This window comes from Neoarius graeffei, chromosome 25, assembly GCF_027579695.1.
Source record: "Neoarius graeffei isolate fNeoGra1 chromosome 25, fNeoGra1.pri, whole genome shotgun sequence".
Taxonomy (NCBI): Eukaryota; Metazoa; Chordata; class Actinopteri; order Siluriformes; family Ariidae; genus Neoarius; species Neoarius graeffei.
In genome coordinates, this window is record NC_083593.1 from 12,574,746 (window position 1) to 13,544,717 (window position 969,972).

The 969,972-nt window shown below is 42.2% G+C and overlaps 9 protein-coding genes and 2 long non-coding RNA genes across 15 annotated transcripts; 5 read left to right on the forward strand and 6 right to left on the reverse strand.

The window, feature by feature from the left end:
• Positions 1-8,509: 8,509 nt before the first annotated feature.
• Positions 8,510-60,870, reverse strand: LOC132873568 (ras-related protein Rab-3C-like). Its single transcript, XM_060909260.1, has 5 exons — positions 60,847-60,870; positions 56,690-56,899; positions 24,063-24,181; positions 13,848-13,972; positions 8,510-8,725 (listed from the first exon to the last, which is right to left on the reverse strand). The coding sequence occupies exons 1-5, from the start codon at positions 60,868-60,870 to the stop codon at positions 8,532-8,534; spliced, it is 672 nt and encodes a 223-aa protein (XP_060765243.1). The 3' UTR covers positions 8,510-8,531.
• Positions 60,871-78,742: 17,872 nt separating this feature from the next.
• Positions 78,743-81,270, forward strand: LOC132873411 (ATP synthase subunit C lysine N-methyltransferase-like). Its single transcript, XM_060908944.1, has 4 exons — positions 78,743-79,027; positions 79,170-79,310; positions 79,407-79,457; positions 81,079-81,270. Exons 1-4 carry the CDS (start codon positions 78,755-78,757, stop codon positions 81,268-81,270), a joined length of 657 nt encoding a protein of 218 aa, XP_060764927.1. The 5' UTR covers positions 78,743-78,754.
• A 9,740-nt stretch (positions 81,271-91,010) lies between these two features.
• Positions 91,011-95,189, forward strand: plk2a (polo-like kinase 2a (Drosophila)). Its single transcript, XM_060908159.1, has 14 exons — positions 91,011-91,254; positions 91,496-91,603; positions 91,693-91,809; positions 91,890-92,019; positions 92,114-92,297; positions 92,391-92,589; positions 92,704-92,851; positions 92,959-93,053; positions 93,163-93,298; positions 93,433-93,513; positions 93,644-93,803; positions 93,899-94,028; positions 94,132-94,242; positions 94,358-95,189. The coding sequence occupies exons 1-14, from the start codon at positions 91,063-91,065 to the stop codon at positions 94,547-94,549; spliced, it is 1,983 nt and encodes a 660-aa protein (XP_060764142.1). The 5' UTR covers positions 91,011-91,062; the 3' UTR covers positions 94,550-95,189.
• Positions 95,190-203,157: 107,968 nt separating this feature from the next.
• Positions 203,158-221,129, forward strand: LOC132873700 (uncharacterized). The gene is made up of 2 exons (XR_009651593.1): positions 203,158-203,386; positions 220,193-221,129. It is a non-coding gene; the product is annotated as an uncharacterized LOC132873700 (long non-coding RNA).
• Positions 221,130-225,118: 3,989 nt separating this feature from the next.
• Positions 225,119-232,958, forward strand: LOC132873699 (uncharacterized). Its single transcript, XR_009651592.1, has 4 exons — positions 225,119-225,160; positions 225,275-225,389; positions 225,595-225,783; positions 231,391-232,958. It is a non-coding gene; the product is annotated as an uncharacterized LOC132873699 (long non-coding RNA).
• An 85,528-nt stretch (positions 232,959-318,486) lies between these two features.
• On the reverse strand, positions 318,487-328,235 carry mn1a (meningioma 1a). Its single transcript, XM_060909072.1, has 4 exons — positions 327,551-328,235; positions 324,081-327,363; positions 320,267-320,327; positions 318,487-320,160 (listed from the first exon to the last, which is right to left on the reverse strand). The coding sequence occupies exons 2-3, from the start codon at positions 327,184-327,186 to the stop codon at positions 320,317-320,319; spliced, it is 3,117 nt and encodes a 1,038-aa protein (XP_060765055.1). The 5' UTR covers positions 327,187-327,363; positions 327,551-328,235; the 3' UTR covers positions 318,487-320,160; positions 320,267-320,316.
• Positions 328,236-328,703: 468 nt separating this feature from the next.
• On the reverse strand, positions 328,704-340,908 carry pitpnb (phosphatidylinositol transfer protein, beta). The gene is made up of 12 exons (XM_060909073.1): positions 340,875-340,908; positions 338,801-338,831; positions 337,445-337,590; positions 336,859-336,950; positions 336,567-336,574; positions 336,280-336,354; positions 336,120-336,203; positions 335,008-335,085; positions 333,977-334,087; positions 333,629-333,751; positions 332,182-332,269; positions 328,704-330,976 (listed from the first exon to the last, which is right to left on the reverse strand). The coding sequence occupies exons 1-11, from the start codon at positions 340,892-340,894 to the stop codon at positions 332,222-332,224; spliced, it is 816 nt and encodes a 271-aa protein (XP_060765056.1). The 5' UTR covers positions 340,895-340,908; the 3' UTR covers positions 328,704-330,976; positions 332,182-332,221.
• Positions 340,909-343,495: 2,587 nt separating this feature from the next.
• ttc28 (tetratricopeptide repeat domain 28) lies at positions 343,496-816,792 on the reverse strand. 5 transcript variants are annotated; one of them, XM_060909514.1, is made up of 25 exons: positions 816,566-816,792; positions 789,173-789,460; positions 535,385-535,532; positions 522,816-523,088; positions 511,408-511,538; positions 471,006-471,074; positions 455,125-455,632; positions 432,844-434,185; positions 428,076-428,599; positions 413,357-413,466; positions 405,670-405,799; positions 401,956-402,174; positions 400,157-400,325; positions 365,996-366,136; positions 358,987-359,131; positions 354,772-354,951; positions 352,422-352,909; positions 351,820-352,067; positions 351,600-351,724; positions 351,071-351,302; positions 346,568-346,644; positions 346,360-346,383; positions 346,071-346,200; positions 345,811-345,918; positions 343,496-345,703 (listed from the first exon to the last, which is right to left on the reverse strand). In XM_060909514.1, exons 1-25 carry the CDS (start codon positions 816,593-816,595, stop codon positions 344,196-344,198), a joined length of 7,347 nt encoding a protein of 2,448 aa, XP_060765497.1. In that variant the 5' UTR covers positions 816,596-816,792; the 3' UTR covers positions 343,496-344,195. The 5 variants fall into 5 exon arrangements, with proteins under 5 accessions (XP_060765497.1, XP_060765498.1, XP_060765499.1 ...); XM_060909515.1 differs by lacking the exon at positions 346,360-346,383; XM_060909516.1 differs by lacking the exon at positions 471,006-471,074 and having other exon boundaries at positions 816,566-816,791.
• A 15,593-nt stretch (positions 816,793-832,385) lies between these two features.
• Positions 832,386-891,602, reverse strand: rph3aa (rabphilin 3A homolog (mouse), a). The gene is made up of 16 exons (XM_060909373.1): positions 891,537-891,602; positions 863,903-864,037; positions 862,903-863,032; positions 860,753-860,836; positions 853,686-853,860; positions 851,566-851,709; positions 851,286-851,399; positions 851,046-851,125; positions 848,025-848,099; positions 846,709-846,818; positions 843,262-843,388; positions 843,089-843,145; positions 841,028-841,179; positions 840,604-840,685; positions 840,315-840,411; positions 832,386-832,609 (listed from the first exon to the last, which is right to left on the reverse strand). Exons 2-16 carry the CDS (start codon positions 864,007-864,009, stop codon positions 832,476-832,478), a joined length of 1,668 nt encoding a protein of 555 aa, XP_060765356.1. The 5' UTR covers positions 864,010-864,037; positions 891,537-891,602; the 3' UTR covers positions 832,386-832,475.
• Positions 891,603-904,482: 12,880 nt separating this feature from the next.
• Positions 904,483-938,435, reverse strand: ptpn11a (protein tyrosine phosphatase non-receptor type 11a). The gene is made up of 16 exons (XM_060909657.1): positions 938,200-938,435; positions 937,388-937,510; positions 927,711-927,905; positions 927,367-927,559; positions 924,417-924,536; positions 920,987-921,100; positions 920,766-920,862; positions 920,553-920,632; positions 920,201-920,359; positions 917,544-917,675; positions 917,213-917,367; positions 916,851-916,918; positions 916,589-916,740; positions 916,330-916,442; positions 908,514-908,614; positions 904,483-906,654 (listed from the first exon to the last, which is right to left on the reverse strand). Exons 1-15 carry the CDS (start codon positions 938,211-938,213, stop codon positions 908,545-908,547), a joined length of 1,785 nt encoding a protein of 594 aa, XP_060765640.1. The 5' UTR covers positions 938,214-938,435; the 3' UTR covers positions 904,483-906,654; positions 908,514-908,544.
• Positions 938,436-953,157: 14,722 nt separating this feature from the next.
• On the forward strand, positions 953,158-965,663 carry tmed2 (transmembrane p24 trafficking protein 2). The gene is made up of 4 exons (XM_060909669.1): positions 953,158-953,520; positions 956,115-956,307; positions 963,339-963,446; positions 964,740-965,663. Exons 1-4 carry the CDS (start codon positions 953,341-953,343, stop codon positions 964,862-964,864), a joined length of 606 nt encoding a protein of 201 aa, XP_060765652.1. The 5' UTR covers positions 953,158-953,340; the 3' UTR covers positions 964,865-965,663.
• The last annotated feature ends 4,309 nt before the right edge of the window (positions 965,664-969,972 follow it).

Below are 969,972 nucleotides of genomic sequence, written 5' to 3' on the forward strand. Positions count from 1 at the left end.
TGCTGAGCCTAGCTACATTGCTAGCAGGAGTGACAGCGCGTCTGACTGACTGGGAGGTCGCGCAAAGCTCGGAGAGGTACGGATCAGCTCGTCTCAATTCAGAGAAGAACATATTTCATTGTGGAAGTACGGTGGACTGTTCCTTTAAGCACACAGTGAAATTTAACCCATCTGAAGTAGTGAAGACACACATGCACATACAAGTGAGCAATGAGAGCACACACATACCCAGAGCAGCGGGCAGCTATGCTACAGTGGCCTGGGGAGCAGTCAGGGCCCAGGCACCCCACTCAAGGGCACCCCAGTCCAACCTCAGCCCAAGGCCACCCCATGTTACCCAAACTACATGTCTTTGAACTGTTGGGGAAACCAGAGCACCCAGAGGAAACCCACACAGACACGGGGAGAACATGCAAACTCCACACAGAAAGGCCCCTGTTGGCCGCTGGGCTCGAACCCAGAACTTCTTGTGACAGTGTTAACCACTATTATTGTTATTATTATTAATAGTAGTAGTAGTAAATCTTTGTCATTGCACAAGTACAATGAAACTGGGTTTGTTGGACTTGTTTAGTGGTAACTTACCTCATTAAGGGAACAATAATTTGTTTTAGGATTTATTACATTCCACTAGTGTAGATAATGGTGGTGAATATATCATATATTCACCAGTCAAAAGTTTAGACACCCCTTACTCATTCATGGGCTTGTCTGTATTTTGACTATTTTCTACATTGTAGAACGATACTGAAGACATCAAAACTGTGAAATAACATCTGGAGCATATATGGAATTATGTGGTAAACAAAAAAAAGTGTTAAAAAAACCAAAATGTTTCATATTTTAGATTCTTTAAAGTATCCAACGTTTACCTTGATGGCGCTTTGCACACTACTGGCATTATCTTAACCAGCTTCATGAGGTCGTCACCTGGAATGCTTTTCAATTAACAGGTGCCTCATCAAAAGTTAATTAGTGGACGAGTTTCTTGCATTCTTAATGCGTTTAAGATCAAACAGTGAATAGTAAATAATAAAATACAGTAAATAGCCCTATTCCACACCACGACTGTATTAAATCCATATTATATCAAGAACTGCTCGACTAAGTAAAAAGAAACGACATCCATCATTAAGACATGAAGTGACTTAATTAATTAAAAATAAAGAAAGACCACTGAATTAGAAGGTGTCCAAATTTCTGGCTGGTCCTGTATGTTTTATAAGATCTTCAAGGTGATGGACACTTCCCAGAATCCTTTTCATCAAGCAGCGTGTTGCCATTTTCAGTGTTATAGTCTCATCTCATCTCATTATCTCTAGCCGCTTTATCCTTCTACAGGGTCGCAGGCAAGCTGGAGCCTATCCCAGCTGACTACAGGCGAAAGGCGGGGTACACCCTGGACAAGTCGCCAGGTCATCACAGGGCCGACACATAGACACAGACAACCATTCACACTCACATTCACACCTACGCTCAATTTAGAGTCACCAGTTAACCTAACCTGCATGTCTTTGGACTGTGGGGGAAACCGGAGCACCCGGAGGAAACCCACGCGGACACGGGGAGAACATGCAAACTCCGCACAGAAAGGCCCTCGCCGGCCACAGGGCTCGAACCCAGACCTTCTTGCTGTGAGGCGACAGCGCTAACCACTACACCACCATGCCGCCCAGTGTTATAGTCATATTCCAAAAACAATCTACCACAATTCAGTGACATCCCTTAAACAGAAAAGTTTTGTAATACTCTATAGTACTCCTACAGCCATCATAGTAATTTGGGACAGTTTAGAAGACTGTACTATAGGAACACTATAGATGGGAAGAATATTATAGCGGCATTACAGAACATTATAGAAGGATTATATGTTACTTTTGAAATGTATCGTATTACTATAGTTCTTTTTCATGCGGAATACAGATCTTAAATTGTAATGTGAAAAGTCAAAGTATCTATATTTTAAATTCTTTCGACCAATCCATTTCCGTTTTCATATAGTCAGTCCTTTGTCATGGACAGAACCAGCCTCAAAGGAAAGAAAAGACGCCTACTTAGATCAAAAGGTGCAGGCTATCTGCTGGTACCTTGTATAGTGAAGGCTACATCAGGGGGCAGAGCCTTTTCTTACAAAGCCCCACAGTTATGGAACAGCCTTCCAAGTAATGTTCGGGACTCAGACACAGTCTCAGCGTTTAAGTCTAGGCTGAAAACATATCTGTTTAGTCAAGCCTTGTGTTAATGGTGTTTATGAGGTAAAGGTGTAGATCTGGAGGGTCGTCAGACATAGAGTGTTTTGGTAAACTGGGATGTATGGATGCTGTCAGTCCCCCACTCACTTGCTCACTCAAGTTTGTTGACGGTGTAGTGGCTGCTGCTTTATGTCCTGGGGCTCCCTCATGCCTGTGTTACCTTCTGGCTCTCTCCTTTTAGTTATGCTGTCATAGGTAGTTTTGCCAGAGTCCCTGTATACTGTTCCTACTTATTCAGGTGACATTGGGCATACCTAACAACCTGTGTGTTTTCTCTCTCTTCTCCCCCCCTCAATCTGTCCCTCTGAGTTACATGTTGGTCCTGAGATCGAGACGCTGACCTCTTCTGCTCCTCGGACCTGCCTGATCCATCCTGGTGCCCTGTGTCTGGTTGGAGTCTCATCGCATCGCTCCTATAGAGGACGGCCCCCATGTGGACAGTTGAAAGTCACACTTGGAGGACGCCCTGGACTCTTACAGTAATGCTTTTATGGCTGAGGACTACAGTTGGGGGTGGCACGGTGGTGTAGTGGTTAGCGCTGTCGTCTCACAGCAAGAAGGTCCGGGTTCGAGCCCCGTGGCCGGCGAGGGCCTTTCTGTGCGGAGTTTACATGTTCTCCCCGTGTCCGCGTGGGTTTCCTCCGGGTGCTCCGGTTTCCCCCACAGTCCAAAGACATGCAGGTTAGGTTAACTGGTGACTCTAAATTGACCGTAGGTGTGAATGTGAGTGTGAATGGTTGTCTGTGTCTATGTGTCAGCCCTGTGATGACCTGGCGACTTGTCCAGGGTGTACCCCGCCTTTCGCCCGTAGTCAGCTGGGATAGGCTCCAGCTCGCCTGCGACCCTGTAGAACAGGATAAAGTGGCTAGAGATGAGATGAGATGAGACTACAGTTGGCTTGCTAACTTTAGGACTGCGGTTGTCATGAACAGTTTTGCACTCAAGTTTCCATCAATGAAGAGTTTATAACGTCAACGAAACTGACTTCATGTTAAAACTGTTAATGTTATAGTCACGTTGTCTGTTGTCGCCCAAATGAGGATGGGTTCCCTTTTGAGTCTGGTTCCTCTTGAGGTTTATTCCTCATGTTGTCTGAGGGAGTTTTTCCTTGCCACCATTGCCACAGGCTCGCTCATTGGGCATAGATTAGGGATAAAATTAGCTCGTGTTTTAAGTCGTTCAAATTCTGTAAAGCTGCCTTGCGACAACGTTTATTGTTAAAAGCGCTATACAAATAAACTTGACTTGACTAATGGGTTCAAAGCTTCCACATATGACACATAGATGACGAAAACTTTGAGAAGGTTGTCTTGCATAGAGAGCTAACAGGTAGTGGTCATGTGCTTTCAAATCAAAAACATCGAACTGGATTCTGGGAAGGGTGAGCCAACCCCTTTAAACCTACCTCATGCTTGGTCATCGTTGTGATCATATCAGACAGACAGCAGGGGGCAGCATCATCTCTCTCTCTCACACACACAGAGAGAGAGAAAAAACAACACTGCTAAACTGTTCAGAACAGTACTTGTTCACAGATTAAAGAATAATTTTCAATACTAAATTAATGCTTCATTAATAACTTTATTTACTAATACAGTGGGTAAGTTTATCTGTAACATTTGGTCATACACTCATCACACAAACAAAATGTCCAGGAATTCCTACACACAGCCCAGCATAATCAAGTGTCATGTCATGATCTGGGTTTGATTTCTGTAGACAGTGAATTGCTTTTGTTATCAAATAATAAATATAATAAAAATAATAGTAATAGTCTCATCATTCCATAATTCATTTGTCTCTTATCAGACTTGAGTAAGAATAAAACCCCAGCAAAGTTCATCCTACTAAAGTATCATCATCGTTAAACTGACTCATGTGTGAGTGAAGAATCTTCCACTGCCACTACAGAGACAATAAACATGCTCCGATTCTCAGGGAGTCACACAGCACACATTTTACCCACTCACTCAGGCAAGAAACTGGGGCTTAATTTCAAATGCACACAGACAGACAGACAGACACACACACACACACACTACTGTCCTATTTTCAGTGAAAACATCGGTATAAACACAGCTGTAGGATGAGTGTGGAGTGTCTAAAAAGAGCATTTTCCATTTTCTGCATCCATGTTTTCTCCTGACACGCACTGTGATGAGTCACACCAACCTCTCATTCAGACACAGCATCTCTCTCTCTCTCTCATTCTCTCTTTCACTCATTCTCTCTTTCACTCATTCTCATTCACTCATTCTCTCACTCTCTCTCATTCTCTCTCTTTCACTCATTCCCTCACTCACTCTCTCTCTTTCACTCATTCATTCTCTCATTCTCTCTCTCTTTCACTCATTCACTCACTCACCCTCATTCTCTCTTTCACTCATTCACTCTCTCATTCTCGCTCTCTTTCACTCATTCTCTCACTCACTCTCATTCTCTCTTTCACTCATTCACTCTCATTCTCTCTCTCTCTTTCACTCATTCTCTCACTCTCTCATTCACTCATTCTTTCACTCACTCTCTCTCATTGTCACTTTCTCTCTCCCTCACTGTCACTCATTCTCTCACTCTCATTGTCATTTTCTCCCTCCCTCACTGTCACTCACTCATTTTCTCTCTCTCTCTCTCTCTCTCTCTCTCTCTCTCATTTTCTCCCTCCCTCACTGTTACTCTCTCATTTTCTCTCTCTCTCTCTCTCTCTCATTCACTCATTTTCTCCCTCACTGTCACTCACTCATTCTCTCTCTCACTCATTCACTCATTTTCTCCCTCCTTCACTCACTCATTTTTTCTCTCTCTCTCTCATTTTCTCTCTCCCTCACTGTCACTCACTCATTCTCTCTCTCTCTCTCTCTCTCTCTCACTCATTCACTCATTTTCTCCCTCCTTCACTCACTCATTTTTTCTCTCTCTCATTCTGTCATTTTCTCCCTCCCTCAGTCACTCACTCATTTTTTCTCTCTCTCATTTTCTCTCTCCCTCACTGTTACTCTCTCATTTTCTGTCTCTCTCTCATTTTCTCTCTCCCTCACTGTCACTCATTCTCTCACTCTAATTGTCATTTTCTCCCTCCCTCACTGTCACTCACTCATTTTCTCTCTCTCTCTCATTTTCTCCCTCCCTCACTGTTACTCTCTCATTTTCTCTCTCTCTCTCTCTCTCTCTCTCATTCACTCATTTTCTCCCTCACTGTCACTCACTCATTCTCTCTCTCACTCATTCACTCATTTTCTCCCTCCTTCACTCACTCATTTTTTCTCTCTCTCTCTCATTTTCTCTCTCCCTCACTGTCACTCACTCATTCTCTCTCTCACTCATTCACTCATTTTCTCCCTCCTTCACTCACTCATTTTTTCTCTCTCATTCTCATTTTCTCCCTCCTTCACTCACTCATTTTCTCTCTCTCATTCTGTCATTTTCTCTCTCCCTCACTGTCACTCACTCATTCTCTCTCTCATTCGTTCTCTCACTCATTGTCATTTTCTCCCTCCCTCACTGTCACTCACTCATTCTCTCTCACTCACTCATTTTCTCCCTCCTTCACGCACTCATTTTCTCTCTCACTCATTGTCTGTCACTCACTCACTCACTCACTCACTCACTCACTCACTCACTCACTCACTCACTCACTCCATGGCCTAAAGATAAGAGAAGCAGCTTTGGGACCAAAAGGTCACTGGTTTGATTCCCTGGACCAGCAGGAAAGGCTGAAGCGCCCTTGAGCAAGGCACCTAACCCCCAGCTGTTCCCCAGGCTGCTCTGGGTATGTTGTACACAGCTCTGGATAAGAGCGTCTACTAAATGCCTGTAATGTAATGTAACACACACAGCAGATATACACATTCCTCAGATTACGCATCTACAGTATGTACAGGAAAACAGGGTTGAAAATATTGCACTTATTGGCCCATTGCAGCCCACATGTGTGCAGGATGCAGAATTTAAACGACTATAATATAGATACCGACCTCTAAATATAGCTGTCACGATTTCATGCAAGTGTAATGCTAAACTCTGCAGAAAACAGCTGCACTGATTCCACAGCGGCGATGCATAAGGACTGTTTAACATTACACACACTGGCCTACTCGCGTCTGATACAATAAATAGAACTGCTTTTCTGTATTTCTCTATTATTTCACGTCACACGCTCACAAACGACATGAAAGCACATTCGAACATGAGGGCTACATTTCGAGTCATCGTGTCATTCTATGAAGAGGGGAACTGCAGTACGATGCTGGACAACACAATCGACGGGAACAGAAACGTCTATAGTCATTTATAATTCAAAAAAGTCAGATTTACCCTATGAAATATTGATTGTATGAGTGTGAGTGGAAATAGCTTCCTCCTCTTTCACACCGCTCAATTTTCAAGAGGAAAGGACGTCTTGCCTTTACAGATTCCAATCTTTTTGTATCTATAAAAAAAAAAGCCTCTTTGATGATAGAAGGACAAAATAAGGTGGCAGGAGAGCAGGGAAATGTTAAAAGGCACCACTTCCTGCTCCAAGTGGCTGCTTCCATGAGAAACACTCATGGATCTTTTATATAACAACATCTGGGGGGAATAAACAGGTTACAGGAGGAAGTTAAATCTCTAAAGCACTAAGGGTCCCCCCCCCTTTTTCCAAGAGCTCAGATCAACACCTTATTTTATATGACTCAGGTATGATTCGAAGTGTTTACAACTTTCCTCACAGTAGTTTAACAGAAACTAGAACATAAAAATATATTTTTTTCAGATTTTATTTGATGAAATAAAGTCCTTGTGAGGCAATACACAGTCAGTGCGTTTACATGCACATCCAAATCGAGCTGCTGTCGGTAATCGAGCTAAGGGTCCCAGCAGGGGTGCCAGAGAAATCCAATCCTACATGCACACAAGGAAATCGAGCTATTGTGTGAGGCGCATTGTGCACCCGAGCCACAGGTGGCGCTACACGCCCCATCGTGTTGGTACACTTCCGGTTGTCGTCATGAAGAAGAGCTATTCAAGAGCGTAAACAAAGTTATCAGTTCCGTGTTCTCCATTGCGCGTTTTTCTCCCGTCCATGAATTTTAATATATTCAACTCCTTAAGCTGAATGAGCATGAACTCTGTCTCCTCATTGCTCCAGAAGTGCACGTTTCTGCTCGCCATTTTCTCTTCTTCGTTTGTTCCTCCTGACCTCTTCTGCTGCTCGCTACTACTGTTGTCATGCCGACCGAGGCTGTCGTGTTTCCCGCTTGTGGTCTCGTCACTCGTCACTTCCGGAAGGGGCAGTGCTGAAGTAAGCGGCTCGACTACGTAGCTCGATAGGGTTTACATGCACTAAGTAGCTCGGCAAAAATCGCATAATCTAGGTCGTGTAGCTCGATTACGAGAAATCAAGTTCGGTTCAATTTCAGCCTAGCTAAGGCGTTTCCATGGCATTTAGAACTTCGATTTCAGTCGAGCAACGGCAGAAATTCGATTTTCTCTATGTGCATGTAAACGCACTGACTGAGGGAGTAGTTTTCTGACCACATACATGCCAGTGTAAAGCTGGCAGATATAATTCTGCTCTATTCTAATAAATTATAACACTTTTTTTTTATCTCAGATATCTCACTAATCATCAGTTCTTTGATAACATGAGTTCTAATTGGACTAATTTTTTTCTACTACAGGCTTCGTTTCCTTCCTTTTAAATTAAGCTAAATAATTTATTTTTAGAGCTAACTAATAAAAATATCAATTGAAACCACAGTTATTTATAGTGTTTTTTTTTAAGTGCCACTATTGTTGATCTGACACTTGATTATTAGTGAACCTAAATACTGTAATATACATCGTTGTGTTTCAGACATGGTGATCTGATCAGCTTTAGCACTACGCTGCAGCAGGATTCACATTCAACTTGTTATGAAACAGTGGAGGTTGACAGTCAGATACAGGTCGAGTACAGAGGTTCAGGACTGATGCAAAATGAGCTTTAGTGCCAACTGGATTGCTAATGCTAATATATACAGAGCTTTTCATCACTAAAGCATTGAGGCATTTCAAACCCCTTTCCCTCACCTTTTCTCAGAAATGCATTCCACTTCAAGAATAACCGATCTGGGATGTGGACGGGGCACAAGAGTGTCACATGACTCTTATGACCTTTAACATGCCTTCCCTGAACAATGAGAATGCGCTAGTTCCATCCAGGAGCCGTGACGTTAAAGGTTTAATGCCTCGACCTAAAGAAGCCCAAGTATTAGACACACACACACGCACACGCACACACACACACATGACTCTGATGCACTAACATGCACAGTTGGATTGCTGTAATGGCGGAGGGTTGTCTGTTAGCCTAGCGTTGCCCTGCGTTCCCGTGGTAACCGCAGGATCAGTCTCTAGGCTCTCGGACATTTTGTCACAGATGATATCAACAAGGCGCTCGAATGTTTGCTTCACATTGATGTTATCCTTGGCACTTGTCTCGAAGAACTCGAAGCCTTGGAGACACAAAAACCATAAACATTAGAGGTGTTGATTAACAGAGAAGCACAGAATGAGTGTAAACAAACAAGGACACAAGCTAATCACTGTTCATAATAATAATAATGATGAGATAAATAAGCGAGGCCACATCTCTTGGTCTCTCAAATTTATTCATCTAACAGATGTTTTTATCCAAAGCTGCTTATCCAGTTGAAGAGCTGCACAGAGCCGTCAGACAAACTGAGGGTGATACAGTGCTGCAGAACGAAACGTGCTTTTCATCTCGACTTTTATAAACCAACATCGGTTCAAACAGGAACGAACAAAAAACTCTATTTTTGTTTTGCTTAATTTTCCAGGTCCGGAGTGTTCAGAGTGAGCACAGTCAAAGTCACCGCATCGCCATTATAATAAATGACAATAGAAGTGAGAGCCACACAGATGAAGTGTTTACATTAACTCTGTTCTTGCTCTGTTTGTGTAACCAGGTCAAATCAACTGCAACTACGTTACTGACACAAAGCCTGTTCATTCTTTCTCTCAATCTCTTGGCCTCTCTCCCTCGCGTACACTCGGCCTCACTCCCTCACTCGGCCCCTCACGCGCACTCCTGCACTCGGCCTCACTCCTTCTCTCCCTCACTCAGCCTCTCACACGCACTCCTGCACTCGGCCTCACTCCCTCACTCAGCCTCTCACACGCACTCCTGCACTCGGCCTCACTCCCTCACTCAGCCTCTCACACGCACTCCTGCACCTGGCCTCACTCCCTCACTCGGCCTCTCACACGCACTCCTGCACTCGGCCTCACTCCCTCACTCAGCCTCTCACACGCACTCCTGCACTCGGCCTCACTCCCTCACTCGGCCTCTCACACGCACTCCTGCACTCGGCCTCACTCCATCACTCAGCCTCTCACACGCACTCCTGCACTCAGCCTCACTCCCTCACTCAGCCTCTCACACGCACTCCTGCACCTGGCCTCACTCCCTCACTCAGCCTCTCACACGCACTCCTGCACTCGGCCTCACTCCCTCACTCAGCCTCTCACACGCAGTCCCTCACTCTACCTCACTCCATCACTCAGCCTCTCACACGCACTCCTGCACCTGGCCTCACTCCATCACTCAGCCTCTCACACGCACTCCTGCACTCGGCCTCACTCCCTCACTCAGCCTCTCACATGCAGTCCCTCACTCTACCTCACTCCATCACTCAGCCTCTCACACGCACTCCTGCACCTGGCCTCACTCCATCACTCAGCCTCTCACACGCACTCCTGCACTCGGCCTCACTCCCTCACTCAGCCTCTCACACACAGTCCCTCACTCTACCTCACTCCATCACTCAGCCTCTCACACGCACTCCTGCACCTGGCCTCACTCCATCACTCAGCCTCTCACACGCACTCCTGCACTCGGCCTCACTCCATCACTCAGCCTCTCACACGCACTCCTGCACTCGACCTCACTCCCTCACTCAGCCTCTCACACGCACTCCTGCACTCGGCCTCACTCCCTCCCTCAGCCTCTCACATGCACTCCTGCACCTGGCCTCACTCCCTCACTCAGCCTCTCACACGCAGTCATGCACTCGGCCTCACTCCCTCACTCAGCCTCTCACACGCACTCCTGCACCTGGCCTCACTCCATCACTCAGCCTCTCACACGCAGTCCCTCACTCGGCCTCACTCCCTCACTCGGCCTCTCACACGCACTCCTGCACTCGGCCTCACTCCATCACTCAGCCTCTCACACGCACTCCTGCACTCGGCCTCACTCCATCACTCAGCCTCTCACACGCACTCCTGCACCTGGCCTCACTCCATCACTCAGCCTCTCACACGCAGTCCCTCACTCGGCCTCACTCCCTCACTCAGCCTCTCACACGCAGTCATGCACTCGGCCTCACTCCCTCACTCAGCCTCTCACACGCACTCCTGCACCTGGCCTCACTCCATCACTCAGCCTCTCACACGCAGTCCCTCACTCGGCCTCACTCCCTCACTCGGCCTCTCACACGCACTCCTGCACTCGGCCTCACTCCCTCACTCAGCCTCTCACACACACTCCTGCACTCGGCCTCACTCCATCACTCAGCCTCTCACATGCACTCCTGCACTCGACCTCACTCCCTCACTCAGCCTCTCATACGCACTCCTGCACTCGGCCTCACTCCCTCCCTCAGCCTCTCACATGCACTCCTGCACCTGGCCTCACTCCCTCACTCAGCCTCTCACACGCAGTCATGCACTCGGCCTCACTCCCTCACTCAGCCTCTCACACGCACTCCTGCACCTGGCCTCACTCCATCACTCAGCCTCTCACACGCAGTCCCTCACTCGGCCTCACTCCCTCACTCGGCCTCTCACACGCACTCCTGCACTCGGCCTCACTCCCTCACTCAGCCTCTCACACGCACTCCTGCACTCAGCCTCACTCCCTCACTCAGCCTCTCACACGCACTCCTGCACCTGGCCTCACTCCCTCACTCAGCCTCTCACACGCACTCCTGCACTCGGCCTCACTCCCTCACTCAGCCTCTCACACGCACTCCTGCACCTGGCCTCACTCCATCACTCAGCCTCTCACACGCAGTCCCTCACTCTACCTCACTCCCTCACTCAGCCTCTCACACGCACTCCTGCACCTGGCCTCACTCCATCACTCAGCCTCTCACACGCACTCCTGCACTCGGCCTCACTCCCTCACTCAGCCTCTCACACGCAGTCCCTCACTCTACCTCACTCCATCACTCAGCCTCTCACACGCACTCCTGCACCTGGCCTCACTCCATCACTCAGCCTCTCACACGCACTCCTGCACTCGGCCTCACTCCCTCACTCAGCCTCTCACATGCAGTCCCTCACTCTACCTCACTCCATCACTCAGCCTCTCACACACAGTCCCTCACTCTACCTCACTCCATCACTCAGCCTCTCACACGCACTCCTGCACCTGGCCTCACTCCATCACTCAGCCTCTCACACATAGTCCCTCACTCTACCTCACTCCATCACTCAGCCTCTCACACGCACTCCTGCACCTGGCCTCACTCCATCACTCAGCCTCTCACACGCACTCCTGCACTCGGCCTCACTCCCTCACTCAGCCTCTCACACACAGTCCCTCACTCTACCTCACTCCATCACTCAGCCTCTCACACGCACTCCTGCACCTGGCCTCACTCCATCACTCAGCCTCTCACACGCACTCCTGCACTCGACCTCACTCCCTCACTCAGCCTCTCACACGCACTCCTGCACTTGGCCTCACTCCCTCACTCAGCCTCTCACACGCACTCCTGCACTCGACCTCACTCCATCACTCAGCCTCTCACACGCACTCCTGCACTCGGCCTCACTCCATCACTCAGCCTCTCACACGCACTCCTGCACTCGACCTCACTCCCTCACTCAGCCTCTCACACGCACTCCTGCACTTGGCCTCACTCCCTCACTCAGCCTCTCACACGCACTCCTGCACTCGGCCTCACTCCCTCCCTCAGCCTCTCACATGCACTCCTGCACCTGGCCTCACTCCCTCACTCAGCCTCTCACACGCAGTCATGCACTCGGCCTCACTCCCTCACTCAGCTTCTCTCACACACTCCTGCACTCGGCCTCACTCCCTCACTCAGCCTCTCACACGCAGTCATGCACTCGGCCTCACTCCCTCACTCAGCCTCTCACACGCAGTCCCTCACTCTACCTCACTCCATCACTCAGCCTCTCACACGCACTCCTGCACTCGGCCTCACTCCCTCACTCAGCCTCTCACACGCACTCCTGCACTCGGCCTCACTCCCTCACTCAGCCTCTCACACGCACTCCTGCACTCGGCCTCACTCCCTCACTCAGCCTCTCACACGCATTCCTGCACTCGGCCTCACTCCCTCACTCAGCCTCTCACACGCACTCCTGCACTCGGCCTCACTCCCTCACTCAGCCTCTCACACACAGTCCCTCACTCTACCTCACTCCCTCACACGCACTCCTGCACTCGGCCTCACTCCCTCACTCAGCCTCTCACACACAGTCCCTCACTCTACCTCACTCCCTCACACGCACTCCTGCACCCGGCCTCACTCCTTCTCTCCCTCACTCAGCCTCTCACAGGCACTCCTGCACTCGGCCTCACTCCCTCACTCAGCCTCTCACACGCACTCCCTCACTCTACCTCACTCCTTCTCTCCCTCGCTCAGCCTCTCACGCCTACTCTTGCACTCGGCCTCTCGTGCGTGCTCAGCCGCTCCCCCTCTCACATGCACTTGGCCCCTCTCCTTCACACACTCAGCCTCTCTTTCTCTCAGCCCCACTTTCAGTTTCACTGACTCATTCTCCATCTCTTGAGACTCTCTCTCTCTCTCTCTCTCTCTCTCTCTCTCTCATTCTCGAGTTTATTAAATATAGCACCTCATTCATGAATGCATTTTTTCATTGTAATGTTTGAAGCAAAATAATTGGGACTTTATCTACATTGTGCTAATTTCAGAAGCATTTTAATTCACGTATGACAAAATTATATATATAATCAAGGAACTACGGACAGATGAAACTCTCACTTTTTGTCTTTATACAATGATTTTGGTTTAGTTTCTCTCCACGCTGATGGCAAAGGCTACGTGAGGAGCTGTTAATGAGCGCTTGGTGTCATCTAATCAGATGTGTTTAATTATCGCCTGAGTTGTGATGTGAAAGCAAATGCTTCATCTGCTCTAATTTATTCACAGTGAAGGTATGCGGCATTCATTTAAAGCATTTTTGCTGCCCGAATTAAATTTTCTGCAGAGCTCACCTCATGAGCTGCGTTTGAGGATATTATGTTCAGTCACTTTCCACTACCACAGAGCATCCCTATATGTGTTAATTTTACTGTAATTAATTCCAGAGCTCAGGGAGTGAGGGTGGGAGGTGTGCTTCATGTCACACACTTGGGGTCTTTTCCCACTGCTGCCCTGGAAACTGTGCAGTTTTATACATTCCTTCTGCTGTATGTGGACTTTTTGCAAAATGGGAGACAATAATTACTTCATGTATACAATGATTTTAGTCTGCTTAATCGTCCTTATTAAACGATACTCATCTGATCAGTTTCCTGGGTCTGATGAACACAGCTGATTGGTGGAATGGACTTACCGAGCTGTTCAGCCAGCAGTCTGCCACTCTCCACGGACACGACTCTCTCCTCCTCCATATCACACTTATTTCCAGCCAGGATGACTTGTGCATTGTCCCAGGAGTAAGTCTTTATCTGGGTTGACCTGCACACAAATAACAACAGTGTGCGTTTTATTCTACTGAGGTTTTTCACCTGACGTCACAGGGTCACATGACGCCCCGGTGTCCACCATTTTGAAGGTCAAGCTAGCTAATGTCAACAACATCATAGCTGGTATGTTACTGTAGCAATGTTTACGTTCAGTCATTTGGATGACTATTAAAACCTTTCAGTCTCAAGTTTTTCCTTTACTGTATTTACTAGTTTACTGTAATTATGATCCGGCAGCTATTTACACCGGATCCAGTGTAAATAGCTGCCGGAGCACGCTCCGGCTTGCTCCCCCTCAAATTAAGCAGCGCGCTCTGGCTTGCTCCCGGAGTGCTCCGGCCGAGGTTCCGGAGCGCGCTCCGGCTTGCTCCCCCTCAAATTAAGCAGCGCGCTCCGGCTTGCTCCCGGAGTGCAAGCCGGAGCGCGCTGCTTAATTTGAGGGGGAGCAAGCCGGAGCACGCTCCGGCAGCTATTTACACTGGATCCGGTGTAAATAGCTGCCGGATCATAATTACAGTAAACTAGTAAATACAGTAAAGGAAAAACTTGAGACTGAAAGGTTTTAACAGTCATCCAAATGACTGAACGTAAACATTGCTACAGTAACATACCAGCTATGATGTTGTTGACATTAGCTAGTGCTAACAGCTAGCTGCTAGTGCACTGCTACAACACAGACACCGACCCTAATAATACAGTTCTTGGTCATTGCCTGGTAACAGCAAATTTATAACGGGCCATGTCTCAACAGACTAAGAAGTTATTTCAATGACATTTAATAACATTTTGTTTATCCTGAGGACCGAAAGTAAATGAAAATGTGAACAAACCTTAGCTGTAATAAGATGGCGACCACCGGCTCCAGGGACGACCCGCTGATGTAGGCATATTACCCAGCCTGACACAAAATATTTGTAGGTATCCAAACTCTTATACGCTTTCAGATCAATACCTGTGTATGGCGATGGGTTTTTAACGACATAGGTATACAGATCATGTGGGCCGAAGTCAGGTAAAGACGAGGGCTTCGTGTACTTCCGTACGTCAGTGAGCAATCCTGGTGGAAGCAGGTAAACGTCGTTCTCTAAGCCTGCTAACCTCAATTTTTGCAAATACCTCTCCCTCTGCTCGCCCTGTAAATGCCCTACGTCGCTGGATAGTGAAGGTGTTTTCTGCATCTCGCTCCTTTTTCTTTTATGTTTTTCGTTTGTCGCCTTCCTCGCATTCAAACTGATTCGAGCCGTGACGTCCAAAATGGCAGCATCACATGACTTGGTCACGTGGGTGAAAAACCTCAATTCATCGTCAACTGACCTGACAGGCACAGACACCGTGGTGCGATCTGAACATCAGGAGATCCTCATGAGGCAACATGAAAATCATACTGTAAGACGACAGTGGAATTTTAAAATGCACCAGGTGACCTCATAGGAGTACATGGCGCTGGGCAGATGTTGACTCATTTCGAGGAGTTATTAGATTATAAACAGCACAGAGAAATTAAAACTCTTTACAACGACAGTCTCTGGAGGATCCGTTGCAGATAAACATGCTCTACAAATCATTTTGTACATACCTTTCTCGTGTCTAGCTTTAAAAGGCTGTTCGCTTCAGTAACTGGTGCCATAGCAACAGCCAGGAGCCGGCTACTGTGTGTGTGTGTGTGTGTGTGTGTGTGTGTGTGTGTGTGTGTGTGTGTGTGTGTGTACACAGTGTGTGTGTGTCTTCCTTATGTTGAAAAGACATTTTCAAGCATTTCAGGCCACAAGTAGCTGTTGAACTCTACTTTCTCTCGAATAATTTCTGTTCTGCATACACACCATTTTGCTTTTCCATTCATAAGGGAAATTGCACTTGCGCTGAAAACACTGACAAAGCTTCCTTTTTTTTAAATGCCTGGTGGCTTCCTATTTAAGGAAAAGGCAGCAGAGTTTATCCCACCTTATTCAAAGTACACCTTTAAGTATTATTATCTTTATATTCTATAAACCGGGGTGAGTTTCTCAAAAGCCTCTTAACGCTACGAGCATCTTAACTAGGAGAGAGAGTGTTCATTGTGCTGCTCGCTCTACCATTTAACGATGATCTTTGTGCTACAGTATGATGCTTTTGGGAAACTCGGCACAGAATAGAATAATTACAGTGGGGCAAAAAAGTATTTAGTCAGCCACCAATTGTGCAAGTTCTCCCACTTAAAAAGATGAGAGAGGCCTGTAATTTTCATCATAGGTATACCTCAACTATGAGAGACAAAATGGGGGGAAAGAATCCAGGAAATCACATTGTAGGATTTTTAATGAATTAATTGGTAAATTCCTCGGTAAAATAAGTATTTGGTCACCTACAAACAAGCAAGATTTCTGGCTCTCACAGACCTGTAACTTCTTCTTTAAGAGGCTCCTCTGTCCTCCACTCGTTACCTGTATTAATGGCACCTGTTTGAACTCGTTATCAGTATAAAAGACACCTGTCCACAACCTCAAACAGTCACACTCCAAACTCCACTATGGCCAAGACCAAAGAGCTGTCAAAGGACACCAGAAACAAAATTGTAGACCTGCACCAGGCTGGGAAGACTGAATCTGCAATAGGTAAGCAGCTTGGTGTGAAGAAATCAACTGTGGGAGCAATTATTAGAAAATGGAAGACATACAAGACCACTGATAATCTCCCTCGATCTGGGGCTCCACGCAAGATCTCACCCCGTGGGGTCAAAATGATCACAAGAACGGTGAGCAAAAATCCCAGAACCACACGGGGGACCGAGTGAATGACCTGCAGAGAGCTGGGACCAAAGTAACAAAGGCTACCATCAGTAACACACTACGCCGCCAGGGACTCAAATCCTGCAGTGCCAGATGTGTCCCCCTGCTTAAGCCAGTACATGTCCAGGCCTGTCTGAAGTTTGCTAGAGAGCATTTGGATGATCCAGAAGAGGATTGGGAGAATGTCATATGGTCAGATGAAACTAAAATAGAACTTTTTGGTAAAAACTCAACTTGTCGTGTTTGGAGGAGAAAGAATGCTGAGTTGCATCCAAAGAACACCATTCCTACTGTGAAGCATGCGAGTGGAAACATCATGCTTTGGGGCTGCTTTTCTGCAAAGGGACCAGGATGACTGATCCGCGTAAAGGAAAGAATGAATGGGGCCATGTATCGTGAGATTTTGAGTGAAAACCTCCTTCCATCAGCAAGGGCACTGAAGATGAAACGTGGTAGGGTCTTTCAGCATGACAATGATCCCAAACACACCGCCCGGTCAACAAAGGAGTGGCTTCGTAAGAAGCATTTCAAGGTCCTGGAGTGGCCTAGCCAGTCTCCAGATCTCAACCCCATAGAAAATCTTTGGAGGGAGTTGAAAGTCCGTGTTGCCCAGCGACAGCCCCAAAACATCACTGCTCTAGAGGAGATCTGCATGGAGGAATGGGCCAAAATACCAGCAACAGTGTGTGAAAACCTTGTGAAGACTTACAGAAAACGTTTGACCTCTGTCATTGCCAACAAAGGGTATATAACAAAGTATTGAGATGAACTTTTGTTATTGACCAAATACTTATTTTCCACCATAATTTGCAAATAAATTCTTTAAAAATCAGACAATGTGATTTTCTGGATTTTTTTTTCTCATTTTGTCTCTCATAGTTGAGGTGTACCTATGATGAAAATTACAGGCCTCTCTCATCTTTTTAAGTGGGAGAACTTGCACAATTGGTGACTGACTAAATACTTTTTTGCCCCACTGTACATGTCCAGGCTTTTGATTATCCCAGAAATGGGATCTTGAAATCGCTTAGGTTTAGTGTACACGTCATAGTAGTAGTTAGACAAGGGTCATTTCTCGCTCAGTTTTCAAGATATCTGGATGAAACTTGGTGTGGATATACAGTAGGTAGTGACCATCTGTGATCTCCAGATCATGCATGAAGTCATTTTATGATATCATTACATTTTCAGGACCACCTGGTACAGTACCAGGACAATCTAGATAAAATTCTTTCTTTCATGCTATCTTCCATGGCCCTTATACCTTAATATATTTTTTTTTGCACTCATTCAACCTCTGACCTCGATCCTTTGCCAGAATTACGTCAAAGGTCACTTATGCATTAAATCGCTACTCCTCCCTCATTTGTTCATGAATTTTCACCAAATGGGGTACGGAGAACCTATTTTAGGGGCTTCAAAATAGTTTGCATCAGTTAAATGATTTGACCTGTTTTCACTGAGTTACGTGACTTTGAACTTGTCAATTAGGTGACGCTATAGAAAAAAAAGTCAGAGTTTAGTCTACTTTTCATGGTCTTTGAGCTAGCCTTGCTCCTTTGTTATAGAAAAACATGTTTTAATGAAAATTTATAGTTTTGACCTTTTGACCTAGGTCAATGTTAGGTCACATATTTTCAATGGCCCATATCTCAAAAACGGAACAAGATAAGGCCATAGTTACTATTAACAATGAATATGAAGTCATATATGGACTTTCTTTTGGCACCAAAAAAATCTGACCTGGAGTGACCTTGAAAGGTCAGATCGGTGACCCCCTTACACTACCGTTCAAAAGTTTGGGGTCACCCAGACAATTTTGTGTTTTCCATGAAAAGTCACACTTTTATTTACCACCATAAGTTGTAAAACGAATAGAAAATATAGTCGAGACATTTTTCTGGCCATTTTGAGCATTTAATCGACCCCACAAATGTGATGCTCCAGAAACTCAATCTGCTCAAAGGAAGGTCAGTTTTATAGCTTCTCTAAAGAGCGAAACTGTTTTCAGCTGTGCTAACATGATTGTACAAGGGTTTTCTAATCATCCATTAGCCTTCTGAGGCAATGAGCAAACACATTGTACCATTAGAACACTGGAGTGAGAGTTGCTGGAAATGGGCCTCTATACACCTATGGAGATATTGCACCGAAAACCAGCTAGAATAGTCATTTAGCACATTAGCAATGTATAGAGTGTATTTCTGATTAGTTTAAAGTGATCTTCATTGAAAAGAACAGTGCTTTTCTTTCAAAAATAAGGACATTTCAAAGTGACCCCAAACTTTTGAACGGTAGTGTATTTTTGAAGGCCTGTATCTTATAAACTGTGCTAGATACATTCATATTAATCATGAATAGGGACTCATATATGGACTTTCTTTTGGCACCAAAAATGTGATCTAGAGTGGCCTTGAAAGGTCAAATCAATGACCTGCATATTTTCAATGGCTTGTATTATGAAAACGGTGCGAGACAGGCCCATAGTTACTATTGATCATGAATAGGAACTCATATCTGGACTTTCTTTTGGGAACATTGGTTTTGCTTTGGAGTGACCCTGACAGGTCAGATCAAATGATCTGTGTATTTTTCACTGGCCTGTATCAAGAAATTGGTGAAAGATAGGAACTTGGTTAACCCTTTGGTGACTGACCCCTTGAAAATGGTTCCTCCAGGAACGATGACGTTTCAGTTGTCAAGACAACGGAAAAACTAAAATACAAGAGCATTTTGTTTTGTGCACAAGAGCATTGTGACGTATCTTTGTTTTTGTATTTTAGTTTTTCCGTTGTCTTGACAACTGAAAAGTCATCGTTCCTGGAGGAACCATTTTCAAGGGGTCAGTCACCAAAGGGTTAATATTATTAACCATGGAAGTATTATATCCTTTTCCCTTTGTCATCAGACTCCAGATAAGTGGCCTCATTTCTCTCAGTTCTGTGACCTTGACCTTTGTCCCAAGGCCTCAGGTGTGGAAATGGGATACCACAGTACCTCTAGTTTTTATTTATAGCTGCCTTGAGAAAAAGTCAAAGGATTTTTTTTCCTTCTCTTATTCAGCAAACAAAAAAAAAAGTTTTTACGTGATATGTACATTTATACAAAATCCACTTCACTGTGTTGCGACGCAGGTCAATACTGTAAGTATAGCATGTACCACTTATTCTCAATCCCACCACCTGCTGCATCAGACATGTTGGCTTTTACCAGTTGGATTAATAGACCCCTTCGCAGTAAACGTCATTCATACGTAAGCGGAAATTGCGCGTGCAGCCTGGACCCAAAAAAGACTCAGCGACGGCGTTGTTGGGTGTCAGAATCGTAGCAGTGATGGGGTTAAAATGTTCAGAATTCCAGCAGGATCTCACCCATTCCAAAAAAATCGCCGACATCTATGGCTACAAGCCATCAAACGTGTAGACTGGGATGAAAGCACTATCAAAAATGCGCAGGTTTGCAGCGCCCACTTCATCACAGGTAAGATCAGGCTATTTATTAAATCTTTCTTTTTTATTCTTTCTAGTCTTTGTTTATTGATGTAGCAAAATACTTTGGTAACGTTTGTCTGATTAGCTGGGTCATAGTTACACAATGTAATGAATATTGTTAGCATGTTAACTTACAGTAGCTTTCCATGCAATTGTGTTTGTAGGAGAGGTCTCGCTTGACTCAAGCAGTCCAGATTTTGTGCCATCATTATTTGTGTATGCCGAAAATCACAATTTTAAAGCAAGGATGGAAAGGTAAAATTGTGTGCCCTCACTCTAAATGCCAACTTACGTTGACTGCTCTAACCTAGCTCCCGCCCCGTTCAGTTTCATTTCTGCTCTCTGCCTCTCGCTTTTTACGCAGCTCTGATTTCTCTTAGCTGCACTCTTTACACTATCATTCCTTTCATGCCATTACCTCCTGCAAATTGCTGTTTAGTGTTGGTATTTGCTGTTGTAGCTAAAGCCACATTGCCATCACATCACTGGCATAATTTGATTAAAACAAAATGAATATGAATGTCCCATTGTTATGCGTCTAAAGACTTGTAGGCACGGAGTTTTTCGTGTGTGTACACTGAAGTCTTGTCAATAAGGTACGAGTATATATCTGGCCATTGTATACCAGGGAACTTACTAACATCGTCCGTCCACTCTTTTATTAAATACGGATCCGGTAGGCGATGTCCACTTGTTAGAGTCAATTTATTTATGTAGCATTCTCGATCTTGTAACGACAATTGTTTTGCATAATCTGACAGCTCATAATGCCGGTCTATGGGCAGCGCCATTGTTTCTGAGTCCAGGTTGCGCGCGCATCCTGGCAACGGTCGGTTTGTTTACAAACATGCGAAGGGGTCTATACGATCGCATAGATGACGTACAACAGTTTCAGAATCAGGAAAATGCAGGTACGTGGAAATGCTGACAAACCTGAACAACGTAAAGCTGCCATATAACTCTATTAGTCAGCACAATATTAAGTTCCCTCATGGATAAACATGTTGACAAAATATAAAGACGCTAGCCAGATATGAGTAATGTACAGTTGTGTTAGACCTTTACATACATACATGGACATGAATGTCATGGTAATATTCGGCTTTCAATGATTTTCTTTGAACTGTTCTTTTTCTGTGGCTGAATGATTGTACAGTATATATCTTTAGGGGAACAAAACAAAAAAGAATTTGGTGTACAATTTTTAATTTATTTTGGGTTTTTTTTCTGAAATCAATACAGGGTCAAAAGTATACAAGCAGCACACCTGATATTTGGTTACATGTCCCTTAGCAAGTTTCACCTTGACCAGATGCTTTTGGTAGCCATCAACAGGCTTCTGGCAAAATTCTGGTTGGATATTTTACCACTCTTCTTGGCAGAGTTAAATTAAATGTATATGTAGTTCCTGGCACAGATACGACTTTTAAGCACAGTGCACAAATTTTCAATAGGGTTGAGTTCAGGCCTTGTTTTAAGCTTTATATTTGCCTGGTTTATCCATTCCATAACCAGCTTTAATGTTATTTAGGGTCACTGTCTCGTTGGAAAACCCAAGTATGTCCAAGTTTCTGATGGTTTGAGGTTATGCTGAAATATTCTGAGGTAGCACTCCTCCTTCTTCATGATTCCATCCACTTTGTGAAATGCACCAGTTCCACTGGCAGCAAAACAGCCCCAGAGGATGATGCTACCACCACCACCACCACCACCACCACGTACAGTTGGTACAGTGCCTCCAGTCATTGTGGCCAGAGAACTCAAGCATTACCTCCTCTGACCATAAAACTCTCCTCCAGAAGGCTTTTTCTTTGTCCATGTGGTCAGCTGCAATCTTTAGCTTGAAGGTGTCAATTTTGGAGTAGGGGCTTCTTTCTTGGATGCCAGCCTCTCAGTCCATGGCAATGTAAATCTCACTTGACTGTGGACAGTGTTTCAGCAGGGTCCAGTTCATGGCAGGCCTGTGGCTTGGTGGTTCCTGGGTTGTTCCTGACCATCCAAATCAATTTACTCTCAGTTGAGGCTGAGCGTTTGGATGTTCTTCCAGCAAAGTGGCTACACCTCCCAATAAGTTGTATTACATACAATTGTATTGTTTGAACTGATGTCCTTGGAATCTGCAGTTGTTTAGAAATGGCTCCAAGAGACAATCCTGAGTTGTGTAATTGAATGATCCTCCCTCTCTCTCTCTCTCTCTCTCTCAGAGATCTGCACTGAGATCCTTGGACTTTCCCATTGTATTGTGTGCAATAAGTGCCGTCAAACAAAGTCTTTTTTATGTTGGCACAGAGAAGCTACCAATGGAGTACAAGAGCTACTGTAGCACAAACTGCTGAACAAGTTAATGCTGACTAAAACAGAAAGGTGTCAGCATTAACTTTTTCAGCAGTTTGTGCTACAGTAGCGCTTTTGTGGGATTGGACCATATGGGCTAACCTTCGTGCCCAGTGCGAATCAATGAGCCTTCGACACCCATGACTCTGTTGCCGGTTCACTGGTTGCTTTTCCTTGGACCACTTTTGGTAGGTACTAACCACTGCATACCGGGAACACCCCACAAGATGTACCATTTTAGAAATGCTCAGACCCAGTCGTCTAGCCATCACGGTTTGGTCCTTGTCAAAGTCGTTCAGATCCTTACGCTTGCCCATTTTTCCTGCTTCCAACACATCAACTTCAAGAATTGACTGTTCTCTTCATTCCATAATATATCCCACCCCCTGACAGGTGCCATTGTAATGAGATAATTAATGTTATTCATTTCACCTATTAGTAGTCAGAATGTTATGGCTGATTGGTGTAGATATGGGTATAATGGCCAGGTGTCCACATACTTTTGGCAATATAGTGGAGCTCACCTTTCTTTCTTTCTTTCTTTCTTTCTTTCTTTCTTTCTTTCTTTCTTTCTTTCTTTATGTTAGCTACCACTTTTTAGCCTAGTTAATATGGTTTCCATGCCAACTAAAACACGAGCGAGGGCTGGGCTAGCTGGAGGATTCCTGATTGGTCCTCCCTTGTTCTACTGTCTATTAATATGAATATCCTTCTGTCCTATTCCCACCCTTACTGCAGAGCAAACGGAGCTTATTTTCATTTCAGCCCTACAGATATGATCTTTAGAAACTCTGCTGCTTATGTGCTAGGTTAGCGATTCTGTCTCAAATCGGTCACTTCTACTTCCTCAGCACATCATCAGACTCTCATTAGCCTCTCTGCTGTCTAATTAAATCACAATCTACTCCCTACCCTCAGCCAAATTACCCATCAGGTAGGTCAATAAAGCCGTGCACGACTCCTTCAGAATGAGCCAACCGGATGTCTGTCTGGGTCCAAAGTACTTTCTCGTTAAAAAAATGTAAATGAACTCCATTAAATATTAACTCTCTAGCTGCTCTTCAAAACCATGTGCCTCCCTTTCCCCCCCTTCAGGTATAGGTCACATGAAGATCATGAAAGAAGGACTCCTGCATCCACACATTTATTCAGCTCGTATTCAGACTCACAAAGGAGGTCATTTGAAATCTTCTTAAATGCTGATCTCATTGTTTTATGAAACCGATACTACCAGCCCTTTTTCTCGACACATTCACAGCTAATATTTACACGTCTCACCACTTGTGCTAATTAAGATTTTTTTTTCCCAGTGCTGTGGATCAGAGAAGTGTTTTTATTCAACTTTCTCAGTGCTGCCACTGACGTTTATATTAGGAGAAAGGTTTGCTCTCAGCAGACGATGAGTCACTTACTTCCATAAAATACACAGCACTTTTCCTCCTGACAAGCACACACACAGTCTGTTACAGAAAGAACTGGATCTGAGACTCACCAGTCTTGCACTGCTCCGAACGACTCCTCATTGGTAATGTCATACATGAGGATGAAGCCCATGGCTCCACGGTAATAGGCGGTCGTGATGGTCCTGTAGCGCTCTTGTCCTGCTGTATCCTGCAACGCACACACAATATACGGTATATATCAAATTGAGACCATATACACTTACTACATACTTCATCCTGAACACATTTTCACCTGCTCATTCGTACGGTTATCTAATCATGTGGAAGCAGTACAATGCATAAAATCATGCAGATACAGGTCAAGAGCTTCAGATAAAGGTCACATCAAACAACAGAATGGGGAAAAGCCATCTCTGTGGCTTAGACCATGACATGGTTGTCAGTGCAAGACAGGCTGGTTTGAGAAATTGCTGATTTCCTGGGATTTTCATACACAACAGTTTCAAGAGTTTACACAGAGCTTTCCAAAAGACAAAAATGTCCACCAAGAAGCATTTTTGAGGGTGGAAATGCTTTGCTGACAAGAAAGGTCAGTAGAGAATGGTCACAATGGTTCAACCTGACAGGTAGGCTATGGTAACTCAAATAACCACTCTTTCTGTTCACCATGGATGTAAACGCATCATAAGACTTCACAGCATACTTATTCTTGAAGTGGATGGACGACAACAGCAGAACCATATTGTGTTCCACTTCTGTCAGCTGAGAACCGGAATCCGAGGCAACTGCGGGTACAGGCTGAACAAAACTGTTGCCAAGACTGTAAAAATGTTGCCTGGTCTGATGAATCTCGATTTCAGCTGTGACCATGCAGATGGCTGGGTCGTAATTTGGCATCAAGAGCATGAATCCATGGACCCAACCAGCCTCAACAGTTCAGACTGGTAGTGGTGGTGGGATGGTGTCGGGATCATTTTCTTGGTAAAAATTGGGCCCCATTAATACCAGTTATTACCATTAATGCCAACACCAGATTAGTGTTTGAATGCCACAGTCTATCTGAGTATTGTTGCTGACCATATGTGTCCCTTCATGGCCACAATTTACCCATCTTCTAATGCAGACCTGGGCATTTTACGGCCCGCGGGCCGCATGCGGCCCTGTAGTTCATTCTGACCGGCCCGCGTAAGGTTAATTAGAAATTCCAAAATAAATGTATTTTCTAATTTTACCCCATGCATGGACTGAATGTGCATTGCTTTTATTTTGAAGTTGTGTTCAACAAAAACGCAATGCGCGCGACATGAACATGACATAAAATCCCCCGAAACCTAATCCCGCGATAACTACTTCCGTAATTTGTCCAGACCAACCACAAACTTGTACGTCATCCTTCAAACGGTCCAGCCAATCACATATTGTGACGTCACCAGCAGGCGCCTGAGCCAATCTGATACCTACACCGAATCGACTGATGATCATCTGTCAGCTGTGCTTCACTTCTCCACCTCAGACATTTAATCTGACTTTGATGCACTCGTTAAAGACCAACAGAGACTAGAGTTCTCTCACTGAACAAATAAAAAACTGAAAAACACCAAATGAGGCGATTAGACTACAAATGTGGGCATCATTATTATAATATGATGTATCTTGTTTGATATTTGGAGTAGAAAGACAATATTGTGATGTCTTTATTGTGTTTTGGGGTGAATGTGACTGAAAAAAAATGTTACAAACGTTCACATTTTGTTAACCATTGTTTTGGGAAATTTGATTGAATAAATGAAATTTTTTGTAAGGCAACCTCGTTTTTTTCCATACTCTTCCAGTCTTAGCAGCTTGTAAAAACAATGTTATTTATTGTTTTATATAAAGAAATACAATTAATATTATGCAGAATTTAGTTCAGCCTTTTGGTCCGGCCCTCCACTAAATTTTCTATTTCTCATGTGGCCCCATGAAAAAAATAATTGCCCACCCCTGTTCTAATGGCTACTTCCAGCATAATGAAATGTACCAGGTCACAAAGCACAAGTCATCTCAAACTGGTTTCACAAACATGAATGAATACACATAATTCCATACTATTAGTATGCAAAAAAGTATGTAGAGTGTCTGAATACTCAGTAGGCATTTAGTAATAATAATAATAATAAAAAATGCTACCCGAGTGATCTACTACATCAGTAGTATGCAAACGTATCGCACTACACTATCCCATAATTCATCTGGAGCCGTGAATAACAGAAGAAGAAGAATTTCTGGGGAAAATGGAAAGATGGTGGTGGACAGAAGCAAAGCCAGTTGTTGCAGAATCCAAGTGGGCTCTTATGATCACACCTGTCGATCCTGAGACCGAGATGCTGACCTCTTCTGCTCTCCAGACTCGCCTGATCCATCCTGATGCCCGACGTCTGGCTGCAGTCTCATCGCACTGCTCCTGTAGAGGACCGCCCCATATGGACAGTCGAAAGTCGCACTTGGAAGATGGCTCTGGACACTTACAGTAATACTTTTATGGCTGAGGACTACAGTTAATTTGCTAACCTTAGGACTGCAGTTGTCATGAACAGTTTATAACTTCAACAAAACAGAATTCATGTTAAAGCTATAATGAATTTCCTGGTTACACAGTTATACTTTGTGACTATATACAGTAGGATACTCTTATAGAAGCAAGTTATTTATAATCACGTTGTCTGTTATCACCCAAATGAGGATGGGTTCTCTTTTGAGTCTGGTTCCTCTCGAGGTTTCTTCCTCGTGTCGTCTGAGGGAGTTTTTCCTTGCCACCGTCGCCACAGGCTTGCTCATTGGGGATAGACTCCAGTAGGGATAAAATTAGTTCGAGTCTTTAAATTTCTGTAAAGCTGCTTTGCGGCAATGTCTATTGTTAAAAGTGCTATAAAAATAAACTTGACTTGACTAGCAGTGTACAAAAGGTAAGTATCAGGAATAGTTTAAAGGAGAACTGAAGGCAAATTTTTTATTATCAAAATTCTACTTCTCATTTTATTAAATATAGGAACACATTTTTGATCGCTATTTTGTCACTGCTAGAGCAAGTTATGAGTGTTTGAAATATGCTCTGTAATATATCAGTCCATATGTCAAAGCGATGGCCGTAAACGAGATTCGTTGAGACCTGTGCGAGACATCGTAGGACGGAAGTAAAACGTACAGCGGAAATCAAAGTGACCAACATCTACCAACGTTGTCAAAAGACGTGCGCGCCCTCTTTCGAATGCTGACGTAACCAAGCCGGAAGTTTTGTTTGTTTTGATAGCAATCAGGAAAGTTTGAAAAAAGTAGGTAGTAATCGTCATTTAAACTTGTTTTTGTGCAATACTTCGTTTGGAAAACAGTTTTCAAAATGGCGGCACTGACACCTGGCGGACACGTCACGTTTTGAAGTCTCGCACAAGTCTCGTGAAGATCGCGCGGATAAGCGACGCCTGCCGTGGACCAAACGAACTAAATTCAACATGGCTAAAAACCGAATAGGCCGATAAGTATAATATTTAATTGCAATTAGTTGCCAATACGAGTCATGATATAAGGTTACTAAAACCGAAAACGTAATTGAATAACACTTTAATTAAGAAATAAAGCAAGTTTAAAAATGACTTCAGTTCTCCTTTAAATATTTCTACCATTGCAGAAATTTTTTTTTTACATTTTCATAGCATACACTGGTATACACCATCTGTGAACATTTGGTTTAGAGGAGGGGTAAGATGGCAGTGAAGTAGTCCAAATTGTGTCCTTAGTACTCGCTCATATATTTGTAGAACGTACAACAGTAATGGTCTGGTAGTAGGTACTTAACCAACATTAGTACATACTGAGTGTTCGGCTGCAGCCAGTGAGTTCAGTATACTGCAGCAATTACGTGAAGCAGTCATGTCAACCTGGACCAGAATCACGAAGGATTTTTTAAAAAATATCTTCTGGAAACTGAGACCAAAGTGGCAGTATTAACTGGTGTTGCTAATGAAGTGGCAGGTGATTGTATGATATAGAAATGGCACAGCAATATCAGATTTTCCAATCCAATCTATATGTTAGGTCATGAACATGTGCGATGTTGGCTGACGAGTCACTTCTTACACGCAGACACACACAACCTACGTAAAATAAAAAGAGTTTGCCTGGTTACTACCTATTAGAATAATGCATCAGCTGATACTTGGAGCTCTGAAATATAGTGCAGTAGTATTATACTGATAATCAAAAAAAGATTGACGCATCACTTTTAGTCTATACAAGCTTAATATCTGCAAAACATACCAAGTTTTACATCCAATCATTTGGTTGTGACAGTAAGCTCAAAATAAGAAATGTTCAATTAAACCTATTGTATGTAAAATTACAATGACAAACAGTTCTGTTTTGTCCTGTGCATTAATAAGCTGTGCGTTATGCTCATACCATGAGGCAACTGCATCAAAAATCCCAAAAGATTTTTAAAAACTGTGATGAATAAATGACCTCTATAGGTACATCTGAACCAGAGTGATCTAGAGAGTATCCTTCCCACCGACTGTTCTCAGACAGACACGTTAGAAGATGTGTTACCATGGAGATTAGGCATGGCCAAGCAGCAGTCTGTGAATGGAGGGCGGGGTGAGGGAAGGTAAGTGGCTATATAAAAGTTTGTAAGAACTTCAGGTCCCGCCCGCCGTGCTTCTGTACTCCACCCACATCAGGGATTTGCTACAGTGGTGCTGAAACCCGGGCTCGAATACGGAAGGGAACCACCCCATGGAGTCCTCGCCAATTATGGAGCTCGTCCATACCCTCGATGCTGCCCAGCAGAACCAGCATCAAGCGCTGACCGCCCTCCGGAAGGACCAGGAACAACGCTTTGAAGCCTTGATGCTGGCCCAGCGGGAAGATCGCCAGGCATTCCGGCATCTGCTGGCGTCGGCAGTGGCGTCCAACATTACCACCCTCGACTCCCCTCATGTCACCCTCACGAAGATGGGCCCGCATGATGAGCCTGAAGCCTTCATTGCTCTCTTCGAGCAAGCGGCCCAAGAGTGAAAGCAAGTACAGCACCATCGAAAAAGAGCGTCTTGCCATCAAGTGGGCGTTCCTCGCCCTCCGATGCTACCTGCTGGGGCACCCTTTCACTCTCTGTTCAGACCATGCGCCCCTTCAGTGGCTCCACCGCATGAAGGATGCCAATGCGTGGATCACCTGTTGGTATCTCGCCCTCCAGACATTTAAGTTCGAGGTGATCCATAGGCCAGGGGCACAGATGGTGGTGGCGGACTTCCTGTTCCAGCGGGGGGGGGTCAGCTTCAGGCTGGACAGCTCCCCGACCCGAGTCGGGCGGTGGGGGTATGTGGCAGCGGGGGCGTGGCCAAGCAGCAGTCTGTGAATGGAGGGTGGGGTCGGGGAAGGTAAGTGGCTAAGTCATTCCACCTGCTGCCAAATAATGTGTGTGTGTTTGTTACAGGGACAGAGCATAAAAGGAGGGGGACAGCAGAGAAAAGAGACTCCTGACCAGAATGCACGCATGTGTGGGAGTGAGGCTGAAAAGCTATATATATATATATATATCTCATCTCATTATCTCTAGCCGCTTTATCCTTCTACAGGGTCGCAGGCAAGCTGGAGCCTATCCCAGCTGACTACGGGCGAAAGGTGGGGTACACCCTGGACAAGTCGCCAGGTCATCACAGGGCTGACACATAGACACAGACAACCATTCACACTCACATTCACACCTACGCTCAATTTAGAGTCACCAGTTAACCTAACCTGCATGTCTTTGGACTGTGGGGGAAACCAGAGCACCCGGAGGAAACCCACGCGGACACGGGGAGAACATGCAAACTCCACACAGAAAGGCCCTCGCCAGCCCCGGGGCTCGAACCCAGGACCTTCTTGCTGTGAGGCGACAGCGCTAACCACTACACCACCGTGCCGCCCAGCTATATATATATATCTTTAAAAATAAAAGTTTGTAAGAACTTCAGGTCCTGCCTGCCGTGCTTCTGTACTCCACCCACATCAGGGATTTGCTACACTTAGCAATAGGAAGTACCAAAAGAGGTGACGCGGATGTAGGAGGCAAAATTACTGACCGTTGGTATGGCACCAATACACCCTCGCATGCATTAAAACACACGCCTAACTTCATCAGAAACAGAGAATCGGATAGAACTGGCTTTAAAAAACACTGTAATATCTTTCTTATGAAAGACCTGATGTCCATCCGTTATCTGTAGCCGCTTATCCTGTTCTACAGGGTCACAGGCAAGCTGGAGCCTATCCCAGCTGACTATGAGCGAGAGGCGGGGTACACCCTGGACAAGTCGCCAGGTCATCACAGGGCTAAGACCCGATGCTAGAAATGCAATACTATAACATGATCTCATTCAAACTCTAGAAAACACGCCCTTCCCTGACTGTCTATTTGTTTACAATATTCTCTGATTTTGCCGATCACGACATTATACTGTATTACCGCCCAAAGTTAAGAACGTGAGCTTTTAAGCTCTGAGCAGGATTTCATTGATCTCATGCAGATCTCCTTGGACATGTACAAAATACTGACTTGTCTCGCAGCAAAACAAAACCGTATGTAGACATAGTGTAAGCATTTTATCAACACTACAGACATCAGATAAATGCAGCACTGCTGATGTGCACAGAATGTGTTTTTTTTTTTTGCTTGAATTTTATTTATTTGTTGCTTACTGTCTGAAGAAAAAAAAAAAAAGGTCTCACTGGATTAACAGACTGCTACATGACGCACCCAGTGTGGAAAAACACTTCAGAACAGTTCTTCTGGTGTAAACCGTGGGTTATTCTGCTCTTCCACCAATCTGCTTGGCTTACATTTGGACAGTGTGGACACACAGTTCTTACAAAGTGCTTTGACTTCACACTCCGATGTCATAAAAAGACAATCAAAGCACTTTCAGGTCACAATTTCCATGGTCCAGGCGCTTTCGTAACAAACAGTTCTACGGACGTATTGTGAGGAACTACGCAGTGAGGAGCTCCTCCGAGAACTATATATCTTAAAGGGCTTTTTTTCTGTTTGCATTTGCAGCACCGGTAGGAACGCTGAAGTGACATAAGCCGGCTTGCTAGCATGATGTGAGCAGGAAATGCTACTTAAAAGGTAGACTGCCGTTCAGGTTTTTTAAGTGTAGGTCATAAAAAGGATTTTCCCTGACACAAAATTATTTTTGTTTAGTGGACCGATAGCTACTGAATTCGAATCCACCCTACATGTTTCGTAACTACATTCAGTCGGTAAACATGAAGTCGATGTGCGACAGACCTGAAAACGGTACACACGGTATAGAACCCTAAGCTGAAGTTTGGTACCAAGTGGCTATGATTTGTGGTTGCTGAGAAAAAGGGTGTTTCAGACGGATGGAAATACGGACGGATGGACAGACAGAGGTAAACCACTATACCCTCTCCTTTGGAGCGGGGGTATAAAAAAAAAATGGAGGATGTGAGTGTGCGAATGAAACTGGAAAGACCGATTACAGTAACGGAAAGTGAGAAAAGATGTTATGTTATATGCGAAGGAAAGGAAACGCAGGACCAAACTAATAAATATGGGCGGTCAGCGAGCACCTCGGTGTGATCAACTGTTCGTTTAGCGACAGAATGATGGACCTGTCAGTGCACGGTCAAGGTAAACCTGTAGATGGCAGTAATGCAACACTGTGGATGCCAGCTGCTGTAAAACCCAAAAGAAGAAGAAGAAGAAGGTAAACCTGTGCATGCGCACACGGACTTCCTCTGTCTGCTTGACTGCGCAATGCAAGTGATTTCATGCACATTATTTGCTCGGGAATCTGCTCAAATTAAATAACTTCCCAGCCACAGAATGGCCTGGTTTTTGAGATATTAAAGAAATAAACATATATCACAATGACCAAATTTCAGAGGGAACCAAATTTCACCGATTTTATGAAATTGAAAGGCCGTCTAGCTTTAAGATTGTTATACTTCACTTAAACACGTCAAAATTGTGCTGTATTTCCTCCGTAGCATATTGGTTCAACAAAGCCTGGACTCCAATGTTGGTCTATTTGTCTGTGATTTTTCTTCTATTTTTTAATGTTTACATTAATAACTGATGTTCACAGGGCTAACGTTTTACCTGGGTTTTTAACAATGGTGGTTGCCGGTGCAGCACTGGCTTGTGTTCGACCAACCACCATACCCTTACATCACTCATGGTTCCTCTTGTGCCGCGAGAGTCCTTCAAAATGGCATTCGAAGAACTACGATTGTTCTCAGTTCCTGCAGTGTGGACACACACAAAAAAGGAGAACTTCCTCCAACAGTTCGAAGAACTATGAAAAAGTTTGTCTGGTCCAAAAGCACCTATTTGCTCTCTCTGGACTGGGTGTTTGACCTGGAGCTGTTGATATGAACCGTTCAGTTGGTCGGGTCCAATGCCTGAACTGATGATCACATCATCAGTTTTTCTTTGGCTAATCAGACACAAGGTACGCCACCACTCTTGCCGGAGCGGTTGGGGGTTAGGTGCCTTGCTCAAGGGCACTTAAGTCAATCCTGCTAGTCTGGGGAATCGAACCAGCAACCTTTTGGTCCCAAAGCTGTTTCTCTAACCATTAGGCCATGACTTCCCCCATATGATATGAACAGCTGTTATTAAATTGTGGTTTTGGATATGATGTCAAAACACTGCATAAAGCTGCTTTCATTCGCTGTGCCAGCTAGATAAGATCCTAGTGAAGATGTGTGAAGATGTTAAGATTAAACCTTCATTTAAATTGTATGAGATAAGACTGCTATTTTAATTACTAGCTTTAATCAGATCCCATTGGAGGATGAAGTGAGTGATGCCTGAATGGTTTGTTATATAGACCACTGCCTCACAGACAATTCAAAAAATAAAAAAATAAATAAATACACACAAGGGCGGCACAGTGGTGTAGTGGTTAGCGCTGTCGCCTCACAGCAAGAAGGTCCGGGTTCAAGCCCCGTGGCCGACGAAGGCCTTTCTGTGTGGAGTTTGCATGTTCTCCCCGTGTCCGCGTGGGTTTCCTCCGGGTGCTCCGGTTTCCCCCACAGTCCAAAGACATGCAGGTTAGATTAACTGGTGACTCTAAATTGACCGTAGGTGTGAATGTGAGTGTGAATGGTTGTCTGTGTCTATGTGTCAGCCCTGTGATGACCTGGCGACTTGTCCAGGGTGTACCCCGCCTTTCACCCGTAGTCAGCTGGGATAGGCTCCAGCTTGCCTGCGACCCTGTAGAAGGATAAAGCAGCTAGAGATAATGAGATGAGATAAATACACACACACAACATCATTCGTGTATTCTAATGGAACCCATTCGGATTGGTTGTCCGGGTTGTCTAGATAAAAAGCTTGAATGAATGGGCAAGAAAATCGAGCAAGCAAGCAGGATGAATTTGTGCAGACACACACTTTTCAAAGAGATAAAAGCAGATTTATATGAAAGCAGTATTATTTAGAGAGTGCATACACTTTCTGGGTGTGAGCATATCAAATCCCTGCAGCGGCAGGATACAGTGGTATGCAAAAGTTTGGGCACCCCTGGTCAAAATTGCTGTTACTGTGAACAGTTAAATGAGCAGAAGATGAAATGATCTCCAAAAGGCATAAAGTTAAAGACGACTCGTTCCCTTTATATTTTAAGCAAAAACAATTTTTTTTATTTTCATCTTTTGCATTTTCAAAATGACAAAAAAGGAAAAGGGCCAGAAGCAAAAGTTTGAGCACCCTGCATGGTTAGTACCTAGTAACACCCCCTTTGGCAAGTATCACAGCTTGTAAACACTTTCTGTAGCCAGCTAATAATCTTTCAGTTCTTACCTGGGGCATTTTCACACATTCGTCCTTGCAAAAGGCTTCCAGCTCTACAAGTTTCTTGGGCTGTCTTGCATGCACTGCTCTTTTGAGATCTATCCACAGATTTTCAATGATGTTTAGGTCAGGGGACTGTGAGGGCCAGGGCAAAACCTTCAGCTTGGGCCTCTTGAGGTATTCCATTGTAGATTTTGAGGTGTGTTTTGGATCATCGTCTTATTGTAGGACCCATCCTCTTTTTAACTTCAACTTTTTTACAGATGGTGTGATGTTTGCTTCCAGAGTTTGCTGGTATTTATTCAAATCCATGCTTCCCTCGACCAATGAAATGTGCCCTGTGCCACTGGCTGCAACACAACCCCAAAGAATGATCGATCCACACCCATGCTTCAGAGTTGGAGAGGTGTTCTTTTCCTGGAATTTGGCACCCTTTTTTCTCCAAACATACCTTTGCACATTGTGGCCAAAAAGTTCTATTTTGATTTCATCAGTCCACAGGACTTGTTTCCAAAATGCATCAGGCTTATTTCGATGTTCATTTGCAAACTTCAGACGCTGAATTTTGTGGCTCGGATGCAGGAAAGGTTTTCTTCTGATGACTCTCCCATGAAGGTCATATTTGTTCAGGTGTCGCTGCATAGTAGAACAGTGCACCACCACTCCAGGGTCTGCTAAATCTTTCTGAAGGTCTTTTGCAGTCAAACAGGGGTTTTTATTTGCCTTTCTAACAATCCAACCAGCAGTTCTTTCAGAAAGTTTTCTTCATCTTCCAGACCTCACCTTGATCTCCACTGTTTCTGTTAACTGCCATTTCTTAATAACATTATGATCTGAGGAAACAGCTACCTGAAAACACTTTGCTACGTTCTTGTAGCCTTCTCCTGCTTTGCGAGCATCAATTATTTTATTATTCAGAATGCGATGGAGTTGCTTAGAGGAGCCCATGGCTGTTGATTTTAGGGACAAGTTTGAGGAGTCAGAGAATTTATACAGCTTTGAAATCTGCATCATCTGACCTTTCCTAACGAAGAATTTGAACAAGCCACAGCTCAATAAGCTGATTAAGGTCTGGAACCTTGGTAAAAGTCACCCGAGAACTCAAATGTATTGGGGTGCCCAGACTTTCGCATGGTGTTCCTTTTCTTTTTTCACTCTCCAATTGTACAAAACAAAAATAATACACAAATCTTGCAGAAAACGCTGAAAAGAAATGTCTCGTCTTTACCTTTATGCCTTTTGGTGATCAGTTCATCTTCTGCTCACTTAACTATTCACAGTAACAGACATTTTCAGTAAGGGTGCCCAAACTTTTGCATGCCACTGTAAATCCAACTGAGCACTTATTTCTGTTTGATAGCAAAAGAAATCTGCTCACGGACCAAACTCTTGACTCGTAGTGCTAAAATAACACCATATGATCACTGCTCACTGAGGCTAAATTTAAAAGGTCATCTGCTCATCCTATTTATGTCTCACTAACTGACTGGACTTTTTCTTTCTTTCTTTTTAAAAAAAAAAGCTTGAAATTCCTCTTAAAAAGACCGCCTTGATCATTTCTGGCCAAAGTCTCTGAATGCCTTCTTGGTCATGTTAAAATGAGCTTATTATTCCCACACAGCCACTCTAATGTCTTACAGAATAACCCACCCAGTGGTGTATTACATACTCCACCTTTGTGTGTTCGCAATTGACAGCACTTTGTACGCATTTTTAACGAGCATGCTCACAGTTACTGCTCTGCATGCTCCCTCATGCTCTTTCCAGTAAAGATACTGTTTAAACACCATGAGATGTTTTATCAGGTTCCTTGTATTGCAGGAAGCTGCTGTTGTGTCTCACTTTAATACTTTCACAGAGGGACGTTTTCACTTCCCGTAAAACAGCTGGTGGTCGAGCAAACCAAAACAGCTGCCGTAGTGCAAACAACTAGTGATAAGTTATCAGAGTATTCTCGTGATCTAGAGGCCACTCCTGGCTTTAGATCTATTCAGAAGATTGCTATGTGCAATGGAATCAACACCTACAGTCTGGGAAAGAAGGATTTGTTAGACGATCTCGAAAACCACTCTTCAGTCGAGTTCCCCGACATCTCGAACTATCTGGTGTTGCAGACGTCCTTCTACACCGCAAAACAGATGAAAGCGTGGAAGAGTATAGAGGCTTACGACTTTTTTTTGTATGTGGCTGGATAAAGGACCTCGCTATCAAGTTGCTGCCCAATGAATCCTGTATTGTTTTTGCCCGTGTAAGTATGCTTTTCGGTCACATCTTTACAACGAAGCGCTGCGAGTTGAAGCGTAAGCAAACAACAGTTGGCTTGATTCTCACTTGTGTTGGCTCTTATCTCTCAGCTAAATCATTCACAAAGACCAGAAACCCCTTTAAAGACCTGGGTCTTAGTTAAACAAGACGGAGAAGAAGAAGAAGTGATCATGGCGCATTGTAACTGTACGGCTGGGGAAGAATTTTGTCGCGACCTTCATGCATATGAACTTTGTGAGGAGTGAGGAGGAAACAAAGAAACAGCCGGGGACTTTAGCGCTTCGTGACCAAAAAAAAAGTACCGTAAAATAACGACACATAGCAAGAAAAGTACTTGGAAAACACTAAGGACATAGCTGAGAGGACGATCCAAACCTTTCACGAAGAAGTGATCACTGCATGCTTCGACTCGGCTCCCTTCGGTTTCAGTGAGAGGTTCAAAAGCCACCTTTCTCGACGTCTTTTTGTGAAATCCTGTGTTCGTTCACCCTTTTTTTTTTTAGTTCATGGGGAACCCTGAAGAAGCTTTTATCAGTTTCACGGTTTGATCGATTCATCTCATCTCATCTCATCTCATCTCATTATCTCTAGCCGCTTTATCCTTCTACAGGGTCGCAGGCAAGCTGGAGCCTATCCCAGCTGACTACGGGCGAAAGGCGGGGTACACCCTGGACAAGTCGCCAGGTCATCACAGGGTTGACACACAGACACAGACAACCATTCACACTCACATTCACACCTACGGTCAATTTAGAGTCACCAGTTAACCTAACCTGCATGTCTTTGGACTGTGGGGGAAACCGGAGCACCCGGAGGAAACCCACGCGGACACGGGGAGAACATGCAAACTCCGCACAGAAAGGCCCTCGCCGGCCACGGGGCTCGAACCCGGACCTTCTTGCTGTGAGGCGACAGTGCTAACCACTACACCACCGTGCCGCCCCTTGATCGATTCAAACAACCTAAAACATTGCAAGCGTAAGGCATTTTTCATGCGAACAATGCACCTTCTCCGTACAAACGCTTGGTCAACTGAGCTTTAGTAGACCACCAGCTAAAGTTTTGAATAACTAATGAGGCGGATGCGACGTCACGTGAAACCCAAGGACATTATATTAGATGTTGGTATTGGACCATTTTTCACAACTACGATTACCGATACCCAATAACACTATCACTATTGCTGTATCCCTACTGTTGAGTGACAATTTGTCTTATCACCTGCATCAGTATAATTATTCTCCATCTCTCTCTCTCACAATCTATCATTATCTAGGCGAAGTTCTAAACATAAGTGTGTGTTGCCGTAAGGAATCATGGCGCTCATGCAGGAGCAAAACCTGCTGATACAAAGAGAAGTGCAAATTTATCAGGAAATAAATAGATCTTTTCCTAGATCGATCTTTTCAGCTCCTGATAAAAAGCACAGCCAGCTACGTGCACGCCCGAGCCTCTATTTATCAGTCACGCTTTTGCTGCTTAAAATGGATTATTCCGAGTGGCTGAATGGGAAACAGGACGCATTAAAAACAGGATATGAAGCAAAACGGTCTGCAATTTTACTTACCTATTTGTTCATCGTGTCCTATAAAAGTACTACAGCCTATACACTGTCACTATTTGCACTTTTTTTAGTGTGTATTATGAAGCGCCATGCCCCTAAAGGTACACGAGGTTAATTAGGGCAGTGAAGTGCAGCAAGAAGTCCTGTTCAAATTCACCCTAAAGGTGTTCAGTGAGATTGAGGTCAGGGCTCTGTGCAGGCTCTTCAGGCAAGTTCTTCCACACCAACCTGAATAAAGCATATATTTATGGAAATCACTTCGTGCACGGGGCGCTGTCATGCTGGAACAGGTTTCGGCCCGAGAGTACCAGTGAAGGGAATTCTTGCATACAAACAGATCTGATATAACTCTATGCTTCCAACTTTGTTGCAACAGCTTCAGGAAGATCCTCATGAGTGTTATGGCCAGGTGTCCACATACAGTACTTCTGACCATATAGTGTATATGGAGGAGATGACAAAACAAATTGGCTTAAATTAAAGCTAGATGGCCTTTCGATTTCATAAAATCAGTGAAATTTAGTTCCCTCTGGGGGAAGGAAAAAAAAAAACAGGCCATTCTGTGGCTGGGAAGTTATTTAATTTGAGCGGATTCCCGAGCAAATAATGTGCATGAAATCTCTCGCTTCGTGCAGTCAAGCAGACAGAGGAAGTCCGTGTACGCATACGCATGCACACACTTCCCTTCGGCTTCTTCTTTTCCTTCTTCTTTTGGGTTTTACGGCAGCTGGCATCCACAGTCTTGCATTACTGCCATTTACAGGTTTACCTTGTCCGTGCACTGACAGTTCCATCATTCTGTCACTAAGGCTACGTTCACACTGCAGGCTGAAGTGACTCAAATCCGATCTTTTCGCCCATATGTGACCTGTATCCGATCTTTTATTGACAATATGAACGACACAGATCCGATTTTTTCAAATCCGACCCAGGCCGTTTGGATATGTGGTCCTAATTCCGATTCCTATAGAGGTCCAAACCTCACGGAAAAATCAAAAGACTAATTACCATTCGGTTTATTGAGGTGCACAGCAGTGTATACATAGTTGCAACAACTCACATAAAACAAAACAAAGACTGATATTCAGTTGGTTGAGCTGCGCAGACCGCACAGGTTGCGAGCTCGAGCTTGGTTGCTATGGTAACCCACAACAAGTTTGACAGGCATATCGGGGTTGGGGTTGGTTTGCTGGCAGCTTTGTCCCCCCCAGTTTTTTGTCCCCCCCAGTTCAAAAAACGTATCTGCGCCCCTGCACATGACATCAATGCGAGGGACGCTTCGGGCTGTGAAGGTTCTGAATCTTCTCAATGGAAGGACGCAGAGGTTAGGGAGCTGATTTCCATTTGGGGGGATACAGCTATTCAAGCTAGATTGGATGGGTCATACCGCAACCGGGCGGTTTTACTTCCGTAAACACTGGCCATGCTCACTGCGTGTGACGTCGTTGTATCCTGCAATGCGCATGCGGAACACTTTTAGGTCGCTTTTCGTTCATACTGAGGATCACATACAAGTCGCATATATTTGTTAATGTGAACGACCTCACAAAAAAATCGGATTTCACAAAAAAATCGGAATTGAGCATTAAGCCTTGCAGTGTGAATGTAGCGTAAACGAACGGCTGATCACACCGAGGTGCTCGCTGATGCCAAGATTTATTAGTTTGGTCCTGCGTCTCTTTTCCTTCGCAACATAACGTCTTTCCTTCTCGCTTTCCATTACTGTAGTCGGTCTTGCACGTTTCATTCTCATCCTCCATTTTTCTCTCCAGTTTCAAATTTGTATCCCACAATGCCTTGTGCAAATGGAGAAAGCCCACCACTTGATGCATGACGTACGGTAGTAGCTTGTATTGTGTCGTGGTGAAGCAGGAAAAAATAGCGGAGAATTCAGGGCCACATGGCTCTAAATTCATTAATTGTTCTATTAAAAAAAAACTAATAAAATTGGAAGTCTGTGATTCAAATTCAGTCGCTTTTGGTCCACTAAACAAAAATAATCAGGTGTCAGGGAAAATTCTTTTTATGACCTAAACTTCAAAACTCTGAAGGGCAGTCGACCTTTAAATTGAGAAAATTCTGGTAAAAACCAACAAACCAAAAAAAACAACCCTAACCAACAGGTCAAAGGATGAAGGTAAAATGCTTCTAAAGCAACTTGCTGTCCGACTACTAATAGTGCTTTATAAGATTCAACAGACCATGACAAAGTAACAATTTTCTCTGGAAAGCCACAGATGAGTGTTCCTTATCTCAAATTGACAGCATGGGTGTGTACACACACACACACACACAAGCTCCATTAGCAGTGATTGATTGTGCTTCGGTATAAGAAGTATGAATGAAGCACCAAACCTTTTTTTTTTTTTTTAAACATTTCCATGAAAATTTGCTATTTATTTTCCACAGGAGCTTCAAAGTATTTTGCTCTCAAACGAAGTTCATTCATTAAAGGTCATTCAACTGAAATAAAACTGATCAGTATGTGTGAGACTTAGCGAATATTAGTTTAGTTAAATAAGTATTCACATCGGTTTACTATAACAATTAGCGATGTCGCAGGTCAAAACAGCCCAAACTGACTCTTTCAGCTTTCGATTGAAAGAGAAAAAAAAAAAAAAGAACAAAAGGATTTGACCATAGGGCGGCACGGTGGTGTAGTGGTTAGCGCTGTCGCCTCACAGCAAGAAGGTCCGGGTTCGAGCCCCGTGGCCGGCGAGGGCCTTTCTGTGTGGAGTTTGCATGTTCTCCCCGTGTCCGCGTGGGTTTCCTCCGGGTGCTCCGGTTTCCCCCACAGTCCAAAGACATGCAGGTTAGGTTAACTGGTGACTCTAAATTGACCGTAGGTGTGAATGTGAGTGTGAATGGTTGTCTGTGTCTATGTGTCAGCCCTGTGATGACCTGGCGACTTGTCCAGGGTGTACCCCGCCTTTCGCCCGTAGTCAGCTGGGATAGGCTCCAGCTTGCCTGCGACCCTATAGAACAGGATAAAGCGGCTAGAGATAATGAGATGAGATGAGATATGTTATTTACCAGCTGGGAGGTCTGTATTGTGAAATACCGTGACCGAGGTCTTGAAAGTACTGACTGAGGTCCTCTGGGCCGAGGTCACGGTATTTCACCATACGGACCGACCTGAAGCTGGTAAATAACAATTTTTTTTTTCTTGACCAAATTCTAACAGAAAACGAGAGCACCCAAAAGGGAAAACCAAGCAGAGCCGAGCCGCCATTTTGAATCCTCATTCACGGTTGTAATGCAAATTGCTTCCTCCTCGGTATACAAGTGCACTTCCATGGCAGGAAAAAAACTACATTTTGCTGCCTATGTAGTCCCCTATTTATACAAAATTGAGTCATTCAGGATTCAGCCATGTTTTTGCTCGGCGTTAGCAACAGTTACAGGTTTTTAGCTTTCTCCTGAAATGTTTTCTTTTGTTTCATCTTCCTCAGGGTAATAAAACTTGCTTCCGCTGTGAAGACTGTCGTTATCGCTATTCATGATGTAAAATTAATGCAATTCTCCTGAGAAATGCTGGCAAAAATTTATAAGATTTTTGATAATCTTATAAAAAAAGATAAATGTTGACAAAAAATGCTACTATGTTTGTTGTTGTTGTGAATGAGCGAGTCGCCAGAGGTCCATAACCGGGGTCCGTAACTGGGATCCGTATCGTAGGATACAGACCCGCTCGCCAGCCAATCAGAGCGCAGGATTTGATGGAAACCGGACCGCAAAAAAAAAAAGTTTTTATTCCATGGAAAAAGTGTCCTGTATATATATATATATATATATATATATATATATATATATATATATATATATATATAATATATGATATATTTAAATGTTCAGAAGTTAATTGTAATGCTTAAAACATTTTTTTAATCATGCAATATTGTGTTCATACTTTTTCATGACCAGTGATAGTAATATGAATGCTATCTGTATTATGAAGACACATTGTAGACAGAGAGCCTCTCGGACAGGTACCTTCTATATAAGATTGAGATCTGCTCTGTTGTGAGTTGAGATTTATAGCATTACAATCCCTATGAGAAGAGTATTTGTTGTTTAATGGATACTTTAAGATATGTTTTTGTGATTTAAAATAAAGAAGATGAATATACAGTATAAAGGTGCTTTCGTATATAAAAACATGCTAAGTTGATGGAGTTTTACTCCACAGAGGCTGAGTGAATGGTAGAGAAATCATTTTAGTTTCTGTAGTAGGAGTAAAGAGCTGGTTCTTCTGATTCTGACCCGATGCTTTAATTAAGCACAGAAGTAGCAATAGATGGATAAAATTATACGTCGAAATTATCACAAAGTGACACCACATCGTTATTTGCTGACTTAATGTTTTTTTAATGTGTTGTATACACATTTCAACTAGTTTTAGAGAGAGAAAAAAAAAGCACCTTTTACTTACAATCAGGCTTGTAGTACTTGAGTCCAGGACTTGGACTCGAGTCTGACTCGTGACTTGACTTGGACTTGAGGACTGATGACTCACACTTTGACTTGGAATTTTGCATTAACTGCATTTGGACTCGTAAATTGGAGACGAGGACTGGGATTTTTTTCTTTATTTTTTTGTAACATGCCATAATAATTTAGTATAAGATATTTATAGCTACATTAATTTTTGTACTAATTTCGTGCAAGAGTGTCACACCTGCGCACCTTGGTGCATGCATCAGATAGACTCTCGGGCGTGCTCCGGACAGCGCGTGCGCCGTAAACGACTCGCACCTGGACAGGATTAAGGCGCAATCAGTGTGCCTATATAAAAACTGTAAAAATGCACTTACTTTGCGAAGTATTGAGCTGCGTTACTGACACATTACCAAGCCTTATTTCCTTGTTTGGTTTCCTGATCCCTGATTTCCTGTTTCTTGTCTTTGATTCTGCCGAGTCTACGATAGCCTGTTTGTGCATCGCTTGACCTATCGCCTGTTTTACGATTTTGCCTGCCGTTCTGGATTGTTTACGTGTCTTCACTTGTATTAATAAACACACCTTCTGCACTTACATCTGTCTCCCAACCATCTCTGACAGAATACTTCACACTCCCTGACAAAGAGGAGCACATTCACCTGTTCATACGTCATGTTCAGGAACAAACTGTTAATGGCACTAAAACAGACACCGTCAAATGGCGTGGTTGGAGTCTTGTTCTCGGACTCAACTCGAAATTTTTTTTTAATGACTTGGACTGGGGGGTGGCACGGTGGTGTAGTGGTTAGCACTGTCGCCTCACAGCAAGAAGGTCCGGGTTCAAACCCCGTGGCCGGCGAGGGCCTTTCTATGCGGAGTTTGCATGTTGTCCGCGTGGGTTTCCTCCGGGTGCTCCGGTTTCCCCCACAGTCCAAAGACATGCAGGTTAGGTTAACTGGTGACTCTAAATTGAGCGTAGGTGTGAATGTGAGTGTGAATGGTTGTCTGTGTCTATGTGTCAGCCCTGTGATGACCTGGTGACTTGTCCAGGGTGTACCCCGCCTTTCGCCCGTAGTCAGCTGGGATAGGCTCCAGCTTGCCTGCGACCCTGTAGAACAGGATAAAGCGGCTAGAGATAATGAGATATTTTGGTCTCTTGCTGGGGCTCTAACAAGTCACTTTAAGTCAAGACGCTGACAAAGTGATCTTGGACTGAGTGAGTTAAAGTTTCCTGCAATAATAACTCCAGCAGATGGATGATCCACAAGCACTAGAGATAATGAGATGAGATGAGACTTGGACTTGAACACTGGGGACTCGAGACTGGACTCGGACTCAAGGTTTAGTGACTCGACTACAACACTGCTTACTATAACAAAGATTTCCACCACTTGCATTAATATTCAAATGATCTCATTACATTTGAGTGCCAACTTCCTGTGTTCCTAGTTTGCTTTTTAGTTGTTTTATAACACATATCATCATACATGCACGATGTTTTGTGTCTGTTTTACTTTCCCAATTGTTACAATGTTGTGCTACTTTAATTTCAGAAGTTTCTTTTCCCTACGAATATAAAATAAAATGTTTGTGTGACATACGGTGATTATTTTATTGGATTATGAACTTACTTATAAAATGCTATGATTATAAGTTTCAAGCATATAATAGGTTAGTCTTTATACCTGGAGGCACCATTTAATCATCTTTTCATTAAATTGTTGATTGACTTTGATCAGACTGTTTACACCCAATGGAAGACAGTATGAAGAACATTATTTACTTGTTTTGCTCCAACACCGTTCATGGGACAGATGGTGGATACTCTCGTTTTCAGCTTTGTAGAAGGCAACAGGAAGATGTATGTGATATTCATTTCCTGTATGGCAGTAATGCAGTGCTGTAATTAAAGTAATGAAAGCTGAGTTAATTAATGTGTGGCCCTTAGCCTAAGAGACCCAGTCAGCTTGCACTCCATTCATGAGATTCATGCGTCTGGTACAAACCCAAGCCTTCGTCCAACCTCCTACCCCCATGCGGTTTTATTGATCCCTTCACCCTTTATCCTTTCATTGGGCCAATAAATTATAGTCAGACAATGCAAGTGCACATCACTGTGACAGGCTGAAGCTTTGCCAGCACCTATACCCTGAGAACAGAGTGCACGAAGGATGAAATGAGGAAATCTTTTTGAATGAGCAAATAAGAATCTTTCAGCTTCCTGATTTTAAAGGGAGCTGCATTCAGGATACAACTACCACGATGTGACCTCAGAAAAAGTGGCATAAGGGCAGTTTAAAAATAATAATTATAATATTCTTCATGATTCCATAAAAAACCTGGAGTAAATAATTTGTGAGTGATGGATAAATATAGCAGAACAGTTTGAGCGTTTGTGAAATGCTGTAGAGGGGTGTAGTGACAGGAAAAAAGGAGCAGCACCACGGACAGCTCTTCAGGGTACTGCATATGGAATGAGATCGGGATTCGCTGTCTGCACATCACGGCAACGAGAAAACAACAGGAAAGGCCAAAATTATAGATCGCTGCTCAAAATTGCAGAAAGAAGATGAAGGAAAAGTAGCAGCTGATGCTTCGGTAGCAATAGAAGGTGTGATAGAGAAGACATTTGCCACAAATAGAGAGAAATATAGTCTTAGAAAAACAAACAGCTAAATCTAGAGCTCTAAGCGTTCCTTAGTTTGTCAGGAAAGCATTAAAGTTGGACATAAACAATGAAACAACCCTTACACAACCTTTTTCCACCTAAAAGTGTGGTGTGGAGGCATGTGCAACATCATTACAGCTTTAGAAATATTTAAATTAGGAATAAATGTAACTGAATAAGGGTTTTGTTCAACCAGAGGTCCACTTTTACCAGACCTACTAACTGATTATTCCTAATGTGTTAATTGCATGTGTGAACATGTTGAGATGTCTGATGTAACTCTGCTCCCTTACATGTTGACTAGATATATGAGTACTGATACTCAGAATAGCCCCCAAGCATAATTACGTCATCACTTGTTTATTGCAATGCATTGTGGGGGATAGCTGAGGTCGGTAGCTGTGCAATTTCGTGGATGTTGGGTTAATTTTACATAAGAGCGATGCGAGAGGAGCGATTTTGCTGTGCTCTGTCGTGGAAGACAATGAAATTGGTGATTTAAAGAGGTGGATAACATGTCGAGGGTTTACAGGAGGAAAATCGGAATCCAAATCAAGTTTGGTGAGAAGGTAAGTCATAAGTGACAAGAATTTGTACAACCTAGAGATTGACCGAGTCTACCACACTGTACAACATCATCAAATCTCAGAATGTCTTATCAAAAAACATTTATAAAAGAGTGATTAGTTAAATAAAACTTTATATCAGGAAACATTACAAAAACAAAACTTTGGAAACCCGCTGATCTGTCGTGTCATGTTCAGTATAAATGAATTTTCTTCAGCAAATGCCGCTAGTGAGGTACACTGAACATTATACACACCTGAAAGAGAACCCTTGGTGGTTTGGGAGTTTTATCGGTCCGACAGGCTCATTCGGCTGCCAAGTGCTTCGGCACATCGAGAGGCAAAGGCCGAAGAACGCTTCTTTGTTTTACAGGCTTTGGAATATCGTTAGTTTCAGACGATGAACAGTGTCGATTGTTATAATCTATAACCGAAGGCCATTCCGCAGACCATGGAAATATTGCTGGGTCACAGTTTCAGTCTGTCTTCTTCCCACCAGAGAAATATAAGCTACAAACACTGGTCCATTTCGATTCAGTTTGAACGTTTTCGTTGCGGATTAAACTTACCCATTTCTTTCTTCTCTTCTCCTCAACTGGCAGCTGATAAAAGCTCAAATTAGGTGTTCTCTTTGTTGTGGAGACACAGTTAGGCACACATTTTCAGCACGGTTAAAACCGCTTAGACAGAACAATGCAGTGTTTAACAAAGGCGAAAGTAAACAATACGGCGGAGCTGACCCCGCGTATCACCCATAATGCATTGCGGTAAACGAGCAATGATGTCGTTATGGGTTAGGGTTATTAAGTCCAGGAGAATGGCTTATAAGAATGATGATCGAGAAAGCTCGACTCTAAGTGCTACTATTAGAAGTGCTGTGAAGAATTCAAAGGCAATACAGTAAAAGCATCTGGGCTGCAGAATGAAAGCTGGCAGAAACAAGCTAAAAGATGATCAATAGAATGTTTATTGTTAGTTTTATATCCGCTGTATCTCTGTCCGACTCTTGTATCTCATCCGGAATGAGATGATGATTTGTTGTTTTTGTTTGTTAAAAATCTGTTTATAGTTACATTTAATGTTCTCCGGGACAAGCTACTTCCTGTTGTGCAATTTTCTAAAAAGACTTCACCATACCAACGCATTTATGTCTATGCCAGAAATACGAGCACATTAACATAAACCTGCAATTTTACGTACACCAACATTAATCAACGTCTTCTGACCAGTCAGAGTCAAGAATTCCTGCTTTCTGGAAGAGTGTTTAAAATGGCATGTGTCCAAGCTCTGTTTAGTTTCAAAACAGGGGAAATGGCAGAACTATGAAAAAAATAAATAAACAAAACCGACTACATAATAGGAGGAAGAAATGACAGAGAACAAATTGCCAAGCTCAGCTCTTTCCCCTCTCTTCCTCTCATCCTCTTCCATTTCTCCCAGCAGGCCTTGTGGTTGACGGAGACAGAGTAAAAATAGCTCAAGATGAATAGTCAGGTCATTAGTTGTGGCAGTGCCTCAAGCCACAAAGCACAAGGTTGGGTGAATGAATTTTTGTCTGCGTGTGTGTGTGTGTGTGTGTGTGTGTGTGTGTGTGTGTGTGTGTGTGTGTAGGGGCGAAGGGCAGCTGGGTGGAGATCTGGCGAGTAGCACTTGATTTACTGACCAGTGGATGATCTACACCATTTTCATATTCATCAAACTGTTGAGTGACTCCTCGTTCCCTGTGGATAGGGGAATTGATGTGGGAATGATAGAAATGTGTCATCTCTTCACGTACACCACTCATGCACTCACTCACTTGTCGAGAATATGTTAAAGGATGACTCATCTGTCTGCATAACTTTTTTTTTCAAATCTCTATAGACCAGTGCCTTGTTTATATAGCTCTTCTGTTTTACTTACACATCACATTAATGTACAAACATCACCATCATTAAGCGCGCACTTCCAAGCATCTCTCTTAGATGTAAATGCAGATGTCACTTTAGTCACCATTCTTATTGAAACACAGCCAGATGAGTAGCTTTTCTGACTGAAGCTCCTGCCATCAATTTCCTTATAATCTCTCCTTAGTCACTTTATATCGACTACTTTATATGATCTGAAGTCAAGGTCAAGTGGGTCCGTATATTCATATTACATAGAGCATATTGGCTCGATTGAGGAGCAGCAAGCCCTGATGTAACCACGATATGTCACTCTGAAATTCATGTTTTGGGCTGGAAAAAATGGAAATGTACTTTTTTTTTTAAATATTAAAGACATAACCATGACAATTATCTAATATAATATAATATAATATAATTAATATTATCTTTCTCGTAAAGTCCGTGAGACTGAAGAGACAGCATCTTAACTGAAGGCGCTGCTTATCTTACGGCCCTAATACTTTATAGATAAAATTATACTCCAGCGCATCAAATGAACCAAATATTACTTTTTTTTTTTAATTCAACAACTTAGAACAATGAATTAAATGCATCATAAAATGCCTACAGCCCACATACATATTACAATTTCATGACCTTAAATTAGTATCTCATGGACACATTATATTAAAGTATATGAAACTGCCTTTCAGATTTTTCAAGTGTAGGTCATAAAAAGAATTTCCCCTGACAACCAATTATTTTTGTTTAGTGGAACGAAAGTTACTGGATTTGAATCACAGACTTCCAATTTTATTACTTTTTTTTTAAATAGAACGATTAGTGAATTTAGGGCCACGAGGCCCTAAATTCTCTGCTATTTTTTCTTGCTTCACCATGACCCAATTTAAGATAGGCATTCTGGGATACAAATTTGAAACTGGAGAGGAAAATGGAGGACGTGAATGAAACGTGAAAGACTGACTAAAGTAACGGAAAGCGAGAAGAAAAGACGTTATGTTGCGAAGGAAAGGAAACGCAGGGCCAAACTAAAATCTCGGCGTCAGCAAGCACCTCGGTGTGATCAGCTGTTCGTTTAGCGACAGAATGATGGAACTGTCAGTGCACGGTCAAGGCAAACCTGTAGATGGCAGTAATGCAACACTGTGGATGCCAGCTGCTGTAAAACCCAAAAGAAGAAGAAGGTGGTAAACCTGCGCATGCGCACACCGGACTTCCTCTGTCTGCGATTTCATGCACATTATTTGCTCGGGAATCCCCTCAAATTAAATAACTTCCCAGCCACAGAACAACCTGATTTTTTTTTTTAGATATTACAGAAATAAACATGACCAAATTTCAGAGGGAACTAAATTTCACCAATTTTATGAAATCGAAAGGCTGTCTAGCTTTAAATGAACACAATATAAACAAGAGTGCTCTGAGAGCACAATATCCCCCGCTGGCAACTCTGCCATAACTCTGGTAAAATGCGACTGAATTGAATGAAATTTCAATATGCGTATTACTGACATATAACAAAGAATCCTGTCAACTTTCATGAAATTCCTTCAAAAATTGAAAGAGGAGTTGATTTCAGAAGGTGAGTACCCTTCCCGGGACGGACGGACATTGCCACGACATAATCCCCCTTCGGGCCTTTTGGCCAGCGGGGGATAAAAACTTTTTGCCAAATTATATGAAATTCCTCCAAAAATTGCGAGGGGGGGTGATTTCAGAAAGCAAGCACACCTTGATGAAATTGCCAAAGTGCAAGATTGTTAATAAATCAGGGCAGAACTCTGGTAAAATTTGCCCAAATTAAACGAAATTTCAATATGCGTATAACTGTCATAGAACAAAGCCTTTTGCCAAGTTTGGTAAAATTCCTCCACAAATTGTGAGAGGAGTTGATTTCAGAAGAACGTACACCCTCATGAAATTGTCAAAGTACAAGTTATTTAATCAAGTTTCAAAACTCTGGGAAAATTTTCACAAACCAAATTAAATCGCAATATGCGTATTACCGTCATATAACAAGGTCTTTTGCCAGGTTTCGAGAAATTCGTCCAAAAATTGTGAGAGGAGTTGATGTCAGAAGGCGAGCACACCTTCATGAAATTGTCAAAGTACAAGGTTGTTAATCAAGGGCTGTAACTCTGGTAAAATGAGACTAAATTTAACGAAATAACAATATGCGTACTACCGACATACAACAATGCCTTTTGCCAAGTTTCGTGAAATTACTCCAAAAAATTATGAGAGGAGTTGATGTTAGAAGGTGAGCACCCTTCCCTGGACGGATGGACAGACGGACGGACATCGCCACGACATAATCCCCCTGCGGGCCTTTCAGCCAGCGAGGGATAAAAAGCAAACTCAATGTTTTTGATTTGCAACTCAACACAACACTGATACCCCTTCCTGCAAATTTCTGATGCTGTTCTTCCAGTTCATCATGCAGAATAAGAATATGTGCCATTTTATAATCTGTCAAATAATGATATTGGAAGCCATTTTACAGTATACTCCTGTTAGATGCTTATCTCAATGTGTACCCTTTACTTATCGGTTTTTCTTTTAGTTGACTTCTTTTGAAATAGTCTCTTGCTTTAATGTTATGTCAAATTACCGCTGACAGCAAAGAAAATAACGTGATGTGCTTCTTCAGTCCGCATTTTCTATCCCCTGATTTTTTTTTCTGGTTTAAAAGTAAGTGTTTGTGGTTAAAAGCAGTGGTCTTGGACACCTCTACTCAAGAAAAACGTGGCAAGTGAGAATTACAGTGAGGTCATTTTTATAATGCGAGCCCAGAAAATTGACTGAAGCACATGCGTAACCCAACTCTGAATGCAGAGAACTTTCTCCGTGAAAGTACTTACATAACATTTGAACAGAGTGTGAATATGGCGTGATCTGTCCAGTAGGACAATATTTGAGATTCACACAGAGAAAAAGATTGACTCAAAATAGTGCCTGTTGGAAATGTGCTCATTGCATGTGATATCAGTTTTAGGACTTTTGTTAGTTTTTGTTTATAATTAGACAAATTTAAGCCTGCATACTGTTAAAAAGCAGAATGATTGTAAAGGGCGTAGCCCTGTGATAGACTGGCGACCTGTCCAGGGTGTACCCGCCTCTCACCCGAAGTCAGTTGGGATTGGCTCCAGCTTACCCACGACCCTGATGGATAAGCAGTATAGATAATGGATGGATGGAAATAGTGTATTGTGATTAAATCAATAAATGTTGCTGAACACTGTAAAACAGTGGAAAGCACTTAATTGACCTTTTCCTCACACTTCGGAGGCATTTTATTTAAAAAAAAAAAAAAAAACGCAACGTTTGTGTGCCACATGAGCATGCTGAGTGGACATGAAGCTCTACATTAAAACTGAAAGTTATTTCTCACTGTGTCTACAAAGCAATCTCTACAAGCCGAGCAACAAACATTGACTCGTGTACGGCCTGAAGCTCTACTTGCCTAAAGCAATAATTCAGCATTCTCGGTTTGTGTTGCAGTTCGAAGGCATGTTGTGTTGTTAAATGTCAGATCCAGACAGATGGCCTGCAAATGGTGGCCCATTAAGCCAAGAGAGAATGAAGACACACATCACTAAACGATTGAAACGTGTGAACATCTCCAAACATTATTTTAGCACAAATCAAGCCAAATATGTGCTTGATATGCTGGAACAAAAGACATGGAGCAGCTGTTCCTCTCAGATGAGAGGCGATGATACACACATCTGGCCGAAATGATGACATATGAGAAGACAGGCTCATAAATACGCTGTTCATAAAGCTTTCTACTCTAACCACGTATTGAAAGGGACTCATCGTGACACATTTCCCTTGCAGACAAACACTCAAATTAAAGGGACTTTGCAGTATGTGTTAAAATGAATCATTCATATCTGCTGCTGTGTGAAGAATAAGTGCAAAATTATGGTCCTTGATCCTGTATAGCAGGGGTCCTCAACCTTTTCTACTTTAAGACCCGCCTATTCATACTGGGGGCCATTAAAAAACATCCCCAATTATTTTGGCTCATCTATTCTATTAGAATCTAATAATCTATTGTAAAGTGTATTAATGGGATGCAGCATCACTTCCTGTTACAGATGGGAGCCCAGGAATTAAACCAAGCTATTTTTAATTATAGGAATCGTATTTAAAACTGTATGGATGTGCCAGAAGCCAACATAAACCCATGCATGCAGGGCATTCTCAGTCAAAAGGGATTAATGATCCAAAAGTGGAGTCTGGTCCATTAACACAAGAACTTATTGCCATGTTTGTGTTCAGCAAACAAGCAAGTTACTAAAACCAAGAAGCGGGTATAGAAACCACTCAATGGGATTAGATCCTTACACGCTAACAAAGAAGGCTTTTTCCTACGAGTTGGAAAATTATCTATCCATTGAGTTCCCCGACATCTCAAACTACCTGCTGCTGCAGACATCGTTCTACACGGACACACAGATGAAAACCTGGAAGAGCATGGAGGAGAACAACTTTTTATATGTGGCTGGGTTAAAGATCTGGAGATCAGGACACTACAAGGTAGACGGATCTAAGTGCAAAAAGAGTATTTATTAGCAGGCGTGATATTTGCAAAAACAAAACAAAACACAAACGAAAGTAGAATCATAAAGTAGAGTATTTAAACAGTGTTATAAACATGGCTAGAAACAAACATGATAATGATAATACTTTGCAAAGCCTCTGCGAAAACAGCGTCCGTATCTGTGTGTGCTGATTGTGCTGAAATCAGTGTCAGGTGTTTCCCATAACGACCGGGTCCCAAGAGCGCGCACAACGCGCTCTGTGAGCGAGCGCAGCCGCTCAAGCTGCGTCAGTCTCAAGCGTGCGAAGGTGCGACAGTCAAGTGTTCATTTGCTGTGTGACCACAACTTTTAGCTCACATATATATCGCTAAGCATCGCCACCAAAATGCCTCATTTTCATCGATAAACCATCGCAAAGCTGTAGTGTGACCGTAGCTTAATGAGGCGAATGTGACGTTGGATGCAACCCAGCAATCGTACCCTACTACGAGTAAAAATTAGCTTCAACTTGGGGAAAAAAAAAAAAGTTTCGCAGCCCACTAGATGGTGCGTCGTGGCCCATTGGCCCAGTGGTTGAGAAACACTGATGTATAGCACCAGGGCACGGTATCAATAGGGAGCACTGTATATTAAAGTATAATACATACATTTCAGCACCTGCTTTTATTATTATTATTATTTAATTTGTATTCTCTGCGCTGGTTTGATTTAACTCGGAATTCAGAATTTGGTAAGATCTTTTAATAGATAACTGACAGTTAGTAGTCATTAATTGTTCACCAGTTAAGCTGTGATCAAGGGTGCCAGGTAAAATATCAAACAAATCACCACAATTTGTGATGCATTATTGAGTTTAAAACAAACAAACAAAACTTGAGGCACAACAGATATCATTTGCCCTATCATCGAAAATCCTTATGGTGCTACAGCTGTTTGCGGTCAGATATCCAAGAGAGCAAAATTGGCCATACTCTCTGCGTAAGAGGGATAGAGGGATGGCATACACTCTCCCTCCTGCAAATCACAGTGACGCTAGCCAATCACGGGTGCCGGTCAGCTCATGTATGCGGAAGAAGACAGATAGTGCATTCCTCATAGTGTGACGTAGCGTGAGCAGCATTTTGAAATGATACTGAAAAGATCTGGTTGGCTTCACGTGTCACGGAGAGAGCCAAGTGTTAGATTTCACGCTTCCTGGCTGGGAGCTGGAATTGACAGGTAACCAAATTAGGGAGAAAATACCGGGGGGGGGGGGGGGGGGGGTCAACAGCTTGACGTAGCAGATGTAGCAGTAACTGTTTCATTTACCACTCATTATTAGCCCAAGTGAAAATAAATGCAAATTATGGGGTTGGCTTGCCATTCAGAACACATAAAAACAACAAAATAAGAAAAGAAAAGACTCTAGCTGGGATGCACTTTCCAGCTTTTTGTCATGGGACTGATTAATTATATCAAACACAGTGTCTGCTAACAAACAAACAATGCCGTCTGTAGCTTAAGGACATTCCTCAAAAAAGCCAGTTGTAACTAACTATCTTTCTGTGTAAAGAAAGACACACACAGGATTTTGTCTAGTGATAGAGAAATATTACTGAAACAGCTACAGTAGTGATTAAATCTAATGTAACTAAATGAAATTAACTTTTTTAACCAGCGACATTTATTGACTAATTTGATTTGGGGTTTTCAATCAGGTTTTCATTAACAAGCCTAAAACCACCTCAGAAGCTAAGACAGCTGAAAATGAAGTGAGTGGATAAGGTCTGATAATAAGCCTTAAGGAGGACACGGTCTTAATTAAAAGTGTTCAGGACATCCAATCAGTTTTATGTCTCCAGAAATGATGTTACAGCAAGTCACTTCCCAGAATCCATTTAATGATTCGAGCTGAGTTCCAGCTGTAACCCTTTCCATATGGATTAGTCAGACTGGTGGCAAAATCAGTTCTGCAATATCAGCTCGCACTTATATGCAGCGAGGCACGTTGTAAATCAAGGCCTGCTCTGTGACGTCTACAGGAAAAACACATTTCGCTTGAATTTCCAACAGAACAACTCTAGCACTTGAATACAAATTATTAAGCAATGCTTTTTTTAATTTTCTGATTTTTTTTTCTTCCCATACAGTTATAAGAGTTTCTTTCATCCAGCTCATGATTAAATTGGCTATTTGTACAATGTATAAATTACCGGTAGCTATTTGAGTCATGTTTCATGATGCCTGGTTTGTACATAGCTGCAAGTTGTTACCCCCGCCAAGGTGGTTGTGTTTTCGGAGCAGTTTGCTTGTTCGTCTGTCCGTAAGCATGATTGCGCAAAACCTACCGACCCGATTTCCATGAAACTTGGTGGAAGGGTGGAGCATGGGCCAAAAAAGAACCATGTTCAACTTCACTAATGTTGCCAGATTTTGGCGACATTTTGCTTTTGTGGAAGTCTGCTCTCAAGAATGCCATACATCTTAAAATCCAGCAGATGGCAGTAAAGTTCAACAGTTACAAAGCATAGCCAATGTAGAAATACTAAAGACTCTCATCTCGTCTCATTATCTCTAGCCGCTTTATCCTGTTCTACAGGGTCGCAGGCAAGCTGGAGCCTATCTCAGCTGACTACGGGCGAAAGGCGGGGTACACCCTGGACAAGTCGCCAGGTCATCACAGGGCTGACACATAGACACAGACAACCATTCACACTCACATTCACACCTACAGTCAATTTAGAGTCACCAGTTAACCTAGCCTGCATGTCTTTGGACTGTGGGGGAAACCGGAGCACCCGGAGGACAACATGCAAACTCCGCACAGAAAGGCCCTCGCCGGCCACGGGGCTCGAACCCGGACCTTCTTGCTGTGAGGCAACAGCGCTAACCACTACACCACCGTGCTGCCCATACTAAAGACTATATATCACAATACACAACATTCCCAGTGGTTAGTACCTACCAAAAGTGGTCCAAGGAAGGACAATTGGTGAACCAGCGACAGAGACATGGGTGTCGAAGGCTCATTGATTTGCATGGGGCACGAAGGCTAGCCCATACGGTCCAATCCCAGAGAAGAGCTACTGTCGCACAAACTGTTGAAAAAGTTAATGATGACACCATTCTGTTTTAGCCAGCATTCATTTTTTCAGCAGTTTGTGCTGTAGTAGCTCTTCTCTGGGATTGGACCACATGGGCTAGCCTTCATGCCCTATGCGAATCAATGAGCCTTCGACACCCATGACTCTGTCACTGGTTCACCGGTTGTCCTTCCTTGGACCACTTTTGGTAGGTACTAACCACTGCATACCGGGAACACCCTACAAGATGTACCATTTTGGAGACGTTCAGACCCAGCCATCTAGCCATCATAATTTGGCCCTTGTCAAAGTTGCTCAGATCCTTACACTGGCCCATTTTTCCTGCTTCCAACACATCAACTTCAAGAACTGACTGTTCTCTTACTACCTAATATATCCCACCCCTTGACGGGGGCCACTGTAATAAGATAATCAATGTTACCTGTCAGTATTTTTAATGTTATGGCTGATCAGTGTATAAAGTCATTGTGGTTGCAGATCATAAGAGAGTTGATTATTTTCCTTCCATCACTAAGATCGCAGTATTGTTATAAAGTTCTCTCCATCATACAGCAGCTACCAACCAGGGAGGATGAAGGCGTACTCGTGCTTTCCTCAAGACATGTGAAGCCAGCCACCTGCATCTTTTCGAATTGCTGCATCACAGGGAAGCGTAACACGCTCAGAGGAATGAACTATCTGCCCTCTTCTGCATACATGAGCTTACGGACACCTGTGATTGGCTAGTGTCACTGTGATTGACAGAATGCACCGTCCCTGCAATCCAAAGAGCGCAACCAAACCAATTTATTGCTCAGCCATGTTCCTAAGGAAAACAAGTGACAGTCTGTACTGAAAAGTAATTCGTTATCTAATCCTCATCATCAAGTGCTCAGTTATCAAACCTCTGACTGTGCACATCCCCGTGCTTTGCTATCTATTATATCCATAACGTCATTCAGGAAATAAAGGCACGTCGTCATCATAAGTATAATAGTAAGACAAGGGTTTACGATGATCTGAATTAAGCCTAAACAATAACAATAACCACCCCATTCATTCAAGACAAATCCATTATACCACATGCTTGTTAAATCCTTGAATCTGATTGGTGCTGATTAATTGAAATACCAACCACAGTTCTATCTCAATGCACTCATTCAATCATGTTCTCATTTATAACAGCTCATTCACAGGGAATCACCTGGCACATAATCTAACCCTAATAATAACCGCAATTAAATAATTATTATTTAACAAAGAAAAGATGTCTAAATGCTGATACTGTAAAGTTTTTATAATTGAAGCCTTTAGGACCGAGGGCTGCGTTTTGCAGTTTCTCAGGAACATAACAAGCCATGCTTTCTTTTTAATTAACTTCAAAAGAGAGAGAAAGGAGAATGAAAGGCTGTTGATGGAACGGCGTTTATAGCTGCTATAATGTAAGTGATAACTGGAACTAGATTGACATAACTACAGTATAAACCGCTAACAAGCATGACATGTCATTCTTTAATTAAAAAAAATTGGAAGGGATGGAAAATTGCTGTGGTATAAGAGGAATAAGATGCTTCAGGACGTGCTGTTACAGGAACCTTCAGGGTGGTAACAGTGACTCTGCTTTGCACTGGGCCGCAACACACTACCCTGAGCTTGATTATTTTTCTGTAGCAATATATCCTGCTACAGTTTCCCCTCAAAACCCTCTTCCTCCATGTGACCGAAAAGTGTGATCTCTTTCTTCTTCCACGTGACTCAATGTGTGATCAACCTTCATTTTTCATCCGTATACAGTATAAAGTGAACAGAAGAGACATTGTGAAAGCTATGTAATATTACTCAAGGGGGATTCAAACAAGGACACTGCTTACCCAGATCTGCAGCTTGATTCTCTTGTCATTTTTATACACCGTCTTGACTTTGAAATCGATGCCGACCGTGCTGACGAATGCTGACGTGAACGAGTCGTCAGCGTAGCGGAAGAGGAACGACGTTTTGCCCACGCTGCTGTTTCCGATGATCAGCAGTTTGAACATGTAGTCAAAGTTCTGATCGGCGTTTTCTTTCTGCGGCGCAGCCATCTGTGCCGGGATGATAGACATGCCTCATTCAGTTTCAAAAGAACATTTCATCTGCACCATTTCATTTGTATCTAATTGTGCTGAATGGCCATTTATAGCACTTAGTGAATGCAGTACATACAGCCTGCATTAATTAATTAATTTGAGACAAGTCTAAATTTGAAAAATTTTGCTTCATCTGCTTTACAGTCACAATATTAATGTTAAAGCTTTCTTTATTGGCTGGCTTTTAAACTATTATGCCAAGGTTATGTATAACGTATACACCTAGTATATTAAATATAGCATATCAGGGATCTTGACATTTTGGCCAGACCTTTTCTTGACGTTTTTCATATTTATAGTTGAAAAGAAGCGCCTGAAATGATATGTATTATGCTATGCAGGCTGCATTAAGTTGCAGGCAAATTAGCTCATGTTTAAAGTCATTCAAATTCTCTAAAGCTGCTTTGCGACAATGTCTATTGTTAAAAATGCTATCGAAATAAACTTGACTTGACTTGACTTGACATTAGTGCACAATGATAGTGGACTATAAACAGTAAACTGATAATCTTACTGTCTTGAGTCTTATGTCGGGATTGGACTACACAAATTCAGCTTGATTTCGATACAATTTTGTTGTGGCCGACAAATTTCCAGCGTCAGGCCTGAATATGAACGGCAGGAACAACAAACAGCGTGGCATCTAGGATGCCCTATGACATCCTGACGAAAAGTCAGAATTTTTTATATTTTCTTGCCTTGTTTGAGAATTCCTACACCATGTTCCATGATAGCACGACTGACCCTGTTCCCCGACGACAACGATGACTGATATGGGTCAAACTTTTAATGGTGCCAATCGCCCAACCAAAACATGGCAAGAATTTACAGCACTATGATTGACCTGACATACAGTAATGACCATCGTTAAATGTTTTCTGGATTTCCATACTTTTCCAGGTATAGAAATGAGTACCTTAAAGTGCATATCAGGGGTAAATTCAGGAGCAAGATCAATGTAATTCTCCTATTTTATATTAAACTTTGGTCAAATATCTGTCACATTTTACGCAATATTTTTTACCTTGCGCAATACCAGAAAAATTCAGTTCAAATCAAGCCATTTGAGGCGAATTGGTCCACCTCTGAAAAAACTTGGCATTTGGATTTCCCGGCAAACATTGATTTTCGTGACGTCACGTGCGGGACGCCTCCCTCTGAATCCTACGTCAGCGCTGGTTTGTTTATGAGGAAACGACCTGGTGGTTTTCTGCAAATTTCTTCAACGTTATCACGTAATTATTAAAATGGTTAACAGACGTATCATAGGAGGGTGTAGCAACGCCAATCTTGATGGGATTAGTACTCATCGTTTTCCAAAAGACCGGACAGAGAGAAAAACGGGAGCGCTTCGTGCGAGGCACCCGGAAAAATTGGCTACATGCTACAGACTACAGCATTATTTGCGGTGCTCACTTCACAAGGCCCGACGACTTTGAGAACTATTTGCAGTGGGAAATGGGCTTCGCGAGGCAACTTGATCTCAAGAAAGACGCAGCTCCATCTGTCAGAATGCCCAAAGCAACACCGTCTCCATCTGTGTCAGCGTCACCAAAGGAGCCAGCCGCGTTCGCCTCCCCTGACAGAAGCCGAAGTGCCGCATCCACTGAGGCCCTCGAAGCCGAGGACCAAGCAGAGCCGAGAAAAAGACCGAGAAAATCGGCAATTCGCAAGTTGACTGTTGCCAGGGTAAGAAATAATTCTGACATCTCATTATATTCTTTACCCAAAGGTGAACTAACATTGCGCTCAGGTGACAATTTCATATTTCAATGCAAAATCGCTAGCTGCTAAACTTGGTCTACACAGGCTGTGCACTGAAACCGTGCAAGCTCTCGCAGCCTGCTGGCGCTTCCGCAGGTGACGTCACGAATCTGGCTCCAGACTCCCCTGGGATTTTTCCAAACGCGTTTATTTTATTTTATTTTTTTCTGCTGTAGACAGATGGCCTTGTGTGTAAAGGGACATACTCGTCTCATCTCATTATCTCTAGCCGCTTTATCTTGTTCTACAGGGTCGCAGGCAAGCTGGAGCCTATCCCAACTGACTACGGGCGAAAAGCGGGGTACACCCTGGACAAGTCGCCAGGTCATCACAGGGCTGACACATAGACACAGACAACCATTCACACTCACATTCACACCTACGGTCAATTTAGAGTCACCAGTTAACCTAACCTGCATGTCTGTGGGGGAAACCGGAGCACCCGGAGGAAACCCACACGGACACGGGGAGAACATGCAAACTCTGCACAGAAAGGCCCTCGCCGGCCACGGGGCTCGAACCCGGACCTTCTTGCTGTGAGGCGACAGCGCTAACCACTACACCACCGTACCGCCCAGGGACATGCTTTCATATAAAAAAAATGAAATTGGTCCAGGATATGCACTTTAAAATGTCATACTTTTAACCCCCTCTCTATACCTTCTACATCATATCAGATAGCCTGTCCACAGGAATGAGTTAGCAAAACTACTCTATTATAAAAATGAATTAAAGCAATGCCAAAACAAATACAGAAAGGAAACACTTTGTGTGTGTGGACAAACTGAAACTATTGTACATGCTGTATCTATGTAACTCAGGGACCGCACATCTCACTTTACCTCGCTCATTTGCACTATTCCACACTACCTCAACTTAGCAGCTGCTAGTTTGTTTATACTGCTTATTTCATGTTTCATGTTTACCTGCTATACCTCAAGTGCCCTTGACTGTTTGGTTATTTGAACCAATTTATGTGTGTGTGTGTGTGTGTGTGTGTATGTATATGAGTGTTTAGTCTACGTCTAGTTCATATCTAGTGTTTATACTGTTTATATTGTTTGTTTGAGTGTTTAGTCTGAGTGTAGTTCTTATCTAGTGTTTACACTGTTATATTGTCTGAGTGTTTAGTCTATGTCTTGTTTTATCTAGTGTTTATACTGTTTATATTGTTTGAGTGTTTAGTCTATGTCTAGTTCCTATCTAGAGTGTTTATACTGTTTATATTGTTGTTTGTCTCATCTCATTATCTCTAGCCGCTTTATCCTGTTCTACAGGGTCGCAGGCAAGCTGGAGCCTATCCCAGCTGACTACGGGCGAAAGGCGGGGTACACCCTGGACAAGTCGCCAGGTCATCACAGGGCTGACACATAGACACAGACAACCATTCACACTCACATTCACACCTACAGTCAATTTAGAGTCACCAGTTAACCTAACCTGCATGTCTTTGGACTGCGGGGGAAACCGGAGCACCCGGAGGAAACCCACGCGGACACGGGGAGAACATGCAAACTCCGCACAGAAAGGCCCTCGCCGGCCACGGGGCTCGAACCCGGACCTTCTTGCTGTGAGGCGACAGCGCTAACCACTACACCACCGTGCCGCCCACTATTGTTGTTTGGGTTTTTTTCAATTATTCTATTTTTATTTATTGCATTGCCTGTTTGCACCGTGGGTCAGAGAGGACTGAAATTTCATCTGTGCTGTATGTCGAGCATGTATAGCATATTTGACAATAAACTTGACTTGACTTGACCTGGTGTGTGTCAAGTTTGTTTCAAGGTAAATATGTGAATTTTGTTGTAACACTGTATTATAAAGAGCTAAATGCTACATTTAGCTGCTGTGAGGAAAACAGACACATGAACATAACAAGAGAAGGTGACATGAACATTCCCCAACCTCCTGCTTACCCTGCAGAAGGGTGGTTTCTGCCAACACTTGTCTTAGAATTATAATTATAATTATAATTAAAACTAACTGTGTATTATAATTGTATTTCCCTTTTCTTTTTTTTAAACGGTAAGGTTGCTTGTCTCTCCAGCTTCCTCTCATCTCCATTCAGAACGGAAACATCTGACAGAAGAGGCAAAAAATAATAATCTCATTATAAAGAATAATGAAAACACTCAAACCTGCATGGATCCGTCCTGCCGCATTGCTACAGTGTATTCAGGCACAGGGCTTGGAGGGATGGAGGGATGGATGGAGGGATGGATGGATGGATGCCTTCCTGCTGGAGATGTGTGCCCTGTGAGGAGCGCTCGCGCTTGCGCTCTCCTCCTCCTACAGGCTCCAGAGAACGCGCATAACCCAACGAGCCCGCGCGTGCCACACAACCGTGCGCGTTCGTGGTTATCACCGACGTCACTTCCTGCGCACGCAGCACGCTTGGAGGAATAGTTTGTTTCAGGCTGCCCGACCCAAACCCCATTATATTACAGAATCAGCGTGGTTTATTCATACATCTTGTCAACAACATAGAAGCGAATGGCAGTTTGTCATCATTTTAATTCTTCACGAAGCAGCACAATCTTACTGGAGCCATATAAACATCCGGCTTTATCACTGACGCTCTTACCACCACTGTCTTGTGCTTCATATTGAGCCTTGAAAATCTAATTAGGCATGCAAATCTCTGCCTGCTTTTTAAAATTATACATGATGCACCACAACCTTTGAAACAATTTATTTCTTTGTGCTCAGAGGTATCAACACGTAGATCAGTGTCGAGGGGGGAAGGTAGTACCCCTTACTGTTAGGACTAGGACTGTTTTGGCCTCTAGAGGCCGCTGTTATTTCCTTTTCATGTCGTGTTTATTTTGGCCTCTAGAGGCCGCCACTGTTCCTGTGTCTTGTGTTTGTGTTAATTGCCTAATTATCTTCACCTGTGTCCTTAATTAGTTTGTCTATTTATACCCCTGAGTTCAGTCCTCTTGTCACGGAGTCTTTGTGCTGTTATGTTTATCTCCAGTTTCCTTTGTACTGTGTTTTTTGATCTTCTTAGCTTTTGAATTTTTGCACTTTGCTTTTCTTTTGGATTATACTCTTTGGTTTTTTTTTTGTCTTTTGTTTTGCCCTGTATATAGTGTATATAGTTTAAATAAACCTTTTGATTCTTTTTCTACTTCCGCCTCACGCCTCTGCATTTGAGTCATCCCCCTGGTGGCCTAGTGGGGGTTTGCTGGATTATCACACCAACGAACCAGGTTCGAATCCCAGCAAAACCCTAACAGAAAGACTCCGTCATGACCGACTCAGCAGAGGCTGCTTCAACTGTCTACCCGGCCAACCTTCAGGGAATTATGGCAGCTTTGACACGCTTCGGAGCGACCATGGACGCTCATGGACGTACGCTCACCAGCCAACGTGAGGCCCTCGCTCGCCACGAGGAACTGCTTCAGCAAATTGGGAAAACCCTGGCACAGCTGACATCTCTGCCTGCATCTCCTGCTCCTGATCCAGTTCCTGCTCCTGATCCAGCTCCCACTCCTGCTCCAGTGCCTCCTGCAATGCTGCCTTCTTCACCTCGCGAACCCAGCCTTCCTGCACCACAGAGGTATGACGGCAAGCACAGTGAGTGCCGAGAGTTCCTTACCCAGTGTCAACTCACCTTTGAGCTTCAGCCTACCACCTACACTACGGATCGCCGCAAGATTGCCTTTGTGATCACCTTATTAGCTGGTAAGGCGCGAGCCTGGGCTACTGCTATCTGGCAAAGACAGGGACCTGAGTGCTTTGATTTCCAGCTGTTTTCTGAAGAGATGCTTCGGGTCTTCGATCAGGCAGACATCAGTACCGACGCAGCCCGAAAGCTCATGTCCATCCGGCAAGGAGGAAGCGTCGCAGATTACGCCATCTCGTTCCGAACACTCGCAGTAGTAAGTGGATGGAACGAGACTGCCCTGGTGTCAGCCTTCCACCATGGTCTGTCTGACCCCATCAAGGACGGTCTGGCCTCTATTGGATGCCCAAGTGACCTCGAAACCCTCATCTCACATGCTATTCGTCTGGACAACAGGATGAGAGAACGCCACCAAGCCTTGAGCCCCCCCAGCCTCCCTACCTCTACCTGGAGACCGTCTACCTCCTTCAGTGACTGTCCAGAACCCATGCAAGTGGGTCGTACTCGCCTCTCCGCATCTGAGAGGGAGCGCAGAAGGAGGGACAAGTGCTGCATCTACTGTGGCAAGCCTGGTCACTTCCGAGCATCATGTCCCGAACTCTTGGGAAAAGGACCGCCCCGTCCAGCCGAGGGAGGGTTGTGACGGGGCCTACCCTCTCTCCCGGACTCCCTGGCCAAGGAATCTACATCCCGGTCTCCATCTCCTGGGGTGAGTCTGTCCACTCTTGTCAAGCTTTGATAGACTCAGGGGCGGCTGGGAACTTTATGGATATTCACTTCGCCCAAAGCATCAATATTCCGACTGCACCTCTTGAAGTCCCACTGTCTGTGTCTGCCCTCGATGGCCAAGCGTTAGGTGATGGAAGAGTCACCCAAGTTACTTCTCCAGTTTTCCTCCAGTCTCAAGGTCACAAGGAAGAAATATCCCTGCACCTGATTCCTTCACCTGAGTTCCCAGTTATTCTAGGCCTTCCTTGGCTTACTCGCCACAACCCTCGCATAGACTGGGTAACAAGCCAGGTTGTGGAATGGGGCCCTGCATGCCATGCCTCTTGTCTGCTCTCTAGCTCTCCTGTGTCTCCTGCCGAGCCCCCTGATCTCACCGAGTTATCTCAAGTTCCCACAGAGTACTGGGATCTCAAGGAGGTATTCAGCAAGAGCAGGGCCGACGTTCTTCCTCCGCACCGGGCCTACGACTGTGCCATCGACTTGCTCCCTGGGACTACCCCTCCTCGTGGCAGACTGTTTTCACTCTCTCAGCCAGAACGCAAGGCCATGGAGGAATACCTCAAAGATGCCCTGGTCTCTGGGTTTATTCGACCCTCCACTTCACCTGCTGGAGCCGGCTTCTTCTTTGTCGGCAAGAAGGATGGGGGGCTCCGACCATGTATTGATTACAGGGGCCTGAATAAGATCACTGTGCGCAACCGATATCCCCTTCCGCTGATGTCCACAGCTTTCGACCTGCTCCAAGGCGCCACCGTCTTCACCAAGTTGGACCTACGGAACGCATACCACCTCATCCGTATCCGACAGGGAGACGAGTGGAAGACTGCCTTTAACACCCCGTCTGGGCACTACGAATACCAGGTGATGCCCTTCGGACTCACCAACGCACCAGCTGTTTTTCAGGCCCTAATCAACGACGTCTTAAGGGACATGATTAACCTATACGTTTTTGTCTACCTCGACGACGTCCTTATCTTTTCCAAGACCGTGCAGGAGCACCGCCACCATGTCCGCCAGGTTCTCCAGAGGCTGCTACAGAACAATCTGTTCGCCAAGGCCCAGAAATGCGAATTTCATGTTCCCGAGGTCTCCTTTCTGGGATTTATTGTACGGACAGGCCAACTCCAAATGGACCCTGCCAAGACCCTGGCCGTCCGGGATTGGCCTACTCCCAAGTCCGTTAAGGAGGTTCAGCGGTTCCTAGGATTCGCTAACTTCTACCGCAAGTTCATCAGGAACTTCAGTTCTGTGGCAGCACCCATGTCAGACCTCACCAAAGGGACAGGTGGATCTTATGGCTGGTCTCCTCAGGCAGAAAAGGCGTTCAAAGACCTCAAGGACCGCTTCTGCACGGCACCCATTCTGGTTCTCCCGGACACCTCCCAACCATTCATCGTGGAGGTGGACGCCTCGGACAGTGGTGTCGGCGCGGTGCTCTCTCAACGTTCGGAAGGAAAGCTGCACCCCTGCGCTTACTTCTCCCACCGCCTGAGTCCTGCTGAGTCCCGGTACGATGTGGGGGATCGAGAACTGCTAGCGGTCAAACTGGCCCTTGAGGAGTGGAGGCACTGGCTGGAGGGAGCACAACATCCATTCCTGGTTTGGACTGACCACAAGAACCTGGAGTACCTCCAGCAAGCCAAGAGACTGAACCCTCGACAGGCTAGGTGGGCCCTGTTTTTCAGTCGGTTTGACTTCACCCTCTCATACCGCCCCGGCTCCAAGAACACCAAACCTGACGCACTGTCCAGACTGTTCTCTGCCACTAACAGGGAGAGTGAAGTCGGGCCTATTATCCCTGTGTCCCGGATTGTGGCCCCTGTCCGCTGGTGTATTGAGGAGGCTGTCCGACGAGCCCAACGCCAGGACCCCGGTCCTGGGACGGGGCCACCAGGCCTCTTGTACGTCCCACATCAAGCCCGGGCCAAGGTTCTCCAGTGGGGTCACTCTTCCCCTCTCACCGCCCACCCGGGAGCTCGGAGGACCCTGGACTTCCTGAAAAGACGCTTCTGGTGGCCTAACATGGAGAAGGAAGTAAGGTCATTTGTCCTGTCCTGTGAGGTTTGCACCAGAACCAAGAACCCACGACAGCGTCCCCAGGGTCTCCTGCATCCTCTGACCATTCCCCGGCGTCCCTGGTCCCACGTGGCAGTCGACTTTATCACGGGTCTCCCTGAGTCACAAGGTAACACGGTCATTTTGGTCTTAGTTGACAGATTCTCCAAGGCCTGCCGCTTCATACCACTGTGCAAACTCCCCTCTGCTCTTGAAACTGCGAAACTTTTGTTTAATCATGTCTTCCGAGTCTTTGGTCTTCCACAGGACATCGTCTCAGACCGAGGGCCCCAGTTCTCCTCCCGAGTGTGGCACGGGTTCTGCAAGGTCATCGGAGCCACTGCCAGCCTCTCCTCTGGGTTTCACCCACAGTCCAATGGTCAGACGGAGAGGCTCAACCAGGACCTGGAAACCACCCTGCGAGGCCTGGCTATGGATAACCCGACATCGTGGAGCACCTGGCTGCCATGGGCGGAGTACGCCCACAACACCCTGCAGTCATCGGCCACCAAGCTGTCGCCATTCCAGTGCCAATTCGGGTTCCAGCCACCTCTGTTCCCGGACCAGGAGGAGGACGCGGGGGTGCCCTCGGTCAACCAATATGTGAGACGGTGTCGCAAGACCTGGAGCAAGGTCAGGAAGACCCTCATACAGACCTCCAGAACCAACCAGACTCAGGCCAACCGCCATAGAAGACCTGCACACGCTTTCCGCCCTGGGCAGCGTGTTTGGCTGTCCACTAAGGACCTTCCACTGCGGGTGGAGAACCGCAAGCTTGCTCCTCGCTACATTGGCCCCTTCAAGGTGGTGCGCAGGGTGAACCCTGTCTCCTACCGGCTCCAGTTGCCCCGGACTCTGAGGATCAACCCCACTTTCCATGTTTCCCTGTTACGGCCCGTACTGACGTCTACGTATGCCCCTGCCCCTAGGAACCCCCCACCCCCCCGCATCTTCCAGGGGCAGACTGTGTTCACTGTGAATCGCCTGCTTGACTCCCGCCGGGTCCGCGGCGGGTTGCAATATCTGGTGGACTGGGAGGGCTATGGTCCTGAGGAGCGCTGCTGGGTTCCTGCTCGGGATGTCCTTGATAAAGAACTATGTCGGGACTTCCATTCGGCCCATCCGGATCGCCCTGGGAACGTCAGGAGACGCTCCTAGAGGGGGGGGTCCTGTTAGGACTAGGACTGTTTTGGCCTCTAGAGGCCGCTGTTATTTCCTTTTCATGTCGTGTTTATTTTGGCCTCTAGAGGCCGCCACTGTTCCTGTGTCTTGTGTTTGTGTTAATTGCCTAATTATCTTCACCTGTGTCCTTAATTAGTTTGTCTATTTATACCCCTGAGTTCAGTCCTCTTGTCACGGAGTCTTTGTGCTGTTATGTTTATCTCCAGTTTCCTTTGTACTGTGTTTTTTGATCTTCTTAGCTTTTGAATTTTTGCACTTTGCTTTTCTTTTGGATTATACTCTTTGGTTTTTTTTTTGTCTTTTGTTTTGCCCTGTATATAGTGTATATAGTTTAAATAAACCTTTTGATTCTTTTTCTACTTCCGCCTCACGCCTCTGCATTTGAGTCATCCCCCTGGTGGCCTAGTGGGGGTTTGCTGGATTATCACACCAACGAACCAGGTTCGAATCCCAGCAAAACCCTAACACTTACGAAAACTAACCATAGTTTTACCATGGTTTATAGTTATTCATGTTTTTTTTTTTTTTTTGGGTAACCATGAAAACCATGGTGCATTTTACCTCAATGTTCACTTAAATGTTTAGGTTCTAAGTAAATGTTAATGTATCTGGGCTGTTAATCGAGATCCTTCTCTACAGCATTGACTGTTGGACGAAAGCATGGTAATACTACAGTTAGTGCATCCTTTTAAAAACCATACTATCCCTTTTTAAACTAATTTCGTAGTTACTATGACCTATTACACATACAACTATGATGCTACCACAGCACTATGGATAAACCACAGTAATGCTATGGTTGGTTCATAGTACTTAGAATCACCATGAAATACCATAGTAGAACCATGGTTACTACCATGGATGAACCATAGTAATACTATGGTTGGTTCATAGTACTTAGAATAACCATGAGATACCATGGTAGAATCATGGTTACTACATAAAAACCATGGTAAAACCATAGTAAACCATGGTAGATTTTCGTAAGGGCGTGTCCCACTGCATTTAGTAAATCATCTTTTTCTTCTGTAGCCATAAATCAGTGGAATAACCTCCCAAGAGAATTAATATCCTGTACAGATTTTAAGTCGGGCGGCACGGTGGTGTAGTGGTTAGCGCTGTCGCCTCACAGCAAGAAGGTCCTGGGTTCGAGCCCCGGGGCCGGCGAGGGCCTTTCTGTGTGGAGTTTGCATGTTCTGTCCGTGTGGGTTTCCTCCGGGTGCTCCGGTTTCCCCCACAGTCCAAAGACATGCAGGTTAGGTTAACTGGTGACTCTAAATTGACCGTAGGTGTGAATGTGAGTGTGAATGGTTGTCTGTGTCTATGTGTCAGCCCTGTGATGACCTGGCGACTTGTCCAGGGTGTACCCCGCCTTTCGCCCGTAGTCAGCTGGGATAGGCTCCAGCTTGCCTGCGACCCTGTAGAAGGATAAAGCGGCTAGAGATAATGAGATGAGATTTTAAGTCTTTTTCACATTTGACAAAGAAATGGATATTATCAACTCAATTATGCACACATGGATAGAAAAGGGTAGTTAGGGCATTTTATTGAATGGTAAGTGTGTGTTGGGGGGGGGTATGCAGATCTTGCACTTTTTAGTGTGTTTGTGGGTGTCTGGGGATTGTGAGGGATGGGAGAGTCCTGCGTGTGTGGGGGGGGATTTATTTTATTCTTATTTTATCTTATTATGCTTGTGTATGACCATTAGGTGTGGGAGGGTATAACCTACTGAAATGTTAAGTTTTGGTGGTTTGGAGAGCATGTCTTGCGCTCTCTTTCGAGGTTGGAGTGGTAAAACTTATACTCTATGTAAAGAGGGGGTAGTGGGATGAGATAATGCATATTTGCACTGGCTTGCACATTCCTTTGCACATTTCGCTTAACTTATGGTGTGTGTGATTGTGAAAAATGACGCTGCTATGTATGCTTTATGAGGCTATCCACTTCTACTGTTCTAAATCACTACAAATTGTTCTAATGACAGATTTGGTGACATTTCCTGTACATTTTATTTATCTTTTTTATTACATCCACCTGCCAAGGGACTACAGGCGGAAACTAGCGTGTACTGCTATAACCTGGTACAGACATCTGTCCTTACCCCAAGGATAATGTTTAATTTGGACACTGTCCCTTTTAAAAATAAAATAAACTCTAAACTGACAAGCGAGCTGTCGTAGAAGAGGCGGTCCAGAACGCGACTGTGTGAATTCTTTTCTCTGATTGGTTTGTTCAGGTGTCAATCTTGTGCACTCAAGCACAGCCGACACTTCTCCTGTTCAAGCAGTTTGCTAGCATGCTAGGCTAAATCCAATCCAATCCAATCCAAATAAGGAGGCTGTGGTAAAGAGACTAATCAAGTTTGAATCAGTAAACGCTAAAGGCTGTTGGCGGATTGTTTTACTTGGCTTTAATTCTGTCGCCTATATAAGAAGAAGCCAGTTTAACAACAGGTGAGCTGCAGTGGAGTTTGTATCCAGTATGGCAGCATTATATACTGTATCAGTATAAATATAGGCTTATGGCCTTCATGTCAGCAAAAGAAGAGTTTGTGTCTGTTTATGATCCGTTTCTCCCGTGAAATCAGGATCCTCAGGTCATCTTCTGGGTGCTGTCCTTCTTCGATGTTTCACTGATGGCCTACGACAAATCCAGAGGGTTTGGCAGTAAATCCCGGGTTCATCCTCTAGATTCCATTCACTCACTTGAGGGCCCAAGTGGTATGGAATCAATTTTGTGCCAAAATGTTCATACAATACTTTTGAAATATCAAACAAAAACGATAAATCAAAATTTAAAAAAGTCAATTTTTTTAGACTGGCAAACAAATTATTAATGTAATCGTGCAAAATATCAGTCTATTACTCTTCAGAACCCTTTTATTTTTGTTCCGCGTCTTTCTCGGTTTTGTTTGACGTAATTTATTTTGGTTGCGATTCCAGCTTTCTCGTTTGCGCTCCCGGACTTTTTGCTCGCAGTTTTGGCACAAACTTCCCGTGTGGGTGGGCTGTCCAGGAATGCATTCCCATTGGCTAACTTGTGTTTGACTGACAGCTACACTCAGCCATTCCCTACTCGGATTCTGGCGGACTGTTTGACGAGTGACCGATCCATTGACGGTAAACAAGGATCGAGTGGACTTCAGTGGCGACTATGATATTGAATTAATTCAACAAAGTGTAAGTGCGGGACAAATGTGTTGCAGTAGTGCACATTATGCAGGTGTTTCGTGGCAAGTCAAATGTTAGACTTCGCTCCACTACCCAATATAATAGCTGCCTTGCTAACGTTAAACACGCCTGCGTAATGTGCACTACTGCAACACATACAACACATTTGTCCCGTACTTACACTTTGTTGAATTAATTCAATCTCATAGTCGCCACTGAAGTCCACTCGATCCTTGTTTAGCGTCAATGAATCGGTCACTCGTCAAACAGTCCGCCAGAATCCGAGTAGGGAATGGCTGAGCGTAGCTGTCAGTCAAACACAAGTTAGCCAATGGGAATGCATTCCTGGACAGCCCACCCACACGGGAAGTTTGTGCCAAAACTGCAAGCAAAAAGTCAGGGAGCGCAAACGAGAAAGCTGGAATCGCAACCAAAATAAATTACGTCAAAAAAACTGAGAAAGACGTGGAACAAAAATAAAAGGTTTCTGAAGAGTAATAGACTGATATTTTGCACGATTACACGAATAATTTGTTTGCCAGTCTAAAAAAAATTGACTTTTTTTAAATTTTTTTTTTAAATTTGATTTATCGTTTTTTTTTGATATTTCAAAAGTATTGTATGAACATTTTTGGCACAAAATTGATTCCATAAAGTGGAGTTCTTCCTCTTCAGAGCCACTAACTATCCCTTTCAGCAGCTCTGTTGAGGAACATCACTGAAACATCAGATGTTTCACTGATGGCCTACAACAAATCCAGAGGGTTTGGCAGTAAATCCCGGGTTCATCCTCTAGATTCCATTCACTCACTTGAGTGCCCAAGTGGAGTTCTTCCTCTTCAGAGCCACTAACTACCTCTTTCAGCAGCTCTGTTGAGGATGTTTCACTGATGGCCTACGACATCTCCAGAGGGTTTGGCAGTAAATCCCGGGTTCATCCTCTAGATTCCATTCACTCACTTGAGGGCCCAAGTGGAGTTCTTCCTCTTCAGAGCCACTAACTACCTCTTTCAGGAGCTCTGTTGAGGTCTTTGACTGCTTGCTGGTGGGCCTTCCATCGTATCCCCATTTCTTGATGTTGATGAGGCTACAGACCCTCTGCAGCCTACTTCGACTGGTTGCGCCTTTGTGCTTCATGCATTCCTCCACTGAATCCTCCCAGGGCACTGTGAGCTTGATGTAAACGAGCTGGAGTGAGGCCAACCATAGCACAAGGTCTGGTCTGATATTGGGTGCTGGAAGTAGAGCATACAGTTAGGTCCATATATATTTGGACACTGACACAAATTTTGTTTTTTTTTTACCTGTTTACTGAAACATATTCAAGTTATAGTTATATAATGGACCTGCACATAAAGTCCATACTTTCAGCTTTCATTTGAGGGTATCCACATTAAAATTGGATGAAGGGTTTAGGAGTTTCAGCTCCTTAACATGTGCCATCCTGTTTTTAAAGGGACCAAAAGTAATTGGACAATTGACTCAAAGGCTATTTCATGGGCAGGTGTGGGAAATTCCTTCGTTATGTCATTCTCAATTAAGCAGATAAAAGGCCTGGAGTTTATTTGAGGTGTGGTGCTTGTATTTGGAAGATTTTGCTGTGAAGAAAACATGCAGTCAAAGGAGCTCTCCATGCAGGTGAAACAAGCCATCCTTAAGCTGCGAAAACAGAAAAAACCCATCCGAGAAATTGCTACAATATTAGGAGTGGCAAAATCTACAGTTTGGTACATCCTGAGAAAGAAAGAAAGCACTGGTGAACTCATCAATGCAAAAAGACCTGGATGCCCACAGAAGACAACAGTGGTGGATGATCGCAGAATAATTTCCATGGTGAAGAGAAACCCCTTCACAACAGCCAACCAAGTGAACAACACTCTCCAGGAGGTAGGCGTATCAATATCCAAATCTACCATAAAGAGAAGACTGCATGAAAGTAAATACAGAGGGATCACTGCACGGTGCAAGCCACTCATAAGCCTCAAGAATAAAAAGGCTAGATTGGACTTTGCTAAAAAACATCTAAAAAAGCCAGCACAGTTCTGGAAGAACATTATTTGGACAGATGAAACCAAGATCAACCTCTGCCAGAATGATGGAAAGAAAAAAGTATGGCGAAGGCGTGGTACAGCTCATGATCCAAAGCATACCACATCGTCTGTAAAACACGGCGGAGGCAGTGTGATGGCTTGGGCATGCATGGCTGCCAGTGGCACTGGGTCACTAGTATTTATTGATGATGTGACACAGGACAGAAGCAGCCGGATGAATTCTGAGGTATTCAGAGACATACTGTGTGCTCAAATCCAGCCAAACTGACTGGTCGGCGTTTCATAATACAGATGGACAATGACCCAAAACATAAAGCCAAAGCAACCCAGGAGTTTATTAAAGCAAAGAAGTGGAATATTCTTGAATGGCCAAGTCAGTCACCTGATCTCAACCCAACTGAGCATGCATTTCACTTGTTAAAGACTAAACTTCAGACAGAAAGGCCCACAAACAAACAGCAACTGAAAACCGCTGCAGTAAAGGCCTGTCAGAGCATTAAAAAGGAGGAAACGCAGCATCTGGTGATGTCCATGAGTTTAAGACTTCAGGCAGTCATTGCCAACAAAGGGTTTTCAACCAAGTATTAGAAATGAACATTTTATTTACAATTATTGAATTTGTCCAATTACTTTTGAGCCCCTGAAATGAAGGGATTGTGTTTAAAAAATGCTTTAGTTCCTCACATTTTTATGCAATCATTTTGTTTAACCCACTGAATTAAAGCTGAAAGTCTGAACTTCAACTGCATCTGAATTGTTTTGTTCAAAATTCATTGTGGTAATGTACAGAACCAAAATTAGAAAAATGTTGTCTCTGTCCAAATATTTATGGACCTAACTGTAAGTCTGCTACCATCTTCCAGTCACGTGCCCCACCTAGCCAACTGGTATCTGGTCTTGATGCAGTGAGTCTGGCTTGATCCTCACCTTCTTAAACAAACACTGTTGCCAGTTAGCGAGGTGACTGAGAAGGAAGGGCGTCGATGCTCAATCACTGACTTTCCAGCACCGCTGCAAGACACCATGGCACCTGGTTGTGTCACCAGCTGTATCAACCTTAAATGAGGCTGGTCTTGCAGCCCACAAGGATGTGTTTTAATTAATAAATAACCAGTAAATACTTTTTTTTAATGTTGTTAATAATAAACAAATTGAACCCTGAGATTGACTGGCATCCTACAATGTGTCCCCAATCTTTATATCTCGTGTTTCTTGAATAGGCCACTGTGACCCTGACTAGCATAAAGTGGTTACTGAATGTGAGTGACTAATAAATACATTTTTAAAAATTATTTATAATACAGGGATGAGAGTTTTCCGCTTTTCGGCGGATTTCCACTTTTTCTGAGTAAAAAACGACCTTTTTATATTATGCCAAATCCGTTGAGATATTTTTTGTATTAATTTCGGGGGTTGGGGTATGTTCCTTCACGCTGTTCAAACTTTATTAACTCCAACAATGTTTACACGTTATTTGTAAGTCGCCAACTTTAGTCTCGTTTAATCTCGTTGAATGTGATGTAAAATTCGTGTTATCTACATTGTTATTGGTCAAAACATCGATGTCGAGAGCATAATAGCCAATCAAAACAGTTTTTACAAAGACACCCACATCCGCTTTCTTTTATCAAAACTTACACATGTTCGTGAGCTGCATATCAAAAATACGTTCCTCTAATCCGCGGTTTTTCTCAAGATGCCGAATACTATTGACAAGCGAGATGAAGCGAAGGTACGTGAAATTGATGCTGGTATAAAAACAAGTTTAGCAAAGCAAAAGGAAAGCAAGAGAGGAGTGTGAGAGAGAGCTCGGTTAGAGCATGTAAAAACACAGGAGGCGCTTGCTAACGAAAGAGAAAGGAAAAAAGAGAGGACTGATAAGCTTTTGGCTTTGGCCAAGAAGCTGAAGTCTAAATGATCAAATGAAAATTTATTTCAAAAATAACTGGGAACTGTAAATAACTTTTAACTGTAAAAAGTGTAAATAGACATTTTCCTTTTGAAGAAAACATACAAGTGATGTGGACAATAAGATAAAGACAGTCCCCATAAAATATGCATTTGTTTGATTCAGTACATTGAATATATGATAATTTGAACTATAGCTGACAGTGATGATAACTATATAACTTTAAAGTTTAAATAGACATTGTGAAATCATATACAAGTAATGTGGATATTAGGAAAAGGTCAATTTCCATAAGATATGAATGTTTTTATTTAATTCAATAGATTGAATATATGAAATTTTGAATTATTAATGGAACTGTAAATAACTGGATTTTAATCTACATTTTTTAGAAAAGCAAGTGATGTTGACAATGAGTCATAACCAGTCCCCATAAAATGTAGATATTATTTTGAATTAATGCAATACACATATTGATTTTAATACATATTGTTCTATATAAGTGTTTTTATTTCAATAAGTATTAAAATAGGCATCAGGTGTTTTAATTAACTACAGCTCAGATTGCAGGAAATAGGGTGTGTAAGGTCTCATTTTGAAAAAATAATTCCCAGGGGGATGTCCCCCTGGACCCCCCTTATTACAGATTTTCTGCTTTTTTCATCAGCACCCACTCTCATCCCTGATAATAGTTTAAATGCAATTCTACTGTACTGTTGGCAGTAGACAGTAGCTCACCTGGACCAAAGGTCCAGTGGGCTCATGTTATGGGCTGCTGAGGTCAATGTAAAGAGGTAGGGTTGGTTTCCTGCAGCAGAACTTGAAAAATGTGACAAATAATATCTTGAAACTTGGTATATAGGACGGAGGATATAGATGACCCTGTTTTCTTTGAACTGTTATTTTTTCTGTGGCAGAATGAATGTACAACATGCATCTTTAATAGGGGAAAAAACCCTAAGAATTTGGTGCACAAATTTTAATTTATATTTTGGGTTTTCTGAAATCAACACAGGGTCAAAATTATGCCTACAGGGTCAAAAATGTACATACAGCACACCTAATATTTGGTTCAATGTCCCTTAGCAAGTCTCACTTTAACTAGATGTTTTTAGTAGCTATCAGGGCAGGGCAGGCATGACTTTTCTAGTCCTGGGTATGATTTAAAACTGCAAGTGGTGGTGAGTCTCAGGTCGGGGAGGATTTGAGTATTGGGAAAAGTGGAGTTACCCCTTAATCACCCTTGCTCCCAGGTCTGCCTGGGTTCCAACTATGGGTTAAATAGTACATCACCAATAACGTGCTGGCAGCAGGACACTTTTCGGTGCATTGTGGCAGATGAACCCAACAGGGTCAATGGCACACCACCAGATGGCATGCAGAAGAGCCACTCAAATGGTCAATGGATGGCATCACTCGGCAAGTCAGTTGTCACTGTGGGGCAACTTTCATACCCGTCAGGCCTGTGGCACTTTTGTGCACCACTTGGCATTAGGTCTGGAGGTCCAGAGAGACAACACGATAGGGGCACAACATCATTTGTCTTACTTTATTGTGCAAGGTGCTTCGTTAGGAGAGGACAATAGTATACAAGCGCTCACGAAGCCAGGCATTCTGTGGCAACTCAGCCAGGCCATTTGTGATGCCGCTGCGGACGGCTCCGTTGCTCTGTTGCGGGCCTCACGACCCATCTGCGTTTCTGCGCATCTTAATGAAGCAGTCATCATCGCTAGCGATGGACAGCCGCCACTGCTGACAGTAGCCATCAACAAGCTCCTGGCAAAATTCTGGTTGGATATTTGACCACTCTTCTTGGCAGAATTGGTACAATTCAATTAGTTATGTGTTTCCTGGCACAGACACGACTTTTAAGCACAGTCCACATATTTTTGATAGGGCTGAGATCAGAACTTGTTTTAAGCTGTATGTACCCAGTTGTGTCCAGGTTTCTGATGGTTTGAGGTTATGTTGAAGTATTCTGAGGTAGTCCTCCTTCTTCATGATTCCATCCACTTTGTGCAATGCACCAGTTCCACTGGCAGAAAAACAACCCCAGAGGATGATGCTACCACCACAATGCTTAACAGTTGGTGCAATGTTCCTCTGAACCTCTGGTCATTGTGGCCAAACAACTTAATTTTTGTCTCATCTGACCATAAAACTGTCCTCCTTTTTTTTTTTTTTGATCCATATCTTCAGCTGCAAAGTTTAGCTTGAAGGTGTCGATTTGCTGTGTTCCAGCACCTTCCAGTTCATGATAGGCCTGTGCCTTTGGGGTTCTTAGGTTGTTCCTGAACATCCGAACCAAGTTTCCTCTCAGCTGAGGGTGACAATTTGGATCTTCTTTGAACATGTGGCTTGGCAAAGTGGCAACACCTCCCAGTAACTTATACTTACATAAAATTGTTTGAACTGATGAGCTTAGACTCTGCAATTATTTAGAAATGGCTCCAAGAGACAATCCTGAGTTGTGTAAATCTAAGATCATTTTTCTCAGGTCTGCACTGAGTTCCTTGGACTTTCCTTAGACTGTGTGTTGGTCAATCCAGTGAGTGCTGTCAAACAAGCCCTTTTTAAGTTGGCACAGAGAAGCTTCCAGCTGTAGTCAATCATGATCACTAACAGGAAGTTAAGAGGCCTTGGTGAGTTAAAATACATTTTGGAACTTTCAGCACTACTGAATTACTGTAATAACCTAAGTGGGTGTATGTACATTTTTGACCCTCTGTATATAATTTTGAACGTCTTGACTTCAGAAAACCGAAAATAAATCTTGTGCACCAAATTCTTGTTTGTTTTTTTTAGTTTATTTATTAAAAATGTTGTGCAATCATTCTGCCACAGAAAAGGAACATTTCAAAGAAATACGTACTTGAAAGCCCAATTTCCCATGACATTCATGCCTGTATGTAAACATCTGACTGCAACTGTACATCTAGATGTGTTATATAACTTGGAACATGGCACCTTTGTTTGAGCCCACCCATTTTTCAAGTTATGAAAAATATTAGAACATGTGACTGACAGGTTTTTCCTGTTGCCCAGGTGTGCCCTGTTAGATGGATTGTTTAATCAATTAATAGCTCTGAAAGTCTGCTCTTGGTTTGAGCCTTGGGTTTCACCTGTGAAGACTGCAGTTGTTGTTAAAAAGGATAAACCAATGTGAAGCTCAGAGAGCTGCCTATGGGAGAAAAGCAAGCTGTTTTGAAACTGAGAAAAGAGGGAAAAATCAATCGGAGCCATTGCACAAGCATTGGGCATAGCCAATACAACCATTTGGAATGTCCTGAAGAAAAAACAGATCACTGTTATACTAACAACCAGACATCAGGCAGGTCGTCCAAGGAAAACAACAGTAGGTGGAAACATTGTGAGACCATGCGAAGAAAAGCCCAAAATCAACAGTCAGTGACATCACCAACAACCTCCACAGGGGAAGAGGGAAGGTACCACAACAGAGCCCATAGCACAAGATGCAAACCACTCATCTGCAGTAAGATTCGGAAGGCCATAATGGACTTCACAAACAAATCCAGATACAAATCACAAAAAATCTGGAACCAAGATTAACCTTTACCAAAGTGATGGAAAGGCCAAAGTGTGGAGAATGAAAGGATCTGCTCATGATCCAAAGCATACGCGCTCATCTGTCAAGCACGGTAGAGGCAGTTTCATGGCTTGGGTTTCCATGGCTGCTTCTGCAACAGGCTCACTAAATTTTACTGATACAACCCATGATGGTAGCAACAGAATGAATTCAGAAGTCGACAGAAACATTGTCTGCCAGTTTACAGAGAAATGCATGCAGTCTAATTGGGAGGAACTTCTTCATGCATTAAGACAATGACCAAACCACACCGCCAACACTACAAAGGACTTCATCTGGGGAAAACATGGAAGGTAGCCAAGTCAGTTACCAGACCAGAAACCCCCAGAACAAACAACAACTGAAAGAAGCTGTGGTCGAAGCCTAGAAAAGCATCAGAAGAAGCCTTTATTTGTCACATGCACACTCAAGCACAGTGAAATTTGCCCTGTGCATTTAACCCATCTGAAGCAGTGAACGTACACAGAGCAGTGGGCAGCTATACTACAGCGCCCAGGGAGCAGTTGGGGGTGAGGTGCCTTGCTCAAGGGCACTTCAGCCCAAGGCCGCCCTATGTTAACCTAACCACGTGTCTTTGAACAGTGGGGGAAACTGGAGCACCCAGAGGAAACCCATGCAGACATGGGGAGAACATGCAAACTCCACACACAAAGGCCCCCGTCGGCCACTGGGCTCGAACCCAGAACCTTCTTGCTGTAAGGCGACAGTGTTGATCACCGTGCCACCCATCACAAAAGAAGAATGCAACAGTTTGGTGATGTCAGTGGGTTGCCAGCTTGATGCAGTTATTTCAAGTAAAGACCAACAGTTCCAATACTTCCAGTACCTAAAAATTGGGTGGTCTGCCACCAAAGATGCCATGTTCTAATTTTTTTAAACACACCTAGATGTAAATAATAGGAAATGAAAGCTGAAGTTCTGATCTATCATGTCATAGATCAGTGGAGATGGTTATACCTAAAGAACCAATCCTTTTTTAAACACTATTACGTTACAGGCATTTAGTAGACGCTCTTATCCAGAGCTACCTACAACATACCCAGAGCAGCCTGGGGAGCAGTTGGGGGTTAGGTGCCTTGTTCAAGGGCACTTTAGCCATTCCTGCTGGTCCAGGGAATCAAACTGGTGACCTTTTGGTCCCAAAGCTGCTTCTCTAACCATTGGGCCATGGCTTCTCCATATAAATGCTTGAGTGTTTGTTGCCAAATGCTCCGTTTTTGTCTTGGTAAGATAACAGCCACCACAAGCCACCAGTGCACCACAACTGGGATTCTTTCTACAAGTTTCTGAAGCTGAACTAAAGGGATGAACACTTCTTTCAAAAGATATTCCTTCACTTTTTGTTTTGATGATGGTGGTGGAGAGCACTCTACTACATTTGTACCAAAATCTTCCATAGGGCTTTAATTGGGTTGAGATTTATTTTGTTTTTATTTCAAATTCTCCAGCGAGTCCTCGTGCCCTGTGGATGGGGGCAGAATAATTCTGAAAAAGACTTTCATCTGGATAGAAATATTGTCTTTTTTATTTCTGTCTTGTATTTGATGAAGGGTTTAATAATAATAATGCAATCTACATGATTAATGAATTTACTATATCTATGAAAATTGCCTGAAATGTATGCATACATCTGTGTTTGTATAAAATAGTCTTGCAGTTATTTGGTGTATGTCCAGCCTGTACTCTCTCACAGTCTTTTAGAAACTGGAGGCAGTATGGAGGACTCTATTGAGGTCATGCTCCAGGAACGGACCTCCAAATTACTCTGTCCTAATCAGGACAACCGAGTCCTTACCTTTGGGGCAGGAGCCATCTTCTCTGGGCTCTATGGCCTCTGGGCCATGTTCTGCCTGCCTGGATTGAAAGTGCCGTTTCGGCTAAAAGTTCCGTTCTTGCCATCCACAAAAGATCAGACTGAGAATGTGATAAAGTTGCTCGAAGGGAGACGAGGTCGGCTGGCTGACCTGGGCTCCGGAGATGGACGATTGGTGAGTCCAAACAATACTAAAAGGAAATTTGTAATAGTTAAGACTATTTTACACCGGCATAGATGACCTCACACAAACATTTATTTCCAGACATTTGCTAAGATTCCCTACACTGTTTAAATACACGCTGTTCTGGCTGTAGGTGTTTGCAGCATGCTGTGCAGGATTTCAGTGCACAGGTTTTGAGATCAACTCCATGCTGTTAGGCTATTCTCGAGGCCAAGCATGGTGGAAGGGGATACCACACACTCATGCCACATTTGTTAAGCAGGATTTTTGGAAGGTATTGGTGAGTTTCTGTGGATTTCTTGAATCAAACAGTTGTTTTGTTTTGGTTTTTTTCAGTGCAGTAATTACTGCATGTTCTGTTTTGACACAGACTGACCTGTCAAAATACACAAACATAGTTGCATTTCTGGCCCCTGATGTGGTAAGTCCATGCTAAATAGCACTGTTGAACCTGTTTCTAACCATGCTTGGGTCAGTAGCGTATTAAAGTGTAATAATGCATTGCATTATTTGGTCCACATGGGGGCATTGCAGACCATCATATACAGTTTCATTATTTCCCCATTATTGTGCTACAGCATTGAGCATGTGATATGTTAATCTGTATAAGCTATACACAAATGAGCAAAATACAGAAAAAAAGCTATTTTGACTGTATGTAGTGGTGTTCTGTTATTGATTAAATTGGCAGAAGATGACCAGATTCTGGGGCGGCACGGTGGTGTAGTGGTTAGCGCTGTCGCCTCACAGCAAGAAGGTTCGGGTTCGAGCCCCGTGGCCGGCGAGGGCCTTTCTGTGCGGAGTTTGCATGTTCTCTCCATGTCCGCGTGGGTTTCCTCCGGGTGCTCCGGTTTCCCCCACAGTCCAAAGACATGCAGGTTAGGTTAACTGGTGACTCTAAATTGACCGTAGGTGTGAATGTGAGTGTGAATGGTTGTCTGTGTCTATGTGTCAGCCCTGTGATGACCTGGCGACTTGTCCAGGGTGTACCCCGCCTTTCGCCCGTAGTCAGCTGGGATAGGCTCCAGCTTGCCTGCGACCCTGTAGAACAGGATAAAGCGGCTACAGATAATGAGATGAGATGAGATTTTTTTATCCCCCGCTGGCCAAAAGGGGATTATGTCGTGGTGGTGATGTCCGTCCATCCATCCATCTGTCCGTTCCGGGAAGGGTACTCACCTTCTGAAATCAACTCCTCTCTCAATTTTTGGAGGAATTTCACGAAACTTGGCAGGATTCCTTGTTACATGTCGGTAATGCACATATTGCGATTTCGTTCAATTCAGTCGCATTTTACCAGAGTTATGGCATAGTTCCCAGCGGGGGATACTGTGCTCTCAGAGCACTCTTGTGTGTTTTTTTTTTTTTTTAATTTCCTCTCTGTTTTTTTTGGCTCCACTTTTATGTCTATAATCATAACGCATTCTGATTTACCAAGCAGCCTTCTGTGCTGTTGATGAATAAATAATCTCAGTCTAAGCAAAATTATGTAGGCTGAAAGGTAGCAACTTCTAAATTTTTCCTGTCCTGCTGAACATTTCCCATTTCTCCTGGAGCTCTACTAAATCAGGAAACCATGGATTATCTTTCTAATTCTGTGGCATTTAGTACAAAACAGTGTAATATTTCACAAGGGGAAAAGTGTTGTACGTTAAAGTCGTAATTCATTAGGTATAATAGAAATGTAAAATGCAAAATATGAAGTGGATGTATTTGGCTTCCAAAATGGTGGAAGGAACAGCCTCAAGTGGTTAAATGGAGTAATTTGTCTGGTGCCATTATCCATGCTTCTGCAGTTCAGAGTAAGTAATTAGCCACACAGAGGCATGAGCGTCTGGACCCACCTGAGTCACAAGCCACTGCGGCATGGTAGTTTCACCTGCTACCGATCAATCTACATGATCTAGTGACCAGGCTAGTGAGCTGTATGATTATACTGTACTCAATGTGTAATGTGTATTCTGTTGACTAGTATGAAATCAATGTACTGTGTGCAGGTATTCATTCTAATCCAATCTAATTTTATTGTGATATCTTGTCAGATGGCTGACCTGGAAGAGAAACTCCTGAAGGAGCTTCCTGCCAATGCCCGGGTTGTGGTGTGTGGTTTCCCATTTCCACACTGGCCCCACAGCTGCACTCGCGGCTCTGGACTGGACCAAGTCTGGGCTTATAATGTCTCTGGTGCGCGAGAGACAAGAGACATGACTTCCTCTTTGAAAACACATCCTTGAGGCAGCGGACTGATTTAAAGGTTCTTCTGAGACATGTTTCTTCTTCTGAGACATGTTCATTCTTCTGAGACAGTAATGATGTGTTCATAATGAAGCTCATAACAAACAGTGCTTCATGCTTTGAAGTGATAATGTGATTTCCTTGGTCATAAACTTTTTTGTTGTTTTGTTTTAAATTAAATCGCATTCATCTCCCGCTAGCCGTACAATGAATTTCATTCTTTCACATTACAGGAATAAATTGATAAGGCAAGAAGGCAGAGCTTTCATCCATTTTTTCAGACAAAAGCTCAGCTGGTGTCATGTCGGTGACTTGGTATGACTACGAGAGACGTTAACTGACAGTAGATAAGTGTGCTTATGACTCATGACATGTACTGTAACATGACGTATAATGATTATCTCATAAAGAAAACACACCCACAGACCTATAATCTAACCCCTGCTTATTTCAGAACATCCATGCATTTTTATTTTAGGGTTCAGTTTGAGCCCAGCAGTCCTGGGAATCTAACTTTTCTTGTCACTAACACAATCATGTATTACAATCATATGTTTTAATGTGGGCGGCACGGTGGTGTAGTGGTTAGCGCTGTCGCCTCACAGCAAGAAGGTCCTGGGTTCGAGCCCCATGGCCGGCAAGGGCCTTTCTGTGCGGAGTTTGCATGTTCTCCCCGTGTCCGCGTGGGTTTCCTCCGGGTGCTCCGGTTTCCCCCACAGTCCAAAGACATGCAGGTTAGGTTAACTGGTGACTCTAAATTGACCGTAGGTGTGAATGTGAGTGTGAATGGTTGTCTGTGTCTATGTGTCAGCCCTGTGATGACCTGGCGACTTGTCCAGGGTGTACCCCGCCTTTCGCCTGTAGTCAGCTGGGATAGGCTCCAGCTTGCCTGCGACCCTGTAGAAGGATAAAGCGGCTAGAGATAATGAGATGAGATGAGATGAGATGTTTTAATGTGATTCCTCCATCCAATAGTGTACCCATTTACAGTGAGCTGAAGAAGCTTCAGCAGTGTTCATCAGAGCTAATTATGCCTCAGTGATTTCAACAGCAGATAAAAATAGACCGAAATTAAAGCAGCACTTGGTGGTGTGCTATTTTTAATTCTTCAAAATGTCACAGTTGTGATTTTAATGATAGTTAAGCTCAAAGCTGAGCGTTTCACTCGCATGAAAAACAAAGCCGTGTGAAAGAGTCTGGAATGAATAATGTGAAACATCTATACCTAGAGCAAAATGTTTGTCAGAATAAGTGACAGTAGTAAAAAAAAATTAAAAAATCTTCATTTCTAAAAGATAACAGCAGCAATTACCCTTGAGCGTACAAAGTAGGGTCATGTAAAAACTGCCTTGTGGTTGACATTCAAGCTTAAGGTCGTGCAGTACTTGACTAAGAGATGATGACTAAAAAGGAGTTTTTACAATAATAGGGTAGATACTTATTTTATTAGAGAATATAATTTATTATGATCTGACACAAATCAGGACTGTTTTGTACTACAGCGTACATTGCTAGTGTAGTCTGCATCAATCTGATCTGCTATTACATTGATTTAAAATGTATCTTACTGGCATCTACGGTAGTGCGGTATGAGTGTTTGCACTTGAAAAGTAGCTTGTGCTATACATTGCATCATGTTGAATGAATAATTTTGTGCACACAATAAAATGTATTTTCATTGTATAGGTGAGAATTTCGCAAAGTATGGTCTAGGCCAGTGGTTCTCAAACTTTTTTCACCAAGTACCACCTCAGAAAATACTTGGCTCTCCAAGTACCACCATAATGACCAACATTAAAATACAGTAGCGTAGTAGGTCTAAGTATTCATTAAAAACAAGGCGGAGGTTTTATTTAACAAGTATATTTAATATTGTTGGCCACTGTAACATTACACACAGTACTTTGAACAGTAACACTGTGTTTAAATATAGGAAAATAAAACACTGTCCTTAAATAATGAATCAAATAAATTGGCCAAATCTGCAACATCTGTAGTCTCATCAAGCTGTATGGTAAAATATCTACTGTACTTAATGCGCTCAATCAGTGTCTTTTTAACATCGTCAGCCATGTCGTTTATTCTCCTTGACACGGCGTCATTTGAAAGCGGCACCAATGCTGCATTCATGTGCTATGGGAATTATGGTAAATACCAAACGCCGACATGGAAAACACACATGAACGCCCCCTCTTGTGGTATTTTCCACTGGGCAACTCGTAGAAAATTTTGATACACGAGTTGCCGAGATGAGATGAACTTTAACCTTTTCAACATGGCGGCGAGCGGTACAAGACACTTGAATGCTAAGCATTGTACGCTACTAAAGTTTTTTTTTACTAGTACTAGTGGGTAGTTTTTGGTGTCTATGCAATGTTGCGTCATTAACAAGTGTAATATAATACATTAGAAATCCGTTTCCTTTAAAAATGCGTTGTTATGGTTTGTTTTTACCTATCCAGAGCAGACGCTATTGCTAACGATAGCTAACTAACTATTGCTAACTTGAATCTGGTCCACCATCTTTAATTTGTCAACCACAACAAAAGCATGTGAACACAACACACTGGTAAATACCACTTCCCAACTGGAAAATATCATCTTCCCAGAGCACATGAATGCAGGGCAAGTTTAACTCTCCGGCAGGTTTCTCTCCACACATGATACGTGTCATCTCTCTGGCTAATGGCAAACACAGCAGTTCCCCGATTGTGTGCGGCTTACCGGCTCTGGCGATCAGGAGGCTGGCACGATATGAAGCTTCCTGTGCTTTGGCTACGGGTGTACCATAGGACAGAATGGTGGACTTGGACTGCTTCAGTTCATCACGTTTTCGTAAAAAAAAAAAATCCACTGGTTTGTCCTTTAGTGCTGTGTGTTTGGTTGTAAGATGCCGTTTGAGATGCGATGGTTTCATGGACTCATTGCTCAGAACGTCCCCGCATACAACACACTGCGGCCTGGGCAGCTCCTCTGTCCCGCTCCAAATGAATCCCAGTTTTATGTATTTTTCGTCATACTTCCTCCTTACTGGTTTCTGCCGTTTGCTAGCAGTTCTGGGGCTGGTTTTGCCACTGTCGTTAGCATCTGCGCTCGGCTCACACACGTCCTCTTCAGTTCTCCCTCTCTCCTGATCCACGCTCCCATTCGCGGATTTAAGCCACGACAGTAATTTTGTTGTACTCGTCATAATTAGCAAAGCCACCTCCACCTTTTCCCATCACAGCCTAGTCTACCAATGGCGGATAACCGTCTGTCAGCGGAACCGGCGTGAATGCGTACGTACGCTACGTATGGCTACCCAGAAGCACTTGCAAACTTTTTAAAATTATTAACTTAATTTGTATCTCCTTTCATTTTCTTGTCATCGGTTGATATTTTCATCCATTCGGATATTATGGATAGTATTTCACGTTTTATTTTATTTCTTAAAATTTATTTATATTTAATTAAGTGATTCTTTGGCGTACCACTAGAATGGAGCCCACATACCACTAGTGGTACACGTACCACAGTTTGAGAATCACTGGTCTAGGCAATCCATGATGGGTAGCTAGGAAGTTCCTAATTTAAAAAAAAAAATCTATTTTGCTACTTAGATAATTTAATAAGTATTTATCATTTGTATAGTTCTTATCCCGTTTGACTGGTAAATTTAATTGAATGGGTTTAACCCACATCTCAGTAGCTCAGAAACAAGTATAAACTAGAAGGGCACACGGTAGAGCCAAGCCACATATCATCAACATCAAAATCAAATCACTTGAACCTAGGATAACACTAAAGCTGTACACCAAATTTCATCAAAATCCATTCACTACTTTTTGAGTTACGTTGGGAACAGTTAAAAAAAAATCCTGGATCCACATACATATCTGAATTTGCATCAAAATCTAATAAATTGTTCCTTGGTCCATGGTTCACCTTACCTCAAAATTTCATCAAAATCTGTTCACTGCTTTTTTAGTTACATTGGGAAAAGTCAAACAAACGCAGGCAAAAACATAACCTCTTCCAACAAAGTTGGCAGAGGTAATGCCAGCTTGGCACTATTGTATACTGTGAGTGGAAATCCTAGCAATTCAAATCTCCATAGCCAGAATATTGTTGTGCAAATTAAAATCTCATCTCATCTCATTAACTCTAGCCGCTTTATCCTGTCCTACAGGGTTGCAGGCAAGCTGGAGCCGATCCCAGCTGACTACGGGCGAAAGGCGGGGTACACCCTGGACATGTCGCCAGGTCATCACAGGGCTGACACATAGACACAGACAACCATTCACACTCACACCTACGGTCAATTTAGAGTCACCAGTTAACCTAACCTGCATGTCTTTGGACTGTGGGGGAAACCAGAGCACCTGGAGGAAACCCACGCGGACAACATGCAAACTCCACCCAGAAAGGCCTTCGCCGGCTACGGGGCTCGAACCCGGACCTTCTTGCTGTGAGGCAACAGCGCTAACCACTACACCACCGTGCCGCCCGCAAATTTAAATGATGAGCCTAATGTTTTAAAAGTTGGATGATGTTCATAAAATAAATGTGTATTAAGGGGGTCCCTTGGTATTTATTTTACAGTTGAATAAAGAGTTTGAGAACCCCTGGTGTAAACTTGCCATCATGGAGCATTGGTAGCTCAGTGGTTAAGACTTTGGACCACTGATTGGAAGGTCATGGGTTCAAAATTGCAGCATTGCTAGGATGCTACTGTTGGGCCCTTGAGCAAGGTCCTTAACCCTCAGCTGTATAAACATCTTTTTACTTTTGTAAGTTGCTCTGGATAAGGAAGTCTGCCAAATGCCGTAAATGTAAAATATCTTGCATTGGCATCCCGAAACAGTCCGACCATTTCTGGTGTCACTATCTCCAGGCACCTGAATCATTCAGTAGTTCTCCTGTTAGTGTGTGTGGATTGATACTGTCTTACTTTGTGTTATCCAAGGTTACACTGCAGGCTCCCAACTGGGTACACCCTTTCCTGCATATTTTAGTGTTTTCCATGCTCTAACACACCCAATTCAACTCAGGAAAGGCTGTTAATGAGCTGATTAATTGGATCAGATGTGTTGGGGGTGGATTGGGGGTATAATAGAGGGAGGGAAAAACACCTCGGGTTGAGCTGTGGAGCTCTTAATGTACCACATGGTGGCGCTAAAGGGCTTTCAACACAAATTGGAAATTAAGAGGTCCTCTGAAACTCTGTCTTGGTTGGTTGACACTGTAATACATATATGTTATTTACCAGCTGGGAGGTCCATATCGTGAAATACCATGACCGAGGTCTTGAAAATACTGACCGACCTCGGTCACGGTATTTCACGATACGGACCGACCTTAAGCTGGTAAATAACATATTTATATTTTTCTTTACCAAATTCTAACCGAAAATGAGAGCACCCGAAAGGGAAACCATATTTAGAACAAACTTGATTCAGATAGCGCTGGATACTTCTCTGGAAAGACGTGAGCGAGGAGGGCTCATACACACAGCCATTTTTCTTTGTTGCGGACATAAAAAAAGTTGCACAGCAACATGTTCAGTTCTTCACCAGGTCACCTTTCGACCTTCATTTAGGTTTCGACAGAACTTCCCAAAGACATTGAGGTCGTAGGTCGTCTTTTTTGTTGTATTTTCTGCCCTTTGCTCCTCAATAAACTGCTGGATTTGCTCAGCGTTAGCAACAGTTACAGGTTTTCAGCTTTCTCCTGAAATGTTTTATTTTGTCTTCATCAGAGTAGTAAAACTCGCTTTCACTGTGAACACTGTCGTTATCGCTATCCATGCTGTAAAATTAATGCTATTATGCTGAGAAATGCGAAAATAAATGTTGACAAAAAAATCGCTACTATGTCTGTTGTGAACGACCAAGTCGCCAAAGGTCCATAACCGGGGTCCAGATTGTAGGATTCCAAACCGCTTGCGAGCCAATCAGAGCGCACGATTTGATGGAAACCGGGCCGCGAAAAAATGTGAGGCAGGCTTGTAGCTGAAATACTGAAATGTTACCCATAAACAGCTACACCAGACTGCTGCATGGGGTTCAGTACAACAGTGTTTATGTGTAACAAATTTCACTGGTTAAATGAATTTATTTATTTAAAAAAAGACATGTATATTATTCATCCATCCATCCATCCATTATCTGTAGCCGCTTATCCTGTCCTACAGGGTCGCAGGCAAGCTGGAGCCTATCCCAGCTGACTATGGGCGAGAGGCGGGGTACATCCTGGACAAGTCACCAGATCATCGCAGGGCTGACACATAGACACAAACAACCATTCACACCTACGGTCAATTTAGAGCCACCAATTATCCTAACCTGCATGTCTTTGGACTGTGGGGGAAACTGGAGCACCCGGAGGAAACCCACGCAGACCCGGCGAGAACATGCAAACTCCACACAGAAAGGCCCTCGCCGGCCGCTGGGCTCGAGCCTTATATTATTAATCCATCCATTATCTGTAGCCGCTTATCCTGTCCTACAGGGTCGCAGGCAAGCTGGAGCCTATCCCAGCTGACTACAGGCGAAAGGCGGGGTACACCCTGGACAAGTCGCCAGGTCATCACAGGGCTGACACATAGACACAAACAACCATTCACACTCACATTCACACCTACGGTCAATTTAGAGTCACCAGTTAACCTAACCTGCATGTCTTTGGACTGTGTATGGCGAGAATGTGCAAACTCCACACAGAAAGGCCCTCGCCGGCTGCTGGGCTCGAACCCTAAATCATTTTAATTTAAAGAAAAAAAAGTTATGAAAATGCTAGGTCGTGTAAGTGCACGGTCGCCTCATAGCAAGAAGGTTCCGGGTTCGAGCCCAGCAGCCAGCGGGGGCCTTTCTGTAGGCTGCGGAGTTTACATGTTCTCTTCATGGGTTTCCTCCACAGTCCAAAGACATGCAGGTTAGGATAATATGAGACGCCATTGAGCGAGACTCCGAACTGCTCGCCGGGCGCTGTTAGCATGGCTACTCTGGGTGTGTGTTCGCTGTGTCAGATGGGTTAAATGCAGAGAGGAATTTCACAAGTGTGTGATGAATATAGTTTTTATGCCTCCGCCACAAGGTGCAGGAGGCATTATGTTTTCAGGTTGTCCGTGCGTCCGTCCGTCCCGAAACCTTGTGAACACGATATCTCAAAGGCTAATGAAAGGAATTTCACCAAACTTTCACCATTTGTGCGCTTTGGGACAAACATGAACTGATTAGATTTTGAGGTTAAAAGGTCTAAGGTCAAGGTCACTGTGAGGTCAAATGTCCATCCCCAAACTTTGTGAATGCCATATCTCAAAGACTAATGAAAGGAATTTCACCAAACTTTCACCATTTGTGCACTTTGGTAGAAAGATGAAATGATTAGATTTTGAGATCAAAAGGTCTAAGGTCGGCAGCACGGTGGTGTAGTGGTTAGCGCTGTTGCCTCACAGCAAGAGGGTCCGTATTCGAGCCCCGTGGCCGGCGAGGGCCTTTCTGTGCGGAGTTTGCATGTTCTTCCCATGTCTGCATGGGTTTCCTCCGGGCACTCCGGTTTCCCCCACAGTCCAAAGGCATGCAGGTTAGGTTAACTGGTGACTCTAAATTGACCGTAGGTGTGAATGTGAGTGTGAATGGTTGTCTGTGTCAGCCCTGTGATGACCTGGCGACTTGTCCAGGGTGTACCCCGCCTTTCACCCGTAGTCAGCTGGGATAGGCTCCAGCTTGCCTGCAACCCTGTAGAACAGGATAAAGCGGCTAGAGATGATGAGAGGTCACAGGTCAAGATTACTGTGAGGTCAAATGTCCATCCCCAAATTACAACTTAGTAAGGCGTGTAGTTTAGCAGGCGGAGGCATCCCCATCGAGTTCTTTCTTTTCTAGACATGTCCAAGTGAGGAAATCTAATCTAAAGGGTTCTGCGAATGAATAAATGCTTGTTTATCTTTTGGGATGTATAAAACAGCATGGCAGCTGGTGTTTGGTGTGTTTTCCGCACTCTGGGCCACTGGTATTTGGTGTGTTTTCCGCACTCTGGGCTGCTGGTGTTTGGTGTGTTTTCCGCACACTGGGCTGCTGGTGTTTGGTGTGTTTTCTGCACTCTGGGCTGCTGGTGTTTGGTGTGTTTTCCGCACACTGGGCTGCTGGTGTTTGGTGTGTTTTCCGCACTCTGGGCTGCTGGTGTTTGGTTTGTTTTCCACACTCTCTGGGCTGCTAGTGTTTGGTGTGTTTCTGCACTCTGGGCTGCTGGTGTTTGGTGTGTTTTCCGCACTCTGGGCTGCTGGTGTTTGGTGTGTTTTCCGCACTCTGGGCTGCTGGTGTTTGGTGTGTTTTCCACACACTGGGCTGCTGGTGTTTGGTGTGTTTTCCGCACTCTGGGCTGCTGGTGTTTGGTGTGTTTTGCGCACTCTGGGCTGCTGGTGTTTGGTGTGTTTTGTGCACTCTGGGCTGCTGGTGTTTGGTGTGTTTTGCGCACTCTGGGCTGCTGATGTTCGGTGTGTTTTGCGCACTCTGGGCTGCTGGTGTTTGGTGTGTTTTCCGCACTCTGGGCTGCTGGTGTTCGGTGTGTTTTGCGCACTCTGGGCTGCTGGTGTTCGGTGTGTTTTGCGCACTCTGGGCTGCTGGTGTTCGGTGTGTTTTGCTCACTCTGGGCTGCTGGTGTTCGGTGTGTTTTGCGCACACTGGGCTGCTGGTGTTCGGTGTGTTTTCCGCACTCTGGGCTGCTGGTGTTCGGTGTGTTTTCCGCACACTGGGCTGCTGGCGTTTGTTGTGTTTTCCGCACTCTGGGCTGCTGGCGTTTGGTGTGTTTTCCGCACTCTGGGCTGCTGGTGTTCGGTGTGTTTTCCGCACACTGGGCTGCTGGCGTTTGTTGTGTTTTCCGCACTCTGGGCCGCTGGCGTTTGGTGTGTTTTCCGCACTCTGGGCCGCTGGCGTTTGGTGTGTTTTCCGCACTCTGGGCTGCTGGTGTTTGGTGTGTTTTCCCCACACTGGGCTGCTGGTGTTTGGTGTGTTTTCCGCACTCTGGGCTGCTGGTGTTTGGTGTGTTTTCCGCACACTGGGCTGCTGGTGTTTGGTGTGTTTTCCGCACTCTGGGCTGCTGGTGTTTGGTGTGTTTTGCGCACTCTGGGCTGCTGGTGTTTGGTGTGTTTTGCGCACTCTGGGCTGCTGGCGTTCGGTGTGTTTTGCGCACTTTGGGCTGCTGGTGTTTGGTGTGTTTTCCGCACTCTGGGCTGCTGGTGTTCGGTGTGTTTTGTGCACTCTGGGCTGCTGGCGTTTGGTGTGTTTTCCACACTCTGGGCTGCTGGTGTTCGGTGTGTTTTCCGCACTCTGGGCTGCTGGTGTTCGGTGTGTTTTGCGCACTCTGGGCTGCTGGTGTTCGGTGTGTTTTCCGCACTCTGGGCTGCTGGTGTTCGGTGTGTTTTCCGCACTCTGGGCTGCTGGTGTTCGGTGTGTTTTGCGCACTCTGGGCTGCTGGTGTTCGGTGTGTTTTGCGCACTCTGGGCTGCTGGTGTTCGGTGTGTTTTCCGCACTCTGGGCTGCTGGTGTTCGGTGTGTTTTGCGCACTCTGGGCTGCTGGTGTTCGGTGTGTTTTGCGCACTCTGGGCTGCTGGTGTTCGGTGTGTTTTGCGCACTCTGGGCTGCTGACTGGACGCCACTGTGTGGGTTTAGCTGCAGCCGCTGAGCGCGCGAGAGGCGTGACGTAGGCGGTGAAAGTAAAGGGGCCGGGCTGTTGGTTTATAAAACGGCAGCGCGCGCGGCGTCCTGCTCAGTTGGGAGATTTTTGTTTTGTTTTTCCAACTCATCCAGAGCATGGACATTCTCAGGACTATCGCCCATCAACCTGTAAACAACAACAAAATGTGCGAGCATTCACAAAACAAACCGACTGAGACGCGACGCGGAAAGCTCGAGGACAGTGCGCACACGACGCAGGAACTGTCGCGGATCATATCCGACTTCACGACAGGCAAATGCTACTGCAGAGGAAAAGTTCTCGGCAAGGTATGCATGCCTTCAAACAGATCCACAGGAAGCTGTACCTGGTGTCCTATTTTATTTTTTTATTTATTTTATTTATAATATTTTATTTTATTTTATTTTATTTGCCTCTGTAGAACTGCTTCAGTCAAGTTATTTGTATGGAAAAGCTTTTATGATCTGATATCTGGTGCAGATTTTGACATTGTGCTGGTAGTTCACTTCCAAGCCTATTGTTTATTTATTTACTTATTTTTGTTTACAGGGTGGCTTTGCTAAATGTTACGAATTTACAGATCTGGGTACAGGCAAAGTGTATGCTGTGAAAATTATCCCACACACTCGTGTCTCCAAACCTCACCAAAGAGAAAAGGTGTGTGTTGCTTTGTCACACAGTTACATGCTGACTGACTCCCAGCACTCCTGTTCAGACTGCTAAGTTCCTTTTCGCTTGTTGAACAGATTGACCGAGAAATTGAACTGCACAGAGTTCTTCATCACAAACACATCGTCCAGTTTTACTACCACTTCGAGGACAAGGACAACATCTACATCCTTCTCGAGTACTGCAGCAGACGAGTAAGTCTCGACGCGACAGGTGCGGTACCAATGATCCTCCCTGGAATGAAACTAAGTCTCGGGTCTTTTCTTCTCTTTAGTCACTGGCACACATTCTGAAAGCCCGCAAGGTGCTCACAGAACCAGAGGTTAGGTACTACTTGAGACAGATCATCTCAGGACTGAAGTACCTCCATGGACAGGAAATCCTCCACAGAGACCTTAAATTAGGTGACCCATTAAAGCATTTGCTAATGATAGAGTTGCACCAATATACTACGATTTCAAGTGCATGCAATGTAATTGCTCTTTCTGAACTCGACAGGTAACTTCTTCATTAATGAGGCGATGGAGCTGAAGATAGGAGACTTTGGCCTGGCAGCTAAGCTGGAACCGGTTGAAAACCGGAGAAGAACAATATGCGGAACCCCAAACTACCTTTCTCCTGAAGTCCTTAACAAGCAAGGCCATGGCTGTGAATCAGATGTTTGGGCTCTTGGCTGTGTCATGTAAGTTTTGAGTCCTGAATTTAAATCGAATTGCACCACATGATGTTTTGACTGGAACAGTCCTCTTCAGCTGTACATGTCTTGTCTCTACAGGTACACGATGCTGTTGGGCAGGCCGCCGTTTGAAACCACCAATCTGAAAGAGACGTACCGGTGCATAAGGGAAGCGCGATACACCATGCCTTCTACGCTGTCTCCACAGGCCAAGCACCTCATTAGCATCATGCTTGCCAAGAGCCCTGAGGACAGGCCGAGGCTGGATGATATCCTACACCATGACTTCTTCAGCCAGGTGCGTGCCATTGACGCTTGGAGGAAAAAAATGTATATATTTATTGGGCTTTGGTCATTCCATGATGTCTTGCAGCCTGTGTTTAAGTCCTGTTCTTGTTCTGCCTTCTTCTAGGGTTTCACCCCGGACAGACTATCTGTCAGCTGCTGTCACACTGCTCCAGACCTCCAGCACACCAGCCCTGCCAAGAACTTCTTCAAGAAGGCTGCAGCTGCTCTGTTTGGTGGCAAGAAGGATAAAGCCAAGTACTTTGAAACACTAAGTAAGTTACTTTATAAATTGATCTAGTATTGGTGTGATGTCATACATGTGCTATAGTGTCCCTTGTGTGTGAATCTGTGATCTCTAACTGGTTTCATCTACACACAGATAAGCTGACGAAAGAGGAAGAGGACATCCACAGGCTGCGACATGACCTCAGGAAGGCCTCAATCAGCAATCAGCCTTGCAGGCAAGCTCCTGAGGTGAGCCACCATCACAATACTTCTCATTACTCAAGCTTCCTGCCAGAACACAAGGTCACTTCAAACCAAGCAGTCTGTGACTAACCTCCTTTTCCCATGTTCCACTTAGGACAGTAAGCCACCATTGCCATCTACTGGAAAGCCAATTGTCGCTGCCAAGGATGCAGGCAACAAGCAGCAGATCCGTGACACCATCCGCATGATTGTCCGAGGCACACTGGGAAGCTGCAGCAGCAGCAGTGAATGTAAGTGTTTTGCTTGTGCTTTTTGTCATGCCCCCATCATGATTCTCCAAGAGGCTGTCATCTTTGTGAGCCAGATGTTGATGGACTCTATAATGTCAAGGCTAATGGCTTTCACTGCTTTGTTTTGATTGCAGGCTTGGAGGATAGCACGATGGGTACTGTAGCAGACACTGTTGCCAGAGTACTCAGAGGCTGTCTGGAGAACATGCCAGAAGGTACAAAGTTGTACCTTTTTAATATCTATCTATCTCACCTGCTCATACGTTTTATATATTTTAATATTGTTCCACTGGTAAACTGGTATTCACTCCTGATTTTTTTGGTGCTTGTTTTTTCCCCTCACAGCTAATGACATTTCAAAAGAGAGCCTGAACTGCAGCTTCCAATGGGTGACTAAGTGGGTGGATTACTCCAACAAGTATGGCTTTGGTTACCAGCTGTCTGACCACACAGTCGGTGTCCTTTTCAACAACGGCACCCATATGAGCCTGCTGTCTGATAAGAAGTAAGTAGCCAAAAACTGTAAATGCACACTGGAATTAACGGAAGCGTTTGTAAACCCTGATTCCTTGAAGCTAATATGACCATCTTTGCTTGCAGGACAGTGCATTACTATGCAGAGCTGGGTCAGTGTACAGTCTTCTCCACCAGTGAAGCCCCAGAGCAGTTTGCCAGCCAGGTCACCGTCCTCAAGTACTTTGCTCATTATATGGAAGAAAATCTTATGGATGTGAGTATCTACACTTGGTGCTTGGTGCAGAACCAAACACTACATGCATATCTAGCGTTTTCTTTCTTCATCTCACAATGCCAATGTTGTTCTAACTCTACAGGGTGGTGATTTGCCCAATGTGCTTGATATCAGCAAGCCAAGGCTTTATCTCCTGCAGTGGTTGAAGTCCGATCGTGCACTCATGATGCTCTTCAATGATGGCACTTTTCAGGTACAGCTTATATACACTTGGCCTTGGTGTGGATACTTCTCATTCTATCACCACCTTCTCCCGACCTATTCCATAAGGGTTTTGGTGACCAATTGTACATTTTTCAACTCTGCAGGTGAACTTCTACCATGATCACACCAAGATAATTTTGTGCAGCCAGAATGAGGAGTACTTGCTGACGTACATCAATGAGGAACGTGTGTCCACCACACTACGCCTCAGTACTCTGCTCCGCTGTGGATGCACTCCAGACCTGCGGGGCCGCATGGAGTACGCCCTCAACATGCTGCTTCAGAGGTGCAACTGAATATCCTACATCTGCAGGCTGGAGACCTTGTTTGTCTTAGGTGCATTTTTCGATTGACTCCATGGACACATTCGCTGGACCTTCTGTTCTGTTTGCCATGAGCCAAGGGCCCAATTTACAGGAGTATGGCAATGGATTTGAGGTACAAGCACTGCTCCTGTCCACGGGAACTGTTGAATTAGGACTTGGAAAAACTAGAGCTGGGCTGGAACCAGAAAAGACCATTAAACGGAATTGAGTTTTAAATAACATTTTGTGTTTTGCTATATAAATATGCAGTGATCTTGTTGCGCTGAAGCTTAACAGCGATGTTGGCATTTGCTGTGGACCTTGAAGTGGCTTCAGTGGGACAGGGTGATGTTGTGTAGCTCTGTATAGAGCAGACCACTGTAAAACTGTGAATACATTCCACAACAGAATGGGGGCTGCATGGTGAAATATCTTTTAACCAATGCCATAGTTGTTTGTGGGTGGCTCCAACCTCCCACCCCATGATCACTGTTTGTTTGGGGAAAGGATAAGGATCCAGGCTATGTCACTAATGTTGACTGGAAAGATGTATACTAGTGTGCTATGGATGTAACTTATTATTTGTCAGAATCTGGTATTTATTTATTTAATAAAGGCAATCTTAAAATGATCCGTGTTGCTCAAGTTTTGGGATCTTTCCTGGAGTACTGATGGCTGCATAATAAAGTTCTCAGAGTTGACAGGAAGCAGATGCATTAAAGTACACTGAATCACATAGAATGAAAACAAGAACGGTTGCTGTCAATGACACCACCTACTATGTAAACATTTACAGTCCTGGGAAAGTGGCAAAACAAACTGATAAATTTCCAAGGAAGAGTCCCAAACCACCATTTCTGGCAAGCAAAAATTGCCCAAGCTTTGTGTTGGCCCTTTTAGGATTGAAGTGTTGCAGTATTAAATGAAAAAAGAAAAACATTAGTTTTAAATGTTTATTTCTCTGGTAGATTTAAATAGTTTTTAAGATTCAGATCATAAGCATGAAAATATCAAAAGCATGATCCTCTACTGCTGCAATGAAAATTGTTTCTTCCTCTTCTGACTTCTTTAGCCTTCAGATGGCACTCGTATTTGAGACTTGCTGAGACGGTATTAAAACATGAGTAAGCAGATGCACAAGCTTTACTTTTGTTTCTGTTAGCGGTTCAATAATTCATGGGTTTGTATGCATCCCTTTTGTTTCTGCTCATACTACATGCATGACTACAGCAGTATCGGAACCATAAATGTCCAATGATGTCAAGATCAACAAAAACAATACACTCTATGGACAATTTGCAAAGTCACGGTTTAGTTACAGATGTAACAAAGGGTTAAATTAAGGAAATGCATAGTGTTACTCATTCAACCAGGCCCTATTTGGAAAAATGTTTCCTCCAAATGTTTGTCCATTCTTTTGGCTTTGAGAAGGAAAAGAGTTGGACCCAGAACAAAAAGGTTTTGGAGCCAACAGAATAGCCGTACAGTTGGCGAAAGTTCCTACTCATGCCTTTTGGTTCTGTGAACTGAAATCGTCTCTGAGTCACTGTTGGATTAATGGGCCAAACAGTCTGAAGCCTCTGATCATAATATAAAGCTCCTCTATCTTGAAATGGTGAAGATAACGAAAACATATGATGGTTGTTTCTCAGGTTCTGAAAAGGGTTGAGCAAATGCCCATTAAAAAGGGGTTTTGTTTTGTAATAAACTACAAATACCCCATTGGTAACTTAAAAAAAGAAAAGTACAAACTTGTGGCAGCCAGCAGGCAAAGGGTCTAGGTTTCAGAGTTGCTAACTATAAAGCACTTAGACTTTACACTTCAGAGTGACTCAGAAATTGAACCATGGGGTTCCTAAAGTTAATTGAGCACCAACTTCGTTCCAGACATGCTCTTGTACATGGCAGAAAATTGCTTTTTAATGACTTTTTAGGGCAAATGTTCAGAACATTTCTTCTCCAAAGTGTTTCGATAGAAATGGGAATCTACAAAGATGGAGTGTCAAAATATAGTAACAATCAGCAATACCCAAATGAAATAATGTTGTATCTCAAATTCCAGACTCCTGTTTAATGATTATTAGTTAAACAGAAACCAATAACATTCCTCTGCCAGCAGCAGGGAGTCAGTTTTGAAGCCAGATTGCACTGAAGAATCAGTAGACCTGACTTTTGCTAGATTAATTATCATAAATATCTTAAGAAGTCATTTAAATTGTTGTTCCATACATACCACATTTAAGTGATACATTAGATGGCCAAAAGTATGTGGACACCTGACCATCACACCCATATGTGGCCCTTTCCCAAACTGTTGCTTCAAAATTTGATGTGCGCAATTGTATACTATGCACAACCTTTGCATGCTGCAACACAATGAATTTCCCTTTGATGGAGCTAAGGAGCACAAACCTGTTCCAGCATGATACTGCACAAAGTAAGGTCCATAGAAACATGGTTTGCCAAGGTTGTTATAGAAGACTGGAGCGGCCTGCATAAAGCACTGACCTCAACTCCACTGACCAACTGTGGGATGAACTGGACCACTAAGGCTTGTCCGACATCAGTAATGCGCTTGTGGCCAAATGAGCACAAATCCCCGCAGCTCCAAAATTTCATCTCATCTCATTATCTCTAGCCGCTTTATCCTGTTCTACAGGGTCGCAGGCAAGCTGGAGCTTATCCCAGCTGACTATGGGCGAAAGGCGGGGTACACCCTGGACAAGTCGCCAGGTCATCACAGGGCTGACACATAGACACAGACAACCATTCACGGTCAATTTAGAGCCACCAGTTAACCTAACCTGCATGTCTTTGGACTGTGGGGGAAACCGGAGCACCCGGAGGAAACCCACACAGACACTGGGAGAACATGCAAACTCCGCACAGAAAGGCCCTCGCCGGCCACGGGGCTCGAACCCGGACCTTCTTGCTGTGAGGCGACAGCACTAACCACTACACCACCGTGCCACCCATGCTCCAAAATTTAGTGGAGGTTATTATAACAGTAAAGACGGACAAAATTTTTAATGAATGGATGTTCATTAATAATGCGATATTGGTCAGATGTCTACATGTATTTGGCAATACATTGTACAAAAAGGTGGCACAGTGGGTAGCATTGCCACCTCACATGATTGAGGGTTCCTGGTACAATCCTAAGCTTGGGTTACTATCTGTGCAAGGTTTTGCATCTTTTCACCATGTCTGTGTGGGTTTCTTCCAGGTTCCTACCCAGTTCCTACCTTCCAAAAACACGATACTGTAGTAAGTAGATTGCTGTGCTAAATTTCCCTGAGGTATGAACGACCGAGTGTGTGAATGCCCTGCAAAGACCAGGGTGTCTTCCTGCTTCATGACCAATGTTCCTGGGATGGGCTCCAGAGCCACTGCAACCCAAACCAAGTATAAAGCAATTAAAGATGAATGAATTAAAAGTAAGTCGAAAAGTCATATTTGAACAATTTTCCATTTGTAGTCAAGCCGTGACATGTTTGCGGTCCAATGCTTAGTTACAGACTTGCACTGGAACTACAAATAATGTTTTCCTTACACCACATCAAGTTCTTTGGAAATGTTGCATACGTTTGCCAATGTGAGTTATGACGCAGTATGACTTACTGTAACCTGCAACAATTAACTAAACATCACTCATTCAGCACTCCTTCAGCCTCCCAAAGCTTGAAAACAGAAATGTACATTGTATTGACTGGTTCTCCTCCAGGTGTTCCTCCCACCTCCCAAAACCCTGCTAGTAGGTGAACTGGCTGTATTAAATTGTTGCTAGGTGTGTATGTATTCCTGCCTCATGTCGAGTGTTCTTAGGTCAGGCTTTGAAATCACTGCAACCCTGACCAGCTACTGAAGATCGATAAACGAATCTTAGCAAAGTCATATGTAGAAAGTATATAAAGATGTGAATATGGATTGGCTTCCATTGTTAGCTTCCTTAGCCTCATAGCATAGCTTCCTTAGCCTCATAGCACCAGAAGAACAATCAACAATGCTGTTCAACACATATTTAAAAACGTGTATGCTGATCAGTCTGGCCTTAAAGAAAACTCCTAATCGGTCAGGTTACCTGTTCTCATATACACTACCGTTCAAAAGTTTGGGGTCACTTTGAAATGTCCTTATTTTTGAAAGAAAAGCACTGTTCTTTTCAATGAAGATCACTTTAAACTAATCAGAAATACACTCTATACATTGCTAATGTGGTAAATGACTATTCTAGCTGGTTTTTGGTGCAATATCTCCATAGGTGTATAGAGGCCCATTTCCAGCAACTATCACTCCAGTGTTCTAATGGTACAATGTGTTTGCTCATTGCCTCAGAAGGCTAATGGATGATTAGAAAACCCTTGTACAATCATGTTAGCACAGCTGAAAACAGTTGAGCTCTTTAGAGAAGCTATAAAACTGACCTTCCTTTGAGCAGATTGAGTTTCTGGAGCATCACATTTGAGGGTCGATTAAATGCTCAAAATGGCCAGAAAAATGTCTTGACTATATTTTCTATTCCTTTTACAACTTATGGTGGTAAATAAAAGTGTGACTTTTCATGGAAAACACAAAATTGTCTGGGTGACCCCAAACTTTTGAACGGTAGTGTAAGTCTATGCTGTTATTAATGATGAAATGATTTGTAATGACCTTTACCTTTATTTTGACTTAACCTCTTTGACTTCTTTTGCAGCTGCTGTGTAATTTGAGAATGCACCAGATGCCTCGGGATAATTTTGGAAGAAACAGGCTTTGAAGTGATTTGACTGAGGCTGAGTCGAATCCAATGGCCACACACTGGGCCTGTTCTTTCCATTGCAAATGCGAATAAAACCATGAGAAACTACGGCTGACACCAAAGGCTGTGAATACTGTATGAGGTGTGTGTACTGTCTGAGGACAGTGCGCTGGACTTCACGCCCTCACACAAAATTGTAAGAACGAGATGCTACAATGACAAACAATAGGACTTTCCTATTCCTAACCTTTCAAAAGGTTTAATATTTATTTACTCATAACGTGTTAAGGAAAGTCAGGTGCATGAATATAAGGGTGAGCATGAGGATACCACATTTCCATGTACGTATTAAAGGCTAGAAAACAACATCTGACAACACTGAATCACACACACTTACATAATAGCCATCTGCCCTTCACGCCAATGTCCATGATGGCATTGTCCGATGTCCAACTGTCCTACATTAGATACATGAATCACGCATATGTCCTAGTTTCCTACTTTTCCTTGCTGCCTGTTTTTCAAAAATGTGCTTTTTGTTGTTACATCATGTACGTTCATAGCAGAAAATTCCATAAATAGTACAAATCAAGCAGTTTTCAGTGCATTTTGGCAGTAAGCAATTGCAGCAGTTCCTTTCTGTGGTATATTGTCAGTATTTCAATACATACTTTTTGTTACATTTTCCAAAATGGGTGTAATTCCATTTAAGAGCAGGTTTCACCCTGTTTAATAAGCAAGGAACATAACTGATGATACACTATCATGGAATAAAACAGCAAGCCTGAACATATCCTTCGAGAGATTTTCTGTAAATTCTCCTTTGATTCTTTCTTAATAGCACTTTATTGCACAATGCCAATATAATGACTGGTATACTCATTTGTGCCTAACGCTAACAGTATTGCAGCATTCTAGGAATCTCAAGACTGTCACGGTGGCAGAAGATGTACAGAGATGTGTTGCATTCCTGTGGCACAAGAAGTGCAACAAGTTCATTCATGCCATTTGGTGTACCAAACCACACCCATGCATTCCTACACACACCTGTGTATCATTTCCCACAGCTTCTCCCTGCAGAATAAAGTATTTCACCCTCAAGGCATGTACAGTGACATAGACCACAATAAACTATGCTAAACAACAGTCGTTACAGAACTCCTTCATAGTCCATTCAGTCTAACCCTATATGAAATACACCCCATACGCAAGGTGGAAATCATTTCAAGGGAAGGATCAAGGCTTTTGTTTCCTGTCTCACGCAAGCATCATTTTTGAACTGCCTTCAAAGTGGGCCTTCAGTAGCCTGCTTGCTGATTATTGCTATTGTAAGTAACAATACTGAGGTTGGTGTTCCCTTTGCACATGATGTGCACATGGCATTCAAGCATAAAATAAAGGAAACCAGCAAGTTAAAAAGCATCACGGCACCGTATATGCGATATGTGCTGTGTGCTTCCAGAATATTTACAAAGCCATAGTCCTGGGGAAACCCTGGCCATATTAAAGGAGATACGCAGAACCATGGCCTCACTTTTTGTTTATAAATGCCTTGAGACCTCAAGAATGGCACAGGAATAGTTTTAAGCATTAACAGTAAATCTAATATAGTAATTGTTATGATTAAAATGATTCATATAGCTAGCGGTCTGAGTGAATGACCTTGACATCTGTGACATCACAGTGGGAAGGCTATCGGTCTCATCACCATTTCCGCTATACTAAAACATAGAGCTAACTGCAACTTCAATTCTCCATTTTGAGCTAATTTATCGCCATGCCACGTAGATGTGTTGCTGGCGGGTGCAGCAACACGACAGAAGGTGGATTTATGCTGCATTCGTGGCCCAAGAATGTTCAAACTGCAAAGATTTGGATGCATTTTTGCAAGAAATTCACAGGCACATTTTACTGATGACTCGTACGAGACCTCTGATCTGTTGAGGAGCGTTGGCTATAAGCCCATATTGAAAGAGGGTGTAGTACCAACAATTAAAGGAAAAGAAAACTACAAGAAAAGGAAAGCAAGTTCAGTTGCACCAGTTCTCCCGGAGTGTGAGCCGAGCAGTAATGGCGGAGTACTCAGTATGGAAAAAATGGAGAATGAGTGGACCAGTCATCAGATTTCTCCACTGGATATGCTTGCCTCAGCAGCAATATCTTGCCCTTACATGGAAGAAGCGAATGAACGAAGAACTGAGCGAAGAACTGAAAGTCAGATTGTTTCAAAACAATCGGCCACAAGATTGGCCTTCAAGAAGCAAGAACACAAACGGGTAAGATGTGACTCTCATTTGGTTACATAAAAACAACAACAACACCACTCGTTGTTTATCTGCATTTAGATTAATACATGTAACTTGTATTGTGTGTTGAAGTTTGCGGTATAAAATTATTTAATTTGCTTCAGAATGTGATTGTCTCAGTTCATTTGATTATTTAATTAGCATTTTACGTTTTATCAGTGAAAATGCATGCCTGTACGTGTATGTTGCATAAGTTATAACACCTATCCTGTTTTAATGAGAGTCACATGAGATTGTCAGTTCAATTCCATCCAGTTCTTTAGATGGCTTTGTTCTCTGGCTTTATTTCGTAAGGTGGGGGCCGCCATGGCCGACGTATTACTATCGGATTCACTTTCCTATGGTTCGAACTGATACGGTTCTACGTGTATAGCAGTAGCATGTACACACACTCTAATTTCAGGACTATCACAGTCAGATATATTACTACCTGAGGAATCCGAAGAATCTCCAATAAATCCGAACAAAGAGGCAATTGCAACCACTCTCGCCTGCCGAGTCTGCCTTTGGTCTATAGCTGTCAAAGGCCTCGGCCTTAAAACTGGTTACCACTGTGACGTCACTCACTCAGGGCTGGCTGGCTCAGCGGGGCAGCTCAAATGCCAACTTTGCGGTCGATTTTAACTCTTAAAAATGTAATTTTTATTCCCATTTATGCAGCATACAAGAGTCGTCAAGGATGGAGATACTATCCACTCAGGAATGTATTTAAAAATAAAGGTTTTGCGTATCTCCTTTAATCTCAAATGTTCTACAGCAGCCAATAAATTATAAACAGGCAATAAAACAGAGAGAAGACAGAAGAGAATGGTTTTACGAACCAAATCATCCACTTATGTTCATCTATTGGTGCTATTTTTGGCATAAATACACAAAGCAGAAACCTGTTTAGAACATCCATCCATCCATTATCTGTAGCCACTTATCCTGTACAAGGTCACAGGCAAGCTGGAGCCTATCCCAACTGACTATAGGCAGGGTACACCCTGGACAAGTCGCCAGGTCGTCGCAGGGCTAACACACAGAGACACAAACAACCATTCACACCTACGGTCAATTTAGAGTCACCAGTTAACCTAACCTGCATGTCTTTGGACTGTGGGGGAAACCGGAGCACCTGGAGGAAACCCACACAGACATGGGGAGAACATGCAAACTCCACACAGAAAGGCCCTCGGCCGCCGCTGGGCTCAAACCCAGGACATTCTTCTAACTGTGAGGAGACAGTGCTAACCACTACACCACCGTGCCCTGTTTAGAACACTATCTGTTCATTCCAGATAATGTATTTACAGTATATTCAGGTACATTCCCAAAAAATGTACGCACAAACATAAGGAAGTAGCTTCCTATACAGCTGCTTGTACAGTATATCGCTCACCACAGAAGGCTAGCTAACATAATTTAACCTGACACAGTTTCTGAGAGATTTTTTTTTCCACATTCCACATTATAATTCCACAAATTTTCTTCCAACACTAGCCAGCTAGCTAACGTCAGCTAATGTAAAACATCTAACAGGATTTTTTTTTAAGCTGTATTTACAGATTTTAATCCTCATTGCTAATATTAGCCAGCTGGTCAGCATTAGCTAACCTAACTAGAATGTTTTGATTAGAAAGCTAGCTAGCTTGAGCTAACTCCTACCATTAGCCACCTAGCTAACATGAACTAGCAGGATTTCAGGAAGTCATTGACTATTTTGTTTTCATAATTTTATTGTGAATCAGCTAGCTAACAGGGGCGGCACGGTGGTGTAGTGGTTAGCGCGTCGCCTCACAGCAAGAAGGTCCTGGGTTCGAGCCCTGTGGCCGGCGAGGGCCTTTCTGTGCGGAGTTTGCATGTTCTCCCCGTGTCCGCGTGGGTTTCCCCCACAGTCCAAAGACATGCAGGTTAGGTTAACTGGTGGCTCTAAATTGACCGTAGGTGTGAATGCGAGTGTGAATGGTTGTCTGTGTCTATGTGTCAGCCCTGTGATGACCTGGCGACTTGTCCAGGGTGTACCCCGCCTTTCACCCGTAGTCAGCTGGGATAGGCTCCAGCTTGCCTGCGACCCTGTAGAACAGGATAAAGCGGCTAGAGATAATGAGATGAGATGAGCTAGCTAACAGAAGCTGTGTATCTGTAACATTTCCCAGCTATCGAAAATGGGCTAATTCAGGATTTCTGAGAGGATTTTTAAAACAACATCAAATTTCTCTCAGCGGCATGGTGGTGTAGTGGTTAGCGCTGTCGCCTCACAGCAAGAAGGTCCGGGTTCGAGCCCCGTGGCCGGCGAGGGCCTTTCTGTACAGAGTTTGCATGTTCTCCCCATGTCCGCGTGGGTTTCTTCCGGGTGCTCCGGTTTCCCCCAGTTAGGCTAACTGGTGACTCTAAATTGACCGTAGGTGTGAATGTGAGTGTGAATGGTTGTCTGTGTCTATGTGTCAGCCCTGTGATGACCTGGCGACTTGTCCAGGGTGTACCCCGCCTTTCGCCCGTAGTCAGCTGGGATAGGCTCCAGCTTGCCTGCGACCCTGTAGAACAGGATAAAGCGGCTGGATAAGATAAAATTTCTCTCATACAGTAAATACAACTAGCAGAATCGTTTCTGAATATTATTCTATAGAAACCTTTCCTATCTCTTATGATATCAGTTTATCCAAAACATTTATAATGAAAATATTGTAGCAACATTTGTAATTGCAGGACTGTAAGTACAAACGTAACCATAATGTTAGTGTTCTAGGAATATTGATATGCAAACTGTTATTCAATTCAGTTACATTTTATTTCATTTTTAACATTTGTGAACAGCTTTACAAACACCCAGATGTAGATTTAGATACTGAACGAGAAAGCCAGAAATGACAGCGGCAACAAAAAAAGTCAGCATGAAGAAGAACCAGACTCTAAAGGGAACGCGTCCTCTTCTGGGTGACTCCAGATATGTCCTTGTAGAACTTTCACCCTGTAAAATATCAAAAAGATCTAGCTAACTAGTCTAGCTCACTGGACTAGCTAATGGTTTATCTGTACATGTTTCCGTAGGTTGGATGTTGAGCTATGAAAAGCTGATATCACAACGGGCCCTGACTTGTATTATTTGCAGAGCATTATCGCACTGCTTCCCTGGAAATGTTTAACATACCTGGTGAACTTGGCCAGGGTTGATCATCTAATTGTCTTAGACATTACTGCTGCTAACTAAGCATGTGGTGCCTGAAGTGAAGGCTTTTTGGCAGGAAACATCTTTATTTTGACCTAGGCCTCAAAATTTAATTCTTTAAAATTTGTCCTTTAATCAGCTTACAGTCTTTTGTTTTCTTTTTTTTTAAATTCTCTGTCAAATTCTCTTTTATTTTTAAAAAGCTGAAGTAAAAGTGCTATGATTTAATTGCAGTGAAACTGCTAGTGTGAACTGTGTTCTCAGGTACTGTAACAAAAGAACATGTAGCTTGGTACATTCCACCATTGTCTTTATAATTATACGTCTATCAGGTAAGCTTTTCTTTCAGGATTAGGTGTCTTATGCCGCTTTTCCACTACCAACGCGGCTGAGTTGGGCTGAGCCGTGCTGTGCTGAGTCGGGCTGAGTCGAGCTGAGTGGGGCTGTTGGAGTTGCATTTCGACTACAACCGCGCTGAACCGTGCTGGCTGGAAGTGGGTGGACACATTGGGTGGAGTTAGCGAAAGTGGGTGGACGTCACGTGATGTCGTTAGGTGGCGCAAACAGTGACATCAGTGATCTTTTAAGCGGTAGTCTCACGACCCGGATAGTAAACAATAAACATGGAGGACATGGAGTCGTTAGTGTTGCTGGTCTTGGTGCTGTGGCTTGTTGTCACCGACAACGCCAACAGATACTGGCAAGAGCGTATAGATGAGGCGAGGTGCATAAGGCTTCAGAAATTCTCGTAATTCGTAATTCTTCTTCTTCCGGGTTTACGGTGTTTACAGATCCCAGCGTGCTCGCGGGGCGTGTGTGGGCATGTGAGGACACTCCTCCTCACCAATCAGTGCACAGGGGAGTGTCTCCTCACGCCCCTAGCCCCACTCAGCTTGGTTTGGCTCGCTTCAGCCCTACTCCAAAACGGTGCGAGTTTTGGGGGCTAAGCAGGGCTGAAGCGAGCTGAGTCGTGCTGCTCTGAGATAGTCGAAACGCGAGCCATGTCGGGCTGAAGTGAGCTGAAGCGAGCTGAAGTGAGCTGAAAAAGGGTAGTGGAAAAGGGCTGGGAGGGTTTGACATTTGAATGATTCCTGCCCATGTTCACAATGCTCTGCCGCCGGAATCTTAGGAGTCCCATATAATGTATAGAAAATGACTGAAAGGACGTGCATTCAAACAAAACATGCATTCCGGAGTGGAAGTCAAAGCGTTTTCCAAAGCAGTTTTTTTTTTTTTTTGTGATGCAATAGACCTTTGCTAAGGCAATGTTTTAACCAATTGTTTTAATCATGTTTTACATATCTTCCAGGTTTTTTGTACAAGTAAGGAATAAAAAAAATGACTATTGCACCTTTAAAGCAGCACTTCTTAGGTAATAGTCTATAGTATTAAGATGAGATTATTAACTGAAGAAAGGGTGAGACTTGAGCTACATCCAAACTGTACCTTGGGTTGTGTCTACTAGTCAACCATTACTGTAGTCACACACATCACATTATCTCTAGCCGCTTTATCCTTCTACAGGGTCGCAGGCAAACTGGAGCCTATCCCAGCTGACTACGGGCGAAAGGCGGGGTACACCCTGGACAAGTCGCCAGGTCATCACAGGGCTGACACATAGACACAGACAACCATTCACACTCACATTCACACCTACGGTCAATTTAAAGTCACCAGTTAACCTAACCTGCATGTCTTTGGACTGTGGGGGAAACCGGAGCACCCGGAGGAAACCCACGCGGACACGGGGAGAACATGCAAACTCCACACAGAAAGGCCCTCGCCGGCCCCGGGGCTCGAACCCAGGACCTTCTTGCTGTGAGGCGACAGCGCTAACCACTACACCACCGTGCCGCCCCATTACTGTAGTATGTTACGTAAGCATACGAGTGAGTACTGAGGACACAATTCGGGCATATTCTGCTATCATCTTACAGTACCTGTCCTCTGACCCCGATGTTCAATGGAAGAAATGTTTAAACTTCTCCTGATACTTGCAGTTGTCAAGAGACACCACTTGGTCACTGCAACAACTGGCTTCACTGCAGTCCGCCATCTTTTTTCTATTTTCCCCCAGGCAAATTCTTCTTCTTTGGTTATTCAGATGCTCCATTATGGAAATTACGAGATAGTGTAGTGGAGTGTAGTGTGGTACATTTGCATACTATGGATGTAGTCAATTACCCAGGTTGATTATCAACTACTATTAAATGCCTACTGAGTATTCGGACACCCTACGTACTGCTTTTTGCGCACGAATAGTATGGAACTATGTGTATTCAGATGCAGCCCTGGCCCTAAGCTGTTTTTGGATAGAATACAGAAAGGTGAAAGTGCAGCTGGTACATTAATTGCATTTCGTTTTCAAGGATTTCGGTTTCCACACACATCCCTCAACATATCATGTTCTAGCTGAACACTGTCTACCATCTGGTTTAGTCCATAAAATGTGGACGTCCCATTAACCTTCAGAAAAAGTCTGTCATGTCAATATATCTGTAACTTCATTGCCAGCCATGAGAAGCATGGGATAGTGTGCTGTGTTTCTTTTGAGAGACTTGCATTTCATTTGACACAGTTATTGAGCTGGCGGCCCTTTCATAGGGAGATGCAGAGAGGTCATTTTGACAGCTGGAATATATAGGAAATCGGCATCTGTAATTTCAGACTTTCCAATAACACAGCCATGAACTTAAAAGTTTGCTTTGGAGGATGAAAGGAGCAATGACACAGAGATTACATTTCAGTGTTCTTTTGAAAAGATAAACTACTCTCAGCTTTGAAGAGAGCATCATCATGTGTTTTTATTCCAGAAAGGTTCATTTTTGGTTGGTTTGACTGCAACGATTCAATGTTTCCATGATCTTTTATTATTTTTCACTCTCATCTTTGCAGCAATACCTCAGTAAAGAATCAGGCTTTGAAAATGACTAGAGATGAATGGGTATCACAAATATAAACTTTAGATGGGACATAGCTGAACATCCTACATGTATTTTGCTCCCAGAAACAGCTCATTCATTGATACAGCAGGGATCGAAACACATGAAGTAAAGAAAACCATCAAGGACAGCATGTCCTGGCTTAATCTCTATGACATATCTATGACAGATCAAGTCATATGACTTGACATTAGGTGGAAGAAAGATAAATGATATCAGGAAATAAGGTTTGAATCGGGGCGGCACGGTGGTGTAGTGGTTAGCGCTGTTGCCTCACATCAAGAAGGTCCGGGTTCAAGCCCAGCGGCCGGCGAGGGCCTTTCTGTGCGGAGTTTGCATGTTCTCCCCGTGTCCGCGTGGGTTTCCTCCGGGTGCTACGGTTTCCCCCACAGTCGAAAGACATGCAGGTTAGGTTAACTGGTGACTCTAAATTGACCGTAGGTGTGAGTGTGAATGGTTGTCTGTGTCTATGTGTCAGCCCTGTGATGACCTGGCGACTTGTCCAGGGTGTACCCCGCCTTTCACCCGTAGTCAGCTGGGATAGGCTCCAGCTTGCCTGCGACCCTGTAGATCAGGATAAAGCGGCTAGAGATAATGAGATGAGATGAGGTTTGAATCTATGTCTTGCCAGCACTGTCGTTACCAAAACTGTTTTAGAGGTTTTTCCACCACAGGTATCTGTGTAATGCTTGGATCTGATTCCAGCTAAGGGTATGTTCATGCAAGACCAGATCATTCCATTCATATTTCTGCTGGCATGTCAGAGCATCCTATGCTTGTGTGTGTTTGTGTATATGCATGTGCACTTCTTTCCAATTGCTAAGCACAAGATAAATCATAAGCTTCATAAGGCTTTTCCTTAATCCAGTGATTTGGCCAAACTCGCGCTACCACGTGCCTATTAACATTCACACAGGGATTGTTCCTGTAAACATCATCTATCATGCAGTGAGTCAGAGTACCATTAGATACAGGACTATTTCACCTTGTAAAAAATCAGCACCTGAAATAAAAATAAATATTAAAAAAAATATGTATGAAAAGATTTAAAACTGAATTAATTAAAGGGAAAAGTCTTCAATTTTAGTTGCAATAAAAGGGGTGGAAGGCTGCAGACTGAATGTAGTAGACATAACATCTCAATGATGCTATAATTAGCTGAACACAGTGTTGTGGTTGAGTCACTAAACTTCGAGTCCAGTCTCAAGTCCCCGGTGTTCAAGTCCGAGTCAAGCCCAAGCCATTAAAAAAAATTTCGGGTCGAGTCCGAGAACAAGACTCCAACCGCACCATTTGACTGTGGCTGTTTTAGTGCCGTTAACATTAGTTTGTTCCTGAACATGACGTATGAACAGGTGAATGTGCTTCTCTTTGTCAGGGAGTGTGAAGTATTCTGTCAGAGATGGTTGGGAGATGGATGGAAGTGCAGAAGGTGTGTTTACTAATACAAGTGAAGACACGTAAACAATCCAGAACGGCAGGCAAAATCGTAAAACAGTGAAACAGGCAATAGGTCAAGCAAGGCACAAACAGGCTATCATAGACTCGGCAGAATCAAACCCTGACATGCACACCATTGTTGTTCAGTGTTCTCCTGATGGTGGACTCATGAACATTAGCCAATGTGAGAGAGGCCTTCAGTTGCTTAGAAGTTACCCTGGGGTCCTTTGTGATCTCGCCGACTATTACATGCCTTGCTCTTTGAGTGATCTTTGTTGGTTGACCACTCCTGGGGAGGGTGGATTGGTGGAGTCCAAACTATTTAGAGATGGTTCTGTAACCTTTTCCAGCCTGATGAGCATCAACAATGCTTTTGCTGAGGTCCTCAGAAATCTCCTTTGTTCGTGCCATGATACACTTCCACAAACATGTGTTGTGAAGATCAGACTTTGATAGATCCCTGTTCTTTAAATAAAACAGGGTGCCCACTCACGCCTGATTGTCATCCCATTGATTGAAAACACCTGACTCTAATTTCACCTTCAAATTAACTGCTAATCCTAGAGGTTCACATACTTTTGCCACTCAGATATGTAATATTGGATCATTTTCCTCAATAAATAAATGACCAAGTATCATATTTTTGTCTCATTTGTTTAACTGGGTTCTCTTTATCTACTTTTAGGACTTGTGTGAAAATCTGATGATGTTTTAGGTCATATTTATGCAGAAAAATAGAAAATTCTAAAGGGTTCACAAACTTTCAAGCACCACTGTATGTTGAGGTCGGAGACCACATACACAGAGATCAACCAGGAGTTCAGCCAGGACCAGGACCACAGTTACTTTAATGTAGCCTACACACAAAGTAACATTAATGTTAATAAAAGGCCAAGGCTGGTAAACATGTCCTATAAACTGTATGTTGAAATTTGACTTAGCGCTTAGCATCAGCACAAAAGTCACACCGGCAACAGGCTTTTAATTAGTTTATGTAGTTAGTTTATTTTCTTACCAAATATGTCATCATGATTGTTCTTTATTTTCCTTCTTCAGTTGATGTCATGAGGCTAATTGATTAGCTGGCACAAAGATACCAATTGACGTGTTTCCAAGACAAAGCATTCCAAATGAACTTGTAGCCACCTATTGCATCTACATTACAGAACATCCAGGAATGTTGACAGAGTGGTTGGCAGGAAAGCGAAAGCTCTGGTCATGTTTGGTCTGAACCAGTGGCGGCTGCTGGTTTTTAAAACAGGGGAAGCCCATTTTACGCATTCATCATAAAACCTGTAGGCCGGATATCAAAGCATAGAAAGGTGTGCCCCATTAGCATAGTGAACTAGACAACCCTACCTAGTGGCAGAAAGTATTTTTGCTTGTACATTTCATGTTATAGTCTGGCTTGCCAGGCTAGTGCCTCATATCCTTAATCAAAAATATCAAACATCCAAAAATCACTGGCTATTCAACGAAGAGCCTTGAACATCATACCCTGATATGCAACACAGAGTCTTTAACACAACACCCAGCTGTGCAACACATCCTTGAACATCTTCTGCAACACAGTCTGGAAATCCATAACCAGGTAGGCTATGCAACACACAGAACCTTGAATATCATACCCAGGTATAACCTATAACACAGAGCCCACCATTCTCTTAACATTACTGAACAATATACACACTTCACATTCATGAACATTATATGATGCACACTATTTATACACAAATTCTGCCCTCCGCTCCTTTTCCAGAAAATGGTCTGTGACCCTGTCATACCAGCTGGTTGTGCTTTCCAGAGACTTCACCAATTTCTGTTAGCAGCTAGCACTGCAGATCCCAATAAGGCTCAAGCTAGCCTACAACCAGATTGAACTACAAATGAAATAAACGAGTGAATTCACGAATGATCAAACTGATAGAATGGATGAAAGTTAATGGAGCACAACAAGTAATATTTACATTTATTTACAGAGTAATGTACAGAGACATCAATGAGAAGAACCGTTTATATGAAAAGAAATTCGGACAGCACTTTGGCACATGACTACACTTTCTCGACATCCGCTAGGGACTGACTGATCATACTTCCGTGTTCCTCGCCGACGCCGAAGTACAGAGCCCGCCCTCCTCATGTCTTTCAAACACTACCTCCAATAATCCTTCATCAGCCCGGCTTCTTGTCCCTCCCACTGTCTCGTTTAGTCCCAGAGAAGCCCGGCTTCCCTGGAAGTGACGATTTTGTCGATTTTAACCAATAACAACTAGCCGAAATTGGCTGTTCAGAGCCGTCTCGTAGACTGCAACGGATACCCGGCTGCCAGCACATAGAGCCCATTGAAATAAGAAAGGTTACAGCCAGTGTTGCCAGATTGGCGGTTTTAAGTGGATTTTGGTGGGTTTTGAACATATTTTGGCTGGAAAACGTCAGCAGTATCTGGCAACGCTGGTTACAGCCTAGCAGCAAAGGTGATTCTCATAGCGAACTGCAAGTTCGTCAGACATCACTCAAATAAGTTACAGGATAGTTATGAACATAAATACAATGCATATATTATGTTATGCAAGTTATTGTTTTAATGAGAATTCAACGTCGTAGATGCCGCAGTTTGGGGAGAGAATTTTAGGGGAAGCTCGGCTTCCCTTGTTGTCTCTGAGAAATCGCCCCTGGTCTGAACATACCATTAGGTTGCAGTATTTAGACCTACCAGAACACAAATAATGACAACATTGCATTCAGATCATCTTAAATAAGTTATGCACATGCTACTCCACTATAATGAAAAATTGTATTTCTTTTTTCTTAACTCAATTATCTCTATTGGGACTAGCCTTAGACCTGCACTCAACCTCAACCCCATCCTCAACCTCAACCAACATCAGCAGCCCCTGCTACAATCCTGAGCCCCAGCAGATCCTATTAGCTTCCAGAGACCCTGCCACTCCACAGAAAATGAAAAGGTTAATATTGTCCCCAATATTAACTTTAACCATTGTAACTTTTCATACAACTTGAGTTATGAAAAAATTTTTTATGAATTTGCAAGTCTCGGCTTAGTTAATCAAGAACCGCACACGAACAATGTACACAGAATAAGGCGTAAGCTAAAGCAAAGCTAGTTAGTTTCTCACTGCTAATACTACTAAAGTATTACTTGTTCTCTTACACTAAAAATAGGTTGATTCATGACAGAAACAATTCATTTGCATACTATGTGTGTTTCAGAAATGCTCAGAAAATCCCAGCACACACCTTAATGCATTCAAACACAATGACTCAATAACATTTACAGATTAACATCAGAAATCGCTAACCCATTGAGTCACAGTTCTGCCATTCAGTAGAATCGTTAAACAGATACCCTTATTGTGACGCCATACCCTCATGGAGACAAAAACAGGAAGAATAAGGGCTAGCACATGCACTGTGGATTCAGGTACGAGGACCTTGATGGCAGTTGCTTAAACACACCAAACAGGCCAGACCAGATGGAAAAGATGCTGTTCTTTGCCTAGCTGGCGTTGTTTCCTGGACAGTGAAAAGCATGTGATATGACTGATTTTTTTTTTTAAATAATGTGCATGTTTGAGTGGAATGCTGTCCTCCCCCTCCATTCAGTGGAACTGTAGGTACCATAGATGAGTGTGTGAGCTGGCAGTCTGGATCTGTCCTCTTAATGTCTACTTTGCTGAATACCAGCAAGCAACAGACAGGATGTCACAGGGATTTGGTTTGTGGCTAATACTAGGCTGTCTGAAAGAATCACATGAGTGCAGAAGCCTTTCTAAATGCAACATTTTGCCTAACTGTTAGCTGTGGATATTTTTTTTTTTGAGGAAATGGAAAATTATGAGGTTTTATTCGTCTATATAACATTTATACGCTAAACGGCCAAAAGTATGTGAATGCCTCACCATCATACCCATATGTGGGCCTTCCCCAAACCGTTGTTACAAAGTTAGAAGAACACAACTGTATAGGATGTCTTTGTATAGAACTAAGGGGCTCAAACACATATGCATGAAACGAGATCCATGAAAACATGGTTTGCCAAGGTTGTTGTGGAAGAACTCGCGTGACTGCACTCAACCTCAACCCCATCCTCAATCTCATCGAACATCAGTACCTGACCCCACTAAGGTTCTTGTAGTTGAATGAGCAAATCTCCACAGCCATGTACCAAAATCTAGTGGAAAGCCTTCCCAGAAGAGTGGAGGTTATTATAGCGTTAAATGCAGGAATAAATCTGGAATGGAATGTTCAAAAAAACATATGGGTGTAATGGTCAGGTGTCCACAAACCTTTAGCCATATAGTGTACATTTGAAAGGAATACCATTTCTTCAGGACCATGGAGCAACACATAACAATGCAGAAGTGAGAAGGCGGCCAGACTGCACAAAGTGCAAATACACAACAGCAAAAGTCTTTATGGCAGTATAGTGTTGATGTGCAGTGATTACCATACACTGGTGGGTGTTGGAGATAGTTTGGTTAGTTGAGAACTACATACAGTGGTGCTTGAAAGTTTGTGAACCCTTTAGAATTTTCTATATTTCTGCATAAATATGACCTAAAACATCATCAGATTTTCACGCAAGTCCTAAAAGTAGATAAAAAGAGCCCAGTTAAACAAATGAGACAAAAATATTATAGCGGCGCTCCAGCGGAGCACCATACCTAAGAAAAAATGGTAAACCCATAGAGTCGATTTTTTGTGGTTTGTCCGTGTACGTGTACCACCAGTCATACACACCGCCTAGTGGTCAGTGTTAGTAATTACCAGTCATACACACCGCCTCGTGGCCAGTGTTAGTAATTACCAGTCATACACACCGCCTAGGGCGGCACGGTGGTGTAGTGGTTAGCGCTGTCGCCTCACAGCAAGAAGGTCTGGGTTCGAGCCCTGTGGCCGGCGAGGGCCTTTCTGTGTGGAGTTTGCATGTTCTCCCTGTGTCCGCGTGGGTTTCCTCTGGGTGCTCCGGTTTCCCCCACAGTCCAAAGACATGCAGGTTAGGTTAACTGGTGACTCTAAATTGACCGTAGGTGTGAATGTGAGTGTGAATGGTTGTCTGTGTCTATGTGTCGGCCCTGTGATGACCTGGCGACTTGTCCAGGGTGTACCCTGCCTTTCGCCCGTAGTCAGCTGGGATGGACTCCAGCTTGCCTGCGACCCTGTAGAACAGGATAAAGCGGCTAGAAATAATGAGATGAGATGAGACACCGCCTAATGGCCAGTGTGAGTAATTACCAGTCATACACACCACCTAGGGGCCAGTGCTAGCCAGTAAAGAAATAAAACAAAAGAGACTGGCTATGACATAAGAAAATTCTACAACCCAGAAATAGATGGGAGCTCCGCTTTTAGGCAGTGCCTAAATCTATATATTACTTGGTCATTTATTTATTGAGGAAAATGATCCAATATTACATATCTGTGAGTGGCAAAAGTATGTGAACCTTTGCTTTCAGTATCTGGTGTGACCCCCTTGTGCGGCAATAACTGCAACTAAACATTTCCGGTAACTGTTGATCAGTCCTGCACACCGGCTTGGAGGAATTTTAGCCCCTTCCTCCGTACAGAACAGCTTCAACTCTGGGATGTTGGTGGGTTTCCTCACATGAACTGCTCGCTTCAGGTCCTTCCACAACATTTCGATTGGATTAAGATCAGGACTTTGACTTGGCCATTGCAAAACATTAACTTTATTCTTCTTTAACCATTCTTTGGTGGAACGACTTGTGTGCTTAGGGTCGTTGTCTTGCTGCATGACCCACCTTCTCTTGAGATTCAGTTCATGGACAGATGTCCTGACATTTTCCTTTAGAATGCGCTGGTATAATTCATTCAGAATTCATTGTTCCATCAATGATGGCAAGCCATCCTGGCCCAGATGCAGCAAAACAGGCCCAAACCATGATACTACCACCACCATGTTTCACAGATGGGATAAGGTTCTTATGCTGGAGTGCAGTGTTTTCCTTTCTCCAAACATAACACTTCTCATTTAAACCAAAAAGTTCCATTTTGGTCTCATCTGTCCACAAAACATTTTTTCCAATAGCCTTCTGGCTTGTCCACGTGATCTTTAGCAAACTGCAGATGAGCAGCAATGTTCTTTTTGGAGAGCAGTGGCTTTCTCCTTGCAACCCTGCCATGCACACCATTGTTGTTCAGTGTTCTCCTGATGGTGGACTCATGAACATTAACATTAGCCAATGTGAGAGAGGCCTTCAGTTGCTTAGAAGTTACCCTGGGGTCCTTTGTGACCTCGCCGACTATTACACACCTTGCTCTTGGAGTGATCTTTGTTGGTCGACCACTCCTGGGGAGGGTAACAATGGTCTTGAATTTCCTCCATTTGTACACAATCTGTCTGACTGTGGATTGGTGGAGTCCAAACTCTTTAGAGATGGTTTTGTAACCTTTTCCAGCCTGATGAGCATCAACAATGCTTTTTCTGAGGTCCTCAGAAATCTCCTTTGTCCGTGCCATGATACGCTTCCACAAGCATGTGTTGTGAAGATCAGACTTTGATAGATCCCTGTTCTTTAAATAAAACAGGGTGCCCACTCACACCTGATTGTCGTCCCATTGATTGAAAACACTTGACTCTAATTTCACCTTCAAATGAACTGCTAATCCTAGAGGTTCACATACTTTTGCCACTCACAGATATGTAATATTGGATCATTTTCCTCAATAAATAAATGACCAAGTATCATATTTTTGTCTCATTTGTTTAACTGGGTTCTCTTGATCTACTTTTAGGACTTGTGTGAAAATCTGATGATGTTTTAGGTCATATTTATGCAGAAATATAGAAAATTCTAAAGGGTTCACAAACTTTCAAGCACCACTAGATATGTAATTATTCTATCCACATTCACTGGATATGAGCAATTGCATGCTCTTATCTTAGGCTATCAGATCATATACCGTGAGTAGAGAAAAACAAAATAGCAGATCACATCAAGTCAGATATCACTTTGTTATCAAGTATTTAAAAGAAAAAGAAATAGCTAAACGAATATAGATTCCCCCCCCCCCCCCCCAAAAAAAAAGCTCCTGTTCCACACTCCAGCCCAGTTGGTGGTGGTAATGCGCCTTTAAGTTGGTTTGCCCTAAAGAAGAAGAAGAAAATGGCGGAGTGTGTTGCTGAATCAACCAAGGACGAAATAAAACCTCTACTTGAAAACAAAACCCCAAAAAATACAAAAATACCAACAAAATATGGAATGAAATTATTTGGTGGTAAGAATGTATCTTTTTTTATTTTTCAAGAATTATTATTATCGCATTTTTCACAAATTGCTACTGTCATTTCGCTGGTTTGTTAACATTCTAAGCGGAAATGATTTTGTCAGACGTTGTGTATAAAGTTATTTTTTTTATCAAATTTGCAAAAAATAAAAATGCTCTGTTTCTCAAACTCCAGTGAATGTGGATAGAATAAAACAGTTATTCCACTCAATCTTGTCGTACATGGCTTACAGCTGATTTCATTGAATAACTGTTAAATATATTGATGTTTTATATTTAACGTCAAATAAAATGTGTAGATGTAAATCTTGTTGGTCTTTCAGGGTCCAACTGATAAGACATACAATATTTACAATGAATTATAATAATAAAAAATGCAATTTGGTAGTGTATTGTTTGATTGGGGTCTTTTGCTAAAGTACTCTGTACTCTGTCATATTTGGCTTTGTTTCTGAAAACATTTTGTAAAAGGTGGGCAGATTATGGATATTTAAACTAGATTTGAACAAAAAAAATATTGACTTGCTAACAAATGATGCCTTGTGACACCCCACTTTGTGACAAAAGTGACAAAAGCAGCTCCTCTTCTCTTGATTTTAACAAATATTCCAAATGTTTTCAAATCAAATATTTGGAATGCTAGTAATCTTTATTTTTGTTCTTGGATGTAGCGACCATTATACTACATCTTTGCACACTATTTAAAAATAGACTGGTATGTTAATCATAAACTTGAGGTATTAGCTTATCTCTTTAACTCAAAGTAAACACCAGTGATGATAATACGGATTTCACTGCTCCATCATTGCAGATTCTCTGTGTCTGATATAAACTATGTTCAAAGAAGGCTGAAAACACAGAACTAACTAGAAGAGCTCTTGGTAGAATGCATACCTTCACCAAGTCAAATTCAGATTTGCATCAAAATCTAATCAACTGTTCCTTGGCCCATGGGCCACCTTTCCTCAAAATTTCATCAAAATCTATTTGCTACTTTTTGAGTTATGTTGGGAACAGACAAATCCTCAATCTACATACATATCTGGATCCTGAATCCACATATACGTCCAAATTTGCATCAAAATCTAATCAATTGTTCCTTGGCCCATGGCCCACCTTTCCTCAAAATTTCATCAAAATCCATTCACTACTTTTTGACTTATGTTGGCGGAGGTCATAATAACACCACTGCCTGTATTGCATGGTAACTCACACTAATGGGTGCCAGCTGTTGACAAGCTGGACCCAGGTCTGATTGAGGAATTCTGCCACCTTCATTCTGATCTCAGATTTAATTAAATCTTTGAGTTCTAGAGTGAATAAAAACCCAGCTGTAAAAGCTAAAAGGTTGGGAAATGGTTTATGGTTTTATGAAAGGAACACACTTTCATAACTGTCCAAGTCGGCTTCATTAAAATATTTTTTCTCCTCTCTGATTATTTCTTGGCTTGGATCTTACGACTTGAACCTTGAAGTTTCATGTAAATTAAATGCATATGAGAATTAAAATGATACATGCCTATGCATACAGTATAACTCATTATACACCAATCTGCCGTAACATTATGACCACTGACAAGTGACGTGAATAACATTGATTATCTCATTACAACGGCACCTAGTAAGGGGTGGGATATATTATGGAATGAAGAGAACAGTCAGTTCTTGAAGTCGACGTGTTGGAAACAGGAAAAATGAGCAAGTGTAAGGATCTGAGTGACTTTAACAAGGGCCAAATTGTGATGGCTAGATGACTGGGTCTGAGCATCTCCAAAATGGTACATCTTGTGGGGTTCCTGGTATCCAGTGGTTAGTACCTACCAAAAGTGTTCCAAGGAAGGACAATCAGTGAACCAGTGACAGAGTCATGGGTGTCGAAGGCTCATTGATTCACATGAAGGCCAGCCCATTCCTGCAGAAGAGCTACTATAGCACAAACTGCTGAAAAAGTTAATGCTGGCTAAAACAGAATGGTGTCATAGGTGCCAGCTCCAGCACCCCAAATATTTTAGATGAAAAAACAAACATACTTGACATACGGCAGTTTTATGAATCAGTCCAATATTTGTACACCATACAATATTTATTATTCTGTATGCTCAAATCAGCATTCGTTCTACACAACTTTAAAGAAGGGGTAATGAGCTCACATTCATGCAGTGGTCGTGTTCTTTGCAATAGTTCTGTTATTAACCAAGCTCTCGTCTTCATTTCATGTTCATTTCTAACCTCACTCCACTTTGGAAAAGTGTTTTCAAATGTAATAGTTTTAATGATGCTTTAGAGACCAAAGATGAGCATGAGTGGCTACTCCAAGCTTCTAATCTCAGTGGGTTTCTAATCAAAATAAATGGTACCTGTGGTGGAACATGAAGTGGACTAAGCCATCAGCTGAGGGAGGATAAGAGTGTTCAAGCTGCCAGGAGATTGAATCCTGCTATAAAAAACAAAAAAACAAACAAACAACAACAACAAAAAAAACCAGCCACCTAGAAAAGCCCTCACCATGAAAGGGTCTTGCTAATAATCACGCAAATGACCTCAACCAGGCCAAATTTCTAATTGACTTGATTAATTGTAGAGTGGGATCTACAAATACAGCAATAACATAGGCATGTATTGTATTGTATTATACTGATGAGAATTGTGACAAATACCATGAGAAAGACATGCAAAATGGTCATACTGTTCAAGATATGACGCGGTACGCGGTGGTCCGGACTACCGTTGTGGTCCGGACCACGCCGTTTTCAGGTGTGGTCCGGACCACCAAGTTCAGAAGACAAATAAATTTTAAATTTTCAGCTACTTCTTCCCCTAATTTAGAATAAATTCTTTCCTTTGCCCTTTCTTCTGTTGCTTTGTAGTCTCTAGCACATTTTTTCTTATTCCTTAGAAGCTGTTCATAACCACCCTGAGACATAATGACGAAAGTTGGTAAAATTATTTTTCACTTCCCTCGTGGCAGCTCCCGCTTTTTTACATGCGTTAGAACTGGTATCTTTTATTGCGCGTGTGTTTTACGCATGCATTTCTCTTCTGGTTTGAGAAAAAATAACAAATGATGTACGACTTTGTAAAAAAACTCGTATTAAATGACAAACACAGTATGATTTTGGTAAGTTTTTATTTATATCGTAATATAATACAGCATACGGTGAACCGGACCACAATCCAGGAAAAATAATTAATTAATGCCCTCGTTTTGTATGGAAAATACGGTGATCCGGACCACCGCGTACCGCGTCATATGTTATCTAATGGCATAAAAATAAATATATGTTATTTACCAGCTGGGAGGTCCATATCGTGAAATACCGTGACCGAGGTCTTGAAAGTACTGAGCGAGGCCCTCTGGGCCGAGGTCAGTATTCAAGGCCAAGGTCACAGTATTTCACCATACGGACCGACCTTAAGCAGGTAAATAATTAGGGCCCGAGCCCTATGGGCGAAGGCCCTATTGTTCTTGTAAGAGTTCACTATTATTATTCTTCCGTCTTCTTTATTTTTCTCCGCTGTTGGGCCATTTTCGGGGCACTTGCCATGGGCGAAAACGCACGAAATTTGGCACCAGTTCCGAGAATTGCCACCGCTACTCAGACCCAAAAGCCCAAACTTGGGCGGGGCTCAGGGCCTCTATAGCGCCCCCTAAGTCGTTGTGATTTTGGTCTCCCGCATTAAGGTGCCTGGTTGCCATGTTGTTTGTAGTAGTGGCATGCCATTTGGTACGCATATGTATCTCACTAAGCCGGACAAAAATGTAATGCCAATGCATTAGCCACGCCCAACAGGAAGTGAGGTAATTTCACTTTTGTGCGAAATGCATGGCCACGAAGACGGCGCAACTCCTCCTAGACCGTTCATGGGAATGTCACCAAAATTGATACACATCATCTACAGACATGGCTGACAAAAGTTACTAAATACGTTTCACGTACGATTAACCGTTCAGAAGTTATACGTCAATCAATTTTCGATGCAAAATTTTACATGCTTAAAAATTCATAACAAATCTTCTGATTGCTCAAAACTGCTCATACTTCACACGCAAATCACTCATTGGGCTTCTGACATGTTACCCAATTTCTGTTATATTTCGCCACTGGGGGCGCTATTTTTGGGCATAAAATCCAATCTTTCCTCAAATTTGGTCAAACTTCACGGCCACCCTCTTACTACCTCCCATGTCATGTATACCACATTTTGGGAATTTTTGTCCATGGTGGGCGCTGTTTTTGGCCGACGCAATTGCTCCAAAACGGGTTTTTGGTAAATAATTCCATAACGCTTTTCCTTCACACCACTACCTTGTGATAGTGCGTTGCTGTTGTAGACACTTACTTTTCCAACTCATAATCGCTCATGTACAGCATAGCGCCACCTACTGACATGGGAAAAACCAAAAAATTTATTCTTCAAAAATCTATATCTCATCTTCTATTTACTCAAATGTCATCAAACTTCATACGCAAACTCTTCATAGCTCATCTGACATGTACGCCAAATTTTGTGCACTTTCGCCCCTGGGGGTGCTGGTTATGGCAGAAATGATATTGCAGCTTCTGATTTGTCAGACTTGGCAAGCAAACTCTTTACAAGACCCTTATTGGGGCGCTTGCCATGGTCGACAACGCACGAAATTTGGCTCCTTTTTCTTAGACTGCCACCGCTACTGAGAACCAGAAGCCCAGATCCAGGCGGGCCTCAGGGCCTCTATAGCGCCCCCTAACTCGTTGTGATTTTGGCCTCCCGCATTAAGGTGCCTGGTTGCCATGTAGTTTGTAGTAGTGGCATGCCATTTGGTACGCATATGTATCTCACTAAGCCGGACAAAAATGTAATGCCAATGCATTAGCCACGCCCAACAGGAAGTGAGGTAATTTCACTTTTGTGCGAAATGCATGGCCACGAATACGGCGCAACTCCTCCTAGACTGTTCATAGGAATGTCACCAAAATTGATACACATCATCTACAGACATGGCTGCCAAAAGGTACTTAATACATTTCACGTAGCATAAACCGTTCAGAAGTTATACGTCAATCAATTTTCAATGCAAAATTTTACATGCTTAACAATTCATTACAAATCTTCTAATTGCTCAAAACTGCTCATACTTCACACGCAAATCCCTCATTGGGCTTCTGACATGTTACCCAATTTCTGTGATATTTCGCCACTGGGGGCGCTATTTTTGGGCAAAAAATCCAATCTTTCCTCTTTTCCTTCACACCACTACCTTGTGATAGTACATTGCTGTTGTAGACACTTATTTTTCCAACTCATAATCACTCATGTACAGCATAGCGCCACCTACTGACATGGGAAAAACCAAAATATTTATTCTTGAAAAATCTATATCTCATCTTCTATTTACTCACTTGTCATCAAACTTCATACGCAAACTCTTCATAGCTCACCTGACATATACGCCAAATTTCGTGCACTTTCGCCCCTGGGGGTGCTGGTTATGGCAAAAATGATATTGCAGCTTCTGATTTGTCAAACTTGGCAAGCAAACTCTTTACAAGACCCTTATTGGGGCGCTTGCCATGGTCGACAACGCACGAGATTTGGCTCCTTTTTCTTAGACTGCCACCGCTACTGAGAACCAGAAGCCCAGATCCAGGCGGGCCTCAGGGCCTCTATAGCGCCCCCTAACGTGTTGTGATTTTTGCCTCTCGCATTAAGGTGCCTGCTTGGCATATAGTTTCTAGTTATTATTATTATTAGGGCCCGAGCACCGTCCAGTGCAAGACCCTATTGTTGTTGAAGGATTATTATTATTATTTTTATTATTAGGCCCCGAGCACCATACAGTGCGAGACCCTATTGTTGCCATGTGTCCAATTCTGTGCTTTGTCGCCATTGTGGGAGTAATGTCTCTTGCCGAGGAGGCTGTGGAAGGTCTTTCGCGGGGACGCATGCCCCCGCCCCCCTTGGCCGCTGGCGCGAGGGCCCGTCGAGGCCGCTTGCGGCTTTAATATATTTATATTTTTCTTTACCAAATTCTAACAGAAAACGAGAGCACCCGAAAGGGAAAACCGAGCCGAGCCGCCATTTTGAATCCTCATTCACGGCTGTAATGCAAATTGCTTCCTCCTCGGTATACAAGTGCACTTCTATGGCAGGAAAAAAACTACATCTTGCCGCCTATGTAGTCCCCTATTTATACAAAATTGAGTCATTCAGGATTCAGCCATGTTTTTGCTCGGCGTTAGCAACAGTTAGAGGTTTTTATCTTTCTCTTGAAATGTTTTCTTTTATTTCTTCTTCCTCAGGGTAGTAAAACTCACTTTTGCTGTGAACACTGTCGTTATCGCTATCCATGCTGTAAAATTAATGCTATTCTCCTGAGAAATGCTGGCAAAAATTTATTAGATTTTTGATAATCTTATAAATAAATCTTATAAAAAAAAGATAAATGTTGACAAAAATTCTACTATGTTTGTTGTTGTTGTGAATGAGCGAGTAGCCAGATGTCCATAACCGGGGTCCGTAACTGGGGTCCATATCGTAGGATACGGACCCGCTTGCCAGCCAATCAGAGCGCAGGATTTGATGGAAACTGGACCACGAAAAAAATAAAAGGCATTATTTCTGACTGGGAACAGTGTCCTTCTTTTTATTTTTTAAGAATAAAAAATATAGTACAAGGCAAAAAAAAACAACAACATTGTTTTAAAGATGAATGCTCTATATGAATATAAAAAATAAAGAAATAATAATAATAATAATAATAATAATAATAATAATAAATGAATCAAGAATAAGGAAATATTTTTAAAAATTGCCCTTTCTGAGTTGTCAGGTTTCAACATTTCCAGCCCAAAAACCACACAAAGTCCTGAAACTAGGGACATCCCTAACCCCTTTTCCTTCTTTTTCTCAGACTTTATGTTGGAAACAAGATCACTGTGGTGCATATGCATTTCTGATCTACAGACATTATCCATTTCATAAGTCCTCTTTCCCTCTTTGCAATAGATCATAGACACACTTCCACTACCATTATTTGCAAAAATCTATTAGATTTGATATAGTTTTTTTTTTTTTTTTGCTATAAAACAAAGTATTTTTAACTAGTCAAAGATGGCAGAAAGACTAGTCAAGACTGGCCACCCTACTGCTGAAATTCTGGCCAAGTCAACCAAACATGGTTCGCCTCGAGCCCGGATCGGGTTCGGCAGTGACGAAAAAAGTCAAATCTGGCAACCCTGTCATTAACTGTCCTGTCTGCAGCTCCTCTCCATGCATGAAGCAATTTGTTTCCTGCCCTAATTGGCTTTAGTGCTTCTTGTAGTGCCCATATTTCTGCAATAATAGGTCTCTGGAGGTCAATGGGGTAATGAACACTAGAAAATCAAGCAAATCAATAGAGCATCAGATTATATCTGTCAAATAGCAAGATTTTTTTTAATCAGTGGTCACTCAAAAAAGGTAATTCATCATTCAGATGAATTTTAAATTATAAAGGTATGTACTGTAAATGTAAATTGTAAAACTCTATGATGCTTTAAAGATTTGTTGAATGGTATTTATGATATATACGGTGAGGCCCTGCCACACCCACCCCTGTGGATAAGCCACAACTGACACAAGCACAGAAAGTATTATGAGATCATATTTACTTGTTTGTACACAGTACCGAGCTCTAATGTGTTTCACAATGCAAACTCCAAAGCAGATAGTTTTGTCAGGTAAATAGGGAAAGATAAATACCAAGACTGAGAAGAGACGTTATTAAAGGGAGACATTTCCAAACACAAAGCACATTTTGTGAAAACAGAATCTCCAAATAGATTTCAATCTGATATATTTCTCAAATAATTAAACATATTATTAGCACTGGGGCGGCACGGTGGTGTAGTGGTTAACGCTGTCGCCTCACAGCAAGAAGGTCCGGGTTCGAGCCCCGGGGCCGGCGAGGGCCTTTCTGTGCGGAGTTTGCATGTTCTCCCCGTGTCCGCCTGGGTTTCCTCCGGGTGCTCCGGTTTCCCCCACAGTCCAAAGACATGCAGGTTAGGTTAACTGGTGACTCTAAATTGACCGTAGGTGTGAATGTGAGTGTGAATGGTTGTCTGTGTCTATGTGTCAGCCCTGTGATGACCTGGCGACTTGTCCAGGGTGTACCCTGCCTTTCGCCCGTAGTCAGCTGGGATAGGCTCCAGCTTGCCTGCGACCCTGTAGAAGGATAAAGCGGCTAGAGATAATGTGTGATGTGATGTGATATTTCTCAAATAATTAAACATATTATTAGCACTAGGGCGGCACGGTGGTGTAGTGGTTAGCGCTGTTGCCTCACAGCAAGAAGGTCCGGGTTCGAGCCCCGTGGCCGGCGAGGGCCTTTCTGTGCGGAGTTTGCATGTTCTCCCCGTGTCCGCCTGGGTTTCCTCCGGGTGCTCCGGTTTCCCCCACAGTCCAAAGACATGCAGGTTAGGTTAACTGGTGACTCTAAATTGAGCGTAGGTGTGAATGTGAGTGTGAATGGTTGTCTGTGTCTATGTGTCAGCCCTGTGATGACCTGGCGACTTGTCCAGGGTGTACCCCGCCTTTCGCCCGTAGTCAGCTGGGATAGGCTCCAGCTTGCCTGCGACCCTGTAGAACAGGATAAAGCAGCTAGAGATAATGAGATGAGATGAGATTATTAGCACTTCCAAATAACCTGTCTATTATACACTCACTGGCCACTTTAATAGGAACTTGTTCTTGATTCTAAGATTCCTGTTCTTGGCTGGCAGGAGTGGAACCCAATGTGGTCTTCTGCTTTTGCATGCTGAGATGCTTTTCTGCTCACCACGGTTCTAAAGAGTTGCTATGAGTTACTATATCCTTCAAACAGCTCAAACCAATCTGGCCATTTTCCTCTGACCTCTCTTATCAACAAGGCATTTGTTTCCACCCACAGAACTGTCTCTCACTCAGTGTTTGTTTTTCCGCACCGTTCTGTGTTAATTCTAGAGACTGTTGTGTGTGAAAACCCCAGGCGATTAACAGTTTCTGAAATACTCAAACCAGTCCATCTGGCTCAAACCAACACCCATGTCACAGTGAAAGTCACACTTTGAGATGTTTAAAGTGAACATTAACTGAAGCTCTTGATTTGTATCTGCATGATTTTATGCACTGTGCTGCCGTCAAGGCAGTGGCGGCTGCTGGTTTTTAAAACAGGGGAAGCCCATTTTACGCATTCATCGTAAAACCTGTAGGCCGGATATCAAAGCATAGAAAGGTGTGCCCCATTAGCATATTGAACTAGACAACCCTACCTAGTGGCAGAAAGTATTTTTGCTTGTACATTTCATGTTATAGTCTGGCTTGCCAGGCTAGTGCCTCATATCCTTAATCAAAAATATCAAACATCCAAAAATCACTGGCTATTCAACGAAGAGCCTTGAACATCATACCCTGATATGCAACACAGAGTCTTTAACACAACACCCAGCTGTGCAACACATCCTTGAACATCTTCTGCAACACAGTCTGGAAATTCATAACCAGGTAGGCTATGCAACACACAGAACCTTGAATATCATACCCAGGTATAACCTATAACACAGAGCCCACCATTCTCTTAACATTACTGAACAATATACACACTTCACATTCATGAACATGAACACTATTTATACACAAATTCTGCCCTCCGCTCCTTTTCCAGAAAATGGTCTGTGACCCTGTCATACCAGCTGGTTGTGCTTTCCAGAGACTTCACCAATTTCTGTTAGCAGCTAGCACTGCAGATCCCAATAAGGCTCAAGCTAGCCTACAACCAGATTGAACTACAAATGAAATAAACGAGTGAATTCACGAATGATCAAACTGATAGAATGGATGAAAGTTAACGGAGCACAACAAGTAATATTTACATTTATTTAAAGAGTAATGTACAGAGATGGGCGGCACGGTGGTGTAGTGGTTAGCGCTGTCGCCTCGCAGCAAGAAGGTCCAGGTTCGAGCCCCGTGGCCGGCGAGGGCCTTTCTGTGCGGAGTTTGCATGTTCTCCCCGTGTCCGCGTGGGTTTCCTCCGGGTGCTCCGGTTTCCCCCACAGTCCAAAGACATGCAGGTTAGGTTAACTGGTGACTCTAAATTGACTGTAGGTGTGAATGTGAGTGTGAATGGTTGTCTGTGTCTATGTGTCAGCCCTGTGATGACCTGGCGACTTGTCCAGGGTGTACCCCGCCTTTCGCCCGTAGTCAGCTGGGATAGGCTCCAGCTTGCCTGCGACCCTGTAGAACAGGATAAAGCAGCTAGAGATAATGAGATGAGATGAAATGTACAGACATCAATGAGAAGAAACGTTTATATGAAAAGAAAGTCGGACAGCACTTTGGCACACGACTACACTTTCTCAACATCCGCTGGGGACTGACTGATCATACTTCCGTGTTCCTCGCCGACGCCGAAGTACCGGTACAGAGCCCGTCCTCCTCATGTCTTTCAAACACTACCTCCAATAATCCTTCATCAGCCCGGCTTCTTGTCCCTCCCACTGTCTAGTTTAGTCCCAGAGAAGCCCGGCTTCCCTGGAAGTGACGATTTTGTCGATTTTAACCAATAACAACTAGCCGAAATTGGCTGTTCAGATCCCTCTCATAGACTGCAACGGATACCCGGCTGCCAGCCATAGAGCCCATTGAAATAAGAAAGGTTACAGCCAGTGTTGCCAGATTGGGCGGTTTTAAGTGGATTTTGGCGGGTTTTGAACATATTTTGGCTGGAAAACGTCAGCAGTATCTGGCAACGCTGGTTACAGCCTGGCAGCAAAGGTGATTCTCATAGCGAACTGCAAGTTCGTCAGACATCACTCAAATAAGTTACAGGATAGTTATGAACATAAATACAATCTTGGGCATATATTATGTTATGCAAGTTATTGTTTTAATGAGAATTCAACGTCGTAGATGCCGCAGTTTGGGGAGAGAATTTTAGGGGAAGCTCGGCTTCCCTTGTTGTCTCTGAGAAATCGCCCCTGCGTCAAGGGATCGGCTGATTAGAGAACTGCAGAAAACAGCAGGTGGATGGGTGTTCCTAATAAAGTGGCCGGTGAGTGTAGATAATGTGGTATAATAGAATTAATGAATTAATGTCTGTTATACCACAGCACTGTTAAATACTCCATTCTAATTGCTCAGAAGCTTTGACAGCATTACTCACACACACACACACACACACTGGTATTAATTAATGGATGCGCTGTAATTGTAACAGAATCAGCTTGGTTTGGTAATCACACTCTGGTTCATGTCAGGCTACATTACACCAAACTGTTATTGATTATTTTCTTCTAATAGCAAGCCATGTCATATTTTATGCTTTACTAATACTGAGGAGTTTCCCTTTTTTTCTAAACTTTTTTTTTTTTAATTGAATGCATGAATGCATTTGTTCTACAAAAGAAGACCTTGGCTCTTGAAGAGATTGCTTTGGACTTTTGTGCTTGCTTTGAATCTTTTCAAAAAGCATCCATCCATTATCTGTAGCCAGTTATCCTGTACAGGGTTGCAGGCGAGCTGGAGCCTATCCCAGCTGACTACGGGCGAAAGGCGGGGTACACCCTGGGCAAGTCGCCAGGTCATCACAGGGCTGACACATAGACACAGACAACCATTCACACTCACATTCACACCTACGGTCAATTTAGAGTCACCAGTTAACCTAACCTGCATGTCTTTGGACTGTGGGGGAAACCGGAGCACCCGGAGGAAACCCACGCGGACACAGGGAGAACATGCAAACTCCGCACAGAAAGGCCCTCGCCGGCCACTGGGCTCGAACCCGGACCTTCTTGCTGTGAGGCAACAGTGCTAACCACTACACCAACGTGCCACCCTTTTCAAAAAAACCTTTTTTTTTTTTTTGAATTTATCAATTACCAGGCATCAAACTTTATCTCACTGTCAGTTGCTTTACAAGACGATACTGGGAGCTGCAATGAAATGATATGTTCAGTGGAGTCATTTTTATTTCACAGTGGTCATAGAAAGTCATATGTTCAGTGTAATTAATGTTCATTGACCAGTGTCAGGCGGCACGGTGGTGTAGTGGTTAGCGCTGTCGCCTCACAGCAAGAAGGTCCTGGGTTCGAGCCCCGGGGCCGGCGAGGGCCTTTCTGTGTGGAGTTTGCATGTTCTCCCCGTGTCCGCGTGGGTTTCCTCCGGGTGCTCCGGTTTCCCCCACAGTCCAAAGACATGCAGGTTAGGTTAACTGGTGACTCTAAATTGACCGTAGGTGTGAATGTGAGTGTGAATGGTTGTCTGTGTCTATGTGTCAGCCCTGTGATGACCTGGCGACTTGTCCAGGGTGTACCCCGCCTTTCGCCCGTAGTCAGCTGGGATAGGCTCCAGCTTGCCTGCGACCCTGTAGAAGGATAAAGCGGCTAGAGATAATGAGATGAGATGAGAATGACCAGTGTCACGTTTAAGAACCATACCTAATTACAAAGGATGCCATGGTCACGTCACAATACGAAATCTACTGTACTGCAGGAGCATTGTACTAAATTCAACTATTATCTGGAATGAACTTGTGACCCAGAGTACTTGTGTACAAAGCTAAATGGGGCAAAAAGGAGTGCTGGAATGGTTGCAATTAATATAAGTCATGCATAAATAAAGGGAAAAAACACACTTCTATCTTTGCAATAACATCACAAGATAAGTAATGATTAACAGTCGGTAACCCATGGAGCATCATCCTGATGCTGTTTCATAATTGACTTCTGTTTTCCAGTAACTGAGGTTTTCTCATCCAAAGCAATGAAGCATTGATTTTCCATGACGTACTTTTTTTTCCCATGACATACTACTCTGTCTTTCCATCATAATGAAAGGAATTGATGGGCTCCTTCTATGATAAAACCAAAAATACCACAGAAGTATGACAATAAGATTTGTTTTGTTAAAGTGCCATTCCACCATTGGATGTATTCTGTGGCATAAAATACATTTTGACAACATATATAAATGGTATCACTAGATAGAGAAATCTTTTAGCTTCAAAATGATATATCAAACATAATTTTTTGACAACGACAAGTATATTAATTTTGCGACCAAAGTCACCTACCCTTTTAATTTCCGCGCGTGATGTCATCGGCAGGTTCCCCTTCTTGTGTACCACGTGACGTGGCACATATTATCAGCAATGGCGGATAGAACGCGATAAAAATAATACCAATAAATCTAGCTAATACCAATAAATCTAGCTAACTGAAAGATTAGCTCAAAATTTTTCGCAATTTTTTTGGCCCCCATATACGAGGAGAAATGACTCTCTCACTTTGGGGGTTTCCTGGTCTAAAAATAGACCGACACGTGGTACACAAGAAGAGGAACCTGCCAATGACATCACGTTTCACTACCGCGCGGAAATTAAAAGGGTAGGTGACTTTGGTCGCAAAATTAATATACTTGTCGTTGTCAAAAAATTATGTTTGATATATCATTTTGAAGCTAAAAGATTTCTCTGTCTAGTCATGTTGTCATAAAATATATTGTATTTTATGCCAAAGAATACATCCAATGGTGGAATGGCACTTTAAGATCTGAAAATAGCATTGGAGCCCAGTGCTATGCCAAACCTTGTGATGGCTACAATCAAGACTAGGATCAATGTTTAATCAACTTTTTCCATCTCCACATTCCATTTACAATGTCATGCCCCCATGTAAATGGGTATCCGGGTATCCTAAAATGATGTAATGTTTTAGGTTTGCCAGAGTAAATAGTGACAGAATTGGTGGGAATAAATCTGCATTGTTTTGGGTAATAGGGCCGGCCTGTGAAAACTAGGATCAAGAAAATACCTGGAAGTGCACACAGTTGGTGAGGAAACAGGCTGGAGTTTCAGTGCCAACATCATGGACAAATGTATCATTTCAGTTTCGAGAGCATGATGTAACCGACAGCCAACCGAGGAGTGTTTTCGAGAGTTGGAAAATGAGAAAGTACCATTTTCAAATTCACTCGCTGCTACAGGTTATCTTTTAGCACAGCAAGGATATAAATAATGCACAGTTCTTTACCCAACAAAACAATGATTCATTGTTGGTTTCTGCTGAATGATATTTACCTTTATAGCAAAAATAATTTGACATTGTTCATTTTAATTATGCACACCATAAAGAAAAAAGGGCATTGGTACAGTCTTTCTTTCAAATGGACTTAAAAGGATGGCTTGATCTTACTGCTCTATTTCCAAGGCCTCCAATATTACACTTCTCAGACAGGGTTTCAATACACCCACATTTAATGAAACGCTGTCCTCCCTGACTCCTGCCTGGGGGGATGGCAGAAAAATGGTCTTCATGATCCACTTTTTTTTCTCTTTCACCAAGCAGTTCATTAATTTGTCTAACGTGATTGCTAAAGGCATGGAATAAGCGTGAGTGATGTTGCTTAACAGGCTATTTGATATCACATGACTAAATAGGCCAGCAGAAAGCGTGACATGATTGTTAGAGTTATCTGACAAGACAACATGAGGTTCTGTTGTGAATTAGAGAGCTTGAGCGTTTGTGTGTTTTGTCCTTAACCATTAGTAAATGTGTGGCAGGTTTTGAATGGACTGCATAACTAATCACAGTGGACAAGCTGTACTTAGAATGGGATGGCATTAGGAAATAAACATCCATCCATTATCCGTAACTGCTTATCCTGTGCAGGGTTGCGGGCAAGCTGGAGCCTATCCCAGCTGACTATGGGCGAGAGGCGGGGTACACCCTGGACAAGTCATCAGATCATTGCAGGGCTGACACATAGGCTACATCCACACGACAACGGCAACGAGATGTTATTTAAAAAAATATCGCGTCCAAATGGGCAACGATCAGTAAAATATCAGGTCCATATGGCAACGCAACGCTTGCTGAAAACGATGCAATACACATGCCACACCTCTAGGGGCGCTGTAAGACGGTCCCTTCGGAGACACCAGAACAATAGAAGAAGTAAGGACACATGCGCATAAACTATTATGCGCGAGACTTCATATTAGCCACAAAGTCAGGAAAATCTGTTCGTAAAATTACATTATAATGACCAAATACAATGAAAAGTATTTTTCCAGTCTCACCTGTGAAAGGTAATCCCATGTGATCTCGTTTGGACGGCAAACCTGTTGGTACAGTTAAACGCAGCTAATCTTTATTCTCCGCTTTGACCTATCCAATATGGCGGCGAGGATGACGTATGATTCTACACGGAAGGCGGCATCTTTAATGGTCCGGAATAAATTGAATGCTACACGTTGATGGATTAATTTGCTCTTCTACGCCCTTTTTGAGGAATGTATTGTAGGACTTAAATCAACATCTGAAGAGGTGAGATCGCTCCTTTTTTTCCCTATTTTTGCTGGCGGGATTGACTCTGCCCTAAGGGCAGACTCTCTCTCTCTCTCTCTCTCTCTCTCTCTCTATCTCTCTCTCACTTTGCACCATTACACAATAAATATTCACAGTGAAAATATTTTATAAGCACGTTTCATGAACCAAGTTATAGGATTTGTTGACAACTCGCATCGAGTTCGTTACACTTCTACCCGGCGTGAAGCACTCAGTCATGTGGTTGTGACGTCATCGTAAACAAATCCGTTCTACTCATCCAGACGACTTTGCAACGGCAACGTTGCCAGATCTTTCCACTCTGGAACCCGTTCTCAAAATGATCGCAATCAAAATGATTGCGTTTTGGGCACCCAAAACGCCGGTGCCGTGTGGACGCCAGGCCTAAACGATAAGCAATTGTATCGGAGTCACCTGAATCCATTGCCGTGTGGACAGGGCCATAAAAAACAGACAACCATTCACACTCACGGTCAATTTAGAGCCACCAGTTAACCTAACCTGCATGTCTTTGGACTGTGGAGGAAACCGGAGCACCCGGAGGAAACCCACGCGGACACGGGGAGAACATGCAAACTCCACACAGAAAGGCCCTTGTTGGCCACTTGGCTCGAACCCAGGATCTTCTTGCTGTGAGGCGACAGTGCTAACCACTACACCACCATGCCGCTCAGGAAATAAACAATCTATGTCAAGTGTAAGGAAATTGCCTTTTTCTGTCATTTTCTGAGTAATGTTTCTTTCAGAACTAGCATAAAACACACTATAAAGGGCTGCTAGACGTGTTTTGAGATGAACAAAGAACATTGTTGTTGATCATAATGTCTGGAATGGCACGGCCTAGCTGGGTGGCACGGTGGTGTAGTGGTTAGCACTATCTCCTCACAGCAAGAAGGTTCTGGGTTTGAGCCCTGTGGCTGACGGGGGTCTTTCTGTGTGGAGTTTGCATGTTCTCCCCGTGTCCGCATGGGTTTCCTCCGGGTGCTCCGGTTTCCCCCACAGTCCAAAGACATGCAGGTTAGGCTAACTGGTGGCTCTAAATTGACCGTAGGTGTGAATGTGAGTGTGAATGGTTGTTTGTCTCTACGGTATGTGTCAGCCCTGCGATGATCTGGTGATTTATCCAGGGTGTAACCCGCCTCTCGCCCATAGTCAGCTGGGATAGGCTCCAGCTTGCCTGCGACCCTGAACAGGATAAGTGGTTACAGATAATGGATGGATGTTTACAGCTCTATATATAAGTTGTGCAACTTAAATTGTATACATATTACTTTAATATCAGTGATAACAGGAACTAATTTCTTGATTCCACGACATCGACTATGGAAAACATGGACAGCATGACTCCATTGCCTCCCATTCTATAGAAATGAAGCCAAAACATCTTCACCATGTTGTCAAATTTGAAGCCACCGTCTGTGAAGTAGAGATGAAAGTTGAAGTCAGGTACACCCATTCATTTGGCATGCCTGCCCATTGGTCCAGTGCGTTGCAGAGTGTCTTAATTGTGGAAATCAATCTTGCATCTATCCAGAGAGCTTAGGTAGTTTCAGCCGGAGATATTTCATTAACACGGATATGTCTAGGAAAGACATTTTTCACTTGAACATGAACTGGAAATTCGTTTATCATACCGGTGCGGAATGCTCCGGCAGTGAAGTGTGAGTTAATAATTCATGATTTGGGACAGATGGATATTCCGAGTGCATTGTAGACTAACTAGCTTACTTATAAAATCCATCCTAATGTAATTGGTAGTGTATGTGTTCACAAACAGACAAATGGCATTTGCACAAATTTCAGTAGCTGGCTGGCTGGATGTTGTTAATACTGAAATAATATAGCTATCAATGTGGTTATATGGCTAGGTAGCTAGTGCAAATAAACTAACCTTTTCTATGAAACCTCTCAAAGTTTTTAATAGAAATGGCTAACACGTGTCCAGACAAGTTCAAATTGTCATGTAATGGAGACAAATGGCAGATGTAATCGCTGGAAGACTGTTTATTCACAAAACAGGCACACAAACAGTACAAAAACATAAGACAAAGGCAGATTCGTTAAACAAGCAAAGGTTGAGCAAAGCACAAACAGAGTAACGGAGCCGAAGACGAAAGGCAGAGTCCAAATATACAAAACAAATTCAAGAACCAGAGTAGCTAAACACAGAACAAAGGCTTGGTAATGTGAGACACTAGGTACAGTGCGTATACTTTAAACAGTCTGTGCTGTCAGAGTCTTTTTAAGCGCACACTGTGATTGCGCTCTAATCCGGAACAGATGCATGGTAATTAGCCCTTGCGGCATGCGCTGCACGCTCCGAAAGCCAATATGTGTGGACATGCCACAAATAAATAGGTATATGATGGTAAATTCTGTTGTGAAGTTACTGACTGGATGTATTCGGTCTCCTCTGGCAAAGGCTGTCAATCACTCCATTCCCCATTGTAGCCACACCTCCTTACGATATAAATGGAATAAAATTGTAAAAACTAATTTCTGAGGGAAAATAAAAAATGTGCAGATGTCAACATAGGGAAAACTAACTTTTCAAGCGTTGATGGAATGACAGTTTAAACGTACACTGCCTTTCAGATTTTTCAAGTGTAGGTCATAAATAGAATTTTCCCCGACATGCAATTATTTTTGTTTAGTGAACCGAAAGCTAATGAATTCGAATCACAGATTTCCAATTTTATTTATTTAAAAAAAAAAAGAACAGTTAATGAATTTAGGGCCATGTGGCCTGAAATTCTCCGCTATTTTTTCCTGCTTCATCATGACCCGATTCAAGATACTACATCATGCATGACTTGGTGGGTTTCCCCGTTCGTGCAAGGCATTGTGGGATACAAATTTGAAACAGGAGAGAAAAATGGCGGACGCGAGTGTGTGAATGAAACGTGAAAGACCGACTACAGTAACGGAAAGTGAGAAGAAAAGACGTTATGTTGCGAAGGAAAGGAAACGCAGGACCAAACTAATAAATATGGGCGGTCAGCGAGCATCTCGGTGTGATCACTGGTTGTTTAGCGACAGAATGATGGACCTGTCAGTGCACGCTCAAGATAAACCTGTAGATGGCAGTAATGCAACACTGTGGATGCCAGCTGCCGTAAAACCCAAAAGATGAAGAAGGTAAACCTGCACATGTACACACGGACTTCCTCTGTCTGCTTGACTGCACGAAGTGAGCGATTTCATGCACATTATTTGCTCAGGAATCCGCTCAAACTAAATAACTTCCCAGCCACAGAATATGGACTGTTTTTTGGGTTTTTTTTAGATATTACAAAAATAAACATAGATCACAATGACCAAATTTCAGAGGGAACTAAATTTCACCGATTTTATGAAATTGAAAGGCCATCTACTTTTAAATGAGAAAATTGACATGGAACAAAAAGGTGTTTTGTCATTGAAACGCATGGGGATGAGCGTTGCTAAAAATTGTACTGCAGCCAGCCAGCAGGGGCACTAGACCTGTAGTGGCTTCTCTTTCAGAGATGATACGCTGTCCCTGTTTTCATCTCATCTCATCTCATTATCTGTAGCCGCTTTATCCTGTTCTACAGGGTCGCAGGCAAGCTGGAGCCTATCCCAGCTGACTACGGGCGAAAGGCGGGGTACACCCTGGACAAGTCGCCAGGTCATCACAGGGCTGACACATAGACACAGACAACCATTCACACTCACACCTACGGTCAATTTAGAGCCACCAGTTAACCTAACCTGCATGTCTTTGGACTGTGGGGAAAACCGGAGCACCCGGAGGAAACCCACGCGGACAACATGCAAACTCTGCACAGAAAGGTCCTCGCCGGCCATGGGGCTCGAACCCGGACCTTCTTCTTGCTGTAAGGCGACAGCGCTAACCACTACACCACCGTGCCGCCCATCTCTGTTTTCTCCAGTCAATATTCCACAAGAATAAGCGTAACTTTAAATTGATAAAGAGCATCATGTGTTGTTCTTTAATAAATAAAACATTGCTTTTCTTTTGTCTTTACTTCTCAAAAAAGCGAGTATTTTGATGTGGAAATTGTCACATAATTATGATTTGCTGATTAGACAATTTATATAATCGCAATTAGGCCTGGAATGCATTAGAAAGCTACTGCTTTAATATAACTGAATTATCAAGTTGCAGATTTGCAGCAATATATGAAAAATCTAAGTTGTAAGTTAGTTCTTGTCCTATTGTGTTTGTACTGTGTATAACAAAGCTTTGTCTGATCTATCTTGTGTAACAACAAAGCTATCTTTGTTTCTGCTCTTGTGTATGAACCATTAATATCAAACATCACCTTATCGTGTTATGGCACAGGGCCAAAGGGTCTATGAAATCAGGACAAACAGAAGAGGATTCTCTCTCTCTCTCTCACACACACACACACACACACACACACACACACACACACAGATTTGACATTTATAGTTGAGGGTTGCTCCCTGACACACCTTAAGGATTTACATTCCAAGCACCTGAGAACTCTCACCGAAACTGATGCAAGGAAAAGATGAGAGCGATAAAAAAAAAAAAATGTGTTCACAACATGAAAAGCTATCAAGAAACCAAAGGGCTCTAGCACAAGTTATTACCTAAGAGCATAGGGAAAACACCTTACTCAAACATGCCTGAACATGCATGGAAAGGTTTGACCAACAAACATTAACTCATAAAAAAACACATTCCGCTGATTCATAACAAAGAAATGACAGTAAAGCATGGCAATATGTTTACTTTATGACAGCACATAAGAGGTGTGTTTTATGTGTCTGCCACTTCCTATGAAATAAAAGTAAACAATCGTTCCTACCTATTGTTCATTTTTATGACAGAACACGTTTCAAGAGGCTCTCAAGTTTGGTAAATGTTTTTTTTTTTATTAGACTCGAAAGAATTTTACATCTCTCTCTGGTATGACTATCAAATATCCATATCAACCTTTTTCAAAGCATTAACGTGTCAGCATGATGAGTAGAGACGAACAATATCACATTCATTATTCTTCTGAAAGACCTGGAACTGAATTAATGCAGCTTAGCATCTCAACAAAATGTAAAACTAGAAGGGCACTTGGTAGAATGTATGCCTCCACCAAGCCACATAGTTGGATTTGTATCAAAATCGTTTTTTGGCCCATGGCGGTGCGGCACGGTGGTGTAGTGGTTAGCACTGTCGCCTCACAGCAAGAAGGTCCTGGGCGGCCGGCGAGGGCCATTCTGTGCGGAGTTTGCATGTTCTCCCCGTGTCTGTGTGGGTTTCCTCCGGGTGCTCCGGTTTCCCCCACAGTCCAAAGACATGCAGGTTAGGCTAATTGGTGGCTCTAAATTGACCGTAGGTGTGAATGTGAGCGTGAATGTGGTTGGTAGAAGAGAGCAACTGGACTTGCTTGAAAAGTCTTGAAGACGTTTCGCCTCTCGTCCGAAAGGCATCCTCAGTTCTGTCTGTCTAATAGGGAGTATCAAGTATTTATCCTCTCATGGATCATAATAGAATCCGAATCAGATGAGAGGCGAAACGTCTTCAAGACTTTTCAAGCAAGTCCAGTTGCTCTCTTCTACCAACCACAGATTACTATGTACCTGGATGACTGAGTATCTTCACAGATATGTTTCTATGCACTTTGGGATGAGTTCCCTTCGACTAGTGCGGGAGTATGAGAGGACTTCCAGAAAACTGGCAGACATCTTAGCCAGAGAGGATCGTTCATTTTTGTCAACCTGGAACGACCATCACTGAACAGAGGTGGGGGTCTATGACATCTATCAGCCACCTTCAATGCAGCCATCAGCATTCTGATTCGGATTCTATTATGATCCATGAGAGGATAAATACTTGATACTCCCTATTAGACAGACAGAACTGAGGATGCCTTTAGAACGAGAGGCGAAACGTCTTCAAAACTTTTCAAGCAAGTCCAGTTGCTCTCTTCTACCAACCACAGATTACTATGTACCTGGACGACTGAGTATCTTCACAGATGTGAGCGTGAATGGTTGTCTATGTACAATGACCTGGCAACTTGTCCAGGGTGTACCCCGCCTTTCGCCCATAGTCAGCTGGGATAGGCTCCAGCTTGCCTGTGACCCTGTAGGACAGGATAAGTGGCTACAGATAATGGATGGATGGATGGATGGATGGATGGATGGCCCATGGCGCACCATTCCTCAAAATTTCATCAAAATCTGTTAAATACTTTTTGAGTTACGCTGGGAACAGGCAAACAAATGGAGGCAAAAACATAACCTCTGTCAGCTTTGTTGGAGGAGGTTGTTTTCGCCTAGCAATGTGAGCATTCACATGATAATATAATGCGCATTTATTGCTGTGTAATATACTCCACAGGAGAGTTTTGTATGTGTGTGTGTGAGAGAGAGAGAGAGAGCGACTTTTTTTTAATCCTACTCTGCCTGCTCCTAAACAAATTCAAACAACTCCCCACTCATTCCCCCATACACGTTTGACAGTCCCACCCACTTCAGAAAGAATTTGAACCAATCCCGCCTACACTTGCAGCTATTACTTTTGTTTGTACCCACCTACTATATATTCTAATGAGCTTCCTTGGAAAGCATAAACAAATTAGTCATTTAAATCAACCCTGACCAGAATTAGGGGTTAGGATTGCAGGACTACTCATTTTATGATCTGTTTCAGTCGTTCAAAAAAAGTAGTCGACTTGTCCTCTTTTCGATAGTTAAACCAAAATCTGATCCAATCTTTAATTTTAGGATGTTTTATTTGTGTATCAAAGAATGCATTAAACATTACCATCAATACACAAGCTACTAATTACATTATCAGCTTTAACCCTCTTTCAGGCTACACTGTTAACAAAAAGTAAACAAACTAGTGCAGTAAGTATGCAAAATAATAAATCTGTGTATCATATTACACTTTTTAAAGATGTACCTTAAAGCTTAATGATGGGTCGAGGACGTGACGTCTACATCTACATCTGAAGAGTTTGGTTCCAAAACATGATAAACACCAAATTTGAAAAATTGAAACTCCCACCACCAAACCATCAGCAATTATCATATCTTACTCATACCATATTCAGTTTTTGCCAAAACATATCTGCCATTGATTTACACACTGTATTACGGCCTTTCATTCCAAAACGCAACAAGCGCCATCATCAATTTTTCTCAAAACCAGACATATCCTTTTAGCCAATCAGAGGGCACCATTGGCGTGAAGTCTTCTAAGATGGCTGCATCCATGAAGCAGGAAATTGCTTTGTCACTTCTTGAATTTATTGGACAATTTCACGCCGAATTATGAATAATTTCAATAAAATAATCTATAAAATAAAATATGTCATGAAAGAACACGATTAAATGCACTTTAAATAGAAAGGGATATGTAGCGTTTTGGGGGAAAATGCCATGGCATGGATATGTAGCAACTTGATAAAAAAAATAATTACTCAGTTCAGTGTAAAGCTGTTAATTAGTTCTGGATTTCATTTTCAAAGTTTATCATTAAGGAGTTAGTTAATATATTTTAAAACAGGATACAGTGGTTTTCCTTTTATCACTTCCCGTAATCAGAAAAAGTGATTTTTCTCAAAACAATGGAATTGGATATATAGTGTTTTGGAACTAATTTCTTCATCTACATCTATAGCTGCATCCGGGAAGTTTTCCCAGCATGTTCTAATCCACCAAAATTGCCATGTGCCACTGTTCTAACTGTAAACCTACTGAGTGGGATTAGAGATCATATGTATTAGTGTCAGGGAGTGATGTGCAACCCGTGGCTCCAAAAGCAGTCTTTCACACAACCTTGGTGGTACTATGCCACAATGAAAGCATTTTTATTAAGCTTTATTGGACAACAGAAATACTTGCGGGTGGAATTCGTTCTGGAGCGAGTAGAGGTAGAAGTACAAACTGTTTAGTACACAATAGGGTGGTCCCGAAATGTATGGGAAAAACATTTTTTTTTACCAAAACATTCCGACCACCCTACCATTTTTTTACATAGGCTAAAAGAAGGCAACAAGCAAATTTTCAGAAAAATTGGTTAATATTTAGAGGTGCCACACGAGGTTGCAAATCGGGTTAAGCCATTAACATTAGTTGGTGTGTAGACTGTTGCAGAGAAGATCTCAAACCCCCAAAAAGTCAGAGTTCTAGAGGGAATATGCCACTTCTATGAAAAAGAAGAGGCATGAAGAGTTTATAGACTGATAGAAGGTTAACTTTCATGCACTAAGGGGTTCTTAAACAATGAGCACTGATCATAATATGCTGATGAAGTTGTGAATGTTTTTCTTTCTATGTTTTTCAGATGGCTAGTAACAGTAATACAAGTAGTACCGGCAGTGGCGATCCTAGAGTGATTTACTCCCCGGGCGAAACCCCCTGCCGGCGCCCCCCCGTCTTTTTTTTTCTGGTTTTTTTTTGGGGGGACCGTTTTTTTTTTTTTTTCGCGCTCGTGCCGCCCCCCCCCACGTTGGGCTCTGTATTAGCCAACAGAATGTTAACAGCTTTACATGGTCGTTTAAACATTTCTCGTCGTGTGTTGTACGTCGCGGACACGGCCTGTTATAAATTTGCTGTTACCAGAATGGCAATGATCAAGTCGTAATGTATTACTTAAGACTGTGGGTAATGTCATAGTAGTGTAGTACTATGGTAGTAAAGTCTTTTTGATGACTAGTACAACGTTCCGCTGGCGGGATTGTGCATATTATGGGGCTATGACAACTTAGGCACACACACACACACTGATGGCGTCACCTGCGCAACTTTGGTATTGGGCTTCCCCATCCAAAATGTCCCCCCGCCCATCTTTTTTTTTCGGGGGGTTTTTTTGGGGGACCTTTTTTTTGGGGGGCCCGTTTTTTTTTCCGTGCCCACGCTCGTGCCGCCCCCGCGCGTGATGCCGCCCCGGGACCACCCCCAGGACCACCCCCAGGACCGCCCCTGAGTACCGGTGGTGCAAAGCACAAAACCAGAAAGGACAATTATGTTTGGTTAATTGGTCCCACTTCCAAGGAACTGTCTGGGAGAAAGCTTCCTTCTGCTATAAGTCCTTAGTGTGTTCTTTTATCTCCACAAGATACCAGAATACCGAAGGGTTTAGAAAATCACAGACAAGTAATAGCTATTGTTACTTTGAACACAGGAAGTTATATTACTGTATTGTTTGTATTAATATGAAACAGTTAATAAGCCACATTATTTTATATTGTGTCTTGAGTGAAAACTTTAATGGCTTTGTGGCACCTCTAAACATTGTTCAATCTTAACCAAATTTCGCACAATAACTTCTTTTAGGCAATGTAAAAAAAAAAAGGTAAGGTGGTCATAACAAAATCCTAAAAAAAATTTTTTTGGGACCACCCTAGTACACAACTCTCCACTTTATGCAAAGTATTAGCAAATAAGTCCATTAAAAAGACAAATTTTGATTAACACCCCCCCAATGTGCAGTTGACTGTCAAAGCATGAAGTCTTCATCTCGTCAGAATTATTTTCAGGCTAACAAAATACATTTAGCCTACTTTCTTTACCTTACTGTCTGTTTCTCTGTTGTTGTTGTTGTTGTTGTTTTGTCTGTCTCGATAGCAGAGGCAGCATACATGTCAAACTGAATATTTAAAAGACCACCAAACAGACCGATTCAAGTTGTCCATACATAAAGAAGCTGAGATTTAAAAAAACCAAACACTTTTTTCAGTCAATATGACAGAAAAGAGCTGATAGAATGATTCATCATTGGAGAACGGTTTCATTAAGAGTTCATTACAATGATGGAAACTTCACTGGACCGCTGATAAAGTATTCTTATCACATTTGTAGGTCCACTGAAAAAGACAAATGGCCTTGCTCTGATTGTTTCCCGTGGCTCAGTAATGAAGCCCATGGTGCAAAAGCTCTATATGATAGAATATTATGTTCTCGCTATCTGACAGAAAACAGCTACCACAAGAGACATTTAATGAATTGGGTGTGAGAAAAAGTCAGTTCCATGGGTTTTAGCCAACAGCTCTTGTCTGCCCTTGCTGAGCTCTGAATCAAAGCCTTAATCAAACCTACCAGGGAGTTCTTATGCTATGTCGTGGGAGGGAACTGAACTCAGCAACCTGTGTGCAGAGCTTCAGCAGAGAGCATGAGGAAAGAAATGATGCTAGAGTGTTTAAAAGATTTCTGAAACATGAATGAATGAATGAATGAATGAATGAATGAATATGGCCACTCTTTAACCCTGACATTCAAGGCAAGTGGGTTTTATCATCATTCCTCCATATACACTACTGTTCAAAAGTTTGGGGTCACCCAGACAATTTTGTGTTTTCCATGAAAAGTCACACTTTTTTATTTACCACCATAAGTTGTAAAATGAGGGCAGCACGGTGGTGTAGTGGTTAGCGCTGTCGCCTCACAGCAAGAAGGTCCTGGGTTCGAGCCCCGGGGCTGGCGAGGGCCTTTCTGTGTGGAGTTTGCATGTTCTCCCCGTGTCCACGTGGGTTTCCTCCGGGTGCTCCGGTTTCCCCCACAGTCCAAAGACATGCAGGTTAGGTTAACTGGTGACTCTAAATTGACCGTGAATGTGAATGGTTGTCTGTGTCTATGTGTCAGCCCTGTGATGACCTGGCGACTTGTCCAGGGTGTACCCCGCCTTTCGCCTGTAGTCAGCTGGGATAGGCTCCAGCTTGCCTGTGACCCTGTAGAAGGATAAAGCGGCTAGAGATAATGAGATGAGATGAATGAGTTGTAAAATGAATAGAAAATATAGTCAAGACATTTTTCTGGCCATTTTGAGCATTTAATCGACCCCACAAATGTGATGCTCCAGAAACTCAATCTGCTCAAAGGAAGGTCAGTTTTATAGCTTCTCTAAAGAGCTCAACTGTTTTCAGCTGTGCTAACATGATTGTACAAGGGTTTTCTAATCATCCATTAGCCTTCTGAGGCAATGAGCAAACACATTGTACCATTAGAACACTGGAGTGAGAGTTGCTGGAAATGGGCCTCTATACACCTATGGAGATATTGCACCGAAAACCAGCTAGAATAGTCATTTACCACATTAGCAATGTATAGAGTGGATTTCTGATTAGTTTAAAGTGATCTTCATTGAAAAGAACAGTGCTTTTCTTTCAAAAATAAGGACATTTCAAAGTGACCCCAAAATTTTGAACGGTAGTGTAACTTCCTCCATATATAGTGTCTTGCAAAAGTATTCATCCCCCTTGGTGTTTGTCCTGTTTTGTTGCATTACAAGCTGGAATTAAAATGGATTTTTGGAGGGTTAACACCATTTAATTTACACAACATGCCTACCACTTTAAACGTGACATTTTTTTATTTTTTATTGTGACACAAACAATAATTAAGATGAAAAAAAAACCAAACAAACATAAACCTGGAGTGCGCACAGGTATTCACTCCCTTTCATATGAAACCCTTAAATAAGAGCCGGTCCAACCAATTCACTTCATAAATCACATAATTAATTAATTACGATCCACCTGTGTGCAGTCAAAGTGTCACATGATCTGTCACATGATGTCTTTATAAAATCAGCCTATTCTGGAAGGACCCTGACTCTGCAACACTACTAAGCAAGCAACATGAGAACCAAGGAGCCTCCAAACAGGTCAGAGACAAAGTTGTGGAGAAGTATAGATCAGGGTTGGGTCATAAAAAATATCCCAAACTTTGAATATCCCACAGAGCTCCATTAAATCCATTATAGCAAAATGGAAAGAATATGTCACCGTTATAAACCTGACAAGAGAAGGCCGCCCACCAAAACTCACAAACCGGGCAAGGAGGGCATTAATTAGAGATGCAACAAAGACAACAAAGATAACACTGAAGGAGCTGCAAAGATCCACAGCGGAGATGGGAGTATCTGTCCATAAGACCACTTTAAGCCATACACTCCACAGAGTGGGGCTTTATGGAAGAGTGGCCAGAAAAAAAGTCATTGCTTAAAAAAATCACATTTGGAGTTTGCCCAACAGCATGTGGCAGACTCCCCAAACACATGGAAGAATATTCTCTGGTCAAATGAAACTAAAATGTATCTTTTTGGCCATCATGGGAAATGCCATGTGTGGCGCAAACCCAACACCCTGAGAACACCATCCCTACAGTGAAGCATGGTGGTGGCAACATCATGCTATGGGGATATTTTTTTCATCTGCAGGGACAGGAAAGCTGGTCAGAACTGAAGGAAAGATGGATGGCGCTAAATACAGGGCAATTCTGGAGGAAAACCTGTTTGAGTCGGCCAGAATAAACATACTGCTAAAACTACACTGGAGTGGTTTATAGAGAAACATTTAACTGTCTTGGAATGGCCTAATCAAAGCCCAGACCTCAAGCCAATTGAGAATCTGTGGCATAACTTGAAGACTGCTGTACACCAACGCAACCCATCTAACTTGAAGGAGTTGGAGCAGTTTTGCCTTGAGGAATGAGCAAAGATCCCAGTGGCTAGATGCGCTAAGATAATAGAGACATACCCCAAGAGACTTGCAGCTGTAATTGCAGCAAAAGGTGGCTCTACAAAGTATTGACTTTGGGGGGGTGAATACCTATGCACACTCCAGATTTCTGTTTTTTTTTTCTTAAATCTTAATTATAGTTTGTGTCACAATAAAACAACTATTTTCATCTTTAAAGTGGTAGGCATGTTGTGTAAATCAAATGGTGCTAACACCCCAAAAAATCAATTTTAATTCCAGCTTGTAATGCAATAAAACAGGACAAACACCAAGGGGGATGAATACTTTTGCAAGATGCTGTATGTTGGGGGAAATCATGTCATTTCATCCACTGTTACACATTTTATCCCAAGTAGAGTGCTTTATTTATTCCATTTATCTCTTACTGCACTTCTAACTCAAGGTCTTACATAAGAAATAATGGCTTTCAGTGTTTGCACAAGAACACAGTGCATGCTTATCGTTTCTCACAATGAAACGGCACCAAAGTAACACAGAGCTGAGTGCCAGGTTTTTGCCAGCACCGTGTTCCAAAAGCTGATCATACTGAACTACAAACCTAGATAATCCTCTTGTTCATTTTGCTCTGCTTCATATTTGCTCTCTCTGAAGGCCTTTGCTTCAAGGTTATTGGCAATAACCAAGAAAACCAATAAATTAAGCTACAGCTTAAAACTATACATCAACATCAATGCTGGGCAATGTAACATCGTATAATTTAATGGAAATTAGCATAGCGTAGATCTGACTGGTCTGGTCATGGAGCCAGATTTATCAGCCATCCACTGTCTGAGATACCGCACTATTGTTCAGACAGCAATATTCATTTATTTACAGGGAGTCTTTCAATCTGACAGCCCTCCAGACACTTATATTGATTGATAAGTTAGCCGTGCTGTTTGCATAATGGCAATGCATTATAAGACGAATACTAAACTAGTTATTTGCATCAAATCTGATTTTGGCTATAAATAAAGAGCAAATGCAGCAGCATGTGTCTGGGTTGATTTTGCGAGAGATCTGGAGTTTTGACTTCCTGACAGACAGGAAGCGGGTAGGAAGCCTCGAGCTTAATGACACAAACTCAATTGTGTGCACTTCCTTTAGTCAGATGCAGGTGCGTCTTGCAGGCTAGCTCAGCTATCAGGCCTAAATATTTATGCTAGTCATGGGGCAGCAGCACCCTGAACGTTTTGCTGTCTCAACGCTTTAATGGTATCTGCTAAATGCAAAATAAACTCCGAGCAGCAGCTTGCCAAGGGCAGGAACCAGCACGATGTGGCAAAGCCACTCCTGAAATTGTGTCCTGTTAAATGATTCCAATTAAACGCCTCTGTTTTGGTTGATACATGACACTCTAGTGCAGGGGTATTCAATTAAAAGTCACTGAGGTCCAGTTATTAAATTTTGTCCAAGTAGAAGGTCCGAACCGAAGTCCAGCTTGTGTCTTATAGCCTTCCCCTATGTCCACATTTTCATATGGTTTCAACAATATTTATTGTTCATTTCCAATGCAGGAAATGAACTGAGTGCACAACTATCTCTTTTACCATAAATAAAAGTAGTCCCAGGAAAATAAATTCAAGGCCTTTATTTCAGATTAAAGAAAACAGAAACCTCAGGATAAAATAAATAAAAAAGTGCAAACAGAGTGGAATAACTCCTTTTTCTCTTAAAGTGCCATTCCACCATTGGATGTATTCTTTGGCATAAAATACAATATATTTTATGACAACATGACTAGACAGAGAAATCTTTTAGCTTCAAAATGATACATCAAACATAATTTTTTGACAACGACAAGTATATTAATTTTGCGACCAAAGTCACCGACCCTTTTAATTTCCGTGCGGTAGTGAAACGTGATGTCATCGGCAGGTTCCCCTTCTTGTGTACCACGTCACGTGTGACGTGGCACAGATTATCAGCAATGGCGGATAGAACGCGATTTCCACTTGTCGATTGCTGTGACGATATTCACCATCGACCGTCTCCTTTGGGCATCACTTGCTATTTTCCTTCGCTTCTTTTCCGAAGCTGACAATCGCGTTCTATCCGCCATTGCTGATAATCTGTGCCACGTCACACGTGACGTGGTACACAAGAAGGGGAACCTGCCGATGACATCACGTTTCACTACCGCGCGGAAATTAAAAGGGTAGGTGACTTTGGTCGCAAAATTAATATACTTGTCGTTGTCAAAAAATTATGTTTGATATATCATTTTGAAGCTAAAAGATTCCTCTGTCTAGTCATCTCATCTCATCTCATTATCTCTAGCCGCTTTATCCTTCTACAGGGTCGCAGGCAAGCTGGAGCCTATCCCAGCTGACTACGGGCGAAAGGCGGGGTACACCCTGGACAAGTCGCCAGGTCATCACAGGGCTGACACATAGACACAGACAACCATTCACGCTCACATTCACACCTACGGTCAATTTAGAGTCACCAGTTAACCTAACCTGCATGTCTTTGGACTGTGGGGGAAACCGGAGCACCCCTGTCTAGTCATGTTGTCATAAAATATATTGTATTTTATGCCAAAGAATACATCCAATGGTGGAATGGCACTTTAAATTAAAGAGGTCCCAACCTGAAGAATTGAAGACCTACACTTCAAGTAAAAAAGTCAACTCAGAAAACATTAACTAAAAAGTGTAAACAGAGCATTGACTTCACATTTTCTCTTCTTTGTTCTTAAAATAAGGAGGTCCCAGCCTAAAAAAATGAGGGCCTACTTTTCAAGAAAAAAAAGTCCACATCTTCAGAAAACAAGTGGCTTTTTGGGGGGGAAATGCAAACAGAACATTTTTCTTTGAACTTTTCTCTTTTAATTCTTCTTTTACTCTTCTTAATGAGAAAAACGGGCATGTGGCTGACCTGCCAGTAATTTAAATCTTGGTTGGAATGGAGTTAGTGCCATTCTCATGCAGATATGTAGGTGTTCATTGTTGAGCCTAGAACGGTACTTGGTTTTGACAATGTTCATAGTGGAAAAAGCTGACTCACAGCTGTAAGTCGATCCAAACATAGTCAAGTGCTACTTTGATTAGACCAGGGAACACACTCCAATGTGTTTATGTTGCCCCAAAATCCACGCTACTTTTAAGGAACATTCGTTTGCACGTTGCTGGGCTGTAAATGTATGTGTGATGAGTTGGGTAGACCTGTCATACTGTGCTTGCAGTTGGGTTATTTTGCGTGCCCTCAGCTCGGACTTCAGGGGATAACTTTGCTCAAAAGAGCTGTGCTTCATTCCGTAGTGACGCTTCACGTTGCCGCTTTTAATTAATGCCACGTTTTCGGAGCATATGAGGCACACTGGTTTTGAACTGCTCGCCGGAAGAATGAACATATATTTCTCCGTCCATTCATCTTTAAAACAACGATTTTCCTTGTCTACTTTCCGCCGCCTTTTGGAGCAAGCCATGTTGTCTCGGTCGGTTGTCTCTGAACTTAACTCTCTTCCTCTCTGCTTGTTGCTCTGCTGTGGTGCGCTGGGTAAACTAACGACTTTATTGGCTCAACTGAGTGAAGCTGTTGTCGTATTAACTGGAGTAGCAGCGCCCGCTGTCAATAGCCATGACCGTCCAAAATAATGCTTCATGAAAATTACTTAATCTCGTGAACTTACCATTGGTCACGGGTCCGGACAGAACCATCACTGGGTCCGGATCTGGACCGAGGTCCGCCATTTCGTGATGCCTGCTCTAGTGTATCACCCAGCCCCATCTGTACACTTTAAAAGTCATCATCAAATACACAGCAGTTTAATTTCCTCACTGTCTTGTTTTCCGAATTTTCTAATAAATGAATTTGTGGTAATGAGGTCAGGGCAGACGTGTTTCCACAATTGTTGTATCAGCTTTGGAAAACCTTTCACATGGTGAAATTTTGAAAATGGACCATTAATATAATAACTAACATACACTACCGTTCAAAAGTTTGGGGTCACCCAGACAATTTTGTGTTTTCCATGAAAAGTCACACTTTTATTTACCACCATAAGTTGTAAAACGAATAGAAAATATAGTCAAGACATTTTTCTGGCCATTTTGAGCATTTAATCGACCCCACAAATGTGATGCTCCAGAAACTCAATCTGCTCAAAGGAAGGTCAGTTTTATAGCTTCTCTAAAGAGCTCAACTGTTTTCAGCTGTGCTAACATGATTGTACAAGGGTTTTCTAATCATCCATTAGCCTTCTGAGGCAATGAGCAAACACATTGTACCATTAGAACACTGGAGTGAGAGTTGCTGGAAATGGGCCTCTATACACCTATGGAGATATTGCACCGAAAACCAGCTAGAATAGTCATTTACCACATTAGCAATGTATAGAGTGTATTTCTGATTAGTTTAAAGTGATCTTCATTGAAAAGAACAGTGCTTTTCTTTCAAAAATAAGGACATTTCAAAGTGACCCCAAACTTTTGAACGGTAGTGTATATCCATTACAAGTAAAGTTATAGTATGAAAAGGTATAATATGAAAATTGCATTTAATGATTTTGTCCTGACTGCAGCACAAGAGCATCACGGACATTTTGACAACCGGTACCTGATTATTAACATGTTGATTTGGCTTAAGTCTGTTTTGCTATTGCATGGTATTATCCAGCAACTCAATCAAAGCATGACATTCACTGTGTTTGTGGAAAGCACACATAGCTAGCAATGCTGAAGGCATCTTTAGGCAGACTGACTCTCTTTTTATTTCCTCCTCCTTATGAATGGCCTCCTTATGCAACCTAATATTTGCAGTCAAAGTATGCTATAGGCAGACAAAGCTCAATTTTGGAGAAATGAAAAAAAAAGTCTTTTTTGAGTGTTCTAGAGAATTCAGATATACTGACATCTAAAAAGTTTTCCCAGACTGCCACACATTTATAGAGGGGTGGGATCAAGCAATGCTGTAGTCAAGTCACTAAACCTCGAGTCTGAGTCCAGTCTTGAGTCCCCAGTGTTCAAGTCCAAGTCATTAAAAAAAAATTTCGAGTCGAGTCCGAGAACAAGACTCCAACCGCACCATTTGACGGTGTCTGTTTCAGCGTCATTAACATTAGTTTGTTCCTGAACATGACGCATGAACAGGTGAATGTGCTTCTCTTTATCAGGGAGTGCGAAGTATTCTGTCAGAGATGGTTGGGAGACGGATGTAAGTGCAGAAGGTGTGTTTATTAATACAAGTGAAGACACGTAAACAATCCAGAACGGCAGGCAAAATCGTAAAACAATGAAACCGGCGATAGGTTGAGCGAGGCACAAACAGGCTATCGTAGACTCGGCAGAATCAAAGACGAGAAACAGGAAATCAGGGATCAGGAAACCAAACAAGGAAATAAGGCTCAGTAACATGTCAGCAATGCAACCCAATACTTCGCAAAGTAAGTGTGCTTTCACAGTTTTTATACAGGTGCGCTGATTGCACCTTAATCCTTTGCACGTGCAAGTCGTTTACGGCATGCGTGAGAGTCCGCTTGGCATGCGCACTGTCCGGAGTGCGCCCTAGAGTCTATCTGATGCACGCGCTAAGGCGGGCAGGTGTGACACTCTTGCACGAAATTAGTACAAAAAATAATGTAGATATAAATATCTTCTGCCAAATTATTATGGCATGTTACAAAAAATAAAGAAAAAATTCAGAGTCCTCGTCTCCAATTTATGAGTCCGAATGCAGTTAATGCATGAGTCAGAGTCCAAGTCCGAGTCATCAGTGCTCAAGTCCGAGTTGAGTCATGAGTCAATAAAATTAGGGCGCGAGTAGGACTCGAGTTCGTACTACAAGCCTGGGATCAAGGACAAACTAAGGGTTGGTACTATCTAATTAACAGTTATTCCATGAAATTGAGGCTACACACCTCGTCGGCTGTAAGCCATATACGACAAGATTGAATGGAACAATTTTTTTATTCTATCCACATTCACTGGAGTTTGAGAAACAGAGTGGTTTTTTCTTTTTATTTTTAGCAAATTTGATAAATAAAAACTTTATGCAAAACGTCCGACAAAATAATTTCCACTTAGAATGTAAACAAACCACTGAAATGACAGTAACAATTTGTGAAAAATGCTATAATAATAATAATTCTTGAAAAATAAAAAAGATACGTTCTTCCCATCAAATACGCTCATTCCATATTTTGTTGCTTTTTTGGTATTTTTGGGGGGTTTGTTTTCGAGTAGAGTTTTTATTTCGTCCTTGGTTGGTTCAGCAACGCACTCCACCATTTTGTTTTTCTCTACTCACAGTATATGATCTGATATCCTAATAGGAGAGTAGCCAGTCTCAGCGTGTGATTACTTATATCCAGTAAATGTGGATAGAATAATTATGTATAGAACCTTGTTACCTTTGTTTAATGTTTGATTTGTTCCTCAGTGTAAATGAATAGCCAGATAATAGTGCTGCATCAGCTTTATATAGTCGTTGCTTTATAGTTCCTGACATAAAAATAATTTGGTCATGGCTTGTAGGCCAGAGCTAGGGTCGTAATTGGGATGGCATGGGCAGTGACTATATGACCTTTGCTTCAATGTGATGTGATGTATGATAAAGTACTGTATGCATTTAAAAATCAATCACATAGCATGTGCTGGCCTAAAAAAAAAAAATCAAACCAGGCACTTTGTGCCTTTTAACTTATCCGACTGTACAGATTCACCTCTTTGCTTTAAAGTAAATCTACATGCGCTGACCAGAGCCGAATCTAATCACAAGCTCTTTGAATGGGTGTGCCGTGCACACATCACACGAGTTCAGATCATTTTTAGTAACTGCTTAACAGAAACAAACACAGCATGAGAGATAAGACGAGCAGTCACAAGGACTCAGGATGAAGGGAGGAAAAAAGGAGCCTTCAATCAGCACAGAGGCAGTCACCTCCCTCAGGAAAAGTAGGGCTGATTATTTTCATGAACAGAGTGAACCCTGGGAAGATAGCATCTTGTTTGAACTTCGGTAATGAGCCAGTGAGCTGTTTGTCTGAAGGCCGCAGTAAAACGGACTCTGTACTCACACCATGTGCACCTGGAACTTTTACACAGCATTGTCAACTGTATTGGGTTGAATACCATCAGTCTTGAAAATAATGTATCTTATTTTTTTCGCGGTGCAGTTTCCATCAAATCCTGAGCTCTGATTGGCTGGCGAGTGGGTCCGTATCCTACGATACGGACCCAGTTACGGACCCCGGTTATGGACCTCTGGCGACTCACTCGTTCACAACAACAACAAACATAGTAGCATTTTTTGTCACCATTTATCTTTATTTTTTACAAGATTTATTTATGAGATTATCAAAAATCTTATAAATTTTTGCCAGCATTTCTCAGGAGAATAGCATTAATTTTACAGCATGGATAGTGATAATGACAGTGTTCACAGCGAAAGCCAGTTTTACTACCCTGAGGAAGAAGAAATAAAAGAAAACATTTCAGGAGAAAGCTAAAAACCTGTAACTTGCTAACGCCGAGCAAAAACATGGCTGAATCCTGAATGACTCAATTTTGTATAAATAGGGGACTACATAGGCGGCAAAATGTAGTTTTTTTCCTGCCATGGAAGTGTACTTGTATACCGAGGAGGAAACAATTTGCATTACAGCCGTGAATGAGGATTCAAAATGGCGGCTTGCCTCGGCTCGGTTTTCCCTTTGGGGCGCTCTCGTTTTCTGTTAGAATTTGGTAAAGAAAAATATAAATATATTATTTACCAGCTTAAGGTTGGTCCATATGGTGAAATACCATGACCTTGGCCTTGAATACTGACCTCGGCCCAGAGGGCCTCGCTCAGTACTTTCAAGACCTCGGTCACGGTATTTCACGATACGGACCTCCCAGCTGGTAAATAACATATATATACTTACATTACTCATATGAACGACTGTAAAGCAACCTTGAATCTTTAACTGGCTTTTATATCATCATTTTTAATTATATAATTACATACAGCTTCAGAAATTAGATAAGATGATGTTGTACTCAATTTGAAAAATTTGATAAGCAGTTACTGTATATTGTTAGCTACTAATATGAAATGAGTTAAATTGTACTATTCTTTTAGTAAAGGGGAAAATGAATGATGTCACGTATCAGGTGTCAAAGTATCTGTCATATTAGCTCATTCGTTTTATGTTACGACCGACAGGATATCTATTTCGTTTCTTTTTAATTTATTTGATTTATTTTTAGGTTTGAGCATCATATGGTGATTATTCAACAGTAATGGTAAATGGTATATTTAACAGTTATTCCACTCAATCTCGTCGTACATGAGCTGATAGCCGGCGAGGCGCGTAACGGCGAGTTGGCTATCAGCCATGTACGACGAGATTGAGTAGAATAACTGTTTTATTCTATCCACATTCACCGGATTTTGAGAAACAGAGCATTTTTATTTTTATTTTTTGCAAATTCGATGAATAAAAACTTTATACAAAACATCTGACAAAATCATTTCCGTTTAGAATGTAAACAAACTGGCGAAATGACAGTAGCAATTTGTGAAAAATTTGATGATAATAATAATAATTCTTGAAAATTAAAAAAGATACGTTCTCACCATCAAATACTTTAATTCCATATTTTGTTGGGGGGGGGGGGGGGGGGTTGTACAACCCCGATTCCAAAAAAGTTGGGACAAAGTACAAATTGTAAATAAAAACGGAATGCAATAATTTACAAATCTCAAAAACTGATATTGTATTCACAATAGAACATAGACAACATATCAAATGTCGAAAGTGAGACATTTTGAAATTTCATGCCAAATATTGGCTCATTTGAAATTTCATGACAGCAACACATCTCAAAAAAGTTGGGACAGGGGCAATAAGAGGCTGGAAAAGTTAAAGGTACAAAAAAGGAACAGCTGGAGGACCAAATTGCAACTCATTAGGTCAATTGGCAATAGGTCATTAACATGACTGGGTATAAAAAGAGCATCTTGGAGTGGCAGCGGCTCTCAGAAGTAAAGATGGGAAGAGGATCACCAATCCCCCTAATTCTGCGCCGACAAAATAGTGGAGCAATATCAGAAAGGAGTTAGACAGTGTAAAATTGCAAAGAGTTTGAACATATCATCATCTACAGTGCATAATATCATCAAAAGATTCAGAGAATCTGGAAGAATCTCTGTGCGTAAGGGTCAAGGCCGGAAAACCATACTGGGTGCCCGTGATCTTCGGGCCCTTAGACGGCACTGCATCACATACAGGCATGCTTCTGTATTGGAAATCACAAAATGGGCTCAGGAATATTTCCAGAGAACATTATCTGTGAACACAATTCACCGTGCCATCTGCCGTTGCCAGCTAAAACTCTATAGTTCAAAGAAGAAGCCGTATCTAAACATGATCCAGAAGCGCAGACGTCTTCTCTGGGCCAAGGCTCATTTAAAATGGACTGTGGCAAAGTGGAAAACTGTTCTGTGGTCAGACGAATCAAAATTTGAAGTTCTTTATGGAAATCAGGGACGCCGTGTCATTCGGACTAAAGAGGAGAAGGACGACCCAAGTTGTTATCAGCGCTCAGTTCAGAAGCCTGCATCTCTGATGGTATGGGGTTGCATTAGTGCGTGTAGCATGGGCAGCTTACACATCTGGAAAGACACCATCAATGCTGAAAGGTATATCCAGGTTCTAGAGCAACATATGCTCCCGTCCAGACAACATCTCTTTCAGGGAAGATCTTGCATTTTCCAACGTGACAATGCCAAACCACATACTGCATCAATTACAGCATCATGGCTGCGTAGAAGAAGGGTCCGGGTACTGAACTGGCCAGCCTGCAGTCCAGATCTTTCACCCATAGAAAACATTTGGCGCATCATAAAACAGAAGATACGACAAAAAAGACCTAAGACAGTTGAGCAACTAGAATCCTACATTAGACAAGAATGGGTTAACATTCCTATCCCTAAACTTGAGCAACTTGTCTCCTCAGTCCCCAGACGTTTACAGACTGTTGTAAAGAGAAAAGGGGATGTCTCACAGTGGTAAACATGGCCTTGTCCCAACTTTTTTGAGATGTGTTGTTGTCATGAAATTTAAAATCACCTAATTTTTCTCTTTAAATGATACATTTTCTCAGTTTAAACATTTGATATGCCATCTATATACTATTCTGAATAAAATATGGAATTTTGAAACTTCCACATCATTGCATTCCATTTTTATTTACAATTTGTACTTTGTCCCAACTTTTTTGGAATCGGGGTTGTATTTTGGGGGGTTTTCCTCTTCTTCTTTAGGGTTTTTTGGCAGTTGGCAAACCAACTTAAAGGTGCATTACTGCCACTGACTGGGCTGGAGTGTAGAACAGGAGATATTTGGGGGGGGGGGGGGGGGAGAGACGACAAAATAAAACTATATTCTTTTAGCTATTTCTGTTTCTTTTAAATACTTGATAATAATTTTTTTGGTTTTGTTTTCGAGTAGAGTTTTTATTTCATCCTCGGTTGATTCAGCAACATGTGCTGCCATTTTGTTTTTCTCTACTCTCGATATATGAGCAGATATCCTAGTACTAGAGTAACCAATCAGAGCGCGTGACTGTTCATATCCAGTGAATGTGGATAGAATAATGTAGGTTATCTACTGATAACAAAAAAGAGCCTCACAGATGAAAGCAAGGTGAAAAAACACCTTAAGAAAAAAAGAGGAGGCGTGAAAAGAAGCCACACTGAAAACATTTTCATCACCATGACTTTACATCTAAAAACAATGTCTTGTTCTCACAATGCCAAGGTCATTCTCAGAGTTTTGCCACATTATCTTCAAACACTTGGCTACATTACACATGGAGTCGGTGAGAATAAAGTGGCTCGGAGTTCTAGGTCATCTCTCATACTAGTTGTTGAGAAAAAAAGTCCTTCAGCAAACAGCTGGTACATCTGATACCTGATATTCCATCTGTACTTTTTGGGGGAAACACGTTCTATTCATAATGATGAAATCGTTTTAAATGTTTAGGTTTGCTGAAACATAATCAGTTGATCAAAACTCATTGCTAAACCATCCTCAGTAGCGTCATTACTCAGTAACCATGTGATTAAACATAAACGTTTCTGCCGTTACCAAATAGCATACCTCAAGTGTGAAAGACAGACAGAGCTCCTGTGATATTTATCGCTGGAAGAGTCTGAACATGTGGATAGGTTTCGGTGAAGATGTGAGGACCTGATCACAATGCCTGATGTCTGTCATGGCTTGTGAGTCACCTGAATGTCGTGATTTGACAACTCACCTGAGACAGATGTCTTCTATCCACCAGACACCAGATGCCAGACAGCCCCAGTGAGAATAATCTCATTGTATACTGATGACATAATTTGAAGACTGACTCAAGCAGCGTCATAAACGGTATTATTTTATCTCCATAATTCTAACAGGGACTAGATGAACAAAATGTTTGACAGTATGAAGATATGACACTAACTGTCATTTACTGTCTTCACTTTTCACGCAGCAAGGGCCTAAAGGTAAAAATGACTCAGAGAATTTAAAAAAAAAAAAACTTCTACAGCTGGAACGGAGTTACGTCAAGGGGTTATTTCATGATATGGTTAGTGCTTTTAGGCACCATTAGTTCTGAGTCGTGAAGCATACATGATTATGTGATAATCCAGTGAGTAATGGATAAAGCATGATGGATGATCACAATTTGGTTTGGTTCAGTGAGTCCGGTGGCAGAGCGCTCCCAAAAGAATTTCAATTAAAGCTGCAAGATTAGAGTATTACTGATGCTCATCAAGAGTCTAGACTTTGTAAACAAAACATGAATGTCAACAGCTTACAGGTTAGTGCATGTGTTACGACAGAATGTATGGGCTCCCTCTTTAAGCTTAGCTAAGCCTTTGTTGTCTTTTTTTCCCATTGCTAGTGTATGTATGGAAAAATACATAAAATAATTAATGATGGGGTGGTGAGAAGCGAAACAGAGTTACTGTTACTCCCCTGAAAATGACTTTTTTTGACAGCATAACAAACAGTCACTATTTATAATTTATTTAAAGGTAGACTTTCAAATTTTTCAAGTTTAGGTCTCATCTCATCATCTCTAGCCGCTTTATCCTTCTACAGGGTCGCAGGCAAGCTGGAGCCTATCCCAGCTGACTACGGGCGAAAGGCAGGGTACACCCTGGACAAGTCGCCAGGTCATCACAGGGCTGACACATAGACACAGACAACCATTCACACTCACACCTACGGTCAATTTAGAGTCACCAGTTAACCTAACCTGCATGTTTTTGGACTGTGGGGGAAACCGGAGCACCCGGAGGAAACCCACGCGGACACGGGGAGAACATGCAAACTCCACACAGAAAGGCCCTCGCCGGCCCCGGGGCTCGAACCCAGGACCTTCTTGCTGTGAGGCGACAGCGCTAACCACTACACCACCGTGCCGCCCAAGTTTAGGTCATAAAAAGAATTTTCCCTGACATTTGTTTAGTGGACTGAAAGCTACTGAATTCGAATCACGGACTTCCAATTTTATTAGTTTAAAAAAAAATAGAACAGTTAATGAATGTACGTTAGGGCCACGTGGCCTGAAATTCTCCACTCTTTTTCCCTGCTTCACCATGATGCAATACAAGATGCTACATCATGCATGACGTGGTGGGCTTTCCCTGTTCACGCAAGGCATTCTGGGATACAAATTTGAAACAGGAGAGGAAAATGGAGGACGTGAGTGTGCGAATGAAACGTGAAAGACCGACTACAGTAACGGAAAGCAAGAAGAAAAGACATTATGTTATTTACGAAGGAAAGGAAACGCAGGACCAAACTAATAAATATGGGCGGTCAGCGAGCACCTCGGTGTGATCAGCTGTTCGTTTAGCGACAGAATGATGGAACTGTCAGTGCACGGTCAAGGTAAACCTGTAGATGGCAATAATGCAACACTGTGGATGCCAGCTGCCGTAAAACCCAAAAGAAGAAGGTAAACCTGTACATGCGCACACACACGGACTTCCTCTGTCTGCTTGACTGCGCGAAGTGAGCAATTTCATGCACATTATTTGCTCAGGAATCCGCTCAAATTAAATAACTTCCCAGCCACAGAATGATCTGTTTTTTGAGATATTACAGAAATAAACATGTATCACAATGACCAAATTTCAGAAAGAACTAAATTTCACCGATTTTCTGAAATCAAAAGGCTTTAATGTTGTGCCAAATATTGCAATATACTGGACAGACATGACATATTATGTATCACACATCTATCATACGTACAACCAAAAGCTCATGTTCCTCTCACCTTTGGTAAAGGTGGTATGCTTGTAAGAGCTTCTTCACTATCTATATTTCTATCACATCTCTACACTGAACATTTTTGGATTGATTTTTCACATAGGCGTTGCAGAAAAACCCAGAGGAAGAAAATAAAAATGTTTATTGACAGAAGAATGACCTTTGACAGACCTTTCAGACGTCTACTTGACCAATTCAATTCCCTTCAGCGGTTTATTTTTATGACCTGGACTTCAGTATTTTCATCATTTTTATTGCAGAGGTAAAGAAGGTCTGCAGTTTCATAACTGTCTGCTGACAGCAGCCACTCTTATAATTCCACACATTATCTGATGGGTGGAAAAGAGTGGCCAAGGACAAAACTGTAATTCAAAAAAAGAACAAAGCAGCATTGAGGCAAATCAAATTAAGGAATGCCTTCGGCCCCCTCGATATGCGAATGAATGTGAAGAATTGTGGCATATCTTATATACTCGAGAATTGAGGACTCTCAGGAACAGTGTGGGGGGGAACCAGCTAGGACCTTAAATGAATTTACACATCAAATGCTGCGTTTTCAATCCAATCAATAGTCAAAGTGCACAGTTCGGAAGTCTATTTGAATTCTTTCATATGGAAATGCAGATCGAATACGTTGCCATGGGGACCGTTCTGGCGTCATGTGCCACAGCTGCACATATTATCACACTTCAATGCATCTCTCTCTCTCTCTCTCTCTCTCTCTCTGCCTGTTCCTTCATTGCCATGGCAACTAACTCCAACGTCTCTGAAAGATGAGAGGGTTTTACAAGGGTTCAAAGATTCTCTCCCTGGCTCTCCACACCTCTTCTCTCACAAGAATTTTCCCCAATTTTGTCAGACCATGCATTAACAACTAGGCTGCAGGTGACATCTTATCATTTCCACAGCTAGTGCTGTGAAAACGTTGAGAAAATGTATATCCATACCCAGTACAATTTAGATTAGCAGGTCAAATTTGTGGCTGATGGCAGTCAGATACATTGCAAATACTCAGTGCTTCAACATGCAAATGACATCAGCATGCAGCCCACAGAAAGAGGTGAGCTCTTCACTGCAAATGCATGAATGCCATTTTGTTAAGTGATTCAACTACCATTTCTCATTTATAGCATTGACATCGTGGGCCTGTTTACCCAGGAAGTCTTCAAGAGCCATTTAATCAAATTAAATCCTATTTCTGCTGATTGGCACGCAGCAAGCACAAGCGCAGTAGGCTAACCACATCAACTGCCTACTTGCTACATCCTCATTTGCAAACAAATATTTTGGTCCTAGCATTTGCAAGAGTTCAGCACACACGAGAGCTCTGAAGGTACATGTGATTTCTGACACTTCCATGTTGCATATTACATTCATCCATTCATCCATCCATTATATATACCACTTATCTTCAGTATATCCTTCAATAGGGGCACTTATCCTACAGTAACAGCACGGCGACACATGAGGCCTGTACATCTCATGGACGATCCTCAAATGTAGGCATGCTTCCACATCCATTATCTATACCGCGTATCCATCAAGGTTGCGGGGAAAGCTTGAGCCAATCCTCGCTGACTTCAGGCAAGAGGTGGGGTACACCCTGGGCAGGTCACCAATCTATTGCAGAGCTAACATAGAGACAAAGAATTCAGATTCCCACCTATGGGGGGCTCCCAAGTCAAGTCAAATGCAAGGCTGACACTTGCACGACTTTTGGCCACGATTTTGTCGTGGCAAGTCGTGCCATTTTGGGGCACGAACTGGTAGGCTCCCGCACTGTTCATGACTAGTTCACGCATAGTTCATGACGAGTTCACGAATACATGCCTGTCCACATTCACAAACTGGCACGACGAGTTCACGCATAGTTTGCGCATAGTTTACGCACTTCCCGCATTGGCACGACGAGTTTGCGCAATTCGGACGGTGTCGTGCCGACTTGGGCACGCCATATAAAAAGGGGGCCTCCCCAACCCCTGGTCATTTTTGAATTGGCTGTGGAAGAGACAACATGCTGAATACCAGAGACACAATCATTGCAGAGAAGAGAAGATGCCTATACCTGGCAGCTGCTCGTGCCATGCGCAAACTGTTCGTGAAGTGCATAACTAGTCGTGAACTGCTCGTGCCATCAATGTGTGACCGTGTCAGTGGGAAGGCACGGCCACGCTGCGACGCGCACCAATTCGTGAACATGTCGTGAACTACTCGTGAACTCGACGTGAGCTGTTCGTGAACTATTCGTGGCAGTTCGTGACAGTCGTGGCATGGCGCGCACTTCCACGCACTGGCACGCATCCTCCCGCATCGTCCCGACGAGTTCACGATGAGATCACGAACAGTTTGCGCATAGTTCACGACCCGGTCGCGAAATTTTGTCGTGACCAAAATTTTGAACATTTCAAAATTCTCGTCCCGACATGGCACGCAGTCACGACGGGTTTACGCAAACTTCACGCCAGTTTACGACTAGTTTGCGCACTGGCACGACTCAAGTCGTGCCAATGCGTGCCACAGAATTGTGCAAGTGTCAGCCTTGCAAAAGTCCCTCTCATGCCAGAATCTGGTCTTCTCAGGCAGTCTCCTGTCCCAGTACTAACCAACTCTTTAAGGCGTATGGGTGCAGCGCTGATCTCCGTTTCAATAGCCCTCGGCCTCTCACCTATACAGCTTGGGTTACAGTGGGGGGCTAGTCCTCTGGTAACCGCAAGAATTTGACTTCCCCACTCGCATCTGTATTGCAGCGTGCCTTGGCAGATGGTAGTAGGTACCATTTTTATGATGGTCTTTGGTATGGCCCGACTGCGAGTAGAAGCAGACATGCCAACCACTAGGCCAATTCGCGGTCGGGCGCCCAAGTGGCGCAATATAAAAGCCTTCACCCTAGCTCACAAGTTCAATGAGGGAGGAGTGGCATACTCTCTCCTGTCATACTCCTGTCATGGTATCTGGGAGCTCATTCATACAGAAGTGGGCAGATAGTGCTTTCCTGTTGCTTATGCAACATAACATTAGCAACTACTAGTTAGTAGCTCATTATTACTAACAAACCATTAGTTCCAATAATGGGAAATTATAATGCTACATACAAAGACAATCTAGACATGCGTCCAAATTGAAAGCAACAGTTTGTGGAAGACCCACAGTTCAAAAGATATTCACACTCACATTAAAATAACACAGTTTGGAGGAAGCCCTCCCTGGTTAGTAGCTGTCATGTGATAGAGGAGACCTGTCTGGTGGTGGAAATTGGCTCATCTAGCTGTCCATCGCTAGCGATGATGACTGCTTCATTAGGATGCGCAGAAATGCAGATGGGCCGCAAGGCCCGCAACAGAGCTGGCCACAACGGCGGCACGAATGGCCCGGCTGAGCCGCCACGGAATGCCTGGCCTCGTGAGCTCACGTACACTATTCTCCTCTCCTAGCGAAGCGCCTTGCACAGTAAGCTAAGACAATCATTGTTGTACCCTCATCATGTTGTCTCTCTGGACCTCCAGACCTGATGCCAAGTAGTGCACAAAAGTACTACAGACCTGACAGGTATGGTAGTTGCCCCACAGTGACAACTGACTTGCCAAGTGATGCCATCCACTGGCCATTTGAGTGGCTCTTCCACATGCCATCTGGTGGTGTGCTATTGACCCTGTTGGGTTCATCTGCCACATTGTACCAAAAAGCGCCCTGCTGCCAGTGCCTCACTGGTGATGTATTATTTAACCCATAGCTGGAACCCAGGCAGGTGCTACCACTCCGGGTCAGAACGGACCTGGGAGCAATGGTGATTAAGGGGTAACTCCATTTTCCCCAAGACTCAAGTCCTCCTGGACCTGAGACTCAGGGTGGGAACTGGCTATATCTCAACTGGATGAATCTAAATCCTTGGAGGTTCGAACCTGGGACCTTCATGTTCTGAGGTGACAGTGCTAACCACTATACCACCATTAAACACTGTTTATAAACTTGTACTTTATACTACAGTTTAAAACACTTGCACAAAAAAAGTTCAAAGAAATGACCACTACAAATTTCAGTCTGTGTGTAAGAGTTTTCTCAGAATTTTTTTCAAGTATAAAATGACTATAGTTCTTCCAATATATACTATAGACACTATATCGCCAAAGGTTTGTGGACACCTGATCATCACACCCATATGTGCTTTTGAACATCCCATTCCAGATTTAGTCCTCCCTTTACTGTTAACTCTTGCTAACTCTTCTGGGAAGGCTTTGCACTAGATTTTGGACCCTGGCTGTGGGGATTTTCCCATTCAGCCACAAGAGCATTACTGAGGTCTGATGCCTTGGTGCAGTCAGCATTCCAATTCATACCAAAGGTGTTCAGTGGGTTTGAGGTCAGGGCTCTTTGGCAAACCATGTCGCTGTCATGTTCCCACACGTTCAGGCTCAAACCCTTAGTTCCAATGAAGGGAAACTGTAATGTTACAGCATACAAAGACATTCTAGACAACTGTATACTTCCAAATTTGTGGCAACAGTTCGGGGAAGACCCACATATGGGTTTCATGGTCACAAGTCTTAATTCATGTATAGGAAATCGGCTTATTTGCCCATACAGCTCAATAAGGTCTGGTTCTGAATGGATCAAAGTTTCTTTTTAACCTTTTAAGGAATATAGAAAGGAGCATTCATTATTTTTTTCATATATGCACTTTATAAGAAGGTAAACATAACTGTACTTTCCATAACACGACTCTAATTTAAGCTTAGCCAAGGTAAGATCAGGTAATTTGGGAAAGTCTATATAGTTTATCGGCAGTTTGTTTTGAGACATGATCAAATTCATTCTATTTTATTGTGTTTTACAAATCGCTGTAATGACATTGTTGTAGGAGATTAATCCTTTGGAGCACATGGTAAAGATTATGGCATATACTAGTAAGAGTGGTTGTTAAGGGCTAACTTAGAGCTGTGTCTTGATGATTTTCAAACACTGTTTATAAACTTGTTCTTCATACCACAGCTTAAAAAATACCCCACTATGTGTACTTACTTTATATGTAGAATTGTGCAGTTAGATTTAGTTTAGGATTGGAAGTGTTGCACAACAAAAACACCAGGCTGAAATTTCCCAAACTGTTCATGTATGCACTTATTTACTGATGCAATAAGGATTCGCGCATGCATTAATTCATGATTATGAATGCAATCAATTTGATAACACTTTCAGGCCATGAATTTACATACATATTTTAAGTATTAATATACATTATTTTTTTCGCGGCCTGGTTTCCATCAAATCCTGCACCCTGATTGGCTGGCGAGCGGGTCCATATCCTACGATACGGACCCCAGTTACGGACCTCTGGCGACTCACTCGTTCACAACAACAACAAACATAGTAGCAATTTTTGTCAACATTTATTTTTGCATTTCTCAGGAGAATAGCATTAATTTTACAGCATGGATAGCGATAACGACAGTGTTCACAGCAAAAGCGAGTTTTACTACCCTGAGGAAGACGAAATAAAAGAAAACATTTCAGGAGAAAGTTAAAAACCTGTAACTTGCTAATGCCGAGCAAAAACATGGCTGAATCCTGAATGACTCAATTTTGTATAAATAGGGGACTACATAGGCGGCAAAATGTAGTTTTTTTCCTGCCACGGAAGTGCACTTGTATACCGAGGAGGAAGCCATTTGCATTACAGCTGTGAATGAGGATTCAAAATGGCGGCTCGCCTTGGCTCGGCTTGGCTTGCCTCGGCTTTCCCTTTGGGGCGCTCTCGTTTTCTGTTAGAATTTGGTAAAGAAAAAAATAAATATATTATTTACCAGCTTAAGGTTGGTCCGTATGGTGAAATACCGTGACCTCGGCCTTGAATACTGACCTTGGCCCAGAGGGACTCGCTCAGTACTTTCAAGACCTCGGTCACGGTATTTCACCATACGGACCTCCCAGCTGGTAAATAACATATATGTATTCTTGTTTGTAGCTCCAAATAAGTATCACATTTATGTTCACCGAAAGTCCACTAGCAACAAGGCATTATCTAACCTGACAGGATTTTCAAAAATCTTGTTCAATATCTCAACAGACAGAATTTCTGGGAGATTTTAAATGTTCAAAATCATATCTGGTAAAGGTAGCCTGCTACAGCTAACATTACCTTATTTGATACAATTTCTTCAGATTTTCAAATCATATTCATAAATGTTTATAATATTCACTTCTTATAGTAGCATACTAACATTAAACCTGTCAGGAGTCCTGTAAGTATTTAAATATTTATGACAAACATAAGCTAACTTGACAGGATATTCCAGAAAACCTCTTTGACTACAGTATGGCTACTCAGAAACATTTTAAGGGTGTGTGCCACACAAGAAGACAGACACTCGCAATGGACTGAGAATATACATTCATAATCTATCCACATTCACTGGATATGAGCAATCGCACGCTCTGATTGGCTACTCTACTACTAGGCTATCAGCTCATATACCATGAGTAGAGAAAAACAAAATGGCGGTGCGCATCAAGTCAGATATATCACTTTGTTATCAAGTGTTTAAAAGAAACAGAAATAGCTAAAAGAATCTAGTCCCCTCTCCCCAATATCTCCTGTTCCACACTCCAGCCCAGTCGGTGGCAGTAATGCACCTTTAAGTTGGTTTGCCAATTGGCAACAAAACCTTAAAGAAGAAAATGGCAGCGCGTGTTGCTGAACCAACTGAGGAGGAAATAAAAACTCTACTTGAAAACAAAATCCCCCCAAAAAACACACACAAAAAAGCAACAAAATATGGAATAAAAGTATTTGATGGTAAGAACATATCTTTTTTATTTTTCAAGAATTATTATGACAGCATTTTTCACAAATTGCTACTGTCATTTACATTCTAAGTGGAAATGATTTTGTCAGATGTTTTGTATAAAGTTATCAAATTTTCATCCATAACTGCTTATCCTGGGCAGGGTCACGGGCAAGCTGGAGCCTATCCCAGCTGACTATGGGTGAAAGGCGGGGTACACCCTGGACAAGTCACCAGGTCATTGCAGGGCTGACACATAGACACAGGCAACCATTCACACTCACATTCACACCTACGGCCAATTTAGAGTCACCAGTTAACCTAACCTGCATGTCTTTGGACTGTGGGGGAAACTGGAGCACCCAGAGGAAACCCAGATAGACACGGGGAGAACATGAAAACTCCACACAGAAAGACCCCCATCGGCCACTGGGCTCCAACCCAGAACCTTCTTGGTGTGAGGCGACAGCGCTAACCACTACACCACCGTGCCGTCCTTATTGAATTTGCAAAAAATAAAAATGCTCTGTTTCTCAAAATCCAGTGAATGTGGATAAAATAAAACAGTTATTCCACTCAATCTCATTGTACATGGCTTATAGTCAACTAGGTGCTGCATGCCTCGTTAGCAATCAGCTGATGTACGGCTCGGTTTTGTAGAATAACTGTTATATATCTATAAATGATGAAGCATGACCCTGTTACTACTGCACAACACAGACCTCAGAGACTTGAATGATCTGAATTGATAGTCCAAACACATGCTCATAAACGTCTCGAGAAGTGAGTCACCAGACAATGTCTTACACTTTCTTTCTCACTATAATTACACACACACACACACACACACACACACACACTTGATTCCTCCAATTGTACTTATCAGCAGACTGTCAGGCTGGAATACAGAATTGAGTTATCTAAGCGTGGTCAATAAAGTGGGAAAGTGTGTTAGTCATGTCATGGTAGCGAGCAGAGTATGACTGGCATTGGGGTTTCTCTTTCTGACTCAAAGATGCACACACACACAGAGCAAAAATAATTTGCCTCAGGCCTTTTTTCCTGCTATCCTGCTGTGCCTGATGCATTTTCACTCTCATTTTTAATATTCAATTGCCTTGGAACTTCACCTGCAACCTCGTTCTCGTTATCTCTAGCCACTTTATCCTGTTCTACAGGGTCGCAGGCGAGCTGGAGCCTATCCCAGCTGACTACGGGCAAAAGGCGGGGTACACCCTGGACAAGTCGCCAGGTCATCACAGGGCTGACACATAGACACAGACAACCATTCACACTCACATTCACACCTACGCTCAATTTAGAGTCACCAGTTAACCTAACCTGCATGTCTTTGGACTGTGGGGGAAACCGGAGCACCCGGAGGAAACCCACGCGGACAACATGCAAACTCCACACAGAAAGGCCCTCGCCGGCCACGGGGCTCGAACCCGGACCTTCTTGCTGTGAGGCACTAACCACTACACCACCATGCCGCCCCACCTGCAACCTAACATTATTAATCATATGTAGACATTTTGACATGTGCGGTATAATCTTAACAACAACAACAACAACAACAAAAAAGACACTCTTACAATGTACTATGGTATGTCTTATAGATAGAATGTGTTTTTGAGCTAGTTCACCAAACTAGTGCTTAATGGACAATGTTGGGCAATCAACCTTGCTAGCTAGCTGCACCACAAACTACATGCCCAGTAGCTTAATTATATACAGTCCCATTCAAAAGTTTGGACACACCTTCTAATTCAATGGTTTTTCCTTATTTTTATTAACTAGAAGACAATTCGTGTCTTGTAATGATGTATGGATAATGAAGTAATGATGGATGTTGTTTCTCTTTACTTAGTTGAACGGATCTTGACATAATATGGATTACTACAGTTGTGGAATAGGGCTATTTACTGTTATTTACTATTTACGGTTTGATCTCAAACACTTTAAGAAGGCAAGAAATTGCACTAATTAACTTTAGATGAGGCACCTGTTAATTGAAAAGCATTCCAGGTGACTACCTCATGAAGCTGGGGGAGATAATGCCAATAGTGTCCTAAGCATCATCAAGGTTAACATGGCTACTTTGAACAATCTAAAATACGAAACATATTTTGGTTTTTTTAATGTTTTTTTTACCACATATTTCCATGTGTGTTCCACATGTTATTTCATAGTCTTCAGTGTTGTTCTACAATGTAGAAAATAGGCCAAATACAGAAAAACCCTATGAATAAGCAGGGGTGTACAAACTTTTGACTGGTACTGTATGTGCTATGCTGATTGATAAAACACATTCTATTACTTTCAAATAGCAATTTCACAAACAATTTTATTTAACAGTCAGGAAGTGTCTTGAGTCAGGTGTACTATCTACAACCGCCAGACAAGAACCAGCTACATACTGTATACAAGTTAAGAACATGAAATATAATGTTAATTTTAAAGTTAGTAGATTAATGTGAAAGTATTGATGCTACCACCTTAGTACTGGGAACTGTAATTTAATGAATACTCAACTAATAGCTCCTCTATAATAAATTTAATATTATTAAGCATTTTCTACTTTTTTTTTTTTTTACTAATATCAGCTTGAAATTGTCTTCATTTCATCTCATTATCTCTAGCCGCTTTATCCTGTTCTACAGGGTCGCAGGCAAGCTGGAGTCTATCCCAGCTGACTACGGGCGAAAGGCGGGGTACACCCTGGACAAGTCGCCAGGTCATCACAGGGCTGACACATAGACACAGACAACCATTCACACTCACATTCACACCTACGGTCAATTTAGAGTCACCAGTTAACCTAACCTGCATGTCTTTGGACCGTGGGGGAAACCGGAGCACCCGGAGGAAACCCACGTGGACACGGGGAGAACATGCAAACTCCACACAGAAAGGCCCTCGCCGGCCACGGGGCTCGAACCCGGACCTTCTTGCTGTGAGGTGACAGCGCTAACCACTACACCACCGTGCCGCCCCTGAAATTATCTTATTCTATTGAATTTTATTAAAATTCTAAAGCAAACATTTATTTATAGAAACAAAATTATTGGCCAATAGAATACAATAACTGCATGCTTGAGATATAGCAGGATATAATACATTTCTTTAAAGCTGCTTTGCAATGACAAACCGTGTGTCTGAAATCCCTCACTCGTTCACTACTCCCTACTCTCTATATAGGGAATTACTATTTCGAGGACTATATAGTGAGCTCACTGATAAAAAAAAAAAAAAAACACTTTCGGACACTTGTCTGTTGCGCTGTTATTTACATCATTACTGTCGCACAATTAAAACATGCCAGATCAGTCGCTGGTGGGTTTTCAAAATAATAAATACATGCATGTATTTTTGTGATAAATCCATATTATACTGAGTGTATTTCCCATATTAATTAATAGAAAGTATTTACATCTTTCAGTTTATTTAAATCAAAGCTGAATACTTTCTTCTTTGCTGCTGCCTTTTATTAAATCAAATTTGAGACTTTTAATTTGATTTCTTTCAGCACGACTGCAATGCATGATGGGATATATTGCTTTGGTTAGTGACCATCAGTTGTACGCTACTTTTCGTGATGCATTATGGGATACTTTGAATGCACTATATAGGGTGTAAATAATCCTCACTAAGGTTTTGGACAGCACTACAAAATGGCGTCCCCACTATATAGTGCCCTATAAAGTGAATAGGGAGCGATTTCAGACACAGGGAATGTCTATTGATAAAGCACTATACAAATAAAATGGAATGGAATTGAATTGAAATGAGCAATATGTCTGGAAATAATCTCAATCTCACGTTTGCTTTACAATAATCTTACAATAACAACTGTTAGATAAATTTGCCTATATTGAAGATATGTTCACTTGCTAAAAATGTTTTTTTTTTAAAAGTATAATGCTTTACACTTCATTACGGCGGCACAGCGGTGTAATGGTTAGCGCGCTCGCCTCATAGCAAGAAGGTTCTGGGTTCTAGCCCAGTGGCTGACGGGGGCCTTTCTGTGTGGAGTTTACATGTTGTCTACGTGGGTTTCCTCTAAATTGACTGCAGGTGTGAATGGTTGTTTGTCTCTATGTGTCAGCCCTGTGATGATCTGGCGACTTGTCCAGGGTGTACCCCACCTCTCGCCCATAGTCAGCTGGGATAGGCTCCAGCTTGCCTGCGACCCTGCACAGGATAAGCGGTTACGGATAATGGATGGATGGATGGTAATGTTTCACTAATTCATATCATATGTGAAGATATGTTTGCTTGGAATCTACAGTGTGCATTGTCACCTTTCAGCAATGGTAGTTTTATATATTAAGCCACACCAATTCGATTAGTTGGTTCTCGGAATCGCCGCTTGAAGAAAATGAAAAAATAAATAAAATCGAAATCAAACTCCCACCAACAGAAAAACATCGTGGCTGATGGTTCAAAATACTGAAGACTGCAGGTTGAGGTCACGTGACATCGAAAACCAATCAAATCGCCCCTTTCACTTTAGATAAAGACTTGTGGAAGAAACATGCCTGTGGAGGGGAATCCTGCAAAGCCTGTGTTTGTGATTGTTAGGATATTCAGCGAACAGAAGTGTAAAATCTTTGACAGGCATGTCGAAATTCAAGAGGGGGAAAACTTTGCACAGTTGTACTCAAGATGCCGTGAGCTTGTTACCCTGCGATGTGCCAACTTGGACAACAACTCTGTGGAGGTGGGTTTGATTTATATATTTCATTGATTGATGTGAGGGGCAAACAAAAAATAATTCGAAGTATTTAGCCATCAGAAGTAGCCTACTCCTGGTCGAATCTTTTTTTTCTGTGCATTGTAGATGTTCAATTGACTGTAATTCAATCGTTTATTTAGCCTATCTGTTTACTGGTTTGCCTGATAAAAGACGTGCAGAGAGATGGCATTCTGACTTGTCAGGCACAGTTGTTTGAGTTCCCCTTGGGGGCTTGTTTACACAAATAAAAGGAAAAAATGAAGACTGTTGTTTCAGACTTTTATTTTCAATTATCCTTAATGCATATGGGTGGAAATAAGATAAGCTATTAAAAGAGCCATATGAAATGTGTAACAATAATGTATTGTCTTTGTTTTGTTTCTCTATTATGAAAGCCCTCTATTTCCACCGCTAATTTTACCATCAGAGCATTTTTTTTTACATTTTATTTTATTTCGCTCGCTCGCTTCATATTTTTCCTGAAAAAATCCGAGAACCAACTAATTAAATTGGTGTGGCCTTATCAGTTAATCTTTGCTTGAGATAATAATATGTTGTGTTCCGAACCTCACGTTAACAGAGGCTGTTTTCAGTATGCTAGTTACTGGCACCCTCTTGGGACCTGCTAATGATGCTGGCCACATTAATTCCCTGTCTTTCATCCTGCTAGCCATGTCCCACCACAGTTTTCAATTCCCTCTTTCAAGCTACATTTACTTTCATCAACCCTTTTCTCCTTAACTGTATCCTTAGTTTCCTCTGATTACTTTTCATGGTTGTATGAAAATCTACCATGGTTTACTATGGTTTTACCATGGGTTTTATGTAGTAACCATGATTCTACCATGGTATCTCATGGTTATTCTAAGTACTATGAACCAACTATAGTATTACTATGGTTCATCCATGGTAGTAACCATGGATCTACTATGGTATTTCATGGTGATTCTAAGTACTATGAACCAACCATAGCATTACTGTGGTTTATCCATAGTACTGCAGTAGCTGTGGTAGTATCATAGTTGTATGTGTAATAGGTCATAGTAACTACGAAATTAGTTTAAAAAGGGATAGTATGGTTTTTAAAAGGATGCACTAACTGTAGTATTACCATGCTTTCGTCCAACAGTCAATGCTGTAGAGAAGGATCTCGATTAACAGCCCAGATACATTAACATTTACTTAGAATCTAAAAATTTAAGTGAACATTGAGGTAAAATGCACCATGGTTTTCATGGTTACCCAAAAAACCATGAAAACCATGAATAACTATAAACCATGGTAAAACCATGGTTAGTTTTCATAGTAAAACCATGGTTAATTTTCGTAAGGGTAACTTTATGAGGGTTTTGTCCAGAATGACCAACAATGCACATGCAATGCAGGTAAGGAAAATGTTTGCTCAGGTATTGTTTCCATGTCATCATAAGCAGCACAGGGCAGAGGTCAACCTTACTCAGCACCAGCGTTATCTCTTTCTGCAGTTAAACAGCGCTGGAGGAAACTGTAAGACTGGATACCTGATGCCCATTATTTATGGAATAAAACACTGATGTGGCATACTGTTACCACCCAGAAGGTGTTTATTCCCTAATTACAACCCAGGATGAAGTGTTTTATTCCTTTTAAACAGCAATTTGACAGCAAATGCATTTTTAAAACATATTAAAGAAAGACTCATCATTTTTTAGTTACATTTAACGTTATGGAACACTTAGGTTGCTGTTACAACTTGTGTTGAAGCAGTTATAAACAATCATTTTACTTACAACCCCTCTTTTTTCTCTCTCTTTTTAAGTTGACAAGACCAAAACAAAACTAGAAAAATTCACTCTGCAGAGTCCATCCTTCTACCAATCCACATATTATCAACATAAAAATCAACCGAGGATTGATTGATCAACCTTGGATAATACTAAAGCTGTACACTAAATTTCATCAAAATCTGTTTACTACATTTGAGTTAAGTTAGGAACAGACAAAAAAAAAATCCTGGATCAATGTACATATCCAGATTTGCATCAAAATCTATTCAATAGCTCCTTGGCCCATGGCCCACCTTTCCTCAAAATTTCATCAAAATCCGTTCACTACTTTTTGAGTTATGTTAGGAACAGACAAACAAACAAAGAAATGGAGGCAAAAACATAGCCTCCTCCAACAAACAAACAAACAAACAAACAAACAAACAAACAAACAAACAAACAAACAAACAAACAAACAAACAAAAACCCTGCAGCTTGTCATGTTACCAAGATATACCAGAAAGCACATATGGGCTAGCCTTCATGATGCATGCGAATCAATGAGCCTTCAACACCCATGACACTGTTGTTGGTTCACTGATTGTCCTTCCTTGGATCACTTTTGGTAGGTACTAACCAGGGCTTTGAACCGGTTCAAGGAACGAAAACGAAAACCGGGAACTTTTTCTATTTCACATGGAACAGAAACGAAACCAGAAACTTTATTATTTTTTATGTTCCGGAACAGAAACGCTTATTAAAAATAATGGTAACCGGTTAATACTGGTTTTTATTTCGTTCCTCAAAGTTTCCGTAGCCTACAAATAAAAAAGTCATTCTTCTCCTGCGCAAGTTTCTATGACCCGCTGGGGTTCACTTCCTGCGTGACGTTCGCTGACTGAATGGACAGAGCGGGAGAGTGGACTACTATCACGTCTCCACATCTTAAATAAGAGGTAAATATTGCAGTCTATCGTTATTCAAAAACGTCAATTTCAAACAAGATATCAATATATTTGTCCACGTTAATGAGAGGCTCGCGAACATTAAATGACGTTAACCTCTGTTAGCCTATCAATGCATACAGGGCTTTCCACTAAGGCTCATACTAGCCAGCCATGACAAATAAGTAGCCAGCCGGGGCGGGGGTGTTAAACACAAAATAAACTACTGCCTCCACCGAGTGCGCGCACGCGCACACCACATGTCGGGTCCGCGGATCAGCGAAGTCGGCGGGGAATTTGTGGTTATTATCGGTACAAACAGCGCGAATCCCAACTTAAATGAGTGCGGTTCAGTTTGACATTATTGTCAGTCCGTTAGATAAACATTTAATTTTATTAAAATTGAAAATTAATATTTAGAGCCTGTGGGCTACAAAAATAATAGTCATTAAAGTAGCCGGCTGGACTTAATTGTGTGCCGGCTGTATGGCCGGCAGCCGGCGCTTGTGGAAAGCCCTGTATAGGGCCTGACTAGCCTTTGGTAACACACTAAATGAATTATCTTTCATTTTTGGCACTTTTTCTGTTTGTGTAGATGGAAGACATACTGAGAATCCAAATTGCCAACATTTGAAATAATAATTGTTTTGAATTATTTCTTGTCTTATTTAATGAAGGTTGTAATAGAATTAGCCTACATTTGGCTTAAGCTGGATGAGACAGAGACATAATTTTATAGCCATTTGTTAAACAGCTGACAGGGAACGCAATTAACCATTCCGGGAACTAAATTTTTTTGTTCTAACCGGTTCGGGAACGTCTATTTAATGGTGGAACCCAAAACCGGAAACGTTAAAATTCCGTTTCTGTTCGGAACGAACCAATAGGAAAAAAATTCTGGTTCAAAGCCCTGGTACTAACCACTGCATACCAGGAACCCCATAAGATGTGCCATTTTGGAGATGCTCAGACCCAGTCATCTAGCCATCACAATTTGGCCCTTGTCAAAGTTGCTCAGATCCTTACGCTTGCCCATTTTTCCTGTTTCCAACACATCAGCTTCAAGAACTGACTGTTCTCTTGCTGCCTAATATATCCCACTCCTTGACAGGTGCCATTGTAATGAGATAATCAATTGTATTCACTTCACCTCTCAATGGTCATAATGTTATGGCTAATCAGTGTCAAGTCAAAGTACCTCTCAGGCTAGAATCTGGTCTTCTCAGGCAGTCTCCTGTCCCAGTACTAACCAACTCTTTAAGGCGTATGGGTGCGGCGCCGAGCTCCGTTTCGATAGCCCTCGGCCTCTCGCCTATACAGCTAGGGTTACAGTGGGGGGCTAGTCCTCTGGTAACTGCAAGAGTTTGACTCCCCACTCGCATCTTTATTGCAGCGTGCTTTGCCAGACGGTAGTAGGTACTATTTTTATGATGGTCTTTGGTATGACCTGACTGTAGAACTCACGATCTCCTGATCGAGAGGCAGACACGCTAACCACTAGGCCAACTCACGGTTCCACAACTGTACTAATCCATATTATATCAAGAACCGCTCAACTAAGTAAAAAGAAACGACATGCATCATTACTTTAAGACATGAAGTGTCTTTTAATTAATGAAAATAAAGAAAAACCATTGAATTTAAGAATAATTTTTTCAATAATCCCCATAGTCATATTTCAAGTCACAAAGAGAAAATTTCCTTATTGGAGTCAGATTCCAAGTATTTTGCTTAGGGAGTTATTTGCTACTTTCAGATATTTAAAAAAAAAAAAACCCACAAGCTAAACTCAGAGTAATTTAGAGAGGGAGAGAGAGAGAGAGAGAGAGAGGACATGGAATATAATTAAGCTCTCTGCTTTAAAAAGAGTTTCACTATGTCTTCCACTCCGAGCACATAATTTAATGGTTCCAGATAAATCATTAAATCTAGAACTGCATGTCCTATGTCCTTATGGAATCGATTTGACCCAAAGTTTGTTAATGATATGAATTAAATCTAGGGCCTGTGTGTCCACACAAGTACTGTGTGTAAATGTTTGACATATTTAAAAGAGCTGTTTCTACCAAAACTACACAGGTAATGTCCTATACAGGAGACCATTTTGCAAATGGGGTGATGCATTTATATTTACACTATTCTTTTCTCTGCAGGGTCCAAGCGTGTGTTCAGTGAGTGCAATCATCTTTTCTCAGCAGAAGGTCTATCTTTGAATAAAACAACAAAACAACTAAAAACAAGAGTGCACCTTTTATGCAAATAGATAAGACTTTTCATTTCGTATGCAGAAAATTTACATGGCGGTTTGACAAGAACTCACTGCAGCACAGAGTGTTGACAAGAATAGATTAACACAAAAAAAGCTCAGTGTGAATACCAAGTGAGTTTGATGGAATGGGGTTCGGAAAATGTCTGTAATTGCTAGGGAAAAAAGCTAAGCGGTTGCTGCTGATGAGGGTGCCACACTAGACTATCTCGAATCACGTAGCATGACTAGCATAATACATCAACAGCAAGAACATGCTAGTTTCATTAGCAAGCTCCAAGACACTCGAGCTCACTGGTCCACAAGTTGGTTCATTATTATTAATTTTAGCAAGGATATCTTAAATTATAGACAGAGCAATAGTGGAAACTGAATGCTGACAACCTACGCTGATCAGGTATAACATTAAAACCACCTGCTTAATATTGTGCTGCCAAAACAGCTCTGACCCATTGAGGCATGGACTCCACAAGACCTCTGAAGGTGTGCTGTGGTATCTAGCACTCAAGATCCTTCATGTCCTGTAAGCATGTGAGATGTGGCCTCCATGGATCAGACTTGTTTGTCCAGCACATCCCACAGATGCTCAATCAGACTGAAATCTGGGAAATTTGGAGGCCAAGTCAACATCTTGAACTCATATTCATGTTCCTCATACCATTCTTGAACAATTTTTGCAATGTGGCAGTTTGCACATCTTTTATCCTGCTAAAAGAGGGCACTGTTATGAGGGAACACCGTTGCCATGAAACTGTCTGTAGCAATGTTTAGGTAGGTGGTACATGACAAAGTAACATCTATATGAATGCCAGGACCCAATGGTTTCCCAGCAGAACATTGCCCAGAGCATCACACTGTTTCCACCAGCTTGCTTTCTTCCCATAGTGCATCCTGGTACCATCCTGGTACCATCACATTCGGCCTACTATATGATGTAAAAGAAAATGTGATTTATCAGACCAGGTCACCTTCTATCATTGCTCTGTGGTCTAGTTTTGATATTCAAATGCCCGTTGTAGCTGTTTTCAGTGGTGGACAGATGTCAGCATTGGCACTTTGACCAGTCTCTGGCAATGCAGCCATACACAGCAAGCTGTGATACACTGTGTATTCTGACACCTTTCTATCATCGCCAGTATTAACCTGTTCAGTAATTTGTGCTACAGTAGCTCTTCTGTAGGATCAGACCAAACAGGCTAGCCTTCACTCCCCACACACATCAGTAAAGCTTTGGGCACCCATAACCTTGTCACTGGGTCACTGTTTGTCCTTCCTTGGACTACTTTTGGTAGGTACTAATCACTACATACCAGGAACACCCCACAAGATGTGCCATTTTGGAGAAGCTCAGACCCAGTCATCTAGCCATCACAATTTGGCCTTTGTCAAAGTCATTCAAGTACTTGTGCTTGCCCATTTTTCCTTTTGGAACTCATCAACCTCAAGAACTGACTCATCACCTGCTCCATGATATATCCCAACCCTTGACATGTGCCATTGTAATGAGATAATCAATGTTATTCACGTCTCCTGTCAGTGGTTTTAATGATGTCAATTTACAATAGTGCACTGGCAAAAAAAAAAAAAATGTGACTGCTTGAGGCCCTGCTGGATTGAAAAAGGTGCATATGGGCAGTTTTATCCCATTTACTTTATTACTTTAAAGATGTATATTGAAACACATGTTTATATTGAAATATTTGTGCTCTGTTTAGTAATTCCAGTGCTAATTTGCAGTCGATGGTGTATTCATGTTATTCCTATGAAAAGTTCAGACACTGACATCTTTATATCTTGTGATATTGTTAGTGCAGTTAGAATGGTGTTTAATAGAATAAAAAATCTAAATGAACTCAAACATAAAGGATAACATAAGAGGTCAGATTTCACTGTGAGCTCCTAAAAACAAATGAGCAAGAGCTAATTTTCTCACTCATCATTTTCTAGCAACATTGATTGTCATCCATCCATCCATCCATCCATTATCAGTAGCCGATTATCCTGTGCAGGGTTGCGGGCAAGCTGGAGCCTATCCCAGTTATGGGCGAGAGGTGGGGTACACCCTGGACAAGTCACCAGGTAATCGCAGGGCTGACACATAGAGACAACCAACCATTCACACTCATATTCACACCTACGGTCAATTTAGAGCCACCAGTTAACCTAACCTGCAGGTCTTTGGACTGTGGGGGGAAACCGGAGCACCCGGAGGAAACCCACGCGGACACGAGGAGAACATGCAGACTCCACACAGAAAGGCCCTTGTCGGCCGCTGGGCTCGAACCCAGAACCTTCTTGCTGTGAGGCAACAGTGCTAACCACTACACCACCGTGCCACCCATTTACTGATAGCTAGTTAGCGATCTACAAGCACACTAGCATTAATGTTGTTGGCAATGTTAGCGTGAAAGTTGAATGTATGGAACTTATCTGTTTGAGGAGAGAGATGGACAGACAAAAGGAATAAAGCTCTGCTGCAGCATTCTCTTTCGGTAGAGATGAAGTTAGGGCTCATTTCCATTAGTGCAACTATCAGCAGGTAGTCAAATGGTATTGAAAGTAATGCAGAAATCTCAGAATTTCATTACAAAATAAATTTCGGATGCCTTTTGTAGATCACTTGTTAAACATAAAGATTAACAGGCAAGTCGTTCAGGATGGATTTTATTGGCTTCATTACTTCAAAGAGTATATGTGTCTGTCTCAGAAACTGGGTACTGTGGGGGTACCCCACTAAATATACTCACAGTCAATAAACTATAAGGTTTTGAATGGTGCTGTTGGTTTTAATTTGAAATAAAATGAAAGAAATAATACAGATAAAACTAAATCTTTGATGTGAATACTCTATTCAGAATTTGGTAAAAATTCTGCAAATTTGTGGAAAAACGGCAGCTTGATCTGGGACATGATAAATGGTTGACGACATCACATTCCCTTGAAAAGGTTGTAGTCCACTGAAAAGTCTACACTTATCACTAATTGTATTTTAAAGTTGTAACTTTATACACCTAAGGATTGGTGCGCTCACAGAATAATCATAACCGTAATAAAACATCATGCAAAATATTTGATCACCGTTGTAACTCCATTTTCCGCAAACCCAAAACCAATACGATCGTGTGTTTCGATCTAAACGGAAAGCCTCAGGGTCAAGGTCACTACCTCACCAAAAGTAGTAACTTAAAATCACTACGCCATATAAAAATTTAGTTATAAATCTGCGATTTTGTTTTTTAAAACGAAAGCTGAAAGTTAGGTATAGAATATGTTTCTTCCAGAATACGTTATGATGGTAGCTGGTCTTGTATGAATTTCTGAGCTATAAAATGAGTTGTGGTCTATTTTTTACCGTAGCGTGTTATTTGTATGCGGGGAAGGACACACATTAACAATCTGCATGTGTAGAATGGAATTTTCCACTCCAACAGTTAGAAGTTGATCGTGCTTCCATTTGCGGTCTTTCTGTTACGCGAGTGATCTGTTCGGACGTTATCACTGAAAAGGTGAGTTTTGAGAGTTTTATTTTGTTTTAGTCTTGCAGTATAAGGCAATAGAATGTTTCTTTTTCATCTTACTTTCATATTTCGTAGTGTTTGCATATTTTTGGCCAATATTTTGCAACCATGGTCAATTTAGATCAAAATTTGATAGACTCTACGGCCAGTCATTTTGCCCCGTCCCCACCTCACGCTCCGTCCAGTGCGGTAGTGATGTCCCGTTGCTCGCGCGCCGCAGCAGAGACCCGTGCGACCTTCAGCCGGTACAGTCGCTGTTCTTTTACTACCGCCGTTATTCTCATCTTTCCGGTGTGTTCTTGATTTTTCCATTGTGTCCTATTTCGCCGTATCAGATACCCAAAATGTATCATATTATTCATATTTAAGTGAATAATCAATTCAGTCATCATAACTTGGCATTTTTAACCCAAGCAATCAAAAAGAGGAAATTTATTCAATATTTTCACTCATCTGTGAAGGACGGGCTTTAATTCTTCATGATGTAGTTATTTTATATGTAAATCAATTTTACAAAAGCATTTGAATTGTAATCAAAAAAAATTTCCACAGTGGAGGCCGGATAAAGCAAGATACTATCTTTATTCTCATTAAACATGACAAAAGAAACATTGAGTGTTCGGTAAATGCAAAAAAATAGTCTCATCTCATCATCTCTAGCCGCTTTATCCTTCTACAGGGTCGCAGGCAAGCTGGAGCCTATCCCAGCTGACTACGGGCAAAAGGCGGGGTACACCCTGGACAAGTCGCCAGGTCATCACAGGGCTGACACATAGACACAGACAACCATTCACACTCACGGTCAATTTAGAGTCACCAGTTAACCTAACCTGCATGTCTTTGGACTGTGGGGGAAACCGGAGCACCCGGAGGAAACCCACGCGGACAACATGCAAACTCCGCACAGAAAGGCCCTCGCCGGCCCCGGGGCTCGAACCCAGGACCTTCTTGCTGTGAGGCGACAGCGCTAACCACTACACCACCGTGCCGCCCCGCAAAAAAATAGTAAAATTAGAAAATTAATTTTTTGACCATAATGTCCCAAATGAGAGACCAGTTTCTGAGATGGACCCATATGTGATCAACTGAATACTGAAAAATAACCAACACACACCATACTGTAAGAGTATGTGGTAATATTCAGGTTCGAACACTGCAGCAGAGGCGTGTTTCAGTTTGTTCACTGGAGTTGAGCGACCAGTTGAGAGGAAGTGAGCATACATCCTTTATGCTTCCCTCAGCACAGGTTCCCAGGATTGTGTGTGGAGGTTAAACACTTCCTCTCATTGCTGCTTGCTTGGATTTCCATACACATACCGTAAACACAGATACCCTTTGTGGCACCATTAAGAAACACACACACACAGAATCATTGAGTTTTCTCTTCTAATAGAGAGTATAAGCTCTTTTAAAATGAGTCCAATGAATCCTCATGAAAGCCTAAAATGGTGATTCTATGATTTGTGTCCTAATAATATTACATTTACAAATACAGTATGTACAGTTCTGTGCAAAAGTCAGAAACTACCCTTTTTGTTTTCAATCAAATGGCCATTCAGTACTTATTGTTCATGTGACCGTGCATCAGACCTGCTCGTCTGACATCAGTGCCTGACTTCACTAATGATCTCATGGATGAAAACAATCTAGAGCAAAGGCTTCCCAGAAGAGTTGATGCTGATATAGCAGTAAAGGGGACCCACTCCATATTCATGCTTATGATTTTGGAATGGGTTGTGTACCAAACATATGGATGTGATGGGGAGGTGTTTACATACTTACGTACTTGAAAATGAGACAGTGTATTTTACATTTCCCCATCATTATTGTTTGCCACACAAAAAACAATCCACCCTATTGAGCCCATGTTTACATTAGACCGTATCAGCGGATCATCAGATTAACGTTTTTAAAACGATTAGTGTGCACACAGCAACACCAATACACGATTTGCGTGCACACAGCAACGGCAATACACGGATACGCTCGGCTCCGCAGGCATCCTGCGCTCCAAATCACTCCGCCCTGAACAGCGAGTGCCCTCTGGAGGGTGCGCACTCCGGCCCTGCGCAGCTCACAGAGCGCGCGAATGAAGTGCACAAGCCACGATTCGGGACTGAGCCGCTGTGCGTGTGATCCCAGCGCATATCACTTACTACTTGCAAGTGGAAGGATGGCAAGCCTAAAGACAATCATAACTACACAATGGGCAGTATTTGCATCAGTATTTGCAGTATTTTCATACTTTTATACTCTTTAATGAAAGGTGATACAAGGCGGAAGTCCGCGCCGTTTTTCAGCAGTCGCGTCACATGACCAACGCCAGCGAATCAGGAAGGTGGATGTCACAGTGACGTTGTCCAATGAGACGCCAGCTAGAGCTCAGCACAGCGTATCCGCGTATTCTGAATGTTTACACAGCACCGGAGCTGACACGATCTGGATTGAATACATGGACGCTGGCGGATTCCCGTTTCCCGGCGTTTCCAGGCGGTTTAATGTAAACGGACAGCGCATCCGCGAAGAAAACGAGACAGATACGGTCTCATGTAAACGTGAGTGGCCTAACAAAATGGTGATCACTAACCAGGCCCTTAAGGGTCATCAGGTGGCAACGATCTCCATTTCTATAGCCCTTGGCCTCTCATCTATTACAGTTCCTCTGGTAACCTTGAGAGTTTGACTCTCTACTCACATCTGTATTGTGGCACACCTCTCCAGATGACAGTAGGTACCATTTTTATGATGTTCTTTGGTATGACCCAACCACAGGTAGAACTCATAATCTCCCGGTCAAACATTAGACCGACTCGCGGTCAACCTGTATTTAAAGTAAAGTTAAAATACATTTTAAATACACGTAAAATGTCCTTCACAACAATCTGTGTGCATATTTCAGATAAATAACTTTAAATATTAATAAAAACCTCTTATAGTGGCCCAGTCCACTATAACTTCACTTTACCTTGAAATAAAATCATTAAAATACTTATTATTATTATTATTACTTTTCACTAATGTGTGAATCCATTTGACAACTTGTTCTTGAAACATCCTTTTCCATGAGTTATCCATTATACAGTACGGTATGTTATGGAAAATGTACACTTTAGTTACATCGTACAACATTTACTCAACCCTGTTACCTAAACACATTCACCAGTATAGGGTCCTTGCATATGATGTCACAAACCGGCACACTTTCCAGATGAAGTGCAGGCAACTGGAGGCAGGTTTTGAGGCAAATTGGGAATGACCACCAATACTGCAGCAATGCCTTTGGTTTGGCTGTTTAGAGCTGTTCCAACTGATAAAAAAGGGCTACTTTTGAGTCCCAAAAATAGTGGTACACAAAGGGGAAAAGTTTAAAAAAAAACTTACAGAGAAAGTTTGGTCTTTAGTCAAATACCACAAAGATAAAGCACAATAGCTCCATTCTCACCCTGTGTAAACAGCTGGGTTCAAAATGGCCGATTTGAATGCCTGTTCCTTTAAGAAGAAGAAGCCTTTATTTGTCACATGCACACTTCAAGCACAGTGAAATTCATCCTCTCCATTTAACCCATCTGAAGCAGTGAACACATGCACACACACCCAGAGCAGTGGGCAGCCACACATAGCACCCGGGGAGCAGTCAGGGGTTAGGTACCTTGCTCAAGGGTACCTCAGCCTAAGGGCCTCTGCATGCTCTTGCGACAAGGCTTTCGCAGACAGCTTTTCGTAGACAGTTGTAATTTATCGTTGAGCGGGGAGTAATAGGCGTGCGCAATGTTATTCACCGCCACAACGCAAGGGGGCGCGAAATCGCTAGGAGTAGTTGGTGGGTGTGGTTAGTGGAGTGTTTATCCTCCGGTTACTTATAATGACTAGAACTGGAGTCGTATAGATGTACGTACTTCCTCACTTCCTCGATCAACCGCTCTTCGTGCTGCTCCATCTTCGCTCGTGTTTTTAAAAATGGCGGTAGTGAAAACAAACCAAACCGGGAAAGTAGGGAAGCGGAAGTGCGTGTACAGCGGATGTAGAGTGGACCAATCAGAGCCCTCTTGTCTGCGACGCTGTCTGCGAGGCTTCTGCGGTGGTCACAATTTTTGGGACGTGCGCGCAGAGCGTCTGCGAAGGTGGGGGGGCTACGCAGACACCATCTGCGACGCCGTCTGCGAGGACTGCGTTGTCAGCATAAATTGGCCTTAAGGCCGCCCCACGTCAACCTAACTGCATTACCTAAATGGTAATGAGTCTGTGCTCACCCCACCCCCTCTTCTGCCAGCCAATCAGGTTGCACTTTCCTCATGAATATTTATTCACAAAGGCAGTTCTCAAGCCATGAGTGGAGAGGGGCGGCATAATTCTAATGAGCTCCCCTTGTGACATAGAAAGGGGAGGCAAATCTGAACGGCTTGTTGAAGCACGTTTTTCGAAATAAGCAGCCCAAAAGAAACTGACTGGGTGTCTTATTTCAGAGTTTGTGGGTTACTCCAGATACTCAAATGTATGTGCACAAACACTGAAAACAGCGAGCTTTTAAGATGTCCTCCTTAAGTCCTCTTTTAGAGCAGAATCTGACAATGTCCATATATGCAGTGACCACTTTGTGAGAGGTAAGGCTAAAGTCATTTTGCTACCTACATTGCTAGCTAATGCCACACTCACAACCCGCCGTGTTTTGGACACGCACGGGTCACAGGGTTTGGTAGCTCGCAGCCATGCCGCAGGGTCACGGTGAACCTGGGGGAAAGTTTTGGGGAGGAGTACGGGCAAAGTACTTGTCAAGTGCGGGTGCACACCTGACTTCCTCGAGGCGTGGGAAAAATTGCGCTGTTACCCCGTGGAAAGCATACCGGTATGTCTGACACACGTGATCAGTGCATGTTCAGTCAGTGTGGAGTGCGTGTGACTTGCATTTTACCAGTTTCCTGCGGTAGGAGTACGGGCCGCACTTGTGAAGCATGTGTGATGCACGTGATTAGCACGTGACAATCACTCATGACTTGCGTGTGACACAAGCCAGGAGTGGGTATAAAACCAACATGTCTGCAGCATTCTGCATCTGTCTTTTGGCTGAAGAACAATATTGTTTCATGCTGCTCCTCAGCTTCTATCATCTGCCTATAAGGGTCCAACTCCCTCAGTCGTTGCAGCGGTATGGCGACAGCCATCTTCTTCCCTTCTGCAATGCTACATGTTACATGATCGGTTCCTTGGTTCCTCCCCAATATATACCCAGAGTCTTGTCCCTTGTGTCACGTGCGGGTTGCATCCGCTGCGTGTATGCCACACATAGGGGTAGAAAGTGAGATGTACTTCTTTCTTGGGGGCCGCACAAATAGCAAGTGTGGAGTACTTGTGTAGTACTTTGGAGGCACATCACTCGTACAATGACTGTGCGTCACTCGTGCGTCTTACTGTCATCACAAAGCCTCTACTAGCCGTGCTGCTGATTTGGTTCAGATGTACAAAAGGAGTAGCTACAGGTCCCATACGTAGTGTATGCATTCTTGATTTTTTGCAAGACCCGTAGAATTTGCATGTGCAGGACCAAAAGCCTCCATAGCCAGTCTGCGACCTTCTGAACACACGCAAGTGTCGCGCAAGTCTCAAGCACGGTTTTGCCAAATTTTTTACCATACACCACCCTTAGTAGCACATACGGCAGGTTGTGAGTGAGCCTTGAAAAAATACAGACCAGCATGGTGAGGTTTCACAGTTTTAGCTAGCTAGCTAGTTAGCTTTTGCGAGATAGCTAGCTAGATAAAGCTGTGAAACATTAGCTGCAGAACAAACACTACAGGATGATAATATTGCAGATGTAGGTAGCTGTGTTTCTTGTGATATCACCACCCTGGTCTGTATTGTTTTGTCAGTGTTGTTGTCTTTATTTTTATGCAGGGAATAGCTACCTGGGAATTTTGTTATTAGCAATGAAAGCTAGCTATCATCATTCACTAACACTTACAAATCAGTCAAGTTGTGTGTGTGTGTGGGGGGGGATCGCTTTTCTTCTTTTTGTATAGATCACATACAATAAGTATTTCAATTTTCTGACAATACCTGCTGGTGCAAGTTCATCCAACCCTTTTATGTCCTCACTTTCCTCCATTTAAATTAAAAATGAAAAAGTAAATAATTAGAATGGCCTCAATGTCTTCATTCCATTAGCATGTATGCAACATCTCATCTCATCTCATTATCTCTAGCCGCTTTATCCTTCTACAGGGTCGCAGGCAAGCTGGAGCCTATCCCAGCTGACTACGGGCGAAAGGCGGGGTACACCCTGGACAAGTCGCCAGGTCATCACAGGGCTGACACATAGACACTGACAACCATTCACACTCACATTCACACCTACGGTCAATTTAGAGTCACCAGTTAACCTAACCTGCATGTCTTTGGACTGTGGGGGAAACCGGAGCACCCGGAGGAAACCCACGCAGACACGGGGAGAACATGCAAACTCCACACAGAAAGGCCCTCGCCGGCCCCGGGGCTCGAACCCAGGACCTTCTTGCTGTGAGGCGACAGCGCTAACCACTACACCACCGTGCCGCCCCTGTATGCAACATGTATTTGCTAATTTTATGAGAAAATGAGACTGTTATTTAACACATTGCCAAGAACATTTTTGTTTTCTTACATTGGATGTGGAAGTATTGGATGTTGTCTCATCTCATCTCATTATCTCATCTCATCTCATTATCTCTAGCCGCTTTATCCTTCTACAGGGTCGCAGGCAAGCTGGAGCCTATCCCAGCTGACTACGGGCGAAAGGCGGGGTACACCCTGGACAAGTCGCCAGGTCATCACAGGGCTGATACCGTACATAGAGACAAGCAACCATTCACACTCACATTCACACCTACGGTCAATTTAGAGCCACCAATTAGCCTAACCTGCATGTCTTTGGACTGTGGAGGAAACCGGAGCACCCGGAAGAAACCCACACAGACACGGGGAGAACATGCAAACTCCACACAGAAAGGCCCCCGTTGACCACTGGGCTCAAACCCAGAATCTTCTTGCTGTGAGGTGACAGTGCTAACCACTGTGCCACCAAAAAGTATTTTATTTTAGTTGCAAGGGTTTAGTGAACCATGGCACCCAAAGCATCAAAAGTCACTCAAGACCAGAAACACAAATTCAACTGGTTTAGTAGAATTAATTACTGCCAAAAATGCAGGTGTTGCAATCAAATCCAGTCTCCACAGCACTCTAAAGGTGTAGTTTCTTTGAGCGCCGTCCTACTTTACCACTGAGGCATTACAAACAAATTCCAACATTGACATGGCAGTTGATTACTAATTTGAATAGTTTCCAAGAAAAGGAATGCAGAAATGCTGCAGAAAGTCAAAAACCCCTTTCAATTCTTCTGAAAAAAAGAAGCTATGCTATTTTTTTAGCAGCAGGAAATTAACAACTAGGGCTGTTGCACTAATTCAGAAAATCCCCTTTCATGGATTAGAGTGGATAGTAGTAGACCGTGGCATGGCTTGCATGAAAAGATTTTTAAAAAATACTCTCGGAACAAACTTTTTCCTGTTTTCTAGGAGCTATGTTCACACTTTTCTCGTTGCCTCAACCTGCTCTGCATTCTCCACTCACATGAGTCAGCAGCTTTGGCCTGAATGCACACTGCCCCCTATTGAGCCATACTTCATCATCAGTTCACACCAGAGGAATTGCACCAGACTTGGTAGACATACTGTACAGCAAGACTGCGTGTTTCAAAATGTGAAGGATTACATGCCGATAGATGTAATAACCACAGTGGGGTCCAAAATTCTGAGACCACACTGAAAAGCTGGGATTTTCAATAGAAACGGAAGGTTCTGGAATTTTGAAATATTCAAGATTCTGCACTATTTCTAGGTTCCTCATGCCTAATCTCTCCAACTGAAGCACACTCTGATGGATTTGATCTAAAATGGATCATATGGTTTTGCAAATTGTGGAATCCATACCAGCTCGAGTAGTGCACACTGTCTCATCTCATCTCATTATCTCTAGCCGCTTTATCCTGTTCGACAGGGTCGCAGGCAAGCTGGAGCCTATCCCAGCTGACTACGGGTGAAAGGCGGGGTACACCCTGGACAAGTCGCCAGGTCATCACAGGGCTGACACATAGACACAGACAACCATTCACACTCACATTCACACCTACGGCCAATTTAGAGTCACCAGTTAACCTAACCTGCATGTCTTTGGACTGTGGGGGAACCGGAGCACACCCACGTGGACATGGGGAGAACATGCAAACTCTACACAGAAAGGCCCTCGCCTGCCACGGGGCTCGAACCCAGACCTTTTTGCTGCGAGGCGACAGCGCTAACCACTACACCACCGTGCTGCCCAAAAAGAGGACATACCAAATAATAATAATAATAAGCTCTGACATGGGTGGCATGGTGGTGTAGTGGTTAGCGCTGTCGCCTCACAGCAAGAAGGTCCGGGTTCGAGCCCCGTGGCCGGCGAGGGCCTTTCTGTGTGGAGTTTGCATGTTGTCCACGTGAGTTTCCTCCGGGTGCTCCGGTTTCCCCCACAATCCAAAGACATGCAGGTTAGGTTGACTGGTGACTCTAAATTGACCGTAGGTGTGAATGTGAGTGTGAATGGTTGTCTATGTGTCAGCCCTGTGATGACCTGGCGACTTGTCCAGGGTGTACCCCGCCTTTCGCCCGTAGTCAGCTGGGATAGGCTCCAGCTTGCCTGCGACCCTGTAGAAGGATAAAGCGGCTAGAGATAATGAGATGAGATGAGATATTCAACACCATATTTAGATATTGTACAGCTTTTATAAAGTAAACCTCAACCACCTTTGGTATGGATTTCAGAGGTGGTCTGAATATGGTTCATTTGTGGTTCGTTTTGTGTTCCACTTGATTTCTGCTGTGATCTCAGTCCACTTCACATTTTGCTTTATAGACAAAGACCTTGAGCTTTGCTGGACATACAGTACATAGCACCAGTTTTCTATTACCTAACAGAAAAAAAAAACATGTCAAATGGCTTTCTGTGGGGTTATGTGGTCCCAAAACAAGGTCAGCAAGCAGTGCTAGGTAGCAATGTGATAGATAGGCTAATAGAGCCACTGTGGCACTAGCAATTATGCTATGGCACTTAAATTGTTAGGCAGCAATAATAATAGTATTGTGTCAGTGACAGGAACAATCATTACCAGATAATACTGTTAGTATACAAAATGTGTGTAATATATCTAGTGTATGCGTGTATTTTGTCGAGCTCAAACACTCGCGTCAACCAGTATTACAGTCAATCAGTTGATTTTGATGGTTCAGCATCAAAAGTGCTTCTGCTATTTCACTTCAAATCGATTTCGCAGCCAGAATATAGCATTTCAGCCAAATGATAGCGTCATGTAAAGCAACCTCTTTGACTGAGACTATTCAGTATCGCACAGATTCACTGTTAAACTCGGGTAAAGGAGTTGTGGTGTGAGCAACACAAATGTGAACATTTCCAGAAAGAAAACCAAGTCCCTGTTTGAGTTCACTTGTGTTGTGAACCCCAAACATTTGCACTGAAGCCATTTGCAGCTCCATTTCTGGTCCACTTTAACTGTACTGAGAAGGGTTTGTTTAAAATGAACTGTGTCAAGCCAAGTTTATTTTTTATAGCGCTTTTAACAATAGACATTGTTGCAAAGCAGCTTTACAGAAAATTAAAGACTTTAAACATGAGCTAATTTTACCCCTACTGGAGTCTATCCCAGCCTGTGGCAACGGTGTTGAGGAAAAACTCCCTCAGACAACATGAGGAAGAAACCTCGAGAGGAACCAGACTCAAAAGGGAACCCATCCTCATTTGGGTGATAACAGACAGCATGACTATAAATAACTTGCTACTATAACAGTGTCCTATATAGTCACAAAGTACAACTGTGTAACCAGGAAATTCATTATAGCTTTAACATGAAGTCTGTTTTGTTGAAGTTAAAAACTGTTCACTGATGGAAACTGGAGTGCAAAACTGTTCATGACAGCTGCAGTTCTAAAGTTAGCAAGTCAACTAAAGTCTCATCTCATCTCATCTCATTATCTCTAGCTGCTTTATCCTGTTCGACAGGGTCGCAGGCAAGCTGGAGCCTATCCCAGCTGACTACAGGCGAAAGGCGGGGTACACCCTGGACAAGTCGCCAGGTCATCACAGGGTTGACACATAGACACAGACAACCATTCACATTCACGGTCAATTTAGAGTCACCAGTTAACCTAACCTGCGTATCTTTGGACTGTGGGGGAAACCGAAGCACCCGGAGGAAACCCACGCGGACACAATGAGAACATGCAAACTCCGCACAGAAAGGCCCTCGCCGGCCACAGGGCTTGAACCCGGACCTTCTTGCTGTGAGGCGACAGCGCTAACCACTACACCACCGTGCCACCCTCAACTAAAGTCCTCAGACATAAAAGCATTACTGTTAAGTGTCCAGAGCCGTCTTCCAAGTGTGAATTTTGACTGTCCATATGGGGCTGTCCTCTACAGGAGTGATGTGATGAGACTCCAGCCAGATGTAGGGCATCAGGATGGATCAGGCGAGTCCGAGGAGCAGAAGAGGTCAGCACCCCGATCTCAGGATCGACAAGTGTGAAAATACTGTACAGGTTTTTACAGTATAAAACAATATTAAAATTCTATATCATTTTTATATACACTCACTGGTTCCTAATGAACACCCATCCACCTACTGTTTTGTGCAGTTACAATATCTAATCAGCCAATCCCTTGACAGCAGCACAATGCATAAAATCACACAGATACAAATCAAGAGCTTCGGTTAATGCTCACTTCAAAGATCAGAATGGGGAAAATAGTGATCACAAAGTGTGACTTTGACTGTGGCATGGGTGTTCATTTGAGCCAGATGGACTGGTTTGAGTATTTCAGAAACTGCTGATCTCCTGGGGTTTTGACACATAACAGTCTCTAGAGTTTACACAGAATGGTGCGAAAAACAAAAAACACTGAGTGAGTGACAGTTATGTGGGAAAATGGGCAGATTTGTTCGAGCTGCCAGGAAGGATATAATAACTCATATAATCACTCTTTATAACCATGGTGAGCAGAAAAGCATCTCAGCATGCAACAGCAGAAGACCACATTGGGTTCCACTCCTGCCAGCAAAGAACAGGAATTTTAGAAGCAAGAACAAGTTCCTATTAAAGTGTCCGGTGAGTGTATAATTACAACCCCGATTCCAAAAAAGTTGGGACAAAGTACAAATTGTAAATAAAAACGGAATGCAATAATTTACAAATCTCCAAAACTGATATTGTATTCACAATAGAACATAGGCAACATATCAAATGTTGAAAGTGAGACATTTTGAAATTTCATGACAAATATTGGCTCATTTGAAATTTCATGACAGCAACACATCTCAAAAAAGTTGGGACAGGGGCAATAAGAGGCTGGAAAAGTTAAAGGTACAAAAAAGGAATAGCTGGAGGACCAAATTGCAACTCATTAGGTCAATTGGCAATAGGTCATTAACATGGCTGGGTATAAAAAGAGCATCTTGGAGTGGCAGCAGCTCTCAGAAGTAAAGATGGGAAGAAGATCACCAATCCCCCTAATTCTGCACCGACAAATAGTGGAGCAATATCAGAAAGGAGTTCGACAGTGTAAAATTGCAAAGAGTTTGAACATATCATCATCTACAGTGCATAATATCATCAAAAGATTCAGAGAATCTGGAAGAATCTCTGTGCGTAAGGGTCAAGGCCGGAAAACCACACTGGGTGCCCGTGATCTTCGGGCCCTTAGACGGCACTGCATCACATACGGGCATGCTTCTGTATTGGAAATCACAAAATGGGCTCAGGAATATTTCCAGAGAACATTATCTGTGAACACAATTCACCGTGCCATCCGCCGTTGCCAGCTAAAACTCGATAGTTCAAAGAAGCCGCCGTATCTAAACATGATCCAGAAGCGCAGACGTCTTCTCTGGGTCAAGGCTCATTTAAAATGGACTGTGGCAAAGTGGAAAACTGTTCTGTGGTCAGACGAATCAAAATTTGAAGTTCTTTATGGAAATCAGGGACGCCGTGTCATTCGGACTAAAGAGGAGAAGGACGACCCAAGTTGTTATCAGCGCTCAGTTCAGAAGCCTGCATCTCTGATGGTATGGGGTTGCATTAGTGAATGTGGCATGGGCAGCTTACACATTTGGAAAGACACCATCAATGCTGAAAGGTATATCCAGGTTCTAGAGCAGCATTATGCTCCCGTCCAGACGACGTCTTTTTCAGGGAAGACCTTGCATTTTCCAACATGACAATGCCAAACCACATACTGCATCAATTACAGCATCATGGCTGCATAGAAGAAGGGTCCGGGTACTGAACTGGCCAGCCTGCAGTCCAGATCTTTCACCCATAGAAAACATTTGGCGCATCATAAAACGGAAGATACGGCAAAAAAGACCTAAGACAGTTGAGCAACTAGAATCCCACATTAGACAAGAATGGGTTAACATTCCTATCCCTAAACTTGAGCAACTTGTCTCCTCAGTCCCCAGACATTTACAGACTGTTGTAAAGAGAAAAGGGGATGTCTCGCAGTGGTAAACATGGCCTTGTCCCAACTTTTTTGAGATGTGTTGTCATGAAATTTAAAATCACCTAATTTTTCTCTTTAAATGATACATTTTCTCAGTTTAAACATTTGATATGTCATCTATGTTCTATTCTGAATAAAATATGGAATTTTGAAACTTCCACATCATTGCATTCTGTTTTTATTTACAATTTGGACTTTGTCCCAACTTTTTTGGAATCGGGGTTGTACAAGTTATAATATAATTGGTTTATAAACTTGACACTAACATAAGATTTTTAAACTCTTCGATAGTTTGAGTTGGAGGACTAATGTTGTGTGTCTGTTTATTATTTATGTCAAGTTTATTAACTTATTTTTCAAGCTTACTACAACCCCGAGTCCAAAAAAGTTGGGACAAAGTACAAATTGTAAATAAAAACAGAATGCAGTGATGTGGAAGTTTCAAAATTCCATATTTTATTCAGAATAGAACATAGATGACATATCAAATGTTTCAACTGAGAAAATATATCATTTAAAGAGAAAAATTAGGTGATTTTAAATTTCATGACAACAACACATCTCAAAAAAGTTGGGACAAGGCCATGTTTACCACTGTGAGACATCCCCTTTTCTCTTTACAACAGTCTGTAAACGTCTGGGGACTGAGGAGACAAGTTGCTCAAGTATAGGGATAGGAATGTTAACCCATTCTTGTCTAATGTAGGATTCTAGTTGCTCAACTGTCTTAGGTCTTTTTTGTCGTATCTTCCGTTTTATGATGCGCCAAATGTTTTCTATGGGTGAAAGATCTGGACTGCAGGCTGGCCAGTTCAGTACCCGGACCCTTCTTCTACGCAGCCATGATGCTGTAATTGATGCAGTATTTGGTTTGGCATTGTCATGTTGGAAAATGCAAGGTCTTCCCTGAAAGAGACGTCGTCTGGATGGGAGCATATGTTGCTCTAGAACCTGGATATACCTTTCAGCATTGATGGGGTCTTTCCAGATGTGTAAGCTGCCCATGCCACACGCACTAATGCAACCCCATACCATCAGAGATGCAGGCTTCTGAACTGAGCGCTGATAACAACTTGGGTCGTCCTTCTCCTCTTTAGTCCGAATGACACGGCGTCCCTGATTTCCATAAAGAACTCCAAATTTTGATTCGTCTGACCACAGAACAGTTTTCCACTTTGCCACAGTCCATTTTAAATGAGCCTTGGCCCAGAGAAGACGTCTGCGCTTCTGGATCGTGTTTAGATACGGCTTCTTCGTTGAACTATCGAGTTTTAGCTGGCAACGGCGGATGGCACGGTGAATTGTGTTCACAGATAATGTTCTCTAGAAATATTCCTGAGCCCATTTTGTGATTTCCAATACAGAAGCACGCCTGTATGTGATGCAGTGCCGTCTAAGGGCCCGAAGATCACGGGCACCCAGTATGGTTTTCCGGCCTTGACCCTTACGCACAGAGATTCTTCCAGATTCTCTGACTCTTTTGATGATATTATGCACTGTAGATGATATGTTCAAACTCTTTGCAATTTTACACTGTCGAACTCCTTTCTGATATTGCGCCACTATTTGTCGGCGCAGAATTAGGGGGATTGGTGATCTTCTTCCCATCTTTACTTCTGAGAGCCGCTGCCACTCCAAGATGCTCTTTTTATACCCAGTCATGTTAATGACCTATTGCCAATTGACCTAATGAGTTGCAATTTGGTCCTCCAGCTGTTCCTTTTTTGTACCTTTAACTTTTCCAGCCTCTTATTGCCCCTGTCCCAACTTTTTTGAGATGTGTTGCTGTCATGAAATTTCAAATGAGCCAATATTTGGCATGAAATTTCAAAATGTCTCACTTTCGACATTCGATATGTTGTCTATGTTCTATTGTGAATACAATATCAGTTTTTGAGATTTGTAAATTATTGCATTCCGTTTTTATTTACAATTTGTAATTTGTCCCAACTTTTTTGGAATCGGGGTTGTATTTTTCAAGATGTTAATTTACTTCTTGCAGAATGTGTGGATATTTTTCTTTTCCTAGCCAATTTAAATTGAACTGGTATCCAAGTGTAAATGTTCTCAGTGAGGGAACGACCCCAACACCCAACACTTAAGCTGTCTCCTATGAGAAGTTAGAGAGCATTTTTTTTCAATGCACTTTTAAAAAGCTTGATGTTAGGAAGTCTGAGGGTAATATACAGTATAACATGACTTTTTTTTTCTTGTTTTTTTTTTTTGCTAAAATATTGCCCAGTAAAACAGATACAGGTTTTTAAAAAAAAAAAAAAAGCATCATGCTTTTAATATACAATATCGTGATATTATTATAGACTGCATTTAAAGGATAGGCTATTCGAATGATAGGAAAACTTAATACGATCAGATGCTTATTAAAGGCGCAATCATGTGTGCATAGGGATTGATGAGTTTCCAGGTCATTAAGAGACATTGTGTTCTCGCTCGTTAGAGGGAACTGCAGAGGTTGTAGGTTACTTATTGCTTTAAGGAAGGGCTGTTATTGGACATTGGAGGTCAGGTGGTCCCACCCATGATGAGCATGGCAATAGCTGTAAGAAATCCTCGAAGTGCATCATACCGTTTCCTCTCAAACAACAGTTCCTAACACTCTTGTCCATTCCAGTCAAGAGGTCAGCCCTTTTTACGCACTTGGCCCATTCAGCTTTGTAAAAAATTGCTTGAGCAAGAGGATACACTGGGGCAGCTGTGAAGGATAAAGGATATGTGCAGCATCCTTTCTGCACACGGCTGATGATAAACACGAGGAAGTGGGATGTGGGTGTGCCAAGAGGAAGTCAGAGCCATCTGCGTGAACATTCCCTTCTAGGAGGCTGGAGAGGAAATTGAGCCTAGAGGTTTGGAGCAGGTTTCTGCAAATGGCTTCCTCTACTTTGCACGCTCAAATTGCACCTGAGGAGGAGGTTGGCATGTTTCAGAGTGTCAGCAGCGCTGAAGGTCCTGGAGTATAATGCTTCCATGAAAGCTGGGTACAATCCAGGTTAATAAATCATACGATTTGGCTGATCTTAGCCACAAAATGATATTAACTCTTGACATCCATGCCAGAGCAGTAAGATGCCAGGTGTGTAAATGCATTTTGCTCTGTATGCACAGCTAGAGAAGATGCAATTGAAAAAGTTATGAATTGTTCAACCAGCACAGCCATGCATCAGGACATCCTTCAGCATGAACGCCTCATTTCACAATCTCCTCACGATTAAAAATTTAACCAGATACAAAGAGCTTCGGTGGAAATGACATAATTGCACTACAAGCATTAACTTATTAATTTTTTTTCTCTTGTGCTCGAATTGACAGGAATCCACGTCAAAGTGTTGACTTGAGAAATGATAAAAAATAATAAAATAGTGCATGCTCGGGAGAAAAAAAACGCAGACAATATACACTGGGAATTCATAAGATGTTTGAGTACTTTGTATAAAATGCTGTTGAAACATAGAAGAAACGCAAAGCCAAATGTTCCTTTTGTCTCAAAAATATGGGCTTTATCACAGGAAGTTCAAGGACAAAAAGGATCCTGATTATTGGGTAGCATTCAACTAATAATAGGCCTTAAAACAAGGCTACAATTAGCATCTTGTCCTTTGGAGTAGCCTTTGGGTGGATCTAGCTGTTGACAGTTTGATAAAGCTAAGCGCTGCAAGATATATTTATGGCTTGCTTGGTTTGCATCATATTAGGGTTTTGTTTACATAAAATATCAAGTTTCATCAGATTTTGCTTTTTTTTGTGGCTTTTTCTTCCCGTCAGCCTGCTTATTTTCTGTTTCATCCAATGAAGCGTGCTTCAAGCAGAAATCAGAAAATTGCATCTAAGCCTGAGTTAAACAGGAAGTAAGAGATAAGCAAAGGCGATACTGTGATATAGGCCTGGATGCTGCAACACTTACAGAGATCTAAACTCACTTGTTATCAGAATTATGGAAGCGTTTCAATGCCAGAAAATGGGAGTGGCGAGTCAGTAATAGACAAGTTGTACTTCCAAACTCCAAGCCTACATTTCGTGCTGTTTCAGTCAAAGTAGTGAGAAGGGCTTTGATGGAGGCAGCAAAATTACATCACACGCTAATGGTCACACTGAGGATCTGTCTAGCTTGGAGTAGGCATAGGCAGTGACTCAGTAATGGAGTGGAAGTCAATAGTGAACATCCACAAATAGAACATTCACTCTTACCCGAAAAAGGTAATCAAGTAGTTTTATGTTTCATCACACTTCTGACTTAGTATAGTGAGTAAAATGAAAATAATAAGTGCAACATTGGGCGGCACGGTGGTGTAGTGGTTAGTGCTGTCACCTCACAGCAAGAAGGTCCGGGTTTGAGCCCCGTGGCTGACAAGGGCCTTTCTGTGTGGAGTTTGCATGTTCTCCCCGTGTCCGCGTGGGTTTCCTCTGGGTGCTCCGGTTCCCCCCACAGTCCAAAGACATGCAGGTTAGGTTAACTGGTGACTCTAAATTGACCGTAGGTGTGAATGTGAGTGTGAATGGTTGTCTGTGTCTACGTGTCAGCCCTGTGATGACCTGGCGACTTGTCCAGGGTGTACCCCGCCTTTCGCCCGTAGTCAGCTGGGATAGGCTCCAGCTTGCCTGCGACCCTGTAGAACAGGATAAAGCGGCTAGAGATGATGAGATGAGATGAGACATTTAAAAACTCAATATGCGATCCAATGCGAATTGAATCAGAAACAAGAACAAACACTTCACTAGGTTCACCTGGAGGAGAAAAATTTACCGAACAAGGCATAATCATAACAAATGCTGTCTGTACTGTAGCTTTATGTAGAATAGCACATCTTTCCTATTAAGTTGGTGCGGGATAAATTGTGCAATGCTCAAGGAAAACATCCATCCATCCATCCATTATCTGTAGCCGCTTATCCTGTGCAGGGTCACGGGCAAGCTGGAGCCTATCCCAGCTGACTATGGGTGAGAGGCGGGGTACACCCTGGACAAGTCACCAGGTCATCACAGGGCTGGTACATAGAGACAAACAACCATTCACACTCACATTCACACCTACGGTCAATTTAGAGCCACCAATTAGCCCAACCTGCATGTCTTTGGACTGTGGGGGAAACTGGAGCACCCGGAGGAAACCCACGTGGACACGGGGAGAACATGCAAACTCCACACAGAAAGGCCCTCATCAGCCGCTGGGCTCGAACCCAGAACCTTCTTGCCGTGAGGCAACAGTGCTAACCACTACACCACCGTGCTGCCTCTCAAGGAAAACATATATAACATTATTTTACTACCCAGTAGATTGGATTGCATACTATACTGACAATATGCTTGAAACGGAGCATCCTGAGACACCAGTGATGTGATGCTGGCCTCTCCTGCACTTTGGACCTGTCTGATCCATCCTGATGCCCTACTTCTGGCTTGAGTCTCATCACATTGCTCCTGTGTTGGATGGCCCCATCTGGACAGTCGAAAAACACACTTAGAAGACCCCCCCCCCCCCCCCCCCCAAAAAAAAAGCCAGAAGAATAAAAGAACCCTGATTATTGAGATTTTGAGATGCTGTGAACTATTTTTAAGAATCTGTTCTTACCAAGTTTGCACATGCAGTACCAGTCAAAAGTTGGGCATGCCTACTTTTTCATAGGTGTTTCTGTACTTTGACTATCTTCTACATTGTAGAACAATCAAACTATGAAATAATGTATGGAGTTATGTGGTGAACAAAAAACTGTTTAAAAAACAAAATACGTTTCACAAATTTAAATTCTTCAAAGTAGCCAGCATTTACCTTGATGATGCTTTGCGCACTATTGGCATTATCTTAACCAGCTTCATGAGGTTATCACCTGGAATGCTTTTCAATTAATGGGTGTTGCGTCTAAAGGTAATTAGTGCAATTTCTTGCCTTTTTAATGCATTTGAGATCTCATCTCATTATCTCTAGCCGCTTCATCCTGTTCCACAGGGTCGCAGGCAAGCTGGAGCCCATCCCAGCTGACCACGGGCGAAAGGCGGGGTACACCCTGGACAAGTCGCCAGGTCATCACAGGGCTGACACATAGACACAGACAACCATTCACATTCACACCTACGGTCAATTTAGAGTCACCAGTTAACCTAACCTGCATGTCTTTGGACTGTGGGGGAAACCGGAGCACCCGGAGGAAACCCACGCGGACACGGGGAGAACATGCAAACTCCACACAGAAAGGCCCTCGCCAGCCACGGGGCTCGAACCCGGACCTTCTTGCTGTGAGGCGACAGCGCTAACCACTACACCACCGTGCCGCCCGCATTTGAGATCAAACAGTAAATAGTAAACAATAAAAATAAAGTAAATAGTCCTATTCAGCAACTGAATCTATATTATGTCAAGAACCGCTCAACTAAGTAAAGTAAAGAGAAATGACGTCCATCATTACATTAAGACATGAGGTGTCTTTTAATGAATTTAAAAAAAAAAAAAAAACATTGAATTAAGGTGTGTCCAGACTTTTGACTGTACTTGAAAAACAGTTTGTGGAGTAAACCTCATTTCTGGGCACCAAATTTAAACAGAATTATCATTATTTATCCAATAGTTAATTTCGATCATTGACTTTACTGCATTGCTGGTGCAGTATCTATAGCATATTCTAATAACGGTCATCTCTGTGTGAATCATCTTTATAAAAATACTGATTGGTTGATTAATAATTATTTGATCAAAATATCCAGGGTAAATCTCTTAAAGCCTGGATCAGTCATAGCTCTGCTTGTTCAGCGTGCAGTCTTAAATATGCCGGCTGACATTTAGAGTGGTTCTGTGTGCTCGGGGAAATATTGTGGTCATGGAAATTTATAAGTCAGATCAACTGCTATTCTGAAAGAGATTTATGGTTCAAAGAATGTACACTGCATTATTATTCATAGCCCTCTTTCTCAACCAAAAACCGAGGTGTGCAAGGTTGTCAAGGTTGCTGTTTCGATACCAGATTGAAGTAGCATTTGAAACAAAGCTGCAGATGGAAAAAGCAATTCTATGGATGGTTGATTTATTGGACTTGTTTAAAAATAGTCCGCAGCCACAAAACAAGTAATCAGAATTAAATTTCATCAAACCGATGCTAGTGTATGACAAACAAAGACCAATTTGAGCATCATATTGTAAGTATGTATTCCAATGGAACAGCAAGACTAGTGATCATTCATTCTGTGTGTTTCTTTTAATATGCTGTCAGAATGCCAGGTATAAATCTCATCTCATCTCATTATCTCTAGCCGCTTTATCCTTCTACAGGGTCACAGGCGAGCTGGAGCCTATCCCAGCTGACTATGGGCGAAAGGCGGGGTACACCCTGGACAAGTCACCAGGTCATCACAGGACTGACACATAGACACAGACAACCATTCACACTCACATTTACACCAGGTATAAATGTGGAAGAAAATATTGCAAAAACTGTACAGAAAGACAAGAGTCATCAGGAGATGACCTATCCCCCTGGCCTCCACACGAAACCCCATGGTAAATTTTCCTAAGTTGAATAGGTTGCCATGGAAATATGGAAAAAATAAAAATCACAGAAATCCCAAAATGTCAAAAGGCACGGTGGTGTAGTGGTTAGCGCTGTCACCTCACAGGAAGAAGGTTCTGGGTTCAAGCCCAGTGGCCGACGGGGGCCTTTCTGTGTGGAGTTTGCATACTGTGTCTGCATGGGTTTCCTCCGGGTGCTCCAGTTTCCCCCAAAGACATGCAGTTAGTTTAACATGGGATGGCCTTGGGCTGAAGTGCCCAAGAGTGGTGGTGTGAACCTATGCAGTGTCTTTGCTCTCCTATGATGAACTAAATTTCGTTGTACATTTGTGCAGTGACAATAAAGGGATTCTATTCTCCTCTAGTCACTTAACATAACTGTGAGGTTCCGTGAAAAAAGTCCTAATAGTTTTTGAGTTATGCTCTGAAAACTAAAATGTTTACAGACGGACAGATGGACAGACAGACAGAGCGATAGCTACACTACCGTTCAAAAGTTTGGGGTCACTTTGAAATGTCCTTATTTTTGAAAGAAAAGCACTGTTCTTTTCAATGAAGATCACTTTAAACTAATCAGAAATCCACTCTATACATTGCTAATGTGGTAAATGACTATTCTAGCTGGTTTTCGGTGCAATATCTCCATAGGTGTATAGAGGCCCATTTCCAGCAACTCTCACTCCAGTGTTCTAATGGTACAATGTGTTTGCTCATTGCCTCAGAAGGCTAATGGATGATTAGAAAACCCTTGTACAATCATGTTAGCACAGCTGAAAACAGTTTAGCTCTTTAGAGAAGCTATAAAACTGACCTTCCTTTGAGCAGATTGAGTTTCTGGAGCATCACATTTGTGGGCTCGATTATATGCTCAAAATGGCCAGAAAAATGTCTTGACTATATTTTCTATTCGTTTTACAACTTATGGTGGTAAATAAAAGTGTGACTTTTCATGGAAAACACAAAATTGTCTGGGTGACCCCAAACTTTTGAACGGTAGTGTATATCCCTCCGCATTATATGCCAGGCGGATAAAAAGGGAATATAAAGTGCATAATGGCCTTACCGAGAGATGATTAAAAAGCATATTGCAGATACTGTACATTAGAATTTGCATGTGCAGAAAAGAAAGAAACACAAAAATGCACCTCCTTTTTTCAATGCTTGAAGATTTGGGGCTTGTTTCCATTTATTGTGCAATTTTTCAGACATTGTTGAGGTGGAAATTTTGCTGAGACCTGGCATCCCTGGAGGTATGGAGTAGTTTTAGTAAGGAGACTTTGTGAAAAGATTCACTACAGGGGCACTGCAAGGTTTTTACCTATTAGTTCTGCACCATGACTCAACGAGGCACATGTCCAAGTTCACTAATTTGAGAATCGAGATCATTGCCATCAAACTGTTCATTAAAGAACAAAGAATGTTAAAAGTACAGGTACAGTGAAGGAGAATTTTCACAAATTCATTTCTGGACAAGTTTATTGATTTTATCAGGCTGTATAAGGAAAGAAAACGGAGACATGATGTGATGGATGCTGCTATGCTCTGCTACATTCTCATAATTCATTTCCCCACAGTCAGACACAGTGCCTGCAAACGTATAATGGCATGTTGGAGAAAGTTTTCCCTCCTATTGGAAAATGACACCAGATGGACAAGGTACATAAGATATATGATATTATACCGCAGCACTCTTGAATTCTCGAATGATAGATTTCTGATTGGTCAGAGAGTGTTGATTAATTCTCGAACAGCAGCTCTGTCAGTAGTACAGCTGAAAACCACAGGTTTATATGAATGATGATAATGATTAATGATGTAATATCAATAACAAATATAATTAATTATTATAATTCAAAGTCCTTCCCACGCCATGTGGTGCATAGGGCAGCGCCGAGCTTCGTTTCCGTAGCCCTCGGCCTCTCGCCTATTACATAGCTAGCGTTACAGTGGGGGGTTGATCCTCTGGTAACTGCGAGAGTTATTATAATTAATCAATATAATTCATGATTAATTACAATAAACAGGTTACACAGGGATATATGGCAGATGAGCCTCTTAAACTTGATTAAATTGAGCAGATTTATATTCAGCATTTTTGGAAGGAGTCTCCAGTGTCAGAGCATTACAACAGTCAGTCCTTAAAGTGTTCTGGCTAGTTGCAATTTTGAGGTAATATGACAAGCTACATCTTTTTTTTTTTTGTTGTATTATTAACTTCAAGCAGTGGTGAACCGTTACTGTTAGACCTGGGACTTCAGCTCAGCCAAAACTTATTCAGACACGCACACAAAAAAAGCAACAGGACAAGGGATTTTGCAAGGGATTAGCAGCAGACTGCCAGGTAGCGCTGTTGTGTGTAGCTATCAATGTTGATTTTAAAAGTAACTAAGTAAATTATATGGGGAAATAAATACTGAAAGTAGACTGCCGTTCAGATTTTTTAAGTTTAGGTCATGGAAAGAATTTTCCCAACACCCAATTATTTTTCTTTAGAGGAACGAAAGCTACTGAATTCAAATCACAGACTTCCAATTTTATTAGTTTTTTTTTTTAATGAACAATTAATGAATTTAGGGCCATGCGGCCTGAAATTCTCCGCTATTATTTCCTGCTTCACCATAACCCAATACAAGATACTACGTCATGCATCATGTGGTGGGCTTTCCCTATTTGCACAAGGCATTGTGGGAAGCAAATTTGAAACAGGAGAGAACGACAGAGGATGCAAACTGTTGAGCAACTGAAATTGTATATCAGGCAAGAATGGGACAACATTTGAAGAGTTTGGTTCCAAAACGCGATAAATGCCAAATTTGAAAAATTGAAACTCCCACCACCAAACCATCAGAAATTATCATATCTCACTCGTACCATATTCAGTTTTCACCAAAACACTAGCCTGGCAAGCCAGACTAAATGTGAATATTTAGTCTGGCCTTGATCCGTAGACATTTCCGAAGGGGGTGGGAGGAACAAACCGCTGTCTTTCAAACTGTCTCTGTGCGTATAGGCCAACGCTCTGACCAATCAGCGCAACAGTGACTGTGACATAGTCAGAGCGACAGAAAGCAGTGGGGGAGGCCTTGAAATAAATAATTTTTCAAAATGCGTATTAATTAATAAACAGGTTCTAGATATTAAGAAGTTTGGAGATAATGACCACAAGTTTGAAGTCTGTACCACATACACTCATTTTTTTTTCCAAGTGTTTTTCAAGGGTTTGATTAAACTGTTTTTGAGAGTTTTTATTTAGTGGTGTTTGGTGAAATAATTTCCCTTAAATTTAAAATAATGGGAAAATAAGAAACAATCAAAAAGTAATGTTTCAAAGCTGTTTATTAATTCTTCGTACTGCACAAACTAGCCCCATCCTTTTGGCTACGAGCGGAGCCAGCTGGTAGATCAGACTTTTGCCATAGCCGGTCGGCAAAACAGCGAAAACGTCCTTCTTGAAAAGGAATGAGCGGAGAGCCTCTTCCTGCTCATGTTTCAACGAAAACTCCAAGTCTAATTCTTCTAAAACTGATTCCAAAGCGGAGTCAAACGCGCGCTGTTCACTAGCCCGTAGCCATCTTTCCTGTTGTGCTTTCTCCAGCGTCGCGCAGCTTTGTCGTCACTCCTGCAAAAGCCCGCCCAAAGAATCCAAACAAAAACCTTGCGTTGTGATTGGCGGGCACGATTTGATGCCCGGGGTGTTTTTGTTTATATGGTGCGAGGCTAGACCCACTCGCTAGGCAAAAATATTTTTGGCCGCTAGACGGGTGGGTCTAGTTTACTAGGCTACCAAAACACAATATCTGCCATTGATTTACACATGGGTGGCATGGTGGTGTAGTGGTTAGCGCTGTTGCCTCACAACAAGAAGGTCTGGGTTCGAGCCCCGTGGCGGGCAAGGGCCTTTCTGTGTGGAGTTTGCATGTTGTCCGCATGGGTTTCCTCCGGGTGCTCCGGTTTCCCCCACAGTCCAAAGACATGCAGGTTAGGTTAACTGGTGACTCTAAATTGACCGTAGGTGTGAATGTGAGTGTGAATGGTTGTCCGTGTCTATGTGTCAGCCCTGTGACACATAGACACGGACTGGTGACTTGTCCAGGGTGTACCCCACCTTTCGCCTGTAGTCAGCTGGGATAGGCTCCAGCTTGCCTGCGACCCTGTAGAACAGGATAAAGCGGCTACAGATAATGAGATGAGTTGATTTACACACTGCATTACGGCCTTTCATTCCAAAATGCAACAAGAGCCATCACCGATTTTTCTCAAAACCAGACATATCCATTTGGCCAATCAGAGGCCGCCATTGGCGTGAAGTCTTCTAAGATGGTTGCGCCCATGAAGTAGGAAATCGCTTCGTCATTTCTCGCATTTATTGGACAATTTCACGTTGAATTGTGAATTATTTCGATACAATAATCTATAAAATAAAATAATCTGTCATGAAAGAACACGGTTAAATGCACTTTAAATAGAAAGGGATATGTAGCATTTTGGGGGAAAACGCTGAGGCGTGGATATGTAGTGACCTGACAAAAAATAATTACTTGGTTCAGTTAAAAGCTGTTAATTAGTTCCGGATTTCATTTTTGAACTTTATTATCATTAAGGAGTTAGTCAATAAATTTTAAAACAGGATACAGTGGTTTTCCTTTTATCACTTCCTGTTATCAGAAAAAGTGATTTTTTTCAAAACAGTGGAACTGGATATATCGCGTTTTGGAACCAAACTCTTCATTTTTCTTTCAAAACTACAGCAATTGGTCCCCTCAGTTCCCAAACGTTCACAGAGTGTTGTTAAAAGCAGAGATGATGCAACACAGAAGCAAACATGCCCCTGTCCCAACGTTTTTGAAACATGTTGCCGATATCAAATTCAAAATGAGCATATATTTTTTCAAAAAACAATAAAATTTCTCAGTTTCTAGATTTAACATGTTGTCTTTGTACTATTTTCAATGAAATGTAGGGTTTAAATGATTTGCAAATCTTTTACACAGCGTCCCAACTTTTTTGGAATTGGGATTGAAATTGAAATTGCTGTGGTGTGGATCCAATCTGCAATTCTACCTATAACATAACATAACATAACATAACATAACATAACATTTTGTGAGCTCAACATGAACATATAATGTGAAAGAAATATAAAACATTGTTTCCTGTGGTACAGTTCATGTCAAACATAATAAGTCACCCCATGGCTTTTTCAAATATTTACTATTTTCCACAAAGTTGTATAAAGTTGGGATTTTCCATTTGACTAATTACATTGCGCTACACTACTCCCTACCTCTTTGGCCATCTCTGTTGCCATGGAAACTTTAACGGCTGTTTGACGTCTATGATCAAAAGATGTTAACTGTACAGGTTTGAACAATCCAATGTGGATTTCTCTGATAATTATATAACCATCTCATCATCAAGAGTCAGCATTTCTTTGTGTATGTGCGAAAGCACTTGGCCAGATGAGGATGGGGTGGTGCACGTGGCATTCATCTCCATGTTGGGTGGATCCAGTTTAGCTGTGGTGCTACTTCCTGTAAGCTGTTGCTTGCCTTCTCATTTTCTCACCTCAGCTGCTTTGACTTATTGCAACGGAATGTCAGATTAAGGTGTGTCTTTCCGTTTCCAGCAAGGAGATGAAGGAGAAAATTGCCATTGTGTGAGTGTGTAAGGAAGCCACATCCTAAACAAACGATAGCCTGAATCCCCACACCTCTCTCACTGACACCTTAAGGGTCAGATCCCTGGCTATTCCTCAAGTTTTGTTTTCTTTGGACAGAAATCGCTTGCTACAAAAAGAGGAAACTGCAGCACGGGCTAATGTTCAGGTATGCTATCCACCCTCCCGTTAACTCTGGCCAGTTAAAATAAATGCTTTTTGAGCTCAGGCCAACTGGTGAAGCCCTTTCACCGTTCCAGCTTTCTGTCCAAAATGAAATCGACATTCCACCTTCTGAAAAGACAAATACAAAACACGATCTCTTTTGCAGATGCGGTTTTAAAGTACAGTATGTGACCAGAGGCGCAAACGGTAAAAAAAAAAGAAGTTTCCATGAATTCTTTAGCACTCCTTTGCACAGGCTTGCAAATGTGTGGCAAGCACTCAAACGTGTTTGCTCTTCTGAGTCATTGATGGTTGTCGCATTTGCTTCTTGAGTTACTTGAGAATCCGCCACACTTCAGAGTGTAAATCAGATTCTTAAGTGTTAGAACATATTTTCACCTGTCAGTGTGTTATCCACTCTCCAAATACTGAGTCGCACAACCCATTAGTGTGTGTGACTCTGTGCTAGAACAAATCTCTCTCAAATCAAAACCAGTGAGATCTGAGGTATTAGCTGGTACTGATACGAAGCAGGGGGCTGTATCCCATCCACAAGTTGATAATTTTCCTATTACAGCATGTCCCAAAGTGTTGCCTTTCTCTCATCGGATAGCAATTCGCCAATGGTTATAATTTTTGGATGAATCATTGATACAACTTGCATTTGAACCTTTTAGTTTTGTGGAACATGTGCAAGACAGGTTATTTCCTGCTATCTCTTCGGTTACTCGCTCTTGAAGACCACAAAATGAAGAGTTTGGCTTCAAAACGCTATATATCCAATCCCTTTTTTTTTTTAGAAAAATCAATTTTTTCTGATAACAGGAAGTGATAAAAGGAAAACCACTGTATCCTGTTTTAAAATTTATTGACTAACTCCTTAATGATAATAAACTTCAAAAATGAAATCCGGAACTAATTAGCAGCTTTTAACTGAACCAAGTAATAATTTTTTTGTCAAGTCGCTACATATCAACGCCACGGCATTTTCCCCAAAATGCTACATATCCCTTTCTATTTAAAGTGCATTTAACCGTGTTCTTTCATGACAGATTATTTTATTTTATAGATTATTTTATTTTTTAGATTAGTTTATGGGTGGCACGGTGGTGTAGTGGTTAGCGCTGTTGCCTCACAGCAAGAAGGTCTGGGTTCGAGCCCCGTGGCTGGCGAAGGCCTTTCTGTGTGGAGTTTGCATGTTCTCCCCGTGTCCGCATGGGTTTCCTCCGGGTGCTCCGGTTTCCCCCAGAGTCCAAAGACATGCAGGTTAGGTTAACTGGTGACTCTAAATTGACCGTAGATGTGAATGTGAGTGTGAATGGTTGTCTGTGTCTATGTGTCGGCCCTGTGATGACCTGGCGACTTGTCCAGGGTGTACCCCGCCTTTCGCCCGTAGTCAGCTGGGATAGGCTCCAGCTTGGCTGCGACCCTGTAGAACAGGATAAAGCAGCTAGAGATAATGAGATGAGATGAGATTAGTTTATCAAAATTATTCAGAATTCAGCGTGAAATTGTCCAATAAATGCAAGAAGTGACGAAGCTATTTCCTACTTCATGGGCACAGCCATCTTAGAAGACTTCACACCAATGGTGGCCTCTGATTGGCCAAATGGATATGTCTGGTTTTGAGAAAAATCGGTGATGGCTCTTGTTGCGTTTTGGAATGAAAGGCCATAATGCAGTGTGTAAATCAATGGCAAAAACTGAATATGGTACAAGTAAGATATGATAATTGCTGATGGTTTGGTGGCAGGAGTTTAAATTTTTCAAATTTGGCATTTATCACATTTTGGAACCAAACTCTTCAAATGTAGTTGCCAAATTACCAAGAAGTTCTGAAGAAAGTTGCAGTTTTACCTTTAGCTGTTACAAAGTACTGCCACTGAAGACGCTTTCTATAAGTGCAAATATCAATAAATATCAATTAAAAAAACCTGAATACGTTTTTATTTGTTAAATAACAACAAAGTGTTTTAATTTGTTCATCAGACTTAAATGATGTGGAGCCATACAAGACCCTGCTGTTACTATAGAAACAAAAGTGCATGAATGCTGTATAAATCTGCGATTTGGCATTCAGCTAGCTGTTATAGAATATCGATCAACACCTTCTGACTAGGCGGCACGGTGGTGTAGTGGTTAGCACTGTCGCCTCACAGCAAGAAGGTCCTGGGTTCGAGCCCCGGGGCCGGCGAGGGCCTTTCTGTGTGGAGTTTGCATGTTCTCCCCGTGTCCGCGTGGGTTTCCTCCGGGTGCTCCAGTTTCCCCCACAGTCCAAAGACATGCAGGTTAGGTTAACTGGTGACTCTAAATTGACCGTAGGTGTGAATGTGAGTGTGAATGGTTGTCTGTGTCTATGTGTCGGCCCTGTGATGACCTGGCGACTTGTCCAGGGTGTACCCCGCCTTTCGCCCGTAGTCAGCTGGGATAGGCTCCAGCTTGCCTGCGACCCTGTAGAAGGATAAAGCGGCTAGAGATAATGAGATGAGATGAGACCTTCTGACTAATCAGATCAGAATTCAGCAGTACTCTGGTATAAAATGCTGTAGCTCATAATCCCAAGTTTTTGACAGATCATGTCAACGGGTCCGAGTCAAATGTCCTAGTCAGGTGTCCTAAATTAAGGTCTCACAGGCATTTCCACTCCAGCATCCCTACTGTGTGCTGTGTTCTTCACTACACTGTTTAGCAATGTACTGTATATGAAATACAGATGTGTGGGCTTTGGATAGTAACCACTGAATGACTTTTACAGGACACATTCCAACTGAATTAGTAAAATCAAGCATCTGGAAAAATACTTCTGACATATATATATATATATATATCAGCAAGAAGGTTCTGGGTTCGAGCCCAGTGGCCAATGGGGGCCTTTCTGTGCGGAGTTCGCATGTTCTCTTCGTGTCTTTATGGGTATGGGTTTCCTCCAGGTGCTCCAGTTTCCCCCACAGTCCAAAGACATGCAGGTTAGGCTAATTGGTGGCTCTAAATTGACTGTAGGTGTGAATGTGAGTGTGAATGGTTGTTTATCTCTATGTGTCAGCCCTGTGATGATTTGACGACTTGTCCAGGGTGTATCCCGCCTCTCGTCCATAGTCAGCTGGGATAGGCTCCAGCTTGCCTACAGCCCTGTGCAGGATAAGCGGTTACGGGTAATGGATGGATGGATATATATTCGCGTCCCTGTAGTTTTGCTCTAGGTTCTCTGGTTTCCGCCCATCACTCAAAAACATGAATGTTCAAATGTGTGTGCATGTGATCCCCTGCCGTTCCATCCAGGCTGTATTCCTGCTTCTTCGCCAGTGCTCCCAGGATAGGCTCCGAATTCATGACCTAGAAAAATCAGGGCTTATTTCTTAAACATAGATACATTCATATATCGCACGCTGATCTCACGCCATGATATGCGATGATTATTGATAGGAGACAGCGAAGTCCAAACCGACTGAAGTTAGTAATTATTTTCATTATGCAAGTGCTTCATGTAAGCACTGAATCTCGTGTCATGCTGCAATTTCCAGCTTTTAACGTTTTTCTGTCTTATCTCTTAACCACCAGGGCCTCCACACTCTCTTTCCGTGTTTATAGACGTCACAAAAGTGCCTTGCACGCAGGGAAATGTGTTTTCCCAAGGAGCCTTTATGCCCTGACTGGGAAAGAAACAGGATATGACAATAAGAGATTAGCAGGTGCCCTTCACTTGGTCTTACGATTGATAACCACCCTGAAAAGTGGGGCTCTTTTTGTGTGTATTTAGAAGGTTACTCATTACTACTCTGTGATAATGCCTGGGCATCTCAAGACTTTCTGTAAGAAGAAGAAGAATCCTTTATTTGTCACATGCACACTCAAGCACAATGAAATTCATCCTCTGCATTTAACCCATCTGGGGCAGTAAACACACACACATACCCAGAGCAGTGGCCAGCCTGGGCAGTACCCAGGGAGCAGTTAGGGGTTAGGTACCTTGTTCAAGGGCACTTCAGCCCAAGGCCACCCCATGTTAACCTAACCACATGTCTTTGGACTGTGGGGGAAACTGGAGCACCCGGAGGAAACCCACGCAGACATGGGGAGAACATGCAAACTCCACACAGAAAGGCCCCACATCAGGCCCCACATCAGCAACTGGGCTTGAACCCAGAACCTTCTTGCTGTGAGGCGACAGTGCTAACCACTACACCACCATGTCGCCCAGGGATAACTACGAAAAAAAGAAAAAAAATCAAAGCACCACATCAGTTATGAACATAACACACATAATATTCAAATATTATCATCATTATTTCAGTGAAATTAATAATACTGTGTACTGTTTTTTTTTCTTCCTGAACTTTCATGCTAGGCTAGGTTGACATTATTTATAAGCCCAATCAATGAGCAGTCAAACACTCGAATAATTATAAGAACTCAACAAAAAATATCATTTTAAAAAATTAATTAACCCTTTGATGCAAAACATGGGTCAAAAGTGACCCGGCTGAGTTTTTATCTTCTATATCTTTGCAATAAATTAATTCCATCATTCAGTATTAAAGGTATTCCTCAATTAACTTGTTTTTGATCATCATACATCCTTATTTTTTTTTCCTTTCTTACTTTTTGAATAGGCGGCACGGTGGTGTAGTGGTTAGCGCTGTCGCCTCACAGCAAGAAGGTCCTGGGTTCGAGCCCCGGGGCCGGCGAGGGCCTTTCTGTGCGGAGTTTGCATGTTCTCCCCGTGTCCGCGTGGGTTTCCTCCGGGTGCTCCGGTTTCCCCCACAGTCCAAAGACATGCAGGTTAGGTTAACTGGTGACTCTAAATTGACCGTAGGTGTGAATGTGAGTGTGAATGGTTGTCTGTGTCTATGTGTCAGCCCTGTGATGACCTGGCGACTTGTCCAGGGTGTACCCCGCCTTTCGCCCATAGTCAGCTGGGATAGGCTCCAGCTTGCCTGCGACCCTGTAGAAGGATAAAGCGGCTAGAGATAATGAGATGAGATGAGATTCAGTATTAAAGGTATTCCTCAATTAACTTGTTTTTGATCATCATACATCCTTATTTTTTTTTCCTTTCTTACTTTTTGAATAGGCGGCACGGTGGTGTAGTGGTTAGCGCTGTCGCCTCACAGCAAGAAGGTCCTGGGTTCGAGCCCCGGGGCCGGCGAGGGCCTTTCTGTGCGGAGTTTGCATGTTCTCCCCGTGTCCGCGTGGGTTTCCTCCGGGTGCTCCGGTTTCCCCCACAGTCCAAAGACATGCAGGTTAGGTTAACTGGTGACTCTAAATTGACCGTAGGTGTGAATGTGAGTGTGAATGGTTGTCTGTGTCTATGTGTCAGCCCTGTGATGACCTGGCGACTTGTCCAGGGTGTACCCCGCCTTTCGCCCGTAGTCAGCTGGGATAGGCTCCAGCTTGCCTGCGACCCTGTAGAAGGATAAAGCGGCTAGAGATAATGTGATGTGATGTGACTTTTTGAATAAAAACCCTTTTTGTATCACTACCCTTCTAATGCACAACATGGGTCAAAAACGACCTGCATTCATTTTCCAGGTTATTTCATGTATGGCTGAGTGTTTCTGATATACTTTTGAAATAAATTCATTTTGTCATTTACTTTTCCAAATATGCAGTAAATATCTTGTTTTTGTTTAGCACAAATTATCATTTTTATTTTTCCTTTCTTAAGTTATGAACAAGCACAGCTTTTGTAATTCTACATCAAGTTTACACACATGGGTCAGAACCGACCCGCATGCATTTACTCCAGCGTTTGGTGGGAACTGTGAATTGTGCTTGTGTCAGACATTTCGCAGCTCAGCACAGCGCCCTTTGCCCATCTCATACATGTAAGTAATGTTTTTCAATTGTTCTAACATTACCTTAGAAAAAAATTGATTATGTTTAGGTTACCTTGAGAGTGAGTAGATTACTTGTCAGAAAGTTACAAGTAATTACTATTAGCTACCGAGCTGTTGACATATTCTACTTTAGTTAGCTAATTTTATTGTAGTTGGCTTAGCTAACTACATAGTTAATAAATAAATAACTGGCCCCATTCACTGCTAAAGTAATTACTTGAAACAAATTATTATTATAGTATTAAGACGTTTAATTTTAAATCAAGGGGCGGCACGGTGGTGTAGTGGTTAGCGCTGTCGCCTCACAGCAAGAAGGTCCGGGTTCGAGCCCTGTGGCCGGCGAGGGCCTTTCTGTGCGGAGTTTGCATGTTCTCCCCGTGTCTGCATGGGTTTCCTCTGGGTGCTCTGGTTTCCCCCACAGTCCAAAGACATGCAGGTTAGGTTAACTGGCGACTCTAAATTGACCGTAGGTGTGAATGGTTGTCTGTGTCTATGTGTCAGCCCTGTGATGACCTGGCGACTTGTCCAGGGTGTACCCCGCCTTTCACCCATAGTCAGCTGGGATAGGCTCCAGCTTGCCTGCGACCCTGTAGAACAGGATAAAGCGGCTACAGATAATGAGATGAGATGAGATTTCAAAAGATAGAGCAAAGAAAAACTCAGTCAGCATGAAATAACCTGGAAAATGAATACGGGTCATTTTTGGCCCATGTTGTGCATTAAAAGGGGTGTGCATTGCCATACCTGTCAACCCTCCCGTTTTTCCCGGGAAATCCCTTATTTTGACTTATTTCCCGCTGTCTTCCTGTTTTTTTATTTTCCCAAAAATATCCCGTATTTTCACAATATAAAAAAGTCGGTAGGTTCAGAATTCATGACGCGCCTCTGACAAGAGTTTACAGCAGGAAGTCGGGCCATGAATTCACGTCCCCGCCCTCTCAGGCATCAGTAATTACAGAACTACGTCCGGAGGCGAGGCTGAGCAAGTGATTAGGTCCAGTGTTGCCAGATTGGGCAGTTTCAAGTGCTTTTTGGCGGGTTTTGAACATATTTTGGGCTGGAAAACGTCAGCAGTATCTGGCAGCACTGATTAGGTCTGAGGTGAAGATGGCGATGCTAATAGCTAAGAAAAACATTAGCCTCTCTTTCTTTGATGATTTCAACAAGTGCATGGCTGGAATGTTCCCAGACTCTTCCATCGCAAAGAAATTTTCCATGGGGAAAACGAAAGCCTCCTAAATAATCAAAGGTAAGCTACACATGTTTACATTAAGTATGTCCTGGCTAAGACCTCATAAATAGCCTCGTGTAAACTAATTGGTGTATTAACTGTTTTATCCACTCATTGTCTATTTTATTTTCTATCTGAAACTTACCCATTTTAAATCACTCTTGGTTTAATATCTTATATTACTCTTTATCTCTTTAGTACTCTATCTATCTATCTATCTATCTATCTATCTATCTATCTATCTAGTGTTCTGAGGCCATGACTATGGTAAAACCATAATAAATTGCAATGGAATTGAATTTATTGACTGGTTATATAATGACCTTTCTTATTTTAACATAAGATACGTATTTTAGCCCTTAATTTGGGAAATAATTGGTACCACTGAAAGCAAATAAAAATAAATGTATAGTTTATTCACAAATGCACTCTATAAACCATAAGCATATTGAGTTTGGGTCTTGGCTATCACCAACATGCACCAGAGTACAGGAAATCACAAATACTAGATAGAAAATTGCCCCCCATTCAACTACACACCCACTTTTGGTGAAGGGTACGACTTTCCGAAATTTTCCCTTATTTTGAGTTAAAAATCTGGGAAATATCCCTTTTTTTCAAACCTCAAAGTTGACAGGTATGGTGTGCATATGTTTTGCATCAAAGGGTTAAAAATGACTCTTGGTGATGCTTTCAGATCCCCAAGCTGAAAACATGCTCCAGCAAGTAAATCAAAATCTGAAAGCATGAATGTTGCCTCCTGCAGGCAGAACACCATAATTCCCTGTTAAGTTCAAATGATACACAGTAAATCAAATTATTTTTAAAAAGGAGCTGACTCCTTCGATTTCTGCTTTATGGTAACAATATTATTGCTTATGCTATCAATATTGGTGAATGTCAGACACTAAATTGGTTAAATTATGCCATGAAGCATAATTTAACCAATTCTCCGCAAAGTATACAAGATATCATAGGCATAATGGCAACAGGCTTTAAAGTGCATATCAGGGGTAAATTCAGGAGCAACATCAATGTAATTCTCCTATTTTATATTAAACTTTGGTCAAATAGGTGGCACGGTGGTGTAGTGGTTAGCACTGTCGCCTCACAGCAAGAAGGTCCGGGTTCGAGCCCCATGGCCGGCGAGGCCCTTTCTGTGTGGAGTTTGCATGTTCTCCCCGTGTCCGCGTGGGTTTCCTCCAGGTGCTCCGGTTTCCCCCACAGTCCAAAGATATGCAGGTTAGGTTAACTGGTGACTCTAAATTGACCGTAGGTGTGAATGTGAGTGTGAATGGTTGTCTGTGTCTATGTGTCAGCCCTGTGATGACCTGGCGACTTGTCCAGGGTGTACCCCGCCTTTCGCCCGTAGTCAGCTGGGATAGGCTCCAGCTTGCCTGCGACCCTGTAGAACAGGATAAAGTGGCTAGAGATAATGAGATGAGACTTTGGTCAAATATCTGTTGCATTTTGTGTAATTTGTTTTACCTTGCGCAATACCAGAAAAATTCAGTTGAAATCAAGCCATTTGAGGCGAATTGGTCCGCCTCTGAAAAAACTTGCCATTTGGATTTCCCGGCAAACATTGATTTTCGTGACGGCACGTGCGGGACGCCTCCTTCTGAATCCTACGTCAGCGCTGGTTTGTTTATGAGAAAACGACCGTATTATTTACATCCCCGGTGTTGTCTCCGTCGTCTTCACTGCTTGAATCATCATCAAATCCAAACAGATGAAGCCCCAATCCTGACATCTCATTATAGTCTTCATCCAAAGGTGAAATAACATTGCGCTCAGGTGACAATTCCATATTTCAATGCAAAATTGCTAGCTGCTAAACTTGGTCTACACAGGCTGTGCACTGAAACCGTGCAAGCTCTCGCAGCCTGCTGGCGCTTCCGCAGGTGACGTCACGAATCTGGCTCCAGACTCCCTTGGGATTTTTCCAGACGCGTTTTGTTATTTTATTTTTTTCTGCTGTAGACAGATGGCCTTGTGCAAAATTACCCTTCTGGATGAGTGTGTAAAGGGACATACTTTCATATAAAAAAACCCAAAATTGGTCCAAGATATGCACTTTAAGACAATGTTGAATATGACGTCTATGTCGACTGCACTGTCTTGTTAAGTCTGCAGTGTGCTCACTTCCTACAGCGCTAAATTCTACAGTCACTGACTTTGTTTATCCTGTTTCCTCCACAAAACGTGCTCCTCAAACACCCCAGCTGAGTAGTTTGCTAGGTTCAGCATACAGTGGTCCATTTAATAGTTTAATCATTAGCCTGCAGGTGCTAATTTACATACTCGGTTAAAAAAAAAAAAAGTAGAAATGAGTTTGTATCTCTTTAGAAACAATTTGTGTTGGTTAAAGAATCATAATTGGATTTCCTGTTATGCTTTGAGTCATAATTCAAGAAAAAAAATTACTGACACATTTCCTTTAGAGGAAAAACAAGCAAAAGTCATAAAGGGAGTAAAGGTGTGTGTTGTTTAATCTGCACAGTAACTGAAGATGGCAAACAAACTGCAATAGTTTTACACTGAGAAATTCACCTTGATAGTGTTATTTTGCAAGTGTAAGCAAATGAAACATCGGGAGATTTCATGGCGTTCTAAGGCTGTTGCATAGGAAGTTCTGTGAAAGCAGCAAAAGGGGTGTGGATTGCGGAGGACGTGGGTGGGAATGGGGGATGTTGGGGGTTGTATCCTGATGGAAAGCGCTGAGGAAAGTGTGGCGGGGGCTTCCTACCGGAGAGATCGCTGCTTGGAGAACAATGCTGTGAAAAGCTGCCAACACCCATAGCAGGTCCCTGTGGAGTAAACCGTCATCCATCAACACTGAGACGTTCTGAGACGGCATGTCCAGCGCCTTCACTCTGTGTGAATGTTCTGCCTTTACAGCTGATCTGGGATCGGTTTAAACTGTGAGCTACAAATCAGTGACATGCTTTATAGTCGGTTCTTCACTGCTAAAGCTTTCAGAGGGTGTGAACCACATTCACCATCTCTAATTAAACACGTTCGATAAGCCTGCGGAAAAGCCTGACACTGCTGGCAGGAAATCTCACCCTGCTGAACATGCTGCAGTTGTGATAAGAACAAGTTCTTACAGTATAGCCTTAATGTAAACAGCGTTAGACGTAAAATGTGTATCATTTTTTATGTGAAAGCGTTTATAAGAGTCAAAGTTAATAGAGTCCAAATTAAAAATTTGGGGTCAAATGGTTGGATAATTGCAAAATCCAATATCATGCTTTTTTTTAATTAAAAAAAAAATTAAGCCTAAATCACAGCAACAAGGTTTTAACACAGACTACTGCTCTGGCCTCTTTGTGTCTGATTAGTTTGGAGCTTGCACATTTAACTTGAATACAGTTATTGATCTATTCATTGCCTTCAGGACGTGGAAAAAAATACCAAAAACAAAACAACCACAATGTACTGTATACCTAAGTGTAAGGATCAGTACTATGCATACAATTTAGCTAAACAAAATATATTTTTACTGTACAAAAGCTATACAAAATGCCCATGCTTAAATGATCGGAACTCTAGTAATCACAAATCACAGGTTTATATTAATGCACTCATGTTATTGTTTCTAACATCTAAGGCTACGTTTACATTAGACCGTATCTGTCTCGTTTTCTTCGCGGATGCACTGTCCGTTTACATTAAACCGCCTGGAAACGCCGGGAAACGGGAATCCGCCAGCGTCCACGTATTTAATCCAGATCGTGTCAGCTCCGGTGCTGTGTAAACATTGAGAATACGCGGATACGCTGTGCTGAGCTCTAGCTGGCGTCTCATTGGACAATGTCACTGTGACAGCCACCTTCCTGATTCGCTGGCGTTGGTCATGTGACGCGACTGCTGAAAAACGGCGCGGACTTCCGCCTTGTATCACCTTTCATTAAAGAGTATAAAAGTATGAAAATACTGCAAATACTGATGCAAATACTGCCCATTGTGTAGTTATGATTGTCTTTAGGCTTGCCATCCTTCCACTTGCAAGTAGTAAGTGATATGCGCTGGGATCACACACACAGTGGCTCAGTCCCGAATCGTGGCTTGTGCACTACACTCGCGCGCTGTGTGAGCTGCGCAGGGCCGGAGTGCGCACCCTCCAGAGGGCACTCGCTGTTCAGGGCGGAGTGATTTGGAGCGCAGGATGCCTGCGGAGCCGAGCGTATCCGTGTATTGGCGTTGCTATGTGCACGCAAATCGTGTATTGGTGTTGCTGTGTGCACGCTAATCGTTTTAAAAACGTCAATCTGATGATCTGCTGATACGGTCTAATGTAAACATGGGCTAAGACAGGGACTGGTTGTGGTATAAGAGGAATAAAGCACATTGGGATGTACTTTTATAGGAAAATAATCAACATCACGCCACTACATCATTGATTGTTGTATTTCATTCCTTACTTAGTAAATTTAAAATGCAAATATGTGAAATTTGAGGAGTTAAAAAATATTATTTTAATGTAAATGTGACTAAGTGAAAGTACATGCTTTAATTTTCTGATGAAGTATAAATCCCCTAAAATTATGCATAATTATTATAATAAGAAAAGTACAATTAGCTATATCTTTGAATATGGTACATACATTTGCAGTCAGATGTTTACGTACATGGACATGCACGTCATAGCAATATTGGGCTTTCAGTGCTGTTCTTGAACTGTTCCTTTTCTGTCACAAAATGCTTTAATAGAAAAAATAACCAACAATCCAAGAACGTGGTGCACATATTTTAATGGATTTTAGGTTTTCTGAAATCACCACAAGGTAAAACTTATACATACAGGATAAAAAAAAAACCCTATATGTATACATCCACTTAGATTATTAATTCAGTGGTGTTGAAAGTTCCAAAATGTCTTTTAACTTGCTAAGGTCAAGGCCTCTTAACTTCCTGTTAGTGAGCATGATTGACTACAGCTGGTAGCTTCTCTGTGCCAACATAAAAAGCAGGTTTGTTTGACAGCACTCATTGGATTGACCAACACACAGTACAATCGGAAAGTCCAAAGAGCTCAGTGCAGATCTGAGCGAGAGGACCATTCAGTAACACAACTCAGGAAGGTGCCTTGGAGCCATTTCTAAACAACTGCAGATTCCAAGATCATCTTTTCAATCGTATGTAAGTGCAAGTCATTGGGAGGTGTAACCACTTTGCCAAGGCACTTTGCTGGAAGAAGATCTAAATTGTCAACATCAACTAAGAGGAAATTAGTTTGGATGGTCAGGAACAACCCAGGAACCACCAAGGCACAGGCCTGTCATGAACTGGAAGCTGTTGGAACACTGTTGAGAGTCAAGTGAGTTTTACATCACCATGAACTGAGAGGCTACCATCCAAAAAAGAAACCCTTGCTTCAAAAAGTTTACAGCTGACCACATGGACAAAGAGAAAAAAAAACCTTCTGGAGGAGAGTTTTATGGTCCGATGAGGTAAAGATTCAGTTGTTTGGCCACAATGACCAGAGCCACAGAGGAACATTGTACCAACGGTGAAGCATGGTGGTGGTAGCATCATCCTTTGGGGCTGTTTTGCTGCCAGTGGAACTGGTGCATTGCACAAAAAAAGCGGATGTAATAATGAAGAAGAAGAAGAAGAAGAAGAAGAAGAAGACCTACCTCAGAATTCTTCAGCATAACCTCAAACCATGAGAAACTTGGATGCAGTTGGGTGTTTCAACAGGACAATGACACAAAACACACATCAGAGCTAGTTGTGGAATGGATAAAGCAGACTAACGTAAAGCAAACAAGTCCTGATCTCAACCCTATCAAAAATATGGGGATTGTCCTTAAAAGTTAGGTCCATGCCTGGAAACACACAAATTGAATTGAACTCTATCAATTCTGCCATGAAGAGTGGTCAAATGTCCAACCAGAATTTTGCCAGAAGCTTGTTGATGGCTACCAAAAGCATGTAGTCAAGCTGATACTTGCTAGGGAACATCTAACCAAATATTAGGTGTGCTGTATGAGTAAGTTTGACGGTCTTATGCAAAGTGAATTATTGTTTAAGATCATTTCACTTGTTACCTGGTCCCTAACATTTTTAGTTAGCATATGCCTTCTTTTTAAATTTATGAAGGAATAAGTAGGTGCTACACAGACAATAAACTTCTTTAAAGCACTCCACTGCTGAAGAGAGGACATTGATGTGACCTGCATTATAAATGGTTCTGGGATGTTTAAACACATGCAAATAACTGAAGTTTGAGAAGCAGACGGAGCTAAGCTCATGGGTATACTTTGGCTTAGCACAGTTTCCATGCCTTAAGCACTGCACTAATTTATTTTTTATTCCAGTGCTCCAAGGACATGCGATTTGAAATTCTACCTCCACGTATCTGTCTTTAGAGTGCAAGCGATGACATCAGCAGGTCACTTTTACCTCTCACAATACTCATGCAAAAGCGTAGACGTTAATGACAGTCATACTAACTCACATTTAATAAGGTTTCCTTTTTAAAACAGGTGCCACAACCAGAACATCCCTTACAAAAAAAGAAGTTTATTCAAGTGTGCTTCTAGTATACGTCTTTTAAACTAAAAATAAGAGAGTATGCTTTCAGTTTACTTTTTATTTACTTATCAGAGATATACTTAATAAAGTTATATATAAGTATACTTGGCTTATACTGAAAAGTATATAGAAAAGTCTAAGTATATTAAGCTTATACTTAAACTTTTGATCAAGATATACTTAACAAGAGTGGAATAAAGTATTAAAATATTTGTGCCTTATGTTTAAGTGTACTTGCCCTGTAGTTGTGCTTCAGCATTGTTGACTCTTAGGTATGTCTGTGGTTCCATATAAGGTTTTTTTTTTATTATTATTTCTCCTGAGTGGAATAATTAAATTTTATTATTTATTTCTTTTGAGCTTGGATGTCAATTTCAGTTGTCATTGCCATGTTTTTATACTTTGGCATTTAATACAATGTTGCTTTAAATTTTGATTTTTAAAGAAAATGAATATGTTCTTGTGGCAGCGGGGGCGTGGTCAAGCGCCGGTCTGTGACAGGAGGGTGGAGCCAGGGAAGGTGAGTGGCAGAATCACTACACCTGATGGTAATTAACCTGTGTTTGTGTGTCTTCCCAGTAACCGCGCCCTATTTAAGGAGGCAGAGGGAGAGCAGAGGAGAGCTCTTCCCGGGACAAGAACACAGCGTGTGTGTGTATTAAATAGAAAAACGGTATTGTTACACTGAAAAGTCTGGCAATAAAAGCCGATTTGTACCTGAAGCTTTGTCCTGCCGTCCTCTGTGCTCCACCCACACCTCAGAGAGCTCTACAGTGGTACCGAAACCCGGGACACAGAAGGGAGGGGAGAAGAGAAGACGTCGTCGGCCGTCCTCGCCCCATTCCCCCACCACGGAGGCGGGGGCCGGCTCCACCCCAGCCGGCCCGCCGCACCCGTGGTGCCCTCCCGTTTCTCCCTTCTGTGTCTGTCTCTCCCCCCCCCTCAGGTGAGTGAGCCCCAGAGCACAGGTGCAGAGGGAAAGCCCGGGCCGGTTTGCTGGCGCTGCGGGGAGCTGGGCCACCTGCAACAACAGTGCGCAGCAATGAAGGATCATTTGGCGGCTGTTCCGGTGGCAGGACGGCCGACGACGTCTTCTCTTCTCCCCTCCCTTCTGTGTCCTGGGTTTCGGTACGACTGTAGAGCTCTCTGAGGTGTGGGTGGAGCACAGAGGACGGCAGGACAAAGCTTCAGGTACAAATCGGCTTTTATTGCCAGACTTTTCAGTGTAACAATACCGTTTTTCTATTTAATACACACACACGCTGTGTTCTTGTCCCGGGAAGAGCTCTCCCTCTGCCTCCTTAAATAGGGCGCGGTTACTGGGAAGACACACAAACACAGGTTAATTACCGTCAGGTGTAGTGATTCTGCCACTCACCTTCCCTGGCTCCGCCCTCCTGTCACAGACCGGCGCTTGACCACGCCCCCGCTGCCACAGTTCTTAATCCTGAGTATCTGTTGTTATTTTGTGAATTCTTACCTTTATAACTTCATTGTAACTTAAGGTACAAAACACTTAAGTTGTCTACTGGTAGTGTGCATGAGGTAAGGGTTAGGGCTAGAAAACTAATAGTATACCTAGAAGGGTAATTGCAGTATACTTCAAAACTCAAAAGTGGAGTAGATGTATATAAACAGTAACTAATAGTATATTTCCAATATGCTATAAAGTATACTTTTATAAACTAAAAAGTGGACTAGAAGTGTGTAACGAATAAACCAATAGTATATTTCCAGTATACTACAAAGTATACTTTAGTAAACTAAAAAAAAGTGGACTAGAAGTATAAAACAAGTAAACTCATAGTATATTTCCAGTATACTATGAAGTATGCTTTTGTAAACTAAAGAGTGGACTACAAGTAAAGAACTAGTAAACTATTAGTATATAAGTTTACTTGTGGTATACTTGCAGTACAAAATAAAAAATACTAGTTGTATACTCAAAGTTTACTTCTCTTAGACTTAAAGTATACTTTTTATCAACTAAAAGTGGGCCAATTTAGTCCCAAGAAGTATTAGATTACTTTACTTACAAGTATACTGTAAGTACATTATCAGTATACTTGGTACACAAAAGTATACTTAAGGAAATATACTTTACTTAAGTATACTTCATAAAATGAACTTGAAGTCTACTTCTTTTTGATAAGGGATGTCTAAATGACATTTCTGTTATCACTCAATAGAACTCTTCAATGCAATTAAGATCTATTTTTCTTTGTCATGTTAATCTGCTTACTGAGGGGCTTTTGCTGCCAAATGAAGGGGTCATAGGACAAACAGTTTGGTATTCACAAGGAACCCTACGAACAATGTGCATTTAAAGACAACAGCTCGATTTTACTTTCTGAAAATTCTCACATTTCAAAAATAGAATCGGATATGTATAATCAGAACAACTTCCTCCAAAGCCATCCTTTGTCATGTGTAGATGTTTAAATTTAGACCCTACAGTCTCACAATTGTCCTCTAAACTGGTTCTCAAGGGAAGGATACAGTGACTGGACGACAGGAATTTGCTTCACAGGCCATGTGCACCGTCACGTTCGAATGGACAACACTGCCAAAATACGTGTGTACAAGCACGCACTGATGTGTCTACTTACCTGTTTATAATACTATTAATAGCTGGTTGATTGCTACCTGAGAAAAATGGAGTAAAGGACTTTGGCAATACATGTTATAAGAGACCCAAAACAGAAATCATAATGAAACTTTAAAAATGTAAGAATATAGGAAGTAATTTGTGCTTCTTCAGAAACTTTATGCAACTTCTCCACTTTCTAGAGATTTTTTTTCCCCAAAGGACTTTCTGAAAATCCCATACAGCCACATTATTATTGAAATGCTTAGTTTAGTTGCCACAATATCATAATGGCCAATACCAGAAATATACTGTGGTTACAAGAATGAATGAATAAATAAATAAATAAATAAATGGGAAAAACATTGTTTTTTATATATGTTGACTGTAGTTGCATAATCCTGCACAAGTTCACGTTTAATTTTATATCTTATTTTTATATCTTATGCTTGCAATTTGTTAGTAACACTGCAGAAATTAATTAATTGCCAAAAAGTTGCCTATCACTGGCTAATAATACAGCTATGGAACAAAAAATTAAGAGACCATTTTTATGTGGATGTATGCAAGATTATCCTTATACAATCAATACAACCACTTTTTTTTTTTCAGAACACCACAATAATCCTGGGTAAGACTTCACTTTTACCCTCAGAACAGCCCAAATTCTTCATGACCTGGAATCTGGTGTTGGACACATTCCATTAAGGTTCTGGGCTGTGACTCTCCTGTTCTGCTACATCCTAAAGGTTGGGATCATCTATAGGATTCAGATCGGCGACTGCAGAGGCCGTTGAAGTATTGTGAACACGGTCATGTTCATGGAACCAGTTTGAGACAACTTTCTGACATGACACATTATCATGCGAGGACTCAAAGTCCCTCTCACACCAGAATCTGGACTTCCCAGGCAGTCTCCTGTCCCAGTACTAACCAACTCTTTAAGGTGTATGGGTGCAGCGCCAATCTCCATTTTGATAGCCCTCGGCTATCGAAATGTAACCCTATAGCTAGGGTTACAGAGGGGGGCTAGTCCTCTGGTAACCGCGAGGGTTTGACTCCCCACTCGCATCTGTATTGCAGCGTGCCTTGCCAGATGATAGTAGGTACCATTTTTATAATGGTCTTTGGTATGACCTGACCGCGAGTAGAACTCATGATCTCCCGGTCAAGAGGCGGACACGCTAACCACTAGGCCAACTTGCGGTCTCGTGCGAGGAGTAATCATTATCTAATGAGTAAATTGTGGCCATAAATGGATGCATGTGATCAGCAGTAATATTCAGGCTGACAGGAGTAGAACTTGATGCCGTCTTCTGCCTCCAATTCTCCTGATCCACCATGACCCTGATCAGGATAGAGTGGTTAGTGAGGATGAATGAATGAATGAATGAATGAATGATCATAGCATCTTTTTGATACTGGGCATTATGATATTGTGATAGTTAAATTAATCACCTTCAGAGATGTTTGCTTATAGTCACAGTCTGCCACTTTCTTTCTCCACTATTTGAATAAAAAATAGTATGTCTCTCTGTTTTTAACACCAGATTGCAGCTTTATTATGTTTGTGTTTTTTATATACATAAATATGCTAAATAAATGGGGCTACAGATGATTCAGTAAAACCTTTGCTATGGAAGGAATCGCTAATACCAGTGCTTTGTTACAGCAGTAATTTTTTCCACCACAGGAAAGCCTTTAGGACAAAGGACTTTGTGTTTTCTTAGTTTCTCAGTAATGTAATAAGGGAAAAAACAAGGCTTGTGAGGTAATGACTGTTTATAACTGTTATAATGAAAATGATAATAAGAATTAAATTGCTTTGCAGATGTGCCACAAGAAATGTAACTAAAAATGGATAAAAAATTTTTGAAGTTTATTTAATACAAAAATGTAAATGTTGACAAATTGTTGTGTGGTATAGCTGTGCTGTTGTGTTGTGTTGTATGTTGTGTTGTGTTATAGGAAAATAATCAACTATGGGGTGGTAACAACCCAAAACAAAGCAGCACACCACCCTCTCATTGATTGTTTGCCTTTCGTAGAACCCCTTCATGTTTTATTCCTTACATGATGATGACTTTTCAGAAAAGAGAGCAAAACTACTATTACTAGGCAGATCTATAGACTTTTATACGGTTTGCTGGCCGTGCTGTGAAAACTGTGCATGCAGACGCTCATCTAAGTTTCCAAATCTGTCATTGCTTAACTCTTGAATATGTTCTATCATGAACGGTATCAGGGCAGCACGGTGGCATAGTGGTTAGCGCTGTCGCCTCACAGCAAGAAGGTCCGGGTTCAAGCCCTGTGGCCGATGAGGGCCTTTCTGTGCGAAGTTTGCATGTTCTCCCCGTGTCTGCGTGGGTTTCCTCCGGGTGCTCCGGTTTCCCCCACAGTCCAAAGACATGCAGGTTAGGTTAACTGTTGACTCTAAATTGACCGTAGGTGTGAATGTGAGTGTGAATGGTTGTCTGTGTCTATGTGTCAGCCCTGTGATGACCTGGCGACTTGTCCAGGGTGTACCCCGCCTTTCGCCCGTAGTCAGCTGGGATAGGCTCCAGCTTGCCTGCGACCCTGTAGAACAGGATAAAGTGGCTAGAGATAATGAGATGAGATTAGATGAACAGTATCATTAAAAAGCTTATCTCTGCTTTCCAAAGAAATGTATCTTGTTAAGGTCTGTTTAGTACTTTGGGAGTAATGGCAGGTTGAAGTTGGTACAACAGAGTTCACTCTCTGCTTATGTAATATCGGGAAACTGCCAGTGATTTTTGAGTCACGGGAAAGCAGTCAGGCTCGCTCTCTCTCTCTCTTCTGATCGGTTTCCGACTGGATTACTCTTGAACATCAATCAGATAACTTTTATAGGGATGTTCTCTTGCTCTCACTGTTTCTGATGAAGTATTCAGCAAAAATTTCCCTCCTCTAGTTTTGATGTTATGATTCACAGGAGACTTTGAAGTGACTTTTCATAGCTTTACCTACTTTTTTTTTCAAATCAAACTGATTCATGTAAATAAATAACTACTGTAGAATATAACTGTAGTTGTTTTGATGAAAAATATTCAGATCTTAGTGGTCGGAATGATATTTTATAAAACCAGAAGTCAGAAATGCGAGTGTCAATTTCAGTTCGGTTAATGTGAATTGTTTATTGGTTGTGGATCAGACAGTTTTTTCGAGGTTCGCCTTGAAAGCTGTGAATATTAATCGAAATAAGCATTTTATTTTTTTCACAGTCCAGTTTCCATTAAATTGTGTGCTCTGATTGGCTCGCGAGCGGTCCGGAATCCTACGATCCGGACCCTGGTTACGGACCTTTGGCGACTCGCTCATTCACAACAACAAACATAGTAGCAATTTTTTGTCAACATTTATTTTTGCATTTCACTATGATGAAAGCACCTGGTTTTGTGTCGCCTACAGTAGATCAAGATTTTTATTTTTGGAAAATTCTGAGCTGACGTAGCTTGTCAAACAGGTTTTTGACGAGCTTATAGCAGGTTTGTTCTAAATATGGTTTCTCTTTCAGGCGCTCTCATTTTCTGTTAGAATTTGGTAAAGAAAAAAATAAATATATTATTTACCAGCTTAAGGTCGGTCTGTATCATGAAATACCATGACCTTGGCCTTGAAAATACTGACCTTGGCCCAGAGGCCTCGGTCAGTATTTTCAAGACCTCGGTCATGGTATTTCACGATACGGACCTCCCATCTGGTAAATATATATATATATATATATATATATAAGTCTAAGTAAGTAAGTCTAATCACGTCACCTTACTCTGCGCAGCAACACAACAAGGGCTGACGTCAAATGCAGCTCCTTCACTGAAGGTAGGTAGAGGGCTTTAATATATATATATATATATATATATATATATATATATATATATATATATATATATATATATATATATAATTTCTTTAATGTAAAACACTAGTAGGCCCTACTTTTTGAGAAATACAAAGCCCTACAGAGCACAAAGGGGGTATTAGAAATAATCTTTTATTACTTTTTTATTGAGTGTACTGATTTAACAGTTTTACCTAATTAGCATAATCAATACTAATTTGCATAATTGTTTTTTACTCATTTTTTTAAACTTTGTATTCAGTATACAACCATCTATGTGCCTGCCAATTTTCACATAAATGTCTTGAAAAATAGAAAAGTTATGAAGAAAAAACTTTTGATGTCACTGCTTAATGAGGCCCATGTGATCCTAATACCGACTATTACAACAGTTTTCCAAAAATTTAGCCTTTTTTTTTCAAGCTTTGATTTGTAATATCTCAAGAACGAATATACATTTTAATTTTGTGAAAAGTATGTTGTTCTGCATTCAATTCTGAATTCAGTGAGAGCAGTTTCAATTTGGATTGAATTTGAATTTTCACCTGATATGCCAACTAATATCATTCATATCATTATCTGTAGCCGCTTTATCCTTCTACAGGGTCTCAGGCAAGCTGGAGCCTATCCCAGCTGACTATGGGCGAGAGGCGGGGTACACCCTGGACAAGTCGCCAGGTCATCACAGGGCTGACACATAGACACAGACAACCATTCACACCTACGGATGCCAACTAATAATAATAATAATAATAATAATAATCATGGTGGCACGGTGGTGTAGTGGTTAGCACTGTCGCCTCATAGCAAGAAGGTTCTGTGTTTGAGCCCTGCAGCCGACAGGGGCCTTTCTTTGTGGAGTTTGCGTGTTCTTCTCATGCCTGCGTGGGTTTCCTCTGGGTGCTCTGGTTTCCTCCCACAGTCCAAAGTCATGCAGATTACTTCACCTGGCTACTCTAAATTACCCATAGGTGTGTATGTGAGTGTGAATGGCTGTCTGTCTCTCTGTGTTAGCCCTGCGATGGATTGGCGACCTGTCCAGGATAAACCCTGCCTCTCGCCTGAAGTCAGCTGGGATTGGCTCCAGCTTCCCAGCAATGGATAAGCAGGATAGAAAATGAACGAATTACCATTTTCAGACTGCCTGAGTTGATCATTATATAGAATTAACAGGTAGCATAAATACTGCTTGAGGTTTAAAATGATCTTTACTGTCCATCAGATCTTGATCTTGTTGTAGTCCAGTCATCCTGCTTATTTCTTTCACCTATAAAAAAAAGAACTCACCATGACCACAAATAGCCACTTGTGCTAAAATTGCGTACATAAGATGCTAATGCTATCCAGATGCATTTTTGATCATTTCGACACAGCTCACGCTCGCCAAAAGAAAACAGCAGAAAGTACAAATCCTTCACTTGAAGAGGTCGACGACGTTCTTTGATTTGAGAGTCATTTTCCTGCTGAAGCTACAGCTAATTAGGAAAATAAACTTGTTGCAGGGTAACTTGAAGCTTAGCTAACTAGCTTTTTCAAGGAGCCTGCCAAATTCTGAATACACCTGACATGTTTTCACAGCAATTAGAGGCACATAGTTTGGCTGTGAAAGTTTTTAACATGAAATCCTTCGAGTCGTCCACTTATTTGGCTCATATTTTGTTTTCCTTGCTTCTGTGGTGGTGCAGGTCAGCTTGTCTTTGGAGAAAGTCAGAGGAGGTCAGGTATGCAATGTTGAATTAAAAAGCTCTTTCTGTGCTCTGCATTCATAAGTGTCATTGCTGCCAGACTTTTTTGTTTGGGCAGCTGACTAATCACGCAGATGGTCTCTATTTCAGTCTCTGCTACAATTTATAATCAGATGAAGAGCTCTTATTACGAGACCACCAGACTGCTGCAAAGCACACAACCAAGACGCCTGCCACTGCTCATTTTCGTGCGATCATCGAATAGGTACAGCGTATTGTTGATTAACGCTGTGAATATTACACCTGCTCAATCCTCAGTGGATTATTTGGAGCACAGTAAATAAAATCTCAGCAGGACACTTGACTGATATTTTGAAAGCAGGAATATGGACTTCATTACAGTAGAGTGGTGTGAGTTCAGGTGCACCAACAAGTGACTGACACTCGACCTTCATTCATATTCTTCACAGTCAATGGCAGGGTGATTGTTATGCTGTTCACACAACAGTCTTGCCGGATGCAGACCCCCAAAGTTTGCCTGTGATTGGCTAGCAGGGGAAAAGAGAGAGAGAGACCTGCATCTGCAGTCTAATCACGTCACCTTACTCTGCGCAGCAACACGACAAGGGCTGACGTCAAATGCAGCTCCTTCACTGAAGGTAGGTAGAGGGCTTTAATTCCTCACAGGAGTTCAAGGTGCAAAGAAGCTATCTAGCTAGGAGCAAAGAACTTTCTTATTTTTGAGATTATGTAGTGTAGCTTTGTGTGACTGGAAAAAAAAAAGACTTTTTTTTTTTCCTTCTCTCGAAAGGTTTCTCAATGTCATTCATCGATATTCATTTTGGCACCTGGTGCTTCTTTTGTGCACAGGAAACAGCAAGTCTACAGTTTCCTTTAAAATCATTGGCTAGTCAAATATTACTTTTGAAAAATGACTATTTAATATTATTATTATTATCATCGAATATGTGAATAAAAGCTGAAAGCCACTGCATATTTATGCTGATCATTTCATACTCCAGTCCATAGTATCCTGAGATCAGCCACTTAAAAGAATTTTTCAATTAATGCAAGAGACCTGTTCAGGAAATGGAGGATTTGGTGTAAAAAAAAATTTTTTTCTATATTTCATAAAACTACATTAAAGGAGAACTGAAGGCAATTTTTTTATTATCGAAATTCTATTTATCTCATCTCATCTCATTATCTCTAGCCGCTTTATCCTTCTACAGGGTCGCAGGCAAGCTGGAGCCTATCCCAGCTGACTACGGGTGAAAGGCAGGGTACACCCTGGACAAGTCGCCAGGTCATCACAGGGCTGACACATAGACACAGACAACCATTCACACTCACATTCACACCTACGCTCAATTTAGAGTCACCAGTTAACCTAACCTGCATGTCTTTGGACTGTGGGGGAAACCGGAGCACCCGGAGGAAACCCACGCGGACACAGGGAGAACATGCAAACTCCACACAGAAAGGCCCTCGCCGGCCCCGAACCCAGGACCTTCTTGCTGTGAGGCGACAGCGCTAACCACTACACCACCGTGCCGCCCCTCTATTTATCTGATTTTATTAAATATAGGAATGCATTTTCGATAGTGGTGGCACGGTGGTGTAGTGGTTAGCGCTGTTGCCTCACAGCAAGAAGGTCCGGGTTCGAGCCCCATGGCTGGCAAAGGCCTTTCTGTGTGGAGTTTGCATGTTGTCCGAATGGGTTTCCTCCGGGTGTTCCGGTTTCCCCCACAGTCCAAAGACATGCAGGTTAGGTTAACTGGTGACTCTAAATTGACCGTGAATGTGAATGGTTGTCTGTGTCTACGTGTCAGCCCTGTGATGACCTGGCGACTTGTCCAGGGTGTACCCCACCTTTCGCCCGTAGTCAGCTGGGATAGGCTCCAACTTGCCTGCGACCCTGTAGAACAGGATAAGCGGCTACAGATAATGAGATGAATATATCAGTCCATATGTCAAAGCGATGGCCGTAAGCGAGATTCGTTGAGACCTGTGTGAAACATCGTAGGACGGAGGTAAAACGTACAGCAGAAATCAAAGCGACCAACATCTGCTAACATTGTCAAAAGACGCGCGCGCCCTCTTTCGAATGCTGATGTAATCAAGCCGGAAGTTTTGTTTGTTTTGATAGCAATCAGGAAAGTTTGAAAAAAGTGGGCAGTAACCGTCATTTAAACTCGTTTTTGTGCAATATTTCGTCTGGAAAACAGTTTTCAAAATAGCGGCACTGACACCTGGCTGACACTTCACGTTTCGAAGTTTCGCACAAGTCTCGTGAAGATCGCGCGGATAAGCGACGCCTGCCGTGGACCAAAGGAACTAAATTCAACATGGCTAAAAACTGAATAGGCCGATAAGTATAATATTTAATTGCAATTAGTTGCCAATACGAGTCATGATATAAGGTTACTAAAACCGAAAACGTAATTGAATAACACGTTAATTAAGAAATAACGAAAGTTTAAAAATGACTTCAGTTCTCCTTTAATTACACACTGTGAAATAAAAAAAAATCCAACATGGCAGCTTTCCTCTTCAAAGATTTGTAGTCTTGGTCTTGTTTGATCAGTCCTATGTGAAAATAACTAAGCAGACAAAATGTTTTGAAGTTTTCTGAGTTGATGATAATAATCTGGACACTGTGTCCAGATTCTTACCCAAGACTGAAGTTCTGAGTTTAAGGGAAGAGAGATATCTTGCAAAACAGCAGTGAGCCCTTTAATAAAGGAAACAAATAATAGCCTTATGATGCATACTGTGCATTCAGACAACTACATTATGTGCAATAATAATAATAATAATAATGAGCGGCACGGTGGTGTAGTGGTTAGCACTGTCACCTCACAGCAAGAAGGTTCCGGGTTCGAGTCCAGTGGCTGATGGGGGCCTTTCTGTGTGGAGTTTGCATGTTCTCCCCGTGTCTGTGTGGGTTTCCTCCGGGTGCTCCGGTTTCCCCCACAGTCCAAAGACATGCAGGTTAGGCTAATTGATGGCTCTAAATTGACCGTAGGTGTGAATGTGAAGGTGTGTGAATTGTTGCTTGTGTCTGTGTGTCAGTCCTGTGATGATCTGGCAACTTGTCCAGGGTGTACCCCGCTTTTCGCCCGTAGTCAGCTGGGATAGGCTCCAGCTTGCCTGCGACCTTGTAGAACAGGATAAGAGGCTACAGATAATGGATGGATAGAAGAAGGGCACTCATTAGAGTGCATACCTCCGCCTAGCCACATATTATCAACATCAAAATCAAATCCCTTGAACCTAGTGATTTTAATACGAAAGCTGTGCACCAAATTTCATCAAAATCACTACTTTTTATGTTACATTGGGAACAGACAAAAAAAAATCCTGGATCCACATACATATCCGGATTTGCATCAAAATCTAATCAATGGTTTCTTGACCCATGGCTCACCTTTTCATCAAAATCTGGTCACTACTTTTTTGAGTTATGTTGGGAACAAGTGAACAATGGAGGCAAAAACATAACCTCCTCCAACAAATTTGGTGGATGGAAGAAGAAGAAGAAGAAGAAGATGCTATCCATAAGGAATCTGACTTGACATGTTTTTACAATCTGCATGTATTTGTATCAGGGCTTTGAACCAGAATTTTTTTCCTATTGGTTCGTTCCGAACAGAAACGGAATTTTAACGTTTCCGGTTTTGGGTTCCACCATTAAATAGACATTCCCGAACCGGTTAGAACAAAAAAATTTCGTTCCCAGAATGGTTAATTACGTTCCCTTTTAGCTGTTTAACAAATGGCTATAAAATTATGTCTCTGTCTCATCCAGCTTAAGCCAAATGTAGGCTAATTCTATTACAACCTTCATTAAATAAGACAAGAAATAATTCAAAACAATTATTATTTCAAATGTTGGCGATTTGGATTCTCAGTACGTTTTCCCATCTACACAAACAGAAAAAGTGCCAAAAATGAAAGATAATTCGTTTAGTGTGTTACCAAAGGCTAGTCAGGCCCTATGCATTGATAGGCTAACAGAGGTTAACGTCATTTAATGTTCGCGAGCCTCTCATTAACGTGGACAAATATATTGATATCTTGTTTGAAATTGACGTTTTTGAATAACGATAGACTGCAATATTTACCTCTTATTTAAGATGTGGAGACGTGATAGTAGTCCACCCTCCCGCTCTCTCCATTCAGTCAGCGAACGTCACACAGGAAGTGAACCCCAGCAGGTCATAGAAACTTGCGCAGGAGAAGAATGACTTTATTTGTAGGCTACGAAAACTTTGAGGAATGAAATAAAAACCGGTATTAACCGGTTACCGTTATTTTTAATAAGCGTTTCTGTTCCAGAACATAAAAAATAATAAAGTTTCTGGTTTCGTTTCTGTTCCATGTGAAATAGAAAAAGTTCCCGGTTTTCGTTTTCGTTCCTTGAACCGGTTCAAAGCCCTGATTTGTATAGTGCATTTAACAATCGAAACAAAGTCACAAAGAAGCTTTCCAGATATCCGAATGACAAATCAAGACCCCATATGAGAAAGTGGGATTATAAATTCCTGATTACTGCAGCAGTTCTTTGTTCCAAGTCTACAGTATCCACATGAGATTATCTGATATCCAGATGAGAAACTATGTTTGCATTTGTTGTGTTTTGTAAGACTGTATCTGGTATTTCTTACTCCATTCCCATATAAATATATAAAGGCTGGCTAGAAGCCCAAACATTTCTGGTAAATTACTGTGTTTAGAATAAAGACTTGGACTGCTTCAACACAAAGGGATGCACTGAGCCTACTAGCCAAAATTATTTTGCAGCTCTCAGTCAGTACAAGTACAAATCAGGCAGCTGCATGCTGGAACATTCCATCATGAGTGTGTCTTGTGTCCATTGTAGCCTCAGGTTCCTGTTCTTGGCTTAAAGGAGTGGAACTCAATGTGGTCTTCTGCTATTGTTTTACTGCCATTTCCCTGAAGTTCAGCATGGTGTGGATGCTGAGATGCTTTTCTGTTCACTATGGTTGTAAAGAGTTGTTATTTGAGCTGTTATAGCCTGCTTAGCTTTGAAATATTCTGGTCATTCTCTTCTGACCTCTCTCATCAAAAAGGAGTTTACGTCTGTAGAACTGCTGCTCAATGGATGTTTTCCTTTTTTTCCAGCATTCAGTATAAACTCTTCTGGTGTGCATGAAAATCCCACCAGGAGATTAAGAGTTTTTGAAATGGGAGCATTAACTGATGGATCTGCATAATATGTGGTTTGAGAGCTTAAAGGGAAGAAAGACATCCACCACGGCCTCATCCATCCCCACCATCCTGGCCATCACTACCACATTGATTTTAACCACAGTTTGTAAGCAGAAGTGACATATTGTGTATGTTTTTTTGGTCGGCGGTATTTGTTTATGTATTTATGTATTTAGATGGATGTATTTATGTCTCATCTCATCTCATCTCATTATCTGTAGCCGCTTTATCCTGTTCTACAGGGTCGCAGGCAAGCTGGAGCCTATCCCAGCTGATTACGGGCGAAAGGCGGGGTACACCCTGGACAAGTCGCCAGGTCATCACAGGGCTGACACATAGACACAGACAACCATTCACACTCACATTCACACCTATGGTCAATTTAGAGTCGCCAGTTAACCTAACCTGTATGTCTTTGGACTGTGGGGGAAACCGGAGCACCCAGAGGAAACCCACGCGGACACGGGGAGAACATGCAAACTCCACACAGAAAGGCCCTCGCCAGCCACGGGGCTCGAACCCGGATGTATTTATGTGTTTAGTTATTTATCTATCTATTTCTCTCCCTAAATGGTGAATACACCATTTTATTTATCCATCCATCCATCCATCCATCCATCCATAATCCGTAATCCCTTATCCTGTGCAGGGTCGCGGGCAAGCTAGAGCCTATCCCAGCTGACTATGGGTGAGAGGCAGGGTACACCCTGGACAAGTCACCAGATCATCACAGGGCTGACACATATAGACAAGCAACCATTCATACTCACTCACATTCACACCTACGGTCAATTTAGAGCCACCAATTAGCCTAACCTGCATGTCTTTGGGGGAAACCGGAGCACCTGGAGGAAACCCACACAAACATGGGGAGAACATGCAAACTCCATACAGAAAGTCCCCCATCGGCCACTGGGCTCAAAACCAGAACCTTCTTGCTGTGAGGCAACAGTGCTAACCACTACACCACCGTGCCACCCCATTTTATTTATCCAACAGAAAACTTACTGTTGTGGTTTTGTGTGTTTTAGATCCCTATGCTTTGCTGCTCCTGGTCTTCTGGCCCCTCCTCCTCTCTGCTCATGCTGCTCAGCCCACTCAAACCTGCTGTCTGTCCTGGCTCCCTGTTGGTGGAATGACCTTCCCATCGAGGTCTGAACCACCAACTCCCAGACCACCTTCAAGCACAGACTGAAGGCCCACCTCTTCAGGCTGCACCTCTCCCCTGCTTCCCTGCCCACTGTGTAACTGGGTAATGGTCTTGACCAACCCAGGCTGTGTGCTGTCTAGCCTGGTCATGATGACTTAGTGTTAGCCGTTGGGGTTTTATTTTTCTCTATTTAGTTGTACTTTGTCAGCTCATTTGTATAGTTGGTTTGTTTTCCTTGGCTGTTTGCTGATTTTTTGTTACTTCAGCAGAATATTACACTAAGTGCTTTTCTGTCACCTGTTCGATTGGCACTAGAACTTCCTTGTCTAGTGGTTCAGCACTTCTTGTACCTGACTTTTGCACTTGTTGTATGTCATTCTGGACAAGAGCATCTGCTAAATGCCTGTAATGTAATGTAATATTATGCATTGCACTCCTGCTGCTGTTTATTTTTATTAAGAGTACCAATAATTCTGGAGGGCAATGTCCATATAGAGTACCAGTCAAAAGTTTGGACATGCCTACTCATTCATAAGTTTTTACTATATTTTGACGATTTTCTACATCGTAGAACAATACTCCATCCATCATCCATAACCGCTTATCCTGTACAGGGTCGCGGGCAAACTGGAGCCTATCCCAGCTGACTATGGGCAACACCCTGGACTAGTTGCCAGATCACTGCAGGGCCAACACATAGAGACAAACAGTCAATTTAGAGCTACTTTGGACTGTGGGGGTAACCCACATGGGGAGAATATGCAAACTCCACATAGAAAGGTCCTCGCCGGCCACTGGGCTCAAACCCAGAATCTTCTTGCTGTGAGGTGACAGTGCTAAACACTACACCACTGTGCTGCCCAGAACAATACTGAAGACATCAAACCTATGAAATCTCATCTCATCTCATTATCTTTAGCCACTTTATCCTGTTCCACAGGGTCGCAGGCAAGCTGGAGCCTCTCCCAGCTGACTACAGGCGAAAGGCGGGGTACACCCTGGACAAGTCGCCAGGTCATCACAGGGCTGACACATAGACACAGACAACCATTCACACCCACATTCACACCTACAGTCAATTTAGAGTCACCAGTTAACCTAACCTGCATGTCTTTGGACTGTGGGGGAAACCGGAGCACCCGGAGGAAACCCACACGGACACGGGGAGAACATGCAAACTCCACACAGAAAGGCCCTCGCCAGCCACAGGGCTCGAACCCAGACCTTCTTGCTGTGAGGCAACAGCGCTAACCACTACACCACCGTGCCGCCCTACCTATGAAATCATATGAAAGAATCTTGAACATATATGGAATTATGTGGTAAACAAAAAAAGTGTAAAAGTCACCATTTACCTTGATGACGCTTTGCACATTACTGGCATTATCTTAACCAGCTTCATGACGTCGTCACCTGGAATGCTTTTCAATTAACAGGTGCCTCGTCAAAAGTTAATTAGTGCAATTTCTTGCCTTCTTAATGTATTCAAGATCAAATAGTAAATAGTAAACAATAATAATAATAATAATAATACAGTAAATAGCCCTATTCCACAACTGTAATAATCCATACATAATTATGTCAAGAACCGCTCAATTAAGTAAAGAGAAACGACACCCATCATTACTTTAAGACATGAAGTGTCTTTTAATTAATAAAAAAATAAAGAAAAACACTGAATTAGAAGGTCCAAACTTTTAATTGGTACTGTCAAACTTGTTCTGAATGTATTCCCATAAATAGATCCATATATCTGAAAAGAGTTTTTTGAAGCATACAGCTAATATTAGTCTGTAGAGCCTCGGGGGCTGTAATTGGGGGTTTGGAGCATTAAAGCACTTGCCCATTAAAAGCACAGCTGAAGCCTACACCCTGGGTGCACTAAAAGCTATTGACAGGTTTCAGGCATTTCATGATTCTCTCCCATGTGAACACACTTTGCAGGAAACAGGAATGGCCCGAGAATGTGTTAACGACTGCACAGCTCCAGTTGGGTCTGGACATGAAAGCATGTAAGCGTGTAACACATTTGCTGTGTTTCATGCTGCCATGCTGCACATGGTGACACACATCGATCCTGGAAAATGTGCTAGAGTTTCCAGCTATGCAAACACAGACGATTCGGGGGGGACATGATGCTTCTGTTCTGACAGCACTGCAGGCACAATATTCCAGTAAATGCTCCAAAATACTTCTTACATGCCCACCACTATGGTTATATAATAGGTAGGGAAAAAAGGAAGAGGTGGTGGTGGGGGGATTGTACATTATAGTAGCACTGATAGAAGAAGTATGATGATCGATTTAGCAGAGGTTAAAAAAAAATCAAATGCATTTCCTCTCATTTCCTTCCTTTTTTATTTGCAGTCAATTCCCAGTATAGCAGGTCTCTTCCTTTATACCAGTGCAACCAGTCTGGAACCAGAGAGGCTAAAATATTAATTAAGACTTACGCCTTTTATAGTCAGTCCTTTAAAAGGAACTAGAGTTAACATTAAGCTTAATTAAACGTTCCCATTGACCTCATCCTAAAACTCACCGTAAAATCCATTTTGCTCATGTTAGCAACGATGCCATTTGCATGAATTCATTAGCCTGCATTACTATTCATAGGCACCTAAATCAAATGTTACACATTATAATTCTTTATAAGTGCTACTTTCTTGTTACCCCGAAGCTTCTTATTACTGCGGCTGCCCTGAACTAATTTACATTTTCACTCTGTGTTTTATGCGTCTATAATACCAAGCTATAAAACTTATATTAGTCTGCACAAGAGCACGATACATCTTTCAACAGACACCAACGAAATTACAGAGAGAAATCAAGGATGGCGCCAGGCAGCTCTGAAAAGTTTTATATGCAGATGAAACCTTCAATTTATATTTCAATGCTGCAAATGTCAATGACGCTACGTATCGCTTCAAGCAGGATGAAGTGAATGTTTGGAGCTGTACAGAGTGAAAGGAGTTTAACTTTGAGAACAAACAAATTTTTTTCCATATTATTAGATGTGTGTGCAGGAATTATTCAAACGTTTTCAGAAAATGTGCTTTTCAAATGAAGACAAACAACCTTTCGGTGGTAATTCAGCTTGTAGTCTCATTAAAAACAAGATTAAACAAGGAGGACATTGTTACAGCCCCTGGAATAAAGCGAACATATGTCACTTTTTTTTTTTTTAGAAAATTCCAGGGAATTTTTTGGATTTTGTATGGATTTTTTCCCTTTAAGTTGTCTTCAGGTTTCACTTCTAACCAGTGTTGTAGTCGAACCACTAAACCTCAAGTCTGAGTCCAGTCTCGAGTCACCAGTGTTTAAGTCTGAGTCATTAAAAAAATTCGAGTTGAGTATGACAACAAGACTCCAACCGCACCATTTGACGGTGGCTGTTTCAGCGCCATTAACATTAGTTTGTTCCTGAACATGACGTATGAACAGGTGAATGTGCATTCTTTTTATCAGGGAGTGCGAAGTATTCTGTCAGAGATGGTTGGGAGATGGATGTAAGTGCAGAAGGTGTGTTTATTACTACAAGTAAAGACACATAAACAATCCAGAACGGCAGGCAAAATCGTAAAACAGTGAAACAGGCGATAGGTCAAGCGACACACAAATAGGCTATCATAGACTTGGCAGAATCAAAGACGAGAAACAGGAAATCAGGGATCAGGAAACCAAACAAGGAAATAAGGCTCAGTAATATGTCAGCAACGCAAGTCAATACTTCGCAAAGTAAGTGTGTTTTCAGAGTTTTTACATAGGTGCGCTGATTGCGCGTTAATCCTCGCAAGTCGTTTATGGCATGCGTGAGAGTCTGCTTGGTGCACGTGCTGTCCAGAGCGCACCCAAGAGTCTATCTGATGCATGCACCAAGGCTCTCAGGTGTGACACTCTTGCACGAAATTAGTACAAAAATTAATGTAGATATAAATATCTCATCATCTCTAGCCGCTTTATCCTGTTCTACAGGGTCGCAGGCAAGCTGGAGCCTATTCCAGCTGACTACGGGCGAAAGGCGGGGTACACCCTGGACAAGTCGCCAGGTCATCACAGGGCTGACACATAGACACAGACAACCATTCACACTCACACCTATGGTCAATTTAGAGTCACCAGTTAACCTAACCTGCATGTCTTTGGACTGTGGGGGAAACTGGAGCACCCGGAGGAAACCCACACGGACACGGGGAGAACATGCAAACTCCACACAGAAAGGCCCTCGCCGGCCACGGGGCTCGAACCCGGACCTTCTTGCTGTGAGGCGACAGCGCTAACCACTACACCACCGTGCCGCCAGATATAAAGATCTTCTGCCAAATTATTATGGCATGTTACAAAAAATAAAGAAAAAATCCGAGTCATCATCTCCAATTTATGAGTCCGAATGCAGTTAATGCACGAGTCCGAGTCATCAGTGCTCAAGTCAAAGTCGAGTCACAAGTCCTAAAAATTAGGGCGCGAGTCGGACTCGAGTACTACAAGCCTGATTCTAACTGAGGAATGTTATTCAGTTAACACTAGAAACAAAAGGTATGTATAATTAGAAATATGAGAAATGTCTGGACCTTTAGCTTTAGTAATACAGTAAATTCCTTTAGTGATAACCCTTTTGATAACCTTTTTGTTCATTAATAACACATGGTACATTCCTAAAAAGGTTAGATTACTCCCCAGTCTGAGTCAGCATACATGGCCTGTATAATCAATCCATCAGCTGGATCAGTGTGGTTTAGAAATAGCTCTGATCGACCTTGTTTGTCATATGACGAGTACACACTATTCGACACAGGCAATCTCTTGTTACATCCAAATAATAATCATGCTAGCTATGAAAACTAGTGGTTAGTTCTGGGCGCTGCAACATAGTAAAAGTACAAAAAGCTTCACTCTTGCAGTGGGCCAAAAGCCATAACAGGTCATCCATATTAATATGTCTTGCCTTTTCTATCCTCAGGCAAACGTTGGCAGTGAATGAGAATGAGATGGATGCAGGTGCCTTGGGAATAAAAGAAGAAGGAAAGGAGTCAAATCCAGGGCTGGTTTCGTAAACAGGACGTGAGAGTGGTATCTGAATGGATAAATAGGCTGTGTGTACACAATGAGAGAAGTACAAGAAATAGAAGCGTGCGAATTTTATTTTGTTTTTTTGCTGCAATCTTCAACAGGTGTGACATGCATAAAGGATCACAATTTTTAGGATATTTGTATCCCATTGAGACTGATGTGTTTAAATCAGACAGGCTGATATGGTATGGCTCCTTCACTAAGGAAACAAAAATCATCTGTGGCTGAAACGATGGCTTGGAAACTAGTGGATCCATGAGACAGCTGCAAGCTGGGTGGTGAGAGAACGAGAAAATGAATAGTCATGGAAAACAACACACACACACACGCTCACACACGCTCACAAAATCTCTCAGTAACAATCTTCAAGCAGGGAATTATTCATCCATTTAACTTATATTTGTAATGAAATAATTTAACCACAATCTTTTAAATCTAGAAGAAAAGGCCATTTTCAGTTGATCCCCAGAATCTCCTTTTGTGTTTTCCTAATGAAATTCTTGTTTAAAAGCTCTGGAGGAAGGTTGGGCCTCTTGGCTGAATAACACATGCCTTGGTCGGCTAATCTTCTGCTTCACTCCTTCTCATAAAGTGCCAGTTGTTCCGAGATATCATACTGCTTCATATTAACTAAACACAGAGCAGAGCCAAGAATGCATCAAGCCAAGAATGCATCAAGCACCTTTCACAAAGTCTCCCAAGAGGTTCCTGTCTCCAGTGCATGCCTCTACTTTCTGAAAGACACTACTATTATATGTTGGAACATCTCGTGAGAGAGGGTAAAGAAGATGAGAGCTCAATATATGTAACGCAACAAACAAACTGACACTGGATGGGTTTCTTACAGGAGCTTTTTGAATATGGAGTCTCTTAAAGTAAAGTCTGTTCATAGAGGTGTTCGTGGACAGCTACCGGTATCGACCTGATTATATATATATATGCACATACATATACACACCCTGGACAAGTCGCCAAATCATCACACAACTGACACATACCCTGTGTCCGAAATCGCTCACTCATTCACTACTCCCTACATAGGGAATTACTATATAGAGGACTATATAGTGAGCTCATTGATAAAATGAAAAAACACTTTCAGACACTACTCTGTCGCGGTGGTGTTTATGTCATTACTGTCGCACAGTTAAAACATGCCAGATCAGTCGGCTGGTGGGTTTTCAAAATAATAAACACATGCATGTATTTTTGTGATAAATCCATATTATACTGAGCGCATTTCCCTCATTTATCAATACAAAGTACCTGCAGCTTTCAGTTTTTTTAAAATTAAGGCTGAATACTTTCTTCTTTGCCGCTGCCTTTTATTAAATCAAATTTGAGACGTTTAATTTGATTTCTTTCAGCACGACCGCAGTGCATGATGGGATATATTGCTTTGGTTAGTGACCATCTAACCATACACTACTTTTCATGATGTATTGTGGGATACTTTGAGTGCACTATATAGAGTGTAAATAATCCTCACTGAGGTTTCGGACAGCACTACAAAATGATGTCCCCACTATATACTGCCCTGTATAGTGAGTAGGGAGCGGTTTTGGACAGAGGGATAGAGACACAACCATTTACATTCACACCTACGGTCAATTTAGAGCCACCAATTAGCCTAACCTGCATGTCTTTGGACTGTGGGGGAAACCGGAGCACCCGGAGGAAACCCATGCAGACATGGGGAGAACGTGCAAACTCCACACAGAAAGGCCCTCAGCAGCCATGGGTTCAAACCCAGAACCTTCTTGCTGTGAGGTGACAGTGCTAACCGCTACACCACTGTGCTGCCCATGGTAAGCATAAAAGTGTTCAAAAGACCAAAACGTTTCATATTGTAGATTCTACAAAGTAGCCAGTGTTTACCTTGATGACACTTTGCACACTATTGTCATTATCTTAACCAGCTTCATGAGGGAGTCACCTGGAATGCTTTTCAATTAACAGATGTGCCTCGTCAAAAGTTAATTAGTACAACTTCTTACCTTCTTAATGCTTTTGAGATCAAATAATAATAATATATAATACAGTAAACAGCCCTATTTCACAGCCATATTATGTCAAGAACTGCTCAACTAAGTAAAGAGAAACGACATCCATCATTACTTTTATAATAAGTCACTTTGTCACTTGAGTCACATCCCATCGCCATCTTCTACTTCTCATCTCATTATCTCTAGCCACTTTATCCTGTTCTACAGGGTCGCAGGCAAGCTGGAGCCTATCCCAGCTGACTACGGGCGAAAGGCGGGGTACACCCTGGACAAGTCGCCAGGTCATCACAGGGCTGACACATAGACACAGACAACCATTCACACTCACATTCACACCTACGGTCAATTTAGAGTCACCAGTTAACCAAACCTGCATGTCTTTGGACTGTGGGGGAAACCGGAGCACCCGGAGGAAACCCACGCGGACACGGGGAGAACATGCAAACTCCGCACAGAAAGGCCCTCGCCGGCCACGGGGCTCGAACCCGGACCTTCTTGCTGTGAGGTGACAGTGCTAACCATTACACCACCGTGCCGCCCATCTTCTACTTATGTTGTGTAATAATATTCCTATTTGGGACGATATAATTTTCATTTGCAAGTATTTTCTTATGGGGTGGCACGGTGGTGTAGTGGTTAGTGCTGTCGCCTCACAGCAAGAAGGTCCGGGCTCGAGCCCCGTGGCCGGCGAGGGCCTTTCTGTGTGGAGTTTACATGTTCTCCCCGTGTCCGCGTGGGTTTCCTCCGGGTGCTCCGGTTTCCCCCACAGTTAGATTAGGTTAACTGGTGGCTCTAAAGTGAGTGTGAATGGTTGTCTGTGTCTGTGTGTCAGCCCTGTGATGACCTGGCGACTTGTCCAGGGTGTACCCCGCCTTTCGCCCGTAGTCAGCTGGGATAGGCTCCAGCTTGCCTGCGACCCTGTAGAACAGGATAAAGCAGCTAGAGATGAGTATTTTCTTATGTCTCCCTCTCATGACTGTTGTGAACAATTATGTCCATAGCCTGCGTTTTTCTGTCATTTATTGGTTACTTTACTCACATATTCCATCCTCGTTAGTTATATTATGCTACCTGGTGCAATATTTCTATTTCTATTTCAGTTGCCAATATTTTATTAATGCAGTATTGCTCCTTCAGGTGAAGTACTACTCTCACTGAAGTTTCATTCTTATTTTGTTGTGTACTTTACATACATGGCCCATGTTTGTACTTTTTTTTTTATACTTTTATTGAACTCTATTTTTTTCTATGTGTGAGCTGCTGGAACATGTCAATTTCCCCACCGATGGATGAATACAGTTTATCTTATTTTATCTTTTCTTCAAGACATGAAGTGACTTTTAATGAATAAAAATAAATAAAAACCATTGAATTAAAAGGCATGTCAAAACTTCTGACTGGTACTGTATATCGTCTTGTTATAACATGAAAAGTTTCGCATTATAGCAATAATTTATCACATTATAACAAGATAAAATTGTATATTGTTATAATCGTGTGATTTATTGTAAGAAAAGTTTCTTGTTTGAAGGTGATAAGTTTGTTTGTCATAATAATGTGAAAATATCTTATCACAATCAACCTTTGACGTTATCCCATGATACTGATCCATTTTTCTTATTCTGGTGTGGCAGCAATACGTTTCCATACACTATAACTGCACTGTACTTTGAAACATAATCATTAAAATACTTCAAAAAAATTTATTACAACTCATATTGTTTTTCTGCATTAATGTGCAAATACATTTAATATTTCATGCTTGAAACATCCTTTTCCATAAGTCATCTATTCTAGGTTATGAGTAATGTCCATTTGACTGTACTTGTGTCCCATGACATTGATTGAACCCTGTTACTGAAACACATCCCCCCATGAAGTTTCCGAAACATTCCACAAGTCACATGTTCAAAAGGAAGTTACGTCATCCAGATTTCCTGGAGATCACTGGAAGACGAAAACTAAGCTTCAAGTCTTGTTCTTTTTTCCTCACTGGCAATGTTATTGTGAAAAGTACAAACCTGTTTCCCAAATTATAGATTGAAAGCAAATTGTTAATTACAGTTAAACGTAAATCACTACAATGTCCTTCATGTTCTCAAGCCATTAGCAGGGGCACTACTTAAAGCTAGACGGCCTTTCGATTTCATAAAATCTGTGAAATTTAGTTCCTTCTGAAATTTGGTCATTGTGATAGATGTTTATTTCTGTAATATCTCACAAAATATCAGGCCATTCTGTGGCTGGGAAGTTATTTAATTTGAGGGGATTCCCGAGCAAATAATGTGCATGAAATCGATCACTTTGCACAGTCCATGTACGCACGCACAGGTTTACCTTGACCGTGCACTGACAGTTCCATCATTCTGTCGCTAAACGAACAGCTGATCACACCAAGGTACTCGCTGACCACCGATATTTATTAGTTTGGTCTTGCATTTCCTTTCCTTCGCAACATGACGTCTTTTCTTCTCGCTTTCTGTTACTGTAGTCCAGGGCTTTGAACCGGTTCAAGGAACGAAAACAAAAACCGGGAACTTTTTCTATTTCACATGGAACAGAAACGAAACCAGAAACTTTATTATTTTTTATGTTCCGGAACAGAAACGCTTATTAAAAATAATGGTAACCGGTTAATACCGGTTTTTATTTCGTTCCTCAAAGTTTCCGTAGCCTACAAATAAAAAAGTCATTCTTCTCCTGCGCAAGTTTCTATGACCCGCTGGGGTTCACTTCCTGTGTGACGTTCGCTGACTGAATGGAGAGAGCGGGAGGGTGGACTACTATCACGTCTCCACATCTTAAATAAGAGGTAAATATTGCAGTCTATCGTTATTCAAAAACATCAATTTCAAACACGATATCAATATATTTGTCCACGTTAATGAGAGGCTCGCGAACATTAAATGACGTTAACCTCTGTTAGCCTATCAATGCATACAGGGCTTTCCACTAAGGCTCATACTAGCCAGCCATGACAAATAAGTAGCCAGCCGGGGGGGGGGGGTTAAACACAAAATAAACTCCACCGAGTGCGCGCGTGCACACTACTGCCTCCACCGAGTACGCGCACACTGCATGTCGGGGCCACGGATCAGCGAAGTCGGCGGGGAATTTGTGGTTATTATCGGTACAAACAGCGCGAATCACAACTTAAATGAGTGCGGTTCAGTTTGACATTATTGTCAGTCTGTTAGATAAACATTTAATTTTATTAAAATCGAAAATTAATATTTAGAACCTGTGGGCTACAAAAATAATAGTCATTAAAGTAGCCGGCTGGACTTAATTGTGTGCCGGCTGTATGGCTGGCAGCCGGCGCTTGTGGAAAGCCCTGTATAGGGCCTGACTAGCCTTTGGTAACACACTAAACGAATTATCTTTCATTTTTGGCACTTTTTCTGTTTGTGTAGATGGAAGACATACTGAGAATCCAAATCGCCAACATTTGAAATAATAATTGTTTTGAATTATTTCTTGTCTTATTTAATGAAGGTTGTAATAGAATTAGCCTACATTTGGCTTAAGCTGGATGAGACAGAGACATAATTTTATAGCCATTTGTTAAACAGCTGACAGGGAACGTAATTAACCGTTCCGGGAACGAAATTTTTTTGTTCTAACCGGTTCGGGAACGTCTATTTAATGGTGGAACCCAAAACCAGAAACGTTAAAATTCCGTTTCTGTTCGGAACGAACCAATAGGAAAAAAATTCTGGTTCAAAGCCCTGCTGTAGTCGGTCTTTCACGTTTCATTCGCACACTCGTGTCCTCCATTTTTCTCTCCTGTTTCAAATTTGTATCCCACAATGCCTTGCGCAAATGGGGAAAGCCCACCACGTCATGCATGACATAGTATCTTGAATTGGGTCATGGTGAAGCAGGAAAAAATAGCGGAGAATTTAGGGCCATGTGGCCCTAAATTCATTAATTGTTCAATTTTTTTTAACTAGTAAAATTGGAAGTCTGTGATTCAAATTCAGTAGCTTTCGGTTCACTGAACAAAAATAATTGGGTGTCGGGAAAATTCTTTTTATGACCTACACTTGAAAAATCTGAAAGGCAGTCTACCTTTAACCATTAGGCGTATTTGTTAATTCTATACAAAACACTGCTAACGCATCTCTGAGTTGTGACATGCATGTTTTTTTTTTGTTTCACTGTTGAAAAAAAAAGAAATGGAAAAAATAGTCGACTTTTTAAAAGTTACAAAGGCGAAATGGCATCCCGATTATGAGCATAGTTCAGCGATATTATCAAAACCAGTTTTCAGTCTTGAGTAAGTCAAAATGGCTCAAAACACACATAGACCTGTGGGAACAGGTCATGCTCTCTTGTCCTTACATACTTTCAGTTCAGTGTTAATTCTTTTCATTGGTGCTTGAACATAAGAATGTGCATCTGTCACGTCCAAATAAAGGATGTCGGAATGAAAAGTTGTCTAATCCAATAAGCCATACCTTTATGAGTAAGCATTGCTGCAGATGTCAGAGACAAATATTTCCCCTTCTAGGTATATTTGTTCAGCTATTGAATAGAGGGCAAAAGAATAACCCCCTCTCTTTCTATGTGACTTATTAAATAAGCTCATCTGATCAACAAGTATTAGCGGAGTCGAGGTGAAAGAAGTGAAAAGCCAGGCTGGTTTGAAAAGGGATGATAAATCCTACTGACAATGAAGCGAACCTCACTGGTTTACTTAAAGGGTGCTTTGCTTACGTATAAGCTGTTCCAAGAACTATTTGCGATGGTTCCAAAAAAAAGAGTGCAAAAATGCAACTTGTCACCAGAAAAAAGAAAAACCCACCCGTGGGCCGGTTGGGGTGCTCTCTACACAACTGAATTATCAATAAAATAAATATTATATATGTTTCCTTGAATGGAAGCATGTTTGTTTTTACCTGAGTTCAGTCAGAGGTAGTGTGCACTCTTAAAAAAACATTGCAACTCTGTTGCCATCTAGTGGAGCCCATTTAAGTTGAGCTCAACAAACTTTGAAAAGGTCAGAGGAAAGATGGAAGAAAGAGAGCTGAACTCATAAACATGCTCTAGTAAACAATTGAGTAACTCTTCAGCTTGGCTACAACTTCAGAAGAGATCTTTGAAAAACATCGCCCACACTGAGGAGTGAGTGGAAAATAACACGAACTTCCATCCAAGACCTTCGTTTTGCCTTCGAGAGTCACACTACAATACAAAATAAGTGTCATTCATTCGTCAGATTGATTGGCTTTTATTCTAAATTAGAATCCAATCCGAACAAGCTCAGCAGTTCAGGGTTATAAGTCTTGAGCACTCAACTGTATCTCTGTGCCAACTCTGGGGTTTGAATTTCAAACTTTCTGGTCATGCAATAAACACTCGAGCACCGTGCATGAAAGGAAAACCTCACCAAGAAACACATTAAACATGTTCATATTGAAATATGGGTAGCACAGTGGTGTAGTGGTTAGCGCTGTCGCCTCACAGCAAGAAGGTTCTGGGTTTGAGCCCAGCGGCCGACGGGGGCCTTTCTGTGTGGCGTTTGCATGTTCTCCCCGTGTCTGCATGGGTTTCCTCTGGGTGCTCCGGTTTCCCCCACAGTCCAAAGACATGCAGGTTAGGTTAACTGGTGACTCTAAGGCCCTGTCCACACGGCAGCGGATTCAGGTGACTCCGATACAATTGCTTATCGTTTAGGCCTGGCGTCCACACGGCACCGGCGTTTTGGGTGCCCAAAACGCAATCTTTTTGAGAACAGGTTCCAGAGTGGAAAGATCTGGCAACGTTGCCATTGTGAAGTCGTCTGGATGAGTAGAACGGATTTGTTTACGATGACGTCACAACCACATGACTGTGAGTGCTTCACGCCGGGTAGAAGTGTAACGAACTCGATGCGAGTTGTCAACAAATCCTATAACTTGGTTCATGAAACACGCTTACAAAATATTTTCACTGTGAATATTTATTGTGTAATGGTGCAAAGTGAGAGAGAGAGAGAGAGAGAGAGAGAGACTCTGCCCTTAGGGCAGAGTCAATCCCGCCAGCAAAAATAGGGAAAAAAAGGAGCGATCTCACCTCTTCAGATGTTGGTTTAAGTCCTACAATACATTCCTCAAAAAGGGCGTAGAAGAGCAAATTAATCCATCAACGTGTAGCATTCAATTTATTCCGGACCATTAAAGACGCCGCCTTCCGCGTAGAATCATACGTCATCATCGCCGCCATATTGGATAGGTCAAAGCGGAGAATAAAGATTCATGTGCTGCGTTTAATTGTACCAACAGGTTTACCATCCAAACGAGATCACATGGGATTACCTTTCACAGGTGAGAAACAACAAATTAATCCATCAACGTGTAGCATTCAATTTATTCCGGACCATTAAAGACGCCGCCTTCCGCGTAGAATCATACACGTCATCCTCGCCGCCATATTGGATAGGTCAAAGCGGAGAATAAAGATTAGCTGCGTTTAACTGTACCAACAGGTTTGCCATCCAAACGAGATCACACGGGATTACCTTTCACAGGTGAGACTGGAAAAATACTTTTTATTGTATTTGGTCATTATAATGTAATTTTACAAACAGATTTTCCTGACTTTGTGGCTAATATGAAGTCTCGCGCATAATAGTTTATGTGCATGCGTCCTTACTTCTTCTATTGTTCTGGTGTCTCCAAAGGGACCGTCTTACAGCGCCCCTAGAGGTGTGGCATGTGTATTGCATCGTTTTCAGCAAGCGTTGCGTTGCCATATGGACCTGATATTTTACTGATCGTTGCCCATTTGGACGCGATATATTTTTAAATAACATCTCGTTGCCGTTGTCGTGTGGATGTAGCCTAAATTGACCGTGAGTGTGAATGGTTGTTTGTGTCTATGTATCAGCCCTGCGATGATCTGTCGACTTGTCCAGGGTGTACCCTGCCTCTTGTCCATAGTCAGCTGGGATAGGCTCCAACTTGCCCACAACCCTGCACAGGATAAGCGGCTACAGATAATGGATGGATGGATAGTGGTAAGAAGTTAAAATTTGACTGTTGCTTTGATGTTACACGAGGACATCAGATAATGGTCAGGTTTCATCAATCAAAGGAGCTTCTTTTCTCAATCACCATTTCCCACCAACGTTTAATGTTATTGAGAAATCCAATGGTGAGGTAATGGTTGGACTCAAACATTGGACTCTAAGTTCCAGAATGCAATGCAGCTACATAGCTACTAGCTATGGCTAGTTTAACAAGATAACAAGCACAGTGGTGCCGATGGTGACATCAGCATGAAAGCTTTGGAATGATAACTGTGTGAGCAGCGAATACATATGAGGAGGTGAGAGAGTTGGACATACAAAAGGATTAAAGGGCCGCTGTATGATTCTGCTTAGGTGGGGATGGAGCAAGGGCTAAATCCCATAAGCGCCACTATCAGAAGGTAGTCCAAAGGCTTTGTAGGTAGCACGGGCGATTGCTCTAAGACAACAAGGGAGGCTCAGCCTCCTCTAAAAATGACGAACATCGTGTAGGATGAATTGCGCTAGGCTTATGTTATAGCCGACCTTATAACATTGCTATTTCAGATCCAGAATCATAGAAATATATGTGCTCAACCCAACTACAGTGCGAAATCATTCTGTTATAACTTTCCCCAGTTCGCCTAATGTGTGCGTGAGTTTTTCCCCCTCGTGACAGCGCGATGCAGCCCAGCCTCAGTGGACTTCAATGGCATTTGGGAGCTCTGCGCTTTTCAATCTCAAAATGCAAGACGGTTATTGGACAAATACTGCGAAAACACCCGCCTACGGACTCCGAGCCTCGCAGTGGGAGGGACATGGCAAAGCTTTCCGCGAGGAGACTGGTGATTGGTGGAAGCGGCCGGATATTTTCTTTGATTGACAGCTCGTTTCAAATATAGACAGGCAGCGGTGAATTTCAGTTCAGTCCCATGCGGATTCGCAAGTGCTGTGGTGTATTGTAAGAGATCAGCTTACATTTCGATTTCATTCATTACATACGGTTTCTACCAGCTTTTTTAGTTTGTATATATTTTCATTGTAAATAAAGTGTAAATATAGTGTTGTCAAGTTTGCTATCTTAGTTCCAGAAATTTCGTTTATTTGAGTGACTGAACTTGAACTTGAGGGGGCTAGTCAGCTAGCAAGAAAGCTGCGCACGGATGCCGAGCATTGCTGATTTAATTTTGGCGAAGCCATTTGCCAGTCTTCCTTTCGAGGAAAAAATTAAAATTAAAGAGCAGGGTAGACCAACGCCTCAAATTGACTTGGTGAAAAAGGTAGGGAATAATACTCGTTCCTTTCAGCTCTCCTGGTACGAGAAAGTGAATTGGCTAACAGCAAGTGACCCACATCAACAACAGTAAATAGGCTACTTTAGTAATATGTCATGGATGGACCAAAAATATAGAATCTATTTAAAATGTTTATGCTGAGTATATTATATTGGAATATATATTTTTCTGGATATGAATTAAACACAGCTACAATTTGGAAAACATTTTTAAACAAAAACACAGCCAAGAACATTTCACACTACAGACCTGGATTAAAAGTGAAGGGTTATCAAAATTGTCAATAAAACATTTCTCAGTCAAAATAAGTAAAATATAGGGAAAGTGTCATTGAATGAAATGTGTGGCACCCAGCTCTATGTTTGGCTCCCCAAGGTCAGTGCTTGTGCCTATTCCAGAACACTCTGCTGTTACTGCTGAGGTTCCTGACAAAGAGCTGCTTTCAATAATGATCAATTTTTAAACAACATGCCACAATTTTAAAATATAAAATGTGAAAATATACCCCCCCCCAACACCACCATCATGTATATTGGACAGTAGGCTAATGGGCCAAAAGAACCTGTTATTTCACAGTTTGTGACCCTGCCAACAATCAGCCAGATCAGAGGCAAGAGTATAGGCAAAATTGATGTGTTTTTTTCTTTCTTTTAAAATCTGGAAATATCATAACTGACCAGCCTCCCCTGTTTGAAAGACTACCAGCCACCACTGGTAGGTAGTATAGGAAACTATGAGCCATTAAAAATGTTTACAAAGACTTTCATTCTTCTTCTTCTTCTTCTTCTTCTTCTTCTTCTTCTTCTTCACCCATCTAGTGTGTTTTGGGTTTGGACCCTTTCCTAAGGTTTCTTGGCTAGAATTTCATTGCAAAATAAAATTCAGATGGAACTGAAGATCACATGTTAATTCTACAGATTAAAATGCAAGTTGTTCATGGTGCATTTTTCCTTTAATATGCAGCAAAGTACAATACAATTATAGTTCTGTAATTAAATCAACATTTAAATGAACATTTAAAGCTAGACGGCCTTTCGATTTCATAAAATCGGTGAAATTTAGTTCCCTCTGAAATTTGATCATTGTGATAGATGTTTATTTCTATAATATCTCACAAAATATCAGGCCATTCTGTGGCTGGGAAGTTATTTAATTTGAGCGGATTCCCGAGCAAATAATGTGCATGAAATTGCTCACTTCGTGCAGTCAAGCAGACAGAGGAAGTCTGTGTGCGCATGTGCAGGTTTACCTTCTTCTTCTTTTGGGTTTTACGGCAGCTGGCATCCACGGTGTTGCTTTACTGCCATCTACAGGTTTACCTTGACCGTGCACTGACAGTTCCATCATTCTGTCACTAAACGTACAGCTGATCACACCGAGGTGCTCGCTGAGCGCCGATATTTATTAGTTTGGTCCTGCGTTTCCTTTCCTTCATATATAACGTAACGTCTTTTCTTTTCGCTTTCCGTTACTGTAGTCGGTCTTTCACATTTCATTCACGTCCTCCATTTTCCTCTCCTGTTTCAAATTTGTATCCCACAATGCCTTGTGCGAACAGGGAAAGCCCACCATGTCATGCATGACGTAGTATCTTGAATTGGGTCATGGTGAAGCAGGAAAAAATAGCAGAGAATTTAGGGCCATGTGGCCCTAAATTCATTAATTGTTTACATTTTTTTTTTAACTAATAAAATTGCAAGTCTGTGATTCAAATTCAGTAGCTTTCGGTCCATCAACAAAAATAATTGGGTGTCGGGGAAAATTCTTTTTATGACCTGCTTGTACTCGGTGCAATATGTATACTGCTCCTACTTATTCAGGTGACATTGGGCATACCTAACAACCTGTGTTTTCTTTCCCTCCCCCCCACCCCAAATCTGTCCCTCTGAGTTACATGGAGTCAACAGGAAATCTTTTGGTGGAGAGGGTGGAGACCTCGACTGGCTATCATAGCCTGCAGGGAATCGGCCGTCAGACATTCTGTCGCATGTCCCAGACCCGGTGAAATGTAACTGAATTGTCTTGGCCAGCCCTAAGGGTCCCATCTGCATCTCATCATTGCTGAGGAGTGTGCTCCCATCACCCAATCAAGCATCCAGCCAGAGCAGGTCATGATATTTTTTACCATATTAACATGCCATTGTTGTGTGTTATGCCTGATGTAAAGACTCTCGTCTCTGCGAGCCTACCACACAGATTTAATACTTGTCATTTTTAGGGCATACCTAACAACCTGTGTTTTCTTTCTCTCTCTCTTCCCCCCCCAATCTGTCCCTCTGAGTTACATGTTGGTCCTGGGATTGAGATGCTGGCCTCTTCTGCCCCTCGGACCTGCTTGATCCATCTTGGTGCCCTGTGTCTGGTCGGAGTTTTATCGCACCACTCCTGTGAAGGACGGCCCCATGAGGATAGTTGAGGGTTATACCTGTTAAAACTGTTAATATTATAGTCAGGCTGTCTGTTGTTGCCCAAATGAGGATGGGTTCCCTTTTGAGTCTGGTTCCTCTCGAGGTTTCTTCCTCATGTCGTCTGAGGGAGTTTTTCCTTGCCACCGTCGCCACAGGCTTGCTCATTGGGGATAGATTAGGGATAAAATTAGCTCATGTTTTAAGTCGTTCAAATTCTGTAAAGCTGCTTTGCGACAATGTTTATTGTTAAAAGCGCTGTACAAATAAACTTGATTTGATTTGATTTGACCTACACTTGAAACATGTGAAAGGCAGTCTACCTTTAAACAAGCTAAAATCATAAAAGCATAGCAAAAAGTTTTACTGTACAGTTGTTTGCTGTGCGTTTAAAAGAACAAGGCAGGTTTCTGAACCTTCTTTATTGTGTAGATCTGATTAGGATTTACATTATAGAGCAATAAAAGACGTTCACAGTGATGGGGCAATTAGGCAGGAGATTGAGTTTAATGAACAGTGTAATTGGACATGTGTAACCTTGAGTAGACATGCCATGACTATAGCTCAAGCTGTTAACACGCTTACACATCTGGGGTAAATACAGTGTCAGTATAATAGTAGTGTTTAGGAGTTAAGTGCGCAATATGATCCGCAGAGTTTAGATAAGAAATGCGTAATACTGTTTATTCCCAGTCCAGCTGGGCTTAATTTGTTTGGGTAATTTTTGGATGTTGTGCTTATTTACAAATGGTGGGTTTTTTTTATTTGTATTATTCATAGAACAGAATGCAGCTTTCTTTAGCAGCTCCTCTCATGTTCATCTTCATGTTGGACTATGGACAAGTTTTCCTCGTGCTAAGTACAATGTACAGTACAATAAAAAGAAGTTTGCTCACGCCAGTGGTTTTAGCCATGAGGTACTGTAGCAGCGACTGTGGCCTTGTCTGGTAGTGATGCTACTTTACTTTAAATGTCCCATTATTTATGCTCACTTTATAGAATGAAACAATACAAAAAGTAATTTTTTGTTTTATAAAAACCCAGCACTAACAGGCACATTCTCTGTTTATGACTCATTTTTATTGTAATCGGATAGGTATTCGGAACAAATGAGAATCTAAATTTAACTTGTATTTTGTGGATGCAGGACTGAGCACATATAAGTAGAAGTGACAGAAAACTGAAGAAAAAAAGTTAATTTAGTAGACACTGCAAGCAGCTGAGAGTATGGCTCATTTTCTTTCTTTCATTCTCTTTTTTCTGAAGAGTGGATGGGCTGTATTTGGGGGGGGATAATGTATTTGACTCTTATTTGATTATTTACACAGTCATTACATCATGTAAGTACACTATCCTGATCAAGCTTCTATTTAAGATACTGTACTTCATCTTTACTGCGAGTTGGCCTCGTGGTTACCGTGTCCATCTCTCAACTAGGAGATTGCAAGTCATACCAAAAACCATCGTAAAAATGGTGCCTACTACTGTCTGGCAAGGCGATGCGAGTGGGGAAGCCAAACTCTTGCGGTTACCAGAGGACTAGCCCCCCACTGTAACCCTAGCTGTACAGGCAAGAGACTGAGGGCTATTGAAACGGAGATTGTGCCACACCTATCCATCCATCCATCAATCCATTATCTCTAGCCGCTTTATCCTGTTCTACAGGGTCGCAGGCAAGCTGGAGCCTATCCCAGCTGACTATGGGCGAAAGGCGGGGTACACCCTGGACAAGTCGCCAGGTCATCACAGGGCTGACACATAGACACAGACAACCATTCACACTCACACTCACACCTACGGTCAATTTAGAGCCACCAATTAGCCTAACCTCCACGCCTTTGGACTGTGGGTGGAAACCGGAGCACCCAGAGGAAACCCACACGGACACAGGAAGAGCATGCAAACTCCACACAGAAAGGCCCTCGCCGGCCACTGGGCTCGAACCCGGACCTTCTTGCTGTGAGGCAACAGTGCTAACCACTACACCGCCGTGTGCCGCACCCATGCGCCTTAAAAGAGTTGGTTATTACTGGGACAGAAGACTGCCTGGGAAGACCAGATTCTGGCTTGACTTGACTTGAATTGACTTCATCTTTGGAGAATTTGTGCATAGTCCAACATGAAGGCTTCTTGAATGCTCCATTGTACTGTACTATATGTTCTGTATAATATGCAATGAATAATAAAATGTATTAAAAATAGAAAAGCACTTCGTCTTATTCACTTTTATTGAGTGGAAAGAGCTCTGAATGATGCAATAGAAAAACATTTGCCCTACTGAAAGGAGATTTCGAGTGAGAATTATGATTATGTCATCACAGTCATCCATCATTGGGAGAAAATGGAGCAAAATGCTCTCTGGGTGGAAGGAATGGTATACTCTCTCTCCGCTGTCAATCAAATCAACATCAGGCAATCATGGCTGTCTGTCAGGTTATGTATGCAGAAGAGGGTAGATAGGACTTTCCTACAAGTGTGTTACACTGCCCTGTGATGCAGCAGGAGCAGCAGTTTGAAAAGATGCAGTTGACTGGAAAAAAAAAACAAATTCAGAGAGAGAGAGTGTTGAGGAACAGCCATTTATATCTATTATAAGGAACGAACCTGTGCTGAGTTTCCCAAAAGCATTGTAGCACAAAGATCATCATTAAACGGTCGCACGAGCAGCACAATGAACACTCTCTCTCCTAGTTAAGATGCTCTTAGCATTAAGAGGCTTTTGGGAAACCCACCACTGTTTTGCTGACACGCCATAATATGAATAATAATTATAAACATATAAAAATAAATGATGTTCTTTAATAAATGAAAACATTTCACTGTTGCCAAATTGCTGTAGTATAACAGGAATAATATACTTCAAAACATACTGTTAGTTGAAATTAATCAGTTTTAGTGCGCTAATACTTAATAAGTCCATTTTGGATCAGACTGCATCACACAACACCACGATAGATTATTTTCTTAAATACAGAACGCCCTGTTGTGTTTTTTTCTTATTTAGTGTTTGTTCACTTTTAAAGCTTTTGTAATTTTAAGTACATACACAGTACTTTGGGGCGGCACGGTGGTGTAGTGGTTAGCGATGTCGCCTCACAGCAAGAAGGTCCGGGTTCAAGCCCTGTGGCCGGCGAAGGCCTTTCTGTGTGGAGTTTGCATGTTCTCCCCGTGTCCGTGTGGGTTTCCTCCGGGTGCTCCGGTTTCCCCCACAGTCCAAAGACATGCAGGTTAGGTTAACCGGTGACTCTAAATTGACCGTAGGTGTGACCGTGAGTGTGAATGGTTGTCTGTGTCTATGTGTCAGCCCTGTGATGACCTGGCGACTTGTCCAGGGTGCACCCCGCCTTTCGCCCGTAGTCAGCTGGGATAGGCTCCAGCTTGCCTGCGACCCTGTAGAACAGGATAAAGCGGCTAGAGATAATGAGATGAGATGAGACACAGTACTTTGCAAAAGTTTTTGGTGCATGTAAAGAAATGCTGTAGACCAAAAATGGCTTAAAAAATAATGAAATGAAATGTTTCAACATTTAAAAAAATACTATAAATAGCAGTGAGCCATAATAAATCAATATAACAAAGTCAATATTTGGTGTGAGACGACCCTTTGCTTTAAAAAAAAAAGCAGTCTCAGGTCCAATGAGTGCAGTTTTATAAGGAAATACAGTGCCTTGCAAAAGTATTCATCCCCCTTGGTGTTTGTCCTGTTTTGTTGCATTACAAGCCGGAATTAAAATGGATTTTGGGGGTTAGTGCCATTTGATTTACACAGCATGTCTACCACTTTAAAGGTGCACATTTTTTTTTATTGTGACACAAACAATAATTAAGATGAAAAAACAGAAATCTGGAGTGTGCATAGGTATTCACCCCCTTTCGTATGAAACCCCTAAATAAGAGCTGGTCCAACCAATTCCATTCATAACTCACATAATTAGTTGATTAAGATCCACTTGTGTGCAATCAAAGTGTCACATGATCTGTCACATGATGTCTGTATAAAATCAGCCTGTTCTGGAAGGACCCTGACTCTGCAACACTACTAAGCAAGCAACATGAAAACCAAGGAGTCTCCGAACAGGTCAGAGACAAAGTTATGGAGAAGTATAGATCAGGGTTGGGTTATAAAAAATATCCCAAACTTTGAATATCCCAGGGAGCACCATTAAATCCATTATAGCAAAATGGAAAGAATATGACACCACTACAAACCTGACAAGAGAAGGCTGACCACAAAAACTCACAGACCGGGCAAGGAGGGCATTAATCAGAGATGCAACAAAGACACCAAAGATAACGCTGAGTGAGCTGCAAAGATCCACAGTGGAGATGGATCTTTGTCCATAGCGCCACTTTAAGCCGTACACTCCACAGAGTGGGGCTTTATGGAAGAGTGGCCAGAAAAAAAGTAATTGCTTAAAAAATCACATTTGGAGTTTGCCCAACAGCATGTGGCAGACTCCCCAAACACATGGAAGAAGATTCTCTGGTCAAATGAGACAAAAATTGAACTTTTTGGCCATCATGGGAAATGCCATGTGTGGCGCAAACCCAACACCCTGAGAACACCATTCCTACAATGAAGCATGGTGGTGGCAACATCATGCTGTGGGGATATTTTTTATCTGCAGGGACAGGAAAGCTGGTCAGGACTGAAGGAAAGATGGATGGCACTGAATACAGGGCACTTCTGGAGGAAAACCTGTTTGAGTCGGCCAGAGGTTTGAGACTGGGATGAAGGTTCACATTCCAGCAGGACAATGACCCTAAACATACTGCTAAAGCTACACTGGAGTGGTTTAAAGGGAAACATTTAAGTGTCTTGGAATGTCGTAATCAAAGCCCAGACCTCAATCCAATTGAGAATCTGTGGCATAACTTGAAGATTGTTGTACACCAATGCAACCCATCTAACTTGAAGGAGTTGGAGCAGTTTTGTCTTGAGGAATGGGCAAAAATCCCAGTGGCTAGATGTGCTAAGCTAATAGAGACATACCCCAAGAGACTTGCAGCTGTAATTGTAGCAAAAGGTGGCTCTATAAAGTATTGACTTGGTGGAGGGAGGGGGGTGCCTGAATACTTATGCACACTCCAGATTTTTGTTTTTCCATCTTAATTATTGTTTGTGTCACAATAATAAAAAAAAATTGCACCTTTAAAGTGGTAGGCACGTTGTTTAAATCAAATGGTGCTAACCCTCCAAAAATCCATTTTAATTCCAGCTTGTAATGCAACAAAACAGGACAAACACCAAGGGGGATGAATATTTTTGCAAGGCACTGGCTTTACTGAGCATCTTACAGAACCAGCCACAGTTCTTCTGGACGCTTTGACTGTCACACTTGCTTTTGCACCAAAACCCAGCAGCTTTCATTATGTTTTCTTTTTTAATCTGAAAAGTGCTCTCTTGTGTAATATGCTGCTCAGATCAGGGGCGCCGCCAGAAATTTTGGGCCCCATGAAAGATTAGAATTTTGGGCCCCCCAACTTTCAACAAAAGCAGCAATCCTAAAGCATTTATGGGTTGTATTGCTGCTTACCTCCTTCTCCAAAGGGGGTTCCCCTGAGGCTGAATCTGTGCATATTTAGGGCACCCCATTAGTTATAAAACTGGTTATTAGCACTAGTTATTAGCACCAGCATAACATAATATTTCATCTTGTTTATCACACAAGTCAGTTCAGTTATTAAAATGGAAAAAATGTCACTGTACAAACTGTAAAAGTGTTATCTTGATAGGCTAATCCAACCACGTTCATACTGTTCGTTTACCATTCGCTAATATTTTGAACACATGTGAGCGATAGCTACCTTTCTTTGGGAAAAACTGAGTGACCAGTTGCCTGCCTCTCCAGTCCCTCTCAGCTTTCAGCTGCCTTTCTTTACGTTTTTGACAGCCACTCTTCATATTTAGCGATCATAGACTGTACACACTCCACTGCTGGCTGGCTGGCTGCCAGGGGCGTGTTTAGCCTATTTTTGGGGGTGCTCAAGCACCCCCAAAAACGAGCTCAGCACCCCCTAGCTCAGCACCCTCAAAAATACTGCTTTTGGACGTAATTTTCAGAAATAAGTGCCCTTGCGCACTGCGCAATGAATGTGTGCGCGGGCGTGTGTGTGTGTTCTTGAATTCACCTGTTACGTGATAGTTCTATGAGCAGTAAAATACCTCTCCTCCTTGCGTCCCCTCTGATTGGATTGCCTGTCTGCGCGAGTGCTTGCTACAACATGGTGTTTTTTTTTTAACTGGATTCCACGCCGATGAGGAACTCGAAGTAGCACCTGAGTATTACTGGCATAGCGAGATGTGAAGGTACGGACTGGAGTTAAGTAATTAACAATTACCACTGTTCAAAATGAATAGCTCCAACATTACAAATGCAGTAGTAGGTCTTGTTTAGTTAAAATATAACGTAAATATTGTAAATGTGTAGATATCATAGTTTATTGGGTCAGCTTCTGTTAAAACATTGCATAAGTCTAGTCTTGTCTAGTCTAGTCTTCTTGTCTAGTTAAGTCTAGTCTAAATGCGGAATAAACGTGGAAACACTGTCGTTCAAGCCAGGTGCCTCTGTCAGCTCTGGGGGCTAAGCACCCCCAAAGATCAGATGCTAGAATCGCTCCTGCTGGCTGCTGCACCGCGACACAGCAGCAAGTAGCGTTGCACTGATGAGCACACAGATTTAACGCATCACGCTTCTACCAGAACTGGACCGTACCATTTCGCAAAAGGGGGAGGGTTAAATGACAATATGTTGAAGAACTCAAGAAATAGACAACCTTGTTCAATTAGCTCATTTTACCAGATGGAATATTGCATTGTTGTTATTTCAAAAGTCTTATTAAAATCATTAAAAGCATATTTTCAGCCCCTTAAAGGGCCCCATGGCAGTGCTGGGCCCCTAGAATTGTTCTAACCTTTCCCCCCCTGGCGGCGCCCATGGCTCAGATACAAACATTTTTTTTCTGTGACATTTAATTTTGTGCTGGAAAACGAATGTTTGGAACTCTGAAATGTTTTGTCCTGACTCGATAATGTAGAAGTCATAAAATAGAAATCTATAACAAAGTTTGTATGAAAAAAAATAGGGTGCCTCTGACTTTTGCACAGTAATATATATATATATATATATAAATTAAATAAAGATGGTTCCTTGCTTGCTTGCTCTATGCTCACCAAACAACCTCTTGCTATCTCTTTTGAGCCACACAGGAGGTGGGAGGATGATGCTCTGTTGATAAAAGAAGGAGAGTGTGAGCAGGTGTTAGCCCCAGATGGTTGTAAGTGAGCATGGTGGATGTTCTTGGCCATTGGGGATGAGAATGTTGTTTTGGGGTTATTAGCTTTTGTACTGCATCACTAACCAAATAAATAACACCCACACATGGAGGCCCAGAACCCTCACTCCTGCTCACGCAGTCCTGGCTGTAGTCCTGTTATTCTATTCACATGTAAAATGCAGTTCTCCAGCGAGACAGATTTAAACACACTTTGTCAGATTGAATCACTGTTTTTCATAATTATCAAAGTCTGTGAGGGGAGGGCCTTGTCGGAACGTCAATCTCCCAAGTGCACATTTCCTGTTTAATGGAAATTTGCAGTGTCAGCATTTAAACATGCAAACATTTAGAGAACCAGTGAGTAAGCTGCATTCTGTTTACAGAGTAGTGCAATCGAGGACAGATGGAGGCTTTGCTGTAAGATCTGAGGGTGCGAGTGAACAGGAGAGATTGCAGACACCATGACACACGACTGTGTATACACAAGATGCACTCTCATGGGTGACAGGAAGACAGAAGATCTCGTTAAATCGTGCATGACGCACATACTTTACCTCTACACTTCCCAGAATGAGGATTAAATCCTGTTGGCACTTCAGTAGACCTACTGCTGACAGTAAGAACAACAAGTTACGCTAAAGCAGGGGAAAATACATTATCTTATCATTTAACTCATCATTTAAGTGCTTGAAATGACTAACCATTGTATCAAGAAGTTCTTTAAAAAGCCTACTCATAAACCTGAGGTCAAAATGATATTAAGATACATTAATTTAACATTGTACCTTATGTATATATGTGGAGATAATACATAACTAAACTTTAATGGCATTATTAAAATATTTTTTGGAAGAAAATATTTTTGGAAGAATGGAGAGTGTTTCTGATGCATTATTTGAGATGCATATGTATATAGACAGTGCAGCGGTGAGCGCTGTTCTGGGTTCAGACCTGGTGGCTGACAGGGGCCTTTCTGTGTGGAGTTTTTCATGTTCTCCTTGTGCCTTCATTGGTTTCCTCCGAGTGCGCCGGTTTCCTCCGACAGTCCAAAGATGTGAATTAGGTCAACTGGCTACTCTAAATTGCCCATAGGTAGAGGTGTGTGTGTGTGTGTGTGTGTGTGTGTGTGTGTGTGTGTGTGTGTGTGTGTGTGTGTGTGTGTGTGTATGGTTGTTCATCTCTGTATTAGTCCTGAGATAGATTGTTGACCTGCCCAGAGTGTACCCCAACTCTTGTCCGAAGTTGGCTGGCTCCAACTTCTTCTGCAACCCTAATGGATAAATAGTAATAATGGATGGATGGTTGGATGGATGGATGGATTTTAAAATACCATTTAGGCCAAGCACCAAGTTGTGAAACCCTGTTATTTTTGTTAGGAGAGAGCAGTATTTTACAACCCCAAATCAGAAAAAGTTGGGACTGTATGGAAAATGCAAATAAAAAAGAAAGCACTGATTTCTAAATTTACTTTGACTCGTATTTCATTGCAGACAGAATGAACTCAAGATATTTCATGTTCTGTCTGGTCAACTTCATTTCATTTGTTAATATACATCCATTTCTGTGTTTCAGGCCTGAAACACATTCCAAAAAAAGTTGAGATGGGGTAATGTAGGGCTTGTAATAAGGTAAACCAAATAAATCATGATGTGATTTGAAACAGGTGCCGTCAACAGGTGATTGTAGTCATGATTTGGTACAAAATCAGTATCCAGGAAAGGCCTAGTCTTTGAGGAGCAAAGATGGTTTGTCAACAAATACATGAGAAAATTATTGAAATATTTAAAATCAATGTTTTTCAAAGACAGATACAAAGGGATTTGGATATTTCACCCTCTACGGTGCATAATATCATTAAATGATTCAAGGACTCTGGAGGTAATTTGGTGCATAAAGGGCAAGGGCTCAAGCCTAATCTGAACACCCATGATCCCTTAGGGCAAACCTTTGTCAAGCTACAATACAGAGTTACATCCACAAATGCCAGTTAAAACTTTACTGTGCAAAAAGGAAGCCTTATGTTAACTATGTTGAGAAGTGCCGTTGACTTCTCTGGACTCAGAGGCATCCGGGATGGACCATCACACAGTGGTAACGTGTATTGTGGTCAAACAAATCAATATTCCAGGTCATTTTTGTGAGAAATGGACGCCGTGTGCTCTGGCTCAAAGACGAAAAGGACCATCCAGACTGTTACCAAGAACAAGTCCAAAAGTCAGGGTGTGTCATGGTATGGGGTTGGGTCAGTGCCCTTCGCAAAGGTAACCCACACTTCTGTGATGGCAGGATTAATGCAGAAAAGTACATTGAGATTTTGGAGCAACATACGCTGCCTTCAAGACGACATCTTTTCCAGGGAGATTTCAACAAGACAATGCAAAACCACATTCTGCTGAGGAAGAAGAGGGCGCCTGTCATCTCCGTCACCAATAGAGAATGTGTGGAGAATTTTGAAATAAAAAATACAACAACCCTGTACTGTTGCACACCTTAAGACCTGTTTGCAGGAAGAATGGGACAGAAAAAAATAACACCTGAAACACTTCATCTTTTACGTGCTGTGAAAAGGAATGACAACATTACAAAGTGGTAAAAGCTTTACTGTCCCAATTTTTTTTTTAAATGAATCAAGACTGAAATGTGTTTATTTTGAAAAAAAATTAATGAGGTAAAACATCAGATAATGTGCTGTTGTGTTGTTGTATTGCTGTAAAAGCTGAACAACCTTCAAAAAAAAAAAAATTATATATATATATATATATATTTTTTTTTTTTTTTTTTAAACCTCTATGGGCTCTTAGGCATTTTAATCTCATCTCTCATCTCATTATCTGTAGCCACTTTATCCTGTTCTACAGGGTCGCAAGCAAGCTGGAGCCTATCCCAGCTGACTACGGGCGAAAGGCGGGGTACACCCTGGACAAGTCGCCAGGTCATCACAGGGCTGACACATAGACACAGACAACCATTCACACTCACATTCACACCTACGGTCAATTTAGAGTCACCAGTTAACCTAACCTGCATGTCTTTGGACTGTGGGGGAAACCGGAGCACCCGGAGGAAACCCACGCGGACACGGGGAGAACATGCAAACTCCGCACAGAAAGGCCCTCATCAGCCACGGGGCTCGAACCCAGACCTTCTTGCTGTGAGGCGACAGCGCTAACCACTACACCACCGTGCCGCCCTGCATTTGAATCTAATTAACTAATATTTTGGTAGAAGAATGCGGATAAGCTGTGTCTGATCAAGAACAAATTTAAGATGCATAGGATGGAAACATTCTGGCTGGTGAACACAATATAAATAGGTGATACTATGACAGTAATTACAATGTTGTACCTACTTTATAAACTGCTTGGACTCTGATGATTGCCTTGTTCATTTACTGCTGTAACAAACTGTTTCTATTTAACACTTTGCAAAAAAACATAATTGTTGTTACTTATTATTATTATGACAAATTGTAACAAACATAAAGGACATTACTGACCATTTTTGAAGTACTTGGTTTTTTTTTAATAAACTATTTTAATAGTACTACCCCTCCTGAGGAACACAAAATATAACACTAGATGACCATTTATAATAAAGAAAGACAGCAATTTAGTGCAATCTAGGGTTACTGCTTATTTGTTGACTGCCTTATAAAATGTATGTTTGCTTTTTTTACAACACAAAACAATTAGATTTTATTTCATACACTAGGCTACATTTTAAATCGGCAACACTGACCCTTTTTTCTGTCTATTATCCATTACAATACGTGTCGTATGTTTATTACCTGTCCTTGGATACGCATGATTTACTAGACTCCTTGAATAATAAAATCTGTTGCTGTAAAGATCTGAGGACATGTGCACATTAAATGGCGTCCCACGTGTGTTAAGGAAGTTTTTAACACCCCCTAGTGGTGTCATATAAATATACATTAGAGGTTCTGTAATTATTTGAGTACATCTCATCTCATCTCATCTCATTATCTCTAGCCGCTTTATCCTGTTCTACAGGGTCGCAGGCAAGCTGGAGCCTATCCCAACTGGCTACGGGCGAAAGGCGGGGTACACCCTGGACAAGTCGCCAGGTCATCACAGGGCTGACACATAGACACAGACAACCATTCACACTCACATTCACACCTACGGTCAATTTAGAGTCACCAGTTAACCTAACCTGCATGTCTTTGGACTGTGGGGGAAACCGGAGCACCCGGAGGAAACCCACGCGGACACGGGGAGAACATGCAAACTCCACACAGAAAGGCCCTCGCCGGCCCCGGGACTTGAACCCAGGACCTTCTTGCTGTGAGGCAACAGCGCTAACCACTACACCACCGTGCCGCCCTTATTTGAGTACGTATTAAATGCTATTTACTAAACCACTACGAGGTATTTCCAGGCTACAAAGCTTCGGTTCCTAAAGGTATATTCAAGAACAAAAGCAATTAAAAGGGTACCCTGGTTTTTATTTGTATTGTACATTTAGCCTTTACCCAAGGCGATGTTTAAAACTGGCATTTTTAAAAAAATCACTTCGAGTCAATTATACACCTTCGTAAGAGTTGCATGTTCTTGCTTTTCTCCAGGAACACGAGCAGTTGCACAGTTCCTATAGACGTACCTGCTAAAGATTCTCTCTCACACACACACACAATAAATAAATAAATAAGTAAATCTGATGTAGAATAAATTATACACTCTATAAATAATTCAACGACTCTTTAGAGGGATTTAAATAAATTTAGAGAGATACATGTTAATTAAACTCTCCATATGGTTAAAAGAGAACAGCTGGTGTCTTAACTAAACTTCAGAAACCAGAAAGAGTTTGTACAATACATATAAAAAGAACATGTGATTTTTCTTTCTTAGGCTTTTTTTAATCTTAAAAATATCTTAAATTATACTTTGAAGCCTATTGCTGTCTTTAATTCAATGTAATTGAAACCTGCCGGTATGGTGATACAGTGCTTAGGATTGTTGCCTCAGAGCAAGAAGGTTCTAGGTTCCAACCCAGCGGCTGACTGGAACCTTTCTGTGTGGAGTTTGCATGTTCTCCTCATGACTGTACGGGTTTCCTCTGAGTGCTCCGGTTTCCTCCCACAGTCCAAAGACATGCAGATTAGGTTGATTTGGCTACTCTAATTTGCCCGTACGTGTGCCCGACACCAGATGATGGTGAGGGTTCGGGTCCCTCTGGTGTGCTATAATCACCCAAGAGAATACATGGAAGCTAGTTGAGGGCTTCCTGGATCGCTGACCCTCAACTGTCTGACAGAATTGAAACCTCTCTGAAGTACACGTTCAGAAAAACGGAAACTCAAGGGTACAATGTCACATGGAAACATGGATAAGCAGTATAGCATAACTTTTTTTTTTTAAGTTTTCAGAGTACTTTTCCGGCACCTTTCTTGTTAGAAGATACAAATTCACACTTTTTTTGGCGACAAAACAACAAGCATTGTCGCAAAGCAGCTTCACAGAAATCCAGGCGTCGATGCAAATTTAGAGTTCCTGAATGAGCAAGCCAGATGTGACAGTGGCAAGTAAACTATCCCTGAGATGCCACGGGGAAGAAACCTTGAGAGGAACCAGACTCAAAAGGGAACACACCCTCTTCTGGGTGATCCCGGGTAAACTCTTGTACAACAGTACTATAAAAAATAAACACTTCTAAATGTGTTGAAAGGATGTTCTGTGTTTACGTCACAGTCGTGATGATTATAAGAAAAGGTTTTAGGGTCAAGTCTACAATATTCAACTAAGATTACAGACTGAAGCCAGGATGAGTTTTGGGAATAAAGTGCAATCTTTAGGAAATCAGGTTTAAAAGCTGCATTGACTGTAACAAAGAAAGGTCAGGATTAGTACAGGGTTGTTGTTTTTTTTCTGAGAGTGTAAATTTACCTAGCATTTTAAGTTTACAAAATTTCAACGAATTAACTTAAACTAAGAATCAGGATGCGACTAATAAGCTGAAGGGGAAAACATGTAATAACAAAAGTTATCCACCAGTTAGTGCTGTTGTTCCTTATAACTTTATGTTATGGAAAAAAACCATGTCACGCTCTCTTTTACTTATGTAAAAATTAGGCTAGAATTTTACAACAGAACTATTAAATCGACATTTATTAACTCATTAAATTAACTCGGTGTTTGCGCTGAAATGCAGTTCCCCACAGGACACAAAAATCCCCTTCTGTGCGTATTAAAGTGAGTGGAAAGAACAGGGTGTGCCATGGTGTGGATGCAATTAGTAGCGTGAGCTTTATAGTTGGTAAATGGCAATGCAGGGGCGGTGCCTTTATTTATTATCTCACCAGAGGACAGAACGTCTGCGTGCGTGCGTGCGTGTGTATGTGCGTGTATGTATGTGTGTGTGCGTGTGTGTGTGTGTGTGTGTGTGTGTGATGATTGAAAACCACAGAGCAGAGGAAAGCCAAGGGAATAGAAATTATAATTAAAGTCAACGGGGGATGACAGGCCTTCTGCTTGCAGGAGTTAGAGGTCTTATTGGAGCCGGCAAAGCAGAATCATAATAATGCAGAGATCCACCTTAGCCGCCTGAGACGCTTAACAAGTCCTAATGAATAATGGAGGAGAGTATCCCACCTCTCTCTCTCTCTCTCTCTCTCTCTCTCTCTCTCTAGCTGGCTGGCTGCCCTTCAAAGTCTCATAGGCCAGGTCATTCCATCTTCTTTGCCCAATTATTAACTGTACATTTATTTGACTGTCGAAGACAGCGAATGAAGTCGAAGCTGGATTTGACATCGAAAAGATTATGTAAATGATTTTGCAAATTCAGGTGTAATTGAATGAAAATGGCGGCCCTGTGGTGATGAACCTTAGCGGTGTCCTTAGTTCATTGTGTGATTTGCTAATTACTGATCTGGGTGCAATGAGTGTTATGCTAACTTCAGAACATCCAGGGATTATCATATCCAGGCACATAATTAAAAAATAATAATAATAAAAAACCCTGTAACGAAACTGTACCAATGTAGCAACTATAGCATCTAACTACAGCATCATGACCAGGTTATGAAAATTTCTAAAATGGAGATTAGATCATACTAGAAATCCCCCCTCCGCTTTCTTTTTTTTTTTCTTTTCCGTGTTAAATGTACATTTTTAAGCTGTGCATGTGAATCTTGAAACAACCTGGCAACTTTGGTTGGCGCAAATCTTTGGCTAGTGCTTTTTTTTTTAAGCAAACCTTAACGTTGCATTGAACATAATGAGAGTTTCTGTTATTAGTTTCTTGATAGCAACTGCTATAATGTAAGTAATGACAGATCGAACTAACAGATATCAAATGACATTGAAATTAAATGAGTTACATTAAAGGAGAACTGAAGGCAATTTTTTTATTATCAAAATTCTATTTCTCATTTTATTAAATATAGGAATGCATTTTTGATCGCTATTTTGTCGCTGCTATAGCAAGTTTTTGAAATATGCTATGTAATATAACAGTCCATATGTCAAAGCAGTGGCCGTAAACGAGATTCACTGAGACCTGTGCGAGACGTCGTAGGACGGGAGTAAAACGTACAGCGGAAATCAAAGCGACCAACATCTGCCAACGTTGTCAAAAGACGCACGCGCCCTCTTTCGAATGCTGACGTAATTAAGCTGGAAGTTTTGTTTGCTTTGATAGCAATCAGGAAAGTTTGAAAAAAAAAGTAGGCAGTAATCGTCATTTAAACTCGTTTTTGTGCAATATTTCATTTTCAGTTTTCAAAATGGCGGCACGTTTCGAAGTCTCGCACAAGTCTCGTGAAGGTTGCGCGGATAAGCGACGCCTCCCGTGGACCAAACGAACTAAATTCAACACGGCTAAAAACCGAATAGGCTGATAAGTATAATATTTAATTGCAATTAGTTGCCAATACGAGTCACGATATAGGGTTACTAAAACCGAAAACGTAATTGAATAGCATGTTAATTAAGAAATAAAGCAAGTTTAAAAATGACTTCAGTTCTCTTTTATCTACAAAACAATTAAAAAGTAGTTTAAAAAAATACATTTCAAAATTGTAATAATCAAATTGATGTGGTGCAAGATGAATAAAACACTTAAAGTGCCATTCCACCATTGGATGTATTCTTTGGCATAAAATACAATATATTTTAACAACATATATAAATGGTATCACTAGATAGAGAAATCTTTTAGCTTCAAAATGATATATCAAAGATAATTTTTTGACAACGACAAGTATATTAATTTTGCGACCAAAGTCACCTACCCTTTAAATTTCCGCGCGTGATGTCATCGGCAGGTTCCCCTTCTTGTGTACCACGTGACGTGTGACGTGGCACAGATTATCAGCAATGGCGGATAGAACGCGATAAAAATAATACCAATAAATCTAGCTAATACCAATAAATCTAGCTAACTGAAAGATTAGCTCAAAATTTTTCGCAATTTTTTTGGCCCCCATATACGAGGAGAAATGACTCTCTCACTTTGGGGGTTTCCTGGTCTAAAAATAGACCGACACGTGGTACACAAGAAGGGGAACCTGCCAATGACATCACGTTTCACTACCGCGCGGAAATTAAAAGGGTAGGTGACTTTGGTCGCAAAATTAATATACTTGTCGTTGTCAAAAAATTATGTTTGATATATCATTTTGAAGCTAAAAGATTTCTCTGTCTAGTCATGTTGTCGTAAAATATATTGTATTTTATGCCAAAGAATACATCCAATGGTGGAATGGTGCTTTAAGGAAAATAATCAGCGTTGGGGTGGGTGGTAAGAGTAACTCGGTTTTGTGTCTGGTTGCATCGCAGCACCCTCTTGTTGATTATTTTCCTGTAACAGGACACCTCCATGTGTTTTATTCTTCACATATCACCCACTCCGTGTAGGAATATTTATCAGCCACTTTGAAGCAATTCGCACACCAGCATTTCAGAAGGAAAGAATTTATTTGAAATAAAATGGAGATGATATGATAGTAAGGTAAGCAGACAATAAATAACAAAATGAAAGCATGCATATCTGACGTAAACAAGGTCTATGAAGGACATTTCATGAGACTATATTTTGTCTTCGCCTGTGAGAAAAGGCTGCTTACAAAAACAAGAGCTCAACCACTAAATGACAGATAGGGAACAGCCAAAAGCTGTCACATTCACTTGTTACATTCCATCCGAATTCCTTACAGTCTTACAACAGAAGCCTGTTATTCAACTACCTTCACTCGTCCAAGCAACGCATAGGCTGATGTGTGAAATTTGGTAAATTCGCTAATCGCAGAGTTTTGTGTCGTCGTGAATCAGAACGCCGAGGTGCAAACGCACATGACTTCATCCTTCCATATGCAGGGTGAGATTCATATACATGCGTGTGAGATCATGCAGTGTATTCTACCTCCAAGATTAAAACAACGGCCCGTCATTGTACATTCCACCAGAGGGACGCATCTGAAGTGGGAGGAATGAGAAAGAGGAAGAGAGCGGAATATATTTCCATAAATTCAGCCTTGCCTTGTCTGCCTGCTTAGACCTCGGCTGGCTCGATGCTTGCCCTGGCCAGACCCTATCAGTGTGAAGGGCGATCTCATCCTTTCTGCATCTTTCCTCATCACAGCTTGATTAAATGGGCTTCAGATATGTTGGCTGAATACGTAATGCGCAACCTCCCATATACCCCCCCCCCCCACACACACACACACACACACACTCACACACATACATATACATACACATGTGCTCTCTTCTCTCTAGTGCTTTGTTTCCAGATACACCAACATCTCAACAACATAAAACAAAGGCTATTACACTTATTGAGCAGAATTCAGGTGTAAATCTAATCCAGTGTAAATATTTGAAGAAAGAGCGTTTCATTGACGCGAGACTAACTCATGAATCATTCTGACTTTTTTGTATGGAAGGAGGAAGAATAAAAATCAGTGTTTCATAATTATTGTGCACACTTTGTTCTTTTTCTCACAGAAAATTGGATTCACAAAGGATCACTATTACATCTATGAGTCGATAGATTATTCAACTATTTTTCAGAGGGTGCAACTGCTGTGAATAGTTTATCTTGATCTGCAGTGATGGAGTATAATCTTTACATCACATGGTGATATGATACAGAACCCGTCAAAAGTTTGGACACCCCTACTCATTCATGGGTTGTTCTGTGTTTTGTATTTTCTACATTATAGAACAATACTGAAGACAACAAAACCATGAAGTAACATCTGGAACATCACCGTTTACCTTGATGATGCTTTGCACACTATCGTGTATTGTCACCTGGAATGCTTTTCAATTAACAGGAGTGCCTCGTCACAAAGTTAACCAGTGCTATTTCTTGCCTTTTTAATACGTTTGAGATCAAACAGTAAATAATAATACAATAAATAGCCCTATTCCACAACTGTACTAATCCATATTATGTCAAGAACCGCTCAGCTAAGGAAAGAGAAAGGACATCTATCATTACTTTAAGACATGAAGTGACTTTTAATTATTAAAAATAAAGAAAAATTACTGAATTAGAAGGTGTGTCCAGACTTTTGACTGGTACTGTATCCATCCATTATCTGTAGCCGCTTATCCTGTTCTACAGGGTCACAGGCAAGCTGGAGCCTATCCCAGCTGACTATGGGCGAAAGGCGGGGTACACCCTGGACAAGTCGCCAGGTCATCACAGGGCTGACACATAGACGCAGACAACCATTCACACTCACATTCACACCTACGCTCAATTTAGAGTCACCAGTTAACCTAACCTGCATGTCTTTGGACTGTGGGGGAAACCGGAGCACCCAGAGGAAACCCACGCGGACACGGGGAGAACATGCAAACTCCGCACAGAAAGGCCCTCGCTGGCCGCTGGGATTGAATCCAGGACCTTCTTGCTGTGAGGCGACAGTGCTAACCACTACATCGCCATGCGCATATAAGAAATACATCACGGATCTGAGTGACATATTTAAATAATATTGGCTGGCTTTTTTTCATGCTATATCAGAAATATTCCATTCAGCTAGCATGATACTGAACGAGTCAAAGATGAGTAGCTGAATGGAATATATCTGATATACCATGAAAAAAAGCCAGCCAATATTATTATTATTATTATTATTATTATTATTATACATTAAATGGAACAATATAATTGTTTACATTGGTCATGTTTGTTTACAAATTGTCACAGTCGCTCACTAGCATGGACGTTTTACGTGTAATACATGCATTCCATGGCATTTCTCAAACTTATGGCATTTTCAGTTCACTGTGAGAGTTTAAGGCCCGGTCCCACTGCACTTACGGATGCAAAGAGGATGTAAAACGTAAAAAAATCTTTGCCATCCATTGGAAAACGCTATGCATCCGTTGTGTACTCATTGCATACGTGCTTCATACGCTCTATCCATCGAGCATCCGTCCACTGTGATTTCATCCGCGCAAAAAGTTTTGAGCTGCACAAAACTTTTAGAACGGATGAACTTTCCGCCGTGTACGATGTAAATCCGCGACATATACGAGCAACAAACGTTCTATGTCCGTCATCATCCGTTAAACGTCTGCTGTATCCTCTCTGCATCCTCTAGGCATCCTCGCAACTCACATCCGCTGCAGCTGAAAACGGAAAGAGGGAGGAAAGATAAGGTACATGAAACGTCTATTCATCGTTAGTAGCACGGAAATAGAAAGGATGTAAGCGTATGCATCTCGTATATATAAAGTATTCAAAACGGACAAAGCGTTTATATCTGGGATGTATCTCGTATATTTAGGATGTCTGGAGTATGTCTAGAGTATGTAGAAGGACACCTAGCGGACAATCGATATTTTGTATAAAAAGGGGGAGAAAATCATCTGGATCTCTCGATGTAGCCGCCAGCACGTCTTTCCGCTTTATGCTGACGGCGTGCGTGCTGCATCCCTTTATATCCGCGGAGCAGATGCAATTCATACCCCCCGCATGCGCAGTGAACGGTCTGCATCCGATATACATCCGCGCAACATGCCCTTTGTTTCCGTTAGGCGTACGTGATGCATCCCCTTCATCCGCTATGCATCCGCTCTTTCTGCTATGCGTCCGCTTCTCAGTTATCACCAGTAACCCCTTCGGAGCTGTCATCCACTTCCATCCGCTTTCATCCGCTAGGCTTCCTATGAACATGCATTTAACATCCCCGCTATATACTACCCACGACCGTTCTTTTCCGTTCTGTTTTCGCAAATTTTCGCAAATTTTGTCCATTTCTGGAGCGGATGAAAACGGATAGAGCCACCCCCGAAATTTTGCTCGTCCGCTGTGTCCTTTTTGCATACGTTTTGTGTCCATCGGCCAGTGGGACCGGGCCTTTACTGCGGGTGCCGCCGGCGAACAAAGAAATGCTTCTGCTCATGTGCAGCAGAAAACTTTCTCATTAGATATTCACATCAGCTGTGACATGTGACATCATGTTGTCTTGACAACCATGCAGTATCGTAAAGCATATTCAACATTCATTCTCCATTGAGGACAGTGACGTAATACACACAGCATAAGCGATATGATAACAGTATTGCATGCTATCATACCAAATGAATGAAACCCGCTAGAAGGGAACAGAATACATGTTTTTATTCCATCGAAAAAGTGTCCTGTATGTACAATATTTGCTGATGTTTCACTCCGATGACATCACTCCCAGTGTCTTCCCGCTGACTAGACATGCGTTGTCAAAATGGCGAACTGATTCAAAATTAAAATTATTTTGATTAACGTGTGTATTTTTTTGTTTTGCGGATGTGTCCATATAATAGCAAGAACATTACACGGTGACACGAACATATGAAGTTTATGTTCTCGTGTTGAAAATATTTTCACTCATTCGCTTCGCTCAATCATGAATATATTCACCACTTGAAGATAAACTTCATATCTTTGCGCAACTGTGTAATATCCTCTCTCTCTCTCTCTCTCTCTCTATATATATATATATATATATATATATATATATATATATATATATATATACAGTCGTGCTTGAAAGTTTGTGAACCCTTTAGAATTTTCTATATTTCTGCATAAATATGACCGAAAACATCATCAGATTTTCACACAAGTCCTAAAAGTAGATAAAGAGAACCCAGTTAAACAAATGAGAGAAAAATATTATACTTGGCCATTTATTTATTGAGGAAAATGATCTAATATTACATATCTGTGAGTAGCAAAAGTATATGAACCTCTAGGATTAGCAGTTAATTTGAAGGTGAAATTAGAGTCAGGTGTTTTCAATCAATGGGATGACAATCAGGTGTGAGTGGGCACCCTGTTTTATTTAAAGAACAGGGATCTATCAAAGTCTGATCTTCACAACACATGTTTGTGGAAGTGTATCATGGCACGAACAAAGGAGATTTCTGAGGACCTCAGAAAAAACATTGTTGATGCTCATCAGGCTGGAAAAGGTTACAAAACCATCTCTAAAGAGTTTGGACTCCACCAATCCACAGTCAGACAGATTGTGTACAAATGGAGGAAATTCAAGACCATTGTTGCCCTCCCCAGGAGTGGTCGACTAACAAAGATCACTCCAAGAGCAAGGTGTGTAATAGTCGGCGAGGTCACAAAGGACCCCAGGGTAACTTCTAAGCAACTGAAGGCCTCTCTTACATTGGTTAATGTTAATGTTCATGAGTCCACCATCAGGAGAACACTGAACAACAATGGTGTGCATGGCAGGGTTGCAAGGAGAAAGCCACTACTCTCCAAGAAGAACATTGCTGCTCGTCTGCAATTTGCTAAAGATCATGGACAAGCCAGAAGGCTACTGGAATAATGTTTTGGGGATGGATGAGACCAAAATAGAACTTTTTGATTTAAATGAGAAGCGTTATGTTTGGAGAAAGGAAAACACTGCATTCCAGCATAAGAACCTTATCCCATCTGTGAAACATGGTGGTGGTAGTATCATGGTTTGGGCTTGTTTTGCTACATCTGGGCCAGGACGGCTTGCCATCATTGATGGAACAATGAATTCTGAATTATACCAGTGAATTCTAAAGGAAAATGTCAGGACATCTGTCCATGAACTGAATCTCAAGAGAAGATGGGTCATGCAGCAAGACAACAACCCCAAGCACACAAGTCGTTCTACCAAAGAATGGTTAAAGAAGAATAAAGTTAATATTTTGGAATGGCCAAGTCAAAGTCCTGACCTTAATCCAATGGAAATGTTGTGGAAGGACCTGAAGCGAGCAGTTCATGTGAGGAAACCCACCAACATTCCAGAGTTGAAGCTGTTCTGTATGGAGGAATGGGCTAAAATTCCTCCAAGCCGGTGTGCAGAACTGATTAACAGTTACCGGAAACATTTAGTTGCAGTTATTGCTGCACAAGGGGGTCACACCAGATACTGAAAGCAAGGTTCACATACTTTTGCCACTCACAGATATGTAATATTGGATCATTTTCCTCAATAAATAAATGACCAAGCATAATATTTTTGTCTCATTTGTTTAACTGGGTTCTCTTTATCTACTTTTAGGACTTGTGTGAAAATCTGATGATGTTTTAGGTTATATTTATTCAGAAATATAGAAAATTCTAAAGGGTTCACAAACTTTCAAGCATCACTGTATATACACAAACAAACCTCATTTCCAGAAAAGTTGGGATATTTTCCAAAATGCAATAAAACCCAAAATCTGTGATTTGTTAATTCGTGTGAACCTTTATTTAACTGATAAAAGCACAAAGAAAAGATCTTCAATAGTTTTACTGACCAACTTAATTGTATTTTTTAAATATAAACCAAGTGAGAATTTGATGCCTGCAACACACTCAAAAACAGTTGGGACAGAGGCATTATTATCATTGTATTACATCACCTTTCCTTTTAATAACACTTTTTAATCGTATGGGATCTGAGGGGACTAATTGTTGCAGTTTTGCAAATGGAATTTTTGTCCATTCTTGTTTGATATAAGACTTCAGCTGCTCAACAGTCCGTGGTTGCTGTTGTCTGATTCTCCTTTTCATAATACACCATACATTCTCAGGAGGATACAGATCTGGACTGGCAGCAGGCCAGTCAAGCACATGCACTCTGTGTCTACGAAGCCACTCTGTTGTAGCCTCTGCAGAATGAGGCCTGGCATTGTCCTGCTTAAATAAGCATGGACTTCCCAGGAAGAGACATTTCCTTGGTGAATATCTCTCTTAAATCCCAATATATGCCTCAAAATATCAATGGTACCTTCACACACATGCAACTCACCCATGCCATGGGCACTGATGCCCTCATACCATCACAGATGCTGGCTTTTGCACTTTTTTCTGATAACAAACTGGATGGTCATGTTCACCTTTGGCACTGAGAACTCACCATCTGGTTTTCCCAAAAACAAGCTGAAATGTGGACTCATCTGACCACCACACAGATTTTCACTCTCTTTTGGTCCATCTGAGATAAATTTGGGCAGCATTTCTGCAGAGAATTGATTAATGCCTTTCTCCTTGTCTAATACAGTTTCAGGTCGCATTTCTGGATACAGTAACAGACTGTGTTAAATGACAATGCTGTTGGGAAGTACCCCCAAGCCCATGTGGCTATATTTGTCACCTTAGCATGAAGGTTTCTCAGGCAGTGCCACCTGAGGGCCTGAAGGTCACGCGCATTGGTTTTCGACCTCGCCCTTTATGCACTGAGATGTCTCTGAATTCCCTGAATCTTTTCACATGTACTGTACTGTAGATTTTGAAGGACCTAAAATCTTCCATTGAGAAATGTTCTTTATGAATTGACTAGCAATTCTCTCACAAATTTTGGCACAAAAGAGTGAGCCATGACCCATCCTTGCTTGCAAAGACTGAGCCTTTGGTGCTGCTCCTTTTAGACCCAATCATGTTACCAATTAACCTGCTTATTGTGGAATCTTCCAAAATTAAGTTACTTGAACATCCTATAAACTTTTCAGTCTTATTTTGTCTCTGTCCCAACTTTTTTTGAGTGTGTTGCAGGCATCAAATTCTAACTTCATTTATATTTACAAAATACAATTGAGTTGGGGGCGGCACAGTGGTGTAGTGGTTAGCGCTGTCGCCTCACAGCAAGAAGGTCCGGGTTCGAGCCCCGTGGCCGGTGAGGGCCTTTCTGTGTGAAGTTTGCATGTTCTCCCCGTGTCCGCGTGGGTTTCCTCTGGGTGCTCCGGTTTCCCCCACAGTCCAAAGACATGCAGGTTAGGTTAACTGGTGACTCTAAATTGACCGTAGGTGTGAATGTGAGTGTGAATGGTTGTCTGTGTCTGCGTGTCAGCCCTGTGATGACCTGGCGACTTGTCCAGGGTGTACCCCGCCTTTCGCCTGTAGTCAGCTGGGATAGGCTCCAGCTTGCCTGCGACCCTGTAGAACAGGATAAAGCGGCTAGAGATAATGAGATGAGATGAGACAATTGAGTTGGTCAGTAAAACTATTGAAAATCTTTTCTTTGTGCTTTTGTCAGTTAAATAAAGGTTCACAGGAATTAACAAATCTCAGATTTTTGTTTTTATTGCATTTTGGAAAATATCCCAACTTTTCTGGAAATGGAGTTTGTTCAGAGAGAGAGCGAGAGAGAGAGAGAGAGAGAGAGAGAGAGAGAGGATATTACATGGTTGCGTGAAAATATGAAGTTTATCTTCAGGTGGTGAATGTATATTTCACGAGTGAGCAAATTGAACGAGTGAAAATATTTTTCAACACGAGAAGATAAACTCCATATCTTTGCATCACCATGTAATGTTCTTGATATTATCTAGACACATCCACAAAAAAAATACACAAGTTAATCAAAAGAATTTTAATTTTGAACTGGTTCGCCATTTTGACACTGCACATCTAGTCAGTGGGAAAACACCGGGAGTGACATCATTGGAGTGAAATATCGGAAAATATGTCACTCAGACCCGCAATGTATTTCATATGAAAAATGCCAGTTTTTCACCACGAGAAGATAAACTTCATATCGTCAAGCCAACATGTGATTTTCTTTTTATTACATCGACACATTCACAAACAAAAAGTACCCAAATTTATCAAAACAGTTCATCAATTTCCTCGCAAGTGACATATAGATTTATATCACGGTTTTGGTTCTCCATGTCCCGGATGGAGCTTGTATGAAAAATATGAGTGGTGTTGAATTGAATTGAAAAACAATTGTGGGAAAATAAATGAATTAGGGGAAAAAATAATAATTTGGAAAATAAATGTAGAGCGTTGGCTACAATTAATTATCGATATCTTAATGATCTTTTGGCCATTGCAAAAGTAGAAAAGACTTTCAATACGTAAATTGTGCATGAATAATTTCTCAAACTTTCACTGGGAAAAAAAATGAGTTGATTCCCGATTACTTAACGTATCGGATCACGTGACACCGTTCCACAATTATCGACACCTTTGTCTACAGTTATCGACACCGTTCCACAATTATATATGAAGAGTTTAGTTCCAAAATTGAAACTCCCACCACCAAACCATCAGCAATTATCATATCTTACTTGTACATATTCAGTTTTCTCCAAAACGTGATATCTGCCATTGATTTACACACTGCATTACGGCTTTTCATTCCAAAACGCAACAAGCGCCATCACTGATTTTTCTCAAAACTAGACATATCCATTTGGCCAGTCAGAGGCCGCCATCGGTGTGAAGTCTTCAAAGACGTCTGCGCCCATGAAGTAGGAAATCGCTTCATCACTTCTCGCATTTATTGGACAATTTCATGCTAAATTATGAATAATTTCGATTAAATAATCTAAAAAAAATAATCTAGAAAATAAAATAATCTGTCATGAAAGAACACGGTTAAATGCACTTTAAATAGAAAGGGATATGTAGCATTTTGAAGGAAAATGCCGTGGCGTTGATATGTAGCGACTTGACAAAAAAATAATTACTTGGTTCAGTTAAAAGCTGCTAATTAGTTCTGGATTTCATTTTTGAAGTTTATTATCATTAAGGAGTTAGTTAATAGGGCAGCACAGTGGTGTAGTGGTTAGCGCTGTCGCCTCACAGCAAGAAGGTCCTGGGTTCGAGCCCCGTGGCCGGCGAGGGCCTTTCTGTGTGGAGTTTGCATGTTCTCCCCGTGTCCGCGTGGGTTTCCTCCGGGTGCTCCAGTTTCCCCCACAGTCCAAAGACATGCAGGTTAGGTTAACTGGTGACTCTAAATTGACTGTGAGTGTGAATGGCTGTCTGTGTCTATGTGTCAGCCCTGTGATGACCTGGCGACTTGTCCAGGGTGTACCCCGCCTTTCGCCCGTAGTCAGCTGGGATAGGCTCCAGCTTGCCTGCGACCCTGTAGAACAGGATAAAGCGGCTACAGATGATGAGATGAGTTAGTTAATAAATTTTAAAACAGGATACAGTGGTTTTCCTTTTATCACTTCCTGTAATCAGAAAAAGTGATTTTTCTCAAAACAATGGAATTGGATATATAGCATTTTGGAACCAAACTTTTCATATATATATATATATATATATATACACATTATTTGTAGCCACTTATCCTGTTCTACAGGGTCGCGGGCAAGCTGGAGCCTATCCCAGCTGACTATGGACGAGAGGTGGGGTACACCCTGGACACGTCACCAGGTCATCACAGGGCTGACACATAGACACAGACAACCATTCACACTCACATTCACACCTACGGTCAATTTAGAGTCACCAGTTAACCTAACCTGCATGTCTTTGGACTGTGGGGGAAACCGGAGCACCCGGAGGAAACCCACGCGGACACGGGGAGAACATGCAAACTCCACACAGAAAGGCCCTCGCCGGCCACGGGGCTCGAACCCAGGACCTTCTTGCTGTGAGGCGACAGTGCTAACCACTACACCACCGTGCCGCCTATACATATATAATGCTGTTGTTTACCTTCTGTGATCTAATATTATTAAAGCTTGGTTTTATCATCACATTAGTTCATTTCCATATGATCTTTCAATAGCAGCACACAGTTAATAGACTTTTGTTTATCATTCCCACTGCTTCTCACAGCAGGAGTTAGATGATTTCGCCAATAATCTCTAGAGACCCACAAGGAGACACAAGGAGAATGGCAGTGCATGCAAATAGACGAATGTATGACTAATTGAATGAATTGATTAAAAGGGCCAAATCAATGGCCTTACAGCCAGCAATGAAGATGAGGCACTCAATTTAACATGAACTTGCGAGAGTAAGCATTAACTGAGGGGAGCGCACATTGCACACTGGAGTGATGGTAAAAGAAAATGGCTGTGTCCTTAGCCTCAGTTCTCCGCTTAATGGGGCAGGAGCAGCCTGTTTGATGGAAGCATTATAACAGTAGTTAGAAATAACATTGCTTCCTAATGAGCTCCTTCTTGATTATTTATCCAAATGTTTTTCATCTTTTTTCTTTTTTTTTAATCGTAATATTTTATTCTTGATACACAGTGACCTCTTCCAAGAATACTGAGAGTCCTAGTGTTCACCTGAGAAAGTGGAGAATTATTTCAGGAGTCCCTGTCGGACTTCTATTGGCGTCGACCGCAGCTTAATGTGTTTGTGCCTTTCCTGCCTTAACTCTGTAGCATTGTTGGTGAAGTGTATTGATTGGCCGTATGCTAGCATTAAACTCACTGAAGTACCTACTTCGGTGTCCTCTAACACCAAACACAGAGGACATCTGGGAAAACAAGTAGGAAAGAAGATACACTCGTCAGCCCTGAAGCGACTGTTCATCTTATGGAGAAGGAGAAAGTGAGAGAGAAATAAAAGTGTAGGTCCAGGTGAGTCCAGTTGTGATCCGCTAACCTCGTGATCGTGTTTTTCATATGTCATGCATTTCATCATGACGCGCAATAAGATACGTATACTTTTTTAAATGTATAATAAAACCTTTAAAAATGTCTTGTGTGTGTGTGTGGAAAATTAACGTGAATTGATTACATCAGGAAAAAAATGCCATGATAACTTTTGGACTGAAGTTGTCGTGAACGGTTTTGCACTCAAGTCTCCATCAGTAAACTAAAAAGAAAATAGACTTTGTGTGGGGCGGCACGGTGGTGTAGTGGTTAGCACTGTCGCCTCACAGCAAGAAGGTTCTGGGTTCGAGCCCCGTGGCTGACGAGGGCCTTTCTGTGCGGAGTTTGCATGTTCTCCCCGTGTCCGCGTGGGTTTCCTCCGGGTGCTCCGGTTTCCCCCACAGTCCAAAGACATGCAGGTTAGGTTAACTGGTGACTCTAAATTGAGCGTAGGTGTGAATGTGAGTGTGAATGGTTGTCTGTGTCTATGTGTCAGCCCTGCGATGACTTGGTGACTTGTCCAGGGTGTACCCCACCTTTCGCCCGTAGTCAGCTGGGACAGGCTCCAGCTTGCCTGCAACCCTGTAGAACAGGATAAAGCGGCTAGAGATAATGGATGGATGGACTTCATGTGAAAACTAGAATTAATTTCCTGGTTCAACAATGGCACTTTTTAACCATATAAGACACATTTATAGAAGCAAGCTATTTATAATCATGCTATATACTGTATTAACACCGCAGTGAAGATGGGTTCCCTTTTGAGGTTTCTTCCTCATGTCATCTGAAAGAGGTTTCCTCACCTCCGTCGCCTCAGGCTTGCTCAGTGGGAAGAAATTCATAAATTCATGTGTTTAAAATTTATATATTTCTGTCAAGCTGCTTTGCAGCAACGTCTATTGTTAAAAGTGCAATACAAAAAAAATAAATGGAATTGAATTGAATTGAAAAATGATCGTGGGGAAATAAATGAATTAGGGAAAAAAATAATTTGGAAAATAAATCTAGAGCAGCAGCTACAATTAATTATCGACATCTTAATGATCTTTAGGCCGTTGCAAAAATAGAAAAGACTTTCAATACGTAAATTGTGCATGAATAATTACTCAAACTTCCACTGGAAAAGAAATGAGTTGATTCCCGATTACTTAGCGTATCGGATCACGTGACACCGTTCTACAATTATCGACACCTTTGTCCACAGTTATCGACACCGTTCCATAATTATCGACATCCAGATGATTTTTTTTTAAATAATCGGTATGTGATATTAACAAAACATAGTTTTTATTTAAAATGTGTTTTGCATAGACTTATATTTAGTACAAAATATCTTTTATATGTCGGTGTTTATGTAAATGAGGAAGTAATTCTAATGTTTGTCAACAAATGAACTGATAATGTTTAACCTGCATCAGAAAATATTTTTGTTCCACTTTCTCAGTATTTTCATAGATCACATTTTGTTCATCATTCGTTGTTGTTTGTATTCATTTCTAGTTTAGTCGTTTACCAATAAACGCCAACAGGCAACTGAGATTGTAACCGCATGAAAATCCAGGTTAAAGGTCGCATCTCATTCCTCGAACCAAAGTATAAAATGTCTACTGATATTGTAATATGTGGTAGATATTTACAATAAACTGCAAAAAATAAATATTTTTTTTCTGAACGGAATAGAAAAATCTGAATATTTCAAGCATGTCATTTTTTATATGCGAGGAATTTAATTCTGCTCTAATTCTATTTCTTGTGATCGGATTCCAAATACTCTATAAACATTCCATTCTGTTATGGATCAGAAAAAAACAATATTATAAATCACAGCACTTTTATTTTTTTAAAGTACTTCACCTACTTCAACAATGTTACACAAAGATCGCTCCATAACAGTTGTAAATGTCACTTAATTCCACAGGGTGTCGATAATGGTGGACACCGGTGAAAGTGATCACTATTATCAGCACCTCACGTGACTTCTCAAACGCGCGTTTAGATACAAAATGGCGGCTGTCAAACGAAAGAGTAAGAAACAAAGTAGGTTTTGACAAGGAGATCATGAAATATCGGTGAATTTGAGAACTAAAAACATGTCCGGGATCTTTCCACCGTGCTTACCTGTGATGAGAACATCCGGGTTTTCCTTAAGCTGCTGATCGTGATTAAAAAATTCCATCTCAGGTAACGAGCTGTGTCATCAGACGACAAGATCAAAGATTGGATTAATTAACTGATAATAACTGTTGTAACTGAAACTCACCTTTGTAAAGTTGTTTTTTATTGGTAAATCTGAAAAGGTGTCGATAATTATAGACTGTCGATGTGAGAAATAAATTGTGTCTGGAAATCATATGACTTGAAATTTTGTGCGCCTTTTCTTGAAGAGTGAGTCACTTAACCCTCATCCTACCATGCTATTTTACACCTTAATTTTACCATGTGGGGTCCGTTTGGACCCCAATACTTTTCTTTAAAATTAAAGCTTATAAAGACAAAATCACCAGATAAGTTTTGTTCAGAACATCTTGTATTAATAACAGCAATACACTAAAGGGCCCAAGGCATAAAGAACACACTTAACCTTCATCCTACCAGCCAATTTTACATACACAAACTACCAGGCGGGGTCCGTATGGACCCCAGGAGGGAATACCTTGAAATCAATGCAGTAAGAACCAATTCAATGCAGCAAACAGACATAACTTTATTGAAGAACAAAATCCACTATGGCTGAATATCAATGATGTATTATAAATGCAATAACATTGCAATAATATTGCAATAACTAGCATACATGTAGCAAATTATAGCACCACAAAAAAAATTGGCATTATATACATGATTTTTGCAGCTCATGCAGCTGTAAAACATTCTGGATTACAACTTAGGTCTTTTCTTACAGAATTTAAAACAAAAAAGTAATTGTAAAATAATTTAGGGCTTTTGTTTTGCAGCCTGTGCTTATTGCAGCAATGGGGTCCACACGGACCCCAAGAAGGAATGCCTTGGTAGTTTCATTATGGAACATAAAAGAAATAAAAGAAGTTAACTTTCAGTGTGCTATTCAATTATAAAATGAAAGACAGATAAACTTTACTCTGGGGTCCGGTTGGATCCCAGTAACAAATTAATTATACCTTCACAATGCAAAAAGCTGATCTTCCGGTGCTTTAGTGTTTTAATTAAGACATCAATTCCGACAAATTCATAAAACGGTGAGGCAGTATGTCACATATTTTTAAAATGGCAAACAAACATATAGGTGCGGGGTCCAGATGGACCCCACTTGGTAGGATGAAGGTTAAAGCTGCATTTATCTAAGAAAATGTGGAAATCTTTCCTTAAAACAAGTTCATCCATCTAACCATCCTTGAGGAACCGTTTAAGTCTATCAGTGTAGCAAAACTCCCTGTGGTCCATGAGGACAAAGAGTTAAAAAATAAATAAATAAATAAATAAATCAGTCCTTGAGGGAAGCTTCAGAATTTACTACTAACAGCTTTTAGTGTTGAATAATAAAATCAAACTCGGTGCAGGGGAAGTGTAGAAAGTAAAAGTCCCAGTCTGCCCCTAGATGGGGTATTTAAGCCATGCTTGTATATCACTTCTGTGTCTTTACTACAACGCAGAACTCTATTGAACTCACAGCTTCTCTGCTGAAGGAGACTTTCGGAAAGCGTTCCAAACGAGGTGAGGTATAAGCAGCTTGTCGGTCATCACTCCTGTAGTGATTTAAGACAGGCCAATAGGAGCCTTGGGAGGTGGCAGCCTTGTCAGTGACGGACTCGCTTACAGGCCTGGTGACCCTGTCCTCGCAACCCTACAGATCTAAAGATGTAGTGACACAGAGAGCTCACAGATAATTAAATATTGATTTTTGTTCCCCGCTCCTACATAAAATTGTCCTGAGCCTCCCAGTAGTAATTCTCATTTTAGGGAGAAAAGGGGAGGTGGCGGGGGGGATGAGAAAAAAGTGTGAATTGGCCAGTCAGGCCCTATTTTATGTACAGGTAGGACATTTGTACTGAAGTGTGGCTCAGTTCTCATGGCAGCTCGATGCTGGGAAAGATCCAAAGATCTGAGATGCCAAGATGAGCCGTTTGTTGCTCAGAAAGTTGGCAGCATCCACGCAGTGCAGCTTTTGCCTATTAAAATTTCCACTATCTTTGGAAACGGCTGGAAGTAAATGGAGCACGGCGACACATGCTTGTGTAGAGCGGCTTGATAGGTGTCAGCGGTTTGTTCAAACACGAAGCCACTGTATGCCATCATAAGTGATAACTGTCAAAGAAGGCTGAGTGCAGCTCGGGTTATGTGTACTAACACATACGCATAATGTAAAATTCACTCAAAAGTACTGGCATGAAATCCATAATTAGATCATAATCGAATCAAAATAATCAAAATTTCCGAGCAGTGATCTAAAGTATATTACTGGCAACGGAGCAAGTAGAGCCTTAACTCAATCTTGTTGAAAAAAAAAGAGGGGAAAAAAATAAAAGCATGCTGCAGTTTTGTAGCAATTATTTTACGCAGCATGACCAGGTATGGTTTCTGAAAGCCGAACTCGCCTATGACAGTCATGGCATTAGACGAGATGTTTTAATGAGAGAATCAGAGTCTTTGACTCATCTTTACTTTCACTCGGAAACTTTAACTGCCGTCTGCCCTAAGAGCTGTCTGAATATGGATGAGGCAAAAATTAGTTCAACAGAAGAGGCTGTCGCATTCATTAAGTTCCCCCTACCCTCAGAAACAGCATCATAATATTCATGCTGTTACCATGCAAATCAGGGATAATAAGATGCTGATTATGTTTTTTAATCACAGAGGGAGGAAGAGAGGAGGAAGGGGGAAGGTGAGTTGAATAAACAGCTCTCACTCTCTCACCCCTCATAAGCATGAGCCATAACAAATAAAGCGTTTGTTGCATTTGATAATTACAATGTTTTATTTCAAAATTGTCCTCCCGGTAACACAAGGGTCGTCATCGTCAAGGTCATCACAGTATTTTGATTTTGATTTATTCAGTTATCGTCCTTGTGTTTTTATTCGATGCTAATATGAACACATTTCTGCGTGGTGTAGCTTCACACATTTCTGTTGGTGCAGAAATGAAAGGCAGCTACACATGCATGCCAAATGTGACCAGAGATCAAATTAAATTTTACGCAGTTGAAATTGTGGAATTTTTTTTTTTAGGGGGAAAAAAAAAGCAGGAAATACCTCAGTTCTGCATGCTAATGGAGCTAACAAGCAGTGAAAGCTGACGGATATCAGTGGAAAGGAGTGTTCCGAGGAGTATTCTGGTTATCCAAATTGAAAATGTAAACTTTTACCCAGGAAATTTTGACATCACTGACATGGCAAAGATTTTTTTTTTTTAGGAAGAATAGTTTTTAGAGGCATTAAAAAACCGAAAGCCATGATGCTGTACTTCTATTTTTGGCCTTGCTTATTTTCATGCATGACTTAATAATTTTCATGCCAAACTGTTTTCAGTCTTTGGAGACCAGCTTTATGGTCGTAAACGGATAATAACTGATAATAACTGATAATAACTACACGGGCATTTCCCTTATTTGTAAAATTATCCAGCGTCTAAAACCGTTTTGAGAGCCTAATTAAAAATTCTCAAGCGGACAATCCAAAACAAGATATTTTCACTTTATCGCTGAGATCTAAGCATGTAACCCTGATGGAAGTGAGGGGAAAAACAGCATGTTTTATTGCCATGTTAGGACAGAATTACTCATGTGTTATTACTGGCTGTCGCAGTATACGCAGAAGCGAAGAGCAGATGGGCACTGCGTACGGGGAGCAGATATGGAAACAATTTCAATCTGAAATTTGGCAGCATTTAACTCGCGCCCTGTGTTTTGCTTAACGGCAAAAAAAATCATTCGTTTCTTTGTGGAGTATGTGTTTATTTATTGCATGGGGAAAATAATCAATTTTCTCATTATCCTGACCTTGGAAAAGTATAGGTGATCTTTTGCCTAGTTTTTGATCGAGGCACCAAGTCAAAGGCGCGTTTTAAAACTCAGATCTCAATTATTACTTTGTCTAAGGTGGAAATCTACGTGTGTGTGTGTGGGGGGGGGTGATTTTCTGTTATAAACCTTTAATTACAAGGTTATTAAACAAAGGCTTTACAACATGTAGCTCTCATTGTCTGTGCAAAAACTTCTGGCTCAAGTCGAGCAGTCTAGCTAATCTAATATAACACACCACACACGGACACATAATGCTTGTATCTTTTTTTTTTCCTGCACATTCTCTCGTGTGGCTGCTACTTTGGAGGTAGGCAGCTCCCACCAAAAACAAGCATCAGAATGCGGCCCCCGTACGCTCCCTTCTCCCCCCACTCGAGCAGAGTGCGAACCGAGCAGCTGTGATGATTTCATTTACATACTAATAACCAACCGGGGCTCAGGCAACCGCCGAGTGTTTGACTTTTATTGTCACTTACATCTCCTGCAGTTCAGCAGGAGTGGAGGAGCCACGCATCAGTAATTAACTGTTTGGAGCCACGCGAGTGAAGGAGAGCCGGCGTCACCCAGCTCGGAAAAAAAAAACATGGCTGCATGGATGCTCTTGAGAAATCTGGAGTTCTTTCGATACTTGTGTACAATCGTACATTTCAGAATCTGGTTCTGTCCTGCATTTTATTTGTCTTTTCATTTGCTGAAGGCATGTGCCAATAATTTGCTACATGATATACCATCATATGGCTGGGTAGGCAGCCTTTCTGGGTAGCATTTGTGTTTCCAAGACAAAGACTGCTCGATTCAGAAGGCACTTTAAGGACAGCTGTCTTCTCATGTTGCTCAGTTTGGACAAATTTAAACGGATATAACAATCCTACCATTTTCTTTGCTTTGAAAAAACATGCTCAGTAGAACTAATTCTCATAATAATGTCTTTTAAAATGTTATTACTATGGATTAAAGGTAACAATCAGGTCGTTAAAATGTATTATGAGTACATACCTAATTGGGTTGCTTGTATTTGTATCTTTCTGAAGCGTCATAGAGGTTTGGAAAGGCTCTACATCAATGAAACTTATTATTCTTATCCCGAGGCATCTGCTGTGATCTCACAATGTCTTTCTTTCACATTGAGTCCTGCTTGTACAAACTTTTTTTTTTTTTTTACAACCGTCTTTGTCTGACACGCGCGAGACCTTCTTGGACCTGCCCATCAGAAGTAGCACATGGCAACCATTAGGGTAACTCTATACTGCCAATGGCTGCCTCATATGGCACTTTGATCACTTAAAATGCTTTTTAAGGAAGCAGGGGCCACTTTTTGAAAACCCAAAATCTCTTTATTCCTTCCAACTCGTCTTGGAATTTTAATTCAATCCTTTCTGGGTTTTTCTGAGATTTTCAAACTGGAATTAGTTTTGTGTACGTTTTTGGGGATCTACCTCACCGAGTAGAGCAGTGAGGAAAAGGTGGAGGTGAAATTTGACTCCTGTTCCTTGTGTTTGGACTGGCCAAGCTCGCCTATGCTGGAAAAAAAAAACCCACACATGTTTAATATTTTCACTGGTGTGTTTCACACAAATCCATACAGTTTTAATTCAAAACACCCTGCAGAATGAACATTGTCCTTTTAAAAACGTAGCATTTTTGACATATTTTTGTTAAAGTAACTTTAATTAGTTTTGTTGATTTTTGATTGATATTATGAAAAAAACCCTCACAAAACACTGTCTCAGCTGTAGGGAAAATAACACCAAATTATTACTGGTAAGTGACGTTAAAGTAAGTGATTTCAATCATTGAATAATTGATGGTATCATAAATAAATGGGGGAGAAAAGGATGGCTTCTTTTTCCCCCTCTCTCCAAAATCTCCTTTTATCATAACCACAAATCAGGCAAATGCACATTTTGAACACTACTTTAAAATTAGATTATTATTTTTTTCGGTTGTGAAGCGCATTCACATAAAATTGCAATGTGGAACAAGTCAATGCCAGAGATTTCATTAGATTAGCTTAGATCAATGATGTTTTTTTTTTTCTTCTCGTAACCAATTTGCTATTTTCTGGATTTCAAGATTTTTCTGGAATTGTTCCTGCATTTAGGAGCTAAACTTCGAGTTTCCAATAAAGGACAACGTGTGTCATTGTGAGCTGGACGTTTAATGCATGAAATTTTTCTAAAAATATTTATTAGCTTTACGTGCACACACACACACACACACACACACACTGAACACAAAACATCATAAACTATGACACTATCAAGTGTCAAATGTTGCAAATCTATACAACAAGAATGAACTAAAACCTCAGTTTTAAAAATACGCTTTCTATTTTCCTCACAGGGTATATTTCTATGTATTCTTCACCAATAAGTGCGTGCACATCTTAACTGTTTTATGGCTCAACTACAATTTGGAGCAATAACTCATCTCCTCAGATCCTTAATCCAAACCTACTGAGAGAACAGCACTTCGCTCGACAAACTTTAGGAGATATCGCCAAACAGGAAACCTGATTATATTTACATGGTTCCTGTCAGGCGCGCTAAAAGAAATATCATTACGATTAGCTACGTATTACCTGAATAGACACAACAAGATAGCTGTTTCATGTTACCAAGCTAGCTAACAAATTGTATGAAAATTAAAAATGAATTAATTAAAGCTCATAGGCAACAGTTTTAATTTTATGCACATTTGAAACTTTATATGTTAAAAAATCCTCTGTAATTTTCTTCTGGTCCCAAGAAGTATTGTCAATAAGTAATAATTAAAATAAGTTAGCGCGGATCGTGGCGAATTTCTGTTCAGCTATTTTCGTGACCACTCAGCGCGTGACATCATTTAAGACAAACAAACTGCTTGAGTTGAGTCCACTTCCGTGTATTTTCATTGCCGTTCAGCTTGAGTGCAGACGTGCGTTCAGGAATTTCCAAAGAAAAACCCATGCCTTATTGTTGTGCAGTGAACTGTAACAACGGGACCAGTTCAGGAACAAGTTTTTACCTTTTTCCAAGAAAGGAGAAGAGGCAGAGAGAGTGGATTGGCTTTTTCCGAAAAAGGAGAAGAGGCGGAGCGAGAGGGTTGGCTTTTTCCAAAAAAGGAGAAGCGGCGGAGCGAGAGGGTTGGCTTTTTCCAAAAAAGGAGAAGAGGCGGAGCGAGAGGGTTGGCTTTTTCCGAAAAAGGAGAAGAGGCAGAGTGAGTAGAGTGTGCGTGTGAAGTCAGAGGGTTGTTTTTTTTCCGGAAGAGGAGACGAGGCGGAGAGAGTGGATTGTGCGCGTGAAACAAAATCAAGCGGTCAAAGAAGAAATTGAGTAGCAACGCTCAAGCAAAAAGGAGAAGATTGGAGGTAAACATTTTTACTTTTGCTTGCAGTTGACAAGTCAAGAATCCTGAGGGATCCTGTACAATCATTGTGGAAATGAGACAAAGGGATAGTTCCTCGCTCAGAGTCGGCTATAAATAGTATAATGCTGTGGCTGGCAGGCTAATGTGGCCTACCGGCGCACTGTCCAGTAATCGTTGCCTATATCCACTAGGGAGGGCGGTTTAATTATTCTTCAAAAGGGCTCTTATTTAGTATTATGACGAAAGTAGGAATTTATCATAACTACCAGGATAAATCGTTTGGGCGCGAGTCTTGTTGAGGTCCGGGGTCACCGCGATCAGAGTCGGCCGAGTCGCCGTCCGATTCCGAGGCTGCACGGTCAAACCAGTGAGCCACATTCACCGATTGCTTCGCAACGGCCATGGGTTCGTACATATATGGTTTCACCTCTCGATATTCAATTTGGAGAGTTCCTACTTCAAAATCGCTATCGCTTTCAGACATTTTACACAACCTCTCACGACCAAAGTCCGTACACGTGTGCTCGGTTCGCAAGTAAACACTGAGCTGCTCCCAGTCTGTTTGGCTTAAATGATGTCATGACGACGGTCCCCTGGCAGTGAAAGTGCACATAAATGAGATGTAAACAAACCTTCGGAAATTGGGCAAAACAGTATATTTTAACCGTTTTATTCAATTTCAGGGTGCAAATTAGACACTAGGAAGATTGAATTCACTTTTTGGGTCGTTCTTCTAGACAATAAAGTTGATATTCTACGTTTCACCTCCGACCCTTGCCTATGACCTTTAATCAATTGTCGGGTTTCACTTTTGCCTCGAAACAGCTTTAGCTTTTCTCTTTCAGTCCTCTGAACTGACATTGAGCTGACATTGAGCTGACCTCCTCTAGCCAGTGCTAAAACTAGTGACCGTGTTTGTGTTTGTCGAGTGATCTGTTCGTTCATCTGTTGTTTGAATGAAGTACCGTTTTTGGAACCTACAGATTGTTTAGTCAGGAACACACATCACTGTTTGTAGCACTGTTCAGAGCTGACTACACCCAATTTGCTGAGCTGACTTGTAGCAGCTAGTTTCTGTGTGCATGGAAGCACAGAGTTGCTCAGCGTATCATGTGTATTTGCAGTGGAAACACCTGTGGAAAATTTCCTATGGGGAAGTATTTTGTCTAGTCAGAGCCATAACATGTAGTATGACTATGTAGCCTATATAAAGGGATTGTAAGGGATTTTTTTTCTTCTTCCTTTCTTTCTCATTTCATAGGTATAAAATAGATTTCAAATCATTTTTGGACAGTTTAAACCCCTAGAACCAGTTGTAGGGTGCTATTATTTTTAAATAACTTAATAATTGCTGGAGCACGTCGGAATTACAGAGTACATAAACGGAAGACAGATGAATATTAATGAACTCCACTGGCTGTGCATGTCAGTTTGAAGACAAAGGAAGCGCACACAACAATGTGGACTGAAAATAAAAAAAAATAAAAAAAATAAAAAAAACCTAGCAGCTCATAGCTGAAACAAAAAGGCGAGCGATAGAGAAATGAATGGAGCCGAGGCAGGCGAGGAGAGGCGTCTGGGAGAGTCTATTAGTATTCATGTGGCGTGCGGCTCGGGAAAGGATTAATGTACTCTGATGCCTAATATTCTGGAGAACAATTAATTTGCCCCCAGTTTTGTCACGCTTGAAATGTAAGTGCTAGAACCGATCGATGCTCGCAGCTACTAATATGATCACTGCAGGGCCGCCTCAGCCCAAGCCAAGAGTCTCCAATTTCATCATCATTTTCTCTGCTGGCTCCTGTGACACAGCCGGCACAGGTTCCACACACATTCCTTGTCAAGAATGCCTCACATACAGGCTCTGACACACATACGCACCCCCCCACACACACCACACACACACACACACACACAGAGAGTTAAGCCAGGGCACTTTTGGCAACAACAGGGGGCGTAGGTGTAACAGCTTGCTGTTGAATTATAAGAGAGACTTGCACTAGAGCTGCTGGTGTTTCCAACAGAGAGGCACAAGGGCTCTTCATGAGTGCTACATGTGGAACCCATAGCTGGAAGTCAAGCAGCTCTCAGCATGGGCAGTAGGAAGGAGGCTGCTGTGGGGAATCCACACACACACACACACACACACACAATACGACAAATACATATAAAATACCGACTAATCCATTTTGTAAAAATGGATTCCCTTTAAAATGTAGTTCCATACTTCCCATTCTTCACTGCTCTATCGGCAGGTAGTGTTACCAATTGCTTTTTGTTTAAACCTGATTTTGATTTTTTTTTTTTTTAATTAGCTTCTTGGTCAACATTCCTCATAAAAACAGATGTAAAGACGGAAAACGTTCACAAGGCCCAAAACGTCCTGGGGTTGATGGGGGTGGAGGTTTGCGCCAAAATCAACACACAAAAGTGGCAAGACACATAAACGCACGTTCTTCGCTCTAAACTTTGCGTGCGCACACACACACGCGTTCTCCTGCTGACTCTGACAACATGCTCCTCATTTCCATTTTTTTTTTCCACAAGGTCATGACCTGTAGGTGTGCAGGGACCGTGGTGTCAGGGAATCGATAATTCGCTGTGGTGAAATAAAAAGGCACAGTGTTTATATTATAGTAAAGAGGACGGCACTCTGTGAATTTGCAATTAATTAAAGGCACAATGGGTCAGGATTATACTGATACTGTGTGTGTGTGTGTGTGTGTGTGTGCCTGTATATATATATATATATATATATATATATATATATATATATATATATATATATATATATATATATATATATATATATAAAACTGTGCAAAAGTCTTGGCACCCTGTTTTTTTCCCCATACAAACTTTGTTATAGATTTCTATTTTATGACGTCTACATTATCGAGTCAGTACAAAAACGTTAGAGTTCCAAACATTCATTTTCCAGCACAAAATCAAATGGTACAGAAAAAAAAATGTTTGTATCTGAGCAGCATGTTACACAAGAGAGCACTTTTCAGATTAAAAAAGAAAACATAATGAAGGCTACTGGGTTTTGGTGCAAAATTAAGAAGCGAGTGTGACAGTCAAAGCATCCAGAAGAACTGTGGCTGGTTTTGCAAGGTGCTCAGTAAAACCTACAGCTCCTTATATTTCCTTATAAAACTGCACTCATTTTACCTGAAACTACAGTTTTTTTAAAGCAAAGTGTTGTCTCACACCAAATATTGACTTTGTTATATTGATTTATTATGGCTTACTGCTGTTTATAGTATTTTTGTAATGTTAAAACATTTCATTTCATTTTTTTAAAGCCATTTTTGGTTGACAGCATTTCTTTACATGTGCCTAAGACTTCTGCACCGTACTATATATATATATATATATATATATATATATATATATATATATATATATATATAGCGCAATCTTATATTGCGCAACATTTTATATATATATATATATATAATGTTGCACAATATAAGATTTATTCCTCAAAATTTGAATGAGAAATTCAAATGTATGTAGATTCCATGAAGGATTTCACAAATTTTCAATATGCACACCGCCTAAGACACAGACACACACACAGCCTTCCTCTTTGAACTTTTTGTGCCATGTCCAAATTTGCATTGCAGTCGATGCATTTTTATAGAATTCTCTTATAAACGTACGCTGCACAGTCTTGTTCGATTGTGTTCGAGCGTACTCTAACACACAAAATGCCTTTTCTTTTCCAGTGAATGGCATTTCTATACCTAAAAAATAAAAACAAAAAACATTAAACATAAAATTTTGACCTGTCCACACATGCTGTTAAAATTTGAGGTCAATTGAACAAGAATTGGCGAAGTTATTAGATTGTGAAATGTTATCAAATTTTTTTGAAACACAGTGTGTGTGTGTGTGTGTGTGTGTGTGTGTGTGTGTGGTGCATCTCAAAAAATTAGAATACCATGCAAAAGTTCCTTTTTTTCTTAATTTAATTCAAAAAGGTAAACTTTCATATATTCTATATTCATTACATGTAAAGTGAAATATTTAAAGCTTTTTTTGTTTTAATTTTGATGATTATGGCTTATAGCTCATGAAAATCAGAAATCTAGTGTCTCAAATTATTAGAATATTCCCTAAGATCAATCAAAAAAAGGATTTACAATACAGAAATGTCCAACTTCTGAAAAGTATATTCATTTATACACTCAATACTTGGTTGGGTCTCCTTTACCATGAATTACTGTATCAATGCGGTGTGGCATGGAGATGATCAGTCTGTGGCGCTGCTGAGGTGTTATTGAAGCCCAGGTTGCTTTGATAGTGGCCTTCAGCGTATCTGTATTTTTGGGTCGGGTGTTTCTCATCTTCCTCTTGACAATACCCCATAGATTCTCTATGGGGTTCAGGTCAGGCAAGTTGGCTGGCCAATCAAACACAGTAATATCATGGTCAGCAAACCATTTGGTCGTAGTTTTGGCACTGTGGGTAGGTGCTAAGTCCTGCTGGAAAAGGAAATCAGCATCTCCAAAAAGCTCGTCAGCAGATGGAAGCATGAAGTGCTCTAAAATCTCCTGGTAGATGGCTGTGTTGACTTTGGACTTGATAAAATACAGTGGACCAACACCAGCAGATGACACGGCACTCCAAATCATCACAGACTGTGGAAACTTCACACTGGGCTTCAAACACCTTGGATTCTGTGCCTCTCCACTCTTCCTCCAGACTCTAGAACCGTGATTTCCAAATTAAATGCAAAATGTACTTTCATCTGAAAAGAGGACTTTGGACCACTGAGCAACAGTCCATTTCTTTCTCTCCTTAGCCCAGATAAGACACTTCTGACATTGTCTCTGGCTCAGGAGTAGCTTGATATTAGGAATGCGAAAGTTTACCACTTTCTTGAAGATGTCTGTTCGTGATGGGTCTTGATACACTGACACCAGCCTCAGTCCACTCCTTGTGAAGCTCTCCCAAGTTCTTGAATCAACTTTTCTTGACAATCCTCTCAAGACTGCGGCCATCCCTGTTGCTTGTGCACCTTTTCCAGCCACCCTTTTCAGCAATGACCTTTTGTGGCTTACCCTCCTTGTGGAGAGCATCAGTGATCATCTTCTGGACAACAGTCAAGTCAGCAGTCTTCCCCATGATTGTGGTTGTGTGTACTGAACTAGACCGAGAGATACACTGTGTTCATACTGTTTTACTCAAACTCGAAATGAAATATTCTAATATTTTGAGATGGGTTTTTTTATGTTTTTGTACTGTATGCCATACTGATTAAAATTAAAATAGAAAAATGCTTGAAACATTTTAGTTTATGTGTAATGAGTCTATAATATATAACATTTTCACTTTCTTAAATAACTGATGGAAAATATTGAACTTTTTCACAATATTCTAATTTTTTGAGATGCACTAGTATATATATATATATATATATATATATATATATATATATATATATATATATATATATATATATATATAAACCCAAAACCTAAAGATTTTTTGATGTTTGCAACTTCACTATTTCTAAAACCAATATGCCAATATGATTTTTTACATAGGGAAATATAAAGATTACACAATACAATACACAATTCTGTTCCAATATTCAAATTCTATAATTTATCCAAACAATGCAGAAATTCAACCTTCTCTCATTTGTTTGCAATATCAAATTGCAAGAAATATTTTTGTGGGGTCGAAATCCTACTAATTGTAAAATCTTTTCCCCTCATACTGTGCTAATATCTCAAGTGTATATTTATAATCAATGAGTCACAGAAGCTTTAAGATTATAAACTCTTTGCTCCACAAGGGATCCTCGATTGAAGGTGCAGTGTGGGCGTTTCATTGCCTTGGATGAGGAGTAAATCTGGTGATGGTGGAGGGGAGGTTGTTGTAAATAAAGATTTCAGAAGGGGTTGGGAGGGTGTTGTCAGACCGTGGGCCTGTCTGGCGGCCCGCTTCTCCCACTTGCTGGCCCGCCTCCAGACTCCATTGCATAAGTATCAGGAAGGACATGATGTAAGTTTGTTCATGAGAGAGGATCTTTATTTATACACTTGTAATCTCAACACAGATAACAACTGGGCAGAGCTTTTGCATAACCACCTTGTGTTAAATAGCTGCATGTCCTTTAATAAAACAGAAAGGAAATGCAATTTAGGGTTAGGCTGGATAGGATCCCCCCCCGCACGTTCAAGGTCTTATTTGTCCTTTTGGCAAACAGCCAGGCTACTTTTTGTCCATCAAGCTCAGAGCAAACACCGAACATCAGAACACGTTGGAAGGAACTGGACTGACTGTTGTTAATCCTGTTGAAATACCCGTCTCAACAAACGTCTGACTTTGGCTGCAAATAACCAGGAGGGAGAATTCAGCAGCAAGAGCAGCTCAAGCACTGGATCTACCTGCCTCATGCTATAAAATCATGAAGAATTTAACAGAAGGCATTTTGTACATGGACATTTTTAAAAATACATATGGTTTTGATTAGTTGGACGAAGAAGAGAACACTATAAAAGTTAACAGCTGAGTTGTTTGGAATTCCCCTGGTGTGTGTTTCTGCTACTCCAACACACCTGATTCAGCTCATGAAGAGTTCAGTAATCGGTAAAGGATTCATACGAAGTGAACTATAACAGGGAAAATGTAAAACTGTGGCAATCCAAGACAAGACATAAGCACACCTGCTGAAGAATTATGTTACATGAGCTTGAGCTGGAAAGTCAGTACAAACAGGAGAAGAAGAAGAAGAAGAAGGGCATCACGTTTTACATTCTTGTACATCACTGTGTGTCAGGAAAACAAAAATAACTGTGGTTAACTGACAATTTATTCCAGCATGGATCATGGATCTCACTATATATCTCATCTCATCTCATTATCTCTAGCCACTTTATCCTGTCCTACAGGGTCGCAGGCAAGCTGGAGCCTATCCCAGCTGACTATGGGCGAGAGGTGGGGTACACTCTGAACAAGTCACCAGATCATCGCAGGGCTGACACATAGACACAGACAACCATTCACACTCACGGTCAAGTTAGAGCCACCAATTAACCTAACCTTCATGTCTTTGGACTGTGGGGGAAAACGGAGCACCTGGAGGAAACCCACACAGACACGGGGAGAACATGCAAACTCCACACAGAAAGGCCTCCGTCAGCCCCTGGGCTCCAACCTAGAACCTTCTTGCTGTGAGGTGACAGTACTAACCACTACACCACCGTGACGCCCTTTCTAGTACTGAGTGTTCATTTAGAGGAAATAAATAGATGCCAAATAACCAAAAGTGGTTTCTCTGCTACAGGTTTAAACAGCTACAGATTTTATATATATATATATATATATATATATATATACACACACACATAGTCTGAGCTGTCTCAGACTATATATATAACCAACTCAGCTGCTGGGCTTGAACCCAGGACCTTCTTGCTGTGAGGCGACAGTGCTAACCACTACACCACTATGTAAAAACCGTACTCAGAAAGAAAAAAAATTAGCATGGATTTTCAAACAAGAAAAATGAGAATATATTAAGGAAGCTGAATAATATGATACAATAGTCTTCTCACACAGAGAAACCACTTTTGGTTATTTGGCATCTATTTATTTCCTCTAAATGAACACTCAGTACTAGAAAGGGTTCCGACCCTTAAATATATAAAGAATCCTTGAAAAACCAAACCAGTATGTGCTCCTGCTCCTGAAGGGTCCACCGACTGTGCTGTAGGTACACTGAGCATGTGTGAATGTGTGAATAACAGAACTATTGTACTTTACAGTCTGTCAAAAATGCATGACAGGTTGCAGCAAACATAACAAATTACCTACAGTAAATCTATTCTCGTATGGGTCACACAGATAATTGAGATCATGGTCACTTATAAGGCAGCTAATGAGATTTGCATGAAACAAGCTCCTGTAAGGATCTCGTATCTGTCCGTGTCACTGTGGAAAGCGGTAGAGAAAGCCCTCAGGCCTTAACAAAACCCTCCAGATCCAAACCAAATGTGGCCAAGCTGCATCCTGTGCACTCTGCTGCATGGATAAAAAATAAATGTTTACAAAGTAAAACTGTATTCCATATTATACAGACAAATCTGCACCACAGCAAATTTTAAAAAAAAGGGAAAAAAAAGTGTGTCAACCGTTTAAAAGCATAGCGCGTACCTTTAAAAGGCTTACTCGAATTTAATTTCATTTTACTTATCAAATGCCTCCAGCTCTTTGGACGTATATGTTCAGTTCAGTCGATGTGAGCCTTGTGTAAGTTTTTTCGAAATGCTTCTTTCCCGTGATTGCATAGCAATTTATAATTGCTTGCACATGTGGGCCATTTCCAATGGCTGAGATGAAATCACAGCTTGGAAACGAGAGAGAGAGAGAGAGAGAGAGAGAGAGAGGCTGAGTCCCCCCCCCACACACACACACACATTCCTCTGTTCCCCTCTCGACAGCATCTTGAAAGGTCAAGGGTCACCGTGGGGAGATCAACACGATCAGACACAGGAGTATTGTTTCAAAAAGCGGGAGACATTAGACGGGGCCTGCACCACGAATCCCGCCAGATCAAAAAGCTCGCGTTAAGTTGCCGAAATTCCTGCCTGCCTCGGATTCACCATTTTAACCTCCTAAGCAATCAGGCATTTTACAGGAACCATTTGGCTATAATCAATCCCCAAGCCTGTCTTGTAGCCCATCTTCTCTTTGAAACAGGATTATACCCTAAATAGGTCTGTTTTCCAGACCTGAAACCTGAAGAAGCAGAAAAGCACTTTTAATCTTGTGAAATTCTCTATGCAACGTTTAAGAGCATTTGTAGACCAAAAAAGCTTAAAAACTATTTTCATGATTTCTAATGCAATATTGCCACACATGTGCTCTGAATAGATAACATTTTCACTGATATCCTGAAGGTATTTATATCTCAGGTACGGGGAAAAAAAAAACCTCGAGCAAATTCTGTGGCAGGTTGTTAACTCGGAACTGTAGCTAGCTAAGAACATGGACTAGCATCTAATGCTAGCTCTTGTAAATTAGCATGCTAGCCGTGTTGGAGGTTATTTAAAAGTGAAAGGCTTTAGAAATGATATTTAAACGAGTTTTCTGTGAGGTAGGTCATTTGTTTAACCTGTTATGAAAGGATAGTAGGATACATTGGTGATAATAAAGTAATCAGAATGACCACAAGTTAATGTAGCAGGTAATGTTAGCTGTTATGTTCAAGTTGATGTGTAAATATAATATGATAATGCTACTCTCTTACCCAAACTCCCCACAGGGATTATCTGGCTTATAATCAATTTGCACCTTGAGAATTTGAGAAATAAAGTAATTAGCTTAGGATTTCATTTTGCAGCATTGAAAGTTCCAGACTTTTTTTTTTTCTATTATTGATTTGGATATATTCTCCTAATTATGGTGTGCTGTAATTAATCATTGATATTTAGACATTTATTTTATGTTTATCACATTCCAAGTTCTTATTCTTTTTAGGCACAACTCATAATATTTATTTCATTCGTATCAATGTTTCAATGCTTGTACTTAAACCTGAAAGCAATTAGTTGGAAATTGTAACCCTTCCTCTCTGTTTATTCACAGTCAATCAGCAACACGGTGAATTGGTGGTGGAGGAAGAGGGGTGCAGAAAAACTATGCATATATATCTTATAGACATGAGTGTTTTACTGGGAAATACGCCACTTGTATTTTTCATACAAACTACATCTGGGACACTGAGTAACATATTTTCCAATATCCTCACTCGTGAGGAAATCGATGAATTTTGATAAATTTCGGGACTTTTTGTTTGTGAACGTGTCTATGTAATAAAAAGAAAATCACACGTTGACTTGAAGATATGAAGTTTATCTTCTCGTGTTGAAAATCTCGCATTTTTCATATGAAATACATCACGGATCTGAGTGACATATTTCCCGATATTTCACTCTGATGACGTCACTCCCGGTGTTTTCCCACTGATTAGGCAGGTGTTACCAAAATGGCAAACCAGTTCAAATTTAAAATTCTTTTGATTAACTTGCATGTTTTTTTGTGGACATGTCTATATAATACAAGAGTCATCAGGAGTTGACGACGTATCCCCCCCGGCCAACCCCACTCCAAATTTTCCTAAGTTGAATCGGTTGCCATGGAAATATGGAAAAAATAAAAATCACAGGAATCCCCAAATGTCAAAAGGCACAACTCCTCTAGTCACTTAACATAACTGTCAGGTTTTGTGAAAAAAATCCTAATAGTTTTTGGGTTATGCTCCGGAAACTAAAACGTTTACAGATGGACAGACAGATGGACAGAGCGATAGCTATAATATCCCCCCCCCCCCCCGGTGTTATATGCCGGGATGATAATAAAGAAGATTACACAGTGGTGCGAAGATATGAATTTTATCTTCTCATGTTGAAAAATATTTCACTCATTTGCTTTGCTCACTCGTGAAATATACATTCACCACTCGAAGATAAACGTCATATCTTTGCGCCACCGTGTAATACTCTCTCTCTCATTTAGATAGATAGATATGTATGTCTGTAGTATTATATGGTGCAGGTACGGGACCCCAGACAAAATTTAGCATATCATTTTCATAAATTCACTGATAGTTTCATATAACACTATAATATATAATGTATTTGTATTCTGTAAGTGTATATGTGTCAGTAATCTAAGAGCATGGGGTGTCAAAAAAAGGTCTCACATATAAGTAAACTGACCACAATCATGGCTTTGATTAACAAGACTTTCCCCCTGTATAGACATTAAGATGTATTTTTCTTTCTTCCATGCCCCGCTGTGCAGAATCCTGCTGTGTTGCTCCTCTCTCCATTTCCGCAGTACTATTGATCCAGCCTCCACAAGCCGAGAGCACACAGACCGAGCAGCCCCGAGTGGAAGTGCAGGACTGATGGAGGACACACGCGAAGTGTTTATCATTACCTTACTGACCGGCGCTGTCCTCTCCCAGAGACCTGTAAGAACCAAAACCAGTGTGTAAAATCCACTGGAAACATCACACTTGTTATTGTTTCCTCACATGAATTTCACTGTATATGTGACAAATAAAGCCTCTTCTTCTTCTTCTTCTTCTTCTTCTTCTTCAGGGTCTATGCTGCAACAACATATGGATTGTTTGTTCAAGGTGAATCAATTCACATCGATTAAAGAGAATGCTGAAGAGAAATGTTTTAGAAAAGGAAAAAAATCAGAATCATCCAGCACAATTTGACAAAAATGGGTTAAAAATACTCACTCACACACACACACACACACACACACACACACACACACACACACACACACACACACACCCTCTACCCCCCTACACCTCCGAAATCCTCACTCCCCTGTTACATCCAGCCTCTTTGACAGCTACCTTTCAATCCTGTAATCGAGGGGTAAGTAGCAATTTTCATTCTACTCCACCATTCACAGCACACGCTAATGAAAGGCAGAGGTTTGTAGGAATGGGCTCAAATGGGCTGATAGACAAGGCCTCTCCATTCTATTACAGAGGATGGCTTCTTATCTCTGGCGCACAGCGATGCTCTTCCCAATCCATTTGTCACCAGATTTACCCTTTAAACCATCGCCAACCCCCCAGTTGGTTGAGAATTCAAGCCTGCCCCAAACCTGACCAAATGTCTCGCCCATCACCCATGACGTCTTCATTGCAACGTTGCAATCTGGACATGAATTTGCAAAAAAAAAAATGTCACTGCCATAGTGCCTAGTGAAGAAAAGGAGGTCAAGAAACCGGACAGCTTCAACAGAGATATGAAAGCTAGGAGGAACAGAATTGTAAGTGGTGTTAGAGTATGAACAATGACTGGTATGATAATCTACTAATAACCTGACTGAAATATATATATATATATATATATATATATATATAATTTTTTCATGCGTCAAAACAATATACATATACAGTATGTAAATGATGTGTTGCAGCCTGGGAAAACCTTTAACATGGATATGAAACAATTTTTCACATTTTCATCTCTATACAGTTCTGAACACGAAACATTTCAACCAAACTGAAATCTGTATGCAAGTCTGATTACAACCAAAAGTGAAAATCGTAAAAGTTTCATTTGAAGATTCATTTCTAACTGTGGTGATGGAGCATCGCGGACATTTTGACAGCCGGTACCTGATAACAAACAAAACTGCTTAGGCTTTTATCCAATTTTGTGACAGTGACTGTGTAAAGAAATCACACTGAGTTTACAGGGTTTTTCAGGCAGACTGACCGATTATTGACCTAGTGTGATTTGTGCAGAAAGATAGCCCAGATCTGATATTAATTGTTTCATAAAGTTGAGAGCCAAACTATGTTACTGGCAGAAAACCCGATTTTTTTTTTTTTTTTGCCTAAATTCTTCTCCTAAAACTGAATGTATTTTGTATATCTTACGATCAAGATCATTCAGCTTGAGTACAGTGATGCAGAGAGAATCCCAAATGGGCTAACAGTGAAAACTCCACTGAAAAAAAAAGCTAAACTGATGAATACCAAATGGACAAGTACAACGACATGCCTTCAATTAGTGAATGACCTGAGGCTGAGATGAGACACAGTTCAACAATACAGAACAGTCCAACGCAGTTCTTTTTATGGAGTGCACTTTTGTCTGCAATAAAATATTATAGGGATGAACAGCCTAGAACTTTTTTTTTTGCCCCTTCTAAGAAAAGGAGAATTCTTTTCCATGGATGGAGGCCTGTGGATTTTTCTGCTATTGGAACTATTTTCTCATCTTTTACCCCACTGGCCCCATGAGAAGTGATGGAGAGGGGCCTCGTCTAGCTCGGGCCTCAGCTTACAACAGTGTTACCAAGGAACGGAGCTGGAGCTCGCTCAAGTTCCACTAAACTCTGCAGAGCGCTGAAAAAAAAATGCCTCACTGTTTCCTTTGGCAGCGCAGGGCTCTTTTTTCTATTATTCCCAGAGTGTGTGTGTGTGTGAGTGAGAGAGAGAGAGAGAGAGAGAGAGAGAGAGAGAGAGAGAGAGAGAGAAAGCTGTCTCCTGACCTGGGGAGGGGGAAAGGAAAGGTCGCTCTGCTTTTCTATCCATTCCTCTGCTGAACTTTTGGAAAAAAAACAGGTCTCCAGCATGCACCCAGCCCCCCTCAAGGTATACAGCTTTACAAACTTAGACCTGTTCTCCGAGGATTAACGGCTGAGGCAACTCAAACCATGTGTCTTTTTCACTGTTCTCCCTTTAGAATCTGACTTATGAATGTATCATACTATAAAATCCTAATTGCCTTCATAATTTGCTTTTGTGAATGTTAAAATGTACCGTGTGATTTAAACAGGCAGTTGCTTTACATTACATTGTTTAAATCAGTCATTTTTATGGACAAAGTCCTCAGGTTGATTAGTTGAGTTATTCAGGAAGGGAGAAAAAAAAAAGAAAAATTGAGATTTTTTTTTTCCGAGGGATTGTCAAGGTAGAGAGAGAGAGAGAGAGAGAGAGAGAGAGAGAGAGAACCTCTCACTTGTGTATCTGTGAAGAAATACGTGAGAGGCAATCACTGCAGAGATTTTTTTCCCCCTTGAACCTCTAGAAGTGTTCCTCCCTTCTTCTCTCCCTCTCTCCTCCCTCTTTCCCCACCTCTCCTCTCTCTTCACCTCTCCTCCCGTGCCTGACTGCTGCTTAACTCAGCTCCGTGCTCACAGCACAGCCAGGCAACGAGAGCAGACAATTATCCTCAATATCTGTCACTCACATGACAAGCACTGCGTCTCCCCGCCACGCTTCAACAGATGCAGGTGGGAGAACAAAGAGGCAAAGGCTCCTGCTTTTACCAACCCTCCTCTCACTCGTTCCTCTCTCCCTTTCTCTGTTTTTCTCTCTCCAACTCTCCCTTTCCTGTCTTCTCTCCGTTTCCTCTACCCATGTCTCCGTCCTTCTCTCCTTTACTCTGTTGTTTTTTTCCTGTCCTTCTTCCTCTCTCCCTCCTCCTCTCTTTCTGTCTTGTCATGTGCGTGCTATCTCCTTCCTCATTACCTGGCCCATTTGCATGCAAGCTGTCAAAAGGAAACACAAATGAAGAAAGAAAGAAAAAAGAAAAAAGAGGTAAACAACATGCGTGCGTGCGCGTGTGTGTGTGTGAGAGCAAGACAGACAATGAGAGTCTATTTACACTAGCCATCACCTTCTAATGTAGCCAAACTACAGCCACATCAGTGACGGAAATATCCACACTCCTCCAATTCACACTGCATGGAAAAATCAATACCTGCACTCACAGTCCTGAAGATAAAATTCAATATCATCAGAACTAAGTGTTCACAACTTCTCATCCGGATATGATTATTACAGATGAGCAGAGTCTCGCTGCACAAACAAGCTCCAGAGATCCACTGGGGCTGGCTCAATAGACAATGCTCTAATGAGCCTTTATTCATTAATGGCGGCTTTTGTTCCTGTAAACAGCATGAATATTTAAGGCAGCCCAAGATTCCCTCCTGGCTAATGAATGCGTCTAAGCCCGAGCATCAGACTCTCGGGGGAGCTGGGCCACTGGGGCCGGTTGCTAAGCGCTCAACCACCGCTCGGGTTTTCATGAGGAATGCTGTTCTGCGCCACCGGTCTGCTCTGACACACACTCATACAGCTACACACGTAGAATACTGACAGTACACCCCTGGTGGCATTGTTTCCAAGGGAAGGTAGAGATGAGATCATATGCATGTAACGATCTCACACACACACACACACACACATCACCTGACACGGCTTCGATCTGCACTTCCAGTTGCTAAATATAAGGCGTTTGATGGAGCAAATTATTATCAGCTACAGAACAGGATCCATTGTATACGTTCTCTATAATATTCCCTGAGTGATTCCACAACTGGACTTCCATTTAGACCTTTCAACATTTTTAATTCATTTTTCAACATCGACGCCATTGTTGTGTTCACCCATCTCAGCCAAGCATCTCATTTTCTTGCAAGGTTTCTTCGCTTAAAATGTCTGCACTTTGCTCTGGACAGGATGAACAGGTAGCGGTTAGAATTAACACCAAACGCAAAACATGGTTAATTAACCAAGATCGATGCTAAAGAGCACGAGGATATTCAAAACAACATATAGTAAAAGTATTTAGGTTTTGTCCATTCAAAGCCAGCGTGGCAGTCAGTGTCATAATACTTTGCAAAATAAAGGAGAAAAAAAGAATGGAAAAAAGAACGAACTTACCTCTTTCTTTCTTTCTTTCTTTCTTTCTTTCTTTCTTTCTTTCTTTCTTTCTTTCTTCTTCCAGTGATCTTTAGGAAATTTGAACTGTACAACTTCCTGTTGAATGAATTGTGGAATATTCCAAATATTTTATAGGGGTGAATGTGTTCTAGTAAAAGGGTTGAGTTCATGTGCAGATTCCATGCACATTTTTCATGATTTATTATGGATGATTCATAGAAAAAGATCTTTCAAGCATGAAATGTTAAACGCTTTCATGCATCAGTACACAAATAATGTGATTTTTGAAATATTTTAAGGCTTATACTTCAGGACAGAGGGAAAAAATACTGTTTTCTAATGAGAGGTTTTTATTAACCTCTTTATTAAGTTTTATATATATATATATATATATATATATATATATATATATATATATATATATATATATATATATATATACACACACACACACACAGGGCTAGTTAAAATTATGTTAACACTAATGGATTATTTTTCTCCTGAATGTGTGGTGCACCGTGACCGTGAAATGTGTGTCCGGGCTTTAAATGGTACTGCTGCTGCTCACTGGTTTTTGTGTGTTGAACACAATGGTGAACTGGTTGAGACCATCCTGCCCATCTTGCACATATGATGTATGTTTTGTGAATAAATGGTTTCTACCATTTAAGTATTAACTTAATTTTGACTAACCCTGTGTGTATATATATATATATATATATATATATATATATATATATATATATATATATATATATATATATATATATAATGCTGTGAAGGACACTTTACCTCGATAAAAGATGTCTTTTATCTTGACTTTCTTTACATATTTAATTATAAATGTAATATCAGTGCAACAAGCCCCAATTATAGAATTATTCCATTACACTTCGAACTGGATCATGAACAAAATGTCAGCTATAATCATTTCTTTCTAATATGTTGAAATGTTTAAGCAAGACGCAGTAGCCTTATATGCTTTCACTTGTGTGATGAAATAAGACGAGTCCCAGTTCATACTCTCATAAACAAACTCGGTCTCCTAACAAGTAATTGGTCCATCGGGAATTGTTATCTTCTTCTAGAGCAGCTCTAATCTCCATTCCAAATGCCTGGCGTTCCTCTGGTTCCGTCGAGTTACAGAAATTTTATTTTAGGATTTTAACAGTGGTATATAGCTGAGAGGTGACCCAGAGCTTCACTGTAATCACATGACTATTAGTCCTGTCAAACCCACGCAGATAATCCACTCATAACATAAGCCTCTGGAGTCATCTACTTCGTGTTCACCATCATTACCATTTTGAATGGACTTTTTATGAGCACTGTATATCACTTAATGTCTTAGCTACACTATATGACCAAAAATATGTGGACACCTGGGTATTGAGCATCTCATTCCAAAAACCATGGACATTAACAAGGAGTTGCACCCTTCTTCTGCGAAGGTTTTCACCTTGATTTCAGAGTGTGGTTGTGGGGATTTGTGCTCATTCAGCCACAAGAGCAACAGAGTTCAGGCACTCATGTCTGACAAGAAGGCCTGGTGCAAAATTGGTGTTCCAGTTCATCCCAAAGGTGTTCCGTGTGGTTGAGGTCAGGGTTCTTCCACACCATCCTTGGTAAACCATGGACCTTGCTTTGTGCACAGGGGCACTGTCGTGCTGGAACATGTTTGGGTCTCTTAGTTCCAGTTCAAGGAAAGGAAACAATTGTGTTTCCAACTTTGTAGCAACAGTTTGGGGATGAGTGTGATAGTCAGGTGTCTACATTCTTTTGGTCAGATAGTGTACATTGAGTCGACTCAATGAAAGAAATCAATGAAAAGATATTATCTTGGTTTAAGGGTGCTAACTTCCAAACAAAGTTTTGGTAAAAGCTTTGTGCAACAGAATTGGGCATATTTAAGTCTGCTTTTTTTTTTTAAATAGTTGTAATTTATGAGGATTTTCTCAACCTCTTATTCAATACATTTTTTAAGCACTACAACACTAAATTGCTAACAAACCTAAAGTTTAAATCTAGACGGCCTTTCGATTTCATAAAATCTGTGAAATTTAGTTCCCTTTGAAATTTGGTCATTGTGATATATATTTATTTCTGGAATACTGTATATCAAAAAAAAAAAAAATCAGGCCATTCTGTGGCTGGGAAGTTATTTAATTTGAGCAGATTTCCGAGCAAATAATGTGCATGAAATCGCTCGCTTCATGCAGTCAAGCAGACAGAGGAAGTCCATGTGCGCATGCGCAGGTTTACCTGCTGCTTCTTTTTCTTCTTCTTTTGGGTTTTACGGCAGCTGGCATCCGCAGTGTTGCGTTACTGCCACCTACAGGTTTACCTTGACCGTGCACTGACAGTTCCATCATTCTGTCACTAAACGAACAGATGATCACACCGAGGTGCTCGCTGACCGCCCATATTTATTAGTTTGGTCCTGTGTTTCCTTTCCTTCGTCATTCGCATCCTCCATTGTTCTCTCCCGTTTCAAATTTGTATCCCACAATGCCTTGCGCGAACAGGGAAAGCCCACCACATGATGCATGATGTAGTATCTTGTATTGTGTCATGGTGAAGCAGGAATAAATAGCGGATAATTTAGGGCCATGTGCCCCTAAATTCATTAATTGTTCTTTTTTTTTTTTTTTAAACTTATACAATTGGAAGTCTGTGATTCGAATTCAGTAGCTTTCTGTCCACTAAACAAAAATAATTGAGTGTCGGGGAAAATTATTTTTCTGACCTACATTTGAAAAATCTGAAAGGCAGTCTACTTTTAACAGATGTGACAGCAAAAATGAGAGCTAATACCATCACTGTAATCTGTCTGCTTCTTTGGACGCTTTATATTTATCATGGCACTTTGTTTTGTTTTGTTTAGCTCTTCACATTTAGTTAGTTTGTATCGTGAGTTATTATAATGCTAGCTAACATTTAAAATATTAGGAATAAAGATGTTGTTAGTTAGCTTTAGCTACTTGTATGAAAGAGGTGCTAATTTATCATCAGTTATTAAAATCGATATGGTTAGAGGCAGATAGCTTTTCCTTTTGTGACTCTTGTGCTTGTACTAGTTCATAGGTTTGGTTTTTTTTGTTTGTTTGTTTTTTTAATGTACTTGAAACTGTACATTTGATGAGTAATTACACTTTTACTTGAGTCAAAAATGTTTATAATTTTGCAATCTCTGCATGGCAACAGCTATTGCAGAGCCACTGCGGAGCCACTAACCCAAACTCTGCTCGATCCCTGTTTGAATCCCCACCTCATTTTTTAATCATGCACTGTGGCTGGGCTTCACGAGGCAAAAATGGTCAACATTCCTCAATAAGGAGAACTGATTGGTGGCTCATTGTATCCTGGCGACGTTGTATCACCTGAATTCGAGGCTAGAGGAGCACACATCATACCCTGCCTCCAGCACCCTCCTAGCTGTTGTCAGTTACTGCCAATTTAATGGTGCGTTAAACACACCATTGCCAACGAGGCTCGTGCTGCCACCTCTTTCCTTTTTTAACAGCAGAGCAGCCATTAGCAGATCCACAGGTCATGTTGCAGCCTGGTTAACCAGCCTGACGAGATTAAAAGCCTCTGTTCATTTTAATAGTCAGTCGTTTGCCCACCACCGATGGATATCGTAGGGGTTACAGCTTTGTGGGGAAATCTCGCATCAGTTATAAAGATTTTATGGAGGAACTGGGACGGGGTAACCATGAAATGTTTTCTAAATGGGGAAGCTGTTGCCGCTTAAACAGCTATATATATTTATAGGTAACTGTTCTGAAAAGCAGTGTGGTAATTACGTTAGTTAATTTAATGACTCAGTTGTTGACTCAGGTGAGTCGCAGACTGGCTGAAATGACTCTCGAACACACTGGCGCCCCTCAGGGCCCGTATTGGGTTTCTCGCATCTGTTTTGGCTGTGTGTGACTGGTGGAGGGGTCATATATGGACTGGAGCAGGAATGGTAACACACACACACACACACACTAAAACTATGTCAAATGCAATTGCTGCTACAAATCCCTCTCCCTTCCCCCTTTGGATTTCCTTCTGTACGTCTGTTCTTCATGACAACATGGCAAATATGAAATATCATCAAAAGTTAAGCATCCTTCCTCTTTTGCTCAAACGTAAATGCCTGTTGAACGTAAATACATCATAGAACTCACTGCGCATCGTCCCCAGTGACAGACAAGATTTGTGATTTGAATGATGGCATCCTGCAATATATCAAAGCAACTTGGCCATCACCGCTCAGCATGTGGGAATTTACACCAGCAACTTATGCACTCACTGTTTGGAACAGAAACTGCTGCAATAGTGTGCATTTTTACCCCATTCCATTCATGCACAGAAAAATAATGCAGCACAGTGTCGCTGGTTGTCATATTCCCATGGGACTGCAACATATAAAAAAGTGAATAATGTACACTTCATGGCAATCAGTGCGATGCACACACACACACACACACTGAGTCCATGCTTCCCCAGTTGCCAATCCGTTACTCTGTCAGACAGCAAACGTAAACAAATTGTCTAACTGCAATGAAAACACACTCCCCTTGCCCCTGTGCCTGTGGGAGACAAGCGTCTCTTTCCTTCTTCTGCTCCTCTGTGGGAACTGGAACGTCACTCACACAAAATTGCCGGACATTATAATTGAGTCCTCGACTCAATTACAGTCACCGGCTTCACAATGACGTCAAAAAAATGTCTCTCATAGACACTTACACAACATCAGACCCAGTAAGAGCTTTAAATATGTTTTTGATTAGGCAAAAACGATACCTATTATGTCTTGTATACATAGTCAAACTTTTTTTAAATACACTAATTTTGGTCATTTGTCTTCCACATACAGTGTCTTGCAAAAGTATTCATCCCCCTTGGTGTTTGTCTTGTTTTGTCGCATTACAAGCTGGAATTAAAATGGATTTTTGGAGGGTTCGCACCATTTGATTTACACAACATGCCTACCACTTTAAAGGTGCAAATTGTCATTTTAATGTGATGCAAACAATAATTAAGACGAAAAAACAGAAATCTGGAGTGTGCATAGGTATTCACCCCCTTTCGTATGAAACCCCTAAATAAGAGCCGGTCCAACCAATTCACTTCATAACTCACATAATTAGTTGATTAAGATCCACCTGTGTGCAATCAAAGTGTCACATGATCTGTCATATGATGTCTGTATAAATCAACCTGTTCTGGAAGGGCCCTGACTCTGCAACACTACTAAGCAAGCAACATGAAAACCAAGGAGCCTCCAGACAGGTCAGAGACAAAGTTGTGGAGAAGTATAGATCAGGGTTGGGTTATAAAAAATATCCCAAACTTTGTATATCCCACAGCGCACCATTAAATCCATTATAGCAAAATGGAAAGAATATGGCACCACTACAAACCTGACAAGAGAAGGCTACCCAGCAAAACTCACAGACCGGGCAAGGAGGGCATTAATCAGAGATGCAACAAAGACACCAAAGATAACACTGAAGGAGCTTGTAGGTATCATGCCGCCATTTTGTCTCTTTAAGAAACTACATTTCCCATCAGCCTACTTCCGCGTTGACCTACGTCATCATACAAGGAAGCATAAAACAATGGGACAACGCTTCCATCTTGGTCTCTTGCGTCCGGATTCCGATGAGTCTAGACGCATAAAGGGATGCTCTCAAACCCGAAGACACTTCTTTCTTGCGAGATTCACCATCCAGCGCGTTCTGTGCCTAACCACTGGCCAAGGTAAAAGTCCAGAATAGCACGATCTTTAAACTCAACCTGAGTTACAACCGGTTTATCCGTATTAGAAGTGACGTCATGACTGCAGCCCAGGCAGTTAAAAGTTAAGAAGCGATTGAATCCTTTTTAACTCAAAAGCGCTGTGTATCTTATTCTGATCAGAGACTTTTCCTCACGAACGCTGAGGTTCGGACCAAGAATCCTCTGCTTTCTACGGGAACCACCCAAGTGCTCCGCTGGACCCGAAAGTTTTCTACGCCTCCATCACGAGCGGCTCACGTGCTCCCACGGCGAGGCCCGAAACTACACCGGCGAATAGTTCTTCATATCTTGCTGAAGGCAGGATTAAGTAAGATTTTGGCATTTGGGCATAATTAGGATAGTCTTAGGAATTTGCTTTTATTTGAAATAGTGTGAATTTAAACCCAGGTTTATCTGTTACACTGTTAGACACGCAGCGTGTTGATTTATTTTGGTTCTATGTTCTCTCAATTGTTTAATAGATAGGCTGCGCATGCTCCTCTCTGACTAACACCTTTTAATTTCCTTATCATACATTTTGACCTTATCAAGGTTTCAGTGAGTTTGGTAATGTTATGAGTGTGGAATCTTTGTTACTGAGAAAACACGTGCTCAACAGGCCTGACCAGGCCTGATACACTTTAGATAGCTTCCCTTTGTCTTTAGCAACACGTGCTCAGTAGGCCTCACCAGGCCTAACAAACACACTTTAGCTAGGCCATAGGGCCTTTCACAAACACACTAGCAACACAAGGCTAATCTAGGCCTCCACCACGTGTAGTTAGCTACACGAGGCTAAACACATGGTCAAGTCCTTCACACACACACACACACATTAGCAACAGAGCTAATCCTTTGTTCTACTTAGATAACATTCCTTTGTTTTAGCTAGCAACAAGCTAGGCCATACACACACCCCACACATGTATATACACACCTCACTGCTTGTATATATTGATTTATTATTTTTATCTTTGTTATAATAAATTCATTTATCAAACTGTGTTTATTTGTGTGAACAATATATGAAGTCCCCAATCTTCTCAAAGAATTCAAAAGGTGCATATAAAAGTTATGTAATGTGGTAAGTGATTGTAATAATTTGGAAATATACCATAATCTAGCTGTTGGTAATTTATTATTAAGCACCAGGATTAATGGTATGATTCACTAAATGATTCATTGAACGATTCACTATACAATTCACTATACGATTCAATAAATGATTCGTTGAACGATTCACTTCAAATGAGTGATTCTATGGTATGATTCAATTCAAATGAGTCAAATTAAATGATTCAATGGGATTGATTCATTTTAATTATTAACCTTCAAAATTTAATGAGACTGATTTAACGAGATTGATCACTTAATTTCAATAATTAACTGATTGCACCCACAAGCTGCAGAGATCCACAGCAGAGATGGGAGTATCTGTCCATAGGACCACTTTAAGCCATACCATCCGCAGAGTGGGGCTTTATGGAAGAGTGACCAGAAAAAAGTCATTGCTTAAAAAAATCACATTTGGAGTTTGCCCAACAGCATGTGGCAGACTCCCCAAACACATGGAAGAAGATTCTCTGGTCAAATGAAACTAAAATGTATATTTTTGGCCATCATGGGAAACACCACGTGTGGCGTAAACCCAACACCCTGAGAACACCATTCCTATGGTGAAGCATGGTGGTGGCAGCATCATGCTGTGGGGATATTTTTCATCTGCAGGGACAGGAAAGCTGGTCAGGACTGAAGGAAAGATGGATGGCACTAAATACAGGGCAATTCTGGAGGAAAACCTGTTTGAGTCGGCCAGAGGTTTGAGACTGGGACGAAGGTTTACATTCCAGTAGGACAATGACCCTAAACATACTGCTAAAGCTACACTGGAGTGGTTTAAAGAGAAACATTTAACTGTCTTGGAATGGCCTAATCAAAGCCCAGACCTCAATCCAATTGAGAATCTGTGGCATAACTTGAAGATTGCTGTACACCAACACAACCCATCTAACTTGAAGGAGTTGGAGCAGTTTTGCCTTGAGGAATGAGCAAAAATCCCAGTGGCTAGATGTGCTAAGCTAATAGAGACATACCCCAAGAGACTTGCAGCTGTAATTGCAGCAAAAGGTGGCTCTACAAAGTATTGACTTTTTTTTGGGGGGGGGGGGGGGGGGGAGGAATACCTATGCACACTCCAGATTTCTGTTTTTTCATCTTAATTATTGTTTGTGTCACAATAAAACAACAATGTGCACCTTTAAAGTGGTAGGCATGTTGTGTAAATCAAATGGTGCTAACCCTCCAAAAATCCATTTTAATTCCAGTTTGTAATGCAACAAAACAGGACAAACACCAAGGGGGATGAATACTTTTGCAAGACGTTGTACATGAGCTCACAAACACCTATGATTGGATAATGTCACTATGATTGACAGGAGTGTGACATCCTTCCCACTTACGTAGATGGCAGTTTTGCTTCTCTTGAGCTCTCAGCCTAGGATGGGGATTCAAACAAGCAGACATACAATTTTCTCTTGCGCCATTTGCTGATTTCTTGAAGGTTCTACAAGAAGGCATTTATTTATGATGTATGGAATGAGTGAGGGAATGACTGTTTATTGCTGCTATAAAACACACTCACCAGCCACTTTATTAGGAACACCTATCCACCTGCTGTTTTAGGCAGTTCTCTAATCAGCCGATCCTTTGACAGCAGCACAATGCATAAAATCATGCAGATACAAATCAAGAGCCTCAGTTAATGTTCACTTCAAACATCAGAATGGGAAAACAGTGATCTCAAAGTGTAACTTTCACTGTGGCATGGGTGTTGGTTTGAGCCAGATGGACTGGTTTGAGTATTTCAGAAGCTGCTGATCTCCTGGGGTTTTCACACACAACAGTCTCTAGAGTTTACACAGAATGGTGCGAAAAACAAAAAACATCAAGTGAGTGAGCGACAGTTCTGTGAGTGGAAACAAACGCTTTGTTGATAAGAGAGGTCAGAGGAAAATGGCCAGAGTAGTTTGAGCTGCCAGGAAGGATATAGTAATGAGTTACTATATATATAGTAACTCTTTACAACTGTGGTGAGCAGAAAAGCATCTCAGCATGCAACAGCTGAAGACCAAATTGGGTTCCACTCCTGTGAAGGACAGGAATCTTCGACTCAAGAACAAATTCTGGTGAGTTGAAGTGGCCGGTGAGTGTAAGTAATAACATGAACTAATTTGTTTCATGGATGTTCCACAAATTTAAACATTATTAAAAATATAAATAGATAAAATGTATAATGTGGTGAAACCAATATCCATCCATCCATTATCTGTAGCCACTTATCCTGTCCTACAGGGTTGCAGGCAAGCTGGAGCCTATCCCAGCTGACTATGGATGAGAGGCGGGGTACACCCTGGACAAGTCGCCAGGTCATCGCAGGGCTGATACACAGACACAAACAACTATTCACACTCAAATTCACACCTACGGTCAATTTAGAGCCACCAATTAGTCTAACCTGCATGTCTTTGGACTGGGGGGGAAACTGGAGCACCCGAAGGAAACCCACGCAGACAAGAGGAGCGCATGCAAACTCCACACAGAAAGGCCCTCGTCGGCTGCTGGGCTCCAACCCGGACCTTCTTGCTGTGAGGTGACAGTGCTAACCACTACACCACCATGCCGCCCGTGAAACCAATAATAAAACTATTATAGAAAAATTATTTTGATTGATCTTTAATTATTTTCCTATAACAGAATGCCCTGGAGTGTTTTATTCCTTACTTTATTAACAATGTCAATTTACTGTAAGGCAGATCACTGATGGACGTCTATGGGTTCCTGATAGTCTTCAACCAAAGCTGTTCTTACCTATAAAGATTATTTGACCCCAAAGTATTTCTTCTGGGGGCGGCACGGTGGTGTAGTGGTTAGCGCTGTCGCCTCACAGCAAGAAGGTCCGGGTTCGAGCCCCGTGGCCGGCGAGGGCCTTTCTGTGCGGAGTTTGCATGTTCTCCCCGTGTCCGCGTGGGTTTCCTCCGGGTGCTCCGGTTTCCCCCACAGTCCAAAGACATGCAGGTTAGGTTAACTGGTGACTCTAAATTGAGCGTAGGTGTGAATGTGAGTGTGAATGGTTGTCTGTGTCTATGTGTCAGCCCTGTGATGACCTGGCGACTTGTCCAGGGTGTACCCCGCCTTTCGCCCGTAGTCAGCTGGGATAGGCTCCAGCTTGCCTGCGACCCTGTAGAAGGATAAAGCGGCTAGAGATAATGAGACGAGATGAGATGAGCATTTCTTCTGACAATAGATTGAAGTAGAAACCACAGACACAATCACTAGACACAGCCTTCATAGTGTTTAACATGTTTACAATGGCAGCATTTTGAAGCACCTTGAGATTTGCAAAGGCTGATGCAATAACTGCCATGTCATCGCGTCTCATCTTGTGCTCTGTGTGTGTTTTGCCAATACTTCCAGCTGTGCCACCGCCTTAAGCCTGTATACATCATAACATGAAACAAAGATTACGTAGGATCTACTGGGACCCTTTGTCTTCATTTGTCATGACATGAATGAATTTATTAAGAAAATAAACCCTAAATATTGGCGTGTAACCTTTCAAGTTTACCCACTGACATGAACCAAATTCATTGAACATTTTCGCTTGACTACTAGAGGGAACGTTTGCCTAATGAGCTTGGTGGGTTTGATAGCGCAACAGTGCACTAATGCTAATAGCTTTAAACTGGCCTCTTGGTGGGAACCAGTTATCATGATTAATTTCTATCATGCCAGTTCTTCACTTTGCTCTCATTTGTTCACAGCAACATTTGTATTGGGTGAGGTTTTTTTTTGGGGGGGGGGGGGGGGATGAAGTATTTCTATAATCAATAATAAATAACATGAGCCATAAACTTAAGACTTGTATAAAAACTGTGTTGTGATCCTCACCATTGCCTCATCTTTCAAAAGGGAGTGATCCAGACATGAGGTAATCCAGCAGGAATAATGCTCCGAAGCTTGTGCCATACAAAACACACATTTAGAAAATGTTCTTGGCATGCTGTTCTTTTCTCATCGCCAAATGTAGTGGATAAACTGAAATGTGTCGGTTTAATTTTTCCACAGGAAGAAAAAAAAAAGTATATTTAATTCAATGTGGTTCATCTCCATGTTAAACATGTTACATTTTACAGCATTTCAGGTTCAAACTCCAGTCCAGGTTAGGAGCTCATCACAACTAGCTGTAAATAGCCTCCCATACATTTTTATTTTGACTGTAACATGAGCTATTACACAACTCAGGCTCGTTATTGTTCTGTATTTGGAGTCAGCAGGTCCACACACACACATGCAGCGTGGATCGCCTTCCACAAGTGAGAACGACTGAGCTGGAGTCTGTGAGCCAGCTTTATTTCAGTACCTTTAGTCCCAGTGGAAGAAATGTCAGGCATTTGCCTCACTAGTCTATGTGTGTGAGAGAGAGAGAGATGGGGGAGGGGGTGTATATTTATGAGCATGATGTGCACTGAGTATTTTTGGTTCTGCATGAGGAGAGGGGAGGAGACTGAGGTGTTCCTTTCAGGGGTACGAGCGGCCAGCAAGCATGGAGAATGTAATCTAAAGAAATGGGAACAATCAAGTAGGGAGATAGGTGAAGCAGTGAGAGAGAGAGAGAGAGAATGACAGAGAGAGAAAGAGAGAGAGAGAAGTGGATAAAAAGTAAGGCTCTTTGATCCATTGCATCACCCGCTGCTATGCGTAAGCCAACTGGAGGACCTGGTGAACTGGTAGCTATTCTGAGAGAGAAGACGCCACTGATCTGTCTCATGACTGCTACAAAACACCGTCAGGGTCACGCAGCGCACACACACACACACACGCACGCACGCACTTCAGAGCTCTCAGTATGACCTCATCATCATGGGCAAACAAAACACGCACTATATCAGCTGTGCTTTAATGGATTATATTTTACCCCGGAAACCAGCGCGTCCTTAACTCTAAATTTAAATAAAACTCCTGTGAACACATGGAATCAAGTAGGAGGGTGCCAATATTTTACATTCACGCCACTAAATTTGGAGAATATTCCAAGGATATAGAATATACAACAGGCAAGAATAACCTCAGTAACCCCAGTGACTGCATCTCTGTCATATCTGCTGTCACACCAACCTGTCAAGCAGCCTCTCCGAAGTACTGAATTGGTGATGCTTGTTAAGATTCAAGCATTTGTCACAGCTCTCCCCCACACACACAGCTTGGCAAGGAGCTTCACATACGCACGCGCACACACACTAGCACTCACAGACAGCCCCTGGCTAAACTCTAAATTAAAGACCTAATGTGCAATCCTCCTGTGATGCTCACAGCTAATGAAATGGAGAAGCTAAGCCCCTGAGCAGTGGACACAGGAGAGGAGGACACCTGACTCCCTTTGTGTGTGTTCGCTGTCTGCTTCACATAACTGCACTCTATAACGCATGCAGCGAATGTGATACCTGCGATGTGTTATCTGTTGGACAACATAAATCCTCACCTTAATGCTCGACGCTGCCTTATAACGTTTGGATTATTATTGTCAATCTCATCATCGCCCACCGGTTATAAAAAAACACAAGCAGACGTTTATAAATGTGGACAATGGAATAAATGTCCCTGTATAGGGAGGGCGCTTGCATTGTATCGCATCGTATCGCACTCTCCTGGATAGAGCTCGTCTCATTACCCTTCAGAGACGCTCTTTTTTCTTCGTCCAATCAGACAGGTCATTAGGAGGGCAGTCTGGACCTGTCACCATGAGGTGAAAGGGCAGGCACCTGAGTAATGGAGGCCACAATGGATATTTACATTTTGCAAATGAGTTGGAAATGGACGCCATTTGGTACGTCCTATGAGCTTATTGATGGAAGTGGTCTTCATTCCTGTGTTCCACTGCTCAGAAACACTTGTGTTTATTTAAAGCATAAATTACCACAGCTACTCCATGACATCACTCAGTACTAAGGTTTGTCTCTCTTCACACATACAGTAGATTCATGGCTTTGGAAGTGCTGCGTTATCCATTTTTAAAGGCAGTTTTTCCAAAAAAAAAAAAAGGAAGAAAAGAAAACGATCCCCGACAATGGATATGGAAAAAGCATTCCTCAAGCCCGGTGCTTCTTTTCTCTCCTTGTGAGTCATATCAGGTAGACTGTTTGCTGATGCCATCGTGTGGATTTTGGCTGTGGATTTTTTCCCAGGTGCCAGTCTGGAAAAGGGAGACGGCAACGCACGTACAGGCCAAGTGCTTCTCCTTGTCGGATCCGATAGCTAAGACAGCACGGCGAGCTGCAGAGCCCCAGCGCTGGCTGTCAGCCAGCTGGCCGTCTGGGATTACTCCAGATTGGAGCTCATTAGCGTCCCACTGAGAATCCTTCTAAATGGTATCAAGCTGCTATTTTAGAGGAAGTAATCTCAAGATGGTAATTGTGCTGCTTGAATTATTTCAAAGAGATTGGTTGAGTTCGGAGTGGTACCTGGTGCTCGGGAATACTAGGGAAATACTGCGAAGGCAGCTCTGGAGCTCAAAGTCATGGGTTGCTTGAGATAAATAGGGACTCGTAGCAGTCCATCAAATACACACATTCGAGGCACCCAGTTGGCCTTGAAGGTGTGAGTACTGATATGCAACAGTGTCCCCGCCTATTTCGTTGGCCTGGGGCCACTAGTAGCAAAGATCAAGATGATGGACTTGCTCTCTGCGGAAGATGAGCACAGCTAATAGTCTCATTATACACACCTCGCAAATGCCACTGCTCAGTGAGAAGAGAAGGCAGAAGAAGAAACTTAATACTAATCTTACTATACTTTTACCACATGAGCACTTTATCTCCTTCCATACATAGCAGTTCTGGAAGGGTCTAACGAGACCTTGAGAAGATTAACGGACCAAAGGCTTATCACATCCCGATCTCTAAACTGCATTTTGTCCCATACACTTTTTCTTGATCTGATCTGCTGCAATGGCCTTCTCTTTTGCTGGCAAGCACCCAATCGCAGATAGGCTTTCTCTTTCTGTGGCGGCTCCTGTTTCAGCTCCACATCTCTCTCTCTCAGGCCTTATCAGGTGACCCAGCTGCTTAATATTGTTTATGAGAGGGCACACCTGGGCATTTTAGAATAAGCTGACTCGATGAATAAATGTCGCTTATCGAGACAAAGACCCAAGTCACTCAGTCCTAAGCGGCGCTACTAACTTGAGGCTAAATGCTAATGCTAACTACAACAGCAAGGTAATTGCTATAATTAGCACGATTCATGCGCACAGCAAGAACCGGTCCCTATTTCAATTCATTATTAACGTTTTCCAGTAAAGTGTCCATTCCTTCAACAAATGAGACCAACTAAAAGGTTCAAGTGGATTCTTTTAGAAAGTGAGAAACCAGACACTATCCGTTTTCCTCCCTCGTTTTGGCTGCCTACTGATAGAGGCTAGATCAGGTAACCTTGCCCGAAAGCTAAGGGGACATCGTTGGAGCAGGAATCTAATATGGAGATGGAGAAATTACAGACAGGACTTGGGATGAATAATTCAGTTAAGACTGCCAGTTCACTGATTAATTAATCATCAAGCACCTCTCCACTGGGGGTTATGTGAGAGCCAGACAAATGAACTGTTTGCATTCAGCTGTCTCTCCGAGTGCTGTTCACTATAAGTTTTAATCAACTCAAGAGTCTTGTGCCATAAAGAAGCACATGTATACGTGTAAAGATTCAGTCTAAACAGCTCAATTTCATATTATATTCCGTAACTGACAGAAGGACGCAGCAGCATTATGTGCATGAGTCAGGAGATATCAACACAGATCAATACGTCTAAGCAAGAAAGTAATATTGTATCAGACTGGCTCCATCATTGTTGCACTTTAGAAAACAGTACAAGGTTGTTGTTTTTTTTTCTCTGCTGCTAATCAAAAGACAGCAGGAACGCCTGAGGGAGAAGGGGAAGTCTACGGGTTTGGGCCTTTGGGTTCTGACTGCAGCAATGCCTCTGCTCCTTCCAGTCCATCACAGCCCGCTCCCCTGTTAATGAGTTCACAAAGCCTCCTCAGGAAGACCCAGAGAGGCCAGCCAGCAGCTTGTGAAGGGGGGGCTTGAAGAATTGGAAGGAGAAGAAGAGAAAATAGGAGTTAAAAAGAAAAAGAGGTTGTGGTTTCCAACTCCCTATCCATGTTGAGTCATGGGTAGTGCAGCAGACCAAGGGCAATAAGTCTTGGAGTACAGGTCGATGTGAATAATTTAAGGCTGTTTTCCTGGACACAGATTAAGCCTAGTCACTGGATTGAGTTATACTGTCAGCGAGGACTCCTCATAGAAAACATTTATCAGTTTAGTACGAGCCTTGCTTTATAATCAGTGTTGTCTAGACGAGTAAGACCATTGCGATGGAATAAGCCCTCCCATTTGGTGAAAGGGAAAATACAAGTCATTTTCTTATTCTGCTACATATTTTACTGAGCTTTCAGGGAAAGTTCGGTTCCAATAACTTTATTTGTTCTTCCTGCCTATAGAAGTATGCTTATAAGTCACAAGTAATCTATCCCCCAGTGCACACTTCCTCTTTCAGTTCCACTGCTGACAGCCATAGACCATTCATATGGTAAGTTATCCAGTTTTACTTCAGCAGCTCGGAGGATAAAAGAATCATTAAATGCATCCCAACCTCCTGAACTGGCCTGCAGCGCTCACTTACTTGCCCCATACAACTTGCACAAAGAGAAGTATTCCACAAGCCAGGCAAGCATCCCTCCCCCAGTGCCACGAGAGATGCAACAGGCTTTCCCAAACACAGGACAACGGAGCGTCCTCTCCTCAGGCCTCTCCTCTCCTCCCCCTCCCTCCCGTCTTCCTCATTCTTTCAAAGAAAAAAAGGATCCAAAAAAGCTCCCCTTTTCACCAGCTTTCTTTTGGATGAGCAGATTGAGCTCTCTTTAAAAAGATACTAAAATCTTTGTTTTACTCTTATTGTGCAGCGGGGGGATTTTTTTTTTCTCTTCCTCATCTCTCGCTCCCTGCAGCTGATTTCCATCGGTGCAGCCCAGCTATTTAAGTGTGCATTGTGTGGGCTGACCTATGAAAAATTCAGGGGACACGAGGAAGGGCCCTAGCCAGCGTCCCACCACTGACTGGCTCCTCGGGGATCACCAGGCTTTGGGCAGCCAGTGGCATTTGCACACCAATTGCAGAATCCCATTCTGGAAGGAAAGGAAGGACTGAGGTGCCCCTCCTCCTCCTCCTCCTCTATTCTCCCTCTTTCCAGCGATCCTCACCATGGCACAGACATGAATAGAGGAGCCCACTCTGGGGCCAAGTGAATGGACAGACTGTCAGCGCTCTCAAAGGCCTATAATGTTGTAGCCACTTGGGCTGCATATTAACATGTATGTAAGGAGCAAACCATGCGGTCGCACTCAGGCAAACACACTCACGAAGAATGGAAAAGTGATCTGCTCCTAAAACAAACATACGCAAATATTCCAGGCTTAAGGTGGAGGCAAGGCTCAGACGCTTCGCCAATATATTTGCGTTCCAACAAACCGGTTTTTCTAAATATTGTAAATCAAATAAGCAGAGCAAAGACAAACAGAAGGATAAAGGTGATATTTATACAGTAATTATGAAGTTGAAATGTGAACGAATTGTACATTAAAGCATTATAAATCTGAGGCCTGGACTGAGATCGGTCATATATGCAAACAAATTAATTCCATACGTGTTAAACATAAATCTACGTACGTTTGCAACCCTTGTAGCATGAAAAATCTTATCTCTAAGCGTTGGTTGGAGCGAACAGAAGTATACAAGGCTGAAAATTAGTCCCCTGATGACAATATGAACTAGCAAAGGCAGAAATTTGCAGCCATTTCTAAATGGGAAAGTGTCTCGCTGCAGCCCCGGCAAATTGGAAAAACAAGTGCAAGAATGTCTGGCGGCAGCCAAGGAAAATGCACCTTCGGCCTAGCTGTGCTAGGACATTTTTCAGACTGCTTTTCCTGTTAAAGATTCCGTCTCTTAGACCGTGCGTCACCCTTGGGAGCCAGAGGACACACGAACGTTAACTCTTTCTGCACTGCACACAAGTCTGATTCCTGATGCAGCCCAAATGCCCTAACAAGTAGGATCATGAAGTGGTGTAACACAGCTGAAAAGGGTGTACATTTAGCAGCAACTGTCTATAATTAGAAGCATATGCTAGATTTTCAAAAACCTTGCATCATCTAGCTTTCGCTTGTGGCAGACATTTCCACTCGGGTTTTGCACAATGCTGCACCGTCATCTTTAAAAACCTGTCACACTGATGATCTGAGAGGGTCAAATTTCTCTCTCTCTCTGTCCATGTTTCTATCCATCTACACACAAAATTTACAAGCTATTTCATTTACATTTAGTAGAAATACCAATACATTTATTACAAACTTTTAGCTGTGTTGAGCTTGTTTGTTTTTCAATAGCTCATGGCTGTAGCTTGCAAATTAATGTAAAGCTTATGAATGAGGCACACTACATATTCGCCTCAAAGCCTCGCTACAGTTCACAGGCATCACTGAAAGTATCCCTTGACTTCACTAAATAACCCCTCTCTCTCTCTCTCTCTCTCTCTGAAACTATTTTCCCACTGTTTAAGATTAGTTCAGGGTAAACATGAACCCACTATTTCTCAGGCTGTATCTCAACCATCGTAGATCCTAAAAGAAAGAAAAATAATTTTTTTTAAAACGAGTGGTCCACTGGAATATAAAAGACAAAGGACAAATAATTAATGCACTCAGTTCATTTTATATTGATGAGTGTCAGGTGCAGAAAACAATGATTTACAACATATTTCTCAATTAATCCGTATTATACAGTCGCTATACAGTTTATTTACATTTCCTATACATTCTACAAGAAAACCATTTTAGCTTTGTAAATATTGCAGTAAAAGCTCTTGGCTTTCAATGCCAACCGCTTTTAATTTAAAAAGCCACTTCCGCATGTGTATAAGTCCATTCAAAAGGTTTCACACTGTGAAAATCCACATGGAAAAGTTAAGGGCCTTTTTAAAGACGACGACGACGATGATGATGGTGTCATGACTAAAAAGCAAATTCAAAACAAAACAAAATCTTAAAATCAAGCACGGAAAGAGGTAGAGCATGGAAAACACTGAGGTGTCAAACACCAATAAACTGGTTAAAGATCTTTTGAATCACCAGAAGGACACCCATTTTCTTAAAAGGAAAAGTCTTTTGTCAGTGGCTATTGTCCCCGCTTGAATAGGCTGCCAAGTCTGGCCAAACATATTCAGCACCAGTTAGTTTAAAAGCAGGGAGAAGCTCAGTATGTCAATGAAGGCCGAGTGAAGGGGAAAACCCAAATAGAGAAGAGTATCGGCTTGAAACAATGGCATTCCGACACTGGCCAGGCCGCCACAAAGGGATGAGCTCAGCCTACATATCAGATTTCCAAAAGCAGGAGGGAGAGAAGGGAACCCCCACTGGCCTTTCAAAGTCAAAAGGTTGACCCACCACAGTCAGAAAAACCCAGGACTGAGGACCAAAGTGAACTGCCAGGCGTTTTAACACAATACTGAAAGTGGTTCTTCTCCTGTGAATAGTTTCTGTTTTAACTCTAAAACAGCAGAAGGAGGGACAAAACAGACATTTGATATCACAGCCAAGTTTCCATCTGTGATGGATAAAATATGGTGAATATATATTTAAAATGTTCATCGCTTATGATCAAAAATGATCTAATGGATCAAATAAATAGAAGAAAGGAATAGCGTTCCAGCAAGGGATTGGATGAATTAAAACAGCCAGAAATCAAGAGAAGTCCTGTTGTATGCTCAGTGAGGAGAAATGAGCTCAGTGAGCTTCATCAACGTCTCTACATTAAAAAAAAAAAAAAAACTCAGAATATTCTGACGTTCACGTGACAGTTTTTTAAAAAAAAAAATGAGGTAATCAAAACAAAAATTAGAAAAGAGGACAAATGGCGAAAAGGATTTAAAAAAATATTTGTTAAAAGCAATTCGGCCACGCTGTCCAAGATTCCAATCTGATGTGCTTGTCTTTCCTAAGTCACAGTCTTCAGTCTCTATGTTGGAGCTTCCAGTAGAGACTCGGACTGTGTGGCCTCCTAGCAGCACTGAACACACACTGGGAGATGGCGGTGGCCTCACTGTTCCTGATGAAGACATTATCCAATTATCGGTGAAAAGAAAGGACCAAAGACTAACCACCACAGTGATCTGTCAGGTAGAAACAGGCAGGAAGGACCCCCCACCCCCAAGAGTTTGGAGCTGCTCTTGGATGTTTGAATTTGAATATTGGGTGCTCCATGAGCGCTTTAGTGGATCCTTCATCCCTCAATCTCCCTGTGCGGTGAAGAGGCAGGTACTGGGCTCCTTCAGGTTTTCCTCCACTTCTACACCAATCTTGAACAGCACCTGCACAGATAACATATTTAGTTGCAAGTCTTTTCTCACACTTTTTTTTTTTTCTTCAATTTGAAATATGCCTTAAAATGGCTTCCAGTCAATCTGCAGTTGTTACCTTTTTGGCATCTCAGGGAGGAGCCATTGAGGGATATCCAACAAGTGATCCTACCCATGGCCTTGGGAAAGACAGACAGACAGAGAGAGAGAGAGAGAGAGAGAGAGAGATTAGGATCATATCATAGGGTTAAAATGGAAACATGCTTGTATTAGAATATTAACTCGACTGCAAATCATCTCAGTGGGCCAGATTTCAGATTTTATTACTCAAGCCTTGGAGTGTCTACCTGTCATTGTTGGCTAGTTTTATCCAAAGCTCTAAACACCTGCCAGCTGAACTGCGGGGGTCTTGTGGGCGCCTCCCCACACAAGAGCACAGACAGCGCTTGGCACTCGCGCTCACTTTTACATTAACGAGTCCCTCTTGGACCTGTTTTTATATACTGTTATATGGTTCAAATTTCTATTGACAAATTTGAATGAAATTAGCTTAAAATATTCGACAGAGTGAGTGGGAAGTGAAACTGAGAGATATGAAAGGACTTTTCACAGTCTTTCGGAGGCCCGAAATGCACTGAGGGAGTCTCACATCTGAGGCCTGGGGCCATACAGGGCCTGCCTTCATGAGCTCAGGGGCTGGAGAAGGGAGGGAGGGAGGGAGCGAGTGGAGAAAAAGTGGGGGAGAAGGAGGACTGGGAACTCAGGCCAGCTGAGGGGCCCAGCATGGATGGCTTGCTGCTGTCTGGATGGTTAACTGCTCCATCTGGCTCTCAAACACACTCCTTTGGCCAGCACGCTACAGGCACTAAACCTCCGCATATGGACCAGCAACAGCAACACCCTTCTGCTCCATATACAGCTCGTATGCAACTTCACTGATCTCAGAAACATATGATCATTTCTTTGGGAGTTGAAATGGAAAAGTATGAAAAAGATCAACTAAGCTCAATAACACTGCTACGTGCTAGAGGAAGCCTACAGAGAATTGGTCAGGAAAGTGTTTTGAGCCTAGTTACATCCTCCAGAAAGGGTCTATAAGAAGGAGGGTGTTGCAGGGAGGAAACATGTATAAATCAAAGCAAAACGCTGGATTCCTTGATGCATTTGTGCAAGTATAGACCTCCCTTTTGGCAAAACCCTAGGGGAAAATGCCAAGACAAGATCTTCATTTTTCCTTATGTTCTTAATGGAAAAAAGGACCATGTACCGGAGGAGCTCTGCCGGGGAGCGTCAAGCACCTTAATTCATTCTGATAGACAAACACTCCCATAAAAGGTATGCTCTGGTAAATCACGCTCAAGTCCATGAAACACCGTTGAAGCTCAAGGCGCGCATGCGTGGTGTTGGACCATCACAGAGTTCTTGCCTGAAGAAAGTGTTACTCTGAATTTCAGTGTGAATGATGTGGATCCAGATGTCATGGCAGACACAATCATAAGCAGCATGAGTTTTAATTAGCTCTCCGTTCATTAGCGGGTACTGATTATCTCCACTCGTCAAAGGGTTGATGCGTCAAATAAGCATATTTTTAAGCGTGCGTGTGTGTACACGTGTGATGACACATTTTCAAATTTTAGACCCTGGCAGAAAACAGTGTTATGGATGTGACATTAACAAAAAACACCCAATGCATGAAAAAAACTAAATGTTTATTCTAGCCATGAGGTAAAAAAAATCAGCATGAATTTCTCTCTTAATTAATATATTCGTTATAGCTGGATCAAGGAAATCATCCTCCATTTAGTAATTTAATTTATGCTATAGATTTTTTTTTAAATTCCCCAGGGGGGAGAACAGGAAGCTACTTCAGGTGTTTATTTATTTAACATGTAGACAAACATTAATATCATTACTTTATTAACATTACATGTGGTGTATTAATATGCAAGCTCATGATTTGTTCATTTTCCCCCAATGTTGTAAATACAATTAATAGAACTTTAACACATTATTATTATTATTATTAATCACACAGTATTGCTTAGTGACACACATCTTGTTTACCCTCATCTAATACTTCCAGTCAGTGAGGTTTTTTTGTCAAGTCTGTTGCACTGTTTATTCTCAGAGCCGCAGTTCTGTTGGTATTTTGAAATGTGACTGTTTTAAATATCACACCTGACAATCTCGACTGCTTAGCCAGTGAATTTTAAAAGCATGCTTACTGCGCGCACGCACACACCCTTGTAGACTCCTACATTATCACTGGCATAATTTGTAATAAAGATCCCTACCATGCAGCTACAATTGCTCCAACTGCACAAGTCTTAATATTGCAAATAAGCAGACTAAGCCAATAATCTGTACGAATACATTCCCTCTGAATATTTATACTTATTTTAACATGTGTGTTTAAGATTTCAAAGCTGGTGTTGAAGCTTCAAGCATCAAAACCTGAACAAAAACCAGAGACACTTTCTTAGATAATTCATTTGTCTGTTTTCCTGTAGTGGCAAAGGCTGGGGACAAATTCAGGAATGTAATATCTATTTTAGCAGTTTCTCACGCCATAAATTATCACATATTAAACCTAAATATTGTATAAAGACATTTTCAGAGTATTCATTATATGAGAATGGGGAAGGGAAAAAAAAAAGAAAAGTCATTTACGTAGTGAGGGTCTTGCAACATAAGTGAATTTTGCCAGATGAACCTTTATCAGTAGAACCAAATTCTCCTCAGTATTACATTTTCATAGTCGGCGTATTGTAGTATCACTATACTGATACGATAGTCACATGATACACGACACATAACCAGAATCACTATAAATCAGACAAGTGTTGTTTGAAAGGCTGCTATAATGCATCCTGGGGGGGGGACGTCAAATGAAAATTAAAAAAAAAAAAAGCGCACACAGAATATTCTCCTCTCGATAAAACTGAAATAGCTTTCTGAATCCTCCTGTATTATTCAAAATGCCAGCAAAAAGCAAAACCCATAAATAATCATAACTTGCCTTTACTGAAATATCTAATGCACTGTATCTCTTTTTTCAGTTTTAATAAGAAATTGACATAATTAAAACAAAACAACAAACAAACAGAACAAAACAAACCAAAACACTCAAAAAAAAAACAAAAAAAACCCACCACAGGCTACTGAATCACTGAAATGAGCTCTCCGGGCTGAGTCTTCCTGTTTTTTTTTGTTTGTTTGCTTTCTTTGTTTTGTTTTTAAATGCCATATTTGATTTTTAAACTAAATGTGGATAGACCTCAAAACATTCATTAAAATCACTGAATTTATTTCAGTATTCTAGTGAACACAATTAATGGAGTACAAATTAATATTTTGTTATAGATATATTTGTGTAGCTAATTCTGTTCAGTTTCTCAGCTAAAACAAAGGTAAAATTACACCATGTTCTTAAGATTATAATAAAATAATGCAGTACATAATAATCAACAACAGTGGTATTGTCTGAACGTGCAGAGTAACTGCACAGCCATTTTTAAACATTACTGACTTTGATTTGTAATGTTGTGTGTAAGCAGTATTATTTGTATACATTTTAAAAAAAATTTATGAGCATGGAAATAGCCCGTAATGTTTTAATGACCATGGATTTTCTTTCAAATGTGGTCTGAACCTTTTCTTCACCACAAATTGCACATTGCCCACACATTGCTGCCTTCCAGCAAAAATGGACCACATTTTCGTCTTTACATGCTGTGTCTGTCACCACCAGACAGAGTGTAGCAAAGTGTGCTAATTAAAGCCCATTTCTCTGAGAAAGATTAGCTGTAAACCCCTAGAGGTTAAGCTACCTAAAGTTGTTCATTATCCAGCCATTAAGTCATCACAGTAAATTCAACAGTCCATAAAACCACCAATTCATCATGCTCTCACTGTGAGTCGATTGTGTTTACCTTCTTTGTTGTCACTCTGGCCTCTTGCTCTGTCCCAGAATCCCATGCACTTGCCATTCCTAGAGTCCTCTATCAGAGCCTTGTTGCTAGGGCCATACCAGGTGGCACGTTGCTCTGTCATGAGAGAGTCAAGGTCAATGGTATTCACAGTGCCCTTGCCAGGCTCTGGGCTGCAGCTCGCCATGGCACAGTCTCCGTTAAGTCCAGCCTGGCAGTCTGGCTTTTTGCCAGTCTTTCCTGCAAGCGGCTGGTCCTCTGAGATGCTAAACTGCTGTCTCTGCAGCTGGATTTGAGCCTGAAGAATCTCTAGAGGATGCACCTCGTCCTGGGCCGAACTGTCCAGCGGCGTCCTCACCTGTTCCATGCAAGGTGTGTCAGGATAGCCACTCCGATTGTCCGAACTGCACTTCATACTGGTTCTGTTGGTCCTAACATCCTCATTGCCGTAGTTAGGGCTAGCATCGTCTAGATAATCCATACAGGGCGAAACACCATCAGACTTGCCCATGCTTTGAATTCCACTATCCACTGAGGTTGTAAGGTCAGGTTTTCCGAACGAAGGGGAGACGAGGACGCTTTCAGGTGTCCTACCTCGGCCTTCAGCACCCATGCCCAAAGAGGATGCTTGCTGGCCTGGACTAACCACAGGGTTACTACTGCATGATGGGGAGAAATTTCCTGGACTTATATGCCCACTGTCCCTTCTTCTCTTCCCTCTCCCGCGGCTGTTGCCTATTGCCCCTTTGCCTTCATTCCCAGAATCCACAGTGTTGTCTGGGGAGAGGGTGGCAGCTTCCCTTTTCGCCATCTGGCCCAGAGCACTCTGACCCGCTGCTGCATTGTTGTTATTCCCAGAGCAAGGCGTCTGACTATTCTGAGAAGCACTGCTCTGGAAATACTCTGCTCCTGGGCCACAAGCCCCAACACCGCCACTACTATTTATGTCCTTCTCCACCTGACCTGGTTTGCGTTTGGCCTCATTTTGGCTCTTCTTATTAAAAGTCACATTGAGGTTTGGGGCCCCCAGACTGGCAATCATATTCTGGCAGGCAGTGGAGAGAGCCGCCAGACAGCTTTGGCCAAACACACTGTCTTTTGTACTTGCTTTGTTTAAATTCCCCAAAGAGAGGGCCCCAAGCTTATTGACTGACAGGTGCTGGCTGGAGATGTACTCAGGATGGGAGGGATAGTTCCCTGGTGAGGAGTTGAAACCAGGAGGATTGCTTTGAGGGGTTCCCTGTTGATTTGGGCCCCCAGGAGGGAAACTGTGCTGACGTCTTATAGCGGCTCCTCCAAATTCACCCTGTCTCCTGTTCATGGGTGTGTTTGGCTGCATTGTTCCATCATCAGATGTCTGTACCTGCAAAGGATTGTTTATGCTATTTTCAAACTGATTTTGTGGCCCTGGTGAATTTAAAGACTGCATCTCTACATTTGTGACCCCTGATCTAAACATATCATGTCCGTTTTGTGACTGCTCCATTCCATGAATGTTTGTTTCCCTGCATTGCTGATGTGGGTCAGGAAACCAGGAGTTTTCATGAGGTAGGTGGTGGTGGTTCTGAGTATCAAAGTTTCCATGAAAATTATGTTTCTTGTCAAAATTCAAATGAGACATGCTACCAATGGGTCCTCTGTGGACCATGCCATTCTGTGTAACATCCCCATGCTGACTTATAGGCTGCAGGTCTACTTGCCTCATTCTCTGCTGCTGGTTTCTAGATGCCATTTGTTTGATCATCATGGCTGCGTTTTGCTGGCGAGCCAGTGGCTGCTGTTGATGTGAGCCACAGCTCAGCGGTGGGGGGCCTGATTGAAAACCATCCGTCACGTGAGTTGTGAATTCCCCCATGGGAGCAGGGAAGGCAGAGGGGGAGAGGTGGTTCTCAAGGCCTGGGCGATTATGTAAGCCACTTCTCAGGGGGCGACAGCTCTCCCCAGCAGAGCCATTTGGGGCATCAAACCGTGGCCTCTTGGCCATATTTAAATAGGGGAAAGAGTTGAGATGTTGTTGATGAGGTGGTTGAGGTCCAAACTGGGGATTATACATGGGCTCCCCAAACGGATGCATGTTGTGGTTATTTAATCTGTGTATGGGATGATCCAGTTGGCCATGCTGACCATGGAGCACTACATTATTGTTTTGCATGTCTGGACTATTTGGAACAAACTCCGGTGTGTGGTACAACCGGGGAAGGACAGGGGAGCCAGGGTTCTGCCTAGCCATGGGTCCTGCTCTCTGTTGGGCCATGAGGTGATGTCTAGGAGTGACCCCTGGTTCCAATTTCCCTCTGTTCCCAAACCTCTCTGAATAAGCGTTTTGCTGAGGTAGTTGCTGATCGACTTTAGAACCGCCAATCATAGGAGCTCGTGAGCTGCTTTGATTGAAGGTGGAGAAATTGCCTCCAACCATCTGGTTCCCTGCTTCACAATAGGACAATTTGGGTTCAGTGGAGTCAGGAGTAGAAAATCCAGCCATGTCAAAATGTCCAGAGATAGGATCGCATGGGTAACAGTACTGAGATGCCCCTACCCTTCCCTGTGGGAAAAGTCTATAGTGCTCCAGTCTGTTGCTTTCGGGAGAGGAAGAAGGGAGACCATGGAAAGACGCAGCCCGATTGGGTGACTGGTCTAGAGGCAAACACGGGGCTGGAACGGCGTGATTACCATTAGGATGGCTGTGGAGCTGATAATCAGGCATGCTGGCTAGCCGCTGCTGCTGCGAGAGGCATTCTCGCGTCTGAGCTTCTGTGAAATGATTGAATTCTGTCTCAAACATGTGTTGGTGGCCTGTGTTACTGCCACTGAAGCCAATGTGTCTGTCCCCATGCAGGCAGGAGGTGACCCCATCCTGGTAGGGGTGTGAAGGCTGGTCAGGATTAAGCTGTTGGTTGCTGAAAGGCAGCGGCATATGGAGCTGATGCTGCTGCTGTAGTCCGATATTGAGCATATCTCCATGGCTGTGAGGCTGGAATCCATACTGCTCTCTACCCGACGTGAAGCCGAGACCCTGCATGGCAGGTTCGTTCAAAGGGCCCAATACTGGCTCTACACCTACTGACGGTGCCTTCATGTCAAATCCAGAACTGTTATAGTTAGTGTTCATTGTTACTGTGCACAAGGCTTGTGCAAATACTGTTCATAAAGCCCACAATCACCACACAGATAATTTAAAAAATAAAAATAATCAACGGAAGTAATCCAAAATGATAACTAATCCCATTTTCAGTATTCCAAAATGTTCAGTTTTTAATTAATTTCTTCTTTTCCAACCAGGTCCATGCTGTTAACAGGTAAAAAGAAAAAGAAAAAAAATAAGTCACTCGTCAAACAAATAATCTGTCAAGCAAAGACTGGGGTATAAACAGTTTTTAAAATATTAGTCAAACGGTTTTGTACATACAGTATGTTTATAGTATTAATGAATGAGATGGTGTAAAGGAAGGAGATGTGAAATGAGTTGTAAGTACCTCCGGAGCCCCAAACAGAGGGCAGCCGCCGGAAAATCGACGCAGCGAGAAAAACTTTGGTCCTTTTGTTGGCGATGAGGAGGAGGAGGAGGAGGATGAGGAAGACACACGCGATTAAAGAGAAAAGCGTGTAAAGCGCACATGTTAAAGACGCGTCACTAGCAGAGCCCCGGCTGTGGATGAGGCTGCAGGCGGCGGCAGGGAAACCGGCAGCAGCGGCAGCAGCACGCGACCCATCCTCACGCGCCCGCTCCACGCAGATCTGTCGCGAAATGTAGAAGCAGCAGCAGCGCTTGTTTACTCCGCCATCTTTGTCATTTTTACGTGTGCACGAAGATAAACTTGTCTCATTGTGGAGTGGAGGAACAGACCGTGCGCCTCTCGCCTGCAGGGTCCGGAACACGGCGGTTCGTCACCGGGTGGAACGGAACGGAACGGAACGGAGCCGCGGCGACGTGAACGCACGCGCAGCACAACTCCCGTTTCCGAGTCTCCCGTTAGAGCGGCGGCTCGCCGTGTTTCAGAAGCGCGCAGCCCTGTAAAGCCGTGTCGCTCATCTTTATGTTGTCCCGATTTTCTTTATGTGTTTATCTCTACAGTCGGCAACAAGTTTGACATTCCCTCATCTCTCCCAGCGCCGCGGGACCACCAATACGGACACGGCGTCCGTGCGCATGGGGCGGGGCTTGCTCTTAGCCCCGCCCACACAGATGCAAAGACAAGCCAGTGTATAATCGGAATTAGAGGCGAAGTAACCGGTGAGATTATACCAGGCTGCTCTGTGCTTTAATACACACTAAACATCATTATATTAACACACACATTACAGATCATGGCATGGTTTGGATCAAACTTTGTGCAAATTCGTGAAAGGAAGCAATAAATGAGACACTGTGCCTAGTTCAAGTGTATTATAATAATAAATTATATAATTCTCTCTCACACACAAGAATATTATCCAAAATCAGGCTTGTCAATGTTTCAGACTGCATATTTTCTTGCACTATATTAAAAAGTTCATTCTTAAATCTGCTAAAGCCACACAGCGCCATCTAGTGGCAAGACAGACAGGCGTACTCGGACCTGTCACGTGGTGGAGTAGGACACGAAGTCTTAAAAAAAAAAAAAAAAAGCACATAAAAGACTGAGAAAAGAGACTTGAGAAATTTATTACATATTCAATTGAATATGGATAGAGGAGCTGTCGAATTTAAAAAAGAAAAAAAAATTACATCCTTTGATCAAAAAAAAAAGCTAAAAACAGACATGTCTGAGACCCTTCTTCACTGTTCCCTTCTTCCTGATAGTTAGGGAGTGTTTTCAGTATATAAAACAAACAGTGCACAAAAGAAACTGTGATGGCACAATAGTACGCCTGCACAGTCAAGTCTCATGTAAAAGCTTTAACACACACACACACACACACACACAATCTTGATTTAGAATAATTTCTTGTGCTGCTCAAGAAAACAGGCAAACAAAACCTGATGAGAGAAGTTCAAGCCTCCAGACAAAAACGGTGACTGGCACTGAGGCTGGCATTCACCTAGTGACTGAACCTGAAAAAGATGCTGCCAACTCCAGACAATTCATTCAACATTCACAAGGATGTCAGGTTATTCTTTAAAAAAAGGGGGGGAAGGAGGAAACCAACGCACAATATACTTATCTATTGATTGTGTCAAAAAGATTCACTTCACATTCACCACATCCATCAATACATGTCTCGTTATATACCAATAGGGGGGAGAAGAACTGAGAAGGTTGGGAGGGTTACAGAGCATCAGATACAACTTTACTTCCAAACTCCAACCTTCAGGAAACCCTGCAGACCATCACACAGACTACAAAATATAAAAGTGGATATCTACAGTTAAAATCTTGTACAGCTGTGTCACTCACCTCTCTGTGAACATAATGAAATATCAGGAATCTCTTAAAGTCTCTATGATAGAAAACTGTACACATTTCTACTTAAAGCACATTGTAGAGAAAAAAGTTAAAAAAATAATAAAAAAAAAAAAAAAAGAAAAAAGCCCTGTATAGCAGGTTCAGCCTCTTGCGTGACCAGTGTAAGAAAGCTAACCACCTTTTTTTTTTTTTTTATGCGTTTTGGTTTTTTGCTAGGCTGGTTAATGCAATTTAAGATACCAGACTGAGAACCAAGTGGACATGAAAAAAAGTTTGCACAAAAGGCCTGTTTTGGGTAACATCTACATATCTCGAAATCTGACGAGTCAGCATACAGTACATGTATGAAGCTTAGAAGTAATTTCTCTTTATTTCTAGGTCCATTTAAAAAAAAAAAAAAAAAACTTGATTCTTGGATGATTAGCATTTCAGCCAGCACCAAGAAACACAAGGACATTTAAGATCTAGCAGCAAACTACTAGCTCCAAGAGCTCTAGAAAAGCAGCAGTAATTGCACTGGTAGTTAGACTGAGTTATGGAAGGAATGAACACTCCGCTCAGTGCTGAGGATGGAGGCCCCTCTGAGGACAGGAAGACCTCCAGTCGGGGTGGGAGGAGAAGAGGAGAGAGAAAAAAAAAAAAAAAAAAACACCTGCTCTGTCATGGCATAGCTAAGCGCATGCAAAGCCACCAACCAAAGAGGTTCTGTGGTCTGTGTGCTTCATCCAATGTGACAGAATGATTGATGTCAAATTGTGTGTGCACGTGCGCGCGCTTGCTTTTCTAACTGCAGATTTCTCCCTTCATGCAACAGCATAATATTTTCTAGAACAAAACAAGAAAAAGCTATTATAATCCACTAAATACCAGGCAAAGCATAATCATGACTATTAATAATAATAATAATAATAATAATAATAAACACACACACACACACACACACACACACACACACACACACCCCTCAGTTCTATTGACATAGGTGCTTAATCTGAGCGGGGCAAAAAAAAAAAAAAAAAAACATACAACTGTTGAAATGGCGAGACAGCATGGCGCAAAACAAAAGAAAATAAAACAAACAAAAAACCCCTCAAGAGCTACAGTTAGCATTTGGATATTTTAATAATCAGACAGTTAAAATTGGTCCAATGCTTGTCACTGAGTTTAAATGAATATCACGAAACCTTATTTCTAAAAATAATTCAATTTCCAATTCTAAAGCACAGGGTCGACCGTTCTCCAAGGAAGTTATTATAGGCAAGTAGATATAGGTGAGAGAGTCTGTCAGCGTGAGGCTGTTTGGTGTGCTGAGTAAGATGCTGAGGTGGCTACAGTACTACTGATCGTTTAGGATGTTCTCATCGTTCCGGTGGAGGACTCGAACCCACCATAGGCCATCTCTGCTTGTGTGTCGCATCGTCATTCCTTCATCAGCAAATTGCAGTAGGATTCTTTAGTTTTGTCTCACTGTTCATGTGCAGCACTGGTGCCTCGTACCTGACCGGTTTTACGAAGCTGAAAGAGACGGGGGGGGGAGAAAACGTGAAGGGCAGAATGACTGAAAGTGAAGGGCAAAGAGCAAGCCTATTTTGAGCATCACCAATATTTGGCGCTGTTGTACACATCCTATGCGTTCCGTCATTCGCCATGCAAGCGCCTGATCTTCTCGCACGCGTACCTCGACATTGCATTTGTAAGACCAGAAGTAGGTTCAACACTATGCCTTTTACCACAAGCTCAGTCAAAGAGAAACAGTACATTCGCACAGACCACTGAAGATAAACATTTCAGATTTCACATAGGAGGGGGAAAAAAATAGCAAGGAATTGTTAGTAACAGACAAACTTTGTAAGCACTGGATCAGAGAAAGCTGAAAAGGATGCAGTGAAGAGCTGAACAGAGGGAGGAGGAACAACAGATCAAATATGTACCCAAGATTTCATCTCCTTTCTGAGAAAGAGTTTGTTAATAGAGTGAGCCTGCAGACAGAAAATGATGGCACTTCCAGAGCTGAGCATCATCTCTCCATACTGAATACGAGATGAAAAAAAGAAAATATGGTTGAGGAAAAAAAGCTGAGACAAAATCCCAAATAGAACAAGACTGAGAGGTAAAAAGATTTGATGATTGTTAGTTTACATGCTTGGCGACATGTACAAGCAGCCTGAAGATGGTACAGGACTGACTGCCTCCATTCAGACTCACAACCCGAAAGGATGCATGTAAACTCGTCAATTCGGTACTATTTTTCCAAGTTTTCCCTGCTCCAGTAAAGCTTCTCCCGGCTCCTCAAGTCTTCATGAACTGGATCAGCTGTTATGCTATTGAAAACCTTAAACCGTGATCCGCAGTACTACAAACTTGCAGTATGTTCTCTCATAAGGATCCCTGATCCAGGTTTTTCTGTGCTTCTTTTTGAAGCTATGATCAGTAGATGAGCTCAGACCTCTGTTGCTGATTTGTCATGTTGGGTGGTGCAGGTTCTCTTGACCTTGGCAAACACTCCAACACGGCTGGCTGCTTTAAGCATTGTCTAGGGAATAATCATTGCTTTGACTAATCTTAAAACATGACCGAGGCTTTTCATGACACCCTTTTTGTGTCTTGATGTATTCCTAATTCCTGCTGGTGGTGAACCTGAATGGAGACAGTGCCTGGAAATAAAGTGAGCGAATGCAAGCGATGAGAAACACCGACACCACGAGTCCTGGAGAACTTACAGATCTCATTCCACCTGCATGCCTATCAGATGGCCAACCCCTAATCTTCAGCCGCTGTGGTGCCTCTTACTTTGCCTTTATGACGCATCTACATCCAAAACAGGAACTCATTAGCGCACACAATATAGTCACGTTGCTTTAAACACTCCTGGTGGGGTAAAAGAGGAAAGGGTTACAGAAAAGGGAGTAAATCATCAGCATCATAATGAACATCAAATCCTCAAATAAGTTTTGGAAAAGCAGCGCTTGGAAGGTCTTGGGTCTGGAAGACAAAGCCAAGCTAAACCATCAGATTAAATATTAGGCAAAATCAGCACAGTTTAAACTTGGCAGAGGTTTAGAAGCAGAGAAACAAATTGTTCAGTGTTAAGGCTTCGTACCTCGGCTCCAACTCCATATTTGCCACGTTCGCAGGAGGAAAAGAACGTCCATTTTTAAAACTTAAATAATAACAGAATGGGACTAATGAGACTGAAAGTTGACCATTTGAGAATCAATATTACCTATTAATTTTGGCAAACTACTGCTACAAGTTCAAGTAATACCAGACTACGCCTTGGGCCCTTGGAAGAGAGAGTATTGATCAATATTTCCCAAGGAGTGGAAAGTCTGTGGTTTTCCTTGGCTGTGTGCTGAAAATGATCACAGAGTGCGTCAGGCTTTGGAGGGGCCGCACGGCTGGATCACATTTCTAACAGGCTGACAGGAAGAAGCTGGGCCAATTACCAGCCTTCTTTGTGCTGGGTTACATTCAACAAAAACATACACTGAAAATAGAGAGAATATTACAGAGTGGCCAGTGGCAACCAGAAGAAGAAAACAATACTGAGCAGATCTGCAAGTCCTTTAAAGCATGAAAGTGTGCTTTTCTCATTATGTTCAGACCCGATATAAAAACACGGAGGTGTTAATGATTAAAACACACAGTATTATATACCCAATTTGTAAATTTTGCAGAATTCGTAACTAGGGTTGAATAACAACTGGACAGAATAATAACAAATCACAAATTTGATTAAAAATCCTAAATATTTCCAGTCATAAAGTTTGCATCTTGAATACAAAATAAGATCAATAAGCACAGAGATTGATACTACACAAAAAGCACGGGATTTATACTACTCCTGGACAGCGATGCGTTTTACATTTACAACAAAAGACTGAACTAGCCACCTTAACCACAGACTACATGTACCATCAGGCCCCAAATCAACAGCTAAGTCAGGCCACCCTAAGACTGCTCCTTGAGTTTATTAGCCGTGGTTGCAGTCAGAGTTTTGTTGATGTAGAAACCAGCTTGAGTCAGTCAGTGTTCCTCACCAGGAGCGACAAACTGCCTGCACTCATGTAATGTAACGGTGCACTATTAAGACACCAAATAATAAGAGTCATTAAACCAGGTTCAGTGCTTTTAAATGTCATAATACTGTCCTGCTACAAGCCTGACCTCCTCTAGCTCCTTCTGTGTCTCGTCCTCCATTCGCCGGATGTCCTCCATGGTGAGCTCCACCCACCTGTCGATCCAGCAGAAGAGCTGCCGGTGGAAGTTGGTGAAGATCCTTTTCTCTTGCTGCAGAGAGAAGCAGAAAAAGTAAAAGGGTACTCGTTCAAAAGTCAACAAGACACAGCGACAGTGTGCATCATTACAGTCGTTCAGAATGTTACACAAGCTATCACTTATAAGGCACTGGTAGCTCATAGCACCCTTTATGAAGAGCACATATAGAACTCTTACATTATATTTAGAGGTAGACAAACGTTTCAAGAACAACACAGAGTGAATGCTGATATTTACTTTGTGGATAAATTGCTCTATTTTGCTTTGAAGGCCCCACCACTTGAACTTCACGGTGACGAGTTTGTACGCACACATTCGTGGAGCATCTGTTTTTGCACTGAGCTCTGCCTGTGAAAGTAAACGCAATTATCCAGGACGTAAATAAAAGTCCAGAAATCCTGCAAAGTAAACGATAAACAGCCAGACCTAAACTGGACAGTGAATGATATGATAGCAGTGCATTACAGAAAACAACTTGTTTCATCAAGAACTCATTTAGATCCAAGAAGGTCGTGGCCTGTTGATGTACACAGTTTTGAGTGGCACTGCCACCCACCCACACAATGAAATGAGCGTCGTCTTCACAACTTGTTTCCCTCAAAAAAAACTAATACATTTAAAGTAGCATGGCATTGTGTCACATCAACTCTTACAGGACACGTACAGCAGCGCAATGTATAAAGTTGTGCAGATACAGGTGAAGGGATTTAGTTTTTGTTCATATCAAACGTCAGAATGTGTGTGTGTGATCTCAGTAACTTTGACCCTGGCAGGGTTGTTGATACCAGACAGGCTAGTTCCAGTATTTCTGAAACTGCTGACCTCTTGGGATCTCCAGTTTTATTTGAGTTACAATAGTCTTCCCGTCAGCTCACACCAGTCTGGCCATTGTCCTCTGAACTCTCTCATCAACAAGCCGTTTCCGCCTGTAGAACTGCGGCTCGATTTTTGTTTTTCACACAATTCTGCATCGAGTCTAAAGACTTGTAAAAATTCCCAGAGATCAGCAGTTTCTGTAATACTCAAGCCAGTCCATCTGGCACCAACACCCATATCGCAGTCAGCATCACTGAGATCACATTTTTCACCATTCTGATGAAGCTCTTGATGTGCATTTGCATGATTTTACACGTTGCGCTGCTGCGCTCATTGAACAATTTCATGAATGAGCAAGTTTACAGGAGTTTCTATTAAAGTGACCAGTTTCTATGCATCTTTGATATAAACACACACTGAAAGTAACTGAAAAACAGCAGCTGGTCTCGCACCTTCCAGTTTGGGCCGAGTGGACCTCGGCCTGTCTTCTCCGAGTGAAAGAGTGCAGGGTCTTCGCCCGGTTTATAGTCCTGCAGAACACAGCATTTTCACATTGATCAAACTTAAAAGGTTTGAGATCTAAGCATGGGAACATTTCTTTTTATTATGTGATAGCTAATAAAGCAAAGATACAGATAAAGCAGCTTCTTCACAGAGCATATGCTGCAGCTGGAAGGTTAGGGTTTGCTCTACTCTATACTGGAAAACATTCACATTTTTATCTGCCCTTAGAAAGACACTGTTGGACGCAGACACACACACACCCTTTTAATCTCCAAGACCTGTACACCAAATACCTTGCACAGATGGTAACTAGGATTAACCCTGCCCCAAAACTGATCCACTTAAATCATTAAACACACAAAGCAACCTCCGAGCTCTAGTCTTTCCTTTATATTTATATAGCACCAATTTTCCATCTAGCCCAAATGTACCCAAGCAGCTAACGTATGTTTTGTGTCCTCAGTTTTCACCAATGCCACAATGCTAATGTATTTAATAATCACCAGCATGTCTGTGTAACATTACTTAAAAAAAAAAAAGTAGATGAGAGAGTTCTGAGGCAGATATTCAAAGTTTGTAAGCATATATTTACAGGATTTTGTGCATACTTGCATTAACTTGCTCGCTGAATCAGCCCCACAGCTTCAGTGCACAACTAAAGAAGCAAACATTAAACTAAAATATGTTTTGGCTGAATGACAACATTTGGGGCGAAGAGAAAACCAAGTTTGAATTTTTGCCAAAATACTTCTTTAGCCTCTAAACTTTCTTTGGAACAAGCTCAAATTCCCAATGACAGTCAGACCCCTGCTACTGGTTTTAGGTTAATCTTACGGAAATGGATAAAAAGCATTTGGGTTTGTTTATACCTGCCGCTGTACAATTACTTCATTTGGGTTGTATTGTATTAGTCAGAATTCAGAAATAATCACAGCAACTGTGGGAATTGTGTAAACTCTTTAGATCCTGAACTAGTTCTTTTCTGCAGAATTCCTCCAAAACTAATGTACATTTAGCAAAACAATTAGAGATCGTTATTGAATATTTATGGTGGACTCACTCCAGGTTCTACTTGGGATTTATCTGCTATGTCGATGTGCACCACCTCAACTGTCTTCCACGTCTCTGGGTCTAATGTGTGCACCTAAATCAAACAACATGGACAGTCAATGATTATCTTCACGATTTTTTTTTTTTTAAAGGGGTCTGTTATCACTTACGTTTTCTGTGAAGCCCATATCCGGTTTGTGCCATGTCTCAATTTTGATCATAAAGTCATCTTTCATGTATTCATTCTGCAAAAGCAAGGGTTGTGTTAGATCCTGAGATGTACAGCTCATTTTAGAACAAAGCAGTAAGCCGTACTATAGAGTAACATACACAAGAACTGTATAGAAAATGTGAATCCCGGCTCTGAGCTGTCGACTTATGAAACCGAATACAAACTGCAAACCACTGTTACTCTAGAAGTACGTGAGGCCAGACTGGAAAATTTAACACTACTCACCGTCACAACTGAAGTAAATGATGCAGCAAGCAGGAAATGTCCAGAAAAGAAATAAAAATAAAATCAGCCATTAGCTGGACAGCATTTCACAATTCAAAACCACTCACTGGAATCAACTCTGTTATTCAGACCCACAGAAACTCAATTTAACAGACAGTATTTGATTTCAGGGGCTCATGTCAAAAATCTCTGAAAAATAGTAGCTTTAGTACTAAGTGATCAGATTTTACACAAGTTTGAGAGCAAGTGGTTGATGGTGTGTGTGAGAGATTGGATTGAGAGTTAAACATACTAGTACGGCAGTATGGGTAGGCGTTCCAGGCTTTTTCATGGAATACTAGAGCCCCCTCTGGTGCAATCATCTTCACAAAACCAGGCACTTTACTGAGAGAGAGAGCGAGAGAGAGATTAAAACAGCCATCACACTGTCAGTACAAGACTTCCTAAAACTTCCTCTTTTTGTTTCCTACAGACAGACACTGCAGATTCACAATCATGTGCCATTGTTTTCTAGGATGAATGCAATTCCTACTTTGAGAGGGGGGATGGGGAAAAAAAAAAACTATTGCAAGAGACATCCTGTGCTGTTATGGCTAGAAAAGGAACTAATGACAAAACAAGGTGTCACAAAAGGTGTTTTTTTTCTTTTTTAAATTTGTCTTACCACCAATAGCAAGTTTTTTTTAGTTTATTAAATAACTAATCACTTTCTACATTGTTTTCTGTGTTAAATAACAGATTGTGAAACTGATTATTTTTAGGCTTAAATTATGCGGTGATGATCCAAGCCTCTGTGAATTAGCTGCTACTATAGAAAATACAATACACATCAGAATAAATGCAGTAATATAAGCTTTGGATTAAAACAATTCGCTGACCTCTTTAGATGGTAGATCTTATGCGTGTATTGTCCTTTCTCCCCCTCTTTTTCGTACGGTTCATTTTTCAGCACTTCGATGCCCTCGCCGCCACCGGTCTCGTTTTTGCTGGCCTCAGCCACCGAGAAAAGTTGGCCCACTTGGTACTGTGTGGTTGGGTAAAGAAAAAGAAAACACAATTACAAGCCTATTAACATGGAATTCTCCTATTATTTTCAACCATCAAGTCATTCAACCATCAAACCATCAAGGAAATCTGTGGTCAAAAGAAGTAAACAAACAGACTGGCATTCAAATAAAGATGAGGCTACAAGAACGTGCAACAATCACGCTGCAATTCAAATAGATCGATTAAACCTGCATGTCACGTTCTGCTTGTTTCATTCAGCCCAGTTAAAAGAAAGTCAGACTTAAGCATACAACTGTAACTGGTACTTCTCACATAAAATCAACATGGAAGGGCCAAGATAAAGGCTTTGGGGTTGGAAGAGAGAAATTAAATGAACACACTGCATTTAATGGGTTAAATGTACCTAATTTAAAAAAAAAAAAAAGGGGGGGTACTCTTGTAAGAATCTCTATATTGTTTGACATTGTTATAGCACACAGGCTACGACACAGAAAGCCTACTTCTTCCATTCTGTGATTTAGAGATACAATAGTGCCCTTGTCAATACCAAATCTAGTGAAGTCAGAGAAATAGACAGCTGCTTTGAGATAAACAACGATTCATTTCAATGCAGTACAAAGCATATTGGCCAGATTACATTATAAACCAGGCTCTTTTGAACCAGTCTCAACTTACACAAAAACTCATACAAAGTGCTACTTCAGTCATGGCAACTGTTAGCAAATTAGCACAGCAGTAAACAGTAGGGAAATACAACTGCAGCTGAATGTTTATGCTATGAAATCTGTAATCCATTAAGCTCAGTCCTCAAGCATTCCACTTCGAGCATGGAGATGTAAATCCTGCAGAGGGCCGACATGTGGCCACAGGGCGTCTACCACGAGCTTTTCTCGACCGCACACAACTGAACGCGTGTTAAATATAACCTGTGGTACTCACACTGGGACTGCGAGCGTTTTGATGAAGTGGTATTTCGGTGATTGATTCACATTTTGCTGAAGATCAGGTTTCTAAGTTCCAGCACATTTACACTCAGGGACATTGTTTTATACAAAAATGGGATTTATTTTACACTTCGAATGCACTTAATCGTGCAAAGAAAGGACAGGAAATGTAATCTGAATCAATCTTTGGTTGCTTTAAACTGTTACAACATCATCATTCCCTTTTGACATTACTGGGGATAAGAAAACATCAAATTAGAGATAAGAAGGGGAACAACTCACCTCTTCTACCGAGCATGGCAACACCACACGACTGTGTGAACGAGACAGAGAACAGAATGAGAAAACACACAGACAGTTACAGCAGCAGTCCAAACAATAAGAGTCAAGTAACTTTGTATGGAAAAGTCATATTAAAAATGAGAAAAGGGAACACGGGTTCCCAAACCTGGTTTTGAAGAACCCTGTGTCATGCACATTTTAGTATTTCTTCTTCTAGAATGAGGAAGTCAGGATCAAACTACGAGATATGATTTTTTTTTTGTCTTTCACAATGGTCACTATCAGATGAGGCAAATCACAGTGCCATATATTCTTATGTCTTGGTCAGAAGACTGGTAACACGACAAGATGGATCGCAACCAATCATTATTCACATCCTTGTATGTCATCAGGGAGGAGGGTAAAAAAAAAACAATCATCGAAGATCATCAGATTGTCTAATATTTTAATGAGTTCTAGTGGGTGTGTTAGAACAGGGAAAACACTTAAATGTGCAGGAAAGAAGGCACTACAGGGCAGGATTTTGGAACGTGTGGTAGAAGTCTGGGCTTTAAAAACAAACAAAAAACCCTGGACTTTCACCACTTGATATGAAAGAAACCAGGACATAAACGAGCTGCTTCATTCATCCTAAATCTATCCTGTGCAACACTGGTGAAGAAAGACTCCATCTAAATCTCACACATACACAGAACCCTGAGCCTGGACGAACACGTGGCTTTCTGATCACAAAGCTCAATGCTGATCATTTATTTTATGAATAATCAAAATCCAGACCACAGGCCACGTCAACGCTTTACAAGCTCAAAACCACAGCATGCAAACTGCAACGTTCCAGGAAACTTCAGCCCGAGACGCTGATCCAACACAAAGAGGTGTAAGAGTAGAACTTGGAGAGAAAAAAAAAAGTTTTAATAAAAATAATAATAATGTAGATTTAAAAAAAAAAAAATCTTTCAAATGAGTCAGATCACAACTAGAGCTGAGCAGGATTAATTATGTTTTTAGGTAACATGCAAACAAACTTCCTGCAACCAGGATATATGAGCTGATCGAGAACACAGCTTTTATACACTGATCACCAAAATCAGCTCATACTGAACATCCACAAGTCACTTAGTACTGTAGGGTTTGATAAAAGTGGAATGATTTAGATCACTATCCAAAAAGCCACCAGAAGGGGATATGTTCTGTTTCCTTAAGTCCTCCCAGGAAGTGTTTTTTTTTTTGCACAGTCACCACTGGCCTGCTCAATTAACATCTGGATTTCTGTGAAGCTGTAGTGTTTAAAAAAAAAAAAAGTGTTTTATAAATAAAAAAAAGGCAACAAGTTGAGTTCACGGTGCAGTTTAGTGACTTGTTAGGTGGAATAACGAGCTCTACCCGAGACTGATGTGAATATGATTAGCTTAAAAAGTGCACAACATGTAAATACAGGGAAATACTGGAAGAGGCGATAGTCGGGTTACTTTTCCCCCCCTTAGTAGACCGAACAAGCTGCCAGTAAAAATAACTAGCCAGAAAAAAACAAACAAAACACTCACTAGAGGTTTTATTGTTACTCTAATAGCACTTAACCTGCCGAAAAGCCGTTAAACCGCTAGTTTCGTTTTCTCGGCTTTACTTTTCGACGGGAAAAAAAAAAAAGTCACATTTCCTGTCAAAAACTCAATATCTGTCGCCGCTTTGTGTCCCCATTCCTATATATATGTTTTTTGTGCAACCGAATTAATATCTTTCTCTCACAGCTTACACCTTCACGGCTCCAGGTTAGCCCGCTCGGCTAAAGCGAGCTCTCTCCAGCTTCCTTCCTTCCTCCCTGACTGACTGACTGAATTAGCATGTTAGCAAAGGGTTAGGATGCTAATGCGGCTAAGCTGGGCCTTAAACAAGCCGGTATCCACCTTCACAACTCTCTCAAACAAGCGGCGCAAAAACCCCTAAAAAGAGTAAATATATACATATAAAAATGATAAACACACATTACACCTCATGTACACCAAATTAAATAAAAGGCAGCGCGTTCAGGCGCAAAACAAGGGCGACTAGTTAGAACTGTAACACTTCAACTCACTACTCCTTGATGATCACCATCTTCTCGCCACCCGACTGCGCATGCGCCAGGAAGTTGACGTCATCTCTCAAAGCAACAGAATTCGCTCCGCCTCCCGCACTTGTGATTGGCTGATCTTCAGCACCTTTCTGACCTTTAATGGACCTCAGTGGAAATAAGACTTTTTTTTGAGTAATCCTCAGTAATTGTGGCAGAATTTTTTACTCATCTCATCTCATCTCATTATCTGTAGCCGCTTTATCCTTCTACAGGGTGGCAGGCCAGGTCATCACAGGGCTGACACACAGACACAGACAACCATTCACACTCACATTCACACCTACGGTCAATTTAGAGTCACCAGTTAACCTAACCTGCATGTCTTTGGACTGTGGGGGAAACCGGAGTGCCCGGAGGAAACCCATGCGGACACGGGAGAACATGCAAACTCCACACAGAAAGGCCCTCGTCGGCCACGGGGCTCGAACCCAGAACCTTCTTGCTGTGAGGCGACAGCGCTAACCACTACACCACCGTGCCACCTCTTTTTAACACCAAATAAACAAAAAGTGGATCACATTAGTGCCATAAAGCAGTATATAACTGAACATGAGATTTTTCTCAGCAGATCAAGAAGCGTATGTAAATTATGCAAAAGGAGATCATGTTAACCGAGCTCATGTAAATTAATACTTAATTTATCTAGAAGGGTTTTTTTTTATTTTCTATTCTCTGTTTATCCTGTAATGATGCTGCTGGAATTTTAATTTCCCTGAGGGAACCCTTCCAAAGGGATCAATAAAGTTCTATCTATCTATCTATCTATCTATCTATCTATCTATCTAAATATCAGTTTTCATTCCTTCCATCCATTATCCATAGCCACCCATCCTGTCTTACAGGGTCACAGGCAAGCTGGAGCCTATCCCAGCTGACTATGGGCGACAAGTCGGCAGATCATCGCAGGGCTGACACATAGAGACAAACAACCATTCACACCTACGGTCAATTTAGAGCCACCAGTTAGCCCAACCTGCATGTCTTTGGACTGTGGGGGAAACCAGAGCACCCGGAGGAAACCCACGCGGACACGGGCAGAACATTACATAACCCTTTATTTTATTTTTATTTTATTTTATATCAGCATCCACCATCCAAGTACTTACTATAGAAGTGATGGCATATTTGAACAAGTGTATTAATATATGCCTGTGATTTCCTTCGCAGCCAGATTATTGTCTGAGCTGCTGCTACAGAAAATTAATCAACAACTTGTGACCAATCAGAATCCAGAATTCATCATCATGTTATTGCTGTTTTGGCAGGACAAAATTCATCATCATGTTATTACTGTTTTGGGCGGCACGGTGGTGTAGTGGTTAGCACTGTCGCCTCACAGCAAGAAGGTCCTGGGTTTGAGCCCAGCGGCCGATGACGGCCTTTCTGTGTGGAGTTTGCATGTTCTCCCCGCATCCGCATGGGTTTCCCCCACAGTCCAAAGACATGCAGGTTAGGTTAACTGGTGGCTCTAAATTGACCGTAGGTGTTTGCCTGTGCCTCTGACATTAAATGTAACTATAAATGAACAGAATGTATGACATGTTGTTCACCTGGTCTTTTTCCAATCTTCTCCTGTCCAGGTTTGGAAAGCCTGTGCCCACTGTCGCCTCAGATTCCTATACTGTGTCTGACTGACATAAGCTGAAGCTGATGTGGTCTTCTCCTGTTTTAGCCCATCTGCCTCAAGGTTCAACTGTATTGTGTGTTCTTGAGATGCTTTTCTGTTCACCATGGTTGAGTTATCACAGCCTTCCTCTCTGACCTGTCTAATCAACAAGGCATTTCCACCAGCAGAATGGTTGTTTGTTTTTCTTACCATTTTGTGGAAACTCGAGAGACTCTTGTGCATGAAAATCCAACTCAGCAGTTTATGGAAAACTCAAACCAGCTCATCTGGCACCAACAACCATGCCATGCCATGGTTAAAGTCACTGAGATCACATTTCCCCGTGATTCTGATGTTTGGTGTGAATATTAAATGACACTCTTGACTTGTATCTACAGGAGTTTATGCATTGGCTGATTGGATGAGAAGGTGTATAGAAATTCTTATTAAAGTGGTCAGTCAGTATAATTCTCATACATAAAAAAAAGGTTGCTAGGTGATGGGAAATTTCTCTTTTAAATGACGTAAAAGAATTGTGCCAGGTAAAAATCATACAACAGTGCACTGTCCACTTCCATCTCCGTGTAACTGCTATGCTGTGACTTATCCATCACCCAAATAATCTTAGGTCAGTGTTGATCCTGTGATGGTACAAGGTAGAAGATGGACGACTTTTTGTAATTGTGGTCCTACAAAGTGCATTGAAAATAATGGTTAAAAAAAAAAAAGCTATCGGGATTTGTTTTAGACTGCAATTGTAGTTTCAGCCTTTGACGATATATCTGGTAATGATGCCAAATGGATATTTGTTTTGTAGTCCAATATAACGTCGCGTATTATTTAGAAGAGAGACGGTTTATAAAATCTACTAGAACATTTAATACCTTTCTCATTTTAAGAGCATCAGCGTCAGAGAATAAGCAAAAATGTAGAACTCCAAGCAAGTAAATTAAACCCTTTTATTGAGACTTTTTTTTTTTTTTTACTGAGAAATGACTGAGATATTTCTGGATGAGAACATATGCAAAATCGTTTTTTTTGTTAAAAAGACATCGAATCACTGAAAAGCAAGAGAACCCATGCTTTAATACTGACACTCAATTCACATAGATGTCAGGTCAGATGCATTTTTCTTTTCACCATTTCAATAAAAATATGAAAATGTTTGTTCATCTTTTTTTGTGCATGGTGTGTCTCTTTAATAATATAAAAATGTATAATACTGATTGCAAAACACTTGTTTTAATTTACAAAAAAATAACTGTAATAACAATTACAATCCATAATTATAACAATAACAATAATTATATTAAAAATGAAAACCAAAAATCAAATGAAACCAACCAGTCAAAGCCATGTGGTCCTTCACTAACACAAACAGCAAGCGTCTTTTGTACTAATACCATTCTGGTATCATCTTTTCTTTTCTTTTTTTTTTCCTGACACGTCAGTTCTTGGGTCAGTCTGCATATATCAATGGTTCTTTTACAGTGTAGGTGGAAGCATAAGGATTATATGCTCTCTGGTCAATCTGACACAGTGGACAAAATGAGGCTCGTATCTGGGTCATCAACTTGTGTTATCCTTTCTACTGTTTCCAAACGAATGGCACGCATCCAAATATTCCACTCCTACCATTTCAGGGAAAAAAAAAAATCAAATGTAGGAGAGAACTTTCAGCATTTAGATGAGGGAAAGAATCTCCCAGGGGAAAGAAATTTATACCCGTTCCCTGTGGGCAGTCTGATGGTATGGGAACCAGGGCTACTCCCTGTGGAAGCCGTGGGAGAGGGGGCGACTCTTTTTGGCTCCATCTTCCGATGGCCATTTGGTGGGTTTTTAGAGCTGGGCTCCATCGACTGAAGTCCCATGTCTTGAAGTTCATGGCTGGGCAGGTTGTGACCTTTGCCATGGCGAGGGGACAGATTAAGAAGGCCTAGAACATCCCTTTGGGAAGCACTCAATTTTGCTCCACCATGGAAGGCCCTCATTGGTCCAGACTGCTGCTGTTGAGTGGCACTGGCCCAAAAGGTCTTTAGATTGTGAATGGCTTGCACTTTCTCATCGATGGCAGCCAGTTTGAGGCGGTCAAGGTCACCTGGGCTGGAACGTGTGGAGCCGGTGGAGGAATAGGACAGGGCGGGGGAAGGTGCGCTGCCTGCAGGTGACTGGTGGCCTGAGCTGGGCGAGATGTGCCCGCTGTAAGGTGAGCTTGGGTATTTAAGCTTGAACTGGGCATGAAGGCTGTCAGAAGTGGGCGATGGCTGACTGCTGTCCTTCAGTGATGTCTCTGACATGGCGGGACTGTTATAACCCGAGCTGATCTTCTGAAGCTTCTGTGATTTGATGCTAGCTCTACTACTGGGTCGACTGAAAGCACTGGTCTCTGAGCAGCGGAAGGTAGAGCCTCCAGTTGGTGTTGGGGCATCACCTGGCCCTGAAATGCTGCCCCTCTGGAGTGTCTCCACTGCCCGCATGTGGCTCTGCGTCTCCTCGAGGATCTTCTGTGCCAGCTCCTGTGGGTCAAGAGATGCGACAGGTGCAGGAGGGTGCTCCTCCTGCGATTTCACTGTGCTGTCTGTCTCTGTGCTAGACTGATCCGACTCTCCAGTGTCTGAGTTGCCTGCTTTGCCTGTCTTCTGGAAGGGTGAGTTCGCACTGGGTATCAGGCTGGCGGTCTTCACAGGTGACGTTGGGGTGCTGACGCTACCTCGAGATGACACGGATGCCACGTAGCCTCTACCTGCTCCCCCACGGCCGGTACCACGCTGATGCCCAGCTGGTCGGGGAAGCGTGTCGCAATGGGTACCTAGTGGCTCACTGCTGATGATGCTGAAGCCTTGGTACTCGTCATCATCATGCCCACGGGCAGCACCATGTGGCGAAGAGCGGCTACGTGGCACAGCCGAGTGCCGCTGTGGGGTGAACAGGCTAGCGTGGCGTGGACGCTGTCCACTGACATCTGATGCTCCATCGGGCCGTGGCAGGAAGCTCATGGAGGAGGCAATGGAGCTCAGGCTGTAGACAGAGATGGCATCTGATGCCAGGCTGTCAGGGCACGGAGGGGAGAAGGGAGGATTGGCATAGCCCACAGGCAGCTGCTGGCACACAGACTGAGCTGAAGCTAGAGACTCCAGGGATGAAGAACTGTCCAAGCTCAGACGCTTAGGAAGCTCAGTGGAGTCTGAAAAATAGAAGCCGACATTTCTATTTAGCCATTTGCACGCTACATGCAATCAGAGAGATATGCTTTTTATCAGATGGGTAAATAAGGCGGATGAGGAGTCTTACCAAACAGGGCCAGCAGAGACTGCAGGGCAAAGTGCATAGTGCGCCGGTTTGCTTGTTTCCCAGTCTTTAGCACAACCTCCTCCTGACCAACCTCGCACAGGTCAAATCCTACGAGAGAAAGACAGAGATAACGCATTCTGGAAAAAGACAGAGAGGCTCCAAAGTCCATTCTTGGAATGCACACATGATACAGAATCTAATCTTCAAGAACATAACGTCACATGCTTCAGACAGTATGTTGAGTCTGCTTCAGCGCTTACCCAGAGCAGCCAAGAATTCGTGACAGCCAGGCAGCCTCCAGAGCTGCACGCTGATGGACACCTGGATGGGGGCCAGCGAGAAATCCTGCTCCTTTTCTCCAGACTGCAGTTGGACCAATACCTGATGAAGCTGCCGAGAAAGAGTTTGCAAAAAATGCATGTTTAGAGGAGGCGCTAATTAACCTGATCAGAAAAGAGAACACAAATTTGTTGCAAAACTAGCCTTATTATTAGGTATGTTTAGAAAAGCAGGTCAATTTAGCTGAGTGCGATTACTGAAAGCACTTACCATTCCCACTACATTTTTAACAGCCTTCAAATGGCAGGTTAAGAAAAAGAGAAGAAGACAGGATTTAATGGCATGTGAAGCAAGCATTAGTAACTGCACAATATGCATGCAGGCCTCTGAAAATACTGCTCAAGATGCATATAAGCATCACGCTAGCTTTAAATATTTGAAGTTGTGTAAAGTGCTGTGGACTGCTGCAATGCCTCACCCTGCTGATGAGCTGCTCCCCCGTCTCAGAAGCTGTAATGAGTTTACACAGGGCCTGGAGAGCAGGAGGGGGCAGGCCTGAGGACACACAGGGCAAGACGGCATTGTGATTTCTGTCCTCGCAGCATCTCTTTCACCACAAAGTGTCGGGTGACTGGGATGCAAATATCGACGCATATTCGAGTTACAAACATGTTTCTCCATTCAGCCAGTGTCTGTCAGTGTTCTGCTTTTATGGACATAGAATAAACCTTCCTGAGACGCATCTAAAATGTGTACATGTCTAAACAGTGCCTGAAGATTTGTGGTACATTTCTGTTTTACGCATTTACTTTCCCTATCTTCCGTGTTATGAACGATAACACGATGATATATAACTCTTATGCTATGGTGTGTATACAGTATAGCAGGCTTGTAGTACTCGAGTCTGACTCGTGCCCTAATTTTAAGGACTCGTGACTTGACTTGGATTTGAGCACTAACGACTCGGACTCGTGCATTAACTGCATTCGGACTTGTAAATTGGAAACGAGGACTCGGATTTTTTCTTCATTTTTTTTTGTAACATGCCGTAATAATTTGGCAGAAGATATTTTTATTTACATAAATTTTTGTACCAATTTGTGCAAGAGCGTCACACCTGCGCATCAGATAGACTCTCGGGTGCGTTCCGGACAACGTGCGTGCCATAAACGACTCGCACCTGCACAGGATTAAGGTGCAATCAGCGCGCCTATGTAAAAACTGTGAAAACACACTTACTTTGCGAAGTATTGAGTTGCATTGCTGACACATTACCGAGCCTTATTTCCTTGTTTGGGTTCCTGATCCCTGATTTCCTGTTTCTCGTCTTTGATTCTGCCGAGTCTCCGATAGCCTGTTTGTGCCTTGCTCGACCTATTGCCCATTTCTTTTTTTTTTTTTTTAATATACTCTTTATTAGTTTTTTTCTTAGTAACACACACACACACACACACACACACACACACACACACACACACACACGTGCCAATTGGGCACAAAAAAACAAACAAAAAAACAAACAAACATGATGAGGGGAGAATTGTGCATTATGCAAGGCAGCAGAGTCAAAATAAGCACATCTTATATAAAAATATAAGGATGCTGCTCGATAATAGGGGAAAGAAAAATAAATAAATAAATAAATAAAATAAATCTTGATGGAGGGCTTGACCTTGTCTTTGCGGTCTATATGAAATCAGGTCTTACAGTTAACACATAGCTGAGCCATTTTGACCAGTTCTCTTCAAAAATATCAGTTTGGTTTCTTAGTTTAAATGTAATTCTCTCCATAACATATATATCGTAAATTACATCAATCCACTCGTTTATTGTTGGTTTGTCTTTCTTAAGCCATTTTCGGGTCAGAGCCTTTTTACACCCCACTAACAACACTCTCAGCAGGTATTTGTCCCGCTTTGCATATTCAAGTCCATCTAGATCACATAAGTACATGACTTTGAAGTTTAGAACCATTTTCCTTTTAAAAACTGTCTCCAGGATCCCAAGAATCTCTCTCCAGAATGGAGCCACAGAGGGGCAGCCCCAAAAAATGTGAAAATGATTTGCTAAAGTATTCCCACAGGACCTCCAGCAGGCAGTCTGATCGGAATAGTTGGTCTTTTGTGCTGGAGAACGAAAGAATCGAGTCACGTTTTTCCAGCTGAATTCCCTCCAGGAGGGAGAGCTTGTCACTGACCACTGCTGTCTGCAGGCCCTGTCCCATTCCTCTTGTGAGACTGTGAGGCCTCCCTCTGCTTCCCATCTTTCCTTAATTTCTAGGGTATGATCTCCTCAAAGATTTTGAAGAGCTGAGTATAGTTTAGATATTATCTTTTGGAGGGTGGCATTATTGTAAGCCCTCTTAAAAATATTAAGAATTTCATCCCTTCCTGAAGTAAAGTCCAATTTCTTGTTCATAAAATCCCTGATTTGTAGATATCTAAAATGATCTTGGTTTTGAAGACCAAATTTTTCTTTTAGGTCCTGGAAACTCAAAACTTTATCCTGATCTAAGAGTGTGCAGTATGCTGCAAGTCCGTTTTCTGTCCAACTTTTGAACCTTGTGTCATACCTGCTCGGTACAAAATCTGAGTCGTATGAAAACCATTTAAACATTTCAGTTCCTCTTCTCAGTTGATATTTTTTTAGTTATTTCACTCCATTCTTTCAAAGAGCCAATACCTATTGCCCATTTCACCGTTTTACGATTTTGCCTGCCGTTCTGGATTGTTTACGTGTCTTCACTTGTATTAATAAACACACCTTCTGCACTTACATCCACCTCCCAACCATCTCTGACAGAATACTTCACACTCCCTGATACAGAGAAGCACATTCACCTGTTCATGCGTCATGTTCAGGAACAAACTAATATTAATGGCGCTGAAACAGCCAGCGTCAAATGGTGCGGTTGGAGTCTTGTTCTCGGACTCGACTCAAAAATAATTTTTTTTAATGACTCGGACTCGAATGCTGGGGGCTCGTGACTGGACTTGGACTTGAGGTTTAGTGACTCGACTACAACGCTGATATATAGTGATTTGATGCATTTACTGAGAATTAAATGATCGATGCCCTCTGATGTGTTTGGACAGATCTTCAGGAAAGATGATGCTTGTGGAAGCCATTTTGAAATGGGAAGGGTGGAGCAAACACCACAAGTCAAACCACCTCATTTTCTTTTTTTAATCCTGTCATAAAATGACTGACTGATGTGTAAGCTCAGGGGCAGCATAGTGAGTTCAATGACCAGGTGGTTGCAAGATTTAATCTTCGGACTTCCAGAGAGAGTGTCACTGTTGGGCTTTTAAACCAGGCCCTTAAAGTGCATATTCTGGACCAATTTCGTTTTTTTTTTTTATATGAAAGAATGTCCCTTTACACACTCATCCAGAAGGGTAATTTTGCACAAGGCCATCTGTCTACAGCAGAAAAAAATAAAATAACAAAACGCATCTGGAAAAATCCCAAGGGAGTCTGGAGCCAGATTCGTGACGTCACCTGCGGAAGCGCCAGCAGGCTGCGAGAGCTTTGCACGGTTTCAGTGCACAGCCTGTGTAGACCAAGTGCTCCCATTTCTCTCTCATTGTCCGGTCTTTTGGGAAACGATGAGTACTAATCCCATCAAGACTGGTGTTGCTACACCCTCCTATGATACATCTGTTAACCATTTTAATAATTACGTGATAACGTTGAAGAAATTTGCAGAAAACCACCAGGTCGTTTTCTCATGAACAAACCAACACTGACGTAGGCTTCAGAGGGAGGCGTCCCGCACGCGACGCCATGAAAATCAATGTTTGCCGGGAAATCCAAATGCCAAGTTTTTTCAGAGGCGGACCAATTCGCCTCAAATGGCTTGATTTCAACTGAATTTTTCTGGCATTGCGCAAGGTAAAAAAAAAAATTGCAGAGAATGCAGAATGTTACAGATATTTGACCAAAGTTTAATATAAAATAGGAGAATTACATTGAGGGCGGCACGATGGTGTAGTGCAGGGGTGTCCAAACTGATCCATAAAGGGCCGTGTGGCTGCAGGTTTTCATTCCAGCCATGCAGCAGCACACCTGATTTGGCTCATTCAATCAACTGACACACCCACCCTTTAATCAAGGGTGGGTGTGGCTGCAAGTATTTGACTATGTGAAGACAGTTCAGTTGATTGAATGAGTCAAGTCAGGTGTGCTGCTGCATGGCTGGAATGAAAACCTGCAGCCACACGGCCCTTTATGGATCAGTTTGGACACCCCTGGTGTAGTGGTTAGCACTGTTGCCTCACAGCAAGAAGGTCCAGGTTCGAGCCCCGTGACCGGCGAGGGCCTTTCTGTGCGGAGTTTGCATGTTCTCCCCGTGTCCGCGTGGGTTTCCTCCGGGTGCTCCGGTTTCCCCCCACAGTCCAAAGACATGCAGGTTAGGTTAACTGGTGACTCTAAATTGACCGTAGGTGTGAATGTGAGTGTGAATGGTTGTCTGTGTCTATGTGTCAGCCCTGTGATGACCTGGCGACTTGTCCAGGGTGTACCCCGCCTTTCGCCCGTAGTCAGCTGGGATAGGCTCCAGCTTGCCTGCGACCCTGTAGAACAGGATAAAGCGGCTACAGATAATGAGAATGAGATGAGATGAGAATTACATTGATCTTGCTCCTGAATTTACCCATGATATGCCCTTTAAACAGGCGAATTTGAGATGCATTGAACTGGATAAAAAGTGTGTGTCAAATAAATAAAGCATTAAAAAGCTTTAGTGTCCTTGGTTAGGGCTACCTCTTCACCAACCACTTGAATTAACGCTTCCATTAAAATAAATCTCGTCTTGTGTGAAGCACTACTCTAAGTGGCTTTGGATACGGGCATCTGCTAAATGCTGCAAATGTAAGCGTAGTTTTGTTTCTGTACAGCACTTTAGTCAACATCTATGCTTTATAGATAAACGTCGCCTGACTCACTGTGACTGATTAAAGGCTATGATGAACTCGTGTACCTAGCAGAGACTGCAGGGTGGCGCTGCACTGTTGGAGTCGGTCTCCGGGATCTGCCATAGGGAAGAAAACGGCAGCAGGGAGGCCGGCACCGCCCGAATCCAACCTAAAGCCCACAGCACTGAGCAGAGCCTGCCAGCCTGGGACGCCGCCCACCTTGTTCTCCACACTCTGCTGAGACGTGTACATGGAGTTACGCTGACCGCTCTGAATACGCTGCAGTGATTTCTCGACCTGGGGGTGAAGAGAGACCGGTACATTTAAAAACGTTCACTAATTTACAGTTCACATGGATGTCAAACCTCTCTGCTGCTGGATAAAACAGAGTTTTAAAGTGAATTTTTAAATCAAGCAAGACTTCAATCAGCTGTAATGACAGGTAGGGGAAACTGACGACTGGAGTTTGACACCTGTGTCTAAAATAAACATCCATGCAGCTTGCACAGAACAAAAACAAACAGCTTTTGTGGTTGTAACGTTCGGGGTGTGATATGATTCAGAGCATGTTCTGATGCTTTGTGCGTCTCTCACAAGATGCAGCAGGACCCTCAGGGCATCTCTGGCTTTGTCCGGATACTGTAGGATCTCAGCCAGGGCTTGGCTAATCAGAGACGAGGGACTGTTCAGTTTCACATCACTGCCAATCAGCATGAAGCCTACAGAAACATGCAAAAAAGATGAGGTTTTAGCTATCAAGTCTGCTATAAAAAAATGATCATCACAGTGGCACTGTTTCAAATAATGGCCTAACCTGCCCAGTTGGAAGGATGAGAGAACTGCTTGCTGCCCTGAAGCGTTTTCATGGCGTCCGCGAGGGCGGCGCTGGCCTTTGTGCCGTTCAGCAGGGCTGTGTAGAAAGCATGGACGAACATTTTGGAGGCAGCTACAGGCACGGGCCACAAAGACACCAGCACACACTGAGCGCCTGCAGCTAAAAAGGCTCGGGTGAGTCCCACCACTCCGTCGGCTGTCACCTTACTATCGGATTCCTGGTAAGAACTGGACAGGTCGTAACACGGCACAGCATTAGCACCATTAGCATTAGCCTTAGAGTAAAGCCGTTAGCTGATACAGCTCAAGGCAACTGCAAATTGTCTGTAACTCTACTGAGAACATGGGAAGCAGACCATGGCCTGTTTAACACAAACTGTGTATGTAGCATATGGCTGATTACACAGAATAATTTTAACGTTTTCCTGTATTAAGAAAAGCACGGAAAACACATTTACTTGAAACACACTTATAAGAAGAAGACAGAAAGATACATTATGAGTTAATAAAGAAGTAAAACAAAATATATACGGATACAAAGCTACTTGTACGGTATATCCTTTAAAACGGAGACAGACTGACCCCAGCACCACTAGTTTGACGGGCAGCCGGAGGTCCAGGATGTCTGCGGCTGTAAGCAGAAACTCCTGCAGCGGTGGGCTGTCACACACACTCTCAGCGTCGCTGGCATCATCTTTGATACTGTAGCTGGATTTCACGCTGCCTTCAGTGCCCCCGGATGCCCCGCTCGAAGTATTAGCACCATGCCCAGTGCCTACGTCCTGATTGGGCGCTAGCACCAGAGCTGCCAGCTTCCAGGAGACATGTGTGGCAAAGTGGGCACACTCAGCCTGGCTCAAGGCGCTCATGACCCGCTGCTTGGTGGCACCCGGACCGGTTAGAGGCTGACAGCCCAGCAGCTCAGCCACCATGTGGGCCTCCTCCTCGGCAGAAGGCATCGGACCCCACAGCCAGCGCTCCATCACTGAGGCGGGCAGACGAGGGTTTCCTACCACTGCTGCGGAGCTGCCACCTGGGCACAGCGCCGGGCCGGCACGTCGAGGATGAACCTGAGAAAGAGAGAGAGGCAGAAAATAATTAGGTTTTATTTAACAAGCACATTCAAAGGCAAATAAATGAAAAATAAATGAATCAATCCTCATTATTTTACTTCTCTTTCCCAAACACAATACCGCACAATCAAGCAAGCACAATCTGACAAGTACAACTGCATCAAGTGTGAATCTGATATGTTTTGTCTTGTTCTAAAAGTGCTGCACTTCACTTTACAACGTGTGAATGACAGAGTACAACCCTGATTCCAAAAAAGTTGGGACAAAGTACAAATTGTAAATAAAAGCGGAATGTAATGATGTGGAAGTTTCAAAATTCCATATTTTATTCAGAATAGAACATAGATGGCATATCAAATGTTTAAACTGAGAAAATGTATCATTTAAAGAGAAAAATTAGGTGATTTTAAATTTCATGACAACAACACATCTCAAAAAAGTTGGGACAAGGCCATGTTTACCACTGTGAGACATCCCCTTTTCTCTTTACAACAGTCTGTAAACGTCTGGGGACTGAGGAGACAAGTTGCTCAAGTTTAGGGATAGGAATGTTAACCCATTCTTGTCTAATGTAGGATTCTAGTTGCTCAACTGTCTTAGGTCTTTTTTGTCGTATCTTCCGTTTAATGATGCGCCAAATGTTTTCTATGGGTGAAAGATCTGGACTGCAAGCTGGCCAGTTCAGTACCCGGACCCTTCTTCTACGCAGCCATGATGCTGTAATTGATGCAGTATGTGGTTTGGCATTGTCATGTTGGAAAATGCAAGGTCTTCCCTGAAAGAGACGTCATCTGGATGGGAGCATATGTTGCTCTAGAACCTGGATATACCTTTCAGCATTGATGGTGTCTTTCCAGATGTGTAAGCTGCCCATGCCACACACACTAATGCAACCCCATACCATCAGAGATGCAGGCTTCTGAACTGAGCGCTGATAACAACTTGGGTCGTCCTTCTCCTCTTTAGTCCGAATGACACGGCGTCCCTGATTTCCATAAAGAACTTCAAATTTTGATTCGTCTGACCACAGAACAGTTTTCCACTTTGCCACAGTCCATTTTAAATGAGCCTTGGCCCAGAGAAGACGTCTGCGCTTCTGGATCATGTTTAGATACGGCTTCTTCTTTGAACTATAGAGTTTTAGCTGGCAACGACGGATGGCACGGTGAATTGTGTTCACAGATAATGTTCTCTGGAAATATTCCTGAGCCCATTTTGTGATTTCCAATACAGAAGCATGCCTGTATGTGATGCAGTGCCGTCTAAGGGCCCGAAGATCACGGGCACCCAGTATGGTTTTCTGGCCTTGACCCTTACACACAGAGATTCTTCCAGATTCTCTGAATCTTTTGATGATATTATGCACTGTAGATGATGATATGTTCAAACCCTTTGCAATTTTACACTGTCGAACTCCTTTCTGATATTGCTCCACTATTTGTCGGCGCAGAATTAGGGGGATTGGTGATCCTCTTCCCATCTTTACTTCTGAGAGCCGCTGCCACTCCAAGATGCTCTTTTTATACCCAGTCATGTTAATGACCTATTGCCAATTGACCTAATGAGTTGCAATTTGGTCCTCCAGCTGTTCCTTTTTTGTACCTTTAACTTTTCCAGCCTCTTATTGCCCCTGTCCCAACTTTTTTGAGATGTGTTGCTGTCATGAAATTTCAAATGAGCCAATATTTGGCATGAAATTTCAAAATGTCTCACTTTCGACATTTGATATGTTATTGTGTATATTGTGAATACAATATCAGTTTCTGAGATTTGTAAATTATTGCATTCCGTTTTTATTTACAATTTGTACTTTGTCCCAACTTTTTTGGAATTGGGGTTGTAAAAGACGAAGAGCTGACCTTGGCGTTGGCCCCCAGGCTGCCGATGGAAGGCATGGCTATAAGGCTGAAGCGCTCGTACAGGTACTCGTTGGAGGAGCTTCCCTTTAGCAGAGCGAACGGGATGAGATAGAGCTCGCCTTCGAGAACCAGCACCAGTTGCCTGTGCCGACCTACTGGCCCACTGGAGTGCATCAGACCCTGGAAGAAGCAGAGAGATGGAAAGAGAAAGGGAGAATTAATGTTTGAGAGCAAATAAAATGCCACATATTTGATCATTAATTAAACTCAACATGGTTGCGTCTCTTTGATTCTGCAGTCAACTCAGTGAAAGTCAGATTTCATAGTGAAATGCGTGTTCTGTCACTCGATGCAGGAAAAGTCTTTACATAAATGCATAGACTTTATGCCAAAACTATAATACCATGAGGTTACACCCTATGTAGTGGGTCTATATAGTGAATAGGACGCCATCTGGGACGTTGTAAGCGGGGCGGGGTATTGTAATCAGTGCGGTTTGTTTGTTTGTGGTGTCTGTCTGTTAACAATCTACTGTCTAGACAGTCTAGACTTCAAATTTCCAGGGTAGGTGGGCAATGGTCCATAGATTACCTGATTAAATTTTGGGGTAATCGGGTCAAGGCGAAGGTCACCGGAAAGCTCAACCTTTCAGTCAAAATAACACATTTTCCATTATAACTTAAAAACGGTTGCTGATAGACAAATGTTTACTATTATGCACATATAGGAACTCCCATATGGCCTTTCATTTGGCACCATGATCTTTGACCTTGAGTGACCCTGAAAGGTCAAACTCAAGGTCACAGATTTTCAGAGGGCTGTACCTTGAAAACGGTTGATGGTAGACAGATATTTACCATTATCAACTTATAGGAAGTGCCATATGGGCTTTCATTTGGCACCATGACCTTTGACCTTGCATGATTCTGAAATGTCAAACTCAAGGTCATGGACTTTCAAAGGACTATAACCTGACAGCTGATGATTGAGAAATATTACCATTATCAACATATAGGTATAAAATAAGTAAGTGGTGCCGGGTGAGGTTTGTTTTGCCTGGCAACACTTGTTTAACCGGCGAGTTGGCCTAGTGGGTAGCGTGTCCGCTTCTCGATCAGGAGATCGCGAGTTCTACTCATGGTCGGGTCATACCAAAAGACCATCATAAAAATGGTGCCTAATGCCATCTGGCAAGGCATGCTACAATACAGATGCGAGTGGGGAGTCAATCTTTCGTGGTTACCAGAGGACCAGCTCCCCACTGTAACCCTAGCTATACATTATATATATATATATATATATATATATATATATATCCAGCTCCCCACTGTAACCCTAGCTATACATTATATATATATATATATATATATATATATATATATATATATATATATATATATATATATGCGAGAGACCGAGGGCTATGAAACAGAGCTCGGCGCTGCCAAATGCGCCATGAACGGTGTGGGAAGGACTTTGACTTGTTTAATCTTGTGTAGAATAAAAATAACACACGTATCTGAATACTGAAATAACACATATGGAACTATGCAGCGATCTAAAAATTAATACATTTGTATCATAAGCCTTGAATATCTTTAGGACTATTAAATACAGTGGTGCTTGAAAGTTTGTGAACCCTTTAGAATTTTCTATATTTCTGCAAAATATGACCTAAAACAGCATCAGATTTTCACACAAGTCCTAAAAGTAGATAAAGAGAACCCAGTTAAACAAATGAGACAAAAATATTATACTTGGTCATTTATTTATTGAGGAAAATGATATTACATATCTGTGAGTGGTAAAAGTATGTGAACCTCTAGGATTAGCAGTTAATTTGAAGGTGAAATTAGAGTCAGGTGTTTTCAATCAATGGGATGACAATCAGGTGTGAGTGGGCACCCTGTTTTATTTAAAGAACAGGGATCTATCAAAGTCTGATCTTCACAACACATGTTTGTGGAAGTGTATCATGGCACGAACAAAGGAGATTTCTGAGGACCTCAGAAAAAGCGTTGTTGATGCTCATCAGGCTGGAAAAGGTTACAAAACCATCTCTAAAGAGTTTGGACTCCACCAATCCACAGTCAGACAGATTGTGTACAAATGGAGGAAATTCAAGACCATTGTTACCCTCCCCAGGAGTGGGCGACCAACAAAGATCACTCCAAGAGTGAGGCGTGTAATAGTTGGCGAGGTCACAAAGGACTCCAGGGTAACTTCTAAGCAACTGAAGGCCTCTCTCACATTGGTTAATGTTAATGAGTCCACCATCAGGAGAACACTGAACAACAATGGTGTGCATGGCAGGGTTGCAAGAAGAAAGCCACTGCTCTCTAAGGCCAAGTTTACATTAGACCGTATCTGTCTCGTTTTCTTCGCGGATGCACTGTCCGTTTACATTAAAACGCCTGGAAACGCCGGGAAACGGGAATCCGCCAGGGTTCAATCCAGGTATTCAATCCAGATCGTGTCTGGTCCGGTGCTGTGTAAACATTGAGAATACGCGGATACGCTGTGCTGAACTCTAGCTGGCGTCGTCATTGGACAACGTCACTGTGACATCCACCTTCCTGATTCGCTGGCGTTGGTCATGTGACGCGACTGCTGAAAAACGGCGCGGACTTCCGCCTTGTATCACCTTTCATTAAAGAGTATAAAAGTATGAAAATACTGCAAATACTGATGCAAATACTGCCCATTGTGTAGTTATGATTGTCTTTAGGCTTGCCATTCTTCCACTTGCAAGTGGTAAGTGACGCGCATGCCCGACATGCACTGAGATCACACACACAGCGGCTCAGTCCCAAATCACTGCTCGTGCGCTCCACTCACGCGCTCTGTGAGCTGCGCAGGGCCGGAGTGCGCACCCTCCAGAGGGCACTCGCTGTTCAGGGCGGAGTGATTTGGAGCGCAGGATGCCTGCGGAGCCGAGCGTATCCGTGTATTGGCGTTGCTGTGTGCACGCGAATCGTGTATTGGCGTTGCTGTGTGCACACTAATCGTTTTAAAAACGTTAATCTGATGATCCGCTGATACGGTCTAATGTAAACCCCACCTAAAAAGAACATTGCTGCTCGTCTGCAGTTTGCTAAAGATCATGTGAACAAGCCAGAAGGCTATTGGAAAAATGTTTTGTGGATGGATGAGACCACAATAGAACTTTTTGGTTTAAATGAGAAGTGCTATGTTTGGAGAAAGGAAAACACTGCATTCCAACATAAGAACCTTATCCAATCTGTGAAACATGGTGGTGGTAGTATCATGGTTTGGGCCTGTTTTGCTGCATTTGGGCCAGGACGGCTTGCCATCATTGATGGAACAATGAATTCTGAATTATACCAGTGAATTCTAAAGGAAAATGTCAGAACATCTGTCCATGAACTGAATCTCAAGAGAAGGTGGGTCATGCAGCAAGACAACGACCCTAAGCACACAAGTCGTTCTACCAAAGAATGGTTAAAGAAGAATAAAGTTAATGTTTTGGAATGGCCAAGTCAAAGTCCTGACCTTAATCCAATCGAAATGTTGTGGAAGGACCTGAAGCGAGCAGTTCATGTGAGCAAACCCACCAACATCCCAGAGTTGAAGCTGTTCTGTATGGAGGAATGGGCTAAAATTCCTCCAAGCCGGTGTGCAGGACTGATCAACAGTTACCGGAAACGTTTAGTTGCAGTTATTGCTGCACAAGGGGGTCACCAGATACTGAAAGCAAAGGTTCACATACTTTTGCCACTCAGAGATAAGTAATATTGGATCATTTTCCTCAATAAATAAATGACCAAGTATAATATTTTTGTCGCATTTGTTTAACTGGGTTCTCTTTACCTACTTTTAGGACTTGTGTGAAAATCTGATGATGTTTTAGGTCATATTTATGCAGAAATACAGAAAATTCTAAAGGGTTCACAAACTTTCAAGCACCACTGTACGTCTCAGAATGTCTTCAAAACTATATTAAAAAAAATCTAAATGAGGTGTGTCGAAGATTTTGACTAGTCTGTACATAGCTATCATTTATTTTTGCCAGTGAGACATCGAAGAACAAAGACAGACAAAACGATCATTTGCTCCCATAAAACTCTACAAACTAACACAGGCCAACTTCTCGAACGTGTATCGAAAGGAATCAAATGAATTAAACTAAAAAAAAAAAAAGCAATAAAGATAAATAAATACAAACGATATGAGGTGCATTCAGTAGTGCCTCACCCCCTCCATAGGAGCGATGAGAAGGTCATAGAGGGCGCGTAAGGGAGGCTTGCTGAGGGTGCTGGAGCGGCGAGAGAGGGAGGAAGTCCCCTCTTTCACTGGAGACACTGTGTTACTGAACAGACTCGTCATACTCTGACAGCTCCTGAGGCAATGGATCACACACACAATATACAGTAATACACAGTGAGAATTAGAAAGCAGGACAGACACTCAGCTATAGACACCACACCATACAGCATGGCCACTAGGTGGCACTGTGTATCTATGCAGGAAGCTGGTATGTCGTGGTCAGAACAGCGAGCCAGCATCAGAGCACAGGCTCTCGCATCTAGGAGATATAAATGGTAACTTGTCGTGATCATATTTTGTGATAGCTGTTGTATTTTTAGCTACATGTCCATTCACCTAAACCTAAGAGGGACAAAGAAAGATCTGCATATAATGTCGACAAGGTTAATTAATGAATGTTTAATGAGCGCATTTGGTTTGTATGCTGTTGATTAACTAGAAAAATAATTGGATTATCGAGCGGCGCCTTGCAACCACAATAGTCTGAGTCACTTCTAGATAGATTAGGTATGATCACTGGCAGGTTCCTCTGTCTGAGAGACTAAGGGGAGGTTATTGATTGTAGATGTCGCCCCATGCTAATGAAGCCAGAGCGTTCGTATCTCCTCGGAGCGACTCATTACATCAGAAGTGATTCTCTCATTAAAATAAGGCACTTTGCAGAATATTCTCACATTATCTTGTGCTCTTGTTCCCCCCTTTTGAGGAGTCCTGTAAGTGTTTTTTTTTTCCTGTCTCAGTCTCTCTTCAACACTCTTTAAATAAACGAGGAAGTGCAATAACCAGCTGAATGGCAAACTTTACCCTGACACTGACTCCCTAATGATCAACTTTGCCTGGAAGCTTCGTCACTGGACTGTCCTACACCTATTAGCAGCTCAAATGTTTACTAATTGTTCACTGATTTAGCGATCGATCAGTTCTCTGTTTTCTCCTGCTGCAATGTTTAACAATCATGTCCTAAGGGACTGCTGCAGCTGTGAAATTCAAAAATCGTTCTCTCACTCTGGACTAAATTATGGAGAAAACTTCAGCTAATACAGTAACGATGATTAAAGTATTATATTATTAGATATCTTACAAACTGTGGCAAAACGCTGCTTTTTCGAGGGCTTACCATCCATAACCTCAGTAATATAATTCGCATTTATGCCATAATGCTGCTGAATTCTCAAATCTGATTGCTCGCTTTAATCCGATTAATGCGTTCATTCAATACATCATCGTTTCACATAAGACTAATAATAAAAACATGACAAAAATCTTCTCTTACTATAACCGCGCACCCCTTCGTGTTTAATTCCTTACATATTAAAGATAAACCAAACAAATATGAGTAAATGATTTAAATTTATTGTCAGAAGCTTTTATCCAAAGTGATTTACAATTAAAGCACAGTCACCATATGGATAAGCTGCAAAGCTTCAGAGTAGCGCACTAGTGCCATTGAATTGCTGTTAATTGTGCTTTTTCTTATGCCGATCATGAATTTGTGTCTATTATAAACTTGTTAAATTGCGTATGTAGCGCACATGTTTTTAACGCACTTCATAATTTATTATTATTATCATCTCATCTCATTATCTGTAGCCGCTTTATCCTGTTCTACAGGGTCGCAGGCAAGCTGGAGCCTATCCCAGCTGACTACGGGTGAAAGGCGGGGTACACCCTGGACAAGTCGCCAGGTCATCACAGGGCTGACACATAGACACAGACAACCATTCACACTCACATTCACACCTACGGTCAATTTAGAGTCACCAGTTAACCTAACCTGCATGTCTTTGGACTGTGGGGGAAACCGGAGCACCCGGAGGAAACCCACGCGGACACGGGGAGAACATGCAAACTCCGCACAGAAAGGCCCTCGCCGGCCACGGGGCTCGAACCCGGACCTTCTTGCTGTGAGGTGACGGCGCTAACCACTACACCACCGTGCCGCCCCACTATTATTATTATTATAAATATTTAAATAATATTGCCTGGCTTTGAGTGGTATATCAGAGATATATTCCATTCAGCTAGCATGACATTGAACAAGTTGAAGATTTACCAATATTGAATGCTGATTCTGATCGAATGTAATTCAATGTTCTGTCGATCCAATATACTGTACAAAGTTCTAACAATAAAAATGGTACAAGTCCAAAAAGCCTGAACAACAACCCAACTTCTATACAAGCGATATCCAGGCTGACAGTTCAAGTTCAAAGTTACTTTTGGTCGTAGTTAATTGTTCCACTGCAGTTGTTCAAAACAAAAGGGCTTTGCTGAGTGAAGTCCACGAGTGAAGTCCTCTTGTAAAAGTCTCTGTCACTTTTCTTCACCTCAAAGAGAACTTTGACAACATTTCCACTATTGCTCTCTCTTCCAGGCTTTCGATGTCCATTGGTATGTTTTTCTCTTGTAAAATATGCATGAAGAATATCCAGTGAAGTTTTGGTAGCCTTTCGGGTGTTCAGCGCGTCTGTCTCTTTAAATCTTCTGCTTTTAATGAAGCAAACCTCGCAGCCATGTTTGTGTACAAACTGTCAGTCACTTGCTAGTGCAGAAGTTTTACATCTCCGACGTGTCTCTTTTCCAGTTTTTCCATATATTTAATGCAGAAGATTAAATGTGTGACGAATATCCAGGGAAGTTTTGGTAGCCTTTCGGGTGTTCAGTGCGTCTTTCTCTTTCAAAATTCTCTCTAATCTTCTGCTTTTAATGAAGCAAACCTCGCAGCCATGTTTGTGTACAAACTGTCACAGTCACTCGCTAGTGCAGAAGTTTTACATCTCCGATGTGTCCCTTTTCCAGTTTGTCAGTGTCCGTTGGTATGTTTTTCTCTTGTGAAGAATAAATAATGAGGTTTTGGTAGCCTTTTGGGTGTTCAGAAAAGTTTTGTCATTTGATCTTCGCATAAGCTCTGACGTATGATGATGTGTTGTCTTGACAACGTGCGGTATTCGAACAATATTGCACACTCATTCTCCATTGGGGAGAGTGGCGTAATACATGGAGGATAAGCGATATGATAATGTTGCAACCCGCTAGAAGGGAACAGAATACATGTTTTTATTCCATGGAAAAAGTGTCCTGTATGTATAATAATAAGCGATATTTAACTTTCACACTGCTTTAAGTTCAGAAGTACGTTTGTTACTTACAAAACACATGTGGACCTGATTCAGAGTTGAGCTAAAAGAACACAGTAACAGGTCCAAATCAATATTCGGACCTCAAATTATCTATAGACTAAAACACATGGAGGACAAAGTTTTGATGTGCCTTGTTTTTTTTTTTTTGTTCTTCAGCAATATCCACGCCGCAAGTCCAGCACCACTATCCAACCTCTTACTTTCTCTTGTGAAATTCATGTTTTTGGGTTAAGTAAATTCACACAAAAACACAGAATGCCATTTAAGGACAAGATTAAATATGTGATGGTCTGGGAAAACCCATGAGATGTCACTACATTTGGGCAAACAACCAAAAATGATAGAGTTTTGACGACAAAAAAAAAAAAAAAAGGCATTTTGCGCAATTTGACATCTCTTCTTTAAGAAAACATAAATATACCAAACTGGAAATGCTTCATATCCTTTCTAAGACAGCTTAGACTTTTGGCAAAGATAATATTAGGCCAGTTTAATAAACGCTGTGGTAAAAACCATCAGTCTGCCTAAAGATGTTTAAAATTTTAAGACTTTAAAATGAGGGCGGCACGGTGGTGTAGTGGTTAGCGCTGTCGCCTCACAGCAAGAAGGTCCGGGTTCGAGCCCCGGGGCCGGCGAAGGCCTTTCTGTGCGGAGTTTGGATGTTCTCCCCGTGTCCACGTGGGTTTCCTCTGGGTGCTCCGGTTTCCCCCACAGTCCAAAGACATGCAGGTTAGGTTAACTGGTGACTCTAAATTGACCGTAGGTGTGAATGTGAGTGTGAATGGTTGTCTGTGTCTATGTGTCAGCCCTGTGATGACCTGGCGACTTGTCCAGGGTGTACCCCGCCTTTCGCCCGTTGTCAGCTGGGATAGGCTCCAGCTTGCTTGCGACCCTGTAGAACAGGATAAAGCGGCTAGAGATGAGATGAGACTTTAAAATGATCTAACTACGCTTATGGTTGAGATACACAAAAAAAGAGAAATATGGTGGTTTCAGAACAACATATTGTAGAAAATGTGAAAATTCACCAGGTGAGGGGGTTTCCCATACGCCACATAATACAGAGACATGACATTATAAAATAATCATCACAACTTGTACTGCAATTCCCTCGAACAGCCACAGTATCTTTCACCCCCACTCCTCAACCCAACCCCCCCACCAAGCTTCAGGCTTTCTGCTCCTGTCTGCATATCTTGCGAGTACTGGGTTCATATCTATGCATTATACATACTTATATTGTATTATTTAGAACATAAGAAGACGAAGTATGTCGCTTGAAATGTACAGGTGTTATATTATTTTGCACCACACACAGACACAAATATTTACATTTTGTACTGCAACGGGAACATAACACGTACCTGATCATGGAAATGATGTTGCGGTCTTGGGTGGTTCTGAGAAAAATATTTACAGTCTTTGTAGGCTGAGGTCGAGGAAAATTTTACTCGAGGTTATGACAAGGCTGATGTGACGTTGGACCAAGTGTGAGCACTTCGAGTTCACTGTGTGAGAAATTGGCCTTTCTTTAATTTAGCATGCTTCGTCATTCTTCTAATTAAGAGTATTGTTTATTACTGTGGTAAGATTGTGCTCTTTTATAGGTTAACACCTATTAAATGTAGGTGCAAACCGAAAACTCGCAAAGATGGCAAATTAACATGATTATTTTCTATTTATAGACCATTTCCAACCACTGACCTTAATACATTTAACTATTACTAGAAGTTTGTTGATATCTTGCCTACTTTTGACTTGCCTTATTTGAAATTGGATTTATTCGGGATGCGTTAATCCAATTGTTTTAAAGCAGGTTTTTTTGTGCTACTCGAACAGCACTGACACTGAAATGAGTAACCTGCTCAGTATTCATCAATTAGAGCAACATGGTACATTTTATTTAGCTCTCTCATTTCCTGTAGACATGTTTTCTTGCCTCGACGGCATGTACTGCAATTTGTTTGCTGTACGCAGACTGCTTCTGGCAATGAGCTCCTTGTGTTGAGCGTCATTATTAAGATATTATGGCACTGCTATAGGAAGCGCATGTCTCATCAGTGCTCATTAAAGATGCTGTTTAAATGCCATGATGATCTTTTATCAGGTAGGAAGGGACTGCACGAGCTCTTCTTGATATTTTCACAGAGCACAGTTTGCAGTCTGCTTTGCTTTGATTGCCATCATTAACTGAAAAACACGTCCAGATCGCTGTCATTTGATGTCTAGCGAGAATGTAGACTAGGCCTACGTTACATTATCACCTCTGGGACCACGTGTATAAACAAGAGTGCTCTGAGAGCACAATATCCCGCGCTGGTGACTAGGCCATAACTCTGGTAAAATGTGACTGAATTGAACGAAATTGCAATATGTGTATTACCGACATAGAACAAAGAATCCTGCCAATTTCGTGAAATTCCTCCAAAGATTGTGAGATGAGTTGATTTCAGAAGGCGAGTACCCTTCCCGGGACAGACGAACAGACAGACATCGCCACGATATAATCTCCCTTCGGGCCTTTCGGCCAGCGGGGGATAATAAAAATTGCGAGGGGAGTTGATTTCAGAAAGCAAGCACACCTTGATGAAATCGCCAAAGTACAAGTTTGTTAATAATCAGGGCAGAACTCTGGTAAAATTTGCCCAAATTAAACGAAATTTCAATATGCACAGAACTGTCATATAACAAAGCCTTTTGCCAAGTTTGGTAAAATTCCTCCACAAATTGTGAGAGGAGTTGATTTCAGAAGAACGTACACACTCATGAAATTGTCAAAGTACAAGTTATTTAATCAAGTTTCAAAACTGGGAAAATTTTCACAAACGAAATTAAATCGCAATATGCATATTACCGTCATATAACAAGGCCTTTCGAGAAATTCATCCAACAATTGTGAGAGGAGTTGATGTCAGAAGGCGAGCACACCTTCATGAAATTGTCAAAGTACAAGGTTGTTAATCAAGGGCCGTAACTCTGGTAAAATGCGACCGAATTGAACAAAATTACAATATGCGTACGTACTACCGACATATAATAAGGCCTTTTGCCAAGTTTGGTGAAATTCCAACAAAAATTCTGAGAGGAGTTGATTTCAGAAGGGAAACACACACTCATGAAATTGTCAAAGTATAATTTTGTTAATCAAGGGCTGTAACTCTGGTAAAATGTGATCGAATTTAACGAAATAATATGCGTACTACCGACAGATAACAAAGAATCCTGCAAAGTTTCATGAAATTCTTCCAAAAACTGTGAGTTTGAGTTGATTTCAGAAGGTGAGCGCCCTTCCTGGGACGGACAGACGGATGGACATCGCCATGACACAATCCCCCGTTGGGCCTTTCGGCCAGCAGGGGATCTCATCTCATTATCTCTAGCCGCTTTATCCTGTTCTACAGGGTCGCAGGCAAGCTGGAGCCTATCCCAGCTGACTACGGGCGAAAGGCAGGGTACACCCTGGACAAGTCGCCAGGTCATCACAGGGCTGACACATAGACACAGACAACCATTCACACTCACATTCACACCTACGGTCAATTTAGAGTCACCAGTTAACCTAACCTGCATGTCTTTGGACTGTGGGGGAAACCGGAGCACCCGGAGGAAACCCACGCGGAGAACATGCAAACTCCGCACAGAAAGGCCCTCGCCGGCCATGGGGCTCGAACCCGGACCTTCTTGCTGTGAGGCGACAGCGCTAACCACTACACCACCGTGCCGCCCCCCAGCAGGGGATTAAAAAAATAATAATAATAATCAAAACTAGAATCCACTGTGTTTGTTTGCTATCTAACCTGTTAAAGAGATTGTTTCTGGACACCATCCTGAGGAAGCCGGTCGGGTCGGTGACCGAGTTCAGCTTGTTGTTGAGCTCTTCAAACTGCTGGTCCAGTAGATCCCCTGCCTCGCTCTCGGTTTCACTACTGGAACAAGCTCTGCCAAAGAGAAACAAAACAATACATCATCACACCCACACTTTCATTCCAAACATGTCTTTTTTAACAACCTTCATAATATACACTGCTGCGCAGATGGAGTTCGAAAATCACTTATCGCTCCTCTGTAAATCTCCCTTAGTCTATGGATTTCCTCAGGTCTGCACATTTCCTACAAGCAACATCAATTTTAGAGTTAAAACGGCTGAAAGAGGGCCTTAATGTGCCAGTCAGCGTTTCAATTATGCAGCTGGCTGCAGTCTGAAGAAAACACATCTCCACTGACATCAGAGACAAAGAGGAGAGAAAAGAGAAGAGAGTGAGAGAGGAAGAAAGCGATCATGTCACTACAGTCCAAGACGCAGAGCTGAGTCACTCCTGCACTGTCCTGAACTTAGCCACACATTCAGTGACCCCTGAGTTGAAAATCACAGCACGTACCCACATACGATGCAAGTACTGTATACTGCAAAAAGTTGAACGATACATGATAATATATTTATGTATTCCTGATGCATATAAATGCATTGAAACATATCTAATATTCCATACGAGTTGTCACTTTTCTGCTCGTTTCGTCAGCAAAAAAACTTCAGGATTGTTTTCAATATCAAATAAAAGCATCTCAGACACTGCCGTAGGCCAATGTCTATACATAAATTAAAATCATACAGAATTATATGCTTTGTAGTATATATTATGTTTCATATATAATACATCATCCTGTCCATGTAAACCACAATATGTGTGAAATATATAAAGGTCATAGTCATAATAATCATCTGTGCATTCTAAAATACATCAAGAACATAACGTTAACATGTTATACAACACATTTTAACATGCACATCATATATATAAATATATATATATATTTTTTTAATTACAAGACACGCCATTGGTGATAATTGTTTGTTTGCCGAAGAAGGAGTCTCCAGTGTCAGTGCTTTGTAATAGTCAGAGGTGTTCATTAAAGTTATACTGCCTTTCAGATTTTTCAAGTGTAGGTCAGAAAAAGAATTTTCCCGACACCCAGTTATTTTTGTTTAGTGGACCGAAAGCTAATGAATTCGAATCACAGATTTCCAATTTTATTCGTTTTTTTTTTTTAAATGGAGCAGTTAATGAATTTAGAGCCATGTGGCCCTAAATTCTCCACTATTTCTTCCTGCTTCACCATGACGCAATACAAGATACTACGTCATGCATGACGTGGTGGGCTTTCCCCGTTTGTGCAAAGCATTGTGGGATACAAATTTAAAACAGGAAAGAGCAATGAAGGATGTGAGTGTGCGAATGGAACGTGAAAGACCGACTACAGTAACAGAAAGCGAGAAGAAAAGATGTTATGTTATATACGAAGGAAAGGAAACGCAGGACCAAACTAATAAATATCAGTGGTTAGCGAGCACCTCAGTGTGATCGGCTGTTCGTTTAGCGACAGAATGATGGAACTGTCAGTGCACGGTCAAGGTAAACCTGTAGATGGCAGTAATGCAACACTGTGGATGCCAGCTGCTGTAAAACCCTAAAGATGAAGAAGACGACGACGACTACTACTAAGGTAAGCGAGCGCATGCACACACGGACTTCCTCTGTCTGCTTGACTGTGCGAATTGAGCAATTTCATGCACATTATTTGCTCAGAAATCTGCTCAAATTAAATAACTTCCCAGCCACAGAATGGCCCGTTTTTTGTTTTTTTTTAGATATTACAAAAATACACATATCACAATGACCAAATTTCAGAGCGAATTAAATTTCACAGATTTTATGAAATCGAAAGGCCGTCTACTTTTAAGGTTTCTGAAATGGGAACGTCGTCAGGAATTTGTGGTTTTTCGGTCATATGGCACACCGTTTTTTTTTTTGTCTTAATCATGTAATTTCAAGAATAAGACAGGATTGTGAAGGAAAAACTGTTTATAGCCGCTATGCTGTAAGTGAGAACAGGAACTAACTTGTAATTTTTTCAATAATAATCATGTTTAACTTGACGGCAACAGAGATGCTTCTGCCACCAAGTTTAGTCTCTGATGTTTCTAAATTTTATGCCAGAAATACTCTTACAATAGACTTCAAAAACGAAGACGTTATTGAAGAAAAGCCATTTCAGACATTTGACTTTGACCCTGTTTGGATCAATTCCCAATTCTAATCAGTTCATCTGCTGGTTACAATGATAGTTCTATAAAAATCCTACAAACATTCAAACGCTTGTTCTTGAGATAGCTCGTTCAAAAGAATCTTGGAACTTAAAATAAAAATATAATGCTTCTACTACTAAGTGGCAAAGGCATAAGAATAACAGTGTTGGCAAATTGCAGTGGTATAAGTGGAGTAAAACACTTCGGGATGTCCTGTTAGTGGTAAATGATCATTACTGGTAGGAACAGTAGCTCCACTTCATGTTGGGCTCAATCATCACACCTTATTAATGATTATTTTCTTCTAATAGGACAGAGTGTTTAATTCCTTACTTATTATTTGAAACGTTAATTCAGGGGTTTTCAAAGTGTGGGAGAGTCAGCCCCCCTCAGAGAGCAAATAAACAACAGCCCCCCCCCTACAATTTTTGTTGTTGCTATACTTAATGTTCCATTCGTATTTAAAAAAAATGGTTGTTGTACACATTATTATTTTTTTCTTTTATACATTTTAAACATCTGTGCTTTTTGAAAACATCTTTTTTACACATTTAAAACATCTGCTTTTTTAAAAAAAAAAATCTTGTTTTACACATTTTAAACATCTCATAGCATCGTCAGCTCGCACCTCTTGGCAGACAACACACTGTGGCATCTTCAGATCCAGTCCATGAAAATCCAAACTTTAAATAATCGTGGTCATATGTTGGTAACTCGCCAGCGCCCCCTATAACGATCCCACAATTTCCTTGCGCGCTCCACCCGGATGTGACGTGAAGTGGAACTGCTTTAACTGTATCGAGAGCGCCTCGATTCGCTCTCTCATGTTCTGACTACTGGAGTGGTCGGACGGACTGTAGGCACGCAAGCTACAGTGTTGAGACTAACCGCTATTGTCTGAGAACAGCCTGTTCAAATTAGTTTCGGCCGAACTTTTGAACGACCCGCTAAGTTTCAGCGATATAGTGGTTTCGATTCTAAACCTTTGCAAAGTTTAACTACAGTTAAGTAGTTTTCCACGCTAAGAGGCATTTGCGGACAGCTTCGCTCCTCTCAGCCTTTTTCTCGTCGACGCATCACCGGAGGTTTCTCCTGAAGCACCGTGGGCCAGCTAGGCCTTCATCTCCCTGCTTCGTTAGCCGCGGTTGGACGCAACGCGCCGCTAACCTCCTCTCCTCGGACTGCGACCCTCAGCGCGGACATCGGAGAAAGAACTTCCATCGCATTGAGTAGGCACTTGGGCAAATTTTTAATTTGTAGCTTATTCAGATGGTTGTTAGGGTCATGTTTAAGCTTTGAGCTATTTAGCATACCCGCTCAGACACGGAAGGTGTTTGTTTGTTTTTATTGTTTGTTTGTTTGTTTTTATTGTTTGTTTTGGTTCTGTTTTTTTTCTTTGAACTTGTTAGACAGGGTATCTTGCATGATATCTTTCCTTAACTCCATTGCTAGCTTCCCTATCTGATTAGCAGCGCAGCGACAAGTTTGTTATTTTAAGCTCCGAGGCTAGACCGCTACAAGGCCTAGTTCTCTCCATCCAACACATATACACACTCTCTCACACTCTTTCTCTCTCTCTCTCTCGCGTTGAGTTCTTTGCCTAGATAGTCTGTTGGAAATTGTTAAGTGCAGTGTTTGGATCCAGCTGTAGCGTGGTCAGATTCTCCTTAGCAACTTATTGCTAGCTGGTAGGCTTGTGTTCTCGACTAGGCCTGCAGGCGCCATTTTTCCGACGCCATTTTGATACCTTCCTCATTGAGTTACCTGTGATACGACACCTAGGCACTGACCGCCATTTTGTTTAAGCATTGCCAGAGTGGCTAGTCATTAGCATCTGCCCACAGATACCTACACAAAGCACACATTAGCCACAGAGCTAATCCTTTGTTCTATTTAGCTAACATTCCTTTGTTTTAGCTAACATTCCTTTGTTTTAGCTAACGACAAGCTAGGTCACACACACACACACACACACACACACACACACGCATCGGCTTGCCCTAGCCTCACACACACGCACACACAAGGGATTCTTTTCTTTTTCCTTCTATCTCTTTCTCTCTCTCTTTCCCTCAAATTTATAGTCCAGGTGTAATTGTTCCATTGTTTTGTCTTGTTATTACCTTTGCTGACATTGAATGTATTTTGAGTTTATTATTATTAGTGAGTAGTAGACAAATAAAAGCTAATAAAATTGAATTGCATTTTACTTGTTCCTGTTGTTTATTCACAAGGTCAACTATTTAGAACTCCCTTTTTCCTTCAGAATTTAGCTTTTGTATACAACTGGGTTTCCCATCTAATACAGAGCTACCATTAATCTTGAATGTAACCATTCACGGTGAGTATTAAGATTAATAATTTAAGATTTTATGAGACTGATCTTTATTTATAAATTGATTAATTTAATTATCAATTATTACATAATTTATAATTTAATTAATCCCAATTCAACCTACATTAAAGTGGTGCCCCGTGTGAGGCATAGTTTAATGACCTTGTGAATTTCTCAACAATAACTTGTAAACTGCTGTATACCCAAAATCAACTGCCAAGGTATAACACAGATGACTTTAATGGTGAATCATTAACAGTGTGTTAATCACAGAACTGAAATTCAGCTGCCAACCACAGTTAGCTGATAAACTGGTTTAATTGATTAGTACATTAGAGTAATATCTAATCCAAGTACTTAATTAATATTATTAATAATAATAATCATTATTGTTAACTAATTATTAATTGAGCTAATTAATACAAGTGAAACATTAGTGAAAACAAAGTAGCTAAGAAACCACATCAATTATTTAGCAACTTGGATTAAATTAAATTCTAACCTAATCAACACCTAGTATTAATTTCCTTTAAGTTAATTAATACATTTCGAACAAAATGTCGCGTTCCCCATCAAGGGAGTCAGAAGGGCCCCTCCTCTCTCTCTTCGACGTTGTAGGTGATTTAGGCCAAGTCCCGGAGGATAGGAGAAATTACTTCTGTGATCTGGACCACAAGGCTCGCTTTGATGAAATACACATAGCCGTTAGGGAACTTAAGGAGCGTACTATGACTCTCCCAGAAGGGCTACCCAAATTGTTCATGATCTACTATAAGGAAATGGAACATGTGTGTATGACCCTCGAACAAGAGAAAAGAACACTAAAACGACAACTGGCCGAAGCTCAAAGGAGAGCAGAAAGCGCGGAGAGTAGCCTCGTGAGCCTGAGAGCCACACAAGATGAACTAAAGCGCGAAATAGAATACCTCAGAGAAGAAGTGACGCAAGCACGTCGCTCAGATGAGGGATCGGCCAAACCCTCCCAAGAACAGAGTTCCGCTCTGGAGGAGGAAGAACCTGAGCTTAGAACGGTAGATCAGACACCGCACTCAAGCTCAACTCGCGTGAAAGTCGCGCGATCGCCACCTCGTGGCGCTGGGAGTTTTTACTTTACTCCCCACTACACCCCCTCGCGCTTCAATATCGCTGCAGCCTCTAGCCCGCAGAAAACGCCGCGCTACGTACCCTCAGACTCCTCTGACGGAGAGGCCGCCTACAAGCCGAAACGCAGACATAGGCGATATGAGAGCAGCTCAAATAGCGAAGACAGCGAGGACCCCTACGGGTCAAAATCAAAACGCCTCGTCGCAGAACGCAAAACTAGGATCCGCCAAATCGACGTCCTTGCGAAAGACATAGAGCGTTTTGAGCCGGAAAATCATAGACACCGAAGCGTTAATGATTATTTCCGGGAAATCGAGCGTAGCCTCCTGGACCTGCCAGAGGCTACGTCGCATGAAAAGGCCAGACTAGTCTGGAAAACTTTAGGTAGCGGCGTACGAGCATTCGTTGAGACCCTACCGCAGTCAGTCCTCGACAACTACAAGAAAATACGTAAGTACTTGAAAGAGGAATACTCGTTGTACGAGGACGAGACTGCTGCGACGATGGGTGCTATTCTGATCAGACAGAAACGAAGCGAACACCCTCGCGAGTACTACCGTCGGCTCCGCGCAGCGTACTTTCAGGGCAGAAGCGAGCCCGGGCTAGAGGAAGATCGCAACTTCAAGTCCCTCTTCCTCCATAACCTTCACCCGTGCATCCGTAACCAAGTAACACTCGCGTGTCGCCAGCGCCCCCATACTATGAGAGAAATGCGTCGCACCGCACAACTAACGTGGGAGACGTTCGTCCGACCCACGGACCGCCACGAGGACGATCCCAGAGTCCTCAGCCTATATGAGCAGGAAGATCAGTCCTTAGGCCTAGAAGGGGGTGAAGCCCCAAACCGCGGGCCCCCTTGGGCGAACCCAAACCCCGGCCACCAGACGTCGAGTCAACCCAAAGGTAACTGGAAAGTTCGACAAGCTGGAGCCAAGGGGGAACAGGGCTCCAACGCCCACGGGCAAGGTAACCGCAAACCTGGCAGTCACGGCCCTAAATCTCAGAATAGCGGACAGTCAAGGCCCCATCGCAACTCCTCTCGAAGGGAGCGGAGCCCTAAGCTAGCTACCGCTAAACAAGCCAACCAAGAGCCACTTGGGATGGCAGAACTGAGGGCTGAATTAGCACGGATTAAACAAGCCAACCAAGAGCCGCTTGGGATGGCAGAACTGAGGACCGAATTAGCACGAGTTAAACAACTGCTGAGCAATAAGAACAGGAAGGGTAAGCCGAGCAAGGACAGGGACGAACCGTCAGCATGACTAGGCCGGGACCCATCCCCACCACCACCGCGTGTCTACCTCGTGGGGTGGGGAAAGGACCCCTGCCCAATAGGCAGCGATGAGTTGAAACCACCCCCTCCGTTAGTGAAGCCTGACCCGCAGGATGCACCCCTGACGCAGTTTCTTGGAGATTTGGTTAGGAAAGGCAACGCCAAGCGTATCTATACCCCAGTTGTGGTAGAAGGCAACGTTTCCCTCCAAGCTCTCTTAGATACCGGGTCAAAAATCACCCTGATGTGTTCCAAAGTCTTCGCAGAGGTTTCTGATGCGCGGCGCGCGCAAGGTAGACCCATCAGAACCGAACGTTGTGACGTCAACTTGGTTAGCTTCACCCAGAATCAAGCCCCAGTAACAACCATTGCATGGTTAGAACTCACCTTCCAGGGCATGTCCATCACTCACCCCACTTACATCTGCTCTGTCGGTGTAGAACCGTTCCTCATTGGCCAAGACCTACTAGATAGGCTAGCGCCCCTCATTGACTGTCGTCGTGGGCAACTGTGGGCCCAGGTCGCGTCCCCACAGACCCCAGATCCTCGTCGTCACGATCGAGCCTGTTGCGATGAAGTTAGCGTGGAGGCTACTCCACCGATAGCTGAGTCAGGGCAGGTCCCCGAGAACCTCGAGACCACTCCGCTCCACCCTGAGCCGAGTCAAGACGCACCAAACTCAACCGACACTCCTCTCAACCGCAACGCGCTTGATGGCCACCCGTCTTTCCTTTGCTTTCTTGGCGAATCTGCCCCAACCAGGTACTACCCCTGGATATCTGGCAACATTATTGTCAACGGCGTCACGGCACCTGGCGTCAGGTTAGCGCTTTGGTCAGAGAAGTCAGCCATCAGCCAAACGTGGTTCGACATAGTGCGTCAGAGCACTCCTTCCCCTGTCTTTGTGCAGAAGAGCCACCGGCTACTGTCAGCCGAACAACCCCAGAGCCCCATCAAAGCCACAGGCGTCTGCGCCGTGTCGCTCGCCATCGGTCAGAGAGAATTCCTTCATTTCTTGAGTGTCGTCCCCGGACTTCCTGACCCACTGGTCATTGGGGCAGACATCTTGGTCAGACTGGGAGCCCAACTGGACCTAGTCAACCGGGTCATCTGGACCCAAGCCGACGCTGCTAAGCACCCGTTCCAAGCTGACCCGGAACAAATGCGGTCAGGACAAACGATTCCCCAAGCCTGCCATGTCGCTAGCGAATTTGACATTGTCATTCCCGCTAGGACTGCTGGTTCCCCTCTTAAGCTGGTCATCATGAAAGACCAACAGTTTCGTAGCTCCCAGGCGTTCTTCCAGCCTCTCAGATTCTTCATGGAGCTCGATTTAGCCGTGTGTGGGACTCCGCTGCTTGAAGTGAGTCATCGTTCCGCTTACCTCCTGGTTCAAAACTCCACGCGGGACGCCATCACGATCCCCGCCCGTCGGCCTTTAGGCCTTCTGATAGACCAGGCATTCCATGACTTTGAACTCACCATTCCAGTCATTGGTGAGCTGCCAACGCCGGACACTCATTCCGATCCAGTGGAACCTCCCTGGATCACTCTTCCTTTCCACATGATCCGCGTCGAACCTCACGACATGCTTTGCGACGAGCGCATAGTCATGACCAAAACTGACACCCCGAAACACATGCTGGTGTACGCTCTTGCCACGCAATCGAGCAACGACACCCCTGCAACTGAGGTCGTCGATTCAGCTCTAGGTGAACCGTACCCAGGCTTCGAACGAGAAGTTCAACAACAGCTGGTGAAAGCTGACAGCCTGACCACGGACACCCAGAGACGACAGCTCCGTGAACTGTTCTACGACTTCAAGGCGATCTGGGCGCGAGATTCTAATGACTGCGGAGTCACGGACATCCACACCGTCCGAATCCCAACAGATCCGAACGCTCCACCGACGTTCGTGCGGCAATACAAAATCCCGTTAGCCGCATACGACTCAATACAAGAAACACTGGACACTCTGCTGGAAAAGCAGATCATTCGTGAGTGTAACTCGACTTACAACTCCCCCTTATGGCCAGTGCTGAAACCGAACGGCAAGTGGCGTCTCACCATTGACTATAGGCAGCTGAACAAGCAAGTGCCCTTGTCAAGATGGCCCATGATCCATCTGGATCAAGAACTTGCCAAGGTGAAGGGTGCAAAGTTCTTCTCCACCGCCGACGTGGCGAGTGGATTCTGGACCATGCGCGTGGATCCAGCTGACCAGCACAAGCTGGCCTTTTCCTTTGGGAACCGCCAGCTAACTTTCAACCGATGTCCGTTCGGCTACGCGAACTCCCCCGCTGAATTCAACATCTTCTTGCATAAGGCAATGAGCGATGCCGCAGCTCGTGGCAACTTGATCTATGTCGATGACATCCTCATTAGGTCACAGACTTTTGATGCACACCTCGAAGAGATACGCCATGTTCTGTCCCAGCTGTCCAGAGCAGGAGCGAAGCTCTCTGTCACCAAAGGGCAGTGGTGTCGCACCAAAGTTGAATACGTTGGACTGTGCGTCGGGCCAGATGGCATTGAACCCCAGTCAGGGAGGGTGCGGGCTATCCAAGATATCAAAGCCCCATCCAACGTACCCGAACTCAGGAGCTTCTTAGGGGTCTGCAACTACTCCCGACAGTTCATCGAGGACTACGCGGAGATAGCACGACCGCTCACCGAGCTCCTCCGGAAGGATAAACCCTTCCAGTGGAGTGAGCCTCAAGAACTCGCGTTCAAGAGCATGAAGCAGAAGCTCTGCTCTGCTCCCTGCCTCGCGTATCCCGACAAAGACAAACCGTTCTTCTTGGAGGCTAGTTTCTCCACCCACTGCCTGAGCGCTGCACTGTCACAGCAGCATGACAAAGATCGCCGTGTCGTAGCATACGCCAGTCGGTCCCTCAGTGCTGTGGAGTTGAAATTTTCAGACTGCGAAAAAGCCCTGCTGGCCACGGTCTGGGCCGTTGAACACTTTCGCAGTTACATTGGTGGCCAGAAGGTGGTGATAGAGACCAATCGTCAACCGGTCTCGTTCTTGAACAGCCAGAGGCTGAGAGAGGGAAGAGTTTCGAACAGTCGCATCGCAGCTTGGATGATGGCACTACAGGGCTACGACGTCGAGGTGAAGTACGCCCAGAACCACAAGATGGCGCTTGGCCGAGGCCTGGCGGAATGCCAGCATTGCGACTGCGAGAATAGTCCGGATCAAACCGAACTAACAACCGTACCTGCTCTCCCCTCCGACCACCACTACTATGACGAGAACGTCTGCAAAGACCTCCCCACCGCTTACATAGATGGATGCTCATTCCATCATGAACGCAAAGTCCAAGCCGGTGTCGGTATCGTATGGGCGAACGGCCCTATACAAGGGAAATACCAACATCGACTCGGGGCTAAGACTAGCCAATATGCGGAGGTAGCAGCCGTGCTCATCGTCCTGCAACAAGCTGCCTGTGAGAACATCAAGCGGTTAGTCCTCTGCTCTGATTCAAATTATGCCAGGCATAGCTTCGTCTCACACTTTCCCTCGTGGAAGGTGCAGGACATGAAAAATGCAAGGGGCAAGGAAGTGAAACACTCCGAACTCTTCCTAGCATGCGATCGACTCGTAACCGAACAGGGAATGTGCGTCTATTGGAAGAAGGTGAAGGGACATTCTCAAGTCCCAGGACCTGACAAAGTCGGTAACGATGAGGCAGATGGCCTCGCCAAAGCGGGAGCCGTAGACGGCCCCCTTTGGGAATTCCAGCCGCCATGGCTTCCCGAGACGCCACGCCATGACGTAACCGCGATTACTCGCCGACAGGCTAGAGCAGGTCAAACTGACGCAGTACCCCAAGCAGGAACAGTGCAACTCGGCCGACTGCCCCAGGATGCCGACCTGGTGTCTATGCAGGAAAGGGATCCCGTGATCCACCAAATCCGTAAGTTCCTTGCGGACCCCGTGGCGTCCCCAATTTCCCCACAAGAGTTGCAACAGTCCCGAGACTTAAATCACCTTCACAATCTCAAAAACGGCTTAAAACTCGAGAAAGGACTCCTGGTGTACACACCACGCAACCAGGGACCTCCCCGGTGGGTCGTGCCCACAGATCATAGGGGGGTCATGTTGCAGTACGCTCATGACAGCCCGTGCGGGGGCCATAGGAACGCTCAGGCGACCTACCAGACACTCCAACAGATTGTCTATTGGCCCTTCATGATTCAGGACGTTACTGAGTATGTCAAAGGGTGCTTGATTTGCTGCCAATTCCGACCAGCCCAACCGTTGAACCGCGTCCCACTGCAAAGCAAAGGCATCTCATTCCCCTGGTCTAATCTCCAGATAGACTGGGTCGGACCGGTGCCGAAATCAGCTCGAGGTAATAAGTACCTCCTGACCGTCACTTGCGCGTTCACGAAGTGGGTGGAATGCTTGCCCGCCCCAAACGAAACCGCAGAGACCACCGCTCTCCTTCTTATGAACCATGTGTTCAGCCGTTGGGGCTTGCCCCTATCCATTGATTCCGACCGAGGTACTCATTTCACCGCAGAGGTCATGAGAGTGTTGTGGGAGATGCTCGGAGTCGAGGCAAAATTCCACATCGCGTATCATCCTCAGTCTTCCGGTCAGGTCGAACGCGCCAACCAAACCATCGTGAGCATGCTTCGCAAGTATGTGAGTCACCATGGCAAAGATTGGGACATCAAACTCCCTCTGGTGCTGATGGCCATTCGGTCCACTCCTCACCGCACCACCGGAGTCACCCCGTTCGAAACGATGACTGGCCGTGAAATGGTTCTTCCCTCACACCTCCTCTACCGACCAGAGGACCTAAGCGTTGCCACTGCGTACACCGCACACCAGTACGTCACCGACTTGCAACGCCACTTGCAGGCCACGTTTGCGTGGGCCCAGGAACACCTCGAAAAGAGTGCGAAAGGACAGAAAGCTTACTACGACAGAAAGGCGACACACCGTGAGTACGAAGTAGGCGACAGAGTCCTATACTTCAATTTCACCAAACCGGTAGGAGTAGCCAGAAAATTCTTACCCCGTTGGTCCGGCCCTTTCGAAATCGTCGGTAAACTGTCCCCCGTCGCCTACCGCATCAAAACTTCGAAGCCCAGCCAGGCGCCTTCGTATAGATGGGTCCATAGCAACCAAATAAAGCTTTTTGAGCAGTCCACACTCCATAGGGGGGTGGACAAACAATAAGTTATAGCCTGCCCAACTTAGTTGCATGCCTCTCAATCCATAAGCGTGCATCTATAAGTAACCACCCTCGTTATCACTCAAATCGGAATAACAAACTCCTGTATGTTGCAGAATGGCCCCTCTCTGGATCCTCGGTATCTTCCTAGTCCTGCAGACCACATTGGCCGGTAACATAGTGGAACCAGGTCCGCCGAGTGGCATTGTTCTCCAAGATGCCCCAGGACTGCTCCTCACCAATTGCCGCGTCCATACCCAGCGCGTGTACACCCGCCTCGATCCTTGGGACGTGTACCGTAAGCATTTTAGATCGCCCACACAAACAAACCTCGAAACCGGGCCTGACTCCGAGATTGGGTCCAACATCGAACACGCCAAGCGTACCACAGTTCACATGCTCGAACAGTTACAGAAGTTCATAGTCACTGAGGAGGAACTCAGCGGCAAAACACGCCCTAAACGGTTCCTCGGAGGACTACTTACTGCTGCATCCGCCATTGGCTCTCTGTTCTCAATGGGCCTCTCTGCCGTTAACACCGTTAGCCTAACCGCGGTCAAACGAGAAATGAACATTCTTAAGGAAGAAATGCCAGAAATCCAGGGTAGACTACTAACTCAACAGGAGGAGCTGCAGGGCCTAGGCAAAACCCTGCAGGGAACCATACTAACCGTTAACATGCATTCTACATTAATCAAGAACACAGTACATGCCGTAGACAGGCTAGCAGCAATCATGAGAAGCGAAGTCAAGTACGTCCGAGTAATCCGAGACCTAATGCAGGACCTGATGAGAGAAGTAAGTAGCTCTCTCAGCACCCTGAGTGGAGGTAAAATCCCACCATATTTGATACCCCTCAGCATGGTTGACAGCATACTCCGATCTACTACCACGACTAACGTTTACTCATCACAGATTCATCTGGCTTATAGTCTTGGCAGTGCTATCCCCATTTTTGTGAACCCTCAAAACCTAGAAATAGGCTTCATCCTCAATCTCCCCGTTATTGAACGGCAAAACATATACAGAATCAAATCTGTCCTTAATGTAGGTTTCTGGAACAACGACGTACACATACGTTTGCAGACACCTTCCACCATAGCCTATCACGATGACAACCCCTCTATCTACCTCGTCCCTAATTTAGACATGTGCACCTCTACCAAAGATATCCACTGGGTCTGCCCCAGCAATCCCTTTATCCGAGACACCACAGACCGTCTCTGTGGATTGACAAAAGTCCCCGAGCAGAAGTGTGCAGGCAAATTGTCTATTAAAGATGAAGGAATAGGAACTAGAGTAGAAAGAGCTGGTAATCGGTGGCTAATCAACACTCCCCAAACTGAGATTCTGGTATCATATGATCAACATAACACTGCCACTAGAATGAAGATACCTAACGAAACCTCTCTCCTAAGTGTCCCACTTGGAGCCACTGTTCACGTGGGTGACATCACCCTCCATCACCTTAGCGCTGACCAGTATGAGACCGAGATAGAAATGCCCGATGCCTTCCCAGGTCACGAACTTGAGATAAACTCCACCCTCCAAGCACAACTACTGCTGGAAGGGACCAAAACCGTGCAATTCGATCTTAAGCCCACTGGCATCGCTACCACTTTCTTGAATAACCGCGCAAACCCTTCTTCCGATCAAGGATCTTTAATAAGCCGAATTGCGCTGGGATTTCTAGCTAGCGGTTGGGTTATCACAGTCTTCATAGCCATCACTCTACATAGGTACATACTGACACTACACCGCAAACTGGACAAAATGATCTACGCACCTGAGAGATTAGATCGTGGCATTGTCCGATTCTCCATCAGGCCTAAGGCCTCCACTAACTTTCTTGAAGAGTAGGCTTGCTAACACGCTAACTAACCCCTCTTTTCCATTTTCCTTTATGGAGTTTTGATTATTTTTGTTTGCTGTGTGAAATATTGTATGTAGAAGGTAGTTAAGTAGCCATAGTGTAATTGTTTTCATGTCCAAGTGCCTATGCTTTCATGCCCAAGTGCCTATGCATCTTATGGACTGTATGAAATGAATTGAACTGTTGAACTGTGTCTGAAAGACTTTTCACAGAAAGGACCCTTGGAACTACCTCATTGTGGAACTACCTCATTGTGGAACTACCTCATTGTGGATTACTAGGGACCGTGGGCCGCAGACTAAACACCATGTGCCCATAGGGTATCACTCCTTTCAGCGCCTATGGCCAAGGGGGGAATGTTGGTAACTCGCCAGCGCCCCCTATAACGATCCCACAATTTCCTTGCGCGCTCCACCCGGATGTGACGTGAAGTGGAACTGCTTTAACTGTATCGAGAGCGCCTCGATTCGCTCTCTCATGTTCTGACTACTGGAGTGGTCGGACGGACTGTAGGCACGCAAGCTACAGTGTTGAGACTAACCGCTATTGTCTGAGAACAGCCTGTTCAAATTAGTTTCGGCCGAACTTTTGAACGACCCGCTAAGTTTCAGCGATATAGTGGTTTCGATTCTAAACCTTTGCAAAGTTTAACTACAGTTAAGTAGTTTTCCACGCTAAGAGGCATTTGCGGACAGCTTCGCTCCTCTCAGCCTTTTTCTCGTCGACGCATCACCGGAGGTTTCTCCTGAAGCACCGTGGGCCAGCTAGGCCTTCATCTCCCTGCTTCGTTAGCCGCGGTTGGACGCAACGCGCCGCTAACCTCCTCTCCTCGGACTGCGACCCTCAGCGCGGACATCGGAGAAAGAACTTCCATCGCATTGAGTAGGCACTTGGGCAAATTTTTAATTTGTAGCTTATTCAGATGGTTGTTAGGGTCATGTTTAAGCTTTGAGCTATTTAGCATACCCGCTCAGACACGGAAGGTGTTTGTTTGTTTTTATTGTTTGTTTGTTTGTTTTTATTGTTTGTTTTGGTTCTGTTTTTTTTCTTTGAACTTGTTAGACAGGGTATCTTGCATGATATCTTTCCTTAACTCCATTGCTAGCTTCCCTATCTGATTAGCAGCGCAGCGACAAGTTTGTTATTTTAAGCTCCGAGGCTAGACCGCTACAAGGCCTAGTTCTCTCCATCCAACACATATACACACTCTCTCACACTCTTTCTCTCTCTCTCTCTCGCGTTGAGTTCTTTGCCTAGATAGTCTGTTGGAAATTGTTAAGTGCAGTGTTTGGATCCAGCTGTAGCGTGGTCAGATTCTCCTTAGCAACTTATTGCTAGCTGGTAGGCTTGTGTTCTCGACTAGGCCTGCAGGCGCCATTTTTCCGACGCCATTTTGATACCTTCCTCATTGAGTTACCTGTGATACGACACCTAGGCACTGACCGCCATTTTGTTTAAGCATTGCCAGAGTGGCTAGTCATTAGCATCTGCCCACAGATACCTACACAAAGCACACATTAGCCACAGAGCTAATCCTTTGTTCTATTTAGCTAACATTCCTTTGTTTTAGCTAACATTCCTTTGTTTTAGCTAACGACAAGCTAGGTCACACACACACACACACACACACACACACACACACACACGCATCGGCTTGCCCTAGCCTCACACACACGCACACACAAGGGATTCTTTTCTTTTTCCTTCTATCTCTTTCTCTCTCTCTTTCCCTCAAATTTATAGTCCAGGTGTAATTGTTCCATTGTTTTGTCTTGTTATTACCTTTGCTGACATTGAATGTATTTTGAGTTTATTATTATTAGTGAGTAGTAGACAAATAAAAGCTAATAAAATTGAATTGCATTTTACTTGTTCCTGTTGTTTATTCACAAGGTCAACTATTTAGAACTCCCTTTTTCCTTCAGAATTTAGCTTTTGTATACAACTGGGTTTCCCATCTAATACAGAGCTACCATTAATCTTGAATGTAACCATTCACGGTGAGTATTAAGATTAATAATTTAAGATTTTATGAGACTGATCTTTATTTATAAATTGATTAATTTAATTATCAATTATTACATAATTTATAATTTAATTAATCCCAATTCAACCTACACATACTTCCTTCTTTTTTTGCTTGGCCCAGACTCTGTCTCCTCACTCACTGTAGCTTTAGGTACGAAAAATCGATCCATTTTGTCTCTGGTAAAGGCTAGCTGAAGTTCGCTAAATGTCCGCAATAGTAACTTATTCTGGTTTATTTTTCCTCACGTTGCACCCCTCCTGAAGAACTCTGGCGCCCCCTGGGGAGGCGCGCCCCACACTTTGAAAAGCCCTGCGTTAATTATGGCCCTTTTCCACTACCCTTTTTCAGCTCACTTCAGCCTGACACGGCTCGCGTTTCGACTACCTCAGAGCAGCACGACTCAGCTCGCTTCAGCCCTACTCAGCACCCAAAACTCGCACGGTTTTGGAGTGGGGCTGAAGCCAGGGCTCGAAATTAACTTTTTTTCTTTGTGTCCCCCAGTGGTCCCGAATTCTGTGTTGTATTGTCCCGAATGGAAGCAATAGTGTCCCCATTTTTTTCCTCTCTGAAATAACCAGTGGTTAATATTATCATATGAAGTTACTATTATATTTGTAACTATGCGATTTTGAACCCTTTATATCATTTTTACAATAAGTCACAAAACACAAGTGACACATGTCCTATACATCATCTACTTCAAAATTACAGTTATTGCATTTTCAGTTTATTAAACTTTGGCGATCTCACTGTATGAATAGATACCTGTTTATTTAAAGGGGCCAACTAGCTCATTCAGAAAATGTTTCAACTCCCTACATCTGCAGTACACTTTAGTTGAAAATAAGACCCCTTTTATGTTCATTTCATCTACTTATACCTTGAATATCTGTTGGCATATATAAGGCCAACTTATCATTTTCACCATTACCGTTATCCAGTTTTATGTAATATACCTGTTGCCCCATTCAGAGATGTTTTGAAAGCCATCAGCCATACCATCAATGGATGAAATGCCCTTGAGCAAGGCACCGACCCCAACATTGCTACAGGGACTGTAACACTGTAAAAAACTGTAAAGTCACTTTGGATAAAAGTGTCATATCATATAAGTGCAAACAAAGCAATGTAATGCAAGTTTTTTATTGTAACCTTTAGTCATAGAAATCATTTACATTATTTACAGTGACTTTTCTGATTTTGCAGTCACAGCGCAGCCACGTTTATAATGGCAGTCTATGGGGCTGAGCGCCCGTCCTCTCCTCACTTTCAGCCTTCTCATGCAAAAACTCGTTTTTAACTCACTCTAGTGACCTCAATTTTTACACTACAGACAAAAAAATTACATCGTGTTCAGGAGAGCCTTGTGGCACTCAAGGTGAAAGAATTTTGTGACTATCTCCTTCCGTTTTCGTGTAAATCCCCGTTTTTTGGAGGGAGCGCTCTGAGCAATTACTGCCCTTTCTGTGTCTCTCAGCGCAGCGTGCGGGTGGGGGAGGGGCTGCTTGCTCTCACACACACACACACACAGCGCGCTGCTCCCTCTCAGAGACACACAGGCTTGTCGCCTCAACGCAAATCATTCATTCACAGAGTGCAGCTCAGGCCCTGCAATTGTGACTGCTACGCGCACTGCATCACTCTCACAATTTCCCCCATGTAGAACTTTTTTTCTAGATCTATTTTTTTCCATTGTCCCAGGATTGTCCCAGATATGATAATTTTGTGTCCCGATGACATTTTTTATGGTCCCCGGGACGTCGGGACACCGTTAGTTTCGAGCGCTGGCTGAAGCGAGCCAAACCGAGCTGAGTGGGGCTAGGGGCGTGAGCAGACACTCCCCTGTGCACTGATTGGTGAGGAGGAGTGTCCTCACATGCCCACACACGCCCCGCGAGCACGCTGGGATCTGTAAACACCGTAAACCCGGAAGAAGAAGAATTACGAATTACGAGAATTTCTGAAGCCTTATGCGCCTCGCCTCATCTATACGCTCTTGCCAGTATCTGTTGGCGTTGTCGGTGACAACAAGCCACAGCACCAAGACCAGCAACACTAACGACTCCATGTCCTCCATGTTTATTGTTTACTATCCGGGTCATGAGACTACCGCTTAAAAGGTCACTGATGTCACTGTTTGCGCCGCCTAACGACATCACGTGACGTCCACCCACTTTCACTAACTCCACCCAATGTGTCCACCCACTTCCAGCCAGCACGGTTCAGCGCGGTTGTAGTCGAAATGCAACTCCAACAGCCCCACTCAGCTCGACTCAGCACGACTCAGCACGGCACGGCTCAGCCCGACTCAGCCGCGTTGGTAGTGGAAAAGCGGCATTAGTTTCCTTTGCAACCACAGATGCCCTAAGCATACCATAACAGACAGAAAAGCTTGATCGGAAAAATGATTTTACACAAGGACAGATACTGCAAATCTACTTTTAGACGAGCAGCAATATATTAGCCAGTACTTACTCTCTAATGGGCTAAATTCTATTAAGGCTCAGTGGGGAACCTCAGTGAGTGTAATACCACCATCTCAGATTAATATCTGTGTGTGTATGTGTTTGTGTGAGTGTGTGTGCTGACAGTGCACATGGTGGTTGCTCCCAAAGTACCAGGCGCCAATGTAAGCTACGAAAAAGGAGTAGAAGAGTGAGGAAAAGATGACTGTACTGGGAAGAAATGCACATGGCTCCTGTTTCTGTGTGTGTGTGTGTGTGTGTGTGTGTGTGTGTGTGTGTGTGTGGTTGCAATGTGCCTTGAAGAGAAAAACATCCTTCCGTGTTTTCAGCCACAACAGCTCTGTGCATTCTTTTGCTCTGTGTACTCACCTACACACACACACTCTTCACCACAATCATATACACACATAGAAGGGCAATGACAAACCCACACTCATACTCGTGCGCGCACACACACACACACACGATCTGCACCACAATCATATGCACACATATAGAAGGGCATTGACAAACCGACATTCATAATTACTCTCTCTCTCTCTCTCTCTCTCTGCATCTGGAAAACGCATGTAGCTATTGAATGTGCCGTCGTGCTCGGATTGCAAAAAGATGCAATGAGGAAATACAGGAACAATTTCACACATGATGAAAATGCTACATACACCATGAGAGATAATTACGAGACATGTTACAAGGGAGTCATTCTGCAGCAAGCGTACACGGGAATGAATCTGTCTGATTAGTTGTAATGAAAAAGGAAAACACTTTGATTCTGATTAGAGCAGATAAGATGAGTATTTTGTGTTGTATTGGGTTAACTGGCTCTTATCTGCGCCCATTACACAGCCAAAATGCTTTCATTTACAACTAATAAACCTTAACAACTGCAGATGTGTGCGAACCGCTGAGCTGGAATTACTCGCTTAATTAGCATGTCAAAGCTGACAATAACAACACAGATCTGCTTATTCGCACTGGAAATGTGCGGTTATTCAGAACTGATGAAACAGTCAGAGTTTCAAAGAATTTGCTTAAGAGCTCTATGAATAAAGCATGATTTATCCGTGATTGATAAAAAGAATATAGAGGAAACACGTAACCTGCATTATTTACTCACACAGCCATGTTTTCATTAAAGAGACGATTCAACCAAAAACTACTAATGAGTCTGACAATGAAAGAAATCAACAAATGGGAAGCAGTTAGCGTGATCTCATTTGCATAATATTAATTGGCTCCATCATGAGCGTGAACCATGTTCATTTATTACAAGCTGTGTTAACATTTTTGGGTGAACTAATTGATCCACTCATTTAACCAGGATATAGCTCAAATTACAGGAGTTACTACACTGTAAAACATTTCAAATTGGTTTAACCTGGAAACGCAAGCTCACCTGCTGCCTTGAAAATGCAAGTTAACTCAATTTGATGATTATATTTGTTTCAACTCAGAAAAAGTCTCAATTAGTCAAGACAACATGCGCTACGTTCACACTGCAAGGCTTAATGCTCAATTCCGATTTTTTTGTGAAATCCGATTTTTTTGTGAGGTCGTTCACATTAACAAATATATGCGACTTGTATGTGATCCTCAGTATGAACGAAAAGCGACCTAAAAGTGTTCCGCATGCGCACTGCAGGATACGACGACGTCACACGCAGTGAGCATGGCCAGTGTTTACGGAAGTAAAACCGCCCGGTTGCGGTATGACCCATCCAATCTAGCTTGAATAGCTGCATCCCCCCAAATGGAAATCAGCTCCCTAACCTCTGCGTCCTTCCATTGAGAAGATTCAGAACCTTCACAGCCCGAAGCGTCCCTCGCATTGATGTCATGCGCAGGGGCGCAGATACGTTTTTTGAACTGGGGGGGACAAAAAACTGGGGGGGACAAAGCTGCCAGCAAACCAACCCCGATATGCCTGTCAAACTTGTTGTTAGTAACCATAGCAACCAAGCTCGAGCTCGAAACCTGTGCAGTCTGCGCAGCTCAACCAACCGAATATCAGTCTTTGTTTTGTTTTATGTGAGTTGTTGCAACTATGTATACACTGCTGTGCACCTCAATAAACCGAATGGTAATTAGTCTTTTGATTTTTCCGTGAGGTTTGCCTTATGCAAAGAAAGACAGCATAGACGTTTTTTCCTCCCTATAAGTAGGGGGGACCGAACGAGGTGAATTTAAATATGACTCGTCCCACCCTCTATCTGCGCCCGTGATTATGCGCCATGTTGTTGTAACTTTTTTTGAGAGACCCGCCGCCTACTTCAGCGCAGAATAGTGACATTTGTGGCTTGTTGATGACGTGTAAGTCGGATGAATGCGATCTGGCGGTTCAGACTGAAGTCGCATATGAAAAGAGCGGATAGGAATCGGAATTAGGACCACATATCCAAACGGCCTGGGTTGGATTTGAAAAAATCGGATCTGTGTCGTTCATATTGTCAATAAAAGATTGGATACAGGTCACATATGGGCGAAAAGATCGGATTTGAGTCACTTCAGCCTGCAGTGTGAACGTAGCCTAAGTAATTCAAGTCTAACCTTTGAAAACTTGCACAGATTAGTTCAAATTAAAACACTTTTCAGAGCTCATTGAGTTAAAGAGAAAAAGTGGACGTAACTAAACAAGGCTGAAACATTTTACAGTCGAGTCCTACTACTGTTTTAGTACTACTACTCTTGTTACTATTACTATTTTTATTACTACTATTATTGTTATTACTACTACTGTTACCATTTTTCCTACTACAGTCAAACCTCAGGTCACGAACGTCCCTATTCACGAACAAATCGGGCTACGAACACCATTTCCGAACAAATTTTGCTTCGATTCGCGAACGATGCACGAACGCACAAACTGTCAGGCTTCCACACCACGTGAGGCGTGCGGCAGCATCAGTTGTACTCAAGGTGGCGCGCTGTGAACATTGTTCGTCATTGCGTTGTGTTGATATGATTTCTTTTTTGCTTTTTGCATTAAATTAACCCTCATTATGGCTCCCGAGAAAGTGAAAAGTGTTAGTGATAGTGCTCCTCCTCTTCCCCTCCTCCTCCATCCACGTGTGCCAGCAATTATCAACCACAAAGGTAAAGTGTACCATACAATTATCTTTTATTTTAGTATTACTGTATTTTTCTATAATTAGGGTTATCTTTAATTCTTTTCTGTATTTTTTCCACACATAAACCCATAAAAAGTTAAAAAAAAAAAAACTATGTTTCTGGGAACGGATTAATTGGATTTACATTAATTTCAGTGGGAAAAATTAATTCGGTTCACGAACTTTTTGGTTCAGAGAATGTGGCATCCATGATTTCCAAAAATAATTTCAAATTTTGATTCATCAGATCACAGTTTTCCACTTCACCTCAGTCCATCGTAAAAGAGCTTGGGCCCAGAGAAGGTGGCGGTGTTTGTGGATATTGTTTATATCTGGTTTTAACTTGTAATTGTGGATGCAGTGACGAACTGTTTTCACAGACGATGTTTTTCTGAAGTGTTCCTGAGCCCATACAGTAATTTCCACTACAGAATCGTGCCTGTTTTTAATGCAGTGTCGTTTGAGAGCCCAAAGATAACAGGCATCCAGTGTCAGTTTTCAGTCTTGTCTCTTGCATACAGAGATTTCTCCAGATTCTATGAATCTTTTAATGATATTATGTACCACAGATGATGTGATCCTCAAATTCTTTGCAATTGTACATTGAGGAACGTTATCCTTAAATTGTTGCACTGTTTACCCATGCAGTCTTTCACAGAGCGGTGAATCCCGCCCCATCTTTCCTTCTGAGAGACTCCGCCTCTCTGGGATGCTCTTTTTATACCAAATCATGTTACTGACCTATTGCCAATTAACCAAATTATCATCTTTTTTTTTTTTTACATTACACGACTTTTCCAGTCTTTTGTTGTCCCAACTTTTTTGAAACATGCTGCTGGCAAATTCAAAATGAGCATATATTTATCCAAAAACAATAAAATTTCTCAGTTTCAAGATCTGATATGTTGTCTTTGTATTATTTTCAATGAAATATAGGGTTTCCATGATTTGCAAATCATCACATTTTGTTTTCATTTCCATTTTACACAGTGTCCCAACTGTATTGGAAACAGGGGTGTACTACTATTAGTTACTGTTACTATTTTTATTACTACAACTTTCACTACTACCGTTATTATTACTATTTTAATGACTACTGCTTCTAATTTAGTTACACTGCCCCTCCTCCCCCCTCTGCCCCCTGCCACAGATTCTGCTCGCACACCCCCCTGCCCCCCCTTCAGCATCTGACCAGCTGTTTTTTTCCGTTTCTGGTTTACAGGATGCTGCGCAGCGGTTCCATCACTTATCTGCCATTGACAATACTTATAAACATCAAATATTCTGCGATGGTTCATGAACTAATATAAGAATTGCTCTGAATTGTTTTTATCGAGTATAATAGGAGTTACATGACTGCTAGTTTCTACTAATCGAACTCTTATTTAAAAAACTAGGTAGTCGAAGAGTCATCTTTTTGATGGTTAAGACAAAAACTGTTGGGGCATCGCAAGCTTTAAGTTGTTTTAGACGTGCAGCAAAGAATGTGCCAAACCGCACTTCAGTTAACAGCCGACATACACAGGCCGCAAATTACATTTCCAGCTTCAGTGCTGTTTTAGACTACGCTGTTAAATAACTCGCTGCAATAAAAGTGCAAAATAATAAATCTGTGGATGTAACAACAACAACAATAAACGATGGAAGCACCAATTCTTAAAATGCACATGTCAGGGGTGTTTCGGAGCTCTCACATCTCTTCCCCTTCATGCAAAGTGATTTCAAAGTGTTAATAGTCTAATAAAGCAGAAGGGGGGAAGAAACAAACACCCCCCCCTTCCTAGTATAGTCTCGAGTAGACGACTATTGAACTGGCTGCACACAGTTTTACATACTTTCAGACTAACAAAGTATATTTAGCTGCATTCTTTACCATCTGCCTGCATCTCCTTACCATCTGTCTCTCTGTTCCTCCACCTCGACTAATAGCCATGTCTAGTGAATAACAAGATCAGCTGTGAGCTACTGCTCATTTACGTATCCCCCCCCCCCGCTCTCGCTTATATCACAATGCAAGCAATCGAAGGAATAGGACACTTATTATGAATGTTGACTTCAACAAATAATTAACTCTGAAACAAGTAAAGAGCAGTGTCTCTCCCCAGGGATTTCAAATAGCATCCTGCTAAACTGCCATTTTGAAATAGCATCTTGCTTCTTGAAATGGTGTCAAAATCAACCCTCTGTTTTGTAAATACATTCAGTCGGTAAACAGGAAGTCGATGTGGGACAGACCTGAAAACAGTATACATGGTACAGAACCCCAAGCTGAAGCTCGGTACCAAATATCAAGCAGTTGTGATTTGTAGTTGCTGAGAAAAGTGTTAGAAAAAGTTTGTAAAGCCACACTATACGTTTCGTAAATACATTCAGTCGGTAAACAGGAAGTTGATGTGCGACAGACCTGAAAATGGTACACACGGTATAGAACCCCAAGCTGAAGTTTGGTACCAAGTAGGGATGTTAACCGATGACCGTTTGACCAATGGTTGACCGAATCAACGTCAACCGGTTAATTTTTTTTTGGTTGTCGGTTAAAAAAATAAATAAATAAATAAATCGTTTTGAAGCTGCCGATTTTGGAGCGGAGAACCTGGAATTCTGTGTTGTAAACGCTTGGGGCATCCCATGCGGTGTAAGGACGACAGCTGACAAATCAGAAACACCCATTCGGTCATGTCCCGCCCTCCCGCCCCAGTTGAAGACAGCTGCCACTCGGCGAAAGAAAAGTCTCAGTGTTGGATTACATTTTACTACGATGTTAACCAGGTAGGCAACATCAAGGAAATTCTTGACTATCAAAGAAACAAGAACACGGCGCATGAATGAAGTCGATGGTTGATTAGTCTAGTGAATATTAACCCTCATCCTACCATGCTATTTTACACCTTAATCTTACCATGTGGGGTCCGTTTGGACCCCAATACTTTTCTTTAAAATTAAAGCTTATAAAGACAATCACCAGATAAGTTTTGTTCAGAACATCTTGTATTAATAACAGCAATACACTAAAGGGCCCAAGGCATAAAGAACACACTTAACCTTCATCCTACCAGCCAATTTTACATACCCAAACTACCAGGCGGGGTCCGTATGGACCCCAGGAGGGAATACCTTGAAATCAATGCAGTAAGAACCAATTCAATGCAGCAAACAAACATAACTTTATTGAAGAACAAAATCCACTGTGGCTGAATATCAATGATGTATTATAAATGCAATAACATTGCAATAATATTGCAATAACTAGCATACATGTAGCAAATTATAGCACCACAAAAAAAATTGGCATTATATACATGATTTTTGCAGCTCATGCAGCTGTAAAACATTCTGGATTACAACTTAGGTCTTTTCTTACAGAATTTAAAACAAAAAAGTAATTGTAAAATAATTTAGGGCTTTTGTTTTGCAGCCTGTGCTTATTGCAGCAGTGGGGTCCACACGGACCCCAAGAAGGAATGCCTTGGTAGTTTCATTATGGAACATAAAAGAAATAAAAGAAGTTAACTTTCAGTGTGCTATTCAATTATAAAATGAAAGACAGATAAACTTTACTCTGGGGTCCGGTTGGACCCCAGTAACAAATTAATTATACCTTCACAATGCAAAAAGCTGATCTTCCGGTGCTTTAGTGTTTTAATTAAGACATCAATTCCGACAAATTCATAAAACGGTGAGGCAGTATGTCACATATTTTTAAAATGGCAAACAAACATATAGGTGCGGGGTCCAGATGGACCCCACTTGGTAGGATGAAGGTTAATGTCAACGTAATAATAATAATACACAAGCTCTGAACTAAAACCTGGTTACTCACTGATGTTACTTAGCATCAGACAGTTGGTATATTAGCTTAGCGGCTAATCAGCTCAGCTCCAGCTATCCCATTCCCAATGGCTGTGCACAATTAGCAGCTATGTAACCATAATATCAGTAGCTGGAAAACAATTGCAGTATGAGGTCTCTGTGGCTCACTTCGAAGAAAAGTCCGTAGCAGTATGCAATATCAACACACAGCCTACTGCAGTTATTAACACTGACTGTATTTGTGAAAAATAAAAAAGTATCAGGCTAGACTTTTTAGCTTACAAATTACTATTCTGTTTTTTTTTAAAATTATTATTAGAAGGCACATGGAGTTTAGTCCTGCCTTGGCCAGTGCATTCTGAAAGTATGTTTCGGTCTGTAGCCAACAATGCATGTTATTGCAGATCATATCTCTCCACACAAACTAAAGGCGCAGATGCCGACTTTTGGAGGGAAGGGGAGAGAATGAAATGACGGCGGTGTCTGAGGGGGAGTGACAAACGCAGCTTTTATGTCTGTGAGCCAAGTCGGTGACGGCTTCAGAGCAACTTCGATACCATGCAGTAATGGCGTGTTGATATTGGTAACAGCGTTATAGCGATTAGATTACCCGGCGTCATAACAGCCTTTATTTTAACGCCGTTATTCCCATCACTGAATGTTCTGTACTTCTTCTAGCACTTGACTTTATTTTCAACGCCATCATGGCCAACTGAAACCGTCTCTAAGCTGGAGCCATTTGTCCTCCGCTCCAATACAAACCCCTCGACATCAGTGCCGCGTTTGACTAAATGTTTCGCGCTGTAGAAAAGGTAATGTGAGTGGAGGGCAGCGACTGGGAATGAATGTGCGGATGCTCGCGGTTAGATTTAGAATAGATTCTAATAATTCCAATTCTAGAATTTTGAACTCATAGGTTAACCGACTTTAACCGGCTAATGAGGCTCGGTGGTCGGTCAAGATTTTTTTTTTTTAGTTTTCGCCATCCCTAGTACCACGTAGCTATGATTTGTGGTTGCTGAGAAAAAGGGTGTTTCAGACAGACAGACAGAAGTAAGCCAGTATACCCTCCTTCCTTCGGAGCGGGGGTATAAATAATTAGGCTGCACAGGATCAAGAGAGAGAAAACTTGTATATTTATTTATTTTCACCCAAATTATTCCTCAACATCAGCACATCCATTCATAAAGGACACATCAGATAGTAAGTAACAGCGTAGCAGGTTGTGTAGTATTAATGAAATAGTCATTGGCACAGACAGGAGCAGCTAATTCACACTCCGCCCTCCATTTCTCCCTGCTACGTACATGGACGAGCTTATATGGGCTGCATGAACAGGAAGCAAATCACTACAGAGATTACAGCCCAAGCACTAAATTAAAAAGGCTGCGATTAAAAAGCATTTTAGCGGGAAAATCCTTCACACCATCATTAATGCATTCGTGAAGATGCGACTGTCTCTGATCTTGCGACGCTGATGTAACAACATTACACTGGCAGGGAATTCTCACAGTTCAATAGCCTTTTATGCCTCCCTGTCTATATTTCCTTTTTTCTTCCTACCACTGCCTCCGATTTTGGTTTTCAGATTCCGTCTAAGCAGCTGTTTAGGATTAAAACAGATCACTGAACCTACTGGTATCACTCGCAGCATTTAAACGAGTCTGTGAAACACAAGTAAGTGATTTTTTTTTCTTTTTTACTCTATGCGGCCCATTCTATAATTGCGGGTTGACGCTGTTAGTCACCGTCAGCTCTGTTATCGTTAGACTGGGCAGAATCGATGATAACAGAGTTGACGTCTCCTCCACCATTTTGTTTCCGAACTCCACATGCTAACCTCAAACTAGCTACCGCACGGCACGTATAAAACCAGAAATTTATGGATTTTAATCATATTATTGTTTTTGAGTGAGAGATTGGCTCCAATATCACAATAACAGATTTGACGTACAATTAATCTACTGTCGGTGTGTCCTCAATATTTCGTCCAAATTAATCAGAGAAGAAACATAACATACATGAAGGCTACGTTCACACTGCAGGCTGAAGTGACTCAAATCCGATCTTTTCGCCCATATGTGACCTGTATCCGATCTTTTATTGACAATATGAACGACACAGATCCGATTTTTTCAAATCCGACCCAGGCCGTTTGGATATGTGGTCCTAATTCCGATTCCTATCCGCTCTTTTCATATGCGACTTCAGTCTGAACCGCCAGGTCGCATTCATCCGACTTACACGTCATCAACAAGCCACAAACGTCACTATTCTGTGCTGAAGTAGGCGGCGGGTCTCTCAAAAAAAGTTACAACAACATGGTGCATAATCACGGGTGCAGATAGAGGGTGGGACTCGTCCCACCCAGATTTAAATTCACCTCGCTCGGTCCCCCCCACTTATAGGGAGGAAAAAACGTCTATGCTGTCTTTCTTTGCATAAGGCAAACCTCACGGAAAAATCAAAAGACTAATTACCATTCGGTTTATTGAGGTGCACAGCAGTGTATACATAGTTGCAACAACTCACATAAAACAAAGACTGATATTCGGTTGGTTGAGCTGCACAGACTGCACAGGTTGCGAGCTCGAGCTTGGTTGCTATGGTAACCCACAACAAGTTTGACAGGCATATCGGGGTTGGGGTTGGTTTGCTGGCAGCTTTGTCCCCCCCAGTTTTTTGTCCCCCCCAGTTAAAAAAAATGTATCTGCGCCCCTGCGCATGACATCAATGCGAGGGACGCTTCGGGCTGTGAAGGTTCTGAATCTTCTCAATGGAAGGACGCAGAGGTTAGGGAGCTGATTTCCATTTGGGGGGATGCAGCTATTCAAGCTAGATTGGATGGGTCATACCGCAACCGGGCGGTTTTACTTCCGTAAACACTGGCCATGCTCACTGCGTGTGACGTCGTCGTATCCTGCAATGCGCATGCGGAACACTTTTAGGTCGCTTTTCGTTCATACTGAGGATCACATACAAGTCGCATATATTTGTTAATGTGAATGACCTCACAAAAAAATCGGATTTCACAAAAAAATCGGAATTGAGCATTAAGCCTTGCAGTGTGAACGTAGCGTTTCCCGCCAGAGGAAGTGACGTCTCTCGGTGCAGGTGTCATGCATATTATTAAAAGTCTTTGTGGATTTTATGCGGTTTTATAACAGAGTTGACAAGAACATTGGGACGGATAAAAATATATATATATTTTTTTATGACTGAAATTTCACATAATACAGAAAATAGCCTTTCCATGCAATTGATTTTATCATAGTTAGTAGAATAAGCCCCCCAAAACAGACTGTTAGACTGAATCGCTTCATGTTTATTCGAGTTGACTGTATGAATCAGTAGTCGAAGAGCCAATAATGCGGGAGCAGGGGGGTGGGAGCCATTTAGTTAAAGTTTTATGGATAAATTGGGCCTAAAATGTACATCAAGCATTGCTATTGGTGAAAGTTTGTCATAATTTGCAGTATCGTTAAAACATGATTCAATAAAGGTTTCTTTAGTGGAAAATAACAAAAGGTTTATCTCGGAGACGCGAAATGTACCCTGAATGACCCGTATATTTGATTTGTTGTACTTCTCTGCCGTTCCCAGCTCATCTTCACTGTCCACTGGTTACTAATATCCATATGCAGACTCCCAGTGAAGACTAAGTAAGGAATAAAACACAACAGGCTGCGCTGAGGAAAATTATCAGTGGTTGAAAATTAAACACCAAATAAGAATCAAGAATTCAACAGTGCTGTGGTATAAAATGTATTAATTGAAACGTGTATTTTAAAAATGTACTCTGATACAAGATAACAGGAAGTTAACTACACTGTAAATAAAAAGGGCTGAGACATGTCTTATTTAAATACCCCTAAATGTAACACTTAGAAGATTATTTAGCAATACCTGGAAGACATGTCTTGTGTCTACTGATAGACGCCGGTGTCTTTATAATAGACACACGCGTTTTCTTGCATCCTCTATATACACCCATGTCTTCCTAGAAGACAGTGAAGTATTATTTAAAGGGGAACTGAAGTCATTTTTAAACTTGCTTTATTTCTTAATAAACGTGTTATTCAACTACATTTTCGGTTTTAGTAACCTTATATCGTGACTCGTATTGGCAACTAATTGCAATTAAATATTATACTTATCGGCCTATTCGGTTTTTAGCCGTGTTGAATTTAGTTTGTTTGGTCCACGGCAGGCGTCGCTTATCCGCACGATCTTCACGAGACTTGTGCGAGACTTTGAAACGTGAAGAAGTGTCCGCCAAGTGTCAGTGCCGCCATTTTGAAAACTGTTTTCCAAACGAAGTATTGCACAAAAACGAGTTTAAATGACGATTACTGCCTACTTTTTTCAAACTTTCCTGATTGCTATCAAAACAAACAAAACTTCCGGCTTGATTACATCAGCATTCGAAAGAGGGCGCGCGTGTCTTTTGACAACTCGTGTCCGAAATCGCTCCCTACTCACTATATAGGGCACGATATAGTGGGGACGCCATTTTGTAGTGCTGTTTGCGCTGAAGGAAATTAAAAGTCTCAAACGTGATTTAATAAAAGGCAGCGGCAAAGAAGAAAGTATTCAGCCTTGATTTAAAAAGGACTGAAAGATGCAGGTACTTTGTATGGATTAACGTGGGAAATACGCTCAGTATAATATGGATTTATCACAAAAACACATGCACGGATTAAAGCAAAAAATTTTTATTTGACTGAAAATTTACGGGGGGGGAGGGGTTATGGGTGGATTTCGATGAAATTCTGAGAATGGTTAACTTAGAACTGATAACTTTATTATCAATTAATTAATGGATTAATATATTCAATTTATTGCACTTTCTTTCCATTGCTACCGTATATTATTTTTTTGTGGCAAACCACACAAATGCAAGCGCCTGGAATGTTTCGTTTTTTGCACCATGAACTAAATGGCTTTCCGTTTTCACCTATTTCGTACAGCCAAGCCCACCTCCACTTGTTTTTTACACCTTTATCGACGGCAGACACATCAGTGTCTTCTTTCATGTAAAGCGCATCCACGCTGCCGAAACCGAAAGCAGAATGACATGCTCCTCTATGCTCGACGTCAATATAGAAAAAAGTTTGGATCTTCGCTTAAATTAAAATTAAAATTATAATTTGACCTTACTTTGTGTTGAATACGACTTCAAAAACAATTCAAGATTTTATTAAGAGAAATATTGTGGCCAACACGAGTGTTAAGTTCCCTAAAAGATCGCGTGAAGTTGGCTGCTATCTACTTTGCGTTCGTTCTCATTTTCCTCCATCATTTCATAGGCCAGAAACAGATGTTTTGACGTAATTTAACTTAGTAGGCTATGATTATTATTTAACCGTAGTCTTCTAGACATTTTGACTGTTTGGGGCATTGAACGCTGGTGTATGATTTTCAGGGAATAAAGTTTAGCGCATGTCGGAACATCATTGCGCTCGCAGCCTCCAACTCCTCAAACGTCCTTTAAATTGTGATATAACGTAGGCTAAGGCACGGTTCTAACATACCTTACACATTGGCCTAACGAAAATAATAATTGTTGGGGCGTCTGCTGATTTGTTAGCTATAAATTTAGGTCTAATTACTTCTGACAGTCCGCAAGCATTGCACCGTCGGGTCTTCAAGTCTGGCTGAAGCAGAGGAGCGGGCTTTCCGGGGTTTATTTTTTCGGGGTTTTTTTTTTAACATGCTCTATTTCTATATGTCCAGGTTTGAACTAAGTCATTTTGGCAAGATTTAATTTAATACAAAACAGAAATGGTCAGACACAAGCACGCCAAGCACATGGGAATGTATTTTGCCAATTTTGACAGCGCATGTTTTTTTAATGCCGCACCGTAGACAGCGAACGTTTAAACATGATCAAACATAGGAAATGAACGACACAAAGCATGGCTCAAAAACAAAAAAGTTAAATAAACCCTGCTGATAGTTGATGGTGTTGCAACACATCAGTGTTATAACCCAATCTCTACCCAACCACCCGTCATTTTAATTTTCCTCGGATCAGCACCGACCTCACATCTGGCCTTGGGAGAGTTCAGCTGACGGAAATCCGCCACACGACGGAAAACTTTAACCCATGCACATGCATGGATTTATTATTTTGAAAACCCACCAGCCGACTGATCGGGCACGTTTTAATTGTGTGACAGTAATGACGTAAATACCAGCACGACGGACGAGTGTTCCGAAAGCGTTTTTTCCTCTATATAGTAATTCCTTATATAGAGGTTTTCGACCGACGTGACTGTTGCCATGTCAACAAGTAGCCGGCGCCATTTTGACGGTCACAAATATGGCGACTACCGGTAGCGATACACTGTTGATCATGACGAAGTCTCATTGTCGAGTATTTTATCCGGCCTAGATGACGCGAGTAAGAAGTGATATCACCAGAAAATCAATGATGCTGGTGTACGTGATCCGTACACGTTACCAGGCTATCTTTTTCTGGCTTTGCAGCGTGGGTGATCTTCCTGACCTGCAGTCAGGCGTGTGGGAAATACCAGGGAAAAAACATCAAAGAAAAAGGAGCGAGATGCAGAAAACACCTTCACTATCCAGCGACGTAGGGCATTTACAGGGCGAGCAGAGGGAGAGGTATTTGCAAAAATTGAGGTTAGCAGGCTTAGAGAACGACGTTTACCTGCTTCCACCAGGATTGTTCACTGACGTACGGAAGTACACCAAGCCCTCGTCTTTACCTGACTTCGGCCCACATGATCTGTATACCTATGTCGTTAAAAACCAGGCTGGGTAACATGCCTACATCAGCGGGTCGTCCCTGGAGCCGGTGGTCGCCATCTTATTACAGCTAAGGTTTGTTCACGTTTTCATTTACTTTCGGTCCTCAGGATAAACAAAATGTTATTAAATGTCATTGAAATAACTTCTTAGTCTGTTGAGACATGGCCCGTTATAAATTTGCTGTTACCAGGCAATGACCAAGAACTGTATTATTAGGGTCAGTGTCTGTGTTGTAGCGGTGCACTAGCAGCTAGCTGTTAGCACTAGCTAATGTCAACAACAGTAGCTGGTATGTTACTGCAGCAATGTTTACGTTCAGTCGTTTGGATGACTGTTAAAACCTTTCAGTCTCAAGTTTTTCCTTTACTGTATTTACTAGTTTACTGAGCTAGCGCGCTCGCTCCCAGCCTGCCCGAGTTAGCGCGCTCGCTCCCAGCCTGCCCGAGCGCGCTAGCTCAGTAAACTAGTAAATACAGTAAAGGAAAAACTTGAGGCTGAAAGGTTTTAACAGTCATCCAAATGACTGAACGTAAACATTGCTACAGTAACATACCAGCTACTGTTGTTGACATTAGCTAGCTTGACCTTCAAAATGGCGGACACCGGGGCGTCACGTCACCTGTGACGTCACGTCGAAATCCTCTATAGGGAGGAGGGAGTAGTGAACGAGTGAGCGATTTCAGACACAGGGAACGTTGGCAGATGTCGGTCGCTTTGATTTCCGCTGTACGTTTTACTTCCGTCCTACGATGTCTCGCACAGGTCTCGGCGAATCTCGTTTACGGCCGTCGCTTTGACATATGGACTGATATATTACAGAGCGTATTTCAAACACTCATAACTTGCTATAGCAGCGACAAAATAGCGATCAAAAACGCGTTCCTACATTTAATAAAATGAGAAATAGAATTTTGATAATGAAAAATTTGCCTTCAGTTGGCCTTTAAATACCTCGGTGTTTCATGTAAATACCCTAGACGTGTCTTTTTTACAGTGTAACTAATACGGTTCTCAACAACGGTTTTCTCAAACACATGCATAACGATGCCTTTCAATAATACCTGTTTTGTCATCTGTTATTGTTACTTTTCTGGAACTGGGACAAATATGATGTCGAATGCAGCCTTTGGGGAGCAATTAAGAAATGTTGCTTTGCTGTAGAAATCGCACTTATCTCGAGGCTTTTTGGCATTGCATTGAGCATCTGGATAGCGATCGCTCCCTGCAAAGGTGAGCTTGCTTGCACTGCTGTTGATCAGTCACAACTAAATAAAGCTGGTGATTATTAATCGGGAGATTAGTTTTGTCACTACTAAACTGAAGATCAGATTTGCACGAGGGTTCGTTTTTCTCAACGTAGCTGCAACTTCTTGTTGCCGGAAAAGCACAAGAATACAGGAAAAGACCATTTCCACAAAATAAACCTGTCTACTTTGGGTCACGAACTTATCAGCGCGACCGGATGCCCCCCCGTCCAGCTGTCACTGCTTATTTCCCAGTGTGTGTGGTGAGAAGAGGTCCCTCTGGGATAAACTTCCAGCACATACGCAAACACACAGTGCTCCATCCTGCTGCACTTCCGACCACCATCTGATGTGACTGCATCCATCCGAATTTATTTTAACGCTCACCGATTCGCGCACCAGAACTGGAATAGCTGTAGGGGTCCATCACCTTGCCGTCCTTCTCTCTCTATTTTCACTATACTGATATGAGATTAGTTTATATCTCAAGTGCTTTGTGCTGGAGCTATGCTGCGCTGCTTTACTAAGGGACGGTCAAACAGTCCGTCATCTTTGCTGGGCACATTCAGGCACTTGAGACTAACGGTCTATTATAAATGTGCAAAGAAGACCTTTAAATGACCCGGGCACCAGAGAGACAGATGAATGTCGTTCTGTCCAAACTGACCTGCTATAGTACGCGTCCACTCCAAGAGCTTCTCTTGCATTGGCAATGTGCTGCTCCAGGGACGAGGCTCCACCCCCTTGCACGGACCCGCCCCCAGCCTCCTGGAAATCAGACGGCCCGCTCTCTGAAGCCCCTTCGCCGAGGTACACTTCGTGGAACTTGAGAATTCCTGGCAAAGCACAGAGAATTGATTTAGCGCAATACGTGCACATATAAAAGGTCATTTTATTATATTTTGTGGTAATAACAAATAAATGCGTTGTGATGCACTCTCCCCGGCTCACTGTATGTAATTCTCCTTGCTTTAAAGGTCATGGATAACGTAAGAGGCAGAAAGAGCATGAATAGGTTTTCAGAGCTACAGCTAATTAAACAGAATATTATTCATGCTTCCTAGGGTTAAACACAAAACTTCAAGTCGTACGTCACTGTGGTGAAGGGAGAAAGTCCGTCCTGTAAGGAGCTGCAGGAAGAAAAGCAGAACGAGGTCAGAGAAAATAAAATAAACCCCACCAGCTGTGTCTGTGGAGTGAGTTTGTCTGTGTGCGTATGTCGGAATAATATTGAGATATTTCAGACTCTGTGTGTGTGTGAGAACGTGTGCGCATCTTAGGGAGAGGATGTGTGAGGAACAGGGAGGCAGGTGGCACTGCTGCTTTGCGTTAATTCACAGCTTTTTACTGGTTACTGCCAAGCAGCAGGCAGCAGACAATGAGCTGCAGGGAACAGAAGGTGTGAGGGATATGGCTGCTTCACACAACATGATCAGCTCTGTGTGTGTGTGTGTGTGTGTGTATGTGTGTGTGGCACACAGAGCGTAAGAACACAATTAAGGACTTACAGATTTGTTAGCACGTGTGTGTGTGTGTGTTTGTGGACAGACAGGGGCTCAGCATGTCTTCAGACTAGGCTCTGCTTGTTTATCCAACTGTGTGTATTGGGTCTGTCTCACACCTCTGGCTCCCTCACAGAGGCGCTCACGCACCCACCCACCCACCGTTTCATCAATCCACTCACTCTCACTCAGTCCATCACCACCCATCAATCCATCCATCCATCCTTCCTTCCAATCCACCAACTGACTCGCCCAATACATCAATCTGACCCCAATCCCCCATACACACCCCTTATCCACTCATCCAATCCATCCATTTATCCACCTGTTGCATCCATCCACACACTTACTCCTTGACTCCCTTATCTCTCTACCCCCCGGTCATCCATCCATTTCATTCCACCCGCCTCATCCATCTCTCGACCCATGTACGCTTCAATCCGATCTTTCACCCACCCGCTCATCCAATCCATCTATCTACCCATCCAATCTCTCTATCCACCCACTGCATTCTAGCACCCGTCTAATTATTCACCTGCCCCATCCGTCTACCCTCCCATGTACTCTCAGACTCGCCCTTTCATCAAGTGGATTTTTTTTTGGAGAGAAAAATGATCCCTTGCACACCGCAGTCTCTTCAAACAGCAAATCGCCAAAAGTCTGAATATTCACACATCAGTATGGCTCCTGCTTGGGAATTAAGCTAAGAGAGATGAGACTGAGATGGTACGGGCACATCCTGAGAAGAGATGCAGAGCATGGTGGAAGGAGAATGTTCACGGAAACGACGAAGGCCAAAGAAGAGATACATGGACGTGGTGAGAGAGGACATGAAAGTGGCAGGTGTGGTAGAGAAGGATGTGAAGGACAGGGAGCAACAGAGATGAAAGATCTGCTGTGGCGACCCATAATCGGGAGCAGCCAAGAGAAGAAGAAGTAGTATGGCTCCTGGGTGTTCTCCTACCTGAACCTGGGGCCAGCAGCCAGCTGTACAGGTAACCAGCTGCCACTGAGTAGTAGAGCACCAGAGCGCGCTGACCGTTCACTGTGTCCAAGATGTGCTCCACGGTGACAGGCGTGTACGGGTCTGAATCCTGCTGACCCGTCTGCCGCTCCACAAGCAGGTCAGCAAACGCTCGTGTTCGGCCTCGCTCTGCCACCGCCAGTGCCTCGTCGTGGTGACCTGAGATCACGCACAGATTCCCATTTACACAGCAGTCATGCAGATACAGGATCTTCTGTCCTGTTCATTACTTGGTTAGCCTGCTCATTTGCCAGAACATTCTGACCGTAGCCGTCTCTTTAGATATTACAGCAACATAATTGTATTATATGTTATAGATACCCTTAGAGTGGACGCTTAGTACAGCAGGTGAGCATGCTGCACTGGTTGGATGCGTTCCCAGAAACAGATAAACCCTCGTGTTCTGTTCACTACTTAGCGATGGATGTCTCCAGACAGCGCCTTTAATTTCTTATTAAAACGCCCGTTATATGAAACGCTCATCCCAATTACTAGCAATGTAAACAATACTTACACAAAACCCTTCGTATGTTTGGAAAGCTTAGTGGTGGCAGGTGTGTGTTCATACGTGTGAGAGAAATAAAAGATGAAGGGAAGGTGGCGGGAACTAAAGGCACATTTACACGTTTATCTCTTATTGATAATCTCCGGTCAAAACTCTGGACATGATCTCTAGACGACAATTTTTTTTTTTGTCATGTTCATGAAAGAAGTTGTACACAGCATGTTCTCATGCACAGGTGAACAGAAGTGTTCGACATGCTAGGAGTTCAGCAAATCTGCTGGTGGGAAGCAGTTTTTGATCGGTAAAACTGAAATTAAACATTCTTTTCAAGTGTCTGGAAAGGGCATGAATTTGTGATGAGCCTGCATTACTCCTAACACCATTAAGTAGCACAAACGCCTCTTTATTTAGATTTAACGAGGTTACTTCTTGGAGGAGCGCCATTCATATGATTTGCATTCCATTGCCGAGTTTTTATTAAATCTTTAAAATGAAACACATCATGCGCTTTTCTTATTCATACTGACTGCTCATATACAGCATAGAAAATTACAGAAAAAATATATTAAATATTTGATCATCCTATTAAAAAAAAAACAGATACCCTATGGGTAGTGTGGCTGCTGCTTATAAATAAAATAAAATTGTTTTCTGATCCCATGTCCATACAGTAAATATTGCATATATACATGTCATCAATTACACTCGCCAAGCATCACCAAGTTGTGAGCAGCGTCAGGGCTCGTAGTGTTTTGGTTCCCAATTTTGTTTACTGTGTTTTGTTGAAAATACAGTGCTGTGAACTAGATCTATTTTCAAACTAGTAAGAAAGAAAGAAAGAACTTGTTCATGAATTGTCTTCGAAGCATTATCTGGTAGCCTAGTAAACTAGACCCACCCGCCTAGCGGCCAAAAATATTTTTGCCTAGCGAAGGGGTCTAGCCTCGCACCATATAAACAAAAACACCCCGGGCATCAAATCGTGCCCGCCAATCACAACGCAAGGTTTTTGTTTGGATTCTTTGGGCGGGCTTTTGCAGGAGTGACGACAAAGCTGCACGACGCTGGAGAAAGCGCAACAGGAAAGATGGCTACGGCTAGTGAACAGCGCGCGTTTGACTCCGCTTTGGAATCAGTTTTAGAAGAATTAGACTTGGAGTTTTCGTTGAAACATGAGCAGGAAGAGGCTCTCCGCTCATTCCTTCTCAAGAAGGACGTTTTCGCTGTTTTGCCGACCGGCTATGGCAAAAGTCTGATCTACCAGTTGGCTCCGCTCGTAGCCAAAAGGATGGGGCTAGTTTGTGCAGTACGAAGAATTAATAAACAGCTTTGAAACATTACTTTTTGATTGTTTCTTATTTTCCCGTTATTTTAAATTTAAGGGCGGCACGGTGGTGTAGTGGTTAGCGCTGTCGCCTCACAGCAAGAAGGTCCTGGGTTCGAGCCCCGGGGCCGGCGAGGGCCTTTCTGTGTGGAGTTTGCATGTTCTCCCCGTGTCCGCGTGGGTTTCCTCCGGGTGCTCCGGTTTCCCCCACAGTCCAAAGACATGCAGGTTAGGTTAACTGGTGACTCTAAATTGAGCGTAGGTGTGAATGTGAGTGTGAATGGTTGTCTGTGTCTATGTGTCAGCCCTGTGATGACCTGGCGACTTGTCCAGGGTGTACCCCGCCTTTCGCCCGTAGTCAGCTGGGATAGGCTCCAGCTTGCCTGCGACCCTGTAGAAGGATAAAGCGGCTAGAGATAATGAGATGAGATTTTAAATTTAAGGGAAATTATTTCACCAAACACCACTAAATAAAAACTCTCAAAAACAGTTTAAGCAAACCCTTGAAAAACACTTGGAAAAAAAAGTGTATGTGGTACAGACTCCAAACTTGTGGTCATTATCTCCAAACTTCTTAATATCTAGAACCTGTTTATTAATTAATACGCATTTTGAAAAGTTATTTATTTCAAGGCCTCCCCTACTGCTTTCTGTCGCTCTGACTACGTCACAGTCACTGTTGCGCTGATTGGTCAGAGCGTTGGCCTATACGCACAGAGACAGTTTGAAAGACAGCGGTTTGTTCCTCCTACCCGCTTCGGAAATGTCTACGGATCGAGGCCAGACTAAATATTCACATTTAGTCTGGCTTGTCAGGCTAATTATCTGGTACTAATGAGGACATTGTGATTCACAAGTGTAGTGTAAAGACTCTAAAATAAAAAAATAAAATAAAAAAATTGAAGCGAATAGCAGAAGTTTGATATCGGCTTCTCAATATATCAGCCAAAAAGCTCAAAAAAAACCCTTACAAAACCTTTCATTTGCCCTTTCAGACGGACCAAACAACAGCTGCGATAATCAAAAGGTACATTTTCTTCAAATAAAACACTTGATATCGAATCAGTAGCCTTGGCGAACCATGAGGTGAATTTTATCTTCCGATACTATGAAGTTATAACGAGGTTTCTCTTATTTCGTTTCTGGTTCTGATCGGTTCCGAAGTTTATCAAGAAGTAGAACGGGTAATCGAACTTGATCAGGATAAGTGCTGATTGGCTACGAAGTTTCGCTATTGTTACACTCATTCTTACAACACGATGACATAATGGCTTCGCCACTCGTTCTTGTGTACCTTCGATAACGCGAGATCGACTGTTCGTATCGCGAGATCACGAGTCGCCGTTCTGGTGATTGTAATGCTTATGCGTATGTGCAGTGCGCTATTGTTACGCTCATTCTTACAACACGATGACATAGTGGCTACTGCCTCGCTTTGCCTCTATGAGGCAGCAGCCACAAAAATAACGCCTTTTTTCTTTTCTTTTTAATGTGCAGCTAAGCTCTAATCAACTAACAGTCATGAGAAATTTCCAAACCTATTCTGTTATTCCAGACCAGACGCTTATGGTGTTGGAATGAAACCGTGTTTGTCTGCTGGGAGTAATTTGATAAATAGAATTCAAGGTTCGGAACCGGCACAGTGCTGGATATTTATCTGAGGCTTGAATGTTATTGTATGCTGAAACTTAATACCAAAGATTAATATTTTACTGTACATTAGGGTACATCTTTGAAACAATAACACATCTTGTGGTGCAAACTGCCAGTCATGAAGTTTTAAGATTACATTTTGGTGAGAGAGATGATGCAAAACGATGCCTACCGAGGCTGACGAGGACCCTCTGGAGAGCCTGGTAGGAGGAGGTCTGGAGGTCGAACAGGGAGAGTTTGTAATCGGTGCTGTGCTGAGCCTCGTGTCGAATCGTCTCAAATAAAGCCGAGGCACGATACAACTAAAGGAGGAAAAGAAAGAACAAATGTATACACACACACACACATACATAAAATGGTTTTCCCCAAAGCGTTTTAGCGTATCGGGCCCGATGCGCTTGCTCTGCCTGCCGATACGCTTAGTCGCTTTAGTTAAAATCCGATATGCTTAGATTTATACCGATACGTTAATTTTCCTACCCACAAGTAACTAGATACATAGGAGAGCAAATAACAGATCCATTTACATATTGACTGATATTTGTGTTAAACAAACGGTCTTTTTTCCCAATGTTTGTGTTGATTCTGTCAAAGTAATATGTCTGCGTGGTATGATGTAAACAAACTGTAATCTGTTGGCTGTGTCAAGATCACGTGTTCAAACCGTCCAATAAAAATATCGAAAGAAAACGTCAGACATCCCGGAATTTTCCGATTCATTATAAGCGATCTCATTGGCTGCCGAGGTTGTCCCCGACCAGACGGACAAAGCCGACTGATTTTAATCACAAAAGTTTGACCTGCAAGTTTGACCTTATCATTATGGCTTCGATCAAAGACTGGTTGACTAAACGTCAACAAACCCGCGTGAGCGATGGCGCACAAAACCAGACAACTGTCACAATAAATTAATCGATAAATTAATCACAGTGTGATGTCACTGGGATCCATTTAACAAAAGAAGGCTCCGGATTATTCTTTTGTTAAAGGGTCACCGTGACATCACGCTGCCAAATATGCTTATCGTTATTGTTCGAAATTATGCTACATTTGACACTTATTAACAAATTCTCTTCATGAATGTGTTTATACAGTAAGTACATAATCTTTCTGCAAACTTAAATGTATGAATTAAGTTTTCTTTTCCTTTAAATATGTTTTAATCTTAATCTCGTCCATTTAATAAAGTGCCAAAATTTAAACTTTATAATATGCAGTCGCCTTACTTTTCTTTTCAGTGTATCTTAGTTCTACATATATTACGGTAATTGCGTCAAAAACACTCTAAATCATTACAGTTATAGTAATACAGCAACTTATTTTAAGGTGGCAGGTCTTAGGTTCAGATCCCTTTGTGATCAACAGGAGGTCATGATGATCGATTCTCTTCATTGGGTTGCATAAGATGGAGCAAACCACTGGTCATGTTTTCATGCACATTTTTGTTACAGCACTACTTGATCATAGATAATTAAGGGATCGCCGTAGATTATCAATCTATCATAGACCTCAGTAATCTAGAACAAAACAGTTTAACTTGCATGCTGAACTTTAAGGTGAAATTTCAAATGTGTATACATTAATACTATTTACACTACCGTTCAAAAGTTTGGGGTCACTTTGAAATGTCCTCATTTTTGAAAGAAAAGCACTGTTCTTTTCAATGAAGATCACTTTAAACTGATCAGAAATCCACTCTATACATTGCTAATGTGGCAAATGACTATTCTAGCTGGTTTTCGGTGCAATATCTCCATAGGTGTATAGAGGCCCATTTCCAGCAACTCTCACTCCAGTGTTCTAATGGTACAATGTGTTTGCTCATTGCCTCAGAAGGCTAATGGATGATTAGAAAACCCTTGTACAATCATGTTAGCACCGCTGAAAACAGTTGAGCTCTTTAGAGAAGCTATAAAACTGACCTTCCTTTGAGCAGATTGAGTTTCTGGAGCATCACATTTGTGGGCTCGATTAAATGCTCAAAATGGCCAGAAAAATGTCTTGACTATATTTTCTATTTGCTTTACAACTTATGGTGGTAAATAAAAGTGTGACTTTTCATGGAAAACACAAAATTGTCTGGGTGACCCCAAACTTTTGAACAGTAGTGTAGGTCAGAAATCATTGAAACACTGGTAAAATCTATCCTATAATCATGGATCTAAAACCTCTCAGAGACCCTGAAAATGCACCGAGAGGCATGCCCCCGGACCGCCCTACAGTAGTTTCGCTTCACGCCATTGGCGCTCAATCGTCTGTGTATTATCAGGCCAGAATTTAGGGCTTTAATTTTTTTCTGGGGAAAACACTGATTTATATATATGGGTCCGTCTCAGAAACTGGTCTCTCATTTGGGACATTATGGTCAAAAAATAAATTTTCTAATTTTACTTTTTTTTTTTGCATTTACCGAACACTCAATGTTTCTTTTGTCATGTTTAATAAGAATAAAGATATCATCTTGCTTTATCTGGCCTCCACTGTGGAAAATTTTGATTACAATTCAAATGCTTTTGTAAAATTGATTTACATCTAAAATAACTACATCATGAAGAATTAAAGCCCGTCCTTCACAGATGAGTGAAAATATTTAATAAATTTCCTCTTTTTGATTGCTTGGGTTAAAAATGCCAAGTTATGATGACTGAATTGATTATTCACTTAAATATGAATAATATGATGCATTGTGGGTATCTGATACGGCGAAATAGGACACAATGGAAAAATCAAGAACACACCGGAAAGATGAGAATAACGGCGGTGGTAAAAGAACAGCGACTGTACCGGCTGAAGGTCGCGCGGGTCTCTGCTGCGGTGCGCGAGCAACGGGACATCACTACCGCACTGGACGGAGCGCGAGGCGGGGGCGGGGCAAAATGACTGGCCGTAGATTCTATCAAAAGTTCAATCTAAATTGACCATGGTTGCAAAATATTGGCCAAAAATACGCAAACACTATGAAATATGAAAGTAAGATGAAAAAGAAACATTCTATCGCCTTATACTGCAAGACTAAAACAAAATAAAACTCTCAAAACTCACCTTTTCAGCGATAACGTCCGAACAGATCACCCGCGTAACAGAAAGACCGCAAATGGAAGCACGATCAACTTCTAACTGTTGGAGTGGAAAATTCCATTCTACACATGCAAATTGTTAATATGTGTCCTTCCCTGCACACAAATAACACGCTACGGTAAAAAATAGACCACGACTCATTTTATAGCTCAGAAATTCATACAAGACCAGCTACCATCGTAACATATTCTGTAAGAAATATATTCTATACCTAACTTTCAGCTTTCGTTTTAAAAAAACAAAATCGCAGGTTTATAACTAAATTTTTATACGGCGTAGTGATTTCAAGTTACTACTTTAGGTGAGGTAGTGACCTTGACCCTGAGGCTTTCCGTTTAGATCGAAACACACGATCGTATTGGTTTTGGGTCTGCGGAAAATGGAGTTACAACGGTGATCAAATATTTTGCATGATGTTTTATTACGGTTATGATTATTCTGTGAGCGCGCCAATCCTTAGGTGTATAAAGTTACAACTTTAAAATACAATTAGTGATAAGTGTAGACTTTTCAGTGGACTACAACCTTTTTAATGGAATGCGATGTCGTCAACCATTTATCATGTCCCAGATCAAGCCGCCATTTTTCCACAAATTTGCAGAATTTTTGCCAAATTCTGAATAGAGTATTCACATCCAAGATTTAGTTTTATCTGTATTATTTCTTTCATCATTTTATTTCAAATTAAAACCAACATCACCATTCAAAACCGTATAGTTTATTGACCGAGTATTTTTCGTGGGGTACCCCCACAGTATCCAGTTTCTGAGACAGACCCATACACTGAGAATTTACTGAGAAATACAAAAAAAAAAAAAAACAAGCACAAAATTCTGGACTGAATATTGTCATGGAAACCTCAAAAAAGCATTTTTCCAGTTCTCTGCACTGAACAGCAGGTGGCATGAGACCCCTATGCCTAGAAACCCAGGCTCCCATGTTGCAACAGGCTTTCTGCAGTAAGGGAATGTCCTCTCCCTTTCCCTCTCCTTCACCTTCCTTCATAAGACACAAAATGCAAACCTCATTCTCACAAATAATCATGAGGCGCAAAACAGGAGCTGATTGTCGACTGAGACAGCAATTTAAACATGCTAATGGGGCCTTTTAAAAAAAAAATGGAGGAAAGTGAAAGAGGGATGTTTTGTAAGAGGAAGTCTCGGAGTGAACAGAGCTCGAGACATAGGCTGCTGTTTGTTTGCGCTTTAGCACCGGTCTGTTTTTCATTTAGCCTGATGAATAAAGAGGGTCTGTACGGTGTGAATGGCGCACTATTTCTCTATAATTATTCCTTTCTTTCGCTCAGACAGAGCAATGGAGCCATAGTGTCACTCTCTCACACACACAATTTATATATATATATATATATATATATATATATATATATATATATATATATATATATATATACACACACACATACACACAGGAATAGTAAATGTCAGCGTGGTAGACTGTACGTTTGTGTGCGTGTCTTCTCGCGATTACACAAAGCTTGCGTTACAAAATCTGCATCTGCACTTATGTATGTTTAGAGATGGGCTCCGTGACGAAAGCGTGTTCGAGTTGTGCGTGTTTGTGTGTGCGCTGACTAGTGGAGCTGGGGAGTGGAATGCAGTGTTCCTTTCGTCAGCATCTGCCAAGACTAGCCTGCAATCAATTAAGAATGGAATGCTTCTGCAGCACACAAACCCACACGTACATACACACTCTCACGTTGCCTGTGATTTGCACGAGCCAAGTTCAGAGATATCTACCCGTCTCAAAGACAAGCATACACACAAACATGCAACAGCTTTACTTACATTTCTCAACACATACAACTATGCTGTTGAATTCTTTCACTTTCATGGTAGGCCCATTCAGACTGACTGCACATACCCACATCTACACGCTGCTCCAAAAAGGATCCCAGGGCTTCAACTTTTAAGGCAACACCTCCATCAATGACATCGTACTCATCAACTTGTAACTCTCTACCTAGCATTGTATAGCTGCATTGCATTCTGGAACTCTGGGCGTGTGTGTGCGCGCGTGTGCTCTCTTCACTAATTTACGTTGGATGACGTTATCGCTTGTGTTTGACGCCACTGAAATTTTTCTCCTATTAAACATCACTGTAACTGTTCTAGCAATGTCTCCCTGTGACGCTGGTGTGACCACTACAACCACTAACGTCTCTCTGGAAGAAGAAAATATACGGTAGCACCAACTAACAAATTAGAACCATAATTGCTAAACAGAGCACAAATGTTTCAATATAACATTGAATGATTGACAGTAAGAAATGTTTCAAATCACAATTATTGCTCATTTTGTTAACAAAAAAATGTGATGGAGCCACCACTGCAGTAGAAGCAACAGTAAGCTCAGATTAGCTACAATCCAGTTACGTGAGCTTCCAAGGTGGCCAAAAACAAAGATTAATGGTTACCAAGTTAGCCAGAGAGCCTCAAGAGCACTGGAAAATAAAGCTGCAAGCAGTGATCAGGGGGCCAATTAGCTCAGAAGGGCATAGTCGCCATGGAAATTTCATGTCATTCACAGCACGTTTCATGTCAACTGACCAAAAACTGAGCCCACATCCTGTTTGACAGCTTTGCCAGTGAATATGATCTCAGAACAAGAAATGGCAACATGTTTCGATATCAGGATCACAAAAGGCCTGACCTGAAAAAAAAAAAAAAAAAAAAATCAGGTTTCTAGAGCTTGTTTTTGAAAATCTGGCATACGGTTCAAAGGTTACACTCATAAATGCACCTTCAACTTTGACCCATTGGTGGCGCTACAGCGCTGGAGGTGCAAACGTGAAACTTGGTGAAAAGCATCAGGGGACTGGTTGCAATCAATGTGCCAAATTTCAAAACTTTTTACCATACGGTTCTCTGGGCTGCCACCAGGGGCGCAGATACGTTTTTTGAACTGGGGAGGACAAAGCTGCCAGCAAACCAACGCCAACCCCACCCCCAACATGTGTTGTGCGAGGAATATACTCTGATGCCCTTAAAACTGCCTTCTGAGCACTGTATCTACAGGCTACCACCGAAAGAAGGAGGCTACCAGAAAGGCATCTCTACTCCGTACGATTTTACTTTCACTACGACATTACTTTGAACAGACTATCAAAAAATTGCAAGGTGATATGATAAAGTAAGGCACAGTTTACTTACAGTCGTTGTTTTTTGAAAAAAAAAACCATGCAATCGTTTTCTGCCTTTTCGGTTTGGCACCCTTCATCATGCCGTGTTGGGGTCCTGAACTAGGAGCTGTCCCCGATATGCCTGTCAAACTTGTTGTGGGTAACCATAGCAACCAAGCTCGAGCTCGCAACCCGTGCAGTCTGTGCAGTTGCAACTATGTATGTACTGCTGTGCACCTCAATAAACCGAATGGTAATTAGTCTTTTGATTTTTCCGTGAGGTTTGCCTTATGCAAAGAAAGACAGCATAGACGTTTTTTCCTCCCTATAAGTGGGGGGGACCGAGCGAGGTGAATTTAAATCTGGGTGGGACGAATCCCACCCGTCCCACCCTCTATCTGCGCCCGTGGCTGCCACAGACGGCCCAGTCAGAAGAAGACGACGACGGTGATAAATAATAAGAAAAGGTAGAAACACGATGCTATTGCTTGCCTCCTAATTTAGCTTCCTAGCAAGCTAACATTAGCTAGAACCAGTCACGTGCATGTTGTCCTCTGTTAGCACTGCCTCATGGGCAATATTATTGGATTACACAGAAATTATGACCGAACCCAGAATGATAAAATTGTTCGATGTTAACATTCGATCCGAGATACTTCGATAACGTGATTCCTAAATGCAACAACGTGATCATCAATGAATCGTTAACAACCTCAGTGCGGATGGCAGCTTTCACTGACCCTCCCGGCCGCAGCTAAAGGACATCCCTCCTTACTGACAAGAATGTTTAATTTACAGTCAGGCGGCATGATATAAACACATTACCTTCCAACACAGCCACTTTCCCCAAAGACACCGAGTACATCAGTAACTACACTCTTATCTTACACACATACAATGCTGCCAGGAAAAAAAAAAATAATAATAATAATGTCATCATACACAGGAATCACACTGATCCCTAAGGAGCTCTGTCAAACCTTACTAGGCAGGACTAGACGATTGCAGAGCCAGCGCAGCTCCATCTGGCTTCCTAGAAAATTGAAACCAAAGCAGCCTGAAAGCAATCTCAACCTCTGCCGACCCTGTCTGACCCTGCGACATCCAAAACCAAACGGCAAGAAAGCAATCCTAAAAAGCTCCAAATGGATAAAGCACCAAAGCCGGAGCAGGTCAAGTTAACGTGAAGTTGTGTATGTCTGAGGAGGAGGAGGAGGAAGAGGAGGAGGACTGGTTTGAAGTGTTTCACAACACAAAAGAAAGCAAACCCAGGCCTTTTGCAAACAGGACAGGGGATGTGTGCTGAGTGTCTGCACCGGGAGTGCTGGAGCAATTAGGGACTGAGTGGGAGGATCTGGAGCAGCTTCCCTTCTAGCTCATCACATTCTGCTTCGTAGTGTGTGTGTGTGTGTGTGTGTCTTAAAATCATGGCACTGCTGGAGACAATTCCACAGTGATTCACAACACACACACACACAGAGTGACTAGAGGCCAGTCATTACACTACCCTGGGAAGATATAATTTTATCTGAGTAGGGTTATGGCCACTTGAGTCAAGTCAGTGAAGCCAAACGGATCACTCGGCTCATTCTCTTTGTGTGTGTGTGTGTGTGTGTGTGTGTGTGTGTGTGTGTGTATATACCTGATGCTGGGCCTCCTCCAGGTTACCACTGGCCCACAGTGAGAGGCCCAGACGGTGACGGATTTTGGCCTCATCTTCACGCCGGCCCAGCTGCTCCGCCAGACGCAGCCCTGAGAGAGAGAAAGAGAGAGCTGAAATTTTGAACTTGTATCTTTCTGTCTTGTTTCGTACTTAGAGCTGTAAACGTGATCAAAAACGAACAGTAATATTACAGCCGTCAGCTTGTCTCAGTCACCAAACACATTTACAAAACAAACAAACAAACAAAAACCTGTCAAAGTACATATCGCTGAACATATTTCAATATCGTTACGGGGAAAAGAAAGCACACACTCCTCCAATTACGTTTTAATTTATCAGGGACTAAATAACAACTGCGTGTTCCTCACCAACGTCTACTATACGCATGCAAATAACCTCAAGTGACAACAAAAACACAGCAGATTTCAATACGTAGTCTTTTTTCTTTCCCCAGAAAGTAAACCAACATTCAGAAGCCAGGTGGGAAAAAAAAATAAGCACACCCTTCCTACGTCCAACGGAGCAGCCAGGTGTTACGAATGAACTTGAATTAATTATCAAAAAGTGTGGCTACCTCAATAAAAGCAGAACTTTTGGTACTTTGGTGTTCTGGAGCACTCCGGTGCATGTCTACATCATGACAGGAAGAAAGGAGATCAGCCATGACCACAGAGAAGCAACTGTTGCTGCTCATTAATCTGGAAAGGGGTTATAAGGCCATCTCCAAACATTCTGAAATTCAGCATCCTACAATGGGAAGGACTGTTTACAAATGGAGAGCCTTCAAAAGAGAGTTGCTGATCTTCCCAGGAGTGAGCATCCCAGCAAGCTACATAATATGACCTACAGGTCGCTGTAAGCACATTAAATGTTTATGTTCATGGCAGCACTATCAGAAAAAGATTGAACAAGTATGGCTTTCATGAAAGAGTAGCTAGAAAAAAAAAAAAACTTCTCTCCAAAAAGATTATGGCAACATGACCTGGGTTCAGAAAATTGCGTCTGAACAAAGCAAAGGTTCTAGAACAATATCCTTTCAACTGATGAGAACAAGGTGGAGTTGTTTGGTCACCATGCATAGTGCTATGTTTGGCGAGAACCAAACACATCATACTGTACCAATCAGAATATTCTTATGTTAAATATGAAGCTATCTGTCCAGCAGCTTATTGATGATCACCAGTGAATCAATATCGAAATGTCTAAAGAAGATGGATTTCATGGTGGTGGTATGGCCGAGTCAAAGTCCAGACCTCAACCCCATTGAGATGCTGTGATGGGATCTTAAAGTGCATATCCTGGACCAATTTCATTTTTTTTTTTTAATATGAAAGTATGTCCCTTTACACACTCATCCAGAAGGGTAATTTTGCACAAGGCCATCTGTCTACAGCAGAAAAAAAATAAAATAACAAAATGCATCTGGAAAAATCCCAAGGGAGTCTGGAGCCAGATTACTGACGTTACCTGCGGAAGCACCAGCAGGCTGCGAGAGCTTTGTACGGTTTCAGTGCACAGCCTGTGTAGACCAAGCGCTCCCATTTCTCTCTCATTGTCCGGTCTTTTGGGAAACGATGAGTACTAATCCCATCAAGACTGGTGTTGCTACACCCTCCTACGATACATCTGTTAACCATTTTAATACTCGCGATAACGTTGAAGAAATTTGCAGAAAACCACCAGGTCGTTTTCTCATAAACAAACCAGCGCTGACGTAGGATTCAGAGGGAGGCGTCCCGCACGCGACGTCACGAAAATCAATGTTTGCCGGGAAATCCAAATGCCAAGTTTTTTCAGAGGCGGACCAATTCGCCTCAAATGGCTTGATTTCAACGGAATTTTTCTGGTAAGTTTTTCTGGACCAAAGTTTAATATAAAATAGGAGAATTACATCGCTCCTGAATTTACCCGTGATATGCACTTTAAAGGGGCTGTGCATAAACACCAATGAACTGAAGCAATGTTGTAAAGAAGACTGGCCGGTACTTATTACTTATTTTTCCCCCACATGGTTTCTGAATGTTGGTTTACTTCACCAGATGTTATTTGTTTGTTTGCAGAAGTTGATGAGGACCACAGAATTGATATTTAAACCCTGATAAATGAAAACATAGAATTAATGGAAGGTGTACTTTCTTTTTGCTAAGACTGTATGTGTAGTTTTATTGTCCTGATGTAATGAATTTGATAAGACATGTTTGGTGTCTGACCTTTGCACTACAGCCGCAAGGCTGATGTCACTACAAGTAATGGTAGTACAATAGTAGTTAAAAATATTAGTGCTGTCAAAAATGTCGCGTTATTAACGTGTTAACTTGACTCAATTTTAACGGCGATAATTTTATCGCGAGATTAACGCTCTGTGACATGATGCCACGCCCCGCACAGCCAGAGTCCTCTGCCCTCCCCCGAAGAGCCACGGTGCTCGGCTTAGGTTTCGTTTTCCCATCGGCGGCTCCAGCCCGACTTTGCAGTGGCTGTGACAAGACATGTTATGCTCTGCAATAAAAAAAAAAAAATTGGTACAACCAGTGTTCGAACTATGCCAATATTTTCCGGGGTGGGGGTGGGGGGGTGTCCCTTATTTTTCCCTTGGGGGGGTGCTTGCGCTTGTCTCAGAGCGCGGCTCTCCATCGCGCGCTCACTTCAGATATGCAAATGCTTCCCGTTACACACGATTGCTATGTCAATAAACATCATTTTGCCAATATTTTAGAGACCCCCCAACATTTCCCAAATCATGTTTTCAAGGGATCTCATGTCTGTTTCAGGGGATCTCAGATCCCCCGAGTACCCCCGTAGTTCGAACGGTGAGCAAGCCCATTCACTTTTTTATGCTGATAAGAGAATTACAATGGTTTTTCATGTGACAAAAATGTGCGATTAATCGCGAGTTAACTATGACAGTCGCGACATTAATCGCGATTAAATATTTTAATCGCTTGACAGCACTAAAAAAATATATATATTTTTAGTCGTTAAGAACATCAGCCTACAAATCCAGTGCAGAATTAAAGTGAACTATTTATGTAATACAGATGTGCCAAATTCAAAATCTACGCGGGTCCTAAAAAGTTGGTATTTTATTGAACCCTGGAAGGACTGTACACTAAAACGCTTACAATTTTTCCATATATTATTATCTATTCTATCGATTAACACCAAAAATCTTGGCTTCGAAAGTAAAAATATATACTCGGGGTTGCTTAGATTAGTCAATTAGCATTTATACATTCACTAGTCACCACAGTGAGGATGTCAACTAATCGGTGCGATGGAAAAAACAACAAAACAAAACAGGGAAGCAGATGGTAAAGAAAGGTGTATAATTGTCTCGATGAAACTGTACATTGTGTAAGACTACAACGGAAAAGTGTACAGTTTTTATTTTTATTATGGAATGTTTTCACTTTGAGCTTGCTTTTTATGAGTTGAAACTTCACTAGTTTTTATATTAAAGCTAGACGGCCTTTCGATTTCCTAAAATCAGTGTGAAATTTAGTTCCCTCTAAAATTTAGTCATTGTGATATATGCTTATTTCTGTAATATCTCACAAAAAACAAAAAACAAAAAACAAAACAGGCCATTCTGTGGCTGGGAAGTTATTTAATTTGAGCGGATTCCCGAGCAAATAATGTGCATATCATCACTCGCTTCGTGCAGTCAAGCAGACAGAGGAAGTCCGTGTGCGCATGCGCAGGTTTACCTGCTTCTTCTTCTTGTGGGTTTTACAGCCGCTGGCATCCACAGTGTTGCATTACTGCCATCTACAGGTTTACCTTGACCGTGCACTGACAGTTCCATCATTCTGTTGCTAAACGAACGGCTGATCACACCGAGGTGCTCGCTGACCGCCCATATTTATTAGTTTGGTCCTGCGTTTCCTTTCCTTCGTATATAACATCACGTCTTTTCTTCTCGCTTTCCGTTACTGTAGTCGGTCTTTCACGTTTCATTCGTGTCCTCCATTTCCCTCTCCTGTTTCAAATTTGTATCCCACAATGCCTTGTGTGAACGGGGAAAGCTCACCACGTCATGCATGACGTAGTATCTTGAATCGGGTCATGGTGAAGCAGGAAAAAATAGCGGAGAATTTAAGGCCACGTGGCTCTAAATTCATTAATTGTTCTATTAAGAAAAAAAACCCCGGAAGTCTGTGATTTGAATTCAGTAGCTTTCGGTCCACTAAACAAAAATAACTGGGTGTCGGGGAAAATCCTTTTTATGACCTACGCTTGAAAAATCTGAAAAGCATCTACCTTTAACTGAGGAACTATAGAAATGTCCCAGACATATCGGACTTAGACCTATTGCTCAATGGGTAAAAATTAATAATCATGTCACCCCTTATATAGGATACTCAGGCCTTATAATTTGCTTTCCAAATATTGAAAATATATAAAGACAGGTAAGAGATTTAATATGAAGACAGAATTGGGAAGAAAAGAACAGAACGGCCTCCCATCTGTTTTATGTTTGTAATCCATCACCATTTCTTTTCTCAACATATTTCAAAGTCTCTGCTCTTAGTGACACGTTTTGGAAGTCCCTCACTCAATCATACTGTAGAGAAACACCCTACCTGTTTATGAATAGTCTTTAGAAGCAGGTCTGAGTTGTATCAAATGCAGCAGGTAGGCGTGGGTCTTAATCAGTGTTTCAGCATGGTGAGATGTGAGCCTACGCACTCTGAACACTAGAGCAGTAGATACTACAGGCTGTTTCAATATTATAGGTCAAATGATACAAGGCTGCAAACCAAATATAGCGTTTGACGTGCGCTGTAACATGTATTCCGTATATGAAAAGTGCTATATAAACTTCTTATTCATTCATTTTTGTGGCTGCTGCATCATCGAAGTGAAGCGAGGCAGTAGCCACTATGCCATCGTGTTGTAAGAATGAGCGTAACAATAGCGCACTGCGCATACGCATTACAATCACCAGAACGGCGACTCGTGATCTCGCGATACGAACAGTCGATCTCGCGTTATCAAAGGTACACAAGAACGAGTGGCGAAGCCATTATGTCATCGTGTTGTAAGAATGAGTGTAACAATAGCGAAACTTCGTAACCAATCAGCACTTATCCTGATCAAGTTCGATTACCCGTTCTACTTCTTGATAAACTTCGGAACCGATCAGAACCAGAAACGAAATAAGAGAAACCTCGTTATAACTTCGTAGTATCGGAAGATAAAATTCACCTCATGGCTCGCCAAGGCTACTGATTCGATATGAAGTGTTTTATTTGAAGAAAATTTACCTTTTGATTATCGCAGCTGTTGTTTGGTCCTTCTGAAAGGGCAAATGAAAGGTTTTGTAAGGTTTTTTTTTTTTTTGAGCTTTTTGGCTGATATATTGAGAAGCTGATATCAAACTTCTGCTTTTCGCTTCAATTTTTACATTTTATTTTCAAATCTTTACATTAAGGCCCACTTTACACGGGGACGGTCTGAAACAAAAACGCAAAAGTCCGTTTTCGTTCTCACTTTTTTCCGCGTCTACACGACCGTTTTTAAGGAGGAAATCTGCGTCTATACGGTGACGCATAAATGTCTCCGCTATGTCTGCACGCATGCGCAACGTCTTCTGTCTTGTCTGATCTGCACATCTGCGCCGCTGTTCTGTAAAGTTATCCTACCTCTTGGATTTGTCCTACCAAGCCTACTGCGCATGCGCGAAATCCAGGAGGGTAGGAAAATTCAACAGTAGCTTTGTCCCACCGATCAGCTGGGCTGATAGAAAATCGGTGAGAATTTCACGCATTTGCCGATTTTTATGTTTTGTGCGTATTGGTCGAGTCTTTGGCCGAGTCAAATAATTTGTAATGACTTGTTTTGAATAATAAAACGGTCTGTATGCGAACTTGCTAGGATAACTTTACAGAACACCGGTCCGGCTGAGGTGCTGTAGTGCTCGAGGGAGGAGCAGGAGCAAACCGAAACTCTTTTAATCTGCCTTTATTAAGTAACACTCACTCTTGTTTCGGTGAAGAAGAGAAAAGGCAGTGTCCATCTCAGCAAAATAAACCCGTTCGGCTGCTGGTTTTGTTTTCAGTCTCGGGTTTATGGTTTCACGAGCGGCTTGAATAGGCGGCGCGCGTGTGTGTGTGTAACTTGGCGACACCAAACCGAGGAGCTCCAGCCGAGCGGGTGAGCAGGAAAACACATCTACTGCATTAAAACACAGAGCAGCTTGAAGGTCCGTTGGATCGATGTAATCAGACATGCTCTTACTTTTTTACTTACTTTCTTACTTCCCGGGCTGGCATGTACAGTATATGACACATGTATGACGTAAACGCGTACCCGACGTGAGCAGATCCGAGCAGAGTTTCGTGTATTGGGTACAGTAGTTTAGACGGATATGCAACGGGGGCTGTTTTTAACTTATCCACTCTGGAAGGCGTTTTCAATTTTATCCGTTTTTCAGCCTCGGAAACGCCGTCCCCGTGTAGACGAAAGGCACTTCCGATAAAATATTTAGTCGTTTTTACCCGACACCTAAACTTTTTTACCTAAACTTGTGAATCACAATGTGCTCATTAGTACTAAATAATGCTTCGAAGACAATTCATGAACAAGTGCTTTCTTTCTTACTAGTTTGAAAATAGATCTAGCTCACAGCACTGTATTTTCAACAAATCACAGTAAACAAAATTGGGAACCAAAAGACTACGAGCCCTGATGCTGCTCACAGCTTGGTGATGCTTGCAAGAGATGAGGCGAGTATCATTGATAACATGAATATATGCTATATTTACTGTACGGACATGGGATCAGAAAACTTTTATTTATAAGCAGCAGCCACACGTATCCATAGGGTACGGATTTTTATTAATTTCATCTTCATTATACACTATTCCCTGAGACAAAGACTCAGACGTGGACAAAGTACCCAAGTTTATTACTTGAGTCCAAGTAGAGATCCCGGCGGTTAAATGTTACTCCGATACAAGTGAAAGTTGTCCAGTCAAATTTTTATTTAAGTACTGAAATGCTTGCTTTTAAAAGTACTTAAGCATCAAAAGTACATTTTCTGTCAGCGCGTTGTTGTATTATTGCCACAACGCTTACGTGCATGCCTCTGAATCAACCGACTGGATTTTCTGACTAGTTTGTAGAACCTGTAGAGCTGAAGCTCCACCTGACATGCTAGCAAACGCTTTTCAAACTCGAAATCATACTGGGTAGCTAATTTTACTAGAAAAGAAAGATTTCTACATTCTATTTATTTGGCAAGACTATGCTAATGTTAACGTTATTCATGTTAGCGTAACTCTGTTTTTACATGCTAACTAACAGTGTCCAAGTTAACTAGCTATGTGTTAACGTTAGCCGTGGACAAGGTTGTAGCAACTTGGAGGGCAAATCCATAGAAAGTCATTTGACTAACCAGACTGCATAGCTATTGCAACGTTATCGCTAGCTCTAAAAGCACAGACGGCTTCGTTGCAAGCTTTCTCTTGGAATAAAACGAGTTTTTGTAGGCTGTGATGTGGTTCGTTTTAGGCAAACAAAGCAAACATTTAAAACGAAACGAATCTTTAATCCTTTCTGAAAACTGAAACATGGGTTCTAGGTATGGTCATGAGGGCGTTCATTCTACAGAAGAACCGCCACCTTCCGTTCTGCCATCGACTGATTGCGTTCAAATAATACTGCTGAGAAGTTGAGCTTGATTTTATCCAGTCTATGGACATGACGTGACCCTAGTGATTACTGATCGGCTCTCAGTGTCGCCTGTGAAAAAAACAATCGCGTTTTATAAAAGAAAAGAAAAAAAAAAACAAAAAAAAAAAACACTGACTTTCCATACATGTCAACCTTTGGTCAATCAAACCTGTATAACCAACCTCCAAAATCCGTATTTCCCTTATAAAATCCGTATAAGATGCAAATTAAAATAATTTACCTAAAATTTGAATGATAATTAACAATGATATATCCAAGTTACTTTTTATTCAATATTAATAACAATAAACCTTCAGAATGAATACAAAGCTCCAATGTTTGACAAAAACACACAGTGTTATCAGCGTAGTTACGAAGGAAATACTTCGTTGTTCGGAGACAGGTTTCACCAAGCGGCTATTATGCGCGAGACTTCATATTAGCCACAAAGTCAGGAAAATCTGTTCGTAAAATTACGTTATAATGACCAAATACAATGAAAAAGTATTTTTCCAGTCTCACCTGTGAAAGGTAATCCCATGTGATCTCGTTTGGACGGTAAACCTGTTGGTACAGTTAAACGCAGCACATGAATGAGGCATCTTTATTCTCGGCTACTGTCTAGACGCTATACCAGAGACGGCTGAAGAATCTCCACTTTGCCACATCCAATATGGCGGCGAGGATGACGTATGATTCTACGCAGAAGGCGGCGTCTATGTTTATATGTCTATGACTTCCCGGTTGGCGGGATTCTCGCAATGCGGTGTGCGCATGATCAAAAGTGGAACGAAGTCTTGCTACCACAAGATAACGTGCGATTTCATAAGACTTTACTGGCTGTCTGTGGTGTACAGTACGTTTGTAAATGTTATGCGCTCTTTTATCATCGTGGGAATTGATTATAGCTCTAAATAAATATTGAAGTTTTTTTAAAGAATCCGTATAACTTTATTTATACGCCCGTATACTACGTTTATTGACTCAAATCCGTATAAAATACGGACATTCCGTATAGGTTGACATGTATGACTTTCAAAGCTGCTTCATAGTAACGACGACCTTGATAGAAATGTAGTGGAGTGAAAAGTACAATATTTGCCTTTCAAATGTAGTGAAGTTAAAGTTGTAAGTTTCCAAAAACATCTATACTCAAGTAAAGTACGGATACTCAAAAAGTGTACTTAAGTACAGAACTCAAATAAATGTACTTCGTTACTGTCCACCTCTGCAAAGACTCAGACCTGCATTTAACGGCTCTTACTCGGAATTGCTCTCACCATGAACCACATTCTCTCAGCCCACAATCTCTTTCTTTCCCCTTGACCCTTTTTCTTCCTTCGCCATTCTTTGGGATGGCTTGCAACGGTCCTAGTAGGTCACACCGATATTGAGATTTAATTGTGGAGAACCTGAACAATGCAATCGCCCATTCCAAAATGGGTTATCAATTCAGTGCAACCTCTAATCACCTTCTCCGTGTCTGTGTTTGTAGTGTGTTATCGGCAAGGACGTTTCTTTCACAGGCCGTTCAAATTCGAGAAACGCTGCTCGAACGGTAAACGCGTTTATCCGCTTTCTTCGAGCCATTGATTAGAACATTAGCTATTCATTTTAGCTAATTACTTGTATGGGTTGAAGGCTTTAGGTGCTTGACTGAATAACTTAATAGATGACTCTGAATAGATGATGTGCTCAGTGTACTGTACGGCCAGCCGAGGTGTGCAGCAGGAATGCAGTCGCAGAGCAGATAAATAAAGCAGCTTTGCTTCCTTGTCTGGGTGCCTTTCTTCCAGGCAGAGTATCCAAGGAGCGATGCACATAGCAACGTGGATCGGAAGCACCCCACTCTCCACGCTACCTTGTGAGCGTTGTATTACTTTTACTCCCTCACCAAACAATGGTGCATGCTCTAGTCCAGTGATTCTCAAACTGTGGTAGTGGTACGTGGGCTCCATTCTAGTGGTACGCCAAAGAATCACTTAATTAAATATAAATCAAATTTAAAAAATAAAATAAAACGTGAAATACTATCCGTAATATCCGAATGGATGAAAAATATCTTATCAACCGATGACAAGAAAATGAAAGGAGATACAAATTAAGTTAATAATTTTAAAAAAAGTTTGCAAGTGCTTCCGGGTAGCGTACGTACGCATTCCCGCCAGTTCCGCTGACAGACGGTTATCTGCCATTGGTAGACTAGGCTGTGATGGGAAAAGGTGGAGGTGGCTTTGCTAATTATGACGAGTATGACAAAATTACTGTCGTGGCTTAAATCCGCGAATGGGAGCGTGGATCAGGAGAGAGGGAGAACTGAAGAGGACGTGTGTGAGCCGAGCGCAGATGCTAACGACAGTGCAAAACCAGCCCCAGAACTGCTAGCAAACGGCAGAAACCAGTAAGGAGGAAGTATGACGAAAAATACATAAAATTGGGATTCATTTGGAGCGGGACAGAGGAGCTGCCCAGGCCGCAGTGTGTTGTATGCGGGGACGTTCTGAGCAATGAGTCCATGAAACCGTCGCATCTCAAACGGCATCTTACAACCAAACACACAGCACTAAAGGACAAACCAATGGATTTTTTTTTTTTTTACGAAAACGTGATGAACTGAAGCAGTCCAAGTCCACCATTCTGTCCTATGGTACACCCGTAGCCAAAGCACAGGAAGCTTCATATCGTGCCAGCCTCCTGATCGCCAGAGCCGGTAAGCCGCACACAATCGGGGAACTGCTGTGTTTACCATTAGCCAGAGAGATGACACGTATCATGTGTGGAGAGAAACCTGCCGGAGAGTTAAACTTGGTGCCGCTTTCAAATGACACCGTGTCAAGGAGAATAAACGACATGGCTGACGATGTTAAAAAGACGCTGATTGAGCGCATTAAGAACAGTAGATATTTTACCATACAGCTTGATGAGACTACAGATGTTGCAGATTTGGCCAATTTATTTGATTCATTATTTAAGTACAGTGTTTTATTTTCCTATATTTAAACAGTGTTACTGTTCAAAGTACTGTGTGTAATGTTACAGTGGCCAACAATATTAAATATAGTTGTTAAATAAAACCTCCGCCTTGTTTTTAATGAATACTTAGGCCTACTACGCTACTGTATTTTGATGTTGGTCATTATGGTGGTACTTGGAGAGCCAAGTATTTTCTGAGGTGGTACTTGGTGAAAAAAGTTTGAGAACCACTGCTCTAGTCAAAGGCTCACAACAAGTAAACCTTTTTATAGGCACTACAGATCAATGTGGCCGTAATGGACAAGGAAACGTATCGAATGCAGTTCGAATTTAGAAGTGTGCACACGTTCACACACGGTCTGTGAGGACACATGGACAGAGTAGGCAGCCATCCCCATAGTAAGGCCATTTACACATTCTTACACAAGACAAGCACGGCTACGTGCACTACATAGTTTTAATTATGGCTGCTGTCTTTCACACACATGCAATCACACTTCTACACGTGTAGAGGCCACGTTACGGTAGTTGACTCTCGTGCAAAGGGAAACTATGCTTTGGTGTGGCAGGTGCGAAGCAGAACCTCTTTTTTTCGTTGGGAACAAACAGTTTTTTTCCATTTCCTCCACCATAATCAACTCCTCAAGTTCTCACCCGAATGGCAAATATGGCTAGTAATAATCTAAAGCAGGGGTCCTCAACCTTTTCTACTTTAAGGCCCACCTATTCATAGTGGGGCCCATTAGAAAACATCCCCAATTATTTTGGCTCATCTATTCTATTAGAATCTAATAATCTATTGTAATGTGTATTAATGGGATGCGACATCACTCCCTGTTACAGATGGGAGCCCAGGAATTAAACCAAACTGTTTTTAATTGTAGGTATTGTATTTAAAACTGTATGGATGTGCCAGAAGCCAACATAAACCCATGCATGCAGTCAAAAGGGATTAATGATCCAAAAGTGGAGTCTGGTCCATTAACACAAGAACTTATTTTTAATATATAGTGAAAATTCATTATGTCTGATAATTATAACTATTCTTTTAAGTTCGTTTCTTAAGACACGTATTTTTAAGTATGTTACCTCGCTTGTTCCTTTTTCGGTCTGCCCGGGGGATTCAATCCGACAGTCGTCCCCGCCGGCTCCGCGCGTGCTTCCCCCCCTCCTTTCCCCTCCGCGCCCCCCCCTCTCCGGGGGGCGGCGCGCGGGGAGGGGGAGGGGGGCCGCCGGCCGGCTGGGGTCCCCATGGCCGCCGTCGGGCGCATTTCCTCCGTGGCGGTGCGCCGCGACCGGCTCCGGTTCGGCCAGGAAGGGCTCGGGGTCGAAGGTGGCTCATGACTCCGGCCACGGGCTTTACAGCGCCCCTCCCGCCCCGACTTCGCCGATTACCCCCAGGGCCGCGGGCGAGTCACCTCCGCGCCTTCCCTGCCAAAACGCTGGCTAGGGACGGGGCCCCTCCGCCTCCGACGCGGCTGTCGACCGGGCCGGACTGTCCCCAGTCCGCCGCCTGACCGCGCCGCGCCGCCCAGGGCGGGGACCGGCCCACGTCACCGAAAAAGGAACAAGCGAGGTAACATACTTAAAAATACGTGTCTTAAGAAACGAACTTAAAAGAATAGAACAAGAACTTATTGCCATGTTTGTGTTCAGCAAACAAGCAAGTTATTAAAACCAAGAAGCGGATATAGAAACCACTCAATGGGATTAGATCCTTACGCGCTAACAAAGAAGGATTTTTCCTACGAGTTGGAAAATTATCCATCCGTTGAGTTCCCCGACATCTCAAACTACCTGCTGCTGCAGACATCGTTCTACACGGACACACAGATGAAAACCTGGAAGAGCATGGAGGAGAACAACTTTTTATATGTGGCTGGGTTAAAGATCTGGAGATCAGGACACTATGAGATAAATCCCGTATCGTTTATGCCCGGGTGAGGAGGAATTTTGGGGCTTTTTGTACGCAGATGATTGCCAGGACGCTATGAGTTTTAGTATCGGATGTAAACGAACCACAGCCGCTTCTCAATCCTCCCTGCTCGTCTCTTCCAGGTAAATCATTCACAAAGGTCCACAGAAACCCCTTTAAAGACCGGGGTATTATGCGTTAGTTTACAGTATGGCGACCGCGATTAAACAGTAAACAAAAACACATCTGAGGACTTAAGCGTCTCCTGCACTATCTCCGAGTAGTTCGCCATGATCGTATAGTGGTTAGTACTCTGTGTTGTGGCTGCGGCAACCCCGGTTCGAATCCGGGTCATGGCAAAAAAAAATTAAATAAATAGTAATTTTAAAAAAAGCTACTTGGGTAGGCATAATTTTGGGCGGCACGGTGGTGTAGTGGTTAGCACGGTTGCCTCACAGCAAGAAGGTTCCAGGTTCAAACACAGCGGCCGGCGAGGGTCTTTCTGTGTGGAGTTTGCATGTTCTCCCAGTGTCTGCGTGGGTTTCCTCCGGGTGCTCCGGTTTCCCCCACAGTCCAAAGCCATGCAGGTTAGGTTGACATGGGGCGGCCTTGGTCTGAGGTGCCCTTGAGCAAGGTACCGAACCCCTGACTGCTCCCCGGGCGCTCTGGGCTGCCCACTGCTCTGAGTGTGTGTGCGCGCGTGTGTTCACTGCTTCAGATGGGTTAAATGCAGAGGATGAATTTCACTGTGCTTGAAGTGTGCATGTGACAAATAAAGGTTTCTTCAAAAAACTTCAAAACATCACGAAATAATGGAAAATGGCAAGAAAAGTCATTTGCGAGTCCAAATGAAATAAACTTTACAATTTACAAACCTTTCATGAAGTGATCACTGCAAACTCGAGCGTTCTTCGACTCGGCTCAGCTCCCTTCCATCACAGTGAACGGTTCAAGAGCGACCTCTCTCATCGTCTTTTGGTAAAATCCTTTGCTCTTTCACTCATTATCGCTTCACGCGGAACCCGGAAGAAACTTTTATCAGTTTCACGGTTTGTTCAATTCGAGCAGCCCAAAACAACGCAAGCGCAGGGCATTTTAACGACGAGCAAAGCGCCCCAGCGATAGTAACACTTTGTGAAGAGTGAGCTTAGCTGACCACCACTTCATGTCTTGCATATCTAATGAGGCGTCTGTGACGTCGGACGCAACTCAGCAGTTGGACCCTGCTAAACATTATCTTCATCTTGAAAAAAACCAAACAAACGCGGATCACTAGAGCGTGAACTGCCTACGAGTCTGCGGTTGAATGGTTAGCAGCTATTAAATCCGACTGCAGTGTGACTCTGGAAAGCCTAAGCTCTCAACACAGCTGCTCTGCCTAGTTGAAATTATTCCTGAACACACACCTGATCCAACTTACTGATAGGATGATAATTACGTGTGTTTAAAGGAGGATAAATTACAGGACTGGATTTGAGGACCCTCAGACTAAACTGTGTTAAATTTGTTGATGTAAATTTAATCCAGAAGGAAGTAATGTGGACAAATTTCAGCATATGGTCCTATGAACCCTACACCACCGCTACCAAATGATCATGTGTCCGCCATATTTAGATCACGTTCAACTTTCTGGAATAGGAGTTCAGACAGTTATGAATAAAGTTATAAATGTGCAACTGAAATAAGCAATTTAATTCCTTTGCCAATCAGAAGGCAGAGTAGTCCCTCCTGATACAGTCACAAAAAAAAAAAAAAACAGAATAGCAGAGGGTGAACGCATCAAAATCAAAATTAAACTTGTCACATGCCTCCTTAAATAATCGTACAATAACGTTCAGCCGACAGCGGGTTTTTTTTTTCCAAGTTCTGGTTACAATAATAAGATTCCATCCTACCTGCTTGCTCTCAAATGGAATAATTCTCAGCAGGAGAAGTGTTTGGTATAACGAATAGATTTATCAGTATTTCTGACAAGACTGAGGTAAAAAAAAAAGATTCTGCTAATTCACAGCTGTAATTATGAAAGAGCCCAAATCCACCTGTTGGTGCTGTATCGTCAATCTGAATGATGTGCTTTTTTAGTTAACTGTAGTTCAGGTAAAATTATTATTCACATTTGATTCTCTCTCTCACCTTCCTGCAGGTACATGACAGCCTGTGAGTAATTCTGCAGGGCGTGGTGTGTGCGTCCCAAGCTGCTGTAAGCCTGCGTCTTGGCTGCCAGGTCATTAGTCTGTGCAGCAATGCTCAGGTGCTGTTCCTGGTACACCACAGCACGCTCGAAGTTGCCCAAAGACTCGTAGGTGAGACCCAGGTTACCGTAGGCCCTGCCCTGGCAGCTTGCGCTTCCCGTTTCCTCGGCGAGCTGCAGGTCCCGCTGGTGGAACTGCAACGCCGTGTCGTACTCTCCCATGAGCTGATAGACAGCACCCAGGCCGCAGCTGGCCTGGCCCTCCAGCGATGGGTCAGCGGTGTCACGGGCAATGGCTAGCTGGCGTTCCAGGCATGAGATAGCTTGTTCGTAGTTGCCTAGCTGGCTGTGCAGACTGCCCAGCTCTCCATACGCCTGTGCCTTGTTGTTGCACTCTCCCAGCTCATGAGCCACCACCAGACGCTTTTCGAAGCACACCAATGACTGCTGCAGGTTGCCCATAGCCCTAAAGGGATAGACGGAGCACATCATTCACACACAACTAGTTAAGACATGTCACCGGAAATGTGATGGTCCAGGAACTGTTGCTTGCCTTATTACCCACTTTACGACATTGCATATTAAACAAGTGTTGCCAGGCAAAACAAACCTCGCCTGGCACCACTTATTTTATACCTATATGTTGATAATGGTAATATTTCTCAATCATCAGCTGTCAGGTTATAGTCCTATCAAAATCCATGACCTTGAGTTTGACATTTCAAAAGTCATGCGAGGTCAAAGGTCATGGTGCCAAATGAAAGCCCATATGGCACTTCCTACAAGTTGAATGTCTGTCTACCATCAACCGTTTTCAAGTTACAGCTGTCTGAAAATCCATGACCTTGAGCTTGACCTTTCAAGGTCACTCAAGGTCAAAGATCATGCTGCCAAATGAAAGGCCATATAGGAGTTCCTATATGCGCATAATAGTAAACATTTGTCTATCGGCAACCGTTTTTGAGTTATAATGGAAAATTTGTTATTTTGACCGAAAGGTTGAGCTTTCCGGTGACCTTTGCCTTGGCCCGATTACCCCCAAAATTTAATCGGGTAATCTACAGACTATTGCCCACCTACCCTGGAAATTTGAAGTCAATCGGTGCAACCGTCTAGACGCTAGATTGTTAACAGACAGACACGCAAACAAACAAAACGCAGTGATTACAATACCCCGCCCTGCTTACTCCGTCGCGAGGGAGAGAACTACATTTCATATCAGACTACAAGCTGGTTGGAAAACAGAATGATTCTTTTTCTAACTGGCAACAAGAAAATGCAATAAAATGCTTTAATGAAGCTTGTCAAACTGCTAAACAAAGCTCTACAATTTTAGCAGAACGTCACTATTAAGTACGATTTAAAAAAAAACAAAACAAAACAAAAAAAACCAACTTACTCTTTACTGAACTCTTTTAATAACAAGAGTGCTCTGATGCTGCCCCTTTTCCACCAAAGCAGTTCCAGGGCTGGTTCGGGGCCAGTGCTTAGTTTGGAACCGGGTTTTCTGTTTCCACTGACAAAGAACTGGCTCTGGGGCCAGAAAAACCGGTTCCAGGCTAGCACCGACTCTCTGCTGGGCCAGAGGAAAGAACCGCTTACGTCAGCGGGGGGGGCGGAGTTGTTAAGACCAACAACAATTGCAAGACCGCAAAAGATCACCATTTTTAATCGACGAGAAGCAGCAGCTGTACAAACGCGAAGTCATCCATTATTATTATTATTATTATTATTATTATTGTTGTTGTTGCTGCTGCTGCTTCTTCCGTGTTGTTTTTGCTTCGATATTTGCACCAAGGTTTATGCAAACGTAGCGACGTAACTGACGTATACAACGACGTAATGACGTGGCTTCCCTTAGCACCGCGAGCTATGGAAAAGCAAACTGGTTCTCAGCTGGCTCGCAAGTTGAACGAGTTGTGAACCAGCACCGGCCCCGAACCAGCCCTGGAACTGATTTGGTGGAAAAGGGGTATGAGAGCACAATATCCCCCGCTGGCAACTCGGCCATAACTCTGGTAAAATGCGACTGAATTGAACGAAATTGCAATATGCATATTACCGACATATAACAAAGAATCCTGTCAAGTTTCATGAAATTCCTCCAAAAATTGTGAGAGGAGTTGATTTCAGAAGGTGCGTACTCTTCCTGGGACGGATGTCGCCATGACAAAATCTCCCTTCGGACCTTTCGGGTAGTGAGGGATAAAAAAAAAAAAAAAAAAAAATCAAAGGCCAAGACTTAAAATATAGAAGCAATATCACTCCAGTTTCATAGTATGAAGAGCCCTGAGTCTCACGAGACCTCAAACCACATGACCAGAATGAATTAGTTGAAAAATAAGATGTTATGGGCTTTATGATACACTACCCATAGCCTTATTCGGAATGAGAAATGTAGCCTATCACCACATAATTTGGGAATCCTTTGGGAGAAAAGCATCTTCGCAGGTTGATGTGGAAAGCATCATTCAATGCTGTCTCTCTGAGGAATTACAAGGCCTGACTGTATTCATGCAAGGCGGCTGCTGGGACACATTTGCTATTTAAGACGCCATGCATCATTGCACGTTGTGGTGCAGTCACTTGGAATTACACTGCCATCAGTACTGTCAAATGTAAATGAAACAAACAGCCTTTAATGTCTGGCCTTAATGAGCCTCTTGTTGGATGCGTCTCGAGTATCGAGGGCGAGCTTTCTCTCAATGGGGGAAAACCTGGCGCATTGTCCCTGCTGACAGTGTAATTTACCTTCCTGTGGGCTGCAGCAGGACGACAGGAGGTGCTTGATGAATGATAGTTTCACTAGAACTGGTATACTGTAGGCCCAATATGGGTTCTTCCACCCCCAGCCGTTACAACTCAGCTGGTAGCATCTTCCCATCAGCCACTGCAGAAGCCCATTCATCAACCCCTTCTCCATGTCAATACACTTACCCCAGAAAGAAGATGGAGTAAGCAGAATGGACACAGAGCTCTGAGATGGTGGTGGTGCACTTAAGCAAATGATTGGATGTTAATATCCCCCAAGCATAACTACGTCATCACTTGTTTACCGCAATGCATTGTGGAGGATAGCCGGGGTCGGTGGCTGTGCAATATAGCGGATGTCAGGTTAATTTTACGTAAGAGCGATGTGAGAGGAGCGATTGTGCCGTGCTCTGTCGTGGAAGACAATGAAATTGGTGATTTAAAGAGGTGGATAACGTGTTGAGGGTTTGCAGGAGGAAAATCGGAATTCAAATCAAGCTTGGTGAGAAGGTAAGAGTCTAGACCGAGTCTACCACACTGTACAACAACAACTACATCAACTCTCAGAATGTCTTACTTTTGAGGACGTATATTGGATCGCGACGCAATGAAAGTTACAGATGCAGTTTGGGAAACTATTATGAAAAATCAACTGTCGACTTAAGTCGAAGACTGCTTCGTTATCCTGGGCCCAGATGAACAGCATCAAAACATTTATAAATGACTGATTAGTTAAATCAAACTTGATATCAGGAAACATTACAAAACTAGAAAAGCAATCGGAGAGCACAGACCTCCGCCAAGAATCCTTTAAAAAAATCCAGGATGCAGAAGGTGATCTGGATCACCGCCAAAATTTAATGGATTGTTACGTGTGCCCAGTCACACCTCTGGAAAAAATTTCAGAGCAATCCGTTCATAACTTTTTCCGTAATGTTGCTAACAGACAAACCAATGCTACCGAAAACATAACCTCCTTGGTGGAGGTAAAAAAAAAACCTTTGGAAACCTGCTGATCGGTCGTGTCATGTTCGGTATAAATGCATTTACTTCAATAAATGCCACTAGTGACGTACACTGAACATTATACACACCCGAAAGAGAACCCTTGGTGGTTTGGGAGTTTTATCGGTCCGACAGGCTCGTTCGGCTGCCGAGTGCTTCGCTAAAGGCCGAAGAACGCTTCTTTGTTTTACAGGCTTTGGAATATCGCTAGTTTCAGACGACGAACAGTGTCGATTGTTATAATCTTCTATAACCGAAGGCCATTCCGCAGACCATGGAAATATTGCTGGGTTACAGTTCAAGTCTGTATTTTTCCCACCAGAGAAATATAAGCTACAAACACTGGTCCATTTCGATTCAGTATGAGGGTTTTCATTGCGGATTAAACTTATCCATTTCTTTCTTCTCTTCTCCTCGAATGGCAGCTGATAAAAGCTCAAATTCGGTCAGAACAATGCAGTGTTTAACAAAGGCGAAAGTAAACAATACGGCGGAGCTGACCCCGCGTATCACCCACAATGCATTGCGGTAAACGAGCGATGACGTAGTTATGGGTTAGGGCCATAAAAGATGTTGCTGTCCACAGAATTTGTTGCTAACAAATTCACAGACAGTCCAAGGAGTATACATGTGTTTTCAGTGAATGCATGAATGAGCATGATGGTGAGTCTGCAGGCAATCAGGGCATTTCTGAGAAAACACCAAGTTATTTTATATTTATGGTCTTAGAATTTATGAATATGTACTATGCTCCAGTATTATGTATCGTTCCATTGTTATATCACCACGTTAATAATAAATCAATCATGGAATTTGAATTGTAACACATCCTTGAGGATCTAATGTGATTTCCTTTAAAAGTAGCACTGCATAATTCAGTGGCAACTAGGTAATGATTTATATTAAGCATCTTGTGTTGGACACAGTTACAAAAAAAAATAATAATAATCTTACCTGTGTCCATTGCCCAGCCCCTTGTAGGCTTTCTCCTGGTCCTGCATGTGATTTAGACTCTGTGCCACGGACAGGTACTGCTCATAGTACTTGACTGCCTCCTCATAGTCGCCCAGCGAGTCGTAGCAGTCTCCCAGGTTGCCATAGGCACGGCCACGGTCCAACACTGCCTCATTGCCACTGAGCTGTTGCAGCATGGCCAGCTGCTGCTCGAAGTAGCCAATGGCCTCCTCCATCACACCCATATTCATCTTAGTGATGCCCATGTTGCCATAGACCTGAGCCTCCACACTGGGGTCCTTCAGTCGTTGGCCCAACTCCAGCTGCTCTTCGTAGCATTTAAAGGCCATACTGTATTTGCCCAGAGACATATATACGGCTGCAAGGTGCCCATGGGCTTGGCACTCACCTTGGATATCTCCTAGCTCTTGGTAAACCTCCAGCTCTTGCGTGTGGTAACCAAGGGCTTTGTCGTATTTCTGCAGCATTCGGTAGGCAGCACCTAAAGCAGCATAAGCATTGGCCTCCATCTTGCGCTCCTTGACCTGATGTGCCAGTGCCAACTGTTGTTCGTAAAACTTTACAGCACCAGGAACATCTTTCTTGCAAATAAAGATATCACCTAGGTTTCCCAGAGCACGGAATCTGGCCTGCGAGTTGTTCAGTGACTGTGCCAAGGACAGAAGGTACTTCTGGCACTCTTCAGCCTTATTGTAGTCACCAAGAGCTTTGAAAGCCAAGCCTAGATTACAGTAAGCTTTGGCTTGGCTCAGCTTGTCATGAAGGTCTTTGGCCAGAGCCAGGTCTTGTTCATAGTACTTGACCGCTTCCTGGAAGTTTCCCAGGCAATAATGTGCATAGCCCAGATTGTGACAAATCTTGCCCTCACTTTCCATGTCCTGCAAGTCTGGTGCGAGCCGCAGATACTGCTCGTAATAGGGCACAGCCTGTGGGAACTCCCCTCGTGAACAGTGAAAGTTCCCCAGGTTCCCCAGAGCACGGGCCTCGCTCTGGATGTCACGGAGCTCACGGGCGATGTTCAGATGATTCTGGTAGTGCTGCAAGGCTCTGTCATGTGCCCCCAAGGCCTGATACGCAACAGCCAGGTTGCCATGGGTGGAGGCCTGTGACGCACGGTCGTTAACCTCCATTGAGATCTGCAGCTCCTGCCGATGATAGCGTACGGCCTGGTCAAAGACACCAAGGGCATTGTAAGCATTGCCCATGTTGCCATAAGCTCTGCCCTGGGCGGCATAGTCATTCAGCTCCTGAGCTATGGAGAGGTGAGCTTTGTGCAGTTTGAGAGCAGTCTCATAATCCCCCTTCATCTGGTGGATGATTCCTGTATGCAAAAGGAAGATGTTGATTAGTTTTCCATAATACTTAAAGAATGAAAACATTCTCTGTGTAAAGATACACAAAATATGTTCATTTAATCTAACAACTGTCAGAAATTAGCCCTGAAATTGTGTTTGATTACAACAAATGCTTTTCTTGACATCTAAAATCAGCCAAAGAAGGCTGAAGAGAGACTCGGTTGCTTGTTTTGTGGTCTCTGTGCTAGAAATTAACGCGGGCAAACATCATACAATGTTTGGTGGGAAGAGATTTGAGTACATCTCAAGGTACAGCAGCTTTCAAAACAAGCCAAAAACGAGTTTAGAGCATAATAACTGAAGAGCAAGTTTGCGAACTATCTTGGAATAATAAAGGTCTAGCTCTGCTTCCGTCTCAGCACCTTTCATGTCAAGGCTATTCATACCTAAAGGATAGAGAATTTGAGATTTAAAAAAAAAAAATTAAATTTCACGTGTCCTGGAAGAACTCTTAAGAGCCCAATTGCTGTCTCTGTACTTTTCCATAAAACACTGTGGTGCTGAAATCCTGGCCCACTGCTCCTAGTGCATGATGGGATCTTGTGGCTGGAGTAGTGAAGCCGAGTGTTGGGAAGGCTAATGAATACGTACAGTGGAAAATAGGTTTCAGTGCAAAAGTGGTGGGAGACATTAATATTAGGTTCATGAGATCTGGCTTCCAAATCCCAGCATGCCCTAATCGGTTCCTTTCGTCCACTAACCCAGAGTGCCATCTGCTAAGTGCAGATGGATCAGGAAAAGTGCTCGGATGAGCGGAAAACAGGACTCGTGAGTGGGACCAACAGTGGGCAGCTGGTTACGACGCTTGTATAATTGGTATATCCATATTAACCAAAAATGATTTCTGTTACCGGGGAGGCCAAAGCCATGGGGAATTCATGCAGAAATAGTCACACGTTTCAATAAAACACTTATTATAGGGAGTGAGGAGCCAGTGTTGACTTGGCATTTGCAGATAACACTGATGCACCATGTAAGCCAAAGAATATTTGGTGCATGCTCCAGTGTGCACGCTCTTGTGATGATTCTAGTCTTCTAAGGGCTCTGAACAAACTTCTATTCAGAGTTCCTCAACATGAACCTTCATCCTCGTCTACAGTAACACAACATCATACCTACTGAGAAGTTTGCATATTGACCAGCTTACCAACAGCACGGCGGCGATAACACACTGATGTCTTTATCAGACTTGTCACACATCATCAACAATATACTCTAGCGAAGAACATCTGCATGGGATATATCTAAAGCATGAATATCCTTGACTTGCAAGTGACGTCAAAGCAAAATAGAAACCCAGATGTCGGCCATGTTGGTGGAGATACAAATGCGGGGTTAAGCGACATTCCATACAAAACATAGTCACGCGTGCGCCACTCTCTTTGTTTTCGCTGCTTTAAGCGTTCTTTTAGCTCTGCCATATCTTTGTGCTGTATATGGTTGTGGTCACAACAGTACTCGTGACCGTGGCACGTTCCGATTTTTTAGAATTCCGTTCGTGATTCGGAACGAGGGCGAGGAAACTCTGAGGCTTAGTACGGCGAGGAGACGAGCGCGGCTGAACAGATCTAACGGAGGCTAAAACCAAAACAGCTCGTGTTCGCAGTAATCGTTTTATCTCCGGTGAGATTCAAAAGCTTTCTCGATAATATCATGGAAGAATTTTATGTCGTGTTGCTAGAATTTTGCTATTAAATGAGTGTTCTGTTGTCGTGCTTCACTCGGCCGTTGTTATAATTTTAACACGTGCATTACCGTTTCGCTTCTAGGAGCGGCAGCAAAATTATCTCATCTTATTATCTCTAGCCGCTTTATCCTGTTCTACAGGGTCGCAGGCGAGCTGGAGCCTATCCCAGCTGACTACGGGCGAAAGGCGGGGTACACCCTGGACAAGTCGCCAGGTCATCACAGGGCTGACACATAGACACAGACAACCATTCACACTCACATTCACACCTACGGTCAATTTAGAGTCACCAGTTAACCTAACCTGCATGTCTTTGGACTGTGGGGGAAACCGGAGCACCCGGAGGAAACCCACGCGGACACGGTGAGAACATGCAAACTCCACAGAGAAAGGCCCTTGCCGGCCACGGGGCTCGAACCCGGACCTTCTTGTTGTGAGGCGACAGCGCTAACCACTACACCACCGTGCCGCCCTCCAGCAAAATTATAGCTGAAATAAACTGAAATGTGATTTGTGAGCTACAAAGCTAGAGACTTGTCAAAATTTCGCACGTCGTCTGTTGTTCACACATAGAAGTAAAATAAATGCAAAAGAAGCCCTAACTTACTCTTGCAAGTACAACTGCTTTGTCATCGTTGACTGGTTTAATTAACAAGGTATTTACTCATCCAGAGACAAAAAAGTTATAGGCTTCCATGGACTTGTAAGCCTTCATTTCACAAAGTCTGCCAAACCAGATAGAACGTGATATCTGGGTACTCAATGGTCAGTAGAAGTGTCTTATCCTCAGAAAAATCCGACTTTTTAAAATAATATGGGTCAAAACCACTAACATCTATCTTCTCTTTGTATCGAATCTCCGCTCGACCGTTCAAATCGTAGTAATACTGAGAAAATTCAGCATTGTTTACAGACGCGCTTTCAGCGGCTGCCGTCCTAGTCGCTTTGTAGATCCACCATCATGGCGGACGCTCATGACGTCGCACATTTTGATCACGTGACTGCAAGTCATCTATACCCTGGATGGTAGACATTCCATCGCAGGGCACAATGACCACACTTGTTCACACCTTGGGGTAATTAAGTACAGCGAATTCACCTACTGGCTTGTTTTTGGAAGGAGGACACAGGAAGAACGTGGAAAACTCCACACAGACAAAAACCTGTGCTCAGGATCGGACTGGGAACTGTGGAGCTGTGAGGCTAGACGCTGTGCTGCCGTTATGTGTTTATAGTAGTGCTGTCAAGCGATTAAAATATTTAATCGCGATTAATGTCGCGACTGTCATAGTTAACTCGTGATTAATCGCAATTTAATCGCACATTTTTGTCACATGAAAAACCATTGTAATTCTCTTATCAGCATAAAAAAGTGAATGGGCTTGCTCACCGTTCGAACTACGGGGGTACACGGGGGATCCGAGATCCCCTGAAACAGACATGAGATCCCTTGAAAACATGATTTGGGAAATGTTGGGGGGTCTCTAAAATATTGGCAAAATGATGTTTATCGACATAGCAATCGTGTGTAACGGGAAGCATTTGCATATCCGAAGTGAGCGCGCGATGGAGAGCCGCGCTCTGAGACAAGCGCAAGCACCCCCCCAAGGGAAAAAAAAAAGGGACCCCCCGAAAATATCGGCATAGTTCGAACACTGGTTGTACCAATTTTTTTTTTTTTTATTGCAGAGCATAACATGTCTTGTCACAGCCACTGCAAAGTGGGGCTAGAGCCGCCGATGGGAAAACGAAACCTAAGCCGAGCACCGTGGCTCTTCGGGGGACGGCAGAGGACTCTGGCTGTGCGGGGTGTGGCATCATGTCACAGAGCGTTAATCTCGCGATTAAAAAAAATTATCGCCGTTAAAATTGAGTCAAGTTAACGCGTTAATAACGCGACATTTTTGACAGCACTAGTTTATAGTTCTCTGTGAATAAGAATGATTCCGACAGAGACGCACTAAATAGACGGAAATTCAATATACACTGAAACAAGCCTGTCTTTTTACATTATTAATAACTAGTACAGTATTTTGTGCCATTACATAAATTACATTAACTTATCTTTTTTTTTTTTTTACACTTTTGAATTCAAACTTACTTAAAAATTACCATTTAAAAAAAACCCCTGGTAATTATTTTCAAAGCTATTACAGTAAAACACAGCACTGCAAAAAAAAGTCCCATGTAACTCCGCGGACCAGCCACTGATCAAATGAAGCCACTGCTGTTGAATCCTGGGACTTTTGGACCCTTATCTCCAGAGACGTCCTTTCAAATTTTGATGCTTTTAAGACATTTAAACAATATTGAATAAACTTGCGGAATTACAAAACATTTCATTTCAAACAAAACGTTTGAAAATCTTCTGCCTACAGTATTTCTGATCCATCAGCACAATGCCATGAAACCTCTCAAACCCGGGACTCCATCACCGTTCCTCGTATCGCTGTAATCATGTCCGTATACGCTGGAAGCAGCAGCACTGTGTGTGCATGAGTGAGCGTGAGGTGGAAGAGGCCATAAGAATGGATGGACGGAATAGACGCCCATCTGCTCGTTGTCAAGCAAAGTAAGCCAAAGCAAAATTAGCAGCATGTGAAAAATCCAATTAGAGCCAGCGCCAGCCTGAAACCTGGACACCAAGGGCCCATTACGCCACCTTTTCATCAAATATTTTCAGTTAAATGGCCCTCGGTTTTCTGTGACCAATTATTATTACTTAACCCTGTGATTCCTCATTTGAAAGATAAAGCTCATGTTAGAGGCTGGTTTGAGAAAGATTCCCATGGCACTCCTTTCAGCAAAATGTGCCAGACGCTCTTAATTGTAGCTCTGTGGTAAAAGCTCAACTCGTGAAGCCCACAGGGAATCGTTTCTGCATGACTGGTTTTGGACACGTTTGCTAATGCTATGTCCACAGCATGTAGTGTAAAGCACAGTGAACGCTGTCAAATCAATGACTGTAGCTTGCGTCCCGACAGGTTTACGGTTTCACAGCTACTGTAAAACTCATGCAAAAATTACACGTAGGTACAGTATAAGTTACAGTTATTTTGATCATTTATTACTCAGAAATTGAGATTAAATTGGATTTTACTCTATATACTAGAAACATACTTCTTACCTTTAAAATAGTTAAAACAGTGAAGTTTAATTCTAGTCGACTATTTTGAATTTTAATAATTATTCCATAAAATCGAGTCGTACGTGAGCTGATAGCTATGGTGGGCGGGAAGTGCAAAACACAATGACAAAATGTGAAACACTTTTACATTTTAGAAAACAAAATTACATTAGCAAAACGCATTTACATCTTAGAAAACAAACTGGCAAGACACGAAACACTTTTACGGGCGCTGAGACAACTTTACGGCACCCTGGGGCGTCGTGGCTCAGGTGGCTAAGGCGCCATACCATAAATCCGGGGACCCGGGTTCGATTCTGACCCCAGGTCATTTCCCGATCCCTCCCCGTCTCTCTCTCCCGTTCATTTCCTGTCCTGTCTCTACACTGTCCTATCCAATAAAAGTGAAAAAAGCCCCAAAAAAAATCTTAAAAAAAAAAAAATTTACAGCGCCCTCCACAATTATTGGCACCCCCGGTTAAGATGTGTTAAAAGCCTTAAAATAAATTCAATTTTTATTGCAGAAGCATCATCTCACACTGAAAACTGAAGAAAAATGTAACCTTTAACTCAAGTGAATTAAAAATTAAAAAATAAAAATCCCTGACTAAGAAAATTATTTTTCATAAAAATCACCTGTTCCACAATTATTGGCACCCATAACAATTCCTAGAAAATAAATACAATTGAAGCATTTGTCATTTCTACTGTAGTTTATAAAGTTGATCAGAGTATCTAGGAACCTTTAATTAGTAATTCATCACATCCTGTTTCCCTGGGGTATAAATATGATGTGACACAGAGGCAGTGGCGGCTGGTAGTCTTTCAAACAGGGGAGGCTGGTCGGTTACGATATTTCCAGATTTAAAAAGAAAAAACACATCCTGGCTGATTGTTGGCAGGGTCACAAACTGTGAAATAACAGGTTCTTTTGGCCCATTAGCCTACTGTCCAATATACATGATGGTGGTGTTGGGGGGGGTATATTTTAACATTTTATATTTTAAAATTGTGGCATGTTGTTTAAAAATGGATCATTATTGAAAGCAGCTCTTTGTCAGGAACCTCAGCAGTAACAGCAGAGTGTTCTGGAATAGGCACAAGCACTGACCTTGGGGAGCCAAACATAGAGCTGGGTGCCACACATTTCATTCAATGACACTTTCCCTATATTTTACTTATTTTGACTGAGAAATGTTTTATTGACAATTTTGATAACCCTTCACTTTTAATCCAGGTCTGTAGCGTGAAATGCTCTCGGCTGTGTTTTTGTTTAAAAACGTTTTCCAAATCGTAGCTGTGTTTAATTCATATCCAGAAAAATATATATTCCAATATAATATACTCAGCATAAACATTTTAAATAGATTCTATATTTTTGGTCCATCCATGACATATTACTAAAGTAGCCTATTTACTGTTGTTGATGTGGGTCACTTGCTGTTAGCCAATTCACTTTCTCGTACCAGGAGAGCTGAAAGGAACGAGTATTATTCCCTACCTTTTTCACCAAGTCAGTTTGAGGCGTTGGTCTACCCTGCTCTTTAATTTTAATTTTTTCCTCGAAAGGAAGACTGGCAAAATTAAATCAGCAATGCTTGGCATCCGTGCACAGCTTTCTTGCTAGCTGACTAGCCCCCTCAAGTTCAAGTTCAGTCACTCAAATAAACGAAATTTCTGGAACTAAGATAGCAAACTTGACAACACTATATTTACACTTTATTTACAATGAAAATATATACAAACTAAAAAAGCTGGTAGAAACCGTATGTAATGAATGAAATCGAAATGTAAGCTGATCTCTTACAATACACCACAGCACTTGCGAATCCGCATGGGACTGAACTGAAATTCACCGCTGTCTGTCTATATTTGAAACGAGCTGTCAATCAAAGAAAATATCCGGCCGCTTTCACCAATCACCAGTCTCCTCGCGGAAAGCTTTGCCATGTCCCTCCCACTGTGAGGCTGGGAGTCCGGTGGGTGGGCATTTTCGCAGTATTTGTCCAATAATCGTCTTGCATTTTGATATTGAAAGCGCATCACTCCCAAATGCCATTGAAGTCCACTGAGGCTGGGCTGCATCGCGCTGTCATGAGGGGGAAAAAAAAACTCACGTGCACATTAGGCGAACTGGGGAAAGTTATAACGGAATGATTTCGCACTGTAGTTGGGTTGAGCACATATATTTCTATGATTCTGGATCTGAAATAGCAATGTTATAACTTAGAACATTGCTATTTCAGGTCCAGAATTTTTAGAGGAGGCTGAGCCTCCCTCGTTGTCTTAGAGCAATCGCCCGTGCACAGAGGCCTATTTCTCTTATCCACTCTTCAACATGGGAAAGACAAGAGAACACACCATTCAAGTAAGGTAGATGTGTGTCGAAAATAGCCACTCGCCTACACCTGGCCATATCTACAGTCAGAGGAATCAAGAAGTTTAAAACAACTGGAACAGTGGCAAACAAGTCTGGACGAGGATGCAAGTTTATCTTGCCACCACGCACAGTGAGGAGGATGGTAAGAGAAGTAAGAAGTTCTCCAAAGCTCACTGTCAGAGATTTGCATCAAAGAGTAGCATCTTGGGGTCACAAAGTCTCCATAACAACCATCAGGCGCTATCTACATGCCAACAAGCTGTTTGGGAGGCGTGCGCGGAAAAAGCCTTTTCTCACTTACAAGCATAAACAAATGTCTGGAGTTCGCTAAGCGGTACTGGGACTTCAACTGGGACCGTGTGCTTTGGTCAGATGAGACCAAGATAGAGCTTTTTGGCAACAAACACTCTAATACATCACAAAAGATGAGTATGCGGAAAGGCACCTCAAGCCCACTGTGAAGTATGGGGAGGATCGGTGATGCTGTGGGCCTGTTTCTCTTCCAGAGGCCCCGGGAACCTTGTTAGGGTGCATGGCATCATGAACTCTACAAATACCAGGATATTAATACCAGGATATTTTAAATCTGTGAGTGTTTGCCACTCACAGATATGTAATATTGGATCATTTTCCAAATAAATAAATGACCAAGTATAATATTTTTGTCTCATTTGTTTAACTGGGTTCTCTTTATCTACTTTTAGGACTTTTGTGTGAAAATCTGATGATGTTTTAGGTCATATTTATGCAGAAATATAGAAAATTCTAAAGGGTTCACAAACTTAAGCACCACTGTAAGGAATTCTATATAGAGGACTATATAGCGAGTGATTTCGGACACAGGGAACATGAACTGACCACTGACTATCACTTCCTGGCCACCATACTCCTGGGTCGCTTGCGGCATGTGGTACACTCCCCTTCTGTGAAGATTTTCGGTTGTAAATTTGTCTCAGCGCTTGTAAAAGTGCTTCGTGTCTTGTCAATTTGTTTTCTAAAATGTAAATTTGTTTTGTCCTTGGTAAAAGTGTTCTGCTAATGTCATTTTGTTTTATAAAATGTAAAAAAAAGTGTTTCACATTTTGTTATTTTGTTTTGCACTTCCCGCCCACTGTAGATAGCCGACAAGGCGTGTAGCACCAAGCCAGCTATAAGCCACGTACGACTCGATTTCGTGGAATAACTGTTTTATTCTATCCACATTCACTAGATTTTGAGAAACAGGGCATTTTTATTTTTTGCAAATTCGACAAATAAAAACTTTATATAAAACGTCCGACGAAATCATTTCCGCTTAGAATGTAAACAAACCGGCGAAATGACAGGATCAATTCGTGAAAAATGCGATAATTATAATTCTTGAAAACTTAAAAAAAAAAAAAAGATATGTTCTTACCATCAAATACTTTTATTCCATATTTTGTTGCTTTTTAAAATATTTTTTGTTGTTTCATTTTCAAGTAGAGTTTTTATTTCGTCCTCAGTTGGTTCAGCAACACGCGCCGCCATTTTCTTTTTTGGCAGTTTTGGCACCACCGACTGGGCTGGAGTGTGGAACAGGTGATATGGGGGGACGTAGATGCACGACGGCTATATTCTTCATTTCTGTTTCTTTTAAATACATGATAAAGTGATATATCTGACTTGATGCGCTTCGCCATTTTGTTTTTCTCTACTCACGGTATATGAGCTGATATCCTAGAAGTAGAGTAGCCAATCAGAGCGCACGACTGCTCATATCCAGTGAATGTGAATATATATATATATATATATATATATATATATATATATATATATATATATATATATATTAGGGTTGGGCGGTATCCAAATTTTGATACCTTTAAACCGTCTCTGTGTTTTCCCGGGGTATACGGTATTACCGAGAAAAAAATAATATTTTGTTTCGGCCTACTGTGTAACGTGCGCCTATGCCTCAAATGTACTATTTAAAAGCAGCATAGCGAATTGTGTGCATTGTGGTATGGCTTAAGCAGCAAAGCGAATTTTGTGCATTGATGAATGGATTAAGAGAGATTTCAAAGCATCACGCAACTCTTCCTTCATCTTGAAAATAGCATTCAACTGTCGTTTACACATGTCTGCGTTGAAACGCCATTTGCAGCACTATTTCACCGACTCCATCAAAAAAAAGTACACAATGAGCAGGATCATACCCTTTCAAGCATGGGAAATAAAAAAAAGAAAAAGAATCAACCAACACCCAAGTCCGTTTAGACTGCGCGATAAACCATATTCTTCAGCGCAAATGAGGCGAACCTAATTCAAATGCGTGATAGCTGCACAAGGCAAAATCATATGGGCCCACGTCATGCCATGGCGGGGAAATTAATAATCAAATGGCCTTACCTTGCTTAAAACGTTGTCTTGATCACATAACTCCTTACAATTATTCCACTTAAATCCATACGGTTTAACACACCCAACAAAGATAGCAAGCGCATTGCTAATTCCCACCAGAAACCGAACAGTTTACGCTACGATGTTTTCTTCCGTTTCTTCAGTAGATGACATTTCAAACATTTATTACCCACATCCCAAATGTCATACGTTATATTATTTTACCTTGTTGTTACTCATGTAACCTACTCAAAACACAACTCATTGGAGAGATCTCGTGGAAGTGGAGTACCCCAGGCTATGGTGTGCCTTAGGGGACATATTAGATTTTTTTCGATTTTGCGCGGTCATTTGCATTATTGCTGGCTCTTCCTTTTCGTTTGGTTTGAAACCAAAATGCTGCCACACTGCCGATGTTGTATTTTTTTTTGCCACTAACTCGTTATCTTGACTTGCCATCTTTCAACCGCGGTCTCAGTCTCTTTTTTTTTTTTTTAGATAGGACAGTATAGAGAGACAGGAAATGAGCGGGGGAGAGAGAGACGGGATCGGGAAATGACCTCGGGTCGGAATCGAACCCGGGTCCCCGGATTTATGGTACGGTGCCTTAGCCATCTGAGCCATGACACCCCCGGTCTCAGTCTCTTGCTAAGCTTTCTGTCAGACTCCAAATGTCACGCAGGGTTGCCATGGTAACGACATAAACAACCCTGCACGCGATGAGAACTTCTTTAGGAAATTGATAGAATTAGTGAAAATACGATCACACAGTTATTCGGGATGATCTTCAATTTATTATTTTATATTATGACCTCATGTACTCCATATTTATTTAGATATTATATATTTTTTTAAAATGACGGTAATGAGACCGATACCGTTGGTACTTTTGGATACCTCGGGATACCTTCTTACCGTAATACCGCCCAACCCTAATATATATATATATTATATATATATATATATATATATATATATATATATAAATAATTTTCTTAATCATGTATAGTTCTACAGTACTTCTACTTGAATATGCTAATTCATCAAAACCCAATGGCTACAAATATGCTACATTTCCATTTAATACACTCGCGAAGTGCTAGAATCTTCACTAGCATACACATGTAGGAAGGATGAACGGCTGGAAAGTGAAAAGTGTTTCCCATTTAAAAGATTACACCAGCATAGGAGTAAAACCTCCAGAGATTGACATCTGGAAACAGGGGGACAGCAGATAGGTAAAGCAGGCTCAAAAGTTCACCAGAGGGCAACATGAAGATCAAAGTCGCTTGAACGAGGTGAAACGCACCACCTTACAAGCGGAGAATACAAAATGCCGAGCAGCTTCATTTGTCTGCAGCAGTGGAGAAGCTTAAAGCAGCTTTGACTCGAGGAGGACTTGGGTGTAGGGCAGATCCTTCAGACGCACATTAAGACTACAGCATGCCCCAGGCAAAAGCTCCACATGATCGAATATGAAATATAATTTAAGCTTCAAATGACCACGCGGAAATGTAACGTACAGCCAGCTCCAGCATCACTGGCGCCCTTCATTAGAACAGGCAGAAATGAATATATGAAACGGATCGTGTCTGTAACGTCATATTTTAAGTCTGACCCTGTGCTATTTTATAGAAACAAACAAATAAACGAATAATGGGAATAAGGAAGAACTTTTACAGTTTATTTTAGGGGTGTCAATCATTCCGGCGTACTTTTTTGGTGAGAAAATGCTGTATTGTAAAACAGGATGTGTTCTGTTAAAGGTCCCATGGCATGGTGGTTTTTGATGCTTTAAACGGGCTCGTGGAGGCTTCCGGATGTTATATCCGCAGCCTTTCTCGAAATGAACCCTCGGCACGTAAATATAGCCTCCTGGGAGAAAGCCCCATTTCAGCGCTTTTCCCAGTGCGTCGTTTTGCTAATGAGAAGCAGGAGGCGGGGAAGGGTAGAGGGTGGGGGCGGGCCATGGGGGGAGGGGGAGGGGCTTGACCAAGCTGTGCGTACACATACTCGCTGCTATCAGCGCCTGTAGCCACGCTGCTAAGACAAAACCCCGTTCTCCCTCGGACTCCTTTCATAAACTCAACGTGACACAGAGAACAGAGAGTGAGAGTGTTCGGAGTGGTAGTTTACGAACGTATAATACCCTAGGCTTGAACACGCACTCCATAACCAAAGAGGATAGAAGCAGCAACTACAGCAACATATCGCTTATCCAACAGAAGACATGCATTGCGGAGCAATAGTCAAACATAAGCTCATAAGTTACAGTCAATTTCCAGACTAAACTCAGTTTAACAGAGCATGCTGCATGCTCTTTAGTTTTGTAGCGCAGATTACCTGGCTAACTGCAGGAAGCGGTTAGCTGCACAGCTAATGTAGCCATTGCTAGGCTAACGCACCGATTTTAAAAATTCTTCATCCGAGTGAAAATTCTGAACTGTTATGAGCAGTATTTATTTTTATGCCAGTAATTCTGACATTGACTCGACTGGAATATATCAGGAATACACTGTATGCCAGTAAAAATTCCTAAATGCAGGAAGAAAAAAAAAAAAAAAAAAACCCGGTTATATATTGTATTACACTTTTAAGTCCATCCTGGATGACTCTTTATTTCCAGAGCTAATTTCCCATTTGAACCCATTACACCGCTGTCGCATTTGAAGTATCATCTCTCCGTTACCGTGTTCTGAATTAATTAGCACGAGAGTTAACGCCTCATCAAAGCTTTAAGCTTCCCTTGACACGGATTTGACAAATTTTACAAAGAGAGATCGAACCAATTCTCATTCGCCTTGCGACCCGTGTTCAATTCTTAACACTATGCCTTTAATAATGGAGGATTTTGCATTATTAACCTGCCTGGAGCATCTGCATCTTTCTTGAACCCCTGACAGAAAAACTTTGTCTGTTTTTCTTCCAAGAAGCAAAGCCAAAGACAATTTTATGAGGGCAAAAGTTGCACTCGGCACCTCCCTTGTGTATGAAGCCTGTTTTTGCTGTTCTTCGGTTGTACGGTCATGTTCAGTGTTCCAGCACACTCGGGAAGGAAAACTGAGCTCTGAATAACTATGTGAAGTTGCTGGAACCTACACGCTTTCAGACGCGAGGGTAACAGGTCTCTTTTGGATGCGCCATCTTGTATCAAACCACCTCACGACTTCTGTTAACCATCGACGTTTCACAATCCAAAACTACAGTGCAATAGCCTAAGAGCTGCTTTCCTTTATTACCACTCTTGCCCTTTTTCACCACTTCCTGTCTCGTCTCCCGACGATCCAGACATTAAACAAGGCGCTGTATTCCATCATGTGACTCTGAGCGCTCTGCAAAGCTTAAGGCAGAAACGAAGACAAACAAATAGCAGACGTATTGGCATTGAATTCTCTATATGGCAGAGCTTTGTTTGGCTTCAGGAGAATAAATTGCATTTTGACTGACAGCGACGTCTCCTAGCTGCACAGATCCAAACCTAGACGAATCCCAGCCTATAGAAAACCTGGAATTGGCCCTCAAAACAACACAACCGACAGACTGTTCAATCTGGAAATAACCGTCGGTGTTCTCGCCAGTGTAAACAACTCTGATCCACGTTACCACAGGATAACAATCGAGCCCTCATAATAATTTATTATCCACCAAATCCCAGATAATCTTACATTACGATCACTGTGTGTTCAGAAATGGCGACCCGTTTCTCTGCCGACTCAAATCTTCTCCACGACTAACTGCTTCTTTCGACAGCTATGAAAATATGTTGTAATGTTATCAAGACGTAATGCAATGTCGTCAAAGTCATTTCTCAAGCGAGAGCGCCTGATTCTTAAATAATACAAGTTAAAAAAAAAAAAGTTTGCAGAAATCTGTAATGATCATAAAGCAGAACGCACAGAGGAGCAGATATCAGGTGCTACTCATTAGACAGCAGCAGTAACACTGTGCGGTTTGCCGTGCACGTTCGTTACTATTTTAATGAAATAGATGGTACGTGAGAAATAAAGCAAACCGTGTGTAGATGGGATATACGGGTATGTTTTGGTTTCAGCTGATACAAATCAGACAGGAACCCGAAAGATTGCTGAGAAATAAAAATTTCTCCAAGTAATCATCCAACCTCCATGATCAATCATGGCTAGAAACGAAAGGTTTAAAATCCTACAGGAAATGTATCGAATCAGGAAGTGGAGAAAATATGGGACAACAGTGACATTACCGAGAACTGGACGTCCCTCCAAAATTGATGAAAAGACAAGACGAAAACTGGTCAGGGAGGCTGCCGAGAGGCCTACAGCAACACTGAAGGAGCGGCAGGAATTTCTGGTAAGTACTGGTTGTGTACTACATGTGACAACAATCTCCCGTATTCTCCATATGTCTGGACTAGGAGGTAGGGTCAAAGAAAAACATCCAGGCCTGGCTAAATTTTGCAAAAAAACAAAAACAAAACATCACCTCTCCCAAAAGCATGTGGGAAAATGTGTTATGGTCTGATGAAACCAAGGTTGAACTTTTTGGTCACAATTCCAAAAGGTATGTTTGGCGCAAAAACCACACTGCGCATCACCAAAAGAACCCCATACCCACGGTGAAGCATGGTGGTGGCAGCATCATGTTTGGGGTTGTTTTTCTTCAGCTGGAACAGGGGCTTTAGTCAAGGTGGAGGGAATTATGAACAGTTCTAAATACCAGTCAATTTTGGCCCAAAACCTTCAGGTGTCTGCTAGAAAGCTGAAGATGAAATGGAATTTCATCTTTCAGCATGGCAATGACCCCCCAAAAGTTTTGGAACGGCCCAGCCAGAGCCCAGACCTAAATCCAGTTGAAAATCTGTGGTGTGACCTGAAGAGGGTTGTGTACAAGCGATGCCCTCGCAATCTGACAGATTTGGAGCACTTTTGCAAGGAAGACTGGGCAAATATTGCCAAGTCTAGATGTGGCAGGCTGATGGACTCCGACCCAAAAAGACAGAATGCTGTAATTAAATCAAAAGGTGCTTCAACAAAGGATTAGTTTAAGGGTGTGCACACTTACACAACCAGCTTATTGTACTTTTTTTTTTGTTTTGTTTTATGTTTTTCCCCCCCTAACAGATTTGTTTGTTTTTCAGTTGAATTGTACAGGTCACATTAAAAGGTGGGAGAAGTTTTGAAATTATTTATCGGGGTCTCATTTTTTTTGCATCAGAAAAACCTTTCATTTTAACGGGGCGTGTAGACTTTTTATATCCACTGTATATAATCGGGCGTTTTGTACGCAGCATCTGTGTTCAGGCATGACATTTAGATTCACCAACTAGCCAGCCCACACTGGTGTCCATTAAAACCAAGATAACGGCATAGAAGGTACTACTGATGGAGAGCAAAATGAAAACTAGAAGTGCACTTGGTAGAGGGCGTACCTCCGCCAAAGCCCCGTTAGAATATCCAGATGTTTACTCGTCTGAAAAATTGACCCGGATTAACATTAGAATCAATTCACTTGCGCCTAGGATAATGCCGTACGCCAAACTTCATCAAAATCCGTTCACTGCTTTTTGAGTTACCTTGGGAACAGACAAACAAACAAATAAACAAACGGAGGCGAAAACATAACATAACCTCTTCCAACAAAGCTGGCAGGAGTAATAATCAGAAATGGCTGCTGAGCACCACTGTTAGCAGTGACGCACTGGTTACACTGCTTTCTTTACATTCCTGAAGTGGATGCTCATGTGGGTTTGACCCGAATTTAACAATGACGATGAGTCATCTGACTGTCTGACCGCCATGTTTCTATCCCTGTGGTTCACTGGGATTTTCTAATAGTCATGTTGAATTTTTTCGTTAGTGTGCGGTTCTTCGAAGCCCACATCCCATATCCATATTGTTGTGTGTTAGTGCTCTGCAGTACATGATACAGTATCTACTCTGGGATTGAATAGATTTTTGTGGCTACTGCCTCATTGAGGCTGTAGCCACTATGTCATTGTGTTGTAAGAATGTGAGAATGAGTGTAATAATAGCGCACTGCACATACGCGTACGCATACAGGTGTTGCTATTTCAATGACCAGTGAATGTGTATAATTCAGTTCACCAATCGAAATAAATGGACGAGACTTAAAGAAATGGCTTTCAGACATCCATCCATTATCTATAGCCGCTTTATCCTGTTCTACAGGGTTGCAGGCAAGCTGGATCCTATCCCAGCTGACTACGGGCGAAAGGCGGGGTACACCCTGGACAAGTCGCCAGGTCATCACAGGGCTGACACATAGACACAGACAACCATTCACACTCACATTCACACCTGCGGTCAATTTAGAGCCACCAATTAGGACCTTCTTGCTGTAAGGCGACAGTGCTAACCACTGCACCATGACATGTTTATGCTTATTACAGAGGGAAAGTGCGTTCCACTGAGCTCTAGTGCCAGGCCATTTCCGGTCACAGCGACAGCGTGTGTAGGTCAGCCTCGGTTCGGAGGTTTCAGTTTCGAAAAAACTGTAAGAGGTAAGAGTAGAATAATATAAATGATTTTTTTCGCGGTCCGGTTTCCATCAAATCCTGCGCTCTGATTGGCTGGCGAGCAGGTCCGTATCCTACGGTACGGACCCCGGTTACGGACCTTTTGGCGACTCGCTCGTTCACAACAACAAACATAGTAGCAATTTTTGTCAACGTTTATTTTCGCATCTCTCAGCATAATAGTATTAATTTTACAGCATGGATAGCGATAACGACAGTGTTCACAGCGAAAGCGAGTTTTACTACCCTGAGGAAGAAGAAATAAAAGAAAACATTTCAGGAGAAAGCTAAAAACCTGTAACTGTTGCTAACGCCGAGCAAAAACATGGCTGAATCCTGAATGACTCAGTTTTGTATAAATAGGGGACTACATCGGCGGCAAGATGTAGTTTTTTTTCCTGCCATGGAAGTGCACTTGTATACCGAGGAGGAAGCAATTTGCATTACAGCCGTGAATGAGGATTCAAAATGGCAGCTCGCCTCGGCTCGGTTTTCCCTTTCGGGTGCTCTCGTTTTCTGTTAGAATTTGGTAAAGAAAAAAAATATTATTTACCAGCTTAAGGTTGGTCCGTATGGTGAAATACCGTGACCTCGGCCTTAAATACTGACCTCGGCCCAGAGGGCCTCGCTCAGTACTTTCAAGACCTCGGTCACGGTATTTCACCATACGGACCTCCCAGCTGGTAAATAACATATGTACAGACACTTGGTATATTTTACTTCTGCGATTTTTAAATTGTTCATTTTTGGATTACGCTTCATTTTTGTGGCTACTGCCTCAGAGTAAACTGTACGGATATGGTATCAGAAAACAATTTTATTTATAAGCAGTAGCCACATGGACCCATAGGGTACCTATTTTTCACTTTTCTCACAGACACTGAATGTACCGAAGGCCTAGACGTAAAAGCACTGGATTAGAACTGAATTACAATCTGAAACACGGACACAAACCGGCTAAAATAGAAAATGCAAATATGATCAGAGGCAGTTGAAGCACTTTACAGGTGCAAAATAAATAAATAAAAACCTGATGCAAGCTACCAACCAATCCAAATCAAAAGCTGCATCCTTTTACATCCTGGAGACTGAAGCACAGTGATAACGGCGTGTCTGTTGCCTGTGGGCTCTCAATCCGCCTCCAGTTACTGTCCACTCAGCAATACTATACAGGGATCCAATTCTCCACACTAAGGGCTTGAATATCGCTTATCCTCCTGAACCCAAACCACCTCTGAATAAAACATGAGTGGTTATAGAACAAGAAGGCAGCTTTCTCATACTGCCTACCTGAAAGAGCTAAGAGGAGGTCCGACCTGAAGAGTGGCTAACGTCAGAGCTTTAGAGATAAACCAAGAGCCTAGGAGTGCTTGAGGTCACAGTGGGAAGGATTTCCATTTATAAACAGTCCTTTGGCACATTGGTAATGTTTGGGAATCGCATTTCATGCCCATGTACATACATTGAAATTGTATACCCAAGCAAATAATAGCACCTGGAGGGGTTTAGATTCTATTCAAGCAACTCTCGCTGCTATGTCAATAAATATTTTGCTTTTATTCTTCTCTACTAAATCTTACCTCTGACGCTGCAATCGATCCGTTCATTACTGTTGCCGAGCAGCCGAGCTCGAGGCACAGTGTGCAATCGTTAATTTTATAAGTGCTGCCATTCTTTCCCAGCGCTGCGTTATTGACGGTTCTGATCAATAAAGTTTCGAGCACATGGTGGGTAGAGAGAGAATGAGGCCAAACACAGGGAGAGTGTGGTGACTAGTGGGCCGAAGGTGTAGCTCATCCTGAAAGCCACTTTAGTTTAATTAAACTGGCATAACGGGGTTGATGGGTAATGTCAAAACAAAGACCGGATGAGATAGAACCTACAAATGTACTTGATACGCAAAACGCTTTCATTGCAGCTCCATCCTAAAGTGCTGTATGTATATAAAAATATAAATATAAATATATATATAAAAAAAAAAAATTACTGTCAGGGTGGCAGATTTTAAAGGCAAACATACATCACATATAAGCGGATTCAGCTTCCTTACAAACCAATAAAGGTATTGGATTATAAATGACCACGCTATAGTCAGCACACAATGGAGTTTCCTTCCTTTTTTTTTTTTTTTACACTCGCAGCACATATTTACATAACAATTGACTTGCAGTCATTCTGGATCAAGCTTGTGTCACTCCCGCTGCTGCCTGCACTTGCTTTTCGATGGGAACATTTTTCTTTCGAGTGCTGATCTATTCATTTGGGAGCGCATGCATGCCATCAGATCAAATTGATGGAGCTGCTGTCAGGCCGGGAGAAAGTATTAGAAAGGCACTAGAAGTCAAAGTGAAGGATAGAAAGAGCTCAGAAACACTTGGGTCTGATGGGCTCCATTTGTCCTGCGCTTATATTTTGCACAACGCGCAAAGGAAAACGAGTGCGAAAAGAGGTGCAGTAGGTGCTGTAGGAAAGGGCCTGGGTGTGCAGGAGGTGTGTGTTGTGTGTGCAACAAAACCTCCGCAACTGGGTAGCTAAGGAGGACTACAACCTTATAAAAAATTATATTATAATATAAATATATATTAGTGCTGTCAAGCGATTAAAATATTTAATCGCGATTAATGTCGCGACTGTCATAGTTAATTCGCGATTAATCGCACATTTTTGTCACATGAAAAACCATTGTAAATTCTCTTATCAGCATAAAAAAGTGAATGGGCTTGCTCACCGTTCGAACTACGGGGGTACTCGGGGGATCCGAGATCCCCTGAAACAGACATGAGATCCCTTGAAAACATGATTTGGGAAATGTTGGGGGGTCTCTAAAATATTGGCAAAATGATGTTTATTGACATAGCAATCGTGTGTAACGGGAAGCATTTGCATATCCGAAGTGAGTGCGCGATGGAGATCCGCGCTCTGAGACAAGCGCAAGCACCCCCCCCCCCAAAGGGAAAAAAAAGGGACCCCCCCGAAAATATCGGCATAGTTCGAACACTGGTTGTACCAATGTTTTTTTTTTTTGCAGAGCATAACACGTCTTGTCACAGCCACTGCAAAGTGGGGCTGGAGCCGCCGATGGGAAAACGAAACTTAAACCGAGCACCGTGGCTCTTCGGGGGAGGGCAGAGGACTCTGGCTGTGCGGGGCGTGGCATCATGTCACAGAGCGTTAATCTCGCGATAAAAAAATTATCGCCGTTAAAATTGAGTCAAGTTAACGTGTTAATAACGCGACATTTTTGACAGCACTAATATATATATATATATATATATATATATATATATATATATATATATATATATATATATATATATATATATATGGGTCCGTCTCAGAAACCGGTCTCTCATTTGGGACATTATGGTAAAAAAAATAAATTTTCTAATTTTACTATTTTTTTTTGCATTTACTTAACACTCAATGTTTCTTTTGTCATGTTTAATAAGAATAAAGATATTACCTTGCTTTATCTGGCCTCCACCGTGGAAAATTTTTAGGACAATAGGACACAATGGAAAAATCAAGAATACACCGGAAAGATGAGAATAACGGCGGTGGTAAAAGAACAGCGACTGTACCGGCTGAAGGTCGCGCGGGTCTCTGCTGCAGCGCGCGAGCAACGGGACATCACTACCGCACCGGACGGAGCGCGAGGCGGGGGCGGGGCAAAACGACTGGCCATAGATTCTATCAAAAGTTCAATGTAAATTGACCATGGTTGCAAAATATTACCCAAAAATACACAAACACTACGAAATATGAACGTAAGATGAAAAAGAAACATTCTATTGCCTTATACTGCAAGACTAAAACAAAATAAAACTCTCAAAACTCACCTTTTCAGTGATAACGTCCGAATAGATCACCCGCGTAACAGAAAGACCGCAAATGGAAGCACGATCAACTTCTAACTGTTGGAGTGGAAAATTCCATTCTACACATGCAGATTGTTAATGTGTGTCCTTCCCCGCACACAAATAACACGCTACGGTAAAAAAATAGACCACGACTCATTTTATAGCTCAGAAACTCATACAAGACCAGCTACCATCGTAACATATTCTGGAAGAAACATATTCTATACCTAACTTTCAGTTTTCATTTTAAAAAACAAAATTGCAGGTTTATAACTAAATTTTTATATGGCGCAGTGATTTTAAGTTACTACTTTAGGTGAGGTAGTGACCTTGACCCTGAGGCTTTCCGTTTAGATCAAAACACACGATCGTATTGGTTTTGGGTTTGCGGAAAATGGAGTTACAACGGTGATCAAATATTTTGCATGATGTTTTATTACGGTTATGATTATTCTGTGAGCGCACCAATCCTTAGGTGTATAAAGTTACAACTTAAAATACAATTAGTGATGAGTGTAGACTTTTCAGTGGACTACAACCTTTTTAAGGGAATGCGATGTCGTCAACCATTTATCATATCCCAGATCAAGCCGCCATTTTTCCACAAATTTGCAGAATTTTTGCCAAATTCTGAATAGAGAGTATTCACATCAAAGATTTAGTTTTATCTGTATTATTTCTTTCATCATTTTATTTCAAATTAAAACCAACATCACCATTCAAAACCGTATAGTTTATTGACTGAGAGTATATTTAGTGGGGGACCCCCACAGTACCCAGTTTCTGAGACAGACCCATTATTTATATATATATATATATATATATATATATATATATATATATATATATATATATATATTTTACACACAATATATTATCACTGGTTACCATTATAAACTGAGTAGGGTGTATTAGAGCCACCAAAAAAAAAAAAAAAAGATTAGGGATTCGGAAGCACTTTCGTCTTGTCTTTGCTTACCCAGATTAGAGGAGGCACGTCCCTCAGCGGCACGGTCTTTGAGGCCCTCAGCGATGCTCAGCTGCTGCTCATGGTACTGCTTGGCGCGCTCCAGGTCCTGCATGCAGCGGGCAGCATGGCCCAGACCGGCGTACGCCCTCATCTCAATAGCACGCTCCTGTAGCTCCTGTGCCAGCTCCAGTACACGTGCATGATACGACGCAGCTTTGTCAAAGTCACGCCGGTAGTGGTAGGCACTGCCCAGGTTGCTGTAGGCACGTGCTTCCTCACGCTTTTCACCCTGCACCTTGGCAATGTCCAAGTGCTGCTCATGGCACTGTACGGCGCTGGTGAAGTCTCCCATGGCGATGTAGACGGCGCCCATATTACCCAGCTCACGTGCTTCCGCCAGCTGGTCCTTGCGCTGCTTGGCCAGGAGAGCACACTGTTTGTGGCTAGCTAGCGCGTTGGGGTAATCACCGATGGCTGTGTAGACGTGGCCCAGGCTGCTGAGAGCCGATGATGCTGCCTAGAATTAGAGAAACAGAAATTTAGTAACGTGGCAAAAGTTCTCCAAGGTGACTGCTACATTTGTTGACCTTCAGCTTTGTTACAGAAGACAACCCAATCGCAAACCATGCTCCTGTAAAATACGCTACGATAATGGGACTGACGAGACCAGGCTTGTCTCCTGCTTCATGGAAGCCTAACACCCTCTCTAGTGGGATGCGCAGCAGCACTGTTGTCTGGAAAAGCTGCACTTCACACAGCGTCGAGCCTTTAATTCAATTTTGATTCTCAAGAGCCAAGAAGGTCATTAGACAGGCACACACACACACACACACACACACACACACACACACACACACAAGGTGCTAAACGCCCTCTGAGTGTGGCTGTTCCCGGGGCTCACACTGTCAAGCCCTGTGTGCTGGAAGGGGGAGGGTTGTTGAGATGGGGACGAGTGTTTATCACAGTCAAAAGTGGTTTGACTGTCTCTTTGTTTTTTGTCCTCCGTTAGCAGCTGATATTGCGTCCACTCTGCTCTGTGGTGATTATCTGCCCATCAGTGCCTCCAGTAAATCTGATGGATGTTTACTGTCCATAAACAAAAGGCTGTATCTAAGACTGAATCTATCTGAAATCACGAGGTTTGGAATTTATTCATTTCGGAATATCGATACATAAAGCCTTAAACCCAAAGTTCAGGATGAACATCCACACGACTGAAGAATAACAAAAGCTTTGTTCGAGCGCCAAAGCTGAAGCCGAATGCTCGGCCATCCTTAGGTTTGGTCAGTACCAAGTATCTCTGGGTGCTGCCTGCAACCAATTACCAGCAGACATAAGGGCTTCCAGCAGTCCTCAGTTTAGAGGGACGGCGAGATGCAAGGCGATTACCTTCCATCAGGAGCCCGGGCTCCTCCTGGTCACCGATAACCTCTCTGTGCTACTACAAGTTCATGAGCACAGATTGTCTGTGAAGATTTTCTGACGGTCTTGAACTGGTGAAGAGTCTTGCATGTCTTCTAACACAAGTACAATCACCTTGACCTACTATTACCAGACATTTGCAGGATTTGATTACAGGTTTGTCTCTTAACATGAGCGCGAGAGAGAGAGAGAGAGAGAGAGAGAGAGAGAGAGAGAGCACTTCATTAGATTTTTAAGCAGTTCAGCCTGAGGTGAAACAACATTCTCTACGGAAATGTGCTTCTCTCTCACTGAATTTCTGGGAGAGATCTCAAAAGAACCAAGGAAATTAAAAACCTACTCTCAGTATTGCAGGGCCAGCTGCTGTCTACAAAACTGCACTGTGTTTTCAAGTGCGTTAATGCTCTTGATTTAGCTCATGAAGAGCTCGATAATTAGTTAAGCTGGACTAGCTAGGAAAAAAAAAAAGTCAAGTGTGTAGCGCTATGGTGCGCATTGAGTGAAATGTAATTTAAAACTATTAATTATAGTGCAGATTTGCTCGTCCCTGGGCTCTTATTCACACTCTGCTCACACTGAACATCCTTTCAACACACCAGGGATTTAACCAAAACCAAATACGCTATTTGTAAAGGAAAGATCACGTGGTTTATACGGATACAAACAGGAGGCGCATTATTCACTGGTGTGTCTATCGTCAGTCGTTTACTCTAGCAGTCTGACCTATATGCTACCGTACCTTACGACTCACTCCACAATACAAACCGGCCTAAAATTCGCAAAGGAAATGTGTTTCCATTTCTAAAGCCAGCGCCACGAATATGAAAATATTCTTGGAAAATCTTATGAGTATTACAAGAAGACAGAGTCATCTATATCCCCCGCCCTATATACCAACTATACACCAAGCTTCAAGATATTATTCGGCACATTTTTCAAGTTCTGCTGCAGGAAACCAACCCTACCTCTTTACACTGACCTCAGCAGATCATGGCACGAACCCACCGGACCTTGAGTTAAAAATTAAAATTTCTCACATTTCTTAGTATCAAAAGGCACATATACATTACTGAATCAACACGTATACCAACTTTCAAGACCGTACCACTCATAGATTTCAAGTTCCGCTCCGAAAACAAAACCGACCCCTAACCCCTAAGACTAACCTGAGACACTAAGTCTGAAACTGTTTCCATGGAAACATGAAAAATTCTCAAATTTCTTAGTATGAAAACACACATCTACACCACCTTGTTAACATGTATACCAAGTTTCAAATCCGTATCATGAATAGTTTTGGATATATGCTCCGGAAACGAACACTGCTCTTAGAAACTAAGTCAAAATCTACTTTTTTCTGTAAAAATTTGAAAAATACTTGGAAAAAAAAATCCAAAATAGCAAAAGGCACCAGTTCACATGTTGCTTGATACCGTATGTATACAAAGTTTCATGAAGATATCTTCAGTAGTTTTAAAGATATGGGCCGGAAACGAAAACGTGACCGGACGGACGGAACCCGTTTCTATATCCCCCGCCACACTTCGTTCGGGCGGGGGATAATAATACACCTTTTGACTGGCAGCAAAACTGCATTCAAGCTTCACCGCAGACACTGCTCGCATGTCCAGTGGACTTTTTGGATCTTTCTCGAATGTAACAAACACAAAAACTGAAGTCAATCTGATCATATCAGAAACAATAGTTCTTTCCCATGTGGACAGTTGAAAGTCACACCTGGAGGACGCTCTAGACCAGACCTGGGCATTTTCCGGCCCGCGGGCCGCATCCGGCCCTTTGGTTCATTCTGACCGGCCCGCGTAAGGTTAATGAGAAATTACAAAATAAACGTATTTTCTAATTTTACCTCATGCATGGACTGAATGTGCATTGCTTTTATTTTGAAGTTGTGTTCAACAAAAACGCAATGCGTGCGACATGAACATGACATGAAATCCCACGAAACCTAATCCCGCGATAACTACTTCCGTAATTTGTCCAGACCAACCACAAACTTGTACGTCATCCTTCAAACGGTCCAGCCAGTCACATAGTGTGACGTCACCAGCAGGCGCCGGAGCCAATCAATTAGATGTGGGCATCATTATTATAATATGATGTATCTTGCTTGATATTTGGAGTAGAAAGACAATATTGTGATGTCTTTATTGTGTTTTGGGGTGAATGTGACTGAAAAAAAAAAAAGTACAAACGCTCACATTTTGTTAACCATTGTTTTGGGAAATTTGATTGAATAAATGACATTTTTTGTAAGGCAACCTCGTTTTTTTCCATACTCTTACCAGTCTTAGCAGCTTGTAAAAACAATGATATTTATTGCTTTATATAAAGAAATACAATTAATATTATGCAGAATTTAGTTCAGCCTTTTGGTCCGGCCCTCCACAAAATTTTGTGTTTCTCATGTGGCCCCATGGAAAAAATAATTGCCCACCCCTGCTCTGGACTCTTACAGTAACGCTTTTATGGCTGAGGACTACAGCTGACTTGCTAACTTTAGGACTGCGGTTGTCATGAACAGTTTTGCACTCAAGTTTCCATCAATGAAGAGTTTATAACATCAACGAAACTGACTTCATGTTCATCTCATCTCATTATCTCTAGCCGCTTTATCCTTCTACAGGGTCGCAGGCAAGCTGGAGCCTATCCCAGCTGACTACGGGCGAAAGGCGGGGTACACCCTGGACAAGTCGCCAGGTCATCACAGGGCTGACACATAGACACAGACAACCATTCACACTCACATTCACACCTACGGTCAATTTAGAGTCACCAGTTAACCTAACCTGCATGTCTTTGGACTGTGGGGGAAACCGGAGCACCCGGAGGAAACCCACGCAGACACGGGGAGAACATGCAAACTCCGCACAGAAAGGCCCTCGCCGGCCACGGGGCTCGAACCCGGACCTTCTTGCTGTGAGGCGACAGCGCTAACCACTACACCACCGTGCCGCCCCCTGACTTCATGTTAAAACTGTTAATGTTATAGTCATGTTGTCTGTTGTTGCCCAAATGAGGATGGGTTCCCTTTTGAGTCTGGTTCCTCTCGAGGTTTCTTCCTCATGTCGTCTGAGGGAGTTTTTCCTTGCCACCGTCGCCACAGGCTCGCTCATTGGGGATAGATTAGGGATAAAATTAGCTCGTGTTTTAAGTCGTTCAAATTCTGTAAAGCTGCTTTGCGACAATGCTTATTGTTAAAAGCGCTACACAAATAAACTTGACTTGACTTTCCCAATCGTTCGGAAAGACAGTTCCCCAGCAGAGTCAGTCACATTCGATAGAAAGCTTGCTAGAAATTTCCACAAGGGATCTGGCTGAGACCAACTTCCAGTTCAAATCCTCATACAAATGAATACAAACAAATATTCCGAGAGCTAAACAGAGACAGATAATGTCATTGTGCTCCCATCCCTATAAGACACTTTTAGTACTGTTTGACTTTATTGCTCTACACTATGACGATCTTTAATCGCGTGATAAATTTCATGTCACCGAGAGGAGGATGGGTTTCATTTCGAGTCAAGATTTCTTCTTCATGCTGTCTCGGGGAGTTTTTCTTGGCACTGCCGCCACTAGCTTGCTCACAGTGGATCCAAGTCTACATCCAGAGCTGCTTTGTGTCAGGGTCTATTGTTAAAAGTGCTACACAAATAAATCCCAGCTGAATTTAATTAATTGTGAATACAAATCTGGTTGTTTGTTTGTTCGTTCTAGTCCTTGCTGCTGTATTTCTCCCTGATCAACTATTCCGTTTTCTTACAATGCCCATGGTTGTAGATCTGTGGACTGGTTACCGTGGAAACCTGACTGGATTTGTCAGGAGCGGTTAACTGAGGGAGCCAATTTTCGATAAAGGCGGATTTCACACCCTCTTTCCTTGTTTCCTCGAGTCAGCGGCTTGGAGGTGTGTGTATGTGTGAATGAGCAGGCACATGTGTGCGTGCGCTGGCACTGAACTGCCCGTCTTCTTGACACAGTGCCACCGGGACTGTCGGGTTTCTATGGGATGAAACAGACGACGTTTTCACTCCCCCCTCCCCGCTCTCTTTCAGTCTGCTTGAAGGGCTTTTGTTCTGCTCTCACAGTTGCTCCACTTATGAGGTCAAAAGTAAGTCCTGAAAGTCTGAACCTCAATAAAAGCAGTCAGTGAAATGATAGTGCTACGGTGAAACACGTACATCTCAGTAATGTGAACCGCTGAGAAATATAACAGCAATAAGAATGGTATATTAAAACAGCATGAAATTATTAGCTTTAAAAAAAAATGCACTAATACGCTGTCTTTAATCGGTTAATAAGAATGGATTTTTTTTCCTTTTACTGAATGATATACATTAAATAGAGACTTGAAAGCAGGAGCAGTGATGCCGTTATGAGCAGAAATGCTACTTTCTGAATAAATGCGAGTGTAAAAGTTTGCATACCTTTAGGATATAATGAAAGACAAATAAATGTAATAGGAACAAGACATTTACTGTGTGGAATAAAACGGTGAAAGAAAACCCAGATTTCCATAAATATTTGATTTCTTATGAATTTCCCCCCTCTACAGCTAGACATCGTTTTACATAATGCCGAAATAAAAACAATTCTTGCTAGTGAGCCTTTTCGACTCGCTGTACATTAAAATGCAGTTTCACAGACATAACTTCATGCTTCACGCTTCCTGCCTGATAAATTAGACCTAATCTCATGGGCTGCGCAGACAAATGCAGGTCAGTTCTCATGTGGCCTGCTGTCTTTCCTTGCAAAACTTCACGACGACACACACCATCAAGAAACTGCTGGGTCATATCACAAAAAAACAGCCTCTAAAAGCAAAGGCTTGTTGTTCTAGCGTGAAAGAAAAGACCGGGCCACATGCAGTTTTACTTTAGTTTTGCCCCATGAGGAAATGATAAAAAAAAAAGGTCAACTGCTGTCCAAAAAAAGCCATCTTCAAAGTTTATATGGACGTGGATAAATCTCAGTTTATACTCATTTTACAATGGTGTCGTTCATTATACACAGTGCAAGCGAACAGAATATAAATTACGATCTGCAGTACAGGACGACATCAGGAAAGAATATTTTCATGTCTCTTCTCTCATGTTTTTTGACAACAGTCTTTTTGTCACAGACATGTCCAGGTTCATGCTCAGTTTCTCTAGTCAATGGGCTCTTTGAATAAACAGAGTGCGCTCCCTGGTGGGATACTTGTGTCTGAAGGCCCATTGGAAGACCCTGTTGTTTTTCTTGGGCGAGCATGAATCATCCTCTCCGCTCTCATCTCACACACACACACACACGCATTCTTCCATCGCTGGCAAAGTCATCTACGCTGAAGCGAGAGAAAAGAGAAATGTGGTACAGAGGACGGGTCGGAAAGAAGGCCAGCGCAGATGATATCACTAAATACAAGATTCAGGGACAAACGCAAACCTTTGTTCAAGATTGAGGATCTGGTCACGGTGAGCTCGGTTTCGTTTCGGAACAAAAATAGGAAAACGTTATATTTTGGTTTTTTTTTTTTTTCCTGCCCACACAATAAAATTATATTAAACAACACTGACTTGTTTTACTTGCTTCACCAGACAAAGTCGAAAAATAATGCTGCGTTCCATTTACCTCGAAAATCAGAAGACAGAGTTGGGAAAGACGTCACACTGAGTGGAACGTGTTCAGAAAAGTCAGAAAACCAATGCCAGCCATTGACACCACCAGTTCCAGCCATTGTCAGCAATACTAGTTGATGATAAAGCACTATGCGGTACTTTGCGTATATACAAACTCCATAGCAACACATCCGCTGATAGAAGTTGGACGGTACTGAGAGTATGACTGATTTAAAGAGACGCAAATAAGACAGATGTGTTAATAAACAGGATATTACTACAGCTTTGACTACTGCTGATGGCTCCAACGTGGAGCAGTGATCTTAGACGGTGAGGTTCTTCCGACATTCCGAATCAGAAATCTGACTTCAGAAGGTATTCCAGTTGACATTTCTGACAGGGAACTCGGAATTCCCGACTTCCCAGTACAAACAGAATGCACCGTTAAATACTCACAAATCCAAAAATCCAACAAGAGCTACTGCTCACGTGCGTATCCCCCCGCTCTCGCTTCTATCAGAATGCAAGCAATCGAAGGAATAGGACACTTATTATGAATGTTGACCTCAACAAATAATGAACCCTGAAACAACTAAGTAAAGAGCAGTGTCTCTCCCCAGGGATTTCAAATAGCATCCTGGTAAACTGCCATTTTGAAATAGCGTCAAAATCCACCCTATATGTTTCATAAATACACTCAGTCGGTAAACAGGAAGTCGATGTGCGACAGACCTGAAAACGGTACACACGGTATAGAACCCCAAGCTGAAGCTCGGCACCAAATATCAAGCAGTTGTGATTTGTAGTTGCCGAGGAAAATGTTACGAAAATTTGGTAAATCCACGCTGTATGTTTCGTAAATGCATTCAGTCGGTAAACAGGAAGTCGATGCGCGAAAGACCTGAAAACGGTACACACGGTATAGAACCCCAAGCTGAAGTTTGGTACCAAGTGGCTATGATTTGTGGTTACTAAGAAAAAGGGTGTTTCGGACGGACAGAGATATGGACGGACAGAGGTAAAACCAGTATGCCCCCCCCCTCCTTCAGAGCAGGGGTATAATAATTAAAAATCTCATCTCATTATCTCTAGCCGCTTTATCCTGTTCTACAGGGTCGCAGGCAAGCTGGAGCCTATCCCAGCTGACTACGGGCGAAAGGCGGGGTACACCCTGGACAAGTCGCCAGGTCATCACAGGGCTGACACATAGACACAGACAACCATTCACACTCACATTCACACCTACGGTCAATTTAGAGTCACCAGTTAACCTAACCTGCATGTCTTTGGACTGTGGGGGAAACCGGAGCACCCGGAGGAAACCCATGCGGACACGGGGAGAACATGCAAACTCCACACAGAAAGGCCCTCGCTGGCCACGAGGCTCAAACCCGGACCTTCTTGCTGTGAGGCGACAGCGCTAACCACTACACCACCGTGCCGCCCTGCATAAAAATATATGACTAAAAAATGTTGATTAAAATATAAAGAAATGCATTTTGGGTGATTTATAAACTCTCATTTCTTATTTTTAAAACGCACACAGGGATCTACACGAGGAACTAACAGCAATCTGTAATCTACACAGTAAATCGCTGATCCATATCCGGGTCATTCAAGATCACGTATTCATTTTAGCCTGAAAACGAAGCAGAACTGAAGAATAACCAGCAAAGGGAAACTTTTTTTCAACAGTGAATCGTTTTCATTTCTATTTTTCACTTTGACACATAAAACCAATAAATGCAATGTGCACAGACTATAATTGGATACGTTGCTATGAAATTAGAGGACTTGTCCTGGGTGACTGGGACATCCATCACTACACAGTAAACACAAGAGGAGTGTTAATGGCACGAGCTCCAATAAAGGATCCCAGAACTGGTTTTTGGTGCACCGCAGAGTTTTATAGAAATTATAACAAAAGCACTATGACTCTAACTTTGTGATCTTTACCAGTGGCTCCCGCTAATTGGATCGCTGCTCCTTCAATGGATGATTTATTCCAGGGTTATTGCTATTGATCGGAAAGCCATGTGTACGAGGGTGGGAAAATCCATTATGTTGGAAGGATGAGGAAGAGGAAGGTAGGTGCGCCAAATTAGAAGAACAAATGAGGATGGCATTTAAGCGCAGAACATTCGCAGCTCGTTAGGTTTTTCATTCACGAGGATACCTGACGAATTAGTCACTTTAACCGATAATTACTTTACCAACCGAGTTAACCATATCATCTATTCATCCCAGTATTGGGACACGACATTCCAGTGGGCAACAAATTAATGGTTGGCTCAATAGGAACTTAAGGCGGATCAATAGAACATCTCCATTGGCGATCTATAGAGGGAAGGCAACATAAAGCATATTAGTTCAAAAAGACAGAGCTCTTGGTGGAGAGAGAGAGAGAGAGAGGCCAGAAAGCTCATTAAAATCCAAAACACTCTCTGTTGGTGTGTGAGACAGCTACAAATCAAAGTGATGAGCAGCCGTAGTGTGCTCGCTCACTCAAATGAGCTATTTCGTCATGCACCATCGCAGGTCTGGGCAACATTGCAAATGACGTTGTATGAGATTTCACTCGTGTGTGGCTGAGGAGGCCCAGCTATTAATGTGCGTTCATGTGAAAATGTGAATTATTGTTTCATAATAAAATGTATTAAAAGTTAGAAAACCACCCAAAACCTGAAAATAGGTTTGGTGACGAGGCTGAAACATTTCTTCTGCTGAAATGGATGACAGAAAGCAAGAGCGTGAAACAGCGAGACAGTGAGACACAGAGAGAGGGGAAGGTACAAATGAGTGATGCATATCACACACCATCCGCTGCGCTCGGTGGCACGACTCGCACTCTCTACACACTCCGGGGGGAAATGACTCTTAGATCTGAATTTACCTTCAGGAAATTATTCTGACAGTAAATAAAACATCTCAAGTGCAATAAATAGAAAGGGGGGGGGGGGAGATACCAGGTGAGGTATTTGACTGAGGGAGACAGACAGAATATGTGCGTGTGCGTCAGCCTTGGGGACCGCCACGGTAGCGAGACTAGGTTTTGGGAGTCTGGGAGAAAGGGAATACAGAGATGAATTATTTAAACAGCTTTATTAGCATGTCCTTTAGTTATTTCTCAGGCTGGCTGTGTTGGCTCGAGCAGCGAGCTCTTTCCTGCGGCTGGGGTGGGGAAATGGCGGAAAAAAAAAAAAAAACCCGCATTCGAAATCACTCACAATCCACAATGGCATTCTTCATGCATAACAAACCCTGGAAAATGATGTTACAAAGGCATGAACAGGCTCAAACAGCCAGCAGCGAGGCCCTTTACAATGCTCAGCAGTCAAACATTAGTCTTGCTTCTCACTTAACACAACTGAAGCTGATAATTATTGTTAGGAAGACTCGACTGTTAACAAGGACACCACATACGAGGAGTGAGAAGATTAATCAACACATGCTGCCTTCACAGATGAGTCGAAGATGTTCGACTACAATAGTGCACTCAGTTTGGCCCTGGAAGGGGGAAAAAAAAAAAACCCAACATGTTTTTAAATTAGGTACTACAGCCTGCTAGAGAAATATGCATCTCAGGGGTCAATCTTTCAGTTATACCAGTACAATGTGGTACGTTCATGCTATAACATCTCATAACAAGAAGACAGAGTCATCTATATCCCCCGCCCTATATACCAACTATATACCAAGTTTCACGATATTATTTGGCACATTTTTCAAGTTCTGCTGCAGGAAACCAACCCTACCCTCTTTACACTGACCTCAGCAGATCATGGCATGAGCCCACCAGACCTTGAGCTAAAAATTAAAATTTCTCACATTTCTTAGTATCAAAAGGCATATATAGATTACTTAATCAACACGTATACCAACTTTCAAGACCGTACCACTCATAGTTTTCAAGTTCTGCTCCGGAAACAAAACCTACCCCTAAGACTGACCTGAGACACACTAATGCCCCTTTTCAAGCAAAGCAGTTCCAGGGCTGGTTCGGGGCCAGTGCTTAGTTTGGAACCGGGTTTTCTGTTTCCACTGACAAAGAACTGGCTCTGGGGCCAGAAAAACCGGTTCCAGGCTAGCACCAACTCTCTGCTGGGCCAGAGGAAAGAACCGCTTACGTCAGCGGGGGGCAGGGCTTTGAACCGGTTCAAGGAACGAAAACGAAAACCGGGAATTTTTTCTATTTCACATGGAACAGAAACGAAACCAGAAACTTTATTATTTTTCATGTTCCGGAACAGAAACGCTTATTAAAAATAATGGTAACCGGTTAATACCGGTTTTTATTTCGTTCCTCAAAGTTTCCGTAGCCTACAAATAAAAAAGTCATTCTTCTCCTGCGCAAGTTTCTATGACCCGCTGGGGTTCACTTCCTGTGTGACGTTCGCTGACTGGAGAGAGCGGGAGGGTGGACTACTACCACGTCTCCACATCTTAAATAAGAGGTAAATACTGCAGTCTATCGTTATTCAAAAACGTCAACTTCAAACACGATATCAATATATTTGTCCACGTTAATGAGAGGCTCGCGAACATTAAATGACGTTAACCTCTGTTAGCCTATCAATGCATAGGGCCTGACTAGCCTTTGGTAACACACTAAACGAATTCTCTTTCATTTTTGGCACTTTTTCTGTTTGTGTAGATGGGAAGACATACTGAGAATCCAAATCGCCAACATTTGAAATAATAATTGTTTTGAATTATTTCTTGTCTTATTTAATGAAGGTTGTAATAGAATTAGCCTACATTTGGCTTAAGCTGGATGAGACAGAGACATAATTTTATAGCCATTTGTTAAACAGCTGACAGGGAACGTAATTAACCGTTCCGGGAACGAAATTTTTTTGTTCTAACCGGTTCGGGAACGTCTATTTAATGGTGGAACCCAAAACCGGAAACGTTAAAATTCCATTTCTGTTCGGAACGAACCAATTGGAAAAAAATTCTGGTTCAAAGCCCTGGCGGGGGGGGGGGGGGGGGGGGGGGGGGGGGGCGGAGTTGTTAAGACCAACAACAATAACAAGACCGCGAAAGATCGCCATTTTTAAGCGGCAAGAAGCAGCAGCTGTACAAACGCGACGTCATCCATTATTATTATTGTTGTTGCTGCTGCCGCTTCTTCCGCTTTGTTTTTGCTTCGATATTCGCGCCAAGGTTTAAGCAAACGTAGCGACGTAACTGACGTATACAGCGACGCAATGACGTATACAGCGACGTAATGACGTGGCACCGCGAGCGATGGAAAAGCAAACTGGTTCTCAGCTGGCTCGCAAGTTGAACGAGTTGTGAACCAGCACCAGCACTGGCCCCGAACCAGCCCTGGAACTGATTTGGTGGAAAAGGGGTATAGGTCTGAAATTGTTTCCATGGAAACATGAAAAATTAACATTTCTCAAATTTCTTAGTATGAAAAGGCACATCTACCATACATCACCTTGTTAACACATATACCAAGTTTCAAATCCGTATCATGAATAGTTTTGGATATATGCTCCGGAAACAAACATTGCTCTTTGAAACTAAGTCAAAATCTTTTTTTTTTTTTTTCCAAAAATCCAAAATAGCAAAAGGCACCAGTTCACATGTTGCTTGATATGTATACAAAGTTTCATAAAGACATCTTCAGTAGTTTTAAAGATATGGACCGGAAACGAAAACGTGACCGGACGGACAGAACCCGTTTCGAAATCCCCCGCCACACTTCGTTCGGGCGGGGGAAAAAAAAAAAAAAAGTCATAACATCACTAATCCTTTATCTCTCAATCTGGTACTGGTTAAAGTGATAAACTGTCACGATAAGCTTCTCAAGAGAGTATCATCATGTCATACGTCAGACATCAGATACTTTGACAAATCTATTTTAACTCAGAGGTACAAGTAGCTGATTTCCTTCTTGCCTTTTTTCAGATCGAGATTATTATGCTGCCAATACGTTAGATATTTTGCTACTAGAATTGAAGCGGTCCCTGCAGATATTGACCTCTCTTGGCCAACTCTCTTCTTACTTGGTTCCTCTGTGTCTATCTGACAGCTCTGACTAATGTGTCCAAATCAGCCTTGTCTTGCATACTGAAGTAACTCTCACAGGATGCCAAAGTGACCCTGGATTGGAAGGGGCATGGAATCAAAGCCAGCACGGCCAAATAGACGTTCAACTCAGTGCCTTTAGAATACAACAGTTCCATGGTCCGATGTCTACAGGGAATCCGACTGCCTCGCACTAAACTTACACAGGAGAACACACCCACAAACTGCTGGTAAGCGTCCGAGTACACCTCGTCATATATTAGACAGCCTCCCAACCCCATACCAGTGTTCAAAATAATGGGTTTCATTCAACTGATTTTCTAGTTCAGAAAATAGATGGCTGCTTTCTTCCAATTACAGTATAAACCTGATAGGGTTCCAGCTATTACAGGAACTCAACCAGTTCTTGAAGACTGTCCCACCTGCTAAAGCTGATCGATGTAGTTCTAGCTGCACAGGCACATCACTGATTCTTGGCAATGCTTGTTTTTATGTTCCCATTGCCCTGGAACACAAGTGGTGTTTTTTTTTTGCCTTCCAAGGACAGGCATTTTAAATCAGAGCGCTGATTTTCAACCTTTCCCTAGCACCATGGGTGTTTTCAAGATATATGCAGATCACCTTGTCTTCTCTGATAGCTACTGGCATCAAGATAGTGCCATATTTCACTAAGGAGCAGGCAATCCAGAACACATCCATCCCTCTTGACCACATTATGGTCCTTGCTCTTGTGGTAAACTCAGAGAAGTCTTCCCAAACACAGGGGAGGGCCACACGGTTCAATGGAATGAGGCTAGATAAACTGAAAATGCGAGCCAATTTATTACCCCCGGTGTGTGGGGAATATTATTATGTTTGCCAATCAAGAGTCAGCCACGCCTCCGCGAATATTACCGGCATCTGTTGAGGATGCTAGAACTGATGATGCATGCCACATCAGTGATCACCGTCGGCTTGCTGGAGCTGCGGGTATTCCAGAAGTGGGTAATCAGCATACAGCTGCACCCCCTTGATACCCCCCTGATTGGCTCTCTGGTACTGCAGGTCATAATCAGAGAGATATAATCACCATGGAAGCCTCCTTTACTGGATGGGGAGTGCTGTGGTGTGACAGTGGTTCTGGGGGCATGTTGCCCTTCGCTGTACGGAATATTTTATTCTGCCTTTTATTCAGCAACACATTTCCACCTACAGTAGAAGCCACCGATACACCACAGACAGCACTATACGTCTCTCTAGGGCTTCATAGGCTAATTACTTCCCTTTTAAAAAGGGGTGAGGAACTTGCTCGTGCCATGGTCACCTAGGGGCCTGTCACAGAACTTGCATCTTGAGCTGGAATCTCTTTATGGGTTTATACATGACGCTGACCTGAAATAGAGGTCTCTGAAAAGTGCCATTTTGCGAGCAATCCCTTCAGTAGGGTGCATCAGTTGCCCCCTAAAAATGAAAAGTTCCTCCGATCATGATGCGTTTTTGTTTTTATGTTCCTTTTGGTAAGAAAACACACTGGGTGAAATATTTTGACAAAATTCAAAAGTTTAATGGAGGCACCAGGAGCTCAAAGTTATGGAAAAAGCTGCTATTTTATTAGCCTGGGAAATCCCATGCTGCTTTGCACAATCGTTCCGATCTGAAAAGACAGCATGGAAACTATGGTCTAAAGGCTCGCCTGAGTTAGGGAGCCAATCAGAGAGTGGGGAGGGGTGGAAAGACGGTGACGCGTACTACTCGACAAACGGAAGCTTGTAGTTTCAAACATGTCTGTTGAATGTCCAAATACGGAGGGTCCAGCTTCTCTCATATTTGTCTTGCACAAATGGCAGTAATCGTTCGGTGCCATTGTTTTCCTATTTTTGTTTTGCCTTCTCTTTCTCTTTCCTTCTCTTCTTCGCCTCTTCGTCGCTCTAACTACGTCACCGGGTACAACTGCCATGATTGGCCATGGGCTACGTATACGCCAAATGATAGACATTCGCAACGTCCAATAAACGGCCGTTGACAATCGTAAACCACACCTCCCCTACGAGAAATTCAATAGGCGGATTCCAGACCATATTTCACTTGTGATATGGTCTGGTGTTAACCAGACTACTATTTTATGACTTTTATGACAAAATTTCGATCACTTTTCATGAAACATTATGGCACCTTATAGAGTATACCAAATATCTTAGATACACATTTTTAGTACATATTCTAAATATATTATCAAGCACAGTTTGAGTTTTAGCTGTTCATTGAATCATTGTTCAACTACTTTTAAACAATACAAATGTATTATGAATCACGTTAATGCTTCTCGATCCCTTGCAAAGGTTCTTAACATGATCTCTGGCTCACAAGAAATCAATAAATGGAGTCCAACATTGTGATTCAAACCTTACGCGAAAACATAAAATAAGCGTTTTTTGGCAAAAAATGAACCTCATGGTGCCACCATTAGACTTTTGAATATGGTCAAAAAATTTTACAGGATGTCTTTATTGGTGAAAAGGAACACCCGAACAAAAACGCATCAGATTTTATGAAAGTGAGGGCAACTGATGCACCCTACCCTTCAGCTAAAACGTTTCGGAAGGAAGCAGGAAGTTTCATGCTCTGGCGATAAGCTCGTCTTGTACATGTTCATAGCCCGATGACTTTGGAGTGATCTTGTGATCAGCTTCAATGAGCCTGGACAGTGTTTCTTACTGTGCCTGGCACACTCCCAAAAAGCTCTAACATGCCATTCTATGACATTCATGCACATTTTCCAGATCCTATATTATCATCATCCATCCCAGTGGTGTGAATAAAGTGGTCATATCTGACCTGTTTCAGGGCAGTTCGACAGTGAGTCAAGTTTCCAGTGGTGCTGCTGGCATCTGTTTCACACTGCCCCTAGTGGTAAGGAGTGGTAAAAGACGATGATACTTGCGTATTGGTATAAGTCAAGTCAAGTCAACTTTATTGTCAAATATGCTATACATGCTCGACATACAGCACAGATGAAATTTCAGTCCTCTCTGACCCACGGTGCAAACTGGCAATGCAATAAATAAAAATAGAATAAAAATAGAATAATTGAAAAAACAAACAATATAAACAGTATAAACATTCTAGATAGGAACTAGACATAGACTAAACACTCAAACAATATAAACAGAATAAATAAACAGTATAAACACTAGATAAGAACAGGACAGACTAAACACTCATAATATAAACAGTATAACACACTAGATATGAACTAGACTAAACACTCAAACAATATAAACAGTATAAACACTAGATAACAAGAAGACAGACTAAACACTCAAACAGACAATATAAACAGTATAAACACTCTAGATAGTAACTAGACTAAACACTCATATACACACACACACACACAAATTGGTACAAATAACCAAACAGTCAAGGGCACTTGAGGTATAGCAGGTAAACATGAAACATGAAATAAGCAGTATAAACAAGCTAGCAGCTGCTAAGATGAGGTAGTGCGGAATAGTAACTGATGTTCTATGAACCACGGACAAGCATCAGAGTTCCTTGTCATTCAGAACCTGCACTAAGAAACTTCTCGGGATAGATGGACGAATGACATAAATCCAAACATCGCATCGTATTTTGCTTCCTGGAAGAGGTCAACATGCATATGTACGGTATGTACATCAAGAGGTATCCAGGTGTTTCGCACTTCCCTTGGCTGTTACCCAAGGTTCAAATTTAACCACAGTTACCTATGTAACTAGCATTCACTTTACCAACCACAACAATCATCATTCAGGGGTTAACCAGTGCGTTTACTGTCCAATGAAATCATGGCGCCAGTCCTCACCTGTTTTTATCCCCCACACGAACGAAGTTTGGCGGGAGATATAGAAATGGGCTCTGTCCGTCCGGTCACGTTTCCGGGCCATATCTTTAAAGCTACTGAAGATATCTTTATGAAACTTTGTATACATATCAAGCAACATGTGAACTGGTGCTTTTTGCTATTTTGGATTTTTGGGAAAAAAAAAAGATTTTGACTTAGTTTCGAAGAGCAATGTTTGTTCCCTGAGCATATCTCATCTCATCTCATTATCTCTAGCCGCTTTATCCTTCTACAGGGTCGCAGGCAAGCTGGAGCCTATCCCAGCTGACTACGGGCGAAAGGCGGGGTACACCCTGGACAAGTCGCCAGGTCATCACAGGTCCCTGAGCATATATCCAAAACTATTCATGATACGGATTTGAAACTTGGTATACATGTTAACAAGGTGACGTAGATGTGCGTTTTCATACTAAGAAATTTGAGAATTTTTCATGTTTCCATGGAAACAATTTCAGACCTAGTGTCTCAGGTTAGTCTTAGGGGTAGGCTTTGTTTCCGGAGCAGAACTTAAAAACTATGAGTGCTACGGTCTTGAAAGTTGGTATACATGTTGATTCAGTAACGTATATGTGCCTTTTGATGCTAAGAAATGTGAGAAATTTTAATTTTTAGCTCACCTGGACCAAAGGTCCGGTGGGTTTGTGCCATGATCTGCTCAAGTCAGTGTAAAGAGGTAGGGTTGGTTTCCTGCAGCAGAACTTGAAAAATGTGCCGAATAATATCTTGAAGCTTGGTGTATAGTTGGTATATAGGGCGGGGGATATAGATGACGCTGTCTTCTTGTTCATTATGGAAAGGGTATAAACATCACTATTCCATTCGTCATGTTGTACCACGCATGATTTTCACATTCAGTCACTCCCACCTAGGAGTGATGCTGAACTATGGAGTTGTCAGTGCAGAGATCCCTTGCATTGTCCTATTCAGTATGCACTCTATTCTCCCTCTGGCTACTTGGTCCCATGCTGATGCCGTCCATCACACCTGTCCCTGTGATGTTCTGAGCACAGCAGGACATGGCAGTGGATCGATGCGCACATATACAGTAATAGCTCCGGTGTTGTCTGCGCCCTCCCTCTTCCATACAGCGCGTCCAAACCGGAGCTGCACTCATACAGCATGTTGTGTTGTATATAATATTCTCTAACTATCGGCAGTAAGATCTGCCAAACCATTTCTTGTTGTTGTTTTGCGAAGAAAAACATTCAAGAATACAGCAGTGACTGTCGAGGGAACTGAAGAGCAAGTGTGCTCATCGAAAAGGGTCTCTGAAATGAATGATGATTCAGTGCTCGAGCTGCGACTGATGATATTTTGTACGTCATATAAAGACGCAGACAAAGATTTTGTTATTAAATGGAACTTTTAAAAGAGCCTGTGTCACGGTTGCCTTCTCTCATTTCGGAGTTCCTGAGTTACTCAGGGGTTTGAGCAAGCAAAGGCTGCACCGAAAGATTCGTGGTCTGACAGGACGTTTACTTTTCACTCCTGTAACAGGAGTGTGAAAACCCATTTACTTCAACCTTCAAAGAGATGCAGAAAGAGAGGGCTTAACATGTAGGTCATATTTCATAAACCATTTTCTGATAACTTAATTTTGGGTTAAAGCAACAGCCAAGGCTGGGAGCAATGGCGGTTTTTATAAAGGCAAATAAACTGCATTTGTGCTGGGAAGTTTGCCAGGAAACTTTGCCTTATCTCCATAGAATAAGTCAGTTCCATATTCGTTCCTCCTGATGGTACGTGCGTCAGTATTCAAAGAATAATGCGGAGCACGTAAAACATAAGAGAGAGAGAAAATATGGACTGCTATTTTTACGGCTCCTGGATGTCATTTTATTTCCAGTTCCTAGTATAAAATGACCTGGAAATGAACTTTTCTGACCATTTGTACTGTTATATGCAGTGGATCGTGATGAAACTCTTATAGGAGAAGCAGTTAGGTATGAACTGGAAGATTTACGCAATTTACAGGCAAGAAAAAAAATTCGAAACAAAAAACTTGCAAAGGACACAAGTAGATTAGTCTGCTAGACGTGAAACGTCTGATGAAACAATGGGGAAAAAAAAGAGGTCAAAGCTAATTACCTGTTATCCATGTGTTTCATTAGCAATTCATTAACCCCTCAGCAGGTATGGTACATCAGCAGTTTCACATACACACTTAAAGAGGACACACACACATATATATATATATATATATATATATATATATATATATATATATATATATATATATATATTACGGTACTGAATGGCTTGAGAGACTCAGGATGAAGGCTGGACTCAAAACGACCCTGAAACTTGAAGAAACAATAGATCAGAGCTCCTTTCCTTTCTCACTGTTCTCTCACACGGCCTCACTTGGGAACAAGCGACCTTTGGAAGCATTCAAAGCGTGCAATTAGCATCAGTGTGCATAGTTTGTCTGTAATTAGATCAATGGTTGTGATTTGATTTTCACTGAAAGGTAACGAATCAAACTGTGTTTTGGGTTTTTTTTCCCCTTGCCCAAGGGCTCCGTTGCTCTGAGTGTGAATGCGGTACTTTGCAGTCACGACATTGATAAATGCATGATGCAAATTCCTATCTACGGAGGCATGGTTAGTTTTTTTTTTTTTCTAGGCACACGGAAAAGATGAAGCACAAATGTAAAGAATAGATGCCGGAGACTCACAGGGCAGGGGAGATGTGTGGAGGTATGGAAGGGTTGGTGCAATGCCAGGTGAACCATTTCACAAGCAGTAACATATATGTGACCCCTCACCGAATCCAGGGACGCATGTCGGCCGAAACGAATCAGAGATAATCGCAAAAGAAGCATTTTTTTTTCGAAATTTGTGATTTTCGGTTTTTTCCATCATGTGCAAGTTGAGATCTTGAAGAATGCAATCAGTATTTCAGATAATAGATTGTTTTGTTGGAAAAGCATACATTTTTTGTTGCAAATTGTCTCGTTTTTGTCAGGACTGTAGCCTGCTGGGGGGTGTGGGTAAATTACCATATGGGCCATTCACATGATTTAAGTCTTTTTTTTTTTTCACCAATCAGCTGTATGATACGAGCTGAGCTCGTGGCTACTTAAGCTGCATACAGGCATGTAATTTCACTATGGAATGAGCAAGCTAAACAGAGCGCAGAGGAGCTGAAACACCGCAAAGCAAACAGACACACAGTATTTACATCGGAGATCACCATTTCTAGCAAAAAAAACGCAACCAAAAGGAAGGTGTTCTAGGACTACATTCCATTGGAGGCATTGGTGTGTGCAAGGCGACATTTCTCTTTCTGATGGGGTAAGTTTATTAATCTAAGGCTGTGTGGTTATTTTTGCATGTAACGGAGAGTGTTGTGGTTTGGTTACATGAAACTAGCGTTGTGTTAGTTGTGTCATCATCGTGCTAGCTTTCTTTCTAACAGTGTGAGTAATTTTTCAACCAAAAAACGTTAACGTATACTTTAGGACTTATTTTTGTACTTCATAATTGTTTTGGGCATATTTTGCATGGAAGGAAAATTGACGTGGTGATCTTTGTTTACATGAAAGTAGCATTGTGCTAGCTCGTAGGGGGTAGGGCTTTCCTTAATGTCATGCAAATGAGCAGCATTATGTGCCCGCCCTACACCCAGAGTAGCTGAGATGGAAAACTTTGAGGGCGATTTTCTCCCTTTTCTGTTTTAAGAAGTATACACTTTCAAAAGGCCACACATTCTTCAAATATTGTCAGATCTCCACATGGAAGGCATCATTGGAAAGCTTAGAAACTGTATTTTCTGAATCTGTCAATAACTCAAAATGCCCCCGGGCGGACATGTGTCCCTGGATTCCGTTATCTGACACATATGCACACTTCATACCGTAGCTCCACACGGATCTGTATAGAACATATCTGTATTCGGTTACATTCCAAGTATTCTTGACTTGCAAGTGACATCAAAGCAAAATAGAAACCAGGATGTCGGCCATGTTGGTGGATATACAAATGCGGGGTCAAGCGACATTCCATACAAAACAAAGTCATGTGTGTGCAACTCTTTGTTTTTCCACTGCTTTAAGCGTTCTTTTAGCTATACCATATCTTTGTGCTGTATATGGTTGTGGTCACAACAGTACTCGTGACTGTGGCACGTTCCGATTTTTTAAAATTCCGTCCGTGATTCGGAAAGAGGGCGAGGAAACTCTGAGGCTTCGTGTGGACAGGAGACGAGGGGATCAGGACACTTCGTCCAATGACCATTTCGTCCAAAGCTTTTTGCATACGCATTATCAATTACACTACGTTCAGACTGCAACCTGAAACGACCCATATCCGATTTGTTGTGAAATCCGATTTTTTTGTTAGGCCGTTCACATTACCAATTATATGAGACTTGTATGCGATCTCCAATATGAATGGAATACGACCCAAAAGTGTCCCGCATGCGCAAATTGACACGTAATATAAGCACATCTACGTAATACGTAAACAAACAAACAAAAAAGCGCACTCTTCAAGTTTGCAAGTAAAGCATGGAGATGAGGCGAGACCTGGCGATGTGGTTTTTGTGGCAGCAGCGGAACTCACACAATAATCTGATTAATGTGGGCAGCAGACTAATGAGACCGAAGGTGTCAAATTACTGGAAATTTCCAGAACAATCTTATAATCTTGTAATACAGGATGGTTTAACATCCAGGTCCCTACCAAATCCACCATTAGCTTGATCAATTCTATAAAAGTCTATTTAAATTCTGAAAACTGTACAAATGTTTTCCACCAAAGAGGCGGGATTAGCCAACGCAGAATAGTGACGTTTGTCTCTTGTTGATGACGTGTAGGTCGCATGAATGCGACCTGTCCGGTCAGACTGCAGTCGCATGTGAAAATAACGGATATGCATCGGAATTAGGACCACATATCCAAGCGGCCTGGGTCGCATGTGAAAAAATCGGATCTGTGTCGTTCAGATTGTCAATAACAAATCGGATACAGGTCGCATATGGGCAAAAAAAAAAAAAATCGGATATGGGTCGTTTCAGGGTGCAGTCTGAACGTAGTCCTATTTTATGTTTCAGGTATTCCGGTGTTCACGACCGAAAGCCCTGTGAGAGTGCTGCCCTGCTCCTAAAGATTTAATATGATCCAGCCAGCTTTAAAAATTAATAACTTGGCCAACGGAGCTTGCAGCGAAGGCAAATTTTACAGGCGCCTCCCTCTAAGCCTCCCCCTTCGAAAGAGCATGGTCTCGGGTCGGTAGGACCACGCCTCGGCCTGGGATTCGTGAACGAAGCCCCCGCGAGAGCGCTGCGCCACGCCTGAAGATTTAATATGATCTAGCTGGATCATAGACATGCAAGCAAGCAGCCTGCAATGACCAGGGAGTTAACTCATCCCAGGGTCCGCAAGTGGCACGGGCCGACGTGGTTACCCCCTTAGTACGCTCTTTAGTGTCGAAGTGCACGTACTACGGCACTCATTTGCTTTACAAAATTGTGTTTTGCTTAGGTCAAATTCCATTGAGAATTCCTCTTTTTTTTTCAAATAATAATTGATAGTGCGCATGAAAAATGTTTTGGACGAAACGTCTCAACTTTTGGACAAAAAGGCATGGGACGAAATGACCTGTATTCGTACTTGATGTTCAGTAGAAGCATCTTATCTTCAGAAAAATCTGACTTTCAAATAATATGGGTCAAAACCCCACATATCTATCTTCTCTTTGTATCGAATCTTCGCTCGACCGTTCAAATCGTGGTGAGACTGAGAAAATTCAGCACTGTTTACAGACACGCTTTCAGCGGCTGCCGTCCTAGTCGCTTTGTAGATCCACCATCATGGCGGACGCTCATCATGATCACGTAGCACGTTTTGATCATGTGGTTGCGAGTCATCTATACTGAGACTCCCAAAAGTGCACTGATGACAGTAAGAGGCTGAAGAACACGACGAGATGAATTTCCACTGGAATGGTTCTGCAAAGCTAGTTTATTCACTGAAACCGTTTGTGTGTTTATAAAGCTTCGAGTGGTCTCAGTGAGCTCGGAGTTGCTTAGTCGCGATAAGGCGAAGGCCGCCAAGCAGTCGGCCAACGAGAACAGCCAGAGTCTGGGCCTCTAAACCCCAATCAATCATGCCCAAGGTTCCGTCTCTCCCTCTGCACTGCAGTCTTAGACATGCCCTCTTAGCTCCAGCATGAGAGCAACAGTATTCCATTTTGCTGGCTCGCCGGACAAGGCTGCAGGCTTTCACGGGCCTTGTTCATAGCTGAACGTGTCTGAAATCTAGTGTCAAACTCAGCACTTTCCTTTTCATGTACGTCTACTTTTCTGTTCAGGAGGTCTCCTCATCTGCCACCACAAGCTGCCCATGTTCATCGGCGTGGTGGAAAAAGAGAAAGCCAAGAAGGCAACTGCAGTTATAGTGCCTTTTGTCTGGCTTTAGCTTTGACAGCTTTCGAGAAGCCGTATTAGCATACCTACTGAACAGCACTCTCATTTAGGACTGCCCACATCCAAAAAAAAAAATCCAAATGTGCAATATTACCTCCGTCGCAACCTCAGCAAGCGGGCTGAGGGAAACACGTACCTAATCACATTTCCTTAAAACACCAGAGAAGAACAAATTGCTTAAGCGAGCCTATAATGAATCGAACAGCAGACGGTGCGCTGCTGTAATGCGCTCAGACAGGCAGCTGTAAAACAGAAAATCTTGTTGACAATATTTTTTTTCTCTCTGCCTTGCGTGAAGCAAAGCAATTCCTCTGGAGTGATTCTGGCATGATGGGCTGGAGGAGGAAGGGGGGGGGGGGGGGGGGGGAGACAGAAGGCCTCCTATAAGCCCCGCATGTAAACAGAGGAAAATGAGTCAGTGTGAGTGAGAAAGAGAAGGAAAAACGACATGGCGCTTAGGGCCAGCTGGACTGACAAGTGATTGATTTCCCAAAAGAAGCACCATGCAAAAAAAAAAAAAAACACCCTACAACTACAGCCCCTCACGTCAGAGGTAGGTGGGGGAGGCTAATCCGGTTTGCTCATCTTTGTGTGGATGTCTGCTTTCGGGCCTTCAGTAATCCATTTCTTTCTATCCCCTGCTAGCGTTTTTATCAATTTGGATGGCAGAGAGACAGACGGCTGGCCACCACGTGAAGAGTAAAGGAGAAGAGAAGACATCTAAGTGAGCTTCCGATCTAGTCATTTCTGAGTGCATCATTTTTCCAGGTCTCAATGCTACACCTGATTCTTAAAGGATTCTTCGTTTTATGTAGGCTGAATTGGTAAGAATAACGCTGTGTCTGCTTCGTTTAAGGTACGGAGCAAGAATCTCTGGACGTAAAGCGATCCAGTGCATCCTTTGCCTTCTATCACAAGAGGGCAGGAAATCATTTTAAAACACTGTTATGCAACCAGAGAGAGAATGAATGGATGGAAATTAAGATACGAGATAAAAGCGTACGCTGCGTAGAGAAAGCGAGAAGGCCGAGTCAGCGCAGAGAGCCTGGCAGAAGCAGAATGGACCCTCAGCTGCTGTGTTCTTTGGCTGTGTGTCAGCAGAGGACGCCTTGTGTAACAGTATTTCCTCAGCGTGCAAGAATGCAAATCCTCCCCTGGGATGGAGCCTCGTGTTTTATAGAGCGCAACTCTACAGAAGTGGAGCTCGCAACTCGAACGATGCGATGACCTTTTCCACAGAAAGCTGCACTCCTCTGGTCTGTGCTTACAGGAAAAGCTCGGGTCTCTCTCCCCTGAACCAAACCGTCTCCTTAAGATCGGCTTATTAATGGCATGACTCACTGAGCCAAGAGCTCTCGTCCTGCTGATTAACTATGACTGAACTTCATGAAGGTCAGTGCCAATTGCTGGCTCGGTTAGAAAGAAAGTAGAAGAGAAACAAAGAAACAGAAAACCCTCAGAGGAGGCAAGAGTCAGGTCATGAACATATGTGCAGTAGGAGGACCAAGTCTTTTAGCAGGTTCATCAACAGAAGGCTGGATTTAAAACAGCGCAGAGGCCCACCGTCTCATATTTCCACCCTTAGGATTGGAGAAAATGAGCTGATTCCATTCTTTAGGAGGCGGCCTGGTACAACTCTGCTATTGAAACAAAACGCAAGCACGCACACACACACACACCGCATACTAAACATGCGAAGTTTCTGCGCTGCAAGAGGTGTGAAGATTCTTCACAGGTGTGAGGCTGGAATTCGATCAAAAACAGAAGAAATAAAGATAAAGATCAGCCTATTGATTAGTAATGAGGCGATTATCAAGAAACCCACCGGCAGCGAAGTCATGGTGTTGATCATATTACAGGAATTCAATAACCAAGTTACCTCTAGTCAGTCATCGCCCAAGGTCTAAACTGACCTCTTTGGACATAAAAACAGACTCCACAAAACATCCAAACTCTGACTGACTTATGAGTTAATCTTGCCGTTCCCCAAGTTCCATTAATCCTGGAGCTCCAGAGAGCCCAAAGGGCAAAAAGAGCAAAGCCTGAGTATCTGGTAAATTCTGAGGAGAAATGGCAACCTTTGCAATCTCTGACGTCCCAATTCTCTCGAAGCAGCATGGAAACAAACACATTGACAGAATAATTACAGGTCCTGTCTGGGTCTGAACCCTCAAAAAGACTGCTCTCGATGCCTGTGCACAAAGCAACGATGTTCAGATCTGATGCTTTCAGACGCTTTTCACGTTTCCACTGGATACTTGAGAAAAAGAAAATCTCATAACTGAAGGTTAAAATTCCATGCTGTATTGTCAGTCACATAATTGGAGTCAATCCAAGCAGAATTTCTAAATGATTTTGGTTGCTGGATGAAAAGAGATAGAAATAAACGTTCGCATATCGGTTAAATCATGCCGCCATTCATTTACCAAACTTTGTGATCAACAAGTGATATTACAATGCACAAAATTATTATACGTACGGGCCACTTTTTCCATGGAATAAAAACGTGTATTCTATTCCCTTCTAGCGGGTTTATTGATGGCATGTACAGTGGCGCATGAAAGTTTGCGAACCCTTTGGAATTTTCTATATTTCTGCACAAATATGACCTAAAACATCAGGTTTTCACACAAGTCCGAAAAGTAGATAAAGAGAACCCAGTTAAACAAATGCTGCCTTGATGGCCGTTGTCATCCTGAGTTGTTGGAACGAGGCTATTCTCCTCGAGTGCCTTCTCTGCTAGCTTGATAGTCTCGCCGGATGCTTGCAGGAGGAATTCCTGAGACTATGGGGAGCATCTCAGTCGGTGTAGGTTTCAAGGTCCCAGAGACAAGGCGCATCGCTTCATCGAGAACCACATTGACAGCCTTGGTGTGGACGCTGTGAGACCAGACAGCTGCGGCGTATTCAGCAGCGGATTACACAAGGGTGAGGACCGAGGTTCGTAAAGTGGTGAAATTGGCTCCCCACTGTAGTCCACTGAGCTTCTTGATGATCTTAACGCGTTTGGAGGATTTGTTAGCCATGTTCTTGAGGCGAGGGCCGAACGTAAGGCTGTGGTCCAGGGTCACACCGAGGTATACAGGCTGTGGGTCAAATCTCAGCTTCTCGTCCTGCATCTTTATCTCCAGCTCCTTTTTTGCAAGTCGATTAGCTAGGTGGTAAATTGAGCAAACCGTTCTGGACTCGCTTAATTTCAGGGGCCAGAGGCTGAAGTAGTTGCAGAGAGTAGAGACGTCTGCTTCTAGGATGGACTGGATCTCCTCGTAGGTTTCAGCTGCATAGCCGATTGCACGGTCATCTGCATACAGGTACTTGGTTGATGTTGTGACAGGATTGTCTGCTATGTAGACATTGAAGAGGATAGGGGCAAGGACTGAGCCTTGCGGCAGACCGTTTCGGAGGTGCCGTTTCCTACTTCGTTCGTCACTCGAATTAACCACATAGAAGGAACGGTTTTGAAGCATGAGCATGATGAACTTCACAAGCTTCACATCGGGTATCAGTTGAAGGAGCTTCAGGTAAAGTCTGCGGTGCTATACGGTGTCATATGCAGCTGTCAGATCGATGTAGACTACTCCAACCTTTTCTTTTCTCTGGAAGGCGGCTTCAATGTTGTTGACAAGACGGGCTATTTGGTCCGTGTTAGATCTACCTTTATGGAAGCCGGCCTGCTCTCGTGGAAGGTGTATTTGAACGATATCGTTGATGATGCGTGCCAGGATTATTCTCTGCATCAGCTTGTACGTAATACAGAGCAACGGGACTGGCCTGTAGCTCTTGGGATCGCCTGCGGGTTTCTTCGTTTCTGGTTCCAAGAAACCAGGCCCAAATATGTTCTGGCATGACAATGCCCCTATGCGCAAAGCGAGCTCCATGAAGACATGGTTTGCCAAGGTTGGAGTGGAAGAATTCGAGTGTCCTAAACAGAGCCTTGACCTCAAGCCCACTGAACACCTTTGGGATTGACTGGAATGTCAACTGCACCCCAGACCTCCTCGCCTAACAACAGCGCCTGACCTCACTAATGCTCTTGTGGCTGAATGAGCACAAAATCTCCAAAATGTAGAAAGCTTTCTCAGAAGAGTGGCGCTTATTGTAACAGTAAAGCAGGACTAAATCTGGAGTGTGATGTTCACCAAGCACATAGGTGTCCACATACTTTTGGCCACAAAATGTAAAACACTATGACTGTTGTACAATCCCATTACTTTATGTAGTAAACATATACATTGAACAAGCAGGCGTTTAAAAATTGTTTAACATCTTACAACCTTCTTATGCTGTAATTTTGCCTAAAAAAGGCAACATGATTTTCATCGTCCGGATTTGCTAACGTTCCCGCTGTCTGGGACAGTATGAAATTATAGGGTATTTAATATTCGGAAGCATTTGAATACCAAATCTGTGAGTTAATTAAAATTTTAATGCAATTAAATAATCTGACAGCTCTAACTCAGATAAGCTCATTATAGGGTTTTAATATCGCAGGGTGAAGCAGTAATATAACAAACCTGACTGTTATTTGCACTAGACTGGGATTCAGTGCTACCGCTGCCACTCAGTGCGTCGAGCACTTGACGTGCCGGATACGGACGTGCAAAGGAATTTTTGTCAACTGCAGTGATCTGATAGGGCAGGGTCAGATGATGACTTCAGCTTGAAAGCGTCACAAATGCAGAAACTGGCTTGTTGTCTTGTACAATAAGGTCAGCGATTGGTTGAAGAAATGGAGAGGCAAACGTTGTGAGAAGACTGCAGCAGGTAGCTGAAGTAGATGTGGAATGACCCCAAATGTGTTTCGCATATTAAGCTCTAACAGCCTGCCCCTGGGGCTAGGAGTCTATAAGAGAGTGGCCATGCTACACACATATACAAAATGACCATGTACACACACACACACACACACACACACACACACACACACACACACACACACACACACACAATCTACCTTATGCTCGCTCTCCCTCTCTGCCTGCATTGAAATGGACTTCCCAAAGCTCCCATTCATCTTTCTGACAGGCATGGCATCGATCGGCGTGGGGCGCGGGATGCAATTCCGGCCCTTTAAATGACTCCGTGCCCTGCCACTCCAGTGTGGCTGAGGCGCGTTTGTGGAGGATCAGCTAGTTAGCTGCACCAGAGCAACGCAACACCTCATAACGTGCTGAGCAGAGAAACCTATTAGAGCTTAAAAACACCAAAAAGTCCAAATGATTTAAAGCCTCACTCCTGATTTGTCAAAATAACCAATTGGTTTCATTGCGTGCCACACTGCAAGTTTGATATTGTACGTATGCACTAGGGTTAGAAAGGTATAAATGGTTGGTTTGCTTCTCTTGTACACGCAATGAGGAAAACAATAATTGATGTATACATGTACTTACACCTGCAGAGTGTATCTGCATCGGGAAAACTATTTTTATTCACACTGTCCCACTCTAACAGTAAACCTTTTCATTTTAACGATTCGATACACGATACTGGGTTCACAATTACATTTTCCCACAATATTTTTGAAAAACAAAAAACAACCACTTATTTCATTTTCTTAATAACCAACAATAATTATTTACACACATTTGTAATAAATAAATAAATAAATAAATAAATATATACACACACACACACGTTATTTACCAGCTGGGAGGTCCGTATGGTGAAATACCGTGACCAAGGTCTTGAAAGTAATGACTGAGGCCCTCTGGGCTGAGGTCAGTATTCAAGGCTGAGGTCACAGTATTTCACCATATGGACCAACCTTAAGCTGGTAAATAATGTATTTATTTTTTTCTTTACCAAATTCTAACAGAAAACGAGAGCGCCCGAAAAGGAAAACCGAGCCAAGGCGAGCCGCCATTTTGAATCCTCATTCACGGCTGTAATGTAAAATTGCTTCCTCCTCGGTATACAAGTGCACTTCCATGGCAGGAAAAAAACTACATTTTGCTGCCTATGTAGTCCCCTATTTATACAAAACTGAGTCATTCAGGATTCAACCATGTTTTTGCTCGGCGTTAGCAACAGTTACAGGTTTTTAGCTTTCTCCTGAAATGTTTTCTTTTATTTCTTCTTCCTCAGGGCAGTAAAACTCGCTTTCGCTGTGAACACTGTCGTTATCGCTATCCATGCTGTAAAATTAATGCTATTCTCCTGAGAAATGCTGGAAAAAATGTATAAGATTTTTGATAATCTTATAAATAAATCTTATAAAAAAAAAAGAGATAAATGTTGATAAAAAAAAATGCTACTACGTTTGTTGTTGTGAACGAGTGAGTCGCCAGAGGTCCATAACCGGGGTCCGTATCGTAGGATACGGACCCGCTCGCCAGCCAATCAGAGCATAGGATTTGATGGAAACCGGACTGCAGGAAAAAAATAAAATAGCTTATTGACTAAAATATTCCTTTTTATTAAAAATTAAAATGTTAATAACAAATAGGCCTTTTCTTAATAAAACATTTACGAGCATTTCTACTACCTCCATTTGCTTCTCTTTTCTTTAGCTTTCGACAGTATATAAAGAGAGCTCTGATTTGTACGGACTTGTACGAGCTATTTGTATGGTCAACATTTATTGTGAAATGCCAATCAATTGTTTAGTATTATAGTAAAGAAACATTTCTACATCTTTATCATTATAAACAAGGCAAAAATCCAAAAACAGACATGAAACTGGCAAGGCTGTATGTCCTGATGCCATTACTACTACAATCCTACTGAGAAAATCTTTGAAATTATGATTTTTGTTTTTAAAAAAAAGGTGAATTTTGATGCAAATTTGATCCAATTTGACAGAAATACCAACTTAGATGATCAGAATCCAAGCTCATCGATCTAAAAGACATTTTTGAATTTCATGAGTACAGGAGTAGAGTCTACGTAGTGTTCGGCTGTATAATTTCATGACCAACAATGCCTTCAAATTTGTAAATAGGAAGTAATGATGTGCAGGCGCACGTAGAAAAAAAAAGGGAGATAAATATGAACAGTAAATGTTTTGGCCTCTGGATGTATGCCAAGTCAGAATATACGCATCTCGGTTCATTCTCTGCCTTGACATACAGGTATGTTTTTCTCCAGGGCTGCAAATTTCATTTGGGGCGGAGCCAAATTTCAGAATTCTATGGTCTACAACAGCGATATAAGAACCTCATAACTACACACTATAGAGGATTTCGACGTGACGTCACAGGTGACGTGACGCCCCGGCGTCCGCCATTTTGAAGGTCAAGCTAGCTAATGTCAACAACAGTAGCTAGTATGTTACTGCAGCAATGTTTACGTTCAGTCATTTGGATGACTGTTAAAACCTTTCGGTCTCAAGTTTTTCCTTTACTGTATTTACTAGTTTACTGAGCTAGCGTGCTCGGGCAGGCTGGGAGCGAGCAGAGGGAGAGGTATTTGCAAAAATTGAGGTTAGCAGGCTTAGAGAACGATGTTTACCTGCTTCCACCAGGATTGTTCACTGACGTACGGAAGTACACCAAGCCCTCGTCTTTACCTGACTTCGGCCCACATGATCTGTATACCTATGTCGTTAAAAACCAGGCTGGGTAACATGCCTACACATAGGCGGTTTTAAACGGGGGCCGGGGGGGCCAGTGCCCCTGTAAAATTGCTCCTGGCCCCTGTTGTGGCCCCTGTGCTGAACAGATAATAAGATTTATTAATTTCAACATGCGCTGGCTCAAAGATCGGAACTGACATGACGGAGTGTTCTACACGGACTCCTTAAAGCGCTACACGCACACTGTTACCTGCAGCAGAAAGACCAGCAGCAGCGCGAGTTGTAAACTTCGGATGAGAGAGATAACAGCTGCAGCCCTGCAAGGACTAGGCTACTGCAAAGAGGCGAAGGTAAGGAAAATTATTCAGTTTTGTAACGTCAGTGTTTGCACATATCCGTGTTTTACTGTTGTTGTTCACTACAATAATAAATCCGTTTTATTGTGCTTTCTTAAAAGTGCGTTGCACAGCAATAAGTAGCCTAACTTAATATTTTTGGGAAATGGGTAAAATAACCGACAGTGTTTAACCTGCTTGTAAAACTTGAATGGCCTTGTGATATATAGAGGCTACATTCCTCTCTGTTTACTTTTTAGTATAGGCCTACTGTAGGCTATCATCATGAAAAGGAGCAAGAAGGACATTATGTCCTTTTTTGCCCCTGTTGGCAAAAAGCAACATAGAGAGAGTAAGGAAGATGAAGATTAAGAAAGAGGAGAGCCAGAGGTGGAGAGAGAGCCAGAGGTGGTGGTTGGAGAGGTGGAAAGTGAGGCATCTGAAAGCCAATCTGAGAGTGAGGATGAAGACATTCAGGATCAGATTGAGGGACAGAATGAGGGACAAACCAGATTCACCATGCATATCAAGTACAGCACCATCAGGTTTGTGATGTTGAACAAATGTGTGTGTGTGAGCGGTGTCGGCCTACAATTCATATAGCCTAGCCTGAAAGTGTGAAGTCTGAATAATAATTAATAAATATAAAATAAAAATAATAGATATAATAATAAAAAATTAATAAATGAATAATGATAAATAAATGAATAATGATAAATAAATGATGTTCTCAGTCGCACTCTCATTTACTGTATTCATCTTTCTCCAGATATCAGTAAGTGCTTGGACGACACTCCAGTGCAGCCACATCTGAAGAAAAGGTTCATTGTATGCAAAAATAGAAATCTTATTTTACAAAAAAGAGAAACATGGTTTTAAGATTTATTGAGCACAATTTATTTTATGTTTAGGCTATTGAGACAGAATGTTTATCTCATTGTATTTATGCTCAATGTATGTTGTTTTGGTTTTAAATAAACTAAACAAAACATTTTGAACACTTAAATATTGCCATGTTTTGTCCTTATATGTGCCCCCCTGAAAAAACACTGGCCCCACCTCGGCCCCCCTAGTAATTTTGGTCTAGAACCGCCACTGTGCCTACATCAGCGGGTCGTCCCTGGAGCCGGTGGTCGCCATCTTATTACAGCTAAGGTTTGTTCACATTTTCATTTACTTTCGGTCCTCAGGATAAACAAAATGTTATTAAATGTCATTGAAATAACTTCTTAGTCTGTTGAGACATGGCCCGTTATAAATTTGCTGTTACCAGGCAATGACCAAGAACTGTATTATTAGGGTCGGTGTCTGTGTTGTAGCAGTGCACTAGCAGCTAGCTGTTAGCACTAGCTAATGTCAACAATATCATAGCTGGTATGTTACTGTAGCAATGTTTACGTTTAGTCATTTGGATGACTGTTAAAACCTTTCAGTCTCAAGTTTTTCCTTTACTGTATTTACTAGTTTACTGAGCTAGCGCGCTCGGGCAGGCTGGGAGTAATTTTTGCAAATACCTCTCCCTCTGCTCGCCCTGTAAATGCCCTACGTCGCTGGATAGTGAAGGTGTTTTCTGCATCTCGCTCCTTTTTCTTTTATGTTTTTTCCCTGGTATTTCCCACACGCCTGACTGCAGGTCAGGAAGATCACCCAGAAAAAGCCAGAAAAAGATAGCCTGGTAACGTGTACGGATCACGTACACCAGCATCATTGATTTTCTGGTGATATCGCTTCTTACTCGCGTCATCTAGGCCGGATAAAATACTCGACAATGAGACTTCGTCATGATCAACAGTGTATCGCTACCGGTAGTCGCCATATTTGTGACCGTCAAAATGGCGCCGGCTACTTGTTGACATGGCAACGGTCACGTGGGTCGAAAACCTCTATATGCCTAAAAGTATGTGGCACCTGACCATCACACACCCCAGACTGTTGCCACAAAACTGGACGCGCACAACTGTATCGAAAGTATGCTGCAGCATTACTATTTCCTTTCAGTGGAACTAAAATGCATAAGCCTGTTCGAGAACCCAAGTGGCCTGCGCAGAGCCTTGACCTCAACCCCAATGAGCCTCTGTGGGATGAACTGGAACATCAGCTACATGTCAGGCCTCCTTGCTGCTCAGCCACACATCAGTGACTGAATGAGCACAAATCTCAAGAGCCACGCTCCAAAATTTAGTGAAAAGCCTTCCTGGAAGAGTGGCGGTTATTATAACAGCAAAGAGGGTCGAAATTGGTGTGAACCATATTTATAAAATGATACGTGGTCTCTCTGCACCTTATCGTACGTCCGATATTGTTCGAGTGGCTGATGTACATTCTTACAATACTCGTTTTAGCCAATACAGTTTAATGATCCCTAAGTTCAAGAGTCATGGTCAAAAACCCTTCCTGTTCAATGCTGTGAAACAGTGGAACAGTCTGCTGCCTCAGATACACTCAATTCAGAGCTTTCAGCGTTTTAAAAGGACTGTTAAAAGGCACTTTTTACAAAATCTGTAATTGTCTTTTTACGCTATTATTCCTTGTAATATTTCTGCTGATGCCCTCCATCATATGCTTATGAGGGATTTCCACTGTTTGTATTTCTAGTCTGTTTTTGATCTTGTTCCTGCCATCTTGAAACTTTATTGTGGGACCACAATGGAAATAAGTGTATTTTACACTTTTTTGGTTTAGTTTCATGTTTTTCAGTTGTGATGTATATGGTACAGCCGGTTTGCGTGTTATTTTACCTCAATACATTCAATCAACCAACAAGAAGACAGAGTCATCTATATCCCCCGCCCTATATACCAGCTATATACCAAGCTTCAAGATATTATTTGGCACATTTTTCAAGTTCTGCTGCAGGAAACCAACCCTACCTCTTTTTTTTTTTTAAAGATATTTTTTGGGCTTTTTTCATCTTTATTGGATAGGACAGTGTAGAGACAGGAAATGAGTGGGAGAGAGAGACGGGAAGGGATCGGGAAATGACTTCGGGTCAGAATCGAACCCGGGTCCCCGGATTTATGGTATGGCGCCTTATCCACCTGAGCCACGACGCCCCCAACCCTACCTCTTTACACTGACCTCAGCCCACCAGACCTTTGGTCCAGGTGAGCTAAAAATTAAAATTTCTCACATTTATTAGTATCAAAAGGCACATATACATTACTGAATCAACACGTATACCAACTTTCAAGACCGTACGACTCATAGTTTTTAAGTTCTGCTCCGGAAACAAGACTAACCTGAGAGACTAAGTCTGAAATTGTTTCCATGGAAACATGAAAAGTTCTCAAATTTCTTAGTATGAAAACGCACATCTACACCACCTTGTTAACACGTATACCAAGTTTCAAATCCGTATCATGAATAGTTTTGGATATATGCTCCGGAAACGAACAATGCTCTAAGAAACTAAGTCCAAATCCATTTTTTATGTAAAAATTTGAAATTTTTTTTTTCAAAAATCCAAAATAGCAAAAGGCACCAGTTCACATGTTGCTTGATATGCATACAAAGTTTCACGAAGATATCGTCCGGAAACGAAAACGTGACCGGACAGCCGCAAACTGTTTCTGTATAAATTCAAATGTGGAATGGGATGTTCAACATACGAGTACATATGGAGTTTAATGGTCAGGTGTCTGCAATCTTTTGACCATATCGTGTTAGTAACAGAACTAACGTCATGTATTTTCAGATACGCTGTATAGAGAACACTCGGATATTCCGTAGAGATATTCAGTATAGATGATCTATTTCCTGTCCTCGACAGTTAGAAATTATTCGATTACGCAATCTTAGAGGTTCAACACCCTCAGTATTTGTATAGATTTTTATAAAACGAATCTGAGCTCAGCGAAATTCTTCATCAAATCTGATTTACGGAGTTAAACACACATTGTATGCGTTTATGTAAGTCACATTTGTGAATCTCTGAAACATTAATATGGATCCGTTTGCATCTCTGTGCAGTGTGTGTGTGTGCGTGCGCGTGTGTGTGTGTGTATTCCCCTCTCTGCTGGTTTCTCTCTCCATCTCATTTCTTGTACTTCACTCCCCACTGTTGCTTTCTGTCTCTTCCCCTCTCCAGCTGTCTGCCTCTTTGCCGGTTTCTCTCTGTCTCACTTGGTGTCTCTCGGTTTAGATGTCTGCCTCTCACCCTCTGGATGCTAACCGCTCTCTCTCTCTCTCTCTGCATCTTACTGTCATTTCTGAACCTCTTTTCTTTCCTGATCGTGGTATTGGAAAAAAAACAAACAAACCCACACACACACGAATAGAAATATGCAAATGGCTCCACATGATTTTCATAAATCATCAATGTGAATTTTCTTATAGAAAAGAAATGAAGAATGTGGAAAATGAGAACTTTTACGTGGTGTGTAATATCATACCAGAATGACGAGCTGTGTCATCCCCCCCCCCCCCCCATTAGTACGACGTCGTATTGTATTACGAACAAAAAAAGTACATCAGGCCAAACACTTTGAAAGAGAACCAAACGAGTCGTGTAAAACAGGTGAAAAGCTGCACAAGCAGACTAGCTGACAAGCTGGCGCTTTAAATTACAGTCCAAAAAAAAAAAAAAAAGAGGCAGGAGGAGAGGATATTACTGGATTTGTGCTTCTTAAGAATCAAATAACAAGGCATTATATAAAAATTATGTAAAAGACGTCAGCGTGTCGCGTGGAGTAGAAACTGATTTCAAACACCATCCAAGCAGGAAAGAAGCACGTCAGTGAACCACACGCTCCACTTCAGCAGAGGAGCAATTTCAACAAAAGTGTGCTTCTGTGTGTTAGAGAGGTGTCTCTGGACTTAGCACTACAAAGCACAAAATAACGTTCGTATACGTGTATAGGGTGGTTTTTTTTCCAATTAGAAGAGAGACCAGAGTCTATATTACTGTAATTATTGCTGTAAAAAGACGTGTGGTCACAAAGAATCCTCACGGCATGATGTACACCGACGGCTCTGTCAGTGTATTTAAATCTATTTCTGGGTAATGGTTTTTGTAAACGTGTGGTTCATGTACTCTCTGTACTAATACGGGTTGCAGTTTCGCCACCACTGCAAGAAACACCGCTTACGCTGATTACACTTTGCGAGTGCAAGCGGCCTGACGTAAGGAAATGTTAGCAGCTTTGTTTCTGGAATGTTATAAATAGTGTAGCTGTCAGCAAAGCTCAGGGCTGAGGACGATGCTTTTTCCCACTAAAACTGTGTATCTGAAAGGACCCGTTCAATAAAACACCTTTTAGTCGGCATATCAGGTGAAAATTCAAATTCAATCCAAGTTGCTTGAAACGGCTCTCATTGAATTCAAAATTGAATGCAGAACGTGCTTTTTACGGAATTAAAATGTTTATCCGTTCTTGAGATATTACAAATCAAAGATTAAAAAAAAAAGGCTTAACTTTTAGAAAACTGCAGTAATATTATGCATTCGGATCACATGGTACAAAATGGGCCTCATTAACCAGTGAGATCAAATGCTTTTTCTTCCTAACTTTTCTATTTTTCAAGATATTTACATGGAAATTGGCAGGTACATAGATGGTTGTATACTAAATAAAGTTTGAAAAATTAGTAAAAAACAAATTACGCAAATTAGTATTTAATTAGTATTAATTATGCTAATTAAAGCCACTAGCAGCCTTGATGGGCCCTCGCACGTGTGGTTCCGCAACCCAGAACGTTCCGCCACCCAACAAAACAGTCACGTGTCATATATTCATCAAATGTTCAAAGGTGATGTGCATGTTGCAAATGCCATGACTGCTTGAAGGATGAGAGATAGACAGACAAAGACAAGTGTGTGTGTGTTTCTGTGGTGTAAAAATGTACATTTATATATGTACAAAACTATACGTGTCTCCACCTTATCTCCATCTCACGCTGTAATCTTAAGTCATCTTAGCTTTCCTGTGTCCGCAGTGTGTGTGTGCATGCAGAGTTTTCATATGTCTGCAACAAAATGCACAATGATGGCAGTAATAACAATACATTATTTATTCACAAAGAAAATTGGTGTCCTTAAAGGTTGGATTTTTCCTCATTTTTCAATTAAGACATTATATTAAGATCAATTCCCAAAAGATGATTCTTTTAATTCCTCGTTTTAGTCAACTTTAGCATGTGTATGTAAAGTTCTGGTTTCAACTGTAAATCCATCAATTATTATTATTTTTTTTTTTGCAATTTCCTACTTGGTCAGATGGTGGTGCTGTCCTAGGCATGTGGATTACACATGGGAACATCATCACAGTCATGACATACAATATTTTGTAAAGTTTTCGATCAATCAGTTCAGGCAATGCCAATTTCTGGCATATTTTCTGCTTGGCAAGGTGGTGGCGCTATAACAGGCAAGTCTATATATCATCATAATCATAACATCTATTAAACTAAGAGGTTTCTGACCATACATTCAATGCACTGTGCCTTTCTGACACATTTCCTATATATGTGGCAAGATACTAAAATCATAAGGCCATTTCAACATCTCATCTCATCATCTCTAGCCGCTTTATCCTGTTCTACAGGGTCGCAGGCAAGCTGGAGCCTATCCCAGCTGACAACGGGCGAAAGGCGGGGTACACCCTGGACAAGTCGCCAGGTCATCACAGGGCTGACACATAGACACAGACAACCATTCACACTCACATTCACACCTACGGTCAATTTAGAGTCACCAGTTAACCTAACCTGCATGTCTTTGGACTGTGGGGGAAACCGGAGCACCCGGAGGAAACCCACACGGACACGGGGAGAACATGCAAACTCCGCACAGAAAGGCCCTCGCCAGCCACGGGGCTCGAACCCGGACCTTCTTGCTGTGAGGCGACCGCGCTAACCACTACACCACCGTGCTGCCCCCATTTCAACATATTACAAGATATCAAAAATCCCTTCGCAATTTAACATCAGCAACATCTCGTCGTCATGTATGCCAAATTTCTTTCACATGAATCTGATGAACCGTCTAGGAGGAGTATCTTAAAACTGATCATGTGTCAAAACACACATATTCAAAACACTGGTGGCGCTATACCAGAAAGGCATATTGGGTGCCTACATGTTATCATAATCACGTTATCTACTAACCTGAGAAGTTTCAGACAAATCCTTAATTGTACTATGACTTTTTGACATATTTCCTGTTTATGTGGCAAGATATTAAAATTCATAATATTGCCATTTCAACATATCAGAAATCCCTTCGCAACTTAACATCAGCAACATCTTGGCATCATGTACCAAGTTTGACATGAATCTGATGAACCGTCTAGGAGGACTATATTAAAATTGACGATGTGTCCAAATGCATACAAGCCCAATTACCTCACTTCCTGTTGGGCGTGGCTAATGCAATGTATATACGAAAGTTGTTCGTCTTGGGGAGCCCTACTTACATACCGAATTTGGTGTGTGTAGCTGAAACTATATGCCGATCAGGGGACTCCATGACATTAGGGGGCGCTATGGAGTTCCTGAGCCACGCCCAGAGCCAAACATCTGTGGCTGAGTAGCAGTTACAATGACTGATGTGTGTACCAAATTTTGTTCGTTTTGAACCATGGGAACCAGCTCAAAAAAGGCCAAACGAGGCAGGAAAAAGGGAATAATAATAATGATCCTTCCAAATACAATAGGGCTTTGCACCGACCAGTGCGCAAGGCCGATGCGGCCCCGCACACCTCGGTGCTCGGGCCCTAATTAGGTAAAACCGTTAAATCCATACACTCCATAAAAAAAAAAAAAAAAGCAATAAAAGATCATTTCTAATACCCTCTTCGTGCTCTGTAGGGCTTTGTATTTCTCAAAAGTATGGCCTACTAGTGTTTATATAAAAGAATTTCAATGATTATTTTGATTAATATTCACAGCTTTCAAGGCGAACCTCGAAAAAACTGTCTGATCCACATCAGTGTTCTCCACTACCTGAAGTTATAGCTCGGTGGTAGTATTGAGTGGCTGTCGCCGGGGGGTTTGCAAGGGGGGTGTCCCCCCTCGCACCAGAAAATTTTGAAATAAGAAACCCCTCAGATGCCATTTCCTGGCATCTAAGGCCAAGTTTACATTAGACCATATCTGTCTCGTTTTCTTCGCGGATGCACTGTCCGTTTACATTAAACCGCCTGGAAACGCCGGGAAACGGGAATCCGCCAGCGTCCACGTATTCAATCCAGATCGTGTCAGCTCTGGTGCTGTGTAAACATTGAGAATACGCGGATACGCTGTGCTGAGCTCTAGCTGGCGTCGTCATTGGACAACGTCACTGTGACATCCACCTTCCTGATTCGCTGGCGTTGGTCATGTGACGCGACTGCTGAAAAACGGCGCGGACTTCCGCCTTGTATCACCTTTCATTAAAGAGTATAAAAGTATGAAAATACTGCAAATACTGCCCATTGTGTAGTTATGATTGTCTTTAGGCTTGCCATCCTTCCACTTGCAAGTGGTAAGTGATATGCGCTGGGATCACACACACAGCGGCTCAGTCCCGAATCACAGCTTGTGTGCTTCACTCGCGTGTTCTGTGAGCTGCGCAGGGCCGGAGTGCGCACCCTCCAGAGGGCACTCGCTGTTCAGGGCGGAGTGATTTGGAGCGCAGGATGCCTGCAGAGCCGAGCGTATCCGTGTATTGGTGTTGCTGTGTGCACGCAAATCGTGTATTGGTGTTGCTGTGTGCACACTAATCGTTTTAAAAACGTTAATCTGATGATCCGCTGATACGGTCTAATGTAAACATGGGCAAAGTTGCATGTTATTTATTTCACAAGTAGCTGCTTTTGTGCAAAATCTTCTGACACCGGGAGCCGACTTTACATTTATTTTGTCACGCCGTTACTGAAATGTTTATTGAATAGAATATGTTTGTTTTTAGTTGAATTCTACACAAAATTACCTTTCATTTGATGTGCAGTATATGTCTTTTCTTTCCACCGTACTCCTCTCGGAGGTCTGAGGCAATCTGAGCCACTTAACTGACAAGTGAGCGAGCAAGCGTTAAGAGCCTCTGTTGAACCTATTGTAAAGTAAAGCACATCAACAATCTGTGATCAGAGAATTACTTTGGTGTTTGTATTGGCGTGGTTTTTTTTACTTTTCTTTGAAGTAAACTTTTTTTTTTTTTGACTAGGCGGCCAAAAATTAAGGCTCGGCAGCGCATTTATGAGTCGGCGGTAATAGCTCTTCTAGCCATTAACGATAGTGGAGAACACTGCACATCCAACAAACAATTCATATAAACTGAACTGAAATTGACACTCGCGTTTCTGACTTCTGGTTTTTTAAAAATACATCATTCCGTCCACTAAGATCTCAATATTTTTCATCAAACCAGCTCCAGTTATATTCTAAAATAGCTATTTACATGAATCAGTTTGATTTGGAAAAAAAAAAAAAGTAGGTAAAGCTATGAAAACTCACTTCAAAGTCTCCCGTGAATCATAATATCAAAACTAGCGGAGGGAAAATGTTGCTGAATACTTCATCAGAAACAGTGAGAGAACATCCCTATAAAAGTAATCTGATTGATATTCACGAGTAATCCAGTTGGAAATCGATCAGAAGAGAGAGAGAGAGAGAGCGCCTGACCGCTTTACCGTGACTCAGAAAGCAGTGGTAGTTTCCCGACATCCCGCGAGCAGAGAGTGAACTCTGTTGTACCAACTTCAACCTGCCGTTCCTCCCAAAGTACTGAACAGATCTTAACCAGATGAATTTCTTTGGAAAGCAAAGATTATAAGCTTTTTAATGACTGTTCACGATAGAAAATATTCAGGAGTTGAGCAGTGACAGATTTGGAAACTTATGGCCCTTTTCCACTACCCTTTCTCAGCTCACTTCAGCCCGACACGGCTCGCGTTTCGACTACCTCAGAGCAGAACGACTCAGCTTGCTTCAGCCCTGCTTAGCCCCCAAAACTCGCACGGTTTTGGAGTGGGGCTGAAGCGAGCCAAACCGAGCCGAGTGGGGATAGGGGCGTGAGGAGACACTCCCCTGTGCACTGATTGGTAAGGAGGAGTGTCCTCACATGCCCACACACGCCCCGCGAGCACGCTGGGATCTGTAAACCCGGAAGGAGAATAATTACGAATTACGAGAATTTCTGAAGCCTTATGCGCCTCGCCTCATCTATACGCTCTTGCCAGTATCTGTTGGCGTTGTCGGTGACAACAAGCCACAGCACCAAGACCAGCAACACTAACGACTCCATGTCCTCCACGTTTATTGTTTACTATCCGGGTCGTGAGACTACCGCTTAAAAGCTCACTGATATCACTGTTTGCGCCGCCTAACGACATCACGTGACGTCCACCCACTTTCGCTAACTCCACCCAATGTGTCCACCCACTTCCAGCCAGCACGGTTCAGCGCGGTTGTAGTCGAAATGCAACTCCAACAGCCCCGCTCAGCTCAACTCAGCCCAACTCAGCACCGCACGGCTCAGCCCAACTCAGCCGCGTTGGTAGTGGAAAAGCGGCATTAGATGAGCGTCTGCATGCAGAATTTTCCCAGCACGGCCAGCGAGCGTCTGATCTGCCTAGTAATAGTAATGAAATGAAAGAAAAGAAAGCGGTGGTAATCATAACATTCGTAACTACTTCAGCATTATGTTTACTGGAAATGTTTGAGAGACACTCATTATTTTCAAGAAAAACGATCTGAAAATGGGAAATAGAGAGGAAAAAAAAACACGACATCCATGTGTGGCTTTACTGTGGTTAAAAAAAAAAAATGACTGCCTTTGACTTGAACATTTTCAGTTTCCTATTTCAGCATTCAGGCTGTGCGAGAGAGAGAGAGAGAGAGAGAGAGGGAAAGGGCTGGAAGGAAAGAGGAACAGCAAACCGTCAATACCTCAGCAGCCATTAATCTCACTGACAGCAGCCCATTCGCTTGCGTGTTGGGGCTGTAATCTCTGTTTGTCTGCTGTCCCACGCCTACGAATACTCCGCTGTACAACCGGACTTCACAAAGGATATACATGAATACACCGGCGTGACCAGGACTCACACGGATTACCATCACTCTCTGAGTTTTCCACAGAGCCCTGAGTGCTTCTGTATTTTAAGCCACACACACAAAAGGAAAAAAATGCTCACAAAAACACAATAAAAGAGTGTTTAGTCTGCTCTCGTTTCTATGGTATATCCACTTATGCCATTCCACTGCGTGGGTGTGTCCTAAACGATCTGACTCACTGGTAAGAACAACACTGAAAATTCCCATCAATACTCGAGAATGAGTTCACAGGTCAGGAAGACGCAACATGAGGTGGACTGAATATCCAAAACATCAAATAGAGTGTAATTCAAAAAATAAAAGTGTGCACACAGGAAGAGACGAGCAGGGAACAGTGAAATTTGGTGAACTGCAGCGACGACGGTTGATATAACCGTTGATGATGCAAAGTGGGCGGGTACCAAGTTAAACTAATCTGGATTACCAATGGGAGCGAAGGATATCGTTGACTGAAGGCCTCTGCATGCTCGTGCGACAAGGCTTTCGCAGATAGCTTTTCGCAGACAGTTGTAATTTATCGTTGAGCGGGGAGTAATAGGCGTGCGCGATGTTATTCACCGGCACAACGCAAGGAGGCGCGAAGTCGTTAGGAGTAGTTGGTGGGTGTGGTTAGTGGAGTGTTTATCCTCCGGTTACTTATAATGACTAGAACTTTTTTTTTTTAATAATGACTAGAACTGGAGTCGTATAGATGTACGTACTTCCTCAATCAACCGCTCTTCATGCTGCTCCATCTTCGCTCGTGTTTTTAAAAAAGCCGGTCGTGAAAACAAACCAAACCGGGAAAGTAGGGAAGCGGAAGTGCATGTACAGCGGATGTAGAGTGGACCAATCAGAGCCCTCTTGTCTGCGGCGCTGTCTGCGAGGCTTCTGCGGTGGTCATAATTTTTGGGAGGTGCGCGCAGAGCGTCTGCGAAGGTGGGGGGGCTACGCAGACACGGTCTGCGATGCTATCTGCGAGGACTGGGTTGTCAGCATAAATTGGCCTTGACAGATGACACCACCATTTACCGACTGTCCTAACAACTTCTCCACTTCAACTTCCATTAAAGGAGGGCTTTGAGTAAACGTTTCTTCTTCTTCCTCTTTTTTTTTTTAATTGCAAAGAAACATCTTGAAATTCTTGTCCACGTTAATCGCACGCACGCGCTGCAGCTATGGCAGACGGGGATTCATGGCGAAAAATCCCGGAGAACATAAAATTAAAAGAAAAAAAAATAATTTCCTTTAAGTGATTTTACATATGGAGTCCAGCAGAATTCTTGTAATGTTCGAGGTTTCGCATTTTACTCTTGTGGGGATAATGTAAAACAGCACACAGTTTCTGATTACTGTAACAGAGTGCACAATGTTCTAATACATGCCACTAGGAAGAGTTTCTGACCAAAAGCTCAGCCTGTCCTACAGCGCACACACACACACACACACACACACACACACACGTGTATATACTGTATCACTGCAAAAAATGGCCTTTCAAAAATAAGAAATAAAAGATTAAAACAAAGCTTATTTGCTTGAATCAGGTGAAAAAAAATCTGCCAATGGAACTAGTCAAATTTGACTTGGTAAGATTTCTTAAAATAAGATGAAAAATCTAACCTGTTTTTAGATTAAATAACTCCAAAATAAGATTGGGGAACTTATTATGCGAGATCTGATTATTTTGAGTTAATCAAAATAGTTCTTATAACAAGATCGTACTTCTTACATTTAGCTGTTCAAGTCATTTTTATTTATTTCAGTTTAAGGGTATTTCACTTAAATTCATGACAAAGTCTTAGCAGTAAAAACTGAATTTAAGATAAATATACTAATATTAGGATTGTTAAATTCTACAACTAAGCATTGCTAGCTTAAAAGATTCTCCTTTTGTGGCCTGTAATTAGTAAAATACTCTAGATATGAGACCAGAGACTATCTTGAATCAAGTTGACGACACGTGTAGCATTGCAACAAGTTTATTTTTTTTCCCTTTTCAACATTCAAACATTAAAACATCTCTTAAGATTCCACTTCCCCAGGACCTCAGGCACCAAAAAAAAAAAAAAAAAAAAAAGTCTACGCATTTTGACTTACAGTGCTTACACAATGCCAAAGCAACAATGCATTTTGGGGGCACTGACTATTCATGTGTACGAGGGGTTTACAAGATTAGGCACAAAAACAAACAAACAAACAAAAACCACTGAACTTAACTCACAGCATTCCAAAAAGACCTCACTAAAACGCCCTCCACTCACTCATAGCCTTTTTGAAGACATTTGTCTGGTCTAGAGTATGTACAGCATCTAGCGCAGACCTGGGCATTTTCCGGCCCGTGGGCCGCATCCGGCCCTTTGGTTCATTCTGACCGGCCCGCGTAAGGTTAATTAGAAATTACAAAATAAACGTATTTTCTAATTTTACCTCATGCATGGACTGAATGTGCATTGCTTTTATTTTGAAGTTGTGTTCAACAAAAACGCAATGCGTGCGACATGAACATGACATGAAATCCCACGAAACCTAATCCGGCGATAACTACTTCCGTAATTTGTCCAGACCAACCACAAACTTGTATGTCATCCTTCAAACGATCCAGCCAATCACATAGTGTGACGTCACCAGCAGGCGCCGGAGCCCGAGCCGATCTGTAGATCTGATACCTACACCGAATCGACTGATGATCATCTGTCAGCTGTGCTTCGCATCTCCACCTCAGACATTCAACCTGACTCTGATGCACTCGTTAAAGACCAACAGAGACTAGATTTCTCTCACTGAACAAATTAAAAACACCAAATGAGGTGATTAGACTACAAATGTGGGCATCATTATTATAATATGATGTATCTTGCTTGATATTTGGAGCAGAAAGACAATATTGTGATGTCTTTATTGTGTTTTGGGGTGAATGTGACTGAAAAAAAAAAAGTACAAACGTTCACATTTTGTTAACCATTGTTTTGGGAAATTTGATTGAATAAATGACATTTTTTGTAAGGCAACCTCGTTTTTTCCATACTCTTACCAGTCTTAGCAGCTTGTAAAAACAATGTTATTTATTGCTTTATATAAAGAAATACAATTAATATTATGCAGAATTTAGTTCAGCCTTATGGTCCGGCCCTCCACAAAATTTTCTGTTTCTCATGTGGCCCTATGGAAAAAATAATTGCCCACCCCTGATCTAGAAGGAGCTCACTCTGAATGACTGAGAAAACAGTCGCAGTAAACTTAGGATCTGTAAGGTGGAGTTGAATTGTAATGAAAGATTCAAAGATTTCAGTAAAGTTCATTTATTCCCAAAACAAGCATACTTTGTTTTTTTTCTTGAAACAAGATGAACCGCATTTGACAAATGTCCAAAATGTACTTACTTGTTTAAAAAAAACAAAAAACTTGTTTTATTTTCAAAGGTGCTCCAAATAAAACTTTTTCAAGACATTTTGTCTATACAAGATTTTCAAGATGGACTGTCTAAAAACTAGCCTTTCTAGCTAAATGAGGTTTTGCTTGTTGGGCAATTATGTCTTATAATAAGGGTGGCTAGATGTTTTGACTTGAAAATAGACAAATAAACTTCCTAAGATTTTTATTTTTTGCAGTGCATGTACACATGATCCAAAGCACACAAGGTAAACGCAGGATTTAAGACGTTTCTTATGAAATGCACACGAAAGGCTCTTTAAGCAAATTTAAACACTGGTGTATAGTGCAAGATGACCAAGTATAATTATTTCTCCCTTCATGCATATGTCAGAAAAGGATAGGATTTTGGTAAAAAGCCCCAAATGAAGCATGTCTTTCCGGGATTTTCTTTAATTGGGCGAGCGACAGTGACTGCAAGTCACAAAAGAGGCCAAGGCCCTGAGACAATGAGCACATTCTAACTAGACAAACCCAAACCAATTACCGCTGCCGTCACATCCGATATCACTGTGTTTAATGAATACATGAAAATATGCCATTGAAATGAGATTAAAATGTGCTCGGCGTCACGCAAATTACCGGCGAGCACAAGTGGCGGGTTTCACGCCGCGCGACAGCTGCGCGGTTGAAGAAAAGATGCAGAAAATCACGCGAAGGATGTCATTTCATTGCCGGCTGCATTCATGTCCTTCATTGTCGTCGTGAAGGCTGGAGACGATTTTGCCATAAAAAGTACGATCTGCCTTATTTCACGCTCCTTCATCTCCGCTTTAAATCGGGGCTTAAGCTGAGACAAAGCTTTCAGTGAGGGACGGGAATCGGAATCATACGCTCCATCGTGGCCTCTCTGCTTCGCAGTTCATCCTATAAACCGCAAACCTTGCTTCAGCGAACCATTACTGTTCTACATCTGTATAATGTGCAAGGATACCGAGCTAGGTTTTTTCTGCAAGTCTGAGTCCATACGGCTTACTTCCTCTCAGTTTTCCACCCTCTAGAGCTTTATCTTTAGCGTTTGGAATATAAGTGTCTAACGCCATAAAATTTTAATGTTTTCTTTTCTGAGGTCTGCGTTTTTATTAGCCAGAAGCACACGCTGTGAATATTCTAGGGGAGCGCAGGAGGAGATATGCGTGGATGTATACAGTCACGTGTGGTGATGTTTAATCTGTAATGTGGGGAGGATGAGAAGATTTCTCTTGCAGGAAAAAAAATAATAATAATAACAACGTGACGATGTTGGACTGGACTACAAAGACAGGGTGATGAGGCGCGCTGCTTTGGGAAAGCGATTCACTAGCCATACACGCAGCTTTTAATTTTCATGGCTTTATTGACAGACTGCAAGCCTCATTTCACTGTAAAAATCCTCAATGCATCAATATTTATGACCAAATTCCATCATGCTCACTCAAAGCTCGAGCTTTAATTAATGATGCAGTCACATATTATACTTAATGAGCCAATATTTAATATTCTGCAGCAAGAAGAAAGTTTTAGTCAATGTTCAAATCTCTCACACACACACACACACACACACACACACACGGGTGATTCTCATGAAGACCTTCACATTAACGTAAAAAAGTTTTTCACCTCATTTCAGTATTTTTTCAAGTTGAGAGCCTAAAATAGAGTGTGAACTTTACTATGTTGACCTTTTTTTAATGGAAAAATATTTTAATGGAATTTTATTCTTATTTGAGGCTTACATGACCCAGAATAATTCTCATCACCGTTACAGTGATGAAGCTAGATCATGAGTTTAAAACATTTGACAATTTATTTCATATTTCCACAAAATATCCCATTAAATGAACAGCACAGTCCATGACAATTACTTTATATATATTTTTTGACATTTATTTATTGCCCTCACAGTGCATGGTAATGAGAATTATTGAGTAACGGTAATGAGATACTCTTGGCTAATTTCACAAATAACCTGAAATGCTAGCATGCTAGCAACCTATAACTTTGCCACATGTTAAAGCCTTATATTGTGATAATCATAAAATAATATATGTTTTTATTTTTAAAAGTAATGAGTATTAAACCATAACGGTAATGATAATAGTGTAACTGAGGACAGATTTAGCAACATTAACATAAATATCACAAAGTAAGAGAAGAGTGAGCAACTGACCTTGTCTCCATTTTGAATCTTGTATCTGAAGTGATGCATCATGGGATAGCTGATCAATTTAAAGGCATGGTGTACTTTTTATAGGGGGTGAAATCATGAAACGGTAATGAGAAACATTTGGTTACACAGTTATTTTGTTTAAAATCAAGTACCTTTTTTTGTTCAACACAAAAAATATTAATATTACGCATAAATATAGATGTTTTAAAATAACTTTACACTGTATTATTTTTTTATATAATTAGGTATTTTTATATGATTTAAAGTAAACATTAAAAAAAGGGATGCGGACACATAACGGTAATGAGAATTTCCATAGATTTTTTGTTTAATTGATATAAAAAATTAGTTTATATGATGATGAAAACCATTTGTCCATACAGTGCTCCCTATTTTCTTTACACAAAATATCAGAGTTTATGTGAATTAAGTATTGATTTTGGAAAATGCGTCCTGGACATGTTCACTGCAGCTTCATGAGAATCACCCACATACCTAACCGCCTTCATCCAAGATCTCATTCAGCATCATGAGAAGGGATTCGTTTTATAGCAGTGGGAAAGTGCTGCTGAGGGTGTGTGTGTGTCCTTTACATGCTGCAGGTGTGTAGAAAGGGAATTGCGGCAGGATTGTGAGCTGCAGTAATTAGACAGACGTGGGCAAGGAGTGTTTATGAAATGAGACCAGGTGCTGCGGAGCAGATGATGCCATTAGACAGCACTGCTTACAGGAGCCTCGCCCATCAGGAGGTCCGTGCCAATGATTCCTCACACACATGTATGAATACACACACTGGGGTAAACATAATACATTTGGGCGTGTGCATAATTGCACAAAGACATGTCTTTCTTAGGGCTGGTTTACGTATTTGCAAATTAGCTGAAAACGGAAGTGGGTGGAGCTTAATGGGTCATGAGGCATTTTGCTTTGAATCAAGAAATAAGCTGAAGCAAGGATTTTGTGCCTACACCTTACAGATCCTGAGATGTGATGCAAGCACAGACTGTGTTTGGGTCATACAGCAGTGTGATCAGTCAATCTGACCCATCCCGTGTGTGTCTGAGCAGCACAGAGAGTATTACTTATTAACCAAGGTTTTTTTTTTTTTTTTTGGTGGTTACCTGCTCTCACTCCACACCACCAGAGGACCCCATCATCCGAGTACTAACCCACTTCCAGCTTACCTAGCTCGCCTGATTCCCATCACCTTATAAACTCTAAATGGATTCTGGTTAACTTTTACGAAGTCTTGCCTACTTCGTTTATTATTTCAAACTTGAGAACCTTCTCATGTTGGGACAAAGACACAAGTCTTAGACAAGTCTTATGTAAGGTCCATTGTAGAGTACGGCTGTCCACTATGGGCGCTGCGTCTTCGATGTGATGATATCAAGATTGAGAGCGTACAAAAATCCTTAAGCGCTATCCCTTACGAAGGCGCCGTGAGCGATACGCCATTATCTTGATCTGGAAGATCCAGAACAATCTTGTACCCAATTGTATCAATATTGAGTTCAATGAATCTGCTAGAAAAGGAATGACATGCATCAGATCTCTTGGCAATTCATGGTACAGCAGTGTCAACACGATTATATCCAACTCTTTCTCATCGGTCGCACCAGCTGTCTACAACGTGGTGCCAGTATACATCAAGTCAATCCCTACCCTGATGAGGTTCAAGACAGAACCTGATAAGTGGCTCGGATCATTCCCTGACACCCCACCGACACCCGGGTACCTCGGTGCGAATAGGAGCTTGTTGGATCGGTAGCAAGTGTTAATAGGTGCTACCCTGGGAATCGGTGATATGCTTGGCCTGAGTGATCAAGCTTGAAGCCGATTCAAGGTATCCAAGGTAAGGTATTGGACACTGTGTGTGTATGCGTATCTTTTTTTTTTTTTTTAATCTTTTAGTTTGTTGTCTTTGTTGTTTTTGCCTGTCCCTTTGGATTAGTTCAATGGTTGTTTACCTTTCTGATTTTGTGGCTTGGCCTGTTTTCCTGACTATGATTTGATGTCTTGTTCTGTTCAGTAAACTCTGAAATTTAGACCATACACTGCAGCTGTGTGACTGTTACACTTTTGGCCTGGTCTACGTGATTCTTTTTAGGGAAGAAATAATAATAATAATAATAATAATAATAATAATCTCATCTCATTATCTCTAGCCGCTTTATCCTTCTACAGGGTCGTAGGCAAGCTGGAGCCTATCCCAGCTGACTACGGGCGAAAGGCGGGGTACACCCTGGACAAGTCGCCAGGTCATCACAGGGCCGACACATAGATACAGACAACCATTCACACTCACATTCACACCTACGGTCAATTTAGAGTCACCAGTTAACCTAACCTGCATGTCTTTGGACTGTGGGGGAAACCGGAGCACCCGGAGGAAACCCACGCGGACACGGGGAGAACATGCAAACTCCACACAGAAAGGCCCTCGCTGGCCACGGGGCTCGAACCCGGACCTTCTTACTGTGAGGCGACAGCGCTAACCACTACACCACCATACCGCCCCAATAATAATAATAATAATAATAATAATAATCCAAACAAAAACAATTAAGTTCCAGCACTGCATGCTTGGACCTCTAAAAAGAAGGAGAAAAATCTGGGGAAGAAAAAAAAACAACAACAAAATAAGAGTGCTCTCATACCCCTTTTCCACCAAATCAGTTCCAGGGCTGGTTCGGGGCCGGTGCTGGTGCTAGTTTACAACTCGTTCAACTTGCGAGCCAGCTGAGAACCAGTTTGCTTTTCCATAGCTCGCGGTGCTAAGGGAAGCCACATCATTACGTCGCTGTATACGTCAGTTACGTTGCTACGTTTGCAAAAACCTTGAATACTGAAGCAAAAACAACACGGAAGAAGCAGCAGCAGCAACAACAACAATAATAATAATAATGGATGACTTCGCGTTTGTACAGCTGCTGCTTCTCGTCGCTTAAAAATGACGATCTTTCGTGGTCTTGTTATTGTTGTTGGTCTTAACAACTCCGCCCCCCCCGCTGACGTAAGTGGTTCTTTCCTCTGGCCCAGCAGAGAGTTGGTGCTAGCCTGGAACCGGTTTTTCTGGCCCCAGAGCCAGTTCTTTGTCAGTGGAAACAGAAAACCCGGTTCCAAACTAAGCACTGGCCCCGAACCAGCCCTGGAACTGCTTTGGTGGAAAAGGGGCATGAGAGCACAATATCCCCCGCTGGCAACTAGGCCATAACTCTGGCAAAATTTGACTGAATTGAACGAAATTGCAATATGCAATATGAAATTCCTCCAAAAACTGTGAGAGGAGTTGATTTCAGAAGGCGAGGACCCTTCCCAGGACAGACGGATGGACGGACATCGCCACGACATAATCTCCCTTCGGGCCTTTCGGCCAGCGCGGGATAATAAAAATTGTGAGGGGGGTTGATTTCAGAAAGCAAGCACACCTTGATGAAATTGCCAAAGTACAAGTTTGTTAATAATCAGGGCAGAACTCTGGTAAAATTTGCCCAAATTAAACGAAATTTCAATCTGCGTATAACTGTCATATAACAAAGCCTTTTGCCAAGTTTGGTAAAATTCCTCCACAAATTGTGAGAGGAGTTGATTTCAGAAGAACATACACCCTCATGAAATTGTCAAAGTACGTACAAGTTATTTAATCAAGGGCCACAACTCTGGTAAAATGCGACCGAATTGAACAAAATTACAATATGCGTACTACCGACATATAACAAGGCCTTTTGCCAAGTTTTGTGAAATTCCTCTAACAACTGTGAGGGGAGTTGATTTCAGAAGGAAAACGCAAAGTATTATTTTGTTAATCAAGGGTTGTAACTCTGGTAAAATTTGACCAAATTTAACGAAATTATAATATGCATATTACCGATATAGAACAAAGAATCCTGCCAAGTTTCGTGAAATTCCTCCAAAAACTGTGAGAGGAGTTGATTTCAGAAGGTGAGCGCCCTTTCCCAGGATGGATGGATGGACAGATAGATATACATCGCCACGATATAATCCCCCTTCGGGCCTTTCAGCCAGCGGAGGATAAAAAACCAAAAGCTTGGTCTCATAAAACATCGTATCCATTACAATAGGTTCTTGGACCCCTAATAATAAAGAGCAAATCTTTTAAACGCTTATTTAAAAATGCAATAACAGGCATCCATTAGCAGTCGGCAGCCACCTGCTCCTTACACTGCAAGTACAATCTGCCTTATTTAATGCGCTTTTCATCTCGCCTTTAAATCAGGGCTAAGCTGATACAAATCTCTCAGTAACCGAGTGAATTATACGATCCATCACATTATTCCAGTGGCTTCTCTCTTTATCTGCCATTCAGCCCAGCGCAATGGGGTTTTTTTTAATATATATATCGTTTTCTTTCACGAACACCACCAGCCCAGCGAAACCAAAACAACCCACGTCCTTCTTGGAGCACATGTGAATTTATTATTCATGACACTGAATGTGGAAACATTGACAGAGCTCACATTCTCCTTCTTGAGCCTGCAATACAGGGGGGGGGAAGAAAAAAAAAAAGCTAAAGGTACAGCTGAACATGATATATTCACTTCTCATAACCAAGTAAACACAAGCTTCTACATTATCCAGGAGCGATGCTCGAAAAGTGTTTTATGGTTCAGTAATTCATTCATAAATTATGGCATTTGAGTGCGTCACTTCTGACTCACATACAAATCTTCATTAAAGCCTGATTATAGTAAAGAGTTCTTCAGAGTGCTACTCGTCTAACCCTAGCAATGTATAATTCATTATATTTTAATTGTGGTCAGGATTTAGGGCATCCTTAATTAATTAAACTTGGACCACAGTGCGGCTGAATTCTCGATTCTGATTGGCCAGAAGGTTGATTCGTTTTCTGGAACAGCAGCTCGGACGGTAGTGCTGACGTCAAGACAAATCGCAGGTTTAGATTAAACGCGCTCGTTCTAACGTGTTCCGATTTTCTACCGACAGCTCATGTGCAGGGACTGGTACAGCTCCAACGCTGACGTGGAGAAGTTTTCTGTTGATGTCGTCCGTTTCGCGGTTTTGTAAGGGTCGCTGCTTTGTAACATGCTGGAAAGTCTTCAGGACAGAGGAATAATACGGAGGTGCCATCACTTAAAAGCGCTTTACTCACCAATACTCGGCTCGATCATTCACACACGCATCCGTCTCCTTAACGCCGCTCCTTATTGACAGATTATCAGTCTATACTCTGAGGTGCCTACTGGGACACGGTGATAAAGGACAGGAGAGGGGAAAAAGGCTACTATGAGCATCACAGTGACCTTCTGAAGTGACTAATGAAGAACCGGAACAGATCAGGGCTGCAGTTTATCTTCTCCTCCTCTCACACACACACACATTTCCCACCACATAAGCTACATCTACCTCGTTAGCTCCATCCATTCTGCCACTGAGAATGTGACACCCTCCACTACCCAGCATGCAATGCAATGCAGCCGCAGTGGAAGTGTGTGTGATGGGAGAGGCATTAATTTCTGCCAACATGTTGTAGTACGTGTGAACGTAGCCTGGCGTGCGAGCAGAGAACGGCGAGCTGTAGAAAAATAAAGGAGGGGTTCCCCATTCCCACCTTGCACACACAGTGAAGGGCATCTAGAGGGGAAGGGGGGGGGGAGGGTGTTGGAAAACCCATGCTGTGAAAAATCTAAAACTCCTTATGAAAGCCTTATTCATAGTCGAAGTGCACATTTTTAGGTTCTGTCTATTCCACAGAGGGAAATAAAAAAACACATTCCTGTTACAACACGCAATGTCACTCGAATGTGGGCTAAAAATGCCATTGTTTTGGTGTGATGTAGAAATTTATGAGTGACCAAATCAAATGGAAAATAAACGAGTGCTCTGAGAGCATAATACCCTCTGCTGGTGACTACAGTAGGCCATAACTCTAGTAAAATGCAACTGAATTGAACGAAATCGAGATATGCGTATTACCGACCTATAACAAAGAATCCTGCCAAGTTTCGTGAAATTCTTCCAAAAACTGTGAGAGGAGTTGATTTCAGAAGGCGAGGACCCTTCCCAGGACGGACGGATGGACGGACATCGCCACGACATAATCTCCCTTCGGGCCTTTCGGCCAGCGCGGGATAATAAAAATTGCGAGGGGAGTTGATTTCAGAAAGCAAGCACACCTTGATGAAATCACCAAAGTACAAGTTTGTTAATAATCAGGGCAGAACTCTGGTAAAATTTGCCCAAATTAAATGAAATTTCAATCTGCGTAGAACTGTCATATAACAAAGCCTTTTGCCAAGTTTGGTGAAATTCCTCCACAAATTGTGAGAGGAGTTGATTTCAGAAGAACGTGCACCCTCAAAACTCTGGGAAAATTTTCACCAACGAAATTAAATCGCAATACGCGTATTACCGACATATAACAAGGCCTTTTGCCTAAAGTTGCGAGAGGAGTTGATTTCAGAAGGAAAACACTCTCATGAAATTGTCAGAGTATAATTTTGTTAATCAAGGGCTGTAACTCTGGTAAAATTCGACCCAATTTAACAAAATTACAATATGCATATTACCTAGCCTGGCAAGCCAGACTAAATGTGAATATTTAGTCTGGCCTCGATCCGTAGACATTTCTGAAGGGTGTGGGTAGGAACAACCCGCTGTCTTTCAAACTGTCTCTGTGCGTATAGGCCAACGCTCTGACCAATCAGCGCAACAGTGACTGTGACGTAGTCAGAGCGACAGAAAGCAGTGGGGGAGGCCTTGAAATAAATAATTTTTCAAAATGCGTATTAATTAATAAACAGGTTCTAGATATTAAGAAGTTTGGAGATAATGACCACAAGTTTGGAGTCTGTACCACATACACATTTTTTTCCAAGTGTTTTTCAAGGGTTTGCTTAAACTGTTTGAGAATTTTTATTTAGTGGTGTTTGGTGAAATAATTTCCCTTAAATTTAAAATAACGGGAAAATAAGAAACAATCAAAAAGTAATGTTTCAAAGCTGTTTATTAATTCTTCATACTGCACAAACTAGCCCCATCCTTTTGGCTACGAGCGGAGCCAGCTGGTAGATCAGACTTTTGCCATAGCCGGTCGGCAAAACAGCGAAAACGTCCTTCTTGAAAAGGAATGAGCGGAGAGCCTCTTCCTGCTCATGTTTCAACGAAAACTCCAAGTCTAATTCTTCTAAAACTGATTCCAAAGCGGAGTCAAACGCACGCTGTTCACTAGCCGTAGCCATCTTTCCTGCTGTGCTTTCTCCAGCGTCGCGCAGCTTTGTCGTCACTCCTGCAAAAGCCCGCCCAAAGAATCCAAACAAAAACCTTGCGTTGTGATTGGCGGGCACGATTTGATGCCCGGGGTGTTTTTGTTTATATGGTGCGAGGCTAGACCCATTCGCTAGGCAAAAATATTTTTGGCCGCTAGACGGTTGGGTCTAGTTTACTAGGCTACATACTACCGACATATAACAAAGAATCCTGCCAAGTTTCGTGGAATTCCTCTAACAATTATGAGAGGAGTTGATTTCAGAAGGTGAGCGCTCTTCCCTGGATGGACAGATGGAAATCGCCACGACATAATCCCCCTTCGGGCCTTTCAGCCAGCGGGGGATACAAAAATAAAGAAGTATTTTTTCATTCAGTACTATTTCCTATCTTTCATAAATATGAATCTCCTGAATATAAACTTGCTCCAAATTCTTCATCAACGATCACTTTTACGGCTAATTTCACAGATGAGATTATTACTGTTCACACGGCGTCTTGATTAGTCCTGTACTTATCCTTGTACGCGTCCCTAAGCTTGCATTAAAACAAACAAACAAACAGGCTGTTTGTTGTTTTGAAGCTAATCACAGACTAATCATTAAAAATGCACCGCTATGTGAGACGACTTTATTCCAGATTTTGGGGTGTGAATACTTGTTCTCGCTGTGCAGTTGAGCGGAGAGCAGACAGAACTCCAGACTGAGAATGAATGCAGGAACAACCAATGAACCGAACAAGAGCACAGACAAAAACATTCATCACTTCCTCAGTCGAAAGCTGTGGCTGGCTGATAAAATCAAAGATGACTTCTTTCATCGCAAGTCGCAGCAATTAGTCAAGTAGTCTGAGGCCACTACAAGTCCTTTCAGCCGTTTTAGCTGTTTGAGGAGTGCATTTGAAAACGAATCAGTAATCTATCCATGTGCTTTCTGTTCTTTCTTTTTCTGCTGGTGAATAAAATTGTCTTATATTATTGCCTAAGAGCGTTTCGTCTATTAGCCGGGAACACACGACACTGACTCAAGTGCCATGAGAGTCATTCCAGGATGATTTATTGTCATTATGCTTGTCGTAAATTGGATTTCTTTCTTTCTTTTTTTAATATGAGTAAATAATTAAGGAATGCTGGTTGCGACATTTAACAGTGAATAAAAAAACGGGTTAAATTTTACTTCTGTTCATGGTTGTGGACTCATACAATCATATCCTACTGTGTACACAGACACACACTTACCTCTCTGTCCTTCAGCTTCATGGCCAGGACAAGCTGGTTCCTGTGATTGGTCAGGGCCTCGCGGTAATTGCTCTTGGAGAAGAAGGCCGAGCCGAGGTTCCCGTGAGCCCTGCACTCACCTGCCTGGTCACCTGCAAGAGACGACGAGTCAGCAGTTCAGACAAACACACACGCCTGGCTGTGCTCACACACTCCCTCGACTGCCACCTCAAAGACGTGACATTCAGTGACTCTTTCAGAATGACAAATCATCACACACAAACGCACTCACGTCAACACTGTTTCTACTCGTACGTAGAAACGTGACTTGCTGATATTTCTGCTGACGGAACGAAAACTCCATGACTCCGAAGTGTTGCAAAAGTGCTGTCATGCTGATTTAATCTGCCTCATATTACTGTACGCTTTCAAGATTAAAACTGGACAAAGAGATTCATGTACGAGCCAATGGAGTGTTTCCCACATCTGTCACGTCTTATGAAAGACAGGCAGCTGGTGAGACGAATCAACTGTGAATGATATGATGTGAGCAGGACGACACAAAACGCTCACAGCGCTTTCATCCGCCAGGACAGGATTAGAGTAATGGCACTAAGTACTGAGTTGTGTACAAAAAGAGAACATGGCGAGCTTGATCCAGGGGCCCCGCTCAAAGATAACATCGCGATGACATCATGGCAGTGGAGTAAGAATCTCCAGCTAGCGCACAGCACAGACTCTCACACACGCATGCTCTTGTATTGCCAGCTTTCCGGGAGTTTTTCTTTTAAGCTCCGTATTGTAATGATACTCATGACCATGCACCAAAAAACGTATATACTAGTGCATCTCAAAAAATTAGAATATTGTGAAAATATTTTCCATCAGTTATTTAAGAAAGTGAAAATGTTATATATTATAGACTCATTACACATAAACTAAAATGTTTCAAGCATTTTTCTATTTTAATTTTAATCAGTATGGCATACAGTACAAAAACATAAAAAAAACCCATCTCAAAATATTAGAATATTTCATTCCGAGTTTGAGTAAAACAGTATGAACACAGTGTATCTCTCGGTCTAGTTCAGTACACACAACCACAATCATGGGGAAGACTGCTGACTTGACTGTTGTCCAGAAGATGATCACTGATGCCCTCCACAAGGAGGGTAAGCCACAAAAGGTCATTGCTGATAAGGGTGGCTGGAAAAGGTGCACAAGCAACAGGGATGGCCGCAGTCTTGAGAGGATTGTCAAGAAAAGTTGATTCAAGAACTTGGGAGAGCTTCACAAGGAGTGGACTGAGGCTGGCGTCAGTGTATCAAGACACATCACGAACAGACATCTTCAAGAAAGGGGATACAGCTTTCGCATTCCTAATATCAAGCTACTCCTGAGCCAGAGACAATGTCAGAAGTGTCTTATCTGAGCTAAGGAGAGAAAGAAATGGACTGTTGCTCAGTGGTCCGAAGTCCTCTTTTCAGATGAAAGTACATTTTGCATTTAATTTGGAAATCACGGTTCTAGAGTCTGGAGGAAGAGTGGAGAGGCAGAGAATCCAAGGTGTTTGAAGCCCAGTGTGAAGTTTCCACAGTCTGTGATGATTTGGGGTACCATATCATCTGCTGGTGTTGGTCCACTGTATTTTATCAAGTCCAAAGTCAACACAGCCATCTACCAGGAGATTGTAGGGCACTTCATGCTTCCATCTGCTGACGAGCTTTTTGGAGATGCTGATTTCCTTTTCCAGCAGGACTTAGCACCTACCCACAGTGCCAAAACTACTACCAAATGGTTTGCTGACCATGATATTACTGTGTTTGATTGGCCAGCCAACTTGCCTGACCTGAACCCCATAGAGAATCTATGGGGTATTGTCAAGAGGAAGATGAGAAACACCCGACCCAAAAATACAGATACGCTGAAGGCCACTATCAAAGCAACCTGGGCTTCAATAACACCTCAGCAGTGCCACAGACTCATCACCTCCATGCCACACCACATTGATACAGTAATTCATGGTAAAGGAGACCCAACCAAGTACTGAGTGTATAAATGAATATACTTTTCAGAAGTTGGACATTTCTGTATTGTAAATCCTTTTTCTGATTGATCTTAGGGAATATTCTAATAATTTGAGATACTGGATTTCTGATTTTCATGAGCTATAAGCCATAATCATCAAAATTAAAACAAAAAAGGCTTTAAATATTTCACTTTACATGTAATGAATATAGAATATATGAAAGTTTACCTTTTTGAATTAAATTATGAAAAAAAGGAACTTGTTCATGTTATTCTAATTTTTTGAGATGCACTAGTATATACATATCACTGTTTAAATACTATAAGAACAAAATCATTAACATTCAGAGATCTCCAATCGGGTTCTGCTTTTTATTTGTCTAATAAACGATCATAAAAAACACATTTCCTAAAAATAAAGTCACTGGTTAAACTCAAATATCTTGCAATATTGCTGAAAGATTTGCCAAGAACTTGGTGATAAGGGGCCAAACTTGATATGCTGCATTAAAAACATGATCAGAAGATGATAAGGTCAGTCTATGTCCCTACCAGCACCTAGGGGCCCGAGCTGTGGGTCATAACCCAGAGTTATGAGTACAAGCAACATGAATGAGGCTCTTCCACACTCCTTATTCTTTGCAATAAAGTGAGATGTTCGGTAATCCAGAAGATGCCAGTTGAGGTGGATTAAAACAGTGTTTCTTAACCAGTGGGCTGCGAAACGCCGTCTAGTGGTTGCGATGGGTTATCGATGAAAATGTCTAGTGCGATGCTTTGCGATGGGTCATCGATGAAAATGAGGCATTTTGGTAGCGATATACTGTACACGTGAGCTAAAAGTTGTGGTCACGCAGCACTGTCACGCCTTCACGCACTACAGTCTGGTGCAGCTTGAGCGGCCGCACTTGCTCACAGAGCGTGTTGTGCGTGTGCTTGGGACCCAGTCGTTATGGGAAACGCCTGATACTGATTTGACCGCAATCAGCACACACAGATAAGGACTCTGTTTTCACAGAGACTGTGCAAAGTATTATCATCATCATCACTGTCACGTTTGTTTCGAGCCATGTTTATAACGCTGGTTAAATACTTTGCTTTAGGATTCTGCTTTGCTTTCGTTTGTGTTTTGTTTTTGTCAATATCACACCTGCTAATAAACACTCTTCTTGCACTTAAATCCGTCTACCTTGTAGTGTCCTGATCCCCAGATCTTTAACCCAGCCACATATAAAAAGTTGTACGCTTCCATGCTGTTCCAGGTTTTCATCTGTGTGTCTGTGTAGAACGATGTCGGCAGCACCAAGTAGTTTGAGATGTCGGGGAACTCAATGGATGGATCATTTTACAACTCGTAGGAAAAATCCTTCTTTGTTAGCGCGTAAGGATCGAATCCCATTGAGTGGTTTCTATATCCACTTATCTGTGAAACCGATAAAAGTTTCTTCCGGGTTCCACGTGAAGCGATAATGAGTGAAAGAGCAAAGGATTTTACCAAAAGACGATGAGAGAGGTCGCTCTTGAACCGTTCACTGTGATGGAAGGGAGCTGAGCCGAGTCGAAGAACGCTCGAGTTTGCAGTGATCACTTCGTGAAAGGTTTGTAAATTCCTCCAGTTTATTTCATTTGGACTCGCAAGTGACTTTTCTTGCCATTTTCCATTATTTCGTGATCTTTTAAAGTTCAGGAGACGCTTAAGTCCTCAGATGTGTTTTTGTTTACTGTTTAATCGCGGTCGCCATACTGTAAACTAACGCATAATACCCCGGTCTTTAAAGGGGTTTCTGTGGACCTTTGTGAATGGTTTACCTGGAAGAGACGAGCAGGGAGGATTGAGAATCGAGCGGCTGTGGTTCGTTTACATCCGATACTAAAACTCATAGCGTCCTGGCAATCATCAGCGTACAAAAAGCCCAAAAATTCCTCCTTACCCGGGCATAAACGATACAGGATTTATCTCATAGTGTCCTGATCTCCAGATCTTTAACCCAGCCACATATAAAAAGTTGTTCTCCTCCATGCTCTTCCAGGTTTTCATCTGTGTGTCCGTGTAGAACGATGTCTGTAGCACCAGGTAGTTTGAGATGTCGGGGAACTCAACGGATGGCTCATTTTCCAACTCGTAGGAAAAATCCTTCTTTGTTAGCGCATAAGGATCTAATCCCATTGAGTGGTTTCTGTATCCGCTTCTTTTGAGTGTACTTCTTGGTTTTAATAACTTACACAAACATGGCAATACGTTCTTGTGTTAATTGACCAGATTCCACTTTTGGATCATTAATCCCTTTTGACTGAGAATGCCCTGCATGCATGGCATGGCATATAGATAGATGGATGGATGGATGGATGGATGGATGGATGGATGGATGGATACTTTATTAATCCCAGAGGGAAATCCAAGCAATTTATGTTGGCTTCTGGCACATCCATACAGTTTTAAATACAATACCTACAATTAAAAACAGTTGGTTTTTACCGCATTTATTTATCTGTAACAGAGAGTGATGTCGCATCCTATTAACACATTACAATAGATTATTAGATTCTAATAGAATAGATGAGCCAAAAGAATTGGGAATCTTTTTTAATGGGCCCCGACTCGCTACAAGTATGAATATGTGGGCCTTAAAGTAGAAAAGGTTGAGAACCCCTAGCCTGGGCCTGCCCATCCTAAGCGTGACGCAACACGAGGGCCTGTTGCGAGCTTAGTCTGGCCAGGCAAGCTATCTACAGCTCTTCCAAGCTCCCGAAAAATCGGGAACCAATCAGCTTTGAGCATCTCCAACGGCCCTGGGTAGAGGCGTGTTCAAGGCACTGACGTAGTAGAACTGCGACCGGAAGCCATAAATTGTTTACAGAATCTATGCCGGAAGTGCTTCATTCACGCTTCCGCATCAATTACGCATAGATGCTGTATTGAAAGCATTCAACGGGAAGTTCTCATTGAAAACGGAGCAAAGAGCAGCCCTGGAGGTATTTATTGAAAGGAAGGACGTTTTCGCCTTGCTCCCGACCGGCTTCAGTAAGAGTTTAATCTACCAGTTAGCCCCGTCGCGTCACATACGTCAGAGGAAAGAGTGATGTGATTGGTTTAAGCTTCGTCACAGCCTTTTCTGGCTTCGACCAGTAGCAAACTGAGGCATTTCAGGGAGGCGGGTCAACCACGGGCTCTGGGAAACGGTTGGGCTTAATATCTTGGCCAGACTAATAGCTCGGAGAGCTTTGAAGTCGCGTTAGCCAGGCTAGAGAACCCCTGCTTTAAAAGGATGCCACGTGGTTGTCTCCTGGTAGAGCTGTCTCACTGGATTGGACGCTCTGAAGCAGACCCGCTAGAGAAATGGATCCCACAGCTGGCTTGGGAACATCCGAGTATCATCGCATGAAAAGCTGAATGACCTCTCTGCCATCTCGGTCTCTCGTCAGCGCAAGCTCCACCAAGAAAAGCGGAACGAAACCGAACAACTTCCATGACACTGACTGCTCACTCAAAATCTCGACTTCAGAGCTGTTCTGCAATGCGTTAAATGTGTGAACTGAACTGTGGCTCACTCAAGAGCACACTGGCACAGATGTGCACTTACAAGGAAAGAGCCCTGATCAAAGAGCACAAAGCTTTCATGTCTCGACGGAGAGTTTGCTGATGTTGTGCTCGTGATAGGAGTGCACGGTTGAGGACTTTATACAAGATGCGATTCTTCCTCGGAAGAAGGTTAAAGGTGTTGTATCTATTAAAACTCTATTTACTACACTCGAAGTCACTCTAAGCACTAGGTGCATGCGGAATGTTAATTTAAACGGATCGGATTAATAAGCTCAAAGATGATGCGAACTACTCGTGTCTGTTTAAGGTCCTAATTAAGTCCTTGATTCTGAGAGACAATGTCAAAGCTACATTAATTCATCGGCAGCTTCCCCCCGCATCAACACATGACTCACACGCTGTCTCTCAAGGGCAACCATTAAATTCTTAGCTTAACCAAGTTCAAATAACAAAGCCACACTCGGTCCTCCTCTGCGGTGTGTGAGAACCTCCTTGTCCTTCAGGTGTTAATCTCAAGACTGTCGTGAGAACCTATTCAAACTGACATCTGTCTCACAACGTCTCCGACCGATGACTCGCAACACATCCTCACGTTGTAGTCGTAGAGTATATCGGCATCTCACCAGAGGAATTCCACACCCGGATCTTATCACCGCCTTCAAGAACTTCTGTTCAATCCTTCCGAATGTGTAGATTTGATGATAAGGCACGAGTATCAGCCGTGCAGCTTTTTTCCTCTACAACATCACACCTGATTCACTTTCTTTCTTGGTGTTCTAGGAAAAGCAGGTATGAAGAAACTGAATCGTTCTTGACTGAAACAGACAAGGAGCACTATTTTAGTGGTTACTGTAACACCCAGACAGAGCAAACTGCATTTTAATCACTTTCTAATTACTGCTATTTATATCTTTTATCCAAGTATTCGACTTGTAGGCGTTCGTACTAACAGATGGGGAAGGGGACTTCCAGAGAGTCCGTTTATTGCTGGGTTTCACGTGACGTCACATCCGCCTCGTTAGTTCTTTAAAACTTGAGCTGGTGGTCTACCGAAGCTCAGCTGACGAAGCGTTTGTACGGAGAAGGTGCGTTGCTCGTATGAAAAATGCCTTATGTACCTTGATACGTTGTTCGAATCGATCAAACCGTAAAACTGATACAAGTTTCTTCAGGGTTCCCCACGAACTAATAAAAAAGGTGAACGAACACAGGATTTCACAAAAAGATGTCGAGAAACGTGGCTTTTGAACCTCTTACTGAGATCGAAGGGAGCCAAGTCGAAGCATGCAGTGATCACTTCTTCGTGAAAGGTTTGGATCTCCCTCTCAGCTATGTCCTTAGTGTTTTCCAAGTACTTTTCTTGCTATGTGTCGTTATTTTACGGTACTTTTTTTTAGTCACGAAGCGCTAAAGTCCCCGGCTGTTTCTTTGTTTCCTCCTCACAAAGTCCATATGCATGAAGGTCGCGACAAAATTCTTCCCCAGCCATACAGTTAAAATGCGCCGTGATCACTTCTCCGTCTTGTTTAACTAAGATCCAGGTCTTTACAGGGGTTTCTGGTCTTTGTGAATGATTTAGCTGAGAGATAAGAGCCAACACAAGTGAGAATCAAGCGAACTGCTGTTTGCTTACGCTTCAACTTGCAGCGCTTCGTTGTAAAGACGCGAACGAAAAGCTTAAAAAAAACAACATACTTACACGGGCAAAAACAATCCAGGATTCATTCGGTAGCGACTTGATAGCGGGGTCCTTTACCCAGCCACATATAAAAAAGTCGTAAGCCTCCGTACTCTTCTACGCTTTCATCTGTTTTGCGGTGTCGAAGGACGTCTGCAACACCAGATAGTTCGAGATGTCGGGGAACTCGACTGAAGGGTGATTTTTGAGATCGTATGACAAATCCTTCTTTCCCAGACTGTCGGGTCGATTCCATTGCACATAGCGATCTTCTGAATAGATCTAAAGCCAGCAGTGGCCTCTAGATCACGAGCGTACTCTGATAACTTATCGCTAGTCGTTTGCACTACGGCAGCCGTTTAGACCACCAGCTATTTCACTTCCGGTAAAAGCGCTAAGAAAAGTCACGTGACTGAAACCCAGCAATATCAATAGATTCAAAACACTTACTCAAGTCATTTCAGATCCACATGTCAATTGCCCACTTGTCATTTTTACTGGGGGGGAAACCAAGCTGGCTCTATTTGTCTGGTTTTGTGCGATAACTCGTAACAGGACACGACACTCCTTTGTTAAACGGCAATGTAAAGTTCAGCACATGTGTCCTTAGGTTCCTGCAACTGATCCTGATTTGTCTTCAGTCTGTGCACACTCTCATGGACTCGTGTGTCCACTAATACCTGCCTCTGATGCTCTCCCTCCTGGACGGCGATGCTCCGATCTTCATTCGGAGCCCGGCTGCAAAATCCGACTGACCTTGTTCTGTGCAACGGCTATGTGTTGAAAGAAAGAATTTGTCGCAGCGTGTCAGTGTTTCTCTTACAACATATCGAAATGTGAAGTCATTTCCATTATGGGTGTGGCGAAAATTATTAACGTCCATTAAGTCGTTCAATTAAAATCAGCCGGTACTATAATTTGCATAATTATATCAGATGCTTAATTAACCTCTAGAATTTTGTTAACTCAGGCTTTTATGATTAAACTGTTCATTTATACACATTTATGCAGAAGGAACTGCGGTGTGCGCATGTTAACATACCTGTGTTGGGTTGGATTTTTTTGTTTTTAAATATGGCACCATATAGAAATGATACAAGATGGTTCGCAGTGCAATTTTCATTTTCAGTAACTGCTTTACCCTGGTCACCTTTACCATGGTGCAATTTAGCACAGCGAAAGGTGAAGCAGATATGGAGAGAAGACGCAGAACGCCACAGCAGGCTTGTAGTATTCGAGTCTGACTCGTGCCCTAATTTTAAGGACTCGTGACTTGGACTTGGACTCGTGCATTAACTGCATTCGGACTCGTAAATTGGAGCCGAGGACTCGGATTTCTTCTTTATTTTTTGTAACACGCCATAATAATTTGGCATAAGATATTTACAGTGGGGCAAAAAAGTATTTAGTCCGCCACCAATTGTGCAAGTTCTCCCACTTAAAAAGATGAGAGAGGCCTGTAATTTTCATCATCGGTACACTTCAACTATGAGAGACAGAATGGGGGGAAAGAATCCAGGAAATCACATTGTACTATTTTTAATGAATTAATTGGTAAATTCCTCAGTAAAATAAGTATTTGGTCACCTACAAACAAGCAAGATTTCTGGCTCTCACAGACCTGTAACTTCTTCTTTAAGAGGCTCCTCTGTCCTCCACTCATTACCTGTATTAATGGCACCTGTTTGAACTCGTTATCAGTATAAAAGACACCTGTCCACAACCTCAAACAGTCACACTCCAAACTCCACTATGGCCAAGACCAAAGAGCTGTCAAAGGACACCAGAAACAAAATTGTAGACCTACACCAGGCTGGGAAGACTGAATCTGCAATAGGTAAGCAGCTTGGTGAGAAGAAATCAACTGTGGGAGCAATTATTAGAAAATGGAAGACATACAAGACCGCTGATAATCTCCCTCGATCTGGGGCTCCATGCAAGATCTCACCCCGTGGGGTCAAAATGATCACAAGAACGGTGAGCAAAAATCCCAGAACCACACGGGGGGACCTAGTGAATAACCTGCAGAGAGCTGGGACCAAAGTAACAAAGGCTACCATCAGTAACGCACTACGCCGCCAGGGACTCAAATCCTGCAGTGCCAGACATGTCCCCCTGCTTAAGCCAGTACATGTCCAGGCCCGTCTGAAGTTTGCTAGAGAGCATTTGGATGATCCAGAAGAGGATTGGGAGAATGTCATATGGTCAGATGAAACCAAAATAGAACTTTTTGGTAAAAACTCAACTTGTCGTGTTTGGAGGAGAAAGAATGCTGAGTTGCATCCAAAGAACACCATACCTACTGTGAAGCATGGGGGTGGAAACATCATGCTTTGGGGCTGTTTTTCTGCAAAGGGACCAGGACGACTGATCCGTGTAAAGGAAAGAATGAATGGGGCCATGTATCGTGAGATTTTGAGTGAAAACCTCCTTCCATCAGCAAGGGCATTGAAGATGAAACGTGGCTGGGTCTTTCAGCATGACAATGATCCCAAACACACCGCCCGGGCAACGAAGGAGTGGCTTCGTAAGAAGCATTTCAAGGTCCTGGAGTGGCTTAGCCAGTCTCCAGATCTCAACCCCATAGAAAATCTTTGGAGGGAGTTGAAAGTCCGTGTTGCCCAGCGACAGCCCCAAAACATCACTGCTCTAGAGGAGATCTGCATGGAGGAATGGGCCAAAATACCAGCAACAGTGTGTGAAAACCTTGTGAAGACTTACAGAAAACGTTTGACCTCTGTCATTGCCAACAAAGGAGATATAACAAAGTATTGAGATGAACTTTTGTTATTGACCAAATACTTATTTTCCACCATAATTTGCAAATAAATTCTTTAAAAATCAGACAATGTGATTTTCTGGATTTTTTTTTCTCATTCTGTCTCTCATAGTTGAAGTGTACCGATGATGAAAATTACAGGCCTCTCTCATCTTTTTAAGTGGGAGAACTTGCACAATTGGTGACTGACTAAATACTTTTTTGCCCCACTGTATATCTACGTTAATTTTTGTAATAATTTCATGCAAGAGTGTCACACCTGCGCGCCTTGGCGTGTGCATCAGATGGACTCTCAGGCGCGCTCCGGACAGTGCGCGCATGCCAAGCAGACTCTCGCGCTGTAAACGACTTGCACCTGCACAGGATTGAGGTGCGATCAGCACGCCGATACAAAAACTGTGAAAACACACTTACTCTGCGAAGTATTGACTTGCGTTGCTGACACATTACCGAGCCTTATTTCCTTGTTTGTTTTCCTGACCCCGATTTCCTGTTTCTCGTCTCTGATTCTGCCGAGTCTCCGATAGCCTGTTTGTGCGTCGCTCGACCTATCGCCTGTTTCACCGTTTTACGGTTTTGCCCGCCGTTCTGGATTGTTTACCCGTCTTTACTTGTATTAATAAACACACCTTCTGCACTTACATCCGCTTCCCAGCCATCTCTGACAGAATACGTAGCGCTCCCTGACAAACAGAAGCACATTCACCTGTTCAGGAACAAACTAATGTTAACGGCACTGAAACAGCCACCGTCAAACGGTGCAGTTGGAGTCTTGTTCTCGGACTCGACTTGACATTTTTTTTAATGACTCAGACTTGAACACTGGGGACTCGAGGTTTTGTGACTTGACTACAACACTGCGCCACCAAGGATGCCCGCTGTGCCACCACATTGGGTTTTGCGCCTGCTTAATAGAGCTTTGCATATGGACCATAGAGTGATGCCGCTATCTGCGCTGTATCTCAACCCTTTTGAGTCAAAACTCAGCTTGGCTTGACCTACTAAATTTTAACACACAAGAAAACAAGCATCGAGACCTAGATAGCAGAACTCGCCGTGTTCTCCTGGCACATGTGTCAGGGTACACCCTCTGTCCTGTCAATCATAGCAATACTAGGGCATCGTGTCCAACTGGGAGCTTATGTATGCGCAAGAGGGCAGATGGCACTTTCTGAGTGTGTAACTCTGCCCTGTGATGTGGTTAGCTGTGATGTGAGCCTTCACCTGCCCCAGTTGGTCGCTGAGCTCTCTTGAATAAAACACATAAATTAACACTTCTCATGAACCAAACGTAACAGTGTTCGCTTATGCTGATGAGATCATGCCTGTGAAAGAACAGATTTTAAAATCAGAGCAAGAACCAACAGGCATATTAACCCTTTAAATCTATAGCACTCGCTCACCTAAAGTCTTGGCCACCTCCAGGTCTTGTTGCATGTAGGAGGTGCTTTTCTCGGTGTTGCCCAAAGACCAGTAGGCACTGCTGAGGGCGGAGAAGACTGAGCCGCGCAATTTGAGGCTGCACGTGCCGATCTTCAGCGCCGCTTCCAACACCACCACCGATGCGCCGTGGTGGGCGGCGCTCAGCAGCTCCTGGCCGATCACGGACACCACGACGAACGGACTCTTGTCCAGCTTCATTTTCTGCAGCTGCTGATATGTAGGCTCCAAAGATTCTGCGGGTTAGGACAAGAAAAGAATCAATATTGTAACGTTATAATAGCAGCCCAGTTCCCATGACTTAACCTTTAAACAGGCGCATGGGTCACATGACTTGGTTCAGATCACTTAGCCTGACCATGGTGTCGGAGATGCTGAGCAAGTGCTAAGTAATTATACGTTGATCATATTTATTTTCAATAAAACAATCATAACAATTACGAATATTTACAATGATCTGAGATATGTTACCAGATTATATACAAATCCAATGTTTAAAAAAAAAAAAAAAAGGGTTTGTAATTCATCATGCCTGCCTTTCTGATTTCCTTCCATGCCTTTGTCTCATATCTTTTTTTCCTTTTTCTACAATAGCTGTCTTTCTGATGTCTTTCTGTGATATACAATCACACGCTCGGTGGAAGGGCAGAGCGGAGACAGGAGGCCAGCATATGTGTAGAGGTGACCTCCACTGGAGGGGTGGAAACGCAGGTAAAAGTGCGAAAGTGCACAGTTTCATAAATCAGCTCATGCCACGGCCGTGTGTCCCCGCGGTGCCTGCTGGGAGCGATGACACTCCTGTTTTAGCTGCCCTTCCTTATCAGTTTGTAGCATCTAGCAGGAAAGAGCTATTCCAGCTGTGCTGTTTGACTTTGTATGTGTGTGTGTGTGTGCGCACGCTGGAGATGTGATGCATGTGTGTCCAGGGGTCAATCCTTCAGAGTGGAGGTATAAATAATAAATTTTTTTAAAAAGCCACAATTATTGGAACACAAAGATGTTGGAAGTAAGAGAAAGCTAATCAGGAAACACTATGAAATATGTAAGGTATTTTTTTTCTGTTGTTTTTTTTTAGTTGTTTGGCGATGTTAATAAATTGTGTCTCAGGAACAGGCACAGAAACATTTATCCGCAGTCTTACAGTTCAGTGAAACGGAAAAACGTAAGTGTTGAACGCATGCATGCTCGTGTCTGCTCCATTAAATCAACAATAGCAGCTCTGTAGTGAGAGGAAACCTGTCCATCGCTGGATGTCAAATATGTTACATGCACCATTACACACCTGTAATCCTCTTCCACACACACACACACGCAGCATGGTTAGACGTGAGAGCACTCGGTTAAAATTGGTTTAAAGCACGAACATGTTATTCAGATATCTTGGGATTCCCAAATACAGGGTCGTCTTCTTCTTTTGGCTGCTCCCGATTAGGGGTCGCCACAGCTGATCTTTCGTCTCCATTGCTCCCTGTCTTCCGCATCCTTCTCTACCACTTTCATGTCCTCTCTCACCACATCCATGTATCTCCTCTATGGCCTTCGTCGTTTCCGTGTGCCTGGCAGCTCCATCCTCAACATTCTCCTTCCCACATGCTCTGCATCTCTTCTCAGGATGTGCCCGTACCATCTCAGTCTCATCTCTCTTAGCTTAATTCCCAAGCTCTCCACATGTGCTGTCCCTCTGATGTGCTCGTTCCTTATCCTGTCCAACCTCCCATCGCAAACCTTAACATCCTCAACTCCGCCACCTCCAGCTTTGCCTCCTGTCTCTTCGTTAAGGGTACGGTCTCCAATCCATACATCACAGCTGCTCTCACTACTGTCTTACACATCTTACCTTTCACTTTTGCTGGGACTTTCCTATCACAAACGACTCCCAAAATCCTTCTCCAACTGCTCCACCCTGCCTGCACCCTATCTCTCTCTTTCTCAGTTGACCCCAGGTACTTGAATTTACGTCTACTCCTTGCATCTTCACTACACTCTCGTCCCCGTTCACACTGATGCGCATGTATTCTGTTTTGCTACTGCTCACCTTCATTCCTCTTCGTTCCAATACATACCTCCATCTCTCCAAACCCAACTCAACCTCCTTTCTACTTTCACCACATATCACAATATCATCCGCAAACATCATGTTCCATGGTGACTCTTGTCTCACTGTATTCCCAAATACAGAGTATAGATGTTAAAAGAAGTGCAGGATTGTGTCCAATATGCATATAAATAATAAAAACAAAGAAGAGGTGTGGCTTTAACAGTTAAATAAGCAGTATGATCGTGCTCCAGGACCGTTCATGGAAAAGTACTGGGCCTGTTCTTCGTGCATGAATGTATGACTTTAGAGCAGGATTGGACTGTTTATGATTTGACACAGTGTTGTAGTCGAGTCATTAAACCTCGAGTCCGAGTCCAGTCTCGAGTCCCCAGTGTTCAAGTCCGAGTCAATAAAAAATTTTCGAGTCGAGTCCGAGAACAAGACTCCAACCCCATTTGACTGTGGCTGTTTCAGCGCCATTAACATTAGTTTGTTCCTGAACATGACGCATGAACAGGTGAAGGTGCTTCTCTTTATCAAGGAGTGTGAAGTATTCTGTCAGAGATGGTTGGGAGACGGATGTAAGTGCAGAAGGTGTGTTTATTAATACAAGTGAAGACACGTAAACAATCCAGAACGGCAGGCAAAATCGTAAAACGGTGAAACGGGCAATAGGTCGAGCGACGCACAAACAGGCTATCATAGACTCGGCAGAATCAAAGATGAGAAACAGGAAATCAGGGATCAGGAACCCAAACAAGGAAATAAGGCTCGGTAATGTGTCAGCAATGCAACTCAGTACTTCGCAAAGTAAGTGTGCTTTCACAGTTTTTATATAGACACGCTGATTGTGCCTCAATCCTGTGCAGGTGCAAGTCGTTTACGGCGCGTGTGCGAGAGTCCGCTTGGTGCGCGCACTGTCCGGAGCGCGCCCGAGAGTCTATCTGATGCACAGGTATGACACTCTTGCACGAAATTAGTACAAAAATTAATATAGGTATGAATATCTTCTGCCAAATTATTACACCATCTCATCTCATCTCATTATCTCTAGCCGCTTTATCCTGTTCTACAGGGTCGCAGGCAAGCTGGAGCCTATCCCAGCTGACTACGGGCGAAAGGCGGGGTACACCCTGGACAAGTCGCCAGGTCATCACAGGGCTGACACATAGACGCAGACAACCATTCACACTCACATTCACACCTACGGTCAATTTAGAGTCACCAGTTAACCTAACCTGTACGTCTTTGGACTGTGGGGGAAACCGGAGCACCCGGAGGAAACCCACGTGGACACGGGGAGAACATGCAAATTCTGCACAGAAAGGCCCTCGTCGGCCACGGGGCTCGAACGTGGACCTTCTTGCTGCGAGGCGACAGCGCTAACCACTACACCACCGTGCCGCCCTTATTACACCATGTTACAAAAAAAAAAGAAAAAATCCAGGTCCTTGTCTCCAATTTATGAATCTGAATGCAGTTAATGCACGATTCCGAGTCCACGTCTGAGTCATCAGTGCTCAAGTCCAAGTCGAGTCATGAGTCCTTAAAATTAGGGAACGAGTCGGACTCGAGTACTACAAGCCTGATTTGACATGATCCTGGATTTGTTTGAAAAGGTAGCTGGACTTGTTACCAAGACAAAAATGTGAATAATATTCCTTTGGAACGATCACCAGACATATGAAGAACAGGGCTCGGGTTAAAGCTGGTGCAGAACGAACCGTCTGCTGCTGTTTAATCAGTCGGCAGTGTTTTATTTAGTATTATTAATGTGACGCGTTTGTCATAATTATCACCACAATCTTTATCAAGGTTACCTGCTAAAATATTCACCGCAATATATTTCCTTAGATAGTAATTAGACTCACTGGCGTAATTCACTTTAGCAATTAAAGTTAGCTGACTCTTTGGAAGCGAGTCAGAATTCACACACACACAGCAACTTCATTCATCTTGACAGCATTACCAGTTGCTAAAAAAAAACTGTGAAGAAAAAAAAACCCTCTTTGGCTCGGCAAGTGATGTATCAGCACGTGTGTTTGTGTGCGTGTGGGCGGATGGGTTGCAAATCTAGTTAACCACAAAGTGCGGCATGATAAACAAGAAAGGAGAAATGCTTATGCGGCCCGTTGCAATGGAGCGATGGCACGGCCAGGATTTAATGATGAGCCTCTGGGTGCCTATTTTTCTCGTCTTGCTCGCTCACGTTCTCTCTCCCTCCGCTCGCCGAGTGCATGTCATGTCAAACGGGAGCTTTGACGTGACTGTCTGGATCCCCGTAGGAAAGCGGCTAAATAAAGCTGTAATGACAGCGAGTGACAATGCCGCCCACCTCGCATTATTTCTTTCCCTTCTCTTTGAATTACCGTTCAGTCCTTTCCATTGCTGCCACACTGATGAAGCCTGCATGTCATGTGATTAGACACTTGCTGGGCATGGTCTATAAGCTGAACCATAAAGATCTTTTCTGAGTTTGTCTTCCAACCCTTTAATTTGTCTAAAGACTGGGCACTGAACTGTGCACGTGTTTATCCGGTGTCTGGGTTTGAATGTAAACTCTGGAAAATAAAAGAAAAAACAAGAGTGCTCTGAGAGCACAATGTCCCCCACTGGCAACTAGCCCATAACTCTGGTAAAATGCGACTGAATTGAACAAAATTGCAATACGTGTACTACCGACATATTAGAAAGAATCCTGTCAAGTTTCGTGAAATTCCTCCAAAAATTGTGAGAGGAGTTGATTTCAGAAGGTGTGTACCCTTCCTGGGATGGATGGACAGACAGACGGACGGACAGGCAGACATTGCCATGACATAATTTCCCTTTGGGCCTTTCGGCCAGCAGGGGATAATAAAAATTGCGAGGGGAGTTGATTTCAGAAAGCAAGCACACCTTGATGAAATCACCAAAGTACAAGTTTGTTAATAATCAGGGCAGAACTCTGGTAAAATTTGCCCAAATTAAACGAAATTTCAATCTGCGTATAAATGTCATATAACAAAGCCTTTTGCCAAGTTTGGTAGCCTGGCAAGCCAGACTAAATGTGAATATTTAGTCTGGCCTCGATCTGTAGACATTTCCGAAGCGGGTAGGAGGAACAAACCGCTGTCTTTCAAACTGTCTCTGTGCGTATAGGCCAACGCTCTGACCAATCAGCGCAACAGTGACTGTGACGTAGTCAGAGCGACAGAAAGCAGTGGGGGAGGCCTTGAAATTAAATAATTTTTCAAAATGCGTATTAATTAATAAACAGGTTCTAGATATTAAGAAGTTTGGAGATAATGACCACAAGTTTGGAGTCTGTACCACATACACATTTTTTTCCAAGTGTTTTTCAAGTGTTTGCTTAAACTGTTTTTGAGAGTTTTTATTTAGTGGCGTTTGGTGAAATAATTTCCCTTAAATTTAAAATAACGGGAAAATAAGAAACAATCAAAAAGTAATGTTTCAAAGCTGTTTATTAATTCTTCGTACTGCACAAACTAGCCCCATCCTTTTGGCTACGAGCGGAGCCAGCTGGTAGATCAGACTTTTGCCATAGCCGGTCGGCAAAACAGCGAAAACGTCCTTCTTGAGAAGGAATGAGCGGAGAGCCTCTTCCTGCTCATGTTTCAACGAAAACTCCAAGTCTAATTCTTCTAAAACTGATTCCAAAGCGGAGTCAAACGCGCGCTGTTCACTAGCCGTAGCCATCTTTCCTGCTGTGCTTTCTCCAGCGTCGCGCAGCTTTGTCGTCACTCCTGCAAAAGCCCGCCCAAAGAATCCAAACAAAAACCTTGCATTGTGATTGGCGGGCACGATTTGATGCCTGGGGTGTTTTTGTTTATATGGTGCGAGGCTAGACCCATTCGCTAGGCAAAAATATTTTTGGCCGCTAGGCGGTTGGGTCTAGTTTACTAGGCTACAAGTTTGGTGAAATTCCTCCACAAATTGTGAGAGGAGTTGATTTCAGAAGAACGTACACCCTCATGAAATTGTCAAAGTACAAGATATTTAATCAAGTTTCAAAACTCTGGGAAAATTTTCACAAATTAAATTAAATCGCAATATACGCATTACCGTCATATAACAAGGCCTTTCGAGAAATTCATCCAATTGTGAGAGGAGTTGATGTCAGAAGGCGAGCACACCTTCATGAAATCGTCAGAGTACAAGGTTGTTAATCAAGGGCCGTAACTCTGGTAAAATGCGACCGAATTGAACGAAATTACAATATGCGTACTACCGACATATAACAAAGAATCCTACCAAGTTTGGTGAAATTCCTCCAGCAATTCTGAGAGGAGTTGATGTCAGAAGGAAAACACACACTCATGAAATTGTCAAAGTATAATTTTGTTAATGAAGGTCTGTAACTTTGGTAAAATGTGAACGAATTTAACAAAATTACAGTATGCGTACTACCGATATATAACAAAGAATCCTGCCAGGTTTCGTGAAATTCCTCCAAAAACTGTGAGAGGAGTTGATTTCAGAAGGTGAGCGCCCTTTCCCAGGATGGATGGACGGACGGACAGATGGACATCGCCATGACGTAATCCCCCTTCAGGCCTTTCGGCCAGCGAGAGATATAAAAAAAAAAACACTTCTCAATGAGTAACCAAACAGCTATATGTTCAGACAATTCATCCAACAATTGTGAGAGGAGTTGATGTCAGAAGGCGAGCACACCTTCATGAAATCGTCAAAGTACAAGGTTGTTAATCAAGGGCCGTAACTCTGGTAAAATGCAACCGAATTGAACGAAATTACAATATGCGTACTACCGACATATAACAAAGAATCCTACCAAGTTTGGTGAAATTCCTCCAGCAATTCTGAGAGGAGTTGATGTCAGAAGGAAAACACACACTCATGAAATTGTCAAAGTATAATTTTGTTAATGAAGGTCTGTAACTTTGGTAAAATGTGATCGAATTTAACGAAATTACAGTATGCGTATTACCGATATATAACAAAGAATCCTGCCAGGTTTCGTGAAATTCCTCCAAAAACTGTGAGAGGAGTTGATTTCAGAAGGTGAGCGCCCTTTCCCAGGATGGATGGACGGACGGACGGACAGATGTACATCGCCACGACGTAATCCCCCTTCGGGCCTTTTGGCCAGCGGGAGATGTATATTAAAAAAAAAAAAAAAACACTTCTCAATGAGTAACCAAACAGCTATATGTTCAGACATTTACAGCTGTATTCTCATAGCGCTTGGCACTAGTGATTGGGTTTGGATGGCACATCAGATGAAGAACAGGATGATTCAATCTGGTTCAATTCAATTCAATTAGAGGGAGGTAATCTCCTGCATGCAAATCCTCACATGAGCGCGAGAGTGCAAACTGATAAAAAAAAAGAAGAAAAAGAAGAAGAAGGGAGGATCAAACCTCTGGCAGTGAGATGACTCAGACTGGCAGTGAAATTGAAAAAAAAAAGATAAACAGGGAAGAAACAAAGACAAGAGGCTGGAAGAGAAATGGAGAAAGACAGACACAGAGGGAGCAGAATGATATAGTGTCAGTGCAGTGGTACAGATCATCTCTCTCTCTCTCTCTCTCTGGGGCTGATTATAAAGAGCTGCTCTACATAATCTCCTCCGCACTCATACTCAGGCCTCTCTCGCTCTTTCTCTCTCTCTCCCTCACTTTCCGTGTGTGTCTGTGTGTACACTTGCCCAGGCGGTTCAGGACAGCAAGGGAAATAAAGGATATCATTAGGAGTAAAACAGCCTAATTTTGGGCACATTCCCAGGACTGAGGCTGCTTGTGTGTCACTGATTTACCTACAAATAAAACCGGCTGTTTATTCAGAGGCCACAGATGTATATTTTCTGTCTCTGTGTCCACGACTGTATCTCAAATACACACACACACCAACAGAGAGCAGGCAGGCAGGCAGGAAATGTGATATATGCAACACACACACACACACACACATACACACGGAGCTGCAGAAACATATCTCTTTGAGACAGCTCTTCTCAATCCGAGGCCTCATCCCTAGTAAACACTGACTCTGCTGCAGCGACTGAGATTCTTTGCAAGGCTGAGATTTCACAATCGCAAAAAAGGGTCCACTGGATAAACAAACAAACTGCGCTAACCTCGACAAGATCAGCGTATGCAGTCAGCGGGTGCCAATAGCTAATCGTGTGGGCCAATCGCTCCTAGTCTTTGAGGAGCAAAGATGCGCCGAGGATCTCCGGTTTGTCAACAAATGCATGAGAATATTGTGAAACATTTTGATAACTATGTTCTTCAAAGAAAGATAGGAAGGGATTTGGATATTTCACCCTCGACGGTGCATAATATCATTCAACGATTCAAGGAATCTGGAGGAATTTCGGTGCGTAAAGGGCAAGGGCGCAAGCCTAAGCTGAACACCACCTGTGATCTCGGATTCCTCAGACGGCACTGCGTCAAGAACCGTCTTTGATCTGTCGCTGATATAACCACATGGGCTCAGGATTACTTTGGCAAACCTTTGGCAAGCTACAATACAGAGTTACATCTACAAATGCCAGTTAAAACATTACTGTGCAAAAAGGAAGCCTGATGTTAACTGTATCCAGACGTTCCATCGACTTCTCTGGGCTTGGAGGCATCTGGGATGGACCATCACACAGTGGTCACATGTACGTATTGTGGTCAGACAAATCGGTATTCCAGGTCTTTTTTGGAAGAAATGGCCCAAAGCACATGGAATCCAAAGATGAAAAGGACAATCCAGACTGTTACCAGCAACAAGCCCAAAATTCAGGGTCTGTCATGGTATGGGGTTGTGTCAGTGCCCTTGGTAAAGGTAACTTACACTTCTGTGATAGAGCATTAATGCAGAAAAGTCTATTGAGCAACATATTCTCCTTCAGGACGACATTTTTTCCAGGGAGAGTTCAACAAGACGATGCAAAAACCACATTCTGCACACAGTACAAAGGCAGGGCTGTAGAAGAAGAGGGCGCCGGTCATCTCTGTCGCCAATAGAGAAGGTGTGGAGAATTTTGAAATGCAAAATATGACAACGACAACTTGGTACTGTTGCACACCTTAAGACCGGTTTGCATGAAGAACGGGACAAAATAACACCTGAAACACTTCATCACTTCAGTCCCTAAACATCTTTTGAGTGTTGTGAGAAAGAATGGCAACATTATAAAGTGGTAAATGCTTTTTCGACTTCTTTGAAGTGTGCTGCGAGAATAAAAATTGAAATGTGCTTATTTAAAAAAATATATACATATATTCATGAGGTAAAACATCAAATAATGCACTGTTGTATTGTTTTAAGTGCAATGTTTTAAGGTCAAAGGTTGTTTATTCATTAGTCATTGTTTTCAGTTTTAATTTCGATTTCAGTAGCGGGTAAGCGAGCGCTAACACTACTGATGAACGCTACACCGGCTGGAAGGTGACTGCTGTGAGAATGCAGGCACTTACGGAAGCAGGCGCAGGGCAGAGCGGGTGAAGCAAACTGGAAACGAAGCCAAATCAGAGAACGAGAACCGTAGTCGGAGAAACGTGCAGGGGTCGGTCGATCGGCAAACAGAGCAGCGTAGATGAGGAGAGAAGACGCGGTCGAAGAGAACGTAAACAAAGTCGAGATAATAAGAAGACAGGCAGAAAGTTAACGGTTTGGTACGACAGGAAAGAAACACTGAATGAGACTTTGCGAGGTGTGTTTGCGACTGCTGAGTTTATATAGCGAAGGTGATTGCGGGATAATTGCGGACGGGTGATCTAGTTAGAACTCTGGTGACAGGGGGCGCTGTGTATCATGGGAACTGTAGTTTAGAGTGGCCATGTTTGGATCAAGCTGGTGCTCTCAACACTGTTACTGACAACTGCACTGCTGCGTTAACAGCACCGAGTCGATTGTAAGTTAGTGTTGGCCTTCGAGTATGCTGATATGAAGAGTGTACAATAATAATAATAATAATAATAATAATAATAATAATAATATTAGCTGGCTTTTTTTTGTGGTACGGTATATCAGATATATTCCATTCAGCTAGCATGATATTGAACTCGTTTTCGACTACATCTGATATAGCACGAAAAAAAAGCCAGCCGATATTATTTAAATAAAGCACTAGGAGAAGTTCAACTCCATTTCTCAGAATGCTCTGCAGCCAGGATGCATGTGATTGCTGCACTTCCTGGATGCAATGGGAGATGAATGTATAAAGCACATAGCTTGTTTATCAGGGTAATTTTTTCCCTCTTAGCTGTTTATAAATGTATAATTATTGTGCACGATTAGTTTCCCATTACTTTTAATGAATAGATTCTTCTCATCTGCCCAAATCTGTTACCATGAAATGGCTGAGCCAAGAGTTATAGGAAATGTGCTCTTTGCAGTCAATGTGGTTCCTTTGTTAAAAAAAATTTTAAAAATAAAAAATAAATAAAGTTTTGCTTCTTGTAAATTTACAACACTGTTTCTCGTAATCTATTTATTTATTTAACCTTTATTTCAATTTAAAAAAGAACAAAATTCATGAAGAACCAGATTCTTATTTACAGTGGCGGCCTGGCAAAAGGCAAAGCTTCTTGAGAAAAATGTGACATTTTTCTCGTAAATTCTGAGCTTTTTTGTCAAATTTATGAGCATGATCTTGGAATATTAGCCCCAGCTCTGTATTTTTTTTTTAACCCACATTGGCCCGAATACGCTGTCCTAGTTTAATTCTTGCATCACATGGACAGACATATTCGAGCCTGGCTAGCGTCTTTATTTTCTCTCGGCATGTTTACGTCACTCGTTCATGCCTGATAATTAATCTGCCGAGTAAAAACGTTTCTCCTGTCAGCCAGACTGCTCCTCAGCTGATGTGTGTAGTGCAGCAGGTGGTGAGATTCAGAGTAGAGGTCTGCGCGGGTCGGATTTTTCAGTCCCGCTCCCGCCCGCATTGTGCAGTCCCGCTCCCACCCGCGCCCGCAAAGAATTATGATTTTCAGTCCCGCTCCCGTCCGCGCCCACAAAAAAATTATGATTTTCAGTCCCGCTCCCGCCTGCCATATTTTGTCCCGCTCCCGCCCGCAAATCCCCCATGATGCAGACGTTTGTGTTATTTCTCAGGAAAGTTCTTGTCTTGACACAGCGTGATGGTGCCCCACCCCCTACTTTGAGTGGATTTGAGCATAAATATCTACAGCTCACGTTCACGTTTGTTATTATTTACCTTGTTTCTGAATTCAGCATGTAGTGTCTCTAATAATGATAATAATAATAATTAGTGCTGTCAAGCGATTAAAATATTTAATCGCGAATCGCACATTTTTATCACATGAGAAACCATTGTAATTCTCTGATCAGCATAAAAAAGTGAATGGGCTTGCTTTGTACCAATGGTGTTTTTTTTTTTTTTTATTGCAAAGCAGAGCTAGTAAGAGAAGTGAATTGATTTACTGCTTGCGTTAGTCTACAACTCTAATCAGAGAGACAGGTTACACAGTGACGGTAGGCTTGACTCAATGCTATCCCAGAAATCCTTCCTGTAATATGCAAATTTGGCCGCCTCTGATTGGACAGCCAAATTTGCATATTACAGGAAGGATTTCTGGGATAGCATTGAGTCAAGCCTACCGTCACTGTGTAACCTGTCTCTCTGATTAGAGTTGTAGACTAACGCAAGCAGTAAATCACTTCACTCATGGTTCTCTTGCTAGCTGGGTGTGAACTGCGAGTCATTAGAGTGATCAAAGGATTTCCCGTTAGGGTGATCAGTAGCAAATTTAAGATGCCATTCCTCACTCAATCTGGCAATCTGACTCTCTCTGCAAATTTAGGCATCTTAAAATGTTTTTATTAATGCCAAATAAACTATCCAGCACAAATTATATATGATACACATAAATTAATAATTTATAAATTTTATTTCAAACACGTTTTTAGTTAGCGGGACTGCAGCTTATCACCGCTCCCGCCCGCGCCGCATATGTGCACTCCCGCTCCCGCGCGCGTATGTGCACTTCCGGTCACGCCCACGCCCGCAATGAGCTTTCAAAATTTGTCCCGCGCCTCACTGCTTTGCGGCAGGTCCCGCGAGTCCCGCGGGACTCCCGCGGGAGTGCAGGGCTCTAATTCAGAGTGTGCTGGAGTTACAGCACCACACCACTGTGAAGTGAAATATCAAATGATGAAAATGTTCGTTTTGCCAAATTCAGTAAGAAGTACTTTTTTTTAACTACTTGTTCACCAGTAGCTCAACTATGAATAACAAATGAATAACCTGTACAGGAAATCTGCTCATCCTGGTGTATACTAAAAGTGTATACTTGATGATTTTGGTAACTCTTAACTAAAGCTAGTTCATTCAAAATTCAAACAAATCCAGCTCCTCCATTAAGTGTGAACACTAAAACCACTTTCTCAGAAACATGGGGTGCTAGCACGGAGGACACAATTTATTTCAGCTACCTGAACGTGTGAATTTTTTCGTAGTGGTCCCTACTGTTTGCATTTCTAGTAAGGTAACTAAAGCATTCCAACAACACACACCTCGAAGTGGTGACTTCATGGCGGCCTCCACCATGCCGACAAGCAGCTGCAGGCTCTTGGGGTCCTGAGCGAGACCGGAGGCGAAAGCGGCCAGAGCATCTGCGTGCCGGCCCAAGTACTGGAGGGCAACACCCTGTCGGAAGTATGCCTGTAAAGCAAGGGGGAGGGGGAGGGGGAGCACAGACAAAAGAAAGGAGACGTTAGATTCCTGGTCTATACTGTGAATATTATGCTTTCGTAATGGTGCAGAATAGTACAAAAAATATCACAGTATTTCTATGACACATGATCCCCGAGACTTGAATGAAAGCGTTCAATGGCTGATGTACTAGCTATGATCTAGACCATCGATAATAATTTGACGAAATGACACAGGTGCTTAATCCTTCCCGAATCCTACAGTCAAATCCTTTACAAATTACATTAGCAAAGCTTCTCTGCTAAAACTGATCCAGTTCAAACAGTGCTTCCGTGGCAGTGATGAGCCACAGCAATAGGTTTGCTCAAATCAGAACATCTGGGCACTCCAGACTTTTCCACAGCGACTGCTAGTCAATTCCACCAGCGAGTCGAAAACCACCTTCTGTAAGACATCGCTGGGCAACAGCAAACAGTCGAAGGTGAACGCCTGCATCCTCTATAGAGAGGTGTGAATGAAAAGACGGAGACAATATTAAAGTAGAACTGACAGTTTCTAGAGGCTGGAAAGGAAAACATGGGCAGACAAGCAAAGTTACACAAGCAAACACAAATGCTCACGTTTATATATCTGTCCTTTTTTAACATTCGCTGTTAAAATGTTGCTTACTTGTTGGTGATAATGAAGGAAATCACATTCCCATCCACGAAACACACTAAATGTCATGCTGCTATATATACACACAGTTGTGGTCAGAAGTTTACATGCAGTGACAGGAATGTCATCTTGGATATAAATGTCATGGCAATATTTGGGCTTTCGGTAATTTCTCTGAACTGTTCGTTTTCTGTGGCAGAATGATTGTACAGCTTTAATTAAAAAAAACACTAGAATTTGGTGCACAAGTTTTAATTTTCTTTGGGTTTTCTGAAATCAACACAGGGTCAAAATTATACATACGCTCACTTAGATTATTCATTCAGAGGTGCTGAAACTTCCAAAATGTCTCTTGCCGAGGTCGAGGTCTCTTAAATTCCTGTTAGTGATCATGACTGACTACAGCTGGTAGCTTCTCTGTGCCTTCATAAAAAGGGTTTGTTTACAGCACTCATTGGATTGACCAACACACAATGCAATGGGAAAGTCCAAGGAGCTCAGTGCAGATCTGAGAAAGAGGATCGCAGATATACACAACTCAGGAATGTCTCTTGGAGCCATTTCTAAACAACTGCAAATTCCAAGATCAGTTCAAACAATTGTATGCAAGTTATTGTGAGGAGTAGTGACTTTGCCAAGCCACTTTGCATCAAGAAAACCCAAACTGTCACCCTGAGCTGAAAGGAAATTGGTTTGGATGGTCAGGAACAAGCCAGGAACCACCATAGCACAGCCCTGCGATGAACTGGAAGCTGATGGCTCGCTGTCTACAGTTCAGATCACCATGGACTAAGAGGCTGCTATCCAAGAAATAACCCCCTGCTCCAAAATTGACACCTTCAAGCTTAACTAAAGTTTGAAGCTGACCACACGGACAAAGAAAAAGCCTTCTGGAGGAAAGCTGTATGGTCAGAGGACACAAAGATTGAGTTATTTGGCCACAATTACCACCATGTACAGAAGGACACTGTACCAGCTGGTGGTGGTGGTAGGATCATCATGCTCTGGGGCTGTTTTGCTGCCAGTGGAACTGGTTCATTGCACAAAGTGGATGGAATAAAGAAGAAGGAGGACTACCTCAGAATTCTTCAGCATAAACCATCAAAAACTTGAACACGACTTGGGAGTTACAACAGGACAATGAACCCAAACGCGCATCAGAGCTGGTTGTGGAGGATAAAGCAGGCTAACATTAAGCTTAAAACAAGTCCTGACTTCAACCCTATATGGACCGTGCTTATACAGTAAGTCGAGTCCATGCCAAGAAAAAAAAATTTTAATTGAACTCTACCAATTCCACCATGAAGAGTCATGAAATATCCAACCAGAATTCCACCAGAAGCTTGTTCATGGCAAACGAAATATGTTTGGTCAAGGTGAATCTTGCAAAGAGACATTTTACCCAAATATTAGGTGTGCTGTATGTATATTTTTGAGCCTGTGTTGATTTCAGAAAACCCAAAGAAAATTAAAACTTGTGCACCAAATTCTAGTGCTTTTATTTTAAAGATGTACAGTATGCTGTACAATCATTCTGCCACAGAAAAAGAACAGTTCAGAGAAATCACTGAAAGCCCAAATACTGCCATCACATTCAGATCCAAGATGACATTCATGTCACTGTATGTAAACTTCTGACCACAACTGTTATATATATATACACACACACACACACACACACACACACACACACACACACACACACACACACAAATCTCCTTTCTACCCCAGTGCTGGTGAAGCCTCAAATCTGAAGGTGTGGATTAATTTTCGAACATCGTGATAGGTTTTTATTAACGTCCTCATTCTAATATATTGTCGTTCCTATAGCAACGGCTCAGGAGGATGCTCCATTTAATCAAAAGCATTAAAAAAAATAAGTGATGTTATTTAGCCAATAGTTGTTATGGTGAAGCTTATTATCCCCAAGCATACAATGGGGGAGATAGATAGATAGATAGATAGATAGATAGATAGATAGATAGATAGATAGATAGATAGATAGATAGATAGATAGATAGATAGATAGATAGATAGATAGATAGATAGATAGATAGATAGATAGATAGATAGAGCATCTCAAAAAATTTGAATTCCATGAAAAAGTTCCTTTTTTTCATAATTTAATTCAAAAAGGTAAACTTTCATATTTTCTATATTCATTACATGTAAAGTGAAATATTTAAAGCCTTTTTTGTTTTAATTTTGATGATTATGGCTTATAGCTCATGAAAATCAGAAATCCAGAATCTCAAATTATTAAAATATTCCCTAAGATCAATCAAAAAAAGGATTTACAATACAGAAATGTCCAACTTCTGAAAAGTATATTCATTTATACACTCAATACTTGGTTGGGGCTCCTTTACCATGAATTACTGTATCAATGCGGTGTGGCATGGAGGTGATCAGTCTGTGGCGCTGCTGAGGTGTTATTGAAGCCCAGGTTGCTTTGATAGTGGCCTTCAGCGTATCTGTATTTTTGGGTCGGGTGTTTCTCATCTTCCTCTTGACAATACCCCATAGATTCTCTATGGGGTTCAGGTCAGGCAAGTTGGCTGGCCAATCAAACACAGTAATATCATGGTCAGCAAACCATTTGGTCGTAGTTTTGGCACTGTGGGTAGGTGCTAAGTCCTGCTGGAAAAGGAAATCAGCATCTCCAAAAAGCTCGTCAGCAGATGGAAGCATGAAGCGCTCTAAAATCTCCTGGTAGATGGCTGTGTTGACTTTGGACTTGATAAAATACAGTGGACCAACACCAGCAGATGACACGGCACTCCAAATCATCACAGACTGTGGAAACTTCACACTGGGCTTCAAACACCTTGGATTCTGTGCCTCTCCACTCTTCCTCCAGACTCTAGAACCGTGATTTCCAAATTAAATGCAAAATGTACTTTCATCTGAAAAGAGGACTTTGGACCACTGAGCAACAGTCCATTTCTTTCTCTCCTTAGCCCAGATAAGACACTTCTGACATTGTCTCTGGCTCAGGAGTAGCTTGATATTAGGAATGCGAAAGTTGTATCCCCTTTCTTGAAGACGTCTGTTCGTGATGGGTCTTGATACACTGACACCAGCCTCAGTCCACTCCTTGTGAAGCTCTCTCAAGTTCTTGAATCAACTTTTCTTGACAATCCTCTCAAGACTGCGGCCATCCCTGTTGCTTGTGCACCTTTTCCAGCCACCCTTATCAGCAATGACCTTTTGTGGCTTACCCTCCTTGTTGAGGGCATCAGTGATCATCTTCTGGACAACAGTCAAGTCAGCAGTCTTCCCCATGATTGTGGTTGTGTGTACTGAACTAGACCGAGAGATACACTGTGTTCATACTGTTTTACTCAAACTCGAAATGAAATATTCTAATATTTTGAGATGTTTTTTTTTAAATGTTTTTGTACTGTATGCCATACTGATTAAAATAAAAAAAAGCTTGAAACATTTTAGTTTATGTGTAATGAGTCTATAATATATAACATTTTCACTTTCTTAAATAACTGATGGAAAATATTGAACTTTTTCACAATATTCTAATTTTTTGAGATGCACTAGTGTGTGTATATATATATATCTGTCCGTAAACATTCTCATTTCCGGAGCATAACTCAAAAACTATTAGGATTTTTAATTTTTTTTCACAAAACCTGACAGTTATGTTAAGTGACTAGAACAGCTGTGCCTTTTGACATTTTGGGATTTCTGTGATTTTTATTTTTTCCATAAAAATCTGGAGTGTGGGTTCATGTGGGGGTCAGAGGAGAGGAGATATGTCATCTTCTGATGATGCTTGTTAACATTTAGACACATTTATGAAACATTTATGGAAGGAGTCTCCAGTGTCAGGGCTTTGGAACCGCCAGTGTTTGTTTGATTTGGTCTTAACTTCAAAAGGGGGGTGGGGTGGGAAGGATACTATTGTTTATAGCTGCTATAACAGAAGTGAGAACAGGAACTAACTTTTCTCATGGATGCTCCACGACATTAAATGCAACTAAAACCTTAAAAAAAGAGTGACGTGTCGTTCATTAATACATTAAAAAGTGTAATGGTGTGCTCGTATGACTGTTCTATCATATTTATAATACTCCATTAGCTAAAGCGCTGGCTCATGCAAACAATTCTAATAGTGAACGAAGGCTAATGTAGTCAGTCAGTATGGCGGTGTTTGACTGAAGTATCCCTTTAACTGCCATCAGTGCTAATCAGCACTCTGTATGCAGCTCTGTTTCTGTGGTCCTAGGAGGGAATGTGTCTTATACATAATGACTTAATTTTCACTCAGAGGCTTGTTTCATTATGCCGCTAATGTTTGACTACAGGGCTCTCTGTCTGGAGTCTAGCGCACACACACATATATATACACACACACACCTACACACAGTGGAAGCTCATTCACATCTCGTACACATCTTCCCCGGAATCTGGTATTTTTCCAGTCCGACATTACGAGAGCTGCGGAAAGTGACACGATGAATTTATGGAGACCGGCTGTACTTAATTTCACAACGCACATGAGGGAGCGTGACCCTTTGATTATGGAGACATCATCTCTCTCTTTCTCTCTCTCTCTTTTTTTTTTTTTTTGGACTGCTTCATTGAAATGAATGGAGAGGCCGATTGAATTCCACGCATTAACCTTTAGCCTAGCCGTGTTATTACAGAACCTTGCAGGCCGTCACGCGCCGCTCACTATTAATTGCTTCGGTGTCTGTGTGTACGGGAAGCTCGGCGTCCCCGAAATATCTTACTGCACTGTCGCATCATGCGATTCAATTACGTTTAATCTGCTTTTGACATTGTAGTGGATCAACGTTTCTTATACAACAGGCTTTTAAAACACCATTTCGCTATGGCATTAGACCGTAAATGTAGTTTTGTCATTCTCAGAAGCCTGGCTTATGCTAACTGGCAGACGACTTCAAGGCACCAGAGCAAGGATTCATACTGAAATCTACTGACTGACCATTTAATATGTAAAAAGCGTTTATGACATCAGCGAGTTTGATCACTAGCTGCGTTAAAGCTTAAAGCTAGACGGCCTTTCGATTTCATAAAATCGGTGAAATTTAGTTCCCTCTGAAATTTGGTCGTTGTGATATGTTTATTTCTGCAATATCTCACAAAACAAGCCACTCTGTGGCTGGGAAGTTATTTAATTTGAAGGGATTCCCGAGCAAATAACGTGCATGAAATTGTAGACAGAGGAAGTCCGTGTGCGCATGCGCAGGTTTGCCTTCTTCTTCTTCTGGGTTTTACGGCAGCTGGCATCCACAGTGTTGCATTACTGCCATCTACAGGTTTACCTTGAGCGTGCACTGACAGTTCCATCATTCTGTCGCTAAACGAACAGCTGATCACACCGAGGTGCTCGCTGACCGCTGATATTTATTAGTTTGGCCCTGCGTTTCCTTTCCTTCGTATATAACATAATTAGGGCTGGGTTCAAAAGATCGATCCACGATCTGATATCGATTCATGTTCAAAAAATACGAGATCGATTCAAAAATGTGTGGCTCGATCTCTTCCAGGTGGCTATAGGCACTATTTTCTCGACCGCGCAAGGACCGCTATAAAAAGCGGGTGCCAGCAAACGAAACCGAAACTTAAAAACGCGAGATGGCTGAAGCTGCACAGCTAAAATCACCGCCTGGCCTGAAAGCTGATGTATGGCATTACTTTGGATTCAAACGTTACGAGGACAGAGACGAAGTCGACAGAAGAAAAGCAGTGTGCAAACTGTGCCACATAGAGGTAAAATATAGTGGCAATACAACCAATCTCCGCAACCACTTATCCAGGCACCACGCCGACACAGTTTTAGCTAAGCCTGCGGCGAATCAAACTGCACTGGAGAAGGCATTTGGTGTTAAATTACATGCACAAACACATATGGGGCTGTTCCTGTCAATAGGGACAGTTTTTACTTTAAAGTGACAATCCAGCAATATCTAAGTAGATCGATATCGGATCGAATCGGATCGAACTGCGGATCGAATTGGATTGTGACCTTATGAATCGGAATTGAATCGATCCAGGAAATCTGGATCGATTCCCAGCCCTAAACATAATGTCTTTTCTTCTCGCTTTCCGTTACCGTAGTCAGTCTTTCACGTTTCATTCACAGCCTCCATTTTTCTCTCCAGTTTCAAATTTGTATCCCAGAATGCCTTGCGCGAACGGGGAAAGCCCACCACGTGATGCAAGACGTAGTATCTTGAATTGCATCATGGTGAAGCAGGAAAAAATAGCGGAGAATTTAGGGCCACATGGCTCGAATTCAGTAGTTTTCGGTCCACTGAACAAAAATAATTGCGTGTCAGGGAAAATTCTTTTTATGACCTACACTTGAAAAATCCCAAAGGTAGTGTAGCTTTAACTAGAACTCGGCTAGCTAGCATTTACTGCACTTCCTGACCTTTTAGTCATTTGACTTTTGCTAAGTTCAGGGTTCAGTTTAAACACGTCGTATTTGCAGTAGTAATATGAGTATTTACACTGAAATGAACAGCTTATACATGGTATAACGTACACTCTAGGAAAGAAACAAAGTGTGTGTGTGTGTGTGTGTGTGTGTGGATGTGAGAATCTAAGTGTGCTTGTATTCAGTCTTTCCAGAGCGCTTTCAGCTCCAGTGCACAGCAAAGCATTGATGAGAGCTCTTAAACAAATTGCACTCAAACAAATGGCGTTCATGCGCCAAGATAAAGAGGACGTGCGGTTTGTTTCAGGGATGCGGTTCCATTTTATTAAAATTATTTTATTTAAAAAATTACTATTAAGTGATTTCCTTCTCCAAGTACGACAGGTCTTACGTTCATGAATGAGCAAATAAACCTCTGTTTACAGTTTCTCTTACACCACTTCAGCTCCCAACAGTTAGACTCTCAGCTTCGACCTGACCCTGTGCCAATCCTCTTCGGTTTTCACTTGACAACTTCTTTTTCTCCCTCACACACATTTCTTACTCTTCCTGATACACGGCGTTGAAGCCATTTCAGAAAGTGACAACTGCTCGACGGGTTACCATTTAAACTTTGCATGTAGTCAAGCATCTAATCTACCACCTTAGTGCTCTGCTGCTCCGCGTGTATGAACGGATGATTGCGGAAGAGGATGTAGTGTAGCGTAGTGTAGTGGGGGGTTAGACAAGGTAAAGTAGGCGCGTGTCAGCTTAACTCCATCCATCCGTGAACTCGGCTTGTTCAGCACGGCTCCTGGAGCCAACTTCTCTTTCAACCAGGAGCCTGCTTTTGAAGAGCTCTATTCACTGGAAATCATGCTGATGGTTTTATTTAAGGGCTCTGCAACTGGAGTAGTCGTCTTGGGTTATATGCTATACTTTACCTTGTAGTAAACAAACGCGTACAAATGAGGTTCGCACGTTTCGGCACTTCTGCTCTGAAATTGCCTGTCTTGTTTCAGGAGCGTCATAGGCAGTTAAATTCGGCACTTAAGCCGCAATCATTTTCCTCTTCCTTCCCAGCCAGGATGAAAATGATTCCCGGGTTATAGCGGTGTCAAAAACAAAACAACAACAACAAAAAAAAAAAGCACTTAGCACTCAGAGTAAACAACTGTACAGCATTGACAACACAAGTAGTGCTACCCTGATGATCCATTAGGGTGCTCTGGTTTGTAACTGATGGTACAACATCAATAGGAGGTGGAAATGTCTTTGTGTGTATTTATACTAATGTTTCTGTCCAGCAAATGCCTCTTAAACTTACTGGCTGCCTAGCAACATTTTCCTGCATCCTCCTCCCAATGCGGCTTGCTATCACTTTACTTAAATCATGCAGACAAAGAGCATACGATTAGCTCTCTAATGAAACGCTCTCTTGCCTCAGCCTTGTATTGACAGCCTCAAAAATCCTCAAAAAGGGACACGGTAGGTTATTTACCCCACTGTGTAACTGTGTAGCTTTGCTCGTCTGAAAATCAAATGTGACATACATGGCCAAACATGTCTGAGCCAATTGTGAGATGATATTAGTCATGCAAGAGCGGGCAGAATGCTCTAGGCCCTTCCCCGAGTGCCTGGTTCGATCGATCGGCCCACATCAAACTGCAGAGAAGTGCGTGGAAAAGGTCATACTTCAGACCCGTGATCAATACACGCATTCTAGATTCATGGTCTGTTACAACTGTTGTACACGTGAACGACGACACAATCAAGAAATCAGCTACTAACCTGGCTGTGAAATAAGAGACGGAGTCTTTTGAAGGTGGAGAGGGGAAAAGTTGGCTGTAATTTTTTTATTATGACGGATCTCTTTTATAGCCGTTGGGTGTTGCTTTATTTCTGATAACAGCTTGTTGAAAAGCGCTTTCTGTTCCGCACTGCAAAAATGTTCACGAACCTGCATATGCAAGAAAATGAGGACGGTATCACAGTACGTGAAGATTTAGGTTCATGAAAGAATAGTAGTACCAGATGTTTTATGTAATGCCTACGTACACTACCGTTCAAAAGTTTGGGGTCACTTTGAAATGTCCTTATTTTTGAAAGAAAAGCACTGTTCTTTTCACTTTAAACTAATCAGAAATGCACTCTATACATTGCTAATGTGGTAAATGACTATTCTAGCTGGTTTTTGGTGCAATATCTCCATAGGTGTATAGAGGCCCATTTCCAGCAACTCTCACTCCAGTGTTCTAATGGTACAATGTGTTTGCTCATTGCCTCAGAAGGCTAATGGATGATTAGAAAACCCTTGTACAATCATGTTAGCACAGCTGAAAACAGTTGAGCTCTTTAGAGAAGCTATAAAACTGACCTTCCTTTGAGCAGATTGAGTTTCTGGAGCATCACATTTGTGGGGTCGATTAAATGCTCAAAATGGCCAGAAAAATGTCTTGACTATATTTTCTATTCATTTTACAACTTATGGTGGGAAATAAAAGTGTGACTTTTCATGGAAAACACAAAATTGTCTGGGTGACCCCAAACTTTTGAACGGTAGTGTATATAAATAAACAAATCAATACAGACAAAAACAGACTTTATTTAACTAATTACTTGATCGTGTCAGTGGGTGTTGCAAAAATATTTACTACGTACACATAATATCTCAGAAAAGAGAATGATCAATACACTAGGTATACTGTATATCCAAAAGTTTGTGGACACCTCACCATCAGACTCACAGTACCCAATATCCCCCAAGCATAACTACGTCATCGCGACGATACATTTGCAAAAAGTCTGGTAAAACTTGGAGACTCAAATATCGTAAACAGCACAGAGTTCAAGTACCTTGGTGTAATACTCTCCTCTCTTGAGCCTAAGAAATTTGTCGACCATCGTATAGGCTCTGCCGTTGCGAAGTTTGGAGAGCTAAGGAAGATACTTACAGACCACCGTATAAAGCTTAAAACAAGAGGAAAATAGATGGATGCCTTTATCAGATCTAGGCTCATGTATAATGCGGCAACATGGGATTTAGATACAGCAATCATGGACAAGCTGGAAGTAGAGTGGATGCGATACTTGCGAAAAATAGTTCGTGGTGGCTTCAGACGTCGCAATGCCCCGACCCAGGATTAACTGAAGCAGAGAGAGCAGCAGGAGGTTGGGATTACGCCTTTGTCTATTCGAACAAAAAGATCTTGGAACTAACAGGAAGGGGATCCCTGAGGGACTTTCAGGAACAACGGCACCTAGAATGGCTTGCGCACTGCGTCCGAATGGAAAACTGGGCACCTCAAAAACAAACCCTATTCATGGAGACGGAGGCCAGACCTGGCAGGCGAAGGCCGGTAGACGGTTGGAAAAGAGTCGAGAAAGAAACAGGAATGGATAAAGGACAGTTGATGAAACTGATGATGGACCGTTCGGGGTTCAAAAGCCTCAATGAGTAACATTTGATGATGATAACTACGCCATCACTTGTTTACCGCAGTGCATTGTGGGGGATAGCCGGGGTCGGTAGCTGAGCGATATGACGGATATCAGATTAATTTTATGTAAGAGAGGAGCGATTGTGCCGTGCTCTGTCATGGAAGACAATGAAATTGGTGATTTAAAGAGGTGGATAACATGTCGAGGGTTTGCAGGAGGAAAATCGGAATCCAAATCAAGCTTGGTGAGAAGGTAAGAGTCTAGACAGAGTCTACCACACTGTACAACATCATCAAATCTCAGAATGTCTTATTTCTGAGGACGTATATCGCACCAGCTAAACTTTTTCGAGAAAACTAATCTATCTGAATATCAGGAATTGGTGCCGAGCAGCAGCGCTCTCGCGAGGGATTCGTGGGCGAATAACGGTCCGAGTGATAACTGAGTGATTAGTTAAATGAAACTTGAGATCAGGAAACATTATAGAAAATAAATAAAAAACCTTTGGAAACCCGCTGATCTGTCGTGTCATGTTCAGTATAAATACATTTACTTCAATAAATGCCGCTAGTGAGGTACACTGAACATTATACACACCCGAAAGAGAACCCTTGGTGGTTTGGGAGTTTTATCGGTCCGACAGGCTCGTTAGGCTGCCGAGTGCTTCGGTACGTCGAGAGGCAAAGACCGAAGAACGCTTCATTGTTTTATAGGCTTTGGAATATCGCTAGTTTCAGACGATGAACAGTGTCGATTGTTATAATCTTCTATAACCAAAGGCCATTCCGCAGACCATGGAAATATTGCTGGGTCACAGTTTCAGTCTGTATTTTTCCCACTAGAGAAATATAAGCCACAAACACTGGTCCATTTCAATTCAGTTCGAAGGTTTTCGTTGCGGATTAAACTTATCCATTTCTTTCTTCTCCTCGACTGGCAGCTGATAAAAGCTCAAATTAGATGTTCTCTTTGTTGTGGAGACACAGTAAGGTAACACAGCAGTTCACTTTCGGCACAGTTAAAACCGCTTAGACAGAGCAATGCAGTGTTTAACAAAGGCGAAAGTAAACAACACGGCGGAGCTGACCCCGCATATCACCCATTATGCATTGCGGTAAACGAGCGATGACGTAGTTATGGGTTAGGGTCATTGTCAAGAATGTCTTTGTATGTTGTAGCATTAAGATGTCCCTTCAGTGGAATTAAGAGACCCGGACCCATGATGTTCCATCTTAAAAATGTCCCTGTGCACAAAATGAGCTCCATGAAGACATGGTTTACCAATGCTGGTGTTTCTAAGACCTTTAGGATGAACTGGAACACCTGACATCAGTGCCAACCTCATTAATGCACCTGTGGCTGAATGGACACAAATCGCTATAGCCACACTCCGAAATCTAGTGGAAAGTTGAGGAATGGGATGCATACATGGGTGTGATGTTCAAATGTCCATATACTTTTGGCCATGTAATGTATCATATAACTATCATTATGCTATCGAGTTGATACAGTAATACATAAGAATGTAAGCTGTGAAACTACGAGCTCGACCTCTTTTTGCTGTTTAAAATAATGTCTTTTCTGCACTATGTATCCGATCTTGCGCTTCCTTTAGTATTGTATTTGTGCGGTCCTGTTTTACTTCGTATTGCTGCGTTTTTAACGTTTGTTGTACAGAAAACTGTAAGAAAGCTTTTTTTTTGTTTAGCACACCAGTACGATCCAACAAAAGTTTGAAAAGAAATGAACTGTAATATACAATTTCTGCCCAACAGATTACCTTAGCAAGAAGATAACAGAGTACAAGAGGAGTCTAACACTTGAGGTTGGGAGTATTAGCAGATGCCTCAATTATCTTTACTTACATTAATCAGGACCAGATGGCGAATGTGCAAAAATATCCCTGGCTCAATTTCTGGAGACACAAAATGTGCACGTCTGAGGAATATTAGTGCCCATCAACGACGGCAGAGCTTTAGATCTGATGGAAGCAAATTGTACTTTACACACATGCCTTGGAGGTAAAGACGATGCCTGGGAGAGCAGAGACATCTTTTCTTCCATGTATGTCAGTGCACGATGTTAGCCTTCTCTGCTCAGTCCCTTTAGGCGCACGTTACCTCCGAGGACTGACTATTCGACGTCATGCATGAATGTTAAAGTAACGTGGGTGCATTATGAACCGGTTTTACGATGAGTGAGGTTCTTATTAATACATCAATTCGGCATGCGTCTTTTGAAGCTTGAAGAGTTTCACCTCTCCACCGAGGGAGAAACTTAAACCATGGGAGTATTAAACTACTCAAGAGTCAAGACAGCAGCATCAGCAAAGCTGGGAAGACGAGACAGATGGGCTGAGAGTTGAAGACTACAGAGATTCTCATTTTTAGCACATTGCTACAAAAATTGATACAAGCTGAGCTCTTGCCAGTGACAGTCCTCCTGTTAAGAGTAAAGTGAGTCCATCAAGCCCTTGATTTCCATCACTATCAGCTAAAATTCCGTTAGTATTGCCACCAAGGCCAATGTCAGCAATTGCTGCATGGATGCTGATATAATCAATTAAGAGAATAGTTTGGAACAAGATCAACTGTGAGCTACTGCTCATTTATGTATTTCCCCCCCGCTCTCGCTTATATCAGAAAGCAAGCAATCGAAGGAATAGGACACTTATTAATAATGTTGACTTCAACAAACAATGAACCCTGAAATAAGTAAGTAAAGAGCAGTGTCTCTCCCCAGGGATTTCAAATAGCATCCTGGTAAACTGCCATTTTGAAATAGCATTTAGCTTCTTGAAATAGTGTCAAAATCCACCCTATATGCATCGTAAATACATTCAGTCAGTAAACAGGAAGTTGATGTGTGACAGACCTGAAAACGGTACACACGGTATAGAACCCCAAGCTGAAGCTCGGTACCAAATATCAAGCAGTTGTGATTTGTAGTTGCTGAGAAAAGTGTTACGAAAATTTTGTAAATTCATCCTATATGCTTCATGAACGGGCAGCACGGTGGTGTAGTGATTAGCGCTGTCGCCTCACAGCAAGAAGGTCCGGGTTCGAGCCCCGTCGCCGGCGAGGGCCTTTCTGTGCAGAGTCTGCATGTTCTCCCCGTGTCCGTGTGGGTTTCCTCCGGGTGCTCCGGTTTCCCCCACAGTCCAAAGGCATGCAAGTTAGGTTAACTGGTGGCTCTAAATTGACCGTAGGTGTGAATGCGAGTGTGAATGGTTGTCTGTGTCTATGTGTCGGCCCTGTGATGACCTGGCGACTTGTCCAGGGTGTACCCTGCCTTTCGCCCGTAGTCAGCTGGGATAGGCTCCAGCTTGCCTGCGACCCTGCAGAACAGGATAAAGCGGCTAGAGATAAAGAGATGTTTCATAAATACATTCAGTCGGTAAACAGGAAGTCGATGTGCGACGGACCTGAAAACGGTACACAAGGTATAGAACCCCAAGCTGAAGCTCGGTACCAAATATCAAGCAGTTGTGATTTGTAGTTGCTGAGAAAAATCTTACAAAAATTTTGTAAACTCACCCTATATGTTTCGTAAATACATTCAGTCGGTAAACAGGAAGTTGATGTGCCTTCCTGACCTGAAAACGGTATACACGGTATAGAACCCCAAGCTGAAGCTTGGTACCAAGTGGCTATAATTTGTGGTTGCTGAGAAAAAGGGTGTTTCGGATGGACGGAGATACGGAGCGGGGGTATAACAACGAGAAGTTTGTCTTTGAAACAACTGGCTTAAAACCACTCCAGAAACCCGAGTAGATCATTTGACCTGTGACCCCACAGCACTGACGACATTTTATTCCCAGATTCGGTTGCCAAGCGCTAGGCCTTCAGCCTGGGTGACTATTTTCGAGGCTGGACCTATTACAGTGGTAATCGGTGCCTCGTTTGTTCCCAAACACGAGAAGGAAGAAGTGCCGAGTAAGAAGAACAACAAGGACTGTAACATCAAAAAGCAGGAAAGCCACAAAGATGCTACAACAGCAACTGCTTAGATCTTCATGCCTTGTAACAAGTAAACAAGTGACATGTCAAGCGCAAAATTGCGTGACAGAATGAGGAAAGAGAACTGGACACATGGAGGGAGGCTGGGCTTTATAAAGCTCTCCTCATGGCTGGTCATTGTTTAGCAACTCTGTTTCCAGGTTGCTGGAATGCAGATGCTTAGATCTCCCAAGCGATTACCAGATAAACGCACTCTAATGCATAACAGATGCAGCAAGCCCAAATATAGACCTGCTAATTCTACACAGTTATGTCCATGCTGCATGTTCAGAGGACTAGTTTAACCAAAGAACAGAAACATGCATGAAAATGCACGTAGGCTTCTTCCGTTAGTTTGGAGTGATGGCATACCAACTAACGCTCATTTGTAGTTAGGTAAGCTTGATCAACTCGGTACAGCTTGGTAAGGATTTGGGTACTTCAAACACAGTTCTCACTGATGGGTCATTACGGCAAGTCCTTTCATTTTTCAATCAGGTACAGCATCTCCGAAAGTCTTCGAGTGCTGTTTGTTGAGACTTCTTCATTCCGATTCGGTCCAAAGTAGCTAAATTTCGGTGACCAGCTGCGGAGGGATTAAAGTGTTGAAAGGCAAACAACAAACCTTAATTGAAACCAATGTCATCAGCTGTTCTTAGATGGAAAGCTGGGCCCAAAATAACAGGGCAAAGCTCCATGAATATTAATCTGTATTGTTGTGGAAAGCTAATCAAACATCATTAATCTGGACATGTGTGTCTTTGTAAGCAGTCCAAAAGAGACAAACAAATGCATTCCACTGCCAGATGGAGCCAGCGAGTCACATGACCCCGATGACCTGGCTGTCCGAGATTGTGGTCCAGCATGCAGAAACAAGCTGCGAAACACTGACAGATGCAGTGTTTATCAAAATAGTGGAAAACAGCTACATTACCACAGGCTCGTGTTTTTAGCGAGGAAAGCAGATCCTCTGCTCTTGGATGCATTCGCTGCAGTGAGAATGGACGAGGGCATGACCTGCTCACGCAGACACCATGCTGAATGAGCTGGGTGGAATTTCAGAGGCGTCACCGACTTCCTTGGACCTCCTAGGTAACATCATCTTAGCAGTGTGTCTGAACCTTGCTGAAAAGATAGCCTTGACTGTACTAGCATCCAGACACGATGTCCCCAACGGCTCAGGGTTTGCAGTACTGAGTGCACTGGAGTACGAAATTGAGGCTGCCGCAAATTCAGCTGTTTATTCTATTAGGTTTTTTTTCTTGTTCCCCTGAAAGTGTCTCATTTCATACAACAAGGGGTTTAGGCAATTACTTGTGACAATAGCTGGCATTGCAGCCATGGGAAGGATTGATCCGGACAAGTAGGAACCCTGTTTGCTTTATTAAAAGCCATTCATCACCGTGCTTGGGTGTAATGGTGCAGAGAGCACAGTAGGATAGGAGCGAGACTGTGTATGTTTGTGACGGAGGAGGATGAGCACTGACACTGAGGAAGCAATGTTTCATTAGCACACATCTCAGGTTCCGGTGGATGCTAAAAGAAAACTATTCAAGTACACGCCAGCTGCAGCAAGAACACCCTCGTTGCTTGAGGGCTCGCCTCACTTTTAGTCCATGTTGACTAATCCCAACAGACCGTAGCTTCCTGCTTGCACTGGCTACGAGGACACACTGATCGATACTCTACACGAAAGTAGGTGCAACACTGTGCTCCTGGTTCAAAAGGGTCAAGGTTAGAAAAGTCTGTGGTCAACCAATTTTCTTTTCACATCCCAACCTAGTGAGGAGTGAGGTACTGTTCGGGATTAGTTCAGCAGAAGGCTCCTCAGTGCTGTGCCACCTTGTCGCAGGAAAGCCTGCTAATCTGGTTGCATAAGTAACCACACGAAGGGCAGGACAACAGAAAGAGACGGGGTGATGGGGGAGTGCAGGCCGAGAGAAAGAACTGACAGGTACCTACATAATTGGGCTGTCAGATGCATAAATAAAGCTGAGCCGGGGGTTTCAAGATGCTTTTTACTGATAAAGGTCATCACTCACCAGCTGTAGAAACCATGACAGCCCAACATGGCTAAAACCAGTCTAGTGGTGCGAGTCTTCAGCATGTTCTTCAAGTACGAAATGACAGCAAGGACGCTGAAACAAGTAAAATCTCTATCTAGGATTACACATGGAGCACATCTTCATTCTTTATTTACAGTATTTGCTAGTCAGTTATTTTAACCCTCTGGGGTCTGAGGGTATTTTCTGGCACTAATGATTTTGTCATGCTCTGATTTTGTCATCAATTTCATCAAATCTAAGCAGTATTTTCAGCCATATGACTTTTTTGTATTCATCTTTGTAGTCTGTACGTCATGATTGTACTGAAAAAAAAAACAGATAAATGAAGATGATGTAAAAAGCGGTTTTAGAACTGTGTTGGAATGTGTGGAAAAAAAAAAACCCACGAGCTTACCCATTGTGATGAACTGTTTTGGTCACTTGAGGCGATTCTGTTCAGTCTTAGGAATGGATCAAGCACAAAAACTTAAATCTGCTCCACTGATTTGGACAATTAACTGGCCATCAAAAAATTTATGTCCTATTGTTTTGGGATAAAGGGTTGGCAGTGGGAGGGGTACTCAACGAGAAGAGTAAAAATTTCCATTCCATTCAATGAGAAGGGTAAAAACCCCTCCCACTGCCGTCTCTTAATCCCATCAGGTCAAGTCACAATGGGTAAGGTCATGCTTTTTCACACAGTTCTAAAACTGCTTTTTACAACAGCTTCATTTATCTGGTATTTGACTTTATTTTGGTATTTTATTCTATTCAGTGTGTCTTGAAATTAATTCTTGTACTATTTTACTCAGTTCAGAGCCACAACCGACTCTGTTACTCTGTTACACAATTACTCTGTAATTTTGCTCCCACTCCAAATTTTACTCTCTAAACTCAAAATAGAACAAAATTAACTATTTTTGAGGAAAATACTTTTAACTCTGGAAAAATTGCTCAGTCCTTTTTCCTCTGTATGCACTACAGTGCACACGTATCAATCGATCTGCTCATAATAAAGAGAAGAAATATTTACACTTACTCGAGTTGATCTTTGGCTGGATCGAGTCAAAGTAAAAAAAAAAAAAAGAGGCACCGCTCATCATCAGTGTCGCAGTTCTCAAGATTTAATTGAAACGCTGTCCTGAATAATGAAATGAATCATGAATTGAATCGCTGTCCTGAAATTGAATCGCTGTCCTGAATCATCCGAAGCGCATAAAATCCACGTGCCATCTCGCAACAGGTTTTACCTCCAAATAGCCTAAACTCTGTCTGACAGATTTTATCCTGTTTACGGTGGGCGTTCCCACCATGAAAGAGAAATCAATCGGAATCGAAAGAGTGAAAGTGATTATCATGCCGTTACCATGTGAACAGTCTTTTATGAATGTGTAAGTGTGCACTCAGGACTCCGACTCCGGTGTGACTGAGTGAGGCGACAAGTTTTACGTTTCGTCTAATTTAGGTAATTTAAAAACTATATTATTTGGCAGTGGGCACATAGGAAATGGTAAAGTATAACGTTTTTGTCAATATGTTTATCATGCCTGTATGATGAAAAACTCGAAGATATCAGGGCTGTGAAATAGAAATGACAAAATCCAAGGAAACAATTTTAGCAGGGGGTCTGGGAGGAGCAGCCCCCCAGGAGCCAGGGGCCCGCAGGGCCCCAGAAGCTGAACAGATTTTGTGTATATTGATAGATTTGAAGCATCTCCTGAAAGCAAATATTTTCTCAACCATGCCATTTAATTTGAACTGTTTATTATTATTATTATTATAAATTGAATATATAAATGTGAACAAGATGGTCTACCTGGTAATCTATAGTTCAACAGCTTCAATTTCACCAATTCCGCATGTTTTTTTCCTTTAACATGGTCAACCAAACGCGTTCTTCCACCAGAACCGTACTTCACATCCTGATGGCACAAGATGCAGTAAGCTTTCCCCGGTTCTTTTATCTTCCGTATGTGCTCATTCACTACCGGCTTTAAACTCCAGCCATCGCCAATTCCATGGATTTTTGATGCCGTTTTCCTTGTCAAATGTTTTCGATATCGTCGGGCTCACCGTCCTCCCTCTGAACGATGTTCCTCCATGACACGGACATACCGCGAAATTCTCCTTTTCAAAACCGTTGATATCGAAAGCGTGTTTAAAGAGCACAAGATTCGCGCCGTGGTTTGTAAGCATGGCGCAAATGCCGTAAACTGGTCTGTCATTGTCGCAAAAGAAACATACACCCCCCCCGATTTTTATTGCAAAATTAGATGATTTACTAAAATGATATTTTTGGCGGCCAAGTTCGCGGAATTCCGCGGATCCGCGGATTTTTCACAGCCCTGAGATATTTATCTAAATACATGACCTACTCATTCTAAACCTGTCGGGCTTCGCCAGCCAAGCTGTCGACCCCAGAGGGTTAAGAAGCTAACACAACTGATTAATCCATGTAAATATAAGAATTAAAAATGCAAAATTGAGTCTATAGCAGAATCAAATCACATATTAGCTAAAAAAAGAAAAGAAATACTACTGGCAGCAGACCTTTGTCTCTTTTGTTTGGCCCTTATGAGTTCACAACACAATCAATTGCAAAAGTACATAAAATCCATTGTTCTGCTGCTAAATACCAAACAGACAACGTATAATTACAAACCAGTCCTTATATGCAGTGACTGGCTCTGAATTTGCGCTTCTCATGCAACACAGTCTTGTTGCTGAAATGATACACCCACTTCTGATTTGCACTCGAGACAAACTGCCAGCAGCCCAACAGCTCTTTCTTCCCATCCCAAGAAGAAAGCGGCGTAGCTGCAAAATTGTTCCCCTTCAACCCGACTCTTCCTCTCCGAGAGGCACGTATATGCAGCCTTGCACTCATAGGCGGATGACACGTAAAGGAAAACAGAGATCCAAGGAGTCCATTAACATGGGGTTAGACTGCGTGAATTAGACTAGGGAAGCCTCCAGGTCTGTCAGACTAGGTTCAAAGCTTCGTTATGGCAATAGCAAGGAAGAGAGCAAAACGAACGAACAGAGTGTGGCTGTTGCCAACATTCCTAGCAGGCTGCTCTGCTGATGTCAGCGCTAAGGCTCGACATGGCTGCCCGCTTCCTCTGACACTAATAAAGCAGGAGACTTTGAAAATCAAGGGCGTCAAATACCGTGCCACCTCTGATTGGCAGCAGGAGTCTGGTGGAGGCGAGAAAACTGCTTCTTCTGTAATTGAAATCAACCTGCAGGGCTGGCAAATACCAATGAGGCGTCGACTGGGATGCAAGAGCTGCCTCTCATCCTGCTCAGAATAGCTCCTGCTCTCAAAAGCATTTCTGAAATTAACACGATTAACACCGAGTCAGAAACCAAAGAGTGTGTCACACAGTGGTGAACTCAATATAAACCAAGACATAAAAAAAAGAAAAGAAAAAAAAACCCAACAGGACGATAATTGAGCAGCGTGATAATGAGGTGAGGGGAGACAATTAGGCACTTGCTACCTTAAGGATGGGATGTATCTCCATCTGCAAAAGGCTTTTGATCATAAGCAGCTTCAACGTTTAACAAAAGGAGCTCTGTCAAGTGCTGAAAGCCATTAGGATGCAACGTGATGAAGTCATGTCTGTGCATGGCTCCACTTTTCCGCAGTGCTCTTTGAACATGCTGTTAATTTTACAGGTAGTGCCATACAGCAAGGCAAAGAAAGATGGCATTCAATGGCCCTTGGCAGGCGGGTAATCCACTGCAGCTGAAACAAGGCTCTGACAGGGTTTGACCTGTAGGGGAGACATGACTTCACTACTCAGAGAACCAACAGCTTTCTGCCAATAATTTAATAGCAGACCCACCAGTGAACTCACGCCATGTTGACGCCAGTGAATAGTGCCTCCAAAGCTTTTACAGTAATTCATACAAACGGTTAGTTATGAGGCCCATCACACATCACTTTTCGAGAAAATGAACGCTATTATGAACAAGGTAATAAACAAAAATCATACATTACCCGGACACGGTAACAGTATCACAGATCATCTGCAATTAACATTGAACTGGGGTTCACAATCCAGGAAACAGTATAAGGTTCTAAAAAAGACAGATGAGGCACAAAGCTCTTCGACCTGGCTCTGCTCCACTTGTTCTTACCTGCATATGTCACGTTTATTGACGGCTTGTAATGGGTGACCTTTAGCTAGTCCTGAACCGACACACATCTCCGCTAATCCTACTCCTCCACCAGGCAAAGGTCCGATGAGCAGGCATGCTGTGTGACACCAAGCTCATTATACATCCTTGGTTTGCAAAGGAACAGTTCATTACTGTCACTGGCTGAGCACGCGACGCCTCTCCTTCCCTTATGAAGATGAAATGAACTCGGTGAGGGTCTGTCCTAGGACTGAGTGAATAATTAAAATTCACAGTAACAGCGCTGTTTAAAGCACTATCCTGTTTTTCCTTCTCTCAGGATAAGCAAGTCACCATGGCCATGTCATAAAAAAATTATCCATCTACAGTCGTGCTTGAAAGTTTGGGAAATTTTCGACATTTCTGCATAAATAGGACCGAAAACATCATCAGATTTTCACACAAGTCCTAAAAGTAGATAAAGAGAACCCAGTTAAACAAATGAGACAAAAATATTATACTTGGTCATTTATTTATTGAAGAAAATGATCCAATATTACATACCTGTGAGTGGCAAACGTATGTGAACCTCTAGGATTAGCAGTTCATTTGAAGGTGAAATTAGAGTCAGGTGTTTTCAATCAATGGGATGACAATCAGGTGTGAGTGGGCACCCTGTTTTATTTAAAGAACAGGGATCTATCAAAGTCTGATCTTCACAACACATTTGTGGAAGTGCATCATGGCACGAACAAAGGAGATTTCTGAGGACCTCAGAAAAAGCGTTGTTGATGCTCATCAGGCTGGAAAAGGTTACAAAACCGTCTCTAAAGAGTTTGGACTCCACCAATCCACAGTCAGACAGATTGTGTACAAATGGAGGAAATTCAAGACCATTGTTACCCTCCCCAGGAGTGGTCGACCAACAAAGATCACTCCAAGAGTAAGGCGTGTAATAGTCAGCAAGGTCACAAAGGACCCCGGGGTAACTTCTAAGCAACTGAAGGCCTCTCTCACATTGGCTAATGTTAATGTTCATGAGTCCACCATCAGGAGGACACTGAACAACAATGGTGTGCATGGCAGGGTTGCAAGGAGAAAGCCACTGCTCTCCAAAAAGAACATTGCTGCTCGTCTGCAGTTTGTTAAAGATCACGTGGACAAGCCAGGCGACTATTGGAAAAATGTTTTGTGGACAGATGAGACCGAAATAGAACTTTTTGGTTTAAATGTGAAGCGTTATGTTTGGAGAAAGGAAAACACTGCATTCCAGGATAAGAACCTTATCCCATCTGTGAAACATGGTGGTGGTAGTATCATGGTTTGGGCCTGTTTTGCTGCATCTGGGCCAGGACGGCTTGCCATCATTGATCGAACAATGAATTCTGAATTATACCAGTGAATTCTAAAGGAAAATGTCAGGACATCTGTCCATGAACTGAATCTCAAGAGAAGGTGGGTCATGCAGCAAGACAACGACCCTAAGCACACAAGTCGTTCTACCAAAGAATGGTTAAAGAAGAATAAAGTTAATGTTTTGGAATGGCCAAGTCAAAGTCCTGATCCAATCGAAATGTTGTGGAAGGACCTGAAGCGAGCAGTTCATATGAGGAAACCCACCAACATCCCAGAGTTGAAGCTGTTCTGTATGGAGGAATGGGCTAAAATTCCTACAAGCCGGTGTGCAGGACTGATCAACAGTTACCGGAAACGTTTAGTTGCAATTATTGCTACACAAGGGGGTCACACCAGATACTGAAAGCAAAGGTTCACATACTTTTGCCACTCACAGATATGTAATATTGGATCATTTTCCTCAATAAATAAATGACCAAGTATAATATTTTTGTCTCATTTGTTTAACTGGCTTCTCTTTATCTACTTTTAGGACTTGTGTGAAAATCTGATGTTGTTTTAGGTCCTATTTATGCAGAAATCTAGAAAATTCTAAAGGGTTCACAAACTTTCAAGCACCACTGTAATTATACAGCTAGTTATACAGATGCAAATACACAGAGGATACTACACAGTGGCATGAAGATATGAATATGTTCACCACTCGAAGATAAACTTCATATCTTCACGCCATTGTGTAATGTTCTTTATATTATATGGACACATCCCCCCCAAAAAAATGCACAAGTTAATCAAAAGAATTTTAATTTTGAACCGGTTCGCCATTTTGACAACGCGCGTCTAGTCAGCAGGTAAACACTGTGAGTAACGTCATCAGAGTGAAATATTGGGAATTATTATACATTGAATAAAAACATGCATTCTATTCCCTTCTAGCGGGTTTCATTCATTTGGTTCGACTGCATGCAATATTGTTATCATATCGCTTATCCTACATGTATTACGTCACTCTACCCAACGGAGAATGAGCGTTGAATATGGTGTACGATATTGCATGGTTGTCAAGACAACGTGACGTCACACGTCGGAGCTGATGTAAATAACCAATGAGAAAGTTTTCTGTTGCGCACGCGCAGAACTGTTTCTTTGTTTGCTGGGAAAGAGGAAGAGTAGGCTAATCCAGCGCTAGGATTAGCTATGCTATCATTAAGCACTAAATAAATAAACTGAAAACTGAACCTAAAGATGCGTTGAACACCCGAAAGGCTACCAAAGCTTCATTAGATATTAGGGTGCATCAGTTTCCCTCACTTTCATAAAATCTGATGCGTTTTTGTTCGGGTGTTCCTTTTCACCAATAAAAACATCCTGTAAAATTTTTTGACCATATTCAAAAGTCTAATGGTGGCACCATGAGGTTCATTTTTTTGCCAAAAAACGCTTATTTTATGTTTCCGCGTAAGGTTTGAATCACAATGTTGGACTCCATTTATTGATTTCTTGTGACCCAGAGATCATGTTAAGAACCTTTGCAAGGGATTGAGAAGCATTAATGTGATTCATAATACATTTGTATTGTTTCAAAGTAGTTGAACAATGATTCAGTGAACAGCTAAAACTCAAACTGTGCTTGATAATATATTTAGAATATGCACTAAAAATGTGTATCTAAGATATTTGGTATACTCTATAAGGTGCCATAATGTTTCATGAAAAGTGATCGAAATTTTGTCATAAAAGTCATAAAATAGCATCTTTTTCCATAACTTTGAGCTCCTGGTGCCACCATTAAACTTTTGAATTTTGTCAAAATATTTCACCCAGTGTGTTTTCTTACCAAAAGGAACATAAAAACAAAAATGCATCATGATCGGAGGAACTTTTCATTTTTAGGGGGCAACTGATGCACCCTATTAGATATTCTTCATGCATATTTATAAGCAATGGTGAACCGTTACTATTACAGCTCAGCCAAAACTTAGCCAGACACACTAAAAAAGCAACAAGGCAAAGGATTTTGCAAGGGATTAGTGGCAGGCTGCCAGGTCGCTCAATTGTGTGTAGCTGTCGATGTTCATTTTAAAAGCAACTCAGTAAATTATGTAGGGAAATAAATACTTAACCCTGAGTGAAAAATACTGTAGCAAGCATGCGTGGAAAAAGAGTCTGGAGACAGAAATCTTCGTTTCTCGGTCGTTAGCCTGTGCTGCTTGCTCTCGATAGATAGCACTGGCTTGACCGCTTTATGAAAAGTGATCGAAACACTACTGATGAATGCCACACAGCTGTGCTAACAGCGCTGATTCGCAGTTAAGCTCACGTTGGCCTTCGAGAAGGCCTAGGGCGAAAAATCTTTGGTCCCTCCCACTATAAATCAAAATCTGATAAGTTAATTAATCTGTCACTTCCTACATAAACATACACTACCATGGCCTTCTGTCCCGCAGCTCTAAACTCTTCTCAGCCAAGAGACAACAAACAAAAAAAAATCATTAGATAACTCGATTTTCATGTTTTCAGGACAATAACCCTTTCATTTCTGAAGCAAATTTGATAGAAAATGAAGCCGATTTAGAATAAGAAGAGAATAATTATTATGAAATTATGAAAGAATGAAAGAAATTAAATATAACATTTGAAATGCTGATATGTTTGGGTCTTCTCTGAATGCCTAGAAGGCCCTGACAGTTCCCCTCTGTTTACAAGAGAAAAACATACCAACGGACATCGAAAAACTGGAAAAGAGAGCATGTATGTATGTATAATAATAATAATATTGGCTGGCTTTTTTTTGTTGTCTGTCAGATATATCCCATTCAGCTACTCATCTTTGACTCGTTCAATATCATGCTAGCGGAATGGAATCTATCTGATAGACCACTCAAAGCCAGCCAATATTATTTAAATATGTTACTCAATGTCCCAGATGTAGTTTGTATGAAAACTTTATCGAGCTAGATATGTTTAAAGATACTGTCTAATCATAATTAGCTAGGTTTGTTTTAAAATACTTTTTACTTGTGCTAGCTAGTTATGTCTAGAGATACTGTCTCATGTTAACTAGCTAGCTTTATCACCTTTTCTACTTGAGCTATTTGCCTAGCTATGTCAAGAATAATTGTGGAATTAACTAGCTAGCTGTTTGAGTCATCTTCTGTACTGCTAGCTGCATCATTGTGTTTGAGGATATTTTGTCATGTTAGCTAGCTTGTTTTGGTTATGAAATGTTCTCTGGAATTAGCTTGTTAGCTTTGTTTTGCGATGAATCTCTAAAGTCAGATGTTGCTCTGTTTAGGCGTACTCACGACCGTTAGCTACATTTTTTTTTCTTTCAATCTTCTTTAGTATCTAACATCTGCTTCAAATTTTGAGTTAAATTCCAATTATATTAGAATTAAGTGCATTTTGTACACAAATCAACTGTCTACATTTAATTTAAATGAATATATTGTCGGAAGTAAATGTCCCTGTACAACACATCCAAAGAGCTGCAGGCTGCTTACTGCCTTTTCAAACACAAGTATATTACATGACATATAATATTCCAGCAGCAGGACAAGTATTAACCTCCTAAGGCCCAAGCTGTTTTTTTTACATGCATTTTTTATTTCTCTTTGCTATTTGGGCTTATTAGAACCTGATTAGAATAAAAACTAAGCATCATCTTTTGATAAGATGTACTTTTAGAGAAAAAGTATGTCCACATATGTGGATTCTTGTTCTGAATTTCTAAAAAGTGCTGTCCACGCATGTGACCGCTAAGCCCTAGGAGGTTAAAGCTATACTGCCTTTCAGATTTTTTAAGTGTAGGTCAGAAAAATCATTTTGCCGACACGCAATTATTTTTGGTTAGTGGACCGAAAGCTACTGAGTTCGAATCACAGGCGTCCAATTTTATTAGTTTTTTTTTAAATAGAACAATTAATGAATTTAGGGCCATGTGGCCTTAAATTCCCTGCTATTTTTTTTCTGCTTCATCATGACCCAATTCAAGATACTACGTCATGCATCACGTGGTGGGCTTTCCCCGTTCGCGCAAGGCATTGTGGGATACGAATTTGAAACAGTAGAGGAAAATGGAGGGCACGAATGAAACATGAAAGACCGACTACAGTAATAGAAAGCGAGAAGAAAAGACGCCATGTTGCGAAGGAAAGGAAACGCAGGACCAAACTAATAAATATCGTCGGTCAGCGAGCACCTCGGTGTGATCAGCTGTTCGTTTAGCGACAGAATAATGGAACTGTCAGTGCATGATTAAAGGTAAGCATGCGCAGACGTACACGGACTTCCTCTGTCTGCTTGACTGCGCGAAGCGAGCTATTTCATGCACATTATTTGCTTCAATCCCCTCAAATTAAATCACTTCCCAGCCACAGAATGGCCTGATATTTAGTGAGATATTACAGAAATAAGCATAGATCACAATGAGCAAATTTCAGAGGGAACTAAATTTCACCGATTTTATGAAATCAAAAGGTTGTCTACTTTTAAATTGCTTAGTTCGGAAAACTACTGGAATGATTTTACACTTTGTTTGCCTTTCAAAAGATCATGAATCATAACCGCATGCACACCACACACACAAAAACAGCTAGCGCTATAAAAACAAACGCCATCTGACTCCTTGTTAGTGTGCAGCCTCTAATTAATTCAGAGATGAAGAAATTTATGGCAATTAGCAGAGACCTTCCACAGAGCCTTTAAAGCAGATCTGACTGTTTAAAATGTCAGATTTTCAAACGATTAAACCACGTCTCCTTAGAGCTCAGAGACTGATAATGGGATATATAATATGCATCAGAACACTTCCAACCAAACCATAAACTGCTGCACGTCACGTATACAGTATGAACGTACATTAAATGCTAATGAGAGCTCATACATTTGCTGAGGCTTCAGTTTGCTGGAAGCTGCTGCACTGGTCACTGTGCATTGTCGTGGAAATGGCTCGGTTTCATTTATGCTAATTCGGAGATGCTCTGAGAAGACCAGATCCACAGCAGAGGCGGAGATAATGTGGCTGACTCTATTGAGCGTTTAGAGGATCGTTTGCTCGGTGCAAGTGTTTACTGACTCGGTTTAAAAAGCCAGCAGATTAGATCAACTAAACAGCAATGAGATGTGAGAGGCTTCACCTCGACGCTCACACAGAAGTGACGCTGAATAATGGAAACGATTCTGTGCCGCAGATATATGACAGTGAAATAAAAATAGCCTTTATGCTTTTATTTATTGTTATCGCACGTCTCGTTTTTTGAAAGGTGTGTGTTTCATGGAGCCACGTGATTTACAAGTCATTGTTTCAGTCATGGTTTCATAGATCATTTAGTGTATTGATTCCGGTCGGGGGGGAAAAAAAAAAAGGCATCATCTTTGACACCTGCTGCCTTCAGAGCTGAGATGACCAAATGGTAATTACAAGCCGATGGCATTTTAAAATCCATGCCACCTTTGTTTGAAAGATTTCAAAAGGTCACATTTTGCTATCATAGTGTGAAGAAGAATTCTGGTTGTGAGAGAGAGAGAGAGAGAGAGAGAGAATTCCAAGGTTGGCGAAACACGATGGACGAATTGCCACTAAGCTCAGGCAAGCAAAAGCGAGCTACAGACAGGATCCGGTTCGATCTGTCAGACATCTCGACTGAGGATCTGAGCTGTTTAGTGACTGAGCCCGTCTGATTGAGTGAAGGAACCAACAAAGAGAGATGACGTGCATTTGAGATAAAAGATTCCTGTGAAGCTGACAGAGTGCTGGAACACTCTTTTCAACAGGAAACTTTACTCAATCGTAGGCTGAGATGCTGAGAGATTCAACAACACCTTGTTATTATTTATCATCATCGGTCAAAGGAGCACATGAGCCCCTTGCAGATTTTCCCTCCCCTCATAGCCACGTCGCAGTGCTTGCATTCAAAGCTCGGACTCCCGTGACTATTTTAAGAAGCTGCTTCTTTTTTTTTTTTGGATTGTGGGGCGCTGCTCTGGTCAGCAGAGCAAAACAAAGTGGTCTCGTACGCTGACGTTACTTTTATTTACAGGATTTCACTGGCAACTCTAACATACACTTGGCAGATACATTAATACACGCCCGTCCTCTTCTGACATAACCCCCAATTGATAGTTTTCATGCCTGTATTTTAAGCAATTCGACGATTGAGACATGCTGCTTAATTACAGTGTCTACGCCTAATTACTGCATTTCAACAGTAAATCATAATCCAGGTGCTTAAGGAGTTGGCTTTGCCCAGGAGGCAGCTGTCCCCGTGCTGCCAGGCAGAAAAAAGATCCGGGAGGATGAGGAGGAGGCTCTTGCTACAGTACATCACTGGGAACCAGGCTTGTAGTATTCGAGTCCAACTCGTGCCCTAATTTTAAGGACTCGTGACTTGGACTCGGACTCGTGCATTAACTGCATTCGGACTTGTAAACTGCAGACGAGGACTCGGATTTTTTTCTTTATTTTTTGTAACATGCCATAATAATTTGGCAGAAGATATTTATATCTACATTCATTTTTGTACTAATTTCGTGCAGGAGTGTTACACCTGTGCGCCTTGGCGCGTGCATCAGGTAGACTCTCAGGGGCGCTCCGGACAGCGCGCGCATGCCAAGCAGACTCCCTCGCTGTAAACGACTCGCACCTGCACAGGATTAAGGCGCGATCAGTGCACCTATATAAAAACTGTGAAAACACACTTAGTTTGCGAAGTATTGACTTGCTTTGCTGACACATTACCGAGCCTTATTTCCTTGTTTGGTTTCCTGATCCCCGATTTCCTGTTTCTCGTCTTTGATTCTGCCGAGTCTATGCTAGCCTGTTTGTGCGTCACGCGACCTATTGCCTGTTTCACCGTTTTACGATTTTGCCCGCCGTTCTAGATTGTCTTTACTTGTATTAATAAACACACCTTCTGCACTTACATCCGTCCCCCAACCATCTCTGACAGAATACTTCACACTCCCTGATAAAGAGAAGCACCTTCACCTGTTCATGCGTCATATTCAGGAATAAACTAATGTTAATGGTGCTGAAACAGACACCGTCAAATGGTGCGGTTGGAGTCTTGTTCTCGGACTCGACTCGAAATTTTTTTTAATGACTTGGACTTGAACACTGGGGACTCGAGACTGGACTCGGACTCGAGGTTTAGTGACTTGACCACAGCACTGTTGGGAACAGGGAAGGCTGTTGCACCCTATGCAAGGCCAAGCACACAATACAGCTGGTGGTTTACCTCCCATCCAGACCCACTAGTCAATCACAGCCGTGTATTGGTCTTGTTCCTCCACTGTGGAAGCCATCATTTCACTTACCTCATTATTTGTTTCTCGACGACTTCTTTGCCAGACACACACACACACACAAAAAAATCACGTTGGAGGTGCCATGACAATGCAGATGGACAGAGAAAGGACAAATGCCCAACCCCCCCCATCCCTACCGATCTTGTTAGCTACGACTACAGCACACGACTGGCGTTGTTGTATGAGGTAATTAGACTGTCAATCAAGTCTCGCATGGGTGACCTCTAGGTCAGGAGGAGGACATGTATTGAGAGAGGGCCAACTGTTGTTTAAGCAGAATGTGACCTGTGTCATATAAAAACATCGGCGACACAGGAAATGATGAGCTGGGTTTAATTACACTATACTCGTTAGGTGCAGAACCAAAAATAACACCGCTCTCTGGGTCAATCGTGTGTACTACTTTCTCAAATCAGATTGGTCAGAAGGTATGGAATCTTTTCTTTTTTTTAAATAAATATATATAACAGCAGCTCAGACAGAGCTTAGTGTTGGCTGTAAGGCAAATCACAGGTTTATATTTATGCACTCGTTCTAATACATTACCGTTTCTATAGTAACAGCTAATTAGCAGGGACTTGTAAGACACTCTCATACATGGATTTTTTTTTTTTAATGTGTAAGTGTTCATATGATTGATACGTTTTTTGTTGTTGTTTTTTTTAAGAGACCTTTAGCATTTTTGGAACGAGTCTCTTGTGTCTGCACTTTTCCAACACTTTGTTTCTCTGTAACATGACGAGCATCTTTTTTTCTTTCTCCTGTTTTACTAACTACAAAGGAACGTGAGGAAACGACTCTGGATATTCTACAACATTAAATGTAACTACAAACCGATAAAAAGTACGAGTTGCCATCCTATAATAAAAAAAAAAAAAAAAGATTGTTAGGTGTTGGTAAATTGCTGTTACAGTGACTCAGCTTTGCATCGGGATGCATCATGCACCCCTTAATTGGTTATTTTCCTACAACAGCATGCCCAGTCATGCTTTACTCCTGACTCATTTCCATCATACTGTGTCTTGGCAATTTATTTGAGCAGATGTCCTACTAAATAGATAAGGTATAATCATGAACCATGGGCACACCGAGAACAAAAGAAACAAATATAATAAAAGTGAGCAATAACACAACTGGATGAAAGAACAGGTCATATTACCTTTGAACCCTACATATGGGCTGATATAGGTCCTTATTGCAAAATAATAATAATAATAATAATAATAATAATAATAATAATAATAGAGCGGCAGCTACAATTATCGACAGTCCATAATTATCGACACCTTTTCAGAGTTACCAATAAAAAAACAATTTTACAAAGGTGAGTCTCAGCTACAACAGTTATTATTGGTTAATTAATCAACCGGAAGACCTGCGTCGCCCTTTGATCTTGTTGTTTGATGACACAGCTCGTTACCGGAGATGGAATATTTTTCGCACGATCAGCAATTCGAGGAAAACCCGGACGTTCTCATCGCAGGTAAGCATGGTGGAAAGATCACGGACATGTTTTTACTTCTCAAATTCACTGATATTTCATGATCTCCTCGTCGAAACCTACTTTGTTTCTTACTCTTTCATTTCGCCATTTTGTATCTAAACGCGCGTTTGAGAAGTCACGTGAGGTGTCGATAATAGTGATCACTTTCACCGGTGTCCACCATTATCGACACCCTGTGGAATTAAGTGACATTTACAACTGTTATGGAGCGATCTTTGGGTAACATTGTTGAAATAGATGAAGTACTTTAAAAAAAAATAAAAGTGCTGTGATTTATATATATATTTTTTCTGATCCATAACAGAATGGAATGTTTATAGAGTATTTGGAATCCGATCGCAATAAATAGAATTAGAGCAGAATTAAATTCCTGGTGTATAAACAATTACATGCTTGAAATATTCAGATTTTTCTATTCCACTTAGAAAATATACATATTTTTTGCAGTTTGTTGTAAATATCTACCACATATTACAATATCAGTAGACATTTTATATTTTGGTTCGAGGAATGAGATGCGACCTTTGACCTGGATTTTCATGCGGTTACAATCTCAATTGCCTGTTGACGTTTATTGGTAAACGACAAAACTAGAAATGAATACAAACAACAACGAATGATGAACAAAATGTGATCGACGAAAATACTGAGAAAATGGAACAAGAAGATTTTCTGACGCAGGTTAAACATTATCAGTTCATTTGTTGACAAACAGAATTACTTCCTCATTTACGTAAACACCAACATCCGTATATTTATATAAAAGAGATTTTGTACTAAATATAAGTCTGTGGGCGGCACGGTGGTGTAGTGGTTAGCGCTGTCACCTCACAGCAAGAAGGTCCTGGGTTCGAGCCCCGGGGCCGGCGAGGGCCCTTCTGTGTGGAGTTTGCATGTTCTCCCCGTGTCCGCGTGGGTTTCCTCCGGGTGCTCCGGTTTCCCCCACAGTCCAAAGACATGCAGGTTAGGTTAACTGGTGACTCTAAATTGAGCGTAGGTGTGAATGTGAGTGTGAATAGTTGTCTGTGTCTATGTGTCAGCCCTGTGATGACCTGGCGACTTGTCCAGGGTGTACCCCGCCTTTCACCCGTAGTCAGCTGGGATAGGCTCCAGCTTGCCTGCGACCCTGTAGAAGGATAAAGCGGCTAGAGATAATGAGATGAGATGAGATATAAGTCTGTGCAAAACAAATTTTCAAGTAAAACTATGTTTTGTTAACTTAATACCACATACTGATTATCTCATCTCATCTCATTATCTCTAGCCGCTTTATCCTTCTACAGGGTCGCAGGCAAGCTGGAGCCTATCCCAGCTGACTACGGGTGAAAGGCGGGGTACACCCTGGACAAGTCGCCAGGTCATCACAGGGCTGACACATAGACACAGACAACCATTCACACTCACATTCACACCTACGGTCAATTTAGAGTCACCAGTTAACCTAACCTGCATGTCTTTGGACTGTGGGGGAAACCGGAGCACCCGGAGGAAACCCACGCGGACACGGGGAGAACATGCAAACTCCACACAGAAAGGCCCTCGCCGGCCCCAGGGCTCGAACCCAGGACCTTCTTGCTGTGAGGCGACAGCGCTAACCACTACACCACCGTGCCGCCCACATACTGATTATTATTTTTTTAAATAATCAATCATCTGGGTGTCGATAATTGTGGACAAAGGTGTCGATAATTCTGGAACGGTGTCACATGATCTGATATGCTAAGTAATCGAGAACTCTTTTTTTTTCCCAGTGGAAGTCTGAGTAATTATTCATGCACAGTTTACATATTGAAAGTCTTTTCTACTTTTGCAACGACCAAAACATCGTTAAGATGTTGATCATTGTAGCTGCCGCCCTAATAATAATCATCATCATCAAACTGGAATTCCAGTATAATGCTTATTAGTGCCGAATATAATAAAAGTTAATATGTAAATAAACCTGTTTTCTGTAAAAAGGAAAAAAGATTAGAGTAAATCAATAAATTAATGAATTAAATGTCCATGTGAGCTTGTTACAGAACTGGATCAGAGCTGTGCTTTGGATCTTCCGATATCCAAGTCATTTTCTGCTAATACTGGCCCGATATCGGATCAGTACCAGGATCTCTAACAGGTATAGGCAGGAGATAGATAATGCTTTCATAAGCCCTACATTCACCAAATCTGTGCTTTTATTACACATCCTACTCCAGGTATATCCTCAATGTCACTTGCTATCTTAGAGGGGCAATTAAAGCCCACCGTGACACTCACTCACTCTCCCTCCCTCTCTCTCTCTCTCTGACACACACATATTGAAGAGGGCACTGGGAGCAGACGCCTCAAAAGGCTTTATTAAATCTTTAATAAACCCACCCTACCAACACGGCACTTGCTTTAAAAAATAAATATAATCCACACACACGTAGACAATCTTCCTGCGATATGATTGATCCAATAAGATTTGATTATCTGGGCCATTCTACGATAATCCATCTCAGGCTTTGCTCCCTTCAGAGTGCACTTTCTACCCTTCACCACAACACCAGAACAAAAAAAACAATCAGCCTAAGACGTCAATCATACTGCACAAACACAGTAAAAAGCAGGCACAAAGAAGGAGAAGAATAAGGAGAAGGAGGAGGCAGCCCATGGCCCCTTGCTCTAGCGTCAAAGCCCCTCCCTGCCCCCAACCATCCACATCTAAGGAAGGGCAGACGGAGCAGTGCGCTGCTTCAGAAGTCAGGAGCTAATGAGCGCTGTCCCTAAGGATCGAGCGAGGCCAGGGATTCAAACGCCTCGTCATCTTCTCAGCTCTTCTTTTCATGTTTCTTTCTTAAAGCGCAGAAAGATGCTCCTTTAACAGGTCAAGCTTACTACGGACTTGGCCCTCTGCATCTTCGCGGTTCCACTTTCGTCCATTTCCTCTCATGGTGAATACTTAATAAGATCAAAATTATTCACTTCGAGGAATAATCGAAAAATCTCGGTCTGTCCGCTCCCGAGGGAGAGAGTGCCCTTTCCACACCTCAACCCCATGAACTGGGATATACTGTATTTCTTTGTCTCTAATGGGTTTTTTTTCTTCCCTTCGTTAACATTATAAACATGGAAAAAAAACCACGCTAATTCATTCCTTATTTATTAATACAGTTCCTGTACTATATAACATGTTGCTTTCTCGTGTAATTAACTTTAGTTTTGTGTCACTCTCGGAAAAACCACAGGCACCAAGTCGAGGAAGGCGTCTTGGTTAATTCAGTGACAGCATGCTCTATTAGCATGCATCCGCTAATTAATGATTCTGGAGTATTTACTGAGACTGCGTGACGTTTGATGCTGGTCTCGTTAACATCCATTTCCAGCAGTGTGAAAAGGCTCAAAGGGTTTTTTTTTTTTTTAATTTTTGGAATTGCGCATTAACAATCAAAAAGAATAATGCAAGGCGCTCGATACTGCACTCAATATCACTGTGCGTTTCAAAGGAAAGCTGAAACATTTATGGGCGTATCATCCATTATAATGGCTGTGAAATGTGAGTGCCTAAGCCCTCCCTCTGCAATTTTCTTCTGAAAATGATACAGACAGACAGACAGAGAAACCAGAACAAGAGGACAATTTCACACAAATCTTCCATAATTCGTGCGTACAGAAGAGATTTTTTTTCCCCCCATAGGTGTTGACTGCTGTCTATTGTACTATAAATAATGCATGTAAACAACCCCCCCCGGTCTCTCTCACCGTGTTATCGTTCCGTACTGATTAAAAAGGTCAAGCTTGCGATGTTTTCTGCTGCGTTTCCCAAATTAGCTTGAAGCTAATGAGTGAACTGAGAACACATGCACTTTTCTAACAACTCAAACATCCTTGCTGAAACAAGATGAAGGGAAAAAGTGTCCATTTTTGGCAACCCCTTCTCTTTTCCTCGGCAGGTCGCACTGTTTGACCTGATGTCTGACGCACAGCGGGGCAAAGGACGAGGAATGCGACATTACATTTCAGCAGAATTATTGTTCTTCTCCTGTATGATATTCTCTTTATTACAGTAACACACTTTCTTGCTCAAAGCCAGTGTTGAGAAACTAATCCATTATTATGTCCTAAAGTGCAAAAAGACGGATTTAGAAACAATCTGTCTTCTGCAGTGAGGCCTGAGGAATATGAACGCTTGGAAATCATATAGAGCTCGCACTCCAATCTGGGGGGGGAGGGGTTTGAGTATAGGAGTCTCACTGTGTGTCTTAGTTTTTCAGTCAAAGCATGACTGAGGAAAAACTGGCTCTATTTATATTTACTTCATTAAGAAGTTCTTGAGGCTATATCATTATCGGTCACTGCTGCTGCCGCTGCTGCGGTAGACAAAATGGGTAACAAGAGAAAGTAGGTCAAGGATGTGTTTCAATCCTTCACTTCTTTTTTTGCATTGCTTGGAAATCAGAAGGATAAAAAAAGATCTTGCAGTCAAAGATATTCTTGAGGTCTTCCATTTTCCACATGTAATAATGTTTAGATTATGGTTTTGTCCCACCAGTGAGTAATCAGATTGGTGTGCTTTCTACTGATGTATTATAGAAAACCTCTGATTGGACCTCTCTATATCGTTGTCCTGATGAGTTCAAATCCCAATGATGCCATGATCATGTGTGGTCAAAAGCCACCAGAGTCAATTTGGCTTTATTCTCTGGGTGGGAGACGAGGCATACTCTCTCTGGGTGGGAGACGAGGCATACTCTCTCTGGGTGGGAGACGAGGCATACTCTCTCTGGGTGGGAGACGAGGCACACTCTCTCTGGGTGGGAGACGAGGCACACTCTCTCTGGGTGGGAGACGAGTTATATTCTCTCTGGGTGGAAGATTAGGTATACTCTCTGGGTGGGAGATTAGGTATACTCTCTCTGTTGGTGGGAGACGAGGTACGCCCTCTCTGGGTGGGAGACGAGGTACGCTCTCTCTGGGTGGGAGACGAGGTACGCTCTCTCTGGGTGGGAGACGAGGTACGCTCTCTCTGGGTGGGAGACGAGGTACGCTCTCTCTGGGTGGGAGACGAGGTACGCTCTCTCTGGGTGGGAGACGAGGTACGCTCTCTCTGGGTGGGAGACGAGGTACGCTCTCTCTGGGTGGGAGACGAGGTACGCTCTCTCTGGGTGGGAGACGAGGTACGCTCTCTCTGGGTGGGAGACGAGGTACGCTCTCTCTGGGTGGGAGACGAGGTACGCTCTCTCTGGGTGGGAGACGAGGTACGCTCTCTCTGGGTGGGAGACGAGGTACGCTCTCTCTGGGTGGGAGACGAGGTACGCTCTCTCTGGGTGGGAGACGAGGTACGCTCTCTCTGGGTGGGAGACGAGGTACGCTCTCTCTGGGTGGGAGACGAGGTACGCTCTCTCTGGGTGGGAGACGAGGTACGCTCTCTCTGGGTGGGAGACGAGGTACGCTCTCTCTGGGTGGGAGACGAGGTACGCTCTCTCTGGGTGGGAGACGAGGTACGCTCTCTCTGGGTGGGAGACTAGGTACGCTCTCTCTGGGTGGGAGACGAGGTACGCTCTCTCTGGGTGGGAGACGAGGTACGCTCTCTCTGGGTGGGAGACGAGGTACGCTCTCTCTGGGTGGGAGACGAGGTACGCTCTCTCTGGGTGGGAGACGAGGTACGCTCTCTCTGGGTGGGAGACGAGGTACGCTCTCTCTGGGTGGGAGACGAGGTACGCTCTCTCTGGGTGGGAGACGAGGTACGCGCTCTCTGGGTGGGAGACGAGGTACGCGCTCTCTGGGTGGGAGACGAGGTACGCTCTCTCTGGGTGGGAGACGAGGTACGCTCTCTCTGGGTGGGAGACGAGGTACGCTCTCTCTGGGTGGGAGACGAGGTACGCTCTCTCTGGGTGGGAGACGAGGTACGCTCTCTCTGGGTGGGAGACGAGGTACGCTCTCTCTGGGTGGGAGACGAGGTACGCTCTCTCTGGGTGGGAGACGAGGTACACTCTGTTGGTGGGAGACGAGGTATGCTCTCTCTGGGTAGGAGACGAGGTATGCTCTCTCTGGGTGGGAGATTAGGTATGCTCTCTCTGGGTGGGAGACGAGGTATGCTCTCTCTGGTTGGGAGACGAGGTATGCTCTCTCTGGGTGGGAGACGAGGTATGCTCTCTCTGGGTGGGAGACGAGGTATGCTCTCTCTGGGTGGGAGACGAGGTATGCTCTCTCTGGGTGGGAGACGAGGTACACTCTGTTGGTGGGAGACGAGGTATGCTCTCTCTGGGTAGGAGACGAGGTATGCTCTCTCTGGCTGGGAGATTAGGTATGCTCTCTCTGGGTTGGAGACGAGGTATGCTCTCTCTGGGTGGGAGACGAGGTACGCTCTCTCTGGGTGGGAGACGAGGTACGCTCTCTCTGGGTGGGAGACGAGGTACGCTCTCTCTGGGTGGGAGACGAGGTACGCTCTCTCTGGGTGGGAGATGAGGTATGCTCTCTCTGGGTGGGAGACGAGGTACGCTCTCTCTGGGTGGGAGACGAGGTACGCTCTCTCTGGGTGGGGTACGAGGTACGCTCTCTCTGGGTGGGAGATGAGGTATGCTCTCTCTGGGTGGGAGACGAGGTACGCTCTCTCTGGGTGGGAGACGAGGTACGCTCTCTCTGGGTGGGAGACGAGGTACGCTCTCTCTGGGTGGGGTACGAGGTACGCTCTCTCTGGGTGGGAGATGAGGTACGCTCTCTCTGGGTGGGAGACGAGGTACGCTCTCTCTGGGTGGGAGACGAGGTACGCTCTCTCTGGGTGGGGTACGAGGTACGCTCTCTCTGGGTGGGAGATGAGGTATGCTCTCTCTGGGTGGGAGACGAGGTACGCTCTCTCTGCTATCACTGACAGCCACAGCAGCCAATCATGGTTAACTGTGAGCTGATGTATGTGGAAGAGGGCAGACAGCACTTTCCTCGAAGTGTGTTACGCTGCCTTGTGCAGCAGCAGTTTGAAAAGATATGGTTGTCTTGAAGTAAGCACGTGTTTGCCTTCATCCTCCAGTTGTTAGCTGCTGTGTGATTGGGGAGAGGTGGCTGGTGGGTGAAAATTAACAGATGGCCAAATTGGGGAGAAGAGGAAAATACAGTTAAATTAAATGATAACAGAGATATTTTAGATGTAGATACACGCTCACCAGCCACTTTATTAGGTACACCCATACACCACCTGTTTTATGCAGTTCTCTAATCAGCCAATCCCTTGACAGCAGCACAATTTATAAACTCATGCAGATATAAATCAAGAGCTTCAGTTAATGTCCACTTTAAACATCAGAATGGGAAAAATTGTGATCTCCAAGTGTGACTTTCACTGTGGCATGGGTGTTGGTGCCAGATGGACTGGTTTGAGTATTGAGTATTTATCGTGCTGCTCTGAATGTTTCTTGGAAGAGCCACACCACTAACAAACAACTCTATGGTGGCCTACCACAGATCTCATTGGTCATTCGTAACCGCCGTCTGGCCTTTGCTGGCCATGTGATGCGCCATGATGAGATGGCCGCCAAGGTCCTTCTATGGCTACCAGATAACAAATGAAGACGTGGTCGACCGTCGCTGACCCTTAAGAAGCTGGCTGAGGAAAATGTTGGCCTGCAAAATGTGACCCCTCACCGAATCCAGGGACGCATGTCGGCCGAAACGAATCCGAGATAATCGCAAAAGAAGCTTTTTTTTTCGAAATTTGTGATTTTTGTTTTTTTCCATCATGTGCAAGTTGAGATCTTGAAGAATCCAATCAGTATTTCAGATAATAGATTGTTTTGTTGGAAAAGCATACATTTTTTGTTGCAAATTGTCTCGTTTTTGTCAGGACTGTAGCCTGCTGGGGGGTGTGGGTAAATTACCATATGGGCCATTCACATGATGATTTAAGTCTTTTGGGGTTTTTTTTTTCGCGAATCAGCTGTATGATACGGGCTGAGCGCATGGCTACTTAGCTGCATACAGGCGTGTAATTTCACTATGGAATGAGTTACTAAACAAAGCGCAGAGGAGCTGAAACACCGCGAAGCAAACAGACACACGGTATTTACATCGGAGATAACCATTTCTAGCAAAAAAACCCGCAACCTCGTTTTCCAGATTGAATGGAATACTTGAATGATCGGATGATACACGGACCGTTCTAGGACTACATTCCATCGGAGGCATTGGTGTGTGCAAGGCGACGTTTCTCTTTCTGATGGGGTAAGTTTATTAATCTAAGGCTGTGTGGTTATTTTTGCATGTAACGGAGAGTGTTGTGGTTTGGTTAAGCCTAGGTCACAACTGGACGTACGATTTTTTGGCCGTGCGATTTTTGGCGTTTCCCAAATCGCTGCGGTTTTTTTTTTGTTCACGGAGAAAGATGCGCGTTGGCCGTAAGTTTGTCTTGCAACCTGAAAAAAACATAAGCGCCCGTAGAGTTTGTTTGACATGACAAAGAACCTCTGCGGCCGGTCTGCGGCTCGAAAATCAGCACATCACACGCGCGCTCTCGTGCGTTTCATGCACGCTCTCTGTGCGTTTCTTGCGTTTTTTGCATGTAGACCGGCCATAGGAGCACGTACTGTACGGCCGGTTGTGACCGAGGCTTTACATGAAACTAGCGTTGTGTTAGTTATGTTATCATTGTGCTACCTTTCTTTCTTACGGTGTGAGTAATTTTTTAACCACAAAACGTTAAAGTATACTTTAGGACTTATTTTTGTATTTCATAATTGTGTTGGGCATACTTTGCATGGAAGGGAAATTGACGTGGTGATCTTTGTTTACATGAAAGTAGCATCGTGCTAGCTAGTAGGGGGTTGGGCTTTCCTTAATATCATGCAAATGAGCACCATTATGTGCCCGCCCTACACCCAGAGTAGCTGGGATGGAAAACTTTGAGGGCGATTTTCTCCCTTTTCTGTTTTAAGAAGTATACACTTTCAAAAGGCCACACATTCTTCAAATATTGTCAGATCTCCACATGGAAGGCATCATTGGAAAGCTTAGAAACTGTACTTTCTGAATCTGTCAATAACTCAAAATGCCCCCGGGCGGACATGTGTCCCTGGATTCTGTGATCTGCCACAAATGAAGATCTCCTGTCTGCCATGCTTGACCGAACTATCTGGAAAGACTTCATAGTGTCACCAACAGGTCTTGGATGACACGGAATGGAACGGAGTATTTCAGAAAATGCTGATCTTCTGGCGTTTTCACACACACACACACAACAATCTCTAGAGTTTACACAGAATGGTGCAAAAAACAAAAATCGAGTGAGCGACAGTTCTGTGGGTCGAAACAAATACCTTGTTGATAAGACAGGTCAGAGAAAATGGACAGATTGGTTCCAGCTGCCAGGAAGAATATAGTAACTCATATAATCACTCTTTACAACCATGATGAGCAGAAAAGCATCTCAGCATGCAATGGCAGAACACCACACTGGGTTCCACTCCTGCCAGCCAAGAACAGGGATCTTAGAATCAAGAACAAGTTCCTATTAAAGTGGCCGGTGAGTGTGTGTGTATGCTCCATATCAAGGATGGATGAAATAAAGATTTTTGAGGTTTGGCTTAATCCACTTGCATGACATTTTCAGCAACCTCAAAAGAATCAATCCATGACAATCTGCCTGGCCCAGTCTAGTAACAACTACAGCAGGCATTATAAAGGCCCAAAGCTTCGAAGGCGTGTGCTTAAGACGCACCTTGAATGTGATACAGGAGCATCTTCATGCTGCGATGAGTCGGCCCAGAAAAAACGACTGTGGAAAGCACAGCGGTGACATTATCATTGCTCACAGAAGCCGGCGAGCAAGCTGGGGACGCAAACCATTTTAGAAGAATCGCTTTAGAGGATTATTTCAGCAGCAACCTCAGGAAGTCGCAAACACACCGGGAAGTGTGCGAGTGTGTGAAGGAGGATAAAACCTGACCTATTCTTGAACGGCACATTTCAATCAAGGCCTCATTCAGAGGTCTGCACATCTAGAGGCCTAATTTAGTTCTGCGACTGCATCAACACAGGAATATGACACAATTCTCCTGAGCTTCTGTTCCCTTTCCCATGCATATTCATCTCTGTCTCTTACCTCTGCTGAAGCCCTAAATAAGGCCCTTACACTTACACACACACACATTCTTTGCCCGAGTCATAATGAACCACTCATTCTTGATTCTTTGCCAACAATGGAGTCTTCTAAAGAAATCTTTCAGTTAGGGAGGACTAGGGTGGGAAAATGATTGCTGCTCAAGTCCCATTTTTACTGAATTCCTGATGCAGTCATCACCGCTAACAAGACTACAGGTGCTGCAGGAATGCAGGATGGAATGCCTGAACGCAGCGAGACGAGCCATAGAAAAGAAAGTAAATCAGGATCGTGTGACAGTCAGGAAGGAGAGCAGACGTGCAAAATCTCCCTGCTCTTACTTTTACACCTCACTTTTTTATTTTTAAAAAAATCTTTCTTTCCTCCTCTCCCGAGTCCTGCTGCGCTGCACACTGAGGACTAAAGATCTTCTCGTGCCTCACCAGAACTCTAACCCTCGCTGCACAGACAGCCCCCTGTACAGTTCCTGCATTAGTGGTCTGAGATTGTGGGAATTCTCCTGGCAAGGAAGTGTCATGGTGTAACTGTCTCGACTGGGACATCAGCTATCATACAAGACATGAACGTTCTGGTGTCGTCTTGTGCAGGACCATCTGCTAAGGATGTTTAATTGACAATAGCGTTGTCTTACAACTTGACAGCGGGAGACAGAAGGACGGGGAATAAAGGCTCGTGCTGTTGTATGCTTTTCAATTAGCCGTGTTCTTAATTGGATTGCAGGCAAAAGCACCTACCTGTCTGCCTGCCTCACTACGTTTCTATACACAGGGATGGAAAAATTATATATTTATTAGCCAACCCACTGCTCCAATATAGGGCCCAGTCCTGCATTTCAGTTGCTGAGTAGGATGTAAAAAAAACGGTAGATAATCAGCTTGAGACAACTGATGATGGTATCAAGCTATCCATCATGATGGCGATCAAATCTTTGCTTGTCCAACAGATAAACCCACGCTAGTGTTAAACAACACATCAGAAGAACTTTATGGAGAACTTCGACGGATCTCAGAAACCATCCAAAAATACAGACTGAGATTCGCAGGCCATTGTTGGCGCAGCAAAGAGGAACTTGTAGCTGATGTGCTCTTATGGCAACCACCTCATGGGAGACGTGCCAGAGGAAAAATGTAAATCGACCAATCACTTGAGGATACTGGGCTCACATATGATGAACTCCAAAGTGCCATGGCCAACAGAGATGATTGGAAGACTTGTGTCAAGGGATGCTGAGCAAAGTCCTTGTTGCAGTAGTAGCAGTAGTTACTATCATACCCATAGATCACTTCGTAACACAAACATGCTACTGTATGGGAATAAGGTTGGCTCTAAGATTGAGAGTACCGGTTGAGAGTACGCTGTATGCATTCTGGCTGCCGCTTCTCACCGTAGCTTTATATTTTATTTTGTTTCCCTTTTGTTTTTCTTTTTTGCGTTTGTATAATTTGATGTTTGTTTTTTGTTTGAGTGTTTTGTCTGCCGGTTGTGGTGTAGGTCCGGACCCAATTTTGGCGTTGGTTCCCTCAAGGCCTTAGCCTGGGAAATCCCATGCTGCTTTGCACAATCGTTCCGATCTGAAAAGACAGCATGGAAACTATGGTCTAAAGGCTCGCCTGAGTTAGGGAGCCAGTCAGAGAGTGGGGAGGGGTGGAAAGACGGTGACGCGTACTACTCGACAAACGGAAGCTTGTAGTTTAAATGTGAAAATATTTCATATTGAATTTCACAATTCAAAGTGTGGTTTTTTGCTAATATTAAGTGAAGGCTATTTGCCATGTGATATTTAAGTTTTTCAGAAGTGTTCTTAGAGAACTAAGATTAAGTTTAAACTACATTCTCAGTTGTGTAAATGCATTTTGAGCCACTTGAGCATATTGCTACAGACATGTAAAGCATATGATACTTTTGTTTGAGCGTACCTCTATTGAAAAGAAGAGTGTTATATTTCAACACAAAGACATTTAAGAAGCTTGTAGTTTATTTGGGACTGTTTACGGATCACATTTAACATGGCGGCGAGCGATACGAATCAAACTTTCGATCAAGCTTTAGACACTGTTCTGAATAGTTTAGAGCGAAAGTTTGTTTTAAAAAAAAATTACAGCGTTTGGCGTTACAGTCTTTCTTCGCCTCTTCGTCGCTCTAACTACGTCACCGGGTACAACTGCCATGATTGGCCATGGGCTACGTATACGCCAAATGATAGACATTCGCAACGTCCAATAAACGGCCGTTGACAATCGTAAACCACACCTCCCCTATGAGAAATTCAATAGGCGGATTCCAGACCATATTTCACTTGTGATATGGTCTGGTGTTAACCAGACTATCAAGGCCTTGGTTCGCCATGGGTGATGCCTGTGCTCCTTGTTACGGACTACAGTGAGCTCGTTGCTCTTTTAACATCGTGGTTGTCCAGCGGTCTGTGCGGCGGTGCTTTTGGGCTTGGCACGGTGTTCCGAGCGATGTTGCCTGGCGGCGGCGCAGCGGCTGTGCAGTCGGTATGGGACTTGTTTTTGTGTGCCTTTTGGTGGGACTGTAGCTGCTACACCATTGGAATGACATCCTGACCTTCGGTATAAGAAAGGCGCTATATAAAGTTAACTGATTATTATTACTATAAAATGTATGGATGTATGTAGCCTTCCACACATGGGATGCCTTTGCAAATCTTGGTCTTAAATTAAGAAATGATACTTAATTCTATTGTACACAATAAGTTAGCTAGCTAGCTAGTAAAGTGCATTCAAGGAAACATGAGCACACTGACGCTCGCCAATGTTTCCGGTTGTCCCGAGTGCCCAAGCTAGTGATCTGCCCATCCTGCCCTGATACACACTACAATCACTCTCTGCGTGCTCAGAATGTACGTGATAGTGTGCTATTCTTCGAATAAGTAAGGTTTTCGGAATATACTCTTTTCACCACAGCCATGTTTGACACATATAGTCCACAACAAATGATCCCTATCCTCAAGATATAGATCTCCTCACAGAACTGAACCAAAACTCCTGACCTCAGATCCTCCAAACACATTTATCAGACATCAGACAACAGCCCTGCACTCATTACATACTGTACACCCTTTCCCAAGGATCTCTCCATACGATGTGCGTTATCTTTCCCTTGATCCTTCTGATCCGTAATGATTTTAACGCTGTCTTCTTCCGTGGGTCACCCCTACCTACTACATATAGTGTCACTTATCTTAATTCGAAATCGCCCAGGTGTAAGTAGACTAAGTAGCCGATAATTATGATTTCAACTCTTCCTGCTTTCTCAGGGGCCACGCCTGGCTTCGATTAATCGGATCGGTTCCAGTGAGCGATCAGCAATGAGAGAGTGATCTCCTGTTCTCTGCCCCTTAGGTAAGCAAGTTACTGAAGTCCATGTCACTGCGCAGGACGATAAGCTTAGCCTGACGCCTCTTGCGGAATAGAGAACAGGAGATGCGTCGGTTTCAGATATTCGCTTTCCAAAGGCGAGTCTTTTTGCAGTGTTGGGGGAATCCAAGCGTTTGACGTGGGGAAGATTAAGCACTGTCAGGAGCCCAAGTTCTATATTTGGCAGTTCCCATGTGGCCAGTGGGTCTACAAAGCGTTGCAGATATTGCCACAAATGAGCAACAAGAAAGTCCTCTTGGAACTTGAGAGGCCAGTAAGTCTGGACGAGATGCAGACTGTGGTGAAAATTGGAGGCACGTTACGGAAAGCAGTCAAGCAGATTAATGATTTCTGTAAGGGAACGGAACATAAAGGAGACTAAAGCCTGACCTGTTGAGAATCTATCTATTTTAGAGATTACATGTGTGACCAACGGTCATGATGCTTGTGTATGATAATCTAAAGAGAGCTTATGGCAGAAAAGTGGAGGGCCTGCCTCAGTGATGCCCCAAAGAAAGGACACGTTCTTGACTTTATCCGTGCACACTCCAAAGCCTCTCCGGCGCTCCTTATTTTGGTTACAAAAGATTAATACCTCTAATCTGCTTTTGGTGCTTAGCTGGATAAATGAATGCAGGCTTTTGCGGGCTGAATGACTCTGTTTGTCATTTCTCTCTCTTTTTCCCCCTCTCTCACCTCCTCGCTTTCTCTTTCTGTCATTGCCCAGGGCCACTAACTGCAATAGCCCATCACTCTCCACAGCTGGAAAGACAGTGAAGGACAAATCAAGTGGCACAGCAATCCTTATGCTAATGTGCAGACACAACAAGCAGAGCTTTTCTGCACCAGCCATTTCATAAATGGCCATTTCTTTTTAAAGATTCGTACCGCTCAACACACCGATTCCTCACCGACTATCTTTATTCAGCATTTTTCTCATCATAATACTCCCACAAGGACAAGCAGCATTATAGGAATTAAGGATCAAACATATTTGGAAGAAATGTGATTTTGAAGTGTGATCTTACAGGATCAACTGTGAGCTACTGCTCACGTGCGTATCCCCCCCCCGCTTCTATCAGAATGCAAGCAATCGAAGGAATAGGACACTTATTATGAATGTTGACTTCAACAAATAATGAACCCTGAAACAAGTAAGTAAAGAGCAGTGTCTCTCCCCAGGGATTTCAAATAGCATCCTGATAAACTGCCATTTTGAAATAGCATTTAGCTTCTTGAAATAGCGTCAAAATCCACCTTGTATGTTTCATAAATACATTCAGTCGGTAAACAGGATGTCGATGTGCGACAGACCTGAAAACGGTACACACGGTATAGAACCCCAAGCTGAAGCTCAGTACCAAATATCAAGCAGTTGTGATTTGTAGTTGTTGAGAAAAGTGTTATGAAAATCTAGTAACTCCACCCTATATGTTTCGTAAATACATTCAGTCGGTAAACAGGAAGTCGATGTGCGACAGATCTGAAAACGGTACACACGGTACAGAACCTCAAGCTGAAGCTCAGTACTAAATATCAAGCAGTTGTGATTTGTAGTTGCTATGAAAAAGTTACGAAAATTTTGGAAATCCACACTATATATTTCGGAAATTACTTCGGTAAACAGGTAAATTAAGTCGGTAAACAAGAAGTCGATGTGGGACAGACCTGAAAACGGTATACACGGTATAGAACCCCAAGCTGAAGCTCGGTACCAAATATCAAGCAGTTGTAATTTGTAGTTGCCGAGAAAAGTATTACGAAAATTTTGTAAACTCACCCTATATGTTTCGTAAATACATTCAGTCGGTAAACAGGAAGTCGATGTGCGACAGACCTGAAAACGGTACACACGGTATAGAACCTCAAGCTGAAGCTCAGTACTAAATATCAAGCAGTTGTGATTTGTAGTTGTTGAGAAAAGTGTTATGAAAATCTAGTAACTCCACCCTATATGTTTCGTAAATGCATTCAGTCGGTAAACAGGAAGTTGATGGCGACAGACCTGAAAACGGTACACACGGTATAGAACCCCAAGCTGAAGCTCGGTACCAAATATCAAGCAGTTGTGATTTACAGTTGCTGAGAAAAATGTTACAAAAATTTTGTAAATCCACGCTAGGTTTCGTAAATAAATTGTCAGTAAACAGGAAGTTGATGTACAACAGACCTGAAAACAGGTATATGGTACATGGTATAGAACCCCAAGCTGAAGTTTGGTACCAAGTGACTATGATTTGTGGTTGCTGAGAAAAAGGGTGTTTTTATTGGACGGACAGAGATACGGATGGACAGAGGTAAACCAGTATAACCCCCTCCTTCGGAGCAGGAGTATAATAAAAAATGGCACCACCATTAAACAAAGACCACAGAGAATCAGCAAAGCTCACACACACTCACAAGACGAGCAGAACTGTCTTTATCGAGGGCGGATCTTTGCTAGTCTGAGAAGCAGGCTTTCATTCTTCTCTTCTAAAGCTGAGTCCTGCAGCCTGCCCGCAGGCTATAATGACACGCACTGCGCACTCTACGCCACTCATTTGATCCAGTGCTTGATCTGGCCTCGTAGCCAATCCGACGCGCACAGCTTTCACTTTTGTTATCTTAAAACCTCTAACACATCTGCATCCTCACATCCTTGTACTACAAACGCTGACAGAACCCATCTTAGTCTCTGATCTCTAAAGACTGCGTTCGGCCCAAGACGTCAACCTACGATCCAGATTCATCTTCAGCTGTGGCTCGAGTGAGACTACCACCCGCATTTAATAAGGTGCACTGACCATACTGGATCTCGTGTTTGTGATTGTTAGACCACAGTTAGGCTTGGCTCATATGGGGCTTTCATGCAAGAAGCTTTCATCCTCAAGTTGAACAAACAGAGAACATAACTAGTGCCTTGTCTGGACTCTTCTGACGGTAGCATGTACGTTCAGCATGAAGGGAGCGATATTCGCTCAATTCCTTTTCCTTAATGCTGACGATTCGCTTGCACAACGAGCCTTGTGTAAACGCGCACCCTGCTTAATGATGTACTCAAAGAGAAAGAGAGTTCCATTATTTCATTACATTCTCACTGCCATCAGACACTCAGGAAAGCCTGGAGGTTCTTTAATCCTACAGCACAAATGCTTTTTTTCAGTGTGAGACAAAAGTCAAGATCTATCACTGCAAGGAGAAGTGGGTACTTCCAAGGGTGTGTCTTTTTTTTGTTTGTCAGTAAATGAGTGCATTCAGCAGAACCAAGTGTAGTTTACCGGTAATTCAGACTGTAGTACTTGAGTCCGACTTGTGTCCTAATTTTAAAATGCATATTCTGGACCAATTAAATTTTTTTTTATATGAAAGAATGCCCCTTTACACACTCATCCAGAAGGGTAATTTTGCACAAGGCCATCTGTCTACAGCAGAAAAAAATAAAATGACAAAACGCATCTGGAAAAATCCCAAGGGAGTCTGGAGCCAGAATCGTGACGTCACCTGCGGAAGCACCAGCAGGCTGCGCGAGCTTTGCACGGTTTCAGTGCACAGCCTGTGTAGACCAAGCGCTCCCATTTCTCTCTCATTGTCCGGTCTTTTGGAAAACGATGAGTACTAATCCCATCAAGATTGGTGTTGCTACACCCTTCTACGATACATCTGTTAACCATTTTAATAATTACGCGATAATGTTGAAGAAATTTGCAGAAAACCACCAGGTCGTTTTCTCATAAACAAACCAGCACTGACGTAGGATTCAGAAGGAGGCGTCCCGCACGCGACGTCAAGAAAATCAATGTTTGCCGGGAAATCCAAACGCCAAGTTTTTTCAGAGGCGGACCAATTCGCCTCAAATGGCTTGATTTCAACTGAATTTTTCTGGTATTGCGCAAAGTAAAAAAAATTGCACAAAATGCAAAATGTGACAGATATTTGACCAAAGTTTAATATAAAATAGGAGAATTACATTGATCTTGCTCCTGAATTTACCCCTGATATGCACTTTAAGGACTCGTGACTCGAACTTGGACTTGTGGCCCTTTTCCACTACCCTTTTTCAGCTCACTTCAGCCCGACACGGCTCGCGTTTCGACTACCTCAGAGCAGCACGACTCAGCTCGCTTCAGCCCTACTCAGCACCCAAAACTCACACGGTTTTGGAGTAGGGCTGAAGCGAGCCAAACCGAGCTGAGTGGGGCTAGGGGCGTGAGGAGACACTCCCCTGTGCACTGATTGGTAAGGAGGAGTGTCCTCACATGCCCACACACGCCCCGCGAGCACGCTGGGATCTGTAAACACCGTAAACCCGGAAGAAGAATAATTACGAATTACGAGAATTTCTGAAGCCTTATGCGCCTCGCCTCATCTATACGCTCTTGCCAGTATCTGTTGGCGTTGTCGGTGACAACAAGCCACAGCACCAAGACCAGCAACACTAACGACGCCATGTCCTCCATGTTTATTGTTTACTATCCGGGTCGTGAGACTACCGCTTAAAAGCTCACTGATGTCACTGTTTGCGCCGCCTAACGACATCACGTGACGTCCACCCACTTTCGCTAACTCCACCCAATGTGTCCACCCACTTCCAGCCAGCACGGTTCAGCGCGGTTGTAGTCGAAATGCAACTCCAACAGCCCCACTCAGCTCGACTCAGCCCAACTCAGCACCGCACGGCTCAGCCCAACTCAACCGCGTTGGTAGTGGAAAAGCGGCATTGGACTCGTGCATTAACTGCATTCGGACTCGTAAATTGGAGCCGAGGACTCGGATTTTTTCTTTATTTTTTGTAACACGCCATAATAATTTGGCAGAAGATATTTATATCTACATAAATTTTTGTACTAATTTGTGCAAGAGTGTCACACCTGTGCGCCTTGGCGCGTGCATCAGATAGACTCTCGGGGGCGCTCCGGACAGCGCGCGCATGCCAAGCGGACTCTCACGCTGTAAACGACTCGCACCTGCACAGGATTAAGGCGTGATTAGCGCACCTATATAAAAGCTGTGAAAACACACTTACAGTGCCTTGAAAAAGTATTCATACCCCTTGAACTTCTTCACATTTTTCCACCTTACAACCACGAACTTAAAAGTTTTTTATTGAGATTTTATGTGATAGACCAACACAGAGTAGCACATAATTGTGAAGTGAAATGAAAATGATAAATGGTCTTCAAAATTTTAAATAAATAAAAATCTGGAAAATGTGGTGTGCATTAGTATTCAGCCCCCCCTGCGTCAATACTTTGTAGAGCCACCTTTTGCTGCAATTACAGCTGCAAGTCTTTTGTGGTATGTCTCTACCAGCTTTGCACATCTAGACACTGAAATTTTTGTCCATTCTTCTTTGCAGAATAGCTCAAGCTCAGCCAGATCGGACGGAGAGCGTCTGTGAACAGCAATTTTCAAGTCTTGCCACAGATGCTCAATGGGATTTAGGTCTGGACTTTGACTGGGCCATTCGAACACATGAATATTCTTTGATCTAAACCATTCCATTGTAGCTCTGGCTGTATGTTTAGGGTCATTGTCTTGCTGGAAGGTGAATCTCCTTCCCAGTCTCAAGTCTTTTGCAGCCTCCAACAGGTTTTCTTCCAGGATTGCCCTGTATTTAGCTCCATCCATCTTCCCATCAACTCTGACCAGCTTCCCTGTCCCTGCTGAAGAAAAGCATCCCCATAGCATGATGCTGCCACCACCATGTTTCACAGTGGGGATGGTGTGTGCAAGGTGATGAGCAGTGTTAGTTTTCCGCCACACATAGCGCTTTGCATTTAGGCCAAAAAGTTCAACTCTGGTCTCATCTGACCAAAGCACCTTCTTCCACATGTTTGCTGTGTCCCCTACATGGCTTCTGGCAAACTGCAAACGGGATTTCTTATGCCTGTCTCTCAACAATGGCTTTCTTCTTGCCACGCTTCCAAAAAGGCCAGATTTGTGGAGTGTACGACTTGTAGTTGTCCTGTGCACAGATTCTCCCACCTGAGCTGTGGATTTCTGCAGCTCCTCCAGAGTGATCATGGGCCTCTTGGCTGCTTCTCTGACCAGTGCTCTTCTTGCTCGCTCCATCAGTTTAGGTGGACGGCCATGTCTTGGTAGGTTTGCAGTTGTGCCATACTTTTTCCATTTTTGAATGATGGATTGAACAGTGCTTCTTGAGATGTTCAGAGCTTGGGATATTTTTTTTATAACCTAACCCTGCTTTAAACTTCTCCAGAACTTTATCCCTGACCTGTCTGGTGAGTTCTTTGGTCTTCATGATGCTGTTCGTTCTTCAGTGTTCTCTAACAAACCACTGAGGCCTTCACAGAACAAGTGTATTTATGCTGAGAGTAAATTACACACAGTAGGACTCTATTAACTAATTAGACGACTTCTGAAGGCAATTGATTGCACTGGATTGTATTTAGAGGTATCAGAGTACAGGGGGCTGAATACTAATGCACACCACATTTTTCAGATTTTTATTTGTTTAAAATTTTGAAGACCATTTATCATTTTCGTTTCACTTCACAATTATGTGCTACTCTGTGTTGGTCTATCACATAAAATCTCAATAAAAAACTTTTAAGTTCGTGGTTGTAAGGTGGAAAAATGTGAAAAAGTTCAAGGGGTATGAATACTTTTTCAAGGCACTGTACTTTACGAAGTATTGACTTGTGTTGCTGACACATTACTGAGCCTTATTTCCTTGTTTGGTTTCCTGATTTCCTGTTTCTCGTCTTTGATTCTGCCGAGTCTATGATAGCCTGTTTGTGCGTCACTCGAGCTATTGCCCGTTTCACCGTTTTACGATTTTGCCCGCCGTTCTAGATTGTCTTCACTTGTATTAATAAACACACCTTCTGCACTTACATCCGTCTCCCAATCATCTCTGACACAATACTTCACACTCCCTGATAAACAGAAGCACCTTCGCCTGTTCATACGTCATGTTCAGGAACAAACTAATGTTAATGGCACTGAAACAGCCACCATCAAATGGTGCGGTTGGAGTCTTGTTCTCAGACTCGACTCAGATCAATCGAAATTTTTTAATGACTTGGACTTGAAGACTGGGGACCTGAGACTGGACTCAGACATGAGGTTTAGTGACTCGACTAGAACACTGGTTTAAGTCCAGGGAGACGGAGATGAACAAATATATCGTCGGAGCCTCTGGTGAGTGGATGTAGCTGTGAGCCTGAGTGTATCATCCAGCTTTCTTGAACAAACATATCGCTTATAATAAAGACAGTACATCACTCTCGCTGCGTTGTGACCACTGCCTTAAATAATGCCAGTCATGTCAACACTGCTGATCTCCCTGCCGTTTGATATTGCCATGAACCTGCCAGATGCAGGACGCTCAAAAAGTCATGCTGGCTGTGAACGTAGCTGGATGCCATTACACATGCTGCAGACAAGTCATTTGTTGTGCTTAATAATTCATACAGACATGATGGCAGCCTTCATAGATGCACATGCATTTGAAAAAAGCCTGCTGTATTTACCCCATGAAACATTAATGCCCCTGTGTTAGAAGAAGCAAAGATTGGGTGATTACAGCTCTGACAAACAGACCATTCGGGACAATCCTGCGTTTCATTTTGGAGTTAACATTATGCGCAGGAAAGCTTACATCCCAACACTGTCTGCTTGACTTGTGTATCCAATAATAAATATTGCTCGAAAACAAGTCTCAACAAATTCTATGAAATACATCTCAAAATAAGGTTAACTGGACAGTCCAATGTGTGAAAATATCACCTATTTACAGGAGAACTGAAGTCATTTTTAAACTTGCTTTATTTCTTAATTAACGTGTTTATTCAATTACGTTTTCAGTTTTAGTAACCTTATATCGTGACTCATATCGGCAACTAATTGCAATTAAATATTATACTTATCGGCCTGTTCGTTTTTTAGCCGTGTTGAATTTAGTTCGTTTGGTCCACGGCAGGCGTCGCTTATCCGCACGATCTTCACGAGACTTGCGCGAGACTTCGAAACGTGAAGTGTCAGCCAGGTGTCAATGCCACCATTTTGAAAACTGTTTTCCAAACGAAGTATTGCACAAAAACGAGTTTAAATGACGATTACTGCCTACGTTTTTCAAACTTTCCTGATTGCTCTCAAAACAAACAAAATTGTGTCAGCATTCGAAAGAGGGCGCGTGTCTTTTGACAACGTTGGCAGATGTCGGTCGCTTTGATTTCCGCTGTATGTTTTACTTCCGTCCTACGATGTCTCGCACAGGTCTCAACGAATCTCATTTACGGCCATCGCTTTGACATATGGACTGATATATTACAGAGCATATTTCAAAATACTCATTACTTGCTATAGCAGTGACAGAATAGCGATCAAAATGCATTCCTATATTTAATAAAATGAGAGAAATAGAATTTTGATAATAAAAAATTTGCCTTCAGTTCTTTAACGGGCAGCAGTTATCTCTCAGAAACCACCTTTACATCCAAACTGCATGGTCATAGTTCAGAAGAAGTAAATGCATCAATCATATTCTACATTATTCTATCCACACTCACCGGATATGACCAATTGCGCGGTCTGATTGGCTACTCTACTACTAGGCTATCAGATCATCTCCCATGAGTAGAGAAAAACAAAATGGCGGAGCGTGTTGCTGAACCAACCGAAGACGAAATAAAAACTACTTGAAAACAATCCCCCCCCTAAAAAAAAATGGAATGAAAGTATTTGATAGTAAGAACATATCTTTTTTTTTTATTTTTCAAGAATTATTATTATTATAGCATTTTTCACAAATTGCTCCTGTCATTTCGCCGGTTTGTTTACATTCTTCATCTTTAAGCGTTACAATTTGTTGAATTTTTTTCGACTGGTTCAAAAGCTCAAAGAAGTTTGAAAATTACAGAACTGAAATGTCTAAGGAAGAATGAAATAAATATCTAAAGGCATTTTACTCCTCGGCATGACAGCCAGACGGCACTTTGACGTGTCCGCTAACCGGAAGTGATTTTGTCGGACGTTTTGTATCGAGTTTTTATTTATCGAATTTGCAAAAAATACAAATAAAAATGCTCCGTTTCTCAAAATCCAGTGAATGTGGATACAATGGAACAGTTATTCCACTAAATCTTGTCATACATGGCTTATAGACAACTCAGTGCTACGCGCTTCGCCGGCTATCAGCTCATGTACGACTCGATTTCGTGGAATAACTTAATTATCTACAAGTATCTGGTCAAGGCAATTGATCTTGTAATTGTTTTAAGTAAAGGATAAAACACTTTTACTGTGTTCACACTTATACCGGTACGATAGTGGTATAACTGTATCTATACAAAGTATACCGGTACAGTTTAGTGCATCTGTCCACACTAGCGAGAAATGTTTGCGGTTTTCTTTCACGGAAGTTGAAATGCGCGTGCGCGAAATGTTTCCGTGGTTACCGAGTAACTTCCTTCCGAGAATATGGCGGATGAAACAACGCGTGTGCGCTTTTTGTTGTCAGTGTACAGTCTGTATTTCTGGTGGGTCATTTATTCAGTTGAATCGTATAAAACGCGCGAGGCAGTTGAGAAAGAAACAAAGAAAACGAATCTCCCTTTCTCCCCCTCACTTTCTCCCTCTTCCCTTCTCTTCCCCTCCCTTTCTCCCTCTTTCCTTCTTTTCCCCTCTTCCTCCTTTCTTCCTCCCTCTTCCCCCTCCCTCCCTCCCCCTCTCCCCCCTTTCTTTGCTCCATGTAGCTCCACGGTCGTTTTGAGCCATTTTGACGTTTTATTTACAGCTGGAAAGCACGGGCGTATTGTATTGTATGAATAACCCAGAAGACGTAGGAATGGTTCATTGCGCTTGAGCATTATATTTGTATCGATACAGAACCGCTTCATCTGTCCACACTACAGCGAAGCGCTACAGTACCGATACTGTACCGGTACGAAACCCATACATTTGTGGGTTTCGTACCGATACAGTTATACCGCTACAGTACCGGTATAGTTGCTAGTGTGGACAGGTGTTGCGGTACGAAAGTAGTTTCGTATCGGTACAAAATTCCTAGTGTGGACAGGGTATTAGATAGAAAAATAACCAAGTGTGATGTTACCTCCTTGAAGTTGCTTATTTCCCTAAAGTGTTTTATTCCTCTTATACCCCGGCAATTTGCCAACAAACTTCCAGAAATCCAATCACTTTCGCAGCTACTGTATTAACACTTCGTTCCTTCACCGGACACAATCTTTAAGGTAATAAGACAAAACAAACTGGACTTGGTCATGTTACTAAGAAACCATAAAGCACAAAGTTCTCTTTGCTTCGAGAAGGCAGAAAACGCACTGATAATGATATGAAATGCTGACGCTGGAGACTCCTTCCAGAAACGTTTAATAAAGGTCTTTTAACGCAAAGCTCCACCATCTCTCCTTTAAAATTTTTAAATTGTTAGATTATATATATATATATATATATATATATATATATATATATATATATATATATATATATGGAGCATCCAAAGTGCAACGCTGTGTCATGCAATACACCAAACTCACAGGCGCCGCCATCTTGGGATTTTTAGTGATCTTCGTCACCGGTCTGTGTGTTTTGTTGTTGCTTCCAGCTTGCTCACTCGCTGTTGGTTCAATCAGCTTGAAACTCATGATTCCCACCTAGTGGTCGAATCCCTCACGTTGACTTGTTTTTCCAATAAAATCGGCTGAACGCTTTGCTGTCTAGCGCCCGTGAAAGATCGGAAAAACATTTTTTTCACTGAGGAAAATTTTGTATCCTTCCTAAAAATCAATGATTTTCCTAATTTCTTTTTCATGGAGAAGAAATGAAAAGGTGCATAAATATCAGTAATAGTGTTTTGAAGAGAATTAACAAAAGTTTGACCCTCTGATACACGGCGCATTCGAGCACCACCGTCATTAGTCATGCTCGGTGTCCACAATTTAAAGTGAACATACTCGGTAAATTCTGGCTTTTATGTTTAAACACAAATGATGGACCAATTTCATTGATGTTTTACTTTTAAACCTTCTCGGTGCATGATTGTGATCTACAAGAAGCCTTTATCTGTAATTCGTACCCTGATACTCAAAATTTTTGGTCGATTAATTTCTGATTGAGGGTTTTTTTTTTCTCATGAATGGAAAATTAAACCAGTGGAAAATGATTGGTGGTTTGTAACTGGTACAACGGACAGAAATGGAAATTTTATAAAACGCTGGATTTTCAAATGTTTATAACTTTTTTTTGAGACATATTTACAAAATTAAACAAGTTTGCAATTCAGATCTTCACACTCTTTAATTTGATACGTTACACAACACCATGACAACTACTTTAAACTAGAAAAGCACTCGGAGAGCGCAGACCTCCGCCAAGAATCCTTTAAAAAATTCCGGGATCCAGACGGTGATCCGGATCACCGGCAAAATGTAATGGATTGTTACTTGTGCCCAGTCACACCTCTGGAAAAAATTTCAGAGCAATCCGTTCATAACTTTTTCCGTAGCGTTGCTAACAGACAAACCAACCAACAAACAAACCAACGCTACCGAAAACATAACCTCCTTGGCGGAGGTAATAATGGCCTGTCATTGCTACTATAGAAAATGCATGAACACATTCTGACCGATCAGAAGTCCTGTGATGTGAAGTTATTTAGCGGATCAGTCCAGACCTAGATGTCTGAAAATCTTCAGACAAACTGGACATAAATTTTACACAGTTATTTATCTTTCCATGGAAGACTTCGTTCCGTGACGCTCCGCTATCAGTACAGTCGCGCTGAGCGGCTTATCGTTACATACCTTTGCATCTATATGATGAGAAAAGAACGTCTCGGCGTTCTCTATTGGGCGCCGACAATTTTTTACCACTCTGGAAATTCTCTGCAAGGAGATGAGCTTACCTATTATTATTATCTATTAATAGAAGCAAGCGCAGTCGGTGCATACAAGCGTGAGCTAGAACCGAACACTTATCTTAATAAGGTAGAAGATAAACAAGGAGCAGACAGATTTATTTATTATATCTTATTATACAGAACAGCAAAAAAAAAAAAAAAACGGCTCGACTAAACAGGTAATGAGAAATCACACGATTTCAGCAGGAACACGAGGTATAGTTTCAGCACACAGTGAATCATTTCCGCTGCATCCTGCAGGACATTCTTCCACTTGAATGCCCATGGTCTCTTGAATGACGGTGGAAAATAAGAGCAATGTTAGAAGCTCTTAAAAACAGAAGGTAAAAATAACAGTAGTGGCTTGAGCAATAGCACAAGAGTTCTCGGGTGGATGCCTCAGAGCCAGCAGAGCTTATTATTTGGCTTGCTCCAGCTTATTTCAGATGACATGACAGGGCTCGGGCCAACTCCAGGAGGTCCTCTAACCTTCTCCCACGTACACACAAACGCCTTTCAGTGGCTCCGAGTCCAGCTCGCTGGCTGATTACTCACTCCAACCCGTAGGTGGTCGCCCTTTACCCATATCCACACACACACACACACACACACACACACACACACACACACACACACACACACACACACACGCCCCTAGCATCATGCTTGCTTTATTAAAGCACAGAAATACAACCGAATCCATTTCTCCTTGCTATTCCATAAAGGCTTCTATCACTTCGCAATGAACTTGAAAACAAAAAGAGTCGAGCGAGACAAAAGCTTCTCCTGTATCACGTACACCACTAAGCTGCCATGTTAGTTGGCGATTCTCCCCCCACATATAATCACATTTCAAGCCACCTCGACTATCTAAATTGAATTCTAATTACAAGAAAATGACCAGAACTGACGCAATTTACTGGGAAGTTCTCACAGAAATTAACATCTAATTAGATTCGCAGTGGAGAGCCATATGTCTGTGCGGAGTGGATTAATGGTAAAACCGTGTGGGAGAGAAGAACAGGGGCATTTATGAAAGCACGGTGTCGCATGGGTCAGTACGCAGAGATCTGATGAGGACGGCGTGACTGAAACCCCGCTGCTTGACGATCAGGATGAGACAGCTATCAGTACAGCTCGAGCAACCCGCAGAGCTGCGCAGACGGTAAAACCTCGCTTCGCTCTGAATTACAGCTCTCCGTCTCTTTCGCTCTCAAGCTTCCCAAAGCAAATCTATCACTCCCCCATCTTCATGTGCTGTACTCGCTCTCATTGATCCCACGGCTTTTCATTAACTGCAGCTGTTTTGCCTCCAACAGTGCCAATACTGTCATATGGAAAAATTGATCTTTTTTCTCTCTGCGCCTCATGAAACAAAGCATTAAACGTGACAAAGATTATTGCAGCATCGTATTCACATACAGGAACAGAGAGGCGTACACCTCGGACCTTGTGTACCACCTCGGGGCCATTTTGTTAACCGTTTCCTTGATATTGCACCGCGGGTGCTGAATATTGATGGGTATTACGAGCGATTTTGTAGTCGAGTATTTAAACATTAAAATTTAAAGCTAGACGGCCTTTCGAGTTCATAAAATCAGTGAAATTTAGTTCCCTCTGAAATTTGCTCATTGTGATATGTTTATTTCTGTAACATCTCACAAAAAACAGGCCATTCTGTGGCTGGGAAGAAGTTATTTAATTTGAGCGGATTCCCGAGCAAATAATGTGCATGAAATCATTCGCGTCGCACAGTCAAGCAGACAGAGGAAGTCCGTGTGTGTGCGCATGCGCAGGTTTACCTGCTTCTTCTTCTTTTGGGTTTTACGGCAGCTGGCATTCACAGTGTTGCATTACTGCCGTCTACAGGTTTGCCTTGACCGTGCACTGACAGTTCCATCATTCTGTCGCTAAACGAACAGCTGATCACACCGAGGTGCTCACTGACCGCCCATATTTATTAGTTTGGTCCTGCGTTTCCTTTCCTTCACATATACTGTAACATAACGTCTTTTCTTCTCGCCTTCTGTTACTGTAGTCGGTCTTTCACGTTCCATTCACGTCTTCCATTTTCCTCTCCTGTTTCAAATTTGTATCCCAGAATGCCTTGTGCGAACCGGGAAAGCCCACGACGTCATGCATGACGTAGTATCTTGTATTGCGTCATGGTCAAGCAGGAAAAAATAGCGGAGAATTTAAGGCCACATGGCCCTAAATTCATTAATTGTTCTATTTTTTTAAAAATCGAATAAACTTGGAAGTCTATGATTCGAATTCAGTAGCTCTCGGTCCACTAAACAAAAATAACTGGGTGTCGGGGAAAATTCTTTTTATGACCTAAACTTGAAAAATCTGAAAGGCGGTCTACCTTTAATAGAATATTAGACGGCTAGGCAGCTGATTACTGTAAATTATGCCGCTTTTCCACTACAAACGCGGCTGAGCCGTGCCGTGCTAAGTTGGGCTGAGTCGAGCTGAGCGGGGCTGTTGGAGTTGCATTTCGACTACAACCGCGCTGAACCGTGCTGGCTGGAAGTGGGTGGACACATTGGGTGGAGTTAGCGAAAGTGGGTGGACGTCACGTGATGTCGTTAAGCAGCGCAAACAGTGACATCAGTGATCTTTTAAGCGGTAGTCTCACGACCCGAATAGTAAACAATAAACATGGAGGACATGGAGTCGTTAGTGTTGCTGGTCTTGGTGCTGTGGCTTGTTGTCACCGACAACGCCAACAGATACTGGCAAGAGCGTATAGATGAGGCGAGGCGCATAAGGCTTCAGAAATTCTCGTAATTCGTAATTCTTCTTCTTCCGGGTTTGCGGTGTTTACAGATCCCAGCGTGCTCGCGGGGCGTGTGTGGGCATGTGAGGACACTCCTCCTCACCAATCAGTGCACAGGGGAGTGTCTGCTCACGCCCCCAGCCTCACTCGGCTCGCTTTGGCTCGCTTCAGCCCCACTCCAAAACCGTGCAAGTTTTAGGGGTTAAGCAGGGCTGAAGCGAGCTGAGTCGTGCTGTTTTTTGGTAGTCGAAACGCGAGCCGTGTCGGGCTGAAGTGAGCTGAAGCGAGCTGAAAAAGGGTAGTGGAAAAGGGCCATAAATAACAAAGCATTGGCTCAGTAAAGCCATATTGTTCAAAGCCACAAAAGGCATTTTTTTTATTATTTCTGTTGCTTTCCTAACCTCCCCCCCCCCCCACACACACACACAAGCACACAGTCATGAATTGTGTTATAGATCAGTTTCATTTATATATTTAAATATGTTCCTGTTCCTGACATTTAACTCGAGCTTATATTTCTTATGCTAGCATCATCTTCAGTTCAGGCAGAAATGGCGTTGCTTTATAAAGATCACTACAATGGGTATAACATACAGGCATGTTGTAGAACCTACAGCACTTACTGTTGTTTTACATCTTCAATAGAAAGCTATTTGAAATTGGGCTTTATAATTTTTTTTTTGCCGTACTGAAACATTATCTTACTGTCTTACTTGTTTCCTCTATTTTCACCAAGATTAAATGATTAGTACACTTATGATTTAGTTGCACTTTCTATAGTCACCGTTATTATAAGCTCGGTATACAGTGCAACAACAAATCACGATACAAATTTATGATGATCTGAATCGACAAAAGTAAAAAACATGAATCATGATTATCATCAGGCTGTGTAATCTTTTCATTTTTCCTAGCTGTAATTGTTTGTGTTTAGACAGCAGAGGGTACAACAATATACAGCAGCAGGAACACATGTGACTTCACCTTAGATGGAAGTAACACAGCTCTAATGCTGCAAAAACAGACCTAAAATTGGAAAGAGAAATCAGAGCTCTCTTTTTACAGACTGCTGAGAGTTCAAGAAAAGAGAAGCAAATGGAGGTAGTAGAAATGTTCATAAAAGCTTACTAAAAAAAGGCCTTTTGGTTATTAACTTATTTGTTATTTGTTACAGGCCTACAGAGATATCCACAAGCGCCGGCGACCGGCGCTTTTCTCCGCCTACACAGATGGTCTGAGCTGGCTACTCAATCCCAGAAAAAATCTCCACTATTTTTTCCTGCTTCACCATGACGCAATACAAGATACTATGTCATGCATGACGTGGTAGACTCTCCCCGTTCGCACAAGGCATTGTGGGATACAAATTTGAAACAGGAGAGGAAAATGGAGGACGAGAATGAAACGTGAAAGACCGACTACAGTAACGGAAAGCGAGAAGAAAAGACGTTACGTTATATACGAAGGAACGAAAACGCAGGACCAAACTAATAAATATGGGCGCTCAGCGAGCACCTTGGTGTGATCAGCTGTTCGTTTAGCGACAGAATGATGGAACTGTCAGTGCGCGGTCAAGGTAAGCCTGCACATGCGCACACACACGGACTTCCTCTGTCTGCTTGACGCGAGCAATTTCACACATATTATTTGCTCGGGAATCCCCTCAAACTAAATAACTTCCCAGCCACAGAATGGCCTGATATTTGTGAGATATTACAGAAATAAACCTGTCTCACAATGAGCACATTTCAGAGGGAACTAAATTTCACTGATTTTATGAAATCGAAAGGCCGTCTAGCTTTAAATATCATGGAAAAATCGAATCTTGAAGCCAATATGGTGAATTAGTTAAACTGCTACATGCCTACTGTAGACCAATCTCACTGTCATTAGGAACACCATGAGGCACACATGTGATGGCACCGTTCACACTGTAAAAGCTTTGGGGTTTTTTTTTTTGGTCTCAGTCAAAGAAATCTCATATCTCATTATCTCTAGCCGCTTTATCCTGTTCTACAGGGTCGCAGGCAAGCTGGAGCCTATCCCAGCTGACTACGGGCGAAAGGCGGGGTACACCCTGGACAAGTCGCCAGGTCATCACAGGGCTGACACATAGACACAGACAACCATTCACACTCACATTCACACCTACGGTCAATTTAGAGTCACCAGTTAACCTAACCTGCATGTCTTTGGACTGTGGGGGAAACCGGAGCACCCGGAGGAAACCCACGCGGACACGGGGAGAACATGCAAACTCCACACAGAAAGGCCCTCGCCGGCCCCGGGGCTCGAACCCAGGACCTTCTTGCTGTGAGGCGACAGCACTAACCACTACACCACCGTGCCGCCCATGTCAAAGAAATCGATTTGCAAATTTCAAAGAGCATTTTTCTAATCGATTATGCAGTTACATAATGAATCCTCGATGAGATCACTATTTGTGCCTGTAACTAGTGATAACTTCTGGGTAATTAAAGGCACGAAGAAATGTGGTGCTGTCAGTGACGGTTTTTCACAGAGTTATCACGCGCAATGCTCACTCTTCCTTGCCGTGGAGACTATTCAGTTGTAACAGGTCCAACTAAGTGCCCTCCCAAAGAGTCTCGTCCTGCCCTCATCCTCAAACGAGGCTTGTTATAGACAGCACGATCAAAACACAACAAAGATGGCCGACCAGACTCCTTTACTGTCTTTCTCCGTTTTGGTGTCTTGACCTTCTTCAAACCTTTCAGGTTTCCTTACCTATAGCCTGTCTAGCGATAACGCGTCTCTCTGCTGGTCTCGTACGTCTTTCTTTTGAACCGTTTCAACCTCCTCTAATATTTCAATCCGTCCTTTCCCATAAATCAAATAACGCCCGTTCTAATATTCTCTCTTAATATCGGTTTCTTTTTCACGCCTTCAGATTTCTCTTTCCCTTCAGAAAAGCCAAACTTCCAATTAAATCAAGCTTATTCTCTCTCTCAAACTATTTCTCTCGCTCCCCCATCTTTCACACTCAAGCTGCCATATTGCGTTTTCCTTCGTGCTGTATAATTACTTCCTCTCCCTCTGGACACTGGATAGAGGCCAAACAGAGGAACGACACCACCAGCCAGCCTGCAAGCACCCTGGGGCGGTGAGGAGTTCAGTTCAAAAAGCCCAAGCTGTGTTGAATGGATAGACAAACACCTGCTTTTGAAGGTACCTGGGTGCATCCTCTAGAGATTTGGCACCGGTATGGCCACTGTTCTAAATATATCCTGTGAGCACATCCTTTTCTTTCTCTCCTGTCTCGGTGTTATTAAAGTTGATGGCGTTGCATACAGCTGTACCTGCAACAACAGAACATTGGCAGGCCTCCAGTCTCTGCAGCATATGGCACATCTGCGAAACCAGTCAACACGCTGGATGTGTTTTCAAGAAGCACATGACGAAAGTATTCTCAGTCCCAAGATGCATCTGAAGTCTGGTTATGAGTATCAGAATATAAGACGTAGCAACACATGGTGCTCGTGTTTACGTTATTCTGCCTGATGGCAAGATTTATTTGGTACGGCTTATTCGTATTGGCAACGTTTCCTCGTTCCTAGCATGTGGAGTGACAGGAGAGTGGCACAGCGTTAAAGTCATATCCAAAGGGTTGCTTTTAGAGACATAAATAATTCATCCCGAGGAGTTACAGCCAATTTCTTATATTCGCTGTAATTAAGCATTCTATCCTGAAGGGGAAACTGCAGTGAAGCCCTGAATTAGAGTGCTTCAAAGCAATCAATCAGGGTCAAAGCTGGTACATAGCGCACACCGAGTGACCCAAGAGGAACTGAGTCCATGGACATCATTTCCACCATTAATCAAAAACCGTGGCCTCTTGATCACTGAGGGATCTCTGCTTCGAAATCTGATTTTGACATCAATGCAACTTAATACAATCGCGACTGTCTCTTGTTTCTGGTTTGACAAATGTTCTGGGTTCTCGCTATCGCGCTGTACCCCAAAGATCATTAAAAAAAACACCAAAGAAAAAAAACACCAAAGTAGGGCTGTGCGATATATCGAATATACTCGATATATCACCGAAAATTCTGTGTGCGATACATAAAATTATTATACCGTAACTCTCGAGTATTTCATGGTCATCTTCCGACTTGTGTTCGTTTCGTGTTTGTTTAAAACATTTCCCGGTGGTTTTCTCCCTGTCCCTCAGGCAGTAACGTGCTTAAAGGTAAAGAAAACAATAAACGTCACGCATTCGCCAAACAATCCCGGGCGACATCTCGGTGCTGAAAGGAACTTCCGGGAAGATTTTCTAGTTTCGGTTGTGTTGCCAGATTGGGCGGATTTAAGTGCGTTTTGGTGGGTTTTGAACATATTTTGGGCTGGAAAATGTCAGCAGGTTCTGGCAACACTGCCAGCGGGAAGATTTCCTGGTTCCGGTTTACAGCGCTGACTCAGTTCGTGCAATCGCTGATTTTGCATAGGCTACCATGTAAACTCTGTCAATTTCAGCAACAAATTAAAAACGGAAGCGGACGAATTGGTTCCTAAAAGAACGAGTAAGGGGTCAGTCATCCGGCATTTTTTGGATATCGCGAGGAGGACGTGGAACAGCAAATGCCAGTGTGCAAAAAAAACCTGTCATCACGAAAGGCAGCAGCCGGAATTGTACACATCTGAGAGGCGGAGCCAGAAAACACTCAGTTCAAAAGTGTGCAAAGAGAAAAATGATGTTTTGCAGATCTCTCTCTTCTCTCCCTCAATCTCTCTATCTATTGTGAATGTTCCAGTGGTTCTCAGTAGTCAGGTTAATAGCTTGGAGATCTATTTTTTAAAATAATTTAATGAAAGAGCACTTTTCTTATTTAGGCTAAATGTCTTTCTCAGTGTTGAGCTTGTGCTTTATTGATTTGAGCAGCTCTGTATTGTGTTGCCCCTTTGTTGCAATTTTCAAGATTGTTTTTGCAGTTTGCGCCACATCTTTGTTGAATAAAAATAGTCTTATTTCAATTCAATTGTGATTAATCACCAACATGACAATTTAAAATGTGTTGTTGAAAACCACCTGTAAAGTTAACCAAGAATGTTATTTAATCTGCAGGGATTGTAGTGAAAACAGTAAAGAGTAAAAGTTAGATTTCATGGGGTCCTTTAGAGGAGATTTAAATATATCGAGATATATATCGTATATTGTGAAATGGAGAAAATGTATCGGGATATTCTTTTTTTCCCATATCGCACAGCCCTACACCAAAGTGTTTGCCACTTAGAGAAATCTCTCTCACGGTGTAAACAGATCATAACACTACAGTGCCCGTGGGAATATGCTTGGCGCAGCTACGGCTGGTAGAACCGCAGTGCATTTCCTCTCCACCCACTGCCCAAATGCCGTAACTCCTGAGCCACAAGGTCGGCTCCACCCAAGGTCGCAAACAGAGTGAGTAAATATCGCCGCTTCGCATCTCCTAAAACCATCCACCCACCCCTTAATTACACGTCCACCTCTTTCTCAACAGGCCCCACTTGAAAGATGGCGTTGCCACTGTGGTCGGCAGCCTTTAATGCGGCCCTTTTTATGGTTTCGTTCAGAATTCCACCGGCCGGGAGACGTGCGGTCTGTTGCAGGTTTGGTTACTATGGAAACATTGAGCACTGTTGACCTGGTCTTATGATGAGAATACAGGGTTTCGTCATGATCTAATGAGATTTCAGATGATAGAGAGTGAGAAAGAAGAAAAAGGGAAAGAGTGACTGCTTCGTAAATAGCAAACATGGTGTCACCCAGCCTAAGTTTAGCATTCGAGGACGTATAATTAAGCTGCCGGACTAGTGGAAGACATACTGGATTATACGACGGAGGTGCAGAAGAAAATTCTGAGGGGAAAGTCTTCCAAGTTAAGGCCTTCTTTTCCTTTAGTCTGGAGACGAATGCAGACTAAACGTGGAGAGAAACACCTCAGTGGATGGACGGATACCTTCAAGAGGCCTCAGCTTGAGGATTCATGAGTGTGGTAGAACTTCTCTGGTGCTCAAATTTCTGGACTGGCCCACCTGTTTGAAAGTCCAAGAGGATATATCCAGACGGTCCATACTGTCTGGGGACAGTGGCCTTTTGTTGAGCTAAGCAGGCAATATGAGAAAGCTTATGTTTCACTGAGAACTCTCAGACAGATCAGGGTACGAAAGGACTTGCATAATCTTTCGACTTGCAAGGCTCTTGTGGGTGGCTAGCTTCTGAACGAACTGAGACGTGCATGAAATTAATAAGCAGATGGTGAGGACAAATCTTGACGCCGGCATGGCGTTAAAATAACTCCTTCTGTGAATTTAGCCAAATGTAGATGACAAGAGCCCGTCTGAATGGCGCCTGCAAGCGCAGGCACACAGGATGCACTTCAAATCCTGCTAATTGTGACTCCATCAGAACCACTTCCATTCATCCAAATCTATAACACACTAGCTCGCTAAAATCAAGAGCTTGCCCACGTAATGGTTCGTTCTGCTGTCAAGGAACGACTTTGATGAAGTTATGATGAGCATTTAAGCGTTTAAGAAGCTTCCAAAGCCACACTGAGGTCAGACATGTGTACCTAAGCAGAGTTCCCATGTCGAGTGTGTTCCAGCTGCCTCGCAGTAAAGTGAGCTATGCTCTAAATTTGAAAGTGGCAGAAACTGGGACACCTACCGCACAGACCTTGGTTAGAGGGCACACAGGAAAAGACACGAAACTAGACAGAGACAAAGCACACATCAAAATGGAACACAGTGGCAGCGGCTGAGCGTTACCATTTCAGCCGAAGTGTCACAGAGGTGTAACTTGGTGTCAATAGCACGTCGTATGATTTCACAAGGTGATACGGGACGTCCTATCCTTCTCTCCCGCCAAGCCTCAGAGAGATTTTTATTGCGATACGCTTCATGGCTGAAGCGCCAGCTTTCTCCCACTGCAATCTAAACATTTAATCCAAGATGAAAAAATAAACTAATTTCAAAAACGCCACACAGATAAGAAACCACTTTACCAACCCCACCGAGTCATCCCTGGGGACGAGAAAGAGACGCAGCAGCCAAGGATTGATCCGAGAAAACGATAAAGGAGGCAGAATTACATTTCTCGACTGTCAGTTCGCACTTTATATCTCTCTGGCCAAAATGAATGCCTTATTTGAAGTCATTTTCGTTCGGAATTAATACAGTTTACGAAGCAAGTTACACAGAACCATCACACGGCAAGGAATATAAAACAATATTCTATCCGAAACCCCTCTTTCCAAACACAGTTCCATGAAATGAGGTCAGTCTTCACGGCCCCGTTCTAACCTCAGCTCGCTGTCTCCGCTGAGATAGGTGGGGAAATTAGGATGCTGTGACTGAGCCATGGAAATATCCCAACATTTGCAGCGCATGAGGACATTTGAAACCTGCATACGGCCATAAACATTTACAAAGGTAATCACGGTTTCCTGCTCGGTATGTACTGCATATATTCATTTTACTACGGCGTCAGAGATGGACTGTAAATACTGTATAGTGTGCTACATAAACACAGTTCGGTGAGCGAGATTCGACACATTGCAAAAAAAAAACTACTTTGTTCCAGACAAAGCTGAAAGGGATGGTCAAAATTCAATTTCTTAGCACTGGAGAGAAAGGGGGGGAAAAAAAACGACACGGTATAATTACATTACACAAAAGTGATTTTTAAAAGAAGAGGATAAAAATGGGGCTCAGACTTGATTAACTGGAACAGCATTCTAATCAGGTTTCTGGAAGAAGCCAATCCCGTGTGTGGCTGTAACCCCCCGCAGGGGCGCTGGATCATATTAATGAGAGAGGGCCTGAGCTTTCAAATGAGATCATTCTGACACTAATTCGCCAAACAGAAAACCAACTTAAGACATCCACCGATACACAGCAAAGGATAAGGGTGTATCAGGAAGCAATGAGCTACCTCAAGACGGCAATTAGTGGAAGTGAAAGGCACACTTTTGCAAAGCTTGAGTAAGTATCTATTCGGGAGACAGTGTTGTCTGTAACGGAGGGTGGAGATGAAGAGGCAAATTGGGAAGTGTCTGGAAAAGGGGGGAATCTTTTTTTTTTTTTTGATAAGGCTCATGACAGACAAAAACAAGTGTCATATCCACCAGCCGTGATTGCTTATCGAGTCTGGAGGAGTCAGACGCTGTCTGAAACGGAGGGGAAGACACAAGGCAGGAACGCACTCGCTGTTTTCCGAAGAGCTGAAGGCAGATCAGAGAAACGCTGAACATTTATTACTGGCCATCCAGAGTCTCGTCTAAGTCTGGACCATCCGACACTAATGTAGCAGATTCTACCGTAACTGGATCCATTAACCACTTGCCCACAAAATAAGAAATTTTTTTTGTCCTTTTTTCAGTGAGGTAATATTTTCAAGATTGAAAATATGGTATTTGGTCTTCTAAAACAGCACGGCATTTAAAAATGCACTGAGTATATCAATAAAAGATTTTTAAAGAATAAGGGTGTATTCAGACCAGGATAGTTCGATAGTTCACTTGCTTTGGTCCGAACCAAATTTTTATTTTTTCATTTTGGTGCGGTTCGCTTTCACACTGTACATTTTAGTAAGCAGACCAAAATCTGTCAACAAAGCCACGCGCCCTGAGGTCGTTCAGCTATTGGTCAGAGACGACACGCGCACAAAGCGTTAAGTTCAAAAGTAGTCATGGAGGCTTTCCGTGCTGTTATTCTTTTTAATGTCATCAAAGCTATACGTTTTTTCCAGTTTTTACTGTTTTAACAATTGTGCGATGCTGTTGTACAAGTAATTTATCAACGACAATGACAAAGTGCAAGGCGGCTACGGAGGATAGCGCTGATGAGCGCACATCATGTTGTGACAGTTCTGGCTCTTCACGCAATAGATGAATTTCTTTTTTGCGTCGCTAGTACCGCCACTTTTTGAAAGAATGTCTCTGATTTTAATGTAGGTCTGACGGAGTTTCTTCACTTTTAGCCGACGTTGTTCTGGGGAGCGCGTGAACCCCTTCTCCTTCATTTTCTCACTGAATACAGCAAACACGTCGGCATTTTTGTGTGTTCTCTCCAAAAGCTCAGATATGTGGACATCTGCCCATATATCCACAAGGGTACGCATTTCTTCCTCGGCCCACGTTTGCCCCCTACTCATTTTTTGTACTCTGTAGTCTAGCCTACCACTGGTCTGAACGACTGTTGTAAGGTTCCCTTGACAACCGAAACAGTGTTTGCACTTTGCGGTGGAGTGTCAAGACTCTGTTTCCCATAATGCTCGACAAACGACGGAAGCTCTCGAGGGACAAAAAAGCAAAACTGTCGGATTAGGTCCGGTCTGCTTTCACACCTCCAAAAGATCCGCACCAGGGTTCCTTTGGTCCGGACCAAGTCCGACCTTGCAGCTCGGTCTCGGTCCGCTTGTTTGGTCCGGACCAGAGTTCGGTGGTTTGTATTCAGACCAACCCAAAAGGTCCGGACCAAGGGAAATTTGGTTCGTTTGGTCCGGACCAAACAACGTAGGTGTGAATACGCCATAAAGTTCTATTTCTTTGACATATCTGACAGACGTAACTCCCATTTTAAAAATGACTTTCATTATCCCTGTTGCTATCGTCAGTGAATTTCTGTCAGATGACCTGACGATAGACTCAGCCATTATGGATCTTTGGTAGTTATCGTGTGGAAGCAGGCTTTATCATTTTTGGGTGTCAACAGATAGAGTTGAAATAGATTAACAGCGAAAAAACTATTTCGTTCACGAGAGAAGCCCACAGTTATTTTTAAAAAATGCTATCGTCAGTCTGTCAGTCAAATGCACCTGACGATAGCAAAATTCAAGCCCTCACCACGCACATGTTGACTGACGCAAAGAGGAAATTCTACTGCGCATGAGTTTTGTGACAGCAGACATTTACTTCCGGGCAAGACTTGGAGTTCTGACAGCTAGATTTCATCAAATAAATCAAGGTAAGATTTTCAGTCAGCTATCCTGACGATAGAAATTTTTGACGATAGAAACATTGAGAATATATTTGGGCATTCATATTTAAATTTTTCTGGAGGAAAACTATCGTAAGTTGAGATAAATCAGAGCCACTTGCGACCCTTTCAGCCGACAGGCCGTTTCAATGTGTTATTTCCCCGCGAAAGTGACACAGTCGTGTCTATCGTCACTGTTCTGACAATTATTGTTGATATTTCAATTTTGAAAATAAATTTTATCTTTTTTATTTCAATATTTTGGGCGGCATGGTGGTGTAGTGGTTAGCGCTGTTGCCTCACAGCAAGAAGGTCCTGGGTTCGAGCCCCGTGGCCGGCGAGGGCCTTTCTGTGCGGAGTTTGCATGTTCTCCCCGTGTCCGCGTGGGTTTCCTCCGGGTGCTCCGGTTTCCCCCACAGTCCAAAGACATGCAGGTTAGGTTAACTGGTGACTCTAAATTGACCGTAGGTGTGAATGTGAGTGTGAATGGTTGTCTGTGTCTATGTGTCAGCCCTGTGATGACCTGGCGACTTGTCCAGGGTGTACCCCGCCTTTCGCCCGTAGTCAGCTGGGATAGGCTCCAGCTTGCCTGCGACCCTGTAGAACAGGATAAAGCGGCTAGAGATGATGAGATGAGATTTCAATATTTTATTATTTGGTTCTAGTGATGAGGTATTTAATATTATTACTAAATTTGTCAGATTAATAATGCAAGAAACAGTTTTGTTGCTATTGTCATCTAGAGTGTCTGTCAGAATATGATGGTAGACATTAGTTTGTCTGTCAGATTTTGATGATAGAAACCGATGTGTTTCTATTGTCGTTTAGCATGTCTGTCATGTCAGGCTTTTATTAATTAGTTACCAGGACTACTGTCCTAAAATTTACTGTGAATGTCCAAGACCCCAAATGCTACTAGAACAACTTAATAGAATGATCAAAATAATCAATTCAGCAATTTAAGGAGATGGGACTTAACTGGCCTCTGTTACGGTAGAATCTGCCCTGTACCTGTGAACGGTCATGAGTTCATGCCGCAGTTTAGACCTGTGTACAGGGATACAGGTCATTTCGTCCGATGACATTTCGTCCAATAGCTAAGACATTTCGTCCAAAGCCTTTTTCATACGCGCTATCAGTTACTTTATATTTCGGGTATTTGTTTGTTCAAAAAAAAAAGGAGGGATTCTCAGTGGAGTTTGACCGAAGCAAAACACATTTTTGCAAAATGAAAACGAAACCGGAAACGATGGGAATTCGCGAGTGCCAACTTCTGGCGCGTTCGGCTGGGGCCGCTTGTGGGGAGAGATCGTTTTTATTAGACCATATTACATAGAAAATCTATACTCACACTTGCCAGATATCCTTGGCAAGTGCGAGATATGAGATATGATATCCAGATATGAGAACACGTGCGTTTTCTCAGTCTTTACATAGGCACGCTGATGCCTCTTGATTATGTGCAGGTGAGCCTCATTAACAGTGCGCGTGCGAGAGTACACTTTTTGAGTATCTGTACTTTACTTGAGTATTTTTTTTTTTTTGGAAACTTATGACTTTAACTTCACTACGCTTGAAAGACAAATATCGTACTTTTCACTCCACTACATTTCTATCAAGGTCCTCGTTACTCGTTACTACGAAGCAGCTTTGAAAGTGGATGCTTTTTTATTTTATTTTTTTTCTAAAACATGATTGATTTTTTTTTTTCACAGTTGACACTCAGAGCCAATCAGTAATCACAAAGGTCACGTGACGTCCACAGACAGTATAAAATCATGTTCGGTGATTTCTCAGCAGCATTATTTGAACACGATCAGTTGATGGCAGAACGGAAGGAGGCGGTTCTTTTGGGGAACGCTCTGGGGAAAGGATTAAAGATTCGTTTCATTTTAAATGTTTGCTTTGTTTGGCCAAAACGAACCACATCATGGCCTCCAAAAACTCGCCGTCCAACCTGCAGAAGCATATGTAAACATTTTATTCCAAGAGAAAGCTTGCAACGAAGTTGTCTGTGCTTTATAGAGCTAGCGATCATGTTGCAAACGTAGCTATGCAGTCTGGTTAGTCAAATGACTTTCTATGGATTTGCCCTCCAAGTTGCCATCGCTTTCTCCACAGCTAATGTTTACGCATAGCCAGTTACCTTAGACACTGTTAGTTAGCATGTAAAAATGGAGTTACGCTAACATGAATAACGTTAAGTTATCTGAAGTCCTTTCAGAAATATGTTTTAGCATAATCTTGCCAAACAAACAGAATGTAGAAATCTTTCTTTTCTAGTAGCGTTAGCTACCCAATATGATTTCGAGTTTGAAAAGCGTTTGCTAGCATGTCAGGTGGAGCTTCACTGACTAGCTAGCTAAACGTTAAACCATCTTGATGGTACAGCATGCGTTCATTTTGTGAATTCACATTTCTGTCTTTTGTAACGTTAATGCTGTAGCTTTTGTGACCTTGAATAATTACTATAGCTACTACGTATTTTTTATCAGTAGCCAAAGAGAAAAACTAGCTAGCATCTTATTGATGATTCTGCTTGGTTGTAAGTTGTGTTTCATTTTGTAACGTTCTACTTGGTGTTTATTCTACAGGTTCTACAAGCTAGTCAGTAAATCCAGTCGGATGATTCAGAGCCATTAGGTTTTGTAAGTCCTGTGGCAATAATACAACGATGCATTGACAGAATATGTACTTTTAATACTTAAGTATTTTTAAAATCAAGTACTTTGGTACTTTACGTAAAAATTTGACCGGACAACTTTCACTTGTATTGGAGTAGCATTTGACCAGTGGGATCTGTACTTTGGCTTAAGTAATGAAGTTGGGTAATTTGTCCATCTCTGCCTGTTCTTCGTTTTTGTCTTTGCCTGATTTAGCCTGTTTGTGCCTCGCCCGACCTTTTGCTAGTTTCACATTTGCAAGATTGCCTGCCGTTTTGGATTGTTTGCCTGCATGTTTTTGATAGTGCTTAATGCACTCCCTTCAATGAATTATGGTTTCTTTATATCTCAATCTTGTCGCACATATAAAATAATTGATAGTGCGTATGACAAAGGCTTTGGAAGAACTGTCTGAACTATTGGACGAAATGGTCACTGGACGAAGTGTCCTGATCTCGTTTACAGCACAAGATGAACATGCAGATAGGCTGAAATGGAGAACCAAAGCAGATAAAAGTGTACAAAAACTGGCCAACATAAATTTAAAAAAGAAAAAAAAAAACACAACTCTGTTTGTGTTTTGAGGAATTCAGCTTTATCAGAACCACCTGGTCTTAACAAACACAATGGTCTGTTCTCAGCAGTTAGACAAACAGCACAGAAATCGAGGCTCTCCACCACAGCTGCCCCAGAGTGGCCAAACCAAGGATAATAGCTACAGCGGCAGCACCCATTAATGTGAAAATCAGTAGAAGACCAACAGCAGTACAAACCTCGCTCAGGCTTCACTGGCCTTCACGCTGGCCAATATGTCAGAAAATGTTTATTCAGACTAGCTCGGAGTTTTCAAGGCCAGAGGCCATGAAAATGAAAGCCATGGAAAGTGCTACGCTGAGGAAATTCTAAGCACAGCAGTCTATTATTTCAAGAGCTCCGATTTTCCACCTGGAACTGTGACGTTAATCTGACGTGTTTAGATGACCCATCTAAGTGGTGGACGAGATCATATCGGGAATGGATGAGTGAGATGAGCTTCACTGGGTGGACATGCAGAAGAATCTCTCTTTGCGAAGAGTAAGGACTTTTCTAAAATAAGGGTTACAAAAGTAGAACCTCGCAGACTGGGACTGTACCTGGATGTATAGCCAACACTTTTTTTTTTCCCCCAGCATACTACCCTCTTTGGCTCTCGCTTTCTCTTTCCAGTCCAGTCTTTTTTTCATGAGCCCTCTGAGAGCAGGATTTATTTTTGTTGCCAGGACAGAAAAAGAAAGAATGGGCCAAAAAGTGAATATGTGTAAAAACAGAAGGGTTGTTAGAGCATGCTTGTATGTGTATATGTTATTTACCAGCTGGGAGGTCTGTACAGTGAAATACCGTGACCGAGGTCTTGAAAGTACTGAGCGAGGCCTCTGGTCCGAGGTCAGTATTTAAGGCCGAGGTCACGGTATTTCACCATACGGACCGACCTTAAGCTGGTAAAAAATATATATTTTTTTTTCTTTACCAAATTCTAACAGAAAATGAGAGCGCCCGAAAGGGAAAACCGAGCCGAGCCGCCATTTTGAATCCTCATTCACGGCTGTAATGCAAATTGTTTCCTCCTCGGTATACAAGTGCACTTCCATGGCAGGAAAAAAACTACATTTTGCCGCCTATGTAGTCCCCTATTTATACAAATAGGAGTCATTCAGGATTCAGCCATGGTTTTGCTCGGCGTTAGCAACAGTTACAGGTTTTTAGCTTTCTCCTGAAATGTTTTCTTTTATTCCTTCTTCCTCAGGATAGTAAAACTCGCTTTCGCTGTGAACACTGTCGTTATCGCGATCCATGCTGTAAAATTAATGCTATTCTCCTGAGAAATGCTGGCAAAAATGTATAAGATTTTTGATAATCTCATAAATAAATCTTATAAAAAAAGATAAATGTTGAGAAATGTTAAAAGATAATATTAAAAAAAAGCTACTATGTTTGTTGTTAGTGTGAATGGTTGTCTGTGTCTATGTGTCAGCCCTGTGATGACCTGGCGACTTGTCCAGGGTGTACCCCGCCTTTCGCCCGTAGTCAGCTGGGATAGGCTCCAGCTTGCCTGCGACCCTGTAGAACAGGATAAAGCGGCTAGAGATAATGAGATGAGATGAGATGTTTGTTGTTGTTGTGAACGAGTGAGTCGCCAGAGGTCCATAACCAGGGTCCGTAAGTGGGGTCCGTATCGTAGGATACGGACCCGCTCGCCAGCCAATCAGAGCACAGGATTTGATGGAAACCGGACCGCGAAAAAATATTACACGGTTTTGCGAAGATATGAAGTTTATCTTCAAGTGGTGAATGCACATTCCACAAGTGAACTTCGCTCATTCGTGAAATATTTTTCAACACGAGAAGATAAACTTCATATCTCTGTGCCACCGTGTAATGTTCTTTATATTATCTGGACACATCCACCAAAAAAAAAAAAATGCAAGTTAATCAAAATAATTTTCATTTTGAACCGGTTCACCATTTTGACAACACGCGTCAAGTCAGTGGGAAAACACTGGGAGTGACATCACTGGAGTGAAATATCGGGAAATATGTCACTCAGACCCGCGATGTGTTTCATATGAAAAATGCGAGATTTTCAACACGAGAAGATAAACTTCATATCTTCAAGCCAACGTGTGATTTTCTTCTTATTATACAAACACATTCACAAACAAAAACTTATCAAAACAATTCATCGATTTCCTCACAAGTGACCTACAGTGATTTGTGTCACGGTTTAGGATCTCCATGTCCCGGATGGAGCTCGTAAGAAAAATACGAGTGGTGTATTTCCCAGTAAAACATTCGTTTCCATATAATATTAAAAATATATTCTCTCCACATTCACTGGATATGAGCAATCGCGTGCTCTGATTGGCTACTCTACTACTAGGCTATCAGCTCATATAACATGAGTAGAGAAAAACAAAATGGCGGAGCGTGTTGCTGAACCAAACAAGGATGAAATAAAAGCTACCTGAAAACAAAACCCCAAAAAATACAAAAAAAAACCAGCAACAAATCTGGAATTAAAGTATTTGATGGCAAGAACATATCTTTGATTTTTCAAGAATTATTATTATTATTATTATTATAGCATTTTTCACAAATTGCTACTGTCATTTCACCGGTTTGTTTACATTCTAAGCGGAAATGATTTTGTCGGATGTTTTGTATCAAATTTTTATTTACTGAATTTGCAGAAAATAAAAATGCTCTATTTCTCAAAATCCAGTGAATGTGGATAGAATAAAACAGTTATTCCACTCAATCTCCTTGTACATGTCTTATAGCCGCTATCAGCTCATGTAAGTCTCGATTTTGTAGAATAACTGTTAAATGTAAAAAACCGCACACACACGCTGCCCTCCACAATTACTGGCACCCCTTGTAACGATGAGTAAAAAGGGTTAGGAAAAAAATCCACCTTCTGGTGAAGTCGTTTCATCTCACACTGAAAAAAAAATGAGAAAAATGCAACCTTTAATTGAAGTAAATCTTTTCAGAGAAAAACAAATCCGTCAGCACGAAATAATTATTTTCAACAAAAACACGTGCCACTATTATTGGCACCTCTGTTAATGATCATGAACACAATGTAACTGGAGCACGTTTCCTATTTAAATGGTACATGTTTGAGTTGATTGGGGGTGTGGAGGAACTTTCAAGCTGTAATCCAGGACTTCCTGATTAACTGGGGAACAAATATGAGGTGACACAGAGGCCAAACTCCCTCAGCATCAACATGGGAAGGATAAAAGAGCACACAAACCAAATGACGGAGAAGTGTGTGGACCTTTATAAGTCAGGGAATGGTTTTAAAAATAGCTACTCGCCTGAAAATGTCTGTTTCTACTGATAGGACAATAATAATAATAATAATAATAATAATAATAATAATAATAAAAGAGTGGACACCAACTGGAACTGTTACACACTCGCCTGGAAGAGAACCCAGGTTTATTTTATCCCCATGTACAGTGAAGGGGGTAAGAGAGGCAAAAAACAAAAAAAATCTTCAAGGATCATGGTTGGTGAATTACAAGAAAAAGTAAAATATCTTGGGGTTTCCAAATCTCCAAAACCACCATCAGACGCCACCTCTATGCCAACAGATTATTCGGAAGGTTTGCCAGAAAAATCCTTTTCTGTCAGTTAACCACAAACACCTGAAGTTTGCAAAACACTCCTACAACTTTGACTGGAGCCGTGCTCTACGGTCTGATGTAACAAAAATGGAGCTTTTTGGCGATAAACGCTCAGGGTGAGTTTGATGTATAAAAAGAAGGACGGCTATAATGAAAAGAACCCGATCCTTACTGTAAAATATGTTGGAGGTTCTGTGATGTTTATTTGTTTTGGGGCTGTTTTTCCTCCGAAGGCCTGGAAACCTTGTTCGGGTACACGGCATCATGGACTCCATGAAACACCAGGACATTTTAAATCAAAATCTGGCTGCTTCTGCCAGGAAACTAAAACTGGGTCGTCGTTGGATCTTCCAGCAGGACGATGATCTGAAGTGCACGTCCAAATCAACATGAAAATGGTTTGCTGAGTACAGAATCACGCTTCTGGCCTGGCCATCTCAGTCCCCTGACCTGAACCCCAGTGAAATCCTGTGGGCTGAGCTGAAGAGGAGAGCGCACAGGAGAGGGTCGAGGACCCTGGATGATCTGGAGAGATTGTATGAAGAGGAATGGTCTCAGACGCCCTGCTCTGTATCTCCAACCTTACAAGATGTTCTAGGAGAGACGCAGGGCTGTTTTACTGGCAAAGGGAGATTGTACAAAGTATTAAATGTAAGCGTGTGAATAATAGTGGCACATGTTTTTGTTGAAAATAATTATTTCTTGATGCGGGATTTGTTTTTCTCTGAATAAATTTACTTCAATCAAATGTTGGATTTTTCTCATTTTTTTCAGTGTGAGACAAAGCAACTTCACCAAAAGGTGGATTTCTTCCCAACCCTTTTTAGTAATCTTTACAAGGGGTGCCAATAATCATGGAGGGCACTGTATGTATTAGAATTTTCTATATTTCTGCATAAATATGACCTAAAACAGCATCAGATTTTCACACAAGTCATAAAAGTAGATAAAGAGAACCCAGTTAAACAAATAAGACAAAAATATTACACTTGGTCATTTATTTATTGAGGAAAATGATCCAATATTACATATCTGTGAGTGGCAAAAGTATGGGAACCTCTAGGATTAGCAGTTAATTTGAAGGTGAAATTAGAGTCAGGTGTTTTCAATCAATGGGGAGACAATCAGGTGTGAGTGGGCACCGTTTTATTTAAAGAACAGGGATCTATCAAAGTCTGATCTTCACAACACATGTTTGTGGAAGTGTATCATGGCACGAACAAAGGAGATTTCTGAGGACCTCAGAAAAAGCGTTGTTGATGCTCATCAGGCTGGAAAAGGCTACAAAACCATCTCTAAAGAGTTTGGACTCCACCAATCCACAGTCAGACAGATTGTGTACAAATGGAGGAAATTCAAGACCATTGTTACCCTCCCCAGGAGTGGTCGACCAACAAAGATCACTCCAAGAGTGAGGCGTGTAATAGTCGGCGAGGTCACAAAGGACCCCAGGGTAACTTCTAAGCAACTGAAGGCCTCTCTCACATTGGCTAATGTTAATATTCATGAGTCCACGATCAGGAGAACACTGAACAACAATGGTGTGCATGGCAGGGTTGCAAGGAGAAAGCCACTGCTGTCCAAAAAGAACATTGCTGCTCATCTGCAGTTTGTTAAAGATCACGTGGACAAGCCAGAAGGCTATTGGAAAAATGTTTTGTGGACAGATGAGACCAAAATAGAACTTTTTGGTTTAAATGTGAAGCGTTATGTTTGGAGAAAGGAAAACACTGCATTCCAGCATAAGAACCTTATCCCATCTGTGAAACATGGTGGTGGTAGTATCATGGTTTGGGCCTGTTTTGCTGCATCTGGGCCAGGACGGCTTGCCATCATTGATCGAACAATGAATTCTGAATTATACCAGTGAATTCTAAAGGAAAATGTCAGGACATCTGTCCATGAACTGAATCTTAAGAGAAGGTGGGTCATGCAGCAAGACAACGACCCTAAGCACACAAGTCGTTCTACCAAAGAATGGTTAAAGAAGAATAAAGTTAATGTTTTGGAATGGCCAAGTCAAAGTCCTGACCTTAATCCAATCGAAATGTTGTGGAAGGACCTGAAGCGAGCAGTTCATGTGAGGAAACCCACCAACATCCCAGAGTTGAAGCTGTTCTGTACGGATGAATGGGCTAAAATTCCTCCAAGCCGGTGTGCAGGACTGATCAACAGTTACCGGAAACGTTTAGCTGCAGTTATTGCTGCACAAGGGGGTCACACCAGATACTGAAAGCAAAGGTTCACATACTTTTGTCACTCTCAGATATGTAACATCGGATCATTTTCCTCAATAAATAAATGATCAGGTATAATATTTTTGTCTCATTTGTTTAACTGGGTTCTCTTTATCTACTTTTAGGATTTGTGTGAAAATCTGATGCTGTTTTAGGTCATATTTATGCAGAAATATAGAAAATTCTAAAGGGTTCACAAACTTTCAAGCACCACTGTATGTTGCATCACCTATGTGTAAGTTCTACTTAACTGGTTTACTTTTTTAAAGTTTTATAATGACACACGTCTGTCTCCTCACACTGTTAAAGGAATACAAACGTCATCCCTTGATATTACCCTTTATTTATTTATTTACATCCAGTCCAGACACCAAAAGCCTCAAACGCTGACCATAGTTTCAGAATGTGAACTCATATAGACCCGTGATCCCAAAAGACTCATGAGAACGAGTTTCGGTCTTAAACCATTTGGGGTCCTCGATCAGTCCAAGTTAATCAGCCTTCACATTATAAACATACACACATTTACTGAAGAACACTAATGATGTAAATCCATAAATAAAGCATTGTGAATAAACCCCAAACAACAGAAAGAAAAGAAAAAAACTCATGTTCATATACTGGAAGCTTTAAAATAAAGATGTCTGCCCTACCCAGTTCCAAAATGGGTTATGGGGACACGACATATTTCTTTTTTCTGTGTGTCCAGAAAGAAATGGAGCACTATTTAGTATGCTAGAAAGTGATTTGGGACAAAGCACCATTCTGCTTCCAATGTAGTTCATTTCAGTCCTTTATGAACCCACGTGGGAAATTTGATTTGCAGCTAAATTTGATTCGCACTGTGCGTATGACAACACAATTTATGAAAGACGAACAACAATAAACACAATACATATACAAAAACAGGAATACAATACTAAAAAACAAGATCAACTATGAGCTACTACTCACTTGCGTATCCCCCCCGCTCTCGCTTATATCACAATGCAAGCAATCGAAGGAATAGGACACTTATTATGAATGTTGACTTCAACAAATAATGAACCCTGAAACAAGTCAGTAAAGAGCAGTCTCTCTCCCCAGGGATTTCAAATAGCATCCTGCTAAACTGCCGTTGTGAAATAGCATTTAGCTTCTTGAAATAGTGTCAAAATCCACCCTATATGCTTCGTAAATACATTCAGTTGGTAAACAGGAAGTCGATGTGCGACAGATCTGAAAATGGTACACACGGTATAGAACCCCAAGCTGAAGTTTGGTGCCAAGTGGCTATGATTTGTGGTTGCTGAAAAAAAGGGTGTTTCGGACGGACGGACAGAGATACGGATGGACGGACGGACAGATGTAACCAGTATACCCCCCACCTTTGGAGAGGGGGTATTAAAGGAAGTCATTTTTAATCTTGCTTAATTTCTTAATTAACGTGTTATTCAATTACGTTTTCAGTTTGAGTAACCTTATATCGTGACTCGTATTGGCAACTAATTGCAATTAAATATTATACTTATCGGCCTGTTCGGTTTTTAGCCGTGTTGAATTTAGTTCGTTTGGTCCACGGCAGGCGTCGCTTATCCGCGCGATTTTCACAAGACTTGTGCGAGACTTTGAAACGTGAAGTATCAGCCAGGTGTCAGTGCCGCCATTTTGAAAACTGTTTTCCAAACTAAGTATTGCACAAAAACGAGTTTAAATGACGATTACTGCCTACTTTTTTCAAACTTTCCTGACTGCTATCAAAACAAACAAAACTTCCGGCTTGATTACATCAGCATTCGAAAGAGGGCGCGCGCGTCTTTTGACAATGTTGGCAGATGTCGGTCGCTTTGATTTCCGCTGTACGTTTTACTTCCGTCCTACGATGTCTCGCACAGGTCTCGACGAACCTTGTTTACGGCCATTGCCTTGACATATGGACTGATATATTACATAGCGTATTTCAAACCCTCATAACTTGCTATAGCAGCGACAGAATAGCGATCAAAAATGCATTCCTGTATTTAATAAAATGAGAGAAATTGAATTTTGATCATTAAAATTTGCCTTCAGTTCTCCTTAAAGAAAAAAGAAAGTTTGCTCCTGGCCCTAGGAACTTTCGATGCTTGTCCTGAAGAGACAAATTCTTCATTCTTCATTGACTCTGATTTCAAATGTATTAAAGTGTAGAGTACTGTTGTATTGATTGGCTTGTTGCCACAAAAGAACCAAACCCAAGCAAAAGCAATTTGTTACATGTGCAACAATATTATTTTCACCATAATAAAATAACTCCTCTGCTCACAAACCTCATTGGACTGGTTGAGGATCTCCACTTTCAAGAAAGCCTTTACCCTTGTTTCTGTAAACTAATAAAATTACACTCACATGCGTCCTTGCTGATGAGATCTGACTGGACAACGATCCTTTTCCTACAGCATTTCTCAATTGTAATGAACTGTATCTCATATCTCCGCTTAAGTGAGAAACGAGTAATATAAAATGTCGTCGTCGCTGACAACAACTGCTTCCTGAACGGAGGAAAACATAACAGAAAGAAGGGAAGCGTTCCTGACTGTCAACAGCTGTAACAGCAGCTTTTGTTAATGTAATTACACTGAAAATCTCCCAGAAAAATAAACAGCGTTTTTGTTTTCATGGTAATGCCTTGTTGTAATGTTGTGGAAAAAGACTGTGAGGAATAAAACCAACACCATACTGACGAGCATGGAGAAACCGTTTGGAAACCAGGCAGAATCTCTGGTGCAGAATCAGACGAGATCTCTCTCGCTTTCTTTTCAGTCAATGGTCAGAGGTAAATCACAGCAAGCTGCTACAAAGCTCAGTGGGAAACCTCTCCAAATCATGAATATTTTTTTTTTGGTGCCAAGTCAACACATGAAACGTGCAGAGATCGAGTATTTCACACCTTTGTGGCATAGGAGAATTGGAAAGCCTCAATTCAGAGATTATTCTCAAGTGCTCACAAACGTGTGCATCACACACACACACACACACACACACACAGCCACAGAATAGCACGAGGCAGCATCTTGCAAGGAAGACACACTTGGTGCTTAGAATGGGTGTGAAGCAATGCTGGGAATTGAAACGAATTGCATTAAAGTCGAGTGTGAAGTGCTGAAGAAGAAAGCCCCTATGGCCTTTTTATTATTTCATTGTTTCACACCTGAGAAAGGAAGAAACTGGATATAGCTCCAAGGGACGGGGGCACTTTGAGGAAAAGCGAGAGGGCTGTGTGTGAGAGTAATGGCGGAAGAGGACTGCACCGAGATGTGAGCGGTCGTGATTCTTGCTTTGCTTCGCTGCTTGCAGTAGTTTAAAGGAGTTCAAAGGCGCCACTTACACGCACACATGAAAGACTCACTGTGTGGGTGGTGCCACCTCTACCCCGACGCTTCTATTCCCGCACACACGTCTGAAGAGCTATATTTATTATTCTGATTTAAGTATACACGTCAAACTGGGATACAAAAAAAAAAAGCCTTGAATATAAAGTCGTGAGTGATGCTGATGATTACAAGCCTTGTGAAACGTTCTCTTGTACACGATTGTAAATGTTCAGTCAGTGATTCAGTCATTCATGCATATAAAGAAAATGGCATCTACCATGGCATCGAACCTCATCCAGGACAACTTGTTCGGATTTCTTACTGATATACGCTCACTGATTCGACCAGGGGTCAAGACTCCACCTGATTTATAAATGGGCTCGTGAATGCAACATCTCCCGTTTCATTTTATTAATTTGCTTTCACAAATTAATATTACGAATCTCTCTCAAACTATTTTGTGTGCTATATTAAATCAAGTCACGTTTAAATGAAGTTTGGACCATTTTAGTTTTTTTTTTTCCCAATATCCCATTATCTCACCATTTACTCGGCATGTAACAATACAACGTGTGATGATAAATTTGTCATGATACAAATTTATGATTTAAACCCATGAAAAAAATATATATTTCACACGTATTAACAGGCTGCGTAACCTTGTAGTTTTTCCAGACTGTAATTGTGCTGTTTAGACAGCAGAGGGTGCAATAATGTATAATAGTGGTAATGCATGTGACTTCACTGTAGGTGGAAGCAACACAGCTTTAATGGTGCAAAAACACATCTAAAATGGGAAAGAGCTACTGTACTGTGTGATTGACTGTACAAATAAATTGAACAAGAAATCAGAGCTCTCTTTTTACAGAATGCTGAAAGATAAAGAAAAGAGAAGATAATGGAGGAAGTACAAATGCTCATAAAAGCTGATTAAGAAAAGGCTTATTTGTTTATAACTGGTTCATTTTTAATAAAAGGAATATTTTAGTTAATAGGTTATTTTATTTTTTTTTCGCAGTCTGGTTTCCATCAAATCCTGTGCTCTGGCAAGCGGGTCCGTATCCTACGGTACGGACCCTGGTTACGGACCTCCGGCAACTCACTCATTCACAACAACAACAAACATAGTAGCAATTTTTGTCAACATTTATCTTTTTTTTACAAGATTTATTTATAAGATTATCAAAAATCTTATCAATTTTTGCCAGCATTTCTCAGGAGAATAGCATTAATTTTACAGCATGGATAGCGATAACGACAGTGTTCACAGCGAAAGCGAGTTTTACTACCCTGAGGAAGACGAAATAAAAGAAAACATTTCGGGAGAAAGCTAAAAACCTGTAACTGTTGCTAACGCCGAGCAAAAACATGGCTGAATCCTGAATGACTCAATTTTGTATAAATAGGGGACGACACAGGCAGCAAAATGTAGTTTTTTTCCTGCCATGGAAGTGCACTTGTATACCGAGGAGGAAGCAATTTGCATTACAGCCGTGAATGAGGATTCAAAATGGCGGCTCGCCTCGGCTCGGTTTTCCCTTTCGGGCGCTCTCGTTTTCTGTTAGAATTTGGTAAAGAAAAAAATAAATATATTATTTACCAGCTTAAGGTCGGTCCGTATAGTGAAATACCATGACCTCGGCCTTAAATACAGACCTCGGCCCAGAGGCCTCGCTCAGTACTTTGAAGACCTCGGTCACGGTATTTCACGATGCGGATCTCCCAGCTGGGAAATAACATACATTTTTTTTACTCCAACCTTTACAAATGTGGGTAAATAATTACTATCTCGTATTAAGAAAATTATACAAAAGTTTTTTCTTTTTTTTTTTATTTAACAAACATTTAAGTTGATAAAGAAGAGGAAAATAATGGTAATTTTCTAGTAATAAAATTGACAAATGTTTTCATTCAATTCTTTTTTTTTAATATCATGGAAAAATCTAATCATGAACTGGGTGAATCTTACATGCCTACTATTTACCTTTGCTAATTCCTGAACAATATCAAGTCACTGTGACTCAAATAAATAGAAGTCAAGAAAACAAACAAGAAAATATGGCATTTATTTCACATTTATATATTTAACATGGGGCGGCATGGTGGTGTAGTGGTTAGCGCTGTCACCTCACAGCAGGAAGGTCCGGGTTCGAGCCCCGTGGCCAGCGAGGGCCTTTCTGTGCGGAGTTTGCATGTTCTCCCCGTGTCCGCGTGGGTTTCCTCCGGGTGCTCCGGTTTCCCCCACAGTCCAAAGACATGCAGGTTAGGTTAACTGGTGACTCTAAATTGACCGTAGGTGTGAATGTGAGTGTGAATGGTTGTCTGTGTCTATGTGTCAGCCCTGTGATGACCTGGCGACTTGTCCAGGGTGTACCCCGCCTTTCGCCCATAGTCAGCTGGGATAGGCTCCAGCTTGCCTGCGACCCTGCAGAACAGGATAAGCGGTTACGGATAATGGATGGATGGATGTTTAATATGGATTTAAAAGCTTGCCCATAATGTTTGGGAACCCTTGTATTATACTGTCCAGCCTTAATTTATGCTATTAGTCATTTCCCTAATTTATCCCCCACCAAAAACAGACCAAAACCAAATATGTTCTTCCTACTCGACTGACCCTGACACACTCCTCCTGCTGGGACTCATCTCACCCCTGGACCTGCCTGATTCATCCTGATACTCTACTTCTGCACCAGAGACTCACTTTGTGCTGTTGTGAATGGACCCACATAGATACTCTAAAGATTTACACATCCCAAAATCAGTCTCTGTCCCAGCCTTAGCCTTGCTCCAGTGAATTTCATCTGCATACTAGAGATACTTGGATACTTGCACCTAAGAACTCCTGCTGTAATCATTAAATGTGTTGTATGCTCAAACTGAACATTCTTTAACACATTATATTTATGCTCATGTTCTCTCAGCCAGGTTTTTTTTTTACCTTGACACCTTCACCTTGTTCATTACAGAATGAAATCTATATCTGGAATTTGTTGCTTGGTGAAAATGCCTACTGTTTAAAATCACTATACACGTACTAGAGCGGCCACTACAATTATCGACAGCCCATAGTTATTGACACCTTTTCAGATTTACCAATAAAAAACAATTTTACAAAGGTGAGTTTCAGTTACAACAGTTATTATTGGTTAATCAACCGGAAGACCTGCCTCGCCCTTTGACCTTGTCGTCTGATGACACAGCTCGTTACCCAAGATGAAATTTTTTTATCATGATCAGCAATTCAAGGAAAACCCGGACGTTCTCATCGCAGGTAAGCATGGTGGAAAGATCACGGACATGTTTTTGCTTCTCAAATTCACCGATATTTCATGATCTCCTTGTCGAAACCTACTTTGTTTCTTACTCTTTCATTTGACAGCTGCCATTTTGTATCTAAAAATGCATTTGAGAAGTCACGTGAGGTGTCGATAATAGTGATCACTTTCACCGGTGTCCACCATTATCGACACCCTGTGGAATTAAGTGACATTGGTCCCTCTCCAACATCATCCCGGTGCCCAAGTCTGGAGATCTGTCTAAGCCAGACAACTATCGTGGCATTAGCCTGAATTGTGTCATCGCGAAAATGTACAACCGTATGATACTAAACCGGATCCGGGAGGCCATTGACCCCCACCTGAGGGACAACCAGAACAGGTTTAGAAAGGGAAGATCCACCGTATCTCAGATCCTGGTCCTAAGCAGAACCATTGAGGAGGTGAAAAAGAACAACCTCACAGCGGTCCTGTGCTTCATTGATTTCAAAAACGCATTTGACTCAATATACAGAGGCATGATGATGAAAATCCTTAAGCCCTACAGAGTCCCCTTCAATCTACTCCGGGCCATACAGGCCATGTACACGGGCGCAAGAGCCAAAGTAGTCACCCCGGATGGTGAAAGCGAGGAGTTCAACATCCTGGCAGGGGTGCTGCAGGGAGACACCCTTGCCCCCTTCCTCTTCATCATAGCTCTGGACTACACGCTAAGGAAAGCCATCAGTGGGCGGGAGCAGGAGCTTGGCTTCACAATTACACCTAAGAAGTCTAGAAGAAACCCTGCTGTTGTCCTGACAGAGCTGGATTACACGGACAACATCTGTCTGATGTCTGACCGCGTGGAGCAGGCACAGGAGCTCCTGAGTAGAGTGGAGGCGGAGTGTGCCAGGGTGGGCCTCAGGCCGAATGCCAAAAAGACGGAGGTTATCACCTACAACATCCCCCTGGACCACCTGCCTCTCGAGACAGCAGGGGCAGTGCACTGGCAGAAGTCGGTGACTTCAAGTACCTGGGCTCCTGGGTTAATTCCTCTGAACAGGACCTTAAGGTGAGAAAGGCACGGGTGTGGAGGGCCCTGAATGGACCAGTGTGTGGAACTCCAAACTCCCCCGACACATCAAGCTGAGCTTCTTCCAGGCGACTGTTCAGTCTGTCCTCCTGTACGGCTATGAGAGCTGGACTCTGAAGCCCTCCATGCAGAAGTCCCTGGATGGGTGCTACACCAGAATGCTGCGTGCAGTGCTAAACATCGACCAGAACCAGCATATCACCAACAAGCAGCTGTATGGAGGGCTACCAAAGCTCAGCGAGAAAGTGGCGTCAAGGAGGATGAAGCTCGCTGGCCACTGCCATAGACATTGAGAGCTCCCAGCCAGTAGACTGGTGCTATGGGAGCCAACACATGGGTGGCGGGCATGAGGACATCCCACCCCAACATACGTGGACGTGCTGAGGAAAGACACAGGAGTGGAGAGTTCTGGGGAACTGGCCGGATGTATGGAGGCTCGAGACGACTGGAGACTCCGCTGTCAAGCTCGTCTGAGGATGACTTAATGATACAACTGTTATTGATTGATCTTTGTGTAACATTGTTGAAGTAGATGAAGTACTTTTAAAAAAATAGAAGTGCTTTTATTTTTTTCTGACTCATAACAGAATGGAATGTTTATAGAGTATTTGGAATCCGATTGCAATAAATAGAATTAGAGCAGAATTAAATTCCTAGCATATAAAAAAATTACATGCTTGAAATATTCAGATTTTTCTATTCCATTCAGAAAATATATATATTTTTTGCAGTTTGTTGTAAATATCTACCACACATTACAATATCAGTAGATATTTTATATTTTGGGTCGAGGAATGAGATGCGACCTTTAACCTGGATTTTCATGTGGTTACAATCTCAATTCCCTGTTGCAGAGATGCCTACCCCAAATTTTGAATTTCAGTATTCTTGAAAACATTTTTCAGTATTTTGGAATGACTTTCAGTAACATTAATTTATGCCTATTTCCATTATAAAGAGGTGTATATACCAATATGTTTAACATTTAAATTATTAAAAAGAACTGTTTTGTGTGAATTGAATAAACAAAACGCGAGCAGCCATCTCAACTGAATTTCCACTCAACAAATTTCTAGAGCATACAATAGATCACATTTTTCTAAATACAATAGTGTTCCCTGTTTGCAGACATTACGGTTGACTACCAATCATTGGTATTGAATGCAACTCCTCAAAAGTATTATATTATATTGCCTGGCAAAATGTTCTACCTGTTAACGGATTCTAATAAAATTAAAAAAAAAATCTTATTTCATGCCAAAGAGAGTCCGACATTGTTATCTTAATGTCCCAATATATAAATACTTCAGCATAATGCTTCAGAAGAGACATTGAATAAAATGACATTTATAATTGTATTTAAAACAGTGGAATGATCAATTTTTTGCCACAATCCCAACAACACTAATCATAAAATTCTGTTTTTGATCAGACTACATGTACATTTGCGCTTGCAACACTGAAAAGACTTTGAATTAAAGAAGTACAGCCAGTGTTTGATATTTCAGTGAATAAAAATCAGACATGTAAAAAGAAACTGAATAAGTTTAACTCACATTTCATGGCACTAATTGGCAAGTTCAACTCCAAGCATAGGTCAACCATCACCGCTTCAGCACGTGTCACGTTCCGTGTCTTTTCATCCACAGATTTCGTAAAAAACTGCTGGATACCCCCAGATTTACTTTCCGCCTGACTCGCCATTTCAGCATACTCCATATGTTTTTTTTGTAGTTGACATGCCGTGTGCAGTCATCGCGACCACCATGAGTGATGTTAATGTCAGTTCTACACAGTTTGCAGTGCGCGTATCCATTGCCCTTTTGACTGGGTGTAATGCACGGCCATTCTACCGTATCGAAAACAGCGCGAACAAATGTGCGGAATCTGCGCATGTCACACACAGCATGTGTGGTTGTCGTAAAAATAAATAGCCTAGCCGTGAATCGCGCATGGATTGAAAAAGTCGCTTGGACATTTAAAAACAACTCACTGGAATTTTTTAAGACTTTATAATAATTCCGTACAGAATAACACTGTTTGCCGTAACATCGTATTTACGTAACTTTTCCGTACAAAATACGGCCAATCCGTACTAGTAGGCATCTCTGCTGTTGACGTTTATTGGTAAACTACAAAACTAGAAATGAATACAAACAGCAATGAATGATGAACAAATTGTGATCTACGGAAATACTTCGAAAGTGGGTAGAAAGTGGAACAAAAAGATTTTCTGACGCAGGTTAAACATTACTACATTAGAATGACTTCCTCATTTACGTCAGCACCGACATCGATGTATTTACATAAAATATATTTTGTACAAAATATAAGTCTATGTAAAACACATTTTAAATAAAAACCATGTTTTGTTAACTTAATACCACATACCGATTACGTTTTATAAATAATCATCTGGATGTCGATAATTATGGAACGGTGTCACGTGATCTGATATGCTAAGTAATCGGGAATCGACTCTTTTTTTTTTTTCCCCAGTGGAAGTTTGAGTAACTATTAATGCACAATTTACATATTGAAAGCCTTTTCTACTTTTGCAACGACCTAAAGATCGTTAAGGTGTCGATAATTGTAGCCGCAGCTCTAGTAAGAACCAACCCTCTTTCTATAAGCACATACAGGCCCTGTTTATCTCTTCTGACACTATTATTCACAAACAATTGGTCAGAAAATACTCTGAAAGCAGAGCGCTTGATATTTCCGTGTGATCCAGGACGCACGCTGCACTGTTCTTAAAAGACATCCGAGAAAGTGAAAATGTCGGCGGGCGAGATGGAAAAGACTATTTCAAAAGAGTGATGCTACGAAATCATGCACAATATGACCAGGAACATAAACTAACAAGGTTTCTGAGGCTCACATGCTAGCTGGCAGGTACACTACCGTTCAAAAGTTTGGGGTCACTTTGAAATGTCCTTATTTTTGAAAGAAAAGCACTGTTCTTTTCAGTGAAGATCACTTTAAACTAATCAGAAATCCACTCTATACATTGCTAATGTGGTAAATGACTATTCTAGCTGGTTTTTGGTGCAATATCTCCATAGGTGTATAGAGGCCCATTTCCAGCAACTCTCACTCCAGTGTTCTAATGGTACAATGTGTTTGCTCATTGCCTCAGAAGGCTAATGGATGATTAGAAAACCCTTGTACAATCACGTTAGCACAGCTGAAAACAGTTGAGCTCTTTAGAGAAGCTATAAAACTGACCTTCCTTTGAGCAGATTGAGTTTCTGGAGCATCACATTTGTGGGCTCGATTAAAGGGCTGATGACACGAACATGACTCTATGCAATTTCTTAAATAAACTATACAACATGGCAAACATGTTAGATTTCTGTTATAATTACGTGAAAAGAGGCTGTTGTTACGCAAATATCCAACTTTTAATTGCACAGCGCAAGAAAACTGGGTCCGTGGCTCGCGGCCATGCTATGACGTCAGCGGAAGAACACGCTGCGGTTCACTGGCTGTTCTACTCTGGTTCTACTCAATGGAAATGGCGCATGAAAACGCCGGTGAACTCTCTAGTGCTAGCTCTTCCTCTTCTGGGAGTCTAGAATTGTGTTGATCTCTTCCGAATAGAATCTATGATAGCCTACCCTCTTTACCCTTTGCCTCTCGTTGCTAGGCGGCAATTACATGAAAGCCGCAAGCTTTCACAAGCAAATACATGACTGATATCACGCCCACTTTATGATTACATTTATGATCATCATGTAGAATCTATAGCTCTACGTACCTTTATCTTATGTCGTTTCACAACACATGTTCTGACAGGAGGACTGTCTTTGGATCCGGCATAGCTACTAGTAGACCCCCTCCGGAATACTGGCAGTGTTGCCAGATTGGGAGGTTTCCCGCCCAGTTGGGCGGTTTCAAGTGCATTTTGGTGGGTTTTGAACATATTTTGGGCTGGAAAACTTCAGCAGTATCTGGCAACAGATACTGCTGAAGTTTTCCAGCCCAAAATATGTTCAAAACCCACCAAAATGCACTTGAAACCGCCCAACTGGGCGGGAAACCTCCCAATCTGGCAACACTGTGTAGGCACTGCTGATGGTAGTAACACACGTTTGTGCTGAACTGAACACCCAAGAGATTCTTTTAAGCTGGGAAGGGTGTCAAAACAATCCAAATCGAAGTGTTCAGAGCACAGGACGGATGTTGGTGAGGGCTCCCACTTGTCACGAGTGTGCCTGACTTGCTTCACCCACTTTGCATGCAGCTCGGGATCTCTGGGAAACTTGAATAAACTTACCCCATCCTTGTGGGTTTTGGAGCAAAAGCCGGCAACACAACGCGAAGGCATAATAACTATATATATAATAATGTATAATAATGTCTAATAAAAATACTAATAATGATAAACTGAACACCTGTCGCATCAACAACAAACTGGTAAGTTAGGAGGAAGGTTCTTTTGCTGACATCATATAGCTCCTCCTCCTCCTTCGTCTCCTGGGTGCTGCAGCCCTGTCAAATTTGCCCAAATAGCTGCGTTTATCATCATAACTTGTAAAATAGGCGCCTTCGTGAATTAATATATGGCTCATCGGGAATTACTTTTTATGTTATAAAACATCGCCAAAGATGTCAAAAACGTGTCATCAGCACTTAAAATGCTCAAAATGGCCAGAAAAATGTCTTGACTATATTTTCTATTCGTTTTACAACTTATGGTGGTAAATAAAAGTGTGACTTTTCATGGAAAAAACAAAATTGTCTGGGTGACCCCAAACTTTTGAACGGTAGTGGTGTATTTGCTAAGTAAAGCCTGGTGTTGGCCATGTGATCATTTCTGATGGACTATTCATCTGTTACAGTAATTCAGCTAACAGGACAGAGTGTCACAGTGACCCCGACATAATACAGTGATGTGCACTGAATATCTGAATATCACAACATTTTGTACATGTCAAAGTCTCTGAACGTCATTTTCACTCATCTGCAAAGCCGCCTGCATATTTCATGACTGGAAAGCGCAGGCTGTCTGCATATTTCATGATCACACAAGCCCACAATCCTCTACACGCACAAAAGGGCTGTTCGGGTCAAAGAGTCAGCAAGCACAAGTGCTATCAGATGTCTGTGTAGACGAAACAGCCGCTGAGAACTGTGCCACTGTGTCTCTATGCCTGATGTCCATTTATAGAGCAGGTCGGCTGGCCTACGGAGCAGGAAAGCAGCAGCCGGTGCAGTCTGACAGATAACTGCTCCATACAAAAGCCTGACCTACACAGTTCAATCTGTCCGGAACGACACGCCTGATCAATCAGTGGGTGAGATGTGGCTCGAGTGTTTACTGCTCAATCTCACAGGTCAAGAAATTCAGTGGTGCAGTGTGCACCTGTCAAAACACGCAGCCACACACGTGTGTGTGTGTGTGTGTTATAGCTACTATCTGCATGTATAATCTGTATATTCTTTTTTTTCCCCCGACATGCATATTGATTTCCTTGTATCCCATGCAGGTTCATGTCCTCTAAATCCATCAAAAACATGCCATGGATGGATGGATGGATGGATGGATGGATGGAGTCCCAGGGTCTCAGGTTGAATCCTGAGCTCTGATGACTGTCTGAGTGAAATTTAGATACTGTATGGATACAGCTGCAGGTTCTCCACTTTCCTTGAATTGTTGAATTTCCAATGTCAAACTACCCTTAGGTGTGAATGAGCGTGTGTGTGTGTGTGTGTGTGGTGCTCTGAGATGGCCTGGCATCCAATCCAGGGTGTAACCCAGCCTCACTCCCAGTGTTCCCAGATCCATTGAGATCCTAATCAGGACAAAGCAGTTAATGAAGATGAATGAATGAATGTATGAATGAATGAAATATATGGAATGGAAATACTTGTGACATCATCCGTAACTGCTTATCCAGTGCAGGGCAAGCTGGAGCCTATCCCAGCTGACTATGAGCGAGAGGCGGGGTACACCCTGGACAAATCGCCAGATCATCGCAGGGCTGACACATAGAGACAATCATTCATTAACACCTACGGACAATTTAGAGCCACCAATTAACCTAACCTGCATGTCTTTGGACTGTAGGGGAAACCGGAGCGCCCGGAGGAAACCCATACAGACACGGGGAGAACATGCAAACTCCACACAGAAAGGTCCCTGTCGGCCGCTGGGCTCGAACCCAGAACCTTCTTGCTGTGAGGCGACAGTGCCACTCGAACCACTACACCACCAGGACAAATCCAGTGAATGACATTTTGATCTAAAACAATGTGATAATGCTTAGACTTGAGCTCGTTGGTGACAGGATTGGAATCACCAACCATGATGGCCATTAAGTTTTTGGTTTAAGAGTTTAAATGTTGAAAAACATGATGCTTGTAGATCGACAAGCATAAATTGTATTGCACCTTGTAACTTGTAGCCCTGTATTAACCTTATTAGTCTGACTTCGCAGATGACTCCACCCCTTTCCCCGCTCCAAAGCTACAAGCCATATCATCATCCAGCGACGATAGTTACCAGTACAACAGGATCATGGCACATTGGAATGCAATAGTTTTTCCAACAGTACCAATTATTCTACTGGTTTCTGTCCAATGTACAGTAAATATCACACACATGCAGAAGAGCTAGACACCTACTCCAAATCCAGCTTCTTTGCATTGCATATATGTTAGAGCAGCTCAGATTTAGGTTTGTCTCAGCCAGGAGGTTAAGACCTGGCCATACATAGATCTTCAACTAAGTTATAACCTCAAACATCTCAATCAACACAGGAATGTTTCAAGCACAACAAAGTCAGTCCCTGTGTCCGAAATCACTCCCTATAGTGGACTATAGTGAGTTCGCCATTTTGTAGTGCTGTCCGAATGTATAGTGAGAATTATTACACCCTATATAGTGCACTCAAAGTATCCCATAATGCATCACGAAAAGTAGTGTACAACCGATGGTCACAAACCAAGCAATATATCCCATCATGCACTGCGGCCGTGCTGAAAGAAATCAAATCAAAAGCCTCAAATTTGATTTAATAAAAGGCAGCGGCAAAGAAGAAAGAAATGTATTCAGCCTTGATTTAAAAGGACTGAAAGATGCAGCAGACACAAAGTACTTTGTATTTATTAATGTGGGAAATACGCTCGTTTATCACATACATCTCATCTCATCTCATTATCTCTAGCCGCTTTATCCTTCTACAGGGTCGCAGGCAAGCTGGAGCCTATCCCAGCTGACTACGGGCGAAAGGCGGGGTACACCCTGGACAAGTCGCCAGGTCATCACAGGGCTGACACATAGACACAGACAACCATTCACACTCACATTCACACCTACGGTCAATTTAGAGTCACCAGTTAACCTAACCTGCATGTCTTTGGACTGTGGGGGAAACCGGAGCACCCGGAGGAAACCCACGCGGACACGAGGAGAACATGCAAACTCCACACAGAAAGGCCCTCGCCGGCCCCGGGGCTCGAACCCGGACCTTCTTGCTGTGAGGCGACAGCGCTAACCACTACACCACCGTGCCGCCCTATCACATACATGTATTTATTATTTTGAAAACCCACCAGCCGACTGATCTGGCACGTTTTAATCGTGCGTCGGTAATGACGTAAATAACGGCGCAGCAGAGTAGTGTCCGGAAATCTCATCTCATCTCATTATCTCTAGCCGCTTTATCCTGTTCTACAGGGTCGCAGGCAAGCTGGAGCCTATCCCAGCTGACTACGGGCGAAAGGCGGGGTACACCCTGGACAAGTCGCCAGGTCTGTCCGGAAATCGTTTTGTTTTTTTTTCCCCCCATTTTAACAATGAGCTCACTATATAGTCCTCTATATAGTAATTCCCTATATAGGGAGTACGGAGTAGTAAACAAGTGAGCGATTTTGGACATGGAGTGCTTTTGAAATGACCTGAGCAGGCTCCAGGTTTAAACCGTACTGAAAATCAGCCTGTGGTCTGACGAGAAGAGGAGGTGCAACAAATACAAAGACGCTTGGAGCCTTCTGCGTAAAGACATGATCCAAAATCCCTCTATAAGTGTCTTCGACTTTGTTTGGAGTCTCGGTGCTGTTATTCTGTTCAACCCGTACAGGCTTGTGCTTTCATTCCTTGCATGTGTAGATCATTATTTAATAATAATAATAATAATAATAATAATAATAATAACAACAAGAGTGCTCTGAGAGCACAGTATCCCCTGCTACAATATATTGCCAACGAAATTGCAATAATGCGTATTACTGTTCTGTAACAAAGACTTTTGCCAAGTTTTGTGAAATTCCTCCAAAAATCGTGAGAGGAATCGATTTCAGAAGGTCAGAACCCTTTCTTGGACGGACGGACGGACTTCGCTACGACATAATCCCGCTTCGGGCCTTTCGGCTAGCGGGGGATAATAATAAAAACATGTCGCCATATTCTAGCGTTCATGGTGTATCGCAATCGCACACAAACAAAAACTGCTCGGTGTACAAGAGCAGACGCTCAGCCATCTAACAAAATCTGAGGAGCACACATGAGAAGACGTTTTTAGTCGCGCATCCCTCTGAACGACAGACTCATGAAGCTCATTATTTATACAGAATATTCTGATGAAAGCCAGGCAGTGAAAAGACTCATGCTGACAAAGACTCAGCATCAAACATAATCTCGGAGAGAAAAAAAAAAAAAGCAATCAGGCCATTAGGCTGCAGAACAGTAGGTGAGGTATCCTCATCAAATGTTTTTGGGCCAGCCCCTGTTTTCAGACACAGCCGTCCCCCCGCCTTTGCTTCACTTCCTTTGGAGTGGAGAACAAGAGGCTCTTGCTAGAGTAGATCCAAGGGGCCGGAGTATTTGAGGTGTTTTTCCACCTCGACGCACAAGGAAATATGCTGCGTATTGAGCCTGCATGTTTGCTCAACTGACTGCTTTTTCTAATACCTCTGGGCCTGGGGAGCAGCCGTGCTGGTCTCACACACACACACACACACACACCAATCAGCACTGCACCGTTACATGGTGAAACATCAAACTCAAAGCAATCCCTTCCCCTCCTGGTGATACCACCACAGCATTCTCACACACACACACACACACCATATCTACCGCATCCAACTAATTAACTCATCTGCCCGCCTGGGGTAAAAAGCAAAATTGTGTAAATAGGTTTCAATCAAAAGCATTATTGGTCATATTAGATGGTTGGCTGCTTGGCTGAGATGAGCTCTTGCGGCAGTAAACCTCCAACACGACAAGGAGCTAATTTTCTGCATTGCACTGAAAATGTTAAAAGGGAAATGCCGTCTTAAAATGATAGTTTCTATTCGCTCAAACCGTGTGCCAAGACACTTAGAACGCTGCCGGCTTTTAAAGTAAAAAAAAAAAAAAAGCAAACAGGATTACAGCGACAAGCGTGGCAAAGATGAAAATATAAAACTGGGTAAAATGGGAAGTGCACTATAGGGATTAGGGGTGGAACACGATGTGACTATTTGTATCTTTATCTGCTTAGAGATCCAAATACCCGTATCTGGCGTGGTCTAAAGTGCAACAAACTGGAAAACAAAATGCCAGTCTATAGAAATGTCAGCATTGGGTGTGTATTCTGGCTCCAGTTCATACTAGAGATGTGGATGGGAGTGTTTTTAATCCTGCTCATTGCATTAATAATTTATTTTACCTGCAATGTTTGGGGAAAAAAAATTAAAGCTATACTGCCGTTCAGATTTTTCAAGCGTCAGTCATAAAAAGAATTTTCCCCGACACCCAGTTATTTTTGTTTAGTGGAACAAAAACTATTGAATTTGAATCACAGACTTCCGATTTTATTAGGTTTTTTTTTTTTAAATATAACAATTAATGAATTTAGGGCCATGTGGCCCTAAATTCTCTGCTATTTTTTCCTGCTTCACCATGACCCGATTCAAGGCATTCTGGGATACAAATTTGAAACTGGAGAGAAAAATGGAGGATGCGAATGAAACATGAAAGACTGACTACAGTAACGGAAAGCAAGAAGAAAAGACGTTACGTTATATACGAAGGAAAGGAAATGCAGGACCAAACTAATAAATATGGGCGGTCAGCGAGCACCTCGGTGTGATCAGCTTTACATTTAGCGACAGAATGATGGAACTGTCAGCGCACGGTCAAGGTAAACCTGTAGATGGCAGTAATGCAACACTGTGGATGCCAGCTGCTGTAAAACCCAAAAGAAGAAGAAGAAGGCAAACCTGCGCATGCACACACGGACTTCTTCTGTCTACAATTTCATGCACATCATTTGTGCGGGAATCCGCTCAAATTAAATAACTTCTTCCCAGCTACAGAATGGCCTGTTTTTTTTTTTTGAGATATTACAGAAATAAACATATATCACAGGAACTAAATTCCACTTATTTTATGAAATCGAAAGGCCGTCTAGCTTTAAGTTATCCTTGATCTTGATTTCCTGTTTTAAAGTATCGCGATAAACTATTTAATCGTGTAGCACCATGATCCTAAAAAAGGAAAGAAAAAGTCAAGTTTATTTCTATATCGCTTTTAACAATAGATATTGTCGCAAAGCAGCTTTACAGAATTTGAATACCTTTAAACATGAGCCAATTTTATCCCTAATCTGTCCCCAATGAGCGAGCCTGTGGCGACGGTGGTAAGGAAAAACTCCCTCAGACGACATGAGGAAGAAACCTCGAGAGGAACCAGACTCAAAAGGGAACCCATCCTCATTTGGGCGACAACAGACAGCCTGACTATAACATTAACAGTTTTAACATGAAGTCAGTTTCGTTGATGTTATAACTCTTCATTGATGGAAACTTGAGTGCAAAACTGTTCATGACAACTGCAGTCCTAAAGTTAGCAAGTCAACTGTAGTCCTCAGCCATAAAAGCATTACTGTAAGAGTCGAGAGCGTCCTCCAGGTGTGACTTTCAACTGTCCACATGGGGGCCGTCCTCTACAGGAGCAATGTGATGAGACTCCAACCAGACACAGGGCATCAGGATGGATCAGGCAGGTCTGAGGAGCAGACGAGGTCAGCGTCTCAATCTCAGGAAAAAACAGCCATTTCCACCATTTCTGGTTTAACAACTGTGGCAATCATGAAACACACTACTACTAGCAAACTCTGACGGTTTTCTGGTGCTCCAGTGTCTTTTCTTTATTTGTAGTAATTAAAAGACTGCGTTGCACAGTCTGGGAGCGCAAAGGCATCAGCCTAGAAACCAAGCTGAAGGTGTACAGGGCAGTCATCTTACCAACACTGTTGTATGCTTGAGAGACCTGGACTGGGTACGCAAGCCAGGCCAGAAAGCTCCAGCACTTCCATACCACCTGTCTGCGGCGCCTGTTGCATATCTGGTGTCAGGACCGAATCCCAGACACAGAAGTTCTTGAGCATACGGGACTACCAAGCATCCATTGCCTGCTTCAGAAGGCCCAGCTCGGATGGTCAGGACATCTTGTCCACATGCCTGATGACTTGACTTCCAAAGAGACTGTTCTACGGCGAACTGTGTGAAGGGAAGCGCTCTCGCGGCCGCCCAAAGAAGCACTTTAAAGACAACCTAAAGGAGTCCCTAAGGAGCTTTGACATCAACCTGGGAAGAATCGATGGCAGACAGACCAGGATGGAGAGCCCAAATCCACAGCGGTGCCCTGCAGTCCGCGCAGCGTCGCACTGAAGCGGCAGAAGAGAACTAGCAGGAAAGTGTGTGCTAGCAGCAGCAGTCTAATACCGGATCATGTGTGCTCCACATGCAGGAGGGGGTTCCGAGCTCGCATTGGCCTCATCAGCCATACACGAACACATAAACAGTAAACGAGGGAGATGTCAGTGGTCCTCATCGAAACACGATGGACAAGAGAGAAATTAAGACTCTTCGTGTCTTAACGTAATGTTGGACTGTCATTTCTATTTACTTCGTCAAGTAAGCTTAGTCCAAAAACAACAACAAGTGCACCTTCTATACATACCTGCGTTTGCATCCATTGCGTTCAATCCGAATGAAGTATCTGTATTTGGTTCCATCCCAAGTAGATATTCACCCCCACAGTAAGTGAATGATTCCGGTCCTTTAGCTACAAGCTATCGTAAGAAAACGCTGTACAGATAATATTGGATTGTGCTTGTAGCTTTGCAGCTGTAGGAGGAGGTGAACGATCTGCGTTATTAAACCCCCCTGAGCAGGCACCTTGTCTTTGTGTTGCAAAAGCACGATCAGAAGGGACCACTGCCAGGCCTCCTAATAACTTCCATCCACTACTTCCTCAACTGCATTAACTGTTCAGATACAAGCAAGAGAGAGAGAGAGAGAGAGAGAGAGAGAGACTCGCTGCTGGCTGCCTGCCTTGCAAGCTTGATTCAGCTCAATTCCACACAAAGCGGTAGGCTGTAAATATACTAGCCTGTCAGAGAACACAGCAGGTGCACCTACTCCTTACCGTTAATCATCCAGCTGGCTCGCAACATGCTCCCTCTTCCGTTTCACTGGGTGTGACAGAACACCTTTACACCATACGCTCCAGCACTAGCGTCAGTTGCTTTATGTGTTACGGAGCGCCGCGTCTTCCTTTTTCGCCATTCGTGACTTTTCGTCCCTTTGCATCATAAATGCGGACGGCAGGAAGTCCGAGACTGGAGCCCAAGTGATGAGATGCACGTTTGCACACAGTGCGCAAAGGCAGTGTGTTTGTCATCGTGGCTTCGTCGAGCTGTTTCCTGCGACGTGGTCTGTTGTCAAGCCGGCAGTCAGGGCCGTTCCGTTGATGGATAAAATGTCAGAACAGAGATAGCCTCTGCTCAGAGATCGAATAAATAAAGCAGAAATCGAATGAAGATAAGGCCCAGAAGCTGCTCGGAGGTTAAGAGCTACCAAATTAGGTTAGCACAGAAGCAATATCACTGCAGATAAGGGTTAAGCCCACTCCGCTGAAGTCCCCACTAAATCAGGTCTGCAGCAATATCGTTTAGAGCACGATGGAGAAAAACAGCTTCACACGCCTCTGTAATGACACCGAAGAAGTGATTATCCTTCAGTCCTGACGACCGCAATCAGAGCTCCGTCCAGATATTAATCAGGATTATGACTGACCCGTCATGCTTATCAGAAGAAGAAAAAAATGAAAGCGCTGTATATTAAAACCTCAAAAACTCTTCCGGGTTTAAAACGCAAGAGCTCGGAGTTTCATCGATGCTGCCCCAGAAACCAAATCAAAACCTTTCAGGCACTTTTACTCTGGATGTATTTGTCTTTAAATCAATAAGCACCAAACTGTAAAGTGAAAGTTATATCTTCCGTGGCTTGGCCTCACACGCTTTTCTGGACTCCAACCCTGATTCAGCATCTCTGACATCATAATTAATTACATCTCTGTCTCCAGCCCAGCCCTCTGTAATCGGTAACCTCTAGGGTATGGGCTTTCTATCAGTCACTGGTTGCGTATAATGGATAGGGAGGCTGATCTGCTGAGGTGGTAAGGCTTGAAGAGAGTCTCGTAACAATCCTCTCGTAATCCGCAGTAAACAAAACCGGCTACTCCCAGAACGTTATCGAACGCGGTGTGGAGAAATACGAAGTGCTTTTGAACATATGAGTGTAATCCAATCAGGAGCGGAAGACTCGCTTGGGGTTTCAGGCAAACACTCGCCATGTTTATTGCCACCTGTATTGATCTGCTCAAAGAGCGCACACAGAATGAGCGAATACGACTGGAAGAAATCCACGCCGCTTGTGTGAAATAACGTGTGTTTGGAATGAAGTGCGCTCAGGAACACTCTGAGGAAGGATGCGGCTTCGAGATCAATTTTTTCGCCTCTCGTGCTCATCAAACTGATAATTAAGGCTAAGAGGAAAATCTGAGATGAGCACTTTCGGGTCCTGGTGCATGCTAGTCCAAGCTGTAAATTATTTAGAAGTGACAGAGGGGATAACTTGAGGGGTGAAAACTATTAAAAATTATGGGATGCAATGAAAACCACACAAAAAGACAGATGGATCAGAGTGGGGTTGTGGCTTTTATTGAGTGTTGAGCCTGAAGAGGTGGGATAATGGATCGCAACACATGCTGAGACAGAGGCCTTTCAACACATGGAAATCTTACACTGATCTACATCTTGCTGAGAGCAAGAGCTGTGTTTGAAGATGCAGCTCTTTGAGTTTGTGGTTCTTCCAAGTGATCACGAGGACACGTTTGGGTCAAACTGTTGAGAACGCTTGGGAAAAAAAAAGAAAAAAACAGATGGATGAAAATAAGTGGCTTCAAAATACTTTTCAAGGAATGTCATGTTCATACTTGGATCGAGAAAGACCTGTCCTTAAAGCCTCAAAGAAAATTCTTGGAACAGCGTCCGACCCACCGCAGAAGTAGCTCGGGTTTGATATGCACGCTAAAAGAAACCCTTTCAGACTTGTTAATGGGTATTATTTTATAGATTTTTTTTCTTGCCTCTGTTGTCGCAGGACCAAAGCTTGGCCTGGTTGGTGAAGCAAACCTACCATCTTCAACAAAATGACAATGTCCCAGTGAGCACCATGTCCTCTTTGAGTGACAACTTCTCCAAAGAGCTCAGGGATTGTGGAAACACTGAAGGAAATATGCGAGGCCAACGCTGCGAGGAATGTGCGCAGCTGGCCAGGACCGCACAGAGTCTCGCCAAACCTTGGCCCAACAGGCCCTGCTTTCTGATTCTTCCTCTGAAGAGTTCCTCTGCCCCCCCCACACACACACGGTGCAGACACAATAATACTAGTGCTCTCAAAACAATATTGCACACAACACAACACAACACAAGTGTGTCCTTATCAGGAGTTGTAAATCCAGACATTCCAAACATTTTAAAAAGCATCCTTCCCCCATCCTGGGGAAGAATCAACAATAAGTGCCTTACGATTGCTCAAAAGGAGAAAAAAAAAAAAACCATTTGGAGTGGAGTGAAACCTGTGGTGCTTTGATCAACTACAGAAGGCCCTGTGCGGGGGAAATGGTGGAAATCGTAATCAAGAGGTTCTGACAAAGGACGCAATCTGACACCTGCCGAGATTTAACAGCAGCCGCCTTTTGCTGGGAATTATTATCATTCCCTCGCATTTGTCACGTCCCTTGAAGCCGAGGTGGCGTTCTGAATGACAATTTCTCGAAACGTGTGCGTTCTGGGCCTCTCCGACTGAGTTTTCGGTTGTCATAATCCTCCAGAGTGGTCTGTTTACAGATTTCTTTTTAAAAAGAGGTGCACTACAGCTGCATAGATGAGTCACGCAGCATGGTGTTGTTATTTGCAAATCCAGTAGATTTGAATGCTGATGAATTCAAAGAAAACTGCTAATACCCATTCCAGCTGAAAGCACAGAGCAAACTAATCAAGATGTATTTAAAAAACAGACAAAAAAAAAAAAACACCCCACTTTTTTTTTCAGATGCGAGAAAAATGAATCAACTTCATTCTCGCCCCCATGTGGAACAAAAGAGAACTGCAAGCTTTAACCATGACCAGTCTATAGGCAAAAAAAAAAAAAAAATCATGGTCAATAAGGTCATAGTAGCATTTTCTATCAGTTATTTATCTTTTAATATTTGGTCAGGTGATGTATGCATGCTTTGTTAGATTATTAGCATATTATAAAAGGTCTGTGATTTAAGTACAAGCTGATGACACAGTGATGCATCCTAGCAGGAGAAATGAGAATGCAGAGGAGGCTAAACATCAGGTTGTGGATAGTGAGTGAGAGTGTGAGTGAGTGAGGTATCAGCTGTGCGCATCTCTGACTGCACGGATAGTGAAAGTTTGAGGTCGGGAAAGTGGGACTTGACCCAGACACGCATCCAGACTGGAGTGGATTTCACCAAATCACCTGACTGGACCTAAGCAACACATGCCAGTGTAGATTACTGGATAGCTACTCAGAGTGTGAACAATACTACTACTACTACTACTAATAATAATAATAATAATAATAATAATAATAAAATAAATACGAATAACGGAAGGGTGCGCGGTCTGTGCCAATCCGCCCACATGCGTAAAATGCACCACATGCGTAAAATGCAGAATTGTGGCACAGCGCATTTGGCACAACTTTCAGAAGACTTCAAAAGATAGAACGTTTAAAAAAAAAAAAGATCTCACCTTCTTCCGGGGCTGCCATTTCATCATATTTGTAACCAAAAATGTGCAGCATCAAAACATCACGCAAGCAGAGGACTGAGATTGGTGCTAGTTTCAATGCGCCGACAAGTCATATTAGTGGCTCGGCACTTTTCTTCAGTGTTGCAGCATTTTCTCAGCGGAATGCGCTGCGGCAGCGCTTTAATCCCGCGCGTTTCGACCCAAACGCGGTGAACTTTTCCTCTCCTTTCCCCGGAAGCGCAGTAATCTGGAGAGGGATCTGAAGCAGGGATGCGAACTGTCCCCTTCAACCACCCACAAGTCTGTGTGCCGAGACGTGCAGCACCCAAAGTCGCCACCACACAGCAGTTTTTCCCCCTCTTTTCCTATTTTTTTTCCACTGAGCTGAAACCCGAGAAAGAAAACTTTCCGTCGCTCTCTTTTTTTTTTAATGATTACTGTCTTGGTGATGTTATTTTCATGCGCGCAATGCGAGATGGCACAGATTTCCTGGCTGTAAAATCTCTAATCTAATCTGTCAAACTGGAAGGAAGGGAAAAAAGAGAGAGAAAAAGAGAGTGAGAGAGAGAGAGACAGAGAGAGTTGGTCTGGAATACAGCACTTGGGCTACTTTGTGGGGGGAAATGTCCCGACAAAACGGCAGTCCGTGTTCAGTTTGGATTCCAGAGATGATGCGTAATTCCATAAGATCCCAAGGAGGAAAGAAAAAAAAAAAAGGACGGGAGTGGAAGTGAGAGAGTGAGACGGAGCCACAAGGACACAGACAGGCTGAGAAAGGAGGAAAAAGGGGAGGGAAAAGAAAGTCAAAACAGATTAATCCTCGGAATTTCAGCTCGAAGAGTTAGAAGGACATCCCGTAAACAGCCACGAAGTGGACTTGAGGACAGTAATGAGTTCCGCTCCACAGCGTTCTGCTCTGCTCAGCTCAGCCACAGGGACCGGGAGGGAGAGGAGGAGTCCGCTGGGTCATAGCGCCGCCTTCCTCTCTCTCTCTCTCTCTCACATACAGTATATACTCCACAACCCTGAACCACATTCGTTCCATTGAACACAATTCCTGCCCAGGATGTAAAACAGCACCCCATATACATATCTTATCTCATTATCTCTAGCCGCTTTATCCTGTTCTACAGGGTCGCAGGCAAGCTGGAGCCTGTCCCAGCTGACTACGGGCGAAAGGCGGGGTACACCCTGGACAAATTGCCAGGTCATCACAAGGCTGACACACAGACACAGACAACCATTCACACTCACATTCACACCTACGGTCAATTTAGAGTCACCAGTTAACCTAACCTGCATGTCTTTGGACTGTGGGGGAAACCGGAGCACCCGGAGGAAACCCACGCGGACACGGGGAGAACATGCAAACTCCACACAGAAAGGCCCTCGCCGGCCACAGGGCTCGAACCCAGGACCTTCTTGCTGTGAGGCGACAGCGCTAACCACTACACCACCGTGCCGCCCTATATATATATATATATATATATATATATATATATATATATATATTAGTGCTGTCAAAAATGTCGCGTTATTAACGCGTTAACTTGACTCAATTTTAACGGCGATAATTTTTTTATCGTGAGATTAACGCTCTGTGGCATGATGTAGGTTTTTCATAAGCTTTTGAAACTGCCAGGAACTTGGAACAGAGACTTTGGTTAGAAAACCGATAGCAGCTAGACTGTAATGCCACGCCCCCTCCCGAACCAGCGCGGGCAGGGCGCGCTAGTAGAGATGGGATTTATGGCTCTTTGATGGGATCCGCATCTTTGTGATCCGTTCTTTGAAAAGAGCCGTTCAAAAGACTGGCTCATTTGGCTCTTTTTAAATATTTATTCAGTTTTAAGAAGACAGCATCTAAAGAAGCCCGATCCCTCTGAACTGTAAACTCAATGCTATCCCAGAAATCCGTCCTGTAATATGCAAATTTGGCCGCCTCTGATTGGACAGCGCGACGCATCAACAGGCAGAAAGTGTAAAAGTACAAAATGTGTTAAGTGAGCTGAAACAATAAAGATCAGATTCAATGCAGTATTTATCAACGAACAACTTAATATAATAGTGTACTTTATATTATAATCAAGCATGTCAAGCCTACCGTCACTGTGTAACCTATCTCTCTTTACCAGGAGATCTCTTGACCAGGAGATCTCCTGGTAAAGAGATCTTGGCCTCTTGACCAGGAGATCTCTCGAGTTCTACTCGCGGTCAGGTCATACCAACGACCATCACAACAAGAGTGCTCTGACAGCACAATATCCCCTGCTGGTGACTAGGCCATAATTCTGGTAAAATGCAACTGCACTGACCGAAACTGCAATATGCGTATTACCGACGTACAACAAAGAATCCTGCCACGACGTAATCCCCCTTCGGGTCTTTCGGCCAGCGCGGGATAATAAAAATTGCGAGGGGAGTTGACTTCAGAAAGCAAGCACGCTTTGATGAAATCACCAAAGTACAAGTTTGTTAATAATCAGGGCAGAACTCTGGTAAAAATTTTGCCCAGATTAAACGAAATTTCAATCTGCGTGTAACTGTCATATAACAAAGCCTTTTGCCAAGTTTGGTGAAATTCCTCCACAAATTGTGAGAGGAGTTAATTTCAGAAGGAAAACACGCTCTCATGAAATTGTCAAATTACAATTTTGTTAATCAAGGGCTGTAACTCCGGTAAAATGTGACCCAACTGCACGAAATTACAATATGCGCACTACTGACATATAACAAAGAATTCTGTCAAGTTTCGTGAAATTCCTCCAAAAGTTGTGAGAGGAGTTGATTTCAGAAGAACGTTCACCCTCGTGAAATTGTCAAAGTACAAGTTATTTAACCAAGTTTCAAAACTCTGGGAAAATTTTCACAAACCAAATTAAATCGCAATATACGTATTACTGTCATATAACAAGGCCTTTTGCCAAGCTTCGAGAAATTCGTCCAACGATTGTGAGAGGAGTTGATGTCAGAAGGCGAGCACACCTTCATGAAATTGTGAAAGTACAAGGTTGTTAATCAAGGGCTGTAACTCTGGTAAAATACGACTGAACTGAATGAAATTACAATATGCGTACTACCGACATATACTGTAACAATGCCTCTTGTCAAGTTTGGTGAAATTCCTCCAACAATTGTGAGAGGAGTTGATTTTAGAAAGAGCATACCCTTCCTGGGACGGACGGATGGACATTGCCACAACATAATCCCCCTTCAGGCCCTTCAGCCAGCGGGGGATAAAAATGGTACCTACTGCCATCTGGCAAGGCACGCTACAATACAGGAGTGAGTTGGGAAGTCAAACTCTCATGGTTACCAGAGGACTAGCACCCCACTGTAACCATAGCTGTATAGGAGAGAGGCCGAGGGCTATCGAAACGGAGATCGGCGCCACACCCATACGCCTTAAAGAGTTGATAAGTACTGGGACAGCAGACTGCCTGGGAAGACCAGATTCTGGCGTGAGAGGGACTTTGACTTTTGACTTGAGATTTGTTTATTAACTCAGATAACCGCAGTCATTTCTTCGAATTCACATGGGGAAAAAATTACTTTTCCTGAATTGAAGTTTTATAGAATACCTAAAGAGGCTAAGCGTCGAAAAGTGTGGTTAACCAGAATTCGCCATCAAAATTTGACACCGACAGACAACACGCGACTGTGTTCTGCACACTTCAGTGGTGGAGTAAAGTCTGATGATCCAAGTCCCCTCTGTCTTCGGGTTTAGTCATAAAAAGTGCAAAAACTGAAAAACAAGGACAAGTCAAAGAACTGAAAAGGACAACTTTATTGAAGGATCAACTCCCAAAACAAAGCACAGTGTAAGTAAGCTTGCATGTACTTCCCCTTTTAGTGTTTCTGTAGGTAGATCAAATGTAGTGTTTTACATATTAAATACTAAAATAAAATATTTGAATATCATGGAAAAGTTCATTTTTTCCCCTGTAATTTAATTCAAAAAGGTAAACTTTCATATATTCTATATTCATTATATGTAAAGTGAAATATACAACTGTTGCGTACCTAATATCAAGCCAAACACATGAGAAATGTCAGAAGCGTCTTACCTGGGCTAAAGAGAGAAAGAACCGGCCTGTGGTCTCAGTGGTCCAAAGTCCGCTTTTGAGATGAAAGTAAATTTTGCATTTCATTTGTAAATCAAGGTCCTACAGTCTGGAGGAAGAGTGGCGCGGCAGAGAATCCAAGATGTTTGAAGTCTGAGTGAAGTTTCTGCAGGCTGTGAATGATTTGGGGTGCCATGTTATCTGCTCCTGTTGGTCCACTGTGTTTTATCAAGTCCCCTGAGCAACAGTCCGGTTCTTTCTCTCTTTAACCCAAGTAAGATGCTTCTGACGTTGTCTGTTTCAGGAGTGGCTTGATCTTAGGAATGCTACAGTTGTAGCCCCTTTCCTGAAGATGTCTGTGCGTGGTGGCTCTTGATGCCTTGACACTTGCCTCAGTCCACTCCTTGTGAAGCTCTCCCGAGTTCTTGAATCAACTTTTCTTGACAATCATCTTCAGGCTACGCTCATCCCTGTTGCTTGTGCACCTTTTCCAGCCAACTTTTCCAGCAATGACCTTCTGTGACTTACCCTCTTTGTGAAGGGGGTTGAAGTTTAACTTTTTGAATTAAAAAAAAAAACTTTCTGATGATATATTGAGATGCATTAGTATAGTGGCATGCAAAAGTTTGGGCACCCTTACTTAAAATGTCTGTTACTGTGAATAGTTAAGTGAGCAGAAGATGAAGTGATCACCAAAAGGCATAAAGGTAAAGATGAGACATTTCTTTCCAGCGTTTTCTGCAAGATTTGTGTATTATTTTTGTTTTGGGGGCGGCACGGTGGTGTAGTGGTTAGCGCTGTCGCCTCACAGCAAGAAGGTCCGGGTTCGAGCCCCGTGGCCGGCGAGGGCCTTTCTGTGCAGAGTTTGCATGTTCTCCCTGTGTCCGTGTGGGTTTCCTCCGGGTGCTCCGGTTTCCCCCACAGTCCAAAGACATGCAGGTTAGGTTAACCGGTGACTCTAAATTGACCGTAGGTGTGAATGGTTGTCTGTGTCTATGTGTCAGCCCTGTGATGACCTGGCAACTTGTCCAGGGTGTACCCCGCCTTTCGCCCGTAGTCAGCTGGGATAGGCTCCAGCTTGCCTGCGACCCTGTAGGACAGGATAAAGCGGCTAGAGATAATGAGATGAGATGAGATTTTTGTTTTGTACAATTGGAGAGTGAAAAAAGAAAAAGAACACCATGCGAAAGTTTGGGCAATCCAATACATTTGAGTTCTCAGGTAACTTTTACCAAGGTTCCAGACCTTAATTAGCTTATTGAGCTGTGGCTTGTTCAAATTCTTCGTTAGGAAAAGTCAGATGATGCAGATTTCAAAGCTGTATAAATTCTCTGACTCCTCAAACTTGTCCCTAAAATCAACAGCCATGGGCTCCTCTAAGTAACTCCCTCGCATTCTGAATAATAAAATAACTGATGCTCACAAAGCAGGAGAAGGCTACAAGAACGTATCAGTGTTGTCAGGTAGCGGTTTCCTCAGATCATAACGTTATTAAGAAATGGCAGTTAACAGAAACAGTGGAGATCAAGGTAAGGTCTGGAATATGAAGAAAACTTTCTGAAAGAACTGCTGGTTGGATTGCTAGAAAGGCAAATAAGAACCCCTGTTTGACTGCAAAAGACCTTCAGAAAGATTTAGCAGACCCTGGAGTGGTGGTGCACTGTTCTACTATGCAGCGACACCTGAACAAATATGACCTTCATGAGAGAGTCATCAGAAGAAAACCTTTCCTGCGTCCTAGCCACAAAATTCAGCGTCTGAAGTTTGCAAATGAACATCGAAATAAGCCTGATGCATTTTGGAAACAAGTCCTGTGGACTGATGAAATCAAAATAGAACTTTTTGGCCACAATGTGCAAAGGTATGTTTGGAGAAAAAGGGTGCCAAATTCCAGGAAAAGAACATCTCTCCAACTCTGAAGCATGGGTGTGGATTGATCATGCTTTGGGGTTGTGTTGCAGCCAGTGGCACAGGGCACATTTCATTGATCAAGGGAAGCATGGAGTCCTAGTACAATTAGACGATGATCCAAAACACACCTCAAAATCTCCAATGGAATACCTCAAGAGGCACAAGCTGAAGGTTTTGCCCTGGCCCTCACAGTCCCCTGACCTAAACATCATTGAAAATCTGTGGATAGATCTCAAAAGAGCAGTGCATGCAAGACAGCCCAAGAAACTTGTAGAGCTGGAAGCCTTTTGCGAGGACGAAGGTGTGAAAATCCCCCAGGTAAGAACTGAAAGATTATTATCTGGCTACAAAAAGTGTTTACAAGCTGTGATACTTGCCAAAGGGGGTGTTACTGGGTACTAACCATGCAGGGTGCCTAAACTTTTGCTTCGGGCCCTTTTCCTTTTTTGTCATTTTGAAAATGCCAAAGATGAAAATGAAAAATTGTTTTTGCTTGAAATATAAAGAGAATGAGTCATCTTTAACTTTATGCCTTTTGAAAGAAAAGAACGAAAGCACAACTTCATTCATCACACACTTGTGAAATTTCCTCTCTGCATTTAACCCATCTGAAGCAGTGAACACACACACATGCCCAGAGCAGTGGGCAGCCATGCTAACAGCACCTGGGGAGCAGTTGGGAGTTAGGTGCCTCGCTCAAGGGCACCTCAGCCCAAGGCCATCCCATATTAACCTAACCGCATGTCTTTAGACTGTGAGGGGAAAATGAAGCACCTGGAGGAACCTAACCTGCATGTCTATGGACTGTGGAGCACCCGGAGGAACCTAACCTGCATGTCTTTGGACTGTGGAGCACCCGGAGGAACCTAACCTGCATGTCTTTGGACTGTGAGGGGAAAATGAAGCACCTGGAGGAACCTAACCTGCATGTCTATGGACTGTGGAGCACCCGGAGGAACCTAACCTGCATGTCTTTGGACTGTGGAGCACCCAGAGGAACCTAACCTGCATGTCTTTGGACTGTGGGGAAAACACATGCAGACATGGGGAGAACATGCAAACTCCACACAGAAAGGCCCTCGCCGGCTGCTGGGTTCGTACCCAGAACCTTCTTGCTGTGAGGCGACCGTGCTAACCACTACACCACCGTGCCGCCCAAATCTTTTGGAGATCATTTCATCTTCAACTTGCTGAACTGTTCACAGTCACAGCAATTTTGACCAGGAATACCCAAACTTTTGCATACCACTGTATGTCCCACCCCTTGACAGGTGCCATAAAGAAAGGAAGCAAAAATAAATCCATAAATTAAGACAAATAAAAGCATCACTGAATTAATAATGTCGCTGTATAAAAGGAGGACGGGTTACAGTGACTCAGCGTATAAACCGGTTGTATTTTGCCACAGCATCTTCTTTTAATGCTGTGCAACACTTTATTAGAGCCAACACTAAGTGGCTGATAAGAGAATGATCTGTTGTGTGTCAAGCTGCAATGTGCCGTATACTCCATAATAGATTTCCTCGGACACGCTCCTGCTTTTCTAACATGGCATGAGAGAGGGAACGCTGGTGTGCAAGAAATTCTAGCCAGGAGTCAACGAGACACGGTGCTTTGTATATTGACGTGCTTGGTGTACGTGATCACCTGAGTCCATTTTTTTTCCCCTCTGTTTGCATGTCAAAATATTTTCCCAAAACGTGGTGGGTAAATGTATTTGTAGGCCAAACTGAACGAAATAAAAATCCCATCACACTCTACATCTACAAAACACACTCACATACCTATGCCAATCACTTGTAAATGATGAAACGGGTCCGCACAGCTGCTTTGCATTTAAAAATGTCTACAAAACTCCATAAAAGGCAAAGCTCACAGAGAGCTGAAAATGATCAAACGACCACTGATGACTAAACATGAAGTACACTCAAAGTTACAGTAATACAGCTCAGCCACTGCAGCGTGTCAGCAACCAGAGGGACACACTAACTCTTTCTAAGGCTCGGTTTCTTTTTTTTTTTTTGTAACTGAGTGGCTAGTTTCACCATTTATTTTATTCAATTTGCGTACAACTGATACGAGTACGTTAAGCTTAACAACATAACGGCATGGTGGTGTAGTGGTTAGCACTGTCGTCTCACAGCAAGAAGGTTCCGGGTTTGAACCTCATGGCTGACGGGCGCCTTTCTGTGTGGAGTTTGCATGTTCTCCCCATGTCTACATGGGTTTCCACCACAGTTCAAAGACATGCAGGTTAGGTTAAATACCCAGCCTACGAAGCATAATTAGTGCCAGCCCCAAGCCCGGATAGACTGCGAAGGGTTGCGTCAGAAAGGACATCCGGTGTAAAATCTATGCCAAATCAAATCCGCTGTGGCAACCCCTAATAGGATTAATTAATAATTAATTATCAATGGGCGGCACGTTGGTGTAGTGGTTAGCGCTGTCGCCTCACAGCAAGAAGGTCCGGGTTCGAGCCCCGTGGCCGGCGAGGGCCTTTCTGTGCGGAGTTTGCATGTTCTCCCCGTGTCCGCGTGGGTTTCCTCCGGGTGCTCCGGTTTCCCCCACAGTCCAAAGACATGCAGGTTAGGTTAACTGGTGACTCTAAATTGGCCGTAGGTGTGAATGTGAGTGTGAATGGTTGTCTGTGTCTATGTGTCAGCCCTGTGATGACCTGGCGACTTGTCCAGGGTGTACCCCGCCTTTCGCCCGTAGTCAGCTGGGATAGGCTCCAGCTTGCCTGCGACCCTGTAGAACAGGATAAAGCGGCTCGAGATAATGAGATGAGATGAGATTAATTATCAATCTCACACCCAAGGTCGTTAAGGAAGGGGGGGGAGAGTCCACCAAAAGAGGGTCAGGATGTAATTCCAACAGCATAGCTACCCACAATCCCACAAAAAGTGCACAAAGATAAATCCCACACAGAGCGATGGTATGTCCCAAACCACCTGCACAGCCACCGGGCAACATTGCTCGGAATACCACGCCAAGCACAAAAGTACCGCTGCACAGAGCGCTGGATAACCCCAATGCTACAAGAGCAACAAGCTCAGTTCAGTCCATAGTCAGGAGCACAGGCATCACCCACGGCAAACCAAGGCCTGAAGGCAACCGACGCCAAAACTGGGTCCGGAGCTACACCGCAACCAGCGGACAAAACATTCAAACAAACATCAAACTATACAAACGCAAAAAGCAAAACAAAGGGAGAAAAAAAGAAAAAGAAAAATCTCCGGTGAGAAGTGGCAGCCAAAATGCGCACAGCGTACCCTCAACCGGAAACGGAAATGACTCAGGAGCAACCAAAAGAACACGAGGAAGAAACGACAACATAACTGGGAAATACAATTACCAGTAACACACACTACTAATTAATGTACGAACAAGAATTTCTGTCTCAAATGGTGCCCTAATCCCTATGTTCCTCCACCAACTCTGTACTTTGGTGCCCCATTTAGTAATCTTTTAATAATATCAGGTCTTCCTTATTCAAGCTGGACTTATCATGAACAAATTTGCAGTAGCTCACACCAAGTATACAATTCAAGGCTGATTAATTGAGGTTTACTGGAGTTAATCTCCGGTACAGGAGCTCTCGTACGACACAAAAGGTTTCCAGACCAACCAGATTTTCATGAATATTACATTTCTTCTGTAAATGCTCCACTTGCTTGACAAATGAGGCCCATTGTCCAGGTGTGAAGCTATGGTGCATGAGGGCATGAACAGGAGAATTCCTCAAGCCTCATGACTTCCAAGATGTTGCCTATTGTGGTGTTCAGCTTGGAGCTTTGACAATGGCTTGCATTCAGCGATTCCTGTGGCAGAGTCCAAAACTCACACTGTCATTACAGGGGAAGTGGTGGCTCAGCGGTTATGGCTCTGGGCTACTGGTTGTGAGTTCAAATCTCAGTCTTGCCAGGCTGCCACAGTCAGGCCCTCGAGCACCTTTGAGAACCCTTAATTCCACAACTGTATCCTGTTTCTATGGTAAGTTGCTCTGGATTTTTATTTCGCACAAGTTGTAACCATTAATGTTCTTCCAGCACAAGAAGAAGAACTTTATTCATCACATCTACACTTGTGAAATTCCTCTCTGCATTTAACCCATAACCCCCCACCCCCCACCCCCAGAGCAGTGGGCAGCCATGCTAGAGCACCCAGGGAGCAGCTGGGGGGTAGGTACCTTGCCCCATGTTACCCTAACCTGCATGTCTTTGAACTGTGGGGGAAACCGGAGCACCCAGAGGAAACCCATGCAGAAACGGGGAGAACATGCAAACTCCACACAGAAAGATCCCCATTGGCTGCGAACCCAGAACCTTCTTGCTGTGAGGCAACAGTGCTACCCACTACACCACCGTGCCGCCCAAGTTACATTAATATCAAAAGATACTGTAAGGTTGTAAGTTTCAATATCTTTATCTCCATTATTAACCCTTTCGGGTTGAGAGCTTCACCGGTGAAGCTCGACAGGTTTAGAATGAGTAGATCATGTATTGAGATAAATATCTTCACAAGTTTTTTATCATACAAGCATGATAAACATATTGACAGAAATTTTATACTTGACACTTTCCTATGTGCCCACTGCCAAATAATATTATCTCATTATCTCTAGCCACTTTATCCTGTTCTACAGGGTCACAGGCAAGCTGGAGCCTGTCCCAGCTGACTACGGGCGAAAGGCGGGGTACACCCTGGACAAGTCGCCAGGTCATCACAGGGCTGACACATAGACACAGACAACCATTCACACTCACATTCACACCTACGGTCAATTTAGAGTCACCAGTTAACCTAACCTGCATGTCTTTGGACTGTGGGGGAAACCGGAGCACCCGGAGGAAACCCACGCGGACACGGGGAGAACATGCAAACTCCACACAGAAAGGCCCTCACCGGCCACGGGGCTCGAACCCGGACCTTCTTGCTGTGAGGCGACAGCGCTAACCACTACACCACCGTGCCACCCCCAAATAATATTATAGTTTTTAAATTACCTAAATTAGATGAAACATATAACTTGTCACCTTCCTCAGTCACACCGGAGTCGGAGCGCTGAGCACGCAATTACACATTCATAAAAAACTATTCACATGGTAACGGCATGATAATCACTTTCACTCTTTCGCTTTCAATTGTTTTCTCTCAGGAACACCCACTGTAAAAATCTGTCAGCCATAGTTTAGGCTATTTGGAGGTAAAACTTGTTGCGAGATGGCACGCGGATTTTATGTGCTTCGGATGATTCAGGACAGCGATTCAATTCATGATTCATTTCAGGATTCAGGACAGTGATTCAATTTCAGGACAGCAAATCAGTTCATGATTCATTTCATGATTCAGGACAGCGATTCGGTTCAATCTTGAGAACTGTGATGCGGTGCCCTTTTTTTTTTTTTTTTAACTTCGACTCGATCCAGCCAAAGATCAGCTCGAGTAAGTGTTTACAAATATTTCTTCTATTTCTGATGAGCAGATCGGTTGATATGCATGGGCTATAGTGCATACACAGGAAAAATGACTCAAGTTTTTCCAGAGTTAAAAGTATTTTCCTCAAAAATAGTTAATTTTGCTCTATTTTGACTTTAGAAAGTAAAATTTCGAGTTGAGTGAGAGCAAAATTAGAGTAATTGTGTAACAGAGTTGGTTGTGACTCTGAACTGAGTAAAATAGTACAAGAGTTAATTTCAAGACACACTGAATCGAGTAAAATACCAAAATTAAGTCAAATACCAGATAAATGAAGCTGTTGTAAAAAGCAGTTTTAGAACTGTGTGAAAAAGCATGACCTTACCCATTGTGAATTGACCTGATGGGATTAAGAGACGGCAGTGGGAGGGGTTTTCACTCTTCTCATTGAATGGAATGGAAATTTTTACCCTTCTCATTGAATACCCCTCCCACTGCCAACCCTTTATCCCAAAACAATAGGACATACATTTTTTGATGGCTAGTTAATTGTCCAAATCAGTGGAGCAGATTTAAGTTTTTGTGCTCGATCCATTCCTAAGACTGAACAGAATCACCTCAAGTGATCAAAACAGTTCATCACAATGGGTAAGCTCGTGTTTTTTTCACACATTCCAACACAGTTCTAAAACCACTTTTTACAACATCTTTGTTTATCTGGTATTTTTTTTAAAGCACAAGCATGACATACCTACAGTACTACAGAGATATTATTGTAGCTGAACTTGTGCTGAATACAAAAAAGTCATATGATTTTGAAAATTCTGCTTAGATTTGTTGAAATTGACAAAAAAAATCAGAGCATGCCAAAATCATTAGAGTGCCAGAAAATACCCTCAGACCCCAGAGGGTTAACTTTCATATTTATGCTCATAACAAACCCATCCACCACTGACACCTACAGTCTCGCACACCTCATGGGCATGTCCTGAAGGCATCTTCAGTTTCATCAGACATTTACCTGAAGGGTGCGTCAGTTTACTTCAATGGAAAAAGTTACAAGAAAGCAGCCTTGTACACTGTTTATTTGAAGCTTTTACCTTTTTAAATCATGAATCATGGATGCACAAACTAACAGAAAACAAATAGATGGCTCGCGTTCAAATCACTCACTCATTGGTCATGAACTGTTTGCCTTAACACAAAAAAGAAGTTAATCTCAGTGAATTGTAGCAGAGTTTCTCTGCAATATGACCTGGGTTCCATTCTTCATACATGAATAACTGAGTTAGGTCGATTGAATTATTGACAAATTGGCATGATCCTGGATCTGTCGGGTGTTCAAACTGTTGTTGGGATTATTCCCAAACCAACAAATACAGATGCTGATACTTGCTCAATTAACTGGTGTTTGCTCTTATTCCTATTAATTAACTTACAACTTGCAGGATCACGACGGCGACATCTTTTAATGTGAGACATCAGAACCCGTTTGAAACGATCATGTGATTAGTCAAGCTGGCCGAAGTCATTTCATCTTGGAGTTTTTTCGTGACGCCTGAGGATTAGAGTGCTGTGGTTTTACGCTGCAAAACAATGGGCTGTCTGGTTATATGTTTAACTTTGTCCTGTTGCAAATAAGGTGAAAGTTTGGTGCTTAAAAGGTGCTTAAATAAGGCAAATTTCCTAGGTTTAAAAAACAACAACAACCCACACACACCTTTTTGTCTTCCAAATCCGTTGAGGGACATACACAGACAAGTTTATTTTCATAGCGCTTTTAACAATAGACATTGTCACAAAACAGCTTTCTGGAATTTTAATGACTTTAAACATGAGCTAATTTATCCCGAAATAATCCCCAATGACCAAGCCTGTGGCGACGGTGGCAAGGAAAAACTCCCTCAGACGACATGAGCAAGAAACCTCGAGAGGAACCAGACTCAGAAAAGGAACCCATCTTCATTTGGGTGATAACAGACAGCGTGATTATAAATAACTCGCTTCTATAACAGTGTCCTATATAGTCACAAAGTATAACTGTGAAACCAGGAAATTCATTATAGTTTTAAGACAGCCGTCACACAGTCGCACATATGATCACCTGTTCACCTCTGGTCAGCTTGGTCGCTCGGGTGCATCAGTTCTCATCTCATTATCTCTAGCCGCTTTATCGTTCTACAGGGTCGCAGGCAAGCTGGAGCCTATCCCAGCTGACTACGGGCGAAAGGCGGGGTACACCCTGGACAAGTCGCCAGGTCATCACAGGGCTGACACATAGACACAGACAACCATTCACACTCACATTCACACCTACGCTCAATTTAGAGTCACCAGTTAACCTAACCTGCATGTCTTTGGACTGTGGGGGAAACCGGAGCACCCGGAGGAAACCCACGCGGACACGGGGAGAACATGCAAACTCCACACAGAAAGGCCCTCGCCGGCCCCAGGGCTCGAACCCAGGACCTTCTTGCTGTGAGGCGACAGCGCTAACCACTACACCACCGTGCCGCCCCCGGGTGCATCAGTTGCCCCCTAAAAATGAAAAGTTCCTCCGATCATGATGCATTTTTGTTTCTATGTTCCTTTTGGTAAGAAAACACAGTGGGTGAAATATTTTGACAAAATTCAAAAGTTTAATGGTGGCACCAGGAGATCAAAGTTATGGAAAAAGCTCCTATTTTATGACTTTTATGACAAAATTTCGATCACTTTTCATGAAACATTATGGCACCTTATAGAGTATACCAAATATCTTAGATACACATTTTTAGTACATATTCTAAATATATTATCAAGCACAGTTTGAGTTTTAGCTGTTCATTGAATCATTGTTCAACTACTTTTAAACAATACAAATGTATTATGAATCGCATTAATGCTTCTCAATCCCTTGCAAAGGTTCTTAACATGATCTCTGGCTCACAAGAAATCAATAAATGGAGTCCAACATTGTGATTCAAACCTTACGCGAAAACATAAAATAAGCGTTTTTTGGCAAAAAATGAACCTCATGGTGCCACCATTAGACTTTTGAATATGGTCAAAAAATTTTACAGGACGTCTTTATTGGTGAAAAGGAACACCCGAACAAAAACGCATCAGATTTTATGAAAGTGAGGGCAACTGATGCACCCTATTGGTCGCGTTGTGGTTTAGTGATGAGTGCGTCAATGTGTGTATAGTGGGTTGTTTATGTAGCCCCTAGAGCAGAAGCTATAAGGGGAAACCGCTAAACATTGTGCTGTTCCTGGCTGTCGGAAAGCAAATGTATCTGTGCTGAAGTTTATTTTTTTTCCACGTCCCTCAGGATTTCAGTCCGAGCGTAACGGTTTGTTCAGCATATTTCAGCCCGGACTGGGTTTTTTTTGTACGAAGCACAATGCACGGAAGCCTTTGCCAAACTGCTGGGTCAGTTTCAGATTTATGTGGTCTACAGATCCCAAGCTGATAAAGTATGAGCTAGCTAAATAAGCTTTGGTAAATATTTAGTCATCACACCAATAACTGGAGTAGTTACGTGTATATACACTTAATTAGGTCGACTTGAACTAGCTAAATATGCCAGGCATATAAGGGTTAGATGAAAACTTGGCTGTTGCTGTCATTTACATATTATAAAGGCTCAACAGCATACCGAGTCGAGCTATCCGGGAAGTAATAAACAAACCTCCGAACAGTAAAATGTTTGCAGCGAAACAGGCTATATTTCCTTTACGTTTATGAATTTATAGTGGCAGTTCTTTTAGCCGTGTCAGATGATATACGTGGTGCTGCTTTCAAATCTCACGAGACGAATGGGTTATGCTGCATTTCAAGTAGGACCACCTTTCATTTCGAGCAAACGCTGCCTAGCTAGGCAGCTCCTCCCAAAGTGAAATGGAGGTGAATTTACAAGCTTGTTATCCACAAAAATACACTCCATGCTAAAATAATCAAAGGTTTAATTATCGCGATGATACTTCATTACAGATTATTGAGCTTCGGTTCGGTTTTCTCACGTTTTTATTCATCTACAAGACAGAAACAATGAAAGCAACGAAACACCTAGAAAAACTAAATGTTTTGTATGGAACTGTGAAGCATGAATGAAGCACTTTGCATGCACAGCTGAGAGAGAGAGAGAGAGAGAGAAAGAAAAAAAAGACTTCCTTTTGGGAAATAAAATCTTGCTTCTGTATAAACCTTGTGCATAACTACAGCGTTTTTCCAGACTCCATCATAATATTATATATATATTTGGATGTAAATCCACTTCAATTGTGTATTGGCACAGAAATTCGCCTTCGATCGTTTTCAAGTACACAGGCCCTCATACCAAGAGCATAATTTTAGAAGCATGAACTGCCTGGGTTTATATGCATTCCAACAGAAAGAGTGTCCCGAATGGAGTGCGGTTCACGAGTACGCTGTTCTTCTGTTGTAAGTCTGTAATGCCAGACTGAAACCGACATGTTTGTGGGCTTCTCCTGGAAGCAACCCACCATCCCATCACCCACAAATTGCATCCAACACCAGTTGGTCTTTACAAAGGCAAACACAAATACTGCTGTCTTCAGCCTGTGTCAATAACGACCCCAGGTCATGTGACACTTTTGTTTTTATTTTTTGGGCTCCGTTACAAGTCGCCTTTAAAGACTGATCTCCTTGGTTATTTACTTTGCTTTAGCATCCAGTCCAAATGTGTCGACTTGGAAAACTGGCTTAATCCTTCAATAATATTATTGTCGCCTCGGATTTCAAAAGGCGTGAATGCCACCCTTAGTGGTGATGGATAAATGAAATCCATTTATCCTTCAGCACATTTGGATTGGTTTGCATTCGCAATGATGCACACTTGTCCGTTTTTGAATTTGAAGAACGTATTTAGTCATTCATACCGCTGATCATTTATCAGAAATGAGTCACAAAAAGTCCTCGTTTGTTTTTTAAACACTTTTCAGGCACTATCACACACACACAAGCTGCTCATCTTCGCTGTAAAGGTGGAACAGGGGGCAGGACACCACTTGCCCCATGGACAGTAATGCTCAAGTGTCTCAGCTCACATCACTATGAGCTGCAATTGATACAAATGACCCTGCACTGGTGATCACGTGCACTGAAAGCACAGATGTTCAGCTGCACCTTTTGTACAAGTCCTTAATTTGATTTTGCTATTAAGAGACAAAAATGGCCATGACGCAAAATTGCTTCACTTACTATGGCATTAATCTATATACGGCTTTAATTGTGCCTGTCGAGTCCGGTGCAAAGGACCTAATGTCCAACAACATGCATCAGAGTGCAAGGGACGACCTTGGGATGGCCGGTGTCCACTGAAGGGTTCTTTTTGACTGACCGACATGTCTGGAGAGGTTTGAAAGTGCTGAGGTCATGTCCCCGCAGTTCAATAACAGAGTTATTCTTGATTTTATGCTTTTCGAGTCAGACTGGTCAAACAGACATGCCGAATTCTCAAACCTGATTGGTCAGAAGGTGTCTACATATTGTTGATATGTTATGATTCTTTTCCCTCTAACAACATGACCCCATTTTCTTTTCTTTCTTTCTTTTTTTTGCCTTATATAATAAGGATAATGAATCAGGTCGTGCGTGGTTGTTATATATGTGCACATGCCATATCTACTCTGAGGACATGCCTTTATTAGAAACATCATCTTAAACTGGAGATGTTAAATCAGGCCTTCTGAAAATCACCACTCCTGAGCAACACATCCATCTGCAGCCAGAAACTCCAACCCAGGCCTGCTTTCATAATCAGGACCATACAGGAAATCAGCACAGCTGCCTTTTTTAGCATCTCTGTTGATTTACCAGCCACACACTGCATCTGCGTTTCTTTTTTTGGCCGAGCCGATGAAAGCACGTGAAGCGTCTTCATCTTTTAAGAGGGCAACGTCAAAGCAAGTGAAGAGAAACACTGAGGTAGGTGAAGTCTGGGGTGTATTAAAGGAGCACAGTCATGGGGGAAGAGTAGCGTGGGAAGAAATTAACACGGAGCTAACAAGAACATTTCAGCAGGAGAGAAAATATTTCTGTAGAAGTGTTTGCAAAATGTGTTTTCATAGATATGGCATATGTACAGGACCAGCCAAAAGTTTGAACACGCCTACTCTCCTCGTTCATAGGTTTTTCTGTATTTTGACTCGAGCTACAATTATTGACACCTTAACGATCTTTGGGCCGTTGCGAAAGTAGAAAAGACTTTCAATACGTAAATTGTGCATGAAGAATTACTCAAACTTCCACTGGAAAAAAAAATGAGTTGATTCCCAATTACATAGCGTATCAGATCACGTGACACCGTTCCGCAATTACCGACACCTTTGTCCACAGTTATCAACACCGTTCCACAATTATCGACATCCAGATGATTATTTATAAAAAAAATAATCGGTATGTAGTATTAAGTTAACAAAACATAGTTTTTATTTAAAGTTTGTTTTACACAGACTTATATCTCATCTCATTATCTCTAGCCGCTTTATCCTTCTACAGGGTCGCAGGCAAGCTGGAGCCTATCCCAGCTGACTACGGGCGAAAGGCGGGGTACACCCTGGACAAGTCGCCAGGTCATCACAGGGCTGACACATAGACACAGACAACCATTCACACTCACATTCACACCTACGCTCAATTTAGAGTCACCAGTTAACCTAACCTGCATGTCTTTGGGGGAAACCGAAGCACCCGGAGGAAACCCACGCGGACACGGGGAGAACATGCAAACTCCACACAGAAAGGCCCTTGCCGGCCACGGGGCTCGAACCCGGACCTTCTTGCTGTGAGGCGACAGCGCTAACCACTACACCACCGTGCCGCCCGGCAAATTTTTTATTATCCAAGTTCTATTTCTCATTTTATTAAATATAGGAATGCATTTTTGATCGCTATTTTGTCACTGCTAGAGCAAGTTATGAGTGTTTGAAATATGCTCTGTAATAGATCAGTCCATATGTCAAAGCAATGGCCATAAGCGAGATTCGTTGAGACCTGTGCGAGACATTGTAGGACGGAAGTAAAACGTACAGCGAAAAATCAAAGTGACCGACATCTGCCAACGTTGTCAAAAGACGCACACGCCCTCTTTCGAATGCTGATGTAATCAAGCCGGAAGTTTTGTTTGTTTTGATAGCAATCAGGAAAGTTTGAAAAAAGTAGGCAGTAATCGTCATTTAAACTCGTTCTTGTGCAATACTTCGTTTGGAAAACAGTTTTCAAAATGGAGGCACTGACACCTGGCAGACACTTCACGTTTCGAAGTCTCGCACAAGTCTCGTGAAGATCGCGCGGATAAGCGATGCCTGCTGTGGACCAAAAGAACTAAATTCAACATGGCTAAAAACCGAACAGGCCGATAAGTATAATACTTAATTGCAATTAGTTGCCAATACGAATCACGATATAAGGTTATTAAAACCAAAAACGTAACTGAATAACACGTTCATTAAAAAATAAAGCAATTTTAAAAATGACTTCAGTTCTCCTTTAAGACATGAACGTTGTCTTGGGTTGCTTTTGCTGTATGTTTTGTTTGGGTCTGCTTTATTTTTTTTCCCCAGCCGAATAATGGCCTCCTTCACTTGCATCGACACCTCCTTGGACCGCATATTGAGGACACCTATGAAAAGCTGCCAAAATGTGAATTCGACACTTGGAATCAAGTCCAGCACTTTTATCTCATTCACTTGTCACGAAATAACGATGAAACAGGCCAAACCTGGCCATGAAACTGCTTAGCAGTCGACTGTCCAATTACTTTTGAGCCTGTGAAAACGAAGGGACTGTGTCTCTTAACCACAGTTGCTCTATCTCCAGAGAGAACCCATCCTCTCACTACTCCTGTTCGCAGTCTCGCAGTCGTTCCTGCCCCTTTCTAAGACACATCTGCTAAACCTTTTCTCTCTTTACACCCAAAATGGCTTACTATTGAACTCTCTCCTGATGAAGATGGATTGATATTTTCGATACCCCGCTGCTGCACGGGTAAATCCCCCACGGGGAATGAATGGGTCAGATGGGCAGTAAGCTCCAGCTGTGGGTCAGGAAATCCTTTTGGGGCAGGCCTGATGGGAATAGGGTCCGTTCCTGGATGTGTAGGGTCTGGTCAAGCAGGAGAAGATATACTCTCAATTGAATGGGCCACAAGGGATGGAGTCGGTGTATAAAAGCACGACGCAACTGTCTCCCGTTATTAGATATACACTGACCTTACACAGAGATCACCAGCGCCAGCCACAGGGCCCACAAATGACCTCCAGGCAATTGGATTTAGCAAAGCATTAGGCTTTGTTCGACAGCGCCTTCGCCCCCTGAATATCCTGCTAACTCAATAAGAGCTGCCTGAGTATACATGCTGGTTTGTCACCCTGACTGATTTTCGCTGGAGGGCAAGAACCATCTAAACAGCACGATCAGGGATGTACAAACTGAGCAGTGAACCTCCCCTGAACATATACGACACCACAGGTTCCAGGAACCAATGTGTGGCATGTATCGATGAAATAAGCTATTGTTTCTGTCATTTAATAGAGGAGATTTACATAAACAAACATACAAAGCTGCTTTTTTTTTTAATTACATTCTTTTCACATTCTTCTGTTCGCTGTTCGCATATCCTGCTTCGATGAAAGATGGATGCTACAGCATGGCACAGCCCATCGTTTAAAATTCAACAGTTAAATCAATAATTCATAAAATGACAAACAGCCTGTGCGTCTTTGATGAATGCTGCGTCTTCTAGCCTGCGCTAACAAAGTTAGCGAATGAAGTAGTGTCATTATGCTGTGATCTCATCGTTTACTGAAATCAGTCTGATGAAATAGAAAGCTAATGCTATAAACACGCCACCTTCTACTGTTCAAAGAAAACTCGCAAAGCAATACTCTTTTCCTGAGGCTTACTCCTTCGCTCCACTCATGGGAATGAAACCTCCTGGTAGCAAAATCAAATTTCATCTAACGTCAGGCCTTCTGTCATTCGAATGTTCCCCAGCCATGATAGAGATGCTTGATTAAATCCTTTCCATTGCTTCCCCTAACAACCAGTGGCCCCAATTACTGTACAGTACACCGGTCTGTTTATCTACAAAGCGTTGCTACTTATATGAAAACGCTTTATTTAAGAAGGCGCCAAGCCTGCTAAAGCTGTGTTTAATCATTCATCTGCACTGGATATCGATGGAATGGAGCCGAACATGCTGTTTAAATCAACATGGCTGTTAAAAAGCAGTCAGGTTTCATCTGTACCCAGATCAATAGTAGCACAGCACAGAGCAGCTACGGTACACACTACAGACACACACACACACACACACACACACACACACACACACACACACACACACACACAGAGAAAGAGAGAGAATTGGGGTGGGGGAGCTGTGTGGTCTCCTTGGTGTTAGCACAGATAATGACTCTTTGGTAAGTGGTAAATATCTGTGTATGAACATGCATTACATCACAGCGCTGTTGAATTCTCGACTCTGACTGGTGGATTTCTTTTCATAGCAGCAGATCTGACAATCACGCGGCTCGCAAGGCAAACCAAATTCTACGAATGCACTCGATCGAATGTGTTATAAGGAAGGAATTACACAGGAATGTCTACAGCTGAGACTCCACATAAATAGGCCACTGGGCGTCGTTGTTGATACGGTTGACCTCAATCTTATCTCAGGAGATATGTTTAGTTCGCATTTTTTCTAAGGAGTCTCCAGTGTCAGCGATTTCTAACAGTCGGAGGTAAAGCTGTTCCTTTAAGGCTTCTTCAGGAAAGAACTGTTTGTGGCTTCTTGTTGACAAGTTTTTATCGAATTAATTCAATGAGAGGTTGGTAAGGGAATTAAAAAAAAAAAAACTTAACGACGTGCTGTTGTTGGAAAATAATCAACTCAGAGTCGTAACAGAGACTCGCATATGGCCACATCCCAGGCTTGTAGTACTAGAGTCCGACTCGTGCCCTAATTTTAAGGACTCGTGACTTGACTTGAGCACTGATGACTCAGAATCGTGTATTAACTGCATTCGGACTTGTCAATTGGAGACGAGGACTCGGATTTTCTTTATTTTTTTGTAACATGCCATAATTTGCCTGCGATGACCTGGCGACTTGTCCAGGGTGTACCCCGCCTTTCGCCCGTAGTCAGCTGGGATAGGCTCCAGCTTGCCTGCGACCCTGTAGAACAGGATAAAGCGGCTAGAGATAATGAGATGAGATAATGAGATGCCATAATTTGGCAGAAGATATTTATATCTACATTAATTTTTGTACTAATTTCATGCAAGAGTGTCATAACTGCGCGCTTTGGCACGTGCGTCAGATAGACTCTCGGGTGCGTTCTGGAAAGCGTGCAAACCAAGCAGACTCTCGCGCGCGTGCGCCGTAAATGACTCGCACCTGCACAGGATTAAGGTGCAATCGGCGCGCCTATATAAAAACTGTGAAAACACACTTATTTTGCGAAGTATTGACTTGCGTTGCTGACACATTACCGGGCCTTATTTCCTTGTTTGGTTTCCTGATCCCTGATTTCCTATTTCTCGTCTCTGATTCTGCCGAGTCTACGATAGCCTATTTGTGCGTCGTTCGACCTATCGCCTGTTTCACCGTTTTACCTGCCGTTCTGGATTGTTTACGTGTCTTCACTTGTATTAATAAACACACCTTCTGCACTTACATCCGTCTCCCAACCATCTCTGACAGAATACTTCACACTCCCTGATAAAGAGAATGCACATTCACCTGTTCATACATCATGTTCAGGAACAAACTAATGTTAATGGCGCTGAAACAGCCACCGTCACATGGTGCGGTTGGAGTCTTGTTCTCGGCTTGACTTGGATCAATAGTGGACTTGACTTGAAATTTTTTTTAACAACTTGGACTTGACTTGGACTTGAACACTGGGGACTCGAGACTAGACTTGGACTCGAGGTTTAGTGACTCGACTACAACACTTCCACATCCCAACGCCCCATTGTAGATATAACAGCATGCCCCATAGTGCTTTACTCCTTACATAGCACAAAATACGGCCAAAAGTATGTGAACACCTGAGCATCATGACCTTAGTTTGGCTTTCTCCAAACTGTTGTCACCAAACTGGAAGCACACAACTGGACAGAATGTCCATAAAGACATGATTTGCCAAGGTTGGTGGAGAAGAACTTGTGCAGCCTTTACAGAGCCCTGACCTCAACCCCACTGGGCAAGATCCTTGGCAACCAAAATCTAGTGATAAGCCTTCCCAGAAGATTGGAAAGAGTCTTCCCAAAAGAGTTATTATAACAGCCAAGGGGACTAAAGGTGGAATGGGACGTTCAAAAAGCACATATGGGTGTAATGGTCGGGTGTCAAACCTTTGACCATATAGTGCATATCTTATGTCTATGTTGGCATTCAGCTCTAAATTAATTCGTGAAGTTAAAAATAAGACTCTCAAAAGAGGCAGCGCTTGATCTTTACAATAACAGGCACACAAATATCATCTTACCAAGGTCAAGATTAAAATTCGGTTTAGAGTTGGACTATTCTTGGTGCCAACACAATTCTTGGCTCTCTGGAGGTGAACTTGATTCCACAGTGATGCCGCAAATGCCTCCCAGCCCAAAACTCTCGAGATGCCTCCACAAATAAATCACTCTTTTCACTCTGAATTTGAGGGTCCAAGGTGCACATGTGAGAGAGTATATATATTTATCATCAAGCACAAACGGAACTACATTTGATACCTTTTCAATCCACAGACGATTCTTGACAGCCCTTGAGAAAAAGTATTGACAGCTATCTGCTGTAGGACAAGGAGAGGCTTTTCACCAACTAATCCAACCCCTGATACCTACTGGTTAATATACAGTGTCTTGCAAAAGTATTCATCCCCCTTGTGTTTGTCCTGTTTTGTCGCATTACAAGCTGGAATTAAAACGGATTTTTGGGGGGTTAGCACCACTGGATTTACACAACATGCCTACCACTTTAAAGGTGAAAATTATTGTTTGTGTCATAATAAAACAACAGTTAAAATGAAAAAACAGAAATCTGGAGTGTGCATAGGTATTCACCCCAAAGTCAATACTTTGTAGAGCCACCTTCTGCTGCAATTACAGCTGCAAGTCTCTTGGGGTATGTCTCTATTAGCTTAGCACATCTAGCCACTGGGATTTTTGCCCATTCCTCAAGGCAAAACTGCTCCAACTCCTTCAAGTTAGATGGGTTGCGTTGGTGTACAGCAATCTTCAAGTTATGCCACAGATTCTCAATTGGATTGAGGTCTGGGCTTTGACTCGGCCATTCCAAGACATTTAAATGTTTTCCTTTAAACCACTCCAGTGTAGCTTTAGCAGTATGTTTAGGGTCATTGTCCTGCTGGAATGTGAACGTTCATCCCAGTCTCAAACCTCTGGCCGACTCAACCAGGGTTTCCTCCAGAATTGCCCTGTATTTAGTGCCATCCATCTTTCCTTCAGTCCTGACCAGCTTTCCTGTCCCTGCAGATGAAAAATATCCCCACAGCATGATGCTGCCACCACCATGCTTCACTATAGGAATGGTGTTCTCAGGGTGTTGGGTTTGCAACACACATGGCGTTTCCCATGATGGCCAAAACGATAAATTTTAGTCTAATTTGACCAGAGTGTCTTCTTCCATGTGTTTGGGGAGTCTGCCACATGCTGTTGGGCAAACTCCAAACGTGTTTTCTTTAAGCAATGGCTTTTTCCTGGCCACTCTTCCATAAAACCCCACTCTGTGGAGTGTACGGCTTAAAATGGTCCTATAGACAGAAACTCCGATCTCCGCTGTGGATCTTTGCAGCTCACTCAGCGTTATCTTTGGTGTCTTTGTTGCATCTCTGATTAACGCCCTCCTTGCCCGGTCTGTGAGTTTTGGTGGGTGGCCTTCTCTCGTCAGGTTTGTAGTGGTGCCATTTTCTTTCCATTGTGCTATAATGGATTTAATGGCGCTCCGTGGGATATTCAAAAGTTTGGGATATTTTTTATAACCCAACCCTGATCTATACTTCTCCACAACTTTGTCTCTGACCTGTTTGGAGGCTCCTTGGTTCTCATGTTGCTTGCTTAGTAGTGTTGCAGAGTCAGTGTCCTTCCAGAACAGGTTGATTTACACAGACATCATGTGACCGATCATGTGACACTTTGATTACACACAGGTGGATCTTAATCAACTAATTATGTGACTTATGAAGTTAATTGATTGGACCAGCTCTTATTTAGGGGTTTCATACGAAAGCGGGTGAATACCTATGCGCACTCCAGATTTCTGTTTTTTCATCTTAATTATTGTTTGCGTCACAATAAAACAACTATTTGCACCTTTACAGTGGTAGGCATGTTGTGTAAATTAAATGGTGCTCACCCTCCAAAAATCCATTTTAATTCCAGCTTGTAATGCGACAAAACAGGACAAACACCAAGGGGGATGAATACTTTTGCAAGACAGTGCAAAAGGTATCAATTTCACGAGTGTGTAATTTTTAACAGAGGTGTGAAGTTTGTTTTTAAGTGCCTTTAGCGGCGAAGAAGATTGCCAACAGCAAGAGGAGCAAGGATTCTGTTACACCAAAACAGGTTGCAGTTAAAATTAATGAGGCTGCTAGATATTTACACAGCGTTTTATTTCTGTTTTGCATATTAGGATCTTTACAGCAGCTGACAGAAGGTGCCTTCTTGCAGAATGGCATTATATCCTGCTGCTGTATATCCCAAAAGTTTAAAAAAAAAAAAAAAACATGATAAGGTGGCTAGAGATAATGAGATGAGATGACAAATTGTGCCTTTGTGAGAGCTGATTCTCTCAAAGCCATGAGAAGGGCGTATTTACGCATCAGGTTAAAGAATTTAATATAAGCCTCGGGCCTTGTTGAAGTCCATTACTGTCCTTTGAGTATGCATACATAGAGTATCTCTCTACACGCCTGCTTTGTATTAGGTCTTACATTAAAAAGCCTGCGAGTTGAGGTACAAGCTGGTCTCTTTGACTAAACAGCTCTGAAGTTCAAAGACGAGGGAAGGGCGGGAGTGTAGTACTAAAGGCTGAGCTTATTTATGGTTGGCAAAAGAGCGGAGAAGAGATAAGCATGGGGAGGAAAAGAAAAACGAAAAGTTTTGGGGACTGGATAACCTCCCCCGTCTCCTAGGAAAGGACAAAGGGGTATATGAAAGAATAACATGGAGATTAGCGAGTGGCAAAGATCCTCTGAATGGAAAGTCTGGAAAAGAAGAGCCTTGGATTGCGTTTTGTTGAACTAATTGGTCTGTAAAGAAGCAATAAAAACTAGAACTTGTGAGAAAAGCGAGAGAGCGCACGGTCAGTAAGTACAGCAATAATAAGACAGAAAAGGCTGTTAGGTTACCCAGAATGTGAAAGAGTCATAAAAATGGCTTGCTTTAATGAACCGATTCCCTTTAAAAACCCGCACATTGCAGGTATTGTGAGCTGGAGCAAACCAGGATCCGTTTCCAACTTTGAAACAGTAGGGTGCAGTAGGAGTTGTGTGAGGCAAACCCAATAGAGCATAACGCTATAACCTGACACAGAAAACTAATAACATGATATACTCCTATTAATCAGGGAGAAGAATGGATATTTGTTGTGCCGGTGCACCAATCTATCTTTGAGTATAAGCTGTTAATTTGGTGCTTTAACTAAAGCAGTTGTACACAAGGAGCAGGATGATTGGGTGTCCCTTGACTACATGAAGGCATTTATTAAACAAATAGCTTTGCCGCTAAAGGCGTAGCTGGGGAAAAGATCACATCTAGCCCTATAATCTAATTGCTTTCCCTCTCACCTCTGAAACAGGCATATAACAACTGCATGGGCATTGATCAGGTGGAAGAAGTTATCTTGTGCCGGTCCAGTGGGAGCTGAGTGGAGGCTTTGCACCATGCATATTTCATGACTAAGAGATGGCGGCGTGAGTGAAAGCATCTTGAAAGGCGCTTATTAGAGAGAGGCACGTGCTGATTCTTCAGTGCTAGAGTCAAAGGAATGCATACTCATTATGGCCTGATTTACGCTGCTTCGACTCTATCATCTTCCCAAATTAATCCATCCGTTGATCTTTCCCTTCAGAGTCAGCAGTCTGAGAACTCAGCAAAAAAGAGCCAAATTTAGGAAAAGCATTTTTTTTTTTAACCAGGGTTCTTATCAATAATGAAAACGACATACGTGATGAAAAAGTGAGTGGTGCTGAAAGGGTTAACTCTCCAAGCAAGTTGCTGCTCTGATCTGATCTGATCTGATCTGATCTGATCTAATGATCGCCTGGTCGGCCAACACCAAATTATCTATTGTGTCTTCGATGGCCAGAAAGAGCCATTCCCAGAAAATTCTGGAGACGGTCATTAACCACAGGCTTGCTCGAATTTAAATGGCTACAGATCCTTTATGCACGCTGTACAGGTCCAGTTGTTCAGAGCTGCTGAGATCTCCAGTCATGTGTGATCCAGTGTTTGCATCTAATAATAATAATAAATTAGTTTTATATAGCGCTTTTCTTAACACTCAAAGACGCTTTACAGCAATTATAGACAAGGAAAAAAAATAAAGAAAAAAAAAATTTAAATAAAATAAAAATAAAAAGTCCGGCGGCACGGTGGTGTAGTGGTTAGCGCTGTCGCCTCACAGCAAGAAGGTCCTGGGTTCGAGCCCCGGGGCCGGCGAGGGCCTTTCTGTGCGGAGTTTGCATGTTCTCCCCGTGTCCGCGTGGGTTTCCTCCGGGTGCTCCGGTTTCCCCCACAGTCCAAAGACATGCAGGTTAGGTTAACTGGTGACTCTAAATTGACCGTAGGTGTGAATGTGAGTGTGAATGGTTGTCTGTGTCTATGTGTCAGCCCTGTGATGACCTGGCGACTTGTCCAGGGTGTACCCCGCCTTTCGCCCGTAGTCAGCTGGGATAGGCTCCAGCTTGCCTGCGACCCTGTAGAACAGGATAAAGCGGCTAGAGATAATGAGATGAGATGAGATGAATAAAAAGTCCACCAAGTAGGGGTCAGGATGTAATTCCCGTGGTGTAGCAGCCACAGTCCCACCAAAAAGGCGCATGAAAACAAGTCCCACATCTCCAGCACCGCCGCCGTGACGCCGTCAGCCACATCGCTCGAACACCACGCCGTGGATCCACAAAGCAAGCAGAGAAGCTCCGCCACGCAGAGCGCTGGTGTGTCCCAAACCGCCCGCACAGCCGCCGCGACGCCACCGAGCAACACCGCCCGGAACATCACGCCAAGCGTCAAAGCGCAGAGCGCTGGACAACCACGATGCCAAATGAGCAACGAGCTCACTGCAGTCCACAGCCAGGAGCGCAGGCATCACCCGCGGCGAACCAAGGCCTGGAGGGAAACCAACGCCCAAAACTGGGTCTGGAGCTACACCACAACCGGCGGACAAAACACTCAAACAAACATCAAACTACACAAACACGCACAAAAATAAATAAATAAATAAAATGAAAATAGAAAAGAAAGAAAATGAAATAAAAAAGCTCCGGTGAGAAGCGGCAGCCAGAATGCGCACGACGTACTCTCAACCGGAAACGTGGCCCAACAACGCAGTTCAGGCCCAACATTATCTACGCCGGTGTGTCGCGGAGCAACTTCCTTTCATGTCACCTTCTTACTGCTTCCGTCTCAATCTAGTCGGTTCGCGTCCAGCCAAGCAAACTGACATGCTGTCAACACATAGCTCACACTCGCTCTGTACATTCATCGTCTGGTTTTTCGATATTAGCATACGTGTCTCGATAACATCTCTGAATTCATTCACCTGGGTTACCATGTGCATGGAAGAAGAGTCTGGAGACAGAATCTCAATTTCTCAGTCGTTAACCTGTGTTACTTGTTCTCGATAGCACTGGCTTGGCCTTCAAGAAGGCCTAGGGTGATCAATTTTTGGTCCCTCCCACTATAAATCAAAATCTGATTGGTTAATTCATCTGTCACTTCCTACATCAACATACACTGCCATGGCCTTCCGTCATTCCGACAATGACGTCCTAACCAATGAGTGAGCCGGCTCTAAACTCTTCTCCGCCTAGAGACAACAAACAAAAAAATCTCATTGGATAACTCGATTTTAATGTTTTCAGGACAGTAACCCTTTCATTTCTGAAGCAAATTTGATAGAAAATGAGGCCAAATTAGAATTAGAAGAGAATAATTATAATGAAATTATGAAAGCATTTAAATAATGAAAGAAATTAAATATAACATTTGAAATGCTGATGTGTTTGGGCCTCCTCTGAACAATAGTCATATTTAATATTGGTCTTACGGCGTATTCACACCTACGTTGTTTGGTCCGGACCAAACGACCCAAATTTCCCTTGGTCCGGACCTTTTGGGTTGGTCTGAATACAAACCACTGAACTCTGGTCCGGACCAAACAAGCGGACCGAGACCGAGCTGCAAGGTCGGACTCGGTCTGGACCAAAGGAACCCTGGTGCGGATCTTTTGGAGGTGTGAAAGCAGACCGGACCTAATCCGACAGTTTTGCTTTTTTGTCCCTCGGGAGCTTCTGTCGTTTGTCAAGCATTATGGGAAACAGAGTCTTGACACTCCACTGCAAAGTGCAAACACTGTTTCGGTTGTCAAGGGAACCTTACAACAGTCGTTCAGACCAGTGGTAGGCTAGACTACAGAGTACAAAAAATGAGTAGGGGGCAAACGTGGGCCGAGGAAGAAACGCGTACCCTTGTGGATATATGGGCAGATGTCCACATATCTGAGCTTTTGGAGAGAACACACAAAAATGCCGACGTGTTTGCTGTATTCAGTGAGAAAATGATGGAGAAGGGGTTCACGCGCTCCCCAGAACAATGTCAGCTAAAAGTGAAGAAACTCCGTCAAACCTACATTAAAATCAGGGACATTCTTTCAAAAAGTGGCGGTACTAGCGACGCAAAAAAGAAATTCATCTATTGCGTGAAGAGCCAGAACTGTCACAACATGATATGCGCTCATCAGCGCTATCCTCCGTAGCCGCCTTGCCCTTTGTCGTCATCGTTGATAAATTACTTGTACAACAGCATAGTAATCGCACAATTGTGAAAACAGTAAAAACTGGAAAAAACATATAGCTTTGATGACATTAAAAAGAATAACAGCACGGAAAGCCTCCGTGACTACTTTTGAACTTAACGCTTTGTGCGCGTGTCGTCTCTGACCAATAGCTGAACGACCTCAGGGCGCGTGGCTTTGTTGACAGATTTTGGTCCGCTTACTAAAATGTACAGTGTGAAAGCGAACCGCACCAAAATGAAAAAATAAAAAAAGCATTTGGTTCGGACCAAAGCAAGTGAACTATCGAACTATCCTGGTCTGAATACACCCTTATACTTTGATCATTTACTCATATTTGAAAAATAGTGTCTCAATACCAGCATCCAATATCACAATTTCTTTATGTCTCGTAAATGTTAAAGGGGAAAGAATCCTGTCTTGTTATACTGCTGTGCGTTTTACACCACCATATGGAGAAAAATTGCAGGTAGCCCAGGCAACACCAGATCAGCAATAAGTACTCTGGTGCCAGATTCTGTGATTAAAAATTATAGCACCTCAAGCCAAGCCATATAAGCAGCTTTATATAAGAAAACTGTATCAACAGGATTATTTCCACTGTGCTAGACATCTTTCAATATGTGCTCTCCCTCATGAGTGTGATCAGTGGATTCTTTCGTGCCAGAAATAAAGGTCACAGTAAGAATGGAAAATCTTCCCAATCTCTTTCAGCTCCTGCCCGTTCAGCCTGCTCTCCTGACCATCACTCACACCAGGCCCCGCCCTACTACACTGTGGACTTTTGAATAGGAAGCATGATGGCCTGCTGTACAATCACAGCATCGTTTAGTTCATTCTGCTCCGCAGTCCAAATATTAAATATTCATGCTCAACACTTTATCACAAATATTATACCTGTATCTGTTCTCACTGGGCAGAATTTTAAAGAAGCAGTTTGTCATTTTTAGAGCCCTCTATTGCCAACGCGATGAATTTCAAGTGCAGTGAAAACGCTTACAAGCCTTCTCATACCGGTACTGCTCAAACGACCTCCATCTGCTCTAGAGCTGTTGGTTACTATAAAGCGGTAAGTAAAATATCAAGAGAAGTCTGAAATAAAGAAACCAGCAAGTATACGGTAATATTGTGAAGCCATCCATCCATCCGTCCATCCATTATCCGTAACCGCTTACCCTGTGCAGGGTCGCGGGCAAACTGGAGCCAATCACAGCTGACTACGGGCGAAAGGCGGGGTACACCCTGGACAAGTCGCCAGGTCATCACAGGGCTGACACATAGACACAAACAACTATTCACACTCACATTCACACCTACGCTCAATTTAGGCTACATCCACACGACAACAGCAACGAGATTTTTTTTTTTAAATATCGCGTCCACATGGGCAACGGATCAGTAAAATATCAGGTACATATGGCAACGCAACGCTTGCTGAAAACGATGCAATACACATGCCACACCTCTACGTGCGCTGTAAGACGGTCCCATCGGAGACACCAGAACAATAGAAGAAGTAGACGCATGCGCATAAACCCCTTCTTCTGTAGCATCAGCCACATAAAGTTTTGATTATTAATCAGTAGCGTAAAATAGTATCTATTGTCTAAGACACTTATTTATATTTCATATTAAAACATCTATGTAAATTAATACATAGAAAGCCTGGCCAGGCGCTGAACGTTCTTCTGCCTTCACTTTAAGAGAAATTCAGGGCGAGCATGAGCCTAGGTTCTTCCCTGTCACACACACACACCTTCTCACTCCCTATCCTATGGATATAGTCCCTTTAAATCACGTGCTCGTTTTTTGAATGGAGACGTGGAAAGAGGAATGAATGGGGGTAGATGGAAGCCGGTACGCCAACATTCTGATATCCTCCAGAATTCTTTAATGGTCCGGAATAAATTGAATGCTACACGTTGATGGATAACTTTGTTCTTCTACGGCCTTTTTGAGGAATGTATTGTCGGACTTAAACCAACATCTGAAGAGGTGAGATTGCTCCTTTTTTTCCCTATTTTTGCTGGCGGGATTGTTTTTGTTTTTGGAAAGCGCACGGGCGGTGCGCGGTTTGGTTATACTGCTTCCGCAGTGTTTGGACTAAAGACTCTGCCCTAAAGGCTATTCTCTCACTCTCTCTCTCTCTCTCTCACTTTGCGCCATTACACAATAAATATTCACAGTGAAAATATTTTGTAAGCACGTTTCATGAACCAAGTTATAGGATTTGTTGACAACTCGCATCGAGTTCGTTACACTTCTACCCGGCGTGAAGCACTGACAGTCATGTGGTTGTGACGTCATCGTAAACAAATCCGTTCTACTCATCCAGACGACTTCACAACGGCACCGTTGCCAGATTTTTCCACTCTGGGACCCGTTCTCAAAAGATTTCGTTTTGGGGCACCCAAAACACCGGTACCGTGTGGACGCCAGGCCGAAACGATAAACAATTTTATCAGATTCACTTCACCTGAATCCACTGCCATGTGGACAGGGCCTTAGAGTCACCAGTTAACCTAACCTGCATGTCTTTGGACTGTGGGGGAAACCGGAGCACCCGGAGGAAACCCACGTGGACACGGGGAGAACATGCAAACTCCGCACAGAAAGGCCCTCGTCAGCCATTGGGCTTGAACCCAGAACCTTCCTGCTCTGAGGCGACAGTGCTAACCACTACACCAGATACAAGAATATTATACAGTCTTATTTAAACATCTTTCCTTTTCAAACACAACGCGCTTTTGTAAGTAGTACATTTTTTTCTCCACTGGTTGATCGGAAATTATCGTCATCATCCTCACAATTAAACGTTTTGAAATAACACCTTCCCTGGAGACATTAACACTAGCCTCTTCCTGTTCTCCACGTAGCAGGCTCTTGACTCACTTCTACCGGTACATGCAGATCATTTTAAACTCCTTTACATTCTCAGGCTTGTGCATGTGGACTTCCTTCTTTACACACGTCTTCAGTAGTGTTCAAATCTATGGCCAAGGCTGAACCTCCTTGCAGAGGCAACCAGGTTTTGCACTGAAATATGCAGGTACTTAGCAGAATTCATGATGCCATCAATATTCACAAGAGTCCCTTAACGACCGGCCACAAAACAGCCCCGTGTAAAAGCATCAGTGATGCTTTTACAATCGAATATATTTTAGAGGCTATCAGCCATTTTGGCTTCATCCAAGCACAATCTATATGCCAATTATCGTTCTAATGACACCTGGTGTAATTCAGGTGCTGTGGTTTGTAAGATGTTCTCATGAAGGACTTTCAAACAGCTTGCTATTATGAAACCATAGGTTCTCAAACTTGACAACTACAAGAATGAAGTAAACCGTGCAATCCTAAAACTGTCGTCTTAGAGCCCTTTTTTCTCTCCTTCACCTCCTTACTCACCGTGAGAGAGACAGCAGTGTGCTCATGGGTTGCATTCTTGGCAGATTTCCAACTGCTGCAGTCAAACGTTTTGTGTGTAATTTGTATTTCTAACTAATTATATATATATAAAAATTTTTTATACCCATTACCCGATTTGTGCAGGTCAGCAAGCATCTGTCTCTCGTCTTGAAAGGTCTTTGGATTTTCCTTATGGTAATAAGTGATTTTGCATGTGTGAAACCTCATATTCACACCCCAGGGTAACAGGACACAATCAAAGGCAAGAACAGACTTCCTGGGAACTGAGACTGAATGGAAAAAGGTTTTCAGGAATGAATATCTGTCTGCTTTTATTTGAAATATTCACATATTCACATACCATCGCACCCATATGTACTTTTTGAACATCCCATTGCAGATTTTGTCCCCCTTTGATGTTATAATGACCTCCACTCTTCTGGGAAGGGGCAGGTTTGAGCCTCTTGGCTCAAGTGAGGGCGGCACGGTGGTGTAGTGGTTAGCACTGTCACCTCACAGCAAGAAGGTTCTGGGTTTGAAGCTCATGGCTGATGGGGGTGTTTCTGTGTGGAGTTTGCATGTTCTCCCCGTGTCTGCGTGGGTTTCCTCCGGGTGCTCCATTTTCCCCTCACAGTCCAAAGACATGTAGTTAGGTTAACTGGCGACTCTAAATTGCCCATAGGTGTGAAGGATTGAAAGGAGAAATCATAATCCAGTAGAAGGCAATGGGAAACCAATACTGTACAGTGTAGTACTGTACGCTACTGTACAGATTCATCCCTAGAAACTTTGATGTCTGGGGAAAACAAGAGTGCTCCGAGAGCACAATATGCCCCGCTGGCAACTATGCCATAAATCTGGTAAAATGCGACTGAACTGAACGAAACTGCAATATGCGTATTACCGACATAGAACAAAGAATCCTGCCAAGTTCCGTGAAATTCCTCCAAAAATTGAGAGAGGAGTTGATTTCAGAAGGTGAGTACCCTTCCCGGGACGTACAGACATTGTCACGACATAATCCCCCTTGGGACCTTTCAGCCAGCAGGGGATAAAAAGCCATTGGTGCAGTGATGTGCCAAAATATATATATATAAAATATATATATATGAGAGAGAGAGAGAGAGAGAGAGAGAGAGAGAGAGAGATCCAGTGAAAGTAAAGTGTAATGCAGCAGCATACAAAGAAATTGTATACAATTGTGTGCTTCCAACTTTGTGGCAACATTCCAACATATGGGTGTGATGGTCAGGTGTCCACATACTTTTGGCCATATAGTGTATATATGAGTGACTCATTGATAATTTAATGATAGTGAGACTTACACTATCTATAATAAATATTTGATATTCACTTGTGTCCAACATTTATTTTAGAATGAAATCCTGAGTTGAATCTCTGCCTAAAGTGAGCGATGCAGCAGCGCTTTAGTCATTCAGTCTTTTCAGCTCTCTGACCTCTTCATTTATACCCTCTGCTCAAACAGGTCAGGTTCTAAAGCTTCAGCTTTCATGCAGATACTGCCGTCAACACTATTGTATTTGTCATGTTGTAGATTAGGTGGCATGGTGGTGTAGTGGTTAGCGCTGCCGCCTCACAGCAAGAAGGTTCCGGGTTTGAGCCCCGTGACCGGCGAGGGCCTTTCTGTGCAGAGTTTGCATGTTCTCCCCGTGTCAGCGTGGGTTTCCTCCGGGTGCTCCGGTTTCCCCCACAGTCCAAAGACATGCAGGTTAGGTTAACTGGTGACTCTAAATTGACCGTAGGTGTGAATGTGAGTGTGAATGGTTGTCTGTGTCTATGTGTCAGCCCTGTGATGACCTGGCGACTTGTCCAGGGTGTACCCCGCCTTTCGCCCGTAGTCAGCTGGGATAGGCTCCAGCTTGCCTGCGACTCTGTAGAACAGGATAAAGCGGCTACAGATAATGGATGGATGGATGGATGAATGGATGGATATTGTAGATTGCTAATTAGTCAGACTGCATTGGTTTCCAGCCACACCCCTTAATTCAGCATAAGCACATTATATAACTGAATTCCGGGCGGCACGGTGGTGTAGTGGTTAGCGCTGTCGCCTCACAGCAAGAAGGTCCGGGTTCGAGCCCCGTGGCCGGCGAGGGCCTTTCTGTGCGGAGTTTGCATGTTCTCCCCGTGTCCGCGTGGGTTTCCTCCGGGTGCTCCGGTTTCCCCCACAGTCCAAAGACATGCAGGTTAGGTTAACTGGTGGCTCTAAATTGACCGTAGGTGTGAATGTGAGTGTGAATGGTTGTCTGTGTCTATGTGTCAGCCCTGTGATGACCTGGCGACTTGTCCAGGGTGTACCCCGCCTTTCGCCCGTAGTCAGCTGGGATAGGCTCCAGCTTGCCTGCGACCCTGTAGAAGGATAAAGCGGCTAGAGATAATGAGATGAGATGAGATAACTGAATTCCGTTATGTTTCTCATTAACATCCATCCATCCTTCCATTATCTGTAATCGCTTATCCTATACAGGGTCACAGGCAAGCTGGAGCCTATCCCAGCTGACTATGGGTGAGAGGCGGGGTACACCCTGGACAAGTCGCCAGATCATCACAGGGATGACACACAACCATTCACACTCACATTCACACCTACGGTCAATTTAGAGGCACCAATTAGCCTAACCTGCATGTCTTTGGACTGTGGGGGAAACCGGAGCACTCGGAGGAAACCCACGCAGACACGGGGAGAACATGCAAACTCCGCACAGAAAGGCCCTTGCCGGTCGCTGGGCTTGAACCCAAAACCTTCTTGCTGTGAGGTGACGGTGCTAACACCACTACACCACCGTGCCGCCCATTTCTCATTAATACAATGCTGAAAAACAGTGAATACTGTTTCTGAATGCTGGAATCGCTGAACACATCACAGATGTGTGATGCACTGTACTGTACAACCAATTATCAGCATCATTCTTGTTCAAAAGCTGCTTGCTGTGATGTAACACTGGTGTAAAACAAAACACAGAGCAGAAGAAGAGGATGAAAGGACGATCTAGTGCACTGTTTGAAGTGTGCTGCCATGGCATACATGCGCGCACACACACACACACACACCCCTGTTTCTCTTGAGACAGAACCCAAGGGGGAAGCACAGCTGTGAACTCGATGATCAGCATCAATCAGTCCTGCCCTGCCATTATACACATGCAAGGCATACGCATGAAAACACATACACCCAACCCTGTACCCATACTTAAGACAGTAACACTCATACTCATTGCTGTAGAACATTCTAGAAACGGCTTTGATGAATTTATAGCGTTTCGATCAGCCAAGCACAAACAAGCTTATCTGCAGATTTTAAACCGACGAAATCTGTTGGTTATATTTCAAGAAACATTTCCTTCGCTCAGGAGATACTGTTGACTGAATGGGTCACAAACTAATTGCTCCCAACTGCATTGTGAGACAAAGCTCAGGAATGCAACAGGGTGTAGTTGTGTGCCGTAAATTGCCCAAATGAGAACCCCTGCACTATTATCAGTAGATTTCTGACACATAAAAGCGAGGCAGCAGGGAGGATCTGTAGAGCTGGCTTTCAAGCCTTATACCTCTGGTTTTGTACAGACGTCTTGGTGCACTTGAGAGAGAATAGAGAATTCTTAGAAAAGCCTTAATGACAGCATGCCGTCCTTTATAGCAAAGAAAGAAAGGAATGAGACGGCCCGTCATTTTTGAAAGTAAGAATTATCTGACATAAGAACTGCCTCCATATAGCGTTCTCTCTGGGTGCCATTTTTGGGCAAGACGCAGTACATCCTCGGTTACACCACGATTTAGGTCAGATTAAAAAGTTGCTGCTCTTTCTGTGCTTTTTCAAAAACTCTCTGTATGGTTCTCCAGAGGCCCTACTGATGGATTAGAGCCATCTGCCAAGACAAGTGTTTCCAGGTTTTGGGGAGCACAAACAGCACTGTCTTAGTGTACTATTACTTTTGTACTTTCTATTCCCTGGGTTCAAATGCCCACATTTTCCAGTCTCTAAGTTTGAGCTGGGGCGGCACGGTGGTGTAGTGGTTAGCACTGTCGCCTCACAGCAAGAAGGTTCTGGGTTCAAGCCCAATGGCTGCCGAGGGCCTTTCTGTATGGAGTCTGCATGTTCTCGCCGTGTCCGCGTGGGTTTCCTCCGGGTGCTCTGGTTTCCCCCACAGTCCAAAGACATGCAGGTTAGGTTAATTGGTGGCTCTAAATTGACCGTAGGTGTGAATGTGAGTGTGAATGGTTGTTTGTCTCTATGTGTCAGCCCTGTGATGATCTGGCGACTTGTCCAGGGTAGGGATGTTAACCGATGACCATTTGACTGGTGGTTGACCAAATCAACGTCAACCGGTTAATTTTTTGTTGGTTGTCGGTTAAAAAAAAAAAATCAATCGTTTTGAAGCTGCCGATTTTGGAGTGGAGGACTTGGAATTCTGTGTTGTAAACGCTTGGGCCATGCCATGCGGTGTAAGGACGACAGTTGACGAATCAGAAACACCCATTCAGTCATGTCCCGCCCTCCTGCCCCAGTTAAAGACAGCTAACAAATCAGAAACACCCATTCAGTCATGTCCCGCCCCAGTTGAACACAGCTGCCACTCGGCGAAAGAAAAAAGTGTAGACACAGGCTTTTTAGCTTACAAATTACTATTCTGTTTTTTTTTTTTAATTATTATTAGAAGGCACATGGAGTTTAGTCCTGCCTTGGCCAGTGCATTCTGAAAGTATGTTTCGGTCTGTAGCCAACAATGCATGTTATTGCAGATCATATCTCTCCACACAAACTAAAGGCGCAGATGCTGACTTTTTCACGGCTGAATCATGCAGATCCGATTGCTTTCCTTTGAGCATACAAAATTTACTCTGATGAAATTATTCAGACACTCCAACGCCCCCCCTAAAAAAAAAAAAAACGGATCTTTGCACGATTCAGCCGTGAAAAAGGCGGCATCTGCTAAAAGGCGCGCCGTTTGCATCCCTGTTTAAACTCATAGGTTAACCGACTTTAACCGGCTAATGAGGCTCGGTGGTCGGTCAAGATTTTTTTTTAGTTTTCACCATCCCTAGTCCAGGGTGTACCCCGCCTCTCGCCCATAGTCAGCTGGGATAGGCTCCAGCTTGACCCTGCACAGGATAAGTGGTTACGGATAATGGATGGATGGATGGATGGATGGATGGATGGATGGATGGATGGAAGTTTGAGCTGGATAACTAGAAAATCAGGAGTTGTATAAACTGTATATACAGTGGGGTCCAAAAGTCTGAGACCACACTGAAAATCAGGGAACCAATTTTTTTTTTAAATAAACTAAACAAAGTTTTACAAAGAAAGCACATCTTCAATATCTCAACTATCTAAGATTCCACATTATTTCTAGGACACTATTGAAATTGAAACAAATTTAAATTTGTGAATTCCTTTGTATGAAAGTTTTAATTTTCCTTGAGTCTTATCCCTTCACTTAAAGCACGTGTTCAGAGGACACTCTTCTGGATTTGCTCGATAACAGATCAGGTTTTATACAAACTTGAGTCTAGGTGAGCTTGAGTGCATGCAAACTTTGGAGACACCAAATACTGAAGAAATTCTGAAATGCACATAAGATTGTACTCAAGCTGTTGCTGCGTTTTGGCAAATGGCCTCAGACTTTTGAAGCCCTCTGGCCAGCTTTTACCCAGATTCTTTAGAATTCAATGCAGACAAACAATCTTTTCCTCACTGATACGCATGTGTGGAAAAGCACTGTATGCGAGGTAGCCTCCATGTTGTCTACTAAAATAAACAGCTCACAGCAGACAGTGAGTCTCCACCGCTGGGCCCTAATTGGATAGATAAGGCCACCCATCTATGCTGGCAAAGTCCTTTATGGATCAAGCGCACAGGCTTGACATCTGGCCTTCCAGCAGCGCCCTCTCTTACACGCTTGATCGTCAGCATTGTGGCTTGATTGGGCAGAACCGCTTGCCCATTGAGGAGCTAAGCCCTTCCTGAGCTCAGCTGGTAGGGCAGCATTTGCCACAGAAGCCATCATTTCTAGTATTGATTGAGGCTTAAGGGGCAGAAGCACAAGGCTGCGTCTTTGACCAGGGGAGCTGAGTGGTGCCCAAACCTCCAGCCAGCTACAAGTCTCCTCCTTTATGCAAACCTCAACAGAGCAGTGGCTGTGAAAAACACAGATCGACAACCAACGCTGTACAGTAGCCTTGTGTGCTTCAAAAAAATCCATCCGGCTAACACCTCTATAGCCGGCGTAAGAAACAGAAACATGGCTGAACTGTCATATCTCAGAACCAGCCACAGAGACATAAAGGGCAACAGGGGCAGCTGCATGACAACTCGTGTGTTAAAAAAAAAAAAACATTCTGACAAGCAAATCTGGGCCGTCCGTCACTGGTTGGTCCTTGGGAGGAAAAAAATAAATATTTGCTGAGACTGAAGATATGCAACACGAGCAGTTCAAATTCAAAATTCAGTGATGAGATATTGGCTCATACATGGTATTGAAATACACTCATACCAGCTCTACGGAAAGAGGCTGCTGCATTTGTATTTAAAAAAAAAATGGAAAATGAAGCTGTTGAGATGGGACTAATAGGAAAGAAAGAGAAAACAACAAAGGACTTTATTAAACCCATGCAGCTGCTCTCTCTCTGTTTGGTCTAAGTATGAGGTGATTGTCGGAGCCCTCTCTGCGCAAACGGCGAAAAAGTGGGGGTCAAAAGTGGTTAACGATGCACAAAATAAAATAGCAGAGACAACATTATTTCTAAGTGAACCCGATAAGATGTATCACATTACAGAAAGGGGGGCGAGGGGGAGAAGGAAAAAAAAAATCCTATCATGTTGCCATGGCAACACTCGGGCCTATCATCCATGGCTTTGGCTAGAGAAGGACCGGCGAGAGGCTCTTGAATCGTTCTTTAACTGCGATGTGTTTTCTGATATCACTTTACGATCAAGATCTTACAAGATAAGAGCCAGGCATGCAAGATAGGAGTTTTGGAGTTTTTACACAGTCGCTGGAAATAGGAAAGAAAAACCTTCGGAGCAGCGTCTCAAAGAAAAATGTTATGAAGCCAAGGTTAGCTTTGTCCCCTTTGCGCCATAACATCTAGTTTACACTTGACACATTACGACTTTAGCATGGACGCTGCAATTTACTTGACAGAAACTGTAACGGAAAATGTTGTGTAAACACAAGCGAAACAAGTTTCTGTACAAGTTTCAAAGTGTTTATTGTCATACGCACAGTGAAGGCCAATTTACCGTATGCTGACAACCCAGTCCACGCAGCTGGCGTCGCAGATAGCGTCTGCGTAGCCCCCCCCACCTTCGCAGACGCTCTGCGCGCACCTCCCAAAAATTTTGACCACCTCAGAAGCCTCGCAGCCAGCGTCGCAGACAAGAGGGCTCTGATTGGTCCACTCTACATCCGCTGTACACGCACTTCCGCTTCCCTACTTTCCCGGTTTGGTTTGTTTTCATGACCGCTATTTTTAAAAACACGAGCGAAGATGGAGCAGCACGAACAGCGGTTGATCGAGGAAGTGAGGAAGTACGTACATCTATACGACTCCAGTTCTAGTCATTATAAGTAACCGGAGGATAAACACTCCACTAACCACACCCACCAACTACTCCTAGCGATTTCGCGACTTCGCGCCCCCTTGCGTTGTGGCAGTGAATAACATCGCGCACGCCTATCACTCCCCGCTCAACGATAAATTACAATTGTCTGCGAAAAGCTATCTGCGAAAGCCTTGTCGCAAGAGCATGCAGAGGCCCTAAGGAACATGTCCTCTCACACAATGAAATTCTTAGTTTGCTGTCCACCATGAATGCCAATTACAACAGTAAATAGGTGAAAGAAATAATACAAAGTAAAGGCAATATAGTGCAAAATAAAAGCAAAAAAAAAAAAGGTAATGTAGTGCAAAAATGTAAACAGACGTAAACAGTCAAGGACAGTTTACAGGGAGGTAGTCCGTGGTTTTAGACTCCTGTCAGCTGTTTAGGAGTCTGATGGCGGTGGGAAAGAAAGAGTTCTTTATTCTGACAGTCCTGCATAGTGTGAACAGTCCATGCTGGGGGGGTTATACACTTCCATATATTTGTTTAACATTTGAATTTTACGGAGCACTTTTTTGTAGAGTCACAATGATGGTTTTCTGGTGCGCTCACTAGTAAGAGCGAATGATTCCAGGCACAGCTTTAAATCATCCTGAAACATGTCATTCTTCTTCTTCTTTTGGTTGCTCCCGATTAGGGGTCGCCACAGCGGATCTTTCGTCTCCATTGCTCCCTGTCTTCCGCATCCTTCTCTACCACACCTGCCACTTTCATGTCCTCTCTCACCACATCCATGTATCTCCTCGTTTTCGTTTGCCTGGCAGCTCCATCCTCAACATTCACCTTCCAACATGCTCTGCATCTCTTCTCAGGATGCGCCCGTACCATCTCAGTCTCATCTCTCTTAGCTTAATTCCCAAGCTCGCCACATGCGCTGTCCCTCTGATGCGCTCGTTCCTTATCCTGTCCAACCTCCCATCGCAAACCTTAACATCCTCAACTCCGCCACCTCCAACCACCTCCTGTCTCTTCGTTAAGGGTACGGTCTCCAATCCATACATCACAGCTGCTCTCACTACTGTCTTATACATCTTACCTTTCACTTTTGATGGGACTTTCCTATCACATCCTGAAACATGTCATTCTAAAGCATTAAAAAAAAAATTGGTTCTCGAGTGGCACAAAAAAAAAAAAAGTGTTCACTTGATCATCAGGAGATCTCAAAATTGAATCCTGTTGATGCTACAGCCAGGTAGCACGGTGGTGTAGTGCTTAACACTGTCGCCTCAGAGCAAGAAGGTTCTGGGTTTGAGCCCCGTGGCCGGCGAGGGCCTTTCTGTGCGGAGTTTGCATGTTCTCCCCGTGTCCGCATGGGTTTCCTCCGGGTGCTCCGGTTTCCCCCACAGTCCAAAGACATGCAGGTTAGGTTAACTGGTGACTCTAAATTGACCGTAGGTGTGAATGTGAGTGTGAATGGTTGTCTGTGTCTATGTGTCAGCCCTGTGATGATCTGGTGTTTTGTCCAGGGTGTACCCCGCCTTTCACCCGTAGTCAGCTGGGATAGGCTCCAGCTTGCCCTGCACAGGATAAGCGGTTACGGATAATGCAGGGCTTTTCAAAGTGTGGGGCGCGCCCCCCCTGGGGGGCGCCAGAGTTCTTCGGGGGAGGGCACAACGTGAGGAAAAATAAACCAGAATAAGTTACTATTGCGGACATTTAGTGAACTTCAGCTAGCCTTTGCCAGAGACAAAATGGACCGATTTTTAGTACCTAAAGCTACAGTGAGTGAGGAGACAGAGTCTGGGCCAAGCAAAAAAAAACAGACCCTCCAGGATTTCGCGATGTTGTGATTTGCAACGTCAACGCAAATTCAACCAATCCCCGCGAATTCAGGGCGGTGTTGCAATTATATCCAATCACCGCAACTTTCCCGCAAATTTGACCAATCATTGGCGTCGTCTTGAGGTGATTGTCGACAAACTACCTTCCGCCTTCCTTCGTGTATACGTTCAAGAGAAGCAGCATGCGCGCAGTGTTGCCAGATTGGGCGGTTTCAAGTGCATTTTGGCGGGTTTTGAACATATTTTGGGCTGGAAAACGTCAGCAGTATCTGGCAACACTGCATGTGCGAGTCAGTGTTTATGTAGGCTTAAATTCTGTTACTGAAAGTGTGTTATGTTTACAGTGAAGGACTGTGTGCACTTTATTTTTTACTTAATACAGGAAATTAATGGATGCCAACATTTTTGCCAAATTGGTATTTTATTTTCCATTGTTTAGGCAGCTTCAGCATCATACTGTGAGATTCTGTTCAAATTGTTTTTTTTTTCTTCTATGAAGCCTGAGCCATTTATTTTATTAGTTTATAATTATTGTTTAATTTAGTCTTCAGGAGAGACTGCCTGCACACAGTACTAGTATTAATAGTTTTTTTCTTACATGAAAGCTGAGGCATTTATATTATATTTTAAGGTAACTTCATGTTGTGCTGTGAGGTTCTCTGCACTTTAGCTTTTGAACCAACAGGTGCATTTGGATAAGTAAAGCCTATTTTTCTGCATTTTTGTCATCCTGGTAATCTTTTATATTGGTAAAGATCTTTATAGGACCATTTCTCAGTGTCTTTGTTTTTTTAATCAATAGTTTTTCAGTAATAACTTAATATTTAACATATCACTCAATTTTAATCACAAAAAGAGAAAATCGCAACAATTTCTCGCAACTTTCACTTCCTCCCGCAATGTAATCGCAACAAAAACCTAAAAAACACCGCGACTTTCATCACAATTTTTTGGAAAACCCCCCGCAACATCAGACATTTTAGCCCGCAACAATCACAAAAAAGACCCGCGGAATCCTGGGGGGACTGAAAAAAGAAGGAAGTATGACCACGATTATTTAAAGTTTGGATTTTCATGGACTGGATCTGAAGATGCTCCACTGCCACAGTGTGTTGTCTGCCAAGAGGTGCTAGCTAACGATGCTATGAGATGTTTAAAATGTGTAAAACAAGATGTTTTAAAAAGCACAGATGTTTAAAATGTGTAAAAGAAAAAAATAAAAATGTGTACAACAACCATTCTTTTAAAATACGAATGGAACACTAAGTATAGCAACAACAAAAATTGTAAGGGGGGCGCTGTTGTTTATTTGCTCTCTGAGGGGGGGCTGACTCTCCCACACTTTGGAAACCCCTGGGATAATGGATGGATGTTTGAAAGCTTCTCTGATTTCTTGTAGTTTTAATTAGAATCATGATACAGATGTCGATAGACACACACAATCATGAATTTCACAGTAATATTTCTTGTTGTTTGCCAATACCTCTCAAAGTGATTTGGGCACGTTGTGTTGTGTAGCTGGGAAATGTTAACAAACTGTGCATAATAATTTAACCACTTCTATAAGCGAGGGCACAGCAGGGAGCTGAACCCCACTACAGACAAGGGTCACCAGGGTGGATTATGTAGTTAGAACACGTTAGCGGTGTTGTTAATTCACTGATGTCAGGAGGCATTTCACATACTTTGTAAAAACAAACTCTTATAATTGTCATGCTGTATTAATCTGGTGATGTCACCAGAGGTGTGAGGGGCCTTCATCAGTGCTTACGGCTATATTTGTACCCGAAATGACTACTTTTTTTTTTCACACAAAGGATCATAACACCAAACACTGACTTTGTTTCATTAATTGCTGTTTATATTCTATACAGTATTTTTTAAATGTAAAAATATTTTAATTTCATTGTTGTGGAAGGCATCTAGACCATTTCTCTGTATGTGCCTCAGACTTTTGCACCGTACTGTACTGAACTGATTCCTCTCAAGTTTTAAAGTGCATATCCTGGACCAAATTCATGTTTTTGGTCCAGAAGGGTAATTTTGCACAAAGCCATCTGTCTACAGCAGAAAAAAATAAAATAACAAAACTTGTCTGGAAAAATCCCAAGGGAGTCTGGAGCCAGAATCGTGACGTCACCTGCGGAAGCGCCAGCAGGCTGCGAGAGCTTTGCACGGTTTCAGTGCACAGCCTGTGTAGACCAAGCGCTCCCATTTCTCTCTCATTGTCCGGTCTTTTATGAAACGATGAGTACTAATCCCATCAAGATTGGTGTTGCTACACCCTCCTACGATACATCTGTTAACCATTTTAATACTCGTGATAACGTTGAAGAAATTTGCAGAAAACCACCAGGTCGTTTTCTCATAAACAAACCAGCGCTGACGTAGGATTCAGAAGGAGGCGTCCCGCACGTGACGTCACGAAAATCAACGTTTGCCGGGAAATCCAAATGCCAAGTTTTTTCAGAGGCGGACCAATTCGCCTCCAATGGCTTGATTTCAACTGAATTTTTCTGGTATTGCGCAAGGTAAAAAAAAATGCACAAAATGCAAAATGTGACAGAAATTTGACCAAAGTTTAATATAAAATAGGAGAATTACATTGATCTTGCTCCTGAATTTACCCGTGATATGCACTTTAACTAAAAGTAGATACCGTATGGATACGTGTGGCTGCTGCTTATAAATAAAATAGTTTTCTGATCCCATGTCCATACAGTAAATATAGCATATATTCATGTTATCAATGATACTCGCTTCATCCCTTGCAAGCATCACCAAGCTGTGAGCAGCATCAGGGCTCGTAGTGTTTTGGTTCCCAATTTTGTTTACTGTTTTGTTGAAAATACAGTGCTGTGAGCTAGATCTATTTTCAAACTAGAAAGAAAGAAAGAAAGAACTTGTTCATGAATTGTCTTCGAAGCATTATCTGGTACTTATGAGCACGTTTTGTTTCACAAGTGTAGTGTAAAGACTCTAAAATAAAAACAAAAAATTAAAGCAAATAAGCAGAAGTTTGATATCGGCTTCTCGATATCTCATCTCATCTCATTATCTCTAGCCGCTTTATCCTGTTCTACAGGGTTGCAAGCAAGCTGGAGCCTATCCCAGCTGACTACGGGTGAGAGGCGGGGTACACCCTGGACAAGTCGCCAGGTCATCACAGGGCTGACACATAGACACAGACAACCATTCACACTCACATTCACACCTACGGTCAATTTAGAGTCACCAGTTAACCTAACCTGCATGTCTTTGGACTGTGGGGGAAACCGGAGCACCCGGAGGAAACCCACGTGGACATGGGGAGAACATGCAAACTCCGCACAAGGTCCTCGCCGGCCATGGGGCTCGAACCCAGACCTTCTTGCTGTGAGGCGACAGCGCTAACCACTACACCACTGTGCCGCCCCCGGCTTCTCGATATATCAGCCAAAAAGCTAAAAAAAAAAAAATTACAAAACCTTTCATTTGCCCTTTCAGAAGGACCAAACAAAAGCCGTGATAGTCAAAAGGTAAATTTTCTTCAAATAAACACTTGATATTGAATCACTAGCCTTGGCGAAGTGGTTTATCTTTTTATCTGCCGATTATCTTCCAATACTACGAAGTTATAACGAGGTTTCTCTTATTTCGTTTCTGGTTCTGATCGGTTCCGAAGTTTATCAAGAAGTAGAACGGGTAATCGAACTTGATCAGGATAAGTGCTGATTGGTTACGAAGTTTCGCTATTGTTACACTCATTCTTACAACGCGATGACATAATGGCTTCGCCACTCGTTCTTGTGTACCTTCGATAACGCGAGATCGACTGTTTGTATCGTGAGATCACGATTCGCCGTTCTGGTGACTGTAATGCTTATGCGTATGCACAGTGCGCTATTGTTACGCTCATTCTTACAACACGATGACATAGTGGCTACTGCCTCGCTTCGCTTCGATGGGGCAGCAGCCACAAAAATGTTCAGTGGTACTTAGGAAAAGTCTTGAACCATCTGTCCATATCCATAATATTATGCATCACTGTGCAGGACATTGGGCCTCATTTAACAAACTGGATAGACATTTATTTTGTACATCTTTCCCAAGAACACGTACAGAACAGAAATGTGGCATTCATTAAAAACCAGTTAGTTAAGAACGTTTGCGTCCTGTGAGAGCTATTAAAATTAGAATCGAGTATAAGGAGAGGCAATAATGTTAACCTCGACTGACTGGCTTCAAAGCATCTCATTGATGATGAATTGGTGACTGCAATTTTATAGATGAATTAGGTCATGACGTTTGCTTGTTTATTTCAAGTCCACAATTTCATGAGAATTTTCTGAAGCTCAGTTGCATCACGTTAAGGGCAATTCTATGTAAATGTCAACCTCACCATGCAAAAATAAAGCAACATGTAATACATCAAAACCACTCCCAGAGATATCACCTAGGCCTGTATTTTACAGATGTGAAGAAGTTGAACCAATTTGTAACCAACCTAATATGTCACTGTCAGTCTTTCTTTCTTATAATGTAAAACCCAAGCTAAAATCAACTTTGATCATGTACAATTCTATATTATTGCCACAAGCCACAGAAATGTATGCTAAAATCCACAAAACAGCAAAACAATAGCCATCCTAAATATTATTTAAGAACTTTGATAGTTTTAACTGATATTTAGAGTTTTTCAAAGGGTTATGGTGGTTAAATTGCTGATTTTCTAAACATATGCCATGTCTATTTCAGACGCGTCACATCCATAACGGAATTTCGTCACATCCATAACGCTGACTTTTCCTTCCGAAACTCTGCATGAAATACAAAATATTTTAAACAAAGATTTTTTAATATTCACCTTGGACCCCTCTATCAAATGGATATCTCCATTTCGACATTAGGTTTACAATTTCACAGAGTTTGATAAAAATGTACAGTCACCCAAGAAAAGTGATACTTTTTCTGTCACATCCATAACGCATCTTTTACTGGCGTTTTCTGGCATGCCCTAGATGTACTATGGGAATTGTTCTTGTTCTATCACTTCTCCAGTATGGTACAGCCTTAAAATATGCAACACCTGTTTAAATACTGGGAGACAATAAAACATCCACTGGGTCATTTGTTGCCATTTTGAGTTCAAGTGTCACGTCCATAACGCTGGAATTGCTCTTAACAGTGAAAGCAACCCAATACAAATCCATCAATGAAGACATAAAAGATTAGCCGTTCAATTCGGTCAACAGAAATGGCACTGCAGAAAACGAGGACGAGTTAAGAGGAGCCGGTGGTCTCTTTCTGACCAGCAGAGAATGGGATCAGTTCTGATTCGCGCACCAAATGTTGAACCATTCAGAGCATTTTGACTAAAAATAAATTGGTTTGGAACCTAAAAAATTGGTTCCTAGATAGAATCAAAATATAGCTGGCTTTTCCAGGGTGAACCGTGATGACCCATGATGGGCGTGTCATTAGTTTGGAGAAAAAGTAGAGCGCAGCAATGGAGAATGCAATGGAAAAGGGTACATCTTCAGGAAAAAATGGAATGAAAAATATCTGCAATAACAGAAACAAGCTCACAGGTCATCAATACACTCCGCCAACTTGCGACTACTGTTTACTCCCATTGTGCATTGTGCAACACCCTCTGGTCATGACACATCTTTGATTATTACAACAGTTTCACTCAAAACTGGTGAAAATGCAGGTTAGTTCACTACCTGGCACCAAGGTTCAAAGAGTCCTAAACAGAAACGGTTCAAGAACCCGTTCCCTGTTGGTCAGAAAGGGGTAAAAGGGATTTAACATGCAGCAACAGTTGAGCTGCAGGGCTGGAAGCATCTTTAGCAAAGATGATCAACAAAATCAGGATATCATCAATATACAGACATCAGTGTAAACAATATAAGTTAAATAATTATTATACATACGGGGCACATTTTCCATGGAATAAAAACGTTTATTTTTTTCGCGGTCCGGTTTCCATCAAATCCTGCGCTCTGATTGGCTGGCAAGCAGGTCCGTATCCTACGATACGGACCCCGGTTACGGACCTCTGGCTACTCGCTCGTTCACAGCAACAACGAACAGTGTAGCAATTTTTGTCAACATTTATTTACGCATTTCTCAGGAGAATAGCATTAATTTTACAGCATGGATAGCGATAACGACAGTGTTCACAGCGAAAGCGAGTTTTACTACCCTGAGGAAGAAGAAATAAAAGAAAACATTGCAGGAGAAAGCTTAAAACCTCTAACTGTTGCTAACACCGAGCAAAAACATGTCTGAATCCTGAATGACTCAATTTTGTATAAATAGGGGACTACATAGGCGGCAAAATGTACCGTGGTGCTTGAAAGTTTGTGAACCCTTTAGAATTTTCTATATTTCTGCATAAATATGACCTAAAACATCATCAGATTTTCACACAAGTCCTAAAAGTAGATAAAGAGAACCCAGTTAAACAAATGAGACAAAAATATTATACTTGGTCATTTATTTATTGAGGAAAATGATCCAATATTACATATCTGTGAGTGGCAAAAGTATGTGAACCTTTGCTTTCAGTATCTGGTGTGACCCCCTTGTGCAGCAATAACTGCAACTAAACATTTGCGGTAACTGTTGATCAGTCCTGCACACCGGCTTGGAGGAATTTTAGCCGGTTCCTCCGTACAGAACAGCTTCAACTCTGGGATGTTGGTGGGTTTCCTCACATGAACTGCTCGCTTCAGGTCCTTCCACAACATTTCTATTGGATTAAGGTCAGGACTTTGACTTGGCCATTCCAAAACATTAACTTTATTCTTCTTTAACCATTCTTTGGTAGAACGACTTGTGTGCTTAGGGTCGTTGTCTTGCTGCATGACCCACCTTCTCTTGAGATTCAGTTCATGGACAAATGTTCTGACATTTTCCTTTAGAATTCGCTGGTATAATTCAGAATTCATTGTTCCGTCAATGATGGCAAGCCGTCCTGGTCCAGATGCAGCAAAACAGGCCCAAACCATGATACTACCACCACCATGTTTCACAGATGGGATAAGGTTCTTATGCTGGAATGCAGTGTTTTCCTTTCTCCAAACATAACGCTTCTCATTTAAACCAAAAAGTTCTATTTTGGTCTCATCCATCCACAAAACATTTTTCCAATAGCCTTCTGGCTTGTCCATGTGATCTTTAGCAAACTGCAGACGAGCAGCAATGTTCTTTTTGGAGAGCAGTGGCTTTCTCCTTGCAACCCTGCCATGCACACCATTGTTGTTCAGTGTTCTCCTGATGGTGGACTCATGAACATTAACATTAGCCAATGTGAGAGAGGCCTTCAGTTGCTTAGAAGTTACCCTGGGGTCCTTTGTGACCTCGCTGACTATTACATGCCTTATTTTTGGAGTGATCTTTGTTGGTCGCCCACTCCTGGGGAGGGTAACAATGGTCTTGAATTTCCTCCATTTGTACACAATCTGTCTGACTGTGGATTGGTGGAGTCCAAACTCTTTAGAGATGGTTTTGTAACCTTTTCCAGCTTGATAAGCATCAACAGCACTTTTTCTGAGGTCCTCAGAAATCTCCTTCGTTCGTGCCCTGATACACATCCACAAACATGTGTTGTGAAGATCAGACTTTGATAGATCCCTGTTCTTTAAATAAAACAGGGTGCCCACTCAGACTTGGTTGTCGTCCCATTGATTGAAAACACCTGACTCTAATTTCACCTTCAAATTAACTGTTAAACCTAGAGGTTCACATACTTTTGCCACTCACAGATATGTAATATTGGATCATTTTCCTCAGTAAATAAATGACCAAGTATAATATTTTTGTCTCATTTGTTTAACTGGGTTCTCTTTATCTACTTTTAGGACTCGTGTGAAAATCTGATGATGTTTTAGGTCATAATTATGCAGAAATATAGAAAATTCTAAAGGGTTCATAAACTTTCAAGCACCACTGTAGTTTTTCTCCTGCCATGGAAGTGCACTTGTATACCGAGGAGGAAGCAATTTGCATTACAGCCGTGAATGAGGATTCAAAATGGCGGCTCGCCTCGGCTCGGTTTTCCCTTTCGGGTGCTCCCATTTTCTGTTAGAATTTGGTAAAGAAAAAAATAAAGATATTATTTACCAGCTTAAGGTCGGTCCATATGGTGAAATACCGTGACCTCAGCCTTAAATACTGACCTCGGCCCAGAGGCCTCGGTCAGTACTTTCAAGGCCTCGGTCACGGTATTTCACGATATGGACCTCCCAGCTGGTAAATAACATATATGTATTTTATTCCCTTCTAGTGGGTTTATTGATGGCATGCAATATTGTTATCATATTGCACGCTGTCAAGACAACACGACATCACACACAAAGATCCAATGACAAAACTTTTCTGCTGCACATGTGCACAATTAATTTCTTTGTCGTCCGGGAGAGTGAAAAAGAAGACGGGGTTAATTCAGTGCTCGGTTTAAGGACTAAATAAGTAAACTGAAACTAAAGACGCACTGAACACCCGAAAGGCTACCAAAACTTCATTATATATTCTTTACGCATTTTTACAAGAGAAAAACATACCAATGGACATCGAAAAACTGGAAAAGAGACACGTCAGAGATGTACCGTAAAACTTCTGCACTAGCGAGTGACTGACAATTTGTTCACAAACATGGCAGCGAGGTTTGCTTCATTAAGAGCCGAAGATTTAAAGAGACAGTCCCACATGTGATGTCACGAAAATCAGTGTTTGTTGGGAAATCCAAATGCCAAGTTTTTTCAGAGGCAGACCAATTCACCTCAAATGGCTTGATTTCAACTGAATTTTTCTGGTATCGCGCAAGGTAAAAAAATTGCACAAAATGCAAAATGTGAGATATTTGACCAAAGTTTAATATAAAATAGGAGAATTGCATTGATCTTGCTCCTGAATTTACCCGTGATATGCACTTTAAAGAGACAGATGTGCTGAACTCCCGAAAGGCTAGCAAAATTTCACTGGATATTCTTCACACATATTTACAAGAGAAAAACATACCAACAGACATGGAAAAACTGGAAAAGACAGCAATAGTGGAAATATTGTCAAAGTTCTACTTGGAGGTGAGGAAAACTGACGGAGATTTTTACAAGAGGACTTCACTCGTGGACTTCCCTCAGCAAAGCCCTTTTGTTTTAAACAACTGCAGTGAAACAATTAACTACGACCAAAAGTAACTTTGAACTTGAACTGTCAGCCTGGATATCGCTTGTATAGAAGTTGGGTTGTTGTTCAGACTTTTTGGACTTGTACCATTTTTACTGTTAGAACTTGGACTTTGTACAGTACATTGGATCGACAGAACATTGAATTACATTCTATCAGAATCAGCATTCAATATTGGTAAGTTACCCTCCTGTTCTTAACATTTTGTAAAATCTATTATTGTTCCATCAAATGTGTATTAATAATAATAATAATAATAATAATAATAATAATAATATTGGCTGGCTTTTTTCGTGGTATATCAGATATATTCCATTCAGCTACTCGTTTTCGACTTGTTCAATATCATGCTAGCTGAATAGAATATATCTGATATACCACTCAAAACCAGCCAATATTATTTAAAACACAATTAGAAAAAGCTGCAAATACAAACTAATATATTAAAACGTATATTTTCTAATAATAAAAAGTAAGATTTTACACCTAATCTGTAAGACAGATTCCGTGTTCTAACAGTTTTCTTGTTGCACGAGCTCGTTAATGTTTGCACAGAGAATTCCACAACTTTTTAAAAAGGGCAAAAACAGGCTTCAAGAGTTGTGCTTAAGAGGCGCTCTTTCACTGTTCGGTCGTCATTTTGACATTTTCATCTCTCTGTGAGCTCTGCCTTTTATGTGGTCATCACTAAATGTAACTCAGCTGTGCTGTGAACACGCTTGCTAATTTACAGCCGATTGGCATTTATCAACATACGCACAAGAGTACAAATAAAATCAGTGTTGCTGAAACTTGTAAATGTGGAATTCTGAGCTCGGGTTGGCCGATGAAAACATTTACACACAACTTTCCGAAAAGATTGATAAATGAGGCATAATGTGGGTGGAAAACACTAAAAAATGTAATCGTTTAGCAATGTAAATAATTACAAACAATTTAAAAGGTCAAAGAAAAGTCAGTTTTACAACAACATTCACTACCTTGCAACTCGTACTCAAGCTCCCAGAAGTAGGTTATAATATAACATAATATAATATCCAAAGCATCCTATAACATTTGGCTTGATCACATTACTACTGCTAATTTTTCTCTAAAATGTCCCTCTTAGTTCAGTACAGATTCAGGGGGCTTTAAAGCTAGACTGCCTTTCACATTTTTCAAGTGTAGGTCATAAAAATAATTTTCCTCGACACCCAATTATTTTTGTTCAGTCGACCAAAAGCTACTGAATTCAAATCACAAGCTTCCAATTTTATTATTTAAAAAAAAAAATAGAACAATTAGTGAATTTAGGGCCACGTGGCCTTAAATTCTCCACTATTTTTTCCTGCTTCTCTTGTAGATCTTGGCGTCCGGAGCCCTTCCAGTGACTTTCACTAATCCCCAGGATGTCCAGGTGGTTTCTCTTCATTTCACTGAGGACTTGTGCTGTCTTGGAGGTCTCAAACATGGTTCGGACATTCCATACTCCAAGGCGGATCTTGATCTTTGGCCCAAGCAATCCCTCCATTGCTCCCCTGACTTCCTTTCGGCTTTCATCAGGAAGCCACTGCCACTCGAAGAGTGGCGAAGAACTGCTATGGGCCTGATGTCGATGGATTTGCTCATTTTAGTTTCTGTAACGGTAGCTTTTTTCTTTTTTTTTTTTTACAGGGTGGCGTTGTTAGCGCCACGCCCAACCCCCAACCTGGAGGACCAGTGTGCTGTCTTTCGTCTGGCTACTCGCCTAAGACCAATCTGGTAAGGTTGGACCTGCTAGGAGCCAGAGGCTCCCCCCAGCATAGCTCTTAGGGTCTTTGAAGCGCGCAAGCCTCTCCACCACGGCAAGGTTACAGCACAAGGAGAAGTTTTTCCTGCTTCACCATGACCCAATTCAAGATACTACGTCATGCACAACGTGGTGGGCTTTCCCTGTTCGCACAAGGCATTGTGGGATACAAATTTGAAGCAGGAGAGAGAAACAGAGGACACGAATGAAATGTGAAAGACCAACTACAGTAACGGAAAGCAAGAAGAAAAGACGTTATGTTATATACGAAGGAAAGGAAACGCAGGACCAAACTAATAAATACGGGCGGTCAGTAAGCACCTTGGTGTGATCAGCTGTTCGTTTAGCGACAGAATGATGGAACGGTCAGTGCACGGTCAAGGCAAACCTGTAGATGGCAGTAAAGCAACACTGGATGAAACGTACAAAAAGAAATGTAAAAAAAAAAGTCACATTTTTCTTGTAACAGCATTGTATCCCTGGTACTAGGTCATATTTCTTTAAGTAAAAAGTATTAGAATCGCAAATACAAACGACAATGTGTGTTGTATAGGGCTGTAACGATACACCCAACTCACGATTCGATTCGTATCGCGATTTTTGACCCACGATTCGATACACCCACGATTTTTTTTAAATGTATTTTTAAAGTAGTAAATTTGACTTATTCACATTTACTTACTTACATTAACTATTCAATAACAAATAATTCAGACCACTGCAGAGAATGAGTAATATGTATGCAAAAATGAACAAATGTATATCCAAAGATTGTTTTATTTCTCAAAATAATACTGTTGAGCCGGAAGCTCTGTTTTTTTCGGGTCTGAAAAAGTCATTTTTCCAAATCGTGTAAATCCGTTAAGATTTTTTTTGGGGGGGTGGCTCTCTCACTGTCTCACTCTCATAGGGCCAATGATTTTCTGTGATCGCGGAAAACAGATGGAAATTACGGAATTTTTATAGTGAAACATTGCTCGCGTGTCAAAATGTAACTGCCGCAGAAGGCTTCCGCCCAAGCAGACATGCCTTCAGTGTTGCCAGATATTGCTAACGTTTTCCACCCCAAAATATGTTCAAAACCAGCCAAAAAGCACCTAAACCTGCCCAATCTGGCAACACTGCAGGCCTTTCCGGTCAAGTGATTGTGATTGGCTTGTGGCACACCTAGCCAGCCAATGAGCTGCTTGTTTACAGATTCGCTCCCCGCGTCGCAACCAGAATGGCGACCGCTTAAAAGAAATGAATGCTCTGCCAGTAGCGAGTGTGGACGTTGCGTGACTCGCAGAAGATTGTCGCAGGTCGGCGAAAAAACAACTTACTAATAGATATAAAAAATAAAAGTAATTTAAATAAAAAGTAAAGTATTCATAAATTGAAGTTTGGAAGCGCCTCTGTTTTTGGGCTGAGGAGAAGTTTGAAAGGGTGTACCGCGATTCTGCCTTCTTGTATCGCGACACGGATCGTGGCTCTGCGTATCGTGATTTCGATTTCGATACGCATATTGTTACAGAGCTAGTGTTGTATATATCTACTTCAGCCGAGTCCGAAAACAAAACTATTTACGACATTGAGTATTCACTTGAATGTTTTTATGGTATTTACGACCGCTTTACGACAGTGTCAACCTCGTGCTGACCATGGCTGACGCTGACAGCATGGATTCCGAGCTATCGCCTCAACTGTACGTAAGCATAAAGTGTGGTAAAGAAAAGTCTCTTCACTGTCTCACTAACCAAAACGTGGGCGATTTCGTCTCTCAAGCGTTGAAAGTAAACAATGAAGAGATCAAAACAATCTTTGGTTCTCAGAAAGAAGGTGGTGATGTAACGAGCGCGATGCCGAATATGCCTGCCATAACGTTAGTTCGCGATTTTGGCTGCAAGTATCTGACTGTGGAATTAGAAGAGGATGATGCCGCAGAGAGTCCTATCGAATCAAGTAGCACGAACGTATCAGCCTTCGATGTGCTCATGAGAGCTCAACGGTCATATGACCACATACCTTCAGAGAAGTAAGTACTGGAATGCTAATCCGTGTTATAAACTTATACACAAGAACACACGCACATACATACATACATATATATATATGTATGTGTGTGTGTGTGTGTATGTATATATATATATATATATATATATATATATATATATATATGTGTGTGTGTGTGTGTATGTAAAGTGTGTCTCTTGAATTTAAATTATTTTATCATCTTAATCCGATATTGAAATTTTGCCATGCAAAAAAAAAAAATTGGCCAAGGACACTTATTTTTATTTCGACCGACATCATCAAAAATATGTTGAAAAAATCCGTGAACCTAAAGATAAAAAATGGGTGGCCTTACAGTGTCTACTATGAAGAGCTTTAGGGTGTTTTCACACCTGGTCCCCTTTAAAGGAACCAGACTCAGTCCTCTTTAAGTGGACCAAAAAGTGGACCAAAAGAAAAAGAACTCAGTTCTTTTTGTGTTCACACTGTGAATTTATTACAAAGAGGACTGGGTTCTCTTTCTGGTCCAGTTAAGCTGTGATGGGGCCTCAGTCCTCTTTCTGTTCACACCAGGTCCTCTAGAGCCCTCAGACCCCCAGTGCACGGAATTCTGGGTAATTTTCTCTTGAATCAAAATGTCTGCTGCCATGCTTGCCCTGCTGTATTCTTTGATCAAAATAGTGCGGATTAAGGAAAATAAATGTATTATATATATATATATATATATATATATATATATATATATATATAGTTATATTATTGTGGCCGACTCGTCAGTCAGTAAGTTCAGAGAACTGTAAAGCGGCTGTGGTAAGTTCCAAAAGGAAGTTGAGTTTCCCTGCTACAGTCACGTGACCAACTACGGCAAACGAAGAAGGTTAAACTACAGTGAAAAAGGCGAAGTGAACCCGGTGCGCTTTTTGTTCACAATGCGCAGATTAGGCGAACCGTACCGTTGATTTTTAGCGAACCGTACTGAGACCACCTCCTGAGGTGGTCTCAGTTCGGTTCGCTTTAAAGCGGTCTGGGTACGGTTGAAGTGTTCACATATGCGCAAAAAATGCTGAGTCATCGATCTGAGTTCGGTTAGATGGCTGAAAGGGACCAAGTGTGAAAACACCCTTAAGAGCCAAAAATGAATGCCCATACCCTTTAAACAAACCAACATTCTTCCCAGAGTTCCTGAAGGCAATTACAACAAGCAGGATCAGAGGCAGCAAAGCTTCCGGAAAAAAAAAAATCATATTAATATATAGTCTACAAATCTCAATAACATGCATCCCAAAAAGCTCTACTAAACCTGTAAAGGGTGAGATTTTTATGAAGTGGAAAATCTTTAATGAGAAAATATTTAATTTAAAAAGAAATATTTTTGTCACAGTGTTGTAAAATTGAAAATGAAAAAGCGTTCCGAAATGAAAGGGAAAAAAAACCCAAAAACCTGTGCAGCCCAGGAAAAACAGTCACGAAACTAAGCGGCTACAATCTCGAGACTGAAAACAGTGTCGGTATTCATGCTACTGATAGCGAGTTCACACGGACACATTTATCAGAGAGTGAGTGGAAGATTTCTGGGCTGGATCTAATACAGTTGAGGAGCAGTGTTTCAACAAACACTCAATATCCGAACTGGAGTGACACTGTGTGACTCGTCAGGTTACCAAGAACTTTCCTGCAAGGACAGACGTCCAAGCACGAGAGGAACCCCAATATCTCAAGCTATTAAATGTTCATTAGACTGTTAGCTTTGTACTAAGTCTGGATGTCTGCCAGCTGGCCATCTGTTACATCAGTTTCCAATCATACCACTGGCATGGTGGAGCACAGGAATGGTGTCGAAAACCAGGCCTCATCTGCATACTAGATTTTCTTTTACGCTAATTTTTTGGGGGATCAGAAATGACAGAAAGAAAAAAATGGAAAAAATATATATTTCCCCTGATTTGTGTTCAGACACATTTTTTTTTGTTTTTGTTATTTAATATACTTCCGGTGCATATATCCACTTCAAAGTTACGATCTTTTGACTTGTTGAACTAATTAGTATACCTGAAATACCCTTAAAATACACTTCAAACAGGAAGGAAGCTATTGCACGAAGAAAAACCATTTCAGACATTTGAACTTCCAGTCACTTTGATCCTGTTTGGCTCAAGTCCAAAATCTAATCAGTTCATTTGTTGGTTACAGGGATAATTTTCTAACAAGAACCTTGGACAGATGGATAAACAACCCGAAAAAAAAAATCGATTGGCGGAGGGGTGTTTAAACACACATGCACGCGTGTGTGGGTGTGTAACGGTTTCATAAAAATAAATCACGTTTTAGATAGATGTAAATGCTACAAAACAAAATTTATCATGCCGATTGCACCTGGAGCTTCCTAATGGGACGTTATTAAGCAACGCTCGAATGGAAAAAGCTACAGAGCCATTAAAAAGTCCTTAAACATTCCTGTCAGTACAGTATAATATGCAAGTGGAAAGTTCATGGATGCACAAGTAATCGTCCTCGGGCAGGTGTGGCATGCAAGATTTCAGAACGGGCTCTCGGACTAATAATGAAGAAAGTCAGGGGGACAAACCAGAACCTCTTTCTTAACGAAAGATGAACAAGAAGACAGAGTCATCTATATCCCCCACCCTATATCCCCCACCAACTATATATGGTACCAAGCTTCAAGATATTATTTGGCACATTTTTCAAGTTCTGCTGCAGGAAACCAGCCCTACCTCTTTACACTGACCTCAGCACATCATGGCATGAGCCCACCAGACCTTTGGTCCAGGTGAGCTAAAAATTAAAATTTCTCACATTTCTTAGCATCAAAAGGCACATATACATTACTGAATCAACACATATACCAACTTTCAAGACCGTACCACTCATAGTTTTTAAGTTTTGCTTCGGAAACAAAACCTACCCCTAAGACTAACCTGAGAGACTAAGTCTGAAATTGTTTCCATGGAAACATGAACATTTTAAACTTCTCAAATTTCTTAGTATGAAAACGCACATCTACATCACCTTGTTAACATGTATACCAAGTTTCAAATGCGTATCATGAATAGTTTTGGATATATGCTCAAGGAACAAACATTGCTCTTCGAAACTAAGTCAAAATCTACTTTTTTCCAAAAATCCAAAATAGCAAAAGGCACCAGTTCACATGTTGCTTGATATGTATACAAAGTTTCATGAAGATATCTTCAGTAGTTTTAAAGATATGGCCCGGAAACAAAAACGTGACCGGATGGACGGAACCCGTTTCTATATCCCCCACCAAACTTTGTTTGGGCGGAGGATAAAGAGAAATAGAACTCTTTGGCAATAACTCGGCTCATGTTTGGAGAAAGACATGTTGCATGTACGATCCCGAGGACACTATAGTCACAGTGAAGTGCGGAGATGGGAGTCTCATGATAAAGGACTGCAACCAGTAATGGGGCATTATACAATATCAAAGAAACGGGCGGCACGGTGGTATAGTGGTTAACACTGTCACCTCACAGCAAGAAGGTTCTGGGTTTGAGCCCAGTGGCCAACGGGGGCCTTTCTGCATATTCTCCCCGTGTCCGCGTGGGTTTCCTCTGGGTGCTCTGGTTTCCCTCACAGTCCAAAGACATGCAGGTTAGGTTAACTGGTGACTCTAAATTGAGCGTAGGTGTGAATGTGAGTGTGAATGGTTGTCTGTGTCTATGTGTCAGCCCTGTGATGACCTGGCGACTTGTCCAGGGTGTACCCCGCCTTTCGCCCGTAGTCAGCTGGGATAGGCTCCAGTTTGCCCGCAACCCTGTACAGGATAAGCGGCTATGGATAATGTATGGATGGACAATATCAAAGAAAACATGAATGGACCGATGTACTGGAACATAATACAGAAGAATTTGATCTCATCGGCTGCGATGGATGGAAAAGACAACAAACCCAAACATGCAGTCAAAATAACTCAAGACTGTTTTCTAAAAAAAAAAAAAAAAGGAGATTTGGCCTTTAATAGGCCAAAATTTTCCCATAAAACTGAACAAATTACTAATGTTGGTAATTAATGGTGTCCAAATACACTCCTGCGCCCAAAAAAAAAAAAAAAAAAAGCCCCAACTGAAAAAGATTGGGTTTTTTCCTTATCGGTTTTGTTGTTGTAAACTTAAAAAGTGGATACATGTACTGGAAGTATATTAAACAACAAAAACCAGAGAGTCCGAAGAGTCCAAATGCTTATTTCCCTTCATCATATTGCTAAAACTGCATTCTATGAGCCACGTTGCACTGACGTTGCATTTACAGTCAAGCCGGAAAGTCTGCGCACCCCTTCCACCTTCTCCACGTTTAATTACATTACAGACTTATTCTACAATAAATTGAGTTCATTTTTTGTCACAAAATTCTACACAAACTAGCCCATAATGACAAAGTGAAAGCAGGTTTTTAGACATTTGTGCTAATTTATTAAAAATCAAAATGTAAAATATCATATGTACACAAGTGTACACACCCTTTGATATAACCTCCAAAAGTGAGCTGAGGTGCATTTTGTTTCCACTGATACTGCTTGAGATGTTTCTACAACTTAATTGGAGTCCACCTGTGGTAAATTCAATTGATTGGACATGATTGGTGATTGCCAACACCTGCCTATATAAGGTCCCACAGTTGACAGTGGATGTCAGAGCAAACTCCAAGCCATGGGGTCAAAGGAATTACAGTATCTGCAGACCTCAGAAACAGGATTGTGTTAAGGTATAGATCTGGAGAAGGGTACAGAAAAATTGCTGCAGCATTACAGGTCCCAAAGAGCACCGTGGCCACCATCATTCGTAAATTGAAAAAGTTTGGAACCACCAAGAATCTTCCTAGACCTGGTCACCCGGCCAAACTGAGCGATCGGGGAAGACAGGCCTTGGCCAGGGAGGTGAGCAGGAACCCGAGGGTCACTCTGACAGAGCTCCAGTATATCCTTGTGGAGATGGGAGAACCTTTCAGAAGATCAGCCATCCAGGCAGCACTCCACAAATCAGGCCTTTATGGTAGAGTGGCCAGACAGAAGCCACTCCTTAATAAAAGGCACATAACAGCCCGCTTCGAGTTTGCCAAAAGGCACCTAGAGGACTCTCAAACCATGAGAAACAAGATTCTCTGGTCTGATGAAACCAAAATTGAACTTTTTGGCCTGAATACCAAGCGTCACGTCTAGAGGAAACCAGGCACCACTCATCACCTGGCTAATGCCATCCCTACAGTGAAGCATGGCAGTGGCAGCATCATGAGGTGGGGATGTTTTTCAGCAGCGGGAACAGGGCGACTACTCCTGATAGAGGGAAAGATGAATGCAGCTAAGTACACCGAGATCCTTGAAGAAAACCTGCTCCAGAGTGCTCTGGACCTCAGACTGGGGCGAAGGTTTACCTTCCAACATGACAACGACCCAAAGCACACAGCCAAGAGAACAAAGGAGTGGCTTCGGAGAAACTCTGTGAACGTCCTTGAATGACCCAGCCAGAGCCCAGACCTGAATCCAACTGAACATCTGTGAAAGGAGCAGAAACTGGCTGTGTACCGATGCTCCCTATCCAACCTGACGGAGCTTGCAAGGATATGCCATGAGGAATGGGCAAAAATGTCCAGAAACAAGTGTGCCAAGCTCGTAGCTTCTTTCTCAAGACGCCTTGAAGCTGTAATTGCTGCCAAAGGTGTATCAACCAAGTATTCGGCTAAGGGTGTGTACAGATATGTAACCCCTAAATAACCCATTTTTGTCGGTAAAATAAAATTGCATATTTTCTAAAAACCTGCTTTCACTTTGTCATTATGGGTTATTTTGTGTAGAATTTTGTGACAAAAAGGAACTCAATCTATTGTAGAATAAGTCTGTAACGTAATAAAACATGGAGAAGGTGAAAGGGGTGTGCAGACTTTCCGGCTTAACTGTACGTAGCTAAACAACAACGACCAGGAAAATTGTGAGAAATGGAAAAAAAAAAGAATTGATCAAAGACACAAGAGGATCATTAAGTGACTAGAGGACAGAGGAGAACACACCGGTAAGTAGGGCAAGCATCAAACTCGGTAGATGCTCCATTTATTGAAGTCTCTGTGCGGTGAAATACTTGGAGCTTTCCATGATGAATTACGACACAGTAATTTTCTTTAAGTGATGGACTTTTAGAAGACGATGCATTCAGTGAAAGTCTTGCAACACTCTCTTATAATGAGTATAACTGAAACAACAGCATACGCGAGTTCAGATCACTCAAAACGATTCACATAGTGAATGAATTTAATGGTGATAATTAAAGATTAGCAGTAGGAAGGGTGTACTTGTGTTCCATTTTGTCTACGAGTTATTTGTTTACAGAAATTGGTACAGACCACGCCGATTGTTATTTATGCATAAAAACCTAGAATGGAAAAAGGGTGTCATTCCCCCCCCACGACTGTAGAGCCTTACCGATTTCGGTGATGCTTTAACATGGTTGATAGATACATAATAAAGATATTTCAATGGCTACAAAACTGGGTTGGTATCTTTGGCATCGTCATAAACTGGTTTTGATCCAAACCAATCCTACTTGTTTCACTCGGTACTCGATTACCCAAGTGCGATCATTTATCATGTGGAACACCTCGAGCTTCCCAACAGCCAGGATAATCAACGAAATGTGCCGTAGTTTTTGCAGCTAAACAATGATGAAACAGAAGTCCTTCCTACAGGGAATACAGAGCAGCGAAATGATTTATTTCGAATCTCAATCTGTGAAGGATGAAAACTGCGTCAAAAACCCTGGGAGGTATATTTTCTATAGTGACCTTGCGTAGTGTCACTGTTTGCAAAAACAGCATTCTGTCACACTGGAAATATATCCAAGATCTGTGACGTTCTCTCAACAGCGCAATAGTGAGAAACTTCATTCGTGCGTCGTTTCTGGGCTGCTCTCCGGATTACTGTAATACTGTTTTATTTCATTTTCCAAAGACCTCTATTCCAAAATGCTCTGGTGCAGCACACTGTACTCGACCCTGCTGTCCTGGGCCCAGGGTATCACTGACATGTGGAATAGGTACACTACTGTTCAAAAGTTTGGGGTCACCCAGACAATTTTGTGTTTTCCATGAAAAGTTACACTTTTATTTACCACCATAAGTTGTAAAACGAATAGAAAATATAGTCAAGACATTTTTCTGGCCATTTTGAGCATTTAATCGACCCCACAAATGTGATGCTCCAGAAACTCAATCTGCTCAAAGGAAGGTCAGTTTTATAGCTTCTCTAAAGAGCTCAACTGTTTTCAGCTGTGCTAACATGATTGTACAAGGGTTTTCTAATCATCCATTAGCCTTCTGAGGCAATGAGCAAACACATTGTACCATTAGAACACTGGAGTGAGAGTTGCTGGAAATGGGCCTCTATACACCTATGGAGATATTGCACCGAAAACCAGCTAGAATAGTCATTTACCACATTAGCAATGTATAGAGTGTATTTCTGATTAGTTTAAAGTGATCTTCATTGAAAAGAACAGTGCTTTTCTTTCAAAAATACGGACATTTCAAAGTGACCCCAAACTTTTGAACGGTAGTGTAGGTTTGTTCAAAATATGTTTGTTAAAAAAACAGATTTGTCAGAAGCAAATTGCTTAAAGGAACAGTCCACCGTACTTCCATAATGAAATATGCTCTTATCTGAATTGAGACGAGCTGCTCCATACCTCTCCGAGCTTTGCGCGACCTCCCAGTCAGTCAGACGCAGTCAGACGCGCTGTCACTCCTGTTAGCAATGTAGCTAGGCTCAGTATGGCCAATGGTATTTTTTGGGACTGTAGTTAGATGCGACCAAACTCTTCCACGCTTTTCCTGTTTACATAGGTTTATATGACCAGTGATATCAAACAAGTTCAGTTACACAAATTGAAACGTGGCGATTTTCTATGCTATGGAAAGTCCGCACTATAATGACAGGCGTACTAACACCTTCTGTGCGCTTGGGCAGCGCATTGATACGGAGCTCAGATATCAATGCGCTGTCGAAGCGCGCAGAAGGTGTTAGTACGCCTGTCATTATAGTGCAGACTTTCCATAGCATAGAAAATCGCTACGTTTCAATTTGTGCAGCTGAACTTGTTTCATATCACTGGTCATATAAACCTATGTAAACAGGAAAAACGCGGAAGAGTTTGGTCGCATCTAACTACAGCCCCAAAAAATACCATTGGCCATGCTGAGCCTAGCTACATTGCTAACAGGAGTAACAGCGCGTCTGACTGACTGGGAGGTTGCGCAAAGCTCAGAGAGGTACGGAGCAGCTCGTCTCAATTCAGATAAGAGCATATTTCATTATGGAAGTACGGTGGACTGTTCCTTTAAAGCTAGACGGCCTTTCGATTTCATAAAATCAGTGAAATGTAGTTCCATCTAAAATTTAGTCATTGTGATATACGTTTATTACTGTAATATCTTAAAAAAACAGGCCATTCTGTGGCTGGGAAGTTATTTCATTTGAGGGGATTAAAGCAAATAATGTGCATGAAATCTCTTGCTTCGCACAGTCAAGCAGACAGAGGAAGTTCGTGTGCGCATGCGCAAGTTTACCTTCTTCTTTTGGATTTTACGGCAGCTGGTATCCACAGCGTTGCATTACTGCCATCTACAGGTTTACCTTGACCGTGCACTGACAGTTCCATCATTCTGTCGCTAAACGAACAGCTGATCACACCGAGGTGCTTGCTGACCGCCCATATTTACCGTAGTCGGTCTTTCCCGTTTCATTCATGTCCTCCATTTTTCTCTCCTGTTTCAAATTTGTATCCCACAATGCCTTGAGCGAACGGGGAAAGCCCACCACGTCATGCATGATGTAGTATCTTGTATTGCGTCACGGTGAAGGAAGAAATAATAGCGGAGAATTTAAGGCCATGTGGCTGGAAATTCATTAACTGTCCTATTTTTTAAAAAAAGAATAAAATTGGAAGTCTGTGATTCAAATTCAGTAGCTTTCGGTCCACTAAACAAAAATAATTGGGTGTCGGGGAAAATTCTTTTTATGACCTACATGTGAAAAATCTGAAAGGTGGTCTACCTTTAATCTCTGGCTAAAGAGTGGTGAGAGATCCTTTTGTTATTATGACCCCATACGCTGGAATTCCTTTCCTGATGACGCGAGAGCTCTTAACAATCTGGATACGTTTAAGTGGAGGCTGCTTAGCTTTTCATTTGTTTTCATTCTGCCGAGCTTTTCATTCATTTTACTCTTGCTAAGGTTATTTTCTTACCTAACTTACTTAACATTATTTTATTGTTTTCTTCTTCTTCTTCCTGACTTAACTGTATTTATAATTTTACTCCTTGCGAAGCACTCTGTAAACTTTGCTTTAATAAGTACTACATCATATTAAGTGATGTTTGTACTGAGCATGTCGTGCACTACGGAGGTTCTATATGCTATTACGCACATGATACAATATGTTGTGAGGAAAAATACTGAATAGGAAACCTAACAATTAAATAGGTGAAATAAGAACTGCAATTTAAATAAATAAATAGCTAGTGGGGATATGGAATCGTGCACAAACAAATTTAAAAAAACAAAACTAAAATTATGGTTTATGGTAAAATGCAACAGACTTCTCTAATTTTGTGGTTAATACAAACAAATTAAAGAGGAAAAAAAGCACTGGCTCTGTAATACTGTGGGAGGCATGCTGTTGTCACCCGTGACAGATCATCATCGTCGTCGTCAAAACACCAATTGAAGGAATATCTTTGGGGAAAAACCAGTGCTCATCCCTCCAGTACAATTCCAAAACACTTGTAGAGTCTATGTCGAGGCACACCGAAGCGCTTCTTGTGATTTGTGTTGGCCAAACACTTTAATAAAGACCTTAATCTGTCCGTCTCTGCTGAAACCACTCGCTCCCCACTGACTCCCATAATCCTCAGCTAATCAGCAATCTACAGTCCATGTCACATGACCAGGAACATTTTTTTTTTAAATTTCAGGACCCATTCACAGTCTCGGGACACTTGATCAGTTCACACTTACACACATTGCTTAAATAACCCAGATTCTCAAAAAATCGTCAAGAGATCCGTCTCTGTTTTGTCTAGTAACAGAGCGAGGATATCAACTAACTTTTTTGCGCTTGGTAGAAGAGACAACAGGTGACAACAGACCCAACCAGGTGACTAGTAGCTGTGCTGCTGATTTCATCCGTGAACCTGCGAGTCCTGATCATTACCCTGCTGCGTAGATCAGGTCAAGGACGGACCTTTAGTCAGCGATATCGCAACATTTACAGAGAAATGATGCAAAGTCAGAGTTAGATGCGAGCTCAAACTGCATATCACTCCCCCCCACACACACACACTTCATACCACCCAACCCAACCCCACCCCACCCCACCCGCGTCCATTAATAATGCAGCAGCGAGGTTATTTGTTTATGCTTGTGGCTGCTGCTACTTCATTGTTTTTTCATAAAGGCTGTTAACTGCATATTTATTGCGAATAAGCACACCACCAACACTGAGGCATGAAAATGCGAATGAAGAAAGTGAGCATGGGCATGCTGAGAGAGAGACAGAGAGAGAGAGAGAGAGAGAGATGCCCAGAAGTGGCACAAAGATCAGAGTGTGTGCTGAATGCCTGATTGACAATTCTCACTGTTCCACTCCAAACCACAATAGATTGTTTCTTTTTGAGGAATATTGAGTGTCCCTTGCTTGCACCTCTGCACTTTCATCTTATACAACTAACTGGAAAAAAAAAACAGACTGTAGTGTTTCATTTGGGTCAAGGGGATAGCCAGAAGTAAAGTGGAGAGTGGGCAGGGTTAGAATCCAGAAGTCTTATAATTCGGTTCACTAATTGGAAAAAAAAAAAAAAAAGTGAGGCAGATGGTAAGGAGATGCAGGCAGACCGTAAAATAAACTTTACAGACAGAAAAATTCAGATTTCATGAAGTCAATTCGATAGTCAACTACACATTGTGTAAGACTTGACCAATTTTCACTTGTTTTAATGAAGTGTTGGCAATTTGTTTACAGATGTGTGCACAGGGCAGGGGGTTTTTCCCCCTGGGAAACTTCCCAGATACTGCTGTCGATGTAGCACCTTCCTTCCAAGGAAGGCTTGTCCTTGAGCTATAATAAGGGCACTGCTGTTGAGACTGTAAAAACGCCAAGCGACGTTTCTTCAATGTTCAGCTGTTCAGTTTCAGTAAGCACTGTAGCCTCTGATTCCTGTTTTTGCCTGACAGAAGTATAACCCAATATGGTTTTCTTGCTGTTGTGTTCCGAGATGCTTTTCAGCTCACCACAGTTGTAACGAGTGGTTATTTGAGGTACCGCAGACTTCCTGTCAGGTAAAACCAGTCAGGCCATTCTCCTCCGACCGCTCTCATGAAGCAAGAACTGCCACTCACTGGATGTTTTTTTTTTTTTTACCTCGCCCGGGATGGAGTCCACCAGGGGGCGAGGTATTGTTTTCGGTCAGGTTTCTTTGTTTGTAAACAATGTTACGGGAAAACGGCTGGACCAATCTTCATGAAACTTTCAGGATAGATGGGCAAATAGAACCTCCAACATTCTGAGGATCATCTGGTCAAGGTGACCAAAAAGGTAAGGTAAGAAAAAAAAAAAAAGCTCTGAGATCAGACTGCAGGAGCGCTGCCTCGGAAAGACTCCTCTCACAGACACGCTGACTGGATCACTACCTGCCTCATTTGCATACACTGTACTGTCATTGGATGGTTCCTTGGTTCATTTACATACGCAAAGGAAAGGGTTTTGGTCACACCCACTTTTAAACCCCGCTGATAAAAACTTCCCAGTTCTGTTGATTTATTACTTTAAATATCTCATCTCATCTCATTATCTCTAGCCGCTTTATCCTGTTCTACAGGGTCGCAGGCAAGCTGGAGCCTATCCCAGCTGACTACGGGCGAAAGGCGGGGTACACCCTGGACAAGTCGCCAGGTCATCACAGGGCTGACACATAGACACAGACAACCATTCACACTCACATTCACACCTATGGTCAATTTAGAGTCACCAGTTAACCTAACCTGCAGGTTAGGTTAACTGGTTGGACTGTGGGGGAAACCGGAGCACCCGGAGGAAACCCACGGGGACAACATGCAAACTCCGCACAGAAAGGCCCTCGCTGGCCACGGGGCTCGAACCCAGACCTTCTTGCTGTGAGGCGACAGCGCTAACCACTACATCACCGTGCCGCCTACTTTAAATATAAATTATAAATTATAAATAAATGGGGGCGGCACGGTAGTGTAGTGGTTAGCGCTGTCGCTTCACAGCAAGACCAGCTGTCGCCAGAAGTCCGTAACCGGGGTCCGTATCGTAGGATACGGACCCGCTCGCCAGCCAATGAGAGCGCAGGATTTGATGGAAACCGGACCACGAACTCTTCCAAGAGTGGAAGAGTTTAAGTATCTCGGGATCTTGTTCACGAGTGGGGGAAGGATGGAGCGCGAGATCGACAGGCGGATCAGTGCAGCCTCCGCAGTGATGCGGTCGCTTTACCGGTCCGTCGTGGTGAAGAAGGAGCTGAGCCAAAAGGCGAAGCTCTCAATTTACTGGTCGATCTACATTCCAACTCTCACCTATGGTCATGAGCTTTGGGTAATGACCGAAAGAACAAGATCGCGGATACAAGCGGCCGAAATGAGTTTTCTTCGCAGGGTGGCTGGGCGCTCCCTTAGAGATAGGGTGAGAAGCACAGTCACTCGGGAGGAGCTCGGAGTAGAGCCGGTGCTCCTCCACATCGAGAGGAATCAGCTGAGGTGGCTCGGGCATCTTTTTTGGAAGCCTCCTGGACGCCTCCCTGGGGAGGTGTTCCAGGCATGTCCCCCCGGGAGGAGGCCCCGGGGAAGACCCAGGACACACTGGAGGGACTATGTCTCTCGGCTGGCCTGGGAACACCTCAGTGTTCTTCCCGAGGAGCTGCCCGAGGTGTCTGGGGAAAGGGAAGTTTGGGCTTCCATGCTTAGACTGCTGCCTCCGTGACCCGGTCCCGGATAAAGCGGAAGAAGACGAGACGAGACGGACCACGAAAAAAATAAGCTCATTTATCACATATGTATTTATTATATTTGAAAACCCACCAGCCGACTGATCTGGCATGCTTTAATTGTGCGACATTAATGATGTAAATAACAGCGCGATGAACTAATGTCCGGAAAGCTTTTTTTTTTTTTTTCCATTTTCTCAATGAGCTCACTATATCATCCTCTATAGTAATTCCCTATGTAGTGAGTAGGGAGTAGTGAGCGATTTTGGACATAGGGCAGCCCTTCTGGCACCAACAACCACATCACAGTCAGAGTCACTGAGATCGCATGCCCCCCCCCCATTCTAAAGTCTGATGTGAACGTTAATTGAAGCTCTTGGCTCATTGTGCAGCTGCCACATGATTGGCTAATTGAACGACTGCAAGAATGAGCAAGGGTAAGGGTGTTCCTATTAACCTGGCCAGTGCATGCCAGGAATTTAAGACTGCAATTCAAATAATGTTCCTCGTTTATTTTTAAATCGTTCTGAATTTCTTTGCAGAATTTTTTTTTGTATCATGTGATTAGACTGTTTACAGATACCATGCCAACCTGAAGCGTAAAGCATGTGTGGTTCCATATATACACACCTGTCTATTTATCTTCGAAAGCTAAGGGTCACCCTGGCCACGTCTCCATTTACTCCCCATCAGCCTGGTTCATGCCGCCAGAGGCCTAACATCATTACTCTCCATTTCACCATATCAGGGATAACATGCATTGTGATTGAATGCTTATTGGCAGCAAGGTTGTTTAACACCAAGACAGTGATGGATTGGATGCCCAGTGGCAGGTGTGCATGTGTGTGTGGTGTGTGTGCACCTATATGTAACTATTCATAGATCCTTTGCCTCGATATACTCCCTGTGCAGTCCTATAAACCACAAATTATTTCCCTTGCTCAAATTAATGCATGCAAAGAAGCTCAGCAATTTTTTTTTCATGCATCATGAGCCATCTGGCAAACTAGATGCCTCATGATGCGGCCCACGAGATGGCACTGTGAATTTTTTTTTTCCCCAAGTTGAAGCTAATTTTTACTCGTAGTAGGGTGCAAATTACTGGGTTGCATCTGACATCACATCCGCCTCATTAAGCTACGGTCACACTACAGCTCGCGATGCTTTGCGATGGGTTATCGATGAAAATGAGGCATTTTGGTGGTGTGAGCTAAAAGTTGAGGTCGCACAGCAGGTGAACGCTTAATCGTCACGCCTTTTGTGTGCTTGAGTCTGGTGCGGCTTGAGCGGCCGTGCGCGCTCACGGAGCGCGTTGTGCGCGCTCTTGGGACTCAGTCATTACGGGAAACACCTGATACTGATTTGAGCGCAATCACCATGCACAGATACGGAAGCTGTTTTCACAGAGGCTTTGCGAAGTATTATCATCACCACCGTCACGTTTGTTTCTAGCCACGTTTATAACACCGTTTAAATACTCTGCTTGATGATTCTGCTTTCATTTTTGTAAAAATGACACCTGCTAATAAACACTCTTCGTGCACTTAGATCCGTCTACCCTGTAGTGTCCTGATCCTCAGATCTTTAACCCAGCCACATATAAAAAGTTGTTCTCCTCCATGCTCTTCCAGGTTTTCATCTGTGTGTCCGTGTAGAACGATGTCTGCAGCAGCAGGTAGTGTGAGATGTCGGGGAACTCAACGGATGGATCATTTTCCAACTCGGAGAAAAAATCCTTCTTTGTTAGCGTGTAAGGCTCTATCCCATTGAGTGGTTTCTATTTACACTTCTTTTGAGTGTACTTCTTGGTTTTAATAACTTGCTTGTTTGCTGTACACAAACATGGCAATAAGTTCTTGTGTTAATGGACCAGACTCCACTTTTGGATCATTAATCCCTTTTGACTGAGAATGCCCTGCATGCATGGGTTTATGTTGGCTTCTGGCACATCCATACAGTTTTAAATACAATTCCTACAATTAAAAACAGTTTATTTTTATTGGATTTATTTAATTCCTGGGCTCCCATCTGTAACAGGGAGTGATGTTGCATCCCATTAATACACTTTACAATAGATTATGAGATTATAACAGATCAGCCAAAATATTTGGGGATCTTTTTTAATGGGCCCCGACTCGTTACAAGTATGAATAGGTGGGCCTCAAAGTAGAAAAGGTTGAGAACCCTGAGATACGTCACATTTCCAAAAAAAGTTGGGATATTTTCCAAAATGCAATAAAACTAAAATCTGTGATTTGTTAATTCACGTGAACCTTTATTTAACTGACCAACTTAATTGTATTTTGTAAATATAAATGAAGTTAGAATTTGATGCCTGCAAAACACACACAAAAAAAATAAGTTGGGACAGAGGCAAAATAAGACTGAAAAGTTTATAGGATGTTCAAGTAACTTCATTTTGGAAGATTCCATAATAAGCAGGTTAATTGGTAACATGATTGGGTCTAAAAGGAGCAGCACCAAAGGCTCAGTCTTTGCAAGCAAGGATGGGTCGTGGCTCACTCTTTTGTGCCAAAATTTATGACAGAATTGTTAGTCAATTCATAAAGAACATTTCTTAATGCAAGATTTTAGGTCCTTCAAAATCTACAGTACATAATATGGTGAAAAGATTCAGGGAATTCGGAGACATCTCTGTGTGTAAAGGGTGAGGTCGGAAACCACTGCTGAATGTGCGTGACCTTCAAGCCCTCAGGTGGCACTGCCTGAGAAACCATCATGCTAATGTGACAAATATAGCCACATGGGCTTGGGAGTACTTTGGAAAACCTTTGTCACTTTACACAGTCTGCCACTGCATCCAGAAATGCGACCAGAAACTGTATTACACAAGGAGGAAGGCATTCATCAATTCTTTGCAAAAACGCCGCCAATTTCTCTGGGCCCGAACTCATCTCAGATGGACCGAAAGACAGTGAAAACCTGTGTGGTGGTCAGACGAGTCCACATTTCAGCTTGTTTTTGGGAAAACCAGATGTTGAGTTCTCTATGCCAAAGGTGAACATGATCATCCAATTTGTTATCAGAGAAAAGTGCAAAAGCCAGCATTTGTGATAGTATGGGGGGCATCAGTGCACACGGCATGGGTGAGTTGCATGTCTGTGAAGGTACCATTGATATTTTGAGGCATATATTGGCATTTTAGAGAGTCATATTCATCAAGGCAACATTGCTTCCCAGGAAGTCCATGCTTATTTGAGCAGGACAATGCCAGGCCTCATTCTACACAGGCTACAACAGTGTGGCTTCATAGACACAGAGTGCGTGTGCTTGACTGGCCTGCTGCCAGTCCAGATCTGTTTCCTACTGAGAATGTACGGTGGACCATGGAAAGGAGAATCAGACAACAGCGACCACGGAATGTTGAGCAGATGAAGTCTTGTCTCATCTCATCTCATCTCATTATCTCTAGCCGCTTTATCCTGTTCTACAGGGTCGCAGGCAAGCTGGAGCCTATCCCAGCTGACTACGGGCGAAAGGCGGGGTACACCCTAGACAAGTCGCCAGGTCATCACAGGGCTGACACATAGACACAGACAACCATTCACACTCACATTCACACCTACGGTCAATTTAGAGTCACCAGTTAACCTAACCTGCATGCCTTTGGACTGTGGGGGAAACTGGAGCACCCGGAGGAACCCCACGCAGACACGGGGAGAACATGCAAACTCCGCACAGAAAGGCCCTCGCCAGCCACTGGGCTCAATCCCAGACCTTCTTGCTGTGAGGCGACAGCGCTAACCACTACACCACCGTGCTGCCCGAGAGTCATACAAGCCTTAGCAAATCTAAATTAAACTGAACGCCATACAAATACTGTGTATGTAAACAAATCCAAAATGATCTTAAATCGATATTAACCCCTTCGGACACAAGGAAAAATGCTATGGAACTTCATGTGTACAATTGTACGCATTATGTCCGAAGGGGCTATCATATAAAAGTGGAATATTCTGTTGTAAGCAATCAAACTTGATCAATACATCACCAAGGTCTTGACAGAGAAGAAACCCTTGCAGAGGAAAACGTCTGTCCCTCTGCTACGTTGTTATATATTCCTTACTAATAGCAAACTGGAACGCCACCCAAATGATGACCCCATACCGCTGCGGAAGATCAATATGCCACAACTGGAAGGCACCGAGGCACGGCAGACATGTTTGAAGCAGCATCTCAGGCTTTGTCCTATGTTCTCTTCTATTCCTTTCAAGTGCAAATCTACAAACCCCAAATTAAAGGCAAACCAGTCATTTGGAATTATGGAAGAAATAAACTTCAGGGATTTAGACAATATTATAAAGCCCCAAACCAGGATTTGACTGACTATCATGAAATCCACTGAGTATATCCTAGAGCCATGGCTGTACTGTACCTCCATATACTGACCAGCTACAGAAATCAGGAGCCATAAGCATGCTGGTGAATGCGATCCTGACCACATAAAGGGCTGAATAGATTTTATTGAATTAAATTAATCTAACATATCTTGTAAAGAACTGACTGCATTCATTCGTATTCAGCAACTTCTTTATCCTGGTTAGGGCTTCACTGCCTTTGGAAGCAGAGATACATTGCTTTGCACACACATATTTGCAGTTATTAACACTTTGGGACAATTTCGAGTAGCCACTCCACTTACTGGCATGTTTTTGATGAACCACAAGTACCGTAGGAGAATATGCTAAACTCCACACATACGGTAACCCAAGTTCAGGACCCAACACCACTAACCTCCTGAGCCACCAAGCCACCATGACTAATTTCACCTTCGATTCAAGTCCATTAAAGCTTTGCATTGTTCCAACTGTTCAAATTTTACTGACAACCAGGTACAAACTGGACATTTTAGCATGTCTCCAGTCCAACCTAAGGTGTTTAATCTTTACAGTGACAGTAGAAATACCTACAAATCTATAGCCACAAACCAAATCATCCACAAGACGCCAGGTCAGATAACAGAGCAGCTTCAAGGATTATCTGACCTCTGAACTCGCCCACAAACACTACTTCAGTGTCTGCCACGACCCTCCACTGCTTCTACAGGATCATTACAGAAAGTATGCTACCATCGGTATCTGTCTTGCACAGCAACTGCGCCATATCAGACTAGAAAGCCCCCAGGAGGGAAGTGAAACCAGCCCAGGGTATCAGCTATTTTCCCCCTCATATGCAACATGTACAAGAAATGGCACAGCTGAGACCTCTTCAGTTTACTGCCAACCGAAAAATGGACCAAAGCATCTTGGACCAGTACCAGCACAGAAAGAGAGGGTTCATAAGACTGAACCGTCAGGCTTTAAACTATAACGAGCATTTCGCACATCTGCGAGTGAAAATTGCTGTGTGCAAATGTGGAAAAACTATTTAAGTGACTGGTGCGAGTGACGAGCTGACACCTGATAAAACATCAGGAACTGCTATGACATCATGAGGATACCTCGGGTGTTTATTCTATTATTACTACTCCTACCACGAGGAATAAACACCATTGCTATCACTAATTTATTTTCACGCTTTATTTTCTGCGATCTCGGCTGACTTCAGGACAAGATGCTGTAACGATGTATGCAACTGGCGGCTTTTCATCTTGTTCTGTAGCAATGGCGTTTATTCCTACTAGACACAAAGAGTGGTGAGTGCTATAGTTCGGAGATATTAAATCCCATGCCCTTGATCCAATTCCCCCAGAATACAAACCAAAACAAAAGCTGAATTAAATGATGTTAAGTGGAACTCACCAGTAAACAGAGTTTGAGTTCAAATGTGATTTAGGAAACAAATCCATGTCGGTTTACAAGCTTCGATCCAGTCTGAGTTGAAAAGGAAAGGAGAGTCTTAAGTAATAAAACAAAATTTTGGAAGTGCTTTGGAATGACGAATCTAATTGGATCGGACCTGAATTAAATTTTAACAGTGTTGAAATGAATCCTAATGGTAAATATTACAGTGCAGTCCAATGGCTCATCCCTGAGCAATAAAGACTGTCAGCTGGTAAACAAGCCTTAATACAGAAGCTTAGCAGCAAATAAAATCAAAATCACTGAAGACTGAGAAGGGTGCCACCTGTCAGATTAGATCTAATTATTAATCTAAAGAAAGGTTTATCAAGATAGTATGAGGAAGAAACCTTGAGATGATCCCTGTTCTGGGTGACACTGGGATAGTGGGATTATAAATCATTATAATATATCGGTAAAGGATATGCTCAGGTAGAAACCAGATTCTGAAATAACATGGAGTGGATAGTCAGAAGTGGTATTTCTAATTAGTAGTAGTAGTAGAGCGGCGGCTACAATTATCAACAGTCCATAATTATCGACACCTTTTCAGATTTACCAATAAAAACAATTTTACAAAGGTGAGTTTCAGCTACAACAGTTACTATTGGTTAATTAATCAGCCGGAAGACCCGCCTCGCCCTTTGACCTTGTCGTCTGATGACACAGCTCGTTACCCGAGATGGAATTTTTTTTCCTCACAATCAGCAATTCGAGGAAAACCCGGACGTTCTCATCGCAGGTAAGCATGGTGGAAAGATCATAGGCATGTTTCTACTTCTCAAATTCACCGATATTTCATGATCTCCTTGTCGAAACCTACTTTGTTTCTTACTCTTTCATTTGACAGCCGCCATTTTGTATCTAAACATGCATTTGAGAAGTCACGTGAGGTGTCGATAACAGTGATCGCTTTCACCGGTGTCCACCATTATCGACACCCTGTGGAATTAAGTGACATTTACAACTGTTATGGATCGATCTTTGTGTAACATTGTTGAAGTAGACGAAGTACTTTCAAAAATAAAAGTGCTGTGACTTGTATATATATATTTTTCTGATTCATAACAGAATGGAATGTTTATAGAGTATTTGGAATCCGATTGCAATAAATAGAATTAGAGCAGAATTAAATTCCTAGCGTATAAAAAAATTACATGCTTGAAATATTCAGATTTTTCTATTCCATTCAGAAAAAAATATTTATTTTTTTGCAGTTTGTTGTAAATATCGACCACATATTACAATATCAGTAGACATTTTATACTTTGGTTCGAGGAATTAGATGCAACCTTTGACCTGGATTTTAATGTGGTTACAATCTCAATTGCCTGTTGACGTTTATTGGTAAACGACAAAACTAGAAATGAATACAAACAACAACAAACGATTAACAAAACGTGATCTACGGAAATACTTCGAAAGTGGAACAAAAAGATTTTCTGACGCAGGTTAAACATTATCAGTTCATTTGTTTACAAACATTAGAATGACTTCTCCATTTATGTAAACACCGACATCGATATATTTATATAAAAGATATTTTGTACTAAATATAAGACTATGTAAAACAAATTTTAAATAACAATTATGTTTTGTTAATACCACATACCGATTATTTTTTATAAATAGTCATCTGGATGGGGCGGCACGGTGGTGTAGTGGTTAGCGCTGTCGCCTCACAGCAAGAAGGTCCGGGTTCGAGCCCTGTGGCCGGCGAGGGCCTTTCTGTGTGGAGTTTGCATGTTCTCCCCGTGTCCGCGTGGGTTTCCTCCGGGTGCTCCAGTTTCCCCCACAGTCCAAAGACATGCAGGTTAGGTTAACTGGTGACTCTAAATTGACCGTAGGTGTGAATGTGAGTGTGAATGGTTGTCTGTGTCTATGTGTCAGCCCTGTGATGACCTGGCGACTTGTCCAGGGTGTACCCCGCCTTTCGCCCGTAGTCAGCTGGGATAGGCTCCAGCTTGCCTGCGACCCTGTAGAACAGGATAAAGCGGCTAGAGATAATGAGATGAGATGAGTCATCTGGATGTCGATAACTGTGGACAAAGGTGTCGATAATTGTGGACAGTGTCACGTGATCTTATACGCTAAGTAATCAGGAATCAGCTCATTTTTTTCCCAGTGGAAGTTTGAGTAACTATTAATGCACAATTTATGTATTAAAAGTCTTTTGCAATGGCCAAAAGATCATTAAGGTGTCGATCACTGTAGCCGCCGCTCTAGTAGTAGTAGTACGTCTGAAGTGGATTTTTTATTTTATTAGTTGTTTGTTCTGTATTTTTATTTTATGACCAATGATCATTTTTATCTGCTGCATGAAGCTAGCTGGCTAACAGTGATTTAATGAACAGTGGAAAGCCACTCTACGCTCAATGTCAACATCAATTCACTAGATGGGCACTCTATTTTATTTATTCAGTCGAGTGCTTGTTCTTTCATTACCTAGAGATAGATATGCCTTTAGATAATAAGGTCATTTGAGAGTATGAGAGACCAGTTGTTTTCAGTAATACATTACTCACAAATAAATGCACTTGGGGTTCGCTCGCTGTTTCCAGAACACGGCATTGGAAGTCGATTTTTTTTTTTTTTCTCCGAAAGAAATCACACCCCTGCACGGGTTTGGAAAATCTGCCCATTTCTGAAGACGCACCATAGACATGATGGATATGACATTTTATGAGAGCTATGACTCTGACTTTGAAACGTATGCGGCGAGATGGGTAAAGGACATTCGCTTCGGATGGGAGGGAAGGTTTGAGGTGGTCCGGAGCTCCATGTTATTAAATGATTCTTGCATGGAAGGCTGCTGGAAATGTACTTGATAAGGTGTGCGGTGTGATAACATTTAGTGCGGGACACTTGACGTCCTCGCGCCGAATGGATGTAGGAACGACATTTGCAGCGAGTAATCAAATCTACGAGACTGATTTAGATACAGTAGGCAAACAGGATGAGAAATCTTCTTCGTGATGATAGCATAACTGCAGCCTTCAGCTAAACTGCCGAGTGACAGTGGTCGACCGTTATAGGCTGCCTTTTTCAGAACTGACTTTGCTGGCGCGTCCTCTGTTGCTTCATTCTGTCCCCTTCCGACGCTTGAAAGCCCTTGAACATGTTTCTTCCTGGATGGAGAAAAAAAAAATTGCAGCAAAGCCATTTTGATGTTTTCTTTCTGAGCCCTTTAAAAAATCCATCTGGTGGCCCGATTAGAGCAATTAAGGCCTTTAATCGGGGGGGGGATGTGAGGAAGTGAAGACAGGACATTGCATACTGGGCTCCCAGCACCCCTCTCTGCACACTGATTACAGACTGCACTCTCTCTCTCTCTCTCTCTCTCTCACACACACAGCCTCATAAAAGGTTCACAGCACAAAGCTGAGTTGCAGGCACTTTCGCTATTCCCTGTTCTCTAAATTTAACACTTCAAGTACCCCCGCACTTCCACATGCTGCTTTCTTCCTGCTGCCGTTTCTTCTTTTTCAGTGTCGATCAGTGCCAAGTAATACTCTATTTCCACGGCTCCTTATTTCGCTTGGATTGTAACACAGGGAATTTGTGTTTTATGCTTGCCATCACACTGCCACAGTCTGATTAGAAATTTAATAAGCAAGCCAGAGAGAAGATGTATTCTCTCTCTCTCTCTCTCTCTCTCTCTCTCCCCACCCCTTCTCAATCTCTCAGAGGTCTATAAAAACAAGCATTTCTCTATGTATTGGTAAATTAAAGTGCCTCGGTGCAAGATTCCCAGTCCTCGGCGACACTGGAGGAAAAGGAATAGCCGGCCCTTGAATCAATGACCTCATTATGGGTCTGCATTAAGTCCAAATATATTGCTCCATAGAAAAGAAATGATGGTGGGAATTTGTTGGGTTCCTCTTCATTTAGCTAACCCCTCCCAGTCTCCGTACAATATTGGTTTAAATTATTAACTGCCTTCCTTTATGAGTGTGTGCATGGCCCGTATGGGTGAGACTCTCTCTCTCTCTCTCTCTCGGGGTGGCTGCCTCCATAAAATACGTTCTCCGTGTTATTTAATACAGCAGCCGAGAGCCGTGCCACACAAACTGACTACCCTAAATCAACTGGCAGCTCCACTGTGAACGTCGGATTGCGTGCCTATCTTTATTAATGAGACGCAAGTAGGAGACTACATTCCTTTAGTGCTCAAGTGTCAAGCTACGAATCTTAGCAAGCTCCTTACTGGACGTAAGAAATCTTTCAAAAGACTGAAATGAAATCGCACTCGAGGCGATTTTTTTAATGATCTACTGAACAACTGAAAATACCATCTCATTTCAAACAACATTGTTTATAGATCAGTTAGGAAAATACGCATTGAGTATCGGATAGACTCATATAAAGTGGTAATTTACTGACATGAAGCAGAGGATTCTTCTCACCGATATACTGAAAGAACTGTGAGAAGCATTAACATACGGATTCTTAAACGGGAAATTTTACAGCGTTTCTCAGAGCGCAGTGAAGTATGTGCGCCAAGCTATTTCTAATCCCCAACGTAGTCATATTTGCTGACGTATCGCCACATTCGTGACAGAGACCCTGCAGGGTTGTGTGATGAACTGCTACCTTATTGCCAGCTCGCTCCTTTCCGCAGCAACAAATCACACCCCGGTGCGGCCCTGAAATCTCTCACACCCTATGCGATCGCGCAGGCGTGGTTAGTCTACAAACACAAAAGGACATCCGAGAAGCACCGTGAAGCTTATTAAGGCTATGCCATGGGATATTCACATCCAGTGCATGCACGTGAACTGTTTGGCACAGGAAAAATAAAGCAACGTGAATGCATGTGCAGCATCGCATAGCTCCCATCGGAAAACATTAAGTAATTAGCTTTCAAACACGTTTCTGAATTTCAATGAACCCGACACAATAAGGAAAACGTAGAGGCGCCGCTGAAGAGGCTATGGAGAGGCGAGGGACCAGGACGTTGAAGAGGAAACCTCCATCTGGGGTTCCATTTGTAATGCACCTGGGGGGTGATCCTGCCAACAGATGGATCCCCTGTCAGAGAGACGTTACGCTCTCGTTTTGACAGCCGCCCCAGCCATCCACTATACCACCCAATGGGCCGAAGCAGCTCATGCGCATCCAGAGCCAGCACTATCCCATGGACTAGGTTTCTGGGATTTACCTTTCTGACCCAGACTAGCCATCCTGGACAGGTGGAACTATTAAACAGGGTCATCTGTTCCGTCTGCGTGGCCATGTGTTAGCGAAGGTCACCAGTCAGTCCAATTATAATAAGGAAGGAACCATACCAGCGGGGTGGCAAGGCACCAAGGTGACGCTTGGGTTCGCCAACAGACAGCAATTTATTTTACGGTTCTCCATTCAAGATTCACTTAATTTCTCACTTTGTGAGACAATATGTTCTGGGCCATTCACCCATGCTGCAGCCACAACGCAGAACATACAATACAACACAATACACATACAAAGGTGCCTAAAAGTGCAAGAAACATTGTGAATTAATTAAATAAATAAATAAAATTGAAATTTTCCATAACGGAGCAGAAATTCGTTCTTTTACATCAAATCCATATTGCAATGTGTTGGCAATTCCCAACACCTGTTCTCCTAATATGGACATTTCCCAATAATATCGTGCAAATAAACATTCACAAGAAATAATCACACCAATACGATGATGCAAAATGATACTATGCTGAAATAAACCAATACTGAAATTATTTCTTTGCGCAAAGATTAATGGTCTTAATCTTTCATTGTTCACCACATGCACCAGGACTTGATGTTATCATATTAATAAGACTTTTAATTTACTTATGACTTCACCCACAGATATTCAGATATAACCTCTCTCGCTGCTTCAGTGTTTCACAGTGCAGCTATCACACACACACACAACAGAGCACCATTCAACTTTTCAACTCTACTCTAATATGACATCGTTCAGGTGAAATACAGAAATTCGGAAAGCCTTTCTGTCTACAGTACATCGAGGTGCTATGTATCGAACCCTGTGCCCTGATCACTAATAACATAAACGGAGGTCATACAGTAGATTGTTGGGTGTTTCAGCTAGGCAGAGCAAATATTATCATCTCTTTTTAAACTGAAATTTTATTTTATTCTGCCCCAAATGCGCTGATTTGTAGCTCGCAAAATAGTTAAACTCTTGCGCGTGACTAATCATGTGACAATTTTGTTTAGAAACAGAGAACTGTTTCACTGTGAAATTAATTATAGCAAGCTACAAAGCAAGCAAGATTCACTCATTGATTTTTTTTTTCCCCTCAATGTGCCGCATCAGACACTTTCTTCGAAAAGGATAATTGCTAGGGCCAAATCGTCCCCTGGAATTTATCCTGTATTCATACTTATTTATACAGTGGTGCTTGAAAGTTTGTGAACCCTTTAGAATTTTCGATATTTCTGCATAAATATGACCTAAAACATCATCAGATTTTCACACAAGTCCTAAATGTAGATAAAGAGAACCCAGTTAAACAAATGAGACAAAAATATTATACTTGGTCATTTATTTAATTCCCATCTCATTATCTGTAGCCGCTTTATCCTGTTCTACAGGGTCGCAGGCAAGCTGGAGCCTATCCCAGCTGACTACGGGCGAAAGGCGGGGTACACCCTGGACAAGTCGCCAGGTCATCACAGGGCTGACACATAGACACAGACAACCATTCACACTCACATTCACACCTACGGTCAATTTAGAGTCACCAGTTAACCTAACCTTCATGTCTTTGGACTGTGGGGGAAACCGGAGCACCCGGAGGAAACCCACGCGGACACGGGGAGAACATGCAAACTCCGCACAGAAAGGCCCTCGCCGGCCACGGGGCTCGAACCCGGACCTTCTTGCTGTGAGGCGACAGCACTAACCACTACACCACCATGCCGCCCCTGGTCATTTATTTATTGAGGAAAATGATCCAATATTACATATCGATTTCGGCCAGTGTCGACCAATAGAAAGCGAGCTAGAGTCTAACGTCACGGGGTGGCACGTCATTGGCTTTGGATCAAAATCCAACATGGACGCGCCCAGCGGTTTCACCGTCAACATTCAGAAAAAAGATTGCCGTGTCAAAAGTAATCAGTATCATGCAAATCTGAGTGCGTATTCTGAAAATTCAGGGGTTTTTTTTTTCCTCTAAAATACCCAACTCTTGTGAAGCTGAATGTACTTTTTATGTTGGTACACGTCGATTGAAAATTTGCAATTTACTATGTAAACGGATAGGTGCTTCCCACACGGCAAGCGCAGCTGGCATTACTAATACTAGAGATTTTACGTGCCCAGTGGGTTGGCTAATACACTGAAAAAAACCCTAATGGTGGTTACCTTAACACAAACCAGACTCGTGGATGCTCCCGGTCAGCGGTGATTAAGTTTCTACGTGGGGGATTCTACAAAATCAGACTTGGCTGAAAAACTGGAGCAATGTGAAATCATCATCATAAATAAAAGCTGCAAAGCAGATTGCAACTACCATTACCATCGATATAGAAATACCAGGCAATGATATCAGTGGTCTGATATATATTTAGCTTGTTCACCACTTTACCTCATGGGGAAGGTGTCATGGCATAGAGCACAGTGGCAGAATAGAGCTGCCATTACCCACTAATGCCCTTCACCCTCCCCTTCCTATAAAGAGCCCTCATTGTGTTTTGCCAGCGCAATCCATCATCGCAGGTCTAACGCGTATGCAGTGAGGATAGTATCGTTCCATTGCAATGCAGGCTTGTAAAATGGTCCGGGCTTATCCTGCCGCAGTGACTGCAGAGTCACGACATACAGAGCCCTTAACGCAAGGAAAACACCCTCTGAAAATGACTGGCTTTGTGCACCACTAACCAAGAGCTGTCAGCCAAAACAAAAGAGGCAGGCACAAATCAATGGGCCCTGAGTCAAAGTGAGGACGAGGGGAAAGGATCCAAAAACAAAAGCGAGAAGAAAGAGACAAACTGCGTTAATTAATTTTCCACTGGGCGTGTGCTAAAGCATCGGAGCCAAGACGAATGAGCTCATTTGCAGTGAAAACTCGAGAGGCGGAGGCAAACAAACCTAAACACTTGCACAAAAGGTTTCATCCTGGGATTCATCAAAGGCGCAGCAGACAATGGTTTCAGGATGTAGACAAATGTTACTGCAACTGTAAAAAGCTTGTACATGACTGTACTTGTTTGAAACATATGATGTCTCTATCCATACGTATAAGCATGCTTATACACTGGATAGTACAGCTACCGTGTAACTATACTCACGGGCCATATTATCACATAAATCCGGTAATTGTCACTTTGGAGGTATACGTGTCCCTTCTGTTGCTCTGCCTTATTTGTCAGTACACCCCCCACCCACCCCTCCTCCAATGCCCATAAATCAATGCAACTTAGGACCACCCTTGACCAGATGTTTTATGAATGGGGGACTCAACACAGCAATGACGCGGACAATGTGATAGGCTAGTCAGTGTGGTGTTTAGTTCTACTTGTACAGCACTGCTGAACAAAAGGAGCAGCTGATCATCTCTTAAAGCTGACTGAAAAGAAGTCCAACAGCATAAGTGACGATACAACGATACGTCACGCAATGATAAATTTATCATGTCTCAAATCAATGAAACAAAAAATGAATTGTGATCATTATTATTATTATTATCATCAGGCTGCATAATCTCTTTGTTTTTCTTCGCTGTAATTGCGTTGTTTAGGCAGCAGTGAGTAATGAAAAATAGAGGAAATGCACGTGACTTCACCTGAGGCGGAAGTAACACAGCGCTAATGCCATAAAAACGCAATAAACGCGATCTAAAATGAGAAAAGGCTGCTGTGTGACTGTACAAATAGATTTAACAAGAAATCAAAGCTCTCTTTTACAGACTGCTGAAACCTAAGGAAAAGAAAATGCAGGTAGTACAAATGTTCATAAACGTTTATTAAAGCTAGACGGCCTTTCAAGTTCATAAAAATCGGTGAAATTTTAGTTCCCTCTGAAATTTGGTCATTGTGATACATGTTTATTTCTGCAATATCTCAAAAAAAAAAAAAAAAACACGCCATTCTGTGTCTGGGAAGTTATTTAATTTGAGGGGATTCCCGAAAAAATAATGTGCATGAAATCGCTTGCTTTATGCAGTCAAGCAGACAGAGGAAGTCTGTGTGTGTGCGCATGTGCAGGTTTACCTTCTTCTTTTGGGTTTTACAGCCGCTGGCATCCACAGTATTGCATTACTGCCAACTACAGGTTTACCTTGACCATGCACTGACAGTTCCATCATTCTGTCGCTAAACGAACAGCTGATCACACCGAGGTGCTCGCTGACCGCCCATATTTATTAGTTTGGCCCTGCGTTTCCTTTCTTTTGCAACATAACGTCTTTTCTTCTCGCTTTCCGTTACTGTAGTCGGTCTTTCACGTTTCATTCGCGTCCTCTATTGTTCTCTCCTGTTTCAAATTTGTATCCCACAATGCCTTGTGTGAACGGGGAGAGTCCACCACGTCATGCATGATGTAGTATCTTTAATTGTGTCGTGGTGAAGCAGGAAAAAATAGCAGAAAATTTAGGGCCGCATGGCTCTAAATTTATTAATTGTTCTATTTAAAAAAAACTAATAAAATTGGAAGTCTGTGATTCAAATTCAGTAGCTTTCGGTCCACTAAACAAAAACAGCTGGGTGTCGGGAAAATTCTTTTTATGACCTACACATGAAAAACCTGAAAGGCATGCTACCTTTAAGAAAAAGTCTATTTGTTATTAAATTAAACCTCGCCCGGTAGCACTTAGGATGAATATAAAGGAAGATATCGCGAAAAAAATAGGTACCCTATAGGTCCATGTGGCTACTGCTTATAAATAAAATTGTTTTCTGATCCCATGTCCATACAGTAAGTATAGCGCATATATATTTAGTCTATGAGCAGTAGCTACAAAAATGAAGCGTAATCCAAAAATGAACAATTTAAAAATCACAGAAGTAAAATATACCAAGTGTCTGTACTTTATATTATTCTACTCTTACCTCTTACAGTTTTCGAAACTGAAACCGAGGCTGACATACATACACTGTTGTCATGACTGAAATGCTTATTTCCCAGAAATGGCCCGGCGCTAGAGCTCAGTGGAACGCACTTTCCCTTTGTAATAAGCATAAACATGTCTGAAAGTGATTTCTTTAGTCTAGTCCATTTATTTTGAATGGTGAACCGAACTGTATACACTCACCGGCCATTTTAATTGGAACATGTGTATGCACATGCGTAGTGCGCTACTGTTACACTTACATTCTTTTAGCACGATGACATAGTGGCTAGCGCCTCTATATGAGGCAGTAGACAGACACAACAAAAACAATTTTGACCTTTTTGGTGACCTTGACCGGATGACCCTCAAAATGTCGGAGGTTCTATTTGAGACCAATGCCCATCTATCCTGAAAGTTTCATGAAGACTGATCCAGCCATTTTCCCGTAATGATGTTGTTGTTGTTAATCCCTTGACTGACGTCGTAGGGGTGCCATGCTGGAGAGGGCAATCAGTGACCTCCAATGTTCTCGGTCTTCCGCCAATCGCAGCAGTATGTTGGGGGCTTGTCCGGACCACTCCTTTATGTTGTCAAGCCAGGATTTGCGCTGGCGTCCTCTGCGGCATTTTCCTTCCACTGTTCCCTGGAGGATGTTCTTGGCTAGTGAGTCGTGGCGGGTCACGTGGCCGTACCAAGCAAGTTTGCGACGACGAACTGTGGCGAAGAGTGGCTCCTGCTTGCCTGCATGTGCGGTGATCTGCTGTAGGACGTACTCATTCGTCTTGTGCTCCGAGTAGTGGATTGTATTCAAAAGCTTGGATTCTCCTCTTCCCGTAATACCGTTGACAAAAAAAAAAACAAAGAAGAAGAAGAAACCTGAACGAAAACAATACCTTGCCCCTGGTGGACTCCGTCCCAGGCGAGGTAATAAAAGGAATACCCAATATTGTGAATCGAATCATGAACTGGGTGAATCGTTAAATGCCTGTTTTATGGACTCTGACTTTAGTGATTATAGTAATAAACTTGCATACACGACATCGTGAATGGTTGCATGAATGTAGCATATACCATATTATTTGTATTTTCAGATATATTTCATGCCTGAAAGGCATGATGATGATGATGATGATGATGATCTGGCTCTATCTTTTCCAAAACGTTTTTTTGTTCTTTCAACTGGATTATAAGTAATAGTAGGTGATTTTGCAGAAACTAGCAAGAGTAAGCTAGTACCGGTAGGTTTGAAAGTATCCAACCGGAAATCCCACCCTTTCCCTTCAAGCCTCCCTTGAAAACCACTCCTCCGAAACATATGAACAAGCACCGAATGATTCCTGGTGGAGAGCGAGTCCATGAGAGAGCGAACGTTGGAGGAGAGGACTGTAGCACATTGTTGTCATATCCAACTTACAAAATTCCCCCAAAAATAAAACCAACCAGATAATTCCCCCTGTTGATTTCATTGTTGTAAAGCCATCCAGCTGTTCACTCTGGTTTGACCTCTTGCTTTTGCTGCCTTGACATGTTATTTGGAAAGTCCTACTTCCCACTTGTGAAGTCAAAATTACGAGTATGTCATGTTCGAGTGCACCTTCCAGATCGGCAACTTGTATTTACTATTACTCTGATAACACGTTAAGGCAGCGTTTAACTTCTTTTTCCTCACAGCCTTTTCTACTCCAGTCTTTCTTTTCTTGCTTTGCTTAGCAGTGTAAGCTGTTGCAGGTATAACGTTAGGTGTGACTGGATATTTTGGCTGCCCTTTCTCTTCTATTCTTGTGCGACTAGCTCACTAGCTTTAGCAATAAGTCTGCCTTGCCTGCATGGGCAGAGCACATGCAGGAAGACAGGCATGTAGGCCATCCAATCATTTCATTCGGACTGAATGAAATAACCGGATGGGTTTTTTTCCAACACAGATGACAGATTTTTTTTCTTTTTATTGTCAGAGCATTTGATTTATTCACTGCTGTCAAAATGTAAAGAGCATTTCAAGAAATATAACAAAACTTTTTTTTTGGGGGGGGGGACACCTCCCACACCTCCCATAGTATCAGCTAGCCTAGGACTCCAATCTGGGCATCAAGATTTAGACTTGGCTCAAAATTACTGGCATTTGTACTTGGATTGGTCACACTAAATATGGTCTTGGTCTCAAACAATAAACATAAAATTAAATGTTTGTTTTGTATTTTTGCAGGCACAATGTTTGTCGTAGATGTAAGATATACAGGAATTCCTTATTCTAGAAAACCTAGCTTAATTATTGGCACGATGCAAACCAACTCACAAAGAAGTAAAGCCTTGGCCTCAAAAAGGATTTTGTTGTTTTCAGCCTTGATCTCGTCTCAGTTGTCATCTGGACGCAATCTTAACTTGGCCTCGACCTCCTTAAGACATGGACTGCATCCGAATATGCATAGTTCCTTACTATTAGTATGCAAAAAACAATATGGAGTGGGTCCAAATACTGAGGAGGCGTTTAATAGTAGTCAAATGGTACCCAGATGACCTACTACATCCATAGTATGCAAACGTACCACGCTACGCGACATTACGCTATCCCATAATTCAGCTGGAGCCTCCGAATAACCAAAGAAGAATTCCTCTGGGGAAAAGAGAAAGATGATGGCAGACAGAAGTGAAGCCGGTTGTTGCGGTGTCCAAGTCGTATCTCTGGAGGAGTACAAACGTAAGTATCAGAAGTAGTTTAAACATTTCTGCCGTTGCAGAAATATTTTTTTTTTACATTTTCACGACATAAGTGGGTATCTGTGAACATCCGGGTCACAGGTCAGGTAAGATGGCTGCTGTGCATGTTCAAATTGTGTCCTTAGTACTCGCTCACACACTCTTAGAACATATTACAGTAACTGACTGGTAATGTCAGGTACTTACCTGACATTAGTACACACTGAGTGTTTGGGTGCAGTGACGGTTTTGATTCGATCTTGGCCAGTCTTGCCCTGTGTCCGAAATCGCTCACTCGTTCACTACTCCCTACTCCCTATATAGGGAATTACTATATAGAGGACTATATAGTGAGTTCATTGGTAAAATGAAAAAAATTTTTCGGACACTACTCCGTCGCGCTGGTATTTACGTCATTACTGTCACACAATTAAAACGTGCCAGATCAGTCGGCTGGTGGGTTTTCAAAATAATAAATACATGCATGTGTTTTTGTGATAAATCCATATTATACTGAGCGCATTTCCCACATTAATTAATACAAAGTACCTGCAGCTTTCAGTTCTTTTAAATCAAGGCCGAATACTTTCTTCTTTGCCGCTGCCTTTTATTAAATCACATTTGAGACTTTTAATTTGATTTCTTTCAGCGTGACCACAAATGCATGATGGGATATATTGCTTTGGTTAGTGACCATCGGTTGTACACTACGTTTCATGATGCATTGTGGGATACTTTGAGCGCACTATATGGGGTGTAAATAATCCTCACTAAGGTTTTGGACAGCACTACAAAATGGCGTCCCCACTATATAGTGCCCTGTATAGTGAGTAGGGAGTGATTTCGGACACAGGGTTGGTCTTTGCAATGGCAATCTTGATGACAGTGTCATCCATACATACATTATCTGTAGCTGCTTATCCTGTGCAGGGTCACGGGCAAGATGGAGCCTATCCCAGCTGACTATGGACGAGAGGCGGGGTACACCCTGGACAAGTCACCACAGCACTGACACACACAGACAAACAACCATTCACACCAGTGGCGGCTGGTAGTCTTTCAAACAGGGGAGGCTGGTCGGTTACAATATTTCCAGATTTTAAAAGAAAAAAGAAAAAACACATCAACTTTGCCCATACTCTTGCCTCTGATCTGGCTGATTGTTGGCAGGGTCACAAACTGTGAAATAACAGGTTCTTTTGGCCCATTAGCCTACTGTCCAATATACATGATGGTGGTGTTGGGGGGGGTATATTTTAACATTTTATATTTTAAAATTGTGGCATGTTGTTTAAAAATGGATCATTATTGAAAGCAGCTCTTTGTCAGGAACCTCAGCAGTAACAGCAGAGTGTTCTGGAATAGGCACAAGCACTGACCTTGGGGAGCCAAACATAGAGCTGGGTGCCACACATTTCATTCAATGACACTTTCCCTATATTTTACTTATTTTGACTGAGAAATGTTTAAATGTTTTATTGACAATTTTGATAACCCTTCACTTTTAATCCAGGTCTGTAGTGTGAAATGTTCTCGGCTGTGTTTTTGTTTAAAAATGTTTTCCAAATTGTAGCTGTGTTTAATTCATATCGAGAGAAATATATATTCCAATATAATATACTCAGCATAACCATTTTAAATAGATTCTATATTTTTGGTCCATCCATGACATATTACTAAAGTAGCCTATTTACTGTTGTTGATGTGGGTCACTTGCTGTTAGCCAATTCACTTTCTCGTACCAGGAGAGCTGAAAGGAACGAGTATTATTCCCTACCTTTTTCACCAAGTCAATTTGAGGCGTTGGTCTACCCTGCTCTTTAATTTTTTCCTCAAAAGGAAGACTGGCAAATGGCTTCGCCAAAATTAAATCAGCAATGCTTGGCATCCGTGCGCAGCTTTCTTGCTAGCTGACTAGCCCCCTCAAGTTCAAGTTCAGTCACTCAAATAAATGAAATTTCTGGAACTAAGATAGCAAACTTGACAACACTATATTTACACTTTATTTACAATGAAAATATATACAAACTAAAAAAGCTGGTAGAAACCGTATGTAATGAATGAAATCGAAATGTAAGCTGATCTCTTACAATACACCACAGCACTTGCGAATCCGCATGGGACTGAACTGAAATTCACCGCTGCCTGTCTATATTTGAAACGAGCTGTCAGTCAAAGAAAATATCCGGCCGCTTTCACCAATCACCAGTCTCCTCGCGGAAAGCTTTGCCATGTCCCTCCCACTGTGAGGCTGGGAGTCCGGTGGGCGGGCGTTTTCGCAGTATTTGTCCAATAATCGTCTTGCATTTTGAGATTGAAAAGCGCATACAGGTAGCTCCCAAATGCCATTGAAGTCCACTGAGGCTGGGCTGCATCGCGCTGTCACGAGGGGGAAAAACTCACACACACATTAGGCGAACTGGGGAAAGTTATAACGGAATGATTTCGCACTGTAGTGGGTTGAGCACATATATTTCTATGATTCTGGATCTGAAATAGCAATGTTATAAGGTCGGCTATAACATAAGCCTAGCGCAATTCATCCTACACGATGTTCGTCATTTTTAGAGGAGGCTGAGCCTCCCTCGTTGTCTTAGAGCAATCGCCCGTGATTCACACTCACATTCACACCTACTGTCAATTTAGAGCCACCGATTAGCCTAACCTGCATGTCTTTGGACTGTAGGGGAAACCGGAGCACCCGGAGGAAACCCACGCAGACATGGCGAGAACATGCAAACTCTGCACAGAAAGGCCCTCGTCGACCACTGAGCTTGAACCCAGAACCTTCTTGCTGTGAGGCGACAGCGCTAACCACTACACCACTGTGCCACCTACCAAATATACAGTTATAAAAGTATTTGCATGCACTTCTTACTTTTCTAGGGGAACCCATTAATAATGGAGTTGTTGCAATGCTTAGGATGTGAACAACTGTTTTATGAATGAGAATCTGTATTGGATGATGGTATTAAAAATAAAGAACAAAAAAAGTGTTATGCTTGTGTCAAAATCTGCCCACAAGCCTCTTTATTGAACTCAAAGGAGAAAAAAATACAAGAAAGAGAGAGAGACCTAAAGAGGACGTGACATTTGATGCCCATTGAACTTGTCTTTATTAGACGCAGTACTGAATGATAAATTTTTTTTTTCCACTGAGACGAAGGGAAGCTGTGATTTCATATCCATAAACAATAAATCTCACTCCAGCGAGCAGTCTGAAAAGCAAAACGCGAGTGCCATAATCATTTGGACGTTAAGATCCGCATCACAGCAGAGAGGCTCTACAGGTCCATTTAATATGTTTATGGATATGCCACACGCCTAATTTACATAGTGTGAGTAATGAGATGGGGAACAAACAAATAATGTACCTGGCTTGAATTTATCAAAACGGCGTGTGATCCTGGCGGACGCTCCATCTGCGCCAGTTCAATAGGCGCTCGTTGCCAAATGTAGCATCAAACACAAAAGTACCCCATTTATGATTTCAATGCGAATTAAGCACATGATTGGAGCAGTGGTGTAAACGGCAGGACGGCTCGAAAGGCTGGAGTTAGAGGGCTTTGACATACGATCCAGCAGTGAGCCTGCGCTACTGCAGGTAACGTTGGAATATCACATTAACACAATCAGAGCCAAATGGGTCTAAAGGAAGAAATGTCAACAGCAGCCAGTTAGGGAATCGACAGCAGTGGGGGAAGGAGCTGTGCTCATAAGAGCTTTTCAAGCATGGACAAGTTAGTGCACTTTACATCCGAGTAGCTGACCTTCATAGTGGAGTCCAGCGTTGCACTTTTCTCTCCTTTATCAGTTGAGCATGTGTGTTCATCACTGTCACAGGGTGTGTGTGACAGAGAAAGTGGAGAGCTGTGCACAGTTGGTTAGCGGACGCTAGCTCCCAGAGCCAGCTGCTGGGGAAGAGTGGGCTTGCTGAAGGCATCTGTTCTGTGTGCTTCCATGGGGCGCCATCCACGTCCAAGAACGCTGCCTTGCTGGAAACTGAAGCCAAGGCATCATTATTGACACCTGCTTTTTGAATTATTAATGTGTGCAAAGGCCATCCAGATTGGGTATGTGTACACGGATGAACAATATTTGTTAGGAATGAAATTCAAATTCAAATGATCAAAAATCATCGCTAGGGCTTTCTTGTATTCGTATTTATACCGTACGTGCACCGAAAGCATGCTATCAAAAACAAAATAAAATCCAAACTGACTTCTCATGCTCGACAGACGCGTCATTATTTTTGACTCAGCACCAGGAGATAATGTAGTCATATACAGTACAGTGGCAAATAATTACTTGGAGAAACACTTTTTCCTGATGACTAACTGAAGGGCGTCAGAGAAGCAACACGGTAAAAAAGCCATCAGTAACTTCACTGCTCTTGAAGCGGTCTTCAAATTTCATTCTGCATGCTATAATCACCATTTTATTGTATGGATATGATATTGACCTCCCAGTACTGCTTTCATCCAGCAATACTGCAGCATCTGGATCTCCGCTGTAACAGGCAGAGCGGTGTGTATGACCTTCAGACGTTCCCCTGGCTCCTCCGTGAAGGGAGCTTTGCATATTTACCTAATACGCTTGCCATGAAAGCACCGAATAAAAGTGCGCGGACAACCGTTTAATCCAACGTTGCTTGTAGGCTCGGACAAATCTAATTACTCTTTCTTTCTAAAATTGTACTGTATCTTGCCATAAGTGCAATGCATATGGAACAGAACATTCATCTCTCCGGAATGTGTGCGTATGTTATTTGACCACATGACTGAAGGGCTTGGTTTGAAAACATGGAAATCAGTACCAAACGCAGGGAGTCTAATCACGCAGTTTTGATTTTGATCACGTTTCAGTGGGTTTTAACTCTTACAGATTTGCCGAGCCATTACAAGTTCTTTTAAATCAGATGTGTAATATTGTTTGGGAATCGCACCACCCCAAAATGTCTGGCCTGAAATTGACCCTCGACGCATTTCCCACCCTGCACCAGAAATAACAAGATCAGCTGTCAGCTACTGCTCATTTACGTATCCCCCCCCCACTCTCGCTTAGCAATCGAAGGAATAGGACACTCATCACTGTTGACTTCAACAAATAATTAACCCTGAAACAATTAAGTAAAGAGCAGTGTAGTTTGTAGTTGCTGAGAAAAGTGTTACGAAAATTTTGTTAATCCTCCCTATGTGGCGTAAATACATTCAGTCGGTAAACAGGAAGTCGATGTGCGACAGACCTGAAAACGGTACACACGGTATAGAACCCCAAGCTGAAGCTTAGTACCAAATATCAAGCAGTTGTGATTTGTAGTTGTTGAGAAAAGTGTTATGAAAATCTAGTAACTCCACACTATATGTTGCGTAAACACATTCAGTCGGTAAACAGGAAGTCGATGTGTGACAGACCTGAAAACGGTACACATGGTACAGAACCCCAAGCTGAAGCTTGGCACCAAATATCAAGCAGTTGTGATTTGTAGTTGCTGAGGAAAATGTTACGAAAATTTTGTTAATCCACACTATATATTTCGTAAATACATTCAGTCGGTAAACAGGAAGTCGATGTGCGACAGACCTGAAAACGGTACACACGGTATAGAACCCCAAGCTGAAGTTTGGTACCAAGTGGCTATGATTTGTGGTTGCTGAGAAAAAGTGTTTTTCAGACGCCTGGAAATACAGAGATACAGACGGACAGAGATAAACCAGTATACAAGACCATCTCATCTCATCTCATCTCATTATCTCTAGCCGCTTTATCCTGTTCTACAGGGTCGCAGGCAAGCTGGAGCCTATCCCAGCTGACTACGGGCGAGAGGCGGGGTACATCCTCCTGGACAAGTCGCCAGGTCATCACAGGGCTGACATACAAGACCATCTGACAGGAGAAAAAAATGGTTAAAAACTATGATGGAGGCAAAAATATAAGCCCTCTCTGGTACCTTTAGGTTAAGCCATAGTGTTGGGACTGGATGGCCCAAGACACACGTCCCTAACATCCGAAAGGATTATCAGCTAGCAGCAGTGGCTCAGTTCCAATGATGTGCTACAGACGGACAATGAGGTCTGATACTGTAGACAGCAGTAGATCGCCTGGGGGGAGAGGAATCAATATCAGCTGGAGGTTGATAACATGTTGCCATTGACTTCGGCTTATCGCCCACAGCTCGGCCATAACACTGACGAGCTTAATTCCTCTTACACACGCGCGCGCCTACATGCGCACCTCCACACATCATTATCTGGGGTTTTTTTGTTCTTCTTGTTCAGCTCCCCAACTCAGAGACTTGGTCAGGGCTTAGTATTTTGCGCATGATGGTAAAAGTAGTCAGCCAGAAAAACATCCGACTCCAGATGAAACATGTCTGCAGACAGTGTAATCTCTCTGACTTCCGACGCACCGGTATAATGGCAGCTTGCTAGCTGAGAGGCTAGTGCTCATGAAGCCCATTGTGAATTTTTTTTTTACCAGATCATTACAAGTGCAACAAGAAAATCCTCATCTCTGGAGCCATCGTTTACCCAACAGACCATGCGAGAACATATACCACTGCTGCGTTTATGACTCCGACTTGCAAAGCTACATCTCATGGTTCCATCTGACCGGTCTTTCAGGAGCAAGAGCCCGAGAGGCTGTCAGCTTTATGCACCAGCAGCTGTCAGAATAATGGCTGCTGTGTGAAATAACCACGACTTTGTCAGAGATCCGCACAAGCACCTCGGCCTTCGCTTGTCAAGCCAAGTTTCATGTGTTGAACAGTATACTAATTCTGAAGGAGACAAATCTGCCTGCGCAGTCATCTCGCGTGGCGATAAGAACAGTCCATCAGGTCTTCTTTCTTGTGCTATCTGCCTGTGATCATGATTATGCACCTCTCCGTTTCTTTTTTATGCATAAAAAGCCGGTGGCGTGGTTCTGAGAGGAATAAGGCAAAGGAGAATCATTTCACTTCAGTGGCTGATTTGCACCTCTGGGCCACCAACGTGATACGGCAATGATGTTTTGATAGCGCTAATGACAGAGAGACTGTAATGGTGGTGGTAGTGATTGCGACAATGATGATCATGATGATGTTCAAGTTGATGATGATGATGACAGTCAGAAATGAGTGTTTTTCTTGCGAGAAGCCAATTACAAAGGAAATGACAGATACGTGAGACAGCACTCTGTGCAGGAAGAGGAAATATATATATATATATTAAAAACATTCATTCTTCTCTCTTCACGTTCTTCTGTGTTTTTCAGTATACGCTATAAATTAGACTGGAAGAAATCGTGATTCAGAAGTGCAAAAAAGCATGGCAAGGAAGCCAATGCAGGAATATCCATAACACCTGAGAAGGGAAGACTTTCTTTGTCATGCTTTTCAAATCCAGGAGAAGGATGTGGTGATAGAAATGGGCAAATGTGTGAAGCGGCGCATCGATCAATAGAGGCGCCAGCTGGAAGACGGAGAGCTGTAGCTCTGTGAGCATCAACGCAACGCAGAACATCTGCCACATCAGCATTCTGCTCTACAGCTACTAAAACACTTCTCACTCTGGGAGTTTCGCTCGGCAGAACTGTCTGAGGTGAGACTACATAATATCATATCTGAACTAATTATGTAAGTGCAATTAAGCAGCTTTTTGAGTGTTTTCACATATTTAGTCTCATTCTGAGCGGCACTGTGGTGCATCGGTTAGCACTGTCGCGTCGCATCAGGAAGGTTCTGGGCTCGAACTTTACAGCTGACTAGGGCTGCGAAGATTTTGCTTTTCAGTCATGGTGCTTATCGATTCCCTGCTTAGAGTCCAAAATGGTATTCACTGTTAGATAATAACATCTATTATATTCATTATAAAGAAGTGTTTCTTTTTAAATGAATATATTATTTTGTATAATAATAACAGCAAAAGGAACAACATTGTATTGGATACCGGCTGCTTTAATAAGAAACAGGATTAGCTAATTGAGATGTAACATTTTTCCTTTTTCTGGTTGTAAGCTACTAGCCCGACACCTACACTATAAGCACAGAGATATTGAAGTGACAGTCGGAGAAATCAGTATTTGGTGGAATAACCCTGACTGACATTTAATCACAGCTTTCATGCGTCTTGGCATGTTCTCCACCAGTATTTGACATTGCTTTTGGGTGACTTTATGCCACTCTTGGCACAAAAATTCAATCAGCTCAGCTTTGTTTGATGGCTCATGACCATCCATCTTCCTCTTGATAACATTCCAGAGGTTTTTAATGGGGTTTAGGTCTGGAGATTGGGCTGGCCATGACAGGGTCTTGATCTTGTCCTCCATCCACACCTTGATTGACCTGGCTGTGTGGCATGGAGAATTGTCCTGCTGGAAAATCCAATGCTCAGAGTTAAGCCCGGCGCATATGGGCAATTTTCCATCGCTTGGTTGTGCAACTTTCTGACGCAGGCGAAAAACTGCTTCGTGTGCGGATATCTGCGACAGCAATTTTTTTGTTGCTTGCAATGGATCGTAAGTATCAAACATGCTTGATATTCTGCACCAAAAAAATCGCCAGTCGCTGACTTGTTGCAGAGATACCGCCGCATGTGCGTGTCTTTGCGATAACGAAGTGATCGCCTCCAAAGGCTAAGCCAATTCCTGCCCGCGAAGTAGTTATATGATTTCCACGTGACTTGCATCCACCTCCCCAAATCGCCCACTGGCCGCAGATAATGTGCACACGCAGCTACCCGAGAGGGGAACCTTGCGTCCAAAAATCATAATACGCTTGCGATGAGAAGTCGCCCGTGTGCGCCGGGCTTTAGGGAACACTGTCAGAGCAGAAGGAAGCAAGTCTTATTCCAGGATATCCTTGTCTTGATTCATGTGTCTTTCTCAAACAAAAATCTGCCCCATTCCAGCCTTGCTGAAGCACCCCAAGATCATTGCCGATCCTCCACCAAATTTCACAATGGGTGTGAGACACTGTGGCTTGTAGGCCTCTCCAGGTCTCTGTCTAACCATTGGATGACCAGGCAGTGGAAAAAGCTGAAAATTGGACTTATCAGAGAAGATGACTTTACTCCAGTCCTCTATAGTCCAATCTTCATGGTCTTTAGCAAACCTCAGCCTGGCTCTTCTTTGCTTCTCATTGATGAAGGCCTTTTTTCTAGCTTTGCATGACTTCAAACCCACCCGGAGGAGCCCATTTTGAACTGTCCTTGCCATGCAGTTAACCCCAGCTGCCATTTTCCATTCTTTTTGTAGGTCACTTGATGTCATCCTACGGTTGTTGAGTGACATTCGAAGGAGCTGACGATCATCCCGGTCAGTGGGGAGTAATTTTCGCCCTCTGCCAGTCTGTAACGTTGTCGTCGTCCCCAATGTCTGCTGCTTGACCTTGTTCTTATGAACCGTCATCTTTGAAATTTTGAGGATGGAAGCAACCTGACGCTCACTGTATCCGTCTGCCAGTCAAGCCAGAATTAAACACTTCTTTTTCTCACTCAAAACTTTTCATTTTAACTCTTTTGGCATGATGAATAGGTATTTTTGTATTCCAGTTAAACGGAAGGTACTACTAGCACTGTTTTTGCCATCCAAACTGGTCCTATTGCAAGAGGATAGTGATGACCACAGCAGTGGTTTTTATACTTGTCCGTAATAGCGCTGAAAGCACACATTCAGAGCCGCCTCCAAACATGGCCGCGATATTAATACTTTTCCTCATTTATATAAAATTTGGTTCCGGTAATCACCTAATCAGTACCTCATTAAATAATATGAGGTGTGCTTGTGCTGGAATTCCAACACAGATGCTGGAATGAAATGGCTGCCATACTAAAGAGGTGTTCACACGGCACATATCTGCATCGATGCTGCACCGATGTATTTTGTTGCGATATATCTTACACCGGTGTAAATTTTGTGGAGCGTTCACACGTCACAAACCTGCTTACTAGAGAGAAGCGTGTTAGCACTGGTGCAGCCCCACTTGCGTTCACACGGCAGTTTTTGCGACCGTGCTATACGATAGTAATAATGCGGAAATGAAATATGCGCATGCGTGAAAATGTACTTCCTTTTCCCGGTTGTCATGGCATCACCAAGCGCCGGGAAAACAACGTGGATGAAGACACCAGTGTTGCCAGATACTGCTGATGTTTTCCATCCCAAAATATGTTCAAATCCGCCAACATGCACTTAAAACCGCCCAATCTGGCAACACTGGAAGACACGCAGTTCTGTTGTTGTTGATATTCGCCATTTTGGAAGCGCAAAATACCAGGATGCAAATTATGCAATGCCTGTATGTAATCAACTCTCCTCACGCGTAGCGAGTCTACCCCTGTAGCGTTCAGACGTCCCATTTTATATCGGTGCTGCCCCGCAAACTAGCATTTACTCCGGAGTAAATTTCTTAAACCACCTCCCGAGCAGGGTTAGATTTGCACCGGTTTAAGCAGCTTTCAGGGACTACACCGCTATAACTTTGTACCGTGTGAACGCTCTACCGGGGCAGCCCCGGTGCTACACCGGAGTAAAAGTTGCTGTGTGAACACCCCTATAGAGATGCTGATTTAAGGAAAAAAACTGAAGTGGTGTCTTCTTTTTTTTTTCCCCAGCGCTGTGTATAAATCATTCCCACAATTTAACTACAACAAAGGAATGAATAGATATTGGGGGGATGAATTAGTAAAACATGGCCACGATATATATGCCATTTTCTTTCTGTGTCATTATTAGGGCTCCGTAGTTAAGCACTATAAGGTAAGCTGTACCCTGGTAGTCGCTACACGACAGATCTGCTGTGAATTCTGGATCATGTGAAAATGTTGAGCAGTGGTGTTCTACAGGCCATTTCTGTATTATTTTCCCCAAGTTCACACGGGCCAAATGAAACGAGGCTGTGGTTTTGATAACAAACAACTTTTGACTGTTAACCATAGTTCATCTTTCACACTGTTGTCATTAGCCATGCGTGCGAACTTGTATCTACACAAATGGACATGCTGTTGTGTTGAAGCGTGATGTAATCACATAGACAGGTCTTGGCAGATAGTTACCTAAATCCTTATAGATATGTCGCCTTTGTTTGCAAAAATAAAGGGTTATCGTAGAATTGATAAGCAGAACTGAAATTTTACTTTTTTACGGGTGGTACCTGGCATTTTGGATTCGGTTCTAATTTCGGATGCCAAACCTGCCTGGGCTTTTCTGTGTGGAGTCTGCATGGGTTTCCTCCGGGTGCTCCAGTTTCCTCCAACAATCCAATTGCATATTAGTTGTGAATGTGAGTTTGAATGCTTGTTTATCTCCGGGTTCGCCCTGTGATAGATTGGTGACCTGTCCAGGGTGTACCTCGCCACTCGCCCAAAGTCAGCTGGGACTGGCTCCAGCGTATAGATAATGGAAAGATGGACAGATAGGCTCATTCTGAAGTTAAAAAAAAAAAAAGCTGGAGAGAAAATGCATGCAACCTACTGTGCAAACAACCTGCTTGACTTAATCTGCAAATGGAAAAACACTAAACATTGCATTTTTGAAATGCCATGTGTGGTTTCCTGAAGGTCAACGGGAGACCAAGAAGTGGTTTTGGGTGAACAAAAGTCGAGTGCTCATAGTGGTGTAGCCGGGCCTCGTATATAATTGTCCCTTTATAACCTCAACTGTGAGTGAACTACAGTATCAGGCATTTCCTCTGCATGCTGTACTCCTCCTTTCTGTTTCTTTTCGAGGGGGGGGGGGATCTTCAAGGAAACTAGGACATGGCCCAGACTAATATCTGAATGTAGGTTAAGTAATTAGTTGGACTGAAGCCTGCATGCCTTGCAAAGATGCCGGATAAATTCTCAGCACTTTAATCTAAACATTCCATGGGCCTTGTGTTTGGGGCCAAAGGCTGTTCACATACCACCATTTCAGAGCTGGAGTCGAATATCTGCTGCTTTAAACATTGAACAGGGTTATTCATTGCTTGACCCATATAAAGTGGTGCAATGGAGCAACTGAGAGCAGTCAAATGTTATCTGCCTGTTAACTGATGACACCGGGTGGACAGATAACATCAAACAATCGAGATTGTCAGAACGATCTCCTCTGATTAATACCAGAGAGGCCTCTTGACCTCAAGCCAGAGTCAGCAGCCGCGGTGACCCTGATGACCTGTATTGATGAGACTCTAAGAGAGAAACTGTGGGAGTCAGAAGCTTCTTGGTAATATTGACAAAAGACAATAGCATTGATTCCAATATGGCTCTCTCCAGACCCATTCATGGGACTGATGGGATGCTGAAAATAGCAGAAGGGGTGGGTATTAAACAGATGCACGGCTTGAACACAGAGTGGAAGGCAGTATGCGGCATTACCTCAAAAGAGCTAAAGTCAGCTTTTTCCCTCCTCTCATAGCTGTTTATACCCAGAATTTGAAACACTTTAAGCATTTGACCCACAGGTGCTGTATAAAAACAAAGAGCTTGTCACAGAATCCAGGTTGGATGATCTTGATTTTTGTGACAGAGGCTGTCAATTTGTTGAGCTCAGCAGTACACGCTGAGGAGAACAGGAACAACCGGAGTCTGTGTCATTAGAAGCTTTGTACAAGCAGGCTTTGAACAAACAAATGAAAGCAGATTAAATTAAACGAGAGAAACAGAGTATGCTCATAAAATTAGTCTGATCTTCTAATGAATCTTGAATCAATAACACTCCAATAAGAAGACACACACACACACACACTCAGCACCATGTAGGGCTTTTAAAGGGGAACTGAAGTCATTTTTAAACTTGCTTTATTTCTTAATTACGTTTTCGGTTTGAGTAACCTTATATCGTGACTCGTATTGGCAACTAATTGCAATTAAATATTATACTTATCGGCCTATTCGGTTTGTAGCCGTGTTGAATTTAGTTCGTTTGGTCCACGGCAGGCGTCGCTTATCCGCGCGATCTTCACGAGACTTGTGCGAGACTTCGAAACGTGAAGTGTCAGCCAGGTGTCAGTGCCGCCATTTTGAAAACTGTTTCCCAAACGAAACATTGCACAAAAACGAGTTTAAATGACGATTACTCCCTACTTTTTTCAAACTTTCCTGATTGCTATCAAAACAAACAAAACTTCCGGCTTGATTACGTCAGCATTCGAAAGAGGGCGCGCGCGTCTTTTGACAACCCATGTCCGAAATCGCTCCCTACTCACCATATAGGGCACAAAATAGCGAGGACGCCATTTCGTAGTACTGTCCGAAACCTTAGTGAGGATTATTTACACCCTATATAGTGCACTCAAAGTATCCCACAATGCTTCATGAAAAGTAGCGTACAATGATGGTCATTAACCAAAACAATATATCCCATCATGCATTGCGGTCGCGCTGAAAGAAATCAAATTAAAAGCCTCAAATGTGATTTAATAAAAGGCAGTGGCAAAGAAGAAAGTATTCAGCCTTGATTTAAAAAGGACTGAAAGATGCAGGTACTTTGTATTTATTAATGTGGTTATAATACATAGGGCCAAATTACTCAATTCTGATTGGTCAAATCAAGGAGGGCTTTTTTCCTTAACACGGGGCCGTATTTCTGAAATGCTATTGGCTAGTTCATTGGAATGGGTAAAAAGCCAAACAAGTCTAAAAGCCTGACGAAACAAGAAGAAGATATTCTGTGGAAATGCGGTCCTCGTGTCATGTCATGATGAAAGATGCTTTAGAAACTGATTCAAACGTGCAAGGTAGTCTTGCGCCCTGATTGGTTCAGAAAACGTGAATGACAAAAGTTGTGAACTTGAATGGCTTCCGAAGTATGAATTTGGCCCTGTATATTATCTCATCTCATCATCTCTAGCCGCTTTATCCTGTTCTACAGGGTCGCAGGCAAGCTGGAGCCTATCCCAGCTGACTACGGGCGAAAGGTGGGGTACACCCTGGACAAGTCGCCAGGTCATCACAGGGCTGACACATAGACACAGACAACCATTCACACTCACATTCACACCTACGGGCAATTTAGAGTCACCAGTTAACCTAACCTGCATGTCTTTGGACTGTGGGGGAAACCGGAGCACCCGGAGGAAACCCACGCGGACACGGGGAGAACATGCAAACTCCACACAGAAAGGCCCTCGCCGGCCACGGGGCTCGAACCCAGGACCTTCTTGCTGTGAGGCGACAGCGCTAACCACTACACCACCGTGCCGCCCGGCCCTGTATATTATAAACAAATAATTGTATGGTTCCTCGTAAAATTAAGGATCAATTTCACTCGTGATTTCAAAGTTTTGAAATTGCCCGAGTCGCTTCATGAAATTAATCCTTAATTTTACTCGGCCCCATACAATTACCTATACGAAATACGCTCAGTATAATATGGATTTATCACAAAAACACATGCATGTATTTATTTTGAAAACCCACCAGCCGACTGATCTGGCACGTTTTAATTGTGCGACAGTAATGACGTAAACACCACCGCGACAGAGTAGTGTCCGAAAGCGTTTTTTCATTTTACCAATGAGCTCACTATATAGTCTTCTAACAGTAATTCCCTATACAGGGAGGAGGGAGGAGTGAACGAGTGAGCGATTTTGGACACAGGGAACGTTGGCAGATGTCGGTCACTTTGATTTCTGCTGTACGTTTTACTTCCGTCCTACGATCTCTCGCACAGGTCTCAACGAATCTCATTTACGGCCACTGCTTTGATATATGGACTGATATATTACAGAGCGTATTTCAAACACTCATAACTTGCTATAGCAGCGACAAAATAGCGATCAAAAATGCATTCCTATATTTAGTAAAATGAGAAATAGAATTCTGATTTAAAAAAATTTGCCTTCAGTTCTCCTTTAAGGGCTAAAATTCCACCAGTTCAGCAGAAGTATCAGACCTCACTAAGGCCTGTATAAAAAAAAAAAATTATAGATATTATTTACCAGCTGGGAGGTCTGTATGGTGAAATACCATGACCGAGGGTTCTGGGCCGAGGTCAGTATTTTCAAGGCCGAGGTCACGGTATTTCACGATATGGACAGACCTTAAACTGGTAAATAATATATTTATTTTTTCTTTACCAAATTTTAACAGAAAACGAGAGCGCCCGAAAGGGAAAACAAAGCCAAGCCGAGCCGCCATTTTGAATCCTCATTCACGGCTGTAATGCAAATTGCTTCCTCATCAGTATACAAGTGCACTTCCATGGCAGGAAAAAAACTACATTTTGTCACCTATGTCGTCCCCTATTTATACAAAGTTGAGTCATTCAGGATTCAGCCATGTTTTTGCTCGGCGTTAGCAACAGTTACAGGTTTTCGACTTTCTCCTGAAATGTTTTCTTTTATTTCGTCTTCATCAGGGTAGTAAAACTCACTTTCGCTGTGAGCACTGTCGTTATCGCTCTCCATGCTGTAAGATTAATGCTATTATACTGAGAAATGCGAAAATAAATGTTGACAAAAAATTGCTACTATGTTTGCTGTTGTTGTGAACGAGCGAGTCGCCAAAAGGTCCGTAACCGGGGTCCGTATCGTAGGATTCCGGACCGCTCGCGAGCCAATCAGAGCACACGATTTGATGGAACCCAAACCACACACAAAAAAAAATTATATATATTATATATATATATATATATATATATATATATATATATATACACACACACACACACACACACACATACATACATACACACACACATACATACACACACACATCCTTCTGCATGTTATCTACAAGGCTTATTTTTCACTTTGGAAGCAGTCAAAATTCATGAGGCACAGGCTCAACAAAATGTGCTAAAACCTTTTCCTCTTGAGCCCGACTGGAAATCACCTGGTCGTTAAAGAGGGTTTTGATCGATAGCTAGAAAATAATGCCTGCGAGTGGCGTGATATATTTTCTTGACTTCTTATTAGATCTGAAAGCTGTGGGTAAAGGGCAGTAGATCCAGACTTCCATCAGTGGAAGGTGACAGGTGAAGCTACTACAACCAAAAGAGCAAAGCTTTACTTCCAGACAAGCTCTCTTTCAGATATTCAAACACACCAGTGCATGCTTGAACACTGGCAACCACCGATACTGTAAAAGTAAAGGAGAGAGAGATTTCATTCATAATGTAACGTGATACTGATGCAATCCCTTTTTTTTCCAGCGTGTGAACTAAAATAATGGCTGGCTGAACTGAATAACAAATCTTCACAAAGCGCCTTGTGAATGGTGAATGAGAAATGTCCAGAGACTGTTTCTTTACAACATACCGATGGTTAAGAATAACTGAAAAACCAGTTCTGATGGAAGCTGGAATGAATTTCGTCATGAACTGATTACAATATTCTGATCCACAGTATGTATTACTTCTTTTCAAAGTAAATCTGAATCCCCCCCTCCCCCTCCTTTCTCCAGTCACATCCTCTCGCACAATAGACCGCTCGTCTTTCTAAGGACATAATACAAGCCTATATCAATATAAATCTAGTAGCAGAGGATTTGGTTGGAAGGAGCAGAACAGAAGGTTAAAGCTTTATAACCTCATATCTGGGTTTCAGAAGACAGGCTGCTGCAGCATCATAGATATTATACTCTCGCAGAGGGAGTTTTGAATTTAGAAAATTGGCATTTTAAGTGGCAATTTAAACAACGCTATAATAAAGCCTCCAATAGCCCCCAAGCATAACTATGCCATCGCTTGTTTATCGTAATGCATTGTGGGGGGTAGCCAGGGTCGGTAGCTGTGCGATATAGCGGATGTTAGATTAATTTTACGTGAGAGCAATGTCAGAGGAGCGATTTTGCCGTGCTTGGTCATGGAAGACAATGAAATTGGTGATTTAAAGAGGTGGATAACATGTCGAGGGTTTACAGGAGGAAAATTGGAATCCAAATCAAGTTTGGTGAGAAGGTAAGACATAAGTGACAAGAATTCATACAACCTAGACACTAACCGAGTCTACCACACTGTACAACATCATCAAATCTCAGAACGTCTCATCAAAACATTTATAAATAAGTACTGCCAGACAAAACAAACCTCGGCCGGTAGTACTTGTGATGACTACGAAGGAAGATATCGCAAAAAAAAAATAGGTACCCTATGGGTCCATGTGGCTACTGCTTATAAAAAAATTTTTCTGATCCCATGTCCATACAGTAAATACAGCACATATATATTTACTCTATGAGGCAGTAGCCACAAAAATGAAGCATAATCCAAAAATCACAGAAGTAAAATATACCAGGTGTCTGTACTTTATATTATTCTACTCTGACAGTTTTCGAAACTGAAACCTCCGAACCGAGGCTGACATACACACGCTGTCGCCATGACTGAAACGCTTATTTCCGGGAAATGGCCCGGCGCTAGAGCTCAGTGGAACGCACTTTCCCTCTGTAATAAGCATAAACATGTCTGAAAGCCATTTCTTTAGTCTAGTCTGTAGTGGGTGAGATAATAATAATAATCAATATATCAATATAAATATCAATGGGGTTTAAAAGTGTGCATGGCCAAAACCCCTTCCTTTGCGTATGTAAACGAACCAAGAAACCATCCAATGACAGCAGTGTATGCAAATGAGGCAGGTAGTGATCCAATCAGCGTGTTTGTGGGAGGAGTCTTTACAAGGTAGCGCTCCTGCAGTCTGAGCTCAGAGCTTGACTCTGACCTTGACCGGATGATCCTCAAAATGTTGGAGGATCTATTTGAGACCAATACCCATCTATCCTGAAAGTTTCATGAAGATTGATCTAGCTGTTTTCTCGTAATGTCGTTCACAAAAAAACAAACAAACAAACAAACCTAAATGAAAACAATACCTCGCCCCCTGGTGGACTCCGTCCCAAGTGAGGTAATGAGTGATTATTTAAATAAAATTTGATATCAGAAAACATTACAAAAAAAAAAACCCTTTGGAAACCCGCTGATCTGTCGTGTCATGTTCAGTATAAATGCATTTACTTCAATAAATGCCGCTAGTGAGGGACACTGAACATTATACACACCCGAAAGAGAACCCTTGGTGGTTTGGGAGTTTTATCGGTCCGACAGGCTCGTTCGGCTGCCGAGTGCTTCGGCACATCGAGAAGCAAAGGCCGAAGAGCGCTTCTTTGTTTTACAGGCTTTGGAATATCGCTAGTTTCAGACGATGAACAGTGTCGATTGTTATAATCTTCTATAACCGAAGGCCATTCCGCAGACCATGGAAATATTGCTGGGTCACAGTTTAAGTCTGTAGTTTTCCCACCAGAGAAATGTAAGCTACAAACACTGGTCCATTTCGATTCAGTTCGAAGGTTTTCATTGCGGATTAAACTTATCCATTTCTTTCTTCTCTTCTCCTCGACTGGCAGCTGATTAAAGCTCAAATTAGGTGTTCTCTTTGTTGTGGAGACACAGTAAGGCACACAGCAGTTCACTTTCGGCACGGTTAAAACCGCTTAGACAGAACAATGCAGCGTTTAACAAAGGCGAAAGTAAACAACACGGCGGAGCTGACCCCGTGTATCACCCATAATGCATTGCGGTAAACGCGCGATGACGTAGTCATGGGTTAGGGTTATTAATCTGCGTCATACTATACCATGGCATTATATACAAGACTCCAGTCCTGGTTAGCCACATTAGCATGATTTGGTTTAACTATGGTTTTAACAAAGACACAGTTTCCAGCAACAGCAAGAACTGCAGCAAGAACTCATGCAAATGTCATCAGCAAAACCGGAGAGTGGAAAAGCAGAAGTGCAAGAGGAGGACAGGCTATCCAGGGCCCTTAGGCGGTGAAAAGGGAAAAAGGCAGCCCCTGCAGCAATGAAGAGATAAGGGTCTTCGTTTCGGCCAAGACTGCTTCTGCTTTCACACTCATTGAAGGTTGGGAGGGCCAGCAGGTCAGCCGCCATAATACCACCGCCAGATTCACATGGCAAATGGTGCAGGATGTAGAATGTTTGCGTTTCCCTTTAAACGCTTGATACTGTGTGTAAACACCAGTACACGACTGTAAAATAAAATAAAGCATCATGAAGCAATTCATGTGCGGGATAAAGCATAACAGCTAACATAACATTTCTAGCAGCCCCCAATAAAACGAGGCAGCCTGGATTTCAGCCTTGAAAAAAACTGAAAGTTCTGTCGACTGAAATTCCTCTCCTGAACCCCTTCAAGCAATCAATTATTGAGTCACTACAGCAAAGGGCTGAAGATCAAGTGAGCCTGAACTCCAGACTAATTACTTAAACTAAGCATTTGACTAAAAGGAAACCGAAATGCCCACGGCAGCTGTTCGCCTTACACTGCTCACAGCACAGCTGGAAAGGGGATGGCCAAAGACCTGGATATGTACCGAAAGGGAAATGTCTGTGGAACAGCGCACACACTCACTCTCTCTCTCTCACACACACACTCACAACCTCCCTGTGTGAGGGCCCCAGGACTTTCAGGCCACCTCTATGAAAGACAGATAATTCCATGCCTCTTTTTCTCACAACCAAAGGCAACCTCAGATTCCTTCCTTCTCGGTAGCCTGTAATTACAAATCCTTTATTTGATTGTTCATTAAGTTGAAGCCTCCTCTGGAAATTGCGACGCACACCCCATTATTAGTGGTTCCAGACATTTCCCCTCCTGCGTGTCTGTGTTTTCCCGTTCGAGTGTGAGCCTCTGAAAAAAAAAACAAAAAAAAAAACGACGGTCCGTGAGATGACAGAGCGGCGAGATGGCGGCGACTTTCCTTTAATGATTGCCCTGGCAGTAGCACAGACAGGAGGGAAAAAGCGGGAGAAAGAAACTTCCCACCAATCAGAAAGGAAATTATGTCAGTACTGGCAAGACAAGGCCCACTATTATTACCACATTATTCCTGATAATTATTATTCTCGCTAGCATGATATGATGGTACATATGCTTGCTTTGAATATCACTGCAAAACAGAGATGGGAAGGAAAAAAAAGAGAGAGAGAGAGAGGGAGAGAGAGTGATTGAGTCAAGACACCCAACCTTCTCACTCTCTTTCTGCCTTTCTTTCAGCAAGCCAATTCTACAGCTATTCTTCTCTGTACCTCCAAAAATAACCCTGAGGTTCAGAGTTATTCGGATACACCAAGACCTACCCACTGATGGGTATTCCCTATTCCGGCTTTAAAAGCATCAAGAATGTCTCCAAACCAGTAGAGCACTTCCAAGCACTGGGAAACTCCCAACAAACTTGATCTCCGAAGCCCCGTCAACAGGCATTAGGATCAAGAGGGGGAACAAAGAGAAAGGGTTGGGTTTTGGAGACACTTTACAAGGAGTGTCTCAAGTGTCTCCAGAACGGGGCCATGTGTGAGAGACAGAGATCGAGAGCATGAGAAAGATAAAGACAGAGAGAGGGAGAGATCATGTGTATAAAACCTCTCAGGAAAAAAAACAAAACAATGCCAAACTGGAATCATTTCTTGCCTTGCATACTTTAATAAACACAGCGATTAAGGAGGGGAAGAGTTGATACTCGATTCTCAGGCATCGCACATGCGGCACCTTGCTGCTCGAAGATTTGACCACAATAAAGACGGGGTGCTGCTCAAACCGCACTTAGCCTTGACTACAGCTGCAGTTCCTTTCCCCTGCCTCCGCCATGGCCACAACTGCCTGACACCTCACACACAGGCCACACTGTAAGGGATGCTTGAGTAACTCAATAGCTTTCATTTGCTTGCTTTGCACCACGTTCAGTAGGACTTATGATTTACATTAAGCCGCTGTCTCCTGAATGAGTGACTTACTACAGCAACTGCCACTCTGGAACAAGGGTTTGTGCCCTGAGCAGCCGCAACAATCAGACATTGTACCCAGCTATGTTAAAAAAAAACAACTTTTCGACAGGAAAAGATAGTTTCTAAAAGCTTCCTGCTTTGACAAAATTTGTCGGCAGAATCCCATACATTCTTCCAATTCCATAAATCTCATCACTGAAATCTTTATATTAGTGCAACTGTTATGCGTTGATATGTATCAGTTCGACTGTAACGACCCATGCTCTATCTAGCCTAAACCTAACAATAAACAGATTTTAAATGTGCTGCTACTTAACAAAAAAGAGCATGTAATCATTAAAGCTTTCTGTATATACCGTAGGGAATCCAGTGTCAGCTCTTTTAACAGTCAGTTTTCTGGCATTGGAGAGTCTTCAGGACTGAGAACTTTGTGATTTTTCAGGTTTCTCGGAAACATGACAAGCTGCGTTTGGGTTTCTTTCTTTCTTTTCACACCCCCGCTCTGAAGGAGGGGGGGGATACACTGTTTTTTTACGGACTGGTCCGTATCTCCGTCCGTCTGAAACACCCTTTTTCTCAGCAACTACAAATCATAGCCACTTGGTACTTGGTACCGAGCTTCAGCTTGGGGTTCTATACCGTGTATACTGTTTTCAGGTCTGTCACACATCGACTTCCTGTTTACCAACTGAATGTAGTTATGAAACATAGCATGGATTTACAAAATTTCCACAACATTTTTCTCAGCAACTACAAATCACAACTGCTTGATATTTGGTACCGAGCTTCAGCTTGGGGTTCTGTACCGTGTATACCGTTTTCAGGTCTGTCGCACATCAACTTCCTGTTTACTGACTGAATGTAGTTACGAAACATAGCATGGATTTACAAAATTTCCACAACATTTTTCTCAGCAACTGCAAATCACAACTGCTTGATATTTGGTACTGAGCTTTAGCTTGGGGTTCTGTACCGTGTATACCGTTTTCAGGTCTGTCACACATCGACTTCCTGTTTACCAACTGAATGTGGTTACAAAACATAGCATGGATTTACAAAATTTCCACAACATTTTTCTCAGCAACTACAAATCACAACTGCTTGATATTTGGTACCGAGCTTTAGCTTGGGGTTCTATACCGTGTGTACCGTTTTCAGGTCTGTCGCACATCAACTTCCTGTTTACTGACTGAATGTGTTTACGAAACATATAGGGTGGATTTTGATGCTATTTCAAGAAGCAAAATGCCATTTCAAATTGGCAGTTTATCAGGATGCTATTTGAAATCCCTGGGGAGAGACACTGCTCTTTACTTACTTGTTTCAGGATTAATTATTTCTTGACGTCAACATTCATAATAAGTGTCCTATTCCTTCGATTGCTTGCATTCTGATATACGCCGGAATGGGGGGGGGATACATAAGTGAGCAGTAGCTCACAGTTGATTTTGTTATGTTTATGTTCATTTTTAAATAGGGACGTCCCGATCCGATCACGTGATCGGAAATCGGGCCCGATCACATGGTTTCAGACTCGATCGGAATCGGGCATTGCCTCCCGATCAGGGATCGGATATATTTTATATATATATATATATATATATATATTCTCATTTTTAACACATCAATAGCTATGCGTTGGCACGGAGTGAGACCAGACCTCTTGTCTCAACACAGCAACATCAACGCGTGCGGCATGACATCACTTTGTAGCGGAGACGCTATTGGTTATTGGCTGCCTATTGCCGGCAAAGTTGAACACGGAAGCAGTTCGAAGCGGAAAGCAAAGCATGAGATCATTTTTTTTTCGTTGGATGACAAAAGAAACGGGCTCAAACCTGAAAGGGTAGAAATGCTTGTTTTCATCAAGAAAAACGTTCATTTCCTTAATTGAAATTACTGTACACCACTGTGAGATGCGTTCTTAAAAGCAAATTACCGGCACTGTGGCACTTTATTTTTTTTTTATTTGTTTACATTCCTGCCAGGTATTTTAAGTTTTTTTTTTAAATTTGTTATTTATTGTTCAAACTGCCTCACGTAAGTGCTCTGTTTGCTAACGGAGTTGTTGGATGTTAAAATAAGGTGTTAAATAAAAAATGAGGAACATCCTGGATCCGTTTCTTTCCTCGTCTTTATTTTTTATGGATTATAAGAAGTATCGGATCGGGACTCGGTATCGGCAGATACTCAAAATCAAATGATCGGTATCGGATCGGAGGGCAAAAAAACCTGATCGGGACATCCCTATTTTTAAATCTTATTAACTTCATAAGAAAACCAAAAAATAGAGTGTGGTGAGGGAACGATCGTTACAAAATAAGTGAAAAGAGGCATTAACACATTTGTATTTCACAGACTTTACCCAAAGTTAAATGTAACTACATATATTTAGAATTATAGATAGATAGATAGATAGATAGATAGATAGATAGATAGATAGATAGATAGATAGATAGATAGATAGATAAACTTTAATGCCATTCACCTGTACATTCAGAATGCACACTTGAACAAAATTTCATTCCACTGGCTTACATCAATATAACTACTGCATATAACTATTGCACATAGTCTGGTAAACAAGATATCAAATTTTATGATTAGATACTTTAAAATAAAATAAAAACTTGAATAAAACATACTAACTATGCTACATGTATTAAATATTAAATATATTACACAATAAATGATATTATAGCAGCATGTAGGATATTGCAGATATTCCGGATAGTGAGGTTCTTGTCCAGATATATATGGTAGGGGATTAATTAGAGTTCAGGAGTCGGATGGCTTGGGGGAAAAAAAGCTGTTACAGAACCTGGTTGTTCTGCTCCGGATACTGCGGAACCTCTTGCCAGGGGGCAGCAGGGAGAACAGTCTGTGATGTGGATGGGTGGGGTCTTTTATAATGTTCTGAGCCCTGGTCAGACAGCGTTCGACTGCAATGTCCTGGATGGAAGACAGAGACGTCCCGATGATCTTTCCTGCTGTCCTCACCACTCTTCGCACGATCTTCCAGTCTGATGCTTTGCAGTCTCCAAACCAGACAGAGACAGACCAGGGAGCTGGTCAGTACGCTCTCTATGGTGCTCCATAAAAAAGTGGAAAGTGGATGGGGGGGTATGATCATCTCATCTGGCGTAGAAAGTGCAGGCGCTTCTGTGCTCTCTTCGCAAGAGAGGCGATGTTAAGGGATCATGTTCTGATGACTTATTCAGTGATGAATTAGAAATTGTAATCTTTGGCAATTTGCTGTGGTATAAGAGGAATAAAAACATGTTTGGTCATGCTGATATTGGAAATTATTATACATACGGGCCACTTTTTTCATGGAATAAAAGCATGTATTCTATTCCCTTCTTGCGGGTTTATTGATGGCATGCAATATTGTTATCATATTGCTTATCCTACATGTATTACGCCACTCTCCCCAATGGAGAATGAGCATGCAATATTGTTATAATATTGCACATTGTCAAGACAACACGATGTCACACTTTGGAGCTCATGCGAAGATCTAATGACAAAACTTTTCTGCTGCGCAAGTGCACAATCATTTCTTTGCCGGCCGGGAGAGGGACAGAGAGAGAAAACGGGGTTAATCCAGTGCTTGGTTTAAGCACTAAATAAATAAACTGAAAACTGAAACTAAAGACGTGCTGAACACCCGAAAGGCCACCAAAACTTCATTATATATTCTTCATGCATATTTACAAGAAAAAAAACATACCAACGGACACTGAAAAACTGGAAAAGAGACACGTCGGAGATGTAAAAATTCCGTGCTCGCGAGTGAGTATGACAACTTGTACACAAACATGGCAGCGAGGTTTGCTTCATTAAAAGCGGAAGATTTAAAGAGACAGACGTGCTGAACTCCCAAAAGGCTACCAAAACTTCACTGGATATTCTTCATACATATTTACAAGAGAAAAACATACCAATGGACATGGAAAAACTGGAAAAGACAGCAATAGTGGAAATATTGTCAAAGTTCTCCTTGAGGTGAGGAAAACTGACGGAGACTTTTACAAGAGGACTTCACTCGTGGACTTCCCTCAGCAAAGCCCTTTTGTTTTGAACAACTGCAATGGAACAATTAACTACGACCAAAAGTAACTTTGAACTTGAACTGTCAGCCTGGATATCGCTTGTATAGAAGTTGGGTTGTTGTTCAGGCTTTTTGGACTTGTACCATTTTTATTGTTAGAACTTTGACTTTGTACAGTACACTGGATCGACAGAACATTGAATTACATTCGATCAGAATCAGCATTCAATATTGGTAAGTCTTCGACTTGTTCAATATCATGCTAGCTGAATGGAATATATCTGATATACCACTCAAAGCCAGGCAATATTATTTAAATAATCAACTTCGCAGTAACTCTGCTTCACACTGGGCTGCACGCCACATCGTCTCATTCGTTATTTGCCTACAACAGCACGCCCCGTCATGTTTTACTTCTTACTTGAACAGCCCGTTCTGTAGCTAACATTTTCTGTATGTTAACTTTAATTTCAATGGATAAATTTACTACGTAACTCAACCCGAGAATAAACACAGATAACTTGCTAGAGAGCATGATGTGTTACAATCTAGTTTCGCTACTTCTTTTCGTCAGCTCACTTTGTGGAATACAACATGTAAGCCTATGTGCTTTTACTTATTTCTTTCAAGTGAGAAGCTACCAAACAATTATGAGTAAACAAAATGTCATTCCCAAAGCACAATATGTAATGTACTTCATAACTCTGATTTGAACAGACTTCATGTAATCAGTTTGCACTCATGCTGCCATCGCTGGTTACTTAAAACCTGTAAAACATGTGTAAGTAGCAGGGGGTGAGCAGAAGAGTGTGTGGTACTGGTGAGAGGCTGCAGTGGGATTTAGTCACCTTTTTTGCTGGCATGGAGAGGATGAGCCGCTGAGGCGGCACTGTGATATGGCTCAGAACAGATGTTCCGGCGTGTAGCATAAGCAGCTGCACTACTTCCACCCACATACACGCATAACCTCAGGAGTTTCGGCACTCATCTCCATGCACCTCCGTCTCTCACTTCAAACCAATTAAGGCTGCTCCGATGCCAGCTGGAGCGGAGTCAATTAAAAGAAGGAACCAGACAACCAGAGGTGTGATTGGAGGGGAAAATAAATAAATAAATAAATCACATCAATGTGCCCACTTTGAAAACTAGTGCACACAGTTATAAAGTCTAAAGAAAACAATGAACTTGTTCCACAAACAGTTGCTCGTCCTTTACTTGTCACTCAGAGATTGATTCATACAAGAGAGATTGGCATGTTTGGTCCGAATCTATCAGAAGTGGATGATACATGCTGCCCTTGTCTGTCAAAACAGAATTTGCATCCTGACCCTTCACCCTGGAGAAGAGGAGATGCCATCTAATGCCATATACATGTCAAAACACAAAAGAGGCTGCTGATAAGAACCACTCTGCAGAAAGATAATCCATCAAATTTCCCATCCTGCTGTCAGCGACAGATTGGATCGTTTACTCCAAAGGTGTTTAAGCAGTGTTGCGGCTGATGAAGCTGCGTTTACGACCCGCTGTAATGCGACTCTGCCGGTCAGATGCATGCAAACTGCTTTTCATTCCTTGCCATTATAACGGTCACGTGGGTTTCGCTTTCAACCCGTGGCATGTTTTTCATGTCTCGTAAACAAATCTTGTCATCCGAATAATCGGAAACTGTGACCTTTTAAGACTTTATACTGTTTGAATGCAAAATCTCCATTTTTGAACTGTGGGTTTCGCTCCTAGGGGCTTCTGCGTGTGTATGTGTGGGCTTTAAAGAGTACTGACTACATTGTTCATCTCACTTGGGGAAAAGCAGAGACACAAATCCTCATGTGATGCTGCTGGTGCTTGAAAAAAAAATACAGCGATTTAATTTCATGTGACCAAATCTAAGATCCCGCACCGCACCCCGCCCCGGTCCTTCTTAAGAGCGCTGTACGGTAATAGGACGTTCTGGGTCAGCTCTGACAAAGACGTTTGATCTTTCCTGTTCAGGCTAAGCAGTACTGTGAAGTCTATATAAGGCAGGCCAAATCTTTCAAAGTTTTACACTTATCTGTCATTAATGTGGTTGGGCCTTTATTGTCCAATTAGCAAATGGTATAGATGGTTTAATGTAAAAATTTATACTAGCACAACATGTGAAAGGTGATTAGTGGTCTGCTTTAAAGCGACCTGACAATTATTAGCAGAAGCATGTGTGGGTGAGTGTGCATGTGACTATGCGTTTGAAGTGGGAAAGAGAGCGAGCGAGAGGGGGGGAGGAGGAAAGAGACTGGAGGGAGATTATGGGATTACTGTCAAAAAAAAAAAAAAAAGACAGTGAGGTCAGTACTAGAACAATAAAGAATTCATTTTCTTGATGTTATCTCATGCTCATACACCGCCGTCTGTCGTCTTTTACATTTTTTTAGTGTTTTCCCCTCATTTATAAGCAGATACAGATATTAAATAAAGGATGATTCAATGGTTCCCCCTGGTGTTAGGCTTGTGTAGTACAGCATCATTTGTTTGGTTGTATTAAGTGGCAAATCCATCCATCCATCCATTTTGACATATCGCTACAGTGATGTCACCGCTCTGACGGCTTCAGCCATCAAGGTGTCTAGGGAACATTACAGTAGTGGTTTCCCATTGCCTTCAACTGGATTATTATAGAGGTTTTCTCCTCTCAACCATTCACACACACATCTATGGACAATTCAGAGCCACCAATTAGCCTAACCTGCATGTGTTTGGACTGTAGGAGAAACCAGAGCACCTGGAGGAAACCCACACAGACACGGGGGGGGGGCATGCAAACTCCACACAGAAAGGCCCCTGTTGGCTGCTGGGCTCAAACCCAGAACCTTCTTGCTGTGAGGCGACAGTGCTGACCACTACACCACCGTGCCGCCAAGTGGCAACTAGGGGTGTGTAAATTTTAACTCACCACTTTAAATATTCGCAACAATCTAATAAATTCGTTCATCTTCATTAATTGAGTAATCCTGGTCAAGGTGGATCCACAAGTGATCCCAAGAATACTCGGTGCAAGGTGGGAACACACCCTGGATGAAACTACTTCACGAATTCATGTATGTCGCTCTTATCCAGAGCGACATACAGCATGCCCAGAGCAGTTGAGGGATAGGTGCTTGGCTCAAGGGCACGTCAGCCATTCCTGCTGGTCCAGGGACTCAAACCAGCAACCTTTTGATCCCAAAGCTGCTTCTCTAACCTTTGGGCCATGGCTTCCCTCATGGGCAAGCAGAATTGAATAGATTTAGGCAAGTCTAATTTTTTATTACAGTTATAGAGATCAAATCAAATGAATTTCCTGCACTTTTCTCTCTCAATCTGTCACTCTCTCTACCTCCATACTTCCTGCTCCTGTCAGTCCCGGTGAAGAAGGCGTAATCTGCCATTCCTTAAAGCTAACGCATTTTTAAATTAAAATCAAGCTGTGCGCACAATACTGAATCCCAGCATCATCTTCCATCAGAACAACTCGAAATATAATCATTCGGAACAAAAAGAACTTCAACAGTGCTGCACGTTCAGACAGATTTTTATTTTTCACCGTTACATTTTAACACTGATCACCGTATATTGTCCACATTTATGCAGCACTGCATGCTCTTATTAGGCATGTAATGATTCACGCAATTCACGATTCGGTTCAATTTAATTCACAGTACTGAGTTCATGATTCAATTTTCCCATGATATTTTTGAAAAAAAAATGAAATTAAGAAAATTATATTACCAAAAAGCAACATCTATTTTCCTATTATCAACTTAAATTTAAAAAAAATCATTTTCTTCATAATCGACAATTAGTTTTTTAAAATTATCAATTTTATTATCAGAAAACACTATTACAAAATGTATTTTTCCTTTTCTTTACCAACTTAATGATTACTTTTGTTAAATAAAAAAAACTTTTGTTTCATTTCCTTAATAACTAATAATAATTACTTAACCACATTTGTAAAGGTTGGAATAAACTATAATAGCCTATCAACTAAAGTATTCCTTTTATTAAAAATGAAAAGGTCTTTTCTTAATAAATTTTTATGAACATTTCTACTACCTTCATTTTCTTCAGCTTTCAGCAGTCTGTAAAAAGAGAGCTCTGTTTTCTTGTTAAATCTATTTGTACAGTCAGTCACACAACAGCTCTTTCACCACTTTAGATGCGTTTTGGCATTAGAGCTGTTTTACTTCCGCCTATGGTGAAGTCATGTGTATTCTCACTATTGTACGTTATTGTGCCCTTTGTTGTCTAAACAACACAATTACAGCTAGGAAAAACAAAGATTACACAGTCTGGGAATAATCTCGATTCATTTTTTGTTTGAATAATTCGAATCGTCATTAATCTGTATTGTGATTTATCATTGCATGATCCATCGTTACATGCCTCTCTCTTATCATAGCTCATCATTCCTGTGTGTCGGTCTGATAGTGGTGCCACATCCTGACACACTTTTACTGCTGTGGATACCCTGAAGACTTACCCGTCCTCAGAACTGCTGCTGTAATGACCAACACTGTCCTGGGCTCATCCCATACCTCACAGTGACAGTATGGGCATTCTGTATCCCTTCAACACATGTGCAAGAGTTTCTCTGTATACGGTCATGAGCGCAAGAAATGACCAGAACTAATCATCTGAATTATGAAACTGCAAAACAAACAGTAATTTGAGCACAAATAATGAATCCATCTCAGATGTATCTCACTTTTACCTTATGTATAGGACGCGTACATATGACACGCCCTCTAATTTACACTAATTTATGATAGTGCGCCAATGACACGAAAGTATTTAGTGAGCTATCAAAATACAAGAAAGAGCCAGGGAGAGAAGGAAATGAAGAAGGGAAACGAAGCATTTCGGTGAAGATGAATTAGAGGTGCTTCACCTCGATGCTGCTGCCAGTAAACAGAGTTATGGAGTGTAGAGTGCTGTAAAACTCAAATAGGTCAGATTTAGCCAATGTAAAATTGAATTAAAACTTTATTTTAATAATTATAGTGGTTTCCATATGCATGCTGCAATCATATTTCATATAACCAAATGCCAAACTAAACACTAGCAAGCAGACTACCATCCATCCATATCACTACAGTGATGTCACCGCTCTGACGGCCATCAAAGTCTCTAAGGAACATTACAGTAGCGGTTTCCTGTTGCCTTCTACTGGATTATTATAGAGGTTTTCTCCTCTCAACCATTCACACACACACACACACGGACAATTTAGAGCCACCAATTAGCCTAACCTGCATGTGTTTGGATTGTAGGGGAAACCGGAGCACCCCCACACAGACACGGCGAGAACATGCAAACTCCACACAGAAAGGCCCCTGTCAGCCGCTGGATTCAAACCCAGAACCTTCTTGCTGTGAGGTGACAGTGCTAACCACTTACACCACCATGCTGCCTACCAAAACAAGCAAACAAATAAATAAAAAAATGTTTTAGCAATGATATGAAATTATATAATTAACCTCAAGAACGTACACAGACATCCGAGTGCCTTTAAACAAGCCACCTGCTAGGTGTGCATGGCACTTTTTTTTTTTTTAATCCCACTCCCGCCCACTTCCAAAAGGAACTCTTACCAACCTTGGGTCACTCCAACAGATATTATTCTTGTTTGTACCTGCCAATGATATTTTCTAACAAATTTACAAAATAATTTCTTTCAATATTTTCTAATGTCATTTGGCTCCGTGGCCCTGGCCTGGATTAGCAGCCGCATAAGACGAGTAAATGTCGTAAACACAGTGCTGTATAAGCACCACTACATGTCCATATTCATTGAATGTGGCCTTTCTTTACTCCATAGCTTCATATCTGACTGCCACTCCTACCTGCATGAGAATAAAGCCCACACGCTCCCGCCAATTTGTTGTTTGGTCCACATCGCTACTTCATGATGCACATCTTGCACAAAAATACCCCTATTACTCAAATAAAAGGCTAATCAGTGAACAGAGACCCAGATCTGTGCATTCTGATTCACATTTCCCCAGCTTCTGACTTCTGTTCTTATCCCTGTCTGTGGATACACCTTTTAGCTTGCGGTTTCAACCTGACGTCACATAGACTACATTCAGACTGCACCCTGAAACGACCCATATCCGATTTTTTTGCCCATATGCGACCTGTATCCGATTTGTTATTGACAATCTGAACGACACAGATCCGATTTTTTTCACATGCGACCCAGGCCGCTTGGATATGTGGTCCTAATTCCGATGCATATCCGTTATTTTCACATGCGACTGCAGTCTGACCGGACAGGTCGCATTCATGCGACCTACACGTCATCAACAAGAGACAAACGTCACTATTCTGCGTTGGCTAATCCCGCCTCTTTAGTGGAAAACAACAACAATGGCGGACAATACCTCCACAATACCAGGTTATTGTGTGAGTTCCGCCGCCGCCACAAAAACCACATCGCCAGGTCTCGCCTCATCTCCACGCTTTACTTGCAAACTTGAAGAGTGCGCTTTTTTTTTGTTTACGTATTACGCAGATGTGCTTATTACGTGTCAATTTGTGCATGCGGGACACTTTTGGGTCGTTTTCCATTCATATTGGAGATCGCATACAAGTCTCATATAATTGGTAATGTGAACGGCCTAACAAAAAAATCGGATTTCACAACAAATCGGATATGGGTCGTTTCAGGTTGCAGTCTGAACGTAGTGTTAGCTGCAGGATGAGGCTTTTGAGTCTCTACAACCTCCAGCAAGACTTGCAATCTTTTCCAGAAGTACATTCGCATACAGTGGATATAAAAAGTATACAAACCATAAACTATGTAGTTTTACTACATTCAAATGTCATATACTAACTATTCCACAGGTTTTTGACAGGATTTAGATCTGAGCTATGACTGGGCCATTCCAAAACACAGGTCCCAAGCTCAACAGAAGTAGTGCCATAGCATGATACTGCCACCACCATGCTTCACTGTTTGGATGGTGTTCTTTGGGTGATAAGCTGTTTTGTTTTTCTGTCAAACGTCCTTTAGAATTATGCCCCCCCCCAAAAAAAAAGTCTACTTTGGTCTCATCAGACCATAACACATTTTGGCATGGTTTGGCAAAAAAATTAGGTGGTGTTGGATGATTTTCTTGATGATAAAGGGCTTCCGTCTAGCCACTCTACCCCTTAGCCCACACATGTGAAGAATAAGAAATTGTCGTCATGTGCAGTATGTGAACAGTGCTTGCTAGAGTTTCCTGCAGCTCTTTTAATATTGTCTTAGGTCTCTCTGCAGCCTCCCTGATAGTGTCTTGCAAAAGTATTCATCCTCCTTGGTGTTTGTCCTGTTTTGTCGCATTACAAGCTGGAATTAAAATGGATTTTTTTAGGGGTTAGCACCATTTGGTTTGCCCAACATGCCTACAGCTTTAAAGGTGCAAATTGTTGTTGCTATTTTTTCTTTTATTTTATTTTGACACAAACAATAATTAAGATGAAAAAACAGAAATCTGGAGTGTGCATAGGTATTCACCCCCTTTCGTATGAAACCCCTAAATAAGAGCTGGTCCAACCAATTCACTTCATAAGTCACATAATTAGTTGATTAAGATCCACCTATGTGCAATCAAAGTGTCACATGATCTGTGAGAAGGCCGCCCACCAAAACTCACAAGAGGGCAATCAATCAGAGATGCAACAAAGACACCAAAGATAACACTGAAGGAGCTGCAAAGATCCACAGCAGAGATGGGAGTTTCTGTCCATAGGACCGCTTTAAGCTGTACACTCCACAGAGTGGGGCTTTATGGAAGAGTGGCCAGAAAAAAGTCATTGCTTAAGAAAAGCATGTTTGGAGTTTGCCCAACAGCATGTGGCAGAGTTCCCAAACACATGGAAGACGATTCTCTGGTTCGATGAGACTAAAAGTGAACTTTCATGGGAAAAGCCATCTGTGGCGTAAACCCAACACTTCCCGTCACCCTGAGAACACCATTCCTACAGTGAAGCATGGTGGTGGCAACATCATGCTGTGGGGATATTTTTCATCTGCAGGGACCGGAAAGCTGGTCAGGACTGAAAGAAAGATGGATGGCACTAAATACAGGGCAATTCTGGAGGGAAACCTTTTTGAGTCAGCCAGAGGTTTGAGACTGGGATGAAGGTTCACATTCTGGTAGAACAATGACCCTAAACATACTGCTAAAGCTACACTGGAGTGGTTTAAAGGAAAACATTGAAATGTCTTGGAATGGCCGAGTCAAAGCCCAGACCTCAATCCAATTGAGAATCTGTAGCATAACTTGAAGATTGCTGTACACCAACATAACCTATCTAACTCGAAAGAGTTGGAGCAGTTTTGCCTTGAGGAATGGGCAAAAATCCCAACGGCTAGATGTGCTAAGCTAATAGAGACATACCCCAAGAGACTTGTAACTGTAATTGCAGCAGAAGGTGGCTCTACAAAGTATTGAATTTGGGGGGTGAATACCTATGCACACTCCAGATTTCTGTTTTTTCATCTTAATTACCTCCGCCAAGGAGGTTATGTTTTCGGTAGCACCGGTTTGTTTGTTGGTTTGTCTGTTAGCAACATTACGGAAAAAGTTATGAACGGATTGCTCTGAAATTTTTTCCAGAGGTGTGACTGGGCACAAGTAACAATCCATTAAATTTTGGCGGTGATCCGGATCACCTTCTGGATCCCGGAATTTTTTTAAAGGATTCTTGGCGGAGGTCTGCGCTCTCCGATTGCTTTTCTAGTTATTGCTTGTGTCACAATAAAACAACAATTTGCACCTTTAAAGTGGTAGGCATGCTGTCTAAATCAAATGGTGCTAACCCCCCAAAAATCCATTTTAATTCCAGCTTGTAATGCGACAAAACAGGACAAACACCAAGGGGGATGAATACTTTTGGAAGACACCAAGTTTTCGTCTTGTCCTTTCGTCAATTTTGGAGGGACGCCCTTGTTCTTCTGAACATCGCTGTGATTTTCTCCACTTGTTGATATTGGTCTTTCGAGTGTTCCATGATACATCTAATGTTCTGGAAATTCTTTGGTACTGCTCACCTGACTGATACCTTTCAACAGTGAGATCCCGTCCATGCTTCAGAAGCTCTTTGGGATCATGACTTCAGTAATCAGAAGAAGCTGAGATGATGTCAAGAAAATCCTCCAAAAACAGCTGATGTTTATTTGGGGTTAATCAGAAGCACTTCATTGATGAAAGATGGATGATGATCCCATTCAAACATGATTGATTCATTCAAAGCACAATTACATGCCCCATTATAAAAGGGTGTGCACAATTATGCAACCAGGTTATCATTTCCTCTTTTTCCGAAAAAAAAAAAAAATTCCAATTTGTTTTTTCACTTGAATTTTGTCAGTTGCTTTCTAGCATTAAAGGTGGGAAAATATCTAATATGATTTATCTTGGTTTAATTTTTGAACATCCCAAAAACCTGCCATTACAACAGGTCTATGTAGACTTTTTTTTTTAATATCCACTGTATTCTTGGTATAAAGCTTGAATTGGTCTCGAAAGCTTTCAGCTTGAGAATTGGTATTTTGATTTGTGCTTGTCTCAGAAACATTATACACAGTAAGACCTGCAAGTTCTGCCAGGAGCACAAGTCAACATATTTTCGACAGTAAATATGGGCTTTTTGTCCAAAGCTTCCAGGGAGTTTTCTCCCCCAAGCTGATAGGGTGAGGGGGTGGTGGCAGGAAAAAGGCTGCCAAGAGATTCATACACAGCGAGGCCACAATGTCGAGCACCATGCACACTGCCAGGACTGGAGGGCTTTGATTCTGTGGTGTGACCATGCATGTCAATAATAAGAGAGACACAAAAAGGAGGGGAAGAGGAAAAGTGTTGTGTGTATATCGTATAGTCTTGTTTTAGCTTTTTTTCTTTCTGTACCAATGACCCAGTGCCTGAAAAACCTCAATAGGACTGAAGTGAGCCAAAAGATGAAAGGAAGTGGGGGGGGGGGACACTGGTTTGGAGACCAAAAGTTATTATCAGTCCAACAGAAGACACGTTAATATGTGGAGAGACCATCTAAAAACTCCTTCATCTGGATCATTTGCTATAACATCCTACTTCTGAACACACCAGAAGAGATTATGTACACAACTATTTGTCTTCTATCTGAATAATGTTTCCAAATGATAGTTGTGGTCAGAAGTTTACATACAGTGACATGAATGTCATGGCAATATTTGGGCTTTCAGTGATTTCTTTGAACTGTTCTTTTTCTGTGGCAGAATGATTGTACAGCATACGTCTTTTTCAAAAAAAAAAAACATTAGAATTCGGTGCACAATTTTCTTCGGGTTTTCTGAAATCAACACAGGGTCAAAAATGTACATACACTCACTTAGATTATTCATTCAGAGGTGCCGAGACTTCCAAAATGTCTCTTATCTTGCCCAGGCCTCTTAACTTCCTGTTAGTGATCATGGTTGACTACAACTGGTAGCTTATCTGTGCCTTCATAAAAAGGGTTTGTTTACAGCACTCATTGGATTGACCAACACACAGTAAAATGGGAAAGTCCAAGGAGCTCGGTGCAGATCTGAGAAAGAGGATCGCAGATATACACAACTCCGGAATGTCTCTTAGAGCCATTTCTAAACAACTGCAGATCCCAAGATCGGTTCAAACAATTGTATGCAAGTTACTGGGAGGTGTAGTCACTTTGCCAAGCCACTTTGCTACTGTCACCCTCAGCTGAAAGGAAGTTGGTTCGAATGGCCAGGAACAACCATGGCACAGCCCTGCCATGAACTGGAAAGCTGATGGATCACTGTCTACAGCTCAGTGAGTTTTATATCGCCATGGACTAAGAGGCTGCTATCTGAGAAATAACCAAAATTGACACCTTCAAGGTTAACTCAAGTTTGCAACTGACCACATGGACAAAGAAAAAGCCTTCTGGAGGAAAGCTGTATGGTCACATGAGACAAAGATTGAGTTATTTAGCCACAATGACCACGGTGTACAGAGGAACACTAACAGCTGGTGGTGGTGGTAGCAGCATCATGCTCTGGGGCTGTTTTGCTGCCAGTGGAACTGGTTCATTGCACAAAGTGGATGGAATAATGAAGAAGGAGGACTACCTCAGAATTCTTCAGCATAACCTCAAACCATTGGAAACTTGAACATGATTGGGAGTCACAACAGGACAATGAACCCAAACACGCATCAGAGCTGGTTGTGGAGGATAAAGCAGGCTAACATTAAGCTTAAAACGGGCCCTGACTTCAACCCTAAAATATATAGACCGTGCTTATAAGTCAAGTCCATGCCAAGGGAAAAAAAAAAAACCTTACTTGAACTCTACCAATTCTACCATGAAGAGTTGTGAAATATCCAACCAGAATTCTGCCAGAAGCTTGTTCATGGTAAACGAAATATGTTTGGTCAAGGTGAATCTTGCGAAGAGACATTTTACCCAAATATTACGTGTGCTGTATGTATATTTTTGACACTGTATGTATACTTTTAACACTGTGTTGATTTCAGAAAACCCAAAGAAAATTGTGCACCGATCATTCTGCCACAGAAAAAGACCACTTCAGAGAAATCACTGAAAGCCCAAATATCGCCACGACATTCATATCCAAGATGACATTCATGTCACTGTATGTAAACTTCTGACCACAACTGTATATTCCTGGGTTGAGGTTTATCAGCAAAAAAGCCTAATACAAATATTTGATTAAATTAATTTTTCCCACATGTTCACCAAAATAAACATCTGAACGTGCGTATGACAAAAGGTTATTTCGAAGCTGCGATAAAGTTTATCTGCTTCAAATTTCAACATTTTGAATCCAAAAAGAGTTCTTGGAGTTCACATGTGGTGAATCACGACAGACTTTCATGCTAAACCTTTTCACGTGATATCTCCCTGTGCAAAAGAGCATGTTGTGGCTGTATTATTGCTTTATAAGAGCAGGGTGTCTTACACGGTGAGGAGCAGTGAGAAGCTATGGCCCCTGAGCACCATGGGAAAAGAGCCTTGTGGGATACTGCTTTGCCATATAGAGAGGAAGCAGACTAAGAATCTTTCCAGACGTCTGTTACACCACAGATTACTGTGACATAACTTCTCAGAAGATGTTCCTATTACCCAAAGAACAACAAACTGCATAGATCTTTAATAATAAGCTGTTCACTGTCATTTCCTTTAATACAGAAGGAGTTCCAATTTTTTTTCTTTTTTTAAATGACTAATAGGGCTATCGTTATATTTTGCTAGGCTGGACTTGCTTGCTGAATAGATTGGAACAACTATAACAAAATATGTGCATTATATAACAGTTCAACTCATCATATGAACCATGTGTCCGTAATTTTTTGTTAAATTGCATTGTTTTAGGTAAGTATCCCCCCGCCTCCCCGGAACTTTTCCACAGTTTGCAGTGATACAACTTTGATTACGTGGTGATCATGTCCCAAATCTACAAAATGTTATGAATGGATGTATTCTTGACTAAATGGTACCAAATTATTTCATATTTTTTCAGATGATGTGATCTAAGGCAGTGTTTCTCAACCACTGGGTCAGCCGAGAATTTTTTTCAAGTTTGAAGCCAAATACTAAATAGTTCAGGATGTCGTAGTGTCCCAAATCTGGTAGCTGGTTTGCCGAACACTTTTCAAGTGGAATAAATACATCTGTGGGTAAATTAAGAAGAGCAAGCCTTTATTTTTGTCACATTCCTCCTCTACATTTAACTTGCGCGTGTGCACCCACAAAGAGAGAATAAATAAATACGTTTGTGGGTAAATTGATCTGTGGCTCCGTGATGCCCGCTGGAAGAGAAAAGCAGGGGGGATTGAGAATCAAGCGGCTGTGGTTTGTAGCGTCCTAGCAACCATCACAAAGACGCATACAAAAAGCCCAGAAATTCCTCCTTACTCAGGCAAAAACAATACAAGCTTGATCTTGTCATGTCCTGATCCCCAGATCTTTAACTCAGCCACGTATAAAAAGTTGTTCTCCTCCATGCTCTTCCAGGTTTTCATCTGTGTGTCTGTGTAGAACGATGTCTGCAGCACCAGGTAGTTTGAGATGTCGGGGAACTCAACGGATGGATAATTCAGGGATGCAAACAGCGCCCCTTTTGGCAGATGCCGCCTTTTTCACGGCTGAATCGCGCAGATCCGATTTTTTTTTTGGGGGGGGGGGGGGGGGCATTGGAGTGTTTGATTATAATTTCAAAGTAAATTCTGTATTAAAATTACTAAATAAGCAAATCCGTTACAGTCCATGAAACATAGGAAGTATAAGGATGAGAAAAAAAAACAGTAAATCGGAAAGCTGCGCACATTTGCGCGGATACAAGCGGCCGAAATGAGTTTCCTTCGCAGGGTAGCTGGGCGCTCCCTTAGAGATAGGGTGAGAAGCACAGTCACTCGGGAGGAGCTCGGAGTAGAGCCGCTGCTCCTCCACATCGAGAGGAATCAGCTGAGGTGGCTCGGGCATCTTTTTCGGATGCCTCCTGGACGCCTCCCTGGGGAGGTGTTCCAGGCATGTCCCCCCGGGAGGAGGCCCCAGGGAAGACCCAGGACACGCTGGAGGGACTATTGGCCCTTTTCCACTACCCTTTTTCAGCTCACTTCAGCTCGCTTCAGCTCACTTCAGCCCGACACGGCTCGCGTTTCGACTACCCCAGAGCAGCACGACTCAGCTCGCTTCAGCCCTGCTTAGCACCCAAAACTCGCACGGTTTTGGAGTGGGGCTGAAGCGAGCCAAACCGAGCCGAGTGGGGCTAGGGGCGTGAGGAGACACTCCCCTGTGCACTGATTGGTGAGGAGGAGTGTCCTCACATGCCCCCACACGCCCCGCGAGCACGCTGGGATCTGTAAACACCGTAAACCCGGAAGAAGAAGAATTACGAATTACGAGAATTTCTGAAGCCTTATGCGCCTCGCCTCATTTATACGCTCTTGCCAGTATCTGTTGGCGTTGTTGGTGACAACAAGCCACAGCACCAAGACCAGCAACACTAACGACTCCATGTTTATTGTTTACTATCCGGGTCGGGAGACTACCGCTTAAAAGGTCACTGATGTCACTGTTTGCACCGCCTAACGACATCACGTGACGTCCACCCACTTTCGCTAACTCCACCCAATGTGTCCACCCACTTCCAGCCAGCACAGTTCAGCGCGGTTGTAGTCGAAATGCAACTCCAACAGCCCCACTCAGCTCAACTCAGCCCGACTCAGCACGGCACGGCTCAGCCCAACTCAGCCGCATTTGTAGTGGAAAAGCGGCATATGTCTCTCAGCTGGCCTGGGAACGCCTCGGTGTTCTTCCTGAGGAGCTGGCTGAGGTGTCTGGGGAAAGGGAAGTTTGGGTTTCCATGCTTAGACTGCTGCCTCCGCGACCCGGTCCCAGATAAAGCGGAAGAAGACGAGACGAGACGAGATAAGGAATGAATGAATAACTTTATTTAAACACAATAAGTTGATCAGCATAGCTGGTGAGGTTGTGCATGTACAGATACAAATAATTATGAATACAAATGACTAAAAATATACACAACCTTTAAAAAAAAACTTAAAACATGTTATATGTTAATTATCTTCACATTGTTGATTAATAGTACGCATAACTAGGGCATAACTACGTACTTCTTGTGTTAATGAACCAGACTCCACTTTTGGATCATTAATCCCTTTTGACTGAGAATGCCCTGCAATGCATAGGTTTATGTTGGCTTCTGGCACATCCATACAGTTTTAAATACAATTCCTACAATTAAAAACAGTTTGTTTTTACTGCATTTACTTAATTCCTGGGTTCCCACCTGTAACAGGGAGTGATGTTGCATCCCATTAAGACACTTTACAATAGATTATTAGAACCTAATAGAATAGATGAGCCAAAATAATTGGGGATCTTTTTTTAATGGGTCCCGACTCGTTACAAGTATGAATACTTAAAGTAGAAAAGGCTGAGAACCCCTGATCTAAGGGATAGTGAAACAGTTCCTATGGATTTCTTTTCTCCTCATTCAAATATTAAAAATATATTTATCCGTTTTCTCTGAGTTCATGAAAGAATATCATTATTCACTCCTGGTTTTTGAGCATGGGAACATTGAAACATATAGACGTTGAAAGGATAGTGAAAGGAACATACAGAAAGGAACATATAGACATTGAAAGGATAGCGAAACCCATGGACTACCCCCGAAGACAATATGCCTGCGTTGTGTCTCTGAACACGCGGCTGTATTGTACGACTGCATTTGATAAAAAGAAATAAAAAGTTAAAATGTAATGTCGTTATTCTGGGAGCATCTCAGGGATTTGAGTCCTGTCCGAATCACGTCAGGGCTTTTTACAGACTGTAAACGCATGCCCCTGGAAAGAGCCTGCAATATTTTACCTTCTATAAAATGATCAGTAGAAATAACCCCAGGTGATATACCGTAAATCCCATCCGAACTGACATCGTACTAAAGATTTCCTTTATATATCGTGTAGTCAACGAGGCTGTGGCCTTTCTTCTTCAGTATGCAAACACTCCAGGAAGCTTTCACTCTTTTCTGTTATTTCCTGACAAACCCAAAGCAAAACCAAGTACGGGCCAAGTTTACAGCCCAGAACAATCAAATACACACAATGTTTAAAAGGATGTGCTGGTGAAGAGACACTTCCAAGGGGTTACTGAGCACAAGCAAAGCCTAAGCATGTTGTGGTCATGTGATCAAGTGCAGCTTGTGCATTAAAGTGCACTACAACAAGCAGTTATTTAAAAAAAACAAAAACAAAGTTTGTATTATTAAAATGAGGTGTGTGCAGTTCTCAGAGAATGTGAAGATTATGCGTGCATCGAAGACACTCCTATCTTGGTTATTTATAAAGAAATCACAAATTAATTAATCAGCTAATTAATTATTACAAACTATTTAATATACACACATGTTTCCCAATAGTCTGTTATTACGTTAAAGCATTGGAGCAGGGATGGGATGGACGTATTCGCACTCGTGTAATATCTCACTAGACTGTATCTCACTTCACCTGAAATAGCTTGTATTTAGATCTAAATTAATTTTCAATGTCTTGGACATGGCTACACCTATGTCATTAATCTTTATTCGGCTCATTCCGATACTCAAGACGCATAAAATGACCAGATGCAAATCGGGTCTCGGTATAAACATATGCCGAAAGCTAGAACAACTCTTGAGAACTTCTCAGCCTTCTCTCATGGTGTGTTTCATCTAAATGCAAGTCAAATGCATTTAGTCTCACGTGTAATTATTTACGACACAGTTGCCAGTCCAGACAAAGAAGTGGAGACCTAATTTATTCAAGAAAGTGAAATTAGAGATACAGGTTTGATCATGGACACAAAAAAGTCTGTGTATTATGGGAAGCAGAAGCCATGTGACATGCAATGGCTCTTTAAAAAAAAAAAAAAACGTACAAAAGAAAACCTTTCCACAATCTCTGAGCACCCCACCTGCAATCCTGTGGGCTTGACAACCATAACCTAGCAACCATGCGGACTCCATAAGAGCTAGAGAATGGCAATACTTGTGACTCCCTTTCAGAAATGCAATGTAGAGAAAGCAAGGACAGGGGGAAAAAAAACAAAACAAAACCCAGACCACAGAAAATAGGCGATGGACACATGCACTCAACGTCTTTCACCCATGAAATGCTCGATCTGAATAAGAAAGAGCTCTTGTGTCTTAGCAGACTGGCATTGAAAGGATAAGGAAGGAAAACACCCCATTTAAAAAAATGCTTAAAAAACAAAACAAAAACAAAAAGACAACACCACCACACACACACACACACACTTCTGCAAATGTTCAGGACCTGTAAGGGCTTTTTGTGCTTCCTGTGCTGTTCATTCATTCCATCCCTTCTTCTGAAGAGGCTGTTGTGCCAACACCGGAGTCTGAGGAGAGGAAAGTGGAGGGAAGCATGAGGTTCGCTCGCTGATTTGGGAACCCAAGCTGAAGTAAATGGCCTGGTCATAATGCACTCTCTCGTTTGGGACTTAATTAGAGTTGAACTTGGCCAGTGACCCCACAGTAATGGAGCAGCAGGTCACTGCTATGACACCAGCCTGTCTGTCCTGTCACTCCGCTCCACTTGAGTAAGCTTTCGAAGACTCCTACTGACACATGGAGCTTGAAGAGAAGCATTATTTGCGGGCGAGGGACTCGTATCCACAGAGAGATTATCGCAATAAAATTAAAACTGAAACCCATTTGATCACGTGCACTTTTGGACTCTTATTTCAACCTCATTGTACAGGGTGTTTCAATAAAAATTTTGATATCATTTCACAATCTAATAACTTTGCCAATTCTCGTTCAACTGACCTCAAATTTTTACAACATGTCTGGAAACAGGTCCAAATTTTATGTTTAATGTTTTTTTCATCATTTTAGGTATAGAAATGCCCTTCACTGGAAAAGAAAAAGCGTTGTGTGTGTTAGAGTACGCTTGAACACAGTCGAACAAGACTGTGCAGTGTGCATTTGTGAGAGAATTCTCTAAAAATGCACCGACTGCAATGCAGATTTGGACACGGCACAAAAAGTTCAAAGAGGAAGGCTGTGTGTGCAGCAGGGCAAAAGGATCTGGACGACCACCAGCATTGGAAGCGGCGGTCGAGCGAGCAGGTTCGCGAATATTGAAAATTTGTAAAATCGTTCATGGAATCCACATACCTTTGAATTTCTCGTTCAAACTTTGAGGAATAAATTTTATATTCCTCGACATTAAGCCTGTTCGGTTTAATCTGCCTGGACTATGTATTTTCTGGGATATTTACATCTCAAATAATATCAATTTTTTTGAAACACCCTGTACTTTATTTCTACTAGCATTTGAATACGTTTTTCTCATCTTATCTTATCCCTCCTGATACACAAGATTTTGGATCAAGCTTTATATTTTGCATAAAACTGTAAACAAGGAGAAAAAAAAAACAGGATTTTAAAAATATTATCAGCATAAAATCTGTAGAATGTCAAGAAGGTTCACTGCTAGCTAGTAATCCAATCCGTCTGTTGTATCGTCAACTACTGTATCATTACCTCGTCCGGGATGGAGTCCACCAGGGGGCGAGGTATTGTTTTCGGTCGGGTTTCTTTGTTAACAACATTACAGGAAAATGGCTGGACCGACCTTCATGAAACTTTCAGGATAGATGGGCATTGGTCTCAAATAGAAACGCCAACATTTTTAGGGTCATCCGGTCCACGTCAAGGTCACCAAAAAGGTCAAAATAGTTTTTTTTTTCATGATATCTTCCCTTATATTCATCATATTTACTTCAAACCAAATCCAAAATGTTCATCTTTCAATTCTGCTTCTGTTGATTTGCTACATGATGGGGTATCTCTCATAGTTTTCTTAGCACTTGGGGGTCAAATGTCAGGGGTCAAGGTCACGGGTTTTCAGAGGCTCATAACTGGGAAACGGTTCAAGATAGAGAGATACTTAATATTATCAACATATAGGAAGTCATACATGGGCTTTCATTTGCAGGGCTTTCCACTAAGGCTCATACTAGCCAGCCATGACAAATAAGTAGCCAGCCGGGGAGGGGAGGGGAGGGGAGGGGGGGAGTAAACACAAAATAAACTCCTGTGCACGCAGTTCCCAGGGTTAAATGTATTTTCCACAGACCATTTATTCACTTTACTCAAATACAAAGTAAAATGGCAGTAAATCTTCTTTCTTTTCTTGCGTATTGCATCATGAGGCGTTCCTGGCTTGTAAATCTCTTATTTTCGGTGCATGACACATTCACGCAGCTGAGCATGCTATGAATTAACAACGACAACGGTCTGCAGTGGGGCTACACAATTAAACACTCAGCGAACATTTCTGTATGAAAATACACTCCAACCACTCAGTTTGGTTTCATTTACAACCAACGGTGTCTTTTGATGCCAGCACGTAATTGAACGAGAGAAGACTGGTTTACCGGAGACAAAATAAGCGTCATCTCTGCTTCTGTTCCCTCCGATGTCGCCTCCGACGGCCCCGACACTACTGCCTCCGCTGAGTTCACGCACGCGTGCACACCGCATGTCGGGGCCGCGGATGAGTCACTCTCCCTTGATCAATGAAGTGGGCGGGGAATTTGTGGTTATTATCGGTACAAACAGCACGAATCACAGCTTAAATGAGTGCGGTTCAGTCTGACATTGTTGTCAGTCCGTTAGATAAACATTTAATTTTATTAAAATTGAAAATTAATATTTAGAGCCTGTGGGCTACAAAAATAATAGTCATTAAAGTAGCCGGCTGGACTTAATTGTGTAGTTGGCTGTATGGCCGGCAGCCGGCGCTTGTGGAAAGCCCTGCATTTGGCACCATGATCTTTGACCTTGAGTGACCCTGAAAGGTCATACACAGGGTTACGGATTTTCAGAGGCTCATAACTGTGAAACGGTTCAAGATAGACAGATACTTAATATTATTGACACATAGAAAGTCATATATGGGCTCTCATTTGGCACTATGACCTTTGACCTTGAATGACCCTGAAAGGTCAAACTGAAGGCCACAGGTTTTCAGAGGTTCATAACCTTAAAATGGTTAATGACAGACAGATGTTTACCATTATCAACAGATAAGAAGTCTCATATGGGCTTTCAGTTGCCACCATGACCTTTGACCTCGAATGACTTTGAAATGTCAAACTCAAGGTCATGGATTTTCAAAGGACTATAACCTGACAGCTGATGATTGAGAAATATTACCATTATTAACATATAGGTACTTTATATTTACTTTAACATCCAACAGTTTCCGTTTCCAGTTGAGAGTACGTCGTGCACATTCTGGCTGCCACTTCTCACTGGAGCTTTTTTATTTTATTTTCTCTCCATTTTTTTATTTTTCTTTTTTCTGTGTGTTTGTGTAGTTTGATGTTTGTTTGAGTGTTTTGTCTGCCAGTTGTGGTGTAGCTCCGGACCCAGTTTTGGGCGTTGGTTCCCTCCAGGCCTTGGTTCACCGTGGGTGATGCCTGTGCTCCCAGCTATGGACTGCAGTGAACTTGTTGCTCATTTTAACTTCGTGGTTGTCCAGTGCTCTGTGCTTTAGTGCTTGGCGTGATATTCATAGTGATGTTGCTCGGTGGCGTCGCGGCGGCTGTGCAAGCTCTGCGTGGCGGTGCTTCTGTGCTCGCTTTGTGGATCCATGGCGTGGTGCTCCGAGCGATGTTGCTGGCGGTGTCATGGCAGCTGTGCTGGAGGTGTGGGACTTGTTTTCGTGCGCCTTTTGGTGGGACTGTGGCTGCTACACCACTGGAATGACATCCTGACCTCTATTTGGTGGACTTTTTTTTTTCTGCCTATAATTGGGTTTTGAGAAAGGCGCTATATAAATTGAACCTATTATCTCATCTCTCATCTCATTATCTCTAGCCGCTTTATCCTGTTCTACAGGGTCGCAGGCAAGCTGGAGCCTATCCCAGCTGACTACGGGCGAAAGGTGGGGTACACCCTGGACAAGTCGCCAGGTCAGCGACACACAGACACAGACAACCATTCACACTCACATTCACACCTACGGTCAATTTAGAGTCACCAGTTAACCTAACCTGCATGTCTTTGGACTGTGGGGGAAACTGGAGCACCCGGAGGAAACCCATGCGGACACGGGGAGAACATGCAAACTCCGCACAGAAAGGCCCTCGCCGGCCACGGGGCTCGAACCCGGACCTTCTTGCTGTGAGGCGACAGCGCTAACCACTACACCACCATGCCGCCTGAACCTATTATTATTATTATTATTATTATTATAGGTAGTCCCACATGGGCTTTCATTTAGCACCATGAATGTTGACCTTGAAATGTCAAACTGAAAATCACGGATTCAAGCCAGACTGGCGCGTGAGGTTTGTTTTGCCTGGCAACACTTGTTTCATTCGCTAAAAGGCTCTGAAATTGATACCGTACATCTGCGTATTGAACAAAACAGTCAACAGACGGCATAAGAAATAAAGGAGGCTATTCATAAAATACCGAGGTGTAATAATCTTGTAATCAATCCCACACTCCCGCCTCTGAAAAGGAAAGGTAGCATCCTATTTATCTCAAATCAGCAGAGGCTTCTCCTAAGCACAGTTTCTCATACATTTCAAAATCATGAAACATGATCACAACGACCGTGTTTGCTGACTCGAAAGAGGATTGTTATACTCACAAATCTAAATTTCGTGCATCGTTACACCCCTAATACCTACTCCTGTTCATAGTTCGTGCTATACGCTGAAAGTAAGATTAATTTCAAACCCTGCGACATTATTTTGAAAAAGCAGATTGTGTTTATAGTTTGCTAACATAGGAAGAAACACATAGTAGTCCGCTTAGAAATGGATCCAATCCTGATTTACTATCTATCTATCTATGATTATGCAATTAGTTGGAGAAGAGTGGTGCCTCGTTAGGGCTTTCAATGTTGAAATATCAGTCCAGCCTGCATTTCATTGTCTGCAGCCGTGCCAAACACACTGCATTATTCATCCTGACTGCTCCCACAGTCGTTCTGTCTGCTTGACGTCTCTTAGGGATCTACAACCGTTATTGACAGAGGCTACACAAAATCCCTGAAATAATTATTTTTCATGGGATTAAAAAAAAAAAAAAGGTAGTGTTTAGCAAGCGCATTGTCATACTATATGGTATGTTCTGATACCTAAATTCCACACACACGCACAGCCTCCAGCTAATGTGTGCATGCTGATGAATTCAAACTTGTCTGAATGCATACTGATTTGCACCCTTTCTGCATCTGCCGCTCCACATACCCTCTCTTTTGAAAAGCTGAAAAGTGTCCACATGAGTGACAGAGAGGCAAGAAATAGCAACAAAGCAAGAAAAGGCAAGGACACAGCTTTTCGATGATGTCTTTTAGTCTAGTCTCACAAGCTCACACGCTATAGTAGAAAAAAAAATTTTTTTTTAAACAACAGGACATATATGTTATATGATATAATCATGGATGATATTTCAAGTTCTGGATACGCACACTTCTGAGACATTCCGTTTTAAACATTTAAATGAAAAAAAAAAATATATATATATATATATATATATATATATATAAAATCACACAGAATGGCACGTTGTGAAATGTGTTATGTTGAGCAAGAACAAGAAACCCATCTGTCTCTTAAAAGGCAGTTAAAAAAAAAGCATAGGAATGTTCTCCTGTTATTGTCTTTCCTTGTGCTAGTTTGCTGGAAAGATTGTCCAGTTTCTGGACAACAACATTGCAGTTGCTGCCCCACACCCACCATTTCCTCCTATTTTACTCTAAGAGGAAGTCCGATACTGGAAACAGACTCCATGCTGGCTCCAACATAGCTTACTATGTCCTGTTACTGCTGTTCTGTTCACTATAAAGTTCAATTCAATTCCATTCAAGTCAAGTCAATTTGTTTTATTGGTAGTTACGCTATTGCCAAAACACTGAAATGACAAATGGCCCCAGCTCTCCAGATGTGAAATGTAATTTAAAATATCTTCATTCAGCAGGGTGAGTGCAAATAAACAAATGGGAGTCCTGTTTCAGATGTACAAAGACCAGTCATTTTAACTATTAAAGATGACTTTTATCTCACCTTGCTATTCTGAGTACAATATAAGCTCGAAGAGAGATAAACATACAGGTATATAGGACTGTTGGCGCAGTCTGGCTGCTGGGGGTGAAAGACTTCGAATACACGTGAATCAAGAACTTTGCTATCTCTGAACTTAGATGTTTAAAACACTTGGCAACGTATTAAAATCAACATTAAGTGGAACAAAACTGAACCACAGCCACACAAAACAGATGTTGTGCATAATTAAAGTTGCCACAAACCACGAACCCATTTCATTCGATAATCCAGTACTACCATGTGATTAGTGCCCTTTTCTTTTACGATTGTGAGTTTTATAAGGCCTTGTTGAGTTTGTTTGTTGTCAGAGGCTGCTGAGTATGGCCATTCTTAAGAATGCAAAAAATATTTGTCTCTTCACTTTATTTATCTTAGACTTTCACAAGCTTTCACTTTGGTTTACTGTCTAGTCATTGTCTGACCAGCACAACTTTTTCTGGACTAATTAGAATCTTCTGATGAACTATCAGAAGAATTAATGATTACCCAAACACACACACACACACGAAAACGAGTATAACACAAGTTAATACAAAAATAGTAGCTCATATATACTAATATATACAGAGGTGGACAGTAACGAAGTACATTTACTTGAGTACTGTACTTAAAGGATATGGGACATGAAACATAAAAGCACGCTATATCAGTTTCTTTCCATTAAAAATATGAATTAATTGCATCAACAAATACAAAATCATCTATTAAATTCAGCAAAATCGTTATATTCGTGATGATTATATGGCATTTCTGCTCGACTTCCGATATGCATTTTTTGCAACCGGAAGAGCCGCTGTCATGTGATCATAAGTAACAAAAACCTTTGGGCACAGCACAAGCGGGTAGATGAATGGAGAAGTGGATGACAAGAAAATTGTTTTTATAGTCTTTAAAGTACATTGGACATCATGGTGTACTGTGCTGCTTATGGTTGCAATAATTCCAATGGGAAATGCCCTGGAGTAAGTTTTTTTGCATTCCCCAAGGACCCGAAGCTGAGGAAAGTGTGGGCTCACCTGCGCATGCGCAGTAGGCTTCGCGCATGCGCAGGAGGCTTGGTAGGACAAATCCAAGAGGTAGGATAACTTTACAGAACACCTGTTGAAAAAACTTTGCACCTACTGTTTCCCACAAACTGTGTTCGGACCATTTCACTGAGGATTCTTTCAACATTAATACTCAGGTACTGAGCGATATTAATTCATGAAACAGGAAGTATAAGGATGAGAAAAAAAAACAGTTTAAATCGGGAAGCTGCGCAGATTTGCGCCAGGCTGCACAAATGTGCGCAGCTTCCCGATTTAAACTGTTTTTTTCTCATCCTTATACTTCATGTTTCATGTTTCATGAATTAATATCGCTATTTTTTTTAAAAATCGGATCTGCGCGATTCAGCCGTGAAAAAGGCGGCATCCGCCGAAAGGTGCGCTGTTTGCATCCCTGCACGGAGGCCAGGGGACAGGGCAGGAATATTTTTGTTGATATGAGTGATCCGGTGCGATTTCGCGACCCCCCTGTTGAAGACCTCTGCACTAAGCGACTGAAAGCCGAGGTAAGGATTAGTATTATAATTTTGGGTGTATCAATTATTGATTATCATAATTCTGACTCGTTTCGCCATTTTGAATGTTTTCATCTCGGACTCTGGAAGCATTGTATCTCAATCAATCTCGAAAAATATCAGCAAAAAAAAACTAGCTTGCAACGGACTTTAGCTAGATCTATGATGAACTTTTAATGTATGATACAAAAATAATACTTCTTTCAACAGATCATTAGCCTTTGAGCAGAATTGTTTTTAACTTACCAGGATGTGTTATCGAGCCGACCACTTTCAGTTTCATGAGGGCTGAATGAACTCTCACTCTCAGAATCATCTGACCCGTCAGAGTAAAGACAAGATCCATGTTCATGTGAATTTCCAGCTATCGGTTCAAATTGATAGGGTCTAACTTCACATCTCTGTGAAACATCGGGAATATCACTGTCGATGGTGTCCATTTCGGTAACCTGTTTACATTAGATTCCCAAGCGCTGGCTCTTTGGAAAGTTTTTGTTGCATCACGGGTCACGTGACCACCTAGCTCATTAACGAATCCTTGTTTTACGCTGATGTATAAAAAAACTTGAATAATGTGATGATTTTCACATTTTTGACGCCCTGCAGTGATTTAGATGGCATTTCTTATGTCCTTTATACATAATTATGCCCAGGTAAAAATCCATGTCCCATATCCTTTAAGTACACTTTTTGAGTATCTGTACTTTACCTGAGTATTATTTTTTTTTTGGAAACTTATGACTTTAACTTCACTACATATGAAAGACAAATATCGTACTTTTCGCTCCACTACATTTCTGTCAAAATGCTCGTTATTATGAAGCAGCTTTGAAAGTGGATGTTTTTTTCTTTTTTTTCCTAAAACATGCTTGGTTTTTTCGCAGGTGACACTGAGACAGCCTATCAGTAATCGTTAGGATCACGTCACGTCCATAGACTGAATAAAATCAAGTTCAATGATTTCTCAGCAGCATTATTTGAACACGATCAGTTGATGGCAGAACGGAAGGAGGCGGTTCTTCTGAAGAATGCACACACCCATGGCTATACCAAGAACCCATGTTTCAGTTTTCTGAAAGGATTAAAGATTCATTTCGTTTCAAATGTTTGCCAAAAACGAACCACATCACTCCCTACAAAAACTCGCCGTCCAACCTGCGGAAGCATATTGAGGTATATAAACGTTTTATTCCAAGAGAAAGCTTGCAATGAAGCTGTCTGTGCTTTTAGAGCTAGCGATAACGTTGCAATAGCTATGCAGTCTGGTTAGTCAAATGACTTTCTATGGATTTGCCTGCCAAGTTGCCAACGCCTTGTCCACGGCTAACGTTGACACATAGCTAGTTAACTTGGACACCGTTAGTTAGCATGTAAAAACGGAGTCACGCTAACATGAATAACGTTACCTTATCTGAAGTCCTTTCAGAAATACATTTTAGCATAATCTTGCCAAATAAACATAATGTAGAAATCTTTCTTTTCTAATATGATTTCGAGTTTGCAAAGAGTTTGCTAGCATCTCAGGTAGAGCATCACTGACTAGCTACCTAAATGTTAAACCACCATGATGGCACAGCATGCGTTCATTTTGTGAATTCACATTTCTGTCTTTGGTAACGGCATTAGGTTTTGTAAGCGTTGTGGCAATAATACAACGATGCGTTGACAGAAAATGTACTTTTAATACTTAAGTATTTTTAAAAGCAAGTACTTTAACTTAAGTAAAAATTTGACTCCACAACGTTCACTTGTATCGGAGTAACATTTGACCAGTGGGATCTGTACTTCGACTTCAGTAATGAAGTTGGGTACTTTGTCCACGTCTGAATATATATAACTTTCATGAGATTGTATTTGGTGTATTCTCTTTCCTTCTCCTCTTATCCCTCTGCTTCTCGTATACACTGACTCTCTTCTCATTCAGTTTATCACAGGTTTGACAAATCAGTTCTCTGTTCTGTTTGGTTCTCTACCTTTGCTTTCCTTTGGTTAGGTGCATCACCACATTTCAGAGCATTTTTGCACGTGCCTTTATATCTTAATTTAGGTCCACGAACAGAATGCGTTCCTTCAGTTAATTCACCATACAACAGGGATTTTACCAGTCGATCATTAAAGGAATACGCCACCCCCAAGTGAAATTGAGTCAGTCCCTAGAGTTGGATGAGTGAGCCAAAGCGTTTTGTAGCCGACCCAGCCATTGTCCCGATCAGGAAACGTCCCGGTTAGCTTTAGCTTAGCGTAGTCGCTGTAATCCGGCGTGTCCAGATAGCATTGTCGTTGCAAAAGTGAATCAAATAACTCAAGATTTTTTATAATTATTTCTCATGACCTGTACATTCACATCGAGTACACATATCAATGCAAATTAACACGAAGGGATTTACTAGACCAATTTATATCTGGAACTATTTTCGGCCACAGCACAGGCAATGCACCGCTGCAGGCGCAAAGACACCACGCAGCACCACAACTTCCGTCAATACACCAGTGTTACCAGGGAAACCAGGGTTTTCAGGTGCTGCGTGGTGTCTTTGCGCCTGCAGCGGTGCTTTGCCTGTGCTGTGGCCGAAAATAGTTCCAGATATAAATTGGTCTAGTAAATCCCTTCGTGTTAATTTGCATTGATATGTGTACTCGATGTGAATGTACAGGTCATGAGAAATAATTATAAAAAATCTTGAGTTATTTGATTCACTTTTGCAACGACAATGCTATCTGGACACGCCGGATTACAGCGACTACGCTAAGCTATAGCTAACCAGGACGTTTCCAGATCAGGACAATGGCTGGGTCGGCTACAAAACGCTTTGGCTCACTCATCCAACTCTAGGGACTGCAGGGACTGACTCAATTTCACTTGGGGGTGGCGTATTCCTTTAACACCGGTGTTGTATTCAAAGAAAAAAGAAAACAAAAAACAAAAGATTACCCAAAAGACAAGTTCATAATGACAACTAACAATTTATCAAGTCAGACAAGATCTTGAGGCTGAAATTGAAGTGAAATTGGTCTAAATACATATAAAACACGTTGTTCCAAAGATGTAGCAGGGTAGAATGAGAGAGCAAATGAAACGGGTGTGCTCATGAGTTTCAGGATGGTTGTATAAGGCCACTGCATGGCAGTGTGTCATCCGTCTCCCTGTCAAGATGTTGTGATTGTACGCAGGCATAAACCAGATCAATGTTCGCCTAATAAGGGAACACAAGCAATCACCAGGCAGTGCCAAGGCTTACCAGTCATTTCAAGGGTCATTTCTGAGAAATCATAAATTATACAGATCTGATTATATGTGACTATAGACTCATGTAAACAGGATTTCTATTTCGTTGCAGTTGTGGATATTGTGGGTGAAAGTATGGAAGGAAAATACAAGAAATTTGAAAATACATTTCAAAAAATATATTTTCCATTCTGTGTGTGACTGTGACTGGTTTTAAACTGCTGAACACAAATACAGATCATCTTTATGTATGAAAATGTGTACGTGGGGGAGTGTTTTATACAGCATGTGTGTTTTCATGTCTGGTTTGGAAGTGCGTTAATGTTTTATATGGGCTATCACTAGTTACATACAGTATGTAACTGTGGTTCGATGAATAACTGCCAAGGGTGGTGATAATCACCTGGGGACCTTGGTGCACATGCATGTCGAGCTCTTTCATGCAAAATATTATGTTGTGACATATGATGCCACTGGGATACAAGCCATATTTCTCTGTGACCTTCTCACAGAGTTCCCACTGGACCAGAGCCAGCTCTGAATGCCAAGGAACCCTTGTGTATCCGGGGTTTATAAAAACCATAGTTACACATCACCAGCATTCTATTTCACCCCTCCGAACGGCAGTGTGAATCACCTAGATAATCCACAACGTCAGCTTTGGACTACGTGGAAATGTTTTGAGAGATGACCACCGCGCTTGACCATCAGCAATAACCTTGTAGAATCTGGAGAAAGCACATGGTGATACCCATGTAACAGTAGCTTTGTGGAGCAGCACACCTCTAAATAATGCCCATGAGGAGCAATCGCCCTTTGTAGAGTGGTTACGTTAGGTAGATGCCGGGCGCCCGACCCGCCTATAGGTTGTGGTGGTGAGTTCCAGCACCCGACTGACTAACCTCTACTTTGAAAAAAGAAAGTCTTTCCTCTGTGACAGTTGGCCTGAGGATAGGCGAGCCAGTGCCCAGTCTTATTAAAACCATAGGGCACATACGTACCAGCCACAGCAAGGAATGCTCTGAAGGTCATTCAACTGATGTAAGAAATCTGGTGATTTGTCCTTGGGCAGAAATCCCACATTCAACCACAAGGTCTCCGCAGAGTAGTCTACCCATCAACTCATGTAAGGCAAGTTTAGAACCAGAACATGCAGTTCTTCCACTCTTTTTGATGAACTGCTAGTTTCCAAAGACACATATTTCAGTTTGACACACTTGCATAGGGTTTTAAGGAGAGGCCTAAAGGGACTCCAAAATAGGAGTGAGGTCTCACACTGGACTCCTACTGTATTATGGTAAATGGGGGTGCCTTGCCCCTTTCAGAAATAAGTAATCATTTTGATTAGCCCCCAGAGAGAGGCCATACACGGTCCTGAGGCACACTATAATGGCTGCCATACCCATTTACAATGCCATGTTAGGATATATATGGCCCATGTACTAGGGGCTTTTGCCTTCAAGATTTTGTTTTTTGAACTGTTGGGACAAAGTGCTCAGCTGAAGATTTATTCTGAGGGGCCAAACCTACAGACAGTCACCTGGCTGAGGGCATTAAATAGCTCCATGCCTTTGGGACAGGAGATCTGCATGGGATGGAAGCCACCAGTGTGTTCTGATCACCAGCAAAAAGCAGTAGTGGGAACTGAGGTCTTGTTGGCTCCCTCAACGCTACAAGCAGAACTCTTTGGCCTAGTATGTATAACATAGGTTCAAGCTGAGGTAGAGGAAAAGCATAATGTAGATGGTGAGGCCAGTTATAGGCCAGTGCATCCTGTCCTGGGCTGTCTGTGTCTGCCAGTAATAAACAACCAGCTCATGTTGATTTGGCTTTGGCAGTCCACATGCACTTGACCAAAAGTTCCCCATATCGGACTACCACTTCCAGGTGCAGACACCACCACCACTGTCCTACGTGCTGTCACAGGAGACTTCCACAGCCTCTAAGGGAAGTGGCCATGGTGAATCTTTCTCTCTGTTAGGTTACCGCGCCCATGCAAACCCCTTTCATTTGAAAAGCTTGGATTCGCAAGCAAGCTAAATCTTGGGCCCCTCCTACAATACAAGGGCATGTTTCAATTTGTTTTTGTGTTCTAGCCATAGACTGATAACCCACTTCTGGAAGTCCCTTAGTACCAGCAAGCCTAGAGAAATTGCCAGTGTGGCTACCAACATCAGTAGCATCCTCAACAGAAGTTGGTATTGCACGACAGCCTGGCTGAATCTGACTGGCAAGCATAATAATGTCTGTCACATGTTACCATGACAGGACAGCTAGCATTCTAGCCTGGTTTGATGTTAGGGAGCTCTTTTCTGAGTTCACCATGATACCAAATGCCATAACGTGTGAAAGGAGGACGAATATGTCCTAAAAGGCCTGCTCCTTGATGGAGGCATGCACCTTGTTGTCTTGACAGTATCCTTATGCTAATGGCCATCAGGAAAACTAAAACTTTGAATTGGAATGCCTGTCCTTGGAAGGCAAACCTTAAAAGAAACTTCTGGGATTTTTTAACCTGGGCTAGGGTTGGTTCGATACTAAAATTTTGGGTTCAGTATAGTACCTGGCATGGTACAGCAGTAACGGTACCAACAAACAGTGACTTCCTGCTTCTGTCTGTCTGTGGGTGACAAGTATAGAAAGAAGGATTTATAAGTAGGCTAATTTTGCCTAAGGTTATTTATGTACCCTCGTTATTCTTTCATTCATGAATTCATCAAGGAGTAGACTGCTAAGTAGACTTAAAAATATTATGAATTAGCTAACCATGGACAAAGTTTGGTACCAATCATTTAGACAATCTTATTTTCAATTTGATCATCATGTGCACCTTCCATTCCTGGAATTCTTTGTACAAACTGGGATGTCCATGCATCAAATGTTTCATCATGTTAGGTATATTGCCTCTTCCCACCACAAATGACTTGAGGCACTGTTTGGACAAAGGTGTGGAACGGGACTCCAGCTTGTTTCTCGACAAGTTTCAGCAATCTAATGTCACTTGTTTGTTCAGCAGTTGCTGAATCCACAGCATCTTCCCAAACTTGGCTAGATAACTCGAAGCAGTGTGGCATGGACACAAGTCAGAGGGAGAGTTCTTCCATCATTAGTGGTAAACTTGCGTCATGCCCACAAGCTGCCAGCTTCGTCTTAAATGATGGGTAAAAGAGTGAACTCTTAAAGACGTATTTTAAAGTAAAGTGAAAACAGTGGCAAAATGTAGTAATGTTAACTACCAAAATTTGTGAAATTATGATAATATACCATTTCAGATGTCAAATTTACAGATAATGGTAAATTACCAGTAACTGGAGCAACCCTAACCTGGGCCTCATTTTTCTATCTCTTTGCATCCAAATATTTACTAGGGACAAAAACGACTGAACAGTAGTCCAGTATTGAGTTAGAAAGCTATAACCGGCAACTCCAACTGTGTCACTCATGTTCACACTGTTGTCTTCTGGCAACAAGCCAACTCTTGTGAGATTTCAGAGGATTATCATGTGGAGGCTGTTTTCTGACGTTTACAAAAGGAGAAGTCACACAGAATTCACCAATTATAACAATATCAATGAGTGTCTGAAAACATGGAAAGTACTGCTGCATGATTAATCTAATCGCAGTGTCAGCCTGTATGATTATGTAACCCCAAAAGGCTGCGATTTAATTAAACAAACACTGTGCAGGTGTGAGCGTGATAATATTCTCCTTTTGTGTCCAACTTGCTCATTGTCTAAATTTATGACGTGTAGACAACCAGTCTCTGTTTCAGCAGTAAAGTGTGTACAGTGTATGGTCACATGACTACCCAGTGTGTAGAGCAGGTGGTGGAAGATGGATGCTCACCAGCAGGTTGACGCTGAACTGGTGGCCAAGAAAAATGCTACATCTGTCATTTGGCGATATTTTGGATTTAAAATATCACAGCAACACTGAGCAGAAAGAAGTACTCTCAGGGCTCAAAATTAATGGTAGTCCGACTGTCCGGGACAACTGAATGTTTGGTCCGGACAAGTCGCATCCGCATCTGCCTGTCCGATGGGACAAGTTGTATATTTGTTGAAAATCAACATTTTTATCGTAATTATTCAAGAGTTACATCAATAAAGTTCCGACAAAACTAGTTCAATCTCCTTGATCCGGCCGTGTTATGGTTTATGAAATTCCAGGGAAGCTGAGAACAGCAGATGCGTGTGTAAATAAAACCACATCGTAATATATAGGTTGTATTATTATTATTATACTTTGAATTCATCGAAATTGGAGATATGGTGATCCAATACCTCAGTAAAATAAATCTCATCTCATTATCTCTAGCCGCTTTATCCTGTTCTACAGGGTCGCAGGCAAGCTGGAGCCTATCCCAGCTGACTACGGGCGAAAGGCGGGGTACACCCTGGACAAGTCGCCAGGTCATCACAGGGCTGACACATAGACACAGACAACCATTCACACTCACATTCACACCTACGGTCAATTTAGAGTCACCAGTTAACCTAACCTGCATGTCTTTGGACTGTGGGGGAAACCGGAGCACCCGGAGGAAACCCACGCGGACACGGGGAGAACATGCAAACTCCGCACAGAAAGGCCCTCGCCGGCCATGGGGCTCAAACCCAGAACCTTCTTGCTGTGAGGCGACAGCGCTAACCACTACACCACCGTGCCGCCCAATAAAATAAATATCTGTGGTAAATTTTCATTTCATTTGGACATTCATTGTATTTTTCTTTTGTATGGTATACATTAATGATCACAAATGTCGTAAAATACTATGTGGGAATTTTAAGACGGTGCCGAACTCGCTTACGGTTTGTTTTACTTCACAACGTGATTCTCTCACCCTTATCACGTCCAACTTGTTTTCTTTTGGTTGAGTTCATTAAATTCGTTTATACTTCAAGTTTTCCTGGATTATCAAGATTTGACTTTATTTCCTCCAGAAACTTTGAATTTGGGTGAGTCTAACTCTTAAAATTACACATCAGGTAATGGGTTGTAACAACACAAAGCACCGCAGCAGTGGAGATGGGCAGCCAGGATGTGGAAAATCCACCTCCAGCTAAAGCCGAGAAGAAATCTTTGGCCAGTTTCTTCAAGAGCAGCACACACACAATGGCAGCAGCATCCGGGTCAGCTACATTCGATCCCATGGCACAGTTTAGAGTAGCAGTAATGGCTGAACATGCCCCCTGTAGACCATGGAAAAGCTCCACTAAAATGGTGCAAATGGTGCACCAAAAATAAACTTCCCCTGGCAGTGCAAACTGGCACAAAAATATCTGTGCACGCAAGCAACAAGCTCTGCATCCGAGAGAGCTTTTCGCACAGGTGGTGATGTTGTATCAGCTCATCGCTCATGTCTAAAACCAGACAAGGTGAACATGCTGGTATTTTTGGCAAAGAACCTCTGAAGTGATAGCTGGGATATAGATAACACAACTTGATAATACAAATGTACTGTACAATAAATAGCTGCAGGGGATTGGGTTTGATTGAATATACAACTTAAGGAATCATTTTTCATTTGTATCTAGGTTCATGTTTACAAGAGGTTGCACGAAGAAAAACACTCATTTTTATGTTACACGTTGATAAACAGCTGTTTGTTTGGGCATTCAAAATTTGTATTCTTATTTATTCTTTGACTTATTTTACATAGTTGTATTTTTGAAAGTAGAAAATAGTTTGTAGAAATGCATTTATTTTGAAAAACATATTTTTGTTCTTATACATTTCGTTTTATAAGCTATTAAGTGTTTTTGAAGACAGTACTGTGTAAATTCGAAAGTTTTTGGATTTTTTTTTTTTTACAAGTTTGCATGTTTGAGATAAGAAATATACATTTCAAAATTATCCGTAATCTGTGAATTTTTCTTGATAACCAAGCTCGAGTTCGACTCGTGCCCTAATTTAAAGGACTCGTGACTTGACTTGGACTTGAGCACTGATGACTCAGACTCGTACTGTACATTAACTGCATTCGGACTCGTAAATTGGAGACAAGGACTTGGATTTTTTTCTTTATTTTTTGTAACACGCCATAATAATTTGGCATAAGATATTTATATCTACATTCATTTTTGTACTAATTTCGTGCAAGAGTGTCACACCTGCGCGCCTTAGCGCGTGCATCAGATAGACTCTCGGGTGCGCTCTGTAAACGGTTTCACATAAAGGCAGCAACAGCCACTGCCAAATGGTACGGCTGGAGTCTTGTTCTTGGACTCGACTCGAAATTTTCTTTAATGACTTGGACTTGACTCGGACTTGAACACTGGGGACTCAAACTTGAGGTTTAGTGACTTGACTACAGCACTGAAACCAAGCACTCATACTCATGATACCATTTGTTTATTAAATCGTAATCGTAATGCTGTCGACAATAATCGCAATATGACATTTTTACTAAATCATGCAGCCCTAATGGAAAGGATATACCGGTGTCTAACATATAACAGAAGTCTTGCTGAAGTCTCTCACAGGAGTTGGCTTGTTACTGGAAGACAACAGTCACTACGTTTACATGCACATAGAGAGAATCGAATTTCTGCCGTTGCTCGACTGAAATCGAAGTTCAAAATGCCATGTATACACCTTAATTTGGCTGAAATTGAACCGAACTTGATTTCTCGGAATCGAGCTACACGACCTAGTTTATGCGATTTCTGCCGAGCTACTTTGTGCATGTATACCCTATCGAGCTAGTTGTCGAGCTACTTCCGGAAGTGACGAGTGACGAGACCACAAGCGGGAAACACAACAGCCTCGGTTGGCATGACAACAGTAGTAGCGAGCAGCAGAAGAGGTCAGGAGGAACAAACGAAGAGAAAATGGCAGTGTAGAGCTCTCTGAAGTGTGGGTGGAGCACAGAGGACGGCAGGACAAAGCTTCTGCTACTAATAGGCTTTTTATTGTCAGACTTTTCAGTTTAACAGCCTACTTTTATTCTTGAGAGAAAAACACACACGCGCGCGCGCGCTGTGTTCTAGTCCCGGGATGAGCTGTCCCCTCTGCTCTCCCTCTGCCTCCTTAAATAGGGCGCGGTTACTGGGAAGACACACAAACACAGGTTAATTACCGTCAGGTGAAGTGATTCTGCCACTCACCTTCCCTGGCTCTGCCCTCCTGTCACAGACCGGCGCTTGACCACGCCCCCACTGCCACAGGCAAGCAGAAACGTGCACTTCTGGAGCAATGAGGAGACAGAGTTCATGCTCATTCAGCTTAAGGAGTTGAATATATTAAAATTCATGGACGGGAGAAAAACGCGCAATGGAGAACACGGAACTGATAACTTTGTTTACACTCTTGAATAGCTCTTCTTCATGACGACAACCGGAAGTGTACCAACACGATGGGGCGTGTAGCGCCACCTGTGGCTCGGGTGCACAATGCACCTCACACAATAGCCCAATTTCATTGTGTGCATGTAGGATTGGATTTCTCTAGCACCCTGCTGGGACCTTCAGCTCGATTACCGACAGCAGCTCGATTTGGATGTGCATGTAAACGTATTGTGTGTCAATGTGAGTGGAAGAGTGGAGTCGTGTTACAGAGTTGTAGTACACGCTGTAGCTTACTGTGATCTAAAAGTTAAAAAAAAAAACATTGTTTGTATTTCCGCATTTCTGAACTGCCTTTGGAGTTCAGACACACGCTAAAGTTGTAGCTAGTTGTGTAAGGATGGATGTGAACCCTCATGTCTATACACTGCACCATCCAGACCACCATGTTCACAGTGACCATTTTGACCGAGATGACAACTACCAGGTAATAAACTACACTAAAACACCTTCTCTTGAAGAAAACTGCTGTTCCAAGAGTGGCGAGAACCAGGGCTTTGAACCGGTTCAAGGAACGAAAACGAAAACCGGGAACTTTTTCTATTTCACATGGAACAGAAACGAAACCAGAAACTTTATTATTTTTTATGTTCCGGAACAGAAACGCTTATTAAAAATAATGGTAACCGGTTAATACCGGTTTTTATTTCGTTCCTCAAAGTTTCTGTAGCCTACAAATAGTCATTCTTCTCCTGCGGAAGTTTCTATGACCCGCTGGGGTTCACTTCCTGTGTGACGTTCGCTGATTGAATGGAGAGAGCGGGAAGGTGGACTACTAGTGAATACTAGGTGAATTACTGAGTGTCTGAGCAAAGAAGAGCCTGAACGTTGCAACCTCCCTATTGGCTGTTTGTAAAAATGTATCAATTGTTGCCCTTCCCACGGGAATCATCGCGGGCTCGAGAGACGAGACCTGACGAGTTAGTTCGTTGGTAGCAGAACAAAATGTCTGGACACAAATCGGGTTTTCAGAAAAGGAAAGAAAATAAACGGAGGGTCAAAAATACAAAAAAGGAGGCAGAAAATGCAAAACGAGTTTTAAGGTAGGACAAATGGTTACTTTTTAAGGCAGCCCGCCGTGGCTGCAGGCCTTCAGTTGTCATTGAATGGTTACTTTTCTGAGGCAGCCCGCCGTGGCTGCCTGCAGGCTTATTTATTATAGCCCATTTAGTTAAAATAGTTGATATAAAATGTTTATAGTTATAGTTATGTGATGGTTGTCCTGATTTAGACTGGTGGTTTTTTTTGGGGGGGTGCGCGATGTTGCACCCGGGCCCAGATTAGGGCAGAACCGGCCCTGGCTACATTTCAGCTGTAGTTTGTTTTATGTATGTATGCACTTGCATAGATGTGTACTTGGTCTTCCAATATGGCGCCTAACAAAATCTCGCGGCGCGGTGACGTCATGCGGTAGCCCTCTATAGGGCCTGACTAGCCTTTGGTAACACACTAAACGAATTATCTTTCATTTTTGGCACTTTTTCTGTTTGTGTAGCTGGGAAGACATACTGAGAATCCAAATCACCAACATTTGAAATAATAATTGTTTTGAATTATTTCTTGTCTTATTTAATGAAGGTTGTAATAGAATTAGCCTACATTTGGCTTAAGCTGGATGAGACAGAGACATAATTTTATAGCCGTTTGTTAAACAGCTGACAGGGAACGTAATTAACCGTTCCGGGAACGAAATTTTTTTGTTCTAACCGGTTCGGGAACGTCTATTTAATGGTGGAACCCAAAACCGGAAACGTTAAAATTCCGTTTCTGTTCGGAACGAACCAATAGGAAAAAATTCCGGTTCAAAGCCCTGGCGAGAACTACTACTTCCTTCTTCTTTCGGCTGTTCCCATTAAGGGTTACCACAGTGAATAATGTGCCTCCATCTCCTCCTGTCCTCCGTATCTTTTTCTGTCGCACCAACCGTCATGTCCTCTTTCACCACATCCATAAATCCCATCTTCAATCTTCCTCTTTTCCTTCGACCTGGCAACTCCATCTCTAGCATTTTTCCCCCCAATATACCCTGAATCTGTCCTCTGTACGTGTCCAAACCATCTCAATCTCGCCTCTCTCACTTTGTCTCCAAGCCGTCCTACATGTCCTGTCCCTCGAATACACTCATTTCTAATCCTGTCCAACTTTGTCAAAACTACTGCAGACAAAGCTACCTAAAGTTATTTTATTGACTTTACATTGGTACATGTGATACATGGCATAGCAGAATAACGTCAAAAGCGTTCACTCAATAAGCCTGTTGTATGTACAAATGATCTATTGAGCCATGGCCGATTATATGCATCCATTTCCATTTTTCAGCTGTTGTCACTGATAAATATGAATAACTAAAACAAGCTTACATTCTCTGGGAAATATTGTTGCACAAGTGTTATCATGTTTAAAAAAAAATTCACGATATGCTTAAGTATTATTGTTGTAGTTGAGTCACTAAACCTCGAGTCCGAGTCCAGTCTCGAGTCCCCGGTGTTCAAGTCCGAGAACAAGACTCCAACCGCACCATTTGACGGTGGCTGTTTCAGCGCCATTAACATTAGTTTGTTCCTGAACATGACGTATGAACAGGTGAATGTGTTTCTCTTTGTCAGGGAATGTGAAGTATTCTGTCAGAGATGGTTGGGAGGCGGATGTAAGTGCAGAAGGTGTGTTTATTAATACAAATGAAGACACGTGAGCAATCCAGAACGGCAGGCAAAATCGTAAAACGGCGAAACAGGCAATAGGTCAAGCGACGCACAAACAGGCTATCATGGACTCGGCAGAATCAAAGACGAGAAACAGGAAACCAAACAAGCAAATAAGGCTTGGTAATATGTCAGCAACGCAACGCAATACTTTGCAAACTAAGTGTGCTTTCACAGTTTTTATATAGGCGCGCTGATTGCGCCGTAATCCTGTGCAGGTGCGAGTCGTTTACGGTGCACGCGCTGTCCGTAGCGCACCTGAAAGTCTATCTGATGCGCGTGCCAAAGTGCGCAGGTGTGACGCTCTTGCACAAAATTAATGTAGATATAAATATCTTATGCCAAATTATTATGGCATGTTACAAAAAAGAAAAAGAAAAAATCCGAGTCCTCGTCTCCAATTTATGAGTCTGAATGCAGTTAATGCACGAGTCCAAGTCCGAGTCATCAGTGCTCAGGTCCAAGTCGAGTCACGAGTCTTTAAAATTAGGGCACGCGTCCTGGACTTGAGTACTACAAGCCTGATATGACCTGATGTTATAAGACTACTTTTATGCCAATATTTGTACATCCAATGCATTTAGAGATAATCGAGACTAGCCAGGATCGAATGAAGAGTGCAAAGCGTGCTCCTTCCCTCACTTTCCTTGTCCTCTCTTCATTTTCTCGGAGCTCTTTATCTGCATACCGTGACTCAAATAAATACTCACATCCATTAATTAATCAAATGCCTCATCCGTATTGTTATCAGCTAAATATTCGGGCATTACTTTGGAAATAGACTTCTTCGTGAATTTTGCATGACCTCTCCTTTTACAAGCATCAGGGATAACCGACTACTACTGAATGGGGCGCTGTGTCAGAAACCGTGAGAAGAGAAAGGTAATACTATGGCTCCAGAAACCATTTTCTACAGCTTCTTTACAGTTATTGAAGTAAACAGACACAGGTGTATCTCTATAGGGATTCTTTTTATGTTGTCAGACACTTATACTAACATTATGAGCCTGTCAGCACTGAAAAGAAGTGGTTTAGTTTGATGTGGGTGATTGCCCTGTAGGATTCCATCATATAGTGTTCTAACAGAATACTGGACCGATTTCAATCGTTTTTGTCTCAAAGGGATAGGAAAATGGGGTTTTAGGTTAAAAAAAAAAATCCCAGCATTTCCCTTTAAAAATCACGCGAGTTCTCGATCAGTAGGGACGTGAAAATAAGCATTACACAGGGGTTGCAATCTCCAGAGTTTGATCTCTGATCTCTTCCAGTTCACTTCTTGACTCTTAAGCGCAACTGACTTGAAATAAATTTTTAGTTTTGCATTCCAGCGTTTGAGTACTCAGCCTGGTTTATCAATGACTGTTTAAGCTGTGTTCAGCCCCTTGCATGCTCTTTTGGGAAATCTTTGGATTACTCTTTGGCTGAGTCGCATGCTCGCTAACTACTTTGAGATGTGAATTCTAATGTTAATGCTGTTTGCCTCTGCCTCATTGCAGATACACTGGCTGTATCGCAGCCTGTTACCACCCCCTGCCCTTCAGGGGTGTGCCTCATGGAATAGTTTAATGAGGTGACCACAGCACACAGGGTAGATTTCGCAGGTTTAATTTGCACACGTCTGATAGTGTGGATTGCACTAATGACACTTGATGCCATGTATAAACCATGTTGCCCAATACCCTGGCTTAGGTATTTACTTACTAGGTGTCCAAATCTCTCCTTTAAACCGATCAATAAAACCCCTGACTGTGGCATAGTACTGTGACTGGTGTAGTACAAAAGAGGGCACTCAGAGCTGTGCATTGCTTAGCACTGTCCAATTCTCCTCGGGCCATTTCCATTTCACAAGTGGCTACACTGATGAGTTCACAGCAGGGACTAACCCAGACCCATTTTCAGATGCTGCTGAGGCCAGAATTGCATGGTGGTTCAACTGCTAGGTCATTATTAGCTTAGCAAAAATCTTCCAGGCACAGCTGGAAACATCGCAATCCTGTGTTACGTTAAGGAGGAGAGAAATAAAAAGGGGAAAGTCGACCCAGATGAGAAAACATGGTTTCCACGGCATTAAAAAAAAGTCTCAGTTTGTGCGTGCACAAGAAGGTATCCAGGTAACTCTCACGACCCCTGGCAGTAAGGAGATGCGAAATAAAAATATGGTTTATATAGATATTTGGATTCAAATATCTATCAAATGTATTTAAATACACAAATGTCAGTCTTAACAAAGGGCATAGACACACAATATGGCCAAAAGTATGTGGACACCTGACCATAACATGATATGATGGTTCGGTTCTTCACCCAAACTGTTGCCACAAAGATGGAAACATAATTGTCTAAAATGTCTTTGAATGCTTTCCATTCAGTGGAACTACCTGGCCCAAACATGTTCCGTCCCGACAAGCCCCTTGTGCATAAATTGAAGTCCATAAATGGTTTACCCATGCAGGTTGAGTAGCCTTGACCTTAACCCAACGGAACCTCCTCTGGGGTAAACTGGAATGCCAAATTCACACCAAGCCTCCTTGCCAAATACCAGTGCTCGACCTGTTGCTCTTATAGCAGAAAGGGCACAAATCCCCACAGCCACATTCCAAAATCCAGTGGAAAGCCTTCTCATAAGAGTGGGGACCGTTACAGTGACAAAGAGGAACAAATCAATATTAATGCCCACGGTTTTGGAATGGGAAGTTTAACGATTAGGTGTCCACATACTTTTGCCACGCAGTGTAAATGTAGTGATGCACTGAGTTTATATATCTCTGTGTACAATACACAGCTAGCTAAAACTTTATTGGCACAATAATCAACAAAAAATACATTAATTAACAACCAGTCCTACATAATGATCCAACTATCCAAACTAACCAATCCCACCTACCTTAGGCCACTTGGGGTTGAGCAGACGGGCCTTGACTGCATCATCTAGTGCTGCGTGGTACTGGCCGAGTTTGAGGCGGGCGGCTGAGCGGTTGCTGTAGAGGATGCAGTTCTGTGGGTCGGCGCATAAAGCCTCACTGTACAGCTCCACAGCCGTGCTGAAGTCACCCAGCTGGCACGCCTCGTTACTGCGCCGAACCTTCTCCATGAACTCAGCCTTGCTCATGACTGGTGCCTCTGCCCCAGCGGGTGCTGTTCTGCCCAGTGCCCGAGATCCAGCTCCTGTAATCTGCAAACATATGAGAATGAGTGTTGCCTGGTGCTGATTATACAGCTTTCAACTGGTAAGATTTAAAAGTGAAGAAATATTTTTGATGGACTGATATGGTTTGGGGCGGCATGGTGGTGTAGTGGTTAGCGCTGTTGCTTCACAGCAAGAAGGTCCGGGTTCGAGCCCCGTGGCTGGCGAGGGCCTTTCTGTGCGGAGTTTGCATGTTCTCCCCGTGTCCGCGTGGGTTTCCTCCGGGTGCTCCGGTTTCCCCCACAGTCCAAAGACATGCAGGTTAGGTTAACTGGTGACTCTAAATTGACCGTAGGTGTGAATGTGAGTGTGAATGGTTGTCTGTGTCTATGTGTCAGCCCTGTGATGACCTGGCGACTTGTCCAGGGTGTACCCCGCCTTTCGCCCGTAGTCAGCTGGGATAGGCTCCAGCTTGCCTGCGACCCTGTAGAAGGATAAAGCGGCTAGAGATAATGAGATGAGATGATATGGTTTGGGGTGTAACAATACCAATCGCTGTGTTCCTGACATGACAACAGAAACTAAAGCAATATTGAGTGCGGTGTGTGCTCAGGTACAAAAATTGCAAAACATACCAGGTAAACATCTGAGAAAAGTATACTTCTATATTCTTATTACTACCTAATAATTATGAAACCAAATCTACTGCAAACATGCACAAACTTACAGGTGAAAGTGAAGGTGTGTGCACTAGGGGGCACAATCGCATACATCAAACCAAAATATGAGAAAACAAAAAAGAAAATGTGAATTCGATACAATAACAAGATCAACTGTGAGCTACTGCTCACTTACGTATCCCTCCGCTCCCGCTTATATCAGAACGCAAGCAATCAAAGGAATAGGACACTTATTATGAATGGTGACTTCAACAAATAATTAACCCTGAAACAAGTAAAGAGCAGTGTCTCTCCCCAGGGATTTCAAATAGTATCCTGCTAAACTGTCATTTTGGAAAAGCATTTCATAAATAAATGTCTCATAAATACATTCAGTTAGTAAACAGGAAGTCGATGTGGGACAGACCTGAAAACAGTACACACGGTATAGAATCCCAAGCTGAAGCTCGGCACCAAATATCAAGCAGTTGTGATTTATAGTTGCTGAGAAGAGTGTTGTGAAAATTTTGTGAATCTATGCTATATGTTTCGTAAACACATTAAGTCGGTAAACAGGAAGTCGATGTGGGACAGACCTGAAAACAGTACACATGGTATAGAACCCCAAGCTGAAGCTCGGTACCAAATATCAAGCAGTTGTGATTTATAGTTGCTGCGAAGAGTGTTGTGAAAATTTTGTGAATCTATGCTATATGTTTCGTAAACACATTACGTCGGTAAACAGGAAGTCGATGTGCGACAGACCTGAAAACAGTACACACGGTATAGAATCCCAAGCTGAAGCTCAGCACCAAATATCAAGCAGTTGTGATTTATAGTTGCTGAGAAGAGTGTTGTGAAAATTTTGTGAATCTATGCTATATGTTTCGTAAACACATTACGTCGGTAAACAGGAAGTCGATGTGCGACAGACCTGAAAACGGTACACACGGTATAGAACCCCAAGCTGAAGCTCAGCACCAAATATCAAGCAGTTGTGATTTATAGTTGCTGAGAAAAGTGTTATGAAAATTTTGTAAATCCACACTGTGCGTTTCGTAAATACATTACGTCGGTAAACAGGAAGTCGATGTGCGACAGACCTGAAAATGGTACACACGGTCTAAAACCCCAAGCTGAAGTTTGGTACCAAGTGGCTATAATTTCTAGTTGCTGAGAAAAAGGGTGTTTTGGACAGACGGACAGAGGTAAACCAGTATACCCACCCCCCTTGTTTGGAGCGGGGGTATAATAATAATAATAATAATAATAATAATAAAGTTAGTTGTATACAAATGTACCTGAGGATCACGTGTGGGAATACTTAAAACCTGAGCTAGAAAGCACAAATAGAGACGGTATGTGGGGCTGTAAACTGTCCGGGCCTGAAGAGGGGGAAACACCAAGTTAGTGTGGCTAATGTGGCTTAGAAATTAGGAAATGCATTTTAGGTATTTTAGCATGGCCGGAGTACAGGGCTTACATCAACACATTGTTCATCCTAATCTAAGTGCTACTGAATATACGCAGTTACACAATGCATCAACCAGTTCTTTGCATCTTGGCAAAAACACGTTTATGCGCATATGTACAGAAATATAAATATGCCATAACAGCAAATCTCTTAAATCCGTTAAAATATTGTAGCAGTTTTCCTAACCACACTACCGATCTCTGCAGTTGTTTGTCATCCTTTTTCTTCCTCAAAATGTAAAGCTGTAAGCAGACACTGCAATCCCTAGAACAGGGTTTTGTAGCCGTCTGTTATAGTTATGGTCGCAAACTACTGCAGCTGTTGGTATTTCTGTGTGTGGAAGACTATTGTGGGTTATTTTGCTTCAGGTAAAGATAAGGGAGCAGCTGCAGGAAAGAGGAAAAATACAGACAATGGCAGCTGGAAGGGTTTGCTCGATGCTCTTGGCTGCAAGGAACACAGTGGTGGCTGCTGCTGACTTAAGAATATGCAAGAAATTTATGGCTAGCCACCTCTGAGCTTCACATCTGGAGTATCCCCAAGAGCAAGGAGGGACGGACAAAGATGGAGACCGAGGACGCCTGGGGAGAGAGGAGGAGGGCAGAAGCAGGGATCTCTGGCACAGGCCACACCTCTCCTCTAACGGAACTCTGGGATAGCGCGGTAATTACTTCCAGAGAGAGAGAGAGAAGAAAAAGAGGAAGGTCATAGGAGGCAAAAGCTATGGCTACAGGACAAGTAAGAGAAAGTAAAAAACACACTGGAGGGATTTCATGACTCAAAAAAGTAAAGGAAGCATAACGTTTGTGAGGCGTGTTTTTTTTTTTAAAAAGTGATAAAATAGTCGATTGGAGGGCAGGATGAGGGCATTCTGAGGACAGAGTCTGGGTTACTGTGTGAAATAGAGGAGCATGAGATCATGAGAATAAAGGTGCATGAAACAGGATGCTGGGGGGGGAATAAAAATAATAATAAAAGGGCTGTCAAGGCAATGAGGGGAGAGAAAGTAGCGGGGAAGAGAGACAAACTCAAACTGAGATCAGGAGGAGAGTGAAAAGGCCAAGAAAGCACAATGTGTTTGAAGCAAACTCACACCTCTCTTTTAGCTCAGAGGGAAAAAAAACCCAAAATGGATAGCAGTTCATACATTAGTAAATGGTATTACTCTTAAGTTTTTATTTCTTATATAACAAGCCAAGAATAAATTTATGCCTACCTGCAAGTGATTATGAGAAATAGTTTATCTCCTCAGCCAACTGAGCTCTAGTGAGGTCTAAACCATTCTGTGTGTAGGCTACAGACGGTCTGCCAGAGAGAAAGACTGGAGTATTATCCAGGCCAGACACAGATAACAGTGCTGGGTGTGTTTACGTTGGCTGTTGACCACATGAACACGCAACGAGACTTAATGAGAGCCTTGGTGGTGGTAATTCTGCACAGACAAATTTGGGTACCATCATTTCAGGGAGTGAGACTCAACCTTCAGCTGAAGCAACAAACTCATGCTGCATCACAACACACACACACACGTCTACCTATCGTTGACTTAAATATTAAAGCAGCTAATTAATGCTATGCTGAGACCCAAATTTAACCCTAATTTTAACCTCGGTAGCCAAAAGGAAACCTTTCAACTCTTTTCGTTTTTAAATGAAAGCTGCAGTTTTTGTAAAAACAGCTAAATGTCCCCACAAGGTCTATTCCTTTCTTCGTGGGGACATTTCATCCCCGCCAAGATATCAAAACGCGCCCACACACACACCAGAAGCGCATAAATGTACATCGCAGTGGGCACAGTGGGACCCACCACATGCACAAACATGTCACACTTGTTGAACCCAAACCATTCAACAGTCCAAACATAACGGCTGTAAACTTTCTCCAGACACAACAACTAACAGATTAAATATAGGGCAATTAAAATATCTTATACATGTTTAGGCAGTCTTACAAAGAGATCATTTACTTCATTTGTGAAACATCTGGTCAGACAACCTTCTGTAAATTGTGTGAAATCTTTTTGCTATCGATAGCTACTGAAACAAATCTCACATTTAAGCTTTAAAATGAGTGAATAACTTTTAAGATAGATACCTAAATTTGCCATGCTCAAAAAAAAAAAAAAACTTTGTTCAAACACTCAAAAATTTGCAGGACAAAATCAAAATGACTGACAGGAAACCATTTTTCAATTCAAATGAAAAAAATTTTTTAAATGTGATTTGTCATTAATTCTTATTCATGACAGCTACTGTAAAGTTAAATCAATTTGTAAAAAGTTTTTCAAAATGTTTAATTTTTTTAAAAAAGCTTATAATAGTGTCTTTGCATGATAGAGAATTAGATTTTTTTTTTTTTTTTTTTTGGGGGGGGGTTCCCCTCCCATACCTGATCCAGCATTTTCAGCTGATATCATCACGATACTGATACTGGATATAGACCTAACCCATAACTACGTCATCGCTTGTTTACCGCAATGCATTATGGGTGATATGCGAGGTCAGCTCCGCCGTATCATTTACTTTCGCCTTTCTTAAACACTGCATTGTTCTAAGCGGTTTTAACCGTGCCGAAAGTGAACTGCTGTGTGTCTTACTGTGTCTCCACAACAAAGAGAACACCTAATTTGAGCTTTAATCAGCTGCCATTCGAGAAGAAGAGAAGAAAGAAATGGATAAATTTAATCCACAACAAAAACCTTCGAACTAAATTGAAATGGACCAGTGTTTGTAGCTTACATTTCTCTGGTGGGAAAAAGATGGACTTAAACCAGGGGTGGGCAATTATTTTTTCCATGGGGCCACATGAGAAACAGAAAATTTTGTGGAGGGCCGGACCAAAAGGCTGAACTAAATTCTGCATAATATTAATTGTATTTCTTTATATAAAGCAAAAAATAACATTGTTTTTACAAGCTGCTAAGACTGGTAAGAGTATGGAAAAAACGAGGTTGCCGTACAAAAAATGTCATTTATTCAATCAAATTTCCCAAAACAATGGTTAACAAAATGTGAACGTTTGTACCATTTTTTTTCAGTCACATTCACCCCAAAACACAATAAAGACATCACAATATTGTCTTTCTACTCCAAATATCAAGCAAGATACATCATATTATAATAATGATGCCCACATTTGTAGTCTAATCACCTCATTTGGTGTTTTTCAGTTTTTTATTTGTTCAGTGAGAGAAATCTAGTCTCTGTTGGTCTTTAACGAGTGCATCAAAGTCAGGTTGAATGTCTGAGGTGGAGATGCGAAGCACAGCTGACAGATGATCATCAGTCGATTCGGTGTAGGTATCAGATCTACAGATCGGCTCGGGCTCCGGCGCCTGCTGGTGACGTCACACTATGTGATTGGCTGGACCGTCTGAAGGATGACGTACAAGTTTGTGGTTGGTCTGGACAAATTACGGAAGTAGTTATCACGGGATTAGGTTTCGTGGGATTTCATGTCATGTTCATGCCGTGCGCATTGCGTTTTTGTTGAACACAACTTCAAAATAAAAGCAATGCACATTCAGTCCATGCATGAGGTAAAATTAGAAAATACGTTTATTTTGTAATTTCTAATTAACCTTACGCGGGCCGGTCAAACGCATTGAACCAATGGGCCGGATGCAGCCCACAAAATGCCCAGGTCTGACTTAAACTGTGACCCAGCAATATTTCCATGGTCTGCGGAATGGCCTTCGGTTATAGAAGATTAAAACAATCGACACTGTTCATCGTCTGAAACTAGCGATATTCCAAAGCCTGTAAAACAAAGAAGTGTTCTTCGGCCTTTGCCTCTCGACGTACCGAAGCACTCAGCAGCCGAACGAGCCTGTCAGACCGATAAAACTCCCAAACCACCAAGGGTTCTCTTTCAGCTATGTATAATGTTCAGTGTACCTCACTAGCGGCATTTATTGAAGTAAATGCATTTATACTGAACATGACACGGCAGATCAGCAGGTTTCCAAAGGTAAGGTTTTTTTTGTAATGTTTCCTGATATCAAGTTTGATTTAACTAATCAGTCATTTATAAATGTTTTGATGCTGTTCATCTGGGCCCGGGATAACGAAGCAGTCTTCGACTTAAGTCAACAGTTGATTTTTCATAATAGTTTCCCAAACTGCATCTGTAACTTTCATTGCGCTGAATCAAGATTAAGTACAAGGCTAAGATTTTATTAGAACAAAGCTTCTTAGAAAATGGTAAGGAATAACTCAAGACTAAAAGAAACAAATCAAACAATCTTAAGTCTAAGATTGTGTCGTGATCCCATATACGTCCTCAGAAATAAGACATTCTGAGAGTTGATGTAGTTGTTGTTGTACAGTGTGGTAGACTCGGTCTAGACTCTTACCTTCTCACCAAGCTTGATTTGGATTCTGATTTTCCTGCTGCAAACCTTCGACGTGTTATCCACCTCTTTAAATCACCAATTTCATTGTCTTCCACGACAGAGCATGGCACAATCGCTCCTCTCACATCGCTCTTACATAAAATTAACCTGACATCCGTCATATCGCTCAACTACCAACCCTGGCTATCCCCCACAATGCACTGCGGTAAACAAGCGATGAGCCTTGTTATGTTTGTAGTTATGCTTGGTAGCTATTGGAGCAGTGACGTTTTTATGTTACAGCATGTTGGAGGTTCCGTTTCATTTTCCCTCTTCCGCAGTTCTTCCTCACACTCACACCAAACAGCGAAGTGAGGCACTAAGTCAAACTGCAGACTCTTTCCAATAATACTCCGGGCCTCAGCTCATAAAGAAGGAATTTTCAACCTGCTTCTTGGGCCCCGGCTCAGCAGAACAAACAAAGTGCCAGTGCACTTGCTGTTTCGGTCAAGACCCACTCAACACGAAACCGTCAAAACACTGAATCTATTGCTTCTAAGTAGGCAGTGCTTCCACCTGTATGGCAAAGCCTCTGGCAGTGGGCTTTATTTCTGCTTCTTCACTCAGGTCATGAGGCCAAAGCGCATTCCTTGGAAAAAATAAAAATAAAAAAGTCTCTCTGTTGGCAGGTAGCTGAAGGAGAAGTGGATGCCCACTTTCACTGGAAGCTGTAAAGAGTGAGCTTCAACATGGCATGATGCAGATGTAGAACAGCTGCTCCTCTGGCTGCCCATCAGTCAAAGTCCCAAAATCCCATGGAGCAGGTCTGAGAAGTTATCCTTTCAAGACCGGCCAAACAGCAGAAATGAAGAGTAAATCTTAGATGTTCAAAAGTTGTCACGATATAAATGTGATAGTTTCATTTGGAATTAACTGTGTTTGCAGTTTGCCTGACTCTTTTTTTTTTTTTTTGACACCTTTTGAGGGGAGGGATGCTTGAGAATCAGACTTGAGAAACACCAGAACAATGGTAAATGTTTTCAGGGCCCTCAGCTTATAGTGCTACCTTAAGTAACAGAGTAGACAACACAAAATGAAGCCAATCTGGATACGTTTCACAAATAATAATAAAAAATACTACAACATCTTCCCACAATACAAGTAACCTATTAAACATCCTAAAAATAATACTCAACACAAGGAGTTCATTTGCTAGCAGCACGTAGCAGGTGCAGCTGGCTCGGACAAAATAAAAAAGTTTATATGACAATGCTAAGTAGGTGAAAATAACAGCTCTTTCCCAGTGTATTATTGAAATTAGCTAGGCCTTTAGGAGCACCAGAAGCTTTAGTCAGGGAGCCAGGGCACTGGACATAGCAAGTAATCTTAGGGTCTTAGGCAAGCACAGATTCTCAAAGATAGTTATCCATGTAGGAGCTAACAATATACGCCTTCGTCAGTCTGAGGTTACTAAGAGTAACTTTGTAGAGGTGTTTAAATTAGCAAAGGCGATGTCCAATGCTGTAGTATGCTCTGGCCCCATCCCAGTGCAGCGTAGCGATGTAGTTTATAGCAGGTTATGGTCGCTGAACTGCTGGTTGTCTAGGTGGTGCTCTGAAAACAATATTGGGCTTTATAGATAATTGGAGTAGTTTTGACGGTAAGGCTGACCTGTTAGGGCAGGACGGTATCCATCCCACTTGGGAAGGTGCTGCTCTCATTTCTTGTGGCATAACTCATAGTCTCAGAAGAGGCCTAGTTAACTTGTGACAATCCAGAGCCAAGGCCAGGGAGCAGACAAACAGGCTAAACTGACTGTCTGCTAGCTGCACAGAGTTGTCACTCAGGTTCCACTATATCGAGACTGTGTCTGTTCCCCAAGCTATACAAAATGTAGAAATACACAGAGTTTGTTCTCATCTCAACTCATTATCTCTAGCCACTTTATCCTGTTCTACAGGGTCGCAGGCAAGCTGGAGCCTATCCCAGCTGACTACGGGCGAAAGGCGGGGTACACCCTGGACAAGTCGCCAGGCCATCACAGGGCTGACACATAGACACAGACAACCATTCACACTCACATTCACACCTACAGTCAATTTATAGTCACCAGTTAACCTAACCTGCATGTCTTTGGACTGTGGGGGAAACCGGAGTACCCGGAGGAAACCCACGGGGACACGGGGAGAACATGCAAACTCCGCACAGAAAGGCCTTCGCCGGCCACGGGGCTCGAACCCGGACCTTCTTGCTGTGAGGCGACAGCGCTAACCACTGCACATGGATTAAAGCAAAAAAAAATCATCTGACTGAAAAAAAAAGCTCCATGTCGTTGGCCCCTACCATGTCAGCGATGCGTCAAATTTTAAACACCGTGTTGTCCATTATCCCCTGGGCCCCTACTTATAGTACATTTACATAATTTTAACAAATGACTAAAGCTAAGGCAAGACTTTACCATTGTCATTACTGGCTATTCATGATGAAACATCAAGTTTTCAGCGCAAAGTGCAAATTTATTTCAACAATACTTTAGTAATGCACAACAGTGGTTCAGAGAAAAGTGCAAGTGCAGTCGAACTTGAACCATGCTTTCAGAAGAGTGGAACATAAAGAAAAATAGGAAAATCTGTTGAAATAAAGCCAGGAAACAAGAAAAATAAAGTGAAAGTTCACTTTTTCTGCTTCTTCGCAGTGAAGCCAAAGGCATCTAGTTTGGCAACACCTGATGCCTGTTTTTGTTTCTTTTTCCTTGGCACAGCAGCAGGAGCTTGCCATTATCGCCCATTTCATTTCGCCAAGCCCATCTCCACTTATTCTTTACCGTTTTGTCGATGTCTGACACATCTGTGACTTCATTTAAAAGAAGCGCGTCCATGCTGGCAAAACCGAAAGTAATTTGATGCGCTCTAGTGATGGAAATCGAAGGGCCTATGTCCGGTGAAATATGGCCTTATGCACAGTACTCGAGTTGAGGGGGGGATGTGGGGGGATGGCATCCCCCTTCTGAAATAAAAATCTCAAATCATCCCCCTTATAAAATGGCCATCCCCCCATCACATCCCTTGGGCCATTTTACCAATTAATGTGGAAATTAGCCTACTATTATTTTAACAAATATTACTACCATTTCAACATTAGAGGCTTTGCGCAGTGATAGCCTACATGTAGCCGGATAAAAAAGACGCATATTTATTTATTCGGTTGCACCTCTCATTCACACCTATACGGAGGTTTCAGTCACTGAAAACAGCTACTTTTGCAAACTCGGGGCAGAGTGGAGATTTCTGAAAACTCCATCTTCAGACACTCGTGTAAATCGGGAAAACGAAGCAACAGTGGGCGAGAGGGCGCGCGCGAATATAATGAGTCATAGGTGTGAATCTTTTACCGAATGCCAGTTGTCCCAGTTCTTCATGAAATCGCACGTGCACGCACAAATTCATTATGTTAACTTTCAAATAACTGTTCTTGTGCACTTGCGACACCGGAGCCACTTTCCTGAATTTTGAGCTTCGGAGTATTGGCTTCTTTTTCTATTTAATCAATGAATTTATTTGTCACATACATTAAATTACTAATGTAAACCATTAGTAGCCTATTTAAGCAATAGCTGTTTTCTCCACTGTTTTCTGACCTTTTGTGCTTAGTGAATGAGACACTTCATTACACTCCACTGACTGACTTCCAATTCCGGACTTTTTTGAAAATGTAAAATATAGGCCTACGAGATGGTTTTTTGAGACTTAATTCACGTTGCTCCTTCACTATTAATTTTTGAGACTGACGAGGCACTAAATACTGTGGAATTATTTTCTCCTTACTATGAAGTTTGGGATCTTAAACAAGTGTCGGGAAATCTTGCAGCCCGACTCTGCAGCCTCCAATGTTTAAGCGAACTGCTGAAACCATAATGTTTAAAGATTAAATCGTAGGCTAATCAAACCAAAGAAAAACACAGCCTTTCCAGAACGTTGTCTGCCGAAGCCTGTTTAACCTACAAAAGGCTTAATAGCATAGATCTTGCTGCGGCTTCAACAGGGCTGTTTAGATTTTTCACCTGATCACCTTTCAATAGGCAAATATCATTATTATTATTACTACTACTACAATAGGCCTAGTATTAGTAGTAGGCAAGTAGTTGCCTAGTAGTAGGACAGCCAAATTGTTTCATCAGTGGAGCCGCCGTTAAAAGGAAACTGATGCGGAGCGCCGCGGCTCGCCTTGGGGTGAATCGCATCCCGAGGCGCGGGGCTGGCCCGCCCTGGCAGCGCTGGTTCGTTGGGGAGAGGGCAGAGGTCACTGGCTGCCAAGTTTGGAGAGGCTGGGACCTCCCCTGGCCAAGTTACAAAGTCAGGCTGGAGCCGCCGACAGAAACGAAACTCAAGCCGAGCACCGCGGCTCGCTGCCTACGCCGAGCCTCCCCGGGACTAGACAGTAGCAGAGGCTGTATTTATTTATTTAGGCCTATCTAGCGCAACAACTTATTCCTTTACATATACTCAAACATAGCACAAGAAAGGGTTCAACAACAGGCAATCACAGCAGCTTGGTGAAGTTCTAAATCACATCCGTGTCAGATCTATGGGCCTACAACCCCCCCTTTTATCCTCGGATCTGCATCAATCTCATTATTGATCTTTAGCGCTCCCAGTTGACGGAAATCTGTCGTAGCAACGGAAAACTTTAATCCATGCACTACACCACCGTGCCGCCAGAGTTTGTTCTATTAACCTAATTAATATAAGATTAGATCATATTGACTGTACAGCCACTGCCAGCACTTTTGATCTAAAGGTAGGGCCATGAAATATTAGATCTCTTGCATCAAAACCGCTAATTGTTAATTAACTTATTACTGATCAGGAGTAGTATTATAGCATTAAACGAAGCTAGTCCTACTGGATACAATTATATACACCAACCTCATCTAACTGGCAGAGGAGGCGGCGGCATCGTGGTTATTTATAATGATTATCTAGGCGTAACACAAAAACCTGGTTATAAAGTCAATACATATGAAGTTCTTCATACTAATATATGTAGCCTCGAAAAATAAGTCTACCCAGTCAATTCCGTTACTTATTATTTACAGGCCCCCGGGGCCATATTCTGAGTTTCTTTCTGAATCTGCAGATTTCAGCTCAGACCTGGTTATTTCCTTAGACAAAGCTTTAGCTGTCGGAGAGTTTAATATTCACTTTGATAACCTAGAAGACCCTCTGAAAACAGCATTCGCATGCATTTTAGATTCAGTAGGGGTTAATCAGAACATCACAGGACCATAATGGTGGTCACATTCTCGATCTTATACAAATAAACTTGACTCGACCTGATTTATACACTCAATACGTTGTTGGGGCTCCTTTACCATGAATTACTGTATCAGTGCGGCATGGCATGGAGGCGATCAGCCTGTGGCACTACTGAGGTGTCGTTGAAGTCCAGGTTGCTTTGATAGTAGCTGTCAGCTCATCTGTATTTTTGGGTCGGGTGTTTCTCATCTTCCTCTTGACAATACCCCATAGATTCTCTATGGGGTTAAGGTCAGATGAGTTGGCTGGCCAATCAACCACAGTAATATCATGATCAGCAAACCATTTGGTAGTAGTTTTGGCACTGTGAGCAGGTGCTAAGTCCTGCTGAAAAAGGAAATCGGCATCTCCATAAAGCTCGTCAGCAGATGGAAGCATGAAGTGCTATAATCTCCTGGTAGATGGCTGTGTTGACTTTGGACTTGATAAAACACAATGGACCAACACCAGCAGATGACATGGCACCCCAAATCATCACAGACTACAGAAACTTTACACTGGACTTCAAACACCTTGGATTCTGTGCCTCTCCACTCTTCCTCCAGACTCTACAACATTGATTTCCAAATGAAATGCAAAATTTACTTTCATCTGAAAAGAGGACTTTGGATCACTGAGCAACAGTCCAGTTCTTTCTCTCCTTAGCCCAAGTAAGATGCTTCTGACATTGTTTCAGGAGTGGCTTGATATTAGGAATGCTACAGTTGTAGCCCCTTTCCTGAAGACATCAAAGTCCGTAAAAGTCGAGTGCCGAGTGCAGAGCCCATCCCGCTGGAAATGCACAATTGTGGTATGTTGTGCATTTCCAGCGGGATGGGCTCTGCACTCGGCACTCGACTTTTACAGACTTTCCTCTGAAGATGGCGTCTGGAGAAGAACAACTTCAGGTAAGATACTGGCTTTGTATTTACTCTTCTACACACTCTGTCCGTGCACTTGCAGAGCTAGGGACACTTCGTTTTGTTTGTACACTCTACTCACTTCCACGGAACTGTCATGTTGTTTTGAGCTTTGCAATGGTTTTAAAACTAGCGTTTTGCATCGGCAAAAAGACATGCACCTCACACTGCCGTGTTAGTGCTTCCCAGTTGAAATCGCAAAAAACGAACTGTCTCAAAACACATCCGATTGATGTGATTGTGGTAGCAACTCAACGTATGCACTCCCAATAATGCGAAAATAGACCTAGAAAGCATATCACTCTGGATTATTCCTTTAATAAATGCCAAAATTGAAAATTCCCCAAAATTCCCAATATTCCCGGGCCCTTCAAAATTCCCGGAAACTTTCCAGGAAAGTTTCCAAAATTCCTGGAAACTTTCCACCCCTTTGCAGCCCTAGCTGTAAAGATGCCTACTCGTTTCTTACGGCAGCGGTGTAGTCGTGTCAAGATTTCCTGTTTGAATACTTCCTGATGATCCATGCTTGAAGGTGATAGTTCATTTTGAAAGACTACCATCACTTTAGGCATTTAGGAGACATATCGTTTGTGTGTGTGTTGTGGATGCAATCAAATTATATTGCAAACTACATTATAATGGAGAGCCTGGACTGCTTCAGTACAGACAAGATTTGTCAGATGAAGATTTCTTTTATTTATTGTTGCAAAGATACAGAGCTGAAATACATGGAAGAAGAACTGCAACAGCAAGAGAGCTGAAATTCTGGGAGAGTGTTTGGGGTCATTTTTCTGTGGCATATTAATGTCCTTTCCTATTCTCCTCACTATTTTGGCAAAGGTTATTTTTTGGAGAAAAAGTAGAAAAACTGAACCTCTAGCTTTCATCTCTTCAGATACAATGGTATTCTTCATTCTTCATATAGAATGACTTTCGCATAAACATGCATCGTCGCCGTTTGCATGATTGTGTGTTTCATTTGTTTACTCACAACTGCGTCCTAGCTTTCCATCTTAAATAAAAACTCTACTAGGTTCTTGTATCATAGATTTAGATGACTAACACGGGTAGCTAATAATCATCACATGTTGGAGACTGCAGTTTATATCGCGTCACTGTTGAATTCGGTCATCTGTTTTGTCAGAAGGTGTTAATTAATTCTCCACAACAAGCCGGCAATAGTGAAAGTTTTATATTCATGCACTCGTTGTAATTTAATTTCGCATTTCTTTAGTAACAGCTAACTGACAGGGACTTTTGCAGACACTTCACATACTCCATGTATGTTACTAAACAGATTAAAAACATGACATTTGCCTTTTGATTTGTTGAAGTTTTCTGTAAGATGTTTGTTCATCATTTCTGGAAGGAGTCTCTGGTGTCAGCGCTTTGTAACAGTCACAGGTAAAGCTGTTCCTTTAAGTTTTCTGCCACAATGAAGGACGTTGCGTTTTGCTGTTTCTCGGTAACAAGCTGCATTCTTTTGTCTGATGAACTTCAAGACAAATGAGCTCTTATAAAGTGACAACAGAAGCTAACTGGGTTTATGGGCCTTCCACAATATTACATGTAACAATACAGTGTACAGGCAAAAAAATATGACGGACCACGCTTTAATACATAAACATGCAAGAGGTATAGAACACTTCTGGACATGCTTTTATAGGGAAATAATCAACATTGGGGTGTTAATAGAAACACTGCTTTACATAGTACCGCGAGTTGGCTTAGTGGTTAGTGTGTCCACCTCTTGATCGCGAGTTCTATTCATGGTCAGGTCATACCAAAGACCATCATAAAAATGGAACCTACTGCTGTCTGGCAAGGCACGCTGCAATACAGATGAGAGTGCGGAGTCAAACTCTTGCGGTTACCAGAGGACTAGCTCCCCCACCATAACCCTAGCTATGTGAGAGGCCGAGGGCTACAGAGATCGGCGCCACATGGCGTGGGAAGGACTTTGCTTTACATTGCTCTGCATCACACCACCCAGTCATTGATTCTTTTCCTCTAACTACACTCATTGTCATGTTTTATTCCTTAAATATTGTAGAATATAAAATTGATTTCTGATTAACATTAACTGAGTACACGCCAGAAAAATCATCAAAGCATGGCTTGCCATTAAAGACATCTACTGCAACTTTTGGCAACTAGTGGCAATCACGTTTACTACTTAGAGATTTAAAACATGAAAATTTCCTTTCTTGTTGTTAAACGTGGCCACTTGTGTGATGTCAATGTTACCACTTCTGCACCATGAAGGGAAGTCAATGAGAGCATCTTTAAAAAAAATACATTGACCTGATATGCTTGTATCACAGTACAAGTGATGCATAATACATAGCGGAGACACCTTCTCATTGACTGGGCTGGGTGTGTGGCAGTGCAGCTGCTGCAAACATGACGGATAAAGACAGTCACACACCCGTCAAGACAGGAACAAACAAGATCAACTGTGAGCTACTGCTCATTTACGTATCCCCCCGCTCTCGCTTATATCAGAATGCAAGCAATCGAAGGAATAGGACACTTATTATAAATGTTGACTTCAACAAATAATTAACCCTGAAACAAGTAAAGAGCATTTTCCTTCTTGAAATAGCGTCAAAATCCATCCTATATGTTTCATAACTACATTCAGTTGGTAAACAGGAAGTCGATGTGCAACAGACCTGAAAACGGTACACATGGTATAAAACCCCAAGCTGAAGTTTGGTACCAAGTGGCTATGATTTGTAGTTGCTGAGAAAAAGGGTGTTTTGGATGGACGGAAATATGGACGGATGGAGAGAGGTAAACCAGTATATCCCCCTTGTTCAGAGCAGGGATATAAATAAGAATAATAAGAAGAAAAAATCCATCATCCGGTCCAAATGAAATGACTGAATGGCCTACCTGTGTGCCTACTCTGCCAGTGCACTCTGCTCATGACTGGAGTCTTCACCATGGCCAGCCAGCTATATTGCAGACATACTGCTAAAGCTAGTGAGCTCACTGATACCTCTCAGTACTAACAAGAGCAAGAGCATCACAAGATTCAAAAACAGTTTCGATCCCAAATCTATCACCACCCTGAACTCTGCTCTAAAGTCTCACATACACACACACACACGCCACAATCAATAACATGTCAACCTACCCACATTTTGTGCAATATTTATACTTATGGTTATTGATCTATTACCAAGTGCAATATCCTTCTATTGTGCAATATCTATTACCACAATAGATATTACTGTACATTATTATACAAACGGGCCACTTTTTCCATGGAATAAAAACATATTCTAGTCCCTTCTAGCGGATTTATTGATGGCATGCAATATTATCATATCGCTTATCCTACATGTATTACGCCACTCTGCCCAATGGAGAATGAGCGTGCAATATTGTTATAAATATTGCACGTTGTCAAGACAACACGATGTCACACATCAGAGCTCATGCAAAGATCCAATGACAAAACCTTTCTGCTGCGCCTGCGCAGAATCATTTCTTTGTCGGCTGGGAAAGAGAGAAGACGAGGCTAATCCAGTGTTAGGTTTAAGCACTAAATAAATAAACTGAAAACTGAAACTAAAGACATGCTGAACACCCGAAAGGCCACCAAAGCTACATTATATATTCTTCACGCATATTTACAAGAGAAAAACATACCAACGGACATCGAAAAACTGGAAGAGAGACACGTCGGAGATGTAAAACTTCCGCATTAGCGAGCAACTATGACAGTTTGTACACAAACATGGCCATGAGGTTTGCTTCATAAAAAGCGGAAGATTTTGAGAGAATTTTGGCAGCCGGGTAGCTCTGCTGTGTGTAGCTGTCGATGTTGATTTTAAAAGTAACTAAGTAAATTGCACAGGGAAATTAATAATAATAATAATAATAATAATAATATTCAGGGGGCGGCACGGTGGTGTAGTGGTTAGCGCTGTCGCCTCACAGCAAGAAGGTCCTGCGTTCGAGCCCCGGGGCCGGCGAGGGCCTTTCTGTGTGGAGTTCGCATGTTCTCCCCGTGTCCGCGTGGGTTTCCTCCGGGTGCTCCGGTTTCCCCCACAGTCCAAAGACATGCAGGTTAGGTTAACTGGTGACTCTAAATTGACCGTAGGTGCGAATGTGAGTGTGAATGGTTGTCTGTGTCTATGTGTCAGCCCTGTGATGACCTGGCGACTTGTCCAGGGTGTACCCCGCCTTTCGCCCGTAGTCAGCTGGGATAGGCTCCAGCTTGCCTGCGACCCTGTAGAAGGATAAAGCGGCTAGAGATAATGAGATGAGATAATATTCAGCTTGACCATGCTAGCATTGGCCTTCGCTAACACTACACCAGCTAGAAGGGAACTAGACTGCCGCGCTAACAGCACCAAGTCGCAGGTAAGCTCATGTTGGCCTTCGAGAATGTTGATATGAAGAGTATGTGTATGTATAATAATAATAATAATAATAATAATCATCATAATAATGGCTTTTTTCATGGTCTATCAGATATATTCCATTCAGCTACTCGTCTTCGACTCGTTCAGTATGATGCTAGCTGGATGGAATATATCTGATAGACCATGAAAAAAGCCAGCCAATATTATTTAAATATCCTTCTACTGTGCAATATCTATTGCCGAGTGCAATATCCTTCACAAGTGCTAAGTGTATGTTATGTGAATGTCTGTACATTAGTATATCTTTCATGTTTGTAGATTTTGTCTGTATCCTTGTACATTTGTAAACCCTTATATCGGTACATCTTTCATGTTTATAAATCTTATAGGTGCATATCTAAGGACCGTTTCATAAGGCAGTGCACCAAATTTCTTTGTTTGTCTTACACAATGACAATAAAGCAATCTTGAATCTTGATCTTGTTCATTATCATAATGTGAGGTGTTTTCTTACACGTGAATGAGACATCAGGTTGTCAGATAGGACAATGACGTGCTACTCTTCCCCCATACGTACACCCACCCCCAAACAAACGCACGCTCTCGTGGACTCGTCCTCCAGCAGTAATCAAGAAGTGCGCGTTCATATGCTTTAGAGGAGTGGCCTGAAGAAAAAGAGGTGGGATTTTTCAGTTGATACTTTAAAATCTACCTTACTCTTACTGGTTTGTCCAAAATGACCTACCCAAGCTTTAACTGTTTAGTCAGCAACAATCAACAAGGGGGAACTCAAACTTAAATCTAACCATAAACTTAATGCTAACCTCAATAACCAACTCTTTTAGTTTTTATTCCCAACTGGCCGAAAGGCCAAAAGGGGGACTATGTCGTGGCAAAGTCCGTCCATCTGTCCATTCATCTCGGAAAGGGTTCTCACCTTCTGAAATCGACTCCTCTCACAATTTTTGGAGAAATTTCACGAAACTTGGCAAAAGGCTTTGTTATAGGACAGTAATACATATACGGTACTGCAATTTCGTTTGCAATATATTGTAGCAGGGGATATTGTGCTCTCAGAGCACTCGTTATTATCCCCCGCTGGCCGAAAGGCCCGAAGGGGGATCATGTCGTGGCAAAGTCCGTCTATCCGTCCAACCATCCGTTCCGGGAAGGGTCTCTCACCTTCTGAAATCGGCTCACAATTTTTGAAGGATTTTCAGAAAACTTGGCAAAATGCTTTGTTACAAGACAGTAATACGCATATTGCAATTTCGTTTACAATATATTGTAGCAGGGGATATTGTGCTCTCAGAGCACTCTTGTTATTATCCCCTGCTGGCCGAAAGGCCCGAAGGGGGATTATGTCGTGGCGAAATCCGTCAGTCCATCCGTCCCGGAAAGGGTCTCTCACCTTCTGAAATCGACTCCTCTCACAATTTTTGGAGGAATTTCATGAAACTTAGCAAAAGGCTTTGTTACAGGACAGTAACACACATACTGCAATTTTGTTTGCAATATATTGTAGCAGGAAATATTGTGCTCTCAGAGCACTCGTTATTATCCCCCGCTGGCCGAAAGGCCCGAAGGGGGATCATGTCGTGGCAAAGTCCGTCTATCCGTCCAACCATCCGTTCCGGGAAGGGTCTCTCACCTTCTGAAATCGACTCACAATTTTTGAAGGATTTTCAGAAAACTTGGCAAAATGCTTTGTTACAAGACAGTAATACGCATATTGCAATTTCATTTGCAATATATTGTAGCAGGGGATATTGTGCTCTCAGAGCACTCTTGTTATTATCCCCTGCTGGCCGAAAGGCCTGAAGGGGGATTATGTCGTGGCGAAATCCGTCAGTCCATCTGTCCCGGAAAGGGTCTCTCACCTTCTGAAATCGACTCCTCTCACAATTTTTGGAGGAATTTCATGAAACTTAGCAAAAGGCTTTGTTATAGGACAGTAACACATAGGGTTGGGCGGTATTACGGTAAGAAGGTATCCCGAGGTATCCAAAAGTACCAACGGTATCGGTCTCATTACAGTCATTTAAAAAAAATATATAATATCTAAATAAATATGGAGTACATGAGGTCATAATATAAAATAATAAATTGAAGATCATCCCGAATAACTGTGTGATCGTATTTTCACTAATTCTATCAATTTCCTAAAGAAGTTCTCATCGCGTGCAGGGTTGTTTATGTCGTTACCATGGCAACCCTGCGTGACATTTGGAGTCTGACAGAAAGCTTCGCAAGAGACTGAGACCGCGGTTGAAAGATGGCAAGTCAAGATAACGAGTTAGTGGCAAAAAAAAAAATACAACATCGGCAGTGTGGCAGTATTTTGGTTTCAAACCAAACGAAAAGGAAGAGCCAGCAATAATGCAAATGACCGGGCAAAATCGAAAAAAATCTAATATGTCCCCTAAGGCACACCATAGCCTGGGGTACTCCACTTCCACGAGATCTCTCCAATGAGTTGTGTTTTGAGTAGGTTACATGAGTAACAACAAGGTAAAATAATATAACGTATGACATTTGGGATGTGGGTAATAAATGTTTGAAATGTCATCTACTGAAGAAACGGAAGAAAACATCGTAGCGTAAACTGTTAGGTTTCTGGTGGGAATTAGCAACGCGCTTGCTATCTTTGTTGGGTGTGTTAAACCGTATGGATTTAAGTGGAATAATTGTAAGGAGTTATGTGATCAAGACAACGTTTTAAGCAAGGTAAGGCCATTTGATTATTAATTTCCCCGCCATGGCATGACGTGGGCCCATATGATTTTGCCTTGTGCAGCTATCACGCATTTGAATTAGGTTCGCCTCATTTGCGCTGAAGAATATGGTTTATCGCGCAGTCTAAACGGACTTGGGTGTTGGTTGATTCTTTTTCTTTTCTTTTTTTATTTCCCATGCTTGAAAGGGTATGATCCTGCTCATCGTGTACTTTTTTTGATGGAGTAGGTGAAATAGTGCTGCAAATGGCGTTTCAACGCAGACATGTGTAAACGACAGTTGAATGCTATTTTCAAGATGAAGGAAGAGTTGCGTGATGCTTTGAAATATCTCTTAATCCATTCATCAATGCACAAAATTCGCTTTGCTGCTTAATCCATACCACAATGCACATAATTCGTTATGCTGCTTTTAAATAGTACATTTGAGGCATAGGCGCAGGTCTGGACAAGGTCCGCCGGTATAGGCGCACGTTACACAGTAGGCCGAAACAAAATATTTTTTTTCTCGGTAATACCGTATACCCCGGGAAAACACAGAGACAGTTTAAAGGTATCAAAATTTGGATACCGCCCAACCCTAGTAACACACATACTGCAATTTTGTTTGCAATATATTGTAGCAGGAAATATTGTGCTCTCAGAGCACTCGTTATTATCCCCCGCTGGCCGAAAGGCCCGAAGGGGGATCATGTCGTGGCAAAGTCCGTCTATCCGTCCAACCATCCGTTCCGGGAAGGGTCTCTCACCTTCTGAAATCGACTCACAATTTTTGAAGGATTTTCAGAAAACTTGGCAAAATGCTTTGTTACAAGACAGTAATACGCATATTGCAATTTCATTTGCAATATATTGTAGCAGGGGATATTGTGCTCTCAGAGCACTCTTGTTATTATCCCCTGCTGGCCGAAAGGCCTGAAGGGGGATTATGTCGTGGCGAAATCCGTCAGTCCATCTGTCCCGGAAAGGGTCTCTCACCTTCTGAAATCGACTCCTCTCACAATTTTTGGAGGAATTTCATGAAACTTAGCAAAAGGCTTTGTTATAGGACAGTAACACACATACTGCAATTTTGTTTGCAATATATTGTAGCAGGAAATATTGTGCTCTCAGAGCACTCATTATTATTCCCCGCTGGCCGAAAGGCCCGAAGGGAGATCATGTCGTGGCAAAGTCCGTCTATCCGTCCAACCATCCATCCTGGAAAGGGTCTCTCACCTTCTGAAATCAACTTCTCTTACAATTTTTGGAGGAATTTCACAAAACTTGCCAAAATGCTTTGTTACGAGACAGTAATACGCATACTGCAATTTCGTTTGCAATATATTGTAGCAGGGGATATTGTGCTCTCAGAGCACTCTTGTTATTATCCCCTGCTGGCTGAAAGGCCCGAAGTGGGATTATGTCGTGGCGAAGTCCATCCATCCCGGAAAGGGTCTCTCACCTTCTGAAATCGACTCCTCTCACAATTTTTGGACGAAACTTGGCAAAAGGCTTTGTTACAGGACAGTAATACACATACTGCAATTTTGTTTGCAATATATTGTAGCAGGAAATATTGTGCTCTCAGAGCACTTGTTATTATCCCCTGCTGGCTGAAAGCCCTGAAGGGAGATCATGTCGTGGCAAAGTCCATCTATCCGTCCAACCATCCGTCCCGGAAAGGGTCTCTCACCTTCTGAAATCAACTTCTCTTACAATTTTTGGAGGAATTTCACAAAACTTCCCAAAATGCTTTGTTACGAGACAGTAATACGCATACTGCAATTTCGTTTGCAATATATTGTAGCAGGGGATATTGTGCTCTCAGAGCACTCGTTATTATCCCCTGCTGGCTGAAAGGCCCAAAGGGGGATTATGTTGTGGCAAAATCCGTCCGTCCATCCGTCCCGGAAAGGGTCTCTCACCTTCTGAAATCAACTTCTCTTACAATTTTTGGAGGAATTTCACAAAACTTGCCAAAATGCTTTGTTACAAGACAGTAATACGCATACTGCAATTTCGTTTGCAATATATTGTAGCAGGACGATATTGTGCTCTCAGAGCACTCTTGTTAGTATTGATGGCAGTTACTCATCATTGGAACCAACAGATATTGCCGTCCTTCTGGGATCATTTGGTGCCTGCAAAGCTCTCTCTCTCTCGCTCTCGCTCTCTCTCTCTAGTAAGACTTGAAAGCTCAGGAGTGATGGACAGAGCTCCTTATTAATATCCATTCACAGCAAGGCCAGTAAAGAAAGTAAAAGAACAAAAACAAGTTGTGTTCCATGAAGATAACTGTAGCAGCAGGAGTGTTTTTAAAAGACCTGCAGCTCCTGAAGGCTAACAACTAAAGGGTTGTTTTACAATCAGGGTACGCAAACTAAAAATCACATTTAACACTCATCTTCAATATCAAAAGGCTTGACTAAATAAACTTGGTTGTTTATTGTAGCCCTGTGATAGCTCTATTTACCATGCAAAAAAAAAATTTGGTGATAACGTTATTTTTGGTGAATGTATGGCAATATGTGTCATATTTAGCAAAATTACTCGTGTCATTTAGAAAAAGTGCTTTTTTGACCACAGGTAGCTCCAAAAGGGATGCACTTAAATCATTCTTTATACCATAAAACAAATACTTGGTTCCATATCATTGGAAACACAGTTAAGTTTTAATGTTGAATGCCAGTAAGTTTTCAGACTATTTTGATCAAATTAGTATGCAATTGTGTCAAAAAAATGTCCTCTCCGAGACAGCTAATTTTTCAATATAAAATAACATATCTAAAATTATTATTTTCATCCTAAAATGTGGTCAAGATATTGGGACACAAATATTAGAGACAACGAACACAAAGCTTACAGCAGGCCTATTCAAATAGCGGCCCGGGGGCGAAATTGGCCCGATTGAAATTTAATCCGGCCCGCGGTGGATTTTTAAAAAACAAAACAAAAAAACATATCTACGTATCTGCCGCGGCGCACAGTTTTCTCTACCGCTCTGGTACAGACCAGAGTGCAGGTCGTCTCCATGGTGACAAACACTCATTCTCGCCGATTCTCGCGATGTGACACACTCCATGCAGCTACAGCAGTGGCAACATGGCGCTGTCCAAGCAACATCGCAAAGTTGACAGAGAAAACCATAAATTTCAAAGCAAATGGACTGAAAAGTACTTATTTACTTTGCCAACTACGGCAAGCGATAGACCTGTGTGTTTATTGTGCAACGAATCCGTAGCTGTGGCCAAAGAGTACAACGTGAAGAGACATTTTACAACAAAACATACTTCATTTTCTGAGCAACACCGAGAGGGCTCCGAGGAGAGACGAAGGAGAATAGACAGACTGGTAACTTCTTTTGAACAAAGTCAGCATGCAATTGGTGGCTTTTGCACAGAACAAGAGAGAGCTCACTGATAAATAAGGTAAACTAAATGAGGAAAAAAACTATTCTTGTTAGTAGTTAGTTTTCATCAAGAGTATGTTTACAGCACATATTGTTTTAATTAGCAGATTTGTACTTACTTATTGTACACTTGAAATGTTGATCTAGTTTTAAAATGTGTACTGTTTTAAAGGTATATTTCAGGGATATTTGAATGTTATCACCCCAAATAAGATTTGATACTTGAAACTGCGGCGGCACGGTGGTGTAGTGGTTAGCGCTGTCGCCTCACAGCAAGAAGGTCTGGGTTCGAGCCCCGTGGCCGGCGAGGGCCTTTCTGTGCGGAGTTTGCATGTTCTCCCCGTGTCCGCGTGGGTTTCCTCCGGGTGCTCCGGTTTCCCCCACAGTCCAAAGACATGCAGGTTAGGTTAACTGGTGACTCTAAATTGACCGTAGGTGTGAATGTAAGTGTGAATGGTTGTCTGTGTCTATGTGTCAGCCCTGTGATGACCTGGCGACTTGTCCAGGGTGTACCCCGCCTTTCGCCCGTAGTCAGCTGGGATAGGCTCCAGCTTGCCTGCGACCCTGTAGAACAGGATAAAGCGGCTACAGATAATGAGATGAGACTTGAAACTGCAGTTGCAGTTTGCACTTACGGCAGCTTTATTTTGATTGTCTGAATTTGTTCTACAACCCCGATTCCAAAAAAGTTGGGACAAAGTACAAATTGTAAATAAAAACGGAATGCAATAATTTACAAATCTCAAAAACTGATATTGTATTCACAATAGAACATAGACAACATATCAAATGTCAAATATCAAATGTCAAAAGTGAGACATTTTGAAATTTCATGCCAAATATTGGCTCATTTGAAATTTCATGACAGCAACACATCTCAAAAAAGTTGGGACAGGGGCAATAAGAGGCTGGAAAAGTTAAAGGTACAAAAAAGGAACAGCTGGAGGATCAAATTGCAACTCATTAGGTCAATTGGCAATAGGTCATTAACATGACTGGGTATAAAAAGAGCATCTTGGAGTGGCAGCGGCTCTCAGAAGTAAAGATGGGAAGAGGATCACCAATCCCCCTAATTCTGCGCCGACAAATAGTGGAGCAATATCAGAAAGGAGTTCGACAGTGTAAAATTACAAAGAGTTTGAACATATCATCATCTACAGTGCATAATATCATCAAAAGATTCAGAGAATCTGGAAGAATCTCTGTGCGTAAGGGTCAAGGCCGGAAAACCATACTGGGTGCCCGTGATCTTCGGGCCCTTAGACGGCACTGCATCACATACAGGCATGCTTCTGTATTGGAAATCACAAAATGGGCTCAGGAATATTTCCAGAGAACATTATCTGTGAACACAATTCACCGTGCCATCCGCCGTTGCAGCTAAAACTCTATAGTTCAAAGAAGAAGCCGTATCTAAACACGATCCAGAAGCGCAGACGTCTTCTCTGGGCCAAGGCTCATTTAAAATGGACTGTGGCAAAGTGGAAAACTGTTCTGTGGTCAGACGAATCAAAATTTGAAGTTCTTTATGGAAATCAGGGATGCCATATCATTCGGACTAAAGAGGAGAAGGACGACCCAAGTTGTTATCGGCGCTCAGTTCAGAAGCCTGCATCTCTGATGGTATGGGGTTGCATTAGTGCGTGTGGCACGGGCAGCTTACACATCTGGAAAGACCCCATCAATGCTGAAAGGTATATCCAGATTATAGAGCAACATATGCTCCCATCCAGACGACGTCTCTTTAAGGGAAGACCTTGCATTTTCCAACATGACAATGCCAAACCACATACTGCATCAATTACAGCATCATGGCTGCATAGAAGAAGGGTCCAGATACTGAACTGGCCAGCCTGCAGTCCAGATATTTCACCCATAGAAAACATTTGGCGCATCATAAAACGGAAGATACAACAAAAAAGACCTAAGACAGTTGAGCAACTAGAATCCTACATTAGACAAGAATGGGTTAACATTCCTCTCCCTAAACTTGAGCAACTTGTCTCCTCAGTCCCCAGACGTTTATAGACTGTTGTAAAGAGAAAAGGGGATGTCTCACAGTGGGAAACATGGCCTTGTCCCAACTTTTTTGAGATGTTGTTGTCATGAAATTTAAAATCACCTAATTTTTCTCTTTAAATGATACATTTTCTCAGTTTAAACATTTGATATGTCATCTGTGTTCTATTCTGAATAAAATATGGAATTTTGAAACTTCCACATCATTCCATTCCATTTTTATTTACAATTTGTACTTTGTCCCAACTTTTTTGGAATCGGGGTTGTATAAGCTATTACTTATGCTTACTGTTTTAAGGGTAAAAGCTGTGTATATTTCTCAGTATACTTATCATCACCCCAAGTCTTATGCAGTATTTGCATTTGAAGTTTTGCACTTAGGGAAGCTTTTGTTGTAATCATTACAACATGTTGTTGAATGTGTTGAATGCTTTCATAATAAAGGAAAGGAAAAGAATAATGTACCTTATTTTATTTCATATATTATGTGCTTTAGTATAGTATATTTTAATTGCCTTTAGCAGATACCAATTTTATGTCAATTGTCCGTCCAGCCCTCACAAATTTTGTAATTTTCTAGTTTGGTCCCCCTGCAAATGTATTTGAATAGCCCTGGCTTACAGCCTTATATTTAAAAGCACTATGGAAGTAGTGGATTCTGAATTGTCAAAAAAAAAAATGTCCTCTCTGAGAATCACTTCATTTGTTTCTCCCATCTTATAGCAGATTACACAAAACTACCATACACACATGTCAAAAAATTACCTGAAATCTGTTCTTTAACTTGTCCTTCACTTCAAAACTGGTACAAGAACCAGTTTGAATCAATCTGAATGTTGGACCCCTGTGACACAAACTTTGTACCCTGATTGTAAAACCACATCCTCAACTGGAGAAACTAAACTAACACAAAACAACACATAAAAGGCATAAAAGTCTGGTTTGGTGTTGAACCTTTTGTCCTGAAGTCGTCAAGTGTTGGCACGAATAGCCAAAGAAGAAGAAAAAGGTGGGGAAAAGCAGGGAAGAAGAAGGAGAAGCAGGAGCAGTGTCGCCATCCGTCAGGATGATACACTACCGTTCAAAAGTTTGGGGTCACCCAGACAATTTTGTGTTTTCCATGAAAAGTCACACTTTTATTTCCCACCATAAGTTGTAAAACGAATAGAAAATATAGTCAAGACATTTTTCTGGCCATTTTGAGCATTTAATCGACCCCACAAAATACTGTGAGCTCCAGAAACTCAATCTGCTCAAAGGAAGGTCAGTTTTATAGCTTCTCTAAAGAGCTCAACTGTTTTCAGCTGTGCTAACATGATTGTACAAGGGTTTTCTAATCATCCATTAGCCTTCTGAGGCAATGAGCAAACACATTGTACCATTAGAACACTGGAGTGAGAGTTGCTGGAAATGGGCCTCTATACACCTATGGAGATATTGCACCAAAAACCAGCTAGAATAGTCATTTACCACATTAGCAATGTATCTGATTAGTTTAAAGTGAAAAGAACAGTGCTTTTCTTTCAAAAATAAGGACATTTCAAAGTGACCCCAAACTTTTGAACGGTAGCGTATGTCAAAAAAATTACCTCAAATCTGCTCTTTAACTTGTCCTTCACAACACTTAAAAACTGGTACAAGAACCAGTTTGAATCAATTTGAATTTTGTGACACAAACTTTGCACCCTAAACCCACATCCTCAACTGGAGAAACTAAACTAACACAAAACAGCACATAAAAGGCATAAAAGTCTGGTTTGGTGTTGAACCTTTTGTCCTGAAGTCGTCAAGTGTTGGCACGAATAGCCAAAGAAGAAGAAAAAGGTGGGGAAAAGCAGGGAAGAAGAAGGAGCAGTGTCGCCATCCGTCAGGATGATAGATAGCCGTTAGCTGCTCTGAGGAGACGCGGTGTAGCGGTTACAGAGGCTCAGAGCTCACACCCGCTTTACCTTCTCTCGCCTCGCTGCTGCTTTCTCCATCCTGTCCCGCTTAGCTTTCCATCAACCTGAAACTTTCAGCCCATGATAGGTTTGTGTCCGAGCTGAGGGGAAAGCGGCCTGTCTGTCTCTCTCTCTCTCTGTCTGTCTGTCTGTCTCTCTCTCTGGAGTTCACGCGAAGAATTAAAAAAAAAAAAAGTCCAAACTTCGGAGGCGCGCGAGCGAGTGTGCACGAGGGGAAAAACAACAATAAAACAGGGCACGCGCAGAGTTTCTGCACAAAGCGTCAGCAGCAGCAGCGGCGGCGCGAGCAGCAGGAGGAGGAGGAGGAGGAGGAGGAGAAGTTATTCCTGGGAAAGTGCGCCATGTTGTCAAATCCGCTTTTTCTTGCGGATTTTTTTTTTCTTTTCCCCTCCTGGTAGAGGCGGTTCAGAATGGCATGGTGAGGCTCAATTAACTATTCGTGACATCAGGCAGGAGTTGAGTTACCTACTGCTGCGCGTGCACGCTCCTCCATCACAACACCAAAAACCCCACAGTGCACATGCGTAAAAGTTTGGGGTCACTTTGAAATGTCCTTATTTTTGAAAGAAAAGCACTGTTTTTTTTTCACTTTAAACTAATCAGAAACATTGCTAATGTGGTAAATGACTATTCTAGCTGGTTTTTGGTGCAATATCTCCATAGGTGTATAGAGGCCCATTTCCAGCAACTCTCACTCCAGTGTTCTAATGGTACAATGTGTTTGCTCATTGCCTCAGAAGCATAGACGTCACCAGACCCATTTTAGGGTAGCTCCAGCCACCCTATCTTATGGCAAAGCCACCCTATATTTTTTGCCCTTTTTTAAATTATTTATATTTTTATTTTTTTTCCCAAAAAAAACAAAGGCAGTAAAGCACTGAACACGAGCCATCAAGAACGCAAGTTAATCCGAACAACAGTTTCTGCTTGCTTATTTATTGTTTAATGCAATATTATTAATATCGTTATGATTCCTCCTCATTGGCTCTGTGTCAAGCGTCACGTCGAGTGGTAGGCTAGTAGGACTTAAAAAACTACGCGGGCATTCTGCAGCAGGCGCGGTGCGGGCTTCCATTGAGTTGGGTTTGCAGAGAGTCAGAATTCTATGCTTTCATTTGCAGACACACACGGTGAGATTGTAATTTGATGTCAGTGGTTTGCATTTGCTTAACTTTACCTAGGCTATACTGAGTCTTCTGTAGAATGTTTACATGATGATTTGTGAAGCACTTGCCCTCTTCAGTTTGCGCAGGAATGCATGACACCTACCATTGGTTTTTTCACATTTTTGTAGTTTAGCTGGTGAAGTTGCTTCAGCAAGCAATTAAATGATGAAAGCAATTTTAAAATAGAATAGAAATGGTGGGAAGTGTGTCCCCAAGGTGTGATGCTCTTGAAATAATGAATTGATTGACAGCCTTAGTAGGTGCTCTGAAAAATGTTCAGTGCGCGCTGTGCGCGCACAATACCTTTTCTCCTCTGGGTGCTAAGCTACCCCTGTCTCTCAAACCTAGTGACGTCCCTGCTCAGAAGGCTAATGGATGATTAGAAAACCCTTGTACAATCATGTTAGCACAGCTGAAAACAGTTGAGCTCTTTAGAGAAGCTATAAAACTGACCTTCCTTTGAGCAGATTGAGTTTCTGGAGCATCAGATTATTTTGTGGGCTCGATTAAATGCTCAAAATGGCCAGAAAAATGTCTTGACTATATTTTCTATTCGTTTTACAACTTGTGGTGGTAAATAAAAGTGTGACTTTTCATGGAAAACACAAAATTGTCTGGGTGACCCCAAACTTTTGAACAGTAGTGTATCATCCTGACGGATGGCGACACTGCTCTTCTTCTTCCTCTTCTTCCCTGCTTTTCCCCACCTTTTTCTTCTTCTTTGGCTATATACAGGCTTGCTCATTGGGGATAGATTAGGGATAAAATTAGCTCATGTTTTAAGTCGTTCAAATTCTGTAAAGCTGCTTTGCGACAATGTTTATTGTTAAAAGCGCTGTACAAATAAACTTGATGAAACTTGATATTCGTGCCAACACGTGACGACTTCAGGATAAAAGGTTCAACACCAAACCAGACTTTTATGCCTTTTATGTGCTGTTTTGTGTTAGTTTAGTTTCTCCAGTTGAGGATGTGGGTTTAGGGTGCAAAGTTTGTGTCACAAAATTCAAATTGATTCAAACTGGTTCTTGTACCAGTTTTTAAGTGTTGTGAAGGACAAGTTAAAGAGCAGATTTGAGGTAATTTTTTTTGACATACGCTACCGTTCAAAAGTTTGGGGTCACTTTGAAATGTCCTTATTTTTGAAAGAAAAGCACTGTTCTTTTCACTTTAAACTAATCAGATACATTGCTAATGTGCTAAATGACTATTCTAGCTGGTTTTCGGTGCAATATCTCCATAGGTGTATAGAGGCCCATTTCCAGCAACTCTCACTCCAGTGTTCTAATGGTACAATGTGTTTGCTCATTGCCTCAGAAGGCTAATGGATGATTAGAAAACCCTTGTACAATCATGTTAGCACAGCTGAAAACAGTTGAGCTCTTTAGAGAAGCTATAAAACTGACCTTCCTTTGAGCAGATTGAGTTTCTGGAGCTCACAGTATTTTGTGGGGTCGATTAAATGCTCAAAATGGCCAGAAAAATGTCTTGACTATATTTTCTATTCGTTTTACACCTTATGGTGGGAAATAAAAGTGTGACTTTTCATGGAAAACACAAAATTGTCTGGGTGACCCCAAACTCTTGAAGGGTAGTGTATCATCCTGACGGATGGCGACACTGCTCCTGCTTCTCCTTCTTCTTCCCTGCTTTTCCCCACCTTTTTCTTCTTCTTTGGCTATTCGTGCCAACACTTGACGACTTCAGGACAAAAGGTTCAACACCAAACCAGACTTTTATGCCTTTTATGTGCTGTTTTGTGTTAGTTTAGTTTCTCCAGTTGAGGATGTGGTTTTACAATCAGGGTACAAAGTTTGTCACAGGGGTCCAACATTCAGATTGATTCAAACTGGTTCTTGTACCAGTTTTGAAGTGAAGGACAAGTTAAAGAACAGATTTCAGGTAATTTTTTGACGTGTGTATGGTAGTTTTGTGTAATCTGCTATAAGATGGGAGAAACAAATGAAGTGATTCTCAGAGAGGACTTTTTTTTTTTTGACAATTCAGACTCCACTACTTCCATAGTGCTTTTAAATATAAGGCTGTAAGCCAGGGCTATTCAAATACATTTGCAGGGGGGCCAAACTAGAAAATTACAAAATTTGTGAGGGCCGGACGGACAATTGACATAAAATTGGTATCTGCTAAAGGCAATTAAAATATACTATACTAAGGTACATAATATATGAAATAAAATAAGGTACACCACCATTCAAAAGTTTGGGGTCACTTTGAAATGTCCTTATTTCTGAAAGAAAAGCACTGTTCTTTTCACTTTAAACTAATCAGAAATCCACTCTATACATTGCTAATGTGGTAAATGACTATTCTAGCTGGTTTTTGGTGCAATATCTCCATAGGTGTATAGAGGCCCATTTCCAGCAACTCTCACTCCAGTGTTCTAATGGTACAATGTGTTTGCTCATTGCCTCAGAAGGCTAATGGATGATTAGAAAACCCTTGTACAATCATGTTAGCACAGCTGAAAACAGTTGAGCTCTTTAGAGAAGCTATAAAACTGACCTTCCTTTGAGCAGATTGAGTTTCTGGAGCATCACATTTGTGGGCTCGATTAAATGCTCAAAATGGCCAGAAAAATGTCTTGACTATATTTTCTATTCGTTTTACAACTTATGGTGGTGAATAAAAGTGTGACTTTTCATGAAAAACACAAAATTGTCTGGGTGACCCCAAACTTTTGAACGGTAGTGTATGTTCTTTACCGCATGTCCTTTTACCCCCCCCCCCTTTTTTTCAGTGCATGAATCAAAAACAACACAGACTACAGAAATATGGTTGTATTTACATTCACATAATACTGACATTACTGCATGACAATGCTGCTCGAGCTCTTTATTATTATTATTATTATTATTATTATTATACAATTGCTGTTTCTGCATTTAAGCGTCCCTTATGTGTTTTTGATAAACTCTGGAGTTTGGACTGCATCCTCACACACTTTCTGTACAGTCTCACTGGAGAGTCTTTCCTCTTGGACCGTTTGAGGTTGAGTCGCTTGACTTTGCGCCTCGCAGCCGCTAGATGTCGCCAAACAGCCGCGCTTTTGTTCCAGCTCTGGATGAAACGCGTGTCATGAGGAGGAGGAGAGGCGGAGCAACTGTTAAAAACACAGGGGTTGAGTTTTAAAATGGCACCCTGCTCAGTCTTAGGACTTTGGAATTAGTACAGTGCGATTTGTATGCCAGATATCTTGTTCTACATGCTTTGCTCATCATGTTGGTAATAATAATAATACATTTATAGATTTAGACTCCTAGATCTTCTAAGCTCTAAAACTAATGAAGGTATACACTTGAGGGAATCACTCCAGGGACAAATTGACTACTTTTACATATCCATAATGCCTTGCGCCTTGGGGGGTAACTAAGTCAGATCACCTCAGTCATTGCTTCAAATTCACATGAGGGAACGAGTGCTCTGAGAGCACAATATCCCCAGCTGGCAACTATGCCATAACTCAAGTTTCGTGAAATTCCTCCAAAAATTCTAAGAGGAGTTGATTTCAGAAGGTGAGTCCGACCTTTCCTGGGACGGACGGACAGATGGCGGGCATCGCCATGACATAATTCCCCTTTGGGCCTTTCAGCCAGCAGGAGATAAAACAACTTTTCCTGAGTTAAAGTTTTATAGAATAGCTAAAGAAGCTAGGCATCAAAAAGCATGGTTAGACAGAATTTGCCGTCAAAATTTTACGCCGACAAACAACATGCGACTGTGTTCTGCACACTTCAGTGGTGGAGTCAAGTCTGATGATCCAAGTCACAAAGCTTACAACCGCTCTATCTTTGGGTTTAGTCATAAAAAGTGTGAAAACCAAAAAACATGGACAAGAACTGAAAAGGACAACTCCTTCTAGTTCTAAAAGTTTCCTCTAACCACCCAAAGATTGTCGTAATCTGGTAGCATATGAGCGCGAGGAAAATCGGAGTGAAGGAAATCAACTTCAACTTAAAAAAGAAATTTGACAATTCTGCTGTGTTTACAGTCCTGACTTGACTGAGTGAATTCCTTGCTTGTGTTCCCATGCACAAAGCGTTTTGTATTTCCTCACAGCGTTCTCATTGTAACCAACACCCAGCAAAAACGATTTCACTGTGATTCTTCTATGATCAGTGTCGATCTTTCTCAGTTCTTCTGCCAATCTTTTAACTTCTGCGGGCAAGTTGGAACAGACAAAGAAGGCTGCTGACCGTCACCCGAAGTAGAGATGTTCAAAGCGTTCGACACGATATTTACAAGCGCTTTTTTTTTTACAGATTGATTTCTCGAAGTCAACAGAAAAGGCTTTGCAGATTTCTTTAAACTTTGGTTTAGTTAATTTTGACACTTCTTTGAAAGTTTTAGGGAGATTTAAATTTGAAAGATTACTGTTAGTGTGCGACACCGTGTTGTTTTAGTTTGTTTATATTTTGGTTATCCCCCAAGGCGCAAAGCATTATTGGTAACGTGAAAGTAGTCAATAAATGTACCATGACAATCCAGCATCTTTTCTCTATGACAGACTCATAATATAAATGATACCAAAGGCTCGACACACGACAGGGTGTGCTGTTACCGGAAAAGAATCAATGATAGGATGGTGATGTTGCCTCATATGAAGTGGTTTTACTGTTACCACTACAAAGTTGATTATTTTCCAATAACAGCATTCCCACAAGTGTTATATTCTGTTTATCCTGTTATACCACAGCACATTTTCAGGGATTACAAATTGTAATTTATAAATGAATACATCATCATGCTTTTTTAAAACTATTTGTAGTTACATTTAATGTTGTGTAACATCGACAAGACAAGTTATTTCCTGTTATCACTTATGTTATAGCAGCTATAAACATTCATTCCATTACATGCAAAGTCCTCTGTCCTGAAGACTTTCTCATGGTGGAAAACTTACAAAACACTGACACCCAAGACTCTTTCTATAAATGATCAATAAATGTCTCCTTACAGAAAGCTTTATCATACCAATGACTGTTTTTCTTGAACAAAATGCATTTTGAATCTGTTTATTAGGTTATAAGGCTATAAGTCCCTGTTACTATAGAAACAATAACACATTACAGCCAGCACTACTGACAGAGCTGCTGTTATAGAAATTAATCAACACCTTCAGGCCATTTCGAATTGAATTATAATTATTCCGTGCCCACCAATGTACATTGTTTGGACTATATTTATGTTAGTGTATTGTCAGATTTCAAGAGTGAACTAGATATTCAACTATACTTTCAGGTTTGACTGCAAAAACTAGACTCCCAAAATAGTGTACGATGTAAGAAAACGTGACATGGTTTCCTCCATAGCTGTTGACACTCAGACTGCATTTAATAGTATGTTTACACTATCTAAAAACCAACAGATGTAATTTTACATACTCCTAAAAACAAATGATTAATCTAGCCACACTGTATTTAATTAGGTGAACTAACCTTTCACTCTCAGTGCAGTTCTGAGGCAGAAAGAAACAGAACTGGGACACGATGTTTAGCAGCCAGAAATGAACCTTGTCAACTTCACCATGTTCAGCAAGCTCTCCGGCAAGTCTGTTGCACAAACAGCAAGCTTCAACTTTTCTGTGCATGTCAGCTACTTTTTAGTTATTAGAATGCAGTATATGTGTCTACCTGGCTGTACAGTTGCAGTGGTACAAGGTGGTGTGTTCAGCATTACGCAGGCCAAATTTCTCCTGCTGTGCAGGTATCTGATAAAGACAGGAGTCCAGGTCTTTATAACTCTCACAGGTGTCCAGTTTACCTATAAAGCACAAAGCTGAGAGTTAGAAGGTCATATTTTGCTAATAAATGCAGGAGAAAACTAATTTAACAGACACTTATTGTACCTTTTTGTCTGGTGTACATCTCAGGATGGATGTGCATCTTTGGTGAGTCCGTTGGTGTCTTTGGCGAGTCTGTTGTTTGTTCCGAGTCTGTTATGTGTGGTGAGTCTGTTGTTTGTATCTTTGGTGAATTTGTTGTTTGTGTCTTTGGCAAGTCTTTTTGTCTCTGTTGTGAGTCTTTTTGTCTCTGTTGTGAGTTTGTTGTATTTATGTGTGGTGAGTCTGTCTGTTCTGAGTCTGTTGCTCGTGTCTTTGGTGAGTCTGTTGTTGGTATCTTTGGCGAGTCTTTTTGTCTCTGTTGTGAGTCTGTTGTTTGTTCTGAGTCTGTTATGTGTGATGAGTCTGTTTGTGCATTTGATGAGTCTGTTGCTTCTGTTTTTGGCAAGTCTGTTTGTCTCTGTTGTGAGACTGTTTGTATTTTTCGTGAGTCTGTTGTATTTATGTGTGGTGAGTCTGCTGTTTGTTCCGAGTCTGTTATGTGTTGTGAGTCTGTTGTTTGTGTCTTTGGTGAGTCTGTTTGTGTTTTTAATGAGTCTGTTTCTGTTTTTGTCAAGTCTGTTGTTTCTGTTTTTAACGAGTCTGTTGTTTCTGTTTTTGTTGAGTCTGTTGTCTCAATTTTTGATGAGTCTGTTGCATGTGTCATTAGTGACTCTGTTTGTTTATGAGGTTCAGGCTGCTGAGATGTATTAACTGTAACAGATAGCCTTTGTGGTAAAGACACTGATGAATGCTTTTCGCTGCCATCTTCAGTGACAATGTCAGATGACACTGCCAAGTCATTTGTAACTGTTAGGTCTCCAAAAGAGACTGTGTGATGGATGCTTAGATCCAGTTTATCATCTTCCATTGTTGGGAATGTGGAATTATAATCTGTTGCATCCCTCAACAGAGCATATGTAGTCATCTGACTGTGTTTACACCTGTTAAAAAGATAGGAAACTGAGGATCATTATAACTTTTTACTTTACATTTTAAGACAATGAGTATTTCACACTGCTAAAGTGTTTTAAGTACTAATATTTAATGAAAGGTAAGTGGGGATTTTGCACACATTATTATTAGCGATCACATACACTAAGTTTACATGCCTCATGCATCTACTTCTATTATATTGCCAACGAAGAGCAGTTGAAACTGCATAGATCACCAGTTAGCTTTGGTTTTCTAATTTGCGTGATATCAGAGAGATAGCTTACATGCCCCACCAGGTCCTTTCTGCACACTCCATTCTCTGTGAAAATTCAAAGCACCGCATCTTGAGGAGGTTGAAGTAGCCATAACCTACCATGTTAGACATGCGGTCATTGACATTATGAAGGCAGCGGTGAAATCTGAAACAAAATCACAGTGGCATATTGTATTAAGATGACATAATAGTGGGTTAAAAGTACATTAAAGCACCTTGGTAGCGGCTCACAAATCACGATTAATCATATGTTACCAAAGGCTATATAATAAATAGCTAGTGGTGGTATGTCATTCAAACAAATATGGAAGTTGTAGGAGTGTTTTTGGTAATATAATAAGACTTACTTGCGATCACAGTTACAGTGTGATAAAGTGAATAAGTTAGTGTTGAAAATGCCATAACCAAACTCAAAGGAAGCAAGGGTTTGGGCACAGTGGTCATGCTCCCTACAGCACTTATCAGTCTCCTCAAATAAACCTAGGATACAAGAGGACAGGTGTAACAAGAAAGCTGCCAATGACCATCAAGCAAAATAGATAAAACATAAACAATATTGGTACATTTGACTAACCTAAGTCTGAAAAATCAGATGCCTTGTTCCCAGAGCCACACCATACAGTGCCTGGAATCATCCATGCTCTCTTTGAACGCTTCAGTTTTTGAGAACTTTCTCCACTGTTCCGGGAAATAGTTTTGCGGTCCATTATTTCAAGGTCTCTGGTCCTGCGCAGAGGCACGCTCAGTTCTGGCAATTGTCCCACAACTACACAGGGGCCATCAGGTTCAACCAGCATACTGATGTTAAAGCGTCCATCTGGAATGTCTGAGAAAGGCCCGTCTTGAGCTTTCTGACACTTTGATGAAAAGCTTTTAGTAGCAGCATGGTTGTTGCTTGTAATACAGTCCAACAGGCTGTTTTCTTTGTTCCAGGTACTATCAAATATGACAAAAGATCTCTCTTTGCCCGTTGTAGTCTGGTGAAGGAACATATAATGCGTCTGTCCATTCGAGAGCGACCTAGTCCAGAAGCAAAAACTGCTGTTTCGCACAGATGTCCAAAAATGACCAGCAGCAGGGAAATGAAGAAAAACTGAAACAAGGCACACTATAACCAGAGAAGTACAGCGGCCATTCATTTTATATTTAAATCCAGAAAATAAAACTGCAAAGTTTGTGAGAATGTATTTGAAAATTTTCTGTAAGGAGATGAAGTTATTTAAAACTACTTGAAATTTAGAAAGTTGCAGAAGAAAGCTATCAAATGTCTCTAACATATGTACACCAGCTATGACACAGGGCATTTCATGCTGGGTTTTATATCATGGTCAGAAAGCATAACTTTCCTCATGGACTGATCTTACGTCAGCTTCAGAGGGAGTGTCAATAAACATGGCTTTTGGTTAATTGATTTTTTTTTTTTTTGTAGGACCAGTTATAGTAGCACACATAGGCTTGTTTCTGTTCTTGTGGAAACTGACACACACACGGCGAAGGGATCAAACATTTACTCACACACTTTATTATGCTTTATCAGCAAAGCCTTCATCTTTTTATAATTAACAACAATAACATGTTATCTTCCCGGATGACGTGCCTTTTAACAACATGACAACAAGACAGAATTCAAATTCCAGGGGAAATAAAAGCACATCTGCTGCAGCTGTTAAGAATGCGATCATTAAAGCTGAAACGATGTCAACAGCTAACTGTTTAAAAGTACAACAGTTTATTCGTATTCTCATCATGTTTTCATACCAATGTTGACTAAAAAAAAAATCTGTCAATGTTTATTACTTTACATTTAAACTCGATGATGTAATGCTCTTCTGAAGATGGACTGTAAAGATAAAGTGAAAGAAGTCTGGCACACTTGGAGAAGGCTGCAGAGTTTACATAGCAATGCAAAGTTCACGTTGGTTCTTCTTGCGTGTCCGGCTGCACTGACTGGTCAAATTCTCACCTGATTTCACATGAACTTTTCTGTCCTATCACCACTGAAGACAAGTTAATGATTAGCCGTGAATCTCTGTAAACACCCCTTCAGCAGAACGAATTCTAACGACTATGAAATCTCATCTCATCTCATCTCATTATCTCTAGCCGCTTTATCCTTCTACAGGGTCGCAGGCAAGCTGGAGCCTATCCCAGCTGACTACGGGCGAAAGGCGGGGTACACCCTGGACAAGTCGCCAGGTCATCACAGGGCTGACACATAGACACAGACAACCATTCACACTCTCAATCACACCTACGGTCAATTTAGAGTCACCAGTTAACCTAACCTGCATGTCTTTGGACTGTGGGGGAAACCGGAGCACCCGGAGGAAACCCACGCGGGCACGGGGAGAACATGCAAACTCCGCACAGAAAGGCCCTCGCCGGCCCCGGGGCTCGAACCCAGGACCTTCTTGCTGTGAGGCGACAGCGCTAACCACTACACCACCGTGCCGCCCGACTATGAAATATGAGATTAAAAAGGGTTATATCTAGGGTCTGTAAAGGATTATTTGATTGCTCTTTTGGTGGACTCTTAAAGGTTCTTATGTAAAATTAAGAACATGGTGCCTTCTTTTCAGAGCGGGATCTTCAAGAAGCTAAGAACCCTTAAATATCTGAGGGTACATTTTTCTAGGTGTGTATGCATTTGTGATGACAACAGATTAGTTTGCATCATATGCATTTATTTATTTTAATTTTTTTCTTTAAATGACACTCAGAAAATGGGTTCTTTAATGTGTTCTTTGTATAGTTTAAAGTTACAAACACTAAGAGAAACACTCAGTGTATGATTTGTTTGATTCTTGAAAACCATGACCTTTACTGTACGTGCCTCCTTATATGAAAGCATCTTTTACCTTGTGCAGAATATGGACAGTTAAGCAAATATTGTCCCCCATCACTGATTCTTGAATTTTTATTTGCTTTCAACACCTATTATGTTAAAAGTGCAACCCGGCCCCCAGCTGCTCCTTTCAGGGTTTTAAAAAGTGCAGCATCTGGACAACTTCATATCTGAAACCCCTGCCAAGCCACATAATGTCATAATACCACATCCTGCTTTGTCAACAATGCTTTATGTCCCTCAAATTGATCATAATGGCATGTCATGGTCCTATAGTGCTTTAAAACAAATCACACATCCTGAGCTGGGTTATAGATAATAACCCCCAGGCCTCAGGATAGCTAAAGGATAGTATAGAACTGCTGTGCGGATGTGCATGCTGTGGTGGTGTCAGTGTTCATTTTCCCCAAGGTCAGATTTTCTGAAGACTTTCCTGATAAAATATATTCAATTGACTCACCAGCATGGCATGACTTTCCTTTCCATCTGTCAATAAAACTGTACACGTATAACATAAATTAGTTTTCTGAATACAATGGTGGTACATGAGATTGATGTCATATATGATTGGATATTTAAATAATATTGGCTGGTTTTGAGTGGTGTATCAGATACAGTGGATATAAAAAGTGGACACACCCCGTTAAAATGACAGGTTTTTCTGATGTAAAAAAAAATGAGACCACGATAAATAATTTCAAAACTTCTCCCATCTTTAATGTAACCTATAAGCTGTACAATTCAATTGAAAAACAAACAAATCTGTTAGAGGGAAAAACATGAAAAATAAAAAACGTACAATAAGCTGGTTGCATAAGTGTGCACACCGTTAAACTAATACTTTGTTAAAGCACCTTTTGATTTAATTACAGCATTCAGTCTTTTTGGGTTCACACTTGCCATCAATTAAAATGACTCTGATTAACCCCAAATAAAGTTCAGACATTTACTCAGTTGCATCCTCCAGCAAAAGCCAGCGTTCACAGCGAGCTTACAAAGCATCAAAGGGATCTCACTGTTGAAAGGTATCAGTCAGGAGAAGGGTACGAAAGAATTTCCACAGCATTAGATATACCATGGAGCACAGTGAAGACAGTCATCAAGAAGTGGAGAAAAGCTAGGACAACAGTGACATTACCAAGAACTGGACGTCCCTCCAAAATTGATGAAAAGACAAGACAAAAACTGGTCAGGGAGGCTGCCAAGAGGCCTACAGCAACACTGAAGGAGCTGCAGGAATTTCTGGCAAGTACTGGTTGTGTACTACATGTGACAACAATCTCCTGTATTCTCCATATGTCTGGACTATGGGGTAGGGTCGCAAGACAGAAACCTTTCCTTACAAAGAAAAAACATCCAGGCTCGGCTAAATTTTGCAAAAAAAAAAAAAATAATAATGCATCAACTCTCCCAAAAAGCATGTGAGAAAATGTGTTATGGTCTGATGAAACCAAGGTTGAACTTTTTGGCCACAATTCCAAAAGGTATGTTTGGTGCAAAAACAACACTGCGCATCACCAAAAGAACACCATACCTACGGTGAAGCATGGTGGTGGCAGCATCATGTTTTGAGGTTGTTTTTCTTCAGCTGGAACAGGGGCTTTGGTCAAGGTGGAGGGAATTATGAACAGTTCTAAATACCAGTCAATTTTGGCCCAAAACCTTCAGGTGTCTGCTAGAAAGATGAAGAGGAATTTCATCTTTCAGCCCAACAATGACCCCAAGCATACATTGAAATCAACAAAAGAATGGCTTCACCAGAAGAAAATGAAAGTTTTGGAATGGCCCAGACCTAAATCCAATTGAAAATCTGTGGCATGACCTGAAGAAGGCTGTGCACAAGCGATGCCCTCGCAATCTGACAGATTTGGAGCACTTTTGCAAGGAAGAGTGGTCAAATATTGCCAAGTCCAGATGTGGCAGGCTGATAGACTCTGACATAAAAAGACTGAATGCTGTAATTAAATCAAAAGGTGCTTCAACAAAGTATTAGTTTAAGGGTGTGCACACTTATGCAACCAGCTTATTGTACATTTTTTATTTTTTGTTTTTCCCCCTAAAAGATCTGTTTTTCAATTGAATTGTACAGGTTATAGATCACATTAAAGGTGGGAAAAGTTTTGAAATTATTTATCATGGTCTCTTTTTTTACATCAGAAAAATCTATCATTTTAATGGTGTGTGTACACTTTTTATATCCACTGTATATTCCATTCAGCTAGCATGATATTGAATGAGTTGAAGATGAGTAGCTGAATGGAATATATCTGATAGACCACGAAAAAAATCCAGTCAATATTATTATTATTATTGTTGTTGTTGTTGTTATAACACATACACACACTTCATATCAGCATTCTCAAAGGCCAACGCTAGCTTATCCGTGACTCGGTTCTGTTAGTACAGCATTCCCATTACCTTCCAGCCGGTGTAGCAGTAGCATTAGTGAAGGCCAACGCGATCTTACCTGCAACTCCATGCTGTTAGCACAGTAGTGCAGTTACCTTCCAGCCCGTGTAGTATTAGCGAAGGCCAATGTTTGCACAGTCAAGCTGAATATTATTATTATTATTATTATTTTCCCCACTGTGTAATTTACTTAATTACTTTTAAAATCAACATCGACAGCTACACACAATGGAGTAACCTGGCAGCCAAAATTCTCTTCCAGTATTAATGAAGCAAACCTTGTGGCCATGTTTGTTTACAAACTGTCACAGTCACTCGCCAGCGTGGAAGTTTTACATCTCTGATATGTCTCTTTTCCAGTTTTTCGATGTCCATTGGTATGTTTTTCTCTTATAAATATGCATGAAAAATATATAATGAAGTTTTGGTAGACTTTCAGGTGTTCAGCACATCTTTAGTTTCAGTTTTCAGTTTATTATTTAGTGCTTAAACCTAGCACTAGATTAGCCTTGTCTTCTCTCTTTCACGGCTGACAAAGAAATGATTGTGCGCATGCGCAGCGAAAAGTTTTGTCACTGGATCTTCGCATGAGCTCCAATGTGTGACGTCATGCTGTCTTGACAATGTGCAATATTATAACGATATTGCGCGCTCATTCTCCATTGGGTAGAGTGGCGTAATACATGTAGGATAAGTGATATGAGAATATTGCATGCTATCAGTGAATCCACTAGAAGGGAATAGAATAAGTTTTTATTCCATGGAAAAAGCGTCCCATGTGTATCATAATATATTATAACGTATAGCTGATTCAAGTGCCCACTTGCTTTCATTTGTATGCTCACCTTGTATTTTTGTACTGTGTGATCATAAGAGGAAAAAAATAATAATAAATCATCCTACTGACAGTGGGCTTCACAAAGAAGCCCTCCTCCACAATGAGAAAATGAGATTATGTCACACACTGTCAAACTCGTCACTTGACCTTTGTGCCAGATCTTCCGAGACGTCTGAAGGTGAAGACAGAATCACTGCAGTGCAAAGACCTGCAAACTCTAACACGCCGGTATTGCAAGAGGTGTGTCCCTGCCAAGTTACGACATTTATCATCATCACTCTTTATGAGGCTGTTTATTATTAATCACTTTATTAATAGGCTACAGTAGGATAATACAAGTGTATACACTGAAAATACACGGAATATTTAACAAATATATTTCATAATCTTTTTGTATCATTCGCAATATAACAAGGGCAAACATGTTTAAGAAAGTGTCCATGCACAAATAACGTTTTCTCAATACTGAATAAGCAAGCATTTTGTCTGTATATCACGCTCGCCTCATACACTCACCGGCCACTTTAATAGGAACTTGTTCTTGATTCTAAGGTTCCTGTTCTTAGCTGCAGAAGTGGAACCCAATGTGGTGTTCTGCTGTTGCATGCTGAGATGCTTTTCTGCTCACCACGGCTGTAAAGAGTGATATGAGTTACTATATCCTTCCTGGCAGCTCAAACAAATCTGGCCATTTTCCTCTGACCTCTCTTATCAACAAGGCATTTGTTTCCACCCACAGAACTGACGCTCACTCAGTGTTTTTTGTTTTTCGCACCATTCGGTGTAAACTCTAGAGACTGTTGTGTGTGAAAAACCCCAGGAGATCAGCAGTTTCTGAAATACTCAAACCAACACCCATGCCACAGTGAAAGTCGCACTTTGAGATCGCAGATTTTCCCATTCTGATATTTGACGTGAACATTAACTGAAGCTCTTGATTTGTATCTGCATGGTTTTATGCATTGTGCTGTCGTCAAGGGATTGGCTGATTAGATGACTGTGTTCCTAATAAAGTGGCCGGTGAGTGTATCTGAGATATTTCAACAATTGTTACTCATTCAATCATTGTAATTTTTTTCTACAGTGTACAATACGATTCAGGGTCTGAACAATTTCAAAAAAATATACGGGAATATCAATATACAACAACCTGTATCGAAGATGCAGCTTGAGATCTGATACCACTTACTGTGCAGAAGTTTGATCCATTTTATTACAGCAGTCCTTCTGTCATATTAAAGTCAAAATGATTTACGGTTGGGGAGGATGCTCATAATTAAAATAGTGTAATTACATCACACTTAAAGTCACGTTTACGTTCTCAGTACCTAACGTAACACGGTGTTTCTCATACTCCTTTGCAATAGTGGATTAGATTCAATACAGTTCGACAGTTAACGATTATCTAAACCACTAATTACATAATAGCTCGCTGTAAGAGCACGAAGCAAGAAGTGCACTATCGTACATGAAGTCAGGCTAATTAGCACAGTAGGAGCAGTTTTAAGAGAGGGATGAAAAGGAATGGTGGAAGACAGGATCGTACAGAGTCACAACGTAAGATCTATTAGGATATAGACATCGGCGCATTTCAGTCATCAGCCTCAATGTTGTTTTGACTGAACAGCACATGCCAGCGTTCGATCTTCTTATCTTTGTTCTTCAGGCACTCGTACCAATGCTTCAGGCATTCTCCTTTGGCTGTGATACCAAGCTGGCAGCCTCCTGTGTTTCATACAACATACATTTCATATATTTCATCTGCTTGCCATTGTGGTCATATGGAGAAGAATCCATGTTAAATCGAAACGCAATCAATCATTCAAGTGAACAAGCACAAAAGACGACATAATCGTTTCCAGTGGTGACGTTGAAATATGTGACGAATCGAAAACAGATCTTTTTTATGCTGTTTTCATGTCACTTGTTCTCTTACTGAAAAACAGTGTGGATTTGCATTCAAAGAATGTGAGAGAATTAAATGCATTTATCTCTTATGCAACTGATTGCAGTTCACTGTGCTTTAAACACGGCAACATGAAGCACGAAGCTTGATGTGAAAGTCTTCATTGTATTTGAAACAAATAAGGAACATTTAAGCACTCGAATCTTCTTATCCCACGGCAATCTGACAACAATTACAATTTTTAATCATTAAAAAAATATATAGAGTACCAGTCAAAAGTTTGTACACCCCTACTCTACTCTGTTATAGGTTTTTCTGTATTTTGTATTTTCTACATTACAGAACAATACTGAAGACTAGCCTGGCAAGCCAGACTAAATGTGAATATTTAGTCTGGTCTCGGTCGTAGACATTTCCGAAGGGTGTGGGTAGGAACAACCCGTTGTCTTTCAAACTGTCTCTGTGCGTATTGAGGTATTTCACTCACGTGACCAAGTCATGTGATGCTGCCATTTTGGACGGCACGGCTCGAATCAGTTTGAATGCGAGGAAGGCGACAAAAGAAAAACATAAAAGAAAAAGGAGCGAGATGCAGAAAACACCTTCACTATCCAGCGACGTAGGGCAATTACAGGGCGAGCAGAGGGAGAGGTATTTGCAAAAATTGAGGTTAGCAGGCTTAGAGAATGACATTTACCTGCTTCCACCAGGATTGTTCACTGACAGCTAAGATTTGTTCACATTTTCATTTACTTTCGGTCCTCAGGATAAACAAAATGTTATTAAATGTCATTGAAATAACTTCTTAGTCTGTTGAGACATGGCCCGTTATAAGTTTTTCCTTTACTGTATTTACTAGTTTACTGAGCGCGCTCCGGGGCTGGCTGGCGCTAGCTAGCTAGCGCTCCGGGGCTTGCTGGCCGGCTAGCTAGCGCTCCGGGGCTGGCTAGCGCTCCGGGGCTGGCTGGCCGGCTAGCTAGCGCTCCGGGGCTGGCTGGCCGGCTAGCTAGCGCTCCGGGGCTGGCTGGCCGGCTAGCTAGCGCTCCGGGGCTGGCTGGCCGGCTAGCTAGCGCTCCGGGGCTGGCTGGCCGGCTAGCTAGCGCTCCGGGGCTCGCTGGCCGGCTAGCTAGCGCTCCGGGGCTCGCTGGCCGGCTAGCTAGCGCTCTGGGGCTCGCTGGCCGGCTAGCTAGTAAATCCAGTAAAGGAAAAACTTGAGACTGAAAGGTTTTAACAGTCATCCAAATGACTGAACGTAAACATTGCTACAGTAACATACTAGCTACTGTTGTTGACATTAGCTAGCTTGCCATCCAAAATGGCGGACACCGGGGCGTCACGTGACCCTGTGACATCAGGTGAAATACCTCAATAGGCCAACGCTCTGACCAATCAGTGCAACAGTGACTGTGACGTAGTCAGAGCGACAAAAAGCAGTGGGGGAGCCAGCTGGTAGATCAGACTTTTGCCATAGCTGATCGGCAAAACAGCGAAAATGTCCTTCTTGAAAAGGAATGAGCGGAGAGCCTCTTCCTGCTCATGTTACAACGAAAACTCCAAGTCTAATTCTTCTAAAACTGATTCCAAAGCGGAGTCAAACGAGCGTTGTTCAATAGCCGTAGCCATCTTTCCTGTTGCGCTTTCTCCAGCGTCGCGCAGCCTTGTCGTCACTCCTGCAAAAGCCCGCCCAAAGAATCCAAACAAAAACCTTGCGTTGTGATTGGCGGGCACGATTTGATGCCCGGGGTGTGTTGTTGATATGGTCCGAGGCTAGACCCACTCGTAGGCAAAAATATTTTTGGCCGCTAGGTGGGTGGGTCTAGTTTACTAGGCTAACTGAAGACATCAAAACTACGAAATAACATCTGGAACATATATAGAATTATGTGGTAAACAAAAAACAAACGTTTCATATTTTAGATTCTTCAAAGTAGCCGGCGTTTACCTTGATGATGCTTTGCACACTATTAGCACTGTCTTACCCAGCTTCATGAGGTCGTCACTTGGAATGCTTTTCAATTAACAAGTTAATTAGTGCAATTTCTTGCCTTGTTAATGCATCTGCGATCAAACAGTAAGCAATATAAATACAGTAAATAGTCCTATTCCACAACCGTAGTAATCCACATTATGTCAAGAACCGCTCAGCTAAGTAAAGAGAAGTTGAGACATGAAGTGTCTTGTAATTAACTCATAAAAATAAAGACAGACCATTGAATTAGAAAGTGTGTCCAAACTTTTGACAAGTACCGCATGTTTTATCCATTTCCAGCTACTTAATGATGTTGTGGAACCTCCGTGAAACAAGTTAGTTCATGTTCTCACTTACATAAGCCTTACCGCATCTGTTTTCTTCTCCCTTTTAAAGTTAATAAAAACAAAAATGCAGCCTTTTGTCCTGAAGACTTTCCTGTGTGAGAAAATGTTATAGTTTTACCTCTAAAGTTAGTTATAGTTTTACCTCTGGCTGTAACAAAGCACTGACACCTTCCAAAAATGTGAACATCATCTCTCAGAAAACTACTACGCATTTTAATCCATTTGTGTAGGCCATAATTCGTTGTTCTAGAAATTATAATACATGAGAACCAGCCGGAATCAGAGTTATGATAGTTTTGAAATTGTCATTAGTTTTCCTTTTTATTAGGTCTTTCAGTTTAGTTTTAGTTAACTTCACAAGTGCATCAGTATTTTTAGTTTTATTCTATGGAACCGACTAGTTTTAGTTTAGCTTTTATTTAGTTTTATCGTTAGCTCTAGTTTTTCATGTATTGCACAGCAAGCATCTTCTTTGGAGTTTTATGGCAGCCTGCATTACTGCCACCTTCGGGAACTAATCCCTTACTGTCTCGAGGGGGAAAACGAAATGAAAACGAAGCTGATTTTACCTGCAATTCTATTTCATTTTAGTTCATTATAGGTTTTTATTTAGTTTTCAGGGTTTTTTGTTTGTAGGTAGCACAGTGGTGTAGTGGTTAGTACTGTCACCTCACAGCAAGAAGGCTCTGGGTTCGAGCCCAGTGGTCAACAGGGGCCTTTCTGTGTGGAGTTTGCATGTTCTCCCTGTGCCTCTGTGGGTTTCCTCCAGGTGCTCCGGTTTCCCCCACAGTCCAAAGACATGCAGGTTAGGCTAATTGGTGGCTCTAAATTGACCGTAGGTGTGAATGTGAGTGTGAATGATTGTTTTTGTCTGTGTGTCAGCTCTGCAATGACCTGGCGACTTGTCCAGGGTGTACCCTGCCTCTCACCCATAGTCAGCTGGGATGGGCTCTAGCTTGCCCGCGACCCTGCACAGAACAAGCAGTTACGGATAATGGATGGATGGATGTTTTTTTGTGTTTGTTTTAAACTGTTATTTTTATTTCAATTCACAAAATTATTTTTTCATCATCATCCATAGCCATTTTCCAGCTGTTGGTGCACCCATGTGTGAACATCATGACGCCATCCCTCCCGGTTTTCTGCTCTACCACAAGCCTGAGCCAAGGTCAACCCACTCCAGTCTCCCACGTCAACAAACCACACTGCAAAAAATTGAAAACTGAATTTGAGGAGAAAATTACTTAATACTAGTGAAACTATCTTGCTGCATGGACAGATATTTTTACTTGATAAGACAGCTTAGAATAAGTTGGTTGCAATCTAGAACTAGGTTTAATAATCTCAGAATTGGTGTCTTGTATTCTTCTAATAGGAAATTCTAGATCGTTTCAACTATTTTCAAGATATTTTCACTTGCCAAGATATTTTTTGCAGTGCAGCTCCTTTGCGATCATCCTCTAGATCTTTTGCCATCCACCTTGCCCTGGATTAATGTCCGTCATCTTCCCTGCTCTTATGTGATGATCAAAGAATTTCACTTTCCTGTGCTTCACACTTTTCAATCAACCTCTCTGGCTCTTTTCCCAGTACTTTAGCCATTTCATTCCACACATACTCATGGGTCTTTTTCTGTTTCCATTCCATTACGCATTTGGCTGTTTGCTTTTCTACAATGAAACCAACTCCTTGGATATGTTTCTTTTCATGACAACTGTACCAGATCTTGTGGCCATCCTCTGTTGTAGTCTCACCAATATCAGTCCACCTCATTTTAGAGATCTCATCTCATCTCATCTCATTATCTCTAGCCGCTTTATCCTTCTACAGGGTCGCAGGCAAGCTGGAGCCTATCCCAGCTGACTACGGGCGAAAGGTGGGGTACACCCTGGACAAGTCACCAGGTCATCACAGGGCTGACACATAGACACAGACAACCATTCACACTCACACCTACGGTCAATTTAGAGTCACCAGTTAACCTAACCTGCATGTCTTTGGACTGTGGGGGAAACCGGAGCACCCGGAGGAAACCCACGCGGACACGGGGAGAACATGCAAACTCCACACAGAAAGGCCCTTGCCGGCCCCGGGGCTCGAACCCAGGACCTTCTTGCTGTGAGGCGACAGCGCTAACCACTACACCACCGTGCCGCCCCATTTTAGAGATGCCAACAATATTCCAATCAATTCCTGAAAGCTCATTTGCAAGAATTTCAACTCTTTCCATTCCTTGAAAACTTCGAACATTCCAGGTGCCAACATGTAATTTGTTTCTAGCAAGTTTGAGTTGCTCAGTGGTAGCATATTTATCACTGCCCACCCCATGAGCATTAGTTTACGGCATAGTTGTTTTTATCCTGGGCCCTGACTGATCCAGTATGAGAATAAAAGTTTGATGTCATTTCATGGGCGTTTCAGTGGATGAGTAATCCTGGTGGTGTCCATCTCCTCTCCAGGATATGGGTGACCATTGACTCTCTCGGGAGCTCATCTGCCCTTTGACAGGTTTTGTTTTTCATCCTGCTGGGTGCCCACACACCCTCCTCACCTGGTGACACCAAGTGGGGGAACTGGTTTAGTCGCCAACGTCCCAACCATGAACAGGTAGTACCGGATTACACGGTTACCAGTAGCAGGTTGAAAACCTGACCTGATACTGGTTTTTTTTGTTTGTTTGTTTTCACTGCTACTCTTAATTTTAGGTTTTCGTTACTTATATTACCCCAAGCTGGAACTACTGTCAGAGCTGCTGTTGTATCAAATAAAAATTAACCAAAACCTTCTGACCAATCAGAATTGAGCATTCAAGCAGGCCGTGATATAAAATGGAATAACTATCCAATCAGAATTTCCTTTGACAGATTTGGGAATTGGTGAAAACTGCGTTTGGGCTGATGCTGTGCCATCAATTCCAAAGTGCTGTCACCTCCAATCAACTCCAACAATGAACAGCTCCAATGAACTCCAACAATCAACTCCAATGTGCCATCAACTCCAGTGTTTTAAAGAGCTGAAGATGAACGAATCACGGAGAAACTTTTGAAATATTTTGCAATAGTAAATAGACTGGGAAGCAGGTAGATAGCTTCAGTTAGTCATTACCAAGAAAGGGATTAACTGGTAATCTGTCTGCAAACCCGCATAACAATCAGTCACATTCAGAGAAGGCTTGTGTTTGGACCGTTATTACAGGGCCTTGCAAAAGTATTCATCCCCCTTGGTGTTTTGTCGCATTACAAGCTGGTATTAAAATGGATTTTTGGAGGGTTAACACCATTGATTTACACAACATGCCTACCACTTTAAAGGTGCACATTGTTGTTTTATTGTGACACAAACAATAATTGAGATGACAAAACAGAAATCTGGAGTGTGCATAGGTATTCACCCCCTTTCGTATGAAACCCCTACATAAGAGCTGGTCCCACCAATTCACTTCATAAATCACATAATTAGTTGATTAAGATCCACCTGTGTGCAATCAAAGTGTCACATGATCTGTCACATGATGTCTGTATAAATCAACCTGTTCTGGAAGGACCCTGACTCTGCAACACTACTAAGCAAGGAACATGAAAACCAAGGAGCCTCCAAACAGGTCAGAGACAAAGTTGTGGAGAAGTATAGATCAGGGTTGGGTCATAAAAAATATCCCAAACTTTGAATATCCCAGGGAGCACCATTAAATCCATTATAGCAAAATGGAAAGAATATGACACCACTACAAACCTGACAAGAGAAGGCCGCCCACCAAAACTCACAGACCGGGCAAGGAGGGTGTTAATCAGAGATGCAACAAAGACCCCAAAGATAACACTGAAGGAGCTGCAAAGATCCACAGTGGAGATGGGATTATCTGTCCATAGGACCACTTTAAGCCATACACTCCACGGAGTGGGACTTTATGGAAGAGTGGCCAGAAAAAAGTAATTGCTTAAAAAAATTATATTTGGAGTTTGCCTAACAGCATGTGGCAGACTCCCCAAACACATGGAAGAAGATTCTCTGGTCAAATGAGAAAAAATTGAACTTTTTGGCCATCATGGGAAATGCCATGTGTGGCGCAAACCCAACACCCTGAGAACACCATTCCTACAATGAAGCATGGTGGTGGCAGCATCATGCTGTGGGGATGTTTTTCATCTGCAGGGACAGGAAAGCTGGTCAGGACTGAAGGAAAGATGGATGGCACTAAATACAGGGCAATTCTGGAGGAAAACCTGTTTGAGTCGGCCAGAGGTTTGAGACTGGGACGAAGGTTCACGGTCTAGCAGGAAAAGGACCCTAAACATACTGCTAAAGCTACACTGGAGTGGTTTAATGGGAAACATTTAAATGTCTTGGAATGGCCTAATCAAGGCCCAGACCTCAATCCAATTGAGAATCTGTGGCATAACTTGAAGATTGCTGTACACCAACGCAACCCATCTAACTTGAAGGAGTTGGAGCAGTTTTGCCTTGAGGAATGGGCAAAAATCCCAGTGAATAGATGTGCTCAGCTAACAGAGACATACCCCAAGAGACTTGCAGCTGTCATTTGCAGCAAAAGGTGCCTCTATAAAGTATTGACTGTGGGGGGGTGAATATCTATGCACACTCCAGATTTCTGTTTTTCCATCTTAATTATTTTGTGTCACAATAAAAAAAAATGTGCACTTTTAAAGTGGTAGGCATGTTGTGTTAACCCCCCCCAAATCCATTTTAATTCCAGCTTGTAATGCAACAAAACAGGACAAACACCAAGGGGGATGAATACTTTTGCAAGGCACTGTACATTATAGCTTGAAACACTAGGCAGTGGAATGAAATCTGATAAAGCTTGAAAACATGGCATTTCAGGGTGTCCTGAAAGAGTCTATTGCGACAGAAATCCAGTAGTTCATTCTTTAAAAGCAAATCCACACATTCAGTAAAAAAAACAAACAAGTGATGTAAAAACAGTGTACCGAAGATTTCTCATTTTACCACAGTGTAATGTGAAGGGTGCAGGTTGCCTGTTACATTTTTACGACATAATGATTGCATTTTTAATGTGACATGAACTTCTTTCCATATTCATCAAGGTCATGGCCTTTATCATCATGACTTTGGCCTGTGGAATATTGCATGCATATTCCAGTACATCTCATTTTCCAGGAGTTTGAGTGTACAACAGAAAAAATATATATATATTATTATTATTATCATTTTTTTAGGTCACTATACCTATGAAATCATTGGCTTTTCCCATGTCATAGTCCCAGACGGTGATATCCAATGTCTTCTTTGCTAGTTCACTGTGTTTGATCTCATAGCTGAATTCCTGCAATGACAAAAAAAAAACTGTCTATGACACGTGTCAGTGGCAGAACCCATTACATGTGATGTGAACAGAATAAAGCACTTTCTTTATTTTAAACTGACAGAGCTCATAAATGTTCTCTCAAGGTGTCATGTCAATGGTGCTTATTAATAAAACACAAGGGTATTAGCGAGACAGATGGAGAGAGCAAACCTCATTAAATTCAGGGTTGAGGGTCTTCTTCTTGATCTGCGTTTTATTCTTCGCTTTCTTCCCCATGTCAGGTTTCAGGGAACTACATAGCAGCATGAAGACAATAAACATGACAATGTGCAGTTTCATTATGAGCTAGCCTAATTAACTTTTTTTAAAAATAATCAATCAAATAAGTGCTAACGTGCTTAACAATGAATGTCATTTAGCATGACCTCATTTGCATAGAGAGAGATAGTGGCAAGGTTTTATCCCTTTGGAAATGAGGATTTTGGTTGAACTCGTGTTGCCTAATTGGATAATGTATATGTTTTTGTCTATCGCACCTTGTGAAAGTCTCCATGATGAGAACAAGATAGGAGTTTGATATGGATGCTTTAAAGGCTGAAGGTGTTTATGATGTTGTAGCTTTTTTAATACCCACATCTTGACATAAGGGTCAGAGTAGCCATTGGCGTCCATGGGAGCCAGATGAGCACAGCGGATAATACCCACAATGAGTTGACTCTGCTGGCTGTTGTAGGTGAGAGACACCAGAATACGTCCTCTCTCCTCTGCATCGTCACCTTCATTTATCTACAGACGCAACCCAGCAGACCAGACAAGTAATAATAATGGTCAAATAATGTACGTTAACATATGGATCCTTTAACAAAAGGTCAATCATTTGAATTTCCCTTTCTGAATGTTCTTTATACTGAATATGGTCTATTATACAGCAGTCAGTCAGCAGTTGGTCCACTAATACACTGCAAGCCCACTATACCAAACTCCTTGGGGGACGTCCAAATATACCGGAAAGTAAAATGGACCCACTTGTCACACCAAACACTGACGTTATATACAAATTTTTCAGCACATTTTTCTTATCACAAATTTCTCCTTGCAAGTCACTATCGCAGTTCATTGACGGAGTTAAAGGATCACGAACGGAGGCGATAATTTCTTCATCTGTTATGGAAACGATGGAGGTTACCAGTGTATCGTTGTCACTGTCCACCCACTGACTCGCTATGTTTTCTAAATCTTCACCACTCAGCTCATTCATTTGTTGCAGAACACTGATGATGTAACTTATGTCATGCCGTGGCATGGGGGGGGTATAAAAACGTCACAGGTGCGCTTTAACTAGGCGTTAAGTTCAGCAGTATCATCAGTCATTTCGTCCTTTTATCAATCCTTTGATCACCGTTCTCGATAATTGTTCATGATCGACACTTTAGTGAGGCTCGTTAAGCCTTTGTTTTATGGCATTAACACATATTGTTAACTTGACTGCGGACTTGATTACTTATTGTTTATCTCTGGTGGGAAGAGGGACGCTTGGCTCAGTGCAGTGTGTCATGTAAGAAGGCGAATGATGGATGCAATTGCAGGAAGTGTGTTTATTTACAAACAGGCAGGCAAACAGTTCAAAAATGTAAGACAAAGGCAGGGTCGTGAAACAGACAATGGTCACGCGCAGCACAAACAGAATAGCGGAGGCAAAGATGAAAGGCAGAGTCCAAATACACAAAACAAAGTCAAAACCAGAAAGACAACACGCAGATACAAAGCTTGGTAATGTGAGACGCTTGGTAGAACGTGTATACTTCGCTAGGTCTGTGTGTTTAGAGAGACCTTATAAGCGCGTGCTGTGATCGCGCTCTAATCTGGAACAGGTGCAAAGTAATTAGTCCTAATGGTGCTGTATGCTCTGAGTGCCAGTGTGCATGGACATGACAGTGATTTTTTTTTTTTTTTAAGACTCTGACTCCGTCACTAAAGGCAGGGGACACAAACTTAGTCTGTTGCATGCGAATGTTCGTAGTAAAAAAGAGTTGGTTACGTATAGCAGGGTTGCAGTGTAATAATGATTGATTGGTTTGATTTCTTCCAAGAGTCCTTATATTTCCTATAATAAACTCTGAGATGCTTCACTGTCTGCATCACTCCGCGCATCCGTGTTGGCCATGTAAAATTCCACTTCCTATTTTGAAATTGTTCAAAGAGTTAGTGATGTCATCGGCAGACATCGCAAGTGATTACTTTTCAGGAATATAACTTTTGACTTCAAATATGAAAGCTCGTCAGATGAAAATGAAAACGAAGAAGAGACGGCAATTTTACTGGAAAGACCTTTAATGGGAATGTACACATCATCATGAGTAGCCAGTTGGCCAATGGGCTATAAAGTGAGCGTAGCTTCTTTGGGATCTATTTGCACTAGCAAAGCAAAAACTAACAGAACACTTGGCCATATTGTGTCTGAAATGTCACTTATTCTATATTAAAGTTTTGTTCATAGAACTGTTGTATAAAAGTAATGTCCCACTTGCAATCATGTGGTTATCTTGAATATCAGCACGGCTGTGATTACCTAAACCTGTGGTAATGTTCAGTATAACTGCACTCTTGCTTCTGTGATATTGCTTTAAAAACTCATATATCTGTTCATTGCCATTATAACTTCCTTTTATATCTTTTTTTATTATGATTTAGTTACCTCCTCCTCATACAATGCCATACCACGTACTGTACCTCCAGCAGCTGTTCGCTTCACCTACATGTTAGAAGACCAAAAGATAAAACAGACTGAAATCCAAGAACACACACACATCTCACAAGAATATCTGTAATCTAATAACTTTCATTCATTCAGTCAGTGATGCAGCTTACCGGAATAACTCTCTCCAAACACACACTGAAGTTCTTCTTCTGGTTCACTTTGAGCTTCTTCAGGACCACACGGGTTTCCCCAATGAACTCGTTATGTCCAAACTTGTCTTCATCGCTCACAGAAAGTCTGACAGGGAACAACGCGGATGCTGACCCTTAACAATCTTAGAAATGCCATGCCTTTAATTAAGTGGTGAACTCTCTGACAAATCCATAAGTGTTCTCATCCTTGTATTTGCAGGTTAAATGGTAGCAATGAACTGAAACCAGATTGTCTCTGAATAATGAGCATTCGAATGTTAGTCAGTACAGTTTGTTCAGCACTCAATAAAGAAACTGATCTCTCTAAACATCAGTTTTAGCGCCATTTCCAAACTGAGAACGACCTTAACTCTTGCCTTACATTTACAGATTAAATTCTGCAAACTAAAAATTGTGTTCTGATGGATACAGGTCATTTCGTCCAGTGACCATTTCATCCAGTAGTTAAGACATTTCGTCCAGTGTCTTTTCATCCAATAGTTAAGACATTTCGTCCAGTGTCTTTTCATCCAATAGTTAAGACATTTCGTCCAGTGTCTTTTCATCCAATAGTTAAGACATTTCATCCAATGACCATTTCGTCCAGTGTCTTTTCATCCAATAGTTAAGACATTTCATCCAATGACCATTTCGTCCAGTGTCTTTTCATCCAATAGTTAAGACATTTCGTCCAATGACCATTTCGTCCAATAGTTAAGACATTTCATCCAGTAGTTAAGACATTTCATCCAATGACCATTTCGTCCAGTGTCTTTTCATCCAATAGTTAAGACATTTTGTCCAATGACTATTTTGTCCAATAGTTAAGACATTTTGTCCAGTGTCTTTTCATCCAATAGTTAAGACATTTTGTCCAATGACCATTTCGTCCAATAGTTAAGACATTTCATCCAGTGTCTTTTCATCCAATAGTTAAGACATTTTGTCCAATGACCATTTCATCCAATAGTTAAGACATTTCGTCCAGTGTCTTTTCATCCAATAGTTAAGACATTTCGTCCAATGACCATTTCGTCCAGTGTCTTTTCATCCAATAGTTAAGACATTTCGTCCAATGACCATTTCGTCCAATAGTTAAGACATTTCATCCAGTAGTTAAAACATTTCATCCAATGACCATTTCGTCCAGTGTCTTTTCATCCAGTAGTTAAGACATTTTGTCCAATGACCTTTTCGTCCAATAATTAAGACATTTCGTCCAGTGTCTTTTCATCCAATAGTTAAGACATTTTGTCCAATGACCATTTCGTCCAATAATTAAGACATTTCGTCCAGTGTCTTTTCATCCAATAGTTAAGACATTTCGTCCAATGACCATTTCGTCCAGTGTCTTTTCATCCAATAGTTAAGACATTTCGTCCAATGACCATTTCGTCCAATAGTTAAGACATTTCATCCAGTAGTTAAAACATTTCATCCAATGACCATTTTGTCCAGTGTCTTTTCATCCAATAGTTAAGACATTTTGTCCAATGACCATTTCGTCCAATAGTTAAGACATTTAGTCCAATAACCATTTCCTCCAATGCCTTTTTGTCCAATAGTTAAGACATTTCATCCAGTGAGGGCGGCACGGTGGTGTAGTGGTTAGCGCTGTCGCCTCACAGCAAGAAGGTCCTGGGTTCGAGCCCCGTGGCCGGCGAGGACCTTTCTGTGCGGAGTTTGCATGTTCTCCCCGTGTCCGCGGGGGTTTCCTCCGGGTGCTCCGGTTTCCCCCACAGTCCAAAGACATGCAGGTTAGGTTAACTGGTGACTCTAAATTGACCGTAGGTGTGAATGTGAGTGTGAATGGTTGTCTGTGTCTATGTGTCAGCCCTGTGATGACCTGGCGACTTGTCCAGGGTGTACCCCGCCTTTCGCCCGTAGTCAGCTGGGATAGGCTCCAGCTTGCCTGCGACCCTGTAGAAGGATAAAGCGGCTAGAGATAATGAGATGAGATGAGATTTCATCCAGTGACCATTTCATCCAATGTCTTTTCATCCAATAGTTAAGACATTTCATCCAAAGCCTTTTATATACACACACTATCAATTATTTTATATTTCAGGTATTTGTTTATTTGAAAAAGGGAGGAATTCTCAATGGAATTTGACCGAAGCAAAACACATTTTTGCAGCATGTAGTTTAACCACCTACCACTCACCAAATGTGAGTTGTCAAAACTAATGGTGAGTGAAGATTGCCTAGACTTGCCTTTCTCGGCGACTGTGGCCAAAACAATGGGTTCCTACCTAGTATTCATGTAAAATCCAAGAAATATTTGACAAAAACTCCTTCCTCGTGCATGTAGGGGGCTGCCATTGCAAAATGAAAACGAAACCGGAAATGATGGGAATCAGCGAGTGTCAACTTTGAGCGCATTCGGCTAGGGCCGCTTGTGGAGAGAGATCATTTTTATTAGACCAAATTACATAGAAAATCTATACTCGCACTTGCCAGATATCCTTTTTTGGGGCCCCAACTATTATGAGGGTGTCAGTCCTGTGTGCTTTACCGCGCACACCTGAAGGAGTCTCGGGTGCGCTCCAGACTGCGCGCGTGCTGAGCAGACTCTCACACGCGCGCTGTTAATGAGGCTCACCTGCACATGATCAAGAGGCATCAGCGTGCAAAATGTTTTATTTCCAAAATGTTACGTTTTGTTTATATCTTGATCTTGTCACACATATCGTCACCACAGTATAAAATAATTGATAGCGCGTATGAAAAAGGCTTTGGATGAAATGTCTCTACTATTGAACGAAATGGCATTGGACGACGTGTCCTGATCCCGTTATGGTAACCTGAGCTGTGGAATATGCATTCTTTTGGGAAGTGATTATCACAGATGAGAAGTAAGATGGCATCCTGAACCACTTCAATCTCAGATCTGATCAGTTGGCGTCTATTCACCATCCCTGAGAAATTGCATAAACATTATCCTTCAAGACCTGGGTCTTTATGTATTCAATGGAAAAGGGCTTGTGAAGAAATCAACCACATAACTAATATTCCTATATCTAATACTGCACTACTCTTCACTTTTAAATCCTTACTGCATTTATCGACAATATAACTTTCTAGCCTTGTGATAATTAATTGTATTTGGATTAGCTGATAATGCACAGATATTACCGCCCAGTTTAACTCAATGGTATAAATCTGTACATAATGCAGCACTTCTTTAAAGACTGACCTATTTGGAGAATAATGAGAACAAACCATTTGAAGTCCTTGACATAATTCCGAATTAAACAAGTGACGCTCTCTTTTCTGATTTGCTTATTATATCTGCTCATGGCCTTTGCATTTTGATTAAACAGCATTAATGATGATATTATGCTGCTCTCTTTCTTAAACAATTAACCTTGACTTTTACATTTGGTATAGAACAAAGCCCTAAATATAACACAATTATCACATTACCTGAGGGTTTTTCTCTGCATGTCCTCATTGGTGATGCCGTGATAGACCAGTGTCTCATTCCAAACTGGATTCAACGTGTTGCGCAGAGTCTTTGTGCGTAGCTTGCTAGACTAAGCAAAAAGAGAAACTTTTCATGTTTACTTTTACACCGATCAGCCATAACGTTATGACCACTGACAGGTGAAGAGAATGATATTGATTATCTCATTACAGTGGCCCCTGCCAAGGGGTGGGATAGATTAGACAGCAAGATAAAAGTCAGTTCTTGGAAGTTGATGTGTTGGAAGCAGGAAATATGGGCAAGTGTTTTGCAAACTCCTGAAAAAGTTCATGCTGACACCTTTGTTTTAGCCAGCATTAACTTTTTCAGCAGTTTGTGCTACAGTAGCTCTTCTGTAGGATTGGACCATATGGGCTAGCCTTCATGTCCCATGTAAATCAATGAGCCTTTGATACCTATGACCCTGTTGCCGGTTCGCTGGTTGTCCTTTGGATTCTTGGACCACTTTTGGTAGGTACTAACCATTGCATATTGAGAACACCCCACAAGATGTGCCATTTTGGAGATGCTCAGACCCAGTCATCTAGCCATCACAATTTGGCCCTTGTCAAAGTCACTCAGATCCTTACGCTTGCCGAGTTTTCCTGCTTCCAACACATCAGCTTCAAGAACTGACTCTTCTCTTGCTGCCTAATATATCCCACCCCTTGACAGGTGCCATTGTAATGAGATAATCGATATTATTCACTTCACCTGTCGGAGGTCATAATGTTATAGCTGATTGGTGTATATAAACAAATTAGCATATTGTAATTGTCAGGATATTTACAATTTGGGGCGGGGGGGTTGGCTTCTTGAATATGTAGTTCTGAATGCACCCAATATAACATCCCATTGTAGACGAGAGAGCTTTTGGAATTTGTGAACGCAACCATTGGACTGTCCCAATATAATCAGACATTACTTAAACCATACGAGAGCCCTTAGTATTCAAACACTATTTGTCCTAAATATAACTGCTTTTTGGACCAATGTCAAATAACATGCTGAAAAAAACTCTCCAGAAAGCAAAAGATTAACTACACACACGAGATCAGCGTCTAAATAAACATATAGTTCCCATTACTAGAAGATTCTTAACTTGCAGAGTACACAGTCAAGCCAAATTGATTCATTTTTAATAGATTTAGCAACACAGGATACAAATAGAGGGGAAAATGTATTTTCTTCGAAGTATGTATACCTTTAACATATTTACTGATGGCACCGATTGCTGAAGCATCATCTTATCAGTCCTACACGTCTAAATATTTACCTTGCTGGCACCAGGAAGCAAATGCAGTTTGACATATGGATCAGCAAGGCCATTCGAGTCCATTGGCTTGAGGCCCTTAACCAAGGAGATAATAATAAACAGTTTCAAAAGCTATGTGTATATATACAGTGGGGTCTGAAAGTCTGAGTGCACAGACTTTTGTGAAAATGCTTCTATTTTGCATTATTTCTCAGTTAAAATAGATTTTTTTTTCTGTTACTGACAGCAATTTGAGTGAAATGAAGAATCTTGGGATTGTTTACATTAATGTCAGACTTTCTTAATATTCGGTTCGTCCCCTTTTTTGCTTTAATGACTGTGCACTGGAGCTGGCATGGACTCCACAAATTTGTACAAAAACTTACGATCTATTTTAAATCAAATCCATCGGACCACCGTCTGAACGCATGCTTCGATAGGCGAGATTAGATACGAGGAAAATCTAACCTTTTGTTCAAAGCATCAGGATCACAAATTTGCTGACATTTAAATCGGAGCCTAGAAATAATGCAGAATCTTGAATACAACCCCGATTCCAAAAAAGTTGGGACAAAGTACAAATTGTAAATAAAAACGGAATGCAATAATTTACAAATCTCAAAAACTGATATTGTATTCACAATAGAACATAGACAACATATCAAATGTCGAAAGTGAGACATTTTGAAATTTCATGCCAAATATTGGCTCATTTGAAATTTCATGACAGCAACACATCTCAAAAAAGTTGGGACAGGGGCAATAAGAGGCTGGAAAAGTTAAAGGTACAAAAAAGGAACAGCTGGAGGACCAAATTGCAACTCATTAGGTCAATTGGCAATAGGTCATTAACATGACTGGGTATAAAAAGAGCATCTTGGAGTGGCAGCGGCTCTCAGAAGTAAAGATGGGAAGAGGATCACCAATCCCCCTAATTCTGCGCCGACAAATAGTGGAGCAATATCAGAAAGGAGTTCGACAGTGTCAAATTGCAAAGAGTTTGAACATATCATCAACTACAGTGCATAATATCATCAAAAGATTCAGAGAATCTGGAAGAATCTCTGTGCGTAAGGGTCAAGGCCTGAAAACCATACTGGGTGCCCATGATCATCTAGTCTGGCTAACGCGACAAAGCTCTATGAGCTATTGGTCTGGCCAAGATATTAAGCCCAACCGTTCCCCAGAGCCCGTGGTTGACCCGCCTCCCTGAAATGCCTCAGTTTGCTACTGGTCAAAGCCAGAAAAGGCTGTGACGAAGCTTAAACCAATCACATCACTCTTTCCTCTGACGTATGCGACGCGACGGGGCTAACTGGTAGATTAAACTCTTACCGAAGCCGGTCGGGAGCAAGGCGAAAACGTCCTTCCTTTCAATAAATATCTCCAGGGCTGCTCTTTGCTCCGTTTTCAATGAGAACTTCCCGTTGAATGCTTTCAATACAGCATCTATGCGTAATAGATGCGGAAGCGTGAATGAAGCGCTTCCGGCATAGATTCTGTAAACAATCTATGGCTTCCGGTCGCAGTTCTACTACGTCAGTGCCTTGAACACGCCTCTACCCAGGGCCGTTGGAGATGCTCAAAGTTGATTGGTTCCCGATTTTTCGGGAGCTTGGAAGAGCTGTAGATAGCTTGCCTGGCCAGACTAAGCTCGCAACAGGCCCTCGTGTTGCGTCACGCTTAGGATGGGCGGGCCAAGGCTAATGATCTTCGGGCCCTAAGACGGCACTGCATCACATACAGGCATGCTTCTGTATTGAAAATCACAAAATGGGCTCAGGAATATTTCCAGAGAACATTATCTGTGAACACAATTCACCGTGCCACCCGCCGTTGCCAGCTAAAACTCTATAGTTCAAAGAAGAAGCCGTATCTAAACATGATCCAGAAGCACAGACGTCTTCTCTGGGCCAAGGCTCATTTAAAATGGACTGTGGCAAAGTGGAAAACTGTTCTGTGGTCAGACGAATCAAAATTTGGAGTTCTTTATGGAAATCAGGGACGCCGTGTCATTCAGACTAAAGAGGAGAAGGACGACCCAAGTTGTTATCAGCGCTCAGTTCAGAAGCCTGCATCTCTGATGGTATGGGGTTGCATTAGTGCGTGTGGCATGGGCAGCTTACACATGTGGAAAGACACCATCAATGCTGAAAGGTATATCCAGGTTCTAGAGCAACATATGCTCCCATCCAGACGACGTCTCTTTCAGGGAAGACCTTGCATTTTCCAACATGACAATGCCAAACCACATACTGCATCAATTACAGCATCATGGCTGCGTAGAAGAAGGGTCCGGGTACTGAACTGGCCAGCCTGCAGTCCACATCTTTCACCCATAGAAAACATTTGGCGCATCATAAAACGGAAGATACGACAAAAAAGACCTAAGACAGTTGAGCAACTAGAATCCTACATTAGACAAGAATAGGTTAACATTCCTATCCCTAAACTTGAGCAACTTGTCTCCTCAGTCCCCAGACGTTTACAGACTGTTGTAAAGAGAAAAGGGGATGTCTCACAGTGGTAAACATGGCCTTGTCCCAACTTTTTTGAGATGTGTTGTTGTCATGAAATTTAAAATCACCTAATTTTTCTCTTTAAATGATACATTTTCTCAGTTTAAACATTTGATAAGTCATCTACGTTCTATTCTGAATAAAATATGGAATTTTGAACCTTCCACATCATTGCATTCCGTTTTTATTTACAATTTGTACTTTGTCCCAACTTTTTTGGAATCGGGGTTGTATTAAATATACAAGGCGGTGAACATTTACTTTCTTGATTTGAAATATTTCAGCATTCTAAAATATTCTGTTTATTTCAAAGTTTAAATGGAATTAAAAGAAAAAGAGAAAAATCCCAGATTTTCAGTGTGGTCTCAGACTTTTGGACCCCACCATGTGTGTGTGTCTGTGAGTGAGTGAGTGAGTGAGTGAGTGAGATCAAAAACTTTGTTTTGTCTCGCATGGAAATGGACCTTAAAAGAGCTTCTTACATAATGCGATTTTGTCCTGCTCACAGATGGAAACACGATACCTTGGCTCTGATGATATTGCAGTGCAGAGTGTTGTTTCCCTCCTCATAGAGCAGACTAAACTCCAACATCCCCAGTGTGGCTGAGAGAAGGCAAAAAATAGCAGCAAGAGGAAATTGAACCTGAAAACAAATTCCAAACTACAAACTAAAGCTACTGGCCTGCAACCAAGATGGAAGAGAATCACTAGAGAGTTGCATGGTAAAGAGCTGAATCGTGAGCGAGGTGTATTAGAGTCTTACTGGCATCATCAGAGTCGTAGTCGTCTACCTCCTCAGCTGTGGCAGGAGTGTGGGTGCTGTTTGCAACAGGAGGCTGCATAGTCGGTATTGTCCTACTCTCCATCTGAGGGAATCCTTTCTCAAGGACAGTTATCAAAACACATTGTGTGAGCTGTGACCTCACCGTCATTCAGTTTTACTCCGAAACAGAACACTGACTAGATAAAGCATCGAGAAGGCTTTATCAAGGTTCTTCTAAGAATGACAATTACTGTTAACTTTCAGCTTATTTATTTATTACCTTTTTGCATTAGTGGGCTCTTGACAGATTCTTCTTTTTTCCATGCTGTCAGATTAGACTGTCTCTCTGCACCCGACAGAGTTTGAGTCTGAATGATCTGAGCACTGACGGGCAGCACTTCTTGCTCAGGAAGCTTCATTTCTTCTGAGTTGGAGCAATCAGGACAGTGATATTACAATTTTCCGGTTCTGATACACTTTTACATGTTTCAGACAGAATATTAAATCTAATTGCAATTTACAGATTGACTTAGAACCTGCTACTTTCTGATAATAATCTGTGCACTGGCTAAATTCTGGGGAACATTGTACAGTAATAACAGGATAAATGTACTTATTTTGCTTGTTACTTCGCAGAACACATTCACACTTCTGTGTACAGTGCCTTGCAAAAGTATTCATCCCCCTTGGTGTCTGTCCTGTTTTGTCGCATTACAAGCTGGAATTAAAATGGACTTTTGGAGGGTTCGCACCATTTGATTTACACAACATGCCTACCACTGTAAAGGTGCAAATTGTCATTTTAATGTGATGCAAACAATAATTAAGATGAAAAAACAGAAATCTGGAGTGTGCATAGGTATTCACCCCCTTTCGTATGAAACCCCTAAATAAGAGCTGGTCCAACCAATTCACTTCATAAGTCACACAATTAGTTGATTAAGATCCACCTGTGTGCAAAGTGTCACATGATCTGTCACATGATGTCTGTATAAATCAGCCTGTTCTGAAAGGACCCTGACTCTGCAACACTACTAAGCAAGCAACATGAAAACCAAGGAGCACTCCAAACAGGTCAGAGACAAAGTTGTGAAGTATAGATCAGGGTTGGGTCATAAAAAATCTCCCAAACTTTGAATATTCCAGGGAGCACCATTAAATCCATAATAGCAAAATGGAAAGAATATGGCACTACTACAAACCTGACAAGAGAAGGCCGCCCACCAAAACTCACAGACCGGGCAAGGAGGGCATTAATCAGAGATGCAACAAAGACACCAAAGATAACACTGAAGGAGCTGCAAAGATCCACAGCGGAGATGGGAGTATCTGTCCATAGAACCACTTTAAGCCATACACTCCACAGAGCGGGGCTTTATGGAAGAGTGGTCAGAAAAAAAGTCATTGCTTAAAAAATCATGCTGGGAGTTTGCCCAACAGCATGTGGAAGAAGATTCTCTGGTCAAATGAAACTAAAATTGATTTTTCTTTTTTTACCATCATGGGAAACGCCATGTGTGGCGCAAACCCAACACTCTGAGAACACCATTCCTAAAATGAAGCATGTTGGTGGCAGCATCATGCTGTGGGGATGTGTTTCATCTGCAGGGACAGGAAAGCTGGCCAGGACTGAAGAAAAGATGGATGGCACTAAATACAGGGCAATTCTGGAAGAAAACCTATTTGACTCAGCCAGAGGTTTGAGACTGGGATGAAGGTTCACGGTCTAGCAGGAAAATGACCCTAAACATACTGCTAAAGCTACACTGGAGTGGTTTAAGGGGAAACATTTAAATGTCTTGGAATGGCCTAATCAAAGCCCAGACCTCAATCCAGTTGAGAATCTGTGGCATAACTTGAAGATTGCTGTACACCAACGCAACCCATCTAACTTGAAGGATTTGGAGCAGTTTTGCCTTGAGGAATGGGCAAAAATCCCAGTGACTAGATGTGCTCAGCTAATAGAGACATACCCCAAGAGACTTGCAGCTGTAATTGCAGCAAAATGTGCCTCTATAAAGTATTGACTGGGGGTGGGTGAATACCTATGCACACTCCAGATTTCTTTTTTTCATCTTAATTATTGTTTGTGTCACAATTTAAAAAAAAAGTGCACCTTTAAAGTGGTAGGCATGTTTTGTAAATCAAATGGTGCTAACCCCCCAAAAAATCCAATTTTAATTCCAGCTTGTAATGCAGCAAAACAGGACAAACACCAAGGGGGATGAATACTTTTCCAAGGCACTGTAACATATTCACAGTACATTGTTCAACATTAGCCACTACTGACAGGATAGAAGTGAACGTTTGAATGACATTACATCAATATTCTAGAAGCTAACCTCTTAAACTTGAAGAACCTGAAGACAACAAATTGAATAAAGAGTTTAAGAGGCGAACCTCCGTTCTGTGTGTTGACATATGAATAAGCAGTTGTGCGCTGTTGGGATGATGGTTCAGATGGAGCGGGTGTCTCGGCAATGCTGAACTGTTTCGGCTTTGAAACGGGTAAAGGTGCAGGCAAGACCTGCTGTGGCAACCCCTTGAAGAACCAGGCACCAGACTGCTTCAACATCTTGAAAAAAAGAGTGAAAAGTACATCTTGTGATTCCCTTAACTTGCACATGGATGCTTATAAACAACAGCTGCCTAGCTGAGTGTTATCAGTGAAACAGAGTAATTTCTGGACAAGAAAGAAAATATATAATCAGGTTTTAAAAAATCTGTTTTATCACTGCCTCATGTAAAATTAATATTACTGGTAATCATAACTTATCCGTAGAAATTTCAGTCCTTGAGATGCCAGACATACTTTTTGAGGACTTTAAAGGGTTGATACTATTAATTAATAGTGCCATATGTTTGTATTTAATATTGACCTCAGATCAGGCTTAGTACCTGAGTCCAGGACTTGGACTCGAATCCAACTCGTGCCCCAATTTTAAGGACTCATGACTTGACTTGGACTTGAGCACTGATGACTCGGACTCATGCATTAACTGCATTCAAACTCGTAAATTAGAGACGAGGACTCGGATTTTTTCTTTATTTTTTGTAACATGCCATAATAATTTGCCATAAGATATTTATATCTACATTAATTTTTGTACTAATTTCATGCAAGTGTCACATTGTGTGCCTTGGCGCGTGCATCAGATAGACTCTCGGGCACGCTCTGGACAGCGCGTACACCAAGCGGACTCTCGCGCACACGCCATAAATAGTTTCACATAAAGGCAGCAACACCACTGTCAAATGGTGTGGTTGGAGTCTTTTTCTCGGACTCGACTCGAAATTTTCTTTAATGACTTGGACTTGAACACTGGGGACTCAAGACTGGACTCGGACTCAAGGTTTAGTGACTCGACTACAACACTGCCACAGTATTTAAGAGGATTTAAAATGGGATATGCAACCACTGGGTCTGTTCGTTTGGTCTTTTTTAGTTCTTGTCTGGTATCGCATAGATCTAGGATGTCATTGGTGATCCACGGTTTGTATCTCTTTCTTCTCTTCCCCAAAACATGTTGAGCTGTGTCCTGTAGGATTTCCTTAACACTGTCAGTGAGGGAGTCTATGTCTTCTTGAAGCAGATTGAGTGCAGCCAACTTCCCTCTGACTGTTGCTTCAACGTGCAACATGCTTGGAGAGCCCTTCAGAACATCAGTTGGAGTGCGTCAAGGCTGCCTTCTCTCTCCTGCACTTTTTAACATCTATCTCGAAAACATCATGACAGAGACACTGTACAACTTCCATCTATCTATTTCCATCAACGGACGCCCTCTGAGTAACATGAGGTTTGCCGATGACATCGACCTCATGACAGGCAGTCAAGAGGAACTCCAGGACCTCACCACCAGGCTGGAGCATGCAGCAGGAGCATTCGGCATGGAAGTGAGTGCTGAGAAAAGCAAGATCCTAGTCAACAGCACCACTCAAGAAGCAACAACCAACATCATGCTGAATGGCCAGAAATTAGAAGAGGTGGTTCACTTCAAATACTTTGGATCCATCATTACTAAAGATGGCAGCTCCACCAAAGAAGTCCTCGCCAGACTCGGACTGGCCACCTCTGCCATGATCAAGCTGAATGCAATCTGGAAGAGCAGTGACATCTGCCTTCACATCAAGATTAAGCTGTATAAGTCCCTGGTGGTCTCCATCCTCCTGTATGGCTATGAAAGCTGGACACTAACTGCAAATACCAAGAAGAGAATCCAAGCTTTTGAATACAAGTTCTTCAGAAGACTCTTTCACATCCACTACTCAGAGTACAAGATGAATGAGTACGTCCTACAGCAGATCACCGCACATGCAGGCAAGCAGGAGCCACTCTTAGCCACAGTTCGTTGTCATAAGCTTGCTTGGTACAGCCACGTGACCTGCCACGACTCACTAGCCAAGACCATCCTCCAGGGAACAGTGAAAGAAAAACGCCGCAGAGGACACCAGTGCAAATCCTGGCTTGACAACATAAAGGAGTGGTCCGGACAAGCCCCCAATATGCTGCTGCGATTGGCGGAAGACCGAGAACATTGGCGGTCACTGATTGCCCTCTCCAGCATGGCACCCCTACAACAGGAGGGACGGACGGACGGACTCACTGAAATGGCATAAAGATGGTTAGAATGACACAAATACTGTATGGTTACATTGAACTGCTCTTCACTTGTGTAGAAATTGCGTGAGAAAGTCCGTAGTTATGTCTGAGGTCCGAATACCATCGTACAAAATATGTGCCTCAGTGACAAACCATACAGTACAGATTTCCAAAGAAAACATACTGATGAAATGCTACTAAGCTCCTAGGTCTTAGATCAGGGTTGTTTAATCTTATCTGCAAAGATCAGGGCTGTTCAGTTTTATTTGCATCTGCACTGAACCTTTAATGATAAGCCTGGACACCTGTGGCATACGTGGAGTAGGATTTCAAAGGGCCTCGAGTCAAAAAGACTCACAGAAACCAGAGCTAAAACCAGTGTGGAGAATATCAAGCTGCTGAACTCTTTTAAACTCACAATGCAACATTCTGGAAAGTGTACAAGTGCACCGGAGTAGCCCCATAATGCACTGCATTGTTTGTTTTGATTCATGCATCCATTTACTGAGGAAGACAGCAAGCTAATATGGCAACTTTTTCAGCTGTAAGGAGCGGATTGATTTTTCTAAAGCGAGCGCTGTACCACATACAGAGATGCCAGTTCAACGTTTTTGAATGAACTTTGATCTTTTATTTAGTCATTTTTGTTTAAATGACCTCATTTTAAACACTAAAATCTAACCCAGAAATAGGTACAAGTAAATTCTCATTCATCTCATTATCTCTAGCCGCTTTATCCTTCTACAGGGTCGCAGGCAAGCTGGATCCTATCCCAGCTGACTACGGGCGAAAGGCGGGGTACACCCTGGACAAGTCGCCAGGTCATCACAGGGCTGACACATAGACACAGACAACCATTCACACTCACATTCACACCTACGGTCAATTTAGAGTCACCAGTTAACCTAACCTGCATGTCTTTGGACTGTGGGGGAAACCGGAGCACCCGGAGGAAACCCACGCGGACACGGGGAGAACATGCAAACTCCGCACAGAAAGGCCCTCGCTGGCCACGGGGCTCGAACCAGGACCTTCTTGCTGTGAGGCGACAGCGCTAACCACTACACCACCGTGCCGCCCCTACAAGTAAATTGATATTTTAAAATCTTTATCACTCTAATTAGACACTTTAGACAAATCACATACGTATGCTTTACAGTTAATCCTAACACTGACTACAAGTCTTAACAGGATTAGCCTCTGAGTGCATCCGTCTTTAATAAATCACACATTCAGAGTCCCGTTAGGATCCGAGACCGAGCAGTTTAATAAGTTCCACAAAGATTTAGGCTTCCTTATTTAATTCTGGATCATCACTATGTTTCATTTATAGTCAAATAAGGTCAAATAATGAGCTGTCGTTATGTATGTTTACCTGAAGCAATGTGACTACCTTCTTAAAGTGATACAATCTAGGGAATGGTGAATAGGGAACCATGGATTTCCATAGACCCCAATTTGCATAAGATTTTTTTAAAAAGGAGAGAGAGAGAGAGGACACCAGGTTTTTAACCATAAATTTGAATAATTGAAGAATCCAGCTAATTGTCTGTTCTTTGTATTATTTGCAAATGAGGGTACACTAGATTAGGGACAAATGAAGCGCTGGCGTGTCTACATGATCATATTGTATTATGGGATGTGGCCTGCATGCTGCTCGGTAACAGCAGTGACTCATCAAAGGCATGAATCATCTCATTATAGAGAAAGAGCTTCCTAAAGTTGAGGTCCTGAACCTGTGAAGAATTTAAAAACAACCATATGCACCGCTCCACATTTCGGTCTGTTAAACAAATAAACCACGGAATGATCCCCTTTAAAAATTCAGTGACCCTTTATTTGAAGGGGATAGAACCCTTCAATAAAAATTGAATGAATAAATATTCAGATTGAACAGATGTGTTTGAAATAGGTATGATCTATGTCTATAAGACTGGAAGTGAGTGAGTGGTCACATACAGCATGAGGCTCACGTGAACAAAGACCAAGATGCTGTGTGATGCACTTGTATTCATGCCGAGTCACTGTCTGGTCAGGGTCAAAGTGATTTAAATTAGGCTATTATTTTATTTATATTTTTGGCAATATAGCTGTGGTTAAGGACAGTCCTACCCTTGTTTTTTGGGGCATAGTGGTGGGGTCTATTTGGGGAAAAACAAACAACAACCCACAACTACTACTATTTCTGGTTTAGACCACACCCACCATGAGTTTAAAATCAGATACAGATGTTGGCATTGCCTTACACTCCTACTACATAGGGTCTTTCTGACATCCATAAGCATATACATTGCGTATTTTTTACAGAGTAATGCTGGACAATTTATACAGTAAAATACGATGTCAAAGTCAAAGCTCCTGAGGTGATAGAGTTTCTGTGACTTTTTCTTCGCTTTAAAGAGAGATGAGAGACGAAGCTTCAGTTGTAATTCTGACACAGCTAACCGAGATTAGTTCACAGATCACAGTAGATAACACTAAGAAAACTGTAGACGGTATAAATAATTCATAGCAGTGTTATAAATATAAATGTGATTATTGCTTTAGTTCGAGGGTTAACTGGTATATGGACTGAATGTAAATTTGTCATGAAATGATTCATACAGTGTCTTGCAAAAGTATTCATCCCCCTTGGTGTTTGTCCTGTTTTGTCCAATTACAAGCTGGAATTAAAATGGATTTTTGGAGGGTTAGCACCATTTGATTTACACAACATGCCTACCACTGTAAAGGTGCAAATTGTTTTTTATTGTGACACAAACAATAATTAAAATGAAAAAACAGAAATCTGGAGTGTGCATAGGTATTCACCCGCTTTTGTATGAAACCCCTAAATAAGAGCTGGTCCAACCAATTCACTTCATAAGTCACATAATTAGTTGATTAAGATCCACCTGTGTGCAATCTAAGTGTCACATGATCTGTCACATGACGTCTGTATAAATCAACCTGTTCTGGAAGGACCTTGACTCTGCAACACGACTAAGCAAGCAACATGAAAACCAAGGAGCCTCCAAACAGGTCAGAGACAAAGTTGTGGAGAAGTATAGATCAGGGTTGGGTTATAAAAAATATCCCAAACTTTGAATATTCCAGGGAGCACCATTAAATCTATTATAGCAAAATGGAAAGAATATGGCACTACTACAAACCGGACAAGAGAAGGCCGCCCACCAAAACTCACAGACCGGGCAAGGAGGGCGTTAATCAGAGATGCAACAAAGACACCAAAGGTAACACTGAAGGAGCTGCAGAGATCCACAGTGGAGATGGGAGTTTCTGTCCATAGGACCACTTTAAGCCGTACACTCCACAGAGCGGGGCTTTATGGAAGAGTGACCAGGAAAAAAAAAAGCCATTGCTTAAGAAAACACGTTTGGAATTTGCCCAACAGCATGTGGCATACTCCCCAAACATATGGAAGAAGATTCTCTGATCAAATGAGACAAAAATTGATCTTTTTGACCATCATGGGAAACGCCATGTGTGGCGCAAACCCATCACCCGGAGAACACCATTCCTACAGTGAAGCATGGTGGTGGCAGCATCATGCTGTGGGGATGTTTTTCTTCTTCAGGAACAGGAAAACTGATCAGGACTGAAGGAAAGATGGATGGCACTAAATGCAGGGTAATTCTGGAGGAAAACCTGGTTGAGTTGGCCAGAGGTTTGAGACTGGGACAAAGGGTCAGGTTCCAGCAGGACAATGACCCTAAACATACTGCTAAAGCTACACTGGAGTGGTTTAAAGAGAAACATTTAAATGTTTTTGAATGGCCTAATCAACGCCCAGACCTCAATCCAATTGAGAATCTGTGGTATAACTTGAAGATTGCTGTACACCAACGCAACCCATCTAACTTGAAGGAGTTGGAGCAGTTTTGTCTTGAGGAATGGGCGAAAATCCCAGTGAATAGATATGCTAAGCTAACAGAGACATACCCCAAGAGACTTGCAGCTGTAATTGCAGCAAAAGATGGCTCTACAAAGTATCGTCTTCAGAGGGGTGAATACCTATGCACATGCCAGATTTAATCTTAATTATTGTTTGTCTCACTATTTTAAAAAAAAAAGTGCACCTTTAAAGTGATAGGCATGTTGTGTAAATCAAATGACGCTCACCCCCCTCCCCCAAAATCCATTTTAATTCCATCTTGTAATGCGACAAAACAGGACAAACACCATCGGGGATGAATACTTTTGCAAGACACTGTAGTTTTGAATGCAAAGACCTTTCAACCGAATGAAAAGCATTCAATTCCATGTTCCTAGAATAAATAGATATAGCAAATACATCTACTGAAAGGTAATAACAGATGGACGTGAATGAGAACTTCCAAAATAATAACTTTAAACTTTACTTTTATGTCACATCTAAAAACAGCTCATGCAAAAACCTCAGCTTTTTTTTTTTCAGTGAATAATCTCAACTAATCTCACACTATAGACTTACTGTTGTAAACATAACGGTTGTCTTAATAAATGCACACACACTTATGCATACTGTTGGCCTGTTTCTACAGTTAGAAGAAGGGTAATGATTTAAAATCCCACTATCCGGTGTCACTCAGAAGACGATGGGTTCCCTTTTGATTCTCATTCCTCTCAAGATTTCTTATTCATGTTGTGTCTGGGACTTTTTCCTTGCCAACTGTCGCCTCGGATTGCTCATTAGGAACGGAAAGCTGCTTTGTGACCGTGTCTTCTGTTAAAAGTGCTACAGACATACTTTTTTTTTTCAATTTAATTGCTTTATATATTCATGCAGTAGGCTACTTGAATGTGAATGTGTTATGAAAGTCTAATATAGGTCAAAGAAAAATTTCTTATGGACATTATGAAATGATAGTATTTAATTATTTCTGACCTCCTTGTGTTCACTGCATATCTTGCACAGCCATGCAGGGCAGGAGCGACTGTAACTGCGAACGCCACACTTGGTGCATATGTGCTGTGATGGGTGAGAAATCAAAACACACACACAAATTTTGGTTGGCCTCAAGAGACAGTGCAGGTGCAAACATACTCTCAGAGGTCACATAGCATCAGCTTTCAGTACATTTCCACAACATGTGACATCACTAGAGATGGGCTTTAGTGCTGATAAAGGACATAACTGACTTTTAACAGGATGTGTGCATCAAGTACACTGGTGTCATATAACTGAATGTTTGTTTCGTAGCACACAAGTCCCCAGTATTTAATAAATGGATAATACATACTTTGTATTATTGGCTGTTACAATACATAATAAAGTTGCATAACCCAGCTTGGATAACAGAACGTGGTGCTACAAAGCAATCATTTCAGAGCTCTGCAAGTAATAATGTCGCATTTACAAGTAATACTTGGTGTAAGATGAATATGCAAGTGCGTACTAAGGATGGTGAGAATTGCCTCATATATTTGAGCTTGGAAATATAACACAAAAGTGGTACAGTACGACTACCTGTCTCAGTAAGCAATACTGGATTAGAACATGTACAGTAAATAGGTATCGATAATAAATATACGAGGTTACGACCTGGAACGGAAATGGATTTAATTGGGACCGTGTCCTGAATCTATACAAAATCATCCAAGTGTGGGGGAAAAAAACAGTGTCCAGCAGTTTGCATAAGTATTAACCCCCATGACTGTGAAACTCCTAGATTAGTTCTGGTGCATCCAGACCATTGATCTCAATATAAACAAGAAGACAGACTCATCTATATATATATATCCCCCGCCCAATATACCAACTATATACCAAGTTTCAAGATATTATTTGTCACATTTTTCAAGTTCTGCTGCAGGAAACCAACCCTACCTCTTTACACTGACCTCAGCCCACCAGACCTTTGGTCCAGGTGAGCTAAAAAATTTTAATTTCTCAAATTTCTTAGTATCAAAAGGCACATATAGATTACTTAATCAACACATATACCGTACCAACTTTCAAGACCGTACCACTCATAGTTTTCAAGTTCTGCTCCGGAAACAAAACCTACCCCTAAGAGAGACTAAGTCTGAAATTGTTTCCATGGAAACATGAAAAATTTAAATTTCTCAAATTTCTTAGTACGAAAAGGCACATCTACATCACCTTAACAACATGTATACCGAGTTTCAAATCCATATCATGAATAGTTTTGGATATATGTTCCGGAAACGAACATTGCTCTTAGAAACTAAGTCAAAATGTCATTTTTTTATTATATTATAATACCAGAAAGCACTTGTAATTACTAACTATAAATATTAGGTACTTACCATGAATTTTTCAAACCATCCATTTAATATTGACAAAAATGTTGTAATTGAATCAAAGCTATTTTATATAATACAGTAGGGTGCATCAGTTGCCCCCTAAAAATGAAAAGTTCCTCCGATCATGATGCATTTTTGTTTTTATGTTCCTTTTGGTAAGAAAACACACTGGGTGAAATATTTTGACAAAATTCAAAAGTTTAATGGTGGCACCAGGAGCTCAAAGTTATGGAAAAAGCTGCTATTTTATGACTTTTATGACAAAATTTCGATCACTTTTCATGAAACATTATGGCACCTTATAGAGTATACCAAATATCACATTTTTAGTACATATTCTAAATATATTATCAAGCACAGTTTGAGTTTTAGCTGTTCATTGAATCATTGTTCAACTACTTTTAAACAATACAAATGTATTATGAATCACGTTAATGCTTCTCAATCCCTTGCAAAGGTTCTTAACATGATCTCTGGGTCACAAGAAATCAATAAATGGAGTCCAACATTGTGATTCAAACCTTACGCGAAAACATAAAATAAGCGTTTTTTGGCAAAAAATGAACTTCATGGTGCCACCATTAGACTTTTGAATATGGTCAAAAAATTTTACAGGATGTCTTTATTGGTGAAAAGGAACACCCAAACAAAAATGCATCAGATTTTATGAACGTGAGGGCAACTGATGCACCCTATAATACAGGCCACGTTGATTTTACTGTAGCTGGAGATGTTGTGTAAAGATGTTGTCAGGCTTCCCCTCTATACCTTCTTGCACTCATCACACATGACCATGCTGACACCCATCAAGCCGAACTGCTGGCCACAGAGCAGGCACTGCGAGTAGCCGTCACCGCACGCCGTCCTCTTTATCGTGTCCAGCCGATTGACCAAACGCCTGCAGGACAAAACAGAGGTAAGCTCATTACACACTCCTTAAAGCCATGAAACACTCCAGCTTAAATTGTGCTGATAGACGGAATAAAAAGTCGCTTTGCAAATTAAGTGTTGAGGTCAGGAGGCTGGGTGGAATGCATCAGCAGATCAAACAGAGACAGAGGGCTAAGCGGAAAGATTGATACAAAGCTGTAGTTTTACATTCACTATTAATGACTTGCAGAGCAGTCCAGCTCTTTCTGACTCATGCAGTGGTTGTAATGAAGCCAAAACGCAGTAGCATCCTGAAATGCCTTGACAGATGTACTAGTGCTGAATCATCCTAAACACTTTAGAACAAAAGCTGTTTTTTTCTTTCCAAAAGATCTCTATATTTCCATTTAGATCTAGTAGAAGTGGATTTACATTTGCTTCAGTTATCCCAAGTGGAATAAACTGTCTTTTTGCATTATCTTACCAGGAAGTAGGCTGACGCCAGAGCACACACTCAGCGATGATCCAGCACTTCTGGATTTGCTGAGGTTCATGTTTGCTCAAAGAGATTCGAATTAGAGGTGTACACCTCCCGGGACTGTTTATTTTATCCCATTCCCACCTTCTCCTGAAGAATTCGGGCCAATCCAATCTACTCCTAAATTAATTCTGACCAATCCCGTCCATTCCTACAGAAAGTTTTAGCAATCCCTGTTGAAGATGAATGAATGATAGCAGCAAGCACCTTATACGTTCTTATATCTACGTTAATGAATGTGGCCTTTGTGGTTTTCCCAGCACCAGTGCACACCTTTAATTTGAACACTCAACCTACTGGCCACGAGTACAAGGAAGGAGCTGAAAATTGGTGTTAACTCGACGCAGCAGCAGAGCTCACCCAATCCGCTCCTGCTCCATGGCCTCAATTAGCTCAGCCCGGGCAAGCACGCTGTTGATGATTTCCTTCTCCTCATTCGTCAGCTCCTCAGCTCCAGTAAACTCCATCTGGCCAGTGTAGAGATGGCAGCCTGTCCTACAGCCACAAGGACAAAGCAGAAGGATGTAATCATGCTGGATACAGCAGCGAATGCATTCACTGGGAGCCAACCATCTTGAGAATGGAATGTTATTGGCTAGTTATGTCTATATTTTAAGTGAATATAGTTTATACAATTAATACCTTTGGCAAGTAGATGCAAGCACATCAGACAACATGACAGAAAAAAATAACAGCAATTTTTAAAAAGGCAAATGAATACTCGTGTCAGTTCCTATTATATTACGAGCTAAATACATTATTTATGCTTTGTTTGCTTTCGTGGTCTTTCCAGATGATCTGTTACTCCCACTCATGGTGGGTCTTAACTCGACATCTTCACATTTATGATCCAAAGTAGTGCTATGGAATATTTCTGCTTGACTCGAGAATGAGTCCAGGTTATTGTCTCGTAAACAGGCTGAAGGTTCTGGATTTGGTTGTTTTTATAGCTATGACAGATTATTGCAGTCATATTAATGTATCCCTATGTGCTTGAATTAGAAACCTAATAACTTGAAGTATTTATATAGTCATCCCAACACGTATAAGCATATACAGCAGAACAAATGCTTTTTTTTTTTTCTAGGACCGAGGACAGGAGCATGACACAAAGGACTATAGAAAATAATAATAATTTTAAAAAGACATGGATCGTGGCTAGAAGGCAACGCTGTTGTGTTGAATGTCACAAGAATTATTGATTGGAGTCACCGAATGTTACCATGGAAACAAAGTCCCTGCTCTGATCAGGTATTGCTTAGTTCAGCACCTACTTTACTAAATGCATCCTAAAGCTAAGCTGATCTTCAGTGGGAGACCAAATGTTCCATTTGATGTTCGCTCTACCAGTCAACAAATAGCTGTGTGCTGCGATGCTTATGGGAAAACGCAGCCCGGTTTCGTTCGGTTGGGTGTTTGGGGGTCAGCAGGATGACTGCCGCAGGTCATTCTGCCAGATGGCAGGATGATCGAGAGCCAATTAGACGGGTGAGAGGGGAATCGACAATGCTAGTGGCCTTGCAAATTCATTTCTGTTTTAAGTTCTCAATGAGAGAGAGAGAGCGAGAGAGAGAGATCATACCTGTTTCAGAACCAGACTGTCCCCTGAGCCTTATACTCACTGCAGATAAGATCCAATGTGCAAAGTCATGTTGGTAGTATTCAAAGAACATTTTGCCCTGAAGCACATTGAATATTTATATTGAAATATTTCTGATGTGCTTAGTTTAACCTCTCTTAAATATAAAGGATTAACAGGAAGATTTTACAGTTAGCTCCTAAAAAGCTCATCGTTTTCTAGCAAAAAAAAAAGTGCTCTGAGAGCACAATATCCCCCGCTGGCAACTATATCTATGCTATAAGTGCTTAATACACACTCACAAAATTGTCAAAAGTACAAGTTTGGTAATCAAGGGCCATAACTGAAAAAATTTGATCTAATTGAATTAAATTGGAATATGCATATTACCAACATACAACAAAGCCTTTTGCCAAGTTTCGTGAAATTCCTCCAAGAATTGTGAGAGGAGTTCATTTCAGAAGACAAGCACACCCTCATGAAATTGTCAAAGTACAAGTTTGATAATCAAGGGCCATAACTCTGGTAAAACGCGATTGAAGTGAACAAAATTGCAATATGCGTATTACCGACATATAACAAAGAATCCTGTCAAGCTTCATGAAATTCCTCCAAAAATTGTGAGAGGAGTTGATTTCAGAAGGTGAGTACCCTTCCCGGGACGGACGGACATCGCCATGACGTAATCCCCCTTCGGGCCTTTCAGTCAGCGGGTGATTAAAAATTGTATGTAACTTATTTGCAGCACCTATTAAGTGATGAATATCAATATTCTGGTACAAGCACATGATCCATACCGATGTATCAAGCATTTCAGTTAAATGCTCAGTTCTCAAGTACATGTTCTGCACTAACATAACGTAACCACACCCACTTCTCCATTAATGTATAGGAATAAAGAATTAATGACGGTGAATCCGAACAGTTTATCAAAAGTGTAATGTAAGCACTAAAGAGGGTTTTTGATGATGTTTAGTCGTGATCTGTAGCAGCAGTTCATACCACCCACTCTGCTAGCTTTTCTTAGTTTGTTGAAAATCATCCATCCATTTAGGTGTTTAAGGCTGCTGGTTTTTTCAAGTAGACAGAAAACAGCTATTTCTTTTTCACAAGTATGGATGTTTATTTGAATTATTTGTGCATTGAGGGATGCTGTAGTGATTGGGATTGGTCACTATCTCACTAGAAGTTTTGAAATGCTACTACATTTACTTTGGCTAAAACTGTATCTATAAACCAAATCACCTCCCAGTCAATCAGAGAAGTGGGGGATTTTTAGAGACGAAGGAGACTTTCCATGAAAAAACCCCCAAACCCCTGCATTATTATCCCACATGAAGTAAAAACACGACTGTTTCGGTGAGAAGATCAGAAATAAGACTTATTTTGTGATCCCGGTACAGTAAGTCAGATTATGTGTTATGAAAAGTTATACTCGATATGTTTTTAAAAGAGGTCAAATTATTTATCACATATTGATCTTATTCGAATAGAGTGGTGCAGAGGTTGGTGGAGACAGCAAATCCATTCTGGACCCAAACTTCCAGAAGGCAATGCAGTGGGCTACAGCACTGAGACTCATTTGGGATTCAAGTGGTGCAAGATGATAAGGGTGGTGTTGATGGTGGGATTAACATGAAGGTTAAAGCTTTGGAACTGTAGAACATCTGATCTGTTTGAGCAGAGTGTACAGACAGACTAAACGACTAAAGCGCTGCTGCTGCAATGTTGAAATGAACCAAACAAAACGTCATTCTATTGGTCAAGTGACGTCAAATCAACATGGCTGTGCACAACACCAGCTGTAAACCAAGTATACTCTACAGTATTATATATAAAAGTGCTTGCTTTAGATCAATTAACATACAGACATATATATCCATCCATCCATTATCCGTAACCGCTTATCCTGTGCAGGGTCACAGGCAAGTTGGAGCCTATCCCAGCTGACTATATACACCCTGGACAAGTCGCCAGGTCATCGCAGGGCTGACACACAGAAGCAAACAACCACTGACACTCACATTCACACTTACGGTCAATTTAGAGTCACCAGTTAACCTAACCTGCATGTCTTTGGACTGTGGGGGAAACCGGAGCACCCGGAGGAAACCCACGCGGACACGGGGAGAACATGCAAACTCCACACAGAAAGGCCCTCGTCGGCCGTGGGGCTCAAACCCAGAACCTTCCTGCTGTGAGGTGACAGTGCTAACCACTACACCACCCTGCTGCCCATACAGACATATCAGCATGTTAAATTTATAAAATTGACTGTACAGTTTGCTGTTTTGAAGCAGGAAACTTACATTATTTATCACTGATATCTGGCTAGCTTGTGGCTAAGAAAAAGACAAGGATGGAAGTGTTAATGGGTTTTGTAGCTTGACCAAACACAGAGGTTGAAAAATGGTGTAATTCAGCGGTAAGCCAAATATAATAGATAGTTGAATAGCATTCTGGGTAATGTAGGAAAACCTTCACCAAAGTGAAAATAGACCATGATGATGAAAGGAATGAAATGAACAACAACAAAAAAAAAACTCAACTCAGAATTTCACAACACTTAATTATAAAGATCACTATGCAATATTTGCACATAAAAAAACACTTCCATTTTGCGCACTTTGCAGTCTGCTGATTGTTCACACTACTTCCTGATGAAAGGACGTTGTACCCGGCAACAATAAATCCGGTCTCTGAGGAGGCAGTAGGGGATTTGACTGACTCTTTACTGTTATAAAATCCACCAGCAAAGAGGAGCAAAAGGGTCGTGCTGAGGTCAAAATTAATGTGGTTGAATCTAGCGTTTATATCCTGCCCAAGTCTACATTATGTCCCCAGCCTTGATCGTTACTCGAATACACTAAACCACTTACAGTATGTGCGATCACATAATGCTTACCATTGGAAAGACCTTTTATCTTATTTGGTAATTAAGGATATTGAACAATGGGTATGGCCATGTGTGTCATTGTGCTTGGAGTACTGCCCTTACAAAAATGTTGCTTATTCAAGTGTGCTTCTAGTATACTTCTATTAAACTAAAAATAAGAGAGTATGCTTTCAGTTGACTTTTTATTTACTTATCAGAGATATACTTAATAAAGTTATACTTAATAAAGTTAACTTTTGATCAAGATATACTTAAAAGTGTAATAAAGTATTAAAATATTTATGCCTTATAGACAGCATTGTTGACTCTTAGGTATGTCTGTGGTTCCATATAAGGTGTTTTGGTTTTTTTTAATTTCTCCTGAGTGGGATAATTACATTTTATTATTTATTTCTTTTTCTTTAGAGCTTGGATGTCAATTTCAGTTGTCATTGCCATGTTTTTATACTTTGGCATTTAATACAGTGTTGCTTTAAATTTTGATTTTTAAAGAAAATGAATATGTTCTTAATCCTAAGTATCTGTTGTTATTTTGTGAATTCTTACCTTTATAACTTCATTGTAACTTAAGGTACAAAACACTTAAGTTGTCTACTGGTAGTGTGCATGAGGTAAGGGTTAGGGCTAGAAAACTAATAGTATACCTAGCCCTTACAAACCAAGCATTGCATCGATGCAACGCAGACATGTTCTACAAAACATTAAATAACTTTTGAGTCATTTATGGTACAGATGAGACTTAAATTGTGTCTGAACCATGAAATTCTCTGCTTTACGATGCCACTTGAATGGTGTTTTTAAGATAGCCAGGGCCAATTTACAGTGCATACAGAGGAAGAAGTGTATTTGCACCAAACTTCACAGCTCCAAAACATCTAAATAAAAAAGTAATAAATAAATAAATAAATAAATAAATAATTTTTAAAAAATCCCTGGTTGGCTATGGCATTATTCAACAAAACGCAAGCTTTTTTCACTGGGCCTTTTAAAAAAAAGTCAGATATTGAATACTCGCACAAAGGTAATGCATGATGGTGACTTTAGTCAAGTCAAGTTTATTTGTATAGCACTTTTAACAATAAACATTGTCGCAAAGCAGCTTTACAGAATTTGAACGACTTAAAACGAGCTAATTTTATCCCTAATCTATCTCTAGTGAGCACGCCTGTGGCGACGGTGGCAAGGAAAAACTCCCTCAGATGACATGAGGAAGAAACCTCGAGAGGAACCAGACTCAAAAGGGAACCCATCCTCATTTGGGCAACAACAGACAGCATGACTATAACATTAACAGTTTTAACATGAAGTCAGTTTCGTTGATGTTATAACTCTTCATTGATGGAAACTTGAGTGCAAAACTGTTCATGACAACTGCAGTCCTAAAGTTAGCAAGTCAACTGTAGTCCTCAGCCATAAAAGCATTACTGTAAGAGTCCAGAGCGTCCTCCAGGTGTGACTCTACAATGCACTAGAAAGAAAGGGTAGGTTCTCCTGAATCATATGATGTATAACACTTGATACTGCCCGAAACAATAAGCTCAGAATTGGCAAAAATATAAAACTATGCCCAGGCATTTCTTTGTCTATGTGGGCTTTAGAAGGCTAGAAGGGTAATTGCAGTATACTTCAAAAGTAAAAAGTGGACTAGATGTATATAACCAGTAACTAATAGTTTATTTCCATTATGCTATAAAGTATACTTTTATAAACTAAAAAGTGGACTAGAAGTATGTAACGAGTACAGTAAATCAATAGTATATTTCCAGTATACTACGAAGTATACTTTAGTAAACTAAAAAAGTGGACTAGAAGTATAAAACAAGTAAACTCAGTATATTTCCAGTATACTATGAAGTATGATTTTGTAAACTAAAGAGTGGACTGCAAGTACAGAACTAGTAAACTATAAGTTTATTTGTGGTATACTTGCAGTACAAAATAAAAAATACTCGTTGTATACTCAGAGTTTACTTCTCTTAGACTTAAAGTATACTTTTTATAAACTAAAAGTGGGCCAATTTAGTCCCAAGAAGTATTAGATTAGTTTACTTACAAGTATACTGTAAGTACATTGATATCAGTATACTTGGTACACAAAAGTATACTTAAGGAAATATACTTTACTTAAGTACACTTAATAAAATGAACTTGAAGTATACTTCTTTTTGACAAGGGTGTATATTAAGCTTGTAGGCTGTTCAATAAATAGAGTAGCTTGCTGGGTATTTACACCAGCATCCTCTTTGGTAATACATTTTTACAACCTCTTCTTTTATAATGAGAGATTAGTTGACACCATGATGTCATTTATTAATCTTCATTAACTGCTTTATCTTGGTGGACCCCAAGAAATACACAATCGTGTTGCACATGGACAAGGTTATAAGAATGTCGCACGTGTGCAAGAACCGGCCTCTGGTGGTCTGGTATAAAGGAATGTAATTAAGTTGCATACTGTTTTGTGTTGGATGACCATCAGAGAAGTCACTCCCAATCAGAATGGTATTTCACTGGCCCTCATGTAATTTGATTAGATTATACTTACGCTGCAACTTACTCGGTCATGTCAAGATACTGGCCTGTGTGTAAATCAGTATATTAGTGTAATGGTATCTATCTATAAGAGTTAAATATAAATCCCTTTATTATATTTGTAACTTGAGAGCAGACCTTGATAGTTTTTCATTCATGTTTAATCAGGGTCACATTGGATCTAGAGCCACTGGGCATGATGGGATTACATATTCAACTGGATGCCAGTCTCTCTCATACACTCATTCACATATTTTCACACAGGTATGTTTCTGGAAGATGGGAGGAAACTGGAGAACCTGGTCGTACAAGAAGAGAACATGCAAAGCACCACAGTCACCTCAGCTCAAATTACTTGAGCTGTGAAGCGACAATGCTCCACCTTGATCATTTTTCCGCAACATTTTTAACTGTTTTTACTTTGCATTAAATAAATTCTTGCATGACTATAACAATCCTTATGAAACGGTTGTGCCTGGAGCGAAGAAAATAAAAATCTGTTTTATTGTTTGAAAATCATGACATGTATCGCCACCTCTGCAGAATATTCTCCTACACAGCTGCGGTGAGATAAAATTAAAATGTCTGTGGTGTGCCTTTTGACATTACAGTATGCCATATCATCAATGAGTCAGTGTGCTGATCTTTCTAGCTCAACCGCTTTAGTCAGATTCAGCTTTTGCCCCAAAGAGGCATGCTAACCACTGATTGAAATGTCCAGGAAAGAGTGCTGACAGCGAGGGCGACCTAGCAGAAGACGTGACTGATTGCTGTCTGGGGGTGGAGGGTAGGAAGAAGCAGGGAGGGAGTAAGGAAAGGAAGGAAGGACGGATGGACGGAAAGTAGTGAGAGCGCAAAGAAGGGAGAAACACAAATGAACGGAAATTGCATCGCATTCAGCATCGTTGTCACTATTCATCTCATCAGCACTTTTCAAAGCCTGTAAATCAAAAGGAGCTGGGATTCATGCCCTTAGCTAATAATTCAACATTTGACTGATGGAAAAAGAGGCACTTTCCGGTTTTTCGTCAATTTATTAAACGTGACAGTTCAGTGGTTCTCTTCAGCGTGGAGTAACGGGGTATCAGAACATGCTGGAAATTTTTCTTTGGTGTACATCATCTGGATTTGAACACAGTTATTTTTGGATATGAGAAAGTGTGTTGTCGAACTCACAGTTATATACAAGATCTATATATGGTGTGTCTGTATATTACATAACACAAATCTGTAGAGAGTGCGGGGGGGGGGGGGGGGGGGGGGGAATACTGGCAAATTTGAGATCATTACTGACAAAAAACGCCCGAGGTTTTCTTTTTGTTTTGTTTAACGCATACTTCTAAAATCATACAATCTGTCCAATTAAATTGCCCCCCCCAAAAAACACATGAAATTGAATCTGGGTCCATGCACCTCCTATGGAAGATCAGTTCCAGCCAAAGGGACAGCAATTTACAGTCAACCTCTAAATGTCATTTAGTATTGAAGGGCATTCAGGATGCTGATTGGATTAGAACTGTATTGCTCACACCACATTCAATATCTTCATTTCTTTAGGTGCAAAGAAAGGAGACGTACTAATTATCCATACATAATGAGCTTCAGGACAGGCTGAAAATTGCAGTAATGCAAAGCACATCAATCTGAGTTAGTAGTGTACGCCATTATGGAGAACGGTCGGATTGATGTGGAATTTCAAGCAATTATCTGGCTGGCAGGAGTTAAAATTACAGATTTCCAATGAACTATTGCAGTGGTAACATACAACATGGGAACGTAAATAAATCATAATAAGTGGGAGATTATAAGGTCATGTATATTCTCAGCTCGAGTTTGTAATATAAAATATCACATTTCATTAGAAGATTTATAAAGTGCAACCTCGAACATGACAGTATGCAGGCATAGTAAAGTAATGAAAAATACCATTTTGGGCCCAGTTCAATTTCTTGGTTTTTGGTGCACCACTAAGGCCTACACTAGAGGTCTCTTGTTTACATGCAATGAGCCCTTGCACGATTGGAGAGGACTGCCCATTTCAAGACGATTTCACGCAACAGGACCCCACCGCCAAAACAACGAAAACTCTGAAAACTGATTACATGGTACCCTGGTACCAAACTGTATCTATAGAGTCAAATCCATTCTCTGTCTCTAAAGATACATTTGGCAAATCCATGTGTTTGTTCACCCTTGAGTGACCCCAGTGCCAATCTTTCCACCAATCCTTAGCTGTTCCAGCAAGCCCTGCATTATTTAAATTTATTGAAGGTTCTGACGATGTGATGTGTTGGAAAATCCCCGGGGCATCCAGCCAGTGTCTGATCCCCTTTAACTCCAACACCTGCTCTGCACATCCTTCCAAACCCAGGCCTCCAGTTGGTATTTCTCAGCCTCCGCTGCAGCCAAAAGGCAGAAATCAAAACCCTACATAACTAAGTTGAACAGAAAACTTGATGTGCGTGGAGTGCATGGGAAATAGGTTAATGAAATTCATAGATCAAAAGCGAGATTTCATTTGGAATCTTATTCAATGAATGGGAGGGGAAAAGTGGCAAGATGAAGATAAAGTGTTACACAAACACATCTGAGTCAAACAAAGTTTCAGAGAAAAGAGGGGAAGAGGACAGTAGTGCATGACTCAAAGAATGACACATTGCTAGAATTTACATAAGCATTGAAATCATAATAATGGTCACGTTTCTCCCTTTGTATTGTGGCGTCTACGGTCTTAACGTGACAAGCAATAGTGTTTGTTAGGTTTCTGATTCAGACCCGTCTCTGCTCATTGTCATTGGTTTGTTTCCCAAATGTGTGCACCTGTTCTGTATACTCTAGTTAGTGAATGTATGTATAACTTGCTGCTTCTTGTTTAGTTGTTAATGCTGGCCTTACACCAAATGACTTTTCAAGCGATTTCACTGTCGCAGACAAATTTCCAGCGTCCGAATAAAATCAATGGAGCTTTGCTGTCATGGCGCAATCTGTCATCTCAATCGTTCGGTGTAAGGTGGTCCAGATAACTGTCTTAAAGCAGTCTTTTTTTCATCTTGATGTTCCGATAAAATCAATCGTGTATAATATTATCTTTAGTCATGCAAATAGTGCTCATACAAGATCCCCAGTCTCTGCAACATCATCGATCATGGGTTGAAAAATCGTTTGGTATAAGGCCGCTATAACTCTGTGAACAGTCTTTCAAAGTCTTCTAGTGCTGGGGTTCTCAAATTTTTCTACTTTAAGACCCACTTATTCATACTTGTAACGAGTCAGGGCCCATTAAAAAAGATTCCCAATTATTTTGGCTCATCTATTCTATTAGAATCTAATAATCTATTGTAAAGTGTATTAACAGAATGTGACATCACTCCCTGTTACAGATGGGAGCCCAGGAATTAATTAAATGTAATAAAACCACCCTGTTTTTAATTGTAGGTATTGTACAATATTTAAAACTGTATGGATATGCCAGAAGCCAAGTTTATGATCCAAAACTCTGTGAACAGTCTTTCAAAGTCTTCTAGTGCTGGGATTCTCAAACTTTTCTACTTTAAGACCCACTTATTCATACTTGTAACGAGTCGGGGCCCATTAAAAAAGATTCCCAATTATTTTGGCTCATCTATTCTATTAGAATCTAATAATCTATTGTAAAGTGTATTAACAGAATGTGACATCACTCCCTGTTACAGATGGGAGCCCAGGAATTAATTAAATGCAATAAAACCACCCTGTTTTTAATTGTAGGTATTGTACAATATTTAAAACTGTATGGATATGCCAGAAGCCAACGTAAACCCATGCATGCAGGGCATTCTCAGTCAAATGCCCTGCATGCATGGGTTTATGATCCAAAAGTGGAGTCTGGTCCATTAACACAAGAACTTATTGCCATGTTTGTGTACAGCAAACAAGCAAGTTATTAAAACCAAGAAGTACACTCAAAAGAAGTGGATATAGAAACCACCCAATGGGATTAGATCCTTACATGTTAACAAAAAAGGATTTTTCCTACGAGTTGGAAAATGATCCATGCGTTGAGTTCCCTGACATCTCAAACCACCTGCTGCTGCAGATATCGTTCTACACGGACACACAGATGAAAACCTGGAAGAGCATGGAGGAGTACAACTTTTTATATGTGGCTGGGTTAAAGATCTGGGGATCAGGACACTACAAGATAGACAGCGGTAGACGGATCCAAGTGCAGGAAGAGCGTTTATTAACAGGCGTGATATTTACAAAAGCAAAACAGAAAGCAGAGTATTTAAACAGCGTTCTAAACATGGCTAGAAACAAACATGACAGTGATAATGCTTCACAAAGCCTCTGTGAAAACAGCTTCCGTATCTGCGTGTGCCGATTGCGCTCAAATCAGTATCAGGTGTTTCCCATAACAACTGGGTCCCAAGAGCGCGCACAACGCGCTCCGTGAGTGCGCATGGCCGCTCGAGCTGCACCAAGCTCAAGCGCACAAAGGTGTGACAGTCAAGTGTTCACCTACTGTGTGACCACAACTTTTAGCTCACGTGTATATTGCCACCCAAATGCTTCATTTTCATCGATAACCCATTGCAAAGCATTGCAAGCTGTAGTGTGACCGTAGCTTAATGAGGCGAATGTGACGTCGGATGCAACCCAGCAATTATACCCTACTAACTTCAACTTGGAAAAAAAATTTGCGGCCCACTAGATGGCGTTTCATTCCAGTGGTTGAGAAACACTATTCTAGTTTATTGTTAGCATAAATCTGATCTTTCTTTTGTACTGTTAAATCTAAGCCCTGATTTTTACTGTGTTCTAATGTACTGACTGGTTTTGACCTTTGTCTGTTTTCAGTTCTGATTATGGATTGCCCTCATAAAATACACCGCACTTGTGTCCTGCCTCATTTGCTGACATGCTGCAGTAATCATTTTTATTTTGCTTATTACTGAAATCGCAGTTATTTACCACAATTTTTCAGGTAAGTTTTAAAAAAAAAACAGTTACACGGTGGCTATCATCAGTGGAAGTCATTACATTACATTCAGGAATTTAGCAGATGTGCTTATCCATAGTGATGTACAACGAGCACACACACAGGGCCTGGGAAGCAGTTGGAGATTAGGTGCCTTGCTCAAGGGCACATCGGCCATGGATTTTTCCTACTGGTCCAGGGAATTAAACCAGCAACCCTTTGGGCTCAAGGTTGCTTCTCTAACCTTTAGGCCATGGCTTCCCCCATTCATAGGAGAACAGGTTTCCACCATGACACATTAACCCACCATATCTTTTCAAACTGATGCTTATACAATGACTGTAGTAGATTGGTCGATTTTTCTGATTACTTATATTTTCATGTACATACAAATATGCACAATTTACCTGGGATGACCCATGCTTCAGAAGTTGGAATAGTGTTATCAAGGAGTTTTTTAACAGAATGTACAGGAATACGCATCGATCCTTACACACGTCTTGAGAACTGAGTATTGGAGTTGATTTGAAAAATATCTGTTCATTTGTGTCAACAAAGAATAGCGGCCCAGTTTGCTGCAATCTTCTTGGATTGCTTCGACTGGAGGGATTAGTTTCCATTCAGCCACAAGAGCATTAGTGAGGTCCGGTGCTAATGTTGGGCTTTTTAGATTTGGCTTGCAAATAACCCATCAAGCTCATCCTAAAGTTGTTGATGGGGTTGAGGTCAAGGCTTGGTGCAGACAAGGCATATTGTTCCAATCTGCTTTCAACACTTGATTTGTGATCAGATCTTGCTTTTGTACTGAGTCAGGAAACTAGCCACAAAGTAGCAAGCTGAGTGTTGTCTAGACTTGTGTGCTGTAGTGCTCAGGGGTCTTGTCAGAACCATGAAAACCTGCCCAAGACCATTATTCTTCTGCCACCACACTATATATTTGGCATTATATTTGGCATTATATACAGTGAAACAGGTAATGTTCTCCAAGCATCTACTTCCAGTCAGTGATATGTGACTCATCATCCTTCCAGAAAAAGTATCTACTGCTCCAGAGTCCAATGATGATAACTTTCCATCACTCATACAATGAAACTCTGGCATTGCATTTGGTGCTTCGAGGCTTATACAGTATGTGGTTATTTAGCCATGCAACTCAAGTGTTATTTAGCTCATTCTTCTCATAATTTTTTTTATGGCTGTTCTATTCTTGCTAGACTTTGCATTAACTTCACTTAAGCAGGGAAGTGTGTTGGAATTTGGTAACGTGCCAGTCAATGATGGTTTTCCACTGAAGGTCTGTAAGCGCTGCAGTTTTTCTGTTAAGAGATTACCTCTGTGGATGCAGTATAGCAAACGGACAGTCAGCAGAGAAAGAGAGTGAATTCAGCGGGACAGGAAGAGATGAACTCTCTATAGCCAACAAGTGAGATAGCATCTGTTAAGGGCTGTATGGCCATGGGGCAGAGATACCGTGATGATAAAACTGTAATGCAATTCTGTTCCTGATGAAAGGAGAGTCGAAATGTTTCATGACAAGCTGCAGGAGCAAGGGTCATCCTGAGAGAGATGGCATCAGGCACTGATGTCCCAAGGTGGAGATAGTGGGGCATAGAAAAGAGACCCGGAACACTGTAATCCAGGAGTGCCGAGAAAGAAGGAAGTGCATCAGGAAGATCGATGCACTCCAACGATACAGAAGCTCAGTTTTGGTGCTCAGTAAAGAAGGTCCATGTCATGTTTTGCCAAGAAATTCCAAAGACATAGTCGGTATATTTATATAAATACAGTAATCTGATTATCACATCAGCTTTTGTCAATAACTCATCCAACTCACTCAATAACTGAATTACTCTCAACAATAAATGGATTAACTCAAATTTTCTACTCTGTTTTGGAAAGCGTCATCTTACTACCAAATACTTATTTGGGAAAAAAAAAAGTTGCTTTGTCACCATTTGCCATGTGGTGCATGAAATTAAGTCTGTGGCATTTATTATTTTTGAGACATCTCTTCCCTGTCTGGTTCTGGTCAGTGGTACAGGAGTTCTGCATAACCCCTACGACTGGGCTGAAATCCAGGTGCCTGTATTGGATTTCTTGGAACCAAGAATAACAGCTTTTTTAATCCAATTCAATCCAACATGGTATGTTGTTTACATGATCCGATGAATTATCATCTGGTAACTACTCATATTATTCGAGTGCATGTCAACTCACTGAGTATTTCTGATGAGAAGGAATTCTAAGGCCAAGAAGAAGAAATACCGGTGATGTCCAGCTAAAGTCACTGGGCACACTCTCAAAAATCCTCGACATCTCCTGGAGGCAAAGGTGAAGTAAATGATAAAATGGTTGCCAGAAATCAAGAGAAAGTGAAGGGAATGAAAAGCCACGCACACACCCTGCCAGTATGATGCAGAGAAATGGTATGATCAGTGTTGACATAGCAACCGATAATGGGTAAAGACGGTTGATGATGGGTACAGCAGAGCAAAAAGAAGAAAGGAGTACAGAGTGCCTTATTCTACAGTAAACCGTAACTGTAGCATCGGTTCCATTATCTGTCTCTGAAATTTCATTTGGCAAATAAATATGTATTTGTTTACACTGAAGTCACTGCAGTATCAATGTCATACCTCCAGTCCTCAGCTGTTTCAGGTAGACTTGTATGATTGTCTGGTTTTATTGAGGATCTTGATGCCAAGATGTGTGGAAAAACCCTGGGGCTATCGAGACAATATCTGGTCTCTTCTTACTCCAACACCTGCCCCTCCTTGATTTCGTGAAACCACAAAAGCACCACAAATCCATATGACTAAGTTGGGACTCCTTAAAAAAAAAAGAGTTTAAGGAACTATCAAAACGCCCTTGGGCATCCTGTATATTGCAGTAGAGGGAAGGAGACTACCAGGGTGATGCCTATGGGACACAACAAACAGGAAGCCCAGGGATAGAAAGGGATGGTGAAGTAAGAAGTTGGAATCCTCCCACTAGAAGAGGATACATGAGGAAAATGGAAAGAGTTTGAATGAAAGGACAAGGGTTTGGGAAGAGAGGGTATGAAAAAAGAATGCAGCGGATGTAAAAGAGAGATCAACAATAAGGAAAACTGTGGAAAAAAAAAAATCACACATTGCTGGGTCGATTGTGGTTAATTAGATGTGGTAGCTGTTCCAGACAGAAAGAGAAGTCATAGCGATGAGCAAAGGCTGAGCCATTATGCAAGAGGGCATTGTGCAAAAACTGATTCCCTCCCAACCTTCAATTATTCAGTACATCCTTTTGTTCTGGTCAGAAATTGTAAATTGCGATCATTAATTTAGATAAGACGTTGTAGACAAATATGAATAAAACAACCATGGTGAGCAGAAAAGGTGCACATCAAACCTTGAGGCAGATAGGTTACAACAGCAGAAGACCACATCAAGTTCCATTCCAGTCAGCCGAGAACAGGAATCCGAGGCTACGGTGTACACTGAAACTGAGGAGCTGAAGACGTAAAAAAGTCCAAGCGATGTTTTTACAGTCTTCAACTATCCAGTTTTGGTGAGCCTGTAGATACTGGAGCCTCAGATGCCTGTTCTTGGCTGACAGGAGAGGAACTCAATTGGTCTTCTGTTATTGTAGCCTATGATCCCGAAAGTTTGATGCATTCCGAGATGCTTTTCTGCTTACCACGTTTGTAAAGAGTGGCCATTTGAGATACTATAGACTTCTTATCAGTGTGAACCAGTATGGCCCTTCTCCTTTGACTTTTCTGCTGCTTACTGGATGTTTTCCTGTATACTCTACAGAGAGCTGGACCTGAAAATCCCATGACATTAGCAGTTTCAGAAATACTCTGGCACCAACCAAGTCACTGTCAAACTCACAGAGATTACAGTACATTTTTCCCCATTCTGACATTAACTGAAGCTCTTGACTTGTCCCTTGCATTGTGCTTCTTACACTTGATTGGCTGGTTAACTGCAGGAACAAGCGGGCGTACGGGTATTCCCTGTGGGTGCAATCAGTTAATTATTGAAATTAAGTGATCAATCTCGTTAAATCAGTCTCATTAAATTTTGAAGGTCAATAATTAAAATGAATCAATCCCATTGAATCATTTAATTTGACTCGTTTGAATTGAATCATACCATAGAATCACTCTCATTTGAAGTGAATCGTTCAGTGAATCGTTCAATGAATCATTTAGTGAATCATTTAGGGAATCGTTCAATGAATCATTTAGGGAATCGTTCAATGAATCATTTAGGGAATCATTTAGTGAATCATACCATTAATCCTGGTGCTTAATAATAAATTACCAAACAGCTAAATTATGGTACATTTCCAAATTATTAAGATCACTTACCATATTATATAACATTTGCACCCTTTTTGAATTCTTTGAGAAAATTGGGGACTTCAGATATTGTTGTTCACACAAATAAACACAGTTTGTTTAATAAATGAATTTATTATACAAAGATAAAAAGATAAATCAATATATACAAGCAGTGAGGTGTGTGTGTGTGTGTGTGAGAGAGAGAGAGTGAGTGTGAAAGACTTGACCATGTGTTTAGCCTCGTGTAGCTAACTACACGTGGTGGAGGCCTAGCTTGTTGGTAGCTAAACAAAAGAATGTTATCTAAACAGAACAAAGGATTAGCTCTGTGTTTAGCCTCGTGTAGCTAACTACACGTGGTGGAGGCCTAGATTAGCCTTGTGTTGCTAGTATGTGTTTGTGAAAGGCCCTATAGCCTAGCTAAAGTGTGTTTGTTAGGCCTGATGGCTTGCTGAGCACATGGTAGGCCTTGATTAGCTTTGTGTTGCTAAGCAGACAAAAGCGAAGCTGTAGCTAACCCACTAGCTCATAACCATACTGAATCCACTGAAATCTTAATGACATCAAGATGTATAATAATGAGAACTATATGTTAGTAGTAAAGAATAAAAGAGAGAAGCATGCGCAGCCTATCTATTAAACAATTGAGAGAACATAGAACCAAAATAAATCAACACGCTGCGTGTTCAACAGTGTAACAATAAACCTGGGTTTAAATTCACACTATTTCAAATAAAAGCAAATTCCTAAGACTATCCTAATTATGCCCAAATGCCAAAATCTTACTTAATCCTGCCTTTAGCAAGATATGAAGAACTATTCGCCGGTGTAGTCTCGGGCCTCGCCGTGGGAGCACGTGAGCCGCTCGTGATGGAGGCGGAGAAACTTTCGGGTCCAGCGGAGCACTTGGGTGGTTCCCGTGGAAAGCAGAGGGTTCTTGGTCCGAACCTCAGCGTTCGTGAGGAAAAGTCTCTGATCAGAATAAGATGCACAGCGCTTTGAGTTAAAAAGGATTCAATCGCTTCTTAACTTTTAACTGCCTGGGCTGCAGTCGTGACGTCACTTCTAATGCAAGTAAACCGGTTGTAACTCAGGTTGAGTTTAAAGATCGCGCGACTCTAGAGTTTACCTTTGCCAAGGGTAAGGAGATCGCGCTGAGTGATGGATCTTGCAAGAAAGAAGACGTCTTTTTGGGGTGGAGAGCGCCTCTTTATACATCCAGATCCATCGGAAGCCAGACGTGAGAGAGCAAAGATGGAAGCGTTGTCCCATTGTTTTATGTTTCCTTGTATGATGACGTAGATGATCCCACCCACGCGTGACGTAGGTCACACGGAAGTGGACTGGGAATTGTAGTTCTGACACAAGATGGCGGCATGATACCTACAGTCCCCCTTTTGGTCTCAGGGGTATGACGGAGTCGTAGCACTGAGAGCACCGTATCGTATCATCGCCGTGTCCATAGTCCTTGAGGTAGACTTGCTCTGCACAGTCCATGGTGTCCTGTAAAGACTGTAAACTTGTGAGTTCCAGTAAGACAGTTGGAGACAGAGGCATTTTGGGCATAATATAATCACTATGGGCATTTTGGGCATATAATCACTATCTAACTAACTAGATCAAAACCACATCAAAAAAATTAAACATGGAACATGAAACATGTAGTGTTCAATTTCTTATGCATAAAAAAAAACAAGAAAAGAGAAGAAATGAAGGAAGGAAAGAAGTATTAGTGTTTGGGTTGGCAAACCTAATCTTCTGGGAAGGTGATAGCAGTGGGGGGTCTGGCTAGAAAGCGTGCGCTACTGCGGCTAGCTGTCGGGGACACAGACCATCTTATCTAGCTAGGTGTGTAGTGTTATGTATGGGTTGCCTGGGCAGACCCAGTGGATGTCTTTAGCGAAGGTGCACATCCCTAAGTTTTGTGGATTCACAAAAGTGAGGATAGCACTGCCAAGACTATATGCCAGGTGTATTTGCGATGAATACACACTAGTAATAATAGCGGATTTTAGTATTTTATCTACCATGTTATACTGAAGGGTTATTACTTCATTGGGTTGGTGAAGTCTGACCGGGAATGTTAGTGTACGCTTATGGTTGAGTGATGCGTACAAGCTAGGTGGACATGATGGGCCTAGCTGTCGTCCACCCCCTTTTGGAGTGAGGACTGTTCAAAAGGTTTGATTCGATTATCATGGAAATCGATATGAAAGCGTTTGATTAGGCCTAGATGTCCTAATGTGATACGCGACGGGGAACGGTTTTCCCACGATCGAAAGGTCTCGACCAGGGTGGTAGGAACTTCTCTGAGATTCGGGCGTAGTAGGCTTTGTGTCCTTCTACTCTCGAATCGAGATTCTTTTGGGCACCTGTAAAGGTTGACTGTAGGTGGCGTTGTAGGTCGGCGACATATTGATGTGCGGTGTATGCAATCGCGATGCTCATGGCCTCTGGTTTGTATAGGAGATGCGGGGGAAGAACCGACTCTCGCCCAGTCATCATCCCAAAGGGTGTGACTTCAGTGGCGCAATGAGGGGTGGACCGAATGGCCCTTAGCACCAAGGGGAAGTTTCACATCACAAATTTTACCATGGTTTGTGATGTACTTTTGCAGCATGCTCACAATGGTTTGAATGGCTCGTTCAGCCTGACCAGAGAATTGAGGGTGGTACGCGATATGGAATTTCACCTCGACGCCTAACATGTTCCACAGCGCAGCCATTACACCAGCGGTGAAATGGGTGTCTGAGTCGATGGACAGAGGGAGATTTTTGCCACTAGGGGGAATCGCGATGTCGGGTGTTTCGACACCGGACTCGGTGCGCAAAGACATGAACTGAAGTTCATCAGAAATTTGATCTCGCGTGGCGCTTGGTTGATCGGTGTTCGCACTAATCTCGTCGCAACGGGTTTGTGCATGTTTTGTGGGATCCAACGACTGTGGGGTTTTGTTTTGTGTGAAGTTGACTAAGTTTATGTTGCAGGGCTTGGTTGGGATTGGGTCGCCTTGTGAGAGCCATGTGTCTGAGAAATGGTGGTGAAGACTTTAGCGCACATGAGAAGTGCGTTTTGTGTGTTTGCCTTCGCCACCAGGGGGGGCCCTACATCCTGACCCTCGCCTGCTGTTTCAGAGGGATCTCCTTCCCCCTTTTACGAGATATACCCGTGGTTCCTGGCCTAGTCATGCCAGTGACTGGTCTTTTGTCATTTTTCTTGGGCTCTTGTGTTTTATCTGTTGAGGGGTCTGACGTCTCCTGTAACAGTTCTTTAATCTCAGCCAACTGGGCTTTTAAAGAGTCCAGCTCTGAGTGGAACTCACCAGGTTGGTCTGAGTCACTGTGTTGGTCGTCTCTACCCTTGCGTTTAGAGCTACGGTCGGAACGCTTCTGCCGTTTCTGGTCAGAGCGGGGATGACGGTTTTGCTGCCAACCGTTTTGTTCCCTACGACCCTTTTCATGTGATGGGCGATTGCCATCGTCACTGTGGACTCGCCCTCGGTCCCTCCTGGCCTTACCTTGTCGATTTTTCCACTCACCATTGTGATGGTTCGGCAAGGATCGGGCTGGACCGGAATTCTTCCAGGTGGGTCCCCCTTTCGGTGCTTCACCTCCTAAGGTTAGCGGGGGCTTGTCCTCACCCTGGAGACTAAGGACTCTGGGTTCATCATCATTTCCGTTTGCGGTTTTGACAATGGTCTCCCAGGTCATTTGGGCTAGTCGTCTAATTTCCCTCATCGAATAGCGACCTTGTCGACACGTCAGTGTGACATGGGTCCGCACGCTTGGGTGGAGGTTATGTAAGAAGAGAGATATGAAACCTCTATCTTCTTCCAAACCTGGTGCGCTACTACCTTGGAAATAGGCAGTACGTAGCCATCTGTAATATTCACGAGGCGCCTCAGACCGTTTTTGTTTGATTTGTAATGCACACAATATCGCGGAGGTTTCGTCCGTGTATGGCGCATATTCTTCCCTCATGTAACTGCGAAGTTTCGAATAACTATCGCGAATGTTTGGGGGTAGTGTCTCTAAAAAGGCGCGAACGCTACTACTGGAGGTCTTCCAGATTAGTCTAAGTTTTTCACGTGTTGTGGCGTTCGGCAGGTCCATCAGGCATCGGTCAATTCCTCGTAAATAATCATTTACGTTAGTTCTTTGATTGTCGGGATCGAATTGTTTGATATCTTGGGCAAGTAGGTCAATTTGCCGTAGGCGGAGGGCTTTGTGCGCGTCCTTACGCGACGACCTTTGCTCTCCTGAGTACTCACTGTCTGAGCTACTCTGGAATCGCTCCCGCTTCGCACGAGATGCGTGGTCCGATTCATCTGGAGATGGATCAGGGAGACTGAAGCGCACTGACCTAGGTGTGCTACGGGCCTGGGCTCGGGATGAGCGCAGGGCGGCTCCATCCTGGCTAGACGACGACGACGTGTAGCAAGTTGGAGTTTGGCAGGATGTCTGGTCCTCGACCAGATCATTTACGGTGTCCGGTTCGGACGCCTCTTCCCGCTCTGAGCTTTGGCGCATTGTTGGGGGTCTTTCACGCCCCTCGCGCTGCTCTTGGGGGGTCTGCTCCTGGGCAGCCCTCTTAGCAACCATTTCGGCTTTCTCTAGCCGTTCGGTGCAATCATCAAGGGAGGTCTTCAAGAGCTCAAGCTCCCTATGTAAATCATTATTATCGGCTGTCAGCTTGGCATTGCTGGTGGTCAGCCTTTCAACCTCTCCGCGAAGGCATCTGATTTCTGAATCAGCATTTTGGAAGTATGATAGGAATAGCTTACCTAGTGCCGCCTGGACACTAATAGTTGTTCTTTTTGGATCTCTCATATGTTTGTTTGAGTTATCTAAGTTGTTTTGGCATTCACTCTCACTCGTGCTCTTAATGTTTGCCTTTTCGGAGGCAGAGCAGTGAATGAGGCCTGCGATGACCTCAAGGAGAGACACGTCCTGAGCGTTGTCTTCCATTTTTGAGACATGAGGGGATGCCATTTTACTTAGGCTGGATGCTAGATAATTAATCAAGTTAATTATTAATTTAATCATTATTAATTAACTATGTAATTAATTATGAAGGTTTATTTGGAAATGCTCTCTTATCCTAAGTTGAATAGGTTATGAGTATTGGTGATATGGTTATCACACTACTGTTAACCGTTTTAACACACCTGGGGATATACCTTAGCAGTTGCTGAATCAACTGATAGTTTATTTGTTGAACAATATTCCAGAAGTCAACAAACCAATCTCCTCACACGGGGCACCAATTTAACTGTGGGTGCAATCAGTTAATTATTGAAATTAAGTGATCAATCTCGTTAAATCAGTCTCATTAAATTTTGAAGGTCAATAATTAAAATGAATCAATCCCATTGAATCATTTAATTTGACTCGTTTGAATTGAATCATACCATAGAATCACTCTCATTTGAAGTGAATCGTTCAGTGAATTGTTCAATGAATCATTTAGTGAATCATTTAGGGAATTGTTCAATGAATCATTTAGGGAATCGTTCAATGAATCATTTAGGGAATCATTTAGTGAATCATACCATTAATCCTGGTGCTTAATAATAAATTACCAAACAGCTAAATTATGGTACATTTCCAAATTATTAAGATCACTTACCATATTATATAACATTTGCACCCTTTTTGAATTCTTTGAGAAAATTGGGGACTTCAGATATTGTTGTTCACACAAATAAACACAGTTTGTTTAATAAATGAATTTATTATACAAAGATAAAAAGATAAATCAATATATACAAGCAGTGAGGTGTGTGTGTGTGTGTGTGTGTGTGTGTGTGTGTGTGAGAGAGAGAGTGAGTGTGAAAGACTTGACCATGTGTTTAGCCTCGTGTAGCTAACTACACGTGGTGGAGGCCTAGCTTGTTGGTAGCTAAACAAAAGAATGTTATCTAAACAGAACAAAGGATTAGCTCTGTGTTTAGCCTCGTGTAGCTAACTACACGTGGTGGAGGCCTAGATTAGCCTTGTGTTGCTAGTATGTGTTTGTGAAAGGCCCTATAGCCTAGCTAAAGTGTGTTTGTTAGGCCTGATGGCTTGCTGAGCACATGGTAGGCCTTGATTAGCTTTGTGTTGCTAAGCAGACAAAAGCGAAGCTGTAGCTAACCCACTAGCTCATAACCATACTGAATCCACTGAAATCTTAATGACATCAAGATGTATAATAATGAGAACTATATGTTAGTAGTAAAGAATAAAAGAGAGAAGCATGCGCAGCCTATCTATTAAACAATTGAGAGAACATAGAACCAAAATAAATCAACACGCTGCGTGTTCAACAGTGTAACAATAAACCTGGGTTTAAATTCACACTATTTCAAATAAAAGCAAATTCCTAAGACTATCCTAATTATGCCCAAATGCCAAAATCTTACTTAATCCTGCCTTTAGCAAGATATGAAGAACTATTCGCCGGTGTAGTCTCGGGCCTCGCCGTGGGAGCACGTGAGCCGCTCGTGATGGAGGCGGAGAAACTTTCGGGTCCAGCGGAGCACTTGGGTGGGTCCCGTGGAAAGCAGAGGGTTCTTGGTCCGAACCTCAGCATTCGTGAGGAAAAGTCTCTGATCAGAATAAGATGCACAGCGCTTTGAGTTAAAAAGGATTCAATCGCTTCTTAACTTTTAACTGCCTGGGCTGCAGTCGTGACGTCACTTCTAATGCAAGTAAACCGGTTGTAACTCAGGTTGAGTTTAAAGATCGCGCGACTCTAGAGTTTACCTTTGCCAAGGGTAAGGAGATCGCGCTGAGTGATGGATCTTGCAAGAAAGAAGACGTCTTTTTGGGGTGGAGAGCGCCTCTTTATACATCCAGATCCATCGGAAGCCAGACGTGAGAGAGCAAAGATGGAAGCGTTGTCCCATTGTTTTATGTTTCCTTGTATGATGACGTAGATGATCCCACCCACGCGTGACGTAGGTCACACGGAAGTGGACTGGGAATTGTAGTTCTGACACAAGATGGCGGCATGATACCTACATCCCATTAAAGTGGCTGGTGATTGTGACTATATATCAGCATGGGTGGGTATTTTATGATTCAGACCTAGTCAGCTTTTGTACAGTAACATAAGTAAATTTCAAAACATCACTCCAAAAAATGAATGTCTAATGTAAGCACGTCTGAGAACTCAAGATTGTCAAAGAAATACATAATACTTATACAACTTCCCAAATCAGCTTACAAAGAAGACGCCTAAAGATTATTGATTCAACCCTTTCATAAAAATATATATATCCTTTTATAAAGATCCTAGGAACAAAAGTCCGGGGGATTCTGGGTTCTGTGTAGTATCCTATAGAAGTTTGTTTTTCTATCAGAGAAGGTTGATACTGATATTGACCTCATCTCATCTCATTATCTCTAGCCGCTTTATCCTGTTCTACAGGGTCGCAGGCAAGCTGGAGCCTATCCCAGCTGACTACGGGCGAAAGGCGGGGTACACCCTGGACAAGTCGCCAGGTCATCACAGGGCTGACACATAGAGACACAGACAACCATTCACACTCACATTCACACCTACGGTCAATTTAGAGTCACCAGTTAACCTAACCTGCATGTCTTTGGACTGTGGGGGAAACCAGAGCACCCGGAGGAAACCCACGCGGACACGGGGAGAACATGCAAACTCCACACAGAAAGGCCCTCGCCGGCCACGGGGCTCGAACCCGGACCTTCTTGCTGTGAGGCGATAGCGCTAACCACTACACCACCGTGCCGCCCCTGATATTGACCTGATAGGAAAATTATCATAATCTTCAGTAACTACTTTTAGTGTTGTAGTCAAGACCGCCTAAACCTAGACCAAGTCGTGACCAAGATCAGAGTGTATTGAGACCGAGACAAGACCAAGACTTTGAGGCGTTGAGACCAAGTCAGGGGCGACACGATGGTGTAGTAGTTAGCACGGTCACCTCACAGCAAGAAGGTTCTGGGTTCGAGCCCAGTGGCCAAACAGGGCCTTTCTGTGCGGAGTTTGCATGTTCTCCCCGTGTCTGCATGGGTTTCCTCCGGGTGCTCCAGTTTCCCCTACAGTCCAAAGACATGCAGGTTAGGCTAATTGATGGCTCTAAATTGACCGTAGGTGTGAATGTGAATGGTTGTTTGTCTCTGTGTGTCAGCCCTGCAATGATTTGGCAACTTGTCCAGGGTGTACCCCGCCTCTCGCCCATAGTCAGCTGGGATAGGCTCCAACTTGCCTGTGACCCTGCACAGAATAAGTGGTTACGGATAATGGATGGATGGAGACCAAATCAAGACCGAGACCAAAGCAGGGCGAGACCAAGTCAAAGCAAGGACCAGACCAATGGGTTTGAAGGGGGATGGGGAGGGATGATGGCTGTTAACAGCAATGAAAATTTTGAATTAGTAATGAGGCACATTATTGGTTGCATTTGAAGCACGAAATTTTACATCCAATCACAGTAATGATGTTAACAAATAAATCAGACAATGCATAGGCAATTTAGTGAAATCCCCAGTCGATTCCGAGACCTTCAAATAGTGGTCTTGAGACCGAGACTGGTCTCAAGTACAACACCACTAACTGCTTTATACGAGTAGATCCATAGACCGGCGGCACGGTGGTGTAGTGGTTAGCGCTGTCGCCTCACAGCAAGAAGGTCCGGGTTCGAGCCTCGTGGCCGGCGAGGGCCTTTCTGTGTGGAGTTTGCATGTTCTCCCCGTGTCCGCGTGGGTTTCCTCCGGGTGCTCCGGTTTCCCCCACAGTCCAAAGACATGCAGGTTAGGTTAACTGGTGACTCTAAATTGACCGTAGGTGTGAATGTGAATGGTTGTCTGTGTCTATGTGTCAGCCCTGTGATGACCTGGCGACTTGTCCAGGGTGTACCCCGCCTTTCGCCCGTAGTCAGCTGGGATAGGCTCGAGCTTGCCTGCGACCCTGTAGAAGGATAAAGCGGCTAGAGATAATGAGATGAGATGAGATGAGATGAGATCCATAGACTATCCCAGGAACACTGGGCGTGTTTGGAGCTACACCCTCACTGGGGTGCCAGTCCATTGCGGTGCGCCATGAGTTTTTATTTATTTATTTATTTATTTTTTGATAGCAAATCCTCCTGGCAGAGAACAGTAGACTAATTTCTTTTTGCCTACTTTCTCCTTGGTCTAATACATAAAGCAGAGAAACCGCTACAGTGCCGAACATTAGCTCAAGGGATTTTGTTATAGATGGAATAAAATCTTTGTGTATGAGGCTCCCAAGTACAGCGATGCGTGGTCTACTACAGTGCGTAGCTGAGAGAAAAGCCCTGTCACTTAGCATCACTGCTCGTTGTGTTACAGTGGAACTATCTCTAGCCCAGGGAAGGGAACGGCAAATTGACATGAGGGGGAAAAAAAAGCAACACTTTAGCTGCACACGGCTGTGTGGGATTACTCTGGGCTGAAGGGTCTTCATTCTGTTCTCGGTGTGTATGCGTGTCTGTTTACACACGCCACGTCCACGATAAAACAGGGCTCTGGAGGGATGATTCAAAGTGGGTTTTTTTTTTGTTTGTTTGTTTTTATGTCTATTCAGAAAGATCAGCAGTTTATGCCTACTATGATTAATGAATGAATGAGATAAAAAAAAAATAAAAAAAATTCGTTGATTTATTCCCATAAATATCAACCACCCACCCAGTTTCACTCGAAGGAAGAAGCTTACCATCTTATTAAGAACCTCATCCCTTCATCACCATCTTGAAGACTTTTTTTTTCTCTCCAGAGATAAAACTGTGCTTTAAACCTCATGCTATTTTACACCATGATTACAACTATATTGCAGGATGTAAAATGAAATACTCTGAGGCATGTGCTTGACCATCTGTCAGAGCTGGAAGAACACACACCTCTGACTGTTGAGTGTTTATTAACGTCATAGCTGCCATGCCTCTCTGCCAGAGATACCTTCTGGGAATTTGCTTGAGGCGTCGCTCCAGCACCAACAGGCAACAACAAATTCATCCTGAACGCACATAAAAATTTCCTACTGTTCTTGCCTTGTCTGTTAAATTCATCCCGTTTTATTGATTCATTACAGCCTCCTCGGTGTGAGGGAAGCCCTCCTACGACACGTCAACACGACGTGCTCATGCTTGTGATGTGACACGGGGTACAGAGGGAGCATTTAAGCAGCTGTTCAGTCTCAGCTCCCTATTAGCAGACAGAAGGCCTGGTTTTCTCTCCGTCACATTTACTATTAGACCATGTTTCAGCTCCTATTGCTTGGACTCTAAAGATTTATACCAAAAAGAAGAAGAAAAAAACATTTCTGACATGCTGACTGGAAGTCTTGCATTGTTAATGATGTCCACTTGCGTCCAGTGCATCACATGATCAACTTAAGACAGACCTAAGATATTAGATATTTCCTGATTGCCTAAAGTGGAAACATGACCTACTGGGAAGGAGACACTCTTTCCTTCGAAAATGATTTCTTTTTATAATTCAATTTGTCAACTCCTAGCGCATTAGCTCACACCAGTGTTTCGCATCAGGTCCATCATTAATATGCATGAAGTCTAATGCGCCTTTTCGATCTCCAAGCCACACATACTGCACTATCCTGAGTTCGGTGTATACCTACAACCTGCAATGTTGCTTTCTTTCTCAAGCCTGAATTAAAAAAAATAAAATAAAATAAAATAAAATCAGAGCTGTTACTCGAACTAACTTTATACTTCCAAATGAATCTCTGATGTTCATCCTTACGAATCAAAATGTACCCTGGAGTCTTTAGTGTTTGTAACAAAGAACCTGAAAGAAAAAGATTCTCAAAAAGATCTTTCAACTTCATGAATAATAGAGTGGATTTTAAGTCATGTCTGTAGGAAAAGCAATCACTTTTTAATACCATCAGGCTCATGGTCAAAAAGCTCACAGCCTCTGAAGAGTCAGCTCTCCTTATTTAATACACCGATCATGAGTCTCTTGAAGGTGTGTGTGTGTGTGTGTGTGTGTGTGTGTGTGTGTGTGTGTGTGTGTGTGTGTGTGTGTGTGTGCAAATCCCTGAAATGCTGCTCCAAATTACTATTGTTGAGATGTTCTGCAAGACACAAAATATCCTCTATGGTCACACTCCAAGAATGAACAATGAGACCCAAAGGTAAATTCAATAATTCATTTTTAAGCATATATATGATTCTAAATTATTTTTCAATAGATAATTACGTGATGGTCATGTGAAAGGGCAGGTCCACGACACCAAATGTAACTGTCTCAAATGAATTAATACTTAATTGATACAACTGAAAAACTACTTGGAGCTAATTAGTACAAATTAATTAAACACTTGCAAATCATTTTTCACAAAGGAATAACGACTTGCTGAACAGTGCTTATGGTTGAAATACTTCTGTCATTCATTTCTAATCTTGAACGTACCTCAGCGTGGTCAGAAAGTAACGCTGTTTATTGCTACATCATGTCAGACCCATGTCCATCCTCCATTCATACGACATCCATACATTTCCATACAGTCCTGGATCGTTTGAACAGGGTTATATAACTAGAATTAGCAAGATCACATCCCCAAAATTCAGGCATTAAGAAATTCAAATCATACTCCATTTTTCTTTGCATTTGTAAATGCCAGTTCTGGATCAAAAACTCCAACTCCACTAAAGGATCAAGGTGTCACCAGAACTTGGTAGGCATTGTGAGGAAAACTTACCTTACGACTGATGATCTGTGCTGCGTTCCGACACAGGAGAGGAGAGAAGAGGAGAGGAGAGGCGTGAGATCACTCTGCCCGTTTCAGCTGGAGCTATACGCCTATCTGTGTCTCCTGCACACACTGTCTCCTCAATGTACTGCTGCTCAGAGAGAGAGAGAGAGAGAGAGAGAGAGAGAAACCTCCACCCCCTCCTCAGCCGCCTGCATTAAATCACAGAGTTGCTGCGCACAAAAGCTCCTACCTACCGCGCACAAAGGCTTTTTCTCCCCGATACATGATTTACAGTGAATAATAGTGCTCTTAATTGCTATTGTTAGAAGATTCCCAAGGTAATTGCTTTTTTATTTCACTGCTACGACTCCTCTCCGCAAAAATATCTGACAAATCCTATTAAATTAATATGGTCCTGTTTGTGCAATTTTATATCACACACACGCACACACGTATACTACCAAATCACACTGCACCTCTTGCCACTGTATCTTAGTTATATTTTACTCATTTGGCTGACTTACATTTGAGACAGGATACAAGCAAGCACTTGAGGGGTTACTGGTCTTGATCAAGGACCCAAACGTGGCAGCTTGACAATGTTCAGATTTAACCTCACAGCCTTTTAATCAGTCGTCCAAGGCTTTAAGCACTCAGCCACCATTCTTTTATTTAACACATCTCCATTTTATAATGGAGACTCTATAAGACGCTGGTTGTGCCAATCCTGGTATATGGCTGTGAAACGTGGAAAATGAATCAAGGAGATAGTAAGATGATAGACGTTTTCAACAACAAATGTCTTCGAAGAATAATGAAAGTACGTTGGGAAGAACATGTATCCACAGAGGAACTCCTGAAGCAAGCAAACTGTAGGCCACTAAGCAACGAAGTAAAGAGGAGGAGGTGGAAGATGATTGGACACATCTTACGGCAAGACAGAAACAATCTCATGAATGTGGCTATGACCTGGGCACCAGAAGGAAAAAGGAAGAGAGGAAGGCCAAAAACAACATGGCGCCGGACAGTTGAGAAAGAAAGAGCTGAGGCTGGATGGAGATCATGGGATGAGGCGAGGGAGACTGCTGCGGACAAGAAGAAATGGAGAGAAACTGCTGAAGCCTTATGTGCCACCTAGGGCGCGAAGAAGACAGGTACAGGTATCCAAAGCAATGGAGACATGTTCCAACATAAGGATTATTCTAAGGACTCAATAGTGGCAGTGTTGATTTAACACTGGCATTCAAACACGCAACTTTCCTATTAGTAACCCAAAGCCCTAACCACTGAGCCAGTGCTACCCTCTAAAATTGCCAAAAGTATGTGGGCACTTGACCATCACACCAACATGTCCTGTAGGTCTTCCCCAGACTGTTGGCAGCACAGAATTGTCCACTGTAGAATGTCTCTGTATGCTATTACAATTTCCTTTCACTGGATCTAAGAGGTCTGAACCTGCTCCAGTATGACAGTGCTCCCTGTGCACAAAGTGAGCTCCATACAGACATTGTTTACATGTGGAAGAACTTGAGTGGCCAGCACAGAGCCCTAATCTCAACCCCAGCGAATTCCTCTGGGATCATTTGGAATGCTGACGGCATGCCAGGCCTTCTTGCCCAACATTATTGCCTTTGTAGTTGAATGAGCACAAATCCGTGCAGCCACACTCCAAAATCTAGTGCCAAGTCTTCCCAGAAGACTGGAGGTTATTGTAACTACATCTGGAATGGCATGTTCGACAAGCACACGTTGGTGTGATAATCAAGTGTCCAAAAACTTTTGGCTATATTGTGCGAATAGTGCAATGGTTACAAACCTATTCCACCATATTACAGAAATAAAAAAAGTGTTCTTTATTAGCAAGTTTAAATATTCATATCCCTACTGATGCGTGTCTCATTAAGCACTTAAAAGAGTCGACAAACGTTGACTTTGTTAAGGCGCTGAGACATGAATGTTCAGTCAGGATGAAACTCTAAAGCCGTTTTGCTCCGAGTAGCCGAGTCGATACTCAACAAGATCAGGAAAACAGAGAGCAGACAAAGCTTGGATAATGATCTCATCTCATCTCATTATCTCTAGCCGCTTTATCCTGTTCTACAGGGTCGCAGGCAAGCTGGAGCCTATCCCAGCTGACTACGGGCGAAAGGCGGGGTACACCCTGGACAAGTCGCCGGGTCATCACAGGGCTGACACATAGACACAGACAACCATTCACACTCACATTCACACCTACGGTCAATTTAGAGTCACCAGTTAACCTAACCTGCATGTCTTTGGACTGTGGGGGAAACCGGAGCACCCGGAGGAAACCCACGCGGACACGGGGAGAACATGCAAACTCCGCACAGAAAGGCCCTCGCCGGCCCCGGGGCTCGAACCCAGGACCTTCTTGCTGTGAGGCGACAGCGCTAACCACTACACCACCGTGCCGCCCCTTTGGATAATGATATGAAAAATAAATAAGATAAAGTGTTTATGGATACAGTTACGAGCAACAACCATCGTTCAGCAGTGGAAGAAACAGAGACACAAAGACATTAGAAAAGAGTGGAAAGAAAGAAAACAAAGGCCAGAGAGAGAGAGAGAGAGAGAGAGAGAGAGAGAAAATCATTCGAGGCCAGTGAAAGTGAAATAAAAGCTGACATTTACAGTGTATCCTGTTCAGAAATATCATTATTCTCCTCACATACATTTCTGGATCAAGGTCTTCATTCTTTGAATGTAAAAGTATGGAAAAGTGCACAAAGTAAGTGTCTTCTGGAATATAACCATCTATAAAATAGACTCGGCACGTTTTTAAACACTAAAAAAGAGAAGGCAGCGACATCTGGGAAGAAAGCAACATAAGTGTATTATATACTTTTCAATATAGAATGAGACGGCTACGTTCACACTGCAGGCTGAAGTGACTCAAATCCGATCTTTTCGCCCATCTGTGACCTGTATCCGATCTTTTATTGACAATACACAGATCTGATTTTTTCAAATCCGACCCAGGCCGTTTGGATATGTGGTCCTAATTCCGATTCCTATCCGCTCTTTTCATATGCGACTTCAGTCTGAACCGCCAGGTCGCATTCATCCGACTTACACGTCATCAACAAGCCACAAACGTCACTATTCTGCGCTGAAGTAGGCGGCGGGTCTCTCAAAAAAAGTTACAACAACATGGCGCATAATCATGGGCGCAAATAGAGGGTGGGACGGGTGGGATTTGTCCCACCCAGATTTAAATTCACTTCGTTCGGTCCCCCCCCACTTTGCATAAGGCAAACCTCACGGAAAAATCAAAAGACTAATTACCATTCGGTTTATTGAGGTGCACAGCAGTGTATACATAGTTGCAACAACTCACATAAAACAAAGACTGATATTCGGTTGGTTGAGCTGCGCAGACTGCACAGGTTGCGAGCTCGAGCTTGGTTGCTATAGTAACCCACAACAAGTTTGACAGGCATATCGGGGTTGGGGTTGGCTTGCTGGCAGCTTTGTCCCCCCCAGTTAAAAAAACGTATCTGCGCCCCTGCGCATGACATCAATGCGAGGGACGCTTCGGGCTGTGAAGGTTCTGAATCTTCTCAATGGAAGGACGCAGAGGTTAGGGAGCTGATTTCCATTTGGGGGGATGCAGCTATTCAAGCTAGATTGGATGGGTCATACCGCAACCGGGCGGTTTTACTTCCGTAAACACTGGCCATGCTCACTGCGTGTGACGTCGTCGTATCCTGCAATGTGCATGCGGAACACTTTTAGGTCGCTTTTCGTTCATACTGAGGATCACATACAAGTCGCATATATTTGTTAATGTGAACGACCTCACAAAAAAATCGCATTTCACAAAAAAATCGGAATTGAGCATTAAGCCTTGCAGTGTGAACGTAGCGTTACAGCTCATACGGCTTAATAGGCAAGGCAAGGCAAGTTTATTTATATAGCACATTTCATACACAATGGCAGTTCAATGTGCTTCACAGAAGTAAACAAAAACAGTAAACAATAGAGAAATAAAATTACATAAAATAATTTTATTTTTATTCTAAAACAATTAATTAAAAGAATTAAAAGAAAATAATAAGAATTAAACAATAGTAGAAATAAAATAATAAAATGAAGTAGAAGTTCAAATAGGAGGAGAAAAAAAAGAAACCAGCAGAATAGAATAAAGAATAAAATAGATTAAAGTTAAAATTAAAGTAAATTTAAAACATGCAGAGAAAATAAAGATTATAAAAAATGTAAAGAAGACAATATTAATTATTTAACAGAAAGCATCTGAAAACAGCTTGGTCTTTAACCTAGATTTGAAGCTGCCAACAGCAGGAGCATTTTTAATGTCCTCTGGCAGTTGGTTCCATAGCTGTACTGCATAGTAGCTAAAAGCTGCTTCACCATACTTTGTTTTAACAACTGGTTTTAATAGTAAATTTTTCTGTTGCGATCTGGTAGATCTGATTGGGTTCGGCCGCTGCAACATATCAGAGAGGTAATTGGGCCCTGTACCATTTAGAGATTTGTATACCAGCAGCGATGCTTTAAAGTCAATTCTGTAGCTTACTGGAAGCCAGTGAAGGGACCTTAGAATTGGAGTAATGTGCTCTGTTCTTTTTGTTCGTGTGAGAACCCTAGCCGCTGCATTTTGAACCAGCTGAAGTCGTTTGATGGTCTTTTTTGGCAGGCCTGTGAAAAGGCCATTGCAGTAATCAACCCTACTAGAGATGAAGGCATGTATTAGTTTTTCCAGATCATTTTTTGACATAAGTCCTCTTAGTTTGGAAATGTTTTTTAGGTGATAAAATGCCGTTTTAGTGATTGCTTTCATGTGACTGTCAAAGTTTAGCTTGCTGTCAATGAAAACACCAAGATTTTTATAGAAAACTCAAAGGAGAATAAAGTTCGAGGGAACTTGGCAAAAAGTGACCCGACATCACCCTTTTATCTCTATACACCTGTCACAAATCAACATTTTAGCTCCAGTCCTCCTGTAGATTTCCCTGGATCTTCACCTGGGTACAAAGATGTCAGCACAATTCCGATAATCATCCCAGAAGATTCGATCCAGGGATTCTGAATGAGCCAATATGCCGGGTCAGGTAAATTTAAAAGACATGGCTATAAATACTCCAGAATTTTTTCCCCCACCCCACACGATCCACTAGCCTCGTTTAAAACTGGAGTCACAGGCCCTGATAATGCATCACGGCTTTATTGCCACCTTGTGGCAATTGTTCATTAGACTGGTTAAACCCTGGCACGATTAAGCCTGGAGGTGTCCAAGAAACACTGTAGATGCAGTAAATTGCTGTGTGGAGCAACGTGCGTAGTAATATTTTGTTCAGGTTGCATTCTCAGAACAAAGAAAAAGTTATTGAACATAAATAAGATGAGGCAAAGAATTTGGAGGTTCTCCAAATCATTTCCAAAATTCAGTTTCTTCAAAACACTAACACACTGTGTAAGGCTCAGGGGCTGCAACCCTTTGAGATCAGAGGCACTGCAGTTTTTTTTCCCCCCCATATAAACTGAAATACTGGTGACCAGAATGAAAAAGAGCACCATATAACCCTGAGGTATCACCCAAATGCATGCTGCCACTAGCACCCTGCAGCGAATTTTCATTTATTTTAGAGCACGGATCTTCAATCTCTCTGCTGGGGCCTCTGCATTGCAGAGTTGTTGTCGTGATACTTCTTTTTTTTTTTTTTGGTGAATGGTGAAGTAGTGATAAGACCTGCTGGAACCTGGATTAGAAAAATGTGTTAATTATAGCTTGTTGCCTTTTGGTTGATAAAATTCTAATCCTTTTCCCCTTCATAGTTTTATACTTGGTACTCAGACCAATAATGACGTTTATGTTGCAGGTAAAAGAATCTAGGATTACCTGCAGAGAAGGCCATGACGTCCTTGGGATTCACAAATTCATTTTATTTTACATGGAAGCACGAATGAATGAATGAATGGATGATCCACCCACCTTATATTGCTACTATCCAAAGCAACCTACAACTGAGACATGTTCCAACTTAAGGACTATTGTAAGGACTCAATAGTGGCAGTGTTGATTTAACACTGGCATTCCTATTAGTAACCCAAAGCCCTAACCCCTGAGCCAATGCTACCCTCTAAAATTGCCAAAAGTATGTGGACACTTGACCATCACACCAACATGTAGGTCTTCTCCAAACTGTTGGAAGCACAGAATTGTCCACCGGAGAATGTCTCCGTATGCTGTAGTAGCCTCCTATAGTAGTGAGCTCCATACAGACATCATTTACATGTGGAAGAACTTCAGTGGCCAGCACAGAACCCTAACCTCAACCCAAGCAAATTCCTTTGGGATAATTTGGAATGCTGACGGCATGCCAGGCCTTCTTGCCCAACATTATTGCCCTTGTAGTTGAATGAGCACATATCCGTGCAGCCACACTCCAAAATCTAGTGCAAAGTCTTCCCAGAAGAATGGAGGTTATTATAACTATATCTGGAATGGCATGTTCGACAAGCACATACTGGTGTGATAATCAAGTGTCCAAAAACTTTCGGCTATATCGTGCAATGGTACAATAAATCCACCCACCTCCTACCACCACACAGCTAACGAAGGGTTTTTGTCGAAATGTTCCTGTTTCTCTGGGTTCTCTTTGTTCGTTATTAGGAACTGATTTTATCCCCTAACAAAAGGCTAAACAGAAACCGGCATGGGGAGAAAAAACAGAAACATTAGGCCTCCTCGTTAATTAGATCAGACTGTCAAACACCTCAGGGATGTCGTACCCCATTAGCCAGGTGGTCCTGGTGGTGACATGGAGAACACCCAGCAGGGTGATGTTAGCTAGACAGTGGAGCTTGGGAACGGTGGCCTGAGTAAAGGGCAAGTGAGACTTGAATAATCATAATAAGAAAAACATGGCGTTAATTTGGGCATTCAGTTCAATTCAGTTGAATTTTATTTGTATAGCACTTAATAGTAGAGCACATTATCACAAAGCAGCTTGAAAGAACTCTGGATGTTCTAGTGCAGCAGATAGCTGAATATTTCAGGAGAATATTTCAAATGGTGATACAAGCACCAAAATTGGCTCAAATATTCCATGGGCATTACTCTTTTGAAAAATCCCACGGGCCACTCAAAATTCAAGATGGCCACCATTTCCAGTATGATAAAATTACATTTTGCAATAGAATTGCACAGACTTGTTCGATTTGAATGATTCTGACATCAAATCATACATTTCTGACAATGCAGAAGCCAAATTTGGGCCTCTAGAAATACTCAGAAGTTTCCTTCTACTAGATTTCATATATTGCCATAATAATCTACTAACTGACAGCTCTAACATGCATGCATGCATGAATCTGCTCTATTTTTGGGGTGGAGAGGCATAGTAGTAGAGGTAGTACTTTTGCTTCAGAAGTCAGCCACATCCCCTGGATAGACTCCTAGCACTAGTCCTCACTACTTACCCAACTCTCACCTACGGCTCCATGAAGTTGTTTGTGCACAGCAACGGCCACAGCCCGGTACCCCATGTTGGCGCACGGGCGAAACTAGGTGAGGGTAGCACACAGACAGTCTCTGTGTGTGATGGATTATGTTAGACTCCAAAACCTTATGTGCATGAAGTTAGCTCATCCATGACTAGTAGATGTGGACTTCACAAGAAAGATCTCATTCCCCATCTCATTATCTCTAGCCGCTTTATCCTGTTCTACAGGGTCGCAGGCAAGCTGGAGCCTATCCCAGCTGACTACGGGCGAAAGGCGGGGTACACCCTGGACAAGTCACCAGGTCATCACAGGGCTGACACATAGACAACCATTCACACTCCCATTCACACCTACGGTCAATTTAGAGTCACCAGTTAACCTAACCTGCATGTCTTTGGACTGTGGGGGAAACCGGAGCACCCGGAGGAAACCCACATGGACACGGGGAGAACATGCAAACTCCGCACAGAAAGGCCCTCGGACCTTCTTGCTATGAGGTGACAGCGCTAACCACTACACCACCGTGCCGCCCCACAAGAAAGATGAGAACTGGAAAATGGATGCAACCACCGAGAGGAGTCAGAGAACCAAAACAACAGAGTGGATGTCAAGGCACAACCAGGGTACACTGGTGACAATCACTGCTGTGAAACTCAGCATGGAGTTCAGTGTCGGCTAACTAATAACTGCTCACCACAGTAGTTGTAGTTTAGTGTCCCAAATGCTATCTAATAAGCCCCACATAATATAGCTAGTATATTAGTTAGCCACACCTGAATGGACAGGACGTGCCAGCGTGGGAGAGCTAAACCAAGGGTAATGGGGCTTCAGTTGCCTGGATGGTGTACAGATCGTAAGGGGCTTAAATGGCACTGGATGAACGATCAGGCTAAGTGTAGGCCATTTGTATGTCCGAACCTTATCATACTTATATTAAAAGGTGGTAAAAGGATAATCCCTCGGCCTTTCAACATTGACAGTCCAACAAATTGGCAAGTTCAGATCCAGTGCAATCTAAATGGAAAACAGGGTGGAGCAAATGCTGGCTTTGCCAAGAAGAGAAGAATGAAGATCTCAAATCGCCACCAACACATTATCCACGTGAACAAGATGGCCCAGTGAATGGAATTCTATGGTAAAATATACAATTTTGTACCAAAAGGGCGGCCATCGTGGAACTTTGATTGTCCCCTGAAGGATATCTGTACAAATTTTGGTGCTTGTACTGTATCACCATTTGAAATATTTTCTCACTTACGTGCTCCACTATTCAGAAGCAAAGGTGACAAGGAAGAATTCCCTGTGATTATATGAGAGGAACCTGTCCTCTTCTGGGTTAATGGGATTATAAATCATTACAGTATACATACAGCAGACAAATAAGGATGTTCAGGGATGAATACAGGTCTTGTGACAGTTGGAGCTTTGTATGTTATTGATGGAGAACAACATTAATAATGACAAAGTCTCAACTCAATTGAATCAAGAAGCTACACTTGACTTATTCTATAAGCTGCTATCAAGTGACTTTGCAGAGTAGCACTGAAACAGGTAGTAGAGTCGACATCATCATCTGATCCAGTAAACAGTCTAGCAGCTCATTATGAATGATTTTTTGTGTGCTTTTGTTCAACTGGAGTTGATACAGATGGTGCGTCAACAAAATTTCCAGCACAACTATATTACATCGCAGAAATCACGCAAAAACCCAAAACTAGCTCCAAAATTTTGGGTTTGGGGAAAAAGGAGACACCTTTTTCTCAGTCTTTGTGCAGACTTTGTGCACAGGTTCCCTGTGGTGGTACACATGCGTCATTAGTGCATACGTTGTACGGTTGCAAAACATCAAAAATCAGGTCGAAGCATTACCATATCTTCTTAAGTACGGAGCTCCACTATGATGGACGTGGTTCTGTATATTATACACACACCGCCTGCACCAGTACTTTGCCTTTGTTTTGCAAAAATGTATTTGATGCAATTCTAATTAATTGCTCTAAAACTGGATGGATGGAGCTGTGAACTGAGGGAACTGTCCTGGCTACTGTTCCTCGCTCTAGCATGGGGCAGCATAATGCTTGCCCCAGAGGGCCATTTTTGTCCATTAGTTCTGATACTAACTCTATGGAGCTAAATAAATTAGTGACCATGCTACCCTGTGATTGTGCTGCATCTACAGAGAAAAGCAAATAGCTTTTAAAAAGACTGATCACTCCTGAAGGACTTTATGAAGATAAACATTTGTTGAAAGCCGATACTGTATATGGTCCACCTGCCTCTACGGATGAGCCACCACTTACGTGCAATTAACGTACACTCCATGCAAGGTTTTTAATCCAGTAGTGATAAACAGAATAGTGTCTCAAGTGGCCCCAACTTCTTCTCATCCACCAAAGAGCTCTTATCTGCCCTCTTGAGAAAGAAGTATTGAACTGAGCTTTTAAAAACATGCAAATAACATCCATTCGTGTTACCAGGAACTGTCAAACAAAGCCATCAGTACTCTGACTTCCATTCTAAACTCTAGGATTTGTGAAAAGTCGCTGGCACTAAAAATGGGCTGTGAACTAATCAAGAGATCATAAGAAGAAAGATTGTTCATGGAACAGGAGCATTCAGTGCTCCTACAGTACCATGGAGGCCTGGGTCCAATTGCCAGTCAGGGAAAATAGTTTTACTGAATTTCGTTGCACTTGTACAATGACAATCAAGGTGTACGTATTTATATGTTCATTCTTCACACAGAATTCAAAACCAGTACGTCTCGTATTTTCTGAGACTGTGGCGATCATTATTATTGATTATAAAATTGGCTGAGATTGTTGAGTGTCTTGACATTCAATTATTTTATTTTGTATATTTTCCAAGATGGGGCGGCACGGTGGTGTAGTGGTTAGCGCTGTCGCCCTACAGCAAGAAGGTCCGGGTTCGAGCCCGTGGCCGGCAAGGGCCTTTCTGTGTGGAGTTTGCATGTTCTCCCCGTGGGTTTCCTCCAGGTGCTCCGGTTTCCCCCACAGTCCAAAGACATGCAGGTTAGGTTAACTGGTGACTCTAAACTGACTGTAGGTGTGAATGTGAGTGTGAATGGTTGCCTGTGTCTATGTGTCAGCCCTGTGATGACCTGGTGACTTGTCCAGGGTGTACCCCGCCTTTCGCCCGTAGTCAGCTGGGATAGGCTCCAGCTTGCCTGCGACCCTGTAGAACAGGATAAAGCGGCTACAGATAACGAGATGAGATTTTCCAAGACACGTTTGTTTAAAAAAAAAAGTTTGCGAGTTTTATGCCTTGGTTCTTCCCCCCATGTTGTTTCAGCATGGATTTTGTCCTGTGCTTTTAAATTTACATTTATAAATAGCTTCATTCTGATTGGCTAACATCCAATTTTGTCATCCACACCCATTAGCCAATCAGAGCAACGCTACTTACATATTTAATTGTAAAGACACACCCCCAAAATCAGCCTGTTTTACCCTACTTGTTTTTTATACCATGCCACAGTGATATGATAAAAAAAAAAAAAAATTTAAATAAAAGAACCAAAGCATTTTTTTCAATAAACAAACAGGCAAACTTTACAAAAGCATCTCAGGGAATAATATAAACAAAATTTAAAGGGGTATCATATATCTCCTTGTGACACATTAGCTTTCATTGCATTTCCTTTAAAACAAGTTAGCACTGAAAGACAGAACATCACGTCATACCCATATACTGTATTATAGAGCCACCGTATTTTGATAGTAGTACTGGGTCGGTCAGTGGAAGAGAAGAGTGCTGAACGTGTATTCAGTTACATGCACCTTAATCAATCAATGCCATACCTATACTTCCTATCGAGAAGTCCATTTCAGTCTATGGACCGGATTCGAGAAATGGTAGTCAGCGTTCTCTAAACATAATTAGCCATCATAGATGTATCCGGATAATGGAAGCTTCATCTCTAAAAAATAATCCTTATTAGTTATTCTATGTTTAGAAAGATCCCTATTCCATCATAGATTATAGTGTGCTACACCACAGGGTTTCTATCATAACAGTAGTAAGTGTGATAAATGTTTTCAGTTGTACGTGGTTAGTTTCACTACACAAAAGTACTAGCTCCTCTAAAGCATACTTTTTTTTTTTTTAAACAGCAGCCGGTTATGGAGTGAAATTAGCATATCCAATGTATAAAATATTCAGAACCATACAAGTAATGTCCACTTCAGCCTGGCATTGACTTTCCATCCAGCAGCCTAAAGAACCACAACGGCAGGTTCCTTCTCGAACACATTTAACCAACTCGACAAGGGCTTAATACACCAAATTGGTGACATGCTACAAACAGACAGATGTCTGGATTTAGGTCCTGTGTGCTATTACTTCATTACGGTCCATAGGCAATGCAGGAGCACAGCTGGATTTCCTTCCAATGCGCACACAACACATTCCCACAGTGCTTAGCCAGCTGCAAAGCATAAAATTATCTCACACACACCCCACCCACAGTGATAATTTTTTAAGCAAAGTATTAATTTGGTATACGCTGTTCAAAGTGACCTTCAAGTGCAAGAATTCAGTTTAGTCCCTCAATCAAGGCCTGGGGTTTGACCTCACAACCTTCTGGATACTACAGAATGTTTTTGCACGCGTTTTACAAAAAAGTACATACGACAATGTAACAAGCAGCATTTAATCCAGCTTTTACATGAGGTTTATTGAGGGAAAGTTTTTGGGTATTGGAGGAAAAGCAAAAAAAAAACACAACAACCAACCAGCAGGAGCACACAGCCCACTACTCTGATAAGCAGTTTGCTCTTAATGCTTTCCTCCTCCGCTACTTCCAGCGGTAAACCCCCTCATTTAATTCTGGAGCATGTGCTTGCAGCCCAGTAAGCCTTGTTGGATAATTTCCCTGGCATTCCACATGAAGGGATTACCCATGCTTTCAAGAATGCCACACAATATGAATTCAAAATGTCACTTTTCTAGGAGGCACAGTTCAGCACCTTTTTCCTCAAAGTGCCTGGCGAATAACCTTCCCAAGGTTTTTGGGAACTGAAAGTCAGAGAGATTTCTGCCACGGCAGCCATAAAATCAAAGATGAAACATAAGATTAGGTGACTGATGCCAAGTTAACAACTACTGTAAGAACGAACAAGCCGATCGTTTTATCGTTTACCGGCCAATAATAGCAGGTATTGCTAATAGATAACAAAACACTTATCCAAGTCAGGGTTATGTCGGATCCTAAGGCAGACCCATCTATCGCAATGGTACCGTGCACACGTTCTTACACTCACTCAGTCACCCCTAGGGGCAATCTTATCTAGAGTAGACAATTAACGGTTTTGGGAGGAAACTGGCGAACCCAGAGGAAACCCAACACACACAAACATGGGCACTGACGTGAGCTCAGCAGACTCACACTACGGTGCTGCCCCGTTCACGTGTCAATAAAAACCAAATAAGACCAAAACCAAAATATGAGTTTGTTGTTTATTGTTATAGACAAATTGATAAAATGGTTAATTGCATTGATAGCCAGACAACACAATAACCTCTATTAGCTTCGGCAGGGCTCACATTCCGCCGTGAGAAAAGTTGCTGGGTTAAACATACAGTATATTTTATTGGCATTTAGATATGTTTAGTAAGTACATTCTCCTCTACAAGATTCATGTACAATATACAAGTTCAAAAATATAGTTTGTTTGCATTGAATTCATTTCCCATTTACGCTCTTCAGGATGACAAAAATTCACATTAGCATGTTCTGGGGTTACAAGTCAGACTTTTTATGGCGACGAATCTTGATGACTATGGAGATTCTCAAAGACAAGTGTCGGTGTGTGAGTGTGTACGCAAAGACGTTACTAAGTGCACAGATGAAACCGGATGAAAAAGACCACAAAAAAAAAAAAAAAAAAAGTGCATGGGCCCAAAAATTTTTTTTACATTTTTAAAAATAAAAAATTAGGCATCAAGGAGCTGAAAGCTTATCAGCAGTTTCTCAGGACCCTATCATACATACAACACCATAAGCAATCCACAGTAAGAGACACACTCACTACAGTACAATAAATGGACGCAGTACAGTTTGCTGATTACAAGCCCTGAACATCTGGGCGATCCTCACCTGCGAGAACAGAATCGAACACTTAGCTTCCCATAAGGCCCATTAAAGGTATTAATAGAAAAGATTAGTATTGTAATTATGAATATAATTCAAATAGCAGAATTACATTCAGAAGTGTCTGAAGAGAACTAGTCAAATTATAAAATGATATCATGGGGGGGGCAAGAGATCACACATCACAAATTTGAAATGGTGAGGCCGAAGAATGAAGAAACGCTTTAAACCGTGTGCGGAATAATACATTAACAAAAAGAATGGGAATTTCGTTACAGAAACAAGAAATACTGATGACACAAATTCAGACAGATTGGAGAAGAGTTTGGTCGAAGGAGACGGTCTGCTGGAGCGAAAATAAAAATGGAACGATTCAGACATACCTGCAAGAATACATACTGTAAGAAGATGACTTTTTTTTAATAACATTTATATTTAAAAAAAAAGGATTTTTCATCAGCGAGGACCTCAAAAGCCTCTCAACATGCAGTCATGTTTTCAACAAGGACTTGGAAATGATTTCATGGTGCCCATACATACGTGTACACAACAGGCAATTTTTTTTTTAAGGCAAACAAAAAAAAGGCACATTATTTAAAAAAAAAAAAAAAAAAAGAATAGAATGAATATGACAAACAGTAAAAAGTTCAAACCCCAACAATGATTCAGTAACTTTGACACAACCAGGATGGAGCGGTTTTAAAAATACCCGAATCCTAACAATCCATGGGTCAAGGGACATACAAGATGTGCTGGATTTTGGATTGAGTCTCCCAAAAGAGCAGCTCCTTCTCCTCTTAAAATTAAACACTACACTCTAAGTAGGGCGAACTGAAGTGGGACACAGCTATACCTTTGATGGAGGGGAAGGGGGAGGACAGGAAGAAGGGGGAGGGGAAAAAAAAAAAAGCAAGCTGATCACGTCAGGCTCTGAGGAAGAATTTCCCTTTAAATCTTTTACCTGGCGGCCAAAGAATTGACAACATGAGAACTGGACGACTAGTTAAGGCTCGGTGTCAAGCATGTGCCTTTTCACATCCTTACAGAATACCATAATTCTCTGAATAATTTGAATAGAATCTTGCTTTGGTTAAAAAAAATAATAAAAAATAAAAAATACAAAAAAGACAGACAGACAGGAAAATGACAAGACAGCAAAAGCTCTTTTCTAAATTTTGCTAATTGCAGCCTGAATGGATTGTGGAGAACTCCACAGCGGGTCAGTTTGTTTATGCAGGGTCTCTCTCTTTCTCTCCCCCTTTCCCTTGTCTCCGTCGTCACGAGTAAGGCTTCATGATGTTCACAGTGGTTTCTTAGCATGGGGTGCGGTAGGGTGGGGGGTTTTAAAAAAAAAAAAAGCTGCTTTGCAGGGAGCAGAAAGGAATTTACTCCATCCACATCTCTCCCTCACACACTGGTCTGCATTTTCTCTCCCTCTTTTTTTTTTGAATACATTTTATTTTCATCTTTCCGTGTAGCGATGATCACATTTCAGGTGCGGCTGGCAATAAGGAAAAATGGTTGCTGTGGAAATAAGAGTTTCGGATTAGAAGCGAGTCGACACTCAGACAGAAAAACAAAGTACGTAAAACAAAAACATTTTTCACATCATAGGGCAATCGTGCGTTTTTTGGCCCATTTTTAAAATTCAGCATTTCTCTAGAGATGTACTAGTTTGTGACGTGCACAGAGATCTACATACTTAACAAAATCACATTCAGTGTGATCTTCAGTACGTCGTTCGCTTTTTTTTTTTTTTAAATGAGTTTGGTCTTCGGATTCAGCAAATCATAAATCCATTAGGCAGCTCACTTCACCTGGCAAGTGAGTGTCTTAACATGCTGCTCAGAGCTGTGGTTTTGGTTGCCCGGATACCTAACAGACTAGGCTAAAAATGGTAGATAACAATGTAGTCGGGTTCAGCAAGCTAGTCAGATAGTTAAGTGCAGTAATACTCGGACGTACACAAAACGAGTCCTGACATTCCTGCATAGGTGATGATTCCATCATAGCGATTACCCTTTTCTAAGAACGTAACACACTGTGTGCGCGCTCTTTACCAAAAGATAACAAATAGGTACCCACTGTCCCCCCCCCCCCTTCCTCCTCCACTCTACATGTTTAATTGAGAGGCATCAGTGAATGTTTATTTTGCTCGGTTTTGTTGTTTCCACACACCAGTCAGAACCTACTAATTCAATAGTGTCTTTATTTTTATTAATTAAGACACTTCATATCTTAAAAAGTAATAATGGATGGCGTTTGTTCACTTAATTGAGCAGTTCTTGACATATGGATTACTACAGTTGTCGAATAGGGCTACTTACTGAAAAAAAATTTCTTTATATTTACTGTTCAATCGCAAATGCAATAAGGCGGCACCAAACTGCACTAATTAACTTTTGACGAGGCACCTGTTAACTGAAAAGCATCCCAGGTGACTCTCATATGAAACCGGTTATGATAACGCCAAGCGTGCGCAAAGTGTCAAGGTAAACGGCGACTACTTTGAAGAATCGAAAATATGTGAAACATTTTTGGGTTTACACCACATAATTCCAGATTTTATTTCATAGTTTTGAGGTCGGGCGGCACGGTGGTGTAGTGGTTAGCGCTGTCGCCTCACAGCAAGAAGGTCCTGGGTTCGAGCCCCGTGGCCGGCGAGGGCCTTTCTGTGCGGAGTTTGCATGTTCTCCCCGTGTCCGTGTGGGTTTCCTCCGGGTGCTCCGGTTTCCCCCACAGTCCAAAGACATGCAGGTTAGGTTAACTGGTGACTCTAAATTGACCGTAGGTGTGAATGTGAGTGTGAATGGTTGTCTGTGTCTATGTGTCAGCCCTGTGATGACCTGGCGACTTGTCCAGGGTGTACCCCGCCTTTCGCCCGTAGTCAGCTGGGATAGGCTCCAGCTTGCCTGCGACCCTGTAGAAGGATAAAGCGGCTAGAGATAATGAGATGAGATGAGTTTTGAGGTCACTGGTCGACAATGGAGAGAAGAGTCAAAATACAGGGAAAAAAACAATGAATGAGTAGGGGCGTACAAACTTTTGGCTGGTACTGGATTATGAATTAAAAAAAAAAAAAACGTACTCAAGTATTCCATTAATTAATCCAAATGTGTAGTAGAGCAGGTGATGAGACTCGGAACAAGCTAGCCCATGCTAGAGTTACAGGATTGAGATGTGTCACACCTCGTAAAGTCAACGCTCGGGATTTTTCCTTTTCCGGTTGTGGAATGAAAGGAGGGGGAAAAACAAAACGCTGTGACCTTTATTTTATTTTACCCCATTTAAAAAAAAAAACCGAATAGCAAGGACATATAATCTTATTTGTTTGTTCATTTTGTTCATGCAGGAACTGTGTGGTGTGCAGTGAAGGGGATTACCTGTGAGTTGGACAGTGTTGTAGTCAGAACCTCATCTGTGACTCTTCTGCTGCTGCATCAGACCCACATTCTCATACACTCTGGAGCTGTCCTCCCGCATACTACACACACACACACACACACACACACACACACACCTTCATGTAAAGACAGCTACCACCTACTACAGGCACTAAGGATTTTGCTCAGCTCCTGGTACACACATACGGACATGTGGGATATGATTTTATTACACAGTATCTGCAATTACTCCAATCACACTTTTGTGAAAGTTGATACTCCCAAAAAAAAAAAAAAAAAAAAAAAAAAAAAAAACACTTCATCTTTGGCTCACAAATGAAACAGGAGCCTAGTTAAATCAACATATGTGGAATGATCTGCACACGGCTGTGTTCAACTTTTCAATATGAACAGACACCTGCAGGAAGTCCCGCCTCCTCCTCCTCATTTCGCCTCATCTCAGCTGTGCGGGCCTGCAGAATCACTTAAACATCCACCATCCAGGAGAGTTCTCATGAATGCCGGAGTTCCTGACTGCACAGCTATTTTATTAGCTATACTATTACACACTCTTGTAAATCACCTTAAACTAAGCTTGACAGCACGCCGCTGCGCTGATGAACGTCCCAATACATTTGTACGGGAGAACATTTTTTTTTCCCGTTTGGCCTTTAAAGACATTTAATAAAAAGCGTTTACATAAAACTAGTTTTAATTCAAGAATAAATAACATTTACAGAATATCCTGTTAATTTTGTCCAGCGTTCTAAGTGTTTTTTTTTTTTTTTTAAACGTTGTGTAATGCAATAAACCAAACTCATGGGCGCTACCATCTTGGGTTTTTTAGTGATCTTCGTCACCGGTCCGTGTGTTTTGTTGTTGCTTCCAGCTTGCTCACTGCTGGTTCAATCAGCTTTAAACTCATGATTCTCACCTAGCTGTCGAATCTGTCATGTTGACTCATTTTTCCAATAAAAATCGGCTGAACGCTTTGCTGTCTAGCGCCCGTGAAAGATTGGCGCACTGAGGAAAATTGTGCATCCTTCCTAAAAATCAAAGGTTTTTTTTTTCCCCCCCCTCCATGAAAAAAAAAAAAAAATAAATAAATAAAATAATAATAATAATAATGTGGTAGCGTATAAATATCAGGAATAGTGTCTCATCTCATCTCATTATCTCTAGCCGCTTTATCCTTCTACAGGGTCGCAGGCAAGCTGGAGCCTATCCCAGCTGACTATGGGCGAAAGGCGGGGTACACCCTGGACAAGTCGCCAGGTCATCACAGGGCTGACACATAGACACAGACAACCATTCACACTCACATTCACACCTACGGTCAATTTAGAGTCACCAGTTAACCTAACCTGCATGTCTTTGGACTGTGGGGGAAACCGGAGCACCCGGAGGAAACCCACGCGGACACGGGGAGAACATGCAAACTCCGCACAGAAAGGCCCTCGCCGGCCCCGGGGCTCGAACCCAGACCTTCTTGCTGTGAGGCGACAGCGCTAACCACTACACCACCGTGCCGCCCAGGAATATTGTTTTGGAGATAATTAACACAAGTTTGACCCTCTTATACACGGCGCATTCAAGCACCACCATCATTAATCATGCTTGGTGTTCACAATTTAAAGTGAACATACCCGGTGAATTCTGACTTTTCTTTTAAAACACAAAGGATGGACCAATTTCATGAACGTTTTGCTTTTAAGATTTCTAGGTGTATAATTGTGATCAACAAGAAGCCGCCTTTATCTGTAATTCGTACCCTGATACGCAATGCTAAATCTCTTTATTTTTGGCTTTTTGGTCGATTAATTTCTGATTGGGGTTCTCGCTCATTAATGCAAAATTAAACCAGTGGAAAATGATTGCTGGTTTGTGACCGGGGCAACAGACAGAAATGAAAATTTTATAAAAAACACTGGATTTTCAAATATTCATAAATTTTTTTTTTTAAAGAAATTTTTACAAAATTAAACAAGTTTTCACTGCAGATCTTCATGCTCTAATTTGATACGTTACACAACACTGACAACTACTTAAGTGGCCCGTCATTGCTACTTAAATCTGAAATAGTAGAAACACTCATTTTTTATGCCTCCGCCACTTTAAAGTGCAGGAGGCATTATGTTTTCGGGTTGTCCGTCTGTCCGTGCGTCTGTCCGTCCCGAAACCTTGTGAACATGATATCTCAAAGGCTAATGAAAGGAATTACCAAACTTTCACCATTTGTGCGCTTTGGGACAAACATGAACTGATTAGATTTTGAGGTTAAAAGGTCACAGGTCAAGATTACTATGAGGTCAAATGTCCAGCCCCAAACTTTGTGAACGCCATATCTCAAAGACTAATGAAAGGAATTTCACCAAACTTTCACCATTTGTGCACTTTGGGACAAAGATGAAATGATTAGATTTTGAGATCAAAAGGTCTAAGGTCAAGGTCACCGTGAGGTCAAATGTCTGTCCGAAAACCTTGTAAACACAATATCTCCAAGGCAGATGAAAGGAATTTCACCAAACTTTCACCATTTGTGCATTTGGGGACAAACATGAACTGATTAGATTTTGAGGTTAAAAGGTCACAGGTCAAGATTACTGTGAGGTCAAATGTCCAGCCCCAAATCACAGCTTAAGGCGTGTCGTCTACCAGGTGGAGGCATCCCCATCGACGCCGTTGGCGTCAAGTTCTGTCTTTTTTTTTAGGCTAAAGTTTCTGGACAACTCAACTACATCAAGATTTCTCACATTTATAAAATTCCATTTGCGACCATCCGTTAAGGAAAACTAAACATTTGGACTCTTAGAAATTAAGATTCAGAAAAAAGTGGTTTTCCTTTCAGTTTAACTTTCAGACAAACCTACAGAGTCCACTACCGAGATCCATTTTTATTCTGTCAGTTATCAAAAAGTAATACAATTTTGGCTAAATGCTACGAGTGATTTTTATAATTAAAATCTAGAAGGCATGAACTGTTAAAAAATGTAGGTATGTTTAAATGTACAGTAGGGGAAATAAGTATTTAACATCTATTCTTCTAATAAACATTCACCTCATTTCCAGAAAAGTTGGGATATTTTCCAAAAAAAAAAAATCTGGGATTTGTTAATTCATATGAACCTTTATTTAACTGACAAACACAAAGAATTTCAATAGTTTTACTGACCAACTTAATTTTATTTTTTTTATATATTACAAAATAAACAGTGAGAATTTGATGCCTGCAACACACTCCAAAACAGTTAGGACAAAGGCATTATTACCATTGTATTACATCTTTCCTTTTAACAACACTTTAATCGTATGGGATCTGATCATACTAATTGTTGCAGTTGGAATGTGTGTCCATTCGTGCTTGATACAAGACTTCAGCTGCTCAACAGTCCGTGGTCGCCATTGTCTGATTCTCCTTTTCACCACGCATTCTCAGTAGGAGACGGATCTGGACTGACAGCAGGCCAGTCAAGCACACGCACTCTATGAAGCCACACTATTGTAGCCCATTCAGAATGAAGCCTTGCATTGTCCTGCTGAAATAAGCATGGACTTCCCAGGAAGAGACATTTCCTTGATAAATATCTCTCTCTAAAATCATGATACATCAATGGTACCTTCACACACACACAAATCACCCATGCCGTGGGCACCGATGCCCCATACCATCACAGATGCTGGCTTTTGAACTTTTCTCTGATAAACTGGATGGTCATGTTCACCTTTGGTACTAAGAACTCAATATCTGGTTTTCGTGAAAACAAGCTGAAATGTGGACTCATCTGACCACCGCACAGGTTTTCACTGTCTTTTGGTCCATCGGAGATAAATTTGGGCCCAGAGAAAAATCGGCTGCATTTCTGCATAGAATTGCTGAATGGCTTCCTCCTTGTGTAATACAGTTTTAGGTTGCATTTCTGGACGCAGCGGCAGACTGTGTAAAGTGACAACACTGTCGCAAAGTACTCCCAAGCCCATGTGGCTATATTTGTCACATTAGCATGATGGTTTCTCAGGCAGTGCCGCCTGAGGGCTCGAAAGTCATGCTCATTGAACAGTGGTTTCCGACTTTGCCCTTTACACAGAGATGTCTCTAAATTCCCTGAATTTTCTCTCAGTATTATGTACTGTGGCTTTTGAAAGATCTAAAATTTGGCATTGAGAAATGCTCTTTTTTAATTGACTAACACTTCTCTTACAAATTCTGGCACAAAAGAGTGAGCCACGACCCATCCTCGCTTGCAAGGACTGGGTCTAAAATGAGCAGCACCAAAGGCTCAATCATGTTACCAATTAACCTGTTTATTGTGGAATCTTCCAAAATGAAAGTTACTTGAACATCCTATAAACTTTTCAGTCTTATTTTGCCTCTGTCCCAACTTTTTTTTGTGTGTTTTTTTTTTGCAGGCATCAAATTCTAACTTCATTTATATTTACAAAATAGAATTAAGTTGGTAAGTAAAAATACTGAATATTTTCTTTGTACTTTTGTCAGTGAAATAAAGCTTCATGTGAACTAACAAATGACAGACTTTTGTTTTTATTGCGTTTTAGAAAAATATCCCAACTTTTCTGGAAATGGGGTTAGTATTTCCCATGCAGCTATTCACGTGAAATGCTGAGCAGACGTTGGTATTAATGCAATAAAACCATGCAGAAAAAGAAATCATAATATTCCAATCCGTAAATAAGTTATGTACAATAAAAAAAGGGGGGGGGGGGTATTCAACACGGCAAGAAACCCAGCCGACTGCACTAATTAGTTCTCCTACTTGTGTTAATTAGAATCACCTCGGTCAGCGCATGTTGGTAGGTTTATACTTCCACTCTTTGAAAAAGGGGAACCCACCTATGAATGCAGTCAACAAATCTTTTCGCACCAAGCTGTCATGCAAGAAACATCTAATGATGTTTAGAGATGTAGAGCTCTGCCAAGACCTTCACTGCCAGGGGTGGGTTTCCCATAAGCTTCTTAACACTAAGAACATCTTAACTAGGAGAGAGTGTGTGTGTTCATTGGGATGCTTGCGCTACCATTTAACGATGATCTTTGTGCTACGATGCTTTTGGGAAACCCACCCCAGATTGTTGAGCAGCAGAGCAATGGCACGGTTTACCAACGGATTTCTCATCTTCTAAATGTTCCTATAACATGGATGCAAACGGCGCGCCTTTTGGCGGATGCCGCCTTTTTCACGGCTGTCTGGGGGGACTTGTGTGAATCGCGCAGATCCGATGATTTTTTTTTTGGGGGGGGGGGGGGGGGGGGTTGGAGTGTCTGATTATAATTTCATCAAAGTAAGTTCTGTATTAAAATTACTAAATAAGCAAATGCCGTTGAAATCCATGAAACATAGGAAGTGTAAGTATGAGAAGAAAACAGTAAATCAGAAAGCTGCGCACGTAAAGCCAATTACGTAACTTACGTTGGACTGATGGAAATCCTTGCGCGTGCAGCCAGCAGCAGATAATGGCGCGCAGCCAATTGGCTTTACGTGCGCAGCTTTCTGATTTACTGTTTTCTTCTCATACTTATACTTCCTATGTTTCATGGACTGTAACGGCATTTGCTTATTTAGTAATTTTAATACAGAATTTACTTTGATGAAATTATAAATCAGACACTCCAACGCCCCCCCCAAAAAAAAAATCAATCATCGGATCTGCGCGATTCACACAAGTCCCCCAGACAGCCGTGAAAAAGGCGGCATCCGCCAAAAGTCGCGCCGTTTGCATCCATGCTATAAGCACCATCATGACTTATCTATAACTACAAGTGGAAGGAACATCAACCATCCGCGCACAGGCGCTCATAGAAATATTTCCGACTGGGCGGTCAGAATGTTACTCAGAAAAGAAGCCCAAGAGCCAAGAACCTTTCGGAAAGAGCTCGGAGCAGTGGGTACAGTTTCACAGAGAAAACAATAGCCGATGCACTCATCAGCCATTCTCAATCACTCCATTACTGAAGAAAAGGCATGTTGAAGCTAGTCTGAAGTTTGTGATCGAACATTTAGATAACCCTGCAGATTACAGAGAGAATGCTGTCTGCTCAGATGAAACCCAAAAAAAGCCAGCAAACTTTTCACAGCACCACGTTTGGCTCTGCATATGACCCTAAAAATAAATATATATAAATCACACCTACAGTCAAATTCTGAGGTGGAAGCACCACAGTATGGAGCTGTTCATCTTCTCATGGTACCAGCAGAACTCACATTATCAAAGGGAAAAATGAATAGAGTCGTGTACTGGAAAATTCTTGAGAAGAGCCTGTTGCCACGCAGTAGGATGGCAAGGATGAGAAATGGATTTACTTTCCAGGGAGGACAACACTCCAAAGCATTCTGCAAAGAAGACTCTCAGCTGGTTCCACAGGAAGAAAATAAAAGCGCTGAAAGAACCCAGTCAGTCACCACACTTAAACCCGAGAGAAAATCTGCAGAATGAACTGAAAATCATGATTCAGCATTTCATTTAAAAAGACTATTTGTGTAGAAGAATGAGAGCCAAAATCCCACCTGAACACTGAGGATTAGTTTCTTCTTACAGGAAGTATCTCGAAGCAAACAAAGACTTCTCCGTCAAGTATTAAATATTTCTATTTCTGTGTAGTTTTATTGCATTCATACCAAACGCCTGCTCAGAACCTGATGTGAATAGCTGCACAGGAAATATGTTTAATAGAAAAATGGTTGAGGTGCTGAATACTAATCCCCCCACACATGTAGAAATGAGAGTGTTGTATTAATTATCCAGCAAAGTCTGAAGGGAGGGGGGAAGAAAAAAAAAAAAAAAGACGACAGAAACGTGATAGTGTTGCTCAAATGCCTGCTGAATGTGCTGACTAGACGGATCTAAGAACAGTCTGGGTGCGGCCTAATATTCTACAGAACATTTGAACGATAGCATGACTCCCAGCCCGCTACGACAGACACAAACAGTAAAAAACAAACGGCTGAAAGTATTGTCCAACCTTCTGTGTGCGCCGAGTTACAGAATTATCAACAGATGCTCAGACTCGGAGCCTATTCAAGCAACGGGACCGTTTTAGTAAAAGCAATGTGGGAGGCACAAGCAAAATGCCAGAACCAAAAAAAAAAAAAAAATCTATTCACACCAGTGGAGGAAAAAAAAAAAAAAACCCCACAATACAATCTTCAGTAAAAAAAACAATCAGCAGTGGTTTGCTTTTGTTAAGAATTAAAATGCTGACTTCATGTCAGAAGTGCACGTCATTTCCTGCTGCCTTGCATTTCGCTCTCATCACGCCGTTGCACTTGTGCCCCACTGAAAAGCAATCACAACCTGACTTGGGGGCCGCGAATGTAATCGGAGAAGGGGAGAAAGGCTTGCCCAGGATTTAGAAGAAGTTATTAAACTTCTTTCAGAGTGAACCAATTCATCAATGAAATTCCTGGACAGCATCATCAGCAGTGCAATAAGGGTTTTGCTTTTCAGAGTGGTCCATTTTCTCCATGTTATTAATGAAAAGCAATACCAGTACCTTTGTAGATTACATTTTACGTCTTTTTTTTTCCACTGGTGTGATTAATTATATTTCTTGTCCATAAACTACAACTGTTCTGCTTGACATTTATAGTTTCTGTACTGCTCAAAAGTCAAACTTATTAAAGAACAGATTTAAATTTCACTGGTCTTTATGAGCCATTAGCAGGAAGATACGCATGCTGGTTGAAATACACTGCATTATAAAACTGGAACAAATAAAGAACGCTCTTGGTAGTGGATGAGACATCGTACAGCGCTAAACCGGCTCTATCCTGACCAAACGAATAGATGAAAGGCTACTCACTCGGCACAGGTTGGCGTCGGAGTACAGGGAGGAAGCGGGCTCTGGTCCCCTCCGCTCAGATCCGTCAGCGAGTACTTAATATTGGTGTACTCTCGTCCTTTGATTTTGCTTTTCTGAAATGAAGAAGCCAAAACATCCCAAGATAAAAGCGCAACAATAACACAGAGGCACAGAAGAAGTTGATGCTGATTTCACATGGCAGCCTGAAAATGAAACGTCACACTAACAGGTAGCTCGAAAACAGACGAGTATAACCCACCTGCTCCTCCTCTATGCGGCGCTGCAGTGTCTCTATGTAATGCTGAACTGCCATGTAGATGAAGCGGTACTGGGCCTCAGTCTGCACCATTCCTGAGCGCTGTGACCGCACCATCTGGATCGTCTTGGGCACATCAATATCACAGTCCACTCCTAGCGATTTAACCAAAGCCCATATTTTTGAGTTTTAACCTTTGAAAATGGTCAATTACAGATACCGCTCTCCTTTTAGCTTTTCTGTCATAGGATTATTATAGCTTTACCTTTTTCTCTGATGATATCTATTAAGATGTCAATCACAATAAAGGTCCCAGTTCGTCCAATCCCGGCACTGATGAGAAAACAAAAACAAATATAAATTTAAAAAAAAAAAACACCGTATTTGGGTCTCGATGCATCCTGTAAGCACGAACATGTCACCTAAGAAAGCTATTCAGGAAAGAAAACCATTTTCGTGTCCTTTATTTCATTGCCTGTACTGCATTACATATTAGCTAAACGCGCCTTGGGTGTTGCGGAAAGCACATTAACGAAAGCACAGATGCCGAGACGACATAATGCGGATGAAATGAGAAACGCACGCAGTACATGCGTAAAGAGTTTCAGGCTTTAAGTTTTGCTTTACCTGCAGTGCACTACGATGGGGCCAGCCTCCAGAATGCCCTCTTGTTTCAGTTTGACCTCCTCTAGGAAGTCTAGCACACCACCGGGGTCAGTGGGCACGCCATGATCGGGCCAGGCACGGAAATGGTACTGCCATACAGTGCGCTCTGTGTTTCCCTGTACAACAAGAGCACTGCAGTGTTACACGCAGGCCAAGAAACCGGCTGAAATGATGTACCTTCAGCTGACCCGATCCTGTGGAGCTCTATTTTTTGGTACGACTCAAAACTAGATCTATTCAGCACATTTGAAAAGCAGCACTGCTTTGAGGTTTATGGGTTTCTTTGGATTACCTGTCCGACTTTCGAAAGCTTCAGCTCTCGCAGGATGTAATCATGAGCCGACGTTTCCTTGACGTTCCGCACTCGCATGGCACCGTATTCCTTTAGTGCCGACACGTCCGGCCAATACTTCACACACTTACTCTGTAACGACACGCAGTGACATCAAGTTGATAGAGAGATAGATAGATAGATATAAAAGTCAAAAAGCTCTAAGACAGATGTTATAATTTCAAAAAGGTGTGAAAGACGCCCCTCTGGAATTCTACAAAGAAGGAATACGCCATTTGCAGGAATTAGTCATGTGTCAATTTTCCCCATAGCAGCAAGCCCATGGTGGGTAAGCTAACTTGACATTCCTTGACAACCATAAGAGTTTGACTGGCGATGCGAAGCAACCCGTTTCTATAATAGCCGTTTTTACCTTTTCTACTGTCTTTTTTGACCCGAATTTTCGTGTGTATTTGGAAAAAAAGTTTGTTGGTCGCTGCCGAAATACAAGAGATCACACGCGAAGTTTTAGGACGTAAAATGGCCTCAAACGCGAATAAATCTGTCTTTCGATTACGTTCATTATGTCTTATATTGAATATTGGTCGTTTTTTCTTTTTTATCAGACATCTAATTTTTTAGGTTTGTTTACCTGACATGTTTCGACGTACGACTGTCATCTTCCTCAGAGTGTCACCGGATGTTATTGGTGACGCATCTTTTATCAGCTGATGTTTCCGAAGATAATAAACATCAGCGCTGGATCAGGGAGGCCATAGAGATCCGTAAGCGAAGTCCGAGGACCATCAACCGAAATGAGGGAGCATACATGCTCTCCCATACCTGGAGTGCCATCTTGCAGGGGACGAACTGACAGTAGAAGGCGTGACCGACCTGTCAATCCAGACAGGAAGGCCACGCCTTCGGAAACATCAGCTGATAAAAGATGCGTCACCAATAACATCCGGTGACACTCTGAGGAAGACGACAGTCGTACGTCGAAACATGTCAGGTAAACAAACCTAAAAAATTAGATGTCTGATAAAAAAGAAAAAACTAACAATAGCGAATAAATCTGCTTCTCATTCTCATCTCATTATCTCTAGCCGCTTTATCCTGTTCTACAGGGTCGCAGGCAAGCTGGAGCCTATCCCAACTGACTACGGGCGAAAGGCGGGGTACACCCTGGACAAGTCGCCAGGTCATCACAGGGCTGACACATAGACACAGACAACCATTCACATTCACACCTACGGTCAATTTAGAGTCACCAGTTAACCTAACCTGCATGTCTTTGGACTGTGGGGGAAACCGGAGCACCCGGAGGAAACCCACGCGGACACGGGGAGAACATGCAAACTCCGCACAGGAAGGCCCTCGCCGGCCACAGGGCTCGAACCCGGACCTTCTTGCTGTGAGGCGACAGCGCTAACCACTACACCACCGTGCCGCCCTAAATCTGCTTCTTATCAGCTAAAAACACATCTACAGATATATCTGTATTTATTTTCAAGAACCTTCACACATTAAGCGAATGATAAAAGGTAGAAAAGGAGAAATTATAAAAGTTATAAACATCCCTGAGAAATCCGCCATTTGGCGCGTGAAGTTCTTTCGGCGGCGACCAACTCAAGTCCAAAAAAACTCTTTTACGGCCAATGATTCGCTTTAACTTACAACAGGAGTTAAAACCACAAACTTTTTCCAAGTACACATGAAAATTCGGGTCAAAAAAAAAAAAAAAAAAGACAGTAGAAAAGGTAAAAACAGCTATTATAGAAATGGATTGCTTCGCATCGCCAGTCAAACTCTTATGGCTGTCAAGGAATGTCAAGTTAGCTTACCCACCACGGGCTTGTTGCTATGGGGAAAATCGACACGTGACCAATTCCTGCAAATGGCCTATCCTCTGATGGAAACACCGCTTGCAGAAGTGTTTAGACTTAAATGTCAGATATGTAGAGAAATAGCTTTCATCTCATTATCTCTAGCCGCTTTATCCTTCTACAGGGTCGCAGGCAAGCTGCAGCCTATCCCAACTGACTACGGGCGAAAGGCGGGGTACACCCTGGACAAGTCGCCAGGTCATCGCAGGGCTGACACATAGACACAGACAACCATTCACACTCACATTCACACCTACGGTCAATTTAGAGTCACCAGTTAACCTAACCTGCATGTCTTTGGACTGTGGGGGAAACCGGAGCACCCGGAGGAAACCCACGCGGACACGGGCAGAACATGCAAACTCCACACAGAAAGGCCCTCGCCGGCCCCGGGGCTCGAACCCAGGACCTTCTTGCTGTGAGGCGACAGCGCTAACCACTACACCACCATGCCGCCTAGAAATAGCTTTATTTTCATAAATAAAGATTTTCTTCAATTTGTCTTAGAACTTTTTCACTTACCCTCGTGTGTATGTGTATACCTATATATCCTATATAAAATTTGCCTCAGGGTCGATAATTTTACATGTTGATACATTTCAGAAATAGAAATTGCTGAAAGTTAGGGTCTTCTATTCACAACAGCCAGAGGTGCTTACGATACTGCACAGAAGAGTGTATAATTAGTGTGCGAATATATATATTTTTTCGTCCAGGAAATGGGAAAATGAAAAGGAGATAATCACAGCTGCAGGGTCTGAAAACACTCCAGAGGAAAAAAAACAAACAAACCTTGCTCCTCTCAACCTCTTTCGTCGTCATCACAATGACACGAGAGTTTTCCTGAAACACCATCCTCCAGAAGTCGCTTATTGTGTTCTGCAGGCAGCCCTGTGTAGCGATGTAGCTTTTCTTTAACCTGGCGTTGTTGCTCTTCGACTCTAACTCCGGCTGTGTGAGGAGAGCAGCGGTAAATAAACTAAAAAAAGTGCTTTAGACACACACACACACCGTATTAACTACGTGCTGAAGCTGGCATTACCTCCCGCCTTATTCTGCTGTTAATTTAAATCAAATGTGATCCATGCTCAAAGTTTTAAATAATGATCTCTTTAGATTCATCAGTGCATCATGTCGTTATTACCATGATAATGTTAGCGTTGATGTAATCAGAGCCCGGCTCGTTCGTGTCGCCATCGTTGAGGACTACTCGCGTGTGGTCGACTAAGAAGAGGATTACAGAGGAAGTAAAGTCAGCCATTTTTACTAATGCTGAATGCATAACTCCGTCTACGTCACTTCTATGTGCCTCTGCTTTAAGACATAAAGGAGGAAAAAAAAAAACAAATATACACACAGGGAAGGATGTTTTTGTATCGGTTCTTGTTCTTGTTCTCAGCACGCTGGCCCTCTTTGCGACTGTACAGCAGCTTGCACTCCTGCTGTTGAAGTGTCTATGCACAGTGGAAGAAAGTGCAGGAATGGAAATCATAAATCTCAGCATTGCTAAGAGAGCGCGCAGAGTAATGTAATAACATACTTAACCATGTTAACTGAACTGTGGATGATGGCGCTCACCTCGAACTCTTCCCAGAAGCCCTGTTTGACCTTATCAGTCGCCTCGGCCGGCTTGCTGAGCTCTCGCACTCGGCTCTCGATCTCGGCTGCGTTAATGCGTGTCGTGTTGAGAGGCTTTAAATACAACAGGCAAGAAGTCTTTAGAAGTACAAAACAGTTCTACATAGAAGAGCAACGGTTCTATGTGGAGGATACTTTAAATGTTCGTTTTATCTTTAATACGTTAATTTAAAAATGCCCCGAGACAAAGGAATATTTATGAACTGTACATGCTTAGTTTTAACCTTTCACCAAAGCGAAGTACAGTAGATTCGGATAAACTTCGATTCCAATCTTGATTTACTCCAATTACAACAAACATACCGTATGTTCGTGAAGAAGCCTGAAGCAGAGTTAATAGTTCTTGATTGCTGAACTATATTTTGATTAATATATTCTTAAAATAAGCATTTAAAAAAAAAAAAATGTAGTTACAAATATTTCCAGCATTTCAATTGACACAAGTACTAAATGCGTAATTAGGTTTAAGTAAGTAACACGTCACTAGTACAGACAGTACAGTATTACTGACGTCTAACATACAATCGGTTATAGCATGAGAATATTAAAAAATTTATAAGAATAACTTTTTTCTACTTATTTAGCACATTTATACTGATGAGCGAGTGATTTTTTTTAATGCCATGTTAGCACCTGAAGCTACATCTTGCCAAGAGTATTTCTAAAAAGGTATTAGAGTTACTTTATAAATAAATAATTAAAAAATTACATAAAACAAAGAATTAAGTAAGATGCTTTAACAACACACGTGACAGAAATTTGAACACTTTGTGGCGGCACCTTCTTAAAAACATCACCCAAAGTATTTTGAGAGTAAAAACGTTCTTTTGTGGCGTTTAGACCAGGACATCAAAGTAAAATCTGCCTGGTCACATTTGTACTGGTTCTGCACACTTTTTCACGATTATACAATTGGTGTGAACACTTGCAAACGGCGCGCCTTTTGGCGGATGCCGCCTTTTTCCACGGCTGAATCGCGCAGATCCGATTTTTTTTGGGGGGGGGGGGGGGGTTGGAGTGTCTGATTATAATTTCATCAAAGTAAATTTTGTATATAAGCAAATGCAGTTACAGTCCATGAAACATAGGAAGTATGAGAAGAAAACAGTAAATCAGAAAGCTGCACACGTTTGTGCAAAAGCTGCGCAGCTTTCTGATTTACTGTTTTCTTCTCATACTTCCTATGTTTCATGGACTGTAACTGCATTTGCTTATATACAAAATTTACTTTGATGAAATTATAATCAGACACTCCAACACCCCCCCCCAAAAAAAAAATCGGACCTGCGCGATTCAGACGTGAAAAAGGCGGCATCCGCCAAAAGGCGCGCCGTTTGCATCCCTGGAACAGTGAACTAGTGGTCAGTGGGAGAGGTTCTGCATTTTAACTCCATCTTCAGATGCTGAAATTCATTTTTCTGCCGAGTCTGTGTGAGGCGATTCGTTTTTGTGGCACTGAATCAGTGAATCAACTCTCCTCTGGATTGACTCTGATGTGAACTGAAAACAGGACGGTGACTTAATGACATAACGTACAGCATACAGGCCTGTTTTATAAAAATAAAAAAAAATAAAAAGGCCACACAGTCTTAAACACCGTATTTTTTTTTCATACAAACTTTGTTATAGATTTCTATTTTACGATTTCTACATTATCGAGTCAGGACAAAAACATTAGCGATCCAAACGTTTGTTTTCCAGCACAAAATTAAATATTACAGGGGAAAAAAAAAAAAGTTTGTATCTGAGCAGTTTATTCCACAAGAGACCACTTTTCAGACTGGGGGGGGGGGGGGGGGGGACAATGAAAGCTACTGGGTTTTGCTGCAAAATTAAGAAGCAGGCATGTTTATTATGGCTTACTGCTGTTTATCATATTGTTTTTAATGTCGAAACATTTCATTTCATCATTCTTGGTCTACAGCATTTCTTTACATGTGCCCAAGACTTTTGCACAGAACTGTGTATTATAAATACATACATGTTAAATTCTACAATTGCTGGGTTTCAGTCAAGTGACTTTTCTTAGCGGTTTTACCGGAAGTGAAATAGCTGGTGGTCTAAACGGCTGCCGTAGTGCAAACGACTAGCGATAAGTTATCAGAGTACGCTCGTGATCTAGAAGCCACTGCTGGCTTTAGATCTATTCAGAAGATTGCTGTGTGCAATGGAATCGACCCCGACAGTCTGGGAAAGAAGGATTTGTCATACGATCTCGAAAACCACCCTTCAGTCGAGTTCCCCGACATCTCGAACTATCTGGTGTTGCAGACGTCCTTCTACACCGCAAAACAGATGAAAGCGTGGAAGAGTACGGAGGCTTACGACTTTTTTTGTATGTGGCTGGGTAAAGGACCTCAGCATCAAGTCGCTCCTGAATGAATCCTGGATTGTTTTTGCCCGTGTAAGTATGGTTTTAAGCTTTTCCTTCGCGTCTTTACAAGGAAGCGCTGCAAGTTGAAGTGTAAACAAACAGTTTGCTTGATTCTCGCTTGTGTTGGCTCTTATCTCTCAGCTAAATCATTCACAAAGATCATCAGAAACCCCTTTAAAAGACCTGGATCTTAGTTAAACAAGACGGAGAAGAAGAAGTAGTGATCATGGAGCATTGTAACTTTACGGCTGGGGAAGAATTTTGTCGCGACATTCATGCATATGGACTTTGTGAGGAGTGACGAGGAAACAAAGAAACAGCCAGGGACTTTAGCGCTTCGTGACTTAAAAAAAAAAAAAAAGTACCGTAAAATAACGACACATAGCAAGAAAAGTACTTGGAAAACACTAAGGACATAGCGGAGAGGGAGATCCAAACCTTTCATGAAGAAGTGATCACTGCATGCTTCGACTCGGCCCACTTCAATTTCAGTGAGAGGCTCAAAAGCCATCTTTCTCGACGTCTTTTTATGAAATCCTGTTTGTTCACCCTTTATTAGTTCACAAGGAACCCTGAAGAAACTATCAGTTTCACGGTTTGATCGATTCGAACAACCTAAAACAATGCAAGCGTTTTTCATCCGAGCAATGCACCTTCTCCGTACAAACGCTTTGTCAACTGAGCTCCGGTAGACCACCAGCTAAGGTTCTGAATAACTAATGAGGCAGATGTGACGTCACATGAAACCCAGCAATAAATGTTTATCATCAATGCTACTGGGTCAAAATAATTTTTTCTCCTTACAAGGTCATTTGTTCAAATATCTTCTCTTCTGGCATATCGGCGAAATAATTACAATTTCTTGCCAACTATTCGATTAGCAGTTACAATCCGAGCCTGACCAAGAACTCCATGCACCACCAGTCACATGCACTTAAAGTATAAACAGGGATGAATTTTTACTTGGTATGTGCAGTCACTCTGCCTAAAACCCACCTGTTTGAGCTGAAGCACAGTGCCCAGTGTTTCCACCATGGGGTTTTTCTTGTAGTGTTCAACCAGGTCTGTCAGGGAATCAAACTTCTCCCCTCCACCAACATCATACTTCATATCATGCTGGGAAACAAAAACGTAGCTGGTTATATAAGACGACGCTGAACCAAGAAGCCTTTATCCGTCACACGTACAGTGCTCAGCGTAAATAAGTCCACCCCCTTTGAAAAGTAACATTTTAAACAATATCTCAATGAACGGGGCGGCACGGTGGTGTAGTGGTTAGCGCTGTCGCCCTACAGCAAGAAGGTCCTGGGTTCGAGCCCCGGGGCCGGCGAGGGCCTTTCTGTGTGGAGTTTGGATGTTCTCCCCGTGTCCGCGTGGGTTTCCTCCGGGTGCTCCGGTTTCCCCCACAGTCCAAAGACATGCAGGTTAGGTTAACTGGTGACTCTAAATTGACCGTAGGTGTGAATGTGAGTGTGAATGGTTGTCTGTGTCTATGTGTCAGCCCTGTGATGACCTGGCGACTTGTCCAGGGTGTACCCCGCCTTTCGCCCGTAGTCAGCTGGGATAGGCTCCAGCTTGCCTGCGACCCTGTAGAAGGATAAAGCGGCTAGAGATAATGTGATGTGATGTGTGATGTGATCTCAATGAACACAATTTCCAAAATGTTGACAAGACAAAGTTTAATATAACATCTGTTTAACTTCTAACGTGAAAGTAAGGTTAATAATATAAACTTAGATTACACATTTTTTCAGTTTTACTCAAATTAGGGTGGTGCAAAAATGAGTGCACCCCACAACAAAAACTAGTACTTTGTATGGCCTCCATGATTTTTAATGACAGCACCAAGTCTTCTCGGCATGGAATGAACAAGTTGGTGATGTTTTGCAACGTCAATCTTTTTCCATTCTTCAACAACGACCTCTTTTAGTGACTGGATGCTGGATGGAGAGTGATGCTCAACTTGTCTCTTCAGAATTCCCCACAGGTGTTCGACTGGGTTCAGATCAGGAGACGTACTTGGCCACTGAATCACTTTCACCCTGCTCTTCTTCAGAAATCCAACAGTGGCCTTAGATGTGTGTTTAGTCACGTTGGAAAAGTGCACGACGACCAAGGGCACGGAGTGATGGTAGCATCTTCTCTTTCAGTATAGAGCAATACATCTGTGAATTCATGATGCCATCAATGAAATGCAGCTCCCTGACACCAGCAGCACTCATGCAGCCCTGCATAATGTCACTGCCACCACCATGTTTCACTGTAGGCACCAGGCATTTTTCTTTGTATTCCTCACCTTTGCGATGCCATACAGTTTTGAAGCCATCAGTTCCAAAAACATTTATCTTGGTCTCATCACTCCAGAGTATAGAGTCCCAGTAGTTTTCATCTTTATCAGCACGGGCCCTGGCAAACTCTAGGCGGGCTTTTTTGTGCCTGGGCTTTAGGAGAGGCTTCTTTCGTGGACGGCATCCATGCACGCCATTCCTCTGCAGCGTACGCCGTATTGTGTCACGTGAAATAGTCACCCCAGTTTGGCTTTCTACTTCTTTAGATAACTGCAGCGAACTCGCATGCCGATTTTCTTCGACCCTTCTCATCAGAAGATGCTCCTGTCGAGGTGTTAACTTCCGTGAACGACCTGGACGTCTCTGTGAGATGGTTGCAGTTCCATCTTTCGTAAATTTTTGTACCACTTTTGCTACAGTATTCTGACTGATAAGTAAAGCTTTGCTGATCTTCTTGTAGCCTTCACCTTTGTGGTGTAAAGAAATTATTTTCTTTCTCAGGTCTTGTCTCATTTCTCTTCCATGTGGTGCCGTTGCTGACAGCATGAAATGGGGAGGGGTTTTCTTTAAGTAACACCCTTTTATAGTCAGCTGTCTGCTGGACACCTGTGTAATGACCAATTAGTCTCACCTGTGATTTGTCATCTCATTCATTCTCATTATCTCTAGCCGCTTTATCCTTCTACAGGGTCGCAGGCAAGCTGGAGCCTATCCCAGCTGACTACGGGCGAAAGGCGGGGTACACCCTGGACAAGTCGCCAGGTCATCACAGGGCTGACACATAGACACAGACAACCATTCACACTCACATTCACACCTACGGTCAATTTAGAGTCACCAGTTAACCTAACCTGCATGTCTTTGGACTGTGGGGGAAACCGGAGCACCCGGAGGAAACCCACGCGGACACGGGGAGAACATGCAAACTCCGCACAGAAAGGCCCTCGCCGGCCACGGGGCTCGAACCCGGACCTTCTTGCTGTGAGGCGACAGCGCTAACCACTACACCACCGTGCCGCCCACCTGTGATTTGTATTCTTGTTAAATTAGACATTTGTAGTCTACAATTGAGCTTTGCTCCAGAGACTTTCAGTGGGGTGTACTCATTTTTGCACCACCCTAATTTGAGTAAAACTGAAAAATGTGTAATCCAAGTTATATTATTGTTATATGTTATATTAAACTTTTTTTTGGAAATTGTGTTCATTGAGATATTGTTTAAAATGTTACTTTTCAAAGGGGGTGCACTCATTTACGCTGAGCACTGTACACTCAAGCATACAGTGAAATTTAACCCATCTGAAGCAGTGAACACACACAAATGAGCAATGAGGGCGCGCCCACATACCCAGAGCAGTGGGCAGCTATGCTACAACACCCCGGGAGCAGTTAAGGCGCCTTGCTCAAGGGCACTTCAGCCCATGGCCGCCCTACGTTAACCAAACCGCATGTCTTTGACATGGAGAGAACATGCAAACTCTACACAAAAAGTCCCGTCAGCCACTGGGCTCAAACCCAGAACCTTCGTGCTGTGAGGTGACAGTGCTAACCACTATACCACCATGCCGCCCTGTCCAGTCTAATATAAACCTCTTGGTGCAAACAAAGCAAGTGAAGAAACCAAATTAATCTTCACAGTCACGTTTCTGTAAATGTACCTGGCAGCGAATCATGACGTGGGTGACTTTGGGTTTGGTGTCGGTGCTGTCTGTTTTGTCATCGCCGGTTCGTACGGAGAGCACAAAATCCCCAGGATGACTCTGGCTCTCTCGGACCAGAAAACTGCCGTTCTTGCCTTTCTCTGTCAGCAGCTTCTCGGCTTCACGGCCCGAAAGGTGACCATGAAACCACCTTGGAGAATAAAAAAAGGCAGGAGACAACAAAAGCATTTATTCACTTAGCAGATGCTTTTAGAAAGTGACTTACTGCACCACAGAGCAAGCACTACTAAAATATATGCATCAAGCCGCAGCGATCGAAATGGATTTAACCGAAGAATCACCTCTCCGACGTCGGGTCAGCGCAGTTGAGCGGGTACTTCAGCTCGATCACGTCACCGTTCTTCTCCTTTAGCTGCCCGTGGTGTTCCATGTAAAACTGCACCAGCTCAGCCAACGTGGCAAATTTCTCTCCTCCGTACAGGTCGTAGTAGTCCCCCGTGTTCTGGATTTTAATGTGGGTGACTGCTCCATTTCGCCTAAATATTAAAAAAAAAAAAAAAAGAAAAAAATTTTTTTTTTAATTCTTGCCTGCAACATTAATTCCACCGAGACTTTCTAAGCTCACAAAATAGTGTGGGCCTGTGTTCATTTTTCAGGCTTAGAAACCATGCATATGACTAAGGCATAAGCTAACAGAGGCAATTGCAGGACATTTTCAATATAGTAACGACCAAAAAATTCTGTTCTTGAAGATCTGTACGAAATTTAAACTTCACCTAAAATACGGCTGAACTTCAGATTAAGCCAAGCTTCAGTTTAATGCTTTTCGCTCCCACGATAAGATGCTGCAATCGATCCTCGGTCACAATTTGCACTATGCTTTGCATATTAATCGAGCAATATGTGCAGTTCACTGTAATTCTAGTGTTCTGTTCATGACAATGTACACTATTTTTACATCACGTAGTGTTGGACACTGGTATCGGAGCATTTTTATGAGTACCAGTAAATGAGCACAGTGTCAGTCCAATACTGGGATCCTGCTTTTCTGTTATACAGTACCAGTCAAAAGTTTGGACGCACCTTCTAAGTCAATGTTTTTCTTTATTTTTTTTATTAATTAAAAAAGACGCTTCATATCAAAGTAAGGATGGATGTTGTTTCTCTTTACTTAGTTGAACGGTTCTTGACATAATATGGATTACTACAGGTGTGGAATAGAGCTATTTATTGTATTATTTACTATTTGATCTCAGATGCATTAAGAAGGCAAGAAATTGCACTAATTAACTTTTGACGAGGCACCTGTTAATTGAAAAGCATTCCAGGTGACTCCCTCATGAAGCTGGTTAAAGGACCCATGGCATGGTGGTTTGTTGATGCTTTAAACAGGCTCGTGGAGGTTTCCGGATGTTATATCCGCAGCCTTTCTCGAAATGAACCCTCGGCACGTAAATATAGCCTCCTGGGAGAAAGCCCCATTTCAGCGCTTTTCCCAGTGCGTCGTTTTGCTAATGAGAAGCATGGAGGCGGGGAAGGGTAGAGGGTGGGGGCGGGGCTTGACCAAGCTGCGGGCATGCTACCTGTGTGTGAACAGTAGCAATGGCAGGTCAAGCGACAGTCCAAGCTTTCGCTTTTGACCCGGAGTCCGACCCCGAAGCAGAAGCGCAAGCAGTTGAACAAACTGTAAATCACCGACTTCAGCAGGAGTACCTTCAGCGCAGAGTACCTGGCTAACTGCAGGAAGCGGTTAGCTGCACAGCTAATGTAGCCATTGCAAGGCTAACGTGGCACCGATTTTAAAACACGGCAAAACGACTTAACAGTTATACACTTGCTTGTTCGGTGTTTGTTGCTGATGTGGCAGGGATGCTTGGTACGGACCCAGGCTTCAGTGACAGTTGATGTGCAAAATCTGCCCTGTACTGTCCCAAGTTGTGGAAACATTCATCAGGAAAATGCTTCCGACAAACATACACCGTCTTAGGTAGACTCGACGGCGTATTATTGAAGTAAATAAAATTAAGCCACTGCGTCTTCAGGGGCTCTCCCGTCGGCAGTAAAAACAGACTCCTTTCTGTGTTGTCACATCCATGTACAGCGCAATTTCCATGTTTCGCTCGCTTAGGTGGTGCCATGTTGTTGTGTCCTCTATGGTCTCCTCACTACAAAATTGAAGTGACGTATCTATGGTGGCAACTTTTGAGCTGGGCGGGCAATCCATACAGTGGGTGGGAATCATCTCCCTTGCTGACGTAGTAAAGGGAAGAGCCTATCAACGCGCCATTTTGACGCACCATTCTCAAATGTTGACAAAGGGTGGGCATAGTTTGGTTTACACATTATGACATTTCTAGCCACTGGGGTGACTTAAGAAGGTCAGAGGAACTCATTTTAATGTTAAAAAACCTCAGAAAGTGAAAATTTCATGCCATGGGACCTTTAAGATAATGCCAATAGTTTGTAAAGCGTCAAGGTAAACGCTGGCAACTTTAAAGAATCTTATATATGAAACTTTTTGCTTTTCTAAGCCCTGTTTTGTTTGCCACAGTACCATGAGTTGGCCTAGTGGTTAGCGTGTTCGCCTCTCAACTGGAAGATCGCGAGTTCTACTTGTAGTCGGGTCATAAAAACAGTACCTACTGCCATCTGGCAAGGCACACTGTAATAGAGATGTGAGTGGGGAAGTCAAACTCTCGCGGTTACCAGAGGACTAGCCCCCCCACTCTAACCCTAGCTGTATATAGGCGAGAGGCCGAGGGCTAACGAATCGGAGCTCGGCGCCACACCCATACACCTTAAGGAATTGGGTAGTACTGCGACAGGAGACTGCCTGGGAAGACCAGATCCTGGCGCAGAAGGGACTTTGACTTTTGAGCCACGTAATTCCATATAAATGTTCCAGATGTTATTTCATAGTTTTGATATCTTCAGTATTGTTCTCTTACGTAGAAAATAGTCAAAATACAGAAAAACCTATGAATGAGTGGGGGTGGGGGGTGTTTCCAAACTTTTGACTGGTACCATACATTATGGCAGCCTGCCGCTGCAAAATTGTCACCCTGCTTCAGAATTTTATGAAAATATCATCAAGTCACAAATACACAGCTCTGCAAAGGTCTTTTCACATGAAATGACGGATACAGGAAGCGGAGACACGTGGCGACACACGGCTGAGGCCAGAAGGAAAGGGGAAAAGGAGAGAAGTTGTTAGATAGATCTTACAGTCTAAAGAGGACATTATGAAAAACTAACTTTTTTCAGTGACTGTGCATGTACATTTGGGTATTTGGAGCCTACCAACCCACACACTTTGAAATAAGACACCTAGACAGTTCTTCTCTCTTTTGGGCTCCCATTTCAGAAAAAAAGGGGGGAGGAAGAAGGAAGAAAGAAATAGAAAAAAAAACAAAAACAAAATGCATGCGCTTCAGATTTGCCTCCCCTTTCTATGTCACAAGGAGATCATTAGAATTGGTCCGCTCACTCATCCGAGTCTCTCCACTCACTGGAGAACTGCCTTTGTGCACGAATATTCATGAGGAAAGTGCTACCTGATTGGCTGCCAGAAAAGGGTGAACTGTGGCTTATTATCATTTAAAGTGCATATCCTGTACCAAATTCTTTTTTATGAAAGCATGTCCCTTTACACACTCATCCAGAAGGGTAATTTTGCACAAGGCCATCTGTCTACAGCAGAAAAAAATAAAATAAAACGCATCTGGAAAAATCCTAAGGGAGTCTGGAGCCAGATTGGTGAGGCCTAGAAAAAAAAAAAAATTGTGTTTCCGGTCGTCCGCCCGACCCTGCACATATTTTAACTAGTTAATTCAATAAAGAACTCAATTTCTAAACAAAATACATAGAGAAAATGATCAATGCGACATGCAGTCTGTGTGGACTCATTTACTTAAGACGATACACAAAAAAATCCGTTCCGGCCGCTGCCATGTTGATCGGTCACATGACCATGTGTTATCACGATCACATTATCATTTACGGGAGTTTGTCGAGACAAGAACGAGAACATGGCGACCACCAGTGGCACCGTGATTATTAAAATTAACTTGTGTTGTAATTTTTCAATAATTTCGTCCTTTAAATCAAATCTCAATCGAATTCAAATTCATAATTTACACCACCCAACACAAGATATAGCACACAACCTTAAAACATCTACTGTATCAGAAGACATAGGTCACACACGACCGTCAACAACGGCCCCACATGGAATAGAAATAGCCGAGGATATAAATCTGGGCGATCTGCTCCATCAGTAAGTATTTTATCACTAGTGTGAAGCCACATAGTCAACATAGAAAATTAAAAAAAAAAAAAATCCGACCATCCTACCCTAAATTTTTTTCAAAGGGTTGACAGGAGAGAAACAATTTTTTTTTTCTAGGCCTGACGTCACCTGCGGAAGCGCCAGCAGGCTGCGAGAGCTTGTACGGTTTCGGTGCACGGCCTGTGTAGACCAAGTTTAGCAGCTAGAGAGTTTGCATTGAAATATGGAATTGTCACCTGAGCGCAATGTTACTTCACCTTTGGATGAAGAATGTAATGTTGCTACACCCTTCTACGATACATCTGTTAACCATTTTAATAATTACACGATAACGTTGAAGAAATTTGCAGAAAACCACCAGGTCGTTTTCTCATAAACAAACCAGCGCTGACGTAGGATTCAGAAGGAGGCGTCCCGCACGTGACGTCACGAAAATCAATGTTTGCCGGGAAATCCAAATGGCAAGTTTTTTCAGAGGCGGACCAATTCGCCTCAAAAGGCTTGATTTCAACGGAATTTTTCTGGTATTACGCAAGGTAAAAAAATTGCACAAAATGCAAAAATGTGACAGATATTTGACCAAAGTTTAATATAAAATAAGAGAATTACATTGATCTTGCTCCTGAAGTTACCCGTGATATGCACTTTAAAAGGAAGACACACTTAAATTGGCTTTTTTGAACAGGGCTGTTAAACAAGGTGAGACGTGCTGTGGTGCTTTATGCTTGTGGTATTTCTCACCAAAGCATGTCACAGACAGTTCAATATGGCGTCAGGGAATTGGGTCAACTTGTGGAAAAGGGGTATAATGTGTGACCTTTAAATAAACGTTCACAATGTATTTCTCTATTCATGTTCATGGCCAACTAATTACTGATATATATATCATGAAACAGTGGTCCAGCTTACATTAGCTAAGTAATGCTAGTGAGCTCAGTGAATTCTACCACGTGACATTACTTACATAAATATGTCAGTCATGTAATCGCCAAATGATGTTTATATAAGCTAATGATGCATTATGTATGGATAAACAAGCATCAGTAAATACATTCTCGAGTTTGTTTTGAAGTCAGGCATCACTTTATTTCATGTTTTTTTTTAATTACTTATTGATATTCATGCCGACTGTTGGCACACTACGCGTGCACACACACCACCACAAAAAAACCCACCCCTACAGCAAATCCTGCAGGGATCAGCATGGATGTATTCCTAGTAATAACAGCAGAGTAATATAGACAACTGCAAAGTAGACGCAAAAATATGTTTGGATGAGCTTCATTATCATGAATACTAACTGGGCATCTTATTATGGTTAGTTTCTAAATTTTAAAAACATCTCGTAAGGCCTTCAAACCTACTGAAAGATCCATTTTGAGTACCAGTCTTTGGAATTTTCCAGATTAGTAAATATACGTGAAAAGTGTAAAGTCTGTCTTCAATTTAAAGGAGAACTGAAGTCATTTTTAAACTTGCTTTATTTCTTAATGAACGTGTTATTCAATTACGTTTTCGGTTTGAGTAACTTTATATTGTGACTCGTATTGGCAACTAATCGTAATTAAATATTATACTTATCGGCCTATTCGGTTTTTAGCCCTGTTGAATTTAGTTCGTTTGGTCCACGGCAGGCGTCGCTTATCCGCGCGATCTTCACGAGACTTCGAAACGTGAAGTGTCCGCCAGGTGTCAGCGCCGCCATTTTGAAAACTGTTTTCCAAACGAAGTATTGCACAAAAACGAGTTTAAATGACGATTACTGCCTACTTTTTTCAAACTTTCCTGATTGCTATCAAACCAAACAAAACTTCCAGCTTGATTACATCAGCATTCGAAAGAGGGCGCGCGCGTCTTTTGACAACGTTGGCAGATGTTGGTCGCTTTGATTTCCGCTGTACGTTTTACTTCCGTCCTACGATGTCTCGCACAGGTCTCGACGAATCTTGTTTACGGCCATCGCTTTGACATATGGACAGATTTATTACACAGCGTATTTCAAACACTCATAACTTGCTATAGTAGTGACAAAATAGCTGTCAGAAATGCATTCCTATATTTAATAAAATGAGAAGTAGAATTTTGATTAAAAAATTTGCCTTCAGTTCTCCTTTAAGATGCAGTACATGACAACGATCATGATGAAAGCACAAAGAGAAAGAGCTTATCACGGTTTAAAAAATAATAATAAAAAAAAAATCACTGTGCATGAAATCGGCTTGGAAAACAGATGGACAGGGCTGGTTTGGCTCTGATGTGCCACCTAGTGGAGATCACTTTTCATCCTCCAGACTTCTCGAAAAACACACAGCACATGAAATACATCACACATGCTATATTCGTTTTACACATGCTTCTTCGCTCAAGCCGTGTCCGTGTGTGTGCTGTGCCAAACATAATGATTCTTACAAAGTTCCCGAAGACATGATACATTTCTCCAGCATTTCTGACATCAGGTTTGACGAAGTCTCCCCCAGAATAACGTTAGGGATCAAAGCCCTTAAAGTGACCGTAAGAGCACGTGACCATCATTACGAGCAGCAGATTTACAATAAAAGGAAGTCAATTCTTTGATATAAAGGAACAAAGCGCTGTGAGGATGCAATGCAGAAACAGAGGTTTAAAAAAAAAAAAAGGAAGTAGAATTTGCAATAGAGATCCAAGAGCGTCAAAGGGTGATTAATGTACATGTGTAGATCTGCATTCATGTGTTACATAACATAACCCAAATAGTTTATATTTACAGCAATTAAAACAGAGCAGCCCTGATTATAAAAGTCTGACATTATGAATGAAGTATTTATTGATGCCATCACAAGCCATTGTGGTTTCCATTGTGTAGCACATCAAGGAGCCCTGATTCACCACCAGCCACACAGGGCTACGCTTTTATATGTAACAAAGTTTTTGAAGCCGATACTTCACTTTTTTTTCTTTTTTTTTTTATTATATTAGCACAAATTCCTAAATCTCTGTGGGCTCCGTTTTCTCATAAAACCAGACTCACAGCTTTGTGCTGTAAGCTTCTTAAAGGAGCCGTCGGCCACGAAATGGCTTCGGAGAAGTAATTTGAATCCATACGCTGATGCGTTTCTAGGAAATTAATGAAAGAGTGTTTTACTACAATGTTTAACATTTGGCGGTGCGGTGCTGTGGTGTATCTTGAATGCTACTGGCTGACAAGTTACACAGGAATCGCTGACTTCCTGTTGCAAAAGGAAATACATCGAGAATCAGATCACAGCTAAGAAGCTATTTCACTGGGACGTAAAAGAGAGATCATTTTAAACTCTGTCAAATTTCTCAGTCAGTCTGTCCAGTGCGTCTTTGCTGCACTTAGCATTCTAGACGAGAGGTTTCCAACCACTGTGCCCTCTCCCCCTGCGGTAAGCCTGTGGCGAGCTATAAGCCTCCCCACAGGAAAGAGGGGGGGAAAAATTGCCTTTTAACATGAGACAGAGAAATAAAACTGCATCGAAAAACCAGCGTTCTGGAAAACTCGCTTACAGAGTCGTCGCACACTAATGTGTCTCGATATCAAATTCCTGTTTACGGATGCAGATCAAACGCTTTCTAAAGGACACGTGATTGGATGCAAATTAGGCGGGGCCAGGACAAGTCGGCAAATCCTTTTCCTGGGAATTCTAAACTAAATTAAGTAAATTACAAAACATTTTTTGAATGACAAAATGAGTTATTTCCACAACAACAAGAGACTCCTACAAAACACACCAATTGCGAGTTCAGGGCTTGGGGGGGAGGGGATGAGTTTGGGGTCAGAAAAACAAACTGGAAATTGTGCTTATTATATATATGTAGTGATATATTACAACATTAATTTAGCCAACAGCCTTCCAATTTTTTTTTAAAGATATTTTTTGGGCTTTTTGCACCTTTGTTGGATAGGACAGTGTAGAGACAGGAAAATGAGCGGGAGAGAGAGAGACGGGGAGGGATCGGGAAAAGACCTCGGGCCGGAATCGAACCCGGGTCCCCGGATTTATGGTATGGTGCCTTATCCACCTAGTCTGGTTAACACCAGACCATATCACAAGTGAAATATGGTCTGGAATCCGCCTACTGAATTTCTCGTAGGGGAGGTGTGGTTTACGATTGTCAACAGCCGTTTATTGGATGTTGCGAATGTCTATCATTTGGCGTATACGTAGCCCATGGCCAATCATGGCAGTTGTACCCAGTGACGTAGTTAGAGCGACGAAGAAGACGAAGAGGCAACTCTTGATAGCATTTTCCTGCTCTGGACCAAGCTGTGCCGCAGAAATCCCGAGATCGCCTGCCTCCTTTACCTGGTCTTCCACCAAGGCAGTCAGTGGCGAGACTACCGCAACGACCGGGGTTTGGCTAAACCCCATCTGCTGAGCCACTAAGGGGGCTAGTTGGTAAATGAGACTTTTACCAAACCCTGTCGGGAGCAAGGCAAAGGCATCTGTCTTCGTGTCAACGAAAGACTGTAACGCCAAACGCTGTTCTTTTTTTTTAAAACAAACTTTCGCTCTAAACTATTCAGAACAGTGTCTAAAGTTTGGTTCGTATCGCTCGCCGCCATGTTAAATGTGATCCGTAAACAGTCCCAAATAAACTACAAGCTTCCGTTTGTCGAGTAGTACGCGTCACCGTCTTTCCACCCCTCCCCACTCTCTGATTGGCTCCCTAACTCAGGCGAGCCTTTAGACCATAGTTTCCATGCTGTCTTTTCAGATCGGAACGACTGTACAAAGCAGCATGGGATTTCCCAGGCTATTATCCACCTGAGCCACGACGCCCCCAGCCTTCCAATTTTAGTTACAGTGAATAACCCTGAGCGGGTATGCAGCTTAATTTTCACTTTTCTTTAAACAGCTGATATTTTATTTAACATGATGTGATAGTAAGCCATCGACGTATGAATGCACATCAGTCATATTCCTGGAACGATATTATCTGCACTAATAGTGTGACGCAGTTTATAAAATGAAGATAAAGGGACTCAACAGGTCCTGACACTTCAAGATCGTGTTTTGTGAATAAATTCAGCCATGAATTTAACCTCAAGGTTAGAAAAGCAGGTCCAAAGGGTCACTGGTTCGATTCCCAGAACCGGCAGGAAAACCGTGAGGGGAGCTGAGTGAAGGAGCAGAGCTTTCCCTTCCCTCTGTATCATGGCTGAAGTGCCCTTGAGCAAGGCACCTAATCTCCAGCTGGGTATGTGTGTGTGTGTGTGTGTTCACTGCTTCAGATGGGGTAAATGCAAAGGAAGAATTTGTTACATGTGACAAATAAAAGCTTCTAAATAAATCCACCAGAATTGATGGACGTACAGTAACAAGGGTGGCACCATGGTGTAATGGTTAGCACTGTCGCCTCACAGCAAGAAGGTTCTGGGTTCGAACTCAGCAGCCGACGAGAGCTTTTCTGTGCGGAGTTTGCATGTTCTCTCCGTGTCCGCGTGGGTTAAATTGACAGCGAGCGTGAATGGTTGTTTTGTGTCAGCCCCGTGGTGTACCCTGCCCCTCACCCATGGTCAGCTTGGGATAGGCTCCAGCTTGCGCCCCGCACAGGATAAACGGTTACAGATCAAACAGACAAGCAGTAACGAGACACTTGATTTTCGGCTCCGTACCACGGAGCATCACAAGCACTCGGGTGACGCGGAGAGCCACACGGTTCTGTCCAGATGCTCGCTTCAGTGTCGTTTACCTTTGTCTCGGCCTGAGTGCAGTGGATTCTCACCTGACAGAAAGGGTGAAATCACCTGGGTTGCTTTTGCTCGGTCGAGCCAGGAAGCTTCCGTCTACGCCACGCGTCAGCAGCAGGTTCTCAGCCTCCACACCGGTGATGTTGGGATGGAACCACCTGTTAACACATTCACACTCAGTTCAACAAACTAACCGAAGGCAAAGACGGCCAACAAGTCACTGGCTGCACTTGAGGAAAAACAAAACGTGCATGAATGAGCAACTACATCTGACTGCTAGTGAACAGATTCAGGGATTTCTCAGGAGATTCCTCGAAGCATGAAATGTTTGTGAAATCCCAAATAGTCCAGTTCTTGCCTGGTATCTCTGAGCTTTGACAAAAGACAAAACAAACACCACAGCTGTTTCAGTCTTGAACAAGGACAGCGCTTTGGCTGCTTTACAGAAGCAGGACAAGTTGTGTTGATCACCTAATGTTTCTTCTTTACTTTTAAAAGCCCAGCTAGCAGAGCTGTGACGTGTCCGCTAGGACAGAGAACAGAACACTGACAGTCGTGAGTGAAGCCCAGCTCGTCTGCAGGCAGGGTTGGAGTGAGAGACAGAGAAATCTTCTGGCATTTACAGTGTTTTCTGGACAGTTAGCCACTTAGCTCGGCTAAACCTGTTAGCTAACTAGCCTGTAGACTGGTACACAAACCTGCTAGCAAGCTAACAAACACACAGGGCGACTCAGTTCGTGACCAATTCAAACTTTCTGCCTTTGTTCCACTGCTAACGAATAAGCACTGCCGTGTTTTGCTCGACCCCGCAACCTGACGGCTTGTTTTTCAGCTCCACAGCTCTCACCTCCGAGATGTCATCTTTCCTCACTCCGGATACTCGCTTCAGATTTAATTCACTTTCAAGGCAAGCGACTGCGCCGAAAACCCCTCTGCTTTTCTCCGGCAAAAAACCGTCATAAGGAAACCGCCCGCTCAAAACGGGTTTCAGTAAATAAACAAGTAAAAATAAAAAGAGTCCGAGAAACAAAACTCGGTCGCTAGGCCTCAGCATCGGAGACCTTTCGAGTCAGTTGTAAAACGTCACCAAACATGCGACAAAGCAGAACTGCGTAAAACACCTGCGCCCTCTAGCGCCGGATCTGCCCTGCCTCTCTCCTGCCTCTGCCCCTCAGCATCAGCCCTGAACAATGAGCTGCTTCACTGGGGTGGGTTTCCTAAAAGCATCGTAGCACAAAGATCATCGTTACATGGTAGAGCGAGCATCACAATCAACACTCTCTCTTTCTCTCCTAGTTAAGATGCTCTTAGCATTAAGAGGCTTTTGAGAAACCCACCCCTGCACCCTGATCATCGTTACATGGTAGAGCGAGCATCACAATCAACACTCTCTCTCTCTTAGTTAAGATGGTCTTAGCATTAAGAGGCTTTTGAGAAACCCACCCCTGCGCCCTGATCATCGTTAGATGGTAGAGCGAGCATCACAATCAACACTCTCTCTCTCTTAGTTAAGATGGTCTTAGCATTAAGAGGCTTCTGAGAAACCCACCCCTGTACCCTGATCATCATTACATGGTAGAGTGAGCATCACAATCAACACTCTCTCTCTCTTAGTTACGATGGTCTTAGCATTAAGAGGCTTTTGAGAAACCCACCCCTGCACCCTGATCATCGTTACATGGTAGAGCGAGCATCACAATCAACACTCTCTCTCTCTTAGTTAAGATGGTCTTAGCATTAAGAGGCTTTTGAGAAACCCACCCCTGCACCCTGATCATCGTTACATGGTAGAGCGAGCATCACAATCAACACTCTCTCTCTCTTAGTTAAGATGGTCTTAGCATTAAGAGGCTTTTGAGAAACCCACCCCTGCACCCTGATCATCGTTACATGGTAGAGCGAGCATCACAATCAACACTCTCTCTCTCCTACTTAAGATGCTCTTAGCATTAAGAGGCTTTTGAGAAACCCACCCCTGCACCCTGATCATCATTACATGGTAGAGCGAGCATCACAATCAACACTCTCTCTCTCTTAGTTAAGATGGTCTTAGCATTAAGAGGTTTTTGAGAAACCCACCCCTGCGCCCTGATCATCGTTAGATGGTAGAGTGAGCATCACAATCAACACTCTCTCTCTCTTAGTTAAGATGGTCTTAGCATTAAGAGGCTTTTGAGAAACCCACCCCTGCGCCCTGATCATCGTTAGATGGTAGAGCGAGCATCACAATCAACACTCTCTCTCTCTTAGTTAAGATGGTCTTAGCATTAAGAGGCTTCTGAGAAACCCACCCCTGTACCCTGATCATCATTACATGGTAGAGCGAGCATCACAATCAACACTCTCTCTCTCTTAGTTAAGATGGTCTTAGCATTAAGAGGCTTTTGAGAAACCCACCCCTGCACCCTGATCATCGTTACATGGTAGAGCGAGCATCACAATCAACACTCTCTCTTTCTTTCCTAGTTAAGATGCTCTTAGCATTAAGAGGCTTTTGAGAAACCCACCCCTGTACCCTGATCATCATTACATGGTAGAGCGAGCATCACAATCAACACTCTCTCTCTCTTAGTTAAGATGGTCTTAGCATTAAGAGGCTTTTGAGAAACCCACCCCTGCACCCTGATCATCGTTACATGGTAGAGCGAGCATCACAATCAACACTCTCTCTTTCTTTCCTAGTTAAGATGCTCTTAGCATTAAGAGGCTTTTGAGAAACCCACCCCTGTACCCTGATCATCATTACATGGTAGAGCGAGCATCACAATCAACACTCTCTCTCTCTTAGTTAAGATGCTCTTAGCATTAAGAGGCTTTTGAGAAACCCACCCCTGTACCCTGATCATCATTACATGGTAGAGCGAGCATCACAATCAACACTCTCTCTCTCTTAGTTAAGATGGTCTTAGCATTAAGAGGCTTTTGAGAAACCCACCCCTGTACCCTGATCATCGTTACATGGTAGAGCGAGCATCACAATCAACACTCTCTCTCTCTTAGTTAAGATGGTCTTAGCATTAATAGGCTTTTGAGAAACCCACCCCTGCACCTTAATCATCATTACATGGTAGAGCGAGCATCACAATCAACACTCTCTCTCTCTCCTAGTTAAGATGGTCTTAGCATTAAGAGGCTTTTGAGAAACCCACCCCTGCACCCTGATCATCATTACATGGTAGAGCGAGCATCACAATCAACACTCTCTCTCTCCTAGTTAAGATGCTCTTAGCATTAAGAGGCTTTTGAGAAACCCACCCCTGCACCCTGATCATCGTTACATGGTAAAGCAAGCATCTTAATGCTAAGAGCATCTTAACTAGGAGAAAAAGAGTGTTGATTGTGATGCTTGCTCTACAATGTAACGATGATCTTTGTGGTACGATGCTTTTGGGAAACCCACCCTAGTGAAGCAGCTCATTGTTCAGGGGTCATTGATGTTTCTCAGTGATTTTCTCCGCTGTCCTCACTACTCTCCTCACATTCTTCCAGTCAGAGGCACTGCAGCCTCCACAGAGATGCAGGGGTGGGTTTCTTAATGCAAAGAGCATCTTAACTAGGAGGGAGAGAGAGAGAGTGTTGATTGTGACACTCGATCTACCATGTAATGATGATCAGGGTGCAGGGCTGGGTTTCTCAAAAGCCTCTTAACACTAAGAGTATCTTAACTAGGAGAGAGAGTTGATCGTGACGCTTGCTTTACCATGTAACGATGATCAGGGTGCAGGGGTGGGTTTCTCAAAAGCCTCATAATCCTAAGAGCATCTTAACTAGGAGAGAGAGAGGCTTTTGAGAAACCCACCCCTGCACCCTGATCATCATTAAATGGTAGAGCGAGCATCACAATCAACACTCTCTCTCTCTCTCCTTGTTAAGATGCTTTTAGTGTTGAGGCTTTTGAGAAACCCACCCCTGCACCCTGATCATCGTGAAATGGTAGAGCGAGCATCACAGTCAACACTCTCCTAGTTAAGATGCTCTTAGTGTTAAGAGACTTTTGAGAAACCCATCCCTGTATCTCTGTGAGGTGTGGAGGCTGCAGTGCCTCTCACTGGAAGACTTTTCTTCCCTCCATTCAGGACATCGCACCTAAGTGCTGCATCATCAGTGACCCCTCACACCCTCACTATGGACTGTTCTCCCTCCTGGCCTCTGGAAAAAGGTTCCGCAGCAGGACCACCAGGTTCTCCATTCATCCATCCATTATCTGTAGCCGCTTATCCTGTTCTACAGGGTCGCAGGCAAGCTGGAGCCTATCCCAGTTGACTATGGCTGAGAGGCGGGGTACACCCTGGACAAGTTGCCAGGTTATCGCAGGGCTGACACAGAGACAAACAACCATTCACACTCACACTCACACCTACGGTCAATTCAGAGCCACCAATTAGCCCACCCTGCATGTCTTTGGACTGTGAGGGAAACCGGAGCACCTGGAAGAAACCCACGCAGACACGGGGAGAACATGCAAACTCGAATCTAGGACTGAAAGCTCGAACTCAGGACCTTCTTGCTGTGAGGCGACAGCGCTAACCACTACACCACCGTGCTGCCCACCACCAGGTTCTGTAACAGCTTTTTCCCCCAGGTCACCAGACTGCTGAACTCAAAATCCAAACTCGAAATTAAACTGGACTTCTATTTATATTTGAACAATTCCTAATTCCACAGATCACTTTATACGAATGCACTTTTTAATATTTTTGCTACTGCATATTTTAATATACTTTTATATTTAATTCTGTGCTGAGCCAAATTGCGATGAAATTTCGTTCTGTGTACACTTGTTGCATACTGAATGACAATAAAGGTTGTCTATGTCTATGTTTGTAGACTTGGGCCGAGTCTTTGACCGAGCAGGGGTGGGTTTCCCAAAAGCCTCTTAACACTAAGAGCATCTTAACTAGGAGAGAGAGAGAGAGAGAGAGAGAGAGCGTGTTCATTGTGATGCTCACTCTACCATTTAACAATGATCTTTGTGCTATGATGCTTTTAAAGGTCCCATGGCATGGTGGTTTGTTGATGCTTTAAACGGGCTCGAGGAGGCTTCCGGATGTTATATCCGCAGCCTTTCTCGAAATGAACCCTCGGCACGTAAATATAGCCTCCTGGGAGAAAGCCCCATTTCAGCCCTTTTCCCAGTGCGTCGTTTTGCTAATGAGAAGCATGGAGGCGGGGAAGGGTAGAGGGTGGGGGCAGGCCATGGGGGGAGGGGAGGGGCTTGACCAAGCTGCGCACACACATACTCGCTGCTATCAGCGCCTGTAGCCACGCTGCTAAGACAAAACCCCGTTCTCCCTCGGACTCCTTTCGTAAACTCAACGTGACACAGAGAACAGAGAGTGAGAGTGTTCGGAGTGGTAGTTTACGAACGTATAATACCCTAGGCTTGAACACGCACTCCATAACCAAAGAGGATAGAAGCAGCAACTACAGCGCAGATTACCTGGCTAACTGCAGGAAGCGGTTAGCTGCACAGCTAATGTAGCCATTGCTAGGCTAACGTGGCACCGATTTTAAAACACGGCAAAACGACCAGTTATACACTTACTTGTTCGGTGTTTGTGGCTGATGCGGCAGGGATGCTTGGTATGGACCCAGGCTTCAGTGACAGTTGATGTGCAAAACCTGCCCTGTACTGTCCCAAGTTGTGGAAACATTCCTCAGGAAAATGCTTCCGACAAACATACACCGTCTTAGGTAGACTCGACGGCGTATTATTGAAGTAAATAAAATTAAGCCACTGCGTCTTCAGGGGCTCTCCCGTCGGCAGTAAAAACAGACTCTTTTCTGTGTTGTCACATCCATGTACAGCGCAACTTCCATGTTTCGCTCGCTTAGGTGATGCCATGTTGTTGTGTCCTCTATGGTCTCCTCACTACAACTGGGCGGGCAATCCATACAGTGGGTGGGAATCCAGAGGGGGGGTGTGGGGATCATCTCCCTTGCTGACGTAGTAAAGGGAAGAGCTTATCAACGCGCCGTTTTGACGCGCCATTCTCAAATGTTGGGCATAGTTTGGTTTACACATTATGAAATTTCTAGCCACTGGGGTGACTTAAGAAGGTCAGAGGAACTCATTTTAACGTTAAAAAACCTCAGAAAGTGAAAATTTCATGCCATGGGACCTTTAAGAAACCCACCCCAGGTCTCATTAACAAATGATTTCACAAATGTCTTAAAGTGGATTATTCTGGATTTTTGTCGAACCAGGCGCAATAGCGCCACCACCAGTCATCAGAAAAAATACACAATGATATAAAGAAGTGAGGCTGGGGCTGATTTCTTTCTAGCCAGATTTACTCCCTTTCCACCAATGAGACTTGGTGCTGTGCCATATTCTTTGTTTGCACGTGATGTCATAGCTAATTATGCATGAGACTTTGAACCAGAAGTAGGCCATGTTGGAGGATATACACAAACTCATGCAGCGCACATTTACTGTAGAAGATGTGCTCGAGAGGTTGTTACGCTCAAGAATTCCTTTTGTTTCTTCGCCATGCCGACTCTTTGTGCTGTAATTGGATGCAGGGACAACTCTATTCAAGACAATGGGACTTATAAGAAGTTCTTTAGAATTCCACCAATTCATACATGTCAACCTATACGGAATGTCCGTATTTTATACGGATTTGATTCAATAAACGTAGTATACGGGCATATAAATAAAGTTATACAGATTCTTTAAAAAAACTTCAATATTTATTTAAAGCTATAATCAATTCCCACGATGATAAAAGAGCGCATAACATTTACAAACGTACTGTACACCACAGACAGCCAGTAAAGAGTCTTATGAAATCCCGCGTTATCTTGTGGTAGCGAGACTTCGTTCCACTTTTGATCATGCGCACACCGCATTGCGAGAATCCCGCCAACCGGGAAGTCATAGACATATAAACATAGACGCCGCCTTCTGCGTAGAATCATACGTCATCCTCGCCGCCATATTGGATGTGGCAAAGTGGAGATTCTTCAGCCGTCTCTGGTATAGCGTCTAGACAGTAGCCGAGAATAAAGATGCCTCATTCATGTGCTGCGTTTAACTGTACCAACAGGTTTACCGTCCAAACGAGATCACATGGGATTACCTTTCACAGGTGAGACTGGAAAAATACTTTTCATTGTATTTGGTCATTATAACGTAATTTTACGAACAGATTTTCCTGACTTTGTGGCTAATATGAAGTCTCGTGCATAATAGCCGCTCGGTGAAACCTGTCTCCAAACAACGAATCATTTCCTTCATAACTACACTGATAACACTTTGTGTTTTTGTCAAACATTGGAGCTTTGTATTCATTCTGAAGGTTTATTGTTATTAATATTGAATAAAAAGTAACTTGGATATATCATTGTTAATTATCATTCAAATTTTAGGTAAATTATTTTAATTTGCATCTTATACAGATTTTATAAGGGAAATACGGATTTTGGAGGTTGGTTATACAGGTTTGATTGACCAAAGGTTGACATGTATGCCAATTATAAATAATCAAGGAGAAAAAACAAGAGAGTTGTCCATGGAGCGTAGGTGTCAACAACTGTCCAACATAAGCCGGGCTGATCTAAGCTATGAGAAAGCAAAAACCACACGAGTCTGCAGTGAACATTTTATCAATGGTAAGTGCTACGAGCTAGTTATTAAGGAAAGCTCGCAATATATAAGAAATTTTGGATTGTTTAATAGCCTAGTAGTGCAGAAACTCACCGCTGTCAAACCTGACAAAGCCATGATCATCAAGTGTGTGATCTAACAAGCAAAGGCGTCTACAATTATTTCGTTTTAAAAAGAGCTGTATATAACTTTTGATGAAGCTGCTTTTATTTTGCTTTTTCTGTCCATTAGGGAAACCAGCTTATCTCGACAATTTTACAGATCCAGACTGGGCTCGAACACAAAATATGGGCAACAACAAAATCAAAGATGGTACTAAAGTGGTAGCTCGAAATGCTAGGCTTACAGAGCGCAGAAAGAAACACAAAATTATTGAAGAATCTTCCCAAACTATCATAGAGTCAATCGAACAAGATTCATGTCAATCCACTACCTCAAATACTGCAGTCTCCTCACCCGGTGAGTGCTCTTTTATAACTAAATATGTGATATAGTGTGTTAGATACCTGTCTTTTGAAGCAGTCAAAAATATTGTTTTTAAAGTAGATTTGAGAAATGACTACAAGCTTCTAAATGTAACTCCTCTTTACCTTCTAGTCTGTACTCTTACCACTGTGTATCTTACCGCTGTATGTGTGTGTGTATATATAATATATGAATGAATTAACGAATGAATGAATTTATTTATTTTTATTTCGAACATGTATAAAAAATGTATGTAACTATTTGTACATACAAAAGAAAGAAAACGAGAAATTAAAAAAATAAATAAAATAACATAAAGAGCTAAGATATTACAAAACACTGCACATTGTTCGAAAAAAGAGTGGGAAGAAGTACAATACTTTTTTAATTTCCCACCCCTTTTTAACTACCCCGAAATCCAAACTACATTAATACACCTATAAAAATATATACCATATATACACTTCATGAATATCTATATAAATATATAATTACAAATATATATATATATATATATATATATATATATATATATATATATATATATATATATATATACACACACTTCATAAATATCTATATAAATATTTAATTACAAAAATAAATATATACTACATACCATATATACCATATTCTAATATAACAATCAACCCTATTCTATTTATCCATATATATATATACACACACACACACACACACACACACACACACACTAGTGCATCTCAAAAAATTAGAATATTGTGAAAAAGTTCAATATTTTCCCATCAGTTATTTAAGAAAGTGAAAATGTTATACATTATAGACTCATTACACATAAACTAAAATGTTTCAAGCATTTTTCTATTTTAATTTTAATCAGTATGGCAAAAACATAAAAAAAAAACCATCTCAAAATATTAGAATATTTCATTCCGAGTTTGAGTAAAACAGTATGAACACAGTGTATCTCTCGGTCTAGTTCAGTACACACAACCACAATCATGGGGAAGACTGCTGACTTGACTGTTGTCCAGAAGATGATCACTGATGCCCTCAACAAGGAGGGTAAGCCACAAAAGGTCATTGCTGAAAAGGGTGGCTGGAAAAGGTGCACAAGCAACGGGGATGGCTGCAGTCTTGAGAGGATTGTCAAGAAAAGTTGATTCAAGAACTTGGGAGAGCTTCACAAGGAGTGGACTGAGGCTGGTGTCAGTGTATCAAGACCCATCACGAACAGACATCTTCAAGAAAGGGGATACAACTTTTGCATTCCTAATATCAAGCTACTCCTGAGCCAGAGACAATGTCAGAAGTGTCTTATCTGGGCTAAGGAGATAATGAAATGGACTGTTGCTCAGTGGTCCAAAGTCCTTGTAACACTTCTGTATGCGGGGGTGGAGCACAGAGGACGGCAGGACAGAGATCAGGTTCAAAATAAGCTTTATTGCCACACTTTTCAGTGAACAATTTCAACACCAAACAACACACACAACTGGCGTCTGGTTCAGGGATGAGCTCCTCTGCTCTCGCTCTCCCTCCTTAAGTAGGGCGCGGTCACTGGGAAGACACACAAACAGGTTAATTGCTCTCAGGTGTAGTGATTCTGCCACTAACCTTCCCTGACTCCGCCCTCCTGTCACAGACCGGCGCTTGACCACACCCCCGCTGCCACAGTCCTCTTTTCAGATGAAAGTACATTTTGCATTTAATTTGGAAATCACGGTTCTAGAGTCTGGAGGAAGAGTGGAGAGGCACAGAATCCAAGGTGTTTGAAGCCCAGTGTGAAGTTTCCACAGTCTGTGATGATTTGGGGTGCCATGTCACCTGCTGGTGTTGGTCCACTGTATTTTATCAAGTCCAAAGTCAACACAACCATCTACCAGGAGATTTTAGAGCGCTTCATGCTTCCATCTGCTGACGAGCTTTTTGGAGATGCTGATTTCCTTTTCCAGCAGGACTTGGCACCTACCCACAGTGCCAAAACTACTACCAAATGGTTTGCTGACCATGATATTACTGTGTTTGATTGGCCAGCCAACTTGCCTGACCTGAACCCCAGAGAGAATCTATGGGGTATTGTCAAGAGGAAGATGAGAAACACCCGACCCAAAAATACAGATACGCTGAAGGCCACTATCAACGCAACCTGGGCTTCAATAACACCTCAGCAGCGCCACAGACTGATCACCTCCATGCCACACCGCATTGATACAGTAATTCATGGTAAAGGAGCCCCAACCAAGTATTGAGTGTATAAATGAATATACTTTTCAGAAGTTGGACATTTCTGTATTGTAAATCCTTTTTTTGATTGATCTTCGTGAATATTCTAATAATTTGAGATACTGGATTTCTGATTTTCATGAGCTATAAGCCATAATCATCAAAATTAAAACAAAAAAGGCTTTAAATATTTCACTTTACATGGTTTTTCTTCATCTTCTTTGGACTAGATGCTACACTAGCTCTGTTTTTTTGTTTGTTTGTTTTTGGGTTTTTTTAACAAAACAATGGTCACCAAGTTTTAGTTGGTCATGATAATCCCACGTCCAGTTCCTGACATAAACGGTTCTTGTTCTAGGCCAGCAAAGTGTTGGTGCTGCTCTTGAACCAGTTTTCCTGTCCGAGAGCCAGTACTTTAAATGTTGAAATGCAAATAACTGGTTCGAGATTAGGCACCGGCTCCGAACCAGGCCTCAGTTGCCTTGGTGGAAAAGGGGTAAATATAAATTCATGCAGCCCGTCAGTGACTGGTGATTAGCGTTCCCTGGATTTCATGAGCATTTGGGATGTTTTTTTATTCCAACCCATAGCGCTGATATTGTGATGTGTGTAAACAAGGTGGATTACTGGAAATGTCTTTTCCCATACTGTCGAACAGGGAACAGAATATGACAGAAACATCATATCATGATAGTTCAGGACATTTATATGATACATGATGTGTATCACCAAATACAGGTTTCCAAACTGGAAGCAAAATAGTAGAACTGCTTTTAAAAGTAAACTTTAAAACATTTCATTTGATGCTTTCATGTATTGCCTACAAAATAACACTGAGAATGATGAAAATCATTTTAATATTTTACAATTTTCAAGAAAACCAGTTCCATGTTATTTTGTTTTCAGTTTAAAAGTAATGATACAACTTGTTCTGACAGTGAGACTGAAACCTTGACTATCATCTGATATTGAACTAAAATCAAATTATTATCCAATATATATATTTTTTAATTATTAAGATGAAATGCAGGAAAACATACATAGTTAAAAGCACCATGAAACCATACGGAGTTTAAAAAAGAAAGAAAGAAAACACCAGTTGCAGCTTTCATAGAAAAATCACTTTCACTGCAAATAAAGTATACATACAAATAAAACCAATCTGAACAAAAATAAAATAAAATTATTCGTAAATAAAATTTTCAGTTAAACAAATCCAATTCCAATCTTTTCCAGTGGTTACAGGATCAGATGGATTTTTTTTCTCTGTGGCCTGATCCATTGGAATCAGGTATGTTAGGAGTAAGGAGATTTTCCATTCTCTTGGATTGGAAACCTGTTGAGATTGGAAACTAAGGCCCTGTCCACACGGCAACGGATTCAGGTGAATCTGATAAAATTGTTTATCGTTTCGGCCTGGTGTCCACACGGCACCGGCGTTTTGGGTGCCCCAAAACGAAATCTTTTGAGAACGGGTTCCAGAGTGGAAAAATCTGGCAATGGCGCCGTTGCGAAGTCGTCTGGATGAGTAGAACGGATTTGTTTACGATGACGTCACAACCACATGACTGTCAGTGCTTCACGCCGGGTAGAAGTGTAACGAACTCGATGCGAGTTGTCAACAAATCCTATAACTTGGTTCATGAAACGCGCTTACAAAATATTTTCACTGTGAATATTTATTGTGTAATGGTGCAAAGTGTGAGAGAGAGAGAGTGAGAGAATAGCCCTTAGGGCAGAGTCTTTAGTCCAAACACTGCGGAAGTACTGAGTATAACCAAACCGCGCACCGCCCGTGTGCTTTCCAAAAACAAAAACAATCCCGCCAGCAAAAATAGGAAAAAAAAAAAAGAGCGATCTCACCTCTTCAGATGTTGGTTTAAGTCCGACAATACATTCCTCAAAAAGGCCGTAGAAGAACAAAGTAATCCATCAACGTGTAGCATTCAATTTATTCCGGACCATTAAAGAATTCTGGAGGATATCAGAATGTTGGCGTACCGGCTTCCATCTACCCCCATTCATTCCTCTTTCCGCGTCTTTTGTTTTACGCTACTGATTCATAATCAAAACTTTATGTGGCTGATGCTACAGAAGAAGGGGTTTATGCGCATGCGTCTACTTCTATTGTTCTGGTGTCTCCGATGGGACCGTCTTACAGCGCACGTAGAGGTGTGGCATGTGAATTGCATCGTTTTCAGCAAGCGTTGCGTTGCCATATGAACCTGATATTTTACTGATCCGTTGCCCATGTGGACGCGATATTTAAAAAAAAAATCTCGTTGCCGTTGTCGTGTGGATGTAGCCTAATTAACGTATCATTACAAGCACATAGCGCATTGTTTAGAACAGGGTTCATTTTTACACTCTGCCACCAGAAAATGTCGAAGTCTCAACATAATACAGGATGTTTTTTCCATGGAATAAAAACATGTATTCTATTTCCTTCTAGTGGGTTTATTGGTGACATGCAATATTATCATATCGATTATCCTCCATATATTACTCCACTCTACCCAATGGAGAATGAACGTGCAATATTGTTATAATATTGCACATTGTCAAGACAACACGATGTTACACATCAGAGCTCATGCGAGGATCCAATGACAAAACTTTTCTGCTGTGCATGCGTACAATCATTTCTTTGTCGGACAGGAAAGATTGAAGATGAGGCTAATCCAGTGCTAAGTTTAAGTACTAAATAAATAAACTGAAACTTAAGACGTGCTGAACACCCAAAAGGCTACAAAAACTTCATTATATATTGTTCATGCATATTTACAAGAGAAAAACATACCAATGGACATAAAAAAAACTGGAAAAGAGACACGTCGGAGATGTAAAACTTCTGCGCTAACGAGTGACTGTGACAGTTTGTAAACAAACATGACCGCGAGGTTTGCTTCATTAAAAGTGGAAGATTTTGAGAGAATTTTGGCTGTCAGATTGCTCTGTGGCGGCACGGTGGTGTAGTGGTTAGCGCTGTCGCCTCACAGCAAGAAGGTCCGGGTTCGAGCCCCGTGGCCGGCGAGGGCCTTTCTGTGCGGAGTTTGCATGTTCTCCCCGTGTCTGCGTGGGTTTCCTCCGGGTGCTCCGGTTTCCCCCACAGTCCAAAGACATGCAGGTTAGGTTAACTGGTGACTCTAAATTGACCGTAGGTGTGAATGTGAGTGTGAATGGTTGTCTGTGTCTATGTGTCAGCCCTGTGATGACCTGGCGACTTGTCCAGGGTGTACCCCGCCTTTCACCCGTAGTCAGCTGGGATAGGCTCCAGCTTGCCTGCGACCCTGTAGAACAGGATAAAGCGGCTAGAGGTAATGAGATGAGATGAACTCTCTGAGGCAGAAAACATACAAACATTTTTGTGCTGTTTGGTTGGGGTTTTTTATGCTTCTGCCACCGTAAGGTGCAGGAGGCATTATGTTTTAGGGTTGTCCGTCTGTTCGTGCGTCCGTCCCTGCGTCCCAAAATATCAAAGGCTAATGAAAGGAATTTCACCAAACTTTCACCATTTGTGCATTTGGGGACAAACATGAACTGATTAGATTTTGAGATCAAAAGGTCTAAGGTCAAGGTCACTGTGAAGTCAAATGTCTGTCCGCATGTGTCCGTCCCGAAACCTTGTGAACGCAATATCTCAAAGGCTAATGAAAGGAATTTCACCAAACTTTCACCATTTGTGCGATTTGGGACAAACATGAACTGATTAGATTTTGAGATCAAAAGGTCTAAGGTCAAGGTCACTGTGAGGTCAAATGTCTGTCCGAAAACTTCTGAACACAATACCTCCAAGGCAGATGAAAGGAATTTCACCAAACTTTCACCATTTGTGCATTTGGGGACAAAGATAAACTGATTAGATTTTGAAATCAAAAGGTCTAAGGTCAAGGTCACTGTGAGGTCAAACGTCTGTCCGTGTGCATCCATCCCGAAACCTTGTGAACGCGATATCTCAAAGGCTAATGAAAGGAATTTCACCAAACTTTCACCATTTGTGCGCTTTGGGACAAACATGAACTGATTAGATTTTGAGATCAAAATGTCTAAGATCAAGGTCACTGTGAGGTCAAACGTCTGTCCGAAAAACTTCTGAACACAATATCTCCAAGGCAGATGAAAGGAATTTCACCAAACTTTCACCATTTGTGCATTTGGGGACAAACATGAACTGATTAGATTTTGAGATCAAAAGGTCTAAGGTCAAGGTCACTGTGAGGTCAAACGTCTGTCCGAAAAACTTCTGAACACAATATCTCCAAGGCAGATGAAAGGAATTTCACCAAACTTTCACCATTTGTGCATTTGGGGACAAACATGAACTGATTAGATTTTGAGATCAAAAGGTCTAAGGTCAAGGTCACTGTGAGGTCAAATGTCTGTCCGCATGCGTCCGTCCCGAAACCTTGTGAACGCGATATCTCAAAGGCTAATGAAAGGAATTTCACCAAACTTTCACCATTTGTGCGCTTTGGGACAAACATGAACTGATTAGATTTTGAGATCAAAAGGTCTAAGGTCAAGGTCACTGTGAGGTCAAATGTCTGTCCGAAAACTTCTGAACACAGTACCTCCAAGGCAGATGAAAGGAATTTCACCAAACTTTCACCATTTGTGCATTTGGGGACAAAGATAAACTGATTAGATTTTGAAATCAAAAGGTCTAAGGTCAAGGTCACTGTGAGGTCAAATGTCTGTCCGCGTGCGTCCGTCCCGAAACCTTGTGAATGCGCTATCTCAAAGGCTAATGAAAGGAATTTCACCAAACTTTCACCATTTGTGCGATTTGGGACAAACATGAACTGATTAGATTTTGAGATCAAAAGGTCTAAGGTCAAGGTCACTGTGAGGTCAAATGTCTGTCCGAAAACTTCTGAACACAGTACCTCCAAGGCAGATGAAAGGAATTTCACCAAACTTTCACCATTTGTGCATTTGGGGACAAAGATAAACTGATTAGATTTTGAAATCAAAAGGTCTAAGGTCAAGGTCACTGTGAGGTCAAATGTCTGTCCGCGTGCGTCCGTCCCGAAACCTTGTGAATGCGCTATCTCAAAGGCTAATGAAAGGAATTTCACCAAACTTTCACCATTTGTGCGATTTGGGACAAACATGAACTGATTAGATTTTGAGATCAAAAGGTCTAAGGTCAAGGTCACTGTGAGGTCAAATGTCTGTCCGAAAACTTCTGAACACAGTACCTCCAAGGCAGATGAAAGGAATTTCACCAAACTTTCACCATTTGTGCGATTTGGGACAAACATGAACTGATTAGATTTTGAAATCAAAAGGTCTAAGGTCAAGGTCACTGTGAGGTCAAACGTCTGTCCGAAAAAATTCTGAACACAATATCTCCAAGGCTGATACAAGTACTTTCACCAGGTCATGATTACTGTGAGGTCAAATGTCCATCCCCAAATCACAACTTAATAAGGCGTGTAGTCTACCGGGCGGAAGCATCCCCATCGACGCCGACTTCTATCTAGTTTATTTCGCGTTTCATCTCGTCTAGTTTGGACCTCTGCGCGACCCGTCATAAGCTTTACGTGGCAGTCTGAGTAAAGCTCTCTGTTCAACTTAAGACTCGCCTCGGCTCTCTGCCCCTATCCTCTCCGCTCCAGGAAAGAGAGTCTGTTTAACATTTAGATACAGACTCTTAATGGTGTTGGTGGGTTTATTAGCGCTTAATAACTCAAGTTCTAAGCGAGAATGTTCACGGTTTCGGAGCTCGTCGTGCTGCTCGGGGTTCTGTGCGCTACAGCGAGCGGCTACTTCGTTAGCATCGATGCTCACGCGGAAGAGTGTTTCTTCGAGCGCGTCAACTCGGGCACTAAGATGAGCCTCATGTTCGAGGTCGCTGAAGGAGGTTTTCTGGATATCGACGTTGAGGTGAGATGATGAAATGTCAGGGTTCAGAACATGGAAGTTTTTTCCCTCCTTTTTTAGTGCTTGCTAGCGCGCTGCTTGCTTGCTGTGGCAGCGGAAGTTAACATGTTGCTAGCTTAAAAAAGCTAGCCAAGTAGAAAAACAGCTTCCTGTGTTAGTCTAGTCTGCTAGATTTGAGTACACTAGTCTTTGTTTAGCTCACTGTAAAGTGCTCCTGTAAAGGGAATACGCGTCTGATTAGGACGCAGCCTGTAACCTGTTCATCAACTGATTAGATAGAACTTTATTGATCCCTTTGGGAGGTAGCATCATTACAGGATAAACAGAGAATAGAAAAAAAAGAGAGAACGTCTAGATAAATTAAGTCTTTAGAAAACTAGGTAAATAAATTGTTTATATACAAATGTATTAAAAAGATATGAAAAAAGTCCAGCAGGAGAGCTATTGCACATTATGGGCAGCACGGTGGTGTAGTGGTTAGTGCTGTTGCCTCACAGCAAGCAGGTTCTGGGTTGTGTGCGTGTGTTCACTGCTTCATCTCGTCTCATTATCTCTAGCCGCTTTATCCTGTTCTACAGGGTCGCAGGCAAGCTGGAGCCTATCCCAGCTGACTACGGGTGAAAGGCGGGGTACACCCTGGACAAGTCGCCAGGTCATCACAGGGCTGACACATAAACACAGACAACCATTCACACTCACACCTACGCTCAATTTATGCCGCTTTTCCACTACCAACGCGGCTGAGTTGGGCTGAGCCGTGCGGTGCTGAGTTGGGCTGAGTCGAGCTGAGCGGGGCTGTTGGAGTTGCATTTCGACTACAACCGCGCTGAACCGTGCTGGCTGGAAGTGGGTGGACACATTGGGTGGAGTTAGCGAAAGTGGGTGGACGTCACGTGATGTCGTTAGGCGGCGCAAACAGTGACATCAGTGACCTTTTAAGCGGTAGTCTCACGACCCGGATAGTAAACAATAAACATGGAGGACATGGCATCGTTAGTGTTGCTGGTCTTGGTGCTGTGGCTTGTTGTCACCGACAACGCCAACAGATACTGGCAAGAGCGTATAGATGAGGCGAGGCGCATAAGGCTTCAGAAATTCTCGTAATTCTTCTTCTTCCAGGTTTACGGTGTTTACAGATCCCAGCGTGCTCGCGGGGCGTATGTGGGCGTGTGAGGACACTCCTCCTCACCAATCAGTGCACAGGGGAGTGTCTGCTCACGCCCCTAGCCCCACTCGGCTCGGTTTGGCTCGCTTCAGCCCCACTCCAAAACCGTGCGAGTTTTGGGTGCTGAGTAAGGCTGAAGCGAGCTGAGTCGTGCTGTTCTGAGGTAGTCGAAACGCGAGCTGTGTCGGGCTGAAGTGAGCTGAAAAAGGGTAGTGGAAAAGGGCCATTAGAGTCACCAGTTAACCTAACCTGCATGTCTTTGGACTGTGGGGGAAACCGGAGCACGCGGAGGAAACCCACGCAGACATGGGGAGAACATGCAAACTCCACACAGAAAGGCCCTCGCCGGCCACGGGGCTCGAACCCGGACCTTCTTGCCGTGAGGCGACAGCACTAACCACTACACCACCGTGCCGCCTGGATCAAGTTGTGCTTTCTTTGTTTCTTTGTCCAGTATTGCTTATTGTCAGGCTAGGCTACTGCTCCTTCCCGTCCTCTGTCCTCCTGTTACCCCGCCTCCTCCCCAGAGAGGAGTTGTACAGTCTGATGGCGTGAGGGACGAAGGAGGTTTTAAGTCTGTTAGTCCTGCACTTGCGAAGGAGCATTCTGTCACTGAACAGGCTCCTCTGGTTGCTGATAACGGTGTGCAGAGGCTGACTGGCATCGTCCATGATGTTCAGTAGTTTGTCCATAGACCTCTTCTCTGCCACTGTAACCAGAGATTCCAGCTTCATGGCGACCACAGAGCCGGCACGCCTGATCAGTGTGTCCAGCCTGGATGTGTCCTTCTTGGATGTCCCCCCCAGCACACCATGGTGTAAAACTGGACACTGATCTAATGTCATTAGATTAGAATAGTTAGAACTTTATTGACCCCTTTGGTAGGGTTCCCTCAGGGAAATTAAAATTCCAGCAGCATCATTATAGATGAACAGAGAATAGAAAATAGAGAGAACTTCTAGATAAATGAAGTATGAAAAAAAAAGTCCAGCAAGAGAGGTACTGCACATTGTCCAGTATTGCTTATTGTCAGGCTAGGCTACTGCTCCTTCCCGTCCTCTGTCCTCCTGTTCCCCCTCCTCCCCCCCCAGAGAGGAGTTGTACAGTCTGATGGCGTGAGGGATGAAGGAGGTTTTAAGTCTGTTAGTCCTGCACTTGGGAAGGAGCATTCGGTCACTGAACAGGCTCCTCTGGTTGCTGATGACGGTGTGCAGAGGCTGACTGGCATTGTCCATGATGTTCAGTAGTTTGCCCTTAGTCCTCTTCTCTGCCACCGTCACCAGAGAGTCCAGCTTCATGCCGACCACAGAGCCGGCCCGCCTGATCAGTACCTTACTAGGTATTGAACGAAGTCTGATTTATTCTCATGTGCTTACTACTTTACTGATGAGCTGTGGTGACTAATTCTGTATATTTTTATTTTTTTTAATAGATAACTGGACCAGACGGCAAGCAGATTTATAAAGGAGACCGTGAGTCCAGTGGGAAGTACTCTGTAGCCGCCCATATGGATGGCACTTATAAATTCTGCTTCAGCAACAAGATGTCCACCATGACCCCCAAAATTGTCATGTTCACCATTGACATTGGTGAAGCTCCCAAGGGCCAAGATATGGAGACGGAGGGTATTATTATTATTATACGACACTTTTTATTCTTTCACTCGATCCATATGGTCAAATCGGTGTTAATGCTTGTAGTCCAGGCTGTTTAAGGACTCCAACATCTTGCATTTTCCCTTTCAGGTGTCAGAGGGTTACTGATTACAGGGTGACACAGGAGCGGATTTTCACTCCTGTTCAGTTCTACTCTCTCTCAAAAAATGCTCCTGTCCTATTACAATCGTATGGCAGAATTTAAAAAAAAAAAATGTTCTGTGCCAACCCCAAAAGAACGATTCCTATCCCATCCTTTTCCTGTGTTCAAGAAAAAAAGAAAGAGCGCTTGTCCATGTTCGCATAGAAAAACTGACACACATTGTTAATATGATTCTCGTTGACTTTCCTGTCCCGTTCCGGTCAGGTCACATGATGAATATTGAAATTGACTTCCATCCTGCGGGAATCCTGTGATCCACGGGCTTCCAGAAAAGATGTCAGTCTGTCATACTGTACAGGTTGTTGTGCGTGTGTGTTGTTTTTTGTTTGTTTTAACCTCGTTTTGTGAGTAAAAAATCATACATCGGAAAAGCGTTCTTTGGTCCTGGGTTGAGTCGTGTTCGTGTGTTGTTGCTGTAAGGAGGTTTTACGTAATGCAAGTTCATTGTTCTTTTCAGATTGATACTCGTCACACTATACGACGCAACCCCAACAAAATATTACCCCAATTCTATAACATGAAGAGAAAACATGTGGGTTCTTCATAATGTCGTGTCAGATTATACACTGAAGATCCACTAGAGGTAGCCCTGCTATTAAACCAAATTACTGTGTTCTTTATTACTTGCGTCATCAATTAGCCCGATTCCAGGTTTGTGCACAAAACAGGTGGAATAAGGAAATAAGGATGGTGTGGAATTTTTTTTTTTTTTTTGCCTCTCTGTTCATTCACGTTTTGCTGACGTTCTACCATTTCCGCTACTATACTTGGAGCCGTCCTAGGGGTTTGGTGTAGGGCTGGGCGATATGGCTGAAATCTGTATCACGATATAAGTGTTTCATATTGGTCGATATCGATAATTATTGAAACATTTTATGACCTATTTAAAATAAGGACCAGGAGGGAACAATACTAAATTCAAACATTTATTTTAAACTTCCTCTGACAGCCAATAAGCAAGGAATGTCAACACACATGTTCAATGTTACGATCACAACAAAAACTGAGCAATTATCAGTAATAAAGTGCTTAAAAAACTCTAGTGTTATAAAAACATGAGCAAAGTGTTAAATGTAAACATAGCAAAACCTGCTATGTGAGAAGGACTGTCATATTTTTAATTTTTTACTGCAAGTTTAGTGCAAAAAAAGTTCACCGTCTGGTGAATAACATTTAAAAACATAAATAAAAATATGCAGTGCTTTATAAACATAAAAGAAATTGAGTGAAACTGAGGTAGACTTGGACTATTCTTAAACTATTCAAGTATATTTTCATTGAAGGTTTAATAAAATAAATAGTATTTTGTAAACATAGAAGAAATTAAAGTAAAACTGAGGTAGACTTAAGACTTTACATCTGTAACATCTGACCTTACTGACTTTATCCACAATTTCCTCGCTCGTTCCGGCACTCATCTTTCTTTTCTTGGCCACGCTGTTTCTGGAAAAAAAATAAACACGACAACGAGATGGCGCAACCAAACGCGATTCTGTTACATAATTGGCTATCAGCGTGTCACTCCCTATGCGTTGCTAGGCACCAGAGGACGAGTGCCTTTGCTCATGCAACCAAGCTTGCTTCGCAACAACAGTTGATTGAAAGCGGACCTAAACCAGAGAGGGCTCTGGCTAACGCTTGTTTCTTGAAAAAAAAAAATTCTATCAAATGCATTTTCTATTGATATCAAGTATGTGTCTATCGCGATACGTATCGTTATCATTTTATCGCCCAGCCCTAGTTTGGTGGGATTCTCCTGTTTGGTGGATTTTCGATAAGCGTTGCAGCAGCGCTTTTGCCCAAGTCAGATGGCAGGTTGCAACTAGTTTTCAACTACTTGCGTCTACCTGCGATAACAAAATTGCAGCAATGGTTGTAAACGAGGGCGGCACGGTGGTGTAGTGATTAGCACTGTCGCCTCACAGCAAGAAGGTCCTGGGTTCGAGCCCCGGGCCCGGCGAGGGCCTTTCTGTGTGGAGTTTGCATGTTCTCCCCGTGTCCGCGTGGGTTTCCTCCGGGTGCTCCGGTTTCCCCCACAGTCCAAAGACATGCAGGTTAGGTTAACTGGTGACTCTAAATTGACCGTAGGTGTGAATGAGTGTGAATGGTTGTCTGTGTCTATGTGTCAGCCCTGTGATGACCTGGCGACTTGTCCAGGGTGTACCCCGCCTTTCGCCCGTAGTCAGCTGGGATAGGCTCCAGCTTGCCTGCGACCCTGTAGAAGGATAAAGCGGCTTGAGATAATGAGATGAGGTTGTAAACGAGATTTGTTGAGACCTGTGTGAGACATCGTAGGGCAGAAGTAGAAATCCAAGTAACCAACATCTGCCAACGTTGTCAAAAGACGCGCACGCCCTCTTTCGAATGCTGACGTAATCAAGCCGGAAGTTTTCCCTGTGTCCGAAATCGCTCCCTACTCACTATATAGCGAGGACGCCATTTCGTAGTGCTGTCCAAAACCTTAGTGAGGATTATTCACACCCTGTATAGTGCACTCAAAGTATCCCACAATGCATCATGAAAAGTAGTGTACAACCGATGGTCACTAACCAAAGCAATATCATGCATTGCGGTCGCGGTGAAAATCAAATTAAAAATCTCAAATGTGATTTAATAAAAGGTAGCGGCAAAGAAGAAAGTATTCAGCCTTGATTTAAAAGGACTGAAAGATGCAGGTACTTTGTATTGATTAATGTAGGGAATACGCTCAGTATAATATGCATTTATCACCAAAATACATGCATGTATTTTATTATTTTTGAAAACCCACCAGCCGACTGATCTGGCACGTTTTAATTGTGCGACAGTGACGTAAATACCAGCGCGACGGAGTAGTGTCCGAAAGCGTTTTTCATTTAACCAGTGGTTCGAAGTCGTATGGAATAATCTCCATCACTGATGAAGCTGGCAAATCTCGAAGTTAATTTAAATTGGAATGATATGGCGATCTGGCCGCTGTGTAAACAGTTTTCACGATGGCGGCACTGACACTTCACGTTTGAAGTCTCGCACAAGTCTTCGTGAAGATCATGCGGATAAGCGATGCCTGCCGTCGACCAAACGAACTACGTTCAACGTGGCTAAAAACCGAAAAGGCTGATAAGTGTAATATAATATGCCAATACGAGTCACGATATAAGGTTAATAAAACCGAAAACGTAATTGAATAACACGTTAATTATGAAATAAAGCAAGTTTAAAAATGACTTCAGTTCTCCTATAAAAACTCTGCGTCTTGCAGTACGTCTGACCACAACGAAGAATATTGACGCGAAACGCCTGCGTCCACCTGCAGTCAGTCGCCACCCGACCGATTTCTGGTCGGAGCACGAGTCTTTCTGCCGTCAGACCTGGGGATTACGAGCTTCAATCAGCTTTTTCTAACACTGCCGCAACTTGTCTTGCATTGCAGTGGCACCGAAGTGAGCACGTCCCATTGTGTTGGAAGGCACCAATCTCAACCTGCCACCAGAGAGTTCTTTTACAGCGTCCAGTTTTAGTCTGTGACGGCAAACTCGGGCCTAAAATCGTACTCTGAGAGTGAGTGGTGTAATGGAAAAATCCATATATGGTAATGCTGATGGTGAAATTCTGTCTGTGCTAATAGACAAAGTTATCTTTATTAACCAGAGCTCACACTGAAGATTGTCCTGTTTACGCGACCATGTTCATCTCATCTCATTATCTGTAGCCGCTTTATCCTGTTCTACAGGGTCGCAGGCAAGCTGGAGCCTATCCCAGCTGACTACGGGCGAAAGGCGGGGTACACCCTGGACAAGTCGCCAGGTCATCACAGGGCTGACACATAGACACAGACAACCATTCACACTCACATTCACACCTACGGTCAATTTAGAGTCACCAGTTAACCTAACCTGCATGTCTTTGGACTGTGGGGGAAACCGGAGCACCCGGAGGAAACCCACGTGGGCACGGGGAGAACATGCAAACTCCGCACAGAAAGGCCCTCGCCGGAAACGGGGCTCGAACCCGGACCTTCTTGCTGTGAGGCGACAGCGCTAACCACTACACCACCGTGCTGCCACGCGACCATGTTTTCTGCATCAAATCAGATCATATAGATAGTGCAGAACACTTTTTTTATATAATGTTATTTTTTTTAATAAATCTCCCAGCATATAACACGGGGAGGATATAGCTATCAGTCTGTCTGTAAATGTTTTAGTTTCCAGAGCATAACTTAAAAACTATTAGGTTTCGTGGAAAAAAAAAAATCCTGACAGTTATATAAGTAACTAGAAGAGTTGTGCATTTTGGGATTTCTCTGATTTTTATTATTTTCGTATTTCCATGGCAACCAATTCAACTTGAGGAAAATTTTGGAGTGGGGTTTCATGTTTGGTCCAGGGGCATATGTCGTCATCTGATGACTTCTGTGTGTGTGTTTTTTTTTTTGTTTGTTTGTTTGTTTGTTTGTTTGTTTGTTTTTAAATAATTAAATCCTACAATCTGACCTGAAATGCGTTATGTCAGAGAATTTGGGTGAGATTTTCATTCGCGTCATCTCGTACAGTTTTAAAGTAAAGGTCTGCTGAAATCGCATGGCGTAAACCCAGCTTTAGGGTAGTATCTCACTGGGCTGCGACAGCCTGCAGCTAGTTGGAGACACAACAATTGCAATAAAATATGCGAATTAGCTAGCCTAGTAAACTAGACCCAACCGCCTAGCGGACAAAAATATTTTTGCCTACGAGTGGGTCTAGCCTCGCACCATATAAACAAAAACACCCTGGGCATCAAATCGTGCCCGCCAATCACAACGCAAGGTTTTTGTTTGGATTCTTTGGGCGGGCTTTTGCAGGAGTGACGACAAGGCTGCGTGACGCTGGAGAAAGCACAACAGGAAAGATGGCTACGGCTAGTGAACAGCGCACGTTTGACTCCGCTTTGGAATCAGTTTTAGAAGAATTAGACTTGGAGTTTTCGTTGAAACATGAGCAGGAAGAGGCTCTCCGCTCATTCCTTTTCAAGAAGGACGTTTTCGCTGTTTTGCCGACCGGCTATGGCAAAAGTCTGATCTACCAGCTGGCTCCGCTCGTAGCCAAAAGGATGGGGCTAGTTTGTGCAGTACGAAGAATTAATAAACAGCTTTGAAACATTACTTTTTGATTGTTTCTTATTTTCCCGTTATTTTAAATTTAAGGGAAATTATTTCACCAAACACCACTAAATAAAAACTCTCAAACAGTTTAAGCAAACCCTTGAAAAACACTTGGGAAAAAAATGTGTATGTGGTACAGACTCCAAACTTGTGGTCATTATCTCCAAACTTCTTAATATCTAGAACCTGTTTATTAATTAATACGCATTTTGAAAAATTATTTCATTTCAAGGCCTCCCCCACTGCTTTCTGTCGCTCTGACTACGTCACAGTCACTGTTGCGCTGTTTGGTCAGAGCGTTGGCCTATACGCACAGAGACGGTTTGAAACACAGCAGTTTGTTCCTCCTACCCGCTTCGGAAATGTCTACGGATCGAGGCCAGACTAAATATTCACATTTAGTCTGGCTTGCCAGGCTGCGAATTAGCGACAGTTTTCACGTGGAATCACACTGAATTGATATTCGCATATTTTATCGCAATTGTTGTCGCAGGCTGTCACAGCCCAGTGAGATACACTCGCACTTCCTGTCTCACGGAAACTGACTTGAGAAGGGTTCGTGACAGCTTTGCGACACCAGCGATGCATTTGCGGCTATTTTGAGAGAAATTTTTGTCGCACAAATTTTTTAACATGTTCAAAATTTCAGCGACGAAGGAGCGACACTTTGCGACTCATACGAGTGTTTCAAGACGCTTTTTGAAACTCTCTCGCGAATGACGTTCACAAGCTGTCGCAGCCCGGTGAGATACTGGCTTTAGTAACCGCGCTGAATCGCTGTAGGATTTAACGTGCGAAATGTCACAAGTGTGATGGCTGCAGCTGTCGTGAGTTTATTTACACTGCTGTCATTTTACTGAAATTCTGAAACCTTTCGGTCACGTCCTGCGAAGGCCGTATGTATAATGACCCGTGAATAGGTTCAGACATGTTATAATGCCTTCATGTGGTATTTATGTACGTTGTTCTAAGCATTATAGCTTGTAGCTGCGTGAACATTCTGGCCACGTGTTTTATAAATTAACAAAAGACGCCAAGTAGTGTTTATAACACTTGGAATTGGTGCTATAATGTTATGAACTTGAATGCATCGTGTTGACACTCGTAGTTCCTTATGAATATGACCTTCATGTATCTTTCCACTGTATAAAATGTTTTCCCTTGTCCCTGACTGTTGACTTGCTCCTCTTCTCAGGCGGTGGTGACAGCTGGGATGGTAGGCACAGGCAGCGTAAACAAAACCACTTTAACATGGATCTCTCGATGTGTTTATACATACTCCTTTAACTCTAACCTGTGCCCTGGTTTGAGTTTATCTGTTAATGAAAGCCCTTTTTGCCTGTTGCATTGTGCTTGTTATAAGATGCTGAGAAGTAACAGGGTGTAACAGTAGTACTGGTTCTTTAATGGTTATATTGGTGTGAATTTTTTTTTTTTTTTAATTTAAATAAATAAGAGAAAATTTCCAAGTTGGCTGGTCACCATTTTCTGCATGTTGTGTACCTTAAACATAAACTTTAGATTGTAACTGAATGAATGAATGAATGAAAAGCACTTTGCTTGGCATTTCTATTGCATGTGCTGTCATTGGTTTTTGTGGATTTGGAGTATTAGGGTAGACTTTTTAGAAATCTAAAAAGCAGGAAGGAGCTAAGCACTTAATTTTAGTAAGATTTTTTTTGCTGTGCTGAATTCTGCGTACTCCCTCGCCTCTAGCTCACCAGAACAAGCTGGAAGAGATGATCAACGAGTTGGCCGTGGCCATGATGGCCGTCAAACATGAGCAGGAGTACATGGAGGTCCGGGAAAGAATACACAGAGCAAGTATGTCAGCACGCATACATTATACCATTTCCCACTAACTGCTCAACAGGGAGATTTCTTTGCCTTAAAGTGCCATTCCACCATTGGATGTATTCTTTGGCATAAAATACAATATATTTTGACAACATATATAAATGGTATCACTAGATAGAGAAATCTTTTAGCTTCAAAATGATATATCGGACATAATTTTTTGACAACAAGTATATTAATTTTGCGACCAAAGTCACCTACCCTTTTAATTTCCGCGTGTGATGTCATCGGCAGGTTCCCCTTCTTGTGTACCACGTGACGTGGCACATATTATCAGCAATGGCGGATAGAACGCGATAAAAATAATACCAATAAATCTAGCTAATACCAACAAATCTAGCTAACTGAAAGATTAACTCAATTTTTCGCAATTTTTTTTTGGCCCCCATATACGAGGAGAAATGACTCTCTCACTTTGGGGGTTTCCTGGTCTAAAAATAGACCGACACGTGGTACACAAGAAGGGGAACCTGCCGATGACATCACGTTTCACTACCGCGCGGAAATTGAAAGGGTCGGTGACTTTGGTCGCAAAATTAATATACTTGTCGTTGTCAAATTATGTTTGATATATCATTTTGAAGCTAAAAGATTTCTCTGTCTAGTCGTCATAAAATATATTGTATTTTATGCCAAAGAATACATCCAATGGTGGAATGGCACTTTAAGTTGTTGTGGGGTTTTGATTTATTTGTGTGTAAAATCTGTGGAATCACCTAAAGGTCTCAGTTTGCTTCGTGCTTCTTGTAAAGATGACACTAGTGTGAACAAAATGACATGGTTTTGGCAAAAGCTCCCAAGACAGAAAGGAACCAGAGTATGCATGCTTGTAGACTTGAACGTAGTTCATGACCTTTTTATATTTCATTGAAAGTGTCCGAAGGTATTTTACAGTACTGTATATAATCTATTTTGCAGTTCTTTACTCTCCTACCTTTTTTGTACCTGCTTGCATTTCGTTCCTCTGAACCTCCCTGGGCTTGGGGCTTTATTGGGGGGGTCTGGAGATTTAGTTTGAATCCCGTTAATGCCGCAGCCATTTGTCACCGGGAGCCAAGAAGGCTCCGTCTGTCTGTCGCAGCATTGCTAGCCAATCAGGGGCATCCTAGAGTGCATGTATGCAGAAGAGGGTAGATAGCACTTTCTTCCAAAAGTTTTGTTTTTTTGTTTTTTTTTTTTAAAAGGGCTGTACGAGAATATATTCCTGCTCTGTAGTTGAATGTTTTGTTAATTCTACATATTGCCTTTTTCTTCCCCTAGTTAACGACAACACCAACAGCCGAGTGGTGCTGTGGTCATTCTTCGAAGCCCTGGTGCTCGTTGCCATGACCCTTGGACAGATTTACTACCTGAAGAGATTTTTCGAAGTACGGCGAGTCGTGTAAAACAAACAAACGCGCACTTTCCCTGCCATCATCAAAATAGTTATTTACTACACCAAGGATTGGCTATCCTGCCTCGACAACTTTGAGAAGCGTACTTCTTGTCTTATTCAGTTTCCTTTATTGTCTTCACGTGTGTGTGTGTGTGTGTGTTTGATTTCACTGAGTTAATTTGAGGAGCTTTTGAGAATCTTTGGTATTCAGTTTTAATTTGTTTTAAACCCCAGTTCTTACTAGACTGTTTTATTTTGTGGAACTTATTTCTTTTGGCTTCTTGTCTAGTTTGATCTAGTTAAAAACAAATGGTGACGTATAGAAGGTGTGTTGGCTGTTGCTTGGAGAATGCTACAAGCATTGCATGGTGTAACTTTCATGATGAATGTTTTCAATGAATGATTTGGTTGTTAACTTGAAATGAAAACGAGTGTCTGGTAATCGACTTAACGCACTCCCTTCGTGGGCTTAACTTACATGGCACATAATGTGTATTAGCCAACCGATGGGATATGACTGTTCATGTATTAAAATGGCTTTATTTTATTTTCAGATGTTTAAGTATGATTTTCATTTTGCAGGGTTTTTTTTTTTTTTTCCCTTCAGTTGACTGGGGCGGGGAGTAATTTATGTACTTTTTTACTGTTACATGTCTGTATGGACACGTAATTCTTTAACATTTTGCTAAACAGAGAAAATTGGCCAAGACTACTGCAGAACTGATGGTAAAACTGTACAATATTGTAAAGTAGAATGTTCAAGTGACTCAAATCTGAGCTTGATTTAATAAAAACATGTTCTTTGAAAATCTCATTGTTTAAGGTATTTGATTCCTCGATTGGTGTTCTTATCCGATCACCTTGACATGATGTGTCGCGTACTAATTAATTCGTATGAGAGTTGTGCAGTATTTTAATGTCCATGTGCTATGGTGATCTCCATTTTACAAACATTTCGGAACTGAAGTTATCTGAGATCAAGTCAACTCTTGGATTACAAGGAAAACCCCACATCACAACAGCTGACATACTGGGGCAGCATGGAGTTTGCATGTTCTCTGCATGGGTTTCCTGTGGGTGCTCCAGTTTCCCCATCATTCAGACGGTGCAGTTGGATTAACTGGGTACTTTAAATTGCCCAGACGTGTGAATGTGTGAGAGTGGTTGGGTGGAAACTGCTCTACATCCTCAACATCCACCCTGGGTAGCCACCTTGAGCTTGACATGGTGGTCTATTGTCTCTTTTTTTTTAAATATTACACACAATTCTGTTGGGCTACCTGCTGACTGTGGCGCTAGTTACAATTGGGGCAACACTCAATAGAGTGCATATCTCCGCTAAGTCAGATCTCGTCAACATCAAACTGAAATCACTGGAACCGAGGATAATGCTAAAGCTGTACACCAAATTTCATCAAAATCTGTTCACTGCTTTTTGAGTTATGCTGGGAAAAGACAATTCCTGCGTCCAGATTTGCATCAAAATCTGATCAGTTGGCCCACGGCTCATCTTTCCTCATAATTTCATCAAAACCTGTTCTCTACTTTTTGAGTTATGTTCGGAACAGACAAACAAACTAAGGCGAAAATATAACCTCCAGCAAAGTTGGCGGAGGTAATTATTTGTCATCGTCACTTCAGAGTGTGATGGTGCAGCAGCGCTTTAGGCTTTTAGTCCGCTTAGCTCTCTCATCACCTCATCTGTACTTTGCTTAAACATACCAGCATCCAAAGTGCCAGCTTTCATCATAATACTTCCATCAACACCATGGTTGCCGGCTTGTCAATAACTAACGAGCAGCACAGAGTTTCTGCTGTCACTTAACACAAATGTGCTATGCATTCTGGAACTTTTGAGTCCAGTGTTTGCTGCCTGCACTGTGTCTGCATTGGATTCCTCATTCCTGAGACTGAAGTTTGCTGGAAAATAGCAAGCAACAAAAGAAGCTCCTTTGTTTTTCAGCGCTCACAACGAAACCTGATTATCACTTAGGTTTGAGATTGGTGAAAATCTACTCCTGTTGGACACCATTATATCCTCAGTAGCAATGTGACATCAGCGTGGAACACAATCACTAATTTCTTCCAGGAATAGCAAAAATGCACCAACCAACAAATGAGCACCAGAATCACTGAACACATCACAAATAGTTTTGCATGAAGATATTTAAAGTGTTTCAGGGTGGACTTTTCCTTTAAGACAAGAAACTAATACAGGTTTAAAAAAAATTTTTTGGATAAATATGGGATTTTGGTCCACATATCAGGTTAATATACTAGTGCATCTCAAAAAATTAGAATACCATGAAAAAGTTCCTTTTTTTCATAATTTAATTAAAAAAGGTAAATTTTCATATGTTCTATATTCATTACATGTAAAGTGAAATATTTAAAGCCTTTTTTGTTTTAATTTTGATGATTATGGCTTATAGCTCATGAAAATCAGAACTCCATATCTCAAATTATTAGAATATTCCCTAAGATCAATCAAAAAAAGGATTTACAATACAGAAATGTCCAACTTCTGAAAAGTATATTCATTTATACACTCAATACTTGGTTGGGGCTCCTTTACCATGAATTACTGTATCAATGCCATGTGGCATGGAGGTGATCAGTCTGTGGCGCTGCTGAGGTGTTATTGAAGCCCAGGTTGCTTTGATAGTGGCCTTCAGCGTATCTGTATTTTTGGGTCGGGTGTTTCTCATCTTCCTCTTGACAATACCCCATAGATTCTCTGTGGGGTTCAGGTCAGGCAAGTTGGCTGGCCAATCAAACACAGTAATATCATGGTCAGCAAACCATTTGGTAGTAGTTTTGGCACTGTGGGTAGGTGCCAAGTCCTGCTGGAAAAGGAAATCAGCATCTCCAAAAAGCTTGTCAGCAGATGGAAGCATGAAGCGCTCTAAAATCTCCTGGTAGATGGCTGTGTTGACTTTGGACTTGATAAAATACAGTGGACCAACACCAGCAGATGACACGGCACCCCAAATCATCACAGACTGTGGAAACTTCACACTGGGCTTCAAACACCTTGGATTCTGTGCCTCTCCACTCTTCCTCCAGACTCTAGAACCGTGATTTCCAAATTAAATGCAAAATGTACTTTCATCTGAAAAGAGGACTTTGGACCACTGAGCAACAGTCCATTTCTTTCTCTCCTTAGCCCAGATAAGACACTTCTGACATTGTCTCTGGCTCAGGAGTAGCTTGATATTAGGAATGCGAAAGTTGTATCCCCTTTCTTGAAGATGTCTGTTAGTGATGGGTCTTGATACACTGACACCAGCCTCAGTCCACTCCTTGTGAAGCTCTCCCAAGTTCTTGAATCAACTTTTCTTGACAATCCTCTCAAGACTGTGGCCATCCCTGTTGCTTGTGCACCTTTTCCAGCCACCCTTTTCAGCAACGACCTTTTGTGGCTTACCCTCCTTGTGGAGGGCATCAGTGATCATCTTCTGGACAACAGTCAAGTCAGCAGTCTTCCCCATGATTGTGGTTGTGTGTACTGAACTAGACCGAGAGATACACTGTGTTCATACTGTTTTACTCAAACTCGAAATGAAATATTCTAATATTTTGAGATGGGTTTTTTATGTTTTTGTGCTGTATGCCATACTGATTAAAATTAAAATAGAAAAATGCTTGAAACATTTTAGTTTATGTGTAATGAGTCTATAATATATAACATTTTCACTTTCTTAAATAACTGATGGAAAATATTGAACTTTTTCACAATATTCTAATTTTTTGAGATGCACTTGTATATCTTACAAAACCCACTAACTAGCATGAAAACACAGTGGTGCTTGATTTTTTTTCATATTCAAAACTTGAGATCTCATTTTCATGACCTGTATTCATGAAAATTTACATATTCATGTCATATCTCTGTTTAGACAGATATTGTAGAGGAATTTCCCAAAATGTTGAATTTTTCTGCTGAAAAAAAACAACAACTGGCATTTTATATATATATATATATATATATATATATATATATATATATATATATATATAAAGTATGTGGGAATTTCTTGTTTAAACAAAAAATAAATGACAGTATATTTCAACAAATTTCTGCAAATGTGTTTCTGTTGAGTGTGTCTTCATCGTGAAAAATTTAATGATTTTAATTCTAACATAATTGAAAGATTCGTAATTCAAATTTACTAATTCGGGCGGCACGGTGGTGTAGTGGTTAGCGCTGCCGCCTCACAGCAAGAAGGTCTGGGTTCGAGCCCCGTGGCTGGCGAGGGCCTTTCTGTGCGGAGTTTGCATGTTCTCCCCGTGTCCGCGTGGGTTTCCTCCGGGTGCTCCGGTTTCCCCCACAGTCCAAAGACATGCAGGTTAGGTTAACTGGTGACTCTAAAATTGACTGTAGGTGTGAATGTGAGTGTGAATGGTTGTCTGTGTCTATGTGTCAGCCCTGTGATGACCTGGCGACTTGTCCAGGGTGTACCCCGCCTTTCGCCTGTAGTCAGCTGGGATAGGCTCCAGCTTGCCTGCGACCCTGTAGAACAGGATAAAGCAGCTAGAGATAATGAGATGAGAAATTTACTAATTCATAAGGGTGGCAAATTCACTAATTTTATGCATTTACTGTAAATTTACTGTACATTTTATGATTTATTGTACATTTTATGATTTTAATTCTAACAATTAAAAGATTTTTAATTCAAATTTACTAATTAATAAGGGGAAGCCATGGCCTAATGGTTCGAGAAACAGCTTGAGGACCAAAAAGTTGCTGGTTCGATTCTCTGGACCAGCAAGACTGGCTAAAGTGCCCTTGAGCAAGGCACCTAACCCCCAACTGCTCCTGCAAGAGTGGTTGTTTGATTAGCCAATGAAAAACTGATGATATGATCATCAGTTTGGGCATTGAACCTGACTGACTGAATTAATAAGGGTGGCAAATTTACTGTAATTTTGTGAATTTACTGTAAATTTAATTTACAAATTAATGAGGGTGGCAGTGATTAGCACTGTCACCTCACAGCAAGAAGGTTCTGGGTTCGAGCCCAGTGGCCAATGGGGGGCCTTTCTGTGTGGAGTTTGCATGTTCTCCCCGTGCATACGTGGGTTTCCTCTGGGTGCTCCAGTTTCCCCCACAGT

Coding starts and splice junctions, on each gene's coding strand:
- LOC132873568 (XM_060909260.1), bottom strand. CDS start 60,870: ATGCGGCAGGACGGATCCATGCAG. Junction 24,182..56,689: donor GAATCAAGCTGCAGATCTGG/GTAAGCAGTGTC, acceptor TGTGCGTTGCAG/GATACAGCAGGACAAGAGCG. Junction 13,973..24,062: donor TTCGGAGCAGTGCAAGACTG/GTGAGTCTCAGA, acceptor ATTTGTGTGCAG/GTCAACCCAGATAAAGACTT.
- ptpn11a (XM_060909657.1), bottom strand. Junction 916,919..917,212: donor CCCATCGTAGTGCACTGCAG/GTAAAGCAAAAC, acceptor TTTTCTCATCAG/TGCCGGGATTGGACGAACTG. Junction 916,741..916,850: donor AGATATCATCAGAGAAAAAG/GTAAAGCTATAA, acceptor TTAAATCGCTAG/GAGTGGACTGTGATATTGAT.
- pitpnb (XM_060909073.1), bottom strand. CDS start 340,894: ATGGTGATCATCAAGGAGTA. Junction 333,752..333,976: donor TAGAGCAATTTATCCACAAA/GTAAATATCAGC, acceptor TTCTCTCTGCAG/CAAGAGAAAAGGATCTTCAC. Junction 332,270..333,628: donor CACAGAAGGAGCTAGAGGAG/GTCAGGCTTGTA, acceptor TTTTGGATGTAG/ATGCGTCATAAAGGCAAAGT.
- rph3aa (XM_060909373.1), bottom strand. CDS start 864,009: ATGGAGTTTACTGGAGCTGAGGAGCTGACGAATGAGGAGAAGGAAATC. Junction 851,400..851,565: donor GAGCCCACTAATGCAAAAAG/GTAATAAATAAA, acceptor TCCTTGAGAAAG/GATTCCCTCAGATGGAGAGT. Junction 840,686..841,027: donor TCTGACCCTTATGTCAAGAT/GTGGGTATTAAA, acceptor GCTGCTATGTAG/TTCCCTGAAACCTGACATGG.
- plk2a (XM_060908159.1), top strand. CDS start 91,063: ATGGACATTCTCAGGACTATCGCCCATCAACCTGTAAACAACAACAAA. Junction 91,604..91,692: donor AACCTCACCAAAGAGAAAAG/GTGTGTGTTGCT, acceptor CTTGTTGAACAG/ATTGACCGAGAAATTGAACT. Junction 92,020..92,113: donor CCACAGAGACCTTAAATTAG/GTGACCCATTAA, acceptor TGAACTCGACAG/GTAACTTCTTCATTAATGAG.
- mn1a (XM_060909072.1), bottom strand. CDS start 327,186: ATGAACACTAACTATAACAGTTCTGGATTTGACATGAAGGCACCGTCA.
- ttc28 (XM_060909514.1), bottom strand. CDS start 816,595: ATGGAGAAAGCAGCAGCGAGGCGAGAGAAG. Junction 789,461..816,565: donor CAGCAGCGAGGCGAGAGAAG/GTAAAGCGGGTG, acceptor ATATGTTTGCAG/ATTACAGGAGCTGGATCTCG. Junction 400,326..401,955: donor GCTGCTGGCCCCAGGTTCAG/GTAGGAGAACAC, acceptor GTGCTTTGCCAG/GAATTCTCAAGTTCCACGAA.
- tmed2 (XM_060909669.1), top strand. CDS start 953,341: ATGTTCACGGTTTCGGAGCTCGTCGTGCTGCTCGGGGTTCTGTGCGCT. Junction 953,521..956,114: donor TTCTGGATATCGACGTTGAG/GTGAGATGATGA, acceptor TTTTTTTAATAG/ATAACTGGACCAGACGGCAA. Junction 963,447..964,739: donor GGAAAGAATACACAGAGCAA/GTATGTCAGCAC, acceptor TTCTTCCCCTAG/TTAACGACAACACCAACAGC.
- LOC132873411 (XM_060908944.1), top strand. CDS start 78,755: ATGGAGGACTCTATTGAGGTCATGCTCCAGGAACGGACCTCCAAATTA. Junction 79,311..79,406: donor TTAAGCAGGATTTTTGGAAG/GTATTGGTGAGT, acceptor GTTTTGACACAG/ACTGACCTGTCAAAATACAC. Junction 79,458..81,078: donor CATTTCTGGCCCCTGATGTG/GTAAGTCCATGC, acceptor ATATCTTGTCAG/ATGGCTGACCTGGAAGAGAA.